Raw genomic sequence first — 1025773 nt, 5'->3', positions numbered from 1 at the left:
AGTACTTGGAAATGCGGAGTAACATCACGTGCTATGATGCCAGGCATCGGTTATCATCGGGCGCCGGTGTACCTGGATAACAACCGGGCATTACTTACATACTCCCCTCCCATCATCCATCCTGCAGCCGGAATGCTACATCTAAGTCCCTCCCTCCGTGTAATCTCCCTCTTCTATCTGTTGAAGCCGACACCGGGTTAACTATGAATATTTTGCGCTCAACTGGGAGCTTGTCCCGGGCTTTCCAGCTATGCCCCGGCCAAGGTCCCTGCCAGTGATCCGGTGCCAGGCACGACCTCTTCCTCGTCGAGGATTCCACGCCGCCGCCGCTCTGTGGGGTGTGAAGTCTCAGGTACTGAAGGATGTTGGCGAAGGTAAGATAATTTTGCCCAAATGACCGTCTTTCCACAATCTTTTGGTCATGATACATATATATACCCTTCCTTGTCAATTGTTTACATTACATTTCCCACAGGGATAACGGAGGTCCAAATAATTCAGTGGTATGTCGAGGAGGGCGCATACATTGAAGAGTGGAAACCACTCTGTCAATACCAGTCGGATAAAGCCGTTGATGATGTTAGTTCATGCGTTCTTAGAGACACGCTCTGGAAATTCAGCTAATGGCCATAGATCACCTCGAGATACGAAGGCGTCGTCAAAAAGCTCCATTTCCAAGCAGACGATACGGTACCGACAGGAAAGGTAATAACAACTGCAGTACACCGTAGCATGAGCTGTTCTTGCTAATCGTTCTCTTTCCTATAGGCGCTCTGCGATATAGAAGTTGAGAACGGGAAATATCCGGATGATAACCCGCCGCCTGTTCCAAAGACAGAACCGATAGAACCAGCACCGGCCAGGTCTCCTCCTCTAGAAGCTCCGTCACCACAGCCTACACAAGCTACTACACCTGCACCAGTAAACGGCTTCACAAATAACAAGCCGAGATCACCTCATGCGACATTGGCTACCCCAGCGGTCCGTGGCATGCTGAAGATCCACAATGTGAACATTGAAGATGTACAAGGGACAGGCAAGGATGGGCGCGTCCTCAAGGAAGATGTGCAGCGCTTCATCGCCGAGCGAGACCAAGCACCTTCAACACAGCCCACTGCTCCGGGGATGCAAGAAGAGACCGCGGTCAAATTAACACCAATTCAGAGTCAGATGTTTAAGAACATGACAAACTCCCTCAGCATCCCGCAATTCCTCTACGCTGACGAACTCAACGTTAATAACGTCATGGCTATTAGAAAGAAGCTAGCTAACGACCCTAAAGACCCTCAAAAGATCAGCCTCCTCTCCTTCGTCATCAAAGCCATGTCCCTGGCTTTGAACGACTACCCGCTTCTCAACGCAAAGATCGATACAACCGATCCGGCCAAACCACAATTGATCATGCGGGCAAAACACAACATCGGCGTCGCCATGGACACCCCTCAAGGCTTGTTAGTCCCCAATATCAAAGACGTCGCCGATCGCTCCATCCTAGATATTGCCGCGGAAATCCTACGGTTGAACGCACTCGCGAAAGAAAGAAAGCTCACACCCGCCGACCTCAGCGGTGGCACAATCACTGCCTCTAATATCGGAAACATTGGAGGTACATACGTCGCACCGGTAGTCATACCGAACGAGATGGCCATCCTCGGCATTGGCAAATCCAGAACAGTACCCATCTTTGATGACGCTGGTCAGGTTACAAAAGGCGAGCTCGTAAATTTCAGCTGGAGCGCCGACCATCGCGTGGTGGACGGTGCCACGATGGCCCGGATGGCTAATCGCGTCCGGGAACTCGTCGAGTCACCGGAGCAGATGCTGTTGAACTTGCGATAGCTTATACATAGAGTTAACCCCCTGTCTGATACCTGCATCTGCGGTAGTGATTAGCGCCGGCTCAATGCCACATAGCATAGATGACTGCAAATGAAAACATGTATTTTCGCCCTGCTCGGCTTTGAGCAAGCTGGGTTGTCAGCCATTGATGTCCATACCATACATCCCACGCTTTACATCGTAAAACATAAAAAGCACTCAAATGGCACCAAGGCCATGGTCAAACAACAACGTGATCGAATCTTTGATCGCATCACTAATCCTCGAGTAGCAAGTCGGTGAACTCTCATCTACGTATTAGTGCCAAATTGAGCGAAAATCAAGTTTAAACGCTTCTATAGTCATTTTGGAACAGACCAGCCTGGCCGAACCGACTAAGACGCCCTGCTGCAGCATTTCAAAGGATAATATAGCAGATCAGTTAATTTTGATTTGCTTTGTTAATCTATTCTTCACCCCGCGTCGGCAGATAGCACGCCACGTCGTAGGGCTCTGGAGGTTTCCTCCTGGCTTTTCAGCCAATATAACTCTATATACAACAAACGAGGCCACGGCATCGCAGTCTTTCACTGTTTACAGCATGACGCAGTTCCACAATCACTTCATTGCGACATTACAGCATCAAGTGTTGATGAGCTTGATCTGGTGCTGCTGGCTAGTATGTTCGGTAATCTGATGACTGGAAGGGTTGCTGGCACCAGCCATACTTGTTGTAAAGTATGGTATGACGAACAGGGGGTGCTTCCGAGTGTCGAGTTGATGCATGTCAGTGATGCTATGCTGTCAGAGACGCAGAAGCCAAACAATCTTCAAAAGATGCCATCTATCCACAATGTACCATCGTCTCACGTATCGTTTCTCATCACAGCTTCAAAGGGTCAATAGCAAAAGTGGGCAGATTTATGTACTCATAACGAGAAATACTGAGACCATTCTAGCATGCGCTGATGCAGATGCCTGAACCAGAAACCCTGGTATCACATCCTAAGCCAAGCATCACAAATGCGAAAAGAGGATCAAAGAAGAAAGGAAAAAGAAGTATGAATACAAGAAACCGAAAATAATCGAGCATGGCGGTCGTGAAACAGCAGAAAGCGTTCAGGGTAGGTAGCAACAAATCATTGCATGCTATCTACGAAAGCTTTCAGACGGGAGCTGTCCTTGGTCGCGATGAAGTAGGTACCGCCGACGTCGGTCCAGCTCACACTGTTCGACCAGTAGTTCCTCTGCTTGACCTTCAATAGGTTGATGGGCGAATTGAGATTGCGAGATTGAATTTTGTGTCCCGCGGGCACAAAGGACTTAAGGGATACGATTTGACACCCCTCCTTCATATCCAAGAAGTGGTTAATTAGCTCGTTATTCAATTGCGGGGTGAACGCCTGATTATTGATCAAGATAACATCAGCGCGTTTCAGAACGTCGATAATGCTCTGCTCCTTTAGGAAATCACCCTTAACGAGGTGCGTCTTCCCGGGCGCGATGCCCCATAGCCGACATCGCGACCTAAACTCGGCCTGCTGCAGCTCCGCCAGGTGGGCTGCATTGTTCATCATTTCACAGCCCCAACTCTCACACCCAATCTCAAGCGCCGCCTGGAGGACAACGTTACCGACACCTGAGCCCAGGTCGACGAAAACCTGACCGGACTTTAGCCCAGTCTCCTTGAATATCGTGCTGATGAAGCGCGGAAGAAGTTCTCCGTACACGTTGTCCGTTCCGTTCTCGTACTGGCGAAGAGACTCGACCCGAGGCGAGACGGTGCGCGAGTAAATCTGATTCAGGATCCTTTCCACGTGGGGTAAGTTTAAGCGGCTCGTTGAATCCAGTTTCTTCGCGATGCTGCCATCACGTCTTAACCGCACAATCGCACTATTGTACTCCGCCACGACACTCCGAAAATCCGCTTCTGATGAATGGGCAAGGGCGCGTCGTAGTCGGCGTTTTATTCCAGTCGATTCATTGTTGAATTCGTCTGCCTCTTCGTCGGGGATATAATTCTGTGACACGATGTCGAGGACTTGAACGATATCATCAATGGGCTTGAAATCGTCGTGGTCTCGAGGGACCACAAGGTCGTATCTCTCTGGGGAGGAAGTACTGGGATACTGCAGGAGTAGCTCCGGTAGCGGCTTGGCTGCCCCAAACGCAGGCTTAAAGTTGCTGGACTTCTGGCGCGAGGTAATGTCGGCAGCATGTATCATGGGAAGTGACCGAATGCTATCTTCGGAAAAAGCCTTTAAAGATCGTACGCGCCTAGCCGGGTCTGGCTCTGCGCTGTCGCCTGTCCTAGCCCGTTTGCGCACCTCAAACGAAGAGTCCGTGTCGCTCGCGTCGTCATCGCTCGAAAGTCGTAACTCCGGAGTTTGGCGCTTCCGACTCTGCGCTGGTGTGCCATATCGCCTTTTCGCAGAGGGAGGGTCACGGTCCCTGGAGACGGATCTGCTTGCTGATTGTTGCGCTTTGAGCTGAGCAGGAGGGGTTCGCGAGGAGGAGGGAGCTGGGGTCTGGGAGGTGGATCGCGAGGCAGGGGCGGTTCGCGTCTGAACAACCTTTCGGATCTGAGGCTTCTTCGGTTGTAAAGAAAAGGCGCCTCCTTTCTGGAGGTGGTCGAAAAATCCCATAAGGCAAGATGGGAACGGGAGAATCGTAACTATAGGGGAGCGGGCGGTGAAGGTAAGGACAGGGATGCGCTGGAAAGATATACACAAGAACGGAAAATATAATATATACGGCGAGTAGGATATGTACGACAAGACAACAAAAGGCAAGGGGAATAAGTTAGCAGGGTCTAATGAAAAGAGAGATTCATGCAAGATGCACGCCCGAACCGCAGTGGCACCCACGAAGCGGGAGGCGGAGAAAGTCACTGTCCGATTCCTCCGAGTCACCTGACCCGCCGGTATGTTTACCATCGATTCAAACGTTACTACACAGTACGTACAGTAACTATAAATTATCGGTTTTACAGTTATGCAAACACGCCAAACAGTGCAAACAAGCTCATGATATCGGGAATCGCAATTTAATCCATTATCACCATAATCACCAGTCGAACTCAATACCCATACAATTCAATCCAGCAATTGCGCTTCACCACCTCCCTCAAACACCACACAATCATATACCCACCACTGTCTCTCTCCAATACCGTCTGCGACTCAGCCATTCTCCGTTCACCCTCTCCACGCCCCTCCAAACACCTAGACACCATTCGCCCACCTCCGACTGAACCCCGAGGCCATCAATCGCATCACAACAACTTCCAATTGATTAACATCCAGACCCCTCAAAATGTCCCCACCACACGCACAACCCCCTCGGGCTCCCCCACCGGCCCAAACATCCCGATTCCGAGTCCTACCCCCCGATCTAGCCAAAGCGCGCCGCACCACCCCTCAACCGCAACAGCCACCGCAACAACACCAACGGCCCCGATCCCACCCCCGACCTTCTTTCTTCAGCCACCTCCGCAATAGCTACGCCTCTCTCCCTCGTCCCTTCCGCTTCATGGGCACCCTTCTCCCCCTCATCCCCATCGGCCTCTTCTTCTCCGAGCACGTATGCCAAGTGATGTGGGTACGCGGACCCAGCATGACGCCGTACCTGAATGAAGACTACGACCAAATGCAGACGAAGAGCGATATAGTTCTTGTGAACATGTGGGGTGGGGGTGGATTGTGGCCGTGGGAACGGAAGAGGAGGTTGGAGAGGGGGATGGTGGTTACGTTTCGGTTTGTTTATCCCTGCCCGTGGTGGGTTTCTGTAGTGGTAGTCTTCGCTTTTACTAATGGTACATGTGTGGTAGATCTCCTGCAAACCCCCGTCACATGGCCATAAAGCGCATTATCGGATTACCCGGGGATCAGATCACCACAAGAGAGCCCTGTCTGAAGGAGTCGCAGATTGTGCCGTATAATCATGTATGGTTGGAGGGTGATGCGAAGGATCCGAGGAAGACGCTGGATAGTAATTCGTATGGGCCGGTGAGTATCAGTTTAATTACGGGGAGGGTGATGGCCGTGCTGCATCCACAGTGGAGGTGGTTGGATTGGTCGGGTTGGGAGAATGGGGTGGTGGAAGGTGATGTGGAGCGCAAGTTTGGGGAGGATTATAGACAGGAGGTGCGCGATCGGGTGGTGAAAGAGGCTGTGAAGTTGGAGAGGCCGTTTTTGGAGTGAATGTTATGTGTTATGTGAGGTATTAGTAGTATTTGTCGGTATGCGCTGTACATAGACGGTTGATTTATTTGCTCTGTACATTTACTATTACTATAGAGAAGCATCATGAAGCGGTAGATCTGCCTGCAGAAATTTTATACTATATATTATACTATTTAACATCCCGTGTTACGTGATTATCCGTATATCCTCCGGTTGATCCTCCTGTAAGCGATTGATCTCAGATGCTATACTCAGCACCCAGCGGTCTTTCTCGACGCGACTGCGGGCTTTGAACACAATGGTTCGCCCGTGGACTCCGAGAGTCGACACTTGCTTAATCTTTTGCTTCGTCTGGCCTTTCACTCCATGCTCGCGCGCCCGGAACAGGTTCTTCTTCAGTGGCTGCCAGATGACGAACGTGATCGCCGCATCTTCATCGCTACTTGTGTAGGCATCCGATGAGAGATACACGCGGGGCAGGGCATGATGGCCTGGATGGTTACTGTCGAATGTTTGATTGGTGTATAGAAGGTCTGAGTCTGTCATCAGACCAGAGTATATATAACAGTCTTGGAGATCGATGGCGGTCTCCAAGTTTTGGTGTATATGGGGGACTTCAACGCCGTTGCGCTTTCGGAGGGAGCTGCGGAAGATCAATAGTTTTCCGGCAGTTAGAACAACGTGAGTTTTCTTGAAGGTTGAGTGGCGGCGGGGTTTTCGATATAGATGACCAGATATCTAGGACGTTATGTTAGTCCTGTCGGAGCATAATGGAGCAGCATATTATATACCTTGATTGGGCGACAGTCTGACAGGACGCAGATATTGTGCAGAAGAGGCGACGCTTCCGCCTTCTTGACTTCCCATTTTCTAGCGAACTGGCCCATGATGGATTCCAACTCCTCATCGATCCCCAGAAGTTTGAGGTTGCGTTGCCGGAGAGCCTTAAGTTCAGCTGCATCGGTGGCGATTCTGCACTTCCAGTATTTCACTAAAGCTTCGAGCCGCCTCATCCATTCGTCCTTGGTCACATCATTGTATGCCTGAAAGCGGACCACGAGGTTGTTGTCCAGAAGCATCTCAAAGGTCCTATCGTCATTGAATTGCTGCGTTGCACCGTCATCTCGGCGCGTGTCTCTTGCTTCGGGATTAAATGCTACGTCTGGCCCTGATTCAATGTTCCGATCGGCGGGGCAGCTATCGCGTTGCACATGTCGGACCTCTTGTACCCTGGTGAGATCGATGAATCCATCAGCATGCTCAATATTGTGAATGCTTCGCTGCCGCTGGACGTAGGCTTCTTCGTCATGAGTCCTGATGTGGTCCTTGTTGCCACTTCGCAGCCAAGAGATATCCCCGTCTTGAAGCGGATACGGATCGACATCGTAAGAAATAGGTGATGCATCCAGAATCTGTTGCGTTGAAGGCATTTCAGTACCATCGCGGCATAGTCTCGGAGGCGCTGGGGGTAGTGACCTTGACGGCCTGCAGAAGAACAGATATTGATCCTGGGTGAAAAAGTACAGCCGCTTAAAGAACATCCTGTTCATCCGCTGATGTACACCCCGCTGGGATGTCAGACGCACCAAGAAGCCTTCTACAGGCTGAGGCTCATCTTCTCTCTCGTCATCGTGCTTTATGTAGGTGTGATAATGCTGCCTGGGGCGTAATTCAAGCTCGTGAGTCATGTGCATAGCAAGAGAGCCATACATCTTCTCCTCGTTGGCGCCCAGGATCCATTCCAGGCGATCGTACCGCTTCCAAGCAAGCCCCATGATTTCAGTCTTGGACCACTGTTGTAAGACCTCGGCCCATTCAGGACGATTCTCCAGCATCTTCAAACACCCACGTACTATAGCCATCGCTGGTGATTCTTCCTGAGCTACAGCCCGACTGAGGATTCCAGTACCCTTTCCCTTCGAGTCCAGAGCAGCTTCTAACTGTTCAAAGGGGTTATGGAACACAAGAGATACGCCCAAGTCGGGAACATGGATAGGCAGCGAAGACGGCCGCCGCTTTCCCATTATCTGGCTTAGAAAGGTAAACCATTCCACAGCATGCGTGGAGGACTTTGGCCGAATTATGTAGATCTTAGTCCCACGCTTACAGGGACCCCAGAGCACAATTGCCTTGTCCAGATGCGAATAGAGGTTCACATTCATTTTCTTTCGCCCCAAGGGTATTTGATAATGCGGGGCGACTCGCGTGCCTGTCTTCTGCACTTCAGGTATAACACGGGTCTTGTACATTTGGAGACAGAACGGTGCATCTTCGTCGGAAGCGAGACGGCATGCCACCAGATACTCTCGCCATTGATCCACAACCCTGGTTTCCATCTTCAGACTGTCATTCTCCGAATAGTCGTCTGGAAGCTTTTCCTGCACCGTCTCCTCGAGTCGAACGACCATCTTCTCGGCTTTTATAACCTCCCCTTCTTTCATCTTCCGTCTGTACGGCCATGTTCGTGAAAGTTTAGCATGCGTCCTCGACACTCGAGCCAAGATTCTCTGTTGTTTGTCCAGTAGGTTGTCATCAAGGTTATGCTTGGCTGCCCGTTTCGAGAACGAATGTAAATGGTCCCTCTTCGATCGACGGCGATGTCCGTTCCGGAGGGGCTCCTCTTCTGACGTCTCGACCTGAGGCTCCTGTTGTTCAAGGTTGGTAGACGATGGAGCAGAGAGTCTTCCTTTCCCTTTGGATCTCGAATCTGGTCTTAGCAACGCGGTCGTGGATCCATAGTCACTAGCAGGTACCATGGGGCTTGACTGACTGGCTCCATTTTGGTTAGGTATACTTAGCGTTTGCTTACTTAGTCCCTCCCCGGTCTGATCCAGGTCCATTGTACCGGGCCTGGAGGAGGCTTGACCGGCGTCGATTGGCTCCTGCTCCCTAGCTGTATAATATGCGGAACTCCCATCCTGTCTCCTCATTGACGAGGCCAAGTCGCGTTCACGTTTGTTGTCGCCCGAATCCGAGGGCACAGCTTCCGAATCCGTAGTAACACTGACAATGTCATGATCTTCTTCCAGGGTATAAGGCACAGTACGAAGGCTTTTCCGTGTCGGTGCTTCTGCATCACTGCTCTCTTCCTCCTGATCTCTGTCCGTCCTCTCGTCCTCCGTGGTATCTGTAACCGGCTCCTGTTCCGGTGTCGAATCCTCACGGTCGGTCTCAGGCTCCTCTGAATAATGCGCAATGACCGGGTCCGCTGAGAACGTAACCGTCTTCGACGAATATTTACTGAACTTTATGCGCGTCTTCCACCATGATTTGCGGTGATTCTGCAGCCAACCCTGGGGGATCGGTCCGATGAAGAACCTCCTATTGGTCATGTGTATGTGGTGTGGAGAAGCATGATGCTTCACGGATCAGTGCCATTTCAGAATATTGCCTCGGAACTAATAGAAGAACGTACAAGCTTTTGAGCAGTGTGCGACTCCGGATCTAGACCTTGACACTGGTCCAGGTGAAATGCGACGTGTGGATCAGTGGCCATGTTGTTGTCGCTGACGTCCGGACGTATTCATTTAGCAGAATCCTTTTCCTATTTGCATTGCTGCTAGTGACTGATCCCACAATGAGGTTCTCATTGCGGAGACAGCACTGCTTCGAGCGTCCCCTTTATAAAGTTGCCTGAAACCGACCACTCCCCTTCGTCATAGGGAGAGGCCCGCTCTCACATGATCCTGGCACGTGATCTCACTGCAGCTCTGATAAGCTTATCGGAAGCTGATGGATTATGATGATTAAACTACTACAGTATTTGGTAGATGGAATTCTTATCTTCCTTGCTTTTGAGCTTTGTATTGACCCAGTACTAGTAGTATATTTACGCCTGTTGGTAAAGGTACTGCAGTTGTAAGACACGATAGCATTAAGCATGGGGAACAAGCTGAGTCCATGTTATGCTGGTGATGACGTCATAGTAACTGCCAGCTACAAAAAGAGTAGGAACCTGAACTGCCAAGGCGCCTCTAATTTCCTCGATCCACCACAAGACCCACCCACGTTTACTCCTGTAGTAGTGTATGTATTGATTGTTTATCTATCGATCTATGCTTATTGATAATCATTGTCATATACAACTAACGCGATGGGCTAGACCGCTCCTTGTCACACATATGTATCCTACTATCCAATACTTGTATGCCATGCGCCGAAGTTGGTGCTTCCTAAGTCGGCTGACCGTGATCTGGGCGACCCGTCTTCTGATGGCAGCATGCGTCTTCAAGCCCAAATCTCCTATCGTGTTCTAAGCCCAGACAAGGGGAGTATTCGTTGGGGGACACTTTAAGCCGTTGGGGTGAAGGAAGGCATCATGGAACATCAGGGCCTAGTAGGAGTCCAACGCGAGAGGGGGTTGAGTCTACTGAGAACTCTATCTTCTCCGGATGCTTCCATGCCTGGGCTCGCACATCTCGACCGTCCCCGCCGCCCGATGATGAGTGCGGGCATCATTACCGACTGTGGTCCTCTTTGCTTGTCAGTTATCCGTTATGGCACTGCCTCCGATCACAGTAGGAGCCATGGAACTGCAACCACATCCAGGAAGTGTCACCCTATCCTGATTCCTTGCCATGTGAGTTATCGGTGGATAAATGAGTAGAGTCTGTCAATCCATGGTGACAATTGGTGGTCACGCACTATCCCATGTTACCCCACGTGCTGGCTGCAGTGGACTCCAGTAAGCCCCCGATTCAGAGTCCGCTTTCATGATTACAAAGAACCAAGGCAACATTCGCGGGCTCTTTCAGCACATTGTTGTTAATCTGCAGGCCCTCGGGTCGCAACTACCAATAAATCGACGACGGTTTTCGGCTGTTTAACATTAGGTGCTACTATGATGTAAGCCACGTTACATTGCTATCCAGGCGGGCTATCCATCTCGCTGGCGCTGCTGAAGTTCTGTGCCGTTGAATCGGACGGTTCCATAGTTTACGTCCCATTCATGGCATTTTAATAGTACCTCTTCGTGTCTAAGCGGGCCAGCAGATGGTCGAAGACTGTTGCAGGCTCCTCCTTGGCAGTAAACGTCGTATCCCACCGTTCTAAAGATTTCGACGTCGACTTGATGCCTTCGATACTGCGTAGATAGCCAACAAAGGCAGAAGTTTGTTTCCTAAAGAGATTGTATAATCGACGAACAGCAGGCTCAGCCTCGTGCCGTACACCATTAATACCGTCCAGTTGCGACAGCGGAGCGAAGGTGAGAATCGTTCCGAAGATCTCATCAAGAAGTATTGCGACCTCGGTATGCTTTTTGCTGAGAAAAAGAGCATAAAGCATCTGATCTAAGACGTCTTCGTGGTAGTCCCGCAACCTAGGTACTGAGCTGGCCGCTTCGATTGTACCATCGATGTCATGTCGGTCAAGACACGATTCAATATTAGAAAGCGTCTCCTGGAATCGTCGCCATGTAGAGCCAATGCCGACATGAAAGCAGTAGTCACTTAGGGCCAGCACAAAATGCTGAGCATCGACCCGAAATTTCTGAATCACATTCCGCGTATCACCTGATAGGGAGTCTCTCGCAGTTGAGTCTCGAATGAGACTTCTGACAACTGAATCCATGCGTAGCAGTCGAAGCAAATGCTTGAAGAGACGGTCATATTTGTCAAGAGAACTCGGAGTCAATATGGTCTCCAGGACAGGCGAGGGTTTATATTGTAGACGAAGGAAATCAAGCGCCTCGATGGCATTTGGGTCCTTGCACTTCACGACCTCTTCATCTGTAAGGTCACGGATGGAGAAGCTTAGGCCACCAGGTAGTTCCTTCTCATTCCATAGGCTAGAGTTCATTGACGGGTCCAGGCGTTTCTCCGCATCATGGCATTCATTGAGTAGTCCCATGAGCACCAGCCGTAATTCTGAACTGGCTGGAGGCCATGTATCCCTGCTTCCCAAGCGCAAACCAGCGTGAACGTCACTCCTCACTACACCAGCCTTTCGCTCACCACTTTCCATGTCGGGATCGAAAAGGGAATCAGAGAGACGAGAGGTGAAATAACCATCACCAAGCAGCTGAAATCGCCATTGGAGGTTGAGGTGGGTTCGGAGATGATGCTCTTTGAATAGTAGCTGGAGACACGAGAAATCGATCAATAGCGCCTGGGAGCATAGAAGGGGCGCCAATGATAGGTAATATGATGAAGTTATTTCAGGTCCGAAGCTGCTGTGAGGTGCAGGTTGTTCGGCATGGCAGTGGACATTTGCGTCAACTAGACAGCCAAGCTTATCCCGAGAGCTTCCGTCCATTGGAAACAGCCCCGTGTTATTTGGCATATTATCGAGGTCAAAGAGTTCAAAAGTGTCCGCGAGCACATCTGACTCCCCAGTGGGCTCGGAAGCCTCTGTAACGAACATTCTGTCTGACCCTTGATTCATATCACCACGGTTATATTTGAGTATCTCAAAACGTAGTCTAGCTTCGTACTCGGTGGCCTTTTTTTCGATCCTGGTGATATCAAACCACGTACCTGCGCATTCGAAAGTGGGCGAAGTAAAACGATACATCTCGTGGTTGGCGACTGGGTGTTGTGGGTGATGTGTTTTGAGGAGCCTGAGGCTTCGTCCACTCTCGAAAACCAAAGACGCCAGATCATTGGGAATGAGGGAGGGCATATTATCAGGTAAATATTTGTAGTCAACCCTCGGCATCTTTGTGGTCTTCCTAGTTCTCTCCTGGTTCTCCACGATGACAAAGCCCCTACCACTGGAAGCCAGCTCTACTGATGCCGCTGTCTCTGCACGAAGGCCAACCCAAGTCTCTACTTGCCTCAGCCAGGGCTCGGCCACTCGACTCACAATCTCACGTAAGAGAGGTTCTATATGGTCGAATACTTGCGAGAAGTGGGCGGCTCGTTCAGAAACAACAGATATTATCTGTGCCTCGGACATTGCAATATCAACTACCTCGATCACATTCGCCAGGACGCTCACCACCTTGCCGCATTCACAAAACAGCGCCCTGATCTGAAGGAGAGAGGTAATACTAGCGAACTGTCCGACAAGCCGCTTTTCGAGTGTATGAACAACCACAGCCGCGGCACTCGCAAAGGCAGACCGAGCAGAAAGTTCTTTTGTCCTGCTCGGCACTGTGTTGGCAAAAGCCCGTATTTTCTGCATGTTTGTGCCGCACTCAAGCAGCTCCTGGATAATTCCTTCTAGTGCAACCGATGTTACTCCAGAAATCCGAATATTGTTGTGCACTCGTTCGAACCGTTTATTTTGTTCATTGTAAGAGAAAAACATGGAGCTCCACCCAAGCCCAAGCTTGAGCAACGCCTGGAAGAACACATCTCGCCGGACCATGAACCTCTGGGTTTGTGTTCCCACCTTTGCAGCTTGCCGTGCCAATGCAGCATCAAAGCCTTTCGCACCCGATTCGCTGAAATATGCCGAGACAGGTTCGCGATATGTCCTCTCCCGGTATTTCTCCCATGATTTCAACAAGCCGCAGCGCTCTTGCTTGATATCCTGATTTTCAAGTGCCCATATATCCTCCAGTTCCTCTTCAACGTTCTGCTGATCGGTAGTCGCAGTGACTTCATTTTCACTTGAAGTATCAGTATCCAACGCTAGTGTCTGATCCGCATCTGCTAGCTCGGTACCGAATGGATTTAGGCTAGAAATTTCGGTGCCGAACTTGTCGAAGATATTCAATGGAGACTCGAAGAAAGCACTCGAAAGGTCAGGCAGCTTCTCATCCCGCCCCAAGGGCTCCAATGGCTGTAAAGACTGTAGGGTAAACTTGGAGACTCTCCACAGGCCGTGACTGGAGAACGGGTCTGCAAGAGAGTCCTCCGGATCCATCGTCCTCACGCGATACCAAGTTGTAGATGCTGTACAGGGCAACGGGTCGCAAACGATCGCGTAGTCGCGGGAATCGGAGAGACCGGACCGGCACTCCGGTAGAAGCAGATAAAGGGTATTTAGGGGCCCGCACAGCTATAATATGCAATACTGGGTCAGTACGATTATACTCAAAGGCCCTTCAACGCGGTAAACAACGTGGGATGACATACGGTGAGATGTAGGTGTGGGGTCAATGTGGTCGCAAGTGAGTACAGGCGTTAGTGAGTTGATCGATATAGCAAGAGCACCATCTTAAATTCGGAAGCGCGGCACTAGAGGAGAACCACGTCGCTGCTGCTTGTATGGCTATCGGTATTGTGTATAGAAGCTGGCCATTGAATTGGCCCAGAAGTTCGTAGGCAGTCACGTGGCTCGATGTGACTATCTGCTGATAAAGCCGATAAGGATCACGATAAGGATCACTTGTAAACTATCTACTACAGTAAAACACGGTTATAAGCAATCATATGAGACACGCCACCAAATTGCTTATATTGAGGTCTTCCTTATATTGAATATTCTACCTAAAGTAGCCACGAATATCACTTTGTTGCGTGTTTAACACCTTTCTTCGAAGAATATCACGTTCCTGGCATGCTCGCGAGTGCAAAGATGCTTGATTAGCATCATTTTGTTGTTCTTCGTACAAGCGGAGGTCATATAATGCCTGCAGGGCCCTGGTAGATGATATAAATGGTAGAGGCTCTACCATTTCATCATCCTCTTCAACCTCATCTTCAACTGCAGTGTACTGGCTTAGAACAATATCATCAATATCAGTAATTGTATCATGAACCTGCTCTTCTAAAGGATTCAAGAACTGGTTAATCTGCATGACATCTTGAATCCGTGCAGTATCCCGCAACTTCTGTAGACTAGTAGTCAAATCATGTAGGATAGCAGAGTCAGGCATAGGATTATAAGTGTCATCTGAAAGCGCGCGTGTAAAGCAGTGGCGGATTATATCATCTTTCAAATCAAGATTCCACGCAGATATTGACCAACGGAGCGCTTGCAGAAGATTCATCGTAGTTATAGGATCATATCCCCGGTCATATTCAGTCATCATATAAACCAGCCATTGCTGTTTCCAGTAAGCCTTCCAGGTCCGGATAATGCCTTGATCAAGTGGTTGGTATCGTGATGTTGAATTGGGTGGCAGCCATATAATCAGAGTATTTGATATCTGTGTTTTGACCTCTTCGTACGCAGCAAGATGAGATGAGAAGTTATCACATAATAAAGCAACCTGCCGGCCAGCCATTCTCTGGTCAAACCAAAGAAGCCATTCTTTGAAGATCGCGGTAGTCATCCAACTCTTTCGATTACTTCGCCATTTGCAACCTAAATTCTCTGGGTTTATACCTGCTGCTTGGAAGACTCGAGGCTTCTTTGCTGCACCAATAAACCATAAAGGAAGACGCTCAGAGGCATCAGCATTGCAGCAGAAGTGTATACTGATACGTGCCTTATCTTTCTTACGTTCAGGGATTGAACGCGTAGAAAGACCACGATCCGGAGGCATTCTCCAATATAAGCCAGTTTCATCACAGTTGAAGATATCACAAGGCGCGTAAACACGTAGCGCTTTGCGTATCAAGACCATCTGGTCTTCAGCATCACTTCCCAGTGTTATCTCCCTGCCCTCTCCGTACTGCTTGAGATTCTTGATGTTCCTCCTATATTGGAAGCCTCGAAGCCAGCCGTTGCTGAATGACGGCATCATCTTATCAGGATAGATAATCGGCCAGTATTGCTTTGCTTTCTCGCGTATGACTTCTTGTGGGATAGTAATATAGGATTGCGCGCGTTCAAGCCCGTCAATAACTGCTGCCTCTAGCTCTGGCCACAACTCCGTTCGACGTCGTTTATCATTCAATCGATGGTCGGGAATAGCATCAAGATAATCGAATCGGGGAGACAGGATACGGGATACGGAGGAGGGAGTAATCCGCTGGCTGTACGTGGCTTCGAACCACTTGATAAGGTCGATATTAGTGAGCTGAGGCTTCAACTGGTGTTGAGTGCGTAGAGCAGCTTTTTGGCTGTTGGAAATGCAACATCGCGTTCGTTTGGAGGTCTGCTTTGGCATGATCCCTGAATGATGACGTCCAGATTAGCTTATCCGAGCATCCAATATAGGCACTTTTGTATGGTGTAGCAATCTAGACACGGTGGCCAGTTGCTTGTAATGGAGGATTCCCTATATCGGGTGTTGCTTATAACCGTGCTTTACTGTTTATTGTACGAAGGTGTTGGACTCTGGCTAGGATGCACTCAGCTCACCTCTGCTACCCTCTGCAGGGATCGCGCTTATGGCGGAATGTGATTATGAGGAAGGATGACTGTGCCCGGTCTATGGCGCTTGGGGCTGCTCTCTGATTCTGTACACCGAACCTCGTTCGACACTTCATGATACCAATAATTGTACCGAGTGAATTTACTACTCAAAAGTCTGCCAATTCTCCGTCACGGTTATAAGTAGTTGCATCATATATAATACCCAATATAGAAAAATTGGTAACGTAATATCATCATTACTACTGTATGCTAATTATATAGAATATTGATACTATAGTATGAGTAGCTCAGGATATATATAAGTGATAACCGAGTCTATCATGGATAGAACCGGAGCGCTTGCTGAGCTTTGACTACTAGTAATAGTAAGAATTGAAATACTCTGGCAGTGAGCAAGTCCCTGGGCGCCCCTGTTAATGCGGCCTCATCCACATAGAAAATGTCTCGTTGAAATTAAGGAAAATCATGTCTGTTTAGGTACATATGTACACAACCTCCCCACACTGCTTGTTATCTGATCATGTAGCACCTGTCTATTATATTTACAGCCTTGAATTTTTGAATTTGGTCACCTGCCCTGCCGCAACTTATGCAGCATCTAGAAGCCCGGTGCCCGGTGCCCCAAATCGATGACTCAGCCGGAGAGCGCATGCGTCTTCAGCCTCACGGCGAGAAATCAATGCTTCAGGTTATCAGGGCCAGGGTGCCCTCGGCGTTCTCATATGGCTGACGGGCGTTGTAGGGGCTGCATCTGGCATGCTAAAGAGCTTTCTTCCTGTGGGTTGTGAACTCCCTGGATGGCATCACATAGCCATAGCAGGCTCTGGCAGGGACGATCATTGAGTCGGTATACTCGGGCTGATGCCAGGCTTGCCATTCATAATGGCTTGTTCCTTCTTCAGATTCCTGATCATTGCTTCCAGCCGGCGACGTTCTTCTTGTTCCGATTTCAGGATTTTCATGTTCTCAATACGCGTGTCCCGCATCATCTTCTTGAACTCATTCTTCAGCACCATCGTCGATGTGCTCTCATAGTGGCCATCGCGTCCACTACCCATCCAGCTGATCCGTTCCTCATTAAGCTGAGTCTCGAGCTGCTCGCAACGATCCCGTAGAGCGTCAATAACGCTCTCGAATCTCTCGCGTTCTTTCTCGAACTCGATACTAGCCTTCGTCATTGCTTCATAATCGTCAACTGTCTCGCGCAGTTCCTTCTGGAGTGCATCGACCCGGTTCTGCAGGTCGCTGCTGCCAGGCTTTCCGGCCTTAAGCGCTGCCAACTCCTCGGCCAGTTCCAGGTTTCGGGTGTTCAGCGCATCAAATTCTCTTTGGATGGCAGGGTTGGCCGTAATGTCGGCCGCACGCTGGGCTCGAGATCCATAGGCACCGTCAAGCTCGGCCTTCGCCATTGTCAGCTCGGTTTGAGTGCGTACAACCTCGCCTTCCATCTCGGTCAACTCCGCCTGCAAGCGGGTGGCGTTCGCTTCAGCGGTGGTGCGTGCCTCGGTAGCTTGTTTAAACTGCGACTCGAGCACCTCCACATCAGCTCGAAGCTGGTATAATAAAGTTTCCAGGCGTGAGACCTCGCCCTCCGCCTGCGTGCGTGCTTCAACTGCTTCCTTGAGCTGGGGCTCCACTTCGGCGCGAAGTTGACCCAATAGAGTTTCCAGGCGGGCGACCTCGGTCTCTGCCTGTGTCCGGGCTTCCGTAGCCTCCTTGATTTGGGCATCTGATTCATTACGAATCTGTTGCATGGTCTCCTCGAGTTGCAAGATCTGCTGTGTCGTGTGTTCGTGCGCTTGAGCGGCCTCCGCCTTCGAAGCTATCTCACTCTGCAGTTGACTGATAGTCTCTTTCAACTTTGCAATTTCACCGTCTGCCTGCACGCGGGCTGAAGCAAGCTCCTCGGCATGGGTATCAGCTTGAGATTGGAGGTGTTCGAGACGGATCGCCTCAGCAGCTGCAATTTTGGCATCGATTTCACCTTGAGTCTGGTCAAGCACGCCTTGCAGGCGCGTGATTTCGGCCTGGGCCTGGGAGTGCGCTGCAGTGAGCTCTTCCGTGCGAGTAGTGTGCTGAGACCGGAGTTCTTCAACATGAGCTTCAAGTCGAGAAAGTTCGTCCTCTGCTCGGGCTCGCGCGTCGTGAGCCTCGGCGTGCGATTCCTTTTGGCGCTCGAGGTCCTGAATGATACTTTGCAGGCGTTCGACTTCCTCTTCAGCGTGCGCGCGAGCCTCTTTTTCGGATGCCATAGCACCAGAGACATTCTCCATCTTGTGCTCTTCCTTATGGCCTTCTAGCTCCTGCTGCAGAACCTTGAGCTGTTCCAAGGCCTGCTCTAGCTCCGCCCTCGACTGTTGACCTTCGCTTTCTGATAGTTCAAGGTCTTTGCGTACATGGGCCAGTTGTTCGACTAGCTCAGCAATGTGCGCGTCTCTCTCCGCGTCCGATTTGGAATTGAGTTCTCTCTGTTGTTGGATTTGTGTCGTGAGGATGCTCTTTTGTTCAAGCAGTTTGTCGATCCGTCCTTCGAGCCCACTAATTCCCGCACTGAGATAGGCGAGGTGTTCTGCCGCGTCGCTTTGAGATGAGTCTGGTGGAGGAGGCAACGTTTGAGCATGCGGTATTCCAGACTGTTGAACAACGCTGTACAATCGCGCGTTAATCTCTTCCAACTGCTCATGATCGTAGTCGACACCCCTGGTCTGGGACGGACCGCCGGAAGCGCTCGAGCCAAGCATGTCTAATCCTTCTTCGATGTATGCGAGGTGTGCTTCGCACGTTGCTGTAGGATAGTTTGGGTCTTGATCTGGGGAGGGTTGCGGAATTGGCGCCAGACCGCTGTCTGGGTTCGACTGGAGAATCATGTTCCGTAGCCGTCCACTTAGATACTCCAATCTTCGTTCTGTGTCTTGGATCGCCTCTAACCCAGCGCTGCCCAAGCCACGTCCATTCCGCGCCTCGGATCCATAAGCTTCACCCATCTCCTCGATCGGTTTGTAAAGGCTGCGCTCGTCGAAGTCGTGCATGCTACCATGCATATTAGGGCTAGCGAGGGTCTCGGGCGTATCGGCTATATTGCCTTGCAGGTTTTTCTTCAGGCCCTTATGTGTCATTTGCAAGATCCCAGCTGTATGCTCCAGCAACCTGTTGTTGATTTGTTGTACTCTCTGCTCCAGATTCCAGACCTCCTTGGCCAGCTCTTCGCATTTCCGAGTGCTCTGCGCGAGCTCTTCTTCTGTTTTATCCGGGGAGGAGCCGTTGGGCCCCAGAAAGCTCCGACGAGAATCGGGGGACGAGTCCAGATCATATTCCCCGCTCGCACGGGAGCTCTTGGTGGTGTAAAGTTTGCTCAGCGACATGGCCGCATCGCGGAGCTTCATTTCCAGGGCCAGATTCCCCTTGGCAGCGTTCAACCTGCTAGACAAGAATTTGTGCTCCTTCTTCAAGCCCTCCACTTCCTCCAAGGACAAGATCTCGTAGTGTGTGCTGTCGGTCATGGCGGTCTCGGTCAATAGGTACATGGCGACGGGGTCGTGGGCATTGCGCAATGCTGAGTTTTGTGGGTTTGTGGGCTTCGGATAATTGTAAGGTGATTTCTCCACGGGTTGCGAGTTCAGGGCGTTGTGGTAGCCATTCATCAGCACGGTGGTTGGCGGCGGCTGCGATGGTTCGCCATAGTAGGAGGCGGTGTTATACTGCGTCGGTTCGCCATAAGACGACCGGGGAGAGTGTATGTCAAACGTACTCATGATAGCGATTTCAGCGTGAAAGACGGACTAAAGAAGCAAGCAGGAGGTCGTAATGGTCAATCAATCTGGCGGATCAACAAACAGTCGCCATTCTCCGCGGCAGCCGGAATACCGCCAGAAAGATTTCAGGACTAAGTGATTGGGAGGTAGATGGATAGATAATGGATAAAACAATCAGTTCATGTGACAAAGATAAACACTATTTGCTGACGAGTGGACAAGGAAAATATAGCGCACAAAGGAGGTGGTGTTAGGAGCATGGAACGGAACCTCCGCCAACGAACGGGTCCCCCAGTCATTTGCTGTATCTTTCTTACCTTATTAGTAGTATCTTCAGCCCCCGGACGGGAGCGGCTGATGTCACGTGATTGATTCAGGGGAAACCCACGGGAAGCAAAGGGGATGGATTCTAGTTTCACACTTCTATACATTAGATGATCCTGACAAAATTGTCTTTTTTTTTTTTTTTTTTTTTTTTTTTTTTTTTTTTTTTTTTTTTTTTTTTTTTTGTCTCCTTTCTTTCTTTCTTTCTTTCTTTCTTTTTTTTGGTGTGTGCCGTTGGCGCGCATTCCCGCAGCCATTCATCAGCCCGGATCAACATCAGAGACATTCATTTAAGTACTACTTACTACCCAGCCACCAGCCACCATCAACGGTTGGCAGTAGTACAGGGGAAATACTATTGTATACTATGTAATAAATGTATATGCCATATGCCCCGAGACGTTCGTCTGCAGTTTATTGAAGTGGACTCCCGGCCACATGGGCAATCCAGGGGTCACGGCCCGAAGCAGCCCCACAATCAACGGTATCTTCACAGCTACATTCGAAGATTCATTCAGGTACAAGCTATTGGAGGGCTATCATGCTGTGTTGTATGCATTGTCATCCATACTACCGTAACTAGTTAGATAGTTAACCCTTTCCAGTAGGATCATGAGTCATACTATGAACAGGCAGCTTAGTCTGGTTGTGGAGACCTGTTGACTCCATTGCATCGTCAGAATCAATTTGTAACCTTGACGACCTGAGTATATATATATATATTCGCGCCGTGGCTGAGGCCAAAGCAATTGAACATGTGAAATCATGCGGATACTTAGCCTTCATAGTAATCTAGTGGTAACTTAATGCCAGTATCATTCATTCGAAGCAGCCACCAACGACTACCAGGCTAATCCCCTGTAGCCCACCGAAACAACCGATTCTCCATCAACGCCCGCTGATGACTTGACCGTAGACTAATCTGCATATCCCAATCTCCCGTCTGGTCTGCAGGCAGCAAGAGGCAAAATTCTTCAAGCAAACCAAAATACAACCGAAACCCCGTAACCTTGCCCAGACTCGGACCCCAATCGAGGTCGTGAACCTTCAGGTGTCTAATGCTAGAATATGAGAAGTCTCCTCCCTTGATATTCATCTGGCCCCAATCGCGTTGTTTTTGCATATGAGCGAGTAGCCCCCGAACATAATCGTCATCAATCGCCTGCAGCTTCTTGCGCATGTTCATAGACAGGTTTGTGATCTGCACTAGCTCGTCTTTATCGAATCCCAGCTCACTTGCTACAATAGCGACCTTTGTCTCGTCCACGAAATTAGTCAACTCGGATTGGGAAACAAGCTCCATGGTGAGCAGGACGCCGATGTAGTGCTCAGGCCAAGGTGGACGCATACGGGAACGGAGATTTGCGACGAATGCGACGGTGTAATCGTGGTCATCGTGCAAAGCGGCTTCGGCAGTTCGCGTCTGCTGGAGACAGATAGATAGCAACGCGGTGAGCACATCGTTGCTTGAAACAAAGTGCCGGAGCTCCTTGCTCAGCATGTTGTCTTCTTCGGGATGTGATAACAGCACAGAAGTGCAGATGTCCTTCAGGATTTTGATCTTCCGGGTAGGACATTTGAATCGAAATGTATTCAACTCGGAGGCCATCGAGGCAGTGGCCGTGGACCACGTATCCTGTTCCAGACAATGAAAAGGCTCCTCAGGGGTGTATGTCTCCCAAAACGTCTTTAGCGGTTGTTTTCCTGCAACACAACTGGGCGAGGATAACTGACGGCGCAATTTCAAGTCGAACCGTTGGGGGCCAAGGTGCTTGCGTTCATTGCGGCAGCACTCCGCCAATAGCTCCAGAATATTCCCAATTCCTGTGCCGTCTGCAGCCATGTGGTTGAAACTAAGGGATAGAATGACGCCATCGACCATGACATTCGCGACGAAGCGCAGTATGGGCTGGCTTTCTTGGGGATCCATTACTGTTGGCAATGGGGCATATTGTTCGGAATATTGCAGGTCTTCGACCCCGGTACATGATGCAGTGGCTAGCATTGAACGGACTGACTCGTTCAGGTGATGTCTAATTCGAAGCATAGGTATGGACTGGGACTTGGTTGACGGGGGCTGAATGCAGTGGACATTGTCATGGTTCTCAACGTGGGAGGGCGCCACATCTTTTGCTAGAAATGGAACTCGATTGATCAGGGTTGTAAGACCCTTCTGGATAGACTCAACGCCGGCCTGTGGATCCTTTAGGAGGAAGGAAAGATAGAAAGTGAAATACACCTTGGGGACTGTGTGATCTACTGGCGAGAGGAGCTGGGATGATGAGTCTGGAAATGTCATTTGCTTGGTGGGCTCCTTGGGGCTTGGAGTAAGATTGAGAGTCCTTACACTTGAGTGCGAAGGGACAGTGCGCCTCAGAGACAATAAAGGGTCAAATGAGCGTCGTGGAATTTCTGGTCAGTGGTGAAGTGAGGTATGTACTTTGGTTCAGACCGTTCCATGACACTATACGATGTCGTGATCAGAGCACATGCAATTTCCGTCTACATCGAGAAACAGGTTACAGTTGTCGTTGTGGCTGGTTGGTTGTTGGATACATCGTATTGAGGGATCCGCATAAGCATGAGAAGAGCGAAATGACGATTTGATAGGATGTTCCATTATCATGGAACCAAGCGGCATAGTACAGCTCGCAGAGCAGCTGCCTGCGCCTATTTGGCCATTGGCCCCCAACGCTGGTTTTATGGTCCGTGGATTGGTGTATCAATAGAATCAGCATTACGACCAGCACTTTAGAGCCCTGTGTGAATATCACCCACTGTCACAACTCTTTTTCAGATAGCGAACAGGTAGTACTATTCTATTGGTCCCGTGGAAAACCTTACTACCTGCAGTTTCATCCCAAATCCTGATTGTAAGTCTGACTTTGCCTTCTGTATAAAGCTTATCTGTACTGTCCACAACCCTCGGGATAGTATTCACCTCGCCTTTTGTGGGCTGTGACTGAAAACGCGCTGTTTTATGTCATTGGATTAAGCCTCCAGGAAGCAAGTAATGACACTCGGAAACGCTTGGACGGAACAATGACATATAATCAGTTAGCCAACCCAAATGGATCAGATACATACATGCTGATATGGCTATAAAGTGTGAGATCACAGCTGATATCGAGCAGGTTCCTAAATGAAACCTTAATTCGGGCATGATGGTGCCCCTAACGTGCCAGTTCCATGGGTCTTCTTGACATAGACAGGATCAACAGCAAGCCGCTTGCCTGGTTTGGAATCTCGGGTATTACGTTCCGCTTAGTATTTTCTGTGCTTAGGAGTTGGATCAAAGTTATGTATTATTCGAGGAATATAAATATATGCAAGCTAAAAGAAATAATAAGGAAGGGTGTAGAATGTTTCCGGCCTAGTTTTCTCACCAATCCAAGCATCCCCAAAGTTGAAAAAAGAACGGTATACGGAGATACCATAAATTACAGTTTTCCTCAGGCCGGAACGCTAGGCAAGGGGACTCACGTTTCGGGTATCATCTGGCAGTAAACAAAGGAAAGCCAGGATGGCTGGTAATTAATATCCGCCATCAACTAGAAGAGATCACTACCACCCAAAGATCTCTCCTACGCTCAAGGTGCTCCACCGCACACCAGCCACGGAGAAAATGATGAGAACAATGTCCACGACTCCTAGCACGGCGGCTCCCATCATGAAACGAGGGCTGAAGATCCGATACAGCATGAGATGCCGGCGAAGATGGCCAGCCCACATGGTGGTGGCCAGGTTAATAGTCGCAAAGAAGAGAATGTAGGTGCATGCGGCTCGCACAACATCAGAGAGGAGCCTAATCGAAGGGTTGTTGGACTTCGGAGACGAAGAGGATTGGTCGCTGAGTTGGAGAGGGCGTTTCCAGAGAACGGTGAGAGGAACAGCGATTGCAGTAAGAATTTGTGCGCCGAAGGTATTGAGGATCACAACAATTGGGGACCAAGGATATTGAACGGAGGAGAGAGGGATGAAGGCAGTCTCCCATTGGATGCTGCTCAGTGTAGCCTGGTGACCAGTCTTGAAGTAATAGAAGGAGCCGAGAAGAGCCAAAACGATCGGCCCAATAGCTGAATTGCCAAGGACGAGACCATTGGTATCCAATATTTCTAGCAGTGAGAGAATTTGCCAAAGCAAAAGACCCATGGCACCCTGACCCATGGGTTTCTGCAGAAGGATGATCCCCAAACAGAAATTGACTACGAGGAGGAAGTAGCGAGTTCCATGCACGTTGCCAAATCCGAGGATCGTAACGGTGGTGCGTCCTGCTGGCTGGGGTGGCACGACGTTTTTGCCTTTGCTTTCCGGTTCCGCGTTCCCTTGACTGACATTAATGCTGATGCAAGGCTTGGAATAGATGAAGGCTGTTGTCCCAGCGGCAAATGCGAGAGCTAGTACGAGCTGGGCCAAGAACACCCTAACTGACTTCAATGTCTCCTTGCTCAAGGGCAGCCATTCGCCATCATCTGCCCCCTCAAGCACCCAGAAGACGGAAGTTATGAAGAGTCCCAGTCGGAACCCTAAACCAATCCAGAGAGTAGCGGCGCCTTCGTAAGACTTGGATCCGGCATAAAATGACCGTACAACAGTGGGAAGGATAAGCGCCACAAGGAATGGTACAGCGAGCTGCCAGGGTGCAGAAGTCGAAGAAGTGGCAGATGCGTAATACGTCGAACGGCAAAAAGGCATCTGCTCCTCGCGGCACAAGCGAGAAAAAGATGCAATCCTTCCGAGGATGACGAAGAGGATGGAGTGATAGACGCCCAGAACCCTGTCGGCGGTTGATTTCTGTCGCATCGAGGATACACCCGCAAGAACACCGAAGGTGGAGAGGAAAAATAGGAGAATCTCATCCTCCCAGATTGTGTAGGAATTGGAGGCGAATCCGATGGACTGCGTGATCGTGAAGGTAACAGCCAACCAGCCCCAGAGACTGCTTGGTAGAGGCAGGGACACACCAGCCGACCCGGCAAGAATGGTCCATGAAGCGCCAACTATGCTTCCCGCAGCGGCCAACAGAGCGGATGATTCGACTACTGGCATCTCCGCAAAGCCCGAGAACGACAGAAAGGCACCCACGACGACACCGACAGCAGAGCTTGTTCCAACAGAAGTAAGAAGAGACTTGGTAATGTCCGTCTGGTCGGCTTTGAGGCTTCGTGCATAAAACACCAGCAAGACAATGCCGGCAGAAAGGACCGCAACACCTTGGATCATGCTCGGTACATCGAATTTAGCCCACAACGAACGACAAAGCTGGAGAGTGTATCGTTGATAGTCCTTGTAAGACTCGGAAACGGAAAGCAAAGTTGCCTGACTGGGCCGACCGATCCTAGGAAGCTTCTGCCAGCTGTTTTCGGCCGCCCTCCAAAGGTCCTCGGACTGGGATTGGTGGCTGTCCTCGGCACCTCGCGAAGCTGTGTACTCCCGCTGATATCTCTTAATCTGAGCGGAAGTCAACCGGTTCACAGACATTACGTTCTTCCAATCGTTCCCCTTGGGCCCTATGAAAGCCTCCTCGATCGGCGAGCCGAGGTTGTTAAAGGGAATAGGCATTCCGAGAAGAAGGGACAGCGTGGGTACAAGGTCGATCTGAGGGACAAAGCGATCGCGAGCGAGCATAGGAGGTTTGGCTGTTTCTGCACTTGTGCGGCCGAAGATGCCCCTTTTAGAGTACATCCATAGAGCCGCATCGACCTCATCATTGGATTCACCGCCGTGGTCTCCCTTGGAGTCCATGCCGTGATCACCCATCACCACCAATAGCGTTTTGTCATCGAGTTTGGCCATGATTTCGCGAATGACCCGGTCCATCTCATCGAGCTTTGCGGCCATAGCTTGATGGTTCGGGCCATATCGGTGGCCAGCGTGATCGACACCGAGGTAATGACCGAAGATGACATCCCATTTCGTAGAATTTTCAGAATGCAGAAGCGGGAGGAGGTTTGCAGTCACGCCGTTGTCAACGGTGTGCAAGTCCCAGACATTGAATGAATCAAATGCACGAGTTAGATCAGGATCGAAGTAGCCAGGGAAAAGTGCGTGCCAGGTGTCATCCCCAAGCTGAACCAAGTTCTTGCCTGCCGCGCGCAATTGAGCAACCAGATTGTCTTCATCAATTGCCGTACCGGCAAAGTTAGAACCAGCGTCAATGAACGTGGGAAGTGTTCCAGTTGTAAGTCCCTTCAATCTCTGCAGCGTCGTCGTGGGCGGATCGGCGATAAAAGGAAGCAGGAAGGCATTTTCGGGGGTATTGACAGCTGTCTCATATAAGACGGGAAGGTGGTCATGGAACAGTTGTGCCGATTCAGCCTCTGCGCTCGGAGCAAAGGGTACCGTAAAGTCGTAGCGTAGGGCATCGATGATGATCACAACGGCTTTCTCGAACGACTTCTGGTGCCAACACCCATCGACTTTCTTGCTTACAGTCGCTGCCTCGTCGAAGGGGAGTACGTCGCAGGATGACTTGTTCTCCAACACCATGCGAGTTAGCAGGAATCCTTTAGTAAAGAAGAATATCCCGACAACATGCAAAAACCTAGGGAATCACAGATAGGTTAGAAAACTCGGGTCCCCAAAGAAGAAGCGGCTTGGACGCAGAGACAAAAGCATACAATATCCACCCTAGCACACAAAGCACACCTAGATGCTTTAGTTTGAATTCAGTTTCCAAGCCTTGTATATATTTGTCTTGCGCACTGCCCCCAGCCAATGCCTTTGGTACCTGAGGTTTCCGTTGTTCATTGCGTTCCGGAGATTGTAACGACAAGGCCGGACCGGCGTTTCGCGAGTCGGACAGGGTCGGGCTTTCAAGCCCTGGGCCCCCACTAGTGACGGATACCATGAGAAGGGTGTTGCAATTGGATATAATAAATCGTAGCTGGTCGAAGACAAGCTAAGAGGGAGGTATTTCGCAGAGCGCAAGTGCCAGGTCTCTCACTGCAATTGGGCAGGGCTTCGGCCGCTCTAGCTGTCGAGCTGGTGTTTCAAGGAGAAGATAGACGATGTGAGGATCGAACGGTTGAGGATTCAGCGGCCTGAAGGCGAGCTCATTGAATTGAAAAGGAGGCGAGCCTGGATCGTATCTTTTCCTTTTTCCTGAATTTTTCTTTTCCGCCCACCGTGGAGCTGTCGTGCGGGTTGTCCGGGAACTGTATTCAACAGAGCACAGACATAGTTACAGTAACAGCTCCATTAGACGTGGGGAAGCATCAATTCCAAGATAAGAGATAGGCCATCCAAGGACAGCCACGACGAAAGCACCAAAGAGGGGTGAGAGGAAGACTTGGGGAAGTGGAAGCCGTAGGTCTCCTGGCACCGCGCCGGAAGATGCGCTCCGCTCAGAGGGAGTCGGCGTTTTCGGCATCCCAACCCAGGAATTCGGACATCGTCATTGGCCGAAGCGGCTCGGAACATTTTGAACCCTGAGGCAGTGGGACCTTACCGCTTCGGGACAGCCATGCTATTAGGTAAATCCACAGGAGACTAAACTAGTAGCTAGCAGAGTTAACTAATAATAACTAGGGAGTTGGAAATGATTTCCACGAGGATTAGGGGATGATCGTATTCCGTCGTGATGTGTGAAATGTATCTAGATACAGGGCATTGCAGGGAATGAGGTAATATGTACTATATACAGCTAGTCATGGAATGAAATGAGACAATAACATCGCGCTAAACACAAATCATCGCCCGCTTTCTTCATTACCACATGGGGGGAAAAAATAATCAAACAGTTGCTCCGGATTGCGTTGGTTACAGGAACTTGGCTACCGCACCGCCGATGTTCTTCAAATCCAGAAGGAACGTGTCATGCCCAAAGAGCGAAACGTCCTCTCCAAGTTCAATGTGCTCGACGTTCTTGTTTCCGGTAGCCCGAAGGGTCTGGGCGATTTCTCGCTGTTGCCAAGCCGGAAAGAGTATATCACTGGCGACGCCCATGACCAAAACCGGGTGGTTCTTGAGCGGCGCAAGGCCGGCGACAAGATCCTGCGGGGGAGCATCTGCTCCAATATCACCACCACCCACAGCCTGGTCCATAGCAGGAGCGGAGGCGTTTACAGAGGGTTGCTCCTCGTAAGGTTTCTCTGGGAGAGTCAGACTACATGAGATATTGCTTTCGTGCAGGGCCTTTCCGCCGTCGGCAATTTCAGCCTCAAACTCGGCTCTTCGAGCTCTGGTCTCGGTCTGGTGAGCATGGCCGAGATCAAACAGATCCATGGCCTTGGAGATGTATAGCAGACTGTTAGGATCGTATTCCAGGCAGAACTTCTCTCCTGCGTGATCCAGGTATGTCTCAATCAGGAAATCCGGGCACAGAGCAGGTTGCTTGTTAGGGTCTGCGCGTTTGCGCCCGAACCGCTTCTCCCACTCCGGACCGCTTCTGTATGTCACGGTTGCGATCTCTCTCGCCAGCTTCATTCCAGAGTGCGGAGGAATCGAGTCATAGTAGAAACCACGGGCCCATTTCGGGTCCATCATTAGTACTTGTCGCTGGGTGTGTCGCATGGCAATGCTGTAGGGGTGGCTTCGCGCACAACCACTGATACTGATAATCTTGCCAATCCTTTCAGGGAAAAGAACACCGGCAGCAAGACTTTGCATACCGCCCATGCTGGATCCGACAGAGGCGTAGAGTTTGTTAATGCCAAGTGAGTCCAGGAGACGAAACTGTGCCCGAACCATGTCGTCAATCGTGAGGATAGGGAACCGAGTAGCGTATCGCTTTCCGTCAGAGGGGTCCACTGACGAAGGCCCTGTGCTACCATAGCATCCTCCAACGACGTTGGTGCAGATGACAAAGTACTTATTCGTGTCCAAAGGTTTGCCAGGCCCGATAAATCTCTCCCACCAGCCGGGCTTGGGGTTGGCCTCCGTGCTATGGGCGTGACTGGACGCGGACAGACCGGTGTGCAGTAAGATAGCATTCGACTTGTCAGAATTCAAGTGGCCCCATGTTTCGTAGGCGATGTCAAACTCTGGAAGTATACCCCCCCAATCAAGTAGTAAGGGTTGTTCGCAGTGAAACTTTCGGTGATGGCCAGTGGTATATGAAGGTTCGGGGCCGGACTGGAGGGATCGTGCGGAGAGCTGGGCAGACTTTGCATCCTGCGCATCGAGACACGGAAAAGACATGGCGGGATTGGACGAGTCCCTCGCAGCAGCATTGGTCGACTTTTGCGATCGGGTAGTATGCAGGGCCCTGTATGTTGCCGGACATGATGTCGATAAAGAGACTTGGGTTCGCTGACTTCCGGTAATTGTAGACAAGCTCGTATGCTGATTGAGAAGCCGAGAAGCTCTTAGAGCTCTCGGAAGTGTGCGGCCTGCAGCCATTGGATTCATCATAAGCCAACAGCAACTCTATGACCGACAGAGAAGAGATGACACAGATAATGTCAGTAGAGGCAGTACTTTGGTTAATAATTTATCTTCGGCATTATTGCGGAGGCGGCGCACGTGGCAGCCTGAGGCACAGAGTCCAGCAGCTCCCATGGCGTCATCTTCATAGCCTCTGATTGGTTGATTTTGCCCAGTGGCTTATTAGTAATACAGTCTAGTTATCCCAGTCTAGAATTACTCATGCCTACTAAGTAGTAACTAGTAGTACTACTACGTGACAGCACACCTCAAGGTAAAGAGGACATCATGAAAACTGTTCCAGGACTTTGTCTGACTTCCTTGTCAAAATCCAATGTAAATTGACACAAAGTATTACAGAATTAGATTCCTATGGTGCAACTTGCGCAAGAAAAGACGCGGAAGACTAGTATCAAGGAGTTTGAATGACGAGTTCGGGGAGACGCTTGATTCTGACTCTTACGGTCGTTTTCTCTCTTTTTTTAGGGGAGAGAATCCGCCGAAGCCACCAAAGCCACGAGGCGGGCCACTTTGGGCAGTCTGTAAGCTGCTGGTGTGACCTGTACTCAGACCAATTTTCCTTCCCGGTTTGCGAATATTCTCAGGCTCTAGCTCTTCTTCCTCATCCATTATAGTCTTACTCTGCGCCCCTAACTTGCGGCGTTTCGTCCGGACCTGCGGCTGACCCGCGACAAGAGCGCTAATGGATCCGATATCACTGTCATCATCAATGTCATCTAGCCTCAAACCGTTTCCTTTTTTAGAATTCATTGCCGGCTTAGATTTATCCAAGCGCTGTTTGGCCTGTATAGGGCGGCGTTCTCGTGGCTCGGCTTCAGATTCCTTGACATGTAATTTGTCCTCGAGGTATGAAGTCTCCAGCGCAGATTCATCATCGCTGCCGAGACGATCAGCACCCGCTCTATTGTCTGGAGTATCGCCAGAGGTTTCCTGGTTTCCATTGGTGCGATTGAGAAATGGCGTGATAGAGAAGGCAGATTTCTGGCCAGGAACTGCAGTAGGTTGCCGTTTCCCTTCCTTGACACGGACTGCTCCCGGCGTCGCGATATCCAACCCAGGGTCAAATCTGGATGAGAAGTCTTTAAGGGGGACTTTTCTCGTTTGCTCTAACGGACCATTGCTGTTACTGGTCTCAAATCGGCTGGTTTGGTTGCTGGTTTGAGCTTGACGCAGCTCATCCTTTAGGGTCCGTATTTTTCTGTTCAGTGATTCGACTTTGTCTTCCAGGGCAGCTTTCTCCGACTGCCACATGTTATTCGGTTGCTGAGTAGCAGGCACTTTCCGAGCCTCTGCTGCATTTTGCTTGCGTTGCTCCTCAAGCTTTGCAGTCAAGACAGATATTTCATCCGCTTGCTGTGCTCCCTGCGCCATAGTGGATCTGTGTGCGCGCTTTTCATTCTCAAATTCCACCTTAAGTGTATTCAAATGACGGGTAAGCTCTTGTTTCTCAGTAACCAGTGCTTGGAAGGAATTTTCCTGCAGCTGTAGTCTGTGGACCTCTGACTGCATGTTAGCCAGCTCCTTGGTCAGGCGCAGCTTTTCGGTAACAAGGTTTCTAGATTCGGCGGTTGTGCTGTTCATCGATGCCAATTCGCGCTGTGAAACCCCTGGTCAATAAAGCTATTTCCAAGGACGGAGGGTGCTGTCATACTCGAAGACCCTCAATTTCGTGAGTTGCAGTGTGAGCTGAGCTCTGCAACTGATCGCGTTCCCGGATGGTATCCTGCAGCCAAGTACGAATATCCGACTCGGCATTCCTAGCTCGTGATAGATCTTGTTTGAATTGATTCAGTTGCAGTTGGAGGTTTTCGTTATCAAATCGCAGAAGAAGCTGGTCGACGTGAAGGATGCGGCGCCTTTCCTCATCTAGGAATTGTGCTGTTTTTCCGAGTGTTCTGTCATATTCGCGCTCAAAGAACGCTGTTTTGAGAGCCATTTGGCACTGCGCGTGTTAGCTCACACAGTTGCATTAGGCATTGTAGGATAGGGGTAATGTCCACACATCTTCTATGGTATAGTCTGTCCCATTATTGATAAGCTCCATGGCGATGATCCAGCCAGGAGAGATAATGAGGGGGTGGAGGCTGGACTAGCAATGTGGTATAGACGGAGGATCTGATCATAGTAGCTGTTAATGCGGTCGCGGCAAGTCAACGAAACAAGCAAGATAAACAAACAGGAACAAACAGAGCCTCCTCCCCGCTTTCAGCCGCAGGGCGCGGAACAATGCACGGCCCGGATGACTGGCAAACAGGGTGAACCATGATGTCACGTGCCTGGATAAGCGTCATCAGTGCACCTGCCGAGTAAGAACAATTTAAAGCCAGTACAGTAGAATGCTTGAGGCATATGCTGATATTGAGTCTTGTTACCTTGCATCTGGCCCTCTATGATGGCGAGTCGTGGGCCCACTACTCGCTCCAGAAGAGCCGGAGCTGCTTCGAATCATTCTCGGCGGCAGCGAGAAGACCAAGATCATGAGATTCCAGAGATCTACCAGGAGATGTTGGCGGAGGCTGAAGCTAGAGGGTCCTCCAGACCAGATGATACCCGACTACCCAAAAGAAGAAGGCTTACCCGCCCCGATCCCGTATCCGGACCCTGGCCTTTACATCAAGATGGTGCTAGTACTCCAGAAGCCAGCTATTCTACAGAACAACCTGTCCAAACGGTGTATGATTCGCCATCATCATCCGAAGAATCAGGTATGGAATGGGAAGAAGTTGATATTCAGCAAGCTCCACATACAGTTCACGCGGACGATACCTCGATTCAGGTCACCCTGGGTCTGCCCGAGGATCAGAAGCGCAAGGTAGTTAACAAGCGAAGGGGGATTACCGCTGCCGAAAAGCAGTTGCGATTAAGCATCCATAAAGTTCATCTACTTTGCCTTCTACGCCATGTGCAGATACGCAATCTCTGGTGCAACGATGAGGAATTACAGGTACGTCCGATTCCGATTCAGCCACCTGTAGGCATACATGCTTGAGTCTTAAAAAAGAACACGTGGGAAAGCGGCCAAGGGCAAGGAGACCGAATGGAAATGATAGATAGGGAACTAATCTTTACCTGACGTTGTTTCCGTTATATAGGGCTTCCTCAAACGGACATTGCCGAAAAATATCATCTCACTATTGCATCCCTCCGAGAACAGGCCACAACAAATCAGGTCAACAACTTTCGTTGATGGGTTGAACCATGCTAGTGATATATTCAATAGAAGGTTTAAGGTAACCAAACCAGGACTGAGACGACCTTCGTGGATAGATGATCTTAATGGTATCAAACAACGAGTGGTATTGTAACTGACTTCGGTGTTGTATATGTCACAAATGGTGTCTGACCTCTCGTTAGGAATCCATAATAAGTGATGCCGAGGTCTTCCTCTCGAGGAAGGATTTTGTGAAACAAGCACGAACAATGCAAGGTTCTCGTGATTTTGGCGCCCAGTTATTCTGTGCTTTGTTACGGTCCGTGGGCGTCGAAGCAAGACTCGTCTGCTCATTGCAGCCATTACCATTTCGGGATAAAACCAAGGACGCGGCACCATCTGCTCCGGTGTCTGAATCTTCAGAAAGCTTCACCCAACCAACTGCTGAGGAATCGCAAACGTCACAACGGTCCACTGTGAGAAGATTAGCCCGGCCACGCTTCACACCAGCCAGACGCCCTGGGACTCCTACTCAAAGTAAGTTCGGCATCTATCGTCCAAGCTAGCATGAAGTTGAGCATACCAAAGGTTCCCCCCGGCCCATCCGTGAATCATCACACCCCGTATTCTGGATTGAAGCGTTTAACGAAGCAGTAAATAAATGGATACCTGTCGATGCCCTGGTTACCAAGACTATGGCAAAGCCTTCTAAATTCGAGCCTCCAGCAAACGATTCGTACAATCTTCTGAGCTATGTGGTAGCATTTGAGGATGATGCCTCTGTTAGAGATGTCACCAGGCGCTATGCGAAGGCCTTTAACGCCAAAACTCACAAACTTCGAGTTGAATCCGTGGGGAACCATGTTAACTGGTGGAACCGAGTGTTGCGGTTCTATGAAAAGCCATTTTTGGAAGACCGGGACCAACTGGAAATTAGCGAGCTTACTTCCAAGACAGCGGCCGAACCAATGCCCCGGAATATCCAAGACTTCAAGGACCACCCGGTCTATGCTCTTGAAAGGCACCTTCGGCGACATGAGGTTGTCTTTCCTAAACGGATCATCGGGCAGGTTAGCCTGGGTAAATCAGCGTCGAAGACTCAGGCTTTGGAGCCCGTATATCGCCGATCCGATGTACATGCTCTACGTAGTGCAGATCGCTGGTATCGCCTGGGACGCGACATTAAGACAGGCGAGCAACCGTTGAAGCGCGTCACCTCAAGGAAGCCACAGATGGGGAGGCTCAGTAACGAGGAGGATAACTCTGTCTCCGACACACCTCTGTACGCTTATCATCAGACACAAGTGTATCAGCCCCCGCCAGTAGTTGGAGGGAGAATACCCAAAAATATCTATGGGAACCTGGATGTCTATGTACCCAGCATGGTGCCTCCAGGCGGTGTGCATATCGCTCATCCCGATGCCCGTCAAGCTGCTAAGATCCTTGCAATTGACTATGCAGATGCTGTCACCGGTTTCAGCTTCAAGGGGCGCCATGGGACCGCGATCATGCAGGGGATTGTCGTTGCCACTGAGTATCGAGAAGCACTTGAAGAAGTGCTAAACTGTCTGGAGGGAGAAAAGTTGCAGGCTGAATTAGATAGGAAGTCTGCTGAAACACTGCAGGCTTGGAAGCATCTGCTGCTGAAATTGCGCATTGCAGAGAGAGTCAAAGGCTATGCAGTAGAAGGTGAACGCGAGGCAGATGAGCCGGGAAGGATCGGAAACGTGAAGGAATCCGAGGACCCGGAAGAGTCAGGCGGCGGCTTCATTCCGGAGTCGGAGCAAGAGATGAACAGTCCAGCTTCCGTAATGGACTGGATTGGCCCCTCTCGAGATGAAACATCAGGACCTACAGGCACTACAGGCAGAGACATGTCTCTTTCGGCTACAGAGACGGATATGCTTGGTGGAGGCTTCATTCCTGAAGCAAGCGTGGACCAAGTGTCTTCACCTCAGCCAAATAGTAACGTCACAGAATTGCAAAGGAATCGCTCGGTATTCCCTCAATATGACCTGATTGTCACTCCAAAGCTTGAATCTGCAGGCCAGACAGCCCCGATCCAAGACTTCTTGAGTAAGGAATCGGGACTGTTGTCTGACAGGACGAAAGAGGACTTGGGGCATATCACACCGCAGATTGCTCATCAGAACTCCGAGGCCGCCATCATCAGATCCACTCCAGCAATTTCGGGCACCACACATCCTCAGATCGCTGTACAAGCAGATGATTCCCGCTCTCCGACCCCTAGCATCACCAGCCAAGAAACGCACAGCGACGAAGAGACCTCTTTACTATCACAAGACCCCGAAGACCATGACGCCATCCCGGAGTGGTTGATGTCCGATTAACTGTATCATAGCTAGGCTTTGTGGGTTAAACATAGCCGCTACGACAACGCGATTTGTATGACTAGTAAATAGCACGTCATGTTCTTATGCATGTAGTACTAGATCATCCTCATCATCATCATCATCATCATCATCATCATCATCATGGTTCTACAGTCTTCTGTATTTTATATGTTGCTTTCTTGTTCATCGTAAGAATAGCCATTGCCGAGTATCTCAGGCCAATGAATAAGGGTAGAGCGAGAGTTACTATATGCTAGCTTACGGAAATCCGTGAAACTGTAATAGCAGATTTCTTTTTCTTTTCTAATCCATCACTAAACCATCTACGGAGACTTGCGTGCTATAGAAGCATACCGGCGTCTATATTTACCTCTGAAGTTCACCAAGCTATATCAAAACCATAAAGTACAGAGATGTCAGTATATCGGAAGACATCAGACTCAAGGATTCAAAAAGGTGTATTTGTTGTGATTTCGATAACAGAGCACGCCATTGGGAAGGCGACAGTGTCACTAAGAATGACGAGGCAATCAAGCGAAACTTCACTTAAGGGTTCAAGCATGCTCTAGGTACTAGTGTGCCTTGAGAGATATGATGATGCCAATGAAACAAAGGGTTGTATCTCAATTAGATGGATTTTAACTAAGAAGGTACTAGGCCCAAGTTCCCACCAGAAGGCGAGGAAGGGCAAATATTCAGGTGATCGGTGCATCGTCAGATCAAAATATTGTATGTGGCCGTACGACAGGTTGATTGTTAATAAGGCTTACTTCCTCAATCCTTTGCATCCTTTAGGGATAGTTTGCTAACTCGGGTGGGTTTAGCCTCTCCGTGCTTTTGAGTCAATCACCATCGGAGCTCCGGTTGTTATCAAAGTAGTACTCGTGAAAGAGGGGTTCCTCCCTCAATTGCTTATTGCAGTTGTCACCATTCACTCTTGTCCATCTCGTGCGGCCTGGCTTTGTTCATCAGCACTATCACTCTACTATCATCGCCTTTCACAATGTCGAAACATTCAAAGCCTTCAAAGTTCACTCCTGAGTACGCATCCCCAGCTGTTAGTCTAAACAAAGCTTGGAAGTACCAAGGTCTAACCACTGGCTCGCTAGATTATTGATCACCGCCCCAAGGCCATCATCAGCAGTACCGAACGATGAGGGGAAAGTGGCGATCTATACTGTCTCAACATACGATCTTGACACCCACGCAGATTTCTCTGAGGTCAAGCTGCTCAACTTAGAAACCGGCGAGTCCACTCGGTACACCAATGATCCCAAGGAGTCTTCGTTTCGCTGGCTGTCCGGTTCGTCACTTCTTTGGCAAAGAGAAGGCAAGAACAACACCGAATTATGGATTGGCGATGCCTACCACAACACCCGGTAAGACTGTCTTCTCCATGACGAATTGATACTTCTGACAACGTCTCTCAGACCATATTTGGCTGGTACTATTGACGCTAAACCAGGGAACTTGCAGTCCAAATCATTGGACAACGGTGACATAGCACTGGTCTTCACAGCACCTGCAGATGCCGAACAGAATCTGTACAACATCCTCAAAGCAGACAAGTCTCATACGACCGCCCGGGAATGGACTCATAGTCGTCCCAAAAGATGGGACTCATATGTTGACCAATATAGATCGGTTATTTGGTATACAGTCCTGAAGCTTGACTTGGATTCCAAACAGTGGCAGCTTTCTACTAAAGGCCCCGTCAATGCTCTACGAGGAACAGGCCTAGTGGTACCCCTTTACTCCAACTCACAAAGCTCCCCGGATCTCGACATCTCATCTTATGGGATTGTCTTTGCAACAGCAGATCCAGTGGATACAGAATGGAAACGATCGCAGAGCTCCTTATATTTTCTTCCATTGTCAACATTTGAGGAGACCGAATTACCTGCGCTGAAGAAAATAAGGGTTCCCGATCATGCAGATATCGTAGCAACCCCGAGGTTTGCGCCTCGGAACCCAGTGATCGCTTTTCTAGTTGACCAGGATAGCGAGGAGTGGTCGCAAAAGAGCATTGTCTTGCTAAACACAGAGACGTTGAGTATAGTATCAATCCTTCGGACGGTAAGTTCAGTCGATCAGAGTCAGAACTGGGATGTCTTCCCAGATGACATTCTGTGGGCAAATGACGGCGCATCTTTGTATCTGACTGCGAACCATCAAGCAAAAGCTCGTGTGTTCCAAGTGATTCTCCCGACCACTACTGTTCAAGACAGAACTCAGATTGTGGAACCAGTTGCTTTACAGATCCCTGGCTCCGTCTCATCACTGTATCAGCTGGGTCGAAGTTCCTCGGAGAACCGGTTAATGGCCACCTCTTCATCATTCATAGACCAGGGATTGTTCGCAATTGTCACTCCTCCTGTAGACAATGATCCTGTATCTCAGAGCAGTCGAGTCATCCACTCGTCCTCCTCTCACGGAGCCTATTTCGGAATTTCGGACAAACAAGTTGAATCGATAACATTTCCTGGCGGCCCGGATGGCAAGACTCCAGTGCAGTGCTGGATCGTAAAGCCATCTTGGTACGACGCCACGTCGGTTGAAAAGCATCCTTTATTCATCTTTATGCACGGCGGGCCCCATTCCGCTAACAAGGACGCCTGGACCTGGCGCTGGAATGCAGTCCTCCTAGCGGAACAAGGGTACATCGTTGCGATCCCCAACTTCACTGGATCCGACTCGTTCGGGGGCAGATTTGCACGAGCAGTCGCACTGCAGTGGGGAGGGCACCCTTACCACGATGTCGAGCGCTGTTTCAACTGGGTCGAACAAAACCTGTCGACCAAGTGCGATGTTGAAAGAGCCGTAGCCGCGGGCGGAAGCTATGGGGGATATTTGGCACTATTCTTGGCCGGACAGCCTCTCGCCAAGCGACTCAAAGCTCTGGTTAGCCACGACGGAATCTTCGACGTTGTTTCCGAGCTTCTGAGTGATGATCTGGGTCAGGTGCAAGAGCTGACGCGCTCCTTCGGTTCGCCATACTTCTCCAATGCCCCGAATGCTGGCCGTGACGAACCCAGCGTAAAGGAGATCTGGCGGCGGTATAACCCAGCCGAGTATCTCAGTAATTGGTCAACACCATTGCTTCTGATCCATTCGGATCGAGATTTCCGGTGCCCTATTACGGCTGCATCGGCCGCTTATACCGTTTGTCGAATGAAAGGGATAGATACACGGTATTTAAATTTTCCGGATGAGAACCATTTTGTCCTGGGGAGGGAGAACAGTTTGGTCTGGTATCAGAATGTGATTGGATGGTGCAATAAATATGTGGGAATGGAGGATGGGTTGGCGTTGCAGCCAGCTCGCAATGAGCCACAGTGGCTGGGGAGAAGGGAAGAGGGGAGAGTACTGGATGTTGATGCCTAGAGGCATGATTTGATCTAATTAATTTTCCGTTCTTGGTTGCAATCTTCTACTACTAGTACCGAGTACAGGTATGTGTTCAGTTGGCCTGAGGCCCCAAATAAGACCGACTGACCGACTGATGACTGACCGCTTACCCGCGGAAGCAACAAAGCAAAGTTGAACGCGGGTTATGACGCCATGGCCCAGCAGGGCGTAGTGCAATCGCTCCATGTGATCACCGGCGAGACTAGCTGCATGTCCGACACCACTGGCTATACTCCTTCTGGCTTGGAGCGCGTGATGGCCTGTTCGAGGAAAAGAGCGAACAAATTCATTTTAACTTTTTCTTTCTTTTCCATCAGGCTGCTCCATGCCACACACACACACACACACGCACACACTAAGGAGGAGGGGACGAGCTGAGGACAGTTTCTTCTGAATCTCTACTTCTTCCTTCGTTATCACAGTGTGGATGTCCCCTACCCATCTATCAAGCTCGTACAACGGATCCGATCAGCGTAACTCCACCGCTCAGAAGCTGGGGACATGCGCTAGTTATCTATCCACCTGATCCGTTTGAGGAAAAGATCCAGACTTCCGCCCTAGCATCAAATCTAGTCTAATAAACCCTGCGATCCCGCGAGCACGCAATCATGGAATCCTCTGATTTGACCGCGCCTTACGCCAGGCAGGCCAACGCCTTATCTCCCACGCAACGATCTTCATCCCATTCGTCTCATCGTGAGCCACACCGCATGGCTGCCTTCGAATCGGTCACCGTGCCTGACCAGGGCCAATCGCAACCTGTCAACGAGGTCACTCCGATCGTGAGCAACTCTGACACATCTCGGCGCAACTATCATTCTACCGACGGTCTACGGAACAGGGACTCGGGATCAACAAGCAATAACACGGTCTCACGGGATCCCGGTCAGCAGAATTCTCAGTGTAACTCGGAAGAACCGCACGGCTCGTGGTATAGCCGGCTGGCAGATAGATATGGAAGCTTGGAGTTAGAAAATAAAGGCAGTGTGGCCCGAGATCATCTCGCTTTGGGTATGCTTTAGTCCGTTGTTGCTTTTCTTTTCTTTTCTTTCTTTTTCTTCTTCCTACCCCGTCCGTGTACGACCCTGTTAACCGGATTCTCTTTCTTTCCCTTAGAACGAACCTTTCTGGCATGGCTGCGGACATCGTTAGCCTTTGCATCGATTGGCATCGCAGTAACCCAGTTATTCCGTCTCAATAGTGCCGGGACGAACGCAAATGCCAATCTTTCCGCTCAAAATTATCTTTTGCCATCTGCCGCTTATGATTCCACGCCATTAGGGGTGACAACTGCCTCTGCACGCCTTCGGAGCATCGGTAAGCCGTTAGGGACTACTTTCATTGGAGTTGCAATTTTGATTCTACTGGTTGGATTCCACCGTTATTTCGAAAGCCAGTATTGGATTATTAGGGGCAAATTCCCGGCCAGCCGTGGCAGTGTTGCATTGACAGCCTTTGTAGCTGCTGCTCTGATTATTACCGCTTTTGTTGTGATCCTTGCCATCTCCCCCGGCGCGGTCGAAGCGTAGGGACTTAATGTCGGGATAAGCAAGGGGTTGCACGTTTTCTATACCGTTTTGCATTCGAATTTTGTTTGTATTAAAGCGAGCGAATTGATGGGATTTGGCGGTGTTGTGCTGTTCATAGGTACATAGCAGTATTTAAGTAATAACCGTGGCTGAATCGACCGAACAAATGAGCTACTCTACTGTAGTCATCCAGATATCATACAACGAACTATCATTAGTCCACGCACTCACACCCCTACGGAGGCAATAAATGACCTGCTACTTCTTAAGCTGTAGTATCTCGTAAGCAGAAAACTTACCTGACACTACACAGCCCTTTCTATAGTACTATATCAAACCAGAAGTACCTCAACCCTACACATACCAACAGCCTACAACCTATAATCTACATTCTACAACTACATACAAGAAACCAAACTGTGAGTGAGATTCTTTTCGATTATCTCTTAACTCAAGAGTAGAACTAAAGGCTAAAGCAACCCCCCCATTCGGGCAAACCTGATAGGCGGAATCCAGGGAAAACACCTACCACCGTCTTTAGTCTTCAGTGATATAGGATGAAAACCTGGACCGGGGTGCACGACGCCATACATGACAACAGACACAATAAGGAAATGAGAACATGCTTCGCTGAATCGTCCCCACAAAAATAAGATTAAAGAAGTAAAAAGGAAAATACAGGAAGAAGATTGATCCCCAAAGTTTCATGAATGTTCCTCCGCTTGGGCCTTGAGTTCGCCCCCTTCTTTGTGACATGCTGGTACTTGTACATCCCCACAGATATTATAATCAAAACAAATTCATGTTATACATGAAGTTCCCAAATTTTCCTGAATTCCTCCGCTGGGTGTCCTTTAGACTTGGTTGGTGTGTTGGGATGCCTAGGATATATTAGTATGTGTGTATGCACGTTGATGAAGATTGAGGTGGGTACTTACTGCCTTAGAAGGCTTCGAGCATCATGGAGTCGCCGTCGAAGTCGACGGGAAGGTTTGTGATTGGGTAGCATGGTAGCTGTATCGGTTGGAGGACGGGTAGATTGACTGGGGTGGGGGCCATGTCGAGGATGTCGAACATGGGTGTGTCCCCATCGAAGTCCGTAGAGAATGGTCTCTTAGGGGCGGTCTTAATGGGTGTGCCGCGTCGGTATTGGGGAGGTGTGTTGGTGTTGTTGGTGTTGTTGAGTTGTCTCTTGAGATTCTGAGACATGGGGCATGCGTCGAGCATGATGGTATCCCCGTCGGTTGATTTGCGGTAGTTGATGTTGTTGATGTAGTTGGCTTTACGGCCAGTGTTTGGTTGGGTCTTGGTTGGAGGAGGCTGCCTCTTTTGAGGTTGAGGCTTGACGAAGACGTTGGTCATGGAGATGTCTCCATCGACGTCGCGATGAGGCTTTCGAGGTGCTGGCTTGGAGATGCCAGAGTTTGACTTGTAGTGAGGGTTCGGCTGCCTCTGGTGTTGAGGAGCGTTGGAGGGGATGTTGGTGGTACGGATGGATGGAGGAGATTGTTTTGGTCCATTAGGTCTGAATCGACGAGGAGGAGATCGGCTGTTTTGTTTGCCGGGGCGGGTGTGGTAGAAGAAATTTGAGGCGGGAGGAGCAGCCATATTGACTGGTTCAAGGAGGAGAATAGAGGGAGATAGGTGATGAGGAATAGTAGAGATAGTAGAGGTGGGTAGAGATATATGGAGAGACGTTTTCGGATCTCTCGAGGAGTATGAGGTGGATGGATGATGTAAGAAGTATAGGTTATAGGAGAGACTTGTACGGATCTCCCGAGAAGTAGGAGGTGGGTTTCGGTTGTTTGAGTATAGGAGAACAATAAAAGCAGATTTGTAGAGATGTTTTTCGTATCTCTAGAGAATGGGGGGTGATTTCGGAGTTTGTAGTATTAGGGATTTGTTAAAAGCAACGCAGAACAGTTAAAGCAGATTGAACAGTTAAAAGCAGATTTGGTTTGAACGGTCCGGTTTTTTGGGGACGTTGAAGAGAGGAAAGATTTCAGAATGGCCCTGGGAATTCGGGGGGCCTCCTTATACCCCCAGAGACTCTTGTGAACTTTGTATACCTGAGTTCAGCATTACAACGGAGCGAAGTATAAAGACTATTGTAGAAAACATCTAGGTAGTGGACCATGGGTCCGATAGGGCTGGCCTCCAGGAACGGGCTATTAATATCTCTTCCGCTAACAATAAGGTTTCTGGATATAGTACATAGGGCTAGCCAATAGTATGACCCAATGGCTAGGCCCCTGCTTGCCGAACTCAGTCTGTCTGGCCCTTGTCTAAGAATAGTGGTGAGAAAGTGTAGGGGTAAGTCTGGAGTAAGTCCGGGGTAATCTGGGGTTACACATCCGGACTTATCAACGGCTAACGATTCCACTTCGTCCCAGTTCTAGCCTTCTTCCTAGTGTGTTTCGTCCCGGTTCTGGCCGAAGATGTGCTTCCGTTAGATGTCAAACTGTCCCTCTTGCGTTTGTCCACTTTCGAGGTCTCCCGTCTTCTGCGTTGTTCCTCCTTGATCTTTAGTCTTCGCTGTACCTCCTCTGAGATATCCTCGGTCTCCACTGATACAGGTGAGAAACGCCTTAGGTCTTCATCGGCTCCAGGAATAATTTCGTCGATACGTTTTCGTTTGCTAGAGTGGACAGCTAGAGACCTTGCAGTCAGGGGGTCTTGGTTTTCCGCTGCTGCTGCCCCTCCGTCTTCTTCCGGGTCATACATGTGGTCGGCATGACGTTTGAGTTGCTCTTTTTTTAGCTCCTTTCGACTGCTTGACGTCGACATGGATTCTGACGAATGAGTGTCCGATTCCGGTTTTGCTGTGTTGAGCTCTATAAGGATGGTTACTTTTCTCTGTACTAGGCTGTGGTATTGTATTATACCCGTCAGAGGAAGCGGGTAAGCTTAGAAAAACTCACTTGGCACCTGCCAGATTGGTTAACCACAGCACGGACAGAAGTAGGCAGAAAGGAAGTAGCTACGACCTACCACACGTTTCTTAAGTATCTCAAACTGAGCAATTAGTCTCTTAGTTTTATCAACCATGTTGGATACCAGTTGGAATTCCTCTCCGTGGGAGTGGACTTGACTCTTCAACTGGTGCAACATCTCTAGATGCGACGACAGCATAATATCATGTTGTTTAGAAATCTGATAGTAATGATAGACAGTGTAAGCCATCTACAGTGTTCATGTATATAGGAAGCATAACATCGCCGTTCAGGACAAGGCAGATGGTGAGCTCATGATACATGCAGAATGTCTATAGTAGGTACGCCGTGCACGGGAATGGTTCACCCACCTCAGGCCACGAATGTTGGAATAGCTTGGTTTCTGGGGCCTTTCCGCTTTCCCCATTAGATGATCGCTCATCTTGTTGCTTCATTTTGAAAAATTGAGTGGATTTATGGCCAGCTAATGGCATTGCTGCAGAATTTGTCCCAAGAGGTGAGGTTGAAATAGAGTCCGAGTGTTACTGTTTTGGGGCGGTGGTGCCAAAGGGGAAATTTCCCCGCCCGCGTTGTGGTGGCTGGCTTTTCCTTTCCTATTCTCTTTCTCCCTTGCATACTTTGTAACAGTGGGGACACTGGTAAAGCCTTACGAGGGGATATGGAAATGAGTTCTATCGGATGCTTCAATGAAGGCTTTCGGTATTTCGCAATGTTGCTGCGACCGGATGCTGAATGGGGGGTTGGCGTCAGATCACGTGATCATACAATATATAGCGACGAGAAGGTACAGTGCATTAAACCATCTTGTCTCTGGTTGCAAGGTCACTTCTGTTCTGGTACTTAGAGAGATGATATCATGATACTCCTGAGACTAGTACTCAGATCTCCTATCCATCACTAATATCTACATTGTGGCCGACATCAGCTACTAACTATATGATCTTACGGCAAAAAAGTGAGCTTCGGAGAGGAGTCCGGGGGAACTCCGATGGTTCGGCTCGGACCCCCGCATCCCCCTCCCCTCATTCTCACTTTCGGTTTCCAGTTCTGTTTCATTCCTGTCTCTTTTGATTTCTCACTTCCCCCGGAAACTTCTCCCCCGCGGATGCTTGCTGCACGTCTCTCCACCCTTGAAATCTGGGGTCGGCTTGTCTCGCCCAGTCCCTCCGTTTCCCCATTCCTCCTCCCGCGGAAAAAGATCCAGCCTCATCTACCGTTCATGTCTCAACAGCAGAGTTCACCAGAAAAACCCGTGTCATTGGATCCATGGCCACAGGCCTGGCAGCAAGAGGGGACAGTGCACTGTCCCCAGATGCCCTGATAAATTCTGGGCGTCGCCTCTCTGATACCGAGGATTCGATACCCGCAAAACGCCCAAGAAGGACGTCGGACTCCCCAGTCAAGGCCTCCAATGGACCGCGTCAGAAGATCACGCGCGCCTGTGATCACTGCAAAGAGAAGAAGACGCGCTGTACGGGAACACTTCCATGTGTCAGGTGCATGAGACTGGATTTGTCCTGCCAGTACAATGCCGCTTACTCCCGGGGTTTGCCTCCAGACCCCCTCCCCGCCCCGCCGTCAATGACGGACGGTCACACATATAGTCCCGGTGCCAAGAGAAGGCCCCAAACAGACGGGGCTCTGGGACGTCGACGCCCGTCATCTGCGCAACAGTCTCCTAGTGTACCTGCCGGTTCGCCTCAACAGCCTCTATGTCGAAACGAGGTCTCTCAGCGCAACTCCCCTGATCCAGCGGTGACCGACTTCGAAGGCAATTATCTAGGGCCTGCCTCGGGAGTCTCCTTTCTCAATCGAGTTTGGTGTCGCCTACATCAGGATGAAAGGCATGCAATCCCAGACAGCCTAGAGAACGAGTCCTCTCCGAGGAACACCTCGGTGTTCATGTTTGGTGATAAGCCATACTCCGACTACCGCCAGGTGACTTTTTCACTTCCCCCGTTTGATAAAGCACGAGAGCTGGTTAACATCTACTTCGACTTTTCGATGGTGACATATCGATTTCTTCATCGGGGAATCGTAGAGGAATGGCTCTGCCAGGTGTACCTGAACAATGTTTCCTCTGCAAACCCTCCCACGGGTCCCATGGTAGTGCGGACAGCCATCATTCTTGTGATATTTGCTGTTGGCACGCTCTATGAGGAGCAGAAACCGGAAAGTCCGGTTGATGAGTGGTGCGGAAGGTAAGCTAGTCAGCTGTGTTCCTTTCGGGTCTATTGTACTGAGTCATCTCAGCGAGCAGTGGTATGCAGCGTCTAAATACATGAGCTCCCTGGAGTCGGGGCCCCCTCGACTAGAGACCGTTCAGGCTAGGCTAGGTCAGTGCCTTTACTTGTTGTCTACCTCTAGAGCGAATGAGTGCTGGTATTCATTCGGTACTGCCCTCCAGCTCGTAACGGCGCTGGGCCTGCATCGAAAATTCCCAGACAGGCTACCTAAGGGCGGGAACACCTACATGGAGCGAGAGCTCCGCAAGCGCATCCTCTGGAGCGCATATATGTTGGACAGATATCTCAGCGTGATGTTTGGTAGACCACGGTTATTACACGATGAAGACATCGACCAAGACCTTCCGGATGAGATCAATGACGAAGACATGCTCCAGGAGGACCCGGAAAGACGCACAGGGTCCGCCGATTGCATGATGATCGCATCCATCCTACATTTCAAGTTCGTCTCACCCCCCCCCCCCCCCCCCCCCCCACCTCTCTATATACATGGGTACATGCCGATACTGACAACACAGGCTTGGTCGCATCCTGGGCGACATCTCTCGTCAGCTCTACACAGTGAATCCATCGTCTCGTAGCCCTCCACTCGAGATGGCTGCCCGGCTCACGTCTAGATTGGAGGAATGGAAAGCGACAGCCCCGCCGATCTTCAACGGAGTGCGCGCAACCAGCCTCATTCCTCCTCTTTGTAGGCAAAGCCAGGTATTACAACTGGCGTACTCGCATGCGGTCATCCATGCGACCAGATCGTTCCTGCTCAACGACATTTCGGATCTGAGACGTAAGCCACCAGCTCCTCACCCCGTAGCGTCCAACCTAGTACGCAAATGTGTGGAAGCCGCTCAGGAGGTCATGGAACTGGTAGAAGGCCTGGCCAAGCAGAACATTCTGACCCATTCGTTCTGGTTCACACACTACGTATGCTTCTGCGCGATCACAGTGGTGTATATCTATATTATCCAGCAACACCGCGACACATACCCAAAAACCTTATCCCCGGGCACCGGAGACGTCTCTCTGAGCTCTCTCTTCAGATTAGCCGAGACCTGCCAACAACACTTGGCAGAGGCTACACGTAAGAACTGTCCCAGTCGTCGCTACAGCATTATCCTAGAAGAGCTACGAAAGGAGGTTCACCAACAGATTGGGCCGGACGCCGACTGCTTGGGCGATTTATCTGAGCAACAACGGCCTAAAACCACCATGCGTCGGGATGAACTGCCAATAGAAGCGCAGCAGATTGGCCTCAACGACCTCTACTCCCCTATTTCACTGGACAACTCGATGGCGTATTCCAGTAGTTTACAACCGGCGGCAGATTTGGCCGCACAACCATTCGGACCTGATAGTGATGTTGGCTTCATTGAAAATTTGGAAGGATCAGTGTGGTGGACGGAGCTAGACTCCTGGGTGAGTGTCCTCTCATGTACTTTGTTGTCAATATTTGCGCCTCATAACTTATTTCCTTTGCTTCAGGCATTTACCAATCTTCCTGGTGACCCTTTGACACTCGGGTTGTAATATATGATTAGAATATTAGCGTTAGATCTAACAGTCATTTTATGCTATACTACTATTTGAAATGATCTTCCGTTTTCCAGCTCTTCGATAATGATGTAGAAAATAGGGTTTTGTTTCAAGATGAAAGATTAGATACATCTTTCCATTATTATCTGATAACTTTAAACTTGTCCTGACAGCAATCCGAGATTCGGGTTTTCCCCCGCATCGGACCTGGCCGAAAGTAAATTTCAGCGCCAACCGTGGGCAGTGAGTGACATTCAATTTCGAAGTTTTGCTGTCCAATATCGATCCTACAATCATGCTAATATGCAAAGTCATTGACGACAAAATGACTAACTCGTCATGCTACATTACTAGGGCTTCTCTCATTGGCGAAGGAGACTAAGCTCCGATCTCGCCATCGCCTGTGCCGCTTGCGACAGCCGTCTTCAGCGGCCCTGGCCGCCCTGTTATTCCTTCTTTTCGAACATACTCATGCATCACGACATTTCCATGACCTAATATAGCGCAACATAGTGCAGACTATCATCGTTTCGCCTGCGAAAAATCCTGGCACAACAAAATGGCGTGTTCTTGCGGATCATACATAACCTCGGCGAGCTGCCGCCCCTTTCTTCTACTCTCGCCCTGAAGTTGTGTTTTTTTTTTTTTCCGAACAATCCCACGAATAATTCCAGTCTTGATCTCAGTTCACTATGGCGGACGCTGAGAATGGGAGTGGCGGCAAAGTGCCACTCAAACGAGTGTGGTACCGCACCTCCCTTTTCAATGCCTGCGTGATTGGTGCTGTTGGCTTTCTCGCCCCCGGGCTATGGAACGCCATGAACTCCCTGGGAGCCGGAGGCGAAGAGAAACCTTTTCTGGTGAATGCCGCCAACGCACTGGTTTTCGGGCTCATGGGCATTTTCTGCATATTCGGCGCGCCTATCGCCAACCGGATCGGACTGAAATGGGCCCTTCTCCTCGGCGCCGCCGGCTACCCCGTCTACGCAGCCGGTCTCTACACGAACAACCGGTTCGGCAACGTCTGGCTAGTTCTGGTCGGCGCTGTTGCATGCGGCATTTCGGCCGGTCTCTTCTGGGCTAGTGAAGGCGCCATCGCAATCGGATACCCTGAGCCATCGAAACGAGCCCGATACCTCAACATCTGGGTCTGGTGGCGCACCCTCGGACCCATCATCGGGAATTCGATTGTCCTGGCCCTCAACATTAAGAACAAAGACAAAGGAAGCGTGGGATACTCCACGTACATTGTCTTCATCGTCCTACAATGTCTCGCCATCCCCGTCGCTTTGCTCCTCACCCCGCCCAACAAAGTCCAACGTGCCGATGGCTCCCCGGTCATCCTTCGGGTCGAGGACTCTTGGAAAGCGGAATTCCAAGCCCTCTGGAAAACATGCAAAAACCGCACCGTCATCCTTCTTCTCCCTGTCTTCTGGGCCGTCTACTTCAATGAGTACTCGAGTAACTTCGAAACGTACTATTTTGGGGTCCGGGCTCGTGCGCTCATCGCTTTCCTCTCCGACTGGGTCACCATCCTTGCTTCGCAGATCATTTCTCACTGGCTCGATTGGAAGCGTGTCGACGCTAAGAAACGTCTCACGTACGGCTGGTATTGGGTCATCATTGTGCATGTGACGGCGTGGATTCTTGGCTGGGTTGTGCAGGAGCAATATACATCAGCCCATAAAAAGAACCCTGATTTGGGGACGATGGATTACACTAGTCCGGGGTTCACTAAGGGCGCGTTTGTCCTCTTCATGTGGACGTTTGCGCAGCAGACGGGCCAGAATTGGTTGTATTATTTGGTGGGAAGCATGACGGATAATATCGCCGAGTTGACCAGGTTGACGGGTGTGTTGCGCGGTCAGGAGAGTTTTGGTGAGGCGATTTCTTATGGATTAAATACGAGGGATTGGTATGGTGGACGGGTGCCGATGGCTGTGAATACTATTTTGCTGGGTAAGTTGGATTGATGTCTGAAGAAGAGGCTGAATACTGACTGGCTTTTCTAGGGTTGTGTGTTATTCCGACATGGATTGTTGTGAAGAAACATGACATGGCATCCATAGGCGAAAGGGAGTTGGAGGTGGATCAACGCCCAGTTGTGGATGAGAAGGGGGTGGTTGATTTGGAGGTGAAGGAAACGGGAGTTCATTGATCTTATTGATAGCAGATCAGATTAGATGAGCAGAATGTCCTTGAGTATACTATACACTAAATATAACATCTTCCTGACAGTGGACTTTAGTCCACTGAGGATAGTAGATCGGAGGAATGGTCGGCCAACGGGCCGGGCCAAGTAACGGACCCTACACCCTACTCCGCGTTGGTGGTTCAAATCCTTCCTCCGCTGGCTTACGTCCTGTTCCCCACAGTGTCTGTCACACCTAGATGATGAATGGACCCTGAACCTCCTATTTGGTAGTACCGCCTTGGTATGCACTTCGTGCCGGTCAATCTACCGGTCTATTTTACCTAACAAACGGCATACCCGCAGGGACGATCCCAATTTCCCCAACTCAACGAACAATGAGAAAGGTCGGCTAATCGACCGGCCAGATGGACCGAGCATGAATAGTTAGTATATTTAGAGGCAATCCCCGACCAGGGACCCCTACAGGAAAATGTCACAGAAGCAGGGGGAAGCATTGCGTCTCAACCGAGATTCCAAGGATGAAATTGACACTACCGGTGGCCTTCTGCTCGCTGGCGGCAGCATTCGATGTTCCCAGTCATGGACCATCTCAGGTCTCCCACCGTGACACATCCTCATTTATCCATCCAGGCCTCCTCCAAACAGCCTCTGATTTCTCACGCATCACCTCCAAAGTATCCAGCAACACCGAACCCTGGATAACAGGCTGGTACAAACTGACCAACAGCTCCAACATCAACCTAGACTACACGCCCTCCCCGAAGACAATCGTCTATCGCGGCGCAGATGGCACCCACACCGAGAACTATCCCTCTCTGTACAGAGACATAGCAGCCGCCTACGCAATGGCCATATACTGGAAAGTAACCGGCAACACGAGCTACGCGGACGTTGTTGTGAACATCCTCGACGAATGGAGCTCCACCCTGACCGAGATCTATGGCACAACCGACATGTACCTCGCCGCGGGCATATACGGCTACGAATTCGCTAACGTCGCCGAGATCATGCGCACGTATTCCGCATGGCCGAGTGCTAATTTGACCCGCTTTGCGAACATGATGGTCGACGTTTTCTATCCCCTTAATCAAGATTTCCTGCAGAATCACCATGGCGCCGCTGTTGATCATTACTGGGCAAATTGGGATTTGTGCAATATTGCCTCCATCTTGTCTATTGGCGTGTTGACTGATAATCAGACTATGTTCGATGAGGGATTGACTTATTTCAAGTCTGGCGAGGGAAATGGCCAGATTGAAAATGCCATCTGGAAGCTGTATGAGGTGGATGGGGAATCCCTGGGTCAGGGTCAAGAGGCAGGGCGTGATCAGGGCCATTCGATGTTGGATTTTGCTCTCCTGGGACCTATTGCCCTGACAGCGTATAATCAGGGGACTGACCTGTTTGAGTATTTGGATAATCGCATTCTGGCTGGGTGAGTTTACCCCTCCGCGCCCCCCTCTATCTCTCTCCCCTATACTTGGTTTATCTTCTCCTTCCCCTATCCTTCCTCTCAGTATGGAATACACCACCATGCTTACAAAAAGATGACTTTAGTGCGGAATACGTCGCCAAATACAACCTTGGCAACGAGGTTCCCTACACGACATACAACAACAGCGACGACGTAAACCAGACGGTCATTAGTAATTCCAGTCGCGGAGATATCAGACCCATCTGGGAGCTGCTGTATAACCATTATGGTGTACTCAAGGGACTGAATGTTACTTACACGAAGGAATATCGCGATTTGGTCGTTGAGGATGGCGATGGAGCAGAGGGCGGTGGTGGCGATTATGGAACTACGAGTGGTGGGTATGATCAGTTGGGATGGGGGACGCTGTTGTATACGCTTGAGTGAGATGGGGAAATACTGCTGCTAGAGATTCTTCACCTCTTCATCCCCAGGAATGCTTGATGTGTGGATCTTCGGGACTCAGCGTCATGTAACTTTTTGAGGCAGTGATTTGACATGCGAAAATCGAGATTATCATCAATCGACGGTACTGATGGTTTGTAATGGTTGAGGTTGGAATAGTTGGGCCTGAAACTTGCGACCGAGATGAGATGTAAGCGAAAGCGCTAGCTACCTTACAGTATGGACGCATGGTTTTAAGCATCTAAATCCTAAGGAGTCGCCACGAGGACGCAGTAATCACAAGCCCTGGCATCAGCTTCACTGTCGCAGTAAGATACTTACTAGAAAAGATGCAGAGGAAATGTATATGCTAACTAGTAAGCTGCCCACACTAATGGTATCTATTACTTTTTCAAATTTATTGAGGCTATACGACCTCTCAGAAGACGCTGAGAGGTTATATATACGTATGTGTATATGCAAAATGACCAACCAGGGCCTTGGCTCTGCCACCCTCCAGGCTAGGTGACTCCTCACCCCCGTTTCATATCCTTCAGCGCCTCCTCTACCAACCAGCAACTCACGTCCTGCGCATCCTGGCCTACGCGCCAACTGCCCAGCACCACGCCTTTCTTTTCCAGAAGTTCTTGGGCGCGTTCCCAGCGACGTCGCCATATTTCCTCTCGTTTGTTGGGCAAAGGAGCTGCTGGGACCGCCGTTGAGTTCGGAGTGTTACTGTCGACGCTGGTGCTGGACCTGCTTGCTGAGGAGTTTGGCTGGGCCGGTCGGAGAATGTTCGATGGGGTTGGAGACCAGTTCAAACGGTCGGAGGCGTATTGTAGCGCTGCTGTGGCTGCTGTGGCTGCAGATGCAGGGTATGATTGTTTCGGGGGAAGGGGTGGGGGTGTTGGGCGGTTTGTAGTTTGCTGTGATGAGATAGAACCCGGGGTTGAAGTTCCTGTGTTGGTTCTGCGTGGTGGAGGAGGTGGCGGTGCTTGCTTTGAGCGTGTCGGCCCTGTGCCGATCCCGTTGTCGTTGGGGATATCTTGTAAGCTAGGCTTAGGACGTATGGGCATTGGTCTCGCTACATTATTCACAGGCGTATGGTTTTCGGTATCAAGTATGTTGTCGGTTGAAATATCGGGCTTAGTGGAAGAGCGGCGTGGGGGTAGTGGTGGCACAGGTTTTCGTTTGGCTGTTAGTTGAAGTGAAGGCTGATCGTCTTTGCTCATGTCTGGATTAGTCGAAACTGAGCGCAACGCGGAGGGCTTGGAAGGTTTCGCGGGTGGTCCGCGCCCGGTGGAGGGCTTCTTCACATCAGCCAAAGACATCTTCTGTTCCACCTCGTCGCTAAGATCAATCAAGTCGGCGTTGTCTAGGCTCACGGCATCCGCGGACGAATCGGCCGTTTCCACGGGCCGCCGAGGTGGTAATGCCGGACGTTTAGACACGGCATCAGAAGTTTCCACAAGTTGCGGACTGCTGCGGCTCCGGTTCAAATCATGTTCTAAGTGGTCCACTGATTTCTCGAAGAATTTCTGTCGATCGGTGGTGGTAACGTCGCGAATGAAGATTCCAAGAATCCGTCCCGGGTTTGCTAGAACGATGTCGGTATATACCTCCAAATCCGCTTCACCGCTGTCTCCAACGAGAATGAACTTGCGGGTAGGAAAGTCTCTCAAAATCTGCTCTAAAGAGCCCCTCTTCCTTTCCGCCGTAGGCTCGAATATCCCCTGAAGCATACCACTGTATTGTTTCAAGTGGAAAGAACCCGGGGGCAGGCCGGCGAGCTTGAAGTAGCGTTCCAGAAGAGGATACAGTTGCCAGGGGGCATTAGAGACATAGTGCAGGTCGACTCCCATTTTCGCCAGCTTGCCATACCAGTCAGTAACACCGTCGACCGTCAACTCGTTCAGTTCACGGACGAAGGTGTTGCGAAACATCTCTTTGGCCCCGCTAGCAATAGCAGAATGTTTTACCGTGTCGTCGATATCGCTGATCAAGCTAACGCCCGTGGGCTCGATGACCTTGACTTCCTTCACAGCCGAGAGATCCTCGGAGGCTAGCACACGGGCGTGAGTCGGGATAAAAGGTAGTGACGCTCGTAGGCGAAAGTGACCGGACTCATCGGTCATCACGCTCCTCGACTGGCTTTTGTCGTTGTTGAAGAAGAAGACAGTGACGGGAATTCCTGTTACCGGGTTCGTCAAGAAAGGGCGTAATCGCTCCAGAAGGTGCGCATTGGCGACGGAGAGTTCATCCTTGCTCAGCGGTGCCGTTGCTGCCCTCTGGAGAGGTCGTCCGGGAGTATTTTGGACATCACGATCTTCTGCGCTGTCTTTCCATACGGGATCAGCCTCCTTTTCAGCCTGCTTAATGATCGATTGTGCCTGCGTATTGACCAGCTCTTCGTCCCCCTTCTCAGTCCTAGAGTCATTTGCATTATGTTCATCACCATCATTCGTGCTGTTCATAGGAGCTGGTACTCCGCTGAGCTTTCTAGCGAGAGCGACCATCAGACGATGTTTTCGAGTCATCGGCCCGCGATGAGGTGCGTATACCCAGCCACGCACATCGACTGCGACGATCGCATTCTGATCTTCCAGCTCATCCCATATCGGCATGCCTGTGCCAAAGCCATCGGACTCGCCCCGATACTCCTCAATGGTGGCATTTGATCCTCGACGGCGGCTATAGTATGAATCCATATGCTCATGTTTCACCAATCGCCTCGCATAGCTCGGGAATATCACCATCTCTTCAAATTCAGATCGCGCAATCTCAACGTCCGGGAATGCGCCCGGGGTATCACGATAGTCGTCATAGTTGCTCTGGCCACCGATCTGCGCCGACCATTGCGCAGCATAGGTTTGGCGCAGCTCATTGGCAGCCTTCAAGTAGTCAAAGACCTTCTTGCGGCGCGATCCCCTCTCCCGCCCAGTACTAGAGCCCCATGCTGACGAGGATGAAGGCTCGTACTGTGACATTGGCGTGAGGCCTGAGCTCTTGGTTCTTCCCGCTCGCAAAGCCCCGGTGCTTTGCGCCAGCCTTCTATGTACAATACCACCCGTCGCAGGAGCTATCCGACCAGCCAAGCGGTTCCCCTTTTTGTTCAGGTAACCAAGGATACCCTTCCGACCAGATTCCCGATTGCGTGCGAGTCTCGCCTGCCGCTTCACCAAGGCCCGGTATAGCCCCGCCTGTGCTCGATGTCGGAGAGCGGGGAGTGTTTCGTGACGCAGACTCCAGAGACGAGATTGTGCACGGGTAGGGGCGTGCGGACCGAACAGGAAGCGAAGGAAATGGCGAAATAATTTGCCTGTTCGCGAATGGCGAGCTGCAGGGAAGCGGAGGGGCGGAGGAGGTAGGGGTGGCCTGAGGGGGGCCCGGGGGGGCGCCAGCGAAAGTGAGGGAGTTGTTGAGGCGCCACGGTAATTGAGTATGTTCAGGGAGATATATGGAAGATGATGGTGGTACGTGAGTGAAAGAGAGAATGGACGATGGGAGGGGGAGAAAGTGAGGCGTTGTGGGCTGTTCCTGAATGACTTCATTTCGTTGGAATCCTCCACTCCTGGCAAGGCTAGTGCACGTGATCGGGTGCAGCTATACCTAAGACATGTTATTACTATTATAGGTATGCCATAAAACCCTCCCAACACTAGCGAAAAGTAGCATTCACACTTTAGAAGCTGCCCAATTTGTAATATCTCCTCTGTTTCATTGGGGTGTTTCTGCCAGCCCCAAATACTTTAGCATCTGCAGGTCACAGCTAGCTAAAACTTCCGAATGTGATGATCTCTGCAGAGGGACAATGCGGCCAGTCTGAGCTCGGCCCGATCTCTAACAGCTAACAGTACAGAGTGTTTAGTGAGGAAACTAGCAGCTAGCTAGCCTTCTACTCTAAATAGCATTACCATGTCCACCTAGATAAACTAGACCCTGACATCTCCCTGTATTCTGGACAACTAAACACCCACTACTACAATTGACTACAACATACAGTATGTCAACAACAACAACAACATCGTCATCATTGTACCAGGTCGTAGCAGACCTCGACAAGCAAGTCCATCCACCCATCCAATCCAATCCAATTCAATTCAATCACATCTAACCTCCCTAACAGCTTCCCCTACCCTACCGCCAACGATGACGACAACCCCATCCTGCAAAACTACCACGCCTTCCGGATCACGGGCATCCCCCAAACCCTAGGCTACATCCCCAACGAGCTAATAACCACCTTCCCCTGGCCAGCAGACACCTGGGCCATCAATACCACTCCCACCAACAAAACAATCACCCTCCTCACATCTCCCACCGCAACCGCCTCCACCCGCACCGCCATCCTCCTCCCCACTCTCCAGCAACTCGCCTCTCACGGCATCCTTCGCGGCTGGCGCAACGAGACCTTCCCCCTCTATGGTCCAGACGGGACCATCATCCTGGAAATAGAACGCGCCGCAAGCGCCCTCTTCGGCATAGTAACCTACGGCGTGCAAATGCTCTGCTACACCGATGACAAAGTCTCCAACACACCGCATCTCTGGATCGCCAAACGCTCCTCCCTTAAACCGACCTACCCCGGCATGTTAGACACCACTGCCGCGGGGGGACTAAGTACAGGGTTACCACCGAGGGAGGCCATCATGCGGGAAGCGAGCGAGGAGGCGGAGATCCAGGAAGAGTTGATGCGGAAGGGTATGAGGTTTGTGGATCGGATTTCGTATTTCCATGTTAAGAAGGAGAGTGTTGGGGGGATAGGGATGGTGGAGCTGTTGCAGCCCGAGGTGGAATATTTGTATGAGTTGAGGTTGGGGAAGGAGGTGGTTCCAAGTCCGGCAGATAGTGAAGTGGAGGATTTTAGGCTGTGCGGGGTAAAGGAGGTGAAGAAGGCGCTAGGGGAGGGGAGGTTTAAGCCGAATAGTGCGGTGGTGGTGGTGGATTTCTTGTTGAGGAGGGGGTTGTTAGATGGTAATGATGAGGATGAGAGAATTCGGGTGAGGTTGCATAGGGAGTTGCCTTTACCAGTGGTGGATCATGAGGGGGGAAGAGTATAGTAGTTCGTATATTAGTATTGAAGATATGATTATGGATGCATTTTGAATCCATTAAAGCCGAAATCTATGTATAGAATGGAGTTCCCAACCATCTATCTACTTTATAATGCACCGTAACAACCCGAGAAACGAAACCGAGAATGAAACACACATATTACCATCAGGGCATCAAGTAACATGCTCCTTCTCCTCCTCCTTGGGTATCCTCACCGACGTAACCGTAACCAGCGCCGCCAGCAACTGACACGCCAGTGCGAACCACCAAATAGCACGCAGTCCAGTAAGCCCAACACTCCCATCAGCCTGCTTATCGACGCGTGTGCCAATCGCATCTGCTACACTGGTGATAATCGCCGACGACAAGTTCTGGTTCGTAACCAGCAGACTCCCCGCACTGCCCTGGTACGAGCGCGCCACGTTACTAGTGATGAAGATGGAAGCAGCCGCGAAGGCCAGATCAGGGCCAAAGGTAACAAGCGCCACACCAGGCAGAGACAGTTTCCAGTACGTAGTGGTAGGGCTCTGGGGAAGGAAGAAGGCCGGTCCGAGCGTAAAGGCGAACATGGAGATGGTGTAGATGTAGTGGCCCGGGACGAGATGCAAGGTGCGGCTGACCACCCAGGTCGCGATGACGCCAAAGATGGCGTTCGGAAGGTGGTATAGCGCCACGTCGATGGGGCTGGCGTGCTGGATGCGCAGCCAGAACTGGATGGCGTAGAATTGCCAGGCGCCGAAGTAGGACCCGAAGCCCAGGAAGTAGGCGATCATGAGCGGGGTGAAGCCCTTGGTATTCCAGAGGCGGTTGGGGATCAGAGGGCGTGGTACGTAGCGCTCCACGATAAAGAGGCCAATGAGTAGAACGATGCCTACTGCGGTGAGCACGCAGGTGTATACGGACCAGTCGGTGACGCCACCCTGGGTCAGTCCAAAGAGTAAGCAGACACAGCCGCCGACGGCGAAGGCGGCGCCAAGGTAGTCGAACTGGCGCAGCGAGGGCACCTCGCCTCCGGCGGAGTCTGCCATAGGGCGCAGCGGGGGGATGGAGAAGTAAGCTCCGACAGCACAGATGGCGGTGATGATGGCGTTGCAGCCGAAGATCCATGGAAGGTTTTGATAGAGGAGACCGCCTTCGATGGCGCCCAGGGAGAAGCCAAACGGGGCGCAGGCGGCCATGGCGGAGAAGACGCGGTTCTTGCGAATGCCTGGCTTGTAGACGCGGCCGAGAATGCTCATGCTACCGGAGACCAAGACGCCGATGGCCAGGCCCTGCATGGCGCGCACCACGAAGAAGAGCACATAACGGGAGGGGTGGATGGAGAAGGCGCCAATGATGTTCCAGACGCTGAGCCAGAGGAATGCCCCGACCATAAGGGCTTTGGGGGGCGTCAGGTCAGTCAACGAGCCGGACACCACGACGGACAAGCCATTGGCAACGTTGAAGGAGCCGACAAGCCAGGGTAGCTCGGTGTTGGTGATGCCGAGGGCTTGCCGGAACTGGAGCTGCGGAGCGAGCACATCTCCGAGGAGGAAAGAAAACAACATCAGACCTGCGGAGCAGACCGCGATCAACACGATCTCGGCACCTAAACTGCTGATTTCTGGCGGACGACCCTGGGTGGGCTTAGGGGGTGGGGAGCCGGCCTCGTCGGGGAAGTCCCTGCCCTGAGCTGCGACCATAGAAGGCCGGCGGTAGCTGAGGTGCTGGCCATCGATAGGATCTGCATCGCCGCGACTGTGTCGTGCCACGGGCAACTCATAAGATTCGTCTTCACTGTCATCTCGCGCGTGTGCAATAACCTGGGGGAATTTCTTGAGCGTGTCGTGGTGGCCGGCGAGGTGGGCGAACAAAGGATCCGGGGTTTGAGCTCCGGTCGCGGGGGTGGAGGCGAATTTACTACTGCTAGCCTGGTCGGTCAGTGAGAGCGAGGATCGCCGAGACAATGGAGCCGAGTCCAGGCTGTTCTGCGTCACTTCAACAGTGGTTTTGTTCTTGTCGTTGTTCGGACTCGGGGATCGGGAGGCATCATCCCGGGTCGGGTAGGGCTGGTCGGACGGCATCCTCTGTAGAGACACAACCACCGGGGTAAAAAATGAACGATTCGGCACAAGGACTACTGCACTTCAGGGTCCTGATCCGCCTGCGGTCTGATGATTGTTTTTAAGGGATTTCGGGATAAGGTCTCCGTCACCGCTGAGGCAAAGTGGACCGGGCCAGCGGAGTATCAGGGCGATTCTTTTGCTTTTTGGCTCTGGAGGTTTATAAGGCGCTGAAATAATGGGCAGCAATGAGCCGTCATCCATTGTTGTGAACTCGGCCTCCAGCCAGTCCCAGGCCGTTTGATAAACCGGGCCGTGGCCACACAGTGACGCTAGCGATAAGATTTTGCACCGCTAACAGCAATGGTGGGCTGGAATCCCTTGCGGTGGTTTGCGCGTCGCTCATCCGTGTGGATCCCAAGCATCCATGGTTGATTCACGGCTGATCTGGCCCAGTTTTTATCGGATTTCAAATTCCAGAAAGCTGCTGGTTTATCGCGTGCTGCTGCTGTCAGTCGCTCTGTCGCCACCTAAATGCCCAACTCGACAAGATGGCGTTTTGCGGTGTGCGATGAAGCCGCAGCGATGTCGCCATATCCGTGACTCACGATAAGTGCGCGGTAGACTGCTGTGCCAACTGTAGACGCACTGACCACGTTCAATGGGATTCTGGCTGGCATGTTGCATCGCACACCTTTTGCGTCTGGCTTTCAGCATTTCCTCCCCAGGTTCGATGATCGACAGGGCCGCATCATCGTGTCGCAAACTGATCGGTCGGATCGGCGGAACTATTCGAGGCTGGGGACAGGATGGTTTGGGATTGCGTCGGATGATTGCCCGGCTGCGCATCTCATACTTGTCGATCATCCGGGTCATGCACATGGAGTGGGAGCTCCTGAGCTTGCCATTCGTTTGCTGTTCTTTGAGCTGGGTTTTCCATGGGCAGGTACCAGCCAACGTCGGCATGTCAGCTTAGGCAGCAATGACCGGCATGCCGGGGCTCTGCTGAGGGTGTTAAGAAGTATCTTCTATGAAACACCAGCTCCCCCGGGCCGCGGAAGATCGATACACTGGGGGCGCGAGGGCTCCTGGTTGAGATCGACCATCCCTGGGTCAGCACTATCCCCTTAAGGGGCTCCCTCTGCAGTGATGTGATTCTCCGCCGGCGATCAAAGTATTTCGGAGTCGCCTGTTTTCTTGCTTGTTTTGCTTGTTTCACGCCGTTAGCGAGTCAATGGTCGGGTGTTGTTGCTTTTGGGTACTACTAACGTGCGTCAGCGATCAGGGAGAAGCTTGGTACGTAGTCTCTGGCATTTATGATACGCACTCGCTGCGGTCGCGGGAACCGATCCAGCCACTATGCAGCCACTGTGTCGTCTAGAAGCAAGGGATGATAGACTTTTAGGAGGATTGCGGGAATTTTCATGGTGACGAGTCCCACTGGGGATTGATGGCACTCAGAGGAATTGTCGCAGACTCACATATCTTCTTTGCCGTGCCGTAGATTTGTCCCATGCGAGGTGGCTGTTCCTGCATCGCACAAGCTGCCAACATGAAATTCCCCTGGCTTTGTTTGCTTTTGATTCCTTTGGCTAATCCGCACTACTGCGAATAGCAAGCTGTCGTGTAGCCATCGAGGATTCATCATTCCGAACCGACCGTACGACTTGCCAGATGACATTCAGTACAGTTCAATATCGAAAGGAGGCCTTCTCTCGAAGGAGTAACTATGCTCCGGTTGTTCTCCTTACTTTTCAAGTCGACAAAGCAATGTATGCTCGGCTTGTATGGATGTCTTCCTTGGTTCAATGCCTACAGCGGACTACCGGCCTGAAAAGTGACTAGCAGAACAAGCGGAGAATTGCCTCGCTGGTGAGATTTCCATAGATCCAGCCCATGTGCGCGATGACATTTGCGATCGCAGCAAGTCATCTTGAGTACTTCCGATCTGCTTGGGTCCATGCAGGTGATATTGCTGGCATTTCATCTTACCGATCGGCCTTTCAGAATTTGTCACGAGTATGTAGATTTCACTGGCATTAAAGGGGTGGCCTAGTGTCCCGGTGAAGAGAGTTGGCCTAAAGGCCATATATAGTAGGCCCCATTGCTGCATATCTGGTCACCTTCGACTTATAACTATGACTACCATTGCTTTTGCCGGAGTAACTGGCAACTTCACGCCCCTAGACTCGTTCCTGATGGCTTACTATTTGTAGTGTTGCGATAGCATGAGAGCTAGTACCCTACAGCTCGTTACCCGATGCAGGGATATCACCTCCGCCGCTCATCAACAAGTCAAAAAAGGAAGATACGACTTCCTGGCTTTATCGGCATGATAAAAGAAGGGTGGGACATACTATGCAGACGGAGCATTGGTAAAAGCTCTTGGTCACAGGAACCCCGGCTCACTATCACACAATGACGGCTGTGGCTCCATGTTTGCTGACCGAGGCTGAGGGGGGCTGTTTTCTTTAATAAACCACGCCTTTCTTTCCTGCAGCATGTTATCTTTCAGCTAGGTCCAATGGAAAAACAAAGAAATCAATCCAAAAATGGAGTTTCTCTTTCTGCACTACCGTGAATAATGGTAGCCAGGCCTGCATCAGAGAGCACAGCGGGGGGAGAGAGATTACCATTCTTAACACCGCACTAATCCGGCTCTCTAACCAGATAGTGCTCAACTTCATCCTTTTTAATTCCCTTCTTCTGTGTTGATTACTTCCCAGATCAATCTTCAGGCCTTTATTCTCCTGGATGTACCTCGCGCCCCATTTTCAGCTCCTACATTGTCTTTAAATCCTCCCTGTGCTGCTCCCGGGCGAGTCCTAATCAGTCTGTTCTCTTTGTGCCTCCAGTCTTATCATCAACTCGCTGCATCTGCTATGATAGTATGTAACCTGTGCCATGTTTCCTTGTTCTAACATTGTGCTCACTAATTCTTTTGAGAGCTCGACCGGGTCCCTATGCCAGCCAAACTACGTTGGAAAGATTACTAAATTTTTCCTGATACTTTCCCCTTCCTGTATCATCGACATGTTCTGTAGCATTCAGAGCGTGAAACTCTGCCGTGTGACATATATGAGCTCTGTGGATAATAAGGCCATCTTACTCAAAAGCAAGATGACCTTAGTCCTGGCAAACTATAGACTTGAATCCATGGTCTATGCTCGGGCTGGAAATTCATCTATGCTCTCTGCACTCTTCCATCCTCTGGTATCTATAAACAGTCCTTTGGTGGAATAGCATAAAGCCTGAAGCTCTAACTCGCCGTCAGACTAGTGTTGATAGCTTCTTGAACAACTGAGCAGCAACGTTATCTTGTAATAACATATACCACAGTTCTTGATGAACGGTGCTCTTGCTCTCATTCTGGCATTATGACAAGCCATCATGGGTAGTTTCTTTCACTTTTCGAGCAAAGCTTTTGGGAGCCTGAGTCAACGAGGATTTTAACCACATTTTTGATCATGATCAAATCAAACAGTGGCAACAGTGCTGTCCACAGAAGCCATGGATAGCATATCCCACATCTTCAGGTCAGTGATATGAAAGGTGTTTAGTAAAGCGACCTGTAAATCTTATAGCTGTGTCACTGCCCCGCATACGCTGCCTTCTATAACTGCTGCTCGTATGTATCCCTCCGTCTGATACGTCAGTATGATATTGAACGCACTGGTTTGTTTATAGGACGAATCATCTTTCTTCGGGTCGCTCGAAAGGTCTACACTGGGAATGGAACCGCGCCGTTCTAGAGAGGATAGCCATCAGCCTTAAAGAGCCCTTGAGTCTCAATTATACATTCCTACGGTTGAGAATCAGATGTCTATCTGCATCTTGGGAAGCACATCGGTTTCAGGTGGAACCGTAGCGGCAAGGGTGGATTGCAGGCTGGAAGAACTGATCCGCTGCAGCTTGGTGAAGCATGTTGCATGGAGTCAAATATAAGCGGTCTGTTAAGCCAAAGGGCGGTGTTAATTAGGAATAACTTAACTACTAAGGTATATGGATAAGTACTATACTCGAATTTTTTACTGTTATAAAATGTTAAGAAGTAGCCATGCTCATCATGCCCACAGAAAAGCAGGCCGTTAAGATACGACTATCTGAAAGGTTTGTTCTAAACTCTTTCACCAGGAACTTTTACGCCTTAGAAACAATAACGAGGTAGGTTTGGTCAACATAAAAATTTCTGTGAAGGCACTTGCATGAACTGATAGAGCATTTAGTCTTCCATCTATAGCTCAGACCAGTGTATTTATATTGCCTCAACAGGAATAAAAGAATTCTTGATCCTGCGAGTGGGCTGGCAGCTGGCATAATACTGAGCAAGAAGTATGCTCTACATGGGATAGCTGAACTTGACCTTCAGACTTTGTACCGTAGTGAAACTAAAGTTGCTCGATTCGAGATGAATAGTCTTTCTCCAACTCTCAGGAATAATATTTTTCTTACAGAAGGAGAACGAGAACTGAGGTTCATAAAAACCTTTGACCTAATCAAGAATGTCATATGAGATGCTAGCTATGCGATTATTCAGATTCTGAAGCATTATATGGTTTTGGATACTGTCGAATTTCTTAACCTTCCGAGAGCATGAAGCAACGCGCGCGCTGCAGTACTATAGAATAGCATGATGAAAGAACAAATACTAAGGAGTTAGTCACCTTGACCATCAGGAATCGAAATCAGCTTTCTCTCCCCAGGTATGTACGACCCACCAGGAATACAGTTCTGCTTGCGGCGGCCTTTGCTGACTATCTCTCTTGATGGCATGTCACTATAAGTAGGTCTAAAGCTAATCTTCCAATATATCTAAAGCTTAATCGAGTATCATCATCTATCAGGTTCTTGTTTTACAGCATCATCCAACTACCAGCGCTGCTATATAAGAAGATCCAATATACTCCGGAGACAGTACTTATCTATTTAGGCAGCTACTACGAAGTATGACATTCTAGTCAATGTCTATAACTTCAACATAGCATGCTGCAATATGTATGAACTTGCTGGATCAACGCATAGAAACTACATCATGTACATTGATCTCGGTCCCTAGACACTCACAACGAAGAGATGAGTTCGATCCTTCGATTACAAGTCTAGAGCGTGTACAGGTGGCGACGCTAATAGTATCAAGCGGCTTTCTTATCGGTTACGAGTTTCACAAATTATATAAATGTAATTCTAAAGCTAAAGTGGACTAAGCTAGCATAGAAGCCTCTCCAGGCTGTCTTGGGTTAGGACATGCTCGCCATATATGACTAGTCCACAGCATCTAGTACTATCTATACTTACATTTGAAGTAACCCCACAATAGAAAGTGTATAAGATGGATTGATTCACAAACCCAATATATCATATCGCCGAGTTTCTGAATTGGTATGCGCAGGGACCTGTAGGTAAAACAAAGAAATATGAGCTCAGGTAAACCCTACCAGGACAGAGAGGGGGCTCTGGTCTATATATACATCCGTAGTCGATGTTCAATATCTTCCCAGCAATGTGTTTGGGACTGTAATGAGACTTTCTGTAGAGATTGCCCTGCATGCTTGTAAACCTCCTTTCATGCTTGTTGGTGACCGCCAGTATCGAGAATATAACTCTCATAGGATATGGCATTGTTTGATACGTTCATTCCAGGTGCAATGCTGAATTCTATTTGCTCTTATTATGTTTTTTGCTAGTATTAGACTGAAGTTCAATATTTGGTGTCTGTCTCGGATGATATTATTCTCACGCATATCATAGCATATATATATATACTTATATATGATGATTGGGTATGATACCTACTATTGGAAACTGATGTAGTATATGTCACTGAAGAAAATATTAAGGGGGCTTCGCGAGTAAGAAATGTAGTATACTAATCACTAGATTGACAATATATATATATATATATATAAGTGATGAAACACTATGTGTACAGTAATAGCTTCGTTCTATACTATTACTTATCTTATTTCCCCGAAGCCCATACCATCACAAACGCAATCAAGGCTACGATTCAAGTCATACGACTTATAAATGATCCTCTATAACGCGCTCTAGTAGTTTTCATGCAATACATGAGCATGAGGTCATATACTAAGAGTCAGCGTTACGGATCCAACGCAAGATCTCATATTCTACGCTCAATAGACAATATTTTACTGAACGGCGATATCTCAGTGAATGAATCTGTTTTCTACCCGAATGATAGTGAACGTCCATACTACCTACAGATCGTGAGCAGACAGCGACCGATCGGTGGCTCCTCAACTATACGTATGATCTTGAGGTTGTCGCGACACTCGCGCGAACCCGGGATCCATCTCCCGTAACACGGAGCCGAGGCTATAACGATGGAAAAAAAAAGGCACTAGCCATGTTAGGCAGCTGAGTCTACGATGGCGGTGTGGCAAAAGCTCGTTCCTTTGCAACTGCCGTTGAACTGGCTGGCTCTTAGTCTCTTACATGTCTCAGTTCCCCTCAAATTCGCCATTAGTACGGGTAATATAGCGTCGTGAGGCGGAAGCGTATTCCTCCAGTCCGCATTCGAGCGAACTCAACTTGGCTATGGGGCTTGGCTAGGTATGGGGCCTTGGCCATTAGGCTTGCTGCAACGACGAGTCCACATGTGCGTGTGGAAAACCCGCCTTTTCGTTCTTCGGGTCGGTTGGGTACTGCGAAAAGTATCATGAAATTAAACGATGTCTCTACATCGTATGTCCCGGATTTGCTTTTTCGGCATCAAAGGACGGAGGTAGAAATGCATTGTGTAGTAGTAGAATGGAAAAGACTTTATCCCGAGTTTTGATTGGACGGCCACCCGGGAGGGAAGAAAACAAAAATAATTCTTATTTTTACTGAGGTGATAATGAACCGGGTGTGAGCAATGACGACCCCCCTGGTCAGATGATCATCGAGCACTTCAGCCCTGGTTCCCTTTTTGAGGCATATTGAATAAGCACCGGGGCAACATGGAGCCTGGAGACGAGGGAGGGGACCCATTTCTTGCCCCGGCCCCCAAAGGTGGGAAAGAAAGTGCCACATGCGCCCGCCCGACCAACTCATGCGGTCTTCTCCGGGTTTCGGGTTGACGCGGCTGTGGGGGTAATTTGGAGTCATACCGAGACCCATGGCTGAACCACGCTCATTGGGCCAGGGATGATCGCACTCTCGCGTGGACAAAAACGAGGTCGTGTTAATTTCGCGCTGCGAGGTGCTTTTCTTGCCAGACCCGTTCTCGGCAAGTTAGCCTGCTGCACCCAAGGTGCGAACTCAGGGTGCGTCAAGTCAGAGTTTTGACCTCGGAAGGATTGCGGCGATGAACCAGGGAAATCCTCCTTTGAAGAAAAGACCGTTGTTAGGGTTCAGAACGAATCATCTTGGATTTTCTGGCGTGGATTACAATCAGATGACAGTGTCGCTTCTGCGATGTCCATGAGGTAAGTCTGCCGATGGATGCGACGGGGTTTCGAAGTAGGGCGAGGCTGGCAGGGATCTCAAAAGATACCCCAGGGGTCAAGGCTTTCGCTCCGTCAGCCGTTCAGTAGTCGTAGTTTCAGGTTATCCCAGCAGGTCCGTGCCTTGTCGACGTCATTTGTGCCTGTGCCATGGGGCTTTTGAGGCATTTGTTAGAAGAGTCCAGTCTCCTATTCGCGAGGATCGAGACGTGTGTTGGAAGGTAGTCTAGCTTTTTTTTTCCCCTGCGTGAGCGAAGATCGTCGGGCGCGACAAGCGTGGCGATGAACGGACGCTTTTTGTGACAGTTGCGACGTCAGTCTGGGGTTATCTGTATGGTCGATGCCTGAGGCGCTGGAGTTCGTTTCCTGTCAGTGCGGTGGTTCGGCATCCCGACAAGTAAATACTTATCTCTAGGGTCTCATACAGTTCAATTTCGCGGAGTTGCGATTCGAGTATGCTGTCGCGGGAGAAGAGTCGAATCCCCAGCAATTCGACAGTACGAAGAACTTAGCGAAGTCTGCAAGTAAGCCTGCAGCTGGTCGATCGAAACAGCCACGTGAAACACGCGATGGGATCGTCTGAGGTCAGACCAAAGGGGGGGGGAATAAGCACAATTCCATTATGTGCAGGCAACTTTTGAGTCCATCGATCATAATCGAACTGAAGTAATAAATTGTCTCGGAGGAACTTCGTCCATAGTAATAATACAATTGATTCCTATTCATGTGGTAAACAGTAGTAGCTGGTGATCATCATCCGCGTATCATACTAGCTGTATATATATAGTAGTCTCAAGTGGTATGTAGTACTAGTAGTATATCCTCACCAACAACTACCTCCATTATGCACGATGCGCCCCCGAACAATTCAATGGTCATTTCGAAAAATCCATTACTGTCAATCCATAACAGAAGTCCAGACCCTGCCCTCGGCCGATGGCATATCTCATCAAACGTACTATTTACATATGCACTAGCCAGTTGAATTTTTGCAAGCCACATAATTACCGAACGATGCAAACATAGTATTATCGAGGCCGGCCAGACCCAACCATCCCACCAGGGTTACAGTGGCTCGACGATCAGCAAATACGATGCCAACACGAACGGCTGCCTACATTGCCTAAAATACTCTGCGTGATCGGAGCTGGGTACGAATTGTTGAGAACAAACGTGCTTGCTTTTTTCTCCCCACGCCACACTAGTTGACTCGTCCCGAAGAGATGGATACATTTGACACTTGCCCCTGAACTTGACAGACAATAAGTAATACTCTACTGGTTAGATAGTCTCAAAAAAAGTTAGACACTAGGGAAACTCTATAGATAGTTACAGTAAGTTCCCCATGCAGCAGTTAACTTCCGTCGTAACTATTAACATGACTATCTACTACCGAACAGAACAAATTTATTCCGCTTCTAGCACTAGTACTAGTACTCACACCCAAAGCTCAGTACCACCCAAGCAAGGAGCACAGAACGGACCCGACCAGCCGGCTGAATCTCAGATAAGGTTCGACAGGAGAGTAGCGGCATTCCAATAATTAAGTTATTTGTTTATTGGTACTACTACTTTCTGGAGACGGCGAAAATCCGTCCATCTATCGAACACTGTGGCTGGCTGGAATGTTGTGTTGTGGCGTGATTCTAGCCTGGCATTCCAGGGGTGTTACGCCGCGGGATTATATTAGTTGTGTACTTGAACTCCTTGCGAAGGATAGGTTATTGAGTCAACTACACATACCTCCTGCTGGATGTCTGATACGTATATCCAACCCCGAGATTGGACCAAGTGAGGTCGCTTATTACCTCAAGTAAGCAAGGAGTCAAGAGACGGGTGGGAGGTAACACAAGACATCGGGTGAGCCCTGCAATAATTTAGGGGGTTGTGGATGCCAATGATGGTGTGGAGACTCTGTCCGTGTCTTGCCCTGTGGCTGCATGCATTCAGGTCTCCCGGATGAATGCAGTGTCACCTACCGATCGGGTCTTCGAACAGTCCAGGAATGCACTGGAAGATGAGAGTGCGAGACAGGGAAGAATAAATACTTATCATATTAGTGTTTAATTCTAGACTGAGTTCCGAAGTACTTTTCTTCTTCTTTTTTGTTTGTCTAATCAGAGAAACAATGCCGAGTCATCGCAAACAACATCAAACTCTACGGAGGATTTCATCTGCACATTCAGCAAGGTAGGATGAAATGTATTAAGTGTACAAAGTATTTATGTAGTGCCTGTGCATGGTTTTGTAATCAACAATCAAGGTGGTCCCAATCAAGGTCTACACGTGGGTAGTCCAGCAAATGAGAAAAGCCGTGCCTCTCGTGTGTCCAGACAACGTTTGCCAGTGGCTCAGGATTTAAACCGGAAATACGGAGTTTCTAGGTAACTACAACCTAAGCCACTCAACAGCAGACGTTATAATTCACCAGTAGATAGTAAGTCAATAAAAAAGACAAAGTATCAACAACACATACATACATACATAAATACATACCAAATCACACCACCGACCTACCCACACCAGTCAACAATCGCCTAGGCTCTTCCTGGCTTGACGCCTATCTACCTACCAGCTCTGAAAGCTCGGAGGGCGTTCTAGAACCGTCGCAGCTGTCATGCGTACCATTTCGCGCTTCTACTACAACAACAACGGGATCGCGCCCATGCCCTGTTTTGATCCCAGGTGAAGCCAGACGCAGTTAGAACCCCCCTCCCGGAATAGTTATTATTGGCAATCAAGTCTCCTCTTCGCTTCCATCCTTTCTATCTAGTTCTCTTCCGTTGTGGCTGTCCTCGTGACTCGACCCTCCGAGACCTCCGGCATCCAGACCGAGATGGCCTTTTCTGACACTCGGCACCGGCGTGCCGAGTCCGCTGTTGTGTATAAGAAGCATCGGCCTCCCGATTCCCCCTTTCCTCCCTGACTGAAAGCTGGGAGCTAGAGCGCAGTATAAATCCTCAGGGCTTTCCCCTTCAAATTTATTGCTGCAGTTTATGTCTTTCTCTGTTCGATTCACAATTGACTGCTTGGTCCATAACTTGTCGCAAAGTGCCAAGCTCGGCTCGCTACACGGATGATTGATGACTAACAGGCACAAGGCTGCACCGGTGACACAACAGCAAAATATCTTCGAGACAAGCCTTCGGTGTGTGAACTTGGTCTCGGGTGAAGGCAAGGAAGAGCAAAGTCTGCTCTCTTTCTCGTTACCTTTTACTTAACCGAAAAACTCAGTCAACAACTCGACTATTGTGCCAATGTCCACTTGTGCCCCTCCAATAACCTCAGGCCGACCTTTTCTCAGACCAAGACGATGACTTCTTACGTGATACGAGTGAATGGCGGGAACGGTTGTTTCGCAACACAACAAAACCGGCCCAAAGCAACGATTTAATTTTTCCTTTCCGCACCTTCGGGCGGGCCATCTTCCTGAAGCGTCAAGGTTTCCGTCGAACTTCCCGACTTGCGTTGAGAACTTGAGAGAGCCAAGGCCGACCATCAACCCATCCGGTCTCAACAATCGGGCCGTCTGCGTCGAGATGTTTTCAGCCTGATTTTATTTTTTCTTTGATTTCCACAAAGGGAACAGGAAAAAAGAGAAAAAAGAAAAAAAAAAAAAGGAAAAATGTGGTCAGCTAGGAACCGAGTATTTCCCAGGAAAATTATTCGCCCAATATTGGACGGCGACTTTCCGTTCGGCGCTGTATGCGTGTGCGTATCTTAGTAGAACTGCGACAAATGCACCCACTCGGAGAGATGGGCATGAACCAGCCAACCCGAGAAATCCTCGTGTTTTCCCCGTCCATTGGAGGTAGGCACTACGGCGTTGATGCCTGCAGCTAATGCTAGAGCTCTTATTTTTCCACAATAGGTAGACAGCTGATACAGCACTGACTGACAGTCGCTTCGATGTCATCATCATCGGCGGTTTAGCCCGCAGAGACTCATTTGACTAGTGCATCCTGGAAAAGCGTCGTTCGCCGCTGTTTAGGCAGCAGATACGCTCGGACAAAGCAGAGACTAAACCGCATGATGATGCAGCGTCATTGTCCCCATCATCACCATCATGAACTATCCAGCAAACAGCATGTGCCGGTCACTTAGTCGGCTGCGAACTCACTCCTGAGTGGTGTTACTCTACTTAGTTTTCCAGGTCGTTTCTTTTACCCGGTTGGTCTGTTCGCGCCGGCGCAAGGAAAATTATCATCGTCATTATTCGACCCGAGCAACAGCTTCCACGCAGTTTGACTGTTTAGGTGGACCCTTGGGTGGTCGATTCCGTGCCGATGATTCGTTATCCGGGAATCCGCCGTGTTCCGGAAAAAAAAATGCGCAAGTCGGCGAAAGACACACATGTCTCTCTAGGCTAGACTCTAGTCTAGATAGCTAGATTCATGCAGTCTGTCTCTTGGTCGGTGAAATTAATTTCCCCTACGAGCATCCGAGAGGAATGGGGCCATGTGCGTGATGGAGACCTACTTTTTTCCGTTCTGGAGAGAGAGAGAGAGGAGGAGGAGGGGAGGACCCAGAAAAGTCAGATTGTGCTACCCTCGAATGAGCCAATCTTGGGTTTGGTTCCGACACAGGAACAGTCAACCGAGTTGGGAGGGAGCCAATGGAAAGGCTGAGGGCCGAGGGAAGATGACGATTTTCGGTCGGCGCGCGATGTTTTAGCCCCCCCGACCGCATCCACTCGATCTCCTCGAAAAACCGGGTCCGCCTCTCTGTTTCCCCCCACATGCCTTTTTCCCTTTGCGCCAGAGCCCCCACCCCGTTTTTTGCCGAGAAAGACTTGTCGATTCTTGGTCGACTCTTGTTCCTATACCAAGGCGAAATACGATGAGCTTCGGTATTTCTTCTCTGGCTTGTCGCCTTGGCGCCGAGTTTTCGCGGTCAGTGCGGGTATACCGGAACGCCATTGACGTAGTTGGCCCGGCAAAAAATGGGGGACTTCACGCAGGGTTTTCCGGGGGGGTGGAAGAGAGGGGGGCAATGATGGGGATGGGAGGGGTGGAAGGATTCGCCACGAGATCTCTGACAGGCACGTTCAGCTGCGCGACCATGGGAAGGAAAGACGATGGCAGATCCGGGCGCATAATTTCCTTACGGGACTACAGAGTGTCGACTGTCAAGTGTCAGAGTTTGCATTATTGGGAGAGAGAAAAATGGGAAGAGTGATATCTTAGATCCAATTAGCACCGGTGGAGACTATGAGGTGCGACTATGTAGCAGGCTTGCAGCTCACCTTGCAGGATGTCTGTCTGTTAGGAGAGATAATAGTAATATTACTTTTCCACATCTGTCGCTATGAAATTCCGCTGCCTGCTCTTGGCTTGTCTCATGGGGAAATAAAAATACGAAGGGATGGATCGATGTTTTTTCAATTCTCATGCAGTGAGCCACGGCTAATCATATTGCTCTGCGCGTGTTGTCGGAGGGAAGGTGTTAGGACGGGCCAGCGGACAGTTTGATCTAAGTCTTTTTCCGGCATTCGGTGGAGATGTGAATTTGAGAATCATTGGATAAAGGCATGGAATGCTAGCAATTGGCAGATGTCGCTGACAATCGGAAATGGAAGGAGGAGAGAGAATCACTTGACGAAAAGGGTAAATCAACAGGAGGGGAAAAGAAAAAAAAAAAAAAAAAAAAAAAAAAAAAAAAAAAAAAAAAAAAAAAAAGAAAATGCTGTAGCGGTTACATCCTTCTCTCACCCTCGGAACGCTAGCTCCATTCGAGCCAAAATCAGAGAGATGATGGAGATGGAGATGGAGACGCGGAGAGAGAGGGTGATATTGGCCCATAGTATAGACTAGTTCACTTAGTAGGAGGTGGGGGAGAAGAGAGAGAGAAAGGGAAAAATTGGGGAGCTGGAGACACCGTCGCGGCCAGAGACGGTGCGGGGTGGAGCCTCCCAGCCGACGGTGGAGGATGGCGTCGAATCATCATGCAAAGCCTCCCTCCTAAAGCACCATGAAGGAGGAGCCTTTACCCTACCATTCCCCTCCAGGTTAAACCTCTTTGGGCCAGAGCTTATTCATACTGTTGTAGATATCATTATTAACTTCATCTTTCCATTGGCGCATGAGGTGTCTCGCCTTGCAGGATGAAGGACGCTAGGCGCGGTCGGGAAACCCAACGGAAACGGCTTCCCGAACGACGGCCGAATCTCGTTGCATTCAAGCCGTCTGCTTTTCGTGACGCGAGGATTCGGGACGGCAGATGAGTAGGAGGGTAGGTAAGTTCGCTACGGTATGAGAATATGTTGCGGTTTCATGCTGGGAAAAAAAGGTGGTGACGGCCCGATATGATTGACCCTTGAATGACGGGGGATGCGGTTAAAGATGAGTGGACTTTTGGCGGCTGAAATGCTGAACGCACAATGGCGCCCGCATTCAGCCTGCCTACTACAGTTACACACATAACACGATGGGCGGCGATTATTCAGCCAACATCCAATCTAGCTTAATTAACTAACTCACTTGAGAGTTAGGCGAACTTCCCCGTGGGATTTTGGCAATGCCTTTCCTTCCCTCGCTTAAGTTGCTACCTTCGGACAACGAGGGCTACTAAATAGGCAGGTCAGCCCTGCGCGGTCAGCTCCACGTTTGGGTTCAGGTTCCCGCAACGATGGACGGGCGCGGCAACGATTGGCCAGGGCGTGCGCGCACGTCCGCTCTCATAGGCTGGCGGCTTTTTCAGGGCAGGATCATGGAAAAGTGGAGCCGCACGGTGTCCTCGGGTTGGTGGTAGTTGGTTGATGATGATGATGATGATGTTGATGATAGTGGATGGTGGTGGAGGAGAAGATGGTGTGAAGCCATCCATCAGCCCAGAAGGGAGGGATGGATATCGAATGGAGTGGAAAAAAGATTTACTGTCACCTTGGTGGTAGAATAGGAGAATGAGAGAATCTGACCTGTGCCTGTACTTTGTACATTGTATTACTTAACTTACTCAAAGGACTGAATGGCCAATAAGAAGATACAGGGGCCGACCCGAATGTTAGACTATCTGTGTACAATCCGTGGATAAATGACCAGTATGTATGGTTCCCCCTTTTTTTGCTGTGTTCGAACCTTTCTTATTTATTTCCCGAATTTGAATGCTTGGGATTTTTCTTTTTGTAATGTTTCTGCTTTTCTTTTTCCGCTGGTTTAACAAATAAAACAGAATATTGAGTTACTTTTTTTTCTCATTTATTTAATTTCCTTTTTAGATTACCCAAGGGGAAAAGGCACCAAGACCGGGCTGCGTGATGTCATTGCTCACTGCATTTCCAGCGCATCCACAAGTGGGCCACGGGACTGCGCCAAAAAAGATGCTTAACCCAGCGTTATTGATGCATCCGGTCCCCTGCTCCACAAAACAAACAATGGTACGGCTCATTATGGGTCTGCGTAGCTTGGTGGAGCTCTCCCTCCTCCTCCTTCTCCTCCTCCTCTCCAGTTAGTTAGTTTTAATTCAGTTCGGGGGATAAGAGATTGTCGGCCAACATGCATGCTTGCCACAACCGACAGGCCTGTCGTCTTCGAGAAAGTAGATAACCCCCCTTCTTCCCCCCGTCTTCTCCGCGTTGGCTCCAGTCCTGTTTTTATTTTTTCTTCTCTTTCTTGTGTCACATCACAACTCCTCCTCCTTTTCGACCAGGACAACAGCAAAAGGAGCAACGCGACAGGAGTTCCCTTTTGGAGAAGTGAGCGAGTCAACTTAAGTGTTTGATCGCTTCCCAGATTCATGACCATTGTCCTCATCGATTGGTCATATATCTCGACAACAGACACAACAATACTCTTTCGCATAGCATCACTTCACAATGGCGCCGACCTACGCTGGCCTGTCGGGCAGGAAACTGTCCCTGGCCGTCTCGACAATTGCGACGATGGGTTTCTTGCTGTTCGGTTATGATCGTGAGTCTCCCTCGCCGGCTATCCCCGATCTAGCCATCCGGATCACATGCTAATCTTAAAAATGTCTAGAGGGTGTCATGTCCGGTATTATCAGTGATACCGCGTTCGAAGACCTCTTCACTGCCACCAAGAACAACGCTACCATGCAGGCCTTGGTTACATCCGTTTATGAATTAGGTTAGTCGCAAATATCTCCCTAACGAGTTACAATTGCGGGCCTCCAATTCTAACACGTCTCGTCGCACAGGTTGTCTGGTGGGCGCTATGTTCGCGCTCTTCTTCGGTGACAAGACTGGACGTAAATGGATGATCTTCTCGGGTGCCATTGTCATGATTATTGGTGTCGTCATTCAGGTCACCTCTTATGCCGGTCACATTCCTCTTCTGCAGTTCTTCATTGGTCGTGTCATCACCGGTATCGGTAACGGCATGAACACTTCCACTATCCCGACCTACCAGGCCGAGTGCTCCAAGACTAGCAACCGTGGTCTGCTCATCTGTATCGAGGGTGGTATCATTGCCATCGGTACTGCGATTGCCTACTGGATTGATTACGGTGCCCACTTCGGTAACAGGGACCTGGTGTGGCGTTTCCCCATCGCTTTCCAGATCTTCTTCGGTCTCATCATCATTTTCGGCATGTGGTTCCTTCCCGACTCTCCCCGTTACCTCATCTCCAAGGACCGCGTCCAGGAGGGTGAGTACGTGCTTGCCGCCCTGGGTGGTTGGGAGATCCACGACCACGAGACCCAGCTCCAGAAGCAGCTGGTCATTGACTCCATCAGAGCGTAAGTTTGCCCAGGGGGGAAAAAATGGGTGGATGACGCGTGGCACAACTAGCTAACACCAAGTTCCAGTTCGAACGCCGCTGGCAAGGACGTCGGATATCGTGACCTTCTCACTGGTGGCCGCTCCCAGCACTTCCGTCGTATGATCATCGGTTCCTCCTCGCAGATTTTCCAGCAGCTCGGTGGTTGCAACGCTGTCATTTACTACCTGCCTGTGTTGCTCCAGGACTCCCTTGGCGAGACTGAGAACTTCTCCCTGGTCATTGGTGGTGTCAACATGATTGTCTACGCCATCTTTGCCACCTTCTCCTGGTTCTTCATTGAGAAGATCGGTCGTCGCAAGCTTTTCCTGGGTGGATCCTTCCTGCAGTGCATTGCCATGGTTATCACCTTTGCCTGTTTGATCCCTGGTGACCAGGAGACTGCCAAGGGTGCTGTCTTCGGTCTGTTCCTCTACATGGCCGCTTTCGGTGCCGCTTGGTTGCCTCTGCCCTGGTTGTACCCTGCTGAGCTGTCCCCCATCAAGACTCGTGCCAAGGCCAACGCTGTCTCGACCTGCAGCAACTGGCTCTTCAACTTCCTGATTGTCATGATCACCCCAGTCATGGTCTCCCACATTGGCTGGGGTACCTACCTGTTCTTCGCCGTCTTGAACGGTCTGTTCATCCCCTTCATCTGGTTCTTCTACCCCGAGACCGCCAACCGCTCTCTGGAGGAGATCGATATCATCTTCGCTAAGGGTTACACCGAGAACATCAGCTACGTGCGCGCTGCCCACGAGCTGCCCAAGCTCACCGACGACGAAGTCGAGCAGAAGGCCATGGAGTACGGCTTCGGAGGTGCCAGCGACGAGGAGAAGGTTACCACCGCCGAGGTCTCGGGCTCCAACTCCGCCCGCGAGTCGGAGTAAGGGTGAAGCATGGAATCTTTTGCATGGTCATGAATATAAAATGTTTGGAAGCATTTTCACGCTTTTTGATACCTGCTACGCGATTTTAGAGCATAGCCGGCTCTCTCTGAGACCACGGTCTAGGGAGTTCTAATCGTTATTATTCCCCCCTTGCTTTTTTTTTACTCTTCTGTTACTTAGTTTTAGTGATACCAGTGCAAAACAGGATGCCATGGGGCATCCTTGCGTGACAGAATTTAAACACTTGTGCATTCACATTACATTCTCCATACAACTTTAACAGGACCATCTTCCTGGGCTCTTCCTAGCACTCTCCCAGACTTTCAACTTATACACGTAGCCTAAGGCAGTTACCATTACCACCCCCACAATATCCCCCTAGCCTCAGGCATTCCCTAGCACACAATGTGGACTGAACCCGCAGGCAATTCCTCAGTGCTACACCCACCCTGGTCAGGCAAGTGGAGAGAGTCTTCTTGCTGCCATGTGGCTGTCACACTTGCTCCACGCCTCCTTTTCCTGTATTTGTTTTTCTTTTTATTACTGTCTTTTCCCCTCTCTCTGTGTCGATCAACGGACTGGAGCCACACCGATAGGTCAAGTGGGAACGTGCAGCTGCAAAGCATCCCGTTGGAGACAGTCAATCGGTGAAAGACACTTAGAGCTGCAGGTCCCTTCTCCAGGGTGGACCTGGGAGATCCACACTATGGTTGAATCGCAGTAGTATGCACGGGTTAGCAAGTGCGGGGGCGAATTGATCGACCTGGATGGTTAGTCAATCCATTCTCTGTGGATATCGTTGCTGTAGCGGCGGTGAGTTGTACTACGCCATAGGCTAGGACAAGTCCTGAACTCGGAAGATATCACACACTTCAGGTTATCACTGGGATTGACAGTGAGAGAGGTACCCATCCCGTCAAGCTATGAACGCATGATGTCCATGGTATGGATATGATATATCCAAAAGAAGCAATAGAATGCATACATACATATAATTCGTCGATGGAGTCAATCAATCAATCCTTCTTCACCTTCAAGCTCTTATCCAAACACTCCACCACGTCCTCGACCGTCTTCCCCCGCTGTCGATCATCCGGCTTCTCTTGTCCCAGGATAGGATCATCCGCGACGGTCTGATACACCTGAGCCACGGCGTAGAACCTAAAACACACACAAGTCGGCCAGTCAGCATCATAATTACCATGACTATACCAGGAAGTATTTGGATCACACATACAAATCACTTTCAAACCCCCCGTCATCCCTCATCGTATCCCCAATTTCCTTCATCTCCCTCACCCACCGATACGCCTTTGGCGGCATCCCTACCACCCCCTTCTCCGCTATCCGCAGCGTCGCCGCATTGTACTCCTCCATCAATTCTTGCAGCTGCGGAAGCACACCCATCGAATGCGCCGTAGTAAACGATTGAATAGCCAACGCGAAAAACCCCTTAGTCAGAGAAGCAAAGCACATCTTCAACCCGGTCGCTACGCCAATCCGGTCCGAGATATGCTTCATGTTCAACGTGCGGGATAACTTCTCGTCTGGGATTTGCTCGGGACCGGAGACTATCAAGCTGGGACAATGCCAAGCTGGTTCGTTGGGGTTGGTTGGCTGCAATGGCCGCGGTGGGCCACCCACGATGCCCCCGTCAATGTAGCGGAGGTAAGATGATGACGATGTCCCACTTGTTTCAGTAATGAGTGCTTCTATCTCGCGCGCTGTCTTTGGCGACACGGCATTCAGATCAATCACCCATAGCGGGGTATCGCGGATCGAGGGCCGCGCGGACGATCCTTCCACGATGCGCCGGGCGGTTGCGAGTGCGTCCCTTGGTGGAACGATGGAGAGGAGGCAGTCGCTCTGGTCGACCAGGTCTTGCATCGAGGGACGGAGCTCAATGCCTGCTTCCCATGCTCGGCGTTGGGTGGCTTCGCTGTGGGGAATTGCGGTTAGCTGCAATGTCAATCTGGAGGGGGAATACTGATTATAGTACCTCCGATCGGCCGCATAGGTCAGGACTCGGTAATGATGGGCGATTAGGAGCTGGGCTATGCCCAGACCCATCTCCCCGATGGAGATGATACCGATGGCTTCGAAGGGGTATGACATGGTATTGATGATGGTGATGTACTTATAATGAGAAGGTTGAAATGATTAGAAAAGGGGAGTGATAGTGAGGGGTAGATTCGGGCCCTAATCATCAGCCCTGTTCCTCCCGCGGGCTTTTATCCTCCGTGCCGGGATGGTGGCACGGACTGTCACGTCACGCCATTCATATCACCACTCGGCAGACAAATAGCAATGCTGACTAGGTGTAATGAGACGTTGGGTGACTGGGGTACGGATTGGCTGTTTCTTCATTGCTTGGGAGGAGGATTTTTGAGGGTGTGGGAGTGATTGCCATTGAACGGTCGCATGGTCGTGGCGCAATGGAATCTTGGATTTGGCGGTTTAGTCGCATTAAATGAAGATAGCGCTATCTTTGGGTATGACGTCGGTTCTTCCTATCGCTTCAGTTTCATCCAATACAGAGGTAGCTTATCGTGTATGGGTGGCTAGTGCTGAGGATGTGCTGAAGGCAGATAGGCCACTTAGGCTTTTCTTCTGTATATGTCTTCGTGAAGTAAAATCAAGGATAAACTTTTCTCAATTTTCTGTTATCTAAGTTTTGTTAGAAGGGCCTTCACCACATCAACCAGAGGGTCCTATCCGTTGTTCATAGGCTCATCAACTAACCCGATCACCCGCAAGTCCCTGCTATTTTTGAACCGCTCCAAAGATTACGTTGGAGAGCCAAAGCATGCCACGAGGCATGAATTGAAAGTAAAGACGCCATAGCCACATCGTCGAAGCTAATAAGGTGCAGACATCGGACACAGACTGTCGCTGTGTTGTTCCCGGATAGCCCCTTGCATCAACCGCGATCCTAGCGTGTTGTTGAGGGGAGATGAGTAGGTATGGATAGAGATATCCGCGCCCTTGCAGCGCGAACCATGATGCAAGGGGTACACTTTATGAAGGACAACGTAGCGGACATTCCGCCCTTCAAGGGGCTGTCCATACGAGTGGAGGTGAGAATTTCTACACATTTCAGCGCTACCACGTATTTCTTGTAACTGATGCCCCTGTTGCGCACGTTGCCCTGCTGGGCTTTAGCGGCGCTTCCAAGCTCGCTCGTATCGTCTGCTCGAGTAATCACGTCGATGTATGCTAATATAATCGAAGGGTTTGTTAGACCCAAAGTGGCGTCGAGGAATGTCCCCAAGTTGGGGATTTAAGAGCCATCACTTCTAGCCTTTTCCTCCCAGAAAAAGGCTAGCACTCATCGTTATTAATAAAACTTGGCTACAGCTATGGTTTAATGGCTTGTCTTCACTGTTGTACGTATGATCTTAAGGACCACATATGTGACAGTAGGAGATAGCTTCCATCCATTCATGAGAATCTTGAGAATCTTGAGAGCTTATGCAGCAAGCTGCCACATGCTAGCCATGTAGAGCTATACCTGAGATGCATAAAGCATGGACGCAGTGGCTTTTCTATACTTCATGCATACATCAACTGAAACGTAATCAAGGCTTAAACAAGAGCAGAAGAATTCGATAGTCTCTTCAAGTTAGTTTAGCGGTATGTTGCCAAGATGCCATGGCACCGTATATTAGAACTATTCTGGTCAAAGCAGCACACTTCGAATATGCCACGATGCGCCAAAGCCAGTCTATCTAGTGTTAGATCTATTTTCGGTAACAGAACCATCGACCGGTTAGTCTGGAGTACGCCAAAGCACTGGCATACTGTGATTACAAGGAAACGTCATGCCCGATTCATCCTGTGCCCAGCATTCCAGTACAGGCACCGTCCCTGATAATCTGACCAGGAGGCGAACCGATTGGCGATTGGGCTGCGCCAATACCAGCAATTGCGTGCAGTATCCATGGGATCTCATATGCATGGGGATATCTTAGCAAATGCCGAAGGAGCTGATTTACGGCTGCCTTCCATGGGTATATAAGTGACGCTATACTACCGTTGGTGGAGTTCTTCATAGTCCCTGACCCCAACCTCAAGTGATGCTGCATAGTTAAAGTCAGAATACAATGCGTGTATGGCATTCTATACTTCTTCTCCCGGTTCTGGTGGCCTCAACTGCAACCGACCAATGCCATCCTGCACAGGCCAGCAGCCGCAAAGACTGGTCCGTCCGGCAACCCTTCCTCCCACTTCAAAGCTAACATCACCAGGGGTGACTTGACCACCCAAGAAAGAACCGACTATATCGACGCAGTCTGGTGCCTGCGAGGACGTCCAGCACTCCTCCCCAACGACCAATATCCAGGTGTACGAGACCGCCACGATGACTTTGTAGCGTAAGTGTACAACCCCCACCACCTATGCTAGCCTAGCCCTCATCTAACGAACATCCAGCACGCACATCAACTACACCCTGCACATCCACAACGACGGCCTCCTCCTACCTTGGCACCGACACTTCCTCCACCTCTACGAAAAAGCGCTCCAAGACGAATGCAACTACCAAGGAAGTGTTCCGTAAGCTCCCTCCCCATCTCTCCCCAATCAATTTTCCCTCCTAACTCCCAAATCATCCCTCCAGATACTGGAACTGGCCCCTAACCACCAACCTAACCGCCACTCCCCTCTTTGATGGATCCCCCACCTCCCTCTCTGGCAACGGCTCACCCCAAAACAACACCTCCACCCTATGCCCCTTAAACATCTCTCCCTGCCCATCGCCCGGCACCGGCGGCGGGTGCGTAACCACCGGCCCACTTTCGACCTGGGTCATGCACCTGGGTCCCTTCTCCCTCTCGCAAGTTATCCCCTATGGCGACCTCCCCGCCAACGCCTTCGCCTACAACCCACGCTGTCTCACCCGGAACTTCACGACGGACTGGCTCGCTGCCCTGAACACCCAGGACAAAGTGGACGACATGATTGCGGCCGCTGATCTCCAGGAGTTCTTGGAGCTGATGAGCCCAAGTGCGAATGGGTATGCGGGGGCACATGAAGGCGGGCATGCTAGTGTGGGGGCGAATATGTTGGATACGTTTGCGTCGGCGCAGGACCCTGTGTTCTTTTTGCATCATGCTATGGTGGATAGAGTGTGGACGTTGTGGCAGTGGGGTGATTGGGAGGCGAGGAAAGGGGCTGTGAATGGGACGACGGTCGTGCATGATCCGCCTGGGGCGCCGGTGGTGACGCTGGATACGGTGATGGAGTTTGGGGTGTTGGATGAGCCGAGGAGGGTGGAGGAGGTTATGGATGTGTTTGGGGGGGACTATTGTTATCGGTATGATTAGGATGTCTTAGTAGGTTATGAATGTGGGTTCGTGATGTATACACTTAGTATATAGGGCATAGTATAGTAAAGGAAGTTTGTGTTCTCAATACACAGTCGCCTGCTGAACATCAAGATGTCCCGAAAATAACTCCTCCTTGCCCGGATCTTCAGGCAACTCGACACCATAGAACTTCCTCAATACGTCCTGGATGACATCATAGCAAGCGCCATACCGCACGAGCTTCATATCCCGAAAGTTGATAATAGTCGACGACGCCCGCGGCACACTAAACGTGCGCTTCCCATAATCGATGACGATATCCGCAGCCTCCACGATCTCGGGCTCTATGTCCTCAATGCGGACCTTCATCCCCGACCCTGAGATGTTGGCCGACGAACCGAGCAGTGGTAATCCCGATGCATGGCATAACCGAATGAGTTCCTCCTGGAAGGGTCCTCCATTGACTAGCATGGAAAGGGTGCCGTCGTGCGTACAGCGCGAGAGCAACTCAGGGCCGAGTTTCTGGATGATTGGGTGGTCGGGCCGAAACGGGGCCGCGACGCCGACGGGCACATCCAGATCCACGCTTAAGGTCCGAACCATGGATTCTTCGCGGGCCGGGAGGACGTGAATTTCTTGATGGAGCGCGTAGCTTCCGATCATGGCGTGCTTCTTGTGTGGTTTGCGGCGCTTCGTTGTGAAGAGGCGGTCCAGGGCTGCTGGGTCGCTGGCCACCAGGCCGTAGCCGATGCTGCCGGGGATGAGGGCAATGCCTTGATTTTTGATCACTTCGAAGACGCGTTGGGCGTCGCGGGGGACGTCGATTGGGGTGGTTGAGTAGGTCATTGTGCTTATGTTTGGGGTAAGGGGAGTAGAGTGGAGAGAAGGATTCTGATGCTGATGTTGGTGGGGAGAAGGATCCTGGGCGAGAATCCGGGGGAGCTTATAAGCTAGAGATCTTACGTGCGGGGTGCAGTAGACGCGAAAGGGGAAGAGAAAGGCTGTTCGTGTGACTGTGATCATGCTGACGCCACTTTCATCATGTCTCTATACCTGGGTATCTGGGGATAATTCTCCAGCAATCGGGCGGGCAAGTGACAACAGGCAGCAGAGGTAAACAAAGGAACCAAGCGCAATTGCCTCGGGTAAAAGAAATACAATGTACCGAGCACCGATTTGAAATTGCCTCATTCGGGTTCACTCATAATTTCCAGCTGGTGGTTGGTCGTTTGACTGATCGGACCCTCTGTTGCTCGGACGGTGTAGCGGTGACCTTGGATGAACGGAACACGCGGCAGCTCGAACAAGGTTTCATTCATGCCGGTAGCCGGGATTTCGATTAGATCGCCTGGACATCTGCCTTCGGCTCTTCGGAATAGCCCAGTTCAGGAAGGTGATGGAGTTGCTGTTGTAGGTCTTGCGTGTGTTGTGGACAGTCACTAATGGTGACGTACCCGATGGGGTCAAGTCGGGTACCCATTGCTTTTGGCTTTTGCAACTGGAAGCATATAGAGAATACGGGGAGTGACAGTCAACCATGAACGTCGAGATGGCCAGTATGGGACCGAGGTAACATTGATAGTGGTGAATTATCTTGATAGCGGGTGTGGGATCGCCTTCGCTGTGTCACTCCACGAAAAGCATAGCTCGACTACTTATTCAACAAGTAGGGGCTAAAAGGATCTGTGCTGCGAGACTGAGAAAGACGTTCAGAATGCATTCAACAGCCAACCAGTCATACTGGACAGGTGATGCTACTGTCGATGTATATCAGTCACTCAGTTAATACAGCAGAGTACGTCCATGAGACTATAGGTTTCTATCCGAAGGATGGGTCAGTACCTCCGCCATTAATCTGGGGAGCACGGACTAATCTTGACATACTGCAAGTTCTCCAGCTACATTAGAGCGCTCGCCACAGCTTTCAGGCATATTTGGACATTAAGAATGCTTGTCCTGCCGCGCTGTCGGAAAGGGGAGCTGTTGAGGGTTTACCAGCTCACTATACGCTGCAAAGTATTTTTACTGGGCTCCTTTCAAGGTTAATAGAAGCCATTCCGATGAGAGGCAGGGGAGTTGGAGCACTGGGCCCTGGTGTGACTAGCTGAAAGGCTTTCGACGAGTTGGACTTGGCGGAGAAGTCAGGGAATACGCCTTATCTGGGTCTTCTACAGGATACCTTCAGAGAGCATGGGACAACCATTGGGACCTGACAAAAATCTCGGCGTAGGAGAGTACACTAAGAAGGTAGTCTTAGATGTCCTGAATTACGAAGCATCAGCACGCAACCCATGTCCACAGTATACGGACTCTTGCAGCCTCTCCATGGCAACGACCCGTAAAGTCACGATTGTGGGCCACCGACCTGGCTGGAACCACAGCAGAACAAAGTTAATGATATAATAAATCGGAACATTCAGCTACAGTCTAGATCCAGCCAAAGACCTACTAGGGCACCGGCTTCAAGTGACAAAATCATTACTGAGGATACAGCCAGTATATTCTCTGGTTCTCCCTGGGATCGGAAGTAATCACCCGGGCAACCAAGCATCTCAGTTACGATTTCTCCCGTGAGTCCGTGAATGCAGCATGCGCTAGCCTCCTGTGTCAAAATTTGGGGATGCTGAAACACCCAATCTACCTGCAGCATTGGCAACAGTCCCCGACGTAAAGATCGACCACTCCGATATTCTGGCGGTGAAGCTATAGACAGGGATCAAGCTGTGAAGAGGAGGAAGAATGTAAACTGTAGGCGTAGTTTATGTGTACACTTCAAGTTCCATCTCTGGGACTGGGGGAGGTATTGGATAGGTCGAGTGCGAATATATTTTTGTACAATAATACACCACAGGTACGAAGTAAACAGTGTGGGATTTATGGTTGAACGCTAGAAATACGCAGATAAAGTTGATAGATCCAATGGAGCGCGGGGAAGCACATCTTCTGATAAGCTAGGCGGGAAAGTACAAGATGGCTGGCTTTCATCTCCGGGGCCAGATGGAGTACCCTTGTTCCTGGAGGGGATGGATTGATTCGGCGCAAGAATCTAGCTTGGAGCCGCCCAAGGCCGATGTTGGAACAGGGATTGTGTGTGCGATGTATTGTGAAGGCCGGGGTGGTTGTGGAGTTCCACTCACGGGTTGCTTCGCGCCGAGTAGCTTGCTTCCTGACTCTCTGAGCAAATCAGCTGCTGGATCGTTAAGTGGCTTTGGCTCGAATATTGGAGGCATAACCACACAAGGAAGATGACAGTAGAATAAACTGAAACAAGATTCTGTCATGCAAGCCGGGCCGAGATCGGGCGGACGCTACTTTTGCCGCGGTCGAAAGCGGCCCAAATTCAACTCTCTATAGCCGAATTAGGGCCTAAATCCATTATAATACATTAACATCTGCTAGGAGAGCTGGGTGTAGTACTTACGTATACGGGAGAGTAGCTGCTAGTGGTACTCCGTACAGTAAAATTTAGATGCATGTCGGAGGTTTCTTGGCTGCGTTTTCAACAATCCCAAGCAGTCATCGATTGGGGATCTGCTGGATTTTGCAGAAGGCGGCTCGATCCGGTCCATGGCGTCCGAAAGTCACCGGCCTGTCAATTTGTTCCAAGGAGCTGATCGCCTAAGGCGGTTGCTGGTGGAGTTACTTAGTAGTCGAGAGCCCGCTGATATGATTACTCACATATCTATAGGTTTTGTTCCCTGACACTGTCAGTACTTAGTCTATCGGATCAGTTGAGGTTCAACTTCTCGAATCCGAATCCGCCGACTCTGCCTTCCAGTCAGTCAGAAGAACAGTAAGTATACAACTGTTGACATATCACTCAGCTTGAGTCCTGTAAGCCCCACCAATACAGATCACATTGAAAAGGATGTTTCAGTCCGGAGTACCTGCTTGAAGACCCACTTCCCGACTCAGCCGTCAAGTTGGAAGACCCATTCATGGTATATCGGATATATCACCCACGGATTTTGCTCGGTGCCTGCGTTTAACCTGTTCACCAGTTGGCCAGATCACAGCAGACGCAGACTGCAGTCTGGGACAGACATCGCACTTGTGTCTTTACCGGCCACCCAAAGCAAGTAGGTCGATGTCTATACATCAACTTGAATAAAATGCAAAAGTGCTTTTGACTACGGGGACTTCCCACATCGTGTGGGCTGAAAAGCTTTCCTCAGGCTACCATATAAGACACAATCCGTACCCGATCAGTTTTCATCCTTTACCAAGAGTTGACCATTCGTTAGCCTTTCTCAGCTCCCACTCTCTTCTCGTGGTAAAGCCACCTGCAGACCACTATGCCCCGAAACTCTTCGAGACGGCAAACCAGGAACGGACCTGAGACGCCCCCACGCAACCCCTTAGTAACCAAACGGTCTCCAATTTCGTGGGATTACATTGAAGATTGCATGCTACTGAGAGGAATGATCCAAGCTTTGAACGAGGGAACCCTTTCAAAGCAGGTGTTCGAAAAGCTAGTGAAGAAAAGAGGAGACGATCGCTATTCTGCTGATACTGCGAGGTAAGTTGCTATCTACTATTCCAGTTCATGATTCTTCAAGCCATGAATTCTAACTTGATATTCAGACGGCGCTATAGATATCTCACCAACATTTGCACAGCAGTCGAGAAGGACCGCCGCAACCTCTTTCCACAGTTGGTTATACCAAAGCTCGAGGCGGACAAGCACGCAGACGATGCGTATATGAGTGGTCAAGAGCCTGAAGACGATTATTTCCTATCGCCAAACCAAACACCATGTTCCAATACGAGCACCTCTCCTTCAGTCGAGTCTTCTGCTACTCTGACCCCAACTCCCCGCCGCAGCCATCGGCGGAGCAGCCCTGAAGAGCCTGGCACACCCACCCGCCCATACCGCCGTAGGGAATCTGACCGACGGCAGAGCAGTGCTCCTTATCAGCGTGGTGGTTCGTCGCGAACGAATCCCCAACCTCCTGCAAGAACTCCCGCTCCTCCCAGGCGTACTCAAGGACCGAGTATCTCGCGTGGTTCTCGCCAGTCACGATCCAAGTATCGAACACCCGCGGCCAACCAGAATGTCTGGTCCGAGAGCCAACATTGGAACTTTGAGGCAAGATTCACCCATGACTGATTGCCGGTCTGTTCAGTGAATCCTAGTTTTGTCTTTCACTCATTTCGGCTTCCTGTTATTTTTTTTTTTTTTTTTTTTTTTTTCGAGGGTTCCAGCAGTTGTCGGACCTGTCACTCGTTAGCTTATGCTTGACCGTCTGCTCAATTGTTCCTGTATCCGTTCTTTGACGTTACTGTTTGGAACTGGAAAATGGAAGGATTTGTACGGTTCAAATGGTTGTGCTCTGATTGTGTTTAGCTCTACGTTTGTTTACCTCGTTTTATTTATCCTGGGCCGTTATTCTACTATCATGTTTCCATTTGACTTGATCCCAGTTGCAGTGAAATATATGACAGAAGATGTATTTAGTTAGTTAACTTAGTTTAAAAAATGCCACGATACAACTAGAATTAAAACATTACTGCATAATTTAAACCTCCATTTTTTCCTTTTTTCCTTTTTTCCTTTTTTGTATTTTGTTTTTCGGTTCAATGCTGAGAAACCTCTCTTCTTGACATTGCAAAATGCTTCCACAACTATACTTCTTGAGCACCACGGACCTCCCTGGAAGTGGTGTTGATACACGTTCCACCCTGTGTGTATATTAAACTTTGTATGATAGCTTTTATTACAACTCAAGTCCGTTTTAAATCGTTGTGACGACCTGTCGCCTACCATTTACCTCGTCTCTCCGTATCTCGCACTTGGGCTACTCTTGACACTTTTACTTTTGATATCACATATTTACCAGACATTTTTCGCCCACATATCATGTCTTCTGGTTTTTTTTTTTTTTTTTTTTTTTTTTTTTTTTTTTTTTTTAGAAAAAAAAAAAACTAATTCTGTTTATGATTTATATATTCGAAGTCTCTGGTCTTGGTAATCTTCATCTGATATACAAGTGAGTCGCTAACCAGGTCGTACAGCAGCGAATAGATACTATTGTCAAGGCTTAGGTCACAAGATCACCCTAACTATGCGCTATCTCAATCTATTGATTTAGGTCTGCTGTTTCCTCGATATATGCGTTTCGATCGAAGGTAATGCTTTGTCTTTTATCTTGATATGGAAGACTAGTAATGTAGGAACTGGACTAATTGGGTGTCTCCGTTGTAACACTGTTTAAACAACGTAGTTCATTATTACTCAATCCCTAGCTACTAGACTAAGACCATACACAACCAATATCCAACATACCCAATCATCAACCGGCACAACTGTCAAGAACCACATCAATCATAATCTCCCAAATCGACCATAACCTTACAACACCCCCACACAGATGTAATACCCCAACCATAAATTAGTACAACCCGTCCCCACTGCCGGATTCCAAGCGATGATATCCGTCACTGACACACTCTTCTTCTGCGCCACTGTCGTACAAGTATCCCCAGAGGCAACCAGATAAAAGGCATCGCAATTACTCACCATCCCCGATTGAGTGGGCAATGGCGTGGTAACACTCGTGGTGGTGGAGGTGGTAGTCGTAGATATGGTTGTAGTGGTGGTAGTGTCACTCACTCCGGTACAGACATAGTACCCCAGCCAGAGAGTATCGCAGTCGGAGCCAACACCCGGATTCCACGAGTAGAAGTTGGCAAGTGTGATACCGGCGCTGGAGGCAATGGTGACGCAGGTGTCGGTGCTGGATACTAGGTGGAAGGAGTCACAGTTGCTGGTCATGCCGGGCTGGGTTGGGGAAGGGGTAGCCACGGCATTGATGGCTGCGGCGGCTGTGAGGGTGGTGGGAGTGCCACCGTCGCGGGGGATGTGCGCTGCGGCTGAGGCAAGGGAGGTGAGAAGGGTGAGGAGGGTGATGTATGTGAGATACATGGTGGATATTCTTGTAGTTCTTGATATCTTGAGAGGAGAGAGGCTGTTTCTGAGGATGAGAGATGAGTCTGGATGGGAGGGTAGGAAGGTGGTTTATATAGTCCTCCATGATGGCAAAGTTACCCCTATGGAGGCATCAGTGAGATACTACTATGGACGCCTATCTTGCCCTGGGCTCTCGTCAGGCAAGTCATGTCTTGGAACGATCCTGGTTGGTGATGCTGTATAGCGAGGATAGTCTGCAAAAGTCTCACCACGACGGACACTCCGGGTAAATCGGGTGACGAGTGTCTTGCTGCCGGGTGTTACCTTGTGATGTGGAATTCACCTACTCAGTAGTACTGACGGCTGTAGTCTTCCCTTTTTGCACGACGTCTCTTCATATCCGTCGTAGTATTTCCGCTCCCGATGGCCAAGACCGGCTAATCCGTTCCATAACGGAAGATGGTCCATGTTTTCTTAGAGCCTGAGACTAAAGTTCTTCTCCTTCTAATGCAGCACCAGGTCTGTTCCGCAGCTGACCGAGACAACGGTGAACCACTCGGGAGACAGGGAAGTGGTATTCAGGCGTCCTACCAACCGGGATCGCTTGGAGCCTGAGAGGGGAGGCTCGACCCTGAAGGTGTTATGTCTCACAAGTACAGAGTGCTGACTGGAGGAGTTTTATCGGACCCTGTTCAAACTCGAACTAGCTTTCGATAGTTGCTGAGCTTGCATCCGGCTTGACCCTTTTTGATCCCCGCCGGTGGCCCGATGCTTCCTGATATGGAAAGCGTCGCCAATGACCAGACTAGTCCTCCTGCGTGTCACTGCAATGCGACAACGCCACTCCTGTCACTAGGGTCTTGGTGCATTGGAGGGCTTTCGAAGAGGAGGGGGGAAATGCGGGGGAATGGCCGCGGGGAAGGGGGCCGGACTGATTGATGAACGGGTCAGGAACCACACCAAACATCGAGAAATGGCATCTTGTCCACTGGTAGTCCATAATGCAAATCGGATTGTCTGCGGAGCAAAGTAGTATGTTCAATCTCATCCGACAGTTCTTGAACCACTTCAACTATATTCGGGTACTGCTTGGACATTCGATACGATATGACGTGAGATTGTAATTGGTAGCGTCGGTAATAGTGCGGAGAAACTCCTGCTTGCTTGCTTGCTTGCTCAGTTGTACAACAGCATCAAGTCACCTCTTCATCGCATCAACCCATCACGCAGCTACTCACATGGTGGTTGAGCGTCTGAGACTCACGGGCGGGGAAATGGAAATGTCTCAAGCCACGGCGAGTGGCATGTCTGACCTCATGGAACAGTTGAATATACTATAGCAGATGCTGACTGACTAAATTGCATCAATGATTATAGTAGCGTCTATAGTGGAAATGAAAGTGATCGCCGTGATACCCCACGGCCACGAATAGATACGCCCGTCATTGCTATCTCCGGCCTAGAGGCCTATGAGATGTCCTGGGATTTTGCCTCTGGTGGGATTGGCTCGACCGAAACTAGTAGGAGCTGCGTCTCTTTCAATGGAGAGTCACTGCGCAGACTATCCAGACATACTATATTGTCAACCACTGGCACTATGGCGATCATGCGGTAGTCTAAGAGGGTACAAAGTTAAAATATATAGTATCGGAACGAGGGTGGACAAGGGCAAGGGTAATACTACTTACTAGGAGTTCCCAACGAATATCGGCCACGCGACCATTTATCAATTCACTTCAGATGAAGAGCTGACCATCTAACATGAGTACATTAATATCACTCTCATGAATAACTGGGTGATTTCTTTTGACCGCAGTGCTCACGTGACCCGAACCGGCGTTCTCCGCGGCGATTTGCGGCAGGACATCCCCACTGATAAGAAACAACAACCAAAGCTTCCCCGATAGCTCCTCCCTCTAGACTCACTCCCCTCACACCGTACTCAGCTCGTATCAAGAAACAATTCTTCGTCTATCTCACAGTGATCCTATAGCCTACTGTTTGCGCCAACCCAACTATTCTCCAAACAATGACTGAACTCCTATGGCGCAGCCGCGGAGCTGCGCCGCTTTGGTCATCCCTTCGCTGTCCCCGCAGCTATTCAACTCATCACGCCGCCAGATTACTTATTGGTAGGTAAGCGATAGAGTCACTGAATGCTTTCTATTCGCATCATGTGCCATGCATGTACTCCTTCTCCGCTAACCGACACCAAGCAGATAACCCATCATTGCGAAGCCAGCATTCTTCGAACTATAAGCCCACTCCCTCCATCCCCCGCCAAACACCAGGGCAGCGCATCCCACGATCATACCTCCCCCAATCGAGACACCACCACACTTCGCGTGCAAACAACAACAATAAATCATCCACCAACAACAACACCACCAAACCCATCTCCCTCCCCACAACCCCGGACCCCGACCTCCCACACCTCAACGCCTCGCAAAACGTGCACATGACCAAAATCACCGAAAAGCCCATAACCTCCCGCCTCGCAACAGCAGCCTGCCATATCCAATTCTCCAACCCGCGGCCCTGGGAGATCCTGCGCGACGGCGGGATGACCAAAAAGGGGGATGTGTTTAGTGTAGCGCGCATTGCGGGGATCATGGCTGCGAAGAGGACACCGGATATTATACCCCTGTGTCATCCGGGGATAGGGATCACGGGGGTGGAGGTGGATGTGGAGTTGGTTGGGCCGGAGGCTGCGTCGGCCAAGCTTGGTGATGATAGCGGTAAGTGGGATTTAGGGCATGGGGGAATGAGGGTCGTGGCTAGTGTGAGTTGTGAGGGACGGACGGGGGTGGAGATGGAGGCTATGACGGCGGTAATGGGGGCGGCGTTGACGGTATATGATATGTTGAAGGCGGTGGATAAGGGGATGGTAGTTGAGGGGGTGAGGCTGTTGGAGAAGAAGGGGGGAAGAGTGGGCATTGGGTTAGGGAAGATTCTACGAGTAGTAGTAGTAGAGGTGGTTCTGAGAAGTGATTATTTATCTCTATATTGTCTATTATAGATATATATGGCAGATGTAGCTGGTGTACAGATGGCGTATATTATTCTAATAGAGAATGACACTGTCCAGGCTGGAGAATCCGGTGGCAACGCCTCCCTCGTTGACGTCTTTGCCCTTGGTCCGCATGAGCCAACCGCCCTGTTCGTTGTGCAGGATTTTGCCTCCAGCCTGGTCCCAGAGGATCGTGCCGTAGATACCCAGTTCTCCGATGACATTTCCGCTGAGGACCTCTCCGTCGGGTCGCAGTGCTACGTTCTTGGCCTCGGCAGGTGGCTGGATCAACTCCATCAAGATCCATCGCTTCCATTCCGTCTCAGGGAGGGATCGCAGGAAGTCAGGGATCGCCTCTTTGTAGATGTTGTTCCCACCGCCCTCGCGCTGGGGTTTCAGCACGTGGTTGGCTGCTGTTTCGGGAGTTAAGGCGAGGCTGCGCCCACGGCCACTTGAGGAAAGGTCGTATTGTGGAGCAAAGGTCGCTCGTAGCCTCTGAATCGTAGATGAGTCAGTACCGGCAAGGAACTTGGCAAGATGATCCGGCCCCTGGGCTTCCGCGAGCACCTGCTGTACGATCTTGGATCCCGCAAGTTGGTTCAAGACAGTGGGGCATTTGATGGCGGCGGAACGCTCCAGATGGATACGAGCATCCCAGTCTCGCTCGGACTTGTAGTCGGTCGGCGTGTAGAAAGAACGGAGGTACACTGTTGTAACTTCGAACTCTACTCCTTCAGCGTGAGGGGGGCGGTAGATGAGCGGCCGGGAAGGATTGGAGGCAGGAATGTGAGTGTGCGTGAAGACTTCGGAGTTGAGCAAGCGGAACACGGGAATCTTGTGAATTTGGGTAAGTTGCTTTGAGAGAGCTAATTGATCGAAGACGTTCCGTTCACCTTCCTGGACAACAAAGATGATGCATGTAGGCAGGGCTGGGGATGACTTGGATGATCCATAGGCAGTGTGTGCTGCGGCCAAGCCCGCAGAGAGGGTCTCCACAGAAGTATTTTTTGGAGGCTGGCTCGAGCTAAGCAGAGGATGCGACGGATAAGCGAGGGGATGACCCGGTGGAGAGTTGAGAAGCTCAGTATGCAGTGAAGTCACGAGCGTTGACAACCCGCCGAAGGATGATGAGATGGTGTTGAACTCGACCTGCTTCAAGGAGGGAGGAGACGAGGCAGACGGCATGTGAGGCATGTAATCGGACCGGTAGAGGCCAAGGGAGAGGTTCTGGACATAACCTTCCTTCTTAACAGCGAGGTGTACATTCCAGAGGTGCGAGATGAAGTCGTCCACGTCAATGAGGCTAAAGTGAAGAACGGTTTAGCATCTACATCTGGAGCTCGAAAGCAAGCGAAGTGGAGCAGAACGCAGAAGTTGTTCCACAAAGCTGAGAGCAGAATAATGGCTCAGGAGTGCCCCTTACTCTTCCATGATATCCCCAATCCATTGTTCATCACAGGTGATCGCGGCATAGAGTTGGTTGTACACTGTCTGGAGGGCCAGGGCCTCTTCAAAGCAGGATTTGGGGAAAGGACTAGGAAACAAGGTGACCGGGGCACTGGTCGCCACGACGCCCTGAGGGTCTGACTCCTTGGAGATGAATGTCGGTGCAGGACGGATCATCAATCCATGTTGAACAGTCCAATCTTTCACTGTCCGGACCAGGAACTCCTTCTGTGCGGGGTTCAGGTGGGGTGGATAATCCGCGTAGACGGAGTCGGCCATTGCGAGATCTAGTTCAAAAGATGTGTCCGACAGTACCTGACAAATCCACAGTAGTGGTAATGTCAATCTATGAGTTCAATTCGCAGAGTAGAGAGGAAGAGAATGAAGAAGTAGTAGTAGACGAAGAAATCTAGTAATCTGCGGGGAGGCCGCCGATCACGTAACGGCACAGCGCGGAGGGGCATATCGGCACTGGATTATTAATCCGCGCCGATTGCCGGTCAGCAAGTCAGGTGACTCCTCAAGGTTGTTGCGCAAGTGCACCGTCTGGCTCCCCTCAACCGACTAGCACTACGGCGGTCCAGAAGCACGACGGATTCGCAGGCGCGACTACGGGGCACAGCAAGCACCCCCAGTGTCTCCAGCAGTCACTCTCCATCTTTCACCTTCCCCAACTCCCCTCCACACTCCACCCAGCTGGGCTGGCTGGGTTGCTATCCCCCCAGGCACTACCTCCACTGGGGAGGGTGTGTCGCCTCCCTTGTTCATCCCGTCACCATGGTTTACGACTGGGATGGCAAGCGGGAGATCTGCTATCAGATGTATATCAAGGATAAGAAGGCCTTGGAGGAGATTATGGAATACATGAAGAATGTCTACCAGTTCGCCCCAAGGTCAGTGATTCTGCGCACCCGCCATATTTGACACTGCTTGTGTGCTTCTGTTCACATCTCCCATCTCAAATATCCCGAAGTCTATCCCTTCGCGTCTGTTACTGTATCTAACCTCGCGCCCTTTTATAGTAAACGCGCGTTTCAGACTCAATTCAAACGGTGGGGCTTCCCTTCGAAACAAAATCCCGCGCATAAAAACGCCAAGCTCGTAGCACGAGTCAAGCAACTATGGGAGAAGAATACAAGTCAGCGGGACATGCTTCGCATACTGAATGAGGAGGGTTTTGAGATCAAAGAGCGGGAGTTGATGCGAGTGCGGGCCAAGAATCGCTGGCTGCTTCGGGTCCCCAACGGGATGAAGTCACAATCGCGCATTCAGACGCCAATCCAGCTGCCCGAAGATGAAGGACTCCTCGCCCTCCAGCAGGAAGTGTACAAAACCGAAGCACCGCCCTTTGACGAGACCGAGAACCTCCCCACCCCCACGACAGACGACCCTACCTCCCCGAACCTACCTCCCGAGGTTCTTGCCAAGCGCAAGGAACGCCTCGAGCGCCTCAAAGCGGAAAGTGAAGAGCGTTGGGCGAGCAGGAAGCGTCGCCGCCGGACTCGCGGATGGGCAGGGCTGCCCGCTGACCCGCCGGGACCTCCCCGCTTCCCCTCCGAGACGACCATTGACGAAAGCAAAAAGTATCTCGGGCTGGACAATGCGATGTATCGCCAGGTACGGGATCAGTTCCAACGGATCTGTGAAGAAGCAGGCTTCATCAAGAAGACCGTTGCGGGACCTGAGAGATGGCAGGACGCCAAGAACAAACTGATAGAGGGATCACCACATCTCCAGCAGGTGTTCTGGCATGATCCCAACCAGCTAGAAGCCAAAACACTTGCCTTGGATGTGTTATGCACTGATGTGACGAAGAGGATGAGGACTTTGGAACGGCGAATGACCATTGCCGAGGCCAAGAATGTCCTCGGGATCAACCCGGAGGAGAGCCGCCAGATACGGAATGCATTCTACAACACCCTGAAGGCGGACCATTTCACGAGTAAGCTGGAGGCTGGCGACGAACATTGGAAGGAGTTGAAGGACCAATGGATCCAAAACTCGGAGCTCCTACGTCAGATTCTTGCGCCAGGCCCGGCGGACCCGGAGCACACGGCGAAAGTGAAGGCGCTGGAAGTGCTGTGCCGCGACGTCATGAAGCGGCTTCGCGATGACCAGACCAAGCGGGATCCCGCCCGCAAACCATCCGTCCCTCACGCCCCAGCTTCTCAGTCAGAACCGGGGAGTCCTCCAGTCAGCAGCAGCTACGGGAGCGGCATTGCCAATGGAATCAGCACACTCGCCTCGCAGGCGCTGGCCAGTGCTCCGAGTGATCTCAGTGACATGCAAATTGATCCCTCCCTGCTGCAAGCTGCTAATGACCCTTCCTTCGCGACGGGCCCTTCCGATTCCGCAGCTGCTTTTGGCTATGTAGACCCGATGCTGGGGCCATCTGTGTTGCATGTACCTGTCTACCTTCGCATCCATCCCCAGAGTCCGCTGCACGGCGACTCGAAGACCTGGGTGGAGAAGCTGACGGCGCGATCGGTGGCTGAGCTGCAGCAGATTGTCGGCGAGAAGTACCCGGACGCCGTGGTCACGAAGATCGAAGGAATGGACCGTGATGAGAAGGGCAATGAGATTCCGTTTGTGATTGACGAAGATCATGAGCTCGATGCGTACTTGACCCACGTGCAGGGGCGGAAAGCTACCTTTGTGTTTTGCTTGAACTAACATACAACTAATCCGGGCCCCCTATTAAAAGGTGGTCCTTATGCTTATACTCCATGGCTAGTGAAAAGTGTTACTATAATTGCCAAATTCAGAGACATAATACCCATGTCGCTATTCTTCACACAACCGCTAGACGCAGAAAACCGAGACATCTCTAAATTGAGTTTGAGAATACGCTATTGCCGATCCGTAGCAAACGATATACATACAGAGCAGAGGATATAGTTACATACTATGGACTACACAGGAACCCTAGTTATATTCATCAATGGCAAGCCCTCCCATACTTCCTCAACCTCAAATAATTATACGGCAACGGCGCCAAATAACCCGCCGTGATAGACGTAGCCGCAGCAGCCCAGAACATTGGGTCAGCCAAATTCACCATCCCACCCGTGAGATGATAATCGACCAGATTCTCCGCCGTCTCCATGGCCAACATCGACACCATGCTCATTCCCATGGCGGTGCGGGCAGCCGCTGGCCAGGAGAGTTGGTCAGCGCCCCGGCGGAGGAGGATGGTCTCGAGGATGATGGATGTGGTGATTCCCGAAGCCACTATGCTGTTCATTAGACATTTTTTTTTTCCGTATTTTTTTTTTCTTTGCTACTTTTTATGGGGGCTAGACCGGAGACGTACTCGAAGCGCCCATAATAAGACCCATGCCTAGATGGGGATAGTAGGTTTGGAGAATCCATAGGGCGGAGAAATCACCCAGCGTGCAGCCAACGAGGCAGCGGAGGGTGTTGATGCTGGCGCGCTTCCAGGCGGGTTTGGTTGTCCAAAAGTTGAAGGTGAGAGGGTTTGGGGATTGTGGTTGTTCTGTGGTAGTTGAACATGATGGGGAAGTGTTTCCGGTTGTTGTTGGGGATGATGATGATTTGGAACAGCTCGGGGTCTGGGCAGTAGTGGATCGACAGGCTTGTACTGGGGAGCGGATGGAAAAGAGGCGGCGAGAGTGGGGAGTCAATTGGAGGATTGAACTTGTTCTATATAGTAACATCTTGGGGGTCATGATGAAATACTAAAGATTCAAAAGTTGGGGAAGTGTCTGTGGTAGGGTTAGTACTTCTCGATCTTATATTGGAAGTTCTAATTTTCCCGCGAAAAAGACGCATTTCCTGATTAAGATTTGTCTCCCGCTTATCTCCGGGGGATGAAAGGAGAGCAGCTCCACCGGCATTTCAGGATCAAGTAACTGTTTATTCTTGGAGACATGTACGGAGTACTCGGATATCAATCTTCCCTGCTATGGTAGCATCTTATCACCGGTTCAAATGCCGATGAATGTTCTAACCCGCACAACTTGGAGTGGATCGATACTAAGTATGTCCGATTATTTCTTCGTCTGATGGACCAGTGGTATGGTGGTATTGCCGATCGACTTGCATATTTCCTCATGTAATTACTAGTACTATCAGTACTATTGTCGGTATGATTGGGTGAGGAGTAGCTGCCTACGACGTATGCAGCTAAAAGTAGTAGACCCCCGATCACACCTTCCCAGCCCAACTGTAGTAGTAACAACAATAAACTATAAAAAGGCCCGACCCCCGCCCGGAACACCAACTGGCACATCTCCATCTTACTATCAGCTCAATAACATCCAGACTAAACCCAGATTTACCTTATTCTTCTTCGCTTCAGATGAAACATTCATATCATCATCTCCTTCCACCACTATCATGACGGACGACTACTTCAACCTAGGCTCGTACGGCCGAACCGTAACGACCAACTCCTCCGACGCCCAGCTATGGTTTAACCGCGGACTGGTTTGGTCCTACTCATTCAACCATGAAGAAGCCTCCCGCTGCTTCATTAAAGCCAGCAAGGCCGATGAGAGTTGTGCCATGGCGTACTGGGGCCTAGCCTATGCCCGTGGACCAAACTACAACAAGGCCTGGATTCGCTTTGACCCAGTGGACCTGGCCAGAACTATTACGGAAATGAAACCCGTACTCCAACGCGCCCGGGCTTTGGCAGCACAAGGGGCGAGTCCGGCCGAAAGGGCCTTGATTGAGGCCTTGGGGGCTCGGTTTCCCAAAGATGATGATGAAACGAAGCCAGAGGATTTGGATCTTCATGCGTTGGATCGTGCTTATGCAGACGCCATGCGACCCGTCTACGAGGCTTATCCAGAGGACCCTGATATCGTGGCTCTCTTTGTAGAGTCACTCATGTGCATATCCCCGCGGGCTCTGTGGAATCTTGACACCGGCGAGCCCTGCGGTCCCCATACGACTGAGGCTCGTCGGGCTCTGGAGAAAGCTATGGCCCCCCTCCCCGGTGCCAGTAACAATCCTGCCTACTGCCATCTGTATATCCATCTCATGGAGATGGCTCCGTATCCGGAGGTCTCACTACCAGCTGCGGATCGACTTCTTCGACTCGTGCCAGATGGTTCGCATATGCTGCATATGCCTAGCCATATTTACGTCGCTTGTGGTGACTACCGAGCGGTTATTGATTCGAACAACCAGGCCATGGCTGTCGACGACAAATACTTTGCCAGGGAGCCGGGCACCCTCTTGTATATCATGTACCGATCGCACAACATCTACGTAAAGGTCTATGGTGCAGTCATCTCTGGGAACTTTGCAGAGGCCATCTCTGGCATGAAGCGTCTCCAGGAAATCCTCACCCCCGAGCTCTTGTCTATAACCACTCCTCCTATTGCGAATTGGGCAGAAGGATTTTTGGGAGCTATAGCCCATGTCTTGATCCGTTTTGGACGGTGGAATGATATCTTAGATCTACAGCTCCCCGAGGATAAGGAGCTATTCGCGTCCACGACGGCGATGATCTACTATGCCCGTGGTATTGCTTTGGCGGTTTTGAATCGCGTAGGTGAAGCTCAAGAGGAAAGGAAGAAATTTGAAACTGCTCGCAAAAAGGTTCCCCCATCTCGCTTGAACAGCCTACCCGTTCGCGAGGTGGACGTCCTTGAGATCGGATCGGCTATGTTGAAAGGAGAGATCGAGTATCGCCAGGGCAACTTTGAGGAAGCCTTCAATCACTTGCGACAAGCGACAAAGTTGGAGGATAACCTTGTCTACGCTGATCCTCCGCCATGGATGCAGCCTGCACGACATGCGCTTGGAGCTCTGCTTCTCGAACAGGGTCACGTTAGTGAAGCACAGCATGTGTATGAAGAGGATTTGGGGTTGAGTGAAACCCTCCCGCGTCGGAAGGCAAGATTGAACAACGTCTGGAGTTTGCATGGCTTGTATGAGTGTCTGGTCCGGCAGGGGATGCATGACAAGGCTCGGTATATTCGTGCTCAACGCGACGTTGCGCTGGCTTCGGCGGATGTTCCTATCAATGCTTCATGTTTCTGTCGTCTTTCGGCGGTTGAGTCGACCAATGTTTGCTGTAAGTAGACGAAGTCGCAGGATAAGACCTTGTAGGGAGGTTTTGAGCAGACATACGTACTGCCAGAACAGTAATGAATGAGGTCCAGTATAGATCGCCCGACACATGTCTACTATATTACTTCTTTGGGACAACCAACAGGCTAGCGGACTTCGGCTTACCACATACGGTAAGACACCGGTCCGGACTTCCCTATTTCCAGATTAGGATATGTCTTAACACCGAAGGATATCATAACTACTATTCTCTCTTCTCCCACTTCAGCCACATAATCTCATCTTTGTCTCATTTAACTTTCATTTACTTCATACCCGACATTCTCGGACCATACCTTTACTACGTTTGTCCAACTACCGATTAGCAGGTCAACCACCCTCACCCCACGGTGTCATGGCTCCCGCGCAGCCGGACCACCTAAACGCAACTAAGCGAAGCATCATGAGAGTAAACCCCCTACGAAGGCCTGTCCCTACTCGAAGACCCCGGAGGGTCTTGTCATGCACTTCCTGTCGCGATCGCAAAGTCAAGTGCGATCGTTCAAAGCCCTGCGCGCAGTGTGTGCGCGCCAACGCCCAAGATGCTTGCTTATATTCTTCTGCTACTTCTTCTCCGTCGCAATCTTCTCCGGGTTTAACACCTAGGTCTGCCAAAATGTCTCTGATTGTACGAGAAGAAGATGCGCGAACTGCAAGTGCGGTAAGGCAACTGTCTGCGGGGCCTCCGCTTGATACACCCCCGTCTACTGTCACTGCTGGGAGTACGTGCAATGTTGATGGGGATGCTGCTGCGAAGAGGTCTGTCTTTCGGTCGTCACCCTTGAATGCAGTGGGTTCGACGAGGGGAATCACAGCCCCTCGATGCTTTGACGTAGAGCCTCAATATGATAGAGGGCAGGCCTCATCTGCATCAGGGGATGCCTTCTCTCAATATCTCTCGCCGTTGTCATTTCGAGGGAAGCAACAAAGAACCCGGTTTTTTGGACGGAGTCACTGGGCGACTACCCTTGGGATGGTAAGAGTCAAGCTGTTTCCATTTGGCTCAATTGCATGGCTCACAAGTCAACTGCAGTTCCCCGATTTCAACGCCCATTTGCATGTGTACTATCGGAACAAGCAAACTCCCATCAACCCAGGATTCATGGATTACCTATCCCTAAGAAGACTAAAACATGATCTGAGGGGACCTGAGAGACGACGACACAGCGACCAGCCACCCTCTTCAGAATTGATTAAATTAATGCCTGATCGTCCTCTAGCCGAATACCTGATGCGATCGTACTTCTCAACCTTCGAGACAACATTACGCATACTGCACGTCCCATCATTCATCAGCGAATGGAAAGCTTTCTGCGATCGTAACGTGTCCCACGCTGATGGATTGCCCAATAGCAAGTCTGAAATTTTTACCGCAAAACTCCTCATGTTAATGGCATGCGCCAGCTGCTTCGCCACCGAGAAGACAGAACCACTGGCATCCGCGGGCTTCAGCCCGCAGTCACTGATACAGACATGTCATACTTGGATCTCAGCAGTCACCACATGGTTAGCAGCCATGAAAAGCCACGCCCGACTGAATCTGGATGTGATCCAGATCAAATGCCTACTGCTCCTTGCACAGCAAGCAACCGCCCGAGACGGCGATCTAGCCAGCCTGGCGTCCGGATCCCTACTCCGCGAAGCGATGCTAACGGGTCTTCATCGGGATCCATGCAACTTTCCCAGCATTTCCCCGTTTTGGGCCGAACTACGCAAACGCCTCTGGCTAACAGTCATCGAGCTGGAGCTCCAAGCCTCTCTGTACAGCGGGATACCATTGGCCGTATCATGGGACGAATTTGACAGCCCCTTGCCATCTGACATTGACGATGAGGACATTACCATCGACTCGCTCCATCTACCTCCTTCGAGGAAATCAAATACCCTAACCAGAACATCCTTCCAGATTGCTCTAGCGCAGACACTAGAGACTCGAATAGCTATATCCAAAATGGTCAATCGGGTACGCCTAAGCGCGACTTACAACGATGAAGTCACCACCCTCAGCGAACGCCTGACAACAGGACTGGCGCAGGCTCCAGCATACCTCCGAGACGACACCAGTACATCACCCTCACCTAACGACAGCAGCGTCAACACAGAGTTCCGCCGCTCATTCTTCCTCTCCTTGCACTACCGCAGCCTCCTCGCCCTCCACCGACCCTTCTTCCTGCGCTTCACAGAAACCCACCTCGACCAGGAACCCTTCATATTCTCGCGACGAGTTTGCGTCCAGACCAGCATAGCTTTGCTTTCTCAGCTAGAGCGCTTTCCACACCACCGCCCTAACAACAACCAGCCATCAGCACCACTACCTAACAACAACAACCAATTCTCCCCACACATACACCACCTCAAAGGCGGGCTCTTCCGCGACGACCTCTTCCACGCGGCAGCAACAATCTGCTTCGAGCTACGCTTACAAACCAAATCCCATGACCGAGTAGTCGAGATACCTTTTCCGGGGAGTAGTAGTATCTTGAAATACATGGATCAAAGCGTGTATTATCAGCGGCTGGCGCTGTTCGAGAGCGTGGAGAACACGATTAGGTATTTTGAGGAGAAGGTGAGAGTGGAAAAGAGGGCGACGAAGATGTTTAGTATATTGATGATTCTTTTTATGGTGGTTAGGAGTGAGATGGTAGCTGTTAAGGATGGAAGTATAGATGGGGGTGGGGGTGGGGAGACGGTGCCGTTGGGGGTTGATGATGCATGTCCGGTTGCTTCGAGGAGGTGTAGGGATGTGTTATTGGAGGGATATCAATGCCAGGATGAGGAGACGGAAATGGGACGACGTCTTAGAGAGTGAGAGAGTGGCGGGGTATATCAAGTGGTAGGTGTTATGCGTTGTCTTCTGCTGATATTACTCTGGGTATACCAGCTAAGTTTAAGCAGGCAGAGTCTTCGCAAACGCAGAGTTTGGAATCGGATCTAGCTGTAGATGCGTGTCATCATACGAATGCCCCGCGGCCAGTGGCTTGGGATGATGCAGCAGCTGGTGATCTGGTGTGTATTTGCAGTTCTGCTTGATTCTTATGTGACCCGATTCTGACTACGTCTTTATATGTAGAGACATCTTGATTTCGACTGGTGTTTCGCGCTTGATCCCCTGTCGCCTTATCCGATAAATAATTGGGCGGATTTGGATCCTCTAATGATGTGAGGCTGCCATTCCAGCTCACAGCGGAGATTGGCACGGCACACTGCATAGGGTTCACGAGATATACTGGTGGTTCGCAGCATGTGAATGGAGCATGGGATTGTTGAGGTCGATCTTAGGTATAGGTACTACTGTTCCTGGGGTTTCTGCCGGGGTAGGAGCAACCCTCACCCGGACCCCGAAGCAGTGGATCATAACTTGGACAGTCTGCCCATACTGGCGGTGCATGTCTCAGTGGTACATCAAGGATGGCATACTATCGTGCTTGCGCATCGACACAGCTGGTGCATAAGGAATGGCGGCCTACCAACCTCCCTGCGACATTTACAGACTACTGTAGACACCCTCCGAGTGACCATTACAGCCACACAGAATCCCATCATATCCGCTAGGTGCCTTGATCACTCCAATGTGATCACTACAGACCGGTTTCTCCTCGGAGACAGCACCTGTCGACCCAGTCTCGACTGTTGGGGGTTCAACGGCAAAAAGCGGACACCCCATCCACACGTGACGCCGGGGATTGCCGAGCGTCTCAACAAGGGAGGCGGGTGCCTGCACGGCCGAAGGGAAGGCCACCACCAACTTGTATAGTAGTCCCCCTGGATGCACCCTTATCTGGTGCAGACTGGTTAGCAATGTAGTATATGCAGCTCCCCTAGCTGCTGATCTGCCTATCTCTAGAGGTCTAATTCGACCAAAATGTGACCGATGGCGCCTTTGGGTGTCCGGTGAGTTGGGGTGTTTGCATTGTTTGCATGGTTGGGGGTGGCATTGCCGACGAGAATCCCCAAGGAATTGCCGGCGGGGGGGCAAGAAAGAAAGGGAGCGTTGTAGCCAACTCCAAATACTCAGTATTCTGAATCCAAAAGACTGTGCGACAAGGTCACTGCGAAATCTCTCTCCAACATCAGTTATCATGGCTTCCACTGGCACAGGTACGTGAGCATCAGCACCAGCAGAATAGAACCATCCATTCTTGGCGTTTCTGGATAGACTCGCAAAGCGGCGGCTCCCCACAGATTTTACCTTTTCCTCATCTTTCCCGTCAACTCCCTCCACAGCGAATCCTCAGCGTGTCGTTGCCTCTGTTCCTGTACCACCTTTGTTGCTTCATCGAGTGCCAATTTGCAAACATATCGAAATACCTGCCCTTCCATTTTTGATTTCCGTTCCTTTTTTCCGGGGTTCCCCTGGCAGTGACTCATCCTCGTGGTGCTGCAATTTTTGTCCAATCCTTGTCCTCATAGCCCCTTCACACCACCATGGAGTCCACAAGGCTTGTTTCACGACTGCAACGGATGTATTCCAGGTTTGGAATACATACTTCTACCCGGTCGGGGGTGCAGTCAAGTTCACGAGCCAGTCTTCCTCTTCCCTCCCAGCGTGTCTCCTTTGTTCCATCACGACAAGCCGCCTGCTTCTCGACCACCAAGCCACCAGCGTGTGCTAATACAGACGCAGACCGCTTCACCTCTGCTCTGCACCAGAACAAAGACTGGGCAGCACAGATCTCCAAGGAGGACCCCTCATTGTTTCCGACGCTCGCGAACGGCCAGCAGCCCGAGATCCTTTGGATCGGCTGCTCTGATTCCCGGTGCCCCGAAACCACTCTTCTTGGTCTTAAGCCGGGCGATGTCTTTGTCCACCGCAACATCGCCAACGTCCTGCACGCCGGCGACCTCAGTTCCTCTGCCGTGATCGAGTACGCGGTCCGTTACCTGCGCGTCAACCATGTAGTCCTCTGCGGTCACACCAGCTGCGGCGGTGTCGCCGCGGCCCTGGGTAACAAACAGTTGGGAATTCTGGACCCCTGGTTGCTGCCCCTGCGCCAGCTCCGGGCGAAGAACCTGGATCTGCTGAACTCGCTGCCGGCTGACCAGGCGAACCTTAAGCTGGTCGAGCTGAATGTCTTGGAGGGAGTCAAGCTGTTGAAGGAGAAGAGCGTGGTGTTGGAGGCGATCCAGGAACGTGGGCTGCAGGTTCATGGGCTGATTTATGATGTCGGAAGCGGTGTTCTCCGGGAGTTGGACACGGACGAGTCGGAGGAGGCGATCAAGGCGCGGCTCACATCGTTCAAGACGGATGTTTAGGAAGGAGAAGGGGGTTTTATTTGGGAGTCAGTTCGGGTCGGGTTCCAGTTCATCTGTTGTTTTTTTCTTGTGTTATTGTAATCAGCGAACGGCAAGTGTTAGCCAATGTCGATGCATTTTCATCATCTTCCATCTTTTCATCTTATCATCATTCCATCATTCCATCATTCCATCATTCCACATTGCAAGAGCGATGAGCTCATTAAGTAACGGGTTTTCCTCATGATAAAATGATCAAACAAGTAGATGAAGAGAGAGAGTATGTATTGTGTGTCCTACACAGTATATGTGTGTGATGGGGACAGCAGTGTTAGGTGTGGAGTCAAGCAATCAGTAGTAACATCAGGGAAGATAGATGGAGGGAAGACGACGAAGAGGACTAGAGAAGAGAGAAGAGAGAAGAGAGAGGAAAGAGAGGGAGGGAGAGAGGGGGGGACAACTGTTCCAGAGTGTCTCTCTCTCTAACTTCCCACTCCCTCCCGCATTCTCAATATTGCCTCGCCCGGAAGGACCGCGGTGGAGCTCCCGGTTGTCTACTTTGGGAATAGTCCCGGCCGAAGCGGGAGTTGCTTCGGGACTCCCTTTCGGATTTTATTTTCCTTGTTTTCTTTTCTCTTTTTTCTTTTCGACTAATTTATTAGTTCCCTTTTGGATTATAACATAATTGTTCGGATTGTTATTTTGTCACCAGTAAATCATCCTTTTCTGCGGTATCTTTGGGAAGAGTTGAGAACCTGAGGCAGCAATCTATCCCTTCCTGGGTTGTGGCAGGCATACGGTACTGGAGAGATGGTTGGGCTCACTATTCTGCACTCAATACAAGTTACTGGCTACAGGCTACCTCTCGCATCTTATCAAGCACTTCTTACGATATGCCATCTACATTTAACGAGTCGAAACACTCTCGCACGATCAAAGAGATGAACAGCAGATGCATCTGCAGGGATCTATTTTCCAATCCCACAATGGTATTCAATGAGACGACCGAAACCTTCTCCGGTTCATCATGCGAAATTCTATATACATACAGGAGAGATTATATTATGACAGACAGTAAAAGTATATCCAAGGGGTGTAGGTAAGGAAGAAAGGAATGGTGGGGACGTATGTAGAATGTTCATGCCCAGTGGTGCTCAAGCGCACCACCACATCATTAAGGCGTTCAAGGTTTGGAAAGCTGCTCTTTCCGGAAGAAGAGGAGGAAGCCAGCACACACCAACAGCTGACAAAACAGGGCCACCCAGAACCACGCATTGGCCACTGCACTTCCTCCAAAGGTAGGGTCCGGCGACACAGGACCGGGCCCGACGTTATTCGGGGCAAACGCTCGCGCACAGATGGTGGCGATGGAACCAAGCACCTGCGAGCAGATCAAGGTGAACAGCATGTGCATGCGGGTCAGGGTCTGCAACAGGATGATACCGAACCCGAGACCCTGGATCGAATCCAACACACCCAGCCAGAGCCACAGACTCCGTGAGGCCAGAGCTCCGCCGAGATAGCCTCCGGAGACCCAGGGAAGGAAGTAGCCAATGCCCGAGACACCCCACCAAATTTGTATGAAGCGAGGCGCCCCGAGTCCGCACGCAAACACGGGCAGGAACCAACTGTGGGATTTGAAATAGCGGCTGACGACGAACAGGAAGCCCGCCCAGACGAACCCGTAGAAGACGATACATAGGATGACGATTTGCCAGGCCTTAGCGTGGTTGGAAGACCAAAGGACTACAGAGTAGAGTTAGCTTGCCAGTTCGACAAGATATGGCGGGAAGAGGGAGACTTACAGCCCCAGTTGCGACCGTAAGGTGCGCTAAGGAAGAAGTTTTGCAAGATGACGGCAACGAAGTTCCAGAGGACGATCTTGCGGCGGAATACGGATTTGTAGAAGGAGGCCACCTTTCCAGGGGTCTGGCGATAGTAGTTGGGAAGTCCGAAGAGCAGTAACAATCCAACAGCCCATAGGAAGATTGCAATCGGGTAACAGATAGCACTAGAGGGGATCATTGTTAGCAAGCCGAATGACTGACTAGATGGCTGATTGATCGATGAATCAGGGACTTGAAGATACTCACGTCATCTTCCAGCTGTTGGCGATATTGTTCGTCGAGGTCAACAAACCCTGGCTGGATGCCTTGGTCAGGGTAGAACCCCAGTACCAGAGTCCGATAATATAAGCCGACTGGATACCCTGGATAAGACAGGCCCGGAATATCCAGGTTTCAACCGGCGCACCACCTTCATCACCAAAGTTCAATGCGAAAAAGATGGAACCGCTAGAGGAGGCAGCGGCGTAGCATCCACTGCCGATGTTCTGGATCCAACCCCGGTTAAATGAATTGGGTTCGAAGTGGGCAGAGCCGATCAGGAGGAAGGCAAGGCCATAGAAAAACCAGGGAGCCGAGAGGCAAACCACCGATTTGAAGTAACGGAACACGAGCCACCAGAGGATTGAGGTGATCAGGTAGGTGGTAGCGATACCATAAAGCTTCTCGGCCGTCTCACCAACCTCACCGGTAAGCAAGGTCACCTGATAAGAGTTTGCTGCAATGATCTGACCCAAGGCAAGGAACAACGAGTAGACTGGCCAGTCTCCGACACGAATCTGCATCCACTTGCGCAGACCCGTCGGAGGCACGTAATCCTTACCCAGGAGGAACTCGTCGTCTTCCGTATCCCGAGACTCTCGATCATCGTCGCCACTCACCCGAGAGCCATTGTCATCGTAGTATGAACCAACGGGGGAGGCACCATGTTTGTCCCGGAAGACGGACGAAGCGGGGGATTTCAGACGACCCAGTCGAGCATCGCGGAACTTGTCGAACCATTCCTTTTCACTCTTAATGAGATATTCTTCAATGCAAAGCTGGGATTCGGAGTTCGAGCCGTTCAAGCCGGTCAGCTTCTTGTCGAATGCCTTGTAGTACTCGCCGGTAGAATCCGTAAAGAAGGGGTCGACCTTCTGCAGCTTAAAGTCCGTCTTGGTGCCAACGACCGAGTCCAGAGATAGAACAGATGCGCTACTGAGTCGGCTACCGGCATCCCCAAGCCTCGGTGGCGGGAGGAGGCTCTGTGTAGGAGTGGGAACGGGTCCAGGGCTGCTAGGAAGCTGTCGCGGATGCAAGGAGTCTTGACTATAACGGCGAATGCCCGGGCTCGTGGGCATACCAACTCCCTGCTGCTGGACCGCCTGCAAGCGACGTCCTTCCTCGACCTGGGCTGGGGTGAGAGTGTACTCGTCGTCCGCGTCCTGCTGATCACCAATATCCTCGTGGTCTTCTTCAACGTCAGTCATGGCCCCGGCGGTGTCTTCGTGTTCGGGGATACTGTCGCGTTGGCGTCCACGACGGCCACGGCGCTCTTGATGACCAGGTCCGGAGCGAACACCAAGTGAGAGCTGCCGTTGCAGGCCGGACCGCGGCTTTTCAGTACCGCTGGGGCTGATATCGCGACTGTAGTTTGTTTTCGGATCTGTGACATATTCACTGAGACGGTTCAGGTTCGAATAGCTGCTGTCCCGAGAATGGGCCATGGGGGTCTGCATTCCCGGGGGCATCAGTGGGCTTGACGGCTGGCTCAAGATGCCACTCGGCGTGGTAGTTCCAGACGGGGTGAAGGGTCGACCATTATGTTTGACCAATTCCTTGTTGTGCACTTGGATGGCGGTGGTTTGCAAGATCTCCAAGTCTTCCACCCACTGGGCCACCGGGAAGCGCTGTTTGGCGGACCGGGCACGCATCATGGCACGAGTTTCCGTTTTCGAACTGAGCGCCGCGTCGATAGCCAGCTTGAATTGAACGAGCAAATGAGAAGTAGAAGTCGATTCCACATTGTACCACCAACCTGGCATCTGACCGAGACCACCAACCCGGGCACCGATACCCAAAGCTCCCTTACGTCCGAACTCGACGGCGACCAGACCAAAGGGCTCGTCACGAGAGGGAATCAGCGCGAATTCAGCACCAGAGAAGATGTAGGGGGGCAATGCCGTGAATTCGGGTCTGGAAAACACTCGTCCGGGGTAGACCTTCATCATATGGTCCAGTTTGAGAGCCGCGAATTTACCGTAGAGATCGATAACCGGTCCAACACAAATGAGCTGAACATTGGGGCGCGCTTCCAGGACAGCAGGCATGACGTCGGCGATCAAATCAACACCCTTCTGCATCGACCAACGACCAACGAAGACAAGCAAATCGGCGTCAGGGTTTTGTTCCAGACCGGCCCACTCTTGAGCTTGACGCTTGAGGTCGCCTCGTCCAGCTTCGTAAGTCGGATCCACGGTCACATTATCACCCATGGCGCTGGCCTGTTCCTTGCTCCATTCACCGACATCGGACGGATCAGGGTTAGGTAGGTTTCCAACCTTTCGGAGACCCCAGAAAATGGGGTAACGCGCGTAGGACCGCTTTCCATACTTCTTGGACACACCGACAGCACCGAAACCCTGTTGGTGAACACGAAGATAGCTAGCACCCGAGTGGAGCAAGTTGAACACCTCGCCGAACTGCACGTAATGCCTCACGGTCTCGATATCCAGGTTGAACACAGAGCAAACTTCCTCCTTTTCTTTCTGCGTCCGCATGGGCCACAGACCTTGGAACTCGGCGTTGTGCAGGGAAAGACAGGCAGGCACTGTATCTGGGAGTAGATACAGAGGAGCCAGGGAACCGTGGTAATCGTTGATATGATAGAGGTCGATCGGGAATCTCTTGCAGGCCTCAGCAATGCACTGATTCCAGGCGGAGTAGTAGATGGCGCTGTTCAGGTCGTCCATGCGGGCGGGGTAAGGCTCTGACTTGGACTGTTGACGGAACACAGGGGCATCCAGCAAAACGTAGGTGATGTTATTCAAGACGTGGTACTGGACCTGGACTTCGTATGAATTGCCAAGAATGGTGACGTGCATGGGCTCTGCGGGTTTATCCACGGGGTAATCAACGCCCCCGACGCAGGGCACCACCCAGATCAAGTCTTGATGACCCAGAGTCTTACCCATGAGTTGCGCCATGACACCAAGGCCACCAATCTTGATCTTGATGGCCCAATCCTCAATGTCGTACTCCATGGTGGCGATCAGAACCATGCGACGCTTGCCGCTAGCAGCACCGCCAATCGCCGTGTCGGTCTGGAGGAACCCGGACTTGTTTGCCAGACGCATAAGAGGGTTTGAGTTTTCCTCATCCATGCCACGATTGCGCTTGAACTTCCGGCGCCAGGCCAATGGGATCATCTGGTGCTTCTCGCTCACACCAACCTGGTTGAATTTGACCTTGTAGAAAGACTTCATGAAAGCCCACACACCGGCTGCGCCCGTGATGACGGGGATGATCCAAAAGAGCACATACATGGCGATCTGGGTATTCTGATGCCCGACAGGGAACAGCTGGAAGCGCATGGTCCCGTCATCAATGAAGATATTCCACGAGATGTAGGGAGAGGGAGGATGTTCAGTGATGTTAATCAGTGTGGCGGATAGCGAAGAGGGCGGCATGCGATCGAGAACGGAATCATTGTCAGCGTCACCTAGGACCCAACTTTGGTCAGGCTCCCCGTCAGGGTTCATGCCCCAGATGTTCAATTGAGCCTGAGCAGGCCATTCCGCGGTGAAATGGTATTTCCAGAGACCGTCTACGCTGTCCTGCCGGACCACGTTGTCCAGACCTGCATCATATCCATACTGGTTGTAAGGACCGTTGAAGAAGACGTGAGGGAAACGGCGTGGGACATTCTCGTCCCAGCCCGCGTCTCCCTCTTGGACGTAGTCGCTGCTGCCGGTCCACCGACTCCAATACTCGACGCGGACATGGTTCCCTTTCCAAGACTGTCTCTTGGTTCCCGACCATTCGAGTTCCTCAATAGTGTCGTTTCCGCCCTTGTAGTCCATCCAGTCGGAGAAAGTGGTCCCCCAATTGGTTGAATAGCGATACTTATCAGCACCAGCGGCGTGGTGCTGGATGAAAAGAGTACCGTTGGATTCCTCATGGAGCAAACTACTCGAATAGTTCGCACTGCTGAAAATCATGGGATTATCGATCTGGCCGATGCGGAAGAGGAAATGGTCGACCGCATTGGTGGTCGCATTCCCACTCTCTGTGCTGACATTGCTGACCGTTAGACGATGAATGCCGTTGTAAACGCCTGTCAGGTTGGCCGCCCACAGCCACACCCCGGGGATCTGGCCGGTCCAGCTGGTGTTAGTGGCGGGAACTGACTTGCAGATGACGCTGTTAGAATCGACGGACGGGACCTTTCCAATTTCGGTCGATGATGAAAGGGTAATTGACTTTGTCACCGAGTCGCAATCCATTTCTTCGGAGAAGTAGATTTCGACCTCCACATCCTCGTCTGCGTTCGGGGCCACGGTCGAGCGGATCGGGACATCGTGTCCCGGAGTGAACTTCGTGATCATCGGTCTGGGTTTAGTAAAGCGGGTTTTAGGCACGTAGGCCCGGAATTCATAGGCGTCCATGGTCATATTAGCCAAGCAGCCACTGTATGCAGTCGAGCCGTTCAATCCCAACTTAGTGGGGGAATCGATCAGCTGGTGCTCGTCATACGGGTGGAACAGGTTTTTGACCCAGGTGCCACTATCAAAGGGGGCAATGAGAGCTGTATCATTATCCGAGCAGTCAAACTTATAATCAATGGTGCGGTTCGTGTTGTGATAAACCAGCCAGACGGGCTGGTTATTTGCATCCGAACCCAAATCCTGCACATCCGCGTTCACATCACGGAGGATGGACCAGAGTCCTGTCTCGGTGGCTGTGCCATTGGAACCGAGATAATACACGTCTTCGGTGTGATTCGAGAGCTTTTGAATAGTATAGCCATCATTGAGAACAGGGAACTGTTCGCGCATCTGATACATGTGCTTAATGATATTGCGCACAGGATGAGACGGATCACGATGATCGTAGGCCACCGTGGGGTCATGGCAGCCCTGGCGGCCAGACTCAATGGGCCAGTTATAGTATTGAGACGATTCCAAGGAGAAACAGCCATGATCCCTCCAAGCGGTGGCAGGAGACATGGCCTGCCGACCGTAGATGTAGTTGGATGCCGTTGCATCCAGAACGTAAAACGCCTGCTCCTCGCCCCAGAGAAGGAGCGGGATTCCGGGGAGCAGAAGAGTCGTGATGTACAATCCAAGTAACTGGCGCTCCACGCCCTTTTCCACAGTGGGCCAACGGAACACATCCTGGTTGGTAGCCCCGTACATGTGGCGGGGGTCGAACTTGCCGGTATTCGCATTGACCAGATCATTCGACTGCAGCATGATATTCCAGGCATCCACCCAGTCGACCGGCACATCGTAACCGGCAGCCAGATTACCATCCATGCCCAGGAAGCGGGTCAGCGCTCGGTAAATGGAGTAATGGAAGGCTGCGCCATCAATCGCCTCATGTCCTACTTCACGCAGGAAATACTGGGCGTCAGAAGTGTTGGTCAGCTTCATGGCTGCCTCCGCCGAGTCAGGAAACTGGTTTGGCTGTCTACCTCGGCCCAGGTAGATAGAACCGAAGGTATTACCACCCGTGATTTCGCCCGCAATGAAGAAGTTTTCCTTTCCTACGGCGCGGGCGCACTCGCGGTACGCATTGGACATATCTCCGAGAGCGTCAACGGTTGCCTGGGTCGCCTTGTCGTACCGGAAACCGTCAATATCGAGGGATTGGATAATAATGCAGGAGTGGCGGATCAAACGCTCGCGCACCGAGGGAACCCATTCACGGAGTCGATCCTGAACGGAGGCGAATTTGGCCAGCTGACGTTGCCAATCGGGGAAGACACCAAAGGCCTCAATATCACCATACTGGTCGAAGTCGCTATTGTAACATCCGACCAGTTCCTCGGTGACTGAAGCTTGAACAGGGTAGCCATCCTCGAACCAGAAGCGGGGGTAATCGCATGTTTCGTTATAGTCATTGCCAATGTCGAAGTCCACGTAGTGGCGGTCAGTCTTCCACACCGTCTGGTGTTCCTTCACAGAGAAGGGGGTAGTGGTGTTCAGATAGCCATCAAATCCGATCAAATCGCCCATCCTAAACATTGAAGGTGAGTAACTTTTTGGGTGTGGAAGAGAATAAGGCAGCGGTTAACTTACGTTGCGATGGTGTTGTCGAAGATGACATACATCCCCCGCTTATGAATTTCCGTGATGGCGTTGCGCCACGTCTGCAGGTTACCATAGTGTTGATCGAGCAAAGTCGTATCCAGAGCCGAATATCCGTCAGATCCCCAGGGCTGGTTCATCAGGATTGTTCCGGCGAGATAGAGGCCCTAAACGAATGTTAGTAATTATTTGCAGCATCGCGCAAGCCACGGAGACCGACCTTGATTCCCATGCCCTGCAAGTAATCCAAGGTGTCCAGCAGGCCGGCAACATCACCACCATGGCGCATCTGATTCGAGCGGAGGTCGTGCTCGAACAGGGTGCCATTGATGTTGTCGTTTGTGGGGTCACCGTTGACGAAGCGGTCTAGGAAGAGGGTATAGACAGGGAAGCGCCAATTGTCCGGGGAGGGGAAGTAGTCCCCGGTGTGATTGGGCCATGTTCCCCAATAGTCCGCCGGATTAGTGGCGGACTGGTTCTGATTGAAGTTGTAGTCGACGAGGGACTCGTCGTAGGGCCAGGCCGTTGCTGTTGTTGCGAAACAGGCGAGCAGCGTGCCGGAGATAGCCCACTTCATGCTGGGTGGGAAGGTCGAGTCGACCCGGGATGACCACCGGTCAACAAACCAGGAACAAGACGTAGGGCCAGGTCAATGCGAAATTGTTGAGTTGGCCAAAAGCTGGGGAGAAAGAATGGGTTCTGCCTCGTCACCACGGTTGACCGCGATCTCTTCTCGCTGGGTTAGGCAGGTCACTCAATGATAGTCGGTTGGGTGGATGATGAATGCGACTGATAACGAGCGATAGATAGGGTGCAGATAACGAGAGAAACACAGCACGCTTCGTTAACGAGTGAAATCTATGGGGAATCACAATGCAACAACAATCAAAACAAGAAACGATGCATGAGATCAGAGATAAGATGGATCCAGCGAGAGAGGGGAGAAGAGGAAGTGGAAGAGAGAAGGAGAAAGAGAAAAGATGATACGAGGAATAGGAGGAAGGAGAAAGTGACAGAGGGGAAGGATGATGGGGACAAAGGCGAGAAAGCCAAATGGAGAAAAAAGCTAATCAGTCCAACTAATAGTGAGATACTGAGCTACTAGCAGCGATGCTGAGGCTCAGCAATGAGAGGCTGGGTCGGGGGCACACATCGATATCCGCGATAGTGGATCGAGGGGAAGGGACTAAGGGACGATGAAATGAAAAATAGAAAAAAGAAGCAGACGAGACGTCTCGTCTTGTCTCGTCTTGTCTCGTCGATGTGTATTTTGCTAATAATAACCCCAAGCTGACTGGAGGACCACTCTGAATGGCTCCCCGGTGCCAGCTCACTCGTATAGGGACTGGTTCCCCGGGGGTAAGTTATCGAATCCACGCCGGAGGGACTTCTAGCCTTGTCCAGAGCCAGAGGGAGGGGCGACTTGCCTTTGGCTATGACGGAATACTTTTTGCCTGCTGAGAGTGGACTAGACCGCGGCAGTGCGGTGCAAAGACCAAAAGAGGGAATTTAAAAAAAAAAAAATAAGTATTGAAAAACTGGAAATTTAGAAGGGTTTAGAAAAAAACAAAAAAAATGAATAAAAATGAATAACGGAAGCGGACCATTGGGTGGTCCGACAGCCATCCCATTGAAAAAAACATGAGCCACTCTCGTATATAGTAGTAGTAAGTAGGCTATTCGGAGCCGTTAGATACTTAGCAGGTTTCCTCTCGGACCGATAGGCATTTCACGGTGGAACTCAAGGGGCAGTTGGAACTGGATCCTCACTGAATGTCTTGAAAGAAGGGTTCTTCCGCCCACTTGATACCGCCAGGCCCTCACCAATCCCCTTTGAGATCTAGTCTCGACCCTCCCTTTAGTCCCCCGAAAACTGGACCCTCCCTGGTCTCTCCGGAGACTTTCTTATTGTCCCATCGCCCATATCCGTACTATGGAAAACAGGCGAAGACCCCTTCTTCTGTTACTGCTGCTGCTGCTGCTTCTGACGGTAATTTCTACTAGGCCAAGGGTGCCAGGTCGTATTCACGCCCAAGCCAAACGATACCTGAAGAGGCAGCAATACGGTGGCGTGCAACCAATCTCGGTAACGATAAAACTCTATTGGCCCTCTTCTAAGACACTCTACACAATAGTGCAGGTGATGTCTTACTGTCATCAAGCAGCTCGTTTTTTGTCTCGATTTCTTTGGGAGGAAATTTGGGTCTGATAAGGGCGGACCCTCCCGATTGGTGGTGGAGGGACTGGAATTCGGCTAGTAGTCTATTAGTGGTAGTATACTGGAGAGAAATGATGGTGCTGATACCGTAAGAGTGGTGGTAGTTGGTAGTCATTTCTCGTATAATTTAGTTTTCTGGTGTAGAGGGTCAGACCTATAGCGTTATCTCCTGCCCTTTACTCGCAGAAGGGGGAGGTGAGCCATCCCATGCATGCAGCGGGCTTGGTGGTGTGTTTGTTCCTGAATATGGTGTGTGTGTATTTTTGGGGGCAACAGTATTCCCAATCAGCTTCAGTCCGCCAACTTCCGTGGCGTTGACTTCGGGCCTCCAACTGCAAAATGGTCAGAGAAAGAAAAGAAAAATGACCAAAAATACCGACGAGCCAGTCATAGCCCGGAGATGATTCCGTGGTTGATCCCGAAGCGATCCTGACCGGTTGAAACTTTCCAGAAAGCTGTCACCGACCGAGAGCGGGCCCCTGCACTCTTTGCCTGCTATTTTGGCCCTTCTGCCCAGTTCGACTGCCAAGCCCCTGTGTCACTATTTTTTTTTTTTTTTTTTCCGGCTCCCTCGCAGCGGAGAAGAGAAAAGCACAAAAATAACAGGAAATAAGTGATGGAAATTTTGACGCAGGCTGTGCCACTTATTTTCTTTTCTTTCCAACGGGCCTGAGGAATGATAAGCATGTCATCCATAAACAACGCTCGCCCCTGCAGAAGCATACTACGAAGTACTTTCCACTCCATTGAGACCACACAGACCCTTAAGGTACACAAGTCAGTAAGATGCGAGAGAGTCTTGTTGGAGCCACGGAGGCCATCCTGGCCAGGCGGAAGTGGGTCTCCGGCGAAGGATTTACGGGATCGCAGATTCAAATCTGGATGGTCTTTGGTCGAGTTCCCGTGAGGCTGGCAGCCACCTTGGGTTTTTGGAGAGAGGGTCTACTAGACTAGTTTGGACCCTTGGCATCCCGGTGTGCTATCTTTTCACAATTCACACAGCACAGAACCGAGATAGATAGACGGGACTAGTCTTCTTTGAGTCTCGCGGAGGACTAACGAAGTACCTAAGTGGTGACTACTACTGATTTCTGCTAAAGGTCTGATCGGATACACCAGACTACGAGAAATCGGGCCATGCATGTCTTACTTGGTTTTATTCCCATCCCTCGCGGGCCAATGGTCTCCTGCAAATTGATTATCAGCCAGGGCAGAGATCACCCAAGAGCGAACAAGAAAATTTCCGAGCAACACCACCGTTTCCAATAATAAGATTTATTCCTGTTTATTTCTTGCTCCCTGCCCCCCACTTAGCGGTAAGGTACTGTCAGTATTATGAAACTTGCAGCGTTCTGATGGTAATTTGAAATCCAGGCTGCTGATTCGGGCAACGCCGCTTTTCCCAATCCTGCCAGCCAAGCCCGCCGCCAAGACCCTGGCGGTTGGACCTTGGCTCGCCTGGAAAAAGGAATAATGAGAAGATAAATCAAATTTGCTCTCGGACAGGCTGTTCCTCTTATCGGGCTGCTCTGTGTGCCTGAACCTTGCATTAGATATGAAGTCTATGAAGTCAGTCAACTTATGCAGACGAGGAAAATATCTCAATCACTTATCTCCTGCCAAGCATCTGGGGTCACCCGTCAAGGAACATGGCGAGAAGAATGAGCCAAGCTTTGCCCTCGTTCTCATTTCCCCTTTGTCCACCACGCGATCTCCGTCCAAAAATTTTGGGGTTTGGAGCAGCTGCGTGCTTTCTCGGACCAGTATATCCGCTGTTGTCTGACTGTCTCACATATTCTCGAGTGCTCACAATGTTCCCCTGATGAACTAATTATACTAGTTGGCTAGTCTTCACTTGGTCAGGGTTCAGCGGTGGAGTCCCTGGCCATCTTCATTGGATCACCAAATAGCCTAAAACGGTGTCTTTCCGGAGATTCCAAGTAGGGCAGACACCAGAATGGTTCTACTCAACTACTAGTCAAGAACATGTCTCACTGGCCCCCTCTTCTTCCCCATTTCGACCCATCGGAATGGCCGGTTCGCTCATCTGCCGCTCTTTGTGCCTGGCAGAAGCATTAGCCCCAGCTCGTGGCGGCGTGACAGGCTTGGTCTTGGAGAATTCAGAAGCCATTCCTTCGCCGGAAAACTCGTGCCACCGTTGACGCCAGTGGTGACATCTGCAGGGGGGTTGAGGAGAAATGCCCCCTCTTGAAGCCAATGGGAAGGACAAGCTAGCAAACCAGGAAGTGGTATTCTCTAGTCAATAATCTGGGGGAGCTGCAAGAGGGAACCTCGGTGCCACCACCGGCAGGGATCAATGGTTCCTGGTCCTGCGCCGGGAGTCGCCCTGGGGTTCCGGGAAAATCTTAAAGATCAGGGTTCGAGGGATCAGGGCGACGCCTCTGATGCCTTTCACACATGGCTGAAGATGAGGATGGTGGTGGTGATCATGATAAGGAGGATAATGGATCAATCAATCTATACCTTTTTCTCCGATTGGCAATTTCCCCCCGCCACCTTGAGTTATATGATACTAACCCAGATGCACTGCACTGCACACTCATTGGTCCCCTCTCGAATTGAACTAAAAAGCAGGCTAGTTTACCTGTTTATCATCCCATCCAGGGGATCCGGCCTGAATGCAGTTAGTGAGGTCCCCTTGCTGCTCGCTCCACCGGCATTTCGCACCTGCACCTGATGTTCAGTCAAGCTCTTCCCCAGCATTCCACTTCTTCTCGCTTCCCCTCTTCTCTCTCCTCCTCCTCCTCCTCCTCCTCCTCTCCTCTCCTCTCCTTTCCTTTCCTTTCCCTTCCTTCCTCCTCGCTCATTCTTTCGCTCTCGTCACATCAACCAATGCATCCATTACTGAAGTGACCCCCCTCTTCCTGGGCTTTTCCCTTGCCATTCATTCTTCCTTTGGATCTGACCATCGCCATTCTTTCTCTACATTTGGGTCCCACTTCTTTTGTCACTCTTTCATTTCCTGCCGAGCCCGTATCCTTCCTTTTAGCGTAAACGGCTATCTCCCAGCATACCACATTCGTCTTATCGTGTCTCTAATTCGGCCCCGCAGTTGCTCGGCAGGTACATGTGAGCATCTGTATCATTGATATAAATTACATTTTTCCAGTGACTGTAGCCATGGTCTCAATGTCAGCCCTGCGACACGGGCTTGGGGTCCTCTATCTTGCTGGCTGGCTGGGGTCGTCGCTGGCCGCCACCACTGAGCAATGGAAGTCTCGGTCAATCTATCAGACCATGACGGATCGCTTCGCGCGCACGGATGGCTCAACCACCTCCCCCTGCAACACCACAGAGGGTCTGTACTGTGGTGGCACCTGGCGTGGCATGATCAACCACCTCGATTACATCCAGGGAATGGGCTTTGATGCCGTCATGATCTCCCCTATCATCGAAAACGTCGAAGGTCGCGTGGAGTATGGAGAAGCCTATCACGGCTATTGGCCCTTGGATCTATACTCCCTCAACTCACATTTTGGCACGCACCAGGATCTGCTCGATCTGAGTGACGCCCTGCATGCTCGCGACATGTATCTGATGATGGACACAGTCATCAACAACATGGCTTACATCACCAATGGCTCCGACCCCGCTACCCACATCGACTATTCAACCCTCACCCCCTTCAACAGCTCGTCTTACTATCATCCGTACTGTAAGATCACCGACTGGAATAACTTCACCAATGCCCAGCTGTGCCAGACCGGTGATAATATTGTGGCCCTGCCCGATCTGTACACCGAGCATGCCGAGGTTCAAGAAACGCTAAGCAACTGGGCAAAGGATGTCATATCCACCTATTCCATTGACGGTCTCCGCATCGATGCAGCAAAGCATGTGAACCCAGGCTTTCTGAAGAATTTCGGCGATGCTGTGAATATCTTCATGACCGGTGAAGTGCTGCAGCAAGAGGTCAGCACAATCTGCGATTACCAGAACAATTACATCGGCAGTCTCCCGAATTATCCCGTCTACTACGCCATGTTGAAGGCCTTCACCCTGGGCAACACCAGCGCCCTGGCCACTCAAGTCCAGGAGATGAAGAATTCCTGCCATGATGTGACCGCCCTATCCTCGTTCTCCGAAAACCACGATGTCGCACGATTTGCCAGCATGAACCCGGACATGGCTGTATGAACCCTTGAACCCTCTAACGCATTCGCTAGCTAACATTCTGTCCCATTAGCTCGCGAAGAATATCCTTACATTCACTCTTCTCGCCGATGGTGTGCCCATGATTTATCAGGGTCAGGAGCAGCATTTGGATGGCCCCGGCAGTCCCAAGAACCGAGAAGCGATTTGGCTCACTGAGTACAACACCGACGCCGAGCTCTACAAATTGATCGGCAAGTTGAACGCCATCCGGAAGCACGCCTACCGACTCGACAATCACTATCCGGATGTTCAGACGTACCCCGTCTTCGAGGGTGGCAGTGAACTGGGATTCCGCAAGGGAGTCGAAGGCCGGCAAGTGGTCATGCTTCTATCCACGCAGGGCACCAACAGCAGCGCTTACAACCTCTCGATGCCGGTGAGTTTCACGGGCGGCACGGTCGTGACGGAGATTCTGAACTGCATCAACTACACGGTCAATGCCCAGAGTGAACTCGTGGTTCCAATGGATAAAGGAGAGCCACGCGTGTTCTTCCCGGCGGATCTGATGCCCGGCAGTGGACTGTGCGGACTTCCTGTCGCGAATGTCACCTATGCTGCCTTGAAGACGCAGGGTGCAGCGGCAGCAGAGGCTGCTTTGTCGCTGGGCATAAAAACCGATGCAGCTTCCAATGCTTTGCTTTCTCTGGTGCTGTCTGTGGTGGCGGGTCTGCTTGTGGGGATCTGGTAATAAGCTGATAGCTACAGATGGGATGAGACATATTATCTGTTTCAGTGTTCTTTGTATGTATTTGCAGTAACGATACCCTTACCTAGTATTTTGTATATAATCACTTCACAATATTCACTACCACCTGCATATACTCGCGGTAACCGCGTCTCGCTTTTTCCACACTAGTTACTAGTCATCCAGCACTAAGCAATAAATAGAATCGAGACAACTAGAAATCCAGTACAATATATATAGATCACCTACATACCAAATTCCAGACGATGACCAAAACGGGTACCTGCATCCAACAGCTGTTGACGATCACCGTGGCTGGCTGATCCTCTCCCAAAACTAATCTGGAGGCAAATCCGTTCGGCCTCGGTAGGGTTCCGAACAAAACCGCCCGAGCTAAAAATACTCAGTCATCAGCGTAAAAAAAAAGGCCCACTTCAGGACCCATAGAAAATTGAACTGAAGTCATGCACAACGTATTATTAACTGACTGGCTAGCTAAGCTAGCTATTCTAAACATTCTTTGTGAGCTCCGCTCCGTCGCTGCAATCTACTCTTCACCTACCATCCACCATCCATCCAAGCTACATGGACACAGACACAGTAAACTAGCTAATTCCTCTTCCTCGCCGCAGTAGAAAAAAACTCCTCACCACCTCCACAAACCCACAAGATACCCCAGGAACAAGAACAAGAACCCAAACAAAATGTTCAGCTTCCTCCCATGCTTCAAAACCCGGCGACAACGCACCAAATCCCAAACTCAATCCCAAAAGCAAATAGAGGGTTAGCAACCACCCAATCACCCCCAAATACCCAGAAATCAACCCCATAGTAATAACATATCAATAGAAAAAGCCAACGCCATAGAATCCCTTCCGTCATGGCACTCCCCTACGGAAAACACGCTTCTCTTTCAAGCCTTCGAATGGCACGTCCCTACCACCCCCAACACCCCAGATAAGCGCAGTCACTGGCGCCGCCTCCAGCATGCCCTGCCCGCTATCCATTCCCTCGGCGTAACCAGCATCTGGATCCCGCCGGGATGCAAGGGCATGGACGCCAACGGCAATGGGTATGATATCTACGATTTATATGATCTGGGAGAATTTGATCAGAAGGGAGCGGTGGGGACGAAATGGGGTACGCGCGCGGAATTAGAGGATTTGGTAAGGGTGGCGAGTGCCCTGGGCGTAGGGATATTATGGGATGCGGTGTTAAATCATAAGGCTGGGGCGGATAGCGTGGAGAGGTTCGAGGGTGTGAGGGTTGGTGATGATCGTATTTCTCCCCATTTCTATCTATCGTGCGTGAGTATCATGATTACTGACATGTATCCTCAGGACGAGATATCGAAGATGGTGATCCCCAGGAAATTGCAGGCTGGACATCCTTCACCTTCCCCGGCCGGGGCACTACCTACAGCCCGCTGCAATACCACTGGCACCACTTCTCTGGAGTAGACTGGGACGACGCCCACCAACGCAAAGCAATTTACAAGATCCTGGACCCTTCCCGGCCGGACAAGAACTGGGCTCAGGATGTCGGCACAGATGAGAACGGCAACTACGATTACCTCATGTTCGCGGATCTGGATTACTCGCACCCGGAGGTTCGGGAGGATGTGCTGCGCTGGGCGAAATGGATTATGTCTGTGCTGCCGCTGAGTGGGATGCGGCTAGATGCGGCGAAGCATTTTTCGACGGCATTTCAGAGGGAGTTTATTGATTGTGTGAGAAGTCAGGCGGGGGATAGGAAGATGTTCATCATTGGGGAGTATTGGAGTGGGGAGTTGAGGGCGCTGCTGAGGTATCTGGAGGAGATGGAGTATCGGGTTGCGGTGGTGGATGTGCCGCTGGTGGAGAGATTCTCAGGACTGTCGAGGACCAGGAGGGCGGATTTGAGAGGCATGCTGAAGGGGACGTTGGTGGAGGCTAGGCCGGGGAATGCGTTGGTGAGTTGATCATTTGTCTTGATTGGTGGACTTGGAAAGACTAATGAGGCGTCTTGTGTAGACGTTTGTTACGAACCATGATACGGTGAGTACATCTTTTTCTGTGGAGTGACGATGGTACATGGATAAGTGCTGAACTGATGTGACAACTTAGCAACCGGGGCAAATGCTCGAGGTGAGTACATGCATTTTAATAAGTGTCTGATGACTAGTAACGAGCTAACATCTATCAGAACATAGTCGAACCCTCCTTCAAACCCCTCGCCTACGCCCTAATCCTCCTCCGCCAAGGAGGCCACCCATGTGTCTTCTACGGCGACCTCTACGGCAGCTGCGACGGTGGCCAGTCTCCAGTCCCGGCCTGCGAAGGCCAACTCCCGATTCTCATGCGTGCGCGCAAATGGTATGCTTACGGCGAACAGCAAGACTACTTTGACCAGCCCAACTGCATTGGTAAGTCCGTCCCTTCCTCTCTGCGATGCAGTTTCTAATAAATGAAAGGTTTCATCCGCTACGGCAACGCCGCTCACCCCTCCGGGCTGGCCTGCGTCATGAGCAATGGCGGACCAGCGATGAAGCGCATGTACGTGGGTCGGAAACACGCCGGCGAGAAGTGGACGGATCTGCTGCAACGAGACGATGATCACCCGTCTGTCACGGTAATTGATGAGATGGGGTACGGGGAGTTTCTGGTCCAGGGGATGAGGGTGGGTGTTTGGGTGGATAGTGCGGCGGATGGCCGAGGGTGTATGAAGGAGCCTTTGTAAGTCTCTACTTTTACTCTTGCTGGATTCGGGTTGGACGTTTGAAACTGACACAGGGGATATTGGAATAGTGACGTCGATATCTATGGTAGTCAAGCATGCTAGCTGACTTAGGATGGACCACTATTGAGATGAAGATGGTCCTAGTCTCCATGTGCTCTAAGACATGATGTATATTACGTATTACTCTCAGGATGTAACTATTTATTAGACTAGTTTTACTATAGTAAGACAGCGTGACAAGATTATCAGACGGCACTAGAATAATATAGTATCCACACAAACTAGTTTAAACAACTTCATCTATTCTAATACCTCCAAGACACACACAGAAAAACACACAAAAATAACCCAAGACATAAGACACAATCTCACCCAAAAATAATCCATCCATCCAAGCGATGTTAAAAAACAACTAAGAAGAAAAGGGTTCTGAACTGGTCCCCGTCCGTGGCACCGACCCTCAAAGGTCTTTACCCAATGCAGTAACCCATTCGGTGCTGCCCGACAAACAGTAACAATACCGTGACGAGCATCCGAAACTTCCTACCTGTATTTTTCAATTCCAGCAACTTCTACTAAGGTTTCTGGTAGTTTTTTGCCATGGCCCTACAGGGTCTGGGTTGTGTCTGTCTGTCGGGTTCATTCCCGAAAGGGTCCATCCAGGGCCAAGGGATCCATGGATCGTCAACATCTAGGTGCACATTGTAAGTAATTGGGTTCTCTCTCGGACATGGTCTTTATTGGGATTCTTATCTACCTTGCCTATTCTTCGGTAGGAGTTGCCGGGCCATGGATGTTCTTTTATTCTCTCAATCTTTCTCTCGCTGCCTAACGTGTACCGCACATGATTCGACCGGTCGCATGGAACGGAACGAACAATCCACGGATTTTAGTCCATTCCATCCAGCTTAAAGCCTACTTTACTACTTTATAGAAAGAATGCCGAACCACGGATACCATATACAAGGACCTTCTTCGGTGATAAAATTAAGTCATGTAATGGATATATGCTATAGAACCATTAAGTAATAACTAGCTTGGCTAGAAAATATGTATCTATACAAGCAATAAGATAGACGAGAAGAGAAACTCCGTCAATCATTCACATCCTCACCCCCACCTCACCCCACCGCACTACATCTCAGCCATCCACAAATAGAAAGCTTTGGGGATGGTTTATTTACAACTGCATAGCCACAACACCCAACACCAAGCCCGCAGCAACAGACATCGGTGCAGTAAGAGCCATACCGGCGCCGGTGGAGGCGGGGGCAGTCGTCTCGGTACCGCTGGCAGAGGCAGTAGAAGTACCCGAGGCAGAGGCAGAACGAGTGGAGGATGCTGTAGTCGACAGAGTGTTAGCGCCCGAGGTAGTAGTGGTTAGTTTGCTGGTGCTGCTGCTGGAGGTGGAGCTTGTGCTGGTGCTTGCAGTGGTGATGGAGCTGGATCCAGTAGAGGATGAGGAAGAGGTGGAGGAGGTATCAGTACCAGTAGAAGTGCCAGTAGAGGAAGAGGAAGAAGAAGAAGAGGCGGAGGTAGTCATGGAGGCGCTGGCGGTGGTGGTGGAGCTGGAACCACCCTCGACGGTGAACTGCTCGGATTGCGCGAGGATACCGCTATTCGTGGAGGAGGTGGAGACGAGATTGATTTGGTAGCCGGAGCTGTTTTCGTTGTTAGTATGGTGGTGATGATGGTGGATGAAATGTAGAGAAGTGGAGGAACATACCCATCGGTGACGCCGGACAGGCCAGACACAGTGTAGGATCCCTTGGAGGTTTCGACATCAGAGGCGACCTTCTTGTCTACAGTGGGGTAGACGGCGTTGTTGACCAGGTAGAGGTCGAAGGTGGTGGGGTCAGTCCTGTGCATGGTGGTTAATATGTGGTGTTCCTTAGGGCTGATAAGGGAAAGAGGGGACGGGACATACGAGACGGAATCCCAGGTCACGGTGAAGGAGCTGGAGACATCGATATCTTCGCCCTTCTTGGGGGAGGTGACCTCAAGGGCTAGTGAGAAGTTAGATGACTGTATCGGAGAATTGACTGGGAAGATAAGAGTGTAGACTAACCGCCGACGAAGGCAGCCAGAGGCAGAAGAGACACGGCGTAAGAGAGACGCATGGTTGCAGAGGTGAATTAATTAAAGAAGGGGAAAGGGTATCAATTGGAAAATTAATGATAGAAGAATGATAGAAGAGTGATGGAAGAAATCAAGACAGACAGAAAAATGTCGGAGGAGACCCTGGTTAAATAGAAGTGTTAATGGGTATCCAGTTTGCCATCGTGTCTCACAAATACTGCTAGTTAGTTTATGGCCGAGATGACCGAATCTTCAACGGGTTCAGTTCAGTTCAGTCTTAGCCGCCCCAAAGAGAATCCCGGAGAATGAACCGGATCCATTACATGACAACAACAACAACGCCAACTACTGCTAGATACTACTTACTACTTACTACTAGTACACCAAGTCAAGTAGATCCTCCGATGGTCTGTGAGTGGGCGGCTTCTCAATACTTTGGATCATTTTGAAAAACAGGCATGCTATATATAGCCGGCTGGACAGGAACCAGGGAACGGGGCGAACGGGGGATGGTGAGGTTTCTGATGACAGGCAATCGATGCTGGCGCAGGATTGGGCTGGTTTCAGGTGGACAGGATGCAGCGTGGACCAATAGACACTCGATTGATAACGCATGGGGCTGTTAGCTTATGCGGATAGAACATGAGTAAAAAGAAAAGAAAGAGTAGGGTAGAGGAAAAGACCTGTCAGAATCACACTCCCTCGGCCTATTTCTCGCTCTTACTCACTCTCTTTTTCTCCATATCTCCAATTAATTTCTCTTCTCCTCGCACCGCCACTTCTCGTAGTCTCATCTTGGCAGAGATTTCCCCCATGCATAATAATAATTCAATCCTCAACTGCTCAGGTCCAAACTCAAAATCTCAACCAGCACAGGATACTAACAGTCCCTCTCCCCTCCCATCAGCCCATCCTAATCTCCCCGTAAGTAGATCTCCTGTATTGCTTCCCACGTCGCACTGTGTGCTTCCCTCCTTATCAATTTTGGAATTCGTCATCCTCACACGATAACTTGTTTTTGCTAGACGCAAGGGGGCTCCACTGGGTGCCTTATCAAGCCTGGCGGTTAACCATCTAACCACTTTGTAACTAGCCATACCCAACTAATCAAGAGAGACTAACCAACTTCATAACTAGTATTTCAACTCTCTATCTCCCCACCCAATCAACACAACACGATTGACTCTTTGTTCAGTGCGGGAAAGAAAACCCTCCCTTCCACCTTTTTTTAAACTCCGCGTCTTCGTATTCCCTGATAAAGCCGAAATTGAGTGGCTGGCTCTGCCCTTTCCCTTTTTCTTTTCTTTGACTGCAGGAAGTTCAGGAACACACTTTCTTTCCTCTTCCCCCCCTGAATTGCAGATTTCGTTGCACAAGGAACGATACTGTGCAACACACCCTCACTGTAGATGTAATGTATTGTCGATCTATTTACTGTCGCCCGATTGAAAATTATGGAGTTAGTAGAGCGGGGTAATATCTGTATCTCAGACGGATGGCATTAGATTCCACTTTCTGGTCGAGACTCTTGGTTGTGACTGTGTACTGTGGACCGTTAGATATGTAATTCAACTATAACAACTTAGGTTATCGACGCAGGTTCATCTATCTGCGACGCTCTGAACACGTATTGATCTTTGGGTTGACGGTGGGGAGTGTCGGATGCTAGTATCTATTAAATTGGACCACTATATATATAACACTGAATTAAAATCTTCAACGCTGACAACCGGTTGCAATCCGTACGAAGCTTCCCATCCTGAATCTTCTATCCCAGCCCTTGTTGCAGGGTTGCTACACACATGTTGTGTTAGCTAGTAGGTAAGTGCTTACTGGTCGTCAGGGGCGCACGACGTGATACATTTCATCTGATTGTACTAATATATTTGACCCATCGCGAAGATGATTCGGTGGTGTGAGATGTTACTCTTACGAGGAGTATGCTTCAATCCTTCTGATAAGTGCATTAAGTAGTCATTATCCTAACATACATTTGCAGGCAACTAATTACTCATTTCTCATGAACACAGACCATTCCGTCATGACAATTTACACCCTCATCCCGAGTTTAAAAAAGGATTGAGGCTGTTTACCAGGCAACCGTCGAGCTCAGCCCATCCAATTCGCGCTGGTAGTTCCGGTGCTGCGCAATCTGGTAGAAGAACATGCCCACGAAATCCTTGGCGCCCTTCGCGATCTGCACGCTCTCCTTGAAGCTCTCCGGCTTCTGCACACCACCGGCCGTGACCACGCCATACCACTCCACGGGCTGTGGCTTGGAGCTGGTGGCCACTTGCACGTCCAGCACACTACCCAGCGCCTCTTTGATTAGCTCGGCCGCTTCACCTGTACCAGCCAGTGGCTTCAGGTGGCCAAATGTCTCGGCGATCCAGTACCGCATCTGCCCGTTCTTCCGGAGCGTCTCCACATGCGGGCCCCCGGGAATGAACGTGGCATCAAACATGGTCGATCGCTGTCCATCGTACTGGTGGTCGGCGATGATGCCCTGCGATGTCTCCTTCGATTCTCCGTCCGCATAGATGGGCGACCGCTTGGTGCCGATAACAAACGGCAGAGCACCCGCCACCTTCACAGCGGTCTGAATGCCCTTGAAGGCCACCGGGTCGTATCCGTCGCCAATTATGATGGCAATGCGCCGACTGGCGATAGTCGGAGACTTGGGGGGAAATTCGGTCTGGGAAACATGGATCGTCTTCCGACCGTGGTTGGCCATGAGGGCCTTTTGGGGAATCGGGGCGCCCACGACTTCCGCCACCTGCTGCGCCAGCGTCAGGTCGATCTCCGCCAGGCGCTTGCCGGCCAGGCGCTCGTAGACGATAGGGTCATCACAGTGGTCCAGCTCGAAACCAAAAGCCTTGACAATGTGCAGCTTTTCGTGCTCCGACATGGAGTTGTAAAAGAGTTGGGCCTGGGAATGATGTTCGCGGAACTTGGGGCTCAACGCGCGCCTCTTGCGGCCTTGTACCGGCTCGGGGTATGACTCGAAGCCGCCACCTTGGGGAGCAGGCTCGTCCGGCTTTGCCGCCTCGAAGCGGTTGGGCCAGTAGTTGACGGTACCCTTAGTGATGCGGTGTTTCATGGCACCGTCGCGGTTGTGGTTCAGCACGGGGCAGACGGGGCGGTTGATGGGCAACTCCTCCCAATTGATGCCGAGACGGCTAATCTGGGTGTCGAAATAGGAGAAGTTACGGCCCTGAAGAAGAGGGTCATCGGAGAAGTCGATACCGGGAACAATGTGTGATGTACAGAATGCAACCTGCTCTGTCTGTGGGAAGAATTCATCCACGTTGCGGTTAAGTTCCAACACACCAATGGTGCGGGGAGGAACCAGATCCTCTGGCCAGATCTTGGTCGCATCAAGAATGTCGAACTCAAAGTCATCCTGTTTCTCTTCAGGGATGGTCTGGATAGACAGGTCCCATTTCGGATATGCGCCGTTGTCAATGGCCTCCATCAGATCCTTGCGGTGGAAATCCGGGTCTTGGCCCGCCAGCTTCAGAGCTTCATCCCAGACGAATGAATGCACGCCTAGGTGAGGCGTCCAAATAAACTTGACAAAGTGGCGCTTGCCCTCCTTATTGATAAGTGAAAAAGTGTTGACACCAAACCCTTGCATCATCCGATAGGACCGGGGAATGGCGCGGTCCGACATGGCCCACATGAACATGTGAGTGGCTTCTGGGTGCAAATAGCAAAAGTCCCAGAAGTTGTTGTGCGCGGTCTGTGCTTGAGGGACCTCATTATGGGGCTCAGGCTTCACAGCGTGGACTGCGCCAATTAGTCAAGTCAGGGGTAAGAGAATGGATTGGGATGGACGTACCGAAATCAGTGAACTTGATAGCGTCCTGGATGAAGAAGACCGGGATGTTGTTTCCAACCAGGTCCCAATTACCCTCGTCTGTGTAAAATTTGGTTGCGAATCCACGAACATCACGCACCGTGTCGGCGCTTCCCTTGCTGCCCTGCACGGTGGAAAAGCGGACGAAGACCGGTGTATTCCGCGATGTGTCGGTTAGGACCTTGGCATAGGTCACGTCCTCACAGCTTTCGAGTAGCTTAAAGTTTCCGAAAGCGCCGGTTCCACGGGCATGGACGACACGCTCGGGAATCCGCTCGTGGTCGAATCGGTGAATCTAGGATACGATCAGCCACTGCATACCTCTCCACGATAATCAACGTAGGCATGTGGGAGTACCTTCTCGCGCGCAATCTGATCCTCTAGCAACGATGGACCTGTGCGACGGTCGTCGACTGACCGCAGCCAATTGTCGGTATTGCTAATGGGCACGCCGTGGTCGGTGGTCTGACGCTGCTCAGTGGTAACATCGACCATGTCGCGTTCCAAGTCGACCGTCTTCTTGTTCTTAGATGAAGCCGTCTTAACGGCTTCGTGAGCTTTCTCAAGCCCTTCGGCAATGACCGTGGCCATGGTGATACTGTGGGGTTGCTGTGAATAAAGCCAGTGGTAGGGAATTCGATAAAAGCTGGTGGATGACAACCAAACAATTCCAGCGACCGGGGGGGCGAGCGTACATTATGTATAAACGATATGTGATCATCGGAGCGCTTCCCAGTTCTGCGAGCCAGTCAAACATCCTCTGTAATGGGGGTGGTCGGATTGGCTGTCTGGCACGTAACCATGACGTTGCGACCGAGACGTCACCGTGACCACTTTCTTCCCCAGATCCATCCGGTGCTTAGAATGCTTAGCAATCTGCAGGCTTCTTATCCACAATATTCAGGGTCTGGACATTGAGCTAAAATCAGACTGTCTTCCCACGAATGGGTGGTACTTGGAGGCGCTCTTTGCAGCGTTCACTGGCGGTGGTAGGTGGTGATGTTATGATGTTATTCCCAGTCGGTCCTCATCGGCAAAGGCGGTCCGATAAGCGATAAGGATTGTGATGCATTTGCCATCCAGCATGCACCGCATCATCTTGCGGTTTCCAGGATTGCTGAGCCCTTAAGCCTGAAACCTGAGACAGTGGAGCATCTTTTCTAAGCGTGCATCAATTTGCACTACGGCCATGTGTTGTACCAGTACCTCCAACCAGTGTCTCCGATCATTACCTTGAGGCTTGGCCTCCCGGGAGCATCCATCGTTAGTAACCTCGTATTGATTAGTTCAGTCCAGTCTGACTGTCTACTAGACTAGCGGCTGCACACGCGAAATTGCCGATTACTTGTACCCCGCGTAGCATCCGGTTTATGTTCATCCAGACGTGTCAGAGCTAGTACCTATCCAAGCTTTGCCGTCGTGCTGCTCGTCCCCAATCGAATCAATTCGTCGACCACCTCTTCAACCAAGTTAACACGCCCAGACCATGCGGCAGAGGATCAAGCAACTCGACCTAGACGGTCGCGAGGGCCACGATGCCATTTTTGAGGCCTCCTACCTGGATGATATTCCGACCGCTTTGGAGGAATGGGGAGCGTCTCGCATCCTACTAGTCGTGAGCACGACCCTCGACACCAAAACATCCATGATCAAAGACTTGGAGGCCCGTCTATCCGATTGTGTGCTACAAAAGAGAACGGGAGTGGGAAGTCACTCCCCGTACCGGGACATCATGGATATTGCCCATACCATTCAGTCACAGGGCATTCAGGCTGTCATCTCCATCGGGTCCGGTTCCTACTCTGACGCATGCAAGATCGCCGTCATGCTCAGTGCGACTCTCCCAGCCGGCTTCGGCACTGACGATATGGAAGCCCTGGTTGATCAGGTTTACGGTCTGGCTGGCCCCGAGGGGATCAACGCACCCACCACCAAGCTCATCTGCGTGCCGACCAGTCTCAGCGCCGGGGAGTGGAACCACTATGCCAGCGGCACCAATGCTCAGGGCAAGAAACAGCACTTTGTGCATCCCGAGGGATCCCCGAGCTTGATCCTGATGGACCCGCGGATCGCCAGTACCATGCCCTCACACTTGTGGCTGGCGTCGGGTGTGCGGGCTGTGGATCATTTCGTGGAGACACTGTGCAATCCTGAGTGCCACGAGGAAGCCACGGAGCACATCAAAAAGGCGCTGCCAATCCTGATCCAGGGTCTCAAGGATTATCACACCGGTCAGGAAAAGCGTGATGAAGAGGAATTGCTCAAAGGCATTTCGGAATGTCAGCGCGGCTCACGAGACGCTCTCCTGCCCTTCATTCAATGGAAGATTCATATGGGTCCAAGCCATGCAATCGGCCATCAACTTGTGAGTCCGCTCTTCGATGGCGCATCTACATCGACTGTACTGCGATAAAGGCTACTGACCACCGAACTTCTGCACAACAGGGAAGTGTCGCTGGTGTGCAGCATGGTAAGTGATGCAGAAACCACTTCAAGCTGCGGAAAGTAGAAAGCCACTAATCGTTCTACGTATGTTCAGGAGTCACGGTAACTAAATCCGAGAAAGCCACCAATTGTGGACAGGCAGCCGACTAACCTTTCACGTTTTGTGTAGAGTTGCATCATCTTACCCGCGACGTTGCGATACACCAAGCCTCAAACCGCGGCTGCCCAGGAGATTATCCTCGACATCTTCAACTCGGTGTTGGGGTTCCAGGAGACTGAAGCCGCTGACGCCATGTTACGATTTGTGCAACTCCTGGGGATGCCATCCCGGCTGTCCGAGGTCAACGTGACCAGTGACGAGCAGTTGCACAAGATTGCCGATATGACTTTGACCGACGTCTTGGCAGAAAAAGGGAACCTGCCGGACAGAGCTGGTGTGCTGCAGATCCTCGAAATGGCTCGGTAAACAAGTATTATGCGGCGGGTCGACCGAGGCGCCTTGAATTCCCACTTCGTCGTACTATGCTTCTAGGAGTATGTTCCACCACGAAGAAGTGGCAGACTGCCCTAGAAGTGTAAGCTGTTATTTTGATCCCTTTTCGTGCTTCTGGTTTGTTCAAGAGTCCAATATCTGTGGGATGGGTTGTGGACGCGCGTCCAGAAAGCACGCGGGAAGGAATGGAAACAGCAGCGCATCCGAGACTCCACTGACGTCATGGGTCACTGCACCTAGGTTAGTTAGCAGGTAGCAGTTAGACTAGTTAGACAGTATATCTTCGCGATGCCATCTGGCATCTCCGGTCATGGATGCACATAATTGCGAGTTGCTGCCCATCTGAACGTGACAGCCCCTGAGGTATGTAGTCAGACTGACTCACGTAGAGATTGATTACTGAGCCATAAGCTCCACCAACAGATACTTTTCAGATTCTGCGTACGGCATATACACCATCACCTGTTAAAAACATCTAGCAGACCGCAGTGAACATGCCTTTGGGAAATCAGGATTCCGGAGTGACTGGCGCGGCCAAATTCGTCACATCGACCCTCGGCAACGCGGTCGGCGGCGTCTCTCGCACTGTTGGCGGGGTGACAGGCGCCGCGGGGCGAGGTATCGGCGATACCATCACCGGCGCCACGGGGAGCGCAGGGAAGCCTGTTGGCGATGCACTGGGGAGTGTGGGCAGCGGCGTGGAAGATGGAGCCCGGAAGGTTGCCAAGGGAATTGAAGATGCTGGACAGTGGAAGTGAGAGAGAGGAGGGGTTGGGGGAAGAGTGGACGATGGGAATAAGAGTAAACAATGATGATAATGTCGATCAGTAGGCGGTGTGCTAGTCTTCCTGCAGTTTCATGATTCTTACTGTTGCTCGCGATTGGTGAACAATTATCTATAGAAGCAAGCAGAATAGCCCTCAAACCTATTAGGGTGCTTTTGAGTAATGCAATTGATGATTATCTAGTACGTCTGCAGGAACAGCACATTAATCTAAAAGTTTCAAGCATTGCTTCCACTGCCTGTTGTACTTGCATAATTTTGCGGCAGAATATTCTATAAAGGTAAGCGGTCAGTTGAAAGCATGCCCCGAACATGCAGCTGCTAGTTGTAGAGAACAACTATTGATGTTGGTGAATATTAGTTAGTTATTTCATTATTTGCTTTAGCTACGGGGAACATTCTATCCCTAGTCAACAGCTTCTGATGGTGATGCTTACTACTAGTGATCTCCGTCAGCTTACTTACCAACTAGTACAGCCTTATCCTCCCTTTATCCCTATGCGGCTGTGACAACTCCTACCGAGAGTATATATTTAGATGACTATACTACTCTTCAAATGCAACTACAGATTACCACATCAACCCTGCTGCCCTGAGCGCAAGGCACAGCCAATTTCCATGGAGATACATTGCATTAGTGTGCTTAGTATGACTACTAGTAGTATTATAATCTACGCAGCCTTCTCTCTCACAGCAGCAATCAAAAACCATTGCCCTGAGAAAGTTGATCGTTCGGATCCGAGCAGGCTAAGCGGAAACAATACTAGTACTGGATAAATGTTGCATTAATATTATGACGGCGGATACTCCGCGCAAGAGAATACTGAAAGAGGCAAGATGGTCCATTCCGGATTGATAAGCAGCCACTCTGCCCCGTCGTCCAGAGGGGCAATGCATTTTACAGTAGCACTGGATGGATGCTGGATAGTACCTCGTGTTGGTTACTTGCTAATACTACTAAGCAAACCGTCAGCAGCAAAATCGACGTCGACCCAGCCTTGCGGATCCAGGGTACAAGGAAACCGCCACTGGAGCCAACCCTTTTTTATTTTTATTTTTATTTTTTTTCCCTTTGACCTGGTTGACTCCGGCACCCCGACTCCGAGAACAGAACGGATAGCGGAAGATGGAAGGAAAAACCTTAAAAATCCGAGCCAAATTGAGCAGAAGGCGAGAGAAAAGCCGAAGAAGCCCCCTTCAGCTTAACTAAGCCGACCGGGGGGAGGACTGAGTCAGCGCCCGTACTAACCAGATGGAGGCTTGTGAGTGGCTCAATGGGGATTAGTGGACGGGTTGCCTCAGTGCGGCATCCACGAATTGGGGCTCGTCGCCGGTCAGTCCCGGCTCAGGCTTGAGCTCGCCTCCTCACTCTACTGACTAGTAGTTAATTGGTAGTAGTAGTAGTATTACTCTCACTGCCTCCTCCTTCCCTTCCAGCCCCGGGTCTTTCTGCCAGCCATCCTGTCTCTTTTGACTCCCTCCACCTCCCTCCGCATTCCACCTCCTGGCATCTTACTGTTGCTGACACTCGACTGCCCCTCGATACCTCCCGCGTCGCTCACCCACTCCCGATACGCGCGTCAAGCCCCGTCTGCCCTTGATCTACCCTGCCAGCTCCGCTACACTTGGTTTTCTGCTACTCTCGCCGAACCCTCCGATCGTTGCGATCTCGCGAACGACCTTTTCCCCCCCCGCCTGTCCTCCCCGCCGTTCGTCAGGTTCGAAGAAGCGACCGGGTCTGGAGCAGACTATCGTGACGAATTTCTGCTCCCTGTCTCACATCCGCTATCCTTCGTCATCCGGTCAATTAACTGCGCGGCTGCGATTGCTGCTCCCCGAAGGCCTGCGTGGCCGCCTCACGCAGGGCCCCTCCGTCTTAACCGATCCGATGATTGCCGCCCGCCGCTGAACATAGTTCGGGAATTCACCCATTGTAAATGGATCCCATACAAGGGAAAGGGGACGAGGAACTGAGTCGGGCCTCCGACGAGGTTCCTCCGATTCCCGACCAGGAAGCCAAATCCACCAAGCGCGCACGATGGGCGACGAAACGCATGACCGCCGCCAGCGGTCTTCGGAAGAGAGTCTCCATCCTGGAACGGGGCAACCGTCGTAATACGCAGAACAACATAACTGATGCAGCAACCGCAGGGTCAGAAAGCAATGAAACAGAAACCGCTTCATCGCGGAAAGTCTACTTTAACCTTCCCATCCCGGACAGCGAGCGGGACGAGGAAGGCAATCTGAAGAACGTTTATCCCCGCAACAAGATTCGCACTTCTATCTACACGCCATTGACGTTCATCCCGAAGAACTTGTGGTTGCAGTTCCACAACATCGCCAATCTTTACTTCTTATTCGTCATCATTCTGCAGTGTTTCTCCATCTTTGGAGATGCCGACCCGGGCTTGAGTGCTGTACCCCTGATCATTATCGTTGTGGTCACTTCGATCAAGGATGCTATCGAGGACTGGAGGCGAACGGTATCCGATAACGAACTCAACAACTCCCCGGTTTACCGTCTGACCGATTGGCACAATGTCAATGTCACCCTTGACAATGTGTCCGCCTGGCGAAAGTTCAAAAAGGCCTGTACTCGGGCCACCGTATTCACCTACCGTGCCATGAAGAAGCTCGTGCGCCGCAAGTCCGCCGACAAAGACGTGGCTGGAGATGTTGAGATGGCGGATGCCCGGCCATCCGTGGAACCTACCTCTCCGATTGAGTTGAGGGCCGTGTCCCTCGATGCCCGTGCTTCTGGAGATTGGCCGGATCATGCAGATCCTTCCGGCAGAAATGCGGCCTTGGGCCGCGTCAAGGGCGACATCCTCAACCCGACCAAGACTGCTTCCGGGCAGGCTCGCTTTAAGCGTCAGCATTGGAAGGATGTCAACGTCGGTGACTTTGTGCGGCTGTACAACGGTGACCAGATTCCCGCGGACATGGTGATTCTCTCAACCTCTGACCCGGACGGTGCCTGCTATGTGGAAACCAAAAACCTGGACGGGGAGACCAATTTGAAGGTTCGCCATGCCCTTAACTGTGGTCGCGCAGTACGGAATGCTCGCGACTGTGAAAGAGCGGAATTCGTTATAGAAAGCCCTCCCCCGCATGCGAATCTCTATTCGTTCAGCGGTGCCATTTACTATAACCAACTGGACGATCCCGAGGCGCCGCCCCAGGAACGGGTAGAGCCCATCACCATAAACAATATTCTCCTCCGTGGCTGCAGCCTTCAGAACACAGAGTGGGCGTTGGGTGTGGCCTTGTTCACCGGTTCGGAATCAAAGATCATGCTGAATCAGGGTATCACTCCGACCAAGCGACCACAAATGGCACGTAACATGAACTGGAACGTTATTTACAACTTTGCGATCCTCTTTATCATGTGCTTGATATCCGGTTTCATCAACGGTTTTGCCTGGGGACTGGATGACGCGTCCCTAACTTTCTTCGAATACGGCTCTTATGGTGGATCCCCCGCGGTGGAGGGTGTCGTTGCCTTCTGGGTGGGTGTGGTTCTCTTTCAGAACTTGGTTCCCATTGCCTTGTACATCTCACTGGAAATCGTGCGCTGGATCCAAGCGCTCTTCATATTCTTCGACCAGCACATGTATTACGAGCGGCTTCAGATGTCTTGCGTCCCAAAGGCCTGGAACATCTCAGATGACATCGGGCAGATCGAGTATATCTTCTCGGACAAAACAGGTACTTTGACGCAAAACGTTATGGAGTTCAAGAAATGTACGGTCAACGGCGTCGCATACGGTGAGGCCTATACTGAGGCCCAGTTGGGCATGCAGAGACGCCAGGGTTTGTTGAATGTGGAGGAGGAAGCTGCCAAGGCTCGCCAACGTATTAGCGACGGTCGCGTGGAAATGCTGCAGCGACTGCGTCAACTGCACGACAACCCATATCTCAAGGACGAAAATCTGACCTTTGTCTCGCCTCAGTACGCAGCGGACCTAGGGGGTGCGTCCGGTGATGCCCAGAAGCAGGCTGTCGAGACTTTCATGGCCGCGCTGGCTTTGTGCCACACTGTGGTTACGGAACGGATTCCGGGTGACCCCCCGCAAATTGAGTTCAAAGCCCAGTCTCCCGATGAGGCTGCCTTGGTGGCTACTGCTCGAGACTGTGGGTTCACAGCGATGGGTCGCTCGGGAGATAGGCTCCTTGTTAACATCATGGGTGAAGAACGCAGTTATAGGATCCTGAACATCTTGGAGTTCAACTCGACGCGTAAGAGAATGAGTGTTATCGTTCAAATGCCGGACGGAACCATCCGTCTGTTGTGTAAGGGTGCTGACACGGTCATTTACTCTCGCTTGGCTCCTGGTCAACAACGGCAGTTGAGGGATGTCACCTCACAGCACCTTGAGACCTTCGCTCAAGAAGGTCTCCGTGTGCTCTGCGTGGCAGAACGTATTCTCGACGAGGAATTCTACCGCGAGTGGAGTCTTAAGCACGACGTGGCAGCAGCAGCCATTGTGGATCGCGAAGAGAAACTGGATGAGGTCGCAGGTATCATTGAACAGGATCTGATGCTTCTGGGTGGCACGGCAATCGAAGATCGGCTGCAGGATGGTGTGCCCGATACCATCTCTTTGTTGGCTGACGCCGGTATCAAGCTCTGGGTCTTGACAGGTGATAAGATCGAAACGGCCATCAATATCGGTTATTCCTGCAACCTTCTGAACAACGACATGGATATCATGGTATTGAGTGCTCCGGATTCTGATATGGCTGCCAAGGAGCTGGACAGCAAACTCGAACAGTTCGGAATTACTGGCTCGGACGAGGAATTAGCCGCGGCACGCCAGGACCACTCGCCACCCCCATCGACCCATGCCCTTGTCCTCGATGGGGACTGTCTTCGTTTGATGTTGGACGATGCCCTGAGGCAGAAATTCCTGTTGCTTTGCCGGCGCTGCAAGTCCGTCCTTTGTTGCCGTGTCAGTCCCGCCCAAAAAGCGGCGGTTGTTGATATGGTCAAGACTGGTTTGAACATCATGGCTTTGTCGATTGGAGATGGCGCCAACGATGTCGCCATGATCCAAAAAGCGGATGTCGGTGTAGGTATTGCAGGAGAGGAAGGTCGTCAGGCAGTCATGTGTGCCGATTACGCCATCGGTCAGTTCCGATTCCTACAGCGTCTCATTCTCGTTCATGGACGATGGTCGTATCGGCGGCTGGGCGAGACGACGGCCAATTTCTTCTACAAGGTAAGCAACCCTCTAGGTTCCCGCTGGAGCGAACGGCGGGTCCTAGCTTGGCTCAAGAGCTCTGACGCTAATTTTGCCCTAGAACTTGGTGTGGACGTTCGCGCTATTCTGGTATTCGATTTATGATAACTTCGATGGCTCCTACCTCTTCGAATACACGTATATTACCCTGGTGAACGTTGCCTTCACCTCCCTACCCGTCATTTTCATGGGAATATTCGATCAGGATGTCGACGATAGGGTGTCTCTGGCCGTACCGCAGCTCTACATGCGTGGTATTGAGCGTAAGGAGTGGACGCAGTTGAAGTTCTGGTGAGTCCGCCTGCTATGTCCCAAGTCTGCGGTATTGAAGTTCAAGCTAACGGTTGATCAGGATCTACATGTTCGACGGCTTCTACCAATCCATTATCTGTTTCTTCATGCCGTACAGGCTGTACTCGGTGGCCAATTTCCAAACAGAAAACGGACTCAGCATCGACGATCGGTATCGCGTGGGTGTACTAGTCGCCACCTGTGCTGTGGTTGCTAGCAACACTTACGTGATGATGAACATGTACCGATGGGATTGGCTCTCCAGCTTGATTAACGCGATCAGTTCACTGTTGATCTTCTTCTGGACTGGTGTCTACTCATCCTTTGAGTCATCGTCGACTTTCTATGGCGCCGCTCACCAGGTTTATGGCGCGCTGTCATTCTGGGTGGTCCTCCTTCTGACCGTAGTGATGTGTCTTATCCCACGATTCGTCATCAAGTGCATTCAGAAAGTTTACTTCCCTCTGGATGTCGACATCGTTCGAGAACAAGTCATCCTGGGCCAATTCGATTATTTGAAGAAGTACGAAGCCTACGTGCCACCCGGTGTCACCAAGCTGGCAGCTTCATCGGACAGCGAAGCCTCGACCATTCCCTCGGATGGAGGCCAAACTCCTCAGACCCATGTCACACGCGACTACCCCGTGCCTAATGGCATTGACCGCACGGCGGACTCGACACCTGTCGCACCGTTAGTCGATGCCCAAGGCGCGCCAACCAACCTGGGCAGCCAGGTGACCAGCGCCAACGCCAGCAGCGTGGCCTTTGGACTCCAGCGCCGCGAGTCTTCCGAGAGCACCAGTCGAGACCAATCAGCTTTCTCGAGCCAACTCCTAGCCGTTGATTCCACCAGCATGGAACCTCAAATGCCTCACAGTCCACTCAAAAGCCGAAGCGACCCCTCGACATACCCTGTATAGATAGAGTCCGAGGCCCCCTCCCCTGCTTCTTCTCTTCACCCCCGAAAACTGTCGATATACATACACACCACTCCCGACTTGTTGCGATTTGACCAAAAGCTATTCAGCAACTTTCTCATTATCTACTTTCGATCTTTGATGCCGTCTGTGGAAGTTATCTGTCACCTTTGTGTGATTCTTTCTTACTTCCTTTTCTTTTTTTGATTTACCCTGGAGTTGGTCGGTTTTCCTTCGAATTTCTTCATTCTATTGGTATTCCCCAACTTCACGGTGCATTTTTATTTTCAGTTTTTCCTTATCTTGTTTCCACGTCCCGCCCTGCCGATTATAACACCTACCTACCTACCCCTTCGAGCTCAGCCAAATCTGGCTTGCCTATTCGGCATCCGTGCTGGCGTGCTTCGTCTTTGTTCAACCACATAATGTCTGAATTCCTTTACGATCGTGAACAGCTTATTTCCTTTCCCTTGTTTATACCGACCTCGGATATATACACACAACGCAGTGTTGTAATATAGACAGCCATCTATTAGTGAATTACATGACTTTCCAGCATAAGATTAGCCCCCTCTGTAGTCAACCCAGTGGTCAAAGAAACTGTAATTCAAGCTCTTGAATATGGCCCCAATATATCATGCCTAATATAGTATCCACATACACAAAAAACCCCCAAACACACATCTAAACCTCCCCTCCATCTTTCATTTTTTCCTCACTCCCCCCTTTCCCATCCCCATCCAGACCTCCCAATTTCGCCGCCACATCCTTTGTAAACCTCGCATCTACTCCCTCGGCGAAACACGCCGCAATCACAGACAGCCCACCAAACGCAATACTCGCCAAAAACACCGTGCGAAACGACTGCGAATACGCCGTCTTCACCGCCTCTGTCACCTTCCCCAGAATACTCGCCGTCATGCCGGGGACAGCATCATACGCGGCCGTCGTCCCCGCTGACACCGCCTCAAGCAGATCCGTCAGCGACGATGAAGGTAAACCAGCATTCAACGCGGCGGCAGACACATCGCGCGGCAAGTCCACCGCGATGCGGTTGTCCAGGATGGCGACGTAGATGGCGGTGGCGATGGTGCCGGCGACTTGCTTGGCGGAGCCGAGGAAGCCGCTTGCGAGGCCGATATCTTGGGGTGAGCAGTACAATGGGCACATGATTATAGTTATCAATTCGAGGTAGCCGACCCAGAAGCCACCGATGGCGGTGAACTATTCGATCTATCTTAGTAACATTGCGATGGGGTGGGGGGGGGGGGGGAAGGATTGGGGATAAGCGTACTGCGATGCCGTATGCCTGGCGGTATTGGTTAATGGATGCCAGGGCGCCCGAGAATGCGGTGATCATTAGAGTGGTTATGATCAGTTGGTATTTGGTGTATCCCACGGGTTTCATTAGGATGCCGGCGGCGACTTCGCCGATGATGACGCCGGCGCCGGTGGAGATCTGTGATTGGGATGTGGTTAGAAGGGAGGGGTGGTCTGGCGGTGATAGGGGAGGGTCACTCACTGAAAGCCAACCGGTTTTGATGGTATCGGTGGTGTAGAGGTCGGTGATGGCGGTTGGCCAGAGGAGACTGTAATGATTCGTCATTAGATTGACATCAAGGAGGCTGGGGTTATAAGCATACCTCATGGAGAAGTAGACCATGTTTCCTACTAGGGCCGAGCACACCGCACCGGCATATCCACGGTTTCGGAGTAAGGACATGGGAAGAAGGGGCTGCTGCAAGGGAACGAAGATTTCTGTTGATTGGGAAGGGAGTGAGTCAGTTTACTAAGTAGTCTCCCGTGCATGGCTGGCTCACGTACCATATAGAGCAAAAGCAAGCAAGCAGACGAATCCGATGACCAGAACAGCAACGACATGGGCTGAGTGCCATGCATACGATGTGCCACCCCATGCTGATGAAATTGCGTTAGCACCCTATGAGAACCGAGTCAGAGCTGTCCGGGAAGCTTACAGAGACCAAGCAGGACCAGAATCAGTCCACCGGCGTACAGGAGAAAGCCAATGTAGTCGAATTTCTTGAGACCATCGATGCGACTTTCATTTCCACGCTTGGCATCCCAGCCAGGAGGGAAGTAGAACAAAACCAGCAGAATGATAGATAGACCACAGGTGATGATGTTCAGGTAGTAGGTCCAGCGCCAGGAGCGGGCGGTGTTGGCGATGAACAGATCTGCAATCAGAGAACCGAACGCAGAGAATGGCAGCGTTGTGATGAAGATGCCGGCGTTGACAACCGGACGAGCACGGTTGGGGACCAGCTCAGCGATCACGAAGCTGAAAGTTAATTGCACTGCAGCAGCCAGACCGCAGAGGACACTGCCTCCGATGACGGTGGGAACGGTTTTGGCTGTTGCGCAGACTATGGCACCGATGAGGCCGAGGAGTTGCCCTCCAATCAGGATGTATCGGCGACCAAATAGGTCTCCTAAGCGGCCAACTAGGAGGAGGCCAACCTATATTGTGCTTAGCAAGTCTGTATTCTTGGAAGGAGCATATTTTAGCAAAAGAAGGATGCTCATACTCCGGAGATCAGTGTGAAAACGGTCGAGATCAAGCTGTAGCTGGGGTCCGGCCCTGCAAGTAAAAGACAGTCAGTCAGCAACTATTGGCTGATAGTTCCGGGTAGTCCATCTTTAGAGGGGAGATCAACTTACCCAGGTCAGCATTGATAGCGCTCAAGCTGTTTACCTAATTGATAGTCAGCGACAGGCTTGCTGCAGTAATGAATGGAGGGACTGACTGGTAAGACATAGCCCAGGTAGAGACTGATGGCCATCAAACACACGGCAATGAGAGAGCCGACAAAGTTCTTACTGCAGTAGTATCCGGCCGGCAGTTCATCTAAGTCGACAGGGGTGGCCGTTAGCTCACCGACATTTTTTTGGTCCATTATCCTGCCTTAGAAAAATCACTGGCGGAAGCGGATTTGCGAAAAAGAATGAGGAAAGGAAGGAGACAGGGGGGTAGAATTAAAAGAAAAGCCGGTTAAAACGTGGGAAGAGAAATTGCGGATAAAGCAGCAGACGCCGGCGCAGAATTGAAGCCATGACGAATCGGAATGGAAACGGTTGGCCTGGACCCAGTCCAGGACATCAAACCATCTGTGAAGAAGGCCGATTTGAGAGGGGTGAAATTAGGGCACTTTGTGATCCCTGCCTAGTGCCGTCGTGGTGTCCGACGGTGTCACGACACCATATTAGTTGGACAACTAGCATTTTCGTCACGGGAGCGGGTGGAGCACGTAAATTGTTCTTTACCATATGGCCAGGACCAGTCTTGCTCAATCGTCTCCAGAGGATTAATGTCCATGGATTGTGGTCTCTCCTCACTCAGCCAACCGAAACCTCGAGACGGGTCGCTCGGCGAAATCCCATCCCAGCATCCTGAATCCTGCATCCTGCACCTCGTACTAATAATGTATCTTAAGACATAACGTTTCGAAATGCCCCCGCAAATGTAGACTCTCTGGAATCTGACCCGGACTGCGACTTCCCTCGCCCTTCTTTCGTTCTCGCCAGGCCACATAGACACCCTTCCATGGAAGTCGTATGGAAGGAGGTGTCGTCGACCGACCCTCCAGTCGACCTGAAGGCATCTCGAGTATCGTCAATTATTGCCTGCAACACCGTTCTTCTCGCGATTGCGACCGTTGGGCTCTCAGTCCGTCTGTTCGTCCGACTTCGCTACCTCTCAGGGATAAACTTGGATGATGTTTTATGTGTGGCCAGCTGGGTACGCTTCCTGGCCCTGTTAGAATTTGCTCATGCTCTCCCAGTCACTGACACTTGATTGCTCAAGATCTTCACATTCGTCCTGTGCTTTGTGTGTATCTGGAGTAAGCCGCCATGAATCAAAATCATACACCAATGAATAGAGTTGACAAGTTTTCCTCCGACAGTGACCCGATATGGCTACGGAAAACACATTGCGACGATACATAGCTCGGAGAAGCTGGAGATGTTTCTAAAGGTTGAAAATACACTGAAGAAACGAGACTGTTAATGTGCTGATTGAATTCTCATTGAATTACAGCTTGACTTTGTCAGCATGATTGCGTATCTTCTCGCCCTCGGCACCGTCAAGATCTCATTCTGCCTCCTTTATCTGCAGATCTTCCCTGGAAAAGCGTTTCGAATTGCTTGCTGGAGCCTCATGGGCCTCCTTGTCGCTGAAACAATCGAGGAAACATTTGTCGTGATCTTCCAATGCTCACCGATTCACAAGGCATGGGATGCTAGCGACAACGTCAAAGGCCAATGTCTATCTCTGACGGCCTTTTACTACATCTCCTTCGGGATCCGCTTGGCTACTGATCTAGCGCTCTTCGCTCTCCCTCTTCCGAAACTGATGCAATTGAATATGACATTAGGCAAGCGAGCCGGGCTGGTGATGATGTTTGGATTGGGTGTGCTGTATGCTGGTTCCCCTTAGCTGGAAACCACCTGGGGGTTACGAATAACCGCGATTTTTAGGGTCTCCGTGACGAGTATTATTCGAGCGACGTACATAAGCAATTTTTCTGAGGACCACACCTGTGTGTTGCCCCTCCCTTTGGACCCTTGCGTGTGCTGCGGCTAATGATACATGAACAGGGACACTCGTCAATACTCTCAATTGGTCTAGTGTCGAAGTGGCTGTGGCTATCTTCATCGCCTGCATCCCTTCTTTCAAATCGCTTGTTAGCTTCCGATTTCCTGCTTTACAACGGCTACTCGGGCTTTCCACCAAGGGCGACTCGACCGGTCGGTCGAAGATGTATGGGACATCGACGCGTCGGACCAATAATGGGCGATCCATTATTGGACACCCGAGTATCAAGCTGACTACTATGACGGGGCAGAGCCGGGCCGATGTTGAAGCTAGTCGCAATGGCTCAGAGGAGCGGATTATCGGGGCCCATGAAGGCATCCAAGTCACCACGGATGTGAGTGTAAATGAAACTGATTGATACGTGGTATAGTTCAATTATTTCTCCACAGATTTTTTTATATTATCTATAATGTCTATAAATTTGTGATCTCTAACTATCGGGTTCGTCCTTACCTGCAATGGACGGAACAATGTTGTGTGTGCGGACCAATTACTAAGTTAGCACACGCACTCATCGATCAATGTAACTAGCTCCAATGGCACCATGCGTGACCGCGACCAAGGGTTAAAGTCGAGAAGCTATTGATCTTAGCGCTGAGGTCGCCTTTAGGGCATGTGAGGTGGGCCCATTCGGAAAGGTTTCCCCGAGAAGGGAAAAACCATCAACCATGCGAGTCGAACCCGCGGACGACTTCCGGGGAAGGTGACGCTTGACGGAAAATATAATGTAATCCCTGGTGGGAGAGCAAAGAGATATTTGATTCATACGAAGGGCTGGGTGCCAGTCAGCTCTATAAAATCGGATTAAGATATCATTCAAGTAGGGTTTCCTCGAACCCTCTCATTGATAAGTTTGAAGCTCGTGAATCGACGGGTTGTCTTTCCACTGATCCGCGGGACAAGCAATTTCAAGCTTAATATCGAATTGGCCCACTTAGCGTGGTGCTTTTAGCTTCCACGACCTCCGAGTCCAATAGAAACGCCCAGGATCAAGCCTCTTTTACTTGCTGAGGCAACGTGCATGCTGTCGGTTTTCTACCGGTGTCGCATATGCGTTGGCCAGAGTGACTAGTCGGCTAGCCCAAGCACCACTGAGACTACGAAAAGGCTTCCCTAGACCTGCTGTGTCTTGGTAAAGCGCCCCAGGGCGCTGTTTGCCCCTGTAGGTGTTGCATGGACATCGGTGATAATCAGCTCGAGAATGAGGGAGTGTTTTACCTGATTGCTAGAATTCTGTCTTCCGCCAGCCAGCCCTTCCCCAACAATGATCAGAAAGGATAAGGATTTAATCGAATCCTTCGCTTCCCTCAACTATATCCAAGCCAACTATGATGGCCTTAGAGCGGGCTTGTCTCGGCCGATCATAAATCCCCGAGAAATCGCAGGAGCCAGCCGTGGGATGCCAAGCCACGAGGGCAGGGGAAGCGAAGTTGATCAAAGCTATTTAGTAACTGACACAAGCCTCTTGGCTCGTAGTCCATCTATCAAACCATTCTCTATCAAATGCTGGAGCTGTATATTTAAATCGCCCGCCTTCTCTTCGGCTTTCCCTTTTCCGGTAGTACCTGGTAAGACCTCATGTTCCCGGTATCAGATGTCATCTGTGCTTATCCTTATTCCGCACGCCAGAGAAAATTATCGACCCACCAAACCCGCAATTTCTTTGTTCACTCAAGGGATCATTTATGCTGGACGTGTCGCTTCTGTAAGCTAGTTTACAACCAATCAGAAACCCCATGTTTGCATCCGAGGGCCGTAGTGCAGTCGACGACATCGTAAGCGAAAAGATCCCTGCTAACGCGACCCGTCTCATTCTAACGCCACCAATGACCTACCGTTTAGCGTGGCGGATTCTGGCCGACATGCGGTATCGTGGCGCCACGAGTCCGTTGGTTGTCCCCACCATGGTGGATTGATGCCAGTCCGCGGTTTCCCATAGGCATAATAGAGGTAAGCTAAGAAGCAATTAACCCATTGGCCTGGACAGCAGTCCGATGTGTACAGCGTTCTGCACTGGGCCGGGGTAATCTGGGTAAATTGGGAGCCATCATGGCACCCCTTGGAATCAGACCAGACGGCCTTGTCCTTGATCCATGAAGCCGCGTGCTGTCTCCCTAATGAGTCCTCATCACACAATTTAGACCCCAGTTTACTCCCCTCGTTAGACTCACCATGCAGCAGCAGTCACAACCCTCTCAAGGACACCATGCTATCGTGTTCGGCTGTTCAGGCATCAACGGATGGGCCCTAGTCAACCAGCTACTTACCAACTACCCAGCCTCAGGTACTTTCAGCAGGGTAACAGCGGTTGCGAACCGTGCATTCATAGCCGGGGACGCCCAGTGGCCAACAGATGATCGTCTCCAGATTGTCTCCGGCGTGGACCTCCTGGCAGGCGATGATGCAGCGCTGAAGAAGACCCTGGCGGAGAAGATCTCATCTGTTGATACGATCAGCCACGTGTACTATGCAGGTATGTAGGCGCCTTCCTGATTGCATGCATATATATTATGTTAGTGCGTCTAACCGCGTGGGTTTCAATATCTGTGCAGCATATCGTGCCAGCGATGTCCCCGCCGAAGAATGTCGACTGAATAAGGAGATGCTTCGAGCTGCTGTACAGACGTTGGAGACTCTCTCTCCAAAATTGTCTTTTGTTACTCTTATTACTGGAACAAAGGTATGTCACCTGCATATCCACATCATAAACACATGCTCTTTCACGTGTAAGAAGCTAACAACAGCCATCACATCCAACAGGCATACGGCGTCTACCTCCTCGACAAATTCCCCTTCCGAAACCAAATCCCCCTAAAAGAAGACCTCCCCCGCGTGCCAGCCGAATACGCCAAAGACCTCTTCTACTATCACGAAGTCGACCTTTTGCAGGAACTCTGCATCGGGAAGACCTGGTCATGGTGTGAAGTCCGTCCGGACGTGATAGTACGTCGCAACCCCCTTCCACCACATCCCCTGCGCCCCCCCAACACACTAACCGAAAACCCATGAAAAGGTCGGCCTCGCCCCCTTCGGCAATGCAAACTGCATGGCTCAAACAATGGGCATCTACCTCTCCCTCTATCGCGCCCTTGAAGGCCCCAACGCCCGCGTTCCCTTCCCCGGCAACAGCACAACCTGGACGCTCCAATCTACCGACTCCAATCAAGACATAATCGCGCGATTCTGCATCCATGCGTCCCTCCAACCGCGCGAAAAGGTCCATACCCGAGCATTCAATATCGCGGACAGCGCACGCCCCGTCGCATGGTCCGAGCGATGGCCAATCCTGGCGTCGTATTTCGGGTTGGAAGGTGTGGGGCCTGAGGAGGGTTCCTTGCACCCGACGGAGTACATGGATCGGAACTGGGAGAAACTGAGACAATTGTGTAGTGAGAGGGAAGGGGTGAAAGAGGAGGTGATTTATCGTAGTATGCATAATACGGGTGCCAGAATGGGAAGTCTGAGATTGATGGATTTCGATCGCCCGTTTGATTTAGGGAGGGCGAGGGAGATTGGATTTGATGAGGAGATGGATACGAGGACGTCGTGGTTTGGGGCGTTTGAGAGGGTGAAAGGGATGGGGATTATGTTGTAGATTAGACGATATCCTTTCCATTCTGGTCTGGTAGAGGTACTAGTTACCGGCATTATATTAATGTAAAGGGACTATAGGTAATGATAATTATGATGGTGGCATCATTGATTAGGTCCCAGGCTATCATACAGAAGCTTGAATGTAATAATCCATGATGAATCTACCAGCCAATCATGAATCGATTGATTGTTGAAGTGTATGGTTCAAGTCCAGTCAAGCTTTCAATGGTGTCAGATGTCTAGTATACAGTCTTCCTTCCGATAACAACTGCGGTCTTTTCTTCAGTATATACTAAATACCTCACAGCACTCACTCACTGCTATTGAAAACGAATAATTCCGTCTCCAACACCACAGCATGATGCCCATATAAATACCCCCAGCAGGCAAGCCTGAATCTATGTAAGAGACTCATGACAATCTGTAGAAATTTTCTGTCTTACTCAGTAGTAGCATAGTGCCAGCATGTCGTGGAGAGAGAGATATGAATTGTAAGAACTTGAACTTCTTGGATACCCCATGATCTCCCTCATTCTCGTTCTAGTACTACTGTTATTGGAACTACTAGTCTATAGAATCCAGTAACTCCTCTAACGTAGTCTAGATTAGATAGCGAATGCAGGGATTTGAGCCCACTTTAGTACTCAGTATCATGTCTCTTCAGTGCCAGTCATGGTTATTACGACTACAGAACGCCGGACGCAAGGCAGTCATGAAGGAATAGAGAGGGGGGCCTACAGCTAGCGATGGAGACAAATAGTAAAAATTAGAACCAGGGTGAGAAATTTGACATAAGACGGACTGAAACAGCTACATCGGCTTCACAGCTCCCCGCTTGTCAACCGTAACCCACATATCGCGCCAGAATCCCACGCCTCCCTTGATCACAAAATGCGCGGAAGGTTTGCCGGCAATAGAGTGAAGCTTGAAATTGCGGAATAGCTGTATCGAATTAGAAAACGAAAGAATATAAAAGATTGTGAGGGATGGGATGGGGAGGTACAAACCTGCAAAGGACCCTTGAACAGCTCCATCATCGCAATATCCTTGCCCAAACATACTCGCGTCCCGTAACCAAAAGTAAACATATACTTGTTCATGAGCTTGGCGCGCTCTGCGTCCAGCCAACGCTCTGGGTTGAACACATTTGCATCAGCGCCAAACACCTCTTGATCGCGGTGGACGATCCATGGGTTAGACGAGATCTCCGTGCCCGCGGGCGCGAATTGGCCATAGAGATCGATACCCGGCTCAGAGACATATCGAGGAAAGAGGTTTGGCGCGGAAGGGTTCAGGCGCAAGGTCTCGCGGACACACGCGGCGTAGTAGGGCAAGTGCTCCACAATCTCCTGGTACTGGGCCATTGGACTGATGAGGCCCTTTCGGGCAGCATCATCGATCTCGGCCATCATGCGCTCGTACACCTCCGTGTGGGTCATGAGGTTATATACCAGCGCTTGGAAGACAGTTCCGGTGGTGTCGGCGCCAGCAAGAAGGACTAAGAGGACCTCTGCCCGGATGTACTCCATGTCTAGGGGCTTGCCCTCTTCGGTGCGGGCCTCGAGGAAGGTCTGGAGGAGATCGATCCGGCCGATGTCCTTCTTTTCTTCGAGGTCGCGCAGACGCTGGTCAATGAGTCGGTCACGGAAGCGCATCAGGACTCCGATACCGGAGTCATCTTGGGGAGTCGCAACCAGGTATTTCTTCATGAAGGTCGTCTTCATCCAGCTGGTGAAGGGGTGGAGACGCGCCAGGAGACCGAATGCTGGCAGGCCGTCGTGGAAGCCTTGTACTAGACCGCCGACGTCTTGTCCTTGCTCGACGAAACCAAAGGGTGCACCGAAGCCGACCTCGCTGATGATGTCGTATGCCATGTAGCTTAGAGAGATGTCAGTGTGGCCTGCGGGATGAAGTGGAGGGTTCAAGAATGGCACGGCACTCACACTGCCCACCACGAGAAGTCGAAACCAGCGCCCGTGCAGGCGAATCTCTCGTCGATTTTCTGTAGCCAATGCTCGATGTGGGCGTCGAGGAGCGGCTCCATGCGCTTGACGTTGCTAAAGCTATACTGTGCAGGTATCAGTCGAGAGAGCTCTGAAGAGAAGTATAGGGTCGAGTTGAGCATACTGGGCCGGCAATGTGCTTCCGGAATGCCGCATGCGTCTTGTGAGAGCGCATGTTGAACAGAGACTCGGTCTCGCCGAAAGATCCGGTGATGTAGTGTCCCGTTTTGTCGGCATTGCGATGGTAGATGTCGGGGAGCTTCTTGGGGTCGCTGACAAGCAGGAGCGTGGGTGTGATACGGACTACGGGGCCTGGAAACGTTTAAGTCAGGCTTCATTCTTTCACAATTTGTTATCCAGGTAGTACGATAGTTTAGCGTACCATATTTTTTTGTGAGATCGTACACTGTCTGCAGTTCAGTCTCGCGCAGATTATGCCATGCAATCCAGAGTCGGGTGACCCCGCCCCAGAATGGACCAGGAAATTCCGCCAACGGATGGAAAAAGTGGTAATAAACGATCTGATACACGAATTGAAGGACCACATAGGTGACCAGACCCAGGATCACGTTGGTGGTCGTGACCTTGGAGAGGAGATCTTCACCCATGCCCATTATTGTTGTTGCTTTTGTAGTCGGCGAGTGGACAGATGGCAACAAAATTCACTGTGAAGCGACCCCAAGCTCTTAAAACATGATCATCGACAGCCGTTGGAGGGGAGCTTTGGACTTAGGCCCGCCCTAGGTCCAGCACCGACATCTGGCTCCTCTCTCCTACGTAAATGCGCCCAGACGACGAATCAGTTAGCCTCGTAGTGGTACCACTGAAGAAGCGGTGGTGCGCCATCTAAGCATGTACCTACCGGGACTCGATCCGAGGAGAACACCACTGAGGCTACTGCTTTGGGAGGGTAGACAATATGACCGGAGTGTCGATCCAACCAGACTGGAGCCATTGACAAGCGTCACTCGAAGAACCACCCCCAGTGCCGACAGACAATGACCGGTCCAGTCCGTCAGAGCAGCGACAATGTACCTTAGTGGTGCGGGGACAAAGTGAAGACTCATGAGCAGGGAGGAATGCGCGGCCGAGGGTTTAGGGCCTCCAACGACTCCTAGTGTCTCTGATGGAGTGGGCTTGCCGAGTCGCGATGAGCCATTATTGGCCGTGGTTAAGCTCTCGGAGGAGCAGTTGACACTTGTCAGGCTCGAAGTTTGTCATAGACTGCTACTGAAATGGTCATGTCCCGACATCAAGACCATGGAACCATTTCTAGTTTGATGAAAGGGACCATTCCTTTTGTGCCAGTCTGTAGAGTGCCGTTCTTGCCATATATACTTATCCCCCTAATCCATTCATTTTCTATCCTTCTATCAAACTATCGGGATACCGCCGGATCCCACAAACAAAGAAAAACCCAAAAATCTCGTTGCTCGACGTGTTCGACAAAGTACTTTGTGTTAACAGCAATTAATTGCCGTCCACTGGGGGAGGCGACGTGAGAGGCCAAACTTACCCACAGACATCCCCCTAGCAGGCCCTAACGGAGACTAACTCTGACGCCGGCCTTGAGCTGGGCCGCGATCGGCACTCCATCCATGGCTCCAGGAAAATAAAATGATTACACCCTTCACAAGTTGCCGAGGGGGGTGTCAAAAGAGGCCCAGAACTGCAGAAACAAGTATGGCAAGCAAAGGTTCCAGGATTCCCTGGAGAAATTGCTGGTTTAGTGTCGGCTTGCCCATTGGAGTCCTACGCAGTACTAATGGCGCACGTCGTTATGCCTAGAGTCGGTCTTTTAGCCACAAGACACTATTGATTGCTTCTGCAACCGTCGAAAGTTTTGTGATACTGAGAATTAGGAATACTCTCAGCTGAGGATGGCAACACTGCGCCTGTTGATATATCACTTTTGATACCAATGTCGCTATGGGTGGCGGGCGGACTTGTACACGGCCTGAAGGGGCCGCTTTGACAATTTGGATGGGAGGAGTAGCATGGTTCTCCTATCTACTTACGAACATATTTTCTATCCATCCATCTCACATGGAAGTCCAACGCAGATTTTCACCGTTGGATCGAGAGAAATTGGTGGTTGCGACTACTGGATCGGAAGCACGGCCGATAGCCCGAGGTCCGTCCCCCAAGCCACTCACTAAAACCATTCCCCGTCAATTTCATTCGCTCCTTGAACATCAGCATGAGTCGATGAACCAGCATGAGAAGGAACTCCTTTCACAAATCCAACACCTGGTTAGCTGGTGCATAAAATGGCTGCCTTGAAGAACCAAAAAGCATTAAGGGGTGGTTTCTAATCTTTTGGATCTATTGACCGAGCTACAGTGAGTATTCAGTAGTACAGGCTTCCGCGTGCCAGGGCGACCAATAAAGATCTGCCCTACGCTCCCCATAACGTCTCCCAAGCCACCAGAATTTGATCCTGCGCACATCGTCTTCGCAGGCATTCGCAGGCATTCGCAGGCATGACGCCCGACACCCGGCGTAGACCACCTTTTTGAGCAGAAGACTCGCCGTTCAAAATTGTCTGGACGGGTCCATCTTCAGTGGAGTGGGTCAGCATTTGCGCTCAGGGCGACTATCAGTCAAGGCCCTAATCCGGTTGGAGCAAAGCCGGCAGCGCTTCTCCTGCCTTTCAGACACCGGTCGTTTATGGTGCGAATAGTGCCGGAATTTATTTCCTTCCGTTTTATCCACTCCTCCCGTGTCTCGCAGACAGCCATTACCTTGTCACAGAGGTGCTTGTGGTGGCTTGACTTGGCTGGCTGCCGTACGTTCCGGGATTTTGTCGCAACCACTGTCTACTCCGTACTCCGTACATGAACACCGATTATCAATGATTAACGAGAACGTGGTGGCAACCTCTGCAACAAAAGTACAGAATAATATCCAAAATTTGTTCCACTTCTTGCGAACATCGGAATCCCCCCCGGCGATATGACCCATCTTCAGTGACGATCGTGCCCCAACTGCTATTCTTGTCGCCGATGGCCACTCAGTGGACAGCGACTGACTTTCTAGTGGCACCCCCGATTAGCCGTGGAGCGATAGGTTCAATGACACATTTTCTGTATCAGATTCGATGATCGGAGTCGGCCAGTGCATCCGGACTTGATGCCCACCACTCCAGAACCCTAGATGTGGGCTACGTACGAACTGTCACTGGAGTCCCCGATTCTTGGTCGCTACTCGCGCGAGACCTTGCTTTTTCCTTCCGTTCTTCCAGTGTCGATAGCCAACTCTTGGTGCCGGCTGAACTTTTCCCTCTCAGTTTTCCCTTATTAGGAAACGCCATTGTCCATCAGACTCCAGTTTCTCCAACATGCGAGCTTGACCCGCACCGCTTGGGGTCGTCCAAGAATGAGTCCCGGGGCCCTGCCAGGGGCATTTGATGCAGCGATGATCGCGATGGCGCACATGCGCGAGATTGCCTTCCGTTAAATCGCAACTCAATCTTTAACCCCCTCGGAAGTTCCCCTTCTAGAAAATGACTGTCTTCTCCGTGTATGGTGTGTGTGGTGCATGAGCGACTGCATCTGATGTGTTGCACTCGATAAATAGACCTTGGACTTTCCCGATTCACTACCCAGCATTGTGCGCCTTGCCCTCTTCTGTCCGTTTGGACTGTCAACATGGCAACTACACAGGGACCAGTAATTGCTGGTGTTGCGATCAGTTTCGCGATCCTGAGTTTTGTGACTATCTGTCTACGGCTGTTTGCTCGAATCTATGTCTTGAAGCGTATGGGCTTGGATGACTGTAAGTCAATATTGTCCTCGCCCTCCTTGACTGTGTACAATCTGTGACTGACCTACTATTCTTCCTAGATTTGATTATCGGCGCCTGCGTAAGGGGATCGTTTCCGGATCGATGCGATTGAGCTGACCTCTCACCCAGCTTCTATCATGGGCATTTACCGCAGTTACCATAGTCGGTAAGATAATTCCTCTTGTCCGCATATGAGGGCGGAGACTGACACTGTATAGCTGTCAAGCATGGTATGGGCCAGCACATGGTGGATGTGGATCAAAGTGGTCTTATCACATACTCTTTTGTACGTCACTTCAACTTCCACTTATGATATCGCTGCTGACGGCTTGAACAGGCCGTCTGGTTGAGTTCGATGTTCTACCTGGCCGCCCTTGGCTTTGTCAAAACCTCCGTCTGCTGGTTCTACACCCGACTTGGTGACAAGCAACTCACGCGCATGTCTCTCGTCATGATGTGTGTTGTGGGTTGCCAAGCCACTTCATTCGTTCTGACAGCTGCGTTTCAATGCAATCCCATCGCCCGCGCCTGGAATACTAGCATTCCTGGACGCTGCGTAACAATCAACGTCTTCTACCTCGCCAACGCGGCGCTGAACATTACGACCGATCTGCTCACCTACTCGCTGCCGATCCGGGTCATCCTGAAGCTACACATGCCAAAGAAACAGAAGTTGGCCCTCGGTGGTATTCTCTGTCTTGGTCTATTGTAAGTAGTACAATGCCTGTTAATTATGAGGTAAAGCACGTGTTTCTTTGCTTACTCGCAATATCCAGCGCTTGCATCTCCTCCATCATCCGAATCACCTACATCCCCGCGATGCTCACCTCCAGCGACTCCACCTACGCCATCAGCGGCGCCATGTACTGGTCTGCCATCGAGATTAACGTCGGCATCTTGGCCTCCTCCATCCCGTCCTTCAAAGCCATCGCCTCTCGCTTCCTCCCCCGCTTGATTGGCGAGTACAGCTCGAACCGCGGCTACGGCGGATGGTCGAGCAGCAACATGAGAAAAGAGGAATCGGGCTTCTCCAAGGGTCGCGAGCATCCATTCGATATGAGCATCCTACAGACCCAAGATGGAGACGCTATGACGGGCACACAGATTGGGAGGAACAACAGCCAGGAACGGATTATCATACCGGATGGGAAGATCTATGCTCATACGGAAATCGAGACGAATGTCGAAGTCAGTACGGAGTACTATACTCGCCCGGTGCAGTCGTTTGACATTCCTCGGTCTTTGGGGACGCATATTTCTTGAGAGAGAATAGCTATACCTTTACTTTTTTCTACTTTGTGTTCTCTATTTCTCGATATTTATCTTCATATACCCTTCCTTCTTTTCTTCCCTCGTTCACTTGATTTCCTATTTTATTTCTCATCCACTTACCTTCCCCTTTTTTCTCTTACAGGGGAGTTATCTCCGATCCCCAATCCTTTTTCTTAACGGCTTTTCAGAATAACTATCTAGAAGAATACCAACTAGAATGACCTCAGCAACAAACCTTAACGAACTGACCGCCGAATCCTGCAACAAACCAAGCGGGTAGACTAACTAACTCAAATAAAAACCCCGTGATTGTCAAAGCAAAACTAGATTAGTAGAAACTATTGAGAAAGCTAAACCTAACTCCCCGGCCGCAGTGGTATTCTATCTATCATATGCGCACCACAGCAGACAAAGAATCAAAGCAACGATGACTGATACTCTGTGACACATGATCTACATGGCAGGACTGATGATTTGTCACTCCACTAGTTTCTTATCTTTTGGTAGAAATCAAGTGGACCCATAGTGCGTAGCAAGGTCACTCATCTGGAGAGACAATAGATTTACATACTGTAGACAAACGCATGATCGCGCAATATAGAATAACGATAGGGCCGATATGCGACCATCAATTATTCCGCTTTACCCGGCTTACTAGTAAGTAGACATCAGAGCTGGGCTAGGCTATTCTCGGGCATACCGTGAGGTAATAGGGCCTGATCTTGATGGATAGGGAATTCCTCAAGGAAAGGGGCTACGGACTGCAATTGCCAGACTATCGCAGATTCAGTCTACTGCGTAATGCACATTTGTAGTAGATAGTTTTTCGTCGGGGCACCGCTCGGGCGCAACTATCACCAACAAATCAAATTTGTGGTTGATTTCTGATGGGTTAGACATGACGACTGTGTATGCTTTGCACGGAGTACTCCGGTGATGTGCAGGGTTGCTTGCTGCAAGAGGTACGTACTGTGCTGCTCCTGCACATCAGCAATAAGGCTTTTGTTCTCCCCCTCCACTATCTCTCTCGGTGGCGTTTTCAAAGTACAAAGACTTCGGCGCCAGTTCGTTCAAAATATTGCTTTTTATCTTATTTTTCTTTTTCGTGGCAATACGTACTTTTCCGAACGTGAGCGATTTCGGATGAAATTACCTAATCTTTATTTATTGTCTGGCCCCCTTCCTTTTCTTTTTCTCCTAGGGCTCGGAGAAACTGAAAGTATGATGGTTGCTTTTTTTTCCTTTTTCCTTTCAACTCGATTCATTGTGAAAATCTACTAAAAGTGTTACTTACTTTTGAGGTCAGCTCCACTTGGTGACAGATGGGTCCGTCGGGCAACTTACAGGACCCGCAATCTGGAGATGCAGTAAGTGGTTGCCTTCAATTTGGATGCTCTGTGCGCTGAGAGGTGCCTTAGTGAGCTGAGGTGATTTACTACTACTAATTGCTGTACGTACTATGCATTTGTTTTGGTTGTCGGCTGGCTGGTGGGTTGTCGTGTTTGGATACTCGGACTTTTAGTACTGTCTCTGCCTGCGTGCCTAAGTTTTGGTCTCCGTGGTGTGAACGTACTCTGGATGCTTTGAATGCAATCAATTAAGAATGTGCCTTGTTCTATACTATCCCTCATTGATTTGGTTGTGTTACAATACAGAATACTCCATCCCTTCAATCAAGCTTATTTCCATGTTTATGATGGCGTTTGATATAGTTCTGGCCTTGGATTGAGCGATGGAGATGTAGTTTGTTTGGATTGTTTATGATTTTTATCTATGAGTGCAGACGGCATATCCCTGTATTACAGTGGTGATGTAAGTTCCTTTTGAGGAAGACCCGGAAACAAGACTGGGAGAAGACTAAACAACCGTGCCCCTGGAAGTATGGTACCCATGCCCTGTAAGCAGATGCTAAGCACCAGGTTAACCAATATTTACACAAAGGTTAACCTTGATGGAGGCAAATGGTTCTACTTATACATATAGTAGTGATTACCTTGTCGCGCGTGATGTCTGTCGGTCGACATTTGGATCTACACCGAATACCTTGCTCGTGAAGATACAGTTCTCGAATCATGGCCCCCCCCTCAGAAAAAACCAAGGCTCAAATCAGCCAGATCCTCAACGGTGTCGAACACATCACTCGGCACAATCAAGACCCCTACAAGGTGAAGATAGAGAACTTCATCGGCTATACGCACGTTCCGGTTGGATTAGCTGGACCGCTACACATTCGGACGCCCACAGGGCCCGACAAGGAGATCTGGGCGCCCATGGCCACCACTGAGGCGGCGGTAGTCGCCAGCTGCTGTCGCGGATGCAAGGTTGCCAATGCCTCTGGTGGTATTGAAGTCCACATGGGGGATGAGGGCATGACGCGCTGCCCGGTCTTTCGCTTCCAAAATCCCGGAGATGCGTTGCGATTTGCGCGCGCGCTGCCTACCCTCCAGGCATCGTTCAAGGAAGTGGCGGAGAGTACCAGCAAGCATGCTCGCTTACAGAGCCTAAAACCGCATACGATCGGCCGCTCTGTCCATCTGCTTCTGAGCTACGCTTGCGGAGACGCGTCAGGCCAGAACATGGTGACTATAGCTACAGATCGGATCTGTGACTGGGTGTCGAAGAACCTAGAAAAGATATATAAGGTTGTGGACACACTTGTAGAAGGCATGCTATCCTCGGACAAGAAGCCATCGTGGAGGAATGTGGCCGTTGTCCGGGGTGTCGAGACCGTGGCCTGGACAGCTCTATCCGACTCCGCATGTCAGCGAGTCTTAGGCTGCTCATCCGCACAGTTGTATAGTTTCATTCAGACGACCCAAGAAGCGGGGATTCGAAATGGCGAGCATGGCAGCAATATCGACTCCGCCAATATATTGGCAGCCATTTTCATTGCCACGGGTCAAGATCCGGCGTGCGTCGCGGATGCTTCGTGGGCACATCTGACGCCAGAATACGATCAGGCGTCCAAGACAATAACGTTGAGCCTGTATTTCCCCTCCATACCTGTAGGGGTAATCGGCGGGGGCACGTCATACGCGACACAGCAGGAAGGCTTGCGGATCATGCAGTGCAATGAACCCGGCGGTAAGCGACGCCTGGCTGGGTACATTGCTGCGTTTGCTCTGGCGCTGGAGATCAGTACGGCTTCTGCTGTGGTGACGAAGACATTTGCTCGCAGTCACGAGCGGTTAGCACGTTGGGAGGCTAGTGAGAGGCCAAGGTCCAAAATGTGAGACACGTCAGTTAGTAAGAGACCGTGGTGGGGGTGGGGTGGAGGGAATGGAGGTATAACAGTTCCAGTTTAGTATAGACTAGGCGGAGGAGACAGTAGACCGAAGTAGATAGTAAGTGATACCAAGATGAGTGAAAATTGTCCCGAGAGTGCCTGTATCTGTACCACTTCGCTATTAGGAGACCGAATTTGATGATCTTCAGTGGAGGGAGCTGTATTCCACGCAACTCTATGGACTGGTGTATATGGCGTAATAGAAGTTCACTTCTTTGACTACCTTTGTTTTCACCCGAACAGTCATGTGATGCCCGTTGTGCGGTCCGGGTGCTGACTCAGTCTATGGCCAATCAAAAGCCAGTAAAAGGGCACGGCCGAGCGATGAACGAAGAGTGACCGATCGACGGACCCAGTAAAAAGAAGGGAATCGACATCACTGACTGACTGCATCCGCCGCTGGTCCTCCCAAAGTACTTCTTAAAGCATCGGCTTCCTCTTTCTCCTCTCCTCGCCCTCTCCCTCCTGGTTTACACTTCAAACTCTCCTTTGTTCATTTGGCAATACCTGCACGGCCTGCACGGCCGGACAATGCTAACAACATTCTCCAGTCCCTGTTTTCAACTGACCCCATTCCATTCAAACCAGAAACTCGCCTCCGCCCTCCCTCCCCGACGCCCCCATTTCCAATGGCAGATCTCTCCACTTCCTCCGGTCGGGATCCCGACTCCGACTCTAGAGAAGCAAACAACGTCCTGTCCCAGCATCTGCACCCTCAGTTCACTGCTTCCCTCCAGGATGAACTGACTGCACCCCCCGCTGAGCCCCCAGCCGAGCAAAGTAGTGGTGATGCTCCGTCCGAACCCCAATCCTCCCTGAGACTGCAAGGCGGCGACATCCATCGAGACTTGTACCGTCTCGACGCCAAATCCAAGATAGCTCGCCTGGACAAACGGGCGGCCACGTTCTCCTTCCTTCCGAGACGCACGGATGATGTGGTGGAGGAAGGCGTGGCAGCCATGGAGCCGGGGAGCTTCCGCCGTCACTTCGTTCAGAACAAGTACGGTCGGCTCGACCAACCGGGCGTAACCTCGTCCTTTCTCGATTTCCTAGATATTTATGGTAACTTTGCGGGCGAGGATCTGGCCGACACAGAGGAGGAATCAGCCATCGTCGAAGAGGAAGAAGAAGAGGATGAGACGAGGCCGGTGTCCGAACGAACTGCCCTCTTGCGGCGACGGCGGAGCTCACGAGCCAGCCGCCCAGGCGATGCTTCCAACGTCAAGACGTTCTTCACACTCTTGAAGGCATTTGTGGGAACGGGAATCATCTTCTTACCCAAGGCCTTCCGCAACGGCGGAATCCTGTTTTCCTCCATCACCCTCGTAACAGTGTCGTTGATCAGTACCTTGTGTTTCCATCTGTTGCTGGAATGTCGGAGACACTATGGTGGTGGCTATGGCGACATTGGTGAGCGGATTGGTGGCACCCGACTTCGGACGTTGATCCTTGCATCCATCGTAATCTCGCAACTGGGCTTCGTGTGTGCTTGTATCATCTTCACCGCGGAGAACATCCACGCCGTCCTGGAAGCGGTGACAACGGACCTGGGCACAGCTTTGTCAACCGGTAAATTAATCGCCGTACAACTGCTTGTGCTCATCCCACTGTCCTTGATCCGAAACATCTCCAAGCTGGGCCCCATTGCGTTGCTGGCGGATGTCTTCATCCTCGTAGGCTTGGCGTACATCTACTTTTATGACATTGCCAGTCTCGCGTCCCGTGGTCTGGCGTCGTCGGTCGAACTCTTCAATCGCCAATCGTTCACCCTGACCATCGGATCGTGTATCTTCACCTTTGAGGGAATTGGCTTGATTCTGCCGATCCAGTCTTCCATGAAGCGGCCTGAGCATTTCGACAAACTCCTCTATACTGTCATGATCATAATCACGGTATTGTTCACGGCGGTGGGCGCGCTCTCGTATGCCACCTTTGGCGCGGAGACCAAAACGGAGATCATCAGCAACCTGCCCCGCACGGACCGCTTTGTCAATGTGCTCCAGTTCGTCTATTCGCTCGCCATCCTGGTCAGTACGCCGATCCAGCTGTTCCCCGCCGTCCGTATTATCGAGGGCAAGCTCTTCGGCCAGAACTCAGGCAAGCGCGACCCCATGATCAAGTGGAAGAAGAATGTGTTCCGGACCAGTGCCGTGATGATCTGCGGGCTGATTGGAGCTGTGGGGGCCGGGGATCTGGACAAGTTTGTCTCGTTGATCGGGTCGTTTGCCTGTGTTCCCCTGGTGTATATCTACCCGGCGTACTTGCACTGGAAGGGCGTAGCCGAGTCCCCATGGGTCAAACGAGGCGACATTGCAATGATGGTCCTGGGAGTAGTGTTCATGGTGTACACGACAAGCGCCACCGTCTCCGTTTGGCTAGAAGGATCCGCCTAAAGCAATCCATCGACATGAGTGTGGCGTAGGGATACGGCGTTTTGGTTTCGCATCTCGCATTTGTTGGAGAAAAACAGGGGGCCCGGTGCCCTGGCTCAGGTTTGTCAGTCAATCAGCACACGATCGCCATACTCCGGCCTGTTGACTGCTACTAACCACCACACAGCCAGACTCTTATCTTTCTTTTTGCTCTCAACCGGCCGCCATGGAGCTAACGGTCTGAATTCATACAGCGTTACTGAAGTTTAGCATTTCGCATGTGCAGCAGAGCCAAATCGTAAACCCCATCTTGGAGTTTTAGGGAACTGTTTCTCAAGTTATACGCTGTTTTTTGCTATTGATGCAGGAGAGAAGATCCGTCTCTCCTGTCTTGACGAGGGTATGAGTGAAATGAAATGAAATCGATATGACCTGGAAAGAAAAAAAGCAATTATCTACCACATGACCATTACCCCACTTGTTCTGTTTCCCCCGTAGTGCTAGCTAGCTACCTGAATGCGGGCATCTGACACCCTTCGTACTCCGCAACTGCCGGTCAATTTTGGGACGGGGCTCGGTGGTTCGGATTCGCTTTAGATCCTAGTGAAAACGCACCACTTGCGACTGGAGTAGCATGTGCATTGCGACCTCGGAGGAGCTTTCCCGTATTTGATTGCCGTAGACATTGTCCATGTATGTCGCATCTACCAGAAACTAGCCAGCCAACCGACCTACTGCTAGCATTACAGAAGAAGGGAAATGCCCCATACACACATACAACCTATTACACGGGTAGTATAAATGATAGATAAACCCTCCGTTTGAATGAAACCAACTAATCACTAACCGGTTTCCACTTTCCCAATTCGCTGATCCACAGCATCTCAGGAAAGCAACTAGAAATCAGATAGAGGTACAGATACATAGACAGATACTGTACAGTTCAATACCTCCTCCAACCCCTTCTACCTACTCTACAATCACACCACATTCCATAATCTAAGGACATCCCGAAGAGGGGTAGTTGCAGCTATCATCGCTACCACCGGTGATGTCGACATCAGTGAAGACAAAGTTGGAGCAGCTGCCATCACCGCAGAGGATATAGTAATCCTTGCCGTCGCTCATGGTACCCTTGACATTGACGAAGGAGATGTTCTCGATCTTGACGCCGTTGGTCGGGTCACCGGTGGCACCACCGTTCTCGTAGTCCTGCTGGACGTCGATGCCGTAGTCGGTGATACCGGACAGGGTGATGTTCTCGTAGCGGACGTTGTAGACCTGTATAATGATTTGCTCGGTGGTTAGTGCTTACGTTTTGATGAGGGGTGTATTATGATTGAGGCAGGTGACTAACCTCGCCAGTGGTATCAGCGTTGGACTTGATGCGGCAGCCGTTCTCGCTGTTAATGACCTGGGAGTTGGAGAAGGTGACGCCGTCGACGGTGTTGTTACTTTTGCCGCCGATAGAGCCGATGGAGAGACCGTGGCCACCGTAGCAGTAGAGGTTGTCGACGACGATGGAGCTACCGCTAGTGACGGCGACACAGTCGTCCTGGTTGTGCACCCATGTGTTGGACAGGGTCAGGAAGTCGCTCTGCTTAATGTCGAAGCCGTCGGTGTTGTGGGCGGCCGGGTCGCCGTCACTCTTGCTGTTGGCGGCATCACCGGCGGTGTTGTTGAGGATCAGGCCGGTGATGGTGAGGTACTCGGTGTCTTCAATCTCGAAGCAGTGGACGGGGTAGTTCAGGATGTTGAGGTTCTCGATCTTGGAGTTGTACATGTCCTTGACAACGATGAAGTGGTCAGGCCTGGCAGGGAAGGTTAGTGAAGCCATTCCTGAATAGGGGGTGCTGGTAGGAGCTCACTTGTCCTGTCCGCCGTTGGATCCCTCGCCGTCCCAGTAGGCTTCACCGTTACCGTTGATGACATGTCCCTCCTCACCGGTGATGGTCACGTCGGTACCGGAGATGACAATGGGGTCGAAGTCGCTGTCGTAGGTGTCGCCGAAAGTCTATCGGTTCCGTTAGTATGGTGATTGACCCTGATGTAGGGGAGATGGCTTACGGTTTCACCAGCGAAGATGACAGCCGCGCCAGTCTGCAGGCCCGAGAGATCGATGGTGCTCGATGCAGGGGCGTTGATGTTGGACAGGAGGATGTTGGAGCAGGATGCGACGGCGGAGGAGATTGAGGCGTACTCAGTCACCGTGCAAGTGGTGCCGCCATTGCCTGCCACGGAGCTCTGCACCGGGACGACAGCCTGGGTAGTCACAGCCGCCGCAGCTGAGGTGGACACGGGCACACGAATGGGAGTGGTGTGGAAGGTAGTAGGGACCACCGAGGTGCGGGTGGCTGCGACAGCAGGCGCCTTGCCCTACATTGGTTCAGTAAAAGAATCGTAATGAAGCATTTGGTTGGTGCTCACCACTTTGCTGCTGCTGGAGACTGCCGGGGCAGCCGGGGTGGAAGCGGGAGCAGATCCGTCAGAGGTGCCCAAGCAGCTGCAGGCACTGGAGAGATGCTTGGTCTTGTAGTCGCAGTTGGAGAGGAAGACATCCGGCACACCAGTCGTGGCAGTCACGGTGCTCGCCGTGAAGGTGGCACAGAAGGTAGCGGCCGCCGCAGAGGAGACGGAGAAGGCAGAGGCACAGGAGTGAGTCTCAGGGTTGTCGCACCCCAGGGCGAGAGGAAGGAAAGAGGCAAGGAGCGCGCTGCGCTTCATCATGATGAAAAGAATGAAAGACTAAAGAGTGTTAAGATACTAGAAAAGACAAAATGAAAGGAAGGACAATGAGGGCGTTGAACTCCAGATCTCAACCATGGACAACGTTGAACACCCAACGTTCTTATATGATAGATTGATAGCATCGAATCAATAGAGCCGAGAACCACAGTACCGTTGGTCTAGCTGAAAGTCAAGAATCAATAAGCTAAGCTCAGCCACCTCCTCCGGAGCTTAGCATGGATGCATCGTGAACCGACCCATCTTCACCTCGGGTGGAGACACTTAATAAAAACGTTCGGTCGGCCCCGCATAGTGTCCAGCCAGGGGGTCTGACTCGCTGGTATGATTGGCACCGTCGGCAGTTAGCATTTTAGAGCCGAGCTCGAGACGGGGAGTTGCTCTGCTAGTGGTTTGATGAAGGGTTTCCTGTTGCCCCTGGAGCGTGTTTCACGATTGCAACCATCACCTATCTGAGACCCCGACACGTCATGGCGCGAGTCATGACCATCCAAACACCGTGAGGACCGATTGAATAAATCATCCACCACTGCGAAGAAAACTTGATGCATACATAATTCTTGAGCTCGGCTAATTCGGGCCTCTGGGTCTGTTGACACTGATTGCAGCTTTAATCTCGACTTCCGAACGCTGATTCGATAGTGTACGTGATTCCCCTGAGTTAGAGACCCTATGCCTGGCCAGTGTGCCATAAGCCCTTAATATGAGACCCTTGGATGGTCATATTTCTCACAGGCTCACAGCATCTTTAGAGGATCCGGGGTGGGTCTTCGGCGACAAACTGATGATAAATTAAGCACCCAGACCCCGCTAGGGAAGGGTCACCGAGTAATCCAAGAACCGTCCCCAGCACCGCCGTTGACTTCTTCCAGCCGGAGATTGCTGTGGTGTCTTTGAATCCGGATGGTTTTGAACCATGTATATTATCCATAACATCAAGGATACTGAGATCCGTGCGCGCATCTCTCTTTATCCGCCCATTCGCAGAGGTCACAGGCAGGCATCCTGCTGGATCCCACTGGCCCATTCAATTTTTCTACAACTCTATGCGGATATCTTGGCAACAGATAAACAGTCAGTATTCTTCAAAGCGCTCACATGCAGTCACAATTTGCAACACATCTGGGGCCTCGGGTTTACAGTATCCAAGAGGAGTATAACCTAGTCACCGACGCACAGGAGGGTCCTAGTGGTGGACCCGGAGACAAAACAAGGCTAATCGCGGAATGTCGCAGCCGCTGTGTGTCAGAGAGATGGGATCGACTGAAAATCCTCCGTAGAAGCCACGATCAAGGGAGCAATAGAATCAGAAAGAATGGGACGGGTCATTGTTCCATCCATGTCAACGTGTCATACGACTGCCGCCATTCAACCTCCTCCCAATCTTCATTTCTCATTTCTCATTTCATGCCTCCATAGCTTCCTGAAACAACTGCATGCGATCTTCTGCAGAACTTTACCCGAGACTGCTGCTGCTGCTGCTGCCAAATAAAGGGCATTGAGATTAACGAGCGAAATATTCAATATCCAGAGTTTCGAGAAACCGATGCATCTAGGAGTTGTGACTCTGAACACCTCTAAGGAGTTGAAGAGGCGAAGCACCACAACACACACACACACACACACACACACACACACACCAGCATCAACGGCTGGCATAAATTTTGACGACTGACTCTCACTGGGGCATTCTTGATGACAGAGCTACCTGTGACTACAACAACTACTACCCCCCAGCAATGCAGTATGGTCCAAAACCCACACTGTTCGACAAGACTGCATTGATATCATTGATAGGCTTGAGAAGGGACTGCAGTCTTGCTATGCATGTTTTTTCGATGTGAAAGCGCATTTCAACGTACAAGGCATGCCCTGAAACACCTCGTTGCTTTGCTAGATGTTTTACCCCTTCTATGGACGCTCAAAACCGCCTGTTGACCACCTAAGCGACCTGGAGAGTCTGCACTCCAACTGTACGGACAATCGGAAAGATACAAGAAAACCCGTTTTATCAAATGCTTCGCTGCACCTGAGTTATGTCACAGTATGCAGCTGCCCAACCAGCCCTGTAGATACCTTTAGGCTACTTAAATGAGGTATGTTGGTTGGAGAGGACTCCGGAGCTCGAAAATCTGATGGATCAGGAATCCAGACGCTGGCTGTTCTCAGAGCGATCTACAAGTCCAGGCGTTCCTTAACGTACGCTTCGGTGCTGATATGGTCAGATGTACCTCCCACTGCTGTGAAATGACAGAGAAGCCATGCCTGGCATCTCAATGAGTGGGCCTATCATGGCACTGGTCCGTGCATTCGGATTCTATGCCTCATCGGCTCGTATAGAACCAAGACTATAATAAGCAGCAGACTGAAGAAAGCGGTTGAACTCCACACACTAAACCGAACATGGTTCAGCGTACGAAATACGAGAGGCACAGTCCCAACCATGTCAACAACGGCCATCGAAGAATTCTCTCTAGGCATAGAAAGTTTCAGGAGTCGCAGTCACTTAAGAATCGAAATGGCCCAGTCTAATCCCAATCCCCGACTTCCTTCACGACCTCTCAATCACAATCGGGCATCACCTGCTTGTCATCATGGCCACCGGTTGGACGGCATACGCCTACTATCCCTCCGTGGGAGGCGCCGCGGTCATGATCATGCTCTTCCTGATCGGCGTCATTATTTTCACATACCAGCTTATTCGAACGCGAGCATGGCTGACCATTGCAGCCTTGATAGGTGGAATGTGTATGTGCAATGCCAAAACCTGCACCAGACCTCTTCAGCTAACATTGGGATTGAATTGCAGTTGAAACAGTCGGTTATATCGGTCGCGCCATGTCCGGAAACCAATCTCCCAACTGGACGCTGGGCCCCTATATCATTCAGAGCACCCTTCTCCTCATTGCCCCGGCATTGTTTGCTGCAACCATCTACATGATCCTCGGCCGGATTATCGCCCTCGTGCATGGAGAACACCACTCGATCATCCGACTCAAATGGCTGACGAAGATCTTCGTGGTCGGGGATTGTTTGTCTTTCCTCATGCAGTCGTCCGGTCCGTCAACCCCCTACAATCATCCGCCAATGTACTATGCTGATGTTTACAGGCGCCGGAATCATGGTCCAATCCAAATCCGCGACCGATAATACAGGCGAGAATGTCATCATCGGCGGACTTCTCGTACAGATCATCTTCTTCTGCTTCTTCCTTGTGGTCGCCATCATCTTCCAACGTCGCATCTACCGACACCCTACTGTGCGCTCCGAATCGCCTATGATACCATGGCGAAAGCACTTCTTCTCGCTGTACGCATCAAGCTTCTTGATCCTTATTCGCTCTATTGTGCGGTTTATCGAGTATATCCAGGGACAGGAGGGATACGTGATCACCCACGAAGCTTTCATCTATGTCTTTGATGCGGTCCCCATGTTCTTGGTACTGTGTATCTTGATCCGATTCCACCCGAGTGAGATTAACGGGCTGCTGGGAAAGTCGAGGGTAGCAGCAGTGGGCTACGGGCTCCGGTTTGTTGATGTGTCTCCTGCAATGTAATGTATGAAGATATGGTGCAAGATTGGGATACATAACGTGTGTATTATAGACAGCCAGATGAATATATAGATGAACTAAATTTCCTCAGCTCCCTTCTCCGTGCAAGTTGAATGTACCAGGCGAGACCCATTTTTATTCAAGTCTAAGAAGAGCTAGGAATATATACTCCCGACAACCTTCAATTCTAAACACTTTTCTACATTAAGCCACAACTACAGCCTAGATAAACTACTCGTAAACGACACACATCACTCAGCATTAATAAAGAAAACCCCCAAATACCAACATGCATCCTCCATCCTTCTCAAATACTCCACCCAACAATGAAAGCGAAAAATGGCCTCCGAATACCGCCTCTACGAATACACACCCTCCACCGCCGCCGCCATTACAGCAACCGCCTGCTTTGGCCTCATTACAATATGCCATCTAATCCACTGCTTCGCGCAGCGAACATGGTTCTTTACTCCGTTTATAATAGGGGGTTTATGTATGCTATATTTCCCCACTACTGTTCCAATGAACCACAAGCAGTAACAGCCCACCCGATAAATACTCATCATAAATATATAGTCGAAACAACCGGCTACACAGCCCGCATAATCAACAGCCAACAACCGCCTCTCCAATGGACCACTGCACCATACATCATGCAAGAGCTGCTTCTTCTCCTTGCCCCGTCTCTCTTCTCAGCATCTATCTACATGGTTCTATCCCAGATTATTCGCGTATCAAAGGGTGAGGAACGCTCACCCGTGCCAGCTCGTTGGATAACGAGGATTTTTGTTGTAGGGGATGTGGTTGCGATTTTGGGGCAGGCGACTGGTGAGGTCTTCCCATGTTTTCCCCTTCACATTCATTTTGTTGTTGAACAATGAACATTTGTTCTTATATGTCCATGAGAAGTACTAACCCTGGACAAATAAAACCCCAGGTGGAGGAATCCTCTCCCAAACATCATTATCAACGACCTCCTCGAAATCAAACACATCCCGCCAAAAACTCGGTAACTGGATAATTATCGGTGGATTAATAGCACAAGTCATCTTCTTTGGGCTATTCATTCTCGCTTCGGGGGTGTTTGATGCGCGGATGAGCAAACGTCCATACCCGCCGCAGCGGACGCGCAGTAGACACCGTCATCATCACCCTCGTCGTCGTCGCACTCCCCCATGGCGACAGTTGCTGAGAGTGCTGTATGTTGTGGACATGCTGATAATAGCGCGCTGCGTGTTCAGGGTTGTGGAGTTTGCACAGGGAAGGACGGGGATGTTGCAGAGGAAGGAGGTGTGGATGTATGTGTTTAATGGGTTGTTGATGTTTTTGGTTATGGTTATGTTGTTGCTTTGGCATCCCAGTAGGCTTAAGGATTATCATGGGAAGAGGGAGGGGAGAGGAGATGATGTGGAAGAGGGGAAGAAGAGGAGAAGGAGGAGGCAGAGGAGGGCTAGGGAGTGGGTTGTAGTTGGGGGTGTTATTTGAAATTTGATTTTGTGGCTGTCGCTGTGGGCATTTGTTATCGTGGATATATGAACTGTAGGGTGCAGGTCGATACGAAGAATAGTGGTTTATTAGCATCTCGCAAGAATCTTAGTGTGTGTGACGACAAGCTTTGTGTGATCAAATTTCAGGCGCTAAATATTTTGAAAACTGATATATACTAATTGTGTTGGTATCAGTGATAGTCACGCTGCACGTCTATAAACGGCCCTGCCGCATGGTCCTGATTCCCTGCTGCCACATTTCCCAATACGCTGGGACTTGAGTAATTGCCTCGGCCAGCTTGCGAAGCCCTGAAATCCCCCGCTCCGCATGTTCATGGGCAACTTGCTCACCCGGAACATTTAGCGAATTGTTAAACACCTCCAGAGACATTGGCCCCTTGTATCCAGTCGCCACCACTGCGGCTGCAACCAGATGAACTGGCATATACGCCCCGCGCTCTGATTCAAACGGGAACAACCGATGCCCGCGTGACCACGGTAGCAGGGCAGGAATCTTGGGGTCTGTCGGCGGGAGGAATTTCTTTGGATCCATACGCTCCGCGTCACCCACCTGGAAGAAGAAGATGCGGTCTCCAGGCACGGAAGCTACCAGGGACGATAAAGATGCACACAGCACATCGGTGGACTCCTCCACAGTCGGGTAGATGCGGCCATGGCCTGCGGGATTGTACGGATCTGCATATTCCACACCCAGCACGTTGTATGCATCAATTATAAGACCCACGTTGGGGCGATTAGCCATTCTCACAACTTCCCAGGTGGATGCCCAGGTATTTCGCACCGCCCAGGAGAGACCCTCGTAGCCAATGCGCAGCAGAGGACCGCCATCTGCATCGGAGTATGCCTTGGCCATATCGCCTAGTTCTGCGAGATCGCGCGCGACTGTTTTCAGGTCGGAGGTGACGCCAGTATCGGTACGGATGTTCGCACACATGAACACAAGATCCGTGTCAAAGGCACGCATGAACGGGAAGCGTTTCGCAACAAGATCCAACGTGGCTCGTCGCTCCGCTGGATCTTTGATACCTTCAATGCAGCGTAGAGGTTGGGTGCATGCGATACGCATACCTAGTGACTTGACTAGGTCGCCGAGCTTACGGGCAATCCGCAAGTTGTCAGGGGTCGCTTCCCAGAGCTGATCACCAGTAAGTCCATGTTCCTCGAGGTAGGCTGCCCAACACTCGTCGAAGAGGTCGATCCAGCGGTAACCCGCTTTCGCCGCGGCTTCGAGGCGGGGTTGGAGTTTATGGTGAATGGCATTGCCGAGAGAGAGGGTGGCAATGCCAAACTCGTTGGGGATGGAGGTAGGTGGCCAGGCGATAGGCATGATGGTTGTATAGAATAATGGAGAGGTGTTCCTGCAAGGAAGAGAGAGGTGGGATACTCGGGTAGTGAAGAGAAAAGCATCGAGTCATCCTTAGTCCGGATAATCTTTCTGCTCTGAATTGCGGGGAGAAGGCTTTCCCGTCTAGGGTGGCTAACCCCTATCCCCACAAAGATCATCCAGGAGTCTGGGGATATATGCTGGGGTATGATACTTAGCTTCTCCAAACTCCTGGGCCATATCTAGAACTTGTGGAAGGTACCTCTGACGTCAGCGATACTCAATCCATGGGTAGTTTGAAATATGCCTCCATCGCCACCGCGAGGGGCTGGTGTTGCTTTCATGTTGTTCAGGTTGCACACTTGCGATACTTGAGATAAATCAACACAAAAATTTATCCATCTAAGGAAGGCATGGGTTAGCAACATGGCATGGCTTTCTCTGGCTGGTTACGGATGAAGTCGTTTTGTGATGCTGACAGGGGCTGTCGGCATCTTCCGCTGTCTTCGAGGTGGGAGTAAACTTTATCCCCCAGTGAACCGCACTTGCCTGTCCCTGCCCAGTCATAAACCCTAGAGTCATTCTATTATGTTAAATACTTTGTCCATTTACCTTTGAATACCGTACGCCAACTATTGATCATTCCCTGTCCGCTCATATAAGCTCGCTCCTTGCTACTAGCAGCCTTTGGTGTCGGACAAGGTAGACGCATCGGTCCTAGGTTGAACCATTCAAATCCCTGCCCGGAGATGAATGGATTGTCAATATTGATTAATTGACCACCGAGAAAACGGGCCTGCGTCCCCCTTCTGCGAGAACCGGCCGCTAAGACCTGCTCAACGAGCATCGGTGTCGGAAGAACCGGCACCGTAGGAAGTCAATGCGACCGATGCAAAGACACGTCAGATCTGCATGGCGGATTGAGATTTCCCCGCCACTCTGGAGCGAGCAATCCCGGTGGGGTGCCATAATTGTATCCTGGAAAGAATGTAAGGCACTGCTTCGGTCAGCTCCGTGCGGCGTGTAGATCGCCATTTGCCAATAGTCTGCATAGGTCCCAACAGCCAGGTAGTTCGGCGCTGAAGACGGGCCATGACAATGATGAATCTGCTTGGCGAGATTGACAGTAGACAGGGAAATCAAATAGCGCAGTGCTTTCCCTTCCCAGGTGGAAACAGACCCTGGATCGATCACCGCGAAGAGGTTCAACAACAATGTGGACCTCTTCTCATTCTTCCCGACTTCCCCTCCCCGTCATGATCCCTTGTTGGTTCATAACCCTTCCCTAACCCAACAGGACCAGCACGAGTGTAGAAAACATGGTGTGATGAACCCAGCCAAATCATCCTCTGTCATGCCCCTCCCTGTTCAATGATGGTCACATTGGCCATTCTAGACAATAATGGGCTCTCTCCCCTCCGCCGGAAGGGTCGCCAGACCAAGTGGATCGCCGTCCACTAGTTAGCCTGTTTTCCCGTTCTCGACTTCTCTCCGCATCTCGATCTCCACAGCCCATTCCATCATCCCCGGTTAGCATCTCCCACCGTTGGACCACTACTGCACCCCCTCGTACGACTGATTCCTTTCAAATAATGGCCTGTTCAACTGCGTAGAATGCAATTAGCCTAATCGGCTAAATCTCGGGGCGATGCCTATTTAAATCGTCATCGAAGACATCTCAAGAGCGAAGAGCACTTGCCCCTGCATTGACGGAACGCGGGCATCAATTCCATCGGCCGTATCATGAATTCGACATAGAAGACCCGAATCATGTATTTTTCTTCCTTTTTGGCCCTAGGGGCCCTGGTCCAGGCAGCAGCAGCAACCTATTTCGCCCCCAACTCTACCGGTCTCCGTATCCAGCATGGCTTCGAGACCATCCTCATCCAGCCGTTTGGGTACGACGGATTCCGCGTCCGCGCATGGCCCTTCCGTCCGCCTTCGGGCAACGAGATTAGCTTCATCTATGATCCCCCGATTGAAGGTTATGAGGACACCGCACATGGCATGAGCTATGACACCGCAACAACCGGCACGGAGCCTCGCACCTTGCGCAACGGCAATATCATCCTGCGCACCACTGGCTGGGGTGGCACCACGGCCGGATACCGCCTGTCCTTCTACCGCGTCAATGATGATGGGAGTGAGACCCTGCTCACAAACGAATATGCTCCGCTGAAGTCTCTCAACCCCCGGTACTATTACTGGCCGGGACCTGGGGCCGAATTCTCAGCCGAGTTCTCCTTCAGTGCGACACCGGATGAGCAGATTTATGGCACGGGCACGCAACAAGATCATATGATCAACAAGAAGGGTTCCGTTATCGACTTGGTCAACTTCAACAGCCACATCCCTACCCCAGTCTTCATGAGCAACAAAGGCTATGCCTTTATCTGGAACATGCCGGCCGAGGGGCGTATGGAGTTTGGAAGCCTGCGCACCAAGTTCACCGCGGCGTCCACGACGCTTGTCGACTATGTAATCGTCGCCGCACAGCCAGGTGATTACGACACTCTGCAGCAGCGGATTTCGGCCTTGACAGGACGGGCACCGACCCCACCCGACTTTTCTCTCGGGTACATCCAGTCCAAGCTACGATATGAGAACCAAACGGAGGTGGAGCTGCTGGCTCAGAACTTCCATGATAGAGACATCCCAGTGTCCATGATCGTTATTGACTACCAGTCGTGGGCTCATCAGGGTGACTGGGCGCTCGATCCGCGCCTGTGGCCCAATGTCGCGCAGATGTCGGCGACAGTCAAGAATCTGACCGGAGCCGAAATGATGGCGTCGCTATGGCCCAGTGTTGCCGATGACAGTGTCAATTACGCAGCCCTGCAGGCGAACGGTCTGCTTTCAGCCACACGCGACGGCCCTGGTACCACTGACTCTTGGAACGGATCATACATCCGGAACTATGACTCCACCAACCCCTCGGCGCGGAAATTCCTCTGGAGCATGCTGAAGAAAAACTACTACGACAAGGGTATTAAGAACTTTTGGATTGATCAGGCCGATGGCGGAGCGTTGGGCGAGGCTTATGAGAACAACGGCCAGAGCACATACATTGAGTCCATTCCGTTTACCCTGCCGAACGTGAACTACGCCGCTGGCACACAGCTCGGTGTGGGTAAGTTGTACCCCTGGGCGCATCAGCAGGCAATCGAAGAAGGCTTCCGCAATGCCACAGACACCAAGGAAGGAAGCGCTTGCGATCACGTCTCCCTGAGTCGGTCCGGATACATCGGATCCCAGCGGTTCTGCAGCATGATCTGGTCTGGAGACACCACCTCTGTTTGGGACACACTGGCAGTGCAGGTCGCCAGTGGTCTGTCCGCCGCAGCAACAGGCTGGGGTTGGTGGACCGTCGATGCTGGCGGCTTCGAAGTCGACTCGACAGTTTGGTGGAGTGGAAACATTGACACGCCCGAATTCCGGGAGTTGTATGTGCGCTGGCTGGCCTGGACAACCTTCCTGCCGTTCATGCGCACTCACGGTAGTCGTGTTTGCTACTTCCAGGACGCCTACACCTGTGCCAATGAGCCGTGGTCCTATGGTGCAAGCAATACACCCATCATTGTCTCGTATATTCACCTGCGCTACCAGTTGGGCGCCTACCTGAAGTCCATCTTCAACCAATTCCACCTCACCGGTCGCAGTATCATGCGCCCGTTGTACATGGATTTTGAGAAGACCGACCCGAATATCTCTCAGCTGGTGTCGTCGAACAGCAACTACACCACTCAACAGTACATGTTTGGTCCACGTCTCCTAGTCTCTCCAGTGACCTTGCCGAACGTCACTGAGTGGCCTGTGTATCTGCCGCAGACGGGAGAGAATAATACTAAGCCTTGGACGTACTGGTGGACGAATGAGACGTATGCGGGAGGACAGGTCGTCAAGGTTCCTGCGCCCGTGCAGCATATCCCGGTATTCCATCTGGGATCGCGCGAGGAGATTCTGTCGGGTGATGTATTCTAGAGTCATTGATGTTAGATCGATGGCGTGATAGAAAATCAGTGAGAGCAGTTAGGACATTTTGAATAGAAATCTTATTTCTCGATTGCAATAGTGTCAAGGTACTTGATTAGGAGACACGTTCTGAAAAGGTATAAGATAAGCAGAAGAATGTAGCAGAAAATGAAAGACAGGAGGAGGCATCGTCGGCGCTGTCAGGTGAGTGGCACGTGTCGCCTTTTCGGAGTACACGAGGTTCATAGTATGTGTGTGTATTCTGTCTTAAATGCTCGTCCACCCCAGTCAATCGCAGAATATGCAGCTCATACTGGATGTGAGAGAATTTGCTAAATCCAAACTACGTTGAAAGTTCCGAACAAGGCTATATTTATATGATAATGAATACATAGTGTGAATGTGGGATATGCGAACACACATAGTTGTTACCAAATGATCAGACTGGTTAACACCAAGACAAGCAAAGACAATCATTCCCCTCCTACCAGTGGCTTCTGCTCCACCGACTCAGATGACGCCGACTCATCCCAATCACACCGACAATGCTGAGCACGATAGCGGAGAATAGCAACGAGACTATTAGTCGTGGTAAGAGCCTGCAGCACCGCGGCTGTCCAGACCATCCCCATGAACGACGTCCCCGTCGTCGCTGAGACTCCATATCCACTGCCGGACTTGTTAATCAACTTCACAAACTCGGTTGTGATGACGCTAGCAATAATGGAAGCGATTGCGAAGGTGAGAAGGCTCGCCTGCAAAGTAGACATGACATTAGCAATCCAAGGTGATATAAGGGGCTATACCTCAGAACTAACCAGATAGGCAAGAAATTCTATACTAGATGGCGGAATATCAAGATCGAAGCTAGATGCCGGCCTCCCAGGGTACATGGGCGGCCTGCTATTTTCCGATGCTCGTGCACACACGACCGTCCAGATGCGGATTCCGATGGATATAGCGGATGCGGTAGTTCCAAGGATCATGAGCAAGATCATGGCGGTGTTGGTCGGAGTTAACGCCTCGAAATCGTCTGTTATCCAGGACGGCCAGCTGTCCGGGGAGAGACTGCCTGATGGGGTGCCCATGGCTTTTATTATGGCCTCGCCGGGGTTAAAGGTGAACAACACAGTGCGGTCGGAACAGTCAATGATCTCGTCTTTGGTTGATGTGGCATTGGTGGTCTCGTCTGATATGTATGTTTCTTGGTACCCCGTGCAGTAGGACATGGTGTAGATGGAGAAGTAATCGGGAGCACCTTGTCCGCCGGCTCCTCCTGTGTGTAACTTGAAGAAGGCATCAGTGGTGTATGATGGAATAGGTAATACTTTCTACTTACGGTTAAAAGGTCTGCCTGTGGTAGAAACTGGCGTTGACTGCCAGCAAAGAGAGAGAGAATGCCTAGCAAGAAGGCAACGCAGGAGCAGATGCCAGGCAGGAAGATCTGGAGGCAGCCCATGGTAGTGTCGTGTTCGGTTAGTTCTCTCTTAGGCTAGTATACTAGTGACTATAAGGGTGAGTATGATTGCAGATCTCCCTCTGCTGGATCAATAAAGCATCGACGATTCTTTTCATGAGGCAAGAAACACGAGGTAAAGCACGAGTCATGCTTCAGAGTAAGGTGATACTGCAGGAAAAGATGATCTTATACACCGTAGATAGCTGGCGTGTAGTCTCGCCTACGATATTATAGACTATTATCCACTGCCGTCTTTGGCTCCCAGCCACCGAATTCTGGGAATGTTTAGCCATGCCTCTACCCTTGTTTCAGAGGACGAAGGCGCACAATCAGTGAGCTAGAACCTTGGTAAGTGCAGCCGTGTACGGGTAGGCGCTGCGTAGAGTCTTCATTAAAGGGAGTGAAAGGTCTCCGGATCCATACCCAGCCACGCAATTTGTAGCCTGCGTGATGGGATTGATTTATCAGAAAGCGCACATTGCGTATGATCTTGCCGCTGGTGCTGAATAGAGAGTCAGCACTGGCTATATTTCGATTTGCCCAAGTCCCGATCTAATGGTACATTAGTATTCCTTTTTCCAGTCAATGGGTCACAAGACCGTTAAAGAGAGTAGAAGGTTACTCCCGAAGCCAGCCGAGAAGCATGGAAAGCTTATCCTGGGGTCATTACCCGGGAGCTACATTCCCTGCACCACTGATTGGTATGCGAGAGGCACCCAAGTACCTGGAAGCTCCATATATTCTCAGGTTACACAAAGATTCTCCAGATAGAGCCCAAGTATGTTGTTACAGAGTGAGAAACAGGTTTCGACGATTCATAACGTCGCTTGTGTGGTCGGTCCAATCTTCCGAGTTGATAATGTTTCAGAGGTGGATGCCAGCAAAGCTGGTGACATAGTTCTAGACAGACCGTACTTGGGGATCATGCTATTCGCTCAGTCGAGGCCATTTCTGAGACCGTCTAACAGCCATTTCTGGATTATGAGCGCATAGATGGCTTTGATGGACAATGAAGGATTGGAGCGTTAGCCCCTAGGTCTTACATTCTTTGATATCTGTAAAACAGGTGTTCAGAGTTCGGAAGTAATTATAACTATGTGTCTATCTTAAGTATTATATCTACAGCAAAGCCCAGGATTAAAGCTATTTACCTACGCCTCTTTGATATCGTCTTCAACGGGCGGCATCAAATCCATCACAGGGGCCAATTTACTCTTCTGCCGAAGACGGCCACCGAAAAGATAGAACATTAACGGGATGGGAATCATCACCACAGCAATGCAACCAAGCAGTGTGCCGGCCCATTGAATGCCCAGATTGTTAAACATTTGTCGCGTGAAGAGAGGAAAGACGGCACCCACCATGGATCGCATCATGGTATTGGCCGCAAACGCAGATGCCGCACTGCTTCGTTAGCATGTAATCCAAGGGTCGTTAGATAGGGGGGGTATAATGATGTACTCACAATTTTGAGTATGTGTCCAGAATATAGTTGAAGCACTGCATGAAGATGGAAGTCAAGCCAAAGCCGACAGCCACACCAGCAGCCGTGGGTGCCATCCAATGAATGTTACTGTTCCATCCAGTCCAACCGAACCTGTATCGCTTATCAGTATTTCCACCGGGTCCGACGTCTTACATCGCATGGGGACAATCATACCAGAACAGCCCACCAGCAAACACAGCACCACCAACGATGCAAGGGGGCAGACGCCATTCGGGTACCGCGACGTAATTGTTAGCGGCCAACTTCCGCGAGTATTGTCCTGACAAAGACAGAACAAATGTGCTGCCCGCGATCTCACCGATGATGAGCCCAATGAAGGGCAACCCTGCAGTACCACCGGTCATGCCATAAGTACCTTCGAAGACGATAGGATAAGCTTCCAGCAGCGCATAGGCCAATCCGTAGATGAAGGACATGTAGAGCGTGAGCAGAAACGCAATGGGTTCAGTGAACAGAATAAGGAACGGACGCGCCAGGTTCTTGGTAACCAATTCTTTGAAATCAATCTCCAATTCGTCCTGGCGAGCGTGGATGCCCCAGTTCCGTGTCTGGCGCCGGAGAATGGCTGCCTTTTGAACCAGGATGATTGGGGCATAGGTCTCTGTGGTGAAGAACACTATCAACGCGAGACAGAAGAACCCAACTATGGCAGGGACGTATAGCGTCCATCGCCAGCCAAGATAGCTAGACGCTGTGTATCCACCGATGAATGGGGCTGTGAAAGGACCGGTGAAAACCGACATAGTGTACATGGCAATAGCGACACCACGTTGGTGGTTGTTGAAGACGTCAGACAGGCTAGCAGGTACCAGAGCAATGATACTGGCTGCACAAAAACCCGCAAAGAAACGGCACAGCATTAGGGTTTGGGTATCCTTGGCGGTAGCAGTGGCTATCATGAAGAGGTCGAAGCCGAACATCCCAAGCAACAGCGGCCATCGCCGGCCAAGCAACTCGGAACTAGGCGCCCACACTGTCGGGCCGGCCGAAAACCCTAGAACATACAAAGTTGTTCCCAGAGCCGCAACTTCTTCACCAAAGCCGAACTCTTTCTGGGCACCTGAAGCCGCGGTGGCAAACACTGCACTGCCGTAAGCGGTCACTAGGGCACAGGAGGTGAGAAGTGATCCAAGCATGACCCTATATGGCATCAGCAACCGTCAAGCTATATACAAGTCCGGCAGGTGAGCTGTGTTGCATTACCTCTTCTTCATGGGCCAGTTGTGGGGATGCATCGGATCATCCGCGCCTTCGAACTCGACCACATATGCCTCAGAGTCCGGTAGAGGCGGGGGATACGGCTTGCCTGCCCCAATAGGCAACCATTGGTCTTGCGGTATGCGACTTCCTCGAGATCCAACAGTCAGTTGTTGTTGGAGACGATAGGTGTTGATTCGCTCGAGCTCGATGCTGTCATCGCCGGGTGGTCCGCCCCGCGAGTAGCGGCGACGGGATAGGGAGATACCGTCCGCTATGGACGAGTCGTCGTCTCCGGCTCGGTCTGCATCATGGAGTCGAACCATGACCACAAATCACCTTCTACACTTTGGAGGGTGGGCAAACCGAGAGGCTTGAAACAGTCAAAGGAAGGAGGTCAGCTAGCGCACACGGGGTTCATACATGGTACTAATATTAAATAATTATGAATATGGGCTTTGTTGGCCCCAAAAAAGCCCTGCAAATTTTCGCTATTCATTTTTTCTTTCTTTCACCCAGCTTTGGGCGGAAACCAAATGCTCTAGTGGGTCATCAAGGAAGAGCATCGGCCACTCAGCCAGAAGCGTTAGATCCACCGAGTGGGTGGATAGAGGATTCCCTGGGGCTGTCCCGGATAAGACGGAGCAGCTATGGCGCTTTGCATATACGAACTGGTATAAGCCTTGATAGCGGACCATCAGATCATCTAGGTACGTAGCTATCAAATTGTGCGTGTATGGGTCATAGATGGTAGTAATTCTGTGCCCGCCCGGGAAGTAAAATCAGGAAACTTTCAATTCGGGCAGTGGCGTAGCCGAGAGAAGTGGTCGGGAAGCCAAACCGGGTCTCCAAGCCATGGATTAGGCTCTCCAAAATTCGGACGCATATAATATGGCGTTATCGAACATTCCCCATCGTCGGGGACTAGTCCTATTGTACCGACTAGGAGAGCCGGGCCCAGCCCGAGACTTCTCGTCGGGATGGTTTCCGTCGCAGAAAAAAGATATCGGTGTAGCGGTAGGTATGAAAGACCAAGCCCAACCCATGCTTGCCCTCTCGATACACTGTCTAGCAGTTACCTGTACATCTGGATCATTGTCAGTAAAGAGATCATATGATGCCCACGTCAGACGGACAAATGGATTGTTGGGGGAAAAAGTGCGACACGATCGATTGTTGTTGCGATGCCGGCCGGCAAAACCATAAAAGGGGGGAGTGCGGAACGAGTTCCGCTTCCGACCGGCAATCGGCATCGCACTGATTGTTACAGTTGGAATATAATTGCGTGGAGAGCAATGTGAACATCTTTTCTTGCCCACTGCCTCTCAAATAGGCCACATTTCTGGTGGAATATGAAGTCCCCAGTTGCGCACTCTGAAAAAAATACAATGAAATCACAAGCCCTCGTTTATTTGTAGGAGTTTCGATCACTGATTAACTTAGTTAATGACTAACAACAATTAACTACTAGTTAGTTAGTTAACTAGTAGTTAACTTGGTTGACTGGTTGACTCCAATCATGGCATCGAATCAAGAATGATCGAACGTGCGATTTGGAAGGTGATGAGGGTGTAGGAACATATCTGTGCGAATGATATGATAAGGGAAAATAAAAGACAAGACAACTATTCTAAGTAAGAGTAGTAGTGGTCTCTTACCCCGCGGGGAATCCCAACCCCTCACCGGCCAGGAAATCAGATTCCGATCCATCCAGACAACAACAACAATAACCCGCCCGGGTAATGATCCCACGTCTTCTTTAATTTTATCTGTTGCTGTTCTCCCCGCATCTTCGGTGGTCCCAAATAAAGAAATAAAGAATCTAGATCAACTAAGTGTGCCAATATGATTACTGGTCTCCATCACGTTAACATCCTAGTCCCGGAAGGCACCCTCGACCGGGCGGAGGAATTCTACACAAACACCCTGGGTCTGCCATCAGCTCCGGTTCCCCATCTACAGAAAGGAACCCTTCTATGGTAGGCCAATAAAAATCTCGCTTTGTAAGATGGGCCAGTCGTGGTTAATCTGCCGTAGGTTCAACCTCACGCCGGATGGCAGCCAGCAGATTCATGTAGCCTTTGGCTCCAACAGCGATTTGCATTCCGACCGTCACGCTTGCCTGAAAGTTGGGTCTCCGGACCATCTGTTGACTCTGCAGCAGCGTATCTGGGAACATCATCAGAGAGGGGGCGATGCTGCTCCCTTGCACGCTGATGAGCCGGGGGCGCAAAACTCGGGTATGTTATCCTGCTCGCTCTTCGTTCACTTCTAGAAATGGTGTTTCTCTGGCGAATGCGGCTCTATCCTGCTGTACCGTTCGAATTGGTTTCATCTAATGACCCGCTGACCTTGATTTTCTCATTGTAGGTGCCCAGGGCATCGAATATCCGAGTCGGTTTTTTGCGAGAGACTTTGCGGGTAACCGGCTGGAATTTACCCTATGACATGAATAACTGAGATGAACCCTTCTGTTTGTTAGCAACACGATAATAAGTGAAAGATGGAGTTTCAGTGGAACAATGAGCGTGCATCTCCAGAGTCTTGCAGTTGGCCTCTTCACCGTACGCCCATGTAGACTCCTCGACTCGATACCTGTGTGGGTAGCCTATTGTCGGCTATCAGAGATCCGATGAACGAATGCGAGACGAACTTTGGCCCAAGCGATATATCGATTTGCCTCCCAGTCAAGGCAAGGTCATGGCAGTGATACATCGAAGATATGTAGCTCATCACGACACGATGGTTGTAATATTGTCCCGTGCCTGGCGAAGGACACACCCATTTGTCTCTCTCGTAAGGGATGATGAATCGAGCTTAATGAAAGGCTGATCTGAAGGATTGGAGAAATGAGATCAATCCGGGAATCTTTCTGGTGAACTAGTACACCGTACGGGGGTCGACCAGAGTTGCTTTATATGTTTGTGTTAGCAGGTCTCCCCGGAAGAAGATTGATTAATGTTAGTTGTAGCGGAGTAGTACTATGATTCGATTTTCCGGCGTTGACGCCGCCCCTCGAGGGATCTGCAGTACTTAGCAAGACTTGATAGGTGCAAACGGAATAATTGTTTGCTGACAGCCCAGCGTGCTCCCTGTCACTGTCACTGCCGACGGTGGAGCCTCGCTAAGGGTAAAGCGGGTACCATACGTGAGCAACATCCTTGCGCTATTGCGCCATAGCCGCTACACACTACAAGCCGATCCCCACAAAGAGGGTCTGTGTGTCGATGCAGTTTATCTATTGCCAGGTACCCAGAGGGGCACGAGCAAAGTTCTTCGAGCTGCCACTTCAGAGACGGCGAAAGAAAAGGCACTCGAACCAGCCATGCGTGCTTCCTCCGAGCGATCCTCCACCGATGCCATGGCCAGAGACGATTCTGGCACCAAACCGCCCACACCGCACGAGGAGCAGCCCTTGCTGCGTCCCGATGTTGAAGCCCTCTGGAAGCCTCCAGTAGGCTTTGTCTGGATTCAACTAGGTTGGTTGTCGCTTGACCCATGAAAGGAGGGGTCTAACCCATTGCCAGCAATCATGTCGAATGTATTCCTGTCGGGTTTCGACGGCACCATCACTGCCTCAACCTATGCTGTGATCAGTTCCGAATTCAACGCAGCCAACACCGCCTCGTGGCTCACAACCTCCTATCTAATTACTAGTACCGCATTCCAGCCACTATATGGTCGCTTCTCAGACATTTTCGGTCGCCGGACCTCCTTCTTTACAGCGACAATAACCTTCATGATCGGCTGCCTGGGTTGTGGGATTGCTAAAGATATCGTCTTTCTGAATCTGATGAGAGCGCTGACCGGCATTGGCGGAGGAGGCTTGATGACAATGGGTATACATTCGCAAATCTCCCCCCTCTCACTTGTCAACCTCCCAGACGAGTGACTAACATGGTTCAGCTACTATAATCAACTCCGATCTCATTCCTTTCCGCCGTCGCGGAATGTATCAGGCCGTACAGAACGTCATGCATGGATTCGGGTCCATCTGCGGCGCATCGTTTGGAGGAACCATTGTCGATTCAGTGGGATGGCGCTGGTGCTTTCTATTACAAGTACCAGTCGGCTTTCTAGCTCTGGTTACGGGTCATCTTGTTTTGAATCTTCCAACGCAAGACAAGTTTGCCAGTGAAGGCAGAAGTCTGCGGACAATCTGGAAATATGTCGATTTGTCTGGAGCTTGTGCTCTGATTGTTGGACTTTCAACGCAGTTGGTTGGTCTTAGCTTGGGTGGAAATGAGCTCCCTTGGTCCAGCGTATGGGTGATCTTGTCATTCGTGGCCAGTATATTATCACTGGGCCTTTTCGTACTCATCGAAGCGAGGACAACTGCGATTCCATTGATCCCCCCTCGAATGTTGAAAGGCGTTCTGCCTGTTGCTACGCAGGTTGCCAATGTCTGTGTGGGAATGGCTGCCTATGCGGTGAGCGACCCTTCTGTCAGGTATCCCAGTTCACTGCTGACTGTCAAAGTTCCTTTTCACGCTTCCATTACTGTTTCAGGTAATCCTTTTGGATTCCCCTTCTAAAGCTGGTGCTCGACTTGCTGTACCATCTCTGGCTACTCCGATTGGTGGTGTGATCTCTGGCTACGTGATGTCGCGCTGGGGTAAACTGGCCTACCTAGTCCGTACAGGCTCGTTTCTCATGTGCGTTGGCAACATACTTGTGATGCTTCTTCAGTTCAACGACGCAGAGTGGAAGTACTACGTGGCCATGATCCCCGCCAGTCTTGGACAAGGCATCACTTACCCAGGGATTTTGTTCACGTTTCTTGCCGCATTCGATCACGCGGGTATGAGCACCTTGCCGCCACTTCCCTTTCCTTTGACAGAGGGGAGCTTCTGAATAAACAGTTAAACTAACTGACTGACTTTGTCAGACCATGCCGTTTCAGCGTCCACCGTCTATTTGGTCCGTTCGATGGGTACGGTGTGGGGCGTCGCCATTACGTCCACGATCATCCAGAACACCTTGCGCTCAGGCCTCGCTGAGGCCTTGAGTGGAATACCTGACAAATGGAAAGTAACTCTCCTCCCTGTGGATTTACTAATATCCTGAAACAATGGCTGATCAGTGTTATGCTACTCGCACAGGTTATCGACGACATCAGACATTCAGTGTCTGCCATCCATAGTCTGCCACCAGAGATCCAGCTGGCTGCGCGGATGGTCTACTACCGGGGCATCCGACTGTCGTTCTTGGCGTCAGCGTGTTTTGGATTCGTTGCTGCTACAGCGGCACTCTTCACTCGCGGAAAGGGCCTTCATCGCTCCAGCGAGGCGTAGATTACGCGTAAGTCGCACGCTGGCTCGCTTCTAAAAAACAGGCCGTTTGGAACGCGGACCGTCCAGTACCTGGATGAGATGCGGGGCCGAAGTGGCGACTCTCGGGGAAGGTAGGTCTGGTGGACAAATGACCGCCAGCTTGAACTTGGGGGACGCGGCTTCGCAAACTTAGAACTAGACAGATGTCAATTAGCTCACGAGAGAAGGGGCCAGGAACTTTTTGTTTGAGACCACCCATACAGGATGGTCTTTTTGGACGTACCAGATAGCTGACTGGTTATGAAGGAGACGTCCAATCGCCAAAAAAGCAGACTTGAATAAATACACTCTTTTTGGATTCTAGTGCAATCATGCCCTTTTAATTACCCGCTTCGGCTTGGGTTCTAGATGTTCAATCTATCCCATGCGCCCAGCAGGATCCGTTCCGCAATGCGGAGAAAGCCCCGTCTACCGAGGAAAGCTACTCTGAGGCAGCTCCCACACCATGGATTACCGCAGTGAAACACCAATAGATGCCATAAACGCCAAACTCTCTTTGCCGGGATATTGCGGGGAAGCTACCCTCCTGACAGCGCTGGCGGCGAGTCTGGAGATATAGGGCAAGCTCCACGACGCTATAGCATGGTTAGCCGCATTTTTCCCCCGCACGATCGTCGACGATCACCTCCAGTTCATGAGCAATTCCGCCTTAGTTCCGCTATGATGGATGTCCCTAACCTTAATCTGGGGATGGTCTTGCTTTTACTCCCTTTTCGTTGGACGGGACGTGATAACAGGTCTCGGAATTCGATAAGCGTTCCGGGATATCTTGGGTATCAGTCATCAGTCATCCGTATCGGGCCTGGATGAATAGGTTGATTCAAGGAAAATCAGTCTCCACCGCTTTGATCTTATCGACCTGGGATGCTTATCGTAATCGAGGTTTACATCTGTCAAGGTCCCTTCTGGGGACGCGGAGCTAGGGCCATCATCGTAGGAAGGATTCATAAGATGGCTGATCCTCCACTTGAAGTATATTGATTCTGCAGTGCCCCATCACACGGCAGACAACATAAGAGGCCATGGAGTCGGAAAATACCAAGGTCTCGCACTCGAAACCCGGGTATGCCGCATCGGCAGACCTTGAAGTCGACATGGACAAGGGGCAGGTTGCCCTTACGGGCATCCCGGACATGCACCTGAAGCGAAACTTCAGCATAGTCAGTATCATTGCCCTGGGGTACAACAATACGAATAGCTGGGTGGCCATAGCCACGAGCTTTGCTATCGCAATTCAGTCGGGCGGCGCAGTCTCCCTACTGTATGGCATTCTACTGGTTACTGCTGCCATGTTCTGTACCGGGGTTACCTTGGCAGAACTGGCCAGCGTGTACCCCACTGCTGGTGGCCAGTACCATTTTACCTCCATCCTGGCGTCTAAACGATGGAGCCGTGGCCTGTCTTACTTCAGTGGCATGGCTGCAGTGTTTGCATGGGTTACCCTTGGGGCCTCTATTGCGCTGGCCGGAACAGAGGCACTCATGGCTATTGTCATCCGGTGGCAGCCCTCATATGAAGCCCAAAGCTGGCACTATTTCCTAGTATACCAACTGCTGAACGCAGTTATGGTCACCTACAACATCTTCCTCACCAACAAGACTCTCTGGGTCTACAACCTAGGCTGTTAGTTAGCTCCCTTCCAATTTGCAGAAGACAATACTGATACACTGCTCCTCATCATGCAGTCATTTTGTCCATTTCAACCTTCCTAGCTATTATCATAACCTGCCCGGTACGCTCTTCCGCACATATCAACACCTCGAAAACTTGGAGTCAGTTCGTCAACGGTTCAGGCGGCTGGCCGGACGGCGTCTCCTTCTTGACAGGACTCTCAACGCCTCAGTTCATGTTTTCCGGACTCGACGCCGCACTCCACCTCGCAGAGGAATGTCTCGAACCCGCACGCATCGTGCCAAAGGCGATGCTCGTCACAGTGACAGTGGGGCTTTTGACAGGTTTCCCCTTTGCCATCGCCATCCTATACAGCTATGACAACATCGAAGCATCTCTAACCACCTCCACGGGGTACGTATGCCACAAGTCCTGAATAAGAAAAGTTACTTACCGGAAACCGACAGGTTTCCAATCTACTTCATCTGGGAAAAAGCCACTCACTCCCCAGCAGCTGCGACCGTCTTCATGGCTGCACTGTTTGTCGTCTCCTTCGTGGCACTCAACGCAGTCCATCAGACTGCCTCTCGACTTACATGGTCCTTTGCCCGCGATGACGCTCTATTCTTTTCCTCCTTTCTCTCCTCTATACACCCTACGCTCGGAGTCCCCGTTTGGGCCATTATCCTTGATGGTGTGGCAGTGCTTCTGGTCGGGATTGTCTATGTCTGCTCAACAACAGGTAAGCCTAAGCCTTTGCCCAGATGATCATCCTCTACATAGGATCTAACATAGAAATAACAGCATTCAACGCTTTTATCAGCACCACTGTCGTGGTAGCCCAAATCTCCTACGCCATCCCAGCAGTTCTTCTCCTCGTTGGCGGGCGGAATCCGCGTTACCTTCCTCCAGACCGCCCATTTAAAGTTCCTAATGTACTAGGCTACGTTTGCAACGTTGTCTGCGTTATCTGGGCTTTCATTCTGACGATCTTCTTTTGCTTTCCGACGGAGTTTCCCGTTACGGGGAGTAACATGAGTACGTGTTTCTTCTACTTTCCTACTATCTACCTGCTTTATGATAAGGAGTACGCTTTCCTAACACTTGAAAATTGCTTTAGATTACGCTTCCGTCGTGCTAGTCGTTATGTTGATCTTGGGCGTAGGGAACTGGTTTGCTTATGCGAAAAGGCATTATCACGGGCCACGCTTAGATATCTAGTTTACTATCTTGTATGTAACTTGACTGATGATTGATGAGACACAATGACTGTATCGTTATTTTCCACTGAAGTATGATAGTAGATAGTAGTTTGGTCTTCGTAACCAAATGATTTCAAAGCCGATTCGAAATTATACAATCTCATCTATACTTCACTTCAACATCTACCGTTACTCCTACTAGTAAACATCTACTTGGAATTTCAAAGATTAATGGTAGCGACATACACCCCGTCGGAACGATTCCGAGCCCCAACCGTCCGGTAAGTGGGGAAGAGAGATCAGTGGATGGGTTTTGATAATTCGTTCGATAGAACTTCCCGGCCGACTTGATCCCATCGACTTTGATCAGATAAGTAGATAACGGTTTAGATCATCGTGCTGTTTACTATTGCCGTGAGCACGGGGTATTTATCATCGCTTAGTATCGGTCTCCAGGTGGAGAGGATTAAAGAACCAATGGACGTGATCAGATGTGCTCACAGACTCCTACCACAGGTGCATTTTATTGCTATGTTTGGACTGGCACAACGGCGGGCATAGTTTCCTGATTTGGTGATCTTGATACCTACTGATTTGCTAACCTGGTACGGGCGCCGCTGCTTTTGTGGGGGTACTACTAATACTAATCTTTATAGATAGTATATGTGGAATATATAGTTGGTATAAAGGTTTCATAGTAATCATGTGTGACTGATAATAATCATGATCAAGTTGAATACATTCTATACTAGTATACTCTTAAGAGTTATGGAAAAAATCCTAATTTTATAAAAATTATATGATTTAAGACCGTATGTAGCTTTTATAGCCTATTAACTACTATCTTTGCATTGCACCATCCACGCACAACCTCGGGCTCCTCTTCTATAGACTACATATGAACACCGATATAGCACTTAGTATAGCAAAATCCACCCATTTCACATACTATTAAGGGTTTTATATCACATATACATGGACTGATTCCTTCCTGTTTCCAGCATCTCTCATAGAACAGTTCTAGTAAGTATATCTTGACTACTTTCGTTTTCTACCTTTTGAATGCATGATGAGATTCCTCACCTTTTCCACTACAGGAGTACTAATAGTCCTTACGGGCTCCCCTTTCACAACAAAATGATGCTAATTTCAAGTCTCTACTTTAGCCTTAGTGCTACTGTTCCTGGCATGGCTCCTAAGAAAGAAAGGGGAAATCCAGAAGCCTTCACAAGCAGAGCAGAAGACCACCAGCTCTTCTCTGGCATCTACATCTCCCATCGAACCCCTCAACGACTTCTAATGGGACAAAATCGAGCCTCTAATCCTCCGACCTTTCAAACCTCGCTATCACATCACAATGGACAGATTAACGCACTCCATCCTCTAATCATCACCAGCCCTAGCCCACAACATCTCACCCAACCCTATGACATACACAACATCTAAGTAACAAACGAAAACCAGGCATTGAGCGAGTAAGCCTCTCCGAACCGATCTAAGTCGACATACACTACCTCTCCCGCATCACACTCCGCACGACACTAATCCAAGACAAACGAGCCTTCGTCCTCGACGCCAGTCCTCGCTCTATCGCAGCCGTCAAAGAACTATACTTTTTCCTGATGAATGACTACCTGCCTCAACGATACAGCACTATCTTCCAACGTGTCTTTACTACCACTAGCACTTCATCATCAGCATCAGCATCAGCACCTACTACCATACTAAGAGATATGGTAACCGATAATACCATCCCCACTACACCTCCATCTGACGCAGAAGAAGCCCTCGCTATCATCGGCCGGCAGGTCGAGGAGGATTTCCTCTTTCTTTTGCCACCACAGCCCTCTTCCCTACGAGATAATGACAAACAAGAAGGTACTAACAAGCAGATGACCCTCGAAGCCTTCATCGGCTGTTTTCCTAATGGGTTCAACTGGGCAGACAAATCCCGCAAATCGCTGGCGAGTATTCATGTTCCGGTACCGGATTATACCACCAAGTCGAGGGCGAGTATGGATAGGTATCTGGAGAGGTTGAAGGTGATATATATCATTAGTATACACATACTAACACCTTTCGAACAGAAAATTCTGGCATCAAATTCTCCGCATTAAGTTCACTGCCATAAGCAACTACATCACTCGTGATGTTTTCGGACTGGCTATATCGTCCTTCTTGGAGCGATATACCAATGTGTTTTGTGTGTTCCCCCTCTCGGGTATTCTACACCTTGCTTCGGACGTGGTAAGGAATAAACCGATGCGCGAGTCTGGCGCTATGGTGTTTTTCTTATCTTTCGTGCTTGGGTACATGGTTGAAGATGGTGTCCAGGCTGTGTGGAGGAAAAGATTTCAGGATTCATCAACCTCGGAGGCAAGTAGTACTAATAGTCAAAAAGAGCCAGAGATTTGGAAAAAGGTGCTTGGGTATATCTGGGTTTTGGCTTTTCTGGCAGTCACATCGGCGGTGTATTTTGAGCCGGTGCGAAAGAGTCCAGAGAGGCAACTGGCTCTGGTTCCTTGGAGTTTTGTGGAGGTTATTGGACTTGAGATGACGGGGGTGTTGGTTGTTGTGAGTGGGATAATCTTGATGGTGGTTTTTAGGGTTGAGGTATGATATTCTACATTGGTGATGGAGTGTATTCATTAGTAGAGAATAACTGCTAGGCCACCAAAGTAGTATGATGATACATAGTATAGCCTCTTTATCAATTGACATCAATATGAACTGTTCATCTGCTACTTCCTCCTACTACTGCTACGTACTACTTGTGAAGAATATACCCAAGCGAGCAATCATGAAGCTTTTATACTAGGCTTTGTTTTATGACATAAATGAAGCGTTAATGTGCTTCATTCCTCTACCTGCTCAATCCACGTGCACATCTATACTCACACTGACAGCCTTTGTTTATACTATTCATCATGGTTTGCATAGATAGCTACCTACCCAGCAGAGAGAAGTATACCTCCCCCTCTAATCTGCAGCCAAGCCCATAGAAAATGGTCGATGCTCCATAAGGTAGTATTTATAGGTGAAAAAAGTTACGTCAAGTGCGAAAATCTCGATCTACTTACGTACAACGAAAGAACGATCTACTCCTGCAGGGCCTCGTGGGTGTAGGCAGCGATCCACTCAGCTGGGCCAGAAGCATCGGGACAGCGCATTAGTTATAAGTGCTGCCTAGCCCAAACCCGCTCTGCCAGATTGAACGGTACCACCAATCGGAGAGACCGTTATTGGTTGGACTCTTCTGGCGGTGGGCTTGGCTTTGGATTCAAGCTCAGACGGAAAGGGAACTAGAGTCGCAGGTGCCCCTAGGCATGACAAGGTGCAGACTCTGCCAAGATGTCCAGGATTTTTCTTCATCAAAGGTAAATGCTTCAAATGCAGTCTACACTGTGTATCACATTGTGGGGAATACCATGCACAGATGAGGGGACATACATATCACGGATGATGGCAATTACTGGGGTAGCCAACGCGGCAAAAGGGGGAAAGTTCACAAGTCATCAATTAAGAAAAGCGCCATGAAGCAAAGAGGATGATTCACCTCCCTCCCCGTTCCAAGCACCACCCCGGGTTCCTAAACACATATATCCGGGAGCACCATATTGAACAGAAAGGAGAATAGAAGGAAGACAACAGTAACGCGATGGGTAATTTAACAAGAAAATAGGCAAAAACCGCGTAGCAACTGGAGCTGTCACAGCAGCGCTTCCCGGCGCCCCTGGACTCGACCGGTCTAGTGTAGCACGCGATGAAAGGGGAATTTATCGTATCGTCGAGGTCGTATATCGATCGTGAGAGCTCGGTTGGTCGCGCAGCCCTCGCTACATTCGAGGTAGCACCCGTAATCGATCACAGCTTAACACATCTCACAGCACTCGATGCACTCGAAGCAGCATTCGCAGGACTCCTCACACAAGAAGCAGCAGCAGAGCGTCGCCAGGCTAGATGGTAAAAACGGTCGGATTAGTAAGATGCGGTGCGACAAAATTCAGCAAGGGTGAGGCCTACCAGGCACCGAGACATCCGCGGTCCTTCTGCTGGGGAGGGGGCTGTTGCTGGTATTGCATCTGTTGTCCGGTCAGAGTCCGAGCGCATGACTGAATATAACACTGGGATCACATACCGGAGGGTAGGGCTGCTGGGGGTATCCCTGGGGAGGATAACCACCCTGCGGAGGCGGATAGCCCTGGGGAGGGTACCTGTGCGGAGACCAAGTCAGAACAATTGCGCAAATTCGGGTATGATCTAAGGAGACATTCTGCGACCGCTGGCCAGCCCAGGAAGAAAAAGACCAGTGTCGAAAAGCTTGGTGAAAAGCCAGTCTCAAGACGGGTTCCTGAACCAACACGCCGCGGTCGCTTTGAATCCGAATGGCCGGTGCGAAAACCACAGGAGATGAGGCGCAATGAAGGGCGGGAAGACTCACGCCTGGGGCGGGGGAGGAGGGCCGTTGTAGTATCCGGGATGGCTCATTGTGAAGGAAAAGAGTCTGTATGTAGGAATAAAAGATAGGACTGGGTCAGCGTGGTGAACTTGGCAGTTGACAGTAGCGGATGGAAGAAGGAGAAAGAGGATGAGTGAGTGGACGGAGGACGGAAGCCCAGCCTTGCGTTGGCCAATAAAAGGGAAATAAGCGTACCTAAGACAACGCCGAGTTCTAAACGGAGTCGATGGAAAGCGGAAAGGTAAGAAAGGGGGGAGGAGGAAGAGGGTAGAAAAGCAGGAAGAGGAACGATCGCTAGGGGTTGGAAAGGCGAAAGGAGGCGGAGAAAGAGGAGAAGATCGCTGAGCCGCCGTTCAGGTCTTTTTAAGGTTTTGGTTGGTAGATGAGAGAAAGGAAGACAGTCAGACAGTCAGAGAGAGAGAGAGAGAGAAGGGAAGACCACTTATTAAGAAAATTACACTCCATTCACTTCCCCTGCTCTTCTTCTCGTAACATACCTTACAGCAATCAAGGTCCCACGAGCCAATAGTGAGCAGTAGTGCAATCCTGTTTACGCCCCCACCCCCAATTAGAAGGGCGCCAGAAAATCCTAGCCGCCCATGTCTACCCAGCCTGAAACAGGGAAAAGCAACCGATGAGTGACTGAGAGAAAAGAATGGAAAATTATTAATATTGAATCCGAAACAAGTGCTATCTAAAGCTAAGTGCTCATCTGTCGTGATTCCTTCAAAGTGCAGAGAAAATTGAACTGAGAGAGAGAGAGAGAGAGAGAGAGAGAGAGAGAGAGAGAGAGAACCAGCTCTCCCTCTCCGACCGAAGGGGACCGTCAGCCCATAATTACAATACATACATACTGGTCTCATACGCAGCACCGCCCGGACTCAGCCACATTAGCGCAGCCCTACAGGACCCAGTTACCGCTAGGCACCAGCCACGACAGTTCCTGCAATGATTGATCTGGAGAATTTGTCCTGGAACAACTGTCGGACACCCCTTCAGCGGTCGGGGCCAGCACTGTCTGCCTACCAATCACCGCCCTGGTGTTCGGGGTTGCGCCCCACTGCCATTGCCCACGGGCGATGGCTCAGGGAATGAAAGGTTAGTTGTCAGCCAACCGTCGTCGGCTGGCCGAAGGATCGCCGCCATCATTGGCAGGAGGGCTGCCCTGCAGTTCCACTGCATGCCCCCGGCGCTCATGAGACCCCTAAAATTGCGCCCAATCACTGCGCCCAACTTCGTGGCAGTCGGGTGCCGGCACAAAGCCACGCCCGGCGTCACCGCCTACCTGCACCGCCTACCTTACGGTCACCGCCCGTGGCATCTTCGAGCAGGGTCCCTGCGTATCTTAGTATCCTTTAGCAAGAGTAGGCTGCAGTTACCAAAAATTAGGTCCTGCAAAGTTGGCAGTGGTCTTCCCCATCATACCCTAGTTCCGAGGCTTGTACTCGGGGGGACCGTGGCTCTCATGCACGACGTGCATTAATTCAATATATTTCACGAATCTGAGACTGGCTGATTGACTGCTCATCATCACACATTATGTCGTAGCGCCCATCAGGGGCATCACCAGGTCGACTTGGTCGGCCCTCTGGAGTCCGAAGAATGAAGAGAAGAGAAGATAGAAGATAGAAGAATCACTGAAAGAAAAGAAGAAGAAGAAGAAGAAGAAGGGGAAAAATGAGAAAAAAAAATGGTAGGAGAAGAATTAGAAGAGGAAAGATAAGGAACAGGAAGAAAGAAATGAGAATAGAGAAAATGAGAAGAAAAGAAAAGCCAGTGAGAATTTATCACACGAAATATAGGTGAAAAGTGCAATGTGAAGAATATGGAAACAGCCCCAAAAAAATCAAGGTTCAAGATGTATAGTATCAACAAGAAACCCATGAGTAACCAAAGATCTAGTCTCAAGCCCCTCAGGGGAGGTAAATGAGAAAGCGATCAGCCGCTGGGATGAGGTTTATACAATCACACATACGAATCGATCTCAGGTGGTAACGTCTGAGAATCGAAGTAACAAGGAGCAGCATCCATCGATGGGTCCATGACCATCGTCGGCATCGCAGTGAAGGACTCAAATCCGTTCATTAATGTCGAGTCCATACCCTGGGAAGAGATATCTTCGACCGACGTCTGTGGCAATCCAGAGAACGCAATGTCCTCGGAGGCCGCAGGCGGAGCAGCCGCCATGTCATCGCCTAGCGCATCCTGGTCAATATAGTTCTGGGCATTTTCGAGGACGATCTCCTCTTTCTGCACCATCCAATGCTTCAGGACATCCATGGGAGGATGGTTTCCACCGCCCTTGCCGCCGCGCTTCTCGCTGTCTTTGCCACGACCACCACGGCCTCTTTGGCACGGGTTGAAGTGGGTGCGACGAAGATGAGCGGCAGCGTTGTAGTTAGCACCGTATCTTTTGCCATTCCGACAAGCCTTGCAGTTGGCCAGGAATGTCTTGCCAGGGGAGATGTCAACACAAACCCAAACCTTGCGAACAACGGCATGGACCCGCTCAATGTGTCGACGCAGCTCGTGCTCTCCGTGAAAGCCATCCGGCTGGTCGTTGCACATGTTACAGTACGTCTTCGGACGTGGGGGCCGTTGTATCGAGGCCTTGGGAATGGCTGCAACCTCTTTGGCAGTACCATCCGACGATGAAATGCGAATCATCTTGTGCTGCTCAGCCACCTTGGGGGGTGAGCTGCTGTGTGGCTCGGCTTTGGGAGCAATGGGTCGAGTACCCTGAACGATCTGTTCTTGAGTCCTGCGAGCCGCCCTCGATGGCTGGGAGAGAGACGAGCTGTCGCTCTCGACAGACATAGAAGGCCTCATCTCCGTCGCAGTGGACGGAGAAAGTGTAGGAATGGGTGGATGGAAAGATGTAGAGGATGGAGCGGAGCAAGAAAATGACATTGAGCCAGAGGGCTCAGTGAAGGGGAGGGGGACTTCGGGGTTTGGGTGTCGGTGCATAGATGAGAAAGAAGCAGGGAAGGGGACGTTCAAGGGGGAGGTGGAGGTGACGAATTCAGAGGGAACGGAAAATGAGAAATTGGAGTCCAGATTCGGTCCCGAGGAATCGAATCTCATCATCCCCAAACCTCCGCACAGCGAGTCCGTAGTGGTACTCCTGCTCATTTCCACGGCAGCCGGCTGGACGGGCTGCTCAATCATGGTGGGGTTGGACATGGCTGTGAAATTCGTCGCCATCAGGTCAGGCTGGCCCTGATTTAACTGGGGTTCTTGCCGAAGTCCAGACATCGTCGAATCCGCAGAAAGCGCCATAGAAAGTGCCGAGACGTGTCCCTGGCCTTGGAAATCATCCAAGTACTGTTTAGCGTATTCGGAGGGCGTGTACTCGCTGACATGGTCAAGGCGGCGCTGCACACGCTGGGGTCCATAGGAGTGTCGAAAGCCCGTTGCAGGGGTTGTCAGCGACGGACGGTGAGCAACCGGTATCTGCTGACTCTGCGAGCGGACCATAGCCGTGTGCCGGGAGGAGGGCCCAGGACCAGAGTAAGAGACCGAGCTGCCTTTCCGAGAATTCGTTCTTGAGAGGCGTCGAGTAGTCTCAGGAGCCGCCGGCGAAGACGCATGAGACAGCTCGCGCGTCAGATCAACGGTCACTGGAGGTTCCGGAGTCTGCCAAGTGTCAATCCAAGGACTGTTGGCGGGAGATGACAGAAGAGAAGAAGATCATGGAATAGCGCGGGAGGGACAAAATGGGTAAAAACGCAGGTATGGAGGAGAGGCGGGAGCAGAAGACCAAGATAGATCACATACGGTGACTCGTCGTTTCGGTGGAGGAAGACCAGAACCAGGTAGGGTCCGGGGGGTATCCTGTCGTAACCGTTTCCCAGATTTCTCGAGAGCCGCACCGCCATCTTCAGGAAGACCAGAACCGGGAACCGGGCGGTAACTGGACGAGGCGACAGAGGATATGGAAGAGGAGGCCGTGGTGGTCATGAACTGACTTAACCGCTGACTCCAAAGTTCGTTTCGCTCTGATTCCGGAAGATGGGAGTGTCGATCCAAGAAAGCGTCCCGATACCCAGAGATGGCCCGTGTGAAGAGTTCGTCGTCGGCCATGGTGCCAGCCATAGTGGGTGAAGAAGTCCTCGCTGAGTGCTGCCTCTTCTCACGTAGGATGAGCGAGGAGGGAGGTGCTGCTATCAGTATCAAGTGACTTCAGGGGATTGGAGAGGATCTCTAGAGCTAGCGCGAATTAGTATATGTATGGCAAGGGAAATCCTCTTGGTGACTTGCACCTCAGAGCGACCACGAGAGGGGAAAGACTGACTGGAATATAGAGATAGAGAGTAGTAGGGAGTAGTTAGAGAATAGCCCGATAGACACTGAGATCAGCGGGGCAGGCAGTGAAGTGTAGAAAGAGGAGTACACGGCAGAAGGGAGCAAGGCCGGTACAGATAAGATAGAAGGGTGGTGAGAGGTAAAATAGTATGGGAAGGGAAAGTTGTTGAATGAGATGAGATGAGATGATGAAGAGGGAGGAGGAGAGAGTAGGTAAGAGAGAGAGAGAGAGACAGATGGGGGGAGGAGATATATGAAGGCGCGGTGGAGTAAGAGAACAATGGGAAGTGCCAGATGGATGTTGACAAGGAAGATGACGATAACGATAAAGAACGAGGAGGCAGATGAGGTGGGAAGAGGTTATCAATTAAATGGAGCATCCACCATCCCCACACCCGGGTTGGTCGAAAGGTCCGGAGAGGGTCAAGGATGAAACTAAGGTGAGAATGGATTAGGAGGAAAGCAGAAAGCAAGAGGAGGGGAGGGGAGGGAAGGCAGAAAAGGGAAGGGGAGAAAATGGGTAAGGTACGAATGGTGGATGGAACGAGCATGAGCGAACAAAAGATCCGTCAGAAGGAGAAGCAGTAGTTGCAGGTTAGTTTAGGGAGTTCATGGCCCATCGAGAGGTTGAAACTGGGCGGGGATGGAAAGATGGAGGGAGGGATTGGAAGCCTCCCAGATGAGTCCAGACCCTCTTGGGATGGCCAGGATCTCTCTCGCAACTTTTTTTTGGGGGAGAGAGGAGTTGAATTAGGTAGTAATTTAGGAAGTAGTAGTATGGAAGTATTATGATTTTTCTCGATTTGGGTGACTGATTTCTTTAATTCTCATTTGATAGTTTTTGCTTTCCCCATTTTGATCTCCCATTTTGACTTTTCATTTTGATTCCTTTTTTATTTAATTCTTCTTCTTATTATCCATCTGTGTTTCCTTCTGTTCCCTCATTTTCTTTTTTACTTTTTCCCAAAAAGGGAAAGTATCAGGATGATGAAGAAGAGGTGGGGGGGAAAGTGTGAGCGAACCAAAACAAGAAGAAGTGAAAGAGGTAAGAAAATTAAAATAGAGAAAAAAGGAAATAATTATCATGGTCCACGGTTGTGATTTTTGGGGAAAGAGAAGGAGGGAGGAGGGGGAAATCGATTCACCGTCTGGGCCGAAGATGGTGATCAGAGCGCTAGTGCCGAAAAGAGAAGAGACCACTTAAAACTAGGTACTAACCAGTGGCCGTCAGTATTATTTTTTTTTTACTTTAATTCTGGGGGGGGAGAGGGAATAGGGAAAGGGAAAGAGTAAAATTGGGAGATGGGTGAAAAGCACACTAAGCACTGTAAGGTAGGAAAGAGAAGTAGGAAAAGGAAGGAGGGAGAGAACACGACCAACCCACGTCCAGCAGACCAGTAATGGCGGTCCTCAGTCAGCAAAGGAAAAAATGGGAAGACACACCACCTCCCAAATCAGGACTAGACCTAGTACTGGGAAAGGTCAAGGGGAGGGTGACACGCTGACTGTTCAACAGAGGCCCGAATTGGACCTGGTTGCAACGGGTTAGACACATCGATCGGACGAGTCGCAGTGGAAGGACAAACACGGTGTGTGCGCCCCAAAGTGAGGCAGCGAAACGGATTCCATCGTCATCGACCCGGACCAGCAAAAGCACCTGCTGCGCTGGAAGGGTCATGATCAGTCATCCGAGTGGTTATGATGGGTTATGTGCACGGGATTATTATTACTACTAATCTTACTACTGTACGGAGTCCGACAATGACCAACTCTCCTATGGAGTCCCAAGCTAGTCTAGTTATTATTATGGGGACCGGCTGCACCAGTCCAATTCTGCTGGACTTTGATACGCTGTACCCGGTCTGCTGCAGCGCCTACGGCGGTACATGGGCTTGAAAGAATCCTGGGCCTGTTTCCCCAGCAGTGGTTCCGCAAGCCTCAGGTACCTACTGAGTCTAAGGTAGGAACAGTGACTCCAGGTTGAGGTACCCGAGTATGGTAGTCCTCCCACCAGCAGTGGCTTGCTGCGGCGGAGCAATGTACCAACGGTCCGGTTGGTGGCCAGTGGCAGGCCTCCTGCGCCCGTCTGCTCCGTACAAAGCACCCGGGAAGTCTACCAACTTTCCCCCCCTCGACTCTACGGCTGCCACGTCGATGTCAGGCTACACCCGTTCGGGCTTTTCTCGTCCCCATACTCCGTACATACTCCTACACTACCACGGTGCTCGTCACGGCCAACTCTAGTTGGTCTTACTCCTCCGTCAGTTGGTGATGCGCTTGCAGATGACGAGCCAGCCGGAACTCAAGTTGTCCCTTATCACGGTCGCTTGTTGTCGTATCAGGCGCGGGCAGCAGAATAACTGAGAGAAGTAAGATCTCCTGAACAGTTGAGCACAAACCTTCTCTACGTTGTGTCTGGACACGACACTTTGGAGTCGAGTCTAGATGAGCAAACTCCAAGGGGCGATTGGGTATCAACTGGGTTTGTTGTCGACCCCAGGCATCCCATTCTTCGTGGCTCTAGATCTTGCAAAAGAAGAAGCCGGTGGTCATAGTATATAGCAACAACTTAGGCAAGCGGCAGTAACCTGGGTACAGTCCCCGGAACAACCCGCAGTACCACGCGGAAGACATCCAGGGTTTGGCCGGCGTTGTCTGCACATGGCCGTCCAAGAATGACACGAGCTGGATCAGGTAATTCTTGACACGGACTGCTGACAGTAGTCTGCCCACCCTGTGGTCTCTAGGGGTATGGTGGCTATGGAGCGCCGTACCAGAGAGGTGACGAAAATCTTTCGTAAATCCAGCTGCTAGAATATTTCCCGGATCTTCCTCTGGCGCCGTGACCGGACGATCTCAAGACTATCGACGATGGACCGATCATTTTGGGGAAGGGGGGATGTGTGGGGCGAATGAAGATGCCGCCCAATACGCGGGAAGGGAGACCAGAGGTCACGTGATCACGTGACTCTCTCCCAATCAATACTAGACCACTGACAGCTGAGAGAACAGCTTGACTACTACTAGTACTACATACGTAGTACTTACTATTAATCGTTCACCCACGGTGGGATAGGAAGAACAGTTGGTCCATGGGATCAACTAGTCCATCATACTACTTACTCAATGAGTTAGTCGAGGAACGCTGTAAGTGACTAAGGGTTGCTGCGGATGGATTGGTCTATGTGCTGGCGTTTCACCTCCACCCTGCCAACACGATGATTAAATCTAACCAAATCATGATGGCTTAGGAACGCGCTCCCCCTCATGCTCTCACCGAAGGCAAGCGCTTTTGGCGGTCAACCGCTCCTCCACCGTTGTTTCAGAGTTCCAGCACCCACCACGAGCCCACTGCAGTGTCACCGCTTTTTTGAGGCATAACAAGCGATGACGATACTACGGAGTTGAAGTGACCACTATGGACCGACTACTGCACCGTAGGAGTCCATAGTGTGTCCCCGAACGGGTAAAGCGCCGTTTCTGGAACCGGCTATCGTGTCTGAACATGGCTCGAGCCAATGAACGACGGCGCTCATAGTGTCTCTTCCCGAATGGAGAAAACATAGACAGGGAAATCAGGGACGAGATACGTGGGATACTCGTGTGCAGAGTTGCTACTCCACTGTTGCCTCCGGCTTAACTGCGCGGGTGGAGGATTTGTTCTAGGAAATCCCCCTTTCGCCGATTCTCGAAGACAGTCGATTCTCCGGCCCTCGCTGGTCGGCAGAACGGAGTACACCGTCGCAGTATGAGCAACAGCGGGGTATTGAGTTGAACCCGTGAGTCATGCACACTGGCGGCAGCATTCACCACTTCGTCCTCAATCTTGACACTGTATCGAAGAAAAGCGACTGAGGGAATAATCATTAACTCTACGGAGTTAATCCGGTGGCAAATCTGGCTTCTCTACGGTCATGTCGGTCTGGGAAGTTGTTACCTCTCAACTGCATCCAAATACCGAGATTGCTTCGTAGTAGTGAACAACCAACAATCAACTCCACGATCGGTGAGGGAGAAATTTGTTGAAGTCTAGAAATCGCTGTTGCCTTTCAACAAAACAACCAGCATCGAGCATAATATGTCGGCGATGAACTGCGTCATTGCCAATTCTGCCCCTCCTGACTTCATCCCGCTTCAGTTTTCCCATCCCCACCATTCTTCCTATTGTCCGATACGGACACATTCTTCACTAACTCCCAGCTACTCTGCGAAATACACGTCGTTGTTAGCAGGCAAACACAATGCGATAGCACGATATTCTAATTGACAAAAACTTGTTCCGTTACAGATCGTATATATTGAACACCGTACTAGTGCCACTGATCGGATCTAAAGTAGTACTATATATACAAGAGTAGTATTCAACCAGTCCCGCCAGAGCAAGCGAATTGAAACCAGTGAAAGCATCATGATCATAACAATAAAAGGACAACTAGTAGTACTTATCTTACACCGTCCAAAGCAACAGCCAGAATGGCACTGTTTGGCACTATTCATCGAGCTGATGCTACTAAGTGCACAGCTTCATGAGTAAAGTCCTGTTGACAGACCATAGTACCAACACACCACGTGATACTAGTTAGTCAATAATAGTAGCCATCCCTAACTATCCACTTAGTACATGACAACAACCATACAATGAATCTACTAAAATCCCCCCTCTACAACCAAAACAAGAAAACCTATCCCTAGCCCGTCTTCCAGAAAGTGGAGGGCGATAAGTAATCATTCATGACTACCCTACTTACCAAATATAGCACCAAGTCCGGGAACAACGGGCTTTCAGCGATTTAATTTCACGCATCCTCGGAGAGTAAGAGTAAGACACCCAATAATGCGACAATTTTCTCGGCCAGTACGGAGTAGCGGAAATAAGTCGGCTACCGGAAATAAGCAGAGAGAATGCATTGATAGAAAATGTCAAAGCGATGAATAGACAACAACTACCTATAGAACAACCGGAAAGTATAACTATGGAGTCAATGAAGATGATGATCATACGGTCCTCTCCTCCTGGCTGGCATCTGTTGACAAGTTGATGGAACTAACTGACTAAACTAAATTATCAACTAGCTAGCATTCGCTGCGCTCACAACTTGTTTTCACACCAATGCACTGTGATAAGTCTTAGGCGGACATTTGAGATTTGTCGTAGGATGTAAGTTAGTTAGTGAAGCCAGCTGGGCGACAATTTTCATCGATGCCTGCCAGCTTTCTTAGATTATGTTTAGTACGCAGGTACTTTTTCGTACCTTGTTCCCCGATCGACTTGGGCGTTGTCTGGAGAAGCGATGATGATGATGATGATGATGATGGATGAAAGGGAGGGGAAAGAACAGAAACCGACATGGGGACAAAAATAGATGCGTGACGCTATTCCGTGGGCGTCATGGTCGGTGGTAGCAAAGCACCCCTATTCGATGGGCAAGGGGATCGGCGGGCCCGCTAGACGTTCTGTGATCGTCCAATTTCCCTGAAGGGGGTGGGATGATAGGCTGGAAAAGGCTTTCAAAGTGGTCCACTAGTTCGTACCATCTGTGATTCCATGCAGGATGCGCATACAGCAGTGTGTGCTGCCGGTTGATGGTGGAAAAAGCAGGGAAGAAAGTTTTTTGGGTTGAGTATCCCCCTCTCTCTTTCTCTCTTTGCTCTCTCCAGGTTTTAGCGTATGCCTGACTTGGGCAGTTGTCACGCTAACTTATTTCCGAACCAAGGACCTTGCAAAGCTGACATTTTTATCCCTGAGAAATAGTACTTAGGTAGTTGGTGATTGTGTCTGTTTGCTTTTTTTTTTTTTTTTTTTTTTTGTTTGGGTTCAATTACTATTATTTTTTACTCGGGTCGAAAGGGGAAAGTATCTAGACCTGGGACAGTTACCGAACATTGGAAGGTTCCATGGGACGCCCGGTTGGCGCTATCTTGCCAAACTGCAACTGACAGCGAATCATTTAAGATTTGAGGCCGGAGCTGTTGGGCCACCCGCCCTTCCCATAGAAACGATTCAGGTCACTGCACTTAGTCTAGTTACTTAGGTCACCAACACCCACCTCTTTTCCGCGTCAAAAGGCTAAACTTATCATCTTACTTGAAACCACTATGACAACATCTTCGCTGGGGTGATCGGAAACGGCTGCCGCCCATGCCCAACCAGTCCTAATTAGTCAGTTTTGTGCCTTACTCGATCCCTGTTCAAGATGTGATCGAGTCAGGCTATGGGCTGAGACTGGAGATTCGGGCAACGATAATGGCTTGGAAGACGGGACAGAAGAGGCGAGATCAACCCTCGATGTGTGAGATCTCATGAAGCCCACCAACTGGCTGGGACTGCGTAGGCCCGGTTAGCCAGGGCATCTGAACGCTCGGTATGTTCAATGATGTGGCCGATTGATCCATGCTGATACGAACACCAGTTATCCTTGTTTGGGCCGATCCTTCTGTGTATTGTCAGCTAGGAAGGACTGCCTATACGTGCAATTCACCAAGTTTCGGACAGCCCGCCACAGGCAGGCCTGGGCGTCCTTCAAAAGCGAGTCTGGAACGGCGTTTAGCCAGCCGCTGGGCCAAATATCAGCTCGTTGTCCTCGCCTGAATGGGTGCTATGACCGCCAAAGGCAACGGGATTCTATGCCCTGGGCCGGATCTGTGTCTTTGATTGGATCCCACATTGAAAATTCCATGATGACGCGGCTGAACAAGTCGAATATTTTGTGGATGGTCTCACTTCCTCAAACGTTGCTTTGCTGCTTTATTGCTAAGCCTTGCATTGCCTGAAGGATTAACCGCTGAGCCTTGTTTCGTCCAGGTGGCTGTGGCGATGCTCCGTTGCAACGCCAAATGGCGCATCTCCAGGCTAGACTTGTCAGCTCTAGTTGTCAGATAGATCCTTGCAGATCAGTGTAGCTAGTATGATGAGTACTCTTTACGCCGAGTAATCCTCAGCCACGTACGAGGTGCAAGACTCTGGAGGAGAGGTACCATTCTTTTAGCTCAAGCGGTTCTAGACTGGCCATCGGCTATTCTCGCTTGTCTTCGCGACACTGTCCCTTTCACAAGGAAGTTTGATACAGCATTTCTGCCTCCGCGTTGATGTCGACATCTGCGCCACATTACTCTGCATTTGATTCAAATCAGTATGCTTTCATATTGTCACATTCGCTTCGGTAGGCAAATGGTGAGGTTGTGATGGCATGCTCTGTGGTATACATTGCAATGTGGTGATAAGAATAAAAAATAGGCAGGTACGTCGATTGGTACCATCGGAGCAGTCATCATCAGGCTGTTGCTTCAGATAGCTCCGCCTGTTGTTACTACTAGAATAGTCTGCATCCTTCCGTTTCTACTTCCAAATGTTAGCGGAACTCTGGCATCAGGAGAATCGGATAAGCTTAATTTGTTCAAGAGTCTTCGTTTTATTTTAAAGGGTGACAGTTGATAACACCAATACAGATCCTCAATCAGTTCTGGAGGCAAGTCACTTCATGAGGCGATGTCGCTGTGACTTATCTACCGAAACTTCGGGAAAATATCTTCAAAAGTTGACTCTTCCTGTTGCATGAGGTGTTCAGACTCTAGCATTTCGATACGTTATTACCTTGCGACCATCTTATAATCATCCTCGCAATCTTCGCCATTTGAAAATTTACTAGTGTTCTTGAGTTCGCAAGGGGGACAATCGGTATTTCTTTCATGATAACAGGCCTCTATCGAATTTGTGACATCCTTTCGATGTCCGCACAATACCTGCGGTCCTACCTTACCACCATATAATAACTCGTTGTGGAAAAACTATTCAATTGATCCGGGGGCCTCGGTGTTATGTTAAAGCATTGTCACTTTATTCATGATGTCGACTGCAGTAATTGGGGGAGTCAGCATCATCATACTAGTACTAGTAAGGCACGAATATATATAATACCATGACATCTTTTGACTTCATTCCGTAATGTGCATGGTTATCAGGTCATTGGTTATGGCCTGGTATTGAAGTGACGCAGTACTTCGTGGTACATGAAACGGCTCTATGCACAACGATTGGAGCCGTGTTGCTCGTCAATGGTGGGTGTTGAGAGGACTCATCCGAAAGCTGATGGTGAGGTAAGTCTGGGGAAAGACACCGGCTACTATGAGGGATGATGGGAGAAACAATCTGGCGAAGTTGTCTCGAAGGCAAGTCCAAGGGACTGGGGCTGCCAATATAATATACTACACAATACGCGACAGATAAAAATTCATGTTTTGTGAGATTGCCGATCTGATAGGGGCGTACTTTAGTAAATTTGACGTTCAAGTAGTCCCACCTCGCCACCATCTACATGGTACTTTATAGCTCCAATCTTGCGAAGTAGTGTTCTGCAGCCCTTCTCCAGGCCGTCTCCAACGGCGTAGCTATGTGGTCATTGCGCAACAATCATACCACCATACCAAACAGGCGTTGAGGCATATCGGATGCTTCTTGGCCTCTTCTACACTTGCATCATACGCAGCCAGTCGACATATGCAACTCACGCGGGCCATATGCAAACCTTCGTGTACTCACCGGCAGACGTTTCATTGTAATGATTCGAGACAAAATTGGTTCAGCGACAATGCTTGAAGATTTGCACGAGAGCTGGCGAACAGCTAGACGATGAAGTCATGGGCCGTTGAAACTGCGATAGCTCACTATTGGGCCCTGTACGATCAATGGGACCGTGACATCAGACGTGCCACTTATCTTGCGACAATCAAAGACTGCACCCACTTTTTCAGTTGCAGTGTCGACTCGGGGCCTGCCATTGCACAGGCAAAAGCGCGAGAAAAATAACCTTGGAAGCAATCGAAGGTGGAGAAGAGGTCGGATGGTACCGAGAGGAGAGTGGAGGAAAGGCCTGTGTGTAGTTGGTACAAAATGAGGAAGAAAGGACCATAGTTCTTTTGTGAGATAGTGACGAGAAAGATGCACTGACGTCAGATTGCCACCCTGGAATCAGATCCCCCACAATTGCAAAAAGGCTGTCATGACATTAGTCTGTAATTACTAGGCCGATTATATAGGGTCGGCTCTTGCCTCTTTGCGCCGCATCCTCCACCTTCTTTTCCAGCTGAATATATTTGCCAGACAATGAAAGGGTCAATCCAATAATTCATTTTCTGTCAAATTACTACCACACTCTCTCCAAAAATCTACTCGAAACTGCATGGACCAATATTCCACGTGACCTATCTTTCGCTGGCCTCAGGAAGCCACGTCATTCGGCGGTGAAGCGCAGTCCCTCACTTTTCTGCCCCTTAAAGAAAGAACAATCGGGAAGGCGCGCCGTCGCGCTGCTGCAAAAGGGGAAGCGGGCCTCCATCAAAAGCGATCGTCATCCTCGTCTTCTTCCCCTCATCCTCGTCCTAATACTTTCCTCGCTCTCTCCGTTCGATACACTCTCTTTCGCCATCACCATCTTCTTTCCCATCCTTCACCCCTATCACCGGATAATCTCTCCTTGTACATCAACATGTCCGATCCCACCCTCTATCTCTACACTTCCCTGACTGCGGGGTCGTCCCACATCGTCACCGCAACGGCACGCCTGGAGACAATTCTCAAAGCCAACAAGCTCCCCTTCCGCGCAATCGATGTGGCCACGGACGAAGTAGCCAGGAAGCTCTGGGGCCGTCGCTCCAAGGGCAAGAAACTTCCTGGCTTGGTGAAATTCGGCACTGTTGTCGGAGTACGTATTCTTCCCCCATCCCAGCGCAGACAGGCTAGGTGGCTACTACTAGCGACGGAAGCTCAAATATCTACTGGGGACTACCAGCTAACATCTTCAAATTACAGGACTTGGAGCAAGTTGAAGAATGGAATGAGTATGGTGAGCTGAGGATGCAGGTTAACAGTGTCGAAGACATCGACAGTATTCCCGCAACTAGTACTCCGATCGCACCCCCCTCGGCCGCATCTACCCCCACTCCCGAACCCACTACCCTCAAACAGAGCACAATCAAGATTCAAAGCCCCCCGTCCAAAGAGACCCCGAAGGACACTGCTATCACGGCTGCTATGCGCCAGGCTAGTGGGGAGGCCGCTGCCAAGGCTAAGGGTAGCGGCACTCAACCTGCCCCGGCTAAGGAACCTGCCCCAGCAAAGGAACCTGCCCCGGCAAAGGAACCTGCCCCGGCAAAGGAACCTGCCCCGGCAAAGGAACCCGCCCCGGCAGTTACAGAACAAAAAGAGACCCCGAAAGAGACCCCTGCGGCTGGCGAGCAGTCCCAAGCAGGCAAGGAAGATACTGTACGTGGGAACGAGGCTGCTCCCGATACTCAGGCTAGCAAGCCTAAGCGGCCGCCTCTCGTGCCCGAGGTAGCTGCAGAGTCGTCTGCTAATTTTCATGCTGATGCTGCTGAAGCTTTAGGAATGGTTCAGCACCACCGTGGCTCCATCATCTCCGCCACATCCAAAGAAGAACAAGAAAAAGTTGCACAGGACTTGCGGAAGTCTATTTCCGGGGGTCAACAGGATCTTCTCAAGTCCTTGAGGGAGGATAATGCGGCGCGGACAGATCAGGAGGAGACTATTGAAGAAGAGTAGGAATGGAGGTGAAACCCAGGATGGGACCCCGGTCGACAGAAAGCGCGGGCTGCCAAAGTCAACGGCCGGGGTTTTGCGGTTGCATTCATTTTGAGACGACGAATACGACTCAGCGTCCTAGTTTCGGTTATCGCGAGACTCTTACCGTTTATCTTCGTTCCCTGTAAAGATACCAGCTTTCACTGTTGCTTGCTTGCTTGCTTGCTTGCTGTTTATTTCTTACTTTGTAACTTGCATTCAATGCTGTATATGTTCGAACTGGACTCATTTCCCATTACATACATAGTTGATGATCCCACTGTTTACCTACTCTATCCGATCCGTATACCCAACCCATAACCTTCTAAATATGCCTGAACGCGCATCATCCGCCCGTAACCGATCAAGTACTCTTTGAACCTTTTTCGTTCATCACATGTCGACAGGGAAAACACCCGAACAAGGGCCCATGAGATTTCTGTAAGGCGCCAGGAAGAAGCTAGAAAACGCAAAGAACAAATAAGAAATGCGAGCGATCGCAACCAAAATCGTGTCACATGAACCGGAAAACTTTTGTTTATGGTTTCCTTCCCCCTCCTCTATTCTTATTATTTATTGGATTATTATTCGTTTCAGTTTACTCCTTGCGATACTTGTTAACAGTCTCGCGGAGCTTAGCGATGACGTCGGCGGGATCCTGGGCGCCAAAGACGGCCGAGCCCGCAACGATGACGTTGGCGCCAGCCTCAGCAGCCTGGTCAATCGTGCCCAGTCCCAAGCCACCATCCACCTCGATGTTGAGGTTAGGGTATTTTTCGCGCAGAGCTTTGACCTTGGGCAGCTCGGAGGCCATGAACTTCTGACCACCGAATCCGGGGTGAACGGTCATAACCAGGACCATCTGATAGTTGCCAAGAGAGATAGCGTTAGCATGTTGTTACGTACTCCATAGCTTGAACTTTAACCAACATCTCTCTCCACTATAGACTAGTACATGGATGTGGGGTATGCTCCGCAAAGATGTGCTGAGAGGGGAAAATTTATGGGGATGTAGTAGGATCAACTCACATCCGGACGTTCCTTCTCGTTCTCATTTGCCAGAATATCCCAGAGGACGTCGACGGGGGTATCGGGCTTGATAGCAATTCCGGCCTGCATGCCCTCCTCGTGGATATAGCGGATGAGGTCCTTGGGGCTGGTCTTGGTGGTTGTGGTGTTGTCGGCGGGACTGGTAGCAGCGGTGGAGGAAATGGCGGCTTCGTAGTGGAAGCAGTAGAGATCACAGCCGGCGTCTTTGAAGTCCTTGACCCATTTGTGGGGCTGTATGGGGAATGAGCATGAGCTTGAGGTTCATTGAGGTATGTACGATAGTGGTAGAAAGGGGAGCCAGACGCACCTCCTGAATCATCATGTGGCAGTCAAAGGTACCCTTGCCGTGGGGTTCGGTGGGACGAGCAACATGAGAGCGAATCTTGGTGACGACGGGGGCGCCAAAGGTCATGTTGGGGACGAAGTGGCCGTCCATGATGTCGACGTGCAACCAGTCGGATCCTTGGGCGATCTTGGTCGAGCATTCGCTGCCCAGGGTGCCGAAGTCGGCACTCAGGATGGAGGGAGCAATGATAGCTGGCGGGGACATGGTGGATAAGACCTGGAAGGAGGGGGACTTTAGAGGTAGGTAGTAGGCTAATTGGTATCTGGGATGAAAATATGAAGCGGATTTAAGAAGAATTTATTTAAGATTCGGTATTATGCGGTACCACCGGAGATGGAGGAAGTGGAGGGGCACCGGATTTATAGTTACGGACACTTATTATTCTGATGACGGGTCACCGACGAACGAGGGGCGCGGTGAAAGGAATGGGGGGGTGGGAAGGGAGAGCCACAGTGACCCGGGAGTGGATATCAACAAATATGGAGACTCCATCACGGCCAAAAGGGCAACGAGCCATAAGTCAGCCGGATGTTGATATCACCGCCATTATTTTTGCAGTATTCAGTTCTTGCCTGTCGACGTCAGTTCAATCCCTCCGGAGTACCCAAAAGGGAAATCTGCTGCCCGTCGATAAGGGCTAGGGTCCTGGATTGCACGTGGGGGGAGACTTGGCTGCAGCCCGGTGGGGGCCTGGGTGCCTGAACACCCGGTCGAGACTCGCGCCCAATGCATGTCACGGGTTACACCCCCAATTGGGAACTGGCCATCTACTTGACCAGTAGTGCACATCTCCTTGTCCAGTTCATCCATCCTCCCTGTCGTGACCATCCTTTCCGATGCCGACACGCTGGTCCGGTGACTCAACCATCTCCCTTTCCAGTTTGCCCGTTGGGATCTGTACGCGGACCGGATTTCCCTTTTCTGTGCTTTCCTGCGGCAGTCGACAGCTGGCCCATGCTCAATAGTATGTGACTGAGTTGGCTTATGCTACTTAAGCTGGCCGTGGCTGGATTACCCGCGCTGCTTATCATCATATCTACAGTAGTAGCCCCTCTCCATCAATTCCCATTGATGCTTGATCATGATGATTCGAAATCAATTCCTTAGTCTACTCATAAGTCCACTACCACTTCCAATAATCCACCCCATGGCACGCACTGGCAACGGCTATTGACCGCTTGGACTATCTCCGCTTGCCCATTGTTTTCTAAAGATAGAGCACCGGGCGCTTAGAGCCTGCCAATCACACGAACACCTCCCCCATCACACACAGCTTCAATCTCTGGCTGGAGGGCGGTTCTTTGCAGACACAAAGATCTTCACCCCACGCTGATTGGCACGCTTGCCTCCCGAGTCCGTCCGTTGTCGCCCATCATGGCTGGCCGACTGTTCGGATTCGTCGTGGCCGAAGCGCCCATCATCCCACCACCAATGATATCATCTTCAGCTTGTCCAGTGGCAGGGATTACGGGTGCTTTGTGCGCAATGTTGCAGTAGTTCCTGCAGGTCTGGTGATGGTGGGAGGGTGTTCCCTCCAGATCTCCCTCCCTTCCCCCTCTTTCCAGCGCTTTATTAGTAGAGCGAGCGCTACCGGTCACCAAAGGTGATCTTCACCTTACCCCGTCTCGGTCGGATTCTTCACCACCTTTTTCTTTGTGTTTTGTGTTTCTGTCAAGTTATTGTGTTCTCAGTTCTGGTAGCTGGGTAATCATTCGTTCTGCTAATTCTCTGATAATCGTTGAACCGTTGATCGGTGTCAACTGCAATCGGGATACCCTAGCTGCTTCGTTGGATATACGTTGTCTACTGCATCATACCCTGCATCCCATATCGTAATCGAAAGAAGGATAACACTAGCATCGGGCACATTTGGGCATCATGACGGACGTATACCGTCCCGCAACGGGCAGATGCCCACCTCTGCGACAGGTGCGAGGAACGAGGCTTGATACGATAGTAGAGGACGCGCGCGAGGCGCATTATGCAGACTCTACAAAGCCTGTTGCATCCAGTGCCAAGCAGACAACACCAAAGGCACCGCAACCTCCACAGCCACCACAGCTGAAGCTCAAGACCAGCGGGCTTTCATCAGGGTCTCGACTGCCTCGATTCTTCTCGCCAATATCCGCAGGCTCCGTCTCCTCTTGTTCAGACACTGAATGGCAGCGTCAGATGCAGCCGTTTGAAGACCTGTACGATGCAACGGATGACGATTCGGACATCAGTGATGAGTGCACTTCCTTCGCTAGCACCCGACCAACAAGTTTGGTGACACCCACGACGCGTACTTCAGTTTTTTCTCCGGTCTCCCGCAGCCGGTACCCCAGTCTCACAATACCGTCGTCCACAATGTGGCCATCACTGCATGGTGCTGCAAAGAGCTCCCCGATCCCGCCAACTCCCCGCCGAAGATACCTGTCTCCCCTGCTGCCCTGTCAATGCTTGCCCATTCGGTGCCGGCCGTGCATGCCCCGCCGTCCTTGGACGGCAGTGTCTCCTCTGACCAGGTGTCGAACATCAGTGCTCCAGCAACTCCTGACCTGCAGTCCCTTCCAGACAACGACTGGACTGCGCAAGATGTGCATGTTCGTCACGAGCTAGAAGATTCGCAGGATGAAGATCTTGAGGCGGAGCCGGATACCCAAAGCATTCAGATCGCTATTGAGAGCGCCAACGAGGACTGGCGGCAGGTCCTAGGCAGGTTTCCACGGATCCCGGGCGGCCAGTCGACCGCGTCGTCAATTGACCTGGATGCGGAGCCAGTAAGGGGAGATACACCATCTGACCGGGGCGTATCTCTTCCTGCAGATGCCTTGGAGACACTGAGGCACATCTCACTCGATGGAACTCCAGATCCCTGGTCGGAAACTTCCGAGTCCAACGAAGAGATGTGGCAGATCCGTATGCCTCCAGAACGCCCGCGCAGTGCCGACGATGCCACCCCGGCGTCGGAAATCTCAGGGTATAGTTTCAGCAGGCTGAGCATACCCTCACCTGGTGGCTTCTTTGCTTCACTGGGTCCACGAGCACGTCACACCTGGTCTATCCCCTGTGGAAATAAACCGCCGACTTCTGCCACTGCCGAGAGCTTTTACAAGCTACCGTTCTCCCGGACCGAAGGGGAGGTAGTTGAGCATGTCATAGAGTACCCCGAACGGACGACAGAAGAACAACTGACAGCCGTGTATGATCCCATCGGACCACCCACCGCTATCAGAATTCCCGAGGAAAAGACGCCCAAATTATTCGATCAATTCAATGATCAAGCATGCTCTGAGGATGATGCTATGGACGATGCTCTTCCGCCCATTGGCCCGGACGATCAGGACGAACGAGACGAGGACTATGAGAGCGAACTAAAGCAAAAGGCAATGTCGGGTTTGGACCGGACCAGCGATTGGTTGGCAGCCCAGGCTTCTTACCTTTCAGCTCTTAATGAGACCAATCCCGTGAACATGTTGGATGAAGAGGCTTACAACGAGGAAGCTGGGCCCAAGACCGACCGGCAATCACCCAAACAGTTAAGCCGGAAGCAGTCGGTTCGTTTTGCCAAAGCTCTTCCAGAAGCACCCAGCTCTCGCCCCTCTTTACTAGCGAGTAGAGACTCCATATACTGGCGCGGATTCAAGGCGGTCCAGCAACAGTCCGGCAGTCGGGACACCTTTGTGCATCGGAACACGAGATTTGATGCTGTTCAATCTGTCCGACTGGGCTTAACAGATGCGCACATCAAGCGTTTGCGTGGAAACTATGAGATCGCTCGTCCGGAACGTCCAGCTTATAAAGGGCCCTTCTCATTGGCGCCTCGCAACTCAACAATGGACTCGGCTCTGGCAGAAAAGGCCCAGTTCTCCATAGTCGAGAAGGAGCAGACTGTGTTGTCTCAAATTCGTCAACCAATGTGGGCCATGGATGCTCTGAGATATATCAACGGGGGTCGCCTCATTGTGAGTCCTGCTCTGAAGCAGCTGTCCAGCACGCGTAAACGAACTCCCCGTCAACTACGGATCCTCGACCTCGGCGGACACGCCTCATGCGAATGGGCTTGGCAACTAGCTCACGAATATCCTCATGTTAAAGTTTATACCGTCTTTACTGAGCATCAGGAGGTCAACCCAGGCATCAAAGGACCTCCCAATCACCGGCATCTTCCTGTATCCCAACTGTGGAAATTGCCGTTCGCCGACAATAAGTTCGATGTGATATCAGCCCGCTCTCTTCCTGCTTTGTTGAAGAAAGAATGCCCGTCTGGGGAGGCCCAAGACCAGTATGACCTTTGCCTGAAAGAATGTCGACGTTGCCTCAAGCCAGGTGGTTACTTGGAGTTCTTTGTCATGGATGCAGAAATCACACGTGCTGGCCCGCAGGCATCTGCCAGGTCAGCTGAATTTGCGTCCGGTCTCAGGGCTCTGGGTTACGACCCGACACCAACCAAAGGCTTTCTCAGTCGCTTGCAGAAGAACTTCGCGGATGTAAAACGAGCCTGGATGTTCCTACCTATGGGTACTGAGCCGGTCAAGCCTGAACCGCCTAGGGAGACACCCGATCCGAGGGTGAAGAGTCTCATTGAAGAATGCGAAGCGGTACAAGGCCCAGTCGGGAGCACGGCAGATGTCGCCAGTGTTACGGGTGTGCTAGGTGGCTGGATCTGGGAACAATGGCTTGTAAAATTGCAAACGGAGCTGGGAATGGATCAACAAGACCTGCTGGCAGGCATTGGGAGTGTGTTTGATGAGGGACGCAAGAACGGTGCAGGCTGGACCTGCTTGTCGGGGTGGGCAATGAAACCGAGGTCGAAGAAGAAGAAGCGTCACGGACGGAAATCCAGCAAAGGCTGAGCCGTGCTTCTCCGTCCATTCTCTTTTCATTCGACGCCGAGGTTTCATTCGGGCTGCCCAAGGTACACTATGAACCCCAAGCTGCCCTGGTGGCGCATCTAATGTAATAGCGGGAGTTGTGTCTTTCTTATCGCTCTTTTCAAATACCCCTTTGTTTTTGCGGAACGAGAGATGATGAATGCAGATTAATGGCTGGTGGACACTAGGTTGGATAGCTGTTGACAATGACACTCACTTGATACCCATGCAGAGTTGATATAATATATTTTGTAGCTACTAGTATACTAGCTGGTAGTACAAGTAGTAGGTTAAATCGGAGATATACACCCGGCAATCTGCTGTTGACGTCTCGCATGTCTGAATCAAGCCTACCTGATTGACAGAGGGTAAACATCATAAGCATGCTCCAAATTCAACTAGAGTACTCAGAATAATTCAGTTGTGATTCCACGATTAGATGCCATACCCAGCATAGCTGACAAGTTCATCACGTGACCACTCACAATGCTCAACACCAAACCGCAGCATCATACCCGCAGCTCCAGATGATCGCATATTCCTCGTCTTCACGTCTCCCACCGCCAGCCCCGCAAGCAAAGGACCCAATCGATACCTCCTTACCAAATTTTCAGCAGTAAATGCGCTACTAGTTAATTAACCAACAAAACCACAACTCCGACCGCATCAATACCCCTCCATATTCTCCCCCACCTCGCACCGCAACCATGCTCTTCTTCAGGTAAGAAAGCGCCCGAGATTCTCAAACCAGCACCAAGGCAACCACGCTAATACTTCCCACCACGGGGATAATTACTTTGCAGCTTCTTCAAGACCCTTACCAACCAAACGGTGACCATCGAACTCAAGAACGACATTCGCATCCGCGGCACCCTCAAATCCGTCGACCAGTACCTGAACATTAAGCTGGATGATGTCGACGTTCTGGATCTGGATAAATACCCGCATCTGTCCTCCGTGAAGAACATGTTTATCCGTGGTAGTGTGGTGCGCTATGTTATGCTGCCGAGGTCAGAGGTCGATATTGGGCTTTTGGAGGATGCGACGAGGAGAGGTATGCTTCATCCCTGGTCTCTCTATCTGTTTGAGCGTGTTTTGGGGGTATGGACTGCTGATAATGGTGTGGTATGAACAGAGGCTGCGAACCAGGCTGGCAAAGCTCGGTGATTTTGCTTTGATTGACCGAATGTCGCTTTGATGGTTGGTTGGGTTTTTTTTTTGCTCTACGGATGGGATTGACTTTTCTCTTTTATGTATTTTTCTTTCTATTTCTTCTTTGATTTGCAGATTTAATCTTCACGATGTGATGATGTTTGTCGTTGTCATGCGGGTTTCACTTTTATTATGTTGCTGATATCCATGGTTAAACATGGCGGAGAGAAAAGAGAGAGATATAAAGAGGAGGGTCTGCGTGGATGAAAAGCATCGGGCCAGAGCAGAGTGACTGGACGGAGTACTGCTCCTATGATCAGGGCTGATTTGATCTGCTCGGAATTGCAGATGCTGAATTATGGTGATGATGATAGGTGCACCTGCATACATACTACATCTACTGACTACTAGAAGTACTAGATTTCAGAGGGAGGACGAATATTAGTGGGTACTACTAGGTTTACTGGTAAAGCTCTCCTGGACACATGATAAAAAGAAAAGGAACAGAGTGTGCGGATACCTAGTAGCTAGGATAAAAATGAATGAAAAACAAATGACAAAGCCCATCCGCCTACCATCATAAATAGTAGTAGTTACTCTCACTCCTCTAATTTGATAGTAACAACCGCAAATGGAAACCAATGGGTGGAACGGTCACCTGACTTCGTGTCGCGAAAATCGAGTCGAGTCTCCGCCCGCCGCGCCCGCGCCTTATCTCTTTTCGCCGCTTTGGCTATTCGACTGCCTCTGATTCTACTCACCGCGCTCCTCGATTCCATGAGGCAACCATCTGTACAGATACATCTTAATTATTCTGTTCCATATTATATTCATGGCTTAATCTTGTATGAATATGCTTTAACGCTTCCAATCCGCCATACATAACCATACCCTCACGCATAAATTATCCGCCCGCCCGCCACTTTGACCACGCGATAAAGCAACGAAAGCACACGATCAATCACCAGGCTCAAACCATGCCTACGCCATTCCCTCCTCGAAAACCATCTACGCCCTCTCGGTCAACGCCGGCGAAATCAAAAGCCACGAAACGCAACACCAGCCTTCTCAGTTTCTTCCAAAAGGCGGACGGGCCGCCGAAAGCTACGTCTCGGCAGTCGCGGATCACGCAGTTCGCGACGAAGGCGGAGAAGAATGATGCAACTGGCGATGAAGGGTCCTCGGGGGTGAGGGGTGGGAATGGGGCTGCTGGTGCCGGGGGTTTGTTTTTGGAGGATGCGAAGAAGGTGGTTAGTTTTACGAATGGAGGGGACTATGTGAGGGAGAAGACGCCGGAGGATATTTGGGAGGAAGAGGAGGAGGATGAACGGTTTCAGGAGAATGGGGGTAGTGTGAAGAAGAGGAGGGTAGGGGAGGGTATATCGCTGGAGGATGATATTGAGAATGGGAGTGGGGAGGATAAGAAGAAGACGGAGAGCGAGAGTGGCACTGAATCGAAGTCAACTCAGAAGCCGTCTCGGTCAATCAGCGGGCCATTCATTGATGAATCGGACAGTGAGAGCGAGGATCTGGAGCAGTTCAGGGAATACGAGAATGGGACTGAGATTGAGGCCGGGGTATCGGACGGGAAAATAAACTCGGCAGACGAAACCCAGGCTCCCGCAGTCGATGTCGACACACCACCGGTAAGAGAAGCCACGAGCCACGACGATGATGTTTACGCGAATTTTGACGATCTTGAAGAGGACGAGTTTCGAGGGGAAGAAGATTTCTTAGGTGCATTTGACGATGATGAGGATTTTAAAGACGACATTGGACTTGACGATAGCGGGGTTTCGGGTGAAGACTTTGGCTGTGAAGCGCCTGTGTGTCCTGTATGTCAGGCTGTTTTGACAGGCTTGTCTGAGACGGTAAGTTGTGCCAATTGTGTCTTTGGTGCTAGTGGTAATGGTTGTTCTAGGATGTCTCGGTACATGTCAACGATTGTCTTGATGGGAAGCCTACGGAGTCGTTGAAACATGAGCCAGAGGCGGAGCCAGACCCGGATTCGGAGCCGGGACCGGAGATGAAGTCGTCGAAAGGAATGAGTCTTGCCGACCGGGCTGCTATCGCGAGACCAGCGCAGCGTGACCCATATGCCTCTGGCGTCGCAGGAACGAGGTCGGCCTTTTCGAAGCTCATGGCCGGCAACGCGGAAGATACAGCATGGGATGCAGCGGCGGCCAACGAGGTTGCGTCCCGTGGCAAACAGGCTTATCAGCGGACTTGTCCGTTCTACAAGATTATCCCTGGCTTCTCCCTCTGTGTGGATGCGTTTCGATACGGAGCCGTCGAGGGGTGCAACGCGTACTTCCTCAGTCACTTCCACAGCGATCATTACATCGGCCTCACGGGGTCCTGGCGCCATGGACCAATCTACTGCAGCAGGCCTACGGCCAACTTGGTGTGCCAGCAATTGAAAGTTGACAGGAAGTGGCTTGTACCACTTGAGTTCGAACAGAAGACGGAAATCCCGGGGACGGGAGGAGCGCAAGTGACCTTGATCGAAGCGAATCATTGTCCCGGGAGCGCCATCTTTCTTTTCGAGAAATCAATGGGATCCGGCCCCTCGCAGAGGACACACCGTGTCCTTCACTGTGGTGACTTTCGCGCCTCGCCGTTGCATGTGCAACATGCTCTTCTCCGCCCGGAGATCACTGATCCCGCAACTGGCAAGACTCGCCAGCAACGAATCGACGCCTGCTATCTCGACACTACCTATCTGAGCCCTAAGTACGCATTCCCAGGCCAAGAAGACGTCATTGAAGCTTGCGCGGACCTCTGCGTTGAGCTCGACCAAGACGCTAATGATACCAACGGCCGAGCATTCGGACGACCAGTCAATGGGAAAAGCGGAATGCTGAGCAAGTTTGTTACAGCTGTGACTGGATCCCGCCCGTCTCCAACACAAGGAAGCCGTCCTCCGGGGCGGTTATTGGTGGTGATTGGGACGTACAGCATCGGCAAGGAACGCATTTGCCTGGGGATTGCGCGGGCATTGAAGAGCAAAATCTACGCAACGCCAGCTAAGCAGCGGGTCTGTGCGTGCCTCGAGGATGCTGCGCTGTCATCGCTGCTGACGGACGATCCCACGGAGGCGCAGGTGCATATGCAAACGCTATTTGAGATCCGGGCGGAGACGCTGGCCGACTATCTGGACTCGATGAAGCCGCACTTCACGCGGGTGGTGGGATTTCGACCCACGGGGTGGACGTATCGACCGCCAGCTGGAAGAATGCTGGACAACCCACCGGTGTCGGTGGTGCTCAACTCGGCGCATTGGAAGACGCCCTTCTCTGCGAAAGACCTGGTGCCACAGCGGGGGAGTACGCGGGAAAGTGCCTGCTTTGGAGTGCCGTACAGCGAGCACAGCTCATTTCGGGAGTTGAGCATGTTCTGCTGTGCACTCCGGATCGGACGGGTGATACCCACGGTGAACGTGGGTAGCCGGAAAAGTCGGGAGCGCATGAAGGCGTGGATTGAGCGATGGGAGGCGGAGAAACGGAAGAATGGATTGTACCGCGTGGAGGGAAGTCGTTGGTAGGGAATAGACACTAAATCAGAAAACCTACCAAAGGATCAGAAGGATTCCTTAAGAGGCGGGTCGGGACATGTTGCCAAATGAGGCAAGTCAGGAGTAGCGCTGTAAGTAGTTACAAGTCACGAGATATGTACATAAATACATTAGTCATGCACATTGATTACCTTTAATGCATCCGTAACTCTTGCCTCCCCGGAGTCACGAGATCAATCATTAGAAAGCAACCATGACCGGTTGACCATTGGCATCTCTCTCACTGGCTGTATCCCCATTTATCGCCATGGATCCATCCAAAGTATGATCCCTTTGGGGTCAGGATCTCCCACCAACCCCACAGGAATACTCCAGAGTATCCCAAAGTATATGCGAACAAAGTTAACAACCGAGCACAAGCGGGGAAGTGCAAGGGGACCGGCGCTGCAAATCGGCTGGCAGATCAGTCGCGGCTCAGCAGAGACTCCCGATTTTCCCTTCCGTTGCCTGTCTTTGCCTCGGGGATCCAATGCTGCCCGTCTGCCATAAATATGCTCGGTGCTTCAACTCAAAAAATAAAGGAGGTGAACAGTTCAACCATCTTCCTCTCGAACAAGAAAACACTCTTCTTCATCCATGGCGATATTTGAGTGAGGTGGACTAGTTCTTGATATCTTCTCATTCTCCAACCAATTTACTTTTTTTTTGATATTCATTACCTTATAGTTGCTTATTGCTTCGGAGGTAAGTTGGTCTCCTTGGCACCCACATTCCCGGCTGCATTTTGCGGCTGAGGAATTGCTTCTCCCTCACTGCATTTGCCGATGCTAACTTCCGAGCTCAACCAGCTAGATACCTTCCCCCACAAAAACAATCATGCTCGCCCTGCTCCTGTCACCCTACGGGGCCTATCTGGGTCTAGCCTTGCTAGTCCTCTACTATCTCCTTCCTTATCTACAACGCTCTCACCTTCGTGATATCCCCGCCCCCGGTCTGGCCGCCTTCACCAATTTCTGGGTGCTCCTGCAAACTCGTCGCGGTCATCGTTTCATCGCTGTCGATAACGCTCACAAGAAATACGGAAAGCTCGTTCGCCTCGCCCCCCGTCATACCTCCATCGCCGATGATGGGGCCATCCAGGCTGTTTACGGCCACGGAAATGGTTTCCTGAAGTCGTACGTGCCCCCTCCTCTTTTTTTTTCTTTTTTTCCTTTTCTTTACTTTCGTTCCTGGACTATCCCTGGCATATGGAACCATTCTTCAGAAGCTAATCAACGCCTTGTTCCAGTGATTTCTACGATGCCTTCGTCTCCATTCACCGTGGTCTCTTCAACACGCGCGACCGCGCGGAGCACACCCGCAAGCGCAAGACCGTCTCCCACACCTTCAGTATGAAGTCCATCGGCCAGTTCGAGCAGTACATTCACGGCAACATCGAGCTGTTCGTCAAGCAATGGAACCGCATGGCCGATACCCAGCGCAACCCCAAGACCGGTTTCGCCAGTCTGGACGCCCTGAACTGGTTCAACTACCTGGCTTTCGACATCATCGGTGACCTGGCCTTCGGCGCTCCCTTCGGCATGCTCGACAAGGGCAAGGATTTCGCCGAGATGCGCAAGACTCCCGACTCGCCCCCCTCCTACGTCCAAGCCGTCGAGGTCCTCAACCGCCGCGGTGAAGTCTCCGCCACCCTGGGTTGCTACCCGGCCCTGAAGCCCTTTGCCAAGTACATCCCCGACAGTTTCTTCCGTGATGGTATTCAGGCCGTCGAGGACCTGGCTGGTATTGCCGTCGCCCGTGTCAACGAGCGTCTCCGCCCCGAAGTCATGGCCAACAACACCCGTGTCGACCTGCTTGCCCGCCTCATGGAAGGCAAGGATGGCAACGGCGAAAAGCTCGGTCGCGCCGAACTTACCGCCGAAGCTTTGACCCAGCTGATCGCCGGATCCGATACCACCTCCAACACCTCCTGCGCCATCCTCTACTGGTGCATGCGCACGCCCGGTGTGATCGAGAAGCTCCACAAGGTCCTGGACGAAGCCATCCCTCAAGACGTCGACGTCCCCACCCACTCCATGGTCAAGGACATCCCCTACCTCCAATGGGTCATCTGGGAAACCATGCGCATCCACAGCACCTCCGCTATGGGTCTTCCCCGTGAAATCCCCGCCGGTAACCCCCCCGTCACCATCTCCGGCCACACCTTCTACCCCGGCGACATTGTCTCCGTGCCCAGCTACACCATCCACCGCTCCACGGAGATCTGGGGCCCCGATGCCGAGCAGTTCGTCCCAGAGCGCTGGGACCCCGCCCGCCTCACCGCTCGTCAAAAGGCCGCTTTCATTCCCTTCAGCACCGGTCCCAGAGCCTGTGTCGGTCGCAACGTGGCGGAGATGGAACTCCTGGTTATCTGCGGTACAGTCTTCCGTCTTTTTGAATTCGAGATGCAGCAGGAAGGCCCCATGGAGACGAGAGAGGGTTTCTTGAGGAAGCCCCTCGGACTGCAGGTCGGTATGAAGCGCAGACAGCCTGGTTCGGCTTGAACGAGTGGTTGTGTTGTATCCGCAAATGGAGATATCCGAAGGAGCCGTCTGTCCCCCGTGCATAGAATATTTCCCGGAGAAAGGGGTGGGCGCGACGATGGAAGAGTTTTCGATTTTGATGTATATGTATAAGCGAGTTGCAAGAGTGGATTAGTATATATATATATATATATATATATATATTCATAGCTAGCATTCATATATGCAATAAATGACATGATGAGATGATCAATTCATTATTGATATTTTTCTTGACATGTGTCTATTCATACAGTGTGGTCTCTTTTCCTCTCATCGTTCACACTGAAAACAACCTGAACATGTAAATTAATCTACACTCATCAGAATTCGATATAATTCATCACATGTCTCAGCAACATTCACAAAGACACCATCCATGAAACCCAATATGCAAAGCAAAATATGTCACAAGTATTCACATTATGAATTACACTAATAGCTTAGCAGAGAGAGGGGGTCGTGATCATAGCTGCGTAGCATATACACACAAAAAGAAGAAGAATAGTCCACCCCCCGCCCCAATTCATCATCATCAATACACACATCCCAACATACACCCCATCCAACCCTTCAATTCACTACCAACTTTTCGGTCCAAATGTCTGCCCCGCAGGCACAGTCTTCTGCACCGCCGTACCCGCCATATCCATAGTATCACTGGCAATACTAGTACCCCACCAAGTCGGGAAACTAGTACTGGTCAAATCGAGGGTCAAGAAAATCAGGATGGTACACAGATCCAACCCGACATCCAGACCCGCCGACAGGACATAGTTGTAGTGCATCCACCAGCCGCGCCAGCGGTCCCGGATGTACTTGTTGAAGACGATACCCACCAGACCCCAGGTGAGATAGTTGAGGGGGGTGGCGGGGGGAATCAGACCCGCACCGCCGAAGATGAGCGGGGCGTTGAGGAAGCGGATCTGGCTCTTGGGGTACATGCGTGCGCCGATGTAGATGACGACGGGGAGGATGGCTCCGGCCAGCCAGAACCACATGAGGCCGGAGTAGAGTTGGCCTGGGGAGAAGATGCGTTGAGGGCCAATCAGACCCCAGATCACGGAGGCTTGGTAGAAGACACGGCCGTTGGGGCAGGTGTAGTTGTCGGCTTGGGTTTCGCTGCAGACGTCTTTGATGGTGGCGAGACCCCAGTTCATCACAGCGATTTGGACGACGGAAGACCACACGGCGGCGATCATTTGGGCGGCGAAGGTGACTCTTGGGGGAAGTTTCATGTAGTGCGCTGGGTAAAGGTTAGTGGGTTGAGTCTGGCTTGTAGGGGTGAGGGATGGATGCTTACCTAGTTTCATGTCCTGGTTGAAGTAGAGCCCTTGGTACATGCTCATGTAGCCGTAGGTCTTGAACAACATCATGGCCATGGGCTTTCCGGGCTGGATGTAGCCGACAATGAACTCCGTCAAGACGTTCAGACCGATGGCGATGTTGGTGGCGGCTTGCACGATACCAATTGGTACGTACCACACCATAGCCATGATCAGAGAAACGAAGAATGCCCACCAGCTCAGGTGAGTGGGGTATCCCAGGACCATGCCCAAACCAATACCAATCATGATCAAAGTGACCGCGGCATACCACCAGAGGGGCACCGGCTTGTACTTGGACATCAGGCGGGCGTGGACATCCTCCTCTTCCTTGCCAAAATTGCGGAAACGCACCCACAGTTCTTTACCGTGGAACAGACCGGTGTGGATGAGAATAGCAATGATGGTCGCAAATGACAGTCCGTAGCAGAGACTGAAGGTGGTGGATAGGAAGAGTGGCGAGTATTCCTTGTACGCCTGAACATTGAGAGTGAAGTCACTGTTCATGATTCTGGAGACATTGTACTGCGCACCAGTGTTGTCATAACTGTTCGAATCGCTTATGGGCAAGTACTCGAACCACCACATGCCGCTGTAATGCATGCCAATGGTGACAATCCAGAAGAAAATGAACATACCAATAAGGGTGTTGGCAATGGCGTGCCAAGGGGCGATCAGGGGACTGAAGTTGAAGCCAGAGATTTGCGTCCAGTCAAAGGTCATAGGGATCAGTGACAGGCCGGTATCACCGCCGAAGAGCTGGTTGATCACGGCATTTTGGGGTTTGATCCAGGTCACCCAGGCGAAGACACTGAGGAACGGGGCGATAACGCCGGGGATCCAGTACCAGCAGAAGGACCCGATCATAACGTAGAGGAAGAAGCGGTATTTGCCAATCCTCCATCCGGCGACCTTGGTGGGATCGGGCCTGCTGTGGTCATGAAGCGCCGAGAACAGGGTGCAGTTGATCAGATTGGAAGGCCAAATCATGGCAGCTGGAGTGACCAGGAAGCGGTGGAAGAACCCAGCCATACCAAAGCCGAGCATCTGAGTCGAGATACACATGAAAATCTCAAATGCCCACCCGAAACGCTGGTTGTAGAAGGCACGCTGGGCCAATAAGACGTCAGTCGCATAAGCAGCACCACCACCAAAGGTAGCATTGGCCATGACGACAATTAGACAATGCTCCTTCTTGCTGAATGGACCGGGGTTCGTGTTGCACTCGATTCCAAAGAAGCGGAACTTCTTGCTGGGAACGAATTTCGCCCATGCGACACCAACAGGGTAGGCGACAACCTGGGCAACGTAGGAAGGAATAACAATGTAGGGGTCACGCATAGAGAACAACATGTTAAGCGCCGAACCGATAGTCGCAAAGATCAAACCAATGGCCCATGCACGAAGGGTGTTGGTGTGCCCTCCTTCATCGTAGTTAGGCACGGCCGCACGCACCTCGGGGTACGGCGAATTATCGAGGAGCTCCTGCGTGATGCCCACGCGGGCACCCTTGTCATCTGTATGAAGGGCCTCGTCGATCTCATCGGCAATATCGTCGGGAAGGTTCGGATCCCAATGGTGCTGTTCCTTCAGGTTCTTGAGATGGACGGTGGCTGCCTCCGGGGAGGATTCATCAGCCACCGCCGTGCTGAAAGCCTGCTCCTTCTCACTCATCGCGGCAGTCGACGAGGAAAAGCACGAAGAAAGGCTTAGGGAAAATTCAATGAAGATAATAGAGCATGCGCGGAACTCTTCCACTGGTTCAAAGGAGAAAACAACGGAATCTGAAAACGGGGGCGGATGAAAGCATCATATAACCACTCACTTTACCCTCTCCTGCATCGCAACGACGAGAGGCGCAAATAAAGCCGACGGTAACCCGACGCCTTATCGGACTAGGAAATAAATTAAACGAGCTGGTGGCGTCCACTGATTGCGGGAGAGTTTATCTCTCCAGTTATCAGTTACCCCAGTCTGTTCGCCATGTTCCGATGTAACCTGAATGTGTCTTAGCTTTGGTAGTAGTTGGGTTGAACTTGGAACCAGTCGTGCGTTAGCTAGTAGATCCAGCCAGTGGCGGACTTGAGTGCGCATTCGCCATTGTCAGCCCATGCACGACATGCACGGCCCTCGAGGAATGCTTCCATCCCTACCCTCCTTGCAATTTGGCTGCCTAGGCGATTTCAGATGAGTGAGTCTCATAGTTTCGCGCAGACCGATAAATTGCACCGAAGCGCATAAGGCGCGCCCCTCCGGTGAAGGAGCTAGCCCCAGAACCTAAAAATTGGGGCAAAAGGAAGTCTACTGTCCATCGTTCCGGTCCGGTGAGCCAGCTGAATTACTACTAGTACAGCGGAAGAGCTCGTTCGCAGTCGACCCAGGTGGGGAATTGAACATTCGAGCGTTCTCATTGACGGGAGTTGACACGCGACCAAATGCACACGTGCACTTGATTCGGCGAATAAATCAGGAAAGAACAAGCTACCACTAGGGTGCCTGCAATAAGTCTGAAGGGGGAGGGGGGAAAGGGTGCCCTTGACCGGAGGTATGTCTCGGATGTGAGCGAAAGGATCGGGGGTTGGGGTGGTGGCAAGATGGGAAACGAGACCACGCAAGTTTGTTGTGTTGGACGAAGAGGGATCCCAATGCAAACCAGTGCCTAAGAGATAAAGAAAAGATTACCAACGAATATCGGCGGAAAAAGCAACGCTGATACGGCGGCAGCAGAAGGGCAAGACATTATGGACACTTTCCCCGGGTCTGGTCCGGCGGACTAGCCCCTTTTGCACCAGGCTTGTTTGCGATAAGCTAGCGAAGCGCCGGCGGGCTTCACACGGCGAATTGGCTGGACGCAAATGTATTCGAGCTATCGTTCACACGGCTTCAGCGAAAGCCAATCGGGGATTGTCTGGACTTGGCAGTGGTCTAGCCGAGGTTTTTCCTTAAATGTTCTTCTGAATTCTCGCATCGCGTGGCATTCTTCCTGTTTTCCTTATTTCCCGTGCAGAATTCTTGTCGATCGACTCGGTCGCGCCGTGGACTGGGGCAAAGGCCATCCAGGTGTGATCGAAGCCACTCAGCACGAAGATCGCATTTCCACAGTGACATGACGAGGACCACCGTTTGCTCCTGCTCTTCCGTTATCATGCACTAGTCCATGACAAACCAGCCTCGACCATTGGACAATGCGCGGACTGTTTTTGGGGCCGGCGGGGACGGAGGATGAAGTGGGACTGATAAGCAGCTGAGCACTTCTACGTAGTAGACATTGAATGGACACAGTCAATCCCCAGATTGGTCCATGCCAGACTAGTCGCAGACCAAGTGTATCATATCGACGTAAATTAAATTAGTACCTGCCTTCTTCTGCTTAGTTGGATGGTGTGGAAGAGCCCTATCCACGCCGTCGTCTGCCACTAACGGCACGGCGGGATGCACCGTCCCCAGTTAGCCTTCCGGGCTGCATAGAAACATGGAACATGGCATTTCGCCATCAAGAGGGGGATAGAACCTCATTCTCGAACATCTCCCCCCCCCCCTTCTGACTGTTAAAGGATTGTCCCCCTTGCTGATGCCATGTAACCCCGATTTAGTGCGTGTGTGTGTGGCAGGGGTAGTTGATCAGGAAGCAACTTGAATCAAGTGAGAAGAGAGAGAAAGAGGAAGGAGGCGAAAAGGAAGGAGACAACCAACCGGTTTAGCCTGTAGTCACTTGACCGCTGGTCATCCTTCCTTTCATTTAGCGCCAACGACCTGACCGACTGCCCGATCTCCTTCGTTTCACATATTTCCTACTGTACGTACTTGTCTATTCCCTTTGCTTTTCTCGCCCCTCATCCACCCCCTCCCTTTCGAGGTGCCTGTGCACTCTCCATAGTTCGGACGCGTTTTCATACTTTCTCTTTAAGCGAGCCTTCTTTTGCCGAGAAGAAAAGCTAGGCGCAGCCACTGAAAAGCCACCAGAGGGCTGGATGGAGTGCTGATTCCTTGGCATGTAGCACGAAGATTGGCGTATCAGCCGATAACGCGAGGGGCAAAAAGTAATTTCGAAGGCAACAAGATCGGATATAAGACCAGAGCCAGCTAATTTATGAATCATGGGCTCGCCACGAACCACTGACATGAGTTAATATCGACCGTTGCGCTACATCTCCAATCTAGCCCTTTTCCTAGATAGACTAGAAGCCCCGATCTGTGGTGGGTACCGCGTCTAACAGATACGAGGTAGATAATGTAATTTCATACAAAATAGGGATCCATATTGCGCTTACAGTTTAGCCGGACAAAACGCCTATAGCAGCCATGATTACAGGGGCATGCACACCCATATACGACGACCAGGCACTCAGACGTCCGGTAGGTCCTCTGCATATGCCAGGTTTGCTTTAGCTCACTGGACTACCCGGGGCTCCGTTGGGTCGACCGGCTGGCTTGAACCTTATGCTTCTCCATCCCATGATCTGGCGTTTCCTGTAGTAGCAAGCCCCCCCTTTTCTTTTATCTCGAGACTATTGGTGAGTTATGTTGGCTATAGGAATCACGCGATAGACTGCCCGTCACTTCACCCCTGTAAACCGATCGAATGATGATCTGGCGTCGAGGGTTCAATTGGGGCGTAGCGGTGTTTGCCATCATGGGCGTCCATCCTGATTTTTCTTTTTATTTTCTTTTTCTTTGCTTTCGCAGCTCTCACGGGAATCGGCGACTTACAGCGGTCCATACGGTTCGGTGGGCGCGAAGAGAAACTCATCCGTCAACGCCCATTCAAAATCCGCTTGGAATTGCTCGTCAAAATACGAGAAATCTGGCCGATCCGTAGAGCCTCCAGGCGCGGTCCCTGAAGTCCCTGCATTATCGCGGCTTGCATCGGTGCCTATCGTACATGCGAGATGCGTCAGTAACCGCCCGTATCTGCTATCAGAATGCATGGCCCTACCTTCAGAGGCAATGTTTTGGAAACTGCCCGTGCTATAGAACTGGGGGTCGAACTCTTCTCGCCACCACCACACCGTATCGATAACAGGACTGACAACCAACCGGCTCCGAATCCGAAGAGCAAGGTATTCACTCCCATCTGCCTTCCGGAACGCTTTGGTGCTATTCCATAATTGGCTTAATACCATGACTGTCTTGGCCGCGATATCAAAGTTGTCAACTGACATTTGCTTGGCCAAGTTGATTGCAGTGAAATAAGATGACTTAGCCTTGTCAACATCCATGGTAGCCCAATGTGGGCCTTTCAGTACCCGTAAAAGGGCCGAGGACGCTAGAAGCAGGGCATAATTCATCTGGATGGGAGAAGTAGCAAAGCCGGCCATGCTTTGTCCCAGATTATGTATGCTACTAATGGTGTCACAAGCGGCTGTCGTCAGAGCTGCAAGACAACCTGATGAGAACGAATTGGGATTTCGAAAGAGATGGAATATTTGGATACTCAAACGACACATGCTCGTAGCAAACCTATCGTACGCTATTATGCATTAGCTTCTGTGACAGCTGACACATAGATGAACAGATTTACCTGAGAACGCCTGCGCCTCCAGATCAAGCGCTTGGTCATCATACGCCCGTAAGAGTATATCGAGCGATCTCTCTTGTTCGGGAGATATGTCCCGAACCCCGAGCTCCAGTACTGCTGTACTACAGCGAGTTTTCAGATCCTCACACTTCAGTTCAAGTACCAACGACGGAGAAATCCTCTGAAATAACGAATGTTTAATTTCGCCATCGGGTTCTAGATTCTTCAGAGAGCGAGGGGGTTGTCCTTTTATTACACACGCACTGTACCCTTTTAGCACGAAGGATTGAATATCCTGCACCAAGAACGTACCGCTGATAAACGATAACGCAATGAGCCCAAAGCTCTGATCGTCTGATCATTTCTACTTCTGATGGGGCAGGAAGTCTCTTTCTCTTAGAAAACTCATGACTGGACATCGGGATATGTAAACCGTTCTGCATGGCAATGTGTAGAAGCATGCCGCTTAATGGGAACGTCACGTCCGCCATATTGGCATCTTTCGGGAATGGCCACGTCAGGACTAGCAGCAGCCCTTGAATGCTGTGCCACGCTGAACTTCCCGATATAATCGAGAGGAAGGCCATTTCGTTCACAGTGCGTGCAAGAGCGATTAGCAAGGTTGGGTTTTTGGAATAGGTCCGGGATGCAATCCCGACTATAGACCAAAACAGAAATGGTGACTGTGTATAATACACGTTTGGTGTGGTTTCTGGGTCAAGGATTGGAAGGAAGGAAGCATATTGATGGAAGAATCTGTTCCGCATCAGAAACGCCAAGAACGACACTTTCGGGCAGAGGTATACTCACATCTGGAAGAGCTCGTCTATCTCACTTCCGGTAAGGTAAACGTTGTTCAGCGAACGGGGCTCTGTTGCATCAGGGGCGCGTACACCAGAAACCATCTCTGGTCCTGGTAACGACGGTCCTAGTCCAGGGGAAGGTAATATGTGTTGCGAACCTTCAACTGGGGGTGTATGCGGCTGAGCATGGAAGATCAAGTCGCCATCGGCGGTTGCTGGGTTAACTCCCATCTCAGCCGCGGCCGTTAGCATCGCGATGGGCGAGGGTCGAGAGGGGTCAGATTGTGTATATCTTAGTCTTCGTCGCAGCTCGTCTGTCTCTTGCTCGAGCTCGGAAAGTCGCCTGTTGTGAGATGGTCACACTTGATCTCCTTTGGCTCCTGGGAAGCATATAGTTAACCTACTTTCGTTTATGTTCCCGACGAAAAGGATCTGATATAACACATTGGATGTTCAACTTTAAACAACGCGAACACGCCTGACTGGGATTCAAGTAGGCGTCACATTTTGCCTGCGATTCAGTTAGAGACAGTCATTCGGAGATACAGAATTCCAATTATTTCATTATAAGAAAGACAATCATGCGTTCACATTTCATACCTTCTGCTGCCTACACTCAGTGCAGGCCTTTTTACCTCGTTTCACCGATGGTGAAGGTCTATTATCCAACCATGTTAGTTCTGGTTGTATAAGAGGGTTAAGATGACTTACGTTCGCTGGCTAGATGCCATTGCAAATGATACGTCTTGCAGGCGGGCTCGAGCTCTATGATCCGGTGGCTCATGCTGCTGTTGTTGCGATGATGAATGTTGGAGACGCCGGCGGCCAAGATTTGGCTCTGGAGCAGCACGCGGAGATAGCGCCATTCTAATCTCCGATAGAGTGAGAAATGCGAAGAAGTCGGAAGTCTTGGAATGTAACAAGTTACCTGGCAAGGTTAGTGCTAAAGCCAAGATATAACGGAGATTTATGATTCATATAACATATTACTTAGTAACTTATTAGCCCTTATAGTAATCAAAAGTGCTAGGAGCTAGCTGCCAACAAACTCGTGACGGTTAAGTAGTAATGCTGTGGACTCAATAGCGTCATTACCCGGCAAAAATATATAGAGGCGTATCCACACGCGATGGAAAGATGCTTTAGTGATTTGAACTGAGAAAGACGAGCCTATCCATAACCAGTCAAAAATCCAACCAAACCGATTCTTGCTGCCTAGAGATCCCCAAATGCTTCCATTGGGAACTCATGGCCATCAAGCCTTGTTGTGCCGGAACCGGCTTTATGAATCACGGGAACCGGGAAGAAGGCGTACTGTCATTGGCCCATATCCCGGTACCGGCTTGTGCTTATCGCTCTCGCTGTGACTCTTGGCCTGCTAGTCCAAATCATTCACCTGCAACCCAAGGTTGGGATTCATTGATATAGTATAGTAGAAGATATAAGACATACTTCATTCTACACTGCAACGGTCATCGGCGGAATTCCAGCATCGATATATTCATGAAGCGACGGAATTGAGTTATATCTTGGAACGATGATTGACAACACCAACTGCATACATAGTATCCTTATGCTACCAAGAAAAATTACTACTTTACCAGACATAGATAGTAGGAAAAACGATGACTAACCCGCTAGAAGGGTGCAATGGCATTGGAACTTCTCGCGATGCTCACACGTATGCGCACGCAGATGGTATGTCTGCTAGGACATTCTCCCTCAACAAGGGAAGGATACCCCGATTACCATAGCTCCTTAGTACTTGCCCCTTCATTTGGCTACAGAGCTCATGGCGTGAGACTAGTCCCAGTGGCTTGGATCAAATGTCAGCTTGAGATGAGGTCATCAGAAAGCCACATGCCTGAACCACCATCAACAGTAACACAATCTGCCTCCCTTTTCCTTCCAACCCCTATGGTTGCTGATGCGGCCAAGCGCATATGTAGCGTACCACCCCTTTGGTACAGTACTGTAACCCTTCAAGTGACACGATTGTAGATCGGGTCGGGACGCATGGGTAGTGGCTTTTCCACTGAAGACCTGCAAGTTGCCGGCCAGGTCTCTAGACCTAAGATTCTATATCAGACCACATTCTTGGCGAAATACGATGTTACTGTGCCACAGACGCACCAGAAGGTTGCTGCTACATCGAGTGATGTGACGTGACACTGGCGAAGGTGCTTGCGTGTCTTTTAGGATTGTTGCAGTAGAAGCACTCGCGTGCTCGTGGAGCAGAGCGTTCTTTGTAGACGAATATAGACGTTCCTGAAGGCGTCCCGATATTACAACAGCGCCCCACCGTTGGATTCGCAATGGAGGTTGCTTTGAGCTGTCATTCCACCCATTAGTCTGAGTAAATCGCCATATTTTCCAAGGTGCAATTACTGGACAATAAGAGAATGGATGTGGATCAGTGGCCGGGGGGGGGGGGGGGGGGGGGTGGTTGTAAACATAGCAAAGTCTCTAAGTAGAGTTCTGTGAAGGCGCAGTGACGACAAAGGTCCACACAGACTATTTGGTAGTAGCGACAAAATTGGTAGTATTTGGGCCCAGCTAGATTCAAACAATTACGGAGTCTTCCGGTGGCTGTCCTTCGGTTGTTAGTAGAGACATATCCTGAAAGCCAAACCACAGCACTTGAGCCAATATCTGCTTCTAGAAACTGATAGCAGCTTTGTCATTCTCACTAGCCATTGTACCCATACCTCTTCTTACTATCCGTAAATAAATCTTTCCTGAACCTGATGTGCTCTGGGGTGGCAAAAGGGGATGAATTTCAATGAGAAATTGGAGGCTTTATCGCCAAAGCCACAGAGCCACATTACACAGGAGGATGCTCGAGATCTTCACGCGGCGGAGCTAAGAGCTTCATGGCTGCTCCTTCTAAGTAAGTGAACATATCTGATGAGTATGTCTAATGTAGGGTCGCGCCTTCAACAAGGCACCTGGTCCTGGGTCCGTCTCCGCGCAGGTCCGATCGATAGCAGACCGTAACGAGGCCCTTGGGGTCCCTGCTATACCAGGAGAGGCTTCTGTGTACATTACAAAGGATGATGCGAGGGAGGCTCAGCATGCTGAATCGACAATACATGGCGGAAAATTCCCTCGCGGTGGGATTGTGGCAGAGATGCAGGTAAGTGTAAAAAAAATCAATATGTTGAGGGGCCCTTACCTGTCTCTGATCTTGAACATAGCTGATACTGGTCTAGAGTGCTGCTGACAAAATCGAACATGCTTATCGGGGCTAACCCTACTAAGACTCAAGTTTGACAGAATTAATCACAAACAAATAGTCCATAGCAAGCAGATACACCGGAGTCCATTAGCAGGAATGATGACAGTTTCAGATCGAATTCGGTATTCTGTTTGTCTTATTTGTAACAAATATAACCACTAGCAATTTGTTACTCTGTGCAAGATAAGCCACATATTCGAACATCTGGGCATCAGATAATGAATAAGTCCGAGACATGTCTTAAGAGAGAGAACGGATGGCTAATTTTAGCTTCTGTCATTTCTACATAACATAATCACAATTGTTGTGCAGACCTATCAAGTCACAACGAATGTTTTGCAAAGCACTACGAAGTCCACGTTATGAGCTGAGCCTCGCATTGAGATGCATCTCTGTCTGTGAGTGGCTTCCGACAACCGAAAACATGGACTGGTTGAAGACCAGTCGGTAGCTTGCCATACGATCATATTTGTTCCATGTGTGATCATTGACGGCCCTTATCACATCTCTTTCCCTGGTCCATAACTCGCATGCCTTTCGCTCAATAGACACCCTGTCTACTGCGAATATAGAATACATAGGCAATGATTGGGTGCATGGCTTCGCATATGCAGAGTGATCGAACGCATTTGGGTCCTTCCCAGAAAGGTTATATTTCCGTAGATGCCAATCGGCTATTTTGTTTTAGAAACCGAACCAGAGCCCGAGTTGATGGTGAACTGGAAGCTGTCACATCCAAATCTCTACGCCAAAACCAAAACATGATGCAGTGGCATACTCTCTGCAGCTCTGTTTGGGGGCCATCCTTTGGGATTATCTGACATCTTGCTGCACAGTTAGTGTCATGCCCCAGGAGTAAGCAGCGTACGACAAAGTGCAGCCTAGGCCATGAAGACCGACCAAACGCAGGGGTGATGTTGAACGCGAGTACATCTGTTTGCTCTCGGCAACGATGTACAAGTTTCTTCATGTCTACCTACACACCGTGCTGAACATGACAGTGCTTCAGAGGACAAGGTTTCAACTCCAGCAGATGATAGGTCGAATCATGGATCAAACATGATATCTGCCCAAGTAGGTATCAAGCCTTCCGGGACATTGTGCTGCATACGTGACTGGAGATGTTGAGCAGGGATACCCCGCGCAGATCTGACATTCGCCCAAATTTTGGCATTCGGTGAGCAGATAATTGCTTTTGCCGACACCACACACACACACACTATGACTCGGAGCTCACGCATGGTGTGGAGTAATGCACAGGAAGCGTCTTTTGCTCGGTTGACCGGATACTTCACGGGCTTTGAGGTGACCTCAACAAATCCCCCGCCGACCCGCGTGTCGCGAAGCTGTCGGCCAGCGATCGGCGGCCAGTGCTCCCCCATTCGGGATCAAGAATCTCAAATCTCCACGATCATGGACTACTAACTCAGAGCACATTGCCGGTCATCTCCGGGGTAGAGCGTGACAAATCTTTGTCCGGAAAGAGTAGGACGGAAAGAGGGACCAGCACTGCACCTTATCCGGTTCAGCATGGTTTGTGGACTGAAATTGACACGTCTATTGGAACAACCGGCCACACCATTTCGGGATGGCAGCATGTCAAGTGTGCGATCAGCACCCTGATTGATATGGGGCAGCTGGAGGATGATTGGTGAGAGTGCAGGGCAGTGCAGTGAGGGAGTGATTGGATTCCGGCGTAACTCCGTAACTACTACCGCGGCTGGTTGCGAAACCTGCTCTGAGAGAGAGGGAGAGAGATCCACTCGCTGGAAATGGAGTCCGAGAAAGTGAGCAAGGGGGGCTTAGAGCAGAAGTTTCTTTTTGAGGCGCAACAAAGAAAGGAAAGCAACCGTGCATCGCATCGAGGGACGAGTAGTGGAGAAATTGGAGAAACGAAGCAGAGGTCGTCCCGTGACGCAAAGGCGCGCCCCTCTTCAGGGCATGACAAATTGTTGTTTTCTCAGACGGTCGCGGCCAACGCCAATTCCAGCCCATCCAGCCATGTCGTCAACGAGAACGGCTTTCTTCCACCGGATCCTTGGGTGATAATCTTCTCAACCTCGCGGATGGGCAAGATGTCAGCTATAAATACGTCGCCTCGTCTTCCACTTTTCTCGAGGGTCCTCATCTCGTGAGCACCTTGGTCGCCTTCAGTCTCTCCTTTCTCTCCAATCAGCATTCTCCAACACCCTCCCCAATTCTCCATCCAATTATTGCCAGAATGCCTTTGTCCGGCCACTGCCTGTGCAAGGCTGTCACCTACACCGTGGACATCGACGCACCCCTCATCGTGGGGTACGATCATTGTGACGACTGCCAGCGTCAAAGCGGGTCAACCTACTGTAGGTGTTCTCCTTGGCTCCCCCACCTCCAGCCAAGTTCGAACTAAGCAAGGCCGTTCCATGGTTACTGACCTTCCCAACAGCTCTAGTTGCCGTTGTCCCCAAGGACAAATTGACCGTCAATGGACCCATCAAGAAGTGGTCTGGAACGGGATCCTCCGGCCATGCGGTGCACCGTCTCTTCTGTTCGGATTGTGGCTCACCCATCGCGCATGATCCCGACGCGGCCCCAGAAATCATCGCCCTGAAAGCTGGTACCTTTGACACAGAAATCAAGAAAAATCTCAAGCCCGTATGTTCTGCGATCCCGGGGAATAGCCCCCCTTACTGATTTAGATTTCTCTTTCAGGACACCGAGATTTGGACCGTTAGCAAGCTTCCTTTCTGCCAGGAGCACTTGGAGAAGCCTTTCAAGAATATGCCCGAGTAAGCAAGCACCGAATGGAGGGTTCACAAAACATGCTATGATATGACGAATATTATGCAATGTAGTTATTATTGAAACAATTCTATATTCATCGAATTCACTTTCATTTCTTGGAATATCACACCCTTTAACCAACCAGTCCCGCTCGTTAAGAGGCCTGTAAAGAGTGAGACCTGGCCACCAGCGTTGAGAATCGGTGTTTAAGTGCTTTTAAAGAATGGCGTGCCACGACGGATCAAGGCATAGTACCACCATGGCTAACTGCCAGATACGCGAAAAATTTACTCCGCAAGAAGCCGAGTAAGCTGCAACGGACGACTGGAACATTGATGACGGTCAATTCTTGGGAAGCAACACTGTCGAAAACTTGGAAACCCGAGACAATCTGTTATTGCGGGCATTTGCTCACCACCGGGAAATTATGCCACGGTCCCAGGCGATCTTAAAATAATGGTTTCGCCAATATGGCGGGGCATCTATGCCACAGAACTCGACTAGCGAACCCGCTACGGAGCATCGTCAATTCAATGTCCTCCGGAATACTCTATGTCAAAGACTCGCGCACCGATGTGCAATATGAGATCCCAATCCGGAGAAATGCCGTCTCGGCCGTGGACTTCAAAAAAATTAAAGGCCCAGAAACGGGTGCCGACCGTGCAGATCAGGTCGCTGGTGGCCTCAGGGTACATGACCCTGGGTTGAGAAATACTACTGTTGTGGAGACGGCCATAAGCTTCTCGTACGAGTTCCACTGCAGTGGCGGAAGGACCTGACTGTTCTAGGGATCATGAGAGGAGTTTGCTTCTTTTCCGCGGCTACAGCTTGGAGCAACTTTGGCAAAGCGATTTCGAGGACGTACTGCATCTCCTTGTCTGGGGATCTTATCCGACAGTGCCGCAGAGGAATAATCTCAGCCACAAATTGACAGAGGCCATGCTAGCCGTGCCAGATGATGTGCAGAGAACGATCTGGAGCCTTCCGTAAGTAATTCGGATCTGCGTCTGCCATCGCTGATGAAGTGTCTGTCTAGAGGCACCTCGTCGCCGCTGCCGCTCATTGTTGCGGGCCTTTCGGCTTGTCTAGCTAGTCACCCTGACATGATCCCGGCATCGCATGATGCTAACATGTATCGGAATAATCCTGAGGATACCGACCGTGCCATAATCCGAACTGTGGCTGCCTACGCTGTGGTATTTGGCCTTGTGAATAGTCATCGGAAGGGTCTAAAATTTACGCCGCCATCTAGGGGAAGGTCATACTATGAAAATCTTTTTGTGATGGCGGGACTTGTGGACTCGAGGACAGGTCGTCCCAATTGTGTCAAGCTGTCTTGCTTCCGGCGGTTTTCTATCCTCAACTCAGACCACGGAATGGCATTGACAGTCTTCTCTGCTCTGGCCACATCATCATCCTTGACGGATCCTATCTCCTGCTTGATCACGGCCATAGGGTCGGCGTGGGGGCCGCTGCATTTCGGCGCCACAGAATCCGCCAAGAGAACCTTGAGGGATATTGGCGAGGCCGAGAATATACCAGGTTATATTCACAACGTGAAGCAGGGACACGTGAAGATGTTTGGGTATGGCCATCGCTCGTACAAAGGCATCGATCCGCGAGTACCGCCCATCCAATCCATACTGAAGGATCTGGATATGTCTGCAAACAAGCTTTTTAAACTAGCCGAGCGGATTGAGAGCGCTTGTTCGAATGATGCCTACTTCACAGAGCGGGAGCTGTACGTGAACGGTGACTTCTACGGACATTTCATCTTCACGGCCATGTACGGTGCCCGAAGGAAAGCGTTGCTCGATTGGACCCGCTGCTGACACGTGTAGTGGCTTCGACCCGGAGATCATCCCAGCGGCTATGTTGGCCCAGCGGATCATGGGAATCATGGCGCACTGGCGGGAGTACATGCGTAAGCCGTGATGCGACGGTAGGATATCGGGACTTTCTAACAACCTACAGTGACACGCGGCAAGTTGTTGCGGCCATCACACATCTACACAGGGGAGGCAGAGGAACGACTATTGCCGAAATTGTAAGTATGGTTGAATGGTATATACGTCAGTTGTCACACTAGGTCATAGAGCAAATCATGGTTTTCACAAGCATGCAGTATTCGTCTAGATGTAAGATAATCTTGGCTGGGACAACTGAAATCCTCCGATTTCGGGCATAGAGTGGAAGATCATGTCAAACAGTCAGCAAGACCAAGCGACTCTGGTGGCAGCGAACCAGCCTGCCACCGAAGGCACATCCCTGCTGGCTGAACAGCCCGCGAAGAAGCCATACTCGATTTTTACACCTGGCCAGAAACGGCTCATCATCCTAACTGCCGCGCTTGCGTCCAGCTTCTCACCACTTTCCGCTAACATCTACTATCCAGCTTTGAACTCTATTGCTGCAGACTTACATGTCACTAGCTCGCAGATTAACTTGACAATCACAACATACATGGTACGCGTGGAATTTCTCATCAGCAGCTGGCTGCACTGACCGAACAGCTATGTCAAGGTCTCGCCCCGGCCTTTATGGGATCCTTCGCCGACCAAGCCGGCCGTCGACCAGCATATATTCTTTGTTTTGCGGTCTATATTACAGGTAATATCGCGCTCGCCTTGCAGCACAGCTACCCGGCGCTGCTGATCCTTCGCGCCATCCAGAGCTGTGGTAGCAGCGGCACCGTCGCGCTCGCTTCTGCTGTGGCTGCAGACGTGATAACATCCGCTGAGCGCGGTACATATATGGGAATCACGTCTGTAGGGATCGTCCTTGCGCCGTCTGTTGGACCCCTGGTTGGGGGGATCCTAAGTCAGTACCTGGGTTGGCAGGCCATTTTCTGGTTTCTTGCAATAACATCTGGGGTATTCTTTGCCCCCCTCCTCATCTTCTTCCCGGAAACATGTCGCAAGATCGTAGGTAATGGCTCCATTTCACCATACGGCTGGAACCAGTCTGGCCTGGCTTGGTACAGACATTGGCGCAATCCAGCACCCGCGACTACCAATACCCCGGGCCAAAAATCTTCGAAGATTGCCCTTCCTAATCCACTAACCACGTTGCGTCTTCTTTCGCACCTCCCAACCGGGCTCGTCTTACTGTCCAACGGCCTTCTCTTTGCCAGCTACTACGCTGTCACTGCTGGAATCCCATCACAATTCAAGGAGACCTACCATCTGAATGACTTCGCAATCGGATTGGTCTTCGTTCCTGCTGGCGTGGGATCCCTTCTAAGCACAACCTTCAGCGGGCTCCTGCTCGACTGGAATTATCGGCGTCTACGGGAGCAGTTCGGGTCTCCGATTCTCCAAGCGCACCAACACGGAGCATTTCCAATTGAGCGGGCCCGAATCCAAATTTGTCTCCCATTGACGGTGTTACCCCTCAATCCTGACATTACTTGATGACGTTATTGACTGATGAGTACCATATCATAGCTTCTAGCAGCCTTGTCTATTCTAAGCTACTCCGCGCTCATGAGCCTAGCCACGCCGACCCTCTCCCATGCTCTTGTCCTCATCTTCGCCATCAGCTTCTCGATCACAGCAGCCTACAACATCATGAATATTCTGATTGTGGATTTGTACTACAGTACACCCGCCACAGCCATGGCGGCGAATAACCTGGTGCGGTGCTTTCTAGGAGCAGCAGCAACAGGACTAGTGCACCCAGCCATGATACTTTGGGGAACTGGATGGACATATGGGTTGGTGGGAGGAATGGTTGGGGCTGTAGTGTGTCCGTTGTTAGGGTGGGTGTATGTGAAGGGGATGAAATGGAGATGTGCAGATGAGAGATATAGACCGGTAGCAGAATAGTGATAGTGAGAGCCGATTGCAATAATCACCGGCTGACAATAATTCCCGTTCTGTTACACTGAAGTCCACGATAGTTTAAATAATAAAGACTCAGATCTAAGACCACGTTCATGACAGCTCGCACACTATCTAAACCTCTACACCTTCCACTAACAAATTCCTGAAGCACCATCATGAACTACCATCTCCTCATCTCCCTTCTCATCCGTTTAATCACTACCCAAATCATCGACCCCCTTCCACACTATCCCCAAACCCTCCATCTCCACTACCCCAACACCCCATGGATCCAACCCGGCGACACCCTCCAAATACTCGGTATACCCTCTCCCCACCACCTCCCTCTTCCCACCACACACCCCTAACCCAACAATAACAGACACGAAGCCCTCCCAATCCTCAGCACCCAGCACCTCCCACTTCACCAAACCTACACCATCCTCTTCCTCGACCTCGACGTCCTCTACAACCACACCACAGCAACCGTCATCCTGCACTGGTACCAGCCCGACCTAATCCCATACCCCAACAACACCAACATCCTCTTCCCAAACCCCCAAGTCCCAACCAGAAAACCAGCACCCTACATCGCCCCCCAACCCCCTACCAACTCTCACCACAGATACCTCTACCTCCTGTACACTCAACCACCCAACTACACCTTCCCAGAATGTTTCGAGCACATACTCCCCCCTACCGCGGAGGCACGAGCAGGGTTCGACATGAAACTCTTTGCAGATGCAGCGGGGCTGGGGACGCCCGTAGCGGGGAATTGGTTTTACGTTAGAAATGAGGTGGACTTACCTACTGGGAGTGGTAGTGGGAGTAAAGGAGGAGTTGCTACCTCTACAAGTATGAGTACGGCTACAACGACGACGACTTCGATGAGGTGGGTTGAATGCGATTTGAGCAGCAGCAGCAGCAGCAGCAGCAGCATTAGTACTTCTGTTCTCACTACCAGTACTGCTATTGCTGCTACCACTACAACAACTCATCGACCCACCGACTCCCGGAGCGAAACTACGCTAGCAATGAGTAACAACATTATCGAAGAAAGCCAGGTCCAGGCCCAGGCCCGACTCAGCTAGCGCTATAGCCTAAATCTGACCCAACAAGGTGGTATGGTAAAACCTTACTTTCTAAACGAAGAACAAATGAATGAATGAATGAATGAATCAGCACGCACGAACCATCTACCATATTCGTAAAAAGGCACCGCGCCAACGTAACACAACCGAGGGGGATAGACCTACCTTATTGGGAACTCTCCCATCATGGGCAGCAGCAGTAGCAGCAGCAGCACCAGCACCAAAAGCTGAACAGAACTGATGACAAGCATATACTACACTACACTAGGCCACCCTACAATTAACACTTAGACCAATCCAGCCCATACAGACAAAGGCAAGCCACCCGGGGGAAGGGGGAGGTGGAGGGAAGTACGTCTCTCCCCAATCATCATCATGCAGAGGAGGGCAAGAAGTGTGGTAGGACAAACACTTAGTAACTCAGAACTCAAATTCTGAGTTTCTGGGCAGATGAGACGCGTGAAAAACAGTATTCTGCTTTGGGATCAGCCTTAGCGGTAGAAAAAATAGGAGTTAAGTGGGTAGTAGACTAGTAGGTCGTAGTGGCAGAAGGGTCGTGTGGAACGTGAAAAGATTTCTCTCGCCCATGTAACCTCGACTTGATCACCCACCCGTCGTCCAGTTCGAACGGGTTGCTTACTGTGGGGGAACTTATTTGCTGTGTGGTAGGGCGTGTAGGGCGTGGCATCATGGCGTGGCTCGGCGTGGCGTGGCGGTCAACTAGTTCATAGTATCCTCTATGCTGGGATTTGTGGTGTGTTGGGTTTAGTATGCTATGGCTACTACTACTAGTAGTAGTAGTTGTAGTAAGTAGTACTGATTGCTGCATACTATTAATATAGTCCATATAAGTAGTATGTAACCCCCTGGAGGATACCGAGACTACTACTTATCGCTTTGAATACTTTTAGCAGTACGTTAATATACCAGTGTTCTTATTATTCATACTGACTATATATCCATCTATCCAACATGAATGAACACCCCCATCCACTGCCTAAAAGCGTCAAAGTCCGCTCTACCTGCAACGCCTGCCAACAAGCCAAGATCCGTTGCAGCCATGAAAAGCCAGCTTGTCGTCGGTGTCAGAAACATAACATCGACTGCGTCTACAGCATATCGCGACGGTTAGGGAGGCCAGCGAAGAAGAAAGATGTCGACGACGAGAGCGACTATCGTCGCGATCGTGAGTTTCTAGATGGGCCTAGGAAGCAAGAGTCGCGAGCGCGGAACGGTTCCAAGAACAGTAACAGCAATAACAGCAGTAACAATAACAGAAAGAAGATGATGAAGTTAGAAGACGAGCAAGAGACTGTGTTGGATGATACTCTACTGCTACTGGACAAGGCAGGTGGGAGCCAAAGTGTTTTGGACCCTGTTGGTGTGATAGATTCGGTTCCAAGTTTACCGGGCGATTGCTTTTTGGATCAGGCTACTCCCACAGCTTTGTGTAAGTGTCGCTAACTTGTCGGCTATTATACCGCTGTGTGATGTTAATTGAAATAGTCGCGGATAGTGGCTTCGATCTATTTTCCGATAGCTGGGTGCAAGAGTTCATTGCCAACCCGCCGGTCGATCTCGCGCAGGAAGGTTTACTGCTGGATTCGATTGTGAGCAGCGTCAAGCCTGAGAGTACTGGTGGTCGTTCTCCAGTAGATCCGAAGCATAGCTCGACAAGCTTTATTCAAGATACACCGCTTATCGCAGCCACGACCTTGGAGAATATTCAGGATATTATGGACGCCCCATCAGAGGCAAAGTATCTGAAGGAGGACCCCCTGGCTTGGTCGCTGCCATTCTCCACGATGGACAATTTCCCAACCCGACAGATAGCCACCGAAACTACTGCATTTGCTCAAGCGAAGATGACAAAGAGACCATACCTATATGGCCTCCCTGCGGGAGAGATGAAACCTGTGTCAGCCGTTCTAGCGCCGCACGCATATCAATTCCAGTGTCACGAATACACGATCCAGGAATCGTTCAGGCAGATGTCGATCGCCATAAGGATGGGACCGTATATGTCGATTGACCATATTCTTCACTGTCAACGTATGCTGCTGAATGTATCCGATACCATTCTCAAATGTTGCGTCTGCTGCATCACGAAGAGGGATATACTCATGGTCATCGTTGTCAATATCGACAGTCTGATGACGAATCTGGAGGCTATAACGACAGGGGAAGCTGGGAATCCACAAAGACTGCTTTACAACGGGTATCATGAGCATATACTGCCTGATTGCAAGCAGGATATTCCAGGAAATGTGAGCAGACGGTACCGGAGTGGTGGACTGCATTTCAGGAGTCAAATTGATGCTTGTCCATTGGTAGTGGGCAAGTTCTGCGTCCAGTCTGGTGACAAGTTCTTCTGCATCTTGCAGATCTTGTACAGTCAATTATCGGATCTGCTGTCAACGGTCAAAAGAATCACACTTTATACGCAAGAATCGTCCGCTCGCGTATCTCTGACTAAGGATACTGAGAGGCGGTTGGAGGATGTTATGTTGCAGATGAAGAGGATGACTAGGGTGTAGGCGATGGCTCTGCGGTTCATAGTTTAGAGACTTTGTAGTGATCAGTTTTAAGTCGACTATTGGTTGCATTTTCCACGCCGTTTCTAGGCCGTATCCTGCTTCTGAACTCCCGTAGCTCCTATATCAGGAAACAATCAGTATTGCCTTCAGTTTATTGCCAAAGCAGGGGTCTACTTCTCGTATTCAGTTCAAGTCAAATTGCTATACGTCGACCAGCCTACCGGTCACAACGATATCTGTGCAACCCACTGCGGGTCGAATGACAACATGTTCCACGACGAACAGGCTGTCCAGATATTCTGGACCAACAAAGCCAATTCCTTCAAGGTTGACCGGAATTGTGAGGCTGCCATGAATCACACCCACCGAGGTCGTACTTGAATGGAACGACACGTGAAGGCAAGTATGAAGTTAGATTAAGTCATATTCCAAGCCCTCCATCACACAGCATCTGGAGGATGATAAGACTTACCATCAATAGAGAAGCCACATCAGCAATGTCAACGGGGTACCAAATGCCCCAGCACGCAAGCAGAATGGAACCGTCCACTACCAACTGCCCCTGCTCGATTAATGGACTTCAAATAATTACGGAGCTCCGGACTGTCCAGCCTGTTGTTGAACTCGGCACGGTTCTCGATATCGTTCAAAAGGTATATACACATGGCAAGGATGTACTCCAATGCCAAGACTGTCGAAAAAGCCCACACTCATCGTATGTGATGCTACCAGCATTGGCGGAGCAATGTCTCTCCCTATTTGAAGCCGTCTGTATAGCATATAATATTACGAGGGGGAACATGCTATTTGATCCATCAGTGTTGGCGTTCGAGGAGCCATTGCCGCAATTTATCTGTATGAGGAGTAAGACAGTGTTGGGGCAGATAGAGCTGGATGAAAGGGAGTCGGTGATGCTTGTAAGAACACTACTGGGGAGGAACTTAATGAAGATCTTGGAGGTGTTGGAGACCCTGCAAAAGATATTCAGGTCGTTAGGGAAAGAGGCTATTGAAGGGGGACGATGTGCGGGCCCCGCAACGCTACGGGCGTGTGAGTCTTCGGTTGAAGCCACCATGCGGAGGTTCGCAGTGTTCATGAAGCAAGTTGAGGATAACTCCGGTAGGTCGTTTATACTCTAGGCTCGTGGTTGTGGCTAACAGTGATTCGTGTAGGGGCGTGAAGGATGACGACGAGGAGTGAGGGGTGAGGACGAGGCGTACCCTATATGCTATGTGAGATCAAGCAAGTTAATAAATTAGATTGGGTTCCGACGCGTTAGCTCAGTCAATGATTAGACTGGTACTAAGACCAGCAGAATATGATGTAAAACAACACACGAATGTTCAGTCATGAGAAACATTGAGTCGAGAACATAATCGGAGAAGAAAGAACAACACGATGACGAGTTGCGAGGAAAGTCAAGTCGACAACAGAATTGAAAAGGGAAAACAGACGGAAACCAGTCACGAGAAGACCAGTTCAGAGAAGACCACTCCAAAGAATACCAGTCTAAGGAAGGTCAATCAATTCACCACATTCTGTCCAGATGTCATCCCAACGAGCTGTCTGTAATCCTTCCTAGACGTGAACCAAAGACGTGTCGAAAGTAGGTACTCGCATAAAGAGACGAACCGAGAAGAATTGGCGAAGGAGCAGATACGCAAGTTAGCGAGGCATAGTGCGCTGATAGGTGCCTAACCATTCACCCCATCCGATGACTTTGCCAGCCATGGCCTCCTTAATAACTGAAACAGTGGCCTTGTCTGGCTGGGCAATGTCAAGGGGCTCGCTCAGCGCGACGATGGTGAAAATGTAGCGATGATAACCGTGGCCGTAGGGGGGTGAGGCACCGATGTAAGACGACCCAAGAAGGTTAGGAACGTATCTCCAACCAGCGAAGGTGATGCGGCCAGGCATGTTGGGATTCATGTTAACGTCATCATCGTAGGCAACGAAGCAAGTGGGTGGAATCTCGAAGAAAAGACCGTGAACGAAGACCATAGACGGGATGGGGACGTCGGGATCTTCGCAAATCAGTACGAACTCTCTGGCTTCTCCGCAGCGAGGCATAGTCCATCGGAGGTTGGGAAATCTGCCTCCCTTCTCAACGTCAAGGTAGGTGTGATGGTCGAGGAGGCTACATCCGGGCAGCCCGCACTCAGGAGCCTCGAGCTTCATGTTTGGCTCAGGCAAGTGAGCAAAAGCGGCGGACTTGGTGATGAGGTTCTTGTCATGGCCTCTAACGTAGTACAACATTTTGAACAGCAAAAGCTGCAAATAGAGGAAGAGAACCGAGAACATGGTGTCGGTCCTCTGCAGCAGGTGGTATGTACGTGTGGAAAGGTTTGGATTATCAAAGGGAGTGTTCAAGACAAGGAATACTTAGAGAGACGGTAAGTGTTTGGAGGATGAGGGTAGAAGAAGAAGAAGGTGAAAAAGAGGAAAAGAGGAAGAAGGAATCCCGACGTGTTGTTGACAGAGAAGGGCTCAGCGCAGTCGTGGAAAAGCGCCTGAACCGGCCCGTGGCCGGCTGCCCTAGACTAAGTGACATTTCCATAGAAACAGCAGCAGTCTAGTGTTACCTTTGGTCAATTTAATAGCCGTCTGTCAGTCATACTTTAAGCCCAGGAAATAATGCCCCGCGTCTGAAAGAGGCTAGAAAGCCGTGGGAGAATGATTCACTGGATGAACAGGAGAGCCCTGAATGAGGCAATTATGGTGTAAAAATGTGCAGAACGGCGACAGGTTTCACGGTCAGGCATGAGCACAAGCACAAGGATATACCAGCCTGACGTGGAATCTAGTGAGGGCACATGAAGAGATGTGAAGCCGGCAAGCCAAGCCGATATCGATCGATCGGATCAGTTGCTCTGATAAGAACAGCCAAAGTGGATCCCCATGACGTAGCGTGCATTAGTGTTGAGTTGTGCACACTGCTTGGCTGAGTCAGCAGCACAACGCTGGTTGGACTCATCTCCGCAGGTCTCCGAGACCTCCGAATGTGACTTCGATCGTGTTTTCTCCCTTGATGGACCTGCTGTGAAGTTCCTTTGGTCCCCTGCTCATCATTCCCGTTTCCTCTGATGGCTTTTGCATCTCCGCCGGCCTCTCCTCCGGATGAGGATGGTCAGGCCCGCGCGCCGCGCTATCCCGGCGAGGATACAACGCCCACCAGCCGCCAGGAAATCTGGGGATGGTACGCCTATGGTATCGCTGCTGAAGTGTTCGCGGTATGCGGCGTAGGTGTGTAATCCCTTCTTTGAACGCATCCTCGTGTTTGCAATGATAATGACATTGTATAGGCTCATTCCTTCCCCTCACATTGGAGCAATTGGCCCGTGAGCGCGGGTTCCTCCAAAGCAGCCATTTGCCGTGTGTCGGTCCCGACTCACCCTCCGCGCCCAAGGAATCTTCCCCAGCCATGTTTCGCCGCGATGACACCAATGAGCAGTGTGTGGTTGGACTGATGGGGTTGGAGATCAACACGGCTAGTTTCGCCATGTATACTTTCTCTCTGGCGGTTCTGGTGCAGGCGTTGACTCTGATCTCATTCAGCGCACTGGCAGACTATGGTATGACCCACTGCCTTATAATCCCGTAAGACAATGCTGAGAAATCGTACAGAGAACAATCGCAAGACGCTTCTTGTCGCATTTGGATTTATCGGATCAGCAACAAGCATGCTATTCGTTTTCATCGCGCCTCCAGTATTCGTACTGGGTGCGCTTTTAGTCGTCGTTGGAGTCGTCTGTCTCGGCTCATCCTTCGTCGTACTGAATTCCTTCCTACCAGTGCTCGTCGCCAATGACCCCTCTATCCAGAACAGCAATAAGGAATCCGCCGCCGAACTGCATCGGCTCGATCCAGAAGCCGAATACGTACACGCCCGCACATCCTTTGATAGGGACGAACCAAACCATCGCCCCTCAACCGGGCTCGGTCTAGGCGGCGCAACAGGCACTTCCGCCCCAGAATTGCAGTTATCAACCAAGATCTCCTCGAAGGGCGTTGGTCTCGGCTACTGCGCAGCAGTATTTGTCCAAATACTCAGTATCCTGTTGCTCTTCACATTGTCCAAAACCTCGATCTCCAAGGCCTCTGGCACGCTTCCTTTGCGCTTCGTGCTCCTACTCGTTGGTATCTGGTGGTTCAGCTTCACCATGGTGAGCCGGCGCTGGCTGCGCAGCCGTCCCGGACCACCCCTCGAATCTACTTCAACAGGCGCAAGCAGCCACCAACCCCGCTGGCGTATCTGGCTTCACCTCGTTGCCTTCGCGTGGAAGTCATTGTGGAAAACGGTTAAAATAGCTCTCAAACTCCGCGAAGTGATTGTTTTCCTCGTGGCGTGGTTCCTCCTGTCAGACGCAATGGCCACCGTCTCCGGTACAGCAATCCTCTTCGCCCGCACCGAACTCAAAATGAGCACGACCATGGTTGCCCTCCTTTCCATCACCGCAACACTTTCCGGTATGGCAGGAGCGTTCCTGTGGCCTATTGTCTCCCGATACTTCGGTCTCAAGTCCAACCATACCATCATGGTCTGCATTGCGTTGTTCGAACTCATCCCGCTTTATGGTATGCTTGCATACATTCCTCTATTTAAAAACTGGGGCGTGATCGGATTGCAACAGCCATGGGAAATCTATCCCCTTGCCATTGTGCATGGAGTCGTTTCCGGTGGGTTGTCTTCGTATTGTCGGAGTTTTTTCGGGTTGTTGATTCCTCCCGGTATGGAAGCCGCGTTTTATGCACTTTATGCTGCGACAGACAAAGGGAGCTCGTTCATCGGACCTGCAATCGTCGGTGTGCTTATCGATGCAACTGGACAGGTGCGAAGTGGGTTCTTCTTTATTGCGGTGTTGATTGTCTTGCCTATTCCTCTGGTATGGATGGTGGATGCGGAGAAGGGAAGAAAAGAGGGACTCAAGATTTCAGAGGATATGGTGAGGGGTGGAGAGGGAGAGGATGAGGAGGTGGAGGGATTGCTGGCTAGGTAGATAACCTTAGATGGTGAGGATATTCTGTCCCGAAAATGATTTATGGAATGAATGAGGAATGAGAAGAATTCTGAAGGTCACAAATGTTATCGATGGGGATAACGCTTGCATAAGCACGTGATCGTTCTTATCTCTATATTCACTGTTACTATGATGTGCTCATGTGCAAGTCGCGAACATAGTAGTGACGGTTAATGTCACTCATCGTCATCTACAACCACCACCATCCAAACTCCTACTTCCCCATTACTCGCCAGCAGCGGTGTGCAATGAACCCATCTGTCCCTTCCCTGTGCATTAAATCTATTCAACCATTTGATCCTTGCTGTGACGCTCCGACCACTCATCAATGCATGCAGTAATTCATCCCTAACTGCTGCACTACTCCCGATTCTAGAGAGAAAGGAGGACTGCAGTATTCCAGGTATTTGCAGCGAGGGCGAAGTGAACAATATCCTTAGGGATGGATATGGACGGACAAGAAGATACTATAAAAGTTAGCACCCTGTCCCACAAGAGGTGAGAGACACTCACATTTTCATATACACCAACCAACGCCGTCCCCATCTTGGTATCTTTCTCTCTTATCCCATCGTCCTCGACAGATTCCTCACCTTCAGCAACAGACCACCTTGTCCGGCAGCTATTACGCAATGCCGGGGAAGTCATGGGTTGGAAAAGACTTCCTCCAATGTCTTGAGTGACCTTCAGCTCTCGTGGACTAAATAGCTCACTCAAGTCACGGAACTCGTCTCCTTGGATACCAATTGGTGCCTCTGCCACTTCCACACCGTCTCTCATCTGCTGCTTTTGCAAATCTCGCAGTGACTCCATCTGGACACCGTCCATAACCAACCCACTGACATCGATCTGGGCCCCGATGAAGTAGCGCACTCTACCATGGCTGTCGCATAGTGGAGCGCACTGAAGAAGATTCATGAAAGGAGAGCCATCTCGACGGCTACACCGTTCGACTGTCAGCCTATATGCGCATTTTGTGTGCAATTAAACTTACTAATTCAGAAACAACTCCGAATGATGCCTTCCGGCGTTCAATGCCTCCCTGATCCTCCGCACACTATTAGGATTCGTCTTCGGTCCCTGCAAAAACCGACAATTCCGTCCAAGCACATAGTCCATGCCATACTGCGTCGTGCGATGGAATTCTACCACCAAATCAACAAGTGTCAGCAAAAGAAAAAAGGTTCACCAAAAAGGAGAGACTGCGTACCCTCAGAAGCAAAAACAATCGGATTATCACGTCTCGACGGATCTGTAAGACAGAACACCTCCGCCAGTGCCTTCTCCTCCTCCGTTCTCTGGAACCTCTTGGGTAGGGTCCCCCTGACCCTTTCCTCCACCACGCGACTGGTAATTCCTATGCAGCGCGAGGTAATGAACGCAGGGAGTTCCTCATCAGTAAGCATCTTCAAGGCCTCCTGTACCCGCTGTTGCAGTGCAGGATGGGTGATTTCTCCGATTTTCTGTCCTGACATTGAAAACACCGATGATTTCGGCTGAGCATCATCGACAAAGCATCGCACCAAGCAATTCGCGTAATCGATTGCCTTGAGGGCTTTACGCGCGGTCAAGTAGTAAGTCAACCTGTGGAGAGAGCGTGGACGCTCCTCAAGAAGAAATTCGCGAAATTGCGCTAGATAGCGCGGGTTGTGCAGAATGGTAAGCATATGCTCCGATGAGAAAACGAGATCGGCGATCTTTTCGAGAGCATGAAGTGGCGGGGCCTCTTGTGTATCGTGCTGCGGTGCAATAAGATCATAGGACAAGCCAGGGTCACAGACAGGATTGAACTCGTCGGATTCGTCATAGTAAGGGTTCGGCTGGTGAAGAAGAGGAAGCTCATGAATCATATAGTTCCTACGAAGTGTTTTGACAGACGGCCTCGAGACCAGAGCTTTTGTCGTGATATGTGCACGACTAGGGGGACGAGGGAATCCGAGAAGGATTTCGCTGGGTCGTCGTCTGCGCACCTCTCGCGACTCATCTTCGCTGATGGAAGCGGAAGACGTAGATGTTCGCCATGGCGAAGGCGCATCTGAAGGGGGGAAATTGTCCAATGCGACAGTGGAGGGGTAGGAACGCAGCGAAGTTGCGTCGAAGTGGTCCATGGTTGGTGCTGAGACTGAAGTTTTGTCCGTGCCAGGTCTTTAAGTGGCACGGCATTTCACCCATCCTTTATACAGCATTTTCGTATTCACAGACGCGACATATCCAATGATCGCTACTACTTACCAGTTTATCCCCTGGAGACAGGTAGGAAAAGGCAACCTCTCATCGCGATGTGAAGCGATCGAAAAGAACCGCCGCGGCGTAGATGCGAACTCCGATCGATCGATTGCCGCAGGTGTCAACCACGAGATCGAGAACTTGTTCATGCGTGATGCAATCCCGCATGCGATGTGTCTGCTCCACTATTGATCTACATCGGCAGAAGTATTTTGGGAAAGAAAAGCAAACTCTAATTGAGGAACTGGTGGGTGTCTGTTCAACATATTGATTGACCCGTCTGCGGGAGGTAGCTCTCCTGTCCACTAATAGAGCAGGGAACTCAAATCCCATTCAACAATCAACCCGTATTCTGCAGGCACAGACCTGGATTCCTCCCAACTAATACCTAACCTTAATATAGGTAACCAACTCACCCTCCTCCAATGCCGCACCAGTGATAGGATCCTCACTATCGGGCCCCAACAGCCGGAACAACCAGTACGGCAGCTTCGATCCAGAATCAGAGTACTCCTTGATAGCCCAAGTAGTGACATTGTTGGCGCCAATAAACAGGCCGTCCTGCTGCGTGCCGTTCACATAGTGGTGGTAAAAGTCGACCGGGACGGACGCCTGCTCGTCCAATCCCCACATCAAGAGCGCGGTATAGGGGATAGAACTGATGTTCAATGGCTGGAAGCTGTATCCGCTCACGCCGGTCTCAACGAGACCATTGAGGATAGAAGGAGAGGAGTCGTCACAGATGATGGGGTTCTTGGCCTCGTCGTTTTCGGAGCCGATGGCGATCTAAACAAGCATCCATCAATACTAACGAACTAGTTGGTGATCAAAAGGGGCAATGGCCATACATATCCCATATGGATACCAGTCTCTCCAGCAGTGCGGAAGACAACGCTGGTATCACCGAAACCCTCAATAGGGCAAGCCTGATCCGGCGCGGTAACGTTCTTGCAGTCGCTGGCAGCAAGCATGAAGTAGCCGGTGGTTCCGGTCTCCGGGTAGTACGAATTGATGTTGGTGCATCCTCCGGCGGCGCGAACGGGTTGCACGGCTGAAGCGTAGGCAGAGCCTGCGAGCATGGAAACTCCGGTCAGGATAGAGGGAATCATGATGGTGATGCGGGTACTTGTGTTCTGGAGATCTGAGCCTGGAATACAAGTAAACCTCGACGGGTCAGACAGCCATATTTATACTATGCTCGTGGCACAACATCGTCACGATCGGTACTAGTATTGGCCGAAATCGCTCTCAAAAATGCGACTCTAGAACAAATTCCCTGATGCTGTTAGCATCAATCCATCATAATCCAGTTGTGCCTGAATAGGCAAAAGACCCATACAGAAGCTCGTGGGGGCCGTTCAGGGACCAGCGCGTATTGGTGGTCCGTTTAATTTGGATGGGGCGGATACGACGGCTCGATCCGTCAATTTTGGCTGGCAGAGGAAATTTCTCCTTTACCGACGCCCCATGACTTAGTAGAAGGGTTTGAGGCGATTGCCACTATGGAAGGAAGCAACTAATTGCTTTGGACCCTGACCGAGGTCTTTGGTGATGGATGCTGCCTGCAGGGGTCGCGGTGATGCCTGCTTGAACGTGCTTAGTGCATAAATAGTCTTGTATCTAACTGGACGGTCAGTGAAACATGTCCAGTAGGATTCTCCGTCAACCATGACTGTGAGGATGCTTGGCTCGGCAGTGGAATTGTCCTCATGTCTCGTGGGGCGCATGAGGCTGAAGTTGTCTCTGCTAAACGTACATCCATCCGGTCGGAGATTCGCCAATGTCCGATAGAGCGACCGTAGGCAATGCAACCTGGAATTAGGAAGTCATTAGCGATGAGGGAATTAGGCATCTATGAACAGTTAATATTTCAGGCTACACCTGCAATCGATCAGGGATACCGAATGCAAAATTTTTGGGATTTTTTGTTGTGTCTATCCGTCGTATTTCCTACTAGTTAAGTCGCTCGGTGCCTCATCGTTTAGGCTGCACATTGCACATAACTGTGTCCGGGTGTGCATAAGCAAGCTTTCCTTAATATTGGCACTGTTGTTATGTTTTTTTATTTGTTTCCTCCAGTCCAGCTGAAGTTTGAAGAGAGACGATACCTGTTAGACATCACCCATGGACAAAATGTGTTGCGCCAGAATTCTAAGGATTCTTTTTCCCGCGAGCAGGATAGATTGTCAGATCAAAGCGGCCGAATCTTATCCTCATACGTACAATTATACATTGACATCCTGATATATAAAGTATTATGCCTCTTGCTCTGATTTAGTGGAAGATTGAAGTACATAGTTAAGGGTAACTACAGAGCCAACCTCCACCCCCAGGGGAACACATATAGCGGATGTATATTGACATGTGATATATAGTACACACAATGCCTTTGTCTCAACCGTCTATTCTATTTTTCTCAACACAATAAATAGACAACATAGGTATCCGAGTGGATTAATTTGATAGTATAATGAGGCCCTCAGGGTACTTTGCATGCATAATCATATCATAAGCTTAACCTCTTAACACGTAAAAGGTTTACTTATCTCCCCCGACCGAAACTCGTTAACCTATAATAACCCACGTTAGCCTATGATCTTCCTAGTATCCATATAGAAACCACTTACCAGCTCCGCAATACTCGAGTAAGTACCGCAACCGAAAACAATCATACCGACAATAAAGACCACCAAATTACATATCGCAGGCCGCAAATTGTGTTTCTCATACCACGCTCCATCTCTCAAAAGCACAAACCACATCACGGGAGGAATGTAAAACGAGAGACCGGACACAAAAAGCGCCGAGATGATGGAAAGTAGCTCCGAGAAAATCGGTATAGCCTCGGCAATGACCCATGCGAGAACAGTAACAAGGGAGATGAGACACAACCAAGTCATCCAGCCCTTCCGAGTATTGATAAAGCGAGCGGCCGAGTCGTGGTAGAACTTGCCGTGAATGTATCGGCAGACGACTGTCACGTTGATAGAGCCGGAGATGAAGATGACTGGAAGAGCTATGCCGAAAACCACTCTTGAAATGACTGGTCCAGCCGATAGTAGGGCAGGAGATTGTACCCCCTGGCCTACAAAAGCGTAGATAAGCGACCCTGTTAATGTGTAGATGACAATCTGGATGCCTCCTAGCCACCAGAGGGTTTTGATGTAATCCTCCGGAGTATGCATGTCTTCCATGAAGGAAGGCAGGCAGCCAGCGAAAGAATAAGCAAAGACAATGTTGTTCGTGGCGACAATTGCTTGCGAGAAAGTGATTCCAGCTATCGGCCACGCAGACCACGGGATATGATCAGCGGAGAAGGTACCAGTGGAACTGTGACTTTGAATGCCCGTTGCAATCACCGTGACTCCGATGGCCAAGATAATTGAAGCGAAATCGATATAACCGAGGATTGCAATCTCGGCAAAGGATGGAGGAATGGCGAGGATCATCAAAATAGCAGCGGAGACAATACTGAAGACCACCGAACACACGCTGCTTTCAGTGATGGTCTGGAACGCAATTGCGCCGGTCAAGCAGTGAGACCCAATGACAAAGACCAATAGGGCGACAAAGCTGCCGACGAAGATTTTGCCTCCCACATTCCCCAGGAGAAGATGACCGACATCCGCGTAGTGCCCAACCTCGGGGAACTTTAACTTTACTTGTCCGATGTTATAGCCTGCATACATCGCTACCAGTCCAATACCTATTGTGAGAATGACACCGGCAACCATCCCCAACGTAGCGAAGGCAGAAGGCAAGCCCAAGCTCCCGAGGGCAATAGCCTCCACTATGGAAATAACCGTGAGGCGCTTCCATCCTAGCCGGCGAAACCTGGCATTGCCCTGTAAAATGTATTGGGTCTCGGTATCGGACAGATCCGGAGTCTTCGGAAGGCCTTCGGTGGCCATGAAGACGCGAGTAATCGATTGGCGATGGGGGTAATGTATGAACTGAGTATGAAGTAAGTAGGGCCCCTCTGAGTTCCTGAGATGTTCAAAAACGTTCAAGAAAAGGACCGGGGGGAGGGGGGTAGAGATAATCAGATGATCAGATAAGATGGAAGGAACTGATTGCTTCCGAGGGAATTTCCCGGCCGCGCAACCCCACCCTCACTGCAAAACCTTTCCAACACTAAGACATCACTAATCCGCTTCGGAGGACTAGCCGCTTTACCCCTCACAGATTCTCCAGTTAGAACTTTGAATTTTATCTTGCATATGATACAATTGACTCGTCAATCCCCAGAATTCCTGAAAGATTTCATTCTAAAAGCACGAGCATAAGATGGTTGCATAGAAAGTCCCATCCTCCATGAGGTGAAAGAATAGAAAATATATTATTCGAGGCGCATGATGCATTCATTTATGGCGGGAATACGATGATAGTAGTAGCTAAGGGCGGGTCGCCGATATTAAACAGCCCCAGTCGGGCCAATCGAGAACCTATGCAGGATGACAGGGTATCCTGCCAAGTCGTTAACCAGTGTCAACCCACCCTCCGATATTATAGGTGATTATTCAATATATGCTTCACAAGAAGATTCGGCATAATCTTAACAGATTTTTGCTCTAATCAAATTGTCAATGTCATTATCCGTCGTTGGAACAGACCTGCACTTTCCTGGTAGTAATGTAGTGGTCTTGCATCGAATTTGCATGTCCTGATGTTCTGTTAACCAAGGTTGCATGAGATTGCCATGCGTTCGATGTAAAATCAATTTTATCTTCGAGAAACCAACCAGAAGAATGACACACACACACACACACACACACACACACAATTACTTTGTTATGAAAGACCAAATGTACACAACTCCATATTACTAGCTCAGAACTGGTTGAATCACAGACAACAGTAGTCTACATGACTAATTAGAGGTGATGTCGCATGTAACCTGCACTTCTCCTCTCCGCTAATATCTCCTATCTTTTAGTGCTACCTCCCCTACAGTCCCCGCAAGAAATAAAAACCAAAAGTAAAATTCAGAATATCAAGAGAGGTCTGAGCTGGCGGTATGAGGTCCCCTGATATCGAGCCGAGTCAAGACGTCATCAAAGTGCCACAGGAAACGATTCAATGAATGGCGCAAATGCCTCCTCTGTGAGTTGCCGTCTCCAGTCGCCCGGTCTTTCATTCTCCGCGGAGGTCACTACTCCACGACGAGGGGAATATTCTTGGAAGCCTGGACTAGCCCAGCGTCGAGGAGCTGGTACCATAACCTCGAATGCTTGATGACAAGTCTCTTCCTTTCGCTCCTGGTCCCTAGATGATTGCGATGTTGGTCGGGGGTCACCATCCTCTCGCTGCCGGTGCCGGGAATAAGGAGCAAAAGCAACAGAACGCCGGAGCCGCTCGCGGGATAGCCGCAATGCTGCTAGTCCTTGTGCAATGTATTCCTCGTTATGCTCGTGCCTCAAATTGGGGTTGTATTGGAACCCGAAGATTGGAGATTGACTGTGCTCCGGATCCGACGCGCTACCGATGTATACGTACGCGTAGTCGGTTTTATTTCTATGCAAGCGATCTTCCCGCGGGAGGTCTGCGTGGGTTCGATGCGGCCACCGGCGGGGGAGGGTGTGGATCAGGTTGCGGACGTAGAGCGGGAAAGTATTGGGAGCAAAGCGGAAGAAGAGCTGGCCACTGTGGTAGGAGTCATGGGATGTCCACTCCTCATCGGTGGACGTGTCCTGTTGGACCCGGACCCTGAGTCTGTGTCGCGCACTGCGGAAGCAGATATGTTGTGCTGCTTGGTGGGGTGGCAATGACGACTGCAGGAGGGATGGCAGCTGTTTGTTCTTGTTTGTAGTCTCATTCATTAAATCGGGCAATGAGCCGTCCGCTCATTCGACGAAGACGACAGGGTCTCTTGTGGCTGGCCACGCAGGGTCAAACACGAAAGTGGAGAGCCTCATGCTCCGTAGACGTTTCAGGCGACAAAGCGCGAGGAGGCCTTCATCCCAAAAGTGTCTCGTACCGCCTGTACAGGGAAATGGAGATAAATCCAAATAGAGATGGCAGTGAGATTGGGAAAACTGAGGCTGATTAACGAGAAAGTCTCATTCTATTCAGCGAGGTGTGTTTCCATGCCTTGCTGCGGTAGGCACGTACCTTAAGATATTGTATTGATTGAACTTGCCAGCGACGTAAGCAAAACGAAAAATTGGAGAAAGTTCCAATTTGCTGGGTGAAAAAAATAGTGCGCATAAAGGGTATATGTCGGGGTTCATAGTAGATCTGACGGCAGTGCCGCTATTGCAAAACTTGAAAGGCTGAAGACGGATGTCGGAAGGATATCCGCCCGAGGCACATGGGAGCCAGAGTCTGTGTGTGCTCTGTGGAGTTCGGAGATTGGTCGTAAGGGTCGTAGATTTGAAGAGACATGCGCATTAGTACCATCGAGACATGAATTTACAGGTCAGCTCCTCGGGAATAAAACCAGGCTTTAGCCTGGTCAATGCCTAGTAGCGTACTGAGGAGCATCCGGCCAAAAACGTCCACATCAGACGGTCGCGCACATTCAAGCACATGGCCAAAATCTGCATTGCAGATCACAAAATGCTGATGCTCGTTCCATGCAACGGCAAAGTCGAATGAAGTCTGCGCATTCCACAGGGGTGCGGATAGGTACCATGAGTGGTTGAGACCGAGACGGCCGTCGCAGCTAAGGTTGTTCTCGCCCGTCACGAAACGGTATACTTGCACCAGATAAAACGTGAAAAGGGCGGTGCGACGCGCTGATTCCTGGTATACCCATTCTTTCCAGGACTGCATGACGGCATCCATGGGCGCGGTAAGAGCAGTATCAGGCTCTGCGGCTGGGAAGTATATATGATTCAGAAGGTTGAAAGCCGATGTTTCCAGCATGGGAATAAAAGGCTCGGCGGACAGTCGGGCATGGATATCCCCGTCGAACATGCACATTATCTGATACAGTATCAGTGATTGAGTGTGTGCAAGTGCTTCGAGAGGCGTGCTCGGTGGCGGAGAAGCACGTAAATCGTCAATGCGGGTTATGAAGGAAGAGAGGATGACAGGAGCATTGATATCATTTCGAGCCATGTAGAGGGCACAGCAGGCGAGGGCGTCTGCAATCTTTAGTACAAAGCTGAGATAGAAAGCAATAAACGTACCTTGCATTGACCTGGGCATGCCGTCCTTGTACAATTGGCGATGACACCAGGGCGTCTGGCTTTCGAGGACCATCATTTTGGGTGCTTGTTTCAGCACATCCATGCCGAACTGTAGGCGTTCCGTAATTATTGTCGATATGGGCAGCGAAGACCTTGACTTGATCACAGTGGTACTTGGATTGTCATGTGTTAGCGACATCATAGGAGGTTGCAGAGGCGGCAATTGGGCCAGTAGATTGGCAACTTCGGTTTCGGGGCTCGGAAGCTCGAGGGCACACGATAATTGCACTACATCTGGGAAGTGCGTGTTGATATCGGTCACACACTGGGTTTCGGCAAAGGCTGGATACAGAGGGTCTTCCAGAAGGTTTACTGCAAGCGATACTGCCTCCATGTCCATGCTTGGTGGTTGTCTACCAGGATAGACACAGATCTGATTGCGGCGGGCACATCGGAAGCAAGCTGGCCAGGCAAGATCACAGCGTCGCTTGGCTATCTTGCAGGCCTCACAGGATTTCCGCCGCGGTGGGGCATTGGTACGCTCTGCTGCTGAGTTCATGGGTCCCAATTGGTTGAAGAATTGCAAGGCTGGAATAATTCTGGAGACCTGTGTGGACAGTGAAAAGCCCAACGTAAGCTGGCTGCGGAGGAAACAATCAGTGGGGCGGCGGAGTTCCGCCCGCCACTTTAGCTCAACCAATCATCCTTGGCCTAGGAAGTGGAACGCCGCGGTGGACTTTGTATGTACTGACTCTCCCTGCACAATATTTCAATGCTCGCCTATATAAATATCTAGAATGTCTCCTACATCTTAAAGTACTCATCGGCATCATCCAAATTACTCAGTCCATTATCATACCGTCTTTGCTGCCCACCTCTCCAGTCACTCTCAACCCAAACTTCATCACCCAAACTACCACTCAACATGTCCGTCTTCGTCTGTGGCGCAACCGGCACCCAAGGCGGTGCCATAGCAAAGTACCTCCATGAAAAGGGCATCAAAGTACACACCATCACTCGCACCCCGCTCTCCACAAAGTCACAGCACCTGCGCGCCCTGGGTGCTGATGTGATTGCGGGTGACTACGACAACGAAGCCTCCCTCCGAAGCAGTCTCGCCAATTGCACTGGTCTCTTCCTAAACATGGTCCCCGACTTCCAAAACCCCGACATCGAAGTTATTCGCGGCCGGCGACTTCTCACTCTCGCCAAAGAAGCTGGTGTCAAGCATGTTGTCTACAGCAGCGCCTTCGCCGTCAACGAACCCCACAAGATCCGTACCTTCACGCCCACTGGTTTCGTTGGGAAGCTGCTGCTCCCTAAACAGGCGCTGGAAAACGAAGTTCGAACAATGGGTTTTGAGAGATGGACTATTATGCGTCCTGGAAGCTTTATGACAAATTTCCTAGCCCCGATGGTGTATATCTATTCTGGATTAGTGGATAAGGGATGTTGGGTTACTGCGTGGACGAAGGAGACCAAGATCCCGCTGGTGGATCCAATGGATATTGGAAGAGTTGGAGCAGTGGCATTGACTGACAAGAAGTTCCATGGAAAGGAGATTGAAATTGCGGGGGAGTTGTTGACTGTTGAGGAGATGGTGAAGGAGCTCGTGAAGGCCACAGGGCGGGATCTTAAGGCAGCTTATTTGACTGAGGAGGAAATTAAAGCTCAGGCTGCTGTTAACCCACTCGTTGAGGCGCAGTTGGCGTTGCGAGACATGGCACAGTTTGCAGATTTGGAGAAGACAAAGGAGTGGGGTCTCGACCTGGGGACATTCGAGCGGTTTCTGAAGAGAGAGAATGAGAAGGTTATGAAGACGTTTTCTATTTAGATATTGCCTTGGCTTTATGTACCTAACATATACTTCTCGACTTGGTTGCAACGTGATAATATCTTTCTTATCATCTTTAAACTTTCCATTGATTGTAAAGGCTCTGGTGATTGAGCTGTAAGTCTGTAGCCAATTTCCACGGTTACCACATGATCAGTGTGAGAAATATGTTCGCGAGTCTCTCGTCTTTGTACAATATAGTATTATGGACTGAAGTTCACAGTAATGCACCATTTCCAAACAGTCAGACACATAGTTTCATTTCTGACCTGTTCAAAGCTTCCCATGTACAGCACGGGACAGACTATCTCCCAAAAATATCATTTTGTCCTTCCGTGACTCAACCTCCCACTGGGATGGTGACTGTATACCAGTGTCCACAAATGACTGCACATATCTTGTTGCCACAATCACAGCCACTTCATTCTCATCAATGCAAGCATCATACATCAGTAAACAAGAGCAAACAACAGCCTGTATATGACCAATTATTTCCCTGCCACGCCATAGCAGCTCCGCCTTGTCAGCCCGATTTGCAATTTGGACAAGACTCCCTAGCCTCTTCTTGACGAATGCACACTCGTCCGGAAACATTCGTTGACAGTGTTGCAGTATGTTGTGCACCCACTGCCCGAAGACGTTCTCGATGACTTTACCATCACCGAGCCGTCGGTCCATAATGACTCTCGCCACATCCTCAGCCATCACACTAACCGTACCCTCCCAGATCGGATTAACCAGCGTGTCTCGGAAGATTCTGGCTACGTTGAGAATCCCACCATCCTCGTTGTTTTCGCAGTAGCCGACCCCGCCTAGTCCTTCCATGCATTCTCGAAGTCCCTGAACAGAACCCACGCTGGTCAGGGCCTTTAAAGCCGGCGTGATGAGCCGAAGCAGAGTTGCAGCTTGCTTCTTATCACGCGGGATTATGACAGCAGCTTTGGTATTACGAACCATTAGGTTCCAATCCTGCTCAACGGTTCCCTGCAGGGCAATGCCGAAGAAGACCCAGTGCATGGCCGCCGCGTATTTCACCGTCTCAGCCGCCATCCAGCGCACGTGCTGCGGAACGTCCTCGAGAAGTGAGCCTTGAACGTTGCGAACCCGCGTATATGCCCGGCAAATGGCCAGTCCGCGGCCCCATCCTGCCGTCGAACCGGCTGCTGTATAGAGGCGGGTAATATTGAGGATGGTCGCAACCTCTTTCACACCTCTGCCTTCTTCCCCGATCAGCCAGCCCCGCACACCCTTGAGCTCCAACTCCGCTGTGGGCAGTTGCTTGGTGCCAACTTTGTTCTTCAGCCGTTGCATCCGGATGCTATTCAACTCAATTCCGCTCGAAGATGAGGCCGACCGGCCAGCACGCCGCCGCACTGGTGCATAGAACAAACTGAGTCCTTTAGTAGTCTGCGCCAGCATGACCGTCATTTCCGAGTCGGTCGCACTGCTAAACCACTTGAACCCATCAATACGCCATGGTCCGAGCGGCATGCCGTGCGCATCATGATGGGAGGCTTCTTGAAGCAATTCCTCGCGGCTCAGTCGACGTGCGATCGTCTCGGTTCCTCGCACGTCGCTGCCACCCTTTCGTTCCGTCATCCACTGTCCACTTGTCCACGCGACATTGGGATCTCGCGAGATGAGGCGGCGGTATGCCTCACGAAATACTTCGCTACGACCAGGCTGGTCCCCGTCCGGTTCGCCGAGATGAGCTGCAAGCAGCTTTGCTGCCCCGTCCGTCATAGACGCAGGACACCCTGTCATAGCAGCGCTACCAGACCAAACATGGTTCAGGGCAAATTGATGCACGCGGCGGTTCCAGGTTGTGTTGTCCGTCTCATATGCGACGCTCACCAGGCCTTCTTCTTGACCAATTTCCTTGAGAGCCTTCCACCCAGTTGATGTCCATAGCGGATCAACTCGATTTTCCTCGCCAAATGTGGTGAGCGGACGGAGAGCCGGCGGGTTAGTCTCTGCATCAACACTGTGCTGAAGTACACTAGGCTTAAGGGCACGGCGAGAGAGGTTGTGGATGGAGTGCCCGACGTTGCCGCAGTTGTGGGGAAGGTATAGCTCCAGGATCCGGCCTAAGACTACATCGTCGGATGAAGAGTGGTTTCCTCGGGCGCTTGCAGTAGTGAAGCTATAGCACGGGGGAATAGTGGGGAGGGGTTGAAAGAACCCTTCTGTGGATGATGAGGGCTTGCTGGGAGGGCGTGCTGCCATGTTGTTGTGTCTCGATTTTTGATTGTAGGAAAGGCAAACAGCCTGGTAGAAGACAAGAGTTGATAAGAGGGATGTCTCCTCGGTATGCATGTCAGCAGGTCCCCACATCACTCGGCTCCTGAATTGCAGAGACCGAGGTATCTACGGATACGCAGGTTGGCAGCAGCCATTGGTCGAAAACAAGTTCGATTATGATATCTTCACAGCTGAGTTTATCGGAACCTGCGAATGCAGGGTGAAACAAGATATGACAATATATTCAATGATGAAGACAGCAAGGAACCGAGGACAAATCTAGAGCTACATAGGGATGAAGACTGAAGGGGATTGGACTATGCAATCACGCTCTGTGCCAAAGAATTGAGAGACTGGAATGGACGGCGATCGGGTGGCACATGCATCACGTGGTATTTACCCCGCATAGTGTAGTCCACGTGATTTACCTAGAACCTTGCGAGATGCTACAGGAGACTTTTGGACTGGTACTATGGAAGATTTCTCGAACGGTTTGGTGATATAACCCGGAATTTGGGTCATACAAACTGCCGACTTTGTCGCAGCCTTAGGCATACATACAGAGGTAAGTACCTCAGGCATATTTGATGCCTTAGGCCACTGATCTAGGATCGCTTTCCATGATTACTAGAAGAGTATGCCCGTACCGATCATAGCTATCATTAGGAGGATTGACTATAGGTAGTCGCACTATCTGGCTAGTATTTTGCAATATTCTCTTTCTAGTGTCTCGCCCTAGACTCTTGCGCCATCCCACTCAGCTTTGTACATCACGAGTAAACTAATCGTCCCCTTACATTCTTCTATATTCATGAAGAACTTCTTGCTTTGGTGTTAGTTTCCCATTTATTAGCTATTCGTGGGTTGACTGAGTCAGAGAGTCGGAAGTTCTCAGACGTAATGATGTTGTAGGGCTGAACCAGCCGTCTTGTATAGAGTCACGGCATAATTGTAGCGTCACGGTATTTCTTAGGAACATCCCTAGATACTCCTTTCCTATAAGTCCCGTCTTTTCACTGCCTCACACCGACTATTTTCATTCTATCAACATCCTTAATTCCCATAGCAACTATGTCCCCCACTTCCATCAAAACCCGCTTCCTCATCCTCTCCGACACCCACGGCGCAGAGCTACCCGAATCATGCTTCGAGCACTCGGTAGACGTCGTGATACACTGCGGTGACCTCACAAACTCCTCCTACATAACCGAATTCCAAACAACCATCAAACAGCTCCAGCGTCTCAAAGCGCCACTTAAGCTTGTTATCGCCGGAAACCACGACTTCACCCTAGACACGCCAACCCTCGAACAAAAGATCCGCGAAGCAGGTCTCGAAAACGACCCCTCCGTCAAGAAAGTATATGGAGACTATGAAGAAGTCCGAACCCTCTTCAAACACGAACAAGGCAACGGCATTATCTTCCTAGATGAGGGTACACACTCAATAACACTACCAAACGGAGCATTACTCAACATCTATGCCAGTCCATACACCCCCTCCCTTGGGGACTGGGGGTTTCAGTACCATCCTGAAAGGGGACATGACTTTCAGATTGAGGAGGATGTTGATATTGTGATTACTCATGGTCCTCCTAGGGGAATCATGGATTATACTGACAACGGAAGAGCTGGGTGTCCGGATCTATTCATGGCTGTTGCGAGAGCTAGACCGCGGATGCACTGTTTTGGCCATATCCATGAAGGATGGGGTGCGATGATTGCACAATGGAGGGATAGGACTTTTATTGGTAACGAACCTTCCCATTTTACGGCTATCGACTACGGACGGTCGAGTGTTGTCACGAAGCTGTCCAGACTTGATCCTGAAACATCGCCAGCTGTTGTAGAAACGAGTCACTGTACGGATGATGCGATTCCATTGAAACCGGGCCATCAGACACTTTTCATAAATGCAGCCTTTGAGGCTAGCAATATGGCAGGTGACGGCCTCGCAATGCACCCGGTCTGGCAAGTTGATCTGGAGCTTCCGTGTGCAATATAGTCAGATCAGCAGATCAGCAGCACATTGATCGTGAAGACGGTATAAATCTCGAATTATCATGAGCATTCACAAGGGTTGATTTCCAGTGACTTTCCCCCGGGATGTGCCCCCTAGACTATTTTCTAAATGACCTCATCTCTTGGAAACTACCATCAATTCTCCCTGGCAGGAGTCGTTCATCCCTTCCTTACGGTCATACCACTTTTAGATTTATTACAAATACAATGTTACAACCAACTTGGAATTCGCCGTCCACTCTCCTAAGCTATTAATATGTCTTCCAAATCATTTATCTCGTCCTTCAATAGATCACACCTACCTTCACCTAAAGTCCCATTTAGAAGTCCCCAGAGGCATCCTCACTAGCCATATCGGAGCCAATATATCATGTTGCCTACCAGGACAAGACAGCACACACATACTTAATCGCCCATCCACTAGCCACCCCTCAAACATAAGTCAAAGTAAACTCATCCAACTTAATTAAGTCAGACAGTTCCGAGTCAACGCCAACACGGTCACCATTATGCGGCTGACGAGCAGCTTTGCCAATCTCCGTGCCATTATGATCAAACATAACAATATTAACACGTGATCCACTCGTTATATACTCAGACGCATCACCAATGGTAGTGCTTCTGAACTGGAAGGCAGAGGCAATATGCTTCGTGCTGGCATAGACAAGAGATGTCGAGACATATCCCGGAAGAGTGGGACTCGAGACGAGCCAGGACCGGTTGCTGTCAGTAGTACTGGACTTGTTGTAGATGCAGTACGGGTAGTTGTATTTCAGCTGAGAAAAGTAGTTAGTGTTTGGTTTCAATGTGTAGGGTAGTGCTCGGCTTACCTGCTTGACCTCATTGCCTTGTGAAGTTGCCACGTCGACATAGAAGTTCTGGCTATCCGAGATAGTGGCCTTCGATGACAGACCCACAATTTCGGAGCCTGTGGTGATAGCATTGAGTCTGAGAAGGTAATCGTAGCGTTCGGCAGTCATGGCCCTTGTCGAGACCATTCCCATGACGTCGGATCCTAGGTCAGATTAGCTAAATTGTTTTATTGTAGCAGTCGAGGACAGTGTATTGGTGCTCCTACCTGAGCCATCGGTTTCAAAGGTCTCGACTGTATCGGTCTCGGTTGTAGTAGGGTTTACGGTGAGAAGCTTGTTAGCGGGACCATGTGAAATCTGAAACCCAACGGATACGGTGGTCATGGTCGGCTGGTCGTTCTTTAGGATATCCGCGAACTTCTGCTTGATATACTGGTAGCCGGGGATTGTGGAGATGACGTCTTCCAGAGCGACAACCTTTGATTGCTGTAGTAATTGTGAGACATACATTGACAACACCTGGAGGAGACTACTTACCTTGACCGCGCGCCAGGAGTAGAATGAGCCCACGGTGGCGGCCCACGCAGGTGGACTAGATCAGGACACATTAGTTCGTATGAGCGGTGGAGAGGGGAGGGAGAGTTCGTACTCATTGCATAGCAAGGTGTCGCCGCCCTTGGCTTCCCAACACATCGACTTAGTTGAAGCAGCGTTAGACGCATCCGAGCTCGAAGTGGAGGACTTGTCGGAGCTCATTTTTGCAGAGGCCTGCACATATGGAGAGGAGAACGAAAGCGCTGCTGCCGCTTTCATAGCCTTGGCCTGATCAGACTTGGCAGTGCTAGTTGTTGCAGTGATATCTTCGGAAGAAAGAAGCCTTCCACCTAGTTGAACCCTAGTAGCGAAGAAGCGACCTGTGTCTGGTGTCAGGGGCCATAATACTATGCACTAAAGAGGGAAGGCATATCGCACCATATTTATCTTTGAAGCTAGCAATACCAGCAGCTGAGTCCACAGACAGCAAGTCAGCGTTGCATTCCTCTGTAAGGTCTAAACTGTGGCTGTCGAGGTCAACAACGACCCGTGGAAACTGAAGCAATGGTCAATATTATCAATCAAGGAAAGCTGTGAACATTCCATACATTGTAAGTAATTGTCAGTACTTTAGTATCCTCACTTGAAGTAGAAGCCGTAGAAGATGAGTTATTCTCGCTATAGCTGGCGGATGCACTAGCTTTGTAGCCAAACGCGCCTCCTGAACTATGTATGGTCTTATTGTCAGTCTGAGGCCACCTCGTACATCGAGCAACTTACACGGCCATTTCAGCTGCAGTTTGTGACAAAGAACTCTGTGCAATGGCACGCGAGACGGACTTTGTCTTCTCGAATTGCTCAACATACGAGTCATCCTCGATGCGGAACCGGGGAATTCTCAGCATTTGCTAAGATTGGAGTAGTCAGTCAACAAACTTGCTGCATTAAGGTAATACTGGATTACCTTTTGCTTAGCAATTGAGTCCGACGCAGCACTGTCAGAGATCTGGTAGTTCAGAAAAGGCCGCGGCTTAAGTATAAAGGCTATACAGAGGCATGAGCTGAGAGGCACGTATGGGCATGTACAAGTGTAGCTCACCAGTATGCATTGAGCGCTCCACAACCTTTCCCACCTTGCCATCGACCTCAACAACTTGATGAGCGTTGAGAAGACTGTTGTTACGGATGACAACACTCCAGTGCTTCTCCGACATATCTGCTGGGTGGCTAAATGGTAGCGGGATCAGTCTGTCGTCCCGTTCACATCGGGAGTGTGACCTACACAACAGCGAAGGTGGTGTTTGGATTGGTAAAGATGTTGTGGCTGAAAGTGGTTGGCACTTGGGGAGCCTTAGGCTGCTCAGCAGCAGACACGCTTGCGATCTTGTTCTGCATAGAGTGAGAACTACGAGGTCATCGAGGACACGATTCTATCACTTACGTCCACGATAACTTTGCCGCCCCAAGGGAAGAAAACCTGATCATCTTCGTATCTCAGGTATACTCGGTAAGTGTCGGCATTATCAGCTGCGATCTCCTATAGTCTATGAGTACAAAAGCTCGCAGATAGAATCATCGAACTCACGCCAGCTTCACTTGACTGCAATGCGTTAGCAACCAGTATGTTTAAGCCGGATGGCGCTCACCTTCTCATTCAAGATATCAAGGTATGCCTGAAAGCTATGGCTGTCCAGGACCTTTGCTCCACGTTGGTTGCAAAAGGTACTCCAAAGCCTGCGGCACTTCTTAGCATGTGTAGTACTTCCCGTCCAATGCAACATACAGTCTGGGTTCTAGGACCTTCTCGCTGACTAGCAGTTCACGGACATCGGAAAGCTTCATCTTGCTTGGATCCGCATTTTTCATGGCAATGCAGGCCTTCTCCTTGATAACCCTGGTATGAGTGTCGTAGGAGTAGACGTGGAGTACCTGCTGCGTATCGCCAGCCAAGTCTGTGACGGTCAGCGATGATCACGATGATCCAGCCTCACGAGATACTAACTGGATAGAAGGGTTTCTAGCTCTTTGCTGAAGTTCTGAGCAATGCTCGTAGGGTCTTTGGCGGCAGTGGTAGTAGCCGACGTAGTAGCGTCAGTAGCAGCTGTGGCAGCCGTGGTTGCTGCCTTGGTGACGTTTGAGACGAGGGAGCTCATTGTTATTAAAATCGGGCTGCGGCTTGATAAGGATAATAGTAATTGAGATGCTGAAGTTTTGCACTTTGGTCTTCTTTGAATGAAAGGATCTGAGCATGCTGGGGCAGGGAAGGGGATTTATAGTAAGCATACGGCCTTGTTTTAGCAGTCGGTCATATCGACTTCGTGATACACAGTTCGGTCTCGAATGATGATTGGCTGTATATATGAAAACAGCACACCTGGTAAGTGCTCCATTCACATCAAATGAGGGGGTATTGGATGTAGTGTTTGCCCTATCATTGGCAATATGAGGTTGCATCAATCAGGTTTCCTGTGCATGATTTCCAATTCTAGTCACACCATGCGTAATAGTGTACAGTGGCAAATAGTAGTACATGACTTTTATTGTCAAGATCGCAGGGATGGGGCATGCTATGCTCCTCTCAAATCCCGATGACAGTTTTAGTGGCACCTTTGGGGCATAATCCATATCCCGAAGGGATTTATTCTGCTTTCCAGGATTGTCTTTCCAGTGCAACAGCATCAGTCGTGTCAACCTTGCAAGGGAAAAAGTATTCTAGTCTAAAGCTAGCTGGAACACACAAAGCTCCTCATCACCAATAAGCTTATTATTGAAACATTAATAAGATAGTCCGTCGAGGTTCACTCTCTAGAAGCTCTGCGGTTGTATTATCCGGTGGTGATCTTGAAGGGCAGATCCCAGACCCACCATCCGGGCGGACGGGCCGCTCCGCTTGCAACAACATAGCCAAAGGACATGGAAGATGCGGAACCATCCTGTAGAGGTATGAGCTCCGTGGATGTTTGCGGGATTATCACGATTGACACCCTGGCCCCTCTTTTTTCCCTAGCCATCCATCTGGCGATTTACTCGAGCAGGATCCATCTACTGTCAATTGGGATGGTGATCAGGGTACAAAGCGGGGAAATAACGCTACATCACATCTAGTGGAACTAAAGAGTGACGAATAGTATGGTCTAGGTCATGTTGGTGTCAGAAACATGACTAGGGATCAGATTGGGGGACCATGCATGCCCCCACGGCTAGGGCCGGGAGCGCAGTGCTAGTTTATCTTGACTGCAAATTCAAATCCCGAACCAAGCTATCTGTGTCCGCACCTTCTGTGCTGCGGGTTGTCGCTGCCTGACAGGACCATCAAGGGTGATGTGATGGACTTGAGGGACTTTGCAGGCAGAGAGCTTGCATAACACCTAGCTCCAAGCAATCACCGATATCTACGCATCTGGTCTGGTATTGGCCATGACATTACATAATGAAACTTTGATGGCCACACAATACGGCATGACCAAGTTCTAGATCGTCGGAGTAGATCCGTACTCATTATACTTTTTGCCAAGTACTAATCGATGGGCCTACTTCACGCTTGATATTACCGTTATTATCTTAGCCACTTGTACTATATGCACACCCAGCTGGATAAGGGAATCCTCTGCTACTACTTACGTGACCCCGGGACTTCATCTACACGAATGCCTCTGCGACTGTTACTCCATTTTCTCATCGGTTGTGACACCGCCCAATCACCACTTGTGCCCAGTGGACCTCGCCAGAATTCGGGGATGTCAAGATGAGACCATAAGTCCATGAATGGATGCATCCTGCACTATCTCGCTCGGTTGCCTCAATCCGGGGGTTGCTTTCAACGACGAGGCATCCAAAAAAGCAAAGACCACGAGCGATTATCGGAGCTGGATGCTCATTCGATATAAGAAAGAGGGGTATACAGCCATCCCAGCTGTTCACTCCCAATGCTGAGCTTTCTGAATTATTAACATGCTTTAGCCAGTCTGCTATACTTCCTAGTGCTATTGAAATCAGGATTCAAAAACCGAAGAAAGTCTCCTACTGTACAATTAGAGGTACTTGTCGATCCAATCACCCATTCATATCACACATTACATGTTGAGACATTTACTGCTGTCGGGTAGCTGTCAGCTGATCCTTCGCCTCTTCTTCCTGCATGGTCTCAGACCACCACCTCTTCCAACCAACGAACCACCCAACCCCTTGAGATCAAGATAGGTCAAATCCATGTCTTTGACCCTTCGTCTTGACATTAAATATATTTGCCTCTAAGTAAGATAGCTCGTCTGTATCAGGCTTTTGTAGTTCGGATATGACCGGTCGTCCCGCCCAATGCCACCTCCTCGTTGCTTATCCCCGTCCCATTATACCCTGTCTGAGTTTCATCTCCACTCATGTCATCTGAAAAGAGGGGTTTTCCTTTAACAACATAACAAAGCAAGGGGAAGGGAGGAGATGATAATGAAGCAAATGAACGCCTGTGCACGCGCATCTCGATATTTTTGCTCCCATAACCTATACCTTCCACAGATCTCTCATGGCAGGCGTACAGTAGCGTTAAAAATCCCGCAGGTAAGACTATACTCCAGCCTCCGCTCGCATCCGAGCACTATTGATGAATTCGCACCGGTCAAACAGCCTTTCCCATAACACTGCCTTCTCTGCTTCTGTAGATCCTCCTGCATCCGCGTCTTTGCTGACTCTGATCGCCCTCCACCCCATAGGACCCCCGAAAACCTGAATCGACAGCCGATCAGGAGAATCCTTGGAAAGTCCCTGTTCACTCATCCCCGAGAATGCAGCAGGCCATGTGTCACTCGGACTCGCATCATGCGCAAACCCAATCACCTGTCTGCTCACTCCCCGTGCCAACTCCATTTGTTCCAGGGAGTTATCAGCCCCACCCTCCAGATTAGCATTGTTCATGACATAGGGTATATCACTGAGATGAGCAACGCGCCACATTGCTACGCCCATCTTTTCGAATACTGGCGCGTATCTGGTCGCATTATGCTCGTAGAGCCATATTCTAGATGTGGTGGTCCACCCTTTCTGAGCGTACTGCCATGCAAAATCAAGCACTGGACAGGTAAACCAGATATCGCGATTCATCTGCGCGGCGCGGTAGTACTGGGGTGATATAGGGCCGTCGTAGCTTTCGCGGACCATATACGCGAAGTCTGTGACCGGATATAAATCTTGAAATCTTTCTTTTGTGGAAGGGGAGAGCTTCGACAACCATAATCCGAAGCTAGCAAGCACTTCATCGTCGGTGGAGGTTGTTGGTGGGGCATACCAGGCTCCATCGTTGGCCACCCACGAAGCAATGATAGGGATATCTTTGACGAATCTGCCGGCACGTAGGAGCTCAGAGGGTCGGGCGGGGAGAATGTCGCCGTCAATGGTCGGATAGAAGAAACCTTCTCCGAATGGGGGGCGAGCTGCACGTGACGCCGTAACGGAGAGATTTGTTAAAGTGTCGAAGGGGATACCTCGAAGACATTCAAGGGTCTCTGAGGATTCGGCGTCGTTGGTGGCAACGCAACCAACCTTACGCGCGATGTTTACGGTGTATTCGGATACCAAATTTGAGTCACTGTTGAAGTTGAGACCCGGGGCGCCAGACATCATGCTTTATATGTTAGATAACTGGAAGAAGGCAGATTTGCATTAGTGAACTTACATGGCTCGTTGGAACGGGACACCTTTGGAGCCATTGAAAGATGTCAAGTGCAAGCCGATGTCACTGGCCCCGACGCTCTGCCCGATGGCAGTTACTATAGATGCGTTAGCTGCCCGTGCCTATTTTATGATATGATTCAGTTGTTGTACCTCTGCTGGGGTCGCCCCCAAATGCTTCGATGTTGTCTCGAACCCCTGGTCATTGGTCAGCTAGGATTCGGTAGTGCATGAACGAGTCCACGTACATTCCAATGCAGCGCGCTGATCCCGCAGTCCGGCATTCGTCTGCTTCTTCTCAACCATGGCCCTACTGGTCGCAAATCCAAAGACTTGGGGCTGTCAATAACATCTACATGTGCGCACAGTGTATATGTCTTACATCCTAATCGGTAATTTATCCCGACATATATCAACGGCTTGCCCGCCGCCACGGCCCCCTGAAGCAGCCCTTCCGGGTTGTAAAGGATGTCAGAAGCAGAACCCAGAGCATGGCCACCTACGCAGCATCATCATCAGTCTCGATTTAAAAATCAGTAGAGTAGGAACATAGTTACCTCCATGCAACCACACCACAACAGGAAGTCTATCCTGTTCTTTGACACCGGTCGGGCGAGCAACCCTCAAGCTTAGACAATTCTCGCTGATATTTGACACTCTACTTGTGAAAGGCAGGATATCTCCTGTGCCCTGGGGGCACCACGCTCCAGGCTGGGATGCATCTATCACGGACCCTTTCGACGGGCGGACTGGAACAGGAGGAGCAAAGCGTCGGAGACCAGTTGGCTCCTCCGCAGAAGATGTTTTGGAAATGTTCTACACCATTCGACAGACTGCCAATATATTCTATGCCATTATGAGTGTCATAAACTCCTGGTGGTGAGACGAGTATTTTCGGAAATAATAGTCCGTAGTAATCATTGATATGTTCAATAAGAACATCAATAAATGGTGAGAGGTATATGGCGAAGAGTGCTATGGCCACCGTGAGTGCGCCTATGACGAAGCCACTTTTAGGAGTGGTCATGGCTAGCTTGGTGAGAAACAGACACTGCATCACCCAGACGAGGATGGAACTTGGACGAAGTGGTTGGATAACGTGTGTTGCCTCTTCGTTGAAGTGGTGCATAAGCGGGAGAGATGACGTGGGAGCTGGCGGAAGTGCCGTTAAGTCTAGGGGCTTGTGGCTGCGCCCGACCTGACAGGGAGGGTCATCCTGCTGAAGCGCTATATGATAGACTCAACATCCTCCTAATGGATTGGTAATAACACAATAGCAAGCATAGTTTGTAGTTCATGGTACTAGTTTCTAATGAACTTAGTGAGAGAAGTTGTATTTATCGAGTAAGTAGTAGTACTATATACGGTAGTGGATGGCGCGCATATTTGACATTCGAAATATATATCTGCAAGTGAAAAACCAAGTCACGCTACGTTTCATCTTCAAGGCATCAGGCAGTATAGAATTGAAAGATAGGTAGATGCTGGAACAGGGCAGAATTATATACGAATAAGTATAAAAAAAGTTCAATATCAGAGATCCGACGATCAATGCTTGGGGGTTGTTCGCGACGATCGGATTGGGAATCCGGCCCGATTGCCCTTTTACGGCGGGGACGGCATATTGTGGCAGATACTGACCGCCCATTTTGACAGAGAATGATGTTTATCGATAAATACGTACTCCGGAGCGGTTTATTGTCAGCATTCACTAGTTATACCCTTTCAGAATTAGATGTAGAGAATGACATCTTGAGGCCTGAAGAATCCTATTTATTCTTTGAGTATATAAGTGCAGGGCCCTCTTGCTTTGCTCTGACAGCTTCACGGTGGAACCTAGTTAACCATTCACGCATCAATCGTCATTGCTTTGGTCCAGTCTCATTTGAGATACATTCAGTATCTCCCTCGAGTGCCAAGTAACAAACGCTCTTAGCGATAGCGCCGAAACACGAAAATAAGCGCATAACCCTTGGGTGAACGGCGTTCTAAATTCCTGGAGGATGCAAAGCTGTCATGGCGACTGTACTGGAAGCAAATATGCTCTATCCGATCCTTGCTGTTCAGTACAGCATTCTCCCCTTGTGCTTTACCTCGACATTTCTCGTCTCAGACTTTGATTAGATCTGCGATCTGTTTGCTAGCGCTGATAGCCACTCACGTACATGGAATCTCATAGCTTACCGCTAACGAATTCTTCTCTTCCCAAGGGGATGATATGGATCATAGCAACACAACATCACGGGACCTGTGAAACGAGACCCCAGCCAAGGAACACGCTTGCAACGTCAACCTCCCACCACATTATCTTGTTCTACCCAACACGCTCCTGTGTCAAACAAAGCAACTCCCAGAGACTCTCCCGGCCACAGCCCCTCCAGCCATCTCTCAATGCAACAGTCATTTAGAAAGCTATACGCAGTCTGTCAGACAAGCCCCTATCCCGCCGTCACCGGACACGCCAAGGTAGCTTGACTGGAAGATGACTTGCAGGAGAGAAGCTGGTAAGTGGTCGTGACAGTCTGTGCTGCACACCACGGAGAGACATTACCAATGATCATTCGGAGCCTGACGGTCGACCCCGTGATGTTGGACGGATTCCAAATGTCGCAAATGCAGGGGAGGTGCGTCTCACGTCTCTGCATCCATGGGCTCCAGCACTTTGGGCCCCCCATAGTGGACAGCATGACATCGCTTGGCCTTGCACATACCTAGCTTGTTATCCGGACCTCAACCGGGCGGCGCTGATATAGATTCCCCGGACCCGGTGTGGTTTACGACGGATTGTGATTATCTCCTAACCCGCTGGTATCTGAATCATCTCATCAGCCAGAATATTAACGATTGAATATTCTGGTATGAGTGTATCAGAAGGCCTTCTAAGCATGTGCTACTTGTATGGCGCTTCAGTGGAACCGATACCGTCTGGGACCTTATGAGTGGCAGAAGGCATTTGTTGCAAAGCTTTCGGATATATGTCCCTTTCGACGATGTCAAGAACTGTTGGACCACTAATATAGCTGCATGCACAGGTTAACCAGAGGTTATTTTTGTGCCCAAACGCCGTGTAACACTGGGTAACAATACACTCCTTTCAGTCACCCACATATGCCCGCTTCCTACAGTAGGGTTGTAAATAACCCTCACATTCCTGTCATTCGCTAGGGCAGGATCTACCTGATATAGAAGCTGCACAACCCCAGATTCTATCGCGTGAAGATGCCAAGTATTGATGGGTTACATTGGCTGGCGAATAGTCTGTCCACCATCCCCCGCCTGTACAAGGCTCTTTGAGTGACCCTTTTCTATGAAGGCTTCTTGCAGTGTAGAGCCGCTATTTAGAAGCCGGAAATGGGTCTTCCTACTATGTATTATGTTATAAGAGTTAGTACATCGAATATAGCGCCCAGCAAACAGAACAGCCCGTAGAGAAGCTAAGGGACAGCTGGTCAAGCTGCCCCCAAAACGAAATGTGTCCGTAATATCATCCCTGCATGCCATCTGTATTCTGTGCATGCATGATGCCTTCCTCACGGGGCATATCCCAGTAGTCCGAAGACGCAATGTGACCATCTGACTGAGTTTTAAATATACTGACCAAGTGCCTTCTGACCAGGTCCCCACTTGATGACAATCAACAAAAGGTAAATGTGACTGAAACTGTGGCCTAGACAACAGGACTTAGACTTTGTTGTGAGACTATAAAGGATCTATCCATTGCACTGCTGAACCTAAGCATTCGAGTCTAACATTGACAATTCTCCTCTTTCGGCAGCCACTCGCTCAACATGGCTTTCCTCAAACGCATTCTCCCGCTGCTCGCCCTGCTTTTGCCTGCAGTATTCAGTGCCACAGAGCAGGTCCCTCATCCGACCATCCAGACCATCCCGGGAAAGTACATCGTTACTTTCAAGGCCGGCATTGACAACGCGAAAATTGAGTCCCATTCCGCATGGGTAACGGAGCTCCACAGACGCACCATAGAAGGCCGCAGTACACCCTACGACGACCTTCCCGCCGGCATCGAAAGAACATACAAAATTGCCAATTTTGCTGGGTACGCGGGGTCTTTTGATGAAAAGACTATTGAGGAGATCCGCAAACATGACCATGTTTGAGCCTAACTGTCCGAGGCCGTGAACCCCAAACTAATTAGCGTACAGGTGGCTTACGTGGAACAAGATCAGGTATGGTACCTCGATACGCTAGTTACCGAAAGACGAGCTCCTTGGGGACTGGGTAGTATCTCGCACCGGGGTGCGTCTAGCACCGATTACATCTATGATGACAGCGCTGGCGAGGGTACCTATGCCTATGTAGTGGATACCGGCATCTTGGCTACACATAATGAGTTTGGTGGTCGTGCTAGCCTAGCATACAATGCTGCAGGGGGTGAACACGTTGATGGTGTTGGACACGGCACACATGTAGCAGGGACCATTGGCGGCAAAACATACGGTGTTTCGAAAAACGCTCACCTACTCTCCGTGAAGGTGTTTGTGGGTGAATCAAGCTCGACATCGGTCATTCTGGATGGCTTCAATTGGGCAGCCAATGATATTGTGAGCAAGAATCGGACCAGCAAGGCAGCGATCAATATGAGTCTTGGTAATGTGGCCCTCCCTGGTAGCTGAATGTTGCTAACCATGAGGTAGGTGGAGGATACTCCTATGCTTTCAATAATGCAGTTGAGAATGCTTTTGACGAGGGTGTACTCTCTTGTGTTGCCGCTGGAAATGAGAATGTACGCTCTGTTAGACTGCCCAACATTCGGAGAAAGTTTCACTAATGCCTTGCAGAGAGATGCAGCACGGACTAGCCCGGCTTCTGCACCCGATGCTGTCACTGTTGCCGCTATTAGCAGAAGCAATGCCCGTGCCTCATTTTCAAACTATGGGTCCGTAGTTGACATTTTTGCTCCTGGAGAGCAAGTCCTTTCTGCGTGGATCGGTTCCAACTCGGCTACCAACACCATATCCGGTACGTCCATGGCCACGCCTCATGTGACAGGTTTGGTCATTTATTTGATGGGCTTGCGGAACCTGGCTACCCCTGCGGCCGCAACGGCAGAGCTCAAGAGACTGGCTACGCGGAATGCTGTCACAAATGTTGCCGGTAGCCCCAATCTACTGGCCTACAATGGAAATAGCGGCGTGTCAAACGGGGGTGATAATGATGGTAATGAGGACTAGGTGCGTGATAGGAGCAGATATGGTTTAGAATAGTGGGTCAGGAAGTAGACTAGTTTTATATGCGAAATAAAATGTGTCTGGAAATGCCTAGCTCAATCTTGTAATATCCGCAATTCGACTTTTGCCGACACCACAAAGAGGTTGTGCATGAGGCTTTACCCAGCCAACCTCCCGATGCTGAACCAAGCTCATCGATTGGATATGTGAAAGTTTGACACATGCGAAAAGCCGCTGCCCTTTACCTCCCGACGTGGTACCGGACCGAAGGCAGACACAGACCACGGAGTGCTATACCGCACAGACGACCTGTACTTCCAACTGAGAAAAGCAATTTCACAGACCGCTGCAGCATCGTCAGTATGATAGGCTTCTACCCATTGACCATCACTGGCGACATCCCGACTGAATCTAGATCAAGGACATCAACCGCTTCCCCAGACAGGTCAGGCCTAACCCCATAATGAGCCGGTGACTGTGTAACCCAGTCATAATTCGTTTGTTTTTAGTCTCCTTTGTTTGCTAGTTAATGTGTACTACTCTAGAGCTTGTGCTCCTGGGAGCTAACATTGAAGACAGACTTTTGTATATAGCTGCATCCCAAGTCCGGCTGTATAGGGATCAGTATGCTATTGGTCTTTCCAAATTCTCACAATGAAAACCGTCTCCCGGGTTATCACGGCCCCTGTGGAGAGCGAAAAGGAAACGCTTCTGGCGCTGCTGCCCCAGTATGGCCTTAAGCTTGCCCCGGACGGGGTCCATATACAGTGGGCTCTGGGAAATTGTCGACACCCGCGAAACTGGAGCTTGCGACGCAAGGTCTATGATACTACGCTTATTATTTTCCTGGAATTCTTCACGTATGAGGCCCTCTGGTTTTGATTACACCGAGGCTAATTATTCCAGAACTGCTATCAGCACTGCCGGCGTGGGTAATCAATCTATCATAATTGATGTACATTTGCTGAACATATAGTCAACTGCGGCCAACAATGCTGTGCACGACTTCAATATTTCAAGAACTCTGTCAATTTTTCTCTTCGTTTCCATGTTAGTACTCACCTACTTTCTCCAGTACAACCAGGCTAACTTCTCAGATATCTTATCGGCCAAGCCATTGGGGGTGTCGTATTCCCCCCATACTCTGAAGCATTTGGTCGCAAAAAGCTCTATGTGGCAAGCTCAGCCCTCTACGGCCTATCATGCATCTTGATAGCATCCGTGCCATCTTTGATAGGAGTAGCTATTGGCCGATGTCTCTGTGGCTTTCTGTCTGCCATTCCCACGACTGTTGTAGTGGGTAGCATCGAAGACACCTTCAACTCTCGCGAGCGAGTCTGGGTCATCTGCATTTGGACCATGTTCGCCAACCTGGGACTCGTTGTAGGTCCCATTCTCAGTACCTTTGTTGTGGCCTACACCCACTGGTACACACCCACCTTTCCCCAGTATATGTCAATGTTGTGACTAACACCCCATCAGGAGATGGCTATTCTACATCGCGGCCATGGTAACCGGAATCCTGACCCTGCTACTACTCACTTTGAAGGAATCGCGCCCCTCTCTCCTCCTCGCCCGTGAAGTCGGTACTCTCCGCAAAGTCACCAAAATCGACACCCTGGAAGGCCTCAACCCCGACAAAGCTCCCGACATGCGCAGCTTCGTCCGCATCGCGCTCTTCCGCCCTATCCGGCTCCTCTTCACCGAACTTATCGTCTCCACCGTCTCTATTATCAGCGCCGTCGCCATCGCCCTAGTCTACCTCTTCACCGAAGCCCTACCGCCCATCTACGAATCCTTCGGCTTCACCTCAAAGCAAGCCTGCCTCCCCTTCATCGCCATTGGCTTAGGTCTCACCCTCGGCCTCCTCACCCGCTGTCTCGACCTCCACATCATTGCCCACCACCGAGCTCAGGGCCGACCACTCCTCCCAGAAGACAAACTGACCGGATTCTGGATCGGTGCACCAATTCTCGCTGCGGCATTGTGGCTTTTCGCTTGGACTATCCCGCCAGCTGTCACGAATCTCCCTTGGCTTGTGTCGGTCGCAGCTCTTGTGCTGGCTGGGTATAGTCTCAATGAGATGGACTACGTGCTGGGCGGGTATCTGACGGATAGTTACCTCAGCTATGCGGCGAGTGGTCTGGCTGCATTGAGTCTGGTGAGGGCGCTATTGTCTGCTGCGTTACCGCTGATCTCGGAGCCTATGTTGGATCGCCTCGGGGCCAATTTTAGTGTTTCGGTGTTGGCGGCGGTTGCAACGGTGTTTTGTGTCGTGCCGCCGTTGTTTTCGAGGTACGGGAGGGGGATTAGAGCTAGAAGTGCGTTTGCGAGGTTTAGTTTGACTGTGTATCGTGAGTATAGCGTTGATGAGGAGGGATATTAGAGTAACAGGGATTTGAGATGTGAATGAGTGGTGATGGAGTGAGGGGACAAAAGTCTTGCTTGATTGATGGAAGATTGACAATTTTACGATTTCATCAGTACTGCCATTTGCTATTTGTAAGTATGTCTGTCACCGGGCTGGACAGATACAACACATTGTTTTCAGTCTAGTGCCTAGTGCGTCGACATATCATATATTAAGTTAGGGCTAAGTTCACGAGGTGGATATAGCATCGGAAATGAGACGACAGGATGCACAGATGGCTGGAAGGAAAAAACAATCGTGGCAATTATTCCCAGATTAACTGTCAGTCTGAGCAACTTCGTTATCCTGTGTGGCTTGCAGTGAGGACAGTTATCATCCCAGTTTCAACCTCTGTAGTAGTAAAATCAATGGGAAAGGGGTCCATCCGATCCACCATCCAAGGTACCCCGGGTACACAACTACCTATCTAGGAATTTAGATATCCGAATCTAAACTTGGATTCAATCCCGGCGTTAGCTATTCATCCTTCCGTCTATTCTTATCTAAATGCCAGAACTGTGGCTCGGATTTCACGAATCAGAAACTGAAAATTAGTCCGGTCTAACCTCCATCTCGGATCCTCTCAGTCAGGCGCCGCAAATCAAGACTTTCCTTATTTAGACTTGGCAATAATAAGCACTAACATACTCTTACGCTATACCCTTTTCTGATCCAACTCAGATAATCTGATTGGCCAGCTCGCTAATGACATCATAGGGCTAGAGGCTAGACTGTATCGGGAGTAGTTGGACGTTCTGGCTCAGAAGGAATGTTCGGAGATACTTTAGTAGAGACTGTGATGCTTGAGGTGGTAGAGATATAAATACTACTGGGTTAGGGGGGAGACTATGAACGTGAAAAAAAGAGTCAAAAGTTCAATCCTTCTTTTTCTGCTTTTTTGTCGCTCTCTACATTCAGAATTGCATTCTGTCGCTCTTTATATCACATCATACTCTCTTTTTTTGCATTTACCTCTCATAATAACTACCAGCGTGCTTTCAATTTCTATCTCTCAGTTGGGACAATCGACTCATTAATTGACGCACTCTGCCCAACTCATAATCAAAGTAAGACAGACCAAACATATATTCTCACATGATCTAATTGTTTCCCGCTGCAGCACCGCCACCGACACTCTTTTACTGTACCGAAGTACCACGCAACAAAAAACCAAATTCAATTATCGATCATGGCATACATTGGCGACGCGGCGGTCATCTTTTTTGTCATTCTCGGCTGTGTAATGCTGACTCTATCCGGCTACTCCACTCACTACCTCATGACCAATGGGTTTTACGGCTTAGAGCGGGACTTTGATCCCACCGCAGAGCAGAGAGTGTATATGCGGCAGCTGAGACTAAGGGACCTGCATTGGATGGCGAGGGATAACAGGGTTAAAACCGAGGACAGTCAGTCGGCTGTTTAAGGATACCATCTATATCATCATCGGAGTTATGGGAGTGTGGGCTGTGCTTTGGAGCATGGGATGGCGTCTAGGGTCGTTATTGAGATCATGTGTGTGATAGAACTTCTTCAGGTTCTCCGTTGTCTATACCTGGTTCGTTTCGTTGTACATGTGTCCGTTTAGACTATATTACTTGCCATAGAGATTCTAAAGCATACAATGCCATAAAGATAATATTTTCTCTTACGTATTAGCGAGCAGTCCCAACCATCAAACTGCCGATCCGTCAGCCCCAATACCCGCAAAAGCTCATCACGAATCAGCTCCGGGGCCATATAATGCACATTATGCGTCATGGCTTTCCTCTGCGGGTAGACAAACCGACTCTGACTCGACAATCCAAGATGAGCCCTCTGAATCTCCTCATCAATTCTTTCAATAGTCTCTAGCCGCGCAGAAAGATTTTTCCTCACCTCCACAGGATTATACAGATTTACAATCCCAAACCCCAAAACTTTGAAAATCCACCGATCGAATTCCAAACACCACGCTCAATCGTTCATCACCCAGCGCTTGAAACCCAAGCGGCAATCCAGCATTAACCTCTCCCATACTATTTGCTACAAACTTCTCCATACGAAACATATTCATTACTTTTCTCATTCTCTCTAATCCTCTCATACTTCTCTGCTGAGAATACATGATTTATATCTAACCTTACAACTACAACAATCACCACCCCACCCAACAAACTAAACCATCCCCGCTGTGGCGGATTAGGTTCTCTCCAAGAATCAACGATCACCATCCCCGCCAATTTCGACTTGGTATGCATGCGAAAATCCCGGAACAAGATACCGCCGTATGACTGCCCAACTAGTACATAGGGTGGCTTGGTCCCTGCTACCTCCATTATTCGAGACAGTTCATACACGCGGTTCTGGGCTGTAGGTTCGCGCGGAGACACATCGCTTAGGCCGTATCCTGCGCGGTCCTAGGTATATACACAGGCGTGTTCGGCGATAAGGCGTTGCACTACGACTCAGACGTTGTTGATTGTTTGTCGTGCGGGGCCAGAGGCGGAGAGGTACATGTGAACGCCATCTATGGTGATGTGACCGGAATGGGTGCCGGACAGCCACAGGGATGGTGAGGATAAGGTTGTGATGAAGTGATGGATAGGCCAGGGTTGGAGGTCGTGAGAGCTAGTAGGGAAATGATGACTACGTGGATGGGAGTCTGTGGGAGGACTTGAGATGGTGTGTGATAGAATTGTGTAGTGTAGATAGGGATGTTGGTTGCGATTGGTCTTAGGAGGAGTCTAGCGCTGACCATGTATCAACGGGTGCGGTGTTCTGTGGTTAAGTGCCAAACTAGGGTGGGAGTTCATGCCTAGGGCTGATCCACTCGGAATTTGAACTGGGCTGCGAGAGCCACTAGCCTCAAGACGGCTCCTATTTGATTTGTTGCAGTCGGACCCTCAATGTCCTGCTTCTTTAGCTTTTCGGCGCAACTTGTACATAGCACATACATTGGAGGTTTCCCCACAAAGAAAGTCTGTTTGCTAATTGTTAAGCCACTCTTATTACCTTGGTGTCCGTCCATCTAAACTGTCTGCTGACTCACAGCCCGGACTCATTTAGAACTGACTTTACAGGGATTGATGGGGTTGGATAGTCAATCTTCGTATATACACACGCATACGCAGAAAGTTAACGTTTAGGGAGTCTGCTTGTTTCGATACCAGAATACTTCGATAAATTAGACTGGTTAATGTCGTGCATTGGTGGAGTTACACTGGTGGCCGACCATGTACCGCTGGGCTGAACTGTGTCCAAAACAGGGAAACAAGATGAAAAAGAAAAACCTTCAAGCGTCTTGACCCTGCAACACGACTTCTAAACCCAACTGACTTCCAACCCGCTGATATGCGCTCTAGCGCCACCCCGTGACCTAGCAGGGCGACTGATGCAGTGCGTAGCTGCGAGCTGAAACTGAAGCTGAACGTGACTGCAGGAATCTGGGTCCCTGGGAGATGCAGATCGTAGATCAGGTACCATTGCGGTAAATGATCTACAGTGATCAATATATTTCTTATTTTGCAATATGACCAACTAGCAAATAACACAGCTGCGGTATGCACAATCATGCAAGTAGTTGATCATATGAGTGCGATTAGATTAACTAGACGCAATAATCAATATTATCAGAATCTGAGAGGCGATTAATTGCCGACACGAGATTTGGATGACCTGGCCACGCCACCTTTGCTAGATCTAACTGTTTTCAAGGCATCCTGATAAAAACGATTTATCCGACCTTGTCGCTTTCTGTGGTGTTTCGGCAGCCAAAAATCATGTCTTCCAAGTCAGAGGTCGCGATAGGAATCAGTCATGGCGGGACTGAACAGTCCCATGCTCATAAAGGCCAAGGAACAAGCACAGATCCCTTCATCGTGGAGTTCAAAAGAGATGATCCAGAGAACCCTATGAATTGGTCGGCCTCGAGAAAATGGTCCATCGCTTTCATTGTGACCTCTTCAGTGTTTGCCGTTACGTTCACGTCCTCCGCGTATTCCGACTCCAGCGATGAAATAATTAGAGATTACAATGTCAGCACGGAGGTCTTTTCTGTGGGGATAAGCCTCTTTATATTGGGATTTGCTGTCGGGCCGGCAGTATGGGCACCTCTGGTGAGTGTTTGTCATAGATGCATATCACATAGAATAACAAGCTGATAATACTTCTCAGTAAGCTTCCCTCATTAGTCATGTACCTACCCTGTATTGACAATTCTTCAAATATTAGATCAGAACTCTACGGCAGGAAGATCTTCTGGATAATCTCCCACATCGGCATGGTGGCGTTTATCGGAGGCACTGCCGGAAGCCGCAACATAACCACCCTACTTGTCCTACGATTCTTCAGCGGCACCTTTGGAGGATCACCATTAGTCAACGCAGGGGGCGCTATCGCAGATATCTTCCCCCCAGTGCAGCGAGGGCTAGCGATGATAATTTACTCCTTCGCACCCTTACTAGGGCCGCTCATCGGCCCCATTATTAGCGGATTCATATCTGAGAACGTGGGCTGGCGATGGGTGCAGGGGATGTGCTGTATCTTCGTAGGTGTGATCGGCATCATCGGCACCATTTTCGTCCCAGAAACATACGGCCCAGTACTGCTACTCCAAAAGGCGAAGCGTCTAACCAAATCCACCGGGAAAGTCCACGTTAGTATCCTCGAGCGTGACCAGGGCAAGAAGAAGCCCTCCGAAGTCTTCCAAAGAGCCTTAATCCGACCATGGGTCCTCCTTATGCATGAACCAATCGTGACCGTCGCTTCCATCTACATAGCCTTAGGTTACGGAACGACCTACATGTTCATGGGCGCCATGCCAATCGTATACAACGAAGACCGTGGCTGGTCTGAAGGGATTGGCGGTCTTGCATTCCTAGGCCTTGCAATAGGAGAGATCCTAGGACTAGTGTACGCTGGCTACGACTACCACAGACGATACATGAAACTATACAATACCGGCAAGGCAACGCCGGAATCCCGCCTCCCCACAGCCATTGTGGGTTCTATCGCCTTGCCGATCGGTATCTTCGGCTTTGCGTGGACTAATTTTCCGAGCATTCATTGGTCCGCGAGCATCATTCTCTCGGCGCCGTTTGGCTTCGGGTGCATCCTCACTAGCTTGTCGATCACGAATTATCTTGTCGATTCGTATACTATCTATGCGGCAACTGCGCTGGCGGCTCTGGCTATTGTTCGGTCGACCGGTGGAGCGGTGTTTCCCTTGTTCACGAATCAGATGTACCATAATCTGGGGATTCATTGGGCTTCTTGTGTGCCAGGGTTTCTGACCGTGGCTTGTATCCCGTTTCCTATTGTCATGTATCGCTATGGTGAGGTGCTGAGGATGAAGTGCAAGTATACATTTGAGGCGGCGGAGTTGATGCGGAGGATGCAGAAACAGCAAGACTTTGGTCAGGTTGAGAGTGGGGAGAGAGTTGATGAGGCGGAGTCTGCTTGAGACGAAGAGTCGTGGAAATGATGTATATAGATGGTGTCATAGATGTTGTCCACTAAAAGAAAATAAACCAACCCAATTTCAATGCCGTATGTTGTAAAGGCAATGCAGCCTTTATCAGGCAGTAGTTTGACTCATCCCCCGTGCGTTAACTATTCTTTTGCCTTGATTGTGCTTTACTGCAAGATATTCTCCTTGGTTCTTTCGGCATCAGCAACGCTTTATTGGGCTTTAATTTTGAGCTTATCTGGAGATTTTCAGTCAGTAAAAAAAAAATCAAACTTCGAAGGCCATATCAGTTAGTAATATTCACAACATTTGCACGGATGCTATGCCGTATGCAAGTCAGATGGGCAAGATAGTCCACTTATGTGACGGAGAATTCATGGTGTAGAACACTCTCAGCTATCTGGATCTTCCTTCAGCTTCAACTACCAATCAATGTCCTTCACAGCCAATTTTAACACGCTAGAAATCGCCTAGAATTCCTTTAAAATTTATAGGACCTTGACAACCAAAACAAGAGTGGGTACGCCTACAAACGGAAAATGTTCGCCCGATAACTCCGAAATATGTTATATCCGAGCCCACCGAAAACAGCCAGGAGGCATGCAAAGGGGGCTCGGCATTTGCAGCAAGACCACTAAAAGTCGTGCCAAACTCCCCACTTATCACTACACCCAGCACTCACCCAGCACCATTCCGGCCAAACCCATCCACCCTTTAAACAACCCCCCTACCATCGGACCCTCCGTTCGGACTATCCGACGCCACCCCCGTGCATATCGGAGAAAATCTACCGGACAGCATGCCGAAACCCCGAAGCGGCGAATCAGAGAGAAGAAAAAAAAAGGTGTAGGAATTTCGTCACCCCCTCGAAACAACACCAAATGGGAGAAAATATCTGAAGCCGAGAAGGAGAATAAGGGTGCGTTGCAGCCTTAGCATCTCAGCCTTTATCTCAGCCCAGAAATGACTGTCGTTCCACCACCGCCGCTACCAGCATCATCTCGACCAGCAGATGCTGAAAAGGGCAAGGTCGAACATGCAGGCGGCGGCCCCGATCCTAACCTAGTGAAATGGGAGGAAAACGACCCCGAGAACCCACATAACTTTTCGACGGCGTACAAATGTTGGATCACGTTTCAGCTAGGATTATTGGCGTTGAGCGCCAGTCTAGGATCGAGTATTATCTCTCCGGCGGAGACCGAGCTCAAGGCTTATTTGAACATTGGGACGGAAGTTAGTATTCTTCCGGTGTCCCTTTATATGTATGTAATATATCCCAATCATTGAATCGAATCCCGGTATAAGCTTCCTTCCAACAGCTACTAACGAGCATAACAGTCTTGGCTTCGCCTTCGGTCCTCTATGCTGGGCACCCATTTCCGAACTCTTCGGCCGGCGGTGGTCGATGCTGCCGGCGGTATTCGTCCTCGGACTATTCAGCATCGGCACCGCAACCAGCAAAAACACAGCTTCAGTTCTCATCACCCGGTACTTCGCGGGCCTATTCGGCTCCGCACCAGTTAGTAATGTCTCCGCTGCACTCGGTGACATCTTCCACATGAAGGCGCGCGGCATCGCCAGCACCTCGTACGCCATTTGCGTCGTCGGCGGCCCAACCATGGGGCCTATAATTGGCGCCGCGCTTGTCTCGAACCCTCACTTAGGGTGGCGCTGGACTGAGTACATTGAGGCTATCATCGTGTTCTTCATCTTCGGCATCACTTTCTTCTGTCTGCCGGAGGTATACGGCCCCGTGCTGCTACACCGCAAGGCAGAGCGTATGCGCAAGGAGACCGGGAATGAGGACCTATACCACCCGCACGAACACATCAAGGTGGACGTGCATAGTATCGTCACGAAGCATTTCTCGCGTCCGCTGGTCATGCTTGTCACTGAGCCGATGGTCACAGTGATCGCGCTGTATGCGTCGTTTACGTATGCGTTGCTGTATCTCACCCTTGAGGTATTTCCGATTGTTTTTGATGATATCCGCCAATGGAAGCCCGTTGTTGCTACGCTGCCATTCATCGGTCTGTTCGTCGGTGTTCTGCTCTCGTCGGCGTTCATCATCTTCATCGGCCAGCCATACTACATCCGCAAGTGGGAGGAAGGTGGCGGCAAGCCTGTCCCCGAGGCGCGTCTGATGCCCATGGCTGTTGGCGGGTTCTTGTTCGCCGGTGGTCTGTTCTGGTTTGGGTGGACGGCTGAGCCGAAGTATTCGTGGGGATTGCCGGTTGTGGCGGCAATGGTGTTTGGATGTGGGTTTTGTATTATCTTTGGCCAGTGTATAAATTTCCTGGTTGATACGTACGGGCCCTATGCGGCGTCGGCGACGGCTTCGAATACTTTCCTGCGGAGTGTGTTGGCCGCGGCGTTTCCACTGTTCTCGCAGCCCATGTTTCGCAATTTGGGGGTTGGGCCGGCAATGTCCATTTTGGGGGGTGTTGCGGCGGCGGCCATTCCGGTGCCGTTTTTGTTTATGATTTATGGGGTTAGGTTGAGGAAGATGTCGAGGTTTGCGCCGTTTAAGGGGTAGTGGATGATAGGAGTGAGTGTGTATTATAGAGTATAGATCTAATAAAATTAGATATAGAGAGATATAATATTGAAAAGGATGTGTTGATGATAATCAAGGGTGTTGTAAAGTAAAGGTGTTCCCCATATATGGCATGTCCCAGAACAGGTCACCCAGGATCGATGTATCTAGATCAAAAGGCTGCAATGAATCAGACAATTCATCATTTAGTGGCAAGCCGGTCCCATCATTATCCAAGGGAGCAATCCTTTCCACCAGCACGCCGCACTTTGACAGACAATCGTCACCCAGATCCCATCCAGTAAGCTGCCGATGTGACTGCAGTGTAGCGATCATTTCTTTAGCCAACTCCAAGGGTGGATTTTTGCCGCGTTCGACAGAGTGCGATCTAACTCTGCGGAGCCCACTCCGCAGAAGAAATGTTGTCGCAGATGTTAGCGAGTACGCCTGCACCGGGATCCAAAACCCACGTAGCTAATGCTCGTCTAGCTCCCTTACGAGATGCACTATCTCTTCCGCTACACGCTCGACTTGCGTGAACGAAACAGAGGAAGAGGTGCTGTCATTCATATTATCAATATTAGAAGTCTCGGTCTGATCGTCGTCCAGGTCGAGTGCGATTCGTCGGAGCAGAAGCTTCACGGATAAGTATGCCAGGCGCAGGTTTGCCGCGCCAGGGGTGATCAAGTCGGTTCCGCGGTGGATAATATGGCGGGTCTTGGTGTCGAGGGAATCTTCCCAGTTGGTGAGGAGGTGTGAAAGGGAACTGATTGTCTTCCTCACGAGACTGGAGACGTGATAGATATATTCTAGGTATTGACCCAGCACTTCGGTTAGTGTCGTGAAAGCAATGAATATTGAGGCTGCAGCTTCATGAGATGGCATTCCGGGAGAAGAGAGGACATAGTCCATGGTTGGAAATGGGACGTCGTATTGGGTGCGATGAATCTGGAGCGGTGTTCCGTAGGCGAGGCTGCACCTAGTAAATGTTAGCGTGGAAGAGAGAAGTAGAAAAGCGGTATATCCTACCATCGATCGTGAATCACGACCAACCACCAGACGCGGATGCGGAATCCCTTCTCGAGGGCAGAGATATTCCACTGGGAGGGATCTCGATTCAAACCCAAGGCATTAGATAGGGCTACCGCTGTCCCTACCATACCCCCATTGCCAAAGATCGAGGTGCTTGGTCTGCCGCAGACATTCAGCAGCATCGCCAGTACAGTTGAAATACCAGGACACAGAAACAACTCGGAATGAAGAGCCTCGTTAGCTTGGTTCCAGATATAGCGGATGTCGGGTGTGCGAGTTGAACGCAGTTGTGGCGAATTGTCCCAGTATATTAGCGAGTTGGCATATAGATTGCAGAGGAGAGCTGGGGATATTTCTTCTTTGCGAGTGCAGTAAGCATTCATGAACGACGCCTCGTCAAACACAGGGAAGCATATATTTGCGCATTCGAAGAACCTGGAGGCACAACACTCAGTAAGTAGAAATCTCATGTCAATGATCATTTGCGATGACTTACAGTCCCACAACATCCTTCGTCGCGGGCTCGAGGTATTTTTCGATGAGCTCGCATTTTATGGACGGGAGAGATTGATTTGAGTACACCCCTAACGGACGCCTTGGAATGGTATTGAACAGTACCTGCTGCATGAGTCGACTGGATTTTGAACTAGTGTGCATCAAGCCTGGTCTTCGATTATCCGGAACTGTGAACAGATATCCTTCCAATATACTACTGTCATCGGCAACAACTGGACTGACGACATGGGAGCTGTCGTCTCCAGTATCACCAACCACATCCATGAGACTTTCAATCCTGCCATATGAATATGCTGTGGGAATATGGGTTGGGTGGTGATGTCTCGTCAGTTGTGGTGTGTCCGAACGTTGGCTGGTCCTGGGTGACGGGAGTACGACCTGAGGGGTGGAAGGTCGTTCAACTCGGGCTGTCTTGGGTGCAATCCGCTGCAGGTTGGCGGTTCGCTTCCTTTGCGCAGGCTTGTCAGCTGAAGGAAAGAGGCACTCGGTTGCATGAGCCAGACACATCATGCATGTCGCCGAAGAGTCTCTGGTGCGGCATCGCGACTTGCGTTTTCGGCAAGGCAAACATGCGGGATGCGCATGAGACCGATAGGGTCTGCCTGAGCTGCTACCATTCTCCTTCATTTTCTTAAGTATGATCAGAATGCCTTCTACTGGATATTTGATCCGTGGATTCAAAGAACAAGGAGGGAGTGTCTCCGATAAAGCGAAGTATTTCGTGGCCGCGGGGAACCTTCGCCCGCGGGCAACTCAGCCAATTAGAGTAGTTAGATAGCAGAACCCTATACCCGCGGCCACTCTGAGGGGAACTAGTACTTATAGCCAAGGAGGCCTGGATTAACATGGAAAACAGGTTCAGATTGAGGAACATAATTATTGATATTATTATCGAAGGAAAAGCACTCGCTATCGAACAATATGACAAGCCCCAATACCACCGCCGCCTTCTTCGCCAAAGCCAACAAGTACCTCATATCCACAGGAGTCCCTATCTCTCCAGTCATCATCACCGAAGCCAAAGGCACCTGGTTATATGACACCAACAACCGTCGCGTCCTCGACTTTACGTCAGGCCAGATGAGCTCACTGCTCGGTCATTCCCATCCTGAGATCGTCACCACAATCCAGGAATACGCCGCCAAGCTAGACCACCTCCTCAGCAACATGATCACCCACCCAGTAGTGGACCTAGCTGAGCGTCTCGCCCGATTCCTCCCTCCGCCCCTCGAAAAGTCCTTCTTCCTAAACACCGGCTCCGAGTCTATTGAAGCTGCCATTAAAATGGCCAAAGCGTACACTGGAAAATTCGAAGTTGTCGCCTTCAGCGCTAGTTACCACGGCCTTACCCAGGGCTCAGGATCAGCCACGTATTCCACGGGCAGGAAATGCGGTAGTCCATGCATGCCAGGCCAGCTTGCCTTTCCCGCTCCGTATGCATACCGCTCGCCTTTTCGCAAGGCGGACGGGACGTATGATTGGGAGACGGAGCTGATGTTTGGTTGGTCCATGATTGATCGGCAGAGTGTGGGGTCGCTGGCTGCGTTTGTCATGGAGCCTATTTTGTCGACTGGGGGGATTTTGGAGCTCCCCGATGCATATTTGCAACGCATGGCGATTGAGTGCAAGAAGCGCGGCATGTTGCTAATCATGGACGAGGCGCAGACAGGAGTCGGTCGCACTGGCCACATGTTTGCATTCGAGCAGGCTGGAATAGTCCCGGATATTCTAGCTTTGTCAAAGACTCTGGGATGTGGGCTTCCTTTGGCATCGGTAAGTACGACGGCTGAGATTGCTCAGGAGTGCGCGGATGCTGGGTTTCTTTGGTTGACGACACACTTAAATGATCCCCTTACTGCGGCGGTGGGAAATAAGGTGTTAGAGATTGTGGAGCGAGAGGATATCTGCCGGAGAGCGAGGGAGCGTGGTGGGCAGTTGAGGGAAGGCCTGCTAAAGCTCCAGAAAAAGTACTGGTGTATTGGGGATGTACGCGGTCGGGGCCTTTTGCAGGGAATCGAGATCATATCCAATCGGAGTACTCAGGCTCCTGGGCCGGAGCTAGGTCAGTTGGTGTCAGACAGAGCCATGGCGTGTGGGCTGTCGTGTAATGTTGTTAACCTTCCGGGGATGGGAGGAGTATTCCGTCTGGCGCCGCCAGTGACGGTGTCATCGCAAGAAATTGAGGAGGGCCTGAGGATTCTGGATGAGGCATTTTCCTATGTAGTTGGCAAGAGTGAAGGTGTTTAGGAGGTGAGCTTGATCAGTTATATGAATGTTTTCTGCAAGAATTTCACACCCAGCATGTTGCGTCAGGCGTAGCCCTCATTAAACAGCGCCGGATTAGAAAATGCCGATATAACGGCAGATTCATAACTTGGTGGCTTTGAAGAACTGTCCAACTGGCAATAACTTGGAGGTTCCAAGAGAACTTCTGTGTCATCACCAGGTACTCCAAATGCAATTTCATCGGGAGTTCGGTCCATAACGTGATTATTGTAGCTCGGCAGTGGCTGATCAAACGTCTCATCCATCAATCTGAGGGATTGAATCACGGAGCAAACAAAGGGGTCCTCTAGCAAAGGTGGCAAGGCACATTGAATCGAAATGGGCATATCTAAAAGGACCTATATTGTGGTAAGTAAGATGAACGAACAATGGACCTGGAAATCATACAGCTGAGTGGTGACCATCGGGGTTTAAGAGCTTGACTTGGATGGTGAGCGTGTGCTCGACACGAAGAAAATTAGTAGAGATGCTCTGTAGACATTCTTTTGGATCACTCGGCAGGTGAAGGAAGCGGGTTGTAGAATACCAGCAACCTTCATTATCGGATGTTATTCTGTATTCGTCTTCATCCCAACCTCTGGGATAATAGTCGTCCTTGACTATTATACGGGTCCTGTGGTTGGAAACAGGCTGTTGCAAGGCTCTGTGTGTCTCTTCGACCTTAGTGTGGATGGTTGCTACCTCGAGCCTTTTGCATGAAGGAATAAACTCAAACTTGATGGGGACAACACTCCCGAAGATATAGGCCTGAGATGGTAGTGAAACGCGATAGATTATCTTCTGCGGCCATATTTCTTGCATTATCTATTGAAATTAGCCTTTTAATTGAGACCTCACAAGGCAATATTGCATTATATCTCACCTTCGGCTCGGGTAGCAAAAGTGATCTGTACATCCGACGCACCCTGACCCGGGTGTTAGCATGGATACGACGTCCGCCGACTGTGCTGATCATAGCTTTCAGCTGATATCTGGCATGACAGTCGCCGAGGCCCTCAATAGTGTCTGGTGTGCTGTTGGATAGGCAAAAGGTGAATGGGAACTCGTGGTTTCCAGCTGGTAGAGTAGTTGGTGATGGAGTCCCGGGATAAGGTAGAAAGCTCCAGGTTTGATACATGAATAGCCGCTCCAAGGACGGCATATGATGGTGAGCTCCCTGGGGTTCCGAAAAACTCTGCCAGCTATTCACATAATCAGTTAGTTTTAGTCACACAGAAGGAGTGATAGTCGTACTTCATGTAACGCCGCCCTTCAAAGTGCAGCTTGATATCCTTGACACAGAGTGATTGGTTGAGACATAACACGACCTTTCCTGTAACATGGCAGTATCCTGTTGACGATGAGTCTCCAGGAAGCCATATTATATCACTATCAAGCCTGTTCCACGTCAGTATAACGACCCTTGTTGGGTGTAAATGCTCGCCGTTACCTGATACCAAAGCATGTCGGCGCATTCTCAGGCGGAGATGCTGCTCGGAAGAGGCTAGTTATTGCCATTGCAAATTTTCGATTTCATAGATACTACTCTTTGCGTATGCTGGTTACTGCTGCAAGTAGTCATTTATATCTAAACGATGGTAATTACCCTTTTTGACGATGCCGCCGCAGGAGCGGGTAGGTTTCCTCTTTCGGAAATACCGGTATGTTGTTTTAGGAAATCGATTCGATCCAGACACGCCCTGTTGATGATAGCAAGTCCTGTGATCATTCCAAGTAGTCTTTATTGAAGAATAGATTCCTTCATGACCGACGCCTTGCCCAAATTGACACCGGTGTTGCTCTAGGTTGTGAGGTTGTCGCCTCTCAGAAGGTCGGGTTGCGGCGAAAGCCACTCGGTTCTCTCATGTTAAGATGACTATGACATGATTACAATAACACAAATAGCCTATGCTGTATGGGTCATATTTCTATCACCGCGGAATTGAATGGGCAAGTAAAGAATATATCTGACTATCTAGCTACCTAGGCTGCACGTCGCTCTCTACCACTGATCAGATATGCAGCAGTATGAGTCTCAATTAACGGATCAAAAAGAAATTTTCGGTACGGCTTACGACGATAACGAATAAACCTACGATCCTTTGTGAGCGAAACAAGAATGAGAAAGTGTTGACGCCATAGTACGTTTCTGTTGCGAAGCTTTCAGAGAACGGCCTCTTGGCCTGGACAAACACCTGTGCTGCTGGAGGACCGAGCAATGACGGTAAAGAGAGCTCGTTATAGTGAGGAGCAGTTGAGAGACTCGATGCCGCGTAAGAGGGTTCGAAAGTTCATCGAAAGTGAATTCCTTTGGCATGCGCTGTACTCTTATTAGAGAGGTAACGGACGATCTGGGTACTGTAGACAGTTATGGCTTGCCATACCTGGTCTTTTGCCTAGGTGAGGGCCGAGAATCCCATGGAGAGTGTCAACAATCTCATGGCTGTTCTCAACAACGGCGGGATCTTCAGGAAGGGGCTTGTTAGTATATTCTTCTTCAGCTATAGCATACTTACAGAGGAAAGAAAAAAAATTTAATTCTAGAGGTGGATGGGACTGATAGCAGGAATGTCTTCTGAGCTGGCAAGGCGGTCATATAGCTCAAATGAGATAAATCAGCGAGGGACTGTGGAACTTAGTAAATTGCTATTGCTAGAACGATCTAAATTTTAAGATCTCTCGTGGCCAATAATCAATCTATGTATGTCGGGTAATCTTTGACATATTTTTCTTTAGATGTAACTCTGATGCGTCGGTGGCTGAATCTGATAAAGATGAAATACGAGGAAGATGGGAGGCCAATTATTACCCAATCTGGGGAGTGGATGACAATGTAGAATCGTCAAGAGAAGCACCTAGAGTCCTTGGATCGTCTGAGATTGATACCTACGCATATTCGTGTTTACGAAATTTGAGTATGTTGGGGGGGGAGCGGACATAGATTCATTCGAATATAGAAACACAGATAAATAGTAACCCATGCTAGGCGGAGATACTTACAGGTTATTGGACATGTCACTTTTCACAGTACTTTCCATGAGTAAGCGCCCGTCTAATGCCTAAAGTAAGTAATTCTTTCATTCTTTCATAATATCGTTTCCGGTAAACTACTAACTACCCCATCATCCCCCCAGCCCTCGCAACCTTCCTCGCTCGCTGCTGTCGACGATTATGATTCGCCCGACTAGCTTTATTCTCCTCTTTCCTCTGCCGCGCAACAGCAGGGTTACTATTCCCAGGAGTACTACCCTGCTGGCCTGCACCACGTCCCCGACCTCTCCCACCGCGTCCGCGTCCTCCTCTTCCTCTTGAGCTGTTGCTCCCACCTGCCTCACTCTCGTCGTCATCTTCCGTTCCAGCACCAGGTCTCCGATACGACGTAGCCGGCAACTCAGGCTGATTCAACCCCCCACCATCAGCAGCACCAAAAGCCATCTTATCCTCCAATCTAGCCATCCGTTTCGGATCCCTCGACAACATGACTGCCCACCCCTCGATCGCTTCATCCGTCATGCCGGTTTCGCGCTTAAGCGAAGCGCGGGGCTGTGAGCGTCTTGTGGCAGAGTCGCGCGCAAACAGGGCCGGAAGAGATTTATATGTGCGGTAGAGGGAGAGTTCTGCCTCTTGTTGTTGCTCTGCTGCGGCCTTGGCATCGTCGGTGGTGGTGTCATCAATGGTTCCGCCGACGTCGGCGATGTCGTAGGTATCGTCGCGTTCGTCGTCGTCGGAGTCAAAGGTGGCTAGGGCGGAAAGGATAGCAGCTTTGTTCGCGGAGTGGTGGGTGCGGTCGGCGAGGAGGTCGTCGGCTTGGGTGGTGTTGGTGCGGCGGCCGTGGTGGAGGGCAGACTGGTCAGATAGTTCGGCAAGGTCAACGTCGTTGTCGAATATGTTTTTGCGGGCTGGGAGGGTTGACTCTGTGGGTGGTGGTGTTGAGCGGGGTGGGAGAGGGTCGTGTGGGATGGTTGAGGTTGATGTTGATGTAGGAAGTTGTTCGGATTTGTCGAGGGTGCGGAGCTCAGAGGGGATGGAGTCGTCGAGGAGATGCGAGACGATTGTTTCGGGGTCGTCGTTGTAGTGGTCTAGCAAGCGGGTGATGTAGCCGGAGCCTAGGTCGGGGAAAAGATCTTGGACTTGGGTGATCAAAGACATGCGGTGAATGTGCATGTCTTCGGGTGCGGGGAGATCCGTAGCAGCGCGGCCTTTGCCTTTGTCGAGGAGTCGCTTCTTTTGTTTTTGATGGCGACGGTGGAAGACTTTTGTTTCTTCTTGATAGGTTCGTAGACTGGTGAGGAGGTCTTGGCCTCGTTTTTGGGGGTGGGTGCTGAGATGGCGGTCGAGACGGACTAGGAGGTCTGTACTGCATATAACGTCGGATAGGAGGCTGGGCTCCTTTTTCGTTGTTGAGGATCCGACGCCAGCGCTGGATTTTAGACTGTATAGCTGGTCCAGCAGCGCGGAGAGGTTCAGCTTTGGGCCCTTCAGAAGCGATGCTAGACCAACGTAGACGTTCGCTACGAGGACGCTGCGGATATCCACTCGTTTGTGTGTTTGGTATGCATCGGCGAATGTGTCCAGAAAGTCAGATCCGGTCATGAGCACCTGGCCGCAACCGGGGAGTGCGGACGCCAGGATAGTCAAGAGGCGAATGTCAGAGAGGATAGCCGTAGACTTCGAGGGGTTGAGCGAGGCAAGCTCTCTGATAATCTTCGTCTTGACCTTCTCAAGGCTGGATGTTATTGTATCTTGATGCTTGTTCCAGGCATCAGACAATAGTCGCTTCATGGCAGCGCTCGAAGGGTAGGTGCAACACATGTTCGCAAGGACATGTACATCAAGCAGCTCAGACGGTGTTGCAGAGGCATCCAGAAGGAACCTCCTCGTCAACAAGAAGCAAAGCTTCCGTAATGAACGCGCTTTTAGCCCGGCATGGAAGCCAGATGAGCCATGGGTGGCAGATTGATGATAGAAGGAGGTCAAGAAGGTCACGGCAGTTTCATCGTGGGCGGCAATTTCTTTAAACTGGGAATCAGGACCTTCAATGCGTACTTGCAGAAGCAAGATCCACGCATCTATATAGAGCTCCCATTCGTTGGGTGGTACGGTGCTCTGCACCTCCGGGGGTGGAACCGGTGCCAAAGGAGGTAGTAGTTCCGGCATGACGCAGTGGATGGGCTTTGTCGACCTTCCAAGCTCGGAAAATGTAAAACTGAATTGGGCTATGTATGCTTGAATGTTGGAAGCCGACCACACGCCTGGACCACCCACCAATATCGTCACTGGCGATCCATCAGCCCCTCTGTCGGCTGCAAAATTCAGTGCGGATCCTGACGTCAGGTGACTTGAGCCTCGGCCTCCGCTCTGTTGCGGGGACGGAGATGGCCGCAGTAGTACCTGCATGGAGACAAAGCGGATCTGCACTTTATTTATTGTAAATATGTTTGCAAAGTTAAGGTGATTTTAGAAAAATTTAATATGAATAGGAGATACTATATAACTTACTACTATTGCTAATAGCCAACAGATTCTACTCAAGCGCTGTCTAACACCTAAAATTGAGATGTATACAATGATGTCATCATCCATGCAACAGAAAAACATAATACTACTTACACAGCACTAATGAATGATTTGATTTTCATATACTCTTTACCTTCCAGTGAGTATTATTCACTGAGACAGTTGTCATATATCGGATTTGGCCGACATACTTTGTGTGGCTAAGCATTTGTGGAAACTTTCCTTCCCACATCGGATCTTGGCTTCACTTCAGGGACTTCTAGCTCTTCCTTGACACTCATTGTTTAGCAAACAGCAGCTAGAGGAGGCAAAAGTCCTGTCGCATAACTCCCATAACAAATAATCCCCTCTCTTTAGTAGTCTCTGAGTAACTTCTTTATTGCAAATTTCCATGCCATACCCCCCATCATTATGTAATGGCTCCAAACCAAAGGGTCGACCAGTTGCCCTATACAGCCAACACGGATACTGAGCCGGAACCTTCCAGAAGTAACTGGATGATGTTGTAAGAAGGTTGCATAAAACTTTGCATAGTGACTACGAAAAGGACAATGACTCGAGTCCATCGTGGAGGCCATTGGGCCCAGCTGCAAAGACTCCCTCCGGACCCGAAGTATACCGGATCCGAGGGCCACTCCGGGCATCCCTGTAAAACTACTCCTCTTCCGTAATCGATAGATAATGACATCTGAAACGCGCGAGGGTACTTAGATGCCCCGAGCCTCTCTGAAAATCCAGAATAAGGCCAGACAAATAGTGCCCAGAGATCTTGGCTGGTTCAAGAGTTCGATACACGGCCGCTGGTGTCTTCAATCAGCAGTATGCGCGTTCTCGTAATTGGCGGGACCGGACGATGTGGTAGGCTTGTCATTGACGAGCTGCTGGGACGAGGTAGGCTCCTGCTACTTTATAAAACGTACGATGTGGTGATGAATATGGCTAATATGTCCAAGGCCACCAGGTCACTACCCTAGCCCGAACACCTGATGCGCTGGGTGGTCCACGACCCGGTCTAGATGTTATCCAAGGTTAGTACACGATGAAGTCTTGCTGCTGCTATTGCTTCGATTGAAAAGTGTTCCACGGCTGACATGTCTCAGGCACTCCGATGAACCTAGATGACGTACGAGCCGCGTTCAAAGCAGACAAGCCCGACGTGGTGATTGTAACGCTAAATGCGCCTCGAGCGAGCGATAGTCCGTTTGCTGCAGCCATCTCTCCCCCTCGTTTAATGGCCGACTGCAACGCCAATGTAGTGGCTGCAATGAAAGAGTTTGGGGTCCGCAAGACTGTGATTCTGCAGGCATTCGGGGTGGGAGCATCCTGGGCTAATCTGCACATTCTGCTGCGGCTACTCATGAAGACATCTAATATGTCACATCAGTACGATGATCATAATGAAACAGAAAGGGAAGTCCTGGCCAGCGGGGTCGGTTATGTGTTTGTAAGGCCGTCGCGGCTAGTCGAAACGGAAGAAACTGCCATCAAGGTGTGGCCGGATGACGGCAAGGGAGTTCCCATGATGGCTAGTACGAGTCGAATTAGCGTGGCGCGATATTTGGTCGATGTGGCCGAGAGTGATGAATGGGATAACACGGCTCCAGTTATCACCAACTGAATCGAATCGGGATCGGGACGGGAGGTGGAGATGTTGCGGGGGTGGAGATTGGTGTTGTTTAATCGTTTGTCTGTTTTGCTTGTGGGATTTCTGGGTCAGGGTGGGTATGTATAATTTTGATGATGTGATAATATTCCCGGCAGGTATACGGTATGCCTGGATGTGTAATGATAATGAGGAAATTGAACGAGGCATATAGTATGTGAAATTAGGGGATTGGTTTTCATTTACTACATAAATAATGCAGGCACTGCATATACCTTGATGATGTAAAATGTGGCTGTCCGGAACATTAATTGTTCCATCAGTTACTTGACCACATGATATTAGTGGCTTATCACGGATGAGTCATAATTGAGATCGACACCAGATCCGGCATCGGCGGTGGCGCGAGCCAATCAAGGGGAAGGTAAAAGAAAAGTGCCACTAGCATATGGCACAGAAAATTGCTCGTCGTTGAGTCTCTGTCACTTCCCTCTGCTATCATCCAAGTAACCGGCGTGACAATGGTGAGGCAGCTTGTTTGGCAGCGGGCCACCGCTTCTCAGAGGGTAAGTCGTGCCGTTATCAGCCCGATTGACTCCCTAGCAGCCTGGACTGACCACTCCACTTCCCCGTACTATAGCTGGCCCCGAAGTGCCTCTCTCCGCAACGACTGTTCAGTCGCCGTGGCCTGGCCACGGAGGCTTCTCCGGCAGCCTCCTCCCGCTTGCCTCCCTACCCGAAGATCGTTCAGAACCTCGAAAACGTCCGTCGCGTGCTTGGTCAGGACCGCAACTTGACCCTGGCGGAGAAGATCCTCTACGCCCATCTGGACAACCCCGAGGAGTCCCTTCTGACCGGCACCAACAATGGCCGTGACATTCGCGGCAAGGCCAACTTGAAGTTGAAGCCTGACCGCGTGGCGATGCAGGATGCGTCGGCCCAGATGGCTCTTTTGCAGTTCATGTCTTGCGGTCTCCCCTCGACGGCCGTGCCCGCGAGTATCCACTGCGACCACATGATTGTTGGTGAGCGTGGTGCTGACACTGATCTGCCGGCATCCATCAAGGGTAACAGCGAGGTGTTCGACTTCCTGGAGAGTGCCGCCAAGCGCTATGGAATTGAGTTCTGGCCTCCTGGTGCCGGTATCATTCACCAGAGCGTTCTGGAGAACTACGCTGCCCCGGGTCTGATGATGCTGGGAACTGACAGTCACACCCCCAACGCCGGTGGTCTGGGTGCCATTGCCATTGGTGTCGGTGGTGCGGATGCTGTTGATGCGCTGGTTGACGCCCCTTGGGAGCTCAAGGCGCCCCGCGTCCTGGGTGTGCGTCTGGAGGGCAAGCTCAACGGCTGGGCTGCCCCCAAGGATATCATCCTCCACTTGGCTGGTAAGCTCACCGTGCGTGGTGGAACCGGCTTCATCATTGAGTACCACGGACCTGGCCTGGAGACCCTGAGCTGCACTGGTATGGCCACCATCTGTAACATGGGTGCCGAGGTGGGCGCGACGACCTCCGTGTTCCCCTTCTCCCCCAACCACGTCCCCTACCTGCAGGCGACTCACCGGGCTGATGTTGCCCGTGCCGCCTCTGAGATCGCCGGTTCCGGTCCCAGGAACCTGCTCCGTGCCGACGGTGGTGCAGAGTATGACCAGCTGATCACCATTGATCTGTCGACGCTGGAGCCTCACATCAACGGTCCCTTCACCCCCGACCTCTCTGTTCCCCTGTCTGCTTTCGCCGACACCGTTCGTGAGAAGCAATGGCCCGAGTCCCTTGGAGCGGGTTTGATTGGTAGCTGCACCAACAGTTCCTACGAGGACATGACCCGTGCGGAGAACCTGGTCAAGCAGGCCTCTGCCGCCGGTCTTCAGCCCAAGTCCGACTTCTTCATCACTCCCGGTAGTGAGCAGATTCGCGCCACCCTGGACCGCGATCAGACTCTGTCGACTTTCTCCCAGGCCGGCGGTACCGTGCTGGCCAACGCCTGCGGTCCCTGCATTGGTCAGTGGAAGCGCACGGACGGTGTCCCCAAGGGCGAGGACAACGCCATTCTCACTTCCTACAACCGTAACTTCCCCGGTCGCAACGACGGCAACCGGAGAACCATGAACTTCCTGGCCTCTCCTGAGCTCGTCACCGCCATGGTTTACTCTGGAAGCACCACCTTCAACCCCATGACCGACAGCATTACCACCCCCAGCGGTGAGGAGTTCCGCTTCCAGCCTCCCACGGGCTACGCTCTTCCCAGTGATGGCTTTGCCGATGGCAACCCTGACTTCCAGCCCACTGCCGCTGTGCCCGATCCCTCTTGCGAAGTGATTGTCTCCCCCACCTCGGATCGTCTGGCTCTGCTGGAGCCCTTCGCTCCCTTCCCCAAGGGCGACCTTTCCGGCCTCAAGGTTCTGTACAAGGTCCGTGGCCAGTGCACGACTGACACCATCTCGGCGGCTGGTCCGTGGTTGAAGTACAAGGGTCACCTGCCCAACATCTCCGCCAACACCCTGATCGGTGCCGTCAATGCCGCCACCGGTGAGACCAACGTTGCCTACGACGAGGACGGCAAGCAGTACTCCATTCCGGACCTGGCCGCCCAGTGGAAGGCCAACGGTGTTGAGTGGCTGGTTGTGGCCGAGGAGAACTACGGTGAGGGTAGCGCACGTGAGCACGCTGCTCTACAGCCCCGTTACCTGGGTGGTCGCATCATCGTGGCCAAGAGCTTTGCCCGTATCCACGAGACGAACCTGAAGAAGCAGGGTGTCGTTCCCTTGACTTTCGAGAACCCGGCCGACTATGACAAGATTGATGCTTGTGACCAGGTGGCCACCGAGGGACTGTATGAGGTCTTGCAGGCTGGTGGACAAGGCTCCATCCAGCTGCGGGTGACCAAGCGCAGCGGCGAGTCGCTGGTGGTCCCCGTCAAGCACACTCTCAGTCCGGACCAGTGTGCTTTTGTCCTGGCCGGTAGTGCGTTGAACTTGTTGGCTCAGAAGGCCAACAAGAAAAGTGCTTGATTAATGAGTGATGGGTGAAAATTAAGCGAAGTGTACATATATCCATCTGTTGGTGTTTTGTTTCATTTACTTTCGAGCGTTATATTAGTAGAATATGTTAGACAATAAACTGTTTAGACTTGATTCGTGCATCCTAGCAAGTAGATGCTATATAAACATAACCAAGAGCTCAGCAACGCTTATGGAGCAAGCCAAAAGCAGCTAGTCCATCCAACGTATTCATCCTACCAGCACCAAGCAACGAGTGTCCCCTACTTCCCATCATAAGCCCACTCCCTCCCCAACTCCAGATTTCCCTTTCCCATCTCCTCGACCCCCACAAACTCCGGCTTAATATACCTCGCCGTCAACGCAAACCTCAACCTCTTATCCGGAATAACCGAATGCTACACAATCAGCATCCACTGCACCTACCCCAACCATCTTCATAAAAGAGACACAGAAAGAAATAAAGCAGGAATGAATCATACCTCGAAAAACTTCTGTAATGCCTCCCCAGTCATAACCACCAAATCTCCATGATTCACCTCCATCTTAATACACGGCGTCGCCTCCCCTCCCCCACCAGTACCACCTTTCTTCAAACTCAAGCCCTCACGCCTCAACTCATCATAACCCTCGCGATCAATACTCCCACTCAGCAAGCCCGCCTTAAGCTCCCTCCGCCGGAGGAAATTCTTGCACCCAGGCAAGACCGGATCCTCTTCGAGGAGTTTCTTCGCTCTGCTGTAGCCATGGTAGTATTTGTATTTCATGCGCACGAGCATGGTGGATTTTGCGCCTAAAGAGAGGGTGGAGATTGTTGGGCCGAGGGAAGATTCGCCGTCGTCGTGGTACTATCCTTAGAGTGAATATCTTTGGGCGGAGTTTTCGGGAGTATGGGAAAGAGGGCAAGGGAGGGATGTACATACCCCGATTCTCATATCCTCCAGATACCCCAACAGGAGCATTTCGTTTGGCGGAAGGAAGGTATCCCCCGCGGCGAGATGGGCTTGCTTGCTGGCCCAGATTAGGCGGCCCATGGCTCGCAGGATTGGGGGACAGGCTTCGTTGAAGGACTTGGAGGAGACGGAGACGACATATTTGTATGGCATGCCCTGTTTCATTTCTCGGTTAGGTTCTGGTGTGTATATGATAGGAAAGTGGTGAACGCACATAATTAACAGCGAAATGAGCAGTCAGCGTCCCGGCAACTACATGATCGTTAGCATCCACCTCGTCATCCCCAAAGACAACAAGATAGGTAGCTCACCCACGCTCTGCGCCAACGGATACCTCCTCAACCCCAACTCCTCGCACTGCAACTGTCCGAATAACTCATCTGGCCCATTACGCCGGGTATTTATCTCGCGATTCGCAACTAAATGCATGATACGCCCCACCCCGGAGATAGTATACGTAAGTTTTCTATACGGATAAAGAGATACATCATCAACCTCCGGAACCATGAACTTGGCATCCCAGCTAAGCGCACGCTTAATAGGGCTTGTTTCCATGTCGTCGATTACCCATCGCAGGGCGATAGGTCGTATGGGCAGAATGTGCTCAAAGGGACACTTCCACTCCCCGTCCCTGTCCCTGACGGAATCATCATCAGCGCATCGCCATCCCCACCAAAACCTCCGGGAAATGCACCGCCTGCAGAGGGGACATATGATCCCTTTCCAGGTGATTCTCTTCGACAAAGCATCGCTATCAGCATCTTTCAGTGTGGAAAGTAAGTCCGGTACGAGGCTGTAATGTGGCTGGATGCTTGGGTCCTGGGGAAGACGGGATTTGAGGAATTTCTCGTGGAAGGTGAGATCCGCTGGTGCTGAAGACGAGCCACTGATCATCCAGAAGAGCTTACAAGATGGCTGCAGACACATCCAACCTTGATCGTATATGCGTATGCTATGTTGATCGCACGCTTCGCAGCGGGCTTGCTCTGCCTGCATCGCATAATCCCTCTTCTTCCTCTCTAGGGGAAGGGGGGAATGCTTCGCAGCCCACCAGCTCTTACTACCCAGATCCAACTTCTCGAACCGGACCTTTGCACCCGTTCTTCTACCGATGCGTTCGTACCACACGTGCGTGATTCGGAAATACGCCATGACATTGTATCGGTGCGGGAGGGATCTGTTTAGAAGAGTGTTGCGGTTTCCTGTAGGATTATCAACATGGCAATGCGAAGAAACGGCACGGCCTACTCACCAATAACGATACCCACTGGAACCTTCAGCTTCATACTATTCAATATACTGCTCATCGCCGCACCATCGCCATCCTGGTCCTTGATGAGCACTAAGTTTCCGTTTGCATCTTTGGTACAGCCGCCTCCGCTGGACATGATATTGTTAGACTCTGTTACCACATAATGTGAAATTCAGAAGAAGAGGTGAACATACACACGAGTAATAACCACCTCGTCATCCAAATACGACCGTATCCCGCAGTCTGCATCGATCAGGAATCCCCAGCATATGTTGCCGTTGTGGTAGACTCCGCCTTGCACGGAGCGGAACCAGGGCAGGGCGTCACAGAGTTCGGGTCTGTTCTGATCACGGTTTATATGGATTAATACGTTCTAGGAAGAGGGTGGATGGTATGCGTTACCTCGGCCCAGGCTTGGGGGTGGCCTTCTGTTTCTTGTCCTTGGCGTTCCGGCCGAGGCTGTAAGTGGGTATGCTCTACAGGACTGGATTTAGGGATAGAGGTAGAGATTTTCGTAGGGCGAGGCTTTTGTGGTCGTGTGATGCGCCCTGAGGTCACGGGCTGGGGTTGGGGTTTTGTTGTTGTTGTTGCCCTAGTGGGTCTTTTGGGGCTCATGGTGGGTGGTGTATAGATAGGTAAATAATGAGTGGTTGTATGGGAATATATGGAAAGAGAGTATACTGTTTCGAAGGAGTGGTTGGAAGAATCGTTTGGTAGTAGATAGTGTCAAGTCTATGCGAAGTGTGGTTAGCTGGTAGTCGTGGTCATAAGTTGTTATGTAGTCATGACGGAGGGGTGAGGATATCAGTATAGCGTCATCAAGTGCTGAACTGTGAGGGTCAAAAGTGCTGGGGGTAAGTTCTATCTAAGAGCAAGAGTTAAATATGAGCCCCATCTGAAGGAAGCTGTAGTATGGAGAGGATTTAGATTTTAGGGTATGAAATATTCTGATCTATGCGATATCTAAATAAGGTTGGTATCCCTCACAATACATCTATTTCCCAAACACATCCTTCTGCTCCGGCACCAACGTAATCATCTTCCCTGTTTCCACGCCGGAGCGCAGGTTATTCAACACGAGCAACTCCATCTCTCGTTGTGTCTCATAAGTCATGGTACCAATATGCGGCAACAGCATGACCCGGGGGTTGTTCACCAAGCCCGGCTCGATTGCGGGTTCATTCTCGTAGACATCCAGTCCAGCCGACCATACCTAAATCATCACATTAGCCCGGTTACCCTTACTTTCAAATGAAATTTTAAACTAACCTTGCCCGACTCCAGCGCCTCAACCAAGGCCTTCTCATCAATCAGCGCTCCACGCGCCGTGTTGACAATGATGACTCCATCCTTCATCTTCTGAAACTCTGATTTGCCGATAATGTGACGAGTGGACGCATTGAGCGCCAGGTTCAAACTCAACACATCAGCATTGGCGAGCAGTTCATCAAACGAGACGTAGGTCGCTCCGTCCTCGAGTTCCGGGGACAGACGCGACCGGTTATGGTACTGGATGGTCATTCCGAAGGCGCGCGCACGTCGAGCCACCTCCTGCAACTCATTAATATGATGCTCCTTGGGTCCTGTGTGCTTAACTTACACGGCCGATTCCTCCCATGCCGAGAATTCCAAGCACCTTGTTCTGGGGATCATGTCCGAGGCCAGTTTGGCCGAGAAACTTTCCTATTCCATGGTTATATTTGGTTGTGACTGGGTTGGAATGGATAGGCTCACCTTCGCGGAGCGACGAGACGGGAATGTATGCCTGTCGCAATGCGCCGATCATTAGGAAGATGGCCACGTCGGCGGTGGCATTGTTGACTGCAACGGGGGTGCTAGAGACAGCGATTCCTGGGATGGTTAGTGTGCGTCATGCTAGTAGGAGAGGCTGTGTGTACCTTTCTTTGTGCAGGCCGCGACGTCGATGTTATCGTAGCCTGCGCCATTGTGGGCGATGTACTTGAGTGAGGAGGGCAGGACGGAAACTAGTTCTGCGTCGAATGGGCCGGTGAACTGAAGCGCTTTAGCTATTACCTTAAGATATAGTCATGAAGTCTGCCCACCTTCGTAGATGTATTGGAGCGATAGATGGCGACAACATCGTCGTACTGGCCGTCGCGACAGTTGCGGAGAAAGTCCTCGCGAGTTCCGGAGGGGAATTCCTTCAAGGTCAGGATGGAGGAGAGATCATTCCATTCGGGGATGGAGTGGGTGATGGCACCGATCAGCAATGCGGCGGGCATGATGGCGATGATGTCAAAGGAAAAGAGTATCCTGCGGGGAGAAGAGGGGAAGGAAAGGAAGAAGAAAAGACGAACAGAAGATGTGAGGGATATACAACGGGGAATATCCGATTAATCAGGGCATTTATGAATGGCCGGTGGAGATAGATCCACCATTTGGCGTGGGGGGAGACATTTGATTACTTTGTAATCTAGAAACATATCATCCAGCGATAATAACGCAATAATACAGCAATAACCAGATAGAAAAGAGGGTATGCGGGGTCGGCCATCCAATTTGGGATGCCGTCGGCTATTGACCGGGTAGGAGTCAATAGCCGACGCGGAGCTCCTCCGGCGACTGAATCCATTACTTCTCATTCAAAAGATTACATTTCTTCCCCCACGTCATGTATTGAGTTTCCATTCCTCTTTCCATTCATTTTTACACTTCTCCTTTTCACCCTCACTCTCCTCTTCATAATCATCATGACCGTCAACTCTACAGAAACCACCCAGGCCCTCGTCCTGCATGGCGCCAAAGACCTCCGCCTAGTAAGAGCTTCCCCGCACCCCACTCTCTTACTCCTTCTATCTTCAAAAACATCTCTAACAAAAACCAGGAGTCGCGCCCTCTCTCCCCTCCAACCGGCAGTGAAGTCCAAGTCGCCATCCGCGCCACTGGTCTCTGTGGCTCCGACCTGCACTACTACACCCACGGACGCAATGGCGACTTCCTGGTGCGCGAACCCATGTGCCTGGGCCACGAATCCTCCGGCATCGTCACAGCCATCGGCCCCGAGGTAACCACCCACGCCGTGGGCGACCGCGTCGCCCTGGAAGTCGGCTTTGCCTGTCATCAATGCGCCCTCTGTCAACAAGGGCGCTATAACATTTGCCCTCAGATGAAGTTCCGCAGCAGCGCGAAACTCTTCCCTCATCTCGACGGCACCCTCATGGAACGTACCAACCACCCCGCCTCCCTCTGCCACAAGCTTCCCTCTCACGTCTCCTACGCCGGCGGTGCCCTCGTTGAGCCCCTCGCCGTCTGCCTACATGCCATCCGCCGCTCCCGGCCCCCAACCGCCGAGGACGTCTCCCTCGCGCAGTCCCTCGGCGAACCCACCGCCGCCTTGATCTTCGGCGCCGGTGCCATCGGCCTCCTCCTGGCCTCTGCGCTGGCCGCCTCCCAGAACTTTTCCTCCATTGTGGTGGCAGACATTGATGCCTCCCGTCTGGCTATTGCCGACGAGCTGGGACTGGGTCTCAAAACCACTCTCATCCCCAAGGCGGATCCCGCGAACCCGGCGCCAGCCCGCGATGCTCCGGCCGCAGAACAGACGGCGTGGGCACTGCAGAATGCCCAGCGCGTGGCTGGAATTTTGAAGGAGTCAGCGGGTGTGGAGAAGACGGGCTATGCGCGCGTGTATGACTGCACGGGTGTGCCGGCGTGCGTGCAGGCGGGAATCTATGCTGCGGGGGCGGGTGGAGTGCTGGTACAGATTGGCATGGGCCATCCCGTGCAGACGCTCCCTGTTGGAGCGGCGGCGCTGAGAGAGGTTGATATCCTGGGAGTATTCCGGTATGATGGGTATGCGTATCCCGCGGCTATTGAGCTGATGGCGAGTGGGAAGATGGATCGTGTGGAGAAGTTGGTGGTGACGCATCGGGTGGCGCTGGCGGATGGGGATCGAGCGTTCAACCTGTCGGGCAAGGGAGTGGATGAGGAGGGGAGGCCGGTGGTGAAGGTGGTTATCGAGAGTGGAAGCGATGCTTGAGCGGATGAACGAATCTATCCAAAGTGATGACGGTGACGATGACGACGATGATGAAGTTACGGTGTGTATAGTAGTAGAGCAATCCCAAAGAACAAACCCGTATTCACATAGCCCTGCATATAATATATGAAAAATACTATCCCAACTAGATGTTCTACCTGTTATGTATCCCGTCCATACCTACATGCTCACAATATTAGTCACCTCCTCCACCAGTCTCCGGGTGTGAACCGTTACCGCTACCTCTAAAATAGCTTCAGCATATAGGACCACACGTATCACCCAACTGTGGCCGGCACAATGTCACTGATGCCGATATTTTACTCTGATAACGTCATCAACGATACGTCATCTACATTTTCCCAGGACTTCTGGGATATTGTTGTCTTCTCCATGCATAAACTTGGATAATCTTCTCAATAACTTCTGCTACTTCTCTCCAAGTTCGTAATCCAGTATATGTGGCCCAAATATAGAAGCCTACAGCTTTGGATTTATCATGTGCATGCTAGGAGGAGCTAAGTTGTAGGGAATCAAGGTCTCGGAAGAGGACGACATGGAATATGATAATGGCAGGGTCAAATTGGAAAGAAAAGATGTCAGATCGCTTGGAATCTGCAGTCATGAAGAATGGAGGCCATAAACAGATAATAAGGAGATCTTGGTAATAAAACATGCATTTCCGAGCAGGACAGTGACTTTGTGGCGAGCCATGTTTAGGTGTTGGTATACATCGTATGCATCCTTCATGTATATTGACTCTCGGAAAATTCTTTTGGTCCGTCAGTGGTATCCTAACCTAAATTTCTGCGAATTTGACAGTACAGCATCCTATAAGCAGGTTCTAGTTTTGAATACTGGTCTAAATCCCATCTTTATACTTGTCTATCAACATAGCAATAACTCATTATCACACCACATACGGCATTCCCCGTAAGATGTACTTGTGAGCCTCAATCTGAAGCCGGAGGAAAACATGCTGCTCTTCGAATGAACTAAAACTGACTCTCCGCTTTATGTCATGAGAGAAGTCACTGAGCCGGTAGACGATGAAAGCATATTTAGCTGCTTCCTGGTGTTTATCGGGCTGTCCTTATGTGACGTCAGTAATAGATGGTCATGTGTCGCATACAGGTATGTCTCCTTTGTCTTACTTTGATACAAGCTGTGCAGGTCAACATTACAAATGACAGAGATTGGTGAAGAGAAGAAGGTAGAAGAGTCAGAGTAGAAATACGGGGAGGAGGATGGAGAGAAACACGAATAATGATAAACACAGTGAATGATCTTCTTCATGACGACAAGGACAGTGAATGGTAGTTTCTGCAAGATCATGCCTGCTGTTTAAAATCAGTATATACTGAATAGCGCGAAATTGTTGTGGGAAATGCTAGTGGTAAACCTGTCTCTCTAATCGAAGCCTCGTGGTCATCAGTCGATAAGTATAGGTCTGAGTTCCTTGCCACCATTGTATGGACCACCAGATACCAGTTGTAAACAACATACTGTAGCAAATCAATCACTGAGGTTTATTAAGATCTAAGCAGTGCGTATATGTGAACGAATTGGTGATACATCTTCCATTGCCAGACATGAGTTTTTCGAACATTTACAAGTCACCAAGCAAGATAAGCATCCGACAATGTACTTCTCACCTCTTCCATACGCTGCCTCAATCCTTCCAAGTCACAGACTTAGTCACAAGGTACTCATTCAATCCCTCCTCTGCATTGAACCGCCCCCAACCGGAGTCCTTGGTTCCACCGTATGGAAGGACCGGTTCATCATGCATATTCATACCATTCATATGCACTACGCTGGATCAGTCAGTATCTCTGCTTAGCCATTCTCATCTACTCAGGTAGGTAACATACCCAAACTCCAGCTGCTTAGCTATTGCAAGACCTTTACGAAGGTCTTTTGTGAAAACAGAAGCAGAGCTGCCGTATCCAACACTATTGGTGATTCTGACAGCTTCATCGTCGCTCCTGATAAGCATGCAAGCCGTCAATGTAGTATATTCCCCCTCGAGCCACACTCTCATGTTTGGGTTAACATAAGCGAGCACGAACGGGCTAATACTCAGAACACCGTCGCAACTTGGTTCTATCTCAAGCTTTCCATGGAGTAACTCGGCACCACATTCCACAGCGCTCGTAATCATGCTCTCCGCGTGAGACTTTATAAGTGCATTGACGAATATGAGCGGAAAGCACTTGGGCATCCGTCATGCTCAGAGCATATTTCAGGGCATCCATGAATTCTTCAGCAATAGAGGCATCAACAAGGATACGACCAGTTGACATGTAGATTCGATAGGACTATCCTTAATCAGTAATGTATTCTCACCGATGAGAGTGAATGACAAATCGTACGTTCAACATAAGTCCAGCCAGCACATCCGCCTCAACATGCATATAGTTTGCGAATTCTCTTCGACGTCTCTCGAGAACATTGGCTGTCTCAAGCAGGATATAACGTCTGACAGCAGGCTTGGTACGAGCCCCCGCTGGAAATGCTGCCTTCGCTGTCTCAATAGCCGTCGTCGCATCGGCAAACGTAGTACATGCTGCTTCCCAGCAAGTCTTGCCGGTCACAGGGCTCTCAATCTCGAACGGGTGCGAGCCGCCATAGTCTCGGCCGTTGATGAGCAGGGCAACCTTGGCGACAGAGGCTGCGATAGCCGTGGAAGAAGGATCCATGATCGGTCACACAGGATGTAAGGATGGAAGACGACTTGCTAGTTTTGCTTAGTGGTGAGCAGGTGGAAGAAGGACGTGGGCTGGTGACACAGGGATTCAATGGAAGAAAGCCACTGACGGGGATTGCCAGTCCGTCCCTTCCGCTCATAGGCAGTCACTAGGGGTTACATTGCACAAACCCATCGGAAGAAAGAGTATCTGATCCCAGAACGCAATAAAAGTCTAATGGTTCCCAAAGCTGACTTGATTCCCCGCAGCTCCTCACTCATGTTGCCTTTCGCTCCTCCTTGAGGCTCATTGCGCGTCATCTGTGAATCAGGATGGGCCCCAGCGCCAAGGGGAAGGAGATGATTGTGATTGTCTCCGTCCTGGTCGGCCTTGCGTGCCTCAGTATGGCTTTACGATTTGTTGCCAGAGTCAAGCGGCGCACTGGTTTCGGAGTAGATGATTGTCTCTGCTTCGTGGCTGTCATACTGATTTTGGGGATGTTGATTGAGCTGATTCTGTGTAAGCTTCCGGATGCTCTCAATAGCATCTGTCTGACTGGATGAATCGTATCAGGGTGTTTCATTGGTGGGAATGGCTACCATTTATCTGATCTCGATACTAGGGCCATTACACTGTTCTATAAAGTGGGTGTTTCACTTAGGATACACTACCATCAGCAGCCTTGTTCTTCAAGCCCTCACTGAGGTTCAACTAGATATTCCTGTCTAGCCAATTCACCTATTTCGTCTTGACCCCGGTGATCAAGATCTCCTTCATCTGCTTCTACCGCCGCCTCTTCACTACTAAACGGTTCCTTCGCTTCACCTTCTGCCTGAATATCCTCATTACCGCATGGTCCTCGGGTATCTTCATGGCCTGTGCATTGCAATGCCGCCCGCTTCGCGCCTACTGGGATATAAAGGTCAAGGGACACTGCTTCAGCGCGACCACTTTCATCATTGTTAATCAGGGTTTCAACGTGGTCATGGACTTTGTCATCCTCGCAGTCCCGATACCTATGATTTGGAGACTGCATCGCTCATGGCAGGATAAGCTGGCGTTGAACGCCGTTTTTGCGCTAGGTGCATTGTGAGTTGACATTGGCTTCTTGCTTTCAGACCCTAAATTTGAGAACCAGTTTCTAATATTTCTTCCCCTTCATAGTGTATGTTTCGCAAGTATATATCGAATAATAGTTCTATTCTACATCGACCTGAAGGACGTGACATGTGAGACTCTTCATGATAAACCAACACATCGAGAAGCAGGTTGACTATGATTAGATACTATCTACGACGCCACTCTATGGACCCATATCGAGCCATCTGTCGGGCTAGTCGTTTCTTGTCTCCCAATCATTCGCGGAATGTTTCCACGATGTACATCGGCGGGTCACAAACAGCGGACGACTTCAAGTTTAGGGCATTCTTCGACCGGCACAACTTGGTCTGGTGGTATTGAGCACGAGCTTTTTGACGGTCGAAAAGGGCTACGAGGCGGGTGTACAATTGGGGGGAGAACCTGTCATCGGTCTGAGAATGCGATTGAACTCGAGAATATAAGGGTGACGACGGATATAGAGGTGCAGATTGGGTGATAACCTTTCTCTCGAAGAAGAAAGTGGGGATTGATTTCGACCACAGTCTATATAAATGAGCCTTTGGCATAAGCTCCCCCATTCGTAGTATTTCGTGGGTTGAGATTTCCTAACGCCAAAGAAGGGCAGAAAAAGATCGAAGGGCGAGGCTGCTCTTGTGTGAAATTCTTTCTCATCCACTAGCTTTGCTGCCTATGGATGCTTGCCATAGGACGGAAACTGTGATAATGCTCCATATGTATGGTATCCTTCTACCTCCGATGGGGTGAGGGGAGTGGGAGATGCATTGAGACATCATGGTTTCCTAGGGTCGAGCATACCACATCTCCTGCTACATCTCCATTAAGAAAAGCATTGCAGTGCTGACAGCAGTGTGCTTCCTATACTAGTAATCAGGGTTACTCAAGGCTGATGCGAGACTGAGGACGGGGTTTCAAATAGAACTGTCCAACATCAACAAAGGCCGCATGATCATGTTCCGCTATATTACATTCAATTCCGATCTATACACTTTTGATCAGCTGTTATCGCCAAACTAAGAGCAAAAGCATTTTAGGGATGCAGTGAGCTACATATAACTTTGAATCTGGCTTTCGAAAACTGCCATCAGCTCAAAGATCAGTACTATGTTGCGAGGAATTCCCAAAGCTGATATGTTCCCCATGTTTGGAGTCAGTTGGAGATAAACGCTTCAAGCCAAAGGGAAATATATATATTTATCCCGGATACTAGAGATAGTATTCATGCTGTGAACAGTCTTGCTATATGGCATGGTAACATGTACCAGGATTGGAAAAAATGTACAATCATAATGTTATAAGTTTCCAAAACTAAACTCCTATCTCGGCATTCTATATTTTAGTCACTGATATCCTCCCAGTAGTTATACTCTATATCATTATTTAGAGTGACTCAACATGCCAAGAATCTAGCTAGCTAGCTAGCTAACACATGAAACGGGGTCTTCTAGGCCTTGGAGAACCCCTTAGCGTCCAAAAATACGGTCCTCGGACAGCCAATCCGGTTAGAATGTCTGTATAGCTCCATCACCAGCACTGAGTCAAGGTGCGTGAGTCACCGAGTTGTCTTTCCCCAGACTCCATCTGGGGCATCACAAACCTGCAACAGGAAAGAAAAGCCCAGCTGCGTATCAGGTGATTTCCCCGTAGCGAGCGGCGACAGACTAACCCCGAAGCGGCAAGGCCCGCGCCTCAGGTGATCTCCACGTCCACGGAACGCGCAGCCATTGACCAATCAAATGCCCGGCAATCCGACATCGGCCGGGGAGTAGCAGTCCAACTCCGGATCACGTGTCCCAGAGCAGGCCGATCTCGTCCCCAGCAACGAGTTTATAAAGTTGCAACCGGCTGCTTCCCTCCTCCCTCTTCCCTTTTCCTCTTTCTCATCCAATTCCTTCACTTCCTTTCTTTCCATTTCACCCTCTCCCCTCTTCTTCTCACACCCTCTTCACACAATGGCCTCCCGTGGACTTCCCCGTGCCCTCCGCCTGGCCCGCGTCTCGGCCCCCCGGTCCGTCGTGACTGCTGCTCTCCCCCGTCCCTCCCTGGCCAAGGCTGCCTCCGCCGCTCTCCCCCGTGTGACCGCCACCCCCGTCGTCCCCTCCCGCGGTGTTAAGACCATCACTTTCGCCGATGACAAGGAGACCGTCTACGAGCGTGAGGACTGGCCCCGCGAGAAGCTCCAGGAGTACTTCAAGAACGACACCCTTGCCCTGATCGGCTACGGCTCCCAGGGTCACGGTCAGGGTCTCAACCTCCGTGACCAGGGTCTGAACGTCATTGTCGGTGTCCGTAAGGATGGTGCTTCCTGGAAGGAGGCCATCCAGGACGGCTGGGTTCCCGGCAAGAACCTGTTCGATGTCACTGAGGCCGTCAAGAAGGGTACCATCATCATGAACCTGCTCTCCGACGCTGCTCAGTCCGAGACCTGGCCCACCCTGAAGCCCCTCATCACCAAGGGCAAGACTCTCTACTTCTCCCACGGTTTCTCCCCCGTCTTCAAGGACCTCACCAAGGTCGATGTTCCCACCGACGTCGACGTCATCCTCGTCGCCCCCAAGGGTTCCGGCCGTACCGTCCGTACCCTCTTCCGTGAGGGCCGTGGTATCAACTCCTCCGTCGCCGTCTTCCAGGACGTCACCGGCCAGGCCAAGGAGCGCGCCATTGCCATGGGTGTCGCCGTCGGTTCCGGCTACCTCTACGAGACCACCTTCGAGAAGGAGGTCTACTCCGACCTCTACGGTGAGCGTGGTTGCCTCATGGGTGGTATCCACGGTATGTTCCTCGCTCAGTACGAGGTCCTCCGTGAGCGTGGCCACTCCCCCTCCGAGGCCTTCAACGAGACCGTCGAGGAGGCTACCCAGTCCCTCTACCCTCTCATCGGTGCCAACGGCATGGACTGGATGTACGCCGCTTGCTCCACCACCGCCCGTCGTGGTGCCCTCGACTGGTCCAACCGCTTCAAGGACAACCTGAAGCCCCTCTTCAACGAGCTCTACGACAGCGTCCGTGATGGCTCCGAGACCAAGCGCTCGCTCGAGTACAACTCCCAGAAGGACTACCGCGAGAAGTACGAGAAGGAGATGCAGGACATCCGTGATCTCGAAATCTGGCGCGCCGGCAAGGCCGTTCGGTACGTTATTCCCCATTCATTATATTCTATGTATGAGAATTTCTGCTAACATTTCTATTCTTATAGCTCCCTCCGCCCCGAGAACCAGAAGTAAATCTATTCATAATGTGTTATTAGCATATCCCCGGTGGGAAAAGTTACGGTGTACCATGATCTAGGGAATTGTTTTCAGTCGAGTTTCTTATTTTTACTGGGTTGTATATCGGGCCGGAATAAAATTTTTCTTATTCTTTCTTCATCTTCTTTCCTCAATTGAGTATCGATTGTAGTTGTGTGGAGTGGCAGTTGTAGGAAAGAGGCAGTCATGAGTCATCGATTTAGGAAAATTGCAACGGGCGGCAGATCATCCGGGGCCAGATTTCCCCGCGATCCGATCTGCATTGACGATGACTTTTTACCAAGGACATTGTCATGATTTACATTTTTTGCTGAGTATTAATTTAATTGATGTCTGGAGACCCTTGGAAGGAGGATAATGAATACAATCTATACACAATGCAACCGAACACCAAATCTATTTATTTCAACGCTTTCATGTCTTCGCTTGGATATTAGACAACGGTATATGAATCTAACCCCAGCATCATAAATCCAATCCTGCAGCCAGCCACTCACTCCACAGTCGAGGTTCACTAGTCACGCGCTTTCCTTCTTAGTGCGGATGGCAGGGGCCGGGGCCGGGACGGGGTTGGGGTTGCCCTTCCACTCCAGCTTGCGGGGCTTCATGTACGCCGCCAGCACCTCGTCGGTGACTTCCTTTCTCTTCTCTTGGAACGCAGCAACATACTGCTGCAGCACCTCGATGGTCATCTTCTTGAGCTCACCAGTCAGGAGCTCACCGCTCTTGTAGTTCTTGTAGATCTCTTCCAGCTTGGCGTCGTCCTCCTCGAAGTAGGTAAGGTAGACGTAGGAAACGTCGACGTCGGGGTTTCCACCCAGACGGCGGTGGTCCTCGATGCTGACTTGGCCACCGCTGAAGGCGTACTTGTTGATCTTGGTCTGGATTGTGCGTGATCTGTTAGTATGCAGAAAGCATATTCGTTGGGGTTAGCACGCTTACCTTGATCTGCTTGGGAGTGTCGGTCATGAAGATGGCCGAGTTGGGGTCGGAGGAGGACATCTTGCCGCCTGCTCCTTGCAGGGCAGTAAGGAACTTGGAGTGGATCAAGGCGGGCTTGGGGGAGGGGAAACGCATGCGGTGGGCGTTGTCACGGAGCAGACGGAAGTAGGGATCCTGGTCGATACCCATAGGGATCAAGCACTGGATGTTGGCAATCTCCTGGGTACGCTCGGTGGAGGGCTCGTCCTTCCAAATCTCAGGGTAGGAGGTAGCGAAAGCGGCGACACACTGAAGGGAGGGGAAGAAGATGCGACCGATGTTGGTGCTGCGAGTTATTAGTCTCCCGATGAAGTTTATAGGGAATGGGTAGATCAACATACCTCTCGTTGAAGCCGAACGCACCACGGACTTGGTTGAAAGTGACCAGCTTTCCGAACTCCCAGGCGTTCATGAGGAAGTGGTTGCTAACATACTTCAAGTCACTGTAAATGAAGGTCTTCTTGAGATCGAATCCCAGGGCAATAATGTCCTTGGCGTTCTCCATGGCGAAGTGCATGGCATCCTCGAACGTTATGCTATCCTTGAACAAAGCCTTCTCGTCGTCCGTAAGCATGAAGACCAAGGGAACGTCGAAAACATCCTGCAGCCACTTGGTGAACTGCAGGGGTATGGTGTGACCCAGATGCAGACTGCCGGTACTGGGACCGCGACCGGTGTAGAGGAAGAAAGGCTCGCCACGCTCGTAGAGGGTCAGGATGCGGTCGAAGTCACGGTGACTGAAGAACAGGCCGCGTCGGAGCCAGCGATGCGGCTTGTGTCCGGTCACCTTCTCGAAGCGCTCAAGGAGCTTGTCGTCGATGATGGAGGTGTTCCATTTCCTGTAATTGCAGGTGGTTAGCGGGTTGTTGCGTGGATTGCAATGAGCGCTTCAATGGCGGGGTAACACATACCGACAGATGGCCTCATAGTTGATGGCGACCACCTCTCCGTTCTCGTCGCGGGCACCCTCCACGGACCAAGGATTGATATCCTGTTCTTGCGCGGTGTGCGACTGCTCCTCGGCCATGTTTGCAATCTGTTCAAGGACTGTGGAGGGGGTTTGGAAAGGAAGCGCAACGAGGGAAGTTGAGTCAGGGAGCCACGAGATGAATCTATTCAGTCTTTCTTTTGCCCCTCCTGCCCTTGCCCGATTCGGCCACAGTCACGTGGCGGGGAAGATGCGGCATGACAGCGCGCTAGTCCTAATCAGGTATTGTTGCTATCGGAGTGAAATGACTGTCCAACATATGCCGCGCAATAGAGATGATATTTCTGCAAATTAACTTCACTTCAATTTGACCTCAGCCTTAGCTGATGTTCTGCAATCACAAGTCCTTGCATTTTTCCAGTTTCGACTGTGTTGGCGCAATGCGGGGGTCCGATGGCGGAGATATATCCCCAGCGCCGACTCGGATGCCGCTTATCACCCGGCCTTTTTCCCCTCTGCCCTTATTCTCCGCAACTCTATCATACTATTATACCACTGAGTCATCGAAATCAGTACTCTACCATTGGAAGTCAGTCTATAGACAATCAAGTCTTTCAGAATGGCTGACCCTACCGTGCTCGTGCAATCTTTGACCCCTTCAGCTATTCATGATGCCTACTCCCTCATCCAACCCTATGTGCACCGCACGCCTCTCCTCACTTGCCAAACCCTCAACACCATTGCCTCGGCGCCGCAATCTCCGGAGGCATTGACCGGCACCTCCTTTGAGGGCCAAGCTCCTGCCAATCCCAAGTTCCGCTTCTTCTTTAAATGCGAGAACTACCAACGGATAGGTGCCTTCAAGGCCCGAGGAGCCTTCCATGCTCTGTTACGACTCATCACCGAACGGGGGAAGGAGGATGTACAGAAACGGGGTGTTATCACCCACAGCTCTGGTAGGCCTAAACATACTCTTGAATGAAGCGACACATTATTAATCGATTCGTGTAGGAAACCACGCTCAAGCTCTCGCTCTCGCCGCCGCCACTCTTGGTGTTCCCGCCTACATTATCATGCCTAGTATTAGCACACCCTCCAAGATTGCCGGGACGCGCTCCCACGGTGCAGAGGTCATTTTCAGTGGCTCAACGAGCGTCGAGCGCGAAGCTGTCGTCGCTGATGTGCAGGCCAAGACCGGTGCCATTCTGATCCCGCCCTATGATGACTTCAATATCATCTGCGGCCAGGGTACTACGGCTCTCGAGCTTGAGGAGCAGTACAGGGAACTGCTGGCCGAGAAGCCCCACCTGAGCATCCGCCAGGGTTCCAAGGCTCTCGATGCTGTCTTCACACCCATCGGCGGAGGCGGTCTCAATTCCGGTGTTGCAACCTTCTTCTCGGACAAGACAACCAAAGTATTTGGTGCGGAACCCAGTTTCGAGGGCGCAGACGACTGCCGGCGTGGACTGGACGCCGGGGAGCGGGTTCCGGCAGTGTCGACACTGACCATCGCGGACGGCTTGCGGACACCGGTTGGCTTGTTGAATTGGGAGGTGATCTCGAACCGGAACAAGGTCGCTGGCGTATATGCTGTGACAGAGGAGCAGATCAAGGCGGCAATGCGTCTGGTCCTAGAACGCATGAAGGTAGTGGTGGAGCCAAGCGCTGTGGTGGGTTTGGCCGTTTGCCTGTATAACGAGGAGTTCCGTCGACTGGTCGAGAAGGAGGCTCCTGAGGGTTGGGATGTGGGCATCGTGTTCAGCGGTGGAAACACCACAGTTGAGGCCATCGGAAAGCTGTTCAGTTAAGAAAGCATGATGAATCGGTCTGGGGCCACTGTCTGAAACACATCTGTACAGTGTACATAGCTAGATGAGAATTGTATCAACCGATATCAACCCCATCTCTTCCTATGTGAAAGGCGAATTTGCCGCCATTATTTTGTTTCAAGCCCTCAAGGACCCTACGAGGCCATTCATCACGTCTCCATTCATTTACCCATGCGGAAAACCTTCCGCGACTGACAACTTCCTGTCGACGAGGGGCACCGCGCTGCGCATTTTGCGCAGTCATGGTTGGCGGAAAGGGACGAACCGAATCACGTTGAACAACAACTCGTAGAGTTGGGAACCGACCCCAAGGAGCTGGCAGATCGGACCCAAAAGAAGGCGCCTTTGGCACAGAGGGGCGTGGGTTATACAAGTCGTAAGGTCCTGACGGCGTATACGCTGAGTTACCACCACGAGCACCGTGGAATCTTCCTTGAATAGTGGTGGTGTAAACCACCATACAACCTAAAAGACGCTGTAATCTTTTTAGTTCCGCCACAAAGGCAGCATATAGCTCTGAAATCTGGAACCGTTGCTTCCATTTACGCTCATGCTCCGACTCAGCATCGACCCGCCCGATATCTTCCACTCGAGCGATTTCGTCTTGCAATCTATCCTGCCAGAAGAACGCATTGGCACTATCCAGGTAGATAGTGTGCACAGGTCTGGTGGAGGACAAATGGCGAGATAAGTCAAGAATGTAGGTATCCAGGTTTTGAAGTGTAGCAAGGAGAGCAGCCGATGATTGTGGACGGAAGACATGGACATGTTGCAGACTGGCGACAAGCAGAGTTTCAATATCCTCGTTATCAGATTCAGATGACATTCCAGATAATTCCTGAGCTAGTGCGTCAGTTCTGGCCTTAACAACTCCTCTGACCACTGATTTCAGCCGCTCAGCATCAAATCGACCGTCCGTGTCAATGAATATCACTGCCGATTCATGCCCACCGAGCGGGACGCCTTTGAACACGGATGGTAAGATGGCGACTGCAGCGAGATAGTACAGGAGATGCGACTTTCCAGCTGCAGACAGCTTGCTAGAGATCTCCAGGACTGGTTCTGTGCGGTTGATGTTCAACATCGGCAAACTATGCATGCCCACATGCTCATCGTTGATAAGTTCGCCTTGAGCCGGGAGCTCACCCTCAGTGCCATAAAACTCTGCTCCCTGGGCATACTCAGAATGATCATGTTGCAGATCCCCTCCCAGATGTATGTTCTGTGCAGCAGGGGCGGGCGTTGTGAAAATACCCATGAGATCATCAAGCACCTGGACGCCCAGTCGGGCCCTCAAGGCATCACTATCACCAATCCCATGTGATAGGTTTCTTAGGTCGTGCAGAAGCTTCTCATGTTAGCATCCATTCAGCAAGTTTTCCGGAAAGTATCCACAACGAAAAATAAGGCTATAATGCAGAACCATGCAGTAAACCGAAACACCGACGCATACATACCTCGTCAAGTCTCTCCTCATACACCTCACCAAGAAGCTCTCCCCCAAAGTTAGCAGCCATTTGACACAATTGCAATATCTACAAATGTGACAAAGCTCGACATTGTCCAGTGAAATAGAGTGTAAGTAGTGGTTGACTCCGACCCTCTCTAGGAGTTGATAGAATCACAAAACCACCGCGGGCTGACCCGTTGTGACGATAACCTGGTAAGGATGGATCGCGGCGCCGGCGAACGCGAACGCTTCCGCTCCATCCACTTTTCTTCCTTTCCCCAGTACCACCGGTCTTGCTCGTTATTATTCCCAGCTGCAGAGGAATTGTTCAAGCCACCAGACTTAGTGAACATTATTCAGAAGCACAACAAGACAGATTTATCACCATGGCTCCTCTTGTCCCTGTTTTTTCCGCCGAGAGCCTTCCAGACCATGTCAACATCGTCACCAAGAACTTTCAAGAGAAGCGTCGCAAAGGCGGCCCTGTCGAGCTGGAGAAATGCAAACTGCTGGAGATGGTCCAATACTCGTGCAATCCGCCTCAAGAGGGTATTCCTAAGCCGGGTGTGGTGAATTGTAAGCCGATTGTGAGGCTGTTTCGCCGGTGAGTTACCCTTTCGCTATCGGCTCGAGGGATAAGGTTCAATGCTGACAGTTACTTCATGCTAGATGCGCTGGCGGATTAACGGTGGAAACGACTGCTTGGGAGCCGATCCGGATAGCGAAAGAAGAAGCGGAGCGCAAACGTGCTGCGGAGAGCAGCTCAACGGCCTAATGGAAGTCCCCTTTCGATTACATGCATGGCAAGGAGTTGGGTTGGCGTTCATTCTACTGAGACCACAATGGCAGTCAAGGCTATGTGATTAACCAATTGAGTTGCATTATTTGACATCCTGCTCCATGGGTATCTTCTCGGTTATGCTACGATGAAAAAGCTGAACGCCTGACGCCTCTACCTATCCTTACACCTCATGATGCATTCACCCAGCTATCCACCCTCGACATATCGGGGGTATCCTTTGCACTTGATAGCTTGTTTTCCTCCGTTCGTCGGCTCCCAGATGTAGGCGCTCTTCGCCAAAGGTCTCTCTCGCAGTTTATGATAGGAGGCAGCTCTATGTTCAACGCCAGCTTCGAGCGGGAGGCTTTATCTGCACCAGCTCCCGAGTCGATCTCCATGGGGCCAGCAGAGTCTGGGCCCGTCCCGGGCTTCTGTATCTTCTTTGCGAGGGCTCTAACAGTCTTCTCAAACATTCCGTCCATACTCTCTGCTCGTCGTCCCCATTGCTTCTTATCCCGGACCGATGAGCCAGAATTATTGTCTTTGAACGCCGCACGGGCCAACTTGCGCAGCGCCTCCTCGCCATGCCGACCATCCTCCGTTGCTCGCTCTCGAATGACGCGCGGATCTTGCTCTCGTTCCGTGAAAACCGGTGTGTGACGATACGTGTGTTTACTAGGAAAATCGGGGAAATGTTTCGGGATATGGGCGTTGTGAACGCGATCGTCTTCGCCGCTGAGCTGTGGCCCTAAGGTGGGCAAAGTCTTAAACGAGTCCTCTTCCGGCGGAGGACTTGGTAGAAGAGTGGGGATAGGTTCGATGTTTGGATGGCGTTTCACGTGCGGAAGGAGGTCGCTGACCGGCACGGACTGTCTTTTCAAGGCATATTCGAAATCTTGTGGGATGGGATGTATGCGCCGGCTGGAAAGCATCGCTTGGCGCACATATGAGGCGAATCTCAGCAGATCTAGAGACCAAATCCATCAATATCATTGAACGATTCCCTCTGAGACCTAGGTTTCCCAACGTACATTCCTCCGTTACCCTGCGAAAGGCGTCCAGCGCTGCAGGGTCGGCGATATCAAATCCGCATTCTTGTAGATATTGTCCAATAGATCGGTTGAGGACATGGTCGATGCAGGCCTCGTCGACAATTGCGGGTTCCGGCAACGCTGGGGCGACCGGACTTTGTAGGCGATGATGATGGTGATAAGGGCGTTTCGTTCGTTTTACATCAGGAGCATCTGGACCTTCTGGTGCGGAGGAAGAGGATCGTTTGACAGTGGGTTCCGAGGAGACCATGGCGCCGGTGGTCTTGATGGATGGATGGGGAGAGATCCAGAAACGGCGCCAAACACAAGAACCGCGTGAGGTCACGTGTGTGTATGCCTCAGGCAGACATCACTACAGCCCCAGTCACTGAGCCTCAATGCTCGATTAGGACTTGATAATACAGAACTACAATAGCAATATTTAGACAATTTAAACCAAAATACATAGTCCCATAATTATACCTCCTCATAAGTCGCGTCATAGTTTGGATATCAATAGCCCGTTCGCAGCAGCAACCCACTATCAAAAGTCAGGCCACTCACAGCCGTCGCTTACTACACGCCGGCCCGGAAAGCTTCACCTCGACTTTCACTCTCGACATCACCGCTCGCTTTCCCTCTCCTCTCCTCTCCTCTCCGCAACACCCCACCACCACCCCAGCAGGTCAATCCTTGCGCGAATCACCTCTACCCGTTCCTCAGATCTGTCTGAAGACACTAATATCTCACAATGGCCTCCGTTGCTCCTATCACCGGCGTACGTCCACCCTTCTCCTACCCAACTCACCCGGGACCACATCCACAACCCCCATGACCTCCCCCAGATTTGGAACCCTACAGGCTAACATTTTGCACTTTAGATGCTCCGCCGCACTCTGGTCCTTGACCTGAGCACCGCTTTCGGTGAGTCCGCCTACGACCCCGCGCTTCCATTGACCCGAGATGTCTTCATATGATTTCCTTCCTACCCATATATTCGAATTGCATACAAGCATTATTACATCGACATCCGCCCCCGCGCGCAAAATACCATACCGGGCCCCGACCCAGAAGGACAATTGACTAACTGAATGATTACTTCGCAGGTTTCGGTACCACTTTCGGCTACCTCTGGTGGTACGGTACGTATACGACAGACCTTCCTTTATTAATCCCTCCTCCCTTCCCTACCAGCAAACCACATCCCAGAGGTAATTTAACAGCCACTAACGATAAACCACTATACAGGCTTCCACCTCCCCCGCGTCCGCGCCCGTGACGACTACTACACCCGCCTCGAGGCCGAGCGCGCTGCTGCCCAGCAGTAAATTCGCATCGGCTACGCAAATGCATTCGACTTCGCGCGTTGATTGGGGGGCGCTCCCAAAGTACCTCGTTAATAATGCCAAATGGAACCGGGATGCGTCAGCTACGTGATTTGGGGGAAGTGGATGTGGGGAATGTGTAGCTGATAGGATGTGATTGATATTGTTTTTGTTGTCTGGTATATTGCGTGGGTTTGGGGTTGGATTTCCGGTTGATGGTGCGGGTTGAATGTCTTTGTGCTTGTGTGTGTGTGGAATTGAAAGAATAGAAGAAGGGAAGAAAGAAGAGAACGTTTCCTCGAGTGCTTTTTTTGTCTGTTGTATATACGCTTGTACTCATACATGCGGTTGTTTGGGACTGTCTGGTTGGTTGTTCTTGTGTTCGTCGTAGGGAGGGAGATAAAGTGGTTTGTAGGTTGTAGTGAGGGTCAGTATTGTACATGTTACTAGGCAGCATTTGATAAAAATGTGTTCATTTCTTTCATTCATAAGCAGGGAATCTATCCAGTCGCTAATTAATCCAAGTGGAAATGTAGGCCATGCACGTAAAACTCCCCTAATCAACACACAAACACGGACACATGCACACACGCACACACAGCATCCACCACCACCACCATTATACCCCATGCCCAACAGGAAAGAGCAACCAACTGATATCAACTACTACCTACCAACCACACAAGGGCAGGCTAGGCTGGTCCACCATTCACCGCATAACGCGCTCATACTGTATCCCCCTCACACTACCACCACCCATCGATGTCCTAACATTGCGCTTGAACGCCTCCCGGTTCTGTCTCAGATCATCGGCGGCCTCCTTATTCAGCGGATCGGAAGCATTCGGCTCGAGGAAGAGGAACTAAACACAGCGTAGAAGATTAACACTCCACACCCCTCACAAGATAACAATCATGGAAGAAAGGGAGAAAACAGAACCTACCTGCATCCCCACAATAACCGCATTCAAATTCAACACGGGCTTCCAATCCTCCCTCAGAATATTCAGACACACATTTCCCTCAAGATCAATATTCGGATGGTAGATCTTCTGCGTACACTTGACCTTTGGCGGATCATGCGGGAAGTTCTGATTGACCGTGAAGTTGAAGTGGAAAGCGCCACCCTTGTACATGCCCTCGTCCGGCTCGATAGTGAGAGTGAAGTTTAGAATGTCGTCTGGGTTCGGGAAGGACATTTTCATTGTACTTCCGAGGGTAAGTTCTTGCAAGTCTGTCTCATATTCCGATTTTCATGTTAGTGCAATGTCCTGGTGGGTATTGTTTGAGAGTGTAGCAGGGTAGGTAGGTAGGTAGGTAGGTAGGTAGGTAGGTAGGTAGGGACATTCAGACCTCGTTGCACGCGCAGCTGAGCGGCGGTAACCTTCTTCTTCTTTTTACCGGCAGCTCCTTCGGCATTTTCAGCTTGCTGCTGCTGTTGTTTCTGTTTGAGAGGGTGTTAGTGAGGTGGAAAGAGTTGGATGGGAGTCAGTCGCGACGTACCATAGACCATATCTTCAACATCGTGGCTGAGATCTTGCGGGCTCGCGATCACCTGTGTGTGGGTTTGGTAGGATATGGAATTATTTGTAGAGATCTGGGTCTAGGGATTGTGGTATGGATCGCTATCCTAGAATCTTCGTAGTTGTTGAGTGGGTGAAGAGGGGAGGAATGGCTGCGGGGTGCTTTCGTTGGTCGGTACAACTAATCTCCACTTCAGCGTAGAGGGAACGATGGCAAGACAGGAGAAGCCAGTCCTTTATCTCAACGTAGAGAGGTGGCAGGCCACGACAGAAGATAGGTGTTTGTATTAATGCGTGTAGAAAGACAACAGAGTGATTATCAGAGACAGGTGATAGCCGGACTGCCGCAGAGAGCGGGCGGCGGCCTGACGCCATGGGCCACCCATTGCACCACCGCCTGCCCGTACCAGTTGCCACTCAGGATGCCCATATCCGCGGTCTTTTACATTCTCTCTTCCGATCGTTCAATATTTGGCCCTGCGACTTCTTGTTATTATGAGGATTTCATTTCGAACATTATCTGTGGGAATCCCCGCGTAAAACAGTCAACCGATCGCCTTCCACGCCCTTGAATACATCCCATTTCTAATGCGCTAAGAGTCTACAAAACATTGTCGTGCCTGCAGTCCCTATGAAATGTGCAAATCCATAACCTGAAACAAAACACGGCCGAACCTGGGAAACAAAGAATAAACATCGTATGTAGAATACAAAATTGCGACAAAAATGTGCCAAGAATAACTCCACGAGGCCTCTGCCGGCCATGAGCAAAGCACCCCTCATTGACAACTTTTCGTTCATTATGCTGCACACCTTCTCTAGCGGCGGGCGAAGCAACACATCACACCGGTCTTACCCAGGAACCAGCAAGCTCCGATGAAGCGGAATAGCGCGACAACGGCGTTGGACCACAGTAGAGCCTGGAAGAAACGTGATGTGCGATCGGTGGCAGAGTTCTGCATGAAGCCGTTAGTTTCGTCTTTTGGAACAGCGGGAGTCTGTTTACTGCAGAAGATATACATACCGTGAAGCCAAACTTATCCACACCATCGCTGGTGATGCAAACAGCCATCAGAGCGTTACTGAAGATCCAGAATGTTACCAGTCTCGTACGGAAGCTCTTGTAGGAGTCATCCAAACTCTTCTCATCCTTCTCTTCGGGAGCCACATAGGGTGTCAAAGCACGCTTCACCGTAGCTTCAAACTGGCTGTCAATATCGGCTTGAGGCTTGTCAATTTCCTCAATGACAGTTTCCTTGCCTCCTTCCTTGGTTGTCTTCGCGGAGGGAAGAGCATCCGCCTTATCAGAACCCTTGGTACCCCAGGACACGTCGTGCCAGTTGCTGAAGGCATACACGTTGAGGATGTTGATGTAAGAAGACTGCACGGCCATGTACTGAGGGAAGGAGGTGAACATGTGCCACGGGTCCATGTACATGAACGAAGCGACGAAGTACAGACCGAAAGTGGCAGCAAGCGCGATGATAATGATACCGGCACCGGTCGACCCGAAGAACGAACCAAGAAACGCACCAACACCGTGCGTGGTGTCGAAGTCCATCGGAGCGCTGCCGCTGAAAGCGCGGACTACCAGGTAAAGTGCATCGACGACAACGTAGAGTTGAATGATACCGAAAACAACGAAAGATGCGAGGTACGAGAACCGAGAACCCTTGGGGCGGTTACCCAAAGCCAGAATGAACTGGAGGAGCAGGAAACCGAGGTATGCATATTTGACGATGGTGTTGACGATGGGAGTTGCCGTCTTGCCAAAGGGGAAACCAGTGTGACCGTTGCTAGCGCTAGGAGTACCGACCAGGTCCATGATGACCGATGTTGTAAGCCAGTAGGAAGCTGGTTGCTAAAGTCAGTCAAGTCCTCAAGTTTGTGCAATAGCCGAATGGAACCACTAAACGTACCCAGAGAGAACCATGTAAGAATCGTCGAGAAAGTGTTGTACAGCATCTGAATATGAAGGAAGAACATCCGAATGATGTTGTGGCCACTCTTGTACATACGTCCGAAGTGCATGAGCGAATAGATACCGGCTGCGAAGGATCCGTTCAACCAACGACGACGCTGCGAGATGAACTCCGCAGCACCTTCAGGCACGTCAGTTTCACCCTTCGAGGCTTTAACATACGACAGATGCCACTTGGAGCCAGCCTTAGCAACCAGCTCGAAACACAAGATACGGTCCTCGGCCAAGAACATGTTCTTCTTGAAAATGTTCATACCCTCGATACCCTTCTTACCCAGCTGTTTGGAGAGAGTATGATCACCATGGAAATACTGCTCCAATGGACGACCCATGATTGCACGGAATCGGTATGCGGAGAAAGCACCAGGCAACACACTGACATAACCGAAAGAACTCTCCAACGGCTTGTCCAGAATGTTACTGATCTTGTATTCGAAATTCTGGGCTGCCACGAGAGGGTTGACCAGGTTTCTCCAACCCTTACCCAACATGGCGTGAATTTCACCGCAAGCGCCTCCGAGATCCTTATCGTTGTAGAAGGCCTCCCACAGGGCCAGAAGTGACTTGTGTCCAGGCTTGGTACCAGCATCGAGAAGAATGCAGACCTCGGGGTTCAGGATACGGCCGAAAGCATTGAAAAGCCATCTATGAGAGTTGATCTTTTTGCTGTTCTTCTGCTTCAAACAGAACATCATCTGAACTGGGGGTAGCGTGCTGGGGCCGTCATCTGTCGGGCGAATGAGCTGCTGGTTGGGGGTAACGGATAGTTGCGTCGTGTATTCGAACTATCAGGTGTTAGCAATCTCCACATGTATATATTTTCGGGTTGCGCATACGATGTGGGCAACGGTTTCCTTTCCATCAACATCACGCTTCATGACGCCATCCTGGTAAATACCAACGGTGGCCAAGACATCCAGCACATCCTTGTCACAGGGGTCGATACCATCGAAAACCAGGCAGACCACAATCTTTTGCCAGGCCGGCCCACCCTTGTTCCAGAACTCGGACTTCTTCAAGTTCACAATGTCACGGATGTTTTGCATGACACCATGGAGCGTACGGGCTGTGAGAGTCTTGTCTTCGTTGTAATACGTGATAGCAATCAACAACTCGGTGTGTCTGTTGTACATGGCAGGACGAAGGTTGTAGCCATTGTGAAGGGTAAACTCATTAGGATCACATGTGGCCGCGGTGTCTATACCAAGGAGAATTCTCCATTAGTTCCGAGAAGCTGCATGATTGGGCCCTGCGGTAACTTACATCGCATGTGTGTGAATTCTTCGCTTCCGCCCTCCAGGTCGTTCCTATACTTTGCCTGGATTGCATTTTGGATAGCACTAGGCACCGGGTAGTCAACACTCAGGACTGAGCCCTGCACAAGCTTGACCTTTCTGGTAGCGTAGCGGCGCAGACCACCACCGCCGGCACCACTACCTGCACCTCCAGGGGCTTGTCTCTGGCGCCAAGCCTCTGTTGACGAGGTTTCGCTACGAGCATAGGGCGAAGCAACACGGCCGGGGACGCCAAAGGCAGCCGCGGGGTTCTCTCCAGACTGTGCAGAGTAAACAGAGCCACCTGCACTGTAGGGATCATGATAACCCGCATCGGCAGCATATGTCTCGGTCAAGCTGTATCCAGAGGTGGGCCGAGCCGGGGACAGATTGCGCTGCTGGGGGTCATCAAAGGGACCTGTGAACGGGCCCGTTTGGCTCGATAGCAATCCTCTAGACGCTTCTTCTTCATACTAGAGATCATCCAGGATTCCATGTTAGTTGATCGTTTCGTCCAGGCGCGAATGCCACACGGCCACTAGAAATGAAAACTTACGTTGTTTCCAGCCGGTAAATCCTGGAGTCGATGACCACCGTCATCGTAGCCGGGAGGCGAGTGATTACCAGTGCCTTGGTAGGCCATGGTTGATGAACGAGATTAAAATCGTAATATGTGTGAACTGAATTCGGACGCTCAAGCAAAGCCCCGTGGGAACAGAATGCAAGGATGGTGCAAGAAGCAATGAGGCGTGAGGGTATCAGGGAAACAAGGAGCAAGGAGTGCACCGACTGAGGAAGTCAGACAACGGAGCAAGTAAATAAAGCGGGTAACCACCCGGAGTGGAGGGAGCAGACAAACAAGCGCTCAAATGGCCGGGGATGCGCCAGAGGGTAGAAACGAGCGAAGGGGGAACGAACAGTTGAAAGGAAAACTGGTCGAAGGGCGCGAGCAACAGCAGGAACGTGAAAAAGCCGCCAGGGCTGAGCAGAGGTACCTTGCGATCGCAGGTGATGGATAAGGGAAGAAGCTCGGGAAGCCCGTCTGACCGTGGCGGACAAGAAGAGTTGGCGTTTTGGTGAAAGGGTTTCCCAAAACAAAGCTGGGAGGGGCAGGAGGAGGATGAGAAGGGAAAGAAAGAGGAAGAGAGAAGTGAGACTGGGCGGGATGGGGATGGACGAGAAGGTCTCAGGATAGAAAAGGGTAAAAAAGAAAAAATTAGGAAGAGAAGGGAAGAAAAGGGAAAAATGGCCCAGAAAGGCACGACAAGCTGAGAGCGACAGCTTTCCTTTCAAATGGTAATGGTCAAGGGTCGCCCTGGCGGTTTTTTTTTGGGGTTGGCAGTGTTCGAGACGGGGGTGGAAAGTCTTGGGGGTGGGTGTGGGTAATTGGATTCCTAACCAAAAGGCTGCATACACTTGAGATCTCCCTGCGATCACGGCGGATACCGATGATGGCTGCTGGCTTACTAGTCGATCAAATACTAATTATTGTTACTTGTCTGTCTCTCATGTCTTACTTGTTGTCCTTTGATCTACCACCTGAAAAAGTGAAGATGAGAAGAGTATTCCTAACAATTCACAGGTTCTTGTTCTGTCCATTCACAAAATAAAAGAAAAGGAAATTCAGACACGCCTTGTTGGGGGAGGAATGAATTGCTGGGCTGTTTGGCCATTTCCTCTTTGGTATCCCCTCATATTTTCTTCTTTTGACCGCAAGGTTGGGCAGGCTATTGCCCACGGATCGTCTCCTGCATCATATTCTTCCATCTTTCCTTCCAGACTCTTTCTCCTACTTACTTACTGTGGACAGAGCGAGCAGAGCCACTCGTAGTAATTTTCCCTGTCAATACATAACGCCCCTGACTGTTACAAGTTGAGGGCATTGTTCTGCTCCCCTCCTTGGCCCTTTGCTCCGCACTTCCAATGTTATGTATTTAAAATTATCAAGGGTCTGAACCCTGATTACGGGCCAGTGGATATGGACCCTGGTCCACTTGAGTTTCTTTACTTTACCGCATTACCCTGAAAACACAACCTTTCCCGTCCCGTATTGTCATCGTATCCCTGCCAGGTACCATGTAAATACCCTTCCTTAGTCGGTGGCTGTGTGTGGCATGGCGGTCAAGTACCTCGTACAAAGTCTACACCGTGTTCTATCGAGGATTCCGATGGATATCATTCTTGCTACCCATGGCACTTCTTGCATTGCTATCACGTCCTGCTCGTATCATGCAGTGGGTTATCAGACGCGTGCTGCAATAACTTCCAACAATTGGTAATAATGATGTCGAAGCATAACATAAGGTGGCTTGACGATAGGGAGTTGAGATAACTTCCAAGGTCCTGTTGGCCTCGAAAGTATGGACATTCCACATCCCTCGCCAGCATAACTGGACCACCTACAACAAACAACATCAGCCACCAATAGTCAGCAATGGACGGGCCCTAAATCTTCAGCTTGAATTTCCCCTTCCCGGTAAGATCATAGATTCCGCTTACCTACTGTAGAGTGCTGTCATTGATCTTACCTAGTAGATTGCTTGTTGCCAAATACGAAACATCGCCCCCAAAAAGTGCCCCCAAACTGGCCCCCGGGCATACTGTAGTGCTAGCTGCCCGTCTGTCTGCCATAGTAACCAGTAGTCAAAAGTGACCTATCGGAGATCGGAGAACTAATTGCGGCTGGTATTGGAGAGGTTTGGTATCGCCGAATTACAGAACATACGGCGAATGTTTCAGGGGGCGGGGCTCACCCAGAAAGGTCTAAACTCCCTAAAACTCCCCAGCCAAATATAGGCTTGTGGGGAACTCAAGACTCCCTTCACTAGGGGCCTCAAGACCGTGTTTATCAGCCGTTGGTCAATCAGGAGCCACCCAGCGACGCTAGCCTGGAATCCTTAATTTTGCCAAGGTCACACTGGATCATTGAAAGACAGTCAAAGCCCAATAAGCGGTTGGAGGGGTCATGCTCACTGGTCAGCCGCGGTTTCAAAGCGGCTGGCAATTGTTGAGAGTAGTGCTGATATTAGGTAATGGCCAGCATGTCCACACACTCTCACATCCTTTTTCTTTTTTCTCTTGGTTTGGTTTTTTCTTCTTCTTTTGCAAGCCATCATTTGATGCCACTGGTCAGCTCTCTGCCATGGTCAATGATCATCACTGCCACAGAAAGCTATGGCGCTCAGGGGACTAAACCCTCATCGGGGTTAGCTTCAAGCTCTCTATATCCTATCTTTAGCACCCGGTGACAACACAGTCGCCCTTGTCCCGTAAAAAGCGAGTCAGACATTGTGGCACCCTCCAAAGGCGCGACAAAGTCACCCAGAATTTCCCTGCCTCGCAAATCGGCTACCCTGAAGCCCTGGACTGGCAGAATTTGCCTCTTATTTGGCGATATTTTGAGTAGCACACGAACGGCGGCAATACCGGTTCTCTTACATCAGGAAAGTCGCCACGCTGGAAGGTCGTCGGGTAGTTCCGCTTTGTATGAACCTTGGAATGTTTCTTACTTCACGGGTTACAACCGATATTACAAACTGTGGTCACTCCATCCGCCGGGCTGTTGTAACCTAATCAAATGAATACGATAAGATTGCAACGCAGTATTGCCGTGGCTTAAATCAGTAATAAACAAGTAGCAAAATATCTTCATCAAAAACTTCCAGGATCGTTTTCCTATCTATGCTTAGTATATGCGTAGTCTGTGCTCACATAATTAATTCTCCGAACACTGAGTTGTCCCGCAGTCCACATACAGGCAGCGAGGAGAGTTGCTTGATGCAAGATCACATGTACGCGATAGGCTCAGATCTTTACACATGTGAAAGCCAAGCAAATGCATGTACTAAGTAGAATGTGCGTCGTGAAGGGCATCCATTGCGGCAGTATATACATGGTAGTTATCCCACTGCAGCCACTGGGTCCATTTACTAGCGGCGGGATATATATAGAGCAAGACCCTCGGTACCGCTACTATCACTTAGTCCCAAAGGCTAAGCGCAGAAGCATTCACTATTGGCCGCTTTGTCTCGGGAATGAGAGACAGATCGTCAGCGGCTACTGAGAACTAAGTAACGACTTCGGTTGAGAGTAAGACATAAAGCGGTGTATTAAGTTGAATACGGAGATCCTTTCAACTAGATGATAGCACCGTCGACACGGAAACTCAGGGGTGGAACAATTAGCCACAGAAAGGGAAGTACATGAAAAGAAGACCCATACAGGAGAAGTATGCACATACGGGCGCAGTCTCGGGCTGTTCTGATCGTGCATGACTCGTGCGAAAGTTCTATGCATGTACCCTTTTGCATGCTTCGGGCACTGCTGGATATGCGCGTTGCGGTGGATGCGCTGTGGAATATGCTTGTTTGTACGGAGTACTAAAAGGGTTGCTGTTGTTTTTTCAGATCATTGTATTATGGGTCCGCAGCTAACCAATACGTCCTTGAGGATTTTTTGAAACAGCGACACCTTTCTCTATTAGTAGTAATAATAGATGAATTTCATTGAAGTGCTCAGTATTATATATTATAGCTGGTGCAGAAGTTACCATACTATCGTTCATCCATTCATGCAGAAATAAACATTCAATGTTAGCCATTAAATACTAGAGTACGGCTACTATAAGAATCTATAAATTAGCAGTTGCCACAATTTCTTATTTGTATATTTCATCAACCTCAATCGCAGATAAATTGGATAGTAGCTCTTGTTTACTGCATGGCTCAATCCAGTTTGATCAATTTCTTGGCAGTAATGTGAACCTCTCCTACTACACAACCACGAGCACAGGCTAGCCTTTATTTTCGGGTATTTTTTGACGCCGCAGAGACTGGCTTGCCCTCTCCTTCCATAGTCAGAAATGGATATCAAAAAGTTACTGCCGCGAGTATTTCGTCAATGTTAGAGTTGCTATCCCTTGCCAGTACGTTCGAAGCGGAGGCACATAGTACTCCTACTATCTTACCATGATAGAGATGGATCGCCAATTTCGAGCTTTCTGGGTCGGATCCGTACCTATCTACCTCGAAGAGAAGATTCCAGGAGGTGAAAGGCCATGGGCAAGGCCAGATAAGTGAAAGATCCGGTGAAGTGCCTGTTTACGGGAGAAGTTTTAATATCATTCAAGATATAATCAGGTGAAGCCTTACATCTTTTTAGACTATATAATCTCTCTGCAGCGCCATCATCAGCCGCCTTCCAACATCTCAATATATCCCACATCCAGCCTATAAAAGCCAGAGGTCCCAGATCTCACTTCTTTCATCAACATGATACCAACTCATACTTTTAGGTAGTATGAGGAATCGGATAACTTTACCGATATCTTGATCGAGCACTTATTAGCGAGATATCGTAGAACTTCTTTTATATTACACAAAGCTTGACCGTCAGCAAGATACTCGTAAACATACTGTAACAGGAGGTCGCTAGGTCTTCAGACGAGCTGAGCAACCACATATTACTGAAGGAAATTGACAACGAGGTCGAATACCAGTCATCTCGCCTTTCACAAATAGGGTGCTGGGGCCCAGATAATATATTCATCATCAATGTATGGGAAAAAAATACTCTAAAAGACATGGTACAACAACACGAAACGCACCTGCACCTGCCGCACAGCAGTAGCACATAACAACTATGGACGATCCTTAGTACTCACATCAACACAAGGGCATCTGCAATCAAATACTACTCCTCGGCGACACCCTGATCAACTGCAGCGGGCATACCGCACCTTCCTCATTCGTCGATTAGTTGCATTACATCTTCTACGAGACCCTAGATAGTTACAATTGATCATCATCTGCTTTGCCTACGTTTGTTCCTCCTACGTCCGATTAGAGATAGATTCTAGAGACCCGTTCGCTCCAGTACGGAGCATCAACCGAGTCATTGACCTTGCCGGCTGCCCGTCGATCCTGCATGCGGCAAGGATGGAACGAGATTGACGGGGAGGATGATGCTCCATGATACACCCCTCTCGCTGATGTCGCCGAAATGCATGAGAGCCCTGTGCGAGGGAGGCCATCGGGCACGCTCGATCTCACCATCAATTCCTTCTTTTTCTAGTTCTCGTCGTGGTCGCGAACGTTAGTTTTCAGGTCATCCCTGGATTGTGGTTGGATTGAACGCAATAATACTTCAAATGTTACATGAGGGCAGGCTTTCAACAATACCTTGATGATATTTATGTCTGTAGCACTATATACTGAAGGAGGTATACTGTATGCAAGAGCACACATTATCATCGAATAATCTGTTTTAATGACTATAAATCTTCATATATCTATATTTGGCTAGCACCTGTGTCATCTTCAACAAGATAAAACTTAACTACGTAGCCTTCTTCATCAGACGCTTAGTAAGTCTTATTTGAAGAATTCATGCAGATGTCAGACGAAAGGCTTATCCATAAGGGGCCGAAGAACAGACGGATGAGTACTACTGTATTACGCTAATCACTATATATATCCAAATGATAGTTATCTCGCATAAGAGACTGCCATATTTTGATACTCAGTAGTAGGATGTTTTTACATAGACTAAATATACTGGTGGCTTCCGAGCCTACATATAATACTCTCCTGATGTATCTCAGCAACGATCTTTTCACAGATGTTGAGTCCGATGATGGAATCTACGGCATCTGTCTTAGTAAAGCTTCTGGTACGTCTACTGCTAGTAATTACCAAAAAAGGGTTGGATTGACATCCAGGGGAAGATGACGCTTTGTCCATCTCAGGGCCAAATCATGCCATCTGACCAGTCAGAGGCACAAAATTTGCATTCAGGGGAAGGCCCCAAAGATGACCGTGGCCCCCCCTTGAACCAGCCAACAACCGGGGTATGTGAGTAAGAATGTAAATAATGTGCAGAAATCAATTTATTCTTCATATTGGATAGTCCAGTCAATGTCTGGTGGAGGCTATCGAATGGTTGACTGTTGGACGATGGCAAGCTAAGCTAAGCACATGCCAAGAGAAAAAGGGAGAGGGAGAGGAATTGACACAATTGAAATGTCAATCTGTCAAATCAATAATATGCATATGGTTTGACAGCCTATGGAGAAAGCACAGATCTATTGAAGACTCGGCATGAATATTGATTAATTTCATATCCACCAGATAATATGGGACTGGGGGCCATCGGGACCCAACTCCGGATTATACCAGTATGGCAGCAGATGCAGAGTGAGTATTGCTGTGTATACAAAGTATGGTTGACCCTGAGGCTGGAATTTCACGATAGGCCCTTCATGTTATTTCATGTTATTGTCATTAAGCTTCTAGCCCACATCATGTAAATCTCTGCCAAAAGTTGAAGAAAATAACGGTCAGTGGTGGCATGGACTGGTTCTGTCGGGATCGAGACCGGATGACGCGTGGCTTGAGCCATTCAAACCCGCTCATTAGCGTTCTGGTCGTTCTCATTACAGTAGGCTTGTCGAACATGTGTTCATTCAGATTTTAGTGATTAGTCGACTATCTACGTACTCCTGTATGGATAATAATCACACCCAACTGTAATACTACTATGGTTGACTATTGGGGCTGGCTGACAAGTCTCACCATGGGACCTGACATCTGGTGCTATGGCAAAGGCCAAGTCCTTCAACGGTCGGCTGTTTGCGGGAAAGACAGACTAGCCCAAGTGCCGGTGACAAAGGAATAGGCGAGTCCAATGGTGGAAAGAGGAAGAAGAAGAAGCAGAATGGGCATCTAATCTCGATTAATGAGTTAATCAAATGGATCATCTCGTCTGCCGTGCCTGAGGCTGCGGGTGGGTGTGTAGCGGCCTCATGATTCGACCAGACATCCCGTGTTAATTTCCGGGCGAAGGAATCCAACGTGGGCTGGAGGTTCGAGACCATCCAGTTCAGGCACGGCCGGCCGTGCCTGGCACACATCCAGAGAATGGTTGGTTGCACTTGAGACACCCGATGTAAGGAATCATGGGGCATGATGGGAACCCTCCTCCACCGTTCCGTATATGCCAGGGGAGGGTGGTTTATGTGGTAGACTAGGCATCTTTGTTGCAGCAGCGCACAGAGGCATGTAGCCATGTACATCCAGTAGGCGACCGACCTGTTCATCTTCCCCCCTTCTCTCTGCACGGTCGGCTGGATAGGATTTTCCATTGTCCCCTCTTCAAGAATAATTCCCCAATAGTTTGATCAATCTTCCTTCCGGAGGGGGGGATGCTAGTAGGTCAAGTTTCTCGCAGAATTCGCTATAGTCGGTCAATATCCCGGCACTATTCCCGGACTACTAAGTCTCCTATTGACAATGGCTGGTGTGCCGCTTGCTGGTCGGGGTTAATTGCGTTCGTTCCACGCCATGGAGCAGTGATCCGGCCTGTGCGATGGGCTGGAAGAAGACGGGAAGACAAACATGTAGATAGATGGGCTAGACTTTTTGATGTGGTTCTTTCGTTGATGCTGAGTGGTGAGGGGAGATGAAGATGAGGGTCAACCCATCTTTTGGGAGGAACCAACATTGGATAGTCCATAGATAGACTGAAGGAAGATGAATAGAATGGGGATTGACTTGGTTCCCCTCCCCTGCGTGAACTGTGGCAGTAAGTGGCAGGAGTGAGTGGGCATAAGCATCACAGCCCAGCACTAAACCCAACCGAGTCAGGCCTTCGCCCTCTCCGCGTCTCCCGCCCACCACCCCCTTCCACTTCCACACACCCACACCCACCACCACCACCACTTTCAGTCGTTTGTCTGCTTACTTCCTCGTTCCCTTTTCGGTTTGTTCGAATTCCTATTATTATCGGTCATTTCTTTCTTTCGACTTTTCACTCATTTACTTCTGCTTCTGCTTCTTCTTCTACTTCCTCCCTCTCTCTCTTCCCTTTCGATCCTTTTGCTCCTTTCTCTTCCCTTTTCGGCCATCAACTCGTTCTCCCCCTCGTCCTCCTCTCACCAACCCCCGGACATACCGCCTTCCTCTCCTCCTGTCATCTCGATCTCCCCTGAATCCATTTGTCCCTGCGGTGGTTCTGTACCTGGCAGCCACCAACGCGTGTTTCTCCGACGTCAACCCCAGCGACCTATCAAATATCAACTGCCACTGGGGTTGAATTGTCCATCGCACTGACTGATCAAAACGCCCGACTGGGAGAATCATCTACCGCCTCACCTCAACGGAGATCCACCTTAGATCGCATACTATGACCGTTGTTGCCTACCGTCCGCCGACCGACTTCCCTACCACCGACATCCGTTCGCTTGTCTAAAATCACCCATCCTCCTTTTGATGACCTCGTAACCACCCTCACGACTTGACGTCCGTTGAGAACCCACACTCTTTTACCAGCTTTACTACATTCTGCACGTTCGCTTTGCCGTTGATCGGCCTGCCACTCTTTTCTCGCCCATTTGAAGCAGCAGCGTTTTATCACGACCCAACCTTATACCTCCTTGATTTCTTATCCCTTCGCCGCGACCCATTTTTCGAACTCACATCTTACCTTTCATCATGTCTTTCCATATTCCCGATACATCCTCCCCCAATGGTATGTCTTCTACCTGGTCTGGTTCACACTCCGAATACTGACATGATGTGTTGAAGTCTTGTACGCCCGCTCCCTTCTGTCCTTCAGAAGTTGTGTGTCATGTCCCTCGACATCGCCGTCTTGCCCGACCTGCGACGATGGCTATACATGTACGATGACTAGTCAGTCATGTTCTGCGTGTGCCAGCACCCAATGTGTCAAGTCCCCAACGTCTAGCGACAGCTCCAGTAGTTCAAACAACTCGGGTGGAGGAGGCAGCGACGCCGGAGCGATTGCGGGAGGAGTCATTGGTGGTGTTGCATTTATTGCGATTGTGACTTTCCTCGTGTGGTGGTTCTTTATCCGGAAGAAGCGCCAGGAACAGGCAGCCAGTGTGGCAGAAAAGGCCAGCACATTCAATGACGCCCGACAGTCGAGAAAATCGACCCATTCGATCGCATCTACCGTCCTAACTCGCGCCTCCAATGTCATTCAAATCGCGTATATTCCCGGTGTTACCAACCGTTCGCCTCCAGAAACCCCAGGCCACCTCGTGCCGCCTGTTCCTCCGTTGCCCGGTGCCCACCCGGATCAGCACTTCTTCATGCCTGGCGATCTCCGCGACTCCACATGGTCGGAAATGTCGAACGAACGCCGCAGCATCGCTCCAAGTTTGCTGCGCAGCAGTGTGGCCACCACTATCTACCGGAACAATGCCATCGTCAGCCCGATGCCTGCACAACAGGTCATGCGCACACGGGCGGCGGTGGTCAACATCAACGGAGCCGCAGATGCGCCCGCTGTTCCAGCCATCACCCAGGCACAACTCGCCAAGGCAGGTGTCACCACGACTACCAGCAACAGTTCGATTGTCGCACGCACTGTTACCGCCAAACCGGTTATGGTGAGAGGTGCCTCGAAGAAGAAGAACAACAACGCCCCTGCGTCTCCCGCTGTCCAGACCATCGAGGAGCAACCGGAGACAAATAGTGCGGCTGCTTCTAAGTCGCCTAGCACCCAAGAAAAGGAAGAGACGCCTACCTCAGGCTTCGACGAAAACTCCTCGGATGAAGAAGACTCGGCGCCGAAGACTACACCGGCACAGAACACCAACACAACAGAGACAGCTAAGGAGAAGACACAATCACGACCCGCTACCGTGATTGAAGACTCGCCAGCCGTCAGCCAGAGCCCTTTCAAGGATCAACCCGCAGAGACCGATCGCCGAGCGTCTGCCCGAGCGTCATCTTTGCTCGAGACACCCGAAGGTACCCAGTCTAACCGAAGCAGTCGACACCTCCCACCGCGCGTCGAGAGCCCATTCTCTGACGCCAACGAGGTGAAATGATCTGCACGCTCTTTCCTATATGTCTGATTTATCTGCGTTTGAGAACCCTTTCATTTGGATGGCGACAAATGGCGCAAAGTGATTAGCAGTTGGCCCTTTGGGGAGCCCCTACTTTCTTGTATCTATGATTTATGCTTCTTGACCCCTTGGATCCCTATCGGTCTACTAGAATTGCCACGCAGTGGCTTTGAAATCGAACATCTATATATGAAGACTATAACAATTTCACCGGAAGATAAATAAGCCGAAGACAATGGTCGCACGTGGACTGCTGCCCAGCTCTAGCTCCTCACCAAACATCATACTCCCTCCTGAACATGGTATTCTATTACTAGACTTCCACTTCCTAAATTAATAGATAGTTATACTCATCTTAACAACCGCAGGACTCACCCCCAACCCCCACCTCCACCCCTATCCACATCAACATGTCACCCCTCCTCCGCCCCAAAAACCACCATACCCCCGGGCCACCACGGAATATTCACATGCACCCTATCATCCTGGCCAATGGTCAAACAAACCCTCTTGCCCACCAGATCAAACTCCGGATACGCATACGTGAGCCTCGCCTTCTCCGGCACCTCCCAACACCGCGTAATGACCGCCGACCGATACTGCAATTCATTGCCATCCCTCAAGACCATCCCCGTAATAGCCGTAGAATCCCTCGCATAGTCCACACCCCCGGCTGCAAGCGCAACATGCTCTTCGAGTGCGATGACCTTCTCCGCCATGGTGGCACATAATTGGCTACTGAAGACGCCTTCCTGCCGGGAAGAGGAGCGGAGAAGCTCGACGGCTTCGCGCCGGGTGAGAGGGTCACGACATAACGTGGCGGTTGTGTAGAGGGGGGCGATGATGCCGAGGTCGAGGGAGAAGGTGGGATTTAATGTGGTGGTAGTGGGTGATGATGATGATGATGATGATGATGATGATGATGATGATGATGATGATGATGATGATGATGAGGGGCCTGACATCTGCACGACGGATTTCGATAACGAGATGATTTGTTTGAAGATAGGGTTGAATCTATCCCAGATTGTGGAGTCGGAGGAGCCCGAGTTGTATTGTTCGAGCATCATGGTGTATTCGAGACGGTGGATTTGGAGGATTTTGAGCCCGATTTGTTCCTTGGTTGTGAGAGTGGAGCCGCGGGTTTGTTCGAAGTGGTCGAGTGCGGTAGACCATTTGGTTAGGATCGTGGCGTAGTGGTGGATTAGGGGGGCGAGGGATGGGTCTTTAATTGGTGATGGTGATGGCGATGATGATGATGATGGTGTTGAGGGTTGGGTGTCGATAAGGGTGTGGTAGTCGTGTCGGTATGTGCTGCTGTAATGTTCGTAGATGTTGCGGGCTTGGGAGAGGGAGGTGAAGGTTGAGGGGATTTCGACGATGTCGTTGGATGTGCATTTTAATTGGGCTGTGCTGTAGGCTGGGCTGTCTTCGTTGGATCGGGTCTTTTGTGGGATCATTAGTATGTGGGTTATGGTTTAGTATGGGGGAGATGGGGTAGTACCAAGGCATATACTTGGATCTGTAGGCGGATGAGGAGTTTGCGTATTTCATCGATCTCGAGATTCGGTACCGTGGATGGTCTGAGCAGGGGATGGTGGTATGTTCCTGTGCTTGCGTCGTAGGCAACTTCGCCCAGGATCTTCATGCCGCTTCTGATGTGGCTGAGGGCTGCGACGTAGTGGGCGGACATGATCTGAGTGATAGTTAAAATAAATGCGTGTCTACCAGAAGAGTAGTAGAATAACATACCTCGTAGCAGACAAACAGTACGCATGATATAAGACACACGTCCACTGAGAGCGTCGCGCCATGACTACTACTGATCACATACTCGGGCGGCGGACTACCTGAATCCTCGGACGGACGCAAAAGAGCCCGGATGGCCGCAAGGTATTGTTGCAAGGCAAAGGTGTCATGGCTTTTTCGGCTAAACCAAGGCCCTGGGATTTGCTGACCCTTCTCGAAGTTCTCGTGCAGGGCACCCAAGGCGACCAAGGCATGCCACACGGGCTTCTCCTTCTGACTGACTTGCAAGACTGACCGACTCCATAATTCTGAGCCACAGTAACCGGCTAGAGAGAAGACGGTTTTTTCATAGAAGAACTGGAATGATCGGATATCACGCGCCCCTGTGGCATAGCGGAAGCCAGTGAGGGTATGAGAAGGACGTGGAAGGATGGTGGTTGTAAGAGTAAAGGTGAGGTTGGTCGCATAGCCGTCGCATTTGCGGCCTGTGGAAGTGCATCTCCGGCAGCTTGGTCGGGTTTCGTCGCATTTGACGCGCCTTACTGTAGTTGATAAAGAAGATAGTGTGTGGGCGATAACCGTATCTTATTTTCACGGGGGTAGTATCAGACATGACTTACTTCTATGGATGGAATTAGTACTGTATATTTCTTATTGTGAGGGAGACATTGAAGTCACTTACTTGCATGTGGTACACCCTGACTTGGTCCGTGTCCGGTAGACTCTCTGTCGGGGTTTGCCATCGTTTGAGCTCATTGGTAGGTTTGATCAGATTAAGAAGTATGTTCCACTATAGATAGGAGTGCCAAAAGACAAGCCTGCAGAGGGTCAGATGAAAATCACAAGTCGGAATAAAGATGGCGCTATTGCGGAGAAAGGAGAAGCTGAAAAGTAGTTCGGTCAGCCTCGGAATGAACAAGGCAGCTTTGTGTCTACTTCCACCCAAGCCGGACGGGGCTAAGCAGGAGCTAAATAATGTACAATATACAGCTGAACAGAAGAGAAAGAATAATATCCGGATTCCAGAATGCTGCAATGGATGCCAAGATTGCAGATACAAATCTACAAAGTATAATTTATCAATTCGTTATTATTATTAAGGGCTTTCATTGTTAAGGCCAGACTCCAAACCCCACCGCGATGATCTCATCGCTCGTCTTCTCTAATTAAAACTAAGTAGCCAACCACTCCTCTATCTTCAACCTCTCTTCTCCGCACTTCCTTCATATCTGATTGTGACAGTGAACTCACCATGTCTGCTCTACAGAGTCTCCGGTCGACCTATCGTCTTAACTCTGGCCATGAGATCCCCATCCTTGGATATGGGGTGAGCTTATCCTGAACCTTCCCCAGCCGACCAGGTAAAACTAACTAGTGAACCAGGTCTATCTGATGTATGTGCGCTGAGCTAGGCTTCAACTTTCATCCCAGCTAACTTTCCCAGCCCGGCATCCCAGACCGAGAAAGCTGTTCTCGAAGCACTCAGAGTCGGTTACCGTCATGTAGGTTATACCTTTCCCTCCCATCATTCGTCACACTCATCAGATATCAGGTCGACTCTGCCATCATGTACCGCAACGAGAAGGCCTGCGGGCGCGCCATCGCAAACTCCGGTCTTCCCCGGTCGGAGATCTTCTTTACGACCAAGATTCCCCCAGGATCGATGGGATACGATCGCACCAAGCGAGCTATCGACTCAAGTCTGCGTGAAGCACAGCAGGAGTATTTCGATCTGTCAGTTTACACTACGTGCTTACATCCATTAGAAGAAGATGCTGACAGGAGTAGAATCCTGCTACATGCTCCCTACGGCGGAAAAGAAGCCCGTCTCGGCTCGTGGAAGGCCCTTGTGGAGGCACAGAAAGCCGGCAAGACCCGATCCATCGGGGTGTCGAACTATGGAATCCACCACCTCGACGAGCTGGAAGAGTACATCAAGTCCGGTGGAGGGGGACAGATCGATGTCGGCCAGTATGAGCTGCACCCGTGGCTGGACCGATCGGAGATTGCAGAGTGGTTGCAGAAACGCAATATCGTGGTGCAGGCCTACTCCCCCCTGGCGCATGGGACGCGCATGGGCGAACGTGTGCTGAAGGAGCTGGGTAAGAAGTATGGCAAGTCGCCGGCACAGATCATGATCCGCTGGGGGTTACAAAAGGTATGTCCTTTGAAAGCAGTTGGAAGGACTCCATGCTGACGATGTAGGGATTTGTGCCTCTGCCCAAATCGGTGACGCCCAGTCGGATTCAAGAAAATGCGGAGGTGTTTGATTTCGCATTGACAGAGGAGGAGATGAAGTTATTGCACACAGGCGAATATTCGCCCACGGATTGGGATCCCACCGTGGACTACGACTAGATGTAGACCAGTTAGTATGTAATGAAACCGGAGTGTACAGAGTAAACTCAGGGTTATGAATGGATAAAGTCTGTGGATGGATAAGCACAAGACAGGCGGGCCGGTCCCCGCGGGGCTGCTTAGCAATAATTGAACCAATCCATCCATCTTTACCTTTCTCCCCGCCAACTTCAGCGCATTCCATCTCCGAATCCCCCCTCTTTACCTCGTCTACATCATTCCTCTCCTAGAAGAATCCCCTTTAAATACCGTCATCATGAAGCTAATCCTCTCCTCGTCGTACGTATACCCTCGTACCCTCCCAATCCCCCGCTAACAACCACAGAAATATCATGATAAGCGGCGAGACCATCATCCGCCATCCCACCGAAAAGTCCAACGTCGAACTGATCAACTCCCTGCGCACAAACTTCCAAGCCGCCCAACACGCTGCAGACCCCTCTAGCGACCGTCCTCCCTACACCACCTGGACCAAACAAGGCGACAACGCCCTATACATCCCCGCGACTGATTTCGCGCATGGTCTCTCCGAAGAGCGCTCCCAATACGACATCACCGTCAAACTATTCTACCTCCCGGGCATCCCTGCCTCCCGGCGCTGCGCACACACCCGCGAAGCCATCGACCTCGTTCTCAAAGAGCTGCACGTCGACTCTATCGACCTGCTGATCGTCTCTTTCCCGGGCATCCTCTTCGACGCCGACGACGACAGCGACGAAGAAGTCTCCTCCGACAATGGCAGTGAAGAACCCGATGACTTTGACAGCATGATCCAGACATGGCGCACCCTGGAGGGTCTGCAGGAGCAGGGCATGATCTCACAGTTGGGCGTCGCGGAATTCGGAAGTGAACGGCTCGCCCGGTTCCTTCCCCACACGAAGGTCAAGCCGTCTGTCGATCAGATCAACCTGAAGGATTGTTGTGTCGTGCCCAAGTCGCTGATTCTCTATGCTAAGCAAGAGCACATTCAATTGCTGACGCATAACGACTGCATGGATATCTTGCCTGTCGGCACGACTCGGGACCTACTTGGGCCTGGGGAGAAGGGCGCGGGGATTCTGGCTTCGTCGCCGGATGCGCCGGACGGTATCCAGGGCGATGTCGAGCCGCAGTGGGTGGTCAAATATACGGCTGTGGTGAAGGATCGGGGGGTGGTGGAGAATAAGGGATATTTTGCGTTGGCGGATGTTGGCAGCTGCGTGGAGAAATCGTAACCATCCTCCTCCTCCATTTTCTTCGTCTGCTCACTACATGATTACACCCTCGCATGGATAAGCACGGCTGGCGTTATTCGTTCTGTTCATTTCATTCCCGTTCTACTTCTAAATTCTTCTCTTCATATACATAACGACTCAATGACAAGCACATTCACCATCACCATCCCTTTACCCCCTCCCCCAAAAAAAAGAACAAGAATGATAGACCTAACCAATCATACTCCTCTTCCTCCCCCTCATCCTCACATCCTCCAACCTCTTCAACACCGACCCCGACCCGCGATAACTCGCACGATACCCCTCAAGCACCTCCCCAAACAACGGCTCCGTACGGGGATGCGTACTCCCAAACGCACGCTCCAGAACATACAAATCGACCGCGCGATCCTCATCCTGAATACTCTGACTCGCCAGACCAAAATCAATCAACACCACCTCACCCTGCATATCAGGACTCACTCCTTCCCCATCACCCTCAGCTGCGGGCTCCTCAGCACCCCTCAAGATCAAATTACTCGTTGTCAAATCCCCATGCACCACACCAGCCTTATGCAACGCACCCACAGCAGCCCCAACACGTCTCAACAGCCCCTTGACTTTCTTCTCCTCTTCCTCAATCTCATTATCCTGTAGTTTGACTTCCCCATCAACCTGCCTCTTCGCCCCAACACCCACACCAGAAGAGCCACCAGCTGCAGAGCGAGACTTGATATACCTCTCCCACCTCTGAATCACAACCCGAACCACACATCCCTCGATCCACTCCATGAGAATCCACGCCCCATTACCCCTAACGCCCTCACCCACATCCCCCCCAGCACCACTATGGTTATTGTTGGTATTGTTAATATCCCAATCCACCGCCAACACAGCCGGAACATTCACACCCTCGCGCACAAGACGCACCAGACACCTTGCTTCCTGGAGGACGCGGGCACGCGTCAATCGCCGGTCGAGGATCGGGTGGCGGTAGGGCTTTGTTGGGCGGATCTTGAGGGCCGCGGGCGTGGAGGGACTCAGGTAGGTCGTTTTGTATAGGTGGGCTTCGGCGCCTTGGGTTATTAGTTGCATTTGGTGAGAGGGGGTGTGGTGGAAGGGTGGGGGAGGGGTGGGGGTGTGTAGGTTTCTGTTGTCATTGTGGTGGTTATTGTCGTTGGATTGGAGGTCGGTTGGGAGGCGGAGGTGGAGGTGAGGTTGGTGGGGTTGTGTAGAGTATGTCGTCTGGAGAAATGTAGGAGGTGGTGGTGGTGGTGGTGAGAGGAGAGGTGTGAATTGTGTAAGGAGGGGTGTGTGAGAGTGAGGGGAGAAATCGATGTTATCGAAAAGTTCGGGTGGGGCGGTGATTAATGGATGGATGGATGGATGGAATCATGGCTTTATCGGACTTATTAAGCAGGTAGTAGTAGTTTTGACAACTGCTGCAACCACCAGATTAACTACTATTTTATAGTAAGTGCTAGGTAGGATAGTCTTCATGATTTACTATACTATTCTGATAAAAGGCATAGTGATGTGAAATTGCAGTTTTCTGCTATCGCTAAAAGTACACAAGTACACAACATACAACGCCTGGTATGCTTTTAAACCCGTCCCTTTTACAAGTCCTCGTTATCGAGTGTGTTTCTTTTTTTTATGTATATCATGATCGCTTGCGGCGAGCTGCCTTGGCTCTCTCCAATGGCGCCTCGTACACCTCGCTCCATGTATCTTCAAACGTTGTCTTGCGTGCCCCGATCTGCCCCTCGAAGAAGTTCATCTTGCGCACCACCTCCATCGCTCCCGTTCCCAGCGACACCGTCTTGCCCATAATAATACACTCGGACACACCTTCGATGAGATCGCTGCGACCCGCGCCACCAGCGTCGAACAGATGGTCTGCCGTCTTTTCGAACGACGCCAGCTGCAGCACGGAGTCACGCATCTTCGCGAGACCGAATCGCGTGATACCCAGCACTTCACCCTTGTAGGTCATGACATCGGCCAGCAGCTGCATGTGTCGTGGATCAATGTCCATGTCCTTCATGACCTCGCTGATTTCCTGCACGATGGTCGTCCGCGCTGCCTCGATACCGAGAACGTCCCGCATCTCCATCACGTTGTTGGTTGACGTGCGCAGTCCGTCCACACCCATCGTCGTCATACACTCCCGGAGACCGTAGCCTTCTACCAGAAGCGTGTTGGTGGTAGACGTCTCATCGGTTCGGATGATGGCACGGAAGGCCTGGGGGTGACCCAGGACTTGGATGTCGGGAAGCATGCGCTTCAGGTGCTTCAGACGGAGGAAAGGATCGGCACTGGTATGGGCGATCTCCGTCTTGGACAGGTTGGCCTTGGTGGACGGGTCCACGTCCATGTAGACGTGGATGTGGGACCGTGAGCAGCGGAACTTCAGATCGTCCGCCTTGAACCGCTTGTGGTTCTTGATCGCCGACAAGATGTTCTCGATCTTCAGCTCCAGCGCCAAGTCTTGGATGGTCTTCCAGTTGATCTTCACCGTGATATAGGCTTCCTTGCCCGTCCATGTCTCACGGACATAGTGGATAATGTCTCGCAAGTAGGTCTTCTCGATACGTCCCTTGACGATCCGCGCCGCGATGATATTGTCCTTTGTGACGAGCTCGCAAGCAACGACAGGCGTACTGATCTCCTTCGACGCGTTGATAATTTCCTTAATACGGGGTACACCTTGCGTGATACTCATACCGGCGACACCAGCAAAGTGGAAAGTCTTCAGCGTCATCTGCGTACCAGGTTCACCAATGGACTGTGCACCAACTGCACCAACGGCGTGGCCAGCTTCGACCTGGGCCTTCTTGTACTTCATCAAACACGAGGAGATGAAAGTGCGGAGTGTCCGCTCGGTCAGCTTGCCGGTGTGGTTGAGACCCTTCTGACTTCTCTCGTCGTTGGGATCGATGTCACCACCGCGGGAAATCAGCTTGTCTGCCTTCGTAGCGACGTATTGCTGGATTGACTCGAGGAAGTCGCGAGCACTCTCGAATTGATCGATACCATGGTCAGACCGATCCATGTAGCCGAGCTCGTTGCCCATCAGATCCTTCCGCACCAGCTTGGAGCGCTCCTTCGAAAGCATCTCTTCGCAGATCTCCATAATCTCAGCCGGAAGCAAACTCCGCTCGTCGTTCTTGTAAGTCGTGGATTCGGCGTGAATGAAAGTCCGGTCGAAGTGGACAGGCTTGGCCTTACCCTCCATATCCAAGGGATCAAGCTTATCATCACCATACTGGAACTGGACAATGGCCGCCGACGAGTTACGCACGGTATCATCATATCTGGTCGAGAGATCTTCAAGCGACTTCATCAACCGACGAGACATGTAACCCGTCTCGGCAGTCTTGACAGCCGTATCGACCAGACCTTCACGACCGGACATGGCGTGGAAGATGAACTCCGTGGGCTCGAGTCCGGAGAAGAAACTGTTCCGGACGAAACCCTTGGACGGGGGCTGGCGAGCGTTCTTGGGGAAGTGCGGCAGGGTACGGTCCTGGAAGCCGTCCTGCACACGCTGACCACCAATAATCTGCTGTCCGACCAGGGCAACCATCTGGGACACGTTGATACTGGAACCCTTGGATCCAGACGTGGCCATGATTAGGGGCGAGTTGTACTTGCTCAGTTGGGCAATACACTCGTCACCTGCCTGCTGACGGACCTTACTGAGAATACCGGACAATTGGTTCTCCATGGTCTGCAACTCGTCACAACCAGGATACTTCTCCAGCGTGCCTGCCTTGTACTTGGCAATGACTTCGTCACACTGTGCGTAGGCCGTTTCGACGAGGTTATGCTTTGAACGTAAGAGCTTTTCGCTAGGATATACGTCGGTAATACCGATCGAGAATCCCATGTTCGTGAACCAGCGGGCTGAGAGCCTGGACAAGCGGTTCATACCCTCAGCAGCTGCCACCGGTCCGTAATCTCTCAGCATAATATAGAAGACGTTGTCTTTCTTTCCGGAACCAATGGTGGACTTATCCATCACACCACACATCACCTCAGAGTTTCGGATGACGAGCCAGGCATCCTTCGGGTCTAGATCGCGTGGTGTACCATCCTTGGGAGCCTTGAACTCTCTGCAGGCAGCATCCAGGTTGACCAAAACAGGGTCATCCTTGTTCGGCCGCATGAGAATGTTGAAAACCTGCTTTCCGGTCCACAACATCTGAGGCTTAAGCACAGCAGGAGGGGGGAGGTCGAAGCGTGTTTGCGAACCCAGCATGTACAAGCAAATCTGGGTGAACGAGCGGCGGTCGAAGAAGTTGTCCTTGCTACTGAGAATGTATGCGGCACTAATGAAATCCTGAATGGCAGAAATGATCGGCTCTCCGTTCTTGGGCGTGGCCAAGTTGTTCTTGACTCCCATCAGTTCCATCGCTTCGGCTCTCGCCTCCTCCGTCTGAGGCACGTGCAGGTTCATCTCGTCTCCGTCGAAATCCGCGTTGTAAGGGTTACAAACACACTCGTTCAATCGGAAGGTCCGGTGAGGACGGACTTTGGCAAAATGAGACAGAATACTGAGCTTGTGCAAAGAGGGCTGCCGGTTGAAAAGAACAATATCACCGTCCTCAATGTGACGTTCAATAACATCGCCCTCCTGCAGTTGATCGGCAATCATGTTCAGGTTACCATACTTAAGGAAGAGTTTGAATGTCTGGCCTTTCTTCATAATGTAGTTTGCACCCGGCCACTTCTTCGTGCCGTTTCGGACTCTCTGCTGTAGCTTCTCTTTATTGTACCGAGTAACAACTTCGGGATAGGTCATGTTCTTGGCCACCAACTCAGGGACCGCAACCTCGTCGACCCGCAGGTTAGGATCGGGGGAAATGACAGTACGGCCTGAGAAATCCACACGCTTTCCGGACAAGTTACCACGGAATCGACCCTGCTTACCCTTCAAACGCTGCACAAAACCACGAATGGGCTTTCCAAGGTCTGCCTTGTTCAGACCCGGCACATCGCTGTTGATATACACGGCAATCTGTAGCTGCATGTAGTCCCAGCACTCCATGATTGTCTGTACCGGTGCACCCTTCAACAATGCGTTCTTCAGGTTGATATTGCTTTGGACGATGTCACCCAGCTTGGCTGTCAAATCATCCTCGGTGGACGCCGCATCCTGACCGACGGAAGGACGAATACACACCGGAGGAGCGGGAATGAACTGCCAGAGGAACATCTCCGGCCTTGCTTCCTTCGGGTTCAGTCCCAACAGCTCACAATCGGTATCGGAAATCTTCTTGAACAGGTTCAGCACGCGGAGAGCGTTCATATCATCCTGGGCCTTCTTGTAATGTTTCTCAACCTCCGCGTTGGACGTTCTGGCTTCGTCGAATGACCGGTCGAAAACAATCTTGCTAGGCGGCGGAACTTTCTTAACGGAAGTTGAGGCGTTGAATGCACGGAATTTGTCGTGAGTGATTTTGAGGGCGCTCGTTCCAGCTTTCTTCACCACACCGTTAACCGCACCACAGGCCTCGCAGTTGCGTGTCTTGCGACACCGCTCGTTGATCCGCTTCGCAATCTGGCCGCGCCGCAAATTATCCAACCCAGGACGACGCATTTCACGAAGGTAGGCACGGCGATCGGCTTCGGGGAGCAGAATGCGCGAACATTCTTTGCAAACTTCCTGTAGGATGGTGATGACTCGCTTGAAGTATCCGACGTGAAAAGCTGGCAACACGAGCCGGACGTGACCGAAATGTCCATTGCAAACCTGCAGAGCGCCACCACAAGTCTGACATGATGAGGTCTTGTTGGAGATACCCATGCGCGCATCAAGAGGGCCATTGGCTACCACCGCTCGATCATGATCGAGGTCGAAGAACTTGCGATCCGAAACTTCCACCACACCTTGGCTGACAATGTCATCGTTGGACCTAAACAATTGGCGCACAGCATCAGTCTTTGACTGCTCCGCAGCGGAGATCCAAGAGGGGTAGAACTGGGAGAAGCAGGGTCATGCTTACAGAACACCAAACTTCAACTCCTTGATAACTTTGGGAACGCGGTCAATGACCTGGGCCTTGCCCAGGTCGACCTGCACACCTTCTGGAGGCTGCATCGCCGTTGTCAGATGATGATCATGGCAAGGCGACACTGACTCAACGGGTAGAATGCGACGGCGCTGAAATCACCGTACGGCGAGCAAGAAGGTCGCCCAGACGAATGATGATCAGTATTGCACCCAGCGGCACTGCAGCTTGTGGATCTGGAGGAAGGAAAGCCAGCGAGAGAAAGCGACCGCGGGAGGGGGAGAAATTGCAGACGACCGCGGCGGCGGGGTCGGCGACGAACTTTTCTGCGGTTAAATTGTAAGCTCCAGCTTCCGCCGCTCCGCCAATCAGAGTTTCCGGGAAGCCCAGTATTCACACTGCATACTACAATTCTATACAGACATCATTGTCAATGGAAAGAGGCCATTCAGATGCAAGTTCTATTTATCAATATAATAATACAGCAGAAGCAAATATGTTATAGTATACTGTACAGTGGCAGGCATGAAGGTGCCCATTATTTAGCCAAGAAAGCCTGGAATGCCTTCTGTTCGATCACCACATTTCCAACCGCCCGCAGCTTCTTACGTCCCTCCTTCTGCTTCTCCAACAGCTTCCTGCGCCGACTGACATCACTGGCATGCAGCTTCGCGAGGACATCCTTCCGGTACGGCTTGACAGTCTCACGCGCCACAACCTTGCGGCCAACAGCTGCTTGGATGACGATCTCGAAGAGCTGTCGGTCAACGTGCTGCTTGAACTTGGTCACCCATTGTCTGCCCAGTCGCTCCACTTGGCTGTAATGCACGAGCCTTGCGACCGCATCTACTGGCGCCTTGTTCACCAGAAGTTGTAACTTGACGATGTTGCTTGTTTGCCACGCGGATTCCTCGTAGTCAAGGGTGGCGTAGCCCTTAGTAGAGCCCTTGAGCTTTCCGAAGAAGTCGTCGACCAGCTGCGCAAGGGGCAGTTCATACTTGAGAATGACTTGAGTCGAAGTGAAGTACTCAAGGCTCTTCTGCACGCCTCGGTTGGATTCGCAGAGCTCGATGACCTTTCCGAGATACTCATCGGGGAGGGTCAAAGTAGCGACGACATAAGGCTCCTGAATTTCGGATATCTTGCCGCGCAGCTCTTCATCCTCCGGGAATTTGGCGGGATTGGAGATAATCTCTTCCCTGCCGTCTTTCCAGATGAGTTTCACGGGAACGGAAGGAGGAGTAATGATTATACTGGCACCGTGCTCCTGGCGCAGACGGTCCTCAAAGACAGAGCAATGCAGTGTTCCCAAGAAGCCTAACCGGAAACCTGCTCCAAGAGCATGAGACGATTCCTTTTGCACAGTAATACTCCGGTCGTTCAGGCAAAGCTGGTTGATACTATCTTCCAAGTGCTCAAAGTGATCCGCGTCCACGGGATAGGCGGCCACGAAAACCATTGCCTTGGGCTCTTCGAAGCCCGGAAGCGGCTCGACGACCTTTTCAAACCCAACCTTCGTGTAGGTGTCACCGATCTTGGCTTCCTTGCTTCGCTTCATACCCGGGTTGAAGAAGATGTAGCCGACCTGGCCAGCGCGAAGGACCGACTGGGCAGTCTCATTGGGATACATGATTCCGACCTCACCCACGAAGTATTTGATTCCAGTCGCGAACGACACAAGCTGGTCTCCTGCCCGGACTTCACCATCGAAAACGCGGACCAAGCAGATGACACCTCGGTACGAATCATACCAGGAATCAACGAGAAGCATCCGTAGGGGATTGTTGACATCTCCCACCGGTCTTTTTGAGTCAGTTTCAATGCTTGGCTAAAAGGGTTTGTATAAGCTAAACTTACGCCGGAATCTTCTCAACCACAGTAGGGAGTAATTGATGTACATTTAGACCGGTCTTGGCTGATACCAATACTGCACTTTCCGTGTCAAGCTCAAAGGACTGTTCCATTTGGTTAAGAGCACGGTCCGGGTCAGCGGACGGCAGGTCCACCTTGTTGATGACGGGAATCAGCTCCAGGCCCTGAGAGAACGCGAGGTAGAAGTTGGCAACTGTCTGAGCCTGGATACCTTGACTGGCATCGACTAGCAGCAACGCTCCTCCGCAGCTGGCATAACTGCGCGAAACCTCCGCACGGAAGTCCACATGCCCCGGTGTATCCACCAGATGCAACAGATAGTCCTCGCCATTATGGTTGTAAATCATTGTACATGTCTGTGCCTTCACCGTGATACCCCGTTCACGCTCGACGTCAAGCTTGTCCAGGACCTGCTTGTTCATACCAGGCTGGATCGTTCCGGTAAGTTCCAACAGCCGATCGGAGAGGGTACTTTTGCCATGGTCGACGTGGGCGACAATGCAAAAGTTACGGTATCGGTCGATCGGGATAGCTGCGATTCTTGATTCAAGGTCGGAGGCTGGCTGGCTGGCCGGTGCCCTGCCGCGCGATGCCCAGCATGCGGCGGAAGTCGTGAAAAACCGGGCTGGATTAGCAAGGCCGGACGGCGGCTTGAGAAGGCTTGCAGCAGGACATTTCGGTGCTGCGCGCAGCCACCTGGCTAACTGCAGGCATCCTCGCATCTGGAGGTCTGCAATTGCATGGGAATGAATTGCGTGGACGAGATAGTATATGGACTGCAGACACGGTCAGGCACAGGCAAGTCTCCATCCAATTTGCGGGCGGAAAAAGTGCGGCTGCGGAGACCAGGCCGGCGGGCGGTCAGTCAGATTGCCGCGGTGACTGTCTCGATAAACAAAGCTTCCCTCTTTCCCCTCGCATGTAACCCTTTACGCTGAGCAGCTTGTCGTCAACACTTCAATCCCAGAAACTCTCACAGCCATCATGTCCGCTACTAAGGATAAGTCCAAGGTCCACAAGCTGTCCTTGAAAGGTACGGATAAATAGTCTGTGAGATATGAGCAGAAGCTTATACACAAGCAGGATCGGCGAAGCTGGTGGCCGAATTCGTGAGTTTTTCTTTTTTGTCTGAGATTCAATCCAAAAAGAAAAATACTAATGAGCCTAGTTTGAATACTCCATCAACTCGATTCTGTAGGTTTATTGCCACTCTTCGCACGGAAGTGCCCATCTAATGTCTTCCAGCTTCCAGAGAGGAGTCTACCCTCCAGAGGATTTCACGACGTGAGTGCCTTACGCCCTGCCAGTATGGAAGCAGACTAACCAGTTTTACCAAGTGTCAAAAAATATGGTCTCAACATGCTGGGTTTGTCACTACGAACCTGCTACTGGAATTGCCTTGTTGACCAATAGTAGTTACCGCCGACGATCAGGTCAAAGCCTACATCAAGAAGATTATGTCGCAATTGAACAAATGGATGACGGGTGGCAAGATCTCTAAGCTTGTTATTGTCATCACGGACAAAGAAACTGGTGAACACGTGGAAAGATGGCAGTTTGATGTACGCAAGTTGTGTCCTCTTACCGTATACAGGACTAACGAGGTATCAGGTGCAAATATTTGGAAAGCATTCCAAGAGCCAATCATCCCGCACTACTGGCGACAAGGAGAACGCATCCCCTGGGTAAGTTTCTATTACTATGCATTCCACTCCACTCCGCTAATCAGGCCTCGCCTTCTACAGTGATAAGGATCCCCAAGCCGCTGCCACAGTTGAGAAAACCGAGAAGGAAATCCAAGACGAGATCCAGGCTATCTTCCGCCAGATCACCGCATCAGTCACATTCCTGCCCGTCCTGGATGGCGACTGCACATTCAACGTTCTGGTATACGCCGATGCCGACTCCGAGGTCCCCGTAGAATGGGGCGACAGTGACGCCAAAGAAATCAAGAACGCAGAGAAGGTGCAGCTCCGAAGCTTCAGCACCAACAACCACCGCGTAGAGACACTGGTCAGCTATCGTCTTGCCGACTAGTCACTTCTCCGCATCATCAGGTGTTTAAACGGAGGCGTTACGGAAGAGAGGGCGGGATTTGTATTCGGGAGCATTTCGGGCATCTTTTCATCACTGTGTATTCTACATCTATTTTCTCACAACCAGCATGATTGCTATCTACCAATGACTAACGATTTTAACTGCATCATTATACCTGTCCCCACCATGGCAACTCCTCCATCCTAGGAAACCATTCATTCCCCGTCTCGCCTCCATCCCACCTCACCAACTCCTCCACAACAGCCTCTAAGCCCACATTCACAAACACCCCATCCTCCATCCCGGCCCTCCACCCACGCTTAACCCTCTTCCCCGCTAACTCCCTCTGCACCCCATATCTATCTCTCCTCCACAACCCAATCCCACTCTTCTCCTCCCCAGCCACAAGGGAAGCCAACGGCGTCACCTCCTCGGGCGGATTAATCCCAACGACCGTAGAACCAGAGCTGGAGAGGCCCAAGGCCGGAAAATGACACTCTACAAACCGCTTCCGTTTAAACTCATGCGTCACAACAGTCACCCGGCGCGGATAGACACCTGTGCACAGTCTAAACCGGAGCATCGAGAACAAGACATTCTGGTATGAATCTGTAGCGTGGGTCTCAGCGACCACTTGTGCGGGGTTTATCCGTGGAGCGAAGTCGAAGTAGTTGTTGTCTTTGGCGAGGTTCTGGCGTGGTGTATTAGTGACAACCAGTCCTTGTTAATCTACGGGGGAGAAGAGATAGACATGATGGACATGGATTAAACCATCACAGATTGAAGGGAGTGACTTACAAGATACGACACCCCCTCCGCAAGATCCGTGCGTCCTTTCTTCGTAGGTCCCCTATATTTACCCATACATCAGCAAACAAGCCAATTAACTCAATACTACAATGTGTATAACTATACACCCACGTCCTCAACCCTAGTTCAACCAAACATAGCACAAGCAGAGCCATCCAGATAAGTAATAAGCATCATACGTACCCCGAAAACACCAACAAGGCATCAGGATCATCAGCCAAAGCCTGCAATCCTGCTTTGACGTGGTTTGTGAACGTTGGTGTTTCGCCCTTTTGGAAGGGTTCTATGATCCTGTTCCCATGATTAGCATCAACCAATTAATTATACATTGATCTTGTATCATATCAGTAGGGTCTAGTGGTGGGATCATGGGTACGGCGACGTACCATTCATCTTCGGATTGGCCATTTGTAGGCCCGCTGGTGTATATGGCGTGGCAGCAGACGATGATTAGGTGGGTGTAGTGGGGTTGTTGGTTTTGCATTATTGGTTGGGGTTATGTGTTGTGAGTATAATGGTATTGTGTGGGGTGTATTCTTAAGGGAGATGTGTTGTTGTAGTGTTCACAAAGTTGAAGCGTGAAGCGTTGCTGGTGATGGTGATTGTTGATTAATGTGGTCGGAGGTGTTTAACTAACTACTGTACTGACTTACTGACATGTTTATGGGATTACCTAAGCGGGTTATTGATATTGCTATCAATTTGAATGTGTAACAGACACGAGAAATGATATTATTGGATAAATTGATTATCTCTGTTAAGCGCAAAACTACAGGGGGGAAAGAATTGAACAAAGGAAATATGGTCGCTGGTTGTTTCGGTGGCAGATAAACCTTTGCCACGGTTGATCACTATTAATGTACATGCTAGCCTGCTCGTTCTTGAGCAGCCACACACCCGGAACGCCAGACACAGCATCAACACACTCAGAAACGTGTAGCCGATAGAGAGAATAAGACAATATAATCGTAATCCTCACGCAACACCCTAGATACTCCACATATGGTATGCTCCGAAATGAGATGCGTGACGCTATGAGAATTCTGCCAACATAAGAAAAGGTTGAGACACCGTTGATTGACAATGCAACACATGCAAGGCAAATGTACAATGGTAAGGTGATATAATGAGATGCGAGAATGTGAGAAATTACAGGAATGTATAAATGAAGGAGAACCAAGAGGGGTATCAGGAGAAGAGAAAGAGAAGCGTCAGTCCAAGGGATCATGGCGGAACGTGCATTCGTCACCTTTGCGGCACTTGCCTTCTCGCCAATACCGACAAGGAACCAATCCTGCTTTGGGCTAGAGTTATGTTAGTATTGATGTGAAACAATGCAAGGTGAGAGGCACTTACATGCTTCTTGTTCGGCTCATTTGATCTGCTTCGTTTTGAATTGAACCTTTCATCGTCGTTTCCGTCATATCCGCCGGTTTCACGTATACGCTTCCGCTCCGGATCCTCGTAGTGGCCTGGCGGCGGATGCCCATTGGCCGCAGCTGATTGGGTTTGACTAGTTAATTGGGAAATAATGGCGGCCAGATTAGGAGCGATGCTAGGTTGTGATGGCTGGACCTGCGGTACAATGGGTGCAGGTTGCATCTGCTTTTGAGCATTGAAGATCGACAAAAGTCCCTGGAAATCTACACCCTGAGCAGCTTGAGGCTGAGAAGCCGGCGGGAACTGGGGCATTTGCAGCAATGGTGCCTGCGGAGGCGGGGGCGGTTGCTGTTGCTGCTGGCGGAACATGCTGAAGGTCCGCTCAAGATCGGACATGGGTGCTTGGGCGACTTGGGGTTGAGCCAGTGGTGGAGTAGATTGTTGCTGAGGCGCGCTTTGGATGATCTTGAGTAAATTCGAGATATCGAACGGCGCGTTCGGTGCGCTCTGGGGAGCTGGTGCTGGCTGAGGGTTTACCATCGCGAAGTATCGATCTTGTCGGGCCTAGCACGGTTGTCAGAAGGCGTCGAATGCAAGAATGAGAAACGGAACATACCTTGACATGGTCCGGTAGTTCCCCAAAGGAAACAACTTCGGGGGCGGTGTCTTCCGCGTCCGCCGGGGGAGGTTCCTTTGGTGTCGAGGGTACGTCTGCTGGCGAGGTATAGAAAACCATAAGCGTCGTGGCCTCCCGATGCTCCTGAGCACTCTTTTCAGGACTAGTCGGCTCAGCAGTGCCGCCGCGCTTGATGTAGTTTCTCGCGCGATCGTCGGGTGCGATGTCGCCGTTGTCAATTTCTGTGTCGGTTAGTATCCAGGCACAAGACGACAACATCACAGAATTCAACGACTTACCCGAAGGCTCATAGTAGTCGAACAACTGCTCTTCACGGATGCCACCGTCATCTTCCTCCTCAAGCTCGTCGAGGTCTCGGTGAAGTTTAAGCACACTTCCTTCACCTTTGACATCTCCCAGGTGATCGCCAGGGCCGAGTTCTTCTTCAGGGTCATGCGTGAATAGACGAACTTCCGTAAGTGACGCATCAGGCTTCCATGTGACACGCAACTTCCGGCGTGCCTCTTTACGCAACCTCTTCTTCCGTTCTTCTTCGGTCTCGGGGGGTCTATCCTCCGCAGGCTGTACAGGAGCAGGATCCTTTTGCTTGTTCAAATCTGCCATCAAATCCCCGAATGAGAAAGTAGGCCTTGGGGGCGGGGGTTCCTTCTTTTCCGCAGGATTACTGCTCATTATGTTAGCCATCAAACCAGCAGAAAGATAATGAAATAACACGCACATTGCTTTCGCTGCGGCCGCGGCGGCCGCTCGCTCTGCGTTCGATGTTCCAGGTCTTTTAGAGGCCGAGCTCAAACTACCAAACAGGCTGGTAGGTTTCGGTGCAATGATGTTGGCCTTGGGGCGGGCTGCATTGGCTGCAGCTGGTTTGCTATCTTGTCCTACCTCCTGCGGGCGTTTGCTGACACCAGCAACCACAGTGCTGTTTGGTTTTGCTGCCGGCTTGGGGTGTGCAGGGACAACCATTCGCTTGGTTGCTGGTTGCCCATTCCCTTCACCTTCTCTGGGCCTCTTAGATCCAGTGCCCTCACCACCACGTCCATCTGGGACGGGCCCGTCGGCCACTGAAGTTTTAGGCGAACCGTCCTTCGAAGCGGATTTACCCGCCTCTAGTTTCCGTTTCGTCGAGGCAGCGGCATTGTCCATGATCTTTTGGGCCAGCTCCTTCACTGCCGGTCCGCCCTTCTTGACGAATCTAGGCAGTAACTTGGCAACGTTCGTTTTCTGGAGAACATCTTCATCCATTGTCACGAATTTGGAAAGCAACTACAGTGAAGGTCAGTCCTGATTCAATAAGAAGTTCCACAGCCGCTTTGTAATTTACCTTGAGTATATTTACGGTCAAAGCACCGTCAATGTCAGAAGCCTGGTGACGATCCAGCAAGAATGAATACAGGGCAGCTACAGCCATTGGATGTTCACCCAACCTGGAAACACATACGTCAGCGACCGGCACAATCTAGCAAATGAACATGAAAATATCAATAAGCAGATGCAAGGCATCCGGAGGCTAGCAAAGTTCATGCTCCGAAGGGTGACACCACAACGGAACACAATTTGGCCACCTGTACAATGACGGCAGGAGATTGCTTGTCTGATCGAGGATGGGCATTCTATCCTTCTTTGCCTCGTGCTTGAGGACACACAGCTAGGTATGTTTAGTCCTCGGATGAAGAGCATATATGCACCCTTACTTATAAGCACATTATTATATGCCAAAGCCCACACTAGGTAAATTACATGGGAGAGGCTCTCAATTCGTTTCAGACTTCTATGGCCACGAGGACATGCCAAATGTGGGAAGGAAAGGGAAGACAGTAGAGAAAGGACATACTTCTCGACAATGATCGGGTGGCCTTGCTCCTGGGTTGTGCTGACGATGACGTCCATAAGCCGCCGTTGAAGGACCACATTCTTCTTTAGTTGCGCTGCTTTGTCATTATCACCCTTGTTTTCTGCCACCTTCATGGCTTGGCTGCTTTCCTTCCACGCATCTCTTACGGCTTTGACAACATCTTTGAACGCAACCAGTGCACTCTTGACCTTGTCAACATTGGGGTGCCTATTACGTGGAGACCACACAGCTTTGAGCGCATCATACCGCGCGGCAGCCTCGGGTTCGCTAGGACGAGTGGGTGGTAGTGGGGATACCTCTTCAGGCTCCTCGATCTCAAGATCTGACTCATCAGAGCTATCTGATTCAGAACTAGAGGCCGACTGCCCATCCAGCTTCTTGCTTCCCCCTTTCATGGTGGGCTTTTTGGGCTGTGATTGTTTCTTCACGCTGGGTTGCTTCTTAGGTTTTGTTGCTTTGACTGGTGCGACGGGGGTGACTGTATCTTGACCTGGTCTGGTGAGTGAATGCGGCGCAACTATGGGGTGGAGTTAATTTTACCATTCAAGGGCACGATGAACTCATATTGCGTGGTTGGGGCGATTGGTTGGTTCCGTGCCATGGGCTGAGGTCGAGGCTGAGGCTGGGGTGTATGCTGTGGCTGTGGCTGTCCCTGACCTTGACCCTGACCCAGAATTTGTGGAACTTGCAAGTCATCCCGGAAGAAAGAGTACAACCTATAAACAGTCAGGACGCATGCAATTATCAAAGGGATCAACCCGTTTATTGGAACATACTTTGGATCTTCAGGACGCTCGAAGTCCGCAGGATTCATGTATAGCAGATTATTCTGGAGGGATGCTTGCTGGCTAGCAGCTTGTTGCGGTGAGTTCAGAAACTGTGGATTGATGGTCTGCTCAGAAACAGTTGGAGTCGACTGCCCGTATCCGGCAGCGAAATTGATCGGGATATGCTACTGAGAGTCAGCAATGAACGTAAGTAAATGGTTCAATGAATCATACCGTGTTCCCCTCTGGATAGCCCGCAGGAAGAGAATATTGAGGGACTTGGTGCTGATGAGAATCGGACCGATATTGTGTTGGCTGGGCTTGTGCTTGAGCAGGCCGAGGAGAGTGAGACTGAGGAAAGACATCTGGCACCGAGAGGTTCTGAGGAGGGTAGTAGCCACGGGGAAAGGTGTATGACTGGAAGTGCGAGTTGTCGGACGAGGGGAGTGGCTGTGAATCGAACGCCGGTTGCGCATGAGGAAATTGCGCCTGACGATACTGTTGATTCATGGAGAACGTCTGCGGCGTGGGATGAATTATTTGCTGGGATTGCAAAGGAGTTGTCCGCCACGATTGGGGGGTTGCCGATGTATAGATGCCATGGTTCTGTTCCTGGGGTGTGGGCAGAGGACTCCGGGTTTGGGGAGTTTGACTGAACATGGGGTGATCCCAGCTAATGCCCATTGGCGTCGCATGTTGCTGTTGCGGCGGTGCCGGCTGAATCTGCTGAAGCTGCGGCGGCTGGGATGGGTGCGAATGTTGATGTGGGGGGTCGGGGTTGGTATACAGAGGCTCAAAGCTGTTCCAGTATTCGGGCGGCAACGAGCCGGGGTCTACTGGTGCACGGTGCAGACCGGGCATGATATTTTGTGGTGGTGACTGCTCCATACTCCCGTTCGTCCCCCGCTTTCTAGAAACCCACGGACCCTCGATCCTGGGTGAATATGTAGGTCGAGAAGTATATGATTGTCGTGGGTAGCGGCGGGTGGAGTCAAGGTACTAAGGCAGTAAAGCGGGTGCACGGCCAAATGTAGTATAAGTCACATGCATCCACGTGCCGGGGTTGGTGGTGTAGGTGTGGGAGAGACCAGGCTCAATTGGGACAAGAGCCAATGCCGCTCTGGATTTGGTCGGGGTTTGGGCGTGATTTCCCTGGTGGGTGGGACTCGCCGACTCGCGCGTTGATTGGCTCTCCCGTCACGCGTAACGGCGGCGCAGTAAACCTTCCCAATGGAGCCGGATATTAGGTCAAGAGCTCTCTGGGCGAATCAATCGTCCCGACCGTGTTTGTCAGCCTAAGGGATCGCTGATACGTCGATAGTGGACCAAAACTGGACCAAGACCGAGATAGTCAAGAGATAGTAGAGTAGTAGTAGTGTAGGTGTAGTAAGTAGTACTCCGTAGTGAAAATAGGGTAGGTAGGTAAGTACTGTAGTAGTAGAGAACCGATGAGTTGCCGAATGGAGGGTGGCAAATGGTCGGCGCCCGCTGCTCTTCCCGCTTTCCAGTTCCGTGAAATTGTCTCCTATTCGGAGGCAGCGGAGGGGGGGGGGAAGGGAACCACACCTGAGCTCTCGGAGTAAGTCAGAGAGGAAGCAATGGCACCAGACTTTTCGGCTTTGGCTGTGCCTGATATCCTTAAATGTCACGTCACGTTGCGCGATATCCCCAGTCTGCAGCCTCTCCTCTCAAAGCTCTCTCTCTCCTCTTTCTTTCTTTTTTAGGCAGATTAGAACAAGGTTGTCCACGCTGCAAAAAGCTGGATCAACTCTCTCGAATACACCAGCCAAATACTCCGTATAATAGACGTAAGATAATCTTTGGCTTCCTGAAGAGCCTGCTCTCCTTCTTCTGTTTCTGTCCTGCTCCGGCTTTCCCAAGCAATCCTTTTAAACAAATAAAAGCCTTGTGTTTGTATCCTTGTCCTTGTCACTCTTCTCTCCTGCCAGCCTCACGTTCTCCTGTCTTCTTCTTTTGGTTGCAAAAGCAGCTGAGGCAAAAAGTCACTCGTACTGCCTGTCCTGGGTGGACCTTTTCTTCTTATTCTGTCTTAAAAGATGATAAGAAAAGGTGTTATACAAAGAACCACTCGGGACTGCAGCTTAGCAGCATAGTCATTTGCTTTACGAGGAAGGGTGGAAGGGATAGGGATGGGGGGAGAGGGAGGGTGGTTGGTAGTGCTGGTTGTCGTGAGACTGAAAAAGCCGGGCGGCGCTCGGTTGGGCCACGCCTGAAATGAGCTACGCCTCTTCCGACCTAGCGTGAGGCACATGATCGCAGTGCCCAGATTGGCTGGGCGGGAGCTTATGTCATCTCCTCATCAATTGCGGGAGCTTCTCAGGATGCCAGGTGGAGTGTGTGTAGTTACAGACTAATGAGTGGGTAATTCCTCTCTATCATAATATCTATCTCCAGCGGAGTTTAAGAGTATTGCTGCTTTTCTCCCCGGAATTCACTATCGCATCGCTTGATCTCCCTGCCCCTGTCCCCTCACCACATGTCATGAATCTTGGCCATTCCAGGTAATCGTGAAAACCATCCGGGGTGAAAGCAAGTCCAGCTTAATTCGAACTGCTATGGCCTCGCAACAAACGTCTTTGAGGGACCGTCAGGTCGGTAGGTTTCTGCTGTCCGTATTGGATTTGTGCAGATCCTCATAGTTTTCTAACTCAAATCTCAGCCTCCATTCACAAGATTCTCAACTTGAACCATGAACCGCAACCCGCGGAAGACACCCACCACGATGCGTCCGCGCAGGGCCTCATTTCCACCCCGGTACTGAATGAGGATGGCGATCCTATTTGGAAGGTCTTAGTGTTTGATAATATGGGAAGAGATGTCATCAGCAGCGTGCTGCGGGTCAATGACCTTAGAGCTTGGGGGGTCACAATTCATCTGTACGAACCCTGGTCCAGACCCCTAAATCGATCGCTCTGCGTACGTGACGTAGCTAACGACCTGCGCCAGAAATATCAATTCCACACGATACCCAATTCCCGACGTCCCTGTTGTTTACCTCGTCGAACCTACACCTTCTAACGTCGAAGCGATCACAAACGACCTTTCTCGCGGTCTTTACTCTCCTGCCTACGTCAACTTCCTCTCTTCCGTACCTAGACCCCTCCTCGAAGACTTTGCGTCTCAGATAGCGACAACCGGAACCGCAGAGCATGTCGCACAAGTTTATGATCAGTATCTGAACTTCATTGTGGCTGAGCCGGACCTTTTCAGCTTGGGACTAGGAAACGATGCATACTGGAAGATCAACAGTGCGCAAACCAGCGACGATGATCTGGACGCGATTGTGGATAGGATTGTAAGCGGGTTGTTCAGCGTTAGCGTCACAATGGGTAGGTCAATCGGCATGGTCCTTGTTTCTTTGACTGATGGATGAAAACGAACAGGTGCCATCCCCATTATCCGGTGTCCTAAGGGCGGCGCAGCAGAATTGATAGCAACAAAGCTGGACCGCAAGCTACGCGATCACATCCTTAACTCGAAAGACAATTTGTTTTCAAACAAGAAGAACACGCCTGGAGTTCCCTCATCGCGACCCGTTTTGATTATTGTCGATCGCAACGTGGATTTAGTGCCTATGCTTTCCCACTCGTGGACGTACCAGTCTCTGGTACAGGACGTTTTACAGATGCGCCTCAATCGGATCACCGTAGAGTCTACCGACGAAGCAAACCCTGCGAAGGGCGTGACAAAGAGAGCATATGACTTAAATAGCAACGACTTCTTCTGGAAGCGTAATGCCGGCGCGCCATTTCCTCAGGTTGCGGAAGACATCGATGCGGAGCTTACACGTTACAAGGAGGACGCTACTGAGATCACAAAGAAGACCGGCGCTTCCTCGATTGAAGATCTCCAGAACGACACCAGCGCCTCTGCACAGCACCTCAAGGCTGCCATTACACTTCTTCCGGAACTTCGGGAGCGCAAGGCGATTCTTGACATGCACATGAACATTGCGACCGCCCTGCTCAAGGGTATCAAAGACCGCCAGCTGGATAACTTCTTTGAACTGGAAGAAAACATCACCAAGCAAACCAAGGCCCAGATCATGGAACTCATCAACGACTCCAGCAAAGGCAACGAACCCCTGGACAAGCTCCGTCTTTTCATCATCTGGTTCCTGAGCACTGAAACAGAGGTTTCCCGCTCTGAGATGACCCAATTCGAAGAGGCCCTCACTCGCATCGGCGTCACAGATGTGACCCCCATCGCCTATGTCAGACAGGTCCGTGAAATAACGCGCATGACCATGATGACTACCGCAACAGCCGCTCCCCAACAGCAGTCCTCTAACCTCTTCCGCGGCTTCTCCTCTCTCTCCAACCAACTGACTGACCGCATCACCTCCGGAGCCCTCGGCGCCAACTTCGACTCCCTCATTTCCGGCGTCAAGAATTTCCTGCCCGCCAACAAGGACCTGACTCTGACCAAGATCACCGAATCTATCATGGACCCCACCTCCGCATCCAGCTCCGCTATCGCCAAGACAGAAAGCTACCTCTACTTCGACCCCCGCAGCGCCAACGCCCGAGGCGCCATGCCTCCGGCCTCGGCTTCGCGCAACGCCCAAGGACAGAGCCTGAACAGCTCCGGACCCGGCATGAGCGCCACCTTCGGCCAGCGCCGACAGGCTTTCAACGAAGCGATTGTCTTCACCGTCGGTGGCGGCAGCATGGACGAATATGGCAACTTGCAGGACTGGGTAAGCCGGACAAGCGGACAACCAGGCGCTGACGGTGCCGGGGCCGCCAACCGTGGGGTGCATGGGGCACCGAAACGGAGGGTTGTTTACGGCAGCACGGATCTGATGAACGCCAGAGACTTCCTTACGGAATCGTTGGCGAAGTTGGGTAGGGAGGGCTGAGCATGTTTTGACGCAGCTGGGCGGTATTGTGAGAGGAGTGGTCGCAAATAGAATTTGCCTTCAACGTATAGTACTTAGTGTAGCTAATTGAAACGCTTATGGTGATGATCCCTATGTCAAATCCCATCGTAAGCGTGGCGTTTCCGCGAGAGATACACGATAACAAGGGTAAAGTCGCTGTCGGACACTACTGGACAATACACCTACTAGAACCAGCTAACCCTACCTAAAGTGAAGTTTTTCCATATAACAAACAATATAAATTCCATTAAATGCCAGTTAATCGGCCGCCGCAAGAAATCTACCTATCATGCCAATAGACACGGTAATAAGCATTAAACAAACGAAATTAAAGTCACTGATGCGCGGTGCATTGCAACCATTTAGGATTCAGTCACAAAAGAAAACCATAATTAGAACGAGCAGTCCTGAGAAACAAGTTGACCACAACCATTATACCCAGGTTCCACACCCCCAGGAGAACGAACCAGTCCCTTCGAATCGGTATCGATGGTCCAGCTCAAACCATGTCCTTTTCCCTCTTGAAGCTCTGCACCGAGATCTCATGTTCAACTGTGATGCCGATTTCCTCGGTATTAGTCTGCTGCTTGAGCTGCTTGGAGGAACCATTATCGGCGTAGCTGGTTGAAACTGGATTCATAGTTGGCATTGAGGAAGTGGTTGCACTGGTAGTGTTTCTACTGTCCAAGACAGGAAAGGAGAGCACGTTCCAGAGATTGCGGCCTGACGAACCAGATCCGGAGCCGGTGGCAGGGCTAGAACCAGCGCCAGTGGAGGCTTTGGTCAAGGTGACGCCGGCCCAGATGGAGGAGAGAGGGAGAGAGATGGTCACTAGGGTGACGACATTGGAGGATAGGGCTGGGACGGCGGCGATGTAGTGGATGATTGAGAAGATGGCTGTGGACGAGGATTCAGTTATAGATATAATGGTAAGAGAGGGTGGGGGAGGATTCACATACCTGGAATGACCAGAGTCTGGCAGCCCATAACGAAGATGACCTTCATCGGGCCAAAGTCCCGCACACCGAGTCTGCGTCGCTGACGGATAGCGAATCCGAGCTTGCCAACGAAGATGGCGCAGAAGAAGCAGATGCTGATTGCGGCGGTGATGTTCTCTGCGCTCTGAAGCCAGACAAGATGGATGCTACTTTCGGCTGCCATGATTGTTATGGCGTTCTCGACCATCATTCCCATACGGAATCCGACTGGAATCAGTGCAATCAAGATGGACAGTGAGAGGAGGATTTGTCGGTATACACGACCGAGGTTCGCGCAGATGACCTGGACCTGCAGGACGAGCGAGGCCTCGATGCATATCACGAGGATGGTGTAGAACACCACTGCGATGACGGAGTTGGCATATGCGGAGGTTGGCACTTGGGAGAAGTCTCCGGAGAAGTAGGCATACACTCTCACGAAGCCGGTAGTGAAATACACGATTTGACAGAAGAGACGGCCAACGTTGGAGAGCAGGGCAGCGCAATTGAGGATGAAGACGCTGGAACTGCGCTTCTCAGGTCTGGTCAGGAGCAGGAGAATGACGAAGAGCACGATGGAAGCTCCAAGCTGGGCGCCATAGTTGGTGCAGATCTGGATGCAGTACTGCAAGAAGGTGTCAATGTCCTGCACGTTCACCTCGAACGCAGTCCCATCGCCAGTATGGAAGGTGACGTTCTGGGTAAAAGGATCCAATGAGGACATTGTGGCTGTTAGATTGTAGCAAGTATGGTTGAAATGCTCTGCAACGTGAGGATCAAGTATGACGAGTTGCTAAGGTGGACAGGTTCCTTCGACGGAAGAAGATGGGAGGTTGAGAAGATGACTTGTATAGACCATCGCAAGGGGATAACAGTTGTTCGGGCAATACGACCAAGCCTGTCTTCCAACTTAAAAGCCATGGCCGTACATTCATCGTGCCAAGGCATCTTGCGATGCTGCATATTGTCTTGCAACACCGAAACAGACAATATGTAGGATGGCGCTGATATGAGGGCAACAATACTATGATGGAACAAAGTGGATATCAACCCTAAACAATGCCAATCTTCACCGGATTGAGAAATAAGCTCCAGAAGGTGTTTGTGAAAATGTTAAATGTAAGACAAACAATATCAATTTCATTTCATAGAACAATGGCAAGTGAAAAGGGGGGCCCCTAATGGAAGACTAGATTTTCGGTCAACACTAATCACGGTACAGACATGTATTCACCTCTTACCTCTGGTAATATATTTGTCCATGAGAATATTCGGGTCTGTTGGACTGGATCAATATCCTTGTATCTGTGCATTCGTCTAGCTACTATGTATCTTGGGCTGTGTAGTCTATCCCAGCCAGAATTTAGGAATGAGAAGCCGCCGCCCCCATATTGCACGTGCTGAACAGTGCAATGGTCTCCTGGAGCAGAGAGGCCTTAGTCTTCTGGTTGGCCTGCTAGTGTGTTATTTCAGAAAGAATGCGTTCGGGCTGAAACACCTTGGCCCAAAGCTAGATGGTTGGTTATACGTATTTCTTGCGAAGTTGTCGGATGTTTTGGGATTCCCATCAAGCTATTGGCCGTAGAAATATCATCAAGAATCTTGTTGGTTTTGCGCCATCGCCGATATGTGCTTAGCATTGAGTTCACCTAGAAGCAAGTGTCTGGAGAGCTTCAACCAGACTCATGTTGATTCCAGGCCCCCGGCTAACACTATCATTATACTATTGATTTGGGGTTGGGAGAAATGGAATGCCAGACACTACTATGATTTGGTACCACCACGTAGTTCAGTACCCTATCCTTTTTATATCTTCCACTTCCAGCCACAGCACTATACTTCTTACTACACTCTACTCTCCATCCGTTGACCCTGCACAATTCCTAACTTACTAACAGATCTTGAAGGAGTTTAGTCTTGCTAGGATAGATGCTTTTAAACATGATTGAGTATTGACAAGGTGATGTTATAGATCAAGATGTCAGCGGGAGAAGTTGCGGGGAACTGCCGCGGCGGTGGAGCGAGGCTGCGAGGCACCAACAATGCCCAGTTGGTCTAGCTCCCACTCCCACTCCAACTCCAACTCCGCCATCCCACTTTCCCCATCATGCGCCTTCGCCCCCTCCAACATGGCTGCTGTGCCGCAAAGGACGCTTAACTGGCTGTACAGTGTCCTTATCAGGGTAGATAATCACCAAACACACGCCCATACAGTCTTCCACTGACAAGGGATAGGACCACTACGATCCCCGACAAACCTACCAGGACCCCAATCGCACCTACTATGATGTAGCCAATGTGCTCGGTCAATACCCTTCGCTGGGCCCGAGGACTGAAGTTTACAGTATGCCACCGTTCTGCGACCTTACTGCGCTCTTGCTGACCGCATCTTTCTCTCGACTTCTAGCATACGAAAATGGTTTCTCCGCCCTCCTCCTTCAACTGACCGGCACGTTGCCTGTGACGTTCCGCGGCACTGTTTACAAGTTTCCCATCACGCTATGGATCCCCAACACATACCCCAGGGAACCACCATTGGTTTATGTTACACCAACACAAGACATGGCTGTTCGTGTAGGTCAGCATGTCACTCTGGAAGGGAGGGTGTACCATCACTACCTGGCACACTGGGCTGAGGCATGGGAGGTTAGTCATCGTGCAGTCGCAATGCGCATGTCATATTGCTGACACCAAAGCTTAGCGATCATCTTTGATTGATTTCTTAATGATACTTCGTGAGGTTTTCGCCAAGGAGCCGCCGGTGAAATATAAACAACAACAGCCTGTGCAGCCGCGACCGGCGCCAGCGCAGGTACAGGCACAAGCACCTCCTCTACCCCCTCTGCCTCCGGAGCTCGATACCACAATCAATCGGCCCTCGCCTACCCATAGCGCTCCGAATGCCTCCCCGCAGGTAACTGCTCAGGTGCCACCGCCGCCGCCCCCGAAACCTGGGCAAACACCTGAGCCACAATCACAGAGCACTCCGTCATCAGCGCGATACTCGTCTCCCCCTCCGCTACCCCCACTGCCACCGAAGGAGCATGATTCTAGGCGGCTACAGATGCAACCACAGGCAAGCATGGGCAGTCCTATGAACAGGCCACAGTACCCACCGGAGCGCAGCCAAGCACCTGCAATGGCATCCGGGCAGTATCATTTGCCCCAACAGCCGCAACACGTATCCCAGTCGACACCGGCATACCAGGCTGGGCCAGCGCAGTTCCGGCCATTGAATGGTGCCCACGTTACTCGTCCCGAAGATTCGGGTCGTGGGCTTCCGCAACAGAATACTTACTACCCCGTACAACAAGCCCCTCCTACAGTCTATCAGAGACCTCCGCCACAGCAAGTCCCACCCCAACCGTCACCACATGCTGGACCTCAGCAAGCGCAGCAACCAGCTCCACGTCCCAAGGCAGAGACGCAAGATCTTCTCACCTCTCCGTTTGAGCTCGAGCTCCCCTCGTTCACGCCCACCGGCCCGGCCCCCCCAATCCCACCGAATCCTGAGAAGGATGCCCTACTACGCGCTGTTTCCAAGACTCTAGCAGAAACACTGCAAGCAAATGTCGCACAGTCCGAGACTGCCGCTCAATCCTTGATTTCTCAATCCCACTCGCTGCATGCGGCGATTGCCACTCTTCAAGGCGAAGTATCGTCGCTCAACACACTCAATGCGACTCTTCAATCAAACACCACAACCCTGCAGCAATCTCTCATGCGCGCAGATGGCGTCATTGCCGATGCGCAAAGCCGTATATCATCTTCAGCCCCGTCATCGAGCACAGATCCCGTTGCGTCGGGTCTTCCACCGATCGACGACGTTCTCGTTGCCCCGACCGTTGTCGGCAAACAATTGTACGACTTGGTTGCGGAGGAACGCGGTATCCAGCAGGCCATCTACGCCCTTCAAGCTGCGCTGGTTAAGGGTGTCATTGGTGTTGAGACCTGGTCACGTCACACGCGTGGCCTTGCGCGTGAAGCGTTCTTGAAACGGGCATTGATACGGAAGATAGGCAAAGGCATGGGATTGGAAGTGCATTGATGTTATGATGATGGGATCACTCTTTTTTGATTGCGAGACCTATGTAGACGGATCTGTAGATAGATACCCATAAGGTCGATACATGTTGGCCAGACAATGTACATAGCTTGGCGTCCGTAGTTGGTTTGAAATAGCAAGTGCAAAAGCACTATTCCGTACACTTTTTAACAATCAGGAAACAGAAGCAAGATAATCAATTAGAAGATAAAGAAACCATAAAACCCAATGACCAAAAATTTTCAATCCTAAGACCTTCGACACAACTACCCGACAGTAAACCATCCCCACAACCATTATTTCCAACCCCCATTCCACCACCAACTACTACAATCCCTATATAATCTCCAACCATCCCATCCAATGACCCCATACTAGTAGTTCAAACCCAAACCCTAAACCACAACCCCCCCAACAACAGCAACAGCACCAACCAACCCAACCATCCACCCACTCACCGACGCAGAAACACTACTACCACCACTCGACTTCGTCTCCTCCGCAGCCTTCGCCTCACCCACCCCCGTCGCCGCAATCTGCCTCTTCACCTCAGCAAAGTAACTCTGCACGTCCGTCGGCAGCGCCTTATACCACTCGGGGGTATTTCCGGCGCTGAACTCACTCGCCATGGCGACGCGCTTCGCGGGCACGAAGAGTTGCGCGAGCGCTGTAGGAGGAACGGCTGTGATGACTTGGTGCACGACGGCGTGTGGTGGAGGGGATACGCTCTCTAAGTTGGGAGGTGGTTGGGTTTGTGTGGGAAGGGAGGGTTTTCTGTATGAGATTATCAGTAAACATATACTAATCGATTTACGTGCGATTGTTTTGGCTTGGTTAGGTTATTGGGAGAATGGGAGACACGTACAAGGCTTGCGCGAGAGCGATGAGGTTGTTGTCGTTGAGGTTCACATTAGGGATGGGTTCGGGGGCACATATGGCTGTGGTGGCTAGGAGGGTGGGGAGGAGGAGGAACAGGGAGGAGAGGCGCATTTTGGTGGTGCTTTTTTGGTTAGTATTATTTTTTTTCTCGATGGTATATTTGGTATCGATGGTGAGTGAGGTTGGAGGAAGTAGTAGAAAAAGAGGTACTACTGGAGGGTGGAGTGTAGTAGTAGATATTGGTATATGGGACGGGATGGGTTGGGACTGACTGGGACAGGGACAGTTAGGGTGCAGGGGCATACCATCATATGCATGGGAACTGGTTCAACTTGGACCGAGATCCGATGTGTGAGGGGAATAAACGGATAGGATCGTCGTGGAGAAGGGCCGGGGCTAAGATTGAGGGATCTGCATACTTAGGGGAACTTCTGAAGCGTAGTCTGGGCTTTTAGTTCGAGACTCATTTTTAGAGTTGGATTTTGCCCTATGCTTTTTGGGAATAGAGGGTACGGGTGTAACCTGTTGTGGATGGGAGGTAGAGATAGGGTGAAACGGGCTAGATCTGGGTGGGTGTAAATTCAAAGTTGGGTGTTATTTTATTTTAGGTCTGCAAATAGTCATTGGATTAGGGTGTGGCTCGCAATCTTCAGGTAATGAAGCTTCGCGGTAGATCTCGAATCTTGTATGTCTGGGTAGGTGGATACTATCCTAGGATCTGGTAGGCAATAAATATTTGACAATATGTGACTTTCTGGCTATTCTTTGTTTTCGGCGATTGCCCATGTTTAATGGTGAGCAGATAGGGCTATGCTCCCATCACTTTGTCCTCAGGACTCCTTGTCATCCACCGTGTGAGACATACTACCATCTATTTAGTACATGGGTCGCCAAACAAAGAATGATTAAAGGTACAACTCCCATTATTCGACAGAAATCAAGGAAGCTGCCCAGAATGCACAGCAGTTGGTACCTTATACCGTGTGAACCTCAACTTTATTAATGAAGATACTCTGCTGGTGCATTGAAGGTTCTATCCCTACACAATAATCGTAGCTAAACAGCAATGATCCACTACGTGAAGTACCGACAGGACGAACGTTTAAGGGAATAGCCTCTTGTCTTCATCATGCCGTCCATCCACTCACTAGGTCGGATCATGCCCGACGAGAATAAGAACTTTCCAGCAAATCTCCGGTGTAGAGCAAAAAGCAAGAAAGACAGAAACAATATACTTTGAAGACCACTGATCTTGTGTAACCATAAAAGACCCTCAACATCCACCAAAGAGAATATGCAGATGCTTTACAGACAAATGACTGCAAACTAAAAATGGCCTCCACAAATCCCTCATCGCAAGTGCCCTGGTTCGAGATGGAGCCAGCTAAGAATGGGATGAAGTCAGCTGAAGCGGTTACTATTTGGCTTCAAAAGGCCAGAATACCCTGTGCTTTCATTGGAGAGGTCGCTTTGGAAAGTTATGGCGTCAATATTCCCGTCAGGCTGGTAAGTTCTTCACCCCTAGCCTGCTATGCTAACATTCAAGAAGAAGGAAAGATAGTAACACAACTCTACAGGGAACCAGCCTCATTGTCGCCGACGCAAAAGTACACGAAGCAGCCGAAGCTCTTCGTGCCAACGGCCTCGAGCCCTGCAATGGAGGCAAGGATTGCGACTGGGAGAACGATGCTCTGACTGAAGAAGCGTCATCACCGGCGCCCTATCATTTCCACCTTGAACATGGCCCACAAGGTACCCCTCCATTTTGGTGTGAATCACTCAAATTGTACAAGAAGTCTGATATTGATCCAAAGCTGCCTGATCCTGGACTGGAAGTTCCAGGGCTTGAGGATCGGAATTACATGGTTGTTACGGACCCTCGCTTGCCGCAACTGGGGCATTGGAAGAGCAAGACTTATCCCGTTCAGATTCTCTCAAAGCCACAGTTTTTCGAGACAATGTTCAACCAGGCAGTCAAATGTCATCTAGATGGATTACCTGATGATCACCTCACCCCCTGGGAATGGAATGTGTTCCGGCTGAAACAGATGGGTGATGGTGGACAGCCTAACAGCCACATGGTTGAGGGTCTTGAAATGCCGGCGCGTCGGTACATTGAGCTCCTCGATATGGAAGACCTTAAGCCCAGCAGAGAATTTATCGCTCAGGTGAAACTTGAGAGAGGAGGGAAGGGTTTGTAAAGATGGTAGATTATCAAGTGATGACCTTCTGGTAGACACTATAGAGATAGAGACCCAGTGCCCAAATGGATTGATTTTTTACTACTTGGTCTTCTCTGTGATGCCCACTTCACTCACAAAACTTACCGGTATCTATAACATAAAGATATTTAGAGAGCTCTATTATCTGAGCCCTAAAGGTAGTAGCCATACACAGGCTTCTTATCCTCGACTAGCCCGTCCTTAGCACTGCCAATATTTCTGGTTAATATAGCCACAGATAATTAGCCAAATATATCAGCTGGCCTGCTGGCCCAATGGTAAGGCGCTTGACTACGGATCAAGAGATTGCAGGTTCGAGTCCTGCGTAGGTCAAATTTTTGCCTCCTCAGACTCCATCTGGAGGGTCTTTTTTTTTCGGTCCCAAATATTGTGGTGGATCTGATTAGCCTTTCCGTATTCAGCCTAGCGCGCTCTTCTTGTAGACCCGCCCTGTGATTGCTCCGCTCTCATGGTCAACATTAACGCCAGATACATGCCCGTTGACATTAAACCCGCCCTTTTCACCTTAAATCATGCGCTCATCGCTCCTAAGATTTCTACCCTAGCTAGGGCGGCGCTGGAAACCCTTAGATTTCAACAACCCCAACTTCACCCGGATCCCCAATTGGCACAAAATAGAAGAAGAGACTCTCCCCGAATATACCGCCTCACAGTACTATCCCACACGAATAGGAGAAGTCATCAAAGATCAGTACCAGGTCATTGGTAAATTGGGATATGGATCGAATTCAACAGCGTGGCTTGCGCGGGACATGGAGTGGGATATTCATGTTTTCCTTTGCTGTTAGTATATGTTGAAGGGTGTATCTGTTGCTTAATATACACATGAATTATCACTATAGTAACCGTCGCTATGTCATGCTCAAAATCTTCCTCCAGGCGGAGTGTATGGGGCGGCGAGTCGATGACGAGCTCGATATGTATAGACGGACGGAACAGGAATCCGGGAGTAACCATCCCGGTTGCGATGTTATAAGAACGTTGCTCGACACATTCTATATCAATGGGCAGGGGGATAAGCATCGCTGTCTCGTGCACCCGCCGTTATGGGAGAGTGTTCTAACCTTCTTGCGCCGTAATCCGGTGGAGAGGTTACCTTCGGTAATTCTTGCTGTTGTTCTTCATCGGTTGTTTATGGCGTTGGATTATCTTCATACCGAGTGTGGGGTTGCGCATACTGGTTTGTAGTCCACTATTATCCTGGGTTTGTCATACTCACGTGGTATAATGTTTTAGATATCAAGGCTGATAACATCATGCTCGGCATCAACGATGACTCTGTCTTCACTGACATTGAAAAAAATGAACTCCAACGACCCGTCCCGAGGAAAGAGGTCGATGACAGAATGGTATACATGTCCCGGGAACTTAAAATACCCAAGGATGTTGGTGGTCCCGTGCTCTGTGACTTTGGTTCTGCTATGGTTATCAATGATGAATATCAGAGGGAATTCATCCAGCCTCGGATTTATCGAGCGCCGGAGGTGATACTGGGAGTTCCGTGGACGTATAGTGTTGATATTTGGAATGTGGGGTGCATGCATTCTTTTTCTAACCTTGTGGAAGTCTGCTTATGTTTGATGAATAGATCTGGGATCTTTACGAAGGTGGTTCTTTGTTCACGGGATACGATCCTGTAGATGACAGGTACCGGAGTCGAGCGCATCTCGCGGAGATGATTAATCTTCTTGGACCACCGCCTGAGAGTTTGCTTGTGCGGGGGGAGTTGAGAGATAAGTTTTTCTCAGATGAAGGTATATTATACGGTATTTGAGGAGATTTGGATGAGGAATTTTGACTGAGGAGTATAGGTACTTTCCTCCATCCAGATTTATTGACCGAACGGATCCCCCTTGAAGAAAGGGAGACTACTCTGGAGGGAAAGGCAGAGAGGAAGGCATTTTTGCGTCTCATGCGAAAGATGCTTCAGTGGGAGCCGGGGAAACGTAGTTCTGCTCGGGAGTTGGCGGAGGACGAGTGGTTGCAAAGTTATATATGAGGTACTAAAGCCAGCCTCTCTGTACTACAGCGTCATGTACCAGATAGAAATGCGGTTGTAAACAATAGACCCTTCGTTGCTTCATAGTACGTGCTAATGGTACAAATCACACGGGATGATAAAGCAAATCAATAACTCCATTCCCATATCAAACAGTCATATCAATCATATCGTGTCACCCATCCCTCATCCGGAGGGAGTGATCAATACCTCTTCTGGACCTCACTCTCGACCCCCCTCTGCCTAACCTTCCCCTCATCATGCACATCCTTCCACTTCCTCTCCTCCTCCTCATCCCCCGTCGCCGCAGCAGCGACCTTCCCCACAGCTCCCTTAGCTCTACCCTCAACACCCTCCTTCCAATCCCTCACCTGGCCCTCCGCCTCCGCCTGCTTTCCAGCCGCATTCTGCTCCTGTCCAGCCTTCCTCAACCCCTCATTTCCAATCAAGTTGCCCAGAGACTCCTTCGCGGAACCGACAGTCTGGTCCCAGCTGCCGTTGCTGCGCTGAGGGTGGTCTGTTGCCGCAGCGCCCGTGGCAGGGTCGGCGGTAACGGGACCGAGCTTGGTGAAGTTGTTGTGGCTGGCGTTGTGTTCGGCTTCGCCGCGGGATTGGGTGGCAGAGCCGGTGGACTAAATGGAGGTTATTAGTTTGTGGGGTTGATGGTGATGGGGATGGGAAGGGGGAACGAACCTGGGTGGAGGAGTCGCCGGTTAGGGAGCCAGCAGCGCGTTGGACCATGCCGGTTGCTTGGTCGACGTAGGATTTTAGGGTCGAGGTGGTGGTGGTTGTGTTGTTGTTGGGGGAGTCGGTGGAGGACATTGTGGTTGTTGGTGTGTATGTAGTATTGGTTCAAGAAGTGTAGTAGAGAGTAGATTGATTGTAATGTAGTGTAGTGTAGTAGTGGTTATTTGCTTCTTTGTGTAATGCTGTGTTGATGGTGTTGATGTTGTGGGTGTATTTATAGATAGATGGTGGTGGTTGAGTCCGGGGTACATGACGTCAACCATCGACGTCATCGCCAGGCACGGCAGAGTCGAAGTGACACCAAAATGGATCCGCAACAGGAACAAAAGGGGCAAGGAGGCAAACAGGTAGGTGGAAATGACGTCCAGTCTCTCATGCATTGTTCATCAGTCTCGTCATAAATCAAAAGTATTCATCGCTCTATGTACATCGATCATCCCCCCTCGTCATCGTCATCGTCATCGGCTGTCTCAATGCTGATAGTGAAAACACCGACCCGCTCATTAGTGAATCATGAACAAACAAAACAAAAACAAAAAAAACATGCAGCATCTATTCCATGCAATGCTACCAATGACAAATGCCACCCTCACTGTCATCCGCTGCCCATGTTCCTGACAGCCCCACTACCTGGAGATGTCCATCGTGATCCTCGTCCACTTTGCTCAGCGCCGCGAAGCTAGACTCTGACGGTCCTGTACTCAACAGCCGACGGGCCCATGCATCGATCGCTGGCTCGCCCGTCTCGTCCCGTGCTTGTTTCAGGAACGGGATCAAGGCTGTTCCACCCGTGCCCCGCAATTTCTTGCTGTCCGGCTTCTCGCCGTTTCGGGCGGTCGCCAAGTTGATGGGTCTCTTGGGACTGGTTGCGCGCGCTGGGCGACTAAATCGAGCGTCCCGAGATTGAATAATGATATAGCGGGATACGACTTGGATGTGCTTGTCGCGCATTGCCCGAAGCATCGACAGACATGCGTCGTATGCAATGCACAGTGCCTTGTCCGACCGTCGTGCTTCCACATACTGCCGAATGTTGGCCACTGCATTGACATGCTCCAAGAAACGACGGTGCGCTGCAGGCATGTATGTACGCATCTCCTGGATGAACCCGTGACGAGGTGCCCCAGCAACCCCCTCTTTCTCGTCCTTTATCGGAGTGCTGCTCGGACGCGTCTCCCCGGTCGGACGGTGCTCAATGCCCAGAGCGATGTCGAAAAACTGGATCAGCGAGCTCTGGGCGTTGCTACCGCCACCATACTGTCGATACTCGGGCTCTCCGTTTCCATAATCGTACAACAGACCATGCGGGAGACCGGCATCAGCCATGTTCTTGCTGCCAGCCAGGTAGGGCCGGATGCGGTGGTAGAACACGTACGGATCGCAATGCTCGTACATACGCTCCAGCAGCGACCCTACCTCGTCCAGCACCTCGGCAAGTCGCTGCAGGCATTCGGTGACTACCAGACTGTTTCCAGCCCGGGCCGCCGCAATTGCTTGCAGCACCAGCGGGATCGAGGGTGCTCCACGAGCTTCAATGGCCACTGAGACCAGATAGAACCACTTCTCATCCAAAGACCCTGTGAATGTGTTGATAGTGTCCAGATTACGTAAATCATCGATCGGTTCCTCCGGGAAAATAGGCTTATAGTTCCACAAACACACCCCTGCATAAGTGGCCACGGGTGGCAGACCCAGGTGCTCGCAGACGTCGAATAGTGGGACGGTCAGCTGAGGCGGGATTTTCTGGTCACCAAGATTAGCTCAGGAACCACTTTGTAGCTTTGTGTCACCTACCTCTGCCGGCTTGCTGCCCCCCCACACATACCCATGCAGCATAAATACCAGTACGACATAGGCCCTGCGCCACTCGTTCTCCGACTGGAGATATGATGTAGACAGCGTGGACATATGGTCGACCACCTCCCGGATCCTCCGGCTAGTCAAAAGGGCCTGCAGGTTGGAAACGACCCACTCCCACTTGGCATAATAAGGGTCTGGCAAGACCTCAAGCGGTGGCTCTGGAGGGAGGAAGCCATGGTCTGCCGAGATGCCGTAGTCCGCCAATGCTGGAATCGGAGGAAGCATGATGATGGGACGGCTCAAAACAACCTAAACGACACAATATACGAGTCGGGGTGAGTGGAAATGCTCAAAGAGCCGGCGACAACGCCTAATATTAATGTAGTAGATGCTCACGTGCGAGTGGGCTCACAGCGAGGGCAGTCGCGTAAGGTTCGCTGATTGTCCGGGACTTGACGTCGAGCGGAATAATATGGAAGCTCGGAGGAAGGAGAGGTTCCAGTGCCCGGACGTGAGTCCGGACAATCTCTAGAAAAGCAACAGTCGTGTGACGCACACACTGCGACAAAGCAGGCGAGATCCCAACCGACCAAGTAAAAGCTGACAAGATCGGACACAAACAGAAGTAGGTGTCGTGTCGGGCCTGTTACGGACGCCTCACAACTGCGATGCAGTCAGGAAAACAAGGCTTCGGTTGATCTGACCCAGGTCACAGCAAGACGAGCAAGGCTCAGAGCAGGAGACCAGGCACGAGAGGCAACGCCAGGTCTGGTAATTGTCAGAAAAGTGAGGTTTGTGAAGGTCACGGGAACAACCGGGACAGATTTGGACACAAAAAGATGGCGAGATGAGGGAGGGAAAGGTAAAAAAAGAAAGGGGAAGGAAAATTTGCTCAAACTAAGCACATCGTACAATGGTCCTCTTCCGAAGTTAAATAATCAGCGACCATTTTCCACCAGGACAAGTTCCCAGGAAAGCCGCGAGGACCGAATAGCCGGACGAGAGAATTAATCAGCCTGGCGACCCAAGGCTAGTCATTCCGTAATAACGGCGATTGTGCCACCCGGGAACTGTCGACCGACACGAAACAGGGGTAGAGCCAGCGATCGTGGAGGTAGTATATTCTGTACCCATGGTGAAGGGTAGGACAGTTGACTAGTCCGTGGATGGACCGTCGTGACCAGAGGTCAAGTGGGCCGGATCCAACTTAAGTGCAGGCCAGACGGGAGAGAGTAGAGGCGAATATTTGCAGAGGCCAGGAAGACGGGCGGTTTGAGAGACAGAGTTTTGGTTGTTGGGGAATCTTGGTTGATGAAGATATCCGTCATATCAGCAGTGACGGAGAAGGGAGGCGTGAACTGTGAACCATCCCATGGGTAAAGTTGATGGGCGCAGGTGCATCTGGAGTAGATGAGGCCCTTGGGACAGCGCCAGCGGGAGGACTGGGTGCGAGCGAAAGGGGTGTCCACCGGATTCCAGTAGGCTGAGTGCTAGAGAATGAACCGGGACTGCGTGGGAGGGGAGGCCGAGTGCGAAATCGGGCAGTTAAGCGAGCTGGGGGGCGTATTCGCTCCCACCCACGCCACCCCGTTCGGGTCTGCGGTGAGTTGTCGGCCCCGTGCGGAGCTGCCCATCTTATTTCGACTTCCGACCTCGCTGGTTGGACAACTACTGATCTGCATGATTATCTTTAGTCCTGACATAGCACATTTCAAAACTGGTTCAATCCACCGGAGAATTTCCGTCTGTCTTTCTTTTTTCCACTGAAGACGTGATTAGTGATTACCTCGGCGCCGGGAGTTCTCCGCGTCAAATGTCAATCACGTGAGACTATTACTACTACTATACAGCCAATCATACAGCACCTGCAGCTGGCCCGAATTGGTGCCTCCTTCGTGAGTCAGCAGACATGAAAGGAGTCACGGGATGCCAGTACTAGATCATGAGTATCTGTCGATATTACTTTCTCTGAATACCCTACACATGAATCAATACCTTGGGGGCATATTCATGGTATGGTCTATATATGCATGACCTGCTGAGAACGACTGGCACAAGTCACTCAGAAGTCACTCCAAAGGTCATCTGATGAGTACTATCCGTTGCCGATAAAGCGTCTGTCTACATACTACTACTCATCTCTCTAGGTCGATCAATTGATTGGTCATTAATATCCATTTTTTCGTACAGACTGGACAGATCGTCATCAATCCTATAATGTTACACACTATATGAACGCCATCCCACCGCTGATATCTGGAAAAGAAACAACAAGTATGCGCCTGGTATACGACCATATAACCGCCCTCGCAGTCAGTCTTTAACACAGAAAGAGGAAATTTTTAGTGCTGGCTCCATTCAATCGAGTTCAAATCGATACCCTCCTGAACCATCTCCCACAGCGGGCTCAGCTCCCGCAGGAAATGGACGCGGTCTTGCACCGCCTTGAGCACGTAGTCAATCTCACTGTCGGTCGTGAACCGGCCAATACCGAATCGGATACTGCTGTGGGCGCTCTCGTCGCTGCTGCCCAGAGCCCGCAGGACGTAGCTGGGTTCCAAAGAGGCGGACGTACAGGCACTGCCAGATGAGAGGGCAATGTCCTTCAGAGCCATCAGAAGCGACTCGCCTTCAATGTAGGCAAAGGAGATGTTAACACAACCGGGATAGTGGCGGTCAGGATCACCGTTAAGTGTGGTGTGTTCCATGGCCAAGAGGCCGTCGCTCAGGCGCTTCGAGAGCCTTGCGATGTGCTTGGAGTCATACTGTGCAGATTGGTCAGCTAATTTCTCATCGATTTCGCTGTCTCGCCATAAGCAAATGCAACAACCCGACTCATCACCCCTGCTACGGTCGTCAAAGCGCCTTGGGGACACGCAAAGCGTGTCGCTACCCCCATGGCGCCTCAGTTAATCGATACATATTAAAGCTTATAATCATCGCGGGAACATCTTGACTGGGGAAGAATACTGAGGTTAAAAAGGGAAAGTGGAACGTACCTCCATGTCTTCATATGCAATGCGGCAAGCCTCACCAAATCCGACTACAAGGTGGGGGGCAATGGTGCCGCTGCGGAGACCTCTCTCCTGTCCACCTCCGGAAATGATAGGCTCGAGACGAACTCTGGGCCTACGGCGAACATAGCATGCACCCATACCCTTAGGGCCATATATCTTGTGGCTGGAAATCGACATCAAATCAATGTTCAGCTTGTTGACATCCAGGGGGATCTTGCCCACAGCCTGGGCACCGTCGGTGTGGAAGAAAATCTTCTTCGAGCGGCAAAGCTTTCCGATCTCCTCCATGGGCTGAATGACACCAATCTCATTGTTGACAGCCATGATACTGACAAGGGCAGTGTCGGGACGGATGGCCGCCTCCAACTCCTCCATCCGAATCAATCCATTGCTCTGCACGGGCAGGTATGTCACATCGAATCCCTCGTCCTGCAAGTGCCTGCAGCTGTCCAAAACACACTTGTGCTCAGTCTGGGTGGTGATAATGTGCTTCTTCTTGCCAGAGCGACCGAAGAATCTGGCGACACCCTTGATGCTCATGTTGTTACTCTCAGTAGCGCCGCTGGTGAAGATGATTTCCTTGGGGTCGGCGCCGATAAGCTTGGCGACGTGTTCTCTGGCTTGTTCGACCGCTTTCTCGGACTCCCAGCCGTAGGCGTGAGTTCTGGAATGGGGGTTTCCGTAGATGCCGGTAAGGTAGGGAAGCATGGCATCAAGGACACGGGGATCAGTCGGGGTCGTTGCCTGCATGTCGAGGTAGACAGGGCGGGTGCCTTGGTCCATAACAGTGGCCTGCTTCAGAATGCCGGCGGTAGGGCTCATGGACGCATCGCCGGAGATGCCCGAACCAGGAAGGTTAACCTTCTGCGCATTAAGTCCAGTCTGGTTCACAAAAGCCTTCTGGTCCTGCTTGATGGCCGTGTCCACCGTAACCTGGGCATTTCCAGCCTTGGTTTCGGAGACGTACGAGCGTCGGGGGATAGCAGCGCTGGTGGCGACCACCCGCCGGGGCAGGGATGCCGTCAGAGAGCCATGAGGAGTCGACAAAAGCCGACGGGCGTAAGCCCGGGATGCCTGTCTCAAGGCAGTAGGGGTCATAGTAGACATGATGTAAATGAAATTTGCAACTGTACCATACACGATGGATGAACAGTTGATGACCAAGGGAAGATGACAGCAGGGGGACGACGAGTTCGCCCGGTGGGAAAAAGTTTGGATCCGGTTATATCATTGCCGAGCCCGCTAGGCCCGATCGGATTTATCAGATAGTCCGGCCATTTCCCCATTGGGGGCTCGGTCTCGGTGTTACTTGGGCCCTTGATAAGGGGAGTTCGCCAGCTTCCCGCGGAGACCAACTGCGACTACGGAGAAGTTGATTAGTTGGCTTATGTAGTGAGGTAAACGTAAGACGGGTCTAAGATGAGTCTACAGAGTATAATCTCCAGGAATCCTATGCTTGGCTCCCATTGCCCAATGCGCATGCCAATGTAAGGAGGCATGTTGGATTGATTGATCAGACGAAAGATCCTAAAAGAGATGGCCGAATCCAGGCACATAGCTATGGGGTGCACATTCCACATTCATGGTGAGACAATCATTGAGTCCCGTTGATGTTGCTGGCCGACAACCTCGTCATCGGTGAATTTCCCCGGATTTCCCACTGCGAGGACCCAGCCTTATGTGTTGGCCGCTGACGGCTGACGGCTGACGAGCTGAGAAGAAAGCATCATGACAACCAACGCTCGACCGATCACGGGGCACAGGACCATTGATGTGACAGAAACCGGCGGAAAACGAGGGAAAAATTCTTGGGCGTCGAGGTCTGTGTTGACGATAGTGGCCACTAGTGCAACCGGATACTCTGGTGCCTAACAAACACCGCAAAAGCCATGGAGAATCTCTGCTGCTGCTGCTTCCGACACTCCGAGCCACCCGGGCTGAATAATCGGCCCTAGTTACGATCCGACCCTGAGCCACATCTGGGATCGAAGTTCTTCAGGGGTCTGGAGAAGAGAAGAAGAAAAAGTTCTGGAGCCTGGAGAGGGGCTGATCTTATAGATTATTTGCTTACTTACTATTACAGTCTCCAGGCTACTCCATATTTTTTCCTTTCCCTTCTGCAGCCTTACCATTTGACCAGGAACCCAACTAGAACCAACATCCAACCCCGAACAAGAAAGGGGGAGCCACACCCATTGGAACTCAGCCACGGTGAGCAGGCAGAGCATTATGTCATAGCTCAGCCACGAACCATGGCAGTCTAACCGTCACCGGCAGCCAGTATTCTTTAGTTCTCACTAGTCCCTTTGCCGTGAACAAAAGGCACTTCCTCCCCACTTCTGGCCTACCACGAGATTCCTGGTCTGATCTGCTTTGGTTATTCAACTTTCTCGACCCTCCTACGCCTTTGCGACCGTCTCCCGACCCCTTTACACCACTTCCTACCACCACCACTCTCCTGTTCTCCTAAACCGAACCCTTCCGCGGGCGTTGGGCGACCTGCGGCCAATCAGAGATGAGTTTGAAGGGCTTTCAGAAGAGCATTGTCCGCGCTCCACAACAGTTCAAGGCCAAGTTCAATATTGGCGAGCATACCAAGGACCCTGTCTACCTGGACGCTGAGCGGCGGTTTCAAGAACTCGAAAAAGAGACCAAGAAACTGCACGATGAGTCCAAGAAGTACTTCGATGCCATCAATGGTACACACGGATCCCCCCCGTCTCGCAGTCACCCCTCCTTTTTGCTGACTGACCATTTTTCTAGGCATGCTGAACCACCAAATCGGATTCTCCAAAGCGATGACGGAACTCTACAAACCCATCTCCGGTCGTGCTTCCGACCCTAGCTCCTATACAATCGAGGGCAATCCGGAGGGTATCCGGGCATGTGAGGAATACGAGGCGATTGTGCGGGACCTCCAAGAATCGCTGGTGCCCGAGTTAGAGATGATCGACACCCGCGTCATCAGCCCTGCACAGCAGCTATTGGAGGTAATCAAGGTGATCCGCAAAGTCGCGGTGAAGCGAGACCACAAGAAACTGGACTACGACCGCCACAAGAACTCGCTCAAGAAGCTGCAGGATAAAAAGGACAAGTCGCTGAAGGATGAGAAGGCGCTTTACAAGGCTGAAAATGATGTGGAGCAAGCGACGCAGGACTACAACTACTACAACGACCTGCTCAAGGACGAGTTGCCCAAGCTGTTCGCTCTGGAGGCTGAATTCATCCGTCCTCTGTTCCAGTCCTTTTACTACATGCAACTGAACGTCTTCTACACACTACACGAGCGAATGCAGGGCATCAATATCGGCTACTTCGATCTGAATCTTGACATCGAGGAAGCGTTCGAGAACAAGCGCGGAGACGTCAAGGAGCGCGCCGAGGAACTCAGCATCGTCCACTTCAAAGCCACGGGCGGGCGCAAACCTGGCTCGAAGCTTACCCCCAAGGACAAATTGGCGCAAGAGGGCAAGAGTGGTTACGCCTCACGTCAGCGAGATCCCGATGTTGTCGAGAACCCACCGCCGCCTTACTCGGCCACTGCAGGCAGCAGCTTTACCGCCGCAGCAAAGAGCAAGCCCGCCCCTCCGCCGCCGAAGCCTAAGCCCGCTCGATTCAGCGCCCCCGTCGAAACGGTCACGGCACTATATGACTATGAAGCTCAGGCGCACGGCGATCTCAGCTTCTCCGCCGGTGATGTCATCGAGATCACACAGCGAACGGATAACCAGAATGAGTGGTGGAGCGGCCGTGTTGACGGACGAGAGGGACAATTTCCTGGTAAGCATGACCGTCTATCATTATTGACAACTAGCTTGCTAATTTGTGTACCCAGCAAACTACGTCCAGCTGAACTAGCATTATGCTATAGCTATATAATATCCTTATTCCTGACTCGTCAATGTCATCACTGGTTACTTGGAGTTTCGGAGTGCCATTGTACCACTTGACAAGTAGGAATTGCCAGTCGTTTATTTTATTCTTGCCATAGAGCGTTGCATGATGATGACCGTTCGCTGTATATATTGATAATATCGAGGTTGTTTATTCCTACTGCATATCTACCATTACTTTGGGTTCTTTAGAACTTCGGAAGTATTTCAACGCATTCCTACGCAGCTTTACTAGAAGCCATGAGACATTTGATTTGTTCTGGTTATCACGTAGACGAAAAGCAACTGCATTAAGAGGGATATGGACTTGGAACAACCCTGTCCCCCCAAGCCTTCCACCAAAGAGCTAAGCCTCGAGAAATTCGGTCACTCTAGTGTATGGGTAGAAAAATTTTTGCTCTTGGGTCTGGCCGTCACTGGAGTCATGTTACTGTCAAAACATCGATGACCGACTCGGGGTTCCCAGCCTTTCTCTTGCAATTCGTGAATCGTTAATAAAAAAGACTCCATGGCTCTATCCCTTGTGATGCTATTAGAAGGGCATGGAGAGAAGCAGGGCGGCTGCAACTCGTGACGACTAAACGAAGTCGAGTCTGACTTCCAGACCTCGGGCCCAACAGCTTTTCTCTTGCGTACCACGCATGGGTCCCTGAAGAGATAATATGGTTCCGAAGGATTGCTGGGTTATTTAAGGGTTCAAGCAGGTACAAGCACCAGATTCCGAACCGCATATTGGGGGAACCGCGATCAAGCTCGGTCTTTTTGGACCGCTAGGCATCGTCAAGCATGTGGAAGTATCCTTGGTGGGCTAATACCTTTCATGCTTCGCGTTGAAAATTGGTAGTATATCTTCTTTTCAACTTCATAGGCTCAGCAAAGAGCTTGTGGGCTATCGCCGGCACAAAAGTGACATGGCTCGGCACAAAGTACTCGGTGCAGCTTGTTCAACGACTTTGTAGGGGATCTAAGAGATATAGGATAGTATTCTATCACAACCGGGGGGCTCGGTGAAGAGCGCCACGGTTCGTCAAACTTTCCAAGAAACGCGACAGAGATAGAAGCGGTGTAGACGTATAGACATTCGTCTTTCACTCCAGAAGTGGCAAGGACGGTGACCTTCAGATTCTTCAACAAGCTGTGATGATGTGTTCCTGTGATGTGCTACATACCCTGAGACACTGGCCACAGTAATGAGGGCTTCGGTCGGTGCCGCAACGAGGTGGCATGCCAGAAGATGTGCTGTTGGTTATGTGTCCATCGTCACGTTTCTCAATTGAGCACTCAGCAGCTTCTTCGCCTTGCTGATCATTTCTCTGCCTGTGCCGCCGCTGCTCTTGGGCAAGCGCGATTAAGATTCCCATTATATATGGATCTTCGACAGTATGTTCTGGCTGAAGAGATCGCAGCTTTTTATCACATGTCCTAAACACGGGCTCATTGAATCCCTTTCCCGGTGAGCTGTGTACGAACTTGCTCCGACGGGACTGTATTCCATCGAATGTGACATAGGCGAGAGATGGGCCAGTGGAGTTGCGGGAGAATACGCCCTCTGTCCAAACACTCGCGATAGGCTGCAGGCGGAAGTTGAAAGACAAAGATTCATAGCTGTGGCTGTTAGCAAGGTCAGTCGAGGGCAGGCATCAAAGTCAATTACCTGAGACGGGAGAAACCATAGGCGCCAACTGTTTCTTTGATAGCCGTTTTCTTGACCTCCGACGTCCTTCGCCCTCCAAACTGCAACATCGCACGACGGAGGTCTGCAGGCAGATTTGGTCTTCGGAGATTGTGAACGGGTGAACCCAATAATACAAGTTGGGGGGTTGGGCGCTCCTTCCTCTTGCTTGTCTGCAGAGTGAACCTGCAGCCCAAGAGCCGCAAATGTCTCAAAGTCCAGGCTACTGGAGGAACATATAGGCGGTCTCGACTGTTATCGCGTAAGATTGATTCAATTGAATTGGGCTCGATTGACCATCTTATCGTTGGTTGCGGCCTGAAGTGACCGCGAGGCCGTACAGAAGGACACTGAGGATCATCAGTGGCCTTGCGCTTGAGTCTATCTGGCATCTCGTAGCATTATTTCATTGTAAACCCCAGCAGATTTAGGATGTGCTGGCCGCCCGCGAGTAATACCAAAACTGAAGGAGGTTTAACGCGTCAGTAATGAATGCGTCTGGAAGCCAGGCCCAAATGTCACGAGGTCACGTGCATAGATACTATAGGTCCAATGGGCACTTGGTTTGATACTATTGATCTATCGGCAAATGTATGTATGTAAATTTGTGTTATAGTGGTTTCCTCGTTGCCAGGACAGTTACATTCTTGCGTTTTGTCCACTCTAGATTCGGATTGGACTTCACTGACAACATAGACACCACAGAGCAGCACAGAGTGACCTCGCTGCAAATGAAGACAATGACAGCTTCAAAGACTACATGCACAGCACGAAGTAGTTCCATCTTCAATCACCCACTGCCAGAACGTCTGTCCTATGTCATATCATGTCGCTTATCAAGTGGCAAGACAGGCGGAACTCTCTATTCCAAGATATAGATAACCAAGATGAACTCGGGGATGTGGTGACTCCTCCATGTAAAGATGCAATAGCTATAGCCACTATAGAGGTGACCTGCAGCTACATTCAGGTTCTTCTAAATTATTGACATACCCTTGAAGGCTTCGTTACTCGGGGCCTCTGATCCTTTACATCCAAAACCCTTGCGACAGAGCTTAGATAAGAAAGATGATTTTTGGACGGCCCGCACCTATCCAAAAATGCATGTCGTTGTTGCAGTATGGCGATGAGAGAACAAAACTCGGGGATTTTATGATATTCAAGTCCAAGTATCCTGTTAGAGAGCTACGGGGCTCTAGTTGTGACTCTTACAGCACTTACTTGAGCGCTCGAATAATATCTCGTCGTGGACCAGCGCTGGCGGCACTCATGATCGATGAGGAAACGGACGGAGTAGGCAGATCACTCTGCCTATCTATTCTTCCCTATTGAAAACTCTGCCTGTTAATTCATCGATTCTGCAATTAGGGCCTCATCCGTAGTGTGTTGTGTCGACTCTCTCGGTGAAAGTAACATTCACGACCGGATGCTTTCTAGAGATGCTGCAGCCTGCAGAATACCGCAAGACTAAGAATCGCCAGAAGGAAACTTTGCTGCGAGTAAACGTTTTCTTAGCGTTATATTTGGCTCGATTATCATTACTAGAAAACTGTTTAGTCGTCTCACCATTACTGTTTCACCAAACCAACAACCTCAAGCCATCCAAATATGGGCATTTTCCCTTTATAACATCAATCACCTCATGCACGTCCATCAACTCCATCAAAGATAAGACTAAAACTTATTCAAAATAATCCAGTCTCACCAGCCTAATGATCACCCTGAAACCGCACATCGCGTTCATCTTCTAGAAATGCCGTTGCTAAGTATAGCAAGAGCCGCCCGAACCCAATAATGAGAACCCACCAGGAGGTCCAAAAAGGAGCTTTCACTCAATCCAAGTACTTAAAACATCCTTATTCCAAAAACAATCTAGCTCCAAACATAGCTAATTTCCCATTGACAATCACCATTGCACTAATCGAGCCAGTAGCACTTCAAAATTGGCCAAAGGGAAAGAAACATGGCACTTTGCGCACAAGCCAAGAACGGCCAGAACCGCAACCACACCAACAACAAGCTAGCTACCACCAAAGAACTGGGTGATGAACATGAGATTAGATCTTCCCAAATACAATCGCTGAACATCCCAGTCTATGATACCACACTATTCCAATCCAGATATATCTCCGAGCACGACACGAGACGAGAGGAGGTGCATGCATGCATCTAGACGCACGTACCCAACCCAGCACTCAAGATCAAAGTATCTCATCCCCCCCTCCTCATCCTGCAAGATAGATACCACACATCCATCGTGCATTCGCTAAAGGAACAAGCAAAATCACATGTACCGTTCGGTCCGAGGAACAAACTCATGTTCCTGTTTCCCCTCTCCCGCTTTCCCTCCGCCACAGTAAAAGATTAACTGGTTCCTGCTCCTGCGGGAGGCACCACGCCGCTATTGGGCCACGCCGGGGGTGATCGACAGTTTAGTGAGCCCTAAGATGCGGGGTGTTGATATTTAACGGTGGCGTAGCGTAGCATACACTAGTTACTAGACATCAGAACGCAAGAGCTTATCCTTTCCTTGCTCGGTTCACATGTAGGTCAGATTCTCCCTAACTAGGAACACGATTATCCTCGGAGGTAGTATTTGGCATGGTGGCCAACAACAAAGCCCGCTCTCCCTCCCTCTTCCAAGGCAAGGGATCTCGAACATCTTCTAACTACTAGTACTACATAGTACTAGTCAGTCTCACTCAATTCTAGGCCCGATAAGCAAGCCCAGAAATACTACTAATTACCCCCCTATAATAGTATAAAGCCACAGTCCATATAATTATACACACAACAGTAACTATCTTGAACCCCTCTACCAATTCATAATCCATCCAATCTCAACCCTAACACCCCGAATCCGAAACCAAACACCAAAAATCAAAATGAATCTCAAACACCTCCTCCTCTTCAGCACCACCCTCGCCCCAATCTCCCTAACCCTCGCCAATCCCAATCCCAACCCGGTCGGCCCCCGAAGCCCCCAATCCACAGGCCTACTATCCGACCTCCCGTCCCTCATTGACAACCTAAAGGAACTCCTCAGTCAAGACACAGTCGATAACCTGGAAACGATCGTCAAGGGGGCAGCAGTGCTACTGGGCGGTGATACGCCTCAGAATCTGCAAAAGTTGTTGTCGAGTAGCAATATCGACAAGTTGCAGAATATTATCGATAATGCGGACTTGTTGTTGACAACGTCGTTTGTTAATGAGACGAGTGAGTTGATTGGGGATGCGTTGCCGGTAAGCTTCTATTCTTCCTTCAGACTGTACTACGTGAGAGAGTGTAATGCTAATGGATGGGGTATAGTTGGTAACTGATGTATCGGCGTTATTGACGGCGATTATGAAGACTGCTTGATATGCAGGTAGTAGTATATAGGATATAGTAAACTGAATGAGAATGATGATAACGATATTATTGCTTCAATTGCTCCTAATACTCCGAATCACTAGCCGGGACCATAGCAAAAACCTAACTATCCTAGCTAACTAAATAGAACAAAGAAAAAGAAAAGCTAACTAAGCATTCAACTTCGCCTTCAACTCCCCCAAATAATACCTCAACGGATATCCTCTCATCGACGCAGGCAGCGCCGGATACACCGCGACCGAGAACCCCATTGTCCCGCGATACAATCCCCTCGTCTTAGCCGACGACTTGAGCCCATACGCCTCGCGAATCCGAGGCGGAAGCATCTCGATCGTAATGACCCTCAGCAAGGGCTTCACGGTCGAAACCCAGCGAGGGATATCCGTCCGATTCAGAAGATCCTTTGCGAAGAGATGCGCATCCCCGCTGACATTCAACCGCTCGATCTGGTCATCCCAGTACGTCCAGAACGCCTGACGAGTGGGCGGCCAGACGTCCTTGGCGATGTTGAGACAGGACAAGATCGTAGTAAATTCGATGTAGGCTTTCTCGGCAGTGCGGTAATCAACGCGGCCGTAGATGCGCTGGTAGAAGTCGGTAGCGGTTGCGTAGAGGGTGGCTGTGAGCCAGAGCTGGATGTAGGGGTCGCAAGGGAGTTTGGTAGGGAGAGGGGCGTTGTCTTTTTGAAGGAGGTCGAGAAGGAGTTTCTTCTCTTCTTTGGTGCCAAAGACAAGGCAGGCGATGTAGCTGAGGGCAGTTTGAAGGGTGCTGCTGAGATCGTTGGCGAGGTTGCTGTCGGTGCTGGTGTTGGCTGGGGTGATGGTTTCGGTCTTGGTTCTGTTGGCCTCCTCGAAGGCGGATTTGATGCTGGGGTAGGCCGCCTGGAGGAGGAGAGCGGCGCCGGAGCCGGCAAAGAGAATGCCTTCTTGGAGGATTTGAGGGAGAATTTCGAGCTTATCAAGGGCTTCGAGATGGTTGCTGGTCACAGTGGTGCTTTGGGAGGAGACCGGGGAGATGCGGTCTGATGCTGCGGCGGCGGCTTTTTCGTCCATTTTGCGTGAGTTGGTTGTTTGATTAGGGGATGGGTGGTAGTCAGTAGCTGCGTGGTTTACTACTTTGGTCTGACAGGTGCGATTAAATCAAATTGGTGGTTAATGGCCTCCGCTGATAAGAGCAGCTCGATGCACATGCCGGTGCAGCAGCATTGCAGGAGGGTACGAGAATATACGTGCACAGGCACATCCGCGGCCTGCAAGCGAGAAAGCATATCAATCAACAATCCTGCGAATAGATAGACCAACAAACCTCTCACAGCAGGGCATCAGTTGACCAAGGATTTACTTTGCCAAACGACTGCGGATAAGCATCCCCGCATCCCCATCGGGCAAAGAGTCCGAAGTCCCCAGAATGCAGTGGATCATCCCCCGTTTCATCCCAAATTCGAGCGATGCCCTAAAAGCGGCCACCAAAACCGGACTCCAAAAACAACGTTCAACCGCGGTTCTCAATAGTCGGGCGGATCGTCGCCCTGACCAGGCCGCATGTGAACCCAGTCCATGGGTCATCATTGGGCCTGCAATTTCCCACTTACACTGATCGACGGGTTCCGGGACGATCCTTGCGGAGAGATGGCAGGGGCTTGAGGGTTGCATTCCGAGGGCGGCAGGTGTATACGAGAATCACGACGATAGCGAGGTTTTTTAGCTAGTCGGTGGATTTGCCAATGACTCCATACTATCAGCCGTTAGTATATCAGATCAAGCACCCCGGTTCCCGCCCCTCTTCGCCGGCGACCGTCCCAGCAGCAAGGGCCACATCACCATGGACGAGAAGAAAACCTATCTCACCTCCAAGGAGGCCAAATACGCCCTGGGTATCCACCGTGGTCCTCTGCCCACCGAAGGCCTGGAAATCGAACATGTTGAGACGGCCCATTCCATCTCGTTGGAGCCGGTAAAGCGTACGCGATCGCAGACTCTGCGTCGCCATTGGGCTCGGTTCTGGTGCTGCTATGCATTTTGGGGCATTATCTTCCTGGTGATTTTTCTGCCCATCTTGTATGCTTCCCTTCTTTCTATTTCGTCTTCATCCTGTTTTGGGCGATAACTGACGATTTATCAGCTTTTGCTTGATTATTCCCGCCATTGCCCAGCGAGTTCTGGACAATGGTACTCTCGTCCTCGTTCACGCCGACGTGCTCCAACCACGCCCCAATTCCATCCAGCTCAGCATCAATTCTGCCCTGGACTTGCCCATCAGTTTCCCTGTACGCATGAATAACTTGACACTTTCCCTCTTCAATCGCTTTCTCCCGGAGAACAACACCTGGGCAAAGCTGTACATGGACGGCGCTACAATCAATGGGAACACAACCCTCACCGTGGATGACCAATTTACTCCCTTGGATGTCTACCAATGGACACAATATGTTCGCAGTGTAGTCTTCGAGCCTCATGCTCCATTGTCCGTCAAGGCCCCCGTCACTGCTTACATCGGGAAGCTGAAGTCCAAGATCACATTGAACAAGGACATTAAGCAAAATAGTGCGCCTCCTACTCCTCCCAATATATTTATCAACTGCTAATTCCCTATTTCAACATGACAGCCCTCAACTCCTTTGCAGGCTTTTCCATCTCTGATCCAAAACTACTTCTTCCCGCCGAATCCGACGGTACCAACTTGATCGCCAACGCTACCCTCCCCAACCCGTCCGTGATGACTCTTGAAATCGTGAGTCTTCCTATCGTTTCATGCACTGTAATCAGATTATAACCCATAACCAGGGCAACACCACTATGAACCTCCTCAGCGGCAACCTCACCCTCGGAAATTGCACTCTCAACAACCTCGTGCTTAGACCAGGCAACCACTCCACACCCGTACGAGGGATATTGGATCTCGGCAAACTCATCGAAAACATCGGGCCTATACTAAGTGAACAAAGCGACTCCATCAAAGAAGGCTACCTGAGTCTCACGACCGTCGGTGCGAACGTCGAGTATGAGGGCGTTCAGGTCCCGTACTACACGGAGGTCATGAAGAATCTGACCATGACGGCAAAAGTGCCGCTAGGGTCGCTGATCAGCAACACCCTAAGCGGCATCTTGCATCCCAATGGGACCAATCCCTTCGCGGGGCTAAACATGACTACTGATAGTGGAGAGACGTTTACAGTTGGTGAGGACAAGGCGGATAGTGATGGGGCATCGTTGGGGCGAAGGGCATTGGAAATGCTGGGGCAAGAGGAGAAGAGGAATGAAGTGGTCGATGTCTTGAAGGCTGTGATGAAGAGGGGAGCTTACGAGATATGATACTGGATTTCAGTGTTTTGTTTGGGCGATGGCGCTGGCGTTATCTATAGTATATCCTGTTGATACTCTTATTGTTAATGTATACCTGAGCTGGATTTGGGGTAATGAGGGTGGGATTTTGACCAATTAGCAGACGTTCTCATTGAAGTATACCCAAACTCTTACATGCATCCAACGAATCACTCTTCATAATTCAAGAAAGTTCCTCACAGACCCTTGCATCTTTCCCCTACCCCCCTGATCATTCAGATGCAAGACACACCCGCAAGGGCATGCATCACCAACCGAACCGTCCCATGACCTCACCCTCCATCCCTGTCTTCAACTATCCCCTCCTTCCTCCCTCCCTCCCAAACCATCCCCTACTCCAACAAACTACCAAATAATGACACCACACAGCTTGAACGTCGCCGTAATCGGCAGCGGCCTCGCCGGCTGTCTCGCCGCCCGCATCCTCCGTGAGCAACATACCGTGACCATCTACGAACGCGAAACCGCCAAAGCCGAAGCCGGGGCCGCCATCAACCTCGGCCCCAATGCCGTGCACATCCTCAACAGTGTAGACTTTGATCGTCGCCGCGCGTGCTCTATCCCAGTAACTCGGGTACTGTCGTACAACAAGCAAGGCGAGCTCACGCGGGAATCCATCCACGATTACGTCCAGGAGTTCGGGACAGACTGGTTATTTCATCATCGGATGGATCTGCGAGATGAGCTTTTGAGGTTAGCTACGGCGCCGTCGGAAGAGTTGGGGTTGACTGGTGAACCGGCGACAGTGCGATTTGGGGCGAAAATTGTAGGTGGAGATGTTGATGAGGGGAAATTGATATTGGAGGATGGGGAGGTGGTTGAGGCGGATCTCGTTATTGGTTCGTTCTATATTTCCTTTTCTCTGGTCTACTTGGTATTGGATAATATCTTTGTTGCAATACTAACAATGAACAGCCGCGGACGGCATCCGATCCATCATGCGCGGCCCCGTCGTCAACGACGACGCATACATCACCGCTCAGCCATCGGGCTCCTCTGCATTTCGGTTCACCATGTCCCGGGAGAAGGTCATCGAGTTGCACAATGGAGAAATTCCGGAGATAATGGACTCAAGCAAACCAGGCACTTTGTTGGGAGTATACGCCCTCGACCCTACGGAGCGGCGAGTGATCATGTACCCGTGTCGGAATTACGAGATCCTCAACTTCGCTGTACTCGCACCAGACAATATGCTCAAGACCCCAGCGTCATCCGACTCGTGGTCTGCACCAGGTGACAGAGACGAGATGATCTCGCTGTTTACGGACTTTCCGGACTGGGTACTTAAGTATTTTCGGTATTGTCCCCTTTTCCCCTTGGTACGCTATATGTTGGGCGTTAACAAAAAGGTAATGGCTACAGCGCCGCAGAAAATATTAAGCTCTGGCAACTCCGCATGCAGGACCCCTTACCCACGTATATCCGAGGACGAACGGTCCTAATCGGCGATGCTGCGCACGCCATGACGCCTCATCAGGGACAGGGAGGGTGCCAGGCCATTGAAGATGCAGAGGGGTTTCGGCTTTTCCTTGGAGACCATGTCACAAGGGAGAACGTTCCTACTATCCTGGAGGACTTTGATCGTGTGCGCAGGCCTCGGGCGTCGCAGATTCAGCTGAATACATCGCAAGCTACGGCGAGGCACTCAGCGAAGGAGATTTATCGGTTCCGAAAGTTCAATTTCACATATCACGGAATTTTTGAGGAGTTGAGGAGGATGAAGGAGAGGGAGAAAGTGGGTCAACTGGATCATGGTGGTGGAGAGGAATCCAAGAGAGAGTCTGACCTACATTCTGCTGTTAGAACATGTCGCTGTAGACAATGCCAAACAGATAGCTAGTTTAGTATTACAAATGAATATATCGGCTAAAGTAGTTGCCCAGACATCAACTTCGGTTGTGTAGTGTAATGGTTATCACTCTGGATTCTGATTCCAGCAATCCCGGTTCGATCCCGGGCACGACCTTTTCTTTTTCTTTTTTGTCCTTCCATATCACTTTCTGATGATAATCGAAAATGCGATCAGCGTAACTGCCTATTCTCTGGCAATGTGGTTGCATTTTTGCTTGACTACATCCTGTTTTTGGCTTTTTGTTCCTGTTTTGGACGCCTGGAGGATGCTTTCGATGTGGATGCTACAACTCTTCGCTGGCATTGCAAGTAACGTATTTTTTTCACTACAGATTGCAAGAATTACATATATCATCATTGTAATGTTGCAGTGCGTTAGGGTTTGTATATCTTTGCTTGCCATTGCTTCCTGAATTCACCAGCATGCGTGGCGAATCCCACCATCCTGGAGACGCGTGAATCCGGCAATATAGTAGCAGCTAAATTCACGGGTGCATCTGGAATATTGCACAGTGAACCCGTCACTTCCCTTAGGAGATTGAATATGGTATATCACTCTTCTCAGTTTACTGCTAATTGTGCACTTCGCCTAAAATAGGGTATCAACATGATGCTATATTCACGAAGAAGCATTGAATAACAACTCACGTGAGAAGGCATATATAAACCTGGTGCCAACCCTCTTCTGTCCTTCTCTCCTTCTCTTCTCCTCATCTTCAAGCAGCTACTAGTAGTACAACCATCATTACTACATTATATTCTACTATCAACTATGATATAGAACTATCCTTAATAGATATATCTTCTGATTTTCCCGGTTGAAGCATTCGAGTCAGCCATCTGCTGAGTGGTCATCCATATATCGTTTTGATCTACTTAGCACCATGTTCAAGACGTATTTGAGCTGTACTACGGACACTTGCCAGTCGCAGGCAAAAGCACATCCTGCTTCATACTAGGTACATAGGCTCAAAACGAGGCCTGCGAATCTGACAGCGAGGAAGTTAAGCAGCGGTGGGCTGGGTTGTTTATGGTATGTCCCTATCCCTTCTGTTACTCCTTCATACTTTATGCCATCATAATAGCTCAAGAGATAGCATCAAAAACTAAAACCATCCAGATTCCCCAGCACGGATGAACTCTCAACAAAGGGACACACGATACTTTCGGGATGGCCAGGTCCATCGTTCTATCATCATAGAATGATGCAGATGACCAAGGGTGCCATCTAAGGCAGCCGATTGTGGTCGGTTTGTCTGTCAGACTTAGCTCGCTGCTGTGATGGCGAGCGACGTGACTGAGGAATGTGACATAGTTTTGCTTACGTTGGTTGTTCTGTTTGTGTTGTTCGCACGCGATCCCCCACACTCCTTCCTTTGCCCTCTCATGTTCGATATTCTAGTTTGGACGCACCGAATAGGATTATTTGATTGGCTCTCACAGCTGCTTCTGACAGGTGTCAGAATTATATAGCCCATCTCTGGCTTCACAAGAGAGCTCTTAACGAAAGAGGTGCTGCAGAAGACAACCGGAATAACGTTATATCATCAAAAGATATACAGATGAAAAAAGGATGGCATCTGGAACAGCCGTTCGGGGTTGCTTGACCCAAGCCGCTAGTGCATCTGCGCTCCGTCAAATTTATAAAGACGCCTAGCTTTGGCCTTAAGGGACGCAGGCGTTGAGAAAACACAAAAGTTCTCAACAAACGAGATGCAGCACTGATAGACCCCGACCTGGCATATTAGTATGTATCATTTAACAAAGGCACGGAAGGATAGAGAGGTGCTATCTGCGGCATCCGATCGCGGTTTCAATCTCTGGCTCAGCCTGCGAGAACATCTAACCCCGTCGAATATATATACGTCTTTGGCTTTAGACTAGAGAGGTATGGTGATCTTGAGAGACCTTAAAAGTCTTCTCAACAGAAAGAGATACAGCACTCTTGATCGATCCAGACCTGCCACCGTCTGTACCACCATATAAAGATACAAACAGAAGGGTACTATCTACGGCAGCCGATCGTGGTCCTTTGGGGTCTGGCCCAGCCCACTGCATATGGCACCTGTCGGAGCTAGCACGTTTCTTGAAGCAGCCTAGAGGGACACAAATGCTGACAAAAACGGAAAAGCTCCCAACAAAAAGACATGCGATATCCTTGACAAAACCAGATTCTAACTTCGCATCGTCACCACGAGAACGGTACCGAAGATGGGTGCCAACTAGGGCAGCCGATTGGGGTTTGCTTCGCCCAGGCCGCTAGCGTTTTTGACAACCGTCAGTTCTATCTACTATCCGGCTTCAGCCCAAAGAGACACGAAAATCGCGGAATTTAACCTATAAGCTTAACCTATATAATGGTGGAAAAGTCACAAGCCCGCCATCTAACATGGCTCTTGACACTTTGCCCTGTCGTCCCCGGACACAAGGAAGGCAAAAGCCCAGTCTCCAGAACAACTGAGATATGATAATCTTCTTGTGTGGCATTGAGATGAAGATGACGGATCAAGGCTTCTACTCTTATGAGACTCAAGCCCCTGAAAACTACCAAAGCGCCGAAGAAGAGAAGAAGAAGGAATTGTCCTTGCGAAATTCTTCCCACTGTGGTGCGTACTTACCAAGGCAAATATCCCTAGTCCGGCACATGGGCGACAAAAACGGCTGGCACAGGGATGGTATGTACAATCAGGAAGAAGTGACATGGGTTGTCCATATCAAGAAGAATTATTCGCATGTCACTGGGCCAAACCTGCCTTGGCCGGATAACCTGGAAGAGTGCTGAAAAGGTCTTCGAGGAACAGCAATCTGGAATCAAGCGCTGTCTATATACATGATATATTTTCTACTCTGTACGCTTCACAGAACATGGACACTATGTCATATATACTATACAATGGGCATCTGTCCACGTGGAAACTTTCGGCTTCGGTTTCCCCAGTCTAGAAGAGGTGCCAGTGGCTCCAACCATTGGGAAGGTTAGTGGATTCCTCCTGTTCACAGTGTCCTCACAACTGAACTAACGCAATATAATAATCCTAGGCAATATGTATCCGAGATCAACGCTCTTCTCATTTCCAATCGCAGTGTGACGGCCCCTTAAGGGGTCAAGCTGATAAGGGATGCGCACCTGAGCCTGGTGGCTCAAAATTCTAGTCTAGATGCACCAAAAAAAGACCCATTTGACCGGCTCTCACATCGCAGAGTCATATTACCCCAAAGCGAATGACCATGCCACACACCATATGATTATGGATATACTACCTGTTTCTGGCTCCCAGGATGGGCGCCACTCTCACTGGAAGCGGAAGACAATACAAAGCAACATACAGTTCCTCAATCAACCTCTGCAATATTCCCGCCAGAAGAAAAACCAAAAACCAGAGGATACAAACGAAGAAGGAGAGAAGAGAAGACATTGTGGCGGCTGATCCCAAAAGTATCCAGCTACTCATACAACATCTCACATCCTGGGACGAACCTACCTTCACAAGCGCCCAAATTTGTCGAGATCAAAACACGCAACAAACTTACTTACCGGCTAGACCACAAACCTCCTAGCATAGTCAGGAGTCAGAGAGCAGATGGAATTCCAAGCTAACCGTTCCACTTGGGAATAATTTCAGGTTGACCAAGTTCTTCGAAGAGTTTACCAGGGCAGAGTTGGACGGTGGTCTGAGCTATACAATTGGGAGCATCCTAACAAGAGAGGGATATACCTGGGCTGCAGCAGGTGTAAGCAAAGCCGTGCAGCTTCTCACTCTCTTCTTGGAAATATCCCTTACACATGCTATTTCCTTAGCTAAGAAGCATCGACTTCCTGTCAAGGCTCTTGTCACGCCAACGACACGGTGAACGAAACTGACTAGGCGAACGACACCACTAACGAGACCGACAACACGAATGTCGCTCCACCTTCTCGCACCGACACTGCTAACGAAAACGATGCAGATGACACCGCTAGCGAGTCCGACGACGCAAATGTCACTCCACCTCCTCGCCCTACCACACCGAGCCGCGTCGACGACGACATGGAATTCGACGAGGATCAACCTGGCGGATCGCAACACCGGTGGCAGCCACAGAACGATGAACTTCTTCTTCTTCTCCGGTACCGGGTCGCCCTCTCTCTACCAGAGCTGGACTGGCCGTCCCCTCTTTTGCCGAACGTCGAGGTTTCATGGCAATCAACGACGGTATAGTGCACGACTTTGCCAATACGTCCAACATCTTATACTCTGATGGAACATATCATTCTTGTCTATCTCTCTGGAACAATTTCTTGGGTGATTGCAGGATATGTAACCCTGCAATAGAGAGGGGGTTGTGAGTGGGTGTGGGTGTGGGAATGGAAACCCATGGTGCATGGTGCATAGGAAACAAGATTTTTGGATTTCAAAAAAACAACACTCTTTCCAAGTATACTTCTATCGACAATATATCAAAATATTGTGCTGTGGATTGTTTTCTCTCTGGAAAGGTCTGTCTACGTGGGTTGATACGGCGATGTATATCGGGCAAGATGAGAAAGATCTTTCAAGTAGGTTTTAAGCAAGCCTTTGATAGAGATTTGTGAAGACGGTGATCGATCAATCCTCAATGGAGTGTAGATAGGAAGGAGTAATTATGATTAAACCCTGTCACTTGCGTGCTAGCTATCTTAACATATGTTTTTGCTTCTTAAGCAGTATGTTTCACACCCAATTCATACTACTAACTACTACCTGCTCCGTTTAACTCCAATAAGTGTTAAGAAAGGCTGCATCGTTGTCATACGCGAATAAAATTGTTCCTCTTCTTAACGGTTTTTAAATATAGTTTGGTTATTGAAGAAGATTAGACAAGATGGGAAAATTACTAGATGATAAATTACAACAAATAAAGAAAAGGGGGAAAAAAATAGAATAAAATAAATCAACTTGCCTGTTTCGATCAGCCGCAGCAATGTAAGTTGCATTCTATACTCCACAAGGCCGATATGACCGGAAACCCCAAGTCCCGGTGTAACCATTACTGTATCCAGTATCATATAATAAGTTGAAATCCGGTAAGAAAGCTTTTTTTTCGTGTTATTAGTACAGATGATCACTTTTATTGTCGTACGGAGACTCCTGTGCTGATGAGGCGTTTCATTGTTGTGCGGGTGGCAGGAGTTAGTAGAATGGAGAAAAGGTGTACAGCCAGCTGATAATCGGCAACACGGCATCCGAGGTATTGAATTAATACGGCTCAGTAACAAGTGAGGCGCATCAGAAGACTTAGAATACATTTGGAAGTATGGAAGGCTGCCGGAAAACAGACAGCGGCGTATTTGAGGCCCGGTTGAGCGACGACTATCAACAACCGACCAAGCAATCGATCAACCGAACCAACTGAACCATCTTCACAGAGTTTTCTATCGGTATACAGAGACACAATCCAACGGGCTTTCATGGCCAATGAAACTAGTCTGCTACATCTCATATGTTGGATTGATTGGATAGGATGTGTCGCTGGGTAAACGCTCGTAGGCGCTGAGACCCAGGGCTCAGTGACCAACAATACTTACTGTCTTAGGATTCGACATGACCTCGACTCAATATCCCCGACCAAATATCGGAGTTAAGGCAAGACCGAGGAAAGATCCGATGGTGGCGAAGGCTGTGGCTATCAGAGGAAAGCGATGAGGCTCTGGGTGGTCGAGATACGCCAATTGAACAATGCCAATCAGTTAGATCACTGCAGCGAGCACTTGAATATAGCCTGTTCATGTCACAGGCATGCTATTTCCTCCTCTTCTTTCCCATCCCACGCTTGATATTTCTCGGACAGTTGCACTAGATATACCTGCCTCCTACACCCGTCGTCGTTCAACCCAGAAAGTGAAAATGACCAGGATATACACACGTCCTGAAATCCTCCTTCTGATCTTCTTGGCAGGCGCAGTGAAGCTTGACGGAGTCAAGGTCATCCTCAACTTCTTGTCTACTGCTGTACTCTCCATAATCGTTGGTTGGATATTGATCAGAAACGTTCCAGTACAGACATTTCGGTGGCTGAAAGGGAAGGCCAGTGCCTTGTGCTGGCAGTTTGTCTCTCAGCGCTCAGCCGCTTGGAGACGTATCCTGACGCTTCTCAGAGTCAAATTGGAAGCTATAAGAGCAGGGACGGTTGATATGCTGCGAAAGTCCGCCCACTGGTGGTGGCTGTCATGAAAGAGGTTCGTGAAGCCACCGTGGAACTCTATGGCTTTGTGGTGGCTGCATTCAGGGCTATCAAGCAATGGTTTCCCTGCGAGCAACAGACCAGCCACGATCATGATGGACAGGCGCGAAGTATGTTCCTCCCTCTAACTTCAGTTCGATGATATGGTTCTCATTCTCACAGATGCTTGGTGCAAACGTGTCGTTCTCGTTGTGACAGTAAAGTCGGGCAGATCCTACAAGGCAATCAAGGATGCCATAGGGATTGAAAGCGACTCTCCCTGGAATTACCGGAACAGAAACCAGACTGGGTCACTTCCAGAACCACCCGGATTCATGCGTCATTTTGCCGTTTGTTTGGTGCCAGAGGCGGTTTGGATGGATGGAACAACGGACCTGCTGCAGAAATTCCAACGTGGATCATTCTTCGAGCTCGTCGGCCCCAATATAACTGACGAGGAAGGTGGAGGCGTCTGCTTGGGAGAGGAGAAGATTCGGAGCATAGATGGGATCGTTGAGATCGGGTTGGTCACTTACGACAACGAAGCAATAACCGAGTCGTGTAAGTCAACACCCCGCCCCTCTGACCTTCATGCCACCTACCAGAACTAATCAAAGCGGATCGGTTAGTCTATAAACCCCTGCGAACAGCATGGGGAAGATATGACTCGATCTGGTGGAACTGTTCCGACTTCACCATCCGCCTTGCATGTATGATTCTGCCAGACCCTGAGGAAAAGGACATCCTGCGACGACTGCTGCTTTTTGTGTGCGTGTCTCGCCTACAGACCCTCGAGTTTGCCATTGAACAATTTCATGGGAGAATATTCCTGTCAAGCTGGACTGCTGGCGTGGCATCATGGGTTGGCGGGGCTGGATCTGCTCTCTTAGTGGGAGCGTTCCCTGCCGTATTCCCAATTGCGTTCTTGGGGTCCTGTGCTTTTGGTATGGGATCTGGGATTGCGGGGATGTGGCGCGCTAGTCGCGTTGGTACCAAAGAATATCCTGAATGGAAAGCACGGTCAAATGAGTTGGAGCAGCGGTTTCCCCAGCTTCGGGGGTTGGTTGGGGAGTGATTGACTTACAGTTTTCCCTGCTGATAACCGCTCCGTAGGAAATAGGAGGTATGGAGCCAAAGGGAAAGGAAAAGGTATAGAATGCTAGCAGACTGCAACAATGTACATCCTCGTTAGTACTCTTTCATGCAATGGAGACATCATTTAAGTGCATCAGCGAGCCAGTCCTCAAGACCAGATTACGAGAAGTCGCTCTAAGAACGATAGTAACCACAACGGGCCTGTGTTCAATGGCCAAGAAGGAAGAAAGTCATAAACCCCAACAGAAAGTAGAAAGGAGCCCCAATCACCTGACGCATACGAGTCAGTCAGGCATCCATACGAGTCAACAAGCCGAATACTCCAACAATTAACAAGATATGCAACGGACAGAATTCCGCAGGAAAGTAAGCTACCTGACAAATCCACAAGTCTGAACCCCATCTAGCTATTACTATATCTGTAACAAGATCTTTACCGTCGGTAAATGACGAACTACTATAGTTATCTACTACGTAGTGGACATGCGCTAGGATCGAATAGATCCATCTCACACCATTTGACCCCATAAGAATCCTGAGACAAGCCGTTTAATATCCACTCCCCACCGGTACTTAATACCTCATCCCCATTCGTTCAACGTACAGCTTACCTTAAGTGGTATAGATAAGTTGCTTACCTTACTCTAAATGGTATGGATAACGGTCCCTCATGAGTAACCGGTGCGAGGTGTAAAAGATAGGGCCTTGAATCCTTTCGGTTGTGTTGTCTGTCTGTTCGAACTCGGATCCTTCCTGCAGGTATCTTTGTCAGGACCTTCTTATAATTTCTTTTTTCCCTTCTGGCCAAGGGATTAGACGAATGTACGAACTGAATCAATTGCGTGCCACGACGCTACTTGTTTCAGCCAAGTGGTCAGAATAAGACCAGTCAAGTAAGAAGATAGTAAGCTGACAGCTAACGATCCGATCAGCTCACCCGGCACACACGACCCCAACCACCCTACATTGTGAGAGAAGAACAAGAATAATCATGATATACGCGCACGCACACCACACTAGTGAGCTTGAAGTAATTTTTTTTTTCCATTCATTATCATTTAGATCATCTATTCTAGGATATTATGGTATGTTTGGTGATGGTGGTGGTGCGTGGGTGTGTGTTTCCACCCCTGTCTCAGACATGAGGTAAAACCCGCTTGCTAGCTAACTAGGCACATACCGGTAATAAAAAACCCTTGCACAGCCTCGTCCGGTGCCAGGGCAGTGCAACTCAACTCACACTCATCACACCTTACCGAAGCCAATACCCCCGTCGAATAGAAAGATACAGGGCCTGTTCCTCACGGACAGATGGCACCGGCTGGTTCGCCTTTCGACTGCCGGTACATGTGTGCACGCCTACTCGTTCGCGTCCGATATCTCCGATAGCCGGTCGCTCCATGGCCACTGGGGCATCGCGCTCGTCCGCTGGCAGGGCACCTGCTCCACTACGGGTGAGATTCATGCTCTGTAAGCCGGGCAGGCGTAGCGACGGGTCGAAATTGATCAGCACGATCGCCTGATGCCCGGTCCCTTCCAGGCCATCCTGATCGACCGAGTACACAAGGGACCGCTCGTCGGCGGCTGCCTGAACGGGGCCACAGCGCTTCGATGGGCAGAGGAGCTGAGTTAATTCCCGCGGGGCGTTGTCGGGAGGCCACAGACGGACCCCGCGTGAGGCGTAGCGTTCTTCGCTGTGCTCAATCGGCTGGCCATCCGCATCGCTGAGTTCGGGACGGAAGAGCAGGCCGGGTTCGCCTTCATCCCCGTTCTCGTCAATGGGACATTTGCGTTTGCGTGATACCGTGCGCACACGGAGTCGGTCATGCGGGATGAAGCTGCCGGGCGTGTCCGGGGAGGGGTCATTGACCAGATCGACAAACGTCGAAGCGGAGAGGTTGTAGCTGCGGAACTTGGTTTTGGCAAGAATGTAGTCATGTCGTTGGGCCGGTTCCGCACCGTGAGCGTATTCCTGGTGGAAATGTCGGCGTAGACGCTTACGCGGGGGTTCGTAATTGGGTTTGCTGGTGGAGTCGAGGGTTCTGGTGAGAGGTTCGTCAGGGAGGGTGACGGGCGTTGCGTTGGCTGTGGCATCCAAGCCTTGCTGTTTATTCTGAGTGGCTTCGGCTGGGGACGGCAAAGGCTGCATGTAGTATGTGCGTGCATTTTCACTCCGACCATCGCGCCATTCCCGGCGGCATTCGAGAATCATCAGTCGCTTGGTTGCCTCATCCTGACGCAGCGTGAGATCTGACCAGGTGTCATTGATCGGGCCTTCACGATGCTGACGACGCCAAGTACGGTTGGGCGTAATGAATCGTTTGGCAGCGTTAGATTTGGGAGGAATGCAAAGCCACACGTAGTACGAAGTCCAATCGACTTCCTCCGCTTCAAAGTCCACGAGTGTAGACACTGCGTAGAGATGGTCCTGATGAACTTCAAAGCATACGGTCTGACCAATCTCGCTGCCGGCGAAATTTTCCAGCACGGTTGGCTTTTCCGTCAGGTGCTGGCTTATCTTGAGATCCGCACAATGAATCGCCCATTGTGAATAGCCACGATCACCCACTGCGGTGTGCGTTCCATAGTATAGATAGGAGCCATTGTGTCGAACGAATAATCGTCGTGTGTGTTGGAGCCTTGTCAGGAGACGTAGCCGACCACATTTCTTGTTGTTCAATTTGCGGCGCATGTCCACTACCAGAAGCCAAGCTTCAGGCCTATCTACAAACTCCACTGTGAATGCCAGAACCCAGTTACTGTAGTACATGAGGCAGACCTGGAACGTATCTGTCTGTGGGTTGCACCCTTGGATGGCCCGGGATAGAACATTGTGGATGTTCAGCACCTGCTCAACTTGGCCGGCACCGTGCACATCTAGGACACGGATTTCATCGTTGTAGATGTAGCTGAGACAGCCTTCACTGTAGATGAAGGAGCTCGCATAAGCCAGAATGGAAGCAGAGTACGGCTGTGCCGTTGCGACTGATTCCTTGATGTCGAATAGGCGCCCAAGAGCTCTGCGGTATCCAGACTTGGCCTGGTCTGCCTCTTGTCCTTCCTTTGTGTGCAGTAAGTCATTCTAGAACAGTCAGTACAAACCCCAATTCACAAACACTGCGGTGCCACTTACTTGAATTGTTTTACGCGCAATTGATTCATTTTGCACCAAATGATTTAATGCTCGGTTAACGCGGCTAAGATGAATGAGGTCGTGACAGTCGAGGGTAGAGGCCACTTGGTAGAAAACATCATAAGGGATGCAGTCCAGATTTCTGACCATTCCAGATGTGACCATGGCGAATGGCAGAGCTGCGCACCATATATGGAGAGCGGAGGAGAAGGAGAAGGAAGAGGGAAAGGATGCGCGCACTGCCACACCGCACTTATACCATCGACGAGACACCAATATGGGTGAGAATATGAGAATCGATAGGAATAATGGCGCAGATGAGCCCACGTATGGTTAAACACAACGTCAGTCGATCAGTGAGATGTTAGTGCCCGAACGTGAATGTTGGTACTTGTATTCACTGTTGATCAGAGGCGGCCAGATAGTATAGTATACAGAGTGTTGGTAGGGAATACAGCGATCCACTTTGGAAAGAAAATAAGGTTTAGTGGGACAACACTTTAGACAACAAATAGCCATGCACTGGACACATGGACGCGACTGGATAGGGGAGCTGTTGAACAGCTGCCATGGTTTAACTAGTAGACTTCAATGATGCGGCTCTGTGCCAGGGTAAGCTTTACATGAGATACGCCGGAGGGGCGAAAGAATGGAAAAGTGGGATATTAGGTCCGAGAAGCAATATCATTGGGCAAAGGGACGCGGGAGCATACTGGGAGGCAGGAGGAGGAATGGATCATTCATCAGCCTAGCTATTCCGTAGGAGATAGTCCAAGCGGCACAGTGCGACAGTCCGCGAGACAAGGCATCAGCAGCGACTCCCTTTCAGCTTAGCTTGATGAGGAGAGGGGCGGTCAAGCGGTAAACCCAAAACGGGGAGTGATGAGACAATTTAGTTATGAAATGGGGGAGGGAGAGCCTCAGTGGGGGAATGAAAGTTCTTTTTCGGCGCGTTACCAAGGGACAACCTGGGCAAGGCTGCATTCGAGTGAGCCGTGCGACTGACTGAACTTGACTGCCACTGTTTAGGCAGTGGCATTGTTACTACTATCACTACTACCACTACTTCTACCAACTGGTCCCACGCTAATTTTAGCAATGACCGACCGTAGAAACGGCACACCTCTTTTTGCCCCCTTCGGAGTTGGCAATCGGACCAGACTCTCAAGAGAGGCCAAGCCAGACAGGCAGTAACAAAAACAAAACAGAAAAAAACCAAACCAAAAAACAATTTGGAGGCTCAACTGCCCAGCCGGATGGAGACGCAGCCGTGGCCAAGGCGTAGTAAAAATTAAAGGAGCCCTGATGATTGAAGGGGATTGGAAGGCGAAGGAAGTTACGCAAGGGAGGCGGCGGGCTGGAAGTGACCGGGGACGACTGGGGACTACGGAGTACTAGCTGGGTACTACTACTTACTAGACTAACTGATTTCGAATAAAATGCCATCATTCCATCGGACCTGCGCGGCTGCCATCATTTGCAGCCTCAAAAGCCTCCATCTCAAGTCACCTGCGGAGCCGCGTGTCTCCCATCTCCCGATCGCCCAACCCGGTCACGGAATTCCCTTCTTCGGTGGGTTTTAAATGTCAATACGAAACCTTGAGCTAAATTAGTCTGTAAAGAGGAGGCTGAAATATGAAGGCTGAAATGAAACCTCCCCCTCTCGAATCAAATGGCAAGACCCAATGGTGGCGAGTCGCATCGCTTTTGCGGCTGAATCGGTTTATTAACTGATGCCTCAGGCTGATAACCCCCCGTGAGGCTGCGGTGATATCTAATTATTCTCTCAATCTACTAGTGCGGCCCCTTCCTTCCATTACCCCGTCGGCAACCACCGGTGGGTATATCGCGCATAGGGGCCATTGGTCATCTTGGTCGGGTGATAACCGTATTTCGGAGCTACGTCAGGGTCATCCTGCATTTCCGTACGAAGATCCTTCACTCATCAGCAAACTCCTGATCCTCCTCCAATCCCACTTTGCGATGATCAGAGCGCCAATTGTCTCTCCAATGGCCGTTGTCCTACTGGGAGCAGGCTCCCGGTGCTATTCTGGTGATAAGGCCGGGGCATCCCGTGGCACGCATCAACCCCGCTTGCACTGCCTCGAATTTGCGTAACAGGCCCGGATAGCCTGAAACAGGTACCGAGCACCATCAAGGGAGAACGCACGGAGCCCTGAGCTGCACGTTTGAACCACATCAAACAAGCAGGGAATGATGGTGTTCTGGACCCTTGATGGGTAAGCACTTGTGGTCGAGATGATGCGGCAGCACTTGCTTGCTTGCTAACAGCCTTGCCGATTGCCCCAAACGTGCAACAACGCCTGGTCCGTGGCATGTTGTGCTGCCAATAGGATATATGCCGGTCGAGATAAGCACTTGCCATGTTCTTTGTTTTCTCTGTGACTGCGGGGGTGATTGTGATCTATACATTGCTGCCGTCATCGTGGACGATCGCTGCGGCTTATTCCGCAAAGCACAATCTCACGATGCTCGCTGATCGCAAGACTTGACTCGGGGGCCGAGGGTGCGCATATCGGCCGGCCAAGGGATGGCACAGTGCATGCGGACCTCATGGATCCTGGATCCATGGAAGTCCGGGCGAATGAGGTGAGCATTGCTGCTGCTTGCTCCGTTTGATGACTGTTGTTGTTGCTGTGAAGGGCGCACGCCATGCTGATTGTGGTCAAGCGCCAAGATGCGGTCACGAGAGGCAAGGCTAGCCGATAATCAAGATGCGGAGTCAAGGTCAGTTAGGCTGAGAGAGAGCGACAGTCAGCGTGTCGATGAGTTGTAGGCCGACCAGGTTATTTAAAGGCTCCGTAGGGGATAGTTTTCCTTGGTCCGGTAGAACTGACGTCGGGTCAAGACACCATTTGCTTTGGCGATAGAATTCATTTGGCGGGGCTCGACCTCATGTATTGCTGTTAGGTTTACACACCTAGTGCCCTGTTGAATGCATGATGGCTGAATTGCTTCGACACGGCTAACAAAGCTCCTGGCTCAAATTGCTGGGAAAGAGAGCATGCCCCAAGAGACAAGCAGAAGAATAAAAGGGACGCATGTGAGCAGTTCAAAGGTACTCAAGGTTGTGCGGTGCCAAGCTGACTGTACTCTAACCGTGGGGAGGATTGCGTAAACTGGCGACACCAGGATGCCAGGGATATGCAGACTTGACGAGTGTCATGTCCGGATGACAGCATCCTCTGGCGTCAGGTGACACCGCCAGAGCATAACTGTGGTGCAGAGATGTATAAGACCATGCTTGTCCAACCACCACGACTCTCCGATTAGGATGATCCTGCAGAACTAACTGAAAGACCGACCGAAAAAATCGGTAGTAGTGCAGCCAGAGCAGTTGATGATGATGATGATGATGATGCTGATGATGATGCAAAGATACTTAGTTACTGACTACTTAGTACTCTGCATATCTACTTCACACTAATGCCCCGCGCCACTCCAGTGCCCCAATTTTCTTTCTAATGGATTGGTCACGTTTGCCCAGGTGACCCCAGATCTTCAACGCCCGGCCAAGTTTGCACAGCACATTTCCATATTGATCGCCCTACCCGCTTGCAAACACTACATAGCCTTGGGGGGCGGGCAGTGCAGACCTATCAGCAGCGCATGTAGGGAGACACCGCCCAGCATGACCAGCATTGGCGGGCAAACTTGCTGGACGACATTTCAAGGGGATTGGCTGGTGCCTAAAAGAGGGCTGCAGCGAACATTCCGGAAAGTTGCCCCGACGGGACGAGCGGGGAGGACCTAGGAGGCGGTGGTTCCATGGAAGACGATGAGCTGTGACCGCAGATTCGTCCTGGCGGGTTCCTTATCGGGCCCAGGGCAACGTAAGAGGCCCAAATGATTACTAGGTTTTAGTATTTCTGCCTTCAGTCGCATTAAAATTGGGATGGATCGGCAACGAAACCGACCAGGTGGTTGGTCAGGTGAAACGATCTCAAAAAGATGAAGACGATGAGGAAAGTGTGGTGTGTATGTGCGTGCATCGAAACATCCAGAAAAGAGGCTAAGTGTCTTTCTGTCATCTCGCGAGCCTCCAGGATATTGTAAGCAGCAGATGACGAGGACTCAAGAATGAAGAAGGGAGCATAAGGAGATGCCGATAAAGCCGAACCCCCTCGAATGCCACGACTCCCACAGCCATTTCCAACCTTTCTTTCTGCCCTACGCCTCGTGCACGACCCACACAGCCATCACCGAGCCAATCACTACTCAACACCGGCAGTGGAGAACGGGCCATCAGCCAGCCCTGTGACGGGCCAGTGAATCCAATTCATCCTGCTTTAAATCCCACCCGTTCACCGTTTTTCTCCCCTTCGCTCCCCTTCCCTTTTCTTTTCTTTTCTTGCAATACAGTCATCCGGGATTCTCGCGTGCTCTTCATATCTCCAGACTAGTCCAGGATTCTGCCCCAAGTTCTTCAGCGTACACCCGGTGGACTGGTTCTCGACCCATCCCCCACTGTTTCCCTACCGAGCGTCTACACACAGACCACCACTTCCCCTCGTCGCTTACTCTGATACCACGCTCGGTCTTCGCTGAAGTTATATTTAATTGCTATTGCGACTCCCCTGCTCACGGCACACTTTCCCTTCACCCGTCCGTTTCATTTACCCACGCCGTAATTGATGCACTACCACCACTCCCACCAGGGTTGGTCTGGTGACTACCCTCGGCAACAATCGTGGGGACAACCCCCACCATCATCCTATCCTTACCCGTAAGCCTTCCAGGAACACTATGCGCGAATTACCTCCTAACCGGCCTCTCCAGATACTCATCCAACGCGCAATACCAGCCTCCCCCAGGCCCACCTCCGACTTCTCATTACTCACCGCCCCCCGGCCCCCCGCCGTCTCACTACTATCCTCCTCCTGGTAGTTACCCGTCTCCGGCACCTTCCCCTTACTACGGCCAGCACCATACTCCTACGCCGCCACCTCAGTCATCCTCACCTCATCAACGGTCTTATCACAGTAAGAGAGCTCTTTCTTAACAACATGCGACTCAACCCATACTAACTTCATGTAGACCACTCGCCGTCATGGGGTCAGAACCTCCCGCCCCGTCCGCCTCAGGATTCGCAGCACTTTGGCAGGGGCGCCCCATCCAATTACCGCTTCCAGTATTCCAACTGTACCGGTCGGCGTAAGGCCCTCTTAATTGGTATCAATTACATCGGGCAGCCGAACCAGCTGCGCGGGTGTATCAACGATGTTACGAACATGTCAACGTTCCTGAACCAGAAGTATGGATATCGCAGGGAGGACATGGTCATCCTCACAGATGATCAGAAGAACCCGATGAGTATACCGAACAAGGCCAACATCCTCAGAGCCATGCAATGGCTGGTGAAGGACGCGCAGCCCAACGACTCTCTATTCATACACTTCTCGGGACACGGTGGTCGTACACCCGATCTTGATGGTGACGAGGAAGATGGTAAGACGCACCCAAATGACTCTAGAAGACTTGTAACTGACATCTCAGGCTACGATGATGTTATCTACCCGCTCGACTACCGCACGGCAGGACATATCGTGGACGATGACATGCACGCCATCATGTAAGTCACCCTTTGTGATCTATTTCCTTGTCGATACTGATGGTTCAGGGTTCGTCCACTACGCCCCGGTGTCCGTCTAACTGCCATTTTCGACTCTTGCCACTCCGGAACCGCTCTCGATCTCCCTTATGTCTATTCCACGCAAGGTATCCTGAAGGAACCCAACCTGGCCAAGGAAGCAGCGATGGACCTATTCAGCGCCATCAACTCCTACGGAAAAGGCGATCTCAGCAGTGTCGCGCAAACTGCTATCGGCTTTTTCAAGAAGGCTGCCAACGGCGACACCGCGCGCCAACGGACCGTCATGACCAAGACTTCGCCCGCCGATGTGGTCATGTTCTCCGGCTCCAAGGACACCCAAACCTCGTAAGTAGCCCTACCTATCCTATTCGATTCTAGTTCACCTACTTACCCATTGATCTACAGTGCGGACACATTCCAAGACGGTGAAGCCCGAGGAGCCCTGAGCTGGGCATTCATCAAGACCTTGCAGCAACGACCCAACCAAAGCTACCTGCAATTGCTGAACTCGATTCGCAATGAACTGGAGGGGAAGTATTCGCAGAAGCCGCAGCTGAGCTGCAGTCATCCATTAGGTAGGTGCCATGCGTCACTAGTTTCTCCGAGGACGGACATTGACTAACTGATTGCCCGGTAGATACCAATTTGCTTTTTGTGATGTGAGACGATCACGCAACACGATGCATAGCGAGAGATGCTTTTTGGTTCATATTTTACATGTGCATATATAATTCCCAAACTATGGAGTTTCGGAACTTTTCATTATGATCATGACAGTACTGAATGAACGAGGTATTACATACTTACTGTACACAATGAAACCACGGGGATTAAATAACTCCGAACACTATTGATGCGATAAAGTTACTGTGCTCCTTACCTGTCTGAAGTTCAAATACTCCAGCTACGCCACCAACACATAGCAAGCCACTTTCTCAGACTCAGAAAATAGCTCCTTGGCGGGTTCTGATTGATGGCTGCCACTCAGAGAGATATACGAAGACCGTCTACACAATCATGGTATTGCACTCTTCACCTCTCCAACAATATGCCAGTAAAGAATGAAACCAAATACTTAGCAACGTACCAATCACCCCCATATCCATCAAAGAAATCATGACCCTAACAATTATTAATCCCCACCAAACCTCAGAGATCACATACACACATGTATCTAGATACTTGGTATATAAATGTCAATATTCCCCATACCCCAACTAATAATTGAATAAACATCAATAATATTACCTAACAGAATTAACCGATCTTGACTAGATCATCGATCTAGGTACTATATACCCCCTTTTTGGGGGGTGAGGGGGGGGGAGGGGGGAATTCGGGCACGCCTTGCTTGAGATCTGTCATGTCTGGGGTCCAAATATCTGTGTAAGCGGGTATATAGTACTCCGCAGTCAGGGGATTAATATGATAGGTTACATTTGGGGTGCTGTGTTGGTAAGTAGTACTTGCTTATTTGCTAAAAGGGGGGGGGGGTTTCTTTGTATTAGTAGTTGTTGGGTTGGGAATGTTTTCAAGTAGTAGTAGTGGAATAGATTTAAGTGCCAGGTTTTATGGATGTGTTTATTTGTTATGTCGAAGTGGTGGTGTAGTGTGCTGTGGTGTTGTACTGGAGATACTATGTGGTATACTCTATACTACAATATATATCATACTATACTATGAATTTATAGGTGTATTAGATCAAACTGAAATTGAGACCGTAGTACTAGTAAGGAATACTGTAAGAGTTGAGATTAGCTAGTACTAAAGTCCATCCCTACTAAGCACTAACTGTAACTTACATATTATATAGTACTGCAATAGTAGTACCCTGTTTACAATATCATCATTCCCTAAGCTCAACCATATACCCAACTATAGTAACTATAAGCACTAGCATATCGTGGCAGGGTATCACTTCCCATCATCATCATCAATGTCTAAGACATTCGCTGTCTGATTCAGGTATATATAGCAATAAACCCTATTTTTGGTGTTTTCGTATGCATGTATATGCCAGTTGTTAATGTATTGACGTACATAGTGCTTCAAATCCGTTACAGTCGTAGTAGCAACAGTTAAGTAATACTAGGTTCTGAATATCCCCTCCCGCCCGGAAATATATGCATATCTGCCTACTACTACTTCCAATCTATCATGACTTACTAGTAATATTTAATGGTTATCCGTTTATTCATTGAGTTACTGGGGTACAGGCAGACAATATATATACAGCCTTACAGATGGGTGAATAGATAGATACTAGATAAATAGATGATTAATGATCAAATATGTACTATGTAGTATATCATGGTTGCCCTGTGCTGTGAGTATTTCAATACGAGGTAATATGAGTATGAAGAATTACAGAGGTAAGATACATACATACATAATGCCAGCAATTTCCGCTCCGGCCCCCCCCCCCCCCCCCCTCTGTTTCAGTCTGTTTCTCTTGGCAAAGGGTGTTTGTTTAGTGGGTTGTTGGCATCGGGCTGATGTTCGTCTTACTCAGTGCGAAGGGTGGGGTCGGGTTTTCCGGGTCCTCATTTCATATAACTACTCTCTAATTTACGGGATAGGGGAATGTGAAGAATTTGCACGCGCTGGTACCTTAGGTAGTATTTAACTGACTAGTAATTAACTATTATAGGGGCTGGAAAATATCGGAATTAACGGCACGTAGTATCTAGTCTCGATTGCTAATCTATCAGATGCAAATTGGACTCCACTGTATCTGACTCGATATCGTCCGTGGCTGGGCCGGGTGGGGTCCTCTGAGTAAGTAAGGCTGGTGCGTGATCTGCGCTGTTGTATAACGCTAGAAAATCTCAGATGAGATGAGATGATGAGATGGCTGAACGTTGAGGGGTTTTGTTTGCTGTGTTGGTGGTTGGTTGGACGGAGACTGGATAGAGGTGACATCGAGGGTAAAACCTTGGTTAGGCGATGTAGTACAACCCCACCAAGAATAGTATGCATTAAGATCACGATTGCGGTGAGCTTCTCTCATCAAGATAGATCAATTCTCGCGAAAGAGCTGTGCTTGCGGCTGTTTGGTGGAGTACAGTGTGCCGGTAAATCTCTGCAATGGTTCCTCTGTACTTAGCTTGTGGATAAGGGTAATATATCTCTCTTGGCTGGCGAGGTAGTATGTTCGTGCGGACCGGACTTAGCTCGTAGGGTCCGACCTTCTCATCTTAGATTCGGTATGCCGTGTCTAGAATGACGGCTCGTAGAATGGTTCGTTTGATAATGCTATTCACTCTGGGTCGTCAAACATGCCCAATTGAAGCTCTAGCTGCCTCCGTAGAGAGGTGAATGGCTGGATGCTGCGGCAGATTATGTGCTTCTGGTCTGCATTCTCTCAAAAACAGAAGCGATGAGTCAAGACAACGGTTACCAATTGTTGCTGCATCATTCACTAGCCTTCCGTGCGCCTGAGGTCTATTGCTGCATTCTTGCCAACAATGAGCATATTGGATCAGACATATTCCAGAGCATCTTCAACCGCAGGATAGAAGAACTAAGTTCACTAGTTAGCCCACAAAAACATTCGGAGCAGTCCGAAATCAATTGCAACCGATGCTTGGTACTGTGCAGTGTGCAATATCAGTGTGACCCATCTGATCCACACAGGCGGGATCGTGGCTAGATCCGAGATTTGTAAACAACCCGTAGCTCTTGTTGCGACTCGCGAGGGTATGGAGCATGACGGGCCAGGCCAGATCCGAGGTCGGTCACAACCCACAGGACTTAAAAGTAATCTCGCCACTTGATATACGAGATTGTGTGCGATGCGAAACAAGTAACGCGTCATTCGCGCTGGCGCTTAGGTTCAAGACTCCATCGGAGGTCGGAAGATGCGCATTAGAAGCGTTGACTAAGGTGGAGATCCGGAGCGGTGGCTGTACGGCACATTGCATAGCCGTAAGACGAGACTAGCTGGCTAGCTGGCCAGCTGGCTGGAGGTAAAAGTATACTTCTGCCTGGTGACAAAGAACCAATGTCGTGTCAAAAATAATTCCGCATTTTCGGGAAAAAGAACCCAACATGACCGCTCGGTTGATCTGCCCGAGTCCACTGGCTGGGAAAAAAAACTTTGACCAGCGATCCTCGCAAAATGACAAAGCTTGGTTTTGATGCAGGTGAGACATCGGAAAAGGCGTGATGGCTGAGGTGGTGCTTGCGCGGACTCAATGACTCGGAGGCGATGAGAGGCAGGCTGTGTGAGAAGCAGAGGACAGAATTAGTGCTGCATGCGATCCAAGCTCAGTCGGAGCCGGAGTTGGTTTCCGTGTTGAGTAATGAATGACCAGCGCTCATGGCACTTACCGTCTCTGGACTGCATTAATTGAAAGGACAAAGGAAGCTGTAGCGACTCACTCAACCGAGGCACTGAAAATTGGTAATCACACCATCGGAGTTCATGGAAACAACGTGTCATCAAAACAAGTAACAATGATAGTTACTTATTTCACAATACTATGGTACTGCGGTTCCATTGAGCCGCAGATATCATGTCAATAAGGTGCCGTGATCGGCGAACCACGGCTGATCGGGGCCATTAAAGTTGGGTGAAAAAAATGTCCAGCTGGCTGCCGTGGCAGCTTGGCCAGCTGCCATTGGTAAACGCATTCAGACATGGCCCCAGTTGGCTTTTTCCCATGGGACGCCAGCAGCCGCTGCTTCGGGTTCAGGACGACGTCCCCCCAGCCGATTTTTAAACCAACCAACCACGAAGCGTATAAAAGAATTTTTTATGTTTTTCAGGGTAAATGCAAGATTGCCAATTTCCCCGGAGCGATTCCTGAACAGGGGGGCACACCCTTGAAGCTCATTTCCTTAAATTTCTTGGCTTTGAGATGTTACTGTTTCGGGGATAGTAAGCACTATACGAGTAAGTTAGCGAGGGAGTGGGAGCTCGCTAGAAACCTCAGACCTTCCCTCCTAGGCCAAAGTCAGTTACGAGCGGAACGGAGTTACGCCTACATCGCAGGCCAATCCCTGTGCAATGCTACGCACATGCCCGTGTCCGGACCCACCCGCAGCAGCCGTGAGGACCCGATGAGATCATGTCCCAGCCCCGATTCAGCACTAGTGACTGCTTCTGATTCGTCAAAGCTGGTGGATGGAGATGGTTGGAGTGGATGGTGTTTCACCTTGCAGGCAACGGGCAATGTGGCTGGCTCTGCACCTCCACGCTAAGCCCGTTAGTACTGGCCCTTTCTGGGTCATAGTGCAGCCCGTGGGTTTTACACAGATTATTATTGTTATTTACTGCTTTACGAGAGAGGAAGAAAAAGGGAACAAAAAAAAAAAAAAAAAAAAAAAAGCAGAGTCAGTGCCTACTCTGTTGTAATTCTGACTCTCTTAGGGGGTCTCCCCCCCGTCCATGACCCCATTAACCCATGGAATTATGTCACTATGCATGTATGCACTTCGTATGAATGTATCCTGCAAATCTCCAATACGGAAGCTTTACCATCCATACTTAAGTACTTCCCAGTATGCAAGCAGGAAGCAGTAGTGGACCAAAATCTCGCCATTACGACCGGACTGTCTCTCATTATTGATGCCTACAGGGTAACAATAACCGACACACTTGCCTTTTCCAAACATACACAAAAGAGAGCGCAGCCCCAATTGTACCGCGTTGGTTAACCCGCAGTGTCCGGTGGGATGATATTACTAGTGAGTCGTTGTCGTGGAGCATGGGTCCATGGGCCGCAATCGTGTGCATCATCCGCGTACGTATTGATCCATAACGGCATAAACCCCCATACGCAGGCGCTGCACAAGCGATGCTCCAATGCATGTTTCATCTTGATATCTATCCATAGAAACAGCTGAATGCTAGCCATCAACATGTCAATCCTCTGCTGGATTTCGTTGGTGGACGCCTCAATCGCCGCGTCATCCCCCAGAACTGACGGCGGTTGGTGCACTCCAATCGGCTGGGTTCCTAGGAACGGCAAACGGCGAGCCGAGCGGTTAGGAAGGACAAGGATCTGATATGGATGGAAGACAGTCGAAGGGCAATTAGCAGGATCTCGATCAGGAGTTAGTTGAAATCTTCCGTACCGTAGTTATTCTTGTGGAAGACGAGAGAAATTGGGACTGGTCCACCATCCACGGAATACTCCAGCACTCTCGGAGCACCACCGGAGGGGGAGGAGGGGGAGAGAACCAAGCGATGCAAAAGTCTGGTTCAGTCGAACTAGACTGTACAGACACAAACACACGCTGTTTTTCCTCGTCTCCGCCATCGCAACAAAGGATGGCAACAAAGGGCCCAACATACGATCGGTACGGGTTACACGGGAATACGCCGCAGGGAAAAAAAAAGTCCCCAGGTAAGGTAAGTATCCATTGTGTCTGTAATAAGCCAGTGAATACTCCGCGAGTCCCCACTTTTTCTCCCCTAGTGCTTGGGAGCTATAATTATAGTCCTGTATTAAGTATTTTTTAACCCCCATCCCATCCCATCCCTACACCGAGATCAGACGAACCGTCTGACTTGTCTGGAGTTAGACTAACCACCACCCGATTCTCTCGTTTCTTTTCCACCCCCTGCCGCTCTATCATCAGTCTTTTCTTCCTCAATCGTCTTCAGCTTCCGCGGCATATCCTTGAATATACTTGCATTCCCACCCCAGCTACTACTGCTCCTCCTATATCCTCTTACCCCGGAGTATCTATTACTATCGTTTCCGCCTAGTTCTTTTCCACCCTCAATCCGTTCCTGGTATACACCTACCACAATCAAAAGAATATGTTGACCTCCTCGTCAACCGACTCCTCTCGCTCCTCCTTCTCCGGCAGCCCCGTCTCGCAACACCCTCCACACCATCAAGTATGGTTTCCTCCTGCTCCCCGCCGCCGTCCGCAACACTACAAGATCCCCCGCTACTACTCGACCCCCGTGAGGGAAGATGCCCCAGACTCGACCCCTCTGCAAATGTACGGACTGGAGGAGCGCGCGCCATCCATTGCTGAGAAGCCAAAGCTTCTGCGCCGCTTTTCCCACGCCCTCGACGACATCAAGGAAGACTTGACCCTCCAACCCAGCAGCGAGAAGATCCGGAGCAAGCGTCGCCAGTCCATCTTCGGGATAGATGAACTCGCCGGATCAAGCGGATCGATCTCCTCGCCTTCTATGGATGTGCCTGTGGCGGCCGAACCGCGGCCTCCGAGGCCCCGTCCCCTCTCGATATTTGCCTCCGAACCCTCCAGGAGGGTCAGTCGGCGGTTTTCCATCTTCGGGTCGAGACGTTCGAAGAAGTTGACGCCGGGTCAGGCCGGGAGTATCTCGCAGCCCAATTTGATTGGGGCATCGACTCAAATATAATCTCATCATCGGCTCTCGATATTGCATCATTGTCACCATCTCTATCGCCATTACCCTAATTGATCGACACGACGAGAGTTAATATACATAGACGCCAACAGCCGCCCCCGCACATACATCACCACAAGTACCAACATAACCGACCCATCCCAACCCAAGCATGCAACCCACGAACCCAAAGCGCATCATTATAATCGGAGTTCAGCACGGCGCGGCGAGCATCATTCGATCCTTTGATCTATAATACCAGTCAAAAGTCTTTCCTTCATCATACATTCATCTCCATACCTTCCTTACCGGGCCCATTTCCTTTCAATATTGAATACATTTTTTCAAATTCTCATTTTCAATTCCCATTTACAAGGTTGGGTGTCCGCATTAGCTCGGTGTTCGGTGTTAAGTTTATCTTGCTTTGAGTTTGATTTTACCTCGATATGCAGGTTTCCGTTTTGCTTGCCCTCTTCAGTATGCTTTGAGCAGAAGAAGAATCGCAATTGCACATTCAACCAAAACATGTATTTATATACATACCCGTGCTCACCTTCATACCTCTCGGTGATCGGGTATACATCTGTATATAGATCATGTATATACACATACATTGATGATCATATATTTCCACTGCATGGGCGGGCGGCATTGTATAGCCTTATTGTTATTTTCGTTTGCACAAAAAAACATCATGTTTCATATACACACCTGCATCAATGAACAAAGAGTTCCAAAAAAAAATCAATTACTATCCACTGCAGTAGTAGTCGAATCATCTGTTCTATACCACACTCTAAGAGTAGTAACTGAAAATAAGATGTACAGTTGATCATATTCACCCACACACCACGCCAGGCACAGCCAATCAACCCACTCGTTCATCAGTATCCAATACGGGCTTATCCATGTACCTGCATGCAACCAACTTATCACTATCACAATAGTTGCCTAGTTTTATCGTTATCCTTTATCCTTTATCATTATCGTAAAATTACCCCTCCGCGCTTAACCGTAAATTGCACCCTCGTTATCGCTATCGCGACATAAAGTAGTACTAACTAGTTAGTCTCATCTTATCCTGTTGTATTAAGATATGATCTGGTGGGGTAGTATTCTATACATATTAATCATAATATGGCAGTATTGTAGACGTCGATATTGTTGCACACAAATACCAGCATCATCATCATAACCCGTCCATCCATCAAGGAGTTCCATAGTAGGTAAGTTAAGTAAGTAGTAAGTACCCAGTACAGTAGACGTAAGTGGGGAAAAAGAAACAAGAACAAGTGACAAGGGTCTCTGCCTTGTTTTCCCTTCCCCTCCCCTCCCTCCCCTTCCCCCCCTTTCCCCTCACGGTTTAAATTACAAGCCAATACTTGGTTTTTTTTTTTTTTTCCTAGTTTTGCCTTGCAATTCCGAAATTTCCGGGGATTGAACTTACAAACTAACAGGCGAAGTAGGCTACCTTCTCAATCTATTCTAGACGAATGAAGGGAACCGAGGGGGGGAAGAAGAAAAAGAAGGTACCAGAACAATAATGCTGTGCCTAAGCGCCGGGAAATGCAGGGGGTGATAGTAAGTAGTACTTTAACAAATGAATCAATGACTCGGCTATCCCCAGACTAATTTACTAGACCAACTAACCGGTTACTTCTGGAATCCCTATACATACTTACATTGGAGACTCGAAACCAATCTATCTACTGTCTGTACGCTGTATCCAAGTACCAGGTACTAAGAAGTGCAGGTGGGACAAATGGGGGTGTCGTACAAATTGGTCGGAATTGGAAAAGGGGCGGTTAGTGCTAGTTGTGTTTAATTTCCGGTTTTGGCCTCCTTGTTCAGTGGCTTAGTCTTAGTACAGCAGCAAATTTGTTCACTAGACTGGTTTAGTAACTGTCCGGGCGTTTTGGGAGAGGTCAAGCCTTTAATAGGAAATGAATTATGACACAATAGAGAATACTTTTTAGAAGGGGAAGGGATGAATGGATGGAGTGGAATCTCCGAAATGAGGGGGTTTAATATACTGATTATTAGTACTAGTACTTCGTTGTAGGTAAGTGGCTGTCTTGGTTTGATTTGGTTTCCGCCGACCGTTAAGCCCGAAAGGAAGGATAGATTAGTAAATTGGAGTAGATATTAGATAGATTTAATAGACAGGAGTGGTGTTGGTAGTAATGTCCAATCAAAGTGGAAATAATTAGAACGAAATGGAGTAAGTACCTGTACCTACAGTAATAGTAAATAATGTAATGTGTATGTGCTCGCCAATCAGAATAATTGCAGTTCACCCAACGCAAAGAGATCAGCCTGTAAAGAAGAGATGAGTAGTGGATAGGTAGAAGGTAAACCGAGGTGTAAAGCAGACTGAAGAGACGAATCCAAAAAGAGATACAACACCCAACCCCACCCATAGATAAATGAACCGCAAATATACACCACGCACTCCCCTCTAATCAAAAAAGAAAATAAATATATGGAGATGATAGATATCTCTATCCCATCAACGGTCCCATCCGATCTATCAGTCATATTGGTCCCGTGCTCCCACCCCGAGATAAAGAATGATGTCAGAGGTGCCCTTCTCCCAGCTGATGCCATTTATAGCGTGACACTCTCCAGATCTCGCACCATCACGGACATTTGTGCCCGCTTGGCTGCCTCTGCAACAAGACTGAAGTCTCGTAAGAAAGGTGCCGTCGCCGTGGGACCGCCCGACCCAGTGACTTGGTGGGGGTAGGTGTCCGCTGCAGGTTGGCCCATCGTTGCAGCAGCAGCAGCAGCAGCAGAGGTTTGTGAAAGATCGGTGAGATTTTGTTGCTCGCTGGCGTTAACAGTGGGAGCTTGAGATTGAAGCTGCATCTGGGCGGTTTGACTGTTGACTGCGGCGGCGGCGGCTGCGGCTGCGAGACCCAGGGTGTTTTGAGGTTGCGATGAATATCCTGGTGAGATGTGTGCGGTGGACTGAGGTTGGTTGAAGGGAGTCAAAGTGTGGGAGGAGCCGTCCATGTTGTATTCTCTATATATCTATGGTGGAGGAGAGGTGGTGGTGATAAGGACGATAGCGATGTGAGGAGTCTATGAGGGCGGCAGCGATCGCGATGGGGAGGGAGCGACAAGGGAGCAAAAGGCTAGGCTCAGCTGGCAGGATGAGATTGCAGTCCAGGCGTAGAGAGGGTATCGGGGATTGAATGGACTGATCCGGTGGAGTCGTTAGTCGCCTTAGCCTGGTCGCTGGCGTATAGAAGATGGCGTGATGAGGGGAGAAGAAAGAGAGGAAAGAGGCCGGCAGATGAGAAAGAAAGAAAAAGCGCAAGCCAGCAAAGGAAAAGTAGCAACACGTGGGGCTCGTCCCAGAAGGCCGCGGTATGACGTCCGGCAAGGCGAAAGGCTGATAAGTGGAATTTCCACGAACGGATGACGCTGAACCGGAAAGTGAGGGACGGTTGCGATAGTCACAGATAGTCGGGGCGCTGCGATCAATTGGTCGGGATCGTACTTTTGGGACGCAAGGTCAATCAGGCGATAATATACTGAGAGTTAGCGAGGGAGGGGGGAAAGGACAATCATCGAACTAGTCAAGCGGAGTTCAGTTCAGTTGACGATGATCGACAACCCCCGTCGCGAGGAGCTGAAAAATATCAGACTATTGTGACTACAAATGATTGCTCTCTCTTCTTGTCTTCCTGTTGCATTGCTTTTGAAAAGCAACCATCGGCCAGCAAAAATTTCGCGAAAAGGTAATGCCGATAATTACCCGGCCGGTATGCGAGGCGGTCTCTCCGCCCGGCCCCACGCGGGGTTTGCCTGGGAGATGCAGGTACCGTGACCGTATTACGCGGCGATGCCTCGGCCGAACAGCACGTGAGGTCAGGTGACCCTCTTGTGGTTCAATCACCCGCGCTAGTCCCATTGCAGTAATCCCCCACCACGAAAAAAGACTCCACCCTGAGATTCGCAGTCGAGAATTCATTATTCGGTGCGCATCACCGCCCCATCGCCCATCATGCGACATTCACATCCTCACCAGATCGATTTACTCATCCGCTGGAGGTAGGCTCGCATCTGATCACCATGGCGGAAGAAGACAATCTTGACACGGCGGCCATGTTCGAGGACCCCGAGGGCTTCTATGAACCCGAGCCCGAGCCCACCTTTGCAGAGCATCACATGCTCTCCGGCCAAAAAGTGCGCGTGCGCCTCGTTGGTAGTCATCCTCTCTACGTACGGCACTCTTGGTACCTCATGTTTCACCCGCTTTCACTCATTAACCGCTCATTCTAGGGAAACCTTCTCTGGAACGCCGGCCGAACCAGCTCCCACTACATCGAGGAACGCGCCAGCACACTTATTGAGGGGAAGGATGTTCTCGAAATCGGTGCCGCCGCCGGTGTCCCGAGTATCGTCAGCGCCATTCTGGGCGCCCGCACCACCGTGATGACCGACTACCCGGACCTGGATCTGGTCCAAAACATGCGCTACAATGCCTCGTTGGCTGAGCCTCAGATCGCGAACCCTGGCTCCCTCCACGTTGATGGATATAAATGGGGAAATCCGGTAGAGCCGCTGCTTGCGTGCCTGCCCGCTGGTGCGACAGGCTTTGATGTGCTTATCATGGCAGATGTGGTGTACAGTCATCGCGAGCATCCCAATCTGATCAAGACGATGCGGGAGACCATGAAGCGGACCAAGGAGGCCGTGGCGTTGGTGATCTTCACGCCATATGAGCCATGGCTGTTGCCCAAGACGGAGAAGTTTTTCCCGCTGGCGGAGGAGAATGGCTTCAAAGTAACGAAGGTGTTTGAGAAGCTTATGGATGAGGTGTTGTTCGAGAATGACCCAGGTGTAAGTGTCGTTGCGCCACCTGGTTAACTGGCAATTTGGCTAACACACTCTAGGATGAACGTCTAAGAAGGACGGTCTTTGGATATGAACTTCACTGGGCAGAGGAGGAATTGAATTAGCATACTGGCGATGGAGGAAATGGACGAGGTTATGAGTCATGACTCGCACTGAGATGTGTAGACAAATAGACACGCCTACAATAAAAGTCGATTATATTAGCGATCAAATGCAAATAGACAGGGCAATATCTGCTTCCGAGCGAGCATGTTTGAAAATGATCAATGTTGTGCTTGTTCCAACTGTATAGAGCCGTCAGTCACATGGACCCCACCGAGCCGCCCCGCGCAAAAATAACTTCCAACAATTCAATCTCCGCCGCGAATCCACCGCGCAACATCAGCAACCGACATTGACAGCCGATCGCTCCCCTTCCCTCTCATCATGCCGGTACATTCCCTCCACCTCTCCCAATAGATCCGCATTAACCAACCACAGCTCATAGTATTGACCGGCTATCCCTGCTCCGGCCTCACCTACCGCGCCAACCAACTCGCAACGCAGCTCGAAGAAACCCAAACCGAGCTCTTCAACACCGGCGCTCTTCCCTCCACGAAACCCCGCTACAAGATCCACGTCGTACCTACTCATGATCCCTCTCATCCGCGAACCGTCTACGACCATGCCCGCACAGAAAAGGAGACCCGAGGCGTGGCGTATGCGCGGGCGAAGCGCGCCCTCGGCAAGGACAGTTTCGTGATCCTCGACGGAATGAACTACATCAAAGGATACCGGTATCAGCTGTGGTGTGAAGCGAAGGCACTAGGGACGACATGTTGTGTGGTATGCTATGCTATGCCCTCCCTCATCGTCCTTCATCAACAACCAGCAAGCAACGCGCACTAACACAATCACCACCAGGTCCACGTCGGCACCCCCATCGACCAATGCGTCGCAAACAACGAGGCACGCCTCCGCCGTCAAAAGAACACAAACAACAATAACAACGACGAGAACACTCCCCAGTCTGACGCCGAAGCGACTCCATCCACCACCGAACCCACCTCCGACCAAGAAGACCCCTACCCCCCGGAACTCCTCAACAACCTCATCTTCCGTTACGAAGAACCCAGCATCCACAGCCGCTGGGACAAGCCTCTCTTCACCGTCCCTTGGACCGATACTTCCCCCCCGATCGCCGAAATCTGGACAGCCCTAACCGGCATCCCACACCCTTCAGCAACAACTACCGCCGACCCCAACACCACCGTATCAACCCTCACCTCAGCCCTCAACAATACTAGCCTCTCCTCAGCAGCAAGCACCACCACCACAGCAAACAATCCCTCTACATTCCGCACCAACCGCCCCAAAATCAAACCCCACCAAGCAACCGCCCTCCCCGCCGCAACAGACTCCACAGCCCTCTACAACATGGAAAAGCGCACCTCAGCCATCGTCTCCGCCATCCGCAGCTTCACGCTCTCCAACCCCTCCGCTGAAGCCGCCCTCGCGCAGTGCCAAGATGGCAGCAGCAGCAGCGGTAATGGGCGGGGAATTAGCATTCCCGTCCCGGAGGCGTCCATGCCCGTTTACGTTCCGGCGCATGTGGCCACGTCCGGCACGACGGATGAATTAGCCGGCGCAGGCGGCATTCTGGCGCTCCCGAGACTGCAGAGGCTGAGGAGGCAGTGGATTGCGTTAAATCGGGCGTATGTGCAGGGGGCGCATGCATCGAGTAAGGGCGGATTGACGGCGGAGCAGGTGCCGGATGCTTTTGTGAGGTTTTTGAATGCGGAGTTTGGGGCGGAGAGCGAGTAATCGCATTTTTTCAAAAGTCCTGTTATTGATTTGTGGTTCGTTTTGTGATGAGGGTGGTGGGTTTTGTTGGGACATGTTCTCTTGTTAAGAGGGAGTCGTTAAGGTGAAGACTTGCTTATAGTGATGTGATAGAGACGGGTGGGAAAAGTTTACCATAGAAGCGTGTGTTTTTGCAAGTATTTAGAGAGCGTCATTTTCATTATAGCTTACTGCAAATAACGTCTAGCTATTGACCTACTGGCAAGTTACTTGACATACGTATGTTATGTCTGATGATGGGCGAGTGTCTGTATTCGAAAAAGCTTCTCGATTTGGGTATTTGCCGTAACTTTCAAAGGAGATTACAATTTGCAGCTCTAATAGAGTCCAAAAGGTAGGTAGTGGGAAGAAAATAGCAAAACTTTTGATCCCCGCTAGCAGGGAAGTTGAGTAGAAAACTGAAGACAGCGACCCTCAGAAACATGAGTAGGTAGTCAAGCTATATCCAAAGCGGGGATTGAAGAATCCTCAAAAAAGGTGCAAGAGAAACAAAAAAATATTCACAGGACAAAATGCACGTATGAACTCCCAATACATAAAATAATGGCAGGCCTCCTGTTCCACGACCTGCACCTATACATGAATGAAAACCCGTCATCTATATCCAAATCCAGATCCAAAAACCCATGTACAAAACCGTCGTCCCTGTATTTCCAATTCGCCCCGTTCCCTTCTTTTTTTCTTCTCTCTGGTCGACCTCTTTCAAACATAGGCCCGAGATGAAGGTCGATGCTTCGCATCGATACCGAAAAAGTAGCAAAACCACGCCCAAAAGCAAGAAGATACACAGAAAATTGAACAAAAGTTTTTACAGAACCATGCGCAGCAAGCTGCGCGTACATGAAACGTAAAATGTCACAAGACAATGATGAAGGACTTAGGAGGCATCTCCTATCCGACCGCCCAGAGCTGTCGTCCCCTTTCAATGCTTCCACCATACCAACCTACACCGTAGTGAGTCCGGTAATGGTCTGGAAGATAACCCTCTAGATGATGGGATCAGATCCGCATCACCGAGGGTGAAGCCGCGAGATGCGTCGTGGACACACTGTGGCTGGAGCGGGGAGCTCTCCGGGCAGCTGCAGGAGGCCAAGGATCCTTTGGAATGAAATAAGAAACCCAACCGATGGTCAGAGAATGATCTTTCACGGACGCTTTCCATGAAACTTCTATCCATCACGGCTCTTTCCCGTTACCATGAGATCCTTCCTATGAGAACCATCCAGCACTCGGCGATGACTGGGAAGACAAATTTAAAAAAGACTTCAAATGATCGTCTCAGTAAAGCATTCAAGCAGGGAGACCGTGAGCGATCTGAGCCGCAGCCTGGCTGGCTTCAATGTGGCGGTAGTTGAGTCCAAGGGTAATGAGCTCCTGAAGGCTGGCATTGACCTTCTCATGCATGGAAGAATCCTGGGGCGTGATGTTGGTGAGCTCCTCAAGCAGCCGGGACCGGCAGTTGTAGTAGTTTCTCTCCGCATTCTGGAGTCTCTGGTTGTGATGAGCAGAAGTCTGCTGGGCAGCCTTGAGAGGGTTGGTCTGGGACTGGGTGGAACGAGTGCGCTTCATGGTGGGGGCTCCAGTGACCCCAGTAACTCTACGCTTGCGTCCGCCCGTCTCCTTCTTCTTGGCCGGTCCAGTGGTAGGGGAAGCATCCGGGGAGCTGTGCCTGTCCGAAGAGGCAAAGTCGTGCACACGTCTCATGTGGTCGAACAGATTCCACCTGCGGGGGAATCCGTAGCCGGGCACCGACCTGTCACAACCCTCGAACAGGCACAGGTGGGGGTTATCTCCGTGGCCGTGGAATCCATGGGCTTCGCGCTCGTGGCGGAAAAGGCATGCATTCGAAGAGAACTGCAGCTGGGCATCCATGCAGGCGGCCACCTTGCAGCGGTAGGGCTTCAAGTGGGAGTCCAAGTATTTGCTGTTGCACGATTAGTTTCGATGCTTCATCGAAGCGTTGGGGGTTTGACTTACTGATAGGCACACTTCTGAGTAGTCGGGGGGTGGTTGCAAGGCTTCTCTCCGTTGGCAAAGGGGCAGTAGTACTTTCCATCACTGTGAGTGGGCAGGGAGTAGTAAGGGTGATCCCGGGGGTTCCGGAGATCAGAGCCCTCCTTGGCTTTCTGGCGGAGCGTTTCCTTGACGGGCAGGGGTGGGAAAAATTCAGGATCCTGCTTGACCTGGGTCTGGGACATGGAAGTCTGCAGGGCTGGCCTACGTGCATTCTTGGTTGCCCGGATGGTTCTGTTGGGGGTCAGAATTGGCTGTTCACAGCTGCAAATACGATAGAGAAATACTAACCTGTTGGGGTCCTGCTCACTCAAGGGGGGAGTGAGGGGGAACAATGGGTCTCCTAGATTGATTCCATGGCTTCCAACGGGAGTGGTTGTAACATCTTTGAGCATGGCATCTTCATGGCTCATGAAGGTGGGGTATCCAGAAGCAGAGCAAGAGGAAGTAACAGAAACATCATTACTGGCGTCAGACAAGGGGGGAGAAACAGGCACTGATTGGAACATGCCGGTGGTATACTGATCCATGGATGATCCGTGGTAGTTCATCGAGTTCCACGCCTCATTGCCGGCCAGGTGGCCGTCATCCGCATGAGAGCTGTGGCTGGAGAGAGTATCATCAGGAGTGCAAGAGGACTGGGTACCATTCTGGCCATAAACTTCATTATCAAAGGCAGAGAGATCAACCAATGAGGAGTAGTGGTTGAAGTCATGTGCATGGGAGAAATCCAGGTCATTTTGCTCAGTCACATCCTGGATGCCTGAGAAATCGGATCCGGCGTGATGATACATTACATCACTAGGGCCAACGGTCGATGGCAGCAATTGCTGAGAGAAAGAGAAAGAGAGCATCTGGACTTCCGGGGACTCTGGTTTGGACATCGCACCACTGTCAAGTGCATCCACGTCGCTCAGAGACCACCCCTTCAAGTCATTGGGGGTCCCGTGGTTGGGGTGTGTGCTTGAACACAAGGAGAAATTGTCCTGGCTCGAAAGTTCATCATCCTGGATTCCTCTGGAGGCCATGTTGGGGATCCCTGGGATCATTTGGTTTTGTCTCGGCTGAGACAAGTGGTCCATAGTGTGCAAAGATGACTGGGACAAAGACATGTTCTCTGGGTCGTTCTTGATCTTGGTGGACATTATGTGTGGGTGTTCTAATACCAGACAAGCTGGAAAACAAATGGCAAGCACTAGAAAGTAACTAAGAGTCAGTACATCTACACCTAATCGCTGTTCAAACAATGACAGAAAGTGAACGATGGTCTGCATCTGGGATCCATGTCGCGCAAAGGGCCTATAATCAGTCAGATAAATCATTCACGCAAGCTTCAAGGTTGAGGCACACCAACCAATAGGATGTCGTGGGTAGATCAATCCAGGGAGGTTACCGCTTGGTCCATGAGAAGGGGTGTGCACTGTTGTTAATCCAGGAATATATCTGAGGTTATAACCAGTAAAGTGATCGGCAAAAGCGGCAACATGTCCGTGGTGCTTGTTTCCGGCGTCAAAACTGCAGTTGCAGTAGATCGGGTCGTCTAGTCTCGGTTAAGGTATCCATCCAGGGGTCCAGACTACAAGGGGTATCAAGTGATAAGATGCAACACATAAGTTGGATCAACGGTTCAGTCCATTAGATGTCGAGATCCAGTGATGAGATCGAAAAAATGCAAGGTCGGAATTCATTGTGATTGCTATTTCCAGAGACGGCTTCTAATCCAGAACGGTGGGAAATCCAATTCGGGAACGGAGAAAACAGGCCAACAAAAAAAGGGGTCCAAGGCAAATGTCCAAACTCCCACTAGGCTTAGTGAGGAGAGATCCGGTGGTTCCAGGCAGAAAGGATAGTCCAGGGGTAATCGAAAATTGAGTGTGCAACATTAAACAACACTCAAGAGTGTCCAGTCACACAGCGGCTGCTGTGGACAAGCAAATGAATTCCATGGTCACATGTTTTCGTCAATCCGTCGCTTCGACGGAAGAATCCAGCGGAAGCAAAGAGATTCAAGAGTCCAGGGGTCCTCTATAGTGCTGCTGTCGTTGAAAGATTGTCGATAAAAGCGGATCCAGGGGTTTCGAAATGCAAACAATCGCAGAAAGGGACAAAAGCAAGAGAAAGAAATGCAGAATCAAAGCAGACAAAAGGAGAGTGATGAGGGGACTACCTGTTATTGTGTTGCCGTATACTCAGACTAAAGCCTGGGAGGAGCGAAAAACAAAACAAAGCAAGCAAATCCTATCCAGGATACGGACTGGGTTTCCAGAAGGGCAGTTCAAGGGTTGATCTAGCCAGGAGGGGAGGGCAAGTAGTTTCTTTTCTTTTCCAAGATCCACGGATTGGACACTTGAAGAAACAGAGAAAGAACAAAAGAGTCAAGCAAGTAGTAATTCAAGCCTTGAGAGCAAGTGGAGATGATGGGATAGTAGTAGGCAAGAGCTGATTTGACTGTGACAAATCTAGCAGAAGTAGTATGGAGGGGTAGTGTGTGTTTTGGAAATGTTGTGTGTGTGTGTGGAGTAAGAGAAGATCAATGGAAAGTAAAAGGGGGTATCTTGGGTTCGTTGGGTATCAAGAGTGGGCAAAGTCGGATTTCTTCTTTGAGTCTGGTGTGATGATGATGAGGAGAAAAGGAAAGGTCGAGAAGAATTCCATCTGGAGGGGAAAGGACGGCCTTTTAGAGGCGAGGGAACCGGCTGGATTCTCGTTCAGGAGGCCAGGCGTGGGGGGCTATCGGAGGAGACGGTGCGTCCAAGCGTGTGCCGGAGTTGCATGCTTGCTGCAGCCGGCTGCCTCACTGGCCGTATCGAGCATGATGATTTGGCGCTGCGAGACATGGCGGTGATAGTGGTGCAGCGCCAGGTGGTGTTGTCCGGTCCCTCTCTGCCAATGATTCTCGGAAATCACCCATCATGGAGGGGCTTGACGTGGCCGGTGGGTGGATGTATCTAAAGGTATCATTTGGCAACGGCACCACCCGGGCAATTGCTCAATCTAGCGGTGAGGCGGGCCTCACCCGTCCTCCACCTATCCAAGGAGTATGATTGGCGGCCAAGAGGAAGATGGGCTGCAGTGTTGCATCACCGGCAGCAAAGCCCCTCAGCCGGCAGGATTGGCAATCCTAAATGATTGGCGCCGAGCCCTTCCTGAGCGTTCCCCGTGGTTTGTCGCGTGCAGGGCTATCCTTGTACCTGCCAGCCAGTCATCGGTATTTCCTCGGCGGCCCCGCTTTCCCTCGTGAAAGGATGCCAACTTTGGCTTCATCCTTTGGCTAGGATGCCCACCACGTCAATCCCCTCCTACATCTCGCGGAACAGGGATCTCGCTTGTCGCAGCAGCTACTGCACATAATTGACAATTGCCCCTCCTTCCCCGGGACAGCGTGTTGCTTCATGCCACAGCGGCTCGCTTCGCCCAATCTCGCCGCTTGCTGCGAAAGAAAAGGAGGGGGAGGGGTTGTGCCATCCAGTTTGACTGTCATGTTTGCTACGTTTCATGATGAGGAACCTCACATCCTTCTTCCGGATATTAGTTGACAGCTGCACTCCGGGCTTCATCCACCGGCGCAAGCAAGACTTGACACCACGGGAAGTTGGGCAGCAATGTGATGGATTTAATTACGGGACTGCCGGGAAGTTTCTTTTTACGCTTGTCTCAGAATAAGCAGGAAGTTCAATAATCAGGGTTGGATTGGATTCATCACAATTTCAATAATCCCGCTCTCTCTCAAATTATTAAAATTCTAAATTATGGGTATCCCGTTCTACGCCGTATAATCCCGCACCGTTCAGTTCTAGGCATCCTAAAGCATGCAATGTCAGCGATTGGTTCTCGAACGATATTCCAATTTGAATAGCAGACAATGACGCAACAATGGGTGTGTGTATCAGATAAAGGTGAAAGATGGTATACAGTTTTCGTTCAACAATCCGAAGATCTCAGGTGAACTATGCTTATTGGTATGGTGTTCATCATTGTGGGCAAATAGCCCCCAGTGACACCCATGTAGAAAAGGGGTAGAAAAAGAAACAAGTGCTGCGCTTACCTGTTGCCTGAAAGACCCAGAAAAGGGGGAGTCGTAAAAATAAAATAGAATTAGAAAAATGAAAAGAGACAAAAAGAAAGCTAGACGGCACGCAGACCTCGCCAGGAACCCTGTGCGACGAGGCTGCCAGCTGGTCGCGTTGCTGACACGAAACAGTTTCAGAAACCCGCCTACATCAAAGCAAGGCCAATGAACTCCTCATGTCGGCTTCCGAGCAAGCAAATAAGATGATGCAGGCACCATCTTTGCCACCTCTGGCGTGTCTGTTGTCGTCTGCGTGGTGTCAAGAAGAAAGGGAAAAGAATTTGGCATGTGGGAAGATATTTTAAGAGCCGCCGAAGCGAATCATGCACGTGATATGTTTGCACGGATTGCACCCCCACTCAAGCCGAGGTTCCGATGATCAAAGATGAAGCTAAATTAGTGACGCCCAAGTTCTACGGTAGTGACCTGGGTCGTTTGCCGGGCCGAGCCGTTTCCAGATGTCTTGCTTAGACGAGAGTCCTAATGATGCTTAGTCTATGGACTTCACCATACCTCATGTGGTAAGTTATCCAATTTGTCTTGCACACAAATAAGATCACATAATCTAATCATAAAGCTGTGCTCTGGGTCGCTATACACATTATGCGGCCTCATCAGAGCATGCGTTGTGATACCCTGACGACCTCCTTCTGGCTCCTATACGCGCACTCACTCGAACCCTCGATGAACGTGATTTGCGAACGTAGCTGCTTAGGCACAATCAGCGATTATGAAAGCTCCCTAGGTCACAAGCATAATCAATTATTTCCAATTGTGTCCAGTTCCCGATGTAGCTATTGTTGTGTTGGCGGCCTGGTCCTCGGTCTCAATACCACACTCGTAGTGATATTATACTACCGTAATCTTGACAAGTGGATGCTTTTTGACCTTATCTGTGTACTCATCATACATCACATGACGCTCATTCCGCACGCCGTTACACAACCAGAGGAATCATACCCTCCCTCGTGTCTCTCTTGAAGATTTCCTGGGTCATTATGCCATCTTTGCAGAGTTATAACGCAACATGAATTGGACCGGAGGTCGTCTTCGACGACACTCGAGCAATTATACAGGAAACAAGAAGCAAATTTTCAAGAGGTCAAGAATAGCAGAGACGAAAGACCCTCTGACGACTTCGCTATCTAAGAATATCTGCCTCGAAAGCATTCGAGCTAGAGAACCATGCAGCAAGCCAAAACATCATCCAAACCAGCGGGTAGAGTACGTCCGTGAATCCATTAATTCTTGAAGCTAAGTCAGGATCAAGTCTAGCCATAGTTCCTCTCTCTCCTACCCCGCGAAGAATCCACGTCTAGTATCGACTGTACAGGAGTCCTCACAAGCAGCTCAAGACTTAGCACGAATCAAGCATAAACTGCTAGAGAAGACCGACTGGGCATCAGTTGCAGCAGCACGGCCTATCACGGTGCTATTCCCTTCAGTAGATGTTTTACAGAAATTTGGGAGGCGGAGAAAAATAACGAATGATGACCGTGAGAGGCTGGGGTCTTTTGTCCTGCGTCCAAAGCTCACCTACCGCCCTAAGCATCGCAGAGGTGCAGAGACAGAGGAGAGCATACAAGACCTGGACATAAGAATAAATGGCCAATCTGTTGGAGCTAACTATCCAGGCTTCCATGGTCCACCAACTGATGCTACGTCGCAGTCAATGCTTCTGGACCATGAGTCCCCTCCCACAACTCCAAAGCCACTTGTGCATGAGTATGTCTGTGAGGATGTCGGCGTTAGGAGCTCAGTCGGTGACAGGTCTTGGATACTAGGCTCTTCAAGCATCTCACCTTTATGTGTGTCGTCCCCTGGTAGAGGATTGTCCACCCGGGAAAATTCCATAGTCCGGGGCTCGGATCACTTCGTTGACAATTCTACTGGTAAGGAGCAGTTCCAGGTTACAGGTTCGGAGCCTCTACAGTCAGCAGACACTAGCCCAAAGGTTCAAGAAGCGGGGACTCCGATCAGGCGAAGATTTACGATAGATGACCAGATTCTTGCCGAAGAGGAATGGCTGAAGGCCGCCTATGGCACATCCCTGGAAAGAGACGGCTGTTCAACCGCTCATCAGTTTTCTCAGAGCCGTTTGAACCCTGAACTATCTTCACCAACTGCAAATGACAGTAGACGACAGATAAATGCGCAAAAGTCCATGAGCACTTCATCGACATTGAATCACTCCAGTTATGGTTGGCTCCCAGAGCCTCGCCACAACATACAACGAGCCATATCACAGAGAACAAATAAGGAACAGATTGACAAGGTGACCAGTGAATCTAGAATACGAAGCACCAGGCTCGCTCCTCCATCAAGAAAACCGACCACATCCCCTCTGATAATCTTTGGCCAGGCTGTCGATCTTGATGGTGGTCTATTCGCTAAGCAGATTGAGCACGGAAAACAGCAGGCTCAACACGACTTCACATGTTCTGCCACCACGTTTCGTGAAGCTAATAGTAATATATCAACGGATAACTATCCGTTCGAGACAAATTTCCGTCGAACAGATGACTTTACATTTTCACCGAATACGGTCAAACTCAGCAAGCTTACCGTAGCGCCAATGACCGCGAGAATATACGTTGATCAAGCATGCGCTACTCCTCTTTCAAGAACAGCAGGACCAGAACGGACGTTTCCTGGGAGGCACCCAGAGGATCGGCCCGCCCAAGAATGGACCAATCGACGTAGTCTATACAAATAGGTCCAGGCACATGAGCCTAACTCAACAGGACACCATCTTATGACCCACTTGTACTACACGGCGTGATAAGCATGTCACTGCTCTACATTTATCCTTTGAGTATTGGTAAGAATGGAGTAGCTATAAAGCATTCAAGATAATAATGAGTTCCATAGTTACCCGTTAAATCGTCAGTCACATGCCGATCTTACGTCAGGCACCGGAAGCCAGCCCCGACAACGTGACATCCACCTGTCTCCGCATCTCCGCAGGTACAACAACACCAACACCAATACTATACATCCATCTCGACCTTCATCTTATCCTCCTCCCACCTACAACTACTGAGCTCCATCTCACACCGTGACCACAAAATGCGTCCCCTGACACCATTTCTCACCCTTCTGCCCCTCCTCCCCTTCATAAGCGCCCACCCAACCCACCAAGTCCAAACCACAACCACCAGCACAACCAACACCACAACCGAGCTCCGCGCCCTCCCCCTCGTAATCTGGCACGGCCTCGGCGACCAATACCAAAGCCCCTCGCTGCAACACCTAATCAAAGTCGCCGAAGACGCCAACCCGGGAACCTACACCTACCTAATTCACCTCTCCCCCAGCAGCGCCGGCGACCGCCAAGCAACCTTCCTTGGCAATCTCACCGAACAAATCGCCTCCGTCTGCTCCCAACTCCTCCAAGATCCCATCCTCTCCACCGCTCCGGCCATCAACGCCCTGGGCTTCTCCCAAGGCGGGCAATTCCTGCGCGGCTACATCGAACGCTGCAACGCTCCGCCCGTCCGCACGCTCATCACCCTGGGCAGCCAACACAACGGCATCTCTCAATTCCAATCCTGCGCCTGGAACGACTTCATCTGCCGGGGGGCGGAAGCCCTCCTCCGCTCAGGCCGATGGTCAACCTTCGTCCAAGGCCGGCTCGTCCCCGCGCAGTATTTCCGTGACCCCGAACCCAGCGAAATGGAGGAGTACCTCAAGCATAGCAATTTCCTAGCGGATGTGAACAACGAGCGGGTGGTGAAGAATGAAACGTACAAGGAGAATCTGGGGAAATTGGAGAAATTCGTCATGTACATGTTTGAAAACGATCGGATGGTGGTACCAAAGGAATCAAGTTGGTTTGGAGAGGTAGATGGGGAATCTGGCGGTGTAGTGGGAGTCAGGGAGAGGAGTATCTACAAGGAAGATTGGATCGGGTTGAGAGAATTGGATGAACGGGGTGGGTTGGTGTTCAGGACACTTAAGGGCGGGCATATGGAGTTTGATGAGGAGGAGCTGGTGGACATTTTCAGAGAGTTTTTGGGACCCATCGAGGTGGAGATTCCTGATGATGAGGTTGAGGTCGAGATAGATGAGAGGGCGAGGTTGGTGAGCCAGGGAGGTTACTACTACTAGTATTGGTTGATTTGATTCTTTCTTTCTTCTTCTTTCGCTTTGCGTTGCGTTGCTTTTCTTGAGGAAAATGAGGATGGTAGAAGGGGAAGAGTCGCGGCGCTACTACGGAGTAATATTATATATTATACCCGGTTGGTTCAAGCCTTTAGTTCAGTTCAGGTTCAGACTGTCTTCAATTCTTCGCTTTCGCTATAATTTCTATTCTACTACTTTACTACTAGTAGTAACTTATACTACTAGTAGCACTAATGCAATGATGGTACTAGTATTAAATACATGCAAATGCACACTGGTACTAAGCTGCAATCCATTATGCTTACATCGGGATATCATCACAGCCAGAGAAGGAACCCACTGGAAACGAACATGAAAGGTTAAGCTAATAAAGAAACAAGTAAATGAATTCGCAGCAGCAGAAGCAGCAGCAGGTAATATCCAAAAAAAAAATGAGATAAGAGAAAAGATACAGTAGCCAGCAATAACAACAACAACAACAGCAATAAGAAATGACGAGAATACCGCATGTAGTAAGTAGGTAAGCAAGCAAGTAGTGTACGCAGTACAGCTCTATCAAATCAATCAATCACAGTCCGTCAGTTTAATCCATCGCAGACGCCATTATTAATGATCATGCAAAATAGACGATGCATCATCCATCCTGACGCATGCGCGTGGTAATAGTGAGACAGACATATAAGTGGTGGTACTCGTAGTAGTAAGTAACAACAAAGGAGAAAAAGGTTAGGTAGTAATTGGTAGCAGGCAAGTATTTGGCACAAGGAATGAAATGTTCAGATAGGAAGAAAAGGAAAGAAAGGGTTGTTGAAAGCAAATGAAAAGTTGGGATATATCATGGGCCTCGACGATCATGACTCGAACAACCTGGTGGAAGACCCGGATGGATGGAAGTAAGTAATGCAAATGCAATAGTCGGAAATAGGAAAGAAAAGTGTATGAAGGAGAGTAGTTCTTTTAAGGAGGATACATCATCAATAAGGCGGACGGCCGATTCCTCCAGTAATGCCCCGTCGAGAAGCACCACGGGGCCTGCCGGGGCGCGACTGCGACTCTGCATGTGCCGGGGACAAGAACCCGTTCAGAAGGTTCTGCACGTCACGGCGCTGGGCACTGTCCGTTGGCTCGGACAGGTCTGGCACCCCGTCGTAGACATGGCCTCTGGAGTAGTCCCCATCAGCCGCTGCAGCTGCGAGACCCGTGCTGGACCGGCTCTTGTGCTTGTTGAGAGATTTGCTGTGGTGAGGTGCGGCAGGTGTGCCGGGCTTGCCGTTTGCTGTTGGCAGCCGACGCGGCCCTGGTGCAGTGGATGGTCGCTCTGAGGCCAGGGATCGCTGCGAGTCGTTCGACATGCCTCCGGTGACCGACAAGGACGGGGGAATCGGGGGCACAGGGGGAATATCGTCTGCGGCCATGAAGTAGGCTTGGCCATTCTCTGTGTATCCTAGGGCGGAAGCTTTGGGAGTCACCATGCCGTCGCCGTCCGGAAGACCGTGTCCATCCCTAGTCGACTGAGGCCTGATCGAAGCTCCGTCTCCGTCAATCTCAGACAAGGAATAACCGCTGACCATGCTCTCGCTGCTAGACGAGACCACGCTGCGGTTGGAAGTATCCAGCCGACCACGTAGCGGGCTCAACCGGCGCATCTTGTCCTGATCGTTGATGGAAAGAACACGACGCAGGTCGTTGATATGAACCGGGGACTCCCTGCTAGTGCTCTGAACGTGCCCCCGGGCAGATTCGGGGACGCTCATCCGCCGCGAGTTGTGCAGTCCGGCTGCACTTTGCTGCGCGGATGGAGGCGAGGTAGTCGATGGCGAACTGCCATCTGCGCCATTCAGGTAAATGTGACTGCGTATCGCCATTGTTCCGGCCTTGGAGCCATTGAGGGACAATGCTTCGGTCCTCTCCCGCTCCGCGGCTGCAAGGCATGATTCTCGGGACCATGCCGAAAGCATCTGCTCCCTAACGAGTGGAGGAAGAAGATCACCGCGCGGAGCTGAAACCGATCCATGTCCCAGGATAGGCATAGTGAAGCTGCGCGTTGGGGAGCCCGGAGGGCTGTGAGAAGAGACGAGCGCGGCATGGTTGTATGCATCTTCGATGCCACGAACAAGGTGTTCAACGTCGGTGATAAAGGGAGTCATCTGATCAGTGTTCGTGGTGTTACCGGTGGCACGATGAACTTCGCCTTGTAGGATTTGTTCGAGATCAGCGGCGGGCAAGCGGATAGGGTCAAGCCAAAGGCCAAGCTGTTGCCTCTTGGAGATCTCTCCTTGAATGGCCTGGCCTACCTCTGTCGATCTCAGCTCGAATCGCTCAGACAAGGCCCACAGATATCCATACACCAAGCTTCCGATATTGACCTTGGCAGAACCGGATGCCAGGCTTGGAGCGCTGTTCATGTCATCTTGAAGCTTCAGCACCATAGGCAGTCCAAAGCGGGCGGCGTTGACCCCGAGCTTATCAACAAGGCTGGCCAAGATCAAATGAAGCAACCTGATTTCAGAAATGCTAGTCGGACTCTCAAGCGCGATGTCATAAATAGTCAGGTGGAGCATTCGGAGGAAGTTAAATTGAGCTGCTATGGCAGCCTTCTCTCTCTGCATCGCCGTAGACACTGATCGCTTTCCAGTCCTCTCGCCGACATCCGTTAGTTCTCCTTTAGAGACTGAGGGTTTTGCGTGCTTATCCTTGACGGTCAAGTCGCTTTGATTTGTTTCGAGTTTCAACCAGGACAGTAACGCATCAGCATATGCGTAACGCGCATCGCCTTGACGTTCCTGCAGCAACCACTGCGTCCCTTCCCAGACGTGGATTCCGACATGGTTCCTGGACTCCACGCCAGATACAGCTGCGGGATTCCGAGAGTTCGCTACTATCAGAATGTTTTTGATAGCTCTAAGAGCGGCAACCCGTCCAGTAGTGGAAGAAAACGCGATCGAACTGGCCTCCCCAGTTAGACTGCCAGCCTGCGAAGCAGCTCCGGGAGAATCGTTAGAAACTTGTGCAGGATGTTCGTGGGTGGATGAAGGCTTGATCCGAGTCAGAACAACTCTAATCATATCTACAACTTGATCGCCATAGTAGATATGTGTCGTAAGGTCTCCAATGCACCGCTGGAAGAGAGTGATCAAATCTGCTCTCTTCCCAAATAGTTCGACTTGCTTCTCCGAACCCGCAGGCGACAGCAAAAACGACATATGCTGCAGAAGACCCAAAAGGATATCGATAACGCTAAGACCGATCATGTTCACAGGAGACTTCAGCAACCAGTCAATCATGTAAACGATGATGAAAGGTTCATCTAGGGCTTCCTCTCTAGGGTTGACATCGAATAGAAGCTCCATGGCGGCAACCAAGATGATGAACCGGACCTGCACCGGGCACCACTTCGCGACCAGTTCAATCAACGACGTAGCCCAGCTATCACGCGAGTTCAAGGACAAGCCCAAGCTGGTGGTTCGGTTTCTGCGGAGCATGAAGTCCAATACAACCTTCGTGGTCACACGAATTTGACCGCGGCTGCTTCCAGTAACAACAATGCGCTCAAGGCAGCTGAGAGCGAGCAGCCTCACATCCATTTCCGCCTTCTTGTCTGCATCAGCCGCGGACTGGGAAGCCAAGGCCGGATCACCAGTCGCGGTGTCGACAGTCTGCACGGTAGCGTTGCTAATTCGGCGCCGGTGCGCAAGATCGGCTTCACTGCTCTTCTCCGATTCCATAAGCTGCTGTTCCAGAGACGGGATAACATCCTCATCTCCGTGGCAAACGTTCTCCAGAATGACCGGCAATATGATCCTCAACGAATCTCCACCATCGGCAGCCAAGCCCGCCTCGGAACTGACCACTCCCTTGATCGCACGAAGTCCCGCACTGCGCCACCGTATCGCCGCAGGGCCGCTAGAAGCAGGATCCAACTGGGGCGAATGCACCTCAGCGAAGCTCGCATACGTCCGCACAACCTCGCGGTATTGTGTCGCAAAGTCCTGTTCGGCCGACAACGCCGCCATATCCTGATGGCGGCAGAACATTTCAAAGGTCGCGATCGAATCTTCAACGATTGTTATATCACGGGAGCGTAGGACGGTTTCGATTACCGTCAGCACGGAGCGGGCGTAAATGGGGAGGTCGCGGGGCACTTTCTCGATAAGCGCGGTGAGAATCTGAAGTGTCACCTGTACATTGCTTTACCAGAACATGTCAGCCCGTCATCTAAAGTGATCGCCCAAGTGAATCTAGTCCTCACAACATACCCAATCTTGCGGCGCCAGACATCCCGAGCGGCCCGTTTCTCCAGGAAAGCGCCGACCTTGGTCAGCTTGCTGCGACGAGTGCTCGCATAGTAGAGCAGATAGGAAAGTTCACTCGGATTCGGCTTGACTTCCGGAATCCCCTTCTGGTATTGTGGAAAGCATTTCAGAACCAAGACCTGATGCTTTGGCCGACATGACTGGCGTACGCCCTCCATTGGCAAAGTGATTTGCAGGGCGATTACCCGATGACTGTATATTGCAGATTTTCAACGGTTGTTATAAAGCAGGGTGCAGATCCGGTGACCGTTTCGGTCACCTGGAGGCAAGTATATTCAAGGACTGATTAAGGATCTGTAACAAGAAAAGACCATGAGGAAGTAAGGTGTGTCACGTCGCTTAAGGCCTTACTGGGGGAGGGTGAACGGGGTTGCGGCAACGGCCAACGTGGTTTAAGGAGAAAGGAAAGGAGAGGAGAGAGGACAGGGCTTCCAGGTCGAGTTGCAATCACCACGGGTGGGGTCGATCCATCGGAGATACTAGTAGTTAACCCAGCCTGAACAAGGAGGTGGGGGATTGAGTGAAGAAAGAGGGAACACTGTCAACCGCGGAGGTTGGCAAGCGAGGCAGAAGCGAAAAGTGTCGCCCTCCGGTTCTTTGGCGGATGGCGATAAGTTTAGTGTTGGGTTGCCGCGGCGAGATTGAACCAACGGCCTTGCTCGGGAAATTCAGCCTGGCGCGCCGCTTCGGCCGCGTCACGGTTAGGCGGTCGCAGAACTTGCCCTTATACCAGATTGATTGTCACAGATATGAACTTGGTGTTTGATGTTTCCTACGTAGGCTATTTCTCTTGATGATATGATGTATTCTTCTTTCATTCGAATTGGTCGATCAGTATTGAATTCAGATGCTCGATCTACAAGAGAGCAGGTACCTAGGGAGAGTTTTCCCCCTAATACAACCCCACGGCAACGTCATAGGCAGAATATCAGGGACAGATGCTGCTGCTCCTATGGCTTGATAGCGAAGAATCTGGGCATCACAGAGTCATTCAATAAACGAACATGTTGGATGCTTGGGGCATTTCCTGTCGTGTCGTACACCTGACTCCTCTCTTGAATGCACATATTCCCTCCGTCTCTTACATCGCTGCCAGGCCCGCTCAGGACTCCAGCGAGCAAGCTCAACCCGGAATAGCTCGGAAATCCCAGCTAAACAGAGAGGAGTATGTCGATGATCCTGAGGAGTGCTTGTCGAGGTGCATATTTGGTAGCTCCAATAATGAGCCGGTTCCATGGCCGATCAGGGGATACCTCGGTCACACATGACTCTGGGGAGATGATGAACCATCTGGGGTTGCATTAGGACTGCAGCATAAACCGCGGTGCATCAAGGTGTCCCAATATCGACAAACATTGCCCATGCCCATGCCCCGTGCAGACTTTTTTGGTATTGTGTCTCAATTTTACCCCCCTCCGCAGCCTAGTGGTAACGGAAGACAGTGGCTCGAGCAGGACATCGTCCCGGACAGACCACCGAACCAATCCACATCGAGCCCCATGTGCAGCACGCCTGTTTCCTGCTATTTCCAGTGTCACTGCGCATATTCCTAGCTTGCTTTGGCTTGTTCGCACTCCTGTTCTCCAGACTCCGCAGCTGCTTCTATAGGATCGGCGGCGACATCGGTCCCCGCTAGCCTTTCAATGACGTCGGGGCGAATAATGTCGCGACGGAAGTTCTCCTCCTGCAGTAGTCGTAGCGCCCGCAAGGTGGCACCGGGATGGGTCAGGAACTGGGCGTATTCGGGGGTCTTCCAGTAGGAATAAAGGTAGGCCAGGTATGCTGCAAATGCCTGCGCGTCGGGGTCTGCGGAATCATTGCTCACGTCGCTGTCATCACCGGACTTGTTTATGCCCAGCAGATTCGGATATGTCACGGCGAGGTGGGACAGATAGTAGGGATTGGCGAGAGAAGACACAAACTCTAGCTCGAGGGTGAAGCGAGGGTTTGTGAGGGTCGGAGGCGGAGGCTGTTGGGGTTGATCGGTTGGGGGTGGCTGCTCCATGATACGACGACGATGCTCTCGAACAAACCGGAGGACCGAGAAGGTCGGTGACTGAGACTTGAAAGTAGAGAAAGATGTTGGTGGTGTGTAGGTTGCAACGAGTCGGAGCTATTCAGATAGACCGCACGACCAGTTGGAGGTTGCCAAGACAGGCTCACCTCCGGCGCGGCAAGCTCCAATTCACTTTGATCTTGGTTGATAGTCGATGGCTTCTATAGCCACTAGTGCCTCCCCACTTACATAGTAGATGACTAGATGTATTGGCCAGCAGTCACGTTCGATGAATTGTAATCGATTCAGATGTTCTACTGGCATCTTACTATCATGTGATACCCAGTTGTTGGGTGTCAGTTTGGCCATTCATCCTGGTGCATAGTGTAGCTTGACTCTAGAATTACTATCCGAGCCATGGTTGGAGCCATGGATTACTACTTCGATGTCATTGGTACCTATTTAGTAATTACAGACCACATTTAGTTCTTGCACATGAATCAATAGAAGGAAGCCATTTTTGTGTCTACAGTACATAGTGGATTTGACGGCGGGCAATAGTCACGATTCGCCTTTTTACTTTTCTCTAGAAGCCGCCCCCAGCTGCGGTCTCAAGCTGCTAGAAAACACTAGACTGACCTAGAAAATCCCATTACCTATGCAGAATGCCAATGGTTTACATTAGCAACTTTTTGGGTGAATATCTTAGAATCAGAAGCAGGTCTTGAGTAATTAGTTAATCAGTCAATTGGTCGCTGTACGGAGCATTAGTCAATTGAAACCGGAATTTAGATGACGCCGACCCAGCCATTCAATGTCAAACGACCGTTACGATAAACTAGCGCCATCGGGCGATTTATATGAGACTGGCGCCGGAATCAGATCACCAGATAATCCTTTCACCTGGGTGATGGAGGGTCCTCTCGATCTACCTCAATGGCTCCGAACAGTATCCATCAGAGTTCAAACGAGCCACATTGCGGTATGAAACACATCGGAGATAAGCTCTGAGGGGACGGTGGTCCTTCTTCGCCCGCCTTTGACTGTTCGGAAATCCGATGACATCTTAAGCATTCTTTGGCTTGGCCAGAGCGAGGCCTTCGCCCGGTTATCGATGCATGCTGCCGTACTTTGTAACACTGAACCGCTTGATGACGTTGTCTGTCGATCCAAACGATAAGCCTAGATTGGACAGGCCGCTAACTATGAGATCCAGTAGGCAGTCAAACCACAAACCAAGTCTGAATGCAGAGGGAGTTGAAAGACATTACAAACCGGCCCAACACACTCTGGTCGAGACCACATCATTGATTGGAATCAAGATTTGTGCCATTAGATGCTCTGGAAATACTTCGTCTGCCTTTTGAACCTATGGGTCACAGCTGTGCCACACACACACACGCATCCAGTCATAATGTCATGGTGTACTGGATACTGCTATAGTTTCAACTAGTCAATAGTAGTAGTGGTGGTTCCAGCAGCAGCCGTCAATCCAAGCCAGACGGCGCGGGACGATCGGGCCAGGGCTGAGAAAAGCAATATGGAATTATGCTGCAGGTCGGACATCTGGTCGAAGACTGGGATGATCGGACAGCTGTGCCGGCGGAGTCCGGATATATTCCAGTCCTTTTCTATGGTGGATTTAATTGATGCGAAAAAAAAAAATGAATGGAATGGTAGTACTACGTATGCTGGCAGTGCTGCTGGTGGGCGGGCCAACAGGCTGCACAGTAACAGAGAGGCGCGCCACGAGTAAGAGTGCGACTCCATCGGTCCCGTGGCGACATCCACCTGTCGTATTCCGTCGGTTTCGATCGAGGCAAAACTCACCGGCTGGATGGCTGCAGCATCATCATCATCTTGCTCCGCCTCAGACAGGCAAGACACAAGACAGCATTCCGGACGCGATCGGACCGGAAAACGAGGGAAGGGGAAAAAGTGGGCGATTCCGGGATTTATAACCTATATACGCAAGCCACCCTCACTTAGGTGGATTGAGCGGAAGTAAGGAACCAAATGGGTGGCCAAGGCAGGTCACGCAGCACAACCAAGAGATGGATGGAATTAGTAAGATGCCGGTGGGATGGATTGTTGGTTCATTAGTTAGTTAGTTAGTTAGTTAGACAGTCGGTAATTATTTACCCAGCAGCTAGTTGAATTAAGTAGGTAGTTAACTGGGTAACCCGGCAGATGGATGAGGATGAGCATGACCAAGACTAAGACCAGGGGGGGATCATCCTCATCGTGGGAGGCCCGCCGGTGTCGATCGGAAGGATAACAATGGATGGATGATGCAGCAGGTGGGCTTGCATTCTTGAGGGAGGAGCTGACGCAAGAGCACGAGTTTGTTGAGACTTTCCAGTACCATTTTAGGAAACAAAATCAAATCAGGGCTCAAACGTCTAAGCCATGCGAGAGAATGATGACAGCAACAATAATGAGAGAGTCCAGATGAACGTGGTGGAAGGAAGGTGTGTGTTTGTTAGGTCTGTCGTGTCCTGCAGAAGCCAATGTTTGTTTCTATTCTTGGGGGGGTCTGGCACGAGAGGGAACCTGTGGAGATGAGAACGTTTGGTTCCCTCCTATCTAGTCTAGTGCCGTCCCTCTCTCTCTCTCAAGACGTACAGGCAGCAGTAGTGAAGCTCCTCACTAGTTTGTTCGGTCGGTTGGCCGATTGCTGACCGGAAAACATTTGAATGGAGCTGCAAAGTGTTTTTCCTGCATCCGCATCCCTACTAGTCGCATGAACCCCAGCTTTTCTTTTGTGTCTAGTTTGTGCCTAGGTACATTGCCATTCTGCATATGATCGGAGGATAGTTCTGCGTGTATACGGAGCAGAAGTAGGAAATAAAAAAAAAAATAAAAATAAACTGTGAGGATCTGGGAGATGAGATGAGATGAGATGATTAATCTGGAATAGTCAATCCACAATTCAGGCACAGGAACGGACCAACCCCTGAGAAAAAAAAGTTGGGGTCGCCTGTCAAATTGACTCAATTAGTTTGCGTGGGCAGAAGGAGGGAAGAAAAAAGGTGGTGGCTGATGATTGATGATTGATGATTGATTGACTGATTGACTGATTCCTGGGCAACCAGAGATGATGAGATGCAACACTTTGCCCTTTCTTTCTCTTCTGTATTTTAGTTTTTATTTTATTGTTTTGTTGTATCTCCCCCTCCATCAATCGAAGGAGTCCATTCCTTTTAACTATAATATCTGTATACTATTACTACTAGTAGTATCTTCTTTTTTCTTCCATTCTAGTGATCGCATAGTCAAATAAGAAAGAAATCAATAAAAATATAAAAATAAAAATAAAAACCTCTACTCCATTTTCAGTAGTATCTCCTTTGGTTGGATCATGCAGTCATTCCCTCTCTCGCTCTCTCTTCCTTCTTCCTTTTCTCCTTTTGCCGCGTCGACGATCGCCTCTTCGGGCCCTTCAGTTTGCCTCTTTCCAGCAACTCGAGTGGTTCCGTCCACCATTTTCCCCAAGGGGTTCTGGATCCTCATTGGCACCCGTCATTCCCTCGCTCCTCCTCCTCCTTCTCCTCTCGTTTTTATCCTTTTTTTCCCGTGCGTTGCTCTAAACTTAACTGGACTGATGACTTGATGCTAAAGTTACTTACTACGTACTACTACTAACTACTAAGTTACTCCTCCCGTACGGTAACTAAACCCACCCTCGGCTTTCTCTGTCTCCCTCTTTCCCTCCGCTCCATCTTCTCCCCCGTCTCTCTCTCTCCCTCTCTCCCTCCCTCACACTAATTTACTCTCTCGCTCTTCTTCTCTCCTTGTTAATTCACTCCCCTCTTTTCCTCTCTTTACAAATCATCTTCCCCCTCTAACCCCCCACACCCATCCCCTCCCTCGTTCAAACAAACATTTTAATCTCACCCGGAGAAAATTTCAAGCCTCTCCTTCTTCTTTTTCTTCTTCTTCCACCCCTCAAGTGGAATCAAGCAATCTTAAATTGAAAGACCGGTCCAACTTGCCGCTACGTACCAACTAAACTAAACGGTCCCCTCCCTCTCCCTCCAATTATTTCTCCTTGCCCCTGACCGACACCCGCGGCATCGTCGTTTCAGCATACGCCTAAGCTCTCTCTAGTCTGGCGTCTGCATTCACAGTCTCGGCCTCCTGATCATCCACTTACTCCTGTCTTTTTATGCTGTCTTTCTCTGTTCCCCAATCATCTCCTCTGACCTACTCCCATCTCGACATCGCATTGCGTGGACTCGCAACATGTATGCCTCTCAACAGCCTGCCACCTACGCCTACCCACCTGGCGTGACGCTGGGCCCCTCAGGTGCGTCATCTTGCTGATTCCTGTTTTGTCCCCTGGTCCTGTCCTCCTTCCAGGCTTTTTAGTTATCTCCCAGCCGTTTCACCTCTGGCGGGGCTACCCCTTGGTCAGAGTGTTATCTGTCCTGTGCCGCCTTCTTTTCTATTTCAGACCGTGCTTCCCCATGCGAAAAAAGAGACAGGAAAAACTAACCTTGATCTATCGTCCGCTCGACTACAGGCTCTCCTGTCCAACAAGCTTTCGGCCCAGCCCCTGTCAATCTGGGCTCCAACAATCCCTTCCGGAATCGTGCTCTGTCGCCTTCCGCCAGCTCTTTCGCATCCGCCAGTGGTCAATCTGAACGCCGAGTCTCTACGAATCCCTTTGACGACGACACCCTGTCGCCGCAGTCCGCCCCCGTGATAGGGTCAACCATGGTCTCCCCGGTCGAGAGACAGGACATGACGTCGAACACACGTGAACTCTTTGTATGCTCACTTCGCAGCCCTGACCACCCGTCGCTCAGCCGAACTGACCTAGAACTACGTGATATAGGAGAACCTTTCCGTAAACCCTGCTCCCCAGAACACTGGTTACAGACAAGCTCCGCCGCGCCCGGACAAGCCCGCGCCCAACGGATACCCGACGAACCGCGGACCTCCGCCCAGGGAACGCCCCGAACGTCGCGACAAAGATACCTTGGACATCTTTGCCGACCCCCCGAAGACGAGCAGTGGCGGACGATCGGGCTACAGAGAGCGGAGGCCTCGTCGCAACTCAGAGTCTTCGATCATGGAACGAACCCCCAAGCTTGTGGATACCGAGGACGAGAGACGCCGTCGTGAGCGACGACGCCGGGAGCGGGAGGCTCGCCATAGAGATGGAAAGGACGGCAAGGAGTCGAAGGATGGGAAGCCTCGTTCATCCAAAAAGTCCAACTACCACATGGACATTATCGATAAACTGGACGTCACCAGTATCTATGGCACTGGAAGTGAGTTGGAGCCCAATGGCGACCTGGCAGAGGCGCTTGCTAACAGTGGTTGTGTAGTGTTCCATCACGATGGGCCGTTCGATGCCTGCAATCCTAACCGTAATCGCAAGGGCTTGCGTACGGCGCCCATGCAGGCGTTCCCCAAGGACTCTGCCAATATGGCCCTTGGAGGCGCAGGGCCAAACAATTCCAACATTGATCTGAACCTGTTCCACGGAACCATGGATGAAGGCTACAATGACTATTCTACCAGCGCCGCCGTTGACCCCCGTAACAACAAGAGCGACACTGCGAACTTTGATCCCACCACTCGCATCGAACCTGTTCATGGAGCGGAGAGCATGGGTCTGGGAACTAGCACATTTCTGGATGGTGCCCCCGCTAGCCGGGCAGACATTCAGCGCCGTGGAAGCGGGAACGAGAACGGTGGAGCTGGTCCCAGCGGAGGAGGCTTGCAGCGCAAGAAGAGTTTGGCCCAAAGACTCCGGGGCATGAACAAGCCCTCGAATCCCCGAGTGGTCTCTCCCGAGTCCTCCTACACCCCAGGTGTGCCGACTGGCTCTAGTCACATAGGAACCATCCGCGCCAACGAGAAGAACCCCTTCTTCCAGGATTATGACGATGCTTGGGACAAGAAGGGGGCCCAAATTAATATGTCCGAGGAATCACGTGGCACCACAGGTACACGAGCCCGCTCTTCCAGCAGCCCCAAGCAGAATACCGGTTTGGAGCGGAGGTTCACCAACGAACGTTCCAACACCGGCTTCGATGAGGGCAAGCCCAGTGGTGGTGGCGGCGGATTCATCAACCGCATGAAGAGTTTGAGAAAGCCCCGGCCTGAGCGGCGCATCAGCAACGACTGAGTAATTTGAGTAATCTGAATCAACGGTCGTACTTAAAAACTCCGTTGCTTGTGTTTGGCGCAGATGACGAGGGAAGTGTGAAGAGATGGAGACCGCTCTGGAAGCATCCCTCTTGCACTCCCTTTAGCGTCTATCTCCTATAGAAGATAGGCAAAATGAGGCATATGATGAGATAAAGCATCGTGAATCGCAGGCTGGCGTAAACGACATATGATAATTCTATCGTCTGCAGCGTTACCTTGGGATTTCCGACGCATTGCTCAAGGCTCATGAAGAGCGACTGTTTAAGCGCGCTCTAAAGCGGCGTACTCGACTCCAATGCAATTGGGTTGGCGAGGCGGTGACAGGGGTGGTTGGTGTTTCTTTTACTGGCAAACCACACGGTGTACGGGACGCGAAGGGACAAGGCGTTGAGTGAGCATTTACTCTTGTATGCATGGGAATTCGGACCTGTGTTGGGACCGGCTGGGCTTTGCTGTTTCGTGCTTCTCTTGTTTGCTACTAGGGCTGTTTGAAGGCAATGTGTCTTTCAGCTGAATACATATCTTACCATGCTTGTACTGGCCGGCCCTCTGGGGTCTATAGTATATCACTGTAGCCATGAAGTTCATCCACACATCGCCCAGGTCGATCGTGGCACCCATGTAGAGCCATACAAAAGACCGCTTTCTCCACCACCAGGGTCTCTGGTATAGTAGCTGAGATAAAACAGCGGTTATAATGAACATCATGAATGACTAATATCCATCAATAAGTCATTCCGATTTCTTTAGTCTAGTCGTACTGAAGATTGTATTATAATCTATTATACCTTTTTAAAGTGTCTGTAAAAGTATATATACTTCTACTAACGATGAAACAGATCCCATCGAACCAATCAAAAATACTATACTTATACTTATATACTACTACTAGCGTCTACTATCTAATACACCGGTTCTTGAATATTGATATATTGGTAACAGCTCTTACTGGTATCACAACTACTAAATGGCTGACATGTTGTTCTGGGAAAAGGTAACTAACTATCTCCTGTACACTTACTAGTACTACTAGAACTAGTACTACAACTACATGAGTGGCCAAGTCCACTGGAACAAAGCACCGTGTTCAATTGATGATCTCACATCACAACATTAGCAGTAGCAGTCCTAAAATTGGCCATTCAGCAGTGTGGAGCATAATACGAGGAAAAAAAAAAAAAAAAAAAAAGGGAATATTACTCAATCAATACTTCATTCGGTTAGTTAGTAGGTATATCCGAGCTAGCTAGTACTGTAGCAGCAAGTTAAATGAACAATCCAAAATCCAACAACAACAACATGAACAACAACAACCAAAGGGAATTATTGAGACTCATTCATTCCTACACATACACACACACAGAGAGAGACACACACATGATCACATAGATTAACATCATGATGGAAAATAATGTAAAGATATAAAACCCCGCCCTCCAATGAACCCTTCAACTCCCATAAAACGTGATATGTGATAATACGTATGATCACATCACAATCAACCCATATTCATAATGCTGCCAGTTAAAGCGAAATCCCACGCAAAACCCCTATTGACCGAAACCAGGAACCAAGTACGAAGAATAAACAAGACGCTGGTAAGATTTTGGTTCTTTACCGCGCCCTAGTAGAAGACTGCATGCGCGGCTTGAATGGATCAGGGGCGGGGATGCCTGCTCTCCGCTTGGATTGAGGCTTGGGGCGGGAGAGTGTGTATCTATTAGATGGATTGTCAGTATGCATTTTTTTTTCTTTTCCGTTGATTAGTAATGGGTACATACTTGGCAAACGCCCTGGACAGAGCTTTCTTGCAGCTGATTTTCTGGCTACCGATGAAGGAATCAACGGTGACGGCGATGGCACGGTCGATGTCCTGTGCGGAACAGTATTCCGAGAGACGCATCTTGCAGAAGGATTCGGCAATACGCATGATGGCTTCGAGGTGACGGACCTGGATGAACAGTTGGTATTAGTCTTTTCTTGTCTCCTAGGACGTAATTGAAAGTGATAGGAAGGGAGGCATACGGTAATGGGGTAAGCGCCGGTGGCCAGAGATTCGCGTCTCATGTCGGCGAATAGACGGGCGATCTTGTCTTGGTCGATCTGGTAGAGCTTGGGGTGGCAGCGTTCACGGGCGTAGAGGATGTATTTGCGGAGGAGTTCTTGAGGGATTTCGCCGTCCTTCTCGTCTTCGCGTCGTTGCTTCTCAGCATCCCGGGTAGCGAGTTCCTCGTCGGTCAGAGGCAGGCGTTGCTTGGTCTTCTTGTCAATGCGGTAGCCGTCTTCGTCGATGGGGTGTCCATCTGCGTTGATCAGGTTGCCGTCTTGGTCGCGGAGAGGACGGGCGGGGTTGGCGCGGTGGTGGGACTCGATGACGAAGTTGGCGAGACGTTCATCCTCGCTTGGGTCGACAAGATCGCGGACGACGCAGAGAATGTCGAAACGCGAAAGAATGGGTTCGGTGAGTTGGACGTTCTCGGAGAAGGGTGCGCTGCTGTTGTAGCGGCCGCCGACGGGGTTGGCAGCAGCAACGACAGCACAGCGAGCCTGCAGGGTGGTCACGATACCGGCCTTAGAGATGGAGATGGTCTGTTGTTCCATGGCTTCGTGAATGGAGGTACGGTCCTGGTCGTTCATCTTGTCGAACTCATCGATCAAGCAGGTACCGCGGTCTGCAAGAACGAGGGCTCCTCCTTCGAGAGTCCATTCGCTGGTGAGGGGATCGCGACGGACGCTGGCTGTCAAACCGACGGCACTGGCACCTTGACCGGTAGCGAAGACAGCTCTGTGGGCAGTCTTCTCGGTGTACTTGAGGAATTGGGACTTTGCGGTACCGGGGTCACCCAGCAGGAGGACGTTAATATCTCCACGAATGGACATCTTGCCTTGGGCTTCCTTGCTGACACCACCGAAGAGGGAGAGGGCGATTGCGGTCTTGACGTCCAGGTGACCGTAGATACTAGGGGCAACGGAGCGAACGATCTTGTCGACAATCTCAGGGTCCCTGGATAGGGCACGGATCTCCCGCTCATCTTCTTCGGTCAAGTGGAAACCAGCCAGCTGGTCGTGAGACTTGACAACGTGGTTGGCCTCAATGATCGTGGCGAACACAGGGAAGCCGTTCTTGTTGTTGAGCTGCGCATCGTAGCTGTTCCGGTAGATACCCGTCACCTCGATTTCATCACCTGGCTTAGCCGAATCGATGAGATCTGCGAGAAGGACGACCTCGCGCTGGCGGGGGAGACGACCAGCGGGGACGGAGCCCGGAGATTCTTGGAGGGTCATTTTCTGGTAGTTGCGGTAAACGGTCTTCTCGGAGTGCACAGAGAAGGGTCCCTTGGACTGGCAGTTCTGGCAGTACGAGATCTTGACTTCCGCACTGGCTTCCTGTTGGAAGGGACCAAGAGTGATGTTACACTTTCCACAAACGAACATGACATATTTCAGTTGCGGGAAGACACCGGTACGGCGAGTAACGACACCGCTGACGCGGATAAGGCAGTTGAGATGGGACTGGCGCAGTTGACGGAGGGTATAGGAGACAGGGAGATCGGTAATGCGGACATGAATTTCGTTGTGGATATCGTGATATTGGGGGTAGTGGAAGAGAGTGACATCAAGCGCGACTTGGTCGAAGACCTTCAGCACCTCAGTGGGCTCGTTGGCAAGGAAGTATGCAAGAGCCGCTTTGGTTTCCAGTAGATGGGCGTAAGAAACTTCCAGGGATGCCGAGTTCACCTCACCAAGGGTCTTGATCTTGTTTCCGTAGACCGAAGCACCGGCAGGGTCGGTGTATTCTGTCAAGAAGGACTTGAATTCTCTGTAGATGGAGCGAAGGACTTGGGGCTGCAGAACCCAGTCCGTAAGGTTAGAAGCCTTGACATCGGTCAACTCCTCCAGGGAGAGCTCCTCCATCGCATCATCACCCATCTCGACGTCGTCCCGATCTTCGTCGTAGTGGTGTCTCCGGCGACGGGGTTGACGAGTAAGATCTATGTCACCATCTTCGTCGTCCTGCAGGAAAGCCGCAGGCATGCGACGGCGACGTTCGAGTTCTCGATCTCTCTTGTTCATGCGGGCTTCGAGTTGACGACGAGTAGCGACATCAAGTTCTTCATGGTCACCGTCATCGTCGATGTATTCTCCTCTGTACTGGTCGTCTGCTGTGCTTCGATAGTCTTTCTCGAAGTTGTCTCCAAACAGATCGATTCCGTCCTCGTCTTCAGCCATCTCGTCGATATCATCAATGTCACCCAGGAGCTCTGCTTCCTCATCGCGCTCGTTGTCATCGTCGTCGAAAGGAAGCATGGGAGGGGAAGAAGGGGGGGCTATTGCCAGCGTCAGTACCAGGAACCAGCCATACACCACAGCATGACTTACGACTCGAGGGGGGAACAACCGATGAGGTCTCATCATCGGGCTCTCTGGATCTCTTACGACGACCCAGGTTCCCTAGGCCGCGGTTTGCAGCAGAATTGCTGGGACGGAGTGGTGAACTGGGAAGACATTATTAGTATTCCGAATGTTGTGAGGGGCAACCAAACAAGGTGGTTCCAAGCAACATTGACAATCAATGGGCGAGGACATTACATACCTCATTGTGTGTGGTGTTCAGTCTGACAGGCGGGGAGGTGGAAGGGGCAGACTGAGGGAAGGTGAAGAGACAGCCGTGCGGAGGGTCTTTTTTTCTTTTCCGTTGGGCAACGCAGGAGTTCGAAGGGCCACAAGCTGAGAAGATCCTGGACTTGGCGCCGGACGCGTCTCCGAGACGCGCCAGCGACGCGTCCGTTTTCAATTAAACCCAGATTCGGAAATGCGACCCGCTCTGAGCCCAACGAAAAGTGGAATAAAAGATGCTTCGTGGATACGCTCGACTTCTGGGCAGTGGGAAAATGGAGCTCTTGGTACGTCATGCAGAATAGTTCATATTGGAATTACTCCTCATGGTCTAGTTGAATTGTCACCGAGGTATGTACAGACTACAGTGGGGTGGTTCTGCAGGAGCGAGAAGGAATCCAACTGCGCTTATACTTAGCTACTAAAAGCATCGTCAATCAACACCAGAGCCTGCAATAAATATTAGATACAGAATACTATCAATTAGTTTACTATACTTTTGAAAGAAACCTTTCGAGCCATCAATCAGAAGTCTCAATCTGGTGAATTTAGAGCAGATTACCAACCTCATAGATGCAAACACGGCAAACACTTTACGGTTGCGCGCCGGCGCGTTCCCATCGTCGCCGCTCAGCCTCCTCCGTATGCGCAACCATCACCTAACATTCAGTCTTCAAAACCCGATCAATTTCTTTACATAAGTACTTTCATTTGAGATTATTTCTATATCGCGTGACGAATATCGGATAGACATGGCCAACACCGAGTCGGGCGACCCACCCGTCAATGCCGGACAGGCACTGAACGGACAGACTACCGCAGGGCGCCGCGAGAGCTTCAGCTCTCAAAACTCGCAGACCGCGAAGGAGTGAGTATTCATCGACCTGCAACGCGCATGCACTGGGATTACATCGCAGAATCTGTTGCGTAGACAACTAATGCCTCTATAGATTCATTGAATCGCAGATTCGACTTGAAGCCGATGCGCGTGAAGTCCTGCCATATGTAAGCTTACCTTGCCTACGTAGCGAGAATATAAAGGTGAAGAAGTATAAGACACACTGACATCTATACAAGTCATTCGATACTTGCACACAAGAGTTAGGACCCCTTCGCCAATCCCTTTTCGCCTGCCTCACCTGCAACCCCTCCACCCACGAAGAGTCATATACCCCCGCCGCCGTGTGCTACTCATGCTCCATCTCCTGCCATGGCGAACACGATCTCGTCGAGCTCTTCAACAAGCGGAACTTTGTCTGCGACTGTGGAACAACCCGCATGCCCGCCACCTCGCCATGCACCCTTCGGAACGACCCCAAGACCGGCGCGAAAGGCGTGCACTCAGAGCAACCTCACCAAGGCAACAAATACAACCACAACTTCCAGAACAAGTTTTGCGGATGCGGCGAGGACTATGACCCGCATAAGGAACGCGGTACGATGTTCCAGTGTTTGGGTCTGGGCACAGTGGAGACCGGTGGGTGCGGCGAAGACTGGTGGCACCCAGAATGCCTGATCGGCCTGCCGCGCGACTGGTACAAGGGTGCGAAGAAAGATGGAGCTATCGATGGAGAGGCAGCCGACGATGACGAGGAAGAAGAGACTCCCCTCCCGCCCGGATTCCCTGCGGAAGAGGACTTTGCGATCTTCCTCTGCTACAAGTGCGTCGACTCGAATCCCTGGGTAAAGCGCTACGCAGGAACGCCAGGCTTCCTACCCCCAGTATACAAAGAAGGCGGACTCGCCAAACCCACAGAAGAGGAAACCAAATCCACCACCACCGAACAAGCCAACCAGACTACAGAACCAGAGCAACCCAGCAACCCCAAGAAACGCAAAGCGGACGACAGCGCCGACGAGGCAAGCGACCCTGCTCCGAAGCGACCAAAAGAAGAGCCTACAGAAGAGCCCAAGCCCGGAAACAACGACACGACCACTACCACCACTACCACTGAATCCAAACCCGACACAGCCCAAGATACCGACAAAACCACCACCACCACCACCAACCCTACCCCGCCCAAACACACCCACCTCCCCACAACCCCCCCAAGCCATACGTTCTCCCTCTTCCTGAAAGACGACTTCCGCGACCACTTCTGCCGCTGCCGCGACTGCTACCCACACCTAGCATCGCACCCTCAACTGCGCGAAGAAGAAGAGACCTACGAACCGCCCATGTCCGAAGACGGCGACGGCGAGGGCCCCAACGGCGGAGGCAGCACCGGCACAGGCAGCCTTCTGGACCGGGGTGAAGCAGCACTGAGTAACATCGACCGAGTGCGCGCTATCGAGGGCGCAATGGTGTACAACCATCTGCGCGATAAGGTGAAGGAGTTTCTGAAGCCGTTTGCGGAGACGGGCAAGGCGGTTAGTGCGGAGGATATTAAGTCCTACTTTGAGAAGTTGAGAGGGGATGAGCAGTCCATTCGGGATGCCGCATCTTCTGCTGCTGGGGGTGGGGGTGGTGATGATGATGGTGGGGATGCGGGGGAGGGGGGTGGTCGGAGGGAGCAAAGTGGTATGTATATGTCCTATTACCCCCTTGAGATTGAATGTGGGTTTGCTAACTTGATGGTTACTTCTAGGATATTGATTGATATTGTCATGATTTGTATGGGGTTAGTTGATATTAGGATACTGGGATTGGATTAGGGTACTATTGTCTATGGGTCGGGGAGGGCGTCATTTGCATCTACGATTAAAGTCATCGGCATGTTCTAAAGATGTCACGATTGAACACATATGATACCGTGTCACAAAGTCGAAGTTGGCTCATTTCATTGTATCCATGCTTGCTAGTTCGGGATTTCCCTAATCTCTACCTTTGTGCACGAAGATAAGTATATTTGCAAGATAAAAAGAAAAAACGCCAGTTCCAAATGCATATCTAGAGATCCGCACAAGATGCCACCCAGCCCTAAACTCCTTGTACATCCAAACATTCTTCAGATATTAAAAAGAATATATCACTCTTTTAAGCGCTTGGTTGCCCTTCCCAACAGACTATCATCAGGCAGTCCGCTGCGTTTTGTGCCAGGCAAGCTGCCAGAGCGAATATCGTTGTCGTCCTGTGTCACTCGACGATGAGGATATTTGCCCTCAAATCCTTCAAAACAATTGGCGGAGATAGGACCCCCGTTCTTGAAGTAGGGATGCTCGAGGGCTTCTTGCGCGGTGATCCTCTTGGTCGGGTCGTATTCCAGTAGGCGTGACAGCAGATCGAAACCATCTGCCCCGGGTGTGCCAGCACTCGAGTTGGCGGAGTACCCGTTGTTCTTCAGGCAGCTCTGATACCAGCCTTCTAGGTTGGAGGATCGGTTGAAATGCCCCGGGGCACGCGACATTGCCAAGGACTGCAGCTGCGAATATTCTGGCATGGACACGATGCCAGGCCAGATCTCCTTGGTTGGGAGCCCCATAATCTCGATAATCTTCATCATCTGATTGCGCTGGAATGGCACCGTCTTTTTGCTGTCCATCTTGGCTTCCTCGCCTTTGAAGATAGGGCGGAGCGATAGCAGCTCCGCAAAAATGCACCCGACGGCCCACAAGTCAACAGCTGGGGTGTAGTGTCGACTCCCCATCAAAAGCTCAGGAGCACGGTACCAGATGGTGACGACAACCTTGTCTCCAGAGAAGAGAGAGTTAAGAGGTTTGTAAAAGAGACGGGCAAGTCCCAAATCTCCAATGCGAATCGCACCACTTGAGGTCACCAAGATGTTTGCTGGTTTGAGGTCCCGATGCAGTACCCAGTTGGTGTGAAGATACAGTAAGCCATTGAGCAGCTGAAATAGGATCGATCTAACCATCAAGGCCGGAATGGCATGCCTTTGCGGTTGGGTGTGATGATGAATAATCTGGAGCAGATCATGCTCTGTGTACTCAAAGACCATGAAGATACACTTGTCCTCCAGGATAATTTCTGCCAGCTGCACTACATTGGGATGGTCCAATTCTGAGCACAAGGCCATTTCTCGGATGGCCGACTGGGAAAGACCGGTATACTGAATGATTTCGCCTTCTTTATCCGGCTTGAACCTATAGCGGGTAAGTCATGTGATGAAGCCGATATGCCAGGAGTGGGATGCCAACTTTTTGATCGCAAACTCTCCCTTCTGGCCATTTTTGCCAATGGCCTTGTAGACACGGCCATAAGTACCACTACTGATAAATCCCACAATGTGGTATCTATCGCGCACACGTACTTTGCTGGTGTAACCAGAGCCGGGAGGCTTTCTCGCATCTAGACTCTCTTGATATAGGGTGTCAGCAGGGAGACTATGCACTTGTCCACAACCAACGTAAGAATTCAACAGCCAATCAAATTCCACGAGCAAGGATCAAGGGGGAGTGAGTAAAAGTCCGAAAGACCAAAAGGAATAGGGGGTGAAAAGGGGAGAGCTAATGGGGAAAAGGAGGATGAGAAGGATGAGGCGAGATTGTTGCAGCCTCTATAACCGGCCGAAAGACGGCGGGTTAGTCTGGAGAGGGAAAGCCATTACCACGTGGATAAAACCCGCCGAGAGAATTATAGAACGGGAAGCTCCTTCCAAACATCATGGAAAATGAACAGACAGAACGGCCGTTAACAGGCGTGGAGACAGGGACTGTTCAAGGGCATTTAACGATTATATAAGGAAAGAAAGAATAGTAGTAGTAGATCTGACAGCAGCGCAAGGTTCAACCAAAGTACATGGTGACGGAGCGGATTCAGACAGCGATCAATAATAGTAATAAAAAAATAAAAAAGTGGCAACACGGGCGAAAAGAGGGTGCTCGGAAGGGGAAAGACAGGAAAAGCGTCAAGTCAAGCTAAGCAGAGGCAGAGTAACAGTAACCGGTATTACCATCAACAGCAGCCTGCAGGCTCTTCTTTAGAGACAGACTTTGGCTGACGGTGGCCGCAGCGGGCCTGGAAGTCGTACTTAACGGGCCGGACGAGGAAGGCGGGTTTGTCAGACTCATGGACGAGGTGGAGGCGACCGGAAAAGAGAGTCAGAGGCAGAGAGCGTGAGGGAGGAAGGAGAGATGATGATTAGTTCGTTAGGGGAAAGTGGTCAGGTCAGAAGAGGGTACTTTTAGGCTATCCGTGGGAACTGCAACGCTGCGATGGAGTCCGGGAACCCTACGCGGAGACACTGATCTCCACCACTATGGGGAAAGCACAAAAGGTCCAACAGCAAGCCTGCAGGAGGAGAGATGGTCAGTGAGTTGAGACGGACCAACACGCGCCGAGAGGAGTGGGAAAAAAACAAGAAGGACTCAAAGCCAAAAAGGCAAATAAGAAGGAAACACCGCAAAGCCAAAAGCCAAAAACCGGCGCCAAAGAGTGAGTGAGTGAGTGAACTGGAAAGAGTGAGGCTGCATCGGAGGGAAAGTGGCTGACTCATCACTCTGAGCCCTCCCCTCCTCATCCAAGCCATCAATCCATCTATCAACAATTACACGATAGATAATAACACTCGTCCTTTGTAGGAGTTTGAACCCTGTCTGGCTTGTGTTTCTACAATTGACCTATCTCAATCATAAACTGCTGACTTCCATCCTATATTTCTCCTAAATATACCATCTGCAAGCCATCCACTGCACTCCCTCCTGTTGATAAGACTCCTCCCCCTGGATTCCCCCCCGATAACGCGGAGTTTCCTTGTCCCGATTATAGACGCCCATCCGCAACGTCATCAACACGCTTGCTCTCCGACTGACTGCCATTCCCTTCCATTCGTCCAGGTGCAATGACCGGGTAACAGCAAATCCATCCCCCATTTACTGACCGAGAGCTCTGTGGATTATTGAGACCCCCCCGTACTCAACAACGTCTCAAACCACAATCATGGTCTCTCCAGAGCCGATCCGATCTCGGGTCACGCCATACTTGATCTACCTCGTGTTTATCACAACATTAGGACCACTCCAATTCGGTTATCACCTGGTAGGTTTTACCCTTTCCACATCTACAACCTCAATCTCCCCCGGCTCATACTGACACTTACTATCCGACAGGCCGAACTTAATGCCCCTCAGGCGGTGATCACCTGCGAGCGGAAGAGCATCCATGCCTCCACCGAGGCACTCTCTCTACCACAATGTATCCCCATGAACGCTTCGCAATTCGGCCTGGTGTCGTCAATCTACACCCTTGGTGGACTCTTGGGAGCCCTGCTGGCAGGGCCAGTTGCCACCAAACATGGTCGCCTCTTTGCTCTGCGAGCAACCACGCTATTCTTCATCCTGGGCCCCGTGGCTGAAACATGCGCATCCAGCATTCCCCTTCTAAGTCTGGGCCGGCTGCTGTCCGGCATTGGAGCAGGAGCTGCGATTGTCGTCGGCCCCATCTACATTTCCGAGATCGCTCCACCCAGCGCCAGAGGTTTCTTTGGTGCCTTCACGCAGGTCATGACCAACGTCGGCATCCTATTGACCCAGTCCCTCGGATACTTCCTAAGCGAGGGCAGCAAATGGCGATTCATCCTCGCCATCGCCGGCTTCATCGGAGCCCTCCAGCTCCTTGGTCTCACCCTAGTCCCAGAAAGCCCCACCTGGCTCGCCGAGCACCAAAAGAGCAGTCTAGCCAGACAAGTCCTGCAACGGCTGCGCGGAAAGGACGCAGACATCGAAGAAGAAATCGAAGGATGGCCATCCTCAACAGCAGGACCAACAGATGATATCTCCGGCGAAGAGCAATCGCTCCTCACGCCACCATCCGGCAACATGCCACCCAAACAACCCCCCGTCACCATCTTCCACGCCATCACTAACCCAACCTACCGACCAGCCATCATCGCCGTCGTCGGCGTCATGGTCTCCCAACAATTCACCGGCATCAACAGCATCATCATGTACAGCGTCTCCCTCTTACAGACCATCCTCCCCACCACCGCCGCCCTCCTCACCGTCATCATCTCCGCCATCAACCTCATCATCACCCTCGCCTGCTCCCCTCTCCCCGACAAAATCGGCCGTCGGGCCTGCCTCCTCCTCAGCATCACCGGCATGGGATTCAATTCCATGCTCCTAGCCCTAGCCATCTACTTCAACCAAAAGGTCCTCTCCGCTATCGCCGTCCTCCTCTTCGTCTCTTGCTTCGCCGTCGGCCTAGGCCCCGTCCCATTCATCCTCGCCTCGGAGCTCGTCGGCCCCGAAGCCGTCGGCGCCGCGCAAAGCTGCGCCCTAGCTGCCAATTGGATCGCCACTTTCGTAGTAGCCCAATTCTTCCCCATGTTGAATGATGCCCTGGGCGGCCGTGGCAAGATCTACTGGGTCTTTACGGGCATGGCGTGTCTCCTTGGTGGGTTTATCTATTGGCGTGTTCCGGAGACGAAGGGGAAGGCTAGTGCGGATGAGGTTTGGGGGAGAGATGAGCGTCAACGACGACGACGGGATTGAGTTGAGATTTGAGTAGCTTTTGGGGTATGTTATTGTTTCGCGTGCGTATTACTAATGTGTATCGTCCGTTACATACCTATTTGAGAGTGGCCTACAGTATGGGTTATATAGCATTCAATTGATCAATTAAGGAAGATTATGTAATATTAGTAGGCTTGGTTATGACATGACATGCTCGTAGGGCTTGCTCTCACTTTCGTCCTGTAATCGGTACTCAGGCAGAAATATGCTATGGGTGTGTAAGTTTGTGATAGCACTGCGAAAATGTATGTGTGGAAGGCAGATGCTTCACAGGCAATCCAAGTAATAACTAATTTGCTTTCAGATGAGTCAACTGCTTTGTTAAACCTGAACGCTAATGTGATATTAGAGTAGTAGTATGTTCTTAGTTAAATATCAGACATGAAACTAGCCCGCCAATGCAACAAGGTAGTAGAAGATATCCCAGTCTAGCCGCTATGCTGTATATATACCTGCATCTCGTAATCGACAGAAAGAAAAGCTCTAGTGATGAATCCGCAAATGCTAACAGACATGTCTAGTCATAACGTCAATCATTCATATCCAACACTTCATGTTGCATCATGGTGAAAATTATGAAAACATCCGTATCGATCTGCACGCACTGCAGATTCATACAACCCCCATGCCCAGCATCACTTGCTAGCTGACATTTGTGGCGGGGCGCGTGGCTGTATCTCCATTGACGCAGCAGACTCCTCGGTAAACGCCTTCATCAGACTGTCTCTTGCTTCTTCAGGATCCCAGGCCGCGGCTTTTTCGCCGCAGTTGTGTTTGGCCTCATCTAACCATATATCCCATGCGGTGGTCGACGGGGCCAGGCCTCCATTTCGGACCCATGCAATCTCCCCGGTCTCCCGAATAGCCTCCCACAAGGCTTTAGTGTAGTTCTTCGGCTTTGCCGTTCTGACTGTCTCCACCTTATATCGGCTTTTTAAGTCCCACATTTCCCCCGGATCCATCAGCAAGGCCAGGGCAAAGTATAGGATATTCAGGATGATGTATGCGACGCCGACGGCAATCTGCATCGTCCATCCGCAGTTACTGAAGAGAATAATTGCCGCCATGAGAAGGACCGTGCTGCAAGCCAAAAGTGCTTGGTGGCCTCGAGTCTTGAAAACGTAGCGACAGCTTTCGGCTCCCCCGTACAGCTCTCTCGTTATCTCTTCGGGGCATTCTACCACAATAAAAGCCCCGTTACGGGTCTTCATGACAATATCCCCCTTCGGTACCTTTTTTTTTGTCGTACGGGTGCATAGCCTCGGATACCATTGCGCAGATAGGCAGGCAGCGCTGGTAGACAATGACATGGCGGCGAGGGCGACGAGGGCCACGCCGTCGTGGATCATACCTGCCCAGATGAAGAGGCCGATGGTCATTAGAATTGAAATCAAGGTCACTAGATTTAGCGCACTGAGCGACTTCAACGGGACGGTGACCTCTTTCGTGTCGTCGTGCGGCTGGTTTTTTTGCTCGGCATTATTTTGCGTTCCTCCACTCTCGACATCGTCCACCTCTGCTGCGCTTTTGTTGGTGCCCTTCTCCGATTCCTGATATGTAATTTTGTAGGACCGAAACTCATATTCCTCCAGCTCCTGGAGCTTGTGGATGACGTTGGCGAAAAAATTGAGTTCGGTGAAGTGCGTACCGGATTTGACGCCAATGATGGTGACCTCCTTGACAGAGGGGAGTCGGTTGGGCCGATCTGTATCCAGCAGTGATTCTGGGGCGGGTAGGATACGTGGGAACCCGGCAAATCGGGACGCCGTGATTGCCTGCTTATGCTTTTCAATAGAGGATCCTCCGATAATGGCCAGAAGGGAGACGATATCAAAACGCCAGCTCTGTGCTTCGGAATCGAGGATCGTCGGAAACCAGCCCATGTTGTCTTCAAATCAAATTATGGCAGTAAATATCTGCAGGAATGTGCCCGAAGGATAAAGTTTGCTGCAGAATCACTGTCCAAACATGGATATGAAGTGATTCTTCCAGCAAGATGGCGGGGTATTCGATGGACCATGTAAATGTAGGTCACGGAGAGTTGGCAAAGGTAAGGAGTCTTATAAGCATCAGTGGAGGAACCCAAAGGAAGCACTGCAATTTTTGGCGAGCAGAAAGTCTTGCCTTGGCCAATCGATCGACCGCAGCACAAGCTGCCAGCCACATGGACTCATATGATAGGTGGCTTTAGGTGTACGGCTGAGGTTGACTTGCATCCCGAATTGCTGGTGCATTAGCGGCCAGCCTAGTCGTGGACTCGACTCGGCCGCCCACAGCTTAACTGCATCAAAGCCTCAGTCAGCTGGAAGGCGGTATGGATGCATCAAGAGAGGGGGAGAGGCGAGTTCATCTTGCCCAACAGGCCAGAGACCCGTCAAATAGTTTTGCAGTTGTTGAGTATCTGTTTTGCGTGGATAGCTGGAGGAGAGCCGACCAGGAGCGTTAGCTTGAAACTCCAGTGGCTGGGTGCCGCGAGAGATCTGAGTTCGTGGCATCGATAGAGACCCTTGAACGTAGCAATCGTTTGGCTCATCACAGGAGTTAGTATGCTGCAGTTCATCCCAAATTAGGTCAAAGGCAAACAACTAACCATGTCAGAGGTCCCTGTTTGCTGATCAGCCTTAAAGTGATGGCTCGACAAGTGTACTTCGAACCCACTCAGCTGAGCGACGGTCGCTCCTGCCCTCCCTTCCCTATTACACTAGCTTGGGTAGCTATGAGCTGTTGTTTCGTCAATACGTTGGTTTGGGATAGAGGATTTGATGTGAAAGTGTCAGGTTGGGGTGGAAGAGGAACTCTTAACTAGTACTACCATGTTGCGGTAGCACTTACTGTAAATACTATGGCGAAGAACGGCTCTTGTCTGTACAGCAATGACCCCGCCAATGCACAGCACAGCTGCTGAGCCGTGCTGGACGGTCAGTGAAAATTCCGCCTTCAATCCATAGAGGTGATCTACACAGTATTTCTCTGGGATCGATTGCGAGGTCGGCGTTAACCCGCAAGTAGCAGTTTACTCCGCAGCAAGGGACTGTGCAAAAACGTGTCGCTTCGGGGGAACCCCAGGGCTGACGGGAAGGAACTGTTGGTGGTCGTACAAGAAATAAATTGGATCCTGATTGAGCCAGGTGATAGACGGATGTATCTTGTAAAGCCTTATTCCGTACGATGCGCAACCAGCTTGAATGCTCCGTCAACTGACCAGTCACTTTCATCATTCTTCGTGACTTAAGTACGTAGCTTGAGCTTCGTTCAGACAAGCATCCATGGTTTAGATAAATATTTTTTTTCTCGGTGAGAACTTCACCGATAGTGAAGTCCGCCTAAGCACAAACTATGATCATCTGCTACACGTAGCTAATTATCGACAGTCAAGACCCCTAAAGCTGCAAAGCATTTGACCGATGGGCCGAACCATGGTTCAAGCATGAGGAGGTGGAGAGGAAAACTACCTAATTCCTTTGTGTTTCTGGAGAGATCCAACCCGGAAACTTCTAGAGTGACTTCATTTTCACCGCCTCCAGGCAGCCATCTTTAATCGGCGGAGCTTCCGACAGTCCCAGTCCTTGATAGACTAGTCACACAGTACGTACTCATATTTCCTTCCCTTCCCCCTTTTACGGTTATTCATTGACATGTTGACTTACTCCGGGGGTGGGGGGTTACAGGGCTGAAGCAGGGACAGCGAGGCAGTGATCCATAGCCCCTCCGTTGTCGTCTTTGCCCGAGTGAATCTCACGTTAGACACATCCATTGGATGCTTCCGGATCGAGGGGCAGTCGATCTACTGGAATGGATTTGCTCTCATTGGATCTGAGCCTTGGATGAAACTATGAGGGGGTTCTCAGATGACGTTCAGGCAGCAAGAAATGTGCTCGGCATAGTAGTAATTGGATTTGGATTCCGATGTTCCGAACTTGGCCAGTGGATGAACTCTCCAGATGTAGAGAGCATACGACCAGGTGGAAGAGTTCGGAAATAGCCACAACTCCATAGCCACAACCCCATCCACTCTACGAAGCAGTAGTACTACGTACTAGGCTGCCAGTTTTCCTTTCCTTTCTCCATTTCACAAGACTCATAATCACTCGCCCGGTGGGCCTGAACGTCTTATCTACCAGCTTTCCACTTCTTCCAGCACCTTCTAGCCCTATAGCAATCGACGAATTACCAGTATCCAATTTAATAGGAGGAGTTTCAATCATCCAGGGCGTAACCGGCGGCTTCCGCAACTCCTCACTTGCTCCCGTTGTTGGGAACTGGGGATTCGCTGCAGCCATCAATCTTGTTGTAGCTTCCAAAACTTCCAAAACAGCAGAATAAATTAGAGTCTTGGGAACTCCGAGGTTCAAGTACAAGAAGGAGCCCATCGAGGAGGACTCAAAAAAAAAAAACTGGGACTCACGGACTTGACTGACTGACTTAAACAGTACGACATCCACCCCAAAAACCCCCACTCACAATACGAGTGCTGCTGCTGCAGTCAGTCAGTTGCTGTTGTGCTTTCCTTCTCCTTTTTTCCCAGACCCAGTTTCCGTCTCCATCGTCGATTATTCATAGTACGTACTCCTTAGCTTTGATTATTATTATTATTGTTATCATTATCATCATCATCATCATCATCATCATCATCATCATTATTCCTAATATTACTGCCGACTTTGGTTGTTGTTGTTATTGTTGTTGGGGTGGTTCCTCCCTCCCCAGTCGTATTATTACTATTACTATTATTACTGTATTCACCCCGTCCAGTCCGTGCATTAAGCTTTCCCTCTCTTCCACCCCATTTTCGTTGTCACCGGTTTTGTGGGCGCAATGCTCCTGGCCTTGCATCTCTAAAAACAAAAAGGTGCCAATTGCAGGGTGGGTGAAGTTCTCCTGTTGATTCCCGTACTGTCCGATCGTGGCTCCGTCTCCTGGTTTCACTGGGCGGACCCAGAACACAGTGAGAGTACTACCACTTAGTAGTACCTTAGATCAGCCGGCAGTTCGTCCTGACAGGCAACCACACCGTGACACCTCTTCGTCACGGTGGCCGGGGAGCTCTGGCCGCTTTTCAATGTACTATATTTCCCAATAGCCCTCCATGGCACTTGATTGATGCGATAGTTCTTCTCTAATACCGCTTTCCCTGTCCAGTTTCCCGTGTTGACGCGACGTGTCCTGTCCTCCTCCTCCGCCTTCGTCGAGCCTGTTTCCCCCGCACTTCCGGCCGGTCACCATGGTGCGGTTACCCTTGCCACAACGTCTCAGCAGCCATCTGAGCACGAAAAGCAATAACCCTACTCCCGGTCAAAGCAGGAGTACAAGCCCGATGCGAATGCCTGAGCAGAAGCCGTTAATCCTGAAAGTCTCCGTCATTCGGGTGAGTGAGAATGTCGCATCTACGAGCGCGCGGAGCTCTACGGAAGCTCTGACCACAGTTCCATTGATCCGCTAACCCAGGTCGCATATACCTTCAGGGACGAAATCTTGCAGCTAAGGATCGAGGAGGGACTAGCGATCCGGTGAGTTCCCCTTTATCAACTCAACCATGGAAAAACCAGTCAATCTCATTTTCGAGCCTTGTGGCTGACGAAAAAAAACCTCCTCTTCTGCAGTACTTGGTAGTCACGCTCGGAGACGCACGACAATCAACACCCACAATTCCCAAGACCTTGAACCCAGAATGGAATGTGACATTCGAGATGCCAGTGGTTGGCGTACCGCTGTTGGAGTGCATTTGTTGGGACCATGATAGATTTGGCAAAGATTACCTGGGCGAGTTCGACATAGCACTGGAAGATATCTTTCAGAACGGTGACGTTCATCAGCAGGTAGGCGCCCGCTTCGTGTGGCTTGGATCGAGCTGAGCTGACATATGCCCTCAAGCCAAAATGGTATACACTCAAGTCGAAGCGAAAACCAACTAAAAAGAAGGACAGTATGGTCTCTGGGGAGATTCTTCTGAAATTTTCACTCCTCGACGCATCGAATCCGAACGCTTCGCCAACGGACACCTATCACAAGTTCAAGACGTTGGTGTCTTCTGGAGATGAGGAGGATGATTTCCCGCAGATCCCGTCCATCACGCTGGATGATGTCGACAGAGAGGAAGAAACCTCGGATGAGACAGACGACCCTACGAAGCCTGAGGTCGTCGAGAAGAGAAGACGCAGATTACGGCTCAAGCGCTTGAAGCGCAAATCTCTTGCCGCTAGAGCCTATCAATTCTCAGGTGCTGGTAACGGAGTACAGGGTATCGTTTTCATGGAAATTGTCAAAGTGACAGACCTTCCGCCGGAACGGAATGGTAAGACGCGCCACCTCCTATGGCCCCTACTACTTCTTTGCTAACCCGCAACAGTGACGCGCACTTCCTTTGACATGGATCCATTCGTGGTCACATCTCTCGGCAGAAAGACGCTTCGAACGCCGGTCGTGCGTCACAATCTCAACCCTGTTTATAACGAGAAGATGGTCTTTCAGGTTATGAAACACGAACAATCTTATACTATTGGGTTCACCGTCATGGACAGAGACAAGTTCTCTGGTAATGACTTTGTCGCTTCCGCTTCGTTCCCGGTCCAGACGCTCATAAAATCCGCTCCCGAGGCCGACCCCGAAACTGGCCTATACAAATTCGTCGACCCGAGTCTGGATCCCACAGGGGCCGAGCAAGGTCATTCCAGCCGGCCCTCAGAGATAAGAATTGCCATCAGCAGATCGCCTTCGGCCAACAGCTTGTCAACGTCACCCAAATTTGGCACAACACCCAGAGGTTCTTCTACTTCCTTATCAAGTCAGACACTGCAGGAACAGTCTTCAACATTGCTACCTCCCCGGAGTATCCCTGAAATTCCCGAGAGTAGCCAGCCTTCAACCCCAACAGCGGCCAGCTTCGAAAAAGATCCGATCGGACCACTCGAGTCGAATGGCCTTCAGGTCTATCGGATACAACTAGCCCTGAAAAACAAAGAAAGATGGGAAGATAAACACTTCCCTGAACTATTTGTCAAGGCGAAATACATGCCTTATCGTGCACTGCGGCAGCAGTTCTGGAGACTCATGCTTAGACAGTATGATGCCGATGAGAGCGGCCGGATCGACAAAGTTGAGCTCACGACAATGCTTGACACTCTTGGGTCAACCCTGAAGGAGTCTACGATCGACAGCTTCTTCGAACGGTTCAGCTCGGAGAATGAGCCCAGTGATACTATGGATCTGACATTCGACCAGGCTGTGATATGCCTGGAAGATACACTTCAGGCTCTGCAGAAAGACCCCGGCTCACCTCCCAAGAAACTCTCGCCCACGCCGTCGACCGCTAGCCGCGAGAGTGATGAACAATCAAGTGGTGATGAACTCACCATGGAACCTCGCTTACACAATGCCAATCCTCAGACTACTTCAGTACCGACATTGTCGAGTGATGAGCAGCCGAGTTCCACGGAGGAGGACCTCCTTCCAGATGACCTGGGAGATGAACGAGGTGTGGAACACGTTATCGAACTCCGAGAATGTCCTCTATGTCATCAACCGCGCCTCTCTTCACGCTCAGATGCCGACATTATCACACACATTGCTACCTGTGCCAGCCGGGACTGGAGACAGGTAGACAACCTCGTCATGGGTGGATTCGTAACATCGAGTCAGGCCCAGCGCAAGTGGTACACCAAGGTGATCACCAAGATCTCCTATGGCGGGTATAAGCTGGGTGCCAACTCAGCCAACATCCTCGTTCAGGATCGAATCACCGGCCAGATCAATGAAGAGCGTATGAGTGTCTATGTCCGGCTGGGAATCCGGCTTCTATACAAGGGCCTCAAGAGCCGAGAAATGGAAAAGAAGAGAAGTATGATTAGGCACTTGTTGCTTTTAGCCTGACTCGCACATAACTAACCGTCTATCACAGTCCGCAAGATCTTGAAGTCGCTCAGTATTAAACAGGGCAGGAAGTACGATGACCCGGCATCGGCCAGTCAAATCCGGGATTTTATCAATTTCCATCAACTCGATATGTCAGAGGTCTTGCTCCCAGTGGAGAAGTTTAAGACCTTCAACGAATTCTTCTACCGTGCCCTCAAGCCCGGTGCTCGGCCCTGCTCAGCCCCTGAGGAGCCCGGAATCGTAGTATCGCCTGCCGATTGCCGAGCGGTCGTGTTTGACCGCTTGGAGGAAGCGACCGGAATCTGGGTCAAGGGTAGGGAGTTCTCCGTTGCTCGACTTCTGGGCGACGCATATCCTGAGGATGTGCAACGCTTTAAGAATGGAGCGTTGGGAATCTTCCGTCTCGCGCCGCAGGACTACCACCGCTTTCATATCCCCGTGGACGGTGTCTTGGGCGAGCCCAAGACCATTGAAGGTGAATACTACACTGTCAACCCAATGGCAATCCGTTCTGCTTTGGACGTTTATGGCGAAAACGTGCGAGTTTTGGTACCCATTGATTCGGTTGCTCACGGCCGTGTCATGGTCGTTTGCGTGGGAGCTATGATGGTGGGAAGTACGGTCATTACACGGAAGGCGGGAGAGAAGGTCTCCCGGGCTGAAGAGCTTGGATACTTCAAGTTTGGAGGAAGCACTCTCCTCCTTCTGTTTGAAGAGGGTGCTGTGAACTTCGACAGTGACCTAGTGGACAATTCGAAGGGTCCTTTGGAAACATTGGTAAGCAATTTTTCCATACTAATTCTCATACGTCGTCGGTGCTAACATGCCCTGTCCGTTGCAGATTCGAGTCGGCATGTCTGTGGGCCACAGCCCTGGCGTCGCTCAATATGAGCCCGACATGCCGAAGAAGACCGAGGATGTCTCTTTGGAGGAGATGCAAGCCGCCAAGCGCCGAATCGAAGGCAGTCTGGCACCACCGACTGATGCGGCGGCCTTTGAATAGGAAAGGACCAGCGCGTAACATGCGTGTTATCTTTCCGCGATTCTCTTGAGGTGACTCAATTGAAGGATGATTCATTTCGGGCGTTTACTGGTACATGATCACGGCCGGGAGCCGTCATAGCGATTTGCAGCACACTTGTAAAGAATACTTACCTACCATGACGAAGCCGGACGACTACTGGAAGCAAGCAATCATGCGGGGCTGTACACATTGATTAGATACTAGAATATACGTAATGGACATAGTTGCAAATATTGAAACTATTATTTATCACAGCTTCGACATAGTAAGAAAGAGTTAAGTGACTCGACTGCATTTCGCGGGCCACCAGCGGTGTCACCCGAAACGGGCCTAGCGTCGTCCCCACGCGCCACGACCAAAACAAGCGCGTGCTGCGGCAACTCGCAAGAGCCAAATCCCCCCCGTCATCCCGACGCCAGAGCTTGGCCCTTCTGCGCAAGGAGCCCTGTGGGAGTTTCTGCCATCCTATCTTCAATCTCGATTCGCCTGTCTCAATCGGTCGCCGCGTCTTCTGAACGGGTGGTTGTACCGCGCAACCCGGCTATCGACAACACGTCCCTCGGACCGCCCACACCACCATCGCCCCCCCCGTTTTGCGTCCCGTCGAAAGCTACCCGTCGACTACCTGCGACCGCGCGATCCCGCATTCCACCAACCTATCCCAGGTCCAAAAAGAAAACCGGAGGAGTCTGTCCAAAGCACGATTGTCAATCCCAGCTAGTACTTGTCGCTTGTGAATTGTTCCGGGAGTGGAAGGATTTGGCGGTGACGGAGAGGTTCCCATCAACAACAGAAGCGGGAGGAATTCTTCGCGGCCAGTTTCAGCTTCAGCTACCATTCGCGCTTGATTTCTTCCCGGCAGGAGAAACAAAGACACTGCGCGGGGCAGAACTGTATTCGACTTCTTTGCAGTTTAATATCTACGCTCCTTACTCTTTTTCATTTGTTGCCCGCCCTTACGACCCCGCCTTTTGAGTCCCGGTCCTGACATGACCGTCACTGTTTTGACGACCTCTACCACCAAGACGAAACGTCGCGAACCGTTACTGGCCCTTGATATGGCAACGTCCCAGGCGCAGGCGCGTCCTGCCGCGCCTGGAAGAAGTTCGGGGAGGAGAACGAGCGCGCGATTGAGTTTGAATAAGCAGGATCGTGGTGAGGAGAAGCTGAGTGCTGCGGAGAAGAAACGGAAGGCTGGTGAGTGACCTTGTGCGATTGGAACGAAGGGCGATCGCAGTGGCGGTGATTGTCTTATGCGATGAGGGTAATGGATGAATTGCTAATGCCTCGGCTTGGGTTTATAGTGTTTGAGGAGGATATCGAGGGGTTCCAGTTCTCGCGCATCACGACCAAAAAGGCTAAACCATCAGAGCCTAAGAAGGTACCGTCGCCTGTCTCGGAAGAGCCAGCACAACCATCGCCCAGGCGAGGTCGACCGCCGAAGAAGCGGGTAGAGGAGAAGAAGACGGAGGTTGCGGAGGAACCGAAGAAACAGGCTGAAGGGACTGGGAAGAGGAGAACGAGAGGCGCTGCGAAAAACTCGGTAGCTCCGGTCGAGCCTGCGCCTGAGCCGGAACCGCAACCACAACCACAGCAACAGCGTGCTACACGCTCCACACGAAAACACGACCAAGTCGAGACGGTGCCGTTGGAGAAGAAGCGGAGGAAAGGCAGGCCGAGTAACTCAAAGACCGATGCACTTCAACAGGAGCAGTCTCAACCGCAACCGCAACCACGCAATGGCTTTGTGTCTCCAGAGCCGCAACAGTCCGGAAATGCTACTACAATTGCGCTGCCGTTGGCGGATACGCCAGTTATCCAGCGCAACAAGGAGATGCGGGGAAAGAAATCTGTGAAAATAGGGAATCGACGGAGCAGTCTTGGGATGAGAGGACGGCGAGCTAGCTCACTGATTGACTCGGGGGCGTCTAATGGTGGGCAATTCGTGTCATGAGTGTCTGATGAATGCTAACAGTGTTGCAGCATTACCGCACAAGAAGGTTGATACCGCAGATTTCTACAAGCATATCGCGGCTGATCTGCCGGAGCCTCGGAGGATGCGTCAGCTCCTGATATGGTGTGGCACGCGGGCAATGGGTGACAAGCCATCTGGGTCGCGCTCAGAGGACGAGAGCGCCCGTTTAGCCGGTACGTTCGATAATGAGGAAGTGTATGCATAAGCTAACAAATCTCAGCGCGAGTCATCCAGGAGGAGCTGCTGAAGGAGTTTTCCAGCAACTCGGAGCTTTCCAACTGGTTTGGAAGAGAGGATGCTACCCCTCCTACTCTGGTGGTCAAGAAGGAGAACCCAAAGAATATCCAAAACGCGGAAAAGATCCAGGAACTGGAAGAGCAAATACAAAGGTACGCAGTGTCTGATGGGCAGCAGCAGGCGGAAGCTAACAGCTACGTGTCAAGGCTGCAAAAAGAGCGACATGCTCTCAATGCACTCCTACGGCCAGCAGACATCCCTCGAATCAAGCCTGCACCACCCGAACAACCCGAATCCGACTCCGTCCCATCATCACAACCATCACCGCCCGAACAAATCGACCTGTCTCTATTAGAACCGTCGCAACGAGAAATCTTTGCACAAATAAACCCCGAAGCCGCCAAACAACAACAAGAACCTGACACCCAGCCCATGGAAACCGAGCCAGCAGCACCCGAACCAAACCTCTTACCCCAAATGTCACCCTCCACCGTTTCCACCCGACTCTTTCGCATCACCCACTCACTCGCACCGACCCTCGACTCCCTCGCCGCTGGCATCCACGACATCGACCTCTACCGCACAATGTCCGATACAGTCTCGACCCGCATCCTCCGCATCTGCGCCGAGCGCCTCGACGAGCGCGACGCACGTCGTCGACTCGCGACAGCCGAAACCAGCGCCGACGAAACCAACAACCGTCAAGACCTCAGCCTCCGACCACGACCCCGAGAAGACCTCGGCGTGATTCTTGGGGCGTTGAGCCGAGTAGAGCGTCGCTCGACGTAGTCTCGGTATCAATCACATAGGATGACGCTTGTTACTATACATATCCATGAAACATATCCATGAAAGAAGGGGGCAGAGAGCGGTTCATTACAATCTGTTATGTCATGTATTTGCGGACTGGGCTGTGCAGGGCAGGGCAGGGACTAGCCTTGGCGTTTGATAAATTCTAATTTCGTTTTGGGTGGGCGTTGATTTTTTTTTTTTTCTTTTTTCCTCTTCAGCAATGGAGTTGGGGTGTGTATGAATGGATGGATGGATGGATGGAAGATGGATGGGGGATACGATAGGATAGGATAGGATAGGACTGGACAGGACATGGTCAGTAGGATAAATAAATAGTATACTACTCTCAGTACATTATCTGGGTGAAGCCAATTCTTCAGGTCTATACATTCACTTATGATTGATACAGATATGTAGTAGTAAAATGCCGTATGTAAAATACTAGAATATTTAAAAATCATCACGCAATACCACAGGAATAATGACTACTAACTATAGACGAACTCGCAAGGCAGATAGGTAGGTGAACTAGTACTACTACATAGTACTATAGATAGTTTTTTAGTAAATAAAGTGCTGACTAGCAAGCGCATACACATGCACCTATTCTAGTCCCAACCAAGTCTAGACTACTACGTAGTAAAGTATGTAGAAGACTAGTAGAAAAGAAACAAATCAAACCGGTTTCTATTTTTTTGGTTACGCTTATTGATTGGTGTAAGTTATAGTGCTTAATGCTTGGTGCTTATTTTAGATATATTCAGTTTATATCTCTGAATGTTTTGGAAGATGTGCAAGGTCGTGCAAATGATCTGCAGTGGCTATAAACACTGGGGATTACGCGTCCTCAGGGATGGATGGATGAACTTGCAATTGTTTTGCCGAATTGAATGGAAAAATATCAATCAATACATTACTGAACAACTAATAGGAATTTGCTGAAATATCTAGAATAATGCATCATCATCATTCATGGATGATTAAGATGGTGGTGGTGGTTTATTTTTAGATACATAGCATTATTTATACATACAGGCTTTTGAGGTGGTATGGTATGTTTCAGCCCGGATTGATGGATGGGTTTACTGTGTAAGGGGGAAGTGGCGATAGTAGATAGGTAGAAGTAGTATGAAGTAACTTAGGATTGGCTCTCTGTGTAAGTAAGTATATTTAGTCTTGGAGTGGAGTGTTAACTAGGTAAGGAAAGGGGTTAAGTGGTAGTAGTGGTAGAAGTAGTAGTGTTGCTCCTTGTTATTTAGGTTGGAATGTGGGGATTGGTTGCTTTCGGTGCCAGGTACTAGTAAAAGAATGTTATATAATTGTAGAATTATATAGAATAAGTAATAGGGACTTTGTAGAATGAGGGGGAGCTGAACAAGGTATGATATGATATGTCACTAGAATAGTAGTAGTAGCAAGGGGAAGAAGGGTCACCATATTACTCCGTAGTAGTAGTACTTAGTATCAACAGTTGAAGATTCTGAATCCGCACTACTATTAAGTATTTGCCATAAGACTTCAGATATTATTTACGGGCCACTACATACATGAATTGCGTCGATTAGTATGATGATGGTCAAACTACTTCTTGACTTGTATATATATACATATTGGTTTCCATCTTATAGATGAGTAACCTCATCATTAGAAGCCAGCAATTCATTTATAGAATAAAGATGCTGATACATATTAGTGATGTCATGAGTACTAGTATTTTGATAACCTACTTATCTAGTAAGCTACAAGTGGTTCTATAACGAACTTCTACCTTTGGTACTACTAGTAGAAATAAATTCAATTGATGGTTATCATTCATATATTAATGAGTTTATCTGAGTAATAATTACCTACATAACACATCTCTTGTCTAAGTGACAAACCTACCAGTTCTCATACAGCTCACTAGCCCCTTGATAAGAACTGGTACGTACATGAGTAGCAAACGATCAACTGACTGCAGATCAGAACACCTCGTATCCTCCTAGAACTAACGAACTACCCACCGATCAACATGGGTAATCACGAAACGTTTTCGTTGGGCAGCAATCACTTCTGTCCCCTTCCCCTTTTATTTCCCGAGAGGTTGTTTTGGTCGTTATCAGAGAAAGAAAGAAAAAGACGCGAGGCAGAGTGGGGAAGGGAGATGATCGACTAGCGGCAATGACGAGATTCCGATAGTTTCGGCTAGGTACAGTGGTTGCTGGAGTAGCGTGGCTTAGTTTCTTACTCTGTAGGTTTCAGGTTCTGCCGGTTAGATAGGGGATGAGTATCCAGCATCAGTAGTGTATATTGTGGAGAGAATAGATATGGTCATGTGGTTGTATCTGGTGCTGTAACCTTGTATGGTTTAGCTAGGAGCTAAACAATGTTAGGTGATTGGGTGCGTACATGATGTGATGTGTTAATCATGAAGATTTCAGAGATCAGTAGTTAATACTATGTCTCATTTTTAGCTTATTTGTCGTGCGATGATCAGGAAATTATTGTAAGTTCTTGTGTGATGGAGAGTCCGACGCACGGATGCCAAGCTAGGAGATACAAACCTTGTGTTATTTTGGTGTTTGGTGTGTGTGCATGTGTTTCTAGATGCAATTATCTCTGGCGACTCCCGATGAATTGCGTTATCCTCTGGTAGCACTTGCTGCTGGCTCTGATTTGTACTGGATGGATAAAGATCGAGTTGTACACGCTGCATATTATGCGGGGTTCTGATCAGCATCTGCTGAGAGGTACTGTTAGCCAGTCGGCATATTTTTCAAAGTAATATAAAAGTGCCCAATCAAAGTACTTGGAGAATGGATCCATGTGAATGCGACTGTTGTGGACGGCGAGGCTCAAGGCCTAGACCTGGAATAGTCATCTTCAACGACAGCTTGATCCCCCGGGAGTCTGCGGACAAGCATCTCGTGTCTGATGTCAAGATAGACCAGCTGACAGCATCATGACCGATTGGTCTAGACAGTCACTGGAAGAAGCATCGAAGGTTCATGTAAGGACTGGATGGATGGGTGGAGCCCAGTCAGCCAGCAAGATGGTAGCTCGACGCTGGCCTGGACTGCTAAGGTTCCAATATTTAACCTTTCCGGTGCTCCAGGCATCCTCGCCAAGGACCTGGCTGTGGTAAAAGCAGCACCAATTAGACTTGACGTGTGAGTCACTGAGTCATCTCTCATTGCATTGAGATATTTTCTTCTTGTCTGAGGAAGTTTGACTGCTGCTGTTGTGCCACGCGGATTGATTAGGTGGCTTGTTGCTGCAGCCGCAGATGGCCAACTGCGCGATCAGGAGAAAGGCTCCAGGGAGCATTCCAGGTCATTGAGGAACATCAACCGCCCAGACAAGAATGAGAGAAAATGTCTGAACAGTCAAGTAAAGGTAAAAAAGTACATCGGGCCAGGCGGGTTCAACTGTCAAATAAGCTCTGCCCCACCCCTGACAAGGCCCGGAAAGGGTTGAACCAAGGAACCTTCTCGCCCGAGCCACCGGTGGGCTGATCTACGGGCGCTGACTGTCGGCGCTCGTGGATGGTGCCGGGTGTCTACCATGCCCGATCAAATTCATTGTGCTACTCTGCGCTGGAGAATGTGAATGCCATTATTGCACAGATCCCCCAAGCGATGGCCCGTCAGCATACATGTGCATCCGCCGGCTCGGCAGCCTCCCATCCCCGGTGCCACTGGTAGGATCGACAGCCATGGTGTGTAATGTTGTCGCACTCCCGATTGCAGAATTAAGTATTGGTCCCTGCGTCCGTGCAGGAGTCACAGACATACTCGGCAGCTTCTTGTCAGAGTGGCACAATTAGCACAGATGGGAGCTGAACCATCTTGAATTTGGGGAAAAATTTGCGTTACCGTGAAAGCTGAGGAATTGTCCAGGATGGAGCGAGGTGTACGAGGCGTCCTGCTGGAGCTACGTCAATGACTAGACGGCCACATGAAGAACATCAATTCTGCATCACGATGAAAGAGGGTGGTGATCTAAACACTCTGGAGTACAGAAGAATTGAGCTGAGCTCAAAGAGCCCATCGTGTAACTCCCTTCGACCATCCACTCCAACTTTCCCGGAAGACTCCTTGACGTTGTGGGAAGGGGAGTGATACAAGCAAGCAGTGTCGGGATCTGAGTCGAGCACAGGACTGCAGACTTCCCAAGTACTTTGGACGATGCCGACTTGTGTAAGGCGGAGAGACGGGATTCATAATCAGTTCATCGTCAGTTTCGAGAGTCTAGGCATCTCTTTGTCCTTACTACGCAGGGTAAAAGGTCTACAAAAGTGAGTTTCTAATTATACCTTTGAACTTCTGCTCTGCCTTGCTGTCTGATGCAGGCCAGGCAGACAAATATGGCAGTGGGGCGGTCGCATTAGCTTTGCGCATCACCGCGAAGATCATGGAGCCGGCGGATCTGCTGTGACGACGACACAGCGAGTGAGCGATTCGGGGAATGTGGATCGGCGACATTACCACCGCCATGCCGTCTGAGAGGGAACGCCCATCAGCCCAAGTAAGGAGCTGAAACGACCTACGGAGTACTTAGTTTCAACGTCCCAAGTATCATTTTTCTGATGATGATTTGTTTGCCTTGAGAGGTTCCCGTTATGCTCCGGAGTTTCTTTGCTGCCTGGAGGTTATGTTCCATAGCGACCTCAAACATAGCATCGTCAAGTAGTGTAGTACGCTATCGAAAGTCCTTCGAGTCTAGAGGAGAGGAGACGGACAAGAGTTTTTCAGCTACAGACGACAGCCATCGGACAGGATGGAGGGAGACAACAGTAGAATCCTCACCGGGAATTGCCACCTGTGTATCGGCACGGCTTAATTGGGCGATCGGAGTCGAAGGAGGGGGAAAGAACTTGAAAGACAAGTAAGTGCACGGAGCAACAAGAGCCTGAGGGGGGCAAAACAATTCTCAATAAATGGACTTGGTTCGGCGAAGATCAAAAACTGTCACCCCCTGTGTGGATCAGCAGGGACCTCTTGGGACTAGGAGGGGGGTTTTACCAAGGCAGCCGGCCATACTATCCAGTAGTAGTCTGCAGTAGTGCCCAGAGGAAGAAAAGAAAAGGGAGGAATGAAAATGCAGGAAGACAGATGGAGAAGGAGAACGAAGGAACTGGAAAGCAAAGAAAAGGAAAGGAAAGGAAAAATGGTGGGTGGGTTAGATTGAACATACAGTGTACATACAGTACATACAGTACAGCCAGGCAGGCAGTCAGTCAGTGACTGATGCATCCACCCATCCATCTCCCACACCCACTCTGGCTTCCCTCCCTCCACCCAATCCCAACCTCATTCTCTCCTTTCCTCCTCCCCTCCCTTTCTCCATTCCTTTCCATCCATCTCCCCCTCTCACACAATCCACCCACCCATGTGATGGATTCCAAAGATCCCCCCGAAGCTTCGTAATCCAGCAACTCGGCTGCACCGCTGACCCACCCACGCTGCTCAAGAAACGTCCAAGACTTGCTATTTTCTATAAGTCGAGGATGAAATCGATCCATCTTCATCGCCATGACCAATGTCATTCCCGATCGATAGGCCGTTTACGCGCCGCACAAATCAGAGTACGGAGTGCACCTCCCTGCAAGCGTCTTCATCCACACCATGTCTGGCGGACCTCAAACTATCGGTCTTCAGTCTGCAATGATCGGGTAGCCGACATAGGCCCTGGGACGAGTTGGCAAAATAGTCCCATCGCTTATGGCTTGCTCCCGGAGTAGCCGCCACGGGCTCAGCAGTCATAGATAGCCAGTCCTAGCCCTTCAGAGGGTCGGACTTTCGGTTTGGGGTCCGCGATCCGGTTCGGGCGCTAAAGTGGGTGATAAACCTGGGTTCCTTCTTCCGGACCCAGCCACGGTCCCACTCAGGGCTTTGAGAGAAACTGAAAAAAGAAAATAAGGGAATGAGCTTGACCTAACGCGAGCAATTGCATTCATCAAGCTTTTCCCGCCCAATACCGCCCGCGGTAACCCATGGATCTTCCTCTTCCCTTAATGGTTCCAGAAGGCCCAGCCCAGACCTTCCAGGCACTTCAAGTTTTCCAGTCGGGCGGTGGAGTCTCCCCCCCCCCCCCGAGTGACAGGCCTCCACTTTCACAGACAGAAAAACAAATACCAGGAGAATTATGTATTCAGCAAACAGGAAACGCAAATAAAAACAACAATGACATCCACCACCACATAGATACATTACGTGGATCATACCGAAGTAAGCAAGCATGAAATTTACAGCTGCAACAGAAAAACAACAAATCCAATAGAAAGAGACACTATCACCGAGTTCTGTCCGGCAACAAGCCCAACACCAGAAAACTACCACCACCAATAACCACCCGGAGCAATGGAAACCACCATCAGAACCCAAGCACTTTGACGGGCTGCTATGGGTCCTGTGTTTCCAGTGACTTCCTGCTGCAATCCCTTTATCCGGTCTCCATCTAGGTCAAGGTGGCTTCCCCCTTGGGCCAAGTGGTACCGCATCGTGGAGCCCGTGGAACCGGGTCCGTCGATAATGCTGCCCGCATCTAAGATAGTAGCAGTAGGAAAGAAAACAAAAAAAAAAAAAAAAAAAAAAAAAATCTCACTGCTCGCTCGCCGATGTCTGAGCGTCACTCAATCATACCGGGGGCTAGGTGTCCACTATTCTCCTCCTGCCCTCCTGATCGTGCTCATGAAGCAGCTTGGATTGAAAGCCATGTGTCTGGCTTGATGGGCTCAGCTGGTGAGCACTAGTAGCACTTCGGACACATACAACTCAGTGTATCTTATCGAAACGCGCTGGAAGAAGAGTGGGCATTTGACTTTGGATTATTTATAAGTAAGACTTTGTCCGTGTCTAGCCCTCTGGGGGTCTCTGTGATCCATCCACACAGATTCGTCACGGTTTCAACTCTTCCGGCCAAGGCAGTGATTCGACTACTCCCAGGTGGCAACCACGCCTTGAGCACCCGAAGCAGCGTCTGATACAAAACTTCCCCTTCCCCCTACTCTCTTTGAGATCACCATCCCCTGCCCTGCCACCCCCGATGCCAGGCACAGACGCCTCGATCTTTTAACCCCGAATTGTCAAGTCCTTTTTTTTTTTCATATTATTCCGCGAACTCTCGTCCGCTACACAAGGCCAAGGATAGGTCGCGCACATCCATTCTCTTCATATGACCATCGTGGTGCATGAAGCTCCGTGATTGGTCCTGTCAGTCTCTAACCCGTGTTCACATTTCCCAGATTCGGCTGCTTTCGTCCAGCGGTGCACTTCTCTTAAGCTCGTTCTCTTATCTCTCTCTCCATCATCACCTGCCGGACGCCCCCTTCATCCTCGTCCCTCAGGTAGGAGACCGAGTATAAGCTCCCCTCCTTTTCGCAATCTTTCCCGGTGTCCCTCCTCACTCCTATTTCCCCTTCGATCCGACGGAGGAATTCTTTCTTTTTCAGGCTGTATCAATATTGGGCTATGTACCCGTGACGTACTTTCATTCCTTGTGGCGGGCCCTTTATCCCTTTCAACCTACCTTTGTGACTTCTCTTTCTTCAAGTCCAAGTTCACGTTGGTGAGAAGAAGTGGAAAAAGAAAACGTATCACCATTCTTATCTGTGTCCGTCATTCCTTGACCTTGGCTCAAAATTTGCGAGGTGTGTTTTGTGACCAACCACATCTCATGATAATGATGCAAGTTACATATTGACGCGGTTGCTAGGCTGCTGGAACCAGTTTCGCACATCGAAGCCCCTTGGACAACATTAGGCTGCAATCTCAAGTGACTGTCTCTTTTTCTCCGTGTTGAGTTTGTCCAGGAAAATCAAAAATATTGGAAGAGGACAAAAAAATAAGATTGGAAGAAGAGCTATTATATCTGGGCGAGAACAAAGCAGAGGTAACACAAAACGGACTGCAGATTCCGTGAGTTGAGACCAAGCTTCCGCCAGTCACGTAAAGCAATTAAAAATGGCTGGCGGCTATTTTGATCTGCCCATATCCTCCACCTCCAGGCGTTCGAGCCTTACTGATGTATCTGGAGGAGCAAGCAGATCATCCCCAGGGCCGCGTGTCCTGACCCCCCTACCGACCCCCAATGAGAGCTCGCAGGAGAGGTTGCCGGATCCAAGCGGAGCTCAGGGCAGGCTGAGGAATGCAGCAATCCCCAGGAGCGCGAATCGGGTCAAATTCACGGTCAGTGAAGCTGGTCTTGGCACCAGTCCTTCTGGGTCGACGTCAGCGGCCCGGTTTGTTGGAAGGGGGTCGTCGCTACCGCAAAGACCATTGCCCACTGCCAGCATTCCATCAGCAGTTAAGGCTTCTCCTGACCCCCAATCAGTGCCTTTGATCGATATCAGCCCCAGTCCGAAAGTAGGTGTCACGGGCCTCACGGTCCACTCAGCACCCAGTTCCACGGGTGCCACTGGCGATGATGATGAGGTCAGTAATGAGAAGGGGAGGGCGATTCATTCAGCACAAGAGAGAGCCCAACGGCTGGCATCCGTGCTGCACCAATCCTCTAAAACTCCGAAGTCCAGTCCTTGGCCGAGTCGACCGTCCTCCATCGCATCTACTCCTTCAGAGGCGGCGCTACCCTTTGAGGATGGAGATGAGATTCCTATGATAAGTCTTTCCGAAAAGCAATTTGGCGATTTTACAGACGACGATGACCTGGGCCCACTGAACGGCCGACAATCGATCCGAACTTCTCAAGCCCACCAACTAGTCAGACAAATGACTCGAAGCGATTTTGATTTTTTGAGCCGGCTCCAAGCCCCCTCGGCAGGGCTGGAGTCTGGACAAGTTACTCCCCTTGAAGAAAGGGACTCTGACGCCTATGTCGAACGACCGACACAGTACCGCGGCGGCATCCTCTCCTCTTTACTCAAACTTTACGATCAACCCGGTGGCCACTATTCGCGGGGCCGGAATGCCAGCTTGCGCCGGAGCAGCACGGGAGAGTTCAGTAGTCGAGGGTTATCCCCAGACCCTACCTGGAAGTCTCAACGGCCCAGGAAATGGTATGAAAAATCACCTAACCAGTCGAGCACTTCGCTGGCTGGCTCGACGGCCAAGAACTCTACGAGCTCTCCAATCGCGATGCTCAAGCGCTCGCGTAGCAGTGGAGCCATTCCAAACGTACCAAAGCGGATGGGCAAGCCGCAGCTCGAGGATGAGATTCGTATCACGGTCCAGATAGCCGAACTTCTCTCCCGTCAGGGATATCTCATCCGGCTTTGCCGGGCTTTGATGAAGTACGGTGCTCCTACCCACCGAATGGAGGAATATATGAAGATGACGGCTCGCGTCTTGGAAGTTGATGGCCAGTTTCTGTATATACCTGGTTGCATGATTATCTCGTTTGATGATGCTTCTACCCACACCACCGAGGTTAGATTAGTCCGAAGTCCCCAGGGGGTTGATCTGGGCCGACTTTGCGATGTGCATCTGATTTACAAGGAGGTGATTCATGGTGTGATTGGAGTTGAAGAGGCCATTCAACGGTTGGACGAGATCCTGAAGCAGAAGAACAAGTACCCGGTGCCACTTGTTATTCTGGTTTACGGATGTGCCAGCGCCTGCGTCGGTCCTTTCGCGTTCAACGCACGACCCATTGATATGCCAATTGCCTTTTTGCTCGGAAGTCTTTTAGGAACCCTCCAGCTCGTACTTTCGCCACGTTCCAATCTTTACGCCAATGTTTTTGAGATCTCCGCAGCAGTCCTAACTTCGTTCTTGGCCCGGGCTTTTGGCAGCATCCGCTATGGAGATGGGCGGCTTTTCTGCTTTTCTGCTTTAGCCCAATCTTCGATCGCACTGATCCTGCCTGGATACATGGTGTTGTGTGCTAGTCTGGAGTTGCAATCGCGCAGCATTGTTGCCGGGTCAGTCCGCATGGTCTATGCCATCATCTACTCCCTCTTCCTCGGGTTCGGGATCACTATCGGAACCGCAGTCTACGGACTATTGGATGGTGATGCATCTTCGGACTACACATGCCCGCCGAGTCCCATCACCAATGAATATCTTCAGCATTTTCCTTTTGCGATCCTCTTCACCTTCTGCCTCGCAATCATCAATCAAGCGAAGTGGAAGCAAATTCCTATGATGTTGATTATCTCCTTCGCAGGATATGTGACGAATTACTTTGGCACCAAGAGGTTTTATTCCAGCACTCAAATATCCGGTGCGTTGGGTGCGTTCGTCATCGGGGTCATGGGAAACCTTTACAGTCGGCTACGACACGGATTTGCGGCTGCTGCGATGCTGCCCGCCATCTTCGTTTTGGTCCCGTCTGGTCTCGCTGCCAGCGGGTCACTCATTTCAGGCATTGCGGCAGCGGAACAGATCACTACATCGACCTCTCCTTTCACAGTCGTCTCCAACGGGACACAGGGCTTCGTGGACGCAGCAAGGAATCTATCGAGCCCAAATTTCGATCGCGAGTTCCACGGTGTCGTTCTCGACATCGGTTACGGAATGATCCAGGTAGCAGTCGGCTTCACTGTGGGCCTATTCCTGGCTGCCTTGGTCGTTTATCCGCTTGGAAAGAAGCGAAGTGGACTCTTCAGCTTCTAGATGACGTGCCTCAATCACATCTCTCTCTCTCTCTCTCTTCTACACTCGCGTCTTGATTGTCTTTTGTGCTGTGTCTGATGGAGCGAATTGTCGTGTTATTCAGCGTGATTTATATTGGTCCCTTCACTTTATTTCGATTTCTTTCTGGTGTCAAAGTCCTTCTTTTCTCGGGATTTCCTTACTATTTGGGCTCGCTCTTGCTATTCATGCATATATATCCGTCATTTCTCATCCGGTTACTCTCCTTGTCTGTTCGGGTTTGATTTTATTTTGATAGGATTGCAAGCGTTCCCTGCGTATATTCGTTGTGCTTTGTCATCCACACAGGCATGTGTCGATTCTTTTCTCACTCCCGGTTTGTGTACCAATCATCCTTTCTCTTTGTCTTCTTCTCTTTTCTGCGTCTACAAAAGCAAAGCTACGGCGGTTCGGGTCACATGTTACAACATCTTTGGTGGGATACTAATCTTTTTTGCACTGATCTGCTCTTGGTACATGCAAGTTGAGTTGATCGATATATCATACCGCGTTATTACTTACATCTACTGCCACTACCAAAGCAAGCCCTACAACGGCTTATTACTAGATAGAAGACACGATACTACGAATAATGATCAACTACGAACCATATCTCGCATTGAAATCAGTCCCTCTTTGGTACAGTTTAGATTTTTTCCCCCATTTTCATAAGCCTCTATTTAGCAACGAGAACATAATTCATCTCCAGTACAATATGCCACCGTAAAACTGGGGTAGTGGTGTTGCGAGATACTACTACTACTATTATATCCCCTCAAAGAAGAAGAGAGCGCCTAGTACCACATAAGAACTTTACGTAACTTTCAATCTCAATTCTCTTACTTGAACCCAAGAACATCATTACAGGAGACGATGATATATATATATACTTCAATTTTGAAAACAGTTCTGAGACCTCCCTCTGTACCCCCAGACCAATGAAGTTGAATAATCTATAAAAAGTTCTCGAAATACATTACATCTCCCATGGTGTTATCATCATCATCATCATCCTCTTCCTCAGAAACCTTTCTTCTATAACCACCACAATCTTATCAAAGAAGCAAGCAAACTCGGCCAAAAAAAAAAAAAAAAAAAAAAAAAAAAAAAAAAAAAAAAAAAAATTCAATCAATCACCGGATAGTTTGAAGATGAGTGAGAGGGAGTTTGGTTGTTGGCTTGGAATTATCGGGTCCTCGGTCGTAGTTGATAGAGTTGGTTCTCTACTACTAGTACGGAAGTATGCAATACTTTTGTTGTTTATTCAAATATTCTTAGTATTTGAGATTTTTCTTTTTTTTTTTTTTTTTCAGATGATTTAAGGTGGTGTGTTCAACAGATAATTACTATTCCGGTCTTATATGCAATATTGATCAGTGCAGTGCAGTGCAGTGCAGTGCAGCTATGCAAATCAACAAATCGATACATTAATGAATGGATGAAAGATTACAAATTCTCTCAGTATGTGTAGATTTGCATTTAGAGCAGAGTAGTAAAAGCCAAGGTCCACTTAAGCATATAAGGTAGCAGTAGCCCTCCAGCATTCAGTATCCAGTAGTGTCCAAACTCTGGTCGAAAAACAACAAAAAAGAAAGAGCATACATAGCCAGATGTATGTACGTACAAGAGTATCCCCATCCCCAGATGGACCAGTGCTAAGAAAGGAAAGTAAGAAAAGGAAGTAGTAATGGGGCGAGTCAAGCACGGTCCATTACCAATTCCAGCAGATTCTTGCGATTGGAAGAATCGAAAAGACACCAGTTCAAGTGGGCAGGGAGAATAACAAAGAGATAAGGAAAATCTTGATTTAATGATTCTGGTCTCGTGGTTCATCAATCTGTTCAGGTCGAAGGAAAGAATATGAAGGGGAAGAATGAAAAAGAGGGTGCGAATAATAACAGTTAGAAAAGAATTCACATTGCATCCGAGGCTTGCTTCGTCAGACAGAAAGATGGGGTCATCGACGGGGCAGAGTCCTGGCCATGTGTCCATGCACAGTGTCAAAAAGGAGAGAGAACAGCTTAGGCTGGGGCTGAGGATCTCTCTCAAAGATCCTGCCATGACATCAAGATTAACCGTCTAGTTTATTCCGGGTAGAAATAGAACTGCGGTGCCTGCAGGAGCTCAAATCCAACAACAAGAAAAAAGTACAAACAGAAAAAGACAATTCATCCAAGCTTTGCGCATCCGTTACGTCTCAAGTCATATTATGTACGACGTTGGCATTACATGATCGGGGTCTTACGCTTTTCAGCGCTGGAGAGCACAAGCATCGGAGTCTTGCGTCTTTCCTGACCCTGAGCTACCGTCTTCTGGCCAGCGACGACAGCAGCCACGGAGGGTGATCCGGTTCGCGGAGAGGCCTGATCCGCCCGAACCTCGGTAAACTTCCCGCCAAAGAAACCGCCATCTTCGCTGATGGGGGTGGTGTTGTACGGGCTATCCTGGGATCGGCGTTCTCGGGAAGACCTCTCCTTCCTCTCAGAACCAATGGCTCCGTTCGCAGCGGCGCGAAGACTACCCAGGCTGGGTTTGCTGGACAGGCTACCACTGCGAACCGTGGCATCATCCCCATCGGAGAACGTGAATTCCTTCTCGCTCGCAGGAGTATTGGTACCACCACTGCTATGGCAGCCAAAGCTCCGAGTTTCGCCACGACGTTCAATGCCCGCACGAACCAAGTTGTGCACTGCACGTCGACGTTGACGGGTGGCGAAGTTCTTACTTCCCTCGTGCTTCGATGTTGGTTTGGCTGTAAGCTCCTCAAGAGATGGTGGTCCACGGGGTTGGCGGATCGGGTGCTCGCCCGCACGAGCCTGTCCGGGCCCAAAAGTTCCAGTAGCTGGGGTCTGAGGCAACGCCGCAGTCTTGGGAGCCGCGGGTGTGATGGCAGTGTTAGCCTTGGCCGTGTCAAGTGGCATCTTGAGCGCGGGGTTAAAGGATGAGCTCTTCTTGTGACCCCTGCGGAAGGCATTGGCCGAGGGAGGAGGCAGAGGGGCAGTTTCTTGTGGGGATGAACGGCCGCTGGGAGGAGACACAGGCTGAGAAACATTCACAGGAGACTGGCGATTTTCAGGCGGCGGTGACACCTCAGCTCTGAAGGTAGGCACCTGAACAGAGGGTGACTGGGTCTCCTCTTCCTGGTACTGTGGGGAGCTGTCCTGCTGGAAGGTATTGTCATAGATATAATTTTGCTGCCCGGTCAAGGGGTTGTAAACCGAGTAGAGCCCCGGCTGTCCAGGAACAGGCTGCACCACGGGCTGCACGCCCTGCTGAAGCTGTTGCTGATAGAAACCCATACCAGGGAGGGACAGAGGAGAATAATCCTGCTGCTGCTGCTGCTGCTGCTGGATCATAGGTGTTCCGAGATTAAGACCCTGAAACTGCTGAGCGGCCGCGGTAACGCTGATCAGCTGCTGCTGCAAGCGCTGCTGCTGGGCAGCCAAGAAGAGGTTGGTCGACATCAACTCCGCGTACAGGCTTTCGTCGATCTGCGTATCGCCAGCGATGTCAAGAGCCGGAGGTGCGAGCACCTGCTCCGGCAGAGTGTACATGGGGCGGCCCGTGTTCATGTCCAGACCCTGGTTGACGGCTAACGAATGACGAGGGAATCCGGTTCCCATGGCGGTTTGAGGAACGCGATCTGCAGCTCGGTTCGAATGATTGCCATATCTATCACCTTCGAAGCCAAGGTGCTGCTGGCGTTGGGAAGCCGAGGGCATCGTGGCTGACTTGGGAGCCGTCCTTAAGCCAGCGAGAAGGTGCGAACGGCTGGTGCGCGGAGTCGGAATTGGAGCAGATGGTTGAGACTCATCGATAGTTGAGATGTGCGGTGGAGGCACGCTCAGACGCTTGATATGGGAACCTTTCCTGCGTGACCCAAAGCTGGCTCCAGGCACCCCGAGGGCACTGCCATTGTTGAAAGAGGAGTTGTAGGTCATTTGAGCAAGACCGCCAGCGTCCATACTCGTAGCTGTAAAGGAGTATAAAACAGTATGTGCAATTGATGAAACGAAATGGTGCTAACGAATTAGCGATCGGAGACGCGATGCTGTCGACCACAAAGGATCTTTCGGCGTATTAAAATATTACAAGGTCGAGGATAGGATGGAGCACCGAAGAAATAACCGACACCGGGAAACAGATGGGTTAATAGGTAGGCAACGAACGGGGCGAAAGTCCGGACTCCCTGTGGAAAGCGGTGTTAGCCTGGCTTTTGGGGGCAGTGTCCACGGAGAAATTCGGTGTACCTGCAGAATACAAAAAGGCACACACAGAGATGTGCCTTGGTAGAATAGGCGAAAAAGGCCAATGAGTGATTAATAACCAGGTGTACAAGCGATTATAAGGCCGGGCGTCGTCAGAAGCCGATGAAAAGATTCAGCTGGCTCACGAGACAGAAGATTGGGATGCGACCGGTGAGAAAGGAAGACCTGAGCGAGTCTCGGATGACGAGAGGACGGAGGTTCTCTGTATTAAAAGACAGAAGATAAGAAACGGACCGGAGATGCTCTGCAACTCCCTTGTAACCGTAGAAAATGATGCTTGAGACACAAGATGCAGTCGACGAGAAGGGTTGGTCTACCGTTCAGACCGTCGAGATGGGAGGAGCACGCGGTCGCGGTAGGAAGGGTAAATTCAAAACTTTTTCGCTTTTCTGGCGGAGTGTTCCTTGATGCTGTTTTTTTATCCACTTTTCTTCTCTTTTTAAACTAATCCTCCTTTTGTGCCTCTCCGATTTGTGACTGCTATTTTCCGCACGTCGAACCTGACGAAAAGAAAGAAGTGGAGGAAGAAACGAGAGGCGACGCCGGGTTGCTTCGTTTCGGGAGTTCGGCGCGTGTTTGGCCGCTATTTTTCTTTTTTTTTTTTTTCTTTTTTCCGTGCCTTTTTCCTTTTCCCAGTTCGAGTTCCGCGCTTAACAGAGGACCGTCCAGTTAACCGGGAGCCCCAGGCAGACCACCCAAGGAACTTCAAGTTCTTTTAGAATGTTAAGCCAACAACAGCAACGGTTCGTGGGAACCACGGAGAGTAAAGGATTAGGAAAGGAAGGTAAAAAAGTAGAAGTAGCGAGATGAATAGACACTGATGGAGAAGGAATGAAGGGAAAAGGGGGGGAATGATGAAGAACTGAAGTCGGGGTGGGTAGGGGAAGGGTTGGTAAGTGGTGAGAGGCTGAGGGGGGGGGGGGAAGCAGAGAAAGAGGGCGACCGAGAGGAGAGAAGAGAGAAAGACGGAGAGAGAGGAGGAAGGGAAAGAGAGGAACCAGCGGGGAAGGGAGAAAAGAGGAGTTGGTAGTGAAGAGGAATAGCAATAGTGACAACCAGGGAATGAAAGGAGACGAAGAAAGAGAAGCAGCAGCAGCAGCAGCAGCAGGAGAGAAAGGGACAGCAAGCAGACCCGGAGAAGAAGGGAACTGGAACTATTGATTGGGATCGATCATGCGAATCACTCTACTTACTACTAAGAGTAGTACGTAGTTACTTAACTTACTACTTACTACAAGCAGTTACTGGCAGTGACTTGACACTCCCTGGATGGCCTGGGAAGTCTGCCTGAGACGCTCGCCCGTCGCTCAGGCGCTGTTGTGCTTCCTAATTGGCTCGCTTCAGCTCCCCTTAGACCGAAGAGGACTAGCGGAAGGAGGGGGCGACTGGCCAATTGTCCAACGAGGCCTCCTGATTGGTGCCAGCACCCAAATCCCCCGTGGGTGCCTGAGGTGCCACGGCCACACTGCCTCCAACTTCCAGTTCCCCCAACTTATCGTGCGAGACGAGGATCTTCAGGAAATGAGCCGACCCTCTTTTCATCAGTAGCACAGCACTGAAGTAATTAATATCAATCGCTATTCCAAGGATGAGCGGTCATCTGACCTTCCTTATCTGATTCACCCCATGGCCATCCCGGTCCTCTCAAATTGCATGGCTCCAAAGCCCATCTTTATCTCTCACCCAGCCCCTCCCAGGGTCCCTCTACGGAGTGCACCGGAACGTGGTAACCGCTTGCACGGAGCTTCCCTTGCCCAAATCGCTGCAGATACTCAGGTGGTGTGCTCAGGACAGGCTTGTAAAGCCAATATACCACAGTCCGTTTCCTTCTCTTAACTATCTGGCTCTCTGCAGCCTGCTATTGCTGCTGATGGTGCTACTATACCGCCTGGGACTCTCATCGAGGCTCACGTAATGCCATCTGGCCTCCGCCAGGCTGAAACGCCCCATCCCAGTGTTGCCTTCCCAACTGCCTGGCACGGACACATATTCTCCCGGAGGTGTTGGTAGCATCCAGGCTCCCATATTATTTCATGTAGCGGCTTCTCTCTGAAATGTCACCAAAGGAAATATCCACCGAACAAACATTGATTATCAGTCACTGTAATTAGAGTAGGTTAACATAAGATAGTAATTTCGTGTCACTGATCATCGCCATAATGTCTGCACTTTCCAAACAAGATAAGGTCTTCATATGTCAAAGAGTTAAACTTAGTATATATGCTCCTGCCTGCCACCTATATCATTTCTTCGATAACCAGGGTATCATCAATTGCATCAAAACCAGCTTACTAGCGTGGTCAGACTTTGCATCTCGAAACGCTAAGCAGTCATTTGGGCCTTGCATGTGGTTGTCACATACTATTATTGCTGTATACACTGTAAGCCATTGTCCGGTGTGAGATGGCAGCTGGCGTACCCCTTTAGAAAGGCTTTTGGCAGTCTCTTGTACAGAGCCATTCCCCCGTCGGATGCGAAGTAGGCTAAACAGCCTCAGTCTCGTTGTCCTTACTTGAGTTCGATTGCGGCACACTATCAGGCCGTTTCTCAAGGTCACGTTCAAGGCGGGCTTTCTCCTCGTCCGTCGCGTCAGTTAGATGGACCGCAACTTCCTCGCCAAAGTTCTGTGCAATCTCCTCCAATGTCAACCGAGCAGTCTCCGGGAAGAAAAAGTAGATCACTAGAGGCCACCTATTAATACGAATACCAAGATTGCAAAGACGTAGCTAGCTCACCTGGAATGAAAAATGCGGACCAGCAGATAATAACCAGATAATACTTCCAGCCAACGTTGTCGAAACCCATCGGCGCAGTCTGAAGCAGGATGAGAGTCGCTGTCATGCGTTAGTAGCTAGGACGGCTTTGCATCCGAACAGTTTCTTACCGGCGAACTGTCCAAATAGGGAGAATCCCATGCCAATCGGGCGAATCTCAGTAGGGAAAATCTCAGACACATAGAGATACATCGTTGTATCACAGAAAGTTCTGTTGAGAGATGAGTAGTCTGAAATCATAATCTGTGGAGATATGCTTACCCTTGGAATGCAAGGTAAAGGTACATAAACAGAATGCCAAACCCGTTACCAACCCGGTTCGTGGTGCCCGCGTATTGTGCGGTCATGGCAGCCAAGCAAGATGTGGTAACAATAATCCCGACAAAACCTGTAATGTACATTTTTCGACGAGAATTGACCTTGTCGTGAAGCCAGGCACCAAGAGGGTTGTAAATGACACCTAGAAATATGCCGATTAGTCTTTACCCTCATAGTCCGACCAGTTTCCATCTTACCAGCAGTTGTCAGCCAGACCGCACTTAGGAGCAGTGGCATTCCGCCCGTTTCTCCAAGGTTGGTGTATAGAAGAACGGCATAGTTGTTCTGCGCGATGTAAGCTATCGGATCTCAGCTTGATCGCAGTAAAGAAGCACTTACGATGATCAGAGGTCCGCCGAATTCAGCTCCCCATTGGGTCAGAAAGCCGATAGCCATACGCTTCCTGTACGACTTCTTCTTCAAAACTGCGTTCCACACATTTCCATAGGCAGACAATCGCTCCCCTTCAAGACGGATCTGCTCGGCAGTTTGGAAGTATTCTTCCTTAGCAACCAGGTTGTTAGGATCTTCTGGGGATCTGCGAAGTCGCTCAAGGACCAATTTAGCTTCCTCATGCTTTCCCTTACTGATCAGCCAGCGTGGAGAGCGAGGGAGCCAAGGCGATCCTAGCAGCAGGACGAGAGGTGGCAAGCACTGTAGACAAAGTGGGAACCGCCAGCCAAATGTACCGATCTTATTTTCAGCAAAGTAGCAGGCATAGCCTACCCAGCCGGCAAGCATGTAACCGAAAACCAGAAAAATGGCATGATGGCCAACAAGCCAACCACGACGGAAGGCACTAGACATCTCGGAAAGGTACATTGGACACACAGTCACGAGGATACCAATTCCGAGGCCGCAGACAAATCGCCCAGCTTGAAACATTCTAGGTAGAGTTAGCCAAGGGCATGTGCAGTAGATTGGGGGGTGGGGGTGAATCAAGGCGCACTTGAGTGAATTAGAACCTCCTTGAAGTGCTCCTCCGAACATCGAGAAGAAAGCCCCCAACTGAATATTAAGTTTCCGACCAAAATAATCACACGACCACATTATGAAGAGCGTCCCAACCGCACCTCCAGCACTGAAGACGCCATTCGCTGTAGATATAGCAGGAGTCGTTATTGAGGCATATCCCGGCTCGCCCTCCTGAGGAAGATTGAAGTATGTAAACCATCCTGGCTGACCGATCGTGCTTGAGATAATCGAGGAGCAGTAACCGTATGTCTATTCAAATTGGAGAAAAGGAAAATTAGGAGCGATTGCAGAAGAGATATTTCCGAATACTCACCATGGAACCAACGGCAACAAATATAGTGACCAGCCTATTATAGGTACTGGTCTGAGACCCGAACGTCCCCATGGCGAGCTAGATGGAAGCAATCTATGTAGATCGAAGCCAAAGTGGGAAGAGAAAAAGCAATATAACCAGAAAGAAGAGCAAATAGGTCAGCCCGCACGTTGCATCAGATGAAACAATATTGAGCAAGCCACGCGGCTCAATGTTTGATCATGTACTACCCGAAAGGAACAGGTCTGGGACCGGGGGGTGAGGGAAAAGAGGCGGAAGGAATGCCGGGCAGAAATGAAAATGTAAACAACAACCGTGTATGACAGACAGACAGTCAAGGTGCCGGCACATCAGCCTGGGATATATCTCTCGGCGCAGGGTAAGCGGCCAGAGAAGAGGGCACCACAGAGACTCCCACACATCCTGCACTAAGTTGCTTAGCTCGTGGGAGCTTTCTAGCTTTGCCTTGAGTATACTTCCCTTTGCGTAGAGCACCGGCCGGGTGGAGTTGACGATGAAGGAGTGGATCCACCAACCACCGACCAGCGACATAACGGCTCCTCAATCACCTGGTTGAAGAAGCATGGCCGATGGCCCGCTATTCGACAATTGATTTGCGCTCGACCAGGGGAGGGAAGAAAGAGGATGCATTAGTTGTCGTTGCCTCGCTAGCCTGACAAAAAACGGTCTCTGCCAGGAAGGGAACCGATACTAAGCTCCTTCGGGGAGTCCCGTGCTGTTACTGCATGTACGTACGTTACCGTTATGCCTGTAAGTATGTATGTTCTGCGGTCTGCCGCTTCCTCTGGATTATTCACTACTTCCGAATAGGCAACCGAAAGGACTTTTAAGGTTCTCTCCATCTCCACCTTGACAGCCTGGTTTTGCGGTTTGGGTTTATTGTGGCTGCCATCAGCATCCTGATCAGTTGTCACTTGTCAGTCCTGACTCGCTCGGTGGTTCATGGCTCTCAACCGATAAGATGACCCATAAGATGTCAGTTAAGATCCACCTTGAGTGAGCATGGTTCAGGTCGCGTTTGCTTTGTAACCTGGTGCGTATGCACGCTCAGGCATAACAGACAGATAGTTTGGCGATTTAAGTGACGCCGAGCCCTCTTCTGTGGCCTCGCTTTTTGTGGACTCGGCGGGACTGTGTTAAACTGGTGCAATTCTCAGTATTACGTTTTAATATGTAGCGTGTAAATCCGAACAGGGGGTTCAAAGTTGGGTGCGGAGCAAGTACTATAACAGATGCGGGCCTGGTAGTCCGTCGCTGCGATCCGTCTATTGATTTTCTGGATCTAGTGCATCCGCTATGACAACGGCGCCGGACCGGTCTGTCTTTCATCCCCACCCTTTTCATTTGGATTAGTAACTATTGGAAGCGATAGAACCATCCTCCAAAGGCTACAACTGGTAATTGAACCATCGTGCAGGGAGATATTAAAAACCTATGCGTACACGGGTTTCAGCTGGCTGTCCAAATATCCCTGGTTTCCGTCTCCCAACGTGCTGTGGCGTTTTCTTCTTCCTTCGATCGCCCTTGCTATCTTTCTCAGAAATATGTCGTCGGGTAATCCTAGTCGGTCGCCTTTCGATGTACCATTTGATGAGCTGCCGAACCCAAAGCAAGTATGGGTTGGCAAGCCAGGAAGCCGCGAAGAAGGATTAGGGAAGCTTGCGATCTTGACCCCCGAGGTGGTGGCCAATGCTGCTGCCACTGAAATCAAGACCGGGCGACGGGTGACGATGGGCTGGGAACTGACCAAGTTGGATTATCCTAATCTGAACCGTCAACCATGCCACCATCAGATCATTCCGCTTTTGGGCGGTGTGGCTTTCGACGATGTCTATACCATGAATCCTCGTAGGTTATGCACTATTCTTCCTTTCGCCCGCGGTAACCACCCCCCTGGGCTAACTCCAGAATAGAACAAAGTAGCCAGTGGGATGGTCTGCGGCATTTTTCGCAGACGGTTGAGGGCCAAACCGAGCGTGTGTTCTATGGTGGCGCAACCGTCGAGGAAATCAATGATCGAACGAACAATCGGATCGGTTTGCAGCATTGGGCCAAAGAAGGGATTGCTGGTAGGAACTTGACCTATTTATTGATTGACCTTTCGGAGTAAGCGACTAATTGCGGTGTCGCATGCTGTTCGACAGGTCGCGGGGTATTGATCGATTATGCCACATGGGCAGAAAAGAGGGGAATCAGATACAGCACATTTTCGACACATCAAATCCGGCTGTCACATATCAAGGAGATTGCCAACGAATGTGGCATTACTTTTCAAAAGGGCGATATACTTTTTGTTCGCATTGGAGTGACGAAGGAATGGGATACCGCCATGACAGATGACCAGAAGCGGCAATACTCGGACAATCCGAGCCCGGAGCATGCAGGTGTCGAGGCAACTACAGATGTGCTGCGATGGCTTTGGGATACCGGGTTCGCCGCGATTGCCAGCGATGCAATTAGTTGGGAGGTATATATCATCCACTGCAATCTTATGCAATGCTTCACTATCCAAGTACATGTTGACTGACATGTAACAGGTTTACCCACCCCAGTCGCCTGATTTGTTCCTGCATGAGTATGTACTTGCGGGCTGGGGCATGCCAATCGGTACGTTGAAATCAATTGCATGCGATATGAAGCGATCTCCAATAATATACTGATCGAATTTCCCTTTGACAGGAGAGCTGTTTGATCTAGAAGCACTGTCTCAAGTTTGCCAAGATCTCCAGCGCTGGTCTTTCTTTGTGGCATCTATCCCCCTGAACATGCCCGGAGGAGTATCTTCACCCCCCAATATCATGGCTATATTCTAAGCCGGATCTACCGACAGCGCTTTAGTTTGGGGCCAAACCGCTTGTACACGACAGCCATGGACGCTGAAAGCGGATCATATTTTCCAATTTTCCTTCTCCCATATTCGTGACGAAATTCTGGAGGTGGAGACCTTCAAAGGCTATACATAGCCGAGATGAAAATAAGGAGGGACAAATGGAAGTGGGGATGAAGTGTAGTAAGTGCGCTTTTGATTAAGCGACGAGAATGAATGAGAAAGCACATACATACCTATTCGGACATCGGGTTTAGATAGTAGAGCTATAGCATGAATCCGTCCACTTTTCCAGGCGTCATTGGGATCAGCGATGGTCACTAGGACATGACGTGGAAACTAGACCTAATCTGCAACCAGGCGGATTTCAGAGGATCATGAACCACGACATACAGAGGTAGGTACCTGCCCGCTCCGGGAAATACCGATTCCAAAGCAGTTGTTTAACATATTGGAATCAAAGAAAGTCAGATCATGGAGTGCTTTACCGCGCAAACTCTATGGCAAATTAGCATATTCTGATAAGGCTGGCTAAGACGGGGGATAATCTGTGGTCATCACCAGGGTCACATGGTAAACAGAAAGTCCGGGACATTCTGCCACGCGTGGAAGGGAACACAAAGAAACGCATGACGCCACTTCGAGTCTATAGTGCGTTTGCCTTTCACATCTCGGAAAAACGTTTGCTAACCGGGGAACAAATGTGTTAACTGTAACCAGCCAGACAAACGCATTGCTTGACTGCGTGGTGGGTTCGTCCGAAAAAATTTGCTCAGGACCCCTCAGCTCTTGCCAGCTCCTGCATCGTACTTCTGGTCTCGCTTTCTTTTGTTTTTTATTCTCTTCTTTTCGTCGAGCCATCGAGGCGACCAGTTGTTTTAGTTTCACAATAATCTAAGACGAGACCCCAGCTATGCCGGGTAAGGCAGGATTGACGTCCGCGAGGCCCACCATTGGTAACAGCGTTGCATCCGCACGGGCATTAAGTTCTCTTAGACGGCTGGCGGGCCCCACTTGCCGCCCGGCGCGCGCCCGCCCCAGTCATTCCAGCCTTGGACTTCCTTACGGAGTACCCATACGGTAAGAGACCGTAAGCGACAGCTGATGTACATCTCTGACCCGCGAAGGGGATGGATCAGAATCTGGCGTGGCTTTCGATCGACATCTCTCTTTCATCCCACCCCCTCCCTTAGTCGCCCTTGCCCATTTGCTTCAATAATTGTGTTGGCTTCATTACATTTTAACACTAGAACAAGCCATTGGAAAAGGCGAAGCCTGATCATCTGTTGATCAAAATTTTATCCCCCAAAGTCTTTAGCCGGTTGCACGCATGGGTTCCCGCTTCATCGCAACGCATGTGCAACATGTGAGACGGGGAGGGGACTCTGAGCTTTGACACTGACCATGCAGATTCGTGCATAGTTACACGCAGTACAGAGTACACACACTCCTGTCCCAGAGTGACATTAAATTTAGTCATCGTCAGTCTAGAATGAAATGGATCCGAAGCACTGAAAATTTCGAGCAATCAATTTCCTGCGCCGAACAGCGAAGGATTACGGAGTCAAAAGGACGCTTTCCAATGCTAGTTAGCAATTAGGCAATATTCTCGAGCACTTGGCGAGATCGCCCACTTACCGAGCCACTACTAGCCCACAACTGGGCTCTTGATTCGGAAAAAGTAAAGCCCATTGACTAGTCGTACTTCCTTCATTGCACCCCTGTCTTTGGCTAGCCCGGAACCCTGTCGCAGGATGCTCTGCAAAGGAGTAAAAACTCTTAGGGCCTGCGCTATCACCTTCAGGGGTGACGGCCTCCGTCTAAATAATAAAAAGAAAGAAGGCTTGGTGCTTGTGGCAAAGGACGAATCGGAGAGCTTTATTGCTCGCAATGTACCGACCTTGATTGATGTGTCATGACCCCGAGTCCCCAAATTTGGTTGTGATATAGTCTTAAATGGGACTTAAACCCGGACTGCTGGGACATTCATTTATTTCCAGCACTTTGGAAGCGCTTCCTTGAAGCCTACCCGTTCGTCACAATGCTCGCGGAGCTGCTTGGGCGTGATGGCACCGGCACGACAGATGGACATGTGGACAGGTCGGTCCAGAAATGGAATCTGGCGACACAGATACTATGCATCACTACGATGACGATTTTCTTTGCTCTGCGGTGTTTTACCCGCCTTGTCATCATGGACGGCTTTCGAAGAGAGGATTGTAAGGGCCTAATGAACAGCTCCAGATGGCCAGTGCTAATGAACACACAGGGACCTGTCTAGGTGCTTGGGTAAGGACATTGATGCCAACGTACTGAATGAGATGCTCAACTATTTGACTGGCAGTTACTTGGTGTTTGTTATTCGATCATTGCTTTGATCAGTAAGTATAAAAAAAAGCCCTCTTCGGAGATTTGCTGAGTATTACTTCAGTGGGACATTTCGGGGGCGGAGTGCACTACGCTGATGTACCTGTTTCCCATCGCATACCCTTCGAAAAGGTAAGTTGAATGAGTCTATTACAGTCTCCAATTTGCTGTGTTAACTTGCTCAGACGGTGTATGTGACAATGGTCATGTATGGTCCGACCGCATATTTAACAAAGTTGTCCCTACTTTGGATTATTGCACGAGTCTTTAGCCCTTACCGCAAAACCGTTATATTTATCTACGTCTTCCTGGGTATTATGCTCGCCTACTATATTCCAGCGGTCATTGTCAAGATCCGAATCTGCGACCCAATAGCGAAGTTCTGGGCCCCTGACACACCGGGGTCATGCCTGGACCAGACATCCATCATTCTTGCCGATGCAGTTGTCAGTGTTGTTAGCGATATGGCTATCCTAATTCTTCCCCTACCTTTGACGGTGGGGTTGCAATTGCCGCTGAAGAAGAAATTGCGAGTCATGGTCGTATTGGGAGCTGGAGGACTAGCGTGTGCATCGAGTATTGTCCGTCTGATTCTCATTATTTTGACAGGGCAATCACAAGACGGAACACTGGCTTTCATGCGCATTAACATGTTCGGGTACGACTATTCCCTTAACCGGATATCATTGTATCACCTAGCTGACGATTTTTTCGTGGTCAGAAATGCCGAGATAACGATCGGGGTCATTTGTGCCTGCCTGCCCGCCCTTTCAGCTCTAATCTCCCGTACCCACCGCGAGTATACGAGCAACAAATACTCCAGTCACAAGAACACCCAGACATCACAGTACGAATTGAGCAAGGTCAAGAATAGTCGTCCCAGTCGCGCAGATAGGAGCAAAAACCAGATGACCTTGACGGAGGTTGGATCGGACCAGGACATTCTCATCCCCAACGCTCAGGAAGCGCCAAGGATTGAGACCACAGTCCGTGGCGATTCAGAGCGACAAGGCACAGAGACCATGGGGATCATGAGAACAGTGGACGTTTCAACTACTGTGACATCGCGATACAGTCAGCACGAATGACAGGTAAAAGTCTTTTGGCGGTATGGCGGCGTTCCGGGGGATATCATTATGTGGTGCCTTAATCGGCTTACATCTCGACGAATCGACATGGTTTTCTTAACGTATATATATTAATATAGTGTATCATATGCCTTCCGGACCTCATATTGGCCTTGATGTCAGTTTATGTCTATGTATGTTTTAACGCCAGGAAGCAACATTGTGACTGTTGACGTGCTCGAACATTGTGACAAGCATCGCAGGGTAGTGATAGTAAGGTGCTGACGGACCCACATAACTGACAAAAGCTTGTGTGCTTCCTTTAATTTGCTAAATTAATGAACTCTTGTGTCGTGAGGAACTAAGAAGTTCTCTGGTACCTGGGAGAATGAACCATGACGTCATATTCAGATGAAGTCAATAGGGCACATTCCTGGGGTTGGCCCGTCACGAGATTGTCTGCCGCGAGTTGCCGCCATTGCAAAACAAGGAACCTCTGGCTTCGCTGTTGATGCTCGCCATTCAGCTGAACTCTAGTAGGCTCTTTGTCCTACGGGGCTTTTTCCGACTCATGGACGACTATCAAACCGACCTACGTATGCTTTTGTGACATTCACTAACCACTTACTTTCAAGGAATGATCTATTAGGCCATATGACTTATCTTGAAATTTTATCCCTACTACATTTCAGGTTATAGCAGAGGCTCTTCCTCCGGCTTGGTTAGTGGCGTGTCGCCTCAATCGAGATATGAACGATGATGAAGATCGACCACGGAGCACGGATAGGGCGTCGCTTGGCAAGAGATTCCGAAGTCACTTCAATCCAAGGCCGGCGGAAGATGATGGGCCACAAAACTGGTGGATCGCATCTACTGCTATTCCACTGATAGCAGCTACCACTGCTCCTCTCGCCAATCTCATGTCGATTGTCGCGCTTGTGATGCCGTGGAAAAGTAAGCTACTTGGCGGGACTGCATCATCAGGCGCACCGGCGCAGGAACTCATCAGTGACCCTCAATGGTAAGTGCACATCTCCGAGATATCCACAGATAGTGCTAACCCGAACAGGTGCATAGCTCTCAATGCCACATCACTCGCGTGTGGCATTGCAGGCAATGTTTTTCTTCTGTTCAATTTTACGCGCACTATGCGATACATCATAGCTTTGCCCGCATCTATCATCCTCTGGTGCCTGGCCACATCGATTTTGATCGGTATAACCGTTGCTACGAACATCTACGATGGTCCAACACCACCCGACCAGACCTACTCTCAGGCCTACTGGAGTGCAGTCATCGCCGCAGCTCTGTATTTCTTCCTCACTGTCATCCTGATGATCAACATGCTGGGATACGTTCTGGGGCATTACCCGCAGTATTTTGCCCTTACCGACGGCCAGAGAACGTTGATCTTGCAAACCACTGCATTCGTGGTGTGGCTACTAATAGGAGCTGCTATCTTCCATGCTGTCATCGACGATATATCGTTTGCGGATGCACTCTATTTCTCAGACGTCACAATCCTGACATTAGGATACGGCGACATCACTCCTCCAAGCTCGGTCGGAAAGGGCCTTGTATTCCCCTATGCAGTGATGGGTATCATCATTCTCGGTCTCGTGGTGGGAAGTATCCATGACTTTGCCCGGGAGCTGCAATACGACAATGTCGTGCGAAAACACGTCGAAAGAAAACGACAAGCGACTATCGAGCACTCAATCTCACTGGATCCAGGCGCAGAGGAACCACATCTCAAATCCAAATCCAAGCGTCCACCCAGGCCTGGTGGACGCAGTGCTATCAATGCGCTCTCATTAGTAGGCCGACCGAAGCTCCTCATCATGAGGGAAGAAAAAGACCGCTTCAACGCCATGCGAGCAATTCAATACGAAACCGTTCTCTTCCGGCGGTGGTACAATCTAATCCTGAGTCTCATCATGTTTGGTATCGTCTGGACGTGCGGTGCCGTGGTCTTTTGGCGCCTAGAACAAATCACCTACTTCCAAGCCCTATACTTCGGCTTTTGCTCTCTCCTCACGATCGGATACGGAGACATCACACCGACCACCAACGCAGCGAGACCGTTTTTCATCGTCTGGTCCCTCCTATCCGTCCCAACAATGACAGTCCTCATATCAGAAATGAGCGACACAATCGTTGTCGCATTCAAGCACGCCACCAGCGTTTTTGCCGACTGGACCGTCCTCCCACAGTCAGGGAAATACCGAGACTTCCTCCGTAACTTCCCAATCCTCTACACCACTCTGCAGCATCGCGAAGAAAACAGACGAGTGAACGAAGGCTTCCACGTGGGATTGGAAAACGAAGAAAGAGGGACGCGAGCAGAGCACCAGCACAGCCTCGACCATCCACCCACAAGATCTCTCGAAGAACTCGCCAGCGAGCCAGACACGGCTTCAGGTACGGGATCAGCCCCAGCATCAACCCTTCACTTCGCACAGCAACTCGCGTACGCGATCCAGCGAACTACCCGAGACGTTGTAGAGGGCGAGAGAAAACGATATACGTACGAAGAATGGGTGGAATTCACCCGACTCATTCGCTTCACGGACCCCAATCCAGACGATGTGGGAATTCAGGAAGACGAATATGGTATCCTGAACTGGGATTGGATCGGTAAGACGAGTCCGATGCTCGCCACGCAGACGGAACCAGAATGGGTTCTGAATCGTCTCTGCGAGAGCCTGATTCGGTATGTTGATATCCAGGCAAGGCAGACAGGCACGACGAGAGAGGAAGACGAACCGACCTTGAGGAAGCAAAGGGAGATTAAATTCGAGGGTGATCAGTGAAATATTCAATTATCTACTTCGATTTGTGTTGTACATATATGTATTTTTCTTGTTTATTCTTATACAGCCATTTTTCTCAATCGGAATAAGATAATTAAATTACCCTTGGAACTATAATATCATTATGATATAACAAACCTGTAAAAATTGAAACAAAAAAGACCGCCTTGATACCAATCAACCACAACCCACTTTAATCAATCAGTAATCGCAACATGAAACAACTTAATCCCTACACATAGTAAAATCCTCGGTATCCGAGCCAGCCAAGCCCAACCCGCCCGGACTTCATTCCGTTCTTCCAAAAAGCGACATACTCCCAACTACAAAGTATTAGGTTAATCCCCTTTCTCCGCACGCCACCAACCAACCAACCAATAATATAACAATCAAGCCAGAACCCCTCTTTGATGATCCATTCATGCCCCCCCTCTCCCCTTCCTTGCACATCATATTAAGTAAGTAGTCTAGTAAGTTGGTTTAACCCATGGAAGAGCCGTAGCCGATTACTTCCTTATCTCTCCAACTCAGAGAAGCGGGGTAAAGCTGGCTGTCTGCATCATCTCTCTCTTAAGCTGTGACACAAAGTAACTATCGTATCTAACGTATATAAGAAAAGAGAGTGATCGTCCATCCATCTTTACCAATCCAACTAACCTCTCTTCTCAAGGAATCTTTATCGTCTGCAATTGTACTTATTATTATCAAAGTTATACGTGCTACCAGTATTTTACTACTGCTTTCATTGAAGAGTATACTATACATAACTTTCGAAATGACGAAACAACTTGCTCCCGGCGCCCGACTGGAAGGGAAGGTTGCTATTGTTACTGGTTAGTTTCATACTACCTCCAATTTCAGTTTTCTTTTTTATGCCTAATCACACTCGTACATCTTTTCGTTCGGCTATATATTCTATCTAGTATATATTCACTGTATTCGGATTTATATATACTCCATTTTACAACACTCCCCAACCCACTCATACTAACGAGTTGAGAATGTAGGAGGCGGATCTGGTTTCGGCGCCGCCATCGCGCAGCGCTTCGCCTCCGAAGGAGCCAAGGTCATCGTGGCGGATATCAGTGTCGAAGGGGGCCAGAAGACGGCCGCCGCCGATCCGGAAAATATTGTGTTCGAGCAGATGGACGTGACCAAGGCAGCGGATTGGAAGCGCATTGTGGAGAAGGCGGTGTCGTTGTTTGGAAAGTTGGATGTGTTGGTGAATAATGCGGGGACGACGTATCGGAATAAGGTATTTAATTTCTCTCTTTTCTGTTATGTTCGTGATTTCATTTTGTTGAAGTGAGGCTTATGCATGGTTGATTAGCCGACGCTGGAAGTCACCGAGGACGAATGGGAGCGCGTGTTCAATGTGAACGTCAAGGGAGTTTATCTGGGCAGTCAGGCATTCGTGGCTCGGGTGATTGAGCAGGGCCAGGGCGGGTCGATCATTAATATCTCGTCGACGGGAGCGTCGAGACCTCGGCCTGGGTTGGTGTGGTATAATGCGTCCAAGGGGGCAGTTTCGAATGTGAGTGGATTGATGTTATCCATTACCTTTCGATGTGGAGTGCATTAGATGCTGATGATATGTTGCTATTAGGCTACCAAGGGTCTGGCGGCTGAGTATGGACCGCATAATATCCGTGTCAACTCGGTCGCTCCCCTTCTGTCGGCTACGCCGTTGTTCTCCGTGTTCACCGGAATGGAAAATACGCCGGAGAACTGGGAGAAGTTCATTGGAAATGTGCCGTTGGGTCGTCTCTCGGAGGGGAGTGACATTGCGAACATTTGTCTGTATCTGGCCAGTGATGAGGGACGGTTCATCAACGGGACGGAGATGGTCATTGATGGTGGAAAGTGTATCTGAGTCGTGAGACCGATCATTTTCGACGATGGGTATGTAGAACTGCATTATGGCAACGTCCTGTATCTCGACATTGCAAATGCTCTCAGCAAATTGAAACCAGCACAAAATCCTACTCTTTGGCCGCGTAGTGTAAGAGGATTTGGGATTGTAGCTGTACTCACCTGGTTATGTCCAAGAAGAAGGATCGAACAGGGAGATATCTTCTTCTAGCAGGCCCATCATGTGTTGGTTCCCCGAGAACCAGTTCCCCAGTTGGCTGGTCTGGGGTATCGGTCCAGAATATTGTCCTTCCATCGCGCCTCGTGCATCTCCAGGCGCTGACCTAGCAGGAACAGGTGCAGATGCCCACGCGCCATCAGTGTCGTCAGCCGACATAGGGGCCAACCCAAGCGCACTGAGATATACATCAAACTCTTGACCGACAGATGCCAAGTATTGATCCTCCTTGACCTGCACTTGTTCTTTTGCTTCAATGTACAGTCTAGCCACATTGCTAAGAACCTGACACAGCTGATACAATTTCGAAATGGCCTCGGAAAGGAAACAATTGGGCTGCAGAGAAGCCACAAAGTCTTCAAGTCGCGCGAGATCATCCCAGGATGACAAAGCAATCGCGTGGCAGAAGATCACTATAAATGGAACAAAAGGTGCATAGAGAATGGTCCTGGAGGGGATGTTAGAGATATAGCGGTGTGCCAAGCGTTTGCAGCTTACCAGTGGAAGTACGCGGCCTTGATATGCTCTGTCATCTCCTTCACTTCCGCCATACAGTCCTGATGTACTTCGAGAGCGGACCTAGCCGTTTCTATGCATTCGTGGATGAAAGTGCCCTGAGTGCCTTGTGGAGGAATGGCGCGGTATATCAACGTTAGAACTGACAAGCGGGCAACCTTGTCTGCTTTGAAGAAGATCTGATCGACCTGGGATCCTTGTTTATCGAAATGAATACCCTAGACCATGTTAGAGTGGCACTAGCTATGTCACCAACAGTGCATACCTCGAATGGCTCCATAACCACTTGCTGCATCTCAGAGGCCAGCTGACGAGCATGAGCGACCCGCTCACTTTCCGGCCGCGCCAAAGCTGCAGGGCTGTAAAGTAATTCGTACACTTTTCCCTGGATAGTCGCAAATCGGACCCACAGCAAGTATATTTTGTCGAATGGCTCATCCAGCCCGGTCGTATCAATGTTTACTAGAGAGGTGACGTCGTAATCCTGTATGGTTGACGCGCGTCCCAGACGCAGGGAAACTGCCTTGTCCAGAACGTAGACCGTCCAGAATAGTGTATTTCCAAGAGAGGGCTTACTGCCGCTATCTGAAGGATTTGATCGATGGTATCCGAGTGTTTGGCATAAGCGGAAGGCCGCTGAAGTTAACGTCATTGCGAACGACGGCTTAGACATCTCGATTGCGTAGGCGGCCTTGACCCTGTCAGCAGACTGTAAATTACTCCAGCGGCGACAAAGCTTACTCCTAGTGCGAGTGCTTCGATGTTTTCATCATTCGCAGGCATCAGAAGGCTCAAGCTCCCCAAAGCAGTTTCAAGGTTGACCAGACATAGCTTCAGGTATTTATCGTACTCCTCTCTAGTCTGTGAATCCTTTGTGATAGCGACGACGTCGCTAATTAGGTAGAGAAGAGCGCCGTTAACTATAATAAAAGTAGCATCGGAGTATTCCTCCGTGGAGAAGTAGATCTGGCGGCATTTCTCAACTAGCCGTCGGGGCGACAGGAAAGGCAGGTATGCTTGCAGGATACTCGGTTGCTCTGGTAGTACGTCAGGAAGCTACAGCAAGAACATAGTACGTCTCAGGGGCTACCTTGGCATTTGCGCAGAAGTGCCAGAACAATCGGCGCTGGAGGCATGGTAAGCTCTCGCAATCCCGAGCCTGGAATCGCCCTCTGATTCGGGAACCGCACTTGGCGGAAGGGAGATTGTGCCTGGTGGTCCTGCATATTGACGATCTGCTTCAAGGACGCGAGCGCAGTGCTTATCTTGGGAGTCGACATGTGGAGTGCGCTGCGGGAGACGGCCGTCTCTAGGAATTCTCTGGCGTAAGCAGAATGGGCAGCGAGAGAGGAATTGCCCTCGAAAGCAGGAGTAGACTCGTGTTGATCCAGAGTCACAGCAGCACTAGTGTAATTGGTCGTAGTGGATGGACTCAACTGGCTTGACAGTGGAGTAGAATGATGGCATTGTTCCGAAGGGCCGTTGGCGTGCGCCCTGAGTTCCGAAAGGGTACGCTCGATGTTGCCCAGACGTTCTTCGATGAGGTCAATCTTCCTCTCACTAGACTATGTCAGTTGAACTCGATAAGCAGCCTACTAATTGTACGTACTACTGGCTCGAGATAAGGACACGCTTCTTTGGCTCTGGGGGCTTCTGACCAGCACCAGTTGAGCGGCAGATGATTTGGGAACTGCGGCAATTGGAGCAGGGAGACCGCTTGTCACAGCGTATCTAATGGTGGCACCAAAAGATATGAGTGTCCTTCCTAAATGGGATACTCCACTTCATTATTGATGGATTGCAGCAGTCACATACCTTTCGGAGGCGGCATTGATCGCACTGGCATCCGTCAGCAATTGCGTGTTGTAGTATGGGGTATGCGAACTTACCGCACGCCTGACAACAGGCTCCTTCTCACTCTCGGGTCCCTCGGGCTCCATGTAGTCAAGCTTTCCAAGATAACCGGTCCCCGATAGCGCGGCTTATTACTTATTCCAGCAGAGCAGACTGCAGAGATTGTGGCTGTTGGTGACGGTGAGGGCGAATTGGTTGCAGGAAGTGCGAGACTGGCGGATCCCGCGGAGGCCGAGAGTGTGGACCGAACTTTGCTTGCCTAATCGTCACTCTCTCATATTCTGTTGTCAGGGTTCAACCTGGTGCGCTTCAGGCAGTGAATTCTTCGATTATCCGGTAATAGACTAGTCTTATAAGCTTATAGGAGGTCAGATCCTTCCACCTGTGTAATACTCCATTTTAGGCAGCTACTATCCCAAACTAATAGCTACCAAGGCTACCAATGTTATAAAGTCAAGGAAATTCAGAATTCAAGTATAAAAATAACGTTTATTATTATATTATGAATTTTCAAATTACCACATGGGAGTTTTCTTTTCTCTCTCTTTTTTCTTTTCTTTTTTTTTTTTTTCCACCTCTTGCCCACACTCTGGATGGTATTCGATCACGTGACTCATAACCATTCTGGGCGTTCCTTCCACCAATTGCTCCTAAACCAAGGTGGAAAATTCAGTACTATTGATGTTATAGTATTTCTAGATTAACAAGTCTCTCATTGAAACAGTTGCTTAGATATATTTGATCGAAGAAGACCCCTTTTATATGGGAATGCAGGGCGGCCGACAGATCGTAAATCACGGTATGATACGTGTACAAGCTATCATATAGCCACAAGTACTTGGACAAAGTTCAAAAATCCTTATATGATGGATCTGAACATATATTTCTGAAGTATATAGTATATTATTTGACTAATCCAAAGGCTAGCAATATAAGTCTACTCTAAGCGCCGATAGTCTCTATATACATGTCACTGAATCTATGGAAATATACTCATAACAGCCAACTTTCAATCTTTGCCACAGCATCGGCAACCAATCGGTCGTAATATGTGCCCAGAGGAAGAAACATGGACTGGTGGGCGGTGATTTCTTCCATGCCCTCCATCCGTAGCGGAACCAAGATCTGCTCTCTGCGGGCTGTTTCTGGAACACAGCAGAATAGTCGTCCTGGTGGTCTGAGACGAGAACCCTCGCGCTTATTTTCGTGCTCGTCTGAATCGCATGAGCTTGAGGATGACCGTATATCAATCCTGTTGGAAGAAGATTTCGTGGCTAGCAGTGAGTCAGACGAGCGGTTATCTGCCACCGTTCCTCGTACATCAGCTCGCATATCAGGTAACACCAACGCAGAGACTCCATCTTCTACGTGATAGTCATGTATTTGCGACGTTCTGTGACTCAAGATTATCTTGTTTACGTGATCATTACCGTTTGTGGTTTCGCTGTGTGGGCAGGCAGTCGTGTAATAATTAACCAAGCGGACACTCCCACCAGATTCATCGCGTTTTGCCCCAACGGCAGAGTCTCTTGTGTCGTCTAAAAAGCTCAAAGTAGTCATTCAGACATCCGACATGATCATAGTATGAGAAAACATACTGAAGAACAGAACGAGATAAATGACCTGAATGTTTTGCAAGAAAATGGCGCGCTCCATCCCATCCACTCCATTGGGTCCTGTCGACATCGTTGGTCAAGTTTGTGTCGAATGTCGGATCGTCGTTTGCTATTCGGATGTCTATGCTACTCTGATAAGTGCGCATACTCTCATTCTTTGCTTTCTTGCTAAATACCCTGCCGGCTGCCGTTGTACTGACGCGCGGATGGAGTCCAAGAAAAGGCGTATCAAAGGCCACAAGGCCAACAATCCTACTGTTCGGAACGTGACCAGCGGTTGTGTAGGATTCGGCAAGTGCAACGTTGTGGCGATATCCTGCGAAAAAAAATATATGCTCAATATAGAGGGCTGAGTTGCGGCTTTAGGTAATTGCTTACCACCGGCTGATATCGTCGCGAGCAACACGTATAGGTCCTCTGGATTTATAGCGGGGGTATATCTTGGTGTATGTGACATGGGTTTGAGCCAATGAGACCTTAAGGAGATTGTGGACTTCCCTAGGGAAGTTACAAAAGCTCTCCTCTGAGCCTAGAAAGCTATGGATGTATATCAGGAGTAACCTGCGCTTTCCTTCGTGTCTTGGTAATTCATTGGAACTATGAGAAGCGTCCCTCCATGCGTTGAGAACAGATTTGTCAGAGGCGTGTTCTTTCATTGTTGACCCTGAAGACCGTTCTCAGTAGAATATCCATCATGAATGAGTATGTGCTGACACAAGAGATAGCGGCTGTGTGTAAGCAATGAGTTGGTCTGCAGTAGGTCCCAGAACTTTTAAGTGATATTCACATGTTTGTAAGACAGTAGTAGATCCTACACGCCTGCTTTCGACACTATTTTTGGAATACACCATGGGTGCGAATACGATCGGCATTTAGGGCCTCTTCTATTCCCTTTATTTTCCGCTGTCGCAGAAGAATTAGGAATGGAAATATAAGCCAAGGCGTAGATCAATGACAATTGGTAGCCTCCATACCCACTCGTATTCGTTTGGATATTTAGAGGGCAAATATAGTTTTTTGTGCCCTGACTGGCCACCCAGCGGTCTAGATGCATACTGGTTATTTTGATGCCGCTTTTGCGGTCGGCAGCAATTGGCGTTGGGGGGATGATGACTGGATCACCTGGTAACTCGAATACCCCGGGATGACTGCTGCTGGCCATGGTAGGGGTCATAACTGAATCTCCCCGGAAGCTCAAATACCTCCGCATATCTGTTGCTAGCCATGAACTGAGCTGAGACGCAGCGAATGAAGGAAGACGCAGAGTAATCCACAGAATTCTAGAGTACTCGGAGAACCATGGTGTAAAGATTAAAGATTTACATTTTGACTCTTCTGGAAACTATGGTAAGGGGACGGCGAGAGACAGGGCCCTAAACCAGAGTGCAGATCAGAGAAAGTGGCGTGCCCTGGAACTTAGCAAGAACACATCCTAGGGTAAGGATGTGCCCAGTACCAACCCAGATATACGGAAACGAGCGAAGCCCCAACAGGACGATCGTATCGGGAAGCCGGGCTCATACCAGTGATGCTCACTGTAAGACTATTTAGTGTTGAGAGATCATGTCTCGCAGTTGTATCATGGCCATTATCTCCGGTCGACTGGCGGTATGATATTAGATGTATTTGTGAATTCATTGTTATTGCTGGTGGTGAGCTTCTCTCGTTACAGCCACACCAGGTCAATTTCGACAGATTTTGCCACTATGATAAAGCTATGGACAGGCTTCAGGAGTATCAAATGTATGAGTGCACACAGGTGCGAATCATCAAGTTGTATGACCTGCTAAAGTGGTTTGCCTTCATCGAAAATTCTACATAAAAGCTCTTATCTACTCCCAAAGAAAGTCGAAGCAGGGCAGTCCTCCGTTCGTATTCGTATAGATTGATCCCGCGGATGAATGGGTCGTGGGAGTTAAATGCCAAACCCCTATTGCAAAGTGGGATCTCTAAACGTTTCTTAATTATAATGTTTCGATAATTTCACGCCATCAGCTGATTCCTGCTGCTGTAAAAGCAGTTCCCCCGACCTCTCAAGTGGCAGGCGAAGAGTTGGTGGAAGGAGGGCAAACAACAGTGTTGGCCAATATGGGACAAGTTCCATTCCCTAGACGTTTCTCCTCAATAATTCATATTCAGAGATCATGTCCGAATTGGAACCACAAAACCAAACAAGCTTTGTATATTGAAGAATACCACCATTATATTCTCGGGCGTGCTGCCATGCACCGTGGGGTCCGCCATTACAGGATAGTGAAAATAGTCACTTGGTTCCCAGAACTCTATAATGTCATCTTGCAAGCAGACATCATTAATACTGCTGGGGTTGTTCGCTTGAGCCAACTGCTCAGAATCCTAGCTAAGATTAGAAAAGAAACTAAAATAAAAACCCCGATACTCAAGACTTACCTCGAAAGCTAATGTAAATTCAACGTTAGACGAGCCCATTCCGCACGGTTCTGCACCTTTTTCCACATCTTCCCTTTCCTGCATCTCTGCCTCTTCTTGTTGCTGGTGCTGTGGTTGGTTTCTGCCATAATGCCTGATATACTGCCTTGCGATGTGAGCGAATTCGGTCAGAAGCGACGCGGGCACAAAATCCCCAGACTTGTACTCCAGTAGACTAAAATGCCCAGCTGCGACATCCAACAGTGAGAGATTGTTGAGGGTTTCCGGATGCATCGGGTTGTGGATGACAAAGTCAATCAGAATGAATAATGCTCCAAGTGGTAAAATGGCCAGAATGCTGTCTCAGAAGTTAGCCTATCGCACAGCGACCACGTTGATATCACTTGACTCAGCCTGAAAAGAGGTGTTCTTGCTTACAAGATCGGCGTATAGGCAGCTATGTCGATATTCTCGCTTTCCTCCACAACGGCTCTTGCTGTATCCATCAGCAGTCGCCTGGTCTTCTCCTGCGATGGAGACTGACCTTATCGACCTATATAAATCTTAAGTCTTGCCAGAGTGATGATCAAACCATAGTACGAGAACTTGCTTTGGAGTACAACCGTCTTAAAACTCGATTTAGGGAAAGAAGATGAAGAACAGGGGACCACGTGCGGCTTATGGGACTGAGACAGCCTACCAGGATGATAGTGCGCTGGTAGTGCGGATCGCCATCGCTCCAACCGAGCTTCAATATTCTGGATCGCAGCATAATACGACTCTGGAGGTTGGATTGCAGCACTCACTGAAAAGAGGGAAGTATATGCAAGGGAGAGAATTCGCCCGAAGCTGATGGCCGATAATAACCAGTTATGCCTTTCAAAGACGGATTCTGGGACATCGGGGACAGGACAGCCGATGTCATGGTCGGGAATCATCTAGTATAGGATCAGTCGATGCTCACTCCGCCAGTCCCTAAATGAAGCCAAGAGTTTGATATTGTAACATTTGGTCACGTACCGAGCCTTGTGGTTCTGAAAGCACATTCCCTTCTCCATGTAGTAGATTACCCAGAAGGTCCTATGACAGGTGTCTTTGTACCGCTGGTCCCCATTGCTTAGTGCTCGATGGTATCCAAGGCTTTGAGCCATTCGGGCAGCTTCCATTATCAAGACTTCGTCGATTTGGAGACAGCAAGTAGTCATGGCGAAGATTAACTAGATAGAACGAATCAATGAATCAGTTACTCCCAAGCCTTTTATACCATTTGTCCTCTTTCGGCGCGGGGTATTTCTCATCTCAGTGACATCGCCTTACCATGGCAACCAAAGCCTAATTCAATCTTGTCAGTTAAGTCCACTCTATTGCCACAATATTGACATACTTGAAGACTCATCAAGGCCTACTCCCTGGGAATCAATATATCCGACACGAGACCCAAAGAGACTTGGAAAAGCTTCCACGCCCTGCCATTACCTGGGTCAAAGGCCCCGCCTTCATGATACTGGCATCCTAGAGCCAAATTTGTGTGATACAGAGCCGTGAAAGCACAGCTAGATGCCAGAGTTTCAGACAGGTTGGGTCCGAACACCTTATCCTCGAACTTTTGACGATCGAGGAAAGAGTAATTCGGATGCAATTGATGGAAGTAAGCTGTGAAGTTGAGACAATTTATATTGATAATCTTGTATATATTTGTTGTTGGGTTATATCTGATAGTGGCAATGGCTATACTAGCCGTTATTTTTGATTATTTGAGCACACTGCTTTGTCTTTGAATGGCATCGGTGTAAGGAAGTCTTTTAGGGGGAAACTTCAAAGCAAGGCTATAAGCCATAATTATACGCAGGTACCTGCGGCCCCAAAAATCCCACATATCTACACTGAGTCGACTCGTTCTATGTCCAACCCTCCAATCTAGAGATAATAGATTTGCAGAGATATTCTATTCGTCTATGCGTTTTGCTCGTGGTCGCATCACAGCTAGGGGCAAAACCCAGCCATGTCTATAGTATGTCTATTTCTCGCATCAGGCCGGTGGGCCTCTCCTCTCTTTTTCCTCTCCTCCGGGTAGGGTATAACTAGTAGATCCGTATCGGGTCGGTGTTTATCGTTCGGACAACTTCAATCACCACCCGGAGACCCGCAGCCTAGACAGCCACAGCTAATCTGTAGATCAGGGAGTTCCGGAAGCGTAGGCGAACTGATAGGCCATATTCGAGAACCATAGCAAACTTGGCTTACTTCTTAATTCCAATGACAGCCAAGTTTCTCGGACTCTCCTTGTACTCAAACACCGGCTCAACCCAGCACTCCTTCACGGAGTCGTGCTCCCGCAGAAATTGCCATCTGTCAACGACGATGATAGCTTCAACCAGAGCAGCACTGAAAGCCATCAGGCTCCAGACCACGCTCAGGTTCTTTTTCGCATACCAGTAATCCTTCACGTAGCGATCGAAATCTTCCTCGGTCAGATCTGCCATGCCGGCCTTGACCTTCTCGCCGAAGTTCGGGTCGCGACCCAGCTTCGTCACCGCAGCATTGGCATACGCGGAGAAGGAAACAAAGGCCGATTTCCGCAGGGAGCCTACAACCAGCGGGTTTCCGGCATCTTCAGGTTCGGTGGATTCATCATACAGATTGTCTGAATTGTCTGGGTTCTTGGGCTTCGCAACCACCTTGCGATCCACAAGCATGCGCTGGAGCAGACTCCGATAGAAGTGGCGGGTGAAGAAGTCTTCGCTGTCTTTCTTGCTCCAGTTGTACGGGGCCTGTAAGGACATGGAGCGGGCGGTGATGTTGAGCTTCATGCCCCTTCCACTTTCATGTTCGTAAACCTCGAAACGTTTCGACATCGGGAAGCCATGGGGGTCGTATGCAACGGCATCCTTTGTCAGACGGGGATGCATCGACCGGAGAATGGGAAGCTTGTAGGTAGCAGGACCCAGTCTCTCAGTGACCAGATTGTAGCAACATCCGATCATAGCAATGGCTTTAACGGAGGGATTCAGGGTCAGAGACCGTACTCCGTGATGGAGAAGGTTGCCACAAGAATGTAAAGAAATGACCATGACGTTAGCATCCTTTGATCCGTCTTGAGCTTCAGTCTCCCCTTCGACAGGCTCAGTCTCGATGACGTCTTTGATGATGGGCTCGAGGTAACCGTCCTTGATCTCATGCTCAATGTAGTCCATTTTACCTCGAGGTTTCTCCGGATCGACTTCCTCTTCGGTGGCAGTTTTCGGGACATTGCGGTAAGGAGCGAACCCAATCTCGCCAGGTGCGAGACTGATATCACGGAAGACGTTGATCATGGCCATATCCTCTTCACCACCTGCCGCATCGCTTGGGCCCCCTGTAGCATCCGCCTTTACATTGGCGGACTCTGGACGATCGGCATCGGTCTCTGCAGGCGCATCCGGTTCTGCACAAGTCTTGCAGTTGGCCAGTTTCTTATTGTACATGTTGACGCGTTTCTTCTCCTGCAGCTTCGCATGGATATCCATCCCCTTCGCGCCGCTGATGAATTGATGCTTCCGCTCAATGGCAACGATGTGTCTGTTGTAGGGAGCACACGCCAGCGTCCGTCCGAGGTAGCTCTGGCCCGAACCAAAATCGACAATGTGTGTAATGGGATCGCCCCGTTGTTCATTCACCGTGTCACACAGGGAATCGACGTATTTCGAAAAGTGCGCAACCTCGTGATACTTTTTGACATTCATGCCAACCGCGATCTTCCTCGGGATCGTCGGCGTTCCGGGCTGCGCGGGGGTGAAATCCCGCCCCAGACTCAGTCGACGGATCTGATGGATATACTCCAATAGGTCCAAGGGAGGCAGAGGCGCCCCGCGCCACTGTGCGGTTGACTCGCCGCCACGCGCAGCAGCCTCCCGACTCTGGTCTAACAGAGGCCGGATGTCATCCCGCAGAAGCAGGTCCAGAATGTCTTGAATATCATGCTGGTCGAAAAAGGTCCTCCAGTGTTCCGGCAACAGCGAGGTATACAGGTCAGGTTCTCGGGTCAGGAAATCGAGGATGTGTACACCGCCGCAAAGATGCCTGAAGATGGCGGAAGAATTGGCGAAGGACAAGAGGGCCTCGACGTAGGCATCCGGATCCGTCCACTCTTCGGCGAGTGGGAGGGGTTGCGACGGAATCATGCGTCAGGTGCGATTGCAGCGAAATCGGGCTAGACTGGGATGGATATGCAGGATGACATCCGAACCGGATTCAGGGATTGTGGAAGATGTCTGACGGGGGAGTCCAATGGGCGAAAAGGACAATGCGGGGGGGGGAATGAAAAGACAGACAGAACAAACAAGGAAAAAGTAATGGGGAGGAGAGAGAGACGGAGAGAGAGAGAGATGGTGGGGTGATTTGCTATCGATATACACGACCCCGAAATTTTTCGAGGGGCGATCGATAGAGAAAAGGCGGATGTGGTTTAGCCGTGGTCGGACCCACCGACTAAAGCATCCAGTCAACAAACATTATTCCATCATTAAAGGTGGACGGAGTCTCCCGGGTCGGGAAATGCGGAGATGGAGAAGGATGGCAGAAGAGCGGATGGATCCAAACTCGACTCATCAATCATCACCACCAACGTTTATTGAACTTCCTGACCCTCCTCTATCTCCTTTCTCTTCTTTCTCCCCTATCTATTGGTCCCTGCAATTCTGACAGCAATACTATCCTCCTTAGCGTGTCATACTGTCCTCTCTCCCGGTTGAACCCCTGGCGACCACTCAAAAGGGCACTATTGAAACTATCAGGGCTAGTGAGTCCTGGGAAGCCGCTGATCGCATGCTTGACCATACATCGACCCTCCATGTGTCTCCTGTGACACTCAGCAAAGACACTAGTTCGTCCTGTTCATCGTGCTACGTGTGACTTTGGACCCTTTTGAGAATCCAGAATCTGTGTCCAAGGCAAACAGCAAAGTCGGGCTGGTGCTGGCAATCCCATTTCCCTGTCTCTACTCTCTCTCTCTCTCTCTTTCTCTCTCTCTTTTTGCCTCTCTGTCTGTCTCCTCCAATCCCCTTCCACCCGTAGTCTCTAAATCGCCTGATAACCTGAAACGTGGTCAAGACTTGTCATCATCGTCCAAGCCCAGTCCACCCCAGAAATGGTACCACGTATTATATAAGAAAGGTGACCAGTCAGCTTACTGTCATTCGGTTGCTGCATTCTGCATCCTGCGTACTCAGCCCTCCGGTATGCACCACTGCAGCCAAGCGCCCAACTGATAATCTGCCAACGCGTCACACCGTCTACGCTTGATATCAGCCAAACGGCAATATTTCCCCTTACTGCCAAGAAAAAGAAACAGCGAATCCCTCGGGCCCCGTTATTAAAGAAGGCGATGTCACGCCGGGCCCTCTAGATCCTGTACCACTCAAAAGGGTACATTCCAAGTGCCGCCCCAACGGTAAGTCGGGATGATCTTCCGGAACAAGACGATACACAGCCAAGCTCCTCCTCCACAAATGCGCAAGAGACGTCCTATACTGATCCGCCTCCTCAAGCAGATGTTGACCTCATCTCCGAGGCGGGAAGCCCTTCCATTCGGCTTCGTCGCCGATGTGCTCTTTCAGATCATCATCAATGGCGAGGTGAACACCATCTTGACGCTCTGCCGGCTGAATCGCGCCACATACGAGACCATCAAGATGTTGGAGCCGCATATCTGTGGCTGGTTCATGCGCTTCCATGCGCTTGAATTCGACCCCATTCTTACCCTTAACCCGTGGACGGGAGAGCAGAGCACACTAACTGTGCACTCCCTCGTAAGGTTCTTCCAGCGCCACAACATCGCCAAAGACTTATCGCGACATATTATACCGTCAGTGTGGGGACCTTTCTGCGATGACGGAACTCCAGAGATGAACTTTGAAGCGGAGTTACGCCTTGCCAACCGGTTGGAACGAGGGTTACACGTCCTCTTTCACATGGCCGACATTGCGCGTGACACCGAAAGGCTGAAGCCTAGCAGGAAGCCACTGGCCCCTGTTGTCAGTGGGCGTCTCTTCGTGCTCGGCAAGATGTTGGACGAGTATGATGAGCTTCCCCAGCACAGGAAACAGTTGATGTCATTCGAAGAGTACACCAACCACGTCTATACGGTTCTAAAGTGGGGATATGTGGAGGCCGATATTGGCCGCAGGCGGCTAGAGTTCCGAGGATGGCTTGACGAACAGACCGAGATCGACTTTCACGCGTCTCTGCGAATGTTGCGCGAGCTAATGGAGCGCATGCTTCTCCGCCACGGCCCCAAGGACTGGCACCGCGACGCCAAGAACGAATATAGCGTCATATCCTGGTTTCTCCTGAAACAACCGCCACGGTCACTGGCGAAGCTGTTCTTGAGTCCTCAGAACGACTGCTGCGATCTTGATGTGAAAGCTACTGATTGCGGTGTTAGGAAGTGCCATTTCTCAGACCCGCTCGACAACTACTGGAGAGCCTGGAAGAATGTGCCCGACCTGGGCTGCCAGGATTGTGACTGCAAGCGACGAGTCAGAAGTTGGAGCGTCAAGCCTGCACTCATTGATGCCCGAGGAAGAGAGTTTAATCGTGCTGCAGAGCGATACCTGAGAGAGATGTGGAGTCAGCGACACGTCGGTCTCCATCGTGCTTTTACCATGGGCGTTTTCACCACAGTTATTGGATGAGCTGGGATCATTCTGTCACATTACTCTTATCTGGATGAACTTGGAAGAAACAAGAATGTCATCAATATTTACTACAGAGTAAAACAAGAGACCCATCCAGACATTCTAGATAAATCTTCGATATGGCTCCACGCCGCCTTCTTCACCGCCCGTAAACCCGGGTCTCCGTAGTAATCGGCTCCGGATCCTCTCAACCCAATCAACATCACTATCGCCGCTGTTCCCAACCACCAAGCATCTCTGAAAGCGTTGTTTGACCCATTGTAACTATCTCATGATCTTCCCCTAGCATATACCCAACTACCCAACAACCATGGACCACGCAGACCCCTTCCTTCAAGTCCAAGCGTAAGTTTCTCTCCCCCTTATTCATCCATCCAATCTACAACCCATCAAGCCAGGTAGCTGACGTAGCACCAATCCAATGCCAACAGCGACGTCCTCTCAACCCTCCAATCCACACGACCTCTCTTCTCCTCCTATCTCCGCATTCGTTCCCTCGCCAAATCACCCAATAACCCAGAGCTCCAACAAGCGCGCTCCGAGCTCGAGACAACCCTCACCGATCTTACCGCGGACCTCGACGATCTAGTCGAGAGTGTGCGTGCAATCGAGCAAGATCCATATCGATTCGGTCTAGAACTGGAAGAAGTCCAGCGCCGACGAATTCTCGTTAATGATGTCGGTGCCGAGGTCGAGAAGATGAGGGAGGAGTTGCAGAGGACAGTTACAGCTTCGAGTGGTGGGAAGGGCACGACTGGTGCGCTGCCGAACCCGGCTGACTTTGATAATGTCTTGTCGCCGTCGGCGGAGGATCAGGGAGATGATTACTATGCCGCGATGGAGCAGCAACGACAGATGGAGTTGATGCACGAGCAAGATGAGCAGTTGGATGGGGTGTTCCGCACTGTGGGGAACCTGCGGCAGCAGGCTGATGATATGGGGAGGGAGTTGGAGGAACAGGGGGTCATGATAGATGAGGTGGATACGTTGGCCGACCGAGTGGGCGGCAAGTTACAGAATGGCATGTCGAGGCTGAAATACATCATACGGAAGAATGAGGGTAAGTGGTTACACTCTGACATTTTTACATTGTGCCTTCTCGGAAGAAAAACGTTGGCTGATTATCAATTAGATACAATGTCGTCCTTTTGCATTGCCGTCCTCATATTCGTTTTGGTCCTCCTCCTCATCCTGCTCATTGTTCTTTAAGACATGGAAACATATGGTTACAACTGCGTTATTCAAGACAAGACACGGTGATATCTTTAGACCTTGGTCTTCTTGCGGGGACGGTCGTTCTCGTCCTCCTCCTCGTCTCCTGAGAAATCAAGCTCGCTGTCGTCAAAGTCGACCTCCTCGATGGCCTGATCCGTGACTGGAAGGAGGTCAGCTTGGATTTCTTACGGGATATGGAAATCACTCACCATAGTACTTCAGGGCGTTGGGCCAGAGGTCCTCAGCGATCGCAATAGCGAGCTCCTCACCACCAGGGAAGACCTCAATGTCATCGAACTCATCCTCAATGTCGTCATCCTCGTCATCATCCTCCTCATCATTCTCGCCCTCAACAGGCTCTCCCTTGAGAAGCTTCTCAAACCTCTCGTTGTCCTCCTTGGTCGCGGTCTCAGACTGCTCAGCAGTGACATCGCTGCCACGGTAGCCGAAGAAAGCGAAGAAGCTCATACCACCGGGGCCATCCTCAGGGAGCTCATCCTCATCATCACCCATCTCCTGGTCCTCAGCGGCCTCAATCTCGTCCTTCTTCTCAAGGACCTTGGTGAACTCAGGCAGCTTCTTGCGGTCTCCGCCCTTCTTCTCCGCCTCAGCAAGGTCGCAAGCAGCGTCCAGCAGACCCTTGGTAGGATCCTGGTCCTTCTTCCAGTTGATGCGGACAGGCTCAGAGACCAGACCGTCCCAAGTGCGCTTGTGACCCTTAGGGGTAGTGATGACCTGCTTGCGCCAGTAGAAGGTCTTGACGAGCTTCTCGTTCTCGAAGTAAGGGTTCTCATCGCCGGTACGGAACTCGAAAGTCAAGCGGAAGCTGCGGGGCTCGCCCTGGCCCTTCTCATCGATCTCGAAACGCTCCACGGTCAGGTTCTTAAGAGTCGAAGCGAGAATCGTAGCATCGGTCATGGTGATGTATTCCTCGACCTCGGCGGGCGCATTGAGCATGACACGAGTCCAGAAGGTGTCGCGCAAATCCGGCTCGGCGATGACCTGGCTGCGCTTTTCGAACAGAGGACGAAGCAGGAGAGTAGACTGGCGCACTATATATACCAATTAGTTAGATTATATCCTAATCCCATCCCATCCCATTACCAAATAAACAACAAACCCCCAAAGAAAAAAACAGAAAATAAAAAGAATTAGAAAAAGAATGAAGAACATACACTGCTCCACCTCCGCCCTAGCAAACTGCTCCTCAATCAAAGAAATCTTCTTCGCCGTCTCCTTGCTCACCTCGGGGCGCTGAATGCGCTCCAACAGGGACGTGTTAGCTTGTTGTTCCTCAGCAGACATGATGATGGTGTATCTCCAATTGATTTTTAAACCAAAAACAAAAATATGAAAAAAGAGAGATGATTCAAATGAATAGTTTTGTGTTAACTCAGAAAGTAAATGGGAAGGAAGGAAGTAAAGTGGGTATATATATATAGAATAGTATGGTAAGAAGTAGGTAGGAAGAAAGAAAAAAAAAATTTCTGATGGTTTCAAAAAAGTTTACTGGTTGGTTTGGTTGGTTGGTTGGTTACTGCGCGTAGTAGTAGTAACTAAGTTACTACCTATGGTCAGTCAGCGCGCGGGCGCGGGCGCGGGCGCGGCTGAGACGGGCGGAAGTTGCCTACGTACGTAGTTAGGTTGTTTGGTTAATTAATTAGCTGCTTGCTTTAGCTTTCCTTGCCGTAGTTGGTTAGTTCAGGGGAGATTAGTAACTGTGCTGTGTTCACTGTGCTGTGCTTACTGTATGCTGTTAGCTAGCTAGGCTGGTTTTGGTAGGTTGCACGGGACGGTACTAAGCTGTTAATTTAACCGAATTGGGTTAGTTACTTTGTAGCAGTTAGTTAGCATTGGCGAATGGGTGGGTTAGTAAGGAGAGTGATGGTTCCGGAGAATAAATGACTATGTATTCTACATAGCAGTTGGTTAAGCAAGCGTATGGAAGGAAGGCTTATTAGCTAGTACTATCAGTGGGAAAGAAGGATTGGAGGGATGGTGGGATGATCCGTAAAGTAAGTGGTGAAGTTGCAGGCAGCATGTCATTTAATTCGAGTAATAGACAATGATAAGTAAGTAGGTAGCACGGAGGTCTCCGAATGCTGCGTTTTCCCCTACGGAGTCATGGAGCAGTACTCCCTTCCCCGCTAACGATAGGGAAAGACTGACTGCACAAGTGACCACCATCATATCAATAGTAGCAAACAATGTAAGACATTATGCTACTCTTCTATTAAAATCAGGTCAGATGCTTACACTACTTACTCCATATTCTGCGATAACTGCCACAAAATCTGCACTACACTTATCTTACACACCATACATTATTTAAAGTCTACCCACTGTAGTACTAGCAAGTCCATAACGTTATCATCAACGTTATCATCAACCACACACTTACCTACCTACCTCCACAGGAAGAGAATGTTCCAGCCCATCTCTTCAATCAAACTAGAACTAACCCACGCCACAACAGGGATCGCTTCGGGCGGGTTTTTCCCCAGCAACTTTAAGCCCAGCAAGACTCGTTGCTTTTTCCGGGAGATCTGCTTATCGGTGGCGAAAAACAGGCTGGGGGTGCGGGTTAGCTTCGTTCGGGGTATAGTTTAGTATGTAGTTTAATTCAAGGCGGGTTTGGAGTAGGTGGGGAGGAGGTAATGCTGCTTGTTGTGATCTATATTCCACGGATGGAATTTCGAAATCGATCGAAGCTGTGAACTTGCTGGCAATTCAATCGCATCAGTCAAGTAAGGGGGTTAGTGACCGCAATTAAAACGACAAGTAAGCATGTCTGGCGGACTGAGAATGAGCTTAGTCCATTCCAAATATTAGCTTTGCTATCTACCCAAGTCACCATGGGTCTTGAGTATCAATCCAGCCAGTCAATCAATCAATCAATCAAATCACATCCCTTCATCAGGATACTCAATCAAACAAACAAACAGCCGCCGGTGCGATCATCACACCCGAGGGGAATAATCGGCAAACACATAAATGCAGATCACTTGAAATGCATAGTGAAGAAGTGAAAGAAAAGAGAATGAAAAAAAGAAACAGAAACAGAAGCGTAACAAATAGTCAAAATAAACTTTTGGCGGATTGGAGGCCAATCCGACATGTCCATCATCATGCCTGCAAAATTCGTAACGTGCGTTTCAGCCAGCAACCCATTAATATAGAAACTTTTTTCCGCGGTGAGATGAGATGAGATGAAATGGGCCCCATCATGACAACCACTCCTGCGTCTTCGTCTTTCCCATTATGGTATAATTTTTCCGTCTCCCAAAGATAAGACCCAGGCCAGTTCGCCAGTAATGCATGAAATAAAAGAAAAGGAAAAGAAAACTCAGAAATGAAAAGAAACTGAAGGAAAAACCAGAGATGCCTGAACGCAAGCGGTAGGAGTGAGGGACAGGACAACCGGCCGGTTTCGGCTTGCGCTCAGACAATCGATGTAACCTCTTTATCGAGCCAATCGCGCCCATGGCTGAATCGACCTTGCGGCTGCCCTCCCCATCGCTCACCGAAGTGCAACACAGCACGTCAGATCGCGCCATCACAACATCCAGTCCAGCCCGTTCGCTTCCTCTTCCACGGGGAAAACTTCGCGCGCATATTCCTCCATATCTCGCCAACCCTGCCACAGGTGCCGGGCCTCATCCGTAACACGCAATGATATGACCCCTCCGGGACCCTGCATCATACCCGCACCCGCACCTTTACCATTGGCTGGGCCCAGGCCCTTCGGCGACCCGGCCGCAGGGCGGGAGAATTCGGGCTGCGGGAAGTAGGGTGCATCGCACTGTCCAAACAGCACCTCAATGGCTTCCAATTGTTCCCGATAGCCGGGCGGGATGTTGACCTTGACTTCGACCCTGGGTACGCGAACGTAGTGGCATGGGCGACCGAGAGCACGCGAGAATGCCGCACAGACCTGGTTCGGGGAAAGCGTCTCGAATGTGAGGGCGATCCTGCGGTAAATCAGCTATCAGCTCCATGTCACCCTCCGATGAATGACCGAGAGAAACCTACCGATGACCATGCCACTTCTTGGGCCCATCCTTGAAGATCTGCAGCAGCGCCGGTCCCACGTCGTGCTCAGCATCCAGCCAGGGGAGAGGAATATCCGGGTCGAAAGGTGCGTGCCACTCAAAGCTTCCGTCCTGCATCAGCTCCATCTGGAAGAGGGGGTATGGTAGACTCGTAAAGTTGTTGTTGTAGATTCCGGCGTAGACGAAGGTCGAGGGCAGACCGAGTTGACGAATGTAATTCTCCACGGTGAACTTGGGAGCCCAAAGGGGCACCGGGGGCCAAGGTCCATGCACAGAGTGGTCGGGCATACTGCTATAGACGTAGTGTTGAATGGTTCCTGCTCGCTTGGCGGCATCGGCCAAGGCGCGTCCGATCGCGACTTCGTCGCCAGACTGGGAGGTAGTGTTGATGAACGCAAGATTGGCCCCTTCGAACAGCGCGTCCATCAGCGCTGTGTTGCCCAGAAGGGGACCCTGGAAGAGAGTAACATTGGGTAGAGTCTGTAATTCCTCCGCGATGAGGCCTTTGAGCGAATGGATCTGAGCGCGAACATGGTGGCCCACTGCCGAAGCGACACGGATCAGAGACGCCGCCTGGCGACCCGTAGCGTTCACCACGGCAATGGTCTTTCTTTGTTGTGTCATGAGTTATAGTGGGAAGGGGGATGTAGTGTAAAATGCGGGTGCAAGAGATAATTCTCCGCGGTAGGAGGAGAATATCGTAGAGAGGGGGAGATTTGAAAAGAGAAAAAAGATGGAAAAAAGTATGCGGGGTAAAAGTAAAGCAGGGGAGAAAAAATGACCAGCGGACGAACACGAAGTAAGTCTAAGTCGGGCAGTCGAGCAGATCTGGAGTCGGGTCAGGTGGCCTTCCAGAATGGAAAATTGAGTCAATGCGAGACCGATTTATTGCCAACTAGTGATTTTGTGGAGGTTGAAGAGGCAGCAGGTGTGATCGTGTGTTGCAGTTGTCGAGAGGATTTCTTGCGTAGTAGTACGAATACCAGTTGCTGTCCTAAACTGCTAGTGGTGGTACCTTGACGAATGGAACAGTGGGGTAGTAGACGGAGCAGTTGGCGGAGGCGCGCACGAGGGACGGAGAGTTATATAGCTCAGTGGGATAAGATTGCCTGGGAAGACAGTTGATTTGATAATGCCGCAATCGAAGATTTCAATGGTGCAAGATGATGACCGGTCAGGCAGCTGTTGTTTGTTGCAGCTGTTGCTGTGGTTCAAAAAGAAAGCCGCGGGACACTAGTACTACTTGTACAAAAAAAAGAAGAGAATCCCACCACCGAAAAAAAAAAAGATCGATGATGTTGGAGACAACGGCGGATGATGAGATATTAGGTGCTCCAACTCCAGACCGACACAGCCGGGCTGCTCGCCAAAAGCCAGGTTTTTGTTAGTTAATGCAAAGCAGCGCCTCCTCCGTTGCAGGCACGGATCTCCCTCGTCGAGAGGATAATATGAATAATAAGAATCACCGAATGCTCCAACGAGGCCGAACAAGTGGACACCCCCCCAGAGCCGGTCTGGCACACCAGGCAAGGAAATGACCTCACACAAACTGAAGTTTTTTCAGTCCGAATGCACCAAAAATAAAATAATAAAAATAAAAATAAAAATAACACAGCAAAAGCCAAGATCAGTAATAATCTGTTGATTAATTTCGCTGCAGTTTAATCGGAATATGGCGAAATTGGCGGGAAAAATAAAATAATAAAAATTCGACAAAAAAAAAGAGCCGTGGATCAGGTCTAGTGCTTGGTTCCGAGACTCGCACCCACAATGACCCTAATCAGCCCTGTTGGTCAGGGGAGACTGCACAAGCTTTATCAGATTGGGGGAAGAGAATAGTGATGAAATACAATTGATGAAGGTGTCAAAGGGAAGATGCAGTGACTACGTAGGAGGGAAGGCCTTATAAAAGGGACAAGCTGGTCTATGAACCGAAATAGAAACCTTCTCCCCCTTTCTAGGACAAGTCGGTGTGCTCGTTGCTCACGTATCTAGGGGGGCCTGGAAGCGACGTTGTAGAGAAGAAAGAAAGGGAAGTAACTGCGGTCTGTGTGCTGCGGCAACGGGGACCCGATGAAGCCCACGACGACTATCGGCTGGTCTGGATTGGGATCGTCTGGGGTTCGCATCTAAAATGGGAGGTGGTACCCATGAGTGAATTTCTTGACTCCTCCCACAAGTTCCCGTCCACTGGGAAAATCCTGGCCAGAAAAGCTGCCCCGGTCCCATGATGTGATGGGGAAGCCTTCCGATGTGCTTTCCGAGGGGGTTTATATCGAGTAATGCGAAACAGTCATAGAATGGAAGGCCATTTGATTGAACGGTGTCAGGCGGAATTGCAAACTCTGGATGGCTGACGCGATTCCAAGGTACTCGGCCCTCTGTTCCTGAGAGTGCGCTTCTCTAGATTTCGCTGCCATCTTCCATTGCGTGGGTGGTCTTGCACCATTCGTTCCAAAGCCGGGGATGACAGGCCAGCTCGGCAGATGAGGCAACTAGAGCAATAGCCCTGACAGGAAGACGGGACCTTGTTGGATGTTGCTAGAAGTGCCCACGATGTCCTCGATGTTGAAGTGACCATTGACCTACTTTCCTTTACGTAACTCGGATGCAGTTCAGGGGTGGCTGGAAAGGGAGCTGAACGGACCAGCCAAATCCACCATCATCATCATGATACATAGAAGAACTAGTAGTATGGCATCACGAGGATGTCGTAATATGATTCAATCTGAGAATAGTGTCTGTTGTAGGGCGCAATCTCAACCCATGGGACATCCTCTATATCGGAAGGTAGTATAGGTATGTGATGCACCTTCCAACATTAACGGTTCTAGCTAAATTAGTACGTAGGAGAGATTCTTCATTATTGCTGAATTTGGGTAGCAAGAAAAAGCAGAGTGCATTCTATCAAAGAATGTCCGATCCCGGCAAGTCCCAGCCAATGACAGCCAATGCAGAGTGTGGGCGGGGAAATAGCGGCCTCCCACTGATCGACTTTGGGGGACAGCCACCGATTCTGAGGCAGTCTTCTACTACAGTAGTCAAGACGTTATACTTCTATCTTTCTTTCCACTCACCTACAGTATCGATTCTTGATTTTTTTTTAATGTATCTATCTCTCCGTTTTTATTCTCTTTTATCCTCTTTCTCTTTCTTCCGCCCTCATTGAACTATCTCTAATGTTATGAAGGATAGCAAGTGATAATCCACATTAACTAGCGAAGAAGCCGCCGTCACAGCCGACTGACAAAGCCTGAGCAGCCCACGTTGCTCTCCAGACCCATCGGTCCAAATCCTTCTTACCGACCAATCCGTGCGCCGCAGCTTCTCACGCGTCTGCCAAGACCCGAGAGCGGTGTTCCTTCTGGGGCTCTCATTGCGACGAAAGTGGTTCTCTACGGGCCTGTGGATGAAGTTTTAGTCCTCAGTAGTATGAGAGGAAGTACCACTTGGACTCCTTCTTTTTTTATTCCTGACTCAGGTTTATCCTTCCACAAGGTCGGCAAGGGGAAGGAAGAGCTTTCTTACCAGAAAAGCAGACGGTACGACAACCGTGCGACAACACATCCGAGCCATGTCTGCAAGGGAGCAACCTTCATCTGATCAACACCTTATCTTTCCCTGGAACTACTACTAATTAGGAGAGAGCAGCAACCGCGTGGGTGAGAGCACAGACTATCCAGGTCAATCTAGTAGAATCTAAGAAACATCAAGTTTAGTGGGATAGTATATTATAGGAACCTAAGATTACTTAGGAGCTCATCATCGTCATCAAGCCACCACCGGCTTTGAATTGATCATGTGCAACCCGGTCAGCTGCTCCGTCATACTTTTTTTTTGTTAGCGGAGTAGCACTACTGTACGAAGTATACTACTGCTGCTGTTGTTAACAGCCAATAAATGTAGATATTTTATCCCGATGAGGAAGGTCCTTGGAGCCACTATTTAGGTACCTGCTCACTAAGCCCCAGTACACACTAGACCACTACTAGTATACTAGTATAATAACGCATCTCAGCTGGGAAAAAAAAAAAAAAAAAAAAAAAAAAAAAAAAAAAAAAAAAAAAAAAAAAGATAAAAAAGTAAAACATCTCAGCAATGGCGCAATTCAAAGCGGGGTTGGCCATCGTCCATCGTCCTTTTCCCCTCCATCCATCCGACATGCATGACCCCGACCTGCATGCCCAGGGATCCTGCATGTTGGTCAGGTATCTCCGCGGAAAGAACTTCCCTTTTCTCGCTGTCTACATAGTAAATAGTAGTTCAATAGTAGTTGTGTTCTCATGGCAGTTATATTGGTGGTCATCATAATCTGACATTCCCCTCATTCTATCATCAAAGTATACTGTGAGGTGTACCAGGCAGCGTGTGAATGAAAGCTTTAGAATTATAACAATACGCTTTTCCGTCTAAAAAAAAATACCATAACGGCTCTAAACCATCACAGGTCCCTTCCTGTCTCTAGAGAGAAGGGGTTTAAAAAAACGATCGCCATCTTCAAGGCGCCGATCCCGCCATCACTCGCTGTGCCATACGTCCTATAGAATCACTCGAGTCCTCCAGTTCCTCCATCTCGCGCTCACTCACCTCACGCGGCCCAATCCCCGCCAACCCCCAGACACCAGGTCGGCGCCGGGCCAACAATTGCGCCGCCGTGCGTTCGTCAGAGTGCAGATGCGCTCCAGACTTGCGTAGCAGCAGCACGTGCTCCGAGAATCCTGCGTTGGCCGCCAGGAACAGCGGCGTCCGACCATTGCGGTTTCGCAAGTGCACGGAGCCACCCTGGAGAAGCAAGTATCGGAGAATCTCAACTGAGGGTGAAGTTGCTGCGAGGTGCTGTGGAGGTGACGTGGGTGTCAGTTTTTATTTTTGTTTTTGTTTTTGTCTTAATCTACAACTGGGAGCATGGAGGGGTTGCCTTACGATAGGTGTGTTGCCCGAGTAGTCAGCGTCATTCAATAACCATTGGTGTTCTCGGGCCACAATCTCCTCCACGCGCTCAAGATCACCCTGCGCAATGGCGTATCCGAGCACCGTGAGTGACTGAACGCGCTCAGGGAGCGCCCCGTCCGGATGACGGAATACGGGCTGCGAGACCTCGGTCAATTCGCCGCGAAGAGATACGGACATTTTCTTCGCGACCCATTCTGGGGTGGAATCCGGAAGAGCGAGGAGATATGACATCTTGGTTAGTGCGGCTTCGGTGGTCAGATCGAGTCCAGCGACGACTCCCGCGCGAGAGAGACTCATGCCTGGGGCATAGACGGGGCTGACGCTTCCCGTCAGGCCTGGTTGGTTGTGTCAGAAGAAACTCTGGTTGAAGGGAAGGAATTATTGGCAACAGTTTCACTTACATTGCGTGACGTTCACGATCACGATTCCTCGCTTGATAGCGGCGGCCAATACATTGGTCATGGCATTGTCTTGACCGCTGGGTGCGTTACCGGCGCCAAACGTCTCCAGCACTAAACCACGGAGCCCTTCCAGCTTCAGCACGGCATCGACCATCTCCGGCTTGATACCAGGGAAGATACGAAGACACGCCACGTGGGTGGTATCGAGGTTAGTTTGGATACGGAAGTGTTCCAGGCTCTTCGGTCGGTTGACCAGCTCCCAGTTCACGTTGGTCCGCATGGAGGTTGTCACCGCCAGCGGGGGGCAGTTCGGCGAGTCAAAGGCAGCGAAATCACTGGCCGCGACCTTGATCGACCGGTTACCACGGAACAGTCGGTTGTTGAAATACAGACACACTTCGGGGATCATGAAATGGCCAGCCACAACCAGTGATCCGAGAAGGTTATCGGTGGCATCATTCTGCAACTCCAGCATGGGCGCTTGCGCTCCAGTCAGGATCACGGGCTTTCCAAGGTTTTGCAACATGAAGCTGAGCGCCGAGCATGTGTATGCAAGACTGTCTGTTCCGTGGAGGACGACGAAGCCATCGAAAAGTGTGTAGTTTCGTTCAACGGTGTGAGCGATCTGAGCCCAACCTTTCGCATCGATAGAACTGCTATCGAGGAGCTCTTCGAACTCGAAGACAGTGTACCGCACCCGTCGCCCATAGGCAGTCGGTGGTGTGCGGAGAGTGGGATGTCCTTTGATCTCTCCGGCTGAGTTGACCACCACATCCATCATGCTCGGGTGCGAACCATCATTGAAGGTCGGCACGCGGGCCAGACATTGCTCCTGGAATCCTCTGGCAGGAATGAATCCTGATGGGGACTGTCGCATACAAATTGTACCTCCGGTCATGATAATGAGGACCCGGGACTCGGGGATGAGATCGTCCGGCTGCTGCTCAGCCAGCTCGGGCAAGGGACCATTGACATCGAGAGTTGCCATGATGGAGAGCTGTGACGATGATCTCTAATTCTATGGCGTAGACAAGGCGCAACAGACACAAAAGAAGGTAGCGATGAAGTTAGCTGTGAAAGCAAGAATGCGGGGCCTCAGATTTCAGGCCGCTGAGATTCGCCGAGACAGTCACAAACAGGGCTAGAAAGTATCTATTCCAAGAAACGGCCTCCACAAAAAGAGTTTTTGGGGTCGTGAAGCTCGCAACTTTGGAAATAGCTTTCCTTTCTGCGGTAGAAGCCCAGGACAGAAAATGGGGTCAAGTGGTGTTGAGAGTTGGGCACACAAAAGATAAGGTTAGCAGTTTACCTAGCAAAAACAACTATGGACCAGCTTCAAGAACCAGGAGAAAACAGGGGACGTCCCATGATCCTCGCCCCTCTCATATGGAACTACATAAGAACTAGACTAGACCTGGGATAATAGGCTACTTGAATTAAGAGTTGGAGACACCCACCCACATTGTCTCCGATTCACGGCTGCCGCATTACGTACAGAGACTGCGTTGGTGGTGCCAAGAAGCCGCCCCAGCGCAGGATTTTCTTCGTCGGCCACACTCTCTTTTTCGGGTGCGGTGGATTCCTCCGTCAACTTTAACCACCACCGCCTCCACTTCATGTTGGAGTAACTGTCTGGATCTGAGTCTGGGAGATCATTTCCCCTGGGGTTGATGGGAAGCAGTTATAATTATGTCAAACATTGTATGTATGGATCGCAGTGGACTGAAAGTAGGCTCGCAGCATCCCTTGTTAGAACTCTCCTTAATAACCATAGGTCTAGAGCATGAGCTCGACATTGCGAAGAGTTCTATACATAGTACAGCTTCAAGTAACAACTTACCCCATCATGTTCCGTGTTCTCAAGACACGATCCCTAGCATGTAAACAGCTCCCTCACGTAAGTCGAACTCGATCTTCTCTATCAGCGGCATCTTTTGGGGAGGTTTTTCTATGCTGAGTAGCAACGAATAGATCTTTCGCGGTCTTACTTCCTTGAATTCCTTGCATCTTGCTTATCAGCGCGTAAGGCGATGGAGTCTGACTTCATGCTGAAATGGGCGCGTCCGGCACTGTTGAGGCTTGAGGATTGATTCATCTGCATATAGTTTGTGTGCCCAATGGGATTTCGCGGGGCAGGTCTGCCGTTAGCTAGGAGGCGATTATGGTGTGTCCACGGATGGGGATGCTCTGGTGTTTTGTACTATATACTAATAGCTACTATTTCGTCGCATGACTGCGATTATAGTATAAGTTAGGTGCTGTGGATAGAGAAGGTTTTGGTTGTCAGTGTCCTTACTGATATAATTATCCTTATCTTTCTGATCAAAGTGGTTGATATTACTACATCTATGGGTCTATCCATGACATAACCTGCAATTGCTTATAGTACACCATCATTATTGGAAAGTTAAAAAAAGGTACATGATGCGAATCATATGTATACTACAATAAGCCCCAGAAACACCTTACACCCGGCAAAAAGGAATCAAAGCAGCCATCGAACCCCACTAATCACTGTCCAGAACAATAACCTCGGCCTCCGCATCCCCAACACTCTCCACACTCAGCACATCACCCGCATTCACCCCTGTGATGAACGCCCCATCACCTTCACTCAGAACTGCCTCGTCCCGATGATCCAACCGGATCTGGGCCTTGCCGTTCTTCGTCATGGGCAAATGAACATACACGTTCCTCTTCTTCTTGCGGCTAACCACGTCTTCGCCAGCACCAACAGTCCACTGAAACTTCTGCCCCGGTTCAATGATTCCCGCGCCCATCACAAAGTCTGCGTGAATCGGAATCGTGTCTGGGATCTTAGGGACGGCGGCTTCCTCATCGGCCGGGGTTGCTTCGGGCCCGGCAGCCAACGGGGAGAGAATAGGGACGAATGCTTTGCGCTTGGCGGCTTCATTGAACGTGCGAGTGTGGTATTGGGGCTTGAGGCCATGTTTCCAGGGGAGAGCCCAGATCTGGAGGAAGTGGACGGGCTTGTTGGATTCGTTTTGTTCGGAGTGTGCGATTCCTAAAGTGAGTTGGTTGGTTAGTTCGGTCATTTGATTTGAGTTGGTGGAGTTCTACGCTGTTCAACATACCTGTTCCTCCAGTGGTGAATTGAACGTCGCCACGCTTCATGCGGTAGAATTGCTTGCCCTGGGCGCCTTCCGCACCCTTTTTGATCATGCTGTCGCGGTGCGTGAGCTCTCCGTTGAGGATGTAGCTGAAGATCTCGGCATCGCGGTGAGGGTGGGTCGGGAATCCATTACGAGCCGCTACGCGATCCTCGTTGAGAACGCGCAGACTGCCAAAGTTGTTGAAGCGGTGGTCGTAGTAACTGGCAAAACTGAAGGTGTGGAAGCTTTTGAGCCAGCCGCCGTGTTCGGCGTACCCGCGCTCACTGGAGCGACGGGCGACAATGGAAGCGTGGGCAAGAGGTTTGGACATAACGGAGTTGGTGGGAATAATTGACTTGACGAGGAGAAATATTAAAGGAACAAAGAATAGGAGGAGATAGGATGGTGTTGCAATTTGCATTCTGAAGAAAGTATTTCGTCGTTTGTCTAGATCGCTGATCGACTTTATACTCCTGGCCAGAGATCCGGGATTGGCTCGGGCGGGGCGCGGATGGGTAAGTAAGCATGGGGTAAGACTGACTAAGGGGCCCAACCAGCAAATGCCAGCGCCGTCCATCCCGGTTGCAAATCACTGACTGAGCATTTACAAAGTAGGTAGGTAGCTTCCGTTTTGCTGATAGTGGCTGAGCTTCACAATCCAAACGTTCCACCCTGCGCCGCTGGTGCTGAGCACGAGTCAGTTGATCATTACATTTTCTTTGTTGATGATCGGTAAGATTTTATCACGTTGATTGTGATTGGCTGAAAGACCCCGGTGTGTCATGATGTCATAATCACTCTGGACAGTCAATCTCAAAAGAAAAGGGACAGGCTCCAGGGGTTGAGATTTGCTTATGGATCCTCCGTCTGGAATTTTCTCTCGCCAACCTTCCAGCTTCTACCGTCTTCGCGCTGCCAGAATGTCACGGTAGCCTCTCCTGTGTTCTCATCGGGCAATTCGACATGAACATCTGAGATGCGGCACAGAGAAGGCAGTATTGTAATTGAACTACCCGCTTCTGGCAGGCTGAGGATATCCAAGCTTTTTCCAACTGTAAAACTTGTGTCGATATTCCACTCTTCATATGCAACTACCTCCTCCGCAATTCTGGCAGTGAGGGCGCCATTCCATATGCCTTCACGGTGAGGTGCCAATCGAAGCAACCCGATCGCGTGTCGTCGGATCTGGGGAATCCGGCACTTGATTGCAGTGTAATATAATGGCTGGATGAAGCCAATGTCCATCGTAAATGCCATTCCCAGCGGGCAGTTGAGAGATCCACTCATGGGAAAATCTGGATATGCGGTTCTGAGGGCTTGACACATGTCGATTGCCTCACGGATAATGGTCATGAATCTGTCGGTTTGTAGGTCGAATGCCATGTCGTCGTCCCATGGAATGCAGGTCCTGACCATGATCGAGGCCATGGTATGGTACATCCCGAGTAATTTTGTAGCCAAGGTATTCTTGATCAAATCTTGAGCTGAAAATCCATCAAGTGACGATCTATAAACATCAAGCCATATTTCCAAGTCCTTTTCCAGGCGCCATTGAGACTCAAGATATTGCTCGTAGCCCCGAGTCGCGACACACATGCCCGTCTCGATGTGACGAACCAATTCCACCAGACACTGTGCTCTTGCTAAGATAATATCCAGATATTGTCTTGCTTGTTCAATTGACTCAAATTTGTACGGTAAATGACGAGGTTGGATGTCATAGTCAAGGTTCGAGTATTTTGTCCCATGTCCAAGCAGAGCATAGTGCACTCCCAGTCTGCTAAAGGCCTCGATAACATCATCCTCATTTGTTTGCGACGAAGTCCTTATCATAATCTTTCCGGTCTTAGAGGTTCCGGAGAGTTTTTGAATCTCCTTCACCAGCTTCAACCCGTGCTGTAGATGAGCGTGACTCGTTCGGTATTGGCCTCGCATCAGTTCGAGAGTCACGAATACCATGCAAGTAATGAGGGCAACTATCACACTCTGCGGTCGTTGGCTGTGGCATCTTATTTTAGCATGGAGACAGCCAATAGCTTTGTTGTAGTGTTGAAGAGTAAACTTCTCATGCTCGCTTAGCTGGCTCGCCATTGTAGTACCCTTGTCGCTCCTCTGAGCCCTATATCTATGCGTAGAAGCCAATGCCATAACAGCATGTCGCACTGCTGGCTCTTGAGAAAGTGCTTGAACAACTGTCCTGCCCCAGAACTGGGAAGAAAACACTCCCCCAATCTTAAGAATAGTACACTCGATGAACCATTCCACGCATTTCTGTTCAGCACATGCGGCATGGGGAATTGGTACCGGTGCATTGTAACTAGACAGTAGGGACGGAAAAATCCTCGGTGCGCCAGAATTACCGCCATAGGTGGTTTTCCTTCCCTCGCTCCAAATTCCATAGCCATCGCAAACGCGGCCGGTGGACACGCACCTCTTGCATGCCGGTCGACCCTCGTCGCATTTGACTCGACGAATTCTGTGTATAGTATAAGCACTATATCAGGTAGTGTAACAAGGCAGCCGCTTGACTCACTTGCATGTCCGACAGCCAGATTTGACTTTAGGCTTGCTCGCACGGCGCTTCTTCTCGGATTCCATTTCAGCGCTCAGCAACTGGTTCGACTGTTCGCGGGGTTGCCTTGGTACTTATGAAAAAGCCTTGCCGCTATGCATGTTAGTCACAGGCTTAGGCGAGGAAAAGTCTTAGCGGCAAAAAGAAACAAGAGTAATCGACAATGAGATAGGACAAGGATGATGAGTTGCTGACAGGCTGCCTCGCTGCCTTGAGGCCGACCCGCTAACCCTGCCTCTCATTGGCCCGCTCGTAAAATTTCCATTCAGATTGGTTGCTCAAGACCCACTTGTACAGAAGTGCTCTTGCTCTCATCTTTGTCGCTTCGTCTTCGTCTTCTTATTTAATTCTACAATGAACCGACCAATTAGTCCGGTCGCTCACAGCTGTCATTACTAAAAGTCATTGCTACGAAACTAATGCAGGTGAAGTAGCACCTGATCATCTCAGTCAGCTCTATTCTCAATGTGCCCAGGGGACATCCAGTCCAACTCATCAATGCATGCTTGTTTCACAGCATAATGGAGCTGGATCAATTCAAAATTCCATGGAGCTATTCAAGTAAGCTCAGGTCTTTCTCTTCTTGCCTTTTAGGTATTTTTGAATCTCTCACACGGCCAAAGCGGCTGTACTGATGCCCGAGATCCCACGCTCGCCTTGCGCACTGTCTGACCCTCCAGAGCTGATGCTCTTTGGAATTTATCCTAGGACAGAACTCCTTTCAAAACCTGTCAATCTATATGTCATCACTTGCTATATTTTATTTGATCGTGGCAGTAACTGATGATAGCGATTATTCTTTATACTGCAGAGGGAGTGAACTGGCCAGGGGAAATCAAACCAGTGGATGCTCTATATAGCAGTCAATACTCTGGTATGCAAGTGTGCTAGAATAAGCTTCTTAACAAGATTTAGTGGGCTTGAAGCTGATCAGATAAGCTGAGATTTGAATGTAGTTCATGCCTACATCACCTATTCACGTCTTAACAGTCTTTATTTGATGCGAACTTGTCCCATGTGTCGACGTCCATGTGTGTCTTGTAACACCTTGGACTTTTGATCTGACAAGGTGTCGAGTTCAAAAGTTAGATTCACAATAGATGGTCGGATACATCATGTACAAAATGATCTATGGGCCGAGGTTCGCCGTGTACGGAGCTCACATGTCGGTTAGCTGCAAGGACCGGCCTATTGGGTGGATGTCACTACGCTCGAGCAATCATTGGGCTGCATCAATCTTATGGCGTGATGCACCAACTTTACTAGATAATCCTGTCGGGCCATTTAGCTTACACCGCCGGCAATGTTCCTGGTCATAGTGGCTGGCGTAGCCACGGTTAGCCATCTAAAGTACTGGAACCGGGGCTTGGAACGAATCGGTTGACGGTTTAGTGTGCTTGGAGTAAATGCCAGTAAGAATGCCAGTTGTCTTCCTTAAGGTACTTAATTTCCCCAATAAATTGCCTTATCCGCGTCATCCGTTTACCTAGTGGCTCAGGACAATATTACGCCTGTTCTATAGGGTCGGCTGAATGCGACACTTTCATTTAGCTTGCTACGTGGTAGATAAAGCCCCCTGGGAGCGAGCCCAAACTGGCGTGCGTTGATCGGTCTTATCTCTTATCTTTTTGGTCTTTATTAAAGCCCTTGCCGCATGCATTTGTCTTTAAATTTCCCGTTTCATTGTACGAAAAGAAGTGGGCTGCGTTCTCAAGATGGCTCAGTGGAAAGGTCTGATCGCTGACAAACTAAGGGACCGTGCATCCAAAATCCCTCCTGAATGGGTTCTTCCCGAGACAATTATAAACCAAATTACCCAGGATGCCAACATAAGTGCTTTCGACATCCTTAGACGTCATGATTTGTTGTCAAGGGAAGAGGTGGCTATCACAGAGTCCTATGACGCTCAAGGCCTTCACCAGGATATCATCGAAGGCCGATTGACCTCGCTCCAGGTTTGCAAGGCCTTTTGTAAGAGAGCTGCTATTGCACAACAGTTGGTATTTATGTATATTACACTCGGGTCGTTATCGGTCCAGCTAACGCAATAAACCAGACAAACTGCGCGACTGAGATCCTTTTCGCCGAGGCGTTCAAACGAGCAGAGTTTCTTGATGGATATCTGGCCAAGTATGGAAGGCCTTATGGGCCCTTTCACGGCCTCCCTATCAGTGTGAAGGTAAGCGTCCGGCTCAGTCGCAAATCATCTCACTTGAATTGGCGAATACTGGAGCCGATGTCCTTACTAGCACCATTGCCGCGAATCTCACCATGCAACAGGACAGCTTCAATATCAAGGGACAGGCTACAACCATTGGCTTTGTTTCTTTTCTGGGGAAGCCAGTCGCAGCTGAAAATTCGCCCCTAGTTGATATCCTCTTTGCTAACGGCGCCATCTTGTACATCAAGACAAATATTCCACAGACACTGTTGGTACGAAGTTGCCGTTTCTTTCGTCTCGCGGTTCTCTGCTGACACTCGGTCTACCTGAAGACCATGGATAGCGTCAACAATATTTTCGGAAGAACTTTAAACCCTCACAAGCTTTGCCTCAGTGCGGGTGGGAGTAGTGGGGGTGAAGGTGCATTGGTGGCCTTCCGAGGTTCCATACTAGGAGTAGGCACAGACGTCGGAGGATCCATTCGTGCACCGAGTCTCTGCAATGGCACATATGGCTTCAAGCCCACAGCTGATCGCATACCTCACGGGAGGGTTGAATTAGGGGACAGGCCGGGGACACCAGCGCTCGTCTCCGCAGTTGGACCACTCGCCAACAGTGCATCAGACCTGACTTTCTTCTGTAAGACAATTCTCTCGTCGGAACCATGGCGCTATGACTCTACCGCACTTGGCTCGGCATGGCGGCATGTACCCCCCAAGAAGAAACTAAGCATCGGGGTTTATATGGGGGACGAGCACTTCCCACTATTTCCCCCTGTCAAACGAGCACTTTCCTCCGCACAGGCTGCGCTTGAAAATGCCGGCCACAGTGTCCACCTTGTAACCAATGCTCCGTCCTTTCACGATGGTCTAAAGCTGGCGGCACGGTACTTTTTGTTCGATACCAAACAGACCCTTCTGCAACACGTTTTGGATGGAGAGGAGCAACCAATCAAAGCATTGGAGTATACCTCTCCAGCTGCTCTAGCTGGATTACAAAATCCTACACTGACATTAGACGATGTCTGGGCCTCCAATGCTTCTCTTATGGAGTACCGGGAAAAAATGGCTGAAGTGTGGAAACAATATAATCTGGACGTCCTCATTTGTCCGGGTCACTGGTCAACCGCAGGCCCACATGATACTTATGGGCCACCAGTATATACGGTTATTTGGAATTTGTTGAATGTAAGGGAACTTAAACATACATCTGCTCTGATGTATCGTGCTGATGCAGGATATCTTAGTTTCCCGCGAGCATCATTCCATATCTGAAGGCTAATAAGTCTCTGGATTCGGAGGCATGCAAGGGTTGTAAGTCTTTTCGTTGACCTAGCCATGAGTGTCAGCCACTTATTGCGACTATAGATGATCCTGATGCAGTAGACGGGGCACCTACTGCTATTCAAGTTGTTGGGTGGAGGTTTCAAGATGAAGAAGTCCTGATGGCTACTGAAGTCATTGACAAGGCTCTTCAATCTGACCTACGGTACCGTCCAAGATTATGACCTGACGAAAGCTTCCTCAATTTGCTACGTTTCTTTTTTTAGTTCGAGAGACGAGGATTCTCTTAGTTCACTCCTCTGTGTTCACTACGAGCACCTATTCTGCGTGATGGAGACAGCCTGTGTATATAAGTGAGAAAGTTCTGTTCATGGATGACTGTAGGCAGGGCCATCATTTGGGACATTTGCTTTCGTGGCAGTTTCTATATTCTATATTATCTTCTTGACGTCCCGTGAGCCATAGTTTGCATACTAATCAGAATCGGAATACGATTGCTCCCTTACCTATTATACTTGACGTACGCAGCGCAAGAGCCAAGACCTAAACCAGATGCAGGATCAGTGTCTGCATGGCAAGCGATCAGTATAGACAAGACTAGAAACAGAATCTTGAGGGTCCATTAGCACTACGCAGAGCCTGTGGAAGAGGATGAAAGCAGGAACTGATAAGTCCGGTTGTCGGGCAACGCTATAAGCCATCCACTTCGGTAGTTAGGGACGGTGAATGACATCACGGATAAGAATGATCCGTTCCGAGATGGAGTGTTAGTTTCATGAGCCTCCTACTATCTATACAAAACTTTCCTCTTTGTTGTTTCTGAAGAGCGCGTGAGTGCAGGTGTTGCAGTCAACATCGTGTTGTAAGGTTGTGGTTGGTGTGCTTGCACACGAACTGGGCTGATACAACGAACCCATATTCTCTCTGCTCTTCGGCGTGCGACTCTTCAATATTAACAACCATATATCCTCTTACTATCGCTTGAGCGAATATTTACTCTCAAAGGTGCTTCTTATCACGCCGTTTACCTCACAGGTGCTAACGCGATCCTCAAGGAAAAGTCAATAACCAGCCAAAATGGCCGAAAATGACAAGCAAAACCCGGACACATCAGATGAGGGTTTATATGATTTGTGAGCTACACCATTCTCACATTATACTTGGTTGGTTGATTTTATTCATTGACTAATGGATCCTATACTAGCATGGTCCCTTTGTGCCCCGGGCCCTATGTCACTATTCAAGTCGGCGACAAAGGGGCCAAGTACAAAGTATCCCGTCCTCTCCTCTGCAGACATTCCTCCTATTTCAGAGCAATGTTCGATAGCTGTTTCAAAGAGGGCAACGAGCAAGCAGTGACTATGCACAAGATCAGAGGCGTTGTCACTGAGCGTAGCCTCCTCATGCTGCTCCAGTGGCTGTACCTTAATCGTATCGAGTTTCCATCGCAGATTCAAGGAAGATGTATCAATGCGTACATCGAACTGGCTCGACTGGCGGACATGTGGGCTATCACAGGCATGGAACAACTTCTGGCTGATAAGATCAAAGCCATCATTACCAGCTCTATTCCCCGAGTTAACCTATCATGTGCCGGAGGAGAAAACGGAAAGATTCGTCACCTGACTTCTAGCCATATTAAGTCGGCCTCGATGTTGTTCAAGGGTCATCCGGTCCGCTCTCTCATCGCTGAGGCTTCGGCCGGTCCCTTCATTCTCATGGAGAATTTCAAGTTCGCCAGAGAGCTTCGTGAAAACCCCAATTATGCTGGTGATCTGCTTGACGAATTGAAGGATTTGATCAAAGGGCAGGTCAAGGACAAGAGAGTCATCACTCCCTACACCCTTCATTATTGGAAGAGTTCTTGATTGGGTGAATGATACCTCTTAGGAAACATGAGAGGGTTTTGATCGAATATGGCCGGATTACACTGCCACGGCTTAGCGCGGTCAGCAGGAGTAAGGATATCTGCCTGTTCAATGTGGAAGCTTCTTCGTGTTCTTTTTCTTCTATCCTCTCATTTGATTTTTTATCCAAGCAGCAACTAATCCGCTGGAGTCATGACTTTGTCAAGGGATTTTTGTCCTGGTGGAGTCGCTCTTTTGTGTATGCAGCTAAATAGGTGCCGCTGTTTCTTAGCTCAGGATAGCGACATGATGATATTTAGGTAGTCATAGTCACATTAGCGGGCTTAATGAAGCCAAGAATGGAATATGAAATTATGAATCTAATTCTCTAAATTCTAGAGTGCGGCTGGTCTGCAAAGCCGTAATAGACTTCTACGATGTCACGCACCAGATGTGCCCGACTCGGAGTAGAATGAAACAGGGAGATGCTTGCAGGAGGGCAGAGAGACACGAGAAGTTATGCCGGAGAGGCAGTTTACCCCACTATCTCCATCACCAAACGAACCATGGATATAATAGTATAGCTTCGCTATTCCGAGCAGCTGTCAGAAACACTCCCAATACACACAAAAGGGGCTTTGCAAACTTCTTTCCGGATCCGAAAATGCAAAGTCGACATACACGTAGCAGAAAACAAGCGGTGAAAATTTCCTTTTCTTTCAAGCCACAAAGACAATAGCGCGCTTGGGCTTCGTAATGGCTTTGGAGGCGTATAGGGCAAAAGTGCGGCCTAGAATGTTCTGAGGAGACGATGTTGTGGCCAGAAACGGTCTAGCTATGTTTGCGGGGGTCACATGGAAGGAGAGGTTTTTGCTCCTTCTATTTTGTACTCCGGATTCTACTTTCCCCTCCATTGTGGATTTACAGGGTTCTGTCTTCCTCATCCTTGGAATACATTCCATTGAGCTTCGTTTCAAGTTGGAAACTACGATTTGGAAAGCCTCGACTATATTTTAAACTTTTTTGAAATTGATCTATACCGACTCTATATCACCCGGGTATCGTCTATATACAGATGCTTTTTCTTTTTCAGTCATGATGAAGATCCCAGACTCGCTAGGTGTCTTCGTGTGGTTTCATAACCCATGGATGTGCCTTTGTTTCGTTTGAAGCACCCATGACACGGGAATAAGGGGAGGTGAAGAGTATTTGATGATCCAGCGTCGCTTTACTCGGCACTTTCTCCTTCCACGCAACTCTGGCTGCCTCGGAACGACTTCCTTCCTCGTATAAACCAGTCAGCCAGAACAATGAAGATAACGACACCGTAAACGGCCGAGACATAGTTCATATCTGCAATCCTGTTAGTCACTGCATTCATCGTATAAAAATGTTTGATATGAATACTTACTTCCTGTTGTGACTGGCATAGTCGAAGGGAACGAGTACATAACGAGACAGAAGAGAGTCCATGCCAGGGTGACATAGTTCGCAGCAAGACCCCACTTACCCAGCCAGAATGGGCCGTGCTTGATGTTGTCACGACCAACATACAAAAGGCAGATGACGGGGATAGAGTACGATATGTACAGAAGCGAGATGCATGCCGTGACCATACTGTTGAAAGCGGTAGAGGATCCCAGGTAGAGCAAGCCGAGAACAGCAACAATAAATGCGCTGGCGTTGTGGGCGTGCAAGGGGACATCCAAAGTCATGTTGACCTTGGAGAGCAGCTGGTGTCCAGGCATACCGCGATCACGAGCAAAGGCCCAGGCAAGACGTGACTGCCAAGTGTGGCAGGCAATCAGGCAACCCATACCCGTCACCACTAGGAGAGTTTCCAGAACAATTGCACCTGCCCTGTTCCTCAGAGCTTGGTAGTACAGTTCCAGAATTGGCACTCCTGTGGCGGTATTCAAAAGTGCATCAAGATCGTTGAGACTGAAGAACATCGCAATACAGTAGGTCCAGGAGGTAACGAAACCGATGCCGACGGTGGCCATGATCGCAACGGGAATATTCTTCTCAGGCTGTGGCACCTCTTCGGCAAGATGAGTGGCCGAATCCAAGCAGGCAAAGATCCAGTTCGGGTTAATCAACCCGACAATGAAAGCGATTCCATCCGATTTCCAACCAGTGGAGTTGACGAAATGCCCAAAAACATAGGATCCGCTGGCATGCGGGTTGGCGCAAGCCGGAACAACAATAAGGATGACCAGGAAAGAAAGCAACGAGATGTACAGCGTTGCTTTTGCCACAGCAGGCAGGGTTTTGCCCCAGCAGTTGAAGAGGTAGCAGAAGAAGTTGATGAGCTGGTATGCCACTACTGTATGCCAGGCTTTCGGAACACTGTGGTTGGAGTCAGCACTACGGACCTAGAGCGGAAGACACTTCCTCTCAGAGAGCAAATGGGATTTGGAAGCATACAATGACGGGTGGCCAAGTTGCCACATTCCCACAACACCAGATCCAAGACTGAGCGCAACACTGGCACTCGCGAAAATGGCACCAGCATATCCAAACCAGCCGGTAAGATAAGAGAAGAACCGGGCATATTTCCTCGGAGCAAGCTCGTTCGCCCAGAAATATTGCCCACCGGCATTGGGCATGGAGCTAGCCAATTCCGAGAGGGAGGCAGCGACACAAGTCGAGATGAAGGTGATCCAGAGCAAGCCGTAAACGATGAGAACAGTACCTCCGGAGCTGATACCGGTGATCAAGGAAGCCGAGATACCGAACCAAGAGTTTGACATACAGAACGCAATGCCGACCAGTGAGAGCAGGGAGAAATTGCGCTGCAGGTCCTGCGTGTAACCCATCTCAGCCAGCTTGAGCGCATCTGCATCGTCAGATCCAGACGCATTCTCGCCGGTCGAGGCCTGGTTAACGCTCAACTTCTTTTCAATATCGAGACCACTCATTGTTCCAGACAAATATGGTAAGAGTCAGCGTTCAATGACAAACGTTGTGAAAAAGACGGATTTGGCGCAAAGGGCAATCGAAGGTCGCTAGGCTAGACTGCCGTGGCTGCAGGGTAATCGCGTAGGAGGTCCTCGGGTCTAAATTGCTTAGATCAGGGCCTGTTGCATAAGGGCTTAGTTTCTCGGAGACGCTCGGCGATATGTTGCTGTTGGACAGTTTGGCTGCGGTGGCACACGTTTCCCGGGATTCGGATGTCGCAAATGGGTGTCGAAAACCGTTGTTAAAGTCGCAAGGAGGGCAGATCAACTTGTCGCAGGAGGGCTGAGAGGCTGTACCCGACGATACGGCGATACAAGCATACAAAACGCCCGAAGCAATCGGATTTACAGAAGTCAATCTGTGTTTCGCTGGGTGTGCTTTGAGCTATCAACAAAAGCGGATTGGTGTGGAACAGGACAGCCAATGCGGAGGATGATGAAGCACTAGACCTTCGCCGCGAAGCTCGCAGAGAAGGACAGTTGCAAGAGGAGAGGAACAAGAAGGGTGGGAGGAGAGATGGAGGAAGAGAGTGTTCGAAGTTGCTATGAGGGTTGGGCCAAATTGGGATGCGTGAGAGTATTTAAGATCTGAGAAGATCTTTTTCTTTTTCTCTTTTTCGCTCTTTTTCCCCTCCTTCATCTTCGAATCAAGCCTCCTTCGGCGTACCCACCAGTCTTACGACGGAAGGGTTCCCCATATCCTGTTTGCTTCTGTTCGATGACGCTCCCCCGTCTTCTGCCACTCCAGCAGTGATACTAACCATAATGGACATAGTTATGCAGACGCAGCCAAATCTCGTGGTTCCGATTCGTGTTTCGACCGCCTCATATCGTCATTAGAAGGTCTGTCCAGCCGGGAAATTAAGGTAGAGCGCTAAACAACCAACACATTGAGACCTCTAGTCAATTAGTGGCCCTTTTCTTACCAAAAGGCTCTTGTGGTGCTGGTGCTGCCGTTGGTGGAACTGCGCTTGAGGTTCGGTGCCGCAGACCATCGAGGGCTTTCGTTGGCTACTCGCTGCTGCAGGGAGTGGCGGGCCCCCACTTGGTGCCGTTGGTGGGCTTGGGTTCCGACGGCAGATTTTTACCAGACTGACTTCCTCTGGACACAGGACACTTCTACGAATCGCACGTTTCTGTGCCTGTGTGCCGGTGGAAAGGCAGCTCCGCTTACGGAGCTTCGTATCCTTTCTTTTCATTCTGCTAGTATTATCGCACTCGTCATACCGCCTGCAGAGATGAGCGTGTGCAGAAACCGCGCACCAGTTAGGCCAGTCGGAGTTATTACCCCTTGGGCCCTTAGCAGTCTGCCAGGCCCGGGCCGAGCTTATGAAAAAGTTTCTCAATAATCATCACCAACTCCTCTGGAGACCAAAACCCCTTCTGGCAATCACATCCTGAACTTTCTTTATCGTGACATCAACCCCCAATTTGCCAAGTAGCTAAGGTCAAGAAAAACCTGGGGTTTATTGAGTATAATTCTACATCACCATACACTGAGGCAAAGAATGAATTGGATCTGAACCCTCCGGTCTTCTTGTTGGGGCTGTATCCGAACTTTCTCCAGCGGACCAGCTTCGACGGTCTTTCGCTACTAATACTGTCTGGGTTAGCTCGATTGGCTCGCACCCGGAGCCACGCAGTGGATCTCTATACCAATCTGAGCCTCTCATTCGCAAGCAGGAGTCGTCTAAGAGCACGAGAGGAGAAACATTTGACTAAGAGAATTCACCGGCCGACCTTTGTGAATCGAGGTATTTTCTTGGTACTCTTCTCGGTCGAATAGGAATGGCAAGTTGGCCGCTACCTAGTGTACCTAAAGTGCCCGATTGAAGGACGCTAGATTAGTATCAAACCCGAGCGACCCGACACGTCGTATGGCGTACGGAGTAATCAGTGATCCCTCCTTCAGAGACTCTGCTTCTTCCTGTGCAGTTGGTTGCGCTGCAATGAATACAACCTGCTCGAAATAAGGACTTCTAGCTGCTGACTGATGACTTAACGTGGGAGCAGATGCATGCACGACATCAGGGACCTCAGCCACGGAATCCTCCCGCAGCTAAAGCTGCCTGGGACACCCCTATCGTTAAGTTTCCTTTTTAGGGCCAGCAATCGTTGCCTCTCCGAGCGGACTAGGGCCATTAAGTTTCCGGTGCCCGTTTTACAATGCCTGACTCGACGATCGTTACCTGCACCCTAAGCATCTCCGACTTCACAAAACGATGAACAGCCACTTAGTTGAAACATTAACTAAGCGGCATGTTAGAAAAAATTTTATGCACCATTCCGATCTTCCGAGACGTCCATCCAACACATCATGCCTGTGTACGCCGCAGAGCGGCACAATACGTCCTGTCCAAGACGGCCATAAACTACTATAGTCGTAGTAATATTTATCTAAGCCAATCGACTTAGCCGGTCATCAGCCGGTGCCTCATCTGTATCCGCCACGAAGCTGGGGCCGTAGGATTCCTTTCCCGTCTGGGGGATAGCGCCTAGATAAGATTGCTTTGGACGCACGACTCTTTACCGCATTTAGTAAGTCTTCATTCTCCCTCCATCGATCTCACTTTGTAGCTGCGCCAGATTTTCGAATAGGCTTCACCACCGAAAATAATGGATACTTTTACTGTTTTGGGGGAAGGTTTGCCGGGTGCTCTAGTACAAAGTAGTACATAGTAGTGGGCAGCGGCGAGTAATCGATAAAAGTCGCTGATATAGGTGTCTACTCAGTATCCAGTTAGACAACGGAGTACTTTTCTCTGAACTGTCAGGATGTCGGCCCACTCGCACTTGACGGTGACTTTTATGGACGCTTTTACGGATGGATACTGTTTGTTGAGCTAGGGACGTTGATCCGTTGACATGCCCACAGTACTGTCGCATCAAATAGAACATGAGTACGCGTCGTCTCAGCCGTCGCTCAGCACTTAGTATCTAGTATTCAAATGTTGAGATTGATTCGAGCCGTTGGAACAAATTAATGATGGACCGTTCACTCACTAATCCTGGCATCCAGACTTCCCTTCGGCTGAGGGTCCTTTCGCTCGGTCGCTTTAGTGCATGAGCAGCTTATCCCAGCAATTTAGACCTGAAAGCTCTTACTTTAAAGATGCTTAGTGTAGTTATTGTGGATTGGGGTTCCGTTTCAACGGTCAAGCTTGTGTTATATTAATTTCATAGTACACTAGGTGGGAAATCATTGATAACACGCCGATACGTATTACCATATAGTGTAGGCTTACGTACGGAGAATTCATGTTATTATCAATATAATTTGTCGGGTTGCAATGTGTCGCACAAGATTTAGTTGAGGGGATATATTGTTTTAAAAGTTGTACGACGACAAGGATATAGCGGGCGGTCGTAAGGATTTACCAGGCACTTGGAAGATAGTAAGTAGCTGAAGGGATAAATAATATCGAGAAGGGTCAACGGGGTCTGGAATATTGTTTCTTATGTTTTGTGGTATGATATTGAAAGTATGAGAATTTCCATTTTCTACTCGTGATGATCTTTTTTTGTTCCCCTCATTATGGATAGTCGTTCAACTACAATAGTGTTGATCGGTATACCATTATCATAGGGGATGGCAACTATAAATATATGTTGCCGCTTCGGTCGGGGTTGTCCATGGAGGATCATTTATTTCTCCCAGCGGTAATCTATCTCGATCGGATGGGAATATGACCGTATCGTGAAACTCGTCATTGTTACTATTCTGTTTATATCTAAATGTATGCCTTGGATAGGAATATCCCTGTCCTGCATCCTTTCAATACGATGTGATTGTTTTCCATGCATCAGCCCTGATTGCTGTCAAACAGAGAAAGCTGTTTCATCTTCCAAATGTCGCGCGCGTACAAAGAATTATTCCAGCGACACAACCAACACAATTAAACTCACATATGACACTATACTAGCTAGCTAATCTACCATCAGTAGTATAGTTGCTTCCGCGATAAGCTCAAAGTAGAGATGCGTCCGGATCTCCCAGCTGCAGCCTGCAAGCTGCAGTCTGCGACCGACGGAACAGCAGCACGCTAGGCCCCAACCAACCTCCCTAGTGGCTTGTTAGCCAGGGACACCCGGTGGTTTGGTCCCTTGTTTCCCCTGGCTTTCCTTGTTGCAGGTTGCTGACCGGGCGCTCTTCCCTCCACAGTTTGACCAAATAAACTGTTTCATGTTCCTTCACACCAACTTGTTAGATCGCTGATCTGCATCTTCAATAGGATAAGCCGATTAATTATGGCACTCCTGAGCATGCCCCAACCACATCCGACGAACTGCTCCCACCGCTCGGACCAGCGAACCAGAAGTAGGAGTGCAGGGCTACTAGGTCACTCCTCGAGGCGCACTGCCCCCCCTTGGCTGCTCCTGGGGAAAATAAATTCGTTCGCTTAGATTTAGCAGCGCTCGCTTGCCAGGCAGGATGCTGGAGCAATTGATTGCGTCGGGATATGGATAATTCTTCGGTTCTTTGCGAATGTCTCTTTATTGTGGATGGGAGAAGAAAATAGAAACTACACTAATCTACGCGACATGAGTTCATCTTGCAGGTCCTGCACCCGATCGGCGCGATGATGCATGATTAGCGACAGCAGATAGGATTGTGCGACACCCCTCGAGAGCTTGGTACATAGGCAGGAGTAGTATCGAGCTGAGTGGGCCCTTCAATATCCCTAATTATAGAGAGTTCAGGTCTATCGACTCACTAGATCTCCCAACAACCAACCACAAGACATTATCAATGATCCCTCTCAAATTCTTTCCCTGAGAGCCATATTATCTGCTGGAATCTATGTTTAGCAGACAAAGAGTGTAACACTCTGAGCGCCAAAAATGGGACCATGGCTATTGTCTGACCCTGGTTTGTGACTGCGCTCAGCTTACATTGCTAGTAGCTTTCCAGGATGGCCAACTTTCCTGATCGGCGGACGGTTCCTTTATAATGTATCTATTACCCCTCTTGCTCATGAGCAGTCCTTGGCTTGCCCTGCTCTTTATTCTTGCCACTCTCCTTTATCACCATCTTTGTTGTTATTGTGCTTTACGGACGCCTTTTGACGTCCTTCCGCTCTTCAAAAGTTGGTTACGCTCTAACATTTCGCAAGATTTGCCATTCTTTTGTTCAACTTCTAGTTGATTCGTTCGTTCTTACTATTTAAGACGTGTTCTGGTTGATTCCAGCTGATTGTTCGTGGCAAGGACATGAGTAATGCAACTGAGTACTAAACAGAAACCCTAGATTCCTGGTATCAGTCCCATTCCAAGGAATCAACAAGACAAGTATTGATCGGCGAACGTCACCCTTGTTTATCCTAGGGAAGAGAATGTAAGTTGTTACTCTTCCTTCTTTTCGGTCCCCATAACGAGCTTGTTTGGTGGTTTTATTCTGCATCAGCCTTCGCCTTAAGCTGCATCCACGCGAAGGCCGGTGGCGAGTGAAGAGCGCAGCCACTGGACTTGGTATGCAAGGGGATCCCCTTGCCTTCAGTCTGCCATCTACTTGAGCCCCGATCTTACAGATTGGGCGGCCGAGCGCGCTATAACAGTTTGGTGTCCGTTCCAGAGTTTGTCGGAACTATTCCAGATTGCTTTGTCATTGTTGTTGTTATTCCTGTTCTTATACTATGGCTGCCACCCGCGTTGGCACTTGCTTTCCATATACCAAGTAGTATTGACGGTTCCATCGCAGTGACTTTTCTCCCTTTCGGCTTTTTCATTCTTTGCTCGTCACTCCTTACTACATTTGATGGCTTGAAGCCTTGACTTATACTTTCGGCGACGCGTGTAGTCGATAAATTCGCTCATTAAACCGTACGCTCGCTACCGCGCGTTTATTCATCTCTCGCTCATTTGAAATACCTACTATCAACCATGCGACGAAACGTCGCCCTTGTGGCCTGTCTGGTCGCGCTTTCTAGCGTTGCTGACGCCTTTTGGCGTCTCCCCTGTCGTGGACGAAGTGGTGTGGCTCGAATTGACCCCATAATGGCCCCGGGGAAACCATCAGACCACGTCCATGTGGTTCACGGTTCAGGAGGTTCGTCCGGCTTCAGTGTGTCTGCATAATGATGCCTCCACTAAGCCTGGCTCTATAGGTTTCTCTATGACATCGGGCGAGACGGACCTGAAAAATGCGGATTGTACCTCATGCGGGGTGACGCAGGACAAGTCGGCTTACTGGGCCCCCGCGCTATACTTCATGCATGAGAATGGCGATGCTGAGCTTGTCAACGAAGTCGGCGGGATGCTTGCGTGAGTGTCGAAGCCAATGTCCAGCGCGGTCATATGCTAACTGACCCGTCACAAGTTACTACTTCCTCAACGGACAGAATGTGACGGCATTCCCTGAGAACTTTCGTATGATTGCCGGCGACCCGTTTCTACGTAACTTCCCTTGGCCAGTCCCCGATCCTCCAAAGTCCGAGTGGTCTGGCAATCAATCCTCACAGGACGCTCTTCGCCAGAAAGCCCTGGGTTTCAACTGCTTGAACTATGACAAATCTCCCGAGCCGTCGCTGGGCCGTCACTTCCTGCCAAATAAGACCTTCATGGATGAGCACTGTACTGATGGTGTCCGATTTGAATTGATGTTTCCGTCATGCTGGAATGGCAAGGATGTTGACTCCAAGGATCACAGGTCGCACATGGCCTACCCATCCCTGGTCATGGACGGGGATTGTCCGGATGGCTTCGAGACCCGCCTTGTGTCGCTCTTCTATGAGACTATCTGGGACACATATGCGTTTAAAGACAAGCAGGGCACTTTTGTTCTTGCAAACGGCGACCCAACTGGATACGGCTATCATGGAGACTTTATCTACGGCTGGGATTCTGGGGTTCTTCAACAGGCCGTGGATGAATGCACCAACCTGTCTGGTCGGGTGGAAGACTGCGACTTATTCGATCTTCAGACAGATGCTGAGCAGGCGCAGTGCAACTTCACCATGCCAGAAGAGCTAAAAAGCGAGAACGTGTACCTTCACAAGGGTGGCTTGCCGAATAACATTGCCATCCAGTATGGGCCTGCGTATGCAAGCCCAGTCCGGTATACCAACACTGGCCATCATACTTCGGCAATATTGCCCGAGCCAAGCATTGCTATTGGTGCTTCTCTCGATGGTGCTACTGTTGATCTTGGAAATATCCACATTGGCGTAACACTGGGCGCCCCGTCTACTACTTCTAGTTCAACTACTCTCTCGACCTCAATTCTCCCATCCTTGACACAGTCTTCGACCTCGACCACTTCAGCGGCTTCAGCGGCTTCAGCCTACTTTCTCCAAACAACCACTTCAACTACACCAACCACCACCTGGACACCTACTCCTACCACCGCCTATGTCGAAGGCGTTGTCACTCAGAAGATCGTGTACGTTGAGCAGGAGATTCTTGTCCTCACGGATGAAAAAGGGGCGCCTGTCACAACAGAGACAGGTGGATTGGAGACAGTCTCCACTTCTACAACCACGGTGAACAAGGTTGTATCAACAGTCGTGACCACGCCAACCGAGGCTCCTGCTAAGCGCGATGACCATAGCCATAGCCATTCCCGGCATGTTCATCGGCGTCATCGTCACGGACATGCCCATCGAAGATGATCCATCTTACTCTGAAAACGACTGGCGCGTACGATGACAATGCCAATGACACAAGCCCCCAAGCAAAAATCGGCCCTTCGGTCCGGTCTAACTGGGCTAGGAAATCTCGAGCTGGTTCCCTTGACTTCGTTTCTCTGGATGCAATTTCATTGTTTCGGTTCTTCATGTATGAATGTCTATAACATGTACATAATTATTGTTTGTTCCCCCTTGTCTGGAACAGGTGAAAATTCGGGCTACTATCGCTGTTCTCTTGACGAGAGCTGAGATATGTCTTGTCAGATATGGTGTCAAATATTATGTGGATGAATATTGTTTTGTCTATTGCAGTATGCTGCTTCTATTCTGCGTTAGGCTTAGAGCTCGAATTAGCGACATTGCACTCATCTCTGAGTGGTAATCGAGTGGGGTGGGCAGTTTGGTCACTGGCTCTGTCAGTGAATTTGCCTCTGGCATACTAACTTAACACTCAGATCTGAAGGCTAACACTCAGTATGCCTGACCTTTATCTACCTCAACGTCCTCCTTAACCACCTATTCCATTACCAATTACACCTTGCTCCCTCCGATCCATACAATACTCCATCTCCTTTGCACAAAGCCTACCTCACATATATCAGATCCCTACACCGATACAGCTTCAGGCATCACCGACATGCCCCTCAGAATCACATCCAGCCATAAAGCCGTCTTCGTGGCATCATCCGACGCAGCACCCGACTCCTCCGACCTGTCCGAGCTATCCGAAGACGACCTTATCGAACCAGACGACTCTGAAGACGACACCCTCTTCGACCATAACAGTTACGAGATCGGCCCCGCAATAGCAACCAGACAGCTAACTATACACCACTACAACGTAAAGGAATGGGATACTCGAGACGCGTATCGAGAACTATACAAACATTGGTATGTAAGTTGCTACCATCCATCTCCATTCCCAGCCCTACTTACTTACCTCCCCTCCCCCCTCCAGGAAACAAACAATCACCAAGTCCTTCGCCGTAGAAGATACCTTCCACCATGAACACCACGAAACACACAAGAATATCACAGTCAAGGCCCTAATCCCAACATGGCCCGGATATATGGGGTTTATCCGGTACAGCAAAATAACAGGAACAGTCACGTTTATTAATGCTGATGCCTACCTTCTACAATACACACACACCATTGAACCTGATGACTCTACAACGACCGACAATAACAATAACAACAACGACAATGACTCCCTCTTCCAATTCCAAAACGACCGACTCAACGCCGTAGCATACGTCCTACTCCTCTCAGGTTTCAACATCCAAATCACCTCCCGAAACCACATCTGGACATTCAACCTACCACTCACTCCAGTTTCCTCTCTCCCAAACAGAAACATTCCACGAATATCATGTACCGTGAACACCCTATCCCACACTCACACCCACAACCCTATCCACCCCCTCAACACCCTCACCATAACCATCATCACCTCCCAAACCCTCCAACCACAAACCTTCCGCACCTGGCTCCGCACATCCCTGCACCTCGCCCACCCATCCCCAGACAAGAATACAATCCCCACCCCCCACGGCACCATCCTCCTCGCCCCCACCCACTCCGGAACCCTCTACCTCAAGGGAATCCTCCTGCCCGAGCGCAACTTCCCCCGAGGCCAATACAAATACGGATATAACTTCCACTACGGGATACCCACTACGAGCGGACGACGACTAGCGAGCGCGCTACATGAACTCGATCTTATCTGTTGTATCTGGAATGCGGCGATTCGCGAGAAGCCGGTGTATGCGGTGCCGAGGTTTGTGGATATGCTGTTGGAGGGTGGGGATGGGGGTCGTGGGTGGTTGATGTTGGTGGTGATGGTGGTGGTGGGTTGAGTGATGAGGCGGTTGAGGCGGTTTGGTGGGCGATTGTGGTGAGGGGGTATTATTGTCATTGTGAGGAGGAGGAGGAGGTGAGTTCGTTCTGAATATGTTTGGGGTATAGGTTGCTGATGGTATAGTGCAAGGCTGGTGAGATTAGGACGATGCTGGGGAAGAAGGAGCCGGTTAAGGTTCCGGTGGGTTTGTGGGGGGCGTTTCGGAGGTTGGGGTTCGTAGGGAGGGTTTGGGAGAGGGATGGGAGGGATTGAGGTGAGTGTTAGGTGGGATGTGGTGGGTTGGATACTCTTGGAGGGATTGATTGATGTCTGTGATGGGTTGTATGAGGTCGTTCTGGGGAAGTGTGAGAAGCGAATAAAGAGTGTAAGTAGGTTGGTGTTGTATTGGTTTAAAGTCAATTGAGTATTATCCAATTCGTTACAGCAATATGTACATCCTCCTATCGCTAGGTGGTAACCCCCCGGTTCAAGCAACTCAATGGCTAATTTACTGGCAAGTTCCAGTGCTGGCGTTCTCCTCTTGCTATAACACGCATTAATCCAGTTAAGCTCCCCTACAGGTGCCGTTGAAGAAAAGATAGGAAGGATACTCACCACGCAGAGTCCACTTTGACAGTTGCCCATGCTTCCGTCCTTGTTGCAGGTTGCGCCGGAGGGAAGCTTTAGGTTATCTTGTCAGTTCTCATGGTCATAGCATGTAGAATGGTATAAAGCTGAACCTCAAACACGAGACGTGAGGGGACATACAGTATCAGTGCTGCTCGCGGAGTTCGCGGCGGGTGAGGCAAGAGCAAGGCCGAGGAAGGCGAGAGTAGCGAAGATGGAGAACTTCATTGTGGAGAATTTGACTTTGTGGTTTGGTTTGTTTAGAGAATGATTTTTATGAGTAGAGTAGTGGGGTTGGGTGGAATCGATGTGTGATGGATGGGACAGAGGTAGGCTGGTAGGGGCATTTATATGCTTCTGTGGTGCGCGTTCACGTGAAGCGGATAAGAGTTATAATCATATCCTGGTCCAGACCAAACCACAGTATTCGGAGTAGGTAGAAGGAGGGTGACAAGATGGTTACGCGCGTGTTGGGGGTGGGGAAGAAAGGGTAATGTTTCTGGAACTATTGGGGGTGATCTGCGGAGGATCAAGTGGAGATCATCAGTCAGGGGTGGCTTTCTGTCAGAAGTTAGAATTGTGACCAATTATGTTCAACGGTTATGCCTTGAGCATGAAGTGGGGGATGATAGTCGTCTTATTGAGAGAGGAAGCATCACGGTGTGTGGTGTGGAAGTATGTACTTCAACACCGTGGGTGGCAGTTAAAAGGGTTGCGGGAGTTGTCTGTACCAGTCATTATGGGTAGGTAACTTTCTGTCCAATTCGATGCTGCGACTTACTAAGTTTCTATTCGGGGATACACTTACTCAGTACCCAGAAAGAGTGAGGCACTTGATGTCTTCCAGCACGATGTTCCCTCCCATCTGGCAATGATCTCCCTTGGCATACATAATCTCTCACGTTGGCTCCACACCCGCTATCCCTAGCGGTCGGATGGGTCAATAGGCCAATATGCATGGTCAAATTATTATCCGGGTCATTATTTGGTGTGTAAACTCAATCATATGCTTCTCGTCTAGGGATAACAATATGACGAGCTGGAGAAGTGTTTGATCGATCGCTCCTGTGATTGAGTGGCTGAAATATTCCATGGATGGCCGCTAATATAGTGCATGTATCCGCCTTGCTCCGATGGGCATAAATACTAACAAAAGTCATAGACTGCTGCATCAAGCTTGTGCAACAGATCCTAGGCGAAAGGGTTGTCTGTCGAGCTACGTGGCAAGACAGCTTCTAGTTGCAGTCTCATTATGCTGGGCTCTTCCTTTTGATGCAGTGTCCGCTTCTCGAAAGTCCAGTATGCTCGGCACGCCTCGGCAGATGTACTACTGTGCCCTTGCCTTCCATGTCTAACTCCAAGAGTGAGGCGGATGTCAGGGAGTAATGATCGACATTTATTGTCACGTCCAATTCGTCATATTGCAGGCTTGAGCTGTCACTTCCTGGTCGCTCTATGGCCTAGGATCCCTGTTATTCTGTAAGCTTCCGTTTCTCGATAACAAATATGTGTAGTAGATAGCATTACCCTTGCTGTTCGTGCAGGTAAAGCTGTTAAAATGCCACCTGTTTAATAAAGTGCGCACAACTGTAGTCATTAGCCGCCCGTTCACAAAGAAAGCAGATAGATTTCGAACTGGACTGGTCCCGGTAAATGAGATGGTACATTACACGTCAATATTCGGACTACTTGGAGCCATTGCATACAACTATCAGAATAGCCATTAATTGCTATATAGGCTGTTGGCGTTAGATAGTGTGAAACTTTGATTATTAGCCTCTCGGATGTTCTCTAAATCACTAGCCAAAAAGTGACTGCATGTAGCAATTACCAAGGCTTCCGCTTCTTTCGATCTGGAATAAGCCTGTCGCAGACAATGCAGGTTCAATCTGATCGAGCACCATTACTGGTCAGATATTTAAGGTTGTCTGTGTGTAATGCCAGGATGCTAGATGGTATTCGGGTGCTTTGGCCGCGCCTGTCATACTATCATCGCGACTATTCGTATCAGCATGCGGCAACTGGAAATGGAGCGCTCAAAGAACAAAGTGATACTCAGTTAGAGGTATAGCCAGCTATTTTTAGATCTCTACTACTAGTTGTGGTGTGAAAATAAAGCGTTCAAGGAAAGAAGTCCAGATCGTGAAATGATGTGCTACGTTGAAGCCAGAGCGGGCATGTCGGGTACCTGCCTTTCCGAACGCCGATGCTGGAGGGCTGCACCTTCCACTTCCTCTGGCGATAACAGCAACATCCATCCATTTCACCGCCACTACCTTTCCATTCATCCCATCTGCCATCATGTCCTCGGCTACGGATCGCTCCAGTCGACTACCTTTTGGGAGTATACGTCGAAGGACGAAAAAGGCGTGTGAAACCTGCAAGCTGCGTAAGCGGAAATGTGACGGCCATGAGCCATGCTCGTTCTGCCTCAAATACGAATATGACTGCTCGTACGAGACACAGCCACGGAAGAAGCCATCAAGGTCAAGCATTGCAAGGCCTCCGGACAACTCACGCGAAAGGCCTTCCTCATCAGCACTCGTAGCAAGGCCTGATGTCAATCAACAGCAGATGGAGGCGAACTCAGGCACAGCATTCCCTCACTTCCTGGGCAAGAGCTTGAACCCGCAGAACCCGCCAAAGGTGCACGGCTTTAGCTGGAATCTGGGTCTTCGACATGAGCCAATACAACACTTCGCTAATATCACGAGCCTACTCTCTAAAGATGAGATGAGTGTTCTAGTTGGTCACTATCTCGAACGGATACACCCCGTATATGCTGTTCTCAATCCTGATATGTTAGAGAAGAAGGTCGCCCTGCGCTGGGATGATTCGGCCACCTTTGATAGCTACGATCCCGTTCTTTACGGTGTCGCAGCCTTGGGCTCACTCTACTCCGGCGATAAAGGACATAGAAACGAAGAAGCGCTGGTGCACTCTGCAAAGGAAATTCTGGAAGCGTCCTGCATTATGATCAAACCACTTATACACCATGCTACTGCATGGGTATTACGGACCCTCTACCTCCGAAGCACCAGCGGTCCTCATACCTCATGGATGGCCAGCTGCTCTGCAATGCACATCATCGAAGCAGCAGGGGCGCATCAGGATCCAGGAATGATCTCCCTGGTATATTCCGATACGGCAGACGTTGGTATTGATAAAGAGAGTCAGCGAAGGCTATTCTGGGTTGCGACAGTTTTAAATACGTGGATCTCCTATGAATATGGCAGATCTCGCGTCATTTTACGAGGCATTTCGTGCAAGCCACCTGTGCCGCGAGCGGGAGATTTGACCGCGGAACTGGTCTCTCTATTTCAGATTTCCGAACAGCTGGATCCCGATCAGAAAAATAGAATTTCAGACCTTGAAGACGTTTTATATCACGTCGGAAGTCTAACCCTTACCCACGATGCCTTAGTCTTGTCCCAAGCTAATCTAGCATTTACGATATACCGCCGTCTCCGGGTGGCTGCTTCCAGCATTTCTAACGATGTCATAAACTGCATCATCCGGCTAGGTAGTGAAGGGACCGCTGCTGCGGTTCGTATGTCTGAGAAGCGTTCTCCCTGGTGGCATGTTGCCAACGTTCCTTTCCAATTTCTCTGCATTTTGCTCGCAATCGATTCTAAAGAGTCATTGTCACACGTGAGCCACGCCATGCGCTCATTCAAGACCGTCGGGGTTCACTTTAGTACGCCTACTGTTCACGTCGCCATAGAGACCATTGATTCCTTGATTAAGTTATTACAGAAGAAGAAAGAGCGGGAAATCACTCTCCTGAAGGATAGCACCCAGGATCAGGATATAGGACTGATTGAACGAAACATATCATCCACGGAAGAGTACCGTTCACCATGGCAAGGGGGCTTTATTGATGAAACTAATGCAGAAAATATTGACTGGGATTGGAATGCTTTTTTCGATGCCGAAATATCACTTTTTGACGACAGGGGACATGGTGGGCAGATCCGGTATTGATGACGGTTATCGTGGCCGTGGCGCCCAGGATATAACCACCATATTTCCGCTTTCATAGTAGATTTAGTACTATCAGGACATTACTATCATGCGTTGTTCTAGTAACCGCATGCAAACAATCTGCTTCAGATGGAGTCTATGGCTACTTTGCAAAGCGGAAGTGGAAAAGGCGGGTGGTGCGGAAGAGCGGAAAAAGCGGATACTGCTGTACACATGGTATATCTGCAGGAAGAGCAACTCTGGCTGTTCAGTTCAACATGCATGCTCTGTATTTACCTTTTCCTCCTCTTGATTTCAACATGCAGTCCCTTCTTCAGTATCGACGTCTGCGCAGACATCTACACGAAAGCATCAAGATCCATGGCCCTGCTGCCGCTGGAGATCCTGGTTCACAACCGTCTGGAAACATCCTTGAAGACTTCCAAGATGCTCATTTCGACAGGCAACTTATAACTACTGCTCCTAATTCCGTCTCGCCGCAAGGAACGCCCGGGGTGGTGCTGCAGAACGGGCGAAGAGTGACTGTGCCAGGCGTTAGCATCCATTCTGCAACCGATGTTGAACATACCAATGGGAAGGCTATCTTTATAGTGGGATTCGATGGTCCAGACGACCCATTCAATCCGAAGAACTGGCCTGTGAGACAGAAATGGACGACATTGGGTATTGTTGGCACAACGGGTTTTCTTGTGGGGTGGGCTTCTTCTATCGACTCTGGAGTCATCAAGCAGGGAGAAGAGGCGTTCAGGGTCAGTGAAGTGACTGAGTCTCTTGCCACTGCGCTTTATCTGATTGCATTCGGATTTGGATCTCTTGTGGCAGCACCTTTCTCGGAAACCGTGGGACGCAACCCCGTCTACTTAGTGACCTTGTCACTTCTTATGGTTTTTATCATGGCCTCTGGTCTATCTCCAAATCTAGGCGCCCAGTTGGCATTCCGTTTCATTGCTGGTCTGTTCGGATGCACGCCGCTGACTACATTCGGCGGGAGTATGTCTGACATCTTCGACCTTTTAGATCGTACCTATGCCTTTCCGGTGTGCTGTGCGTTGTCTTTCTTGGGGCCTTTTCTCGCCCCGATGGTCGGTGCGTTCATTGGCCAAAGCCCGGATATCTCCTGGCGCTGGTCAGAGTGGACGTCTCTGATACTCGCTGGGCTTATCACAGCATCTATCTTCTTTCTTGTACCCGAGACCTACGGGCCAGTACTTCTGCAGTGGAAGGCTCGCCAACTACGCGCCATCACCGGTGACTCTCGTTTCATGGCCGAGATCGAATTGCGTCAAACTACCCTACCCATCCGGTTAATACATAGCTGCTCCCGCCCCTTCAAATTATTCTTCCAGGAGATTATGGTAGCCCTTTTTACGATGTACCTAGTGGTCGTATACATCGTGCTTTTCGGGTTCCTGACAGGTTACGAGTTCATATACGGTCGCACATATGGCTTTTCACAAGGATCAGTGGGACTGACGTATATTGGAATGAATGTGGGGTTTTTGGTTGCACTCGCCATTGTTCCGCACGTCTATCTGTCTTATAAAAGACGGCTTCAAGCAGCCATCGCTAGCGGCCAACCCAGTCTACCACCCGAAGAGCGACTCTGGTTTGCCATGTATGGCGCACCGTGGCTTCCGATATCTCTTTTCTGGATGGGGTGGACCAGTTATTCGTCCGTCTCGTACTGGTCACCTCTAATCGCATCTGTGGCGTTTGGGTTTTCCGTGCAGGGCATTTTCATAAGCAGCTATCAGTATTTGATCGATACGTATGAGATATTCGCTGCTAGTGCTTTAGTGAGCGCGACATTCATGCGATATCTTGCCGCGGGAGCTATGGTCATTGTGTCTATTCCAATGTACACTAACCTGGGTGTTCATTGGTCGCTTACACTGCTGGGGTGTATCTCCCTACTGATGACGCCGGTCCCGTATGTCTTCTATAGATTCGGACATGCTATTCGGCGAAGGAGCAAGACTGCTGCAGCGTAACATACTTCCAACCATCGCTCCATGCAATGAGCCTTATAGCTCCAGCATCATTGGGCAAGCCTGGGCATTCTCGACACCTACAGAGCATTAGGAAGGATATCAGATGGTTATGGGAAATCTAATCGATACTTTGGTGGTTAAAAGCTAGTGATTCCTTTTTTTTATCTTTTTTTTTTATCTAATTGCATGCCCACGCTTATCAACTGTATATGCTGTCACTATTAGTAGTGCAATAGAAATGCGCAGTACGAAGGTCGACGGCCGATCGCGAAAACAAGAGCCGACCGACGGCCAATAAGTAGCTGGAGTACCCCGAGGGCTGGGAATTGGGTTCGGGTCAAAAACAATAGTAGCACAGTGGTCTTTTTCTATCATTCCAACGCCATTTGAACTACGAGTGCTATCAGATTGTCGATTTCTTCAGGTTGAAGGGTGGCGGAATCAGGCTCTTGTCATTGCTTGTGTTAAGCTTAGCTCGTTTTGCTTTTTTTTTTCAACGCGCAAGCAGATACTTTCTAAATAGTGTTTGAAGATCCCGCTGTCACCTGTTTGAAGTACGGTCTCCTTATAGCTATTCTAGTTCTACTATCATTGGGTCTGATGTCGCTCCCCACAAGACTCCAGGCAAAAGCGGCACAACAAGGAATTCTGGAAAGAAGGCTGTTTTCTGACGGGGACGAAAGTGGGACGCACTGGTGTCTATTCTAAAAGAAGTAGCGATTAGCCTTCCCACTATGGCATCGTTTTCGGCTGACACTTGCAGACTCGCCTATCACTTGTGCATAAGATAACGATATCTTTGGCGTACCCTTTGTGACACTCGGTTTAGAGTTCAGCGGTGAACCTGTCAATGCAGCCAGCAGCAGGAAAAGCTCAAGATGGACAGCACTGGGCTTGATAGCCAGCCGTACTCGAGCAACTCTGGCACGCGCTGGATCTTCGGATTCGTCGGATAAGGATCAAGGAGCCAGCCTATGCAGCCGCTAACTCCTCCCCGGAAGGAGGAATCGTGATCCCTCATTCTGTGACAGCCACTAGCGATCGAGTCTGTTGTGTCTATAGCCTATCGCGGCCGGATATCCAATCGCCGGTTCACCAAGTGGAGCGAACCATCTCCCAACCCGGGCTGGTTCTGCTTATCAAGCACCAAGATAACCATCCCCGGCTTGCTTTATATCGGGGTCGCCGCCAGTTCATCATCCATCTCGCGAATGATTCATGCAACCCCTCCCACGACCATTCCGGCAGCAGACCAAGTATCACACTGAGGGTTGTCTTGGGTGGACTGCTATCGTCCAACCACCGTAGTCATGGTTTACTCAACGCTGTCTCCTCCACTGGACCTGTCGCATCATTTCTCCTCGGTCACGAAGAGACGGGAGGCGAGCGAAACAAAGAGCCTGTATAAGTATTTTTTCATCCCAGGCATTGCCAACTTGGCTGGTGGTACGTTTACTCATTTGCCTGTTAATCTTCTGGCTTTTGCTTAGGGTGATTCGCGGCTGTTGCAATTGTGCCACTTTTGTTAACCTCTTGCGACATCAGGCCTGCCAAATGCGTCATACTTCCCCTATGATACCCTCGAAGCTACCGTTGCCCATCCTCAGCGATTTCCCGCAACCCCCGACAAGGACCAGATCAAGCCCCCCAGTGGCTCCCCTTCAACCGAGCGCAGAATTGTCCCGAAAGAAAGCCCGACCACCAACCTCCTAAAGAAAATCGATCTTACCACAGCCCTTCAATATGGAACAGCTGAAGGCCTCCCCGTCATGGCCGATTTCATCCGCCAGTTTACCCGCAACCACCTTCATCCGAATGTCCCCTATGCCGGCGGCCCTAGCACCCTCCTCACATGCGGTGCGACCGACGGATTCTCCAAGGCCATTGAAACCTTCACCAACCCTTGGGATCCTCGTCGGGATTGGATCAGCCAACGCGAGGGCATACTCTGCGAGGAATTCGTTTATATGAATGCAATCCAAACCGTGAAGCCGCGGGGCCTCAACATCGTTCCGGTAGCCATAGACGCGCAGGGCATGCTTGCGCATGGTAAGGGAGGGTTGGCCGACGTGCTCGAGAACTGGGATTTTAGAAAGGGCCGTCTTCCGCACCTGATGTACACAATCACGTAAGTTCCAACGATCTGTAGCAGAACTTCCTCTCAAGTTGGCTAAACTCGCCTTGTCTAACTGCAGTATCGGCCAAAACCCGACGGGCGGGACTTTGTCGGTCGAGCGCAGGCGGGAGATCTATGCTCTCTGTCGGCAATTTGACATCATCATCATAGAAGACGATCCGTACTGGAACTTGCAGTATCCGTCTGCAAGTGCTATGGAGGCCGGATTCCGAGGATCAGATGCCGTAGATGTAATCCCACGCAATTACAACGCCCACGGCAGGTCCTCCGGGTACGATTTCTTGGATTCCTTGGTGCCATCGTATCTCTCCGTTGATACAGACGGGCGCGTTGTGCGTCTCGACACCTTCTCGAAAACCATAGCTCCTGGTTGTCGTTTAGGATGGATTACCGCCCAACCGGCTGTAATCGAACGACTGACTCGTCTCACCGAGACATCAACTCAGCAGCCGTCGGGATTCGTACAGGCCATGGTGGCTGAACTAATTGTGGGTCAGCAATCCGAGGATGGCCAGAATGCCGCAGGCGCAAGTAAGAATAAGTCTAGAAAGAGCGAACAAGCCTGGCAGATGGACGGCTGGGTTCGCTGGCTGGAAGGTCTCCGTGCGGGATACGAACAGCGCATGCAGACAATGTGCACTATCCTCGAAGAGGGCAAGTATCTCATCGACTCCGATAGCGCATGGGACGATGCACCACAACCTATGGCGGACGATGGGAGTGCTTGGGAAGTCCTGGATAAGATGCAGATGTATGAGTTCTCCTGGCCCACTGGTGGTATGTTTGTGTGGGTCAAGGTCTGCATTGAGACGCACCCCTTGCTGGAGAAGTATGGCTCGGAGAGGCTGATCCAAGCTTTGTGGCTGCATTTGATGCAAAAGCCGTATCTGTGTCTTTCTGGTCCGGGGACCATGTTTGCTCCTACACAGGAGCTTCTGGGTCGAGCGCAGGGATATTACAGGTTGTGCTTTGCAGCGATGCCGGCCGAGGATGTGTCGGGCATTACCCGGAGGTTGGTGGATGGATTCCGTGCATTTTGGCAACGAAAGAATCTTGATGGCTTGGATGATGAGGAAGTTGCCCTTAGTAGGCTGCAGGCAAAGGGTTCAGGGAATTTGTTGGGTTTGGGCTGTTAGAATGGGTCACTTTAATTTAATATACACCATCCTACTACATCCGTCATTTTGAATAGCGATTATATATTCATCGGAAATATTGGCGCATGAGCTTCACACCGACTGAATCATACTAGCGACGGGAGTCACCTTTTAGACTCCGTATAGCAAAAAAAATTGAGAAAGAGCATAGGAAGTACTACATATATTTCGAAACAAAATTGGGATGCAGTGGTGAAGCACTGTCTTTGGGGAACCCAGACAGCGGCGCCGACAAGGAATAGCGGTGCGGGATCCCCCCCCCAAAAAAACAAAAAGACGACCCCACTGGGACTCGAACCCAGAATCTTCAGTACCGAAAACTGACGCCCTACCATTGAGCTATAGAGCCAATTCTACACCAACTTTGGTTCAGCTAAGATACACATCATCATAAAATATCGGAACAAATCCGCTCCATCGCAGAGATAACCGTCATCGTCCTGGCGCAATGCGCGATAATCTTTAAACCCCGCGGCATCAAGCCATCCATCACCACCGCCGCCGCCCCCCGGGCTGCCCAGCCTTTACCAATTTCGCAAAAATGGACCCGGCACTCGAATTCCTACAGAATACCGATCTGGCGGAAGAGATTGAAGCCATCAATGCCATTTACGAACCGGACACCCTCACCATCACGAACACCTCTACCTCTACCTCTACCTCAACCGGCCCCTCCACTCTCGACCTAGGGGGATCCGGCTGTTCGGATTCTTCCCCTCCTTCAACAACAATAAAGCTCCAGCTCCCAGAACACCCTCACCTGTCTTTCCTCCTCGGCTTCAACTCAACATATCCCGACACCCCTCCCAAAATCTTAGGAACAGCATCCACGGCCTCCCGAGGAGAGGGCAAGCTCGCCGTCGATGTACTAGAGGACATTCTCAGCCGTACATACCAACCGGGCGCGGTATGTCTATTCGACCTGATCAATGAAGCTGTCCAGGCGTTTACGGAGCTCAATATCGGCGGTAGCGCTACAGCCACAACCAACAACCATGACACAACCTCCCACACCCAACCAGCCTCCGAAGACACAACCACCGAAAACGACAACTATCAATCGCTAACCACAGGATCAACTACTCCCGACTACCATAATTTCAACCTCACCAGCCCACCAGCATGGGTTCTCTCCGATGTCATCACGGAAAAGAAATCCGTCTTCGTTGGGCGCGCCGCCTACGTCACGAGTCTGGATCAGGCAAAGGCGTTTCTGGATCATCTGCTCGCAACCGAGAAGAAGGTCGCATCCGCGACGCATAATATCAGTGCGTGGAGGATCCGCGAGGTGAAATCATCTACTTCTACTGCTGGCGGTAGTGGTAATAAGAATGGGGAAGCTACGGAGATGATTGTGCAGGATTGCGATGATGATGGGGAAACGGCTGCTGGAGGTCGACTACTGCATTTAATGCAATTGATGGATGTTTGGGATGTGGTGGTTGTGGTGACGAGGTGGTATGGTGGTGTGTTGTTGGGGCCGGATCGGTTTCGCATTATCAATGCCGCGGGGAGGGATGCGTTGGTGAAGGGCGGTTTCGTGAAAGAAAAGACGTCTGGGGAGAAGGGGAAGAAGAAGGGAAAGAAATGATTGATGCATGGTTGGTGAGAATGCGTGCTATGGTTTGTGATCTGGGTACGTAGTATGGTTTGAGCCACCTACGTGGTGTATTCTCATTGCCAGAAGCATGATGGTCCGCGGAGGTTGTTGAGGGATCAATGACTCCTTGGACGGTCCTGCATGCGTCCAGTTTGTGATGCGCGCTATTGATGAGTCCTATGGTCTGAGCCGATCGATTCCCTTTGTATAGCGATGGCCTGCGTACTCGTACATCTGGGCTTGTGGCTCGCAGTTGCGGGGTTGGCGTCTTCGCAAATGGGATATTTGGATTTACTGCGTATGTATGATAAAGGCGAGCTAGCCATGAGCTCTAATGACTATTGATAGAGGAGATGTCACCTGGAAGGATGTAAAGATGAAAGACCTTCCAGGTGAAAGAGCTGGGAGAACTAGCTACCGTCTTCGAAAAGAAGCTATCTATATTAGAGAGAACTATAGGATATCCTGATGACAGATTTGCGACGTCACGCTGCAGAGAGATGAGTATATAGTGGTCTTTATTTCTATATTACACACCTTATGTACCCGCGCCTTCCCGTTTCGGTCTGTACTGGTGGCATATTTCTTATTTGGTTGCTGTACTCGCCACTAGTAGTATATTAGGCTTTGTCCCTTCCTCTCTCTTCCCCCACACTTTTCTTCCACTGCATCTGCTCTCTAGCACCCTTCACCATCAAGAACACGTCCCATATTACAATAGCATTACCCTACTTGCCGGTATGTCTCATGCATGATCGCCAATTGGAAGAAGAATATTACATTCTGAAATTAATACTAGTATGTGTTTACTAACCCTTTAACATGTGAATCATAATCCACAGACATAGGAATGTCCATGCTAAGCTTTTGCCACCTAAACAGATTCCTTTCCTATCGTTCATCAGAGGTAATCAGAGGTAATCAGAGAAGACGCCTCTGGCTTCCATCAAAGCATTCCACGCTCATTCAATGCCGCCCGGAGAATCTTATGCAATGCAAAGACATTTTCTTCTGCCATCATCGTGTGATGGGAGCCAGGAACATCATGGAATCTGACCGACTTGGAATGCTCTTTCCACCTCATGAGGTGCTGCTTGAGCCAGACATCCTTGTCTCGACCAACAGAAAGCAGTGGGATGGCGTAGAAGACATCCATTGACTGCACAGTTCCAGAAGGATCATATGTATGGGCTAGCTCCTGGAGCTTCGACGACAGCATAGCCCAATCTCGAATTTTTCCTTCATCCATGGCCAGCTCCTGGACGCGCTCTTTATCCGAGACTTTCATGATGGCTGGAAGGACCTCGCTTTGAGGGAGCTAGAAGTGATGAACAACGTCAGTCCTAGTCGAACACACTGACATTACCCCAATGGAGATAGCTCACCTTGTGCATATCCGGGGACATGCGATGGGCATCCTCTTCGGTGATGAACCCAAGGAAGTATACGAGATGAAGCAGCGACTCGGCATAATCCATCTCTCGGATGTGCTTCTTGATATGTGGCGGAAGGTTAAGACTGCCGAGGAAGCCGACTCTATCACCAGAAGCTTCGACCTTTTTGGCGGTTTCAAAAGCAATCATGGCACCGTACGAATACCCGATGAAAATGTATGGTCCTTCCGGCTGGAGCTCTCGGATGGACTTGAGATAGGTGCTAGTATGTTGATCAGTTATGGGGTTTCTCTGACGGGACGGTCTAAGTCTTACTCTGTCATTTCGTCGATAGTGGTAAACATCTTTTCACCTGGATTGAAACCCGGGGCTCGAAAAGCGTACACTTTTCGGTCAGCAAAGTACTTGCTGAAGTTGAGGAACACAAGAACCTCGCCCATTCCAGGATGGAAGAAGAAGATCGGAGGGGCCTTCGATGGGCCATCTTGCAGCTGCACAATCGGATTATATGGCTTGGGACCTTTCTGAAGATCTTGTAGCATGACTGCCAATGCTTCAATGGTCGGGTTTTGCAGAATCGTGATCATTGGGATTTCCTCGCTTAGGCCGAGGCGGGTCTCCACGATCCTCTTGTATCGAATCAACCGGACACTATTCACTCCCATATCATAAAGGCTGTCGTCCACACCAACTTCGGACACATCAAGGTCGAATTCGTCCGCGAAAATTCCAGCAAGCGTCTCTTCCATGTTGTTCTGCGGGGCACGCTTGGATCGCGCACGATACGCGGATGCTCTTTGTGCGGCAAGATCTCTATATGTGTTGAAGCGACCTTCCTCATACTGCGACTTGAGCTTTGTGCGAGGGAGTTTTCCCAGGGAATTTTTGGGAAGCAGCTCTACCGGGAGTGGTATGATGTCCACCGGCTGCTTGGAGCAGTAAAGAGCAGTGATCCTGGAGATCGAGTTGAGAGTCTCAAGGAAGGTTCTGTCGTCCTCAGTGCCTTTCTGACTTGACAGGTATAGGACAATGATATCTTCACTGTCTGCATTATCAAGCCAGGATGAGACCACCACCGTATAAGAGGGGACAAGTCCTTCCAGCCCGGCCGAGTCTATGGCATTCTCCAGCTCGTGGGAATAAAAGTTGATGCCATTGATGATGATACTGTCCTTGGATCGCCCGGAAAGCACAAGGTTATCCCTGTTGTCGATGTATCCGGTGTCGCCAGTCTTGAACCAACCGTCCTCGGTAAAGGCAGCCTTGGTGTTTTTGTCGTCATTGTAATAGCCCTTGAATACCATGGGCCCATGCAACTCCAGGTTTCCATTTTCACCGCTTCTCACCGTTTCCCCATGTTCGTCGGTGATCCGCATCTGCAGAGTAGGTGTTGTTTGCCCCACAGAGCAGAATTGCAGCTTAGCCTTTTGCTCGAGCTCGGGGAAGCTGTAATGATAGTGGATACCTGCGCATGTCTACCAAAACGCCATATCATTAACAGGTCTGGTGCGCCCAAATGGTTCGTCAGACGAAGCAGCTTACCTCTGTCATACCAAAAGACGGATGGAGGACATTCTTGGCGGCTCCCATTTCGACCAACTTGCGGTTGAATAAGATGCTCGTCGATGCGAGATTGGCTTCACCACCTGAGAGTACCATGCGCAAATGACTCAAATCCAGATCAAGTGAACGAGGATCCCGCTCCTGCTGGGCCTCGATGGCCTTTCCTACCAGGGCCACAAGGAAGTTAGGGGCAAAAGCGTTGGTGACAGAATACTCTGCCATCTTTTCCAGATAAAGAAGAGGGTTCTCCAGAACCGTCACGGCTGGGAGATGAATTTGATGGCAACCCCTGGATAATGCGTGCATGTGCATTTCCATGAAACAGGCAACATGATCAAACCCTGCGACAATTTGTTAGCTGCACCTGTATGGCTCGGGAGCTACTAGAGTCATTCTTACCAATCCAGTTCAAGAAAATGTTTTCTGGAGTGCTTGCTAGTGCCTTCCATTTGGCCTCAATCGCGGCGAAGATTTGTGAGTGGTGCAACATCACCGCTTTGGCGTTGCCCGTACTGCCGGAGGTGAGCAGTAGCAGCGCAAGGTCTGACGAAGGATTCGCAGGTTCATAATCTGCGGATTGATCTGCACTCGAGGCCAGATCCTCGATAAAGAACTTTTGAGACTCATCGATAATACTCAGGTCATCTGTATACTTGATACTGGTGAGGACATTGGGTCGCTCTAGGAGCCTCTGAAGGTGGGTTAGATGCCGCTCCCGAGCCACTGGGTCTACAGCCAGAGGAGTAGACACAGCTGGGATGGCTCCGGCTGCAATGGCAGACCAGAACCAAATGATGTTCTCTTTGTGAGTGTCAAAATGGACCAGGAGAATCCGGTCAGGCACCGCGATCTTTTGTTCAACTAAAGTTTGAGCATTACGCTGAAGATGATGCAGTTAGCAAAGCAAACATGAAACCACCTGCTGGGACTCATGGTTCTGAGGCGGGAGGATGTTACCTTGACGAGGCGCCAAAAATCGGGATAAAGGATCGTCTCCGGTTGGTCCTTACCAACACTATAGAAGACGAAGCCTTTAGACGGCGAATACTCGGCCGCCTGCTCCAGATATGTCAGGATTCCAGACGCCATTTGGAGCGATGAAAAGTGCCAACGATTCTGTGATTCACTTGGGCCCTAACCAGTACAATGCCGGCGTGAGAGACCATCTGTTGTGATTGAGCCGGATGGCCTTAGCCTTTTTAAATTGCTGGTTATTGCTCGTATTCTCGATAGATGAGCTCTACAGCCATTGCGACTTTAGGTGGATTGATACCTAGCACTATCGCTCGAGATATGAGTCATGACGACATGAAGATCCATGAATATTTACTGTGGAGACGTTGATACGGACCCCTGCCTGGTTGGGTATGTAGTACAAGATTTGGAGACAAAGTTAGGAAATATCTCCACGGCTCTTACAGTACTATTGTTCCTTGGCAGCTTTGTGTGTGGTGCTAATATATGTTGATCAACAGGCTCAGTTTCCCCAATAGTCACTTGGGTTGTATCACTGTGAGGTAAAGTGCGATAAGGTTAGTTGAGATCTCTAAGGCCCACGGCATTGTCCTGATGTGATTGCCTACGCCCGGAAACGGAAAGGGCACAAACAAAGCGGATAATCGGCAACGCTTTTCAGCTCGCCGCGTATGCTCGCCGCGCTCTAGCCGTTGGTCTAGAACGGACATCACTTGCCTGAAAAGTCCATGACACCTATGCTTGCTCAGATCCCCGATGGCTACTGCTTGACACATGTCGGTCACCCGTGGTCTCGTCACATTGCCAAGCCATCTGCCGTGATAACCATTAAGAGTTGAGGCAATCTTCCGCGGAATCCCAAAAGCCAAGGTGGTGGAAGTACACTCTAATACCTAGTCATCGAGATAGTGACAGTCCGTGGAGTTTCTAGAGTCGTCTTTACAGCAACTGTTAGCACGGTTGCCACGACAAAACGGAAGCTTTTTCGGATGCAACATCGGGATCTAACAAACAATGAGTCAACAGATCTGGCCTTCCTGGATCTATCGTTGCTGAATTCTAGGTCCACAGAGAGTTGAGACCTCCCCGGCCCTCCCCCGGTGTGAGGATGCATTGCCGTCTGATTGGATAGCTCTTGTTCTTGGGGGAAACATAGGCTTCTCCTCTGTGTTGGTGTTTCTATTGATATTAACGGCACTAGTCTATCCTAACGATTGAAGGCACTCTGCAGAATGCTTGTGATATACGCAATTCCCTCCGCCCTATAGGTATCCGGCTCAACATAAGCCAGCCCAGTTACATTGGCATCAAAAACCATATTATGCGGGTTTTCTGCCGTGTAGACAGGCCAGTGGACATTCGTCACTACAGAACAGCATGTCAGCATCTCTTCTTACTCTCAACCTCTCAAAGTAGTATCTAGAGATAGGTGGGGCATCACTCACTATTACTATAATTTGGATCCAAATGATTAATAAAGCTCACCCACATCCGTGACATCATAGTCGATATCTGTGGCCAGATCACACTGTCATTTCCCCGTTCATCACCCAGACTATCAATGTTATGGAAAGTGAACGGGATTTCATAGCCATGCGCTGCTCCGTCTAATGGCCCCAGTGTCATCACGTTCCAGTGATACACGTAGGTAGGTACATTCCAGCGAGCCAGCGACTGGGTTGTCACACGGCGAGGCGCGTGCATGAGAAGGTCCCCGAGGAAAGCAGCTACACGCTTCCACTGGTAACCGTATGACGGTGGGGGACGGCCATGAAGGGTCCCCGGGATACCAACGGCTGGGTCATCTGGGTACAAGGATGCAATGGTGAGAGCGCTGGAATAATTGGTCCCGTTGGCTTGGACGAGGGAAATGAATTGGTCGGTGGTGTTGTATCCATGAGGGGCGTACTTGGTCCCTTCGTCGAAGTTGGTGCCAATAAGAAGCGGGGTTTTAGCAAATTGGCCAGTCTGGAGGTTAACGATTCCAGAGGCTCTAAGGAAATCGCCGTCAATGACGGGATGATATCCAGCCCCAGCGACGAGGGAGCTGTTGAATATGGAGCTCAGGACGTTGGTGGGAACTTCACGGAGACAGGTAAGTGTATTCAAAGCGCCGGTGCAGTTAGTTGCGTTGACGACGGCATCATAGTAGGGTTGTGCTTCTGAAGCATTCATGTATGCTGCGAGGGAGGGCACGGAGCCGCTCTCAGCAATTCCAGCACGGAAGATGCCATCATTCTGGCCGTCGTATGCCACTAAATGAAGACCGACGCTATTGGCGCCAGCACTTTGGCCCCAGATAGTGAGCCGCGACGGATCTCCGCCAAAGGAAGCGATATTCTCCTGGAGCCAGTACAGTGCGTGCCGTTGGTCACGGAGTCCTAAGTTGGCGGAGCCTTCATCAGCGACTTCCTGGCTGTAGAGGAAGCCCCATGCCGAAAGGCGGTAGTTGACAGTGACCCCAATGATAGGAGCTTGCATCTCTTGAGACTGTTGAACGATGTAAGAGAGGTTATAACGGGAGTCGCGAGTGCCTCCTTCTGCAAACTCTCCACCATGCATCCAGAAGACGACGGGCAGATTCGCGCCTGAGTCGATGCCATGAGGTCGGATCACACTGAGAGCGAGACAGTCTTCCGACACCACGTCCGTCCAATACCAGTCATCACTGCCGTACCCAATACATTCATTGTAGTATTCTGTTGCGTTTCGAGTACCGGACCAGCTGGTGTTGAGCGGTTGTGGTGGACGGAAGCGAAGCTCACCGACCGGAGGCTGCGCATACGGTATGCCGAGGAACAAGTCCTGATCGTACGTGGGATTGTAGACACCCTCGTACGTGCCATTGCGGACTTGCACGGTAGGAGCGGATGTCGGTGTGTTGGCATCTTGTGTAGAAGCGAGCGTGGGCAGTAATGCGGCGGCCGCAATTAGCGGCAAGAAGACAGAGGAAGCCATATCGACGGACTGACTGGCTACCTTATGTCCAAAATCCAGGGGGGGAAGAGGTCGTCGGAGTAAACCATAAATATAGAAAAATAATAAGAAAGCTAAGGCATTATTACAACCTTGACCCATTCAAATATCAGGCAATACATACAGTATGTAGCATTGTACATACTGTTTCCGACATCCTCATTGAGATTACGGATTATGACAGTTCATAACGGTGAAGCTGAAAACAGACAATGGACCCTCCCCCGCGGGACAATGTACGGTAAACTGTGCTGAGGGGGCTATTGATTGAAACCGCCATTAATTTCAGACCGTAGTGCGTAGCGAGTGAGGAGTGAGATGTTTTTTTTTCTCTCCAATGAGCTCAAATTCTACGGATGGGCCAAGAATGAAGGAAGGATTGAGACAGTAGCAACGGAGGGTATGGGTATAGCATAGCAATCCCCCAGGGGGGGGCCTAAGGGTAACTAACTGTCTCAATGTGGAATCTTGTCATCCTCCGCGGAAGGAAACTAACAACTATTCGGAATGCTATCTTTTGTGACTTCTCCCGTTGAGCTGATGGATCCTTTTTTTTTTTTTTTTTTTTCAAATCCTTATTATAAATTAATTTCTTTTCCCCTTCTCTCTGGATGTATTAAGGGACAGACTGGGGTTATAGTTGTAGAGTTACACTCATGTTGTATGTTGTATGTTGTAGCTGCTAAGAATAGACTCGATGCGCATGCGCCCGGGTTTGACACTGCCGGGGTAGAGTAGTAGCAACAACCTGGATTGTATCGCTGAGGAAGATTTTTCCGGTCAAACAGGGGTTGGATCGGAAGCGCCGTCAGTCGATGTAACCTCAATTCAATTTTCTTGTCATGATGTTTTGGGGGATTGGGATTTGATGATCCACTTTGCCTCCCCGCAACTGCCGGAAACGATGGGTGTCTGCTTAGAGTTGGCAAACGCACGGCCGGTTGAGTTGACTTCAGGCCGATCGGCTTAATCCATCAATGACTTATCCCGGTTTTCTTGCCAAGCGAAGATGATAGAATTAACTTCTGTCGGCGTTACATGTCACCTAGTAATTGATTACATTATTTGTACTTGATCTTCTCGGATAGGCGAAACTGTTAGGAACCGAGATTTCCAAGATCCAAAAATTCAAAACTTTATCTGCTATGCGTAGTAGTAGCAGAACGGTCCAGACAGAGGGTTCATCAGATCGGCAAACTTCAGCGGTTGAGAAATAAACCCAAAATCAAGCACATCGTCTAACGTCATGTTTGCAGAAGGCGGGTTATCGCCTCGGGTTGAAGTGCCCCAGATCGCGTTTCTTCTCTTCGCCGGATCTAGTCCTTGCCAGATTGTCCAGACACGGTCGATCTGTGCATGGTGAAGCCAGAACATCGGCTCGGCCGGGCTGGTATCAATGTCTGCCAAGACGCTTCCAACAGTGAGATGTCCTCCACCATGAACCCCGTAAGTGAAAGGAGCAGTGGGATCAGTGAAGCGTTGGTCTGCTTGCATGACGCCTTGGAACCAATCAATCGTATCGTACGAGAGGATCAGTTTCGTAGTGTTGCGGAAGGAGATTGAGATTTGTGAGATGGTGGGGTTCACATCTCGCGATAAGCAGCGCGGATTATACTCCAAGTTGTATTGGACTGGCTGCTCTCCAGGAGCATCAATAGGGCCCATGTGCACTGTGTAATTTGAGAAAGGACCCCCATATACGCACCCACCCCCAGTCCCGGCTGGAATGGTCAAGTTTTTAGATTCCCAGTAGAGGCTTGTTCGGTTCAAGTCTACCCCATTAGTCCCCATACTGTATGGGTCACCATTGAAGAGGACAGAGCTCTGGGGGTTCTCCGCATCAAGTCCCCATTCCCAGTAGGGAAGAGTGCCTGTATAGTTGCACTCAAATCGTAGCGCATTTTCAAATGCATAAAGAAAGAACCGATGCCAGGCGAGAAAATCAGCCTACAAGATAACGTTTCAGCGATGGCTTCGACTCTTAATTTTTAAAGAACTTTTACCAACCGTCACATGGATGTGTTCCGTTAGATTTATATGGGTAGCTACGAACTCATCATACCGAGTTTGTACTCCCTGAAAGGTCTCCTTTTCTTCTGCCGAAATATTTGCAGGATGACTCTGCAAGCAGACGATAGCATCGGTGAATTCTTTTCTTGCAGCTAGAGACAAGCTGCGCCTACACTGGACGTGAGATGGTGGCCTTAACCGATAGCAAGGGTCAGATGCGGCTTGCGCAGGATAAACCTACCATTCTTTGCGGATTTGGGCGTCCTCAAAGCGGCAGCCATTGGTTGCCAGAGACTCAAGCTTCATGTTCCCCAGGGAATCAATGGCAATCTGCTGCAATGCAACACCATTGTCGATATCTTGTTCGGGAAAACCAGTCGACTGGTTGTAAAGAGCCCAAGCCGAAGGCCAGTAGAAAACATACACGAGTTTCAGCCAGTTGCAGTGCATGAGTGCCGGCAAGAGAGATCTGGAGCTGCTTCATATTGATTACAATACTCCTTGTAGGGCCAAAATTTAAATATATAGGCTCAGATATTGCGGTCGGAGTACAATTCCTCAGTCATTGTTCTCTTATCAGCCTTGTGGCAACGAAGAGACGGTAGCTGGGTCTAAAACCAAAGACCCACAGATCAGAATGCATCCACCTAGTACCGAATGCGGCGATCCCTTTTTTGGGGTTGCTTATCTGCTCAGGATTATCATTGGGATTCGTCGAAGTTGTACCAGGGTTGACGACTGCTCTCATCATGGCATCAACCATATAGAGTTCATGCGATCGGACACGCTGTGCCTATAGCACAGCACAGCAGGCCTGCGTGGAGTGGACGGTGCATATCGAAGCAAGGTGTCGTAGTAAAGAATGAACAAGGAATGAAGGGGGGATGAAGAAGGATGGGTGGGTTGGGTGATGTGGTTGTGTGTTGCTTCCTTACTAATCGAATCGCCCCGTAGTTCTGGTTGGTGCCTTCTGCATATACTTCTTTCCCTTCACGGTCCTTGTGGAACTTCCTATGTTCCCGATCTCTGCATCCAAGGCCCTTTGGTTATGATGCTCAAAGATCACACGGCCCTGGTGTAGGGATAAAGCATCTCACATCCATAGATAACGACGGCATCAAACTTAATATCAGTACCTGGGACCTTTGTGACCGCGCACTTTCAGGGGATTTTCGAGCTCGAAGCTGTTGCCAGAAGATCCAAATGATACAAGCCCGACAGTGAGCGTTTGGAAGAACAGGTCGTTCGTCGTACCTCTCTAGCCCAAGGACGAGCCGAAGGGCATGTCTGAGGGTTAGATCAGAGTCACCGATGGTTGAACACGAAGCCAGTCACAAACGGTATGCACGGGGCCAGCAACGATTACAGAGACGGGATAAGACGGGATACGTTCATGTGCTATACACGCGGCAGTCCTACGCAAATGGAACTATTAACTTTGGGGAAGAGACATGGCCTGGCCAATGGTGCCCTAGGTCCTCCCCAAGAGGATCTCGATGCATGCACCAAATGTGACAAGAGACGATTGAGAGCAGTGATTCCCAACATCAAGGTTCAGATAGAGCCCATATTCTACCTTTGAGAATGCAAGGCGCCACTATGCGGGTGATAAGAAACACGAAAGCAAACGAACATGACATGAGTGTCACAATGTTGAGCCGTGTAGCATGATCGGCATGATCACGGGTTTATTTTCCCGTGAGATCCTTGCAGATCAAGTCTTTCAGAATGCCAACTTCCATGGATCCTCATTCTTCTTGATGCTTGCCACTGCGCAATGGGGATAATGATCGTCTAGCTTCAAAATTAGGACCAAAGTGTAACTGGATATATAACTACTGTTAACAAGATCGACCCCCCGTAGGGTAGGCACACAGCAGGCAAGATACTACAAACCCTGTAGGAAAGTCACAAGGGGTATTTTCTGTACCATCTCAACTCGCGACATTATCACCATTATGAAGTTCTTGTTCTTGGGCTCGGCCCTCTTACTATCAACTGTTGTGCAGGGTCAGTGGCCTCCTTAAATTACAACATATTTAGCAATCTGGTAACATGATTTGTGCAACAGCACATCCAGGACCACATTCCCAACCCGATGCCGTGCAGTTGGCCCGGCGCGGTGCCGTGGCAAAAAGGTGTTCCGACACGGTCGGCCTTATGAAGAGGAACCGGCATGCAATGCGCCGACGGGCACTTTCGTTATTCGACGGTGATGGCGACACCACCACCTACACCATCACAGCAGATGCTCCCAAATACGACTTCTTGAAGAATGACACCTGTATTCTCACACCGGAAACTAGCACGGGACCCTATGTTTATCCTCGGAGTCAGACTCTGCGCCAGGATATTGTGGAGGATCAAATCGGGGTACCTTTCGTCATGGACATTGGCCTCATGGATATCCATACCTGCGAGCCCTTGACGGATGCATTGGTGGATATTTGGGTGCGTTCATCCCCGCACCACATTTTTCTTGATTATTCTCTTCCACAATATTCTTCGCACGAAAGAAAGGAAAAGAGTATCTAGATGAAACTTTTCTGACCCCAGTATAGCACTGCAATGCCACTGGATCGTATAGTTCCTTCACTGGCCTGAATCCAGATATTACATTTCCTGAGCAGTACTTTGAAAGCACTGGTACGCAAATTGACGCGGATAGCGGCATGAGTGATGTCTCGGTAATTCTATCCCTCCCCACCTTTCTGTCCGTCAATCTGGCTCAGGCACAGAAAAATATCTGACATCAAGGGCAACAAAAGTTTCTAGCAACGGACGATACAACCTGGCTTCGGGGCATGTGGCCCACCGATGAGAAAGGCGTGACCAGCTTCACCTCGATATTCCCTGGGTTTTATGTGAGCATGCACACACGCTCATGGTTCAGCCATGAGGATGTCAACCTCAAGCAAGCTGACACTCCAATATCCAGACCAACCGTGCCATTCACATTCACGTGCAAGTGCACACGAACTGGAGTATAACCAGCAATGGCACCATAGGTGCAGGCAGAACAGTCAATACGGCCCAGTTGTTTGTCAACGAAGATGTGGCCACAGAGATCATGGCAGTACCTCCGTATTCCCATCACACCCAGATTCAGCGGAAACCAGTGTCAGAGGACGGGGTTTATTATGAGGAATCGTTGAGTAAGCATATATGCAACCTGGGTTTCGGTTTAATTTCCTGTTGAGATGCTGATGCTGTGGTATGATTAATAGCGGGGGCCATGGCTATCATGGATACGGAGCCACTAGATGGTCAGGATTATAGGAATGGAGTCCTTGGGTATATCACCTTGGTAAGTGGAGAATAACTGATATTATTTAGGCCAGGATGTTGTTAATAATCTGCAGGGCATCGATACGACTGCAATCCATAATGGAACCACTGAAGACCCGAGTAAGTCATGGTCTTTCTTTTTTATTTTTGCATTGAGTGAGATCGTGTTGGCTAAACAAGTATCCCAGATCCCCCTATCCCAACCGGTGGAGGTAATTAGCAGGATCCAAGATAACAAGGTACGGTTGTATATACTACGTTATGAGTATATTTCCCATAGATTGCATAGAGACAGACTCATTGTATAGAGTGAACGGAATTGAACCTGTCTACGGACTTATCTCGGAAAACTCATACCATATCTCTAGACATTCACAGCTTGGCATTCCTAATATTTTTCTCCCTTCAACTATCGGTCTGTGAGCATTCCTCAAATTAACAAGAAGTCTATTACCAAAGAATATGTCTAGACATTCAATATGCGGCAAATAATTCCCTCAATAATACTACCCGCCCTGTAAAGTGGCAACGGACCTGCTTAAATGAGGGTCCAAGGCAATCTAGTATTAGCCAGCATCCCCAACACAACTCTGCACAAGTCAGAAGAAGAAGAATAAGAAGAAGGGTCTAGACAATGTTCCAAAGACTAAGCCAGGAGTTCGATCCAGAACACTCCCAGCAATCCACCCTTCATTACCGATGATGATCCCCTTGTGTATCCACTGTCAGATGGTTGTGGCCCGAACCAGCCCGGACCCAGTCAACAACGTCTTGCAACTGAAGGCTTAGGATTATACGTAGTAATCGCCAACATTCTTCTATATTATTATTATATCACATAATACATAGTCAGACAATACTAGACAGATTTTACTGCACGTTAAATTACTTCGATCGTAGTTACACACAGACTGTCTTACCTATCCCAAAAGTCAAATATAGTAGAGTAGTATTCATTATCATCATAAATAATTTTATCAACCCATATCATATCCACTGCATTCTTAACATCACCATCAACAAAATAAACCATTATCAACTAGGTAGGCAACAATATTATCGCATTTATCAATTGATAATTTAATTCACTGACTCAATTTTCAGACCATCGAAGAATAATAATAAATCTTCTCATCGTATATTGATTGTACATACCTACGGAGTACGGAGTATCATCATCAAGCCCTTCGCTTAGCTGACAGTCGCGATCTCCCGCCGCCGCCTCTGTTTCAGATTGATTTCTCTGACCTACTACAACCACCCCCCGCAATTTCAATCTCGATGATTCTCGAAACTGCCGAAATTGTTACGGGGCTTCCGGAGCTAGTAGTAGTACTTTGTACTACTTACTATTTAAAGTCTGTGAAGAATTTTTTTTTTTTTCTTTTCGAAGGGTCCAGTTCGTGTTTTGATGATGATGGGATGATGGGTTTAATTTGCCAAGTTTTTGCTGATGTGATTAATAGTTTGTTGTGGGGTTGACTATTGCTGGGTTTGGAAGGTGATTAGTAGTAAGTATTGGAATCACATGCTTGGTGATTTTCGTGATTGTGTAGATGAGTGTAGCTGGGTTTGTGTGTTGAGTAGATAGGTCTCTTTTGAGGTGGTATAGATGTTGAGTAAATTGGGAAGAAAGTACTGAAGGCGATAGACGACGTCATAGAACAGCATATACTAACCCATCCCTTTTATTGGTTTATGTTTTGGTGTGTCTGACCTGATCTATGCAGGTTTCTTAGGACCAACTCTTACCTAAATATATCGCGCATACTATCTGCTACTATTAGTAGTCATGTGTAACCAATGATGCATCGAATCCACATGGCGCATACAGTGGGCGGCTATCGCACAAAGAAATTGTTGACTCGCAGCGCGTTTACGTGCTCCTTTGATCCATGATCCCAGCAACGAAGAACCCAGTAACCGGTATCAACGTGTAGCAATAAAATCACGGAGCCAGCCGCCCTCCGACTTGGTGAAAGAAAGAAACGGTGGGAGGGTAAAAGAACCCCACCGATCCGACCAAACTTTTGCGCCGACAGGGTCCGTCCATGCGGGGATCATGATCTGAACCATGGTGCAGGAGGTTGGATGTTTACTTGTATCTTGGTTGGGTCGAAAGTCGGCGGCTGAGGATTGCCAACATTCCCTGCCACTTGCATACGGAGGATTTTGTTTTCTTTTTCTGGACCGGAAAAAAAAGTGCGTGAGTTGGTGTAGCGTAGTATGCTTTGCTCTATACGGGGCAGCGGGATGCAATAAGATTTTCACCGGTAAGACAGGGACGGGCATTTGGTTCGCCACCGAAGCGCCAAGTCGGCACACGCGCTCATGGCTGGGTGGAATTGCCTGGGAAGCTTGGGATTGGGCTGAAGGATCTTCTTGGAGATGGAGATGTATGCTTAGTTGAGTTTTTTTGTGGTCGAATGAGGTGTCCCAGGAATGATCTTGCCCACGCCATCTCTTACAATGGGGTTTCGTTGAGTCTGATAATGAGAACTGGAATGATGACAGGAGAACGCACTTCTTCAGTCCTTCGTACGTATGGAATGTTGGGATCTTGGTAGAGGCGAAAAAAGGGAAAACTGTTTCGCCTGGACTCACAATACGTTGCTGCCTTTTGGGAAGAGTCATAGAAATGCACATCTTTGCTCAGTGGCTGCGAGGCTGTGTCCATCGCCCCACGTCGGCTTCATCTTCCGCAAAGGCTGCAATGTAAGGGCAGGGGGAGCTTCGGTCAGTGAGCGGGTCACAGTTGACCAAGCCGAATGGCGAACTTTGAAGGCTCATTCGCCGAGCAGAAAGAATGATCGGAAGATGTGGAAAGGGCATGATGACCGGTCGGACAACGTTGTCTAACTAGTAAGTAGGCTGGCGGATGATACATTTTACTTTTAGTTGCAAGCCGATCAATCAGAGCGAATCCGCGACCTGCAGGCGTTGATTGGCAAATGCCGGCGCCAACCGCCTTGGGCCCAGCCAATGAAGTGACGGGCCGGGCTGATGGTGCGACGGATGGGCTGGCAGGGGTAATACTGAGTCTTTACTGGTACGTACTATAGTATTATTCTACTCAGTAAACAGTAATGCGTCGCTAGCCGAAGTCCCAGGTTCCGCTGCGGGTTTGTTTCATCTTCTGGACTATGGAGTCCCTTTCGCCAGGGACCACTCAGGGTCCATCTGCAGCTCCCAAAACTATGTGTCCCACGACTCGACATGCAACCCAACCCAATTCACTGTCTGTCTGTCAATCTTCTCCCCCCTCCCCACTCACACGCATCTTGACTTTCGGTGCGCGCCTACTAACAGCCTGGCTCATTCCGTCCAGTGCTCCTGGGTACCCTGATTCACCGTCATGGCGTTCTCAAACAGTCCAAAACTTAAGTATATAACACCCCCGGGGATGCCAGTGTTGATCCTTTTTCTTCTTTCTCTTCTTCAACCACGCTGGAGCGTTCAGTCCTTTCTTCGTTCTACACTGTTCGACAGTCCTACTATCACCAGGCTAGTCCTGCTTTCTTTCGACACTCCTTTTTGATTTCATTCAGATCTTCGTTGTGTGCCTGCGGCAGACTCCAACCTTCCCTTCTACTTCCAACGAACTGAAGCTATCATTGTCCAGTGGTATCACACTTTCGTGACAAAGGCCTCTTTCGACTAGACAAAGTCAACATTGAGACAAGCTCACTTTCCATTCGGTTCTACAAAGGTATTGTCATCTCGCCTTATCCTGGTACTTTCCCGGGTACATTTTCATTGTCTACCATAACCTTGTGCCCCTCTACACATCCTTGGCCATATACCGCTTCAACTATACGGGTATCACCGTCTGGTGCTCCTATACCTCTTACCAACGAATCATGCATTATTTCAATATAAACCCAGAACTTCATCCTTTACCTTCATTTCTCTCCTTCATAGCTAATCCATCGGCACTAGACTTTTGCTCAACGCAACCACCTGTTCTGTCTCGTCTGGTACGGTCAGAACTTCAAACACTCCTTTTAGCTGTCGAATAGTGCAAAACAAAAACGACGCTCTTTCACCATGTTTTCCAAGTCGATTCTTACGGCCGCTGCTCTTTTGGGCATCTCCGCCGTTGAAGCACACATGATCATGACTGAGCCCATTCCCTATGGAAAGGATACCCTCAACAACTCGCCTCTGGCAGCCGATGGCAGCGACTTTCCTTGCAAGCTGCGCTCCAACACCTACGAGGTCAGCGAGTGGAATACCGCCCAGATCGGGGAGAGCATGCCTTTGACCTTTGAGGGTTCCGCCACCCATGGTGGTGGCTCCTGCCAAGTCAGTCTGACCACCGATCTGCAGCCTAACAAGGACTCCGAATGGATGGTCATCAAGTCTATCGAGGGTGGCTGCCCCGCCAACGTGGACGGAAACCTTTCCGGTGGTGCTTCCATGGCCGACCCTACCAAGTTCAACTACACCATTCCGGACGGCATTAGCCCCGGCAAGTACACGCTCGCCTGGACTTGGTTCAACCGCATCGGAAACCGTGAGATGTACATGAACTGTGCACCCCTCGAGGTCCAGAGCGCTTCTTCTTCTAAGCGGTCCGATGTTGAGGAAAAGCGCGATGTTGAGAAGCGCTCTTCCACCTTCCCTCCCATGTTTGTCGCCAACGTCAACGGCTGCACCACCTCCGAAGGTGTCGACATCCGATTCCCGCAGCCCGGTGACGACATCCAATACAACGGCGAGCCTAGCAACCTGGCTTCCGCTGGTGCCGCCGCCTGTACCGGTACTCCCACTTTTGCTGCCGCTGGTGACAGCAGCACTGGCTCCTACTCTGGTTCTGGCTCCAGCTCTGGTTCTGGCTCTGGCTCTGGTTCTGGCTCTGGCTCCGCCAGTTCTTCGGCCGCTGCTGTTGTTACTTCTGCCCCAGCCGCCACCTACACTGCTCCTGCGGTTGCGAACACTCCTGCACCCAGCTCTGGCAGCAGCGGCTCCAGCTCTGGTTCTGGTTCTGGCTCCGGTTCTGTCTCTGTCTCCATCTCTGTCTCCAGCCCTCAACCCAGCTCTAGCTCCAGCTCCAGCTCTGGTGCGCTCTCTGGATCTTGCAGCGTGGAGGGCGAGTGGAACTGCATCAATGGCTCGTCTTTCCAGCGCTGCGCCAGCGGCAAGTGGACCGCTGTTCAGAATGTGGCTGCGGGTACCCAGTGCACTGCTGGACAGAGCTCCAACTTGGCCATTTCCGCCATCAAGTTGAAGCCCCGTACCGTTAGGGAGGGCCGCGCCAGACGCCACGCTCACGGTGGACATGTGCACGCTTGAACGTGGATTGATTGAAAATGTGATCCGGGTGGCTAGCCCATACCGATCGAGACTTACATTCGTTTCCTCGCACAAGGCGTAGTGCTAGGACCCTTTTGATTTTCCTGTTTACCTTCTTGTACCATTTGCAGTAGAGAGGATCCTAAATGAAATTAACGTTGGCCAACGATATTTACCGTTATAAGCAGTAGTAATCTTTTTATCTAATTAGTCATAGTTGCAAACATGTAGAGTGTAATTGCATGCCCTAGTTACCTCTCAGAGGGTATTCTGGGCGTCGGCTGATCTCTTGTGGCGATAATTTACAGACAAGACTTTGGATAACTGAACTTGACATCAATGAAAAGAGTTTTCAATTTATCCAGTCTAGATAATGGTAATGATGTACTTGGTAGTGTTTTAGTATCGCTCTTAACATTCTCCGCGAGACTACTTAGACCCCAGAAGAGACTGAGAGAAACCGCATGTATAAAGGGTAGATCCAAGCACATAAGATATAACCGCGGTTCCCCATATCGATAAGATCAGTTCCGCCTCAGGCATCAACTACCACCCAAAACGGCAACAGGGCTAGGGCTTTGCCGCACCCACGACGGGCGGGTGAGACTAAGCGAAAATTTGCGCGCTCATCTTGAGATGCTCGATCTCCAACCTCGAACGACGACAACGACCACCCTACCGTCGACAAAAATGGCGTCTCGTCCTACCGTCACCATCGCCGGCGCTGATGGCAAGCCCACGGGGGCTACCTACCCCCTCCCGGCTGTTTTCGCCTCCCCCATCCGTCTTGATGTTGTCCAGTATGTTTCAGCCTTTTACGACGAAAAATCGACTCGCTGGGAGAAAGAATGAGAAAGCGGAGGAAATTCGATGGCTGACGGATTTCGATTTACAGGCAGGTGCACACCGGTATGGCCAAGAACAAGAGACAGCCCTACGCTGTGAGCGAGAAGGCTGGTGAACAGACCTCTGCTGAGTCCTGGGGTACCGGTATGTGCACAAATCTGAAGAGAATGCCAAGAATTTGCAGGAGAGTCGGGATGACTGATGGATGTGAATAACTTCAGGTCGCGCTGTCGCTCGTATCCCCCGTGTCTCCGGTGGTGGTACTCACCGTGCCGGTCAGGCCGCTTTCGGTAACCAGTGCCGTTCCGGTCGTATGTTCGCCCCTACCAAGGTCTGGCGCAAGTGGCACCAGAAGGTCAACGTTGGCCAGAGGTATGATGAGATTCCGACCGATGAGGCAGAAGGAGAGGAACTAATGGCTTTTTCTTAGACGTTTCGCTACTGCCTCTGCCCTCGCTGCTTCTTCCGTTCCTTCTCTTCTGTTCGCTCGCGGTCACCGCGTTGCCAACGTTCCTGAGGTCCCTCTGGTCGTTGACTCCAAGACCTTCGAGAACTCCGCTGTTACCAAGACCAAGGCCGCCGTTGCCCTCCTCCAGGCTGTCGGTGCCGGTGCCGACCTCGTCAAGGTCCAGAAGTCCCGCAAGATGCGTGCCGGTAAGGGTAAGCTGAGGAACCGCCGCTTCCGCCAGCGCCGCGGTCCTCTGGTTGTCTACAACCCCGAGGTTGATGGCAAGGACCTTGTCCGTGCCTTCCGCAACATCCCCGGTGTTGAGACCTCCTCCGTCTTCTCCCTCAACCTCCTCCAGCTCGCCCCCGGTGGTCACCTCGGTCGCTTCATCGTCTGGTCCTCCGCTGCTTTCGAGGCCCTCGACAAGGTCTACGGCACCACCACCACCGCCTCCGCCCTCAAGAAGGACTACCTCCTCCCCCAGAACGTTGTTGCCAACGCCGACCTGGCCCGTCTCATCAACTCTTCTGAAATCCAGTCCGTCCTTCGCGCCCCCAAGGGTGAGGCTCGCACCAAGCGCACCAACATCCAGAAGAAGAACCCTCTCCGCAACAAGCAGGTCATGCTCCGTCTCAACCCTTACGCTGCTGCTTTCTCCAAGGAGAAGCTCGGCCAGCAGACCGTTGAGTCTGCTAAGCCCGAGCGCGCTTCCAAGGACTTCCTCAACACCCTCTACGAGGCGTAAGTTAGTGGTCCGGGGTTTCACGCTGGGAAGGTATGATATGAGATTGTTTTCGGTTTAAAAGGTAGCACCAATGAACAGGTTCGCAATACCCATAATGAATTAGTAGTTTTTTTCAAAGTAGCTTTTTAGTAGCTTTCAATAGACATTTCTCACGTAGTGCTTTTTATAGCTGACATGGTTTCTGAGATCAAAGAATCGACTCCATTGATGTACGTGGGTTTCATCATGTACTTCCAACCCACTATCCATCAATACACTTCAAATTGCTACTTCAACAGAAGGAAAACAACCGCATTGAATTTGTTGCACCACCCAATCTGTTACCATCAACCCAGTCATCCTGCACTACAGAGTATGGCCCAACAAACAATCAGCAGTGCATAATCTCCTATACAGTACCCATAAATAACACCGGTCAATCACTCAAATCCCCATATTTGGTCAATTATCACATCTAACCAACCCGGCGTACCATCTATATATACCCCTGCCATAACCCAGGATGACCAGCCCAGCTCAGTCACAAACAAGCAAACATGTGAACACCTATGCCATACTACTTAGTTCCCTAGTTATTATCGCCGACCTGACCCGAGGATTGACTCTTGTTTGTTATTTTGCTTGACTACAGGGGTAAAATGGATAGTAAGTACAATGTAGGTAGTTGGGATTTGGTACAGCTGGGAGGTACTTTCACATGATAATTGTATCACTATTGAAAAACTTTGACCACAACTGAACAAGTTACCAGTTAGTCACCTTTATTAACCCAATGTCAACACGGTAGTACCTAGTATCCAACTAATTACTACCCCTCTTTACTGTGACGAAGATATCGCTAACCAGTGACCTCAAGCGACTAAATTATACGTAAGTAGTCAATATTTAGTAGCTGTCGGGTTCGGGACTTGCATCGGGATATATAAATACCCACATTACTGGACTGCAACTACTGTCTAGACGAACGGACACGGACCTTTAAAAAGTTAGTAGTTAGTGGTAGTTCTGCTTAACTAAGGTGGCTATGTTTTGCTGCAGCCTGCATCAATCAACTACTACTAAGCTATATTAGTAGGAAAGTCAAATACAAGACAGTCCAAAGTTTATATATATTATTTTGAAACCGATGGAGCAGAAGCAGCATCATGCCACCCGTGACAATTCCTCATGGGTTTACTATTAGTTATTACTCACCATCACCCCTATTAGTAGGGATCTGAATCACAGTAGGACATGCCAGGTGGTAGTTAGGTATGTAATGGGCATTATGATGATACCGTAGTTTACTATCCATGTATCACTACTACAATGCACACACAACAACTACTTTAAGTATACATACTCACGTACAAATGAATATATAGTAGAGCATTCAATACTACCCTCAGCCCCAGCAATAGGGTAATAGTTTATCCAAATTACCCAGGCTCCTCAAGATACTAATTAATTATCTCCTCTGTTATCCCCAACTTCACACAAGAGGAAATTAACACATTCAATCACACCCTGGTCGCAACTACTACCCGAACTTACTAACGCACTTGAGTAACGGAGTATGCCTTAAGATCCTCCTCCTCCCAACTAGTAACTACAAACTACTGCAACTTCATTCCCCTCCCAACAAATCATATCTCTCATGTGCATTTGCGCAGAAGGGTTAGTCTCGTGCTTTTGTTCTACCGGGGGGGGGGGGGGGGGGGGGAATGCTTGCCTTCCTTCCTTCTGACCACTCCGTTGGTCCGTCGGTGGTGGGCCTCTCTCTCTCTCTCTATCATTTTGGCTTTGATCGGAGGTCGGAAGTTATCTGGTGCGACAATTAACTACTACTGTATCTATCCTAGTGTTGGTTTAGTTTTCTTCTGGTGGGATGGATGAATGGATGGATAGATGAGCCCGGTTAGATCCGAAATGAACTTACAGTGCTGTGCTTATTACTTAAGTTATTTAACATACTCTTACTATCCTGGTTATTAGTAGTGCTTGTAATAATAATAATATTATTATTATAACCTGGAGGGTTATTGTAAGGCGTGATTTGGTCGGTATTGACTTCTACTAGTAGTAGTAGTAGTAGTAGTAGTAGTAGTAGTAGTAGCAGTAGTAGTAGTATTATTATTGTCTTAATACCATTACTTAGGCATTATTTCATTAGTGAAGGACATAACCTAAGTACGTAAGTACTAATAGTTAGTTAACTATGAATATAAATATGAACATCATCATGACGGGGTCTAGATATCTGTCCATATCCATCCACACACACATCTCGGTCGCCTACATATTTACTACGTACTCACTTAGGTACGTACTACGGTAGGTAAGTACCTGAAACTTGCAGATCGAACTGACACGCAATAGTTTAATAAGGAAATGAAAATATAAAAATAATAATATACTATAATATATTATAATATAATATAATAGGAACACAGAGAAGAAAGAAAGCCGATCAAACAAAGAGAAAGAGCCACACTTATGATTCTATGACATAGTCAGTAAAAAAACACTAGCTACGGATGAAGAACCAAAAACCGATAAGGATCATCAAACACAAAACAAAGACGAAAAAGAAAAAAAAAAAGACTCATCGGCATTTGACCCGATCACGGCAAATAGGAAAAAAAGTTCAGTCAACTTTTCCTTCCTCGGGGCCCGCGGTGACCCTCCCTCTCTCTCTCTCTCTCCACTTTCCACTTTTCACTTTTTCACTACGTATATAGTAAGTATTAGGTAGTATGTATTCATCTACTTATGGTGTGAGTTGCGAGGTTAATATGAGTAAGCAAGTGTCAAGTCAGTCACACGTAAAAGGGTATGGGTAAGTGTGTGTTTCACAAGCTTGCTTGCTTGCTTGCTTGATTGATTGACTGATTTGAATCCCGCTCGGCTTTTCCGCGATTTTCAGACTCATTTTTTTGACCGGGGGGGTGCGTGCCAAGCCCCTCTGTTACGTATGTTAGTGGTTCGGCTCGGTCCACACTTTTGTTTCTCTTACTCTTTCTTCTCTTACTTCTCTTCCTTCTCTTTCATTCTCGTGGAGGGGAAGGGGAAAGGAACTCAGGGGATACGAGGGGTTTATTATATCTTGGTGTTTTATTTTTCATGTTTATATTAGCTTGAAGGATGGAATGGAATGACTCTCACATGCTAATTGGGGTTGTTTGTATAAAGTTGGTATAAATGTATTGCGGGACATCCGGGTATTTAGTGTAGGCTTAAGTTTCTTATTATGTCTCTTATTATATTATTTTATATTATAATGTAGTATCGGGCGTTATTATTCTCCTTACGGTGCGCTTATATTACCTTTTTAAGTTGTTGTAGGTAGATACACACCTGAGGGATAAAAATCGCTTCAATATACTGGACGACCTTTCGAACTTTTCCTTCATTTATCATTTCGAATGAGTAGTATCCCCGGAAGAGAACCAAACTTAAGCACTTCCGGCCGAGCACAGTACACCATGTACTTCGTACTTTGTGTCATGATCTCTCAGGGATGATGGATGGCGTGGATATTATCTTGGCTTCTCCCGGTCCATGCTTCCTCTGATAGCCGAGGTGGTCGACCCTTTTTTTTTTTTCCCTTCTTCTTTTTATTTCTCTCAAATTTTACCTTTGGCCAACTTTCCAGGGCCCGTAGTTCGTGAGATTCCCAGTCAGCATAACTTGAAACTCACACCTTGTCGACCGATTCGGTTTAACTTCCGGAGTGATTGAGCAAGCGAGCCTTCATGATTCAGGACGCCCGACACGCTACCATGGACTATTGATCCTCAACGACCCCCACCTCATCCCACTTTGGCGCCGCGGCTACAACAAGCTTTTGGGCTAAAACCGTCGCCTGCAGCAGCCCGTGATGTGATGGTCGGGATGGCAATATCAATAGCATATGTCGGGTGTACGTACCTGTGATGCAGCTCGCACTTGCTCGCCTACTATTAGCGTAGCGGTTGCGTCGCTGCCGGGGTGTTTTGCATACTGGGTAGTAATGATGGTGGATGAATGGGGGAGGGGAGGGGGGAGTGGGATCGACGGACGGGTTTTGTCGGGTGGAGTGGATAGGTCTTCGGCCGGAGATGGCGCCTGCGAAATTGGAGTAAGTAGTATCTAAATTCTTAAGTAGTTAGACTAGTATCTGTCTGGTTCGGTGTTATTATTAGTTGATAATGAATCGAATAATGCAACCTTACATTGCATAGTTGGCCTGCCAAAAAGGATGACCGACGGACGGACACAATGCTGAATGTAATTGATGCGATATTTATTCGTTCTTGAGACACCAATATGCGACGACACAAGCACACTGTCTCACCCCCTCCGGCGCTAGTTGATCCTATCGGGGAAGACCCAGGGGGTTCCGGATATGGACTCTGACCATTACGGCCGGTCGCTGAACAGAGAGCATCCTCCGTCCCTCTGGACTGGTCCTTGTTTAGCCCTAGTGCCCTCCCTCCTCTCCCTTCCCCTTTCGTTGTTGGGTGTACAGGCCAGATGGCCGTGGCGAATGTGACGGCGGAGATTGGCATTACAGATGTGGCAGATCCTGGTGCCGAAGGAGGCCGGTGAGACACTAGAACTTTAGGGTGCAGGACGTTGGAGTCGGTTATTTAGCCCACAGACCAAACCAGTAAACCACAGTATATCTTAACAGGACTACTGTTGGGTAATTGTGTGCTCTCCGATGATAACCACCACCCTGTCGGGGCAAACTACCGTGCCCTCTGCCTTATGGCTATATCTCCGTCCGTTATTCCGCTACTAGCAGGGCGAAGGAGTGGTTCCGACGGGGACGGAGGGCAACAATGTCCACTTAAACTCCGCTCAAACTAGGTGCGGGAAAGGCATAGGCCGTGTTCCCTCCTTAGTATCGCATATTTTAGGCGGGAGGTCAGGGCGAGAGCACGGTTGCTGTCATCCTTTAAGGGAACCAATATAAGATGCGTCGTGGGGAGGGGAAGTCTCCCGTTCACATCCCATCTGTTGCCACTTGCGAGTTACTTCGTCCATAGTATCATCCTTGAGGGATGAGAAGGCTTTAGCAAGTTTTTACTTGCATCGGTATGCTGGAACGCCCGGCGAGCCCGCCCAATCTCGGAATATGTTCGGGAAAACACAGATCTGATCTAATCGCACCAATCAGTGGGTGATGCCGCGGGTTTTTCCAGCACTGGGCGTTCGGCATATGAAAGAGTAGGGTGTCAGTAGTTGGAGTAGGCAATCTCAAGGCAACCCGTTTAGATTATTGCCCGTGATTTCTAAATTGATTAAAATTTTTTACCCCCCTCATTCTTACTTCATTTCCGGTTGGCGCCAACTGTGGGATCGGTGGGCGAGATCGTATGATAGTACTTTAGACTTTGCTTAGCACGGCCGTAGGGTGAGAGCCTCCGGCCCACTGTTGGAGGGGTGGGAGTGGCTTTTCAAGAGGCCATCCATGTTCCTGGCTGGGTGTTGTCGATGCTGAAGATGACAGAAAGTCTGCAATACATCTCTTGAGATACGGGAAACAAAAGACTCGTCAACATTCCCCATGGCCTTCGGGATAGGGTTTTCCGCGAATAAAAATCGCTATCCAGTCAGTCGAGGCTGGACCGTCAAGCTGTCTGCTACACACTTGACGGTGCAGATCGGATCGCCCGAAGATGAGACAAATCCGACATCCCACCTTGGACCAAACGGGCGTTGTTCCCGGCGGGCCACAAACCGTTACAGGAGACACCAAACTCAAAATCTCAGCCAGCAGCAGCAGCATCAAAGCAGCCTATCCAGCCAAACGCATCGATATTAGCCGCCCCAGCGACAAGACTAACATGAAACAGAAAAATAAAAACATAAGAAAAACAGAATTCAATCAAATTAAACCAAAAAGAAAGAAAGAAAACAATAAAGAAAGAAAGAAAGACTCACTACTCAGGTCAGAAAAATGAAAAACCGTGGCCCTCCGGCTCGCAGACCCTCATCTGTCCGTTTTCCGGATACGCCCAGTCCACTTGGTTCGCTAGTCCCCACGAATGACAGGCTCGCGATCCTCGATGGGCTGAGGGACTGCTGCGAACTTGGGAGGCTGTTCCTTGCACCCTCCCCTGGGCGTTGCTTCTCATCTTTTTCCCGGCTTGGAGTCAATGCTCCACTCGCGTAAGGACGGACTACGGAGGTTTCCGTACTGGCCACTAGCCAAACGATAAGCTGGTGGATTTTGAGCCCTCGGGGGAGTCGCAGTGTTTGCTCAACCTGGCTGGCTGTGGGAGTCTGTAGTGGTCCCTCTCCTGAACACACTGATGAGGTTGTTCGTCCGAGTTTGGTCAGTCCGGCCGAAACAAGTCGGCATATTCAGTGGCCCTCTCGGACGGGGGATTTCTTTCTTGTTGCCAGCCTGGCTCTTTCCTTCATGTGCGGATCTTTTTTCTTTCTTTTTTTTTTTTTTCTTTTTTTTTTTTTTTTTCTCAATTTCTGTTTCGAATTTTTATGTGATTTTCATTTATTTTATTTGTCCTCTTTTGTCTTTTTTTGTTTTTACTATGGTAATTGATTAACCATTGCCCACCACCTCCTCTCTTTCTCTCCTCTAACCGGCCCCCCTAATTAGGGCGATGACCTGCCAAGTGTGCACTATGTCGGGGTTGGCAGCTTTCATAGGGCCCAAAATCCAGTCTTTCCGCGCTGGTCTTCTCTTGCATTCGGAGTATGGGAACGGACGACTAAGTAGTGATGAGCCTCGCAAGTTGCTGCACACCATGATGACAACAACAGCAAGAGATAACTACTTAGTAAGAAGGAACAGACGCATTGTCCCGATCAAACGAAACAAGGTTAATTGCAACTGCCGTTCCGAAAAGATTGTGCTTGTCCCGTGGTCGGTGATCGCATGAGCGTCTCCTACCCATGACTAACGGCTGGAGCTGGCGATGGATCGTTCCGAACACCAACGAGGATCCTCCTGCGGGGCGTCGGGTTGGAAAACCTAATCATGCTCATATTAAAACAGATTCGAAGCCGGTCAGTGTCAATAAGGAGAGAAAACCAAAACCTGCCACCCACAGCTACCCTCCAAAAGACCAGATTGAGAAAGGATGCCGGAGAGTCTGACGATATCTAATGCCGACCCGTTCCAAAGTCTAAATGCCACCTTGCTCCTCCATGGCATGATTACGCTGGAGATGAGGACAAGGAGGCGGCGATGATGATGATAATGAATCTAGACAATCAAGTAGTAATGAAGGACTCTCGGTCAATTTGACCTCAGCCGGCACCTAATATGAACCGCGCCCGGTGGCAGTATCCATTTGATATACCCGGGCCGGCCATGACGGCTGTCGACACACTGCCAGGGAGGATCTATCTAACTACGTACCATCTATTGAAAGGTGAATAAACTGGATGTAATCAATAGTTGCCCGATGGATGGACGGAGGCTTCGCGTCTCCATTGGGAGTGGAGCTGGTCGAAGCTGAACCGAGGATGCAACTGAAAGTGAATGCCGAAGGGGACAGAGGGAGGAGACTTGCGGCCCGCAGTAAGAATAGTTCGATAGTAGGGTGTATACCACTCTGGGATAAAGTAAACACGATCCAGAGCATCTAGACTATCTAAGATGCCAGACAATATGGGTTGATTGGGTGGGTTGGGAGGTCCTCCGTTTAAACCGGAACTGTTGCGAAAAGTGGACTGGCAAGCGTTGGACTAAACCAGGCTGGAATTGTGAACCAGGCTTCGTTCTCTCTGTGTGTGTGTGATCATCCTGATCTGGATCGGTCATAAGTTGCCTTTCCATTAAATTATGCTCACTTGCTGAGAGCTTGGATGGCAGATTGAAAGGATCCTCAGCTAGACGGCCAGGCACTGACTGGATTATCGTATCCTCCTCTCTGCTCTTCTTCTTCTTCTTCTTCTTCTTCTTCTCTCTTTCTTGTCTCGCTCCTACTCAACCGACTCCTCCCTCTTATTCCTCCTGATCCCCTTTCTTCCTTCTCTCGTTCCTTTTCTCTGCTTTCTGTCCCCCTTTGATTTCGACTCAGTCCAGGGACCGTGATTCAAGTCCCCGATCCTCCCCGCTCTAAATTAATCCCAGCGTGTCCCTCCTTTGAACCTGGCGTCTCCGCCCCTCTACCCTACTACTACTTCTACTTTACTACTACAGTCCTTAGCACCGGCCAAAACTGACAGGGGCATTCCCACCTTGGCCTCGACTAAGCAACAGCGCTATTTAACCACAATTGCTCCATCCTCATCCTATCCAGTGCCCCGCGCTATCAGGCTTTTTATTTTTATTCCTATTTATTTTCTATCTCATTTGGCGCAAACTGGCTGTCTAGCTCAGGGCCCAATATTATTATTCTTATTATTATTTTTCCCCCTTCTACTCCTCATTAGTGGCAGGAGCCGTTCGGCCAACATCAGGCCAGCTTGACCACTGACCACTGACCAACTGAACCAACCAAATTACCTCAGAGCGGCTCTTGCAGGGTGATTTAGTTGATATTTCTACTACACTCCCAAGAGATCTGTAATTTGGGCGGTTGTCTTCCGGGGCTGCTGGTTAGTTGTTTATAATTCTTGGCCTACCTGCACCCCCTGGGGCACTATCAGCTCAGCAACAAACAGCCTGGTTTCCATGCTAGTGTTGTCGTGACTCTAAAACCCTGCCCTGCCACGGTCCTGCCATTGCACTCTTCCGCCCCCATCCTTCTCCCTGTCCCATCTGAAACGGAGACTGCTGCGCATCTCGGTTTTGTTGTCTGGTACACACAAAACCTACCTATCCCCTCTCAGCGAATCTGGTCTGGCGAGAACCCAACAGCGTTGCAGATTACGGAGACTTTACTTCTTCTGCACGGTTCTATGCATTTTGTGGCAAACATTGGACCTGTGAAGCGATACAGTCTGGGAATGGCGAGGTCGACCCGAATTACAAGCGTGTTACGGTCATTTGCGCCATGAGTATCATCCTTTAGATGCTACCTTCGTTCTTCCCCCATTTACCCGCAACCAGTGCAGGGTAACTCGCAAGTGAGCCCGCTTGATGCGGACTTAATACTGTCATTGCAGAATCTCCATTCTTTGAACGCCTAATTTCGAGTGTGTCATCTGTTTCAGCCCTTCAGCCCTCCAGCCCTCCAGCCCTTCCTGTTCTCACCCCCCCGGCCGGGCAGCGATCGACCTACTATTTACGGAGGGGCAATCGTGCTTCTCGAACGGCGAACCCAGAAACAAGCTGCAACACCAACCTTTGTTTGTCTCTTACTAGCATCAAAATTGTATTACTTGCTGGCCTGCTGACAGTAGTGTCTCCTTGAATCTGAACGGCTGGAGGCAACTTGGTAGGTTGACACGCCTTTTTGGAAAACATCGAGTACAATGACGTGGTTGCTAATCCCCTTCCCATCTTGGTAGGCTCGCTTTCTACACATTTCTCCTCTCCTGAAGTACGAGGATTCACCGGTCAAAGCCAAGAAGCCGTTTCTGTAGGGGCTCTGCCTCGTTATCACAGGACCCGAGTCGCGGATTCTGATGCTGTCCGGCGGGATTTAGGTGCTACCCTCGAATAAATTTGGACACCATAGTCACCCACAATGTCTGCTTTCCCAGCGGGCTCCTTCAGCAACATGTCGCCTGCTATAGATTCCACGTCGCAGCGACAGTCTGATCGCCCAGCTGATCCTTCAGTGCTAGCATCCCACCCGTACCAACTCCCACCCCCTCGCACTTCTGCTCCCTTGCCTTTTGGGACAGCTCCGTTTCTACATCAACGCAACCAAGCAGAAGGTCGCGAGCTGGAAGAAACATCTCTGGGTCGCTCAAAGATTCCAGGCCAGCAGCAGACGGCCAATGAACAGCTTCCGCCAGTTAGCCAGTTGTTGACCCCCACAGCCCATCCAAGCCGTCCATCATCTCCCTACCAACCTCACCGATTTGGCATCTATACACCCCCAAATGGCAGCACAGCATCACCGACGCCGTTCCGACAGAGCGACTCTTTACCACGACCTAGCCTACACGAAAGCCCTCGGGCTTATCCCGAAAATCTCCCGCATTCACATACCAGGAGTCTCCCACCCCTAGCCCATCTCTCCACACCGGGCCTAGCACGTGAAGGTCCGCTACATCCTATTCATACTGGATCTCCTGTACAAACCAGTCAAAATGCATCGTATCCGTACTACGGTTTCAACTCCCCGGAGAAGGAGTATACCAGAGACTTTTCTCCCAGTGAGACTCCCGATTCTGCAGCAACAAACAACCCCTCTCACACATCCAATGTGCGTTCGCATGTGGTGGATGAGAGATATGTGGAGGGCGAAGGTCTCTGCTACATTTACGCAGACGGTTCGCATTGTCCCAAGATCATCGACGGAGTTCCGGTCAATGCAAATTGGGGGATCACCAAAGCCGGCAAACCGAGGAAGCGACTCGCGCAGGCCTGCTTAACCTGCAGAGAAAAGAAAATTAAATGCCAACCGAATCTTCCCAAATGCGACCAATGTCAGAAGTCTGGGAGGGAATGCAGATTCGAGAGCGCGTAAGTCTTTGGCAATGGTGTCTTGACGACCCTTGGTTAAAGTGACTAACCTGTCTTGGTTTTGACACTAGTCCCCGCGGCCATCGTGCGGCCCTAAAGGCGACACAACTTGCGAGTCGATACGAACCACGAGAGAGCCTCCCCCCTGGCAGCTATGCTTATGGCGCAGCATCCCAGTCCCCGTACTCTGCGATCCGGGCTTCGGAGAGTTCGGCCTCCCTCCCGAACACCAGTTCTCAATCGCCGAGATCTGAAGTATCGATGTTGACACCCTCCGCCATGGAAGGCCCCCAAGATAGTGTAATGGACCACGAGCAGTACAGGCTCAGAATGCCGGGTCATGGTCGGCTATCCATTGGAGCGGAGGACACTGCTAGACGTCTAGCCGATGACGTTTCGCTTGGGTCTCATGACTACTCCGACATCCTCATGGAGATGAAGGATCTGGACCCTCAAGACCCTCTTGTATCCGACTGGCATACAGATCCGTTCGAGGCAGACCCAGAGGCCGCAGTTCATTATGTGGAGAGCTATTTCACCCATGTGAACGACCGCCTATACTACATGTTCCCGCGGAAACGGTTTCTGTTGTGGCTGCGGTCGTGCAATACCAAGACCTCAGATGATACTATGCTGCTGTACTCGATGATGACGCTCGGGGCGGTATTTTCCGATCGGCCCGACAAGGTGGCGGCGCTCAAGAGGTATTCACGCACGGCTCGGTATGCCGTTGAACACAGTCGACACGCCCTGACTCTGCAGCTTGCTCAAAGCCGCATCATCGTCGGCCTTTGGTACTACGCCATAGGTTCCTTGGTGCCAGCTTGGGATGCAATTGGGTCGGCAGTTCGGACAGTGTGCGGACTCCGGTATAATGTTGAGTCGGGTGGGGTCATTGTCGACCAAGGCCGGCCCTGCGAATATGGCTTGCATCCCCAGGCGCTGATCGAGTGTCGCAGGCGGACTTTTTGGGTCGCTTACCTCATGGACGTGAGTAGCTCAAGACATTTCCCGCTGTTCATTAGGCTCCGACTAATCATCCTGCTAGCGCATGACTTGTTTCTTTACGCCCTCCTCGACTTTCATCTCGGCCCAGGCGGCCTATCTGAGACTTCCTTGCCGGGAAGAAGTATACGAGGCGCAGGAGTATACCACCGTGCCCTATTTCCAAAGCTTCCTTAATCAAGTACCAGCATCGCCCGAGAATGATAACGCCAGTTTGAGTGCTATGGCATTACAGGTTGAGATCTTGTCACTTTGGGGAGACGTATCTGACCACGTTTTCCGATTGTCCTTGGTGCCAGCCGAGGCATACAATCAGCTCTTCGACGAATTCTACGTGAAGGTCGCCGGACGCGTCGATGAATGGGCCGCACGTCTCCCCGATCATCTGACCTTCTCGGCTGTGAATATGGAACGAAGCATCCGAACAAAGAAAGCGGATGCGTTCATGTCACTCCATCTACTTTATCATGCAACTCTGATGGCGCTGAATCGGTATGCTCGGTACCAAAACATCCGCGCGGAAACCATAGAGCGACATATCCGCAACACGCGGACCCATGCAATAAAGATCCTCCAGATCTCGCTCGCCCTTATGCGTTGTGCTGCAGACTACGAGCCTTCTCGTATCGTTCTGGAGCCGGAAACGGCGCGAGGAACCATTTTGAACCCATTCCTCGGATACGTGATTGTGTCAGCGACAGATGTCCACAGTGCGGCTGGACTGATGACTGATTTGCCGGAGAGGGTGAATCTGATCCGTGGGGCCTTGGAGGCTGTGCGAGAGCTGGCGCGCTTCTGGGGCGGTGCCATGCCCCTGGCGACGTTAATAGAAAAGCGTCTAGAGGCTATGAATGAAAGTCTGCAGCAACAGGCTGGTTTCGACCGGAAGGCGGCGTTTTTCGTGCACGGCCCATCGCTGGATAGCCAGGTGCGCGCAGGAGTGCAGCAGCAGCCAGATTTGGCGACGAACGAAGACCTATTGTATGGCGGTCTCCCCCGGGAGCAATTGTTCGGCGCACTGGGAGCGGGCGACGTTCCCTTCTCGGATGAGACGGTCCTTTGGATTAGAGAGAGGAGCTGATAGCTCTTCAACCCCTTGTTGGGATGTAACTTTTCTTGCATTATGAGCGGATATACAAAAGCTGTTGCAGTTGTGTTTTAGCAGGTTATACCCGGGAGGCTTGTTTGGCTTGAGATACATGGTGCGGTAGCCCCGATGGTGTGTGGGCTTACTGCTCTTACAAATGACACGAGTGACGATGTTGCACATGGATTGTATATTAGAGTCGATATATTAGACGTTCCGGCAGGAGTCGTGAGTTTCAAACTAAATTAAGCACCAGTTTCAGCATCGAAAGAGCTTACCAGATACTAATTAGTAGTAAATGACGAGTCATGGCGAGTGTCCCACTTTGACATCGCATGAATCAGCTCGTGCTCGCCTGCCCGAATTAGGAAGTCGCCCAATCAGTCACGGTAGTAAACAGTAGTTCCCCCCTTATGTTATTTATGCCTTATCGGCGCTATGCTCGATCTCTCCCCGCCACACCGATCGAGCAGTTATCATCTAGTACTAAAGCTAAATCCCTTTCAATAACCAGTTTGACCCTTTCTTCCATCCAAAAGGTCAGGGCCGCCAATGTGTTCGGTACCCCAGAGAAAACTAAGGGCGGATAGGAAGCTGAGGGAGGGGGAAGAACGCAAAAGAAGGGCTGACGGAATCGCCGAAACCGCCGACTTCGATTTTCCGACGTCATTCAAAATGCGTGCGCCTTTCCTTTTCTCTCTTTTGCTTCCCCTTCAACCAAACACTTTGCGCATACAGGCGCCCCCCTTCATTAATTCACGTTCGCTTTATCTTTAAATACATGAAGGGAATAATAGGGAATTCGGATCAGATCTCGTCTCGCAATATGTCAACATGATTTACTAAAAGACAAAAACCTGAACAGCCAGATTTCCCCGCTCCATAACTACCTATCTACCTACCTACCTACCTATCTACTAGCCTTTTCGACAACACCCCCCTCCCCTTCATAAACACACGCGCGTGTGTGCGCGCAGATTCCAGACTTAATCAGCCGTGCGGCAGCGACAGCGACGACCTCACCAGCACCACCGAATAATAACGGATAACCATGGGTTCCAATCCACCACCACCCAAAGATCAGGATGAGGCCTCGTCTCCGCCCGAGGAACTCGATTACTATGCCATCCTTAATCTTCCGCGCTCTCCACCCCCCACGGAAGCTCAGATTCGGTCCGCGTATCGAACCCTCACGCTAAGTTTTCATCCGGATAAGCAGCCGGCGGAGTTGGCGGACTCTGCGCGACGACATTTCGATCGTATTCAGGAGGCATATGATACGTTGGTGGATCCGAAGAAGAGGGCTGTGTATGATGAATTGGGTGTGCAGGGGATGAAACAAGAATGGGTGATTCTTGACAGGATCGCCAAGGATATGAGGGTCGGGGTGAGGGCTATGTCTGGGGAGGAGTTTCGAGGGTGGTTTTTGGAAGTGATGAAAAGGAGGGAGAGGGCTGTGGTGGAGAGAATGGTTGGGTCGAGGGTGAGTTTTTCTTTTATTACTACTCCCGTTCTTTGGTCTCATGAAGGGGAGTAATGCGATTTATGGTTGTGCTAATAAATGCAAAATTTATAGGGCTCTATCACTATTGGGTTCGATGCCTCTAATGCCGTGTCCTACGATGAGGAGGAGGACGCCTTATATATTGAGATGCCGTCGCCGAGGCCCTCGAACTATGCACTGGGGTTCTCTTTCAAGGCGCCACTGCCGCGAATGGGCTTTTTCCTGGGAAGTGAAGGCGAGGATGAGAATGAGAGTGAAAATGATGAGGGCCATGAAACGAGAAAACTGTTCAAGGAGTACGGTGAGGAAACGGAGTTGACATTTAACGCGGGCATCTCGGGGGAGGTAGAGCAGATGCACCAGGAAGCCAACTTCAAATTCCCGGATGGCAGGAACGAAACTCACCTTGTATGTTGACTGAGTGATGAAACTTTCCATTGGGAAATTGCTGACGCTGTGTTTAGCTGCCGCTGCCGTATTTCTTGATCGCGAACCAGATTAATCTGGGAGTCGGGGCAAGCCAACTTTTTGGGGGACCTTACAGTGTTAAGGGCCTCGCAAAACCCCCGTTTGCGTTCATGCAGAACTCCGTCGTGAGTGTGAACGCTTCAGTGTTGCCACACCCATCGCTTGAGACAACCTGGACGAAGTCCTTCGTCCCTATCCCTGGCGCGAAACCCATCAGTGTGCAAGTCGATGTTGATTTTGATCGGTCGCCGCAACGGGCGCCCCCTCGTTTTGCTTTGAAGGTTACCAGGCAGATTGGTGATAGGAGGTTCTTGGTAAGTAGCTGGTCAAGCGGCTCCTTACTCTGGCCGAAACCTTTCCGCCACTTCTTTTTACCCCTCATAGAGTTCGGATTGAACGCCGAGACTGCAATGTCCGTTCCTACCCATCCCAGCTTCTTCCAAATCGGCGTCGTCTCTCAGCCCAAGCGGCAGATCTCCCCAGCGGATGCCGAGGAAGAGGTGGAAGGTGACGAGGAGGATGACGAGTTTGAAATGCTTCGCCGCCAGCAGCGCAAGGAAACTGGAGCTGCCGAAGCTTGGCAGACGAATGTGACAGCTACTCCGATGCAAACTACCTTGTCATTCGTTTATTCGCGCAATGTTTTCTCAGGGAAATCGGCCTACGAGCGTTTACGCTCGGAATGGAGCTCCGAAGGCCACCACCCTTTGCCGGAGGACAATGAGCCGCGATCTGTACGGGTTAATGTCGAAACTACCGTGGGGCTTGATTTGGCGCTTGGATGGCATATTGAGGGAACCCGCCAGGTTGGCGATTTCACTCGCATGGGTCTTGGTGTTGGTGTTCGGAATATGCAGGGCCTCGTCGTGACTGTGTCCTGGAGCAGGCTAGGCCAGAAGATCAGGGTGCCCATATCTGTTATCCCATTTGGCCTTGTCGATGTGGATGTAGCTGCAATGGCTATCATCTGCCCGTGGCTAGCGTACTGCGCGCTCGAATTTGGGTTTATCCGCCCAAGGGAGAGGAAGAGACATCGCCGGGCGATTGCCCGACGACAGAAGCAGCTGAGAAGGCTGGTGCCCAAGAAGCGGGCTGAGAGCCAAGAAGCCATCGATATTATGACCGAGCAAGTACAGCGCCGACAGGCGAAAGAGGCTAAGCAGGGTGGTTTGGTCATCGTTCGGGCTGAGTACGGTTACTATCCTTCGAAGAAGGACAGGGAAAGTGGCCGAGGATTGGAAGTCACTGATGTTTCCATCCCGGTGGCTGCATTGGTTGACCACGGACAATTGGCCATCCCTAAGGAAATGGCCAAGGTGAGTTTACGATTCCGTTCTACAGGTGGTGTTAGCAGTGCTAATTTGAGTTGACGCAGTCCCATATCCTCGGATTTCACGACCCGGCTCCGCTTCTGCCTAAGATGCTCAAGATATGGTACAATTACCATGGACAGGAGCATTACGTTGAAGCAAAGGAAACAGAAGACATTTCTTGTCCTATGCGTTCGCATCTATTGTAGCTGGGCATATCTATGTCTCCCTACTTTTCTTGATTTATATACATGCTGCACTACTAGCTTTTTGGCATCTCTCTCCATTCATGTTTGCATAAGGAAATGTGCACTATATCACATACATCCTCCCCTTTTGATAATCTCCCGGCGTCTGATTCATATATTGCATGCATTTGTCGATACGTTTGTGTATGTTAGCGAGAGCATTGGACGAGGACTAACACATAAAGTCGAGCTCTGGTGGTCTCCAGTGACACGGCGAGTCGACTCTCAACTTCAATCTTCACTCGAATATATACCAATCTACTCACATCAACTTTATCTCTAATTACATTAGATTTATTTCCAATAGACTACGAATCCAAGTAAACTTGTAAGGCGGTGACCGTTCACGTGACCCGCCCGGTTCCCGCTGCGCCAAAAGAAGCCAAGCCCATCTTCAACTCGCCATCGAAGAACCATTTCATCATAATCCTCCTCCACCAAACCTCTTCCCTCCCCCTCACAACTTCAGAATGGCATCCATAGCGGAGGGCCTATTCAAGTCTCTCCCCAAGCCGAAATACACCGGCGAGGAGGAAGAGCTACCACAACATGCACAGCCCCGAGGTCCGCGGGTCGTAGGCCCGGGACAACTCGACGAAACACAGATTGTTCTCCGGGTGGGTAGCACCGCATCCATACAAGATCCAATCCACATAAAGCTTTAGCCCACCTTCACTACTATAACTCAATGCTAATGATGATAATTATTATGGTATCTACAGAGAACCGGCCCCCCTCCCTACCAGAATCGAGCCGGATGGCGGCCCCGCGCCCCCGAAGACTTTGGCGATGGCGGCGCGTTCCCCGAGATCCTAGTCGCGCAGTACCCCCTCGACATGGGCCGGAAGGGCACATCCTCGACATCGAACGCGCTCGCTGTGCAGGTTGACGCTGAAGGAAAAGTCAAATACGATGCTATCGCGCGCCGCGGACACAGCGACAACCGGATCGTGCATGCCTCATTTAAGGATCTGATTCCGCTGCGCCAGCGCGTTGACATGGGCGAGGTGTCGTTGGATCGGCCGTCGGAGGAAGAAGTCCAGGCGCAGATGGAGAAGACGAAGAACGCGCTCGCCAGTTTGGTGGAGGGTGCGGCAGCGGCGCAGAAGCCGAAGAACGTGAAGGGTGGACGCAGAGCGGAGCCTACGTTTGTGAGGTACACGCCGGCTAATCAGATGGGTGATACGTCGAAGAAGAATGATCGTATTATGAAGATCGTCGAGAGACAGCAGGATCCCATGGAGCCGCCGAAGTTCAAGCATAAGAAGATCCCTCGTGGTCCGCCGTCGCCGCCTCCGCCGGTTATGCATTCGCCGCCGAGGAAGCTCACGGCTGAGGATCAGGAAGCGTGGAGGATTCCGCCGCCGGTGTCGAATTGGAAGAACCCTAAGGGTTACACGGTTCCGTTGGATAAGCGGTTGGCGGCTGATGGACGTGGACTGCAAGATGTGTCGATCAATGATAAGTTCGCGCAGTTTGCGGAGGCGCTGTTCACGGCGGATCGTCATGCGAGAGAGGAGGTCAGGTTGCGTGCTCAGATGCAGCAGAAGCTGGCGGAGAAGGAGAAGGCCCAGAAGGAGGAGCATCTGCGTGCGTTGGCGCAGAAGGCCCGCGAGGAGCGTGCAGCTGCTAGTAGCAGTCGGCGCGATTCTCGCGCTGGATCCCGCTCGCCTTCGCGCAGTGTCAGCCGCAGCCCATCGCCGTACTCGGCTAGTGAGGATGAGGATGCTGCTCGGGATCGCGAGCGCATGCGTCGTGAGCGTCGTCAGGAGGCAGAGAGACAGCTCCGTCAGTCGCGGATGGGTACGGAGAGACGTATCCAGATGATGGCACGCGAGCAGAACCGGGATATTTCCGAGAAGGTGGCGCTGGGATTGGCCAAGCCGACGCAGGCATCCGAGTCGATGTATGACTCGCGTCTGTTCAATCAGACCAGCGGCATGGACTCGGGCTTTAACGAGGATAACCCGTACGACAAGCCGCTGTTTGCCGCGCAGGACGCCATCAACAGCATCTATCGTCCACGGGCGCAGGCTGATGACGATGACGGCGAAGGCGCCGAGGGCGAGATGAGCAAGATTCAGAAGCAGAAACGGTTCGAGGTGCTCGGTAGAGCGAAGGAAGGGTTCCGTGGTGCTGACATAGCTGAGGTATGTCCCTCCTACTTACTCATTCAAGAAATAGACATACAACTGACACCAAATTAGGCTCGTGACGGCCCCGTGCAATTCGAAAAAGATACCACCGACCCCTTCGGTATCGACAGCATGATCGCCGACGTCACTAGCTCCGGTGCAGGCCAAAAGCGCTACGGTATCCAGGAAGTTGACCGTTCGGAACGGGGCTCCAAACGGGCGCGTGTCGATGATGATTAATTGTGTTGTTTGTGAATAATTATACCTTTATTATTTTTACACTTTAACATACGCGGGGTTTAGATATTTACCTACTACGTGCGCTGTGTCAACTGTACCTCAAATGGTTTTCTTGTTCTTTGCTTTTGGGGGGTTTTACTATGTGCATTGCTGCGGGCGTTGTGTGTGTGTGTGTTCACCCGGTTTATACTCTTGCTTTCATTTTTTAGTGTTGCAGAAGATAAAATGCAAAAAGTGGTGATTTACTCTGTTCTCACTTATGATAATCTGGGTTAGTTGGTGTGCTTATCATGGGTAAGTAAGTAGATTAGTTATAACAGGGTTGAACTAGTAGTAGTAGAAGACTCGGTCATTTTCCTATCTCTATCTATAGTTTACTTAAGAGGAAAATGCATAGTTAGTGCAGGCAGGATTTATGCCATCGCCACCACACTACAACTAACTACTAAACAAACTAAAATAGTAAGATAGTAACTATAAGACAAGACAAATCGCAATAATAGGACGGTACTTTACTCCGAAGAAATAGAAAGAGAACATCACCTCACCCCTTTCCCCGTCTCCACAGCTTCTTCAATTTAGAATAGTTCAGTGGTATGTGTATCTAATCCTCATAATAAATGTATGATTGCCTACAGAGTGGGTGGATAACCAAGTCAAAAGACACTAAAAGAACAAGATTCGATTCTTTTTTTTCTTGTCTTGTCTTGTCTTGCCATCCCGAATCAAATTCAAATCCCGATGTACGGGAATAGACCCACATAACTCAGTAGTCATGTTCAATAATAATAATAATCATCAGGTATAACTATATATGTACTTACTTTACTGTACTGTGGAGGGGGAGAAAGTAGAGAGATCAGCATGTACGTACCGTTGATGGTGTGGTGTAGGGGAGGGAAGTCACACGACTTGGGTTGTAAACTAGTGACTTATACTTGTTGGGACTAAGCTAGTGACTTACTTACTGAAGAAAACAAGGAAATGTATACGAGGATGATGGGTATGTGATTATCTGAGTATGTAGTGTGTGTGTGTGTGTGTGTGTGTGTGTGTGTGGAGGAGGGAAGGGAATCTTGGAAGTGCGGGATCAAGTGATTTGGATGTGGGTTCAATTTGTGAACATGACTACTACTACTATTACTTGGGATGGAAGAAGAGAGGGAGTGAAATGTGGCTAGAAGTGGCTGGTGATGGTGGTGGTGGTGGTGGTGGTGGTGGTGGTGGTTGTTGTTGTTGCGTGTGATGAGAGGATCTATTCTGGTACTGTTACTACCTAGCCTGGAGTATGATGTCTGCCTGCTACTGTGTTGTTGTGTACAATGAGATTTACCTCATCCAGTCAGTGATTTGATGCAAAAGTAGACGAATCATAGTCATTAGAGAGAGGAATAGTGGCTGAGCTGATTAAATGACTGATTCACGGAGTACTCAGGCCACAACTACAATTGTATAATACTCTCACTGTATGCATGCATGCAGACATCAGACCACAAGATGTCGGGTCGATCAGCCGGATAATCACACTGATTGGATGGTGGACATCCCAAATCGACGACGTACAGGAGGGCTGGGGAGCGTTGATCTAATCGAGCAGATAACGAGAGCCAATGACCCGCGCAGTTGCGAGTCATCTTGTTTGAGATTGATGGCCACCTTCGGAACTTTGTTGCTGCTGAGAAGGAGGGGATACTGACGATCGGGTTGGTTTCTTAGTGGTAGCGCTCCAAGCGCATCGGAGGAGAGACGCTGCTGGCTGGCTGGCTGGCTGGCTGGCTGGCTGGGAGAGAGTTGTGGTGATGAACGATAGGGAGGGGGGTCGGTAGGTTTGATCCGAGGGTCCAAGATAAGAAAGAGTGGTTGAAGGTCGGGATGTAAGTGGTGGGTTGCATGGGCTTGATTTCAGTCCGGGCTGGGAATGGGAGGATCGTGTCGTGTCTTGAGGATAGAAAGTTATGAAAATGAGGAAAGTCTCATCCTTGGGTTGCCATTACCAGGGTTCTGAATGGCTCAAATTTTTGATGGTAAGTTCGCTGCAATAGCACCTGAAATTATGCCCTAGGGGGCCCGTCAGTTCAGTTGTATCCATAGCCATTGTTCCGTTGGTCATGCCGGAATGGAACAAGATCCACTGTTAGAGTACACCGTAACCGTGTTTGCTGATGGTGCTGGTGCTGGCGCCTGGTGGAAGCGATAACGAGTCCATGAGCCCATTCCGACCTTCCCCTTAGTCTAATACTTTGTAGTAGTAAATTGCTGACTAGTGCCTCATCTACGAACTTCATGGTTGTGCTTCTCAGAATGCAATGCAGGATCATCTGTGTGACCGGATGGATGGAACTGGAGCGACCGTGGTGCCTGACTAGCTTACACTCCCACACGTTCATCGCACAACATCCTTGCCCCTGGAAAGTGCGGGGAGCCGATGAGCAGCAGCAGAGGAAATCCTGCCTCGCTCTGACCGTCGAATCCTGCTCCCGCCAGACATCAGCCATTAGATTAATGCTCGATCCGTGCGCCTGAATGATGCACCGGAGAGCACAGGGCAACGTCGGTACCGGCGCCTAGCGCGGGGTGGCGATCGAGGGGATTTGCTGGTGCTGCTGATAAGGTGCTGGGTCGGTGGAGCTGGAGATAAAGCCGAGACGTTGATTTGGGTGTGTTCCCACGGATGGGGTTATTAGGTAAAAGGTTCGTCTGATCTTTTGCTTTTAAAGTCTGGATAAGAGGGAGTCATTCTGGCGGCGCGCAAAAGAAGCAGACGACGTGCCTAAACCGCCAATCAGTCAGTGCTCAAACAGATTGCTTCTAATTTTTTTTTCTATTTTCTTTTCCTTCTCCTTCCCCTCATCTGTCAAGTCTGCCTTAGCTCTTTATTTTTTCTTTTTTTTGGTCCCCCCGGTGTCGTACCTTGGGCAGGCTGACTCCGCCGGGTCTTTCAGCGGATCTCCGGTGTGGCGGTTGAAGTGTAACAATTTCAAAGTCAACTGGAGACAGACAGGTAATTGAACCAGTCTGAAGCAAAAGGATTGAGAGAAAGTGAGACAGGAAAGAAAAGGGGAATTTCAAGAGTTGCCGAGGAATTAGAAGTGAGGAGGAGAGAAAGAGAAAGAGGAAGTGCAGGAAGAAGACTCACCAGAAGCTCAAAGTCACCTGCTCTCTTCTTCTCCCCTCTCGAGAATCAACCACCACGACAACTTCAACTTCCCTTCCACCTACTCTCCAGAACTCACTACCTTCTTATTCTGTCTTATTCAGTCATCAACCCATCATCCACTTTCCCTGCTCTATCCGATCCCCCGTGTTGCGTCTATCCCGCACCACCTCCCTCTGATTAGATCTTCCTCCCTTCTTGCGTGCTGGCTCTCATTGATATCATTCTCTCAAACAATGGCGTAACCAAGGGGGTTTGGAAAACAATGAAAGCAAGCTGTCTGCCATCCAGAACCCTCAAGCGCAAAAAGAAAAGAAAAGCATAAAGAAGACCACCGACCACTCACGCTGTCACCAGAGGATTCGAGTTGCCCTGCGCCACACATTACTGGTCCCGTTCACCTGCCTCACTCACCCTGTATTGCCTGGTGCCAGCCTTTCACATCATCATCATCATATTTCCGATCGTGACTTCTCCTTTTATCTTCTCTCGTATGATCGGCCTTGTATCCACCTGGCATCACTAAAACCACTCTGTCGCCTGAGTTTGTGGAAATTCGGTGACGGCAGCTGATTTGAGCACCTTAACTACTACTTGTTGTCACATACACTGAACTCGCACTCATTTGATTGTGCATGATCCCGATCTTCTGATGCAAATACGTCATCTGAATATCGACAACCATGATGGAACAGTCATTATCTCTTATCTCTGCCCAGGTCCAGTTCATGGTAAGTCTTCAAGTACCATCACCATCATGCTGTCTCCTTCACTGCACCGATGCCTCCAAATCTACGCGGAGCAGCATGGAATCCCCTCCTGGTAGACTAATCTTGCTAACCACTGTTGTTGAAATACAGGAAGACAGGCTGGCCCTGGTGCATATCCCTTTAGACCTATATCCCTTCTTTTTGAATCCGATCATGCAGATTCTCTTCCATGAGGTGCCTCCTATCTCCGAGAACCAAATGGAAGAGGACGACGGGTACGCAGAGGGGCATAGACGCCACCAGCCGGCATTTTTGAACTTTTCAATCACCCCTGTGGAATGCTCGATCATGTGCCCCAGACAGCTTGCTAATGAGTACTTCGCTCCTCTGGTCAACAAGTTCGTTCAGAGCAGTTCCTCGGGCCAAAGCCGCCTCTCCATCAGCCATGATGATTTTATTGCCATGCAGGTGTACGGAGAGGGCCTCGAAGCTGGCCAACGGGTCCTCGAGCTTACGAGCCCGCTGGCCATGGCAGGAATGTATGGTGCAGCTGACCTTGAGTTTGTGCAACGTTCTGGCTAACATGCTATAGCTCTATCTTCTTCATCTCCACGTACTTTTCCGACTACATCATCGTGCCTCTTCGAAGCAAGACCCAGGTTATTGAAGCCTTGGAGAAGCGTGGCTTTCATTTCGAAATGTCAACGGAGGCTTTCGTCAACAACAACCAATCCCAGTTCAACAGCTGCTTTAGTCCCGTCTCGTCCCGGTCGGCGAGCAGCTTGAGCTCCCCTCCTGCCACTCCGCCACCCTCGTCGCTGGATGAACTGCAAACGCGCACGTTTAGCTCGCTGCGGAAGCACCAAATTATCCCATCCGTTGACAGAACCCTGCGTCTAGTGCAATGCGCCGCGCATCACCGCTACACGAGCGATACAAGCTCCATTGCCATTCTTCGTGAAGCCCTCACGACAGCTTTGATCGTCGACAAGCCACGGTTCCTCTCTCTCACCCTAACCGCTGCTGACCCCGCGGCGTCACTCTTGCTGGAAAAGCGTCTTCTCCCCCGCTTCTCAAGTGACTCATCAGCGGCCACTGACTCGGATGACGATACAAGTCTTCTTTTGGGATCTAAGGAAGAGGTTCTTGTTCCCATCATGCTCGACCTACGTAAGCTTCCGCTGGAAGCTTCGGGTATTGTGTGCGGAGTTGCTGGCCGACTGGCCGACGCAACGCACGCACGGGGCGATGAGGATACTGATGTATCCACGATTCTTTCCCATTCTTGGAACGGCGGTGGCACCTCTTTCGACAGTGCCTTCAAAAATGTCCTGTCCTCTAGCTACGGCTCCGGTGGACCTGTCAGATCCTTCGGCACTAGCCCCGGCTACAGAACCCATCGTCTGCAGCCAGACATGGACCCATACATGGACGCCGTCGAGATCAGCTTTCTTAGCACTGCGCGGGCGGGTTCCATCATTGTGGGCGAACACGAGCTTCATCGTGCCGTCGACGCCCTCGAAGCGGAAAGTCACGAACCCGATGCAGGAATCACGGCACTCGAACTTTGAACTCCTACTGCTTGCAACAAAAAGTTTCCTGATCCACTTGTTTTGCATTTACTCTTCTTTTTCACCCTGCTTGTTTCTTGATTTTCAGTTATTCAGCGTAGCAACCACGCTCGATTCCCTTATGTTATTTCGATTCTTGCTTGTCTTCTTAATGAGTTATGCTCAAACGGATACCAAAAACGCTGCATGACCTTATTTTTCCTTGGGTGCATTGACCTTTTCTTGCTTACACTCCCTTCTAGCAAACTGCAGCTCGGGCTTACGCTGCATACATACCAAAAAGTTTCATGTATCGAACTATATGCATTTTCTTCTTTTTCTGCGACATGCAATTTCTAACTCTACTTTCTCTAACCACAACACAATGTTTCCACATTTCCTAATACTGTCAGTAATTCAGCAAGCGAGGTCGGAGTTGTCTATTTGGGTTCATTCGACCCGGGTTTGATCCTCGAATTACTTTAGGGCGGATATACGTGATTTGTATCTAGCATGGCTGACGATCTATATTCCCTGGTCTAAACTGCATATGGATGATTGGGAATTGTATGGAAGAATCACAGACCAAGTTTCACGATGAGAAAACATTGATCCTCAAGTCGGGGTCTATTCTAGAGCCTCAATCCTGTATTACTTCCAACCCAACCAACCCATATCCGCGTCATCAAAAATCGCTCAGTAGACTCGTCCTTCCGCAATGGGTCGTGCAGTGGATAGTTAGGCGCTCAGACAATCCAAGCGCTCCTTCGAGGCTGAGCGAGCGAGCGATGAGCAACGGACAATACCCGCCACCGCACTGTGTCTGTCTGTCTGTCGCCACAGGCTGAAATGCCTCGTGAGCAATATAACAGAACTGCAAGGGAAAAGTAAAAGCTTCAGCCTGCTCAATGTTTCTCCACCCTCTCACACACACAGATCCAATCAATGAGAAGATGGATACGTAGTCGCTACTTACACCGATACACCACACACCACACCATACCGGAACCTAACCTAACCTAACCTATTCCCTGTTTCAGCAGACAAAATAAGAAGAGTAAATATCGTAGCGTCGGTGCTTATTATTATTCTCCCTTCTCTCTTTTTTTTTTTATGTCATTTGGTCTGGTTGAGTGGAGTGGAGTAGAGTGGCGTGGGCGCACGCACGCACGTACTACCTATCTGATGATCACGACAGCTGATGCAATGCGAGGCGACGCAACGCAATCTATCTATCTATCTTTATTTTCTTGCCGGCGATATCCGAGAAGGAAGAAGATTTGGGGGGGGGGGGGGGAAGGGAAGCCAAGAACGGAGAGTAAGTAAGCAAGTAGCCAGCAAGCGGTACTTGTTAGGGGATAAATGCAGGCAACAAGGCTGAGAACATCCGTTCGCATTTGTGTGCATTGATAAGCGCTACACGCTACACGTGCTGTTGATGGTGGTGGTGGTGGTGGTGGTGGCGTTTTCTTCTAAGTTCGCATGGTATCCAGTCATGGTTGGAACACGAGCCATTGAGGGGTGGGAAGGGAAGCGCAAAGCCAAGAGCCGTGAGAATGTCTGTGCGTAGGCGCTGGTGGCTGATGATGATTATTGCTGACGGGGAACCTTGCCTGTTGACCGGTTGGCTGGGTTGCTGGGGTATTGTCTTGTCTTGTCTTGTCGGGATTAGTTGTTGAGTGGCTGGGATCTAGCTAGCTAGCTCTTGGCTAGCTAGCTGGGCAAGGGTCGGACAACACAGTCTAAACTTAGCGGTAGACTTTGACGGTTCCTGATGGGTTACCAGTAAGCAGAGGGACAGATGGTTAGCCACGTGCAATGCGCCACGTAGTGAAAAACAGGTACAGTGCAGAGTTTGAAAACGAGGACAAAATGCATAATAGTGGTAAATAAAGATAGAGGAGGGTTGCACAAACGAAAATAGACATTGATAGCTGAGACCTACCATCTGAACAACCACCAGCCCAGCAATTTCCTTTTTCATTCCACGATACAGCACTCACGGCCTTGACGCCTGGTCCGGCTGGAACACACGCGACCACTTCTCCACTGAGCACATCCCAGGCGAATACGGACGCCTGCGTAGCACCATTGCCATTGCCGGAGTCATCTGCCGCACTCCCGTTGAGGACAATGGCGTCCGCTTTCGCGAATATAGAGCGAATTCGAAGGTCGCTTTTGCGATATGTGGCATTGCTATGACCTTGACCTGGACTGACATCGTCGCCGCCAAACGCCTTTAAGAGTTTGCCATCACTCCGGTCCAGCATCCGGATGCGCCCGTCTGTTGTAGATGCTAAAAGAGCATTGCCGTCATTAGAGCAGCGAACACTAGTGACAGGGTGTGCGAGAACATCGACAAGGGTGCGTCCCATCCGGATATCGTACACTCGGACTCGACCGTCGTAGCTTGCGCTTGCGATAGAGTATGTGGGCATGTGTACGTGCAAGGAGGAAACGGTATCTCGGGCTTCGGTGAGGGTCTGGATGGGCTTGTAGGAGTTGGACTTGGTATCCCAAATGTTGATAGTTGTGTCTGCGCTGCCTAAACCGCACACAAAAACAGTCAGTGGTCGCGAAGAAAAGCGTTGATTAGAATTGGGACGAATTTACCAGACACCACTACAGAGTCATCTTCGCCTGCGAATTGGACGGCCTCAACGCGCGCATTGTGTCCACTCCAGCGTCTGATTGTTCCTCCCTGTTCGACATCCCACAGAAAGACCTGGCGGTCTCCACCAACGCTGGCGAACCGGGAGTTGTCTGCTGCGACGGCAATGTCTAACACGGAGTACCCGTGCGCCTCATACTTCTGGATTGGGGACGTTGTCTCCGCAGCAGAGGCATTGTTATTGTTGGGAATAGCCCGGGAGAGGTGAATAGCACGATCTGTCGAGCCGGTGAGGACATAGGTTCCAGGATAGCTGGAGAAAGTCACAGCGTTTACGGGGCCTGAGATACGTCAGAGGGGATCTAGAGCTTCTAGAGCGTAAGGCGTGGAGCTAGCTTACCATTGTGGGTTTTGAGGGTGTGGGCCAGTTGGGTGGGGAACTGTTTGATTGCTGGCATTGGCAATCTTTCTGAAGAACCGAGGGAATGCTCTCAGCAACAAGCGTAGTGAAGCTGTGCGGGATCGGAGATTGTTCACTGCTTGACATCCAACATGAAGGCCGGAATGCGGAAGTTGGAGACAAAACCGATGGGCGCGGCTCACCGCCGGCGGGGTCCATCTTATTTTAGCTTCAAGCAAATCCGCCCAAAGTTACTCCGCATTCCTGCGGATCAACGGGAACCAACGGTTCATACTTTCTTTATTTTTTTTTTCTTTTCTTTTCTTTTCTTTTTTCTATTTCTCTGCAGCAAGCACATGCGCATAATTAAATCTGTATTGACATGCTACGGAGTACAAGTGGGTTATTATCGAAGATGTAGTCAAACCATCGCTAGTTACCAGCAGGCAAATCAGAAGAGCAAAATCACCAGACAACACTGGGCCTCAATCTCTACCCAGGTTGCATGGCCCCCCTGAGCGCGCAAAATCCGAAAATCAAAAGGAAAGAAAAACATTTAAAGGGGTAGTCAGATGTAAAGATATTAGTCGAGACGAAAGCACGCTTCTTCTGCTTTTTCCACAGTCCGTTACAGGCCCACGGTCGTGTCCGGTGGTCCTCTGGTATCTTAACGACGTCCATGGCTGCGAGTAGAAGAGCCCTGCAGCCCCTCGATTTCCTGTTCGAGCGATTTGATCCTGTTGGCGGTTAGCATCGTGCGGTTATAAACGAGAACTTGGGCAAACTTACGCAGCATGGGTGGCCTCCAGATCCTTGTTGAGGCGATCCCTCTCTGCAATGAGCTTCTGCTCCCACTGGCGGAACCGCTGCTCCTCGACCTTGACTTGCTCGGTGAAACGCTTGCGCAGGTTCTCCTCTTCTTCCTTGAACTTGGGGTTGTCCAGCTTCCTGGGGCGGGCCTCGCCGAATTTGCGGGTTTCCATCTGCTGTGCGCGGTAGGCCTCGTAGTGCTGCTCTTCGGTAGTGTGGATGAGATCAAGCATGTGGGTGCGGATCAAAATTGAGCGGAGCTTCTTGAAATCGCAGTGATCCTCGTTCTCAACTTCGGCAACACCCCAAGCGTATTGACGACCCTTAACCACCCGGTTGTCGGTAGTCTTGACGTCCTTCTCGGATCCGATAACAGCGAAAGGCATGGCAGCCGTGAGGGTGCGCGCGTGAGCGGCGGCATGCTCATCGTCCTCCTCGACGGGAGGGGTGTAGATCTTGATGCCCTGGGCCTCGATGACAGCACGAATCTGATAGGATCACCTGTGGTTAACTTCCATTCTTCAGCACGGGACAATGGCTGAGTGGCTCACTCTCTGCTTGTAAACGGCCAGGTCCGAGGGGCTGAGGGTATCCGCCTTGGCAACGACGGGGATAAGGTTGACACGAGAGCTCAAGCGCTTCATGACCTCAATGTCGAGGGGCTTCAGGGTGTGTCCGGTGGGGCGGATGAAGTACAGGCAGGCATGGACACGCATATCGATCTTGTCCGTACGGCGAGGCTGCTGCTCTTGCAACATGTACGACTCATGCTGGTCGTCAAGGAACTCAATGATCGGTTGCCAAGAGTCACGGTTGTTGACATAGTCTCCGAATCCGGGGGTATCAATGACGGTCAGGCGGACTAGAGCGGGAGACAACCCACAGCGTTAGCAGCCAGTCCAGCGGTGAGGGTGTTGTGTGTATGAACCTTTGAAGAACTTCTCTTCCAGCTCAGCCTTGGTGATCTCAATTTCGACGGTGCGGTCAACCTGCTTCTGATGACGGCGCTTGTGGTCGGCGTAGTTCTTGATGGTGGTGGAGAACAGAGTGTTGATAAAGGTGGTCTTTCCCAAGCCGGATTCACCAGCGACCTATATAGATTGATGAGAATTGGGATTCTTCCCTCGACTGTATCCCGAATGAACCAACCATGATAGTGAAGGCCGCACCCCGCTTGGCGACAATCTTGTGCCTGAATAGATTGGTTAGGATATATCATGATCATGAGCTGGCGCGCATCTGGCGACACATACCGCTGGTTGGGGAGCTATTGAGAGACGATGTTAGAATGAAATTTCGGATCTTGTTTGGGAGGTTAAATTTGGTCCATTACTTACGTTGGCAATGCCAATGGGGGAGGCAGTCTCGGTGGAGGACATGATGATAAAGGGGTGAGTTGGAACTCAATTAAACAGAGCTAAACAGCGGGAGTAAATAGAGACAAACGACAACCCTGGCCTGGAGGTAAAGGGCCAACGGTACGAGGGAAAAGCAACTAGAGATGGGGAAGAAGACAAGGCGAGGATAAGGGAAGCAATGGCCTGTTGGAGGGTGGGCGTGAAGGGGAAAGAGGGACTGGCGTGGATGGAACTTGGAGGACGTGCCTTCTTCTTCTTGCACTGGGTTGGTTTGGCTGGTTGGCTGGTCGGTTTGGCTGCCCCTGAATCCCCCCCAGGCAAACACCTGCAAACACAACCGGCGTGACCAGCCCACCCGGGGATGCTGGCAGCCTCAGGCATATGTGAAACGATAGTTATTTGCCTCATCGGGTTTAGTGCAGACGCTATGGCCCCGGATGGCGCTAGCACTATTGGAGACTAACGTCTCGGGACCGGAGCAACTGTTGATCCCGGCTCTTATCGCCCGCTTTTGGCAAGACGATTTTTTTGAAGATCGTCCGGATGGCAGAGAAAAGCGCTTGCTGATTGACGTGCAAACGGATTCGGTTGGCGACAATGAAGACAGATTTCAAGGTGAGCTCATTCGATTTGGCGTCTTTAGGTTGAATGTGACCTCGCAGCGAAAGGGGGACTGCAAGTGCTGGAAAATGATCTAACAACATCTCTCGTCTAGTTCTCCAACCTACTGGGTACGGTCTATCGCAAAGGTAATCTGCTCTTTACGCCCGATGGCACCTGCTTGATCTCCCCAGTGGGCAATCAGGTCTCGGTATTCGACCTAGTCCAGTATGTTTACCAATTCTCCCTATGCTGTCAGATACAGACAACGTATACTGATGCGCCCCTCCCCGCAGCAACACCTCCTATACCCTTCCCTTTGCGCATCGCACCAACATTGACCGTGTTGCTCTCTCACCTCGCGGCAACCTCCTCCTGACCATTGACGAGAATGGCCGCGCCATCTTGACCAACTTCCTTCGCCGAATTGTCATTCATCACTTCTCCTTCAAAGGCCGTGTCTCCGCGCTTCAATTCTCCCCGTCTGGTCGTCACTTCGCTGTCGGAGTGGGGAGACGCCTGCAGTTCTGGAACACCCCGACGACACCAGGCACTGACAACAATGGCGAGCTTGAATTTGCCCCCTTCGTCTTGCACCGTGACCTTGCCGGTCATTTCGACGTGATCCAGCACATCGAGTGGTCCAGCGATTCCCGCTTCTTGCTCACAGCTTCCAGGGACTTGACGGCTCGGGTATGGAGTATGGACCCCGAAGAGGGCTTCGAGCCCACTACACTGGCTGGTCATCGCCAGGGCGTAAAGGCGGCATACTTCTCCGCTGATCAAGAATCAGTAAGTCTGCGCGCAGGAGTGATTGAGCTGAAGCTAATCGCAAATAGATCTACACAGTCAGCTCGGACGGAGCCCTGTTCAGATGGGAATATGTGACCAAGAAGGACCCGGAAACGATGGATGATATTGCGGAGGCTCGCTGGAGGATTGTTAAGAAGGACTTCTTCATGCAGAATGATGCCAAGGTCAACTGTGCCGCCTTCCATGCGCCCACCAACTTGCTGGTAGTGGGGTTCTCGAACGGTCTGTTCGGGCTCTATGACCTCCCGGAATTCAACCAGATCCATCAGCTGAGGTATGATCATCGGCTAGATATTGATTTACAGAGCTGACTCGCGTCTAGTGTGTCCCAGAGCAACATCGACTGCGTTACGATAAACAAGTCGGGTGAGTGGCTGGCGTTTGGCTCCTCCCAGCATGGACAGCTGTTGGTATGGGAGTGGCAGTCAGAGTCCTACATCTTGAAGCAGCAAGGCCACCTTGACTCCATGAATGCATTGGCCTACTCCCCCGACGGACAAAGAATCGTCACTGCAGCAGATGATGGAAAGATCAAGGTCTGGGACGTCAAGTCTGGTTTCTGTCTCGTCACATTCACGGAACACACGAGTGGAGTTACGGCTTGCGAGTTCTCGAAGAAAGGAAATGTTCTGTTCACAGCCTCCCTGGACGGCTCCGTAAGAGCATGGGATCTCATCCGTTATCGAAACTTCCGCACATTCACCGCTCCATCCCGGTTGTCCTTCTCATCGCTTGCTGTCGACCCCAGTGGTGAGGTGGTTTGCGCCGGCTCTCCGGACTCCTTCGACATTCATATCTGGTCCGTACAGACTGGTCAGCTGCTTGACCAGTTGGCTGGTCATGAAGGCCCCATTGTTACCATGGCATTTGCTGCAGACGGCAGCCACTTGGTGACCGGCAGTTGGGATCGCACCGTGCGTGTATGGAGCATTTTCGGACGGACTCAAACCAGTGAGCCGCTTCAGCTCCAGGCGGATGTGCTGAGTGTGGCTTTCCGACCTGATGGAAAGCAGGTCGCCGCGTCCACCTTGGACGGACAACTGAGTTTCTGGTCAGTGGAGAATGCCGTGCAAGTCGGTGGAGTGGATGGTCGCCGTGATGTGTCTGGTGGACGCAAGATCACCGACCGCCAAACGGCTGCGAATGCTGCCGGGACCAAGTCCTTCCGTTGCATCAGGTACAGCTCAGACGGTAGTTGTATTCTCGCTGCTGGAAACAGCAAGTACATCTGCCTGTACGACGTGGCGACGGGCTCTATGCTGAAGAAGTATACCGTGTCGGTCAACACCTCCCTCGATGGAACCCAGGAGATCCTCAACAGCCGTGACATGACCGAAGCTGGCCCGCGCGGCCTTATTGATGAGACCGGTGAAGCCTCCGACCACGAGACACGTGTGGACCGCAACCTGCCTGGAGCCAAGCGTGGCGACCCCGGAGTCCGTACGACTCGTCCCGAGGTCCGCGTCACGGCAGTCGACTTCTCGCCTACCGGCCGTGCATTCTGTGCAGCTTCCACCGAAGGACTACTGATCTACAGCTTGGACTCGGACCTTGTCTTCGATCCCTACGATCTCGACATCTCGATCACGCCGTCCAGCATCCTGGCCACCCTGGAAGGCGCCAAGCGAGCCGCTGTAACGGGCGAAGTGAACGACGATGACACCTTCCTGAAGGCATTCATCATGGCATTCCGTCTGAACGAACAAAAACTCATTCGGGCAGTCCACGAAGCCATCCCTCCCTCCGAAATCACCCATGTGGTCCGCTCGGTGCCTACAGTCTACCTTCCCCGTCTCCTCCGCTTCGTGGCTCATGCCGCGGAAGAAACGCCCCACCTCGAGTTCAACCTGCTGTGGATCGAAGCGCTCTTCAGCAACCACGGCCGATACTTCAAGGAGAATTCGGGCAGCTTCGCGCCCGAGCTCCGTGCGGTGCAGCGCGCCATCGACGAGATCAACAACAGCTTGAAGCGACTCACTGAGAAGAACATCCACAACCTCAACTACCTCCTTTCAAGGCCGGTCCTTGCCGGAAACAAGAAGCCTGATCTGGCCATGAGGGCACTGGGTGACACTCTCGAGAGGAATGCGGACGACGAGAAGATGTCCGATGCTGACTCGAACGAAGAGGGTGAAGGAGAATGGGTGGGTCTCGAATGATTTGTTATGTTTGTTTGTATTTGTCCCCTGTAATCTTAGACCTTCCTGTTCGTTCTGTGTTCACTCTCCCAGCCGTCTTTCTGCTTTGCTTTGCATTTGCGCCTGGCGTTTGATCTGTGGTATACCTGGAGATACAAAAAAGAGGGACAGCAAAAAGTTGGGAGTATTGCTGTGTTTATAGGTCTAGTTGACCGTATACTGAATATATGAGTATAATAGAAGTAATCTTCTGTTCGGTTGCCTACTAGCATTTATGTAGTAGTAAATCCCGCATATCAAGTCAATATCACAGCTCTACACCGCTGCAGAGTCTCCCATGGACATACATGTACATAACAGGAAATGTCACAAACAACATGAACTTATATACCATCTTCTACAAGCAGTTCTCCTCATATCCCAGACACCAAACATTCCATTTCTACCTCAAGCAACCCATTCCCCACACTCATAGGTACATGGATCACAAAATAGCCACCGCATTAGGCGGACTAGCCACACCCCCAGGAACCTATACAATACAAGCAGCCCAATTAGCCCACCAACCACACCACATCACACAACACACCAAAGGGAACAGATAGACAGATAGTATAAACTCACCTTCAACGGCACACTACACAAAAAGAACCCCCACCTCCCCTTCTCCCTACAATACGTCGCCAACTCCTCCAAATCAAAATACTCTCCAATGGGCATCCCCCACCCAGCCAAACACCACTCATGCAGGGTCATCCCGCGCTCATGCTTAATCGGCGCAGGCTCCAAACTCGGCGTATCCGACGCCACAGCCGCAAACTGATTCTCCCATAGCCAGCGCAACATGGCCTCTCCGTTCTCGATGCCCGCGAAGCTAGGCGAGGGGCGGTTGCCGAGCTCTTCTTCCTGGGCCGGGGTGAGGGCGTTGAAAGCGGCTGTGAAGCCTGTGCGGATGAAGAGGATGTCCCCCGGACGAGGCTGGATGTTGTATTCGGTCATGAGCGATTGGAGATGCGAGAGGGGGATGCTGCTGGTTGTGAAGGGCGTTAGGGGGATGGAGTGCGTGCTGACCCAGTGCGCGTAGTCGAGGAGGATGCCTCGGCCGGTTATGCCGCCTTTTTTGGCCCATGCTGTTTTTTGCATATTAGTATACTTAGTTGCTTTGATTTGGGGTGGTGCGTAAATATATGGGTGGTAGGTTATGTAGGTGGTGGTGCGTAAATATATGGGTGGTAGGTTATGTAGGTGGTGGTGGTATTATATATATAGTAGGACGCACCATCAATTCCTAATACACCCGACGACTTCAACTCCTCCAAACAATGGCCGTTGAAGTAGCATCCGTGCGTTTGGTTTCCTACACATTCATACTCACGATTTAGTAATTTTAAGTAGTCACGCAGTAGGGGAAAGGGTACCATAATGTCGAAACCCATCCCACTGGGTACTCGTCTGGGTATTGAACGTCAACACATCATCATTCACGAACCGCGGGGCCTTATTGATCAGTTCCTGAACGAACGGTTTCCGACCAAAGCTGGAATGTCGCACACGGTTGAGTGGCAGATCCAGGGAAATGCGCACTCCGTCGCGGATTTCCTCGGTTGCGGCTTGTCGAACGGTTTCCGGGGTTAGTAGATTTAGCATCCCCAGGTCGTTGTTCGCCGGGCCGAAAAGACCCCAGGCGTTTCCTGGGGGGCCGTTGGGGTCGAGGGTTAGGTTGTCGAAGGTGGGGAGGGACATTGTATGTTGTTTTGGGTTGACTGAAGTGTAGAGTTGGAAAGATGGGGAATCAGATGGGAGTTACAAGTATATAGTAACTTAGGGTGCGGATACTTTTCCGGCTGGGTTTCCGCAGAGTCGGGGCATCTCCGATGATCTAGTAAATGTTGGCTTTCCCCGGATCATTATTGTTGGAATGAGGTCAATCATGCTTAGCTTAGTTAACACTACTGCTATTCCTTTTCTGTTTTCTGCATACAATGTAGGGATTGATCAATCCAATCATGGTACATAGTCCATCATGTTATTTGGGTGTCGAGTCACTGGTGGTGTTGCCTATCATCTACATCCTCTGTATATACCCCAGCCAACCTATATCCCAACGTCCCGGTTGGACAACCAAATCCATCATCGTATAACACAGTTAACTCTAATTCTCTCCGGCAACCGCCGCTCCGCGACCGCGACCGCGTCCCCGGAATCCAGTTCCCCTGTCTCCTCGCATGTTGTTACCACGACCACGGCCTCGTCCAGAGATGCTCTGCGGTGGTGGCACTTGCGAATAGTTCTTGGGCCGGAAGTTCGGATTATGGTTGAGCACCCCGGCTTCCGGGTCGTTGTCCACGGCGACATATCCGCCTCGCGTGCGCGCCGGTCCTCCACGCCCACCACGGCCGCCTCCATTCATGCCTCCTCGGCCTCGACCACCGGCTGGCGATGCTCCGTTGGGCTGAGGCCGGAACGGCAACGTGGTTTGAGCACCTACGCCATTGGAGGCACCACGTCCACGTCCGCGACCATTACCCATGCCGGAGACTGCGCCGCGGTAGGAATTACCCAAGGGCGGTGGGGCCGGGGCTTCTCTCAGCTGTCCCTGCCCACCGGGCCCAAGCGGAGCACCATATCCGGCAACAGTCAAGGGCGTTTGCTGAGACTGCTTTTGCGCGCTGTTTGACGCACGTGTGTTGACGGTCAGCTGCCGGTAGGAGACGTTCAGCACCGAAGACGCCAGAACCGTCTGGCCTCGGAACGGAGAGCAGCGGTCGCCGAGCGTGGTACCGCTCATGAACGAGACGTCAAAGACCACATCAAGGAGAAGGGCCCGTGGTGTCCGGGTAAGGCCGACAACGGTGCCTCGAGTGGCGATGGGGACCTTGCCGGAATCTTGAGCATACACGACCCGATCTCCCAACTTGAACGTCTGGTTTCCAAGTCGCTGCTCAACGTCGGACGGCCGCAGCAGGGCGCTGCGGGGCAGGCCACGGACCGCCTTCACTTCCATGGGTGGCATGCTCTGGAGCAGCTGGTCGGCATCTTGTTCGATCAACTTCACGAGGTCAGAATCAAGCTGTTCCGCATCCAGAGGGACACGCTCGAAGTTCTTCGCCTCAATTGACTTCAACCAGTCTCGAATTTCCTTCATCTTCAAGAGGGCAGTCTCCTCGGGATAGAAGTCCGTAGGGGTGTACCGATCATTCTGCGGATTGCGCTGAATGCCCGCGATAAATTCGGGGAATTTGATCATATACTGTTGCAGGAGCTCTACGGCCTTAGGGCTGAATTCCCAGCCAGAGTCTCCACGGCGAGAATAGCCGAGAACCTTCTGCTTCCGGGCCTCGAACTTCAAATTGAGACCCAGATTGACACGCTGCCCTTCGACGTCAACGGAAAACGACGAGGTGATCTTGGCTAGAACCAAGGGATTGAGCCGCAAGCTACGAGCAATGGCGTACGACGGCATGTAAGGACAGAGCTTCTCAGCATCCCTGGCTCGGTCTCTTCCAAACTCCGGTTCCCGAACCTTCACCGCTGCAATCATTCCATTCACCTTGCCATGATCATGACCCGTAATCTGAACGGGCCGTCCATAGTTGTATTCTCCTAGCATGAATGCCCGGGAGTTTTCAGGGAACTCCTCTTCGATGGGTAGGGCCTCCCGTTCAATGAATCGTTGATCGGGGTTGATCACATCGTCAACCACCAGCTGGAGAGCGTAGTCGGTTTCTTGCCCGGGAATATCGGCAAATTCCTTGACTGTAGCACCCTCATCGGTCTTGATCAAACCCTTGAGCAGCTGAACATGCACCATCGATTCGACCGGGCCGATAATGGTACCAAGTCTCTTGCTGTAAGACGATTCGATCCGCTCGGCTTTTCTCTTCCATTGATCAATCTGAGCAGGGGTATGGGGGATAGAAACAACATGTCCCGTAGGTTCCGGTAGAATATAATCGAATAGTTCATCTGATACACGGATTACGAGCGCTTCTTGCAAGAACGGGTAACCCACATGGACGCGCTGCCCAAGTTTCTGTTTGGCCAACTCGACGCTCGACCTGCTCCCAGGATCGAGCAATGTAATGACCATGCTCTCATTGCGGCTTTCCTGCTGGAAAACAGTGACACCGTGGTGGCCCAGTTGACCAACATGGGGCAGCGTCTGCAGACTAGGGAAGCCAGCCAACGCTGCAGCCCCCATTTGCACGCCATCCATCAATCCAATGTACGGCTCAAGTCCATCCATGGTCGGCAAGTCGAAAATGTTCTCGATGCAATGGCAGTTCGGAATGTCTGGGAACACGCCGGGAAGAGAGGACGGGTAGATAAACTGCACCTCCGGAGAGTAAGTGAACTTGAGACTGGCACCGAATCCATTCCGTGCTTTCTCCTCCGGGGTCAGCAGGTGTTCCCTAGTTGCGAGGGCATCCAACAGGCGACGTTCTTCAATAAAAGGAATCTTGACAACTGCCTCCCATTCCATCTTCTTTCCATTCATATCCAGTTCAAAATCACGTGGGTAAAAATCGATGATTGGGGAATCCGGAGAAGTCATTAAATCCCGGTATGCCGCAGGAACAGTCTTCTTGCTTCGGTCAGGCAACACACCCATCAGCTGCTCATACGGCCGGAAGGGCTTGCCAAGTCGGAAGTTGGTATCTGCATTGAGGCCTTTCTTTACGTCTGTGAAAAGTCAGCCGGAACACTAGATCTCTGCAGAGGTTCGACACTTACCGGAGATCATCGGTGCGTAGTGATATTTGAAGAACCACGGCCAGGATGCAATGCCTCTGTAGTAGTAGTACAGAACCCACTGGAGACCCTGTACATAGTTCTCCGTTAACTCCCTCATCTCCTCATGGCTATCCAAACCCCAGCCGAACTTGCCGACGTAGTAATTATTCTTCCATTCCTGGAACTTCGCTTCATACTTCTTCTCCGCCGCTTGTTGGGCTTCCTCGGGTGATAGCTCCTGGACCTTTGCGTTATCATATCTTCGGATAATCCGCTGAACCGCAACGGAGGCCTCTTCATCCTCATCATCGCTGTCGTCATTATCATTTCCAGGGAGCTGCACGCGGATGAACCGATCACCATGTTCGTCTGCGACGGTCGTCCACGGTAGCCGAAGGTCATCTGCCAGCTGCTCCACAAACTTGCGGTCACGAGCCGGCAATGAAGAAGCAAAGTCAAGAGGCTTCGTTTCTGCTGCCTTTCCAGGCCGGTTCAGAACGTACTTCTTGACCTGCTTGAATAATTCCTTCTGGGCAGGAGTGATTGTGAAACCCTTGGGCTTCTCCTGGGGTTCTGTGACATCGCCCTTCTTGGCCCGAATCCACTGTGCATCTGAGTACTCGTGCTCAAAGAAGCGGAACTCGACATCGCTCAGAGCATCCAAAAGGATGCCCAGTCGGTCCATTTTGATAACACCTTGTTCGTTAATGTAGCCACCCATCTTGGGCAATGATTCCTTATAGATCTTAAACATGAATGCCAAAGCACCCTCGTTAATATGCAGATTGGGCAAGTTGGGCAAAAAGTCGTTTCCAACAAAGAAAGCCATTAGAATGAAATCGTCAATAACCTTTTCCATGTCAAACGGAAAGCTCAAAACACCTTCCTGTTCCAACTCCTGAAACTCCAACTCCAGGTATTCTCTAACCATACACAGATGCAAAAGAAAGAAGTTCTGGTGTTCAAGCTCCTTAGATTTCTTCTGAACTTGACGACCGAAGGTGACTTCTTCACGAAGCAGGGAAAAGTGGGGATCGTGACTCAGAAGCCCCAACATGATCAGGTCAGCGTCAAGGCCGTACAAACAGTGACGGACGTTAGGATCATAGAGAGGCTGTGCTTTCGCATGCCGGATGTACTCCATGATCTTGTGTTCACCTTCACCTGGGACTTCGTGACCAGAAAGCACAATCTCGACTCCCTGCCAATCCTTGTCTTCGGAGATCTTCTTGTTGATAAAGTATTTCAATTGCTCGGTTAACTTGGCCATAAACTCGGTACCGGGTGTAATGCAGTTGCTGTCAAAAGCTTCCTCCTTAGGCATTTCGATACCCTGAGCAATCGCCTTCTCCTTGGCCGTCTCAGCATCCAAAGCCGTCCGGAAACGTCGAGCACGCTGCTGATTCATCTTGGCTCGCGGAGCCACACCATCGACTGCCATGAAGAAGAGCTTCTTAGGCTTGATCTTGCCATACAAATGCTCGATATAGTTAAAGATAGCAATAAACATCTTATCCTCGGTCATGCGAAAAGTCGGTGAATCGCTGTCTTTGTGTGTACAGTTATGAATAATGCCATTCATATCCAGGTATAGGTTGTCGAATTCCGGTATACGGTTTTCCGCGATCAACATAGAGATCGCGGGATACCGCTCGCTCAGCCAGCGGAAGAACTTGGGAACACCCATGGCGGAATTTGTAAAAAAAAGATATTCGCAGGCGATACAAGCGATACAGGCGTAAGATGTATAGGAAGAAAGGAGCGTCCTTGCGTCGTGGTCGTCGTAGTAGTCGTCAGGTTTCAATGAAGCACCCAAGCTCGGAGGCAAATTATCCAGCGCACGGCAATGCGGTCGTAGACAAGCAGAAACGACTGGGTATCTTCAAAGAACGTATGACAGTAGAATACAACAAGGGAAGGAAGGCAAACAAAAAGAAATTATGGGAGAGAAATGGGGCGACGGGAGCGCCGAGCAGAGGTGAGAGGAGGGGCAAAGTGAAGATAGATGAGACCAAGGAATGATGACTCTTCCAAGTCACTTTCGTGACCTCAGCCATCCGCCGCCGAAGCTCAATCAGGTGGTGCCAAGCCCGCCTACCCAACTGGGTTTAGCGGCCCCGGGCGCCCATTAACGCGCCGCCAAAGGGAAAGTCGCGTTTCTCCAGTGCGAACAGAGAGTGAGAGAGCTTCACCCGCAGCTCAAAGCTCTGCTCTGCTATCCTGCCATTCCCAGAACCCACTTGGCTATCTCAACCCCAACTCTTCTACTCCGCTGCATCACGATCCTGAGAAATCGGCTCTATTTGAAAGCATTCTGATTCTCAGCCATTTCAACCGTCTTCCCCACAACCATGGAGCCTTACGACGATGGTGAGGAGTGGCCCCCCGGATTCTGTTGCGCGAGCTTAACTAATCCTTCCTCCGGCTAGGTTTCATTGAGGAGCAAGAAGAGCAGGAGGAGGAGCGCACTGAGGAGAAGATCATTAACGAAGGTGCGTTGCCCAATCTGTAGTGGGGTGTTTCCCGACCTAACTAATGAGTGGAACAGAGTACAAGACATGGAAGAAGAACGCACCTTTCCTTTATGACATGATCCTGAGCACGGCATTAGAATGGCCCACCCTCACAACACAATGGCTACCTGATAAACAAGAGTATGCGCGCCCATTCTATTCATTTCCTTATGGGTTTTAACGTCCGGCAGTGTTCCCGATAAGCCTTACTCGACCCATCGCCTGCTTATTGGCACTCATACCTCGAGTGATGCGCAAAACTACCTGCAGATTGCTCATGTACAGCTCCCTAATCCGACTGCACCTAACCCAGATGACTACGATGAAGAGCGTGGGGAGATTGGCGGATACGGCGGCAGCTCAAAGAAGGCGCCTATGGAAATTAAGTTCAACATCGTGCAAAAGATTGATCACAAGGGTGAAGTCAACAAGGCGCGCTACCAACCACAGAACCCCAACATCATTGCCACCATGTGCACAGATGGTCGTGTAATGATCTGGGATCGCTCAAAGCACCCGAGCTTGCCTACAGGCACAGTCAACCCTCAGATGGAGCTTCTCGGCCATACTCGCGAGGGTTTCGGTCTCAGCTGGAGTCCACACACTACTGGTCACCTTGCTACAGGTAGCGAGGACAAGACAGTCCGTCTTTGGTAAGTTTTCGTTATATCAATTGGAACTTGATTGCTCAGGGGCTAACCGCTGTGCAGGGATCTGACGACATACACGAAGGGCAACAAAGCACTTAAGCCTGTTCGGACGTACACCCACCATTCTTCCATTGTCAACGATGTTCAGTATCATCCTCTGCATTCTTCGCTCATTGGAACGGTATCCGATGATATCACACTTCAAATTCTCGATGTGCGTGAGGCCGAAACCACACGTGCGGCTGCCTCAGCGGAGGGTCAGCACCGTGATGCCATCAACGCCGTTGCGTTCAACCCTGCCGCAGAAACGGTCCTGGCCACCGGATCGGCTGATAAGTCAATCGGCCTGTGGGATCTACGTAATCTGAAGACCAAACTGCATGCGCTCGAATGTCATAACGACTCCGTGACTTCGCTCTCTTGGCATCCATTTGAGGAGAGCGTACTGGCCAGTGCCAGCTATGACCGCAAGATCATGTTCTGGGATCTTAGCCGGACTGGTGAGGAGCAGACCCCCGAGGATGCCCAGGATGGTCCTCCCGAGCTGTACGTAACGCTTCCCGTATGGTACCATGTTACCCTGCTGACCCTGTTTCTAGTCTGTTCATGCACGGCGGCCACACAAACCGCATTTCGGATTTCAGCTGGAACCTGAATGACCCGTGGGTGCTCTGCTCGGCGGCTGAGGACAACCTGCTGCAGGTGTGGAAGGTGGCAGATGCGATTGTCGGCAAGGATCTGGAGGATGTGCCGACCGAAGAGTTGGAGCCATGAGCTACCAGATTCAGATGTATATCTGCATCACTGCTGGCACCTAAAGGAAATGGCTCGCTCGTCTCACTTCATGTACTTCTTCATGGGGTTGCTACAAACACAGCGAGAAAGTGGGAAACAAACATATGACAACGAATTTTGCTGCACAGTCGGATTTCAGGAGTTTAGTGGCTGCAATGTAACATACGAAGCCTAGCTTAAGTACTTAGTACTGCATCCTTCATCCCAGACAATGGTTTCCCTTTCTTAGGTAAATGCCTCAGGCAGCATACCGCGTGATGTCGACATGATGATTGGTGCCCCACTTCGGAGCGTTTTTCTGCCGCTGCCAATCGGAGCCGCATTGACCGAGCTGGTTGAATTTCTTTGCAGGATAGTAGGGGAGGTGGACTCAGATAAATGAGTTTAGCGATTTTGATTATCCAGTATATATGTATGCAATGGAAAGCAGTCCCACATTTAGTCATTATGATAACAAAGCACTCCTAGCAACAGAACAGAATCAGTGACAAAATCACCGGAAAATCTTACTACTACTATGGAGGGGAAATTCTCGACAGGAAATTGGGGGAGAGGAAGCTTAATCAGCCCCGCCAAGATGCCTGTGAGTGGCTGCAAGACAAAGGCGGTCAGCGCAGCGATCACGCCGCCGTCTGAAAAAGCGGAGGGGTTCGAAAGGGAAATCAAATCATTGAGTCGCCGCCCCTTCGAAGGTCGGAGTCATTCTTAGCTTTTTTGGTTTTTTACACTAATCCTCTTCCTCCTTCCAGAATCCTTTTCCCTCCTTCTGCTTACTGCCATGTCTCTGACGCTGTAACCCTCTGTTCTCCTCTCTCACTTCCTTCAACCGTTCTTCAATCCCCAAGGCGTTGCTTAACCTACTACTGTCTACGCCGCCAATACCCACATCTCCTCCATCTTTCAGCTCCCTCTGCTCGCTTCCTACTTTTCTCCTCACACCAAAATAATCATGGGCTCTGGAACGTCTCCCCCTCCTCCTGGCCCGAAGCCTAGGTCTGCCATACCCTCTCATATGCTGAATGGTGGCTCTCCTCTCCACGTCTCTACCAGCCCCTCTACCAGCTCGCGCGACGCTCGGGAGAGGGAAAGTCTCAACTCCTCCATCCTTTCTTCGTTCACTCCTCGCATCCCGGTGGAGTTCAACTTGCCTGCCTCTGCCTCTCACCCTTCCGGGGAGTCTTTGGTAGATGATACCCCCCGGGGGTCTACCTCTGCAAAGTATGTCGCATCTGCGGGATAGTATCAATTCATTCACTAATTGCGCAATTCAGGCCGACATTGAACGATCCTCCCCGCGACCCGAGAGATGAGGCCGGTGCATTGACCCCGCCTGCGACTGTCAGCAGACCAGCAAGCCCTTACACTCTTTTCCCTCCAATTGACTTCGATGGACTGAGTTGGCCTTGTAAGTGTTTGTTGATGCAATTGGGTATCTTCGAGATCTAACACCTCCATTCCTCAGGCCCCGGTACCAGGGAGCGACTGGAGTCGTCGCCCGAAGAGACAGAGGAGCGCATCAAGAAGCTCGCAGGAGCTGTTCGGACGATTTTGGAGTGTGTTGGAGAGGACCCGGAAAGAGAGGGCCTGCGCGAGACCCCAGAGAGATATGCCAAGGCCATGCTCTACTTTACCAAGGGCTATGAGGAGAATGTCCGGGATCTTGTCAATGGTGCGGTCTTCCATGAGGATCATGACGAGCTGGTGATTGTCAAGGATATCGAGGTGTTTTCGCTGTGCGAGCACCATATGGTTCCCTTCACTGGAAAGGTAAGACTGCTTTCTCGGGTATGAGGGGAAATGATGCTAACCGACACCTTTTTGGTAGATGCACATTGGCTACATCCCTGATCGCCGTGTGCTTGGCCTCTCCAAGTTGGCTCGTCTGGCGGAAATGTTCTCTCGTCGTCTCCAGGTGCAAGAGCGCTTGACCAAGCAAGTCGCTCTGGCTATTTCTGAGGTTTTGAAACCCCGTGGTGTTGGTGTTGTCATGGAGTCGTCCCATCTTTGCATGGTGATGCGAGGTGTGCAAAAGACTAGCAGCACTACCACGACCAGCTGCATGCTTGGCTGCATGCGGTCGAGCGCGAAGACCCGGGAGGAATTCCTGACTCTGCTGCACCGCCGATAATTTTCTCATGCCTACTCAACTTCCTTACGACACTTACTATTTCTTACCCCCCTCGATTTAACAGTGGATGGTATTTTTGTTTCACGGAGTTTTGGCGGTCACCTTTCAACAGGTTCTTGGATTGGCATTCTATTTTACGCCGCGCGGACGGAGTGTTCTTTTGCGTTTGGACTGTCTTGGCTTTGAAAATACTACTTGTATAGATATATTCTGTCCTGCGATTGCGATGCACCGATTATCGTCATCTGCTACCCTCGCTCGTTTGTTTCGATCAATAACGGGAAATGAATTAGGGCAGGCGGGCGGCTCTTGCCGTACACCTCGGCTACAAAATTTGGCGCTGTGTCGAGGTTGATTCAACATTTGTTTTAATATCTTCTCAACTGGATATAGGGATATGTGGGATGTCTGGACGACGTTATGCTGTGGAATTCTTATAGCAAACAGCTATGTATATTCGAGATAAGATCAATCTCAACAATTGACTATTCAGCTCAGTCTGCTTAAAGTACTCTATTGAGTATATACTGCAAGCAATTTTGTATTTCCTTCTAATCTGCAAGTGTTTTGGTATTTACTAAAGCGTTTGATTACAACATTTAAAGTCTTCATGTCAAAGCAACTCTTAGGAGAAACGATAGCACCACCAAGACTCTCATCGGTTCTGGATTAGAGGTATAGTAACACAGCTGCGGATGAATTATATGCATGCGAATATACTCAATACTACCGCATAATCCTAACATGGAATGCATCATACGAGCATAAATATCACAGTACCAACGGTACTGTACACACCTTATTATCTACTCAGCCTTCCAGCCAGGGAATTGGGTGACTCGGCATTCATTCATTCACTACATAGGGAAACAGTGTTTTCCATCTCCCCTGGCAACTTTATATCTATTCACTGCTTTGTATACCAACACACATCTCATTACTCTGGGGTTCCTCATCGATTACTACTGCTCCCCAACCTTCTCTTTTTGTGGTGTTGACAACTAAGAACCTCCGGTCGGCACTCTGTTCAAGATAGCTGATACACGAGTATCGCATCGTTCATGTAAGGCCTCTTCTTCAGAATCAGCCCCGTTCTACAAGCGGATCCAACTGATCACTGCAGTGCTCCGCGTCAGCCTTTTCGTGCTTTTCTGGTTGGCCTTGCACGGCGACACATTCACAAAATGACTACTCCCACTACCCAAGAGGATGTGGATGCCGCTGAGTGCTTGCTCTTTCTTGCGGGCTCTAGAGAGAGCAATCAGACATCAAACCAGTGCAGCGATGTCCGTCATACCAGAGCACATAGCACACAGAGCACATTAAGCCTTCCTGGTGCTTATGCGAGCGGCTGTGATCAGCGCTACACTCAAGTACAGCTCCCTCCTCAAAGGCAGATCACTCCTCCAACACAGCTCCCTCCTAGAAAGCGACAACAGTTCAGTCATCAAGCGCAGTATTCCTCTCAAGCACAGTATTCCCCTCAAGCGCAGTATCCCCCTCAAGCACAGTATCCCCCTCAAGCACAGTATCCCCCTCAAGCACAGTATCCCCCTCAAGCACAGTATCTTCCCCAAACGCAGTATTCTCCTCAAGCACAGTATTATCTCCCGCAAGCGCAGAACCCCTCTCAAGTACAGCTTACGCCTCAAGTTCAGATTCCCCCTCAAGTGCAGAATGCTCCTCAAGTGCAGAAGCCCTCTAAAGCGCAGAATCCCCGTCAAGTGCAGAACCCCCCTCGAATGCAGAATGCTCCTCAAGTGCAGAATCGCTCCCGGGCAAAAACTTCCCATCGAGCACAGAACCTTTCTCGACCACAGCATCCTCCACAAGTACAGATCACCCCTGGGCGCTCAAATCTCGTCTCGAAACTCTCTGGGCCACCAAAAATCCCCCAACCCCCACAAAACTCCAACCAGCAACAGGGATCCTCCGCAGTGCCAGCACAGCAACCCCAACAATTGGGAGCAAACATTAACCCCCAGTTAGCGCTGCAGGCATATCTAATCCGCCAGCAGTTAATCGCCGGTATTCAGCCAGAGAACATCATACCTATGTGTCAGCAGGGAAGCAACACAAAAGTAAATACACCGGCCATTGTACAGATAACCAACGAAGGTATCAAGGTGCCGAAAATCCCCCCTGCACAATTCACTGGCAGCTTTCAGCCAATCCCTCAGGATCAGTTGGCATCCATACCCCTTCAGCCAGCCGGGACAGTGGAAGCAAGGCCGCAAATTGCTACCCAGACTGGGGTTTCGGGCAATAATTTCATACCAGCAGTGCCTGTTAGTGCGTTGAACCCAGATGGGACTGATGCCAGAACCGTACAACAGCAGCCAAGAGCCATCGACCATCCTGAAACCATGACTCTCCCACAGCAGCCAACAGTTATTTGCCGCCCGGAAGCCAGAACAATGCCGCAGCAGCCACGAGCTATCGACCATCCGGAAGCCAGTACTGTACCACAGCAGCCACGAGTAATTGGCCAGCCAGCCTTAAATATGGCTTTGGATGAAAACGCCAGAGTTCAGCCACTCCCTCAACTTCTAATCCCTATTATCCCCCATGGGGGGTATGACCTCCTGCGACATTTCGCATACTACCCTCAACTTGCTCTTGTCCTCACCAGTTACCTCGACATCGATGATATAGTCAACATAGGTGCTCTATCTAGACCCATTCACGACTTCCTCTGCGCATATATCGGGCATATTACCTCAACCTATGCAGCAGCACGCCACCATCTCTCTTCCATTACCTTCCCCGTCCTCTGTTATCCTAGATTGTGCGCCCAACCCAGACAGTGGCGTACCTTCCAACCTCAAGACCGCCAGTATAACCTTGATGTCCTCGTGCCGTCCATCCCATGGCTCCGAATGCTTTCATACCGCGAGAGCGTTGTGTTAGATATCATGGTCCTCCTCCACCAGGCTGGCTATAACCTCCCGCCGGCAGCCTATCAACCCATTTTGAAAATCTGGGCTTTGATGGATATCCCAGACAACGAGCGCCGGGAGTGGACGATCCGTAACCGGTGTGTCTGGCAAGATGGGGATATCTTTCTCGCTACACTCTTCCTTGTCCAACTGGATATGTATTTGCGCCAGAAGCGCGACCAGCAAAGCAATAGTATCCGACGACTCCTGATGGCACAGCCTACCCTTACCTTCCTACATAAATATATGCAAGGAACAGTGTTGCAGACTCCTATGGATGTTTTGGCTGAGTATGTGCGCTGGAAATACGCACCTGAAACTGCTACTCAGGGGGAAAGGGTTATTTTCGGTGTGCCCATTGAGGAAGCGGGCAGTTTGCAGTATGAGTGGTATGGCAAGAAGCGTGGAGTGGGAGTGGGTGAAGAAAACAGGGCCAGGCTGCGTCGCCCCGATGAATACATTCTGCTAGAGCTGAGAAGAAGAGGCCTGAGTCCCCATGATATGTATGTGGAATTCTTTGTTTGCAATCGTGGTCATGTTTTCTTTCCTGTGGATAGGAAGTCAGTGTCTTGGGTTGCGCAGATGAGGGAATATGTGGCGCAAAATGGAGGTAACTGGATGGATGCTGTGAGATTGGACTGATTGATCTTACAGTGTGGTGGAAGTGCCAATTGGAATGTTGATCTGGCAGGCAGGTCGTGGTATGTAGTACAGGGTGGAATGATTGTTTTTTCTTTTCTTTGATTGTCATTTCCTTGTGTCGGTGATTTTGCATGGGAGCTAAGGTCATGAAGACGATGTAGTAAAGGCACCTAAGATACGTTAAAGTTATTTTAAATGATATTATCCAACCTTTCATACTCTGTAGTGGTAATAAGTGCATTGATGACAGATCTCTGAGATGAGTTGTACATTCTATCTGTCTGCTCAGCATAATATGATTATCTACAGGTTCCGCCAGACATTGCGTGAATCTTTAACATCCCAAGGCCCCCTTTTTATTGATCACAATCTCGATAAACACGCAACTTAGTAGCGAGTCTATGCCATCCTCCATTGAAAGACCTCGAGAACAGATCTTCGGTGGCAGATCATGCCAGATTGAGTCGATGTCTCTCATTGCCTGGCATTGGAGCTAATGTAGATACTTCCCATTCTGTATATAGCATTCTATGAACAAGCCTGAAAGAATGAATGCAAGTGAGTGTCTGGATGCGGTTTGATACTTGTAAACAAACATCGCCTGACCCTATAGGGTTATCCGACCCCCTCTGGAATAGACGCCAAGTCACATGGTATGCAAGGGCTGAAGGGCAAAGGAAAGGGGATTTGTAGTCTTCGGAATGGGCGTTTTACAATTTAAGGTTCGGATCGACGATTGTGCAGCCCCGGGGAAAGCTTGCTTTACGCTCAGAAACTTCAAATGGTTGTTGAGTCTTCATTTCATATCTGCTGCTGAGCAAGTAATGTGTAACGTAGGCTAATGTAAGCAGCTAGATGATACGTAACTGTTATTTACAAACAACCAACTACAATTACGGGTGAGATAAGCGCTGTGCCTAGTAGTAGCAAGTAGTATGCAGGAAGGTACACCTGACATGACTTCTCCCTATCTTACGCTTCATCGGTTTGAGACGTGCAATCAAATTTCAGGTATCAGAAGAATCCACTATATTCCGTGAAACACATGGAGCTATCGAATGAACTGGAAGTATTGCCTCCAGCACACCCATTACTGACACAGAAGTCCCGCAATATGAGTATGTAGAAGTCAACATACTCCGAATCGACTATGCACTCCCTCAAGACAGAGCTTTGTCATTGTTATCAAATGCCTGCTTGATCTGGTCCGAACAGGGAGTTGCCTTAGCATAGACGTCCGCAGGGACGTGCTTTTGCGCTTCCTCCCCAAATTTGGACTGCTCGTCCCGGAGTGTATCAAGCATTGCCTTCGCAGATGATGCCACCCCAGCCTTCTTGAATAGAGGCGCCTGTACATGAAAGATGTTAGCGTATCGAACCAGTGTCTTCGGGGCGCAAAGGGCACCATACCTTGTTCTGTGATGACTTCACTGCGTCCAGGAGTTCCGGGCACATTTCCTGGAAGGCCTGGTAATATTGCTCGGCCTCATCATCATTGAAAGGCTCGTCTTGCTGAGCAAGGTTCTGGCGAGCCTTCTGGGCGGCACCCTTGGCTGTCTGCACCGAACTTCTAACCTTGAGGCTGGGAAGCATTTCTCCCTGGTAGTTATCCAGGGACTGTCTGGCATTTTTGATGGATGTGGTAAGGTCGTTCATATCCGAGACAGCCTGATTGATGTCTTTGACGCCCAGCACAGGGGATACCGCGAGACAGGCCCCAGCAGTGAGGTAGAAGGCAATGTTGCGGAAGAGCATCGTGGGCGAAACGGTGAGTTGGATGAGTGTAACTGGCTGACAGTCAAGAAGTCCTTCGCATGCAGGATTTAATGTACTCTGCAAGGTACGACGTGTCAGTCACTAACGATGGCTTTATACTTCGCTTGAGACATCGCCAGGGATAGATTCCATGAAAAGCCCCTTACATATCTGCATGAGGATCATGGCTTGTTAGGGCTACATACCAGAATATTTTCAAGCGTAGCTTAGGAATATCATTTATGCAGTGGAGTTCAATCAGTTCATTTTCCTGTTTCTTCTAGTCTGCACCGAATCTGTTTGTGCTTCTATGAACGGCTATGAATCCCGAGCTATTTTGCAAGACAGCAGAGTCAGAAAGTGATAGGCCTTCATCATTGAGACTGCTCCATGCTTACGTATTGCAGTCTTCATGCAGGGGACTACGTAAGTCGGCCCTGTATCATACGCGTGGATGCAAGGAGTTCCAATTAAGAAAACATTGGCAGATCAGTGTAGGAATTGATCCGGAGACAGGCTAATGATATACACAGCCCGTGCCTCACCACATTCCAGCGCCCAAGATTCCGCATATCTGACGGGTGTTAGCCTTCTGGTGTTCTGTGATCAACTATCCGACTTTGTGTGTCTCAATAGGCTCCATTAGGTGGCCATGGAGGTTAGTAGACTACCATCATGTCGACCTACAGTTTTGTGCTATGCAGGTTGCTCACCAATTTGCAACCTTCCAGACCAAGAACGGTATGAACGATAATCCGAACGTCGGTAACAATGAAGAGCCTACCAATGACTTTGCGGCCCTTTCTAGCCAACCAATCGCAGTTGTGGGGATGGGGATGCGCCTCCCCGGCGGCGTTCGAACGGCAGAGCAGTTCTGGGATGCACTTATCGAGAAAAGGGATTGTTCGTCAGAGGTCCCCAAGAGCCGATACAATGTGGACGGTTTCTATAGCGCGGATAAACCCGGGGCAGTGAGGACGCGAAGAGGATACTTTCTTGAAGATGAGTACATCGGGAATATTGACTTGAACTTCTTCCCGGCGATTCCTGGCTTTGAAATGGACGAATTAGATCCGCAACAGACTTTGTTGATGGAGGTCATTTGGGAGTGTATGGAAAATGCCGGCCAGACAGGCTGGAAAGGCAAAGATATTGGCTGCTACGTTGGTGTTTTTGGCGAGGACTGGCATGAGATCGCAGCAAAAGAGACACTATCAATACCTCGTGTGCATGCCTTTGCTAATGGGGCGTACACGCTGTCCAACCGCGTCTCTTATCAATTCGATCTGAAAGGCCCAAGGTAGGTCCTCATCGTTTGCGACGGAGGGCTATGCCATCTTATTTGGCCGCTCTAATTTGGAATAGTGCGACTATCATGACTGCATGCTCATCGTCCTTGACAGCTCTTCATGAGGCCTGTCAGGCCCTAAACGATGGTAGTTGTTCCTCCGCCATCGTAGCCGGAACCAATATGATTCTAACGCCTTCTATGACAATAAACATGTCGGACAACACTGTTCTATCTCCGGATGGGTATTGCAAGGCATTTGACGCTAGAGCTAATGGCTATGGGAGAGGAGAGGCCGTTAATGCAATCTACATCAAGCCCCTGGGCCGAGCAATCGCAGACGGGGATAACATACGTGCAGTCATTAGGGCAACATCGGCAAACTATGATGGGCAGTCGGCCAAGATTTTTGCCCCAGACATCGAAAGCCAAGCGCGACTGATACGAAAGGCTTACCAAAAAGCACAAATCGTAGATCCTTCAGAAACATGCTTCGTCGAATGCCATGGAACCGGCACCAAAATTGGAGATGTAATCGAGACGACAGCAGTTGCCCGAGTCTTCGGTTCGCGAGGAATGTACATTGGATCGGTACCACACTAAGTGCACTAAAAACATCCATAGTCAATGCTAATTCTGATGTATTTAGGTTAAAACCAATTTCGGTCACGGCGAAGGTGCCTCGGGTCTCACAGGAGTAATAAAAGCTATACTGTCCCTGGAGCGTCGCATAATTCCACCAAACATGCACTTTGCCCAACCTAATCCCAAGAGTGAGAATCTACTCTATCGACTGGTTTACCCATACCTAGGCTGACTATACTCGCCCAGTACCCTTTCAAAAAGGACGCCTAGAAGTTCCTACCGAGCCAATTCCATGGCCTTCTGATCGGAAGGAACGGGTTAGTGTTAACGGTTTCGGTATTGGTGGTGCCAACGCACATGTGAGTCCGCCAAATGAACAGTTCAGAAGGCCGCATTGCTCACTTCATCCCATAGGCTATTCTGGACTCATGGCCTACCCCGAGGGATGAGGCTACAGAGTCTGTCCCGGGACATCCTCATAGAAGCTGCCTGCTTGTGGTCTCTGCTGCAAGCGAAAGAGCACTCCAGGCTCGCTGCGAAGCAGTGAGATCCTACATACTTGAGAAGCCTTCCCTGATCTCTGATGTTGCCCACACCCTCGGTTTGTGTCGGGAGCACCTCCCTTACCGTACCTTTATGGTAACTAGTGGTAAGGATACTACTGATGAACCTCGTTTGACTCGAAATGCATCTACTTCTCCCATGAGCGACATAGTATTTGCGTTCTCCGGTCAGGGTTCGCAGTGGTGCGGCATGGGGAGAGAATTAATGGATGCGTTCCCGAGTTTCAAGCTCGACTGCCTCACAATGGACCAAATATTGCAAGAGTTGCCTGAGCCTCCCAAATGGAGCATCGTTGGTAAGAAGCACGCTCTTTTGACACTGCTTTTCGACATGCTACACCGGGTCTCCGTTAGTACTAACAGTTCCAGATGAACTCCAAACGCTGGAAGACCCACAGAAGATGGGGGAGCCTGTATTTGCACAGACCCTATCTGCTGCTGTGCAAATTGCGCTGGTAAATCTTCTTGAAAGTTGGGGCATACACCCTGCGGCTACAATTGGTCATTCCAGCGGTGAAGTAGGAGCTGCTTATGCGGCGAAAGCGATTCCCCTTCGAACGGCCATAGTCATAGCCTACTACCGAGGCCTTTGTGCCATGTCTTGCCCACCGTCAGGAGGAATGGCGGTTGTTGGTCTAGGAGTGAATGCTGCTAAAAAGTATCTCAAAGATGGACTCGTGGTGGCCTGTGAGAATGGCCCTGAGACGGTCAATATCTCTGGCAACCGAGACAGTCTAGCAGCTGTTGTGGTTCAGATCAAGGCTGACAATCCAGACACTTTCACGAAACTGCTGCCTATACGCGTGGCTTACCATTCCCGTTAGCTTCCTTTCTGCACTCTCTGAGCGAAACATCTACTGACCTGGACATTAGCCGATATGAAGCAAGCGGCGGCTGTCTTTAGAGACTTGATTGAGCCTTATATCCTTTTCAATGATAACATGATACCGTTTTATTCGACACTTACGGGCTCGGTAGTCAACGATCCCACTCAGCTTAGCGCTGGCTATTGGGCAGCCAACCTCGAGTTTCCAGTCCTTTTCGCCAGAGCCGTCGAGTCTCTCCTTGCTTCTAATAACAATATATCGAAGACTTTCGTCGAAGTCGGACCCAACTGTTCTCTCTCAGCACCTCTGCGCCAAATACTTGCTCAGCATACATTGCAAGCGAACAAATACATTCCCACTCTATTAATTGATCAAGACCAAGCACGTTGCTTGTTGCAAGTCGCGGGAGAGCTATTCTCAACTGGATGTGATATTGATCTGGAAGCAATCAATGGCAAAGGCCAATTCGTTAGCTGCCTGTCGCCATATCCATGGGACCGACAGAGCCTGAATTGGAAGAAAGTCGGCTCAGTGAAAACTGGAGGTTTCGTCAGCATCCACGCCATGAACTTCTAGGTTCCCGGACGCTAGAGTCAAGTGATATTGAACCATCCTGGAGGAACCTACTAAGCCTAGTAGATGTGCCATGGCTTGGTGACCACTGCATCATGGGAGAAACCCAATTTCCGTGCGCAGGGTACATTGCAATGATCAACGAAGCCGTCCGCCAGATATCCAGCATGCAAGAGTGCACGATCCGGAACTTGTGCATTCAGGCTCCTCTTTTACTCCACCAATGGGAAAGGATTGAGATTGTAACAAGCGCCAAGCCTGTCAAGATCAGTGATCGAGTAGCCTCTTCGTCCTACGAATTCAGCATTGTGTCCTACAACGGTATCGAGTGGGTCAAACATGCCGTATGTCAGGCCGGAGCTGGAACAGCACAGCTTGATCTGGATTTGGTCTCAAATCATGAATGCGCACGGTCCATGACTTCAAATAAATTATATCAAGAGTTGCGAAAACTTGGTTTGGAGTATGGACCCGCCTTTAGAGGTTTGGAGAGCATTCGAGCAGACCCCTTAAGCTACAGAGCAACAGCAGTCCTCCGGACTGAAGACACCCATGCTGTGCACCCTACTACGATTGACAAAGGCTTACAACTCCTCAGTGTCGCAGCTTCAAAAGGGAAATCAATGCATGACTCAAAGCCTCACGTTCCTGTGTTTGTGGATACTATTCAGATCGGTCGGAACCGACCGTTGGTGAAGGTGACAGCGTCTATGGAGAGTCTCGCTGTGAGCCAGCCCAAGACCAAAGTCATCTTTGAAGAAAATACAGACCAAGGTAATGCAAGAATACTCTCGATGAAAGGAGTCCTACTCGTTCCATTGGACAGCAGCATAAAAGCTGGGTCCAAGAACATTCCTTTGGCAACGTATGGCGAATGGCGCCCGGACATGGATCTGATCACAGCCCAGGACCAGCTTTCTGGTCTCAAAAGCTTAACTGATTCACAGGTGCGCACGATCATTGCAGCTTCAACAATCAATATGATTCAAGTACATCGACTTCTCCAACATACAGTTACGTTCTCGGAGAAGTCAAAGGACTATCAAGGCTGGATCCACGCTCAGATCGAGAATCTACTAACCGGCAAGCTGACCACTGTCGAGGAGGCAAAAACGTGGGCAACACTAGAGGATGGTGATCTATCGAAGGAGGTTGAAGCTTTAAACGAGACTCTCGAATCTGAGGGATTAAAGCATGTTTCAGACCTGTTGAAGGGCATTTTAAACTCGACCTTGGATGTCATCCGAGGCTTCTGTGACACTGAATCAGTATCAAGTTTGCGCAGTTTGGCAGAGTGCTTCAAGATATCGCCCACGAGTGACCTGTCCGCTTGGCTTTCTCTGGTCTCACATTCCAAACCGACACTACGAGTTCTCGAGATAGAAGCCCGTGAGACATCTTTCACCTCCTCAGTCCTCTCACAGCTCAAGTCAATAGGCGAAAGACTATACTCAAGCTATACAATCACGAGCACGAGTATCATCGATGATCAATTTCAAAGCCATTTAGACGGTAATACGCATCTTCATTTTCAACAGCTGGACATCACCCGAGATCCACTACTGCAAGGATTTCAGGAAGGCGCTTTTGACTTGGTGATAGTATCTAGAGTGGGTGAACCCACTTCTGGTTTTGCGGCATTGAGCTAACCCACTTCAAGATGTGTCTTGAGAAATCAGGACTGGAATATTCCTTACAGCACATCAAGAAACTCCTCACAAATAACGGGAGCCTTCTACTTCACATACCAAGTCCAGGTTAGCCTACAAACATTGGCTACATATTTTTCAATTGCTAACTATAATTAAGATTTCCCTCTCATGGAAAATACATTCGTAAGTCGGCCAGCGATCCTGTCAATGCTACAATAAGACTGACTATATTCTAGAGGTTGTTATCGTTGGCTGGGTGTGAGAAATTCAACGCCCAGTTAGGAGACTGTCAGCCCCTTGAAGCATGGCATAATTCACTTCTGCGGGCAGGGTTCACCGGGGTTGACACATATTCATACGACGCTAGGTTTCCCTATCCAGTGCACTACAATATTATCTCGCGTATCTCAGACTGGGATACAGTGAAGAAAACAAAATTGATATACCTTCTATGCACGACTAAGAGACATGATCATCCTTGGATATGCAATGTGGAAGCCGTGCTTGAGCAGGCAGGCTACCACACCGAGCGATGCATACTTGGAGAAGCATTACCTCCTAATCAATGCGTTATTTCCTTTTTGGATCTCGATAAACCCTTCTTCAATGACATAGACATACAGAGCTGGGGCTGGTTTCAGTCATTGATCAGGAGTTCTCCTCGCATCCTTTGGATTACCCCGTCCGTCGAACTTGGATGCCATGATCCTGAATTCGGAATTGCACTCGGTGCATCACGAACAGTTCGACAAGAGGAAGCACTCCATTTCGGTACATTACAGATAGACCAATTCAACAAGACCGCAATCAGGCCTACTTTGAGAGTATGCGAAAAATTTTTCGAAGCAACTGATGGTCAAGACACGAACGACATAGACTACGAGTTCGCTTTGCAAGATGGGACCGTTTACGTCCCGAGATTCCATTGGGAGTCCCTTTCTGACTGTCTTCTTCGGGAGCCGGATCCGACAGCTCCCATCAAATTAGACGTCAGTACGTACGGTTCAATGAACTCTCTTGGTTGGGTCGAACACGAACTCGGTCTTCCTGGGCCACACGAAGTTATGGTCGATGTCAGTTATGTTGGCTTGAACTTCAGAGTAAGAGTTCCTTGGCGTGTATATGATTGAAAGGTGATTGACTGAAGATTAGGATATTATGATTCAATTGGGAATCATGGCGAGCAAAGATGAATTTGGGGTCGAAGCTAGTGGCATCGTCCGCCAATGTGGCAGCGACGTGGAGCAAGTGAAGCCTGGCGATAAGGTTATGCTGCTTCAGCCTGGACTTTTCTGCTCGCGCGTGTGTGTTCCTGTTTCCAGCTGTGTGCGTCTACCAGCGTGGCATTCCTTGGAGGATGCTGCTTCACTGGCTGTGGCATACGGTACAGCCCTCTACTGCTTGACAGACATTGCTCGGCTTGAAAAGGGTCAGGTAGGTTACCGATCTTAATCAGTGCTAGTATTCGATGTGAAGAGCTTACTCTCTATAGTCTGTGCTGGTCCATGCAGCATGTGGAAGTGTTGGCTTGGCTGCAATCAACTTGTGCCAGATGCTTGGTGCCGAAGTAAGTCCACATGCCATTTCACCAAGATCAGGATAATGGGGGTACTGACATCGATCAGATATATGCGTCGGTTGGCAGCGAGGAGAAAGCTTTGCATCTTGTCAATACGTTCCATATCCCGCGACACCGGATCTTTAATTCGAGAGACAGCAGTTTCCTTCCGGGAATACTACGTGAAACGGGTGGCCGCGGGGTTGACGTTGTGCTCAACTCGCTGGCTGGAGAGCTGTTGCATGCATCATGGTCATGCGTTGCAGAATTTGGTAAGATGATAGAGATTGGTAAACGAGATATCCTCGAGCACGGAACATTGCCAATGGATGCTTTCGGGGGTAACCGGGCCTTTATTGGTGTGGATCTCATAAGACTGGGGCAGAAACCTGGAGCCTTTGCAAGGTATTTAAATTCTTACTTTTTATTGATGAAATGCTGCTGACCTTGGCCTAACAGCTTAACGTCTCGAGTGATGGATCTCTATGCAGAGGGCAAAATATCCCCAATCCGCCCATCGAAGGTCTTCGAGGCTTGCGATGTGAAGGAAGCCTTCCGATACATGCAAAGCGGCCTCCACATTGGTAAAATCATAATAAGAATGCCTCAGACTACCAATGGCCTCAATGTTGCCCGATCACGAAGACATCCAGCCCTCTCGCCTGATTTAGCCTATGTTTTAGTCGGCGGTCTAGGGGGGATTGGACAGACACTTGCGACCTGGATGGTGGAAAAGGGCGCCCGACACTTGATATTTCTCTCACGGTCCGCAGGTACATCTGCTCGAGATCAGGCTTTTGCACATGAACTGGAGATCCAGGGATGCACGGTTGTACTGGCCAAAGCCGACGTGTCGGTTTTGGAGGATGTGGAAGCCGCCATTCGCTCATGTCCTCTCCCTATCGGGGGAATCCTCCAGCTATCTATGGTTCTTCGAGTAAGCATATAACTCCCTTTGATGCCTTGACATGAGGACTAATTGAATAGGACCAATTCATCCAAAATATGACACATAAGGACTGGCAAGATGTGTTGGCCTGCAAGGTCGCAGGCACTTGGAATCTGCATCATGCGTTACAAGGTCGTGATGCTCACCTGAGGTTCTTTGTCCTCTGTGGTTCCATTTCAGGCGTCTTGGGTACCCCAGGTCAAATCAATTATTCCTCAGCCAATGCTTTCATGTCCTCTTTCACGCAGTATCGCCTGCAGCTTGGACTTCCCGCCTCGGTCGTCAACCTCGGCGCCGTGGGAGATGTGGGATACATCGCCACACAAGACCCAAAACTACGAGAGAGGATGAGCTCTGGATCCGTACGCCTTCTGCAGGAGCAGGAAGTTCTGGACGCATTCGAACTCGCTATTTTCAAGTGTCAATCAAGGGCTCCCTTGCATACTGCTGATGGTACCATCACAGCGCCAAACAATATCATCGTTGGCATGAGCAGTACGAAATCCCTAAGAGACCTCTCCGTCCGTCCGCTTTGGGGGCAAGATGCGCGATTCGGCATCTACCGGAATCTCGACGAGGACGTCAACACAGGCCCAGCACAGTCATCCTTGAGCAATGCAGCAGCCTTGCGGGATTTTCTAGCCTTAATCGAAAGACAACCTGAGAATCTCGATACCGATGGCATCGCAAATACGATACTTGAGTACTCGATCAAGTGTATACAGGAGTACTCTAAGTTTGCCCATGACCTCAGCTACGATCAGGTGGTGGAATTGCCTATTGACTCTTTAATGACAATTGAGATGCGCAATTGGTCTCGTCGCAACATAGGTGTTGTGTTGTCTCTGACGGCTATCAGCAAGGCGGGTACTATTGGAGGACTGGGTGAGGTGATACTGGCGTCATTGCGTTCAAAGTATCGTAAGACGTGATTGGGCGTCTCTAAGCCATACACATGGAGATCTAGAATTAGATAGGACGAAGGATGTTGGTTCAATGGTCATGTATCTTCGAGGAGTGTTTAGTACTGGGTGACACTGGTAATAGGTACTACTTTGTCGTAATGAGTGAGTAGAGTCTTCGACTTCTCAATCACGTATGAAATAACTACTGTCTAGACCTCTAAGCCAAGAAAGTCCTTTTATTGACTTCAAATGTATGATTAACTAGGGTAGAAGGCAAAGCAATGTATCCTTCTAACCTATGCCCGCACCAATTCCAGATACTGCGACTGTGAAACACGTAAAACCAGAAGTACCGATAGCATTCTTGGACATTTTATATTACAAAAGTGTATCAAGCATCTACTACACTATTATGATACAGAACCCAAGGTCCCAGTCGGTACTATATACACACGAACAGGTACCAAAGCAGCACCAACCACAACAAATCAAACATCCATCCATATACACCTAAAGAGCAGGACCCATCCCCTAGTAAAGAGTACCGCAGTACCAGTTCTCAGCCTTATTCACATCACCAGAGCCCTTGTACTTAGCCAGCTGGGGATGAGGGCAAATCGGTCTCTGCTTGTCGACGCCATCAGCAACATCATCATTCTTGTACTTAGTCGGGATGAGATAGTCAGGGGCAGTGCCATTCTCGACCCAGTTCATAATAGCCAAGACGAGATCGTGCTTGGGGTCATTGAATCCGGGCACTCCAAACACGGTTCCAGAGAGAGTACTAGCCTGGCTGTCTCCGTTCATGTAGTAGGGGGCGTCCTGGTCGGAGGGCGTGCTGGTGCAGTGCTCCATACCGGGGATCAGGAAGAAGCGGTAGAAGTCGTCGATGGGGATGTCCTGGGGACGGAGGGCTTCCTGGATGTGGTTGTACAGGTAGACGGAAGAGCCGGTGGCGATGGACGGGTCGGAGTAGCCGTGGTAGTGGAGGAGTTTGCCTCCCTTCTTGTAGAAGGGGGAGATGTCGAAGTCGTCGGCTGTGGCGTTTCCGGGGTTGATTTTGTCGGAGAGGGCCACGAGGTCTGGGTTCCAGTCCTTCCAGGTCCAGTCGCCGCCGATCTGGAGCATGTATTGGATGTAGGTGACGAAGTCGTCGTCCAGGCTGGGGGCGCCGACTTCAGTGCCCAGGGTGTAGCCGGGGAAGATGAGGGTGTCGTTGGCTTCGTACCAGGGGTTGAAGAGCTTGTTGACAGTCTTGAGTTGGGCAGGGGTCACGCAGGTATCGTTGGAGGAGGTAGCGTTGCACATCACGGGAACGGGGTCGAAGACACAGCCGAAGGGGTTCTGCATGATGTTGTCTTTCAGGCCGTCTTGGGGATCGCACTGCTTCAGGATCTCGTCCTGGACGGCGGTCATTTGGGCGTCGCTGACGTGGTAGTCGGCGGTTTCGGGGAGGTTCCAGATGGCAGTGAGGACGTTCCAGAGCTGCTGGTGGGAAGTCCACCAGGCTGGTGCGCCGGCAACTACGCCGTCGAAGTCGTCGGGGAACATTTCGACTTCTTTGAAGCCCTGCTTGCCACCGGCGGAGCAACCCCGGTAGTAGCTGTATGAGATGTCCTTTCCATAGTAGCCCTCGGTGACCTTCTTGCCGTTGACTACGGCGTCGTGGAGGGCGCGGTAGCCCCAGTTGATGAGGGCAGCTTCGTTGTGGTAGCCGAAGCTTCCGTTGTTGCCCTCGTGGCCGGTATCGGTAGATACACTGGCGAAGCCGTACCACATGGTGTTGATGATGGAAGACCAGCCGACAGATCCGGAGAATTCGCCGTTGCCGACGGCCATGAATCTACCGTTCCATTCGTCGGGCAGGACTAGACCGACGCTGTGCTGGGTGTTGTTGGGCAGGGAGATGTTGGCCTGGGCAACACAGCCTGCAAGAGGAAGTTCGTAGGCGCTGATGCCCATGGGGTCGGAGGTCAGGCCATAGTTGTATTCAATGGGAGGGGTGAAGTTATATCCCTTTTCGTAATGATTGGCGTAGAAGACAGTTGCATTCTTGGGAAGGAATCGAGCAATGGTGTCGACACTACAGTTCTTGGCTGCAGCCACGCCGGCTGCGGCGAGGAAGGGTGTAGCGGACTTCATGGGGTTGATATGTCAAGTAGGAAAAGAATGGCTGTACTGATAAAAGAGTGACGGTTAGAAGTCTGACGGGTTGAAATTCAAACAAGCAGAGTGAGAGAACTGCTTATATATCTACAAAAGGAGATCGTGAGACGTCGGCCGCATCAAATCAAGGTCAGCTACTATTTCCAGGAACGGTTACTCCAACCGAGAAAGGAGGGGAAAGCCTAGCCCGGTACCTGCATTTTCCGAGCCATATAGATTGATCGTTGGAGACAAAAGCGGATATCATGCTCTTCACAGTAAAGCAGCATTCCAATTAGAGGGTGTTGCTATCCTGTTCAATAGGTTAGATAGAGATCCCCCACTCACTCTGTTGTTGATAAACGGGAGATGTGCCGATTGTTGCCTAACGAGGGCTAGTCTCCGCCGGTAGAACACCGTGGATGCACGGGAAGAAACAATGGAGTGTGGACTAAAAGTAGATGGTGGAATCTGTAGCTCGTCAATCGACAAAACCGGTGGTTGGAGGTCACGAATGAGTGGACCTCCAACGACCTTATGATCTTATCACTGGTAAGCTTAAAGTGTGCTTCTTTCAGACCCACGTCCAATTTCTGCACGGCACTGACGGCACCGTTGATGACGACGAATATCCACAATGGGTTCAGTACTTTGACATATTCCGAACGTATACCAGGAGCGATGATAGAACTCAGACCTATCGCCAGTCAGCAACGTGATTTAGCTATCACAATCGTCAAACACTGTGGGGCATCGCCTGCTCTTTAAGAAAAATGCTTGGTTCGGGAACCACGTAATGCACCCCATCATCATGCAGCAACCATTGATTGTAGCCTTTCTGACGCTGATTAAAGGATATGGCGGTCAAAGTAGTTGTTCATCTCCAAGGTATCGGACGAACACTTGCGAGTGCTGGTTTGTGGATGGGAAGAATCACAAGAACGGTGTATTGTTGGCACGCAGTTCGCAGACCAGTTTCAAATAAAGAGAGTGGGTGGAAGGCTTGTCTGATCCACATTGACGTGCCAAAAAAAAAAAAAAAAAAAAAAAAGGCGACAGAAATTGCTGTTATAGGGAGAGGCCATATCTAGGATATCAATTGTTGAGTTCTGGAGATCATAGAGGGGCGATTCCAGGCCATTAAAATTTGACAAGCTGTAAATCCCATGAAAGAAGAGTATATGTTTCATCAGTGACCAGACTTGCTGTGTATTTCGCCAGTAAGAAGGTTAGCAGTGGGTCAGAGAGCACTTGTCACGCATACTTACATGAGGATGAATACTCATTGAGAGATTCACAGTATCGAATACGGCGTTGATCAGTTCTCTTCAAGACTGAGTGCTATCGGCACCTTAGTTATAGAGTCCGAGTGCTAAGAAACAGGAAATATTGATAATAAGCCGCTAGTATTGCCATTATGTTCCAATAGGTAGGTCAGGAAATAAGTCCTTGTATATGTCTATGGTCAAGATTCCAATACGGTGTGATGGTGGTAGTGAGCAGGGACCACATGGGCAGAGGTGGCGATGGATCAGGTGATGCCAGGCTCCAGTGGATGCCAACAACATCATATCATTCTAACTAGCTGTTCTCCAGTTTGTATGCCCTACAAACCTACATGAAGTACAGTACTTCGGCTACTATCTCTACTGTTTCTTCTTTTAGCTAGTATTGCAATTACTCTAACATAGTGCCATATCATATCTGCTCTAGCTACTCTGTCGATTCAGCATACTCTTGCAGTTACAGACTTTATTAGTAAACATCATCTAGTCCAATTATATGCTGAACCTTCACCATGTTCAAATCTACGGTAAAAAAAAATGCTTTCTTTATGCTAAAGCAAGAATACCTTTCCCTCCATATTCATTCTAAGAGTCATTTGGACTAATATTCTTTTTCGTGTCTTCTCTAGGTATGCCTAGTTCAGATCCATTATGATCTCCTCCAAAAGCAACCTATTAATATCAGTGGCACACCAAGCTGGAGAATGGCAATGGGGCCAATGATGCCAGTGGCGACGCATTGTAGAGGTAATCCACTTGGTAATCGCTGGTCAAGTTCAAAATCGATGGTACGGGAGAAGAAAACTCCATGCCAAACCTGAGTGGCCGGTCTAGCTACGATGTCGTCGAGTGTTCCAATGCGTGCCTCACCTCTTAAGTATAGTATCCCCTGCTTGAGTGTTTCAAGTCTGACCCGTTCCATCACGCCCAACACTGCTCGTGGAAGCCTGGTAGATACCATTATATCCTTCCACCTCTTCGCTCAACTCCTCAAAGACAATCTGCGCGAGCTTGGCGTCTCGATACAGTACGACGCCGTGGGAATTCTTGACCTCCATCAGGGCACCGAGAGCACCTTCATACCCGGCGTCGACAACACCCGCCGTAATACCCACCCCGGAGCGCCAGAGGGATGACCGCGCGAAGATGCTGCCCATGTAGTCCCGTGGAACGTGAACTGTTTCGTTGAAGTCGGCCAAATAAGCGCCTGGTGGCAGTGTAATGGCGTGACTTGTGTTATCAAATGGCAAGATAGAGGTTCTGGCTGCCTGACGCTTCGTATTATCGAAGTCAATAGTCGCTGCGGAGGTCCATTTGGAGATCTGACGAAGGGTGAGATCAATGCCCCAGGGTTGTTGTTGGATGGCACCACGGAGATTCCGCACCAGTTGGCGGGTGACGACTTCAAGTCCGCTGAGAATCATGATGCGGTTTGAGTGGTAAGGGTGGTGGTGGTAATCATATGGAGAATTTGTCTGTGCAAGACAAGGGGGTGCTCGTGAGGAGTATGAGGGAATACGGGCTATTTATATCACAAGAAAAGAGGGAATCGGATCGATCAACCAGATGATTGATGATAGGTCTGAACTGAAGATCTGCTAAAATGGCGTGCACACTCAAATGGGATTAGCACCGTATAGGATGTCTCATCTGCGAATCCTCCCAAGCAGCTGTTGGATAGCATACTCGGTAAGCGGGTTGGAGGGGAGCATTGGCAGTAGAGCTCGAAATCTCTTTGCATCGGCATATATTACCTGGGTGTTTTGTAAGTAAATCTGGGAGGTACTGGGCAACACCAGATTGTTGGCGTTCTTCTTTATGGACTTATAATTGCTCAATACTAGTAGGGGTTGGGGACTAGTCTAGGAGTCAGTAAGGAAATTAGAATAGCAAGGAAAAGAAGCAAATATAATTTATAGTCCCTGCTAGTAGAAAATATGTATAACAAAGAAAAGGTTCAAAAACTACCAGAACATGAGATTAGAGTGTTGATGTCTGCTAGCAGTCTTTCCAGTCTCTTCCTCTAGATTGTCTACTAAGTCTTTTTAGAACTTAGTACTGGCAAGACAGGTTACATGCTATCAAAGTACTAGTAAACAAGCAGAGCATATCCCGCTTAGCAGGGTAATCACACCAGAGAATAGTAGCCCAGGCAATGGTAACGAAATAAAATGATTTTAGTCTCTAGGAAGGATTTAGAGCAGAATTTAATGCAGTGCAATAGGAAAGATTTAGTTCAACTTCGGCTTTAGCAAAGCTCTATACTAGATACAATGGACAGTCATACTGCAAATTATATTAGCTATATCCCCGCTAGCCAACTGTGAAGACTAGTAAGTCATAAGCTCTAAGCGTTCTTTCTAAAGCAAGTCAACAACAAACTTGAATAATCCATAATCTTGGTGGCTATACTATCGAGCCCCGGAGACCAGGCTAATCCGGTGCCGAACCACGTGACCGCGGGCGGCATTCCCTCCGTTGCTTCAAGCTTACGGCCACCCTTGACCTGTCACCAAAGTCAACAAGAGTCCATGTACCGACCAGCCCCTGTCCTCTGATATTTCGTTGCGGATAAGCTCTGGCTGGAGGTCCCTGGAGCAATAAAGATGACTTTGGGACCTCTTTGCACGTTAATCAGCCCGCTAGGGTTGGTCCTAGCCACGTACGTTTACGATGTGTTCGGTTGAGTTGGACTGGGAGTGCCTCACCTAAAGCCCGCATCTCCACCGCCTACATACACGTCATGAACAGCCACGTCTCGATCCTCTGCGGTACCCTTGATAAACATCGCTTTCGCAAGTGGCTTTTGATGGCCGATTTACCTCAGGATGGTTGGGAAATTACCTCTTTCTGCTCTCACAACCAGTATGGTTGGCAGGCCATGTGTTTGCTGGGTAGGCTTAGATGCCGGATTTCCCCGGAGTTCCTCGAGGCTCAATGACTTCACCCCAACCATCAACGGCAGGTACGTACATGGCAAACATTAACCGTATGCTCTCCAGACATTGGAAGAGTGTGAGTACAACTACCTGTATCTGTGGCGTGGCTTGTGATATAGCTAGAGCCTACCTTCGGTTCTTACCCAGGATTCAAACATGGTTTCGACGTGGTGTGCCCAAGTCAGGTCGCCGACCGTCGAACAACTGAGTAATTAGACGGATGACATTGTCCTCTATGATACCTGATATTTTCCCCATTTACAAGGCTCGACTACCCTATGTCTTCGGTATCTCGAAGACTTACACCGCTGTCTTTCAACATCAACCCCTTCTGCTTCTTGTTCTTGATCATTGTCAGGAAGCATGCGAGCCTTGAATACGTTAAGCAGTGAACGGCGCTTGGGCATTTTTGGGCGCCTACGATAGCTCAATTTGTTACACCACACCCACTGATGGCAAGAAACTAATCTGGTGAGCCGCAACTGAACACTGCGGAATCATCCTCCATCTGCGTCGGTGCTGCTACTACAACTCGCCTGGGCAAGGTGTTTGCTCTGATCATTTTTGTCAATGTTTGTCAATTTGCGGTTTATTTGCTCCCCGTAGATAGGTGTGTTCTGTTGTGGGAAGGATATGCTTCCTATTCCAGCCAGCGACCAAAAGCGCTATATGCAGGTGACGAGCCTGTAAAAGGTGGGGGAAGACATGGTGATGTTTTACGCGACAAATATTGGAGGAAAGACGAAATACCCGAACATGAACCCAAGACAGATCATCATTGGCAGAAGTGCAAGAAGGGGTAGGAGAAAAGGCAGAGTTCGGTGCAGCTGGACCATGATGGAAGAGAAGACTTGAAGCCCTCCCGTGGCCCGGACATGGAAACAATGGCCATGATCGAGGCAGGGGCATGGAGTGAATACTGCTGGGCTGAGGATGTGCTATTCAGCGACGCTCATATTTGACTGGGGGATTTCGACAACTGAATGCCTCCATGTCTCTCCGTACCCCAGGCCAAAGCGTCCTAAGGGGTCATACCGGACAGCAATACTGGCCGTCACCTGGTCTTGCCGTCTCTGCACCGCGGCCTTGCGCCAGCATCCGTAGTAAGAGCCAAACTACTGGCAACCCCGGAAGTGAAAGAGGAAGAAGGGATCGGACAAGGAGGAACACTGGATCAGCGGCTCGTCGGTGTTGGGCCGCCCCAGAGTCACCTGCTGGACTGACTCTCTTCACTAAAAATCTCCCGCCATCAAAGTAGACTCCCGTTCCATCACCACCTTGCAACTCATGGTGGTTCTTCGTATTATCTAGTGCTCCAAGGCCAACGAAAGCGGCCACAGGAAGCAAATTAATCCCCCTCGGGACCAACCAAAAAGAAAGACTGCGAGGTGCGTCTGTCCCCCCCCTCTTCTCACTTCTAGAATACCTATTTTCCCCTGCACTTTACATTCTGCAGCCGGTTCGAAAAGTGTTCCCGGACATTGACGATCTGCTTCTGCCCAGAACTGCCGGCCTTTGCGACGCCTTTTTCCCATCCTCCCTCCGTCAACTCAAAACCCCCCGGAAAAACCGGTCTTCCGCACCACCCAATCCCCCGACAGAAAGAGAACTGTGAACGCGGCCGACACACGCCCCGACCAGCCTAGACGAGAGGATAGGCTCCACCGGATTATCCTAACGCTGACATCTACATGCGAACCTCCTCATCCGTCAGTGGGCCGGTCATTCTGATCCCTGCTGCTTTTCCTTCCTTTTCTGTTGGAATCCGATGCAGCTGAAGGAGAATACATGGCTGGGTCCCGCAGGAGTCCGGTGTTGAGAGACCAGTGGAGAGCCACCAGCGACACTAGAGACCCCAGAGACCGGGAGAAGCACCGGCCTCGAGGCTCGTACCGCGATAGGGGAAGGGACAAATTTCGCGACCGTGAGCGTCGTCGCCGACCCAAAGAGGGCAGACCCGACGACGAGCTTCCTCTACGGTCGCCGCCACCGCGTCCCTTTCCTCCTCCACCTCACCACGAACCTCGCCAACACCGTGATTTGTCCCCTAGCACCGTCTCCGCCCGTGGCTCCCCTGGTCATCCACATTCGGAATTTCACCCTGGTCGGAAACTAGGCCGTGATCGCTCACCATTACCCGCTGATTATCCTGGCTTGGAATCGCGTCGTTCTCTCGAAGCTGAAAACACCAACGATAGAGGCCACCATCGGCGCGACCACTCACCATCCGCTCCGCCTCCCTTCAAGCGTAAAAGGACGCGCAGTCCTTCTCCCAGTGGCTTCGATCAGCCTCCCACCCGGCCAAGTCATCGCTATCCTCCTTCCAATCACAGTGACGACCTGGATCGAGGTCCGCCATCCAACAGGCGAGGACGATTCGCAACTCGGGGTCGGTCTGGTCGGAGACCATCCCCCCGACGAGGGAGAGATAGACGCCCACCCGGGGGTAGACGTCCAATATCCCCACGACCTAGGCGCTCTAGGTCTCCCGTACGTGGTGGGAAATCTTACGCATACCCTCGGCGTCGCTTTCATAGCCCTTTGCCGGAAGACGAACTCGAGAACGAGCCCCGCTATCGATCACCTTCGCGTCACTCTGTGCAGTCCGGTGATTCGAGATTATCTATAGCTTCTCGCCGCAATTCTCTGGGTGATCCGACGATGAACTCCGCCAGACCCGCCCGCTCAGCTGCGGGTGACTCGTTCAGGTCTCTGTCCCCGTCTCGGGAAGCTCCGGGACATGATGCAGATAATGCCAGTGTTTCGGCTAACGGGGAGACATCACGCGATGCATTCCAGCGCCCGCGAACATCTCGACCGTATGCCGATGCTTCCCAATACTCCTCGACGATGCAGAACGCTACTCCGACGAATTCCTACCACGGATCGCCACAGCCTGGTTCTCCGTACTCGGGCGGACGCGGCGGACGAGGTCAGCATGTGTAAGTCGAGCCATCTCAGGACACTTTTCCGCAGCATCAGACTAACATCGGACAAATATATAGCCCTACCTCTCCGTACCGGCAGAACAACTACACTACGAGTGGTCCACATGGTCACAGTTCGTCATATTCAGGGCCATCTTACCGTGGTGGACATTCAGGGTACCGTGGCGGCTATCAAGGACATGGCAGCGACCGTCGCTTTATGAACTCGGGGCCTCAGGGCCATAATAATGGACCACCACATGGCCGAAGCAATTTTAACAAAGCACATTGGAGGGGTGATTCCCGAGGTCGAGGCCCTTCCAGCCCTCACGAGCCCTATAGGCAACCATCAGCCAGCCCACCACCGCCCCCGGCCAACGAAGAAAGATCCCATGTTGACGATAATGGTGACCGGTTTGCACCATCAAGGAAAGAAACCCACACAGAAGATGACGGTTCGAAGGCTACTGCGGGAGGTGATGCTCAAGGCAACCCACCTCCAACTAATGCTACGCAACAATCTAGTTCATCTGCTACCCCCAACAAAGGGGGCAAAATCAGTTTCGCTTTCAAGGCAAAGACTACCCCGGCTCCAGCTCCCAAGCCGGTTCCCGACTTGGCCCAAAGAATGCTGGCACGAGAGCCACCGCCGCGCGCTGCTGAACCACCTCCCCGCAATAGGTTATCGAGTGGCCCGCCGCCACCGAAGTTTAAGCCTGACACACGTTATGACCGTCGTGATCGTGACAGAGATAGGGACCGCGACCGTGATCGGCCGCGCGACAGGGACCGAGATCGAGGGAGGATGGACCGCAGAGAATTCCGGGAACCCCGCAGCTTTCGTGAAGCTCGTGACCCACGCGATATGAGAAGAGACGACCGACGATTCGAACATCGCAATGAAAGAAGGAGAGGTGATCGAAGACAAGACTTCCGTCCCGAGCGCCGTCGCGAGCGTTCTCCTGAACCAAAAAAGCAGCCAAAGATCATGACCCGTCCCAAGCCACGTCCTACCCTATCCGACGAGTTTGCCCAGTCGGACTCGGTCTATTATCGAAAGCCTGGCAATGAGTCTGTCATTGGTGCCGGTACATATGGAAAGGTTTTCAAGGCAATTCATGTCTACACACAGAAAAAGGTTGCTTTGAAAAAGATCCGAATGGAAGGCGAGAAGGACGGCTTTCCCGTCACAGCTGTGCGGGAGATCAAACTACTTCAACATCTTCGCAACAACAACGTTGTCAGCCTGTTGGAAGTAATGGTTGAGAGAAACGAGTGTTTCATGGTCTTTGAATATCTCTCGCACGATCTGACTGGCTTGATCAATCATCCAACCTTCACGCTGACGGCAGCTCACAAGAAAGACTTGGCTAAACAGATGTTTGAGGGCTTGAACTACCTGCACCACCGTGGAGTCATGCATCGTGACATTAAGGCCGCCAACATCCTCATCAGCAACAGAGGACAACTGAAATTTGCGGACTTTGGATTGGCCCGTTTCTTTTCTAAGAGTCGCCAACTAGATTACACCAATCGTGTCATCACCATATGGTATCGACCACCCGAACTTTTGTTGGGTGAAACCAGGTATGGACCGGCGGTCGATGTCTGGAGTGCGGCGTGCGTATACGTGGAGATGTTTACGAAGAAGGCCGTCTTTCCTGGCGAGGGCGGAGAGATCAGTCAATTGGAGAAGCTTTACAATTCCCTTGGTACGCCGACTCGGCAAGAGTGGCCAGACATTGTCGAGATGCCCTGGTTCGAGCTGATGCGGCCGACTGAGCGACGCAAGAGGATATTCGAAGAGGTCTACCGGGAAGTTCTATCACCCGCTGCTCTAGATTTGGTTTCGCAAATATTCCGCTACGATCCTACAAAACGGCCAAGTACCGAGGAGATTCTGTCACACCCATACTTTGTTTCAGAGGAACCAAGTGCTCAACAAGCCGTCGAGTAAGTTTAAATGCTTAATAACCCCTGTTTGACTGTCACTAATGCATCTCAGATTGGAGAATATTGAAGGTGACTGGCATGAATTCGAGTCTAAGGCTCTCCGTCGCGAGAGGGACAAAGAACGTCGTGCTGAGTATCAGCGGGATAAGGAGAAGCGCAAGGGGGCACCATCTGCACCTCCGAGCGAGAGAGATCCTAAGCGTGTCAAGCAAGATGGGTCTGAAAGCGGACCACCTTCTGCGCCACACCCGGGTCAGTGAAGCCTGGATGTAACATCCGTGCAGCCCTCTCCAACATGCCGACTATACGAACCTTCGAACCCCAGCACAATGAAATAGGGGTTTTCGGAAAGCATGTGCGCCATCCTAAGCGTGCGTTGACGAAACTGTGCATCTTACGGAAATATCGCAAATTATAACATCACCGGGGCTAGCTCCTATGACAGAACTCCTTCCATAACCCTTTCTTCCCCCTCACCTACCCCTACCACTATCATCTATTATGCGGAACTATGACCGACGGGCGACATGCACGCTGCTTCAGTTTCCTCGGAGATGTGACTTCCGAGCATCCTACATTTATGGTCCAGCATTTTTGACGGTTGAGGCCTTTCCATCCTGGGCACACTTGATCTGTGTATAGATTCTATTGATACGACAATACAATGCCATTTTCTCTTTCCATGTTATTCTTGTGTACAGGGGCAGTTGTTGCAGAGGATCATCCGATCTGAGGTGTCGATCCGAAGCGAATCACCAAAATAGCGTTGAGTGTGAGTGTAGCAGTAGGGAACTCGTACTGAGGACAATTGCTAGTCTACCATGGGACAATCTACTACAAACAGCCACGTCAGCAACTGATGAGGCAGAGCAGTAATACGCAAAACAAGGAGCAAATCGCGGCAATCAGACATGCCTGTGGACCTCACACTCGACCAGCAAATGCCTACACCACCGTAATAGTAGTGTGGAAGCGGTTGAGCACCTCGGATTACCAGAGTATGTGAATGAAAGCTTCATCATGCATCGTAGGGGACCGGGAAGCGGCCATCGGCTGTTGTTCATTTGAACAGACTGCCAGACAGGACAAGGAGAGGAAGAACGCACCGGCAACAGTCGAATTACTACAGATGCGCCGGACTAAAGATTCCACAGCTGCTACGATTCAATTTTCAGGGAGCCAATGCTAAAAACATGATATTGGCAAAGGCATGTCCCGTCATACAGGTCATCACCGCATCATGGAGCCCGGAAGAGCCCTCGTGATGATGGTTTTAGAAGCGGGTATTTAGAAATATTCTCGACACACTCATCGGAATCGCCAGTGCAGTTGAAAATTCGACAGAATCAAAAGTGTGCAGCCAGCGATGATTTGAGTTGGTGGTCTTGGGTTTAAAGAAGAAAAAGAAGAAGAGAAAGAGATGCGAAAAAATTCAGCGGTTAATAAAGGGCGCCGCAAGGAAAAACGACGGAGCGGGAGGGCAGGCGGGGCGGGATGGTGATTGGCTGGCGGGCAGCTGGAAGTGCTCGACTTTCCCAAGTTCTTTCTTCACTTCCAGAAACCGCAATTCCGCATTTCTTCTTCCCTTCCCTTTCCCACTTCACATCTACCAAAGTATCTACTGCTTCTTCCCCCCTCGACCTTCTCAGAACTTCCTTCGCCACGTTCACGATCACGATCACGATTCCTCCTCACCAACACTCGTCACTTTCTATCCCTCGCCTCGCCTCGACTACCGTCCTGACTGCTCCGCTCGCCGCGTCCCTTCTTGTACCCTCAATTTAATCCTATCTAGTAATTTTCAGACTTGGGTCCTGTGTCACTCGATCTCCCTTTATTGCTCGATACCTTCGTCCACCACCTCGAATCTCTTTCTCCTCCTCCCCTTCGCAAAACAACCCGACCGCCGGATCCTGTGTCCCCGGCTGATGATCGCTCGCTTTCTGGGCCGTCACTAGCTATCTCCATGGATAACGCAAACCTCTGGACTCGCCGATCCAAGTACGTCCCACTTCCGCACGATGACTTTGCCCGCATACTTGCGTGGCCGATGCGACCCAACTAACCTTCTTAATCTTTTGTTCCTGTCTACAGCACCTCCAAGTTGTCTCTGTCTATGACGGGGACGGACGGCGCTCGAGTTGAACTTCCCCGCGCCACCAAGCGTTTCGGCCCCGACAGCTCCCACGGCGGCCGGTCCAACCCTTTCAACGCTCTCTCCCCCCTCTCCGGCGGCGTGTCCTCTCCGTCTACAAACGCCTCCTCTGCATTCGGCCTGGGCTCCGGTGCCTTTGCGTCGTTTGGAACCCCCAAAACCCCCGGTGCACCTTCCGACCTGAAAACCCCCGGCGAGAAGCGCGAAAACCCTGTCGACCAGGCTTCCGCCGCCGAGGCTGGCAAAACCAAGGGCGTTGCCTTGACGCTCAAGGAGCACCCGCTCAAGTCCACTTGGATTATCTGGTACCGGCCTCCCACACCTAAATACTCCGATTACGAAAAATCTACCGCCCCGCTTGCATCCATATCATCAGTAGAGAGTTTCTGGTCGATCTACTCGCACCTAAAGAGGCCTTCTCTGCTCCCCACCGTCTCCGACTACCATATCTTCAAGAAAGGCATTCGTCCGGTATGGGAGGACGAAGCCAATAAGCGAGGTGGAAAATGGGTGGTGAGGCTGAAGAAAGGGGTTGCGGATCGCTACTGGGAGGACCTTCTCCTGGCTATGATCGGTGACCAATTTGCAGAGGCTAGCGATGAGGTTTGTGGTGCGGTTCTCAGTGTGCGGAGCGGGGAGGATGTACTGAATGTGTGGACCCGCATCGATGGCGGGCGGAACATCAAGATCAGGTATGTCATACGTAGACACATTGCCTTGGAAGCGACATCACGGGTTTACTAACATTCTCTGCAGGGAGACAATCAAACGTCTACTTAACTTCCCCGCCGACACCAATATTGTCTGGAAGAGTCACGATGACAGTATCGCCCAACGTTCGGCCATCGACCAGGCTCGCCAGGAGAAGGCCGCCGGAAACGCCGGCCATCACCACCATCACCATCACCATCACCACCATAACAACCACAACCACAACCAGCAACACCAGCTGGGCGATCGACGAAGAGTTACGGCGAATGACGAGGGGGATAAAGGAAAAGGCACGACATCTTGACATGCTTTACGTGGGTTATGATCCTGTATAGTAAAGGCCACACAAAAATCTCATTGGGATGATTTGGGATCGGGGCATTTAGGGCGAAATACTGAGTGATCTCGATTTGGGTTTTTATTTTCTGACCATTTTATTTCAATTCATGGGCGCTGCTACTGCACGTGGATATGCAAGTTTGGGGTGCTCGGATGGGATGAAGCGTAACTACTTTTATTATTGCTATACTTAGTATCTTCTTCTTCTATCTACTTCCTCACCTGCATGAATTGTGATCGGAATAACTAGTTATTGATCTGCTAGTGGACTTTTTCATATGACCAGACTAGGCGATCGTGCATGTAACTACTACAATTTTATTTCCCGCATGCTTTTGGTTTTTCATTAAATCCAATAATCTCGGGTCTTTTAGAGATCCCACGTGGAATTGGGTCGATTTTGTCCTACTGTCTACACCTATTTTCTTCCCTCATACGGGAAGCACTAAAACTAAACCCCAAGCGACAACTTCTTAAAACACCGCGATGAAGTTATTCCTTAACCCACACCGACACCATTCCCCGGTAGCCTTTTTCAATGCTACCAAGCCAGTCCTTCACCCACATCTTTGCTTTTTCAACTTAATACTCATTTTTTCTTTTTCTAATTATTTCCCCTATCTCTTCATATCTTACAAGCCCGCGGGTACTATCTCCATCAATTCTACCTACATCTCATGGGACCTAGATCTGAATATTCTGGATCGAAATCTCTGAAGTGGAGCCACGGCCAATATAAACCGGCCATATAACATCCTGCAGGCTGGTCTGCTATATTCTACGGCAGGGATATGATCTATCATATTCAATGACGGTAGGAGGGCATTACTACTGTAGGAATTTAAACCTGCATTACGGAGCAACTGTGTGTGGGTTGCGTTAAGGTACTGTGGTGCATTAGTTCCTTGGTCGTGGTAGGTGTATAGCTTGGAGCTGGAGTATGTACTTAGATACTGTGTCATGAAGGGAGGTGGATGCTTAGCTGGGGTGCTGACGTATTGATCCTGTTTAGTATCTGCTTGTAATTCTTGCAGCCCTTGAATGCTGTTTGTGGTTGGATAGGAGCATCTCAAGTACTAGTAAGTACTAGTATTTGAGGGCTTTCTATCCACTTCTAATAATGACACCACTACAGGTATAGATTTAAATATCAAGTGTTATTGTATGGAGATTGACTATTACCCTGATACTTTGGGCTAGGCTACTTGTAATACATTATTGTCTTTCTACCAGGTTGCTTTCTGGTAGTTTTACACCATTCCACAATTTTCGAGTGTTTTAGTCGGTCTAATCATGGTAGATAAGATTAGGGGCATCATTCGTAGTACTACTATGAATACTAGTAAGTAGCATTTACTTCGGTATGCGCAGGCACAATCATAGTAGTGATTGTATTAATACTAAGTGTATTAAGTAGTAAACGGGATATATATATCCGCAGACTGTGTTAATGCCCTCATCTACTACTAGGAATGATAACAGACATCATTACATCATGAATATGAAGTGTGTCAACTTCAGATGCTGCCTCAGTGCTGAAGGAAGTGTACTACTATATATATCGCAAAATGATACTTATTTGGCATCCCGAATGGTGAATACAGAGCCATACTGTAGACTATCTTACAGCAAATGCACGAGACACCACTAGTGCGGGCACTAGTGGCCGGACTAGAACTAGTCAGCAGATTTGTAGGGCTCCGCACGTCGGTGGGCAGAATCCTCCCACCGCCTTTTCTGGCCCATCCATGATGCATTTCTCTCTATCGCCATGCCCACTTCTGCTCGGTATTCGCCGAATATGAGAACCCTCTTGGCCTGTCTGGTCATGCAATGACCTCGCTCGTGACTACATGCCACTCTTCAAACAACTCTCAGACTTCCTCTCCGGCCGCACCTCCAGTCGACCCCCTCCTCCCCGCAAACCTCCCCCGATCCTGCACCCCCATCAGATGCGACCTCCGACCACATACAGCGGACTGAGACGTCCGGCGCATGGAATTCCGGTTCACCTATAGAATACGGATCTCTTCATACATCTCTTGAAAGTCTTGATCCGGTCACCGTAAGTATCCGTACTCCGCCCAGCACTTTTCAGATTACCATGCGATCATTCTTTCGCAACTCATGTCTCGGCCTTTAATTTTACATTTTCCGCTCTGCTAACACCGGCCGTGGTAGACTGCTTTCAGCAATGCCGAAGGACTTCGACATCCTTACGAACACCGACCTGTACGTCCACAATATCGCCAGACTGTTCCTCGATCAGATTCAGGAATGCGTCGCCTGTAAATATGGCCTCGCAATGCGGAAGCAGACCGAGTGATGCTAACTCGATTGGTATTAGGTCTGGCGACACAACACATGCCAAGTCGCGCCAGCGTTCCGAAGCATACGATGAACTTAGGTTGTTTCCTCCCAATAAGTGGTGCGTTCAATTTTGCGCAGTGGCCATATGAATATATGCTGATCAGCGAGATTCACTTTTTTTAGGAATGACCCCGGTGGAATCCCTATAGTGCCAGGACAAACAAAGAGCAATAAGCCCAAGGTATGATATGATCAGAACTGTAAATGCTTCTGTGCTCGTGCTGACAGCAGGAACAAGTCACCTTTCAGACCCGTGGATACGATATCGAAAGGCCGAGACAGTGGACCGGTTCGTGCACAAGGAAAACCGCATCGCCTACGGAACAGCCAGCCAGCAAATGTCACAGGATACGCAGGCTCTGAAAGACCTAATAAACGGCGCCGCCAGGATACCCTCGATTTCAGCCGTGGAAATTTCACAAAATCGTCTGACAACGATGTTGAGCACCCCGCTCAGGAGGCGCCCCGCATCGCCGGTCACCCACCACGTATGTCTCCTACTTTGAGCCAGAGTTCAGGGAAGCAAAAGAAACAGCGGAATAACAGACGCTCAAAAGTGGACGAGTACCGAAGCACTGAAAATATCGTGAGACCTTCCCGGATACAACCAAGCCCAAAGCGTGGTCCCTTACCCAACTTCGGAGCACCGTCCGATGATGACCGCGACGAACGTTTCACGAAAAATGCAACCAAAGAAAGACGGAGAAACAATTCTTTCAATGCCGACGTAGACTCCGGCGCCGAGCAGGACCGACCTTCCAAACATGAGATCCTACAAAGCGTCGAAATCATAAATGCGAAATCACAGGACCCTGCAAATAAGACAAAGATGGGTCTGCTTCATGATCCGGAAATCGCGGCAAAACCCAGAAGACGGGTGTCTGAATCGCGGGAGAGTCCCGATGAGCTTCAAGGGGCGGTAACGGTGCGGCCACCGCCCGCTCAAATTGGAGACAAGAGAGCTGAGCTTGGAAGTCAGCGCACGACAGGCCGTGAGCACCAGTCTCAAGACATCAAACCAACCCTTTTCGAAGCCTCCGGGCCAAGCAAGAAAGGGAAACGGAAGAACAAGAAGACCAAAGCTTCCGAAATGTTGAACCAGCGATCCTTCAAAGTGAAGTTCGTCCGAACTGGTCCTATCGAACTGCAGGCATCGGACGGCAAGTCCGTCGAGGTTTACGTCGACATGACAAACCGCGCAATCGCACTGTGTCAAGAGACAGATCCGGAGAACGTTTTTGAAGCGCCTCTTTCTAGAGTACGACAGATCCTGAAAGCAGAATCACCAAACAATAAGGTTAGATTAGTGCTATCGAAGACGTCGGAACTCGATAATCGGATCGATATCGAGTTCATGTCTTCCACTGTGAAGGAGGAATTCTGCTGTTTGTTGGGTGAGGTCGACGTTCGTGACAAGTCAAGGTATGTCTGTTCTCTGTCCTCCATTCGTGCCGCTTTCCTTTGGCTCTCGTTGCTGTTCCTGAATACTACCTTTTGCTATTGAACTGAGGCTGATATGAGAGTAGCGAATGGATGGACAAAGCGTTCAACAAGGCCCAAAGAGAAACTAAACAATCTACAAATGGAATTAAACGGCCATCATCGGAAAGCGGTCTTGAGCAAGTCCCGGACAAGCAGCGTGACACCACGAAACGGGTGAAGCTTACGGACAATCTGCGAGATGAAAACGGGGTTGCCGCTGGGAGACAGCCGTCGCCGCCGGCTGCCGCCTCTCGGGAACGTGCAAACCCCTCCCTTACTGCACCCAAGCCCAACAAGTCGAACCCATCGCAGCCTGAATCAAGCCCAAGCCGTGTGTCGAAGAGTGCCACGGACCCCGGTGTGGAAATTCCCGTGAAGAAGTCTGCGTCCAGCATCACCACCAGAGCCATGTCGCGTCTTCCTTCCGCGACTACTGTAGTGTGGTATGTATTGGCTGGTCAATATTCTGTGGTAGAAACGACTGACAAACATGACAGTGACGATAGCGATGATGAAAATACGCAGCCACCTTTGCCAGCTGTAAACACCGAAAAGTGGCACAAGTATGCAACTCTGCAAACCATGGTACTTATTGATGCTGACTATGTAGTAGACCCCTTGTCTATCCGCTAGTTGGGAAAAAGAAGGCCGAGGTGGATATTTACGACCTTGACCGACTGCGCGAGAACGAGTTCTTGAATGACAACCTTATCGGGTTCTACATTCGATTCCTGCAAGATCATCTGGAGCGCACCAATAGTGACGCGGCGAAGAGAGTCTATTTCTTCAACTCTTTTTTTCACGATACACTTATGAATGTCCCTCGAGGAAAGCGGGGCATAAATTATGACGGCGTGCAGAAGTGGACGAGGACCGTCGACATATTCAGTCATGATTATGTCGTGGTTCCAATCAATGAAAGTGCGCACTGGTATGTTGCTATAATTTGCAACTTACCAAGCCTGCAGGGGATTGTCCAGGAAGGGCTGGATCCAAATGAACCAACACAAGGCGAAAAAGAGCCTTCGGGGCCACCAGACAGTCAGGTTCAGGAGATCTCTGAAACGCCAGAGCCGGAAGTAGCCACCTATAAGGACAAGGAAGAAAAACACGCTAACGGCTCAGGCCCTACGAGAGCGGAGTTAGCTAGGCGATCCCTAGAAACGATGAGGATAGCTGATGGGGCTGGAAAAGACCAGCCTGCAGAGAGTCCTGCTGCAGACCAAGAGTGGCCTGAACTCGAAGCTAGCCCAGAACGGCCTTCCAAAACTCTTTCCAGTCTCACAGAGAACGCGACGACGCCCGAGAAGCTTGGTACGAAGGAAGCTGCTCAACTGCCCGAACCATCAGCTAAGCCTCGCAAACAAAAGGCAAAGCGAGCGGGCCCTAGATACGACGTCTGCCAGCCAATCATTATTACTTTTGACTCGCTGAATGTGCCCCGTTCGCCAACAATAAGCTCCCTTCGTGAATATCTATACGAAGAAGCCAAATCTAAGAAGGGCGTCGAAATCGACAAAGGCCTGATCAAGGGTATGAGGGCCCGGGATATTCCCCTGCAGCCCAACTATTCCGACTGCGGTCTGTATCTTCTGGCGTACCTGGAGAAATTCGTCCAAGATCCGGATGTGTTTGTCAGGAAGCTTCTTCAGAAGGAGATGGATTCGAAAGACGACTGGCCTCCGCTGAAGTCCGGTCTCCTCCGACGGCGACTCCGCAAATTCCTTGACATGCTTTATGACGAGCAGGAGCAGCTCAAACGCCACGAGATCAGTGACAAAGACACTATGGTGAATAAAAAGCCAGTCTGTTACCTACTCGGTAGTCCCGTGCTGGAGGGTGCGGAGAGCGAAAGCAAACGCTCACCCCGGAAAAAAGGGCCGTCGAATGGCTCGGAGGACCTTGCTCAGGCTGTGAATTCTGAACGACAGTCGCAAGCCGAAGCGGAACCTAGCGCGGGCCAGGACAAACCTAAGGAGATCCAAAGATCACCGGTAGTGGACACCAAAGAGTCACGGCACCCCGAAGCATCTCCCGAGAAAGATGTTGTCCTAGTCCCAGACAGTCAGCCGGAGGCAGCGCCACCTAAGACCAAATCCAAACCATCAAAGCCACGACGACAGAGTCCGGAGTCGGAGACACAGCCGCGCACCGTTGTCCACAACAAAGAAGATGCTCCGGAGGGCCATAGTCCTGACGACGGTGTGAGAGTTGTGGCAGTCGAAACCCAAGTACGAGGGACACCCACGAGGTAGTCAGCTATGCACATAGTAGTAACGAAAAGCACTATCTCTAATACCTATCTTATGCACCATTTGTTTTGTCCTCTTTTTAATCTGTGCCATCCGCACGCAGGCGTTTCCGGAACACTAGGGAGGGGAGGGCTGAGTTGACAGTTGCATTAGATACCAAGCATTTGCATACGAGTGATTCTGTGGAATTCAAGATGAGGGGTGACATGTATTGTTATATATCGATATGTGATAGAATCGGATGATCTGACCTGATCTGATCCAACCCAGCTGAAACTATTCTTTCTATGTCTACTACCTACCAATCCCTCTCATCCGCCTGCACCCACCACGCCATCTTATCCCTCTTGAACGCCTCAAAATCCCACTCCGCGTTCTCTAACCGCTCCTTTCCAGCAGTCCACACATACGTAACGGCCTCTACTTCCTCCCCTTCCTTGGTCTCACCGCTGCCCTCTGTCTCCGCTGCACCTAACACCTCTTGTATCTCCCCGGTACCACCCTCACCTTCACCCTGCTGCTGATGATTTAGAACCCTCACCCTAACCGCCCTCTTCTCATACTCACTCCCCTCGAACCGATCCAATCGATACACGTCCCCGTCTGTTAATCCCCACACTACTGTGCCTAGCACAGATGCCTCATCACCGGTAGCAGTATCACCAGATGAAGATGAAGATGTGGTGGGTATAATACCCGGATAATCCGCATACCGGACGCGATGGCGTCGATAGCCATGCAGTATTGCCGGCTTGATTGTCAGGAGAGCCTTTTGCCATGGTTCTGGAGTGGAGTTGCCGTGGATTACGCGGTGGAGGATGGGAGGGGCCATTAGGGTTCCTTTTGAAGGAGATCTTAGTAGGGATAGAGTGGAGGAGGAAAAGGGGGCGTGAGTACCATAGAAGAAGAGGACATGGTCGCCCATTTTATGTGCTTTTATCTTGTAATGTATATTGTTTGCGTGGTCTAATTGTGGTGTGGAATTTGAGAGAGGGGAGGGAGTATGCGGGGTTAAATGGTGGTTGATGTTGATGTTGAGGATGTGGTGTGGTAGGTGTAAGTAGGTAATAAATTGGAGAAAATATTGTAGTGATAATTAAGAATGATGAATATAGATATATAACGAGAGTATATGCGACTGTCTATAATGACCTTGCGCGCAGCAATCCAATCCAACGAGGAAATGAAGTTGTAGCAAAAGTGCGACAGACAGTACGTATCGGAGATACAACGATAAAGTGACTGATGCTTATCGATAAGCCAGCCAGCCATTTCAACTCAACCAATCCCGAAAAAGGCCCATGTGGCTTCAAGCTCCGCCCATCTTTGTTTCTTCTTGATTCCCTTTCCAAATACAAGCCAGCATCCTCGCGACATCGCAACTTCACAGGGAGTTATTCTCCCTATCTTCCTTTTTCATACTCCCCCCCTTCTATCCCGAGATCCTACTTATAGCACACAGGGGAGAATGCATTCAACCCTCAACCGCGCCCAAGGCGTCTTCGGCTTCTTCACGACCGTCGCTCTCTTCGTCGCCGGTCTCGCTGCTCTCAGCGTATTTCTCTATCCTACTGACGATGTGACGTCTAGTGTGAAGTTGCGCGATGTGAAAGTGTACGTTCCCCCCCATATTTTACTCTTTCCAACCCAATCAATCCCTCCGATACCTATACACCACCCCCCATAACATCCACATCCACACCACCAATAACTAACCCAACCCAACTCCAACCCAACAGAACAAAAGGCCGTCCCCACTACTACAGCACACGAAAGGAAGAATATGCCGCCATGAAATTCGATCTGGACGCTGGTACATACATCCCCACCTCCCCTTTCTCCCCAACACCACCACCACCATACTAACCCAACCCTCCCCCCCCCCAAAAAAAACAGACCTAACCCCCCTCTTCAACTGGAACACCAAACAACTCTTCGTCTACGTCTACGCGACCTACCCCTCCGACTCCACCAACCCAACCACCTCCGCGCCCTCCCACTCCGTCATCTGGGACACCATCATCCCGGCCCCGGAGTCGCCGTACTCGTTTAATGCCCTGCGCGAGAGATTCTTTCCTTCTGCATCGTCTGCGAATAAGAAGCGCAGTACGAAGAAGACTTCATCTTCCAGTAAGACTGCCAGTAAGAAGGGGTCTGAGCCTGGGAAACTGAGACTCCGCGATCAACGGGCGAAGTACTCCATCGGGGATGTTTCGGGGAAGATGGCTGAGAGGGAGAACGTTACGCTTTCTGTCGGGTGGAATGTGCAGCCGTGGGTTGGGGCGCTGTGGTGGGCTCCAAAGACGGGGGGTGCGATGAGGACGAAGGGGGATGTGGGCACGAGTAGGGCTTTTGGGTTGCCGGCGTTGAAGGGGAGGAATGTTGGGACTGGGACTGCGTCTGCGTCTGCGACTGCTGGGGCGGTGTAGGTGGGGGAAGTATAGTGAGTTGTTTATGTAGGAGGGATGGTATAATTGCATTGGGATTGTTCTTTGTTTATTTTGGGTGTTTTATTTATTTATATTTGGAAGGCATGGGCTGGGTTTTAGTTTTTGAGGTTGAGCATGTCATCTACTTGCATTGTAGAAATAAAAGAACCTCAACTCCAATTAATGATGCTATCGACACTAGTCACTCTTCTAAGAGCCTCGTAACATAACAATACCTGATCAGTCGAATGTAAAGGAAACAGAAACAGCCATGTCCATTCAGCATCCATTATCAAGGGATCGTGCCATACGTCGTGTGATGATTCCCCCCGCGCTGAATCCGCTCGGAATAGACTCCCGGCGCGCGACGTGGTGCTTCGCCTGACCCTGCGTTGCGATTGGCGTAGTATACGTATTCGAGATAGAATGCGTGGACATGGCCGGGGAGGTACCTGCACAATGTGAACTCGGTTAGAACCCTTCACTTTTAGAAAAAACACTGCGAAGGCAAGAAAGTATGGTGGAAACGAAGGATGAGGAACTAACCCGAGAATCGTCAAGAGTATATTGATAAGCAGATCAACACTGCAACCCGAGATCATAAACACACCGAGAGGAGGTACTAGATGAGTAGAAAGATTAGCTTCAGATTCAGATTTATGAAAGAGTGTGAGAACGTAAGTAGAGGATCTGCATACTGAACAAGGTAATCAGAATCAAGCAGAGCATGGAGCAAGTTCCAGCCATTTTAGTTGATTTGAAGGCTATCTGATAACGGCAATATAGTAGTAGTAGTAGTAGTAGTAGTAGTAGTAGTAGTACTGATTAGGACCGTGCGGCAGACTTGACACGTTTGCTCGAGTCCAAATAGGTACCCAGGAAGCTGAGGGATAGAATCACCACCAGCAGGATGTAGATGTAGATGGGGACGTTGTCGTCTTTGTTGGAATTGAGACGCTTCATTGTATATGAATCCGAGAAGAGAAGAGAGGATCGAATCAGTCACAAGGTTTCACAAGTGTTTTTTAGATCGACGTCACCGGGACGGGAAGGTGGTACTGGAGGATCAAAATGGTTTCCCAAGTGTTAATCAGCCTTGTGAGCCAGCGCCACGGGTAGCAAGTCACAAGGCAAGTTGAGAGTATGAGAGAACAACACAGCAGCCGAGTTGAGCGATCAATCCCTTGCCAGGCCACCAACTGAACAAGGCAGAAATATTTTTAGTTTGGCCTGGAATTGCCGGGATCTCATTCCGGCTGACGTCATCCCGCAAGCTGCCGCAAATGGGCCGCGCTTGCCTGTTTGGGCTTAAGGCCGAGCTACGGAAAACCTGGGGTAAGTGGGGAGTTTCAACTAGTAGATAGGAGATGTTAAGGGTAGGTGCCATTGTTGCGGTTGGTGTTCGTTTAACGTGTATATTGGCAGGTATATAAGACTTAGCCTCTCCGTACTTCGAGCCTCTATACTGCATCAATCGACGCACGTGTCGTCACCTGTTCGTTCTTGTTGCCGAGTTTCGAGATCTGCAGGAACGCATCCACTCCGTAACCTTCGAGGCTGTGGAGCTCCAAGCTGCCCGCCCAGTACTCGGCATACACTCGGCTCATGGGCAGACCGATCCCCAGACGTAGATTAGGAGGCCGCGAGGTCAGCGAATCCAGCGAGCTCTCGCGGAATGTGTCCCGATCCGCATCCTTTCTTTCTGTCGGCACGCACAGCTCCTGCATGGTGGCAGCCATGGCGGGAACCTGTCCCAGGTTCTGGAGGTGTGATGTGCTGTAAGGGCCCTTGTTGAAAGACCACAAGTATGGCAGAACCTTACGCGGTATGCCGCCACCCTGATCTGATACCCGCAAGATCACATGCTGCGGGGCCTCGCAGATGAGAACCTCGATAGGCGGCGGTTTCTCCGTAGAGTCCCGGTATCGTTCACTCACAGCTTGGATCGAATTGCGGAGTAGCTCACCGATGATATACTCCAAGTGACTCAGCATGTAAGGGAAGGTGGCCTCAAGGTGACCCTGCACCGAGATTTCTGGGATCTTATCCGATCCACCGTTCTGACGCAACATATCCTGCGCCAGCTTCCCGCACCGTTCAGCGACCTCTTTCGCGTTGCATCTGAGAAATACCTCCCCGACGAAGTCGGCATTTAGATCTGTGCGGTCTTGGGATCCAGGGAAGTGCCACGGAGAGTTGAAGGTTTCCGTTAAAGCAAGATGTTGCTCGGCGATAACGCGGCGTGAAATTCTCTATTAAACCAAATGCATTAGTTGAGAATCATACCATCCATCCAGACAAAGTCTTACCGCTCGGAGAAGTGTGTTCATAAAGCTGTCCAGCACATCTGACGGGACGAGCTCGCGGCACTCCAGAACACCCGTTGCGAGTTTGGGAATCACAACGAGGTGTTCTCGGAGCGTTTTACGTAGGATGTCGCAGAATTTGTCATTGTCATCCAAAGTCTTTATCTCTGGGATGGTCCGAAACCGCTCAAATGCCTTATAGTAGAGCTCGTACACCATGGACAGGTGGGGATTAGCCACCACCACATACGGGAGTCGTTGGATATCTCGTAGACGATGTGCAAGTCTAGTGAAATATTAGAGTTAGTTGAAATCGTCAACTGCAATGGAACAACCGCACTAACCTAGTTGGAAGCTCAGTTCGTACGTAGTTGGCCGAACTGATGAGCCGGGATTCAGTCAGGGTTCGTCCAAAGAAGGTTAGCTGTCGCAAACTGATAGGACGGATGTCACGCTCAACCCATCTGCAAGCCATTAGCATTGACGCCCGGCAAAATGTGTCAAGGATAGCCTACTCGTCCAAAGCCGATACCGGTCTCCACGGCGGTGGACTGTGAGCTTGCTGAGTGGAATTAAATCGTATTTTTGGAGTGCAGCATTGACGAAGAGCCCGCCAGCGACGAGCTGAATGACTCCACGCCATATTGCTGTGGTTTGGACTGAGTCAACGGCTTAAGCGCGGGTGTGGCATGGAGGGGACCGTATTACGCCAATGCAAGAACGGACGCGCATCAAAAGAGCCACACGAGATCAAGTTCCGAGAGAATGGTCCATACATGGCTCTGCAGAGGATCAATTTGGTCCACGACCGCTAAACTCACAGTGGCATGACATGGTTCCTGATGGCAAATGCGGCCGGTTTTCCAGGCGTCCGGGCGGTGAGAGCTTTAGGCATGTGACGTGCCGATGCTCACATGTAACGGAGAACATGAAAGAAAGCAATCATCAACCCATACTATAATATCCCCTTTTGAGAGTATTCGTGTCAATCTTGTATAACTGAAAACTCCTCAATCCGAGGTCAGATTGGTACTGGGTAGAAGTTAGGGATACAGTACAGGGATGCTGGTGCTGGTGCTGGTGTTGCCTAATTAAACGGAGATCTTCCATTCCACCCGATCGTGGACTAAGAGCGGATGGCGTTGGGAAGAGGTCCAAGCCTAATGGAATAGAAGGATAATTGGTAGGAAGAGCACGAAGTAAGAAAGAGTAAGCATACTTAAGTGAACTACCAATAGCTATATGATACATTATTTCCCTCTCACTATTTATTTATTAGATGCCGGATAAATTCTTTTTCAAATCATCCTCTTTTCGGTCAATCGGAAATGCAGCATCCTTATGTTGCGCTCGGATTTGGTCTAGTTTAGACAGTGGAGCGTCATAAAAAAAAAAATGCACGGGTGATATCACGCTTGGGTAGGTGGCTACTGGCTAGCTACTACTTACTGCTGTACAGTAGTCCCTAGGTATCAGCCTTGCCTTACTTGGTCCTGCATAGTAAATAAGATAACAGAATGCGGGCCAACGCCAGGCAACTGCCAGGAGAAGTTGACCTAGTAGCCGCCTAGAGTAAAGCTGCAGATGGCAAAACCGGTAACTGCCCTTTTGTTAATATTTATATTCTCTTTTGTGCAGGTCGTGCGTTCACACAACTCATGACAGGGGAGCATCCATCAAATGCCCATAATATGGCAATGGAGTCAACCATCGTACGAGGGTAAATGGAAGTGACTAGTAGTATGGTCACTGTTAAGTAAATCCACCTTCCTCAAGTCAACAAGCCATATGAATTAACCCCAATCCATTGAGTAAAACTACCATCAAAGCAGCGAATAGAGCAGTAACAGGCAGTGAAAAGAAAAAGAAGAGGAAAGGTGGTGGTGTTGGTTGGTGCTGGTTTGTTAGGGGAAGTACCAGAAACCTCTTAATAATAAGGGCTGCTGTGTCCCGCATGGCCGTTATTATTGGGTTATGGCAACTCCGCCACTAGCTTCATCCCAAACTCCTGCGGACTGGAATCAACGGCAGCCCAGATCCTCCTCTTCTCTTTCAATTCTCATTCTCGTCTTACGAGGTCCTGACCTCTTCACCTCCCCCCTTCCATTCTCGCCTTATCCTATCCACGTCTCCGAAGGATTAACCCGTTCCGATTTAAATACTCCTCCCCCCCATCTAACCTGCAGCGTCCCGTCCGTGAGAAGAGTCTGTCGTTCAACTCCAGTGCGGGTACGCACTTTTTTCCTTCTACATGGACAACGTAAGTTCTCTCTCATATTATGGCTCACTGAAAATCATTTCGCATTCGCCTCCCCAGATATGCCTGTCCCCGCAAGCCACCGATCGCTGACATCGTGTTCCGGATCCTCCATAGGTCCCAGACAGTGAGATGCTCGTCGACGAATATGAGCAGTATCACAATGACAGAACCGACGAAGTCGTCGTCTCTCGGTCCGGATCGGAGGAACCGGAGCCAGAGCCTCTTGCCGACGATCGTAAGATCCTTCTCCCCCGTTCTTCCTTTGCTCCCTTTGGCGTCTCTTGTGCCGTGGCGATGGTTGTGTGATGGTGCCACGGAATCCCCGCGGTGGGGGTGAGCCGTTACAGGTCGCGGTGACGAGCGCTTTCTCCGTCAAGCTTGAGGACATGTCTGATCCCCCGATTTTCACTACAGATGCAGCAATGATGGCCCGGATCCTCCCGAAAGACCCCGATTTGGAAACAGAAGATGAGACGTATCACACATGGCATATCCAGGATTGGCGGAAACTCAAGAAGAAGGAACACGGCCCGGTCTTCCAGTGCGCCGGCTCTCCTTGGTGGGTGCACCGTCCTGTCGCTTCGATCCGACGAGCTGGCTCTGACATCTATCCATAGGCGAGTCCTCTTCTTTCCTTACGGTAATCATGTCGAACACGCATCCTTTTACCTGGAGCATGCCTGGGAAAACGAACCTCCAGCAAACTGGTACGCTTGCGTTCAGTTCGCTCTGGTTTTGTCCAACGTCAACGACCCATCCATCTACATCTCTCACGGTGCGTATACCCGGACTGGAAGCCGTGGCTATTTTCGCTGATCGGAATGCAGTCGCCACACATCGATTCAATGCGGACGAGGGTGATTGGGGATTTACCCGATTTTGTGAACTGCGCAGGCTCTTTAACGTGCCATGGGAGGGCCGTGGCGTCCCTCTGGTGCAGAACGAAGAGGCCAAGATCACGGCATACGTGCGTGTCGTCAAGGATCCCACAGGAGTACTGTGGCACAGCTTCCAGAAGTATGTATCTGCTCCGACGTCTACGCGGACCTCTTGCTGATTGCTTCCAGCTACGACTCGAAGAAGGAGACAGGCATGGTTGGGTTGAAGAACCAAGGCGCAACCTGCTATCTGAATTCGCTTCTGCAATCTTTATACTTCACCAACAAATTCCGCAAGGTACGTGGCAGTATCTATCTGCTTCGGCGTGAATGTGCTAACACGCATCAAGGCCGTCTACGAAATCCCGACAGAGGCCGAGGCTTCGAGAGACAACAGCGCTTGGACTCTTCAGAGACTGTTCTATAACCTCCAAACTAGTGAGAATTCTGTCTCGACAACAGAACTCACAGCATCCTTCGGCTGGGAATCGCGACAAATCTTTGAGCAACAGGATGTCCAGGAGCTTTCTCGAAAGCTTATGGAGAGGATGGAGGAGAAGATGAAGGGCACGCCGGCAGAGAAGGCACTCCCGGAGATGTTCGTCGGAAAAACGAAAACCTATATCTCCTGCATCAATGTCGACTACGAATCGTCGCGAGTGGAGGACTTCTGGGATATTCAACTCAACGTTCGAGGCAACAAGACTCTCGACGACAGTTTCAAGGACTACATCCAGGTGGAGACTCTCGAAGGCGAGAACAAGTACGATGCCGGACAGCCATACGGTCTTCAGGACGCCAAGAAGGGTGTGATCTTTGAGAGCTTCCCACCTGTTCTGCACCTTCATCTCAAGCGGTTCGAGTATGACATCCATCGTGACGCTATGATGAAGATCAACGACCGCCACGCCTTCCCCATGGAGTTCGACGCTACCCCGTACCTTTCTAACGATGCTGATAAGTCTGAACCCTGGATCTACGAATTGCACGGTGTGCTGGTGCACAGCGGTGATCTTAATGCCGGTCATTACTACGCCTTTTTGAAGCCTACCAAGGATGGACACTGGTACCGGTTCGACGACGATCGGGTGACCCGGGCTACGGACAAGGAGGTGCTTGAGGAGAACTACGGTGGTGAATATGAACTGGCCAACGGCGCGGCTGGTGTCAGACAGCCTTATACCCGCGGGCTGTCGACAAAGCGCTCAATGAACGCTTACATGCTGGTATACATTCGGAAGTCGAGATTGGATGATGTCCTCTTGCCTATAACAAAGGAGCAAGTTCCTTCCCACATCGGTATGTTGGGCACTTTTATCAGCTTTAATGATCTATACTAAACTATGCCGCAGAAAACCGACTCGTGGAAGAACGTATCGAGTTGGCGCGCAGGAAGAAGGAGAGAGAAGAAGCCCACCTGTATATCAATGTTGGCGTATTGAGCGACGAATCTTTCCAGGCCCATCACGGATTCGATCTCACAAGTGCAGACCTGCCAGCTACCGATCCTGCGGTGCCGAAGCAATACAGAATCCTCCGGGCTAAGAAGGTCGGAGAGTTTGCACAGCAGCTCGCAGAGGAGAAGGGACTCGATCCTGAACAGGTCCGTTTCTGGGTCATGGTGAACCGACAGAACAAGACGACTCGGCCGGACCAAGTCATCAAGGATCAGGACATGACTGTGGAGGAAGCTTACAATCGCTATGGCACGAAAGGAAACCCGTTCAAGGTCTGGATGGAGGTGGGCCAGCCTTCCGCAGATGGATCGATCTCCTGGCCGGATAACAACTCGGTGCTCGTCTTTTTGAAACATTTCGATGCGCCCTCGCAAACAATCGCGGGTGTCGGTGCAGTCTATGTGCGCAAGACACAGAAGGTTGCTGACCTCGCCCCTATCATCCTCGAGAAGATGGGCTGGCCTGCTGGGACCGAGTTCATGCTGTTCGAAGAGATCAAACATAACATGATCGACGTGATGAAGCCGAAGCAGACCTTCCAGCAGTCCGAGATCCAGGATGGAGACATCATCACCTTCCAGAGAACGATCAAGGAGTCAGACCTACCGGCAACCGCCTTGTATACGGACGCAAGGCAATATTATGATTACCTGCTGAACAGGATCAACATTACTTTTGCTCCAATCAAGGCGGATGAAGGCGATGAGTTTACACTCACGTTGAGTCGTAAGATGACTTACGATCAGTTCTCGAAGAAGGTCGGCGAGCACCTGAACGTGGAATCGACTCATCTGCGCTTCGCGCCGGTCCTTGCAAGTACCGGCAAGCCAAAGGCGTTCATTAAGCGGAACTCTAACCAACCCAACCAAACCCTGTATCATATTCTCGGTGGGCAAGCAACAACCTACGGATACAGCATGCATCGCCAGGATGCCTTGTACTACGAGGTTCTGGAAACTAGCTTGAGTGACTTTGAGTCTAAGACCTGCCTGAAGGTTACATGGCTTCCTGAAGGCATCACCAAGGAGGTAAGTCCCGATTGATAACCACGCTTTTGCAAAGGATTGGAGCTAAATAGTGTTTAGCAACTGGTGGAGGTGTTGGTTCCCCGCGACGGTACCATCGCAGACCTTGTTGCCGGCCTTCAGAAGAAGGCAAACCTGGACGACGAGACGATCCGCGAGACCCGCGTCTATGAGACCCATGGCGGCAAGATCTACCGGGAATTCCAGGCCGACTCGAAGATCGCTGGAATTAACGAATTTGTATCACTGTACGCCGAGAGGGTGCCCGAAGAAGAGGCCAACATGCAGGACGGCGAGCGGACGATAAATGCCTTCAACTTTGACCGCGAGGTCAACCGGCCGCATGGCGTGCCTTTCAAGTTTGTTATGAAGCCGGTACGTTGCAATTTCGCCTGACTTCGGGTAACCGCCTTCTAACGTTTACTAGGGCGAGATTTTCAAGCAGACCAAGGAGCGACTGTCTAAGCGGACTGGCATCAAGGGCAAGCAATTTGAGAAGATCAAGTTTGCTGTGGTGTCTCGCAACATGTATTCCAACCCGCGTTATGTGGAAGATGGTGAGTGATCCGACTCTGTTTCCTAGACGAACGCATTGTTTGGCTGATGCTGTTCAGATGATATTCTCTCCGACATCATCGGTGATTCGGACGACCTGCTTGGTCTCGAGCATGTAAATAAGAACCGCAATTTTTGGAACCGGAGCGAATCGTTCTTCATCCGATAGATGGGAGTTTCGCTTGATAGTTATTGCCATGCACGTCTTTTTTTGCTGGGAGTCTATCTTATGATTGGCAGGGAACGCATACCATTATGAACATACGGAGGACGTGTTGCCCAGGCGAATCAGCTCACGAAGAAAGAACTTCAAAAAACAACATACTTTATACATGATGAACAGATGCGATTATTTCGATGTGTTGTGGTATTGGTCTGTCTGGTAGCTTAGAAGGGCAGGCTTAATGGTTCCGTTTTGATATGCTTTTAGCAGCTGGAATTGATGTATGAACTAGCTTGGAACGATGCGAGCCTTATGAATAAACCCTATAAGTGCACAATAGTTAGTCAAAATACGGGCCGCTGTGGGAGTAATATAGCCATTCTGACAGATGCCCGACATATTTTGCATTTACTTGCTTCCTGTGCCAAAGTAGTAAAGTTGGCAGTACAACAAGCCAGTAGTTGATTAAATACAACAGGAGGCGGGTCCATCCCAATTAGGTCGAGGATAAACGGGAGGACAAGCCTATTAGTGCAAACACAACAAACGGAGCGGGCCAAAGTCACAGCTGGCCAGAACTTCCAACTCCATCAATTAGTCTAGTTGCGTTGTCTTTGAATCCATTCACCTTTCCCCCCTGAAGCGTAATCCTAAACTTGAGGTCGCAGCTCCTCTTGTTCCGCACCTCTGCTCGCAATGCGCTTCGCAGCCCTGGTTATCGGCCTCTTGGCCACCTTTGTTTCGTCTGTGGCTGCTACGGCCCTGACCTACCGCCTCGAGGCCAACGAAAAAGCGTGTTTCTACAACTATGTTGACCAGAGGAACGTGAAGCTTGCGTTTTACTTTGCTGTAAGTGCTCCTATCCCTTCTCTATTCCACAATGTGGGAGTGTCCATTAACCGGGAGTTTCTAATAGGTCCAATCCGGCGGTTCCTTCGATATCGATTACTCCGTTGTCGGACCCGGCGAGAAGGTGGTCCTGGATGGTACCAAAGAAAGACAGGGTGATTTTGTGTTCACGGCCCAGAGCATTGGCGAGTACCGGTTCTGCTTCAACAATGACATGTCGACCTTTGCGGAGAAGATTGTCGATTTCGAGATCGCGGTATGTTTTGTTTGTTTTGGTTACCTATTATCATACCGGCGACCCAGTCACCCTCTGGGGTATATGACAAAGTAGTGTAAAAGGGGATTGAGACTGATTACGCACGTGTGTGCGTGTCTACAGGTCGAGAACGAGGAACGCGCACAACTGCCCTCCCGCCAGGGTGCTAGCCCCGAGCAGGCCTCCGCTCTCGAGGAGTCGATCTTCAAGCTGTCCGCTCAGCTCTCCACCATCACCCGCAACCAGAAGTACTTCCGCACGAGAGAGAACCGCAACTTCAGCACCGTTCGTAGTACTGAGCGTCGGATTTTCAACTTTAGCGTGATTGAGGGCTTGATGATGGTTTCGATGGCCGCACTGCAGGTGTTCGTTGTGAGGTTCTTCTTCCAGGGTGCTAGGAAAGGTAAGTGTCGATTTCCTTTTACAACTGAATTTCGAGTGTTATTCGTGGGCTATGTGTTATTCCCCGTCTGGTAATGGGGCCGTTGGAGCTGATTAATGACTACAGGTTACGTGTGATGATGTGCGAGCATGATGCAAAATATTTCTTCTGTCCTTTGATTGTGGCGTCTGTTTGTATCTACCCGCTGTTGTAGGGATCTAGAGCATTTTTTTTTTACTCCTGATAATGGAGCTGGTCAATCGGAACAAACATCTTGGTATTAACGAGAATTTCTTTTTGGGGTTAGGGATTGTGGACTGATAAATGGGTTAAGCATGACGTTGGATGTCTCACTACGGCAACGTGGATTGTCTCTTTCTCTTCCGAGATATGGGCGTTCCGGGGAATGTCGATAGGGTGTGATGGAGGTACGTATTCGAGCTGATTCGGCCTCACGGGCCGCGAACATATGACATCGTCAGAGCGGAGAAGCAGGCCTAGCCTTCTTCCCCCCTAGCATGATCGGCCAACTGTCTCAGAAATGTCATGTCATGGAGACGGTGCTTAGGAGGACACCATGTTCAATCGAGCGCTGTCTGACCTGCGAGATGGAACTACGTGGCGTCACTAGAGGCGAGGACTTGATCAATGCGAGGGAGTCTGGTGGCCGTATCGTCATAATCTGACTCGGAAGCAGGACTGGAACGTTTCCAGTGGTGCAGACAACATCATGGGTTCCACGATCCCTGGCGGTATGACGTGAAGAAGCGTCCCATAACCGAGGAGGCGCATATGCCTAGTCAACCGTTAAGCAGGGTGTTCAGGTTCAGGTTCTCAATATTCTGTCTGTTGGGGTCTAGTCCATGGGATATTTCCCGCTCGCTCAAGAGCGCGAAAAGCATGTCAAGGGCAGTCCGAAGACAATGTGATATCATGGGAGCGGTCAGAGACGATTGCTCCTCGCCAGTCGCAGTGATTCTAATCTCACCGTCTCATATTTCCAAATCCATGGAGCCAGTTACGCCTGCGCTTTTTCTTTCGTTGACGTGGGGGTGGGGAGACGCGGCATCCAATATCATGGGCGTATTCATTTATCCAAATCCGAGACAAGGAGATAACAACCGCGCCGTGAGAACCGAGAAGGAATTCATCATTTGTTTCCAGGAACATTGTTCCGCGATGGGCCCACGGGAACGGATGTCACATTGAGTGATAATCCACCGCTCGCTCCTGTGATCTAGGCCCAGAAAGCGTTCCAAGTTTGATTTAATTATGATTATCGCTGATGGTCGTTGGTTGTGCAGTCCGCATACAGCGTGTTTTACTTTCCGCTTTCGCATTTCGCGTCGGAGTGCTGCAGCAGCTAACTTCCTTGCCGGGGATCGTTGCCTGGATTGGACACACAGGCACAGTAGTACTTTCTGTCCGTGGCCCCTTTGAGCCGGGCTACTAGCTGCCCACAGTGCAGCGTCCCGAGGAGATCAAATGCGCTAGTCTAGGGAGTGCCCTTCAGGGCTGCCAACTTCTTACGCGAGCAGTTTGGTTGCGTTTTGATCCACCTGGGGGCCGCCAACCGAACCTTCTGCTGATGAAGATTTTACATGTGGGTCGCTGTGGGATATCAACAAACAGCCGGAGAATAGCAGAAAGGGGAGGCTGGGTGTGTGTCCCTGACTGCGTGTCCTAGCAACGATCGTTAGCGCATGAGCTGCATGGGGCACCGAACAGATCGGATCCAATCCGGAAGGCGTCCCGGATTCTGCAGCATGCATTGCCTGCCGTGTGCAGTGGCCCGATACCAGATTATCAACTCTATGATATGACTAGGTTATGCGACGTTTTGCTGGGAATCGATGCGATTTAAATATCGATTCGCCTACGCTTTGTTGGAAAGAAGGGGATGGTTTCCAAGGAAGGTTGGCGATGCCGGAGGATACACCAAGCTCCTGGGTCAGAGGAAGAGGACCAGAATGCATGGATGGGGAAATGAGTGTCTGGAGGACTCCATCATACCTCGTAAATGGATATTGTGTGTGGTAGGAGGTGAATATGAAGATGGAGCCAACGAGCAAATATGACTCGGTGGCGGCCTTATGCCTGACGTCATGCGCACCCCAGGCACCGCGCCATTCCCGATGCAGCCATGGCGCTAGCTTGATCCGAACTCCTCTCATCAGCCAATCATCGGCCTGCATTTGCAAGAATGAATTCATCGTCTCCATCACTTTCCCAGACTCTCTTGTCTCCCCGTTCCAAACTACGTCCCCAGTTACAACTGGGCCCCTTGTTCGGTACTGCTCTACTTCTGCAGGGTTGTGTTAGTTTAATCTTTATCGGTTGTCGGTTCCCTCCAGGGAGAATGGGTCTTGGGCCCGCCACAGCAACTGGACGAACTTCTCTGGTTGAGAATGGAGTAGTTTACAGCTGTGAAGATGAGATATCCTCATCCTCTCTTTCACAGTTACTGGCACCAGAGATGATCAGTAGCCATCCTCCACGCTAACCCTCCTTTTGCATACTCCTAGTCAACTAGCGTCCTTTCACTTTTAGGTTCATCCATGACACATCGCGTCCCCATAGTCTCCCTCCATCTTTCTCTCACATATTGTGCATGCAACTAGCTCCTGAGACAAACTTCCTTCCCCCACCATGATAGCTCGCTGTCAACCATCATACCTCATGTTGGATTCTTAGGCGGCCTGCGGACTCATCCAGGCCTCAGCCAGTACAAGTGCCGATCTGCAGGGACGTGCACTTCAGTAAGCGCAGACTGTCGATCTTTCGACGCCATAAATTCTCCAATGCACCAGTCGCATTCCATCGGTGACCTCATGCTGCTCCTCTAAATGATGGGACCGTGGACCATCCGGGGGTAACACCGGCCGAAGAGAGCCAGTGGAGTACGGTTATTTCCGATAATCCTTCCCTCCCTGGTGGAGGAGTTCTGGTCCGGGCCCCAGTCGCCGCCGCCGCTGCCGTCGCCGCACCGATGGAGTGGAGGGGGGACAAAACTGAAGGTACTGGAAGAACGCCGTTGCAGGCCCCATCGACCCTCTTCTGCATGAAGGATGCCACTGAGAGGAGCCCTGCGACGGCAAATGATGTCATGGCTGTCCTATGAGGGTCTTCGAGGCACAACAACACGGTGGACTCCTCTGCTCTCGGGCCATGGACAAGTCGAGCCTACCCCCTATGGTCGACAGGTCGTCCAGCGGTTCTGTCATGGTCCGTTTTGTGATCTCATGTTGGTCTGGTCAGAGCATTTATCTTGCGGGTAGTCCCATCTTATATGTTGGTCCGATGTAAAGAGTTTCCCGATTGTTGTTGCTGCCCAAAGCTGTTGCGTACCAAATCTGTCCACCTGAAACCTCGTGCTAGTCTTCTTTTGGGGATCCCACACTGCTTCCGTGGTTATTCCTGAAACTATTGTCTTTGACCTTCAATAACTATTGATCTTACTTTTCCTTACCGTTCTGTTCCACTGATCTTGAGGTAAGCATGCGCAGTTTGTTGCCGTATAGGCATGGAAGGGATATTCCTTTATGCACTGGTCTCACCCTTATACGTGATGTCGACAGATCATCTGACCATGATGGTTCTTCCGTATCAACGATGATGTTCTCTGAACCAGCTTTGCATCGTAGCTGTTTACGGCGGTTGGACATGACTGACCTCCTATCTAGACAACAAGATGGCCACTGCTATGCATGACGACGAATACCACTCGATGCCCCCTACCAGTGGTGAGGGCTGCCGCCCTCCCGGCGACCATCTTGAGACAGGTCGAGCTGCCGACCCCAACTCGTCCGTAGAGGACTACAGCCGAGTCATGCTCGAATACACCCAACGCCGCATGGCGGATTTTGCCGACCTCGATGACGGAAAGGGGTCCAGCCGAAGCAGCCGCAGCAGCCAAACCAGCGGCAACAGCGGCACCTCGACCAGCGGTATGCTTGCCCGTCAAGCTGCCGGCACGACTGGAGCGGCTCACGATAGCTCCGAATCTGCCAAACGCGAGTCCGGCGTGAACTCGGCCGACCTGTCCTTCTGAAGGCGCATCCGGGTGAGGAAGGGGTGGCTGTAATGGCTACTTCCCTCATCTGGCCTGGGGACGAGTTCACGAATTACGTTTTACGGTGGAGTCTGTGGGCAATCTGGGGAGGCACGTCGCCGAAGACAAGCTTGACGTGTTCTCCCGGCGTTATAATTGACAAGCGAGCGCGCTCTGAATTCGAAAGCGATGGCGAAGCGATTCATAGAAACGGGCGACGTCCGAGCCAAGGCTCCGTGAGACCCTACTGCATGTGTGTTTGATTTGTTTTTTTTTCTTTCTTTTCCACCAGTACCTCGAATTGAACGACTCCAGTTGACAACGACTTGGTATTACACACCAATTCTGACATCGGCTTGTGTTCGCTGAGAGGATTGTTTGGTCTGCCAGCCCTGGCTTTTTTTTTTTTTTTCTGACCCTCGTCACTCACTCTCACTTTGTGCTGTTCATGTAGTGCAGAGAGCAGCGCATGAATATATGCAGCCATTGGCATAGTAGCTTTTCCTGTTTTTTCTTTTTTTTTTCTTCTTCCTTGTTTCTGGTGTATTACTATCATCCTTTTATTTGAGGCTGGTCCTGGTGTATCTACTAATGCACGGTTTCTCTGAATCATGACTCATATCCCTTGCGTACTTTGCTCCTGCAGTGAGTGTGTTGGGTATAGCCATGCGAGAAGCAGTTGCACGAGAGCCGATTGCAGCTGTGGGACTGTTGAAGTACTCTACTCGGATACTTATCAGCCAGTCTGCAGCAAAAGAGTTGTAGTGTAGATTGTAGACAGCTGACGGACCAACGGGAGTCGCATCCGCATTCCATCAATCCTGTTGGGAGGCCATACCAATACCATTCCAATCCAGAGTCAACTTAGATTAAGTATCCCCTGGGAATGTTGTTGTTCCAGCCTGCCAGGCAACGAGGGAGACAGGAGGATATATCCTTTCCCCCCCCCTCCCCTTCCTATCCCTATCCTAACCCTACCCTACTATCCCTGAACTCAAACCACCTACTATATACACACATACACATCCCTCATCCCAACACCACCTATACCTCCTCCCCCAGACACATACCCAGAAACTTATAATACACACAGATACTACTAACTACACAAAAGTCACAAAGAAGTCACATCAGCAAAAATGCACCTCACCCTAACCACACTAATAACCATAACAATCCTAACCCCCCTAACAACCTGCGTTCCCCTCTCCCCATCCTCCACCTCCAGCACCCCATCCACTTCATCAACCCCCTCAGCCCTCGACACACCAGAAGGCCTCTCCGCCGCGATCGCCAAAATCATCGTCAACGAAACCCTAACGGACTCCAACAACTCCACCTGCCCCCCGTCTCAACGATCAAAACAATGTTGTGAATCTATCAATGATATCGCCTCGCAAATTACCCAGCCTCTGGGTATGTTGATCCCTTGGATTGGGGGGATTGATGTTAATTCGGTGTTGGGGTTGGATTGTAAGTATCCCAAGTATAAATCCCTTTGGGGGGGTGTGTGGGACGGATGGCTAACTGAGTGGTGGGTTATAGGTACTGGTATGCAAGACGATACGCCGAATGATCAGTGTAAGCATCAGGTTATGTGTTGTGATGGGCAGCCGAATGTATGTTTATCCCTTTCTTTATATTTGGGTTTGGTGAATTGTTGGAGTGGGTGTGGGTATGATGCTAATATGTCAATGTGAGGACAGTCTGAAGGATCATCCCAGCCTGTTTCGTCGGCTTGTAAGCCGTATGACGATGCGATCAAGGATAAGAATGATGCCATTAATGATAGTAAGCAGAGGGAGAGTATGTTGGTGGCGCAGGCTTCTACTTCTGCTTCTGCTTCGGCGAGTGCGTCTGCATCTGCATCTGCTGGTGCTGGTGCTAGCTAGTGCGAATGGTGATCAAGTCTCGAGGGAGAGTCGTATGTTTAAAAGGGTAGGGTTTAGGGATTCTTATCTGTGATTGGTTCTGGTACAGTACATGGGTTACGTTACTATTAGGATGTGATATGTTATAATTGTTATGTATGTAGGGTTGATCAATCGACTGTCATCTGTCGTTCATTAATAAAATATGGCATATGGCATGATGTAGTGTTATATCGGTCAATACAGTACAAGGCATCTGTTGATATCAGCGCCATCCCTGTCCACCTCTTCCTCCACCTCCACCTACACCTCCACCATACCATCCTCCCCTTCCTGGATGACTTCCTGGATGACTTCCTGGATGAGGAGGAGGGAAATGATACGACCCCGGCGGCATCTGCTGCACATACTGACCCTGTCCATATGGCGGTGGGAAATGGGAACCTTGATGCGGAGCATGCGGCGGCGGTGGAGGTGCCGCCCCGAGGTTCATCGGAGGCGGCGGCGGCGGCGGCCAAGCACCCTGATAGTTCGGTGGCGGAGGCGGAGGCGGGGCCGGTCCTCCCGGCGGAAAAGCGAAATGTGGTGGTACGCCGCCGGCCGGGGGATACCCCATTTGCGGTGGAGGCGGTGGTGGTGCATGATATCCTACCGGAGCCGGAGGGGGCGGTGGTGCTGCATTTCCATATGCATTGTGTGGTGGTGGGTATTGAGGTTGTTGTTGATGATGGTATTCAGGCGGAGGAGGGATGGATCGGGGAGCTGGCGGACGCGGAGAATAGGACTTGGATCGCTCCCGCGACTTGGACCGGGATGCACTGCGAGGCCGGTACGGAGACCGTGTTCGGGATCGGGAATCACGCCGTCGTGATCTGCGTTGCGGTGAACGAGTTCGTGATCGTGAACGCGAACTCCAGTCGCTGGCGCTGTCGCTGTATCGTCGGCGCTTGACGGGACTGCGACTGCGGCTCCGGCTGCGACTCATGTCTCCCTTTGCCTGGCGCTTCTTCATCTGTTGGCAGAATGATCGTGACCATCCGTAGTATGTTTCTCCTTCGATTACCTCCCCATCGGCATCGCGGACGACCACCTGGCCGAGATCATCGATATCCACCACCTCGTCCTCTTCATGCTCCGGCTCTTCCGTCCCATATATCCGATCCACGTCCTTCATGAACTTCTTCAGCGCCACGACAAGATTCTCGTCCGCCGGCCCAGCCAAGAACTGCAGCGGCTTGATTGTGTCCGGTCGCAGGGGCACCGTCGAATCCGGGATAATATGCGGAACAAGGTTTCCCGCAGGTAGATCGTAGTACGGCATAGACGGATCACCATGCGTAGCCGGCATAACGAACGGGACATCCTTGCCCGAGGGCATTGGTTTCGCACCAGCTCCCGCGAAATCCAAATTACTCTCCTCGACACTCAGCGACGTCTTGACCGGACCCGAGACCGAAGCATTCTTAACCACCTCCCGTAGCTTATTCACATAATCACTGCCGTAATAGCGATTCTCCTCCCAGATATCCAGCAACTCATCCAAGCGACGATGATGTTTCGGGTTCTTCTCGCGATCATACGACGCCGCGTAGCCCAACAGCTCGACCACATGCGGTTGCAGCGATCCGCTCAATGTGCTAAACGCGGCGCTCGTATCCAGGTGGTATTTCGTATGGTGCAGCACATCATTCAGCAAATATAGGATATGGAGGCGTTTCCGCTTGCCAGATGTCGATGTCGACCTTTTCCCACCACTCTCGGCCGGCGATGGTGTGGATGATGTTTCGAATGATCCAGACAACGCAGCTAGGTATTTGGCCCATCCGCCTACGCGGTTACCTGACGAGACGACGTATTCCAGGAGCCATTGTTTGCAGGTCTAGGGGGCGCGCAAGAGAGAAAATCATTTTAGTACTTCTGGTGTATTCGCCAGTGGTTAAGGACGCATCGGTTCAAACCTGGATGTTTGCCGGGGTGCAATGCGATAGCGCCCGGTCTAGGCTGGTGTGAAAGGCTGTGATTTCGTCGCGCGCGACGGACGTCGGGTCTGGACGTAGAAGCCCTGCGGAGAAGGAGGCCTTGGCAATGGCGAGTTGATGGGATGCCATTGCTGGGCGTGTTATTGTTGGGAATGAGTGAGACTGAAGCAGAGGGAAGTGAGGCACCGATATGCTGGATCCTGAGGCGGAGATGGCGGAGCTCCGGGCTTTGCACGTGATCGCGGCCGCCCTACTAACTTACACTCTATACAGCTGTTGAACACGTGGTGTAGACACCATTATTTGTGAATAATATCAGGTGTCCTGGTGCTATATAGTTGATAATACTACAAGTATGGCCACATTGCGGAAATTAGCAACGAAGTATGCATATTGCCGGATGCTGGACCCAAATTTTACTCAAGTCATGTACACATCGTCGAGCTACAGATGGAAACTCAAAATCCGAACATATGTAGGTAGTCTATGTAAATAAATTGCTGTGAAGCCGTTGTAACTCTTTAACTAATCTCATTACACGAACGTATAAATTCAACGTTACATCCAATCAAATAATCTATAATAAATAGTACAGTTGCCTGCATGCGCACACACGGACAAGAAATGAAATCATAACATGAAGGTAACTGTCAGAGACAGCATCAGCTCATAACTTCCATGAACCTGCTTAGATACGGCCATGCTGTCTGAAGCTGCGGCCGTGGTTGTGCACGCTGTGAGCAGACGAACTGGCAGCTGCGTGGGAACTCGTGGCTTTAGCCGAGGTGGTCTTAGGATACGACGTGATGGTGGACTTGCTGGTTTCCGAAGACTTGGTGGAGCTGGAGGTGTGCTTGTGGGTGGAAGAGTGGCCGGTTGGAGTAGCAGATGCAGATGCGCTGTTAGGGTGAGACTTGGTCTTGGAAGCCGACTTGGAGGCCGACTTGGAGGATGACTTGGTGGATGACTTGGTGGACGACTTGGACTTAGACTTGGACTTGGACTTGGTAGAAGTCTCATCGTCGGACGAGGATTCATCAGTCGACTTGGTCTTCGTGGATGTGGCAGTCTTGGTCGAAGTGATACTGTCGAAACCAATGCAGGTCGACGACATGGACTTGGTGAAGGACTGCGAAGGGGTTAGCTAGGCTCTCCAAGCGCATATTCGCCCGTCGCTAGGCTCGACTTACTGCAAGAGTGGCATCCGCAATCGGGTTACCCTCGTCGCTCACTTTAGCCACCTCTGCGCCGAGCTCAATTCCAGCATAAGGTTCCACTTCGATCGCATAGTGGTAGTTCTTGGACGTGTCCGAGCAAGTGCCACTCGTGGCTACATGTTGTCAGCAGAGGCTACCATAGACCAGGTCTTGTCAGTTCACTCACATGCTTCGGCAGTGAAGTCTACTGCCAGGTAGGGCTTGAGATAGATACCGGCTTCGTATCCCCATTTTCCTAGACAGGGTTAGCGTTGCAGCTCTAATATACTCATAATCCTTGTACGTACTGCCGACAGAAAGGACCAACTCGAGGGAAGCCTTGACATAAGCCTCAAGGGTGGCGTCGATCTCAGCATCAAGTTGGACGCCAGAAGTCGTGATGGTCGGGGTCCAGTCCTTGTGCGTGACCTTCTTGTTCGCAATGTCGAGAACAGCCTCTGCATCATTGTCAAGCGAGATTTTCATGGGATAGGAGATGGACGCATCGCCATTGACGGGACCAGCGCTGGCTCCGATGTCGAAAGCAAGCTGCACGTCCAGGGTGAAGACATCCGGGATTTTAATTCCCTCAAGGGTCAATGCAGCAATCTGCGCTTCATCCGAGTAGGATTTGGTCAGGTTTCCGCTCAGGTCCAGAGCAGGAGTGATGTCTAGCTCGACATCCTTCGGTGTAAGCGTAAGTTCCGCGGTCTCGACATCCCAATCTCCGGAAAACGCGCTTCCGATCTCGCTCAAGAAACCGCTGCCACTTGGCTTCACTTTGTACTTGAATTCAACGTCAAATTCACCACTAGTTCCGCACGATTTGCATTCAGCGCTGAGCGTGAGGTCGTCTTTCGAGAAGATCTTCACTGATTTGTCGGACGCGGTTTTATCAATACTGATCGAACCAGACTTAGTTCCTGAAGTTATGCCTCGCTTGGTGAGCTCGACTGCCATGTCACTCGGGGCCTTGCCGATGGTGATCTCATGGTTTCGAAGGACATCATCCCAGGTCGCCGATTTACCGGCCAAACGTACTGTAGAGTTGTCTTGAAAGTTGGCAGCCGTAATGACGAAAGGAACACGTTGGGTGTTCCAGCTACATTGCTGGACGCCAGCCACCATAAGAAATGAGTTGTTGGCAGCCTTGTTCACCCAAGTCCACGAGTTCTTCGCATAGGAGAACGCATCTGTATCTGAGAAGCCCAAGGTAATACTCGAATTGGTGCACTGAATGTTCTCCAGCATATCGCTGAAAGACTCCATGGGGAGAATGCTTTCGTCCACAAGAGTCAGGTTACCCAAGGTGGACCCGCCACCGCTAGAAGCTATTCCAAGCATGTTAGCTATTTCCTTGTATAGTCAAGCGCCAAGAGTTGTACACTTACCACCCCAGTAGAACGAGTGACTAGTTCGCAGATCAACGCTGGAATAGTCCTGAGTTTGGACTTCAGTCCCAGCCGCCGCCACCTTGACCTGCGTGTTCGTTGTTGTAGAAGGGTTGAATGCGGTCAGTTCTAAAGCCAGACCCTGTTGGATGAGGAAGGAAGCCAAGAGACCAGTGGCCACTCCATTGTGGAGAGGGTTAACCATCTTGAACTAGATCTCTGGTCGTATTGGTCGTATGAAGTGAAATGAAGGTATAGGATTGAAGCAATATAAAGAACGACTGTCTTTGCAGAAGACAAAAAGAGTGACTGTCCCAAGAAGGGAAACGAAGAGAGTGACGATAATGAAATGAAAGAGTTCTTGTGATCTGCTCCAGCTTAGGAGATGTATCTCATCCTTTTAAGTCGGATGGATCATTGGCCCCCAACCAACAGTTCCCGTGTGCCATTAGCAACACTAGGTCAGAGCCCGGCCAAGGCTCTGACACTGCCCACTCAGGACATGACAAGCCGTCCGCAATAGGTAGGTTCCTGGAGTAGCTCCTGAGGCTACATCCTTCATGGGGGGCGGAGTCGACCCAAGACCAACCGAGAGAAAAGATTTCGTGTTCTAGAGTGAGATTGGGGGCGATTCGGAGGATGATCCCCGTATGAAGTCGTAGCGGGACAACGCCCAAGCAGTTGAACGTGATGTCTCCCAATCAGTATACCGTGGATGTCTGCTTCAGATTTTAAACGCTTAAGATAAACAAGATACTGTGACGCTCCATTCAGGTCCTGTAAATGGCAATCCATGGACTCGTTAGCTCCCACGGGAGCTGCAGGCGATACGTACAAGGCACGAAAGAACCATGTACAATTGCCCAGTTCTAGACAAGGGCACTGTTTCAAAGCACTGTCAGCGAATGAAGTCTCGAGGAGAATGGAGAAACCAACACGACCCTGCAGTTTGAATGGGGCATGATGAGGGCGATGGTAGATTTCGCCCCCACGGCCATTGCCCACTATTTTCGGGTACCTCAATCCATCTTCCTTCGGTCGTTGTATTGAAATAGCCAGGCCATGCATGGTTCTCCTGAAAGTGAAACACCGTGCAGGGTAAAATCTTAGTTGTTATGAGAAACATGCTACCTGCGGTGCTTTGATAGAGGGGCTGAATACCACTATTGGTGTGACCTTGCGGCTGACAATTAGAGGCTGACAACCACATGGACCTGCCTAGCCAGCACTGTGCCTCCTGAGTCCACAGAGCCTTGGTAGTGTCATGGTTTCACAGAGAAAAGCCTTAATTAAGCATAGGTGATGTGAAGATTCAGCAAGCATCAGCTCATTGGAACCTTTGTTGATTTTGCATCCGCTCATGAGCATGCAAAAGCAGTAAGCGTAGTCACCTGCCGTTTAAGGTTTAGCACTCATCACCAGGCTGTGTTGCAAATAAGGATGAGCATTGCACTATACCTAGTTTAATGCATGGAACCGAAGCAGAAGTCAACTCCTGGCGGCTGGAAGAGCCAAGGGGAACCAGTGTTTGAGCACATGGGGCCAAAAGCTGGGGTAGATAAAAGACACTTGAGTAAGTTCAGCCGCAACGCCTAGGTCGGAGCTCATGCCGAATGGCTAAATTATGGCATAGCTAGCAGCCGGTGAAAATAGGGTGTCTCTCCACTTGTGGTGCCTGCGACTATTACACTGCCCTAGGATTAACATTCGCTGCACGTACTCGGTGCAAGAGTGAGGTTATCAGGTGCTCCGCCACGCCGGTCTCGCCAGACCCACTGTAAGATGCGATTCGAGAAATCGTTTAGAATCCTTCTCCGCAAGGTTAGCCTATTCCGAACATCGACGAACGAAGATAGAATAGTAAAGGATGTGTGAGAACTCTTTTACGCCCAACACCTACGACTTTTGTGATCCTCCATCGTTCCTTTCAACATGTTAATAAAACGCTGTGATATAGAGCTTGAAGGTGTATCGCCCCGTCTGAATGAAGTGTCGCAAGTCTGCTCCTAAGGGTGCTTCTGTCAATTTAGCAGACGGCTAAGGGACACTAGTCACTAGTTCGTTAGGACTCTGAGCCACAAGCCCCTTGCAAGGCTTTGTCACTTGCGTCAGAAAGAGTCTGCTACCAAAAAAGCCCCACGCTTTATAGCAATTGGATTCTATGAAGTCCCAGCAGGGCATGATCTCCCTGAGTTCTAGAGCATTGAATATGTGATTCCTGATAGGGGGCGGGGTTGGACGTCTACTCCTCTGGAAATTTGCGGAGTGGGAATTGGTTTTGCGCCTCATGCAGTAAGGTCATTTCCAACAATAGCACGACCTTGGGCTTGTTATACCATGTTGTATTGTGATTGGCCAAAGATTGTCATTTTGTAGCACGGCTTCGTTCACAGCGGCGTGGAGACTGATCTCAGCTCCTTCAGCCTCACAGGCCACTTGTGATGTTTTTTGACCCAGAACTCGGAGCGTATATCCGCGCTGGATATTAAAATTTTACGAACCTTAATACACGATCGTATCTCTCTAGTGAGATTCTAGAAATATCTCATGAGAAATCAACCTTGAAGCAACTTACTGATGCTAGTGTCGATGGTGGTCAGTTTCATCTATCCACAGTAAGATACCCTCAAAGTTCAGCTCGCGATCCTTAGGTTCTTCAACTAGATCGTCAAGCTCACTTGCGGAAAATGGATCGATAATCCATTGGTGCTGCTGGAGTCGACGAATCATTTCGATGTCTCCCGTTCCATCATCAAGCCAGATGCCATCATCATAGCTTCTATGCCAATTGAACAAACGTGATGTTGCAACCCCTGACTGTTCATCAGCAGCATTTTGTTCGGCGTAGGACACGCTTGATAGTTAGTATATAGAGCGGTAATGCAGCTGATATCCCCAGACTTACTTGTTAGAATGCTCTGTAGATGAAGGGCGTATCACCCTCTGAACCTGGGACTGACGAATTTGGTACGGTTCGGTCGCGGGGATCCTCTTTCCCGAACTCAGAACCCAGCATGTGGTCCATGAGATAGGTCTGTGCATATGTCCGAGGTGTTGTCGGATTTCAAGACTGACATTCTCGACGGGAGTTGTGCCGAAGGGAGGTGCAGGTGACCAGGGCACCGATGTGCTTGACCGGCAATAAAATGAAGTTTGAAACTCATGTGCCCGAGTAATGACTGTCTTCTCTACTTTGCCTGAGCAATACTCCATCTGGAGAAAGGATTGAGCTGTATCTGTCCAAAAGGCGGCCACAAGACATATAGGCGGTAGAGTATACAGACTCATGTTTAGAAAGGAGTCTACTTGACCTCCACGAATAGCTGCGACCCAGAAGTGACATAGAGACGGGTTCGTATATGTGATCGCTCTAAGGAGCTGTTGGTTATCCATCTTGTTCGCCGTTGAGAGGGCTTTCCTCACACCCAAAGATGCAGCTCCCATGATATTACAGGGAATAGATGGGTCAAAAAAGGCACTGCATATTAACGAGTCCAATGCATCCTGTGTGGAGCTTAAAGTGAGAAATCTATCAATAGATTGGTAAAGTTCATGAAAGACTGCGTCTTTTGCTCTTGGTAGATAGGCAGCAGAAGCAGTCGGGGCTGCTACAGCAGGAGCGAGGATAGGCGAAGGTGTGTTCCGTGAGGTCAATAGTAAAACAGACGCAAGACCGGTGGTCAATTCTAGTTCCAGGCCTTCCGATATGCAAAAATTCACAAGAATATCAAAGGCCAGAGACGAATTTGGTGTGACTGGCACCCAATTGCTTCATAAACCAGTTAGTCCATAACAACGAATATCGACTGACATTTCAGATTTACCGGCTTTTTTTAGCCCCCTCACTTGCCATCATCCATGGAGAACAGAATTTTGCGGTTTCTTTCTTCACTAGTGCTAACCAGCAGCCTTGCGTGACAAGATGCCAGAAAGAGTCCTCAATCTGCATACCATTTTCATGGAGTACCTGGCTGTTCCAACCTGCTCGTTGGAATATTTCTGACCAGCGGCAGGAAACAATGTAGGACCAAGCTAGAACGATGTTTGTAAAATACCCAGAGCGAAAGGCCTTGGTGTGTATCGGAAAAATCGGTTGTAATTGCGTCTCAGCTTTCAGCTTGTAGACGACAGGCTTTGGAAATCCGAGGCATTGAAGATAATCAATCAGCTTGTAAGGTTGATCGCAGTCTGGATCGTCTGTTGAGTGTATCTGTAGAGAGGATCTAAGCATAAGAAATGTTCTCCGTCTCCCTGTAATATGGACATCGTCTGGGAGGCAGGATAGAAACGGGGGGACATGTTTGAGGAGGCTTAGAAAGTCAACCAAGTAGGTGTAGAAAGAGGTAGTGTCACTTAGAGGCATTGAGGTCGCATCCTTCCATTCATCAAAATTGGACTGACAGCAATGATGGAACTCTGCTGTTGAGGGACATACTCCGTCACCAGGAGACCAAGTCACACCAACCTCACTGTCGCTTTCATCGCTATAGTCAGATCGGTACTTATTCTGAGAGCTCATGCAATCTTTTTTCTCAATGGCGTCAGTGATTGATGGGCCACCCTCCATAGTGAGGGTCAACATTCAAGTCACCTATGCCATATAGGTACATGTAGTAGTCTAGACCATAACTAGTAGCTGTTGCCATGGCACAGGCGGTGAGGGTGACAGTGAACGGTAAAAGAATAACCTGTCAAACTTCTGCTGAAGGGATGCACTATGTCAGCAATCAAAACATTTCTCTCATAGTTCACCCATTTTCGAATCAATATTCTCTATCAGATTTGTTAGAGTTGATGGTTCTGCAAAGATGTGCGAAGTTCATGGCCGAGAAACCATCATCTCAATTATAATTCAAGATCGGAGTCACATGATAATACCAGTATTCAGTAACAACAGTGAGCATTACGGCTGAGGTAACGCATAGTGTCTGTCCTAAACTATATTACTAGGAGCACTCCATATGTTCAGCAATATTGGCATCCACATGTGGATGGAGAAGCATCATGGCCCGAGCCCCTCAGATCGGTACCCCCGGATCATATCTTCCACCACTGATCTGGACATGCATATACTAGCATACTAGTTTACTAGTAGCTGCAGCTTGGTATGGCGAGGGAACTGAAGAGTGAGAGGGCTCTACCCGATCCGTACTGCAACTGACATAGGGAGTTTTTAAAGAGCACTGCAGTATGTACATGTGGAGCCAAGTGTCAGATAGTAGTATCTCCATGAAGCTTATTTATATTTACCAGAATAAAAGATGCCAGTACTAACATGAGTATTCGACTGACAACGGATGCCGCTCTGTCGTTGTCCAAATAGCTGATAGACACCTCTTCCCGCCTATCAGAGAATTTACGACACAACGCAGTATTTTGAAGTACTATCTTCAGAGTTCTATGGAGTACCCATGGAGTATTCAATGTTGTGAATGGGAGGGAGCCAACTTGGCTGGACTAATAGCTGAGTCATGATTCGCGGGGACACATCGGTGACGTCAGTTATGATTGGCGGCCTCAGGCGCCGTGGGGGGGAAGTGGCATGATCGATGCAGGATTGCTTCGTGTTTCTCTCCCCTTTAATCTCCCCTCCTACGTTGTAACAATGGAATTGTCTAGGTAGATGGACACCTAGCTGCCCCTGATCACCTTAGGCTCGTGCTCAATGTGTACGTACACACAAATAGTGATATCTATTGTCATGGACCAACCGCAGTCACTCAACCAGTCCGTTCTTCACTCATACGTCAAAAACCACACACCGCCAGGCCGGATACTCAAGTCCCGCCATCAGACAAGCGAGTGACCAGACCTTAAACTCCAGCGGGCCGGGACCACTGTTTTGGGGGGGGGAGTTGCAGCCTGGCACGCCATGCCCAACCGCGCCTGAGCAACAACTAAACTAGTCTACTACAGTACTACTAACCAACTACCGCGATCGCCGCCCGCGTGCCTGGCCGGTCCGTCATTGAGCCCCGCTGTTTCCTTCGGCCGGAAATCGCGATCAGCTGCCCCTCGATGGCGTGAGTTCTCACCTTCACTCCTGTGAGTCAGTTCAACAGTGTTGAGACTGGATCATCAATGCCCTTTTGGTCAATGCGACGGTACATCAGTGGGTGCCCACATAACTCATGTGGTCCATGCATCATCCATTATGGTAGGAATGCAGGTGACAGGTATGGAGTGAGGTGTATGAACATCGACTAATCTACATAGACACTAGAATCGACAACTGCCTGGCATGCTATCCGATCTCCAGCTGATGGCTACATGATTCGGGACCGTTTTTCCGCGCGCTTTTCGTTTATCCCTCAAGGTTCTCGAAACCCAAAACTCAGTGTCATCATCAATCAGCATTAGTTGAGGGACTAGCCTAGCAATCATCATGGGCCTGTGGGCCTTTTTGAACCCCCGCAAGACAACCACCCCCCCACAGGGTAACACGGTCCGTTCGGCTGAGGTGTAGGCTGATCCTCCATTTGCCTCTAACAAGCCTTGATAGAGTCCTATACCATAATTATTATAAGTAGGTCCGTATTGCCGCACAGCAGTTGTGCAACCTTTTTATCATTAGTATTAACCTTTGAAGAACGCTTACCTGTTGAACTTACTTCCCCCTTGAAAAAGGCGCCGCTTCCTCCTATCTACTTATTACTTTACTGGACAACCCACTCTCCTGATCGAATACTTTTCCTGGCAATATCCATAAACGCCAGTTCCCTCAACCAAAACACCGTTCACCATGTCTATCGCCATGCAACTCGCCCGCCCAACCATCCGCCACTTTTCCGTCCGCCGTCCTCAGCCAGACACTCGCATTTCCCGCTTCATCACCAGCTCCTGTCTATTCACGGCTGTGGTGCTTCCCTTCGTACCTCCAGCTCTTGAGAGTTCTCGCGAGAAGAACAATGGATACCCCAATCACAACAAGTTAGATCTCCTCTCTGAAACATTCATAATCTTCAAACACCTGATATTAATAACCCATGATAGGCCGCACCCACCGCTATGCTTCCACGCGCGCTAAGCGGAGGTAGTCTCTATATCCGATCGGATATAACTCCCACACGACTAGCGGGGCTCATTTCCGAACGACCACCACCCACTCCGGGCGTTAGGAAACTTCTCGATATCGCGCGATTTTTCACTTTTCGCACTGAATCATTTCTTTCGGGATCAACACTTGCTGATCGGTCAAGGCGTAAGGGAGCTGGGCGATTGCTTACATACATACATTCCGTCTGAAGGACTCACGCGACATGACTCGGGGCTTTTCTTTTGGCAGAGATGCATATCATACCTCTGTTTAAGGCGGGCGGGAGTTTCGATGGCGTTCCTTGCTTTGCTTTTTCTCCTTACTATGTTGGGCTTATCACATGCATAGTTGCATCCTTACCCGTTGAAGAAAGTCTCATGATTGGGGAAGGGATCTGGACAGGTGCCAGCCCGGTTACACCCATCAATGTGGGCGTCTCTCTTTTGGTGGGATTGGTGGATGCTCCACGACCTTCATTTCGGATTGATCGTGGCTATTTTACCTATAGAACAATACCTTATGGCTACTTAATTTCAATCGAAGCATTACTGAAACCAACATCTACTCCTTAAAGCACTGCTGTATAGACAAAGAGTTCATCCCGACCTACGGATCAACTTACTGTAGCTATGCCCCTACGTTAGCAGGGATAACCCCGCCGATCAAGATATTTAAGCAGGTCATACTATACCTAGTTCCTGCAGCTCCAAAAACCAAACTATGATACATGAAAATGCCAGAACATAGCCTTTTCTTCTTCTCCCCCTTGTTTTACCATCGCCGCGTCCATCTCATATTCGTATGTGCAAACTAACTACCCACCAGCCCTACAAGCGGTTTCCCCTCGGAGGCCGGAAAGGCTGCGTAGCCTCATATTTACTCTTTTCCAGCACCCGCTCAGCTTCAGTCTCCGGTTCGTGACGAGTCGGTGCGGGGTCATGGCTAGCTTCAGCACTGGGCGAGCCCACATCATCGGCACGCACTAACTGGGCGCGCTTCAGGCTCGGATCTTCGGTCGGACTAGGAGTCGGGACATTGTTCGGGGCGTTCTGGCGTCGGTGCTCGGCTTCCATCGCAGCCAGCTGCGCCTTGCGCTTCACTTCCGCTTCGAAACGGGTCTGACGGTCGGCGTTGATGGATTTCTTAGCAAAGTAGTAGGCTCCGCCGCCAGCTGTTGTATTTCGATATTAGTGATATGGATACATTGATTTGGGTTCACAGATTACTTCTTACCGACGCAAAGGGTGCCCCAGCCTATCCTGTTGGGTTGGGTGAGTTTCCGTTAGTATTGTGTGTATTCCAGGTGGTGTGGACGCCTAGCAGGCAGGTGTTTGTTGTAGGGTTCGCTCACCATGTAGATCGGATCTGATCGATAGCGACGGAGCAATTGTTAGCGAGACATTATAGACAAAGCTATAAAGGAACTGGAACATACCGTGTTCATTGTGAATGTTAATCTGGCCTCGACGGGTTTGTCTGTACAGAGGTGGACTCGGAGCCGCGGACTCGCAAGAAGCTCCGGACTTTACCTAAGGACTAGACTACGTCAAACCGGCCGGTTCCCTTTAGTGAGTGACACCCAGCCAATCACAGCGCTGCATTGTCGGATCGCCACTCGCCTTGTTGCCTCAGGCGTGCATTTGTCATTCCCGAGAGCCTCATCTCATGCTTCTCGTTCTTGATCATCTCCCCTGCTTTTTTCTTGCTCTCACTTTATCTTCGTTGCGCTCTCACCAGCTTCTGTGCCTCACTGCTTCAGCTGGTCGATTTGGTCCACGACCCCTGGAGCTATCGAGCTGCCGTATTCCCTTCACGCTCGTCCAGGCGCCGGTAGCCTTTCGGAGCACCCGCGTACATCATTCTCTCACCGTCCCGCATCGCATCCTCTTCACTACATTAGACGATCCCCTTCGACTCTGGTCGAACTGGGAAGAGGTTACATACATACATAATGCCCATCAAACGCAAAGCTACGGATAGCGGTCGGTCAAGTAGAGCATCGAAACGGCCCACACCTGTGCCGGATGTTGGTAGTAGTGATGAATACTCAGACTACGAGGAAGAAGTCAAGGATGACAACCTGAAAGGTAGCGTAGAAGTGGAGTTTCCTGCATATAGGGTCTGGATGCTGACATCTTTTGCTTACAAGGTGTCTTGGAGAAATTCTCCCTCGAATCCTTTAGCAACAAGAAAAGCGCCGCCGTACAGAGACAGGACCCCGATTTCGGTTACAAGGACTTTTCCTCGCTATCGTTGAAACCTGATCATGCGAACCGCCCGCTCTGGATCGATCCTCTCAAAGGAACTATCACTTTGGAGAGTTTCTCGCCGCTTGCACCCCAGGCGCAGGACTTCTTGACTACTATCGCCGAACCGCTGTCGCGTCCGACCCATCTGCACGAATACCGATTGACGGGGAATAGTTTGTATGCGGCTGTCTCGGTGGGTTTGTTGCCCCAGGATATCATCAACTTTCTGGATCGATTGTCGAAAACGCCGCTTCCGGATACCATCAAGTCGTTCATTCTCGACTTTACGAAATCATACGGAAAAATCAAGGTCGTGTTGAAACATAACCGCTTCTTCGTGGAGAGTACCGATCCGGCGATGTTGCAGATGCTGCTGCAGGATGAGGTTATTGGGTCTCAGAGATTGAAAGGCACGGAGGGCATTATTCAGCAGGCGGCCCCGAAAATGGGTGGTCTGGTCATTCCGGGTACAAAGGATGCAGCGGGTGTTAGACAGGCTTCGGAGCAGAAGCCGGCGGAAGACGGCGCAGGCGAAGCTCGTAAAGAGGACGATATCCTGCTGGCGATTCGCGACGATGATGACGATGAGGAGGAAGTTCAAGTGCACAGTTTCGAAATTCCCAACGAAGCAGTCGAACCCGTCAAGGCGCGCTGTCAGGCCATGGGCTGTCCAGCGCTGGAGGAGTATGATTTCCGAAACGATGAGATCAATCCCACCTTGGATATCGACTTGAAGCCAGCCGCAAGAATTCGAAGCTACCAAGAAAAGAGTTTGAGTAAGATGTTCGGTAATGGACGTGCGAAGAGTGGAATCATTGTCTTGCCTTGTGGTGCAGGAAAGACGCTGGTGGGTATCACGGCGGGCTGCACAATCAAGAAGGGAACAATTGTCTTGTGTACCAGTTCGATGTCGGTCGTGCAATGGCGTAACGAGTTCTTGCGCTGGTCCAACATCGATCCCGGTGATATTGCCGTGTTCACATCAGACAACAAGGAGAAGTTCCGTCGATCGACTGGTATCATCGTGTCAACTTACTCCATGGTGTCCCAGACGCGTGCTCGGTCGCATGATGCGCAGAAGATGATGGATTGGATCCAGTCACGAGAGTGGGGTCTGATGATTCTTGACGAGGTGCACGTCGTGCCTGCATCGATGTTCCGAAAGGTCACGTCGGCAATTGCGTGTCAGAGTAAATTGGGATTGACGGCAACGCTGTTGCGAGAGGATGACAAGATCAAGGATCTGAACTTCTTGATTGGACCGAAATTGTACGAAGCCAACTGGATGGAACTGGCCGAGCAAGGGCACATTGCCAAGGTTCAGTGCGCCGAGGTGTGGTGTCCGATGACGACTGAATTTTACTCCGAATACATGAGAGAGAAGTCACGAAAGGCTGCTCTTCTATACATCATGAACCCGCGGAAATTTCAAGCCTGCCAGTTCCTGATCGACTACCATGAGAAGCGAGGCGATAAGGTCATTGTCTTTTCCGACAACGTCTATGCTCTTCAACGATATGCACTCAAACTGAACAAGGCCTATATCTACGGTGGTACTCCACAGAACGAGCGCATGCGCATTCTGGAGAACTTCCAGCACAATGAACAAGTCAACACTATCTTCCTCTCCAAGATCGGAGACACGTCGCTCGATCTGCCGGAAGCCACTTGTCTGATCCAGATTTCGTCTCACTACGGTTCCCGTCGTCAGGAAGCCCAACGACTTGGTCGTATTCTGCGAGCCAAGCGTCGTAACGACGAGGGATTCAACGCCTTCTTCTACTCGCTCGTGTCGAAAGACACAGATGAAATGTTCTACTCCTCCAAGCGACAGGCTTTCCTGGTCGACCAGGGCTACGCGTTCAAGGTCATTACTCACCTGCAAGGCATCGAAAACCTGGAGGGTCTGGCGTACGCCACACCCAGCGAACGGCGTGAGCTGTTGCAGGAGGTGATGTTACAGAACGAGACTTCTGCCGAGGTAGAGCATGTCACGGACGATCTTTTCTCAGGACGTTCGGGCGGCCAGCGAAAGGGAGCAGTCAAGCGCAGTGCGGCGACGCTCAGCGGCCTGGCCGGCGGTGAAGACATGGCATATATTGAGTACAACAAGAGCCGGAACAAGCAGCTGAAGGATAAGGTGGGCCATCACCCGCTGTTCCGGAAGCTGGAGCGCGAGCGACTGAAGCGGAAGAAGGAGTTGGAGGATTTCATGCGGTAGTTCGAACAAAGTTAATACCCAGACCGACACAACATACTTTATACGACATACCCAGTTTAGATTGGACATGCATTAGTGAAAAGTAATCTCACATACGAATGGAACTTAAGGTGCATTCTTAAACAGACTCTTGTAAATGAAGCCCTAGAACCACCATCATCCCCTAAACCATCAAGGTACCACCCAGCATCAACTGGATAGTTTATTAATAGCTGAAGTCCAGACCCAATCCCAAATGCAATATAGAGTAAGCAACAGCGCCAAACACCGAGCCAGAGGCCGAGCCCGAGCTTGACCCCATCATGTTACTAATGCAGCTACCCCAGATCCTAACCACTAGTAACCACCCGCCACTCACCAATCACCAGTTACTCCTCACTTACCACTTATACAATTCTGCAGAACTTTAAATCAAACTCGGATACACTTCCCCAATCCCCAGCCACCATTCCTTAGTTTCAACCCTGTGGAATCAGCTAGCTAGATACCCAATCACAATAGATCTGATTAGCCTTTACCCCTCAATCTAAAGACAGCTAGCGAAGAAGAAGAATAATAATAACCGTACTTTGTACGGAATGATACCCACCAGGTTAGGGCCCGGTCCATATCAGCATGACGTCGATCCAAATAACCATTTCTCTCTCTCTCTCTCGGTTCTCGCGACTCCGACGATCCCGAACCAAGAAATCAAATCCTACCTTACCTTACTTAACTGAGTAGTACCAAGTGACGATGAATACGAGATATCCTACTACGGTAGTAGAACTGACCACTTGGCTGGGATTGCTGACTAGATCAGACCGCACTGGAACTTTGGTTCAGGGATATTTAAGCTTACCTGACACACACATCCCCCGTACTGATTGAAACTGGGGTAGAGTACTACGGATGACTCTACGCTACTGCCTCTCTTCATCATCTTTTTTGAGTCAGGCGCTCAGAAAGTCTGCTTTTACCAGTGCTTCTGGGTTGCGATTTAGGTCGTCTTCATATTATAGGGACGGATACTTACTGCCCAGAATGAATCTATCAACTACTACTACTACCGCCACCTCTCTACAACGGTCACTTCAGGGTGATTCCCCCATGGCAACGTCTACGAATATCCATCTCTCCCCTGAACATGATCATGGGATCGTCTCTCATAATCTGAGCGAGGAGTCAGCGCGCGTGGCGAGTGAGGTTCTCCAGGAGGATATGCGATCCCATCATGTGTTTTTTAATCAGAGTGGGTTTCATAGTATGTCCTCTCCTCTCCCCTCATTCCCTACTTATACTGAAGATATGTTATCGCTAATGGGTTGGTATAGACCACATCCCCCACCACATCCTAAGTCTATATGCCCTCGGTGCAACTCCGGAACAAATCCGCGCCGCATATGACAAGAATAGCAGCTATCAGCGGCCCAAGATGTCCGTGGATGAGGAGGTGGTGAGTCAGATGGGAAAGGCAGAAGGGTTCTTGAAGTATCTGGGACAGGAGAAGCATTATAGTAATTATCTGGAGTTCTTTCAACGTCAGATGAAGGAGAAGGGGGAGGAGAGGGTGTTGGGGGAGTATCTTTTCTCGGATTCCGGGGGTGAGGTGGCTGAGTTGATGTTGGGGAGGTTGTTTGGAGGTATTTTCTCCTTTCCCTCTTACCTGTTTGAGGGGTATTTGATGGCTGACTGGTAGCAATAGGCTTGATCCATCCATTCATCCACTTCGGATTCGGTCTTGAGTTCAACCAGCCTGCTATTGTAGCTGAAGGGCTGGCGCAGACGGCTGTTCACGAGGACTGGTATGGTCCGTTGTTCTTCTGGCCCGTGGAAAAGGCAGCTGGGGGCATGGCCAAGCATGGGAAGAAGACTATGCTGCAGATCCTGGAGGAGATTCGGGCCGATGAGAGGCTGGCACGGTCTGCGCAGTATGATGATAGCCAGCGGATGAGGAATGGGGTGCTGAAACGGGCTCCCGATGAGATGATTAAGTATGCGGCGGAGTTTACGGTCTCGGTGGATCAGATTGAGGAGAAGACAGCAGAGATTATCAATACGGTTGGTGAGTTTATTCCTTTCCCCCCCGTATATTTCTATGCGTGTATCTGGCAGTGACTGATTGATGTGGATGTAGCATACTTCACCAGTGCTGCACAGCGCCCTGATAAGCAGATCAAGTTCGATTTCTTCTACATCCACGGCGTCAACTCCACCATCTTCCTATCCAAGATTATCCGGTTGCCGTATCTGGATGACGTGACTAAAGCACGGATTCTGGAGTGGACGGGGCGCCTGGATTTATTGCTCTATGTAGCTTATGGAGCGGCAGATCTGCACCTAGATGAGATTACGAGGTATTCAGCAGCGAAGAGCTGGGAGGAGATCTATGCTTATTGCAATGGCCAATCGAGTGATGATGGACATCTGCCCAAGTTGGTGCGAGCCTTGAAGAATGGTGAAAGGGCGTGTCGGCCGTTTGAAGATCGGGCCGAGGAGTTAGGGTTGAAGATTAAGGGAGATATGTGGCTGAAGATTGCAAATATGGGTATGTTCATCCTGGATCCTTATGGATGTGATAGCTAATCGATTGTCTAGTGATGGACTCGACTGGCCAGGATCCCCAGTGGGTCCGCGGAGCGGGTTTTGATGAGGCGTGGAAGAACTTGGAGGAACGTCGATCTCGGCTGTAAGACACGGATTATTAATGTATCCAGACTGTAGTACGGACTGCTGCGTGGTTGTAGTATAATAGTATGTCTGTGATAATGAATTCTATCAACTTCATGATGTGTGTGTCCGGGGAGAGAAAGTAAATACTAGAAAGCACCAGATCAGATGGTACGGGTCACGTGGTGATTGGGAAGCACGAGTGGGGCGATATCCCCAACAATTAATCGATTGGAATCGCGAGAAGCTCTTTCTTCTTCAATCCTGCGCCCATCTTTCTTCTTCTTCTTTCTCCATCTCCCTTGTTCCTTTTCTCTACTCTTTCTACCACACCTCTCAACGTTAACTAACTCTGTATCTACCCACCCCTGCATTTGCATCCGCATCTGCACCCTCACTATGCCCAGTGACGACACCTCTAACCAGAATCGAAATTCCGCTCCCTCCGATTCCCGCCGATGGCCCGATGACGAGACCGCGTTGGACGCAGTCCGCCGTTTCGCCGACGAACAAGTCTCGTCCGTGCTCCAGTCGGTGATGGGCATCCCCTCCATGTCCTCGCGGCCCTCTCGCGACCACTGGGCCATCTTCGACGAGGAAGCTTTCCGCAGGAGAGACGGCGGCGGCGACGCGAAGGGGGACAACCATGCGCCAGGTACAGCGGACAATACCGACCACCACAACCAGCGCCACAACCGCTATCCCGCGCATTCTTGGACTGACTGGGAGGATCAATGGTACGCAGATAACCATCCCAGATGGCGCAGAAGCGACCGAGACAGCATCTTCGACTTTTTCTTCGACCGGGCCTCCTTGTTCGACAGCCCTTTCTCCTCCCACTTCTTCCACCCCTTCCACCGCTCCATGTTCTCGGATTTCGCTAGCAATTCTTTCGGATGGCCCTTCTCCTACCTCATCTTCAGCCCTTACTCCCCCTTGCACCTGGAACGCCAGAACCAGTACCACTCCCACCACGACAAAGGTGTCTTTTCGTCGCTCATGTCCTCGTTGAGCCTGTCGTCGGAGAGTGAGAACAACAACCCCGCTACGGAGACCCACTGGCGCGAAGCTTTCGAGGACCTTATTCGACTGGAAAATGGCAAACCGATGCTCGACCAGGACACCACTGCGCTGGCGAAGAGGGAGACCCCGAGAGATTGGCTGTACGGTCTAGCGCAACGCGGTAGTTTGGGCGACCAGTGGAAGATTTCCGAAAGCGGAAGAGATGGTCGGTCAAACCCGATGCTTGTGTTCCACAACTACACTTCGGACCGTGGCGATGACGGTGAAGTATCTCGAGAGATTACCGCAGACGATAACGAGACGGAAACAATGACGGAATGGGACATGTTCGATCGCTTCTTCGAGGACGCTGCTGCCCGTGAAAGCAAGGCCTTTGCCGATATGTTCGAGAGCCCTATACTGCGCCTGCTGCTGGAGGATAGACGGAGACCTCGCGAGGCCGATAAATGGATGGAGCCTGTGTCTGACAAGCAGAATGACAACCCAATTTCTGAGAACCACCAGCAGCAGCAGCAGCAGCCAACCCCAGTGACAGAACCAACCACAACCACAACCACAGAACAACCAACCGTGATCTCAACCATGACAAGAACCGAGCGTGTCCGACTTCCAGATGGATCCACCCAGAAGAAGACCGTCTGGACGAAGAGGTTCTCCGATGGTCGTGAAGAGAGCAACGAGACGACGGAAGTCCTGAACCCTCCGCATGGACAGAACAATCCAGGAGACTCATCATCCGCCAATCGGAAGGAAACCGGCTGGTTTTGGAGAGATTAGACAGTAATTGGCTGTCGTTTCACTCTTTTTTTTTTTTTCTATTCCTCATACTATACCTATATGCTCTGATCTTAAGGATCTACTTAACGTTGTTGTCAATTAGCGCTGATTATCACTGCTGGCGTTGCTTACCAAAAGCATTTCTTTTTCTTTATCAAACACATATTCTGTCTTTACGATTTCCTATCTGTCCATATCTCACTGATGCTGATACCAATCTACAATTCAAGTTCAATCTTTTCTTTCCTCTCAATGTGTTTCTCCCATATTTCCCGGTTAACCATCGCATTACTCTACAGCCTTAGGGTTTTGCTAGGATGTGCTTGTGACATTTGTATTACTGCGTATCAGGTTAAACATCTATCACAACTGACCATCCCCTCTACATGTCTTCGTCTTCCCTTAGTGGATATACTATAGGATACTAAAACGACACTCTAATCGGCCTTTACGCTCTTCTTCTGCGCCTTGCCCGTAGTCCACCCCTTCGATTCCCAGTACTGCACACTGTCTTCCATTTTCTTGTACGCCCACGAGAAGGAGGGATCTATACCATATCAATGTCTATATTAGCCATTATCCCACACCAATACCACATCCCACGTGCAAGCAGCAAAACACAAAAGGGAAGAAAAGAAAAGGGTGAGGAAAGGAAACATACACAAGAACTGCCTCAGATCATGCCTATTATCCTCAGGCGAATACTGTTCAGCATGATAACTAGGCGTCAACACCGTCATCTTATGGCGATTAATCGAATAGTTGTAGAAGAAGTGGCGCGTCTTTTCGTAGATCTCGCGAGGGCTGTACTCGTTCCCCCACATGTGGAGTAGGCGCTCGTACATGGACCAGGGTCCAAGCTTGGCCACTTTACGGAGGTATCCGAAGACTGAGAGCTCGGCGTATGTGACTCCCATGTCGGCTTCGTCGGATTGCACGTAGGTGGCGGTGATGGGCTCGAGTTCGGCGGTGGGAGTCGCGGTGAGGAAATCGTCGAGGATGGGAAGGTCGAAGGAGTCGCGGGCCCAGGCGATGAATTTCTTCAGGTCGACTTTACTTATGGAGCCGATGGGGTTGAGCTGTGATTGTTAGTGGTGTTTAGCACTTTCTTGGAGAGGGATGTGGACGTACATCGGCACTGCTGGCGTCGTATTTGGTCAGGTAGCCGCGGAGACTGTTTACGTTAGTTTCTTGTTCGGGTTAAGGGGGTTATTGTTGTGTTATATTGGGCTTGGGGTATAAACACACCATTCTGCGCTTTGTTAGAATCTCAATTCAGACGAATGGGGTTGCAAACGTACCATCAACATTGGACGAGCCCAGAACAAGCAGTCCTCCACCGCCAGGGCGCTGACGGACCGTCGGTAGCAGCGATGCGAACAGATATGAGAGTACCATCCGCAATCTGGCTTGAATGTTCTGCAACGCTTGGTTCTCTGCTCGGGTACCGCCGTGGACCTTGAACTTAGGCTGGAAGTTTGTGACGATAGTAAACACGTTCATCATAGCAGTGATGACGGTATCAAAGTTGAAGTCGGTGTGGTAAGCACCGATCTCCGCGGCGAGCACCTTGGCCCGGTCCCTTGTTTCCTTGCTGGAATTCTGGGTGCCCATGTAGCTCGTGTGGAAGATGCGGCTGGTGGAGTAGGTTAGGACATGATAGTTCGGCATCTAGCAGTGCGACTTACTTGCAAACCTCCTGGCTCGAAGTGGGAAGCCAGGTGGAGTCTGCTGGCTCGGCGCAAAGCCTGCGGACATCCTTGATGACCTGCTCGTTTCCTTCTTGGACAGCTTTGACGACTTCTCTGCACATCGAGTGAACAATGATAGAAGTAGCGCAACTGTCAATACCACCACTAAGCGGGATAAAGTATCCGGCAGCACCGCTCCGGCGCAGATAGTCCCACAGCCAGCAAGCTGGACCAAGAGCAATCTCTTCCTCCGGGACATGGTAGCGGGGTTTGAGAGTTTCAGAGGGAGCATAGCCGGGATCTGCATCCTCGTCCCGACGGGACAATCTCGTGTCCAGGTCGAGGCGGACATAAGGCGATTGCATGCTGGCCTGCATTCCTCGACTCGCACTTGAGCGGTAGGTCCGGACCTCTTCAATATCAACAGTAGCCGTAACGACCTCAACATCGTTCAGGGAAAATTGTGAACCCTGGGCCACAATGTTGCCATTGACCACGATCATTGCGCAACCATCGTAGTACAGACGATCACCATCACAGCCTTGTTGGTTTGCATAGAGATAGATGCCACCACTCTAGAGAAGAGTTAAAATTGACACCTCGTGTGTGTTTGGCAGCCTTACCAATTTTGTGGCCTGTGTGATAAGGTTGATACGGGTATCGAGCTTCCTCAATTCGTGGTGACTTCCGGAAGAGTTGGAGAAGATTTCGACACCTTCGATAGGTTAGACAAAGTGTAGTTAGGTAAAATTGACAGACGTACCAGCAAGGCCATACGGGATGTGAGGGCTGTGCACGTATTAGCCGTCTCCCCTTAACCGAAGGTCTGTATAGGTCATACCCATTAGGAGTGAAGAGCTCCTCGCAAGTTTCAAGACCCAAGCACGTATCTCTAGTACTGATAAGTGCATCACCAAAAGGCACCTTGTATTGTCCCGTGATCTTTCCGACAATCTGCTCCAAGTAGTAGTCCTCGACTTCGCGAGGTCGCTGCCAGGGCGTAAAGTGTCTCATTTCCCTGTAATTGCCATCTTTAGAAGAAGCAAACGTCAGCCATTCATCCAGTCACAGCCTTGAAGGATATACGCACCATTGGCAAGCCACATCTTGGGACGGATGAGGATGATCTTGCGGTTGTAAAAGATCACGCTAGAAGAATACTTAATCCGAGTAGAAGTAGTATCGGTACCGTACTCATGACTTACCGGCAGTTCCACTTGCAGTCCCTATGGCGAACGGGCATGCCAACATCAACAACGATATCCTGGCAGTCGGGGTGATCGATGATGCGGGCAAACATCTCCCACGAGTGGAGGTATGTATCACCCTCGAGGAAAGCATCGAGACAGCCATATCCTGAGCGATGTCAACAATTGCCCATAGCGATGCAACTAGGCGTGAATACCAGTAATCTCGAGCTCAGGACCAACTCGTAGCGTGGCTCCAGCTGCCTTGGCTTTCCGAATACTTTCGATAATGCGCTCGCAGTTACCCTCGAAGTCGAGGGCCCACTGGTTGAGGGAGCTGAGAGGAAATTGTTAGTGGAAACATACAACGATATACCCGTAATCAAGCACCCACCATGTTGCAAGAGTGACAAGATGACCCATGGTGAGCGACTGCGTCCCTGCTGATGCCGTGGGGAAAGATAACAAATGAAGCCATCCACGAATCAGTTGGAGAAAGCGTGACACGCCATGACGCACGTCACGTGTGTGGGGAGCTCCCCTCGTGCCCCTCAATCGTCACAGTAATACCGTATCGGAGCAATTGCCGGGTGAGCGGTACCTGCGCAGACGGTACCGAGATTACCCGCCTCGGCATCTGAGGGGTGCTGATTAATCGCTGGTTATCGGAGCCATGAGGAGGCCCAAATCCGCATCATCGCCTTGCTATTTTTGCTCCTGAACTTTCCCCGGTGGATATACAGCATTGTAATCATTCATTTCCTATTCCTATCCCTCTAATCCTCCTCCCTACACGCCATTCTCTACACAATCGCCGTATTCTTTAGTGCATGATGAGCAACGATTCCCAGCTCCCCAACCCCCCGCATATACAAGCCGACTCCATGCTGGCCCGGCGGTTCGGAAGGGAGACCGTGAACTATTTCTCCAGTATGTCCTAAATCTCCCCTGAATTCCCTTTAAGACCAGCTATTTACCATTGCCCAGGCTCCCCATTGAACCGTCTGTCATTCCTCCGCGGAGACCATGCCTTCCTCTCCGCCGCACTCAAGCACCCCTCCACGCGCTTCGTCCTCATGAAGGACCTCGCGCCACTGACCAAATCCCCCGCGGAGCCCTACTACGCCAAATACGACGAGATCCGCAAAATGGTCCCCGAGAACATCTACGACAAGTCCGAAGAGGACATCATCAAGGAGTACGACTCACGCAAAACCACCGCATCCCCAATCTTCCTCGGTCTGGACGAGACCCAAAAACAGGACGGTCTCGTTTGGAAGATCTACACCGGAACGCCCTACTTCGCATTGGACGTGACCCCCCGCCACTCCGAAGAACAGCAAGCCAACTCCAGAGCCGTGATCGCCGACATGGAAGCCAAGGGTCTGGCCTTCCTCCAGGGCAGAACCATCATGTCATTCCCCGCCAGTGAAGGTACCTAACCCTACCACTCATACACAGCAACAACAACCATCACTAACAGACACCCCCACCCCTGCACAGCCGCCATCTACGCACAAGCCCGCGCCCTGATAGACTGGAACACGCGCAACACCTTCTGCGGCACCTGCGGCCACCCCACGATCTCCGTAAACAGCGGGACCAAACGCGCCTGTCCACCCAGCGACGCCGCCCTCATCGAGCAAGGCAAACCCGCCACCCGGCCCCCCTGCAACACTCGCACCACGATATCGAACCTCTCCTTCCCTCGCACCGACCCCACCATCATCGTGGCCGTTGTCTCCGCCGACGCCAAACGCATCCTGCTCGGCCGCTCGAAGCGCTTCCCGCCTAACTGGTACTCCACCCTAGCGGGCTTCATCGAGCCCGCCGAGTCCGTTGAGGACGCCGTCCGCCGCGAAGTGTGGGAAGAAGCCGGTGTGACATTGTCGCGCGTCGTGATCCACTCGTCGCAGCCGTGGCCGTACCCGGCGAACTTGATGATCGGGGCTATTGCGCAGGTGAGTGATCCGGCGCATGAGAAGATCAACCTCGAGCATGATCCTGAGCTTGAGGATGCGAGGTGGTTTGAGTTTGCCGAGGTCGAGGAGGCGCTGAGGACGGGCACGAGTGTTTTGGGATCTGGGCCGGGGCCTGAGTATAAGGAGGGGGCGTTGAGGTTGCCCCCGGCTACGGCTATTGCGAATCAGCTTATTCGGGCGGCGATTAATTTGGAGTTTTTGGGTGGGGAGAATGGGCCGAAGATGTGAGGGGGGCTAGATGATAGAATTCTAGAAGTTGGGGGTGGAGTAGAGGTGTGGGCTGAGGATAACGTTCATGGTGGGTTGGTGTTTCGTTTTTTTTGCTTTATTGTTATCACTTTTGTATGGGTTATGAAGACACGGACGGTATGCTAGTATAGACGTGTAGAGCAAGCATCCTGCGGGTAAGATGCAAGGATGCTACGAATAGAGACAATTGCTCTAACTATATGCTTGTGAAAGTTACCATTATTGCTAGAACATTCCCACACATATGCCACGAAACATCAATCCAAACACCCATAGATACACTCGTAATCCATCCAGATCTACTACACTGCAAACACAACTCCAAGCCCTATACACAACTGCAGGTAGAAATCAGAAGTTCGCATACACCGTCCCATCCCTCAACTCATGTATATCCTCCTTACTGCTCGGCGACCCAATCTCGGCATATCTCCTCCCATCGCGCAACTCATGGATGGTAATCCGGCGATGGGATTTCCGCCTCCGTGAGCCGGAGCCGGAGCCCCGACTGGACGAGAACGAGGAGTCCGCGCGCCCATCTACGTTGTTCACGCTGCCCGAATCACTGAATCCACCGGTACTGTAGGGAGTGGCTTCGCGACTTTCCTGCTCAATCGAGGCTTGTAATTGGTAATCGGCTACCATGGCCATGCCATCTTCGTGATACCATTGGCGCAAGTCCGTGGCGTAGGTTTGCTCCTCCGTGCCGTATTCGACAGGTGGGCCGTTGATTTGGGCTTCCTTGGGGCCGTTGAAGACGGCCCAGGCGCTGCTGTCGACGCTGGATAGGGTGATGGAGTGCTTGAAGCTTTTGACTTTGAAGTTTCGGAGGAGGATGGCGTCGCCTTCTTCTAAGGTTGGGAGGGCGGTTTTGTAGGGTCGGAAGATCTGGGCGTACAAGATTGTGCCGGCGAGGGATGGGTCGGTCACACCGAAGGTCAGTATGTAGTCCTTTTTGCCTGTTGTGGAGCGGATTGCGGGTCGAGTCTCGGATACGATTGAGATGGTGTCTGTCAGTGCATTGTAGTGGTCGATGAGGGTGGCGAGGGGCGCGAAGTAGGAGTATTTGCTGCGCAGGCCCGGGTAATTGCGGTTGAGGTTGAGAAGATGTTTGCGATCATGGCCGATGAGTAGGACTTCGTCTTCGCTATGAGTTGTGTGGGCTCCCTTGTCGTCATCCGATATTGCCTGTTCTTCGGGTGCAGTAGAGATCGATTCCGCTTCAGACTGGGCGTCTTCGTCTGGCGGAGGGTGTTCTGTCACTACCGTCGCTGTTGTTTGTGTAACTACCTCAACGGTAGGCTGTGGTTCGTCTTCCACCTGGAAATCTGACCTTTCCTGAGTAGGCTCAGGGGTTGGCAGTGCTGCATCCACCGGTAGGACGGGGACAGAAGGAATTTCCACTCCATTTGTCTGAGATGACTCTGGAGTCACCAGCTGGTCATGTGGGAGGATTGGCATCTTGGGAACAGGGGCAGCCGAGTCAGGCAGGCCCAGGCTTTGGGAAGCACCATCTAGCGACAAGCTAGGGTCAATGTGCTGGGCTTGTTCTGGCACGCCTGCGTCCTCACCATCCTGTATCTGCTCGTGGGAGGTATGTGCCTCGTGTTGTTCACTACTAATGTCTGTCGGAAAAGTGCCCGCGCTGAAAAGCTCGGGATCAATTGGAGGTTCAGGATACTGTAGAGCGGGTTCAGTACTGGTCCCATCTTGTTGAGCGATATGGATAGTTTCGTGAGCATATGCGATCTCCCCGAGATGTGCCTCCTGCGATATGACTTCTGTTGTCCGCAATCCCTCATGTTCGACGTCGTAATCAGGGTGGTCGTCGATATCGATGCTTTGCTTGGCGCCTTCAGATGGAGCCCTGAGAACAGCACCCTCTGTGGATTCTTCAAGACCTTCTGCAAGATGAACTGGTTCTTCCGTTGCCTCATCTTCTATGTGCACCACCTCTGGCTCTTTAGCACCAGCTGGCTCCTCGACACGTTCCTGTTCTACGTCTTCGCCATGAGAATCCACGTAGTGAGCCTTCTCGTCGTCGACTGTTTCGTCGCGGGATTGTTCATCGTTATTCTGATCATCATCGCTTTGTAGATTGTGCATCTCTTCATCCTGGACCGTTTCGGCTCCCATGGCCTTGACATCAGCATCTTCAGCGTCCCGCTGACCGTCATCCATATCCATATCTCCTTCGCTCTCATGTCCGTGATATACTTGCTCCACGCCGACTGCCTCGTCATCACTGTGCGGCTCCATTGTATGAGCCACCCGTACTTCCTCGGAATGTAATCCTTCACTCCCATCGATTTCGCGGCTCTGGCGAACCAAGTCGGCCTCTACCGGCTCGACCTCTCGCTCCTGGGCTTCTTGGTTGTCTCGCACAAACCATTCGCCACCCTCTTCGTCGTCTTCTTCACTATAATCCTCCCCCTCCGCGTCATCAACCTCTTCGCTCTCATATTCTTCGTATTCGCCTGGCTCTGATGTCCCATAGCTGGATGCTTCATCCGCAGATGGGGATACGTCGGGTTCCCGAGTATATTGGGCTGTCGGTGCTGCAGCGGGCTGCCTTGGTACGCTTAGCGAAGGCTCCTCGTCGCTATCGCTATCGAGCACAATAACCTCTGGTTCGGCCTTCTTGATGGGATGAGGCGATTCAGCCTCCAGTTCATCTTCTTGTGACTCGAGCTCAGAGTCGACACGGTCGTCATATCCGTCCTCATCATAATCATCCTCCAACTCTTCAGATTCAGGCTCCTCATCAGAGATTTCCTCCTCCTCGTCGAGTTCTTCTTCCTCGTCATCTTCGGGATAATATCCATATTCTCTCCTGACGGCATCATGAGATTTCCCCGGTGATTCTGCTTCACTCTCAGAAATAAGTTCGATGTCATGTCTTGCTCTGGAGTCGGGCTGCTCGTCTTCTTCTGAAACGTATTCTTCGCTTAAGGCCTCCGAGCGAGCGTCCTCGATGACTGAGCTTTGACTAGCGCTCTCGTATTCGTGGTCTTCGCCTTCTAAGTCGTGCTGTGTCGTTTCAACCAAGCTGCGGTAAACTCCTTTCTCCGTAACCATGCTGAAATCCGCCCGTGCTTCAAAATGCCCAAGTGCTTCGAGCCGTTCCTCGACCTCTCCCACCTTGGCATGTTCTTCTTCGTGTGGCATTGCCCCTTCTGTATCTCCACCTTCAATACCGAAAGTAAAGGCGGTATGCGGAGTGGCTGTTTGAAGAACAGACAAAGACGGCGTCGTATCTTGAGCATGCGTGCCCTCTAAATCTTGTGTCCCTAAGTTGGCCATTCCGTGTAAAGAAACAGCATGGCCACCTTCAGACCCAGAGCCCACTTCGCGCATCTGTGAAATTGGTTCGGACAAAGTGGTAGCTTCCTCGTTAGCCATTGTTGTCACATGCTCATCAGAGTTCCTGATAATAGTCTCTGGTGGCATATCCGATATAGCCTCAAGTGCCAAATCGGCGGCATCCTGGTTGACAGTTGTCGGTGGAGTAGACTGAGTTTGGCCGGTAGTTGACACGGCTCCGAAATACCCAAAAGGGCTGTTTGAAGTGCTAACCAAGGGTGAAGGAACAGGAAGGCCAGGAGAGGGGATAGGATGAAGGCGCGGAGTATCTATTGGCAGATGACCAGCGAAGTTGAGTATGCCGTGCCTTCGCGGGCTTGGAGCCTCGGTCCTCGACACAATGCCAGGCACAAGAAATTCCGCATCGGATCTTGATTCGTTCGACTTCTTCTCTGTAGTGGACTCAGGTGTCACTTGCTCGGAGCCAGTAGCGGTACCTTCAGCTTGCGCGCCATCGGGCGGCCCCTCCGATACTGGTTCAACATCGCGAGTTTCAGATGGCTCTGGGGACTGTTTGGTATCCTCCGCGTCATCGTCACCAATTTCAGCTTTCAGCCATTCCTCGTCGTCAAACATAGCCGTCCAATCTCCCGGAATGTCTATGTCTTCGGGGCTCGCAGGTTCATCGACGAGACGCCAATCACTGCCGCGCATGCTAAACCTTGGTCGCTTCCTTCCTTTCCCCGGCACGAAGCCATCTTCTTCTGCGAATGGGTCAAATATGGAGCTCGAAAGGTGGCTTAGAGATGTGTGCGATCGCTCGACAAAAGCCGGTGACTGCCACGATTGTAGACCAGCGTTCTGACTCGTCCCGTCTGGGCGAGGGTATCTGTTGGGAGGAGGGGTGGATGGTGCCTCTTCAATCGCATTGTCGATAGTGGGCGGCGGAGATGATGGGCGGTCTACTTGCACAGTGGAGAGATGTTGAGTAGAACGCCAGATCTAATACTGGTAAGCACTGGACTGTAACTGATCACTACTTGCTGAGTCCGAAACAGTACCTCAATGGACACGCCATCATCATAATTGATGTCCCAGGCGATGCACCTCCCTGGCGTCTGATTAGACACCTTATTGTCCACAAACCTCGATCCCGCCAGCCTAATGTAGACAGTATCGCCAATTCCGACGTGCGACTTGGCTATTTCTTCCGCGACCAGCCCATGGAAGACCACCTTGACCTGTCCATTCGTGAGTCGAAGGCGAAAGTCCGGCTCCGCCAACAGGAGGCTGAGAGAACGAGTTGATGATGAGTAGGGCCATAACAAGGTCACCACGGCGTGGATAGAGCTGTCCGAAAGATTCTCGAGCTCCGGGGCGAGCTTCGCAATAGGTATCGGGGTCGTCGACCGTAAAGGTTCGGAGACCGGAGGTTGCTGTTCGTGAGCGTCCATCGCTGCAGGAGCTTAATGAACATGTAATATCCGCATTTCCAGTCCTTTATTATAAACCTTGCATGTTCCGGGCGGGATGGCGTCTGCACGAAGCAACACTATTGTTGTTGTTGTTGGCCGATCGGATATTAGAGGACGCGCGGGAGAATTGAAGATGGAAAGATGCGGAGGTGAGCCCAGATTCCCCCCGTATCGGTGCGTAATATTACCCGTGATTTTCTCCGCGGAGTTCGATGTTTAGCGGGTAATCTACGTCATGGTCGGTACGCCCTTTATCTCATTGGGCATCTCCGCCCATTTGCGATCGCACAAGATTTTAAGAGAAGAGATCCTAGTTTTAAGCTCTGATATGGTGTAGATAGTTACTTTTTTCCTGATCGGTATAATCAGCAGCTAGGGAAATGCCGAAGAGCACGGCATCCATCACGAGAGTGATGCAATCGTCATCTGCTAGCTAATACATAGTAGTTAAGTAGGGATGAGCTTATCGGCTCGCCTCCGATAGCCCCTCGGACTCAAGGACGAAACATACTAATTCCTTCCAACTCTCACTGTCTGCTCGGAGCTTGCCTCAGTGATGACACTTTCAACCCCAATCCGTCGTATAGCTGTCATCGGAGCTGGACCGTCCGGTCTTGCTGCGGTCAAGTAGGAAAGCACCTGAATGTGTCATTCGTCTCAAGTCACTAACAAGACCCTCAGGTACCTTCTCGCCGAGAAATGCTTCGAGCGGGTTGATGTCTTCGAGAAAAGAAGCTCTGCAGGCGGAGTCTGGAATTACTGCCCGGGGACCCTGAAGGAGAAACTGACCACTCCGGTGCCACAACTGGATCCGAACAAACCGCTCGAAGAGCCATTATGGTACCCAACTGGAGGCAACGACCGGTCTCAAGGGCCAGTCTTTGTGTCCCCGCTGTATAAGACACTGGACACTAACATCCCCAAAGAGATGATGGGTTTCAATGACAAATCTTTTGAGCCGGACTCTCAGGTGTTTCCGAAGCACTCGGCCGTAAAGAAATATCTGGATGAGTATGCCGAAGACATCAAAAATGTCATACAGTTCGAGACGCAGGTGGTGGATGTGCGGAAGACGGAAGGCGCTCTCCATGCTTGGTCTCTTACAACCAAGAACCTCCGTGAAGGGGTCGAGAGAACGCACTCATACGATGCTGTAGTGGTCGCTAGTGGCCACTTCGATGTCCCATATACCCCTGAAATCCCTGGGATTCAAACCTGGAATACGGCATTTCCAGATGTGATCTCTCATTCGAGGCTCTTTGATTCGGCAGAGCCATTCCGAGACAAGAAGGTCATTGTGGTAGGAACTTCGGCATCTGGATTAGATATTGGCAATCAAATCAACGCAGTGTCCAAGGGAAAACTGCTGGTATCTCAACGAACAGAGACCCCTCTGGCATCTACTGCTTTGGATAAAATCTATCTTCCACAAATAGTGGAGTTCCTACCGCCTCATGCACACAACAGAGCGGTCCGCTTTGCAAACGGTCACATCGAGCAAGACATTGATGCCATCGTCTTCTGCACTGGCTATCTCTACTCCTTCCCTTTCCTCTCTTCATTGAACCCACCTCTGATCACTGATGGCCGTCGCACTCTGAATGTGTACCAACACCTGTTTTACATCTACGACACATCTCTGGTCTTACCTGCACTTCCACAGAGGGTTATTCCGCTCCCACTATCCGAAAACCAGGCGGCGGTGTTCGCCCGTGTTTGGTCGGGAAGGCTCAGCCTTCCACCACAGGAGGAGATGAAAGCTTGGGAGGAAGCAAACATTGTCAAGAAGGGCAACGGGACATCATTTCATTTGCTGCCTTTTCCGCAGGATGCGGACTACCACAACTTCTTGCATGACTGGGCGGCGACGGCGCCACCCCGGCAAGGCCTTGACAATAACGGTGCTGGGAAGCTGTGTAGCTATTGTGGTGAGAGGCAAAGGTGGATACGGCAAAGAATGCCTGAGATCAAGCGACTATTTTCGGAGAAGGGCGAGGAGCGAAGCTCTATCAAGAGCCTAGAGCAACTTGGGTTTGACTATGATAAGTGGAAGGAGCAGGAGGGATCTCGAGACTCTCGACTGTGATAGAGTATACCATTAAATGATAGATACGAGTCTACACCAATAGATGTCAAAGAAATTCAAAGACAGTTTCTCTAACTATTATCTATCGCAGCTAAATGCATAATCTATGATCTGAATATGCAAAAGCACCCTAAAGCAAAGCACCACCCTAAACCCCCACCATCATCGTCTCCTCATCCCACCACTTCTTGAAAATGGTCAACCTCTCCGTACGATCCCTAGCCATCTGTCTACCAGTAGCAGTCTACAACCCACATTAGCACATACGCACATAAACGAATAACCACAAGCTTCCAAAAAGACTTACCTTCATCATTCCCTCCAACTTCTCCAACTTATCATCAATATGCTCTCTCGAATTTTGCATACTAGCACCCGCCAACTTAGCTCCCGTAAAGGTAAACGTCCTACCAATCCCAATGGCTCCAATGGCATCAATACGATCCGCATCCTGCACGATAGCAAGTTCAGGATGTTGCTGTATAACAGACAGCACCTTCTTTGGGTCCTTGATCTCAGTAGAGTACGAAACATGATTGACCACCTCTTCTACCCTAGCTGCTAGGGCTGCTGAGGCTCCGGCTTGCTGCAACACCAGAGTCACTTTCGAGGTCTGCTGCTGACCTTCGATAACTGGTGGGGCGTATTTCTTGTCGTTCACGTCGTGAAGAAGGCTTTGTTTTTTTTTCCCCGTTAGAACAGATTGAATGTGGAATGGTAGTAAAATAGTTTGTAGTGGGCTGGCTACGATAAGTGGTTATGGTTTTGGTTACTTACGCGCTGAGGAGGACCACGGTAGGGTCATAAGTCTTTGTAGTGATAAATTCAGCGAGCAGGATATGTTGAGATAGTGCCAGGACCCGAAGAATGTGGTTAAAATCATGCGAGGCATCGTAGACCTTCATGTGGTCATGTACTGCTTCGGCGACGGAGAGGAATAGGTCGTCCCCGGCTGGGAGGAGATTTCCGTAGGGTGCGGCACGCGCTGATGCGAGGATTTTGTGCACTGATTCCATTGTTTTTGGTTATGCTTTTCCACGAGGGATTGGAACTGAGGATTGGACCGGTGTTGCGGCCGATGAGGAAGCTAATGGGGCAAGCAAAAGTAATGGATAGGGTTGATTTTGGGGAGGAGGAACTTAGTTGGTAGAGAGAAATGGCTGCAAAAGCTTCCCCACATTCCTGATAAGTGCCCGGGAAGCAGTGCTGCTAACCCTCCCGCTTTGGTAGCTTCTGCAGGTTTGGTAGCTTTTCCAGGACGAGATGTGCTTTCACTAACATTATTGCATGAAAAAAAAAAATGAGCATATCATAGCTATTCCATTTAGTTGAGCCCAATGCATATGTCCTATAGTTCAACTTATAAATGTCATTTCCACTCGCAATATGAGAAGCTCGAAGGGGAGTGATGTATATGAAATCCTCCATGGTGATGAAGCCATGCATTCCACAATCCCTGGAGTCAAGAGTGAAGCATTGGCCAATATGATATGTACTAAGCACTCTTTCTTATGTATTTCTGTAACAATTGGAACAAGAGGGATATTACAGCCGGTGTTACCCAAGGCTATGGGTGTTAATAGTTAATATCGATAGTAGGAATTGAGACAACCTCGAACAAATCAGACTCATTGATTCCCCAGATTATTCGTAATCCGATACTAGCTGATCAATAAGTGTCAAATTCAATGAGTGTGAGTTGACTGACATTCGTGTTGGCCTCTGGATGGCTTCGTTCCTCAGTTTTAGGGCTGCCGACTGTAGAAACCACCACTGAGTTGAGACAGCGGCTTCCACCAGACGCGGTTACAGATATTACAGGGAGCACGTTTATTTTGTGCTACATGTAAGCTACAGCTACAAACCATCTTCTCGAGATAAAGCTCTTTGCGCATGCAAGAACCGGCCCATCCGCTGGTCGAGTCCAGAATGCAGACCGGTGCATGGGAATCCTTTCCGTCTTTCGCTTCGGCGAACGGCGAAATAGCAGTAACATTGAAACCAACCTCCTCCCTCCCATTGATCTTGTTAACAAAGACTTACTTCACTCCAGTGTTATCAGGTGAAATATACCGTTAGTCCCATAGAGAGATTCCCGAAGCTGAATACCTTCTTTACCTCCGTAGGCCCGGCCGATAAGCAGCCATCACGTGCCGGTCGATCACCCGCGTTGGTTCCGTCGACTTCATCACCAGCTGGACTGTTCCTCAATCCATCTTATGATCCACTTCCTCCAAACACCCCTCATCCTTGCCCCCCTTTCGAGGATTCGCCCTTTTCCTGGACTATAGCTGTATTTCCAAACACTGCGACCTCAGCAAGCTCTTCTACCTTCGCTATTCCACCTTTCGTTCAACGTCCCATCGCTTTAGCTCCAATACTCTACCATGGATTGTTACACCTCGGCCACGCTCTCTGCTTGCGTATAATGCCGCGCAAGCGCAAGTCTATTTCTACGATATATACAAGCCACACAAGCCACAAACGAAAGAAACGCTGGACAACCCAGCACGTCGTTCATTCTAGCGACAACGAGGCAGACACCGATAGCGAAGCTCTGAGTGCAGACGAGTGGCTTATCAACTGTATACTTGACGAGACCGAATCGCAATACTTGATTGACTGGGAAGGACCTTGGACGCCTACCTGGGTGAGCTTAGTGATCTATCCTCTACTTTCTGCCATTCCTTGCTTCATTGGAGGCTTGTTGGAAGTACTGGGAGCTTCACTGTTCTAACTGCCTGCCGTGCAATACCAGGAACCGAAGGAAAACGCCAACGACGTTGCCGTGCAAGTCTGGGAGGACAAAAAGCGAAGAGATCAGACCCAAGAGGAATTTGTTCGAAGTAACACTCCACCACTACCATCACCATCACCGCCACCCGTCTCCAGTGTTCAAGAACACAGTAGAGACTCCTTAAGCCCAAGACCCAGTCAGCCCCAGACTGAAGCCCCGACTGACGAATCCCGGTCTAGACAGTCCTCGACCCCTCTCTTTGTTCCGCCTAGCCCCGTACCACAAACTACTTTGTTTCTGGATGATCAAGCCGGCGGATTACTGAGGAGTTCCGGTGTTGATACAGAAGTACCCAGCCATACGTCACAATCGGTTACTGACAGCCCACTTGACCCGGAAGTGGTACCCACTGCCCGTGTTACTGAAGTCGCTGCTATCATCTCGACTCCCTGCGAACCCATAGTCTCGGACGAAGTCGAAGAGACGCCGATCACACCTTACCGCCCAGGAAATACCGACACACCGAACGTCACTGAAGGGATCCCGGAAACTCCGCATAACGAATCTTCTGCTGCGCCCTCGACTTCAAACTTACCCGCGCTATTGCCAGCCAACCCGGCAGAAGAAGCTGATGAGATACCTGAAACCCCGTCTAATCCAGTCGATGAACCCCAGCTATTCAGACGTGCGAGTACAATACCCGAGTCAATTGCTGTAAACGGTCCGCAAACCCCAGCGAGTCAACTTTCTACTTCAAGCTTTCGTTCATTACTGAACCAACTTTTCCATTCAAGATCGAGAAACAGCATGGATAGTCAAGAGAAGGAAGGGCCGTCGTTGTCCGATACCATGGAGAAGTACAGCCAGTTTGAAGGGTCCACCCCGAGGGAAAAGCTCAGAAATGCATATGCACAACTACGCGCAAAAGCCAACCCTGGCCCTGAATCAAGTGCGACGCCATCATCTGCCGGAGACATAGAGCCTTCTGTCCCGATTTCTGTACCGGAGACGACAGCTCCCCTTAGCGTTCGAGTCGATAAGGAACCAACACATCCTAAAGATGTTGAAGTGGACCAGGATACTACAATCCCCCTTGTCGAGCCTTTGGAGATGGGACCTCCCCAGACTATTCAGCCTAGCGCATTGTCCATGCACTTCGCAGAAGAGCCAACACCTGGTTCGGTCCATCTTGGGCCGTCGGAGTTTGCTGTGCCTCTTCCAATGGATTCCAGGGTCAAGGATGACTATGAACGGGTTCTGACGAGCGAAAGCCAGAGTATTCGCGATTTCCTCGGCGATTATCAGGTTCGATGTCCACCCTCCGTCACTTTGCTTAATACTGACTAGCAAAGCAGCGTGATCTTCTTGTGCCGAAGATGCATGAAATACTCGATCGTCTGAGCAATATTTCTACGCACCCAGATTTGAACATTGCGGAACACATCAAAGACTCTGAGTCGGACCTAGGGAGAGAGGCTGCTTGGGCTGAGTACTCAAGCGCAAAGTTTTTGCTCTTAAGCTACCTTTTGGAGTCAGCCAGCATGCGTGATATACATTTGGTTATCATGGTGCAAGGAGAAAAGACTCAGCGGGTGGTTGAACGTTATCTGATGGGCAAGGGCTTGTCGTATACTCGTCCACGCCAGGAAATGGGATCGGGCACGAATATTGAGGTTTCCATGGTCAAGGATTCCTTGAGTTTTGGGATTCAGACCACGCGTAATGAAGGGGTTATGGAGACATACAAAGCCCCTGCTGCTATCATCGCTTTAGATAAGTCTTTCAGCAGCCAAACACCCACGGTGGAACATATGCGAACCACATTCGCTCGCAATGGCAATCTGCTTCCGGTGGTTCGCCTATTAGTGTCAAACTCCAGTGAACATATCGAACTATGTTTCTCCGGTCTTCCGGAACCGGAACGTCTGAAGACACTCCTGCAATACTCCATTCGTCTCCGTGACGTGGTTGGTGACCTTCAGGATGATGCTCTTGGAGTGCAGGAGGATGCAGAAGAACTTCTCACTTGCCTTGTCTCAGATAACTTTAACGCTCATTGGTCTCTACCTCACATTGAGCCTTTGCACATTCTGAGCCCTGAGCAGCTTGAGGCGTCGCAACAAGAGCTGCACAGTCGACCTGGTGTCGACATACAACTGACGACTTCTCAAGCCCATAAACGAGCATTTGTAAGTCGATCATAATGTCAAATCTTCCTGATGCGTCGCACTAACATCGGGATAGCAGGAAGACGATGAGGTCGAACAGTCAGCCAAGAGAACGAGGACGGAAGAGCCGACACAAGAACCAACCCAGTCCACTGAATCGACTGGATTCCCAAGTCAACCATTAAACGGTGGACTCCAAACGCTAGAGAAGAATATCGTTCAGATGCAGAACTCACATGCAGCAGAGCTCGAAAGACTCCAGAAAGCTCTCGCAGGAGCCCAAGCCCGTCTTCAAGAAAGAGAGAACGTGCTGGAAAAGCTGCAGCACCGTTACGAAACACGGACCAGAGACTTCCACAAACTCCGACGGGAGCATGACCGTCTCACCCAAGCTAAGGCCACATCCGACCAGCGAGTCGAAAAGCAGAAAGAAGAGCTCATGAAATTGAAGGACGAACGGACCCAGCTCCGACACGAACTCGAAGCGGCCCGCGAGTCCCTCAAAGCAGGCGGGGGCAGCGCAGCCGAACTCGAATCAGCAAGGGAAGACATTCGACGTCTGACTAAAGACAACGCTTCGCTAGAACGCAAAGCCGAATACGAAGCCCGACAAGCAGAATACACGCGCGAACAATACCAGACCGCCTCGACCGTGGCCGCACAATCAGGCAACGAGCTTCGCCAACTGCGCAGCGAGAACGAAACCCTGAAACGGAAGGTCGAGGGAGATGCAGCCCATCTGCGCGAACTCAACACGAAGAACGACGAAGCCCGCCATCTCGCGCGGGTTCTCGAACTCGAAGCAACCCTCACGTCCCGGGAAGATCTGCTCCGCCGGAAGGAAGAAGAACTTCGGGAAATCCGGAAGAATCGTCCGTCGACTCGCTCGACCAGCACGCAGCCGCGAAGCCCCAAATGGACTGCAGGTAATAGCCGGCCCACGAGCCCTGGCATCAACAATGGTTCATCGCTTGCAGGTCGCGGTAGTGCGCTCAGATTTAGTTCCGAAATGCCCCTTTAGTCGACTCATCGATACCACCCTACCCTACCATTCTTCTTCCTTCCAACTCGAACCGATCCGTCATCCCTATCATCAGCTACCCACCAACAAACACCCTACCAACCCACCCCGCCAAACGCCACTTATCAATCGACGACGCTCGGCCTCCCTCGTATTCGCCCCCCTTGCATACATGCATGCATGCATACATACCTATACCGGCTCTGCATCAGGTTCTCTTTCCCTGTTCATACTACATCCCCGCCTATCTATCCATCCACCCTATCTACCTATCCTATCAAACTCACCCCGCCACCACACAGCATAACATGCATATACCTCACCGATCTGAACCCCCGATTATCTAATAAACCAATTCAATCGGCCCCCTTCATCATCTCTCAAGTCACTGTTCCTCTCTATCTTCCCTCCCTTTCCACAATGTATGTAGGTGCGGTGTGATTGTTTTATCAACCATATTCATCTTCTTACATAGTTCCTCATACACTGCCACTTCCCGGTTCCTTGGCCTTTTGCTGTGCTTGCTAGGGATTGGGTTACAGTGCGTTAGACTTCAATCAATCAGATAACCTACCAACTAAATGAAACATACACACAATTAAAATATGTTCACATACTATTCTATTTTGCTTTTTATCCATGATATCATGCGTACCATGCATTCATTTTTTACTATGAGATGGATGGGTGGTGGTGGTGGATGACGTTGCATTTATCGGGCGATTTTCTCCTTTTTTCTTTTGACCACCGCGGCCACAGTGATGACTGGGACTTTTGAATACCTTTCAGTCTTCGAGGGGTTTTGTATTACCATACAATCTAAGCTATGGCCATGAAGATGTGATCTACTATTCTACCATTTCCAAGGGCTCTTGTAAAACTTCATTCTGTGTACTTACTGCTCATAACGTTAATTGAGTATAGGCACAAGTTTGATATGACTTTTTTTTTTCGTATTGGCATTCTCTATCATAGATAAAAATCAAGCAATATAGGTACGTAGATGAGACATATCAACTAACTCCAATCAGGAAGTAAGTAGCAAATGACATGAGGGGGTTCGTATATCACATTGTTCGTCTTTTCTCATCATCATCACTTCAACTCCAAAAAACCAAAACCCAGATAGACCATTAGCAGCACAAAATTCGCCAACGGCAATCACAACCATAGTGTGCTTAAATCCTAAGGGGTACAACGACAATATTAGTGGATTAATATGCGAATTCCATCAGTAGAATGGCAGTGCTGTCAGTTCTGGCGGGAGTCTTGGAGGAAGGCGCAATGCATAACAATCTAATTGGCCATGGCGTTACCAATGAAGGAGCCCAGTTCCTTGGCCTTGGGTCCCAAAGTCATGGTGAAATGGTTTGCACCCTCAATCACGGTGATTCCACCGACATTTTGTGGCCCAACGAGCGTGTCCCATTTGTTGGGTCCCATGTCGGTCCGGTTCTTGAGGAGCCAGATCATTTCTCTCGTGTCCGGCTTGCCGTCCGGGTCCGGCTCGGGCCACGGGTCATCCGGCTTGTTGCAGATACCGTCCTTGGCCCAGACCATAAACGTCTTGGGCATCTTCTTGGCCCACTTCGGATCGTCAAAGGGGAGGGGAACGGCCCTATAGGTATCGAGGGAATCAATGAAGGCCAGGAAGTGAGGAAGCAACCAGGCCGGGGGAGCCTTGTTGCCTTCTCCAAAGAGACCTTTTGAGTTGATGAAGCCGTAAAGCCGGGTGGGCAACTTCTCTAAGCCGATGGGGAAGGGCGAGTCGAGAAGGAGCAATCGGTCAACCTGTTCATTCTCTTCGAGGATCAAGTAGCGAGCGGCATCATAGGCGCAAATACCACCTGCAGACCATCCACCGAAGTTGTACGGGCCCTTGGGCTGTCTGCGGCGGATCTCGGCCAGGTAGGGGAACGTCATTTCAGCAAGAGGATACTTGAGCTTCTCTGGAGTCTTCATATACGGGCAGTTCAATCCGTAGACACACACGTCTGGAGACACTCCGGGAATGGTTGCGTACGATGTTGCGGAGCCAGAACCATCAGGGAACAGGAACAGGGTCTTGGTGGCGGTTTTCGGGTTTCCTTGCAACAAAATAGAGGTTGATCGAGGGTGAGGGCTCGCCCGGATCATAATGGTAGAGTTTGCGTTGGGTACAGGTTCCTTCAATATGGGCGCGGACACGGGTGCGGGAACGGGTGCAGGCGCAGGTGCAGGCGCAGGCTTGGGTTTGAGGCCCAATGCATCCTCCACGTCATTCAGAGTTTGGTTCTCGATGAAGAACTCACCCGGCAGATCCAGATCCAATGTCTCACGGATCCTACCAAGCACAGTAAGCGAAAGCAGAGAGTCCATCCCCATCTCTCCCAAGTTCTCATCGTCCTTCAGCTCCTCCTCAGAAACACCTATCTCGTCGGCCAAGATGGCGCGAATCTCCTTTATCGTAGCATGCTGCTCAACCTGCGTAACCTTCTCATTTGGTGGTGAGCTGACAGGGGACCCAGCACTGGACTCGTCTGTCGAAGAGCCACCATTGAAGGAGCTACTGGACTCTGGGTCACTGGTGGACCCATCACTGACTTCTCCCTGGCTCATCGGTGCCAGGAACTGCTTGAAGTCTTTCACGGTCGGCTGGTCGATGAAGACGGAGGATTCGAGGTCGATATCCAGCTCTTCACGATACCTGCCCGTGACTGTCAGGGAAAGAAGAGAGTCCACACCGTAGTCGGCGAACACCAGATCATCTGTAATCTCGGATTCGGAGAGTCCCACTTCCTCCGCGAGGATGGTAAGTGCCCGCTTGGCCAAGCTTGGGGCACTGGGCTTAGCAGCAGGCTTCGCCGGAGCCGGGGCACTAGCACGACTCTTGCTAGTAGCAGCAGGGGCCGCCTTCTGAGCGCTGGCGGCGGGTCTGGCGGGGGCCTTCGAAGCCCCAACGGGTGGCAGGACCGTATCGAGGATCTTGCGCGATAAGGCTTGGAACTGTGACAGCAGTGTTTAGCGCATTGAACCTTCTGAAACTGAGTGCGGGCCGAGCTCACCTTGACTGCGCCATACACCGCAACGATATCCTCCCCATCGAAGACGTAGACATCACCAGCCCAGATGGAGTCTTTCCAAGGTTGCATTCTAACATAAGTTCTGTAGGTGACATCAGGCGAGAACTTCTTCAAACAACGCATTGAGTCCCATCCGTGATTGACAAAGACCTGGTTCTTGGAGTCTGTTGCATCGCTTGCGTTCATGATGAACCCAGACAGGTGTCCAAAGCTGTCAATCCAGAACGGGTTCCGGTGGAACTTGCCCTGCGACGGTTGGAACTTGACGCGTGCGGTAGCTTCGTGCTGTTCACTGTCAAGAATAACCTCACGAATGTTCTTGAAGTTTTCGTCATAATCAACCAGAGCGGCGAAGAGTTTGTAAACCATGCCTCTACCGAGACGGTGAGCCTCACCATCCTCGGCAATATCATGCAGTCGGTCAATGCTCCTCTTGACAAGGTAGGAAACTCGTTTCCACTCCGCCTCAGCAGCAGCACAATCAAATAGTCGGACAGTGCAAGTTGCGTGATCAGCGGTCTTCTTCCCTTCTGCAGTGACTGAATAGATCTGAAGGGTTGTCTTCTTCTCCGCCCAATCCGCTGTCGCAGATACTCTAAAGAGCTGTTGTCCACCTTTCGCAATTAATGGCCGTGGCACTGTAACCTCACAGACATCCAGTCCAAGTCCATCGTACTCAGGCTTATACTTCTTGATGAGGTACTCTGCAAGCGTCTGAGATATGTCGGCATACAGTGACTATGTCTTGGTTAGTGCGATCTTAACGCGGTAGTTGGTGCAAGGGCAATAACTTACTGAGGGACACAAAGCTGCGCCGTTGACCTTGTGGCCTTGAATGACGCGGTTAAGGTCAGGATCAGCAATGTCGTTTTCTATTACAACTGTGGCTGTTGTTCCATCACCTCGAGTCTCAATGACCTTCTGAGCCGCGGTTGTCAGGAACTCATGCTGTGGCCCTGCAGCCACTGCCGCTACTGGAGCGCCCTTGCTCAGGCAGAAGTTGTTGGTATAGGGAATCCAGTAGTTCTTGAGATCCCACTTGTAGCCTGGGAGGCGGAGGACCTGGAGAGAGGAGCTAAAGTCCTGGTGATATTGCTTCCAGTTGATGTCAATACCCGCCAGATGAAGGCTCGCAAGACTGTTTGAAAGGACCTTCCAGGTATCTTCTTCGCGGCGTAGAGATGCAGCCGTTGTGACTTGCGGTCCAAGTGTTGCCTTGATCATTCCAGAGCAAATGGTATGTGAGCCAATCTCAACCCACAGAGTCTTGTCGTTAGTCAGCTTCGCATGCCTTGTAGCCTCCACACCGCCAAGGAAGTTGACTGTCTTTCTGCAATGATCGCGCAGGTACTTGGGGCCGAGACACTCCCAGTTGGCGTCGGTGATTACCTCTCCGAACAGGGCTGAGACAAAAGGTGTTGTCGGCTTGTGGAAAGTGACACCTTGAGCAATATTCTCAAATGAATCCAAGATAGGGTCCACTTGAGAGGAATGGAATGCGTAAGGGACACGGAGCTTGGTTGACTTCAAACCCTCTGTGGAGCATTTCTGAGCCAGCTCATCAATATCAGCGACAAGACCGCTGACGACTGTCTCCGCTGGTGCGTTAATGCAAGAGACTTCGTGGAGCTCATCTCTAAGGAACTGTTTAACCTCTGCTAGAGACGCCTTGATGGCCAGCATCGAATGTGTCCCAATCTTGCACTCCTTCGTCAGCAATTGAGCACGGCGGCCACACAGATAGATTGTATCGCTGGTGGATAGAACACCGGCCGTGTTAAGGGCTGCATAGTCACCGAGACTGTGTCCGATAATGAAGGCCGGCTTCACACCCAACGCAGTCCAGTAATTGACCAGAGCCATTTGCACACAAGTAGTGCCCACTTGTACCACGACTGGGCTAAGGTCTTCAACGGGTACGCTTCCATCGACGAGAGGCAGGATAGAAGGAAGGCCCTGGCTTCTTGCGATGCAGTCAAAGTGCTCAATGGTGGTGCGGAATTGGAAACAACTGCGGTAGAGCTCCTTGCCCATTCCGGTGTATTGGGCGCCTTGGCCGGTGAAGACGAATCCAATACCAGGAGCCGTTGAGGGTACTGGGGTATAGGTCTCACGTTGCAAAGCACCATGCAGCGAGTCACGCAGGGATTGCAGGTTCGCTCCAACAGCAGTGACACGGAACGGATGGTGGATGCGACGTGCGGTGGTCGTGTACGCCAGGTTCGGAAGAAATTCGGCTTCTTTCACCCCAAAGGACTTGCCCTGAGCGTCAATAAACTTCACCAGGGCTTCGACGTTGTTCTTCAGTGCAGACTGTGATCTTGCTGACACGGAGACCAAATGGAATGACCTGGGGTCCTGCCCCTGGCGTACCGGTATGGGAGCATCTTCCAGTAGAAGAGCAGTGTTACCACCAGCAGCAGAGAAGTTGTTGACAAAAGTTCGCCGCTTTCCGGAAGCTGGACGATTCCATGGAGTGGGCTGGAAGGCGATATGAACATTGCGCTTGGCCAGGTCGGTCGGGAAATTGGAATTGATTTTGGTCTTGATACCACAATGAGGAGGAATCATGTTTTCTCTCATCATTAGGAGGACCTTGACAAGAGCAGTCACTCCTGATGCGGATTCGCCGTGTCCGATGTTGGCCTTGGCAGAGCCAATATGAAGCGATTGACCGGGACCCCGGCGGTAGTCTGGTGCGAAGACGTCAAGAACGGATTGCATTTCCACTGCATCACCGGCTTGAGTTCCGGTGCCATGCATTTCCACGTAGCTCACTTCCTTGGGGTCGATGTTCGCATCATTGAGCAGCTTGTTAAAGATGAATGCTTGCGCACCAACGTGGGGGCGAGTAATTGACACGGCCTCCGCCGAGTGGTTGGTGTAAGCACCGTTAATGACTGCCAGGATCGGGTCATTGTCGGCCTCGGCATCTTCGAGCCGCTTCAAAACGATGCTTCCAACTCCGTCCGCTCTACAGTAGCCGTCGGCGCCGTCATCAAAGGTGTTACAGTTGCCAGTGGTAGACAGGAAATGGCCCCGATCCAGACCCGCGTGGTTGTCAGGGTTAGTCAGAATGTTTACACCTCCAGTAATGGCGGCATCACAGTCATTTCTCCAGATGGAATTGCAGGCCATATGGATAGCAGCAAGACTCGACGAGCACGCTGTGTCAACACTCACACTAGGGCCGCTGAATTTGAAGTAGTAGTTTATCCGACCCGGCGTGAATGCTCGGTTACCGCCAGGGATGAAATAGGTATCAATGTCCTGGCCGCTGTTGATCTCACGATAGTCGTCACTGGTCATTCCGTAGAAAATACCCACGCGGTCCCTCTGTGTCGAAGGAGAGCTATCCGGGATGAAGCCAGCCATCTCGAGCGCCTCGTACGCTGTAAGCAAAGCAAGACGTTGTGCAGGATCTGCTTGGAGAGCTTCCCGGGGCGACATGTTGAAGAATCTCGGGTCAAACAGGCCGGGTTCGTTTATCCAACAACCGTAAGGCACTTTACTTGTGTTTCTCCTTGACCCGGTCATGTCGACGTGGGCATCAACGTCCCAGCGGTCTGCGGGGACTTTGCGATGTACATCGAGTCCCTTGTACAAGAGGTCCCAGAAGGCCTCCGTACCATCCGACTCAGGAAATCTTCCAGACATACCGATGATAGCAATCTTGGAGTTTTCTGCCTTGCCAGTGAGGTTCCGCGTTTCCGGGTTCATCGCGATTTCTCCTACCCCAGTCTCCAAGCTGACGCTCACACCGGCCTTCTTGAGGACGGTGAACAAACTCTGGGTCGCGCTACTTGAGATCGGAAACAATTTGCAAGAGTGGTTTGTGCCGGTCTTGCAGACTGATGTGCAGGACTCCGTGACCTTGTCCCAGCATAGTCGTCGCAGTAGTATTTCCTCCAGTGCGACCTTAAAGAGATCTTTGAGGGACTTGGCCTTAATCGGCTTTCCAGTGTTACTGGAGATGACGGGAAGAGCGGGTGACCAGCTGGTCAGTTCCTCCAGAGCAGATGATTGCTGCAGGATGCGTTCAATATCCTTATCATCATACAGATGTGGCGCATGGTACGGGCCATGAATCGGAGCCTTCACTGGCTTGTAGTTCTTTGAAATGCAGGTCTCGACGAACTCATCAAGGACCGTAGGTGGTGCACTGACAGTAACACCATTAGAGCTTACCGCGCTGATATACGGCTTCGAAGAAGGTGGTGTAGCCTGCAGATGTCAGCACCCTACAATGGGGGGATAAGATACGGGAGATCACACCTTCTTACTGCTATACTCGTCGATCAGGCGGCTAGCCTCCGCTTCGCTGATTCCAGAAACCAACGCTGACCAGCATGTTGACTCGGAATCGGCGGAGGCCACCAGTTCTCGAACTCGGAAAACGCAGATTCCCAGCCGCAGTGCAATTACAATTGCTTCCACTGCAACTGGAATAAGCTCACCAACATTTTTGGCGCAACTTACAGCCGTGCAACTCAAAACACCGGTGCACAGCCCAACAAGATGGCTGTTGGAGGGCGTAGGGTAGTCATGTCCAAGATCCCCATAAAAGCTAAGGGCTGGTCAGAACTGTCAAGTATGATAGGCAACCAAATGTCTTACTGAATGAAACAACCCAACTGGTAGATGCATGTCAGCGCACTCTCCAGGACAGGGCTAGGACCTGATTCACGGCTCCTGGAGAGGAGATCCACAATGCTTGTGAAGCGTGGAAAGAGCTTCCGTTGAGACGGCGGGAGCTTCGCGATCTCTTGACGGATCGCATGGAAGCACTGCTGGAAAAAAGACTGGACAATGGTGCTGTTCTTCGCTTGGAGCAGACGGCGCAAGCCAGCTTCAATGTCGCTGGTCTGGTCTCCAAAAAGGTACACACGAGATGGACCCTCCATGTTTGCGGGAGATGTCTATTGATCAGTCAATCGCCGTTGTCAGACCAAAGTCCATCTGGCCTTCCCCATCCGTGTCGATGAGAAGCACACTTTATACACATGTTGATTTAGGGCCCCCATGGCCAAGTGGGGGAGGGTGTCTCAACTACGGCATGCGCTGAACTGGTTAAGGTGCATTCCACGCGCATCTAGGGGGCGATCGCAAAGAGTTGAACTCAGCAGAGCAGCTCAATTGGGTTGCATTGCAATACATGCAGCGAATCGTGATGTTGCAATTAGTTGACAGGCACTAAATTGTTCTGGTGAGCTTCCAGTATCCTTCAGTTTCCGGTTCTGGGTACCCTTCCCACACTGACAGGGACTGCCTCTGAGTGGACACAACCATGGCGGTGGACCAGGAGCACACCATCTGGGCACTCTGTGGAGTTACCCTGTTTGGAAATTCTAGACTTAGAACTCTGGTCCATCGAGGCCGACATCCTGTGGAGCTACCTCAACCGTCAGGCCACAACGTTTATCAAGGGGATATCGGTGTCTCAACCCCTGCTTCTGGTGGTAATCCAGCAACTAGGCAGCCGTGTTCTGGAAATGCATCAAGGGACGGCGTTGCGATGGCGAACGGCGGCCGTTTGGCGAGGGGGGAAGGAGTCCTACAGAGGAAAGTCGTCGCCGCCCCATTTGGCGACGATCAGCAGCTTGCAGCGGGCACGTGACGAAGGAAGAAGAAGTCTGGGGTGAAGATTCTCCTAACATCTTTCCTCCCTGGGCATGAGACACAAAATTCCACGGGCCAGGCCGAAAGATTTCTCGCTTCGCCGATGATATCGGTGGAAACAACGCAGAGAGACGCATGCCGAAAGGCCAGGCAGTCAAAATCCGTGCCCTGTTACCCTGCATGTACCTTGCGTTTCTTACCAACGAAATCCTCCAGAGTGTAAGTTGGCTTATTCAACTTCCGAAACTCGGACTAACTAGTCAGCGAACGATGTTCGAGAGAAACAAGGTTATTGTTGCTGGAATGTAGTCGGTGGAGTAGTAGTGGTGACATGACATGCTTGAAGCAGCTTGACCGACGGATCATTCTTCCTGCCATATCTACACAGTCCTCGAGCGCCGCCAGTTCATTTGCCTTGCTAGGGATATGGACTGATCTTATTTCACGGAGCTTTTCTAATATTCTGCAGGTGCGACTTGACTCTGCACCATTTCCCCTGGTTTAAAACCATGCATGGTGCTCGAATATATAATCAACATGGCGAGTACCATTGGGCTAGTGTTGAGTAGTTCAGCTGGCACAGTGCTTTTACTCCGTGATCGGACGACTAATGATGGCACGGATCCAAGGGGTTATGCTGAATCAGCATCGTCTGAAATCGCTTCGGCCATCCAACCTTCCATTCGAGTGGCGGGTCATGCTTAACATGTGTCCCACATATGTCAAGGCTCAATAACTCGCCAAATAGCCAGGATGAAACCTTAACCACCGAGAATGTGTTCTAGACGGGTATTGGGGGCCACAGTTGAGGAGTCGCGTTGATAAGGTTCATAAGCCGTGCTGCCACCCTACGTTCCACTCGTGCCATTGCGGTCCAAACACATTCTGAGTTAGCATTCTCATAATGATTCCTAGAGGTTAGTCAATCTTAACCAACGATCAGCAAGTGTCTACCCTGTTGCAATCATGCCTCATGACGGTGAGCATAGCCAGGCTAGATAACAAAAACGGGCTATCTGGAGAAGAACCCTGTGCAGGAAGTATGAATCAACAGGCGGTATCCCTACGATCTGGCTGAGACATTGCCAAGAATCCCCCCAAGAAGACTCCCAGTGGGCTTACCAAGCGTTCCTTTATCACAGGAGCAATGCTTTGTCCCAGAATTTTATATGGCCAATAAATATAGTGTGTATCCCTCGGCGAAGGTAAACCTTGACCAAGGAAGGAAATCCCAAACATGTCTCAATGACATCGTATGCCTATCAAGCAGGCTTAGAAGTCGTTGTCAGCTCTCTGTTTTCTTGGAAAACTAAAATCATGTCACGGTCCGCCAGACAATCAGCTTACAGTCCTCCATAATCAGGAGCAGGGAAACACAATCGATAACGATGCTTACCGTCGAAAAAAAAAAAAAGTAGTGCACAGAGTTGCCAACTGGTACCAGCCATTCCGGATCCGCGCCTCATTAAGGTTACTTGGCATGAGCCTCTCGTAAGCCTTGGTGCTTCTGTTGTTGAGGCTGCAAAGACTGTTCCGAACTGCGTCCCCTTCCACCCATACTGGCCAAGAGGAACTTTTTCGGTAGCATCAGCAGATAATTGGGTCAAAAGACATCACAAGGTCTTGAATAAAGTTCAAATCACACAATAGCGTGAAAGTTTCTGATGTATAATACTGGCTGTAGATGAGTGTAATAAAATCCCCGATATAGAAAGCCAGTAGGTGATTTACTAGATTAGCGTGGTCGAAGTCGGGTGGTAGACCTGTGAGTGGCACGTGTATCGCCGGGTCCGACTGGAATGATGACCGTCCACCTCACTCCACTGTTACAGTAGCAGAGATAACTTTTGATGTTCATAGCATAGCACAGGATATGAGTAACTGCGACGAAGAGAAGGCTATAGATGAGATTGGTTCCACTTGAAAAGGACTAATTTCATTCCCCCTCCACTTTCTACCATTAATTGCCTTCTACACATCATACAGATATGTACATATATATATCTCTACTAACTGGCAATTCTTCTGTGAATAGGACACTACGACCGAGGATAAACTTTGCAGAAGGTGGCATTGAGGCCGTACACATACTCCTCGTACGTTAGCATAACCTCGAGCGAGCAGACTGATATTGCTCCCCATGGCTTGATCCGAGTAAGGAATTCTAGAAAGGACGTCCAGGATACGACAGTGAGCTTCTGCGGCCGGTAGATAAGTTCCTCGGATTTGCGATGCAGACAGTATCAACCATCATTAATTCAGCCAAGCAAGGGGCTGCGGCAGCTGACCAATTGGGTTGGAGGGGTTTTGGCCACATACCAGGAGATGCCTTTGGAGTCATCGCTTGATGTTATAGTTTTCAGAAAGCCTCACGGTCTGAGTATAAGGTGAGAGAATGGTTTAAACCGTTACCATCAGTTAGACAGATCTGGAAGCTAAGTGACAGACAGATTGGCTTATCGTGGAAAATACCATCGAAGGGAACACCAGAAGGAGTCCCATATACTATACAGTACCTCATCTGACTGTTTCGAAGGCGGGTAAATTCTGGTCTAGTCTCTCATACGATCCGCACTGGTTTCTCTTTGAGGTGGGTACAAATAGTGAGTTGCGCCGCAAGTAGTAACCCATAGATGAAACACAAGTTGATTGGCAACCCAGGGGTGAATGTTCTCTGGGTGGTACAGCGGGTAGCGGAGGTACAACCATGGATCCTCATCTTGGGGGAGGGAGACCCTAGTAGCCACGCGCGGAGTACCTTGGAGCTTCGTATGACCTATGGTTGATTCAGAATGAGTTTGGTTATTGGTATGTTGAACTGACATCATCCAGGGTACTGAGTTATAAAGGGAGAGAAATCGATGTAAACTCTAGAGGAAGAGGATAATACTAGTTGACTAGTGACTAGTAAAGAGGACTGTGCGTAATAAGCTTATCGATAAGGGAGGGACTAGTCCCGAAGCGGAGCCCACGTAAACACCAAAACATCGATCGGCCTCACCGTCCAGTTTCCCTTGAGTTCCAAGTCCATCTCTCTCTCTCTCTCTCTCGCTCTCTCGCTCTTCTCTTCCCCCCTTCCCTAGCTTCTCACTCTCTCCTCCACTCACTAACCAACCCAAGCTCCCCCCCCCTCCCTTTAACCTAAAGCGTGTCGCATCCCACGCTGAACCTTCCGCCCCCCTTCTTCGCGTTTCGGCGTGCTACTCTTCCCTTGTTTTTGTTTTTCCTTTCTTGCCATGTGTTGGTCTACAGCTCCGTTACCCGGTCCTTAATGCTTCCGTTATTGTCTCTCGTTCAGCGACGGTGCGCTTGTAACTATATTCGCCCTTTGATTTTCCTACCCCGTTGATACTTCGATCCGACCCCGATACTGCATCATACCGAATCTTCTGACACGTCAATTGCATCTTCGATCGTTTTCTCCAGCAATCTGACGTCCGCTCTGGCAAGCAATCAGCGGTGGTGGTAGTAGTCGATCTCCGGTCCGCTCGTGCTCGGTCACTTCAGCCGCAATGGCCCCCGCCGCACCCCAGCTCCCGACCCGATTCCCTTGCTGGTGTCGGGCAATATATTCATGGGGTGGAGAAACGAAACGCGACTTGGGATTTGTGGAGGGCGACCTCATTGAGTGCCTAAATGCTGGCGATGGTCAGTGGTGGATGGGCCGATTGCGGCGAGACAGGCGCATGATGGGGTTGTTCCCCTCCAACTTCGTTGAAGTGCTCAGGGAGGATTTCGTACCTGTGCAACGGTCAACGAGCCCCATGCTACCACCTGCCTCGTCGCCGATCACGAATCCAACTTCGGCTCCTAAGAAACAGAAAACGGTCTTTCGGAAGCCATTCCAAGCCCATAAAGAAGCTCTTGCGCCTTCGGGTGAGCTATCCCGGAGCTCGACCTCCTCATCGCCAGTGACCAGTACGATCCCACAAACTCCACCCCGAGATGGCAGCCTTTCCTCGCGGAAGGTGAAGCCACTGCGCACCCCAACAACCGCTGTAAAGCATCAGAGCTCTTTATCGAGGCCCGTATCCCGGTCCAGGCCTTTGTCCCGTGCGATGTCCCCGCATCCTCCAGCCGAATCAGATCCCCAACTTTCGTCCACCCTTCCTGGGACATACATGGCCCGGTCAAGACCTCCCTCTCGCGGAGTGTCGCCCCATCCGCCAGACCCAGAACTCCACCTTCCTTCCATCCCACCTGTGCAAAGTGCACCACGCCCCGGACCTCCTCCTCCTCGTGCAGTATCGCCAGCTCCTCCGCCAACTATCGATTACCAGCTTCCATCTCTCCCTCCTATGGAGGTTGCAATCCAGAGACCTGCGTCTCGTGCAGCGTCCCCATACCCGCCTGATGACGTAGACCTTATGCCTCCTCAGGTTCCGAGACACAGCATATCTCTACACCGGCCCTCCTCACGCGAAATATCTCCACTTCAGCTGCACGAGAGAGAAGATTCGCCGCCCCCGCCACCCCCACCACCACACAGAGTTGCTGTCAATCGTCAACCGTCCATCGAATCACACGTTCCCACACGCCTGGACATGAATGATCGTTTTGTCACAATGTCAAGGACGCCATCACCGGCTGCCCATTCCGAGGGCCGCGGACACACCCCGTCGCCCCTTCGTGATGCGATGGAAGACGTGATGACTTCATTGGAGGATATGGGGCTGCCCCGAGGCGGACAGTCACCGTCGCCGCAGCCGATGTTTAACAACCCGTGGTCACCGGACGCATATGATAGCTTCCGTGAAACTCGGCCCATACAAACCACTCGTCGGCCGCTAACCTCTCTGGGATTTGATGGAGACAAGGAGTACCAATATCATGGCAGTCAGACTCATAGAAACAGCGTCTACGCACATGATCCCTACATGGACGGTCCGCCACAATTGAACAACTATGTACAGAGGATGGAAAGTCGACTTCGGCAGATGCAAGAGCAGAGTCAAAGGGAGGCTGAGGAAGCGCAACATTCTGATGAGGAAGCCCCACCACCTCCTCCAAGAAACGTACCCTACCATGCCCGGCATAATTCGATCCCCGCCCAGTACCCAGTGGTAAGAGGACGGAGGTCCGGCCAAGATCTCCGCGGGGACTTGCTCAACCGGTCATATACCAACAAGTCCAGCACGACGAACTCTTCGAGCGGGGTGCACAGTACGAGTACGACACAGACGGGAAGCACCGAGAGAACCAGCCAAAGCATCATGAGTGGGCCCTCAGCCGGTGGATTCAGCGCGACCAGTGCGGGTAGTTATGCCAGGAGAGGTACCACTCCGGCCGAAAGACCAAACACGGCAGTCGACACGTTCCGCTCAAGAGGCTTCAGCGATGTCTCCCGGGTGGCAAGGCCCGAAACGCCGTTGACCGGTGTATCGTACCATTCCAGCCATAATACCTCCCGGCAAGGTGCGTCATCTGCCATACCCTGGTCGTCCGGTGAAGGCGGCGCAGAAGAGCCGACCGCTGTGTTCGGTGGCCTTTCCACACCAAAGGCCAAGAAGCCAGGGTTCTTCAAAAAGATATTTGAGTCAGCGAAGACAGGTGCTGCCAACGCGAGGAGCAGCATCGCAGTCGGGCACAATGGTGGATCTTCATCGCCCACTAAGGGCAGAGGAATCTCGCCAATCCGTGCTCTGCAATCCAGCCGGGACTCTGCCCGCGAAATGGGGCCTGGCACCAGCGCCATCGACTGGGTACAAGTCCGTCGCGATGTAAACCGTGCAAGCTCACCCAGTCGAAACGAGAGAATTGAACGGGCTGAAAGATGCCAAATGATGGACCACCCTGTGATCTATTCGGTGGAGGAACTCTACGAGACGGCGGAAGGCGATGAAAGCATTGACGGCTTGCCGATCAGTGAGCCGACCAACTTCGCCAGTGTCAACCTGAATCTTGTGGACAAGAGCGCGCGTTTTGTCAACAGTCTTCCCCCAATGACGAATCCGGCGAGTTTGGCGCACGGGTATGTCTGCCGCCCTTATAAGAGTGATGTCCAGAGGCTGCGCGCCATCTTTACTTGGGTGAGCGAAAAGATCGCGTGGGATGACCCGGTTGAAGAGATCGGCATCGATTTGAGGCGGGTGCTGCAGACGAAAAGAGGCAGTCCCCAAGAAGTGGCCTATCTGGTCAAGGAGATGTGTGCGGCGGTCGGTCTCCACGCTGAAGCGATCAATGGGTTCCTCAAAGGCCCTGGGGAGATGTTTGACCTGGACGGCCTCTCGCGACCCAACCATTGGTGGAACTCGGTGCTCGTGGATGGCGAATGGCGCATCATGGACTGTTCGCTGGCCAGCCCTACGAATCCGCGACGGAACCAGTTCGTCACCAATAACACTTCCGTGGCCGAAAGCTGGTATTTCCTGGCACGACCCTTGGAGATTTGCTATACGCATGTTCCTCTTGCTCCTGAAGAGCAGCACATCTGCCCGCCTATTTCGCCAGACGTTCTGCTGACCCTCCCGGCGGCCTGCCCACCATATTTCAAGCTGAATATGCAATTCCCCGATTATGATACTAGCATCATCCGAATTGACGGCTTGGAAGTCATGCAGATTCGCCTTTCGGTGCCCCCGGACGTGGAATGTGCGGCCGAGGTGGAAGCCCCAGCGTTTGCCCGTGACGCCGATGGTGATTTCTTCGAAAGCGGCGAAGTTGTGCGCAAGCGCGCGCTGGTGCAGCCTGACTGGGTCAGTGGACAGAAGCGGATTACGGTGAAAGCCATCCTGCCCGGCGATGAAGGACAGGGCACAGTCAAGGTGTACGCCGGCAAGAAGGGACTGATGCACTCCAGTCGTGATATTCCCCACCCGTTGGCTCTTGCCCTTCCCATGCTCCACAGCAGCGATAACCCGCCGTACGACTTTGTGCTGCGCCATCCGACCCCTCACGCTCAGCGACATGATCTCTACATCATGCAGCCGCAGTGTGCGAAGCTGGCGGTCAACAACACCTTCGTTTTTGCTGTGCGCCAACACCCGGCCTCCCCGGCTTTGTCGTCCGGCAGCAATGAGGCTGGTGTCAGTGGGCGTGTCTCACCGTCGGTCTTTACCCGGCCTGCGAGCGCATTAAGTATGGTTTCCAGTTCCGCGGGCGGTTCCACGGTGTCCGGGGTGTCCAACGAGTTCTCCGCCTCAACATCGGCTATTTCATCCGGCCGTTCGATGTCTGGACGCGAAAAGCCGGCCAAGCTGGCGATTCAGTCTCCATCAGGCAAGATCCTGCGTTTGACGCGGAAGCCCGAGCATATGCTCAGCCCTCATACAGGCACGCACGCATTCACCGATGCTCCGGCAGACGGCAGTGTCTGGGAGACGGTGATCAAGATTGGCGAGCGCGGCGTGTGGCGAGGCTTGGTACTGGCCGACCGAGTTGCACGATGGTGTGTCTTTTGCGAATGGGAGTGTTACTGACCAAAATCCCCAACTGCCGGGCTTGCATTTGGGAACATTTGCCAAGCAAACGCGACTGTAATCTAATCTTTTATTTGTGTTCATCTACGGAGACTTCATCATCGACATTTGTCTAATTGACAGCATTGCATCCGGTCCGGGACTGGCATCTGTACCAGGACATCATCAAGGGGCAGCAGGACGTGATCTACCCCTACATGTTACTACCATCATATTGAGGCGTTTCCGGAAAGACCATGATGGCGCCGGTGTTATTCTTTTTTTTTTCTTCTCTTTTCCTTCTTGACTGTTTCAACAATCTTATTTCATGTTTTCATGCATTATGGTTTCTGAGTTATGGGGCATCATGTCTGATGATATGGCTGTTTGGAGCTTTATTCGATTTGCAATGAACTTACTGCTACGATCTAGAAGCATGACTAGACTCGGTTGGTGCTGTGAATCAAGTTGGGATATATTGAGATTGGTTCTTTTCTCTTCAGTTGTGTTGTGTTGTTGTATCTATTATGTGTTGTGCTGGAGCATTGTGTACTGGCTCACTGGGCATTATCCATCATCAATCGCAGTCAATCGATTTTGAAGATAGATATAGAACCATACTTGATTTCGACATGGCTGGAGCAAAGCAATTGCACAATCAACCCAATTATATCCATCCATCTATATATTCAGAAAGCTATATTCAGAAAGCTTATATACCCAAGAGATATACAAAGTAAATACTAAGTTACAAAGACTTCACTGCGTCCCTAATCAACGGCGCCACCTGTTTCCTACTCTTCGTAACATCCTCCTGCACCCAGATCCACTTCCTCCACAACTGGTCATCATCTCCACTTACATCCCCCAACTCACTCCCCTTGCTCTCTTCATCTCCATCCAACACCCTCCACTTCTCCAACCCCAACTGCACACCCGCCTGCTCCTCAAACACCTCCACTCCACGCACACCACCTTCCCCAGTCGCACACACCAACAACTCCCGACAAAACTTCCCCTCCGCACCACTAAACGCCGTCATCACCATCACCACATCCAACTCCTCCCTCTTCGCATAATCCACCACAGCATCAAGTAGGGCCCCCCTCCCGCCCGCTTTCCTCTCCAACCACGGCAACGACCGCACCATGGAACAAATCCCAATCTTCACCCCCTCCCCTTCTCCCTCTCCCTCTTTCTTCTTCGAAGAAGAAGAAGGCACTTCCCTCCACTCCTTATAGTCCCTCTCCAAGACCTCCGAAACAGTCAACAAATCCAAACTTCCCTGCTTGGCAGCCACCACCTCCTCATAGAACTTATTATGATCCCAGGGCTTCCCAGCCGCATCCCCATCTCGATCCGAAATCGCACTGATCTTCGATCTGAGGAAACTATATGCGAGCGTATCCGAGTCCGTGACCTTCTCCTTCGCGGTGAAGTTCGCCGTGTCGATGAGGATGGCGCTCATGGCTAGCTTCGCTAATTGGAGTTCGGATGATAGCTCCGCAGGGGTGGAGGTGGTGGAGGAGGTGCGTCGCCAGCGGTCCATTTTATCCAACATGTTGACTACGAGCGAGGTGCATGATCCGGCGGGTTGGAGGAGGAAGGGCTGGTCTGGGTCTGTGATTGGGGCTAGGAAGTGCTCGTCGACGTGGTGGTCGATGCAGCCGAGGACGGTGAAGGTGAGGTTGGGGAGCGTGGGGAGGGAGCCTTGGCCTCGAGGTTGGTTGGGGGAGCGGATAGGGAGGGCGTTCCAGTCGACGAGGACGGCGTCGGCGGTTAATTGATTATTGTTGTGGTTGTATTCTTGGAGGTGAGTTGCAAAGTCGGAGACGGTGAGGATGTGTTCTTGGAGAAGAGGGCCGGCGGACTCGGGCGTGTCGGACCATGTTTCTTCGTCGGGGACTGGGGGGTGCGTGGAGAGCCAGAGGGATTTGATAAATTCGGGACGAAGACGGCGCAGTTCGGGACCTGCGGGGATGGTAGGGAGGTTGATTAGGGGGACGTGAGGCCGGGGATGGGCGAAGGAAGCATAGACAATGGCGGAGATGATGGAGTCAAGGTCGGCGGAGGGGTTGCCGATGACGTAGATGGGGGATTCGGCGCGGGATAGTCGGCCGGCGAGAAAGCGGTGATGGGTTTGGAGGGCTTTGGAGAGGAATTGGAAGAGGCTGTGTTCGGGAGGAGGCATTGTAGCGGTTTAGCAGGGAGGATGTGCGGTGAGATTGGGATTGATGATGTTGTTTTGAGTCGAAGATATTTGATGAGGGGATAATTCCCATTCGGGGAATCTCCGCCGCGGAGAGGCAGAACTTGACCGCCTATGGCATCATCACAGTTGAGATATTCAATTATTCATCGTATCATCTGGATATCAACATTGCATCTCTTCGAGTAGGATCTTTTTTATCTTTGTATTACTCTGGTATAAGTCAGTTTCCAATTCGTGGGTACCCACACACTATTACTACTACTAGTACTGTAGTATTGACGTACCCTCCAGATACTCCAACCTCCTCGATATATACTCCGCACCATTCGTTCCCCTCAACACTGACAACATCACACTCATTTTTAACATTATATTCTCAAATTCTCATATTCTCTTCTTCCAAGTTCCCCAGTCACACAAATACTACTCCCACTATATCCACTAGACACAATGATCCCCCTCCCCACCTCCTTCTCCCAAATCCCCCGCTACCCCCTTCTCTACCCAACCCCCTCCCCCATCCACCCACTCCCAACCCTAACCAGAACCCTCCTCCAATCCCCATACACTATCCCCAAGACCACCCTCACCACCACCAACAAAAACATAAACACAAACATAAACATAACCCTACACCTCAAACGCGAAGACCACGCCTCCCCTCTAACCTCCAGCGGCAACAAATACCGCAAACTCGAGTACCTAATACCGGACATTCTCTCCCCGACACCCAAATACGGCTCTCTAGCACCAGGACCCGATCACGGAACCCTCACATCCACCACAGCATCCCCAGAAAACCAACAGAAAAATAACCACAAACAGAATAAAGAAGAAGTAACCCTAGTAACCGAAGGCGCCCTCCAAAGCAACCACACCATCCAAGTAACCAGCATCGCGAACCACCTGAACCTCCCACGGCCGGTGATTATCCTCCACAAGGTGACGGGGGGCGGGTACGCCCAAGTACCAGACAAGAGTCTGTTCGAGAGGACAGGGAATGTCCAAGTTGCGAAGTTGTTAGGGGCTGATGTGAGGGTCTTGGATTCAGCTACCGTCTCAACATCCACATCTTCTACAAATCAAGATCAAGACGAGGACCAAGATGAAGTCCACACCCTCTTCACAACCCTCCAATCCGAAAACAAACATCCCTACTGGATCCCCTCGGGCGCAAGCCTCCACCCCCTAGGCGGACTGGGCTACGCGCGATGCGCATTCGAAATAGCGTACCAGGAAACCCAACCACAACTACTATCAGAGGCCCCCAAACTCGGAAGAATAGATTACATCTTCGTGGCATGCGGCAGCGGCAGCACTCACGGAGGATTAATCGCGGGATTGAAACTCCTCGAGAGGCACGAACAAAAAGATACCAGCACTGCCCACCGCCCGCCACGAAAAGTCATCGGCGTGCTCACGTCCCCAACACGCCCACGCAGCTACCACGAGAACAGAGTATTGCAGTTTGCGCGCCAAGCGGGAAGACTCATCGGGATCGAGGATGTGGAGAGGGAGATAACGATGGAGGATGTGCATATTGATGAGCGGTTCGCGGGCACGGCGTATGGGGAGGTGGATGATCAGACGGGGGATATGGTGCGGTTGATGGCGAGGGAGGAGGCGGTGTTGTTGGATCCGGTGTATACGGGGAAGGTGGCGAGGGGGATGGTGCATTGGGTGAGGGCGGGGGAGGTGGGTAGGGATTGGGTTGCCAGGGGGGAGGGGAGGGAGATGGGGTCGGTGTTAATGTGTTGATGGTGCATACGGGGGGACAGTCTGCTTTGAGTGCGTACGTGGATGTTGTGTAGATACATATTTGCTTTTGCGGTGGCTGTGTGGGTTGTAGATATTGATTAGAGTCAGTGCACATAGGCTGAGGAATAAGGTCTACTGTATTGAACGATTGTTGGTTAATGACACATCGAACGCGCTCATCGAGCGACTGACTGAAAAATAAAAATAACTGGAGAAAGCGCAAAGACAGCAGTGTACATTGGCCTGAGAAAACAAAAGCCACCCCTTGGAAGAAGGAACAGTGAAATCACACACAAACAACTATGAAATAAGAATAGAGAAGACAGAAAAACACCACGCAATGCGGAGACGGACTAGCCAGGTCTCCGTTGTCTTCGTACACTGAATTCGTACAGATCACAAACCACAAACCACAACATAAATTTTAAACAGGATAGATATCCCATCCGAGCGAATCGAAGAAGACTTAAGAGCAAAACAGCTGGCATCCCAGTGAACAACAACACCGTTAACAATCCAGGAACAACACAAAGCCACCAGCAAGTCTGGAAACGCCGCAGAATGCCGTGTCATGCAACGTTAAAAGGTTAAGGAAAGAGGACAGTTTGAGAAAGAGAAATTTCGGACATCCCCATGAACCCACTAAACATACCATCGGTCAAGTTGGTCGAGGAAAAAAAAAATTGGACTATCGGTAGGAAAGGTTCGATCAAAGCTCATCAGCACGGTCGTCTGCCTCGGCATGGCCGTTGGTGTCACCGTTGAATTTGTGGTCAGGAGAGTCTGCATCAGGCAAGCCATCAGAGTCATCCCCGTTGCTCACGTCGAGAACCTCAAGCGCCTCGTTGGCGTGCGTGTTCTCCATAAGCTCCGGTTCAGGTTCTTGGTCCGGATCCTGATCTTGGTTCGTCAGGTCGGCGAACACATCATCGAGGTTCTGGCGAGGACTGCTGTCGAAAGGATCACGGCTGTCCACATCCACTCCGGGAGGCGCGTCATTGTGGTCTCGGGTATACCGAGGAGAGCTGAAGAGGGACGTGTCTAAACCCTGGTGTGGTAGTGTGGGAGAACGCGGAGGGAACGACGGCGAATCGGCCGAAACATGAGGTAAGAACGCAGAGGAGCCTGGTGCAAACGCTGGGGTGGACTCGGTGGCAGGAAGTGAGTAATTTGCAGAGAAAGGATACGGCGGGTTTGGAGCATCGGCCATCGGTGTCAGCGTAGGACCACTGCGGCCCGAATCCGAATTCGAGCCGTCGCCGGGCGTCTGGAGTATGGAAGGGCGGCCAGTCTGAGATTCAATTGACTTGCGCTTGGCAAAGTTGGGCTGCTTAGTGCGAAGGTGAGGAGGCAGGTCTTCAGGCCGCTCCACGCCGAGCTGAGCCATGATCTTCTGCTGCTTCGTGGGGCGGGGCTTCCGAGTGGAGAGCGACTGTTCCAGGATCGGCGGAGGCTCGGGGGCAACAGGCGCCCACTTATGGATCTCTTGCCGGAAGAAATTCGTCTCATATGCCAGGAGAACCTCCGCGCCCTCAATTTTCCGCAGGTAGAAGATCAACGTGGGGACCTCCTCCGTAGTGGTGCAAGCAGCATTGGTGAAGCTGTGGAGGAAGTCCCGGAAGGTCGTGGCTTGGTTGATAATATTATCCAGGATCTCCTCCTCGTCCGGTTGGAAAGGCAGACCAGCAATCTCAGCCTGCCATTCCAAGAGATCCTCCAACTTGGGCCGGGCAGCATCTCGAGGGATCTTCTGGCGCCAGTCGCAGATCGGGCACGTGTATTTGTCAAATTCCTTGACCTTGCCCCTTGCAATCTTCAGACACTTGCCGTGGTACCTGCACACGAAGTAAGCATTGTATATCCCTCTTCGAAAAAGCATCAACAAACTTACCATTCGTGACAAACCTCACACTCGATCATCATGCCAGCTTCCGAGTGTCTGCAGATGCAAAACACATCCCGTTTCCGCGACTTCCCACCACCCCACATACTTGGAGTGCTGGTACTTTCTAGCAAACCATCTGGGGTATTATCTCGCGATGCCGGTTCGACAGGCGGCCGACAGCGATCTTCCAGGTCGAAGCAATATGAATTGCGCTTCTCGACATACTCCATATGTGACTTCAGAATGTGCAGCGGGGCATTCGCCTTGCCAAATAATTTTTTGCCCTTCCTCATCCAATCCTCATGACGCTTTTGCTCACGCTCAAGGTCAATCGCACCAGTGGGCCGGCTGTTCAACTCCTCCAGAGAATCCATGAGCTCCCGGACTTCCTTGTACTTGGGACGGTTGCGAAAATCCGGATCCCGGCTCCGGTCATACAGACTCTGGATCCTGCGCTGCGCTTCGCGCTGTTTGGTCAAAATTGCGTCTACAGCTGCCAGGGTATCAGGGGACACTGGGAACCGGGATGCCTGCGCAGACAAAGCCTCGAGTTGCTGGTAGTGAACGGCTTCTACGGACATCAACTCCTTGGCTTTTGCTTCCCAGGCCTCACCGTGGCGACACAGATCCTTGAAGTGGAGTAGGTGGTCGTTGGTCTCCGATAATCCTAGTTGCTCGCCGGCCTGGATGATTTCCTGACATTCCTTCAAAGTCAGGTACCGATCCCGTTTGCGACGGGCTTCCTCGTTCCATTTCATTTGCCGGAGTATGTGCTCTAGTCCCTCAACCTCGGGTATATCCACGTTGAAATTGCGCGCGGATTCCACCAGATCCTCGACTTCCTGGACCGATCGGATGTTGGGGTTCATGAGGGCAACGTTAACGTCCTGGCGGAATTTCTCGATCTCGCGGGTCTTCTCTTCCAGAGCCGCCATCTGTGGACAGTCGAACGACAGTTTATCAGCCTCTGCAAGAAGGGCGTAGATGTTTTCTACTCTGCGAACTTCACGATCACGTTCTTCCAGCTGCGCAGCTTTAGAAGTCCCCTTGCGCCACGCCTTCTCGTTCTTCCTCCGGTTCTGCTGCTTCCGGGTAATGTAATTGGTTGCTTCTTCAACCCATTTATCGCAACGCTGGACGAAAGCCGCGAGATCTTGGAGACCAGGCAAATGGTATGGGATTTTCTCACCTTCATTAAGTAGGTTATGAAGGACCTTCAATTGGGGCTTCGGCTCGTCTTCCAGCATTTTGTCGAGCTTTTCTCCCCAGGCCTCCGGGATCCTGGCGCGTTCCTGGACCTTTAGTACTAAGGCCTTCAAGGCATCGTCACCTATTCGATAGCGCAGTGTGTGGTCCGGGCCAGTTAACCTTTGTGTTAGCGGTTCGCCACAACAATCATACGTTTCCACGTGGGGCAGGCACACAGTCTTCCCAGTCTTATGGCATCGGAACTGCGCTAGATAAGTATAGGCCTTGCAATACTGGCACTGATAATCATCCTCGGGCAGGTCTTCCTCCTCAACCACAAACTTGAGTTGACAATTCCCAGTAGCTGCAGGGTCTTCAGAATACAGGGTGCAATTGTGCGGAGCCAGCTCCCGATGTCGGGTGGCGAATGTCGCTCGATCGCTCAATTCCCGCGCGCAGGCACGCTGGAGTGCTGGTGCCAACCACTTGGCCGTGGTGATAGATTGATCACGAGCTGCAGCTGTCAAAAGGAGCTCGTCATGGGAGAAACACGGGTGTCGACGGAAATCTTGCAGGCGCTGCACCCCCATGGCACCCCAGGGTTCCCAGTCCGCGGGCGCAAAGTTAACAGCCTCGTTAAAGTTGAAGCCATGGTTGAACCCGGCATGGTATGCCTGCGGGAAGGTGATCACAAATTGACCCGCCCGCTGATCCAGTGCATACACCCTAACACCGGCCTTTCTCAGTTGATCCGGGGGCATTAGCGTGACCAACTGGAACAGAAGGTCGGGTTGGCCCTCAAACAGCTCCGGTACCGCCTGCCGCATGGCTTCCTCGAATGCCTCGGCATCCGCCCCGGGAATGCCGTACCAAGTCTTGGTGGCGCCAAAATGCTGGTAATTGGCCGAATAAGCATAATGGTCTTCATTGTGCCAGCAGAACGTCGAAAAGCACATGCCAACATAGACCCAAGGGACAGTCATGCCGGAGATGTCAGACTTGATATGGCGGAACAGGGAGTCTCCGTGGAAAGGCATCACGTTCAGATTCCAAGGATCAACCGAGTAGGGATCCAGCGGATTCCGTTCAATGGTGGGGAAACCACTTCCATGCGTAGTTGAATGGATATCCGCCCCGTACTCGACCTCGACCGTCTCCGTCAAGCTCTCTACCAGTCGCCAGAATTCACGCTCAACATCATCCTCAGATTCACGTCGGTGAGTGTTGAGCACGGGGTCAAAAGGCATCTTGGAGGCGAAGTAGGTTTTCTTGAAGTTGTTCGCCTTCTCTTGGAACTGCTTGAGCGAATACACGCCACCCTCTTCGAAGCCAAATTCGCCGGTACCGACCAGGCACTTGGGGCAATGCCAGTCATACTCAGGGACTGTGGTCAGGGGTGGATCCAGACAGGATTTGTGATACCCATGATCACAACTATCACACACTAGAATCGACGAGCGTTCCTCCGATTTTCCACATATTTCGCATTTCTGGCTAATGTTAGCACTGAGATTATGTAACAATGAAGAGTAACATACATCACCAGTCTTCCGGTGATCGCTCTTGCGTTGCCGAGGTGGTGCAGGACGCAGGAGGCTCATGTGTGAGCCCGATACAGTGGGCAGGGGCGCATCTGAGCAAGAAGGGTTAGACAGCGACTACTACGTCTACAGTTTTATAGGCATGTACATACCTTTCCGAAGTCGCTTGCTCCGTCGACCATTAGCATCAACTTCACCGTTTTCAGCGTGCGAAGCACTTTCGTGGCTGATCGCGCGCTTCATTGGCGGACCCGCATGGCCATTGGAAGCGGCGCTTGGATTGGCCGGATGCTCAGCGATACTCTTGGGGGTGAGAGAGCCATTGTCTGCTTCCCGCTTTACGGTGGGGCCACTATTCACAGCCACGAAAGATGGTGATCGATTGACGGCAGTGAAACCACTCGAGCCAGCGTTCACGGGTGTAAATCCAGACGCAATCGGCCGAGCAGGCTCGATGGGCGGTGTGGGCTTTTCGGGAGTTGCCTCAACCTCCTTTGCCGCACTTGGAGGCGCAACTGGATTGCTCGGTGCGGGCTGAGGCGTGGCTGATGGAGTGGCGCTGTCAAGTGATACGGGCTTTTTGGGCATGGGGGAATGGTTCGGGGACGGTGTATAAGGACCACCATGTTCCAGCTCCAATTGTTGCTGAACCCCGGGCTTGGCCACACGCAGATACTCTTCGTATGGCTGAAGCCATCTTTGATACGAATTCTTGAGCGATGTGGAGAGTGAGGACATGATTTTGCCACTGTAGCCCAAGTCGCGCCCAATCTCGGCCCATTTCTTCATCTTGCAGACTTGATCAAAGCCACCACGGACCTCCACCGCCTTTTTCAACTTGTACAGGTCCAGCGGACGTTTGTCGACGCTCGGAAATCGGTTGAGGTTGGTGCCATGTTGCTTGTGAAACTTGGCCAATTGATCGAGGTAGTTCAAGTTTGCACGAGTTCCTGAGTCCGCGTCAGAACTGGGCTGCGGAGCTCCACCGGCAGCTTGTTTGGCTGAGCGCGGGGGCATACCTCCTTCAACCGAGTTGAGCTCCTGCCGACGGGTTTTGAAATGGAATCGCTAGAAGAACGCGTTGGTCAGCCCTATTTAGCCCCCCACAGGATATCCCAGACTGGAATCACTGCAGCTCTCTGTTTGCTCCACACCCAGAAAACAAGATCGCAGGAACACTCGCATACCTCTGTATCTATAGCAAACGTTGGTTGCCAGTTCTCAGGCGGAATGATCCGGCAAATTCCATACTTCTTCCCCTCCGGCGCGATCTTGCGGATGTATGCCTCGGGATCCTTGAACTCCTCCTCTGTCGGCCGGAAGGTGGGTGCCTCTTGTAAACCATGGGGGCGCACTCGTGTGCTCGGTTCGCGAGGGGCATTGGGTTGTCCACGGCGCTCGACGGTGGACAAGTCGAGGGGTTCGGACCTGCGAGCGCTCAAGGGAACATTGTGAGAATGCGATGGGTGAGTGCTGGCCGATCGAGTGGGTTGGCGACTCGTTGAAGGCTGCAGGCCTGTAGAGGCGCCTCCAGCAGAGGCCGGAGCCACCATTTCTGAGGGGCGACGACGGTATCAGGCGAGAGAGAATTTGCGCGTGATTTACCGCGGACGGAAGGGGGCCAGCATCCGATGCGAAAAACACATGGAGGAGGGCCAGATCAACTGAGAGAGATGGAGTTTAGTGTCGAGAACCGAGAATAGAACACCTGGTGAGATTGGATGAAGGAAGAAGAAAGTAGGGCCGAGGGATGGATGGGGAGATAGCGAGGGAGGTGAAATTGATGATGATAGAGAGCAAAAGGGCAGCCAGCCAGCAGATGGACTGTCAAAGGGCAGGCCGAGATGAACCCGGGAGGGCTAGTGTGGAGAATCTCGGAACAGGAACAAGGATTGGAAGAGTAACGTGCTCACCCCAGGTAAAGAAAAAGCCGGTCAGCAGACAGAGAGAGTGGGAGGGAAGAAGAGAGGGATGAGAAAGAGAAGGGATCGGGGGGAGGATCAGAATCCCGTAGCAGGGGTGTTTTCCGTAGGGTAGGGAAAGTAGTAGTAGGGGAAGTAGGAGGTTTAGTTTAGAAAATGGGGGTTGAGATTTAGCAGCCGTGACGATTGGAGGAATTGACCGTAGCCGGAAGTAGTCCTAGCTAGTAAGGTAGTTCGCAGGGAAAGCCACTTGGGCCAAACCAGGTAGTAGTAGTAGTCTAGTTAGTAGTTGATGGGGCACAGCTTGGGCTTTTTAGCTGACTAAACAGACAATCATGGATGAAAATGATCGTCTAGATAGTAAGTCAGTCTAGTCTGGTTATCGAGATGTAAGTAGATAGATAGGAAGTTGTTGTTCCTATCCACAACTTTCCCCCGTCCCGTCAGACCTGAACTGGAGAAAGAGGACCACCAACCCCAAGTGGATCGGCAACTGAAGAAAGACAGTCAGATGCCGAATTCGTCTGGAGTAAAGAAAAGAAGGAATGGATGGAACGGAAGATCGAGAAAATATGCTAAGAGGAAGAAGGTGTGCAGAAAAAAGGGACAAATAGGAGAGGGAAAATAAAAAGGATAAATCGAGACGAATGGAAGGGGAAAAAAGCAAATGGGTGAAGAAAAAAAGAAAACGTACTTCACAGGAAGTAAGTCAGAAGCAGCCAGTCAAGCCAAGTCCATCCGTCAAGAGAGAGACAGCGACAAATGGAAATCGTCCTCTCGATCCATGATTTGCGTCTGGATATTCTGGCCTCAGGCAGCAAAGACAGGGTAGCGAATACAACCAAAGCGGTAATCAGACATTCCAAAATAGGATAGGCTCTGTTACCGTATAGCTGTATGGAAACGGGAAAGATACCAGCTGGACTTCATTCCATCCACTTCTTGCCCGCAAACGGTGATGTAACGACTTTCGACGACCTCGGAAGAAGGGAAACTTTCCTGCCTTTCCACTTTTCCAATATCCCCAAACTCAATACCCATCTTTTCACTCTTGGATTAACACACCTTTCCTAGCTAGCACCTACCTTATTATTACTTCTACCTTTGTACTATTCATTTTACTGGTAATACTCTATATAAACAGCTTATGGTTTTACTCCAGAGAGGAAGGTCAAAAAGTAATATAATACTGCTTATCCCTAATGGCACGTTTGTGTTTGATTTTCGCTATTGACTACTTAGTCTGTATAAAGCTCCTACTTACCTACAAGTGAAGCTCAGCTCCACCGTCCTGTTCTACTGCAGGAGATGGAAGATTCGATCAGAAACAACAAAGAAAAAGAAAATAGAAAGGGCCGGACAAAAGGAAACATTGCATAGCATATTCATTCAAAGAGAAAAAGCAACACGATAATATTATTTAGTAAGAATATTTAATTGCGCACGCCATCGGGGTTTGAAGGTCCAAGAAAAGTCCCTTCGGGTGGATAAACCCCAAGAGTAAGACAGAGAGAAGGTATAGATAGGGTATGGGTATGGGTATGGTTATGAGTATGGGTATGGGGGCGGTAAATTCATGACCACATCATCCTTGATCTTACAGGGGAAATTGAACGAACGGAGTCGGCCGGGTTGCTTAGCTCAACCATATCAGGCTTTATCCTCACGTCGTGGCATATCTTGCCCACAACAAACGACCCCGTCCCATTTACATTGGCATTAGCAAAATTCTATCAGGATGGGCAGATGGCAATAAGAGCATCCAGAGATATCGTTGAGACTCTACGGAGTAGCCGAGCCTCTGATCTCCGAATGGGATGTTGGGAGGGTTCTGAAGGAGGGAGGCAGGTATGATACGCATTCCTGAGTGTGACACGTCAACCATGGTCCGGAACCGACCACAAAATATCTCAAATCAGAGGGGTATAAGGGCACACAGACCAAACATAATGAGAATGATAATATAGTGTACCATAATACCATCCATGGGGAACTCCACCGGGCAGGCCGTCTCCCTAATCACACTAGATACTATCCATCCCTTGGGCTGGTAACAGCATCTGGTTAGGGGAAAATGGCTACCGTCGTCCTCACTAGCCTAGTCTAGGGAAATCATGCAATGCTCACTTCCCTAGCCCCGATCATGCCCAGTTTAGATCACATGCGCCCACCAGCTTCGGGGTCGAGCTTTTCCGGACTTCGGGGACCCAGCCTGTACAGTCCGCAGGAATGCGGGTGAAAATGGGATAGTTCTGTCTGTCTGGGCTGGGTGGGATGGGGAGGACACCCCTCTCTCCCCGAGGCTATCGATGGCTATCCATCCCTTGTGCTTCCTCGTCGTCGCCCCGAGTATGCATTCATATTGTTGTGGCTCATATTGCCGAGCAGATGTCAAGCACGATTGTCAATCAGCTGCAGCGTCGTCTGCAGTACTTATGTCAGGCTGTAGTGCCACAGTACTTTGCACCCGGCTAATTAGACGTTCGATGATCCCCTCCTGTAGAATTTCTAGATCCGCTAGGTTTTCTTTTTTTTTTTTCTTGGCCCTCTTTTGTTCCTTTTCCGTGTCGTCTCCTTTGTCCGCTTTGCTCCGTACTGATCCCTGGCAAGTGTCATGCAATTTCCAAATGGGGTTGTTGATAGGGACATGGCAACCCCTTCATTGCCGGTCATCATTGCCATGAGTGGTTGAGCCTCACTCGACCGCTGTCCAGACTAAGTAGATCGAGCTTTATCACTGCATCAACAGGCAAGCAAGATGGTGTTGACAGGTTGACAACAGTAGCCATGAAGCGCAAGCACATGGCTCAAAAATCCCCTGCAGGTCATCGGGCGCAACAAGCAAAAGAAAAGAGTTACATACATACTCCGTAGATGCTGCTGCACATTTGAGAAAGTCGAATCCCGAGCAGCGCTCAGTATTCTGGAATGTCATGTGACTAGGGGTATTCCTGCTGGAGCAACAGCTGATCGATCGACCAAATCCGCGTAGATCTTGAACGCCAAACTGATCGAGATCGCAAGCACTTCCATCCGCGCAGTTCTTGCAGAAACGCCTCTATTTCATCAATATCTGCTTGATCCCGATGGTATGCGTCATTAGTCCATACTGCACCGAACTCGATCATCTCGATAAGTAGAGAACGAGCCTTGTTTATCTGCTGCAATGGACGATGCAGAGGTTGATCATACTAAACCAATCCCGGCCTACTACTGCTGTTATCTACTGCGCTCTACCAAACAGCGCACTTCCCTGTATATTGGCTCCACTCCACATCCTGCCAGGCGACTTGCGCAGCACAATGGAGATTCCAAAGGTGGCGCTCGCAAAACAGCCAAGGACGACAAAAGACCGTGGGAAATGGTCTTGCTTGTCGAGGGCTTTACGAGCCGCGTTGCTGCGTTGCAATTCGAGTAAGCAACTATGAACACAATTCCGCACTCCTGTTACACTGCAGTCCTGATAGCATTGTAGGTGGGCGTGGCAGAACCCAAAGATGTCTTCGCAGCACCCGGCGAATCGCCACCAGATCGACTTAGAGACTGGCGAAGCGACAGGCACCTCAGGGGTTCAGCCCAGTACCGAAACCGGCAAGGCTAAGCATCGAGGTCGTGGTTCCCGGAGATCCTTGAAGGCCCATTTAGAAGATTTGCATCTTTTCTTACGTTCGACCTATTTTTCGAAATGGCCGCTAAGATTACGATTCTTCAACAGAGACGTCTACCAGCTGTGGACGACATGGTGCGACCGCGTTGATGCCTTGCTTCCCGATCATGTCCGGACCATTTTGGATGGGGACTGTCCTGAGGACCATCTATCATGGACCGACGAGCCGAGAGTCCGAAGCGTTGAACATATCAAGGTCGACTACAGTCATATCTATGACTACGTAGAGAAGTCTCATTTCTTGCTGGATGACCCCAGAGATTTGCGTTGCAAAGTATGCCATGAAAAGGTTGTTCCCAGTGAAGAACTACCTGTAGTTTGCCCCCGGGCAAGCTGCTACTGCATCAGCCATCTATTATGTCTGTCAGCCAGATTTCTGGAGCACGCCGAGGAGCCAGGGCAGCTCGTTCCGATTGATGGAAATTGTCCTCTATGTAATCAGGTCATCCAATGGTCGACAATGATGCAGGAACTGAGCCTCAGAACTCGAGGACCAAGTGAGTCACGTGCCATTTTGCGAAAGGCAAAACGAGGCCGTGCAAAGGCGCCTGATCCTATCCATGAAACAAGCGCCGTTGATAAAGTAGCCAGCGCGTTCGAAAACCCAGGCAGCCGAGCCGCATGCGTCGAGAGTGCGTCAGTTGGCGTCAGCGACGGTCTTGATGTGGACCATCATGACGACGCTAGTTTGGATGAAAATTGGACGGAGTCGTTAGATCTGGATCCGGATTTCGATGAACTCTTGGACCGCCCAAAGGACCATAAGATGGAGTCGTCTAGGGTGGAGATCATCATAGACGACAGTGACTGCGAAGAGATGGAGGAGCTGGGATGAGTCTCTTGTTTGCTTCGCAGTGTTTCTCGCTATTCCTCCTTGGGAGGAAGTTAAGCTGCAATTGACACGAATCGCTTCAATGGCCCAATGGCGTCCAAGCGAGCTATGCAGTCCACCACGCTCTTCTCGATGTCCACCGAAACAGCTTCAAATGACCTGCCAGCATCGATCACGCGAATGTCACCGCTGCGTTGGACACGAAAGATGGTTTGGAACAGTTCCCGCACCCGGGTTTGCATAGTCTCATTCTCATAGCGTTCGGCACCGAAGCCACCGCGCTTGGCCGCTTCGTCCGGGGCGATACTCAGGAAAACGCACAGGTCAGGCTGGGGCAGCCCGATCTCCGGGGTCCAAGCCCACTCCAGGGACAAGGTGGGATTGGCCTTGGCGGCCGAGTACACGGCACCTGAATAGGAGTAGCGGTCCACGATGACAGTGATGCCCGCTGCTATATCCTCCTCAATAGCCTGAGCAATTTCCCAGCGATTGGCAGAGAAGAGGAGATGGATGGAATGGTCGTCCAACTGTGACTGGCCACGTAGATAGCTATCGATGAGCTTTCCAATGGGAGTGGTCCGGTCTGCGGAAGTGTGGATTAGAGCGGTGCTCACGAGGACAACTAGAACAGGAAGGGGAGCTACCTGGGAAGCGAATGTACTTGACCGAATGGCCTAGTTCTTGTAGTTTCTGATGTAGAGATTCGCACTGACTGGATTTGCCCGCGCGGTCCAGCCCCTCGACCACAATGAGAGCCCCGCGTCGCGCGGGAGGAGCTTGTGCAGCCATGTTGTGCAGTGTGCAGGGGGGGGGGGGAGGGGGGGTTCAATTGACAACCGGAGAGTTTCACAGAGTGAAAATGATAATGAAGAGCCTCAGGGAAACTCAATTTTCTATCCGGGACTCACCACAGATAAGAAAGAGGAGCAGAGGTGTGCCATGAAAGAGAAATGAAAGTGGCTTGACGCGCGGGTCGCGACGAGCTGGAGGGGATCTTGCCCGTTTGGGAATGGCGTCCATCGTGACTCTATCTGCTCCATTCTGGGATAGTCAGTTGGCGATACATCTTCTGTCTGTAATGTAATCCAGAACAGCAATATTTCTCGTTTACAATACAAATTTATCCATCGACCGTTTTGAAAATTTCGAGATAGCCCTAGCCAGACATTGGGGAATACATCCAATACTATTGAACCCACCATCGATATCGATACCAACTACTAGTGGGGAAGCACATTTTCATCGGCACGCGCCGCGCTCATCTTCTCCAACAACGGCCGGATTCTCTCTCTCCTCTCTCCACCATCCCCATCCCTTCGTCAAGCCTCCACTCCTCAGGGTCGCCATGGGCTCAGAGTCTTCCCCACAACCATCGAATGAGATGCTCACCTTCAATGCTACGGCCTCCGTCCTGACTCCCCGACTGGGAAGACTGGCCTTTGCCGGCAGAAAACCCATCTCCACCCCCCACTACATCCCTCTGGCCTCCCGAGGCGTCGTTCCGCATATTGCCCATGATGTGCTGCGTGATCACACAGACATCGGCAGTCTATATGTCGGTCTCGAAGATTGTATGCCCTTCTCCTCTTGTTCGGAGGTCGAATCCGCGCTGACACGAATGCCCATCGGGGCCCAGATCAGTCGTAGAAAGACAAAGCCAAAAACACCCGCCTCCGGTCTTTACCATTCCCACCGCACACGATGAATCGGCCCTGCGCAAATTCGTCGCTCTCCCCGATGATCTCCTCTTGATCATGGGCGCACGTCGGGAGCCCCCGATCAAATGCCCTCCGGCCAATACCCCCAACTCCGTCGCCATCTACACCTCCGTTGGGTTCAGACAGCTCGAAGCTACCCAGTACGTCGATGCCGTACAGAAGCTCAACCCGGACATTGTCATCGGACTGGCAGATCTCGTGCTGGGACACACCCCTGGCAACAAGAGACGCGGCAAGATGGTGGATCGCACCCACGCCTTCACTACGCATGCCACAGGACTACTCTACGGCAACACTGTGCCAGAGAACACACGGTCAAAGTCAGCCTACTTCGCCCCTGTCCTGCCTCTAGAGAACGCCCAGCAGTCAATCTACATGGACGACCTTGAGACCGAGCTCCGTCCATACATCTCCGGCCTGGCCCTCTACGAATCGGCTTCCCTATCAGCCGTCTCCGAACCGCTCGGAGACCTCCCCCGCCTCCTCTACAGCGCACCGGCAACTCCACACGATATCCTCCGCGACGTTTCCCTCGGAGCAGATCTCCTCACCATCCCCTTCATGGGCGTCTGTTCTGACGCCGGCATCGCCCTGGACTTCACCTTCCCATCACCCAACACCCCCACGACCATCACCCAACCTCATGACCTCGCCTTCGACCTCTGGTCCCCATCCCACACAATCGACACCTCCGCACTCTCCAAATCCTGCGAATGCTACACCTGCCGCAACCACCACCGCGCCTATATCCACCACCTCCTGGCCGCCAAGGAAATGCTCGCCTGGACCCTCCTCCAAATCCACAACCACCACGTAATGGATACCTTCTTCGCCGCCATCCGCGAAAGCATCTCCCGGGGTACCTTCGAAGCCGACATCCAGACCTTCCAACGGACCTACGTCTCCGACTTACCCAAACCTACCGGCCAAGGTCCACGGTATGTTTACACACCATATCTATCCCTCAATTCCTCATAACCACACCCACAACAACTAACAATAGACTGATATATTATAGTCTCCGCGGCTACCAACTCCCCGCCTCCGGCCCAAACCAACCGCGCCGTAATGCCCGCGCATACGGTAAGCTCGACGACGCAGTGGAGAAGTTCGCCGAGTCGCAGTCTTCTCTCGCGACGCCGGATACAGGCGCCGAGGGACTCGAGGAACATGGATTCGGGATGAAGGAGGTGTCGTAGTGTGTTTTGTTTCATTCATAGATGTCTAGATGCATGGATGCATTTTACAGATAGATAGTTATGACATAGCATAGCGTGGATTCGTGGATGGATGATTATATAAAGAACACTTATATACACTACCGTTTCTCCACGACACCGGAATGTAATTTTTGATTGACAAGTATGAAATTGCAGATTCTATTTTTCATTTCGATTCATGATATGATGCAAATACATACATACCCCGTTCCTTCATCCCCTCTTCCATAATCGAATTAGATTTGTTAAAAAAAGAAGAAAGATTCAATTATCAAATGAACAGACCCCTCACCATTTGTATAGTAGTAATTGTGCTTTACTGTGGAAATCCAAACCCTTCCCCCACGCACCACCCAGACCAAGCCAGCGGCCAGAAGTAGTCCATAATTTAGGTTAATACATCCATCATATTCAAAAAATCACTGGGAATTCGCCAACTCGCGCCACATCCACTTCTTCTCATCTTCCTCTTCCTCTGAGCCAGCTTCTGTGCCGGCGCCGAACTCTTGACCCACGACACAGACAAGCCAGACATCGTTCTTGGTCTCGTCCAGGAAGCGCTCCGTCGCTGAGTTCTTGGGGTAGATGCGACGCCATTCATCCCAGATGCGATAGGCTTCGTCGCCCCAGGCGCGGAAACTGACTTCCTCGATGATGGTGGGGGTGACGATCTCCTTGCCGCGGAAGACACCCCAGGTGACGGCGTTGACGTTGGCCGGGTTGATGTCGATCGGGTCCGGGTCGTCGGGGTTGGGGCCGGGGAGGGAGGATTCGAAGTCGCCCTTGACGTTGGTGGCGAACCAGGCGAGCTTCTCGTGGCCGTGTTTCTGGAGGAGGGGCTTGAGGACAGTGAGGTAGTCTTTGCTGGGGCAGAAGAACTCCACGAAGGGCTTCTGGAAGACAAAGCCCTCTCCGGGTGGGCCCCAGCCGAAGACAGGGTCGTCGCTGCGGACGCCGTTAAGGGCGGGTTGCGAGGCCAGAGTCCACCAGCCCTTCTTGTCGATCAGAGTTAGAAGCTCGGGTTGGATCACGGCTGTCTCGGCGTTAAGGCCATTGCTATCCTCTTCGGCGCCTCCTTCGGACCAGGGGACCATGTGGAGCTCGCCGGAGACGTGGCGGCGGAATAGGGTGCTAATGTCTTCGCGGGTAACCGGGTAGCCCCAGATGCGCCGGGCAGTGGCAGCGGAGACGTGCAGCGAGGGACCGTAACCGTCGATCTCACCGAAAGCGGGCGAGCGTGCATCACCCCAACGCCCGTTGGGGAAGTCATCCCATGTGGCTTCTCTGCCGAGGGCACCGAGACCTTCGGAGATCTGGAGGGTTGTGCTGCGGTCCGGCGGCATGGCGGGAAGGCCGGCGCTCAAGGCGGAGGCCTCATGTGTTATGGAGTCTTTCGAAGAGGGTTCGGAGATCTGTACCTTGTCGACGATGACACGGTTGTGAGGGATGGAGCTGACGGAGGAGCGGCGGCTGGCCAGGGTGCGGATGGGAGTACCGTTCGGGGCAATGTACGACGACGAATCCATAGCAGACAAGTTACCTCCATCGACCAAGGCATCGGAGTCATCGATCTCTGTGTAGGGGGGAATGAGTTCGCAGCGCTCGAGAATGAAAGACACCGTCTTCTCCAGGTTCAGAGTGTAGAAGTGGAATCCGCGGAGACCAGGAGAGACCAGATCGCGGATGCCATGCACAAGATCAGTGATGATGTCGACACCAATGCGCTTCACAGCATCGTCATCATGCTTCACCTCCTCCAGCTTGGACAGGACTTGCGGGGGGATCTTGACATGACTGAGCTTTGTGACTCTCGTCAGAATCTTGTAACTGTGGATGGGCATCAGACCGGGGACGATGGGGATGGTCTTGAAGACGCCAGATTCATGGTTTCGTAGCATCGTCTCAAACTTGGTATATGCCTCCAGATCGTAGGTCAACTGAGTCATGATGAAGTCCGCACCGGCCTGCGTCTTCTCGATCAAGTAGGGCAGGTCCCTGGCCGGATCCTGAACATCCTGGAAGTTATCGGCGGGGTGACCCTCAGGGTACGCCGCCACACCAATGCAGAAATAGTCGCCATACTGCTTGCGAATGTAGCGCACCAAGTCGACGGCAAATGTAAAGTCCTTGTTGCTGTCATCCTCGCCGTGCATGTTGTATTCTTCGCTCCGGGGCGGGTCACCGCGCAAGGCCAGGATGTTTCTGATCCCAAGCACCTTGGCTTCCTCTAGGGCTTCGTCGACCAAGGCGCGACTCATATTCGTACAGGTGAGGTGTAGACATGTCGTCAGCTGCAGTTGGCGCTGACAGATCTCCGCCAGCTCCAGCGATCTCGCGGCGGTGCTTCCTCCAGCGCCCCAAGTGACCGTCACGAACAACGGGCGCAAAGCCTGGGCCATACGCTCCAACCGGGCTTGTAGATTGGCGAAACCCTAGATAGACGGCAAGCATCTTGTTAGCGACCGATATATAATCGTAGGTTTGAGTCACTCCAGTGCGGGGAGTTGTAAGAGGGTTGCCCCACCATCTTTGTCTTGGGAGGGAAGAACTCCAAAGAAAAGTAATTGGCGTCTGGCGGCAAAGCCGCGATCTTGTCCGTGATCTTCTCCATGATGAGCGCAGTCTCAGCAGCCGAAACAGCGACACGATGGCGGACGGAGGAGAGGGAGTGGAAGGCGAGGAAAGAAGAAGGCGTGAAGGACGGAGGTGGGGAAGAACAAGACTTCCTCCCACCGATGGAGCCTCCGGAAAAGGCACCATGACGAACTGCCGACCCCATCGCTGCCAGCATCATTCTGGTCATGAACTGGGCCCAATTCATATCATCCCGGCCGATCGGTGGAACGTCCTGCTACTCGAGGCCTGGACAACCATGTCGCCGATCGGAGAGTGAATATTTGGTGCTCAGTATGGCCCGGTTCCTCTCTCCATTTGCACTGTATCGTTTGCGTCTCAAATGCTCGGGTAGTTCTTGTCCATGACTTTGAAGAGATTCTTCTTCCCTGACATTATCCCATCGGCCTACTCGATGACTTCCCAGGCTTGTAAGAAAGAGAGGACCCCCCAGGGACTGGGTAATTGCAGGTCCTGGACGAACAATTGCATGTAAATCCTGGTCATAAATTCGGTCAACAGTCCCCCCTTGTTCTGCGTATAGTTTATTATCTCTCCTCTTTGCAAACACAGCAAACATCAACTCATCATTATCTCCGATGGCCTCGCGATATCGGCTTCAACAACCACCTGTTGATTGGATTACAATTGCGAAATACAATACCAAAATCTCCCTGACTTTCTCCGTGGTACCTGACCGGGAATCGCTTCCACCCCCTGCATAGGGCCGACAGCTTCACTTTCCCCCCACCCAACCCTATCCAGCCAACATGCCACCACCGCGCTCTATCCTCCAAACTTATCGTCTCATCTCACAGCGCAAACCCTCCGCCCACCGTCTCTTCTCAACTCCTCCTCCTCCTCCTTCCCCACCCCCTTCCGCAAAAGATGTCCGGTCGCGTCTACACAGATTAAATGATCGTCTTCCAGCCTCGGTCCGTCCCTACACCACGCCTCTTCTCCGAGCTCCCGCAACGCACATTACATCCTTCCTCATCCTGCACGAGATCACCGCCGTGATCAGTCTATTTGGATTGGTGGCTGCCTTTCATTATAACAATGGATTGCTCCCGGATATGTCCTCCAATCAATTGTTCGAGGAGCAGACGCAGAAGTTCGGACGTTGGCTGCGGAAGAAAGGCTGGGTGGAGGAGGTGGATGTGGATACTGTAGCTGAGGAGTATGGAGGGGACAGTGCACACCACCATGGCGAGGCGGAACGGTCAGCGTTGTCAGTCCAAGGCGAACGGGAGGGAGTGAGGTTGATCTTGGAGTTCGCAACAGCTTATCTCATTACCAAGGCTCTAATGCCGGTCCGCATCGTGGTGAGTGTTTGGGCTACCCCGTGGTTTTCTAGAGCCGTGCTTTCGCCATTGGGGAGGGGTGCTAGAGGGCTGTTTGGGAGGAAATAATGGTCGAGTCAGGCACCGTGTATGTATGATATAGTGCTAGACGGGTTCAAGCTTTGTACGGAGTACTACTAGCGTGGCATATAGATCATGAATATATTTTATATTTGTATTTCTAGTTCTCATGAGATCTTGGAGTTTTATATCACCCGAGGTACTCTACATCTCAACTCGTAGCGGGATGCAGGCGCTCAGGCGTAGGACTGGCCGGAATAATTTAGGCCTTCTCGTAGATCCAGTCGAACTGGGAGTGCTTCCACTGCTGGAGCTCGCTGGGGGAGAACCAGAGGGAGATCTCCTTCTGGGCGTTCTCGACGGAGTCGGAACCGTGGCAGACGTTGCGGCCGACGTCCTATTCAACTGTCAGTGAGATGTCTCGATCATGAGTGGATCAGAGTCCTTACGATGGCGTAGTCACCACGGATGGTGCCGGGGGCGGAGGCAAGGGGGTTGGTGGCACCGAGGATGGTGCGGCCGGTCTTGACGGCGTCACGGCCCTCCCAGACCATGGCGCAGATGGGGCCAGAGAGCATGTCTAGAAGCAAGATCAGTATGCTGGCATGCGTCAATGTTCAACATGTGTAGGTTACATACAGGAGACGAGACCGGGGAAGAAGGGCTTCTCCTTGAGGTCAGCGTAGTGCTTCTCGAGGTGCTCACGGCCGGGAGAGCAGAGCTTCAGAGCAACGAGCTTGAAGCTGGAACAGTGTTAGTATCTATGCTTTTGCAATGCCATTCACCAGGTAATACGAACCCACGGTTCTCGAAGCGAGAGATGATGGGGCCAACGAGTCCGCGCTGGTAGTAGGGTCAGTACTGGTTTATTCCGGAGATGCCGCAGATGCATCGAAAAGCGATGATTCGAGGCGTGAATCAGTCATACCTGGACACCGTCGGGCTTGATGGCAATGAAGCTAGATCAATTGGTTAGTGTCATGATTGCAATGAGGGGTTGATGAGAATCTAGGGAGCAAGATCCCTAAAGACCCCCCGAAAGAAAGAGAGAGACAGAGAAGAGAGCAATGGAGGGGAAGAGGGGTAAAAGGAGGAAAGTAATAGAAAGTGTAATTAACTTACGTCTGCTCGGAAGACATTTTGATGGATGTGAGAGTATAACAATGAAGTCACTGAGATACGATTGAGGGAACAAGAAGAAGAAAGAGAAGAAGCAGAGCCGGTGGTGAGTTGGCGAAAAATATAGGGAGGGACCGCAAAAGCCAGTGTGGGGCAGCCAGAAGGAGGGGCAATACTCACTCTCAGAGACAACTTACGGGCTGGTTGACTGATTCCCGTTGGTGCCTGCATGCCTGCATGCCTAACTGCCTGATCGATGACTTGAAAAGTACCTCCTGCCTGAGGCCAGAACAAGTCTAATCTCCAGCCGCCAAAATAAGACTAGCGCCCACACTAAGCCTAACTGGGAGCTTCCCCCCATCTCAGCTCCATCTGGCCAGCCTGGAACTATCGAGTGCCCTTGTTGTACTACTTGCATTATATCATCGTATCTAGTTGCACTTTTCTTCTTCTATCCCAGCACATAACGGCTTTGTGTGTGGGACCTTCACCTCTGGTAGATGCAGGTCGACACACTAGTGGTTGCTGATAGTTCTTCTTTCAGAGGTTGAGTGTCTCTGATTGACTACTGAGCTCTCCCATCATGGCCGGAACTCGGCCAATGTCCAACCGTTGGACCCTACTGCTGTCCTTGGTGATCCTACTCGGATGCCTTGTCATCCCCGGAGGTAAGCCTGTCCAATCATACACCCATCGGTTAGACTCGCCTTGACATCTAACAACGCCGCATAGTCACCGTGAAACACGAGAACTTCAAGACATGTTCTCAATCGGGCTTCTGTAAGCGGAACAGAGCATTCGCCGACGATGCTTCCGCCCAAGGTCCCTCCTGGACTTCCCCCTACGAGCTCGACTCATCCTCTATTCAATTCAAAGATGGCCAATTGCACGGAACCATTCTCAAATCCGTCTCCGCCAACGAGAAAGTTAAGCTGCCTCTTGTTGTCTCCTTCCTCGAGTCCGGCGCCGCCCGAGTTGTTGTCGATGAGGAGAAGCGATTGAACGGCGACATCCAGCTTCGACACGATAGCAAAGCACGCAAGGAACGTTACAATGAGGCAGAGAAGTGGGTGTTGGTCGGTGGCTTGGAGTTGAGCAAAACCGCGACCTTGAAACCTGAAACCGAGACTGGCTTCACCAGAGTCTTGTACGGTCCGGATAACCAGTTCGAGGCTGTCATCCGCCACGCCCCTTTTAGCGCCGACTTCAAGAGGGACGGCCAGACCCACGTTCAATTGAACAACAAAGGCTACCTGAACATGGAGCATTGGCGCCCGAAGGTAGAGGTCGAAGGTGAGGGCGAGCAGCAAACCCAGGAAGATGAAAGCACTTGGTGGGACGAGAGCTTTGGTGGCAACACCGACACCAAGCCCAGAGGCCCCGAGAGTGTGGGATTGGACATCACCTTCCCCGGCTACAAGCATGTTTTCGGTATTCCTGAACATGCTGACTCTCTCTCCTTGAAGGAAACTCGGTAAGCTACTCGCGCAGTGACAATTTCGAGCTCGCAAAACTAACAGCGTCCCAGAGGTGGTGAAGGGAATCACGAAGAGCCCTACCGCATGTACAATGCGGATGTGTTCGAGTACGAGCTGAACAGTCCCATGACCTTGTATGGTGCGATCCCGTTCATGCAGGCGCATCGCAAGGACTCCACCGTCGGTGTCTTCTGGTTGAATGCTGCAGAGACCTGGGTGGATATTGTCAAGTCTACCTCATCTCCCAACCCTCTTGCTCTCGGCGTAGGCGCCACCACTGATACCCAAAGTCATTGGTTTTCGGAGTCCGGTCAGCTCGACGTGTTCGTCTTCCTTGGTCCTACCCCACAGGAAATCAGCAAGACTTACGGTGAACTCACCGGCTATACTCAGCTGCCTCAACAATTTGCCATTGCCTATCACCAGTGCCGCTGGAACTACATCACTGATGAGGATGTTAAGGAGGTCGATCGCAACTTTGACAAGTACCAGATCCCCTACGATGTCATCTGGCTGGACATCGAGTATACCGATGACAGAAAGTATTTCACCTGGGATCCTCTGACTTTCCCTGATCCGATCAGCATGGAGGAGCAGCTTGACGAGTCGGAGCGCAAACTCGTCGTTATCATTGACCCGCACATCAAGAACCAGGACAAGTACAGCATCTCCCAAGAAATGACGAGCAAGGACTTGGCCACTAAGAACAAGGACGGTGAGATCTACGACGGTTGGTGTTGGCCCGGCTCTTCTCACTGGATCGATACCTTCAACCCCGCCGCGATCAAATGGTGGATTAGCCTCTTCAAATTTGACAAGTTCAAGGGCACGCTGTCCAATGTCTTCATTTGGAACGACATGAACGAGCCCTCGGTGTTCAACGGTCCTGAAACCACGATGCCCAAGGATAACCTTCATCATGGCAACTGGGAGCACCGTGACATCCACAACGTCCATGGAATCACCCTTGTCAACGCCACCTACGATGCTCTTCTGGAGCGCAAGAAGGGCGAGGTCCGTCGGCCTTTCATCCTGACGCGGTCGTATTATGCGGGCGCTCAACGGATGTCTGCTATGTGGACGGGTGATAACCAGGCTACTTGGGAACATTTGGCCGCTTCCATTCCTATGGTCCTGAACAACGGTATTGCAGGCTTCCCCTTTGCCGGTGCTGATGTGGGTGGTTTCTTCCACAACCCTAGCAAGGAGCTTTTGACCAGATGGTACCAAGCTGGTATTTGGTACCCCTTCTTCCGTGCCCACGCGCATATCGATACGCGCCGGAGAGAGCCATATCTGATTGCCGAGCCACACCGGTCTATCATCTCTCAGGCCATCCGCCTGAGGTATCAGCTTCTCCCCGCCTGGTACACCGCTTTCCACGAAGCTTCCGTGAACGGAATGCCGATCGTGCGGCCGCAGTACTATGCTCACCCTTGGGATGAGGCTGGCTTTGCCATCGATGACCAGCTTTATCTCGGCTCCACCGGTCTTCTTGCTAAGCCCGTTGTCTCGGAGGAGGCCACCACGGCAGACATCTACCTTGCTGACGACGAAAAATACTATGACTACTTTGACTACACTGTATATCAGGGAGCCGGAAAGAGGCATACGGTGCCAGCTCCCATGGAGACAGTGCCGTTGCTGATGCAGGGTGGCCATGTTATCCCCCGCAAGGACCGTCCTCGCCGCAGCAGCGCCTTGATGAGATGGGACCCGTATACTCTTGTTGTGGTCTTGGATAAGAACGGCCAAGCCGATGGCTCTCTTTACGTGGATGACGGAGAGACGTTCGACTACGAGCGTGGAGCCTACATCCATCGTCGGTTCCGCTTCCAGGAGTCTGCTCTGGTCTCGGAGGATGTTGGCACCAAGGGTCCCAAGACGGCCGAGTACCTGAAGACCATGGCCAACGTTCGTGTTGAACGAGTGGTGGTGGTTGATCCTCCCAAGGAATGGCAGGGTAAGACCAGCGTGACTGTCATTGAGGATGGAGCTTCAGCGGCTTCGACGGCCCCTATGCAGTACCACAGCCAGTCTAATGGCAAGGCTGCATATGCGGTGGTGAAGAACCCCAATGTCGGCATTGGCAAGACATGGCGGATTGAGTTTTAGACTAGACGGAGATGTGGAAAGAGGAGCCATACATATATGCAATAGGTTCATATATCAGGCATCAATGGCATTTATTCATGACGCTTACAAATGCCCTTACATTCTAGTTGAGTGGTTTTTGTAGTAGTCCATAGACTAGCAGTGTAGTGAAAATGAGACTTCAACCCCAAAGAGGAAAAAGGAAAGGCGCCTCCCGGAGTGGGGCTGAGTCAGCGCCAGGGACGTGGCCGCCGATCAATAAATTTAATTGATGGATTCCCAAATCTGGCGGGAAAAAAAAGAGGCCGCATTCGGGTCGCTTTTGGCATTGAACTTTCTTCAGGACTTGTCGGCACAGAGTTCCTGGGCTTTCGGCATCATACCTCCCCTCTTCTACTAATCTACCCTTGTGGAGGTCTCTCGTCCTTGCCAACAGCTTGCGTTCTCATTCCGAACTCAGCATCTCCACAAGCTTTGCCCCTGACGCCGCTGCTGCTCCGTCGCAGTCTCCGGAAACCGCAAGCTCCGCCCGTTCACTGCCCCGTCGTCGACACAAAACCGACCGAGCAATCGCTCCTCAACCACCGTAACATCTTTCTATTCCCGTTATACGTTTGTTACGAGGAACGCGACGGGTAATTGAGTTCACGATGTATCTTGTGTCACAAGCCCTGGAATATGGGGCTCCCCTCTTGTACGTCTTTCGCGCTGATGGATGCATCGTAATGGAACACTAACTGGCCGCGCGAATTCAACAGCCTCATTACCTCCCCAGTGACTTCCTATGCGGACCAGATTCTCAGTATTCACCGGTCTAGGAGCTCGGCTGGCTTTTCGCTGGACATTCCTTTGATTATGCTTGTCGCGTCCGTCCTGAAGTAAGGCTCCCATATAGGGATTGATGTCCTTCGAGAGTCTCGGCATTAACAACTTTTGCTAGGATCTTCTACTGGTTCGGCGCTCTCTACTCTTTTTCGCTTCTGATCCAGGCCGTTATCACGGTCGGGGTGCAGGTAGTCTTGTTGAAGGTTGCATTGGACAATCGGCCATCGCCCGGGGTGAAGAACAGCGTTGAACATGTTCCGTTCAGCAGTGTGGACAATGGTGGATTTGCGAGACCCTACGATTTTTGGCAGTGGAAGAGCGCGAAACCGTACGTCTATTCTTTTCTCTCCTTCCAAGGAGACCATTCTATTGCGGTGAAAACTAACCAGAGTCGTCGATAGTTACTGGATGTTCTTGGCATATTTCGTCGGCGCGCTCACCTTCATCCAGATCCTCCTGCCTCCGCTTGCCAACTCGGAATCCTACATCGGTCTTCTCGGATACGTCGGACTCGCCGTAGAAGCCACGCTGCCTCTTCCCCAGATTTTCAAGAACCACAAGTCCCGTTCATGCGCAGGATTCCGGCTCTCGGTGCTCGCAGCTTGGATCATCGGTGATATCATGAAGCTGAGTTACTTCTTCTGCAGCCAGGAGGTGATCCCCTGGGCCTTCCGGATGTGTGGTCTCTTCCAGTGTGTTTGCGACCTGTACTTGGGCGTGCAGTTTTGGATGTACAGTGGTGCCTCGTTCCGGACTGCGGGCAGTCCTCGGGGACCTAGTGAGAGCTTTAATGTGGAGGAGAAGGACATCCGAATGACTTGAACGCGATTAGATACGACCGTGGGGTTTCCGTTGCTTTCCGTTGGCGTTGTACATAAAGCATACTAGCTATTAGACACTTCGGACCTTGAGTTTGGTTCGGCGTCCGAGGTCATCCGACCTGTTATCAACTGAATTAGGCATAATGTGATGTGATTAGACACTCAATGAAGCTTCTGCTGCCAATCATTATCAGTAACACGTCCATTTAATGCGGTCTTTCGCATGCTTGATCATCAATCAATTGGTGGGCAGTAAAATGACGTGAGGAGACTTTTATTGCCGCGGGGTAACTTCAAGGGACCCGGAGGAACCCCACCAGCAACTACTCGTTAGTTCAAGTCCATCTCCGCCTGTTCAGCAGAATGATCCTCCCTAGTATCTTCCAACCGACTACCTTGTGTCCGTTGCTCCATCCAGATTCACCATGGCTTCAGATCTAGAGACCATCCGCATTGGCTATGTGCCTGGTACAGTCCAACTTCCTTCTCTCAACCTTACACTGCTGTATATAATCACCTCAGTTGTGCAACATGGACAGCTTCCGCTTCTCCGAGCTTCTATCAAATGACTGGCAGCTAACAATGACATTTTCCTTTCTAGAACACTACCTTACGCCTCTCCACCTGGCGCTGCGCTCCCCAGCCCTGGCTGCTCTCCCATTCAAACTCTCTCTGATTCCCTTCCCCTCTGGAACGGGACACATGATCACATCTCTGCGTGAGAAAGAAATCGATGTCGCCATTGGGTTGACCGAGGGTTGGGTAGCTGGCCTGGCTGGTAAGCAGCAAGCCCAGAAGGACCCCTCGGAGGGCGGCTACAAGGTGATCGGACACTGGGTCGATACGCCTTTGCGCTGGGCCATCGTCACAGGTCGGGAGAGAGAAGATATCCACACGGTGGCTGATCTCAAGGACAAGCGCGTTGGTGTCAGTCGTCTCGGAAGGTAAGGCCAACCCGCAGAATAAATTGGCATGCATCATACTGACGCGAAGCAGTGGCTCCCACATTATGTCTTTCGTCCTCGCTCAGAAGCAAGGCTGGAAGCCTGACTCACTGTCCACTGTGCCCTTGGGCCCCTTCGCTGCTCTCCGCAATGGAGTGACCGGATACGATTCGGAGCATCCCGAGCAGGAGCCGAAGCCCACGGCCGAGTTCTTCATGTGGGAGCACTTCACCACGAAGCCGTATTTCCATCCCACTGAAGAGAAGCCTCATCCCGCCTTGAAGAAGATCGGTGAGATCTACACTCCCTGGCCGTCTTGGATGATCGTGGCGTCTACTTCATCTTTCTCAGATCTGGAAGCGGATGGCAAACTGCAACAGCTGCTCAAGCTTCTGGATCAGGGCATTAAGGACTTTGAAGCCGATACTGCTCAGGTCGTGAAGCTCTTGGGTACTGGGGAGTTGGGCTGTAACTACGGAGAGGAGGATGCTAAGGAATGGCTCAAGGATGTCAAGTTCACAGAATCGACTCGGGGTGTGCAGAGGAAGCTTGTTGAGGGTGTGGTGGACGTTCTCAAAGTGGCAGGAGTGATTGACAGCAGCATGACCAATGATGAGGCCGTCGCAAGGGTCATTGGCATCCATCAATGAAAGCCATGAGTTACCCAGGCCCCTACCATCAACGGCGGCAAACCTAAGGCATCTGTGTGCAATGCCACATAGCCGGGCACCTTTGTGTTCGTCATGTTTATTATGATCTCTCAAGTCACTGGCTTCGGCAGAACTTGGATAAGTTGGACAAGCAATTGATTTTTGAATGATTAAACCGAGGGCATTTTCGACCGGCGATCTTAATATGCTCGTCATCCCTCTGATAACCTTGTACCTCGTGCACTGGGCTTCACTCCGCGGCAATATAGTCCGATCATTACCAGGGCTGATTGATAGACAACATAGTATGCGGGATTATTTTGCCTTCGGCCAACTTTGTTGGGCTGATTGATTGAAAACATGCACCGCGAGTAACTGATAACCGGGCCGATAAAGAGTACATGCCTTCATCACCAGGACGACTCCTACATTCCTGGGGTCATAAGTGGGTATCTGGCAGGAGCCAAGAATAGCATTTGAATTACGATGCATTCTGACGGCCATGGTCAACGGATCACCTTTGGGCATGAGAGCACCAAAAGTCAGAGCCACGATGGTCAGGAGACAATGGTCATCCAGTTGGTGTATTTGGCTCTAGGAATCATCATCTGCATCAGACGGAACGTCCCAGATTCCAGGGGCAGGTGTACTTGGCTACCTCTCAACACACGTACAACTGCCAGTTACAGTTGTCGGTCCCGGAGAGATGAAGCCACGGCGATTGTGTCTCACTCAATACTTCGATTTTCCACCTACTCCTTGCAGGCTCTCATGGCAGCTATAAAGTTTATTAATATATGCCCGCGGCCAAGCTGTCAAATGAGGCTCGCCTGGTATCCAAACGATTATCGACCCGCCGCCGCGCTACAATGAACGGGCTAGCAGACTTCATCCCAACCATGATTGAACCGTTAGTGCACCTGACTGGGTACGCAAGCTACGATTTTCGTTGCCGCGTAATTGATCATGGGAAGAGAAGCTCGCCCTGGGTTCGGTTCATCACAAGCTGGGGTCCGTAAAAGGGAGTGGCATTCCACGGGCCGCCCAAGGCATTGACAACAAACCATCCTGGAATGTATCTCGGTTGGTTCCCTGCCAATCACAGTTTCCATGAACTTGAGGAAAAACATGCTCTGTCTTGCAGTCTGGGAGCTCCACTCGAATATGACAATCTGGGGGCCTGAGTTATTGGCCGGCTTCGTGAGGAAAGACTACTATCTGGAATGTTTGACCCCAGACACCGGATGACAAGAACTCGGTCCAAGCTTGTTTTCCAACACAACACAACAGGCTTACGGTTAGCCTGGAGCAGACATAAAAGCCGCGACATGAACGGCCATAATCTGGCTTCGTGATAGCAGCTCGACTCGATTTCGACAACCGTTCGGCACCGGCAACTTGGGCATCATCGACTGGTCATCCGCCCTCCCCATCGTTAAGGTAGTAGATCGTTCCTTCAGCACACACTCCTTTGAAAATTCAGTCATTCCTTGATAAACAGACCAACTTTTCATTCCTTTCTTACACTATGACGCTCCTTAAAAATATTCTTGCCTTTTCGATGGGGCTGGCTTCTCTGGGAGGAGCATACGCCAAGCTCGACTTGTCTTCTTCTAACAACGTGGTTGTATACTGGGGTGAGTATCGCGACATATGTCAGAATTTGGCAGTAGTTGACATGTCTACGACCAGGCCAAAATTCCTATGCAGGAACTGGGAGCTTGGCCCAGCAAAACCTGGGCTATTACTGCGATGGTAAGTGTTCCGCAATCACGGTGGAAGAAGCTGCGCTAACCCGGACTCTAGACAGCAATATTGATGTAAGATCAAGCTTCGGTCCAAAAAAGTTCTCTAATGGATGCTAATCATCCTGAAGGTCATTGTCCTTGCGTTTGTGATGAACGTCAACGGACCTGGAGGAGCACCGGCATATGACTTTTCGCTCACTAGTAAGAATTGCACATTGTTCGAAGGCACCAACTTGCCGAACTGTCCCCAAATTGGGTATGTGCCATATTGTCGTGTTTGGAAGCACTAGAGCTAATCGAATGATGCAGTGCCGATATTACCACGTGCCAGAAGAAGGGGAAGACCATCATCCTGTCAATTGGCGGTGCGACGTACAGTGAAGGTGGATTTCAGTCACAATCTGCTGCCCAGTCCGGTGCCGACCTGATCTGGCAGACGTTCGGCCCCCAGCAGCCCAACTCGACGGCTCATCGGCCCTTTGGCAACGCATCGGTGGACGGATTTGATTTCGATTTCGAGGCCACTGTGAATAACATGGCACCATTCGCGAACCGACTTCGTCAACTTTCCGATGCCGAACCCTCAAAACAGTACTTCCTGACGGCAGCGCCGCAGTGCCCTTACCCGGATCTTGCAGACCAGCAGATCCTCAACGGACCAGTGTCGATTGATGCCGTCTGGGTCCAGTTCTACAACAACCCCTGCGGCTTGGGCTCTTTTGTTCAGGGCCAAAGCACGCAGTCGACCTTCAACTTTAATCAGTGGGACAACTGGGCCAAGAACGTGTCTCAGAATCCGAATGTGCGAGTGATGCTCGGCGTTCCGGCGAATACCGGGGCAGCCGGCTCGGGCTATGTGCCAATCTCGCAGCTGCAGTCGATTATTCAGTATACCAAGACCTTCAAGAGCTTTGGCGGCGTGATGATGTGGGATGTCACGCAGGCGTACGCCAACTCGGGCTTTTTGAGTGGCGTCCGCAGTGCTCTGGGGCAAACTGCCTCGCGGGTGTTCGGAACTCCATACCGCTACCCCCTGCACTTGTGGGGTCCTGAGTCCAACACTAACTGGAAGAAATGATTGATTTTATGATGATACCCCTTGTAGGAGTGTGTGTTTGTGAGTGTGTTTGAGAGAATCTAATATGAGGGAGGAGAGAAGTGGCGACAGGAAGCTGGTGGCGTGGATGTGTTGTTCCACAAGGTTGCTGGGATATCATCCTAGTGGAGCTGTATATACCTTTCGGTACATCCATCTTATTCAATCTAATGATTAATATATTTTGCTGAGCTGGTTTGAGGTGGTTATGAGCTGCAGGCCGACTCTTGGCCGCGTGACTCTGATTGTCTGTCGTGGCATTTTCTGTTTTGCATCCTATTTCTTCCTGTCTTTCTCTGCCCTCCTCGTCCATCCACATTCTTCATTCTCTCTGCCACCACTCCTTCGACTTTATTTACCTCGTGCAGGGTCCAACACCAGCACCATCACCAGCCAGCAATCAAGCAAGCAATCCTCATTGCGCCCCGCCCATCTGGCCCCTCATCACCTTGCATGCACTATTGAATCCCAGCCCTGCCGATCGAATTCCGCTGTCTTGGCAGCATCCATCCGGGATTTGAAGCCACGCAGTCATCGACTCTCATTCGGCAGGTCAATCAGGGTCTTTCCAACCATATTCTCAATAATCTTCTCTTTACCTTGGCATGGCGGATCCCAAACTGGCCTGGCACGGAATCGATCGTGTCGATCGCCTTCAGCTGCTCCACCAGCTCGAGTCTTGGCTGCATCCCAGCTGAATCACCATCAAACCTGCTCCTCGCGACAACTTGGGACAATGTGCGTGCTGCACAGTCCTTCCTGTGAAACATGCGGTTGTGGAGGTATAAAAAGCAGCTTCGTGTCTGCTACTGCTGCATTTTCTTCTCGGCAGACTGCAGCAGGCCTTCTCTCTTCTCCAGTGCGCGGGGAACGATCCGATCCGTAACCTAGTCTACACCATGGCTCCCAAGTCCCTCTTCTATTCTCTCTTCTCCACCCTCAGCGTCGCTCTAGCGGCGTCTATCCCCCAGACAGATTACGATGTCATTGTCGTGGGAGGAGGTCCCGCAGGCCTCAGCGTCCTGAGCAGTCTCGGGCGCATGAGACGGAAGACCGTGATGTTTGACTCGGGCGAATACCGCAATGGTGTTACGCGTGAGATGCACGACGTGCTTGGCTTTGATGGTCAGTTCCACCCGTCTACATAAACTTTCTCAGTTCATATGAAGCATTACCTAACATCCACAGGCACTCCACCTGCCCAATTCCGTGGTTTGGCCCGCCAACAGATCTCCAAATACAACTCGACCAGCGTCATCGACATCAAGATCGACTCCATCACCCCGATCGAGGATGCCGCAGCCAACAACTCATACTTCCGCGCCGTCGACGCCAACGGCACTGAATACACCTCCCGCAAGGTAGTCCTGGGTACCGGACTGGTCGATGTGATCCCCGATGTTCCCGGTCTTCGCGAAGCCTGGGGCAAGGGCATCTGGTGGTGTCCCTGGTGCGACGGCTACGAGCACCGCGACGAGCCCCTAGGTATCCTAGGTAGTTTGACAGACGTTGTCGGCAGCGTCATGGAAACCCACACCCTGTACTCGGACATCATCGCCTTCACCAACGGCACCTACACGCCCGCCAACGAAGTCGCCCTGGCAGCCAAGTACCCGAACTGGAAGGAGCAGCTTGAAGCCTGGAACATTGGTATTGACAACCGCTCCATTGCATCCATCGAGCGTCTCCAGGACGGCGACGACCACCGCGATGACACAGGCAGACAGTACGACATCTTCCGGGTCCATTTCACCGATGGCTCCAGCGTTATCCGGAACACCTTCATCACGAACTACCCCACTGCTCAGCGCTCCACTCTGCCCGAGGAGCTGAGCCTGGTCATGGTGGATAACAAGATCGACACGACAGACTACACGGGCATGCGCACCAGTCTGTCGGGCGTCTACGCCGTCGGTGACTGCAACAGTGATGGATCTACCAATGTTCCCCATGCTATGTTCAGCGGAAAGAGAGCCGGTGTTTACGTGCATGGTGAGTATCCTATACCCTTCTTTCTTCCATTCTGAATTTTTTTTTCCTTTCATCCATCCCTATTATCTATCAATCGTCGAATAAAAAGCCAACTAACAAAACGCATAGTCGAAATGTCCCGCGAAGAGTCCAACGCCGCCATCTCCAAGCGCGACTTCGACAGACGCGCCCTGGAGAAGCAGACCGAGCGCATGGTCGGCAACGAGATGGAGGATCTCTGGAAGCGTGTGCTGGACAACCATCACCACCGCCGGTCTTGAATCCTATTTCTTGCTACCTAGTATTAATGTCCTGTTCATGAGTGAACGACACAACTAACCACTACTATGATATATACATGTAACTAACTTTTAACGTCACCTCCATGATTGTATGTCGGAGTAGGACTGACGTATATTAATACTATCACCAAGAAGAAAAATACATTCATAGTTACTTTCAGTACCAAGAGTAGCATTATGATATCCTCGTTTCTATAGTATTGAATAAGACCAATCATCTCCGAATAGATCAAGGTTTACTAGCTACACTTCTTGAGCATGGATTTGCGTAGCTGGCCCCCCCCCCCCCCCCCCCCCCCTCAAAATCAATTCCTACTGCCCGCTTCACATCATCCGTTTGAAAGACAACGAAAAAAAAAAAAATCAGAGATGAACTTCTATTAAGTTGATTCATATATACCTTTATTTTCTTAATCTTATTAAATAGTAAATTTCACATGTGAATTCAGTAGATAAATACGAAGCAGTACGAGTTGGGGGGTGATTGAAGTAACCGGCATCGACACCGCTATATATATATATTTATATTTTTGCAAATAGTACTACTGTAGTAGATAAAACTTTTCAAATTAGCACTATGAACTAGCTACTACTATCTTTATACACAGTGAGTCGTTATGTATGCTATAGTTTTAGGGTAGAATAGATACTATGTAAATTAGTATTTACATAGTAGGAGGTACTTAGCACTTAGTATCGAAGTTACTATAGGTGCGATGATTGACCAATTCGGACACTGCATTCTTCCTCCCCCATGCAGGTGGAACTTAACTACCAAGTACTAACTAACTACTAGCTACAATGTCCAGACAAACACACCAGGTATATATTGACTAGTTACTAACAACTACCTACCTAAATAACAAATTTATAAAAATATCACAAAAATAAATAACTATTATTATCATTCAACATCCGGCTTCCCAATATCCTTCTCTTCCATCTGAGAACACACATTAAAAAATCTTCTCACATCATATGTTCCCTCCAATAATTAACAATATCTGGCCGCTACTCCAGCATATCATTCCAGAATATACTCTTGAGCTCGAGGCGCAAGTCCCAGCTCTTACTCCACTTCTTCTTCCTCCTTGCTGGTGGCCAGGAAGAAGCGGCCCTTGGGCTTCCCAGGCTCCTCGTATTCGACTGTCAATCGAGCAAGGTGACCCAACAGGTTCTCGATCTTGAGGTCGCCCTTGTCGCGCTTGTGACGACCAAGTTCATCGAGCCATTTGAACTTGTTCAGCATGAAGTAGACCAGCGCAATGACGATCTCCACACCCAGCGAGTAGCCCCAGATGCGGACGACCGTGACGATATCTGTCCAGCCGTTGGTGGTCTCGACGAAGGAGTCGCTGGGGTTCGTGGGCATGTCTTGGTTAGTGAACCAACCGAAGAGACAGAAAATCGTTGCCAGAATATCCACACCAAGAATGGCTGTGACAAGGTGGATTGACGGCCAAGTATCAGCACCTCGAGTGACGAAGATCAGCCAGTTTTCTGTCAGTGCTACTTCGAGGAACAGGACCTCCTGAATCGAACCCCAGTTTTGAATGATACCACCCGATGGGAGGAACATGGTACCGCGAACAACCCATGTGCCCAGTGCGAGCAGCAGACCCAACAATACTGAAATGAACCAGATCTTAGGCAGCTGCCATTCAACAGGACGCAACTCAAATGACGCATTATCGTACGCCACCGCGACCGTTGCCAGATCGGCGAAAAGAGCAAGGAAGACAATCAACTCGACACGAATACTCTCGTTGAGAATAATCATCGACGTCACCAGATAGATCTCCAAGTGCAAGCAAAGAGCAATACGGTACTGAATATATGCCTTCATGCGGTGGAAGATCTGCCGAGCAACCTTGATCGAGTCAATGATGGTAGACAATCCAGGCTCCAAGAACACAATATCAGAAGATGACTGTGCCGCCTCCGTTGCTCCTTCAACAGCAATACCGCAATCCGCTTTCTTCAATGATGGTGCATCATTCACACCATCACCTGTCATCGCGGTCAGATGGCCACGGTCTTGGAGCATTTGGACCACTTGGTATTTATGTTCAGGAAACACTTCAGCAAATCCATCTGCCTTTTCAACTAGATCACCTGCCATGGCTCCACTTAGGCCACCATGAATAAGCTTATCAGAGTTATACACCTTAGTACCGAGGGCAAGCATCTTGCACGTTTCTTTAGCGATCGCAATGGCATCACCCGTGAGCATCTTCACACTGATACCCAGGTTCTGAGCTTCGTTGATCGTCTGAGCTGTATCCTCACGGGGCGGGTCAAACATGGGAAGCATTCCGAGCAAAGTCCAGTCTTCTCCTTCCTTTTGCACTGCGACACCCAAGGAGCGGAATCCTCTGTGCGCAAACTCCTGGGCCTTCGCTTTATAGTGATCGGAGGTGCTCTTGGAGCAGTTCGTCAGCTGAAGCACAGCCTTGGGAGCGCCTTTAGTGCAGGTGTATTTTGTTCCATCGCAGCTCGCAACCGTCACAATCCGCTTGGACACCGGATCAAAGGGAACAAACTTTTCGGTCTTCCAACCTCTGCGAAGTATCTCCCTCGCTCTTGGGTATTGCCGGAGAGTCAAGATCGTGACTTTATCGATAGGATCCAGCGATTCGATGTTGTGAGAAGAAGCCAGGACAGCCACGGCGAACATCCAGTCCACATCCACACCTTCAGCTACATACGGCTCGCGGATACTCAGCTTGTTCGCCGTCAACGTTCCTGTCTTATCCGAACACAAGATATCAACGCCCTGTCCGAAATGTTAGCAGCGGTCCAGTTTCCCCCTGATGTACGTTTCGAACATACCGCCAGTGATTCAATTGCAGTCAGCTTTTGCACAATTGCCTTCTTCTTGGCTAGATACGCCGCTCCGACAGCCATGGTAGTGGTGGTCACAACTGGCAAACCGACAGGAACACCAATGATCAACAAAGCAAGGGTGTAGTGGAGGAGCGTCTGCTGACCCGGCGAAGCAATGGGAATATGGCGGTAGAAACCGCCAATCCAAGCAGCCAAGATCCAAGCCATAACGAGAACCAAAAGAGAAGTACCTATATTGTCCATGACAATTTCGAAGTGACCAGCACCCTTGGCTGATTGCACCATGCTCGCAGTTTTACCCACGAACGAGTTCTTCGCGCCTGTCTGGACAACCGCGTAAGCCTTGCCACGCTTGCAGCCGGTCGTATAGTAGATCAATCCACCCATATAGCGATCAACTGCGAGCGATTCACCGGTAATAGCGGAATGGTCACACGCGAGGATGGGGTAGCCACGGCGTCTTTTGGGCTTGGAGTCCTCTTCCTTTTCACCCTCCTTCTGACCTCCTTCAGGCTCATTGTCTTCGAGGTCAGATTCGGAGGTACTGCTAAGGTCGCCTTGCTCCTGCATCCTTTTGAACTCTTCCCAACCATTGGGGTCATTGACATCACAGATAATCTTGGAATCGGCTGGGACAACTGAGCCTTCTCCGATAATGATCTGCAATTATATTGTTAGCTTTCAAGCTCTTATTCACGAACCCCACAAATGGGCTCAGAAGGGTCTCTACTACATACCACGTCACCCGGAACAAGCTCCCGTGCTAAGATTTCCTGTTGCTGACCATCGCGGATCACGGTGGCTCTCATGGCAATGTCACCCTTAAGACTTGCAACGACGTCCGCAGCCTGCTTTTCTTGGTACCAACCCACGGCTGCGTTCAGACACAAGATACCGATGATAACACCAAAGTCAATCCAGTCGTCCAAACCTGCGGCCAGAAGAACAGCCAATTCCATTACTGTAGTCCTGTTAGAATGAAAGGATATCAATCAATGGCTGTACCTAGGGAGTTGATGGCGTACCGTAGAGAATGGGGCCTCGGAAATACGACAGAATCTTAGCGATTGGGTTCTCCTTCTCTGAGACCAGCTCGTTCCACCCGGCACGTCGACGTCTGACAGGGACCTCGCTGCTAGGCAGACCTTGACGGATGTCCGTGATGAGCCAATCCTCGGGGAATTGACCGGGTTGCTGGTCGACATGTTTGACGAAGACCTTGCGCTTCTTCCAGGGTGCATACCACACCCTCTTCTCCTCTTCTTCGCCCTGCACCTCGTCACCCGGACGACCCTCGCGGTAAGTCGAGGCATACTTGACCAATTTTCCATATTCGTCGAGGTTAGCGTAGTCTTCCTTGTAGGAAACCCGAGAGACACGTCTCGAGTCGCGTCGCTCCGAGGTCGAGGTGCGGATTTGCGTTTGCGCTGTCTGCGCGACACGTTCAACGTCGCCAGAGGCGCCGGCCTGCTCAGCCATGATCGATCCAATAGCTTGTCTAGGGCAGCAGAGGAAACCGTTGGCGTGCCCGAAGCGCTCTGCGGGCCTGCCCTTAGTTTACAGCGAAAGAGTGAGCGAAATCAACCTCACGCAGGAAAGAGAGAAAGGAAGCAATCCGGAGCAACAGGCGACAGCAACTCTACGAGGTAGAAAAGAAAAGTCGGCCTCCCCGCCAGGTTTGGGAAAGAAGAGACAAAGGAAAACGAGGAAAGCTTCTTTTTCTTTCTTGGTCCCAAGCAGCAAGGATGCATGGACACTTTCACAGCAGATTGGAGCTCTGACGAATAGTGTTGACGGAGACAATCATGCTGACGTAGGAGAGTCCAGGAAGTTCCGGCAGTCTACGGAGGGTGATCACTCACCAGGTCGACCGGTCGGGCGTTTGTGTCAGTAATCCCGAGCAATTGAGCTTAAAGTGAACCGACTACCGGAGCCAGTCACGAACGCTACAGGATGATAGACCACAAGCCAAGGGGGAATGACTCGTTGATTCGACGAGTGTCTTGACGTATGAGACATGGTGGGATTCCGAACGAACCGTAGGGCATGGACGGGCCGAGTCTGGGAGCACACCAATAATCCATTGTGCCTTGGCGAGCGTTGGATTCTGAGAGGGTCAGCAGAGGAATTGACTCGTGACGCGATGATGTGTACCAGGGTCCTAGGCATGGACTGGGTAACGGAACGGCAGTAGAGAACCAGGGAAAGGCTTGGGAAGGGACAGCAACACAACAGGGATGACAGCTGCCAACGGGTAGAAGGGGGGAGAAGAGAGTGTTCGTTGTAAGCTCAAGCTTTTTGGAATGATCAGACATAAAAACATCAAATAGACGTGAGAATGAAGTGGACAACTGATGCAAGGTGAACTTACGAAGAGTGAGGGTGTAACTAGATAGAGAGGATGTAGATAGAAGGATAGAACTCGATCGACTACTTACTAGTTTACTAGTCAAAAAAGAGGAGACAGTCGATCGATCCGCACCAAGTGGGACTAGTGCCCAGACCCTGACTGCATTAGGACTAGCGCAGTGCAACGTGACGGACCCATCTCGACGTAATATTACGGCTTCTATTACTCTCCATTACTCACTACTATGCCTTCTAATCCCCCAGCTCGAGTCTTCAACTCCTGTTCCTTCTCCACTCCAGAACCTGCCACGGAGCACTCGGATCACACAGGAAGGATCGAGAAAAAAAAAAGAAAAATATGCCGAAGGAAAGCCAGCTCAAATTTGGCGGATGAACGATGGACGTACCAGACGAATGACGGGATCTGAACAAAGCAGTCCTGAGCAGGTGTCATCTTCCCCAGCCCTCCGTCCTCCTTCAATGCCGTCACCACCTTCACAAGGTTCAAGGGATGTTGCCCCGTATCCCTTGGCTACTTCCTTCCACACACCTCCAAGTCTACGGCGATTGAGGGATTTTCTCCCCGAGTCCGATGGTCCTTATAAAAAGAACTTTCGTCTTTACTTTCCTCCAGATGTCACGAGCTACGACACCCCTCGCACTTTTGACCGGAACTGAATTTGGACCCAGCCCTACCTAGGTAAGGGGCCTCTACGTATGTGGCTGCACATTGCCGTATGGTTAGCGGTCGTATAACTAGTATGGCGTAGGGCATGGGAAGTTTACTTGACACACAGCGTAGATGCCGAATATTCCAATCTAGAATCGCGTGTAGTCACCTGGCATACTGTGCTTACTATGTGTCCCATATCGAGATCAGTAGGTGTGAATATCCCGAGTGGATGCTAAGCTTATTATCTAATCACACAACATTCTCTGATTTCTGCTCTTGATATGTGACGGAAGTCTTTTCCTGCAAGTCTCCGACGTGGAACCAGATATTAATGAATAATGCCCGCATATCAATTGACATTGAAATCTTGCATTTCGTCTACATCACATAGTCTGCGTATCTTCATAACATGTAGACTCATATCTACTCAGTGCACATCTATTTGCCAGTCTTACCGGTGGGGATGTTGAACAGCACAGCCGGCTTGCCAGGAGCGTAGGGGCGGTCGCAGCGGAAGTAGCCCTTGCGCTCGAACTGGATGATGTCGCCCTCGCGCAGCTCGGCAACGTTGCAGTCAGCCACGGCGTCCTCACGGAACTCGGTGTTCTTGTTCAGCACATCCTCCAGAGCATCGTCCTCCTGGAGGGAGTCCTTGTTGAGGAGGTAGTCGAAGTCGACCAGCTCCACGGGGACCAGTTCCTGGTCAGCAGACAGCCAAGTGACCTTCTTCTCGGTCTTCTTGAAGTCGCCCTCCAGGTGCAGGTCAAGCTCCAGGGACTGCACAACACCCGCGGCGTCCTTCTCGATCTTGCGGACAATGGCATTACCCCAGGCCATGAGGGTGATCTCCTCGTCCTGCTTGAAGGTCTTGGCATCCTCCTGGTCGAAGAGAACCGAACCGCTGAAGGTGACCTTCTTCTGGCCAACCTCGGGGTTCTTGTTGTGCTTAGGCTTGTCCTCGGTGTAAGCAGCAGGGGCGCCCTTGATGACGGCCTTGACGAGGTCCTTCTTCATGAGGGCAGTGTGGCGCGGCGCAACGGGGTCAATGTACTTCTTGTTGGTCGCCCAGATGAGGGTCCAGTCCAGGTTGGTGATGTTCTTGCTGGGTCCCTGCTTGAGAATGAACTCGCGAAGAGCCGGCACAGTCATACCCCTTCTGCGAATACCTCTGATGGTCGGGAAGCGAGGGTCATCCCAGCCCCAGACAACGCCCTGGTCGACCAGCTTAGTGAGCTTACGCTTCGAGAGCAGAGTACGGATGAAGTTCATGCGCGCAAAGTCCCAGATCTGCACGTGGCGGAGTCCGAGGGTGTCCAAGAACCACTGGTACTGAGGGTTCCGGTCACGGTACTCAATGGTTCTGAGAGCGTGGGTAACGCCCTCAATCGAGTCCAAGATGGGGCAGCACAGGTCGTAGGTGGGGTAGATCTTCCACTTGGTGCCGGTGCGGTGGTGAGGAGAGGGGTTGCAGCGGTAGATGACGGGGTCACGCATGGCCTTGTTGGGGTTGTCCACAGACATCTTGGCGCGGATGCACCATCTGAGACCCTCAGGAGTACCCTGCTTCATCTCCTCGAAACGAGCCAGGTTCTCCTCGACGGAAGCATCACGGCGCTTGCTGGGCTCGCCGTTCATTCTCTGTGAGGCCATGGTCTCCTTGTCGGTGTCATCAGCGTAGGCGTTGCCCTCGCGGATGATCTTCAGACCGTACTCGTAGATCTGGTCGAAGTAGTCACTGGAGTAGCTCATCCTGTCGGGCTTGATGCCCATCAGGGCCAAATCCTCCATGATAGCATCCTGGAACTCCTGCTTCTCGTTCGAGGGGTTGGTGTCGTCGAAGCGCACCAACAGGGTGCCGTTGTACTTCTCGTGCGCAAAGTAGTCGTTGAGCAGAGCAGCCTTGGCGTGTCCAATGTGCAGGTATCCAGAGGGCTCAGGAGGGAAACGAGTGACAACACCCTTGTCAGTGTTCTGAAGAGCAATGTCGTAGCTGGCACCCTCCTTGGCCTTGGCCGCCTTCTTCTCCTTGGCGGAAGCATTGAGGCTCTCCAATGCAGCGCTAGCCCAGGGGCAGAGCTCATCCAGGAAGTTGAACCAACGAGTCAGGTTGACAAGGGCTCCCTTGCGAATAGCGGAGATGGCAACGCGGTTGCCACGAAGGGCACCCCACAGAGCAATATCGGGGGTGGAGAGCGAGTAACCGACAATGAAGGAACGGAGGAGGAGGTGGGTGTTCAGGCGCTGAAGCAGAGGGTCGAGAGCCTTGAAGTCAAGGGTGGTGAAGGACTCGAGCTGGGAAAGCCATTCGTTCTCCTGGGAAAGCCTCCATCAGCATAAAGTCGCAAGAAAGGCGGAGCGGGGATCACTTACAGACTTCTCATCCTTTCCATTAAGGAAGGGGAAGCTGGCACGCAGCTCCTTGATGGCATAGTCAGTTCCATAGACGGGAGCACCGCTGGCACCCGTGAACTGAACGATAGCCTTCTCGCCCTCGGGGAGAACAGCCGCATCCTCGAAGTTGATGGCGATGACGGGAGTAGGGCGAGCCTCGTTGATGGAGGTAGCAACCAGGAGGACTGGAAGCAAAGAGGCCTGGTTGGCCTTAGTGGCCAGGCTAAGCTTGAACTGCGACATCGTTCCAAAGACCCAAAACCCCAGGAAAATGGATCAATTGCCCCAGGAAAAGATGGTATAGAAAGGTGGGATGGAGATAATTTACTGCCGGGAGGGGCAGTTTTGACTCAACGGGCTCCGCCGGCGGTAAGTTTCTCCGCGGGCGATGGTCGGCCGGAGCCTCTAGATTTCGGACCAGAAAACATTCCCGGCGCTGTCAAGCTCATTCGGAGTTCATCGCCATGGCTTCCTCCTACAGCTCCCTCATGCCCTCTGCGGCACGGGGAATCTTGTCGTCATGTCGTCCTGCTCTTCGCCCGAGCCCAATTGCGCCTATTTTGCCCAGCTTGCAGCAGGTGCGCACCGCTGCCCAGGCGCGCAAGGTGAAGGGAGGAGACAAGACCACCAAGAGAAAGAAGGGTCCGAGAGAGTTCAAGCAGAAGGATCTCAAGGATATGCAACAATTCGCGCTATGTGATGCCATGAGGTTCGTCAAATCATCGTCGTGGTTCAATCGACCTTTTCACTGATTGCGTCGATCTTCACCGCAGATATCTCCGTGCATTCGAAGTTGGCCGCGAGCCAACTAATTCCAAATACGAGGTCCACGTCCGCCTGAAGACGAGGAGGGACGGTCCTGTCATTCGCAACATGCTCCGATTCCCCCATTCCGTCCAGACCGAGTCCCGAATTTGCGTCGTGTGCCCTCCCGGAACCCGCCATGAGAAGGAAGCTCGTGCGGCTGGAGCAGTCCTGGTGGGTGAGCAGGAGGTCTTTGATGCCGTGAAGGCCGGCAAGATCGAGTTCGACCGCTGCCTCTGCCACCCGGATAGTTTGGATGCACTGAACAAGGCTGGCCTGGGTCGGATCCTCGGTCCCAGGGGCCTGATGCCCAGCGTCAAGACGGGTACTGTGGTCGAAGATATTGCCGTGCGTGTGGAGATGCTGCGTGGTGGTACCATTTACCGCGAGCGTGACGCTGTCATTCGTGTCCCCGTTGGCCAGCTCGGTTTCACCCCCGAGCAATTGCGCGACAACCTGCGCGCAACGATCGACCAGATCAAGAAGGATGCGGCCGGTCTTAACGACCGCATAACCAAGGAGGTGTACGAAGTGGTAAGTCGCTGACTTGCGTTGCGCTTGTAACCGGTATTGTTTTCTAACGTTCCTTAGGTCCTGAGCTCAACCAACGGTCCCGGCTTCAGTCTGAACGGAGAATTCAGATCGGAGACCTCTCCTGAATCTGCCGCTTTGCAGGGCGTGTAAAATAGTCTCTAGCGTCTTCAAGTTCATGGGTGTACAGAATATGTTTCATTAGGAAGGTTACGGTGTATAATGGTATTTTTTTCAAATCTCACTCGGAACCAGCAAAAGTAAATCTCCCAACGCCGGCGCTATGCAAAATGGCACTGCCTAGCTCTAGAGGTCCTCTAGGACTTCAGATTCTTGAGTGCCGATACGGCAGTAGTGTCCTCTCCCATGAGCTTGTAGAGACGCAATACGGCCAGCGTTTTCGTATCCCGCTTGTCGCCCGCCTGCTTTGCCTGCTCCAGGGCCGTCTTCAGATCCAAGAGCACCGCAGATCGTATTTTCGACATCCTCGGTTGTTGACTCTGTAGGAATGGATGGTTGTCACCTATCCGAGAGGACAGCTTGGTCAAGTAGACATACTTCTGAATATGACGCTCGAGCGTCTTGAGGGAAACGAGCGACGCAGTAGTTGCGCCGTTAGGCAGTTCATCCTCGTCACTATCGTCGCTGTCGCTCTCGATCAGATCGGAGTCCGAATCCGACTCGCCCGGGGTACCGTCCTGAGTAGGCCGGGGAGTGTCTCCGATCATTAATCTCCTTTCCAGCTCCTCGACTCGATCCGCATAGTCCAGCAAGGCCTGCCCAACATTGGCTTGCGTCTTCAGGTGCTTCTTCTCTTTTAGTAGCTCTACCATCTCCTCTTGTCTGGCTTCCACCTTATCCCGTATGGACTGAACATCACGCTGGAATGCCAACAAGCCGACCCGTACCTGCTCGACTTTCTCCTCCCCACCGTTTAATGCGCTCCCTAGGGATAGGAAGTCCTGGTAGTTTTCATTGACCAAGTCTAGGAGTTCTCGACTGAGTAATTGATCCAATTCCCGTAATTCTTGTCGCAAGTCCTCGAGGCTCTGGTGTCGATTGGTGAGGGAGGATAGGTACGCCGCGGGGTCGAAGTCGGGGGAGAGGAAGGAAGCACGAGACAAAGGCTCGGGGAAGGGCAGTCCGGAGGTATCATCGTCGAATTCGGACGCAGACTCGTCGGAGTCGCCAAACTAAGCGCATAACAATCAGTTTCACTGAAGTATGGCGGGAGAACGAATGGGGTGGGTGAAGAAGGAAGAAGGGTTCGGCCGGACAGGGAATAGCATACGCGAAACCTATTCATCTTGAAGGGGTGACTTTTAACGTATCAACCGCACCATATGCAGCTTCCGACGAACCCTAAGAGACAAGCGTCGAGGTGGTCACCACTGCGCGAAGGACACTACCAACGGGTTGGAGATGGATGAAAGACGACAACGACGATGATGATGATTGTTGGAGCTTAGTGTTTTCCCCTTTCGGGTATCGAGTCCCCCAGTTTCCGCCCGCTTCAACTTGAGACCAGCCACTTTTCTGAATAGTTTCTGGATTTCTTCGCTGCATCATCGCCTCTTGAATCCCGGCCCGATTCCACAGTCATCTGCCTCCCCGATCATGCCAGCTCGTTGGCCTGCTGAGTCCATGCATCTGTGTTCCGTGGAGGGACGCGTTGGAGCGTGATACGTGTCCTGCGTTGTCTGCCCGCCCACCGCCGCCGCCGCCAGCCGCTACTGAGAACTTGTTGTCTGACAGGCGCTTGATCGCCTTCCCTGCTGCCAGCCGATCTGCCGCTGCTGTTGCGTATTGGCCGGAAGGCGGGGTTTTTACTCCGGTGGTGGTGGTGTTGTTGTTTCGTTGCGGGTGGTCATATCCCCGTCTACGCTCCGCTGCTGCGTCACAGCCTGCATCGCATTGCCCTGAACGGAGATGGATTATAGGTCCGGCAGGCTGCTCGCCCACACGGACGCTTTTCCATCGTCCTCGTCCGCCTTGCCACGCCGGAGATGGTCGCAGCTGAACCCTCTGCATGCCTCGCCGGTGGTCGAGACCGTCCGTCCTCTGCAACAAACTGCTCCCTATCGCTATGAACCCGCGCTAGATGAGTCCTCTCGAGCGCAACGTACCACTACGCTACGTCAGCTGAATGGGACTGCCGGGACCTCATCCTGGAGAAACCATAATCGGTCAGCTACTTCGCGACCCTCGACGTCGGCATCGCAGCCCGTGCTGGTTAGGGCATATTCGGGCGGCCCTCATGACACCTCCAGCACTGCTACCACGATGCCTTCGCGGCGCTCATTCCCATTCATCGGTGGCTCAAGAAGCCAGCGACGCGGGCCTGCTCTCCCATCGGAGGACGATTTTAGCATAGACGGCATACTGCGAGCTATCGAGCCGAATATTCGCCAGACGTTAGACTCAATCGGAGAAATCTGCGGCCGCAGCAGACTCAGTCTGGCGAATGAGTATGGAAGTCATATCGCTCCTCTGGGCGAGATCCGGGCTCCCCCGGGTGGTCTGGTGACAGTTGAGGAAGCCAGCTCCGACCATGAAAGACAAAGCGACAACGTTGTTATCTACGACGACGAGAATAGTGTCGCCGATGGACGTGATCATTCGTCCTTATCTCAGTATCGACACTGGGACGGTAGACGGCCATCTACGGGAGTTCCTTTCAGAACTCCGTTCTCTGGGGCCGGCTCGTCGAGCCAGGTCCCGCCCAGTACCCCAAGGTCTCCCCTGGCATTGCATGCGCCAGCCGAAGAGCCCGCGTTGGGGGCACTTCCTACGAGGCAGTTTGCCTCCAAGCCCAATTCATGCGGCCGTACACTGTTAGGCACGCAGACACAGTCGGGCTCGAATATTCTTACTCCGGCTCTTGTATCCGAGGTCTTGCTTGATGCCCAGGCTGAAGCCAACGCAACCTCTTCCTCGGAGGTTCCACGAGGCCAGGAGCTTCTCGGTCCTAGCGCTATGGATTCCAGCGCTGGATATAAGGGTTGGATTCCGCCGTCCTTGATAGCCGAGGTGCAGGCGCTTCTAAGCTGGCTACAGTATGGTGCCGTAGCTGCTGGTTCCGAGGCAAGACAGGCAACAGCTGAGATGCGACTACGAGCGATGCTCGAACGAGACCAAACTATCTCAAATGCGTGATGGTAATGTTATTGTCCACGGGAATGTATGAAATGACGAGGAACGGTGGCGATGATGATTATGATATGATATACGATGTTATCTATACACGGCAGAATTACTAGGCAGCGATGCTACCCACGACATATAATGACTGATGACTATGGCACCCACATTGATGAGCAACAGAACAGCACTTTTCTTTCATAGTAAATCATGACCTCGTATCACTCTACATCCATGCCAAAAGACGCCACCCATGACACATGCTCTAACAGTAACCCCTGTATATACTACTAACTCCATCATCATCATCACCCCTCAATCTCCGCAATCAACGTCTTCGAAAACTCCTCGAACCGCGCATAAGACCAACATTCCCGATACCTCTCCACCAGCGGCCTCTCATCCTTTTCTTCTTCCTTCTTCTCCCCATCTACCCTACCAGCACTTCCACCCTCACCCTCATCCTCACTATCCTCACTATCCTCCTCCTCCCCACCAACCTTCCCCTCCACCAACTCCCCAAACCCAACATCAACCGGTACCTTCCCCAGAAACCTCACCCCCATCTCCTCCGCCAAAACCTGCCCCCCACCACTCGAAAACAAATTCGTCACCTCCCCACAACACGGACACGTATACCCGGACATATTCTCCACCACGCCCAACATCGGAATCCTCGTCTTCACACAGAAATTCACCTCTTTCCGTACATCAGACGTCGCCACCGCCTGCGGCGTAGTAACCAGCACCGCGCCAGCAAGCCGAGGCAATCCACTCGCAGACGAAGAAGCATCAATCGTACAAAGCGTCAAAAGCTGCTCCGCAAGAGCAATATGCTCATCACTCGTTCCGGGGGGCGTATCAATAAGCAAGTAATCGGTTTCATTCCATAGCACGTCCGAGAGGAATTGCCGGATCATGGCGGTCTTTTTGGGCCCCCGCCAGATTACGGCATCTGAGCGGGATCGGAGCAGGAAGCCGAGGGACATGCACCGGAGGGAGCCGTGCTTGATGGTGCTTTCTGTTGTCGTTGTGGTGGTGGAGGAGGAGGAGGAGTCTGGTTGTGAGGAGGTGATAGTGGATGGGTGAACGGGGACAGGAAGCCAACCGCCCGGCGCTTGGGTGATTTTTGCGTCTTCGAGACCGACTAGACGAGGGATTGAGGGGCCGGTGAGATCGATGTCTAGGATCCCGACGGATTTGCCTTGAAGGGTGAGCGCGAGGGCGAGTTGTAGCGTTACGCTGGATTTGCCGACGCCGCCTTTGCCGGAGAGGACCTAGGGGTTGGCTTGTTAGTTTGTTTAAGGGATAACATTGGAGTAGAGATGGATGGATGGACGGAGAGGTAGGTAAGATGTGCGCGCATTGTATGCGTAGACATGGCCATTTCATCCATGCTGTGTGCAGTTGCGCGCTTGTTATCGATAAGAGAGGAGGGGTTGTCGCAATGGGATTTGGAGCTGGAGGGAGCTGAAGTTCAGGTATAATGGACACTGATACTCACCAGCACAACATTCTTGACCCCGTCGAGTGGCATCTTGAGTATCTTCCTCTAATTTGGATCCGGGTATCTGGTTGGGTTGGAGGAGTGGTGAAGGTCTGGGGAGGGCGATGGCGAGCCGATTTCGGGTGGGCTTTTTTTCTGCGTCATTCCGCGGAGTTTTGCTTATCAATCCAGCCGGTCCGGAGATATCACGAGTACTTCACTCAGTCACTGCTATCTATGTCTACGAGATGCATGCATGCTGCAGGATATACCGCGTATAACAATGATGTGCTACTCTCTACATGATGTACGAGTCTGCAGCATTGGACTTGTTTTACTGATATCCACCCTAATCTGCTCATTACTGATCATCATTGTATCATTTCATGACATGACTCGGGAGTTGCTTCTCATCAACTCATATCTATGCCTAAAATGCCTATTACTAAATCCTGACGTTGTGAGAAATTGCACCGAGCTTATGCACACCTCTATACCCAACAGGACTATACCACCACATTTATTGCCACTTCTGTACCACCACGCCGCCCCGCTTAAACTCCGCCATATCACCCAGCACAACACTCTTGTCGGAGAGATCCTTGCTGGGGAACGTAGTCATCAATACCCAGGGACGCGACTGGCTGCCAGGGCTGGCAGCGGTCACAAACTGGTACACGTCACCAATGGTATGGCTGGTGTTGAACCGGGAAGTGAGCCGTGAGCCGTCTCCAAGGCGGATCTGAAGAGTCACCGTCGGCTGCGACTCATCTACATCCGGCTTGGCTGGCTCGGTGGACTGACTGGGAGTAGGGGCAGCTGCTGGCGCAGGTGCTCTCACACCAGGCGTGGGGCTGCCGAGGCGCTGTCCAGCCCCAGAGAAGGGCTTGTACTTAGGCTTGGGCTTCACGTATTTCTCGTCATGTTGTTTGATTTCCACGTCCACCTCCTGACCAGCCTGCACATTCATAATAGAGAGCGGGGCACGGCCCTGGCGGATACCCTCGAGAATCTCGCGGTTGGCGGGGTCGTCGGAGTTGAACAGCTCTCCATCATCAACCGAGAAGCCATCAGACCAGAAGTGTAGGGTTCTATGTACGCGCTGCGGTGTCTGCGAAACAGGTGCACTTGGGGATTCGATCACTCTGCTGGGAGCCTCATCACCACCAAGGGTACGTGCGGTGCCGGTGAAGAAAGACCTTCTGGTGGGTTCATCCGATGGCGGAGGTTGAGCCCTATAAACGTATCAGCCCTGAGCTATCAAGCCTATCCAAAGGTCCTCACCTTTTGGCCTTTTCAATGATCTTCTTCTTAATATCATCGGGATTCTGCACAGCCAAGCCCGACTTCTCACCGCCAGCAAAGAAGTCTTGGTTCACTGCATCGTCTTCCTCGGAAGATTCCCCTCCACCCGACGCAAAATCGTTCAGGGTCGCAAACTTCTTTTTCGGGGCCGACCTGCGGGACGAGGGCTGCGGGGTAGTGGAGGGGGAATGAGAGGAGCTGCCACCAAGTGAACGGCCGGCAGAGGGTTCCGATTCAGCGCCGAGTCGGCGACCACCACCAGCTGCGCCAGTATCCTGTGAGGCTTCATCTTGTTCGGCGAAGAATTCGGTGACTGCGGCTTCGAGATCCCACTCGTTGGCTGCCAGGTAGCCTTGCGCCTGAGATGAAGAATGTAATTAGCAACCATAGCTAGAGATAGGTCCATTAGCATGTACCTCATGAGGATCCGTCCTAGTCATGGCGCAGAATTGAGAGACAATCTCATCGCGGTCCGCGTTGTGCTCCATGTTGGATGTAAATCAACCGTGACGGCACTGCACACGTTGTGATGGTTGGTGTTAGATTTTGTGAAGCTTCGCAGTCCAGCACTGATTCAAAGATGGAGAAGCACAAAAACTATCGAAGAAAGGCGGAGAATGTCAGGGCCGTGGAAGATGCAGTGGTTCGTATTATTGTAGCTCTTCACGAAGCTGAAGGGACCCAATAACGGTACGTCACTGTTGCCTGATTGGTCATCCGGAAGAGGGGATCTTCCGCTGGTGCCTGAGGAATCCCCAGGCGAATCATCAATGAGAGGATATTCCGTGACGAAAGGTAGTGACTTCACTCCTTTCATTTCTTGGCTGCACTCTCACTTGCTTCTCATACTTGACTGCTCGTCTGACTTTACTTGATTTTATCACACGACCCTGCAGGCTGTCTCTTCAGGTTGTTGCTATAGCGAACGCGAGGGCAGGCTGCTTACATAACGGCTTCTGCAGGTCAGGTGTAGATCGTCAATCCAGCCAACCCCAAGGGACCGACCTCATCCAGCGCCGAATTCCCCTCCATTCAGTTGGTGCCCTTCGTATCCCCGCGTCTATCAACTTGCTGATTGTTTTTCGCAGTCACAGACGGGCTTTTTCTAATTTCCAGCCCCGTTCTTGACAGTTCCCTTTCCCTGTTGATCGCCTTCTCCCCGCATCATGGCCGCCGACCTCTCCAGCTCGAGGGAGCTGTATGAATCTGGACTGACTGTCCACTCAGATTCTGAGAATTATTCGGCCAATCATGACATCTCCGGCTCTCAGTCATCCTCCTCGAGCTCCCCCTTGATCCTCTACAAGCCCCCGACCATCTGGAGTATCCTGCGGGGAGCTGCCATTAACCTCGTTCTTCCATTCGTGAATGGCTTGATGCTGGGGTTTGGCGAGTTGTTTGCACATGAAGCAGCCTATCGACTCGGCTGGTCCGGGACAAAGGTACGATTAGAATCTACTGCTTGATACCCAGGAGCGCAGGACTCGCCCCGGTCCTTCGTTCAAAGCCGGCTTTCGTTATGGTTCAATATGACGCTAACCAAATGGTCATATTAGGTCTTCCCTATGCATCGGCGTTCGAGACCTATCGGGCCCGGAATCGAGGTGCGAGACATCCCGTCGCAACGGAGGGGGACTAGGGCGGCCGGACTGAAGGATGCTACGTCTCTAGAGTAGACCCGGATGGAGTACTAGCGGACCATATAGATATCTCATCACGCCCGATTGATATTGGCATGTACGGGTAAAGTGGCATCAAAACAGTTCATTTCTTGTCGCTTGCAGGGTGGCATGAATGCGCATCAGGGGGTTACAGTGTACATAGAGCAAGCATCAGTAATCGGTCTGACTGGACGGCGTCTGGCGAACCACCTCGAATTTAACCTCTCACACATTGACGAGATCTGGGTTTCTTGAGAATAGCCATATGGATGTGTAAATCGGCCTAAATTCATAGCGAAGACTAGACCGCTCGAGACTCCGTAGGAATGAATTGAGGATTTCCGCCCGGCAGAAAAGGCAGGCTTGGCGCCGAAAAAGCGTCCCGAAAAGCCTCCGCGATTTTCCCCAAACTCCGATTCGATTCCCCAATTCATCTCATCCACCTTCATACCAATTCTCGCCATGTTGGGAGGGACTGGTCTCAGTGGACGCGGCGTTCTGCCCGCCGTGGCCCGGCAACGGTTGTATGCCTTCTCACGTTCCAGCCGATCGGTTTGTCCTCCGCCGCAGTCATCTCTTGTCGGCTCGAGTACGAGATTGTTGACTTTGCCCTACAGATGTCCTCATTCCGTCCGCAGACCCTGAGAACCGCCGTCCCATATGGTCAATCCAAGCCGACACTGCTTGGAACGCGCTCCTGGCGGCCTGCCACTGCGATCGCCGGAGTGGCCGCCGCTCGCTTCAATTCCACCTCTTCGGCTCCTTCATCGACTACTCCCTCGGTCCCGGCGGCCAGTGAAGTCTCTCTCGCACCCCAAGGAGAAGTCAACCTCAATGATCTGACCGCGGCTGATATCAATGCGATCCCGGAGCAGATTGGATATTTGAAGCAATTGGGCCTGGATTTCGGTTGGGGTTTTTCGTCCATGATCGAATGGAGCGTTGAGCACTTCCACATCATGGGTGGTCTCCCCTGGTGGGGTGCGATTGTCGCAACCGGTCTCTTCATTCGTCTGGGTCTTCTGTACCCTACACTTATGGCTGCGGACACCAGTACTAAGCTCAACAACATCAAGCACCTCACCACGCCGCTTCGGACGGAGATGGTTCAGGCCAACTATAAGAATGACCTGATGGAGGCGACACGGAAGAGGGCGGAGTTGAGCCAGCTGCACAAGGATCACGGTATCAAGCCCTGGAAAGCAATGATCCCGATGATTCATATTCCCTTCGGTTTTGGTTGTTACCGTGTCGTCAACAACATGTGCAGTCTGCCGGTGCCCGGACTGACCACGGAACACGTTGGCTGGCTTCAGGACCTTACTGTTTCCGATCCCTACTACATTCTTCCTTTGATTGGATCAGTTATCCTACATCACACTCTCAAGGTGCGGGACTTTGCCTTTTCTTTCCAAACGTCTAGCTAATGCAGTTGCTTGTAGAAAGGAGGAGAGACCGGTATGAACCAAATGAAAGACTCCGCTTTCAAGAACCTTTTCCTCTACGGCATGCCCGCGATTTCGTTCCTGTTTATGGCCAATTTCCCTGGTGCCCTTCAGCTCTACTTCATGACCACCAGTGTGTTTGCTCTGGGGCAAACGTACTTGCTTAGCTCGTCCACTTTCCGGAGGATGGCCGGTATCACCATAGTGGATACCAACGTCCCGAAGCCCGACGAACAGCAAAAAAACGTTAACCATGGCCTCCGCTTGATCAACGAAGTACCTGACAAGGAGGCCGCCCAGAAGGCTGCTGAGGAGGCGGAACGCGAGAGGTTGAGTCTCATTGACCGTACCATCGGACAAGTCAAGGAGACTGGGTCGAAGCTCAAGGATGAGATGCAGAAGAAGGTTGAGGAGTACCGGGGCAGTGGTCCCACCAAGAACGCGGATGGAACTATTTCCGCGGGCCCCCGACTCAGCGAGAAGGACCGCAAGCTTGCGGAGGACTACGAGAGACGGCGTGCTGAGGAGGAGGCGTGGAAGCGCGAGGAGCGGAACCATGCCCGTCGCGAGGCTCATCTGAGGGCCATGGAGCTGCAGCGCCAGAAGGCTGCGCAGGCAAGCCGGCAATAAGTGCATTGATATGACCAGGCGTGACGGGCTCCAGCGTGATGTTTTTTGTAATTATCTGTATTATATTGATGCTATCTCATTCTCATTCACCTCGGTTGTTTTATAGGAATAGACTAGGTCTGTTAACCATGGAATATCGATGCATAGTTGCTGAACGTGAAATATTCACATCGCTTTGTAGTCCCTGTTCACCAGGTATTCTGTAGGTCCCGTTCACTAACCACCCTGAGTCTTGCTTAGTCGGCGAATAGCTTCACTGGCCCTGCTCAGGGTTTGCCTATAAAAGCCATCGCCCCGGCGCCAGCGTGGGCTTCTTCTTCCTCTTCCTTCATCCTCTCTCCACAAAACATAACACGTTTCTCACTCTTAAAATACTTTGTGTGAACTGCTAGATTCTATTCATCACCACTTATCTCATATGAGAACTTCTTGACCACACAGAAGATATCTTGACTAGCCTGATCGAGCACAGCCATCTCCAAATGCATGGATCGAAGCTACATATGGCAGACTACATACTTGCCGTGTTTGCCAACAAGCACCTGAGTGGCAACCGGAAAGGGGCTTGTCAAAGATACCCAGTCAGTGTTGTCGAAATAAAAGGGCTGAATATCCTGAGACATGAAGAAGAACTAGCTCTTCGATGATTCTGTGCATGTTGGCCAGCGGCCCAAACCGAACTTGAAACGAATCGCTTCAAATTATACGACTGGCACCGCTTGAAACTATCAATGACTCTCCACAGTCGAGTTCTGTACTGGGATATCTGTATCCTGGTCACCTACCGAAACCCAATATCGTAGAGGAATGGAACAACTATGCCCTCGTTTTTGCGACTGGAAGCACTGTCCAGTGTTGGGGCTGCGAACTTTCTTGACCTTGTCGAAGAGCTGGACAATTTCTCGGTACAATTGCAGAGACGACCTTCTCATGGATGAAACCGCTGGTTCTATGAAGAGAGACCTTGACTGTATCCTATCCGAGGATAAGGTATGAATCAATCAACCCAATTGTTGTTGGGGTTCACCATTGTCTCTTGACAGTTTTTAAGTGCTTATGAGGCACTAGGCTTCCCTGGGCTGATGAAGAAAGACAATCAAGCGAGAACACTAATCCAGACGCTCAAGATCTTTGGCAGAGTTACAAACTTAACGAACGCAACGGGAATGCCTATTACTATTGACGAGCTACGCTACGACACTATGACACTCGATCTCTCCTTCCATATCATTCTTATGCAGCTTGTGACTTGGGTGACCACATGTACCAGGATAGCAAAAGCAATTGCGGATACTCTCAAATCGCTAGGACAGCGGCGACAAAGACACAGTTTCAAGCTGGCTCGTTGAATGTCATGAACATCAAGAAGAAATCCTAGGGGCAATAAACATGGCAACGCCACAACTGACGTTCAGTGCATTACAACATTGTCAAAACCGTGGTCTACATGCACGCCTCTCATGAATTTGTCGTCAACCGAAAGCGCCTGCGCAACGTCTACATAAAGCTGGGCCGTTGACTACTTTCAAAATTCTCTGGGGGATTCTCAGATTGGGTAACTTATGCAGCAATGCCATAACTGCCTAACTCGATGGCTAAAGAGTAGGAGATAGCTGATAGGGCCGATCAGACTTTGCGCAACAATACTGCAAGCGCAACATGATGATACAGTTGCTTTCGTTCTAGCACCGCATTAATAACGATCTCCACGGCTTTACTGTACAGTTGGGGTTGTGGGACAGGGGATATAGGCTCTCAATCACTGCCCGCCCCCGACCAGCAGGCTTGTCCTGAGCTGCAGCCTTGATGCATTCTAATCAGCAGCTAATTTCCAGCCAGGGCTACTCGAGGGGATCACTCCAAATAGTGAAGCTTCAAGCGAAGATTGGCTGCATCTATGGGCTTTATATTCTTAGTACTCGACGTACCATTGTACACACTCCCGGGTCAGGAGCGGAGTTTGACCTAGGAGTCACCAATGCGCTGATCCATACCTCACTCGCAGAAGCATCAAAGCCACCTTCCATAACAATTCCTGACTTGAAACCCTTAAGAAATGTGTCATTGACCCAAGGCAGTCTCATAAGGGCATATGAAAGGCTGAGGTGGTAGTAAGGCAGGTTGTACTTATTGCTGGGGTCAGCTTCTTGCATTTAGTCACAACCGCAGATGACGAGGAGAAACCAGTGAAAGCTTCCCATCACACGTATAGTATAAAGACCTTACAGACGTTAAGTACCTGCCGGAGCGACTCTTCGAAGCGCAAGCCGTGTCTATGGCCGGTCGAGAAGAAGGACAACCTTGAAATTCAACGGTGGCTACGGCCTGAAATCGACCGGACAACCTGACTGAGCGAGGACAAAAAGAGCCCACTGAGATGCTTTCGCCTTCAGTTCTTTTCCGCAGATGACGAGAGATGAGAACCGATACTCCGACGCGCAGCGTCTCAAGCGGGAACGCATTATTCCCTACGTAATGCCCTTGGGAAGCGTCAAAAAGTCGACCTGACGCAAGATTAAGTCAACGAATACACACACACACACACACATCGTGAACGTTTGAGGAGATTGTTCTGGAACAGCTAGTCCATACACGCATATCAATCCATGGTCAGGGGCAATTTTGCATGGGATTGGAACTGAAATCCATGCCGTGACTGCGATTAGCAGCCACAATTGCTAGGCATTGGCTGTAATAAAAAAGCGCAGCTTTTGGTTACATCTATATGGAGTCGCCCATAGACCTGAGTCATTATCTTGTCCTCCTATACTACAATAAACCCGCAGTATAAAGGTTCTGCTCAGATATGCAACATTCTACGAGACTACCAAGCAGGCACGATATAGCTATCTCAGCCAACATACGTGAAGGAATGCTCAATACCGCCAACTTCAGATCCTACTCCGCGTCCGCGATAACGGTAGTGATTGCCTTAAAGTCAGATCGCTCGGATATGACCACTGAACGTGTTGAACCAGATGGAGCACAGAGCCATGTTGGCCGGTTGAAATGGTTTGTTGACGATCAAGAGAACCGCACTGGTACAATCTATGGGTCTTTAGTAGACAGTGGCGCACACCAATGAAATGATATTTCTCAAGGGTTGATTGGATAAGGGGTAGGGGTGGGAGAACGTGCGTGATATGCTGAGGATGGCCATGGTTATCGAAGACGTGCCTCATACAAGCCTGCTTGAAATCCGGGATCCGACTAGACATGGTTTACTAGTATCTTAGCTGTTACTGTACTATGCTTCAGTTATAAAAAGAATATATTAAGAGACTGCTCAGTACTTATCGCGTGATGTATGTTTATTTAGGATATACTTGCTGGCTTAAAAGGTTACCTGAAATAATGTCATAATAGGGTTATAGACCTCGAATAGTAGTACCACTAAATAACAGGAACTAAATCTCAACTACTGCTTCTATTAGTCTTGATAATGTCTCGGAAAAATCGTAACAATCATCTGTCTTCATAAGCAACCGCATAGAAACAAGCTGGACCAAACCCCAGAAAATCAGCCCTACCAAGACGAGGCCAGCCGCACTCGCACCTCCAAGGGTCGCTTCTCCACCAGCAAGAAGGTCCGCAATTCTTCCCATTGCAGGCGTTTCCCCTCTACCGCCTCGAAATCAAAGCTGACCAGTAATTTTGTGAGGATCAATCTGATCTCTGCCCACGCCAGGTGCTGACCTAGGCAAGACCGTGGCCCCATGCTGAACGGCTGCACCGCCTGACGGTCATCGTGGTAAAAGGGTGAGTTAGGGTTGTTCAACGCATCCGGAAGCCATCGCTCTGGAATGAAGGAGGAGGCTGCATGGAAGCGAGAGGGGTCGCGATTGAGGGTATAAGCCTGCAGAGAGACCGAGTCTAGGCCGTGATGTCGCTTGTCAATGCTATGTCGATCATGTATCAAGTTGTTTATTTGACTTACTCCGCCTGGTAACCATGTCCCACACACAGTACTTCCTCCCGGTGGCACCTGGCGGGGAAGCATCCACGGCACGGGTGGACACAGTCGGAGACCCTCCTGGATCACTGCAGTGAGGTACGAGAGATCCGCCGCCGCTGAGAGGTTGATGTCGTGACTAGAGTCGAACCTTTCGCGGATCTCTCGGATGAGGCGCTCCTGAATTGGTGGTTCATTCACTAGATAGGCCAATATACCCGTCAACACCGTGGCAGTTGTTTCACTGCCCGTTGTAGTCAATATCATAAAGGTCGAGTTAAGCTCCCCCCGTGGTAATGCCACTTGGCCATGCTCATTGATTAAGTGAGACATGATATCTGGTCGCTGAAGTTCCCAGCTAAGCCGTCGGTCGATCTTGTCCACGATTTGCCGGTAATGGCGCTGACTCTTTTCGTGCAGCGAGCGGGGGATGCATTTCATCAGTAGCGCTTCTAACGGGGGGTAATACCGCGCTGCCGCAGTAAATGAGGCCGCCTTAACACTACCGAATAGCAGCGCAATCCAGGGGTGATACCGTGAGTGCTGCAGACAATCAAAGGACTCGCCAAAGCCGAGGTCGCCGAAAATGTCAAAAGTGGTGAAATTGAACCAGGGGCCCATGTCAACCACTGCTCCGTCTGTGCCAGCGGCTGACACTTGGTCTCTGATCCGGTCGACGAGAAGTGAGGCATATCTCTGCAGCACAGCCTCTTGCGCCCTCAAAGCACGCGGAGTGAAGGCTGGAACGAGTAACTTCCGCATACGAGAATGTTTGGCCGGATGGATCGCACTCAAAAGAGTATCAGGCTGGCCAGGCTGCCTTCGCCACCAGAGGGGATCCTTGAGAAATTGGCGATCGTCAGGCCGACTCGCATAGATGTCTGTCCAAGCGTCCCCGCTGGCAAAGCTGACCTCGTCGGGGGCGGTACGCACAATAGGCCCATACTTGCGATGCAATCTTTCAAAGTCATGGACAATCGTGCCCCGAAGTAGTGCCCTAATGAACGGCAAACGGGTGGCAGACCAACTAATCGGCCCGGGTAAGTGACTCAATGGACTGAACAATACATTGTAGATAATGCGGCTTATGGGGTACTGAGCAAAAAGATCAGTAATTATTCGGATTAAAAGTAAAGTAGTCTGGTGAGGAGAGAGATGCATACAATCACGAGCAGGGAAATACCTATACTCAAAGCGTTAACAGCCATGTTGATGGTATGGTGGTAGGAGGGGAAATGTAGGAGTTAGGGAAGCACACTAAATAGGGTTGCTAAGGGTTGAAGGACAAAGAGACATCGGCTTACCTGGACTAATGCATGCACATTACAGCCTATCACATCGTGGCCCCTAATTTCCCAATCAACAGGAAGGAGATCCCTGTATGACCCCTCAGTTTTCTCCATCCACATTGCTTATCTCTTCTTTGTCGCTCCCTCCCCGTATCAATTTGGTAGAATTCCATTAATTAGACCTTTTAATCGAGACCAACAAGTCAATGTGGGCACACTGCTATCTTCGTAATAGATATGTTGGATAGTATCGATGTTTTTATATTGAAACGGGGGGAGGGAGTGAAAGGATGCGAAGGATGGGGGTGAGCGTAGGAATCTCGAGAAATAGATGGTGCGATGAGTACCCTAACGGATGAATAGAAAGCCTTGATGAGAGTAGAAGGAATATTTATGGGATGCGCGTTGCATGTATTATCACGGCGGATCAAATTTATCACTGCTATAAGGGGATGGGTACGCCTGGAATGCTAGTAGTTAGAATCATGATAAGAATGACTATGCAGTGTTTAGTAAATAGTATAGACAATCTGTCTACCGTCATGTATTAAGCAATATCATCACAGCAGTGGTCTTTATCAGCCACCATTTTGCTATCCACGCTCAACTCTGCTCCCACAGCTCTACCATTACCCAGCTCCCATGATCAATAATCACCGGAAGATACGCCGCCCACCAACACTTCCAGCCGACCAAGTGACCGACCCTCTTACCCCCAAATTACCCATACTCAGCCCGGAGAACCCTACGCCACCACCCTCTCCATCCCGCTTATACCGCCGCAGCGCTTCCCTCAGATGTGAAGGCAGTAACTGACCCCGATGGGGATTCGGAGGCAACTTAACATCCTTCTTCCCAGCAGGCGTAGACATAGGCCCCCTCTCCACGGGCTCCTGCTTAATACCCCCAGGTGTTGCTGCTGTTGTTGTTGTTGTCGTGGTCGCCGCCTGTTCAGCTTCAATGGCAGCCAAAGCCGCCTGATCATGAGCAAGAGCCCACTCAGCCTGCACGGTACGAGCCTTCTCAATAATCTCACCGGCAAAGACCTTCGTAAAGCCATTAATCGTGGTAACCACACTAGCCGGCACAGACTGCGACAGAGCATGATTGACAATACGTCGTAGCGTTTCCTTTCGTAACTTGGCTCGTTTGAACAAATCGTATCGTTCCGACTGGATGGGATTGAATGCATCCACCAGCAATCTAGAAAGAACCAGTTAGCACCACACCACGATACAACGAAACCCAACAAGGGGAATGGTGGGATACATACGCCATATTCTTCTTCTCCGCCTCCGTATCCGTCGTCCCCTCCTCCCTCCCCAACAACTCCCCCTCATCATCAAAATCCTCATCCTCATCGGCATCTTCTCCCCCTCCTCCAGCACCTCCACCACCAGCACCACCCCTCACCGACGCGCCATCCGCATCCACCGACCCCAGTCGATCCATCCCCGCCCGCAGACTCCCTTCTTCCCTCTCGCGCTCCTTCTCTGCTTTACTTTTGCGGCCGCGCTTCTTTCCTTTCGTGAGAAAAACGCCATCTGCGCTGGTCCCGCCTAAACTGCCTGTGAAACTGCCCGTCACGCTGCCGGCGTCGCTGTAGGTGCGCGTGTCTGCGTCAATGGTGTTGGGGAAGGAGGTCTGGCGGAGGGGGTGCATGCGCGGTCGTTTGGGATGGCTGCCGAGGGGTTGGGAAGAGGCGGAGGAGATGGAGGGGCGTTTGAGAGGGTTGGAGGAGGGGGGTGGTGGCGAGGACATCGTGATGGTTGTGTGTATGTGTTTGTGTTGGAAGAATGGAGAGATGGGTGGTGTTGGTGTTGCTTTGTCGAGAGCCGACAAGGCTTGCTCGCTGTGCGGATGAATACTCGTATCTCGATCTGTCTGGGGATTTCGATAAGACGCGATTCAGGAATAGGTAGTTATTTCGTTCAGGATAGATAGGGTAAAGGTGGTGGACTGGATATGGAGACAGCTTGGGGAAGATGATGCGATGAAGCGCGGATGAAAGAACGAAAGGCGGCTTATCGGTGTTACGGCCCCCCCATCCGGCAAGTCTGCCGAGTGGTCGAACTGTCCGCCGGCGCGCTCCTGCGCCCGCCCGCTGCTTATTTCTACTTCACTCGTTCTTCACTCAACTACTCGGAAGTTCTACATTTCTACGATCAATGCGCCTGATCAGTCCGTAAGACGGATAATATTCGTTCAAAATAACCACAATGCCACAAGGCGTAAGCGAAGGTGGATACTAACATTGCTCAAAAGGAACAAAGCTCAATCGCTCGATGACAGAAAAGTAACAGTTGACAAAACCCGAAATTGGAAACAGTCAAGTAAACGATATCATTCTCCCACTTCCATCTCACCTCTCATGCATGGATAGACACCGTGTTCGCTCTCAAACGCGCTCTTCTCCGAGCCGAGGGGCCCCCCCTTTCCAGTCAAGACGTTCGTAGTAGCGGAACACGAGGTCATATCCGTCCAAGTCATGCACGATCCGATCCACCCGACGATATCCTGCCACATTTTCCATCTTGGTGCGACGAGCTGCCTGCCGCTCAATGTACTTGACCTCCTTGATGTGGTCCAAGTCGCCGTCAGCCGTAGTAGTCTCAGGCTTAGCCTCGAACAAGGTCACCGTGAAGCGTCCGGGCTTGAAGATGTTCACCACCTGCTGGATGATCTCCTGCGTAGTCTGGCCGTTCTGCGAGTGCGGCACGTTGGTCTCAAACGACGCATAGGAGCAGTGAGGCTCCGGGGTCACATGCACCGTAAAGTAGTGCGTTCCGGTGTTCTGGTCCGGGGTGGGGATGACGCCGTTGGCGGAAAATCCGCATGGGGTGAACAGGTAGGCGTCGATCCGAGACTCGGGAACTTGGACTTAGGATAGACGTCCGAAAGACCACAAGACTCCGACACGACCGTTCCCAGAGCATGACCCTCGGTAGTCAGCTCAGGAGGCAAGACGCGGCTGCCGTTGGACGACACGTCATCCATATCGGAGTTGTTGCTAAAGACATCAACGTGGTCGTCATTGTCGGCCTCGAAGTTGCAGTAACGCTTCTCGGCAACAGCAGTAGCGTGGTCAAGGTAGAATTGCTTGGCGTTCTCCTCATCCAGGTCGGTCATCAACACCTCCAAAGTCTCATCCTGATCTTCGCGAGTCTGGTACGCTCCAGCTGCGGGCACTTGAAGCATCTTGGTCTCGGTCACCGGATCCTCAGACTCGACCCGAGGGCTGGTCGGGGGAGTGAGCAAGGTGTTGGGCTCAGTTAGGTAGAGGTACCAGTGCTCGCCGTTCATCTTGCCAATCATGTAGGCGCTGCCGTTGAGGAATAGCTTGTCCATGGTGCGAACCTCGTCTCTCCAGCTGCGGTGGGGACCGCGCTGACGGTCAGGGAAGAGGAAGTTCTTGCGGCTGTAGAACACGCGGTACGGGGCCGCAGCGACGGCGATGCCGCGGGAAGGCGCCGTGGCGCGAGGGAAGCCACCGAACAGAGCGGCAATCTCGAGGATGCGCGGAAGTCCCGACAGCAGGGTCGTCGTACCGCAGGTCTTGAGGATCAGCTTGTGGGGCCAGACGAACATGCTGGACTCGGACAGGAGATAGGCGTCCACATCCTCAGACGAGACAATGGAGAGCACTTGGCAGTTGACGAGATCAAGCATGTCCTTCCAGATCTCTTCGGGCACAGCCTTCAGGCCGGCAGGACCGGCGGAACCCAGTTCCTGAGCGGACGGGGCAAACCAAACCTCCAGAAGCTTCTCGGGGCCTTCACTCACGTCAGTAACATGCCAGCATGCGCTTCTACTATAACAGTGACATACCTTCGAAGGCGTTGGTAGAATCAAGATCCTGGGTCGCCTCATGGTTGATCGTCAAGGACGGGGTCGCCATGAACGAGGACGGCGACGCCGTGTAGTGCTGGGGAATTCCAATGTAGACCATCTTGACCGATTGGGAAAATGTGTTAAATTGATCGGTAGAGCGGATGGAGCAGCGATATAGCAGGTGCGCGCGACTGGATTTGTGGACCGTAGACAAAGAGCCTAGGAAGCACTATCTGCTGCCCAGACGAACAGGGGGGCTATGTCCGTCTGAGAGAGTAGGCCCTTAATCTTTTTTAAGGTAATTGGCACTCAGCCAAAGAGGGGTAGATTCGGTAGAAGCCTGAAGGGCTGCTAGGGAGGGCGGAACGAGAGGGAAAGGAGGAAAAAGCCTCTGGAAAAGGGAATGGTGACTATATCGTCGTGACCCTCGTGCTGGAAGATACCGATACCGGCGAAAGTATCGGGTCTAGCAGACGAGAGTATCTGCTTTTTTAAATGTGGGAGAGGAAAAAGTGAGGTTTGCGCGACTGGAGAAAAAAGGTGGGGTTCAGGCGTGTTATCGGGGCCTACTCGCGATCTGTTAGCCATGACAGAAACTTTTGACCCACCAGAGACCAAGTGAATGGAAGAGATTCAGAAGATGGAGACAACCTACTTGGCAGGCTTAGACAGGTACCGTAGTAGATCCTTCGGGTTCATGGAAGGCAGGACAGATGACGAGCTTAAAACAGCACGATGTCGCGAAAAGCCACAGCACTGAACATCTGCGAGGCGACTTCCGACGGCAACGATAACGGGTAGGGCAAGTGTGCAGAGAAGAAGCAGTAAAGCAATTTGGCTCTTTGATCACTCAATGAGTCAAAGACAACCAAAGCAATTAGGTCCTCTTCACCAAACAAGTGAGGGAAGAAGGGAAATAAATAAGATTTGGGAAAAAGGCACGCGGACGTGGGGGGGGGGGAGGGAAAAGAAAGAAGTAGTTATTGACGGGCGATGGTTGAGCGATTATTATTGCTGTCTGTGATCTGTGTGGGCCCGGAAAAAGTTCGTGGGGCGGGCAAAAAAGACAAGAGGCCAATCTGGGTTGGGCGCTTTTGGGAATCAAGCGCAGAATCTGAGAGAAGGGCGGGAAAACGGTTCAGATTCGGGAAACCTCCAATCAATAGGATGAGGGGAAGATGCAGGAACATATAACTCACCTGGGCAATTATAAAATTTAGTCCAACCACACACGATCCCTGGAGAGGCAGGAGGGCGCGATGGATGAATAGTAAGTAGATGATGAGAGAAGAAGGCCAGGAATAAGGAATGAGCCGGTCGGATTTTCCCAGCCATACTAAATCCAGACGAAATAATACGGAAAAAACCCGACATTTCGTGCCCAACCAGGCAGGCGGTGGTACAAGGGTCAACCAAAGTGAGAAAGAAGGTGACGTCGTGTCTCCCTCCCTTCAAGGAAACCGGTCACACAACTTCCACCATTCCTAGACACTCCAGCACTATCAAGTATGAACATAGTATACTTTGTTGCAATCAGTATATCATGCAGAGGTACAATTCGCTAGCTAGCATTCAAGAATAGCCCCGATTCCCTCCTTCTAAACACCCTTTTCCCAAAACGCCGATTCTGTCCATGCCCAGCAACAAAGGATTAACTAACAAACAAGAATGAAAAAGATCCACGCATGCCTCTTCACCCACCCCTTAAGATATACATCCAAAGTAGATATACAAATCATGCTACTTGTTGTAGTGAGAAGAGAGACATGGAGAATCAGGATGACGACTCCACAATGGCATGAGCGAGGTCAACTTCCCCCGCGTCACTAATCTTTGCGGCCAGGAACTCGCCCACCTTCTGACTCAGCCGATCTCGAAGGCCATCCGTCACCATCGCGCCATGACCGTTGGCCAGTGCCATCCGGCCCTCCCGTAGCGTGTTCAGCACCCCCAGCAGCACGCTAAGCACCCGCTCTGCCTCCGGCCGGCGTGGACTCTCCTCCGCCATCCCATCCTTGAGCAGGTTGCCGTACGTCGGCAGATTAGGCATGATCAGCACCCGCACCGCCTCCGCACCGCCAACCGCATGTAGTCCGATCACCGCGCCATAGTGCGCCCCAAACGGCTTGGACGGGTCCAGGAACGTCTTCAGGCACGACCGGGCCAAGCGTGGCTTCAGTGTATGCGACGAATTGGAATATTTCTTGGCGATAAGGCCCAGAAGCGATGCTGCAAGGTCGCGCAGGGCAAATTGTTCCGTCAATTCAGCACTGCCACCGAGTTGTCGGCCGATCAGGCAGGTCAGAATCGGTGGAACAAGTGAGGCAATCTATCAGGAGTCAGTCAAATGTAATCGGTGTTGTTCATGTGACAATCAGGACTCACATAAGGGTCCACGTAGAGAGACTTGTTCTGTACCAGAGCCTCGGCCATGTGCATCACCTGCGTCAGGACGAAGACATCCTTCAGCCCATGCGTCACCTTCTCCGAAATGAACTGCACGAAATATGGCACCAGCTGGTGTAATCCAGGGTCTTCTCGAAGACTAGCATAACCCGACGTCCTGTACTCCTCACTGGACTCGTCCAGGAAGGCGTTGCAGACCTTCTCGAAGTATAGCTGTAGCTCCTTGGAAAGCACATGCTTCACCAGGGGCTTGACAGAGACATTTCCTCCTCCACTCATGGCCGCCAATGTAGAGCTTGCGTTGGGTCCCTTGGACATCAGTTCCATGTTTCTTGAGTCGGCCGCCGTAGGATTCTGGGGGATGGACGGTTGTACACCTTCAACCGCCAACCAATGGGCTTAATGGAGTCAGCATGCCAATGTGTCATTGTAAGATATTTTTACATCGCAGCAGGGCCAAAGAATACCTGTGAAAGAGATCTCCCGAGGAACTCTGGGCAACGGCGCATTTATCAACTTCTCAAAGTCCACTTCCTCGTCCTCCACGTAGAACAGCGGCTGACCAGGCCCCAGTGATGCTTCTCCAAACCGCAAGGGCCTTGTAGACTCGTATCCGTAAAGTGGCTCCACGTCCAGTACGCGCAGGGCCTGCGCGACATCTTGTGTTGTGAGTAGCGTGCGTCGACTGTGGCGCATGAATTTGAGGGCTTCTTCCAGGACCTGCGCGATGCGGTACTCGACGTCGCGGGCAAGGTTCTCGGTGACATCATTGCTGAGGTTCACGACACCGACCGACTCGGCGACATCGCGAATATTATCGGGGTTCCAAACGGACATGGTGGGTGCGGTGTTAAAAGTCAAGGTGAAAGAACGGAGGCTGGAGATTGGAGGGTGGGTAGGAGGGTGTAACGTCGTCGGCTCGTCAACGAGGGGTCCGGTTATTTCGTGCAATGTGAGGTGAGTAGGTGATCATCAAAATAATTATCCGGGAAGAGCCAAAATCATTCTGGAAGGCCCAGAGCAACAATGTTGAAATCAGTGGCAGCAGATAAATGCGACGCGGGAATGGAGAGAGCTTCGGAGGCAGAAGGCGGAGAAAACCTGCCGCTGGGCACTCCACACGTGCATCTTCCACTTATGTTCGTGGACACTTGCAAATGGAAAACAAGAATATCATGTGTAAAAAGATATCAACTTCATCTTGGGTGAAAGCAACCCTGTTCTAGAATATGATACTAATTTTTTATATATTGAGTCAACCATAAGCGTGGCGAAATGGAAAGTGAAACTGAACCGTTTATACTACTACTTTGCTAGGTAAACAGTGCCCTATCCTACCACAAGAGGACGCAATGCAAAGTCGCGAAACGGACCTAGTCTTTCAGTTCCTGATGTAATATGAGGTCTTTAGCGGTCTTGTTACTTCCAGTATCGAAAACGAAGTACGCGAATCGTGACATCTTGATGACCGGTATTTGCTCGACTGTCTAGTCTTTGACCCCCTTCACCAATACATGGACATCTTTCGCATTTCTTGCCACTTCGTGGTCACTCCACTCCATAGTTATCTCGTCTGTCTGGTACAGTTCGATCTGAGTCTTGTTGAAAATATTTGCAAGGCAAACATACAACTCAAGGTAAGCAAGGCTTAACATACGGCGGTCAGTTACTATATTCCATGGCTGATAATATAACTTACTTGATGCCAATGCATGAGCGTGTTCCCTTGGAAAATGCAACATTCCATTTATCCAGTATTTTTCCGCTTTTTCCAATCCATCTCTCAGGATTAAATTCTTCGGGCTTGGCGAAGATGTCTGGATCTAAGTGGATCATCCTTGTCGACATTGAGACTGCTGTCTGGATACAAGTGAGGATATGAGCTTGATTGGTTGGGCTTATAATGCGGATGCCTTGGCTTACTCCTGGTGGTATTAACTGGCCATCAACTTCAATTCCACCTTTGGAAACAATACGCGGAAGTCTGGATGGAGCTTTTGAGGACAGCCTAAATGACTCTTTGATAACGGCAGTCTATCCATGGATTATTAGCGAATAACCCAGGTTATAAGCAGGAAACGCTTTTATTTATCAGATATGGTAGGTTGCGTAAATATTGGTAATCGATAATCCCATCTGCGTTCACAGGCTGGCACTCGAGCTCTTCCCTCAGCTTCTTTACAGAATTTGGGTGCGTTAGCAGGTAATAAGTAGCGCAGAATAGCGCGTAGCTTGTAGATTCCGTCCTAGCAAAGCAAAATAAGTATGCTTCATAAACAAGCCCATCCACAGACCGCGATGGAGAGTCTTTTTCTGCTTGAAGAAGCGAACTGAAAACCGTCATTCGGGTATTGCCTTCTTTTTGTTCACTTGTGGCAAGATTTATAGAAATATCTCTCATCCACTCTAAACACCGCTGTTAGATTTTCGAGTTAATAGTGAGCTAAGCTTCTCTTAGCAATGGCATTGATTGGTGCTTGCTCACCTGTCTGAACTCCATGTAGCCCGGGGCGACTATGTCCGTCAGTCTGGGAGGGAGGTGAAGGGCAATCCGGGCGAGGATAGGAAAGCTTCTGAACAGATGAAATCGATCCCCAAACATATCTAGGCTGGAAAGTAATGGCGGATAGGCTGTTCCCGACATAACCAGGTCTAAATATCTTCCATACCGTAATACCATTATGGCATAGGCCTATGGAGGATACTGTTACCTGACCTTCATATTCTTTAGCAGGTCAAGGAGTATGAAGAACTAACTGTGACACAATGGTAGAGGTGGCAAGTTTCGTTCACAAGGCCGACTTCGGATATTTCGTGGCTATCGCGGCTCCTGATGCAGAGGAAGATGAGTTGCGAACAATGTTCGACTGGGGTAACTGGGTGCGTATACCTTGGTTTCTACCAACTGTTTATGCTGATTTTGCTCAAGGTCTTTCCTTATGATGATGGTAGTGTTACCCTGACTTTACGGCACTTGCGTTTACTCGTGCTCACATCTCGATGTGAACAGCTTTCGATAATGGAGAGTTGAAAGTGGATTTGGACGGCGTGCAAAGGATGATGGATGAGCTTTTGACTGTCATGAATAACGAGACAACCTTTAGACCAACGGACCCTCTTGTTGTTGCTTTTAAGTCCATCTGAGACAGACTATCTGAAGTGAGTGCCTCTTCCATGAGTATGTAATCCTCGCTAATAATCCAGTCGAGCTGTTCTGCCGGTAATCACATCGTCAACCTATGGTTGATCTAGATGCATAACTGATCCTTAGTATGATGTCAGGAACCCTTCGACGGTTCGCTAGATCAATGCAAGACTACTCTGAAGCATGTATTCAGCAAGTTATTATGCTTTTCAAATTCCAGGGCAGCGAAACACTGTCAGTCGACGAGTTTAATGCAATGAGACGTGGGAATATTGCAACAACGCCCCTCTTTGCGCTGTTTGAGTAGGTTGCTTTCCTACTTAGTTAGGATCAAGCGTACTAACTATCAAGATACGCCTATGGGTTGAACATACCAGAAGAAGTCTTTGAGTGTTCATCAATCAAAGAGCTGGAGAGAGTTAGCACTGAAGTGACAGTCATGTAAGATCCTTGTCCGTTGTAGAAATAAGCTCCTAACTCAAAAGCCAAAATGACATCGTTTCCTATCGGAAGGAGCAGGTATGTGCATATGTATGGCCCGCCAGCGGAAGGTGCAGAGTTCCTAACCCTCCATCACCAGCTCCTTGATGAGAATAGCAATTTAATCAACATATATCTCCGGGACGGTTTCTCAGTTCAGGCTGCTTTTGACGAAGCTGCAAAGTTACTGGCTATCTGCTACCGTGACTGGTATTTGGCACTAGCCGACTTACCCAGTTGGGGCGAAGATGTCGACGCCCAGGTTCAGACGTATATTGAGGGGCTTCAGAATGTTGTTCTGGCTAATATTCACTGGAGGTAAGACCTTCTCTCAACTTCGCTATGATTTCTAATGGTGGTGTAGTTTCCTAGCAGAACGGTATTGGAAATCGAATGCGGAGATACAGAGGGATAGAACGATTGAAGTGCGACTGACATGAGGATGTCTTGGATGTGGTGAAAATGGCTTAGATTGTGTTTGATTCAGAATTCAGATTGCATGACTTACGTCCCATGGTAATTGGCAGGCTGACATGCAGTGCTCTCTATCAGTATTCTCACTGCTGATGCTGGCCTAGACTTATCCTGGGCCTTGTGATTTGATACAATAATCAAGATTGACTCTTGTTACAGACTAGCCAGTTTGCCTGTTTGTCTAGATGCGATAGGTTTTTGAAAGTGTGTGACAACATGGGAGAATATCCCAGAAGAAGTCTATCTATGCCTGAAATCACAGGCCACCGGATCGCCATACTTCGAAGACTGGCCAATCAACATCACTATGTGACTTTGATGCTTCCGCCGAATATCCTGACGTTTTATGTTATACAGAAGGAACATAATCTATTTGTTGTAGTATGAGGAGGTACAGTTTATGTTAGATCGGTTACTCTCACGCTCGTGGCCCATCCAGACTAGTTTCTTTCCTCCCTCCGGATCATCCCCTTCCCTACCCTTACAGGTCATCCTCTCCTAGCCCATCTGGATCCTCGAAAACAATGGCGGGGTCACATCTAGATGGCATGGAAGCAGAGGCGTTCGAACGACCAACAAACATCACTACAATTCCTCAAACACCAGTCCAAAGCTACATTCAGGAGACGCTAGCAGCAATCCTCGATGAACTGTCCTCCCCTGAAGGCCAACCGTCCATTACTCTAAAACAGAGAGGCAAAAAGTTCGCATCATTATTCATCAATCCAGAGACACTGGCCCTGGAGACCTCCGAGATGCAGAGATACACCACCTACAGATGGCCCGGCAGAGATGAGAACGAAGCCTGGAGATTCTGTACGATCTATGATCACCGCTCATAGCCTCCTCTAATAAGGACACAGCTGTCGCCTTACGAGTCCTCGCTGCCATTGCAGAGGCAGTTCAGGAGGGGTTGGTGGTATCCAAGAGGTAAAAAGCACATACAATCAGTATTCCCTACCACGATTCAATCACTAACTTCAGAATAGAGACATATATTACAGCGACCCCGCCTGTTTTGGCACCCAGAGAACTGTCGATACCCTCGTTGATGACTTGGCTCACACAATGGGGGTGGATCGTACTGCTTTATATGTGGTTTGTAGGACTCAACAGTACCCACTTCTAGGATACTAAGTACTCCAATCACAGGAAGCAGCAGCAAAAGGACTCGTTATGGGCTACTATCAGATAATTACTAGAAGCGGCGCAGTGGTGGATGTGCGATTATCAAACCAGGTCTGTTGCAGTCATCATTACTGCACGCAGCGTGAGATGACCTTTTCCAGGATACTCTAGTACCTAGAACGCAAGACGTTCACAAGATAGATCTCGCAGATGTTGCGTGGGTATTGGTTCTAGAAAAGGAGGTTCATGCTGCCGTCAAACCCTCTATTTTGAAGTGGAGTCAACTGACACTCTCAGGCCGTATACCGTCGACTTGCGAGCAGCAGCTATCATCTCCAATCTGCAGCAGGCAAGGGTATCCTCATCACCGTACGTCCCAATCCCCCCGTTACATTTCAAGAGACATACCAACAATTACAGGGGAAAGGATATCCCGACCTCAACACTCGGGCATTCGTCCGAAAGCTCCTCGACCACAGCCGCCAACTCACCAAACGACCGCAGTTCTACGCCTTAGTTGACGGAGACCCCGACGGAATGGCCATTATGGCCACATACCAGTACGGCTCTGTGGCTTTTGCACATGAAAATCGGAACTTGAATGTCCCAGGTCTCCACTGGCTGGGACTGAGAATAACGGATGTGGTTGCAGGCGCTGATCCGCTAGAAGATAACACGCTAATCCGTCTCACAAAGAGAGATAGGAAGAAGGTCGTCGCTATGCTGTCCAGGAATCCTATCTGGGCGGCCGATGGCCCGGAGCCGGAATGGCGAGTCGAGCTGCAGCGGATGCTCATGCTGAATGTCAAGGCAGAGACGGAGATCCTATATGACATGGAGGGAGGGTTGATCCGATGGTTGGATCGGAAGCTGAGCAGTGGGTAGGTAGGACATATCCATGACTTATGCCATTATAACGACGAAATAACAATATATACTAAAAAAAAACATCTATGCATTCCGGACCATGCATCTACCCCAGGAAAGATATATAAGAATAAAAGAATAAAAGAAAAAACGAACGTACCACAACGCCAACCCAAGCAACCAATGCATCCATCCATCCATCCAATCATCCAGCTCCCAAGCTATGCCACAATTCCTCCACACGACACAGAGAGTATAGACAGAACAGCGAGCAACCAGCCCACCAACCAGGTACTTATATACGAGCGAAACCCCTACCCTAACCATCACCACTCAACACATATTAACCCAAGGGTGGGGGTATTCACAACCCCAATCCCTTCCTAACCTCATCCCTCACCTTCCGCTCATACTCCCCCCTCCGCTCTCTCCACATCTTCGCGGCCTCCACATTCGCCGGAGATTCATCATTCGGCTCCGCCAACATACTCATGACGGAGATGAGAATCTTCTCCACGCTCTGAATAGGCGACCACCGCTCCGAAGCGTGTTCGTAATGGTTGGGGTCGTCACCGGGGGGATGGAGGATGGAGATGCACACGGTTCCGTTGGGGTAGACTATACACATTCATCCGAACAATGTTAGCATACCACCTTGACCAAGCGTCACCAGAACAGTCTAGAAGACACAACAAAAAAAAACACACAGAGAGAAAGAGGGAGAAGATCATATACCATTAGGATGCCAAACCCCACCACCCACAAACTTCATCGTCGGCGGACTAAGCGGATAATCTTTGGGAAACTTCAACTCGGCCGCGAACACGCCGCCCTCAAAGGGTGTACCTTCGGGCCCCTGGATCAGTGCTTCCCAGTGGAACATGTCATCTTCGGTGACGGGGCCGGCGGTGATGCCCTCGGGAGGGTTGGTGGAGAGGTTTTTGTATTCGTGGAAGAGACGTTTCTGGGCGACGGAGGACATTTTGATCACTGCCTTCTTTCTTCTTTTCTCCCTTTTTAAAGTGATATAATTAAGAAATTGTTTTAATCTCTCCGGTGTGGGAGGGGGGAAGCTGGTGCTGGTTGGGTTTCTGTTGCTGGTGGCGTGGCGGTCTGGCTGTGTCTAATCTGGCGATTAGATAAAGAGGGGAGAGAGAGTGCGGAGATCGGACCGGAGAGGATGAAAGGACACCGGGGGGAAAGTGGTTATGTACCTGGGGTGGCGTTGAGGAGATAAGTTAGGATTAAGAAAACTTTTTTCTAAGAGGCTGGGGTTACTACTACTGGGGAAGGTTGAGTGAGTGGCCTGGGATTGAATTGGAGGACAAATCAAGGTTTGCCACTTTTGAAAGCCAATGAATTGATGGAGTGATTGAGGTTCCATTGATTGATTGATTGTTGAGCCGGTGGGATGTGGGTGCCTGAGGCTGCAATGATGCTTATCGCCGCATTCGTCTGGATGGATGGAGTATTGATGAACTATTATTCTGTATAGGATTGTTCATTTTCGCGTGATATTATACATTTTATTGGAGATTTCACTGCCGTTATGATACATTGGGCTGGTTATTGTCAGTAAGCTGCAAAACCCTACATGCATTTCAAGCAGGGCCGAGAGTTGAATGACATCAACGTCTACTCCGGACTCGGCCCGACCATGTCGAGTATGCCATAAGTATGTCACAGCCGTTACGGTGATTCTCGATACACCGAACTTATGAGTTTTGTTGTAAGGTAATACCCTCGCACAAGTAAGGGTAATAGTGCATGTCTGACCGTATCACGGTGTCAGCCGGCATCCTGATCCAACTGCCTATTATATGGTCGATCGGCCGCTTAGAACCAATCGAAATCATCGCCTCCCTCGCCCTCGTCGCCTTCATCTGCCCAAGGGTCCTCTTCCTGACCCCATGTGTTCTCAGGCTCCTTTCCCCACGGGTCCTCAGGCTCCTCCCCCCAAACATCTCCATACGGACCCGTTTGACCTGGCGTCGGTGACTGTTGATCTACAGGGGCTGGTTGCTGATCGGGAGCAGGCTGGCTGCCTCCCAGACCACGGGACATGGCTTCGTAGCCAGCCATTGCGCCCGCGCCTGCTGCTCCAGCTGCTGCACCATCAGCCATTCCACCGGCTGCCCCAGCGCGACCAAGAGTTCCCGCAGCTGCTTCTCCTACGGCACCTGCTTCACCGGCTGCTGCGCCCCCGGCGGCAGCACCTCCAGCAGCTGCCTCACCACCGAACCCGGGGATCCAGAGGGGCATAAAACCAAATCCTCCTGAGTTGCTATGGCGACTAAAGTAGTCAAAGTCAATGCTCACAGCGGTTGCCAGCATCACGGCACGCTGGTCGAACGTCATCCCAGTAGCCGCACGGTTCTTGTCGAGGAACTCTTCGCTGGGGGAAGCAGAGTCCATTCTGAGTGCATAGACACCCGTATCCGTGAAGATTTCCCGGGCAAAGCCGGCAAAGTCGCGATTCACTGAACCGATCAGCTGTTTGTCAGAGGAACGTAGGCCAAAATCCCACGACAAGAAGGGCTCGTCCACATATGCAAATTGGTGGTATTCGCCTGTTTCCTGGCCACTTTGAGATGATTTAACCAACTGCATTTGCTGTGTGTTGGACATATCCATCTGGTTAAGTGGAAGCTTCTGTGTTTCCATCTCTGTCGCTGGATTGGGCGAGTGGTGATATGTGAAGAGGTTGTATTTGCGCCGTAGCGGGGCCCATTGTTGCTGGGCCTCTCCGATAACCCGCATTTCATCCAAGCCCAAGGATGAAACCCGAGCATTTGAGTCCCCTGTAGGGTGAACCAGAGATCCGGCAGAGGTTGTTTGTAGTGTGGTGGATGTTGAATAGGTACCCTTTGCCAGGTCGAGAGGATCATATACGCGGATTCGGGAGTTGATCCATGAGAACGGACGGTGGAACTACACAGTCAGCATCATCCAGATGCAATCGGCAGATCATCACCTACCCGAAGCACTTCATTCTCATGCCTGTCAAACACATGCGTCACAAAACTGCGATGCGTTCGGAACGATTGTCGCGCCATCATGTTCACCATGCCTTTCTCCTGCTCCGCCATATAGCCGATATGATTACCGTTGGCATCCATGATGACGTACTTGTTGGCTTGTTCAAAACCAATCATCACATTCATGAGCTCCAACTGCCGCTGCACCACCAGACCTGAGTTGGCGAGGATTCCCGTAGCCGGGTGCGTCTCTTTTATTACGCCATGAGGGTCTTCGGGGATGTGGACTGGAGCGAGGAGGGTGTTCTGTGAGGGGTCATATTGTGAGGCGGGGGTTTCGGGGTTGTCGGAGGTTGTCTCTGTATTGCTGAGTTCAGGTGCTCGCGATGCTGGGACGTCTCTTCTGATGGGCTCTGGCCTGCGTATGGAGTTTCGGGGGCCTCGGGGGTTGGATCGACCGCGAAGTGAGCTGGCGAAAGCTCGACCGGGAGCTCGAAGGCACTGCGCCGGTGGTGTTCGGAGCGCACTCCACATTCTGATTGGTTGGCACCAGTCAGTATTAATGTAAGATGTGAAATTAGGCGAAGATACGTGAGGTAGATGTCAGTAGCACCGAAAAGTACAGTTAAGTTAGCTGAAGATGGAAGAGAAAGAGTGGAAGATTCCCGCGATGACGAAGGTGCGGGAGCGGAGTTAACGGCGATAAGACGCTGATCATCCATCCGCCCTCGTTTTGCCTTCATCCACCCCGCGAACAGATTGCGAGATAACTCAGGAAATTCTCCAGTACTTTCAAGTCCGTGTTCAAAATGCTTTCCATACAGAGTATTAGGAGCTTCAAACTATCACAGATGGCCGAATGGCTCGACCGCGTGAGATCAGGGTAATAACTTGTTCTAATACCTTGTCTTCATATTAAATATATATATTGTAAAACTTGAAACTACTAGTGAGTGCTTCTGAGGCGTTTTCGCAGATAATGACAAAATAACTACGATCAGGATATCATTTCCACACCTAACAAACGGTATATAGTCAACGGAAGAAGCGTTCATATTATTCTATGCATCTATACCTGTCTTTCCAAGTTCTGCCCACATGGACTACTAACCTACGCTGCAACCGGAGCGCTGATTGCGATGCAGCTGCTTTGGAAAGTCAGTACTGATGGAATTGACATTGGAATGCATATCATTTGCTATGACCACGCCGGGAAGTAAGCACTGAGGTCCAGAACGTATGAATCAGGTATGGTCTGGTGCCTCTGATCAACAACTCAATCGCAAGGCGATGACCCAAAATTCGAGCTGCTGGCTATTCAAGCACAAAAGCAACTGCATGTGCAATATCCGAGAGCGCTTTGACACAAACAAGGCAATGATGCTGCAAGAGCCACTGAACCGCGACACAGTTCAATGCGCAGGTCTTAGAAATGACATCCTGAACAGCAGGCTCCCCCAAAAATATCCAGAACCAATCGGCGCAAACACCGACACCAATGCTTTCCCAATCAAGCTGCTAGCGACACACATATCATCTCGTCCAACCTCAATCACAAAAGACCCTTGCGCGCCAACTCAATCTTCCGCGCCGCCTCACCCGCCTTGTATCCTCCCTTTGACACACAAACGGCACTTCCTTCGCCAAGTTCAACCTTCTCTTCGACATCGGGGTGCGGACACGGGCAATGGTGCGGGAAATGGACGCATGCGAGGGTACCAGGACAGAGGTATTTATCGCAATGGGCTGTGCTAATTAGCTTTACACGACATATCCCAATAGAAGAATCCACCACTTACCTGAATCCCACTGACTCTGATACCGCGAGCTATCACTCGGAACATTCTGCGCCGCCTGCTGACGACCCTGGTGACCACCACCACCACCGCCGCCACCTCCAAACATATGCTCAAAGAACTGGAACTGCGCGTGAGCCACAGAGGCAAGTAGAAGAAGGGCTCCGAGGAGCCGAATCCAAGAGAACATAGCGATGTTAGACTCGACAAACAATCGAGCAATATGTCCAAAACAAAAAAGCGAAGCAAATTAAATTGCAGATCAAAGCAAAGCAAAGGACTAAGTATATAGTTGTAGATAGATAAGTTACCGGCCATCTGGCCGCATCCGGCACGTGACCTCACCCGCCAAGTCCCATCTCCGATCCGCGAAAAAAAGCAGGCCCCGGGAAATAGAGCGAGCCATCTCTCCCCAGATCAATCCCCGTTGAACATCACCACCTCCCAATCCACACAATGTTCCAACCACGTTTTCTAGCGCCCCTCCGGGCTCTAGAAAGGGGACTTACCAGAGCCCCCACGGCCGCCATCCGCAACAACAACAACAACACCTCCTCGCTCCTCCGCACCACCTCCTCCATCCTCTCCGCAACCAGCAACAGCAGCATATTAACACAATCCAAGCTCACCCCGCTAGCATCTCCAACATTACACCAATTCCTCCAAGTCCGACACGCCTCCCACGCCTCCCAAGGAACCGCGAACCGTCACTCCCGCGATCCGGCCGGAAAGCGTCTCGGCGCGAAACGCACAGCCGGTGAATACGTCGTCCCCGGATGCATCATCTTCCGGCAACGAGGCACGAAATGGTTCCCTGGTGAGAACTGCGCCATGGGCCGCGACCATACCATCTACGCTGCTGAGGCCGGGTATGTGCGGTACTACCTGGATCCCGAGCGTCATCCGGATCGGAAGTACATTGGAGTTGTGTTTGAGAAGGATGGGAAGTTGCCGACGCCGAAGAACGCGCCGACTAGGAGGAAGTTGAACCGTGTGGCGGTTCGGTTTGAGCCTGAGGAGGAGGTGATGGCTGCCAAGCAGGGCGATTTGGTGGCTAAGATTGGACAGGACGGGACGCAGGTTGGCAGTGCTACGAAGGTTGAGGCTGCTCAGGCTGCCGTTCAGTTGCGTCCTGGTTATATGTACCGTGAGGCCAACTGGAGTATTGGTCGTGCTGCGGAGAAGGCTGGCATTACGGCTAAGCCGTATAACCGCAAGAACCGCTGGTTGGCGTGGAGGAAGAGGACTGCTAAGGCTGATCGGTTGGCACAGATGAAGAGCTTGAAGAATAAGAAGAAGAAGAAGGGTGGAAAATAGATGATTTGATGGAGGGGATTATGTCGGTGAGGGGTTGACTGCGTGTGTGTGATATATTAGTTCTGGTTCTAGGGTTTCTTTTTGTGTTTGTCTACCTATATGTATGTATGTATTATAAGACGTTTCAATGGGCTGCAATTACTATTTCTTTTCTCTTTATTAAGAAACAAGAACTGATGCTTCGACAGAGTAGCAGACTCCAGGGTATATTGCTATCAGTATCAGTCTCGCAAACACACTGATTGATCAAAGCAGCAAACATAAAAAGAACAAGCAGATACTCCAGACCCCATACATTCATCGTAGATGATCATCGAAGATATTAGCCCCCACTAGATCCATTCATTACTGGTCAAACAACCTCCCCAAGATCAAGCTTTGACAGACAAACTCATTGCCGACAATCTTGACATTACTGTTCACCCCCAGCTCATTGCCGTCAAAAGATTCCATCAGCTTCGACCGCTTACGCTTCCTCGAACCGGCGGTCGACAATGAACTTCCCAGTGCCATGGCCTTGGCGGAGGAAGCTCGATCATCGTCATCGACATAGATCCAATTCCAGCTAGTGCTATCGGCCCTATCTGTTTGCGTTGCACTCAGGATCGCGCGAGCAGACTTGAGATCAGGCACGCGCTCGATGCGAGAAGCACCCAACGCATACGTCAAGAAGAGATACGCCTTGCGTTTCTCCTCATCTGCTCGACCACTGCGTCCCGTAACAAGAAGCACGGATTGTCCGTTGAGAAGATTGGGCCGGCCGGCGATGGTCTCAGACAGTCGAGCCTCTGTGGCAGGGTACGGGGCTAGGAAACGAGACTTGGTCGCGCCGTTGAGGTAGGTGGACTCCCCGGCTGGGAGGAGATATATTTCCCAATCGAGGATTTGTCTTCGGGCAACGCAGTCCTCGATCCAGCGGTCAGAGAGGCAAGGGAGATTGAGTGCTAGGGCTTGCATGTACTTTGACCGACGAGAATGTTTGTCGGCTATCAGACATGCAAAGCCCACGTTTGCGGCACCACTAGTCAGCCGCAGATGGCCGTCTTGGGTACTAGGTAGTGGAGCAGGAGACTTGGTAGGTGTAGCAACTGGTGCACTGGGAGGGAGTTCGAACAACTCATTGAACCCGTCCTCTAGAATCCGGCCGTCGTTCTCCAGAATCATTTTGGTAATTCGTGATTTGGCCTCATTGTTGTCTCCGTATGACACCGCAAATACCATACCGGCAAATAGACCAGTGGAAAAGCGGAAGCTGCGCGAGAGTCGAGCGCCAGGGGACATGGGCGTGGAGTGTCTATCACCCGGCGTTTGGGGTCCACTTTCGGAAACAGCAGGCCCGGAGTCGTAGCTGAATGCCCGGTCTTTCAGCTGATTCCAAAGGATAGTATCTAGGTAGATTCGGGAAATAGGAACAGTAATCCTGTTCTCTGTAACTGCTATTCCCGAGCCGGGGAGACTTTTGCGCTGCTTCGGTGTCAAGATAACGGAGGAATATCCATATACATCGGTCATAGGAATCAGCCCGTTCGCAGCTCCCTGTTCAATATCACTCAAAGTGAGCTTGTCGGCGAACCCAGAGATGATATGTGTCACCTTGGGAACATCGCGCATGTCCACCTTGACACCATCACCAATACGCAGCTCAAGCCGTTTCACCGCGCCAGTGGGAATCTCAAGCGGTGCGCTATCTTCGAATTTGACCAGATACCGCGACTGCGATGTGCCAAAGGGCTTGCCAAAGCACGTTGCAGGATAATACGCGCGCTTTGGTCCGCTCCATGGGGCAAGGACTTGGTTGACGGCGACAGGTACGTTCTCATGGCTAACTGAAGGCTGAGCTGGCTGTTGAACCCGAGGCGGTGTCTCCACAACTGGATCCTCTTCAGATGCTGTTTCTGTTGGTTGGGGTACGACTGGTTCACTGGATGGCTCCGGCGTTGAACTGACCGCCTGATCCTCGTGAATGGCAGGCAGTTCTTCTTCAATGGGAGCATGCTCTTCAACCTCAGCAGGCACCTGTTTTACCGGAAGCGAGCGACCTAGAAGCCGAGACCTCTCTTTACGAGAGACGTGATGCTGAGTAGAATCATCCATATCCCATATGCTCTCCGCTCTTCTCGAGGGTCTTGACCGTCTCCGATAGGTTGGCATTGGCTTGGTGGCCGGCTCAGCCTGCTTCTCTGGCTCCATCTCAGTGATAGGTGGCATTTCCTTCTCTGGAGAAGGCACGACATGAGTAGGCGCGCGAGGTGTAACAGGGAACACTGGGTCGGAAGCGTAAACACTCTGCCCACCGTTACCGCGGCGCTTCTTCCTTGGCTGAATAGGAGACATTGCAACCGCAGACCGGAACTCCCGGTCGTCAGCGGACAGGATATTAATGTCAAGGTTGAAAGAGCCAGCCCCAATCTGTGGTGAAGCATCGGCTGCGATTTCTGTCAGTGCCCTGCGCTGTCTGCCACTTGGGCTGGACAGAATTTTTGAGTTATGGAACGAGGAAGGTTTCAGAGGCGACGAGCTATCAGCAACCATTGGTTGAGAACGAGACCCTCGCTCGTGCGCATCCATGTACACCGGCGGCAAGTCGTCATCTTCTTGATCGGCTACATCGGTTGGGTTATGATCATTCGGCCACCTTTGGTGACCAAGGCGGCTGGGACTCGTTTCGGGAATGCTTGTCATTGGTATGATTTCTGCAAAAGCCCTAGGAGCAACAGGAGTCTCGGCGACGCGCGAGGGCATAGATGAGGACTTCTCGGGTCGATCTAACGTAGATGGTTCATTGCCTGTATCCGCGGCCCCCTGCACAGCTGGATTGCTTGACTCCACCATGTTATGCTCTTGAGCCAACGAGGGCCGTGGAGTCTGGGAGCGAGATGGACTGCCTAGCTCTGATCCAGGCCTGCTCACCAATTGAGCGCAGCCTAACTCGAGCGATCGTCGGCTGGTCTGGGACGCTGAAGGGGGAGAGGAACGTATACGAACTTGCTTTGTGGGCGATGGAGTTGTTCTGTCTACATCAGACAAAGGCCCCAAATGAGCCTGAGAGCCTGACTGGTGTATGCGCTGCGCGGTCCATTGCTCCTCTGTGTCATCATTACCAGGATCCCTCCGACCAGCGGAGCGCTGAGAGTCCTTAATGACCGAGACCTGTGAGGAGTAGCCTTCATGCAACTGCTCATCCTGTACAACGTTGCCAGAAAGCGAAAGCGACCTTTCTCGCGCGTTTACCGGTTCCCCATTGGTTGGACACGGACTTTCATGCAAGGCAAGAGCTTGCGATAGGCGGTCATGTGCGCTCGCAGCAGCAGTACTGGTTGTGGAAAGGTCGTGGCAATTCTCTTTATCCTCCTCGGCTGAACCATCGAGATCGTAAGGCCGTGGCGTGGGCTGTTCCAAGTCATCCTCTTGCTCTTGTTCCGTTTCTTCTTCGCTGAGCGCCCCATGCTGCAGCCTGGTAGACCCCTGCTCTCTCACCTCCTCGACTTCTCCAGAAGACCCTTCAGTCAGATCGGGGCCTTCCGGCACTTCAGATACGGGATTTAGGATCATGTCCGCTTGATTACCACGCCGACTGGATGGCCTCGCAGGGGCTGTGAGCTCCACAAGCTGAGCATCAGCCTCGTGGTCAAACATCTTCCGGCGCCTCATTCGCTCAACAAAACTAGGCTCCTTATCAAATTCCCCGTCGCTTTGGTCCGAGTACACATGGTTTGCAGAACGTGTCATTCTTTCATGCAATGCCTTATCCCGGTTGGCTTGAGATTCCTGCATGCTGATGTAGTTCCATCTGTGGGCGGACGTGTCCCGTGGAAAAGTTGCGGCGAGGTTATTGTAAGGTGAGGAGAGCGTTGTAATAACCGGGTGGCTCTGAATGGGAATATTCGGAGACGGTCGATCTGACATAGGGTCGGATTGTTGGCCGTTCACTAGAGGTGATGATGGAGCCTGAGTTGCCCTAAATACCTGACTTAGTGCCAATATCCCACCACTTGACCCGATATCTCCTGCAAGGGGATTCCGCGAAGCAGTGGGAGACACAGTGGCAAGGCCCTCAGAGTGGGCACGCTTCACTGCAGTCATGGGTGTCTTTGTCAGAAACCGCTGCGACTCGGGAAAGAGATTTGGCTGATGCAGCATGGGCGAAGATTCTCCCAGCTTCGAGCTACTTTGATCCTCAAGGTCCTCGTTGACAGCATCAGTATGAAGAGGGTCGTAGCCAGATAGCAAATCAAGATGTCCGCTATCGCCTTCATGAAGGGTCATAAGCGTTGCCTGATCACCCAGATTGCTCTCCTTAGCGTTGTCCGCAGCCTCCTGGTTCTTCCTGATGATTTCATCGTAAACTGACTGAGAGACGACCTGCGTGTCCGAAGGGACGGCATCGACCGAAGGCATTTTCGTAGACGGAGGCACTGGGGTCGTAGAAGGGTTTGTAGAGTTGGTTTTGCCGGCTGGATTCGTATTCATCAAAGTTGTGGCATTATGTGATCGCGAGGATGACCGTGAAGGCGACGACGGCGTCGGGGATTTTCGAGCCTTCTCGTGGGCGGTTGAGGAAAACGACGACTTTTGATGTGCTTCCGGGCGACAGTCGAGGTTTGCAACTGTCCCCAGGCCATTAAATTGGAGATGCGAAGGTGCAGATTCCTGATGGATAGCAGACAAATGATGTTAGCGAATGGAGATCAGAGACTCCGCCACCGGGAGAGGCCGTCACTCACAAGCCCCAACGCGACGCGTTGCAGCTTCGCGATGTCGATGCTATCCTCCTGCGTCTCCATAACTCTCTTACACTGCGATGCCTGTTACACAGCACAAATGATGGCTCATTGCCGAGGTGTCTGGCGCCCCAAAGCCACGAACACTTTCACCACTCGGCTTCCTCGACTGTTCTCGTGCTTTTTCCAATTGGACGGAATACCGTAAAATGCAGAACGCGAAACGCGTCACTCACGTGATATCTCAATATTACCGCTCTAGGTTTAGCCTGTCCGAATCTACAAGCCAAAGACGATCTACAATCCATCTATAGAACGAGAGGATGAGCAGTACTATATAAGGAGTGCAGGAGTAGGTCAATGTTGCATTCTTCACACCAGTAAACCGTGATCAACAACGCCAACCATAATGGCTTGTGAGAGGAGCAGTGTTACATATTGTAACAATGAGTAAAGTGCTTTACGTCTTGCCAAAAGAAAACCCAAACGGCTCGAACAGCACGCTGCATATAGTACAGAGAAACCAGATGATGCACTCATTCTAGTCCCGAGTCCGATTGGGGACCCATCTTCGAATAACCATTTCCCGGACTTGATAACGAGACAACATCGAACCAATATCCTCTTCCGAGGGAGTATCAAGCTCGTAAGACGTTGGCGGAGGCACTTCCACATAGCACACCACCAAGCTCTTCTTCACCTGGGCCTGGACTCGATTGACACAATGCAGCCACCACCAACTGCGCGCGGTCTTCTCCTCACACTGGGCCTTGCGCTCGGCCGTTTCAGACCAGTAGCCATGGCCATAGGATGGGACGACCACGACAGCAAACTCAGCATGTGAGAAGACCGGACCACGGTTGTAGAGGATGTAGTCTACACCGAACTTCACTCCGGAGCGCACAACCCAACCCAAAGAACGGAAATGGTGGTACACAACATATGATATCATGAATGGGTCGTCCGGCGTGAGATCCGCTGACGGGGCTCTAGGAGGGAAGTAGGAGTGTCGACATAATAATGGCAGCAGAGAAGATGTAGGAATCTCGGATTTGCGAGTATCATCGCGAACACGCAAGACACCCAGCCCATATGCAAGAAAGAAGGCCTCTTCATTAGATAATTGAAGGTGCTCTTCATTATTCAATTCCAGCTCCTCGTCAGCCTTACCTCCGTCCGCCTTTCCATCCGCAGATGTTTCTGGCAAGCCCAAGATAGCCGAATCAGAAGCAAACTCCTTGGCTTGAACAACCGGAGAAAACCGCACAGTTTTGCTACCACTAGGTGACCGCTTTCCGGCGGAGTTAGGTGGGCGTGCATTGCCGTCTTGTGATACTGAACGTTGTGACTCAAGGAGCTTGGCTTCCCTGGCTTCCCGTGCTTTCCTTAGGGAGAACTTTTCCGTAGTTGATACTGCGCCTTCAGAGCCACTGTTCGGAGTGGGTGAGAGGGATGACTGCTCGTTTGACGTCGCGGTGCTGTCCCTGGCAGCCGCTTCGGCCTTGAGTCTCTCCTCAATGGCAAGCTTTTCCATCCTCGCGCGCTCCAGTTTCAACTCGCGGCGTTCCGTCCGCCGCTGTCGTGTAACCTCTTCGCTAGTCATCCCCCCAAGTAGTCCTCGTCTCTTCTTCTCACGCTCAAGCCAGCTCGGCTCACTTCGACTCAGGGTTCCCTTACCAAAGAAACCCATCTCCCATAGCGCCTTTATAGCCTTAGGGTCTGTGACATGGACCGAGGATGTGGCAGAGTCAAAGTAGGCAGAGTAGACTTCCTGGTGAGGGGGAGAAATAAAGTACGTCAGGTAGGAAAGCAGTACACTGACGAGCGAGAGAGGGTTATGGGGGATGAGAGGAGGGAGAGGATGCACATCAACCGGGAGGGGGAAGCGATGGATGTGTCGGTAGTTGGGCCTTGGAGGCCGCGAACGACGAGCTGGGGGAGCATTGCTTTTTTGAGAAGAGTCGGATTTGCCAGGAGCAGCAGTCTCCGAAGCAGGACTAGGAATTGTATTGGAAGCCATATTTAACAGTAATTCTTAAAAGCTCAATTGGATAGATATTCGATTCTAACTACAGGGAAGAGTCAGCAAGAAACTCTTCAGTTACAAGCTGGAATGTAGCCGCCATCGCCAACCCCGACAGAAGTAATCAGAATCATTGTTGTGTTTCTCCTCAGATACCGTTGTAGTCAATACAAAGCCTTCACTGACAACAGCGAGAAATCAAGGTTGCCATTGCCTAAGCTTAGGTATGTCATCATCACCGGAGAAAACAATGAAAGCAAGAATCCTTCCAGCAAGACCGACAAGGCTGCTGGCTGAAGCTTACCCGAAATCCTGTGCAAGATCTGGGGTTGGTCAAGCCATTACACGAGAGGCAGCTTGTCCCTCGTGATGCGATGTAGTGTATCTTAAAAATACAAAATATCAATTAGCGAAAGGATCCCAGAGTCATTATGCAAGACGGGAACGGATGCGCATTATCATCATCAACATCCTCAATATTCCCTCATCCTGCCTGAAGTGCGATGGGATGGTTTGCGGAAGGAAGAAAAAAGTGGTTGGAGCTCGCTTGGGCAGCCTTAAATGGGACCGCGCGTGACTAAGCTGGCCCTTGGCCCGTGCCCCGTTCGCTCCGCCAAAAATTTCCTGCGTATCGCCGAAGTTCAAGTGCAGCGGTTTGGCATCGATAAACGCACTCGTTCACCACCCAGCACCTCTCTTTCGTGTTTCAGTCGACTAACAGATCTAATCTTTCAAGTGAGTCTGTCCGCAGCCTAATTCAATGCTACTCGCTCGTTCTGACTGAAGATCTACAGGATGCATCTTATGTGTATGTTTCTCCGCAGTCGGACTCCCCTCGATCGGTCATAACTAACGAATGCACAAAGACTCTCTGGGCCCTGATGGCAAGCGGGTTTACACCCTGAAGAAGGTCACCGAGGATGGTCGCGTTACCAAGAGCGCTCACCCCGCCCGTTTCTCTCCCGATGACAAGTACTCCCGGTAGGTTCCTTTTCGCCAACGGTATTCAGACACATCGGAGAGAAACTCTGGACTAATGATATCGGCCATTTAGTCACCGTGTGACCCTCAAGAAGAGATACGGTCTCCTTCTGACCCAGCAAGTCGGTATGAAACCCCGAGTACGGTTCCCATTATGGTGGACATGGCTGACGACAGACTACAGACAAGGAGGCTGCTAAGCTGTAAGCGGGTTGACGGAAAAACATGATTGAGATACAAAAGGTGCTTTGAATCATTTATGGCGAATGGTGTTATCTATGGTCTTTGGACGATGAGAAACTTTTGTTCGGTTTCTGTGCGGTGCCCATGGCCGGTATCTTAGTGTGCAAAATATACCATCCAAGAATTTGCTCTATATTCGTTACCTAGCATATGCTATGTGTATGCTCTATAAATCGTTGATCACGAGCCGTTCATCATAACCCATCACAGAAATAGACCAAAGGTGCAGCCATAAACTTTTAAGCCAGACGCCAACCCAGACTGATGCAAAGAGACGAGAAGCCATGCCATTACCGCTTCCTCGAGTTGACGTTCCTGCCAGCTCCCACACGGACCCGACCGTTCTTGTTCCGCTCTCCAGTCAGGATGCTTGGGAGGTAGTCCTCGTCCATGAGGTCGTGCTCCTTGCGCATTCTGCGGTTCTGCTCTGCGGTGGCTCGAACATACTCCTTCTGGTCTTCCGCCAGGATCAATTCCGTTCCCCAGCCACCCTTACCACCACCTCCCTTCCACTTTCCGTTAGAAGTGCCGTGGACGGGCTTAGGGACACTGAAACGGTTGCCGCGGTTGTTCCACTGCATGTTCTTTTTCAGGTGCATCTTGAACTGACCATTCGCGTCAGTCGTGCAGGATACGCGGGTGAGCGTGTCTTTGCCACAGCGGGGACAAAACTGCTTGTTCATGTCTTTGGTGGTGAAGAAACAGGCATGGCACCGCTTGATGAAAGACTTCAGATGGCGAATTCGCTGCAGGGTAGAAGTGGAGAGCAAGTTCAAGTTCATCTGTAGCAGCACGTTTTGACACTGTATCCTAGTCAGTATAGAACATAGTCATCGGAGTGAGAGTTAAAAGCATACCGCAAAATCGGTAGTCATGGTGGCAACCTGCATCACCTTGGGCTCCGGCGCCGCAGCCGCAGAGCTAGCCTCATCGCGGGCCTGCCGCTTCTTCAAGTTGGAGGGCGTGATCCAGCCACCATCCGAATCATCGCCATCATCTTCCTCCTCTTGGGCATCGTCGGCGTCCTGAGGAGTCGGTTCCTCCGTCTGGGCCTCTACAGGGGCATTTTGCACCGCGGTATCCTGTGTGCTGGTCTCCTCTCCCAAGCTTGCGTTCTTCAGATCTTCCGCAACGGCATCCACCTCAGCACGCTCGTCTTTGTTCTCTTCCTTTTGGGTGGTCTCGCCCTCAGTCTCACCCTTAGCCTCCTCTCCCTTCTCTTCGGCCTTCTCCTCCTTCACGGGTGGCTTTCCGTTCACCTGTTTCTGCCCCGGTACACTTCTCAGTCTCCAATCACCACCATTCCGCTCGCATTCAATCTCGTATGCAAGCGCAAGAACCTCAATATCCGTTTTACTCAGGACAGCCCGATCACCAGTCTTGCGTGCAAATTCGCTCAGGACACTGACGCTTTTCGGGGATGGTGTGCGCTGCTTCAAGAAGGGGAGGTAGAGTGTCTCCACACGCTGGCGGGCGTCAGGGTCACGGATTTCGCTGACGACGGAGGGGGTGATGAGGAGTTCTTCGCATTGTGCGAGCAGCGTGGATAGCGGCGGGGTATTCTTCAAGATGGGACCGGCGTCAAGGACGATGGTGTGGACGGGCTTCGTAGGCGATGCAGAGTCCGTCATTTTGACGATGGATGATGTTAGTATCTCTGCGACCGTATAATGAACTTTGTGAATGAAAGCCCAATGTAGGAGTAAAGTGTATTGATTGACTCTTGGGCCGCAATGGTTGGATGGAAATTCCTCGGATGGGATTTTCAGTTGGTCTGTGCATCGTTCCTTATCTTAGTGCCCGCTTATCGAGACTCTTCCCGACTTTCTCACCCATCACTCGCGCGACAACTGGTCAGTGCCATAGTAAACAAGCCGGGATTCCTCTGTCTGATGCATCGTCCCGGAAGATTCAGAATATTCTGACAGATTCCCTCGAAAAGCCACTATCGTGGTCTGTCTGTTATCTGGACATCCACAGAAAAAATCTTTGTATTTCAAATCACATGGCAATGACAGGTCATTCTAATGCAGAAGGCCCAGTCCCTGATCCATCAGTCATCTAAAGTACGAGTACACAAGGTGGTCAGCACAGCAGTAGCCTTCCCAAACCACGCATTCCTCGGAAATTGAAGAGAACTAGCAATCGAGGGGATTAGAAGCATCACGAGTATCTCATTAATTTCGCATGGCACCATCAGGATGCCGAGCTCTCCGCGCGAAAAATTGAAAGGAGTGCGTGTTCTGTCCTTAGCAAAATGAATGATGGCGACTAGCATCAACCGAGCAGGGCCACGGTGAGTCCACTTGCCAAAAGTACTTGCATACAATTGACTCATTCTTCGTCTCGACCTGCACACAGTCAGTTTGCGGATTCTGAATGGAGGTGCCTGGACGAAGTACTCCGTCTGACTGCAGAAGTGTGAACAGTAGCCTGGACATGCGTCTAGCTATCTTCACACTAATGCAGGTATCCATGGAATCAAAAGACTGATAAGCCGTTCGTCCGGTGGAGTCTTGCTGACAGGTATTCCGTACCGCGGATGTTTTCAATCCGACTCAGAAGCTACTGTATGTGACGGGGATCTATGGATATCGTGCATGGCTCACAAATATCAAAGCAATTGGCACTTCAAAATTTTGGGTTATTTTGTCGTGTTTGATTGGCCTTGCCTTAACGGTGGCGCGCAAATGCCAGCTGACACTTCAACTGGAAGAACTTTTCAGTCACCATCGCCGAGCAACACTAATTTTGAGTACACACGCAAGCAAGAACGACAAGAAATAGAGAGAGAGTATGTGTGTGTATGTGTGTGTCCACGTGTGGACTTTGATCATCTTATGGTCCATGCTATACGCTCTATTCGATGCATGGCAGAATTCCTAATAATGGTTATATATAGAAAAATCGCTGCGCTCGACCTGTCCAGACGCTGGCTCTCTGGGTAGAAGGCAACCGGCTGCCTCGTCTCCATACAGTCAAATTTAGGCGATGAATATTTCATATCCACGACCAGTTCATGAACACTATTAACTCACTCAATGGATCAAGAAAAGGTCTGCGGTAGTAATCTTGGTGATTCTTTGACCGGGTCGCTACGGGTATGATTCCCGAGATATATAATTGGGAGTAGATGAGTCCCACGATTGTGTTACCCAACTCCTGATGGCTGGTAGGAGATCTTGATGCACACTCCACTTCGGCCAATCCAGAATGCAGGCGTACTGATCAACCAATGGATATGGCTCTGCGTGGAACTATCAGTGCGGTGGCGACGAGTGAGGGTTACCAGAGCCGAACGCGCAGCACCAAATGCTGCTTTCCTCCAAAAGAAAAATGCACGCTATGGCCAAGCGACAATGGACCGATAATCATCCAATCCTAAAGATCAATAGACAATAATTAATTGAGCGGACTCGAGTTTCGTCTGCGGTTGGCTGTTTTTGGCCAACCCGGAGGAGGGTCCCGGCGCGCCTAGTCGGATGTGATACATCGCCTTTCTTTTCCACGCCGGGTGTTTCAGTCAAATAACCGCACCAACGCCAGCACCCTACTGATCAATCAGCATTGTTTGACAGAATTGATGGCCTATCCGTCGAGTCTCCTCACGGGCTGTAGATAGAGACACGAATTCCCGCCTGTATGGTACTTTGCCCCCCTGCATGTCCGTTATTCAATGTGGCTCTGTTTAAGCCCCGGAAATCATGCCATGAAATTCCCAAACAAGGAAATGACAGGTCGCATCGACCAGCTGGCGCACCCAGAAGTACTTTTGATAACGGATAATGCCTCCCCCCTCACAAGGTTAAGTGCTTATTCAGGATTGAATCAATCATTTTGAGATTTATGGAAGTATCGATAGGGGAGAAAGTATGACAGTCCTCTGCATCCCTTACTCTGCTCATCCCTGCCCCTGTGTAGGACCTGTGGCAGGACTGATTTTGATTGATCCCCTCCCTGTACAACATCACCCAGAAAAGCCTTTTAGGGGGGAAATAGAGAGTCACCCGATGTCATTTAGGGGCACAGGCCATTTGCAGGCACTATGGAAAGGACAGACTCGGAGATAATTGATTCTTGCAGCTTACCTGGCCTCTGCGCTGTGGCATGGCTTAATGACAGCTCCGGCCCCAGTCCCAGGGCAAGGAGTCGTGGGCTCCACGATCTGCTGGTTGGGCAGACTGTCATCCAGCCCGTCAAGATTCGTCAGGTTCGAGTCAGACAGACAGCTCTACGCACAATGTACTTCGTACGCACGCCAGTCGTATGCAAGTGCCTCCGCAGACGCATAGAACAATCCATGTATGCATCCAACCAGAGGAGAGTTTTGGATACACCGTCGATCCACCGTCTCTCCACTTTTGTCTTTGACAGACCAGACTGGGCGGTATTTTTTTTCAGTGACCGCGGATGCAGTCAATGGCCGATCAACATTGACAGTATCCATAACCCTAGCGACACCACAGGGCTGGAACATGTCGCTTAGGCCTCTGCTATGCATAGAGACCCCTCCAGTCACTCTCCGCAAAACCTACGCACAATGGCTGCAAGAAAAACCAGAAAAAGAAATCGCGCGAGGCACCAAATGTACCTTTTTGTTGCCTTTACCCATCTATCAACCTGAGTTTGTGCCAGGACCACATTTGTGGCTGCTCTCTATCATTTGCTTATTTGGGCTCCTCCCTTGCTTGCTTTTCCTGTCCTCCCTTTCTGCACCACACACCCATTGGACCCAGCTCCTGTCCTAGGGTCGGTCCGTGAATCCGGAGCAGCAATTAGACATGACTGAGGATCTTCACGGGCTCGGTACCATTGGTCTATTCGCATCCTTCTAGTCAGACAGAGCCGTTACTGGGTCTCACCAAGCGCAAAACGTTTATATCCCCATCTTGTCCCCCTCCCCCTGCGAGTGTCCCCCTCACAGTGACACGCGAAACAGTGCTCCTTTCGCTCATTGGGGGGTCAGTCGGACCCCAGGTTTTATATGAGTAACGTTGCTGGTCTCTGTACACAGAGGCCCGTGTACTCGTGAACCCTCGGCCACATTGTACCCTTGTTCAGCCCGAATTGTCTCTGGAACACCGACAGACCAAGCCTCGTCTAAGTGCTCCCACGGAACGATCATTTTGAATGCGACCATGATGGACTCTCACACTCATTTCGCCCGAACGGACGATGGTGCGCACGGGTCATACATGTCACCCCGAGGGGGTCGAGCGTTAGCCGTCAGTGTTGTGTTTACCAGTCTAGCAACATGCTGTGTTGCTGCTCGTATTTACACGCGCACCAAGTTGATGCACCGCATGGAGCCAAACGACTGGATGATATTGCTGTCCTTGGTAGGTGCATGAAACCCTGACAGAGAGACGGCTAGTTGCTGACTATCGGGATTGGTAAGACGTTGTCTTATGTCTTTATGAGTCTATTCGTCGTGGAGGCCCTGAATGGGATGGGCATGCATGAGGCACACATCCCACCATCAGTCCTGTTAAAACAGATGAAGGTAAGTTAATACTTTATACAGCATGCGTGGCTTGGCATTAACATAAGCTGGTCGATCAGGCATTCTGGCTTACCATTCCATTCTACAATGCTGCATTGCTGCTTGCCAAAGCGTCAATTCTAATGCAGTATTTCCGCGTGTTTCCAACCCGGCGCATGCGGCGCATTTCCTGGATTATGATCGGTGTGCTTGCTACCTACGGGTCATGGGCGGTTCTCAGTGCTTTCCTCAATTGCATCCCCGTCGCCAAATTTTGGAACCCGACTATTCAGGGATACTGTCTGAGCATGGAGGGACTGTGGTTCTCGAATGCGTCCATGCACATCGCCACCGATATCGTGATTTTGTTGATACCAATCCCGGCCTTGTCGGGGCTTGAAATGCCGCAGAGGCAGAAAATGGCCTTGATTTCAATTTTCGCTCTGGGTGGATTGTGAGTGCCCCGGTACCCACGCACTGTTGGCAATGGAATCTTACTAACGCTGTATCTAGTGTCTGCGTAACTAGTGTTTGCCGGTTGGTTTCATTGAAGAAGATTTCCGACTCTACCGACCCCACTTGTAAGTCGTCCCTCTAGTGCATCACGAGGCTTGTGACTAACACAATACTTAGACGACAATGTCGGTGCTGCATCCTGGTCTGCAATTGAATGCAACACGGGGATAATCTGTGCCTGCCTGCCTACCCTCCGGCCTCTCATTTCGCGACTCCTTCCACATTTCCTCTCGACTCTAAGCGGTGGACGCCATGCGTACGGCTACGCACATGCGCCATCGTCACAAAGCCAACCGCCAACGTTCTGGAATGGCACCGGCACGGTGACGACTACGATTACCACACACATGGACGATCTGGAGTACGCTCATTGCACGGGAGACTCGGACAGATATCTTACACTTGTTCCGGGACATGAACTTGGGGGGAAAGGAAAGCTTATGGTGCGAGAGACCCATAATTCGGCCGGTCTCCGCGATTCAGTGACGAGGAAGGATGTGCGATCAGACATCGCATCGCCGTCATCACCGTGAACAGCGTACCATAGGCAGTCAACCAGGCCAATAGGAGTCGCAGTATGTTGATGTCATTCTTACTGATAATATATTATAGGATCTTTTGTTACCATTTCGTTCTTTAAGCGTGTGTTTCCTTTCTGTCTATACCTCTGCCGATGTATTTACTGGCTGTTGCCTTGTTCGACCAATATATAAATATATATATATATATATATATATATATATATATACTATACTATTCTTTGTGTCAGCCCCCGTGCATTTCTTCATGATAAGGCCAAGTGGGATATGGCAGCTAGCCCTAATCGGCAAGCAATCCCCAGTCGGCCCTCCACTAACTGCAAAGCGCCGCAGCGGCCTAAGAACCATGACCCACTGAAATGATGAGCGATCCTGCCATCTTCGGGCCTCGGCAATTATCAGTGAGACTGATGTTTCTTTTCGATGATTTACAGTGCGGACAGGTCACAGAATATGCAGCAGTGGCTTGCTTGCAGACGACCTTTCTCTCTCATTCCCGCAAACCAGCACCTGGCGCAACACTATAAAACAGTAATTCAACAAACTGAAGGCCTCGCAACTGAACCGAAACGGTTATCATTTCATCCCGACGTTTTTCAAATCGGTGTTTCGGCAAGATCCTTATTCATGATCTGAGGTAAGATTATAGTCCGTCGGCCCGTAGCATGGGCCACCACATCTGGCCTATTGCCGGCTTCAGGCTTCGATACCGAGCTAACGACCGGTCCATACTATGTTTGCCTTGATAGAGTTAAGGATCTCTGACGCTCTATTTGTGTCATTGATCCTGTCTATAATGCACAGACGGCTAGGTCTGATGTTGGCCCGGTAGGATCTAGATTGAGTGCCTCTTTAGGTTAGATCGTCGTCCTTCATAACATGGTAGGTGCTTTCTGAGCACTTGCATTATCTTGGTGAAAAGAATGCAATGATGGAGACCAAGTGTGGCGCTGAACGTAGATGGATCCTCTATGACGAATATACGGGGCGAGGCCCTACCTCCTGCCTGGTTCCCTTTGTCATTCATTGACAGAGGACAATTTCTTGCCGACAACATACATTGTTGCTTTTCTCAGTGGACGACACTGGGACACAGACATGAATACTGGTGGGAACATGAAGCCCTCGGCCCCTGAGTATGCTTGCAACGAATGTCGGATTCGGAAGGTCCGATGCGACAGGAAATCGCCCTTGTGCTCTAGTTGCCGCAAGTCAGGGTTGGTCTGTCAATACACCAAGGGGAAGCGGATTGATCATACCAAGAAGCTGTCTGCCTTCCATCCTAAAACGTTTGATCATTGCGGCTGACTTGGTTGCAGAGTAGAAGATGTTCAATCACTCGCAATTCGTTTGCAACGATTTGAAGAAGGCCTTGTTCGATTCTCATCTAGCGTACAAGCCTCCACCTCGCCTCTCAGAAGTTTCTCGACCACCTCTTATAGCCCAAACACCCGACGATCGAGTGTCTGGGGATTATGTAGCAATTCCACTACATCCGAGGAAAGCCAGACAGATAAATTGGTTGCTGAGCCTTTGGGGAGTGATGGGTACCGGCAACTGAGCTCAATCTATGCCGAAGCTCAAGCTGCCGGTGACGAGTTTGCCTTGTCATTGCCACTATTCAAGAGTCCTGGGCCATCAGTCAGAGTCCCCTTCGCTACTGGCTCGGTGCTGCAAGCTCAGATTGCCAGTGCGAGTGTGCTCTTTCAGAGACTAGCCACGGCCAAACCTCCACTGTTGGAATTTCCCCAATACGATAACCAGCCGTCTTGTCTTCCACCACGAGTCTTTCTGGAAGCCTTCATCGACACATACTTTACCGAACTCGGTCCATTGCTCCCAATATACGATCGACAGAGCGTTCTGACAGCCATGCGGACCCAGTACGAAACCCTGGACGTTCCTGATTTAGCCTGGGTTGTATCGCTCAACAGCATCCTCCTTCAGACATTGGAAGGAAAGTCCACCGCAGCGAAGAAGACGGGCATGATACCTCTAGAAGCGGGCCTTATCACCCACCTATTGCAGAACATCCGGCGATGCTTCAACAATCTCCAAAGGCTACTAGAACCGCGTATGGCAAATGTACGAGCCCTCTTGAACTTGGTACGACATATCTGCATTTGTTTGAATCCCACTAAAGTTTGATGCAGGCTTTGATTGCTCTCAGGTACTTCCAATTTACATTATTCGAGATTGTCTTCACCCAGGCCTGTGAGCTCGCCAAGTCGATGGGGCTACACCGGAGCATGGGCAAGCCATGCGCTGAGGGTCGGAATCTGTTCTGGTCTCTCTTCATTATAGATGTGAGTTCGTTATCACCTTTTCTGTTCTCCGCTAATCGAACAAGAAACACACATCCCTAATAAGCGGCACACCATGCCTCCTGCCATCGTATGACGTTGGTATCCCGCTTCCCACAAGCTCCGGCATTCTACTCAGCGATCAATTCAATGCGCGCGCCTCCCTCGCTCGGATTCAAGAAAGAATGTCTCGCAGCCTTTACGCCAGTATTCCGCGCGTCAGTTGGAAGTGCCTGAGACGGCGTGCCTATAAGCTTGTCCGACGCCTCAACGATTGGACCACTCAGCACAGTCACATTCTCTACCCCCCAGCCAGCACCACCACTACTGCACAGCAGGCCATCGAACTCCGATACGCCCTCTGCATCTGCCATGTGCTAGTGCAGCGCTGTATACCTGCTTCGGAGAGTCGCCAGGTTCGACTCGAGCATGCTCGCACGGGGTTGCAGCTTCTTCAGGAACTGTGTGAGAGCTACCATCCGGGCGACAGCATTTCTGGCTTCTCCCTGCTTGAAAGGTGAATCGTTTTCCACATTACTTTTCCAGTTAGAGAACTGATACAGATTGTTTGCCAGTATCCTATTACGTTACCCCATTGTCCCCTTCCTCGAAGTCTACATCCACTTCCTCAACTCCGAAGACAACGACAGTCCAGCTGTCGTGACTTCCGATGTCAATGCCCTTGTTTTCTTCGCCACACATGCGGAGTATCTTGCTACAAACGCTTGTGAAGGCTCTCATGCCGATACTGTCCGCTCTATATCTCAGCTATGTAGTCAGATTGCTACTTCGATTCTTCAGCAGAACCGGCGTCTTCAAGCACAGACACCAACACCGCATGGTTCCGAATCACGCTCTGAACAGAAACCATCAACGTCGAATAGCTATTGCATTGACTATGGCGGCACAAGTGTCTGGGATAATGATTTCAGGATGATGATGGATGGGTCTGATAGCTACCATGGATACGATGATGTGTGGTGTTAAATGTTTGTCTGTAATTATATGCTAGGCATTACTTGAGTGGTCTTCAACAGACTCAGACAGATAACCCTACAGCACTCTTCGCTTTCCTGTACATGATTTAGAACGACTACTGGCTCACAAATATAATTCTGACCATGTTGAATGACTTGTTAATTCATTAATGAAATCTCCCATCACAACCAACGCCATAAAAATCATACCAGATGACTAGCTCACTACTGCAACGGATTGACCACATTCACACTTAGCAACTCAATCAACTCATTCACATCCTGCAACTCCTCCATCCCCAGCACAGCCTTTTCAATCTTCTCTTGCCTCTCCACCCCAATCAACCCGCCCGTCAACCGACGAAACTTCTCCAAGATCTCCTCATTCGAAATCGGTTCATCCACCCCCTTGGGCTTCAACAACGAATGCTGAACCTGACCACCATCAGCAAACGTGATGGAGATCAACGCACCACACCCAATATTTGGCTTGTCCAACTCCGCCGTATGCACACAACTCGTCTTCCTAATTAACTCCCAAACCTCATCCCGATCCAACTTCCCCGAAGAGAACTGCTCCAACAACACCTGTCCATCCACCAACTGCGACGCCGCCACAAACGCCGTATTCATCTGCGCTCCCGTCGGCGTCAACGGCCTCGTCTCCGGCGCCCACCCACAATGATGAAACACAGCATCACTCAACTGGATCCGAATCTCCTTGATCTCCCCCAATTTCTCCCGTCCAAATCGCTCCGGATACATCTTCTGCATCTCCGCCAAACACTCAATCGTGCCATGAATCCCCCCACAGCACGCATGCAACTTCAACCGAATCCACTCCGCCGTATGCCAAAACATCCCCAAATCCTTCGCCACCTCCTCCGGCTTCGAACTAGGCGTATGCTTTGACCCTAGACCAAACATTGCCAAAAACCCTCCATACGGCCGCTCAAACACCTTCTTGATCCCTTCGTATCCTCCCCACGCCAACATTGTGCCCAACAGTCCATTCCTTGCCGCGAAGCCATGATGCATCCGCTTTACCATCCCGTCATACTGAGCCGCCATGAGCCCGCATGCCTGCGTCGCTGCTACTCCGATTGCATCTTCGATTTGACCCGCCGACAACCCGAGAAGTTTCGCGGAACTACCTGCAGCCGCGGGCCCCCCAAATACAGACCCGCAGTGCCATCCCTTCGCGAGCACCTCGGTGCCGTGCAGCGCCATGCCCACGCGCGGACCAACCTCGAACCCTACCACCGAGGCGAGAAGAAGCGTTCGCCCGTCGATGATGCGTGGGGTGGTCGGATGGTCCCGTGCACTGACGGCGGCCGCGAAGAGAGGGGGAATGACCACGGCTTGCGAGTGTAGGGGCGCCACGCTGTGGTAGTCGTCTACTTCGCAGGCTTGGATCCAGGAGCCGTTGAGAGTTGCGGCGGCGATGGCACCGAGGCGCTGCCAAATCCGTTAGTACCTTGACACACTAACTTTATCTTTTAAACCACGTAATGGATCGAACGTGAGAATGAGAGATAGGAGGGAAGAATACCTCTTCATACCCAATAACCACATGCTTCCCCTTCTCCTCGAAGACAGCCATCGCATCAAAAGCCTTCTGCGACCATGGGACGCGTGCACCAACGAGTGCGCAGGCGATGCCATCGAGAAAGAGGTACTTGGCGCGGGTGCGGACGGAGTCTGGGATGTCTTCTAGTTGAAGGGAGGCAATCCAGGTGCAGAGTTGGCTGGTGACGCCGTTGGAGGAGTTATATGGTTTGGTTTCATTCTCCTCTGCTGCTGTTCCTTCCTCTTTGTTTTGGGTTTGATGATCTTTTTCTTTCTCCTTTGAACCATCTACCCCGTTGAGGGTTCTAGTCATGGTGGTATTAGAATTGGTAGGAATGGGCGAAGCAGCAGAAGCTGCTTCAGATTTAGCGGTGACGGCGACCATATTGGATGTAGTATAAAGACTTCCCAAATGATTCTTGAATGATAAGAGAAAGAATGACATATCTTCCAGATATTCGACACCCTATTTATAACCCCCCAAAGACACGCAGAGAGAACGTCATCCAAACAAGTAACAGGGAGACAAGCAATCAACAACCGACAACGTCGGTGTACCTTGCCTGCCCTACCACTCCCTACCTACCTGTTCTCCTACTACCATCATAACACCTACTAACAAACCAGCTAGTATCCCACGCAAATCCCCCCTCACTCAATATCCAACTCATAAAATGATTGGTCCCGGTAATGCAGGAAGGAAGCTAGTTGGACGCCTAGAAAGTAGTCTAATGCTCCTCCAGTCGGATAAGAGGAGGATTTCGGGGGTGTTAACAATATCAGTTGATTATAGGCTGGGCCGATCGGGTTCCGAGAGCCGATTTTCGTGTTAGTCTGGTTTTTATGTTACTTTGGCTCTCAGGGGTCTGGTGATCTTGGTCGATGGGCATGTGATGGAGGGGATTGTATACTTTTCTACTATTGTTGATTGATGTCATGAGTGGTGTTGTTTGTCTGTATGCATTTGCTAACTTCCTTCTGTCGATCGATCGGTTGGTTGTGTGGGATGGAAAGTAAGTAAGCAGTAGGCAGTAAGCAGACCGGGTAATCGGCGCTATTGTGCTATAGAGAAGAGGACATATAGGGAGTGGGGTGGGAATGAGGGCTTACGCTTGGGCCTTATCTACAATGTATATTGGTGGATCATTCTAGTCTCGGACTCGCGTATGACGTATGTCATGAACATAGACAATCAATTGCCTTCTTGGGGAAATAATCTGTTCAGCTAATTCATGTTGTCGTATTTGTCTAGTGTAGGGTTCATTCCTTGCTTGATTACCGTTCGTATTTAAGGTTGGGTTACATAATCTGCTGTCTCGCAATGTCAACCCTAGTTATCAAATCTGCCTCTCCGCCCATTTCAACTCTTGATGTCCGTGAGGAATCATACATGCTGAGAAGTGTAGGATCATGTCTCTTCTGGATACGAACTAGTAAAGCTCTCATGACGACCTGGTGAGACGTGAACATCAGGATCATTGCAAAATGTATTTTCCACTACTGCAACTAACGAAACCCTTCCATGTCTACCCACCTATTGCGCCACTGTTAGAGATTGGTTTCCAGTCCTAGCATTTACTTACTACCTCACTACTCTCAAGCCTTAAATGTATCCTAATCAGGGAAACAATAGGTAACGTTTTTCAGAGACTGATTTGAGGCAGAGCATGTCAGTCCTGATTGCCCCATTTATACTAATTAACTCCATATCAAAATTATGCATACACCAAATACTATATACGACAAGGAATCACTACTGAATCAATCATACGTCTTCAACCAAGTAAGCGGCGTCTCAGGCATCACACCCGCCGCCACCAATTGCCCCCTTAGCCTATGCACACACAGCACCTCTCCACCGGACATTGTCTCCGAAGTCTCCAAATCCGCCCACCAGAACCGAAATATTGGCTTGAACCTCTCCAACTCAAAGAACTCCTTTAGCACACCTTTTACATGCTTCCACATATAAATTATCTCAGCCCGCCAAGCCCACCCATGTCCCTTGATTTGCCAGTCCCGGGCAGTCAGAAGCATCATCGCCTCGACATACCGCACCGGCATGGGCATCTTGACCGGGTACAGGGTATCAGGAAACCGGCCCCAATGCTGCTTGTCCTTCTGGGGAGGGAGACGGGGATTATTGGCTAGGATGAAATGGGGGTCATCTTCGTAAAGTTCCCCTAGAGTGAGCTCACGCAGGTCCCAGAAGAGATATCGCTTCTCGTATAGATAGAGATCAGTGTGGAACTCCGTGCGCATTTCTCCCCAGACACTCCCATTTAGGTGGAATGAGTGGTAGGGGATGAAGGGGGTTTCGCGGGCTGAACAGGTCTTTTGTCCCATGTGGGGAAAGGGACAGAGCAGATGGGTGTAGTACATGGGTTGCTCATCGGGAAAGTTGGCTTTGCGGAGAATGTGGATTGCTTTGTTTATATCATGGCTTTCGAGGACGAGCTCGATGTTCTGTTAGGCTTGGTTAGTCGGTTGTAAAGAGTCTAGATGAGATCAGGAAGTTGACTTACGCCGCGGAGTCCAGGGCTTCCCATGGCTTCATACATGTAGTCGCCGATTAGCAGGCATGGTATGCCATTCTCTTCAAGAAGCTGTACTATGTCTGCGATTAGCTGGTAGTTCACCTCCTGGCCTGTGTATTCGTATTCAGGCATTTTGGTTTGATGCAAGTAGGGCAGTGTCACTGTAGGACAAGAATGTGTCCTTGAAGGTGGTTCGACAGGAATATAAATCATTGGAGTTGCGTGTCTGGCCATGGTGATTGTGGAAAGCCACACCTTGTGCAATTGAATAACATGGAGTTTGGTGAGGATATCTTCCACCAGGTGAAGAACAAGTATAGGGTAACTCCTTGTTCTGCAACATAATAGAGATATTATGCAAAGAGTACTTGTCAGTTGCGGATTGCATAGGGCTCAATAGTATCAGGGCGCTTTAGTTGGACTGTAGCGAACCATCGGATTCGGGGCTTTCCAGACGGAGAGAAGAGTGTATATCATGTCTTGCTTGCTTTGTCTTAAATTTACCAGGCATGCTCCAGTTGGCTCTTTATCCTCGAAAGTTTATTGGATCTTATTGTGAGAGATAGATTGTAGTTGTGCTGGATTTTCCCACTTTGCATATTGCACATATGTTGAAACACCTGCTACCATCTTAGTCTTGAGGTAGATTCATCTCTTCAAGAGTATCCGTCAGATCCATCCTCTTACTCATGATATTTCGGGGCCGTAAATATAGTACTAATACAAGTTAAGCAAATATATGCCTTGGGAGAGGCGCTCGATCCCTGTCTAGAACTGCGTCAGTGTAACTGACATTTTATAAGATCGTGTCGACAAATAATCTTATAACTGGTTCTTAACGGTAAATCCCAGTAGCATAAAATCAATCAACTGGGACGGAATGCGAAGCCTCAGCCATGAGCATCAAAGATAGATAAAGCCTATTTATTTTGTGAAATATTTCAATCCGCGGGGCATTCCATTAATCCAAGGGAATTACCCCTATAAGGGCCTTGTCTTCCTGCCGCTTAAGTTAACAAGCGTATACAGTTTCATCAATCAAATTCTTTGTTCGCTAGATGTCTTAACATTCGTTTCATACAACTCATGCTATTTTTACTGCCCTTTAAATAAAGGATAAGCACAACTGCCAATACACAGTAAACTTGAGTTTACTGGTTAGCGAGTTGACATGCAATCCTTGCGATAGACTTCCACCCTTCGAAGAACCGTCACACATACTTCTACTAGCAAGCATTGAGCTTGTTCACACCGAAAACAGTCGAGGAAGCGGAGAACATGATGATCGAGGGTGATACCCAGGATAAATTTATTCATACTTCAACTTCATATAGACCAGAATCCATCCATGTTTCTCCAACCTCAGTCAATCATGTCTGTAGATTCAACCACATACAACTTCTACAAAGTAGTCTTCGATCAACCGCATGCACCGGATCATAGGGCTAGTGCCTCACCTCTGCTCAAAACAGTGAGAAAGTTGCTGTAAGTCTTCTATCATGTCAGAGAAGATGTCGTCATGAGTATGGACTACGCAGCAAAACACATACCATATCGCTGGAAGTAGATAGAACGTTCAAGAAATCAAGACTGGATCGCAGATACCAACAAACCACCTTACAGGCTTCGAAGAAATCACCAAGTTAATCTCTCCCCCTCACGACTTTCAGAGCACTGACAAGATCGAATCTGGATCCACCAACAACAGATTTGCACCAACCGTGTCAATGAGGGTTTCCTCCCATACAGTCGCTCATCCACATACTGCCCACCCAGACCGTTTCTTTGACCGCCCAAAGCGGCAGAACTCCATCGACCTCGCAAAGAAAAACACGGAAATAGACGGCTATAGACGGAAATCCATTTTGTACAGCCCCGAAAACCTGAGTCAGCATTCTGTTGCTTTTTGTACCGCCTTTAGGGGGAGGCGGCAGAATATGTAGTATTTGGGTCTACTTCTCTACAAGTTTTTAGAGTAGTTCGGCAGTGGTAAAGCTACTTCTTTTTCTTGCTTGATGGGTGTGATTCCTTACTGATTATTTCGAGTTTGAAACCATATGGTCGGTGCTGGAGGTTCTCTATTTGGTATGAATATCGAGGTAAAAGCTACATATTGGACTTGAATATGCAGGACAGCCCAAACACAGAAAAACAAACCTTGATGCAGTCTCAAAGGTCCGTGAGTATACTAAACTCAATACTTATTTGACAAAACGATTCTCGAATTTGAAGCACTACACATAGCATTGGGAATCTATATCTAGACTATATCAAAGTACAACATGTCTAATCTAAAAGTCAGCAAACTCCTTGTCAATCTCCTCAAAGTAGTCGAAGAAACCCTTGAACAGCTGCACTCCCAGACCAGGATCCCGACTGCCCGTTGTCGCCCGGATACTATGCATACTGAGCTGGGGAATGCCCACATCGATTGCCCGCATGCCAATCCGGGAACTGGTCATGGGCCCGATAGTGCCGCCGCTGCGGGAATCATTACGGATCTGGAAGACCTGCAGGGTTGAGCCGCAGCGCTCAGCGACACGCTTCATGAAAGCATGGCTCACACTGTCCGTCGTCATGTGTCCGTTCGAGTCGGCGGAGACGGACACGCCGACGTTCAGGCGCGGGGCGTGGTTCTCCAGGTACACGTTGAGGAAGTTGGGGTTAACCGCATGAATGACGTCTGAGGAGACGAAGAAGCTGTTGGCCACGGTCTGCGCCAGCACGTTGGGACCATAGCTCGGGGCGAACGCCTCGGCGATGCGCTCCATCACGCTGCTCATAAAGTTGGACCGAGCACCCTGGCGCAGCAAACTGCCAATCTCCTCGTCATCAAACATACCGACCATCTTCACCGATCCCGGGGATGTGCTGTCTGGTGAGGCGATCAGAGCCTCCTGAGCCGCGTAGCAGCATAGCTTGTCATCAATCCGCCCCGCAAAGATCAGGTCCTTCTCCAGACCGCCCAGCTGCGCTGGCTGACTGTCATAGAGTTCCAGTTCCCAGTTGAGAATGGTGTTGTAGTCCGTAATGCCCAATTCCTTGGAGATGACCTTGACGAGCTTCTCCGGCTGCGTAGAGGCAAATGAGCCCGCCGCGAAGGGGCTTGTAGTGGACGACGTTTGCTGCTGGAAGAGATCGGAGTTGTCCACGCCAATCACAGGTACCATCTGCGTCTCCTTGTTGAAGGGGCCCTGAGATGGCGCGCCGAAGTGCGGTGCCAATGTGGGAATACGGGCGATCGGCCAGTCCAGCTTGACCAACTTGGACTCGACTTTTCCACTGCTAGGGTCCCGGACCAAAACACGGCCACCAATAGATAGATCCCGATCCCACCAAGTCTCGTTCAAAGCACCAGCATATGGGGCAACTCCGAGCTGCTGAAAGCCGGCTTTTGTGGGGAGTTTGGACACGGGCTTCAACTTGGCGGTGAGGGCGTCAATGTGACCGGCCACGATAGCCATACCGTTTCCACTCTTGTAATCCTTGCCAATGGAAAATGCGATAAACGCGCTGGAGTTCCGAGTGCAGTAGTATTTCCCGCCGCGTTCCAGCTTGGAGGTCCACGCTTCGCGCTCGGGCAGGCGCTTGTAACCTTTGCTTTCCAGCTGTTTGGTGAAGCCGTCAACAGCATGGAAGATGGTCGGGTTCGCCGTCATAAACTCGCAGTAAGGTTTCGCATAGTCATCTGGATTAACGGACCCCGGTCCCGCGGTAGGTTGCGCGGTGGGAGCAGGAGAGACTGGAGAGTAGTCCTGGACCGGGTCGGGGAGGTGGCCGGACGAGCTGGGACGATAGGCCATGGCGGCCTCACGGAGGCCCATGATGTTCTTCTTGGCCATGGAGCTGTAGTGAAGGTAGTAAAGGTGGTAGACGAAGTAGTGGAATAGCCAAGTGGTCAATTGAGGAGGAAGAGGATGAGGAGAGGGAGGGAATTGGAGAAGAGCGGAGAAGGGACGAGGTCAGCTGAGCGGAGCTTCGACGATCATTCCGATAAGCGCCGTGACCAGTTTGGTTGCTGAGGCCCGGAGCTCCGTCGGGCGATGGCAAAAGTGGGCTTCATTGTAAACGAAGACAAGCTTACGGTCATTGGAATTGATTGGAATAGTCACAACAGCAATCGCTTTAAGAATCACGTAATATGAGGGGCGTGTATAGCCCCCAGAATCTATTTACCAGCCATGTTGATCGGGAGCTGCGTCACTGATAAGCTGCGTCCCACTTGGCCCGAGCCGAGGATGAACCACTATCTCCTATCTCCATCTATCTAGTCTCATAGTTTCGGCTTAGTCGCTCGTTCCCACATACGCGTTCCAATTGACATTGCCATCCTTGCAGTCATCCGTGATCGCTGGTCCAGCGGCAACTGCAACCTCATAGCCATCCCGGACCATCACTATCCGCACCGGCCCCGTTTGCCCGTTGAACGGCACCGAAAAGTGATGGATTCCTGGACTGGACACCTGGAGAATTGTAGGTTCGCAATATCCGATCTGGACGTATACCTCACAGGCATCTTTAACAGTAGCACTGACGAATAATCGGTCTTGGGCAAGTTCACTCGGTGGCATCACCTCCTGGCCCACACCAGGATCATTGCCCGTCGTGCCGTTGGCGCTCCCAGCGTAACTCGGATTCAAGCGATACCAGTAAACCATCTTATCCTCCAAAGGCAGTGTCTGATTCGCCTGGTACATACTATTCATCCCTAATCCTCGATAGGCGGCGATGTAGTGGGGCAGCAGAGCTCGCCACGCATCGTGCGGGCAATCTAAGACGTACTTGGAAGATCCGTCAGGCATCCCGGATTCGTAGATTGGTCCTATATAGTGAGATTCCCCGTAATCATTCCAACTGATAATCTAATCATGGTCAGCAGTGCCCAGCACATCCGAGGCATTGCCTTACCTGGACAAAGGCCGGCTGCAAGTTCATGACTTGCTCCCACCGTATGTGCCACAAATCGTCCCCGCGCCATAGCCAATTCTTGTTCCACTGGGGTAAATTGGTGTAGAACCAGGGAGAGACAGGCATCATGTACGGCTTCCCGGAAAGGGCATGCATCCATTCGCGATCGCTCGTCACGTTTTTGTTCTGCGCCCCCACCGGCCAGGCATCCCAGCTGAAAGCACCGTCAATGATGTCTAGGTAATCCCTGAGCCTTGCCGGCCCCATATCGGGCCAGGATGGCATAAAGAAGCAATCAGCGGAGCCTTTGATGTACGGCCAGTCGTCTGCATTACCAGCCCCTATGAATGTTGATACTAGCGGCTTCCCCTGATAGTGATATTGGGCACTTCGATTCCGGTAGGTGTTGATCGTTGTGATCACCCGATCGGCCGGCCATGGGCCTCCGGATCCATAGTCAAAAGACAGGAAGAGGGAGAAATTCCCGACGCTCTCCGCTGCAGAGTACGCTTTCTCGAGGACATCATCGGTATAGCTGTCCTGGGGAGCAATATTCAGTGCAAAGCCATCGATATGAGCTTTCCGCGCCTCTCTAATGTCCGACTCCCATTGCTCGGAGGTCATAGCAGCGGCATTTCCAACCTGACCCCGGTCAGTGAGCCCTTCTCGTAAAAGGCAGAAGTACTCACGATGAAATGAGCAAAAACTGTCTGTGGGCCTGTTCTGGCGAGCACCGGCGTTGCAACTATAATCCATGAGATTAGACAGCCGATCAGCATTTCATCCAGTGTTGAACATTAATTGTTGGTTTTGAAGAAGCTGAGTGGGTGAGTTTCGTATAAAGACAACTGAAAGCAAAGTAGTGCTATCTTGAGCACAATCTAAGCACGCCTAACTGTGTATACTTTGGTTTCGTATACAAATCTCAGTCGCTAAGTGCCGAAGATGCGGTCTCGGCTTTTCCAAGCCAATAAGCACATGATACATTGGCGATCTACAATATAAACACGCGGGATCACTCATATTTCTCCAAAAGGCATCCCTATAATAGGAACAAAGCAGACGGATACGAGAGTGACAGAATGAAGGGAAGCGGCTTCATGGCAAGATCAAGCTGATCATTTCCCAATAGGATCAATCACAGCTTTCAGGAATGGGTGAACAAAGTATGAAATTTCGGCACAAACCTGGAGGTATTGGCGGCGGAGGACGGTGATACTGCTGATTGGGCGGTGGACCCGTCTCCGCAACAGGCTGGGAGGATGGCTCCAATATCTCTTTGGCATGACGGGTAATCCGGTCCAGCCAACGATCGAGGTGTTTCATGATGGAATTTGAGGAGGGAGACCAGGGCGTCGCGAAGAATTCGGCCAAGACAGGAGTGAGCCGGCGGGAATGAAGGGCGTCTTATTGGTCCACAGAGTAAGCGTCTTTTTCGGCAATCAGAGGCGCCTTCTTCAAGAAGTGACAGCGACGGAGATTTCAGGGCGTTCAGCCGGGTGCTGTACAGCTTCGATGACACGGGGAAGACAGAGATCATAAATGGCGGGGACCGGCTTGGCAGCGCACCCGAGAGCTTTTAGGCAGAAATGCTTCATGTTGACAACTGTTGACAACACGAAGATGAGTAACCCAAGAGAATAATAAATCGAGCTATCAATGCAGAATCATGCATCTAAAGTTAGACTCGACTCGCGATAAGCGGCGGACGGGATGAGATCTGCAATGCGGCCAACTCCAACATGGACAAGCAACGACAGGGCAGCTGACAGGGCCCAGACCTTGTGCCTCCCAAAACTGTGTATTCGTATATTTGGGAATTACCTCAATTATCATGTGCTATGTCAACATCGTGACAGGCTAGTTGACTGACTGTCTGATTGTCGTCGAGGCCATTGGATGTTATTGATAGATGACGTCATTACCAGAGAGAGCTCTCTGAAGCAATAGAATCTGGGTAGCACCAAAGGACAGTAAGTCGGGTCCCAAACGTTGCCTATCATAGCGTACCGTAGGGTCGGCGACCGGCTTTGTTTCAAGCTTTGAACCAGAAATGGGGTACCAATGCTGGGGAGCATGACAGGCATGACAGGCACCGACCTCACGGTGATGTCAGCTATGGAGGCCCCGCGAGAGGCGAGACAAATACCCCCATGCGCCCCGTAATCCTGCACCATTGATCCTTCTGCAAATCTTGTAATAACGAGTAAATATCCTCATTCACTTAAGATTTCAAATCCAATCGCAATTATGGCCGCAACACAAGCTGCCAACCTCGTGGAGAAGGCAGTCGGACATAGCGGTAACGCCTCCGTCACCACGGATGTGAGCAATTATTACGGAGAGTATGGCCAGGAGACTGGGGAGAAAATTAAGGCGACCATCTGGACCGGAAAAAACCATGTCGAGGTTGGTAAGTAGGATCGGTATCTAATTTGGCTTCCTGCTTTCTTTTATCTGACCCTGTGTGATTAGTGGAGATGCCTAAACCAAGAGTTGTGGATGAAGGAGATGTACTTGTCAAGGTGACTGGCAGCACCATCTGCGGAAGTGACCTCCATCTATATCATGGTATGTGTTCTGTGCCCGAGTATGTCTCGCCATTTGAGTGGTCCCTTAACCGCTGTTGGTTTCTGCAGGTGTCATCCCTCAGCTCGAGAAGGGTGATGTCTTGGGTCATGAGTTTTGCGGTGTTGTTGAGAGCGTAGGACCAGGAGCGAAGAAGGTGAAGAAGGGAGATCGAGTGGTGGCAGCTTTCCCCATTGCGTGCGGCGAGTGTCGGAACTGCAAGAAGCAGCTGACCTCCCAATGCGAACGCACCAACCAGAATACTGTCACCAATGCCATGTATGGCAAACGGACGTCCGGTATATTACCCATTTCATAGTATCTCTAACCTCTTATTTCGACATTATATGCTAACCTGCATCCTGGACAGGCATCTTTGGCTACAGCCACTTCACTGGAGGCTTTGCTGGTGGTCAAGCAGAGTATGTCAGAGTTCCATATGGTGATGTCAACCTCCTGAAGCTTCCGGATGATGTCCCAGACGAGAAAGCATTGTATCTGTCCGATGTCCTGGCCACTTCGTACCACTGTGTGGTCGACACCGGGGTAAATGAAGGCGATGTAGTTGCGGTCTGGGGTGCCGGGCCCATTGGTCAAATGGTGGCTAGCTTCAGCTTCTCACAAGGTGCCAGTAGAGTCATCCTCATTGATGGAGGAGAGGCCGCCTGGCGCTTGGATTTCGTCCAGAGCAAGATCCCGAAGCTTGAGACCTTGAACTTCACCAAGCTGCCCAGAGGGGAATCCATTACATCTCAGTTGAAGAAGATGGTTCCTGGAGGACCAGATGTTGCTTTGGATTGTACGGCGGGTGAGTACGCCAAAGGATGGGCACATTATTTCGAGATGCTCTTGGGCATGGAGACAGACACTTCAGAGATGTTGAACGAGATGATTACATCTGTCCGACCTTTTGGCCGTGTGGGAGTTACAGGTGTCTACGCTGGTTATGTACGTGACAACCACATTTTACTATGAACTTGTTTAGTGAACTAACGACTACTAGACAAACCACTTCAACATCGGTGCTTTGATGCAGACAGGTGTCCGGCTCATTGGCAATGGCCAGGCTCCAGTGCAGAAGTATTGGAAGTATCTCCTCGAGCAGATTCAGAAGGGTGAGATCAACCCATTGGACATTGTGTCCCATCGCGTCCGCCTGGAGGATATGGACAAACTATACGAATTGTTTGACCATCGCGAGGGAGGCATCCAGAAGGTCTTTGTCCAAACCAAGCACTCAGCTCATCCCTCAACAGGATCGCCAGCTCTGGTTGATCTGTAAATGCTGCTTATATTGCCTAATGTTCTGTTTAATTGATGAACATTCTCAATCTTGTATTTTACGTGACGAATAATGCAAATCACAAATAGTTTGCCAGACGTCTTGAATTCCAGCGAATGGGGGGTACAAAGGTATTACTTGGTGGGACCCAGAGGGCAAAAAATAAGGAATGGAAGAAGGCAACCCGAAAATCAAGAAACGAGCGATGATCGGTGGAGGGAGAATTCTATCAGTCACAACGGTCGCTTCCGCGAATAGCAGACATCCCTATTGCCTACGTACTTTTGAAGCACAGGTTACCAACCTCATATGTAACTCATGTCGCATTCATATCAGCTGTGACTCAAATAATTGAGTGATGAGGAAGTTAACATGCGAGTCCCTGCATGGTGGAAAAAGTCGGTCTGCCGCGTTCAACGACAGCTATCCAAAATCGGGCCGTATTCGCCTCCCAGGGATTCCGTTCATCGGCATTTGAAACACTTACAATAAATGACTTCAACCATGAGCGCTCCAACTGCTGGCAAATAACGCAGGCAAGTAACCAGGAAGAGTTTTCACCATACCCATCCCACTAGACTGAACCCGGCTAAGGAGGCGGATTTCCTCAACTGATCGTCGACAGGTTTTGGTTCGTGCATTACGACACGCATGGTTCGGATTGCCCGAAAGGGACTAGCGTAATCTGATAAGATCAGACGACGGAGGGAGCAGTGGTACCGAATAATGCCACCCATCATGAACCAAAACCCAGTGCATGCGGGTTGAGGGTGTGGGATGGGTCTTGTCTGCTCCGGTCTGGTCAAAAAGGGAGAAGAACTCCTGAAGGGTCTCTGTGACTGGAAAACCGTTCAACCGGTTAGAGGTAATTGGCTCCATCTTTTGTTCTAATTGCTAATCACAGGCCCCGTTTGATCTCATTTTTCATTTCGTTTGTCGGGGAGTACCTGGGCCATTGAGGACTCGACGCCGAATGTCCATGTTTCTATGTGTCAGCCTCGCTCCGTTATAACTGAGGCAAATATTAAGCGCATCCGCTTTTGCCATGTGCTTTTCGGTTTTTTTCCTTCTGCTGGAGACAGTGGTCTTGCCAAGGAATCCGCGCTCATCGCGGGTGGGAACAACCACCAAACAGAGGCTGGACGGGAAGAAGACCTGTACCCACATGTACAGCCTTTGGGCCGGGGGTGAGAGAATTTCGAGTCCCGTGGGATGGGAGGTGTAGAGTGTCATGATTGACTCACGACTTTAATCTCGGACTCTTCGTGTAATCGGCGATGCTGATGCGTGGAAGATGTAGAGTTCAAGTAGTACTGTCGGTAGGCAGCAGAGCAGACTCCGCGGTTCATATAAGGCTGACCGTCAAGCCCTGCTTTAGAATCAACTAATGGGCAACGACGCAATCCCGGCGTACAAGATTACTCCTGGGGGGAGAATAGGTGGATAACGTACCCTAACCCCAAACAAGTCCGAGCTGGGTGATTGATAACCATCGGGCTGGCGCGGGACTGGCGAATAATAGACGGGGGCAAGGAACGTCCCACCGTAACTCCGAAGTCGGTGAACGCGCACGATAATCTAATCTGATCCGATACCTTTTTCCCGGCCTTCTTTCCCCCTCTTCTTCCCTCGGTCGCCCTCCTGTTTTCATTTCTGCCTTACCTTTGTCCTTTCCTCTTCCATACCTTGTTCAATCCCTGCCCATTATTCTGTCTGCTTCGTGGCATAGATTTGATAAATCACATTGCTGCTGCACGCCCAATCTCCTCCGGTGTGCTCTGCACCACACCTCGTCTCGCTTACCGGCTGAAGGGGCGCACTTCCGCTCTTCCGGCCGCCGAAGCGATCAAGTGACACCACCACTTCTTCTTCCTTTCCACCTGTTGGTCCGTTTCCTTCCCCAAACACCTCCCGCAACCCGCTCCTCGCGGCGAAAAATTATGACTGCTGACCACGACCCAGGCCACCTCTTACAATAAAAAGAGGTCTTCTAAATACCATGGCCACTCCAGCTCCCTCGCTCGCTCCTGCGCCCGGTCCAGCTCCGTTGGCACCCGCATTGGCCGCCAAGCCAGCCATCTCACCGTCTCCCGGTCCGGGCACACCCGGCTCCATCACCTCCAAGGAATGGGTGATCCCCCCTCGTCCCAAACCCGGCCGCAAGCCCGCCACAGACACGCCCCCTACCAAACGCAAAGCGCAGAATCGAGCTGCCCAGAGAGCTTTCCGGGAGCGTCGAGCGGCCCGCGTTAACGAACTCGAGGACCAGATCAAGAAAATTGAAGATGACCATGAGATCCACGTCGTGCAACTCAAGGAGCAGATCTCGAACCTTTCCCATGAGGTCGATCAATGTCGGAGCGAAATGGCCTGGTGGCGTGACCGGTGCCACGCTTTGGAGAAAGAGGTCTCCGTCGAGCGCAGCGCTAAGGAAAGCCTTGTGAAGGAGTTCCGGTCCTCGTTGTCGGACAAGAATGCCTCTCGCTCAGACAAGGCACCCTTGACACGCATACCCAGAGACTCATCCGCCGCTAATGTGGCAGTGGAAAATAACATGCACGAGGAGCAGGAGGAGGTGCCCCTGGGCTGTAACAACTGCTCGAACGTGCACTGTCAGTGCATTGAAGACGCCTTTAGCGGCATGCCCGGCATCGAGCGGACGTCAACGCAGTCAAAGCGTCTTGATAACTCGAGCCAGTCTCGTGCCGAACCCGAAATCAAGCCTGAGCCAGAGGAGATGGAGATCGATTTCACAACGCGATTCGCGGCCCCCCATCACGTCCAGGACGACACAGTCACTAATGTCTCCTCCCCGGCCGTTGACCCTTGTGGTTTCTGCCAGGATGGCACGCCATGCATTTGTGCGGAAATGGCTGCCCAGGAAGAGGAGCGCCGCCGGCGGAACTCGTTCGAAAACAACCGTCTGGCACCCATCCAGAACCTGTCGCAGTTCACGCCGCCCCCTTCCGACGGCGACGTGCGGTCCGAGGTGACCCTCCCACCCATTAGCCAAGCGACGAATTCCTGCGCCAATGGCCCGGGTACTTGTGCTCAATGTCTCGCCGATCCCAGGCGGACCCTTTTTTGCAAGACGCTGGCGGCCTCCCGCCCCGCCAGCGCTGCTCCCTCCGGATGTTGCGGCGGTAAAGGCGCCGATGGTGGATGCTGCATGTCGCGCAACTCCAACCCTGAACGCAGCGGGTCAACTCAACAACAACCACAGACTTCCAGCTCGCGCCGCTCGGCTACTCCGTCCCTAACTCTCTCCTGTGCCGATGCCTTCACCACCCTCTCCCGTCACCCCAACTTCTCTCGAGCCAGCGATGATATTTCCTCGTGGCTTCCCAAACTTCACACTCTGCCCAATCCCAGTCAGAGCCAAAAGGAGGTAATGCAACCAGGCTCCCGAGCCGCATTGGAAGTCGAAGCCGCCAGTGTCATGGGCGTGCTACGCTACTTTGATCGGAGATTCGCCGACAAATGATCTTCCTCTGCATTCTGTTCCTCTCTACATTTTCTCTTCTTTCTGCCTCTTTCTTTTCGGCACCTTTTCTGATTCTGCTTTTATTTTTCATGATACCCAAACCTGACTCATGGCATGTCTGAGTTTGTATTATATATACACACCTCACTCACACCTTCCTACCCTCATCTCATGGACGGGAGAGATAACCCCCTCCTCTTCCATAATACCCATCCTCACCCATTCATCTCCTTTCTCCTCCCCCACCCTCCATCCAGGGATTTATGAACCCTTCCCTTACGATCCGCCCCACCATGAAAAGAAAGTGACCATGAAGGAGGGAAACTGGAACCTCAACAACCTAAAAACTTACTCATATGAAAAGTCCTCAAAAAAAGAGCTAAAAAATAATAACGACCGGACTGCCAGGATTGTCTTGTCTAGAGACCGGGATGAATTGAAGTTCGTTCCATATGATTACATTTAGACGGGTGAAATGAAATAAATGATATGGCGTTTTCTTTCTTACTATTTATTTATTTCCCATATACTACTATAACATTTCGTGGTTCTAGACACTTTTTTCTATTCTTTTTTGCTTGTATAGGCTGGGGTTTGGCTGAGTTAGTAGAGTAATGGGTAGGCTATTTCGGGTTAATTACTACGATTCATTATACTAGATTGATTGATGTAGAAGTGAACATCCGAGTAGTGGTGACAATGTGCAATGAAGATTAGGTAGATATTGATTCGTATGGTCTACATGAACAATATATAAATTGTAAAGATGACAGGCTCCAACGCCGATTCCATTCCGCTTGCTCCGTAGATATGACAACTGCAAGTAAAAACAATAAAATAAAGTACATCCCATAGCAGCGTCAGTTGGTATTGGTATTAAACGAAGAAAGGAACAATGAATGAAAGGAGAGATCGAGAGTTAGAGAGGAGATCTGGGTGGGAGTGGAAGGCGGCCCGGTGCCGACTCTTTAGAAGCGACCTCCGCTGGTCATCGACTCGTCCTCTCCGGATACACTGAAGCTGCCCATAAGACTGGCGCCCCAAATCCCGGCAATCCCCCACATGCCAATGCGCCAGCCCCGGTATAATCCCTTGATACCCTGGCCCTGGCGTTTCCGCTGTACGACGGGCTTCTTCATTAGCTGGCGCGCACGATCAGTCTCCGGCGCAGGTGCCACTCCCTCTTCGTAGACGATGCTCCACATCGTGCCAATGATGCCGCGGTAGGTCTGCGGCGTAGGCACGATGGTCTCAACCTCAGTCGTTGGAGCCTCAGCCGTTGTGGGGGAGGATACTGAGCGGATGGAACCGCGGGACTGCTGCCGAAGACTGGGGGAGGTGAATGTTGCGATTTGCGCGCGACGAAGGACGGTTTCAAGAGGAAACCGGACTGCGAGCTCCAGGCCCGAGCTCAAGAAGGTGAAAAGACCCCATGCCGACGGGTTTAGCACGGGATCAATAGAGAGGTATGACTTCAAGACTAGGGGAGTCGTGTTGATGATGAAGTTGGGGAGACTGGAGTGAAGGATGGTGATCGGGATCAAGTGAGGGGGGATGGTGCAGTTAGGAGTTGGGATCTGGCGAAGAGCCCGCAGAAGCGAGCGGGGACCGTGAGTAGCCGGTGTGAGAATGAGGAATGTGCGTGCAGTGTCAATGGGAGAGAGAAGCATCGCCGACAGCGACGAAGAGATGAAGGACAGGACCAACGTCGCGACCGGGGCGGTGGACGTCAGGATGTCTGCGGTCATGGAAGAAGTTACATCTTCCTCTGGCAGGCCGACAATGGCGGAGAGCAGACTGCGAATGAAGGTGTTCAAGGTTGGGAGTAGCAGGGAATAGATGAAGGTCGCGTTGGTCGCTTTCCAGGGTGACGATGGCCCGCTGGTGCTCCACAGCTGGCCCAGCACCTCCATCAAGGAGGAGGGGTTCTTGATGGCCAAGGCATATCGAGATGACGACGTCTGGGGTGGGATGTAGCCGCTCCGGTCGGTAATATGGCGTCGAGGCTTCCGGGATCGGGGAGTAGAGGGCGTTGGTACTGCGGGAGCTGCCGATGTGAAGTAGCTGCTCTCATCGTCGGAGGAGAGGGATTCCTAAGGAGCCCCAAGAGAGCATATTGTTAGCTGTCTATTTCCCACCGGTTGCCATTGTCTGTGTCGTGTTACACACATCTTCATCGTAGGAGTCGACCTGACTGTCCAGCCCAGAGCTCCGGCGATCATGCATCGCCCATTGTCCCTCCGCAGAATCATCGGGGGCCACATAGGTCTGTAGGATGGTTTTGGCGACATCGAAGGGCTGAGCAGTTAGCACACCGAGGTATCGACGGAGTGCTTCGTCCAAAGCATCACGAATCCAGCTGGACACCGAGGGGGAGTTGTCGAGGTAATCGGAGTAGTCCAGGTCGGGCAGAAGATCGCGCGCCGAACCACCAAAAACTTGAGTTGACGATGACGCATCTGGAGGGGAGGAGACATTGGAGGCGTCCAGACCGATGGGGGGAGGGATGTAGTAAGGACGGAGGGGATTTGGCCCATCCAGCGGAGCAGTCATGATGGAAGATAAGAGAGGGAGAAGGGAGGGAATTCGTTATAGTTGTTTCGGGGATAAGGATGGAAGGTCAAGAGGGGGGAAGAAAGAAGAGCAGGTTGAAGCTTGCAATTCGGAGAAGGCGAAAAAAGCAAAGCCGACGAATGAAGAAGCCCGAAATTCCCGCCGCTGTTCGGCCTCGCCTTTTTTTCGTGCCCCAGGATTCGCTCTGTTGCTCTCTCTTCCTCTCCACTTCTGCTGGTCCGCTTCTCTTCTCCTCTCCTCTCCCCTCGCATTGCGCTCTCTAAAAGTATTTTCTATTTCTTTAATATCCTTTCCTCCTCTCCGTCTTTTCCCAGCATCCCTGCGCCATGTCGTTCTGGAAAGAAGCGTGCCTAAACCTGCGTCATGCCGTTCCCAAGGCCGGGAACAGCATCGGTCGCACCCAATCTAAGAGATTCCTCACCTCTTCCTACTCGACTCAGACACCCCGAGTGATTGCCTCAAGCAGACTGTCCATAAACGCCCGGAGGAACTTCCTGAGCCAACAGTCATGGATGGCTCGCCGCAGCTTTTCCGTCACGGCCGGTGCTCAACACGGCCATATCACGCCGCCAAAGCCCGGGGAGGAGTGAGTCATCGCGAACGCTGGCTTCGTATACTACCTATACTAATGTTTAATGCGCAGAATCAATGTGACGTTCATCGACAAGGATGGCGTGAAGATTGAGCTCCAGGTCTCTGAGGGTGACAACTTGCTAGATATCGCACAGGCAAACGATATCGAGATGGAAGGTGTGTAATGCCAGTTATCGGGGATGCGCAGAATTATAGGGGCATAGTGACTGACAAACGCCGGAAACTTTTAGGTGCCTGTGGTGGCTCATGCGCCTGCTCGACTTGCCATGTGATCGTCGAGGACCCGGACATGTTTGATAAGATGGAAGAGCCGTCGGACGACGAGAACGACATGCTGGATCTGGCGTTCGGTCTGACGGAGACCTCCCGGTTGGGATGTCAAGTGGCCATGAGCAAGGACCTCGATGGTCTCGTGGTCCGGCTCCCGTCGATGACTCGAAACTTGCAGGCAAGCGACTTCGAGCCCAAGAAATAAGAGAGCTTTGTACGAGTATATACGAGAGGCGCCCGGGGATGAGGGACGGACTGTATGATTATCCAAGCGCATACACTGGGGAGGGGTTCCAGGTCTATCTATGGTTATTGTGGGCTCATTGGTTTGTAAACGAACGTGTCTCTATTGGGTATACCGATCTCCATTCACTTTTTGGCATGAAAGTACCTGTAAATAGCATATCACTTTTTAATCCAAACACTTGAGATAAAATGAAACAGAAACAACAGTAGAGCAACCCCTCAAACGCCCAAGGTATGCCAGGTCTTGAACAGCGAACAGAAACTTCTCGTAAAACTCCTTAAGCCTCCTCGATCTTCAACGGCTTGCCCTTCTTCCCGCTAATCAGGTCCAAGAAGCCCTGCTTGCTGACTTCATTCACGGCCTTCTCGCGCTCGCCGATACCAACGGTACCCTTCTTGCGCTCTGCCTTGGCTGCTTCCTCTCCGCGCACCTGGGCGGCGCGGACGGCATTGAACAGCTTCACCACACCACGCTGGGCAATCTTGCGCAAACGCTTCTCCTCCTCAGCAACGGCACCCGCCTGGCCACGCTCCAGACCCATGACATCGCGAACACGGCCACGGTCCAGCTCTTCCTTCTTCTCCGCACGCAGCTTGGCGCGCGCTTGCCGATCCAGCTTCTCCTCCGCCACGTCGGTGCTCTTCTGGGCAGCGGCTTTGCTGCGCGCCAGCACGGGGTCGTCTCGAACGGATGTGGGGAGTTTGGTGGACAGAATCTTCGCGATAGAGGTGGAGAAGGCCGAGGGATCATTGCGCTTGGAGACAGCTCTGCGACCCGTTGTCGCAGGTGCAGAAGTATCGGAGTCGGCACCCTCTTCATCGTCGGATCCTTCAGAATCGATTTCAGACTCAACATCACCATCCTCCTCGTCTTCGTCGGCTTCCTCCTCATCGGAGCTTTCGTCTTTCTCCGCCGCTTTGCTCTTCGTAGAGGCGCCAATCGACTTGGTCTGCTTCTTGGGCTGCTTCACTTGAACTTCCTCATCGTCGGAATCGGCCAAGCTGACAGCCTTGAAATCGGTGGGTTCATCGTCTTCGGACTCTTCTTCGGAGCTGCTGTGGTATTCGCGCTGCTTTCTGAACTTCTTCTTGGGACCGGCCTGCAACGACTCAAGGACCTTGCGCTTTTTCATGTGGGGAGGCATTTTGACGGCTGATATTAACTATTTCAAGATTGACTGGAAGAAATATAACTTTGACCCGAATGTGGGAGGAGATATGAAGTGGAAAATGCAATGAACTTGCATTGAATCCCGAACTTTTTTTCCCAGCAATTTTTGGGTCCCTCGCGGGCGGCCAGCAACGCACGGCTGTGATTGGCCGCGGGGCTCTCCGCATCGCTTCGCCCGCGCAGTTGGCCTCTCAGTCCATCGATTCATCCATCTCGCTGCATCCTCCATTCGTTTTCTACTGTCGTCCCTGCCACCTTTCACGATTTCTGGCAGCAAGTGACGCATCTTTTAATCTGTACATGCTTTAATTTGTTCTATTCTCTTTCGACTAGAATTCCCCCGCCATGGTCCTTCAGGATCTCGGGCGGCGAATCAACGCCGCTGTCAATGACCTGACTCGCTCCAACAATTTGGACGAGAAGGTGAGGATCAGACTCCCTCTTCTCGGGCTGATGTATGTACTGACCGCAAATAGGCCTTTGATGACATGATTAAAGAGATCTGCGCCGCCCTGCTGTCCGCCGACGTCAACGTCCGCCTGGTCCAGTCCCTCCGCAAGTCCATCAAGTCCAGCGTCAACTTTGCCTCTCTTCCTGCCGCCGTGAACAAGAAGCGTTTGATTCAAAAGGCCGTCTTCGATGAACTAGTTTCCCTGGTTGATCCCCATGCGGAGCCCTTCCGTCCCAAGAAGGGCCGCTCCAACGTGATTATGTTCGTCGGTCTGCAGGGTGCCGGTAAAACCACTACTTGTACCAAGCTGGCCCGCCATTACCAGATGCGCGGCTTCAAGACTGCCCTCGTCTGTGCCGATACCTTCCGTGCTGGTGCTTTCGACCAGCTGAAGCAGAATGCCACCAAAGCCAAGATCCCCTACTACGGTAGCTTGACGCAAACCGACCCCGCCATTGTGGCAGCCGAGGGTGTGGCCAAGTTCAAGAAGGAGCGTTTCGAAATCATCATTGTCGATACTAGTGGTCGTCACAAGCAGGAAGAAGAGCTCTTCACCGAAATGACCCAGATTCAGACCGCCGTCACCCCCGACCAGACCATCCTCGTTCTCGACAGCACTATCGGTCAGGCTGCCGAAGCCCAGTCCTCTGCCTTCAAGGCCACCGCAGACTTCGGAGCCATCATCATCACCAAGACGGATGGTCACGCCGCAGGTGGTGGTGCTATTTCTGCCGTCGCTGCCACCCACACCCCCATCATCTACCTCGGTACCGGTGAGCACTTAATGGACCTAGAACGCTTCGAGCCGAAGGCCTTCATCCAGAAGCTTCTGGGTATGGGCGATATGGCTGGACTGGTAGAGCACGTACAAGCCGTGACCAAAGACTCGGCCTCCGCTAAGGAAACCTACAAGCACATCTCAGAAGGTATCTACACGCTGCGCGACTTCCGCGAAAACATCACCTCCATCATGAAGATGGGACCCCTCTCCAAGCTCTCCGGCATGATCCCCGGTCTATCCAACCTGACCGCGGGTCTCGATGACGAAGACGGCTCCATGAAGCTCCGTCGTATGATCTACATCTTCGACAGCATGACGGCCGCCGAACTCGACGGCGACGGCAAGAATTTCGTCGAACAACCCAGCCGCATGGTCCGTATCGCCTGCGGAAGCGGTACCACCGTCCGCGAAGTGGAAGACCTGCTCTCCCAGCACCGCATGATGGCCGGCATGGCCAAGCGTGTCGGCGGACAGAAGAAGCAGATGCAGCGCGCCCAGAACATGCTCAAGGGTGGTAACAAGGAGCAGCAGCTCGCCGCCATGCAGAAGCGCATGGCCGCAATGGGTGGTGCCGGCGGTGGTGGATTCCCCGGTATGCCCGGCATGGGCGACATGGCCAAGATGATGCAAATGCTGCAAGGTCAAGGAGGTGGAGGCGGCGGTGGTCTGCCCGGTCTAGGTGGAATGGATCTACAAAGTATGATGAGCCAGATGAGTGGGTTGATGGGCGGTGGCGGTGGTGGTGGTGGAGGCCGCGGTAGAGGACGGTGATTGTGATGATGACGATGATGCACGCATTTCGAAACTCCTTTTTGATTCATGTTTTCGCGTTGTTACCATTCCATGATTATATTACTACACCTGTGTCCCCGTCTGTTCTTTTCGTTTGATTCTTAAGAGACTGGGGATGTATGCTTTGCTTCAGTTCAGTCATCATTCACCTCATTCGTCGATTGTAACTAGCATATGATGGTGTTGGGCGTGACTTGATTTTACTTTTGCTTATCTTTTTTTTTCCGCTAATACTATCTGACTGGCCCTGTGGGGCATCAATCTATGCTATGGAAGCTTACTGATCTTTTGCGTCTTATAAGATATATACTACTACCACTAGTAACATTATATTTCATAAGTCAAAAATAGTAGATTATTCAAAATAGATTGTCTTAAGAACAATAATCCCAAACACCACCAAAAGAGGCGAGAAATAAATCAATAATTGAATCACAGACCCCATACCAATAAAATACCAATGAATCAATCAATCCACCCTCTCCACCCGTCTAACTCTATCCAATACATCATAGACCTGTTCTAACACAAATGAGCGCACACGACCTACCGTTTCCTCAACGCGGCCAATCACCGTCTTAACAGCTGCATCCCACGTACTATCCTCCTCGCGCTCATCCAAGAGGAGCTTACCCGGCGGGAAGCGAGGGTGTTTCCAGGTCGACGCGGAGGCGACCACTGCCTCCTGGCCAGACAAAGGCACAGCAAGAGAGTATTTCCAGATCAGGTCGGTATTGACGTAGAGGGAATAAGTGAAGACAGAGCTGGGAACGGAAATGGTCTTGCCAGAGCTGGTGGTGATGAGCTCATCTTGGACGTCAATGTCGATGAGACCGTATTTGGTGTTTCCGTCGGGGATGTATTTGATGGCGACGTCTTCGTCGTCGTCCTGGCGGTAGGTCCTGATGGGGAGGTAGAACATGTTGAGCGGGCCGACACAGAACTCGTGCAGTCCCTCGCCTGCGGTGTTGGGGAGGAGTTCCTCGTGGGTGAAGTCGAGGTCGGGGTCTGGGAAGCGCGTGGCTCCGAATTCGTGACGGTCTCCGCTGAGGAGGACGATGCGGACGCCGAGTTCGCGCTCTGCGCGCCACATGGCTTCGAAGACGGTGCGGCGTTCGTTGAGGAATCCTCCCCATGTGTCGGTAGTGCCGACATGCCAGTTCTTGGTGAAGGGGACGCTGGACGCTACGATCTTCCAGCGGACTTCGGCTGGTTCGGGACGGGCGAGGAAGGCGAGGAGAGACTGGAGTTGTGCGGAGCCGAGGATGGTGGAGTTGGGCTGGGCGGGCTCGAAGCGGTAGGTGCGCGTGTCCACCATGAAGAATGAAGCTGGGCCATTTATGAACGAGAAGTAGGTGGTGTTTTCGGGCTTAGCAAAGGGTGTTGGCGGGATGGGAGGGTTCGCGCTGACGTGGTAATGGATGTAGGGCTCCGCGGCGGCGGGATATGGCGCCGTGGTGTTTCCCTTAGACCAGTCATTCTCGATCTCGTGGTCATCTAGTGTATGAATCCAAGGAAGACCATCTTGGGCTTTGTTCCATGACGGGGAGGAATAGACCCGGCGGTACTCGCTGCGGTAGTGAGAGATGGAGGAACCAAAGCGCTGAGGCACGTCGACGTAAATGAAATCACCTAGGAACAACATGAACGCTGGTCGGAGCAGAGACGGCAGTCGATTGACCGTCTCTGTCATCATCTCGAGTCCCGGGATGCGTAGTGGATGCGATAGCGGGTTGTAGGGGAAATTCGCCTTCATGCAGCTCGATGTGAGGAAGCTCAGACGGTTGGCTGATTTGGAGCCGGGCATTGGCGCGGTGACGAAAGAGCCCGTCAGATTATTGGACAGAGAATAGCGGTACGCGGATGAGGGCTCCAGATTCTTGATGGTTACGGTGGTTGTGAAGTCCGTCGCATCCGTCAGTGAGTAAATCACGCCTTCTTCGGTCCATCGCGAGGGGTCCTCCTCCGTTGGCTGATAGTATACGATCAAGGGTAGCTGAGCCGGGTCGGGTTCACGGACCAGCAAATTCGCGGTAGTCGGAGAGACGTAGCCAATACGAGAGAAAGCAAGGTCATTGCTGGGATAGAGAACGAAGCCTCGTCCGACGAAGTCTAGCGTGAGGAGGGCGAGGACAATGTTGATCAGGACGGTCAAACGCGTTGACAGCGGTAGTCGGGGAGACGGCAGCCCAGTCAGCAAGACCTTGAGGACGCCTTCAGTTGGCGGCGGAGATCCTATAGGATGTTACTTTGTGTGCTTTTGCGGGGGTAGAGCCTGCTCATGTTGAGCCTACGTACTGGAAGCATATTGAGCATCCTCAAGGCCTTTGCGCCGATCGGTATTGCTCTGGTCGCCCGGCCGGCCAAGCGACACCAATGAAGCTAGGTAAACAGCTAATAAAGTGACTATAAGGGGTGGGAAATGATGGCCGGGGATCTATATAGCTCCAATTAGCTACCATGATTACGTAGGCCATGAAGAACAGTCAACGCACCCAGCGGAGGAAGAAGAAGGCTGTCACTCGGAGGGCCGCGGAGCTCGTAGCAGCAGCTACGCGGGGAATAGACACCATGGCGTCGAGAAGCTGTCGACACGATCTAAGCGGATGAAGAGGAATCAGAGCATCACTAGCTCATGCAGCTCTTCCAGAGAGACAGACGAGAAGGAGAACAAGAGAGGTAGTGAAGGGAGGAGAAGAAGGAGAAGAAGCAATTCACAGTTAGTCGAGTAGATTAACTGATTAATCCGAAAAGGCGGAACGGATGAGGCGCCGCAGCGATGACGACATGCTCTCCAACCCAAAACAACATCAAGCCACCAAGCCATGTATAAGTCAGTTATTATTCTCAATTGCTCTATAACTATATATGCAAAGTGTGGAAGTAGCTGCACGCTATGTATTTATCGCTGCTGCATCATGTCCCGAAGTAGATTCATCAAGCTGTTGGCCATTGGTCCCGAGCGCATCATGCGCGCAACGTGTAGCACCTCCTTCATATTCATACTCAAGCTCATCGCCGCCGCCCACTGCCAGGGTGCTTCTCGGTCTCCCGGTTTCGAGTTGAAATATTCCCAACCCATCACGCCTCCGAAGTTGGGGAAGCGTTCAATCAGCAGACCTAGGATCGGCCCGATCTTTTCCAGTGGTACATAGCCCTGCGATCCATTCCCCGGATTCGTCAACAGCCCGTACACCACCCGGTTCGGGGCCCAGCCCTGTGCAATCATGGTAGCATACATCCGAGGGTCGTCTGGGTGGCCCCAACCATTATAAAACTGGGTATTATACCAGCTGATTTTGGAGGCTCGCTGTCGCTCTAGCTCACGATAGTCGAAGCCGGACAGGTTGCCCATGCCCAACATGGCCGCCGCCACTGGAGCCAACGTAATGATGAAGTCGTCACCCATGTCAAGCTTGAGCCGGTCGATCAGCCGGATAATGCCCGACAACGACATCTCTTCCTCCACATCCAGATCCAGCCCGTCCAGTTCATGGCGCCGCACCATGTCCCGCAAGGGTTGATAGTATAGTTCAAATTTCTCCTCATTACCGTCCAGGCAGCGGAATGAGCCCTGCGCCGCGCCTCCCAGGAGTCCCATGACACGAACCCCGCTCTGCTTCACGGCGGGCACTTCCGCCCACAGCGGTTCATACAGCGGCATATGAGGGGGATCATTATTGAGAGTAATGTGCTGTGGATCGGCATTGAGGTGAAAAGCGGCCAGGATGATGTGGGTGACGCCAGTATTGTTGTCCAGCAGCGGCAGCATGGAGCAGTACTGACCATCAGGACAGATCGTCTGATGATAGAGAATCACCCGAGGGCGCTCGGGTTGCGGAGACACGGGGGGCATCGTTTAGTGTGGCCCTCAAGAGGAGAATCAAATCACTTGCTGGTATAAAAGAATGAGCAAGATTGTGAAGGATGCGCGCAATGGCGCTCTCTGACGGTTTCAGCGGGGAATGGTGAGCCATGCGTAATCCGTCAATGAATGGCCCACTGATTAGCCGTTCAGTCCTCGCCTATCAGTTGGGATGGATGTGAAACCCGACCTGCAGCCAAATCGAAAGAGATCAAAAGGCTGCATGAAAACAACCCCTCATGGCAAGCATATGCAGTGAATGCTAACTGATGAGGTCTTGCTTTGATCATGCGCTCTGTTGGAGACTGATTTCTTGTGTCACCTTCTTCTATGTGATTATGTCAGCATCACCGGCTTTGTTGGACACCAAAACAATCACCAACTTGTTCAATCTAAACCCCTTCTACGCAGACATAACAAATCAAGAGCCATACATGCTATTCCAGTTGCCACTGTCTGTCAGGATGATACTACAGTCTGGGCGAAATATATGGACAAGCTTGAGATTCACTTCTGTGTACTCTGTAGATTGAAGCAGTTCAGGGAGCTCCGACAACTCAGTTCTTCTGCGCAAAGGCATTGAGCACGTTTTCTCTAAATCTATCTCCTCATGCACTTCTTTAGTCTTGTCGTTCTATTCTCTTTCATAATCTCTTGGTCCTCATGCCTTTATCGTCCTACTTCATTTCTATCTAGTGAATAACTAAGTAAATATAGTCTCGGTGGACCCCAAAGCGGAGCTACCGAGATCGCGCTAGTCCTCATTGAGCTTTCGCGGCTCTTTCTGCCTGAGGATGCAGGCCAGCAAAGACGGGCCAATTGCGGTTCCTGCCTGCCTGGGGCTGCCCATGCTTGACGGGATCCTCCATCCATCTTCCACTCTTTCTCCCATTCAGAGCAAATAATTAGTTGTTAACAACGCGCATTCTCCCTCCCGATCGCCTATCCTTATCGGCTCATTTATCCACAACCCCTATTCTCCGAAGAATCGATGATGTGCCTGATTGGGACGTGAAGTTGTGACCGATCTTATCGCATATGTTACCCTGATCAATAAACAATCCCAATCGTTTCCGCCGTCATGGACACGACTTCCCACGACACCGTTGGCGCGTCCACGCTGGCAACTCCCCTCTTCATGCCTTCATCGCCACCGTCTCATCCCGACCAGGGAGAGAGCTATTCTCCGGTCAGCACAAGAAGCTTCCGTTTTAGTTCGCGCGGCGCGACCGGCGCAGACTTCGATGACGCGCGTTCGCCGCAACGCCGCTCCCCCAAATCCTCCAGAGCGTCCTCTCTCGAGCGCGCCGCGAACGAGATCGATGCCCGTCTGGCGCAGTACACAGTCGACTTCAGCCAGTTTCCGAGCAACCACGCGCTGGATGAGGAGCCCCAGGAGGAGTTGAGACTGCCACATGAGGACAACTTGTCCGACGTCGGTGGTCCGGATGACTTTACTGCCAATTTGGAGAAGTATCTTATGGGGGAGGATGATACCATGGACCACAAGCATTTCAGCATAGACCACATGGAGCGCGACCTGTTCGAGCCAGAACTCCATTCCGATGCTGAGCACGAGTCAGAACCCGAGCCGGAGCTGCAGGACGAACTTCCCCAGCCGCAATCCCAGCCACAGATCCAGAGACAAGAAGCGAAACAACCCCAGCAGCAGGAAGACTCCCAGAACAACTCTCAATTGCACCAACCAGCTGTTGAAGATGAGCCGGAGGTCAGCGGATATAGTGAATTTGGGCCTCCTGTCGACATGTCTACCCCGTCGCATCTGCTGCGTCGGGCCGGCGGACTCGGGAAAGATATAACCCATCTCGAAAATATTGAAGAAGACCCGGATGATGAGATGGAAGCGACTACAACTACACCATCCGTTCGCAAGCACAAGCGCACTTCCAGTAAGAACGAGAAGGACGTGACCGAGGATCTGCGCCGGCAGATTGCAGAACTTAAGGATGCGCTGCGCGAGCGTGATGAACAACTGGAAAGAAACCACAGGCGTGTGTTGGAGGCAGCCTCTGCAGGAGAGCAAATCAAGCACCTACAAGGGGAGCTACAGAGAAAGTCGGAACTGCTCGAAGAGCTGTACGCTAAGCGCAGCGACGAGACACTCCTGCGCGAGCAAATCCAGCTGCTACAGAAACAAAACCAGGAGAAAGAGTCCTTCCTCCAGAAGTCCACCATGAACGCGTCCGAGCTGGGTACTTTGCAAAAGCAGATGAGTGACATGCAGAAAGAGCTGCAGAGTCGAAGCTCGCACCCCGATATCGACACCGAGCGCCTTGAAACGATCGCCTATCTGCGCCAGCAATTAGACTTGGCTCAGGAGCAGCTGCGAAAGCGCGACGCAACCTTGGACGAGACAATGGCCAAGCTGAAGGAGGTTACAACTGCCAAAGAGCAGCAACTCCGGGAGAAGAATAGCGAAATTGATGGCCTCAAAGCTCAGGTCAGCGACAATCTCCTAGAGGTTGAGAAGCTGGAAAGGGAGCTCGACCGTGTCAACCAGGCATACGAGACTCTCGAGGAAAGAATTGCCTCTCTGGAAACCAAGAACCGACCATTAGAAGAGAAGAACAGCACGCTGGAAGCCGATCTGACGCGCGCACAGTCGCAAGTCACCGCGCAAGAAAATGCCCTCAAAGCCATGGCAGCGGATCTCCCGCTTGAGACGGGCAACACCTACACTGAGATTCTCGAATTGATCAAAGACCTCGGCCAGCCCAGCGTTCGACGCACACCAGACCCCTTCGCCAAAGACAAACTCCCCCAGGACCAAGACACGTCCCAGGACTTCGAACTCAAACACTTCCACGAAGAACTATTGAAGCTCCAAACCGAACTAGCAGAAGCCACCTCGGCGAAAACGACCCTCGAGCTACAACTCACCCGCTCGCAAGACCAAGCCACAGAAGCACAAACCCTCATCCACTCCATCGAAACCGAGAACACGCGCCTGACCAAACGCGCCGACGAGCTCAAATCCTCCCTCGACAAAGCCCAACAAGAGCTGTCCCAAGCCAACGAAGAACGCACGCGGGCCCTGGAAACCATCACTCGTCTCAAGAAGGAACAAGAGGACCTCCAGAACGCCACCCAACAGCAACCCAGCCCACCCCCATCCCCGCCAACAAACACCCACCAACCCCAACCCCAATCCACATCCACATCCACATCCACAACCCAAATCCAAACCCTCCAAACCGAACTCACCACCCTCCGCGCTACCAACACCAACCTCCAAACCCTCCTCACCAGCACCACCAACCGCGAAACCAAACTCAAGGCGCACATCCTCACCCTGCGCGACCGGCATCAAACCGAACTCCGCGCGCAGAGAACCAAAATCGAACACCTCGAATCCATCATCGCCACGAAGGACGAAACCGCCGCTGCAGTCGACGAACGCATCGCGCGGTCCGTCGAGAAGCGCGAGAAGGAGTGGCAGCGGCGCGTGGATCTCCTACTCAAGGAGCGTGAGAGAATGAGTCGTGCGTTGATGTGGTCGTGGGGTGAGAAGGAGATGGGGAGTGTCAAGGAAAATGATAAGGAGAATTTCACTGTCGATGAGAAGGGGAGGAAGAGGCAGGCGTATCGGTATAAGTATGCTACTGGGGTGGATGGAGAGGTGAAGACGAAGTCGTCGCAGTCTCGGTCGGGGTCGAGGAGGGCTTGAGCAGCTTAGCTTAGTTCATCTGGACCCTATGGTTTCTCTGGTTGATTGCCTTCTTGTGGATCTGGTCGTTTGTTTGTCTCTGTCTGTTCGTTTGGCCTACCTACTTGCGGATTGTGTGGGATTGCGGCATTACTATCTAGGACTGGGGGTCTTTTACCATTATGGTGTCTCGGGTATATACATTTACAAACGGTTGGGCTGGAGGTGCCGGTGTTGTGTTGTGTGTTGTATAATGGGAAATGGTTTTAGTTTCTTGTCCTGTGGCGTTTGGGGTTGTTTTCGAATGGTCGGGTCGAGACGTACATAAGACGGTAGTTAATCTGATCCTACATTTCAATTGATCCGAAAAGAGTGTAATTTATTATGATAGCATGGTACAGAAGAACTAGTAGCAAGCAGAAGAATAAAATCATAATAGTATTTAATCAAATAGTATATGGCAAGAAAGGTAAACAGAGGAAAAAAAGAAGCGTGCTAGTATACATTTTATATCAATCATGAGCCAAAGAGAACGTGATAATACAGCCGATTGAATCATAGCCAGTCCGACCCGCAGACTTCAGATCAAAATGCGTACATGCCGTGGGCACTAGTAGTTCGCGTGGTACCTCTATACGTGTTTCCATCTGCGAAGATGTCTTCCGGCTCATCAACAGAGGCGCCAGACTCGCGGATACAGTCTAGACTGGATGTTGTGCCGAACCCTCCACAGGTGTTGCTGCGGGGCCGCCGGGTGCTGGAGTACACGATTTCGACGTCGTTTCGACGCCGCCGTGAGGGCATTCGACGGTGGGTGTCAAAGTACGATCGACGAGCGTAGCGGCTTTGCTGGGGATGGTACTGGCTTTGTGTGTGTCGCGGGATCTGGCATGCTTCAAATCGGTAGACTTGGCTTCGTCGTCCGCTTGAACGAATCGAGTTTTGGCGTCTGGATCGTCCGTGCTGTGATAGAGAGCCATGGTAGCTGTGATTCGGCTGTCGTGGTGGAATCGGAGGTACGACCGGAAGTTTGGGCCGAGAGAAGTTGTACTGGCTAGTTATTGGAGCTGTGTGTGACGTGTCGGATCTCTGAACCCTGAGTGGCTCTGGTGCGACAACTTCGGGGGCGTCGGCGGAGCTGCTTGATATTGATCGTGGAAGCGTGCTTCCTTCAGATCGACTAGTCTTAAGCTCAGGGTTACTGGTCGTCATGGAAAATATAGACCTCTCCACAGGAGGAGAGGAGGGGAATGGAAGTTCCACAGGGGAAGATGCCAGTGGGTGTCCAGGAGCATATTCCCTTTTGGGAGTCGGCGGTGGTCCGATGTTGTCTGTTGAGTGCTCCTCTGCTGGTTGCTCAACGTCCGCAACAGCATCGGGACCAGCGAGGGCAAGGATTTCAGGGTCCGATGACAACGAGATCTGACTTGCGAAAACCTTGGGAAGGAGTCGGAAAGGGGATCCAGAGGGTTGGTGCCTTTTATGTCTGAAATGTGGGGATCCCGGGAGTTCTGCCAGTACAGCCTGACGATAAGGGTCATAAGGAGCCCTTAACGTGGCTTTGGGAGGTGTAACCGAGGCATTTGAACTGACATCGGAGTTTGTTCCATCCCTGGAGGAATTTTTGGATGGCGTGCCATCGACAGAGAGTGTAGTTCCAGAGTATATGCCTGAGCCCTCTGATTCACATTTTGTGTCGAGCTTCAACTGGGGTTTCTCATGTATGGAGGCAGGATGATCAATACTACCAGCTTTACATATGGAGTTGCTGCTAGATGACAGGTACAAGTCTCGCCCAAATGTCACATCAGGTCGACGGCAAACGTGATAGATGTCATTTTCCAGACTGACATGGCTTCCCATTGTTGAGCTGGCAGACATTTTGTCATCGCAGGTCGATAGTTGTGGCTTGTATACACCGAGAAGAGAGATATCGTACGGACGCTCGCAGAGTTCCCTTGAGCAGAAGAAAAGACACACAGTCACGCTGCTGCGAGTCAGTAAGCACGTCCAAATTTTGGGCCAGCAGACATACAATGATATGATGGAAACAATAACAGAAGCCCGTTGAAGCGCGCAGCTGATACCGATCTTCCAGAAGTCACCACCACCATCATCCGCTAGGCAGTACACCTGCTGCGAAACCAGCACTAGTCCTGCTGCGCTGGCAGCGATCCAAATAAGTATCGTCAGTCGCAGGATGTAGGTACAAGCGGCATTCAGCAAAGCTTTCTGGCTCGCGAATCCTACAACCTTGTTGTATTGCCAGGCAAGGAGGCTGTGAAGAGCGACAAGAGGAACGGTGAAGAATGACTAGTATCCGTCAGCATCTTTATCAGCCGTCCAGGTCAAGGCAGAGACTTACCGCGACAAGAGCCAGTATCAAGCTCGGGGTCATCTTTGAGTCCACACGGCGGATCCCATACAGGTAAAGCACGATGGCCCATTCAATGAAGGAGTCGAAGAGCATGACATATAACGAGATGAATATCACTACCTTGGTCCAAACGCCTCCTTTGGGGGAGGCTATCGAACGGTTGAACATGATGGACCGCGTCGAGAGTAGCTGGTACCAGCTGCGCTACGGCTTTGGGAAACAAGATTCGCCAAGCATCCAGTGGTCTGAGAAGTTAGTGATGATAAGAATCGATGTGTCGGAAAGGCTAGGTAGGTGCAGCCCATAAAAAACATGTGGGTGGTAAACGCGACGGGGAAACAATGGAAGAGAAGCAAAACAATGGGCGATGGCCGACTAAAAGGATGTATATGCTGAATGAATGGCCTCGCGCGTGAACGCGGAGGCCCGAGGGGTTGGAATGGGCGAGGTTCCGAGGCATGCCCACTAGCAGAATAGGGAATTGGTAGGAATATGGCCTGTGGTGTTTGTTGTCACTGCCTGATATGGGAGAGCTGTCCTTGAGGAATGCAGACTAACTGGCATCCGCGGCCATTGGACCATCGCGCGACTACCATAGTTTGCCCCTATTCTCCTGTTGAGTGTTAGTCATCGGAGGTAGTTATCATGCACATCCTTGGGATTCAATTGCAAATTATGTTCCATCAGGGGATCGAGTGGTAGCCCTGTGTCTGAGTAATAATGCGAATTTTCTCCTTGAGAAAACCGCGATTGAATCCCAGCGTCATCATCGCGTGGTAAACGCGGGTTGTCAAAGCTAAAGCGGACGCAGGTAGTGAGACAGAGCGGTCAAGTATAGAATGCAGGATGCGATGCAGAATCCAGGGCTGCAGATAAGGCTAGGGATGAGCGGAGAGCCGAAGGGGACTCCATCGTCGTGATGTGGTTGTAAGGCGATGAAAGGGATGGGACACGTGATGGGCAGCAGACTCACAGGGAGTCACTCGCTCCAACTCCCTCGCCTTTTCTCCTCTCTTCCCTTTTGTCCCTCGAGTCATCCTACTTATTCTGCCTCGTTTCCCCTCTGGTGAGGTTTCTGCAAGGAAAGACCCTACTACAAGTTTATTCATAAGAGCAACCAAGTAACACCGACAAACAGAAGCATGAAGGGCTGGGAACAGGAACCGATTTCTCTACTCCCTGAGTCACTTCATACCAGTAAAATTTGTTCCCTATTGTTCTAAATGATTTGGGCCAGCAGGGTGGTGTGCACAGGTGGCTCATTTGCGCTATGGCGTCATCGCCTGCCTTTATAAACCCTAGAAGATCCATGCATTGAGGTCTCCGAAACTGATCTACCAATTGGCCATGTCCTGTAGTGCTATTTACATTACTCAGATTGAATGCAGAGCACCCGGTAGGTGTTTAATTTTGAGATATGATGTTCATCAATAACAGAAGTGGTGGAGCTGAATCTCACCTGGCGCTATCCACTCTTACCATTCGGCAATCTAGCACCATGCTCTCGGCGAATGGTCTGAACATGTTCCCGTTGACTAATTTTATCGCTGGGCTCTAAGGGCTATAATCTATCTATAGCATATTTTCCATGTGTGAGAGTGCTCGTCCTTATCCCCACTGCTTCGTGTAGAGTGTCATACCATATATATATGCTGTGATGTGCGCCCTCATCACATATTCTCTATAGTATTCATGGAACGGACAGGCCAGAGTTTAGAATATTCAGTGTCTCGGAAGTCATTAGAATGTTCTGATCAAATGCGGAAATGTCAGGCTATGAATCGCGTGCAACATTGAAGTCATACTTATATATGAAGAGGCAATATATATATACTATACTCATTAGCTCACACCAACCATTCATACCGTCGACAATATCCTGCCATCATGATCTATATCCCTGATCCCATCCGTCATTCCATCTCTTCAACAAGCTTCCTAATACATCTGTCCGACTCGTGCAGCCCCAATCTACAATTCGAGTACTTTATTTGTTGACAAAACATGCTACCACATACGAGGTATCGCTAAGCACATATGGAATTTGTGGCTGCCTATACAGAGTCCTCCATATGATATATTTATTTATAGCAAAACAACAGAATACCAAAAGATAACGAATTGCTGGGCTAGTAGTATGCAAGTGCCATAATCAGTGCATACTATCAAGGTGATGCTCATCCAAAAGAGGGATCCACTGGCATTCTCCCACATGCCAAGTCCTCTCTTGTGGGAGCTGAAGGCGTGATCACAACTTGCCCAAAACACATTCCGGGTTCTATCAGTCCCACCGCATTGTTCATTTTGATCAAGCCTAAAACTCGATGATGGTTCGGGCGGACGGACGGCGCGCGCGGGAAGGTTAATGTTTGTGTTTATTTTTTTACTCTTTGAGTTCGTGTTTGTTGAGACTCCTATACGCGTTTTTTCGTCAAAGTAGTGATGGTATAGGGTGCTATCTTCTGGGAGTAGGCTGCAGCATTCTTGGGGACTCTCACTATTCCGATACCTATGTTTACTGGGTAGGTAGTTCAATTGCTTGTAATTTCTAGGCATATTGTTCTTCCGGACCTAACATTTGTAGCATTTACAGTGACCCATGATTGCGTTGTCGATGTAGATGTTGACCACAATCTACTAGTATAGCTACTACTAGTAACCCAGCCATGGCCATCACGTGTTCAATGCTTTCCAATTCCCTTTCCGCATCTTCAAGGAAATCAATCCATCACTAAACCACAGGCGAACCCAGACAGTGACCATTTAATCAGCTAGACGGGGTTTTTACCCTATTCGCATACTCAGAATGTCCTATGCCCCAAATCTGGGTCCAATCAACGACAGCGCCTTGTACAAGCATCTCATCCTTTTTGCGATTGCAACTCTCCGAAAGATACGCCCCTTTGAAGGAAGCGTTCTGATGTTAACAGATCGGATCTGTGTCAAATACGGAAAACTCGTAGACTTGACAGAGGCAGTTACTATGCTTTTTATCTCACAAAACACATCTATACCTGTTCCCAAAGTTCTCTGCGCCTTTATACACCAGCGTTGCACCTACATAGTGATGGAAAGAATCAAAGGGAACTACATTGGTACCGGATGGGTTTATCGAAGTGAGGAGTCTAAGGCGAAGCTTCTTACTCAGTTAAAGAGTATAGTCGAGGAGATGCGAAAACTCCCACCCCCAGCAGGTATGGGTGTGGGCTCTGTTGTGGACGGGTCACTCTACGATTGTCGTGTGCCGGGCACTTCCCTACGTTTTGGGCCCTTTCCCAGTGTCCAAGAATTCCATCGACATTTGCGAGGTGGGATGGACCTCGATTCGAGACTTGATCCAGAAGTACAAGAGTTGATCAGACAACACGATAGATCTTTTCCTATCGCATTCACACATGGTGATCTCAGTAGTCTCAATATTCTGGCCCGCGAGGATACTATTGTTGGGATTGTTGACTGGGAGACTGCGGGCTGGTATCCGTCTTATTGGGAATATACTACAGCTTGCCAAGTCAATCCTCAAAACTCGTTTTGGATCAATGAAATCGATAAGTTCATTGCCCCTATGCCGGACGAACTAGCAATGGAACGAACTCGTCAGAAGTATTTCGGAGACTATTGAGCAGTAATTTTCTCCTTGGTTACTTTAGACTATAGTCTCTGATCGTCTTATACCTTTGTGGGATTGAGTTTGCTCACATTGATTTCAAGATGCTTCCTTAGCAGCATCGCATTCCTCGCATCCGTTTTCTGTGAATTTTATATATACATAATATATGTTTGAAGAATTTCGGTCAACAAGCGCCGATTTGAAAACAATGATGCTGGTACGATTTCTGTTTTCCCCACCAGGCACTTTCATCACCTGATATAAATATATATATCCTCTACTGATGAGCAATACACTCAATCTCGATATCCGTATTCAGGGGCAAAGTCTTAACCGCCACGCATCTACCCATCCAATCAACATTAGTCAACCATAACTCTTACATCCCAATGCCAAACCCTCCCCCCACATTCATAAAACCCACACAGAAACAGAGCAAGGGAAAAATAAGAAAAGAAATGAACTCACGTCCGACAAGGCTTAACATCCCCCCAGTACTGCACATAGACAGAGTTCATCTCGGCAAAGTCATCCATATTCGACAAGAATACAGTAACCTTCAGGACCTTGGTGAGATCGCTACCGGCGGCTTCAAGAACGTTTCCGAGGTTTTTGATGCATTGGTGCTATTTTCCCCAGTGATTCAATACATTAGCAGATGTTGTAGAATTATTCGGTGTGAGGAAGGGAATAATGGATGATAATTATGTATGTACCGTGTGCGCTTTGATATCGCCATCAATGATCTTGCCCGTTTCTGCGTCCATAGCCACCGAGCCAGAGCAGTAGACGACGCCGTTGGAGACAATGGCTTGGGAATAGATGCCGGGGAGGGCCTTGGGGGCTTTGTCAGTTGTGATGGGGGTTTTGGTGGCCATTTTGGTGTGATTATCTTGTTTTTTGTTCAAATGATTGATGTTGGGGTTGATGAAGTTGTTCGGCCTTATTGATTGTGCTTGAAGGAGGTAGTAGGATGGATTCTCCTGGTGCTGGTAGGTTATATATATCATACAAACTAACAACACTTAACTAGACAGCATCTATGAGTCATTACTACTACAAACCCCCTCTTACACGGGTAAGTAACTCCCAGTTTCGATACAGGTACGATTACGAAAAAGTCATCGCCTGCCTTTCTGCTCGCCTCGCTACCACTGAAGCTGTCAAGTGGTTTGAGTGGTGGGGGTGGGGAAAGGTGAGGGGACAAGGGTCTCTCTTATCGCGGGTTACTAAGGAAGTTCCTCCTCGTTATCAGGATCATCAACCAGCCGTGAGGGGAAAGGAACACAAACAGGAAAGTCGAGCCGGAATGTATCCCCTCGTTGATCCCTTGCGCTCGGACACTGACCGCGATGTAACCGAGGAATACAACACGGAGGCTGGCATTGATAGTCAGATAGATAGGATAGAGTTACCAATTCCTTTTCTTTCCTTCTTCGAACACAACAGACACCTTCAATCCGTAAAGAGCGAAATCAATCGATCAGTGACTTACCACTTCCATCATGTCCCTTACCAATCCTCAACCTCCATACCCCCTCCACCCTTCCGTGCAGGACAAACTCGATCCCGAATATGTCGCATTCTACAACCAGTATGTGATGAAACAGCAGCAGGTCCATCTGCAGCCTGTTGCGGCCTCGCGATCGAGCGGTGTCCTGATCCCAGGCGGGGGTCCTGTTCTGCCTGTTGGGCAGACCATTGACCTTCGTCTTCCACGTCGCGTCACACAGGGCCCAGAAGTTCCTGTGCGTGTGTTTGTGCCAGAAGGCGCTGCCCCGGCATCCGGATGGCCGGTCATGCTGTATTTCCATGGCGGTGGATGGGTACTGGGGAATATTGACACGGAGAATCCGGTCTGCTCGAATCTCTGTGTGAGGGGTCGCTGTGTCGTGGTGACGGTGGATTACCGGTAAGCATTATCCCGAGAGTATATGTGTGCGATTGAGCAGAATGAAAAGACTAATAAAACATTCTTCAAAAGTCTCGCACCTGAACATCCCTGGCCCGCTGCCGTCCATGACTGCTGGGAGGCTCTCCTCTGGTTGACTTCCCAAGGACCCTCTCAGCTTCCCATCGATATCAGCAAGATCGCGACCGGTGGATCATCAGCGGGTGGAAACCTGGCTTGCATTATCACCCAGAAAGCCCTGACACTGTCGCCCCCTGTTCACTTCAAGGCACAGCTGCTCTCCGTACCGGTGACGGATAACACGGCCAGCGTGGAAACGAACCGTGCCTATAAGGAGTACGAGCATACACCGGCCCTTCCCGCAGCAAAGATGCTCTGGTATCGGAACCACTATCTGCCGAATCAAAAGGATTGGGACAACCCTGAGGCGAGCCCCTTGTTCTGGACGGGCGATTGGTCTGCCCTGCCTCGGGCTTTAGTCATGGTGGGTGAGCTGGATGTGCTGCGAACGGAGGGAGAACAGTATTCCGAAAAGTTGAAGCAGGCTGGCGTTCAGGTGGATTTGCAGGTTATGAAGGGCATGCCTCATCCATTCTTGGCTATGGACGCTGTGTTGAAGGAGGGGAAACGGTCTATTACTTTGATGTGCGATCTACTGACGGAGGTATTTTGGACGAAGTCTTAGGGAGAAGCAACAGGGGTACCCTGAAATAGAACTAATCAGTATGCTCATATGCTATGACTGTCCACATGTCGAACTCTTGGCCATTTCATAAGGAGGGTGGCAGGAACGTACTAGTAGCCACTATATCTTAGGGTAAGTATAGCGCAGTGAGCTATCCTCGACCAGGTCCATTGGAATGCGTATCGGATCATGAACCAAAGCTCACGGAAATATACTGCGGTCTCTGTCCCACGCTGTCCCTTTGCGACACATGCAGCTGATGGCGTGTAACGTGGCACCCTTTGCTGCAGGTGTAACCTAGCTACCCTGCAGACATGGATCGTCAACCCCTTCTTGGGTAGATTGCCATCCTAGCTTCAGCATTGTAGTTGTGTACCTGTTCCTTCTTCTGTGTACTTGGTTCTCCTCTGTCAGCATGCAGGTTCTCGCAGCCTCTAACCGTAGCTAGTTCATATATGGCTTTCACGTCTTCCCCAGCAGGAGTTAATTGTCGGTGAAACACGGATTCTTATGGCAGGCCACCGTGTCTCTGGCCAAGCTAGGCCGATGCCATTGCACAAAGGTTCCTGCAAGCTTTTAGTTTTGTCATCCTCGGGGGTTTCATACTGTTCCCCGGCGTAGTACGCGACTATAGTCCCAGCCAGTAAAACATCATATGCTTGACCTGTCGTACAAACGAGCCTCTCTGAGAGAATGAGATCATAGACGTGGAGAGACACAAACGGAATGAAAGTAGCAATCCCAGCCCTGTGAGACTTTTGGTACGGATAAATGCCTCAGACCGTACTCTGTGCCTATGTGCCTTATAGGTGTGGTATCCACCGACCAATGGATTTTGAGAGACAACGGGGAATTGCTGGGACTGGCCATAAGGCTCTGTGACCGTTCATTTCCACTCCTCACCAGATTGCAGCACGCTAATCCCTTCAGAGGAGCAGTATCAAAGGTGCAATTTCCGGTTTTCCGATGCATGACTCCGACGTCGCTTAACGCCTGGTTATAGTGGAAGCTACTAATCACCAATCCCTTACCCCCAGTGGTTCCCCTCTGTACGAACAGGTACACTGGTCCATGTAGCCAGGAAGGTCCGTGGTCGGTCGAAGTCCGCTTGAGGCCTAGTGGGGTATCTGGCTGGTGGATGGGTCGACTAAGAAAGTATCTAGTCAAGGTGTGATTATTTGGACCAGGAGAAAAAAGACCAATGGACTGTCGGCTAAGGAGGATATTCGTCGGTGGCGTTCCTTCAGAATATTGTCATGTCAGATTTCTCATTTTTCATTCGGGCTCAACTATTCCTGCTTCTGAATTGAACATCCGCCCATAACATAAAACAAGCGACTGGCAGTTGCACAACTCTGTACAGTAATAGTTCCTGATTGTCGATCGGATGATCCGGTCAACTCCGAGACCCTTAAGCAACGGAGAAGAGCCGTTCCGTGGGTCCGGTCTAATGATTTGACTTTTCATTTCTCGCCATCACAACAATCAGAAGGCGAGAGGCGAAGGTAAGACATTGGAGCCCAAAGTTTAGCCCGGACGTTTCCCAGCCTGACCAGTGGCCTGTCAAGCTCTATATCCCGGCTCTTTGATTGGTGTTCCTGACCACCAGCGTTCCACCAGAGACCCCTAGCTAGTCCCAATCAAGCTACTTCCACATGGACACTAACCCTAACTGGGAATAAAGCATAACACGGACACGGTATTGTCACCGCAATACCAGGATCACGCCCACCGCAGGGTCCAGGACTAGACTAGCTTTCCTCCAGGCAGGCCTCCAGGTCCATGGAAGCCATCCATTCCCACCTCGCTATCTCCATCCATCTCTCATCTTCCGGCCTCTATCCGTCCAGAAAATTGATTTCTGCTCATTTGATATCCACCTTTTATCGAGGCTACATTCGACTATGAAGCACTACTTTCTCTTTCTCCACTTAGGCTAAAATTCAAGCACCGCCAGAGCCTAAACGTTGTGAGTAGTGTATATCGCATTTGCTCTCTTGTTGTCCATTTCTACCGAGACTAACCACAATAGTCGGACCCTGATGCGGCTCTACACCAGGCATTTACTCAATCAGGGTGCTCGGATGCCTGCTGTTGCCTTGAGCGTAATGTCGGCCCTCTTATCTTCCATCCTCCGGATCCAGTCACGCCCTCTTCTGGCCGGTGACCCCTGGTGCTCCCGTATCAAGCGCCTCGTTAGCTTCAATATTCCCTGCTGCTAGCACAAGAATGGAATTCTTTCTCCATCGCTTGATTGTCCGGTTGCACTTGCCAAGCCATATCATCCGCATGATAATTTCGGTTGTGCTCGTTGGATGAACTTTGTACTTGGGATATTGGAGCTAATGACTAGGAAGATGCAATGGGATTCGCTGACCCCCCAAAACGCCTGTCTCCCATCATGTTATATACCCTCCTTGCCCACTGGTTCTCTTATCAGTGCCTCATTTTTCGACGTTCGCTCGCGGAGACACTCCTTAGTAGCAGACATTTGTCTGCGTCCTTTCGTTGAACCACCAAGGTCTCCTTACTGGCTTGCGGCTTCCTTACGCCTGCCAGTTGCCACTCCTTCGACATGGTGTTTAAGCCTCTCACCATCGCTGCGGCGGTAGCCGGTCTCACTCCTTATGTGTCTGCTTTCGATGCCCAGGCAAAGTCCAACGTTGCCGTCTACTACGTATGTTCCGACCACTCGAGCGCCCACCTAACCATACTGACTTGTACTTATCTGTCTACAGGGTCAAGGATATGGTCAACAAAGATTGAGCCACTTCTGCCAGGAAACTTCGTTGGATATCATCAACCTTGGCTTCATCAATACTTTCCCGGACCAGGGACCTGCCGGGTGGCCGGGTAGTAACTTCGGCAATCAGTGTGATGGCCTAACATATGAAGTTGACGGCGTCTCAACGGAGCTTCTTTCTGGTTGTCACCAAATTGCAGAAGATATTCCCATCTGCCAGGAAGCAGGAAAGAAGGTTTTCCTGTCCCTGGGTGGTGCCTCCCCGGATAACCAGCAGATTCTGTCAGATGCCTCTGCTGTTCAATTCGCCGATTTCCTCTGGGGTGCCTTCGGTCCGCAGACGGAGGAATGGGTGTCGAATGATGGCCCTCGTCCTTTTGGTGATGTTGTTGTCGATGGTTTCGATTTCGACATTGAGCACAACGGCGGTTTTGGTATGCCTTTCTGTCCGTGAACTCGTGTTGGTAAATATGCACCACCGCTAATCGTGAGCAGGATATGCGACTATGGTCAATCGGTTCAGAGAGCTCTTCGCTTTGGTCCCGGAACGTACCTTTTACATCTCTGGTGCCCCCCAATGCCCGATACCCGACCCTCAACTCAGTGATGCGATTGCCCAATCCCCCTTTGACTTCGTTTGGGTGCAATTCTATAACACTGCTGGCTGTGCCGCTAGTGACTCTATCAATGGTGTCAGCACCGGCTTCAACTTTGACGGCTGGGTGGATGTCATCAAGCGTGGAGCCAACCCGGACGCAAAGCTCTATGTGGGATTGCCTGCCGGTCCCGCTGCAGCAGGAACTGGATACTATCTGACCCCGGAGGAAGTCTACCCTCTGGTGAATGTGTATATGAACCTCTACCCGGACACGTTTGGAGGTATCATGCTTTGGGAAGCAACGGCTTCGGATGAGAATACGTTCAATGGGCTCACATTTGCCGACTTAATGAAAGACATCCTGGTTGCAGTTGATCCTTCGCCACCGGTTCCCAGCCCTTCGTCTAGCAGTGCTATCGCTTCAAGCACACCTGCGGCGTCGAGTACCCCTGTTGCGTCAAGCGCTCCTGCTTCATCCACCTCGACTTCGTCAAGCAGTCCAGTTCCGTCAAGCTCTGCTGTTTCCACTCCCACGGTTTCGAGTACAACCGAGTCTTCCAGTACTCTTGTGGTGTCAAGCAGCGTCTCTGCGTCAAGTAGCCCTATCGCATCAAGCCCTGTGGCGTCTAGCTCTTCAATTCCGTCCAGCACTGCTATTGCCTCCAGCACTCCTGTGGCAAGCAGCGCGCCCGTGACCACCAGTGCCGCTGGTGCTTCCAGCTCCCTGATTGTCCCTAGCTCCCCGGTTGCCTCTAGCCCTGCTGTTCCCTCCAGCTCTGCTGTTACATCTAACACTCCTGGGGCCTCCAGCTCTGTTGTCGCCTCCAGCTCTGTTGTCGCTTCCAGCTCTGTTGTCGCTTCCAGCTCTGTTGTCGCTTCCAGCTCTGTTGTCGCTTCCAGCTCTGTTGTCGCTTCCAGCTCTGTTGTCGCTTCCAGCTCTGTTGTCGCTTCCAGCTCTGTTGTCGCTTCCAGCTCTCCTATTGTGTCAAGCAAACCGACAGCATCTAGCTCTGCTATCCTTTCCAGCACCCCTGTGGCATCCAGTGCCCCCGCTGTCTCTAGCTCTCCTACTGCATCTGGATCCACTATTGCGTCCAGCTCTGCTATTGCGTCCAGCTCTGCTATTGCGTCCAGCTCTGCTATTGCGTCCAGCTCTGCTATTGCGTCCAGCTCTGCTATTGCGTCCAGCTCTGCTATTGCGTCCAGCTCTGCTATTGCGTCCAGCTCTGCTATTGCGTCCAGCTCTGCTATTGCGTCCAGCTCTGCTATTGCGTCCAGCTCTGCTATTGCGTCCAGCTCTGCTATTGCGTCTAGCAAGCCAGTAGCATCTAGCTCTGCCATCGTTTCCAGTACTCCGGCGGTCAGCACCCATGTGGCATCCAGCACTCCCGTTGTCTCTAGCTCTGCTATTGCATCCAGCTCTCCTGTTGCGTCTAGCACTCCGGGAGTATCTAGCTCTCCTGTTGTGTCAAGCACCCCAGCAGTATCAAGCATCCCTGCTGTCTCGAGTTCTCCTGTGGCATCGAGCACTCCTGCCATGTCAAGCAGCCCGTCTGCATCAAGCACCCCCATCATTCCAAGCTCAGCTGCCAGTTCTGCCGTTGCATCGAGCTCTCCCATTCCTTCGAGCTCCATTGTAAGGTCGAGCACTCTGCTTCATTCCAGCTCACCGGCTCTTTCGAGCACTCACACCTCCAGCAATCCTGTGGTGCCAAGCAGTCCAGCCATTTCCCTCACTCCTTCAAGCACGCCTGTCCGTTCAACTTCATCTGTTGCCCCAGGAAAGTCATCCAGTGTCCCTATCATTTCCAAGCCATCCTCCACGGTTGTTGCGAGTTTCACCAGTTCTTCTGGGTCATTGCCCTCTTCCAGCGCTTCTGCTGGGACCGGGGTTCCATCATCTACCCTGTCACATCCTTCTAGCACACCGTTGCTGTCAAGCTCACCTGTCAGCTCTGCCGAGCCGGTCTCTTCAAGTTCTGCTGTAGGATTCAGCGTGGGTTCCTCGTCCAGTGTGGTCCCTGAAGTGTCGACCAGGTCAAGCTTGTCGGGTTTTCCCTCTAGCACGCCCATCGCATCGGTTTCGGGAACAACAACCGTGTCTGTTACTACTTCGTCAAGTGGATCGGGCAGTCCCACCGTGTCAAGCTCTGTGAACACGTCGAGCACAGATGCTTCAACACGTGCTTCTGCCACTTCCGTGGAGTCTACTTCCTCGGGATCGGTGATTACATCGGTGACCCCATCCGGCGCCCCTCATGCGTCAAGCTCCACCAGCTCCGTTGTTACCACCATCTCATCGGTGCCTTCTGACAGCTCGTCCTCGTCTGGTAGTGAAATAACATCGAGCACCGAGTCTGCTAGCTCAACATCAGGCCAGACTGGAGCGAAAACAACTTCCGTTTCTTCAGGCAGCTCGGGAGCAGCCAGCACCTCAACCTCCGGTGCCGCTGCAAATGGCTCGGGTGCTCAGGACAGCACCAAGACTACTGATCACGCCAGCACCTTTTCCTCGTCGTACTCGACTCCCTTGGCCAGCATTTCAAGACAAACAGACGGCGCAACTACCGTTCCAACTGGTGTACCGACTGGCAACGGCAGTGGACTCGCTCCGATTACTTCCAGCATCACATCTGCCCCGGTGGTACCTTCGGTCACGTCCAGTGGCTCGGAGTCGGAGCCCACCATCACTACCACGGTCATTGTGACTTCTTACATTGACATCTGCCCCGAAGGGTTCACCACGATCACCACGACTTATACCACTACCTACTGTCCTGCAACGGCGTCTGCCACAGCCACCGTCACCAACCCTCCCGGCGCTCCAGCGCAGACCACTAGTCCCAGCGTCCCTGAGGGCTGGACGACGACTGTGACCGTATGCACTCACTGCGCTCCCACACCGACTACTGTCACTCTTACTTTGCCGGCCACCAATCGGCCATCAGGGCTGGCGTCCTCGACCAGCGCACCGAACTCTCCTGAAGACTGGACCACTACGGTCAGTGTCTGTACCGATTGTGGCCCTACACCTACCACAGTCACGGTCACGGTTCCCGTCAGCGCTGCCACAGGTGTCGATGCTTTGACTGCCAATCCTTCCGGCAGTCAGTCTACCGGAGAGAGCTCGCCCGGCCAAAGTGCCCCTACAGCCCCTACAGCCCCCGCGTCAACAGCCCCCACCACGACTGCGACGGTCATTGTGGCCCCGAGCCAATCGTCAACCAGCCAGCCGGTAATTCTTGGAACCGGCAGCGTCCGTGCCTCATCGACCTTCCATATCCAGCCATCCCAGAGCGGATCCCGAGTGCCTGTGGCTCCCAGCGGCACGGCCGCCGGCGTGTCGCCCGTATTCACCGGCGCGGCTTCACGGGTGTCACAACTGCAACACGGTGCAGGTGCAGTGTCAGCGTTTGCGCTGTTCCTCTTGGCAGCCATCTAGACGACGTGCTTCCTAGCTTACGAAATACCTTCGCCATGAGAACCCACAAGCCACTTGAACCAAGTGCTTGGGATGTAATGCTTAATCTCAGGATGATACTATTACCTTACCCTCTGTCATGTGATTTAACTTTCATTCTACCAGCGATCTAGCTGCACTCTTTACGACCAGTATATTACTTTGCCACAAACAAAATGCCATTCTTTCGAATCCACAAGAAATCAAACATAAGGAATCCCAGTAATGCCCCAGGCAGCCAAGATCAGCCAAGACGGGACGATCCGGATGTGCCAAGGCGTGATATGGAGGGGGAGTGATGCGTTGTACGATGGATCTCGAGACCCTGGAGTTTCAGCCGTGGTTTCAAACTTTCTCTTTGGTTTTTTTGAGTGGAAGACAAGTCGTTGTGACCGTGTCTAGACACGGTCGATTGATGCCTGATGCCCATCTGACCTAGAGAAAGATGGTGTGTGTGGCCATGGCCTGGCCCCCACCCCAAGGTCATCGACCACCGCATGGCACAACGATAGGCTAAGGAGAACTTCGGCCCCCGGAGCGGCTAAGCTGATGAAGGAAATGATGAGCAGCGCAAGAGGATTGTTTCCTCTGCGTATTAATCGCAAGATGTTGAGTAGTTTTGTATTCCAGTTCATAGCTAGTAATACAATACATACTACTTACTGTAATACCATACCGCACTAAAATTAATCCATGCATATCAGAAAAACAAAAACACCGCCATGATTGATGATGCACGGAGTGAGTGAGTTAGTGAGTGACCAAGCCACAATCGATCACCGGGAGCATAGCCACCACCACCACTGGGGTAAATTAGCATGGGATGATCAAGTCAGTCACATACTCAAACCAGTCAATCAATCATTTCTTGGCCCGCCCCTCTTTTCCCTTCCCTTCCCCCCCTGAACAGGAAGTGAAAATGGTCCTGGTGAGTGAGAGTAGTTATGGGTGGACTGGGCTGATTGGCTAAAATTGAAGCAGCCGAGATTGATGGAGAACAATGAGAGGACCCTGCCCCTCTTTTTGTCTTACTTTTCTAGTACTAGTACAAAGTAGGCAATTCTCCTGAATTGCCCACCTAGTGAACAGCCACAATTCATGCCATATTAAGTAAGTTTAGTAGACTATCTCTAGTATTAACTAACTATCATCTATCTTTGTGTGTATATCTCCTATCGATCGGACCCCACTTTATCTATAATTTTTGGGGGTCGTGATTATTTATTATTACAGTAGTAAGACTATATAAGTAGTTTTGTTGGCCTTCCAGTTTTCTTTCCTACTTCTGTTTCTTCTCTTCTTTTGATTACTTTACTTACTACTTTAACATATACTACCCATCCCACTTTACTTTTATCCTACTCTACTCTACTACCTTCCCCTTTTCCTCCCACACAGAAAGAAAAAAATCCACCCAAAATGGACTTCCTCAAGAACATGGCCGAAGAAGTCATCGAAAAGAAATTCGGTGGTGGCGGCGGCGGCGGCTCCTCTTCCCAACAACAGCAACAATCCTACCAGAGCGAATCCTACGGCCGTCAGGAATCCTACGGCAGTGGTGGTGGTTACGGCGGCGAGTCCTACGGCCGTCAAGAGTCATACGGCCGTCAGGAGTCCTATGGCGGTGGCGGCTACGGCGGTGGTGAGGGCTACGGCCGTCAAGAATCCTACGGTCGTCAAGAAGGAGGATACGGCGGCAGCAGCGGCTATGGTGGTGGCTACGGCGGTGGTGAGGGTTATGGACGCCAGGAGGGCGGATACGGCGGCGGTTATGGTGGTGGCTACGGCGGTGGTGAGGGCTATGGACGCCAGGAGGGAGGATATGGTGGTGGCTACGAGTCCCGTCAGGAAGGTGGATACTACAATGAACAGCAGCAACAGCGTCCTGACCACAGTCGACGCAATATGGCGCTGGGTGTTGGTGCCGGAGTGTTGCTTGGTGGAGCGGCGGTTGTTGGGGGAGAGATGATTCGTGAGTTTTTGTCCCTTCTATCTTTTCTTACGAAGTACTCAATGGGTAGGTGTGGATGGATGGATGGATGTGGCTAATGTTGTGATTGGTTCAGATGATAAATGGGAGGAAGACAAGGAGGATATTAAGGAAGATGTGGAGGACTTCCCTGAGGATGCGGCTAGATGGACGGGTGAGAAGGTTAGTTCATTTAGTACCTGTGACTTTCTATTATGCTCTTTACTGATATTGATGATTGTAATAGGTCGGTGAAGTTGAAGAGATCCCCGATCGCATCGAGCGCAAATGGGACAACGCCGTTGATGATGTCGAGGAAATCCCTGAGGATGTGGCCGGATGGGCCGGCGAGAAGGTCGGAGCTGTGGAGCAGTTCGGTGATAATATGGAGAATGCATATGATGAGGGCAAGTATGAGGGTCGTGAGGATAGTTGGTAGATTGGATGATTTTTCATCATATTAGTGTGGTTCTATTTGTTGGGTTATGAGCATTTATTTTTGGTCAATTGAGTTGATTACAGAGTTGCCCGATGTTGCATCTGATGGAATTGTATCTGGTGTAGAGAGCTGGAAACATCTTTCGAGGTACTAGAGAAATGCTATTTCAACAGTTATCCCAGAAAGGCTCAAAGAAAAGAAACAGTTAGCATGTGCTACGCAACGCAGCGAAGCTTAGAGATCATATACTTCGGGTAAACTTATGATGAACAATTGCTCTGCATATCTCTTTGCATCTCATCTATTACATTAAGGATACAGTTCAGCTTCCTGGCATCGGTAGATGCTAGAATATACTAATCTCCTTGGTTCGATAGGTACTATCCTCTTGAAGACCAATCAAGTTGTGATTGAAAAGAAATCGGATCTAGTTGAATTATCCAACGATATTAAGAACGGAACAAGGTCTCACCCACACACACAGCATTAAAGATCACGAAATGCATGCGTCTTATGTCTATACCAAGAGAATCTATGCTGAGCGAGAAGCCACCGTGTGAATCCATATCAATTACACAAGCTTCCACAAGCTTTCCGGAAATGCTGGAGAAAGTCCAGCTGTGCTGGTTTGAAGTTCCCCCGCACGTGCCCCGGACCTCGGCTGCGGAGAAGCAAAGCCGCTGTCCGGATCACCCAGCAATCCAAGTATCAACCATCGCGCTGCTGGCAGTGCTACAACCTGTCTCAACACTGTTATACTTGTCAGTACATATCTGAGTTATTCAATTCGGTATACAAAATGCCCGCTCCTCTCGATGGACTCCGTGTGGTCGAGCTGGCTGGCCTAGCCCCCGGTTTGTCTGCCATACCCCCTTCCTCGGAGACGTCTCTCCGCATACTGACATGACGTCTACACAGGCCCCTTCACCGGACTACTACTTGCAGACTATGGAGCCTCCGTATTGCGAATCGACCGACCAAAAGCTAAGAGCGCCGACCAGTTGACTCGCAGGAAAACGTCCGCTACCATTGACCTCCGAGACCCGGACTCCCATCGAGTGCTCCTCTCCGTCCTCAAGGACGCCGATGTCCTGATTGATCCGTATCGTCCTGGCGTCCTGGAGCGACTGGGCTTGTCACCGTCGGAGGTGCTTCTGAAACATAACCCCCGATTGATTGTGGCTCGTTTGACGGGTTTCCGTCGCGATGGCAAATACAAGGATATGGCGGGTCACGACATCAACTACATTGCTGTGGCGGGGGTACTGTCTATGATAGGTCGGTCGGGAGAACGCCCTTACCCACCACTCAACCTCCTGGGTGATTTTGCTGGTGGAGGTGCCACATGCTTCTTGGGGATTCTGTTGGCATTGATCTCGCGCACGCACACCGGACGCGGCCAGGTCGTCGAGGCAAACATGGTTGACGGCTCTGCGTATTTGGCTGCAATGCCACGGTTGGGCAGACAAACGCCCTTCTGGGATGCGCCTCGCGGTCAGAATACGCTGGACGGAGGCAGCCCGTTTTACGACACATACGAAACCAAGGACAAGGGAAAGTATTTCGCAGTGGGTGCGTTGGAGCCGCAGTTTTACGATGCTCTGTTGAAGGGGCTCGAATTGAACCCCGAAGAGCTTCCGCCGCGGGATAACAAGGACAACTGGCCTGCGCTGCGGGCTGCCTTCGCTAAGCGGTTCAAAGAAAAGACTCGGGCGGAGTGGGAGGCCGTATTCGATGGTACAGATGCCTGCGCCACACCTGTGTTGGAACAAGATGAGCTCGAGGAAAGTGGCTATGAGCAACGGCCCGTCGTCCATCTAGTGGAAACTCCCGGGCTCCCGATTCCGGCCGACGATGGAGGCTGGACCGGGGGTGGCCTGATACCTGGCACTGGGGGCGAAGAGACACTCAAAACATGGCTGGGGTGGAAGAAAGGCCGCGATTATGATGTCAGGCGCGATGGAGCGCTAGTGAAGCTACCAGACGGCAAAGCGAAGCTCTGATAGCAACGGTGGTACTGTATTTCGCGCAACGGTGTTCGACGCGATACGAGGCCATGTTCCAAAAATGCCCGTTGAGTTTGATCAGGCCCTGGGTCGATGAGGCTTGGAGAGTGGCGTAAGGCTGAGCAGCTTGACGAACTGGCGAATAAGCAAGTAGCCAACGAGGGTCAACCGCACAACATTTGAACCTTAACATATCCACCATGGTGTCATTGACGAGTAGATAGCTATGTTTGGGGATATTGATCAACGGTAGATCCCGACAGTGGCACTTGGTTTGACACAAGTCAATACTAAGAATGTCCAGTCATATTGAATTTCAACCCTAGCGATAATAATGGCTTTGTTTCAGTTGAACCACGGACGAGGACGAGGACCAGCGATGAGTGGAGGCTCATCCCGTCTGCACCTTGGGTAAATTGCTAATTTGCCAACGATGCGATGCACAAGCACCAGAGCCACCCGAGCCGGATTCGGTATACTGTTGTTGTGTTGTTAGTAAGATTAGGCAAAGGCCACCGGGCATTCCGTAGCGACAAGCAGTTGATCTGATCCAACGTGCATAGCGACTAATGTGCATGACAGCGTGGTCTCCATTCTCGCTGCGATTGGCATAAGCAACGGAGAAGAGCCGAGAGAAATTGCATGCCATGCCAGCACGAGGGAGGGAGAGAGACAGCGACGACGATGGCTAGCTGAACAATGGATCCCGGTTGGGGAATGAGCGTTACAGCCAGCGCCCGGATGTAACATATTTTTTTCCTTTCTTTCCTTTTCCTTCTAGTTAGGATTGCGGGGGGGCCGTAACAGTTCGGACTAGTCGGGACTAGTTTAGTCTCGTGCAAGTGCGAAAGTTGCAACTTTTCTCGCAGTCATCGTCACGTCACTTTCTCTTTCTTTTTCCTTCCCCCCCTTCGGTTACGCCGCGGAACTCGTCTCCGTTTTGGAAAGGTACCACTTCAGTAAAGTCACTAAAGTATCTACTTTGTTGCTAGCAGAGTACCTCCCCCCCTCTTCCCGGTATGGGAGGTTCCACCCTGTCTCCATCCCTGGTTCACAAGAGTACAAAGTAGTACTTTTTATGCAATACTAGTAAAGGGTTGCCTGGAGATGTATCCGGCTGCGGTAATTTGTGAGCAAGAAAATCTCTCTTTTATGAACAAAGACTGCTTGAATACCTGGGAATAATACCCACTTTTACCAACTGTACCAACTGTAGAAGAAGAAGTACTTCCTGTGCTTACGAGTCTCCCCGGTAGTAACTAGTAGTACTTTGTAAGTACCTTGATCGAATGCAACCAACTGTAGTGTAGAGTTACTACCTACCTACCCCCCTTCTCTATCTCCCTCTCTCGTCTCCCTACCTCTCGGCCTAACCGGTCACTCCGATCCCCTCTGACCGTCTTCGGTTTGCCTTCCTGCGCCCGTTATACGTCAATGCACTGACTACCTCAGTGAAACAATTCCTCTATCTTGTCCTTCCCCATCTCCTCAGCCCCAAATCATCAGAAAGAATTGCAGTGCTGCCGGCCTTCCGGATGTTTCAGCAGTGGGGTAATAGACGTCATTAATTTGCTGCTGTCTGGTTTTGGTACAATCCGGTTCCTTGTGGTAGTAAGGTACCGTATCATTGACCGACGGTATCTCCCGCGATTGCCTAGTGCGGTATCACTGGCCGGTATCGTCTATGTATCAATGATACCTTCCTGGCCCACGTGCGTGGTGTGGCGCAGTAAGATGATGTCTCCTGACGATCGTTGTCTTACAGCTTATCGCGCGCTAACAGGGTGTTACTTTTGAGACATCGGGAGATAGACAGCGCAAATCAAAAGGAGAAAGGGAAGCTTCCCAAGCTCCCTTTAGGATAGATTCGTAGCTCTCTGGGTCGATTGCCTGCATTTCCTTGTCTACAGGGCCCATCCATCCCTGGTGCATCTGTGGCTGTGCAGGTGCTTTCCATTGTTTGCCTGGGGTTCCGTAAGGGGCGGTATCAATGGTACCTTGTACCGGAGGGTCGTATTCGGTACCACCCCGTCTGACGGTCACAACTGGGTTTTTCAGAACCAAAGTTCACGCTCCTCTTTCTTTTCTCCCATCTTCTTTTCCCGATCGATCGCCTCCAAAGTCCGTTGTTCAACCGTTCGTTCATTTTCCCTTCATTTCGCTCGTCTCCAGTCCTTTCAACCCCGCCTCTCTTTCTCTTCCCTCTTTTTCATTGCTTTATTTACCTGGTCTGCCTCGATCGCCTTGTGATCAATTACTGTCAGAGATAACTCTTATCACAAGACGGAGACACTGAAAAGTGACTGTGTGTGAGTGACTTGTGTGGTTGGATTCCGGGCGTCAGCACTGTCTCCTACTACTACTGCTGCTGCTGCTGCTGCTGCTGCTGCTGCTACTACTACTTCCTTAGTACCTTCTGTTAAGCGTCGGTCTTCAAGTAGTGCCCGGGTCACGGCTCTATCAATGTCCCCTGCAGGTGTGACTTGGTAATATTGGGTACCCGCCAACTGCCAGCCCTCGTGTGCATGAGTGACTGAGCGAGTCTGTTTGTCTGCTGCGTCTTGCACTCTCTCAGCACCGCTACTCCAACACTACCACTGCCAGCGTCATCTTATTCACTCCCCTCTTTTCTCTCTCTCTCTCTCCCTAACAACTCAAGCGCCCGCCTCTTCTGAAGCGCTTGCAACCTCTTGGTAGAGGCCGTTTCTATTCTAGCGCCGATACCACATTCCCATTGTATCAGCTGGGTCGGTCCCTCTCCCTTTCTTCGCGCCTCGGATTCGGTTGCCTGTCCGGTACGACAACCCAGCCGCTGGCCGCTCATTGATCCTCAAAAACCACTCTCCCACACGATCTACGACTTTCCCTTTTTGTCCAGAAATCGCGGAGATCACTGGTCGACGCTTCACCTCAATCTTGTTTCATCTATCTCTGTGGCTACCCCTGCAATCTCCGCCACCACCCGCAGTGGGAACCGTCACCACAGTTCCTCGTCTCCCCCCTCGTTTACCGATCGAGCTCTGCCTAGATGGCTGGTGTGCAGCTACAACAGCCCAGCATGACCGACTATCGACTCCCAATGCATCATCAGCCGCCGCCGGCTCGCAAACCAGTTGCCGGAATGCATTCCGGCTTTCCTTACCAGGCCTATGACGGGCCTCACCACCAGCAGCTTTCTCCCCATCCATCGGCCGCCTCCCTTGCGCACAACCGCCGGCGAACCTCCTCCTCCCATGTGTTACCCTACATGGCACAACAGCAGCAGGCATACTCTGCGGGACCCTCACCACATCATACGATGACCGGTCCTCCCAATTACCCCCCTTCCAGGCGGTTATCGAGTGCGACCACATCTACGACCTCCACCGGCAATGTTAACTACGGCGGTAACCCACAGACAGATATTCGCCGCAGCACTTCGTCCCGCTCCGCCCATGCTCAGCTGGGTTATGTGGCTCTGATGCGGAGACAAAAGGCAACAGTATGGTGTGACCGGGCACAGCCCGAGGATCCTCGGATACGGGCGCAGAAGCTGGTCGATAAGAAGCGGGCGTACCTGGAAGTCCACGGCGCAGGCGCCGGGCGCACGGGTACCCTTGGAAGCGGCAAGAACAAGCACGGCGGCAAGGGGACCACTGATTTCTCCCCCTCGACACTCGTCGGCGCTACTGTCCCGGTTCGGCTCAGTGCGAACGAGGTCGGTGATGCAGATGAGGATGCACACAGTGACCGAGGCTTCCCTTATCGCCGGACCGGTAGCGGTCGCAGTTCTCTGGGTAGCAATTCTCGCTATCCCAGTGGCTACCAACGTACTCCGCAGAGCACGATGGGGAGCACCAGTACGCCTCCTAATGAGAAGACCGACCTCCCTGATGTCTCCGAGCACCCACCAGCGGAAAGTCACGAAGCCGAGCAGGACCACGCCTCCATTAAGGATGATGCTGCTACTACAAACAGTTTCGGTAGTGAGCACGAAGAGTACTTTGGCACCGTGAGTGACATGGCCGCACCAAGTGCAGCTTCTGCGGCGATCGACAAGGCGAAGAAGGCGGATGAACTGCGGCGCCGAGGCAGTGTAGATGATCGAACGACGTCCATGACCAATGTCCGGCTTTTCGTGGCGAACCCCGATTTGAGTGATTAGAGATGCAGCTTGTTGATTACTGGGCTTATTCCTTTCACATACACTTTTGATATTTGGCGCTGCATCGACTATGCAGTCCGTGTCGAATTCGAGCTCTACGCCTCTTTCCTTTCTTTTCCTGAACTCTCGTCCTGCAAACTCGGGCTTGGATCCCATGTCTGGTGCAATGATCCTGCTATGCCCTCCAGCCTTGATTTGCTTCACGATGGCAAGATGCCCCTCAACTGATTGACTTGAACTTGTTCTATTCCCCTCACCGCATGTTATTGGCGCTTTTTGCTGTGCTGTAAGGGTTGCGTGCTACTTGAACTCGCACCCCTTGCACCAAGTTGGCGTCCGATGGATTTATGAGCAAAGTAATAATAATACTATTGTACATATCACCACATTGATCGCAATAGCGAAGTAGACGGTATTAAGGAGAGCTGTTGTAAGGTTGCACGGACTTAGGCGGAGTCAGCGCATAGTGAACCAATGGACCAGTAGCTTCACTCTCAGTACAACCATCGAATAGACCCAAATTCAATATCTAACAGACAAGAACTCTGCATGCAAAGCTCCAGCGATATAGATAGATGAATGAAGGTGGGCTAAGAAATCTAGTGGTCGTGAACTAGGGGGGTCCTTACATAATCCACTACACGTGCGGGACGCGAAATCCCAGTCGCGAACATCAATTAACAACGCGTTTCGGGCAACCTGGCAGGCTCACCAGACGCCAAGATTCCCTCTCCCACGCCTGGAATCTCCGCCTCGATTGTTGCCTGTCTTTCTTGTCTTGTCTGTCTATCACTTTGCACGACCCCTAACCTAACTACCTAGCTCACGGTCCAGCCGGCCAGAAAGAGACCCCTCAATCGATCACTCTTCTGGATCACCGGCTTTCCTCAACTTCACTCCTAATACTTTCCGCTCATTTTCCTCTCATGACCCTGAAACCTACCTGGCTGGTTATCGGCCACTGATGTGAGCTTAAACCAACCCTTGCAAAGTACCCCAGCACGAGGTTGTGCATGCGCGCGCACTCTGCAATTTATTCACTAAAGTGGTTAAGTTACGATGATAGACTGACCGAGTTGTGAATTGAGGAGTTTCATAGGTGCCATTTATTTTTATCGTTATCATACTCCTTTGTCTCATCCTTCCTCTTGATACCCTCCCACATACAGCCTCAGCCTTACACTTCTCCGCTGGATGATTAGATTATCGTTTTCATTGTCCATTGAGTCGTCAATAAGGTCATTCACCGTCTTTTTCATCCTTATCGCGGCTCATACCACCATACACCATCCCGGGAACGGAAAGTACCGCCATGTCGACAGATACTGCTACCGCCACCGCTCCTCCTAATCCTGCTCCTGCATCTTCGCCACACTCGTCTGCTGGCTCGTCCTTGTCGTCACTATCATCTCCTCCGTCGGATACGAATACCTACCCCGCGTCTATCTCTATGTCTGGGTCGCCGGCGAGGAAACGCTCGATAGGGGATGTCGATGGGGATACGGCTGCTGCGAAAGGGGGGGATGATACGAATGCGAACACAACTACGGATGTGGAGATGAAGATTGATGGGGATGCTCGTGTCGATACAGATGATAACAAAGAGAATCGGGATACACAATTGAAATCATGTGGTCCTGGGGACGAGAAGAAGACTTCGGTTGTTGGAGATTCGACTGCCACTACGACTACAGCCCCGGCTGCGAAGAAGAGGAAGTTGTCGCCGGCCAGTAAAGAGGCGAAGCAACAGGAGAAGGAGGTCAAAGAGCGGCAGAAACTAGAGGAGAAAGCTAAGAAGGAGGAGGAGAAGGCCAAGAAGGAAGAAGAGAAGGCTAAAAAAGAGGAGGAAAAGAGGAAACGTGAGGCTGAGAAGGAAGAGGAGAAGCGGGTAAAAGAAGAAGAGAAGCGAGCTAAGGAAGAGGAGAAGAAGAAGCGCGAAGCGGAAAAGGAAGAGGAGCGCAAGAAGAAGGAAGAAAAACGGAAGGCGAAGGAGGAGGAAAAGGCTGCCAAAGAGGAAGAGAAGCGAAAGAAGGAGGAAGAGAAGTTGAAGAAAGAGGAAGAGAAGCTGAAGAAAGAAAGAGTGAGTTTGAATTTATTCTGGCTGAATGCAGAATTCGGGTATCTGACACGCAACAGGCGCAAATGAAGCTGAACTCCTTTTTTGCGAAACCGAAAACCCCGGTGCAACCATCCTCATCGAACACGACCCTCTCTCCTAGCAAAACTACTGGCGCTGGCGCTTCGAATGACCCCTCTCCTGACTCCGGATCGACTGTATCTGACTACCAGCGCGAGTTTCCAGAGTTCTTCCTCCAGTCACATACCACATTTGCGCCACCGCACAGGTTCCAGCGCGACAACGAAGCTCTGCAGCATACGCGGGAGAAAGTTGATGCCTACTTGAAAGATGCCAAGGATGGCAAGCATGAGCCTGTAATATTTCGTCCTTCCGAGCTCTTCCAGCTCATGCCATACCAGCGACGGCGTGGAAGGTTGCCCGCTTCAGTTAAACAGATCCTCTTACAGATGCAGAACCTTGCGGATCAGTCAGAGACCTCCGAAGCTGCCCAGAGAGCTCGCGATCTTCTGAGACAAGTGAGAATGAAATCACTGAAATTTAGTGAGGATGTTCGGCCTCCATATCAGGGAACCTATAGCAAGAGCCTACCGGAGTCATCCGTCCGCCGGTTGATGCGCAATCCCTTTCGCCGCGGGCTGCCGGAGACGAACTATGACTACGACTCGGAAGCTGAGTGGGAAGAGCCCGAGGAAGGCGAGGATCTGGATTCAGAGGAAGAAGAGGAAGGGAGTGAAGACGGAGAGGATGACATGGATGGCTTCCTGGATGACGAGGAGGACCATCCGATCGATGGCAAGAGGCGTCACATCGTCGGGGACCTAGAACCCGTCAGCACTGGTATACGATGGCAGGAACATGGCGTGGACCCGGAGCTGCAGGCGTACAAGATGGAGATCATTTCCGACTCGGTGACCTTCCCTATTGACCCGTTCTCCACAGCCTACTGGCAGAAACCGAAGGCCGCCGCGGAGCCAGCGCAGGCGGCTGGTCTGGGGCGCTCGACGCTCCATGCCTTCATGGGGCACCCATCCTCATCATCCTCACACAAACCGACCGGGAGTGGGCCGGGAGCGGACGGGGGCACCCTGGCCGTTCTGACAGCTGGGAGGACAAAGCGAACGTTGCCGCCGGAGCAGCTGGAAGAGTTCAAGCAGGTGGTGAATGGCAGTGATCTGACCAAGATGGGGTTGATTGAAATCTTGAAGAAACGGTAAGACGTGGGCCCACAAGGGATGCTTGTTGATCGGAAGGCTAATCATCAGGGATGCGCCGCCATAGGTTCCCTAAGGTCTCGAAAGACAGTCTGAAAGACACGCTGAACAGCGTGGCCACGCGGGTGGGACAGAAAGAGGCTGACAAAAAATGGGTCTGCAACTAGCCGTGGCCGGGGATTGGCAAGTTTGGCCCCCGGGAAGGACAACGCATAACCAGGGGACTGGTTACGGTTGTGTTTGGAGCACGGCGTTTAGAAGAAGAAATAATGAAAAGATCAGTCACAGACCGAGAGAGTGGTCTTGTCGGCCAATTGAGTGGGTTGATTGGTTCCCCAATGGACATGTCTACCCCTCCTTCTCTGCGTCTCCTGTCTCTTCTTTGCTTTCTTTTCTTTTCGTTTCAGTTTTACGATTTACCCCGTCCCTCCTTGCCTAGTGTTTCATTTGTCGACTATATACTCAACGTCTGGTCGTCCAGTCGACCGGACACTGACTCGGGTGAGTGGGTGGCTGGACTGGTCGGATAATGTCGCTTGGCAAGGAGAGTTTGTGTTTCGATGAATTACGGAGAGAAGAGAAAAAGAAGAGAGACAAGCACTACCAGACAATGTTCCTACGGTGCATCTATACGGAAGTATTCTCGTCTCATCTCATCTCACCGACCCCCATCACAGCAGGGACCATGTGTCCGGGATATTCATCCCATACATCAGGAAGGAGGGGAAGGAGAAGGGGCTGGTGAAATGTTTAGAGATGATGATCGGAGGGGTAGTAGCAAGTCAGAAAGGGAACTGCTTATACGGCAGGGATCGCCAATCACAAATGTTCCTGAGCAAACTGTCGGGGCAAAATGGAGCGGGGAATTATAGAGACCAAAGACAGCGAAGAGCGCGAGAGGAAAGAGAAAAAAAATATATTAATAATAGATCGGGGAAAACGCAGTGCAGAGCGGTGCCAACACAACAAGCACACAGCCTGCGGGAAAGCCTCATTGACATGACATGACATGAACTGACCCAGACCTGACCACTGGGATTGGCATTGGAAACACTTCAGAACCCGGGTAGATGCACCTCTCTCGGGGACCTACTTGTCTGCGTACATGCATACTACGTACATGGCACTATACATCGCAGAGTTTCTAGGTAGATGAGTGGTGGTGGTGATGATGATGGCTGTTGTCGTCGTAAGTTCAGTCCATTCCAGCCTGGATGAATATCATGGATATAATGGATATGGGAAAGTGGGGTGGGTGGATGGAATAGAACAGCGTCTAGACCAGCTGCGCGTCTGGGTTATGAGTGAGTGAATGCGCGTCCATTGTGTCTTTTCCTCCAACTACTCGTACAAACTCGAATTGTATCTACTAGTAGCCCACTCAAGAGAGATAGAGAGAGTCCAGACACTGGCAATGTGAGATCCATACATACATACATACTCCGTACATCCCTCCGGCTGGATGAACATGGGAGCTGAAGCGGGCAACAGCAATCCGAGGCATGGGAGCTGAAAACGCGCTTACCCGCATCATGTAAATAAGATTGAAAATCAAATTATAAAGAAAAAAAATCAATATTCACATTTTATTCGGTGCGTTAAAATTGTTGATTGATGGAATGGGTACTGTAGTGAGTGAATCATCATCCTCCTCACCAGCTTCCATCTGCTGGTTGTGGTCTAAGCCCCAATTGGGACTAGAGGGGGAACCCAGCTGGGCAAGTGGCAGATGAACACGTGCATGTGGGGGGTTGCTGGTTGTCGCGCCCGATGGGGCTTAGTGCCGCGGAGCCACAAAATCAACTTTGGGACGGGAGGGACCGTCAACTTATTCTCTTACTAGATAGTTAGTCTTGTTTATGAGGAGGAGGAGGAGGAGGATTATGGATGGATGGGGTTATTATTTGGGGGTTTCAAGATGCAGTCAATCATCGTTATTAGTGAGATGATCCGGAACATTTGCTTTGCTTTGCTTTGCTTACTCTTATGGGGTTACGAAGAAAAGTGTCTGACCTGCAGGTTACCTTTTAGTTAGTAGCTAGCCAGCTAAGTAAGTACATACTACTAGCTAGACTTTCCATTTCAGTCCACCCACACTCATCAAGTTCTTACTCATTCAGTCACCCTCCCCCTCGCCCTTCTTCCCCCCCATGTACAGCTGATCAGTTCAGTAAAAGAGACGAGACACCCACAGACAGAAAGTGTGTGTGTGTGTGTGAGAGAGAGAGAGAGAATCCTGACCGAGGATGGGAAACAAGACCAGACAGGCTGAGCCCATAACTCTACTTACTGACTAGTCGGGCCAACACAGTAAGGGGGGCGGCCAACAAATCAGTGGCTCCCGACGGAGGGTCCGTCATGCATGCATGCATTGCCAGCTCATCAAGGAATTTCTCGCTCTCTCTGTCTTGTCTCTCTTCGCGCCCTCTTGCTGTTCTCTTTTCTTCGTTCCGGGCGGAAGTTTAGTTCGTTCGGTAGGGTAGAAAAAGCTAAGGAAAAAGGGAAAACAGTATCAGGATTAGTCCGGTTTCTCATCCGTTTCTCTGCTGTTTCGTTGGCCTGCTGGGGATCTGACCGGGTTTGATTTCGTGTCTTGTCTACTCCGTACTATCTACTTACCACTACTAATACTTATCTTCCACACTCACTGATGGAAATAATGTTTGAAGGAAGGTCAGTCGATATTTACATGATATTTCTTACTTACTTGAGCAGATCTAATTGTTCAGCTGTCCTCCCTCACAGCATCAGGAGATTGACTACTTAGTTAGATACATACGTAAATTTACTGATTTCCCCAGACCGGGAAAGGTCAGCCGTCTGGGCTGCAGAAACTGGATGGGAAGTAATGGAGAGTTAGTAAATAATGTACCTGCTCCCGCCCCGGTCCCCAAGCAAGGTACAAGTTGACGAATAAGTCAAAAAAAGAGAAAGGAAAAAAAAAAAAAAGGAACTTATTTTCTTGCCTCACCCTGCAGCTTCATCGGTCCCTGCAAGCGGCCGATTCGAGTCACCGCCAACAAATCCACGCCTTCTTTTCCTTTATCCAGCCGACCAGCCAGTCACACAGCCTGACCAACCACTCTTTTCCATCCTGCTCTGACTTGCTTTCCCTTTCGCCCCTCCCCTCCGGATCGTTCGATTTGCTGGCATCCGCTAGCCGTGTAGGAGTAATACTGCCCACGGGAGTTCCTCGTTAGTAACTGGACTTTGATTTTTGATTTTTGATTTTTTTTTTTTCCTTTTCAAAAACAATATTATTTTTCGTATTTCTTTTTTAGATTTTCTGATTATTATTCTGTTATTTCCTTGAGAGTAGTGTCTGTCTGTGTCTGCATGTCATCCCGCCCACGGCCAAGTCAGCCAGTTGTCCCTCCCTTATCCGGACGAGGTCGGAGTTTATCAGCCTGTGAATCATTCAACTATTCCTATTCTACTACTATTCTTCCCTCATTCGAATCCCTCTTCTACGACTTACTACCTAGTACTTACATACTGTACTTACTTGGTAGCTGACTTGACTGACTGGCTATCCCACTGTTGGCTATTATTTGTTTCGGTGCTTAGTTTTCTCTTTTATTATTATTTTCCACCTTCTTGGTATATGTCCCCGAAATAGTGTGTGTGGGTGTGGATTATATTTCTCCATTTTCTGCAATCTACCCCCCTCCATCAGTCGTCCTCAATATTGTTATTATCCTGCCCACTTTCATTCGTAGTATTGCTTTCACCATTACTACGTCTACTTACTACCTACTTACTTACCACCACCGCACACTCCATTACCCTCTGCTCCAACTTCCCCTCCTCTCGCTTTCTCTCTGCGTGTGTCTAGTTTTCCCACCTTGCCTTTTTCTATTAATTCTGACCCTTCTTCCTCTTCTACTACTACTACCCTTTCTTCCTTCGTCCTTCTCTTCTCCCACCTCAACCCTCTACCAATACCACCACCACCACCACCACCAACAACACCATCCCCTCCCACCACTACTACCATCTTCTCGTCGCCCCCACTCCCATCCTGGAGCTCTCCATCGTGTCCACCATTCATCACCATCTGGATTCCCCCCATGAGGACCGAATCTCACCTACCGCCTCTCCTTTAGGAGGACCATGCGCTAGTGAGGGAGCTTCTCGCGCCGGGGGCAACTTGCAACCTCAGCTGTCTTCGTCTCGGCCTAGTGTCCAGGAGACGACTGCCCATGGCAACACCATGTTCGATGCCCAATCCGATGCTCTTTCATCCACCTTGGCTTATGTGACCTGTATGTGCGCGCACGGCTCTCTTTCTTTTTCTTCTCTTCTTCTTCGAATCCGACTCTTTTCTCTCCCATTTTTGCGCCCTGTCTTCCTCCGTTTACTCCTTTCGGGTCATTTTGTGCGCGTCCACTTAATTGGCAAATTAATTTGCCGAATCGCCTGCCCCCCTGTCCTACGCATCGATATTGGCTTGCTTCATGCGATCGATTGCTGTCCTTTCCCCAATAGTATAGCCACCCAGCCCGACTAACTACGTGCTAACGGCTCGGCCTTGTTTTCTGGCTCGTCAGGCTTGATTCCCTCATCCGTTCAGGCAACTACACCATGTGAGGCCGCGCCTCAATCTTCCACTCCGGTTGCGACTTCTAGCATGTCTCCCATGCTCTTTTCTCCCGACGCAATGGCGGGTCACACCATAGGTGAGTCTGGCGACTTGGATCGCCCGATTTCGCGTGTCGCAAGCCCCGTCTGCTCCCAGGATGGACAGTCCCAGGAAAACAACCATGGCTCCCTGCCTACGGAGCTGCCCAAGGTATCCTTTGAGGAGTTGGCCGTTCGTTATCGTCAAAATCATCATAATCAGAGTCGTCGGAAGACTTTGGAACACCGTCTCCATGCTCTTAAGGTTTCAATGGGGATTTCGGCGCGCTTCGTCCGCGTCAGTTCAATCGTCCAACGAGGCTTGGTCGACCGCCTTAAACACGATGATAAGCCCAATTTTGTTGCTCTCTATCATACCCTGGTAGACCTCCAGGAATCATGCGATTCCGCTTTCCGGCGCAACTTTCACCGGCAGGATCCGTTGGAAGAATGGTCGCCCATCCGCGAATCCTCCGTGGACCGTTCCCCGGATTTTTTCCTTCAGTTGAGCCCCCAATCTAGGTCCGATCTTTTGGAAATTCTACATTTGGCCCGTACCGATCCTCAATTCATCTTGGAGAGGATAAGAGCCTTGACTCCTGGCCAACTGACGGCCTTGGTATCATCTGCGGGCGCTGCAAGCGATCCCATTGAGATGTCATTCCCACCACCTGCATCCCGTTCCCGGACTCATGCCTCCTTTTCAAAGCGCTCTTCTGCCTCTTCCCTTAAAGATCGCGCCTTGACTTTTGAGCGTACGGATGCCCTGTCTACTCTGCTGTTCAACGTTTATGCGTCCCCACTGGATTCAGATGCCCCGGAAGCACAGCTCCGCTTGGATGTTTGGTCGTCTGTCTTTGCAAAACTTGTATCCGATGGCGGCATCAAGTACGATCCCCTACTCGGCCACATTTTAGGTTCCTGGGCCACAAACAGTGAATGGAAAGCGAAGCCCAAATTTGAGCTCTATCTCATGGATATCCTGCAAACCGGCGCATTTCTCCTGGAACATGTAGAAACTCCCCCTGGCATGAGTTTTGGTACAGAGCCTCCCGATCCCTTGAAGACCGACGTGGCCGAGGAATTTTTTGCTTCTGCAGTAGATGCATTGTTCCAGCTTTTGGATGACCCAGATGGAGGGCTTCCGCATGCGGTGATGCAATTGAGCAGTGCTATTTTGCAGAAACTCGAACGTCAGGACGGTCGTGACCGTTTCCTTGAGTTCTTGTTTGTCCAGTGGTTCTTTGCAAAATTCCTCTATAGCGCACTGACCTACCCTGAGGTATGAGAAGGCTCACCCAGATGTTTTAAAGCTCCTACTCTAACACTATGTCCAGGCACACGGTCTCTTGCTTGACTTCCATATCAGAAAAGATGCTAGAGAGAAGCTCCTCGGACAGGTCGGACTCCGTGCCTACTCGCAAGTCTTTGCCGTCCTTCATTCCATGTCCGTTGTCCCTTGGTCCAGTCACTACGTGAAGCCCTTATCTAGAGCATTCGCTAACGCACCTTGTAGGAACCACTATTCTATGGCTCGTCCCACGGTGAGAAGGCACGTTGAGAGCATGCTTTGCCGGTTCGACCATGCCGACCCTCGCAGGAACGTCTTCGGAATACAAACCTCTTCCCGCGCGACAGCTATCAGCAGCCGGGAATCGCCTGCTGCATTCTTGATGCTCTCCGCTGCTGACATCTTAACCCTGCTGAATGCTCTATTCCCTAGGACAACCGCTTCTACATGCAATTCCCCGCTCTCGTCTTCCGGGTTGCCTTCCTCCCCTGCTGGTTCTTTGGCCGCTCGGTCAGATCGCTCTATAGCGTCTATCATTGAGCCAGGATTCTTCCGGCCTCCTTCCGATAACATGTCCATCAACGCCCTCCAGGACCAGAGATTATTTGCTTCTGACCTGGCCTTTCTGTCGCTACCGGAGAATTGCATGAGCCGCAATCCTGACAGGATCCGCTTCGAGTTGTCAGATCTAAGCGAGCCTGATGGTCGTGCAACTCTGGAACCACCTGCAGCTGAAGAATGGACCATCTTCTCCATGAGCCGAAATGGAAGATGCTTGACCTGGGGTCTTTTCCCCGATAATGGCCCGTCCAGTTTTCCGGAGCACGATTCTGTGGACGACGTTCAGTCCACCACCTTGGGAATGGAAGACAACTCTGAAGCTCTCCAAACAGCCATTGTGAAACTGATTCAAGATAACCCCGCCGATGATGCTGCAGACTATGGTTTCATAGATACTTATGACGTACCCCAAGAAGCCCATGTATCCCTAAAGCAAAAGTTCGATAGGGCCATGGAGCACTGCCATCATGACTCTGATTTCATCGGGGCCCACTACTGGTGGAATGCCGGCCGACAGCTTGTCCGCAGCGTTGCAAACTCTCCCTCTCGACGCGTCGACGACTCGTGGATCCTCGAGCCCATGCATGCATCGTGTGTCCGCTCACTCGCTACCTCACGGGCGGTTATTGAACGGTGTGAAACTGATCTCGTTGCCCTCAACAGGCATGTGCAACGGGTGCAGAGATCCGTAAAGGACTTGGTGGCCACTGTGGCTAAGCTTCGAGACAAGATGTGGTACATGACTGATGTAAAGCACTCGATGAGGTACGAAGATGCCAAACATGTCGCACTGGCATTGAAGACTATGATCTACTCTGCTCGCCTCTACAGACAAGCACCAAGCGATGGCCGGTCTCGCAGCAGCATGAGACCCTTCGGAAACTCCCTTCTTCAGAAACCAGAGTTGCAAGTCATGAATATCATGAAGGCACCGAGCAGTCAAGGCGGTCCCAACAAGCTGTCGGACGAGCAGGTGGACTTGATTCGCAAATGGCTCTCTCACAACAACATCGACAATTTCTGCAAAGGTGAGGAGCGAATCCACCGGTTCTGCTACGAGGTAAAGACAAGCATCAATCGACTCGTTGGCGAGACCATGGCCGAAACCCCGGTGCTGTGGTCCAGCGAACTGTATCACAAAGAGCGGGCCATGTACGAGGGCTCCAGTAACCGAAGCTTCCTAAGCCTCTCCTCAAGCATGCGACCGTTCAATATCTCCAGTGAAGACACGCCACATGCCTCGCCAGTCCACGGGACTACTACTCGTCCATCAGACACTTCAAGGTTTACGCAGGACCCAGCTCCGCTGAGCTCCAAGTCCTCTTTCCAGAGTCTGATGTCCGATAAGTGGAAAATCCCTCGGGAGCCCTCGATCACAGACGCCTCTTCAATCGGCGGGTCCCCAGGAAGGGCTGCCTCAACTACTACCGGCGATTCGTTCAGCACATTCTGGTCAACACCACAACCCGCACACTATGCACCAAGTGCTTCCAGCCTATATTCCCGACCCCCCTCTATGTTCAGCGATAACGGTGTCCAGCCGTCACGTCGCAATGATCGCAAAACGCAAAGCAAAGGAGCTTTCTTGGACGGCCTGAAACAGACCCTGACGAGCTTGCTCTTGAGTGACTTGGGCTCCCCGGTGTGGAGCTGTGGAAGTGAGACAGACGCTTGGTTTGGAAACGCACTGGAACAGAAAAGAATCCGATCCCAGATGAAGAAACGCGCGCGCATCCAGCAATTTTACACCGAGTGTGATGAGCGATTCGTTCATCATTCTCTCCAGCGCACACCGTCGGACCGTCGGAGAAGCAGATCGCTGGAGTCTGCAAATCGATCAACAACCGGGGATGCCGAGACACCGTCTGCATCTGCCGCTGACAACTTTATGCAGTCAGATGAAACGCAGCGCTTCTCGTACGGTACTGTCTTCCGACGCCTCATAGAAGTCTTCTCGCGACATGGGAACCCATTTATCAAGCTGAAGGCGTTGCGGGATCTGCGGGCGCTTGTTGTTGCATCTTTGAACTCCGATAACGATGATGCAAGCCCATTCAGTGCAACTGATCCGCCCTCCTGCCCGCGAGGTCGTACTCCCGGGCTCCAGAACAAGAGAAGCGCCCGTCATAGCTTCTCCGAGTCTGACGCCAAGCGGACTCATGCCCAGGAATCCTCTCATACACCGACGACTCCTGCGGCCGAGTCTGTCATTTTCGACTCCCGACCCTCTGATTATTGTGCACCCACCGAGAATCAGATTGTGGATGCTCTTCGCAGCCTCCTCCTTGAAGTGAAGCCGAAGACCCTTTTCCGTGACTTGCAGTTCATCTCAGCCTTTGTTCCTTCGGAGACGTTGAACAAGACTGACAGCGGGACTGCATTTCTACAGTTTGGCTTGGCGGCGCTGAGCCTCAAGGACGAGATCTGCAATAGCATGGTCGAAATCGCCGATAACATTGTATCTCAAGAATTCAGTCGGCGCCATCCGCCTGGCTACGACCATACACCCCGGCCCGGGCACGCCCTCGAGGATGCTGCGGGCATGTGGATCATCACTGCCAAGGAAGGCAATCCAGTTGCCCAGCGGGAACTGGCCATTCTTTACCTTACCCATCCTGAACTCCTCCCGCGGGTAACCCTACCACTCACACTGCTGCGAGACACATTCAAGGCTGAAATGATGTACCGCCGCGACAAGGATTCCAAGTCTGACCCGCAGAGCATGTGCCTGGCACTGCACTGGATGCAGTTGTCGGCCAATGGCGGGGACGAACTTGCGCGCAACCGACTTCGGGAGCGGGAGGAGTTCGAGTCTATTGCATAAATCCTTTTTTTCTATTTTGCAGTTCTACCCATACTCAGTACTTTCCTTACTTTCGATTCGTTTCTTTCTTTTATTGCTTGCGAGCATGTGCTTGTGATCATCTTTAGGACTTATATCTTTTTCCTTCTCACCCCTTTCTATGATATTGATACCATTCACGACCTGCCGATTTTTGGCATCCGGCGCGGGTCTACTTACGCAACTAATCCTGGTGCAGACGCGCAGATCTATTGCTACCCTGTTTGACAGATCTGGATGGATGGTGTTCTCCCCGGTTTCCCCTTGGCTGTTGTATTTTGCTATGCTACTCTTCTGCGGGATGTCCTTCGTCTTTTACGGAGCTGGGCAGGGTCATGAGATTCCCCTATACACTTACACCTCTTTTTTTGTGCTTGGGGCGGCATTCTGCTATTCGATCACTTGTTCGTCTACCATTTTGTTTCTTTGGTTTTTTGTCATGCTGGTGAGTCGTCGCATCTTTACGGGGGGACGAAGGAATCGGGCTCTTGGAGTTCTATCGCATACCGGGACAAGGACGGGAGTGTAGAAACGCTTTGTAGTTCGTTAGCATCTCGGACCGCAATTGGAGGGACGCAGGGAAACCCGGTCCACCAGGGTTCAGAATACAAGCAGCTTTATGCAACGTTGATGGGGTCAGGTAGTCAGGTAGCAACCACGTAGTGGGTCGGGAGTCGACAGTCGATCTCTGACAGTTTGAGAGGTGAAGAATAAGGGAAAGTAGCAAAACAGATCCCCCTCGGATGCTTGCGACGTCATCGACGGGCAGCCCCACGTGCCAGGTCACGGCTGTCTGTCTGTTTGCATTTCTTCTTCTGCTCCTTCTGTCTCTTTCGATGTTTCTGTTACAAGAACTGTCAACCCAAACTGAACCATCTCCTGGTCGCCTTACTCTCTGACCCCTTTTTCCTCTTTCTCCTTTACCCCTTTCGTACCTCTCCCTGTTCCTGCTAAGCAAAGACAAAAAGAGAAAGTGAATCGAGCCACCAGGTAATCATCAGATCCAGCTGGACCGCGCGAACGTGATTCATCATCAGCAACCGTGCCACCGCCCTCATTTGTCGGGCTCATCGCCAGAGGCTGAGGAATCCCACCCCCGCCTCATCCAGGCCTCCTTCCTGTGTGTCTTGTCGCCAGCTCAGCCTCAGCTACTTACTGCCTCTCCCTTCGGGCACTTGCAGCTGACTCTCATTGAATTCTCCCTTTCCCTGGCTCATTTTTAATTTCTTTCGGGTCGCATTTATTGCGCATCTGATCCGCTTTCTTATCTTGTCTTTTTCTTCCCTTCCTTTCCGCTTTTCCCCTCTTCAGTTTTCTCATACTTTATTTTCCTTCTACAGCGGTCGCTGCTGTTTACTTTACCCACACTTTCTATCTTATTTCCTCTATACATCTCGACTACACGACTTGATTTCGGTGCGCTTGGCGATCATGTCTCACCATATGGAAGATGCACACAAGCGACCCAAGGGTAAACAAGCCTCTTGCGATCATCCCCGTTCTACGTCTGGTCGCTAATCGGACAGCAGGTATCTTGAAGAACTCCAGCTCTCAAGTTCCCCAGGTCGCGCAACATGCTCACGCTACTCTGACGATTCCTTCGACCGCGGCCGACTCTACGGACACCAAGGAAATCACGCTTCAAAATACCCTCCAGAACGCCGGTCGACGTCGGTCGTCATCCAACACTCGCCCCGGGTCTTCGTCGCGACGACAGTCTCTTGCCAGCATCCACGGTCATCACGACGAGTCTTCGCCTCGCCTGAAGTGGGACGAAGCCAACTTGTATCTGACTGAGCAGGAGAAGACGGCCAAGATGAAGATCGATGAACCGAAGACTCCCTATGCGCCGCGCTATGACCCCGCCGAGGATGAAGACGAGCTGGCCGGCGAGGAAAGTCTGATTGACGCGCAAGAGGTGGTGGTGGACGAACTGGACAAGACGAAGAAGGCGCACAAGAAGGCGATCGCAGAGGATGATATTCCGGAGTTGGAGCTGGGAGAGGCCGAGGAGTATGGTGGTGATGCGCATATGGGAGATGCGGATCGGATCGTGCGCGAACGAAGCCTGAGCAATGACTCACATCGGGGCGGGAAGCACGTTGTGGTCGGGGCTGGCGAGTTGAATGGCGAGACGGAGTCTGGTGGAGATACGTTGATGACGGCGGGCGAAGCCGAGGAAAAGCATCGTCAGTTCGAGCAGCATCGGAAGAAGCACTATGAGATGCGGAACATTAAGGAACTCCTTGCGTAAGTTGCCCCTCGTTTTCCAGAATGGGGCTGTGGAATTTGTCATGGTGTCTGGTATACTGACGGGTTTCTGTTTTGTAGTCACCCGGAAGAGCTTGAGGACGAAATGGACGAAGATGAAGACGAGGGGGACAGCTCGAGCGCCGCGGTGCCGCCCCCGATGCCTAGAATTCCGGAGCGATTTCTAAATGGAGGAAAGTGAGGGTGTGAAAGGATGGACGGACAGAAAGAGAACTAAATTACTCTACCCGAGAAGGACTCACGACGGGAAGAGGTAAACAGGAAAATGGAGGGAGGGAGGGAGGGACTAGCTGATTCTTGCTGCATTTAACGGACTCTGTATATTCCCCAGCGTTGTTGTTTGGTCATGATGGGACGGACTTGTATGTATCTATGGGAAGTATTTTGCTTTTCTACTCATTTCTTTTATTTTCTCCTACAAGCTGATGTGGATTTGTCGGCTCTTTGAGACTCATAGCGATTGATGAGTTGATTGATTGACTGATTGATAGACGAGAGAGATAAAATGAAAATGAACTGGGGGGAGGGGAGTGATGGATTATTGACACGTCTTGTTTTAGGACTAGATACGTAGATACTAAGTCCTCTGTAATAAAATGAGCTAGTTAAGTGTCAGAGAACCGAAACAATCTACTCGAAGCAGGGAGAGTTCCAGACTGTTGTTGTCTGACCTGCTAGTAGGCCAGGGGGGGAAACTCGTCATCCTTCGCGTCAAAAAAAAAAAAAAAAAAGAGCAACCATCAAATACTACTAGGAGAAAGAAAACCAAAATACAAAAGAAAAAAAAATCAACTTAGCAGAGAAAAGGAACCAATACCATCAAGAGAAAAGGTGATACCTAGTACTACGTACTAACTAACTAGTGAGTGAGTGAGTTAGAGCACGCGCCTCTTCGCTAAACCCTCGGGCTGGGCTGTCAAATCATCCGACCGACCACCTGAGACAAGGAAAGAATAATAATAGTATCAATCAAGGAAGACCAAGAGTTGGCATACCCTCGAGTACTTACCCGGTGCCTTGCATGTCATTTTGGAGGGAGATGAGTGGATGAGGAGTGTGTGTGATCAGTCACCGCATGCTGTAGCCTGTCAGGGGGGCATCATATTCTGGTCTTCTCAGTCTCTCTCTCTCTCTTTCTCTCCTGAAACATCCTTGCAGGCCCACTTCAAAAGATTCCAGGAGGATGGGATGGATCATTTTATTCCTAGTACGTAGATAGCTACTTTAGTTGGTTGCTATTTTGAGTCACTTGGTTGTGTGCCTTTTTTCACTTACTACTTCCTTAACTCAATAGATCAGATGTTGAATAAAGTTATAAGGTTTGTTGTTGTCTATCTACTTACTTAGTAGTGAAAGAGTCATGTATGAAATTGTCAACCATGGGATGATGATGATGATGGATCCCATGTTTGTTTGTTTGTTTGAAATTTAAACTCTTTGGATCTTGGTCTGAATCGATAGATAATAATAAAATAAAAAATAATAGTTGTCTGTCTTGTCTGATCGCCGTTGAAACCTCCTAAATGAAATTAACGGCCGCTGCAGCAATTAATTAATTAATCCACTGCTGCCTCTGATTGGATTGCACGCCTTTTTCTGTGCTTCCTTAGCTTCTCGTCTTTGCCTGCTTCTGTCGCTTCGCTTCGTTTCTTTTGCGCTTTCTGTCTTGTCTTCTCTCTCGTGTTTTCTCCTCTCCTTCTTTCTTTCTTTCTTTCTCCCCTCTACTACTGTGCTAATTTCACGGCTGTCATTGGGAAAGCCCATCCCACTTTCGCATCCGATCGCATCACGCAATTCCCATACATTCTTCTAATTTCATTTCCTCCCCCTCTCTCTATTCTATCTTCACTAATCAACTACTACCAATAATAATATCCCGCTACATACATCATGGCCGATCAACCCGAAAAGACCGCCGCCGCCGCCATTCCTGCTGCCCCCGAGGCGCAACCTCCCACCACCACCACCACCACTACTACTGAGCCTGCGGTTTCCGAGTCCCAGCCTCAGCCCGAAGTCGAACAAAAAGTCGAGCCTGCGACGACAGGAGAAGAAGCGGCTTCTCCTGCCCCCGCTGCCGCTGCCACGGAACCTCCCGTGACGGAACCCGCTCCCGCTCCCGCCCAGGAGGCCCCCGAAGATAAGAAGGAAGAAGCACCCAAGGAAGAGACCAAGGAGACCAAGACTGAGGAACCCAAGGAGGAGCAAAAGGCGGATGAGCCCAAGGCTGAGCCAAAGGCCGAAGAAGCAAAGGAGGAGGAACAAAAGCCCGCTCAGCCCGAGTATCTGGCCAAGAACCCGGCCCTCAGCCAGTTCTTTGATCGTCTGTCGGCCATTCTCTCCTCCACTGGCTACAATGAGATGTGGGGTGTCACCCTCAAGGACTCTTCGGATGTCCCCACCGTCAACATCCTCATCAAGTTCCTGCGCGCCAACGAGGGTAACGTCAAGCTGGCCGAGGAGCAGCTCACCAAGGCCCTGCAATGGCGCAAGGAGATGAACCCCCTCGCCCTGACCGAGGGCCGCTACAGTGCTGAGCGCTATGGTGGTCTGGGCTATGTCACCAAGTACCCGGAGGCCAATGGCAAGGAGGTCATTGTCACTTGGAACGTCTATGGTAATGTCAAGTCTATTGATCAGACCTTTGGCGATGTGGATGGGTAAGTGCAGCTGCTGTTGCTACTATTTCGTGAGTGATGGGGGTTATATCTAACTGTCACTAGATTCATCAAGTGGCGTGTCGCACTCATGGAACTCGCTGTCAAGGACCTGAAGCTGAGCGAGGCGACGGCCGTGATCGACTACGACGGCGAGGACCCGTACCAGATGCTGCAGGTCCACGACTACCAGAACGTCAGCTTCCTCCGCCTGAACCCCACCATCAAGGCGGCCAGCAAGAAGACCATTGAGGTGTTCTCCATGGCCTACCCCGAGCTGCTGCGGGAGAAGTTCTTCGTCAACGTGCCTGCCATCATGGGCTGGATGTTCGCCGCCATGAAGGTCTTCCTCAGCAAGAACACCACCCGCAAGTTCCACCCCATCTCCAACGGTGCCAACCTGGCCCGCGAGTTCCCTTCCCTGAAGGACAAGTTCCCCAAGACCTACGGTGGTAACGGCGCGACCCTCGAGGAGGATGCGTTCACGGTCAACCTCGAGACGGCCCAGCCTGCTCCGGAAGCCCCCAAGGAGGAGGCTAAGAAGGAGCAGACCGAGGCCCCTAAGGAAGAGGCCAAGGCAGAACCGGCTGAGGCTCCCAAGGAAGAGGTGAAGGAGGAAGCCAAGACAGAGCAGCCGGCGGCTGAGGAGCCGACCAAGGCAGAGACTGCAGTGACGGCCCAGGAGGCACCCGCCGCGGAAGCCAAATAGAAGCAAGCCAGAGGCGTAATTCACGCCTGGTCGGGATGAGGCCAGGATCAGATAAATTTACGGTAATGGATGGGACAGGTTGGATTGATACCCGGGGGAATCGGTAGAATGATTCCATGTCGTTTTGCGTACTTGATACCTCTCGATAGTGTGTGTGCTTTATGTTCTGGGATTGATGGGGTGCAGAGGCACTAGATAGTAATATTTAATGTAACAGGTCATATAGCCTCCGATTTAGAGTTACGATGTTTCTGTCGAGTTGACCGTTATTTCATGCGTTCCTGCATGCCGCAGGGCTTAAATCGTATTAAACACCGTATTCCTGCCTATTCCTGCCTATTAATGCTGATCGCCAGCCAGGCACCCCTGATGACTCAGCAGACAATGTTCCCTCATTTCCTGCACCAACAAAACACTCAGCTGCACAACTAATACTGCACGAACAACAGGCAGCAAATAACATTCGGGCAAGGGAGATTTAGTGTGCTGTTCTTCCTTTCTCCTCTTGAGTGTGGTTGTATCCTATAAACCACCCTCTCTCACTATCCCTCTCCACCAATCCCAACTTTGCCATTCTTCCAACCCTTTCTATCCCCCCATATTATAATAATAAGATTAAAGTGTACAACAACCCCATCACAATGTCGGGACCTCACATCGGCCCGTGGAGAACTCCCGCCCAAGGCCATCTCACTCCCGACGCCAACGGCGATCTCAAAACCGACTACACGCGCTGGCGTCTCCGCGACGACCGCGGCCGCCAAACCTGGCACTACCTGGAATCCGACGCAGAAAACGAGCAATGGCCTCAAACCATCGCAGATAAGTATTTCCTGGGTCTGCCCACGGGACTTCCCGAGCTCCCCAAACCCCAAACGCCCCTGCAATGCGCCGAGAACGGGCTGGAGTTCTTCTCCAAGTTGCAGCTGGAGCCGGGGAACTGGGCGTGCGAGTATGGTGGGCCCATGTTCTTGTTGCCTGTCTTGATTATCACGTATTATGTTACCAACACGCCTATTCCGCCGGAGTATGCTACCGAGATCAAGCGCTATTTGTTTGCTAGGCAGCATCCGGAGGATGGTGGCTGGGGGTTGCATATTGAAGCTCATAGTTCTGTGTTTGGTACTTGTATGAATTATGTTACGTTGAGGTTGGTGGGTGTGAGTGAGGAGGACCCGAGGATGGTGAAGGCTAGGGGGTTGTTGCATCGGTTTGGGGGTGCTATTTATGGGCCTCATTGGGCTAAGTTCTCGCTGGCTGTTTTGGGGGTTATGGATTGGGAGTGCGTCAATCCGGTGCCGCCGGAGATTTGGTGAGTTTTTCTTTCTGTCGTTTCTAGTGGGTGGGGTGATTTGTGGATGGGTTGCTGATTCTAGCAGGCTACTTCCTGACTGGGTGCCGTTTGCGCCGTGGCGCTGGTGGATTCATATTCGTCAGGTCTTCTTGCCCATGTCGTATTTGTGGTCGAAGAGGTTCTCGCACCCGTTGGACCCTCTCACCAAGCAGCTGCGGCAGGAGCTGTATACCCAGCCGTATGACTCGATTGACTTTGCGGCGCATCGCAACTCAATCCACCAGGCGGACAATTACTACCCCAAGACGTGGCTGCTGAATACCTTGAACTCTCTGCTCGTCAACATCTGGAACCCCTACCTTCGTCTTCCTGCCATTGTACGTCGCGCGGAGGAGTGGACGTGGGAGTTGGTGCGCATGGAGGATGAGAATACTGACTACGCCGGTCTGGGGCCCGTGAGCAATCCCTTCAACATGATTGTGTGCTACGAGCATGACGGTCCGGACAGCTACTCGGTCCGTCGCCACCGCGAACGGCTGCACGACTACATGTGGATGAAGGACGAGGGCATGCTGATGAACGGCACCAACGGCGTCCAGGTGTGGGATACAGCCTTTATCACGCAGAGTATCGTGGTGGCTGGCTTTGGCGATGACCCGAAATGGCGGCCCATGCTCACCAAAGCCCTGGAGTTCCTGGAAGACCATCAGCTGCGCGAGAACGTGCCGGACCAGGAGAAATGCTACCGCCAGCACCGCAAGGGCGCATGGCCATTCAGCAACAAGACGCAGGGATACACAGTTAGTGACTGCACTGCCGAGGGACTGCGCTCGACGATCCAGCTGCAGGAGATGCACAACTTCCCAAAGCTGATCTCGGAGGAGCGGTTGAAGGACAGCGTCGACTGTCTGCTCCTGATGCAGAACCCTACTGGTGGGTTCACCGAGTACGAAACCACACGGGCATCCGAGAAGGTCGAGTGGCTCAACGCAGCCGAGGTATTCGGCGGAATCATGATCGGATACGACTATCCCGAGTGCACGACCGCATCCGTCACCGCGCTCTCCCTCTTCAGCAAGTACTATCCGAATTACCGGGCCGCGGAGATCAAGACCGCCAAGGAAAAGGCCGTGCGGTACATCAAGCGGGTGCAGCGCGCCGACGGCAGCTGGTACGGCTCGTGGGGCATCTGCTTCACGTACGCGGCGATGTTTGCACTGGAGAGTCTGGCCAGCATCGGAGAGACGTACGAGACGAGCGCGGACTCCCGACGCGGATGCGAGTTCCTCATCTCGAAGCAGAAGGAGGACGGCGGCTGGGGCGAGTCATACCTCAGCAGCGAGAAGCACGTCTATGTGCAGCACGAGAAGTCGCAGGTCGTGCAGACGGCGTGGGCCAGTCTGGCGCTGATGGAGGCCGGGTATCCGCATAAGGAGCCGCTGCGGAAGGCAATGCAGCTGCTGATGTCGCGGCAGCAGGCCAACGGAGAGTGGTTGCAGGAGTCGATTGAGGGAGTGTTTAACCAGTCTTGGTGAGTAGACCTGATCGTAACTTGAGAGATAGCTTAAGTACTAACGAGTGACAGCATGATTTCGTATCCCAACTATAAGCTGTACTGGCCGATCCGGGCGTTGGGATTGTATGCGCGCAAGTTTGGCAATGAGGAGTTGGTCTGATTGCAGCAAAACTTTTCCATGAGTATATGTATTACTAGCTACTACTACTACTTTCTACTAATTGATAATATGATTCAAGTATACTAGTTATGATGTTTATAGTTGATCTGGACAGTTATAGTATATAGGAAGTATATGTGTAGCCAATCACGTGGATGGCTCCGCTCCCCGCATCTCCAAAGAAGATCATCGAACTTGTTTCGATTCCATTCACTCTCACCTGCACTTCACTTTCACTAATTCCTTATTTTCTTTGGATTATTTCCTTATAAACAACAAAACCTCACCTTTCCCATCTCACACCCAGCTCCTACATAACCACATACCACCTACCTACCTACCCACCCAACAAACACAACACAACACAACACCAACATACACCCCAAATCCAAAATGAACGCCGCCTCTCTCGGCGACACCGCGCTCCAATCCTCCGACCCCACCACCGCAACCCTGCACTACACCACCGCGCTGCTCACGCACCCCCGATCGCCCAGCTACTTCATCAAGCGCTCCACCGCCTTCTCACGCCTAAAGCCAACGCCGAACCTCCCCGCCGCGCTCCGCGATGCCGAGTCCGCTGTTCTGCTTGCTCGCGAGCGGGGCAAACGCGAGTTGATCGTTGAGGCGCAGATGCGCAGAGCTATTGTCTTGTTTCTCATGGGGAGATATGTTGCTGCTGAGGGGGTGGTGGGGGTTGTGGAGCGGATGGTAGGGTTGGATAAAGATGGGGATGGGGAAAATAAGGAGGAGAAGGTGAGGAGGGCGATGGGGGGTGCATCGGGTGGTGCTGGGAAGGGTGTCGAGGCGGAGGTGAGGATTTGGGGGGCGAAGATTAGGGCGAAGGTTCAGGGTTTGAATGGGAATGAGGATGGGGATGGGGAGAAGGTAGAGGAGGTTCCGGTGGGGGTGAAGGTGCCGGGGGAGAAGGAGTTGAGGGCGCAGTTGGAGGAGTTGAGGGGGGGTAGGAGTAAGAGTACGATTGGGGGTGTTAGTGGTGATGAGGGTCAGAAGGTTGAGGATAATACGGCTGCTGAGAAGGAGGAGGTGGAGGAGAAATCTGAGGTTAAAGAAACTCAGCAGCAGCAGCAGCAGCAGCAGCAAGTCAAGGTCCGGCATGAATGGTACCAGTCCGGAGAGACGGTTGTCGTGACGTTATATGTGAAAGGCGTGCCTAAGGATAAAGTGGCTATTGAGCTGAAAGAGGACTCGGTATGTACCTTCCAAACCCCCCCCCCCCCCCCCCCCCTCCCCCCATCACCTCGGATCTATATCATACAAACATACTAATTTTAAATTCATAGACATCTCTCCAATTCCCCCTCCCCTCCGGCGCCGAATACGACTTCACCCTCGACCCGCTCTTCGCCCCCATCGACCCCTCCACCTCGAAGGTCTCCGTCTTCTCCACCAAGATCGAAATCTCCCTGCGCAAGAAATCTCCCGGCCAGAAATGGAGCGCCTTGGAATCATCCATCGGAGTTACTCCCCAGCCTGTTACAACTACATTTACACCCACCACCACACAAGTCAAACCACAAGCGCAAGGCCCATCATACCCTACCTCCTCCCGCCACGGCGCCAAAGACTGGGATAAGCTTGCTTCAAGCCTAACCCAGAAGTCGAAGAAGGACAAACCCAAGTATAAAGACGCGACTAAGGCAGAAGGAAAAGGAGAAGGAGAAGGAGAAGATGATGAAGCATCCGACGCCGAATCCATCAACTCGGACTTCGGAGGCGGCGATGCCGTCGATGGGTTCTTCAAGAAACTCTACGCTAATGCGGACCCGGATACTCGTCGCGCTATGGTGAAGAGTTATGTGGAGAGTCAGGGGACTTCGTTGAGTACGAATTGGGATGAGGTCGGTCAGGGGCCGGTTAAGGTTAGGCCGCCTAGTGAGTAAGTAGGCTTCTTTCTTCTAATCCTTCTCTACTGGGAGGGATAGAATGGGTGAAGGAAGATGGAAGAAGGGAGGAGGAGAAGAAGGGGAAATGCGAATTGCAAGCGTGGAGTTTATATTCATGGTCTACTTACTTACTATCCATGTTGTGGGTGCATGTGGGTGGTGTTTATGGTTTGGTAGTTTGATTTCTCCTCTTCTCTTTTTGTCTTGCTAGTTGCTTAGCTACTTCGCTTAGTTCTGCTCTGCTTGTGTAATGGTAATCTGTTTGAGATTTAAGACTGTGGTATCAGTACTTAGCTGATGAACCAGATACGTAGACTACTGCGACGTATGCATCAGTAGAAGCAAGTATAGTATGAGATAATACTACTATATACACGAAGAACCCCCAACCCAGTCAAACGCCAATTAATGAGCAACAGTAGCAAGAGTAGCATAGCATAGCATAGCATAGCATAGCATAGCGTAGCAACCTGGCCATATAGCAAGCAAGCAAGCAAGCAAGCAAGCAAGCAAGCGCTTTTATGATAAATTAATCAATCAATCAATCATCCCCAACCACCAACACCAACACCAATCCATCTTTCTTTATGTCTTCCCAGAGACATAGTCAAGAAAAAGAGAAGCAAAAGAAGAGAATCTTATAAGCAAACGCAAGTATGTTTCATCTCGCCTCTGCATCCACCTCACCCCCATTTGCATCCTGATACAAGAAGAACTGGATAAAAATACACATGTCCAACAACAATGTACCAAAGCTTCCAATCAACCAAGACAGATTGACCAGAATATACCGACCATACAGCGACGCCAGTTCATCAGATCGACACCGACCATGGTGTCGGCGTTGACACACAGGTGAATACGCCAGTATAGAAAGTACGTAGGTCAGATTACCGATACAGGCGAAGAGGAAGAAGAGTAAGGATACCCCGTCTGTTGACTTGCGGCGGTAGTTGAGGAGGATCTGGGGCAGACGGGAGCCGAGGTATAGCACTGCGCAGAGATAGCCGAAGACTTGGCCTAAAGTGTCCATTTTCAGGTCGTCGGTGCTGTCTTTGTGCTTGTTGTTGTTATTGTTGTTGTTGTCTGAGGAAAGTGATGACCGCTGGCTGATGTACCAGCCTAGAATGCCGGCGGCACAGACGAGGATGATGGCCGAGCCGTTGAAGAAGGTCGCTTGGAGCATGGTCAGAGTTCGAGGGGGACGGGGTTGCTTGGCTGGTTCGACGAGTGGGGTCGCTGGGGAGAGGTGAGTTCCGTCGACGGTTGTGTGAAGGAACGAAGAGGCGGAGTGACGGCGATGGGCGAGCAAGGGTTGGTGGTGAGGAGTGATTGTTGCTGATGATGCTGGGCTGCGAGTGTCCAGAGGAGCCTGGTAAGAGGCACTGCGTCGTTTGGAGGAAAGCAACGCGGTGTGCTCTGTGGGTTTCCGAGGCACGACAGGAGACGGAATCTCCGTGTCCTCGTCGTAGGCATCTGTCGTGATGGGAGATGCAGGCCGCGGCGGCGTGGATGGCTCGTCGCGCAGGGTGAATCCCCGGTAGTAGAAGCATTGAGCTAGAAGCACCACATCGGCTAGGGTGTAGTATACCGCGAGAATGATCATGGTTGGCAGCACGCCCTGCAGGACGGCGCCCAGGATGTTGAACACATCGCCGGCTAGCCAGACGATGAGGAAAAGAAGCGACAGGCCATCAGCTGAGCCGCGACGGAAATTTTCGATGATCTGTGGAGAGAAGACAACAACCCAGCACGCAATCGAGATGGATCTATGTCGGTGGTCAATATTAACACATCCAATTCTCTCTAGTCTGGCATAAACATACCCACATATGCCACTCAGTGCCTCTAGATCTATATTGCCGGTGACTGCGGGAAACATGTCCGGGCTGTGCGAACGAGAGAGCGATTGGGCGTTTCCCCAATCAATGCTCTACTCTATAGTCTAAACAGAAAGAGGCAAGCAAAATCGGTCGACAGCAAACAAAGACGCGTTGATGGAATGAAGCAGATGGCCGGCGATGACGTTCGCAGAGTCTGCGAAGGGTGCAGATCACGTGGGACGATCCGGGGTAGCTCCTCTCAGTCTAGACCAAGAATGGACACTCAGATCGACTGCTTCCACTTTTCTTCTTCCTGGTGACACTTGGTTCCTTGTCTCGACCGCAATATCCTGCATGATCTATTCTGGTCCTCTGATCGTCTAGTGCCGTCTGGTCAAGTAATTTTTCCCCCGTGTAGACCTACCATGCACTTCATCTTCCATGGGACTGTGTACGTCATGTGATTGATTAGTCAAGCCGTGACGTCGGTCATCAACCATCGCCCATGTGAAGCAATTCTCTTGCAGCTTCAACATTTCTCAATCATGTGGCTTCAATGACTACTCCAGCAATTCGGATTCCCTTTACGGGCCCTCTACCTCCGCCGATTATTGTCCCTCCGTCCGCACGCACGGTCGCAGGTGCCATTGATGCGCTCTTGACCTTTTTGACGGCCCCTCCGTCGCCGCATCTGCGCGGCGTTGATGTAGGCAGGCATTCCCAGACGGTGCTCTTGACAGGCGCTGGCATCTCGGTAGCTTCAGGCTTATCCGACTATCGGGGTGAGAATGGCACGTACATCACAAACAAGACGTATCGACCGATCTACTACCACGAGTTTGTCGCTCGCCATGAGTTTCGCAAGCGATACTGGGCGCGAAGCTTCATTGGATGGCCTGGACTGCTCAAGGCGAAGCCAAATTCGACGCACTGGGCTATAAAAGACATTGGTACGAAAGGCTATATTAGTTCGGTGGTGACCCAAAATGTCGACTCCTTCCATTCTGTCGCACATCCCGAGCTACCCACTCTCGAACTCCACGGCTACTTGCGTTCTGCGGTCTGCATTAATTGTCGAACTGAAGTCCCACGGGACGAATTTCAGCAATCGCTCGAGAGGCTGAACCCCGCCTGGGCAGAGTTTCTCAAGAAAATGGTCGATATTGGTGCACTGAACGCGGACAATCCTGAGGAACAGAGACGGAGGGGCTTGAAAATCAACCCAGATGGCGATGTAGATTTACCAGAAGCCCCTTACTCGACCTTTCGGTATCCAGCATGTCCAACCTGCTTGGAAAAGCCACCCCGGCTGCAGGACGGGTCCCAATCCCGTGTGGAGGTAGAGCGCGATGGGGCTTGGCTTCCAAGTTCTACAGCGGGGATTTTGAAGCCGGCGGTCATTATGTTTGGAGAGAATATCGACCCAGCCGTCAAGGTGGGTGCAGAAGAGGCCATCGACGATGCGGGCAGACTCCTTGTCCTGGGCAGTAGTCTTGCCACATACTCAGCGTGGCGCCTAGTGGAACGGGCCTATAAGCGAGGGATGCCGATTGGCATCATCAATATAGGAGGTGTCCGGAATGAGTCGATCCTCTTTAGCAAGGCGGAGCAAGAAACGGAGGCTGTATGCCGGCATGTCCGTTGCAGTCTCCCATCCCAGGACATTCTAGGCCCTGTGGCAGCACAACTGCCTTCACTTACTCGTCATTAGTGTCCTTGTATAGATTGAAGAGGATGTGATGTATAGATGACGGTGAGCTGTATGACCCGTTCAGATAAGCAGCATAGTATAGTATAAACCAGCGATAAAAGTCAGATTTAGAGACGTTACTATTTCAAGATAGCAGTATTCATCAGATGGAATAGTCCAGAAACGATAATTATAGACACGCCAAATTGATTGGCAACGGCGAGTTGGGGACAGGCATGAAATAGACGCCGGGATACTAGTCGGTCTAGTGGAGACCAGCCAGGCAAGAGTGAGGAGAGGAGAAAGTGATGGCGGGCCAGTCAGCCGCCCGTCCGCTGTTCGATGCCAGCGCGGGGCTCTGCATTCGCCGGTTCAGATCAGCATGGACATGGACGGTCGCGACCGCTCAAAAAGCAAGACATTGCAACCTCCAACCTCCGAATATCTGGATCTCATCTCTAACTTGGCCTCTCCCAAAACCTTTCTCTTCCATCCTCCGCGCTCCACCTCTCGTTCGCATCCAACTCCTGCTGCGCAGAGTACCATCGTCGCGCCATCAACCACCATGGACAAGCAGCAGCCCAGCTCCTTCCAGCAGCTGGAAAAGGTGTGTTTTGATAGCCTTCCTACCATAGACTGAGAGATTACCCAGTCAGACAGAAAGTTGTGATGCTAACTGCTGATTCTAGCTCGGAGAAGGCACCTATGCCACCGTACGAACCCCTCCCTCCGCACTCCCGATGCTCTAAATCGCACGATGTACTGACACTCACACAGGTCTTCAAAGGACGCAACCGCCAAACAGGCGAGCTGGTTGCCCTGAAAGAGATTCACCTCGATTCCGAAGAGGGAACACCATCTACCGCCATCCGGGAAATCTCGTTGATGAAGGAGCTGAAGCACGAAAGCATCGTCTCGCTCTATGATGTGATCCACACGGAGAACAAACTCATGCTCGTCTTTGAGTACATGGACAAGGATCTGAAGAAGTATATGGATACCCGCGCCGACCGCGGCCAGTTGGACCAAGCCACAATCAAATCATTCATGCACCAGCTTCTCAAGGGCATTGCGTTTTGCCACGAGAACCGCGTCCTCCACCGCGATCTGAAGCCTCAAAACCTCCTGATCAATAAGAAGGGACAACTCAAACTTGGAGATTTCGGTCTCGCCCGTGCCTTTGGCATTCCCGTCAACACTTTCTCCAACGAAGTCGTGACTTTGTGGTACCGTGCCCCGGATGTACTTCTGGGCAGCCGCACATATAACACGAGCATCGACATCTGGTCTGCTGGATGTATCATGGCCGAACTCTACACCGGCCGTCCTCTGTTCCCCGGCACCACCAACGAAGACCAGCTTATCAAGATCTTCCGTCTCATGGGTACCCCTTCGGAACGCTCATGGCCCGGCATCTCCCAGCTCCCGGAGTACAAGCCAAACTTCCACGTCTATGCCACTCAGGACCTAAGTCTCATTCTCCCCCAAATCGACCCCCTAGGTCTGGATCTTTTGAGTCGGATGCTGCAGCTACGACCAGAGATGCGGATCAGTGCCCAAGACGCACTGGTACACCCCTGGTTCCGCGATCTTCCGCAATTGCAGGCCCAGTTGCAGCAACAGCAGCAGCAGCAACAGATGGCTGGGGCGTATGGCGGCATGGTTCCCCAACAGCAAGCATACTGAGATTCTTCCATTGATCCGTCTTTGTTTTCCTTCTAGTTCGTTTTCATCATGTACAGCCTTTCGTTTACCTTGGCTTTCGTTCATCTGCCCCCTTCGTGGAAGGCTTGACGAGCAACGGATTCGGTTTTAGAATGGGGAGAGCGCGGCGTTTGACTCCTAAGAGGACATTCAAATGATTCTTTCTGTTTTCTCTTTCTTTGCGGTGCATATGGCCGATGGCATTTCGTAGATAAACTTGATCATGATACTTAACGTTCGCTTATCAATTACCTTGCCTGTCTTAAAGATTTATACTTGTAGGGGCAGCAGCGAATATCTGTAATATTTGCTGCAGACATGGTTTGTTTCTGGCGAGCCTTCATTGACTAGTTCCCTATAGAGCCCTACAACATATACAGTAACCAATTCCAGCTCTTCATACATCCAGCGCAACCGCAACATAGCAAAAGACCACTATAACTCTTTTGAATCTAATTCAAGCACCAAACACATATAGAACCCCACAAATTTTACTAAATAGGTACCTTAATCCTGCGATACATATAGGGTACCCGGCCCCATCTACCCAGATCTATACCAATCACGTGATACATAGTAGTCGCGCGTCTCCCGGCGCGTCTCCCCAATCCCCCTCAATCGATCAACCAATCTCCATACTTAATCCTACAACCACAAAACAACAACAACGACCCAAAGGAGCCCGAAACGAACCTTACCTCAAGGCTTAACATCACGAAACTCTACACCCCCCGATCGAACTCCCCAAGTACCTACCTACCTCAACCCCGCCTAACCCAACCGACGAACGAACGAACGAACGATATAAACCAAACCATGTCCACCGAACCCACCACACAAAGACCAGGCGCCTCGCCCTCACCACCCCCTCCCGCGCCAGTCCCCCTAACACCCGGCCCGCGCGCGTCCAAACTCCAAGAGATCTTCGACAAGGCGCTGGCACGCACACTGCGCGCAAACTCGTACGCGAATTTCAGCGGGTGTTTTCCGACGCCGGCGAAACATGTCCCGGCTAGTTTGGAGAGTGTGTGGAGACAGTTGAATGCGAAGTTGGAGGAGAGTGCCAAGGCTGAGTTCGAGGATATTTTGGCGGAGAGGGATGCTATTAGGCAGTTGAATGAGTTGGATCGGTTGGTTGGCGAAGCGAGGGTTAGGAAGGAGAGAGGGGTTGGTGGGGATAGTGTTGCGTATGTTTCCCCCCTTTTTTTAAAAGCACTTTTGTTTGTTGCTTTTTGGTATTGTTGGATTGGGCGGGGGAGGAGTGGATGATGGATGGCTAACTGGTTTGTTGATAGGCCGCATACGTTGAGTCCGGAGGAATTGTACAAAGCGCATTTGTTGCCGCATTTGATGGAGACGCAGGCGGATTTGGATGCCAAGATTAATTCGGTACAGAATCAGAATGCGGAGTTGGCCGGGAAGGTCCAGGCGCAGAGGTCTGAGATCGAGAGTTTGTTGTCCGGGTTGGAGGCTGTGGTTGCTGATTTGGAGGGTGCTGCGGCCGCAACGACGCAGTTTACGAGTGAGCATCAGCTTCGACAAGAAGCTGCGCAGATGGATGGAGAGGTTAAGGCTAGATCCGAGATCTGATCTGGTGGCTTGCGATTTCTACAATGGCGGGGACAGGCTTCCCTTTCAACGTTTGAATGGGCCGGGGTATAGTATAACTACGACAACAGTATCTCCATATCGCCAGGACCCATCCATCCCTCTTCGACCACGTCCTCCGCGACGAGCATAAGTTCCTTCGGCGCAGCTTTGCGGAGCTGGTGGAGTTTGTCCTTTTGGCCTGCTAGTGCAGCAGCGATGGCCTCCTTGCAGGTTCCATCTCGTTCCTCGTCCGCAGCACTGTCCCTCTTTGCCAAGGCTGCTGCACCGCGGTAATAAGTCTGGGCGTTGCGCAGCAGTGTAGCTGCGTTATCTCGGGCCATGTTATAATCCCATGGAGCCAAGCCAAGCCTCCACCTACCCATCTCCACGTCTCCCCTAGCCAGATGAATCTTTGGCAAGTTTTCAGCAGTGGGGAGTTTGGACGCTTTGCTCAGTGCGTCCAAGGCAGCGGACAGTGATTGCCATCGAAGTGACAGCGCTTTCCCAAAGGCCTCCGGCTCATACGGAGGGAGATCTGTGAGCGCCGTGTTGAAAGAAGTGAGCGCATCGGCTTTGCTGCACAAGCCATCCGGATCGTTTGATAGATCCAGCTCAGGACCGAAAGCTCGCGAGACTTCTTCAGAGTATGTTCCAACTTCAGTCCGTCCGCTTCTGTACAGGACTTCATTCAGGGCGCAGGCGAACTTGGCACGAGCCAGAGTGGCCTCGTAGTGCCTGTTTGACCCCTCGACATATGCCGAGATTCGTTTCTGCAGCTGCTCGGATGAATACTCTTCGACCCAAGTGACTCCTACTTCAGGGTTAAACGTGAGTAGGTTACAGAGGTTTGTGATGGCATCTAGCTGTGCCACAGCAGTATCGACGAGTGTGTCCTTGGTCACGGGCTCAACAATAGCAGCCCATTGTTCTTGCTGGTCTGAAGACTTTGAATCGTCCGCAGGTGGCAGTTCTGGCGGTGTATCTTCCATCTGTGTTTCAGCAGGGTCTGTCTCGCCGGACGTCATCTGGTTGATCTGCTCCTGCATTTCGGTGTACTTGAGTTCCTGTACAGTCAGGCAGCGTTGGAAGAGTTCTATGGCTTCTTGCAAAAGCTTCACTGCCTGGGAGAGCCGGTCATCCGATGGACGTTTGGCTTCGGTCAAGGCCTCGGCAATGCTGGTGAGTACTTGGGCTGTGTTGAAGAGCGCATCTGCATTGTCTTGCTCCAGGTCAAGCGCAGCTCTGTGAGAATCAAGCGCTACTCGCAGTACGTCCAATAGCGGTGCAGACAGTTGAGCAGCAAGTCTGGGGTGTTGTGTGATTTCATATTGAACTCTCGCTCTATAGACGTCAGTACCTAAGGTAACTTACTGATGGACGCGGCCAGAATGAGTAGTAGAGCAAGAATGAAATCGGATGGCGTATGACGTACTTGTTATATGCCAAATCAAAAGCAGTGGGATGTTTGCTCAAGCCTTCGTCATAGGTATTGATGGCGCGCATGAAGAAGCGCAGGGATTTGGCTGCATCTCCGGCGCGCCATTTCTCTCCGGCCTCTTCCTGTTCGACACCGACTGGAACCTCTTGGTTAGCTAGACGGCAATATATGACAGGCGATTGACCAAATGAACATAATTTAGTTCTGATGCTGGGTGACTCACGGGCTAGGTATTCATCTGCGGTTTCTGGGGCCTAGGCAGTAGAGTTAGAGGGAGAGTAGCTACTCGCGGTCGAAGGGTCAATTGAGCATACCCGCTGTGTCGCCTTTTTCTTATTAGGCTTGGTGTCTTTGAGGAAAGACTTTGGCTTGGGCATTGTTAACGTTCAGATGCGGCCAGAGTTTTCCTATGAATAAACTCCTCGGCGCAATAATTATAAAGCACGGTGGATGTTGGGTCACAATAAGTGTATCAAATGGGAAGCTGCAAAATCAACAAAGTATATGATGACGTCCTGCGATGTTTTTTTCGAAAATAAGAAAGACGAGGGGTAGCTCCATAATGCCGGCGTTCCGGAGATACCGCCTTAGCGCCCGCTTTGAGATTACTAGTAGGAAGTAATCCCCATATAATAAGAAATATAGTACTTTTGACAGATTGAAGATAAATTAAGTGGCCAAAAAATTCATATAGATAAGATGAGATTCTATCTAGCTATCAGAACTATAAAACAACGGGCTTATCAACTGATACTATGAGCGGTCAGCACCTAGTCTAGTCCACTAAGGTAGTATGCTGAGTGGACTGCCCTACACGGAAATTCACTGTCGGAGAAGCACTCCCGCTCCAATGCAAGTCAGCCAGAGTGATAGTGTGCAAGCAAATCCCGTACGTCTGGCCAAACAAAAAATGATATTCGCCCTTTTCCCTTCAACAACCGGCAGCGATGTCGTGCATATTGAAGATCCTTCAGACGGGAAGGAGCAATCAATCAATCATGCATGTCTTGCATCGTTTGCAGTCTTACCAGCCAGTCTTCTTACTGCTCAAGACAAGACAAGAAACAAGGAATTTCATAATACATCACATGTTATTGTATGCCAACCACTATTGAGTAAGTCGGCACGGAAGAACCGGGAGTAGGCGGAGGGAGTAAAGAAGGTTTGCTGGGGTTCAAGGACCAAGGAAATGGGGGCCGCTTGGTGGATGAAGAATGATGGATGCGTTGCTGCTGCTGCCATCATCGGATCCGCGTGGCTGCCCACTTGCCCGCACGTGGCGGGCCTGGCCGGGAAGGGCCTGAACACTCTTACAGTTCCAGTAAAGTAAGTAGTTACTTACCTACTTAGTTTTCATAACTAATTGGAGTCAATAATCCTCCTAGTGGTGGAATTCCCGCTGATTTAACTACGAACTAGTGGTGTATAGATATAGCTAGGGTACCATCTGTGGCATTGTAAGAGAGACTTGGTTCTTTCAGTCTGAAAAATGAATCAAGAACGTGTGCAGCAAGCCATCTCTAATTTAGTTTGCAGGCCTAAACTGGTACATGATGACTACTTAATCACTACCTCTTTACGTACCTGGGAATAGGGGTAGCTAATATGGTATGATGCATCTACTCCGTTTGGTCTGCTACTTTCAGCCAGCCGATCGTCAAATCCCTCAAGTATACTCCGAGTAATTTCAAGAGCATGACGATCAATCCGTCGGGCGCGCAAGCATCCCTGTTTGGTGATGGCGCTCGTGTCTGCCGCCGACAGTCCCAACAGAGTCCGGTGTCTCAGGCTGCCTGCGATGGTTTAGCCGGCCTCCAAATGGGTCGCATACCCATCTTTTTGTCCCTGCCGACCACTGCACTAGACACTAAATTTACTGGAGAAGCATGAGAAAAACGGGCTTGTAACCATACTAGTATGTACCTCACCACTATCAACTCTATCTATCTCTCGTGTCAGTTAACCAACAAAGTTCCCTTCACCACGAAGACAAAATACAGATCTGGGCAAAGGAGGGGATCGTAGAGAGAATCAGGACAGGAAAACCTTAAAAAGCCGTCCAAACGACAACCCCCTCTCCAATCCTTTCCGACCGTCGACGAGGAAGAAGATTTTATCAGTATTGCGTTTTGGCGCCTGCCGGTGACCCACCCCATCCGCCTCCTTCGCCCCCGGCCTCTCCTGAGTTGAATGCATGGCACGGCTGCGCGCAGTCCTACACTCTCATCAACAACCTCGTTCTTGCTCTTACTCTTACCCTTACTCTTTTCTCTTCTTTTGATTTTGCCCCCGTCAGATATCTCTTCTGATCTATACTGATCGCGTACAGACCCTGGAAGTAATTGACTGCCCCAAGGTGAGAACCCCTCTTCTCTCCAGCCCTGCTGATCCCGGCTCAATCAAGTGTCTTGAACCACTCGTTGGGATCATTCTCTCAGAAAAAAAAAACTTCCCGATTAGTTATTGATACCTTGCCTTCCCTTTATTCCCTCCTTTATTTTCTCGACTGTGGACTTTCCGTCTGCTTGTCTGGATTTCGTGTTTCTTCGGTCCTGCTGCAGTCGTTCCTTTGATATCCGCACCTCTTTAAGTTCTCGCTTCGCTGACCGGGGTACAATTCCATCTTACAGGTTACGTACGGTCTACCTGTAAGCCTCGCAGCCTTTTGTTGTTCCACTCTTCTGCACAGGCTTGGAGCTGCACGCAATATACGACCCACCGCATCCTACCACCATAGTGGACATGGCTAGACATACATCGCTAGAATCTGAGAGACCCATCATGGCCCAGTCGGTAAGTCTACATGGACTCCATGCGATATCCACGTACTTTTCGCCGTCGCATTTCCGTCTGATTCGATCATAGGCACGCACCTCCAAGCGGTTCTCGACTGTCAGCGAAGCCCCTACGGTCGCCTCGTCGGAAACCACCTTTGCAGGTCTGCCGGCCGGAGACCCCAGACTGGCCGATTTCCACAATCTCCGTGATGGGCTGGAGCGCCTGGAAAACAAGCCCCTTCTGAAGCAACGTTTCGTTCCCACTCCGGAGAAGACCGATAACTTGAGCAAGTTGGCATTGGGTGCCAAGGTGGAGCGCGCCCTTGGACGTAGAATGACCAGCCAGGACGCTGTCATGCGAGAACCCGTGCTGAACGAAAAAGCGGTGGTGGAAGCCCCATGAGTTGTTGCAGACGTGTCGTGTGGTGTTGACCGAAAGTTGCATTTTGATACCTTACTCCTGGACCTTTTGCTCCCTGTCCCCATGGCCACCTGGGCCACGGCTGTTCTAATGTTGCATGTTTTCCCGGCTTGCCAGATTTCCCCTGCGGCGGGTTCTATGACCGAGTTCGATACCCGTCTTGATGAGAAGCTTATCTTTACCTGTCTATCATACCCCCCTTCTGAGCCAGCTATCTACTTTTGATTTGATGCGATTTCGCTGCGAGTACCAACCCTAATCTACTGTCTGATAGCCATCTACTTATCTGATTACTGGGATTAATTCTGTGATGTTTATGAGGGGTGTGGTATTGTGTCGGTTCCGTTTGCTATATAACAAAGGAGCACGCCGATGATTGGGTATACGAATCCGAGATCTGCCAGTGGGCTATGTTGTACACAGCTCTCTAGACTGTGTATTGTCTACATTTTGAAATAGGAAACAAGCAAGAATTTGAACCCCGATACATTCTACGAGACATGGCGAAGAAAGAGTGCTTCGTATTACAGGCTGTGCATCGTAAATGGTAGTAGAACAGCTATCGGTTGAGGGTCCAACATCATCGCCAATGAACGGGTCTGTTCGGGGGCGATTGAATCCACCGCATGCTGATATCATGGATGGCAAATGGATTGGCCTACCGCATTGTTTCACTGCGTCATCAACACAGATGCGACAGCGATTTCGTTTACAGGTTATGTACTACTACTACTGAGTGCTAGCCCCATGATTCTATGTAGACTTAGGTCCTATCATCTGTATATCTGACCGATTGAAGTAATTGGTCTTATTCCGCCCCAATATTGCCACCACCGCTGCCACATTTTGTCACTGATCGCGGTCGTCCAGTCGATCGACGAGATGCGCCCGTGAATCATATCAGCCAGAAGTAGCAGGCGGTGAGCTCGCGGCCAAGCGCGATATGTCCCATTGAAGACTAGCGCCGGACACTTCTGGGTTCGGCTGGATTTTGCACCAGCAAAAACGAACGGCTTGACTGGCCCTTCACCTCAAAGTCGGCTCTCTCTCTGTCTCTCTGTCTCTGCGCTGCTGCTCTCAGCAACCTCTCGTGTCTCTCCGTCCACCCTGTTACTACTAGCTGTTACTTACCACACTCCCCCAAACTTAACTTCCCTCACCATTCTTCAACCACACACACACACACTACTTACCACCCCCCCTCACCCTCCACATATACACCAAACACCACATCTTCCTCTTCGTATTTCCTTGCAATTATTATCCTCAGCCTGTTTTTCATCTGCTCCCACCTCTTTGTCTCTTGAAACAAGCTCCGTCTCTCTTCGTCCCCGTGCTTTTTCCCTCCCGAATCTGTTGCCTCGGGCTTTTCCCTCGCACACTCAATTCCGGAATCGCACAAGGTTCTTTCTGTTATTCAACCTCGACGACTCCGACGCGCCACCTTCTTACCTTTCATTGATCTTTTCTTTTCTTTTTGATTCACTTCATTGCGCCTTCGGGGAGCAATTTGTTCGCACATTTCACGTTGTAAGTCCTTCTTTTTCACCTGCAATCGTGGCCCGGATCTCTCTGCCATGGCCATATACGTCCAAGCTTCAAAAGCACTGACAATACCAGTATCGGGGAATATTTCTTACTAGAATTTTTTCCCTTACCTCGTCGCATCAAGCCTCGCATCCTATCCAGCATATCCTTTTGCTTGGCCTTTCTCTCTTAGACTTTTCTCTTTCTTTTTCTCGAGCCTCCAAGTTTCATTCATTTCACAATGGCCGACACGACCCAGGCTCCTATGAACGGCGGCTACCCTGCGCAACACGCTTACCCCGACACCTTCACCCACGCCCCCGCAAACGTCAACAGCGCGGCCAGCTTCCAGCCTGCGCCCTCCTCTACTCCCTCGAACGCCCCCGCAAATGACCAGAAGAATGGTATCTCGAAGGATGAGGTTGGCTGGTACTTCGTGGAGCAGTACTATACCAACATGAGCCGCAGTCCGGAGAAGCTTCACCTCTTCTACTCTCGGCGTTCTCAGCTTGTTTTCGGTACCGAAGCTGAAACCGTCCAGGTTGCTGTGGGCCAGAAGGTGCGTGTTGATATCTCAACTCCATGGGATCTAGTTCTGTCTAATAGGTCTAATATGCTGACATCCTCGTTATATTATAGGCTATCAATGACAAGATCAAGCAGCTTGACTTCCAAGACTGCAAGGTCCGTGTCTTGAACGTCGACTCTCAGGCCTCATTCGATAACATCCTGATCTCTGTGATTGGCGAGATCTCGAACCGGTCCGAGCCTTCCCGCAAGTTTGTGCAGACTTTCGTGCTGGCCGAACAGCCCAACGGTTACTATGTCCTCAACGACATCTTCCGGTACCTTGTCGATGAGGAGGAGATTGAGCAAGAAGAAGCTGCTCCTGCTGCCCCTGCTGCCCCGGTTGAGGAGCCGGCTGCTGAAGAGCCTGCACAGCCTGCAGCGGAGACTGTCCCGGAGCCCGAGAAGGCCCAGGTAGACAGTGAGCCTGCCGCGGCTAAGGTTGACGAGAAGCTCGAGGAGGCCGAGCAGACTGCTGAGGCCAAGCCTGCCCAGGAGGAAGCTCCCCAGACCAATGGAACCGCGGCTGAGGAAACCCCTGTCGAAGCTGCTCCGGAAGCTGCTGCCCCGGTTGAGACTGAGGCCCCCAAGGCTGAGAAGCCCGCTACTCCCGAGCCCACCCCTGTGCCCGAGCAGAAGGAAGCTCCTGCTCCGGTCAAGGAGAGTGCTCCCGCCAGGGCGGTCCCTAAGACCTGGGCCAACATCGCCTCCAAGTCTGGTGCCTCGGCCCCTGTTGTTCCCGCTGTTCCCGCTGCTCCGGTGAAGCCTGCTCCCGCTGCCAGCGCTGCTCAGTCCACGGCTCCCGCCCCCGCCCCCGCCGCTGCTCCTGCTCCCGCGGCCGCTGCCGCTCCCGAAACCGCGTCCAGCCAACCTTCATCGACTGATGGTTCTGGCTGGCAGACTGCGGGCCATGATCACAAGAAGACCCAGTCCCGTGCGGGTGAGGAGAATGTTCTCGCTTACATCAAGAACGTCACCGAGAAGGTTGATGCGAGCTTGCTCAAGCAGACCCTGTCTCGCTTTGGCAAGCTGAAGCACTTCGATGTGAGCCGTGCTAAGGTATGTCACCTCTTAACCCACCCGTAATCCAGAACAGAGAAGGAAAAGCTAACCTTGCGTCCAGAACTGCGCCTTTGTCGAATTCAGTGATGCCGCGGGCTATGCTGCCGCTGTCGCTGCCAACCCCCACCAGATTGGATCCGAGCAGATCTACGTGGAGGAGCGTCGCCCTCGTACCAATGCCTTCGGTAACGGTAGCTACGGTGCGGGCCGCGGTGGCGCCGGTCGTGGTCGTGGTGACCGTGCGGGCAGCCAGGGCCGGGGAGGCTTCCAGCGCGAGGGTCGCGGAGGCTTTGCCCCCCGTGGCCGTGGCGGCAACGTCAACGCCAAGGGTCGCAACCAGGCCCAGGCTGCTTAAGCACCTTTACATACAAAAAGTACCTCTTGACGTCTAACGAAGAACGACGAGCGAACGTAAGCGGTGGTCATTTCAGTGAACCTTGACCGCTTCGTTCTAATCCCATTCTTTCCTTTTTCTTCCCCCCCCCCCCCCTCCCTTTACAAAGCCTTATATGATTCCTAGCCCTTCCTCCTGGCTTGAGACGGTATACGGGTTTAGATGCTCACGGCGATCCAGGACATGTATTACTCTCCCCCTTTACTTGATAATGACATGTGTTATGTGGCCCTCTTGTCACAGTGCATATTAGCGGTTGGAAAAGTTTTCTTATCATCTTCTCACTGGGCTTTGCTTGGTCGTCATCATGACTTTGGTTTCCTCTTCCTGTGTTGCCATGACCTCTTTATTTTTCTCTAGCTCTTTGATGGCTCCTTATCTTCTTAGCATAGCGAGCTGAATGCCCATATTTCTTTCATCTCTGATGTCTGGTGGCTTTTGACCTCCCATTATCATTATTTTTCTTTTCTTTTCTCTCCTACCATGTTGACGACCGTCGCAGTCCATCTCTGGCTTCTTAGTCCTGGCTCCTGCTTAGTTACACTTCTTTCCCTGGCTTCTGGTTCATTGTTTTTTTATTTGCGGCCTCGTCATGTTTTGAGGAGTGTAAATGGATGGCTTCTTGCTGGAATATTTCTTCATTACTACGTCTCTCAGTTGTGTGCCGTACTTTCTTCGGGGGCTAGCACTCCGGGGAGGTTCAAAGGCTACAGGGCGGTGGGTAGTAGCGAGCGGTGTTGGCTCAGGATGATGTTGTTGCAAATTGTGCAACCACAATGGAGCAAAACGGATACAAGAAAAAAAGATTGAAGACATCTACAGAAAACAATCAAACACAGAAATCTCGCTAATGACTTGGACGCCTTGTATGTTGTAGAATGACCGTAATCAAGGTGCGATAAAGGGTGCTCAAGGTCCCCAGCTGGCGCAAGTAGTGTAGACACAGCAAGCAAGGTTGGAGGGGGTCCAGTGGGGGAATGAGTCAATGACTCAGGTAGTGAATAGTTAGTTCTTCAGGTCAACTACTGTGTGGGTACAGAGTACTTCCAGAGGGCATGCCTGAACTGAAATGACACATACAGTGAAGTACTGTATGTAGTAATTGATGGTAGCCGTGGTAACATTGGTTACTATGAAAGCACACAAAGCGGTCAGAGTGATAGCAGCTCGGGATTGGCTGGGAATGGGGGAATGGAGGGGAAGGGAAGAGGGAGGGAGATGGAAAGAGCGGAACGTTCTAGATAGTGGGCCTCAGGCAGCCAGATCGCCCCCCGGAAGTTATCGCCAGCAAAAGAAGCAGGAAGACATCTGGGGAAGTCCCCCCCCAAGCATATCGGATCGGGGAATTCCATGGGCTTCTTACTATACTAGATAAGTTACTCAATGGAGCATAACCACTGAACCCTCCAACCAGTAGGGGGGTGGCAGGTGCCGAGCAAAGGGGAAGAAACAGGGCTGGTTAGTGCCTGACACGGTGTGGGCAGAAGCATCTAGATCCCGCAGCTGGAAGGCGCTGGAACATCCTGGGGGGAGAAGCTTGGGAGAGTCGACAGTAGCTGGAGGAGCAGCATGGAATCGGTGGAAGTTGCTGGATCGCCGTAGAAACGCCGCACTGAAATTTTGTGACGGTCCGCCCAAAGAACATTAAGGTCCCGCCCCGTCGCCTGTTCCCTTCGGTTCACCAGCTATTTTTTTCTCATTCTTCTCTTCCTCTCCATCCTAACTCTCTAATCACTCTTCCCTCTCTCTCTCTTTCTCTCCATCTCCCTTTGTCTCTCTGTCACCTCGTGGGCAGTTCTTAATCCTCCTATCCTCCCATTTTGTGATCCGTGACTTAATTCTCCCATTACCCTCTTCAACACTACCTCTCCACCTTTCAATCCGTTTTAGGTCAGTACTAGTTATACTTCCCTCTCCCCACCTTGGAGCTCTCTGACTCAGCCACTATCGTTTGCGTGCAAACTTGGCTCAGAGCGGGAGGCAAGACAGAATTTCTAGAAATTTCTGCCCTTTTCTTGCCTTCCTTCCCTCTTTGTCAACAAATATAAAGAGTCTTCCAATTCCCCTTCCGTTTTCACCCACTTCTCTCCTTCTCCACTTCAGAATCTTATCTGGAGGAGCTCGTCATTTCGCTTCCTCTACCTTCCCTTCCGTTTTACTGACATCCCTACCCCTCCTTCAGAAACCAGTCTCTCTCCTCCTACCGCCACCATGTCTGCCGAGACTTTCGAGTTCCAGGCTGAGATCTCTCAGCTCCTCTCCCTCATCATCAACACTGTCTACTCCAACAAGGAGATCTTCCTGCGTGAGCTGATCTCCAACGCCTCCGATGCTCTGGACAAGATTCGCTATGAGTCCCTGTCCGACCCCTCCAAGCTCGACTCGGGCAAGGATCTCCGCATCGACCTGATCCCCAACGCTGAGGCCAAGACCCTCACCATCCGTGATACCGGTATCGGTATGACCAAGGCTGTAAGTTTTTTCCAATTACCATTACTCCCTATTCTTTTCTCTGCCATTGGGCAGCAGACGTTCCAAGTTTAGAGTAAATTCTGACTATAGACTTCTTTTAGGACCTCATCAACAACCTCGGTACCATTGCTCGCTCTGGTACCAAGCAGTTCATGGAGGCTCTCTCCGCTGGTGCTGATATCTCCATGATCGGTCAGTTCGGTGTTGGTTTCTACTCTGCCTACCTTGTGGCCGACCGTGTCACCGTCATCTCCAAGCACAACGATGACGAGCAGTACATCTGGGAGTCTGCTGCCGGTGGTACTTTCACCCTCACCCAGGACACCGAGGGTGAGCAGCTTGGTCGTGGTACCAAGATCATCCTCCACCTGAAGGATGAGCAGACCGACTACCTCAACGAGAGCCGTATCAAGGAGGTTGTCCGCAAGCACTCCGAGTTCATCTCCTACCCCATCTACCTCCACGTCCTGAAGGAGACCGAGAAGGAGGTCCCCGATGAGGAGGCTGAGACCAAGGAGGAGGAAGAGGGTGACGAGAAGAAGCCCAAGATCGAGGAGGTCGATGAGGAGGAGGAGAAGAAGGAGAAGAAGACCAAGACCGTCAAGGAGAGCAAGATCGAGGAGGAGGAGCTTAACAAGACCAAGCCCATCTGGACTCGTAACCCCGCCGACATCACCCAGGAGGAGTACGCTGCCTTCTACAAGTCCCTCTCCAACGACTGGGAGGACCACTTGGCCGTCAAGCACTTCTCCGTCGAGGGTCAGCTCGAGTTCCGTGCCATCCTCTACGTCCCCAAGCGTGCTCCCTTCGACCTGTTCGAGTCGAAGAAGACCAAGAACAACATCAAGCTCTACGTCCGCCGTGTCTTCATCACTGATGACGCCACTGACCTCATCCCCGAGTGGCTCAGCTTCGTCAAGGGTGTTGTCGACTCTGAGGACCTTCCTCTCAACCTGTCCCGTGAGACTCTCCAGCAGAACAAGATCATGAAGGTCATCAAGAAGAACATCGTCAAGAAGGTTCTTGAGCTCTTCACCGAGATCGCTGAGGACCGCGAGCAGTTCGACAAGTTCTACTCTGCCTTCAGCAAGAACATCAAGCTCGGTATCCACGAGGACGCCCAGAACCGCCCCACTCTGGCCAAGCTCCTCCGCTACCAGTCCACCAAGTCTGGTGATGAGGCTACTTCTCTTGCCGACTACGTCACCCGTATGCCCGAGCACCAGAAGCAGATCTACTACATCACCGGCGAGTCCATCAAGGCCGTTGCCAAGTCTCCCTTCCTTGACAGCCTCAAGCAGAAGAACTTCGAGGTTCTGTTCCTGGTTGACCCCATTGACGAGTACGCTTTCACTCAGCTGAAGGAGTTCGACGGCAAGAAGCTGGTCGACATCACCAAGGACTTCGAGCTTGAGGAGTCCGAGGAGGAGAAGGCCGAGCGCGAGAAGGAGGAGAAGGAGTTCGAGGGTCTCGCCAAGAGCCTCAAGAACATCCTCGGCGACAAGGTCGAGAAGGTCGTTGTCTCTCACAAGCTCGTTGGCTCTCCTTGCGCCATCCGTACCGGCCAGTTCGGTTGGTCCGCTAACATGGAGCGTATCATGAAGGCCCAGGCCCTCCGTGACACCTCCATGAGCTCTTACATGTCCTCCAAGAAGACTTTCGAGATCTCTCCCAAGTCCTCTATCATCAAGGAGCTCCGCAAGAAGGTTGAGGCCGATGGCGAGGGTGACCGCACCGTCAAGTCCATCACTCAGCTGCTCTTCGAGACCTCCCTCCTGGTCTCCGGTTTCACCATTGAGGAGCCCGCCAGCTTCGCTGAGCGTATCCACAAGCTCGTCTCCCTTGGTCTGAACATCGACGAGGAGGCTGAGACCACCGAGGAGAAGGCTGCTGAGGAGGCTGCCCCTGCCGCCGCTGCCGCCGAGAGCTCCATGGAGGAGGTTGACTAAATGTTGACCGCATGATGTCACGATCTTCTTTTCGAGCAAAATGGAAATGAGATGTAACTGATTTTTTTTTTGTGATGACCCGGAAACTGTTCCAGCGGTATTTGCATCAGGGATCTAATATTCACTGAACGATATTGCGTTATTAATCGGAACGGCAAAGGATGGTTTTCCTTTGATCCTTTTTCCTTTTTAATTACTGAATCACGAATTCTACCCTTTTTTTTTTCGGCGTTTTGAGCGTTTATTGCCCCCACCCTAAATACATTCCGTCTGATCCGCTTGTGGTATTAGTACGGTAGATTTTATCTCGAGAATAAAAGCTTTCTCTGTTCAACTTGATGCTCTCAACATAGGTCGTAGTATAATATGGCAGTATTATCTATCACTGTAGTTATTGTTTCCTGGTAACTCTTCCCAAATGACATATCTACCTACATACATACATGATGATCGATTCATGAAGTCACTGGTCATCTTCATTCATTAATCCCTAGGTGATGCTCTTATGACCGCTATAGTAGCTATCTATAGCATAAAATGAGCAGCACCATGAAACAGGAGAACGTCAGTCAAAGTCAAGTCAGATCAGGTCAATTTGCTGTCTCGGCTTGACTAAGTTTGCTAATTGATTAGTTAGTATATATCGACAGTATTAAAACAAAGAGTAAGTACTAGTAGTATTAGTTCAGTTACTAGTGGGTAGGTACATTGCATACATAACATACTATATGTATAAGTAGCCTTTACTTCACTTTGATATGATGGAATATGGATTCATTTCTATGATGGGATTGTGCCGGAGGGGGAAGAAGAACTTACTAATGAGTGAGTACTAACTAGTTACTAGTATAGTAACTATAGTAGGGATACGAGACGGTTTGACATAATTATTTATTTATTTATTCTTTACTATGATGTATATATATATATGTAGATTGTAGTTATTGTTACTACTGCTGGTAGTAGTTAAATCTGTTGTTTTTTATGTTATTATTATTATTATTATTGGGGTTGATCCAGCTAGATTACTAGTAAATAATACTTCAAAGAGTTATGCATGTGTGTCTACTTCTGCAATGCCTGGAAAAATGGAAACATCCCGGTTTGTCCATATGACGAGTCAATTGACTGTAAGCTACCATAAGGGAATTTGATCAAGCGAGGGGGTACACGGATGAAGGGACTGAACACCTGGACTCCCCGGTGACTTGTGTTGTGGTTCATGAGTACATTGTGCACATATCTTCATTAAATGTGACTTGAGGGGAAATTGTATGCAATGGGAAAGCGCCAGAAAGGAGTATGGGTGGATGGAATAGGATGGGAAAACGATGAAAGAGAGAGAGAGAGGAAAAATGTGGGAAAATAGAAACTTGTCTGTGGTAACGCCGGGGTTTGCTTGCATGCGAGTCAATCCAGTTGACGCCTGTTGCCCCAAGAACTTATGTCTCGCCGCTCTCGTAGATGATTGAGAGGAGATCATGGGAAATAGTAGAGTAGAAAGGGAGGGTAGGGGGATACAAGAGAAGAAAGTGCCCACCCTAATGAGTAAGGCTGGTTCACTTAATCAGTCGATCCGCACCAGTCAAAGTGCCATTCAGACAGACTGCGCGAGGATAGACCCCATGCTTTGGCAAGCCAAAGAGCCAGCCCCCCGACAACTCCAAAGGAGCCCACAATCTGAACAATGGCCCAGCCCCGCCGCTTAAGGTCCTCGGACAACCAAACAAGTCCCAGAGGGTCTTGCGGGCGAATTCGGGCAAGGTGATATTCCACATTCTGCCCACTTTGTGCTCGAACAAGTAGACTGCCCCCGCTTGCTTTCTCCAAAGGAGCACGGAGTCCGCAAAAGCCTGGCGTTTGTGTAATGGGGACCAAAGACCCGTCGACTACGCACTCGCCTAACCGTTCTGTGAGCCAGACGGCACGCTCACCCCTGGCCATGGCAGCGTATCTCTCGCGTTCGTTTTTAAGGCTTTGCTGCAACTCAGATGCCCACTTCGCCAATTGCAAACGGGCCATTTTCTCCTCCTGGCGCGTGTGATCTGCTATCCGAGCCATAGTGTAGCTGGGAGAGCCCCGGCTTGAGCCAGGGTAAAATGGTTGTGTACTAGGTTGGGGGCGATTCGGGCGTTGCCAGAGATGCGCTCGTTGCTGCTGGGCTAGTTTCTTTGCAGCTGAGTGCCGCATCCAAGTCATATTCTCGGCGTCGAACAACCTCTGGACCAGCAAAGTCAATTCAGAGGGCACCAGGGGTTGGACATAGTCAGGGCTCATCAAAGTACTGGCATCCATAACATCGTCATCACTGGTTTTTGCCGATGATACCGCAAAAGGCAATTGTCCGTCAAGATCATCTGCTCCAAGACCTGCGTTTCCAAAAAGGAAGGGCTTGGCCGGAGTGGCTTGTGTATGCTTGTGGAACCCCGACTTAATTGCAGAGATCTGCTCCGGAGCCAACAAGTCAGCCTTGGATATTAGAGGAATGACATTGGTCCATTCGCATAGCGTGTTGATGCATTCCATGTCTGCCGCAAAAGTATCTGATGCAAGGTGAGCTCGTATCATCAACGGGAGTGGACTAACCAAAAGCTCGGACTACATACCACCAGAAACGAGATAAAGTACAGCATCAACTTGGGTGCCACCCTGCCCTGCGAGCAAATTTTGGAAGTCGTGATCGCAGGAATCAATAGCTGTTGTTGCGCGGGATAGTTGTTGACGTATATATTGTATGATAGCATCCACTTGTCCGATGCGACTCAGCGAGGTTGCAGGGGTATCAACGAAGCAAATATTTCGCTCTAAGACCACATCACCTGTACTTCTCCTACGGCGCAGCACGCGTGAATCTTCCAAATCTGACCACCAAGATGGGTAGGGCTTGGTGCTGGCGTAGATTTCTGATGTAGCTGACAACGGTAGTCGATGGGCTTGAGAAAGTTGAATCGTCGTAAGAGAAGTCCGTGACGGTGTCAAGGCATCGGTAGGCGGAAAGTCGTCTACATGTACAATGTCTTCGCAAGCCTGAACGATCGACCTAATGAGCGATGATTTCCCAGAGCCTGGAGCATCGGTCAGCACGCACTCTGCAGGATCACAGACCCTACAAGATTGAAGATAAGAAGGGCTCACCAGAATCGCCTGCAACGAGTATTTTAAACCTTCCAAGTGACTTCCCACGAGATGTGAACGGTCTCCGACTAGGCATCTTGATGCTTGGCATGATGAATTGGGATGTGCTATCGTGGTCTGGGTTGTGGACAGATCGAGAATCATTGTCTTCATCTCCGGAGGCAACCGCCTGACTACTCAAGTCGTCTGTGATAGAGATCTCATCTAGGTGGCGCATAGATTGGTTCGAAGTAGATTTGGGACTGCTAGGGAGAGATGAAGGGTCGTCCGGGTTGCTGAGATTCAAGGGGGTGAAGGGCCGGGGAGAGATCAGGTCGGAGGTAATAGAGGCGTCAAGTCTGTTGGAATGAAGAGTATCAAGGGGCTTGAGCGTTGATCTGCGGCGGTTGAGGCCGGAATCCTGGTCGTCATCGTCATCCTTATCGTCGCGGTTGGGAGATTGAGATGTTGTGGAAATCGGTTCCACTCCGGCGAGACTACTACCGACAATCTGGTCTGACTGGGACACGGACGCAGGTTGACTAGTCTGGAGGATGCTTTCTTCAAGACTCTGTACGCCATACATGCTCGTCCTGGTGGCATCGGGCTCATCTGAGGAGAGGTCATCATCGTGGTCGAGACCGTGATTGCGGGACAGAAAGAAGGTCGCGGGGGCGGCACTGCGGGGGTCGATCCACTGCTGCTCGATGGAGGCCTTGCGAGATCGAGGCAGCGCAACATCTGGCACTGGAGGTCTCATGATGGAGAAAGAAGCAGAAGTTACAGCGGCAACTCAACAGAGACCTTGCGGTGGCCAGACATCGAATAGGTACGCAGTCCGTGATTGTAGTTGAGGAAACAGGAAGACACGCATTCCATCTCGAAGGAGCGACGTTCGATCGATGCCTGGTCGGTTTTGGTCTGCGTTTATGTCATCATCAGGCATTGGGTGACTGCCACGTGATGGAGCATCTGAGGATACCCCGCACCCTGCTTAGCTAAGCCATGCATGCCGGCATGAACTTAGTAGTCACAGTTATTACAGTTATATACAGTTACTATTAGGTAGGCATATAATTTTATTATTGGAGTGTAAAGGTAGGGAGGAATAGTAGGATGTAGATGTAGAGACTTATACTGTGTTTAGTGTATACCCGCTCTGTCCACTGCCGAGAGAGTTAACTTGTAGCTTAGCTTAGTCCAACTAGTCCTCGGGGCTGTCGGAAACTATTCCGAAGAACGGCGTCGCAATTATCCGAGTACATACAAATTAATGAATAGAATTTAATATGATTACTGTCCAGTTTACATTGTTTTTTCTGTTTGCTGATATTGTTACCAAAAAAGTAGCACCGTATCAAAGAATCAAAAATTTAAATATTAATTGGACGCCTCTTAGATTATAATCAAAAGGTTAACGGACATAAAGATTATCTCAAGTATGTCGGGATTTGCGAGCCATGACCTGAATCGGATTTGCCGACCCTCTTTGGTGCGTAGGAGCCGGTATTTTATCGATACATCCCGCACACGGCAGCAACGATGGACGCTTCGCCTTCCCAACACCCTCCAATCGCGATAATCAAGTGCCTCCATACCCTCGTGGTCATGGCTGATCTGATCCCACTTTCAAATTGAATCAGCTGTGAGAATTTAAACGTCATCCACCGCCATGTTGATCGCGTGAGCAACGCCCTTCAATGGCACTAGCTTGCCCGTGTTTGATTGATGGTGAGCTAAGGGCGAAGCTAAGTAGCACGAAAGAAACAAACAGCCCGCTCCTCCCTCTCTTTTCCTCGATGCCATTACGGAGAACATGGTAGCCTCTCTCTCCACTATTCTTTCCATGGCGTCCACACAGTAACAGGCAATCCAGGCCCCTTTGTTGCACCATCATTTGATTCCTGCCTATGTGTTACTTATCTGACAGGGATTCGAGTATGGTATTTCCACCAACGTAGCTAACGGGGTGAAATAACAGATACGACTAATTAACTCGTTAGCTGAGATTAATGTCACCAAATGTCTCAAAAGGTTTCCGCATCGGCTTGCACTAGCTTCAAATCTGCACCTAGAGATTGCTAGATGCTTCGGCTGCAGCCTAGCCTAGCCTTACTTAGTTCGGCGCCACCCTGCGAAACCGCTAGGTGAACCGAGCATGGCCAACAGCTCGCCAAAGGTTGTCAGACCATGAATCCATGATTCGACGACATAATATCGAGCCGGCGCACTACTGGCCAGACTTGTGTGGTCTTGGGCGGCAGCCCGGATGCCCACCCGCTTCCTGCTAGTCCTGTTGACCGACTAGGGTGCTTAAAGTGGCAGAAGCTATGTCTAGTAGCTTCGTTCGCAAGAAGTCCGCGGAGGCCAGTTGGGAGTCGATCCAGCTTCATCCTGCTGCTGGACTCCGTAAGAGGTAGGTGATAATGTGAGCATTCCTCGGCAGCTCGAGACGGCGAACTAGATAGAAGTATATCTACCCACTCACTACTTAAGTACCCACTCGGGGGTATATGAAGGTATTAGATTTGTCCGTGACATCTGCCTGTATCGAGAGAGATTAAAAAGGTGGTTTAGCGTTGGTGTGTTCTAGGCGTAGGGGTGCAATGTAACGAACAAAAAAGCAGAAAAGAAATCGATACGGGAACATCCGGGGCGCTGTTCATGCCAGTGCCTTCCGAAAGGCTTGCATGGACCTCAAGTAACCAAGGCCATCATACGAGCATGGGTGGTCATTCTTCCTCATGTTCTTCAGCATTTGAGATCATGATCATCGATCGGTTCACGGAGCCTAAGCGATGACCTTGACTTAAGTTCCTCAGCTATAGATGAGCATGCAGAGCTCAGGCCATATTCTCCTGGAATTGAAAGAAACCGGTTGTGACCTGCTTACTAGGCGGATATTATACTTTGTACCTGCACACAATACTAGTACTACTTCTACTGGGCCGTGAGCAACGCCACCCACTAGAAAGAAGCAAAAGTCGAAAGGCAGGGAAAAATCAACCCGGCAGCCACTCGTCGAAGGAGTCATATCGTGCTGTTATTTTAGCTTAAAACTACCCTCTCCGAAGGGCTCCATTCTGACCCCTGCCTCTGTCGCCATTAGGTGGGGCCTAGTAAAGTTACCCACTCACACTACCAAAGTAGTAGACCATCTGCTGTACTAACTAGTGAAGTACTTTGTGTTGGCCCCCCCCCCTCCCGGGGATGGAGCCCTCCGTGGATGACAGAGCTGGGAGACAGACTGTCTTCTTGAGAGCTGATTTGTCACATTCCCACCTCTGCAGAGATTCTGGGCCGTGGCCATGATCTGTCCCTCCTATTGTTGTTTTCATTCGGGCTATATTGTCACAAACAATTTGCTACCATTGCATCGAAGAAGAATTGAGACGTAGACGAAGAGCAGGAAATTCGCTACACGCTGCAGGACAACTGCTAAAAGTCAATATCTACGCAAGCACTACTAACCTAGGTAGTATCTACTGTTCTCTAGATCCGGACCGTTATTATCCGCAGCACGAAGCTCCACACTATAATTTAGATGTTTATTGACCGGCCGTGATATGTGCGCAAATATCCCACGCCGACAATTTTTATCGTTGGGGAATTGTGGGTGCGTATAACAAGTTTGTGAATTGTGCGGAGGGCTGCGCTCAGTAGTAGTAATTGCTCCCATACCTGGATTTACCAGCCGAGAGCCTCGAGGCGGCTTTCCTTTCAGCTGAACGACCCGAAGGAACAAGCATGGGTTATTTCTTGGTTTGGGTCTACCGAGCAACCCTTGGGATTCAGTGTGTCCATTTTCCCGTTTTTACTCCCAGGTACCCTAAGACAGAGACAGGCTGCAGTCCAAGCGCTAGATCGAATCCAGCCGACTGTCATCAACTCAGGCTCTGTGATGGGGCTTGTCCCAAACGGGCAAGGATGGCCCATGCAGACCCAATGGAAGACAAGCAGCAATTCTAGTATCATTGGACAGATGAGATTTCACTAGTAATGTATTGGTTATGGTGATACAATACCAAGGTACCAGAACGACCATACCTACTTGCCCAGGCAAGACCGACCCAAGTTGGTCTAGTCCCTTCATTCATTTCCCTTCCAATTCTCCGGTCGAAAGCTACACTGCCGGGGATCCTCTTTCTCCTCGTCTCCTCCTCTCCTTCTCTCCTCCACTCCGGACTGGCACCTCCGGACTGGCACCTCCGGACCAGATTGTGTCTGTAAAAGCCGTCGAACTTAACCTTTAGCGTTTTAGGGACTCCGAGGATTATCCACAATTATTCCACCCTCCCCCCGGTAATCGACTCACTTACTTACTCACCATGAACTAAAAGTCCACTCTTTACGAATCTCCTGCGCCGCTGTTGCCCCCTCCTCTGTCCGCTAATTAACCTTCCACCATGGCTTGAATGGATGGTACACCCATTTCTGCTGTTCTCGCTATATTATCAACAATTAGAAAATAAATTCTTGACTACGGCAGGGTTAATCTCTTGACTTGCACTTACTCTCTTGAGTCTAGTTCCTCAGATTGTCTTCCTTCCGTGGCCCCCTCCACCACCGCCGGTACCCTCTCCTTCTGCTTCCTTTACCGTTTCCTTCCTTCTCTCTCTCTACCTCTTCTCCTTCGTACTTCTTCTCTCATACTACGTCTACTTAGGCTTGAGCCTTACCATTACCTATCATCACCATCATTGCCTCCTCTTCTTTTTTACCATCGTCACCGCTCTCGCCATGCCCAGCAATTCTTGTTGAGCTTTTTGCTCTCCCGCCCTGTTATTCCCTTCCTCTCTTTTGCGCCGCGGTCCCGAAAATCATTCGTTCCTAGCCTACCGGGTTCGCTTTTGACTTTGCCTTCCCTTTCTCCGGCACGGTTGGCCCTCACTTCGCCCGCACCCTAAAATCCCACTTCCGATCGGTTATCTCCAGCGTCTTGTCTTCCATTCTCCTCCTAACTTGTTGTTACTATCCGGAAGGCGGCATTCCTCGTCATGGAGCAAGAGCATCCTCTGGCTTGGTCAGATATGACCAACCCGGGCGATGATGAATTCTCCAACTTCCTCGAGTTTGGCATGCAGTTCCCTGATGTGGAGGGGCATGGGCCAAGTGACCCTCACGCTTCCCGGCCTCTTGCCCACCCGGCCTCCATGTCGATGCCCGCCACAACAGCACCTGCGCAGGAGCAATTGGTCCGCATGGATACCGATAATGTTAGCACCCAGTCGCCGTCATACGCCCACCTCATGAACAATGATTTCTCTCTCGACCTCTCCAACCATGGGCAGCAGGTCCAGCCGCATCCCTCGTCATACTCAAATGCCCCAGTCACCCCGGCATTCTACGCGCACAAGCCCCCGCAGCCCCAGTACTTTCACCCTCAACAGCAGCACCAACCGATGCAGGAACAGTCACACCAGATGTCCCACCACTCGCACCCGACGACACAGGCTTACGTTCCTCATGGTCAGACAGTGATACCCCCCACCCCTAACAGTATCGAGCTCCAGGGAAGTGCCGCTACGCACTCACACCGGACAGATGACGGTCATGAGATGTACGAGCGGTTCACTCGAATGAATGACGAACAGGTAAGCATGGTCCGTTCAAGATCTGGAGTTTAGCCTGCATGATCTAATGCATGCACCCGCTCTTCGCAGGCCCTTTACACCCCCCTGGTCTCACCTGCCATGACCCCATTGGAAAGTCAATTTCGCTTCCCTGAATACACCATCCCTGGAGAGTACTTCACCCCTCTCACCTCGCCGGCTCTCGAAGCTCACACTTCCAATCCCACTGGTTACCCCTTCCACACCGGCCAAATCTCTGAAATGGGATTCGTGCCCTCCCCAGCCGATAATGCACTCCCTATGTCGTCAGCCCCCTCCTCGCCGGGTCTGATGCGGAAACATCGGCGCCAGCCTTCAAACACCAAGTCCTTCTCCGCTCGCGCTAAAAAGCAACAATCGCCTTCAGTTCGGCCGCAGGCACGGAAAAAGTCACTCTTGAACATCAACTCGGATGAGGTCTTGAATAGTCTAAGCCAGGACCAGGGAAGTAGCAAATCGCGCAGCTCCGGTGGTAGTGGTCTCCGCTACGGGAGTAACGAGAGCTCTGGGCAGGATTCCGTCTCTCCAGAGCCTCTATCTGAACCACTGATGCCGCCACCTGCTCTTCCTCCGTCCCGCAAGTCTCCCGCGATTGCCCCCCAGACCACTCAGGTGTCGCAAGCCAATGAACCCGCAACCCCGGCTTTGCTGATGCGCATCCAACGGTCCCCACACAGCAACGCCTCTACTGGCCCGATGGCAACTGTGTCCAGGCCTGCTCCCTCTGAGCCACATGACGATATTATGGAAGATGTTGTCCTTCCAGAATCAGCTACCTCATATGAATCAGTCTCGAGACCTCCAGTGAGCCGCATTAACACCACGGTACGGGCGGACTCGACCTCTTCAACTACTACGCCAGGAAGCGCCACCCCTGCCATGGAGCCCAAGTCTGCCCCAGTGGTCAACAGACCTTCCAATTCTATCGCGCCCAGCCCCCGTTCTTTGGCCATGCCCTCCCCTAGCGGACCGGTGCCCAAGAAGTCTGATACTCCGAAGTTGGGGCCTCTAGGCCGAAAGCGGCAGAGTCTCAGCTCGTCTCAGCCTAGCCCTAATTTACGTCCCAAGATAAGCCCCAGTATACAACCATTGGTGCGCGGTGATGGTAAGTGCTTTCTACCCAATCTGCGCCTTCATTGCCCGGCAGTCTTTGATCGACTGAAGAGTTGCTCCTGGGCACCTTTTGCGGCGTATCAAGCTAACCAATGTTGTCTAGGAGGGATTACAAGCGAAACTTCAGCCCTGTACCTCGCGTCAAAGTCGAACTATCAGCATATCCTGGATGGCACTCTTTTGCCTGGCGTCTCCTACCCTGAAACCTTGGCCGAGAACCTGAGCTCAAAGCGGACAAATCATAAACTCGCAGAACAAGGACGGAGGAATCGCATCAACAATGCGCTCAAGGAGATTGAGACCCTTATCCCGGCATCATTCGTTCAGATAAAGCATGCTAAAGAAGCTGCAATCTGCAACGCCAAGGGAGGGGAAAAAGAAAAGGAGAAGGAGAAGGAGAAGGAGAAGGAGAAGGCTGGAAACCAACCTATCAGCAAGGCTAGCACTGTGGAGATGGCTATTGATTATATCAAAGCATTACAACAGGAACTGGAAGAAACAAAGGGCAAATTAGCAGCCGCTGAAGAGCGCCTAGGGGAAGGAAAGGGGCCGGCAAAGCGTGATGACAACACAACGAACCCTGAAAATGGGAAAGAAGGAAATGCCGTTGATACAGAATTGGCAGCCACCCGTGTCGAGATAGGCCCCTCTTCATAGGGCTACGATTGAAACCTCGTAGTCGAGTTGATTCCCGAGCTGGACTGACCCTTGCCTAAAGATCACTATGATGTGATATGTGTTACGAGCGTGGATTTGAGCAAAAGTATAGACCGGTGATTTACTGGGAAGCGTCGGGTGACGTTACACGTATCTTGATGGCCTTTTTTTTTTTTTTTTTGTGAGTTACGGTGGCTGCTTCTGTCATTTCTGGAAATGTTAATAAACGGGGTGGTTCTTGTCTCTTTTCGCGCAGGTTAATGAGAAGAGGTTCCGGGTGTAAGCTGCATTTTTCTTCTCCATTGCCATTTCCTGTTCCCTTTTCACTTCTTGTACATGGTACCTTATTGCTTGTCCTCGGCCCCTCCTGCTTCTGGCAGCGCTTCGTTCGTGTGGCAGTAGCTAGCTGAGCCTTTTCGCGTAAGGTATCCTGTCGCGCGGGCGTGTTTCACTTACCTCCGGGGACATTTCCTCTTTTCTAATGTTACTGTATCTAGAATGCAACTTCTCGGTATTTTCGTGAAATAAGATTGGGTATGGAGGTTACTTTGGTATTGATAGTATACATTGACGTAGGCAAAAGCCAGCAAAGGCTTTCAACGCAGACTGCCTATGGCAACCCATCTAGATGTATATATAATGCCTGTCTGAGACATACAGCATTGATATGTGGAATCGTTTCAGACGTCATATTCCTTGAATATAGAAGAAGAAAAGGGGATGCAATCGATCATTCCAATCAGTAGTCTCGCATGACCGCAACCATCTCATCCAACCGGGCCACTTCCCCAAGCAACAAGGCCTCTTTAGCCTTCCACTGCTCCAACAGGGTCAACTCAGCCTGAGACAAATAGCGTTCCTCATTGCCCTTTACGTCACTCCGCTCCGTCTTCTCCAGGAACTCCTTGAGTCGGTTCCGCTCGAAGCGCAGGCGTTGCATACACCTAGACATGGCCTTGTACGTGTCCTCCAGAATGCTGCTCCGGATGCGGTCCGGATCGTAGTACCAGAGGTAGATCGTGCGAGAGGGCTGTCGCTGTGCGTCTCGTGGGACTTCTTGCAGATCCACGAATCCACCGGACTGCATGCTAGCGAGGACTTGACGCAGGTCTTTGAAGGGGAGAAGGCTGATTTCCTGTAGGCGCTTCTCGTCGAGCTTGCCCTTGGCGTGCAGTACGCGGATCACTCGTAAAGCGACGTCGCCGTAGCGGGCTTCGATCATTCGTTCCAGTTCTAGGTGGCGGAGCTTGCGCGCTAGGTGTCGGAATTCGACGGTCCAGGTGATGAGTCCGGAAAGTAGGCGCTTAGATGTGAGGTTGTAAGGGGGCTGCGAGAGCAGAGAAAGGTGTTGGTCTATCTCATAGGTGCGGCTGGGGGCTTCTGATCCTTCACGGTCGGTTCCATTGACACTGTCCTCCAAAGGCCGTTTCCCACGTTTGTTGATGGTCTGTGGTATCTCCATGGGACCTATGGAGCCTGCAAGGTCCAACTGCGGGTCGACTTCTTCTGTCACCGCACTAAGAGCGATGGGGACAGAGTATTGCTCGCCTTCCTCTCCTTCGCGCGGTATCTCAGCACTATCTCGGCATTGCTTGGTTTGGTATTCTATGCGTCGTAGGAGGCCCTCGTAGACCTGTGCAGTTACTGGCGATGAGTTCATCTCCGCAAGATCCAAAAACCGTCGGTTCCGAAGAGCAACGTCGAGTTTCTCATAGTTCACGCGGACAACAGTAGCCAACTATATTGAACAAACCCATCAGTCAAGCGGATATATATGAGAGTTTTATGCAGAGTCTCACCTCCATGGGAGTGGTATCCCCGCCCATCTCGTCATCCGACCATTCGTTCTCCTCCTCTTCATCATCATCCTCATCAGCATCGGCGTAGTCCATTCGTGCCTTTTTGTTTGAAGCATCCGCAGACCCGGTACCATGCCTCCTCTTCGCGCCCCGGGGTAACCCGTTATGCATGAGCCCGCGGGTAAGGTCCCCATCGAGTCTTTCCTTCAGAAGAGTAAGAGTCCCTTCCAGGACTGTTTCGTCCAGCTTCTTACCCTTTAGCTGCTTGACATCAGGTCGCGACTTAATGGCACGTTCCGCATCCAGGGCGTTGTCAGCGTAGCTTTGGAATTGCGCATCGCGCACACGAAAGATATAACCGTGGGAAGCCAGGATTTTCAGGGTAGGATGTAATAGCGCCGGCTGTTCGGAGGTGTGCTCATCATCGCCATTCATCTGTTCTTCGGTCTCTTCACCTTCGGTTTCCTGTTTCACGCCATTCGCTTTAGGTGGTGCGGGTTGTAGTTCCGGGATGGTTTCGAGGTGACCGACTTGTGCGTGTCCGAGATACATAATGGTTTCCATAAGGGTAGCCGCATACTTCCCAAGCCGTTCTTCAATGAACTCCAGGATCTTTCCAGAGCGAACAAGGTAATATGCAGCCTGGAGGTTTGGTTCGTAATAGGTAACGCCATCGTCGTAGGAAGTGTAATGGTACACCAGGTGGTGTTGAATCATGGCGGAAAGTCCATGACGAAGTTGACGATCGGAGAGGCGCGAGTAGAACTTTAGTCGCGGTAATGAGAGCCGGTCATAGCGCTGGAGGGTTGAGAAGATACGCTGGCGAAGACGGATGACGGTCAGCCTGTTGCTCGATGTGGCCCGCAAATTGACACCGACTGTATGGTTTTTCATGGATGCAGCGGGTTACCAAGTGAACAAAAGCGAGCATACCGCAAAAAGCTCCCCAAAATTATCCTCGACCAAGAGCGCACATAGCTCTGCCGCGTACTATTACTCGGACCATTAGCAGTGGTAAAGATGAGGGGCGGGAAGAGAGGGGAAGGGGAATTGATCGCATACTTGGGAAGTCATGATGGATGGCTTCTAGAGAACGCGAAAAGCTTCAATTCTCTAGAAGGGAGGGGAAGGTCACCGAGGGAATCGCATGAGGTAAAATGCAAGAAGGGAACGACAGGCGCGATATGGAGAAGTCAAGATTGGGGATACTTTTTTTCGGCAATCGGAAAGGAGAGAAAGCGTGATCTGCAAAATGTCATGGTGATTGTCGGCCTGAGGCATTGATATATTACTACTTTGCACGGGACACCTGCTCACATAAGGAATCAGGTGACCCGGAGGACGAGGAAAAGCCGGTTCCGCCCGCACTCGCATTTCGGGCCAATCACGGGGCGAGTAATCAAGACCAGCCGGCATCTTGAAGCTTTTCAGACATCGTTTCTGATCCGCCCAACGACCGCCAGCAGCCTTCCCCTGCTCCCACTCCTCTCAACCCTCCCAATTGCTGTCGAGCTTCTCGGCTAACCACTCTTCTCGCCCTCCTCTATCCCTCTCACACATGCGATGATGCTGTCGCGGTCTACTTTCAGCCGGAATGCGCCCCGTGCGCTCCAGAAGCAGTGCTCTGCTGCTGGCGCCAGCAGCCGTCGGGGCATGGCCTCTGCTGCCACTCCTGGTCTCCAGTACGACGTCTCTGAGTCTGCTGGTGTGAAGGTCGCCAACCGGGAAGTTGCTGGCCCTACCAGCACCCTTGCTCTGGTTGCAAAGGCTGGTCCCCGTTACCAGCCCGTCCCTGGCTTCTCCGATGCCCTCGAACAGTTCGCTTTCAAGGTTCGTCCTTCCTGGCTTCAATCCGACATCCACGCTCTCTACTACACTATTCTCTTAGGCAATTGCTAACCAATTCTTCTTATCAATGGACAGTCTACGCTGAAGCGCTCGGCACTGCGGATCAATCGGGAAGTCGAACTGCTGGGCGGTGAAGTTTCCTCTACACACTCTCGCGAGAACGTCGTCCTCAAGGCCAAGTTCCTCTCTGGCGATCTCCCCTACTTCGCTGAACTTCTCGCCGAGGTTGCTTCTCAGACCAAGTTTGCAGGTGAGTAAGGAGACAACGGGAATATGCCGCCACCCCTTCCCCCTCCTCCAAATGTCAGACGAACCGGTCTAATTCGGCTTCTCAGCCCACGAGTTGAGCGAGGTTGTCCTCAAGACTCTCAAGTACAGACAACAGGCCCTTGCCGCCAACCCCGAGGCTCTCGCTGTCGATGCCGCTCACGCCGTCGCCTTCCACCGTGGCCTGGGTGAGAGCATCACCCCCTCGACCACCGTTCCTTTCGAGAAGTACCTCTCCGCTGAGGCTCTGGCTGAGTACGCCCAGCAGGCCTTTGCCAAGTCCAACATTGCTCTTGTTGGCAGCGGTGCCAGCTCCGCCGATGTCTCCAAGTGGGTTGGTGACTTCTTCAAGGCCGTCCCCAGCGGTGCCCAGCTCCAGAGCGCTGCTTCCAAGTACTACGGTGGTGAGCAGCGTGTCTCCACCAAGGCCGGCAACGCCCTTGTGATTGCCTTCCCTGGCTCCGGTGCCTTCGGAACCGCTGCCTACAAGCCCGAGGCCTCCGTCCTCGCTGCCCTCCTGGGTGGTGAGTCCTCCATCAAGTGGACCCCCGGTTTCTCCCTCCTCGCCCAGGCCACCCAGGGCTTCTCCCAGGTCCGTGCCTCGACCCAGAACCTGACCTACTCGGATGCTGGTCTCTTCACCATTGCTCTCTCCGGTAAGGCCGACCAGATCACTTCTGTTGGTAAGAACGCCGTCGACCTTCTCAAGAAGGTTGCCGCCGGTGAGGTTGCCGCCGAGGAGATCAAGAAGGCCGTTGCCCTCGCCAAGTTCCGCGCTCTCGAGTCCGCCCAGACCCTTGAGACTGGTCTCGAGGCTACCGGTTCCGCTCTCATCAACGGCAGCAAGCCTTACCAGATTGGTGAGGTTGCTCAGAGCATTGATGCCGTCACTGAGGCTCAGGTCCAGGATGTAAGTTTATCAATTCACCTACTCTTGTTTTCTGCGGCAATAATCATTTTTGGAGGACAATGGCTAATGTTTTCATACACAGGTTGCCAAGTCCTTCCTGTCTGGCAAGGCCTCCGTCGCCACTGTTGGAGACCTCTTCCAGCTCCCCTACGGCGAGGACCTTGGTCTGACTGTTTAAACATGTATACAATACATATTAGACTGGCTTTGGAAAAAACCGAACACCCCCTCTATTTTTTATCATGTGTCTAGATCGACCTTTCCGCAGATATTCTCTTTGTGATGTGGCTGTAGTTGTGTGTCTGTAATACAATTGTACCTTAACCCATCTTTGTTCAATACCTCTCTCGCTGCGATGTAGGCTGCTTGCAGTAACCTACTGTGAATAGTTTTGGAAAACGCAATTTGCAAAATGTATCGAATTTGATTTCTCTGGTATATGATTTCCCCTGTTCCTCCTTGCTGTTGCTATATATTCGATGCAACGGAATGGATAAACTTGTATTATCTAACAGCCTTAGTAGGAGTCAGTACGTCCAGTACTACTCCATAGAGCCATCACCCCCAATATATATATATATATATATCATATAGTAGTACTACCTATTTTCATTCAGTAGTAGCTAACAACCAATTTATCTCATTTCTACACTATGATACTCAGCATTGAACCAAACCCCGACACTCCGATACACAAAGCTTGCCCGAAGAACCCCCAACAAGTCTGTTACCAGTCAGATCAAAGCTCAGCTGGCCGATAGGCAGAATTACTAAATGAAATCATTCTTGTGGACATTATCAATAGGGTATATAATTGGCATCAGTAGAACTGTTCGACGACGACATCCTCCTTTCCCCTCTTAACTCAATGGTGTAACATATAGTAATATATATTATTATATTAGTGCTGCTCTACTAGTATCACAATCAACACAATAATAGTACTATCAATGCTACTCTGGACCAGCATATGCATAGTACTATATGCTAAATTACTAGTCCCACCTAAGTACCTGACTGCTACTGCTAATTACTAGGAAGTACTGATATACTATGTATCAAGTCCCGACTGCCCTACCACGAAAACATCACCAAGTTCACCCACCCGTCTTCCTCTTTCACTTTTACTTTAACAACCCGTTCACAACCATCGACCACTCAACAAAAGACAGACATCCAAATATAGATCAATTGCTTCATAAATAAAAAAAAAAAAAAAAAAAAAAAAAAAAAAAGAGAGGTACTATATATATAGAACCATCAATTCGGAGTAGAATTCACCAGCACTGTTTACTTACTATATCTACATACACAATCCACACAGATACAGCCGATCAAAACGCAAATTGACAAATGAATAGATAGATACCATAGATATGGGCATTCAACCGAAACTACCAAGACATACGTGCTTACAACACACACAATCCCATCACCTGACCCAAATTAGAACAGGGATGCCTACATATGCAGTAGTACTAGACAAGTACATGACTTAGTGAGACACGCCATCATAATCATATGCAAGCCATGACTGGGATGCTCGGAGAATAGTTACCGTAGATGGTTCACCGAGAAAAAATATTAGAGTACAATCAATCGAACAAAAGTACATACATATACTATACTAGTCTATAATATCATCTGCGGCATCGGAAATTTTTTGGTTTTAGGAGGAGGAGGAGGAGGGGGGTAAGGTCCGGTTTTTGGATACATGCATACTAGTCTATACTAATACTATACTATATTATACTATACTATACTCTAGTAAGATGATCGGATGGTAAGTGGTAAGGCTGTGTGGGTGTCAGCCAGCCGGCCCTGGAAATCGGGTTTTGGAAGAGATTAAACCCGCACAATATGACAGATGACGGACGGATGGATTGATTGATTGTCACTTTCATTCAAGAATGTGTAAGATAGCCGTGTGGGAAGGGGAGAGGCCCGGGCTTGCCCACATTCCCGAAGGGGGCCGTTGGCTAACTAGAGACTGTCATACCTCAGCCGAGAGTAGGCAGGACGGGCATTTACGCCGGAGTGGATAGTAGCGAGCTTGTGAATCTACCTAGGTATGTGGTGGCTGGCTCTACTGTGTATTTATTCGACTCTGTTCTTCCTCGGTAACACGGGATATGTGGATTGGATAAATAGGGAAAATGCATAACAAACAAACAAACGAACGGCATCAGAACACAGGTGGACAATTGTGCATGTGTTTCTCCCAATGGAAAGTCAACGTATGGTCAAATATGGCCTATTGGTATATGGAATATATTAACATTATTATGCTAAGGTAGTTTTGGTTTCATAAGACTTTCTTGCGGCATGCTCGTCGGCCCTATGCATAGCTAGCTACGGACCGAGCAAGTTCCACACCGTATGGGTAAGATTATCTAGCATCCGCTCCTCCGACCGAGACCGCGCATGGCAGAAGGGTATCTCAAACCTTCTCTAGTGCTTAGCGGTGACTTTGTCGCCCGTCAGTTTTTCGACTGCTTCCTTGGCCCTGTTCGGGGTAACGGAGACCCACACGTTAGCTCCAGTTCACTCCTCGGTTATCACATGAAGATCGGGGCGCCACCCCCGTAGGAAGTGCTCCGCCCGGGGTATTGATAATGCAAGAGAGGGGAAAGTTTGTTCCACTTACATGTCACCAAGTGCCACCATGCAGACGGTCTGCCAGATTCCCAGACCCACACGGGGAGCCACACCCCGGTACAATCCCTTGATGCCGTTCTGGTCGTAGATGTACTTGGCGGCCTTGCCCACGGTGAGGTTCTTGGGGCGGTTGGGGTCATCGGTCTTGCTCTGCATCTCGACACGGATCACCTCAATGGGCTGGTTCCAGGCAGAGAGACCACCACCGAGACCGGAAGCCAGGATCTTCTCAAACGCGTTGAGCTTCTGACCCTCATCCTTGTTGGTGACCTTGCGAATAGCGGTTTCAGCCAGGCGAGAGAAACCGAAGCGGGATCCCCAGTTGGTAGTCTGGCGAATGGCAACGGCGTTGACACCACGGTTGATACCACGAATGCCCTCCTTGCGGTAGATATCCATAAAGGTCGCGAAGGTGCTGGGGGGCTTGACGCCCTGGGCGGCCATCTTGTGCTTGGTGATCTCGACGGTTTTCATGCAGGTACAGAAACCCATGGTCGCGTATGCCTGTGCGATACCACCGACCATACCTCCAGCGATACCGGCGGCGAAGTCGGGCGCACCAAGCACCTTGGCACGGAACTCCGCCTCCGATGCGACGAAGAGGAGGACGGCGCCCTTAGTGGAGGCCTCAATCCAGGCCCACGGAATGAGACCTTGATAATCTAGAGTAAATGACGAGTGTCAGACAATACCACCCCACACTAGTCGGAGAAGCGAAAGCGGAGGAAAGAGCACTTACAACCGAGGATCCCGCCACGGCCCCAAATTCGACCCATAGCACCAGCGAAGCTATCGCCCCGGTTTGCAGCCATGGTCGTCTTGATCACTTCCAGCGGCTATTGAAACGGAGTTAGCATAAGCCGACAATTACCGCTTCGGTTATTGCTTCGTACCTGACCCAAAGTGGTGACCCTATTCTATGTTAGTTATGAAACACACGGTGCGCTGGAAGAAGCGGGTGAGAAGGGAAAACATACTCGAAGAGGTTCAATCCAGCACCCACTGTAGCAATGCCATCAGAACCAAATTCCTTCAAAACGCTAATCGTCCGGGATTGTAGCAGATATTACATACGTAGCAGATTGCTGAACTTCACGGGCTTCTTTTCGAGCTGTTTCTGGCCAGTGGCGGCCGTCGCGGCAGTAGCGGTAGACATATCTGACCTTGGGAGCGCTGAAAGGGGCCCTGACCAAGGGAAATCTGGGGGCTTCGTCGCCTTAAGGGATCACGAAGAATCGGAAGGTAGTCTGCGGGTCGGAAACGTCAGGGACGAACGACCAGAAGCGAAGTCGGTTTCGGTTGTTTGTGGATGGAAGAAGGTGAGTTCGGAGGCAGGTGACACTGATGAGGAGGACAGGCCAAGTAAGCAGGTAGCTCCGGGGAAGGTATCGAGTATATGTACGGTAGAAGCAGCAGTATGTATGTATGTATGAATGAAGATGAGGGAAGAAGATGAAGGAGAAAAAAAGAGGAAAAAGGGAAATTATAAGAAGGATCAACGAGGGGGTGGGACGCCCTTCCAGGTAGAGCATACGTACCTATCGATTCAGATGGTGGTTTTTTTCTCCCAATTGCAGGTCAAAGAGTTGCTTTTTTTGTCTGGCGTGGGCGCATCCAAGCACTCCGTACCAAGGAGTACTCCGTAGTAATGAGCACACTCACCACCGCAACAACCAGGAACCCAATGAGATCCAATCACCGCCCGCCATCGGCCGATTGGGGATGGCGCTAAACCTGATCAAGGCACAGCGGCCACTAGCCTGCTTCAGGCCCGGCGGTGAGCCACAGCCGAGGGCTTCAGTTGAGGCCCGGAGCAAACCGGGCTCCCCCCCAACAAACACCCTGGAGCTGCATTCATTTTCCGAAACGGTTGAGAGGGTCGATCGGGGGGACCCACGTCCAGCTGGCCCTGGAATGATAGTAGTCCCAAACTATCTATCTATGGAGTATCTATCTACCTCCTACAAAAATAATAACCACATCTAGATTCTACTACTAACCTACTTGGCACCAAAAAGGGAGAGAGGTAGTCCGGAGTACGGAGTAGTCCCTCCCTTCCGCTCCCCCCCATAGCAACCACGATCATGGGAGGATCAGAAGGAGGATCCGCCAGGATCTCTGAACGCGCCCGGACTACGGCGCCCGTAGTAGCAGTTACTATGTATATGCTTGTCTCATACGGAGTACTCATCATTCCTTCAAATATTCCCGGAGTAGGCCATTCATTCATTCATTCATTTGACTGTCTCGTCTTTTCAAATCAGACTTCCAGTCTGGCTTATCTCACACTGTCCGTAGCTCGTATTGTTCCGCTTGAACGATGGAGTGCTCCGGAGGTCACCAATGGCGCCCCGAACATTTGCAGTTAGCGTTGGTTGAAATAAAGTATCTAAATAAGTCAATGTAAATGTCCAATTCATTCTCCGAAACCTGATCGAAACCCGATGCATCTTCAATTTACCCTGCTGCCTGACTGGCTATGTTGTTCGACGGTCAGTCCGCGGAGCTTTTTCACCTTCGGCCTATGATTTGACCGATATGCAGACCTGCAACCAGCTCGACACTGGTGGCACTAATCACGTACGGAGTATGTGCCTCGACCGCGCCGATCCCACTCCTCTTGGCCTCTCCCTGCCTAATTCTTATCTTCGGCATCCGACTTGCAATGTCAGCTTGCCCCTCTCCGCGCGCCCCCCCTTACGCTTGCTGGTCTGTCACTCCGCGATACACAGTCCCGGGGTCTAATACGAAATAAGAATGAAGACGATTGACTTGGAATTTCTCAAGTGCTGTTTGTTACAAGGCCCGCTCGAACCGTGTCCTATCATACATTAATCGAACAAACCCCAACACTTTAAATAGTCCCCAGTCACAAAAATACTAAACCAGAACAGGGTAGGCATAATACAAGATGCTGTGTTTATCGTAAAAAGAAATAAGAATCACCTCCGGTTTTTCATGTCATCCCAAACTCATTTACAGCTTAGCACCAACAAGCTTGGCGAAAGCCTCAGTGCTGTAGGACTTGGGGCGCTCAATGGGGGCACCAAGGGCACGGTCGATGATCAGCTGGGGAAGGACACCCAGAGCACGGGAAACACCGAAGAGGACGGTGTAGTAGTTGGCCTCAGTCAGGCCGTAGTACTGGAGGAGGACACCAGAGTGCTACATATCGGTCAGTACACTGCTCGCGCATGCAACTGAAGCGCAGGTTCACGAGGCAACTTACAGCATCGACGTTGGGGTAGGGGTTCTTGGTCTTGCCGTGCTCGGTCAGGACACCAGGAGCGATCTTGTAGACCTGGCTGACCAGCTTGAACATGGGGTCATCGGGCAGCTTGCGAAGAGCGAACTCGCGCTGAGACACGTAGCGGGGGTCGGTCTTACGAAGGACGGCGTGGCCGTATCCGGGAACGACCTGGCCGGCGTTCAGGGTGGACCAGAGGTAGTTCTTGATGGCCTCGTCGCTGAGGTCGTTGCCAATGGCGGCCTTCATCTTGGTGAGCCAGTTAAGGACTTCCTGGTTGGCCCTATGTGATTGGAAAAAAAAGAAACATTAGCGAGATCGCTTCGTTTTGATGGAAATCGAAGAATTTGATACTTACAATCCGTGGAGAGGACCAGCCAGACCGTTCAGACCAGCGGCAAGAGAGAGCATGGGGGAGCTCAGAGCGCTACCAACAAGGTGAGTGGTGTGAGCACTGACGTTGCCACCCTCGTGGTCGGAGTGGATGGTCAGGTAAAGACGCATGAGCTCAACGAAGTCGTTGTTGTCGCCGTAGCCGAGCTGGTTGGCCAAGTTGTAGGAGTAATCCTTGTCCTTCTGGATAGGAGCGACCTTGCCATCCTTGAAGACGTTGCGGTAGATCTTGGCAGCGATGGTGGGCAGCTTGGCAATGAGGTCCATGGAGTCCTCGAAGGTGTAGTTCCAGTAGTCCTTCTTGTTGATACCCTTGGCATAGGCCTTGGCGAAGGCAGACTCGTGCTCAAGAGCGGTGACGGCCAGAGAGAACTGGGACATGGGGTGCAGGGTGCTGGGGCAGCGGTCGATGAGCTCCTCAATGAACTTGGGGAGGTCGGAGCGGGCAGCCCACTCAGCAGACAGATCGCGGACCTGCTGCTCAGTAGGGATCTCGCCAGTCAAAAGGAGCCAGAAGAGACCCTCAGGAAGAGGCTCCTGACCACCGGGAGCCTTGGGGAGGAGCTCCTGGCACTCGGGGATCTAAAATACTGTCAGTATAAATTTCGAATAGTTCTTCGGTTGCTCGCAACGTACGGTACGGCCACGGAAACGGATACCCTCCTCAGAGTCGAGAACGGAACCCTATTGAAGTCAGTTAAACAGTCTCAAAATTTATTAACCAGGTCCTCATCATACCTCCCACACGAGGCACTTAACACCACGGGCACCACCATAGGCCTGGTCAAGAGTGACCTCGCCGATGACCTTGCTGCCGTGCTCCCTACAAACATTGATTGACTGGTTAACAAGGCCTGCTGTAGAGAAAAGGGTCGGACGGGGAGCTGTGCGTACTTGCGGAGCTTCTTGACCTTCTCGATCTCGGCAGGGAGCTTCTCAGCGAAAGTCTCCTTCAAGGACTATAAACCAGAGAAGCATCAGTATGAATATTCGAGGAATGATTGTTATCGAGGTAGAACGAACCTTGGCCTTGCCGGTAGAGTAGCAGCGCAGGCCATTGAAGGCAGCAGACTGAACAACCGGCTTAGCGGCAATGGAGGAGGAACGGAGAGCAGAGGTGCCCAGTCTCAAGGTGGAAGCCATGGTGAATGTGAACAACTTGCAGTAAGTTGAGTGGTTGGAAGGAAAGAAGGAGAGGAGAGAAAGAGGGTATATCAGGACACGGTAGGAGAAAAGAAAAAGGAAGATGGGCCGCACGGTGTTCCCAAGTTATGGAGAAGCTCTTTTGCGCGGCCCTTTTTTTCCATCTGGCCGTACTAATACAGCCGGTACGCGGACTGTACGGTAACGCACGGCAACGCCGTGCGGTAATGGTGGGCGGCTGTATGTTACGGTCACACTAGTCTCAACCCGGCCGATATCCCGAGTCTGAGCCAGGATTTCGGCGCGCTTTCCAGCGGCAATCAGAAGGATCCATCATGTTTTGGTGGTGACCCTTACCCGCTTGATTCCGTTGTACGGAACGGAGTCCGGAGTAAAATCCTCTCTTTCCTTGCGTTTTGTTTCTTAGTCTGTGTGTACTTTTACGCTATGTATTTACTATTACAACCTTTAGAGTTCTACATGTCATTCTTTCATACTTGCTCGAGCTTATGCGTGTCCGTTCAAGAGCAAAGCCCAGAGCTGTCAATTGTGATCGAACGGTCAACCATGCATGTGCATGTGTTGGAATATAGATATAGGCACTGTAATGCCGCCTCGGGCTACTATTATTGTGACGATCATCGGCGCCGTCTCATCCGTAAACGGAGTGCCACAGTAGAGCTGTTGGTCCATGGCTAGTGACGTCGGCATTCGCCATCTCATCCACAATTTTGCCCACCCATTGAGTTTCCATGGGCACGGATTTCCCCAGCCATAACAACAATACAAGTATGTAGTGGTATTACCTTACACACCTTGCTCGACATATATAATTACAGACCTTTATCACTCATGATTGAAGATTTGCATGGTCACAAGGGGGACTAAACTGTGAAGGATACTCGTGATTGCGGTTGGAAAGTGAAGTAAGCAGTAAGGGAAAGTATCCAAATTCCTGAGTCCTAGCCTGTAAGAACTAAGAACAGAGTTCTCATGGTTAACTACTTGATAAGTGTCTCCGTTGTAAATGTTTCCAGGGGTTAATGGAGTACTCTGTAAGGTTTCTCAAACGGTGGGACGGTCTTCATTTGTTGTGTAGAAAATCGGTTACCTAACATGATGGGGAAGCCTAGCGCATTACCTCTACCTCATTCGACTCACCGAACTGCGACTCATGCACTTGTTTCATGCTTTGGCGGGACTTATGTAAGGATTGCATATCTCGTTCAAAAACATGAATATCACGTGTGGCTATGCAGATATGGCAGCCTGAGGCAAAAGAAAAGAAAAATGGCTGGGCATACCCGGCTCACTCACTTGTTTTTAGGTGTTGCTGCCCGTTCGAGCCTAGCGCAGATATATGCTGATTTTTCTCCTCACCTGACTGACCACCTTTACTACCTTCAACGAAATCCCTTCCCTTTCAACTCCCTTTCTATCCTTTCTTCATCTCTTCTGCACCGTTTCTCATCCCCCACTCTTTTCCGCAGCAAAGTCGGCAACTCTGTAATATCCGCCTTTGCATCTTTTCTGTTGCGCTCAGCTCTTCGCTTTTTTTAGGTCGTACTCTGTACACGTACTCGTTCGCGAGTTGCAAGGCCCTGGACAGCATCGCTTGGCTGTGCTCCAGCTGTAGGCGGAAGGCCCCCCTGGTCACCAGAGTACGCTCGTGGAGTCTGTAGTGACACGACCAGAAGTCCGCTTAGGAAATCGCTTTTCCATCATATTTGGGAGTCCACGACCCTGCAGGTTGCTGATATTCCTCTCTTAAGCATCATCGCCACCTTAGCTGCGCTGGATCTCCCAGTAGTAACAGCTCATTGGGAACTTGGTACTATCCGGTCGCGTTTACCATATACTTGAAAAGCGATAGTCTAAACAGAAACCTGTTGCGTGTATCCTGTTCTCCCCGTACTGGATTCGAGTCAACACCCAAAAATCTCGTCCACCATGTCGTCTGCTGTAGCAGAACTGGATAACTACCTCCAGTCTATGCTGGCACTCAAGCCCCCGGGTGTCTCAGGCTCTAAGATCAACAGTATTACATCGCTTTGCACGGCAAACGTTCAGGTATTACTTTCCACTTCCGCCATTATCATCAAAACACTTCATCAATAGAATCTCATGCTAATTTATGGTTCTTCTCTTGTCACAGAATGAATCCGTTCTCATCCAGAAGATCTATACACACTTCAAGAAGGCACCAGGAACACACAAATTGGGCGTACTCTATGTCGTAGACTCTGTAACTCGACAATGGGTAGAAGCAGCGCGCAAGGCAGGACAGCCATCCGGTAGTGCTGCTCCCGATGGTACTTTCGCCGCTGGTGTCAACCGAGTGACCGAATTGCTACCTGTCCTCATGACGGACATCATAAACAACGCTCCTGAAGATCAAAAGGTACGCTCTAGATGCAATACGCAGATTATATCATCAAACATTCACAGTGGCCGCGGGCAAGCATATGGCCGATAGGAAGCCGGGGTTTGCTTCGAAGAAACCCTTGGTGGTGGCCTGCTTTAAGAGCTGATATCCGTATCTCCTGCTGTATAGCCCAAGTTGCCATGCATAGTATTCGTGGCCGCTGTGCTCCCTTCCCCCTCTCTGCCTCGTTTTTCTCTTCTATCGTTGTCTGGTGACGAATAGTCCAACTTACGTATACGTCCGCCTCTCCTTATAGGAAAAAATCAAGAAACTGGTCGACATTTGGGAACGGGGCTATACTTTCCCTGCCCCCATGCTTGCCTCGTTCAAGGAGAAGTTAAACGCACCCCCTTCACAAAGTAAGCAATATTATCCCCTCCAGCTGATGCTTCCTTGTATCTCGGCGTGATCAAGCCGAGCGGCCCTCTAGAACCGCCTGTCTTCGCTTGACTTGGAAAATTGTCCTGGTATAGTCTCTAATCGTTCTTCTTTTATCTGCTGTCTAGATGTGGAATCCACTACCCCGGAAGGCTCGCCAGCACCCAACTACATGCCGCTGGGAGGTCAACAGCAGCCGCTTAACGGTGTGCCTTCGACCACTTCTGCTCAACAGGCGCCAGACACCTCCAGTATTCTAAAGGCCCTGGCCGACATGGCCAAGCAGAACACAACAGCCCCCGCAGCCCCGGCCGTGGCGGCACAGACTAACCCTCTTAATGCTTTGACCCAGCAAAGTACGGTTCCGCAGCCCGCGTCATCATCCGTAGACCAGGCTTCACAGGCGCCGAATGGACAGGCTGGTGTAAACCCGTATGCTGCTGGAAGCATGGCGACCCCGTTCGCGGGATTGAGTAGCGTTGCTCAAAACCCGGCATTGGTGCCGCCGCAGCCGCAGACCCAGAGCCAGAACCACACCCCCAACCCGTTGGCAGCAGCGCAAAACCCACTGGCCGCGCTACTGCCGCAGGCGACTGCAGCTCCGGCTCAGCCGACTGCCCCGATCGGGCCTGATGCTCTGCAGCAGCAGCTCCAGCTCCTGCAATTGCTGGCTGCCCAAGGCATTCCTCAAGAGCAGTGGGCCACTGCCCTGCAGATTCTCAGCCTGTCCAATGCCGCCGGTATGGGTGGAATGACCGCCGGCCAGGCTCCTCCGCCTTTCAATCTGCCCGGTCAGCCCGTTGCCAACGCTTGGGGCGCTCGGCCCGACTCCCAGTCACGTGAATTCGACCGGGACCGTGAGCGTGATCGCGATTACATGCGCTCCCCTCCTGGCCAGTACCGCCGCCGTTCTCGCTCCCCGGTTGGGACAGACGTCGTGAAGCCTCCCCTCCTCGTCGTCGTGACAGTCCTGTCTATGGTGAGTATCATGGCGACTCCCCGGGACGTCGTGGTGGAGACCCGCGCGGTCGCAGAGGAAATGAGTATCGTCAGCGCAGCCCTCCTGGACGCCGTCGTCGCACTCCTTCTCCTCCTCGCAAGGATCCTACCTTGCCTCCCCCAGGCCCCAAGTTCATCGAGTGGGACTACTCCATTGGCCAAGGGAACATTAAAGGTTGGTTTCTGCCCATACTTATCTTATCCTCTTCCCGAAGCCAATCAGGCCCAAACAAAGTATAGAATTGCTAACTGGCCGTTGTATAGTCCTGAGTCGTACTCTTTTCGTTGGAGGTGTTACGTACGTTTTCTCTCCCACACCCCTCTCTAGTAACTACTGGACTACGTATTAACATACGCTTAGGTCTTCTGAGGCGCATCTCCGCTCTCTCTTTAGCAAATTTGGCATCGTCCAGACGTGCATCGTCAACATTGACAAGCGTCATGCTTTCATCAAGATGATCAGCCGTCAGGATGCCGTCATGGCACGCGATGGCATGGAATCCTACAAGTCCGGTGACATGCAGCTCAGGGTAAGCTCTCAACTTTTATTCCGTCATGTTCTTTCTCAGCTAACTCATATCATAGACTCGATGGGGTGTGGGATTTGGTCCTCGTGACTGCAGCGATTACCAAACAGGCATCAGTGTGATTCCGATTGAAAGACTAACGGAGGCTGATCGGAAATGGATGCTCACCGCCGAATATGGCGGCACTGGCGGAAGGACCATCGAGTCCGGAATGGTCGTCGAGGAGCCCGACATTGAGATTGGCGCTGGTGTATCCTCCAAAGGTTTGTTAGCACTATGTTTATTCTAAAGTTTGTTTTTTGTTTACCATGAAGCTAATGATCTGCAACAGCTATCAGCAGAAGGATTGCTACCGACACTGGCGGCAAGCGTGGACCTGTCTCTTCCCGCACGCAGCAGGACCGATTCCGTCGGCCGGAGCGCGATGGACCTGCCAACGGGATGGGCATGGGTGGCTCGGTGGAGCGCGAGATACCTAATGCCAACAATGTCGGTGTCCCGCCTGCAGTGCCTGGCTTCGGCTTCTCATTCCCCGGCATGCCCATGTTCCCTCCCGGCTTTATGATGGGAGGAGCACAAGCTGGATCTGGCGGTGCGGCACAGCCGCCTCCTCCAGGCCAAGGAAGCAATTAGCTATGAAGCATGCTATTTGAACGACAATTAGCCCCTGCTCTCCATCATCTCGTTCTTCCCTTGTTTTGATACCACTATTTTCTCTTCGTCTCTTCTTCCCCATTTGTCTCTCTATCTCTTTTCTCCTTTCTACTCTGCAACGTTCTCATGTAAATCTGTTTCCGCACACCCCCAAAAATAATCGGCGTTGGCGCTTTCGTATTCATTGTTCAGCGGAAGGCATACGCTTTATGAGTGGGCGTTCTCAAGGCGGGTCAAGAGCACTGCATCTCCCATGTGGCTCCACAATGTATTCCCCCTATGTCTTTGTTGCTTCAATTCATCGCATAAACAGATGTCTCGGCACACAGCGCTTGTTGGAGAAGTGAGTGGACCGAAGTTCGCTGGCTCGAACACTTACTGAACCATTCAGCGTCTAAGTATACCTGATCTGTATTTCTTCTACTTTTTTTTTTTTTTTTCCTTTTCTTTTTTTGCTTCTTGTCTTCTCTATCTACCTGTATTCGCAACCCGCTCATCTCTCCCCGGGAAAGGGTGGCTCTTGTGATGTGATGTATTACTTTTTCCATGTTTTCCTCCTTGCTTTTTTCCTTCTATCAAACGGAATGCTAGTTGGCTGATAACCGCTTCTCGTGTGTCTCTTCTGCACTTGCGTTCCCAACTCTTTTCCTTTTCTTCGCTTCCTGTGCATAGTTGACCTCCCACTTATTTACCTAAATTCATAAGTTCTGAGATCGGATCTACCGCTTTTTTGTACAACATCGTAGGCATTAACTTTCTTGGGCACTTGGTACGCGCTGCTCGCTGCTTCTGTAGTCAGATTGGAAGCAAAATCACGAGCTAATTTATGATGAATAGTCGCTACGTATTAGATGCTCCGTTCTTATCTTACCCATCCAGTGTCTGCTTGCCCGTAGTATAATCCAACCTTGTAGTAATCGGTGATGCAGGCGCTCCATCCAGGCGGCCTTATTAGGCACTGCCTTTTCCCTTTACTATCTTGATTTGAGTGTTTTATTAGGATTCTACAAAGGGCCCGCTCGCTATTGAAAACTAGATGTTTCATATTGGTATCATCTCGATATTGTCAGAATAGTACGTGAAAATGTCTGTTCCCGCCTCTGCAATGGGATTCCTCAGTGCCTGCCCATGCGTGTTGTCGTTTTGGGATCTGCGTTCTGGTGTCTGATTCGACCCAATCCCCAAGTCCCTATGAAATAAGCGCGGGACCAGCCACTGCCTCTCCAGCCAGACTTCAAGAGTTCAAAATTAACCAGCGAAAGCATAGCTTACAGAGCACTAGCAGCCTTGAACGACTGCTCAAAGTCGGCAATGATATCGTCGATATGCTCAGTACCCACCGAGATGCGGATTCCATCCTCAGTGACTCCAGAGTCAATGCGTTCCTGCACGGTAAGCTGTTCATGAGTCGTGGACCAAGGGTGAATAGCGAGGGTCTTCATATCCCCAACACTGTAGAAGACATGATTAGCAGCCGAAGCTTTCAGATGAGTCCAGCCCCCACCGCAGATGGACTTACTTTGCGAGATTACTGATCAACTTAAAGCCGTCAACCACTTGACTGCCAGCGGCAGCACCTCCCTTGACCCCAAAAGAAAGAACGCCACCAAAGCCATGCTTGAGATAGCGCTTCGCCGTCTCATGGCTCGGGTGGTCCTCCAATCCTGGGTATGAGACCCAAGAGACGTGTTCATTTTTGCGAAGCCAATTGGCCAGTATTATAGCATTGCTTGCATGTCTCTCGGCACGTAAACTCAAGGTCTCGATGCCGAGGAGAAGCTGTTGCGCAGCAAAAGGGTTCAGAGCTGATCCAACATCTCTCAATATCTCCACTCGCACCCGAATGGCAAAAGCAAGGGGACCAAAGGTTTCCCAGAACTTCAAGCCATGGTAGCCTTCGGAAGGTTCAACAAACTGTGGGAAGCGTGCTGCATTCTTTCCCCAGTCAAACTTCCCACTGTCAATAACTACACCAGCGATTGTGGTGCCGTGACCTCCAATCCACTTGGTGGCGCTGTGTACAATAATGTCGGCGCCGTGCTCAATGGGACGGCAATAATAGCCGCCGGCGCCGAATGTATTGTCGACCTATATAGCACCCTAATATAAGTTGCAAATCCTCTTGACGAATTCATACGAGGGCCCTAAAATATACCACTTACCACTAGAGGCACGCCCTTTTCGTGGGCTACCTTGGCGATGGCTTCGAAATCGGGTACATTATAGCGGGGGTTTCCGATAGTTTCAACATAAACAGCCTTCGTACGGTCGTCAATGGCTGCAGCTATGGCCTCCGGGCTGTCTCCCTGGACGAATTTGGTTGTGATTCCCAATCGAGGGAATAGGACTTTGAATTGGTTATAAGTGCCACCGTACAGGTTACTGGTGGACACGATGTTATCGCCAGCATGGGCAAGGGCAGATATGGCCATGAACTGCGCAGATTGACCCGAAGAGGCGGCGACGGCTGCGACACCACCTTCAAGGGCAGCGATACGTTTCTCAAAGACATCCACAGTGGGCTGTTTATTTCTTCTAGGTTAGTTGATACTAGAACCAGCTATTGATGCCATGCTTATAATGAGGGGAGTAAAGTCTAGGCTCACGTTCATAATCCGACTATAGATGTTGCCAAACTCTTTGAGACCAAAGAGTCTGGCGCCATGTGCGGAGTCATTGAAGGTGTAGGACTAACAGAGACCTGATCAGAATCGACTGCACATGATACCAGAACTTGAAGATATTGGCTTACCGTGGTTGCATAAATTGGTACTGCTCGCGAATGGGTCTCAGAATCTGGTTCATGACTTGAGAGAGCAATGTCAGCGCGAGGATCTGGTGTGACAGGTCGATGGAGGGGTCGGTATGCACATACCCCGCATGGAGCTGTAAAGTTTCGAAATGGGGCTGCTTAGATTCGGACATGTTGCTGCTATTCAATTGGGACGCTATCCTTCAGCTTGTATACTTCCCAAGTAAAAGCAAGGATTAAACAAGGAGGACAATGAGGGGACAATTTGGCTGAGGTGGGAGAAGTATAATGGGAACAGGTAGTGACATGGAAACGACACATGCTCGCATTGTGGTAGATCTACCGACGACTAAGCAATTGGCGACGACGATGGCGTGATTCGATGGAGCAAGAACAAAGGAGGAGAAGGGAAAAGGCGGGGGAGGCGACGAATCCCAGCCATTTGGTAACTACTAGTAGTACACGGTCCTGATCAGATGCGCCATGGTACTAGTACTAGTCTGGGTGGTCCTAAGTTCTGCTCCTGAAAGTCTATGCAAATACTAACATGCAGTCGATATAGTATCTTGATTAACATGGAATACGACTTTGTAGTGGGATCTCCTATAGTATTGAGAGTATATACACTCACTTGGCTCATCCGGACGCTAATAAAAGCGAAAGGCCCCACATATTGAACCGGACGTGCCTGATTTCTCCGCCCCAAACCCTTTCCAACAACAACTGCATGCAGGCTCCGTCAATCTGCCCTGTGGGCATGGCTATCTACTGCCTACAGATCTCGGTTCCTGGGGAGGGGAAATTGTACCTTGTATAGTACTACTATTTTTATGGTACGTAGTTGCTGCCTATAAGTAGGATTGTGCAATGGGCGTCATGTGTTTGCCCTCAGGGTCCAGGTGGCATCCCTTGGCAGTGTCTAGTTAGTGCCACCAACTCACTAGGCAGACATCTCAGCCCTGTATGACATAGTACAAACCGACTTTTATGTTAGTTTATTATTTTCCCTCTTACCATTTCTTGCCATTTCAAAAAAAGGATCTTATGAGATCATCGCCTGCTTGGCCTTTTCCCTAGTCACCAATCCTAGAAAGGGGTGGGACCGAGGCACTCGTGGCCAGAGAGGCAGCCCGTCCCGTTCATCCCAGCATTGCAGGCAGAGTCACAAGCTCTCTGAATTTCCTCATATTTTAGCTTCATTATAGCGTCGGGATCTGCGACTGATGCTGCAGGCGCCGCGAATCAAAAAGGTTTAATACGAGATAGCCCTCCGAATAATGACGGTATTTTATTTCCAGGTAATTCTGCTGTGTACTCAAGTACACTACCTTTGCTTGGATGGGCAGGCAGCTCCGAATCTCCCCAGCCCAACTGGCGGTCTGAGAGATTCGTTGGACTCTTGTTAATGCGCCACAAAGTCGCCTAATCAAGATTGAAAAACATAAGTCTTCGGCCTGCATGTGTGTGTGTGTGTGTGTGTGTGTGTGTGTGTGCATTATCGCTGGTTCTTTCAAACGCTTAAGAAGAGACAAAAATAGCACCAGTCAAGCAAGGTACCTAGAAAGGTCAGTCACTGCCTGTTCGTCAGCCCACTCACACCCACGTCACAGCCTTAAGCGCACACTGGCTGGAGAACTTGAAACAGCGTCCGCCTGTGCAACAGCATGTGACTTGCCATAGTTCAGGCGCTATGCGCTCATAACAATTCTCTTCGTCCAACGTATATGAGGATCATTCCTGCCCTCCACACCATTCGATTTTCTTAAGCATCAGCTAACCCACGATCTCCTCAGAAAAAGCTGCATCGCCGCGCAGACTGAGTGTAATAGATAGGACATATATCAGCACCATCATCAACGCGAGCTCCCAATATCAATCATGGCTGTGAATTTTCCCTGGATCTACCCTGTTCGGGTAATCCAGGCCCTCTTCGGAATAATCGTCCTTGCTTTAACCGCATACTGTTCGTTGAATCATTCCATCACACTTCAAAGAAGAATTGTAAATAGCTGACATATGGCAGACATCAGTTGGTTCGCGTATAGTAGCGACTCGCCCAATTTCATGCTTTTCGTGGCGTGCTGGACAGCCTTCATCGCAACTCCCTATCTTGCCTTGGCGCCAGTGTTCTTCCCCCAGTTTGCGCATCGCATCGTCATCCCAGCTGTCGAAGTGATTACCATGATATTCTGGTTTGCAGGATTCATCGCCCTAGCCGTATTCCTCCCACCAACAGAAGCCTGTCACTGGAGCCGTTGCAGTGCGTTACAGGCCGCAGTGGTCTTCGGTGCATTCGAGTGGTATGACTTCCCTTTGATCCAGATACGTCGCCAGCTTCAGCGCTCTAGCAGAAATGTTCAGTGGTGTAGAGCGGGATCTGAAGGATGTAGTTGATGTGCATTGTTGCTAACATGGATCGCGTAGGGTACTATTTCTGGTTACTTCCGTTTTCGCTGTCCTCGGCATTTCGCGTACCCGGTCCAGCTCCAGTACGAAGCCCACTCATAACGATCATACCCACGTTGGCGTCTAAATGGAGTCGATAGTGACGGTTCCATGATACATTTACGAAATGATAAGTAGAGCGACTATTCGGCTAGCAGCGGAGGAAGCCCTTAATTCGCCGGTAGTATGATAATGACGTCATTGTTATGAACGACTACTACGTCGTCAGTGATTCAGGGACAGCGAGGTTGGCGACGGTAATGACAATGATAATTTGGGATACTTCGGAAGGATAGAAGGATATGGTTTAAGCAGCTGACTACAGTCGCGCTTTATGTTATCGATCGTTGACTGCTTTGTTCTGGTTTCGGCAGGATACCCATGTGTTACTAGTTACTAGGAGATTTTGGTCGCCATATGATACCACTTAGTCCTAGGACACCTTGGAATGTGAAATGTGTTTCAATGGATTATAGTATTCTTCGGTCTCTTTAACCTCCGAAAGGCCAATAGTGGAATGCGTTTGGGGATTGATGTGATCTGATGTACAATCTGAGTAGGGGACGGCCATGACTGTTAAAGGCAAAGTAAAGTACCGCGGAAAAGAGGCCGCGCGACAGGCATAAAAACCAGATATGCCGCCGTGATAGCTTACTGGATGAATGGGTTGAGGGTTCTCCATCTATTAGCAAATCAGCTTTGCTTACATTTGATCCACTGAAGAAAAACCCACAGCACGTCGAAAAAGTGATAAGCTTTTTAGTGAACTACAGCGTGTCACTTTGTACTGTCATTGAATCATTGAGACACTATCAGCGGATGACAGGGATTGGCATTCGCACCGACGATTCAGTTGTTGGATCATGCAATTGATCAATGAAATCATGAGTAAGAACGGATGGTAATAAAGATGAATGCAGATGAAGATTTTACCTACGTGATCATCTGTACACGATGCTGGTACACAAGATAAATACGAAAATTGAAAGACCAAAGAACAGATGAGGGAAAGCCGTCTTGAACGAGCAGCTCCATAGAATGTTTCGAAGCTCGACAAAATTATCTAGTCTCCGGCAAATGTGCCAATGAACTATTCGGGATCCGAGGGAGACTGGGACGGGTCCGTGGTTCGACTCGCTGCACCGCGAATATCCGTCCGCTCAACGTGCCAGAAAGAAATTTACTCTGTAAGTGAGAAGGAAAATAGAAAAAGGTAAAATTCTGCAACGGAGTAGGGCTGGCCGACTACTCGGATCTCGCCGATTGGCTTTGACCCTATTTTAGCAGACGTGTCCCCGGGCTCTAGTAAATGAGGAGAAGTTGGAAAAGAAAAAGAAGGTGAGTGGTGGATAATGATAGTCCATTGGTTAGTGGAGTTGACAACCGTTTAAGCTGGAGAGCGCATCAGGCCGGGTAGATATTTTTTTTCTTGTATATCCATGTTGGAATCCAAGGTAGGTTCAAGGAGGCGGCAGTAACGACCAACCACCTCTCAATTGCCTTTTACGATCACTATCCTGCCGAGATATCGTTAGTATGATTTTTTCTTGCCACCACGCGACGTCGTGAGAGGAGCAGGCGTGTTAAAAGTTTCCGACTTACGAGAGAAAAACTCTGTCTCCGCCCAAGGAAGGCCTATCTCGCGACCCACCATCCAGCACCGGCGTCGCTGCTGGGCCAGCTGCAACACGCACCCATTCGCTGAACCTTTTCCAAGTTTCCAGATTTGCCCGCTGTCGATGGAGAAGGAATCCACGTTGAGGAGGTTTTAGTGCGTACGAGTGGCACGCACAATCCATAGCAGCAGCAGCCTCTTGCTAGAGGTATGTAACTACCCCATTATTGTGTAGGAGACAAGTCAACCCAATTGAAGAAGGAAAGCACAAGACAACCCGATAAGAGATTACGGGGAGAGCATGGCCATGACCAACGTGCATGATTTCAATAAACTCAATAAACTCGTGGTCTTGTCTGGGGGAAAAGCAGACTTCGACCCAAAGGAGAATGTCTGCGCGAGGTTGCATCCGGCGGTGCTCAACCCCCATTCCCACCCCCTCATCTTGACTGTTCCTTTTACCTAAAGATTTTCAGTCTTGGAACATAATTCGATTAGATTCACTATCATCATCATTCGTTGCCTCTCTTATCAGCGGGCAAAGATGGCCAGTTGACAAGGCACCATACATAATCTCTCGACGTGCATATGCATCCCCAGCCGTGTTGGTCGTACCTTAAAATCGCAGGTGGATGCGATTCATCTCTAGTGGATTTCGGAAGAGGCGACACGCAGAACCCGCTTATAAGGAGGAGCTCGACGACTGGACGGTTCCGAGTTTTGGTGACTCAATCGAACCGTGTTCCCGGTGGAGACGGTCCTGGCGGCGAGCTTCCTTTTTCCTTCTTTTCGCGATTTTGACTTTTGTGACTTCTTTTCCGTCACTCTCATACACACTGTACGTCTGACGCTCTAACCTTGAGGATATCAGCATCCTCAAATTTTGGGGCCGTTAGGGTCTAACATGGCCTTCGGGAACAAGGTCAAATCCACGTCTGCCGAGGGGGAAAAGGGCAAGATGGCGCCTGAAGAGACTGTCCAGGTTCAGCCCATGAACCCTTCGTCCGACTTGAACGACATCGACTGTGAGAAACATGGCGCCAGTCGCGAGTCGAATCCCATGCCCGATCTCAAGCGGAAGCTGAGAAGTCGCCATCTTCAGATGATTGCCATTGGTGAGTCCTGTTGGCTGTCTTGGGGGTCATTTCCCTTTCTGCTTCTGCCACAAGACAGGCGGCCATTCCGGAAGTGACAACCTGCTCATTCTCAATTCCTAGGTGGTACCATCGGCACCGGTCTGTTCATTGGTAGTGGTACTGCTGTTGCCAATGGAGGTCCTGTTGGTGCCCTCATCGCCTACATCTTCGTCGGTACGATCGTCTACTCTGTTATGACCTCTCTGGGTGAAATTGCGACCTATATTCCGATTCCTGGAGCGTTCACGGCCTACGCTGCTCGTCTGGTGGACCCCAGTCTTGGCTTCGCTATGGGGTGGATCTATTGGTTTTCCTGGGCTAGTACATTTGCACTCGAGTTAACAGCCACCGGTCTGATCATTCAATTTTGGGACGACTCCATCAACATCGCTATCTTTATCGCCATCTTTTGGGTTCTGATCACCCTATTGAACTTCCTGCCTGTCAGCTTTTACGGTGAATTGGAGTTTTGGCTTTCAAGCGTCAAAGTTATCACCGTTGTTGGGTTCATGATCTTCGCCATCTGCATTGACGCCGGCGTCGGTGACGAAGGGTATCTCGGATTTCACTATTGGGTTCACCCGGGTCCCTTTGCTCCTTATTCAGGTGTCCACCCTGACTCGACGGCAAAGTTCGTCGGTTTTTGGTCTGTCCTTATCCAGTCTGGCTTCTCGTATCAGGGAACAGAACTGGTCGGTATCGCAGCCGCTGAGACAGAAAACCCTCGCAAAACGGTGCCTGCGGCTATTCGCAAGACCTTCTATCGCATTCTGTTCTTCTTCGTCCTGACCATCTTCTTCATCGGTCTTCTGGTGCCCTACACCAACGAGAACCTCCTGACCGATGGAAATGATGCCAACTCGTCGCCTTTTGTCATTGCGGCCAGGCTTGCTGGAGTCAAGGTTCTGCCTCACATTATTAACGGAGTCCTGCTTACTGTGGTGCTCTCTGCCGCCAATTCGAACGTTTACAGTGGCAGTCGTATCTTGATTGGTTTGGCTCAAGAAGGTTTTGCCCCGCGCTGGTTCAAGAAGACTTCCAAGAAGGGTGTGCCATACTATAGCGTTGCCTTCACAGCAGCCTTCGGTCTTCTCGGTTTCATGAACGTCTCCAATGCTGGTAGCACTGTGTTCAACTGGCTCGTCAATATCGCCGGTGTCGCAGGCTTCATCACTTGGGCATCGTTGAACGGCTGCCATCTTGCTTTCATGCGCGCCTTGAAGGCTCGCGACATCTCCCGCGACACCCTTCCGTACAAAGCTATCTGGCAGCCCTACTATTCCTGGTACGGGCTGTTTTTCAACGTTCTCATCATCATCACGCAAGGTTTCACCTCCTTTATTACCAGCTTTAGCGTCACGGATTTCTTCATCGATTACATCAGTCTGATTCTCTTCGTCGTGCTCTATGTTGGACACAAGATCTACTTCCGGACATCTTTTGTCCATCCACTTGAGGCCGATATTGATACGGGCCGCCAGGAGGTTGAAAACGAAACGTGGGAAACGGAAGCTCCCGCCACCAAGTGGCACCAGAAGCTTGCACGCTCATTCCTGGGCTGAGAGGATCACGACCCTCTGGGCATCTCAGTACAGGCCCGTGGTCAACAACACTTGTGCTTCTTCTTTTTTTTTAATTGTCTTGTTTTTGATCCTCCCATATTCACGCCATACCTCTCATCGGTTGACAGAAAGAGAGAGATTCCTTCCTATTACTTCTACATCTGAACCGCTCGGTTAATACATATGGCGCTTAGAAATTGGGTGTCACGCATATACGCATCTGCTGAGACAGCTGTTGCTTGTCGGTATATAACAGAAAAGAGAGAAAGAGAGCGAGAAAGCGAGACGGACCTGCATGAGTTGATGATAAATGAGGGCCGAATGGGTGTCTTCCTCTTTAATGAGGGGCTTTTGTCTATATCTTTTGGGTTCATGGGTTGAGCCCCTCCTGTACAGTATACATGTTGGGATGTCAGCATTGGCATGGAGTTTGGTAAATGGTTTCTACTGTCGAACGTCTCGTTCGAACTGACTGTGGTCTAACTTTCCTGGAATTGAAAGTTTGCAAATAATCGACGTACTCTTGTTCTGCAGTGTAACTACGACTACATGTTGAATGGTTCGTAGCTTTATTCTCCATATACATGCGGCTATTCTGTAGTCGTAGTACTAGCCGCCGTTGAGCAGATAATTTATACTAGTGAGTAAATGGTTAGTGGCGGTGATTCGGTCAGGGCTAGATACTGCGCAGTGCCAAAAAGTAGGACTATTGTAGGGTTCAATCTAGTATTGTTGATCAGCAAGAGCTGTCAAGCTACAAGAGTGTATATACGTCACGAAAGTTTACGGGATTGTTTCAAAGAAAATAGAGACCAGTCGGCACTGTAGCCCCGAGTCTTCACATGGAACCTACACCTACACGTGATGGACTAGGAGGCGAACATGAGCCAAGGCCGGATCAGAGGATCTTCTTAACTTGCGTTGTCGGAGGCATCGGTTAAGCCAAAAAGCAAGCATGTGAGAAGGTCAATGTGCCGGCTGGTTGTTCACAAGACTCGGGCCCGATCATCTGTACAACATTAGTCCACAGTTTAGATTTCCTAGCTTGTGGATGTGGATATATCGACTGGCATGTAACGAATTTATGTATTAAATGCAGGCAGACGTCAATTGAGGGGCGCCGGCATCTGCGGGTTGATTCATGGGGCGTGGGGAGACTAGTAGTTGAGTAAGTAATTAATAGGAGTTCGATTAGTCGGTTCTTACTTCTTAGGGGGGCTTATGCAGTGCTGTACAAATTATTATTAGTTTTATTACTTGATTATTTATTTTCTTTTTATTTATAGGTTCGACGATGTGAGTGTACTTTGCTTGTACTACTTTTTTCTTTTCCTCTTTTTTTTTGGGTTAGATAGAACTCCGCGGCGTACAGTACTTGGGGGGTGTCTGCCCGCATTTTTCTTTTTCGGGGTCCGGAGATATTATACAGCATCGAATGCGTGCTACTGGGGGAAAGGATCGCCTGCCAGCAAGGTCGGCTACTAGATAGTTATTGACTAGTACTTATGATTTGGTTGTCTATCGCAGAACCGAGGTATGGAGTTAACGGGCGGGAAGAGACACCAATTTCGAGCGAAATGCAAACGTGGAGGATTAACCCAAAGAAGCATATGTTCCATCAAATTGAAGATAGATACTTATGCCTGGTACTGGAAATGAAACGGGGAGGCTTCCCCAACAGGGCAAGTGCCGAGGTTCTGCGGATTTGGGGGAGGGTTTGGGACGTCGCGTGGCGGGAACACGAGCGCTGGCCAGTCAGCGGTCGCCATTTGCGCGCATTCCGTCTCGGAGAAACCAACAAAAAAGTAAGGGAAGGAAGGTTCAACAGGCTCAGTGGATCCCTCCGTTTCCCAACTTGGCACTTCATGCCTCAGGTAGGCAAGTTGCCCTGTTACTACCACCAGCAACTACTAAGTACTAGTAGTACTCCAAGTGCTCATTCTTCTCTCTTGTCTCGTTGCTGTCCTTGTCCGGCAGTTCCTTTATAGTCTCTCCTTTCAAATTTTTGGGATTGATCTCCTCTTCCACCGTCGCCCCTCACCCTCGCCGTCGCCTCCGGTCTCTTGTTTCCCTCTTCCGTACTTATCTTGACCCTATCAAACTACTCTCGCCACCTCCAGCCGTCGTTTCTAGACAACTCTTCCTGGGAGTTGGGTTCGCTGTCATTGTTCTCTTTTACTAATAGATTTGTAAGTTGATCTTTGTTATCTGTCTCAATCACACTTGGCCTTTGTGTTTGTAATACTAACATTCTCGTCTTCATCAGCTGTAAATTACACCTGTCGCTATGCTATTCTCTCAACAACCTCTCCATGTTACTCGCGCCGATGAGTTGCGACAAAGCCCTCCCAAGGGCACTCCCTACTCGGTTGCCTTGCCTGGAACGGAGAAGCCGGGTCGGAGTAAGGTTTATCGGGCATGGAATGCGACTGAGGGCGTCCTGAAGTCGTTGGATCCTCAAGTATGCTTGCCTTCCCATGACTTCCGGCGATCAGCAATCGTACCACAATATGCCTTTCCCTGCTGGATATGGGTCTGACTTTTTTTCACAAATCATTTCTAGATCCTTACTGCACACGATATCTTCGAGTCCACTGCAAACAGATTACCGAAGAACCACTGCCTAGGTTGGCGTCCGTACAATCCCACGACCAAGACCTACGGTCCATATCAATGGTTGGATTATCAGACGGTACAAAAGCGACGGGCTGCGTTCGGCGCAGGTCTAGTGGAACTACATCACAAGCACGAGTGCAGCCGTCCTGGCCAGTATGGTATTGGTCTATGGTGTCAGAACCGCCCTGAGTGGCAGATAACTGGTATGCGATCTTGTTACTTCTAGCGTGCGCAACACTAATTTTGGTCGGTTTAGACTTGGCGTGCATGTCGCAAAGCCTGTATTCGGTCTCCATCTACGATGTCCTTGCCCCGGATGCGACAGAATATATCATCAACCACGCGGAGTTGGCCTGCGTTGTGACCTCGCTGCCGCACATTCCGACCCTGCTCAGGCTGAAGCCCCAATTGCCTAACCTCAAGATCATTGTCAGCTTGGACCCCCTGGACGGCGGTGAAGAGGCTGGTCACTCGAAGCGTGCTTTGCTTGAGTCAATGGCTGCCGGGCAAGATGTCTCCATCTACACCATAGGCCAGGTTGAAGAGTTGGGTGCTTCGGTTGACCGTCCCTGCAAACCTCCAGCCCCCTCTGACACCATTACCATCAACTATACGTCTGGTACTACCGGCCCTCCGAAGGGTGTAGTCCTCGCACATGAGAATGCCGTCGCATCCGCTTCAGGTGCGCTCATCAACAGCATACAAAAAGCAGGCGACACCATTATATCGTATCTGCCGTTGGCTCACATCTATGCTCGGATGTCTGAGCATGCGGCCTTTTGGGCAGGAGCCCGGATTGGGTACTTCCACGGCAACATCTTAGAGCTTGTTGACGATCTCAAGCTGCTCAAGCCAACCGGATTCATATCTGTTCCGCGCCTCTACACTCGATTCGGAAATGCCATCCGCGCCTCGACTCTTGAGGCTCCTGGCTTTAGAGGTGCACTGTCGAGGCACATCGTCGCCACAAAGACCGCGAACTTAAAGAACCCTGACCTTAGCAAAGCCACAGCGAAACATGCCTTGTATGATCGGATCTGGGCGAAGAAGGTCGCAGCTGCCATCGGGTTGGACCGCTCTAGAATGCTGGCTTCCGGATCGGCGCCTCTGGACCCTTCACTCCACCAATTCCTCCGGGTTGCTCTTGGCGTCGACGTTGTTCAGGGCTATGGTTTGACTGAGACTTATGCCATGGCATGTGTACAGTCCCTCGCGGACCTGACAGCTGGCCACTGTGGTGGGCTGATTCCTTCTACCGAGGCTTGCTTGGTGTCTTTACCGGATATGGAGTATTCCGTTGACGACAAGCCGTACCCTCGGGGAGAACTCATGTTGCGAGGTGCGAACGTTTTCCGCGAATATTTCAAGGACCCTGAGGAAACAGCCAAAGCAGTGACCGAGGATGGATGGTTCCGGACCGGCGATGTCTGCAAGATTGACGAGATGGGCCGTATCGTCATCATTGACCGCCGGAAGAATGTTCTGAAGCTGGCACAGGGAGAGTATATCTCTCCGGAACGGCTCGAGGGTGTCTATATGTCGGAAATGGGCTACTTGGCCCAGGGCTATGTCCATGGTGATAGTGTCCAGACGTTCCTGGTGGCTATCTTTGGAGTCCAGCCCGATACCTTCGCTGTGTTTGCCAGCAAGGTGCTTGGCCGCACCATTGAGGCTACAGACATCGAGGGGATCAAATCGGTTCTTAACGACACCAAGATCCGTAAAGCTGTGTTGAGAGACCTCAGTCGGATTGCCAAGAAGCACAAGCTTGCAGGATATGAGAGAATCAAGAACTGCGCACTGATGATTGACCCGTTCACCATCGAGAACAACCTGCTTACGCCGACGTAAGTAATCACATCTCCACGTTCCACTTATGGTTATATATACTAATCCGCGATCCTATCAATTAGGCTAAAGCTGAAGCGTCCGCCCACCACAAAGAAGTATCGTCAGGTCTTGGACGATCTCTATGCCGAGGCATTGGCTGAAGAGTCTGCCCCCAAGGCTAAGCTATGAGGGATAGCGCTTTGTTTGCCCATGTGCCGTTGTTTTATCACCGGCATTGTGACATCATCTGTTGTGGGAACCTCTCCAGACCACATTGTACATAAAACCGACTGCCCTCCTGTTTCATGCATATGCTGTCCATATTGTTTTCATTTTGAGGGGCAGGTCCTCGGGGTTGTTCAGGGCGAGAACAGAAGCCACACGCCCAGCCTCGGCCGTGGTCAGGAGTACATATTATATACTATTATTCTTTAACATTGTTCGCGGCATATAGGCACTTTGGCTGTTTGTAATAAGCCAGATATATAGTAGTTAGCGGCGTAAAACGTAAGTGCTACCTAAAGCTCCAAAGATATAGCATGAATCGCTCAAAGATTAATCCATACATTTGTGAAGTGCATAGATATCATCAGCTCTAAATTGTACAAAATGACCAGGAATTACAATTAGTTTGTTGTTGCAAGCTGCAGTAAAGGTGGTAAGGATCCCAGGTGGCGCCGTGACTTCACCGTTAGCCGGCCGGCGCTTGGCACTGGCGCTGCCGTTGAGATCATCCATCGGAATAGCTTCACCTCCATCGTCCACACTAACAACCTCCGCATTCCTCTGCGGACACTACCACCCTTCAAATCCCATACTACATTGACCAGCTGCACTTATTAGAATAGTATCTGTTGCCCATCATGCATCTGTCTCTTTTCTCCCTCTTCTCCCTGCTCTCTGCCTCAACACTAGCAACCGCAGCATCCGCCGCCCGTCATCTCACCATCACCATCCCTCCCTCGACCATCCTCCCCAACCCGAACGTCCTCCCTGCCAATACCCATGCGACTCTCACTACTTTCACAAAGAACACAAACGACGACCACCATTTCACTGCACCCCTCTCCCGCTCCGCAACCTTCAACTTCCACCACCTCCCCGCCTCCTCGCAGCCCGAATCCTACCTCCTCGACATCCGCTCCCCGGAGTATGTGTTCGCTCCCCTTCGCGTCGACGTCGCTGCCGATGGCTCTGTCTTGGGTATCTGGGAGACCTTTCGCGGGAACCCGTGGGATAACCGCGGCGCGGAGAAGTTCGTCTTCGATGCGAGTGCTCCCCGCGGTGGTAACAGTGGAGCTGAAGAAGCTGTAATGGTTGAGGCGAAGGTTCTGGCCCGGAGAGGCTTTTATGAGGAGAGGTCGAAGTGTATGTTTTCTCACCCTAGAACTTCCCTCTTAGGTCTTGTTGTTAGCTATGATGGGCGAGGAGCATGCGTGCGCAATGGTGTCTGTCCATTGAGTGAATTACTTCGATACCCATTGGGCGCTCGCGCGTGCCTTCGAACCTTGCTTTTCCATCTCTACGGAACTCGGATCGCTGACTCTGATTGATATCATCGATTTAGTCTCTCCCCTGGCTTTGTTTAAGAACCCTATGATCCTGATGGCTTTGGTGGCTCTCGGTTTCACCTTTGGAATGCCTAAGTTGATGGAGAACAGTAAGTGCTGTCCAGAGTCACTAGACTCCACTCCTCTTGTCTTCTCTCTCTCTCTCTCTCTCGCTACATCTTATCTTGTGAACTAGCTCCCTTGCTAACATGCAAAATTATCAGTGGATCCCGAAATGCGCGCCGAATTCGAGAAACAGTCTCGCTCTTCTCCCATCGGAGGCGCAACCAGAAGTGCTATGGCTGGTGGCGGGGCTCCCGGGAACTTCGACCTGGCTGGCTGGATGGCCGGTGCTACTCCTAGACCCGGTGCGTCTGGTGCAGAAGCTGCGATTGAGGGAGCGGCTGCTACAACGGGCCGGGAGGGCGGTGGTGCGTCGCGGAGAAGGGGTTGAAGCGTTGTATGATTACAGTATCGTGTGGGGGTTTAGAGGATGGTATGGTATGTGTGTATATGGATTGCGGTGTGTGTTCAATGGATAGATATCGATGTGTCCATGTATAATAAGCTCCTCAATGGCCCTGTTCCCGAAAGACTCGGCGGGATGAGATTAGAGTTAGAACTAATGGTCTGATTATCGATCAGCTACAGAACGATAGCTTCTTTCATTCATCTTCATAACACATTAGGCTATGGGAAAGTAATACTATCTACATAGAAGACGACGATGATTCGAAAGTAAGCAAGCAAGCAAGCAAACAAGCAAACAAGCCAGAAGCAACAGAAGAAACCCCAACAGAGAACAAGCGTAGTCAACAACTGCTAACCTCCCAATGCTCATAACTCATCAATCGCCCCCTCCGGCGTAGCTCACCACACACGACAACACGTCTAGAAATCACCCCCAAAGTCATCACCACCGAAATCCCCTCCATCAAAACCACCACCACCATAATCACCCGGAGGCGGACCATCAAAGTCATGTCCAAGATCCTCAACAGCATCCGCCAACAAAAACCCACCTAGCAGACCACCCCCCACACCTAACGCCGCAGCCCCCGCAGTTCCCATCCCATTGTGTCGCCGCTGCGGCGCCTGCTGCTGTGCATAATAGCCACCCTGTGCCGGATACGAAGAATAACCATACCCGGCCTGCTGTGGAGGAGGATAGCCACCGTATCCAGCCTGAGGATACCCATAGGCTGCTTGCTGCGGTGGCCGACTGTAACCCATACCACCAGCGCTGCTGCTACTACTGCCGCCAGAATGTCTTCCCATTAATTTGCCCAAGAAGCCCCTGCTCCGCTCCTGTTTCGGCGCAGGTGACGTTGATGGTCCCTGGGGGGACTGCACGCGGGAAGAGGAGTTCTCGGCATAGTAATCGGACGCAGCGCCAGATTGTGCCTGTGCTGGTGGCATCGGACTTCTGCGACGAGCCTGGGCTTCTTCTTCAGCTTGTAGCTGAGCTGCTAAGCGGGCATCGCTCTCTAATGTAGAATCCGACTGGCTGTTGTACGGATTTCTTGAGCCCAGAGGTTTCTTGTCGCCGCCGGCCGCCGTTGAACTAGGTCGATCACCAGGTCTAGAGGCGTCGTATGATGGCGGTGGCCCACTGGGTGGTCTCTGCGAGTCTTCCTGGTAAGTTGGACCCTCGGGACGTTCCCATTGTGATCTGCCGGTGCGTAGATCTACATAGAACCTTTGACACTGGGCGTTAGTTTCTTTCGGCTTGCAGGATGAATATGTATTCGCGACTGGGGTATGATGGCGGAGATGTGAAATAAGGTCTTACCATTGCTTATATCGGTCGTCGAACTGGGCTTTCCATCCTTCAGGTACTGAAGAAGGCGGGGGCCCGGAGGGAGGAGCAAATGACATCTGTGGTGGTGTGGCGATCAGATATGCGAAGACGGGGGCCGGGAATGGATCGGCTAAGGCTTAAGCACTGCCAAGACAGTTGAAGTAGCAAGTTTATAATGGCCAAAGAGCTGGAATTCGAGAGAGAGAGATATGTAGTACCGACTACATTTTAAGGTACGGACATCGAAGTAAAGCCCACCCAGCAATGCCCCGTGGCGCTGCTCAGCCACGTGATGTAATTGGCCGGCACACCGTTGACATCATTCATCCTGGAGGAATGACTTTCCTGCCGCAGGAGTCATGATAGGATCAGCGGTCTCCTAACCAATTTCGTCAGGCTCCAGACTAAATACCGTCAACATCTCGGATGTTAGCATCGATGGCACTGCTGGGCGGCCACCAGAAGTCTTCCTCGAGTGCCTCTTCTACCGCCTGTAGGGCCGTTTGAACTTCGGCAAATTGGATAACATTCGAGCCGGACCTCCATTCCGTGTTCCTAACTGGATCAATGAGCCCAATAATCGGTGGCATAGAACCTGGTGGTGATACAACATGATGCAACCTGCGCTTGTAGTTATCGGATACATCGCTAACGGGATCGACGGCATCTGTCCCGGCATATGCAAGAGGCTCTGTAAGCCCATCCAGTGTTCTCTTGTTCTGATTGCGCCGCCGATTCCGAATATGTGCCAGCTTAATCTGCGCCTTAACATCCTGCTGGGTGGCTGTATCTAGCCCGATCCTGCAATCTGGGGGCGGACCATCGAGTTGCCGTAGCTGCACCTCTCCTTTCAGTCGGGTTTGTGCAATCTCATGCTCAGGGGTGTTTTCCGGACGAGCCCAGGCTGCAAAGGGACCATCATAATATGGTCCTTGTCCAACTCCGTATGTTGGGTGTCTGATGAGCTTCCCTGACTCCAGAAGTTCTGCGCCCGCCTTAATCCCTGATTCAGGATTAGATACATGCCCATCAGGACACATCTGCAGTTGAGGTTGTAATGAAGGCTTGAATTTCATAGAAAGGCCCTCGTTGCTTGTAAACGGGCCGGGGGATAGAAGATGGACACCCCCAGCAGCATCGCCGACCAGCAGATTGGACTTATCTTCGGAAAAGGCACCGCACATGATTTCCTCGTCAAATCTGGCCGTATCATGAACGAGCACATCTTCCGGGGCTCTAAGGATATCCCATCTCTTCAACACGCCGTCAGAAGACCCAGTGTAGAATTCGTCAATCCTATCACCCCATAGAGACAAACGAACACCAACATCAGCTTGCTCCCTGCTGATTGTTTCATCTATCTGATTCAGAGGCTCTCCGTGTTGGAGCTTGTGAAGAATTCGGTCTGGGCGACGATGGTCCCAAACATAGGTAATTCCATCAGTGCAACTGGCTGTCACGTAGCTTGGGTTCATAGGGCAGATATGGGCGTCGTTAATATCTAGCGCCGGACACTCAAACTCCATGGTGCAGACTTTTGATGATAAGGGCTGATACATTCGGACTAAGGATCTGGTATCCTTGTAGGCCTTGTTGACAGGGCCATGACCTATCGATGTTGCTGCTGCAAAGATTGGCAAGGTGGGATGCCATTTAATGTCAAACATGTTCTGAGAGTTTGGGGAAAATTGCATAGGTAATATTGATGCCTCCCCTATTCGCCACCCTGCCAACAGACCTGTCTGTAGTGTCCCATCACCCTTTTCGCACATCCCGGCAAGCAGAATGTTTCCGGTTTCCTTAATGGTCCCCCATGCTAAAGAAGTAGGTACCAGTTCTCTGTCCTTTCTGGATCGAGCCCTAGGCAGCTCTAGGAGAGTGTGGGTTGACTCTGCTAATGACCAAAGACCTATTGAACGTGTGCCTGTTGCGAGCAAATTCCGCTCATAATGGGAGCGAGCCATAACTTCCACCTTAGAGTCATGCTTGAGCGTCTTGCGGCATGATATATCTCGACCGGAAGCATTCCATATCTTCACTGTATTATCGTAGCTAGCAGTAAAGAGTGCATCTTCCCACCACTCGATGGAAGTCACGCTCATCCAGAGACGAGGATCATGAAGAGTCCGGCTTGCTGCGCTCCTCCCTGGGGGCCGAAGAACATAGTGGTCCGGTAATTCCATCAACTCATTGTTGACAATATCACCAACAACTAGATTATTATTTCGGTTATATTCCATATTATGCTCGTCGCATTGTGCTGTCGCGCCGGCAGCAAATTTTGTGCCATCAGGTGCCCAAGACAGGACAATCACATCATTCGAGGCACCTTTCCAAGTTTTCGCAAGCTTAAAACCTTTGTTGATATTTGACTGAAGCTGTCGTTTTACACGAAGCCCTAGCTCACGGCGCTGCAAGATTTCATTCAAAGATCCGCTTATTTTTGCGCATTGAGATCCCGATGCAGTAGCCTCTATGACACAGGGGTGGGATGGAAGGCAACCTCTTTTTGCATCAGCAATAAAGGCGTCTATCTCAGTAGGTCCACGTCGGCTGAGCACCAGAGCGGAGGGTAGAACCCTGGACAACTCCCAGAGCTGATTCCCAGAGAATAGCAATGGACTATCTTGAGACGTGTCCTGGACTAAGCCCAGAATTTTTCCTACCAGGCTTCTGGCTTGCCGTTTTCGCTTGTCTTTTGAGTTAGGTGCCATCGCTTCTAGAAGCCATTTATGACTATCATCTATTTCAACGATTTCCTCGGTAGAGATGATCTGCGAAAGCTCACATACCCACCTGATCTTCTTCGAGGCCCTCTGCGGGATATCACAAACATGAGCAGCCTGGATAAGCTGGTCCGAAAGCGCGGTGTCCATCTCCTCGTGTCGCTGAAAGCCGCAAAAGCAAAACAAGTCCATGATGGCTGCCATTTCGGTTCTGTCAAAGTCAATATGGAGAATCTCATCCGCCAGCGGTGGCCTATTCTGATACTTCAAGGCGTACTCTCCCGGGCTACGCATTGATGAATAGCAAGCACGACCCGATAATCTCAAATCATCTAGACTTTTAAACGGCGACTTGATGATCTGGACATGAGATGAAGTATAGATGACACGGGCCTGTCCATCTCGATCACGAATACATGACGAAGTATTTGGTTGAGGTGCAATGCTAGAGAACCTGGGTCGTCGGGGTGTGGTAGGAGACGGCCTGGCAGGGCTTGCGCTGACATCTTCATCGGAGCCGAATCCCAAATAGTTGGTATTGTCGTAATAGTTGTTTGGCCCAGTCCTTGCACGCCGAGAGCGTCGGTTACTCGACATCTCACGCCCATCTCCTGGTGACGATGCAGTATCCGGCCTATCCTGTTCGGAAAAGTACAAGGGGTCCGGTGTTTGCGGTGTGCTGGATGTGACGCGGCTCTCGCCAGTGATCGCTGGTGAGGAAATAGGTTCAACGCGCGTTTTAGGCGTCTTAGGCGGCCTACCGCGCTTCTTGACGCTTTCCCGAATATCTTTCCCGGTCCTAGAGCATTCTCCTGGGGCAGTATTTCGATCGCCGCGACTTGCCGCTGGGGACCCTCGTGTATTGTGAGAGGAGTTTCTTATAAACTGTGAAAGGAGGAACTGGGCTTCCTCAATAACAGCAAGTTCTTCGGATTCCTCTGGCGTGTGTATACGGGACATTGTGCGCGGATAACTTGTCTCCCACTAGGTATCCCAAACCAAGACAACTGAGCTTGCCGGCGCATGTCGACCAATTGCTCAGTGAATGAGTGCCAGCACTGGAGGTGAATCAGACTGGGAGATGGTTTCGAAGGGGACCTGCTGTAGCGCCAATATGGAAAAGCTCAAGTCAGCGCCGGTCAATGGCTTCAATTTAACTCAAAATGGATTTTTGACAGCCTGGCGGGGAACAAACACTATATGAGGGGAAGAATTAAAACTCTACCCAGTGTGGATACATAAGTCCAGCAAGAGTTTCGCACAGCTTCGAATAGTCATCACTCATCCAGACCTCACTTGGGCCTCGCCTGAGCCACAATGTTGAGGCAGCAGCAGAACAATACTATATACCCTGCGCGTCGACTGCGACGCGCGAACGCGCTGGATAAAGTGCTCTATATTCTTGTAAAAGGCAGGCGGTCGGGTCTCGCGGATCAGGCGCACTAGGGCCAATCATGTAATCGAGCCGCGGCTCCTTATCGAATAGTAGTAACTACTATGTAGTACCGTAGCTTCATACCAGGCTAGTAGAAGGCTCAAAGTAGTAGTCTATTCTATTTTCCTCTACCAGTACTACTCTTTAGCGTCTTTACCGGTTGTCGGAACTTTTCATTGAAAGAGGTGCCCACAATCACTAGGTACAGTGGGATGCCATGATCACCTATACATCATCACCAAATCAATCCGTTGGTGCGATAGCAAAAGGGCCAGGCCCAATCAGAGAAAGGCTTAGTACTGCATGATTGCAAGCCTAGACATATCGATTTCTAGGATCGCCCAATAAACAGTCATCATGCCGAAGCAAATAAGAGAACATATATATACAGAATATATTCAGATCAATGACAGAAATACAGGGGGCCAAGGTACACGATGTGGGGTTCAATCAGTAGGACTTTCTGGGCCCAAGTAATATTAATCATTTGGCAAGGGTGTTTTAAGGAGTTTCTTCCAGATCACATGTTTCACTTGGAAATTGCCCGGTTCCTCTTCCGAAGAGAGACCATAAGGTCATAAAGAACGTCCTTGAACCCAAACAAAAAAGCTGCAGTAATGGCGCTCTGTGTGACCTTTGGTCCAATGCCTGTCATATGATATTAGCATAAGTTTGCATGGCTCCCCCATTGTCAGTACTATACCTCTGTAAAGGCCCACAAAACCCTCTTCCCTGACGATTCTCTTCAGGCTCCCGTTCAGACTCTCCTTAGGGCCATCTTTACTAGCGACATGCATGCGGCTCTTCACTGTAATATAAGGATAGGTGATCGAAGTTGCCAGTATCTTACCAAGCGCCCCAAGATAGAACGCATCCTTTGGCGTCATACGCCTACGACGCTCCACAATATTCTTCAGCTGTTCAAAGATTGTGTACTGTAGAATCGGATTGATAACCAGAATGAGGGCTGGCAAAACACCAGCAAAGAGAGCCTTGGGCCCCTCTTGCCGGAGCAAGTCCATCAATGTACTAATTGTAGATGCCCGCGACTTCTTGGGGGGAGTCCCTGGCAATGTTTCTTGCTCCGACTCGGACTTGCGGGCTGTCATTCTAGTGTTTACAACCCATATAGGGTTTGTGATCAGGACCGTCGCACTCCCGGCGATAGCGCCCGCGATCATTGACTCCGCCGTCGTGAGCTTCTTTGAGGACCGCCCCGCCCGCGCAGCCGCCTTTTCGAAAGCCGAACGCGTCCATTCGTACCAATAGTAGTAGACGAAGTTCGTGACGCTGATGCCAAAGAGCGCAGATTCAAGACCGGAATAGAGCCCAGAAACCCCCTCTCGTTGAATGATGCGGCGTATTGCGTCGTACGTCGTGGAATGGGCACGCTTGGACTCGACTTGCGCTCTCGTGGAGAGGGTTATCAGGGGATAACTACAACATATGGGACGTCAACGCTGATTCCATTAACGGGAGGTGTTGCCGCACGTCAAGAGCATTGACAGTATACCGCCTCCAGCGCCCGCCAATGCATGTGCCATGTTGTCACTTTGCTGGACCGCAGCAGACACTGCAATGGCCTTCTTTTGCCCTTCAATGTTAGACTGAGACATGATCGATAATGCGGTGATTTTCTTTGTCTATCGGAATAGGTGCGTCAAGAAAGCTGATCGATATTATACTTTGATGGTGCACGCGAATCGGGTATCGGTACCTCGGATCCTTATAGATGGGTTACGGATTGCTTTGACAAGTGAGTGTGAGTAAGACGGCAGATGGGGAGCTAGTGATATTTCAATAATTCTGCCCGAGAAGGTCGCAAGGAATGACTGCAAGAAAGGAGGAAAGGGGTAGATATGTAGGCCTTGGGACGAATGGGGTAGGGACTATGTCGATGTCGGGTGCGAGAAAGACTCGGCTCTGGATTGGGGGTGATGGTTTACATGACGTTTGCCGAAGCCTGTGCCTCGGCTGATGGGTGACCCTCATCAGCTGATCGGATCAACGCTCATGCCATATGAAATTTGGGCTAACTTCCTGAGGCTTCTCCATACTCCTAGATGGTTACTGAGGAGAAAAGCACAATTATGAATTAAGGAGGTGACATTTGCCGGTAAATAGCAGATCCACTTCACGTGTTTCATATATCGGTGTAATTTCCATCCTCCACATTTCTCTCTTGACTCTTTGATACAACAACAGGTGATTGACATTAGAGTCCGTTGCTTTCCTTCTAAGCGATTCGTGTCAGTATCTATCATCTGAACAACAATTAAATATAGTTTCAGAGCCTGGTCACAGTTGAAGAGTGTGGGAGGGACTACCTAGGCATGAAAGCATCAGGAACTGCTAGGAAGGGTATGTATGGCATGTGACATTCCTGCGCAAAGCACGTATGGTCTATGCAACCTCGCACATGGAATATAGCCTACACGCGACAAACAACCCTTGTTCACTTTTCAATATCAATACAATTTTAGACCCGAAACATAGTTGCTGTTAGTGAAAGAGTAGAGTGCTAACAATGACTCTACATAGCCTACAACCTGTATTTCACTATACCGTTACAGTCAAAGTTAATGAAGGCGGAAAAGCGAGTATGTTCTGATTTTGATTTGCCACGAACCATATTCACTTAAGTATCATTAACTTCTGCATTAATTGACCCAGACATAATCACGCAACGGATCCAACTAACTAAGAAAAACTCAACGGATCAGATAGAAAATGCTTCGAGTTAGAGAAAGGCCACGAGCAAGACAATAGCGACGGGAAAGATAGGGAAGGGGAAGATAGATGACCGAGAGGAGGAAAGGGAAAACCTGAGGACACAGAAAATTATCCATAGTGCACCATGTATAAAGACGAAACGAAAGCCTTCTAAAGCATGAAAAAGAAAACTACTCCCGGTGACCATTGCCAGCATAGAACATTTAAGATAATGCTAGCATTCGAGGAAGACTGCCCGGCAGCAGGGTGCAATAGGTAGCCTCCCTCGTGGCTCCTCTTCTTTAATCACCAAATTTTCACCCCGTCTCAAGATGGCGTAATGCAACGCGGGATCAGGATCATCAATAGTCTAGCAGCAGCCGCCCGCGGAGCCGGATTGAACGCCCTGGCCTTGGCCAACCTGCACAGTTGGCTTGTTGTTGACAGTCGCGGTGCCCATGCGTTCCTTGATCTGTCTCGCCATTGTCAAGAAAGCCTGCTCTACATTCGAAGCGTTCTTTGCCGAGGTCTCCAAGAACGGAATTCCAAGGCTGTCGGCGAATTCCTAAACAAACACATTGTGTCAATCACCCACTCTGCCAGAACATGGAAGAGTCCCACACAAAAGGCATGGCCACATACCTTAGCCACTGTGTATTCAACGACCTTCTTGTCCTCCATATCGCTCTTGTTTCCGACAAGGAGCTTGTTGACGCCTTCGGTGGCGTAGCGATCAATCTCTTGAAGCCACTGCTTCACATTGTTGAAAGAGTCCATGTCGGTAACATCGTAAACGACACAGATTCCATGAGCACCACGGTAGTAAGAAGAAGTGATTGTCCGGAAACGTTCCTGGCCCGCAGTATCCCACTAGAGCGCCCGTTAGTAAAGCCCGGTGACCGACTGTTATGAATGGGGGCTGCATTACGATCTGGAGTTTCACCGTCTTTCCATCCAGCTCGATGGTACGGATTTTCTGCATTCAAGAACGTTAGATGAGATTTCATGACGCAGCCCACTGCTAGCAGCTATGATGAGAAGTGAGAGGCCAGATACGTACGAAGTCAACTCCGATGGTGGAGATGTAGCTCTCCGTGTAGGTATCGTCGGCAAAACGGAGGAGCAAGCACGACTTTCCAACACCAGAGTCTCCGATGAGGAGCAGCTTGAAGAGATAATCGTATCTAGCCAAACTATTAGCATATCGATCGATCGATACGCACGCAGAGGGCCGCGCTGAGCCAAATAAGGCGTGGGGGAAACGGAGGATCGTGGGGGGCTCTAATAGGGGTTCAGATTAGCACGAGAACCAAGAGATAAAGAAGATATGGATGAAAAGATGTAGTGCCATCATGACAAGGGGGGCATCGCCGGAACCTGATGAGTTGTAGGCCAAATATGGGCGATCAAGGGCACTTACCACTCGGGATTCATGATGGGACACTTGGACGGTACGTCAGCGTATGCGAAATCTAGAGAGTTATTTGATGAAAAGGTGGAGAGCTGAAGTTGCAGAAGAGAAGTATTAGGCGTGGCAACAAGCCGATGTAGTAAACGATACTTGAGTGTCTACTTAATGAGATGACCGAGCGGTCTCTTGAAATGGCGGTTGCGTTGCTGACTGCAGGAGAGCAGGCGAGCCCAACGTGCAGGTTCCAATACTGGCGCTAGTCCGTCTCCTGCCTAGTGTGGACCTCCTGGGTGGGAATGACCGTTTCACGCTCGCCCGCCCCAGACCCATGACCCAAGCCAGGTTAGTGCGCCAATCAAGAGACACTAACAACCACATGCAAATGAACAGATTCTAGGGACGGGCCTATCTAGGAGATGGTATTTACAGTAGTCCGACTTAAGTTGCACAATGTGCACTCCGGTTTCTAAACAGGTTTAGATGGCTCGGTACCACCCTTTTTCTTCAGGTAACATACCTTCGGTCCTCCCGATAGAACAATGCAAAATGGAAAGGTACTTATTTACGTCTACTAGCGATATATATACCTACTACCAATTGCCGGCCCCTCTCTCGTCACATGTGCAAGTCAGGGAGACATCGAATACTGTAACGAAGTGCTCCACCTTCACTTCCTAAGACGAAAGACAGTCCATCACGCATCAAGATAGGTACAAGTCAGAAGTTCAAGTTCTACAAAGCTCCGGATTCAGATGATTCACAAAATGGCAGGTGTTTCTAATCACAAGGCACCATATTCACCTATTGGTACAAACAGATTATAAAAACCATTTACCTTCGTCCCAAGTGGATCAAGCGTAACCATGGGCCTGGAGCCATTCCAAGACCTGCTTCTCGTCTCTTTCCTTGTAGCGTGCATTCGTCCGGATGCTATCAGCGACAATTACCAGGGCGCGATCGTACGCACCGGTGTCTTTCTCCCGGAAAAACGAAGCAATATCGGCTGCAATATCGTGGTCTGCAAATTTGGACAGTCCCATGCGCACAAACCGCTCGAAAACGACATTGTTCGCCGACAAACGAGTTTCAACTGCCGACCAGTTCTCTTTCATATAATCCCATAAAAGATGGCGAGTTAAGGGATTCGTAGCCATTGAAGTCGCGCCATTATGAATATCTTGGATTGCAACCTTGTCTGAGAAGACGAAGTCCATATAATCCTTTACCAGCTCAGCATCTTTAGTACGCCCAAGGGCTCCTAGGCAAATCTCTTTGCCGTCAACGGAGTCGGTTTTGAGGTACTCTTGCTTTACGGCGTTATATTCTTCACGACCGCCCTCCGAAATTACAATACTAAAGATCACTGAGCGTAGGTTAGTATGCACAGCGTTCTTATCGTTGCCTGTTTTCCAAAGCTCGAATCGTCGTTTGGCCTCGGGTATGATGCTAGCAAAAAGTTAGACCTTGAGTAAAAGCGTAAAACGTCTCCTGGTTGACATACTCTTTGTGGCCCGCACGGCCAGCCATCCCAATTAGAAGCTTACGAAGTTGGACAGTGAGATAGTCATCCTCAGAGCTGAATTCCCAACCGATTTCATTAGCGGCAGGGGATGAGAGCTCGAGGGCAAACCTCTTGAGTCCCGCTGCTACCGACTCATTCAGGGCGAACACAGAGCGTAAGTTCGCAACGGTGGAAGAGATTTGGGACCAGACCCTATGGAAGTCGTTAAGAACCGAGCATGAAGTATAGGAATTGCCGAATCTTGCGAAGGGTAAAGAATGTCATAGTTAGATACTCACAGATAATTCTTTTCGCCCTTAAACCCCTCTAAGAGAGCCAATAGAGCAGCAGTAGACCCGTCCCCGGAAACAGCCAGGGCAGCGGCATCGCCAATCAATCCGATCTTATCCTCGGTGCTCAGCAGTTCCAGAGACTGAGCGAGTTTCGCCAGCCGATCGGCAGGGTAGTTGGTTCGGTAAAAGCCGGACAGGTCTTTGTTCAGCTTGTAAAAGGAATCTTTTCCGAGTTCTCCAATTGTAGCTTCCTTGGAAACGAGAGCACCGGGCTTTACGTCGGCCATCTTAGGTCCTGATTTGACGCCAAGGGGAATCCACCAAGCCGTCTCATCTTCCTCGGGCTTAACATCACCCGTCGACAAGAAGCGGTTCTGACGAACATTGAGCTGACCGGCTTGTTCGGTCACGGTGACGACAGGAAATCCAATCTTGCGAATCCAGGGATCCTTCATGATGCAGTCAGATCAGTAGTCCACTATTCAAAAAGAAAGGCAGCTCACCATAAAGCTAGTAACATCCTGATTGGACGCTTCGCTGAGAGCGCTCCAAAGATCATTAGTGGTAGCATTGCCTGGATTTGTCAGTAATTAGCAACCCCGATCCCCTATAGGTCTTCGATGTGTACTTGCCATATGCATGGGCTTTGAGATAAGTGGCTACTCCCCGCAGAAACGTTTCCCGTCCAAGATGATCGCTTAGCATACGGATGACCGAGCTACCCTTGAGGTAGCTGATGTGATCGAAAATTTGATCGACTTCAAGAGCGTTCCTAACAGGAACCTCAATCGGGTGGGAAGCTCGTAATGAATCGAGTTGAAATGCTTGTTGGACACTCTCAGCCTATGCAAAAGTTAATAATCTACCACACAAGGCTGTATTTACCTCGAGAATTGCGTACAACAAACTGAGACCATATGTTCCACTCTGTTCGCGAGAAAAATGTCAGCTGCATTTGGTCTGTAAGCGCCCGGGTCCATTGAATACCTGGATAGAAATGATCCACAGCAAGCCAGCCAACCCATGTTGCAAAGCCTTCATTGAGCCACAACTCATTCCACCAATCCATCGTTACGAGATTTCCAAACCATTGGTGCGCCAATTCTAGGATTATCACTCGTTAGAAGAGAACAATGCTGCTCAAATTGCAAGGAAAGACAAACCATGCGCGACGACATATGCAATACGATTCTTGTATCTGGTGTCTGACTTGCCCTCGTCGAAAAGTACAGCAGTCGTTCGATAGGTAACAAGTCCCCAGTTCTCCATGGCGCCCATAGCCTGGAGCATTTTTCGTTAGTGGTTTTGACTCGTGAGAAACAGGATCAATTTCCGTACAAACTCGTGGACAGCAAGGAGATCCGCCTTAGGCAACGGATACTCGATCTCAAAGATTTCAGAGAAGTAATCGACCGTACGATGGGCACATTCCAAAGCAAAGCGAGCCTGCTCCTTGAGGCCCTTGGTCGTATACACGCGAACGGGGATGCTCTTGCCTTGATATTTGCGCTGAGTCATAGCCTCAACATATTCAAAGTCACCGACTGCCCATGCCAGAAGCTGGATAGAAGATGTCAAGAGTTAGTGTGAATCATTACTATCAAGGGTCGGTGCAAACTGACGTAAGTACTCATGACCGGTGTAGTTTCGAAAGAGACCATCTTAAGTTCTGGCCTACTGCCGCTCCTTTCCGACTTGATAGGCATGTTGCTAAGGGCTGTTTGTCCTCGGGGAACCTCAATCTCAAAGTCGAATGTGGCCTTCAGATTCGGTTCATCGAAGCAAGGGAATGCCCTACGAGCATCACAAGATTCGAATTGGGTACTAAACATGTAATAGGAATCGCCCTCCTTGGGTGTATCTTCGGTCGGATCCACCACCGGCTTATACTTGGAGCGAGAAAATCCAGCCATGGCATTGTTCATAATACCGGTGAAATTGATTGACAGGACAACATCTGCGGGATGGATTTCCTCTGCAAAGGTAAAAGTGACTCTTTCCGATTTGGTATCGTATGCGATGTTAGACGCCTTTGCCAGCTTGGTCCCTAAGTACAGCCGATATGTCAAACCCAACATTCGTTTATGGAAAAGAATGGGATCAGGAACAATTGGGATGTGGCTCTGTCACTAACCGTCCTTTCCAAAAACTTCAGCATCCTGGACTTCGATTTCCTTGGAGTTCAACACGATCGATTTTGTGGGACGGGTGACCTTGGAATCGATTTTGACGATACCCTTATAACCCCATGAGCCGCCGAACTGAAGGTCAAACAAAGACACATTGTAATGAACAGGCTTGACCCTGCCACCAATTGTTAGAGGCACGCCAACAGATGGGTGCATGATACTCAGCTGTTGGCGATCGGTAACTTACTCGTCCGGGAGGATATCCCTGTCCTTGGATGCCATTGCGCGGAATTCAGATGAACAGCGCCTTACAAAAACGGGTGAGGATAGAGCAAGATTGACCCTACGGATAGACTGTAGGTGTGTCGAGTAGGGCAAGCCGGAAAGGGAGCGGGAGCGTGACGAAGAGATGGAGGAGGGGCAGAAAGAGGTGGAGGATGAGGGGCAGAGGTGGGAAAGTGGTCGGACCGGACGATAAATTGGAGAATGACCACGGACTGCATGAGCATTCATACCACCACGTCGGGTTGACGCGATGCATCTTCTTCCCCACATTTTTGGGTCTGAGATTTTAGGATGGGGCCAAGTCTGCCTACCTACGGTTACTCTCGGAGCAGCTCATCAATTTTTGCAGTACACCGTCGTAGCAATACGAAGTGTGGCTAATTAAAACTTCAGGTTACGAAGCAGGGCTTTCTCTGATCACAATGGAGCTCAGAGTAGATTAGAAAGTGTTAAGTATCCAATGGTACCTAGCCAGGAAAGCTAGTATAGAATTGGAACGAGTAGAAAAGGTCCAAGTTTAAGGGAAATGATAATGAAGGTCAAAAGCCTAAGAAAAAAAAAAAAAAACAAAAAGGATGAGAACAGCAACTGCTAGATACCTCAGCTAGTAAGTACCCTTGCTTCATGAGGAAAGGTAGGGAACGGAGCTCCGGCGGAGCTCGGACCCTCCCTGCTCGAACCGAATCCAACAGAGTGGATACATGCCTAGGTAGACCTTTTCCATCCAACTTTCATGACGCCCGACGCACTTCTGGGTTGACGCACTCGCCTCTCATTCCGTTTCAGTGCAAGTATGGTCGATTCCGATGAAGAGTATACAGGAGAAATCTCTGAGGATGAAGATGAAAGCAATATCTTATCAGGATCTCGTGGAGATACTGCGGGCGCATCCCGTTCGAAGAGGAGAAAGCACCGTGGAGGCGCAGAATGGGAAGTCTCGAGAACATGGGAAACCTTAGTTGAAGGTGCCGACGGCACAATCAGCTCTACAGTCGAAGGGCTTCTTGAAGCTGGGAAAAGGAAAAGGTAGGTTGTACTCTTAAGCCGGGTAGCCCTCAGTCCTGATTAACGGTTCGAGCTGAGTTTCCATGTCTTCGCGCTTGCAGGCTCCTCAGAGATACGACTCCCTTACAACGGGGTATAATCCGCCATCTCATTCTGATCATAGATCTGTCACAATCCATGACCGAGAAAGATCTCCGACCCACACGCTATCTATTGTCCCTACGGTATGCACAAGAGTTTGTGAGGGAGTTTTTCGAGCAAAATCCCATTTCCCAGCTCGGCGTTCTTGGCCTCAAAGATGGATTGGCGGTTAGAGTCAGTGATATGAGCGGAAACCCTACGGAGCATATCAGTGCCATCCAATCATTGCGAGACCAGGATCCGAAGGGTCTTCCTAGTTTGCAGAATGGCTTCGAAATGGCTCGTGGTGCTTTGTTGTATGTCTTCTCTGCGCTTGGTGCCGTATACACTACATAATAAGAACGGGCTAACCTATCTTGCAACAGTCATACCCCAAGCCATGGCACCCGTGAGATTTTCGTCATATTTGGCTCTCTCCTTTCTTCCGATCCCGGTGATATTCACCAAACGATAACTACGCTCATCAACGACAAAATACGTGTTGGAATCGTGGGCCTTGCCGCCCAAGTGGCCATCTGCCGCGAAATTTGTGGCAAGACTAACGGGGGTGATGATACCACATACGGTGTAGCACTTAATGAACAGCATTTCCGTGACCTTGTGATGAGTGTGACAACACCGCCAGCCACCTACTCTCAGAAGCAGTCTACAAGCTCTCTCTTGATGATGGGTTTTCCATCACGAACAGTTGAGGCTTACCCTTCACTTTGTGCTTGCCATTCCAAGCCTTCTCGTGGAGGGTATCTGTGCTCACGGTGCAACAGTAAGGTTTGTGGTCTCCCTGCCGAGTGTCCTTCCTGCGGTCTTACTTTGATCCTTTCAACCCACCTTGCTCGGTCATATCACCATCTGTTTCCCCTTATGAATTGGGTGGAAGTTTCGTGGCAACATGCCTCGCGCAGTAGCGTCTGTTTCGCATGTGGGATCTCCTTTCCACCAGTACCACCCAAGGAGCAGTGGCATATTTCAGAGGGACAAGCAAAAGGAATGAGCGTAAGCAGCCGGTATGAATGTACTGTGTGCAAAAACCATTTCTGCATTGACTGTGACCTTTTCGCTCATGAGGTTGTGCACAACTGCCCTGGCTGCCAAAGCAAGGTGATAATTCCTACGAGTTCCGAGCCCTCTCAGAACCACGAAGCTCTAGACAGGATGGATACCTCTGCATGATCATATGGTTGATTGCGAATAATAAATCAATAGAATGGCCGTGGGGCTCACTTTCTCGGTCGGATATGTAGATGCCCCCGCCATCGCCCTCGCTAGCGCGACTCGGTCTATTATCAGTCAAGCTGTCAAACTAACCGCCAGTCGAACAAAGTAACATAAAACCAGAGGCGGGCTATCATACCTCACAATAATTATCAATTGAAATGTTGGCGGATCAGGCCATCAAATTCTCTTAGACTATATTTCACCTAACCGAAAGGGTAACCTCTAAAAACTTAAGTCCGAGCCATATGGAACGGCTTGTTAACATACTGGAGTCGCGAACACGAAACAGCAAAATGGCGATTTATAACTTATCCCGAACGTTTCGAATCGTCGCATCCGGCTTCTCCCAACGGATTGATAAGGAGCTTGCGATAGAAATAATTCCATGAAACGAATAAACATTGGATAGGAAAGATCGGCCATGCTGCTAACGCCGATAGGCTCGAGTCTTAGCGGGAACCCCGCCAAAGGACCGAAGTACAAAGTATATAGGCTACGTCACAGCCTAGCTAAGCTAAGTATCCAAACTAGTTCCTAATCTTCAATCTACGTGGACCTCGGTTAATCTTGGCCCGAGCACCCTTACAACGGACTCAACCACTGGCATCATTCACAAGGAGAGTGGACAACCGAGAAAAAGCAACAGATTGCAAAGTAGAAGCGGTCGCTCTGTCTCAAGACACCGAGAGAATTTGCGCCTTCGCTTCGAGTGCCCAAGTCCGCGCGATATATTTCCTAAAAAATACGGGAGCCCTCAAATTAGCCCATTGGGTAGTTTGAGCCTGCAGCAATTTGTCACGAGATGGCGCAGCTTCAGCCCTCGGAGATTGAGCTATTTGAAAGATTGAGCTCATATCCCTTCAGTACGGATCGTGAATTTGCAGTTGGGCTTTCCATCATCCTAGGCCACCCGGAATCACCTGCGTCGGAAGAGGAAATCAATCGCAATGATGACCTTACCCTACAAGCTAAATGCTTCTACTTCTCAAGGTATACATACGATCTATATCCACCCGCGATCCCTGGTATTGTAGCATATGCATATGACACTGTATGATTATATACAAATACTGGTACTGATCTTTGTCACCTTGCCTTGTTCGTCATCAGGAAAGAAAAGCTCATGTCACCACTCGAGTTCTCAACATACAAAGCATGGCTGGAATCAACATCAAAAGTCAAGTCCGCCGACCTTTCATCACCAAGCCCTACAGTGAAAGTTCCAAATTCTAAAGAGGAGCCTGCATATCCTTCATCCTTCGCTCATATAGTGGAACTCATTACAACCGGTCAACCCATTCCCGGAATTCAGCAAATTCCAGACACCGTCTTGACAGGCCATGACACTCCAAGCGAGAAGCCCGAAAGGCGGAAACCATGGGAAAAAGGAACAGCTAGTCAATGACGCGATTTTAGCTGCTCAGCGTTACACCCAGTGGCTGCAATCGCCCGGGACCTGGGGATCTACGTTCTCAACTGGAGGGCACTGGAGAAGTCCAGGGTTGTGGTCAGCATGCAAATATAATTATTCCTGCAAGCCGCAGGGTTGTGAGGGATAACAAGCTTCGGACAAATGAATGGTGGGTATGATACATCAGTTCATAATAAAAATATGATCCCGACAAGTAGGTGAATTAGAAGTGTTCGCTTTCGTAAACCAAGCTCCTGACCTGCACAAGTAACTCATAACGGTAATTGTCGGCCCATATAGAATCTCCAGCAACTTCAATAAAAAAATTATAGTTTCTGAGCCCATTTTGATGCTACTCGCTTGCTCGAATTTTTCCTTCATATTTCGTCTCCATTTTTTTTCTTTCTTTCATTCCGGTGTATAAGGAAAGGAGGCGTCTTGGGGGGGCATAAGCCGTTAAGCTCCTGCACAATGACTAGAATAGCGCGTATGAAGAAATATGCTAGACAACCTCACGTTGTCGAAACACGCTTCGAGATTCCGGATTCCCGTATATGGGGTGCTCGATGCCTACCTTGGTCGACTTGAAAACGATACCTTTTGTGAATAAACAAGCATATGGCTAGAAGACGAAGCGCAAAGGTACTCCCTCGAAAACCTTCAGCGAAATGGTGGATGATTAGGACTCCACTGGTTCCCTCGGCTGAAACGGCCTCCATGCTGTCCGGCAATCGGGAACCTGTCCTCATCGAAATTACCATAGCGACTAATTGGCATCCCAGAGCCTGGTCCTGGGCGAGTTGTGTGGGAGGGATTGCAGCAGAGCATGGCCACACGTGAACCAAACTTAGAACCCCGGAGAGATACCATGTGTTTCCTTCATTGATATCCGGTTAGGCCTGTGCAGTGTCATAGTGAAGGGAAAGACGGTACCGAATATGGCTGGCAACCAGCTCACGCTGATGTGGTGCAGCATTCATCAAGATCCATTGGATTAGGTAGTTCCCATACTGGTCCCCAGCAACTATATTGCATCAGAAACCTTCAGTTCAAGCTGAGAAGGGTGCTTTCAGACTTACTGTCAATCAGAGGCATTCTAGGACGGTCAGTTCGGCCGGTGCAAACTCGAGCAAGGTAACGGTCCAAAAACTCGGTACCACCTATCTTCAAACATTTCTCTACAATCTTGGAGGCGAACTGGTCCATGCTATAATCCACAGACCAAAGAATGATGTGCTCTATTGCACGACTCTTATCCTGAGGAGCACCATGCTCACAGATATGCTGGATACACCAGTTTCCGAATTGACCGTGTGCAAGCACATCAATTTTCGCTAGCACTTCTTCGATCGCTGGACGCTGGAGACTTTGTCAGCATATTTCATCGTGCAAATCATGGAACTTCCATTTAGAATATGTCAGAATTCAAATTTTGGTGAGCTGCAATGGTTGAGAGGACGACAAGACGAGTAACACAGTTTGTTGAATAGGATTGACCGTGGGAGGAATTGACGTATAAGAAACAAAGTACCTTCTCATCCTCGACGCAGTTTTCGAAGATATTCTGGACTACCAAGCTCCCTGTCTCACCCAAGGCGACTTCATGCCACATCCCTCGCAGTGCTTCATTGACTTTGGTCATTATCTGGGGTGGCTCCCCACTCCAACGTAATTCGAAGAGTTTTTGCCAGACATGGCAGGCATACCGGTGAATGACAGTTTCTGGAATTCTGCGTAGAAGCTCGTGGACCATGACTGCCTTATGTTCTTCGGGCACACAATCAAACGCTTTCTGTATGACGTGACAGCCAAAGGGATCCATACTGAGGCTTAAAGTGTTTCCCTTGATCGCATTAGCGATTGACACGACTTGCTCTGGAGTCCCGTGTTCAAAGCATCGCTGCACTAGAAAGTTGCCAAAACGATTGACCATCAGGGGATAGGCTTGGTGTACTATGGCCTCTATGATATCATATTTCTGCTCTGTGGTCCCTACCTTCAGCTTCTGCTGCAGAAATATTGATGCTTGTTGATCATTGTTGCAAACAATCTTGTCAACGATATATTTCCAATCACAAGAGACATTCCTGTCGAGGAGCCGTCGGTAGTTGATTGGCTCGAGGGGAGAGATGTATGTTTGATGGGTGTTTCCTCCCGCCTGGCAGCATAAGCGTGGCACTATAACAAATAATTCGAGCTCCTACTCACCACAGAAGTTGACCATTGCGCTGCACTGGGGTTGGAAGCTGTAAACTCAGTCGCCGTGGGTGAAAGTGGAGTTCCAACCGGCCGCTGATGGTATTGAGGGATGGGGAACAGACCAACATGTTGGTAGGTGCTATTGGATCTATTCACAGGAGACCTAGGACCATGTGAGTCCGAAGAGCCAGGGGTAAATGCACTCCAAGCAGAGCTTTGTGGCTGAAAATAAGGTCCATTGCGGCTGGCTTGAGTGATCGAACGGCGAGGTCCAAGGCCGGGTCCTTCGAGAAATCTCACCTGTTCTTCCGGGAGTTTTGTGTCGAGGGTGTAACCCCCACTGGAGGGCCCTGAAAACACACGATGAGATCGTAAAGCATCGTGTCCAGGTACACTGGTATTCGTGCCCGAGTTACCCCAAAATCGGTTCGAATCTCCGCCGAGTGAATTAGCACTTGGCAAAGATATAGGCTCGCCATATGATCTTTCGATAATGGGGGCACTAAGAGCCGTACTACACACTTGCTGCGTGGGAGTATTCCAATATCCCCGAGACCTATTGTAAGCTCCTGCGGAAAGCGCATCAGACATATCTGATTGCGAATCGTCCTGAGCATTCCAACCATCTTGAAACTGGCTATATGCCGGGTTGGATGAATTAAGGGCGCTCTGGAGATTACTTATCGTTTGTTCCGTGATGTCTCCATTGAAATCGATTTCAGAGGGTGGCCCAAGTGCCTGGTCTAAGGTATGTTTAATCACGCGTGTCTGGGCCAGTTCCTGCTCCTGGAGGGCGATTTTAGAATTAGCGACAAGCAATTCTTGCTTTAAACGTAGTACCTCGCACATATCGACCGATACATTGTCCGCTTTGCCAACATCGAACGAGTGCGAGACGTCCCTAGGTCGCTGAATACTTGACGCCTTAATTAGCCCTGACTCGTCTCCTGGAAGAATCCTGTGGTTGGTAAATGTGTGATTGGATGATCTAAGCAAATCCTGCTTGTCTGGCAAAGCCGCAATGAAATCTTGATCTACAGGATACTTGGGGGTTGTCGACTGCGGCTTGGGCGAGAGCTTTGCTAGAAGTCTTTCCATCTCAGAGTGTCCACAGAAAGTGAAATTGCTTGAATGTTCTAGCTTCTGCTTCTAGGATTGTGAGTGCCTTGAATTTCTTGAGGTTTCTGGTGTATCTGACCTTATTCGACGGGATGTCATGCTTGTCAACCCCAGAGATCTGGCAATCTCCACTTTTGGAGGATACTGTACAATCTGAAGGGCTGGTGGAAACATTCAAATGCTTAAGGCCCTGGGACAATGTAGTAAGCTATTTAGAGGAGAACAAGTCTGTGGCTGCTCTAGATTGTCTTCATTCAGTTACTTACTGACGATTCACGTTCAACATATACTGCGTGTGTCGTAGCACTCGTGCCACTGTCGATGATACCCTCTTCACACTTTCTGCGTTCCGGATTGAGGGGGACATCGGAGTGTGAAGACATTGTGGATAGTCACTCGAGAGCACTGCCACAGAAGTCACAGTTTGCGAAGGTCGGCAAACACAGGGTTTGACAGGAAAATAGTCGAAAGCACACTGGTGAGCAAATAACGCGGGCTGTACGGAATCCAAATCCTCCACAAATAGTTGAAGGCTGAATATGAAGGAGATAGCTAACAAATGACTATAAGTGGGGAGGTACGTTCAATTAACTGCGGGACAATTCAGAAGGCAAATGGCAGTATCTGAAGACAGGGAAATCAAGGCCCGAATTTCGAACCAAACGCGTTACAAGGCCTGCGTCAAGGATCTGCAATCAAGGAAAGAGCGATGAAGACACCATTGCGGAGATTAGAAAGGGAGGAAGAAATCGAGAGCTGGAAGCCCTGGTCAAGGATCCATCTCCGAGGCACGTTTTGGTGCAATTGTCTTCTATTCCTGGGGAACATTTGTTAACAAAATATAATCTTGCTAAGAGCTAATGACTCCCATTATTTCTTAACCTAGACAGTGCTAAGAGTGATTCGAGAAACTGCTTTTGTCTTTGTTTATGCCCTTTGAACAATACTACGGCTGAAGATTGCTTTGGTAATTTATGTCATTAGATTATGACAAGCAAGAATGATCCGCAGTGGCGGTTCCAGACCATGTGTACAGTAGCAGCGAATTCCCAAGATATGCAGTGGTGAAGTTTGTTGATTAGAGAAGAAGAAAAGAAAAAGGGTGTACTGAGCGGCTGTCCCTTTATTGGGGAGGCCTAGATGAACTGTTCCAGACCTCTTTCTACCTCCAAATGTGTCTAGTAGGAAAGATAACCCCTCTCGCAACATCACACCCAGATACTGTGATCTCATGTTGTATTATATCTTTTTGGATATGTGAAAAAAAAAATCTTGGAAGTAAAACTTAGCCAGTAAGCTACTCGATCCATACCAAACTTGAATATCGAAAGCCATCTATTGTCCAACTCAAAATAAGTGCATTCTCTGTTGCTCTAGTAATAACCTCAGTTTTGCTCTTCCCGATTCTGTCAGATTCCATGGCAATCAACGGCATAGAGCTTGGTGAAAATTATAATATCTCATGCTGACCAAGATTGACAATGATAGCTAAAGATTTACTGACCATGTGTAAACAAGTATATCGATATAGAGTGATTACATGTTATCTCTATACTACTCAATTTTCAAGTCAGAGCAAAAATACTAAGAGGAAAAAGTATATATGGTGTGGTGTGAAACTACCAAAATATCTTCAAACGGAACAAACTCTTATTCATCTATCATAACATTCTGAGCGAGCTGTTATACTGCATCCATCACTCAATGAGGAGAAATAGAGATAAGAGAGTCGCAGGTGTCCTTGAGGAAATTTTGTAGCCGGAAGCCTGAAGACACCGGCAGCACAAACCATCTTTGTTAGGGCCTGCGAAGGCCACGATCCTACCTCTTTTCAGCCCTTCGCATTGAGTAGCGAGATGAAGATCTGTGGTACTGTCTGCAATGGAGTGATGTGTAGGTCCGCAGAACTAAACTCTCCCATAAGGTCCCAGAGTATTAGTAACAAGATATTAGCTTTCATCAGCGTCAGGTACTGCAGTAAGGGATTAAAGATGAAGCAGTTGTTTCGAAGAATAAGTAGTTCAGAAAGAGAAGAAAAACAAAAAGACATTCCCCACATTTTTCCAGCGTCGGCCATGGTTGGGAAAAGTGAAGTCCGTTTGGTTGTGATTAGTTCGGGAAGCTTATTATCGGAATACAAGGGCATACTAATTAGCAACAGTCAATTATTTAAGTTATGCAAAGATTGTCGCTAGTTAGTTAATCAACTATACATGTTTATGTAACCAGATCCCTGCCTATTCCGTCTAACGCTATCGGACGGAGAGACCTACTAAACCAGTACAAGTTCCGGCTTGCTTACTCCGTTACAACCTTAGTAAACAGGTGTATGTAACATCCCGCCCGAGCAGCGTGTTCCGAATACTCAATGTTAATTCGTCCATAGGGATTCGTCATCTAGAAAACTGCAAACGTTACCTTGCAGCGCCGACGTACTGCTGCTACCTACTACCCGCCTAATTATCCTGACGTACCCTGAATCACGCAAGCTCGAAAACATCACGTTCGGCTTCCATTTTTGAGCCCCAAAAAGCCGATCTGTGCTTGTTACCACTCAAGCCGACTGGAGGGCTCAACTGTCATTCTCAATCGCCATACAAGAATTGGATTTAAATGGTAAAGTAGCATTGCATTTACATACTTGGAGCCAGCTAACGGGACCGATCAATTATCTAGGTCTTCGAAATTGAGAAGTTAGGACATGACCACAACGACTGTGACCGGCACTGGGAGACGCTCTTCTGTACGGCTGCCAGACCTTCAAGTACCGGCGACTTCATCGACCTCGCAACAAATGACCAGTCCAATAGACAAGTTCCCGCCATTCATTGATGAAGTACCCGAGACTGCGACCGAACCAAGAGAATCGCATTCCAATTCGATCAGATATGCGGCGACAGATCGCTGGGAGCCACGGAAGCAAGCACCGTTTGCACGGGATAACAGGCATCCTACATTGAATTCGAAAAGAAAATCAAGGAAAAGTATCAGCGAGGCGATTAGCACAATTAGAACACGCAATGGCAGTGTTAGCGCCAATGCACAAGAGTTGGCCGAGGCCCTTAAAGCTCCGGTATCATACAAGCTGATAGTAAGATTATCGGACTTGCATGGATTGTTTCCTACCCTGTTGCTTACCCGGCTTAGGTTCTCTGCCTTATATGGTACATGACCTCCGCCCTGACGAATACCTCATCGAAGTCCATCTTAAATGCCCTTCCGAAACCAATAACGCTTACGATCGTACAATTCGCCTTTGTAGCATTCTGGTGCTTGGTCTTGACCTATTTATCAACAGTGCTACCCTGGCTGAAAGATAGCATACCGGCCCTCAGGAACGGGATCCGCCCCCCGTCCCGTGATGTTGTTCTGACAGCTTTGCCTTTGGCAGTGTTCCAGTTAGCCGGCCATATACTTAGCTCTATGGCTACCTCTCAGATTCCCGTCTCACTCGTCCACACAATCAAGGGACTTTCACCTTTGTTCACAGTTTTGGCGTATCGGGTCTTCTTCCGAATTCGATATGCCAAAGCAACATATCTTTCTCTTGTCCCATTGACTTTAGGAGTGATGCTCGCTTGCTCTACAGGCTTTTCGACAAACTTTTTCGGCATACTATGTGCGTTAGTAGCTGCATTGGTCTTCGTCTCGCAGAACATATTCTCGAAGAAGCTGTTCAATGAAGCGTCTCGTGCAGAGTCAGAGGCAGAACCGTCCAGCCGGCGAAAACTGGATAAGTTGAACTTGCTTTACTATTGCTCTGGATTAGCCTTCATTCTTACACTACCTATCTGGTTCATAAGTGAAGGATATCCTTTGATCTCCGATATCATACACGATGGCGCCGTCTCGTTGTCGGGAAATACAGGCTCGCTGGATCATGGCGCTCTCTTCCTCGAATTCGTATTCAACGGGGTGTCGCACTTCGCACAGAATATACTGGCGTTCGTCCTCTTATCTATGATATCACCAGTTTCTTACTCCGTCGCATCTTTGGTGAAAAGAGTCTTCGTGATTGTCGTTGCAATCATTTGGTTTGGAAGCTCGACGACATCCATTCAAGGCTTTGGAATCGCTCTTACTTTTATTGGACTTTACCTCTACGATCGCACTAGCCATGATGACGTAGCGGACCAGAGAGCAAATGCTGACCATTTTCGCACAAGGGAAACTATTCTTCCCCTGAATGTCCAGACCGCAGGCAAAACATGGGACTCAAATGGCTATGGCCTGTCGGCAAACAAGGTCTCTCACTATCACTCACCAGATGGCCCTGCCTCACATACTACAAGTACACCTAAGAAGGATGATGATGACCAGGGCCGTATCCGTCCCAGAGGAGGCAGTAGCTCCCGGGTGTGGCTACCTCCTGGCACAAAGCAAGAGACCACTTGGAAGCCGAATGATTCCTAGTTTTCCTCTGTCTTGATTGTCAATCTCAGTCTTTGTTCTATAATATCCGCTGTCTGGTCATGTTCTGAGATTCGAATGTAGCATATTACGGTGGTCTTTAGTGGCCTAGTATTGATATTGTAACCAACGTATTCTTTGAGAACTCTAAAGCTGTATATGCCTAGGGACATATTTTTTTTTCCCAGTTGCTTGCATATATTGGCCTCATGGTAGGAATGTCGGGCTATAATGCTGGAGAACTGGTATACATGCACGTCGATACCCGGGGAAAGTGTGAAACTACTCATACATGCTAATAATGAATTGATCGAGTCGGTTGTATGGCAATTACTATTGCAACGCTCAGCTTATGAGTTCGGGCTTCTTACTGTATGCCATTCACGGTAGAACTTTAATTTCAAGCTGTACTTGTCGGCTCCGCACCACGTGTTTTACCGGGAACAAGAGATTAGAAGCTTGCGAAGAACGGACCCGAAAAAGTACCGATACATCATCCACTACGCAGCAGAACAGATTGACATGAATATTGTGCATTTGTTAATCTTCAATTCCCTTGTCTATATACGGCAAAAGATGTAGCGACTGTCAGTAAAGAACTATACCCTCATCAGGTGTTCCTTGATGAAAAACCCTAAGGAGCTCCAGCTCAGTGCATCTTCTTCTTGGGTCATGTTGCAGAGGAGGAAGGGAAATGAAGAACCCTGCCACCTACAATAAATCATGCCCGTGAATGAGTTATGGAGAGAAAGAGAAAAGAGGAAGGAAATAGCGTCGGAAGGGCTTATTAAGAAAGAAAAGGGAGTAGTGCGGACTAAATAATCCTCCGAATAGCCGAACCAATCCGCAGGCGGCAATTTGCGAGTGACGCCCCGGCTCATGGCTGGCAGAATCCGAACCAAGCCAAAAGTGCACCTCCCATCAAGAATCTCCCAGCACTGTAGACTTCCACCGGCGCCTTCAGATAACGTCCATTGCGCTCGCTGCTCAAGTCTACTCTATCCTCTCACATTTGTTTCTATTCACAGTATGCGGCCGCAGTTATCTCGTGCGGCCGCCCGGCTCGTCCGGGTTCCCAAGGTCAACTACCCCAGGACTTTCGCGACGACAATCCCTCGCTCCGCTGAGGTTGAACTCACAATTGGTAAGCCACATGCTTCTTGCTGAACTTACGTAGCTTTGCTGACCTCTTTCTCTATCTAGATGGGAAAAAAGTTTCAGTCGAAGGTGAATTTGTGTCTCCTTACATGGCTTCTCAGCATCTTGCTTACATGGCTTAAAGCTGGCTCCGCTCTCATTCAGGCTTGCGAGAAGGCAGGCGCCACGGTTCCCAGGTATATTGACCCAAACCATTACCACTGTAGAGGATAGCTAACAACAATTGACAGATACTGCTATCATGAGTATGGTCCAAATTGCCGATTATCATTGTTTTGAGTACTAATCGAACCACAGGAAGCTTTTGATTGCAGGAAACTGTATGTCTATGTTTGTTACCAGGTAATTGGAGAGGTCACTGATTGTTTTTCTTTATAGGCCGTATGTGTCTAGTCGAGGTCGAACGGGCGCCTAAACCTGTGGCATCATGTGCTTGGCCTGTGCAGCCGGGCATGAATGTTAAGACGAATTCACCACTTGTACACAAAGCTAGGGAGGGTGTTATGGAATTTCTTTTGGCCAACCACCCTCTTGATTGTCCGGTTTGTGATCAGGGAGGCGAGTGTGATCTGCAAGACCAGTCAATGAGGTACGGCGCCGACCGTGGGCGTTTCCATGAAGTTGGTGGCAAGCGCGCGGTTGAGGACAAGAACATTGGGCCCCTTGTCAAGACGTCTATGAACAGATGCATTCACTGCACTCGGTGTGTTCGGTTTATGAACGATGTTGCCGGTGCCCCCGAATTGGGAACCACTGGCAGAGGAAACGACATGCAAATCGGTACTTATTTGGAGAAGAACCTTGATTCGGAACTTTCAGGCAACGTCATTGATCTTTGCCCTGTTGGTGCTCTCACCTCGAAGCCCTATGCTTTCCGTGCTCGTCCTTGGGAGTTGAAACATACAGAATCCATTGACGTGCATGATGCTTTGGGCTCGAACATCCGGATCGATAGCCGAGGCATGGAAGTCATGCGTGTAATCCCCAGACTCAACGACGACATTAACGAGGAATGGATCAACGACAAATCTCGGTTCGCGTGTGACGGTCTGAAGACTCAGCGACTTACAACACCCTTGATTCGTCGTGAGGGCAAGTTCGTTCCGGCTACTTGGGAGCAGGCCCTGAGCGAGATCTCCTCCGCCCAGCAAAACTTGCAGCTGAAAGAGAACGAGTTCAAGGCTATTGCAGGACATCTTGTGGATGCCGAGTCGCTTGTTGCCATGAAAGACTTGGCTAACAAGCTTGGATCCGATAACCTCGCTCTGGACCAGCCGGGTGGCAGCTCGCCTGTTGCCCACGGTGTTGACGTTCGTTCGAACTACCTTTTCAACTCCAAGGTCTACGGAATTGAAGAGGCTGATGCTATCCTTCTCGTTGCTACCAACCCTCGTCATGAGGCCTCTGTCCTCAACGCACGTATCCGTAAGCAATACCTGCGCTCTGACTTGGAGATTGGTCTTGTCGGAGAATCATTCGATAGCACTTTCGAATTCGAGCATCTTGGATCCGATGTCAACGCTCTTAAGGCTGCCCTTTCGGGACAGTTTGGAGAGAAGCTCGCTTCTGCTAAACGTCCAATGATTATCGTTGGTAGTGCTGCGGCTGAACATCAAGACGCGAAGGCGATTTTCGAAACAGTCGGCAGCTTTGTTGAGAAGCATGGCAACAACTTCAACACTCCTGAATGGCAAGGCTACAACGTCCTCCAGCGTGCGGCATCTCGTGCTGCAGCCTACGAGGTTGGCTTTACCACACCGTCTCCCGAAATCTCCCAGATCAAGCCTAAGATGGTTTGGCTGCTGGGTGCTGATGAGGTCACTACGAGTGAAATTCCAAGCGATGCGTTCGTTGTCTACCAAGGACACCATGGTGACCGAGGTGCCCAACTTGCCGATGTTGTCTTGCCCGGCGCAGCCTACACTGAGAAGTCTGGCACCTACATCAACACTGAGGGCCGTGTTCAAGTTACCCGGGCAGCGACTTCGTTGCCTGGTGCGGCTCGTGACGACTGGAAGATTATTCGCGCTACCAGCGAGTTCCTCAACGTTCCACTGCCTTACGATGATATCGAAGCTCTCCGCGATCGCATGGAAGAGATCAGCCCTGTGATGCGTCGATATGACGTCGTTGAGTCCACCTCCGTGGGCTCCCTTAGCAAGATTCAGTTGGTTGATCAGAACAAGGGTACACAGCCAACTGGAGCGCCTTTCAAGCGTGTTATTGAAGACTTCTACTTCACTGACTCCATCTCTCGAAGGTATGTAGAAGTAATACCCTTGAACATTTTTTGTGAGGAAGCCTCTCTGACCATGTTATAGCTCACCTACGATGGCCCGCTGCTCAGCAGCCAAGGCTACGGGTAATCCCGAAACTAACTTCATGGCTGCTGGAGAGATGTCGCCCCAGGCTTTGTATGGCTAAGATTACCACTTGTAGTTCTGATCTCCCGGTTTATCCTTATTTTAGGTCTAGGCGTTGTCGTTGTAACACCTAAACATCATTTTCTTTCCTTTGTTCATTCCTCCCAGTAATGCGTACTGCTATTGGTTCCTCCCTCACAGTGAAGTTTCCTGAGATAGGAGAGGATGCGTCACTAGTGGTGATATTGTATATAAGTTCAAAATAAGCTTGAGAGGCTTGACGAAGTCCATTTCATGGAAACATTGGTTAGATCAAGTCACAGAAACTACAGAATGTGGATTATTCATGGAATGGGTACATATTGATTGATGCACTGATATTCCCTCTGCTATGCCTTCATAACTCATCATCGTCTGTCTCGCCTGCGGTTTCTTCGGCATTGTCTTGTTGATGCTGTAGATCTTGTACTGTGTCTTTCCTTGATCCTGACCCTCTGGTGAATGGAAGTTCCCTGCGGGGTGGCGGTGACTTGTTTTGCATCCTAGATGGATGGTAGGCTTCTTCCGTTTTATTTGGTTCACTTACCCCCTGGTCGATGCCGGACGCTGTGGGTGAATCCTCATCAGTAGTATCATCTACATCCTCCAATGGCTGGGGAGTAGAATTCGGTTCATCGTCCGTATCTGAGACTCTTCCTGGGCTGGTTTGAGGCTTGGTCTGATCCAAGCTCTCCGAGCCATTATCGCTTTCAGCATCGTCATCGCTCGTTTCCACAATAGGACGTTTCGCATGCTTCTTGCTCCCGACACGGGCCCCGGCTTTTGATGAGGCAGCCTGATGTTTACCAGCTACATTTTAATAATCCCAGGATCAGCTATTGTTGAGTCGACTCGAACATGTGACCTTACCATTGTCCACATCAATTTTCGCCGAAGCCAACAAGCGTTGTTGATTGCGAATTTTGAGCTTTTTCTGATTTAGAACTTGCGTAAAGTTCGTCATAAGCTGTTCCTCATGGCGGCGTTTTGCAGATATGAAGTCTTCAATTTGCTTATTGAGCTGCTCGATAGTGCTGTCGGCTTCGTGATAGTGCCGTTGCAATTTTAATAACTGCTGCTCAAGCATATCAGCTCTGGCAACGGCGACGGCAGACCAGTCAAATAGCTGGATAGCTTGCTCATCATCCTGCTTTAGCGCTATAGAACCGAGTCTTTGCTGTGGATCATCAGCACCACATCTGATACTTTTTGGTGGTTGGAATTACAGTTATAGTTTGGACCCTCCGGCGAATAGTGAGGACCAGTTGATTGCCCTGCCTACCATGCCCCTTGATGCTAGCCGATAATTCAATACCAGATAGCAGATCTGAATTATCTGTATTGATCTCTAGCTGACCCAAGGCACGCAGTAGGATAAGAACCCAGTCCTCATCGGTACCCTGGTAACCCTTTGAACGGTGAGTCTGCGCACGAGCCTGTCGCACTAATCTGACTTAGTATATCACAATATTTGAAGACAGACAAAAGGGACAGTATTATGGACACCCCATACCGACCCCATTATACGGAAATTCTCCTTCCGTTGCAGTGAGATTCAAGTCGAGTGCAGCCGTATTGGTGCGCGCGACGTGGAGCAGCACATGGCTGTCGGGCTCATCAGACCTGGGGACACGTAGAAGCCGAGGAGGTGACGCGTGTTCGGACGTAGACATATTGCTGTGACTTTTACTACCAGGACTTGATGCAGTATGAAAAGTATTGCATCCTATTTTATATGAAGACGAATTTGGGATCTGTCTAGGCTGCCCTAGGAGAGGAAGGAGTGTTGCCTAGACAAGCTGTAACTATAGACTTTGGTAGCCGCAAGCACCCATGTATGTGGAACTTGTATTTTATTATGTAACTTCAGCAAAGTGGTAAAACTACCATTCAATATTGCGACGACAGATGACTTGATCCTGAGCTAGACCTGGTACCTGCAGTGGTGTGAAGCAGTACAAAGTAGTGCTCGGTGAAACTGCGGTACTGGAACTCCGTTCAATAGCTGCGATCGGCCGACTGTGTGGATCATCAGTGTGAGTATCCCAGCTCAGACAGTCAACTAGCAAGAGTCTAGCTATGATCTATGCAGTGCTAATAAAGGGACTAGCGAATGCTGGGTGGGTATAGCACCTTATTTACCCATTTACGCGGCCAACCAAGGCGACGTAGCATTACCCAATAGAAGGGGAAGAAAACGGTGAAACCCAAGCCGTATTTGATTCAAGATGAATGTATGTAGTAGTTAGTAGTTCTCGTCGACATTGCCGTCGGTCTCAGCCAAGGCCCCTCCGCCCTTTTTTCTTGCCGTACTTTCGTTCCCATGGCCTCAGCTTCATCATTTTTGTCATACAAACGAGGCTTGATAGCTGGCTCCGTGATTATTCGTCGATGATCACCATTTGGTGCCGTCGCGCTCTGGTTTCGGCGTTACATCCATCCCAGGCTCTTTTCCCTTGTCCGTAATTCCCAGGTTGCGTTCCTCACTTTTGTTCCCTTCCCTTCTGACACCACGCGCCAACTCTCGAGCGAATATCGGAGCACACATTCTGGCCTCACCTTGATCATTCTGTTCGGTTTCTGTTGATTTTGAGACTTACATGCGACCCTACCTGCTTGGCCTCAGTATAGGGCAACCTGCCACTCACATAGATAGCTGCTTCAGTCGAGTTTCCCCTTTTTGGAACACCGTCAGGCTTCCCCCTCACGCCTTCTAACGCTATCGCTCTTGTTTAATTGCCAATGCACGATCATACGTCGCCTATCCGATCCGAGTAATCGACGCATATTCAATCTGACCTGTCTCACCAAGCACGGAATGACTTTGCTTTCCCTTGGCAGCCGAATCTCAGCGCTCGTGTGCTTTCCATCTGCTACTTAGAGCCCCGAGGATCTTTGATCTCCTATATGAGCATACATCAGGTTAGTGCGAGAACATGGCTCCCTTCACTCTCGAGGTCCGCCACAGTGAGGAAGAAACGATCGAGTGTTGGGACGATGACGATGATCTACAATGCTACGAGGATATCCAGCTACGAGCCGCATCAACAGCTACATCTGTGACGACTTCGTCAGTGCGCCGGTCGGGCCACCGAGATTCGATTTCATCGCGTCGCTCAGGACGTTCCGATATTGATTCCAACGCAGGAGGGGACGAGGATTGGCAGGTTCAGCTGTTGGACAATGACGAAATCATCACCGAAGAAGCTATCGCTTCTGCCAAAAACGCCGGGATCCCTTTGCCTATGAACGTCCCTCGATCGGCCCTCATTGGAGGCACCATCAAGCGCCTCGGACACAGAAAGCAGAAGAAGGATATAGTCGACGACTGGTCAGATGACGTCGAATTTCCAGGTCCCGACGGCACCCTTGAGTTAAAGCGTTCGCTAAATATGTGTTTTCCTGAGTCTCTTCGGCAAATCAATTCCGCTGCCCCAAGTCCGACCAAAACCTCCGCCCCGTGTTTTTGGGATAGCGAGGCCTCGACACGCCTTCAGTCAGCTCTTGCTATCACTTCTATTTCACCGCAAGAGGGCGGGCTCGTTGACACTCAAGACGTTCCTACGATTAGGGTTGCCAAGCCTCGGTCGCCAGACAGAGCAACGCGTATCGACAGTCCGACTCCTGAGAGAGGCCAGGATTCCACTGACAATCTCGAAGATGATTTCGAGTTACCGGCGGATGACATCCTGCTCCGGCTCTCCCCTAGAAAGACAGCCGTGGAAACCGCCGGTCCTACTCCTGATGATATCGACGTAGATTGGTCAGAAGGCAGTATTGGAGTCCGGTTCGGGGGTACCGCAAGGGATCAGCCATCAATTCCAAGCTCTTCGGTTTCCGTTGTCAGCCCAAGTTCATCGAGCTGTCTCACGGTTGAGAGTGAAGATGAAGGCCTTGATGGCCTCGTCATCCCAGAAGGCCCGCTTGATTTTGAAGCGTCCTTAAGGAAGCGGAAAGAATCGCCCAGTGATGACGTACGGTTGGAACGGCGTTCAGTTAATCAAACGCCAGTCCTTACTGACGACTTCTTCTCGGGCCTTGAAGTCAACAATGGAGAAGTATTTAATCCTCGCAGGCTGTCGATAAACCCCAACGTCAAGTGCAAAACGGAAATTCCCAAAAGTCCTGCGCGGCACTCAACAACTACAATCACGTTCACAAACACGGCGGTTTCCCCAAAGACTCGAATTCCTCGCCTTTCAGGACACGACCGTCCTCATTCAACCCATCTCGAGACTGTGTCGGAGAGCGGTGCTCCTCTGTCAAGATTTCGGTCATCACAACGCCGGGCTGGGGGTCATTCGTCACAGTCTTCCGTCTCCAGCCTTCCTGGGTCTTCCACATCTCAAATACCGTCAACCCCTAGTCGACGGCTCATGGGCGCTGGTGTATCGAATGATAGCTTTGCTAGTGAACGCATAACCTCGGGTAGGCAACTACTGAGAACCAAGCGCTCAATGCCAACATTACGAAATCCACATCAGACTATCTCAAATATTCAAAGTCTGCCTACACTACAAGATGGTTCGGACGTGCCTAAATACTACGCCACCCGACCGAAAACTCCTGTTGACCGGATAGGAAGTGATACGAAGACTTTCGCTCGTAAAACTCAGGCACCATTTCTTCCTGCCGGTGCCTCGGATAAGCAGTCGCATCATGCCAGTGTCAAGAGTTCTCGATACAATCGTCGGTCCAGTTCAGATAGTCCCAATGATGCATCAAATCCCCAAGGACATGGAACCCGACTGCCGCGATCTACTCGCCATGATACTATGGGTAAGACTCTCAATGAGTCTAGTCCAGAGGCATTGGTCGCTGCAAGCAAAAGAACACTTACGCGACCTACTCGAAGGCGCAATTTTGGTGATGGTTCTGAATTGGCACTATTTGACGATCTGCCCACATCTTCTTCAGCAGAGAGAAAATTCGTGAAGCATCCTTCGGGGCGAGGTGTTCCGAGGACACTTAGAAGTAAATTAAACAACGGCCAGTCTAATACAGCAAAGGCAGATGCCACAATCGAGCAAGCCACACCAAGCGCTACAATCAGGCTAAACAGTGTCACACCAAGATTCGCACGGGACACGAACGCTTCGAGGAACGCAAGAGAACAGCGCATTGCATCGTTAACGAACACGCCAAAGAACCGCGACAATCACCCGCTTGCTCCTCTTGGGATGAATTGGAAGCCTGCGAATGTGTCGCGGGTGCCTTCGAACTCGGCAACTATCCGGAGCAGGAAAAGCAAAGCTGCGCCAGTGCCTGTCTCCAAACCACAACTAATCAAACCCATGGGTACGGGTGTGCAAGAGCCCAAATGTAAGTTCAGCTCCAGTACATGATGGGAAAAGTGCTGACATCCTTAGCTCTTAATGGCATGCGTTATAATCCTAGTTCCTTTTGCTGGGAAGGAAATGAAAACATAGTCCAGGATTTCGACACTATGTCCCCCAAGTCACCAAAGCCGACCCCTGCTCTAATCACGAATATAGGCGCGATGAAGAATGTGCAGGTCGTCGGCGGAATGGTGTTTGATCCACAACGTATGTGCTGGCTCAAATTGGCGCCATTGCAGCCGGGGAAGGATGGGCTGGTTGCTATTCAAGACGAAGACGATGTCTTTGCAGGTCTAGACGACCTAAAAGAGCCGTCCAATACCGCGGGGGGACGAATTTCGGGCGCCTATGATGAGTTCGGTCTCGCGGCCAGTATTGATGACCGCAGCTACGAAGATTCATCGGACGAATGGCCCATAACGGAAGAGTTTGACGTGGGCCCGGAGTTTATCAGGCGCCAGCGTGCGGAAGAAGAGAAGTGGAGGCGCAAGGTCGATAAATGGACCACTCATGATCGTGGGAGGTTCGGGGACGGTTGGAGATGGGCTATTCGGGATCTGGTGAGATTCAATAATAGCACGCTCAGCACACAGCACCTTGACCGCACATGACTCGGTCGCGAGTGGCGCTTCCAAGAACAGGGGGCCAGGGCACTATGAAGTGGTGAAAGGCCGCTGCTGTTGCATTGAAGCAGCTCCTATTGGCCTATGCAACCCAACCCTGCTGCCAGCTTTCGATGATGGCAAGTGGTGATGAAATGGGAAGACTCATGATTATTCTACGAGACTATGACTTAAAGAGGTGCGATTTGCTTTGCTTCTTATGAACCGGTTGTTATATGTAACTTATTACCACGCCATTGATGGACAGATGACTTTTTCAGGGATGTATAATAACTGATCATTTTTATGTGAATCCAACTGTAAATGATAGGAGGAATCCAGGAATGAATCCTTAAATCGAAAGCAGTCAGCTACTGCCCGGGGTGCTTGGTCCTAGGATCTTGTAGAACAAACACATAATGTCTAGACTCCTTGATCATGGTAGCGCCTCGCCATTCTATAAGAACTGGATTGTCGAGGTTCGTAGTATCATACGCTTGCCACATCCACTGAGGGACATATTTGCGGTTTCGTAATTATGGTTGTGGTCAGCATGGCTGTTAATAAATACTTTACAATACCTACGTGGGCTAGGTCTTCCTGCTTGGCGTGTTAGGGCTGGGCCAAAATGAGGCAGACAGAGATTCTTGGAGCAACTCATCATGCATGTTCACAGAATCTAACTCTTCTGCACTAGTCCGTTTTCCATGTTATGAGTTGAGCAAAGATCTTTATCCCCAACCCTCATAGCTGCATACTTGTCCGAAGCTCCTAACCAGTATTTGTAGCACAGCCCTAGAATCCAGGCTCGACTAAGACGTACCAGTTGCGATCACAGCCACTACCTGGCAGGATTTCCCCCTCGCGTCGGAAACTAACCTACATCACTTACTAGATCATAAGCTTCCCTTTCCGATGGGCCTTGACATCCCCATCATGATGCAAAGGCTCTTCGGCCCCAACCCCCCGCATCCCCGGGAGTTCCGGATTGTTCGTATGTAGTAAGTAGCGCTTGCCCTAACCCAGCAAGAACATAACCTGCAAGATCATGAGAGTCGAGTTTTCTGAATTTTTCTGAAAACAGCTACTGCTTTATTGGTGGGGTAGGTTACTGCTTCCCAGCGTTACTGACCCTTTGCAGGCAGTGAGCAGACATACCGTGCATCTAGCAGCGCACACCCCTGCATATATGGTAAGAGACCCAGATGATCATCCATCAGCCTAGCCAGCGACGCATCGATCTACGTGAACAAGACCCGGCATAGGAAGACGTCGTACTTAGCAAGAATTCTGCCTCATCAACTTCTGTGACTTGGAGGATATGGTCTTAGTTCCTAGGTCCCGTGTCGTCCACATGAACAGCAATCAGTATCGACTTTTCGCAACCCAGGCAAACAAGGGAACGATCGGGTTTTCAATGTTGCTCTACTTAGTAAACTTATGGAGGCAACTAAATTTAGATAAGGTATCGTAGTCTGAGCTCAATACGCCACTGTCCAGCCTGAAACTGGTGTGCCGTCCCTCAGCAAAAGTCTTTTCACAGGAGAGTGAATATGCCAAAATACCCCATCCTAATACACGAATTGCGTCGCCATTTTTCCCAGTTCGGAATACCATCGGATCACTGGAAAATTTGCATGGGTAAATTTCTAGCCCTCTCCGACTGTGCCGCTTTTGGTCCTCTCCTGAGACAGTGAGATGACTTGCAGGCTCTGAGCCATGTATACCAACGCACCGTAGAAGCCAAGACGCATATTATTCGTGAAGAGGATGCTCCTTTGCTGACGATTCAGGTACTTTGAGTCAGCATGAGAGACTCCAAACTGCCATCAGGGTACGGAAGGCAGAGGGAAGGGAGCTTGTTCACTTTCATGGATACCAGGCGAAGCAGGTAGTAAAAGGTTTTTCACTTAAGTGGAAAGCGGGCTAAAGAAGCGAAACAAGGCTAATGTGGTTTTTTAGCAGGAAAGATGATCACTTGAACCACAGCAATGACCATGGTGATGACTAGTGGCGATATTATCACTTTCAGGTCAGTATTTAGAGAACGAGGATGGTCTTTAGTCTCGGTGTATGGATCAATAACATCATTTAAATCACAACATACATATAAGAACCAATTCTCAAAGGTATTGCCTATTCAGGAAGTTGCTACGCAGAAGATCAGGAAGTGAAATAAGGAAAAAGGGTTGATAGCAGCATCTAAGTACCGCTATGTGAATAATACCTCTCCAAGCCAAAGTATTATCTATTGGCCTGACTTAACATACAGTCCCATGTACTGGTTCCGTGCCTAACACCATATGTAGCCTTCGCATGCCGTTTAATCCCCCAGAAAGCCGGGATTACCCAGTAGTAGTAAGCGTACATATATTCAGTTCTGAAAGCAGTCAGCTACTAATTTTCTCGAACTAGCGTATTCTGACCTCTTACTGTATTTACATGGGGCTAAGGCAGTTATAAGTTCAGTGGCGGCGTCTGCGTCTACAGGCTGTATGTAAGCTTCATGGGTACAGGCTTCAGGGTATATCCCTGCTTGTTTGCGCCATTGTAAGACAACGAGTAACCCCGATTTAAGTAGGCATTTGGTTAAAGACTGGGTAAGGACAAGGAGCAATGACTGAAGCGGGTATGCTCCCTGCACAATGGTTATTGGTGCTGGACATGGTTAGCAGACGGGTGGAACGCTCGCAAAGGTTAAGCATCCATTTCATGAGGAGAAGGGGGGAAGCAATGCAACCCTCACTAGTCTAGAGTTCTCAACCAAAAGAGCAGAATATCATATACAATGTCGACACCCGAAAGGGTCACACAAAGTATCGAATTTCAAACTGTGTGAAGACGGAATTTCATGCTGCCAAGTCCGGGTACTTGCATTGGGGGTAGATAGAGGAGACGCGTACATAATACGAGCTACATGGTGTAGTGTAAAGGACAGTTCTCACCTATCTTACTTACCTTCAGGGGGTATTGACCGTGTGGCGATAACAAACCTACTCCTGGTTTCGTACTCAGTACTCGATTTCGTCAAGCCCTCCTTTCGCATGGTGATGCCGAGTCAAGTCGGGCTGGTATTGATTAGAGAAAGTATGTATCTGTGTCTAGGGAAAAATCGGATCTCTGCCTAGTAGTGCTTGCTCTATGCTTCTGATGAATTCAGAATCATGTTTGGTTTGGCTTGCAGCACACCTGAATAGGGTTAATGGGTGGAATTAACGATCCTGCTCATGTGACTACTACTAGTAGACATGTTTGATTGACGCCATGCACCGACTTCTTCTGATCGGGCTTCTCTCTTCAACGGCATTGTGATCACAGTACACACTTCTGTGTGTTAGACAGCGCTGATACCTGCCTATTCACCTGCCTCCAACGGTTTTCTGTTAATCCTCCCTCCCCTTTTTCCTTTTCATTAATTTTTCTGTACTTTTACCTCCCCGCTAAGATAGTCCCTACTGAGATAGTATTTGCAGGTAGGCGACCTACATCAGTTCAATTTGTTGTCCACAAGTTTCCAAAACTAGTTAGGTATGTGTCCCAGGTTGGACCTAGCCACGGTCACCAGTTATACACCCATTGGTCACCGGTGAACTGAAGTTTGAACGACAATCGTGGTTATTGCAAGCCCCAAACACATTCGCCTCTTCTTTGGTACTTTGGGTGCTAGTTTGTTATCTCTTCCAGTCCCGCTTTCTTTTCCTCTTGCCTGCATTTGCTATTGTTCAGCTTCTGGCAATCAGTTTCTTAGAAACACCCTGTGTACGAATAATGTAAAGAGGTGCTGTTCTCCAGTTAGTCAGGCTCCTGCATACCTACATTGTTTTACTTATAAGCGCCCGAAATCTGGGCATCGCCCATTCGGCGTATTATGTTTCGAAAGGAGTTTCGGTGTTAAGCAGTTAGTCGCCAGCTCATACATACATTAACACGCCTACAAGGGGGTAGGCACTTACCCAGGTATCTACCTACCCTCGTATCTGGCGGTTACTCAGCAAGAAAAAGAAAAGAAGGAGACTTCGCAGGACGAAAGAAACAGCAAAATGGTTTCAAGAAATGCCAAGTGTCACCCAATCGAAGTGCCGATGATGGCGATGATGCTGGCGATGCCAGCGGCGACGATGTTAGTGATGACGTTGTCCTCATTATCCGCGACAATTCAGAGAGGTATCTGGAAGGCAGCCAATTAGCCTAGACAAGTGATTTGCGGCCTAACACTGAGAAGGACCAGCACAGCCACTCTGCGATATTCTCTACCTACCTCATGGCCATGTCTACTTTGGACACCGGTGACGTCTTCTATCATGATGGTTCGGCAATGCATCAGTTATATTTGCTCATGAAACCAGGTGTCGATTACTGAGATACCATTCAATTCCTTGCCTCCATAAATCAGATGCAGCATCAGTACATCCATTTTCGTCCTACATGTGGTTCCGTACTGCAGGAGTTGTTCCAACTGCTCCATTGGCTGTAATATGGCTGGCAACTGTAAAGCATCTATCTCCATCATACGGTAGCTCATCATTTGAGGCCAGGACCGCGTATGGAAGAAGCAGCACTAACGGGGGGGGGCACATTGCTTTTCACTTAGATTAAGGTCTCCAGCTACGGGCAAGATATCCCTGTTCGAACTCTGGAGCTCTACTTATGCTGATCTTATGCTGACATCAAACCGACGCCTTGTCTGACGCAGATACAAGCCTGTTCAGTCTGCCGAACGGTATACTCAAAGAGAGGCAAACGATCCCTCGTTGCTGGTATCTGCCGGTTTGTAGCTATCATTATAACTTGAATTATTTTCACTCACTCTTATTCTGTTTCTGTTTCTTTTCATTTCAGTCATCAATTTACTCATACATCTTTCATTTTGGGCAACCTGGCCATGCCTCTCAATTACCTCGGACATCAATAGATATGCATCTTCTCTCTTCTGTTGCCTAGATGCAATTCATGAATAAGTATTGTCATTTACCCAACTGATATTCCAGCGTTCCTTTTCTTTTTCTTTAATTGCTTTGTGTCTCATATTTTCCGTCTTTTTCTTAAAAAAAGAATTCTCTTTTTCCAAATTTCTTTTCCTCGATTTCATACCCCTCACCTCTGCGTTATGATGCCTGATCCCTGTCGGTTCCACAGCTGTTAGCCACTGCTTTCCTTCTCATTCCCTCTTATCGAATCTTCTCCTACCATGATCTTGCAGTGGGGCTGTTCTCGTGGATGTATCCAAAATACCCTATTACCGTTTTCTCCCATGCTCCCTTACATTTATATTTCGTTCTGCAGCTCGCTTCCTCTATCCTGGCCGCCCTCTGTGCATATGCAGAGTACACATGCCTGGAGAAAGAAGCAATTTACAAAGTTCAAGGATTATTTGTTCTTTCTTAGTTGCAGCAAGATTGCAGAATGGTTAACCTTGCACCCCTGTCAAATATTATGCCTTGGTCTTGTGCATTTCGTACCAGCGCATCCTATACGGGCCGTACTGAGGCTTCCTGGAGGGTTTGGTCAAAGCTCTGTCTGCTTCACCTTTTAACTGCCACTTTGTACCCACTTTTGCTTGACATATTTGGCCCTACTTTCCTACAATTCTCAGGTCACAGTAGTCTGCCAGGCTATCGAACTTCCCGAGCATCTTGCCTCTCTGTCTTGATTAGTCCCCCCTGTTCCCTTAACCCTAATTCGGAGCAACAAGATTCCTTTATCTGGTCTCTCACGTTGGGCCCGAGACGATTGCAAGGGTAGCGAAAGACTGCTTCACTTCCCAAGACGACTCCATTAGGAGCCCAGTCATACGGTCCTTCTCCGAGTGTAACTGCAATCCAAGATTTTTTTTTTCCCTGTCTAAAGGAATTATAAGCGTCTCTCTGGGCTTTTGACAGACCTGTTCAGCATGAGTGGTTACCCAAGGCGCAACAATCACGATGGCTCTGATAGCTACATCGTGAACCACCAGCTTGCCTTACCTGTTCCATACAGTCACGGGGACAGTCACGACTTTGGGGTAAATGATACAGGATCGTATCCTTTCCAGCAGCAAACATTCAGTACTTATGCGTCACATTTTGGCTCACCCTATAGTCATTCTGGCATCACATCCAGCACCCACCATCTGTCACCACATCAGTCACCGGGCCATTCGGTCCCGCCAACTCCAGATCATGTACCTCTTCAGCATCATATCCAGTATATGCCTCAGTCACGTTACCTCCAGTCACCAGGGTTTCTCCCACTTCGTGATGCATTCAGCGAAGCAGATATTGAAAGCCAGGATTCGCAGAATGAGAGTTCTATGCTATCAGAGCCAGTCATCCCTCCACTGGACGGCTTTCCTAATGTAAGGGAGTTTGATCAGTTGATGAAAAGGTAGGATGAACCCCGTTCACTTTGGACTCACGTTATATGCATGCTCAAATATTTGACAGTTATGTCGACGACCTTTCCGTGAAAAAGCAGGATAAGGCTTTGATCCACGCCAAAAGGGCACGGAACATCAAAAGTGTACTGATGGACCCCAAAGACACGGCTGTGGAATCAGCCCAATTCCGGTAATTCGCTCCATTGCAAGCGATATAGGCTCACTTCACTTGGGGCTAAAGTTTATGTCAATCTAGATTCTGGGTAAAGAAAATGTTCAAGCTCCAAACAGTCGGCACCGGCACATCAGATGTTCGTCTACAATCCAAACTATTTAGGATCTTGGGTGCTAACCTTGAGCGTGATTTTCAAGTGCATGAAAATGATTTGCCATGAGGGAAAACCAGTGGCTATTCGAGAGAAACTTTTCAAAATACTCACTAGAGCACATCAACAATGCCAACACGGAGGCAGAGACAAAACATCAGCTCGAGTTAGACAAATCTATTCATGGTAAGCTCGCATCCCCAACTCAATTCTCGATCCTGGTGAGATCAGAGAAACCGCATCTTTTCCTCTTTACTCCAATTACACACATTTTGAGATCTTTTCTTCCCCCTAGCATTCTCTCTTCTTGCTCATTCTCTCTACTCATCCTCAGCAAGTCCCAAGTTAATCATTAGTCCAGGGTTCCAAAGGAGCTTATTTCACGCTTTGTCAAGATATGTCCAACCTGCCAAGTGCGTCGAGGAGGTGCGCGCTTGACACCTCCTAGTTCAAGGAGAAGCTCACCTCACCTAGAGGTACTATCCCGTTCACCAAAGCTACCATCACCGCCTATGTCAAGACGTGATTCGACTTTGAACGGACAGCTTGTCCTGGAGAGACCGCAGTCGGACTACTTTACCCAACTTAGTAGCCATGGCACTTGGCTAGACAGCCAACGATCTCTACAGGAAAGGCAGGCCATCAGTGCAGGCCATGTACGATCCTTCAATGGGGGAACGATGGGCCATCTGCCAGGTACACTCCCAGGCACCCTAGATTCGTTTCATGGAGATATGCCAGTATCGTCATCCCAAGTTAGCTACAATGCGGGCTATCCTTCCACGCACGGGCCGTCCAGCCATAGGGACTACTAGAGCGTGGTGAATCGCAATAGTATCTGTTGTATGAACAAGTGGGCTAAGCTATGCAACTGAGTACTTCATATGGGATGGTGGTATAGCACGTCTTGACTGTCTTCTGATCGCCACCTACGCAGTCATTAATACGAATTCTTTAGTCTTCATAGTACTGTCCATCATTTTTACTTCCCAATGAACATTCTAGTTGGATCTGAAACGCGCACTATAGGTATCTGATGCTGGGGAATTGCCATCGCTACATTCACTCAACATCAGTGTCACCGTGATTTAGTGTGAGAGTATGGCAAATGCATTGTTTTGGACTAAATTGTCCTCCTGACTATGATTATTAAAATGCTAGATGACTTGTCCTCTTCGCAGGGGTCGGGTAATCCTATAGCGCATACCGACCAAGATTAGTTGCGTGAATGTTAGCTACTTTATAAAGGTGCCTGTCGCTGGACAACATTTAACATTCATTGGTAGCTAGACATATATTTCCCTCCAACTTTCCGCGGAATTGCACGGTTGACCATCCTCCTCGACACTCGCAATACCGATTATGACGAAACCAGTTACCATATACGCCGAACTTAAACAGGCAATGAGAACTTCTTGCCCTTCATAACCCTGTACGACAGTTAGCCTCGCCCCGGGAACTCATAGAGGAAGCTTATTCGCGCTCACTTGGTGTAGTAGATATAAAAGAAATCCGAATATAGTAGTGTCTGGACGATACCGGCTACGACAGGGATGGGTTGGAAGTGACTCTCTGCAAAATAGCGATAGATCCAATTAGGGATGTAAAGGGCACGATACAATCCCAAAGCGAAAAGATAATGTGTCGTTATGGTGTCTGCCTCCCCAGTGCGCTGAAGCATGAAAAGTTGGGGCAAGATAGCCACGGACTCGAGCCATATAGAGAACGTCCAGAGAATCTAGTAAGGTCAGATAAAGTGTGACATTAAATCCTCCCAGGGGAGATACCTCTGAGACGCTATAATCATGCGGGAAAAGGAGAGCCAATAGAGCACTAAACCCTAGGAGATACTGCACTTTGAAGGTATCAGTATTGGGGTCATGCGTTGGCTTGTAGTCGTTGAGCATGAGGTAAATGATGTAAGCCGACGAGCCGATGAACAAGATTTTGAAAGTCGTGTTGTAAAAGGAGTCCGTGAAAGCCCAGAACAAATCTGTAACAGAAGTCCGTCAGAGAGTTACGCCTATATAATCAAGTGCTGAGGCTCCGAAGCTTACCAAGATAACGCGTTACAAATACCATCAAATATAGCGCCTGGGACTTGAATGAAAGTCCTGAACAACTCTATCTCCAGTCAGAAAAGGCTAAGAAACAATTGTGATGACAACATACACTTGAAGACTTCATCTTCTGTAATAGTATGAATATAGACGCGAGGTGAGAAAAGTCGGCTTGATTGCATTGATTAGCAAGGCGCGTCAATTCCACTGAGAGCGAACGGACAAGACTCACCTAATAACCTGAAGATATTCATGATGGCGAATTAAGTCAAATCACCTTAACCTCAGGTACGTAATGCAGATTATCAAATGCTTGTTCAGTCCAATAGAGGGGTATCAATGAAAATTGGCCATGGGAGTGCTTATGACGAAGCTAGACCTCCTATGTTATATGCAATTGTTCTGCTAGCAGTACTGAAATATGCCTAGATGTTGACACGAAGCCTCAAGTGTATGCGCCACAGGGAGCGCCCCACATCATGTGTGATGCCGTAATACAAATATAGCCAGCCACCAACAGGGACAGCGGGCAGGGTCCACGGTACCTGGCTACCTGCAGCAGCGGCTAACTACTTTGATCTTGATCTGTCTTAGCTAACCGAACACCTGCCCCATGTGAATCAATTCTAACTATATCAGGTAAGACAGAGTTCGCACTACCTTTACCTAAACTTGGGGAGGGCCGAAAAGGACCAAGAAGGGATTAAAAAAGAAGAAAAAAAAATTAAGGAAAAAAGGAAAAAAAGAAAAGAAAGAGAAAGAGACAGAGAGGAAAGAACCGGGAATAAGAAAGAAAACCATTACGCTTTTGGATATATAGTAGAAAATGCACATATGAAGCAGCCATTACTCATCAGTGCATTTCTTGTAAAATATGCTCCACTGTCAGAAAGCTTCATATTTGTAAATTGTCCTATGAGATGAGGATCTTTGATAGAATAAGATACTGCGAATCACGAGATGTGCGCGAAAGCGGAAGTAAATATATGTTTTCTACTTGTTCTTCTACTTGAGACTGCAATGGCTGGTATGTCAATGATAATGTGCGACCTAATGTCAGAACATCGCGCCAGCATGGACACCTTCACCATCAGCTATTCGCTGTAAATGTCCTTCTGCCAGTTCACTCTTTAATGCACAAATAGAACTTTCCCTGTCAAGCCTATCCCAATCTCGAATCCCAGCTCGCCTCAGCTTCTGACTGTCCGCAATTTGTTCAAAAAGTCTGTCTTTGTCTGCTTCCAGTTGAGACAGGCGCTTTTCCAAGGCAATATCAAGTGCGGTTGGGATGATTTTGCCTTCGGGTATAATTTGGCGAAGGCCGGCAAGGTGACTAAGATGTCTCGGGAAACGAGGGGGGTAGGAAGGCCCAGTAACGCTACCTTGTCTGCTGGGATGGGAGCGGGGCAGCTCGACGCCGGGACCTGTTGACATAATACTACTGCGCGGACCAGTCGGTGGGGAACCGTGGAGTCCGGTAGACGCAGGCCCACGGCGGACTGGAGAGGCTGCCCAGGACGACTCCTTAAAACTTGGACCGCCGCGTGGCCGAGTTGGAGCTGACAACAACGAAATATTTGACCCACGATTCTGCAACATTACTTTGGACCCATGCGATGGGCCAGATGGTGGTGTTTGACCTTGTAACATATGGCTGTATGCCTTCGGCTGTACTGGAACGTTGCGGGATTGGTATGTGTCTGGTGGGCCAGACGGTAATCGAGGGGCTTCAGGTACTCGTTGTTGGGACCTGGCGCTTCCAAAATCCTGCCCATTGCCCATAGGTCGTTCAGGTGCTGGCGATCTATGCCTCGGTTCCTCGGGTGCGGGCTTGCGACTGACCGAACGGGCTCGCTCTTCTCGAGTGGATGACCGATCTGAAGTCCTTGAAAGACATCTAGGAGGGTTTTGATGAGTTGGCGACCGGCTTGGGGCATTGGATGAATTCATATTGAGTCTTTCGGTAAAAGGAGACGATCGTCTTGAATTCGGAAGTGAGCCAGATGCGGAGGTACGCATAGGTGATGCGCCCTTAGGGGATACTGATCGCCGCTTCTTGTTTAACGGAATGTCCAGGTGGCGTTCCCTGCGTCCTCCATGAAAAGGGCTTCTGGATCTATGGGGAAGTGGTGCACGGTTGCCACCATCACGGAATGGAATGTCAGGTTTTGTATATATGTCGCCAGGGGGTTGATTCCGCTCTCGCCTAGAGAATCTGTAGTCATGACTGCGCGGTGAAATATCCCGGGGGCGTTTGTGGTTACTCCGACTCCATGAGATATCACGCTGGCGGCTCTCGCCATAGGGAGACCTTGAGCGCCACGAGGCCTGGTGAGGCGACCGATTTCGCACCTCACCTCGTCTGGGCGAGAACCGCCTCGGCGATGGACACGGCTTTGAAAAGGTGCTCATTCCAACTTCCCCCCTGTAGAACGATGGACTGCGTGAGAGGCGACGTCTTGGAGCCGGTGGTGAGCGACTACGCACACGGCCATACGTCCGACCATGTGATGGTACCCATGTATCTGCAACAAGACGAGGAGAGTGAACTCGCGGGGGGGATCTGCTGCGTCGTATATAAGCGCGAGGAGCACCAGGACGGTAACTCTCTCCGCCACGGAGATCATCAAATCTATTCGCGGTCATCTTCTTAGCCACTACCAAGACGAGGGGATTGCTCGAACCAACCTTCTACTGCGATCCCAATCCATCTTTTTTCGTATCGTCAAAAGTATGATCCTGCGCACTCGGTAGTTACACTTGATTCAGGCTGCCGGTTCAGTTTATGCTCATTTTGAAATGGAGATTGGCACATGCTGTACGGACCAGTCCGGATTCCATCAATGTACAGCGTTGAGCGGGTATTTAGTATCACGTGCTTTCCAAAAGTCTCACCATTGGACACGGGGGCAGGTGCTATGCTTCGTAGCGCATGAGATCTTTAGTCTTCATTGTTTATTGTAAGGAGATCACAGACAAAGCCCCGGTGTTTGGTTTTTCACAGGGGATCTCCGATCATTACATATGATGTGATATTGTCTACCAGCTTGGCCTTATTGAGCCTATCGCAGCTAAATAACCTTTTTAACTATGAAGTCAATGTCCACCAAAATGTCAGTTTTTCGAAGTTTCAGTGTCGGTGAACATTGCGGTTTTCAAAACCAAACTGTAACGTTCCGGTGGTCAAGGCAAACTCCGGCCACTAGAGCAAATTCATGAATCCTATCAGTGCAAGAAACTTACAAAACCAATACCTAAATCAAGTTTAATAGTCATGCTCGATTAAACGACAAAGGCTGATTGAGATACATTATCTTTGTGGTAGATGTGCTTTCTTAATTTCCATGATCTTTTCGATTAGAGGTTCATTTGACAATGCCTGCTCGGCCGCCTCATTTCCTGCAATTGCTTTATTAGAACCCTGACCAGAGCCAAGGTGCTTATGGTTCCAACCCCAACCAGTGAGATATACTCCGATAAAATACGTCTGTAACCCCCTGCCGCGCTGAGCAGGAGGCCGTTCATCGATGTAATTAAGTTTAATCCCCTTGCCCATGATTTTCTTCGCAAGTGCTTCTTTGGCATGCAAGGAGGACTTCGGCTTTCCAAGCTTTTCAAGCTCCGGAGACCACAACTGTCTTAGCCATTCCTCAGCCACACGATAACCATTGCTTGTATCTGACAGGACAACGGCAGCTACATAAGCCTCAAAGATGTCCGCCTTGGTTTTTAGCCATCTTTTGGGTTGCTTTTGGTAGTCCGGGGGTACGGAAACCCTGCTGTCGAGTCCGTACTTAGACGCATAATCAGACAAGGTCTCATTCTTGACAAGTGTCTCTCGGATCTGTGATATTCGACCGGAAGGAATATCCTTGAATGTGTCCCAGATGAGCTTTGTCGAGATAAGTTCTATATATGCATCTCCGAGAACCTCCAGCCGATCATAAGTAGCTCTGATGTTGCTGCTCACACCTGGGTGAGTGAAGACTGCCCTCTCAAGCACGTCATCTAATATCGGAGGTAACGGGGGCAAGCAAGACTCCATATTTGCCTCGGGTGTCTCTAGCGGCAGTGTCGCATCCTGAGAGCATTTAGTAGTAGACGTAATGGCACCTGCTGCGCGCTGTAATGCAGCGTCGAGCTCAGTAGCTGCAGTCAAGATATCGGCGTCGGTCTGAAATCCGCGGCTTTGAGAGATGCCTTGGCTCTGTATAATTTCCTGAAGCAATGTTCTCAGAAGCACGACATTATTCTCTTTGCTTTGCGGGCTGTGCGTGGAGGGGATTGATTCTTTCGCAAGCTGCAAGTCATCATCGTACTTCGGTAGTGTTAGTGCAAGCCGGGGCACACGAAAGTATATATTCACCTTTGCTTTCTTTTTTTCACAATTGGAAGGTAGTGAAAACACTGATTTTCGTTTCGAACACATGATGGTCATGGCGTAAACGATCATAATTCATACATAGAACTAGACTCAGATGCCAAAGTATGGACAATGGGTTATCACGTGACAAGGTTAGTAGTTGTATCTGAACAGAAACTCCGCCATCGCTACCCTAACAGTATCCACCCGAACACGCCGTGTCGACAATGGCGGCGCCGTACAGCAGACTGCTTGATCTGGTCAAGGTATTTAACAGAGCGCAGCTTAGCTGGGATAATCCCTTGTCTAGCTTTTTTTCCCCTTCCAGGCTAATCCGTATCACACCGGCCAGGTCCAATGTCGGATCTTCTCGCTGAACTTCAACCCCGAAAGAGCGCGATTGGGAAACAAGATTCTACGACAGCGCCTGCGTGGCCCGGCGCTGGCAGCATGGTACCCGAGAAAGACGGTCTCGTTTCGTGATTTGCAGGACACATACAGTCGCTCAGGTCTAACAATGTTCGATGAGGCTGAGGATGATCGTGAGGAAGCAATTCAAATGTATGTTGCTTAGGAGTCTTTCTTCTAGCAGATGCTTATTAATTTGTGATAGTGCGAAGTTACGAGGGAAGGGTCGACCCAAAAAGAAAAGAACGGCTGCAGGTAAGGTCCAGAAATCAAGAACAGTTTGCGCGCAATCGTTTAACTTGTGAACATAGAATCGCGATCAGCAAAAAAGAAGAAATAGATTCCTTGTGACAAATGAGGTTGAACTATCAGTTCTATTGCAAGGGATTGTCCACCATGCTGTGCATTATGGCCTAATACCAAGCTGTTGGTTTATTGCTCCCTTTAAGCTTATCCGGTTTGACGTATTTTTTTTTTTATCACTGTTTGTTCTCCCTTGTTTATTCATTACCTTCGGGGTCTGTATAGTATAGTGTATAGAAAATTCGAACATGACAACAATCCCATTTGTTGTATTTTAGCTAAAAGCAGTTGTTGTCGGACCATCGAGTAGATTTTCGAAGAAAGAGCTAGTCATAGGTACATTTCACAATGTCATGTTGCAAAGAAATAGGATTTCCATGACGACCTATTAGCACTTGGTCGATCGGACGGGAGTTGAAGGGACCAATCAATGGAGGGAGCCGGTGGTGACGAGATCACATGACTGGTCCAGAATGCCGCTAAATGGGACTCTTATCATAGTGGCCTAGATAGTGCAGAGATCCCAGGAGGCTAATAGTAACATCTACAACGGAACCCACGATCTTGCACGACTCCTCGTTGCTCTGTCTCCTAAGAATACATCTCTTGACTTGGGCCCAATTCATTCCAGGAAATTAGGGTGCATCTAAGCTGAGCGCATTGCAAGCACAGGCGTTATATAAGGTGAAGCTTTCGCGAGGAAAATGGGTAAGAACCAGTTGAGGCGGGCTAGGAAAAAGGCTCTTAAATCACAGGTATGATCTGTGCAATGCTTTATTGGAGAATTACTCACTTTTTGCACCAGGCGACTGAGACGTCCTCAAACACACCCCATGCGCAGGCCCAGGTCGATGAAAACATATCGCCAAGTATCTCCAAGGCTGCTAGTACAGAGCTACAAATCACGGTTTTCCCGGATTCTGCCGATCCACTATGGCAGATGTATAAGGATATCGTTGACAAATTTGAAGAACCCGAAGATGAAAAATCGAGTTTGAAGGAGCCTCCAAAACCAGAAATCTACTTTGACGATGATAATGAAATACCGGATGAGGAAGAGAAAGAATCTTCTATATCGAAACGGAAGCGAAAGGAGTTAAACAAGCTTTCTGTCGCCGAACTGAAAGCGATGGTCCGAAGGCCTGAAATAGTCGAATGGACGGATACATCAGCCCCTGATCCTCGGTTGCTTGTCCATTTAAAGGCACAACGCAATGTTGTCCCCGTGCCTTCGCATTGGAATCTGAAACGGGAATACCTTTCTTCCAAGAGAGGTATAGAGAAGCCACCATTTGCTCTTCCCAAGTTCATCCAGGAAACCGGAATCTCGGAGATGCGCGATGCTGCATTGGAGAAACAGGAGCAGGCAACGTTGAAACAGAAACAGAGGGAGCGAGTTCAGCCGAAAATGGGAAGATTGGACATTGATTATCAAAAACTATACGAGGCATTTTTCCGGTTCCAGACTAAGCCGGAGCTTACGCGGTATGGCGAAGTCTATTACGAGGGCAAAGAATACGAGACCAATCTTAGACACCTCCGGCCGGGTGAGTTGAGTGCTGAGCTGAAAGAGGCGCTTAATATGCCACCTGGCGCCCCTCCTCCTTGGTTAATCAATCAACAACGATACGGCCCGCCCCCTTCTTACCCGGCTCTGAAGATTCCAGGTCTTAATGCCCCTCCGCCCCCTGGCGCTATGTGGGGATATCATCCTGGAGGTTATGGAAAGCCTCCAGTCGATGAGCACAACAGACCTTTGTACGGTGGCGACATATTCGGTGTGCTACAACCTCAGCAATCCGTGCAGCAGGGCGAACCCGTTGAAAAAGACCTTTGGGGAGAATTACAAGAACCAGATATCTCAGAGGATGAAAGCGAGGAAGAGGAGGAAGCAGACAGTGCGGATGATGATGATGATGATGATGTCGATGACGTTGAGGCAGGAGTGCAGACCCCAAGTGGATTAGAAACCCCCAGTGGGTTGGCTTCTGCTGTTCCGTCTGAGATGACGGGTCCCGAGAATATTGCTGGTGAGTTCGACGTACGAAAGCACTATCGGGGAACTCAGACCGAAGAGTCGGTGGGCCAGAGAAGCGCTTTCCAAGTCATCCCAGAGAGACAGACGCAAGTACAGGGGTTTTTCGGTGCTGATAGGGCATATGACCTTGGTGCATCCTCGAACACTCTGCCAGTGCTTGGCTCTGATGACAGTGGCAAGAAACGCAAAAGGCCTGGAGACGTTGACGTATCTGTTGATCCCGATGCATTGCACGCGAACGATGGCATTGATCGAGAGGATATAAAAAGGTTATACGATTCCCAGAAAAGACAAAGCAATCCAGGCTGGGATTTTCAGGAGGATCTTAGCGACATGATTGCGCATGAGAGCCGAAAGAGGCTGAAATAGGCAGATGAATAATTAGCCATACTTCTTCCTGCTAATACGATTATTTGGACAGCTACCGGTTCTTTTCCATAGCTACTGCTTCAAATAGATGTGTCATTCTCATGTGTTGAGGGGCGTTTACCATCAAAGAGGTTGATCGGTGGGCTAATTAATTAATTCATACACACCTATGTTGGCCCTAACGGCAACTTATACAATGACATATGTCAAAAGGATTACCTGATGGCCTCTTCCACCCTTCCGTCACTTCTATGGATGAAACAGCTGTTAGCTAAACTGTTTGTATCAATACTTTCTCCAAGGATTTCTAGCATAGAAGGACAAGGAATATGAGTTTTGTTAAGAAGAAGGGCAACCAGTGCCAACGGGTAGTTAGGATCTTTACAGTTCAGACATCTGATACATAACTGCAAGTCATATAATCCATATATTAATTAGACTGTCTGCAGGATTATAGATATTTATAGGATATTAAATGAATATTAACTATTTGATTATTAAATAAATACATATAGGTAATATAATTGAAACTTTATAATAATTATTTTCTAATATGTAAGGACTTGAATCCCTATAAATTTCATGATAAAGGATATCGCGAGGTATACCCATGCTGATATCAGTTCTACTATAAGGGCCGTTGCCAGAGTACTATATAACTCATAAATCAGTATGAAATAATACTAGTTTATTTATAAAATAAAATTAAAAGAATTAATAACAGTATCTTAAAATGATTAATTTCTATCTTTTATATTTATAAATAGAAGATATATTTTTATATTATCTTAGATTTTTATTTTTGTAATCTTGTTATTTAAAACCCATGAGATAATTTATTAAATTATATTTATATAAAATACTAGAAACTATATTCATAAAAAATCTCTAGAATTCTCTAATTTACTAGTCTATAAGACTAATATAAAATTATTTATAAAAGAATTTAGAGAAGTATAAATATTTTTGAATAATTTATATAAATAATTTAATTTATTTAATTTAATTACAGATTTAGAATTAAAATTAAACATTATTATAAAATGAAAGAAAACCCGCAGAGATTTAAATAATTTAGAAAATCTTATTATAAATATCAAATATTTTAATATTTATAATTATATTTTTATTAATTATTCATTATTTAATAAAGATTAATTATAAAAATAAAAAACTGAAGTAAAAAATATAAATTATGAATTATAAATATTTATTTAAATTATATCATTAAAAATCTCTAAAAAAAGGGGAAACTATGATTATTTATTGTAATTATAAATAAAAAGATTTTTATACATTTTTAAAAACATAATTAAATAAATTTAATAATAAATAACAGGAAACCTGGTTATAGATTCTAAAATTATTTTTTATAAAAAAAAACTTATATATCTTTAATAATAAAAAAATAAAAATAATATTTAATTATAAGACCCAGAAGCTAGATATAATATAATTTATTTTATTTTTTAAATTTTTTTAATAATAATTTAATATAAGATTTATAAATAATTAAATTTTTTCTATGAATAGATAAAATTTAATAATATTTTTATGAGGATCTAGCTAAGTCTTAATTAATAAAATAAAAAACTAAATTATTTATAAAAATACCAGTATTATTCAAAAATAAAATTAAGCTATTTTATAAATATTTTTTACAAAATAAAAAATTATAAATTTATACTTCTAAAAAAAGATAATTTAAATATAATTTTATAAATATTATTAATAAAATCTATAAATTTCTATAATAATAATAATTTATTTTATTTATAAAAAGCTAAATTATTATACAATTAATCATTATTTTTATAAGAAAAAAACAGCTATAAAATATATTCTCTGTAATATATAATAAAATAATAAAATAAGAACCAGTCTCTATAATAATAATTATGAAATTTTGAAAGAAAAAATGTTTATTTAAAAACAATTTTTATTTTTATAATAATATTACAAAATATTAAAAATATTATGAAAATCATTGAAACATTATGATTATGATACCTGATATAAAAAAATTATATTGAAAATATTTTATATTTATATTATAAAATTAATTATAAAATTTAATTATTATTATATCTCCGCGGAGAAGCTTATCACGGAAAAATAAAATAAAATGAATTATTATAATAATCTAAAAAATCTGTAAAAATAAAAAAAATCATTTAAATAATTATAAAATTTAATACAATATTTATAAAGAAAAAGACCATGTTATATTTAATTTTATCCTTTAGAATTTATTCTATTTATAAAATATCTTCCACGGAGTAAAAGACTTTATAAAAATATTTATAAAAATATTTTATAAAAAAATTAGATCAAAAATTTGAGATCTTTGATAAAAATTCTAGTTTTATTTATAAAAAAGAAAGATAAAAGTCTATAAATATATTTTAATTTATTTAATTTTATTTTTACAAGGTCTACCATAGAATAAGAATTATAAAAGATTATAAATAAAAAACTAGTATTCTATATAAAATATAAACTATTTAAATATATAATTATATTTTTTTAAATTAAGTAATATATTTACAGGATATTAAAAATTCATAAATTTATTATTCACGGAAAACTTAGACTATTATATTATTATTTATTTGAATGATATTATTATATACTTATGGGACCTAAAATATATAGAAAATTAATTTTTTAAATTTTATTATTAGCTATAAAGATATCTAGAAAAAATTAAAATAAATTAGAATTATTTATAAATAACTTAAATTATAGAATATTAAGGAGATTTTTATAATATATAAATTCTATAAATTAATATTATCAATTTATATAAAAATATTTTTGAATATCCAGCTTACTTATAAATTTAATAAAAATATGTTATAAAAAAAGGAAAAGAGAGTTTAATCTAAATTTTTTAATTAAAAAGATATATTTATAGAGAATATTATTATAATTTATTTTAAGAAAAAAATAAGTATATATTAACATTAATATATTAATATTTATAATTAATAGAATATTATTATGAAAAAATAAGAATAATTAATAAATATTAATTATATATTATTTATAGAAAACAATTATAGTAGAACAGAGTTATAGAATTATTAATTAAAAATTATCATGAAAATAAAAATAATCGATATAATATCTTATAATATTTAAATTTTTAAAAAAATATTTATAAAAGATTATAAAAAATAAAAAAAGAAAATATTATAATAATTTTTTTATTGATTTATAATATATTATTAAAAAACAGATTCTGTAATAATTAAAATAAATATTAATTTATAAAGATATTCTAATATTAGAATAGCTCGTGGAAAAATAAAAAGTATTATTTTCAAAAAATTATAATTCAATAAAAATTTATCCACAGAACTACTTGAGAAAATTTTATATATAATAAATTAAGATAAATAAATTTAGAAAATCTATAAAATATCAAAAATTTTTCGAAATTCTGACTTCATAAATAAGAAAGAACAGATAAGTTTCTAAAATAAAAAAAATAAAAATTTTAGATAAAAATATCACAGGGCTTGCAGGTCCTACTAAAAAATACTTTATAAGAAATAATTAAAATTATTGAAATTATTACTAATATTTACAAAATTATAAAAAAATGAATAATAGATTTTATTATAAATTTATTTATGAATATTAATATTATGAAGAACTCACGAGAGAATTTTGATAGTATTCTAATAATAATAAATGAATAAATTAAAAAATATACTATATTCTCTTATGGAAAAGTCTTATGGAAAAGAATTTTATAAAATTTTCTTAAAAAAAATTTAATAATATTATAAAATATCTATAAAAATTATTATAGATTATAATAATATATTTATATATAATTTTTTAGTTTAATTTTATATATACTCTCATGATATAGTAGAAATTAATATAATTTATTATTTATAAATTAATAATTAAATAAGATATTTAAGTAATATGCTTATATAATATTTATAAAATTTATATATAATAACTTCTCATAAGCCTTTGTTAAAAAAATATTAATTTATATTATATTTTTAAATTATTTATCAATAATTAAATTAAACTTCTATAAAAAACTAGATAAGAAAAAATATTTTTTTTATATAAATTAAAAGAATCTGATAGCTACTTATAGAAAATAAAAAAGATATTATCATTATATAAGATAATTTAAAAGCCTTGTGATAAATATTAATATTTTTTAGCTGGGGAACAGTCTTTTTTGAAATAAAAAATAATTAAAAAAATTATATTATAAAAATCCAAAAATTTATTCAATTTCTTATAAATGCTAATTATTAGATATTTTTATATTATATATAAGTAAAATATTAACTATAAGATTAGAAGCAGGTTATATTAATTATATAATATATATTTTTATTTTCTTAATATTAATAACCTGTTTCTGTCTTTTTTTATTAATTATTATATTATAAACAAATAGAAAGATAATAAGAAACTGGACTAGCTATTAAAATATAAATAAATTAATATACCTTTATAATTTTATCTTTATTTATAATTAATAATATTGTCTGTAATATTATATCTAAATTAACAATTATTAATAAAGACAATAAATCTGAAAACTAGTTGATTATTATAGATTTTTCTATTACTAGTATTTTTCATATGAAATCTATTAATCTTAATATAAAACCTGCACTGCTACCTAAACAACTACTATCTTATTCTATATGTATTCATTAATTTTTATATGTACTTCTTAGATTCCTAGTATCATATATTATCAGTATAAATAATAATCCAGACCTAAATCTCAATACTTTTTATCAATTATTTATTAGTAATTATTTTATTTATATTTCATCTTTAAAAACTGTAATTATAAAGTTTTCTTAAATTTATCAACTAGGGGGACCAGCTCTACCAAAAACCAATATTCTATAATATTAATTATCGTTATATATACTAATATAATACTATAGCATGTACTGAAGTATCTAGACAGTATATAATAATATATTATAAGATATTAAAAATACATAAATAAGATATTTTCTATATAATTTCATATTTATAAAATATATATCTTTTTCTATTCAAATAAATATTCAAAAGAAAATATAATATTATTTACATGGCCTGCTTTATCATTAAAAATCTTTAATAAATGTCATATAAATAGTGTAAGCTATTTTATATTTTTCTAGTAGTTAACAGTATCAAATATTAATATATAAATTATATTATATCCACAGGAAAGAGCCTCTTTATATTTATTAATATTAATAGTACACTTTTACTCGCGCTGGATAACACTGTGATTAATATCTACAAAATACTGTTTATTAAGCTTATTTAATTTACTAAGAACAATCTTATACCTGCTTTCTAAATATTAATATTATTTGAATAAACAAAAATATCTATTTCTTATAAAAGTTATATATATAAGACTAGTTAAAGTCTGTTAATTTCTCTATTTATAAGATTTCTCTTATATTTTATAATATTTAAAATCCTTTATTGGGATATAGCAGAGCGGTGAATCTTAATAATATTAAAATATATCAAAAATATAATAATATATTTATCTATATTATAATCAATACTGGTTTTAATAATATATTTATAATAAATAAATTACTTTTTTATTAGTAACCCGGCTAAGTCATATTTTTAAATAATAAATCTTATCTAGTATTACCTTGCTAGCTTATTTAATTACTATTACTACTATTATTATACTAGGTCTAGATTTATTAGTTTCTATGATACTAAATTATACCAGTCTCTTATTTTTTTATATATTATTAAACTTTGATTATATATTCCAATTTGCTACTCTAGCTCCAGTTATAATTTATGGAACTAGATATTTAATATTCTAATACCATATTTGTTATAAAAATTGCTTTATCATCTTTTATAGAAATAATTAATTTATTATCAACCTGACTAAGTGTTCTGAATTCTATATTTAAATAAAATATATTTCTATTTAATAGTACTTCACACATCACAAAATATAAATTGTTAAAAATACTAATTCTCTATTAATATTAGTATAACTGAACAAGCAGCTGACGGGATTATTAATTTATTTAAATATTTTATTTATTTCTGCTTTATCAAGTAACCTGTTATAGTAAATTATATTTGAAATTTCACTTAATATTTTGTTATTTATGAATATTTTATTTTCTGTTTAAGAAATATAAATAATCTCATATCTTTTCTTTATATATAATACTGCTGACTACATCCTTGCTCGTGGGAGATATAAAAGAAAATCATATAATCTTAAATATAATTATCTAGCCACCCAGTCATCTCTTTGTATATTTAGCTAGTTGGTATATACACATACAATATCATCATATTGCTTCCACAGTTTTTATAATGTTATAAAATTATAGTATTACAAAAGATTGAAAAGGCTACATAGATAGTAACAAAAAATAGTTACATATACTTTTCAGAGTTATTTAATCTCTAAATATATTAGTGGGCGTGCTTTTACAGGATCTTGGTTTTTCCTATTTAACTTTAATAATCTTTTGATAATAAAGCCCACCATATACAGAGAATATATTTATAGAAAAAAGAAACTTCAATAATATTAGTCGCTCAGTGCTGATCTATTTCATAGATACATTAAATAATCATTATAGATTCCTACAGTATCAGCCATCTTTGATAAAATAATATACAATATATACTAGAAGACTTGTCAGTATCATATTATCTTATTTTTCTATTATAAATATATTTTTACTTATATTACTAATAGACCTAGTTTGAATCTATCTCTCTTATTTTATAAATCTCTGTATTTCCAGAGATATATAAGATAATTATTTTTTATTTCTAATACTCTTATTATTAATTGAATTAATAAATATCACATAAAATATTATTATACAAATTAAATTATCTTATTATTTTAAAAAACCTTTTTATAATAACCATTATATTACAAAGAGATTCTTAATAATTAATATATTAATTAATTTATTAAAGCTAGTGAGATTTCTCAAGAATACAACAAAATACTAATAAAAATTAGTAAACTTATTAATTAATAAACTAATCTTATTGAGAGTTATAAGATCAATTAAATATCTATACAGAATAAAAAATAATCAATCTGATATATTTTATCAATATATACATAATATGCAAGTGTATAAGTAGAAATATCTCAGTTAAGATTCCAAAAAAATAATTATAGATATATATTACAAATCGCGTCTACTAATTAGCCAGGATCAAAAAATATATATAGCATGCTGAAAACAGAATTTAGTTTATTAATAAATTTAATAGTATTCTATAATTAACCAGTATTCTTAATACTAGTCTCAATAAAATAATCAGTATACTTATTACTAGGAATCCTTTTATGACTAGAAAGTTACTATAGGGAGATTATGTAACTGAAATATTAAAATTAATTAAATCCTATGATAATTTTCTATAAAAATATATTAATCGAAATAATAATAATTAGAGAAATCAGTACAGGCCTGGATAATAATCTAATTATTAATAAACATAATTATATTATGTCTTGGCAAATACAGAAATCAGTAAAATAAATAAACCGAGACTATAATTGTTAAAGTTTTAAAATATAAAATATAATTATTTAATAAAATTTAGGACTATAATAATTCTAATAAATTTTTTGATATATATTAATAGAATATTCTAAAGTTTACAGGGTAGATAATATTATGAAATTCCATCATAATGATTATATTAGTACTGCTTCTATAGCTACTGCTATTAATATAAATATATAATACATTAATAATATTAGATCACTAGTATTATATTAATATTTTTCTAGAACTTATAATTTCTATATACAGCAGGCCCTATTAAGAAGAATTTTCAATTATAAATTATCTGATTAGATTATTGTAGTATAAAGATTTAATAGATTAATGTTAAACTAGATTAATAGTAATTTAAATAATTAATTTTTTTATCATTAATCCTTACAGAGCTAGTAGCTGATTAATTAGTTTATAAATTGTAGATTAATTTATATAATATCTAAGAGCAGCAGCTCTAAACTGATATTTTAATTAATAAAATCTCTGTCTTAGAATTTTAAAATTTATATTTCAATATAATTATATTAAATAATATAAACTAATATTGCTGATGAATAAATATTTATTTTAAATATTTATAATTTTATAAAATATCATTTTAAGATCGTTCCGTAGCTTAGGAATATGAATAATATATATATATATATAATTCTATTTTCAATGAAGTCCCAAAGGATAAGGATATTATAATATTTTTATAATATTAAATAAAATGTAATTTTTATCTCTGAATATATTTTTTCGTCAATAAAAAAGATAAAACCAGAAGAATTTCTATTTAGATATACATTTTTGAATATTATGGCCATGTAGAAGCAGCTCTATAAAATCCATATATATATAATTTTTTATAGAATATAATAATATAAATATAACTTTCAAACAGCTATTATACTATGATCTCAATTTTTTATTAGGAAATATATATAATAAGTAGGAAACTCTCCCAGTAATTATCTTATATTATATAAATTATGATATATACATATGAATATTATTAGGAGGGTATATATTATTACTATTTTAGTAATTAATAATTTATTCATTTTAATTTATGAATCTAGGCAGCCAGGGACCTTGTATTAAAAAGGCTTATCATTATTATTTTTATTTAATATTATATTATTAATAAGATTAATAATAGAAAGAGATATCTTTTTACAAAATTATATATAGATCAAAATAATAATATCCTGAGATTAATTTTATTTGATATTACATAATTTAATAAAAAATTACTTTTCAAAAAATTCTTAGTTCTTGTTATGATAATTCTTATTCCAAATTATAAAAAATTATAATTTTTTTAGATCTATAAGCAGGTAGAATTTTACTCAGTATAATACAATCAATTAAATTCTTGATAAATTAAGATAATTATAGTATTTTATATATTAATCATAAGGTCAGAGAGCTTACTATAACGTTTTTTTATATATAATTTATATTAAAAGATTTAATAATAAGTCCAGTAATATAACTTAATATTATTAATAAATTCTTTTTGAATATATTCTTTCATGATTATAGATATAGTTAAAGACATATTTTTAATTATAGATAATATAATATATATAACTCTCATCAGTATTACTTTTATCAAAGAGGAGGTATTTACATGATCTTTTATATAGTATATACAGCCTAAGTATTTATAATAAGAATATTAATATATATATTTAGAATTTTAATATTTATAATATTAAGATGCACTCACTGCCTTGGTTATAAATTATAATATTAAGATTATTGTTATTAAATATAATTTCTATATAGATAACCTAGCTAATGATATAATTATCATTTCATATTATTTCTAAGTATAATGATATAAAGACTGGTTAATATAAATAAAAATATCCTCTAATATAATTTCTACTGATTCAATTCATCGCTTATAAATATATAATATTTTTAATCTCTGTAAGATTCTTTATAATTATATTTAAAAGTCCTTATTATTTTCTCAGTATATATACTTACAATATGTAGAAAAGTTAGAGAAATAATTTTAAGAGATTCCTGGTTATCATTATTCTTCTGAAAGTATTTAAGTTATGAATATTTTTTAATAGAGTATTTACTTATATATATAAATTCTTATATATAGTCACATTGATTACATATAATTGTATAGATTTTCTAATATGATTTTGTAATATTATAGCTATATAATTTTGAAAAATACTACAAAAATGGTAAAGATGGTATTAAAGATTTTAAAAGGTCTAATCTGTAGAAAGGCCTTGCCAAGTATATTTCTATAATATATTCAAAAATTTCTCTTAATTAATTTTACTATATATTAATACCTTGATTAGAGAATCTTTCTATAATAATATCTTTGATTATAAAAAGATCTTTAATAATTAATATACTTATTATTTTTTAAGACTAATCCTGAATCCTATTTAATGTTAGAATAATATTAAAATTATAAAGTCAACTAAATACCCTTATAAGATAAAAAATAGTAATTTAATATATATCTTATTCATATATACTACATTAGATATATAGACATATATATAAAGATCTTTTAAAAATAGTTCTAAATCGGATTTATTGACCTAGCCTGTAGGGTGATAAAATTTTTTACTATAATACAAGCTATAAACTAGTCCAGGACCTATTGAATAAGATTTTAGAAAATAAAAAAAAATTTTCCTACAGAATGATAGTAATAATATCAATATATTTATAAAATAATAATAATATAATTTTTGAATATTAATTTCAATATTAAGATCCCCTGTGCCAGCTGTATAAAGACATTTACCATAATAGGAAAGTTTGTATAGAAAAATTCAGTATAATCAAATAGATTTTATAACTTCCTCAAAAGGAAGTAATATTCTATAAAAATATATTTATTAATTCCTTTCAAAAATCTAAATATCATGAAAAGTTATATCTAACTGTTTTTTATTTTTATTTATATTATGCTTCTAGTATTTCTTATTATTCTATAATTGAAATATTATAAAGTCATATTAGAAGACCTATATAGCCTTAAATAGTTAAATTAAATTAATTATATATAAAATATATATATTTAAGTAAATGCTCTATGAGAAAAGATTAATAATGCTTAAATCCTTGAAAAATATAATAACAGATATAGACTTCTTCAAGATTGTTTTTTAGATTTCTGAATATTATAATTATATTTATAAAAAATAATAGAAGTTTAAATGAAATAATGGATTATATAAAAATTAAGAATATTATATACTCACAGTAAGCTGACCAGGTTAAATTAATTGAAATTATTATAATAAAAAAATAATAACTCCGTACTTAATATTAATATATAAATACATTCAAAAATAATAAATGAAAAATTTCTATTAATATTAAGATTATATATATTAAGTGAGCTTGTCAAAATATATTAATATTAAGATTATATATATTAAGTGAGCTTGTCAAAATATATTAAAGATAATAATATAAATTCAATTTATCTTCATAATAATCTCCGGGAGCCCGGCTAAGGTAAAATATTTAATAAAAGATATTAAGTTAATAGATAGTACCTGGAAGAATTTTTTAATATTGATATCTTTATTATCTATAATATAAAAACAATAAACTATCCTATATAAATAATATAAATTCTCCAAATATAAATTCTAGATATAAATGTTTATATAACTAGAAAAAATAATTTCTTGAGATATTAATATAATTTAATTAAATACTGTTAGAGCGGAGCCGCTGGGTTCGCTGCAAGCCGGCGGGTCACGTGAGTAACACACGGTCGCAGATCACATAGAATAGATAAGATTATATAATCTGCTTCTATATTATATCTTGCTGGCCCCCCCAACACTGCAGGAGACCAGTAATCAGTTTTAAGTAATATAATAATTAATATTTATATATATAATTAAATTTATTATATTTTTTATATTATTCTTAACAGTTCTAATTATTTCTTTTATAAAAAAGGCCTGATAAAAAGAATAATATCTTATATTTAAAGTATTATACTAGAAAAAGACTCGCAGGAATCTTTTAATAATTTTATTATAAAATATTTTTTAATAACTGAAACTACAAGTAGCAAATATCTAACTAATATTAGAAATAATAAAATCTCTGAATTACATGGATTCTCAGGGAATAAGAATATTATTATACTTAAATAATAATTTTTTAGAAAAAGAATCTAATCAGAAAATTATATTTATAAAAATAATTTATAAATTTAGATAAGATAATAGAAGATATAAAATAATAATATTTTAATTTATTAAACTTTTTTACTAATTTTTTACAGCAGAGAAAACCCTGTGAAAGATATAAAAAAAATCTTATATATATAATAAAATTACCAACTAGACCTGTAATAGATAAGAAATATTATAGAAAAAAATAATTAAATATTATATTTATATAATTTATATAAAATATATATTATTTTATTTAAAATAATTTAAAAATAATAAATATTATTTTTTATTTCTGTTCTCTATTACTTCTCCAGTGGGAGTAATATAGTAATAAAATATTTATTAATAATTATTCTATTTTAATCTAATTAAAATACTGTAAATTTTTTTTAATAGTTTAATAACTTTATAAATTTATGAAAAAATATAAACCAGTATTATTAAAATATAAAATAAAAAAATTATCTATATATATAAATATTAAAAGAGATTTACAGAGAAATTTTAAAATATTTAAAAAAACTAGATATATATAATACTTTTATAGTATATTTATAAATTATCAAGAATTAAATATTTAAATAATACAAAGTATTTATAATTAAATAAAAAAAATTAAAATATTATTTTAAAAAAATTACAGTAATCCAGATAATATAAGATTCTGGAAATATAAATAAAAATCTAAAATTAATTTAAATATAATAAAAAAAATTCTTAAATAAATTACTTTATATTTAATATTAAATATTATTAATATTAAAAACTGGAATATATAGCAGCTTGTTATCCAGAGAATATAATATAAATAAGAAATTAAATATTCTAGTTTTATATATAATAACAGTACTAAGACTCCAGTTATAAAAAAGTTTTAATTTTATTAATATATATAGAAAATTTATATTTATATATATTTTAATAAATTACAGCATGCAGGTAAATCTTATCAGCCAGTTATAAATAAAATAATAATTAAATTTATTAAATTAAATTTCCCGCTGTATAGAGATTTTAGATAGATATTATATATTTTTATATAAGTAATATAATCTCACAGTCAGTATTACAGACTATAAAAATAAAAAGAAAACTAATTAATAATAATTTAATAATATAAATATATAAGATTTTAATATAATACTAGATATACCCTGGCTGCAAAACTAAAATCCTGATATTAAATAAAGAAAAAAAACTAGTACTATTATATAAAAAAATATATTTTAAATTAATTAATAAGAAAAATATTAATATTATTATTAAAAAAAAACTTATATTTATATAATATAAATTTATATAAATTTAGATACTGTTTATATATAAATAGTAAAATATAATAATAAAATAAATATTATTAAAGATATTATACTTAAATTTTTAAATAAATGTAATAATTTTATAAATATTTTTTTTAAAAAATAGATAAATATCTTAATATTATATTTTAATTATAATTATATAATTAAATTAAAAGTAGAAAAATAATCTTTATATTAATTAATTTATAATATTTAAAGACTGAGCTCTAAACTTTATATAAATATATTATAATTATATTATAATAAAAATAGATTTATTCTTTTTAAAATTCTGCAGGTATATTTATTTTATTTATTTTTAAAAAAAATAATATATTATATCTCTATATAATTTATTATAAATTAAATATAATTATTATTAAAAACTACTATTCTTTATTACTAGTTAATAAAATAATAAATTATTTTAGTAGAATAAAGATCTTTATTAAACTTAACTTATATAATATTTATTATTATATCTAAATAAAAAAGAATAATAGATAAAAAATTATTTTTTATATTTATTATAATTATTATAAATATATTATTATATTATTTAACCTAGCTAATGCGCCCGCTATATTCTAAAACTATATAAATTATATATTTAATAATTTATTTAATATTTATTATATTATATATCTTAATAATATTTTTATATACTTATAAAATTACGAGGACCATACTGGATATATATAAATAATATTAAATTATTTAAAAAAATACTAGCTAGTAATAAAAATCTTTAAATATAAGTTTTATATATAAAAGATATATTGTTTAGGCTTTAAAATTAGATTAGATAAAATTTTAATAAAAAAAATAAATTAATATAATTTAATTATAATTAAAATCTAAATTTATACATCAAATTCTAATCTTTATAAAATTTTTATATTATTCTCTTCTTCATAGAACTCACGTGCTAGAAAAAAAAGAAAAAAAAATAGAATCTTTTATAAAAAAAAAATTATTGATAATATATATTTTTAAATTAATTCTTGAATCTTCTAGCAGATGCAAGAAGAGTATTTAAAAAATTAAAAAAATTTTAAAATATATTATTTTTATAATATTTTAATTTAAAACTGTAAATTAAGCTTAAAATAAACTTATTAAATTTTATAATTAATATAATTATATTATAATTATAAATAAAAGGAATCTAGTATCTTATTATTTTTTTTAAGAAAGATAATGGATATTAAATATAAAAATCTTATAAATAATTAAGAATTATTTATTATTACAAAAATATTTAAGTAATAATACTATTAATTTAGAAAAAAATAAATTTCTGATTATAATAAAATTTAATTATATTAATTTTAACATCTTTTTAAATTTTTTTATATTTAAGAAGCTAAGCTTCTGGTAAATTAAATAAATAAAATCATTTATAATATTTAATTTTATAATTAAATACTAGCCTGGGAAAAAAAATTTAATAAATAATATTTAATTAATATTTAGATCTTATTTTCTTACAGAAAAAGATAAAATAACAGTTTATTATTATTTATATTATAAATAAAGTTATCTAAGAGCTTAATAAATCTAGAAAAATAAATAAATTTTTTAAAAAAATATTAGTAAGAAATAGCTTAAATAATTATATAAAAATTAAATAAATATTAAAATATATATTTATAAAAAAAGTATCTGCAGATATTAAAATATATTTATAAATAAAAATATTAATAATAAT

The 1025773-nt window shown here is 50.1% G+C and overlaps 359 protein-coding genes and 3 non-coding genes across 362 annotated transcripts; 199 read left to right on the top strand and 163 right to left on the bottom strand.

Moving 5' to 3' along the window:
• The first annotated feature begins 269 nt into the window (after positions 1-269).
• On the top strand, positions 270-1995 carry BO83DRAFT_377989 (putative biotin-dependent 2-oxo acid dehydrogenases acyltransferase). Its single transcript, XM_025531140.1, has 3 exons — positions 270-579; positions 634-705; positions 769-1995. Exons 1-3 carry the CDS (start codon positions 394-396, stop codon positions 1837-1839), a joined length of 1329 nt encoding a protein of 442 aa, XP_025389077.1. The 5' UTR covers positions 270-393; the 3' UTR covers positions 1840-1995.
• An 845-nt stretch (positions 1996-2840) lies between these two features.
• dot1 (histone methyltransferase DOT1) lies at positions 2841-4652 on the bottom strand. The gene has a single exon (XM_025526633.1). The coding sequence runs from the start codon at positions 4461-4463 to the stop codon at positions 2958-2960; it is 1506 nt and encodes a 501-aa protein (XP_025389076.1). The 5' UTR covers positions 4464-4652; the 3' UTR covers positions 2841-2957.
• A 243-nt stretch (positions 4653-4895) lies between these two features.
• BO83DRAFT_336800 (putative mitochondrial inner membrane protease subunit Imp2) lies at positions 4896-6065 on the top strand. Its single transcript, XM_025528460.1, has 2 exons — positions 4896-5573; positions 5648-6065. The coding sequence occupies exons 1-2, from the start codon at positions 5134-5136 to the stop codon at positions 6018-6020; spliced, it is 813 nt and encodes a 270-aa protein (XP_025389075.1). The 5' UTR covers positions 4896-5133; the 3' UTR covers positions 6021-6065.
• A 74-nt stretch (positions 6066-6139) lies between these two features.
• Positions 6140-9614, bottom strand: BO83DRAFT_336796 (PH domain protein). The gene is made up of 3 exons (XM_025528459.1): positions 9418-9614; positions 6794-9361; positions 6140-6740 (listed from the first exon to the last, which is right to left on the bottom strand). Exons 1-3 carry the CDS (start codon positions 9496-9498, stop codon positions 6189-6191), a joined length of 3201 nt encoding a protein of 1066 aa, XP_025389074.1. The 5' UTR covers positions 9499-9614; the 3' UTR covers positions 6140-6188.
• Positions 9615-9777: 163 nt separating this feature from the next.
• On the top strand, positions 9778-10608 carry BO83DRAFT_19992 (uncharacterized protein). The gene is made up of 2 exons (XM_025526631.1): positions 9778-10028; positions 10105-10608. The coding sequence occupies exons 1-2, from the start codon at positions 9883-9885 to the stop codon at positions 10256-10258; spliced, it is 300 nt and encodes a 99-aa protein (XP_025389073.1). The 5' UTR covers positions 9778-9882; the 3' UTR covers positions 10259-10608.
• On the top strand, positions 10028-10783 carry BO83DRAFT_19982 (uncharacterized protein). Its single transcript, XM_025526629.1, has 3 exons — position 10028; positions 10105-10146; positions 10221-10783. The coding sequence occupies exon 3, from the start codon at positions 10321-10323 to the stop codon at positions 10606-10608; it is 288 nt and encodes a 95-aa protein (XP_025389072.1). The 5' UTR covers position 10028; positions 10105-10146; positions 10221-10320; the 3' UTR covers positions 10609-10783.
• On the bottom strand, positions 10784-14213 carry BO83DRAFT_19977 (tubulin gamma complex associated family protein). The gene is made up of 2 exons (XM_025526627.1): positions 14027-14213; positions 10784-13949 (listed from the first exon to the last, which is right to left on the bottom strand). The coding sequence occupies exon 2, from the start codon at positions 13812-13814 to the stop codon at positions 10959-10961; it is 2856 nt and encodes a 951-aa protein (XP_025389071.1). The 5' UTR covers positions 13815-13949; positions 14027-14213; the 3' UTR covers positions 10784-10958.
• Positions 14214-14376: 163 nt separating this feature from the next.
• On the bottom strand, positions 14377-14691 carry BO83DRAFT_311307 (uncharacterized protein; the record flags this gene model as incomplete). Its single annotated transcript, XM_025527468.1, has 2 exons — positions 14377-14607; positions 14653-14691. 2 exons carry the CDS (start codon positions 14689-14691, stop codon positions 14377-14379), a joined length of 270 nt encoding a protein of 89 aa, XP_025389070.1.
• Positions 14692-16598: 1907 nt separating this feature from the next.
• BO83DRAFT_377984 (involucrin repeat protein) lies at positions 16599-20151 on the bottom strand. The gene has a single exon (XM_025531139.1). It carries the CDS (start codon positions 19907-19909, stop codon positions 16994-16996), a length of 2916 nt encoding a protein of 971 aa, XP_025389069.1. The 5' UTR covers positions 19910-20151; the 3' UTR covers positions 16599-16993.
• A 932-nt stretch (positions 20152-21083) lies between these two features.
• On the bottom strand, positions 21084-22532 carry BO83DRAFT_311545 (O-acetyltransferase; the record flags this gene model as incomplete). The annotated part of the gene is made up of 1 exon (XM_025527479.1): positions 21084-22532. The coding sequence occupies one exon, from the start codon at positions 22530-22532 to the stop codon at positions 21084-21086; it is 1449 nt and encodes a 482-aa protein (XP_025389068.1).
• Positions 22533-23519: 987 nt separating this feature from the next.
• Positions 23520-27529, bottom strand: BO83DRAFT_359737 (mannose-ethanolamine phosphotransferase GPI13). The gene is made up of 2 exons (XM_025529369.1): positions 26854-27529; positions 23520-26777 (listed from the first exon to the last, which is right to left on the bottom strand). The coding sequence occupies exons 1-2, from the start codon at positions 27081-27083 to the stop codon at positions 23798-23800; spliced, it is 3210 nt and encodes a 1069-aa protein (XP_025389067.1). The 5' UTR covers positions 27084-27529; the 3' UTR covers positions 23520-23797.
• A 265-nt stretch (positions 27530-27794) lies between these two features.
• Positions 27795-29627, bottom strand: BO83DRAFT_377981 (homoserine O-acetyltransferase family protein). The gene has a single exon (XM_025531138.1). It carries the CDS (start codon positions 29573-29575, stop codon positions 27995-27997), a length of 1581 nt encoding a protein of 526 aa, XP_025389066.1. The 5' UTR covers positions 29576-29627; the 3' UTR covers positions 27795-27994.
• A 431-nt stretch (positions 29628-30058) lies between these two features.
• Positions 30059-31774, bottom strand: BO83DRAFT_407813 (uncharacterized protein; the record flags this gene model as incomplete). Its single annotated transcript, XM_025533995.1, has 3 exons — positions 31623-31774; positions 31272-31562; positions 30059-31216 (listed from the first exon to the last, which is right to left on the bottom strand). The coding sequence occupies exons 1-3, from the start codon at positions 31662-31664 to the stop codon at positions 30059-30061; spliced, it is 1491 nt and encodes a 496-aa protein (XP_025389065.1). The 5' UTR covers positions 31665-31774.
• Positions 31775-31954: 180 nt separating this feature from the next.
• BO83DRAFT_407812 (putative DNA repair protein Rad4) lies at positions 31955-35122 on the top strand (the record flags this gene model as incomplete). The annotated part of the gene is made up of 4 exons (XM_025533994.1): positions 31955-32564; positions 32713-32916; positions 32975-33308; positions 33360-35122. Exons 1-4 carry the CDS (start codon positions 32010-32012, stop codon positions 35120-35122), a joined length of 2856 nt encoding a protein of 951 aa, XP_025389064.1. The 5' UTR covers positions 31955-32009.
• Positions 35123-35867: 745 nt separating this feature from the next.
• Positions 35868-38535, top strand: BO83DRAFT_436970 (alpha/beta hydrolase family protein). Its single transcript, XM_025535993.1, has 3 exons — positions 35868-36166; positions 36235-36504; positions 36556-38535. Exons 1-3 carry the CDS (start codon positions 36129-36131, stop codon positions 38507-38509), a joined length of 2262 nt encoding a protein of 753 aa, XP_025389063.1. The 5' UTR covers positions 35868-36128; the 3' UTR covers positions 38510-38535.
• Positions 38536-38856: 321 nt separating this feature from the next.
• BO83DRAFT_377977 (uncharacterized protein) lies at positions 38857-40244 on the top strand. The gene is made up of 2 exons (XM_025531137.1): positions 38857-39544; positions 39650-40244. Exons 1-2 carry the CDS (start codon positions 39142-39144, stop codon positions 40060-40062), a joined length of 816 nt encoding a protein of 271 aa, XP_025389062.1. The 5' UTR covers positions 38857-39141; the 3' UTR covers positions 40063-40244.
• Positions 40245-41004: 760 nt separating this feature from the next.
• BO83DRAFT_444104 (uncharacterized protein) lies at positions 41005-41725 on the bottom strand (the record flags this gene model as incomplete). Its single annotated transcript, XM_025536484.1, has 1 exon — positions 41005-41725. The coding sequence occupies exon 1, from the start codon at positions 41668-41670 to the stop codon at positions 41005-41007; it is 666 nt and encodes a 221-aa protein (XP_025389061.1). The 5' UTR covers positions 41671-41725.
• Positions 41726-42235: 510 nt separating this feature from the next.
• BO83DRAFT_436968 (uncharacterized protein) lies at positions 42236-43523 on the bottom strand. Its single transcript, XM_025535992.1, has 4 exons — positions 43367-43523; positions 43054-43215; positions 42984-42990; positions 42236-42896 (listed from the first exon to the last, which is right to left on the bottom strand). Exons 1-4 carry the CDS (start codon positions 43487-43489, stop codon positions 42433-42435), a joined length of 756 nt encoding a protein of 251 aa, XP_025389060.1. The 5' UTR covers positions 43490-43523; the 3' UTR covers positions 42236-42432.
• Positions 43524-44088: 565 nt separating this feature from the next.
• On the top strand, positions 44089-46807 carry BO83DRAFT_436967 (Zn(II)2Cys6 transcription factor). Its single transcript, XM_025535991.1, has 4 exons — positions 44089-45217; positions 45270-45704; positions 45781-46675; positions 46742-46807. The coding sequence occupies exons 1-4, from the start codon at positions 44283-44285 to the stop codon at positions 46784-46786; spliced, it is 2310 nt and encodes a 769-aa protein (XP_025389059.1). The 5' UTR covers positions 44089-44282; the 3' UTR covers positions 46787-46807.
• Positions 46808-47427: 620 nt separating this feature from the next.
• On the top strand, positions 47428-49000 carry BO83DRAFT_377974 (DUF895 domain membrane protein). Its single transcript, XM_025531136.1, has 2 exons — positions 47428-48751; positions 48805-49000. The coding sequence occupies exons 1-2, from the start codon at positions 47485-47487 to the stop codon at positions 48948-48950; spliced, it is 1413 nt and encodes a 470-aa protein (XP_025389058.1). The 5' UTR covers positions 47428-47484; the 3' UTR covers positions 48951-49000.
• Positions 49001-49465: 465 nt separating this feature from the next.
• Positions 49466-50861, top strand: BO83DRAFT_359718 (putative GPI anchored protein; the record flags this gene model as incomplete). The annotated part of the gene is made up of 2 exons (XM_025529368.1): positions 49466-50382; positions 50505-50861. 2 exons carry the CDS (start codon positions 49466-49468, stop codon positions 50806-50808), a joined length of 1221 nt encoding a protein of 406 aa, XP_025389057.1. The 3' UTR covers positions 50809-50861.
• A 477-nt stretch (positions 50862-51338) lies between these two features.
• On the bottom strand, positions 51339-53792 carry BO83DRAFT_311183 (actin cytoskeleton organization protein App1; the record flags this gene model as incomplete). The annotated part of the gene is made up of 1 exon (XM_025527464.1): positions 51339-53792. The coding sequence occupies one exon, from the start codon at positions 53790-53792 to the stop codon at positions 51339-51341; it is 2454 nt and encodes an 817-aa protein (XP_025389056.1).
• A 959-nt stretch (positions 53793-54751) lies between these two features.
• BO83DRAFT_377972 (thiamine pyrophosphokinase-related protein) lies at positions 54752-55899 on the top strand. Its single transcript, XM_025531135.1, has 2 exons — positions 54752-54867; positions 54932-55899. The coding sequence occupies exons 1-2, from the start codon at positions 54809-54811 to the stop codon at positions 55863-55865; spliced, it is 993 nt and encodes a 330-aa protein (XP_025389055.1). The 5' UTR covers positions 54752-54808; the 3' UTR covers positions 55866-55899.
• A 22-nt stretch (positions 55900-55921) lies between these two features.
• Positions 55922-57271, bottom strand: BO83DRAFT_377971 (MFS general substrate transporter). Its single transcript, XM_025531134.1, has one exon. The coding sequence runs from the start codon at positions 57231-57233 to the stop codon at positions 56034-56036; it is 1200 nt and encodes a 399-aa protein (XP_025389054.1). The 5' UTR covers positions 57234-57271; the 3' UTR covers positions 55922-56033.
• Positions 57272-58262: 991 nt separating this feature from the next.
• BO83DRAFT_19803 (uncharacterized protein) lies at positions 58263-59002 on the bottom strand. Its single transcript, XM_025526616.1, has one exon. The coding sequence runs from the start codon at positions 58866-58868 to the stop codon at positions 58395-58397; it is 474 nt and encodes a 157-aa protein (XP_025389053.1). The 5' UTR covers positions 58869-59002; the 3' UTR covers positions 58263-58394.
• A 9338-nt stretch (positions 59003-68340) lies between these two features.
• Positions 68341-68863, top strand: BO83DRAFT_19740 (uncharacterized protein). Its single transcript, XM_025526611.1, has 2 exons — positions 68341-68471; positions 68534-68863. Exons 1-2 carry the CDS (start codon positions 68434-68436, stop codon positions 68742-68744), a joined length of 249 nt encoding a protein of 82 aa, XP_025389052.1. The 5' UTR covers positions 68341-68433; the 3' UTR covers positions 68745-68863.
• A 1221-nt stretch (positions 68864-70084) lies between these two features.
• On the top strand, positions 70085-70708 carry BO83DRAFT_19723 (uncharacterized protein). Its single transcript, XM_025526609.1, has one exon. It carries the CDS (start codon positions 70190-70192, stop codon positions 70526-70528), a length of 339 nt encoding a protein of 112 aa, XP_025389051.1. The 5' UTR covers positions 70085-70189; the 3' UTR covers positions 70529-70708.
• A 1175-nt stretch (positions 70709-71883) lies between these two features.
• BO83DRAFT_377968 (uncharacterized protein) lies at positions 71884-72199 on the bottom strand. The gene has a single exon (XM_025531133.1). It carries the CDS (start codon positions 72173-72175, stop codon positions 71930-71932), a length of 246 nt encoding a protein of 81 aa, XP_025389050.1. The 5' UTR covers positions 72176-72199; the 3' UTR covers positions 71884-71929.
• A 743-nt stretch (positions 72200-72942) lies between these two features.
• Positions 72943-75202, top strand: BO83DRAFT_336755 (general substrate transporter). Its single transcript, XM_025528458.1, has 4 exons — positions 72943-73257; positions 73327-73434; positions 73505-74045; positions 74115-75202. The coding sequence occupies exons 1-4, from the start codon at positions 73164-73166 to the stop codon at positions 74953-74955; spliced, it is 1584 nt and encodes a 527-aa protein (XP_025389049.1). The 5' UTR covers positions 72943-73163; the 3' UTR covers positions 74956-75202.
• Positions 75203-75971: 769 nt separating this feature from the next.
• Positions 75972-77070, bottom strand: BO83DRAFT_311154 (phosphogluconate dehydrogenase; the record flags this gene model as incomplete). The annotated part of the gene is made up of 3 exons (XM_025527462.1): positions 75972-76116; positions 76193-76894; positions 76955-77070. 3 exons carry the CDS (start codon positions 77068-77070, stop codon positions 75972-75974), a joined length of 963 nt encoding a protein of 320 aa, XP_025389048.1.
• A 1988-nt stretch (positions 77071-79058) lies between these two features.
• BO83DRAFT_444101 (tyrosinase family protein) lies at positions 79059-80279 on the top strand (the record flags this gene model as incomplete). The annotated part of the gene is made up of 4 exons (XM_025536483.1): positions 79059-79156; positions 79203-79328; positions 79387-79509; positions 79574-80279. The coding sequence occupies 4 exons, from the start codon at positions 79059-79061 to the stop codon at positions 80277-80279; spliced, it is 1053 nt and encodes a 350-aa protein (XP_025389047.1).
• Positions 80280-80334: 55 nt separating this feature from the next.
• On the bottom strand, positions 80335-81153 carry BO83DRAFT_377965 (uncharacterized protein). The gene has a single exon (XM_025531132.1). The coding sequence runs from the start codon at positions 81105-81107 to the stop codon at positions 80364-80366; it is 744 nt and encodes a 247-aa protein (XP_025389046.1). The 5' UTR covers positions 81108-81153; the 3' UTR covers positions 80335-80363.
• Positions 81154-84483: 3330 nt separating this feature from the next.
• On the top strand, positions 84484-85371 carry BO83DRAFT_444095 (uncharacterized protein; the record flags this gene model as incomplete). Its single annotated transcript, XM_025536482.1, has 2 exons — positions 84484-84780; positions 84846-85371. The coding sequence occupies exons 1-2, from the start codon at positions 84557-84559 to the stop codon at positions 85369-85371; spliced, it is 750 nt and encodes a 249-aa protein (XP_025389045.1). The 5' UTR covers positions 84484-84556.
• An 884-nt stretch (positions 85372-86255) lies between these two features.
• BO83DRAFT_19501 (LysM peptidoglycan-binding domain-containing protein) lies at positions 86256-87408 on the bottom strand. The gene has a single exon (XM_025526588.1). It carries the CDS (start codon positions 87184-87186, stop codon positions 86614-86616), a length of 573 nt encoding a protein of 190 aa, XP_025389044.1. The 5' UTR covers positions 87187-87408; the 3' UTR covers positions 86256-86613.
• A 1539-nt stretch (positions 87409-88947) lies between these two features.
• On the top strand, positions 88948-90120 carry BO83DRAFT_444092 (cyclic pyranopterin monophosphate synthase; the record flags this gene model as incomplete). Its single annotated transcript, XM_025536481.1, has 2 exons — positions 88948-89303; positions 89388-90120. Coding segments are annotated over exons 1-2 (836 nt in total), but the record flags the coding sequence as incomplete, so codon positions are not given.
• Positions 90121-90198: 78 nt separating this feature from the next.
• BO83DRAFT_377963 (glutathione synthase) lies at positions 90199-92017 on the bottom strand. The gene is made up of 2 exons (XM_025531131.1): positions 91605-92017; positions 90199-91484 (listed from the first exon to the last, which is right to left on the bottom strand). The coding sequence occupies exons 1-2, from the start codon at positions 91904-91906 to the stop codon at positions 90236-90238; spliced, it is 1551 nt and encodes a 516-aa protein (XP_025389042.1). The 5' UTR covers positions 91907-92017; the 3' UTR covers positions 90199-90235.
• A 192-nt stretch (positions 92018-92209) lies between these two features.
• BO83DRAFT_416765 (Clr5 domain-containing protein) lies at positions 92210-94392 on the top strand. Its single transcript, XM_025534719.1, has 2 exons — positions 92210-92520; positions 92650-94392. Exons 1-2 carry the CDS (start codon positions 92405-92407, stop codon positions 94298-94300), a joined length of 1767 nt encoding a protein of 588 aa, XP_025389041.1. The 5' UTR covers positions 92210-92404; the 3' UTR covers positions 94301-94392.
• Positions 94393-94518: 126 nt separating this feature from the next.
• On the bottom strand, positions 94519-95333 carry BO83DRAFT_436955 (DUF4396 domain-containing protein). Its single transcript, XM_025535990.1, has 2 exons — positions 94941-95333; positions 94519-94858 (listed from the first exon to the last, which is right to left on the bottom strand). The coding sequence occupies exons 1-2, from the start codon at positions 95314-95316 to the stop codon at positions 94566-94568; spliced, it is 669 nt and encodes a 222-aa protein (XP_025389040.1). The 5' UTR covers positions 95317-95333; the 3' UTR covers positions 94519-94565.
• Positions 95334-95986: 653 nt separating this feature from the next.
• Positions 95987-100874, top strand: BO83DRAFT_398320 (uncharacterized protein; the record flags this gene model as incomplete). Its single annotated transcript, XM_025533243.1, has 6 exons — positions 95987-96149; positions 96225-97669; positions 98790-100344; positions 100378-100506; positions 100593-100717; positions 100782-100874. The coding sequence occupies 6 exons, from the start codon at positions 95987-95989 to the stop codon at positions 100872-100874; spliced, it is 3510 nt and encodes a 1169-aa protein (XP_025389039.1).
• A 131-nt stretch (positions 100875-101005) lies between these two features.
• Positions 101006-102273, bottom strand: BO83DRAFT_19450 (uncharacterized protein). Its single transcript, XM_025526585.1, has 4 exons — positions 102231-102273; positions 101901-102163; positions 101183-101769; positions 101006-101078 (listed from the first exon to the last, which is right to left on the bottom strand). The coding sequence occupies exons 2-3, from the start codon at positions 102077-102079 to the stop codon at positions 101196-101198; spliced, it is 753 nt and encodes a 250-aa protein (XP_025389038.1). The 5' UTR covers positions 102080-102163; positions 102231-102273; the 3' UTR covers positions 101006-101078; positions 101183-101195.
• Positions 101965-103087, top strand: BO83DRAFT_19386 (carbonic anhydrase). The gene has a single exon (XM_025526575.1). The coding sequence runs from the start codon at positions 102137-102139 to the stop codon at positions 102962-102964; it is 828 nt and encodes a 275-aa protein (XP_025389037.1). The 5' UTR covers positions 101965-102136; the 3' UTR covers positions 102965-103087.
• A 1039-nt stretch (positions 103088-104126) lies between these two features.
• On the bottom strand, positions 104127-111654 carry ags1 (alpha-1,3-glucan synthase Ags1; the record flags this gene model as incomplete). Its single annotated transcript, XM_025535289.1, has 5 exons — positions 104127-104689; positions 104749-104954; positions 105037-111006; positions 111069-111244; positions 111298-111654. The coding sequence occupies 5 exons, from the start codon at positions 111652-111654 to the stop codon at positions 104127-104129; spliced, it is 7272 nt and encodes a 2423-aa protein (XP_025389036.1).
• A 4377-nt stretch (positions 111655-116031) lies between these two features.
• BO83DRAFT_377958 (alpha-amylase) lies at positions 116032-118297 on the top strand. Its single transcript, XM_025531130.1, has 2 exons — positions 116032-117447; positions 117503-118297. Exons 1-2 carry the CDS (start codon positions 116446-116448, stop codon positions 118157-118159), a joined length of 1659 nt encoding a protein of 552 aa, XP_025389035.1. The 5' UTR covers positions 116032-116445; the 3' UTR covers positions 118160-118297.
• A 388-nt stretch (positions 118298-118685) lies between these two features.
• Positions 118686-120976, top strand: BO83DRAFT_359682 (alpha-amylase; the record flags this gene model as incomplete). Its single annotated transcript, XM_025529367.1, has 8 exons — positions 118686-118939; positions 119006-119434; positions 119497-120107; positions 120169-120192; positions 120262-120282; positions 120341-120560; positions 120609-120870; positions 120928-120976. The coding sequence occupies exons 1-8, from the start codon at positions 118861-118863 to the stop codon at positions 120974-120976; spliced, it is 1695 nt and encodes a 564-aa protein (XP_025389034.1). The 5' UTR covers positions 118686-118860.
• A 1112-nt stretch (positions 120977-122088) lies between these two features.
• Positions 122089-123055, bottom strand: BO83DRAFT_416758 (GPI anchored serine-threonine rich family protein; the record flags this gene model as incomplete). Its single annotated transcript, XM_025534718.1, has 5 exons — positions 122943-123055; positions 122802-122880; positions 122601-122735; positions 122363-122535; positions 122089-122215 (listed from the first exon to the last, which is right to left on the bottom strand). Coding segments are annotated over exons 1-5 (564 nt in total), but the record flags the coding sequence as incomplete, so codon positions are not given.
• Positions 123056-124923: 1868 nt separating this feature from the next.
• catA (catalase catA) lies at positions 124924-127850 on the bottom strand. Its single transcript, XM_025526551.1, has 3 exons — positions 127170-127850; positions 126795-127107; positions 124924-126742 (listed from the first exon to the last, which is right to left on the bottom strand). The coding sequence occupies exons 1-3, from the start codon at positions 127401-127403 to the stop codon at positions 125043-125045; spliced, it is 2247 nt and encodes a 748-aa protein (XP_025389032.1). The 5' UTR covers positions 127404-127850; the 3' UTR covers positions 124924-125042.
• Positions 127827-129984, top strand: BO83DRAFT_19159 (iron-containing alcohol dehydrogenase). Its single transcript, XM_025526552.1, has 5 exons — positions 127827-128075; positions 128125-129177; positions 129258-129282; positions 129352-129359; positions 129427-129984. The coding sequence occupies exons 2-5, from the start codon at positions 128299-128301 to the stop codon at positions 129721-129723; spliced, it is 1209 nt and encodes a 402-aa protein (XP_025389031.1). The 5' UTR covers positions 127827-128075; positions 128125-128298; the 3' UTR covers positions 129724-129984.
• A 260-nt stretch (positions 129985-130244) lies between these two features.
• On the top strand, positions 130245-132443 carry BO83DRAFT_426520 (uncharacterized protein; the record flags this gene model as incomplete). The annotated part of the gene is made up of 2 exons (XM_025535288.1): positions 130245-130504; positions 132149-132443. The coding sequence occupies 2 exons, from the start codon at positions 130245-130247 to the stop codon at positions 132441-132443; spliced, it is 555 nt and encodes a 184-aa protein (XP_025389030.1).
• A 28-nt stretch (positions 132444-132471) lies between these two features.
• On the top strand, positions 132472-136988 carry BO83DRAFT_311511 (phospholipid-translocating P-type ATPase domain-containing protein; the record flags this gene model as incomplete). Its single annotated transcript, XM_025527474.1, has 3 exons — positions 132472-135756; positions 135839-136068; positions 136130-136988. 3 exons carry the CDS (start codon positions 132472-132474, stop codon positions 136986-136988), a joined length of 4374 nt encoding a protein of 1457 aa, XP_025389029.1.
• A 668-nt stretch (positions 136989-137656) lies between these two features.
• On the bottom strand, positions 137657-139970 carry BO83DRAFT_436943 (trichothecene efflux pump). Its single transcript, XM_025535989.1, has 9 exons — positions 139751-139970; positions 139665-139698; positions 139532-139584; positions 138962-139463; positions 138810-138902; positions 138629-138743; positions 138508-138574; positions 138280-138444; positions 137657-138209 (listed from the first exon to the last, which is right to left on the bottom strand). The coding sequence occupies exons 1-9, from the start codon at positions 139898-139900 to the stop codon at positions 137670-137672; spliced, it is 1719 nt and encodes a 572-aa protein (XP_025389028.1). The 5' UTR covers positions 139901-139970; the 3' UTR covers positions 137657-137669.
• A 313-nt stretch (positions 139971-140283) lies between these two features.
• Positions 140284-141966, top strand: BO83DRAFT_336718 (uncharacterized protein). The gene is made up of 6 exons (XM_025528457.1): positions 140284-140742; positions 140809-140845; positions 140909-140979; positions 141043-141422; positions 141483-141544; positions 141603-141966. The coding sequence occupies exons 1-6, from the start codon at positions 140548-140550 to the stop codon at positions 141956-141958; spliced, it is 1101 nt and encodes a 366-aa protein (XP_025389027.1). The 5' UTR covers positions 140284-140547; the 3' UTR covers positions 141959-141966.
• An 829-nt stretch (positions 141967-142795) lies between these two features.
• On the top strand, positions 142796-143400 carry BO83DRAFT_19096 (uncharacterized protein). The gene has a single exon (XM_025526546.1). The coding sequence runs from the start codon at positions 142865-142867 to the stop codon at positions 143312-143314; it is 450 nt and encodes a 149-aa protein (XP_025389026.1). The 5' UTR covers positions 142796-142864; the 3' UTR covers positions 143315-143400.
• Positions 143401-143410: 10 nt separating this feature from the next.
• Positions 143411-145302, top strand: BO83DRAFT_377952 (SDR family oxidoreductase). The gene is made up of 4 exons (XM_025531129.1): positions 143411-144073; positions 144153-144280; positions 144361-144543; positions 144614-145302. The coding sequence occupies exons 1-4, from the start codon at positions 143773-143775 to the stop codon at positions 145193-145195; spliced, it is 1194 nt and encodes a 397-aa protein (XP_025389025.1). The 5' UTR covers positions 143411-143772; the 3' UTR covers positions 145196-145302.
• A 702-nt stretch (positions 145303-146004) lies between these two features.
• BO83DRAFT_416751 (cytochrome P450) lies at positions 146005-148030 on the bottom strand (the record flags this gene model as incomplete). Its single annotated transcript, XM_025534717.1, has 5 exons — positions 147580-148030; positions 147322-147509; positions 147138-147262; positions 146202-147072; positions 146005-146136 (listed from the first exon to the last, which is right to left on the bottom strand). Exons 1-5 carry the CDS (start codon positions 147809-147811, stop codon positions 146005-146007), a joined length of 1548 nt encoding a protein of 515 aa, XP_025389024.1. The 5' UTR covers positions 147812-148030.
• Positions 148031-150847: 2817 nt separating this feature from the next.
• Positions 150848-152246, top strand: BO83DRAFT_311541 (putative integral membrane protein Pth11-like; the record flags this gene model as incomplete). Its single annotated transcript, XM_025527478.1, has 6 exons — positions 150848-150974; positions 151043-151062; positions 151113-151149; positions 151202-151269; positions 151321-151691; positions 151760-152246. The coding sequence occupies 6 exons, from the start codon at positions 150848-150850 to the stop codon at positions 152244-152246; spliced, it is 1110 nt and encodes a 369-aa protein (XP_025389023.1).
• Positions 152247-154057: 1811 nt separating this feature from the next.
• Positions 154058-155727, top strand: BO83DRAFT_377949 (hydroxymethylglutaryl-CoA reductase). Its single transcript, XM_025531128.1, has one exon. It carries the CDS (start codon positions 154328-154330, stop codon positions 155486-155488), a length of 1161 nt encoding a protein of 386 aa, XP_025389022.1. The 5' UTR covers positions 154058-154327; the 3' UTR covers positions 155489-155727.
• Positions 155728-155930: 203 nt separating this feature from the next.
• On the top strand, positions 155931-158380 carry BO83DRAFT_377948 (putative amino acid transporter). The gene has a single exon (XM_025531127.1). The coding sequence runs from the start codon at positions 156171-156173 to the stop codon at positions 157932-157934; it is 1764 nt and encodes a 587-aa protein (XP_025389021.1). The 5' UTR covers positions 155931-156170; the 3' UTR covers positions 157935-158380.
• Positions 158381-158912: 532 nt separating this feature from the next.
• On the bottom strand, positions 158913-160640 carry BO83DRAFT_407780 (glycoside hydrolase family 28 protein; the record flags this gene model as incomplete). The annotated part of the gene is made up of 5 exons (XM_025533993.1): positions 158913-159194; positions 159271-159724; positions 159782-159927; positions 159981-160289; positions 160341-160640. 5 exons carry the CDS (start codon positions 160638-160640, stop codon positions 158913-158915), a joined length of 1491 nt encoding a protein of 496 aa, XP_025389020.1.
• A 2612-nt stretch (positions 160641-163252) lies between these two features.
• On the top strand, positions 163253-164240 carry BO83DRAFT_336693 (RTA1 domain-containing protein; the record flags this gene model as incomplete). Its single annotated transcript, XM_025528456.1, has 3 exons — positions 163253-163406; positions 163468-163716; positions 163769-164240. 3 exons carry the CDS (start codon positions 163253-163255, stop codon positions 164212-164214), a joined length of 849 nt encoding a protein of 282 aa, XP_025389019.1. The 3' UTR covers positions 164215-164240.
• Positions 164241-165802: 1562 nt separating this feature from the next.
• Positions 165803-167337, bottom strand: BO83DRAFT_18993 (sugar phosphate isomerase/epimerase family protein). Its single transcript, XM_025526537.1, has one exon. It carries the CDS (start codon positions 167044-167046, stop codon positions 165913-165915), a length of 1134 nt encoding a protein of 377 aa, XP_025389018.1. The 5' UTR covers positions 167047-167337; the 3' UTR covers positions 165803-165912.
• Positions 167338-168693: 1356 nt separating this feature from the next.
• On the top strand, positions 168694-171093 carry BO83DRAFT_377946 (uncharacterized protein). The gene has a single exon (XM_025531126.1). The coding sequence runs from the start codon at positions 168814-168816 to the stop codon at positions 171022-171024; it is 2211 nt and encodes a 736-aa protein (XP_025389017.1). The 5' UTR covers positions 168694-168813; the 3' UTR covers positions 171025-171093.
• A 395-nt stretch (positions 171094-171488) lies between these two features.
• BO83DRAFT_444032 (SUR7/PalI family protein) lies at positions 171489-172764 on the bottom strand (the record flags this gene model as incomplete). Its single annotated transcript, XM_025536480.1, has 3 exons — positions 172355-172764; positions 171834-172301; positions 171489-171770 (listed from the first exon to the last, which is right to left on the bottom strand). Exons 1-3 carry the CDS (start codon positions 172472-172474, stop codon positions 171489-171491), a joined length of 870 nt encoding a protein of 289 aa, XP_025389016.1. The 5' UTR covers positions 172475-172764.
• Positions 172765-173625: 861 nt separating this feature from the next.
• BO83DRAFT_444030 (MFS transporter) lies at positions 173626-175967 on the bottom strand (the record flags this gene model as incomplete). The annotated part of the gene is made up of 4 exons (XM_025536479.1): positions 175185-175967; positions 174135-175121; positions 173940-174071; positions 173626-173878 (listed from the first exon to the last, which is right to left on the bottom strand). Exons 1-4 carry the CDS (start codon positions 175502-175504, stop codon positions 173626-173628), a joined length of 1692 nt encoding a protein of 563 aa, XP_025389015.1. The 5' UTR covers positions 175505-175967.
• A 760-nt stretch (positions 175968-176727) lies between these two features.
• On the top strand, positions 176728-177722 carry BO83DRAFT_18877 (putative glyoxalase family protein). The gene is made up of 3 exons (XM_025526531.1): positions 176728-177157; positions 177216-177418; positions 177549-177722. Exons 1-3 carry the CDS (start codon positions 177024-177026, stop codon positions 177623-177625), a joined length of 414 nt encoding a protein of 137 aa, XP_025389014.1. The 5' UTR covers positions 176728-177023; the 3' UTR covers positions 177626-177722.
• A 652-nt stretch (positions 177723-178374) lies between these two features.
• On the top strand, positions 178375-180472 carry BO83DRAFT_359634 (MDR family MFS transporter; the record flags this gene model as incomplete). The annotated part of the gene is made up of 6 exons (XM_025529366.1): positions 178375-178657; positions 178706-179017; positions 179085-179608; positions 179658-179979; positions 180067-180209; positions 180281-180472. Exons 1-6 carry the CDS (start codon positions 178504-178506, stop codon positions 180470-180472), a joined length of 1647 nt encoding a protein of 548 aa, XP_025389013.1. The 5' UTR covers positions 178375-178503.
• A 1061-nt stretch (positions 180473-181533) lies between these two features.
• BO83DRAFT_444021 (putative choline transport protein) lies at positions 181534-183377 on the top strand (the record flags this gene model as incomplete). Its single annotated transcript, XM_025536478.1, has 5 exons — positions 181534-182134; positions 182197-182536; positions 182590-182864; positions 182927-183160; positions 183243-183377. 5 exons carry the CDS (start codon positions 181534-181536, stop codon positions 183341-183343), a joined length of 1551 nt encoding a protein of 516 aa, XP_025389012.1. The 3' UTR covers positions 183344-183377.
• A 1569-nt stretch (positions 183378-184946) lies between these two features.
• BO83DRAFT_388228 (uncharacterized protein) lies at positions 184947-185936 on the top strand (the record flags this gene model as incomplete). The annotated part of the gene is made up of 3 exons (XM_025532751.1): positions 184947-185347; positions 185412-185898; positions 185931-185936. The coding sequence occupies 3 exons, from the start codon at positions 184947-184949 to the stop codon at positions 185934-185936; spliced, it is 894 nt and encodes a 297-aa protein (XP_025389011.1).
• Positions 185937-187343: 1407 nt separating this feature from the next.
• BO83DRAFT_426502 (uncharacterized protein) lies at positions 187344-187812 on the bottom strand (the record flags this gene model as incomplete). Its single annotated transcript, XM_025535287.1, has 3 exons — positions 187344-187406; positions 187463-187538; positions 187766-187812. The coding sequence occupies 3 exons, from the start codon at positions 187810-187812 to the stop codon at positions 187344-187346; spliced, it is 186 nt and encodes a 61-aa protein (XP_025389010.1).
• A 1695-nt stretch (positions 187813-189507) lies between these two features.
• Positions 189508-192071, bottom strand: BO83DRAFT_18826 (uncharacterized protein). The gene is made up of 3 exons (XM_025526528.1): positions 192044-192071; positions 191561-191986; positions 189508-191419 (listed from the first exon to the last, which is right to left on the bottom strand). The coding sequence occupies exons 2-3, from the start codon at positions 191876-191878 to the stop codon at positions 189749-189751; spliced, it is 1989 nt and encodes a 662-aa protein (XP_025389009.1). The 5' UTR covers positions 191879-191986; positions 192044-192071; the 3' UTR covers positions 189508-189748.
• On the bottom strand, positions 191963-192896 carry BO83DRAFT_18655 (uncharacterized protein). The gene is made up of 2 exons (XM_025526511.1): positions 192078-192896; positions 191963-191986 (listed from the first exon to the last, which is right to left on the bottom strand). The coding sequence occupies exon 1, from the start codon at positions 192637-192639 to the stop codon at positions 192139-192141; it is 501 nt and encodes a 166-aa protein (XP_025389008.1). The 5' UTR covers positions 192640-192896; the 3' UTR covers positions 191963-191986; positions 192078-192138.
• Positions 192897-193402: 506 nt separating this feature from the next.
• Positions 193403-193924, bottom strand: BO83DRAFT_18634 (uncharacterized protein). Its single transcript, XM_025526508.1, has one exon. The coding sequence runs from the start codon at positions 193764-193766 to the stop codon at positions 193503-193505; it is 264 nt and encodes an 87-aa protein (XP_025389007.1). The 5' UTR covers positions 193767-193924; the 3' UTR covers positions 193403-193502.
• A 7212-nt stretch (positions 193925-201136) lies between these two features.
• On the top strand, positions 201137-202953 carry BO83DRAFT_377941 (uncharacterized protein). Its single transcript, XM_025531125.1, has 2 exons — positions 201137-201786; positions 201894-202953. Exons 1-2 carry the CDS (start codon positions 201571-201573, stop codon positions 202641-202643), a joined length of 966 nt encoding a protein of 321 aa, XP_025389006.1. The 5' UTR covers positions 201137-201570; the 3' UTR covers positions 202644-202953.
• Positions 202954-203259: 306 nt separating this feature from the next.
• BO83DRAFT_416739 (ribulose-phosphate 3-epimerase RPE1) lies at positions 203260-204571 on the bottom strand (the record flags this gene model as incomplete). The annotated part of the gene is made up of 3 exons (XM_025534716.1): positions 204019-204571; positions 203691-203942; positions 203260-203523 (listed from the first exon to the last, which is right to left on the bottom strand). The coding sequence occupies exons 1-3, from the start codon at positions 204259-204261 to the stop codon at positions 203260-203262; spliced, it is 759 nt and encodes a 252-aa protein (XP_025389005.1). The 5' UTR covers positions 204262-204571.
• Positions 204572-205634: 1063 nt separating this feature from the next.
• BO83DRAFT_377940 (uncharacterized protein) lies at positions 205635-209145 on the top strand. The gene is made up of 4 exons (XM_025531124.1): positions 205635-206383; positions 206437-208779; positions 208813-208866; positions 208891-209145. Exons 1-4 carry the CDS (start codon positions 205936-205938, stop codon positions 208893-208895), a joined length of 2850 nt encoding a protein of 949 aa, XP_025389004.1. The 5' UTR covers positions 205635-205935; the 3' UTR covers positions 208896-209145.
• A 475-nt stretch (positions 209146-209620) lies between these two features.
• On the top strand, positions 209621-210080 carry BO83DRAFT_426497 (Sm-like protein LSM2; the record flags this gene model as incomplete). Its single annotated transcript, XM_025535286.1, has 3 exons — positions 209621-209634; positions 209717-209967; positions 210049-210080. 3 exons carry the CDS (start codon positions 209621-209623, stop codon positions 210078-210080), a joined length of 297 nt encoding a protein of 98 aa, XP_025389003.1.
• Positions 210081-210833: 753 nt separating this feature from the next.
• On the top strand, positions 210834-213712 carry BO83DRAFT_407770 (DNA cross-link repair protein PSO2). The gene is made up of 2 exons (XM_025533992.1): positions 210834-211936; positions 211987-213712. The coding sequence occupies exons 1-2, from the start codon at positions 211043-211045 to the stop codon at positions 213607-213609; spliced, it is 2517 nt and encodes an 838-aa protein (XP_025389002.1). The 5' UTR covers positions 210834-211042; the 3' UTR covers positions 213610-213712.
• A 509-nt stretch (positions 213713-214221) lies between these two features.
• BO83DRAFT_377936 (cytochrome P450) lies at positions 214222-216338 on the top strand. The gene is made up of 3 exons (XM_025531123.1): positions 214222-214323; positions 214428-214754; positions 214868-216338. The coding sequence occupies exons 2-3, from the start codon at positions 214456-214458 to the stop codon at positions 216120-216122; spliced, it is 1554 nt and encodes a 517-aa protein (XP_025389001.1). The 5' UTR covers positions 214222-214323; positions 214428-214455; the 3' UTR covers positions 216123-216338.
• Positions 216339-216522: 184 nt separating this feature from the next.
• Positions 216523-219552, bottom strand: optB (small oligopeptide transporter, OPT family). The gene is made up of 2 exons (XM_025531122.1): positions 217444-219552; positions 216523-217386 (listed from the first exon to the last, which is right to left on the bottom strand). The coding sequence occupies exons 1-2, from the start codon at positions 219137-219139 to the stop codon at positions 216722-216724; spliced, it is 2361 nt and encodes a 786-aa protein (XP_025389000.1). The 5' UTR covers positions 219140-219552; the 3' UTR covers positions 216523-216721.
• A 2169-nt stretch (positions 219553-221721) lies between these two features.
• BO83DRAFT_407767 (uncharacterized protein) lies at positions 221722-224652 on the bottom strand (the record flags this gene model as incomplete). Its single annotated transcript, XM_025533991.1, has 9 exons — positions 221722-221935; positions 221975-222032; positions 222176-222935; positions 222987-223246; positions 223296-223739; positions 223794-224129; positions 224191-224297; positions 224387-224444; positions 224498-224652. 9 exons carry the CDS (start codon positions 224650-224652, stop codon positions 221864-221866), a joined length of 2250 nt encoding a protein of 749 aa, XP_025388999.1. The 3' UTR covers positions 221722-221863.
• Positions 224653-225436: 784 nt separating this feature from the next.
• BO83DRAFT_426492 (uncharacterized protein) lies at positions 225437-226998 on the top strand (the record flags this gene model as incomplete). Its single annotated transcript, XM_025535285.1, has 3 exons — positions 225437-225484; positions 226713-226922; positions 226984-226998. The coding sequence occupies 3 exons, from the start codon at positions 225437-225439 to the stop codon at positions 226996-226998; spliced, it is 273 nt and encodes a 90-aa protein (XP_025388998.1).
• Positions 226999-228840: 1842 nt separating this feature from the next.
• BO83DRAFT_336658 (GFA family protein) lies at positions 228841-229894 on the top strand. Its single transcript, XM_025528455.1, has 3 exons — positions 228841-229366; positions 229450-229658; positions 229716-229894. Exons 1-3 carry the CDS (start codon positions 229246-229248, stop codon positions 229794-229796), a joined length of 411 nt encoding a protein of 136 aa, XP_025388997.1. The 5' UTR covers positions 228841-229245; the 3' UTR covers positions 229797-229894.
• A 388-nt stretch (positions 229895-230282) lies between these two features.
• On the top strand, positions 230283-234702 carry BO83DRAFT_407765 (putative citrate synthase; the record flags this gene model as incomplete). Its single annotated transcript, XM_025533990.1, has 11 exons — positions 230283-230532; positions 230576-230773; positions 230824-231573; positions 231629-231711; positions 231762-231834; positions 231998-232253; positions 232301-232607; positions 232788-233170; positions 233234-233502; positions 233781-233932; positions 234002-234702. The coding sequence occupies exons 1-11, from the start codon at positions 230321-230323 to the stop codon at positions 234700-234702; spliced, it is 3384 nt and encodes a 1127-aa protein (XP_025388996.1). The 5' UTR covers positions 230283-230320.
• A 916-nt stretch (positions 234703-235618) lies between these two features.
• BO83DRAFT_416731 (Zn(II)2Cys6 transcription factor domain-containing protein) lies at positions 235619-237695 on the top strand. Its single transcript, XM_025534715.1, has 2 exons — positions 235619-236152; positions 236209-237695. Exons 1-2 carry the CDS (start codon positions 235675-235677, stop codon positions 237237-237239), a joined length of 1509 nt encoding a protein of 502 aa, XP_025388995.1. The 5' UTR covers positions 235619-235674; the 3' UTR covers positions 237240-237695.
• On the top strand, positions 237455-238508 carry BO83DRAFT_18106 (uncharacterized protein). Its single transcript, XM_025526473.1, has 2 exons — positions 237455-237644; positions 237712-238508. The coding sequence occupies exon 2, from the start codon at positions 237737-237739 to the stop codon at positions 238376-238378; it is 642 nt and encodes a 213-aa protein (XP_025388994.1). The 5' UTR covers positions 237455-237644; positions 237712-237736; the 3' UTR covers positions 238379-238508.
• Positions 238509-238754: 246 nt separating this feature from the next.
• BO83DRAFT_18144 (YbhB/YbcL family Raf kinase inhibitor-like protein) lies at positions 238755-239728 on the bottom strand. The gene has a single exon (XM_025526475.1). The coding sequence runs from the start codon at positions 239538-239540 to the stop codon at positions 238905-238907; it is 636 nt and encodes a 211-aa protein (XP_025388993.1). The 5' UTR covers positions 239541-239728; the 3' UTR covers positions 238755-238904.
• A 540-nt stretch (positions 239729-240268) lies between these two features.
• BO83DRAFT_336650 (MFS transporter) lies at positions 240269-242469 on the top strand. The gene is made up of 3 exons (XM_025528454.1): positions 240269-240482; positions 240542-240811; positions 240864-242469. Exons 1-3 carry the CDS (start codon positions 240323-240325, stop codon positions 242234-242236), a joined length of 1803 nt encoding a protein of 600 aa, XP_025388992.1. The 5' UTR covers positions 240269-240322; the 3' UTR covers positions 242237-242469.
• BO83DRAFT_359598 (white collar) lies at positions 242434-244365 on the bottom strand (the record flags this gene model as incomplete). Its single annotated transcript, XM_025529365.1, has 4 exons — positions 242434-242724; positions 242771-243197; positions 243252-243402; positions 243468-244365. 4 exons carry the CDS (start codon positions 244363-244365, stop codon positions 242434-242436), a joined length of 1767 nt encoding a protein of 588 aa, XP_025388991.1.
• Positions 244366-244702: 337 nt separating this feature from the next.
• Positions 244703-246017, bottom strand: BO83DRAFT_436912 (uncharacterized protein). The gene is made up of 3 exons (XM_025535988.1): positions 245823-246017; positions 245332-245759; positions 244703-245269 (listed from the first exon to the last, which is right to left on the bottom strand). Exons 2-3 carry the CDS (start codon positions 245590-245592, stop codon positions 244865-244867), a joined length of 666 nt encoding a protein of 221 aa, XP_025388990.1. The 5' UTR covers positions 245593-245759; positions 245823-246017; the 3' UTR covers positions 244703-244864.
• A 988-nt stretch (positions 246018-247005) lies between these two features.
• On the bottom strand, positions 247006-248394 carry BO83DRAFT_359595 (uncharacterized protein; the record flags this gene model as incomplete). Its single annotated transcript, XM_025529364.1, has 2 exons — positions 247006-247053; positions 247111-248394. The coding sequence occupies 2 exons, from the start codon at positions 248392-248394 to the stop codon at positions 247006-247008; spliced, it is 1332 nt and encodes a 443-aa protein (XP_025388989.1).
• A 1143-nt stretch (positions 248395-249537) lies between these two features.
• Positions 249538-250302, bottom strand: BO83DRAFT_426482 (uncharacterized protein; the record flags this gene model as incomplete). Its single annotated transcript, XM_025535284.1, has 1 exon — positions 249538-250302. One exon carries the CDS (start codon positions 250300-250302, stop codon positions 249538-249540), a length of 765 nt encoding a protein of 254 aa, XP_025388988.1.
• A 113-nt stretch (positions 250303-250415) lies between these two features.
• Positions 250416-252194, bottom strand: BO83DRAFT_443966 (Zn(II)2Cys6 transcription factor domain-containing protein). Its single transcript, XM_025536476.1, has 2 exons — positions 251617-252194; positions 250416-251571 (listed from the first exon to the last, which is right to left on the bottom strand). Exons 1-2 carry the CDS (start codon positions 252173-252175, stop codon positions 250895-250897), a joined length of 1236 nt encoding a protein of 411 aa, XP_025388987.1. The 5' UTR covers positions 252176-252194; the 3' UTR covers positions 250416-250894.
• A 347-nt stretch (positions 252195-252541) lies between these two features.
• Positions 252542-253450, top strand: BO83DRAFT_359588 (NAD dependent epimerase/dehydratase; the record flags this gene model as incomplete). Its single annotated transcript, XM_025529363.1, has 1 exon — positions 252542-253450. The coding sequence occupies one exon, from the start codon at positions 252542-252544 to the stop codon at positions 253448-253450; it is 909 nt and encodes a 302-aa protein (XP_025388986.1).
• Positions 253451-253642: 192 nt separating this feature from the next.
• Positions 253643-255699, bottom strand: BO83DRAFT_377925 (putative acyl-CoA dehydrogenase). The gene has a single exon (XM_025531121.1). The coding sequence runs from the start codon at positions 255674-255676 to the stop codon at positions 253724-253726; it is 1953 nt and encodes a 650-aa protein (XP_025388985.1). The 5' UTR covers positions 255677-255699; the 3' UTR covers positions 253643-253723.
• A 1063-nt stretch (positions 255700-256762) lies between these two features.
• On the top strand, positions 256763-257695 carry BO83DRAFT_443960 (metallophosphatase domain-containing protein; the record flags this gene model as incomplete). Its single annotated transcript, XM_025536475.1, has 1 exon — positions 256763-257695. One exon carries the CDS (start codon positions 256763-256765, stop codon positions 257693-257695), a length of 933 nt encoding a protein of 310 aa, XP_025388984.1.
• A 430-nt stretch (positions 257696-258125) lies between these two features.
• On the bottom strand, positions 258126-261211 carry BO83DRAFT_443955 (uncharacterized protein; the record flags this gene model as incomplete). Its single annotated transcript, XM_025536474.1, has 16 exons — positions 258126-258488; positions 258543-258696; positions 258772-259010; positions 259062-259116; positions 259174-259438; positions 259497-259614; positions 259667-259784; positions 259839-259966; positions 260023-260102; positions 260158-260285; positions 260341-260447; positions 260500-260595; positions 260644-260658; positions 260705-260792; positions 260842-261010; positions 261061-261211. 16 exons carry the CDS (start codon positions 261209-261211, stop codon positions 258144-258146), a joined length of 2256 nt encoding a protein of 751 aa, XP_025388983.1. The 3' UTR covers positions 258126-258143.
• Positions 261212-263306: 2095 nt separating this feature from the next.
• On the bottom strand, positions 263307-265746 carry BO83DRAFT_407756 (lipase; the record flags this gene model as incomplete). The annotated part of the gene is made up of 7 exons (XM_025533989.1): positions 263307-264672; positions 264724-264817; positions 264873-264917; positions 264968-265051; positions 265102-265218; positions 265277-265508; positions 265540-265746. The coding sequence occupies 7 exons, from the start codon at positions 265744-265746 to the stop codon at positions 263619-263621; spliced, it is 1833 nt and encodes a 610-aa protein (XP_025388982.1). The 3' UTR covers positions 263307-263618.
• Positions 265747-268507: 2761 nt separating this feature from the next.
• Positions 268508-269912, top strand: BO83DRAFT_443944 (S8 family peptidase; the record flags this gene model as incomplete). Its single annotated transcript, XM_025536473.1, has 4 exons — positions 268508-268831; positions 268883-269327; positions 269375-269463; positions 269519-269912. 4 exons carry the CDS (start codon positions 268508-268510, stop codon positions 269909-269911), a joined length of 1251 nt encoding a protein of 416 aa, XP_025388981.1.
• A 650-nt stretch (positions 269913-270562) lies between these two features.
• BO83DRAFT_426474 (putative MFS multidrug transporter) lies at positions 270563-272294 on the top strand (the record flags this gene model as incomplete). The annotated part of the gene is made up of 5 exons (XM_025535283.1): positions 270563-270768; positions 270815-270836; positions 270885-270958; positions 271006-271335; positions 271391-272294. 5 exons carry the CDS (start codon positions 270563-270565, stop codon positions 272292-272294), a joined length of 1536 nt encoding a protein of 511 aa, XP_025388980.1.
• An 897-nt stretch (positions 272295-273191) lies between these two features.
• On the top strand, positions 273192-273834 carry BO83DRAFT_377924 (uncharacterized protein). The gene is made up of 2 exons (XM_025531120.1): positions 273192-273385; positions 273439-273834. The coding sequence occupies exon 2, from the start codon at positions 273508-273510 to the stop codon at positions 273742-273744; it is 237 nt and encodes a 78-aa protein (XP_025388979.1). The 5' UTR covers positions 273192-273385; positions 273439-273507; the 3' UTR covers positions 273745-273834.
• A 2745-nt stretch (positions 273835-276579) lies between these two features.
• BO83DRAFT_398272 (MFS transporter) lies at positions 276580-277761 on the top strand (the record flags this gene model as incomplete). The annotated part of the gene is made up of 1 exon (XM_025533242.1): positions 276580-277761. The coding sequence occupies one exon, from the start codon at positions 276580-276582 to the stop codon at positions 277759-277761; it is 1182 nt and encodes a 393-aa protein (XP_025388978.1).
• Positions 277762-278523: 762 nt separating this feature from the next.
• BO83DRAFT_443940 (MFS transporter) lies at positions 278524-280303 on the top strand (the record flags this gene model as incomplete). The annotated part of the gene is made up of 2 exons (XM_025536472.1): positions 278524-279029; positions 279106-280303. The coding sequence occupies exons 1-2, from the start codon at positions 278731-278733 to the stop codon at positions 280301-280303; spliced, it is 1497 nt and encodes a 498-aa protein (XP_025388977.1). The 5' UTR covers positions 278524-278730.
• A 93-nt stretch (positions 280304-280396) lies between these two features.
• Positions 280397-282498, bottom strand: BO83DRAFT_407755 (uncharacterized protein; the record flags this gene model as incomplete). Its single annotated transcript, XM_025533988.1, has 4 exons — positions 281832-282498; positions 281333-281770; positions 280802-281282; positions 280397-280777 (listed from the first exon to the last, which is right to left on the bottom strand). Exons 1-4 carry the CDS (start codon positions 282476-282478, stop codon positions 280397-280399), a joined length of 1947 nt encoding a protein of 648 aa, XP_025388976.1. The 5' UTR covers positions 282479-282498.
• Positions 282499-282725: 227 nt separating this feature from the next.
• Positions 282726-284092, top strand: BO83DRAFT_336631 (aspartate aminotransferase family protein; the record flags this gene model as incomplete). The annotated part of the gene is made up of 1 exon (XM_025528453.1): positions 282726-284092. A coding segment is annotated over exon 1 (1320 nt), but the record flags the coding sequence as incomplete, so codon positions are not given.
• A 68-nt stretch (positions 284093-284160) lies between these two features.
• BO83DRAFT_398268 (arrestin family protein) lies at positions 284161-285634 on the bottom strand (the record flags this gene model as incomplete). The annotated part of the gene is made up of 5 exons (XM_025533241.1): positions 284161-284475; positions 284525-284941; positions 285000-285318; positions 285371-285514; positions 285567-285634. 5 exons carry the CDS (start codon positions 285632-285634, stop codon positions 284161-284163), a joined length of 1263 nt encoding a protein of 420 aa, XP_025388974.1.
• A 1584-nt stretch (positions 285635-287218) lies between these two features.
• BO83DRAFT_377922 (ASCC2 family CUE domain-containing protein) lies at positions 287219-289369 on the bottom strand. Its single transcript, XM_025531119.1, has one exon. It carries the CDS (start codon positions 289271-289273, stop codon positions 287231-287233), a length of 2043 nt encoding a protein of 680 aa, XP_025388973.1. The 5' UTR covers positions 289274-289369; the 3' UTR covers positions 287219-287230.
• A 1085-nt stretch (positions 289370-290454) lies between these two features.
• On the top strand, positions 290455-291450 carry BO83DRAFT_407752 (NAD(P)-dependent oxidoreductase; the record flags this gene model as incomplete). The annotated part of the gene is made up of 3 exons (XM_025533987.1): positions 290455-290524; positions 290587-290643; positions 290734-291450. The coding sequence occupies 3 exons, from the start codon at positions 290455-290457 to the stop codon at positions 291249-291251; spliced, it is 645 nt and encodes a 214-aa protein (XP_025388972.1). The 3' UTR covers positions 291252-291450.
• A 267-nt stretch (positions 291451-291717) lies between these two features.
• On the top strand, positions 291718-294372 carry BO83DRAFT_359576 (aconitate hydratase ACO2). Its single transcript, XM_025529362.1, has 2 exons — positions 291718-291802; positions 291877-294372. Exons 1-2 carry the CDS (start codon positions 291758-291760, stop codon positions 294247-294249), a joined length of 2418 nt encoding a protein of 805 aa, XP_025388971.1. The 5' UTR covers positions 291718-291757; the 3' UTR covers positions 294250-294372.
• Positions 294373-294500: 128 nt separating this feature from the next.
• On the bottom strand, positions 294501-298685 carry BO83DRAFT_398264 (hybrid D-mandelate dehydrogenase-like dehydrogenase/2OG-Fe(II) oxygenase; the record flags this gene model as incomplete). Its single annotated transcript, XM_025533240.1, has 14 exons — positions 294501-294635; positions 294720-295085; positions 295161-295346; positions 295405-295442; positions 295502-296392; positions 296443-296570; positions 296637-296780; positions 296845-296901; positions 296923-296990; positions 297470-297655; positions 297712-297993; positions 298079-298293; positions 298341-298476; positions 298506-298685. 14 exons carry the CDS (start codon positions 298683-298685, stop codon positions 294501-294503), a joined length of 3012 nt encoding a protein of 1003 aa, XP_025388970.1.
• A 407-nt stretch (positions 298686-299092) lies between these two features.
• BO83DRAFT_359570 (NAD(P)-dependent alcohol dehydrogenase) lies at positions 299093-300559 on the top strand. Its single transcript, XM_025529361.1, has 2 exons — positions 299093-299219; positions 299288-300559. Exons 1-2 carry the CDS (start codon positions 299154-299156, stop codon positions 300440-300442), a joined length of 1221 nt encoding a protein of 406 aa, XP_025388969.1. The 5' UTR covers positions 299093-299153; the 3' UTR covers positions 300443-300559.
• A 1555-nt stretch (positions 300560-302114) lies between these two features.
• Positions 302115-303144, bottom strand: BO83DRAFT_416712 (ALDH-like protein; the record flags this gene model as incomplete). Its single annotated transcript, XM_025534714.1, has 4 exons — positions 302115-302259; positions 302317-302621; positions 302659-302763; positions 302818-303144. 4 exons carry the CDS (start codon positions 303142-303144, stop codon positions 302115-302117), a joined length of 882 nt encoding a protein of 293 aa, XP_025388968.1.
• A 320-nt stretch (positions 303145-303464) lies between these two features.
• On the top strand, positions 303465-304729 carry BO83DRAFT_443915 (uncharacterized protein; the record flags this gene model as incomplete). The annotated part of the gene is made up of 5 exons (XM_025536471.1): positions 303465-303651; positions 303706-303776; positions 303848-304221; positions 304297-304361; positions 304416-304729. The coding sequence occupies 5 exons, from the start codon at positions 303465-303467 to the stop codon at positions 304727-304729; spliced, it is 1011 nt and encodes a 336-aa protein (XP_025388967.1).
• Positions 304730-306169: 1440 nt separating this feature from the next.
• BO83DRAFT_377917 (Ketol-acid reductoisomerase) lies at positions 306170-307853 on the top strand. The gene is made up of 2 exons (XM_025531118.1): positions 306170-307381; positions 307448-307853. The coding sequence occupies exons 1-2, from the start codon at positions 306204-306206 to the stop codon at positions 307473-307475; spliced, it is 1206 nt and encodes a 401-aa protein (XP_025388966.1). The 5' UTR covers positions 306170-306203; the 3' UTR covers positions 307476-307853.
• Positions 307854-307877: 24 nt separating this feature from the next.
• Positions 307878-309566, bottom strand: BO83DRAFT_416710 (tryptophan--tRNA ligase WRS1). The gene is made up of 4 exons (XM_025534713.1): positions 309392-309566; positions 308822-309319; positions 308442-308766; positions 307878-308380 (listed from the first exon to the last, which is right to left on the bottom strand). Exons 1-4 carry the CDS (start codon positions 309505-309507, stop codon positions 308018-308020), a joined length of 1302 nt encoding a protein of 433 aa, XP_025388965.1. The 5' UTR covers positions 309508-309566; the 3' UTR covers positions 307878-308017.
• A 390-nt stretch (positions 309567-309956) lies between these two features.
• Positions 309957-311308, top strand: BO83DRAFT_359560 (threonine/serine dehydratase). The gene is made up of 2 exons (XM_025529360.1): positions 309957-310364; positions 310420-311308. Exons 1-2 carry the CDS (start codon positions 310028-310030, stop codon positions 311214-311216), a joined length of 1134 nt encoding a protein of 377 aa, XP_025388964.1. The 5' UTR covers positions 309957-310027; the 3' UTR covers positions 311217-311308.
• BO83DRAFT_407745 (uncharacterized protein) lies at positions 311293-314904 on the bottom strand (the record flags this gene model as incomplete). The annotated part of the gene is made up of 5 exons (XM_025533986.1): positions 314500-314904; positions 313672-314435; positions 313375-313458; positions 313062-313307; positions 311293-312585 (listed from the first exon to the last, which is right to left on the bottom strand). Exons 1-5 carry the CDS (start codon positions 314768-314770, stop codon positions 311293-311295), a joined length of 2658 nt encoding a protein of 885 aa, XP_025388963.1. The 5' UTR covers positions 314771-314904.
• Positions 314905-315250: 346 nt separating this feature from the next.
• On the top strand, positions 315251-315827 carry BO83DRAFT_426453 (cytochrome c oxidase subunit VIIa; the record flags this gene model as incomplete). The annotated part of the gene is made up of 4 exons (XM_025535282.1): positions 315251-315277; positions 315381-315423; positions 315606-315641; positions 315748-315827. The coding sequence occupies 4 exons, from the start codon at positions 315251-315253 to the stop codon at positions 315825-315827; spliced, it is 186 nt and encodes a 61-aa protein (XP_025388962.1).
• A 453-nt stretch (positions 315828-316280) lies between these two features.
• On the bottom strand, positions 316281-317664 carry BO83DRAFT_377913 (NEDD8-conjugating protein UBC12). Its single transcript, XM_025531117.1, has 4 exons — positions 317327-317664; positions 317177-317267; positions 316768-317057; positions 316281-316686 (listed from the first exon to the last, which is right to left on the bottom strand). Exons 1-4 carry the CDS (start codon positions 317327-317329, stop codon positions 316534-316536), a joined length of 537 nt encoding a protein of 178 aa, XP_025388961.1. The 5' UTR covers positions 317330-317664; the 3' UTR covers positions 316281-316533.
• A 114-nt stretch (positions 317665-317778) lies between these two features.
• Positions 317779-321572, bottom strand: chsG (chitin synthase class III). The gene is made up of 6 exons (XM_025531116.1): positions 321158-321572; positions 320591-321074; positions 320164-320525; positions 319266-320112; positions 318371-319200; positions 317779-318302 (listed from the first exon to the last, which is right to left on the bottom strand). Exons 1-6 carry the CDS (start codon positions 321242-321244, stop codon positions 318165-318167), a joined length of 2748 nt encoding a protein of 915 aa, XP_025388960.1. The 5' UTR covers positions 321245-321572; the 3' UTR covers positions 317779-318164.
• Positions 321573-323613: 2041 nt separating this feature from the next.
• On the top strand, positions 323614-324152 carry BO83DRAFT_377910 (uncharacterized protein). Its single transcript, XM_025531115.1, has one exon. The coding sequence runs from the start codon at positions 323643-323645 to the stop codon at positions 323847-323849; it is 207 nt and encodes a 68-aa protein (XP_025388959.1). The 5' UTR covers positions 323614-323642; the 3' UTR covers positions 323850-324152.
• Positions 324153-328670: 4518 nt separating this feature from the next.
• Positions 328671-329136, bottom strand: BO83DRAFT_377909 (uncharacterized protein). The gene has a single exon (XM_025531114.1). It carries the CDS (start codon positions 329110-329112, stop codon positions 328858-328860), a length of 255 nt encoding a protein of 84 aa, XP_025388958.1. The 5' UTR covers positions 329113-329136; the 3' UTR covers positions 328671-328857.
• Positions 329137-330089: 953 nt separating this feature from the next.
• Positions 330090-331453, top strand: BO83DRAFT_388179 (uncharacterized protein; the record flags this gene model as incomplete). The annotated part of the gene is made up of 2 exons (XM_025532750.1): positions 330090-330126; positions 330183-331453. 2 exons carry the CDS (start codon positions 330090-330092, stop codon positions 331451-331453), a joined length of 1308 nt encoding a protein of 435 aa, XP_025388957.1.
• Positions 331454-331884: 431 nt separating this feature from the next.
• BO83DRAFT_398253 (Zn(II)2Cys6 transcription factor domain-containing protein) lies at positions 331885-333976 on the bottom strand (the record flags this gene model as incomplete). The annotated part of the gene is made up of 4 exons (XM_025533239.1): positions 331885-332916; positions 332976-333167; positions 333224-333758; positions 333903-333976. The coding sequence occupies 4 exons, from the start codon at positions 333974-333976 to the stop codon at positions 331885-331887; spliced, it is 1833 nt and encodes a 610-aa protein (XP_025388956.1).
• Positions 333977-334405: 429 nt separating this feature from the next.
• On the top strand, positions 334406-335664 carry BO83DRAFT_336589 (aldo/keto reductase). The gene is made up of 6 exons (XM_025528452.1): positions 334406-334547; positions 334604-334614; positions 334665-334722; positions 334773-334954; positions 335009-335378; positions 335426-335664. The coding sequence occupies exons 1-6, from the start codon at positions 334473-334475 to the stop codon at positions 335576-335578; spliced, it is 849 nt and encodes a 282-aa protein (XP_025388955.1). The 5' UTR covers positions 334406-334472; the 3' UTR covers positions 335579-335664.
• An 87-nt stretch (positions 335665-335751) lies between these two features.
• Positions 335752-336957, top strand: BO83DRAFT_336588 (putative gamma-cysteine synthetase regulatory subunit). Its single transcript, XM_025528451.1, has 2 exons — positions 335752-335857; positions 335904-336957. Exons 1-2 carry the CDS (start codon positions 335835-335837, stop codon positions 336790-336792), a joined length of 912 nt encoding a protein of 303 aa, XP_025388954.1. The 5' UTR covers positions 335752-335834; the 3' UTR covers positions 336793-336957.
• A 45-nt stretch (positions 336958-337002) lies between these two features.
• Positions 337003-338030, bottom strand: bud32 (serine/threonine protein kinase BUD32; the record flags this gene model as incomplete). The annotated part of the gene is made up of 2 exons (XM_025529359.1): positions 337485-338030; positions 337003-337433 (listed from the first exon to the last, which is right to left on the bottom strand). Exons 1-2 carry the CDS (start codon positions 337864-337866, stop codon positions 337003-337005), a joined length of 813 nt encoding a protein of 270 aa, XP_025388953.1. The 5' UTR covers positions 337867-338030.
• Positions 338031-338362: 332 nt separating this feature from the next.
• On the bottom strand, positions 338363-345440 carry BO83DRAFT_359534 (DNA-directed RNA polymerase III core subunit RPO31). Its single transcript, XM_025529358.1, has 4 exons — positions 344646-345440; positions 343369-344590; positions 342783-342916; positions 338363-342692 (listed from the first exon to the last, which is right to left on the bottom strand). The coding sequence occupies exons 1-4, from the start codon at positions 345380-345382 to the stop codon at positions 338435-338437; spliced, it is 6351 nt and encodes a 2116-aa protein (XP_025388952.1). The 5' UTR covers positions 345383-345440; the 3' UTR covers positions 338363-338434.
• Positions 345441-345596: 156 nt separating this feature from the next.
• On the top strand, positions 345597-346859 carry BO83DRAFT_377902 (spindle checkpoint protein MAD2). Its single transcript, XM_025531113.1, has 8 exons — positions 345597-345693; positions 345744-345769; positions 345829-345854; positions 345906-345944; positions 345998-346026; positions 346077-346222; positions 346272-346345; positions 346406-346859. The coding sequence occupies exons 1-8, from the start codon at positions 345645-345647 to the stop codon at positions 346695-346697; spliced, it is 681 nt and encodes a 226-aa protein (XP_025388951.1). The 5' UTR covers positions 345597-345644; the 3' UTR covers positions 346698-346859.
• A 7-nt stretch (positions 346860-346866) lies between these two features.
• BO83DRAFT_436880 (DUF218 domain protein) lies at positions 346867-348099 on the bottom strand (the record flags this gene model as incomplete). The annotated part of the gene is made up of 4 exons (XM_025535987.1): positions 347894-348099; positions 347691-347798; positions 347496-347547; positions 346867-347388 (listed from the first exon to the last, which is right to left on the bottom strand). The coding sequence occupies exons 1-4, from the start codon at positions 347989-347991 to the stop codon at positions 346867-346869; spliced, it is 780 nt and encodes a 259-aa protein (XP_025388950.1). The 5' UTR covers positions 347992-348099.
• A 472-nt stretch (positions 348100-348571) lies between these two features.
• BO83DRAFT_17610 (uncharacterized protein) lies at positions 348572-353408 on the bottom strand. The gene is made up of 10 exons (XM_025526440.1): positions 352378-353408; positions 352153-352328; positions 351917-352092; positions 351356-351866; positions 350846-350948; positions 350243-350787; positions 349803-350188; positions 349504-349745; positions 348864-349451; positions 348572-348811 (listed from the first exon to the last, which is right to left on the bottom strand). The coding sequence occupies exons 1-10, from the start codon at positions 353029-353031 to the stop codon at positions 348719-348721; spliced, it is 3474 nt and encodes a 1157-aa protein (XP_025388949.1). The 5' UTR covers positions 353032-353408; the 3' UTR covers positions 348572-348718.
• Positions 353409-354323: 915 nt separating this feature from the next.
• On the top strand, positions 354324-357097 carry sly1 (syntaxin-binding protein). The gene is made up of 4 exons (XM_025528450.1): positions 354324-354759; positions 354824-355040; positions 355111-355493; positions 355548-357097. Exons 1-4 carry the CDS (start codon positions 354720-354722, stop codon positions 357023-357025), a joined length of 2118 nt encoding a protein of 705 aa, XP_025388948.1. The 5' UTR covers positions 354324-354719; the 3' UTR covers positions 357026-357097.
• Positions 357098-357545: 448 nt separating this feature from the next.
• Positions 357546-358747, bottom strand: preB (alpha-factor pheromone receptor STE2; the record flags this gene model as incomplete). The annotated part of the gene is made up of 2 exons (XM_025532749.1): positions 357546-357943; positions 358006-358747. 2 exons carry the CDS (start codon positions 358745-358747, stop codon positions 357546-357548), a joined length of 1140 nt encoding a protein of 379 aa, XP_025388947.1.
• Positions 358748-360119: 1372 nt separating this feature from the next.
• Positions 360120-362230, top strand: BO83DRAFT_359518 (putative endosomal sorting complex protein TSG101). Its single transcript, XM_025529357.1, has 4 exons — positions 360120-360206; positions 360259-360367; positions 360431-360669; positions 360725-362230. The coding sequence occupies exons 1-4, from the start codon at positions 360153-360155 to the stop codon at positions 362069-362071; spliced, it is 1749 nt and encodes a 582-aa protein (XP_025388946.1). The 5' UTR covers positions 360120-360152; the 3' UTR covers positions 362072-362230.
• A 212-nt stretch (positions 362231-362442) lies between these two features.
• On the bottom strand, positions 362443-363099 carry BO83DRAFT_416694 (uncharacterized protein; the record flags this gene model as incomplete). The annotated part of the gene is made up of 3 exons (XM_025534712.1): positions 362934-363099; positions 362527-362842; positions 362443-362463 (listed from the first exon to the last, which is right to left on the bottom strand). Exons 1-3 carry the CDS (start codon positions 363056-363058, stop codon positions 362443-362445), a joined length of 462 nt encoding a protein of 153 aa, XP_025388945.1. The 5' UTR covers positions 363059-363099.
• Positions 363100-364219: 1120 nt separating this feature from the next.
• On the top strand, positions 364220-365148 carry BO83DRAFT_443891 (uncharacterized protein; the record flags this gene model as incomplete). Its single annotated transcript, XM_025536470.1, has 2 exons — positions 364220-364453; positions 364525-365148. Exons 1-2 carry the CDS (start codon positions 364280-364282, stop codon positions 365146-365148), a joined length of 798 nt encoding a protein of 265 aa, XP_025388944.1. The 5' UTR covers positions 364220-364279.
• A 282-nt stretch (positions 365149-365430) lies between these two features.
• Positions 365431-365502, top strand: BO83DRAFT_t137. The gene has a single exon. It is a non-coding gene; the product is annotated as a tRNA-Arg (tRNA).
• Positions 365503-365735: 233 nt separating this feature from the next.
• Positions 365736-367189, top strand: BO83DRAFT_311047 (putative protein kinase; the record flags this gene model as incomplete). The annotated part of the gene is made up of 5 exons (XM_025527459.1): positions 365736-365947; positions 366033-366370; positions 366427-366749; positions 366779-366944; positions 367002-367189. Coding segments are annotated over 5 exons (1227 nt in total), but the record flags the coding sequence as incomplete, so codon positions are not given.
• Positions 367190-367244: 55 nt separating this feature from the next.
• Positions 367245-368040, bottom strand: BO83DRAFT_377897 (uncharacterized protein). The gene is made up of 2 exons (XM_025531112.1): positions 367883-368040; positions 367245-367821 (listed from the first exon to the last, which is right to left on the bottom strand). Exons 1-2 carry the CDS (start codon positions 368009-368011, stop codon positions 367393-367395), a joined length of 558 nt encoding a protein of 185 aa, XP_025388942.1. The 5' UTR covers positions 368012-368040; the 3' UTR covers positions 367245-367392.
• Positions 368041-368503: 463 nt separating this feature from the next.
• Positions 368504-370021, bottom strand: BO83DRAFT_398240 (indoleamine 2,3-dioxygenase; the record flags this gene model as incomplete). The annotated part of the gene is made up of 2 exons (XM_025533238.1): positions 368504-369679; positions 369731-370021. The coding sequence occupies 2 exons, from the start codon at positions 370019-370021 to the stop codon at positions 368504-368506; spliced, it is 1467 nt and encodes a 488-aa protein (XP_025388941.1).
• A 1867-nt stretch (positions 370022-371888) lies between these two features.
• On the bottom strand, positions 371889-374013 carry BO83DRAFT_377895 (IscS subfamily cysteine desulfurase). Its single transcript, XM_025531111.1, has 2 exons — positions 372736-374013; positions 371889-372501 (listed from the first exon to the last, which is right to left on the bottom strand). Exons 1-2 carry the CDS (start codon positions 373858-373860, stop codon positions 372079-372081), a joined length of 1548 nt encoding a protein of 515 aa, XP_025388940.1. The 5' UTR covers positions 373861-374013; the 3' UTR covers positions 371889-372078.
• A 1255-nt stretch (positions 374014-375268) lies between these two features.
• On the top strand, positions 375269-376703 carry BO83DRAFT_311538 (amphiphysin; the record flags this gene model as incomplete). Its single annotated transcript, XM_025527477.1, has 2 exons — positions 375269-375452; positions 375517-376703. 2 exons carry the CDS (start codon positions 375269-375271, stop codon positions 376701-376703), a joined length of 1371 nt encoding a protein of 456 aa, XP_025388939.1.
• Positions 376704-377433: 730 nt separating this feature from the next.
• Positions 377434-378756, bottom strand: BO83DRAFT_443884 (uncharacterized protein). The gene is made up of 3 exons (XM_025536469.1): positions 378301-378756; positions 377816-378257; positions 377434-377762 (listed from the first exon to the last, which is right to left on the bottom strand). Exons 1-3 carry the CDS (start codon positions 378708-378710, stop codon positions 377517-377519), a joined length of 1098 nt encoding a protein of 365 aa, XP_025388938.1. The 5' UTR covers positions 378711-378756; the 3' UTR covers positions 377434-377516.
• Positions 378757-381109: 2353 nt separating this feature from the next.
• BO83DRAFT_436871 (uncharacterized protein) lies at positions 381110-381681 on the top strand (the record flags this gene model as incomplete). Its single annotated transcript, XM_025535986.1, has 2 exons — positions 381110-381563; positions 381631-381681. The coding sequence occupies exons 1-2, from the start codon at positions 381204-381206 to the stop codon at positions 381679-381681; spliced, it is 411 nt and encodes a 136-aa protein (XP_025388937.1). The 5' UTR covers positions 381110-381203.
• Positions 381682-381842: 161 nt separating this feature from the next.
• Positions 381843-382745, bottom strand: BO83DRAFT_443881 (oxygenase MpaB family protein; the record flags this gene model as incomplete). Its single annotated transcript, XM_025536468.1, has 1 exon — positions 381843-382745. One exon carries the CDS (start codon positions 382743-382745, stop codon positions 381843-381845), a length of 903 nt encoding a protein of 300 aa, XP_025388936.1.
• A 769-nt stretch (positions 382746-383514) lies between these two features.
• On the top strand, positions 383515-385094 carry BO83DRAFT_443879 (DUF3712 domain-containing protein; the record flags this gene model as incomplete). Its single annotated transcript, XM_025536467.1, has 4 exons — positions 383515-383750; positions 383815-384236; positions 384299-384423; positions 384477-385094. 4 exons carry the CDS (start codon positions 383515-383517, stop codon positions 385002-385004), a joined length of 1311 nt encoding a protein of 436 aa, XP_025388935.1. The 3' UTR covers positions 385005-385094.
• A 295-nt stretch (positions 385095-385389) lies between these two features.
• On the top strand, positions 385390-386852 carry BO83DRAFT_436870 (FAD binding domain protein; the record flags this gene model as incomplete). Its single annotated transcript, XM_025535985.1, has 4 exons — positions 385390-385873; positions 385950-386331; positions 386397-386769; positions 386838-386852. 4 exons carry the CDS (start codon positions 385390-385392, stop codon positions 386850-386852), a joined length of 1254 nt encoding a protein of 417 aa, XP_025388934.1.
• Positions 386853-386928: 76 nt separating this feature from the next.
• On the top strand, positions 386929-387000 carry BO83DRAFT_t138. Its single transcript has one exon. It is a non-coding gene; the product is annotated as a tRNA-Gln (tRNA).
• Positions 387001-392749: 5749 nt separating this feature from the next.
• Positions 392750-394246, top strand: BO83DRAFT_407726 (uncharacterized protein; the record flags this gene model as incomplete). Its single annotated transcript, XM_025533985.1, has 6 exons — positions 392750-392827; positions 392906-393031; positions 393082-393117; positions 393142-393196; positions 393249-393626; positions 393695-394246. The coding sequence occupies 6 exons, from the start codon at positions 392750-392752 to the stop codon at positions 394138-394140; spliced, it is 1119 nt and encodes a 372-aa protein (XP_025388933.1). The 3' UTR covers positions 394141-394246.
• Positions 394247-395412: 1166 nt separating this feature from the next.
• On the bottom strand, positions 395413-397458 carry fbx15 (F-box domain protein; the record flags this gene model as incomplete). The annotated part of the gene is made up of 2 exons (XM_025527469.1): positions 395413-397242; positions 397294-397458. 2 exons carry the CDS (start codon positions 397456-397458, stop codon positions 395413-395415), a joined length of 1995 nt encoding a protein of 664 aa, XP_025388932.1.
• A 4296-nt stretch (positions 397459-401754) lies between these two features.
• BO83DRAFT_17123 (caspase family protein) lies at positions 401755-403742 on the top strand. Its single transcript, XM_025526390.1, has 6 exons — positions 401755-402040; positions 402094-402296; positions 402352-402886; positions 402935-403252; positions 403313-403482; positions 403545-403742. The coding sequence occupies exons 1-6, from the start codon at positions 401949-401951 to the stop codon at positions 403568-403570; spliced, it is 1344 nt and encodes a 447-aa protein (XP_025388931.1). The 5' UTR covers positions 401755-401948; the 3' UTR covers positions 403571-403742.
• Positions 403743-407548: 3806 nt separating this feature from the next.
• Positions 407549-408112, top strand: BO83DRAFT_388152 (uncharacterized protein; the record flags this gene model as incomplete). The annotated part of the gene is made up of 1 exon (XM_025532748.1): positions 407549-408112. The coding sequence occupies one exon, from the start codon at positions 407549-407551 to the stop codon at positions 408110-408112; it is 564 nt and encodes a 187-aa protein (XP_025388930.1).
• Positions 408113-409586: 1474 nt separating this feature from the next.
• On the top strand, positions 409587-410421 carry BO83DRAFT_17082 (uncharacterized protein). Its single transcript, XM_025526386.1, has one exon. It carries the CDS (start codon positions 409680-409682, stop codon positions 410253-410255), a length of 576 nt encoding a protein of 191 aa, XP_025388929.1. The 5' UTR covers positions 409587-409679; the 3' UTR covers positions 410256-410421.
• A 2429-nt stretch (positions 410422-412850) lies between these two features.
• Positions 412851-413258, bottom strand: BO83DRAFT_388150 (uncharacterized protein; the record flags this gene model as incomplete). The annotated part of the gene is made up of 1 exon (XM_025532747.1): positions 412851-413258. One exon carries the CDS (start codon positions 413256-413258, stop codon positions 412851-412853), a length of 408 nt encoding a protein of 135 aa, XP_025388928.1.
• Positions 413259-413957: 699 nt separating this feature from the next.
• efm7 (putative nicotinamide N-methyltransferase Nnt1) lies at positions 413958-415353 on the top strand. The gene is made up of 4 exons (XM_025529356.1): positions 413958-414236; positions 414315-414473; positions 414534-415094; positions 415148-415353. Exons 2-4 carry the CDS (start codon positions 414324-414326, stop codon positions 415211-415213), a joined length of 777 nt encoding a protein of 258 aa, XP_025388927.1. The 5' UTR covers positions 413958-414236; positions 414315-414323; the 3' UTR covers positions 415214-415353.
• Positions 415354-415483: 130 nt separating this feature from the next.
• Positions 415484-417132, top strand: BO83DRAFT_359493 (putative RNA polymerase II Elongator complex associated protein Kti12). The gene is made up of 3 exons (XM_025529355.1): positions 415484-415541; positions 415590-415934; positions 416013-417132. Exons 1-3 carry the CDS (start codon positions 415536-415538, stop codon positions 416910-416912), a joined length of 1251 nt encoding a protein of 416 aa, XP_025388926.1. The 5' UTR covers positions 415484-415535; the 3' UTR covers positions 416913-417132.
• Positions 417133-418241: 1109 nt separating this feature from the next.
• On the bottom strand, positions 418242-420109 carry BO83DRAFT_426418 (putative C2H2 finger domain protein; the record flags this gene model as incomplete). Its single annotated transcript, XM_025535281.1, has 3 exons — positions 418242-418875; positions 418929-419198; positions 419256-420109. The coding sequence occupies 3 exons, from the start codon at positions 420107-420109 to the stop codon at positions 418242-418244; spliced, it is 1758 nt and encodes a 585-aa protein (XP_025388925.1).
• Positions 420110-421131: 1022 nt separating this feature from the next.
• Positions 421132-421851, top strand: BO83DRAFT_377884 (uncharacterized protein). The gene has a single exon (XM_025531110.1). It carries the CDS (start codon positions 421498-421500, stop codon positions 421807-421809), a length of 312 nt encoding a protein of 103 aa, XP_025388924.1. The 5' UTR covers positions 421132-421497; the 3' UTR covers positions 421810-421851.
• Positions 421852-424525: 2674 nt separating this feature from the next.
• BO83DRAFT_16812 (uncharacterized protein) lies at positions 424526-425951 on the top strand. Its single transcript, XM_025526365.1, has 2 exons — positions 424526-425854; positions 425905-425951. Exon 1 carries the CDS (start codon positions 424706-424708, stop codon positions 425747-425749), a length of 1044 nt encoding a protein of 347 aa, XP_025388923.1. The 5' UTR covers positions 424526-424705; the 3' UTR covers positions 425750-425854; positions 425905-425951.
• BO83DRAFT_377882 (palmitoyl-protein thioesterase family protein) lies at positions 425896-427335 on the top strand. The gene has a single exon (XM_025531109.1). The coding sequence runs from the start codon at positions 426103-426105 to the stop codon at positions 427141-427143; it is 1041 nt and encodes a 346-aa protein (XP_025388922.1). The 5' UTR covers positions 425896-426102; the 3' UTR covers positions 427144-427335.
• A 302-nt stretch (positions 427336-427637) lies between these two features.
• On the bottom strand, positions 427638-431852 carry BO83DRAFT_16809 (uncharacterized protein). The gene is made up of 2 exons (XM_025526363.1): positions 431415-431852; positions 427638-431346 (listed from the first exon to the last, which is right to left on the bottom strand). The coding sequence occupies exons 1-2, from the start codon at positions 431627-431629 to the stop codon at positions 428133-428135; spliced, it is 3429 nt and encodes a 1142-aa protein (XP_025388921.1). The 5' UTR covers positions 431630-431852; the 3' UTR covers positions 427638-428132.
• Positions 431853-433020: 1168 nt separating this feature from the next.
• On the bottom strand, positions 433021-433476 carry BO83DRAFT_426415 (mediator of RNA polymerase II transcription subunit 31; the record flags this gene model as incomplete). Its single annotated transcript, XM_025535280.1, has 1 exon — positions 433021-433476. One exon carries the CDS (start codon positions 433474-433476, stop codon positions 433021-433023), a length of 456 nt encoding a protein of 151 aa, XP_025388920.1.
• Positions 433477-437712: 4236 nt separating this feature from the next.
• BO83DRAFT_398226 (Pal1 family protein) lies at positions 437713-439609 on the top strand (the record flags this gene model as incomplete). The annotated part of the gene is made up of 4 exons (XM_025533237.1): positions 437713-437776; positions 437993-438240; positions 438308-438746; positions 438804-439609. The coding sequence occupies 4 exons, from the start codon at positions 437713-437715 to the stop codon at positions 439607-439609; spliced, it is 1557 nt and encodes a 518-aa protein (XP_025388919.1).
• Positions 439610-440978: 1369 nt separating this feature from the next.
• BO83DRAFT_336526 (MCM DNA helicase complex subunit MCM2) lies at positions 440979-444294 on the bottom strand. Its single transcript, XM_025528449.1, has 5 exons — positions 444227-444294; positions 444013-444128; positions 441658-443960; positions 441414-441583; positions 440979-441349 (listed from the first exon to the last, which is right to left on the bottom strand). Exons 1-5 carry the CDS (start codon positions 444229-444231, stop codon positions 441247-441249), a joined length of 2697 nt encoding a protein of 898 aa, XP_025388918.1. The 5' UTR covers positions 444232-444294; the 3' UTR covers positions 440979-441246.
• A 624-nt stretch (positions 444295-444918) lies between these two features.
• On the top strand, positions 444919-446954 carry BO83DRAFT_407716 (putative metaphase-anaphase transition protein (Mlo2); the record flags this gene model as incomplete). Its single annotated transcript, XM_025533984.1, has 4 exons — positions 444919-445117; positions 445200-445254; positions 445327-446770; positions 446905-446954. Exons 1-4 carry the CDS (start codon positions 445002-445004, stop codon positions 446952-446954), a joined length of 1665 nt encoding a protein of 554 aa, XP_025388917.1. The 5' UTR covers positions 444919-445001.
• A 264-nt stretch (positions 446955-447218) lies between these two features.
• ssn3 (cyclin-dependent serine/threonine protein kinase SSN3) lies at positions 447219-448812 on the bottom strand (the record flags this gene model as incomplete). The annotated part of the gene is made up of 3 exons (XM_025527482.1): positions 447219-448290; positions 448345-448504; positions 448758-448812. 3 exons carry the CDS (start codon positions 448810-448812, stop codon positions 447219-447221), a joined length of 1287 nt encoding a protein of 428 aa, XP_025388916.1.
• Positions 448813-449880: 1068 nt separating this feature from the next.
• Positions 449881-451711, top strand: BO83DRAFT_16694 (putative MFS glucose transporter). Its single transcript, XM_025526359.1, has 2 exons — positions 449881-450184; positions 450256-451711. The coding sequence occupies exons 1-2, from the start codon at positions 450086-450088 to the stop codon at positions 451636-451638; spliced, it is 1482 nt and encodes a 493-aa protein (XP_025388915.1). The 5' UTR covers positions 449881-450085; the 3' UTR covers positions 451639-451711.
• Positions 451712-451952: 241 nt separating this feature from the next.
• Positions 451953-453820, bottom strand: BO83DRAFT_16584 (uncharacterized protein). The gene is made up of 2 exons (XM_025526356.1): positions 453784-453820; positions 451953-453718 (listed from the first exon to the last, which is right to left on the bottom strand). Exon 2 carries the CDS (start codon positions 453540-453542, stop codon positions 452295-452297), a length of 1248 nt encoding a protein of 415 aa, XP_025388914.1. The 5' UTR covers positions 453543-453718; positions 453784-453820; the 3' UTR covers positions 451953-452294.
• BO83DRAFT_16539 (uncharacterized protein) lies at positions 453793-454305 on the bottom strand. Its single transcript, XM_025526354.1, has 2 exons — positions 454250-454305; positions 453793-454187 (listed from the first exon to the last, which is right to left on the bottom strand). The coding sequence occupies exons 1-2, from the start codon at positions 454250-454252 to the stop codon at positions 453954-453956; spliced, it is 237 nt and encodes a 78-aa protein (XP_025388913.1). The 5' UTR covers positions 454253-454305; the 3' UTR covers positions 453793-453953.
• Positions 454306-455275: 970 nt separating this feature from the next.
• Positions 455276-456029, bottom strand: BO83DRAFT_416668 (uncharacterized protein; the record flags this gene model as incomplete). The annotated part of the gene is made up of 1 exon (XM_025534711.1): positions 455276-456029. One exon carries the CDS (start codon positions 456027-456029, stop codon positions 455673-455675), a length of 357 nt encoding a protein of 118 aa, XP_025388912.1. The 3' UTR covers positions 455276-455672.
• Positions 456030-456880: 851 nt separating this feature from the next.
• BO83DRAFT_311530 (putative phosphatidylserine decarboxylase Psd2) lies at positions 456881-460531 on the top strand (the record flags this gene model as incomplete). The annotated part of the gene is made up of 7 exons (XM_025527476.1): positions 456881-457024; positions 457122-457166; positions 457260-457475; positions 457531-457951; positions 458006-459493; positions 459554-460305; positions 460370-460531. The coding sequence occupies 7 exons, from the start codon at positions 456881-456883 to the stop codon at positions 460529-460531; spliced, it is 3228 nt and encodes a 1075-aa protein (XP_025388911.1).
• A 773-nt stretch (positions 460532-461304) lies between these two features.
• Positions 461305-463604, top strand: BO83DRAFT_16498 (Mis12-Mtw1 family protein). The gene is made up of 5 exons (XM_025526352.1): positions 461305-461749; positions 461857-462486; positions 462536-462700; positions 462748-462916; positions 462971-463604. The coding sequence occupies exons 1-5, from the start codon at positions 461542-461544 to the stop codon at positions 463551-463553; spliced, it is 1755 nt and encodes a 584-aa protein (XP_025388910.1). The 5' UTR covers positions 461305-461541; the 3' UTR covers positions 463554-463604.
• A 4353-nt stretch (positions 463605-467957) lies between these two features.
• On the top strand, positions 467958-468484 carry BO83DRAFT_16422 (uncharacterized protein). Its single transcript, XM_025526343.1, has one exon. The coding sequence runs from the start codon at positions 468157-468159 to the stop codon at positions 468424-468426; it is 270 nt and encodes an 89-aa protein (XP_025388909.1). The 5' UTR covers positions 467958-468156; the 3' UTR covers positions 468427-468484.
• Positions 468485-471499: 3015 nt separating this feature from the next.
• BO83DRAFT_311353 (DUF1212 domain membrane protein Prm10) lies at positions 471500-474109 on the top strand (the record flags this gene model as incomplete). Its single annotated transcript, XM_025527470.1, has 1 exon — positions 471500-474109. The coding sequence occupies one exon, from the start codon at positions 471500-471502 to the stop codon at positions 474107-474109; it is 2610 nt and encodes an 869-aa protein (XP_025388908.1).
• Positions 474110-476270: 2161 nt separating this feature from the next.
• Positions 476271-478420, bottom strand: BO83DRAFT_16277 (uncharacterized protein). The gene is made up of 2 exons (XM_025526331.1): positions 478378-478420; positions 476271-478312 (listed from the first exon to the last, which is right to left on the bottom strand). Exon 2 carries the CDS (start codon positions 478090-478092, stop codon positions 476353-476355), a length of 1740 nt encoding a protein of 579 aa, XP_025388907.1. The 5' UTR covers positions 478093-478312; positions 478378-478420; the 3' UTR covers positions 476271-476352.
• Positions 478421-480837: 2417 nt separating this feature from the next.
• On the bottom strand, positions 480838-482970 carry BO83DRAFT_16237 (putative MFS sugar transporter). Its single transcript, XM_025526328.1, has 8 exons — positions 482776-482970; positions 482437-482711; positions 481827-482373; positions 481685-481772; positions 481431-481629; positions 481280-481380; positions 481131-481229; positions 480838-481075 (listed from the first exon to the last, which is right to left on the bottom strand). Exons 1-8 carry the CDS (start codon positions 482845-482847, stop codon positions 480879-480881), a joined length of 1578 nt encoding a protein of 525 aa, XP_025388906.1. The 5' UTR covers positions 482848-482970; the 3' UTR covers positions 480838-480878.
• Positions 482971-484080: 1110 nt separating this feature from the next.
• On the top strand, positions 484081-485899 carry BO83DRAFT_336496 (uncharacterized protein). The gene is made up of 5 exons (XM_025528448.1): positions 484081-484644; positions 484710-484865; positions 484941-485263; positions 485334-485403; positions 485476-485899. The coding sequence occupies exons 1-5, from the start codon at positions 484341-484343 to the stop codon at positions 485607-485609; spliced, it is 987 nt and encodes a 328-aa protein (XP_025388905.1). The 5' UTR covers positions 484081-484340; the 3' UTR covers positions 485610-485899.
• A 1567-nt stretch (positions 485900-487466) lies between these two features.
• On the top strand, positions 487467-489263 carry BO83DRAFT_377858 (putative integral membrane protein). The gene is made up of 6 exons (XM_025531108.1): positions 487467-487842; positions 487893-487912; positions 487968-488004; positions 488055-488122; positions 488176-488648; positions 488712-489263. The coding sequence occupies exons 1-6, from the start codon at positions 487665-487667 to the stop codon at positions 489076-489078; spliced, it is 1143 nt and encodes a 380-aa protein (XP_025388904.1). The 5' UTR covers positions 487467-487664; the 3' UTR covers positions 489079-489263.
• A 334-nt stretch (positions 489264-489597) lies between these two features.
• On the top strand, positions 489598-491970 carry BO83DRAFT_377857 (ion channel). The gene is made up of 2 exons (XM_025531107.1): positions 489598-490078; positions 490127-491970. The coding sequence occupies exons 1-2, from the start codon at positions 489807-489809 to the stop codon at positions 491868-491870; spliced, it is 2016 nt and encodes a 671-aa protein (XP_025388903.1). The 5' UTR covers positions 489598-489806; the 3' UTR covers positions 491871-491970.
• Positions 491971-492422: 452 nt separating this feature from the next.
• BO83DRAFT_359439 (oxidoreductase) lies at positions 492423-493743 on the top strand (the record flags this gene model as incomplete). The annotated part of the gene is made up of 4 exons (XM_025529354.1): positions 492423-492703; positions 492878-493125; positions 493201-493404; positions 493477-493743. The coding sequence occupies exons 1-4, from the start codon at positions 492646-492648 to the stop codon at positions 493741-493743; spliced, it is 777 nt and encodes a 258-aa protein (XP_025388902.1). The 5' UTR covers positions 492423-492645.
• A 165-nt stretch (positions 493744-493908) lies between these two features.
• BO83DRAFT_426400 (putative C6 transcription factor) lies at positions 493909-496415 on the bottom strand (the record flags this gene model as incomplete). The annotated part of the gene is made up of 8 exons (XM_025535279.1): positions 493909-494407; positions 494458-494693; positions 494741-495166; positions 495217-495512; positions 495566-496035; positions 496085-496206; positions 496291-496314; positions 496365-496415. 8 exons carry the CDS (start codon positions 496413-496415, stop codon positions 493909-493911), a joined length of 2124 nt encoding a protein of 707 aa, XP_025388901.1.
• Positions 496416-497301: 886 nt separating this feature from the next.
• On the bottom strand, positions 497302-498601 carry BO83DRAFT_443831 (uncharacterized protein; the record flags this gene model as incomplete). The annotated part of the gene is made up of 3 exons (XM_025536466.1): positions 497302-497867; positions 497896-498294; positions 498352-498601. 3 exons carry the CDS (start codon positions 498599-498601, stop codon positions 497323-497325), a joined length of 1194 nt encoding a protein of 397 aa, XP_025388900.1. The 3' UTR covers positions 497302-497322.
• A 1699-nt stretch (positions 498602-500300) lies between these two features.
• On the bottom strand, positions 500301-502170 carry BO83DRAFT_407701 (fungal specific transcription factor domain-containing protein; the record flags this gene model as incomplete). Its single annotated transcript, XM_025533983.1, has 8 exons — positions 500301-500691; positions 500772-500829; positions 500887-501271; positions 501350-501550; positions 501651-501665; positions 501718-501735; positions 501766-501986; positions 502098-502170. 8 exons carry the CDS (start codon positions 502168-502170, stop codon positions 500301-500303), a joined length of 1362 nt encoding a protein of 453 aa, XP_025388899.1.
• A 111-nt stretch (positions 502171-502281) lies between these two features.
• Positions 502282-504651, bottom strand: BO83DRAFT_377854 (uncharacterized protein). The gene has a single exon (XM_025531106.1). The coding sequence runs from the start codon at positions 504491-504493 to the stop codon at positions 502574-502576; it is 1920 nt and encodes a 639-aa protein (XP_025388898.1). The 5' UTR covers positions 504494-504651; the 3' UTR covers positions 502282-502573.
• Positions 504652-505529: 878 nt separating this feature from the next.
• Positions 505530-507075, top strand: BO83DRAFT_377852 (uncharacterized protein). The gene has a single exon (XM_025531105.1). It carries the CDS (start codon positions 505820-505822, stop codon positions 507002-507004), a length of 1185 nt encoding a protein of 394 aa, XP_025388897.1. The 5' UTR covers positions 505530-505819; the 3' UTR covers positions 507005-507075.
• Positions 507076-507221: 146 nt separating this feature from the next.
• BO83DRAFT_377851 (SNARE domain protein) lies at positions 507222-508563 on the top strand. Its single transcript, XM_025531104.1, has 3 exons — positions 507222-507352; positions 507439-508067; positions 508140-508563. The coding sequence occupies exons 1-3, from the start codon at positions 507318-507320 to the stop codon at positions 508214-508216; spliced, it is 741 nt and encodes a 246-aa protein (XP_025388896.1). The 5' UTR covers positions 507222-507317; the 3' UTR covers positions 508217-508563.
• Positions 508099-509744, bottom strand: BO83DRAFT_377850 (histone chaperone napB). The gene is made up of 3 exons (XM_025531103.1): positions 509398-509744; positions 508432-509274; positions 508099-508382 (listed from the first exon to the last, which is right to left on the bottom strand). The coding sequence occupies exons 1-3, from the start codon at positions 509525-509527 to the stop codon at positions 508273-508275; spliced, it is 1083 nt and encodes a 360-aa protein (XP_025388895.1). The 5' UTR covers positions 509528-509744; the 3' UTR covers positions 508099-508272.
• Positions 509745-511604: 1860 nt separating this feature from the next.
• Positions 511605-513167, bottom strand: BO83DRAFT_15986 (NmrA family NAD(P)-binding protein). Its single transcript, XM_025526312.1, has 2 exons — positions 512255-513167; positions 511605-512193 (listed from the first exon to the last, which is right to left on the bottom strand). Exons 1-2 carry the CDS (start codon positions 512896-512898, stop codon positions 511779-511781), a joined length of 1059 nt encoding a protein of 352 aa, XP_025388894.1. The 5' UTR covers positions 512899-513167; the 3' UTR covers positions 511605-511778.
• A 1875-nt stretch (positions 513168-515042) lies between these two features.
• BO83DRAFT_15970 (uncharacterized protein) lies at positions 515043-515928 on the top strand. The gene is made up of 2 exons (XM_025526311.1): positions 515043-515382; positions 515533-515928. Exons 1-2 carry the CDS (start codon positions 515081-515083, stop codon positions 515693-515695), a joined length of 465 nt encoding a protein of 154 aa, XP_025388893.1. The 5' UTR covers positions 515043-515080; the 3' UTR covers positions 515696-515928.
• A 438-nt stretch (positions 515929-516366) lies between these two features.
• BO83DRAFT_359418 (putative lysophospholipase) lies at positions 516367-518947 on the bottom strand (the record flags this gene model as incomplete). The annotated part of the gene is made up of 4 exons (XM_025529353.1): positions 517629-518947; positions 517198-517562; positions 516825-517110; positions 516367-516518 (listed from the first exon to the last, which is right to left on the bottom strand). The coding sequence occupies exons 1-4, from the start codon at positions 518614-518616 to the stop codon at positions 516367-516369; spliced, it is 1791 nt and encodes a 596-aa protein (XP_025388892.1). The 5' UTR covers positions 518617-518947.
• Positions 518948-520135: 1188 nt separating this feature from the next.
• Positions 520136-521162, bottom strand: BO83DRAFT_311446 (pirin family protein; the record flags this gene model as incomplete). Its single annotated transcript, XM_025527472.1, has 2 exons — positions 520136-520653; positions 520724-521162. 2 exons carry the CDS (start codon positions 521160-521162, stop codon positions 520136-520138), a joined length of 957 nt encoding a protein of 318 aa, XP_025388891.1.
• Positions 521163-521593: 431 nt separating this feature from the next.
• On the bottom strand, positions 521594-523339 carry BO83DRAFT_311529 (Zn(II)2Cys6 transcription factor; the record flags this gene model as incomplete). The annotated part of the gene is made up of 2 exons (XM_025527475.1): positions 521594-523217; positions 523275-523339. 2 exons carry the CDS (start codon positions 523337-523339, stop codon positions 521594-521596), a joined length of 1689 nt encoding a protein of 562 aa, XP_025388890.1.
• A 1689-nt stretch (positions 523340-525028) lies between these two features.
• On the top strand, positions 525029-526981 carry BO83DRAFT_311305 (amidase; the record flags this gene model as incomplete). The annotated part of the gene is given in 6 exon segments (XM_025527467.1): positions 525029-525313; positions 525370-525492; positions 525510-525746; positions 525807-526661; positions 526721-526787; positions 526842-526981. The coding sequence occupies 6 exon segments, from the start codon at positions 525029-525031 to the stop codon at positions 526979-526981; spliced, it is 1707 nt and encodes a 568-aa protein (XP_025388889.1).
• An 853-nt stretch (positions 526982-527834) lies between these two features.
• On the top strand, positions 527835-528945 carry BO83DRAFT_416647 (BTB/POZ domain-containing protein; the record flags this gene model as incomplete). The annotated part of the gene is made up of 2 exons (XM_025534710.1): positions 527835-527890; positions 527962-528945. The coding sequence occupies 2 exons, from the start codon at positions 527835-527837 to the stop codon at positions 528623-528625; spliced, it is 720 nt and encodes a 239-aa protein (XP_025388888.1). The 3' UTR covers positions 528626-528945.
• A 786-nt stretch (positions 528946-529731) lies between these two features.
• On the bottom strand, positions 529732-531738 carry BO83DRAFT_15841 (putative choline transport protein Ctr). Its single transcript, XM_025526301.1, has 3 exons — positions 531032-531738; positions 530016-530953; positions 529732-529957 (listed from the first exon to the last, which is right to left on the bottom strand). The coding sequence occupies exons 1-3, from the start codon at positions 531523-531525 to the stop codon at positions 529833-529835; spliced, it is 1557 nt and encodes a 518-aa protein (XP_025388887.1). The 5' UTR covers positions 531526-531738; the 3' UTR covers positions 529732-529832.
• Positions 531739-531803: 65 nt separating this feature from the next.
• On the top strand, positions 531804-532979 carry BO83DRAFT_15815 (uncharacterized protein). Its single transcript, XM_025526296.1, has 4 exons — positions 531804-532141; positions 532340-532407; positions 532468-532621; positions 532677-532979. Exons 1-4 carry the CDS (start codon positions 532082-532084, stop codon positions 532911-532913), a joined length of 519 nt encoding a protein of 172 aa, XP_025388886.1. The 5' UTR covers positions 531804-532081; the 3' UTR covers positions 532914-532979.
• A 4434-nt stretch (positions 532980-537413) lies between these two features.
• BO83DRAFT_443813 (DUF1996 domain-containing protein) lies at positions 537414-539281 on the top strand. The gene is made up of 3 exons (XM_025536465.1): positions 537414-537610; positions 537669-537825; positions 537881-539281. Exons 1-3 carry the CDS (start codon positions 537445-537447, stop codon positions 539169-539171), a joined length of 1614 nt encoding a protein of 537 aa, XP_025388885.1. The 5' UTR covers positions 537414-537444; the 3' UTR covers positions 539172-539281.
• A 545-nt stretch (positions 539282-539826) lies between these two features.
• On the top strand, positions 539827-541140 carry BO83DRAFT_443801 (uncharacterized protein; the record flags this gene model as incomplete). The annotated part of the gene is made up of 3 exons (XM_025536464.1): positions 539827-540080; positions 540148-541011; positions 541050-541140. The coding sequence occupies 3 exons, from the start codon at positions 539827-539829 to the stop codon at positions 541138-541140; spliced, it is 1209 nt and encodes a 402-aa protein (XP_025388884.1).
• Positions 541141-541471: 331 nt separating this feature from the next.
• On the bottom strand, positions 541472-542317 carry BO83DRAFT_377844 (uncharacterized protein). The gene is made up of 3 exons (XM_025531102.1): positions 541798-542317; positions 541645-541710; positions 541472-541573 (listed from the first exon to the last, which is right to left on the bottom strand). Exons 1-3 carry the CDS (start codon positions 541882-541884, stop codon positions 541538-541540), a joined length of 189 nt encoding a protein of 62 aa, XP_025388883.1. The 5' UTR covers positions 541885-542317; the 3' UTR covers positions 541472-541537.
• Positions 542318-543918: 1601 nt separating this feature from the next.
• On the top strand, positions 543919-545660 carry BO83DRAFT_377843 (uncharacterized protein). Its single transcript, XM_025531101.1, has one exon. It carries the CDS (start codon positions 543958-543960, stop codon positions 545638-545640), a length of 1683 nt encoding a protein of 560 aa, XP_025388882.1. The 5' UTR covers positions 543919-543957; the 3' UTR covers positions 545641-545660.
• A 269-nt stretch (positions 545661-545929) lies between these two features.
• BO83DRAFT_336452 (MFS transporter) lies at positions 545930-547770 on the top strand. The gene has a single exon (XM_025528447.1). The coding sequence runs from the start codon at positions 545940-545942 to the stop codon at positions 547629-547631; it is 1692 nt and encodes a 563-aa protein (XP_025388881.1). The 5' UTR covers positions 545930-545939; the 3' UTR covers positions 547632-547770.
• A 1016-nt stretch (positions 547771-548786) lies between these two features.
• BO83DRAFT_407689 (aromatic amino acid aminotransferase) lies at positions 548787-552982 on the top strand. Its single transcript, XM_025533982.1, has 4 exons — positions 548787-549077; positions 549177-549759; positions 549827-550854; positions 551447-552982. The coding sequence occupies exons 1-4, from the start codon at positions 548942-548944 to the stop codon at positions 552514-552516; spliced, it is 2817 nt and encodes a 938-aa protein (XP_025388880.1). The 5' UTR covers positions 548787-548941; the 3' UTR covers positions 552517-552982.
• BO83DRAFT_t136 lies at positions 551203-551274 on the bottom strand. The gene has a single exon. It is a non-coding gene; the product is annotated as a tRNA-Arg (tRNA).
• A 345-nt stretch (positions 552983-553327) lies between the features above and the next one.
• BO83DRAFT_336445 (non-ribosomal peptide synthetase) lies at positions 553328-556571 on the bottom strand (the record flags this gene model as incomplete). The annotated part of the gene is made up of 6 exons (XM_025528446.1): positions 553328-553843; positions 553911-554181; positions 554235-555394; positions 555462-555823; positions 555882-556362; positions 556440-556571. 6 exons carry the CDS (start codon positions 556569-556571, stop codon positions 553472-553474), a joined length of 2778 nt encoding a protein of 925 aa, XP_025388879.1. The 3' UTR covers positions 553328-553471.
• A 1323-nt stretch (positions 556572-557894) lies between these two features.
• BO83DRAFT_359395 (extracellular lipase) lies at positions 557895-559415 on the bottom strand (the record flags this gene model as incomplete). The annotated part of the gene is made up of 1 exon (XM_025529352.1): positions 557895-559415. The coding sequence occupies one exon, from the start codon at positions 559413-559415 to the stop codon at positions 557895-557897; it is 1521 nt and encodes a 506-aa protein (XP_025388878.1).
• A 958-nt stretch (positions 559416-560373) lies between these two features.
• Positions 560374-562123, bottom strand: BO83DRAFT_15564 (tyrosinase family protein). Its single transcript, XM_025526272.1, has 3 exons — positions 561685-562123; positions 561441-561606; positions 560374-561380 (listed from the first exon to the last, which is right to left on the bottom strand). The coding sequence occupies exons 1-3, from the start codon at positions 561891-561893 to the stop codon at positions 560577-560579; spliced, it is 1179 nt and encodes a 392-aa protein (XP_025388877.1). The 5' UTR covers positions 561894-562123; the 3' UTR covers positions 560374-560576.
• A 1090-nt stretch (positions 562124-563213) lies between these two features.
• BO83DRAFT_15486 (aromatic compound dioxygenase) lies at positions 563214-565006 on the top strand. Its single transcript, XM_025526264.1, has 8 exons — positions 563214-563453; positions 563515-563894; positions 564005-564130; positions 564212-564307; positions 564382-564598; positions 564671-564750; positions 564806-564851; positions 564920-565006. Exons 1-8 carry the CDS (start codon positions 563402-563404, stop codon positions 564949-564951), a joined length of 1029 nt encoding a protein of 342 aa, XP_025388876.1. The 5' UTR covers positions 563214-563401; the 3' UTR covers positions 564952-565006.
• Positions 565007-566526: 1520 nt separating this feature from the next.
• BO83DRAFT_15375 (uncharacterized protein) lies at positions 566527-567715 on the bottom strand. The gene has a single exon (XM_025526254.1). It carries the CDS (start codon positions 567375-567377, stop codon positions 566661-566663), a length of 717 nt encoding a protein of 238 aa, XP_025388875.1. The 5' UTR covers positions 567378-567715; the 3' UTR covers positions 566527-566660.
• Positions 567716-568778: 1063 nt separating this feature from the next.
• On the top strand, positions 568779-570026 carry BO83DRAFT_398188 (lytic polysaccharide monooxygenase AA11 family protein; the record flags this gene model as incomplete). The annotated part of the gene is made up of 1 exon (XM_025533236.1): positions 568779-570026. The coding sequence occupies one exon, from the start codon at positions 568779-568781 to the stop codon at positions 570024-570026; it is 1248 nt and encodes a 415-aa protein (XP_025388874.1).
• Positions 570027-570684: 658 nt separating this feature from the next.
• BO83DRAFT_377828 (60S ribosomal protein uL4) lies at positions 570685-572164 on the top strand. Its single transcript, XM_025531100.1, has 4 exons — positions 570685-570826; positions 570922-571016; positions 571094-571244; positions 571303-572164. Exons 1-4 carry the CDS (start codon positions 570717-570719, stop codon positions 572063-572065), a joined length of 1119 nt encoding a protein of 372 aa, XP_025388873.1. The 5' UTR covers positions 570685-570716; the 3' UTR covers positions 572066-572164.
• Positions 572165-577424: 5260 nt separating this feature from the next.
• BO83DRAFT_377825 (uncharacterized protein) lies at positions 577425-578464 on the top strand. Its single transcript, XM_025531099.1, has one exon. The coding sequence runs from the start codon at positions 577711-577713 to the stop codon at positions 577993-577995; it is 285 nt and encodes a 94-aa protein (XP_025388872.1). The 5' UTR covers positions 577425-577710; the 3' UTR covers positions 577996-578464.
• A 3173-nt stretch (positions 578465-581637) lies between these two features.
• BO83DRAFT_388099 (C6 transcription factor) lies at positions 581638-584670 on the top strand (the record flags this gene model as incomplete). Its single annotated transcript, XM_025532746.1, has 3 exons — positions 581638-582584; positions 582656-583574; positions 583633-584670. 3 exons carry the CDS (start codon positions 581638-581640, stop codon positions 584668-584670), a joined length of 2904 nt encoding a protein of 967 aa, XP_025388871.1.
• A 920-nt stretch (positions 584671-585590) lies between these two features.
• On the top strand, positions 585591-588261 carry BO83DRAFT_15271 (J domain-containing protein). The gene is made up of 4 exons (XM_025526246.1): positions 585591-586159; positions 586253-586588; positions 586645-587964; positions 588024-588261. Exons 1-4 carry the CDS (start codon positions 585728-585730, stop codon positions 588165-588167), a joined length of 2232 nt encoding a protein of 743 aa, XP_025388870.1. The 5' UTR covers positions 585591-585727; the 3' UTR covers positions 588168-588261.
• A 363-nt stretch (positions 588262-588624) lies between these two features.
• Positions 588625-590825, top strand: BO83DRAFT_416632 (SKIP/SNW domain-containing protein). Its single transcript, XM_025534709.1, has 3 exons — positions 588625-588823; positions 588929-590356; positions 590414-590825. Exons 1-3 carry the CDS (start codon positions 588677-588679, stop codon positions 590579-590581), a joined length of 1743 nt encoding a protein of 580 aa, XP_025388869.1. The 5' UTR covers positions 588625-588676; the 3' UTR covers positions 590582-590825.
• A 3716-nt stretch (positions 590826-594541) lies between these two features.
• Positions 594542-596016, top strand: BO83DRAFT_311025 (ACT domain-containing protein; the record flags this gene model as incomplete). Its single annotated transcript, XM_025527457.1, has 2 exons — positions 594542-594984; positions 595038-596016. The coding sequence occupies 2 exons, from the start codon at positions 594542-594544 to the stop codon at positions 596014-596016; spliced, it is 1422 nt and encodes a 473-aa protein (XP_025388868.1).
• Positions 596017-597290: 1274 nt separating this feature from the next.
• On the bottom strand, positions 597291-599169 carry BO83DRAFT_377818 (WD40 repeat domain-containing protein). The gene is made up of 4 exons (XM_025531098.1): positions 599007-599169; positions 598609-598947; positions 597941-598540; positions 597291-597766 (listed from the first exon to the last, which is right to left on the bottom strand). The coding sequence occupies exons 1-4, from the start codon at positions 599062-599064 to the stop codon at positions 597744-597746; spliced, it is 1020 nt and encodes a 339-aa protein (XP_025388867.1). The 5' UTR covers positions 599065-599169; the 3' UTR covers positions 597291-597743.
• Positions 599170-599363: 194 nt separating this feature from the next.
• On the bottom strand, positions 599364-601436 carry aspC (septin CDC12). Its single transcript, XM_025531097.1, has 7 exons — positions 601154-601436; positions 601070-601083; positions 600966-601008; positions 600745-600907; positions 600368-600678; positions 599796-600304; positions 599364-599743 (listed from the first exon to the last, which is right to left on the bottom strand). The coding sequence occupies exons 1-7, from the start codon at positions 601193-601195 to the stop codon at positions 599674-599676; spliced, it is 1152 nt and encodes a 383-aa protein (XP_025388866.1). The 5' UTR covers positions 601196-601436; the 3' UTR covers positions 599364-599673.
• A 305-nt stretch (positions 601437-601741) lies between these two features.
• Positions 601742-604915, top strand: BO83DRAFT_407676 (snoRNA-binding rRNA-processing protein PWP2). Its single transcript, XM_025533981.1, has 5 exons — positions 601742-601789; positions 601890-602002; positions 602071-602566; positions 602614-602861; positions 602910-604915. Exons 1-5 carry the CDS (start codon positions 601772-601774, stop codon positions 604744-604746), a joined length of 2712 nt encoding a protein of 903 aa, XP_025388865.1. The 5' UTR covers positions 601742-601771; the 3' UTR covers positions 604747-604915.
• Positions 604916-605013: 98 nt separating this feature from the next.
• BO83DRAFT_377814 (uncharacterized protein) lies at positions 605014-606256 on the bottom strand. Its single transcript, XM_025531096.1, has 3 exons — positions 606005-606256; positions 605350-605855; positions 605014-605257 (listed from the first exon to the last, which is right to left on the bottom strand). The coding sequence occupies exons 1-3, from the start codon at positions 606144-606146 to the stop codon at positions 605210-605212; spliced, it is 696 nt and encodes a 231-aa protein (XP_025388864.1). The 5' UTR covers positions 606147-606256; the 3' UTR covers positions 605014-605209.
• A 5384-nt stretch (positions 606257-611640) lies between these two features.
• BO83DRAFT_336402 (WD repeat RBAP46/RBAP48/MSI1 family protein) lies at positions 611641-613625 on the top strand. The gene is made up of 6 exons (XM_025528445.1): positions 611641-611829; positions 611889-611951; positions 612008-612113; positions 612164-612625; positions 612683-613168; positions 613222-613625. Exons 1-6 carry the CDS (start codon positions 611811-611813, stop codon positions 613394-613396), a joined length of 1311 nt encoding a protein of 436 aa, XP_025388863.1. The 5' UTR covers positions 611641-611810; the 3' UTR covers positions 613397-613625.
• Positions 613626-614101: 476 nt separating this feature from the next.
• Positions 614102-616039, top strand: BO83DRAFT_377811 (GTP cyclohydrolase I). Its single transcript, XM_025531095.1, has 4 exons — positions 614102-614635; positions 614689-614822; positions 614880-615184; positions 615243-616039. Exons 1-4 carry the CDS (start codon positions 614367-614369, stop codon positions 615543-615545), a joined length of 1011 nt encoding a protein of 336 aa, XP_025388862.1. The 5' UTR covers positions 614102-614366; the 3' UTR covers positions 615546-616039.
• A 690-nt stretch (positions 616040-616729) lies between these two features.
• On the top strand, positions 616730-619126 carry BO83DRAFT_443794 (uncharacterized protein; the record flags this gene model as incomplete). The annotated part of the gene is made up of 1 exon (XM_025536463.1): positions 616730-619126. One exon carries the CDS (start codon positions 616730-616732, stop codon positions 619124-619126), a length of 2397 nt encoding a protein of 798 aa, XP_025388861.1.
• A 2430-nt stretch (positions 619127-621556) lies between these two features.
• BO83DRAFT_398174 (type I polyketide synthase) lies at positions 621557-629808 on the top strand (the record flags this gene model as incomplete). Its single annotated transcript, XM_025533235.1, has 18 exons — positions 621557-621574; positions 621661-622181; positions 622247-622760; positions 622819-622942; positions 623001-623113; positions 623169-623613; positions 623687-624136; positions 624191-624666; positions 624699-626106; positions 626131-626193; positions 626227-626327; positions 626378-626474; positions 626652-627469; positions 627522-627803; positions 627862-627936; positions 627995-628332; positions 628387-628864; positions 628915-629808. 18 exons carry the CDS (start codon positions 621557-621559, stop codon positions 629806-629808), a joined length of 7215 nt encoding a protein of 2404 aa, XP_025388860.1.
• A 495-nt stretch (positions 629809-630303) lies between these two features.
• On the bottom strand, positions 630304-632215 carry BO83DRAFT_14918 (tannase and feruloyl esterase). Its single transcript, XM_025526229.1, has 2 exons — positions 632146-632215; positions 630304-632084 (listed from the first exon to the last, which is right to left on the bottom strand). Exon 2 carries the CDS (start codon positions 631921-631923, stop codon positions 630313-630315), a length of 1611 nt encoding a protein of 536 aa, XP_025388859.1. The 5' UTR covers positions 631924-632084; positions 632146-632215; the 3' UTR covers positions 630304-630312.
• A 6-nt stretch (positions 632216-632221) lies between these two features.
• Positions 632222-634636, bottom strand: BO83DRAFT_436808 (putative dUTPase; the record flags this gene model as incomplete). The annotated part of the gene is made up of 4 exons (XM_025535984.1): positions 632222-632239; positions 632275-632397; positions 632451-632623; positions 634126-634636. 4 exons carry the CDS (start codon positions 634634-634636, stop codon positions 632222-632224), a joined length of 825 nt encoding a protein of 274 aa, XP_025388858.1.
• Positions 634637-637939: 3303 nt separating this feature from the next.
• Positions 637940-641291, top strand: BO83DRAFT_398171 (putative protein kinase; the record flags this gene model as incomplete). The annotated part of the gene is made up of 3 exons (XM_025533234.1): positions 637940-639093; positions 639157-641031; positions 641084-641291. 3 exons carry the CDS (start codon positions 637940-637942, stop codon positions 641289-641291), a joined length of 3237 nt encoding a protein of 1078 aa, XP_025388857.1.
• A 1314-nt stretch (positions 641292-642605) lies between these two features.
• Positions 642606-644472, top strand: BO83DRAFT_436806 (eukaryotic translation initiation factor 4E). Its single transcript, XM_025535983.1, has 3 exons — positions 642606-643032; positions 643126-643878; positions 643943-644472. Exons 1-3 carry the CDS (start codon positions 642998-643000, stop codon positions 644199-644201), a joined length of 1047 nt encoding a protein of 348 aa, XP_025388856.1. The 5' UTR covers positions 642606-642997; the 3' UTR covers positions 644202-644472.
• A 1617-nt stretch (positions 644473-646089) lies between these two features.
• On the top strand, positions 646090-650491 carry BO83DRAFT_443765 (Ulp1 protease; the record flags this gene model as incomplete). The annotated part of the gene is made up of 9 exons (XM_025536462.1): positions 646090-646138; positions 646189-646301; positions 646418-646524; positions 646584-646664; positions 646730-646787; positions 646845-648028; positions 648133-648531; positions 648586-648651; positions 648702-650491. The coding sequence occupies 9 exons, from the start codon at positions 646090-646092 to the stop codon at positions 650341-650343; spliced, it is 3699 nt and encodes a 1232-aa protein (XP_025388855.1). The 3' UTR covers positions 650344-650491.
• A 118-nt stretch (positions 650492-650609) lies between these two features.
• BO83DRAFT_377803 (gamma-glutamylcyclotransferase family protein) lies at positions 650610-651511 on the bottom strand. The gene is made up of 2 exons (XM_025531094.1): positions 651238-651511; positions 650610-651180 (listed from the first exon to the last, which is right to left on the bottom strand). The coding sequence occupies exons 1-2, from the start codon at positions 651263-651265 to the stop codon at positions 650639-650641; spliced, it is 570 nt and encodes a 189-aa protein (XP_025388854.1). The 5' UTR covers positions 651266-651511; the 3' UTR covers positions 650610-650638.
• A 153-nt stretch (positions 651512-651664) lies between these two features.
• Positions 651665-652907, top strand: BO83DRAFT_359338 (signal peptidase complex subunit SPC3). The gene is made up of 3 exons (XM_025529351.1): positions 651665-651954; positions 652080-652153; positions 652237-652907. The coding sequence occupies exons 1-3, from the start codon at positions 651809-651811 to the stop codon at positions 652767-652769; spliced, it is 753 nt and encodes a 250-aa protein (XP_025388853.1). The 5' UTR covers positions 651665-651808; the 3' UTR covers positions 652770-652907.
• Positions 652908-652911: 4 nt separating this feature from the next.
• On the bottom strand, positions 652912-653626 carry BO83DRAFT_14682 (YqaE/Pmp3 family membrane protein). The gene is made up of 3 exons (XM_025526210.1): positions 653468-653626; positions 653316-653391; positions 652912-653221 (listed from the first exon to the last, which is right to left on the bottom strand). Exons 1-3 carry the CDS (start codon positions 653514-653516, stop codon positions 653062-653064), a joined length of 285 nt encoding a protein of 94 aa, XP_025388852.1. The 5' UTR covers positions 653517-653626; the 3' UTR covers positions 652912-653061.
• Positions 653627-654229: 603 nt separating this feature from the next.
• On the bottom strand, positions 654230-655718 carry BO83DRAFT_310942 (protein kinase PKP2; the record flags this gene model as incomplete). The annotated part of the gene is made up of 4 exons (XM_025527456.1): positions 654230-655021; positions 655079-655361; positions 655420-655539; positions 655591-655718. The coding sequence occupies 4 exons, from the start codon at positions 655716-655718 to the stop codon at positions 654230-654232; spliced, it is 1323 nt and encodes a 440-aa protein (XP_025388851.1).
• A 759-nt stretch (positions 655719-656477) lies between these two features.
• Positions 656478-656898, bottom strand: BO83DRAFT_14677 (uncharacterized protein). The gene is made up of 2 exons (XM_025526209.1): positions 656729-656898; positions 656478-656675 (listed from the first exon to the last, which is right to left on the bottom strand). Exons 1-2 carry the CDS (start codon positions 656746-656748, stop codon positions 656510-656512), a joined length of 186 nt encoding a protein of 61 aa, XP_025388850.1. The 5' UTR covers positions 656749-656898; the 3' UTR covers positions 656478-656509.
• A 169-nt stretch (positions 656899-657067) lies between these two features.
• On the top strand, positions 657068-661788 carry BO83DRAFT_377799 (ubiquitin-specific protease UBP15). The gene is made up of 11 exons (XM_025531093.1): positions 657068-657335; positions 657450-657570; positions 657750-657894; positions 657953-658110; positions 658163-658352; positions 658403-658511; positions 658564-659512; positions 659566-660698; positions 660756-661070; positions 661123-661252; positions 661310-661788. The coding sequence occupies exons 1-11, from the start codon at positions 657327-657329 to the stop codon at positions 661417-661419; spliced, it is 3369 nt and encodes a 1122-aa protein (XP_025388849.1). The 5' UTR covers positions 657068-657326; the 3' UTR covers positions 661420-661788.
• Positions 661789-662109: 321 nt separating this feature from the next.
• Positions 662110-666951, top strand: BO83DRAFT_310862 (emp24/gp25L/p24 family protein; the record flags this gene model as incomplete). Its single annotated transcript, XM_025527454.1, has 4 exons — positions 662110-662262; positions 662330-662518; positions 662642-662927; positions 666584-666951. The coding sequence occupies 4 exons, from the start codon at positions 662110-662112 to the stop codon at positions 666949-666951; spliced, it is 996 nt and encodes a 331-aa protein (XP_025388848.1).
• A 122-nt stretch (positions 666952-667073) lies between these two features.
• Positions 667074-667737, bottom strand: BO83DRAFT_14581 (uncharacterized protein). Its single transcript, XM_025526199.1, has one exon. It carries the CDS (start codon positions 667562-667564, stop codon positions 667196-667198), a length of 369 nt encoding a protein of 122 aa, XP_025388847.1. The 5' UTR covers positions 667565-667737; the 3' UTR covers positions 667074-667195.
• Positions 667738-667938: 201 nt separating this feature from the next.
• Positions 667939-668927, top strand: BO83DRAFT_443759 (uncharacterized protein). Its single transcript, XM_025536461.1, has 3 exons — positions 667939-668424; positions 668497-668570; positions 668658-668927. The coding sequence occupies exons 1-3, from the start codon at positions 668091-668093 to the stop codon at positions 668841-668843; spliced, it is 594 nt and encodes a 197-aa protein (XP_025388846.1). The 5' UTR covers positions 667939-668090; the 3' UTR covers positions 668844-668927.
• A 979-nt stretch (positions 668928-669906) lies between these two features.
• BO83DRAFT_336374 (RNA polymerase II-binding domain-containing protein) lies at positions 669907-670930 on the bottom strand (the record flags this gene model as incomplete). Its single annotated transcript, XM_025528444.1, has 2 exons — positions 669907-670701; positions 670781-670930. Coding segments are annotated over 2 exons (945 nt in total), but the record flags the coding sequence as incomplete, so codon positions are not given.
• A 429-nt stretch (positions 670931-671359) lies between these two features.
• Positions 671360-673769, bottom strand: BO83DRAFT_14326 (uncharacterized protein). The gene is made up of 5 exons (XM_025526181.1): positions 673389-673769; positions 672306-673328; positions 672185-672253; positions 671992-672131; positions 671360-671930 (listed from the first exon to the last, which is right to left on the bottom strand). The coding sequence occupies exons 1-5, from the start codon at positions 673591-673593 to the stop codon at positions 671490-671492; spliced, it is 1878 nt and encodes a 625-aa protein (XP_025388844.1). The 5' UTR covers positions 673594-673769; the 3' UTR covers positions 671360-671489.
• Positions 673770-675968: 2199 nt separating this feature from the next.
• Positions 675969-677955, bottom strand: BO83DRAFT_311077 (uncharacterized protein; the record flags this gene model as incomplete). The annotated part of the gene is made up of 4 exons (XM_025527461.1): positions 675969-676242; positions 676294-676576; positions 676673-677157; positions 677213-677955. 4 exons carry the CDS (start codon positions 677953-677955, stop codon positions 675969-675971), a joined length of 1785 nt encoding a protein of 594 aa, XP_025388843.1.
• Positions 677956-680130: 2175 nt separating this feature from the next.
• BO83DRAFT_426344 (uncharacterized protein) lies at positions 680131-680415 on the top strand (the record flags this gene model as incomplete). The annotated part of the gene is made up of 2 exons (XM_025535278.1): positions 680131-680318; positions 680382-680415. The coding sequence occupies 2 exons, from the start codon at positions 680131-680133 to the stop codon at positions 680413-680415; spliced, it is 222 nt and encodes a 73-aa protein (XP_025388842.1).
• Positions 680416-681057: 642 nt separating this feature from the next.
• Positions 681058-681940, bottom strand: BO83DRAFT_377792 (uncharacterized protein). Its single transcript, XM_025531092.1, has 4 exons — positions 681860-681940; positions 681776-681789; positions 681658-681683; positions 681058-681595 (listed from the first exon to the last, which is right to left on the bottom strand). The coding sequence occupies exons 1-4, from the start codon at positions 681866-681868 to the stop codon at positions 681252-681254; spliced, it is 393 nt and encodes a 130-aa protein (XP_025388841.1). The 5' UTR covers positions 681869-681940; the 3' UTR covers positions 681058-681251.
• A 188-nt stretch (positions 681941-682128) lies between these two features.
• BO83DRAFT_359319 (TFIIH/NER complex ATPase/helicase subunit SSL2) lies at positions 682129-685010 on the top strand. Its single transcript, XM_025529350.1, has 2 exons — positions 682129-682511; positions 682574-685010. Exons 1-2 carry the CDS (start codon positions 682376-682378, stop codon positions 684892-684894), a joined length of 2457 nt encoding a protein of 818 aa, XP_025388840.1. The 5' UTR covers positions 682129-682375; the 3' UTR covers positions 684895-685010.
• A 504-nt stretch (positions 685011-685514) lies between these two features.
• Positions 685515-687639, top strand: BO83DRAFT_377790 (questin oxidase family protein). The gene is made up of 5 exons (XM_025531091.1): positions 685515-686137; positions 686208-686516; positions 686579-686938; positions 687011-687421; positions 687472-687639. The coding sequence occupies exons 1-5, from the start codon at positions 685918-685920 to the stop codon at positions 687564-687566; spliced, it is 1395 nt and encodes a 464-aa protein (XP_025388839.1). The 5' UTR covers positions 685515-685917; the 3' UTR covers positions 687567-687639.
• A 55-nt stretch (positions 687640-687694) lies between these two features.
• BO83DRAFT_377789 (uncharacterized protein) lies at positions 687695-689725 on the top strand. Its single transcript, XM_025531090.1, has one exon. It carries the CDS (start codon positions 687943-687945, stop codon positions 689341-689343), a length of 1401 nt encoding a protein of 466 aa, XP_025388838.1. The 5' UTR covers positions 687695-687942; the 3' UTR covers positions 689344-689725.
• Positions 689671-692667, bottom strand: BO83DRAFT_377788 (glutamine-dependent NAD(+) synthetase). Its single transcript, XM_025531089.1, has 13 exons — positions 692616-692667; positions 692440-692558; positions 692240-692390; positions 692125-692183; positions 691876-692065; positions 691798-691823; positions 691658-691749; positions 691032-691609; positions 690645-690979; positions 690617-690619; positions 690475-690518; positions 690005-690422; positions 689671-689890 (listed from the first exon to the last, which is right to left on the bottom strand). Exons 1-13 carry the CDS (start codon positions 692642-692644, stop codon positions 689781-689783), a joined length of 2154 nt encoding a protein of 717 aa, XP_025388837.1. The 5' UTR covers positions 692645-692667; the 3' UTR covers positions 689671-689780.
• Positions 692668-692940: 273 nt separating this feature from the next.
• BO83DRAFT_336357 (NAD(+) diphosphatase) lies at positions 692941-694635 on the top strand. Its single transcript, XM_025528443.1, has 3 exons — positions 692941-693151; positions 693209-693655; positions 693725-694635. The coding sequence occupies exons 1-3, from the start codon at positions 693052-693054 to the stop codon at positions 694429-694431; spliced, it is 1254 nt and encodes a 417-aa protein (XP_025388836.1). The 5' UTR covers positions 692941-693051; the 3' UTR covers positions 694432-694635.
• A 42-nt stretch (positions 694636-694677) lies between these two features.
• Positions 694678-699322, bottom strand: BO83DRAFT_336353 (uncharacterized protein). Its single transcript, XM_025528442.1, has 2 exons — positions 698817-699322; positions 694678-698757 (listed from the first exon to the last, which is right to left on the bottom strand). Exons 1-2 carry the CDS (start codon positions 699207-699209, stop codon positions 694804-694806), a joined length of 4347 nt encoding a protein of 1448 aa, XP_025388835.1. The 5' UTR covers positions 699210-699322; the 3' UTR covers positions 694678-694803.
• A 440-nt stretch (positions 699323-699762) lies between these two features.
• Positions 699763-701346, top strand: BO83DRAFT_416605 (putative flavin dependent monooxygenase). Its single transcript, XM_025534708.1, has 2 exons — positions 699763-699857; positions 699912-701346. The coding sequence occupies exons 1-2, from the start codon at positions 699787-699789 to the stop codon at positions 701314-701316; spliced, it is 1476 nt and encodes a 491-aa protein (XP_025388834.1). The 5' UTR covers positions 699763-699786; the 3' UTR covers positions 701317-701346.
• Positions 701347-701400: 54 nt separating this feature from the next.
• Positions 701401-702444, bottom strand: BO83DRAFT_377785 (HD domain-containing protein). The gene is made up of 3 exons (XM_025531088.1): positions 702094-702444; positions 701624-701990; positions 701401-701560 (listed from the first exon to the last, which is right to left on the bottom strand). Exons 1-3 carry the CDS (start codon positions 702330-702332, stop codon positions 701465-701467), a joined length of 702 nt encoding a protein of 233 aa, XP_025388833.1. The 5' UTR covers positions 702333-702444; the 3' UTR covers positions 701401-701464.
• Positions 702445-703744: 1300 nt separating this feature from the next.
• Positions 703745-707242, top strand: BO83DRAFT_443729 (uncharacterized protein; the record flags this gene model as incomplete). The annotated part of the gene is made up of 4 exons (XM_025536460.1): positions 703745-703966; positions 704075-705365; positions 705401-706242; positions 706301-707242. 4 exons carry the CDS (start codon positions 703745-703747, stop codon positions 707240-707242), a joined length of 3297 nt encoding a protein of 1098 aa, XP_025388832.1.
• Positions 707243-707332: 90 nt separating this feature from the next.
• Positions 707333-707819, top strand: BO83DRAFT_14054 (uncharacterized protein). The gene has a single exon (XM_025526167.1). It carries the CDS (start codon positions 707423-707425, stop codon positions 707681-707683), a length of 261 nt encoding a protein of 86 aa, XP_025388831.1. The 5' UTR covers positions 707333-707422; the 3' UTR covers positions 707684-707819.
• Positions 707820-708200: 381 nt separating this feature from the next.
• On the bottom strand, positions 708201-715208 carry pksP (polyketide synthase alb1; the record flags this gene model as incomplete). Its single annotated transcript, XM_025529349.1, has 5 exons — positions 708201-710227; positions 710287-711042; positions 711100-714528; positions 714580-714871; positions 714922-715208. The coding sequence occupies 5 exons, from the start codon at positions 715206-715208 to the stop codon at positions 708539-708541; spliced, it is 6453 nt and encodes a 2150-aa protein (XP_025388830.1). The 3' UTR covers positions 708201-708538.
• Positions 715209-715591: 383 nt separating this feature from the next.
• BO83DRAFT_426332 (uncharacterized protein) lies at positions 715592-715921 on the top strand (the record flags this gene model as incomplete). The annotated part of the gene is made up of 1 exon (XM_025535277.1): positions 715592-715921. One exon carries the CDS (start codon positions 715592-715594, stop codon positions 715919-715921), a length of 330 nt encoding a protein of 109 aa, XP_025388829.1.
• Positions 715922-719337: 3416 nt separating this feature from the next.
• On the top strand, positions 719338-723495 carry BO83DRAFT_14026 (putative SH3 domain protein (Cyk3)). Its single transcript, XM_025526163.1, has one exon. It carries the CDS (start codon positions 719436-719438, stop codon positions 723339-723341), a length of 3906 nt encoding a protein of 1301 aa, XP_025388828.1. The 5' UTR covers positions 719338-719435; the 3' UTR covers positions 723342-723495.
• BO83DRAFT_14027 (uncharacterized protein) lies at positions 723496-723959 on the top strand. The gene has a single exon (XM_025526164.1). It carries the CDS (start codon positions 723649-723651, stop codon positions 723919-723921), a length of 273 nt encoding a protein of 90 aa, XP_025388827.1. The 5' UTR covers positions 723496-723648; the 3' UTR covers positions 723922-723959.
• A 23-nt stretch (positions 723960-723982) lies between these two features.
• On the bottom strand, positions 723983-725556 carry BO83DRAFT_377779 (putative exopolyphosphatase). Its single transcript, XM_025531087.1, has one exon. It carries the CDS (start codon positions 725509-725511, stop codon positions 724069-724071), a length of 1443 nt encoding a protein of 480 aa, XP_025388826.1. The 5' UTR covers positions 725512-725556; the 3' UTR covers positions 723983-724068.
• A 163-nt stretch (positions 725557-725719) lies between these two features.
• Positions 725720-727343, top strand: BO83DRAFT_407649 (1-aminocyclopropane-1-carboxylate deaminase/D-cysteine desulfhydrase; the record flags this gene model as incomplete). The annotated part of the gene is made up of 3 exons (XM_025533980.1): positions 725720-725766; positions 725824-727227; positions 727251-727343. Exons 2-3 carry the CDS (start codon positions 725983-725985, stop codon positions 727341-727343), a joined length of 1338 nt encoding a protein of 445 aa, XP_025388825.1. The 5' UTR covers positions 725720-725766; positions 725824-725982.
• Positions 727344-727745: 402 nt separating this feature from the next.
• Positions 727746-733010, bottom strand: BO83DRAFT_13908 (putative PHD transcription factor (Rum1)). The gene is made up of 4 exons (XM_025526158.1): positions 732057-733010; positions 731902-731996; positions 729182-731853; positions 727746-729125 (listed from the first exon to the last, which is right to left on the bottom strand). Exons 1-4 carry the CDS (start codon positions 732919-732921, stop codon positions 728000-728002), a joined length of 4758 nt encoding a protein of 1585 aa, XP_025388824.1. The 5' UTR covers positions 732922-733010; the 3' UTR covers positions 727746-727999.
• A 3982-nt stretch (positions 733011-736992) lies between these two features.
• Positions 736993-738328, top strand: BO83DRAFT_310847 (structure-specific endonuclease subunit SLX1; the record flags this gene model as incomplete). The annotated part of the gene is made up of 2 exons (XM_025527453.1): positions 736993-737240; positions 737302-738328. 2 exons carry the CDS (start codon positions 736993-736995, stop codon positions 738326-738328), a joined length of 1275 nt encoding a protein of 424 aa, XP_025388823.1.
• Positions 738329-738378: 50 nt separating this feature from the next.
• BO83DRAFT_310932 (bifunctional thymidylate/uridylate kinase) lies at positions 738379-739114 on the bottom strand (the record flags this gene model as incomplete). The annotated part of the gene is made up of 2 exons (XM_025527455.1): positions 738379-738908; positions 738970-739114. 2 exons carry the CDS (start codon positions 739112-739114, stop codon positions 738379-738381), a joined length of 675 nt encoding a protein of 224 aa, XP_025388822.1.
• A 556-nt stretch (positions 739115-739670) lies between these two features.
• BO83DRAFT_311389 (tRNA-ribosyltransferase family protein) lies at positions 739671-741242 on the top strand (the record flags this gene model as incomplete). Its single annotated transcript, XM_025527471.1, has 3 exons — positions 739671-739896; positions 739967-740981; positions 741062-741242. The coding sequence occupies 3 exons, from the start codon at positions 739671-739673 to the stop codon at positions 741240-741242; spliced, it is 1422 nt and encodes a 473-aa protein (XP_025388821.1).
• Positions 741243-741438: 196 nt separating this feature from the next.
• On the bottom strand, positions 741439-743938 carry BO83DRAFT_377771 (methylenetetrahydrofolate reductase (NAD(P)H) MET12). Its single transcript, XM_025531086.1, has 2 exons — positions 743788-743938; positions 741439-743695 (listed from the first exon to the last, which is right to left on the bottom strand). The coding sequence occupies exons 1-2, from the start codon at positions 743872-743874 to the stop codon at positions 741683-741685; spliced, it is 2100 nt and encodes a 699-aa protein (XP_025388820.1). The 5' UTR covers positions 743875-743938; the 3' UTR covers positions 741439-741682.
• Positions 743939-744146: 208 nt separating this feature from the next.
• BO83DRAFT_377770 (uncharacterized protein) lies at positions 744147-745361 on the top strand. The gene has a single exon (XM_025531085.1). The coding sequence runs from the start codon at positions 744647-744649 to the stop codon at positions 745286-745288; it is 642 nt and encodes a 213-aa protein (XP_025388819.1). The 5' UTR covers positions 744147-744646; the 3' UTR covers positions 745289-745361.
• An 8-nt stretch (positions 745362-745369) lies between these two features.
• BO83DRAFT_377769 (nucleoside diphosphate kinase) lies at positions 745370-746404 on the bottom strand. Its single transcript, XM_025531084.1, has 6 exons — positions 746363-746404; positions 746169-746199; positions 746040-746083; positions 745880-745983; positions 745690-745820; positions 745370-745637 (listed from the first exon to the last, which is right to left on the bottom strand). The coding sequence occupies exons 1-6, from the start codon at positions 746377-746379 to the stop codon at positions 745503-745505; spliced, it is 462 nt and encodes a 153-aa protein (XP_025388818.1). The 5' UTR covers positions 746380-746404; the 3' UTR covers positions 745370-745502.
• Positions 746405-746786: 382 nt separating this feature from the next.
• BO83DRAFT_336322 (glucan 1,3-alpha-glucosidase ROT2) lies at positions 746787-750036 on the top strand. Its single transcript, XM_025528441.1, has 3 exons — positions 746787-747027; positions 747092-747833; positions 747888-750036. Exons 1-3 carry the CDS (start codon positions 746943-746945, stop codon positions 749950-749952), a joined length of 2892 nt encoding a protein of 963 aa, XP_025388817.1. The 5' UTR covers positions 746787-746942; the 3' UTR covers positions 749953-750036.
• Positions 750037-750241: 205 nt separating this feature from the next.
• Positions 750242-751719, top strand: BO83DRAFT_436772 (PQ-loop repeat-containing protein). Its single transcript, XM_025535982.1, has 4 exons — positions 750242-750625; positions 750690-750809; positions 750872-751084; positions 751158-751719. The coding sequence occupies exons 1-4, from the start codon at positions 750582-750584 to the stop codon at positions 751576-751578; spliced, it is 798 nt and encodes a 265-aa protein (XP_025388816.1). The 5' UTR covers positions 750242-750581; the 3' UTR covers positions 751579-751719.
• Positions 751720-752159: 440 nt separating this feature from the next.
• On the top strand, positions 752160-753171 carry BO83DRAFT_388048 (uncharacterized protein; the record flags this gene model as incomplete). Its single annotated transcript, XM_025532745.1, has 2 exons — positions 752160-752521; positions 752574-753171. 2 exons carry the CDS (start codon positions 752160-752162, stop codon positions 753169-753171), a joined length of 960 nt encoding a protein of 319 aa, XP_025388815.1.
• A 1528-nt stretch (positions 753172-754699) lies between these two features.
• BO83DRAFT_426318 (glycoside hydrolase family 18 protein) lies at positions 754700-755997 on the top strand (the record flags this gene model as incomplete). Its single annotated transcript, XM_025535276.1, has 5 exons — positions 754700-754808; positions 754864-754926; positions 754978-754991; positions 755048-755175; positions 755229-755997. The coding sequence occupies 5 exons, from the start codon at positions 754700-754702 to the stop codon at positions 755995-755997; spliced, it is 1083 nt and encodes a 360-aa protein (XP_025388814.1).
• Positions 755998-756725: 728 nt separating this feature from the next.
• Positions 756726-758309, top strand: BO83DRAFT_13776 (NAD(P)/FAD-dependent oxidoreductase). Its single transcript, XM_025526149.1, has 3 exons — positions 756726-757140; positions 757204-758007; positions 758116-758309. Exons 1-3 carry the CDS (start codon positions 756915-756917, stop codon positions 758265-758267), a joined length of 1182 nt encoding a protein of 393 aa, XP_025388813.1. The 5' UTR covers positions 756726-756914; the 3' UTR covers positions 758268-758309.
• A 1048-nt stretch (positions 758310-759357) lies between these two features.
• On the bottom strand, positions 759358-762614 carry BO83DRAFT_311046 (putative plasma membrane H(+)ATPase; the record flags this gene model as incomplete). The annotated part of the gene is made up of 4 exons (XM_025527458.1): positions 759358-761064; positions 761121-761795; positions 761873-762096; positions 762161-762614. 4 exons carry the CDS (start codon positions 762612-762614, stop codon positions 759358-759360), a joined length of 3060 nt encoding a protein of 1019 aa, XP_025388812.1.
• Positions 762615-762847: 233 nt separating this feature from the next.
• On the bottom strand, positions 762848-763507 carry BO83DRAFT_13772 (uncharacterized protein). Its single transcript, XM_025526148.1, has one exon. It carries the CDS (start codon positions 763448-763450, stop codon positions 763082-763084), a length of 369 nt encoding a protein of 122 aa, XP_025388811.1. The 5' UTR covers positions 763451-763507; the 3' UTR covers positions 762848-763081.
• An 872-nt stretch (positions 763508-764379) lies between these two features.
• Positions 764380-766846, bottom strand: BO83DRAFT_359255 (glutamate--tRNA ligase GUS1). Its single transcript, XM_025529348.1, has 2 exons — positions 766528-766846; positions 764380-766470 (listed from the first exon to the last, which is right to left on the bottom strand). The coding sequence occupies exons 1-2, from the start codon at positions 766789-766791 to the stop codon at positions 764596-764598; spliced, it is 2139 nt and encodes a 712-aa protein (XP_025388810.1). The 5' UTR covers positions 766792-766846; the 3' UTR covers positions 764380-764595.
• Positions 766847-767002: 156 nt separating this feature from the next.
• On the top strand, positions 767003-768124 carry BO83DRAFT_377761 (mitochondrial 54S ribosomal protein uL1m). Its single transcript, XM_025531083.1, has 3 exons — positions 767003-767257; positions 767322-767886; positions 767944-768124. Exons 1-3 carry the CDS (start codon positions 767013-767015, stop codon positions 768034-768036), a joined length of 903 nt encoding a protein of 300 aa, XP_025388809.1. The 5' UTR covers positions 767003-767012; the 3' UTR covers positions 768037-768124.
• On the bottom strand, positions 768085-769592 carry BO83DRAFT_377760 (COG2 family protein). Its single transcript, XM_025531082.1, has 2 exons — positions 769175-769592; positions 768085-769076 (listed from the first exon to the last, which is right to left on the bottom strand). Exons 1-2 carry the CDS (start codon positions 769187-769189, stop codon positions 768201-768203), a joined length of 891 nt encoding a protein of 296 aa, XP_025388808.1. The 5' UTR covers positions 769190-769592; the 3' UTR covers positions 768085-768200.
• BO83DRAFT_13727 (uncharacterized protein) lies at positions 769501-771185 on the top strand. Its single transcript, XM_025526143.1, has one exon. It carries the CDS (start codon positions 769813-769815, stop codon positions 771037-771039), a length of 1227 nt encoding a protein of 408 aa, XP_025388807.1. The 5' UTR covers positions 769501-769812; the 3' UTR covers positions 771040-771185.
• Positions 771186-771198: 13 nt separating this feature from the next.
• On the bottom strand, positions 771199-774465 carry BO83DRAFT_407632 (Mrp/NBP35 ATP-binding protein). Its single transcript, XM_025533979.1, has 6 exons — positions 774232-774465; positions 773795-774174; positions 773049-773745; positions 772517-772574; positions 771482-772285; positions 771199-771454 (listed from the first exon to the last, which is right to left on the bottom strand). The coding sequence occupies exons 1-6, from the start codon at positions 774301-774303 to the stop codon at positions 771333-771335; spliced, it is 2133 nt and encodes a 710-aa protein (XP_025388806.1). The 5' UTR covers positions 774304-774465; the 3' UTR covers positions 771199-771332.
• A 516-nt stretch (positions 774466-774981) lies between these two features.
• BO83DRAFT_426309 (TOM13-domain-containing protein) lies at positions 774982-775491 on the top strand (the record flags this gene model as incomplete). The annotated part of the gene is made up of 2 exons (XM_025535275.1): positions 774982-775257; positions 775372-775491. The coding sequence occupies 2 exons, from the start codon at positions 774982-774984 to the stop codon at positions 775489-775491; spliced, it is 396 nt and encodes a 131-aa protein (XP_025388805.1).
• A 408-nt stretch (positions 775492-775899) lies between these two features.
• Positions 775900-777678, top strand: BO83DRAFT_336288 (membrane insertase OXA1). The gene is made up of 3 exons (XM_025528440.1): positions 775900-776028; positions 776094-776864; positions 776919-777678. The coding sequence occupies exons 1-3, from the start codon at positions 775939-775941 to the stop codon at positions 777549-777551; spliced, it is 1494 nt and encodes a 497-aa protein (XP_025388804.1). The 5' UTR covers positions 775900-775938; the 3' UTR covers positions 777552-777678.
• A 355-nt stretch (positions 777679-778033) lies between these two features.
• Positions 778034-779103, top strand: BO83DRAFT_443701 (uncharacterized protein; the record flags this gene model as incomplete). Its single annotated transcript, XM_025536459.1, has 3 exons — positions 778034-778132; positions 778440-778541; positions 778595-779103. The coding sequence occupies 3 exons, from the start codon at positions 778034-778036 to the stop codon at positions 778898-778900; spliced, it is 507 nt and encodes a 168-aa protein (XP_025388803.1). The 3' UTR covers positions 778901-779103.
• Positions 779104-781077: 1974 nt separating this feature from the next.
• BO83DRAFT_311263 (cytochrome P450 monooxygenase) lies at positions 781078-784553 on the bottom strand (the record flags this gene model as incomplete). The annotated part of the gene is made up of 5 exons (XM_025527466.1): positions 781078-781424; positions 781485-782598; positions 782667-782686; positions 783517-783995; positions 784066-784553. 5 exons carry the CDS (start codon positions 784551-784553, stop codon positions 781078-781080), a joined length of 2448 nt encoding a protein of 815 aa, XP_025388802.1.
• Positions 784554-784970: 417 nt separating this feature from the next.
• Positions 784971-786741, bottom strand: BO83DRAFT_443699 (adenosylmethionine decarboxylase SPE2; the record flags this gene model as incomplete). The annotated part of the gene is made up of 3 exons (XM_025536458.1): positions 784971-785658; positions 785685-786565; positions 786621-786741. The coding sequence occupies 3 exons, from the start codon at positions 786739-786741 to the stop codon at positions 785191-785193; spliced, it is 1470 nt and encodes a 489-aa protein (XP_025388801.1). The 3' UTR covers positions 784971-785190.
• A 192-nt stretch (positions 786742-786933) lies between these two features.
• Positions 786934-787321, bottom strand: BO83DRAFT_377751 (uncharacterized protein). The gene has a single exon (XM_025531081.1). It carries the CDS (start codon positions 787209-787211, stop codon positions 786975-786977), a length of 237 nt encoding a protein of 78 aa, XP_025388800.1. The 5' UTR covers positions 787212-787321; the 3' UTR covers positions 786934-786974.
• A 364-nt stretch (positions 787322-787685) lies between these two features.
• On the bottom strand, positions 787686-788197 carry BO83DRAFT_13586 (uncharacterized protein). Its single transcript, XM_025526133.1, has one exon. The coding sequence runs from the start codon at positions 787995-787997 to the stop codon at positions 787725-787727; it is 273 nt and encodes a 90-aa protein (XP_025388799.1). The 5' UTR covers positions 787998-788197; the 3' UTR covers positions 787686-787724.
• BO83DRAFT_377749 (TATA-binding protein-associated factor TAF6) lies at positions 788055-790077 on the bottom strand. Its single transcript, XM_025531080.1, has 3 exons — positions 789497-790077; positions 789009-789427; positions 788055-788952 (listed from the first exon to the last, which is right to left on the bottom strand). The coding sequence occupies exons 1-3, from the start codon at positions 789864-789866 to the stop codon at positions 788398-788400; spliced, it is 1344 nt and encodes a 447-aa protein (XP_025388798.1). The 5' UTR covers positions 789867-790077; the 3' UTR covers positions 788055-788397.
• A 1718-nt stretch (positions 790078-791795) lies between these two features.
• On the top strand, positions 791796-792173 carry BO83DRAFT_426303 (uncharacterized protein; the record flags this gene model as incomplete). The annotated part of the gene is made up of 3 exons (XM_025535274.1): positions 791796-791909; positions 791959-791977; positions 792040-792173. The coding sequence occupies 3 exons, from the start codon at positions 791796-791798 to the stop codon at positions 792171-792173; spliced, it is 267 nt and encodes an 88-aa protein (XP_025388797.1).
• Positions 792174-792376: 203 nt separating this feature from the next.
• BO83DRAFT_426302 (terpene synthase family protein) lies at positions 792377-793094 on the top strand (the record flags this gene model as incomplete). The annotated part of the gene is made up of 5 exons (XM_025535273.1): positions 792377-792477; positions 792526-792615; positions 792660-792693; positions 792755-792972; positions 793019-793094. 5 exons carry the CDS (start codon positions 792377-792379, stop codon positions 793092-793094), a joined length of 519 nt encoding a protein of 172 aa, XP_025388796.1.
• Positions 793095-793652: 558 nt separating this feature from the next.
• On the top strand, positions 793653-795141 carry BO83DRAFT_311049 (putative meiosis-specific topoisomerase Spo11; the record flags this gene model as incomplete). The annotated part of the gene is made up of 6 exons (XM_025527460.1): positions 793653-793944; positions 793992-794058; positions 794118-794226; positions 794281-794367; positions 794418-794477; positions 794554-795141. 6 exons carry the CDS (start codon positions 793653-793655, stop codon positions 795139-795141), a joined length of 1203 nt encoding a protein of 400 aa, XP_025388795.1.
• A 3-nt stretch (positions 795142-795144) lies between these two features.
• On the bottom strand, positions 795145-796421 carry BO83DRAFT_336281 (E2 ubiquitin-conjugating protein UBC7). The gene is made up of 2 exons (XM_025528439.1): positions 795859-796421; positions 795145-795741 (listed from the first exon to the last, which is right to left on the bottom strand). Exons 1-2 carry the CDS (start codon positions 796103-796105, stop codon positions 795488-795490), a joined length of 501 nt encoding a protein of 166 aa, XP_025388794.1. The 5' UTR covers positions 796106-796421; the 3' UTR covers positions 795145-795487.
• A 213-nt stretch (positions 796422-796634) lies between these two features.
• Positions 796635-798731, bottom strand: BO83DRAFT_377747 (scramblase family protein). Its single transcript, XM_025531079.1, has 2 exons — positions 798102-798731; positions 796635-798054 (listed from the first exon to the last, which is right to left on the bottom strand). The coding sequence occupies exons 1-2, from the start codon at positions 798633-798635 to the stop codon at positions 796960-796962; spliced, it is 1629 nt and encodes a 542-aa protein (XP_025388793.1). The 5' UTR covers positions 798636-798731; the 3' UTR covers positions 796635-796959.
• A 568-nt stretch (positions 798732-799299) lies between these two features.
• lcl2 lies at positions 799300-800165 on the bottom strand. Its single transcript, XM_025534707.1, has 2 exons — positions 799901-800165; positions 799300-799847 (listed from the first exon to the last, which is right to left on the bottom strand). The coding sequence occupies exons 1-2, from the start codon at positions 800085-800087 to the stop codon at positions 799654-799656; spliced, it is 381 nt and encodes a 126-aa protein (XP_025388792.1). The 5' UTR covers positions 800088-800165; the 3' UTR covers positions 799300-799653.
• A 143-nt stretch (positions 800166-800308) lies between these two features.
• Positions 800309-801350, top strand: BO83DRAFT_377745 (mitochondrial 54S ribosomal protein bL27m). Its single transcript, XM_025531078.1, has one exon. The coding sequence runs from the start codon at positions 800354-800356 to the stop codon at positions 801212-801214; it is 861 nt and encodes a 286-aa protein (XP_025388791.1). The 5' UTR covers positions 800309-800353; the 3' UTR covers positions 801215-801350.
• A 13-nt stretch (positions 801351-801363) lies between these two features.
• On the bottom strand, positions 801364-807955 carry BO83DRAFT_443681 (chromatin-binding protein RAD9; the record flags this gene model as incomplete). The annotated part of the gene is made up of 4 exons (XM_025536457.1): positions 801364-805864; positions 805939-805992; positions 806528-807088; positions 807203-807955. The coding sequence occupies 4 exons, from the start codon at positions 807953-807955 to the stop codon at positions 801560-801562; spliced, it is 5673 nt and encodes a 1890-aa protein (XP_025388790.1). The 3' UTR covers positions 801364-801559.
• Positions 807956-808597: 642 nt separating this feature from the next.
• BO83DRAFT_336268 (H/ACA ribonucleoprotein complex subunit NOP10) lies at positions 808598-809325 on the top strand. Its single transcript, XM_025528438.1, has 5 exons — positions 808598-808693; positions 808753-808766; positions 808825-808939; positions 809013-809065; positions 809124-809325. The coding sequence occupies exons 2-5, from the start codon at positions 808754-808756 to the stop codon at positions 809144-809146; spliced, it is 204 nt and encodes a 67-aa protein (XP_025388789.1). The 5' UTR covers positions 808598-808693; position 808753; the 3' UTR covers positions 809147-809325.
• A 147-nt stretch (positions 809326-809472) lies between these two features.
• On the bottom strand, positions 809473-810813 carry BO83DRAFT_311169 (rRNA-binding endoribonuclease; the record flags this gene model as incomplete). The annotated part of the gene is made up of 2 exons (XM_025527463.1): positions 809473-809985; positions 810040-810813. The coding sequence occupies 2 exons, from the start codon at positions 810811-810813 to the stop codon at positions 809473-809475; spliced, it is 1287 nt and encodes a 428-aa protein (XP_025388788.1).
• A 3507-nt stretch (positions 810814-814320) lies between these two features.
• Positions 814321-815713, top strand: BO83DRAFT_311547 (uncharacterized protein; the record flags this gene model as incomplete). The annotated part of the gene is made up of 5 exons (XM_025527480.1): positions 814321-814521; positions 814581-814685; positions 814745-815118; positions 815178-815245; positions 815298-815713. 5 exons carry the CDS (start codon positions 814321-814323, stop codon positions 815711-815713), a joined length of 1164 nt encoding a protein of 387 aa, XP_025388787.1.
• Positions 815714-816835: 1122 nt separating this feature from the next.
• BO83DRAFT_443670 (Zn(II)2Cys6 transcription factor) lies at positions 816836-819034 on the top strand (the record flags this gene model as incomplete). Its single annotated transcript, XM_025536456.1, has 5 exons — positions 816836-816987; positions 817039-817825; positions 817873-818025; positions 818070-818539; positions 818598-819034. 5 exons carry the CDS (start codon positions 816836-816838, stop codon positions 819007-819009), a joined length of 1974 nt encoding a protein of 657 aa, XP_025388786.1. The 3' UTR covers positions 819010-819034.
• A 124-nt stretch (positions 819035-819158) lies between these two features.
• BO83DRAFT_377740 (MmgE/PrpD family protein) lies at positions 819159-821361 on the bottom strand. The gene is made up of 2 exons (XM_025531077.1): positions 820552-821361; positions 819159-820457 (listed from the first exon to the last, which is right to left on the bottom strand). The coding sequence occupies exons 1-2, from the start codon at positions 820951-820953 to the stop codon at positions 819225-819227; spliced, it is 1635 nt and encodes a 544-aa protein (XP_025388785.1). The 5' UTR covers positions 820954-821361; the 3' UTR covers positions 819159-819224.
• A 904-nt stretch (positions 821362-822265) lies between these two features.
• BO83DRAFT_336254 (uncharacterized protein) lies at positions 822266-823237 on the bottom strand (the record flags this gene model as incomplete). The annotated part of the gene is made up of 2 exons (XM_025528437.1): positions 822266-823034; positions 823094-823237. 2 exons carry the CDS (start codon positions 823235-823237, stop codon positions 822330-822332), a joined length of 849 nt encoding a protein of 282 aa, XP_025388784.1. The 3' UTR covers positions 822266-822329.
• Positions 823238-825329: 2092 nt separating this feature from the next.
• On the bottom strand, positions 825330-827021 carry BO83DRAFT_377739 (M18 family aminopeptidase). Its single transcript, XM_025531076.1, has one exon. It carries the CDS (start codon positions 826945-826947, stop codon positions 825397-825399), a length of 1551 nt encoding a protein of 516 aa, XP_025388783.1. The 5' UTR covers positions 826948-827021; the 3' UTR covers positions 825330-825396.
• Positions 827022-827391: 370 nt separating this feature from the next.
• BO83DRAFT_311457 (glycoside hydrolase family 71 protein) lies at positions 827392-828792 on the bottom strand (the record flags this gene model as incomplete). The annotated part of the gene is made up of 3 exons (XM_025527473.1): positions 827392-827967; positions 828014-828655; positions 828703-828792. The coding sequence occupies 3 exons, from the start codon at positions 828790-828792 to the stop codon at positions 827392-827394; spliced, it is 1308 nt and encodes a 435-aa protein (XP_025388782.1).
• Positions 828793-830193: 1401 nt separating this feature from the next.
• BO83DRAFT_377735 (zinc-dependent alcohol dehydrogenase) lies at positions 830194-832045 on the top strand. Its single transcript, XM_025531075.1, has 5 exons — positions 830194-830426; positions 830489-830584; positions 830653-830880; positions 830952-831529; positions 831585-832045. Exons 1-5 carry the CDS (start codon positions 830264-830266, stop codon positions 831861-831863), a joined length of 1344 nt encoding a protein of 447 aa, XP_025388781.1. The 5' UTR covers positions 830194-830263; the 3' UTR covers positions 831864-832045.
• Positions 832046-833862: 1817 nt separating this feature from the next.
• On the top strand, positions 833863-835347 carry hapX (bZIP transcription factor HapX; the record flags this gene model as incomplete). The annotated part of the gene is made up of 1 exon (XM_025532744.1): positions 833863-835347. One exon carries the CDS (start codon positions 833863-833865, stop codon positions 835345-835347), a length of 1485 nt encoding a protein of 494 aa, XP_025388780.1.
• Positions 835348-836048: 701 nt separating this feature from the next.
• On the bottom strand, positions 836049-838091 carry BO83DRAFT_436740 (mitofusin complex protein UGO1). Its single transcript, XM_025535981.1, has 2 exons — positions 837517-838091; positions 836049-837440 (listed from the first exon to the last, which is right to left on the bottom strand). Exons 1-2 carry the CDS (start codon positions 837898-837900, stop codon positions 836316-836318), a joined length of 1509 nt encoding a protein of 502 aa, XP_025388779.1. The 5' UTR covers positions 837901-838091; the 3' UTR covers positions 836049-836315.
• A 22-nt stretch (positions 838092-838113) lies between these two features.
• BO83DRAFT_377730 (ferredoxin family 2Fe-2S iron-sulfur cluster binding protein) lies at positions 838114-839215 on the top strand. The gene is made up of 3 exons (XM_025531074.1): positions 838114-838507; positions 838565-838671; positions 838746-839215. The coding sequence occupies exons 1-3, from the start codon at positions 838248-838250 to the stop codon at positions 838988-838990; spliced, it is 612 nt and encodes a 203-aa protein (XP_025388778.1). The 5' UTR covers positions 838114-838247; the 3' UTR covers positions 838991-839215.
• A 34-nt stretch (positions 839216-839249) lies between these two features.
• BO83DRAFT_377729 (rRNA-processing protein RRP15) lies at positions 839250-840255 on the bottom strand. The gene has a single exon (XM_025531073.1). It carries the CDS (start codon positions 840174-840176, stop codon positions 839310-839312), a length of 867 nt encoding a protein of 288 aa, XP_025388777.1. The 5' UTR covers positions 840177-840255; the 3' UTR covers positions 839250-839309.
• A 171-nt stretch (positions 840256-840426) lies between these two features.
• BO83DRAFT_377728 (RNA-binding signal recognition particle subunit SRP54) lies at positions 840427-842539 on the top strand. The gene is made up of 2 exons (XM_025531072.1): positions 840427-840625; positions 840679-842539. Exons 1-2 carry the CDS (start codon positions 840548-840550, stop codon positions 842203-842205), a joined length of 1605 nt encoding a protein of 534 aa, XP_025388776.1. The 5' UTR covers positions 840427-840547; the 3' UTR covers positions 842206-842539.
• Positions 842540-842568: 29 nt separating this feature from the next.
• BO83DRAFT_359178 (alkaline phosphatase) lies at positions 842569-846362 on the bottom strand. Its single transcript, XM_025529347.1, has 3 exons — positions 845207-846362; positions 844525-844663; positions 842569-844461 (listed from the first exon to the last, which is right to left on the bottom strand). Exons 1-3 carry the CDS (start codon positions 846080-846082, stop codon positions 842696-842698), a joined length of 2781 nt encoding a protein of 926 aa, XP_025388775.1. The 5' UTR covers positions 846083-846362; the 3' UTR covers positions 842569-842695.
• Positions 846363-850218: 3856 nt separating this feature from the next.
• BO83DRAFT_13236 (uncharacterized protein) lies at positions 850219-852617 on the bottom strand. Its single transcript, XM_025526106.1, has 3 exons — positions 852124-852617; positions 851794-852071; positions 850219-851745 (listed from the first exon to the last, which is right to left on the bottom strand). Exons 1-3 carry the CDS (start codon positions 852301-852303, stop codon positions 850344-850346), a joined length of 1860 nt encoding a protein of 619 aa, XP_025388774.1. The 5' UTR covers positions 852304-852617; the 3' UTR covers positions 850219-850343.
• Positions 852618-854884: 2267 nt separating this feature from the next.
• Positions 854885-855946, top strand: BO83DRAFT_13215 (aminoglycoside phosphotransferase family protein). Its single transcript, XM_025526103.1, has one exon. It carries the CDS (start codon positions 854942-854944, stop codon positions 855755-855757), a length of 816 nt encoding a protein of 271 aa, XP_025388773.1. The 5' UTR covers positions 854885-854941; the 3' UTR covers positions 855758-855946.
• On the bottom strand, positions 855849-856724 carry BO83DRAFT_377723 (putative L-PSP endoribonuclease family protein Brt1). Its single transcript, XM_025531071.1, has 3 exons — positions 856462-856724; positions 856214-856371; positions 855849-856089 (listed from the first exon to the last, which is right to left on the bottom strand). The coding sequence occupies exons 1-3, from the start codon at positions 856621-856623 to the stop codon at positions 856023-856025; spliced, it is 387 nt and encodes a 128-aa protein (XP_025388772.1). The 5' UTR covers positions 856624-856724; the 3' UTR covers positions 855849-856022.
• Positions 856725-857092: 368 nt separating this feature from the next.
• On the top strand, positions 857093-858362 carry BO83DRAFT_416552 (lipase). Its single transcript, XM_025534706.1, has 2 exons — positions 857093-857657; positions 857730-858362. The coding sequence occupies exons 1-2, from the start codon at positions 857251-857253 to the stop codon at positions 858340-858342; spliced, it is 1020 nt and encodes a 339-aa protein (XP_025388771.1). The 5' UTR covers positions 857093-857250; the 3' UTR covers positions 858343-858362.
• A 2438-nt stretch (positions 858363-860800) lies between these two features.
• On the top strand, positions 860801-865125 carry chiA1 (class III chitinase ChiA1; the record flags this gene model as incomplete). The annotated part of the gene is made up of 3 exons (XM_025535980.1): positions 860801-861019; positions 861081-861519; positions 861581-865125. The coding sequence occupies exons 1-3, from the start codon at positions 860918-860920 to the stop codon at positions 865123-865125; spliced, it is 4086 nt and encodes a 1361-aa protein (XP_025388770.1). The 5' UTR covers positions 860801-860917.
• A 1171-nt stretch (positions 865126-866296) lies between these two features.
• On the top strand, positions 866297-867639 carry BO83DRAFT_377719 (uncharacterized protein). The gene is made up of 3 exons (XM_025531070.1): positions 866297-867115; positions 867210-867295; positions 867360-867639. Exons 1-3 carry the CDS (start codon positions 866563-866565, stop codon positions 867549-867551), a joined length of 831 nt encoding a protein of 276 aa, XP_025388769.1. The 5' UTR covers positions 866297-866562; the 3' UTR covers positions 867552-867639.
• Positions 867640-868269: 630 nt separating this feature from the next.
• On the top strand, positions 868270-869895 carry BO83DRAFT_377718 (CaiB/BaiF CoA transferase family protein). The gene is made up of 2 exons (XM_025531069.1): positions 868270-868405; positions 868470-869895. Exons 1-2 carry the CDS (start codon positions 868351-868353, stop codon positions 869552-869554), a joined length of 1140 nt encoding a protein of 379 aa, XP_025388768.1. The 5' UTR covers positions 868270-868350; the 3' UTR covers positions 869555-869895.
• Positions 869896-872615: 2720 nt separating this feature from the next.
• BO83DRAFT_311197 (uncharacterized protein) lies at positions 872616-873701 on the top strand (the record flags this gene model as incomplete). The annotated part of the gene is made up of 1 exon (XM_025527465.1): positions 872616-873701. The coding sequence occupies one exon, from the start codon at positions 872616-872618 to the stop codon at positions 873699-873701; it is 1086 nt and encodes a 361-aa protein (XP_025388767.1).
• Positions 873702-875782: 2081 nt separating this feature from the next.
• BO83DRAFT_377715 (putative chromatin assembly factor 1 subunit A) lies at positions 875783-877258 on the top strand. The gene is made up of 2 exons (XM_025531068.1): positions 875783-876599; positions 876666-877258. The coding sequence occupies exons 1-2, from the start codon at positions 875844-875846 to the stop codon at positions 876993-876995; spliced, it is 1086 nt and encodes a 361-aa protein (XP_025388766.1). The 5' UTR covers positions 875783-875843; the 3' UTR covers positions 876996-877258.
• Positions 877259-880471: 3213 nt separating this feature from the next.
• On the bottom strand, positions 880472-881398 carry BO83DRAFT_12951 (uncharacterized protein). The gene has a single exon (XM_025526091.1). The coding sequence runs from the start codon at positions 881062-881064 to the stop codon at positions 880750-880752; it is 315 nt and encodes a 104-aa protein (XP_025388765.1). The 5' UTR covers positions 881065-881398; the 3' UTR covers positions 880472-880749.
• BO83DRAFT_12919 (uncharacterized protein) lies at positions 881344-886741 on the top strand. Its single transcript, XM_025526089.1, has 3 exons — positions 881344-882894; positions 882950-883059; positions 883129-886741. The coding sequence occupies exons 1-3, from the start codon at positions 881623-881625 to the stop codon at positions 886286-886288; spliced, it is 4542 nt and encodes a 1513-aa protein (XP_025388764.1). The 5' UTR covers positions 881344-881622; the 3' UTR covers positions 886289-886741.
• A 996-nt stretch (positions 886742-887737) lies between these two features.
• Positions 887738-888758, top strand: BO83DRAFT_398100 (PP1-complex regulatory subunit GLC8; the record flags this gene model as incomplete). The annotated part of the gene is made up of 3 exons (XM_025533233.1): positions 887738-887777; positions 887836-888556; positions 888638-888758. The coding sequence occupies 3 exons, from the start codon at positions 887738-887740 to the stop codon at positions 888756-888758; spliced, it is 882 nt and encodes a 293-aa protein (XP_025388763.1).
• Positions 888759-890080: 1322 nt separating this feature from the next.
• Positions 890081-892196, top strand: sfh5 (CRAL/TRIO domain protein). Its single transcript, XM_025531067.1, has 2 exons — positions 890081-891237; positions 891301-892196. Exons 1-2 carry the CDS (start codon positions 890468-890470, stop codon positions 891941-891943), a joined length of 1413 nt encoding a protein of 470 aa, XP_025388762.1. The 5' UTR covers positions 890081-890467; the 3' UTR covers positions 891944-892196.
• Positions 892197-892381: 185 nt separating this feature from the next.
• On the top strand, positions 892382-894992 carry BO83DRAFT_377710 (terpene cyclase/mutase family protein). The gene is made up of 3 exons (XM_025531066.1): positions 892382-893255; positions 893323-894768; positions 894823-894992. Exons 1-3 carry the CDS (start codon positions 892585-892587, stop codon positions 894911-894913), a joined length of 2208 nt encoding a protein of 735 aa, XP_025388761.1. The 5' UTR covers positions 892382-892584; the 3' UTR covers positions 894914-894992.
• Positions 894993-895133: 141 nt separating this feature from the next.
• On the top strand, positions 895134-897091 carry BO83DRAFT_359141 (co-chaperone SGT1). Its single transcript, XM_025529346.1, has 2 exons — positions 895134-896125; positions 896218-897091. The coding sequence occupies exons 1-2, from the start codon at positions 895307-895309 to the stop codon at positions 896815-896817; spliced, it is 1419 nt and encodes a 472-aa protein (XP_025388760.1). The 5' UTR covers positions 895134-895306; the 3' UTR covers positions 896818-897091.
• Positions 897092-897195: 104 nt separating this feature from the next.
• Positions 897196-898805, bottom strand: BO83DRAFT_377709 (PQ loop repeat protein). Its single transcript, XM_025531065.1, has 2 exons — positions 898647-898805; positions 897196-898589 (listed from the first exon to the last, which is right to left on the bottom strand). The coding sequence occupies exons 1-2, from the start codon at positions 898700-898702 to the stop codon at positions 897482-897484; spliced, it is 1164 nt and encodes a 387-aa protein (XP_025388759.1). The 5' UTR covers positions 898703-898805; the 3' UTR covers positions 897196-897481.
• Positions 898806-899000: 195 nt separating this feature from the next.
• On the top strand, positions 899001-900470 carry BO83DRAFT_336182 (putative SIR2 family histone deacetylase). The gene has a single exon (XM_025528436.1). The coding sequence runs from the start codon at positions 899200-899202 to the stop codon at positions 900352-900354; it is 1155 nt and encodes a 384-aa protein (XP_025388758.1). The 5' UTR covers positions 899001-899199; the 3' UTR covers positions 900355-900470.
• A 200-nt stretch (positions 900471-900670) lies between these two features.
• On the top strand, positions 900671-902278 carry BO83DRAFT_377708 (cyclin-dependent serine/threonine-protein kinase phoA). The gene is made up of 3 exons (XM_025531064.1): positions 900671-900940; positions 901023-901046; positions 901111-902278. Exons 1-3 carry the CDS (start codon positions 900716-900718, stop codon positions 902017-902019), a joined length of 1158 nt encoding a protein of 385 aa, XP_025388757.1. The 5' UTR covers positions 900671-900715; the 3' UTR covers positions 902020-902278.
• Positions 902279-902666: 388 nt separating this feature from the next.
• Positions 902667-903666, top strand: BO83DRAFT_12849 (PMF1/NNF1 family protein). The gene is made up of 2 exons (XM_025526084.1): positions 902667-903224; positions 903333-903666. Exons 1-2 carry the CDS (start codon positions 902854-902856, stop codon positions 903625-903627), a joined length of 666 nt encoding a protein of 221 aa, XP_025388756.1. The 5' UTR covers positions 902667-902853; the 3' UTR covers positions 903628-903666.
• On the bottom strand, positions 903599-905566 carry BO83DRAFT_336176 (uncharacterized protein). The gene is made up of 4 exons (XM_025528435.1): positions 905380-905566; positions 905289-905319; positions 905060-905201; positions 903599-904968 (listed from the first exon to the last, which is right to left on the bottom strand). Exons 1-4 carry the CDS (start codon positions 905440-905442, stop codon positions 903705-903707), a joined length of 1500 nt encoding a protein of 499 aa, XP_025388755.1. The 5' UTR covers positions 905443-905566; the 3' UTR covers positions 903599-903704.
• Positions 905567-906254: 688 nt separating this feature from the next.
• On the top strand, positions 906255-906955 carry BO83DRAFT_387992 (uncharacterized protein; the record flags this gene model as incomplete). Its single annotated transcript, XM_025532743.1, has 2 exons — positions 906255-906391; positions 906712-906955. The coding sequence occupies 2 exons, from the start codon at positions 906255-906257 to the stop codon at positions 906953-906955; spliced, it is 381 nt and encodes a 126-aa protein (XP_025388754.1).
• Positions 906956-907464: 509 nt separating this feature from the next.
• Positions 907465-908500, top strand: BO83DRAFT_12804 (uncharacterized protein). Its single transcript, XM_025526078.1, has 2 exons — positions 907465-907858; positions 907931-908500. The coding sequence occupies exons 1-2, from the start codon at positions 907808-907810 to the stop codon at positions 908243-908245; spliced, it is 366 nt and encodes a 121-aa protein (XP_025388753.1). The 5' UTR covers positions 907465-907807; the 3' UTR covers positions 908246-908500.
• A 1256-nt stretch (positions 908501-909756) lies between these two features.
• BO83DRAFT_12768 (NTF2 and RRM domain protein) lies at positions 909757-912035 on the top strand. The gene is made up of 4 exons (XM_025526074.1): positions 909757-909793; positions 909884-910349; positions 910430-911416; positions 911481-912035. Exons 2-4 carry the CDS (start codon positions 910032-910034, stop codon positions 911772-911774), a joined length of 1599 nt encoding a protein of 532 aa, XP_025388752.1. The 5' UTR covers positions 909757-909793; positions 909884-910031; the 3' UTR covers positions 911775-912035.
• Positions 912036-913628: 1593 nt separating this feature from the next.
• Positions 913629-916355, top strand: hsp90 (chaperone Hsp90). Its single transcript, XM_025526073.1, has 4 exons — positions 913629-913703; positions 913934-914285; positions 914387-916150; positions 916184-916355. Exons 2-4 carry the CDS (start codon positions 914025-914027, stop codon positions 916232-916234), a joined length of 2076 nt encoding a protein of 691 aa, XP_025388751.1. The 5' UTR covers positions 913629-913703; positions 913934-914024; the 3' UTR covers positions 916235-916355.
• A 1442-nt stretch (positions 916356-917797) lies between these two features.
• On the bottom strand, positions 917798-920108 carry BO83DRAFT_311578 (uncharacterized protein; the record flags this gene model as incomplete). The annotated part of the gene is made up of 3 exons (XM_025527481.1): positions 917798-918777; positions 918841-919299; positions 919370-920108. The coding sequence occupies 3 exons, from the start codon at positions 920106-920108 to the stop codon at positions 917798-917800; spliced, it is 2178 nt and encodes a 725-aa protein (XP_025388750.1).
• Positions 920109-924345: 4237 nt separating this feature from the next.
• Positions 924346-926730, top strand: BO83DRAFT_398089 (phosphate-sensing transcription factor PHO4; the record flags this gene model as incomplete). The annotated part of the gene is made up of 2 exons (XM_025533232.1): positions 924346-924942; positions 925012-926730. The coding sequence occupies 2 exons, from the start codon at positions 924346-924348 to the stop codon at positions 926728-926730; spliced, it is 2316 nt and encodes a 771-aa protein (XP_025388749.1).
• A 739-nt stretch (positions 926731-927469) lies between these two features.
• BO83DRAFT_426254 (putative DNA directed RNA polymerase III subunit Rpc82) lies at positions 927470-929603 on the bottom strand (the record flags this gene model as incomplete). The annotated part of the gene is made up of 4 exons (XM_025535272.1): positions 927470-928468; positions 928530-929348; positions 929463-929519; positions 929592-929603. The coding sequence occupies 4 exons, from the start codon at positions 929601-929603 to the stop codon at positions 927470-927472; spliced, it is 1887 nt and encodes a 628-aa protein (XP_025388748.1).
• A 362-nt stretch (positions 929604-929965) lies between these two features.
• On the top strand, positions 929966-931917 carry BO83DRAFT_377695 (ubiquinol--cytochrome-c reductase subunit 2). Its single transcript, XM_025531063.1, has 4 exons — positions 929966-930359; positions 930453-930627; positions 930713-931554; positions 931637-931917. Exons 1-4 carry the CDS (start codon positions 930093-930095, stop codon positions 931730-931732), a joined length of 1380 nt encoding a protein of 459 aa, XP_025388747.1. The 5' UTR covers positions 929966-930092; the 3' UTR covers positions 931733-931917.
• Positions 931918-933677: 1760 nt separating this feature from the next.
• BO83DRAFT_377694 (putative mitochondrial DNA replication protein (Yhm2)) lies at positions 933678-935774 on the bottom strand. The gene is made up of 6 exons (XM_025531062.1): positions 935287-935774; positions 935190-935214; positions 935106-935124; positions 934952-935048; positions 934202-934874; positions 933678-934060 (listed from the first exon to the last, which is right to left on the bottom strand). Exons 1-6 carry the CDS (start codon positions 935366-935368, stop codon positions 934006-934008), a joined length of 951 nt encoding a protein of 316 aa, XP_025388746.1. The 5' UTR covers positions 935369-935774; the 3' UTR covers positions 933678-934005.
• An 89-nt stretch (positions 935775-935863) lies between these two features.
• Positions 935864-936867, bottom strand: BO83DRAFT_443655 (uncharacterized protein; the record flags this gene model as incomplete). The annotated part of the gene is made up of 4 exons (XM_025536455.1): positions 935864-936121; positions 936217-936345; positions 936500-936601; positions 936759-936867. 4 exons carry the CDS (start codon positions 936865-936867, stop codon positions 935871-935873), a joined length of 591 nt encoding a protein of 196 aa, XP_025388745.1. The 3' UTR covers positions 935864-935870.
• Positions 936868-937188: 321 nt separating this feature from the next.
• cit1 (citrate (Si)-synthase CIT1) lies at positions 937189-938995 on the bottom strand (the record flags this gene model as incomplete). The annotated part of the gene is made up of 7 exons (XM_025533231.1): positions 937189-937377; positions 937442-937742; positions 937818-938434; positions 938489-938536; positions 938591-938675; positions 938747-938811; positions 938876-938995. The coding sequence occupies 7 exons, from the start codon at positions 938993-938995 to the stop codon at positions 937189-937191; spliced, it is 1425 nt and encodes a 474-aa protein (XP_025388744.1).
• A 1950-nt stretch (positions 938996-940945) lies between these two features.
• BO83DRAFT_443633 (Nrd1 complex RNA-binding subunit) lies at positions 940946-944070 on the top strand (the record flags this gene model as incomplete). The annotated part of the gene is made up of 9 exons (XM_025536454.1): positions 940946-941065; positions 941151-941396; positions 941677-941779; positions 941927-942655; positions 942697-942972; positions 943062-943095; positions 943159-943327; positions 943383-943587; positions 943656-944070. 9 exons carry the CDS (start codon positions 940946-940948, stop codon positions 943955-943957), a joined length of 2184 nt encoding a protein of 727 aa, XP_025388743.1. The 3' UTR covers positions 943958-944070.
• A 1176-nt stretch (positions 944071-945246) lies between these two features.
• On the bottom strand, positions 945247-946903 carry BO83DRAFT_426249 (O-acetylhomoserine aminocarboxypropyltransferase/cysteine synthase family protein; the record flags this gene model as incomplete). The annotated part of the gene is made up of 6 exons (XM_025535271.1): positions 945247-945430; positions 945498-946066; positions 946141-946500; positions 946585-946668; positions 946731-946785; positions 946854-946903. 6 exons carry the CDS (start codon positions 946901-946903, stop codon positions 945247-945249), a joined length of 1302 nt encoding a protein of 433 aa, XP_025388742.1.
• A 1772-nt stretch (positions 946904-948675) lies between these two features.
• Positions 948676-949700, top strand: BO83DRAFT_377689 (MARVEL domain-containing protein). Its single transcript, XM_025531061.1, has 3 exons — positions 948676-948693; positions 948754-949030; positions 949155-949700. The coding sequence occupies exons 2-3, from the start codon at positions 948795-948797 to the stop codon at positions 949261-949263; spliced, it is 345 nt and encodes a 114-aa protein (XP_025388741.1). The 5' UTR covers positions 948676-948693; positions 948754-948794; the 3' UTR covers positions 949264-949700.
• Positions 949701-951457: 1757 nt separating this feature from the next.
• Positions 951458-953566, top strand: BO83DRAFT_12090 (putative arginine transporter). Its single transcript, XM_025526021.1, has 2 exons — positions 951458-951905; positions 952008-953566. Exons 1-2 carry the CDS (start codon positions 951695-951697, stop codon positions 953486-953488), a joined length of 1692 nt encoding a protein of 563 aa, XP_025388740.1. The 5' UTR covers positions 951458-951694; the 3' UTR covers positions 953489-953566.
• Positions 953567-955350: 1784 nt separating this feature from the next.
• On the top strand, positions 955351-958345 carry BO83DRAFT_416521 (putative AMP-binding enzyme). Its single transcript, XM_025534705.1, has 5 exons — positions 955351-955677; positions 955755-955949; positions 956052-956307; positions 956361-957951; positions 958018-958345. The coding sequence occupies exons 2-5, from the start codon at positions 955776-955778 to the stop codon at positions 958121-958123; spliced, it is 2127 nt and encodes a 708-aa protein (XP_025388739.1). The 5' UTR covers positions 955351-955677; positions 955755-955775; the 3' UTR covers positions 958124-958345.
• Positions 958346-958698: 353 nt separating this feature from the next.
• BO83DRAFT_377683 (uncharacterized protein) lies at positions 958699-960135 on the top strand. Its single transcript, XM_025531060.1, has 3 exons — positions 958699-959302; positions 959502-959594; positions 959709-960135. The coding sequence occupies exons 1-3, from the start codon at positions 958798-958800 to the stop codon at positions 959936-959938; spliced, it is 828 nt and encodes a 275-aa protein (XP_025388738.1). The 5' UTR covers positions 958699-958797; the 3' UTR covers positions 959939-960135.
• A 49-nt stretch (positions 960136-960184) lies between these two features.
• Positions 960185-961438, bottom strand: BO83DRAFT_377682 (uncharacterized protein). The gene is made up of 2 exons (XM_025531059.1): positions 961277-961438; positions 960185-961183 (listed from the first exon to the last, which is right to left on the bottom strand). Exons 1-2 carry the CDS (start codon positions 961360-961362, stop codon positions 960376-960378), a joined length of 894 nt encoding a protein of 297 aa, XP_025388737.1. The 5' UTR covers positions 961363-961438; the 3' UTR covers positions 960185-960375.
• A 251-nt stretch (positions 961439-961689) lies between these two features.
• Positions 961690-965528, bottom strand: BO83DRAFT_398080 (WD repeat protein; the record flags this gene model as incomplete). Its single annotated transcript, XM_025533230.1, has 4 exons — positions 961690-964576; positions 964607-964645; positions 964667-964690; positions 965518-965528. The coding sequence occupies 4 exons, from the start codon at positions 965526-965528 to the stop codon at positions 961690-961692; spliced, it is 2961 nt and encodes a 986-aa protein (XP_025388736.1).
• An 80-nt stretch (positions 965529-965608) lies between these two features.
• On the bottom strand, positions 965609-967069 carry pmp47 (putative peroxisomal membrane protein Pmp47). The gene is made up of 3 exons (XM_025531058.1): positions 966938-967069; positions 966150-966883; positions 965609-966094 (listed from the first exon to the last, which is right to left on the bottom strand). Exons 1-3 carry the CDS (start codon positions 967060-967062, stop codon positions 965976-965978), a joined length of 978 nt encoding a protein of 325 aa, XP_025388735.1. The 5' UTR covers positions 967063-967069; the 3' UTR covers positions 965609-965975.
• A 1098-nt stretch (positions 967070-968167) lies between these two features.
• BO83DRAFT_377678 (Rab family GTPase YPT1) lies at positions 968168-969724 on the bottom strand. The gene is made up of 5 exons (XM_025531057.1): positions 969582-969724; positions 969219-969342; positions 969087-969134; positions 968801-969028; positions 968168-968723 (listed from the first exon to the last, which is right to left on the bottom strand). Exons 1-5 carry the CDS (start codon positions 969590-969592, stop codon positions 968529-968531), a joined length of 606 nt encoding a protein of 201 aa, XP_025388734.1. The 5' UTR covers positions 969593-969724; the 3' UTR covers positions 968168-968528.
• A 533-nt stretch (positions 969725-970257) lies between these two features.
• BO83DRAFT_377677 (M1 family metallopeptidase) lies at positions 970258-973945 on the bottom strand. Its single transcript, XM_025531056.1, has 12 exons — positions 973740-973945; positions 973498-973667; positions 972986-973410; positions 972702-972923; positions 972527-972644; positions 972351-972467; positions 972265-972290; positions 971996-972206; positions 971867-971937; positions 971370-971812; positions 971071-971283; positions 970258-971015 (listed from the first exon to the last, which is right to left on the bottom strand). The coding sequence occupies exons 1-12, from the start codon at positions 973772-973774 to the stop codon at positions 970421-970423; spliced, it is 2646 nt and encodes an 881-aa protein (XP_025388733.1). The 5' UTR covers positions 973775-973945; the 3' UTR covers positions 970258-970420.
• Positions 973946-974511: 566 nt separating this feature from the next.
• BO83DRAFT_377675 (TFIIH/NER complex subunit SSL1) lies at positions 974512-976279 on the top strand. The gene is made up of 3 exons (XM_025531055.1): positions 974512-974803; positions 974884-975219; positions 975289-976279. Exons 1-3 carry the CDS (start codon positions 974571-974573, stop codon positions 976091-976093), a joined length of 1374 nt encoding a protein of 457 aa, XP_025388732.1. The 5' UTR covers positions 974512-974570; the 3' UTR covers positions 976094-976279.
• A 398-nt stretch (positions 976280-976677) lies between these two features.
• On the top strand, positions 976678-977761 carry BO83DRAFT_336132 (DUF5572 domain-containing protein). The gene is made up of 2 exons (XM_025528434.1): positions 976678-977128; positions 977249-977761. Exons 1-2 carry the CDS (start codon positions 976941-976943, stop codon positions 977541-977543), a joined length of 483 nt encoding a protein of 160 aa, XP_025388731.1. The 5' UTR covers positions 976678-976940; the 3' UTR covers positions 977544-977761.
• Positions 977762-978442: 681 nt separating this feature from the next.
• Positions 978443-981334, bottom strand: BO83DRAFT_443613 (Pumilio-family RNA binding repeat-containing protein; the record flags this gene model as incomplete). Its single annotated transcript, XM_025536453.1, has 6 exons — positions 981134-981334; positions 980947-981057; positions 979758-980897; positions 979081-979707; positions 978629-978908; positions 978443-978573 (listed from the first exon to the last, which is right to left on the bottom strand). The coding sequence occupies exons 1-6, from the start codon at positions 981248-981250 to the stop codon at positions 978443-978445; spliced, it is 2406 nt and encodes an 801-aa protein (XP_025388730.1). The 5' UTR covers positions 981251-981334.
• A 1175-nt stretch (positions 981335-982509) lies between these two features.
• BO83DRAFT_377674 (uncharacterized protein) lies at positions 982510-982966 on the bottom strand. Its single transcript, XM_025531054.1, has one exon. It carries the CDS (start codon positions 982942-982944, stop codon positions 982699-982701), a length of 246 nt encoding a protein of 81 aa, XP_025388729.1. The 5' UTR covers positions 982945-982966; the 3' UTR covers positions 982510-982698.
• A 293-nt stretch (positions 982967-983259) lies between these two features.
• Positions 983260-985408, top strand: BO83DRAFT_359084 (putative ER to Golgi transport protein (Sly41)). Its single transcript, XM_025529345.1, has 3 exons — positions 983260-983483; positions 983544-983958; positions 984015-985408. The coding sequence occupies exons 2-3, from the start codon at positions 983569-983571 to the stop codon at positions 985278-985280; spliced, it is 1656 nt and encodes a 551-aa protein (XP_025388728.1). The 5' UTR covers positions 983260-983483; positions 983544-983568; the 3' UTR covers positions 985281-985408.
• Positions 985409-986192: 784 nt separating this feature from the next.
• BO83DRAFT_377673 (putative NADH-ubiquinone oxidoreductase, subunit G) lies at positions 986193-989139 on the top strand. The gene is made up of 7 exons (XM_025531053.1): positions 986193-986421; positions 986481-986504; positions 986560-986611; positions 986666-986680; positions 986733-986755; positions 986814-988695; positions 988757-989139. The coding sequence occupies exons 1-7, from the start codon at positions 986307-986309 to the stop codon at positions 988857-988859; spliced, it is 2214 nt and encodes a 737-aa protein (XP_025388727.1). The 5' UTR covers positions 986193-986306; the 3' UTR covers positions 988860-989139.
• Positions 988976-990789, bottom strand: BO83DRAFT_11682 (uncharacterized protein). The gene is made up of 4 exons (XM_025525979.1): positions 990351-990789; positions 990064-990281; positions 989708-990014; positions 988976-989647 (listed from the first exon to the last, which is right to left on the bottom strand). The coding sequence occupies exons 1-4, from the start codon at positions 990508-990510 to the stop codon at positions 989196-989198; spliced, it is 1137 nt and encodes a 378-aa protein (XP_025388726.1). The 5' UTR covers positions 990511-990789; the 3' UTR covers positions 988976-989195.
• A 984-nt stretch (positions 990790-991773) lies between these two features.
• BO83DRAFT_359076 (putative cytokinesis regulator (Byr4)) lies at positions 991774-994787 on the top strand (the record flags this gene model as incomplete). The annotated part of the gene is made up of 2 exons (XM_025529344.1): positions 991774-994141; positions 994192-994787. 2 exons carry the CDS (start codon positions 991774-991776, stop codon positions 994785-994787), a joined length of 2964 nt encoding a protein of 987 aa, XP_025388725.1.
• Positions 994788-1000699: 5912 nt separating this feature from the next.
• Positions 1000700-1002343, top strand: BO83DRAFT_407576 (integrase zinc binding domain-containing protein; the record flags this gene model as incomplete). The annotated part of the gene is made up of 5 exons (XM_025533978.1): positions 1000700-1000719; positions 1000755-1001141; positions 1001201-1001323; positions 1001493-1001645; positions 1001821-1002343. The coding sequence occupies 5 exons, from the start codon at positions 1000700-1000702 to the stop codon at positions 1002272-1002274; spliced, it is 1137 nt and encodes a 378-aa protein (XP_025388724.1). The 3' UTR covers positions 1002275-1002343.
• A 260-nt stretch (positions 1002344-1002603) lies between these two features.
• On the bottom strand, positions 1002604-1003968 carry BO83DRAFT_377670 (ER lumen protein retaining receptor). The gene is made up of 6 exons (XM_025531052.1): positions 1003752-1003968; positions 1003632-1003690; positions 1003517-1003583; positions 1003247-1003452; positions 1002947-1003197; positions 1002604-1002889 (listed from the first exon to the last, which is right to left on the bottom strand). The coding sequence occupies exons 3-6, from the start codon at positions 1003539-1003541 to the stop codon at positions 1002853-1002855; spliced, it is 519 nt and encodes a 172-aa protein (XP_025388723.1). The 5' UTR covers positions 1003542-1003583; positions 1003632-1003690; positions 1003752-1003968; the 3' UTR covers positions 1002604-1002852.
• A 575-nt stretch (positions 1003969-1004543) lies between these two features.
• Positions 1004544-1006336, bottom strand: BO83DRAFT_377668 (uncharacterized protein). Its single transcript, XM_025531051.1, has 2 exons — positions 1006208-1006336; positions 1004544-1006151 (listed from the first exon to the last, which is right to left on the bottom strand). Exons 1-2 carry the CDS (start codon positions 1006228-1006230, stop codon positions 1004576-1004578), a joined length of 1599 nt encoding a protein of 532 aa, XP_025388722.1. The 5' UTR covers positions 1006231-1006336; the 3' UTR covers positions 1004544-1004575.
• A 367-nt stretch (positions 1006337-1006703) lies between these two features.
• Positions 1006704-1007948, bottom strand: BO83DRAFT_407573 (ribonuclease III; the record flags this gene model as incomplete). Its single annotated transcript, XM_025533977.1, has 2 exons — positions 1006704-1006773; positions 1006829-1007948. The coding sequence occupies one exon, from the start codon at positions 1007946-1007948 to the stop codon at positions 1006830-1006832; it is 1119 nt and encodes a 372-aa protein (XP_025388721.1). The 3' UTR covers positions 1006704-1006773; position 1006829.
• Positions 1007949-1008088: 140 nt separating this feature from the next.
• BO83DRAFT_377667 (mitochondrial 37S ribosomal protein mS33) lies at positions 1008089-1008851 on the top strand. The gene is made up of 4 exons (XM_025531050.1): positions 1008089-1008148; positions 1008235-1008443; positions 1008496-1008545; positions 1008602-1008851. Exons 1-4 carry the CDS (start codon positions 1008110-1008112, stop codon positions 1008628-1008630), a joined length of 327 nt encoding a protein of 108 aa, XP_025388720.1. The 5' UTR covers positions 1008089-1008109; the 3' UTR covers positions 1008631-1008851.
• A 266-nt stretch (positions 1008852-1009117) lies between these two features.
• BO83DRAFT_436688 (U2 snRNP complex subunit CUS1) lies at positions 1009118-1011242 on the top strand. Its single transcript, XM_025535979.1, has 2 exons — positions 1009118-1009348; positions 1009399-1011242. Exons 1-2 carry the CDS (start codon positions 1009298-1009300, stop codon positions 1010998-1011000), a joined length of 1653 nt encoding a protein of 550 aa, XP_025388719.1. The 5' UTR covers positions 1009118-1009297; the 3' UTR covers positions 1011001-1011242.
• The last annotated feature ends 14531 nt before the right edge of the window (positions 1011243-1025773 follow it).

Source organism: Aspergillus eucalypticola (genome assembly GCF_003184535.1).
Source record: "Aspergillus eucalypticola CBS 122712 chromosome Unknown BO83scaffold_10, whole genome shotgun sequence".
NCBI classification, from domain to species: Eukaryota; Fungi; Ascomycota; class Eurotiomycetes; order Eurotiales; family Aspergillaceae; genus Aspergillus; species Aspergillus eucalypticola.
The sequence above is the reverse complement of the archived record's forward strand: the minus strand, read 5'-3'. Positions and strand labels throughout refer to the sequence as shown.

Bases quoted from the DNA above. Each gene is read 5' to 3' on its own strand.
- BO83DRAFT_377989 (XM_025531140.1), top strand. From the start codon at position 394: ATGACCGTCTTTCCACAATCTTTTGGTCATGATACATATATATACCCT. The intron at 580-633 runs GTTAGTTCATGC...TAATGGCCATAG, and splicing joins CGGATAAAGCCGTTGATGAT to ATCACCTCGAGATACGAAGG. The intron at 706-768 runs GTAATAACAACT...TCTTTCCTATAG, and splicing joins ATACGGTACCGACAGGAAAG to GCGCTCTGCGATATAGAAGT.
- dot1 (XM_025526633.1), bottom strand. From the start codon at position 4,463: ATGGGATTTTTCGACCACCTCCAGAAAGGAGGCGCCTTTTCTTTACAA.
- BO83DRAFT_336800 (XM_025528460.1), top strand. From the start codon at position 5,134: ATGTCCCCACCACACGCACAACCCCCTCGGGCTCCCCCACCGGCCCAA. The intron at 5,574-5,647 runs GTTTGTTTATCC...CATGTGTGGTAG, and splicing joins GGGATGGTGGTTACGTTTCG to ATCTCCTGCAAACCCCCGTC.
- BO83DRAFT_336796 (XM_025528459.1), bottom strand. From the start codon at position 9,498: ATGGCCACTGATCCACACGTCGCATTTCACCTGGACCAGTGTCAAGGT. The intron at 9,362-9,417 runs GTACGTTCTTCT...TGATCCGTGAAG, and splicing joins CGCACACTGCTCAAAAGCTT to CATCATGCTTCTCCACACCA. The intron at 6,741-6,793 runs GTATATAATATG...ATAACGTCCTAG, and splicing joins CAGACTGTCGCCCAATCAAG to ATATCTGGTCATCTATATCG.
- BO83DRAFT_19992 (XM_025526631.1), top strand. From the start codon at position 9,883: ATGGGGAACAAGCTGAGTCCATGTTATGCTGGTGATGACGTCATAGTA. The intron at 10,029-10,104 runs GTATGTATTGAT...GCGATGGGCTAG, and splicing joins ACGTTTACTCCTGTAGTAGT to ACCGCTCCTTGTCACACATA.
- BO83DRAFT_19982 (XM_025526629.1), top strand. From the start codon at position 10,321: ATGGAACATCAGGGCCTAGTAGGAGTCCAACGCGAGAGGGGGTTGAGT.
- BO83DRAFT_19977 (XM_025526627.1), bottom strand. From the start codon at position 13,814: ATGGATCCGGAGGACTCTCTTGCAGACCCGTTCTCCAGTCACGGCCTG.
- BO83DRAFT_377984 (XM_025531139.1), bottom strand. From the start codon at position 19,909: ATGAGTACGTTTGACATACACTCTCCCCGGTCGTCTTATGGCGAACCG.
- BO83DRAFT_359737 (XM_025529369.1), bottom strand. From the start codon at position 27,083: ATGGTATCCGTCACTAGTGGGGGCCCAGGGCTTGAAAGCCCGACCCTG. The intron at 26,778-26,853 runs GTATGCTTTTGT...GTGATTCCCTAG, and splicing joins TGTGTGCTAGGGTGGATATT to GTTTTTGCATGTTGTCGGGA.
- BO83DRAFT_377981 (XM_025531138.1), bottom strand. From the start codon at position 29,575: ATGGCTGCAGGCCGCACACTTCCGAGAGCTCTAAGAGCTTCTCGGCTT.
- BO83DRAFT_436970 (XM_025535993.1), top strand. From the start codon at position 36,129: ATGTCGAAACATTCAAAGCCTTCAAAGTTCACTCCTGA. The intron at 36,167-36,234 runs GTACGCATCCCC...CTGGCTCGCTAG, and splicing joins CCTTCAAAGTTCACTCCTGA to ATTATTGATCACCGCCCCAA. The intron at 36,505-36,555 runs GTAAGACTGTCT...AACGTCTCTCAG, and splicing joins GATGCCTACCACAACACCCG to ACCATATTTGGCTGGTACTA.
- BO83DRAFT_377977 (XM_025531137.1), top strand. From the start codon at position 39,142: ATGGAATCCTCTGATTTGACCGCGCCTTACGCCAGGCAGGCCAACGCC. The intron at 39,545-39,649 runs GTATGCTTTAGT...TCTTTCCCTTAG, and splicing joins CCGAGATCATCTCGCTTTGG to AACGAACCTTTCTGGCATGG.
- BO83DRAFT_436968 (XM_025535992.1), bottom strand. From the start codon at position 43,489: ATGCCATTAGCTGGCCATAAATCCACTCAATTTTTCAAAATGAAGCAA. The intron at 43,216-43,366 runs GTGGGTGAACCA...CATTACTATCAG, and splicing joins TCCAACATTCGTGGCCTGAG to ATTTCTAAACAACATGATAT.
- BO83DRAFT_436967 (XM_025535991.1), top strand. From the start codon at position 44,283: ATGGCCACAGGCCTGGCAGCAAGAGGGGACAGTGCACTGTCCCCAGAT. The intron at 45,705-45,780 runs GTTCGTCTCACC...CTGACAACACAG, and splicing joins GCATCCATCCTACATTTCAA to GCTTGGTCGCATCCTGGGCG. The intron at 46,676-46,741 runs GTGAGTGTCCTC...CCTTTGCTTCAG, and splicing joins GGACGGAGCTAGACTCCTGG to GCATTTACCAATCTTCCTGG.
- BO83DRAFT_377974 (XM_025531136.1), top strand. From the start codon at position 47,485: ATGGCGGACGCTGAGAATGGGAGTGGCGGCAAAGTGCCACTCAAACGA. The intron at 48,752-48,804 runs GTAAGTTGGATT...TGGCTTTTCTAG, and splicing joins TGTGAATACTATTTTGCTGG to GGTTGTGTGTTATTCCGACA.
- BO83DRAFT_377972 (XM_025531135.1), top strand. From the start codon at position 54,809: ATGTCAACAACAACAACAACATCGTCATCATTGTACCAGGTCGTAGCA. The intron at 54,868-54,931 runs GCAAGTCCATCC...CCTCCCTAACAG, and splicing joins GTCGTAGCAGACCTCGACAA to CTTCCCCTACCCTACCGCCA.
- BO83DRAFT_377971 (XM_025531134.1), bottom strand. From the start codon at position 57,233: ATGGTCGGGGCATTCCTCTGGCTCAGCGTCTGGAACATCATTGGCGCC.
- BO83DRAFT_19803 (XM_025526616.1), bottom strand. From the start codon at position 58,868: ATGCCGACGTTGGCTGGTACCTGCCCATGGAAAACCCAGCTCAAAGAA.
- BO83DRAFT_19740 (XM_025526611.1), top strand. From the start codon at position 68,434: ATGACTAACAGGCACAAGGCTGCACCGGTGACACAACA. The intron at 68,472-68,533 runs GCAAAATATCTT...AAGGCAAGGAAG, and splicing joins GCTGCACCGGTGACACAACA to AGCAAAGTCTGCTCTCTTTC.
- BO83DRAFT_19723 (XM_025526609.1), top strand. From the start codon at position 70,190: ATGAGCTTCGGTATTTCTTCTCTGGCTTGTCGCCTTGGCGCCGAGTTT.
- BO83DRAFT_377968 (XM_025531133.1), bottom strand. From the start codon at position 72,175: ATGGATGGCTTCACACCATCTTCTCCTCCACCACCATCCACTATCATC.
- BO83DRAFT_336755 (XM_025528458.1), top strand. From the start codon at position 73,164: ATGGCGCCGACCTACGCTGGCCTGTCGGGCAGGAAACTGTCCCTGGCC. The intron at 73,435-73,504 runs GTTAGTCGCAAA...CTCGTCGCACAG, and splicing joins TACATCCGTTTATGAATTAG to GTTGTCTGGTGGGCGCTATG. The intron at 74,046-74,114 runs GTAAGTTTGCCC...ACCAAGTTCCAG, and splicing joins GTCATTGACTCCATCAGAGC to TTCGAACGCCGCTGGCAAGG.
- BO83DRAFT_377965 (XM_025531132.1), bottom strand. From the start codon at position 81,107: ATGACCTACTCAACCACCCCAATCGACGTCCCCCGCGACGCCCAACGC.
- BO83DRAFT_19501 (XM_025526588.1), bottom strand. From the start codon at position 87,186: ATGTATCTCACATACATCACCCTCCTCACCCTTCTCACCTCCCTTGCC.
- BO83DRAFT_377963 (XM_025531131.1), bottom strand. From the start codon at position 91,906: ATGGCCGACTCCGTCTACGCGGATTATCCACCCCACCTGAACCCCGCA. The intron at 91,485-91,604 runs GTAAGGGGCACT...TCTTCACTTTAG, and splicing joins ATTGGGGATATCATGGAAGA to CCTCATTGACGTGGACGACT.
- BO83DRAFT_416765 (XM_025534719.1), top strand. From the start codon at position 92,405: ATGGTTTACGACTGGGATGGCAAGCGGGAGATCTGCTATCAGATGTAT. The intron at 92,521-92,649 runs GTCAGTGATTCT...GCCCTTTTATAG, and splicing joins GTCTACCAGTTCGCCCCAAG to TAAACGCGCGTTTCAGACTC.
- BO83DRAFT_436955 (XM_025535990.1), bottom strand. From the start codon at position 95,316: ATGACCCCCAAGATGTTACTATATAGAACAAGTTCAATCCTCCAATTG. The intron at 94,859-94,940 runs GTACGTCTCCGG...TGAACAGCATAG, and splicing joins TCTTATTATGGGCGCTTCGA to TGGCTTCGGGAATCACCACA.
- BO83DRAFT_19450 (XM_025526585.1), bottom strand. From the start codon at position 102,079: ATGAGTCACTGCCAGGGGAACCCCGGAAAAAAGGAACGGAAATCAAAA. The intron at 101,770-101,900 runs GTAAAATCTGTG...TGTTGGAGAGAG, and splicing joins ACGGGAAAGATGAGGAAAAG to ATTTCGCAGTGACCTTGTCG.
- BO83DRAFT_19386 (XM_025526575.1), top strand. From the start codon at position 102,137: ATGGAGTCCACAAGGCTTGTTTCACGACTGCAACGGATGTATTCCAGG.
- BO83DRAFT_377958 (XM_025531130.1), top strand. From the start codon at position 116,446: ATGTCAGCCCTGCGACACGGGCTTGGGGTCCTCTATCTTGCTGGCTGG. The intron at 117,448-117,502 runs GTATGAACCCTT...CTGTCCCATTAG, and splicing joins GCATGAACCCGGACATGGCT to CTCGCGAAGAATATCCTTAC.
- catA (XM_025526551.1), bottom strand. From the start codon at position 127,403: ATGGCCACGGTCATTGCCGAAGGGCTTGAGAAAGCTCACGAAGCCGTT. The intron at 127,108-127,169 runs GTACTCCCACAT...ATCGTATCCTAG, and splicing joins ATCAGATTGCGCGCGAGAAG to ATTCACCGATTCGACCACGA. The intron at 126,743-126,794 runs GTACGTCCATCC...TAATTGGCGCAG, and splicing joins TATCAAGTTCACTGATTTCG to TCCACGCTGTGAAGCCTGAG.
- BO83DRAFT_19159 (XM_025526552.1), top strand. From the start codon at position 128,299: ATGCGGCAGAGGATCAAGCAACTCGACCTAGACGGTCGCGAGGGCCAC. The intron at 129,178-129,257 runs GTGAGTCCGCTC...TCTGCACAACAG, and splicing joins ATGCAATCGGCCATCAACTT to GGAAGTGTCGCTGGTGTGCA.
- BO83DRAFT_436943 (XM_025535989.1), bottom strand. From the start codon at position 139,900: ATGGACCAAAAAAATGTCGGTGAGCTAACGGCCACCCCTGTCGACTTA. The intron at 139,585-139,664 runs GTAAGTTGATCT...TTTTACTTGCAG, and splicing joins CGCTATCAATGCTGACCTGG to GGCCGGACCCCAGCTACAGC. The intron at 138,210-138,279 runs GTACGCTTATCC...TAGATCGAATAG, and splicing joins GCCAGGCATACGGCATCGCA to TTCACCGCCATCGGTGGCTT.
- BO83DRAFT_336718 (XM_025528457.1), top strand. From the start codon at position 140,548: ATGGAAGTCGTATGGAAGGAGGTGTCGTCGACCGACCCTCCAGTCGAC. The intron at 140,846-140,908 runs GTAAGCCGCCAT...TTCCTCCGACAG, and splicing joins GTGCTTTGTGTGTATCTGGA to TGACCCGATATGGCTACGGA. The intron at 141,545-141,602 runs GTGTGTTGCCCC...ATACATGAACAG, and splicing joins TTTTTCTGAGGACCACACCT to GGACACTCGTCAATACTCTC.
- BO83DRAFT_19096 (XM_025526546.1), top strand. From the start codon at position 142,865: ATGATCAGAAAGGATAAGGATTTAATCGAATCCTTCGCTTCCCTCAAC.
- BO83DRAFT_377952 (XM_025531129.1), top strand. From the start codon at position 143,773: ATGCAGCAGCAGTCACAACCCTCTCAAGGACACCATGCTATCGTGTTC. The intron at 144,074-144,152 runs GTATGTAGGCGC...ATATCTGTGCAG, and splicing joins CAGCCACGTGTACTATGCAG to CATATCGTGCCAGCGATGTC. The intron at 144,281-144,360 runs GTATGTCACCTG...CACATCCAACAG, and splicing joins CTCTTATTACTGGAACAAAG to GCATACGGCGTCTACCTCCT.
- BO83DRAFT_377949 (XM_025531128.1), top strand. From the start codon at position 154,328: ATGGCCCCCCCCTCAGAAAAAACCAAGGCTCAAATCAGCCAGATCCTC.
- BO83DRAFT_377948 (XM_025531127.1), top strand. From the start codon at position 156,171: ATGGCAGATCTCTCCACTTCCTCCGGTCGGGATCCCGACTCCGACTCT.
- BO83DRAFT_18993 (XM_025526537.1), bottom strand. From the start codon at position 167,046: ATGCCTATCGCCTGGCCACCTACCTCCATCCCCAACGAGTTTGGCATT.
- BO83DRAFT_377946 (XM_025531126.1), top strand. From the start codon at position 168,814: ATGTATTTTTCTTCCTTTTTGGCCCTAGGGGCCCTGGTCCAGGCAGCA.
- BO83DRAFT_18877 (XM_025526531.1), top strand. From the start codon at position 177,024: ATGATTACTGGTCTCCATCACGTTAACATCCTAGTCCCGGAAGGCACC. The intron at 177,158-177,215 runs GTAGGCCAATAA...AATCTGCCGTAG, and splicing joins CAGAAAGGAACCCTTCTATG to GTTCAACCTCACGCCGGATG. The intron at 177,419-177,548 runs GTATGTTATCCT...TTCTCATTGTAG, and splicing joins GCCGGGGGCGCAAAACTCGG to GTGCCCAGGGCATCGAATAT.
- BO83DRAFT_18826 (XM_025526528.1), bottom strand. From the start codon at position 191,878: ATGGCTGGCACCATGGCCGACGACGAACTCTTCACACGGGCCATCTCT. The intron at 191,420-191,560 runs GTATGTGATCTA...GACACTTGGCAG, and splicing joins CACCGAAACGACGAGTCACC to ACTCCGGAACCTCCAGTGAC.
- BO83DRAFT_18655 (XM_025526511.1), bottom strand. From the start codon at position 192,639: ATGCTCGTTCCATCCACCATTCGTACCTTACCCATTTTCTCCCCTTCC.
- BO83DRAFT_18634 (XM_025526508.1), bottom strand. From the start codon at position 193,766: ATGACCCTTCCAGCGCAGCAGGTGCTTTTGCTGGTCCGGGTCGATGAC.
- BO83DRAFT_377941 (XM_025531125.1), top strand. From the start codon at position 201,571: ATGTCCGATCCCACCCTCTATCTCTACACTTCCCTGACTGCGGGGTCG. The intron at 201,787-201,893 runs GTACGTATTCTT...TTCAAATTACAG, and splicing joins AATTCGGCACTGTTGTCGGA to GACTTGGAGCAAGTTGAAGA.
- BO83DRAFT_377940 (XM_025531124.1), top strand. From the start codon at position 205,936: ATGACGGACGTATACCGTCCCGCAACGGGCAGATGCCCACCTCTGCGA. The intron at 206,384-206,436 runs GTCTCACAATAC...GGTGCTGCAAAG, and splicing joins CTCCCGCAGCCGGTACCCCA to AGCTCCCCGATCCCGCCAAC. The intron at 208,780-208,812 runs GTGTGTTTGATG...AGAACGGTGCAG, and splicing joins CCTGCTGGCAGGCATTGGGA to GCTGGACCTGCTTGTCGGGG.
- BO83DRAFT_407770 (XM_025533992.1), top strand. From the start codon at position 211,043: ATGCCTACGCCATTCCCTCCTCGAAAACCATCTACGCCCTCTCGGTCA. The intron at 211,937-211,986 runs GTAAGTTGTGCC...TGGTTGTTCTAG, and splicing joins TGACAGGCTTGTCTGAGACG to GATGTCTCGGTACATGTCAA.
- BO83DRAFT_377936 (XM_025531123.1), top strand. From the start codon at position 214,456: ATGCTCGCCCTGCTCCTGTCACCCTACGGGGCCTATCTGGGTCTAGCC. The intron at 214,755-214,867 runs GTACGTGCCCCC...GCCTTGTTCCAG, and splicing joins GGAAATGGTTTCCTGAAGTC to TGATTTCTACGATGCCTTCG.
- optB (XM_025531122.1), bottom strand. From the start codon at position 219,139: ATGAGTGAGAAGGAGCAGGCTTTCAGCACGGCGGTGGCTGATGAATCC. The intron at 217,387-217,443 runs GTAAGCATCCAT...ACCTTTACCCAG, and splicing joins CAACCAGGACATGAAACTAG to CGCACTACATGAAACTTCCC.
- BO83DRAFT_336658 (XM_025528455.1), top strand. From the start codon at position 229,246: ATGCCTTTGTCCGGCCACTGCCTGTGCAAGGCTGTCACCTACACCGTG. The intron at 229,367-229,449 runs GTAGGTGTTCTC...CCTTCCCAACAG, and splicing joins TCAAAGCGGGTCAACCTACT to CTCTAGTTGCCGTTGTCCCC. The intron at 229,659-229,715 runs GTATGTTCTGCG...TTTCTCTTTCAG, and splicing joins TCAAGAAAAATCTCAAGCCC to GACACCGAGATTTGGACCGT.
- BO83DRAFT_416731 (XM_025534715.1), top strand. From the start codon at position 235,675: ATGAATGAACACCCCCATCCACTGCCTAAAAGCGTCAAAGTCCGCTCT. The intron at 236,153-236,208 runs GTAAGTGTCGCT...TAATTGAAATAG, and splicing joins GGCTACTCCCACAGCTTTGT to TCGCGGATAGTGGCTTCGAT.
- BO83DRAFT_18106 (XM_025526473.1), top strand. From the start codon at position 237,737: ATGTCAACGGGGTACCAAATGCCCCAGCACGCAAGCAGAATGGAACCG.
- BO83DRAFT_18144 (XM_025526475.1), bottom strand. From the start codon at position 239,540: ATGTTCTCGGTTCTCTTCCTCTATTTGCAGCTTTTGCTGTTCAAAATG.
- BO83DRAFT_336650 (XM_025528454.1), top strand. From the start codon at position 240,323: ATGGCTTTTGCATCTCCGCCGGCCTCTCCTCCGGATGAGGATGGTCAG. The intron at 240,483-240,541 runs GTGTGTAATCCC...GACATTGTATAG, and splicing joins GTTCGCGGTATGCGGCGTAG to GCTCATTCCTTCCCCTCACA. The intron at 240,812-240,863 runs GTATGACCCACT...GAAATCGTACAG, and splicing joins CAGCGCACTGGCAGACTATG to AGAACAATCGCAAGACGCTT.
- BO83DRAFT_436912 (XM_025535988.1), bottom strand. From the start codon at position 245,592: ATGATTCCCTCTATCCTGACCGGAGTTTCCATGCTCGCAGGCTCTGCC. The intron at 245,270-245,331 runs GTATGGCCATTG...ATGCTTGTTTAG, and splicing joins CTGGTATCCATATGGGATAT to ATCGCCATCGGCTCCGAAAA.
- BO83DRAFT_443966 (XM_025536476.1), bottom strand. From the start codon at position 252,175: ATGAACTCAGCAGCAGAGCGTACCAATGCCCCACCGCGGCGGAAATCC. The intron at 251,572-251,616 runs GTACGTTTATTG...TAAAGATTGCAG, and splicing joins CATGCCCAGGTCAATGCAAG to ACGCCCTCGCCTGCTGTGCC.
- BO83DRAFT_377925 (XM_025531121.1), bottom strand. From the start codon at position 255,676: ATGGCAGCACGCCCTCCCAGCAAGCCCTCATCATCCACAGAAGGGTTC.
- BO83DRAFT_377924 (XM_025531120.1), top strand. From the start codon at position 273,508: ATGGCATACATTGGCGACGCGGCGGTCATCTTTTTTGTCATTCTCGGC.
- BO83DRAFT_377922 (XM_025531119.1), bottom strand. From the start codon at position 289,273: ATGCCGGAACTACTACCTCCTTTGGCACCGGTTCCACCCCCGGAGGTG.
- BO83DRAFT_359576 (XM_025529362.1), top strand. From the start codon at position 291,758: ATGGTGAGGCAGCTTGTTTGGCAGCGGGCCACCGCTTCTCAGAGG. The intron at 291,803-291,876 runs GTAAGTCGTGCC...CCCGTACTATAG, and splicing joins GGGCCACCGCTTCTCAGAGG to CTGGCCCCGAAGTGCCTCTC.
- BO83DRAFT_359570 (XM_025529361.1), top strand. From the start codon at position 299,154: ATGACCGTCAACTCTACAGAAACCACCCAGGCCCTCGTCCTGCATGGC. The intron at 299,220-299,287 runs GTAAGAGCTTCC...AACAAAAACCAG, and splicing joins GCGCCAAAGACCTCCGCCTA to GAGTCGCGCCCTCTCTCCCC.
- BO83DRAFT_377917 (XM_025531118.1), top strand. From the start codon at position 306,204: ATGGCCTCCCGTGGACTTCCCCGTGCCCTCCGCCTGGCCCGCGTCTCG. The intron at 307,382-307,447 runs GTACGTTATTCC...CTATTCTTATAG, and splicing joins CGCGCCGGCAAGGCCGTTCG to CTCCCTCCGCCCCGAGAACC.
- BO83DRAFT_416710 (XM_025534713.1), bottom strand. From the start codon at position 309,507: ATGGCCGAGGAGCAGTCGCACACCGCGCAAGAACAGGATATCAATCCT. The intron at 309,320-309,391 runs GTATGTGTTACC...CTGCAATTACAG, and splicing joins AACTATGAGGCCATCTGTCG to GAAATGGAACACCTCCATCA. The intron at 308,767-308,821 runs GTATGTTGATCT...AATAACTCGCAG, and splicing joins GCGTTCGGCTTCAACGAGAG to CACCAACATCGGTCGCATCT.
- BO83DRAFT_359560 (XM_025529360.1), top strand. From the start codon at position 310,028: ATGGCTGACCCTACCGTGCTCGTGCAATCTTTGACCCCTTCAGCTATT. The intron at 310,365-310,419 runs GTAGGCCTAAAC...CGATTCGTGTAG, and splicing joins TGTTATCACCCACAGCTCTG to GAAACCACGCTCAAGCTCTC.
- BO83DRAFT_377913 (XM_025531117.1), bottom strand. The intron at 317,058-317,176 runs GTCTGAATGTCC...AATATGAGACAG, and splicing joins TCAGCTGCGCGTGCAACGAG to ACTTGCAAGAACTTACCCTC. The intron at 316,687-316,767 runs GTAGGTTCTGTT...CGCTGTGTTTAG, and splicing joins CGGTTATTGTGGGGATGCAG to TTCCTCTTCCTCGAGCCGAA.
- chsG (XM_025531116.1), bottom strand. From the start codon at position 321,244: ATGGCCTACCAAGGCACTGGTAATCACTCGCCTCCCGGCTACGATGAC. The intron at 321,075-321,157 runs GTAAGTTTTCAT...GATGATCTCTAG, and splicing joins ATTTACCGGCTGGAAACAAC to TATGAAGAAGAAGCGTCTAG. The intron at 320,526-320,590 runs GTAAGTTACCGC...TCCTTGGTATAG, and splicing joins AGAATTCACACACATGCGAT to ACACCGCGGCCACATGTGAT.
- BO83DRAFT_377910 (XM_025531115.1), top strand. From the start codon at position 323,643: ATGTCCACACACTCTCACATCCTTTTTCTTTTTTCTCTTGGTTTGGTT.
- BO83DRAFT_377909 (XM_025531114.1), bottom strand. From the start codon at position 329,112: ATGGACTATCCAATGTTGGTTCCTCCCAAAAGATGGGTTGACCCTCAT.
- BO83DRAFT_336589 (XM_025528452.1), top strand. From the start codon at position 334,473: ATGTCTGCTCTACAGAGTCTCCGGTCGACCTATCGTCTTAACTCTGGC. The intron at 334,723-334,772 runs GTAGGTTATACC...ATCAGATATCAG, and splicing joins TCAGAGTCGGTTACCGTCAT to GTCGACTCTGCCATCATGTA. The intron at 335,379-335,425 runs GTATGTCCTTTG...CTGACGATGTAG, and splicing joins TCCGCTGGGGGTTACAAAAG to GGATTTGTGCCTCTGCCCAA.
- BO83DRAFT_336588 (XM_025528451.1), top strand. From the start codon at position 335,835: ATGAAGCTAATCCTCTCCTCGTC. The intron at 335,858-335,903 runs GTACGTATACCC...TAACAACCACAG, and splicing joins AAGCTAATCCTCTCCTCGTC to AAATATCATGATAAGCGGCG.
- BO83DRAFT_359534 (XM_025529358.1), bottom strand. From the start codon at position 345,382: ATGCGAGGATGCCTGCAGTTAGCCAGGTGGCTGCGCGCAGCACCGAAA. The intron at 342,917-343,368 runs GTGATCGAACAG...CTACCCGTTGAG, and splicing joins TGCGGGCGGTTGGAAATGTG to TCAGTGTCGCCTTGCCATGA. The intron at 342,693-342,782 runs GTAAGCATGACC...CCAATTGTTTAG, and splicing joins GAGTTGAAGTTTGGTGTTCT to GTCCAACGATGACATTGTCA.
- BO83DRAFT_377902 (XM_025531113.1), top strand. From the start codon at position 345,645: ATGTCCGCTACTAAGGATAAGTCCAAGGTCCACAAGCTGTCCTTGAAA. The intron at 345,855-345,905 runs GTAGGTTTATTG...AATGTCTTCCAG, and splicing joins TACTCCATCAACTCGATTCT to CTTCCAGAGAGGAGTCTACC. The intron at 346,027-346,076 runs GTTTGTCACTAC...GACCAATAGTAG, and splicing joins ATATGGTCTCAACATGCTGG to TTACCGCCGACGATCAGGTC.
- BO83DRAFT_17610 (XM_025526440.1), bottom strand. From the start codon at position 353,031: ATGGAGCAGTCACCACCACAAAATATCATGCCCGGTCTGCACCGTGCA. The intron at 350,949-351,355 runs GTATGTCCTTTC...ATGTGTTTCCAG, and splicing joins CACCCGATCATTGTCGAGAA to GTTGGGTGAACATCCAATGG. The intron at 349,452-349,503 runs GTATGTTCCGTT...CAACCGTGCTAG, and splicing joins AACTACCGGACCATGTCAAG to GCCCGACAAGATCGATACTT.
- sly1 (XM_025528450.1), top strand. From the start codon at position 354,720: ATGGCCTCGCAACAAACGTCTTTGAGGGACCGTCAGGTCG. The intron at 355,041-355,110 runs GTACGAACCCTG...GACCTGCGCCAG, and splicing joins TGGGGGGTCACAATTCATCT to AAATATCAATTCCACACGAT. The intron at 355,494-355,547 runs GTAGGTCAATCG...GAAAACGAACAG, and splicing joins CAGCGTTAGCGTCACAATGG to GTGCCATCCCCATTATCCGG.
- BO83DRAFT_359518 (XM_025529357.1), top strand. From the start codon at position 360,153: ATGGCTGCTGTGCCGCAAAGGACGCTTAACTGGCTGTACAGTGTCCTT. The intron at 360,368-360,430 runs GTATGCCACCGT...CTCGACTTCTAG, and splicing joins CCCGAGGACTGAAGTTTACA to CATACGAAAATGGTTTCTCC. The intron at 360,670-360,724 runs GTTAGTCATCGT...ACCAAAGCTTAG, and splicing joins ACTGGGCTGAGGCATGGGAG to CGATCATCTTTGATTGATTT.
- BO83DRAFT_377897 (XM_025531112.1), bottom strand. From the start codon at position 368,011: ATGTCCTCCACCGACTCCCCCAACAACAACACAACCACCACCACCTCG. The intron at 367,822-367,882 runs GTTCGTTCCCCC...ACCTCCATTTAG, and splicing joins CCGGCGACTCCTCCACCCAG to TCCACCGGCTCTGCCACCCA.
- BO83DRAFT_377895 (XM_025531111.1), bottom strand. From the start codon at position 373,860: ATGTCTACTATGACCCCTACTGCCTTGAGACAGGCATCCCGGGCTTAC. The intron at 372,502-372,735 runs GTACGTTCCACT...CAATCTGCACAG, and splicing joins TTGCATATGAAGACATGGAG to TATGACTCCAAGCACATCGC.
- BO83DRAFT_443884 (XM_025536469.1), bottom strand. From the start codon at position 378,710: ATGCCAGATAGACTCAAGCGCAAGGCCACTGATGATCCTCAGTGTCCT. The intron at 378,258-378,300 runs GTAATTGACTTT...CCTTGCTAACAG, and splicing joins TATGGTTTCTCCCGTCTCAG to CCACAGCTATGAATCTTTGT. The intron at 377,763-377,815 runs GTATGTAGCACA...AAGAATCTGAAG, and splicing joins ACTGTGGCCAGTGTCTCAGG to GTCACCGTCCTTGCCACTTC.
- BO83DRAFT_17123 (XM_025526390.1), top strand. From the start codon at position 401,949: ATGCACTACCACCACTCCCACCAGGGTTGGTCTGGTGACTACCCTCGG. The intron at 402,041-402,093 runs GTAAGCCTTCCA...CGGCCTCTCCAG, and splicing joins CCATCATCCTATCCTTACCC to ATACTCATCCAACGCGCAAT. The intron at 402,887-402,934 runs GTAAGTCACCCT...CTGATGGTTCAG, and splicing joins GATGACATGCACGCCATCAT to GGTTCGTCCACTACGCCCCG.
- BO83DRAFT_17082 (XM_025526386.1), top strand. From the start codon at position 409,680: ATGTTGACCTCCTCGTCAACCGACTCCTCTCGCTCCTCCTTCTCCGGC.
- efm7 (XM_025529356.1), top strand. From the start codon at position 414,324: ATGGCGGAAGAAGACAATCTTGACACGGCGGCCATGTTCGAGGACCCC. The intron at 414,474-414,533 runs GTACGGCACTCT...CGCTCATTCTAG, and splicing joins TTGGTAGTCATCCTCTCTAC to GGAAACCTTCTCTGGAACGC. The intron at 415,095-415,147 runs GTAAGTGTCGTT...AACACACTCTAG, and splicing joins TGTTCGAGAATGACCCAGGT to GATGAACGTCTAAGAAGGAC.
- BO83DRAFT_359493 (XM_025529355.1), top strand. The intron at 415,935-416,012 runs GTATGCTATGCT...AATCACCACCAG, and splicing joins TAGGGACGACATGTTGTGTG to GTCCACGTCGGCACCCCCAT.
- BO83DRAFT_377884 (XM_025531110.1), top strand. From the start codon at position 421,498: ATGGAAAGTAAAAGGGGGTATCTTGGGTTCGTTGGGTATCAAGAGTGG.
- BO83DRAFT_16812 (XM_025526365.1), top strand. From the start codon at position 424,706: ATGCTTCTGGACCATGAGTCCCCTCCCACAACTCCAAAGCCACTTGTG.
- BO83DRAFT_377882 (XM_025531109.1), top strand. From the start codon at position 426,103: ATGCGTCCCCTGACACCATTTCTCACCCTTCTGCCCCTCCTCCCCTTC.
- BO83DRAFT_16809 (XM_025526363.1), bottom strand. From the start codon at position 431,629: ATGGAGGGCGTACGCCAGTCATGTCGGCCAAAGCATCAGGTCTTGGTT. The intron at 431,347-431,414 runs GTATGTTGTGAG...GTTCTGGTAAAG, and splicing joins GTCTGGCGCCGCAAGATTGG to CAATGTACAGGTGACACTTC.
- BO83DRAFT_336526 (XM_025528449.1), bottom strand. The intron at 443,961-444,012 runs GTAAGTCATGCT...CGCTGGCAATAG, and splicing joins GGTTGTTCCCCCCTCGAGTC to CCCCCCCTTCTTCCCCTCCC. The intron at 441,350-441,413 runs GTATGTACCCAT...TCCATCTAATAG, and splicing joins CTGTCCAGGGCGTTTGCCAA to ATACACACTCTCCCGCCCCA.
- BO83DRAFT_16694 (XM_025526359.1), top strand. From the start codon at position 450,086: ATGGTCTCTCCAGAGCCGATCCGATCTCGGGTCACGCCATACTTGATC. The intron at 450,185-450,255 runs GTAGGTTTTACC...ACTATCCGACAG, and splicing joins TCCAATTCGGTTATCACCTG to GCCGAACTTAATGCCCCTCA.
- BO83DRAFT_16584 (XM_025526356.1), bottom strand. From the start codon at position 453,542: ATGGGCTGGTTTCCGACGATCCTCGATTCCGAAGCACAGAGCTGGCGT.
- BO83DRAFT_16498 (XM_025526352.1), top strand. From the start codon at position 461,542: ATGACCGTCACTGTTTTGACGACCTCTACCACCAAGACGAAACGTCGC. The intron at 461,750-461,856 runs GTGAGTGACCTT...TTGGGTTTATAG, and splicing joins GGAGAAGAAACGGAAGGCTG to TGTTTGAGGAGGATATCGAG. The intron at 462,487-462,535 runs GTGGGCAATTCG...ACAGTGTTGCAG, and splicing joins TGACTCGGGGGCGTCTAATG to CATTACCGCACAAGAAGGTT.
- BO83DRAFT_16422 (XM_025526343.1), top strand. From the start codon at position 468,157: ATGCTCCGGAGTTTCTTTGCTGCCTGGAGGTTATGTTCCATAGCGACC.
- BO83DRAFT_16277 (XM_025526331.1), bottom strand. From the start codon at position 478,092: ATGGACGCTGGCGGTCTTGCTCAAATGACCTACAACTCCTCTTTCAAC.
- BO83DRAFT_16237 (XM_025526328.1), bottom strand. From the start codon at position 482,847: ATGGGGACGTTCGGGTCTCAGACCAGTACCTATAATAGGCTGGTCACT. The intron at 481,773-481,826 runs GTAAGTGCTTCT...TACATCGCGCAG, and splicing joins TCGGCGGACCTCTGATCATC to AACAACTATGCCGTTCTTCT. The intron at 481,381-481,430 runs GTAAGCATATCT...ATCTCTCAACAG, and splicing joins CTTTACCTTGCATTCCAAGG to AACTTTCTGTGATACAACGA.
- BO83DRAFT_336496 (XM_025528448.1), top strand. From the start codon at position 484,341: ATGTCGTCGGGTAATCCTAGTCGGTCGCCTTTCGATGTACCATTTGAT. The intron at 485,264-485,333 runs GTATATATCATC...GACATGTAACAG, and splicing joins GCGATGCAATTAGTTGGGAG to GTTTACCCACCCCAGTCGCC. The intron at 485,404-485,475 runs GTACGTTGAAAT...TCCCTTTGACAG, and splicing joins GGGCTGGGGCATGCCAATCG to GAGAGCTGTTTGATCTAGAA.
- BO83DRAFT_377858 (XM_025531108.1), top strand. From the start codon at position 487,665: ATGCTCGCGGAGCTGCTTGGGCGTGATGGCACCGGCACGACAGATGGA. The intron at 487,843-487,892 runs GTAAGGGCCTAA...ATGAACACACAG, and splicing joins CGGCTTTCGAAGAGAGGATT to GGACCTGTCTAGGTGCTTGG. The intron at 488,123-488,175 runs GTAAGTTGAATG...TAACTTGCTCAG, and splicing joins ATCGCATACCCTTCGAAAAG to ACGGTGTATGTGACAATGGT.
- BO83DRAFT_377857 (XM_025531107.1), top strand. From the start codon at position 489,807: ATGAACGATGATGAAGATCGACCACGGAGCACGGATAGGGCGTCGCTT. The intron at 490,079-490,126 runs GTAAGTGCACAT...TAACCCGAACAG, and splicing joins CTCATCAGTGACCCTCAATG to GTGCATAGCTCTCAATGCCA.
- BO83DRAFT_377854 (XM_025531106.1), bottom strand. From the start codon at position 504,493: ATGATTCCGTCGCAACCCCTCCCACTCGCCGAAGAGTGGACGGATCCG.
- BO83DRAFT_377852 (XM_025531105.1), top strand. From the start codon at position 505,820: ATGCGCAAGAGACGTCCTATACTGATCCGCCTCCTCAAGCAGATGTTG.
- BO83DRAFT_377851 (XM_025531104.1), top strand. From the start codon at position 507,318: ATGGACCACGCAGACCCCTTCCTTCAAGTCCAAGC. The intron at 507,353-507,438 runs GTAAGTTTCTCT...CAATGCCAACAG, and splicing joins CCCTTCCTTCAAGTCCAAGC to CGACGTCCTCTCAACCCTCC. The intron at 508,068-508,139 runs GTAAGTGGTTAC...ATTATCAATTAG, and splicing joins CATCATACGGAAGAATGAGG to ATACAATGTCGTCCTTTTGC.
- BO83DRAFT_377850 (XM_025531103.1), bottom strand. From the start codon at position 509,527: ATGTCTGCTGAGGAACAACAAGCTAACACGTCCCTGTTGGAGCGCATT. The intron at 509,275-509,397 runs GTATGTTCTTCA...TGGTATATATAG, and splicing joins TAGGGCGGAGGTGGAGCAGT to TGCGCCAGTCTACTCTCCTG. The intron at 508,383-508,431 runs GTGAGTGATTTC...ACCTCCTTCCAG, and splicing joins CAACGCCCTGAAGTACTATG to TCACGGATCAGGCCATCGAG.
- BO83DRAFT_15986 (XM_025526312.1), bottom strand. From the start codon at position 512,898: ATGACACAACAAAGAAAGACCATTGCCGTGGTGAACGCTACGGGTCGC. The intron at 512,194-512,254 runs GTAGGTTTCTCT...GATTTACCGCAG, and splicing joins AAGAAGTGGCATGGTCATCG to GATCGCCCTCACATTCGAGA.
- BO83DRAFT_15970 (XM_025526311.1), top strand. From the start codon at position 515,081: ATGCACCTTCCAACATTAACGGTTCTAGCTAAATTAGTACGTAGGAGA. The intron at 515,383-515,532 runs GTATCTATCTCT...ACAAAGCCTGAG, and splicing joins ATTCTTGATTTTTTTTTAAT to CAGCCCACGTTGCTCTCCAG.
- BO83DRAFT_15841 (XM_025526301.1), bottom strand. From the start codon at position 531,525: ATGAGTGGTCTCGATATTGAAAAGAAGTTGAGCGTTAACCAGGCCTCG. The intron at 530,954-531,031 runs GTATGCTTCCAA...CTCCAACCACAG, and splicing joins CAACTTGGCCACCCGTCATT to TGTTCCGAAAGCCTGGCATA. The intron at 529,958-530,015 runs GTAAGTATTCAT...ACAGGATTGCAG, and splicing joins TATGCCAGTCACAACAGGAA to ATATGAACTATGTCTCGGCC.
- BO83DRAFT_15815 (XM_025526296.1), top strand. From the start codon at position 532,082: ATGGAGGAAGAGAGTGTTCGAAGTTGCTATGAGGGTTGGGCCAAATTG. The intron at 532,142-532,339 runs GTATTTAAGATC...TAATGGACATAG, and splicing joins CCAAATTGGGATGCGTGAGA to TTATGCAGACGCAGCCAAAT. The intron at 532,622-532,676 runs GTGGGCTTGGGT...CTCTGGACACAG, and splicing joins GCCCCCACTTGGTGCCGTTG to GACACTTCTACGAATCGCAC.
- BO83DRAFT_443813 (XM_025536465.1), top strand. From the start codon at position 537,445: ATGCGACGAAACGTCGCCCTTGTGGCCTGTCTGGTCGCGCTTTCTAGC. The intron at 537,611-537,668 runs GTTCGTCCGGCT...CTGGCTCTATAG, and splicing joins TGTGGTTCACGGTTCAGGAG to GTTTCTCTATGACATCGGGC. The intron at 537,826-537,880 runs GTGAGTGTCGAA...ACCCGTCACAAG, and splicing joins GAAGTCGGCGGGATGCTTGC to TTACTACTTCCTCAACGGAC.
- BO83DRAFT_377844 (XM_025531102.1), bottom strand. From the start codon at position 541,884: ATGAAGTTCTCCATCTTCGCTACTCTCGCCTTCCTCGGCCTTGCTCTT. The intron at 541,711-541,797 runs GTATGTCCCCTC...GATAACCTAAAG, and splicing joins CCGCGAGCAGCACTGATACT to CTTCCCTCCGGCGCAACCTG. The intron at 541,574-541,644 runs GTGAGTATCCTT...TGCGTGTTATAG, and splicing joins GTCAAAGTGGACTCTGCGTG to CAAGAGGAGAACGCCAGCAC.
- BO83DRAFT_377843 (XM_025531101.1), top strand. From the start codon at position 543,958: ATGTCCTCGGCTACGGATCGCTCCAGTCGACTACCTTTTGGGAGTATA.
- BO83DRAFT_336452 (XM_025528447.1), top strand. From the start codon at position 545,940: ATGCAGTCCCTTCTTCAGTATCGACGTCTGCGCAGACATCTACACGAA.
- BO83DRAFT_407689 (XM_025533982.1), top strand. From the start codon at position 548,942: ATGGTTTACTCAACGCTGTCTCCTCCACTGGACCTGTCGCATCATTTC. The intron at 549,078-549,176 runs GTACGTTTACTC...TTGCGACATCAG, and splicing joins CATTGCCAACTTGGCTGGTG to GCCTGCCAAATGCGTCATAC. The intron at 549,760-549,826 runs GTAAGTTCCAAC...GTCTAACTGCAG, and splicing joins CACCTGATGTACACAATCAC to TATCGGCCAAAACCCGACGG.
- BO83DRAFT_15564 (XM_025526272.1), bottom strand. From the start codon at position 561,893: ATGCACTGCAACTGGCTGAAACTCGTGTATGTTTTCTACTGGCCTTCG. The intron at 561,607-561,684 runs GTAGGTTTATCC...GTGTAGGCGCAG, and splicing joins GCCCAAATCCGCAAAGAATG to CTTGTCTCTAGCTGCAAGAA. The intron at 561,381-561,440 runs GTTGGTAAAAGT...GTTATCTTGTAG, and splicing joins CGGAACACATCCATGTGACG to GCTGATTTTCTCGCCTGGCA.
- BO83DRAFT_15486 (XM_025526264.1), top strand. From the start codon at position 563,402: ATGAAGTTCTTGTTCTTGGGCTCGGCCCTCTTACTATCAACTGTTGTG. The intron at 563,895-564,004 runs GTGCGTTCATCC...ACCCCAGTATAG, and splicing joins ATGCATTGGTGGATATTTGG to CACTGCAATGCCACTGGATC. The intron at 564,751-564,805 runs GTAAGTGGAGAA...AATAATCTGCAG, and splicing joins TCCTTGGGTATATCACCTTG to GGCATCGATACGACTGCAAT.
- BO83DRAFT_15375 (XM_025526254.1), bottom strand. From the start codon at position 567,377: ATGTGCATTTCTATGACTCTTCCCAAAAGGCAGCAACGTATTGTGAGT.
- BO83DRAFT_377828 (XM_025531100.1), top strand. From the start codon at position 570,717: ATGGCGTCTCGTCCTACCGTCACCATCGCCGGCGCTGATGGCAAGCCC. The intron at 571,017-571,093 runs GTATGTGCACAA...GAATAACTTCAG, and splicing joins TGCTGAGTCCTGGGGTACCG to GTCGCGCTGTCGCTCGTATC. The intron at 571,245-571,302 runs GTATGATGAGAT...GCTTTTTCTTAG, and splicing joins AAGGTCAACGTTGGCCAGAG to ACGTTTCGCTACTGCCTCTG.
- BO83DRAFT_377825 (XM_025531099.1), top strand. From the start codon at position 577,711: ATGAGACAAATCCGACATCCCACCTTGGACCAAACGGGCGTTGTTCCC.
- BO83DRAFT_15271 (XM_025526246.1), top strand. From the start codon at position 585,728: ATGGGTTCCAATCCACCACCACCCAAAGATCAGGATGAGGCCTCGTCT. The intron at 586,160-586,252 runs GTGAGTTTTTCT...CAAAATTTATAG, and splicing joins AGAGAATGGTTGGGTCGAGG to GGCTCTATCACTATTGGGTT. The intron at 587,965-588,023 runs GTGAGTTTACGA...GAGTTGACGCAG, and splicing joins TCCCTAAGGAAATGGCCAAG to TCCCATATCCTCGGATTTCA.
- BO83DRAFT_416632 (XM_025534709.1), top strand. From the start codon at position 588,677: ATGGCATCCATAGCGGAGGGCCTATTCAAGTCTCTCCCCAAGCCGAAA. The intron at 588,824-588,928 runs GTGGGTAGCACC...TGGTATCTACAG, and splicing joins AAACACAGATTGTTCTCCGG to AGAACCGGCCCCCCTCCCTA. The intron at 590,357-590,413 runs GTATGTCCCTCC...ACACCAAATTAG, and splicing joins GTGGTGCTGACATAGCTGAG to GCTCGTGACGGCCCCGTGCA.
- BO83DRAFT_377818 (XM_025531098.1), bottom strand. From the start codon at position 599,064: ATGCCAGCAATCAAACAGTTCCCCACCCAACTGGCCCACACCCTCAAA. The intron at 598,541-598,608 runs GTAAATTCGTCC...TGTGCGGTTTAG, and splicing joins TGACTCTGTAGTGGTGTCTG to GCAGCGCAGACACAACTATC. The intron at 597,767-597,940 runs GTAGGTCTCAGC...GTAACCCATCAG, and splicing joins GGCTGGTGGTTGTTCAGATG to GAACCGTCAAAGTCTACCGC.
- aspC (XM_025531097.1), bottom strand. From the start codon at position 601,195: ATGTCCTCCACCGAGACTGCCTCCCCCATTGGCATTGCCAAC. The intron at 600,679-600,744 runs GTTCATACACAC...CTCCCGCTCTAG, and splicing joins GGAAGAGAAGTTCTTCAAAG to TCCGCCTGACCGTCATTGAT. The intron at 600,305-600,367 runs GTGAGCCACTCA...TGATCCTATCAG, and splicing joins TGGCCGTTTACAAGCAGAGA to ATTCGTGCTGTCATCGAGGC.
- BO83DRAFT_407676 (XM_025533981.1), top strand. The intron at 602,003-602,070 runs GTATGTTTACCA...CCCTCCCCGCAG, and splicing joins TCGGTATTCGACCTAGTCCA to CAACACCTCCTATACCCTTC. The intron at 602,567-602,613 runs GTAAGTCTGCGC...AATCGCAAATAG, and splicing joins TCTCCGCTGATCAAGAATCA to ATCTACACAGTCAGCTCGGA.
- BO83DRAFT_377814 (XM_025531096.1), bottom strand. From the start codon at position 606,146: ATGGTACCCTTTCCCCTACTGCGTGACTACTTAAAATTACTAAATCGT. The intron at 605,856-606,004 runs GTGCGTCCTACT...TGCAAAAAACAG, and splicing joins GGGTGTATTAGGAATTGATG to CATGGGCCAAAAAAGGCGGC. The intron at 605,258-605,349 runs GTGAGTTTATAC...TGTATTGTATAG, and splicing joins TGTGTAGTGTGCCGTTGAAG to GTTCCTGGGGGTGTGGCTAG.
- BO83DRAFT_336402 (XM_025528445.1), top strand. The intron at 611,952-612,007 runs GTGCGTTGCCCA...TGAGTGGAACAG, and splicing joins GGAGAAGATCATTAACGAAG to AGTACAAGACATGGAAGAAG. The intron at 612,626-612,682 runs GTAAGTTTTCGT...ACCGCTGTGCAG, and splicing joins GACAAGACAGTCCGTCTTTG to GGATCTGACGACATACACGA.
- BO83DRAFT_377811 (XM_025531095.1), top strand. From the start codon at position 614,367: ATGGGCTCTGGAACGTCTCCCCCTCCTCCTGGCCCGAAGCCTAGGTCT. The intron at 614,823-614,879 runs GTAAGTGTTTGT...TCCATTCCTCAG, and splicing joins CGATGGACTGAGTTGGCCTT to GCCCCGGTACCAGGGAGCGA. The intron at 615,185-615,242 runs GTAAGACTGCTT...CCTTTTTGGTAG, and splicing joins TGGTTCCCTTCACTGGAAAG to ATGCACATTGGCTACATCCC.
- BO83DRAFT_14918 (XM_025526229.1), bottom strand. From the start codon at position 631,923: ATGAAGTCCGCTACACCCTTCCTCGCCGCAGCCGGCGTGGCTGCAGCC.
- BO83DRAFT_436806 (XM_025535983.1), top strand. From the start codon at position 642,998: ATGGATAACGCAAACCTCTGGACTCGCCGATCCAA. The intron at 643,033-643,125 runs GTACGTCCCACT...TCCTGTCTACAG, and splicing joins CTCTGGACTCGCCGATCCAA to CACCTCCAAGTTGTCTCTGT. The intron at 643,879-643,942 runs GTATGTCATACG...CATTCTCTGCAG, and splicing joins GGGCGGAACATCAAGATCAG to GGAGACAATCAAACGTCTAC.
- BO83DRAFT_377803 (XM_025531094.1), bottom strand. From the start codon at position 651,265: ATGGGCGACCATGTCCTCTTCTTCTATG. The intron at 651,181-651,237 runs GTACTCACGCCC...CTCCTTCAAAAG, and splicing joins CCATGTCCTCTTCTTCTATG to GAACCCTAATGGCCCCTCCC.
- BO83DRAFT_359338 (XM_025529351.1), top strand. From the start codon at position 651,809: ATGCATTCAACCCTCAACCGCGCCCAAGGCGTCTTCGGCTTCTTCACG. The intron at 651,955-652,079 runs GTACGTTCCCCC...CCAACCCAACAG, and splicing joins AAGTTGCGCGATGTGAAAGT to AACAAAAGGCCGTCCCCACT. The intron at 652,154-652,236 runs GTACATACATCC...CAAAAAAAACAG, and splicing joins GAAATTCGATCTGGACGCTG to ACCTAACCCCCCTCTTCAAC.
- BO83DRAFT_14682 (XM_025526210.1), bottom strand. From the start codon at position 653,516: ATGGCTGGAACTTGCTCCATGCTCTGCTTGATTCTGATTACCTTGTTC. The intron at 653,392-653,467 runs GTATGCAGATCC...CTACTCATCTAG, and splicing joins GATTCTGATTACCTTGTTCA to TACCTCCTCTCGGTGTGTTT. The intron at 653,222-653,315 runs GTTAGTTCCTCA...CACATTGTGCAG, and splicing joins ATACTCTTGACGATTCTCGG to GTACCTCCCCGGCCATGTCC.
- BO83DRAFT_14677 (XM_025526209.1), bottom strand. From the start codon at position 656,748: ATGCTCCCCTGTCATGAGTT. The intron at 656,676-656,728 runs GTGTGAACGCAC...ACAAAAGGGCAG, and splicing joins ATGCTCCCCTGTCATGAGTT to TTACCGGTTTTGCCATCTGC.
- BO83DRAFT_377799 (XM_025531093.1), top strand. The intron at 657,571-657,749 runs GTAAGATCCTTC...TTTTCACTACAG, and splicing joins AGAGCCTCTTGCCGACGATC to ATGCAGCAATGATGGCCCGG. The intron at 659,513-659,565 runs GTATGTTGGGCA...ACTATGCCGCAG, and splicing joins GCAAGTTCCTTCCCACATCG to AAAACCGACTCGTGGAAGAA.
- BO83DRAFT_14581 (XM_025526199.1), bottom strand. From the start codon at position 667,564: ATGATTCAGAGAAACCGTGCATTAGTAGATACACCAGGACCAGCCTCA.
- BO83DRAFT_443759 (XM_025536461.1), top strand. From the start codon at position 668,091: ATGCACCTCACCCTAACCACACTAATAACCATAACAATCCTAACCCCC. The intron at 668,425-668,496 runs GTAAGTATCCCA...GGTGGGTTATAG, and splicing joins TTCGGTGTTGGGGTTGGATT to GTACTGGTATGCAAGACGAT. The intron at 668,571-668,657 runs GTATGTTTATCC...ATGTGAGGACAG, and splicing joins GTTGTGATGGGCAGCCGAAT to TCTGAAGGATCATCCCAGCC.
- BO83DRAFT_14326 (XM_025526181.1), bottom strand. From the start codon at position 673,593: ATGGTTAACCCTCTCCACAATGGAGTGGCCACTGGTCTCTTGGCTTCC. The intron at 673,329-673,388 runs GTAAGTGTACAA...TGCTTGGAATAG, and splicing joins TCACTCGTTCTACTGGGGTG to CTTCTAGCGGTGGCGGGTCC. The intron at 671,931-671,991 runs GTAAGTCGAGCC...ACCCCTTCGCAG, and splicing joins TTGCGGATGCCACTCTTGCA to TCCTTCACCAAGTCCATGTC.
- BO83DRAFT_377792 (XM_025531092.1), bottom strand. The intron at 681,596-681,657 runs GTAAGAAGTAAT...GAAATACAACAG, and splicing joins CTGGGGCACCCTTTGCGTCG to CTGGCGGCGGAGCCTACTAC.
- BO83DRAFT_359319 (XM_025529350.1), top strand. From the start codon at position 682,376: ATGCCCATCAAACGCAAAGCTACGGATAGCGGTCGGTCAAGTAGAGCA. The intron at 682,512-682,573 runs GTAGCGTAGAAG...TTTGCTTACAAG, and splicing joins CAAGGATGACAACCTGAAAG to GTGTCTTGGAGAAATTCTCC.
- BO83DRAFT_377790 (XM_025531091.1), top strand. From the start codon at position 685,918: ATGAATCTATCAACTACTACTACTACCGCCACCTCTCTACAACGGTCA. The intron at 686,138-686,207 runs GTATGTCCTCTC...GGGTTGGTATAG, and splicing joins TAATCAGAGTGGGTTTCATA to ACCACATCCCCCACCACATC. The intron at 687,422-687,471 runs GTATGTTCATCC...TCGATTGTCTAG, and splicing joins GCTGAAGATTGCAAATATGG to TGATGGACTCGACTGGCCAG.
- BO83DRAFT_377789 (XM_025531090.1), top strand. From the start codon at position 687,943: ATGCCCAGTGACGACACCTCTAACCAGAATCGAAATTCCGCTCCCTCC.
- BO83DRAFT_377788 (XM_025531089.1), bottom strand. From the start codon at position 692,644: ATGGGTCATCTTGTCACTCTTGCAACATG. The intron at 692,184-692,239 runs GTAAGTCATGAG...GTATTCTTCTAG, and splicing joins GACTGCAAGTGGAACTGCCG to CGTGATCTTTTACAACCGCA. The intron at 689,891-690,004 runs GTATGTTTCCTT...GATATGGTATAG, and splicing joins TGATCTGAGGCAGTTCTTGT to ATCCCTCCTTCTCGTGGGCG.
- BO83DRAFT_336357 (XM_025528443.1), top strand. From the start codon at position 693,052: ATGATGAGCAACGATTCCCAGCTCCCCAACCCCCCGCATATACAAGCC. The intron at 693,152-693,208 runs GTATGTCCTAAA...ACCATTGCCCAG, and splicing joins GACCGTGAACTATTTCTCCA to GCTCCCCATTGAACCGTCTG. The intron at 693,656-693,724 runs GTACCTAACCCT...ACCCCTGCACAG, and splicing joins GTCATTCCCCGCCAGTGAAG to CCGCCATCTACGCACAAGCC.
- BO83DRAFT_336353 (XM_025528442.1), bottom strand. From the start codon at position 699,209: ATGGACGCTCACGAACAGCAACCTCCGGTCTCCGAACCTTTACGGTCG. The intron at 698,758-698,816 runs GTACTGTTTCGG...TACCAGTATTAG, and splicing joins ATGATGGCGTGTCCATTGAG to ATCTGGCGTTCTACTCAACA.
- BO83DRAFT_416605 (XM_025534708.1), top strand. From the start codon at position 699,787: ATGACACTTTCAACCCCAATCCGTCGTATAGCTGTCATCGGAGCTGGA. The intron at 699,858-699,911 runs GTAGGAAAGCAC...CAAGACCCTCAG, and splicing joins TCCGGTCTTGCTGCGGTCAA to GTACCTTCTCGCCGAGAAAT.
- BO83DRAFT_377785 (XM_025531088.1), bottom strand. From the start codon at position 702,332: ATGGAATCAGTGCACAAAATCCTCGCATCAGCGCGTGCCGCACCCTAC. The intron at 701,991-702,093 runs GTAAGTAACCAA...AAAAAAACAAAG, and splicing joins ACCGTGGTCCTCCTCAGCGC to CCTTCTTCACGACGTGAACG. The intron at 701,561-701,623 runs GTAAGTCTTTTT...TGTGGGTTGTAG, and splicing joins AGTTGGAGGGAATGATGAAG to ACTGCTACTGGTAGACAGAT.
- BO83DRAFT_14054 (XM_025526167.1), top strand. From the start codon at position 707,423: ATGCATACATACCTATACCGGCTCTGCATCAGGTTCTCTTTCCCTGTT.
- BO83DRAFT_14026 (XM_025526163.1), top strand. From the start codon at position 719,436: ATGGCCCCCGCCGCACCCCAGCTCCCGACCCGATTCCCTTGCTGGTGT.
- BO83DRAFT_14027 (XM_025526164.1), top strand. From the start codon at position 723,649: ATGTTTTCATGCATTATGGTTTCTGAGTTATGGGGCATCATGTCTGAT.
- BO83DRAFT_377779 (XM_025531087.1), bottom strand. From the start codon at position 725,511: ATGCCTCCTCCCGAACACAGCCTCTTCCAATTCCTCTCCAAAGCCCTC.
- BO83DRAFT_13908 (XM_025526158.1), bottom strand. From the start codon at position 732,921: ATGCCCCCGCGCTCAGCCAAACAAGCTGCCGGTGGAGCTCCGCAGCCC. The intron at 731,854-731,901 runs GTATGTTACTCT...AACATTAGCCAG, and splicing joins ATCACCGGAAGACTGGTGAT to AAATGCGAAATATGTGGAAA. The intron at 729,126-729,181 runs GTAAGTTTGTTG...CTTCGTGTGCAG, and splicing joins TGTGAGGTTTGTCACGAATG to GTACCACGGCAAGTGTCTGA.
- BO83DRAFT_377771 (XM_025531086.1), bottom strand. From the start codon at position 743,874: ATGGAGAAGATCACGGACAAGATCGCGGCTTTGCCGCCAGACGCCAAT. The intron at 743,696-743,787 runs GTGGGGCAACCC...CCGTCTATCTAG, and splicing joins TCCCTCCCAAGACAAAGATG to GGTTTCGCCAATCTACAAGC.
- BO83DRAFT_377770 (XM_025531085.1), top strand. From the start codon at position 744,647: ATGCCACCACCGCGCTCTATCCTCCAAACTTATCGTCTCATCTCACAG.
- BO83DRAFT_377769 (XM_025531084.1), bottom strand. The intron at 746,084-746,168 runs GTATGACTGATT...CCCTACTACCAG, and splicing joins TCAAGCCCGACGGTGTCCAG to CGCGGACTCGTTGGCCCCAT. The intron at 745,984-746,039 runs GTTCGTATTACC...ACACTGTTCCAG, and splicing joins TCTCGCTTCGAGAACCGTGG to CTTCAAGCTCGTTGCTCTGA.
- BO83DRAFT_336322 (XM_025528441.1), top strand. From the start codon at position 746,943: ATGGCCGGAACTCGGCCAATGTCCAACCGTTGGACCCTACTGCTGTCC. The intron at 747,028-747,091 runs GTAAGCCTGTCC...AACGCCGCATAG, and splicing joins ATGCCTTGTCATCCCCGGAG to TCACCGTGAAACACGAGAAC. The intron at 747,834-747,887 runs GTAAGCTACTCG...ACAGCGTCCCAG, and splicing joins CTCTCCTTGAAGGAAACTCG to AGGTGGTGAAGGGAATCACG.
- BO83DRAFT_436772 (XM_025535982.1), top strand. From the start codon at position 750,582: ATGTATCTTGTGTCACAAGCCCTGGAATATGGGGCTCCCCTCTT. The intron at 750,810-750,871 runs GTAAGGCTCCCA...AACTTTTGCTAG, and splicing joins CTTGTCGCGTCCGTCCTGAA to GATCTTCTACTGGTTCGGCG. The intron at 751,085-751,157 runs GTACGTCTATTC...AGTCGTCGATAG, and splicing joins CAGTGGAAGAGCGCGAAACC to TTACTGGATGTTCTTGGCAT.
- BO83DRAFT_13776 (XM_025526149.1), top strand. From the start codon at position 756,915: ATGGCTCCCAAGTCCCTCTTCTATTCTCTCTTCTCCACCCTCAGCGTC. The intron at 757,141-757,203 runs GTCAGTTCCACC...TAACATCCACAG, and splicing joins CGACGTGCTTGGCTTTGATG to GCACTCCACCTGCCCAATTC. The intron at 758,008-758,115 runs GTGAGTATCCTA...CAAAACGCATAG, and splicing joins AGCCGGTGTTTACGTGCATG to TCGAAATGTCCCGCGAAGAG.
- BO83DRAFT_13772 (XM_025526148.1), bottom strand. From the start codon at position 763,450: ATGTCTGATCATTCCAAAAAGCTTGAGCTTACAACGAACACTCTCTTC.
- BO83DRAFT_359255 (XM_025529348.1), bottom strand. From the start codon at position 766,791: ATGTCGCAGTTCAAGCTTAGCCTGGCCACTAAGGCCAACCAGGCCTCT. The intron at 766,471-766,527 runs GTAAGTGATCCC...AGGCTTTCCCAG, and splicing joins ATGGAAAGGATGAGAAGTCT to GAGAACGAATGGCTTTCCCA.
- BO83DRAFT_377761 (XM_025531083.1), top strand. From the start codon at position 767,013: ATGGCTTCCTCCTACAGCTCCCTCATGCCCTCTGCGGCACGGGGAATC. The intron at 767,258-767,321 runs GTTCGTCAAATC...TCTTCACCGCAG, and splicing joins GCGCTATGTGATGCCATGAG to ATATCTCCGTGCATTCGAAG. The intron at 767,887-767,943 runs GTAAGTCGCTGA...AACGTTCCTTAG, and splicing joins CCAAGGAGGTGTACGAAGTG to GTCCTGAGCTCAACCAACGG.
- BO83DRAFT_13727 (XM_025526143.1), top strand. From the start codon at position 769,813: ATGGATTATAGGTCCGGCAGGCTGCTCGCCCACACGGACGCTTTTCCA.
- BO83DRAFT_407632 (XM_025533979.1), bottom strand. From the start codon at position 774,303: ATGGAGCACAACGCGGACCGCGATGAGATTGTCTCTCAATTCTGCGCC. The intron at 774,175-774,231 runs GTACATGCTAAT...TCTTCATCTCAG, and splicing joins CTAGGACGGATCCTCATGAG to GCGCAAGGCTACCTGGCAGC. The intron at 772,575-773,048 runs GTACAGAAGTGG...TCCAAATTAGAG, and splicing joins TTAAGCGGGGCGGCGTGGTG to GAAGATACTCAAGATGCCAC.
- BO83DRAFT_336288 (XM_025528440.1), top strand. From the start codon at position 775,939: ATGTTGGGAGGGACTGGTCTCAGTGGACGCGGCGTTCTGCCCGCCGTG. The intron at 776,029-776,093 runs GTTTGTCCTCCG...TTTGCCCTACAG, and splicing joins TCTCACGTTCCAGCCGATCG to ATGTCCTCATTCCGTCCGCA. The intron at 776,865-776,918 runs GTGCGGGACTTT...AGTTGCTTGTAG, and splicing joins TCCTACATCACACTCTCAAG to AAAGGAGGAGAGACCGGTAT.
- BO83DRAFT_377751 (XM_025531081.1), bottom strand. From the start codon at position 787,211: ATGGCTAACAGATCGCGAGTAGGCCCCGATAACACGCCTGAACCCCAC.
- BO83DRAFT_13586 (XM_025526133.1), bottom strand. From the start codon at position 787,997: ATGTCGGGTTTTTTCCGTATTATTTCGTCTGGATTTAGTATGGCTGGG.
- BO83DRAFT_377749 (XM_025531080.1), bottom strand. From the start codon at position 789,866: ATGTCCGTTTGGAACCCCGATAATATTCGCGATGTCGCCGAGTCGGTC. The intron at 789,428-789,496 runs GTATTCTTTGGC...GACTCCATTAAG, and splicing joins TCGGGAGATCTCTTTCACAG to CCCATTGGTTGGCGGTTGAA. The intron at 788,953-789,008 runs GTGAGTCCTGAT...GACTCCTGATAG, and splicing joins CTCTCTACGTGGACCCTTAT to ATTGCCTCACTTGTTCCACC.
- BO83DRAFT_336281 (XM_025528439.1), bottom strand. From the start codon at position 796,105: ATGTCCTCCGTCGCCCAGAAACGTCTCTTCCACGAATACAAAAACCTC. The intron at 795,742-795,858 runs GTATATGATCTT...GAATGTGTATAG, and splicing joins TGGGGTTTGGCATCCTAATG to TCTACCCCAACGGAACCGTG.
- BO83DRAFT_377747 (XM_025531079.1), bottom strand. From the start codon at position 798,635: ATGTGGAGTGCGCTCCGAACACCACCGGCGCAGTGCCTTCGAGCTCCC. The intron at 798,055-798,101 runs GTAGGTGATGAT...CTGACTGTGTAG, and splicing joins ATGAGAATGAAGTGCTTCGG to TTCCACCGTCCGTTCTCATG.
- lcl2 (XM_025534707.1), bottom strand. From the start codon at position 800,087: ATGTTCTCTTGGATTCGGCTCCTCGGAGCCCTTCTTCTACTTGCCTCT. The intron at 799,848-799,900 runs GTAAGTGGTGGA...TAATTAGCACAG, and splicing joins TCAGAGTCAGTGGGATTCAG to CCCATTGCGATAAATACCTC.
- BO83DRAFT_377745 (XM_025531078.1), top strand. From the start codon at position 800,354: ATGTTCCAACCACGTTTTCTAGCGCCCCTCCGGGCTCTAGAAAGGGGA.
- BO83DRAFT_336268 (XM_025528438.1), top strand. The intron at 808,940-809,012 runs GTAGGTTCCTTT...TCGGCCATTTAG, and splicing joins CCCGATGACAAGTACTCCCG to TCACCGTGTGACCCTCAAGA. The intron at 809,066-809,123 runs GTATGAAACCCC...GACAGACTACAG, and splicing joins CCTTCTGACCCAGCAAGTCG to ACAAGGAGGCTGCTAAGCTG.
- BO83DRAFT_377740 (XM_025531077.1), bottom strand. From the start codon at position 820,953: ATGGTCGCCGTCACCGCTAAATCTGAAGCAGCTTCTGCTGCTTCGCCC. The intron at 820,458-820,551 runs GTATTCTTCCCT...CGGATTTGGCAG, and splicing joins TGGTTATTGGGTATGAAGAG to CGCCTCGGTGCCATCGCCGC.
- BO83DRAFT_377739 (XM_025531076.1), bottom strand. From the start codon at position 826,947: ATGGCCAAGAAGAACATCATGGGCCTCCGTGAGGCCGCCATGGCCTAT.
- BO83DRAFT_377735 (XM_025531075.1), top strand. From the start codon at position 830,264: ATGGCCGCAACACAAGCTGCCAACCTCGTGGAGAAGGCAGTCGGACAT. The intron at 830,427-830,488 runs GTAAGTAGGATC...CTGTGTGATTAG, and splicing joins AAAAAACCATGTCGAGGTTG to TGGAGATGCCTAAACCAAGA. The intron at 830,585-830,652 runs GTATGTGTTCTG...TGGTTTCTGCAG, and splicing joins TGACCTCCATCTATATCATG to GTGTCATCCCTCAGCTCGAG.
- BO83DRAFT_436740 (XM_025535981.1), bottom strand. From the start codon at position 837,900: ATGACTGCTCCGCTGGATGGGCCAAATCCCCTCCGTCCTTACTACATC. The intron at 837,441-837,516 runs GTGTGTAACACG...GGGGCTCCTTAG, and splicing joins TCGACTCCTACGATGAAGAT to GAATCCCTCTCCTCCGACGA.
- BO83DRAFT_377730 (XM_025531074.1), top strand. From the start codon at position 838,248: ATGTCGTTCTGGAAAGAAGCGTGCCTAAACCTGCGTCATGCCGTTCCC. The intron at 838,508-838,564 runs GTGAGTCATCGC...TTTAATGCGCAG, and splicing joins CCGCCAAAGCCCGGGGAGGA to AATCAATGTGACGTTCATCG. The intron at 838,672-838,745 runs GTGTGTAATGCC...GGAAACTTTTAG, and splicing joins AAACGATATCGAGATGGAAG to GTGCCTGTGGTGGCTCATGC.
- BO83DRAFT_377729 (XM_025531073.1), bottom strand. From the start codon at position 840,176: ATGCCTCCCCACATGAAAAAGCGCAAGGTCCTTGAGTCGTTGCAGGCC.
- BO83DRAFT_377728 (XM_025531072.1), top strand. From the start codon at position 840,548: ATGGTCCTTCAGGATCTCGGGCGGCGAATCAACGCCGCTGTCAATGAC. The intron at 840,626-840,678 runs GTGAGGATCAGA...GACCGCAAATAG, and splicing joins CCAACAATTTGGACGAGAAG to GCCTTTGATGACATGATTAA.
- BO83DRAFT_359178 (XM_025529347.1), bottom strand. From the start codon at position 846,082: ATGCCCCCCGTGTCTCCGCAACCCGAGCGCCCTCGGGTGATTCTCTAT. The intron at 844,664-845,206 runs GTTGCGCGCATG...GGAGCTATATAG, and splicing joins ATATGAAGGAGGTGCTACAC to ATCCCCGGCCATCATTTCCC. The intron at 844,462-844,524 runs GTACGTAGGCTC...AACATCCTATAG, and splicing joins GGATGCTCAATATGCTTCCA to GATCTCCGCCGCCAACTGAA.
- BO83DRAFT_13236 (XM_025526106.1), bottom strand. From the start codon at position 852,303: ATGTTCAACCGTTCGATAGCCTCCCCCAAAGGAGGCGTTTGGACCAAG. The intron at 852,072-852,123 runs GTAAGTCTCTGC...GACGGATACTAG, and splicing joins TGATACTGGCTCTTGTCGCG to TCATTCTTCACCGTTCCTCT. The intron at 851,746-851,793 runs GTATGTCTGCTG...GACTCGCAGCAG, and splicing joins ATTGTTTCCATCATATCATT to CGTGACTGTGTGTCTTTTCT.
- BO83DRAFT_13215 (XM_025526103.1), top strand. From the start codon at position 854,942: ATGTCCTATGCCCCAAATCTGGGTCCAATCAACGACAGCGCCTTGTAC.
- BO83DRAFT_377723 (XM_025531071.1), bottom strand. From the start codon at position 856,623: ATGGCCACCAAAACCCCCATCACAACTGACAAAGCCCCCAAGGCCCTC. The intron at 856,372-856,461 runs GTACATACATAA...TGGGGAAAATAG, and splicing joins GCGATATCAAAGCGCACACG to CACCAATGCATCAAAAACCT. The intron at 856,090-856,213 runs GTGAGTTCATTT...TTGGATGGGTAG, and splicing joins GATGTTAAGCCTTGTCGGAC to ATGCGTGGCGGTTAAGACTT.
- BO83DRAFT_416552 (XM_025534706.1), top strand. From the start codon at position 857,251: ATGTCCCTTACCAATCCTCAACCTCCATACCCCCTCCACCCTTCCGTG. The intron at 857,658-857,729 runs GTAAGCATTATC...ATTCTTCAAAAG, and splicing joins GTGGTGACGGTGGATTACCG to TCTCGCACCTGAACATCCCT.
- BO83DRAFT_377719 (XM_025531070.1), top strand. From the start codon at position 866,563: ATGGACTTCCTCAAGAACATGGCCGAAGAAGTCATCGAAAAGAAATTC. The intron at 867,116-867,209 runs GTGAGTTTTTGT...TGATTGGTTCAG, and splicing joins TGTTGGGGGAGAGATGATTC to ATGATAAATGGGAGGAAGAC. The intron at 867,296-867,359 runs GTTAGTTCATTT...TGATTGTAATAG, and splicing joins CTAGATGGACGGGTGAGAAG to GTCGGTGAAGTTGAAGAGAT.
- BO83DRAFT_377718 (XM_025531069.1), top strand. From the start codon at position 868,351: ATGCCCGCTCCTCTCGATGGACTCCGTGTGGTCGAGCTGGCTGGCCTA. The intron at 868,406-868,469 runs GTTTGTCTGCCA...ACGTCTACACAG, and splicing joins GCTGGCTGGCCTAGCCCCCG to GCCCCTTCACCGGACTACTA.
- BO83DRAFT_377715 (XM_025531068.1), top strand. From the start codon at position 875,844: ATGAAGCTGAACTCCTTTTTTGCGAAACCGAAAACCCCGGTGCAACCA. The intron at 876,600-876,665 runs CTAGAACCCGTC...CTGCAGGCGTAC, and splicing joins GGCGTCACATCGTCGGGGAC to AAGATGGAGATCATTTCCGA.
- BO83DRAFT_12951 (XM_025526091.1), bottom strand. From the start codon at position 881,064: ATGGGGGGAATCCAGATGGTGATGAATGGTGGACACGATGGAGAGCTC.
- BO83DRAFT_12919 (XM_025526089.1), top strand. From the start codon at position 881,623: ATGTCTCCCATGCTCTTTTCTCCCGACGCAATGGCGGGTCACACCATA. The intron at 882,895-882,949 runs GTATGAGAAGGC...CACTATGTCCAG, and splicing joins GCGCACTGACCTACCCTGAG to GCACACGGTCTCTTGCTTGA. The intron at 883,060-883,128 runs GTCCGTTGTCCC...CGCACCTTGTAG, and splicing joins TTTGCCGTCCTTCATTCCAT to GAACCACTATTCTATGGCTC.
- sfh5 (XM_025531067.1), top strand. From the start codon at position 890,468: ATGGCCGATCAACCCGAAAAGACCGCCGCCGCCGCCATTCCTGCTGCC. The intron at 891,238-891,300 runs GTAAGTGCAGCT...AACTGTCACTAG, and splicing joins ACCTTTGGCGATGTGGATGG to ATTCATCAAGTGGCGTGTCG.
- BO83DRAFT_377710 (XM_025531066.1), top strand. From the start codon at position 892,585: ATGTCGGGACCTCACATCGGCCCGTGGAGAACTCCCGCCCAAGGCCAT. The intron at 893,256-893,322 runs GTGAGTTTTTCT...TGATTCTAGCAG, and splicing joins CCGGTGCCGCCGGAGATTTG to GCTACTTCCTGACTGGGTGC. The intron at 894,769-894,822 runs GTGAGTAGACCT...AACGAGTGACAG, and splicing joins GGAGTGTTTAACCAGTCTTG to CATGATTTCGTATCCCAACT.
- BO83DRAFT_359141 (XM_025529346.1), top strand. From the start codon at position 895,307: ATGAACGCCGCCTCTCTCGGCGACACCGCGCTCCAATCCTCCGACCCC. The intron at 896,126-896,217 runs GTATGTACCTTC...TTAAATTCATAG, and splicing joins TTGAGCTGAAAGAGGACTCG to ACATCTCTCCAATTCCCCCT.
- BO83DRAFT_377709 (XM_025531065.1), bottom strand. From the start codon at position 898,702: ATGTTTCCCGCAGTCACCGGCAATATAGATCTAGAGGCACTGAGTGGC. The intron at 898,590-898,646 runs GTATGTTTATGC...CCACCGACATAG, and splicing joins GCACTGAGTGGCATATGTGG to ATCCATCTCGATTGCGTGCT.
- BO83DRAFT_336182 (XM_025528436.1), top strand. From the start codon at position 899,200: ATGACTACTCCAGCAATTCGGATTCCCTTTACGGGCCCTCTACCTCCG.
- BO83DRAFT_377708 (XM_025531064.1), top strand. From the start codon at position 900,716: ATGGACATGGACGGTCGCGACCGCTCAAAAAGCAAGACATTGCAACCT. The intron at 900,941-901,022 runs GTGTGTTTTGAT...TGCTGATTCTAG, and splicing joins CCTTCCAGCAGCTGGAAAAG to CTCGGAGAAGGCACCTATGC. The intron at 901,047-901,110 runs GTACGAACCCCT...ACACTCACACAG, and splicing joins GAGAAGGCACCTATGCCACC to GTCTTCAAAGGACGCAACCG.
- BO83DRAFT_12849 (XM_025526084.1), top strand. From the start codon at position 902,854: ATGTCCACCGAACCCACCACACAAAGACCAGGCGCCTCGCCCTCACCA. The intron at 903,225-903,332 runs GTATGTTTCCCC...GTTTGTTGATAG, and splicing joins GTTGGTGGGGATAGTGTTGC to GCCGCATACGTTGAGTCCGG.
- BO83DRAFT_336176 (XM_025528435.1), bottom strand. From the start codon at position 905,442: ATGCCCAAGCCAAAGTCTTTCCTCAAAGACACCAAGCCTAATAAGAAA. The intron at 905,320-905,379 runs GTATGCTCAATT...TCTACTGCCTAG, and splicing joins AGAAAAAGGCGACACAGCGG to GCCCCAGAAACCGCAGATGA. The intron at 905,202-905,288 runs GTGAGTCACCCA...AAGAGGTTCCAG, and splicing joins CGCAGATGAATACCTAGCCC to TCGGTGTCGAACAGGAAGAG.
- BO83DRAFT_12804 (XM_025526078.1), top strand. From the start codon at position 907,808: ATGGCTAGACATACATCGCTAGAATCTGAGAGACCCATCATGGCCCAG. The intron at 907,859-907,930 runs GTAAGTCTACAT...ATTCGATCATAG, and splicing joins GACCCATCATGGCCCAGTCG to GCACGCACCTCCAAGCGGTT.
- BO83DRAFT_12768 (XM_025526074.1), top strand. From the start codon at position 910,032: ATGGCCGACACGACCCAGGCTCCTATGAACGGCGGCTACCCTGCGCAA. The intron at 910,350-910,429 runs GTGCGTGTTGAT...GTTATATTATAG, and splicing joins AGGTTGCTGTGGGCCAGAAG to GCTATCAATGACAAGATCAA. The intron at 911,417-911,480 runs GTATGTCACCTC...CCTTGCGTCCAG, and splicing joins TCGATGTGAGCCGTGCTAAG to AACTGCGCCTTTGTCGAATT.
- hsp90 (XM_025526073.1), top strand. From the start codon at position 914,025: ATGTCTGCCGAGACTTTCGAGTTCCAGGCTGAGATCTCTCAGCTCCTC. The intron at 914,286-914,386 runs GTAAGTTTTTTC...GACTTCTTTTAG, and splicing joins GTATCGGTATGACCAAGGCT to GACCTCATCAACAACCTCGG. The intron at 916,151-916,183 runs GCTGAGACCACC...GCTGCTGAGGAG, and splicing joins GTCTGAACATCGACGAGGAG to GCTGCCCCTGCCGCCGCTGC.
- BO83DRAFT_377695 (XM_025531063.1), top strand. From the start codon at position 930,093: ATGATGCTGTCGCGGTCTACTTTCAGCCGGAATGCGCCCCGTGCGCTC. The intron at 930,628-930,712 runs GTGAGTAAGGAG...TCGGCTTCTCAG, and splicing joins TTCTCAGACCAAGTTTGCAG to CCCACGAGTTGAGCGAGGTT. The intron at 931,555-931,636 runs GTAAGTTTATCA...TTTCATACACAG, and splicing joins CTGAGGCTCAGGTCCAGGAT to GTTGCCAAGTCCTTCCTGTC.
- BO83DRAFT_377694 (XM_025531062.1), bottom strand. From the start codon at position 935,368: ATGTCTACCGCTACTGCCGCGACGGCCGCCACTGGCCAGAAACAGCTC. The intron at 935,215-935,286 runs GTATGTAATATC...GCATTGCTACAG, and splicing joins GAAGTTCAGCAATCTGCTAC to TGGGTGCTGGATTGAACCTC. The intron at 934,875-934,951 runs GTAAGTGCTCTT...CATTTACTCTAG, and splicing joins CCGTGGCGGGATCCTCGGTT to ATTATCAAGGTCTCATTCCG.
- BO83DRAFT_377689 (XM_025531061.1), top strand. From the start codon at position 948,795: ATGCTTTTCGTGGCGTGCTGGACAGCCTTCATCGCAACTCCCTATCTT. The intron at 949,031-949,154 runs GTATGACTTCCC...TGGATCGCGTAG, and splicing joins GTCTTCGGTGCATTCGAGTG to GGTACTATTTCTGGTTACTT.
- BO83DRAFT_12090 (XM_025526021.1), top strand. From the start codon at position 951,695: ATGGCCTTCGGGAACAAGGTCAAATCCACGTCTGCCGAGGGGGAAAAG. The intron at 951,906-952,007 runs GTGAGTCCTGTT...CTCAATTCCTAG, and splicing joins TCTTCAGATGATTGCCATTG to GTGGTACCATCGGCACCGGT.
- BO83DRAFT_416521 (XM_025534705.1), top strand. From the start codon at position 955,776: ATGCTATTCTCTCAACAACCTCTCCATGTTACTCGCGCCGATGAGTTG. The intron at 955,950-956,051 runs GTATGCTTGCCT...AATCATTTCTAG, and splicing joins TGAAGTCGTTGGATCCTCAA to ATCCTTACTGCACACGATAT. The intron at 956,308-956,360 runs GTATGCGATCTT...TGGTCGGTTTAG, and splicing joins CCCTGAGTGGCAGATAACTG to ACTTGGCGTGCATGTCGCAA.
- BO83DRAFT_377683 (XM_025531060.1), top strand. From the start codon at position 958,798: ATGCATCTGTCTCTTTTCTCCCTCTTCTCCCTGCTCTCTGCCTCAACA. The intron at 959,303-959,501 runs GTATGTTTTCTC...TCATCGATTTAG, and splicing joins TTATGAGGAGAGGTCGAAGT to TCTCTCCCCTGGCTTTGTTT. The intron at 959,595-959,708 runs GTAAGTGCTGTC...CAAAATTATCAG, and splicing joins GCCTAAGTTGATGGAGAACA to TGGATCCCGAAATGCGCGCC.
- BO83DRAFT_377682 (XM_025531059.1), bottom strand. From the start codon at position 961,362: ATGTCATTTGCTCCTCCCTCCGGGCCCCCGCCTTCTTCAGTACCTGAA. The intron at 961,184-961,276 runs GTAAGACCTTAT...CCAGTGTCAAAG, and splicing joins GACGACCGATATAAGCAATG to GTTCTATGTAGATCTACGCA.
- pmp47 (XM_025531058.1), bottom strand. From the start codon at position 967,062: ATGTCTCAGTCTAACATTGAAGGGCAAAAGAAGGCCATTGCAGTGTCT. The intron at 966,884-966,937 runs GTGCGGCAACAC...CATATGTTGTAG, and splicing joins ATACTGTCAATGCTCTTGAC to TTATCCCCTGATAACCCTCT. The intron at 966,095-966,149 runs GTATAGTACTGA...ATCATATGACAG, and splicing joins TTTTGTGGGCCTTTACAGAG to GCATTGGACCAAAGGTCACA.
- BO83DRAFT_377678 (XM_025531057.1), bottom strand. The intron at 969,135-969,218 runs GTACGTATCTGG...TCTTGAATGCAG, and splicing joins CCACCATCGGAGTTGACTTC to AAAATCCGTACCATCGAGCT. The intron at 968,724-968,800 runs GTATGTGGCCAT...GTGTTTGTTTAG, and splicing joins TTGAATACACAGTGGCTAAG to GAATTCGCCGACAGCCTTGG.
- BO83DRAFT_377677 (XM_025531056.1), bottom strand. From the start codon at position 973,774: ATGGCATCCAAGGACAGGGATATCCTCCCGGACGA. The intron at 971,938-971,995 runs GCAAGTACACAT...TGACAAATCCAG, and splicing joins TCTCAAAGCCCATGCATATG to GCAATGCTACCACTAATGAT. The intron at 971,813-971,866 runs GTGAGCTGCCTT...TGCATCATGAAG, and splicing joins AGGATGTTACTAGCTTTATG to GATCCCTGGATTCGCAAGAT.
- BO83DRAFT_377675 (XM_025531055.1), top strand. From the start codon at position 974,571: ATGGTCGATTCCGATGAAGAGTATACAGGAGAAATCTCTGAGGATGAA. The intron at 974,804-974,883 runs GTAGGTTGTACT...TCGCGCTTGCAG, and splicing joins GAAGCTGGGAAAAGGAAAAG to GCTCCTCAGAGATACGACTC. The intron at 975,220-975,288 runs GTATGTCTTCTC...ATCTTGCAACAG, and splicing joins ATGGCTCGTGGTGCTTTGTT to TCATACCCCAAGCCATGGCA.
- BO83DRAFT_336132 (XM_025528434.1), top strand. From the start codon at position 976,941: ATGGCGCAGCTTCAGCCCTCGGAGATTGAGCTATTTGAAAGATTGAGC. The intron at 977,129-977,248 runs GTATACATACGA...GTTCGTCATCAG, and splicing joins AAATGCTTCTACTTCTCAAG to GAAAGAAAAGCTCATGTCAC.
- BO83DRAFT_377674 (XM_025531054.1), bottom strand. From the start codon at position 982,944: ATGGCCGACGCTGGAAAAATGTGGGGAATGTCTTTTTGTTTTTCTTCT.
- BO83DRAFT_359084 (XM_025529345.1), top strand. From the start codon at position 983,569: ATGACCACAACGACTGTGACCGGCACTGGGAGACGCTCTTCTGTACGG. The intron at 983,959-984,014 runs GTAAGATTATCG...TACCCGGCTTAG, and splicing joins CGGTATCATACAAGCTGATA to GTTCTCTGCCTTATATGGTA.
- BO83DRAFT_377673 (XM_025531053.1), top strand. From the start codon at position 986,307: ATGCGGCCGCAGTTATCTCGTGCGGCCGCCCGGCTCGTCCGGGTTCCC. The intron at 986,505-986,559 runs GTGAATTTGTGT...CATGGCTTAAAG, and splicing joins GAAAAAAGTTTCAGTCGAAG to CTGGCTCCGCTCTCATTCAG. The intron at 988,696-988,756 runs GTATGTAGAAGT...ACCATGTTATAG, and splicing joins ACTGACTCCATCTCTCGAAG to CTCACCTACGATGGCCCGCT.
- BO83DRAFT_11682 (XM_025525979.1), bottom strand. From the start codon at position 990,510: ATGTCTACGTCCGAACACGCGTCACCTCCTCGGCTTCTACGTGTCCCC. The intron at 990,282-990,350 runs GTATGGGGTGTC...AAGTCAGATTAG, and splicing joins ATTTCCGTATAATGGGGTCG to TGCGACAGGCTCGTGCGCAG. The intron at 990,015-990,063 runs GTAATTCCAACC...GATGATCCACAG, and splicing joins GGAGGGTCCAAACTATAACT to CAAAGACTCGGTTCTATAGC.
- BO83DRAFT_377670 (XM_025531052.1), bottom strand. From the start codon at position 1,003,541: ATGGTATTTGTAACGCGTTATCTTG. The intron at 1,003,453-1,003,516 runs GTAAGCTTCGGA...CTTCTGTTACAG, and splicing joins ATTTGTAACGCGTTATCTTG to ATTTGTTCTGGGCTTTCACG. The intron at 1,003,198-1,003,246 runs GTATCTCCCCTG...TGACCTTACTAG, and splicing joins ATGATTATAGCGTCTCAGAG to ATTCTCTGGACGTTCTCTAT.
- BO83DRAFT_377668 (XM_025531051.1), bottom strand. From the start codon at position 1,006,230: ATGGATTGGGATCGCAGTAGAAG. The intron at 1,006,152-1,006,207 runs GTTGGTTCGAGC...GACCGCGAATAG, and splicing joins GATTGGGATCGCAGTAGAAG to ATTTGATGATCTCCGTGGCG.
- BO83DRAFT_377667 (XM_025531050.1), top strand. From the start codon at position 1,008,110: ATGGCGGCGCCGTACAGCAGACTGCTTGATCTGGTCAAG. The intron at 1,008,149-1,008,234 runs GTATTTAACAGA...CACACCGGCCAG, and splicing joins GACTGCTTGATCTGGTCAAG to GTCCAATGTCGGATCTTCTC. The intron at 1,008,444-1,008,495 runs GTATGTTGCTTA...AATTTGTGATAG, and splicing joins CGTGAGGAAGCAATTCAAAT to TGCGAAGTTACGAGGGAAGG.
- BO83DRAFT_436688 (XM_025535979.1), top strand. From the start codon at position 1,009,298: ATGGGTAAGAACCAGTTGAGGCGGGCTAGGAAAAAGGCTCTTAAATCA. The intron at 1,009,349-1,009,398 runs GTATGATCTGTG...TTTTTGCACCAG, and splicing joins AAAAGGCTCTTAAATCACAG to GCGACTGAGACGTCCTCAAA.